This window comes from Lissotriton vulgaris, chromosome 7 (genome assembly GCF_964263255.1).
Source record: "Lissotriton vulgaris chromosome 7, aLisVul1.2, whole genome shotgun sequence".
Lineage (NCBI taxonomy): Eukaryota > Metazoa > Chordata > Amphibia > Caudata > Salamandridae > Lissotriton > Lissotriton vulgaris.
Genome location: NC_141695.1, coordinates 1,644,742,565 through 1,645,895,997, shown reverse-complemented (window position 1 = coordinate 1,645,895,997; position 1,153,433 = coordinate 1,644,742,565). Strand labels below are relative to the sequence as shown.

At 44.1% G+C, this 1,153,433-nt stretch overlaps 3 protein-coding genes across 4 annotated transcripts in view; 2 read left to right on the top strand and 1 right to left on the bottom strand.

Moving 5' to 3' along the window:
* Positions 1 to 20,402, top strand: part of PTGIS (prostaglandin I2 synthase) — an 844,398-nt gene extending 823,996 nt beyond the window's left edge. For both annotated transcript variants that reach the window (XM_086932627.1, XM_086932628.1), the window contains exon 10: positions 20,034 to 20,402. In XM_086932627.1, coding sequence (XP_086788753.1) covers positions 20,034 to 20,184 — 151 coding nt within the window. In that variant the 3' untranslated portion in view covers positions 20,185 to 20,402. The remainder of the gene's footprint in view (positions 1 to 20,033) is intronic.
* Positions 20,403 to 203,745: 183,343 nt separating this feature from the next.
* KCNB1 (potassium voltage-gated channel subfamily B member 1) lies at positions 203,746 to 834,188 on the top strand. Its single transcript, XM_086932626.1, has 3 exons — positions 203,746 to 203,981; positions 206,025 to 206,705; positions 831,451 to 834,188. Exons 2-3 carry the CDS (start codon positions 206,124 to 206,126, stop codon positions 833,506 to 833,508), a joined length of 2,640 nt encoding a protein of 879 aa, XP_086788752.1. The 5' UTR covers positions 203,746 to 203,981; positions 206,025 to 206,123; the 3' UTR covers positions 833,509 to 834,188.
* Positions 834,189 to 1,019,099: 184,911 nt separating this feature from the next.
* LOC147706198 (somatomedin-B and thrombospondin type-1 domain-containing protein-like) lies at positions 1,019,100 to 1,132,152 on the bottom strand. The gene is made up of 6 exons (XM_086932625.1): positions 1,131,508 to 1,132,152; positions 1,091,299 to 1,091,490; positions 1,069,085 to 1,069,163; positions 1,046,613 to 1,046,789; positions 1,030,883 to 1,032,170; positions 1,019,100 to 1,022,036 (listed from the first exon to the last, which is right to left on the bottom strand). The coding sequence occupies exons 1-5, from the start codon at positions 1,131,728 to 1,131,730 to the stop codon at positions 1,032,053 to 1,032,055; spliced, it is 789 nt and encodes a 262-aa protein (XP_086788751.1). The 5' UTR covers positions 1,131,731 to 1,132,152; the 3' UTR covers positions 1,019,100 to 1,022,036; positions 1,030,883 to 1,032,052.
* Between the last annotated feature and the right edge of the window lie 21,281 nt (positions 1,132,153 to 1,153,433).

Here is a 1,153,433-nt window from a genome sequence, read left to right as displayed (position 1 = left end):
AGAGCACCAACTGAAGGCGGTGTCTTCTACGTTTAAAAAAAAATGGAAAGCAAGAAGCATTTGAGTTGGCGGAGAAGTTATTACAGCGCCTACTTTGCGATGAACGTCTTCAAAAGATCCACACAGAACAGCATTACATTTCTTCTACTATTCTGGTTCCACTGTACAAAAAGGCAGTGGCAGGCAGAGTATTCTTTCCTTTTGATGACGCAGATGTTACAAAGTACAAACATTGGCTAGCTGTGTCAGCCAGTCGGTTTGAAAGAGAACAACAGGAAATTGAAGGAAAAGGCAGTACATCAGTAGGCCATCCGGAGTCAAAAAAATCCACTTCTGCAGCTGTGGCTGTGGCAGAAGTGAGTGATTTTCCCTCTCAGCCGTTAACGACACCAGCAACCGTATCATCTGCACCAGACACAACAGTAACATTGTGTGAAGAAGAGGATTGGCTAACTCAGCTTGGGTTTGCTTCTCAAAAGGTCCCAGAAAAAAGTAAGTGGAGGAACCCTGGAGAACCTTGAGTCGATGGTGCAGGACTATCTGAATGACTCAACAGAGGTCTATGTTCATGATGACCCATTGGCGTATTGGCACGAGAAAAGAGATGTGTGGCCAGAGATCACCAACCTGGCTATAAATTACTTGTCTTGCCTACTCGCAAGCGTGTCTTCTGAACGTGTTTTCAGTGCTGCTGCTGGCATTGTAACTTCCAAAAGGACCCGCCTCTCGCCTAACAATGTGGAGAGGTTAACAATGATCAAGATGAATCAGCACCTCATACCACCAGATTACAAAATACGAGAATGCACGCAGGAAGAAGACGAGGAGGACACCAACTTAGATGCTCTTCTTCCCTGTCACCGAGCCCTGAAAATGAGTCAATGAATCACTAACTTTCTTTTTCGACCTTATTCACTTTTATTCCTGTGTGTCTGTCTTTCTTTGTTTTGCAAAATCTATATAAACAAAAAACTTTGATCACCTAATCACAAAAACAAGCCCATCAGCAGAACTGTCTCACTTATTTGCTTATTTGCTTATTGATTTGAAGGTGCGGCAGTCTGCATTCCTCAGGTTCACAAGTTCACAAGAACATGCTCCTCTATCCTCCTCCTCCAGACTCCTATTTACCTCAAAGCAGATGGCTGGATTACGCCCAATGTAGAAAGACTCTGCACATGTGGGGGTGTCTACTTCTTTGCAGGTGAGTTGACAGGTCTGGGGCATTGCTGGGAAGGTCTAATACCGGATAAAAGTGGTTTGGAGAAAATCGGAGCAGAAAAAGTTTTTGCGTTTTTGCTCACTTGCCTGTCTTTGGGGTGCTGTTTGGGGGGCTTCCAGGTTTTTGTGGGTGGGTTTTGGGGTCTGGGAGCACTGCTGGCACAGTCTAATGTTGATTGCATTTGTTTTTCAGGAAATCCATGGAGGAAAAGGGGAGTTGGGGCCTAGATGCAGAGCGCATTTGGTCTGAATTCCAGGTAGGCCCAAAGTGTGGCTTTTCCCGGGTTTGCCTTTTGGCTTGTTTTGGGGGTTAAACTTGTTTTCGCCCGGGTTGACAGTTCTGGGGCCATTGCTGGGAAGGTCTAATACCCGAAAGAAAGTATTTTGGAGACAATCCCTGGGGGAAAAGTTTTTGCATTTTCTGAGATTTCGCTCACTCTACCGTTTTCGGGGGGCTGTTTGTGGGGGTTCCTGGTGTTTGTGGGGGGGTTTGCGAGTCTTGGAGCAATGCTGGGTATGGATACTTTTGCTTGCTTGCAAGTGGTTTGAATACAATCCATGTTGGGTAAGGGGGGATTTGGGCCTACTTTACTTTCAAAGGACGTTTTGTCACCATTTTCTACTAGGCCTCGTTTTTGGAGATCTGATTGGGGGTCTTCTACATTTTTGCGACTGGGATTAGTAAGGGTCTGGGAGCACTGCTGGGAAGGTCTAATTTTGTTCTAAAACACAGTTTACAGTACACCTAGCTTGAGGGGAAAGATCCGCTAAATTAATTCGCCCATACTTATTTATCCTTCAAAAGGAGACTCAGACAGAGTACGCACTTTCAAAAATATTGTACTGTCTATTAGGAAACTCAAAGTGTGACTTTTTGCACTACACAGCGTACATACCTTATATTTATTTGTCAGTGGTGTTCTAATATCACTTCCTGTTTTTCCATCAATAATTACAGGCCGGGTTTCAGCCTGTGCAATGGGAAAAAAAGGATGAAGTCAGGCTTCACATTAGCGAGCCGCAATTCAGCATCCGGCAGGCAGGCAGTGGACAGGGTGTCTTCTGGTCACCAACATTGATGGACAGAGCGTCAGATGGAATGGAGGAGTCCCGCTAATAAGAGGAATGGTTGGATGCATGCAACTTACCAAATTCAACAGGACAACTACAACAACATACAGATACAGTATCCGTTCTTTTCTAATTATCTTTTAAGTAATGTTATTGCAGTGTACTTCTATGAGTGCGACTCTGCATTTCTTTGATCTCTGCTTCTAAATTCATCCCTACAGCCATTGTATAGGTTTTACTTCTGCTATTTTTCAAACCGAATTTAATGTAAGAATTGTTTCTCTGAGTGCAGAGATAGGCAAGTGAAAACGCATAATTATTACTGCAGCCCTGTACTGTTGCCTTCTTTCATTCACGGTTGTTGAAAGTACTACTTACTTTTCAGTAACCATGCATGCAGTAGTGCATGCACTTCCTTTATGTCACTTAAAAGATTTATGGATAGCTTTGTACCCAAAGAGTTGTTTATCTTCAATTATTGTTTGCCCATGCTGTGCTTTTTTTTTCTTCTTTCAACAAAACTTTCCCAAAAACCCCCAGTCCCATCCATTTCCAAACCCCAACCCTCTTCCCCCGGGCTGTTTGGTTTTGATTGATGTGTGACTAAATGACAGCAATAATTCCACACACTTGCTGGGGAGGATAAGGTCATAGCAACAGGCTGGTGAAGGAATCCGAGGATATATTCTTACTCAGCTTGACACAGAGTCACTATTGGCAAATGAAAGCAGATTTTCATGTGCGCCATCAACTTGATTGGTCATCAAGAACATCCTCCTCCTAGACGTGGCAAATTATTACGCTGCTGTGTCCTTCACCTTCAGTACTATTTCTTGTAGTAGTAGCCAATGTCAAAGAAATTCAACACAAGTACTAGTTATACTTTCAATACTTTACCATTTGTTAGGCTACATTGTGGCACTGTTCTAGTGTACTGTCACCTGCTATATTCTCTATCGTACCGTTTTAATGCTACGGTAAGGACAAACAAGGTTTCATTTTCTTTTTTTTCATATGCTGCAACTGCCACTGTGTAACACCACTAGTACCACCGCAATGATGACATTTCATCCGCCCAGGATTGCCAACCTTAATCGCCATTTCCCGTGCAGCCAACCCTGTGCCTAGCCCTATTTCCAAACACAAATTACAGGTAAGATAAGCGTTTGGGGGGAGGTAGTATAATGGAGTTTTAGGAGAGACAAGAGACTGACAGTAGTACTAGTAAAGTCCTAGGACTATTGAATTCACTTACTCTGTGAGAAGTACTTAGTTTTGAAAACATTTGGGCAATTAGTAATTACTTACACAACTTGAATCAAGATGCCACTTACGTTTCAGGAAAACAAACTTACTGTTAAACCCCCACCCATCAGCCTCAAAAGCAGTAAAAACACGTATGCTAAGATAAAGTTTAAAGTATATTTATATCCCTAACATAAATAATCTCCCGCAAGACCCAACCCACCCCCATCCCTAACCCCAACGAATGTCCGTGAAAAGTTAAAAAAAACCCAACTCTCAATTCCCACCCCCAGAAGTCTTTAAAAAAGGGGCAAGGGACAGTCTCCTCCTACTGCTGGCTGCTGTTCACTTTTCGGGCCAGGTCGGCATGCTCCTTGCGGAGGGTCTCGAGCAGGGTTTTGGTGTTCAACAGCTCCTGCTCGAGGTAGGACACCCTAAGTGAAAGGCGGTGCAACCTTTTTTTGGTACTGCTGTGGGGGGCAGCTGATTTGTTTGCTGCTCGGCGGTGGCGGGTGGCTGCGGTACCCCGGCTCCGTACCGCTGGAGACCTGCTGCGCTGACTGGCTGACCCAGGGAGCGCGGAGGAGGATGCAGCTGTCCCGGTTGATGTTGTGGTTGACTGAGTGTCCCCCTCCTCCTGGGCCACCAGTCGCCGATATTCGGCGACAGTCGCCTCCAGCCTCCGTTGCCGGGCCCTTTTAGCCAGCTCCTTCAGTGTTGGTTTGGAAGGAGCATCTACATGAAGAAAGAAAGACATAGTCTGTAACCAATGCTCTTTAAGATTAACACAAAATTATTCCGCAGAAAGTTGTGTCACAGTAGAACTAGCAACTTGCAAGCACAGTACATAACTATTGTGGCCAGTATCTATCTAACCTCCCACTTCTTCATCCTTGCTCTAACATTAGTGGGAGTTTAAGGAATCAATTCTACGAGCACTATGGACTCACTCCATTAGAGTCGACTATGACAGTATACCAGTCTTATTCTTCTTCTTCTCTCGTTTAACAAAATTGGTACGTTAACTTCTGCAAGCCGGCATAACGCCAGCGCAGTCAACTTGCACCCGAGAAAAACAGACGCCCGCCATGATGAGTGAGACAGACTTGCGTTACTGTACCAGTCCAGTACATGCAGGTGGTGATGTTCTTACTTTTCTATTACGGGTGGCACTGAAAATACTCTGTTACAAGGGCTACTGCTTAATTAATTTAACTTTCACCCTACAGTGCCAATGAATACTAGAAAAGGAAAATGAAGAATATAAATAATCTGATTATCTATCACTGCACATGGTATGTATTTGCTTACATATGGGATGACTTTAGGTGCTTTGCTTTTTATTGAGTGAACAGTGATACATCCACACATGAATGACCGAGTTCTACTAAACTTATTAACAGAGGTAGTGAGTGTCCATCGTAATAGCCGGATATATGCTGTGCTTGCAATACAAACTACTGCTACTATTCATGGTAGTATTCGGACAAAATTAAAACTTCTTTTCCTTGCCTTTCCTACACTGGGACGGACGTGCTGGTGCGGTGTTACATGCTCTTCAAAGTAACACTTAGTTCATCCAGTGATCGTCTACTCTCTCTAGATACACATATGCTATCTAAGAGTCATATAGTACCATGATCCAGGCATACATCCATTCAAACTATATGTCAATCACTCTTCTTCATGTCTCTCATCTGGACAAACCTTACGTTTTCTCACGGGGAAACAACCTTTTCATTTTATTTGGGAAACCATCCGTGCTTGACTTGCATTTGAATTCCAACCAAAGCATATATTGCGCACACATACAGTTTCTGTTTCACCCACCCAGGCTGTTCTCCTTCCACCCATCCTTGCTTCATCCTTCACCCAGCCATGCATCATATTCCTTCCCAGCCACCTCGGGCACCAATCAAACACGTATCATTCTTCTTTGTCAGTCATCATTACTTTTAATTTGCTCATCCTTCCACACTTACTCACACCCTTCTTTCGCTTTTCGTTCATCCCATCCATCAAGTTCATCTCAGATCTGATTTGGATTCTCGAAAAAAAATTCACCGCTGAGTTGAAGTAAATTTAGAGGAGGCTACTACCTGGTTGATAAAAACTTTGTTCTAAATTTCAAAGTCTGCTTAACAGTATAGTAACTTAACTGTAGAACATATATACTACACCTGTGCAGAGAGCACACTCTGCAGTCTGCAATCTCAATAAGTAAGGAATATAAGAGCTTACCACTGCCCGCCACTACCGTGGCAACCCGCACAGCAGTTTCCTCCGGCACTTGCACCGCCCGCCGCGCTGGCCCCGGCACCAGATGTTCCACCTACAAAGTACATTTAAGAATGTTAGATGTCATAGACATACACCACTCACTAGTATTTTGTCTAGGAATGAAGACATGTGAATACAGAAACCAATCTAATAATTTGTGACTGTCTACTCTAAAGTAAAAATGTCCCTTTTAAGAGGGAAGGGTGTTGTCTTGCTGCACTTTTTGGCACAACTGATGAATGCTTGCTTTTTAACACGCACCATTTTTCTCATAACAGACAGAAGCTTCACTTCTAAGAACAAGAGCAAGATCAGATCATCATCACTAGGAAGGAGTGACCAACGATTCAGCACCAAAAAGAAAAATTTAAGTTCAAACCAGGTGAGGGCTCGGCTCACCCACAATAAATGTGTGAAATAAATCATGAAGCACTTTTCCATTTTTAATCAACCGTTTATGTTTCATGACAAGCTTGATTTTAATAAATGTTTTTACTTTTAATAGAGCTTTAAAACTTAAATAGACTCTGTGGTTTTTGGTCAAGAGTGACTAAGCAAAAGGTTTTGCAATTTGCAATCATGAGTCCGTGCCTCTGACACTTCAGGACTCTGACTCCGTACTCTTGTCCTGCTTTGGATAATCATCATTGGGGATCAATCATCGATGAATTCGGGAGCTAAATGACTCTGCCACACTATCTAGTCAGTAAGGAGATTGGGGGTTCTTCAAAGTCTGATATCACTGAGGTATGTGGAAAGTCTACATGCGCCTATTATAATTGATAAACAATGCACTATTTAGTGTTGTCCATAGTCCTGTTTGTGCAGATTTGTCCATGCAACAGTAATAGTATGGATTGTCCTCCTATCCAAACCAAAAGTAAAGTAGTATCTTATTCATTCTTTGTGGTCATTCACATTTTATTGTTGGTAATAGTCAAAGCATAAACATTTAGAAGACTTGAAAAGACATTATCGACAACCCCAGAGGACTGCACTCAGTGCATAGAGCTATTGTTGACTAGAATGGGAGTTTCGTTTAACACCTTTTGCCAAATGTGCAATCTTAGTTAGCTACACAGACAGACTAATAAGAATAATCTAGTAATACCACAGGGAGTCATAGTAGAGGCAGGATAAGAATTTAGATACAGTCTACAAGAAGATCAAAGACGATTTAGAAAAAATCGAATGAGGAACGCTAGGAAAAAATAGGTACTCTATATTAAAATTAAAACTTACCGACCGATCCTGGCCTTGTACAGCAGCAGCAGCCGATACCCCCTCCTCCTCTATCCTCTTGCCCCTGGGGGGAGCTGATTTACAACATGAAAGAAAGAAAGACCCGAAAACATGGATGATTGTTGTCAACCAAATGAAACATTTCAAAAGAACAATAACAAAATATTTTGGCGAAATAGCAAATAGACAACTATTCCATGGGATATATTGACCTATCTCATGTGGTCTACTACGATAGTAGTATTGCTTGATTTGCGGACCGTCGACTTGAAAAGTTATGTAACTCACTAAACAGACTACTAAAAAGGTACGCCTAGGACTGCCATGCAGCAGCCCGCAGCACGCGAAGTGACAGACAAACTCCATCGTGATTGCAGATCAGTAACAACACTAAAAAGTTTCCTACTACATTAACCAGTCATTAAAACACTCAAACTATCAATCCGCCACCACTATTTCTTCTTATTGCCAGGTGTACAAAGGAAGGACTGGACTTGAGTCTGTAGGGGCAGATTTACAAGCCCCTTGCGGCTCTTTTGCTCCGTTGTTGTGTGACTTTTGTGATGCAGCGGCAGAACAAAAGAGGCGCCATGGTGCGGCGTATATTAACAATGTGACACATATGGGAGATGCATCACGTTGTAAAGCCCTGCGCCATCAGGGGGCGTTCCGGCGCAAGGGAGGGCGTTCCTGCGGAAGAAAGCATCCTAAAAGTGGCTGAGGGAAATCTACAAGATTTCAATCAGTCACTTTTAGGACAATGATGCGTCACTCAAACCCTGCGCCTGCTTGAAGCAGACGTACAGCTTGACGCAGCATTGGGGAGATAGGGCACTGCAGAGCATTGCTGGAGCTGCGCCATCGCAACTCCAGCAATGCGCCGCATTTACGGCACAGATGTGTAACGCTTCGGTGACGTTTTGGGCCCATGGTGCGTCGCATTGTAAATACGGCGCACCATGGGTGGTGGTGGCGTGGCACACAATTACTGGCGCATCCCTGCTACTTTGCAGGGATGCGCCGGTAATTGCAAATCTGCCCCTTAGTGTCTAGCATTACGCAGTTCTGTAAACTACAATCATGCATAATTTCTCAGGCCAATGAAATGAACACAAAATCGAAAACAAATAAGCATAGTAGCAACGCTACTGAGAAGGAGAGCAGTGCACCTGAAATGCACAGAAGATTTTGAAATATAATTTACCTACAATGTAATCGGCAGCATTATTGCTCTTGGTAAAAAACAAAAATTTGCAATATAATAACACACAGAGCAGGAGAAAACAGAGTTGTGATGAAATAGCTACTACTACTCACCAAGCCCGGGGATCTCGATGCCGAGCAGGTCGAGCAAGTCGCGTTCCCAGTCCAGGAGATCCGTCCAACGGTGGGTGGCCTGGTTGTAGGTGCGCCGGACCCGAGAGTGAGAATACATGGCCCGGCACACCTTCTCCCACCGCTTCCGGCGCTCCCGAAGCCACTTGCGATCTTGCCGCCTGCCATGATGGTCCTGGGGAGGCGGCGCTGTACATAGAACACTAGTGCGGCCACCTACTCTGCGCTAAAGATCTTCCGTGGCATCACTAGCACCCCCTCAAACGCCCGCACGGGAGCCAGGCACGGGGTGTGAGACCCTTCCCCTTCTCGGGCTGCTTCCTGGCTCCCTTTACCATGGTCTGGGCAGAAAGGAAGGTAAATAAGAAATAAGAAATAGAATAGGGAAGAAGAAAAGAAAAGAGTTTAAAAAAGTAGTTTGAAATTAACTAAAAGTAGCAGAAAACACAAAAATATAGAGGGATAGATAATAAGTAAAATAGATTACAAAAAACTTCAAACAAGCAAAGGATGGCAGAGATTGAGAGAGGATGCACAAAGCATGCCCAGAACCATAGCAATGAATGAAAAACAAGATGGCCGTGCCGGTTCACGACTGCGTGGGTAATTTTGCGCGAGATTTCCCCAGCGATCACACGCAAACTTGTACTAGCGAGCCGCACGCTTTGCGAGATTACACATAGCGCCCGGAAACTGAAATACGTCCCGCAAATAAGATGGCCGCGCCCATGTACGACCGCTAGGGTAACTTCGCCTCGTTGCGCTACCAGCGGCTTGCGAAAACGCAAAAAACCACGTGAACTAACACGCCGCAAAAAAACAAATCGCATATTCGCACAAATTTGCGGCTTCCGAATTCGATCTCGCGCAAATTCGCGCCCCGCGAAACCCGCGAAATTGCAGAAAAACAATTTTTGCAAAGCTTAAAGCACTCAGCAGGTGCAAAAGTTCAAGCTCATCATTAGTAACCATTCCCTGTAGTGCTTCCTGAGGGGCCCCTCCAGAGTTCAGTTGCCTACTTGCAACTATTCTATGACCCTGCTCTGACCCTCACAGCAGGCTCAGAGAATAGCTACAAGTATGCCACAAAGGTCCTGTTAAAAAAAATTACACTGCAACAGAAAGCAATTACAGATAAGGAAGCAGGTGCCAGACTGGAAGTTTAAATTCAGTGACACATTAATCAGCCCCTAATTCATTCATGTCAGTTGAGGCAGGGCAGGTGTGCTAACGAATTTTGCAAAACTGAAAACACGTCGCAGGTGCAAAAGTTCAAGCTCATCATTAATCAGGAAGCACTTACAGCTAAGGAAGCAGGTGCCAGCTCAAATTCAGTGACACATTAATCAGCCCCAAATTAATTCATGTCAGTTGAGGCAGGGCAGGTGTGCTTTTCCCCCCATAATCTACAGTGATGAACCAGAGGGTGACAGTGATGTACCAGAGGGTGGCGTGGGTGAACCAGAGGGTGGCAGTGGTGAAACAGAGGGTGCTGTGATGAACCAGACGTAGAAACAACATGGTCGCGACCGTTGCGACCCGACAAGTAAGTTCGCGTTTGCGAACTGATAAAAAACCCTCGCAAACTGGCAGAAACCCTTGCGAACACAAAAAAAGGAAAAAATCCGCAAATTCGCGAAAGTTCACGGATTTTGCGGATTGCAAATTTGTGAATACGCAAATTCGCAAATCGCGAATTCGCAAAATCCGCCCATGCTTACCAAAATTACTAAGGGGAGGTAATAGAGAATTGAAATTGAGACAACTGGAATCCAGTATGATCCTCGAGTATGACAGCAAGTGGCCAAATGGTCTCAATAATACCGAGGATTTGCATATTTTCTTTTGAAGTATGTTATCTGGGCTCTATTTTCTAGTTTTCTTGTTCTCCAATTTCTCAAAATGTGCCCTCAGCCCCAAGGTAGTCAGGTTCCCTGTTGCCTGGTGGGATATTCTGTGCCTGTGATTGAATAAGTGATCCTTAAAGTTGGAAATTCTGTTTCATATTGGCTAGTCAGGTTCCCTGTTAGTCACTAGTATGTATTTATCAGCTCTACAGTTTCTTCTTGTGTACATAGATGTGTATGTATATATATTATTCTGTGTTTTTTATCAGATTTTGGTAATAACTGTTTTATACACAAGGTGTTTTATTCACTTTTTGAATCATTTTTAAAAAAAAAAAAATTATTGCAGCACCAAAATAATTGTACAGACAATATATTTATGAAATATCCAATTAACATAGCAGTAAGGCACATAAGCAATTCGTTCCCCCTAACATGCCATTCACGTCTCCAGGTAAAAGACTGAGCAACAATCATACTGAGTCCATCATTTCCCGCTTCATTGTTCAATGTCCATAGCCATATACACAGGAAGACGTGGACTGCTTTTGAAATTTTCACCCCTCCCCCACCCCCTATCAACCATCCCCCCCCCAACTTCCCGCATTCCCAAACTCCCCCCCCCACCCCCCCACCCCCCCGTGGCAGCGCTATAGTAGAATCCCAGAGAAAATAAGGTCTGGTGTGTGTAAGGAGGAAGTAAACATTCGCTAAGGTGTGCTCCTAGGTGCGCTAATGGGGTCGGCTGCTACAGAGTCCGTATCCTCTCCTTCCTCCTCATCATTATCATCCCGGAGTGCCTGTACCATAATTTCCCATGCTGTCGCTCTGTCCACGGCTTTCTCATCATCGGTCCTCCTAGCCATCTGGTACCTTAAAGTGCTTTCACAGGCTGCCCACCTCAGACATTCACCATACCATCGCTTGTATGTGGGCCCCACTTTCGATTTCCAATTCCTTGTTATTTCCCTCTTCGCCAAAATCAGCCCCAAATCTATGAATCTACTGGTAGTCTTATTTTTGGACATGTGTGGAAACCAGTGTAGCACCCCCACTGCTTTGGTGTACTGTATCTCCCTATCCGTGGCGTTATTTAAGGCCCTCCCAACCTCGTGCCAGTATTCCCCCAAGGTATGGTAATCCCACAGCATGTGTCCCAGGTCTGCCCCCAATGTGTTGCACCTAGGACAGGCCGCCTGTTCCACTCCAAAGTACTGCCGCAGTTTCCCTGGCGTGAGGTATGCCCGATGGATAACATAAAAATGGATGAGTTGGAACCTAGCGTTCCTCGAGCTCTTCCGCGCCCTCCGCAGTAATTGGCCCCAGGTGGCGTCAGGGATCTCCATTTGGAGGTCCAGTTCCCACTTAGCTTTTAAAGCTGTGAGCGTCTGCAAGGCCTCCCGCAACATTCTGGAGTACAGACAGGTTACCGCCTTAAAGGTTCCGGCCGCCATCATTGTATATTGGCACGCCATGGAGGTCGCAGGTTCCTGCAATCCCTCTGCCCAATGGTCTTGCATGGCGCCCGTTATCGCTGCATGTAATAAGTAATCACCTCGTGGGAGGTCGAACCGCTCCTGCAACTCTTGAAACGGAAGCAATGCACCGTCCTCATACAAATCGCCCAGCATCTGAACCCCAGCCTCTTCCCAGCCTAGCAGTCTCGACCAGTCTCCACCATGAGGCAGGGCCGTGACCATTCCCAGCGGGATCTCCGGAGCATACATGCGGCGGATGCCCGCTCGTTTGCGCGCTCGGTTCCAGCAAAGTCGGAACGTCTATTCTTCCACTGTCAGATCCCTAATCAATAGCTTCTGATGCAGCGTGATATATGCTAGCACATGCCGCGGAGTACCCTCATCTCTAGAATGCTCCGGGCCTCGATACACCCTCGCGACCTCCTGTGTGAAAGTCTGCAGTTGAGCCGCCAGGTAATAGCATTCGAAATCAGGCACCGCCATGCCTCCCTCATCTTTGGGTCGCAAGAGGGTATCCAGAGCTATTCGTCGCCTGCCCGTGCCCCATAAAAACGCTATGACAAGCAATCTCAGGCGCCGAAAGACTGAGCCCGGCACCCATATCGGGAGAGTCCTAAAGTAATATAGTAGCCTAGGCAGAGCCACCATCTTAAGCAAGGAGACCCGATCAGCCAGTGAGAGTGGGAGAGTAGCCCAGAAGTCCATACACCCCCTCAAGGCATTAATACAGCGATTGATATTACCATCCAGCATATCCGCTGGAGTGTGGTAGATATAAACGCCGAGATAGTGCAGGCAATGAGGTTCCCACCGGAGTTCCTGCGCCGTGAGGGTGCACGGCTCTCCCTGTCTCAACGGGTACAGACAAGATTTGGGCCAATTGACCCTCAGGCCCGACAGCCGCCCGAACAGTTCCAGCAAACGTCTCGCCCCCAGCAACTCCGCCTCCGCATCGGCCAAGAACATCAACAAGTCGTCCGCATACAACGAGATGACATGCGGTCTGGCCCTGTAGACCAACCCCTTATAATGGCGGCCGGACCTGGCCTCCGCTGCAAAAGGCTCCATTGCCAGAGCGAACAAAAGGGGAGAAAGGCAGCACCCCTGCCTAGTGCCACGTCGTACCGGATATTGCTTCGAGATTAATGAACCCACTCTAACTCTAGCCGTGGCTTCTGTATACAGGACTTTGGTCGAGTTGATATAACCCTCCCCTAGCCCGAAACGCCTCATCACTTCATACAGATAGTCCCATTCAAGACTATCGAAGGCTTTCTCGATATCTATAGATAGCACGAATGGAGTAGTGTCGTCCGACAACCGAGCCCCCATCAGCCTCGTCAGCCTGCGAATATTGTGGGTAGTGTTTCGCGTCGGGATGAAGCCGCATTGATCTTTATGAATCAGGTTTGTCATGTGAGTCAACAATCTATTCGCTAGGATCTTTCACTTTTTTAATCATGATAAATGATTTAACCATTTTTGTAATGTTTTAAAATTAACCTTTTATCTAACAAAATGTGGTTCTGTTTGTTCCCAATTGTTAAGATGGCATTTATGCATTACAATTACAGGTTGATTTTATCATGCACTACAGCACTTTATCCCACTTTAATTGCACATGTAATATAATTTTTCGCACTTTAGGCATCGACAGAGTGTCACCATAGTAGCACTATAAGTTCCCCTGCCCTGCCCTACCATCTTATTGTACTGTTGACATACACCATGTGCAGTCTTTTTGTATTATGCAACAATATAACGCCTTGATACTGATATTAGAAATAAGGATTTATCCTGTTATAACAATTTGTTACGATTTTACAACCATGCTTCTGATTACAGTGTTAATATATGTTTAACTTTCATATTCCGTTTTTTCTGGCGTATTTTGCACATAAGATGATGTACGCATAGTATGTTTTCCATCTCTATGGTCACATGACCATATTGGAGGCGGGTTGCAGGTGGGTCACTAGCATTATAAAAAGTAAAAAGTTACATCTGGTCTTTTGCATGTGAACAAGGGCTGTTTCAGCCCGAAACGCGTCTTGCCCTTCTACCCAGCTGAAAATGCAATAAAGAAACCTGTAATTTATCCTGGTGGTCCGTCTCCTGCTTGCTTCGCCGATCCGAGCTGGGATTGGAGGTGGTGTTTGGAGTTTTCGCGCATATATATATATATATATAATACCACAATCCTGTTATGCCCGGAATCCCCAACAAACAGGTATGGACCACAGCGTGTCTTGAATAATTTTGTGCGGTTTATTGCATAGTTCTTAGCGTTATCATTGACGGCAAGTGCCCAGCAAGACGCGTTTTTGTTCAAACAAAATTCTTTATATTAGATTAGAAAAGAAATAAAAGCACCCGATAACTCTAATGCGTCCTCATCGGGCAGCCTAAGCCGGATTCAGTGATTTCTCAGGTGGCACAACGTCATGCCAGAAATCCTGCTTCAGCCCTGTCCACCCCTCCTGACAGGGATGGGAGACGTCTTGACACCATGAGCAAGAGGTTCTCCACTATGGCAGTGACCACAGTTAGGGTAGAGAACTCACTTGCAATATTAGGTAGATGAATATATGACCATACAACAAATTCCATTACAATGCGGTATGTTACATTGCGGTTGTTACAACACAAGTCGTTACAACGACTTGTGCTTGGGGCGCTGGACTTTGGAATAGTATGATTTACTATTCCAACTCCAGTCTATGCGGACATTAGGGAAGGTGTTGGAATTGTAAATCATACTATTCCTTAATGTACAGCGCCATTCAGCGCAAGTCGTTGTAACGCCTTGCGTTGTGAAAACTGTGTTGTAAAAATATTGCGTTGTAAAGGTTGCGTAGTAAAGGATGTCTCCCTAGGAAGATATGACCACCAATGGTGGTTGGAACTTTCACCTTTTATTGATCTGCTGCCTGGGGGCAGAAGCAAGAAAAATCCTTCAGTAATGAGAAAGGATCTCAGGGGAGATAATAGACTGTGCTGTAGATGTTTCATCAACAGGTTTCCATTGGTTGGCTGGGGTGGAAGTACTAAGACAACAGGGATGGCTGAGATTGACTTTTTTTGCCAGGAGGTGCAAACTAAGGCAATCGATATGCCTTATGATGGCGAATCCCTGTGTGGCCAACACATTGATGAGGCTCTGCAAGCAATAAAAAGAATATGAACGCAGCGAAGGTGTTAGGCACCCTGCAATTTAAAGGACAGCCTTTTTGTGGAGCTCGAGTGTGTGGCTCATCTTCCTTTCAGAGGGGTTACAACTGGTAAAAGCAGCCATATCAGGGTCAAACCTAATACTCATCAGCGCAACAGCATCAACGACCAGCTGCTGCCTCCTACAAGCACTTTAGAGGAAAGACATCCTTCAGAGGCAGAGACATCACCAAGCAGCAGAAACCCCTGGTGTCGGCCACAAATCAAACCCCTTCCCTAGAAGTTAATGGGAAGATTTCCTGTTTACTCCCCAAATGGTCTACGATAACAACAGACAGATGGGTCCGTGATATAGTTTCCAGTGGGCACACATTGAATTTCAACAGATTCCTCCAAATTGTCCACCTCAGGACCCTTCGCCGTCTCATCTAACAGAACTACTGTCTCAGATAAAAATCACGTTGCGCAAGGGAGAGATCAAATTGGTACCAAGTGCGCAACGAGGAGCAGGATATTATTCAAGAATTTTTCTCATAAAAAAGAAATCAGGGGAAAGGCACCCCATCTTAGGCGGTGCTACAACTCTTGAATCAAGGAGATCACATGACTACCTTGGATCTTCAAAACGCCTATTTCCACGTCCCCATTTACCACAAACAAAGGAAATTTCTACGCTTTAGAGTGTACGGCACAGATTATCAATTCTGGGGTCTGCCCTTTGGCTTTCACTCAGCACTTCGAGTGTTCACCAAGGTATTAGCACCGGTGGCAGCTCATCGAAGAGAAGCAGGGATTAAAATGTTCCCATATCTGGACGATTGCCTTATAAAAGCGAACTCCTCCGCAGTGGCAAGCAGACATACACAGAAGTGCCTATCTCTTTTCCAGTCTCTAGGGTTGTCCATCAAGGTTCCAAAGTCTCAACTAATTCCTTCAAGGGTCAGAACTTTTTTAGGAGCAACTATAGGCACCCTACAGGCAAAGGCCTTCACATCGCAGGAAAGTCAAGAAAAGATACCCAGGTTGGCAGCTCTACTCCTCATAAAAAAGTCAATTTCAGAATGAAAACACAAATCTCTACTGGGAAGGCTTTACTCCTGCATTCTCCTCATTCCCACCTGCTGTTTGCGCATGACTTCCCTACAGGAAGAACTAGACAGTCAATGGTTACGGATCTCGGGGTCCTTCGAGGATATCATTCGGATAACACCACAGATGAAAGATGCGCTTCAATGGTGGAGGCACTTCCTAAACATACTTCAAAAATAGACTCTCCGCAATATGTAATTACAATAGAAGCCTCTCTAGAAGGCTGGGGAGCACATCTACAGGGTTTAACAGTCATGGGCAAATAGTACGGCGAACAACAGTCCCTGTTGGAACTCAAGGTTGTTTTCCTGGCTCTGAAGTCTTTTCTTTCAAAAATCTCAGAAGCACCAGTGTTAATTCAGACAGACAATACTACAAGCATGCACTAGCTAAACAAACAGGGTGGAACAAGATTGACTGCTGTCTCTTCAAGCTCAGCAAATATGGAACTGGGCAATTCAACACGAGATAAACTTAACAGCGGAACATGTTCCAGGATGTGTCAATATTCTTGCAGACTCCCTAAGCAGGGCAAGCTCTGCACGAGTGGGAACTGCACCAGCCAGTACCGCAAATGCCAGTACTTCACCAGTTGGCTAACCCAACAGGGATCATGGGGGAATGAATTTTTGATCAAATGGCCAAAGATATATGCCTACGCTTTTCCTCCGATTCCGTTGCTGGATAATTCTCATAGCACCTATGTGGGCCCACCAGTTCTGGTTTACTGAACACCTCTTTCTCTCGAAGTGCAAACTCATTCAGTTATGGCCAATACCGAACCTGTTGATGACGAGCCACAGCCAGATCCATCATCCAGACCGACATCTCTTTGATTATTAGCTTGGCTCCTGAACAGTACGAGTTTGCCAGTTTAGTTATCCTGGCTGATTGCCGGGAAGTCCTTGTTAATGCTAGGGCAGAGTCCACTATTAAAACATACAAACTCAAAAGGAAAATTTTCTGTCACAGGTGCCCAAACTCCAAGGTGCATCCTATTCACTCACCACCAGAGCAAATACTCACATTTTACCTCCAGTTGGCAAGGTCCGGTCTCTCTCATTCTTCCATAAAGGTCCACCTTGCCGCAATATCCAGATTTCAACGACATAATAATTCACAATTGCTTTGCTCTTCAAGAGCCATAAAATAATTTCTAAAAGAATTATTTGGAATGTTCCCGCCAATAAAGCAGCCACTTCTGTCTTGGCATTTCAACATTGTGCTTGCTCAACTAATGAAAGGACAATTTGAGTCCATTTATAGAGAAGAGCTCAAATATATTACATGGAGAACTTCCTTTCTGCTGGCACTTAAATCAGCTAGACGAGTAAGCGAGATACATCCTTTCATTATTTGACACCCTTTCTTTCACAAAGGACACTGTGAACCTTCGTACCAATCCAACTTTTATCCCTAGGGTCCCATTGGATTTTTATTTGAATGAGCCTTTCATCTTAAAAACTTTTTTTCCCAAATCTCCAAACACCAACGGAAAGATAATTACACTCCTTGGATATCAAGAGATGTATTTAATTCCATTTGCAGAAGACCACCAGCATTTGCAAAGCAGACTAACTGTTTGTGGCACATAGAAATATCAAGAAAGGATATCCTGTTACTAAACAGACTATATATATATACATATAAGTTTATATTAATATATAACGTTCATGGATTATGTATGTTTTTTGTCTCATATACTAATATATCCCTAAAGCATAACTGCTACCCACCCTCCTACCCCATAGAGGTTCCCCTAGCTATCTAATACACTTTAAATTTCACTTGCACTAGAAAATCTGAGAGCCTGGAGCCTCTGTGGTGAGGGTTCTGAAGAGTGCTGTTGTCTGACTGGCTGAACTATGGACCATTCGTAAGGACTAGGACGAGATGTTAATGTGAATGTTTTTTCTCCATTAACTTCAATGTTAAAGTCATTACTTTGTGATTTTTATGTACTGTGGGACTTCCACTTCGATGACAGGGAATGATTCAAGCATGTGAATCTATTAATGATGCCAATACTGGAGAACTACAGTTATAGATAAGTAACTTACCTGAGGGTGGTACGTCAGATTCGTCGTGAAACAAGATTCAAACCCAAAACCACTTCAACTTCAACTTCTACGCTCTGGGCACTTTGGGCCTCGTTGCCCTTCACCTGGAACCAAGACTGCACCAAGGAAGACTACTGCTGCTCCTGGTCTCCACGTCCTGCCAGCCTTCTGCATCTTCTGTGCCTGTGCTTCCTCCAGATTCCTCTCCAGGCTTGTGGGCATCAAGGACACCCGAAGGAATCTCCCTTGGTGTGAAGGAGTCACCCCCCCTGCATCTGCAGGCACCGTAACTAAGCTGATCAGTCTGCTGCCTCTGACGTCCTACAAACTCTGAAATGCTCAGCAACACAGGTGGTGGTTCTGCAACTCCCTCAAGGTCTGCCCTGTCCTCTCAGCAAGTTTGAGGGCAGTATCCCTTGTCGGAGCCGCTGGAACAGAACGGCTGTGCACTGCGTCGACTATACACTGCCAAAGCTTGTTGACTCTGTCCTCCAGGCTACAAAAACACCATCTTCCAGCATCTCTCCCTGCCAAGATCTATGTCCTCAACGCATCCTCTGAACCGCGGTCCTGCATCTTTTTTTTAATTTTCTCAAGGTCATCTTGCAACTCCTGTGCTTTCGACCCATGGGTCCTCTTGCGGGTCTTATTAGGCTTCAGTGGGCTTGCATGCTTGCTCGGGCCTTCTCTGACTATCCTGCACTTGGTGAATCTCTTGGACCTTGCAGTTCCCAACGCTGCACCTTCTTTGTTTACCATGTCTGTTGCTGCTGCCAAGGCTTGTTAGTGCTCCAGCCGGACACCGACCCTCTGGTTCTCGTCTACAGAGTTTGGTCAGCTTGGGAGCGGCTCATGATCTTCGACACCACTGTGTGGTCCCACAGTTGCAGTGACAAGGTCACCGTCATCACTCCTGCATCTTCCGTCATCGGTGGGCATTGGTCTTCCGTGCCTCCTGGTCACTTCTGAGTAGCATACACACTGTCCCGTCTGCTTGCAAGTACTCCTCTCTGAGAACAGATCCTTGGATTCCACCGGACTCTTTCACCTTCTTCGTCAGTGGCATCTTTTCAGAAGTCTTCCATTGTGGTCTCCGGTTGTTTCTGATGTCATTTTGCACCTATGCACCCATCTTCCCTGGTGTAGGTATCCTAGTTACTTGGGTAACCAAGGGTGGGATGACTCTTCAACCTTCTGTCTTCCGCAGGGTTTCTTCAGGGTCCACTAGGATGAGACCTTCTTTTTACAAACTGCAAACACGACTTTCTATTGACTTACATTGAGTACGCGGCTGTGTTTCCACTTTGCACTCAGCCTCCATGGGGCTTCTGGGTACTTACCACAGGTGGTTCCTTGTGTCCCCAGCTCTTCTGAGTCTTCTGGTTGAAGTCCCGACTTTGGTCGCAGTTCACATTCCTCTTCTTTAGTATATAGTTTGGTCTCCCCCTTGAGACCACTGTGTATTTGTGTTTACTTACCTGTTTACCTTTGAAATATTGTGTGTATTGTGTTGATTTCTCCGGGTAGGAGATATACCAATGTGTTAGTGAGTGTGTATAATAAATATAATTATTATTATAACTACACTGTGTGGTTCTTTTTCATTTAACCTACACTATATGATTCATTCTGGTAAATCAAGCTGCTGAACATTCCTCCTGGACTGTGCCTGAATGCTGCTCTCCACAGCTACCACTTAGAGAGCTTTCTATGACTGTCCAAGACTACAAAAATCAAAATAAGGGTTGTTTGGATTAGTGCAAGATGCTCCACTAAAAATAAGTGTGCACCATATACGAAGCCAGCCTGCTACACATTTCATGAAAAACAGTTGTTAAATTTGTTGTCAAGAGTGCAATCACAGATACAATAATGCAACATTCTCCTGTGAACAAGGGGGTGTATGTGCCATTTAATTTAAAATATAATGTTTAAGCTAACTTTTTGCTGTTTTATTGTTGTAATTCTTAACATTTTTTTCTCCGGTATCCTAGATTTGTGTTCATCTTCCTGATGCACTTTGATCTGAAACTGAAAGACCCAAATGAGAAAATCCCATGCTTTGACAAAAGCAGATACGGATTTGGAATGATGCAGCCGGCAAATGATATCACCATCCGCTACAGAGCTAAAAGTTGTCAATAAAATGGACAGTTTCAACAGTTCCTCTGTAACAACTGAGATCCTTAATTGTGAGCATGTGCATTTCATCTCAGGTTAATCCCAGCGTGAAAAAAGTATTAGCCCTCTAGGATGAAAGCTGCCGCATTTGTACATTCTGTCATCTCCATTTCATGAAGTATCGTTTTCTTTATGTACCTTACATGGTGCTGCAGTAAAGAAACATGATCTCTCATTTTGTACTTTCATGTTATCTAATCACTTTTTGGGAAAGCACAGTCCTGTATTATCACTCTAAGCAAATTGAAATATTAAATGGAGACCACACCATGGATAGAACAAGTCAAGATTCGAATTACTAAACTATTTGATTACGATGAATACCTCTGATTAGTCAGGGTTCCAATGCACACGTTTTTGAATGGTTCTTATTGAAAGTGTGCCTGTCCAATGTCAATCCTCTAGTACCCAGACAGTCAGGTAGGGGCCAACCACCTTGCCTCACATTTAGAAATGCATAGAAAAAACAGAGAGATAAACTCATCCTTGGAATCTTTGAATGTACTGTAGACATTATGGACAAAGCCCTTTGCTATGGTAAACCCTATGATTTGCAAAATCACAGGATTTTCAAACTCAAAAGGGGTTTTCTTTATGTACATAAGCCCTTTCACAAATTTGAAAATTATTTCTGACTCGTAAAAGAACTTTTGTGATCAGGTCTGAATTGCAAATAGGAGGGGGCATCATTGGGGTGTCCCAATCGTATTTCCAATTCAGGAAGGGATGCATTAATGGATTGTGCCTACAGTGACAAACCATTGGGTTCCTGACACCGAGTTGCAGTGGTAACTGATTCCGAAAAAGGAAGGGGGGCCTTTAGGACCCGTTCCCCTTTCAAAATTATGTTGAGAGGTTTGGGGGGAGCCGGCAGTGAACCTGTCGACCACTGCCTGCTCTCCCTAAACTTTTTCAAAATGGCAAAACAATGTATTTCAAAGCAGCACTAGTTCCTTTAAAGAATATGAACTCCTTTTTAAAAAGAAAAAAATTTGCATTTTGAAATGCAGGCTACCATTGCTGTGATTGCAGCCAATCACAGAGAGTCACAAATTGAGACCCTCCTAATGAATAATAATGATGCTAGTCGCTCTTTGGCCCTCTGCAATTCGGTAGTCTGTGAACAACCATTAAGTTCTAGAGTTAATTTTGTAAATTATACGTCATTCACTAAGAGCCAATGAGCAATTTTAATGACTATTTCCAAATGGAACAATAGTACTTCAGATCTTATTTCCGGAAAACAATTCAGAAGTATCAGCAATGGGGGCCTAAAGATCGTAGCATGCAAGTTATCCAGAATTAGGGTATCTTTCATAGATTCACATTCTTGAATAGTAGAGATGGGAGTCAAAAGGAAACATAATCAAGCAGTAGTTAACAATTACATAAGGCTATAATGGCCCTGTGCCATGTTTTAGAAAGTCTATCTAAGTCCCTTTTAAGAAAGGGCCAAATGTTAAATACAACAAATCAGCTTCTAGCACCCTCTAGAACACACCTAGCGGTGGCAGATCCTCTCAGTTTTTTACCGCTGTTCTGTGTAAAGGGAGTCCCCTGAGTTCTACTCAAGTTTCTGGATTTTTTTCCTGGAATTTCAGGTTCAGGGAGGATACCTCTAGCAAGAGTTTTTCGGTAACTCTGCGAAATTCCTATGAGTGAACCTCCACGAGCTAAGTCCACCCCTATTCATTTCTGGGATCCAAACTAAATACAGTCCAATGCAAAGCCTTTCTATCAGATGAGTGCCAGATAAGATTACAGAAGTTGGTACTAGCCATCACAGGAAAAAGGTCAGTTTCCGTAAGGAGGTACAAATTTCTCCTAGGAATGTGCTCATCTGCAATAAACCTGGTGCCCTTGGCCAGACTCAAGATGAGACCTCTTCAGGAAGAACTTCAACAGCAGTGGCCACAAACCTTGGTATCCTTCGAAGACATTCTCTGTGTCACCCCGATCATGAAAGAAGCAATGCGATGGTGGTATCACAGACCAAATCTCCCGAAGGGCCTCACTTTCTTGCAAGAGATACAGATTACATCATAACAACAGATGCCTCTAGGAAGGCTGGGGAGGACACTTTCAGGACCTCCAGATTCAAGGCAAAAGGTCCAGTACTCAGAAACTAAAATACATCAACAGTCTGGAACTAAAAGCTGTATTCCTCTCCCTTCAGGCTTTTTTTAAACCAAGGATGGCAATTGCCTTCATTCTATTTCGTAAGGACAATACGACTAGCATGTTCTACATAAACAGACAGGAGGGAACCAAGTCTCTCACGCTTTAGGAAGAAGCTCAATAGTTATGGGCGTGGGCAAAGGAGCATGGGATATTTTTCAGAGCCGAACATGTTCCAGTGCTCCATAACACACTAGTAGATGCCCTCAGCAGAGCAACAGACAGTTGTCATGAATGGGAGCTCAGTCAACACCAGCTGGATAGAGTATTTGGATATGGGGAAAACCAGCAGTAGACCTATATGCAGCAGACGACAACACCTAATGCCAGTCGTTTGCCAGCAGGTTCCCTCTCCCAGGGTCTCAGGGCAATGCCCTTCTGATGCGATGGTCAGGGATATATGTCTATGCCTTTCCCCCCATTCCATTGGTCTCCAGACCGTTGAACAAAATAAAGCTGGAAAGTTGTTGCCTGATAATGACATTTCCCAGGTGGCCCACGAAACATTGGTTAATGGAACTTCTTCATCTTTCAGAGTACAGATCCATACTCCTGCAGCAATCTCCTCTCCTTACCAGAAACAACAATCAGGTATGCCATCTGGAACTGCCGTCACTGTACTTGCATGTCTGGCTACTGAGTTTTTGGAGTTCAGGTAAATGAACATCTCTCAGGAATGCAGGGTTATCCTTACAAAATCTAGAGCTGAAAGTGCCTACAAAAAGTTCAGACTGAAATGGCAAAGGTTCTGCTTCTGGTGCCAACGAAACAACTTGCATCCATTTCAGGCATCCCTGCAGCATATTTTGCCATACCTCCTCTCCTTGGAAAATCAGGTCTGACTTTTGCCTCAGTCAAAGTACATCTGGTCTCTAGCTCTCCCTACAGAAGACCTTCTAAAGCTGCTTCCCTTTGTGCCTTTAGCTTAGTAAAGCAATTTATGATAAGCCTTTTCCACATCTTCCCTCTTGTGCAAGCTCCCCCACCCCCACCCTACCCACCCCTGTATGGAAGCTTAACATCGTTCTAGCACAGTTGATGAAACAACCATTTGAACTGATTCACAGAGCTGAATTTAAGATTTTACATGGAAGGTCGCTCTTCTCGTGGCTCTCACCTCAGCTAGTCTTTTGTTTATGGGATATGTACTTCTCACTTGTACTTTGAAAATCGAAAGGAATCTGCCTCTGATGGGGTTGTTCTTTACAAAAAAATGGACATAGATAGGCTATCTAAAACATGATATAGGGCCATTATAGCATATGGTATTGGTTAACTTCTGCTTGATTATGTTACTGTGAGACTTCCATCTCAAAGACGGGGAATGATTCAAGCTTGTGAATCTATGAAAGATACCAATATAGGAGAACCATAGTTACAGGTAAGTAACTTATTTTCTTTTATGTGGTCCAGACCTTTCTTCACCCACAAATGAGGAATGTAATCTTCAAACAACATTTGCCCATGTGTCCAGAACAATGGAATGACAATGAATTGAGTCTATATTACTATCTTGCAGTTGCGGAGGGAAAGGCATAACCTAGAAGTGTACGTAGCTAGTACACAGTTGCTAAATCTGTACCACATTTGCAGGATAAGAACTATCAAAATATTTCCGACTTAGAGCCACTACATGTAAATATTTGTAAGTGAATGTTCTGAAACTCTGCCATGGATTAGGCCCTATGTGTAACAAAGTTTGACAGCTCGGCCCTAAACATCATCTTCTGTTTTCAAGATTTCTAACATTCATCTCAAACATATGCTCTTATTTAGAGTTTTTTTGTGGCCTGATGTCTGCCAGGGTTTGTGGAGGTCACCCTCGGGAAGACCTGGCTGCCATATTTAGAAATCTCCACCAGCCTGCCAGAGATCTGTGCACCTTGAATGAAGTGCTTCCATGGCAACTAAAAGTTTGCTGAAATGGTCTCCATGTTTCATGGGGCCATTCAGCAAACGTTAGTGTTTTACAAAAACAAACTCTCAAAGTGGGAATTTGTACTTTTTAAAAACAAAATACTAATGACCTGTTTTCTTCTGTTGAAGAACACTGGGATTTCCTTAGCGTTCCCAAATGGGAAAGAAAGAACAACAACCATCCACTCAAATTACGGTGAAGGTTGTGATCTACTTCACTTCAGTCTGTTGGCACAGTCTTCCCAACTCTAAATCTGTCGGTTTGGCGTACTGGCAATTTTGCCACAAGCGTGACAGAGTGTCCTAACCGCCACACTCTAAATAACCCCCAGAAGAAATAATTCATCTGAAAAAGAAAACCTAACTGCCCTTTTTAAATGTGCAATCCACCAGATGGTCATAACTTTCTGCTTTCATAATTTTGAGGATATTAACTAACGGTTGTAATCCATTTCTCTAATTGCACCTAAGACGAAAGATGATTCCATTGGAAGCATAGGTTTTTACATGGAGAAAAAAGAGGTACAAAAATAATTGGTCAATTGCATATGTTTGCTAATTTTATGACTCAGCAGTCAAAGCATCACACTTCCCCAAAGATCCCACAAAAGCCATTGGGCCTGATGTTCAAAGGAGGTTTGTGGGAAGGTGATTTTTGCTCTGCCCTGCAACCAGCCACTCAAATTGCACAAAAGATGTAAAAACAACTTGATTCTCAACAGAACAGAAAAAAAACAACTTGAAAATCTCCTACTTCATTAATATTCTCAGGGAGGGAATCAGCATGCAACTCCTCGCAGCCTGTTGTGAATGGTGGGTGGTATGGAGGTCTGCATGGGAATGGACACCGCTATCCCTGCATTCGCTGATTGTGACGTTCGTATATCACAGTCCTTGTCCTTCAAATGGACAGATGTTACAATGAAAACATTAACTCGCCATTTGGTTAATTTCAAAGGGGCAAACATACAGTGGCCCTCTTGGCCACTACTCCCATATTCCTGGTCCACAAGAAAAAAGTGGAATTTCTCCCTTTGAAAATCTAAAACAGCTTCCTTGGAGATCACAGCATGCCATTAATGGTTTACAGCTACAATTACGGTTGCAGTACATTGATACGTATCATTACAATTTGTAACAAAGATGGGACTGGTCCTTTCCACACCTTTCTTTCCCTTTCCAATCAGTGTCACAAAGTGCATAATTGTAAGTGGGAGTGACATTTTCTAATTGCAATATACCTTTAGTACATTGCAACTTGGAGTTTGACGCTTGCAAAGACTATGATATTGCATTCCCATGTTTGGCGAAGACAACACAATTCATACATCATGCCCATCATTTTTTATTTCAATTTTGGGAGTTCCAAATATTAGTCAATTGAAACAAAGCATTGCAAACCCTTAGACCAGGATGGAAATGGTCATTTTAGGGGCATTTCACAACATGTGAGGTTTAATACTTGCAAATGTATCCTTCACCGTTTACTCATACAATTAAAATAGATGTTCAACTTTTGAGGAATTACAAAGAATCCAATAACCGTACATATTTCTATGAGTGCTCCAATGAATATAATTTTCTTCTACAAAGCCACTGCACAAATAATGTTCCCAAATGTCCCAAGTAAATTTACATTAGAAAAAACTCCAATCAGTATTGTAAAGTACATTTGATGTCTTTATTTATTCTCTTCTTAGATTATTGATAATTTGTAACATAACAATCAGTTAACCTATGTAGTCAGGAGCCAGGCATGTAGTTTGCGTGCGATTACCATATTCTTAACAAACTTAATAGTCCTTGCAATGTATAAGAACAGTCCATTCAGATATTTGATATACATGCCACACTTTAGGAATTTACGAACTATAATTTTAAATGATCCATAAATTTGAGTAACAGTAATGTTTTGTTAGTTCTTTTTATGTGTCTCAGCAGAATGACTAAAATGACAGGAATTCTCATAATTTGAGCTTAGTTTGTTTTTAGAGACTTACATTTCATTCTTATGATTTAATAAAGATGAACATCAGAATTGATTACTTTAGGTTACCATATAGCTATAGGTTTTAAAAGGACAGTAGGTGTATGTTGAGAGATAACGAGTATATTTGCATGCATCTTCTTCTTTACATAGTACAATTGAGTATGTGATGAATATGATATTTAGCAATCTGTTTTCGAATTGAATATTACTTTTGATCATTTGAGGACATTATTTTTAAGTTTATAATGATTGCAACATGCTTCTCTCAGACTCTTTCTTTGTGGTAGAAAATGTTACTTATATATCTTTGAGGGTAATGATGAGACGTGATGATGTAGAAATTTACATTAGTACCTAAAACCTTTTTCTCATTCACTTAAGGAAACCCCCTAAATTTACGTAGCAGGGAACTACCTGCAACCGGATAAAACCCACAAGCACGCAATTGCTCATGCTCACTGAAATTTGTAGTGCCACCTTATCCAGTATTAGGTTATCTTTCATAGATTCACATGCCTGAATCATTCCCCGTCGTCGGGATGGGATTCCCTGGTACATAAATAAAGTAATGTCTCATTAGACATTTTGAGTAATAGGCCAAGGGCCTCACATTGTTAACATATCCATGTCCTTTTGTAAAAAAGGACCAAACTTCGGAGAAGAGCCAATCAGCTATCACCACCCTCTGGAACCTTCCTGGAAGGAGCTCTAGTCCCTCAGATTTTCTACCGCACGTCGTGCTAAGGGAGTCTCCACTGAGCTCTGCTCAGCTTTCCTTGTTTTCTGGATTTCCAGTGCTCTTTTCTTCAAAATTCCTTCATCTGTGTGGAGTTCTCAGGTTCTTCATGGCAAATACTCCTAAGAAAGGCCTTTATAGGTTCTTCGCTTTCTGTGGTAAAAAGAGACTTCATGTGGATGACCAACACAAGGACTGTTTCTACTGCCTTTACCCAGATCACTCTTCAAAGGACTGTAAGGTACGTCGTACCTTTTCTTCAAAAACCCTCAAAGATAGGGAGGGACACCTCTTAATTTGGCTGCAAAGGCTTAAAGATAAAGACCAAGCCGTGTCTTCTGAGGAGAGGTAATGTTCCTCAGAGTCTTCACATTCCTCTCAGAAAATACCTAGAGTGGCCTCTCCAGGACCTTCATCGCAGCCACCTCAAAAGAAGACGCACAAAAAGTCTTCAGAGGCACATCCTAAGGCTCTAACGGCAAAGGTTTCTCCTCAAGAGGTTCTTCACACCTTCAAGAAGCCTGTTTCCACCTCATCGACGACTGCCTCGTCGCCGATGGCTTCAACAATGAGGAAATCTCCATCTACATCTTTGACTGTAACCTTGTTGATGACGATAGTCTCAACTTCTGTCGCGTCTTCAACTTTATCCACGTCGACGATGACAACTTCATCGTCGACGGCTGGTAGGTCTATCCCGCCGACGATAAAAATAAAGAAATCATCGTCGACGTCAAAACCAGCATCTACACTAAGATCGCCGACTAGCGTGTCAACGCCTACGTCGACGAAGACTATTCCGTCTACGTCTACCCCGTCGTCGACGAGGACTCCGTTGACGACTACGATGGCACTGTCGATGAGGACACCGTCGAAGAGGCCAACACCGTCAACGACAGCTCCTTCGACGGGAGCTCCGTCGACGGGAGCTCTGTCGCCGTTACCACAGGTGGTGCCCGTCAACGTTTCGCCGTCGACGACTACTCCGTCTATGGGCTCGTCGACGACAACAGAACCCAAGCTACACAGTGCGTATGTCCACCTCAAGATTACAAAACGCATGCTGACACTAGCCTTGACTTTTCCTAGTAGAGTCCAACCTTTACCACCTACTCACCTCTTGGAGAAGGAAGATTCTGACGATGGCAGTATGTTCAAAGATGCAACAAGCCCATCTGAACTTCACGTTAAGTACCATGACAGCTCGGGCTATGATGACCAAGAGCAGGAGGAACAGGTGGATTATCCTGAAGAGTGCCATCCGCCTCAACCTCCTATGGTTTGCCTTCCTGCATCCCTGGTTTCCGACCTCCAATTTCTTATCACTGATTATAAGCAGAGGTTTCTAACTTCGGCTATGTCTCCACCTCCTCCAGTAGCCTCTCCGCCACCATGGCCACGGCCCTCGCCCCTCATTTTGCAGTCTGGGTCTCCCACTTCACAGCCTCCACCTTCCACGGATGATGAGGAGGAGGATCCACATGAGGAAGGGGAACTTCACTATTCCCAATTGACACATGATGAGTGGGATGATTACGTAATTCCCTGTCCAGCATCCCCTACTCAAGCTGACTCACCTCCTGAGGATATCGGGGGTTTCCATAACATCCTAGAGAGAGCGGCACAGCATTTCCAGATACCTATGCCTTCCCACCAACAGGATTGCTTCCTTTATTACTTTAAGGAACCTTTCAAACAATACGTCACGCCTATACCTAGTATTGACTACATGTGGGATCAGGGTGTAAATATTATGCACAACCCTTCTTCTCTACCCCTGTGTTGCCTCGGCTGGACAAGAAATACATGGCTCCGGACACCACTCCAGCATGCCTGACCGGACACCCCAAACCTGTCTCAGTTATCACACAGGCCGCTCAGCGGAAATCTAAAATTCCATCCGCACCACTGACCGCTTCTCCAGATAAGGAAGGTAGACGGATTGATTATATTGGGAAAGGTTTCTCGTCCATGTCAGCATTAACAGTACGTGCTTCCAACTCCTTGGCACTGTTAGGACGCTATAACAGGCAGATGTGGGCAGACATTGCCCCATATCTTGGAGCCTTGCCGGACAATTCAAAGGAAAAAGCAAAAAAGGGCGAACGTTTAGCGTCCGAGATCATTGATTGTGCGATGGATATCGCCTCTACTGGTTTTCGCCAACTGGCCAGTGCTGCGGTACTACGGCGCCAAGGTTGGCTAAAGTCGATGGCATTCTGACTAGAAGTACAAACTTTTCGTGGCTCAAGGGGAAGGGGACAGTCTTCTAGGAGAGGATACTACCAGCACTACCAATCTTCCTATTCTTCCAATCAGCAATATCGGGGGCAGGACCAGCAGCGTCAACAGCAACAACAGTTGTCTTACTCTAAGTCCTCCTTTCGAGGAAAAGGTTTTAGATAGAAAGACGCCACTCAGCGACAATGACTCTCCACTGCCACTGGTCTCGACTTCCTTTCCACCCTCCAGAATTTCGTATTTCCTACTCAATTGGAAAAAGATAACAACAGACCGCTGGGTCCCCCAGCTGGTTCAATTTGAACACTCGCTGGAATTCATACAAATTCCTCCTTAACCCCCTCCCCGACCTATGATTCACAAGAACTTACATCTTCTACTCCTGGAGCTTTCACTGATGCTCCGGAAGGGAGCTATAGAAAGAGTTCCTCCTCGTCAACGTGGAAACGGGTTTTACTCCCTTTTTTTCCTGGTGCGGAAAAAAGAGAAGAAATGGAGGCCAATCCTAGACTTGAGAAGTCTCAACAAATTGTTAAAGAAGCCGTTGTTCTGCATGGTTACCATCAAAGAGGTGCTACAACTTCTCAATGCAAACGACTGCATGGTGTCCTTAGATCTTCAAGACGCCTATTTTCACGTCCCTATCCACCGGAATCACAAAAAGTTCCTGAGGTTTGCAACACCATCAAGTCTTTCCATATCTGGACGAATTGCTTGTCAAAGCACCCTCTCTGGAAGGCGCGACCAGGTCTTCCGACGCCTGTCTATAGCTTTTCGATCGCTTGGGGCTCACTCTCAACCAGGACAAGTCCGTCCTCCAGCCTTCCCAGCGTCTAACTTTCCTGGGTGCTACTCTCGGCATGACCCAGAAGAAAGCTTTTCCATAACAATAATGACGAGACAGACTTCTTTCCTTGGCAAATCGCATAAGATCCAAAAGGTCTCTCACAGTGCGCCTTTTCAAATCCCTGCTCGGGATGATGTCTTCCTGGATAAAACTATTGGCAAAGACAAGAGGCCCTAGAGACATATTGTCTCTGCCAATGCCTGTTTAAATTCAGGAGTCCCGCTAAGAATTTTAATGCCTTTTTTACACCCTTGATATTGCAGTCTAACTGTAGCCCTTAAAGCCCAGAGTAATAAACTACAATCATCAACTTTAAGCAACACTGCATTTATGTTCTTTATAAATAAATACATAAAATACTGGTCCCGCACTGTCGCCTCCACATGCGCCCTCTTCAAAAGGCGCTATCGGCTCAATGGGCCCAATGTACGGGGTCATTCGACGATGTCATCTGAGTGACCCCCTCAGGTGGACAATACCACGACAATGCACTATCTGAACAAGCAGGGAGGTACTCGTTCTCTGACACTCTCTCACAAGTCACAAAAAATCTGGAACTGGTTGCTTCATCACAACATTCCTCTTTGGGCAGAGTACGTCCCACGAACGAACAATGTTCTCGCCGCCTCACTAAGCAGACAACAAACAATGTGCCACGAATGGAAGTTGAATCAAAGGACTCTCAACCGCATTTTCTCCCAATGGGGCACCCCTCACCTGGACCTATTCGCTACCAAACAGAACACCAACTGCCAACACTTCGCAAGCTGGCGTCCCCAAAAGGGATCGCTAGGAAATGCCTTTTCGATCACATGGTTCAACGTGTTTGCGTACTCTTTTCCTCCATTTCTCCTGATTTCCAGGGTCCTCAGGAAGCCATCAGCCGTCTTCAGCCAGGATAGCTTGACTCCAGTTGTTGTTTTTGCATTTGTCACCCCGAGTGGGAAGGGTATGCTCAGACGTGAGTCCCGTGCTCTCCACACCACTGGAGTCAAACTATCCTGGCTGAAGACGGCTGATGGCCGGAAACCGGTCCTAGGATGCTTGATTCCGGTCCGGGGAAGACATGGCTTGGCAGTTCATGCTGGACTGTTCCCATGAGGCACAGGGTCAGGGCTGATTTGCATATGGCCATGTCTGAACTGGGGTGGTGTGGAGTGCAAAAAACGATGGATTTAGGCCAAGATCTCTGTACTGGGGTGAATGTATGACATTGTTCTGCATTCTGTCCATCAATTGTTTTTGCATTTGTCACCCCGAGTGGGAAGGGTATGTTCAGATGTGAGTCCCGTGCTCTCCACACCACTGGAGTCAAGCTGTCCTGGCTGAAGACGGCAGATAGCCAGAAACCGGTCCTAGGATGCTTGATTCCGGTCCAGGAAAGACATGGCTTGGCAGTTCGGGCTGGACTGTTCCTATGAGGCACAGGGTCAAGGCTGATTTGCATATGGCCATGTCTGAACTGGGGTGGTGTGGAGTGCAAAGGAACGATGAATTTGGGCCCAGATCTCTGTACTGGGGTGAATTATGACATTGTTCTGCATTCTGTCCATCAATTGTTGTTTTTGCATTTGTCACCCGAGTGGGAAGGGTATGCTCAGACGTGAGTCCCGCGCTCTCCACACCACTGGAGTCAAGCTATCCTGGCTGAAGACGGCTGATGGCCGGAAACTGGTCTTAGGATGCTTGATTCCGGTCCAGGGAAGACATGGCTTGGCAGTTCGGGCTGGACTGTTCCCATGAGGCCCAGGGTTAGGGATGATTTGCATATGGCTGTGTCTGAACTGGGGTGGTGTGGAGTGCAAAAAAACGATGGATTTAGGCCCAGGTCTCTGTACTGGGGTGAATGTATGACATTGTTCTGCATTCTGCCCATCAATTGTTGTTTTTGCATTTTTCACCCCGAGTGGGAAGGGTGTGCTCAGACGTGAGTCCCGTGCTCTCCACACCACTGGAGTCAAGTTGTCCTGGCTGAAGATGACTGATAGCCAGAAATCGGTCCTAGGATGCTTGATTTCGGTCCAGGGAAGACATGGCTTGGCAGTTCGGGATGGACTGTTCTCATGAGGCACAGGGTCTAGGCTGATTTGCATATGGCCATGTCTGACCTGGGGTGGTGTGGAGTGCAAAGGAACGATGGATTTGGGCCCAGATCTCTGTACTGGGGTGAATGTATGACATTGTTCTGCATTCTGTCCATCAATTGTTGTTTTTGCATTCGTCACCCCGAGTGGGAAGGGTATGCTCAGACGTGAGTCCCGTGCTCTCCACACCATTGGAGTCAAGCTGTCCTGGCTGAAGACGGCTGATAGCCAGAAACCGGTCCTAGGATGCTTGGTTCCGGGCCAGGAAAGACATGGCTTGGCAGTTCGGGCTGTGCTGTTCCCATGAGGCACAGGGTCAAGGCTGATTTGCATATGGCCATGTCTGAACTGGGGTGGTGTGGAGTGCAAAAAACGATGGATTTAGGCCCAGATCTCTGTACTGGGGTGAATGTATGACATTGTTCTTCATTCTGTCCATCAATTGTTGTTTTTGCATTTGTCACCCCGAGTGGGAAGGGTAGGCTCAGACGTGAGTCCCGTGCTCTCCACACCACTGGAGTCAAGCTATCCTGGCTGAAGACGGCTGATGGCCGGAAACTGGTCCTAGGATGCTTGATTCCGGTCCAGGGAAGACATGGCTTGGCAGTTCGGGCTGGACTGTTCCCATGAGGCCCAGGGTTAGGGATGATTTGCATATGGCTGTGTCTGAACTGGGGTGGTGTGGAGTGCAAAAAAACGATGGATTTAGGCCCAGATCTCTGTACTGGGGTGAATGTATGACATTGTTCTGCATTCTGTCCATCAATTGTTGTTTTTGCATTTGTCACCCCGAGTGGGAAGGGTATGCTCAGACGTGAGTCTCGTGCTCTCCACACCACTGGAGTCAAGTTGTCCTGGCTGAAGACGGCTGATAGCCAGAAATCGGTCCTAGGATGCTTGATTCCGGTCCAGGGAAGACATGGCTTGGCAGTTCGGGCTGGACTGTTCCCATGAGGCACAGGGTCAAGGCTGATTTGCATATGGCCATGTCTGACCTGGGCTGGTGTGGGGTGCAAAGGAACGATGGATTTGGGCCCAGATCTCTGTACTGGGGTGAATGTATGACATTGTTCTGCATTCTGTCCATCAATTGTTGTTTTTGCATTCGTCATCCCGAGTGGGAAGGGTATGCTCAGACGTGAGTTCCATGCTCTCCACACCACTGGAGTCAAGCTGTCCTGGCTGAAGACGGCTGATAGCCAGAAACCGGTCCTAGGATGCTTGATTCCGGTCCAGGGAAGACATGGCTTGGCAGTTCGGGCTGGACTGTTCCCATGAGGCACAGGGTCAAGGCTGATTTGCATATGGCCATGTCTGAACTGGGGTGGTGTGGAGTGCCACGGAACGATGGATTTGGGCCCAGATCTCTGTACTCGGGTGAATGTATGACATTGTTCTGCATTCTGTCCATCAATTGTTGTTTTTGCATTCAGGACATTCCCTCCTGTAAAGACTTTACTTCCCACTTCACAACTTAGCACTGTTCTTTCCCAGTTTATGAAACACCCTTTTGAGCCGATACACAGAGCTGATCTTAAGTATCTCTCCTGGAAAATGGCGCTCCTTCTCGCCCTTACCTCGGCAAGGCGAGTAAGTGAACTTCATGCATTTTCAATTCAAGACCCTTTACTTCAGTTGAAACACGACAGGGTCATACTTCGCACAAATCATAAATTTATGCCTAAGATCCCGTCAGACTTTCATCTCAACAAGCCTATAGTATTGCGATCCTTTTTTCCAAACCCTCAAACGGCGTCAGAAAGAACTCTGCATTCTCTTGACTTTAAACGCTGCCTTAAATTTTACATTGACAGGACAAAGACATTTCGTAAATCCAACCAACTCTTTGTGGCTTTCAGTCAACCTAGGAAAAGTCTTCCATTCACTAAGCAAAGTATCTTTCGATGGATCTCTGCAGCTATTATGTTCTGTCATCAGCAAGTGGGGCAACCCCTGCATTCCAAGGTACGAGCCCATTCCACTAGGGCGATTCCTACCTCCATGGCACTCTTTGCAGGAGGGCCCATTACAGACATCTGTAGAGCAGCAACATGGAAGACGCCGCATACATTTACCAAGCATTACTGTTTTAACTCATGAAGGATGCGGCAGTGGGGCAGGCTGTGCTCCGTCATCTATTTCATTAGAGGTAAGCCTTTTCTCTTAATCCCACCATCCTTTCTTCTGTACGCACATTTCTCTATTGTGTTCCGTACTATTCTTTTTCATTTCATTTTGGTACTTTCTATATTTCACTTTGATATGTTATTATCTGGTGAATTTGTGATACTGTACCATCAGAAATGTGCTTATCATTGCTTACTATTCTGATTCAGGCATGTGAATCTATGAAAGATACCCTAACACTGGATAAGGAATGTGTTACTTACCTGTAACTGCAGTTATCCAGTATTGGTATCTTTCATAGATTCACATGCAACCCACCTACCTCCCCTGGAAAGGCTCTCCTAGTCCTCTCAGTAATGCAACTACTTAGCACTGTGCTTACGAAAATCTGAGAGACTAGAGCTCCTTCCAGGAAGGTTCCAGAGGGTGGTGATAGCTGATCGGCTCTTCTCCGAAGTTTGGTCCTTTTTACAAAAGGACATGGATATGTTACTAATGTGAGACCCTTGGCCTATTACTCAAAGACATTACTTTATTTATGTACTGGGGACTCCCATCCCAACGACAGGGAATGATTCAGTCATGTGAATATATGGAAGATACCAATACTGGATAACTGCAGTTACAGGTAAGTAACACATTCCTTATTTGTCCACAGTCTTACCCCTACCCTAAACTTACAATTACTGAAATTCTTGCATACTACTGGATTTTCTGCATCTATAAGTGCAGTTAGCAAATCTAATATCCACTATTTTTCATTCTGTGAATCAGGATGTGTCTTTCACTTATGCTTTTGCTAAAACTCTTTTTCTTAATTGGGGCCTATTTGGAGCCTGTTAGAAATTGGGTTTGAGCTTGAGAGGGGCGAAGACCCTCCTCAAGCAGACTCAGACTCAGAAATCTTTATTTCGGCTACTTTAGCCATAAAAGATACATACATAAAAACACAAAGCCATGTCATCTTACACATACAAGTCTAAAAACAATTAGAAACTTATCCATTAGTTACAGAAGTCATAATAATCGTCCTCAATAAGAAATACGTACATAAATGCATTAGAAACACAGAGCTTCATGGCAGTTGACATCAAAGGTCTGGGCATATATCATAATTAAAGGGAGAATCATACACCATCATCATATAAAAGCAACTATAACGTTATAAGCAACAACCACAATCCTTGGCAGGAAGTACCATAAAAGTTACAAAATTAACCTGTGCATAACCCTCTAGTAGCTTGACACATAAGCAGTCTGGCTTAACATAGAGGCAATGTGTAAAGTATTTATACAGCACACAAATAGTAATACAGTGAGAACACCACACAAGAAAATATCCATATTAATTTAGAAACATAGAGTGCATTTTAATAAATACAATGAGACCAAAATGACAACATCCAATCAGTAGAATCAGAGATTTAGGTAAGTATAGCACCTAAAAGCGTAAAGGGCCACTCCTGGTCTTCTGGTCATACTAGCAAAGTCATAAGTAAAGGTCAGCTGCTATGGAGCATGGGCCAAATACTAGGGCCAGGTTAGTCCTACTGAACATTTACCTTTTCAAAGTCCTGTGCGAAGAATCCAGCTCATTGTGGAGGAGGCTGTGAGCAGTGAGGAGAGCATCACGGACGGTCGGCACAGTAGCTCAAAGATCAGGTCTATGGGCCCGATTCACAGTACTAACTTAAGAGAAAATCCTAAACTTACTAACATTTTCATATTCACAGAAGGTACTTACTCATTTTGGTATTCACAGAAGACACTTACTCATTTCGGTATTCACAGAAGTTAGGAGTCCTAACTTTAGGACTCCTAAATGCCTTCTGTGAATATCGAAAGTCCTAAAGTTTGGATTTTTCTCAGTTTGGGAGTAGTAAAGTTAGGACTCCTAACTTTAGGACTAGTAAATGCCTTCTCTGAATACCGAAAGTATTCAAATTAGGATTTTTCTCAATTTAGTAGTAGTAAAGTTAGGACTCCTAACTTTAGGACTCCTAAATGCCTTCTGTGAATACCGAAAGTCTTAAAATTAGGATTTTTCTCAGTTTGCAAATTTCCAGGATCGAAATAACACTCGGGCCCAACCTCCAAATTGCCCTTGTAGCCCTATACTTGAAAAGTTAAGGGATTTACCAACAATACTTAAAAATATACTACAATAATGCAAACGTGCAAACTGTGAGTCGTAAAATATGGAACTATATGGCAAACGTTGCACACTAGAAGAAAGAGACATCAATACCATGGCCCTGCAAAAAGACACACTCAATGATGAAACAGATAAAGCAGAATAGAGGATCGAAAAAATCCTACAAAAAACGTCACAAAAAACAAAAGAATTAATCCTTCCACAAAAAAGAGAAAAAAGATAAAATTTGGAGAATTAATCGAGGAACCAACATCACCAAAGAATCAACCTCTGGAGCTGACCAAACATAATCACATCTTGATCATTGAAACAGATCAACAAATGCATGAGCAGACAAACACCACAAATAACCAACAGCCCATCTTAACTGAAAGACAAAAAAAACATGCTAGAAAAGCCAGAAATCAACAGCAAAATAGCAGACCTGCTAATAAGCAGGCTTTGGACATTTATCCAATTTTTAACCATCCCAAGGGCACAAGGAAATTCCAAAAACAACTTGGTAAAGTGGTAGAACATCAGTCCGCCTTCGCGGAAGTATTACCCCGACCGAAAGCACTTGTGCCAAGATCAAATACTTCAGTAAGTACGAAGGATAGCAATGATGAAGAATCTGCAACACACACACCCAATGGGAGTAGCACAAACTGGAGTTTTGAGAGTGGTGACTCCGAATTACCCATAATAAATAGATCATTGGGGAGCCCAACAGGACAATCTAAAAGTACCGGAAACAAAATTAAACTATTCAGTCAACCAAGTCCGAAAATGGACAGATCACAATTGATGTAGAGAATGGTCTCGCAACAGATAGAAAAACCATCAAAGACCTAAATCTAGGGGTGGGTAAACAAGGATCCCTAAGGGATGTAACAAACAAAGTCAACAACCAAAAACAAAAAGTAAGCCACGTCCAGCAAACGACTGTCAGTCCCAGAGCAAATTTTAGTAAATGTGACACTAAAAAACCAGGGCAAATCATTGTGAAGGTCGACAAGAGCTCGCGAGACCTGCTATTAGTCAACATAAATATGGAACATGACGGCCCAAATATCATCAGAGGTACGGAAAAAGAACAAGGTTAAGTCCAGCTTACCTGACAACCGCGCAAGAACATGGCCGAATCCTTAGCACCAGTGGCTTAATGATGACGGCCCAAATATCATCAGAGGTACGGAAAAAGAACAAGGTTAAGTCTAGCTTACCTGACAACCGCGCAAGAACATGGCCGAATCCTTAGCACCAGTGGCTTAATGATAGGTAATCCGAAAGTACCTGCGAAAGTAAATGAGCCTCAAGAGAATATCAGGAGGGATAATAACAAGAACAACACAAAAAATCAACTCAACGATATAAATGATAAAGTCCATAAAGACCGAAGGAGACACCGGATAAACGAGCAGACATTAACTTCTTTCGTGCAAAAAAAGGAGAATACATTGAATACAAAAAGAAGGATACTACTCACCCCAAACTATCAATCACAATCCACCATTACCGCCCATCACGCAATTTCCGCTCCTCTCACCTCGCCTTGCTTACGACTCCTACTTTTAAACGCAAGAAGCACGGGGGCCTTAGATTCTCGTTCCTTGCCCCCACCCGCTGGAACGCGCTCCCTCTGGAGCTTAGATCCACTACCTCTTATGGCCATTTTAGATCTCTTCTGAAAACTCACCTATTCCGTATAGTTTATGACTAATCCCTCTTTCCTCTGCTGCTTTAATTGCTGAACGTTCGTCCTTTTTTGCTCACAGCGCCATGAAACCATTGGGTGTAAGTGCGCTTTACAAGCTTCTTAACATAACATAACATAACAAGGTCCACAAGACTATCTGAACAGAGGAAATATCCTACGCCTAATGGCAGAAATCCCAAGTCTACAATACATAACATCTTCCGACTTATTAGCAATAGAATTTGTAAACTCCGGAAACAATACAGCAAAGGAAGTCACCTTAGCAAATTGGGGGAATGCAGAAATAGTCAAAGACATACTACACGATATTACCAAATTTGAAGAATGGGGAATCTCTCTCAATGAAGAGGTAACACCAGGCTACCCCTCTCCTTTCCTAATAACCGGCGTCCCAAAAGAAAAAATTCAACAAAAAATGTATCATATACTCAGTGTTGCAAGGTGCCAAGGGGGCGGAAAGCACAAAACCTGAGCATCAGTGCAGATCAAATAGCGGAATTAGAGAGGAATGAAATTATAATCAGGGTGGTAAAACCGGCCTTGCCTCCATAAAAATTCTATCTTGGAACATCGCTGGAGCAAAAGATATCTTAAATGATAAAGGAAAGACATAGTTCTGGGACACACACGAAATAATCGCACTACAAGAAACATGGCTAACAGCCCCTGTAGAAGTCCCAGGTAGAATAGGCCATCACGTCAGTGCAACACGAACCCAACAATATGGACGAGCCAAGGGGGGTCTGGCCGTTTACATTTCTACGGCACTAAAAATCAAGTCCTCTCAATTAACCTCAACCACCCCAGCCATGCAAATAATAAAATTGGAAATGGGACTATCCGTAGGTGTAGGTACCATTATACTTATTAATACATATGCACACCGAAAAACTAAAACAAAACAAGAGCTCTTCAAAAAAGTCAGTGATGTTATAGCGGAATTTCGCCTTGAACAGCCAACCTGGGAGATAATTCTTACAGGAGATTTCAATGCTAACTTACTACACCCCCATGAAGAGGAAGAAAATATCATCACAGCAAACGAAATCTGTGCAGTAGAAATGCAGGTGATCCCAGTGGCACAACGAAAGAACAAAGTGGGCCGGCTACTAATATGGGACCTTGAACAGCTAGGCATGCGCACGTTGAACAGGAGAATAAAACAGGATAGACCCGCCAATTGCACGTATATCGGTCCCAGTTCAAGCTCAATCTTGGACTATACTATAGTCACTTTTCCCCTCCTAGGGTTAACTAAGACGTTTCAAATCAAATGCTCACCTGATAGTGATCTCTCGGCTCAGCATATTGAGCTAAAAATAACCCCTCTAAAACACCAAGAGGCCCCAATAATAGCAGGGGTAACTTCTACAACAAATCTGAAACATCTAAGGTGGACGTATGCCACACTACCACAGATAGCTCAAGATGCAAAAATCTAATGGTAACGCTTGCCCCAGGAAACCAATTGACCATTGAAACATGGACCACCTTCCTGAATAAGTTACCAAAAGTAGGAGTCAACACCAAAATGACGCATAATGGAAACAATAACAGCCATCTTAGCCAGATATCTCGAGCCTTGAGAAGGCGTCTGAGACAGTCTCTGAGAAGAGCTCAAAGTCCTAATTCTCAATCGAAAGTTTGGCAGGATATACGTTCCTTAAAGAAACAATACAAGAAACAAATTTGGAATGAGAAAAAAAACGAGGATACCAATTTCTGGACGAAAATAGTTTATAGTGCAAAAAAATCTGACTTCAGAGCATTTCGGTCGCAGGTAAACTCAATGAGTAGAACCACAAATACCATAAGCACGACCTGCGTCTCGGAGATGGCATGGGCCCAGCATCTAATTGACACATTTTCAATAAACACCATGGAACAGCTGCCATTAGCTGTAAGCTCAGTATACGGAAGTAAAAACATAGAGATTCAGCTCTTAATCGCTTCCGACTCAATAAACAACCTAGAATAGAGAAATGAAGATTTAGGCCAAACCCCCGAGCTTACGCTGAAGTAGAAATACTGCGAACCAAAAAGAAAAGTAGGAAAGATAGTGCACCAGGACCGAAAGGTGTCCCCCAGGCAATTTACAAGCAAGATCCACATAATTGGGCCTGTAAACTCAATAACCTGTTTCAGACGATCAATGTCACCAGTCGCATCCCGGAAAGCTGGAGAGGCGCGATCATTAACCCAATATATAAGGCCAGGGATCGTACGGATTCAGCAAATTATCACCTGATCTCGCTGATAGATCAGGAGGCCAAATATTACGATTCATTGATTCTAACCGACCTTGTAAAATGGTCCGATGATAATAAAAAAATCCCCGCAAATCAGTAATGGTTTCGGCGTGGCACAGGAACAATGGCAAATTTCATAGCAATAAGCCTGATTGCAGAAAAAAGCCTACGAGACCGTCAAGCACTTCATCTATGTTTTGTGGACTTCAAGGCGGCCTTTGATCGTGTTAGCCGACAAACATTATGGGCCAAATTAAAGCAACAGGGCCTGCCGGACAGGATCTTAAACCCAATTATGGACCTTTATACCAAAACCTGGATGCAGGTGAAGATCGATAACGGCCGAAGGCTAACAAGGAAGATTACAACCAGTGAAGGATTAAAAAAAGGCTGCGTCTTGGCCCCTCATCTGTTTAATTTATTCATGGCCGATTTGACACCAAGGCTTGATGGGGTCAATGCACATCCGCCACGGCTAGGGACTTTACACCTTACGCATCTATCATACGCAGACGATGTTGTCCTCAGTCAAACAAGAATAGGACTGCAACGTCTAATCCATGAGTTGGCTGAATTCACCAAATAGAATCTGATGGAAATAAATAGTAAAAAAACAAAGGTCATGATCATAACGCATCGTCGCTCTAAACAGCCGAAATTTACAATTGATAACGTAAACCTGGAAGTGGTGGACAGCTACAAATACCTGGGGATACATCTGGATAGACGGCTCACATTCTCCACGCACTTCGACACTATTGAAAAGAAGGAAACAGCCCTATTGCATGCATTCTGCAGATTATCCAAACAGCTAAAAGGTCCCTTGTTCACCCCCGTTCTCACAGTTATCAAAGCCAAGCTACTTCCAATTATAGCTTATGGCAGTGTGGTACATAATGGAAGAAGTGCACCTCTATTAGATAAAATTCAAACAAGAGTGTACAAAAGTGTATTTTGTTTACCGTGCACTGCTTCATCAGCACAGGTACGTCTCGAATTTGGATTGCAGTCCCAGATATTGCATAAAAGATATGAGTCAATAAAATGTTGGTGTAACATCTGGCTCAACTGCGATATAGAAATTAACTCTGCCATTTGGGCCGCCTTGCAAAGCATCCCTAAATCTCATTATGCGAAGTACCTAAATTTCTCTGTGAAAAGCACTGAGATGGCAGATGTTTGGCAAAGGAAGTTACTAGTATAAGCATTTAAGCAGATCGTAAAGAAAGCAGCTAACTTGCACTCGTTGATCGAAGATAAAACAACTTTAAGATGCCGTGCACACGTATGGATGATTATACAATACTACAAAAAGCCGGTACCAGCTGCCTATCTTGGCCTCGGTTTTCCTCCCCACCTAAAACTAAAGTACTTGAAGTTACGCATGGGAAAATTGCCAACAAACGCCGACCAACCTGGCTGGAGGACTCTGGGCCCTAAGGATTGTAATCTATGTGGCGCAGCAGTGCAAGACTTCATACATCTGATTTGCATCTGTCCAGTGCTGGAGTGTGATTGCCTGAGTTTACTCAGGAGAAAGTTTAACGAAAAAGGAATTCGCACATGCCGCTCAGCAATATTAAACGCGTTGGACTCAGTGGACCCACAATTCATCTGTCGAATATTTAAATATGTAACCAATTTTGAAAATTTACTGAAAAGATAACACAAGTCAGAACTTTTGAACTTTGATCCTGCGATTTATATTGGTTGATCTAAAACTTGTTTCTCAAACTATTAATTATTACCGAGAACACATGTAAAGGACAATAAGGCCAAACTTATAACTCACCAAGTTGCATACATTTTTTTTGTATCTGTTCTTTTTTATAACAAAGGCGGTTTTAAAATTGTATTTAATGTATAATAGTACGCAAAGGAAAGTATTTTATTAATTGGAATATTGTTACGCTTTTTACTAACTATACAATAAAGAATTTACACAGTTTACCATACGTAAAGTAGTATTGTATTATAATCTTGTATAGAGCATGCTGTCATGCTAAGGGTATCTTGGTGCTTCGACTTATCAGGTGGCACCAACAAGCAGTAGTCCTATATGTGAAATGAGAAGCTCATCTTACTCCTTCCTTTGAAAGAACCATGTCTTTAGGCTGTTTTGGAAGATAAATAGGGTTTATATTGTCTAATACTCTGGGGAAGGCTATTCCAGAGGTGTGAAGCTGCTACTCCAAATGCTCTACCTCTCATCCTGGTTTTCTTAAATCTGGTGGCCGTTACCAGATTTGCATTGGACGAGCAAAGATTTCTCCCAGGGTTGTACCAAGTAAGTTTTTCCTGCAGAGGTACTGGACCCAAGCACTGTACTGCTCTGAATACAACACAGAGAGACTTAAATTGAATTCTCTCCTTAGTAGGGAGCCAATGAAGGTCCCTAAGAGCCAGTGACATAGAAGATCTACGCTGCCTGTTCAGCACTAGTTTTGCTGCTATAGACTGGACTCTCTGCAATTTCAGCAGTACAGACTGTGGTGCTCCCAAGTACAGGGAGTTGCAGTAGTCCAGTCTGCTCAGAATGATGCTCCTCACTACCTGAGTCACAAGGCAGTAGTGGGAGAATCTGTCGAAGTGCTCTGATCAAGGAGAAGCAGATACTGACTATTTTGTTGGCTTGTGACTCCATCTGGAGGTTATCATCTACCACAACCCCAAGGTTGCCCACTGTTTTAACTGGAGCCAGTGGTTTCTCCTTGGGGGGTAAGGCGAAACTCCAATGGCAGGTGCCAAGATATTTTGGCTAAGGAGCAATACACGACCTCTGTTTTTCCTCCATTAAATTGTAAGGAGTTTATCCTAAGCCAGTTGAAGGTCTGTTGCATACACTCCTGGAATGTGTCCATAGTTACTGCCTGATTCCCTTCCAGGGGGAACACCAATTGGGTGTCGTCCGCATAAATAATCAAGTTACCGAAGGACTTTATAATGGGGGTTAAAAGGGCAGAAGTACACATGAAATAAAATGTGTCTTATTGCAGATCTCTGTGGCACCCCATACCGAACCGGCGTCTTAGTAGACGTGAATGGTGTAATAGTAACAGCCTGTTGTCTGCCTGTCAGATAGTATTGCAGCCACTTCAGCGCCCGCCCCTTCACACCTATATTCTCCAGTCTTTTCAATAATTTAGTGTGGTTTACAATGTCGAATGCGGCCAACAAGTAGAGTAACACTAGTACGGATGGATTGCCATTGTCGGCTCGCATTCTTAGGTTGTCTAGTACGGTCACTAACACTGTTTCAGTTCCGTGTCCTGGTCAGAGCCCGAACTGGTCCTTGTCTAGCAGATGATTTTCTTCTAGATATAGGGACAATGATTTACTGACTACCTTCACCAAAAGTTTTACCCGGTATGGTAGGAGAGAGATAGGTCTAAAATTAATTGGGGTGGTAGGGTCAAGATACGGGTTTTTAGCAGGCGAGACACCACAGCCTGCTTCCAGATTTCTGGAACCATTCCTTCTTCCAATGACTGACAGCAAATCTACTGCAGCCAGGGAAACAGTTCTTGCTGAAACTCCTTCCAAATCCTATGTGGAAGAGGGTCTAAGGCAGAGCCCGAGGATACACTATGGGCAAGGCTATGAAATGCATCCTCGGTAAGCGGTTGAAAACATTCTAGAATGGGCGATTGATGACTGTGATATATTTCAGTCTGTAGCTCTTCAGCTAAAGTCTGAGATGTTCATCCTGACAGTTGTTGTTGCTGGGGTTAAAACCTCCCACAATTTTGATGATCTTCTTGTCAAAGTGGGCAGCAATATCGTCGCATAGTTTTTGTGTTGCAACCACCTTATTGCCCATGCAGGCTGGGTTAGATAGGTCCTTTATGATACCAAAAAGCCCTTTGGTGCCATTGGATGCTTGCAAGATGGATTTAGCATAGAATTCTGCTTTGGACCTAACAATAGTTTCCTTGTACAGTACCTGCAATAGTCTCAACTCTTTTTTATCTGACTCTACGTAAGACCTTCTCCATTTCTTTTAGGTCTGTCTGCTTTTTTTCCGGATCATTTTCAACTCCTCACTGTACCATGGGGCTGAGGGTTTCTTTCTATTCTTCAATCATTTCATCAGGGCAATTAAATCCAAGGTACCATTAATATAATTACAGTAGGTTTGATAATTGTCTTCTACTGAATCAGTAGGGGCAATGTTCTTGGAATGTCGGGTATACTTTATTTTCTACTAACTTGGCCCACTTGGTCATTGGCTGATTTACACTGTTTATTGATCTAGGCAATAATATCCTGAAAAGGATTAGAAAATGATCAGTCCATCTTTGGGGCAGTACATCCATCACCTCTGTCTCGTTCCGATTAGCAAATAGGAGGTCTAGGACATGCCTTCCTCGGTGAGTTGGCTGGTGTAGTAACTGATTTAGGCTAAGGCTTTCACAGATTTGCCTCAATTCTCTCAGATGGGGTTCTGGATTCCTGTTGTTCCAGATATTAAAGTCCCCTAATAGAACTCCTCTTGAGTGTGCTAAGGTCAGATTGGTGAGGGTGTCGAACAGGGCTTGGTATTGGGTATTTGCACCCGGAGGTCTATAACAAACTACTCCAGTTAATGAGAAACCTAGAAGTTCAATCCCCTCAACCTCAACACATAGTTGACCAAAGTCCCACTTTCTTTTGAAAATCACCCCAAACCCCCCTCCTCTCCTAGAGGGCCTTGGTTTATGAAAGATGTTGTAACCTTCTGGACATGTGAAGCCCAGCTCTGAAGATGAGTCGGTACGAGTTCAGGTTTCTGTTAAAAATAAAATGCCTAGGTCCAGGCATTCTAGCAGATTTGACACCTCCTGGTGGTGCCTCATCAAGGACCGGCTGTTAATCGGGCCACACTTTAGTGTGTCTTTTGTCTGTTCAGCAGCAGTAGTATTATTGTTTTTAATCATAACTGCTTGTGTCCCCCTAGCATCCCTCTTACCTATACAGAGGAATTTTACCCTAAAATAACATAGTCCCCCAATCTTTGGGTGGAACGGAAAGCATGGCTGACAGTGAGCACATCGAGGCATGGACGGGCGCAGACGGGCTTGCCTCTGGCGCGCCTCCGGCCCACCATCGGCGCGCCCGCTGCATCACCCCTCCTAAATAGGGAAGAATGTGCTAAGCAGCCAACCACTAGTGCACTAACTAAAATGGTGCTGGTGGAGAGATGCAAAAGGTGAGCGTTTCAGTTCTCTGTATTATACCTAAAAGAGGCATTATACGTCATTGCACGATTAGGCATGTCGTGAGGTCTTTCAATACTTCACGTAAGCCTTTCTTTTAACATGCTTTTAACTACAAGTTTTGACCCATGCTCATAAAACTGCTGTACCCTTTGTTAGCTTGAGTCTCACAACTACTCTCACTCCAGCAGCACAATCATGTTCTCTACTAAATTTAAATATTTACCGGCAATTCCTGTGTAAAGTGTGCACGACCGTAAGCACGCCTTATATTTCATACCTTCATGCTATACAGTTAATGAGCACTTCTTGCAAGCACCTGTATAGCACAATGTGTTAGTGTTAACTCACATGTCACTGACACGGATGTCTCACATGAGTTTTCTAGCGATATTGCTGCACTTCGAAGAGCACTAAACAGCAGCGTGAGCTTAGACACTCCGGATTATGTACAAACACTTGAGCTATGACGTAGTTCTATGCCATGTGACTTGTTTTGTTTGTTTGTCTGTATGTCTGTTTATTCCCACAGATATTATCGGCTTTCGGAAATCCTGAAGGTTCAACTAGATAACCATGAGTTTTTCGGTTCATTTTCACCACAGGTTAGGGTGCGCCTTAGCATGTGCATACTGATGTGGTGTGCTGGTCCTGATGAATGCTTCATCAATAGCATTTTGAAGCAGAAACATGTTGGCCACGTTTTTGCACTTTTTACAGTAGGATGTATGTATCTGGTCAATTTAGCCTGGTATTAAACATCCAATGCACTTGTTTTTATTGGTGCCTGGCTTTCCACCATTCACATTTTTTGGGATAAAACCAAGGTATCTTTTAAATTACATTTCTTCACAATTGCACTCATGCCATACACAAAAAATACACAGGCATCATAGCACACCAGAGAGGTACTCGGCTTCTCTGGTGGGAACCCAATGATGAAGCATGTCACCAACTAGGTTGGTGAGTGAGGGTTCTTTTAAACAAGAGTGACTCCTCTTGCTGGCTCTTTTTCTGTTTGGCCTCTCTCTTTCATTGTTTTGATACTGTTAAAGCTACTACCTTCAGACCTGAAGCTCAGATTAAGATCCTGGACATGGCGTACGATGGGGACTCACTGTTCGGGAAACATATTGATCACTCTCTTTTAGCAATAAAGAATGACATTGACACTGCAAAGTCTCTGGGCGCTCTGCAATATAGGTGTGTACCTTTCAGAGGAGCCAGAGGGCGAGGATTCACAACATACCGGGGCGGCTATCAGTTGAATCAACAGTATCATCAATATCAGCCTCAATATCACCAGTCTTACAACCAGTCGTCGTACCTTCAGTCATCGACAGCTGGTTTCTCTCACCAGGGTGGCCGTAAGTGCACAGAGCAACAATGCTGTGACTTTGCCAGAAAGCAATGACCTTCTCAGGGTGCCAGTTAACATTCCCTCCCTACCCATGGGTGCGAAAATGTCTGCTTATGCAGAGCGGTGGCACGACATCACTTCAAACCCCTGGGTGCTGGACCTAGTCACAAAGGGTCACACACTGAAATTTTTTCTGAAACTACCTACTACTCCACCCAGGGGTCCCCCTCCCCTCGTCTTCACTTATTAGCTTAGTACCACCCACACAGAAAGGAACAGGTTTCTATTCTCGTTTCTTCCTAATCAGAAAGAAGTTAGGAGAATGGTGACCGATTCTGGACCCCCGCAAACTCAACAAGTTTCTCAAGAACTGAACATTCCGGATGGTAACGCTTTACAACATTCTGGGATGCTTAAACAAAGGGGATTTCATGACTTCTCTGGACATGGAAGACGCTTACTTTCCTATCCCTATCCATCCAAAACATCGAAAATATCTACGATTTACAGTGGCTGCTACCCACTATCAATTCAAGGTGCTTCCATTTAGCCTAAATTCAGCACCACAGATTTTCACCAAGTACTTAGCACCAGTAGCAGTGACCTTACAATCCCGGGCTATCCAAGTTTTTCCATACCTCGACGATTGGCTGCTCAAAGCTCCGTCGGAGCAGGAAGCCAATCTTGCCATAACAACTTGTCTCCATCTGTTCAATACGCTGGGACTCACTTTGAACAAGGACAAATCAAAATTGTTTCCAACTCAGGTCATTTTGTTCCTAGGAGCATCCCTGGACACCGTCCAGTGCAAAGCAATCTTGTCTCAAGACCGTCAAGTGCGCTTTCAAAAATTTGCGACAATCATTTAAAAAAGAAAGTCAGTTTCTGTTCGAACATTCAAATCTCTCCTAGGGATGTGCTCTTCAGCAATCAACTTATCCACTCTGGCGCGGCTCAAGATGAGACCTCTTCAAGAGGAATTACAAAAACAATGTCAACAAGCATTGGGTTATTTCGAGGATGTTATCCGAATAATGGAACAAATGGTGGACGCATTCCGTTGGTGGTCCCAAACAGCAAATCTTGTCCAAGGTCTCACCTTTCTGCAAAACATCCCAGATTTTGTCTTAACAACATACGCCTCCATGGAACGATGGGGAGGTCATCTGCAGGGTTTGCAAATCCAGGAAAAGTGGTCTCAGATACAGAAACAACACCACATCAACAGTTTGGAACTCCGAGCCATATTTTTGTCTCTTCAGGCTTTCCTTCAAAGGATAGTAGGTTCCTCAGTGCTGGTCCGTACCGACAATATGACCAGCATGTACTACATAAACAAACAAGGAGGAACAAAGTCTGTTACACTTTCCCAAGAAGCACAGGAATTGTTGGAATGGACATCGTTCCACAGCATATTCTTGAAGGCCGAGCATGTCAGGGGTCTGCACAATACCCTGGCAGATACACTAAGCAGGTCTCAATCCGGCTGCTACGAGTGGGAGTTGGAACAAACTCAGGTGAAGAAAATCTTTCTGATATGGGGCAAACCAGCTCTGGATCTGTTTGCATCACAGGAGAACAAGAAATGCCAATTTTATGCCAGCTGGTTCTCCCAACCGGGGTCAAGGGGGAATTGCCCTTTCAATGAGATGGTTTGGGATCTATGCCTACGCTTTCCCCCCATTCCATTAATCCCCAGGGTGCTCAGCAAGATGAAACTAGAGGGCTGCCGTCTAATTCTGATTGCACCCCGTTGGCCCAGACAGTATTGGTTCCAGTAGCGTCTTCTCTTGTCACAAGACAGACCCATTCGCCTTCATCCAACAACGGTGTTGTTCTCACGGAACAAGAGTCAGGTAATCCATCCGGATCCACAGTCCCTGGACCTACACACATGGCTTCTGAATTCCTAGAGTTCAAAGCCCTCAATATTTCACATGACTGTCGAGACATACCGTCTAACTCTCATGCAGAAAGCACTCTCAAAACATATTGTTTAAAATAGAAAAGATTCTGTTGTTGGTATGAAACCAATAAAGTTCATCCAGTTCAAGCTGCTGCTGAACAGATTCTACCGTACTTGCTCTCACTGGCCAAGTCTGGCCTCACTTTTCCATCGGTCAAAGTTCACCTGACTGCTCTTTCCAGGTACAGGAAATCTCTGCAGCTTCCTTCTTTATGTTCATCTTCTCTTATAAAACAATTCATGAGAGGACTTTTTTGCACTTTTCCTCCTGTTCGTGCATGTCCTCCAGAGTGGGAACTCAATGTGGTTTTAGCACAACTGATGAGACGACCATTTGAACCGGTCCATAAAGCAGAATTCAAATTCCTCACATGGAAAGTAGCCCTCTTGCTGGCTTTTACTTCCGCAAGAAGGGTTAGTGAGATTCAGGCTTTTACGATCAAAGAACCCTTCTTATGCTTTACACAGGACTACGTAATCCTTCGGACAAATTCAAAATTCATTCCAAAGGTACCCACACAATTTCACCTGAATGAACCAGTGATGCTGCAAACTTTCTTTCCGAATCCATCCAGTCCAGATGAAAGGGCTTTGCATTCATTGGATGTAAAAAGGTGTTTGAAATGTTATTTTCAAAAGACAAAAGATATCAGAAAGACGGATCAACTGTTAGTGGCCTACGGTCAAGGAAAACAGGAAACCGCAGTAACAAAAGCGACAATAGCCAGATGGGTCGCATCTGCCATTCAATTCTGCCACGAAAAAGCCAATAAACCTCTCATGGTGAAGGCTAAAGCACACTCCACCAGAACTATTGCTGCGTCTACAGCTTTGTTTGCTGGGGTTACACAGGACAAAATATGCTGTGCCGCGACATGGAAGAATGTCCACACGTTCACAAGACACTACTGCCTCCAATATGCACAAAGGGAGGATGCAGCGGTTGGACAAGCTGTGTTACGCCATCTCTCACTAAGGTCAGATTCTTTAAATTTCTTTAAGGCTTGTCTATTATTAGTTTTCTTTACTGAAATATTGCTTACGGTGTTCATGCTCCTATGTTTCTCAATTTCTACGTTTCTCATGCTGATATCCGCTATCTCTTTTAAAATGATTATTGCTTTTTATGCTTTGTCTTTACAATATTTCAAGGTTATGGACGTCCATTGAGAGTTTTAGAGTACATGTCTCCCACCATTCGATAACGACAGTACAATTGGGATACAGCTTGCTATTCTGATTCAGGCATGTGAATCTATGAAAGATACCCCAATACTGGATAAGAAAATAAGTTATTTATCTGTAACTGCTATTGGTATCTTTCATAGATTCACATGCACCCACCCTCCAGTGGGTGCATGTGAACCTGTGGAATCAGTTCTCAGTGATTTTGAAGATATTTACTTCCCACTTGTGCTTGGAAAATCTGAGGAGAACTGCTTCTGTTGGGAGTGTTCTAGAGGGTGCTTATAGCTGATTGGTTGGAGCTGACTTTTGGTCCTTTTCCTATAAGGATGTGGATAGGCTACTAAATATAGCATTTTGCCTCTTTTAGCCTATTTATTGCCTGTGGCACTACTTTTGTATTTTACTGTAGGACTCCCATCTCGGCGACAGGGAATGATTCAGGCATGTAAATCCATGAAAGATACCAATACAGGATAACTGTAGTTACAGGCAAGTAACTTATTTTCTTCTCCCTCGATATGCTCAGGCCGAAGAGGTCCGGGGTGTTGTCTCGGCTCCTATGCGGCATCTCGAAACGTCAATCTCAACGGTTATAAAAGGGTCTTCTTAGAGTGGAAGGAGTAACAGGCATCACAGGCAACCTCACTCTGCTCAGAGAAAGGTACAATTTACAGACCTGATGGAGATCAGTCCAAGGGAATTTTTCATGGCAAAGAGGACAGTAGGGAAATGGCATCCGTTCCATCACCATGAAGGCATGGTGGGGAGATGAACGATGGCCCGAGAGGTGAAGTCTCACTTGGGGTCGAGGTCGACCCAAAAGTTGCTTGGCTGAAGCAGGTTTCGTTGACCCAAGAGGAAGAGAAGAGAGGAATGGGATCAAAAAAACAATACTGACGGAGTAAAGAAGCCTGTTTAGATGGAACAGAGCACCATAATGGCGTCGAACCAGACCACAGGAGCACACGTCCGAACCCACAGGCAGATAGAAAACAATATTAACAATGAAGGTGATAACCATTAGCATTACTAGCAAGAGGGTGACAGTACCTCGTGACTCAAAAGACTTCTTTGAAGAAGAACAACTTGTACACATCCAGGCTAAAAACCACAAGTTAGGAGTATCCACAGCAAGTGAATCTATTGCACTACATTCCACAAACAGATGCTTACAGGGCAAGTAACATTTTCCTTATCTGTTTGCCTTTTCTGTTTACCATGATACATATTTTTTATTTATTTTGTTCCTAAATCAGGGAAAAGCCTTAAGGGATTTCGGGGCTTTAGTGCTAAAAATGAATTATAAACAGCATACTACATTCATACTGTTTGTACCATTCCATTTTGAGTATAAAACTCGATTCAAAAGCTCCACAATTCTGTTTTTTAGAATGTGTAAAGATTTGAGCAGTGCATTTATATTTCCTCAGCCTAGCTTTATAGTAAAGAAATATTATGTACGTTTGTAATAAAAAGAGGAACACAGAAGTTATTCAATTTGCCCTATTTAAAAATGGAATCAACTGACCTTTGTGTCACAATTTTAGGAATATCGTGGGAGAGGTTTTTCATGTTATTAACTATCAAGAGTGCTTTCATGACAGTATGTCTGTACAATCCTTTGATTTTCCACAACTTTGCACTATTTTCTTTTAATGGAAGTCTGTTGAGTTCACAAAGCATAAGCAAGCCTCAAATAGGCAGCTGGAGCCCTACGCTGGTATGCACTTTTCCTGGAGTCTGCTCTCACAAAAGTGTAGCATTAACACGGGATTAGGTGAGAAATGTATTAAAATGTGATGTAATGAAACACAGTAACCACAATGGCTGCTCCGTGCTGCAAAGCGCCAAAGGAAAATTTAAAAACAGAGCCATATCTACTAAGATACAGCGCTGTTTTTTTCTCCACCAGCACCCATTACGCTGCCATGTTCCAATGCACACACCCTTGTGCCATACTGCAGGGGTGTGTGCGTTATGTTAAGCATTGTACAGGTTTTGTAATGGAAGGGGAGTCGTTCAGTAGACAAAATGTGTTTTAATACTTTTCTTACTTTGCATGTGTACTGTATAATGTAGAAACATGTGGAGATTGAAAAATGTGGAGAAATTAAAACATTTCTCCTCCCTTATGCCTTCTTGAAGGAGTTGTATGGTTTTGATGCACATCCCTGTGAACAATTGTTACTACATGTGTATTTGCATCAAACCACATGAGTGGTTGCTTCTCAATGTCCATATACCAGCCTTGAAACGTACTGTTGGTGCAAAGTAGCACAACGAAGAGCATAGCACCACGTTGGATTACTTTAGCCAGCTTTCCAAAGTAAATCCTGATTTGCTTTGGAAAGTAAAAACCATCGCAACACTTTGTGCTGGGATTGTGTTACTTTGGAACACGAACCTTGCACAAAACGTTAGGAGTTCTGGGACTTGGAGTTCAGTGGTAATGGAAAATCCTACAGTTCTGGAGGGAAGTGCTGTATCTGCAGGATGTTTCATTGCTTGGATGCTCTGGTGGAGTAAATCCATCCAATTAATGTTACCACAGATTTTGTCCCAAAATTGGAGGCTTTTCCTTTACCAGCAAACTCGAATGCAGGCCTTTTTCGCGAAGGAATGGGAAAAAAATCTTCACTATCTTGCTTTATCCAGATATCCTGGAGAAATTATTGGTAATTTCCCCTGTGTAGTGTGCAGAAAAGTGTGCCAGTCTTTTGTAATCACTTCTTTTATACATTACTATTGCTGAAGTGGTGTCACTAGAACTTGGAGGTAACATAACAATGACATCAACACTTTAAAATGACAACAAATAATGGAAAGTCTGTGATGTGGCAATCCCAGCTTGCACACATTTGACCTTGACTCGAATGCTGCTTTTCAGAACATGAAGGGCGGGCTGTTGAATGTGGTAAAATTATCACCCCAGATGAGGGTATGTTCATGTTTCCCTGTCAACTTGACACATCAGTATGCATCATGCCTGTAGTCTTTTCACCTATACACACACTAAATAGTAGCAGTGTGAATACATGTGTTAAAAACCATCATGCTTTAATCATGGAATAAACAAATTCAATAAAATTATATTCAAACGTGCTTGCATAGCGCATGACTACCGTCCCAGTACGGAATGAACCACAGCGCGATTAAGTCATAATCACCAAACAGTCAAGATCTTATTAGTTTCTTGAACAGACCTTTATCCCCCATTATCCTCAACATAGTATGTAAATCATTCCATAGTTTTCTACTAGGAAGGAAACAGTTCGACCTCCTCTCCTTGCTTTTTGCACTGTAGGTATTGCGGCTACCTTTAGGGAGGATCGATCACCTGGGCATACAAGGACTACTCATGGGAAACAAAATTTGAGGGCTTTTTCATGATGAACTCTGTGGGTAATACATAACGATTTAAATTGAATTCTACATATACCTGGAAATCAGTGCACAGCAGCTAATAAACCGGATAGCGATTAATATCCTGGTATCTTCAGTAACAGCCTAGTCACTGTATTCTGGATTATCTGATGCCTTTTCCACAAGTAGAATGGACATCCAAAGTAGACTGTATTTCCAGTATCTCATCAGGAAAGAATCCTGCACCAAAATCATCCGAGAGGGTGGTGGGAGGAGGTCTAAAAATATTATATGGTTCCCCAATTTAGGTCTCAAAAGTGAAATTTTCACCCAGCCACAAACCCATATTGTTACCAACCAGGAACATGTCAGTTTAGTCACCACTGAAATTCAGACAAAACGAGCCATCTAGTCAACAACCTCCTTTTGACAAGGATCCCCTTGATCCATTTTACAATGATTATCCTGGGTAAGGGACATGATAATCTGAGTTTCATCGGCATACAAGACAATGGAAAGACCAAAGGATAAGATGATAATAAAGGACTAACAAATAGCTTAAAAAGAATAGTACTAAATGAAGAACCTTGAGGGACTCCACACTTAAGAGGGAAGGTATCTGAATAAAATGGCTTCCCGTACACCTGAATGGTTCTTTCATTGAGAAAGAAGGAAAGCCAGTGAAATGCTGATCCTGATATTCCTATCGCTTTTTAATGTGTGTGCCATAATTTATCATGTTAAACAGTGTCAAACGCGGCACTAAGATCCAGTAGGATTACTGCAGTGGTGTCAAGGTCCAGATTAAGTTTCAGTATCTTGACAACAGTGAACAGAGCCGCTGATCAAAAGCCCATTTGTTTATGATGGGCCAATCTATTATGTTCCAGAAAAGTGAAAAGATGGTGATGATTATGTTTTTCCAAACTTTTTCTCACAATGGAAATGTGGGATATTGGTATATAATTTTCAGCCTCCTGAGGGTCAAGGGTGGCCTTTTTTAAGATGGGCTTTACTATGGCGTGTTTCCAGGAGGGTGGTACTATACCAGATTGTAGGGAAAATTAAGTACTCTTAGCAAAGATGGGAGGATTATTTTCTCTCCCTGCTTAATGATACAGGGTGGTGCAGAGTTCAACAGGGAGCCCGGTTTTACTTTGTTCATCAAATCAAGGACATTTTTTTCCTCTATTTGATGAAAGTATAAGAAGGTCTCCATATACTTTGTGATTGGTTTCAGATGGTCTGATACATCTCCTTACTCCAGTATAGTATCTTTTATAGATTCACATGCTTGAATCTTCCCCGTCGTCATGGTGGTAGTCCCATGGTGCTAAAGAACAAAAGGGGCACTAGTGGTCAAACAGTATGCGGCTGAGGAAAAAAACAGAGAGTGGCATAGGCTGTGTCTTATGTATGTGGCACCACAGTGTACAGAAAACCCATCAGCCCATCCAATGGCGGAGCATCATCATCTGGGATTTTTTTGTAAAAGAAAACTGGTATCTCATCCAGGAGTCCCACTAGTTGTTATCGTGGGACATCCAAGGAAGGATCCACCAGTGGTGTACAACAACCAAAGATTGAGATGCTGTGGTGCTGAAAAATAAATTGCTGAAAAAGGAGAAAAAGTGGAAACTAAAATTGACTATTATAATGCCAGAAGAACCAATTTATTAGCGTCAAATGGTAGGGTCTCTCTGATTATTTACTTTTATTATAATATATTTTCTTCACATATTTGCAGTAGTGTTTTAGTATTAGGTCCTGAAGAAAGCCCTTTTGTTCTTTAGCACATGTAGATTGGGGTAAAAAGACACTTAAGGGGTCAGTAATCTCAAATCCCCTTGGGCCCTCCTATAAAGTTTTTTGTTTACCGGTAGTCCCATGGTAACAGTAAAATAGAAGTATAAAACTTTACCATTTCAAATGCCCATAAGAATTCACTAGCTTTTAGCAACCTATTACCATTGTTATGAATATCCAAACTCTAGCCAATCAGAGCACAGATCATAGATTCTCCAGTATTAGGGGTGTCTTTCATAGATTCACATGCCTGAATCATTCCCCGTCGTCGGAGTGGGAGTCCCACGGTACATAAAAAAGCAATAGTATGCCAAAATTATATAGCAAGTACCAGTTATACTAAACCAGGAAGTAAAGTAGCCCCAGCTACAGTAGAAAAAACTTCCACATTAGTGACCATCCCTGTCATTTTGTATAGGCCAAACTGCAGCCAATCAGGCGACAGCACCCACCAGAAGGTTCTCCCCAGAGGCTCAGGCTGTCAGATTTTTTACCGCATATCGTGCGAAGGGAGTCTCCCTGAGCTCTGCTCAGTTTCTTGATTTACTTCATTTATATTAAATTTTTTCTTCATATTTCACAGTTTTGTGATGTCTTCTTACATGAAGTCTATTTGTTGACCCTGTGTCACTTGTGGAAAGCTGAGACCGTTTCCGGTTATCCTCACGAATATATGGATCTTTTTCTCTGCCTGTCGCTGACATGGTAGGATGAGAAGGGGATGTTCTTGTGATTTGGCTCTACCCCCTTCTGATGTGGGAGGATTTTCTTTATTTATATGGTGCCTTAATGTTGCAGTGATGTTGTTGGCTTTACTTCACGTTGCTTCAAAAGCAAAGGGTCTTTGACCTACTCGGAGTCTGCCTCCCACATCTACGCCCACGAGATTGACTCTCAGGCGTTTAGACTCGTTCTGCGCACTTTTCTTCTAAGAACGTGCCAGCTTGTTGACAAGACGCTCTTGTATTTTACGACGACATTCTGCCGTCACTGGTGCTCTACGGTGTCACAGGGCTACAGGATCCTGTTGACAGTGCCCTCTTATGCACTGGTTGTAAGTCGCAGGGAGCTGCGCAACCGTCAAAGAGCTCATCTACAAACAGCCTCATCTTCGAGTGCACTTTTGCCTCGTCGATGGTGTGCCTCGTCGACGGCGAGTTTTGCCTCGTCGACGCTAAGCCTCGTCGACGGTGCGGGGTGCATCGTCGACGGAAAGCATCGTCGACGACGAGGGAGCTCCGTCGACGACGAGCCTCGTCGACGGTGCAGGGTGTCCCTAGTCGACGGTGAAGAGCAATCATCGACGGTGAAGTGTAATTCTCGACGGTGCGGAGCCTCGTCGACGACGGGCCTCGTCGACGACGAGGGAGTTCTGTCGACGGCGAGCCTCGTCGACAGTGAGAAGCCTCGTCGACGGTGAGGAGCCTCGTCGACGGTGAGGAGCCTCGTCGACGGTGAGGAGCCTCGTCGACGGTAAGGTGCCCCGTCAACGGTGAAGAGCCTCGTCGACGTTTAAGAACCTCTTCAGCTGACATAGTCACTGAAAGCTTTGGCGACGGTTGGCTCAATACCAGTGGGCCACTGACAGTGGCCCTTTTGACAGGTGGTCCATCGGCAGTTGGCCATTGGCAGTGGATCTCTTGACTGCCAACAGTAAACCTATAAACAATGCTATTGGAGCCATTAACAGTGGGCACATCGACAGTTGGCCCGCAAGCTTTAGGTCTGTAAACAGTTGGCCATTGACGACAGTTCAGCTTAGTTAATAGCAGACTCGTCAACGACATTCTAAGTCGACAAAATGCTCTGTTCATCAATCATCCTCAGTGATGGTGAGTTTTATTATTGAACGATGGCCAAGTTAAGGACCAGTTTCGTTGACGACAAGAAGTACGTCTACGGAGGGTTTGTAAACTGACAGCATCAGCAGTCACCTTCATAGTAGTTTAAGGCTGCAACACTTTTCCTATGTGGACACTGAGGGTCATGTTTTTTGGTTGACCTCTTTGATGCTGGACCCAGTCCATGGTTAGGTTCGTCGAAGCTTGATCCAGTTGGGTTTATGTACAGTGTTCCTGTAGCCTACTTATTAGTCGTAGCATCCTTTCAGCTAGATCCTCCGGATGGAGTGATGTAGTTTTACTCGACGCCATATTTCTTGGAATGGCTTAAGTCTTAGCCAGACTCTTAGCCTAGGTTTCCTGGGATGCCATGTCCTGTCCTTTGGCGAGATCTTGCATGACTCTTTAGTATTCTATCCTCCGGCGGATGTTCGGTAAGGAACGGTGATGCGCTTTCGCCACGCCCTTGTCACCAGGATAGAGACGTGAGGTTTTTTCTCTTTTAATTTTAGATTGACAGAGAATTTGAGCTCTGCTTAAGCCTAGATTGGCGCTGGTGGCTCTCTCGAGCCTCAAGCACATATTTCCAACGCCAGACATTTCAACGCGCTTGTCTTGTCTTTCAACTTCAATCAGACCCATTTTTTTTGCACGGGCGACCAAGAGACATCCTCGCAGCTTGCTTCTCCTTTGACGTCTACTTTCTCGCGACAGGGAAGGTCAATGCTTCGTATTGTTTGGGAGGAAAAGTTGTCTACAAGAGCTGCACCCACAGTTCAGCAGGCAATCTTTTAGCTATCTTAACAAGATCAATTTTTGACATAGGGACACGGAATGTGCGTATCCATGAAAACCCCTATACTGACGCTTCTAGAATTTTTAACAAAAAGGATGGAAGGAGATCATCATCAACAAAACACAGTGCAGTGCACATTGCATCTCCAAGTTTTGCAACATTGTGTTGCGGAGTTAAGGTTGGAAGAATCCTTAGTTCTTTGCCCACAAGTTCACACTGGGATAATGGACGTACCTTTTGATAGATGTTCCTTCTGGGCCATCATATTGGCCAGACAATACCGAGCCTTCGGTTCTCTACAGTACGGGGTTCAACCCGTTCGTGGTGCCCGAGGACAGTTTTCACATTTTATTCCAAAAAGTTCCACCCAGTATCAGGTATACAACTGTACTATTCGACTCTAATTCGTATACAGGAAATCGTTTTTCCAGGAAACTACGACTTACTTTAGAGCCAATCATTAGTCCATTCCAAGTGGGATAAGGGTGGAATATCTCTGGGATTTAATTTTGGTCACCGATGCCATTTGTCTGTTGGGAATTCTAATTGTGATGTCATGAGGACATGCTTTTGAATTTGGCAATTTCTTTTCTACTACGCCTTCATGGTGACAGCTTTCACCTCATCTGCGCGAGTCATTCACAAATTTACTTATGGATACATCAGGGACCGTCGGAGTGGTTCTGAATCAAATACGGAGTTAGGTTTTTCTCCTCTCAGTTCCTCATTAACTAGCTGGTCAGAAATGTTGCGCCGGATTTTTCGTCATCTCTGCGCAAAATTTTACAAATGTTGTACCTCAAGAAGGTTTTTCAAATATTACTGCCAGAGGACTTGACAAGTGCACACGACCTCCAGAGTGTCAAGATTCAGGTGCCAATCCTTTTCACAGCACGGGACGTGGCTCCTCTTTACTCTAAGTTAAAATAATTTTCTATCACAGGCCTATCTTTTAGGACTCTCGGTCCACTCCACGTGATTCTTATCTAGATCCTGGCAGCCTATCTGTGTCTGCAATACATGCGCATTCATCATTTCTGAGACAAGTTTATTTAAGAAGGATCACTGTTTCAATGCCTGGTTTTTATCAATATACCATGTCAAGTCCCAATTTTTCCTAGTTCTGACACAGAATTTTCTAGAAACAGCAATCAATGCAAATTCAACAACCGTATGTTGTCTCTTACGAATGAGAAGCCTGCAGCTCTTACAGGATGTTTTCTTTTACGTACATTACAGTCTATTTCATTAGATTCTCGAAATTTCAACTGGCCATGACCTCCACCTGCATCCTGTTGGTTTCCTTCTGCACAGGATAAAGCTGCTAAAGCAACTGCATACCAGTGGTTTCAGGTCGCTGATTCATTTGAAGATCTCATTACAATCACTCCTCGATGCAAGAGGTCTTTTCTTGGGTGAATCCAAGACAGAAGTTTGTACACAAGGTGTGTTTTTTCCTTCAAAAAGTTCAAATTGCACAATTACCATAGACTCATCCCTCGGGAATTGGGGAGCACTCTTTTAGGGGCTGAAGGTCTATGAGAAATGAAGCCCTCAAATAAGGGGCTTGGTATATCATTCTGCTGAGTGAAGGGTCATCTTCTTTGCCCTCCAATTTTGTTGCGCAATAATTTCAAGGAGACAACTGTATTGTGGCGCATAGACAATACAACTGGTATGCACTATGCCACTAAACACAAAGGGCTAGATCAGTTCTGTTGCCTCAGGAAGCCTGTGATCTATGGGCATGAGCGATACAACGCACACTCAACTTTCTGACGATTGGATGTTCCTGGTCCAAGAAACAGTCTGGCAGGCACTCTCAGCAAGACGGCAATTCCACTCTCGAGTACGTTTTTTCTTCGACGGAAGGTGGAGGCATCCCCACAAGGATTTACAGGGAAATGCGTTTGTCGTCCAACTGATCTCAATCTGCTTCCGTTTTCCACCGATACCTTTGGGTCTCAAAGTTCTGCGGAAGAGCAAGATAGAGTGGTGTCGAGGGTTCCTCTTTACCCCTGAGGGCTTCGTCAAAGCTGGTTTACTGAGTTTCTCTTTTTTCCATTCGGAGTGCGAACCAATTCGGTCGTGTCCACCTCCGGATCTGTTTTTCCTTCAGAGCGGCCAGGTTTATCACCAGGAACCGCCATCTTTGAGGTCAGGGGCCTGCCCCTGAGTACCTTTGGTTCGCCCATCTAAAGATCCCTGCGGTTTGCAAGGAGGTGTTCGCCATAACAGAGACACGGTCTAAAAAGGAAATGTTTTTGCGGTGTCTGATATTGTTCGGATGGACTTCATCCTTTTACTCCTAAAACAGAAACATTTAGCTGGCAAGTTCAGGATTGCCTCATGCAACTCTGATAGTTTTTTATTGGCAGCAGTTCCAGATGCCGACGAGATAGGAACACATCTTTTTATTCTTCAAGATATATAAATCAATCCTTCAAAGGAATTTTCAGAATGTTTTTCCTACGCCAATTAGTCCATTGCCATCGAGACATCTCAATGTGGTAATAGCGCAGTTTCATGTGCTATCCTTTGATCCTATCCTCAGTGATGATCTAAAATTTACTTGAAAGGTGTCATTTTCTTTTTTCTTGGCTTTGACATTCCTCTATTAGAGTCAGTTAAGTTCAGGTTTTATCGATTCTTCAGCCTTTTCATACAGTTCACTATGACTCTGTGGTGGTTCGCGATGCTCCGGAATTCATACTTTCAGTGCCTCCGGAATTTCTTTCGGAACGGCCTGTTAATTTAAAGGCATCTTTTCCTCCACCACTGTCAACAAATGGGTTTTGCATACACTTAATATTAGGAGAAGTTTCAAATGTTCTATTTACATGGGATAGTTCGATTTCGCAGATCCGATCAATTAGTTATTAACTAGGGTACGATTAGTTAAAACTCAACAGGATCTTGGCGAACAGTTGCATTATGGATCTCTGCTTCGATCGATTTTTTGCCATGCACAAGTTAAACAGCTTTGCTAGCAGCCCCTAGAGCACACTCTGCCAGGGCACTGTCTTCCTCAATTGCTTTGTTTGCTGGAATTTCTTCTCCAACACATCGACATAGCGACAACCTAGGTTAGCAGGCATGCGTCCACCAATCACTACTGTTGGTTGCAGCCAGTGAGACCGATGTTTACATGTGTCAAGCAGTTCTATATAATCTTTTCAACTAAGGTGAGCCTCTGTTCCCACCTCCTTTTTTCCTGCAGTCAGACGCTTAGGATACCGTTTTTAGTGTGAACATTCTTCACTAGATGCATTTTATTATGCTTCGGGCTGTGTTAATGCATTTTATATATTTCATGATAATGTGCACAGTTTTACAAGCTGGGTTACTATGGCGTCTGACTAGCAAGGATATTTACTGCTATCTACTCTGATTCAGGCATGTGAATCTATGAAAGACACCCCTAATACTGGAGAAGAACAATAGTTACTTACCTGTAAACAGGTGGTTCTCCAGTATTGGTGTCTTTCATAGATTCACATGCACCCGCCCACCTCCCCTTCAGAGGCTCTTAGGATACTTTGGTTTATTATCACTCCGTGCGAGAAAATCTGACAGCCTGAGCCTCTGGGGAGAACCTTCTGGTGGGTGCTGTCGCCTGATTGGCTGCAGTTTGGGCTATACAAAATGACAGGGATGGTCACTAATGTGGAAGTTTTTTCTACTGTAGCTAGGGCTACTTTACTTCCTGGTTTAGTATAACTGGTACTTGCTATATAATTTTGGCATACTATTGCTTTTTTATGTACCGTGGGACTCCCACTCCGACGACGGGGAATGATTCAGGCATGTGAATCTATGAAAGACACCAATACTGGAGAACCACCTGTTTACAGGTAAGTAACTATTGTTCGTCTCCTTCCCCTGCAGGACCATGATACTTTAGATTTCTTACCCCACATCTTCTGTTAGGGAGCCTCCCTGAGCTCTGCTCAGTCACAGTGTTTCTACTGTTCCTCTTTTGAACTCCAGCTAGCTGTTCATCTCTACACTTCATATTTTTTTAGATGTACTAGTCAGGAGTGTGAGTACCTATTTTCTTCATAATGTCAGAATCTAAAAAAGAATTGTTTAGGCCCTGTAAGACTTGTGGAAAGTCCACACTTTATTCCAAGGACCCACATAAGGAGTTTCTTTACTGTCTACATCCAGAACATAAGCCCAGAGAATGCAAGTAGTCAGAGTAAGAGTCAAAATCACTTTATTTGATTATTTTAAAATCATAAAAGTATGCTATACAAATACATTGGAATATCAAGAACAGTAATTAGTTAAAAACAATTTAAAAGTTAAAAAGATTAAAATTCAGTATATACACAGTATTCAGTGGCGGTCGGTAGGGACTAATTGCTGATTTGAGGAAATTTTGACAAACTTTACAAAATCCCATAAAATGATGATCTCACCAGTTCTTTTAATACACTAATCATTTAAGACAACTAGCACTGCTCAACATCTACATAATGTAAAGCTGAAATCGTCCGAAGTCTATTCTGTCTGGAACTAATAGAGGCAGTCAAAAAGTTGGCTACCCCGAACATGACTAGTGGAGACTCCATGAGTTGTAGATACAGCAAGGCAGGTTTTATCTGCTTAAACCCTTTGTTCTTTAGTATTGGCTTAATGAATTTTTCCCTGCCAGTCTTAAAAAAGGGGCAAAGAAACACAAAGTGCAGTAAATCCTGGTCAGAGAAATCGTCACATTTACATGGTACATTCTCATGAGGTTTACACCACTTGTCATAAGTACCCAACAGAAATGCACCTGATTAAAACGGAATTTTGTAAGAAGCCACTGATGGAATCGTTTTGTAACAGTCGTCAAATATGATTGTATAGACATTGATGTGATCGACATATAAAGTGACCTTACAGTTGGCTTCATAATTTCACGCGCTTCCCTTTCCGCTTCTCGCTTTTTTATAAAGTGTATTTTAACCCATTTAATATCTTCTCTTGTCAGGCTTTCAGGGTTAGTGTACAATTCAGGTCGACCCAGATAACCTGCTGTAGATTTAATAAAAGCCAACCACTGTATCTCTGCCACTTTGTCCCTCCCCATACAGTCCCTAATGATTTCATGATTTAGAGACAAATTGGGATTTAGCCAGGTTCTGATCCATGACAAAAGTGGGGCCATAGACAGGGTATCTCCAATATACCCCAGCCCCAGTTCCATGTGTACTGCAAACGCTGGTGTAGACTGGGGGAGACCCATAAGGGATCGCAAGAATCTATTTTCCTCTCTCTGTATCAGGGCGGAATCTTTATAGCCCCATATCGAGGCCCCATACCTTGCAATGGCTAAGGTTTTGGCTCTATAGATGGTCAATATAGCCTCAGCTGGTTCCCCACCCAGTCGCTTTGCAAAACCCAAAATAGCAGCCGACGATCTTCTCACAGCTGCTACCTTGATGGTGATTTGTGGTACCCAGGAACCTTTATCATCGAACACCACTCCTAGATAGGTAAAATCTTTAACTCTCGAGATTGCTGAGCCATTACAGGAGAGGGTTTTTATACTATTCTTACATTTCCCCACAGACGTTACATGCGATTTCTCTATATTTATCACTAGATCCAGATCTTGCATGAAAGCCCCGAAGGAATTAAGCAGATGTTGTAAACCTATCGGGGTTCTTGACAGCAGCACCGTGTCGTCAGCGTATAATAAAACGGGCATCAAAGAACCACCCATACGCGGCACATCGACTGATGCCGCTGCCAAAGGGTTTCCCAGTGAATTTATATATAGAGAAAAAAAGCATTGGGGCCAAGATGCACCCTTGGCGCACCCCTCTGCCAGATTTAAAGGATGCAGTGCATTTCCCCTCCTGAGTCATACGTATAGACGCTCTCAAGTCTCTATGGAGTTCCGCCAGAAAATTTACCAATGCCCGATCCAGACCCAGCTCCAGGAGCAATGTCCACAGCTTTGACCTATTAACTAGGTCAAAAGCTGTGGACAAGTCCATAAATGCCAAGTAAATTGACCCCTTGGACACAACTGTATATTTGCTCAGTATGAGATGTAAGTTTAGGCATTGATCCTCGGTGCCTCTCCCTGATCTAAAACCGTACTGAGCGTTACACAGAATATCATTATTTATGGCCCAAGATGAGATCTTTGCTAGGATAACCTTACCTAGAATTTTAAATGATGAATCTAGCAATGATATGGGCCTATAACATCTTGGGTCCCCCCTTTGGCCCTTCCTAAATATGGGGATTATAATAGACTGTGACCAAGATGTTGGAACTCTGGCTTTGTCTGTACAGGCTATATTAAAAACATTAGTGAGGACTACTGACCACATGCTAGGATTTGATTTAAACATGTCAGCCGGTACCCCATCTGGACCTGGGGCCTTATGGCTGGCCGTGTCCTCAATGGCCTTCTGTACCTCCTTGATAGAGAATCTAAGCGGAGTCTCCCAGGACTCATCCAGCACTGGATCAAAAGAGTCTAATTCAAGATTACTGCCATACATTTTTTCAAAGTGGTCTAACCAATCCCGTTCAGGGATATTTACCTCTAATGGCGCATTTACTTTGCCATTAACCCCTTCTGTGCTGATGACGAGCCTAGGCTCGTCATGCAGCACGGTGCTCGTGTGCTGGTGACGAGCCTAGGCTCGTCATGAGCCGTGGAACGCTCACACGCGGGGCTAATTTCCCCGCTGTGCTGAGCGTTCCATTGCGCGGGCGTGGTCATGACGAGCCCAGTCTCGTCACCAGCACACGAGCACCGTGCTGCATGACGAGCCTGGGCTCGTCATGAGCACAGCGGCGCCGCGCGTGGCCCCCCTCCCCCCGCGCTGTGGGGAAATTAGCCCCGCAGCAAAGGGGTTAAATAAGGGGGTATTAATTATTGACCAAAATTTGGCGCTGTCCCTCAGAGTGGTCTTCTCGTAAAGTTGGTCCCATGCTTGCTTTTTAATTTCATTCTTTTGCCTCAGAACAGTTGTATTATATTTTTTCCTTAACCTGGCGACTTCCTGTCTATCTCGGGGTGTCTTTTTTAGTGCTATGAGTAGATCTCTATGGGATTTAGAGCATTCGTTATCAAACCACCCCTGCGCCTTTTGCACCTTATGTTTTGGCTTACTCTTTAAATCCTCAGCCACTTATCGACAGATTAATTCGAATGAGGAAATAATGTTCCCACCAAACTTCAGTGGTTCCCTACAAGTGTTGAGTTCCTTCCCCACCTTTAAATTAAGTGAGTGAAAAAAGTCCTCTGGGATGATTTTACTCCATTTTACCCATCTCCCCTGGTCCTGGATAGCTAGATCTAACATGGTTTCTGTGTTTACAGCTTTATTAAATAAAGACAAATTATTATTGTCCAGTTCCAACACCACTGGGTTGTGATCACTAAATGTGGTTTGTATAGCATTATAAAAAATAACATTATGCAACATGCCAGGAGAAATGAATATATAATCAATGATGGTGTTACTGTCCTTTGCACTGTATGTTGCCACCCTCTCATTAATGTCGAAGAACTCTGGGTCGGATAAGTTAATCTCCGAAAGTAGTTCTTCCAGGGCGGCCCCCTTTGCAGAATGTTCAAAATGTGAATAGGGCAGATTATCTATGTTATCATAATCTCTATAATGGCAATTTAGTTGACATAAATGTATATTAAAATCCCCCAACAGGGTAAAATATACAAAAGTGGTTTGATCTCCTTATATTTAATTAAAAACGTTGCCAGTGAGTTGATATTTTCATTGTAAAGAGTGCCTTGCATGGCATTGTAGAAGTTGATGTAAACAAATTTATAATTGTTGGGCATAGTAACTTCCAAAACTAAGTAATTCTGACATGAAGTATTTAGGATCTTCACTGAACCCCCCACTTTAACAGATATTAAAAACATCAGCCCCCCTCTGTCTCGACCTGAGCTTGATGCTTGGGCAGCTAAAAAATATGATGTGTACCCATCTAGCCAGAAATCGCAGTCCCTATCCCATGTCTCCTGTAAAGCCACAACAGCACAATCCTTTAGGAGTTCAAGCCATCTTGTGTCACCCCTTTTTGAGGGAAGGCCTGCAATGTTCCAGCTCATGATTTTTACTGTTTTACCACTTCCCTCTTTAATCAGTGAGGTACATTGTGACAGGTTTTTAGTGCCACCAGGGCAGGTCAGTCAATCATTTTCGTCCAGGTGTGATAGGGCTGTGATGAACCTGTTTGTTACCTCCAGTCCAGCCCTGAGTTTTGTTCTGCAGTTATCAGTGGTTTTTGGTAGGAGGCCTGATGTTTGAGTGGCCCAGGAACTTGGGTAGGAGGGACGAGTATGGGTAACATGATGACCACCCCTATCCAAATGCAGCTTGTGTGGATCTGGCCGTGGGTAGAAAAAACCTAGGGGTACCGCTCTGATCCTACCTTCCTTTACCTCTGTAGCATCTCAGAATAAACGTGATGCCTCATGGGTTTATTAAAATTAACAATCAGACAATCACCAGCTAATTTTTTGTCCGTAAACCCCACCCAGTCAACCCGTCTCCCCATCTGAATACCATCAGATATATTACTTGGGCCTGAGCAGTTTTCATCACACCATATCTTGATGCTATCTAAAAGTGACCCCTGGGACTCCACCTCTCCCGGTTTCAAAACGGGAACATTCACTAAAACAGCAACAAAAGGTGTAGCCTCCGGGGGAGATTAACCGGTGGCCTAGCACGCTGCCTCCTAGCCCCAGGAGGATTTAACTCAACATGTGGAGTAGCCTTAACCGGGGGAGTACTGGTTTTGCATATACCCTGCACCGGAATATTTATACATTTGTCATTACCCTTACTTACACAAGCCTTAAAAACGGGTAATGATACAGGTGGTAGAGTAGGGCCTAAAGGCACGTCTCTCCCTATCTCCATTGGGGATTGAACCTCTTGAGCTCGATGGGTGGAAGACCGAGGTATTGTGGGTATTAAAGGTGGGGGATGTTCACTCATTTTAGTTGATAAAAATGTATTAATCCTGTCACATTTCCCCAATATTTCTCAACACATTCTTTTAAAGTCTCTACAATGTCACTGGAGATCTGTATACTTATCCGTAAGCACTTTCTCCACCATCTCCTTTATGGAAAGTTCAAAGTCACTTAGTGTTTTGCAAGTTTTTTTACGATAGTACGAACCTTGTAGTTTAGGTCTTTGAATCAGCCTTTTAGTACGCTTGTTACCCTGGCATGCAGCCTCCTGCAATAGGTCATGAGAAGATTGATGGGTAGCTGGATAGCAAGCCTCTTGGTCCTCTTGACCAGATGTACTAGCATGTGCTTGAGGCAAAATATCATTTGCTGTGTTAATGAGGATTGAGAGCTCCAGGGGGATAGTCTGTCTATTAAGCAATGGAGATACTTGAGTTTCCGGTACTATAGAGTCTAGACCCAGTTCGCGTTCCTTTTCTGCAATCTCTTGGTTAAGTTTACCCACGGCAGTGGTAAGATAGGTCATAATGTTGGCCGATGTTGTGGGTTTGCGTGGGAGTTTTGCTTTCCCTGTGCCCCCAGTGATGGAAGTTTGCAGTTTACGCTTACCCATATTGAGATGCAAATCACAGGGAGGTGGGCCGTCCTGTCCCTCGTCGTCCCCGGACGGCCACAGACGGCCCGCCCTCTGCCCGGGTTCCGCCCGGCGCCGCCCGCGCACATCCGCGCGCGTCCGCGATGTGGAAGGAGCAGCAGCTGTTTAAGCGCCTCCGGGCACGCTCCAACCGGAAGTGGGCGCTTCTAGCCCCTGAGAATGCTGGGAGCTGTAGTCTTCCCCCACAGCGGCCATGCGGTGTGTCTGGCAATGGCGGTGGGGAAGAACACACAGCGTCAGGGCCCCAGCAAGGTTAGTGTGGCAAGCGTGGCAAGTTGGTCTGGCCCCCCAGACCGAGTGGCGATGTTTCCCGCTCCACCGAAGGAGCAGCTGCTGTTTAAGCGCCTCCGGGCGCGCTCCAACCAGAAGTGGGCGGTTCTAGCCCCTGAGAATGCTGGCAGCTATAGTCTTCCCCCACACCGGCCGTGCGGTGTGTCTGGCAACCGCAGCGGGGAAGAACACACAGCGTCAGGGCCCCAGCAAGGTTAGTGTGGCAAGCGTGGCAAGTTGGTCTGGCCCCCCAGACCGAGTGGCGATGTTCCCCGCTCCACCGAAGGAGCAGCTGCTGTTTAAGCGCCTCCGGGGGCGCTCCAACCAGAAGTGGGCGGTTCTAGCCCCTGAGAATGCTGGCAGCTATAGTCTTCCCCCACACCGGCCGTGCGGTGTGTCTGGCAACCGCAGCGGGAAAGAACACACAGCGTCAGGGTCCCAGCAAGGTTAGTGTGGCAAGCGTGGCAAGTTGGTCTGGCCCCCCAGACCGAGTGGCAATGCAAGTACTGTTGTACTTTCTCTTCAAAAACTCTCAAAGACTGTGAGGGTAGGCTGCTTCTCTGGCTCCAAAGGAAAAAAGCAGCAAAGGACTCCGACTGTGAGGCCGAGTAGAAGCCCCATACCTCCTCTAGGAAGAGAAATGAAGAAGGGTCCTCCTGATTGCTCAAGGACCCTAAAATGTCCAGATCTCAGAACAAGGAGAGAATTGAGGAGAAAAGAGTGAAGAAAGACCAGTCCGGTTCCTCTTCTTTTTACCAGAGGTCGGGTGCTGCTCCTCCACCGATGCCTCTTACTCCTTCCAGAGATTCTTCATGTCAGCGATTCCGTAGACGAACCCGTCGACGAGGGAAAAAGTCAGTCTACGTTTAAAACCAACAACTTCTCTTCTGCAAGACTTTCAAAAGTTTCTCCTTTACTGCCTGGTCATCTTCTGGATTTTCGGGAGTGTGAAGATGACGGGCCTTTTGATCCTGCTTACAGTCCTTCGCAACTCAGAGTTAAGTGTCAGGACTCAGAAGAAGAGGAAATTATGGATGATCCATTTACGTATTTAAAAGGGGACTATTCTTTTTCAGATAGGGGGCGTCCCAGTTCCCAATGCCTGGATGCTTTTCAAGAGCACTAGCCTTATGAGGAACAGGAAGATCAAGCTTAAGAACCCTCCATAAATATCCCTGTGTTATTGGTAACTCATCTTCAGTTCCTTCTGAATGACTATTATAAGAGATTTCGTGAAGCGATTTCAGCTCCACAGCCGCCTCCCGTTCAGGAGGCCCCACTCCTGTATCGCTGCCTGTACCCCCATTGCAGAACAGTAAGACCGTTCTGCCTCCTGTGGAAGTTCTGGTGCAAGGTCAGGATGACGACGACCAGCAGCTGGAGGAGGCGGAGCTGCAGTTGGACTAGGATGTCCATGATGAGAGGGCCGACTATGTGGCTCCTACTCCACCTTCTCTCACTCTGCTTCTAACCCACTCACCGCCTACAGACATCGGCGGGTTCCACGATCTCCTAAAATGAGCTTCAAGGCACTTTGACCTTCTTATGCCTCTCCAGCAGACGGAGTGCTTTTTTGTATGATTTTAAACCTGCTATGCAGCGCTCTTCTTGATCTATTCCTATTGTAGACTTTTTATGGCAACAAGGCTTGTATCTGATTAAGACACCACCTTCTATTGCTGTAGTAGTGCCGAAGTTGGAAAAAAAGTACAAGGAGCCCAAGGAGCTCCAGGACTCTCCCGGGTACCTGATTGGACACCCCCAGCCTGATTACGTCTTTATGCAGGCATCTCACAGAAGGTCAAAGAATCCTTCCTCACCATGTACAGCTCTGCCTGACAAGGAAGGGCGCCGATTGCAGAACATAGGCAAAAGGTTGTCCACTTTGGCGGCCACTGCCATCACGGCCTCCAATGCCATGGCTATCCTCGGAAGGTGCGACCGCCAGATGTGTTCCAACATCTCTGCCTTGCTGGAGTTCCTTCCTGAGGATAAGAAAAAGGAGGCAAAGGAGGTGCTGTCAGAAGGAGAGAAAGTCTCTTCTGAGATTATTGATGTGGCTAAGGACATTTCTTCACCGGCCTTCAGAAAGATGGTGGGGCAGCGGTGTTGAGACCGCAAGGGTGGTTAAAAGCTTCGACATTTTGCCCTGAGGTTCAGGTCAAAGTTTTAGATATGCCGTTCAATGGCGAGTTTCTGTTTGGAAAACATGTGGATGAAGCTTTGCAGTTGATCAAATCAGATACGGACCCGGCTAAGTCTTTGGCTAATCTGCAGCAGAAACAGTTTACTTCCTTCGGAGGTAGAGGTCAATATCTCTCTTGTCCTCAGCTTTAGCAGCATTTCCAGTCTTATTATCAACAAGGCTTTTGTGCCCAATACTGTTCATAGCCCTTTCAGCAAACCTCAACACCTGCCTACTTTAGAGCAGGAACACGTCAACGCCCACCATCAGGAGGAAGGCACACAACTCCAGCAAGAGAAAATTAGGATCCTGATACTGTAGTCCCACTTCAATTCGGCCCCGTTGCTCTAAATTCTTTAGCCAATGGAAGCTTAGATCTTCCGACAAATGGGTGTTAGACTTTTTTCGTCACTGTAACACCCTAGAATTTGTTCAACAGCCCCCTAATTTGCCTCCGCGAAGATTCTCCCATTGTCATCTCCAAATTCTCAAGAAGTAAATCTGATTGCTCCTTGCCAAAACAGGCAATTGAAGAGGTGTCCCACGATCAGCGAAATCTGGGATTCCATTTTCACTTTTTCTTGATAAAGAAGAAGACGGGAAAATGGAGGCACATAATGGATCTGAGGTCATTGAACAAGTTCATCAAATCTCAACCCTTCAGAATGTTGTCGCTCCAGGAAATTCTGCTTCTAATGGATGCGGGGTACTATATGTCCTCTCTGGATCTTCTGGACACGTACTTTCATGTTTCCATTCATCCAAAACATTGTTGTTTTCTCAGGTTTGAGGTGGCATGGTGCCATTATCAATTCAGAGAACTGCCCTTCGGGTTAAAGTCAGCTCCAAGAGTCTTCACTAAGTGTTTGGCTCCAGTGGCGGCTTCACTATGGCGAGATGGTCACTAGGTATTTCCTTATCTGGAGGACTGGTTAGTCTACACTACTGGCTGCCAGAAGGTCAATAGATGCCTGTGTTTGGCTATTTCACTCCCTGGGGATCAGAATCAGTCAGGAAAAATCTTCTCAGGCTCCCTCCAGGTCGATAGTATTTTTGATGGCAACTCTGAACACTATGCTCTTGAAGGCGTTTCCCACAAAAGAAAGGATATTATGACTGCAGAAGACAGTGCAGGGCCTATCTGCAAAAAAGTTTGTTTCAGTAAGGACATACAAGTCAATGCTAGGGATGATGTCATCCTGTATCCCACTGATTCAGCATTGTCGTCCAAGGATGAGACCGCTCCAAGAGGAATACGATGCTCAATGGACTCAATCTCGAGGATCATTCGAGGACATCATTTTAATCATTCCGGTGGTGGTTTCAGCAATGTCTTGGTGGACAGTCAGAGACAATCTTTCTCAAGGTCTCTCTTTCCTCGCGAAAAGCCAATGTTGGTTATCATGTCGGGCGCTTCCATGGACGGGTGGGGTGCCCACCTGCAAGACTTGCAGATCAATGGAAGGTGGTCGGCTCAGGAATCACAGTGTTAAATAAACCTCTTTGAAATGAAAGCGGTTTTTCAGGGCCTCCAAGCATTCCTGCCAAGAATGAGGAAGTCATCCATCCTGATTCGCACAGACAACACCCCCACCATGTTCTACCTGCTGAAGTAAGGCAGGACAAGATCCCAGAACATCTCAACCCTGGCTCCATTCGCCACACTTGTTGGCTTGGCTCCTCATCACACAGAATTCAAACAACTAACAATTGCTGAGGAATGTCCAGCAATACTACTCAAAGCCCAAGCTCCTTCTATGATCGAATGTTACTCAGCCAAGTTGAAAAGAGTCTGCATTTAGTGTGACACACATTCGTGCGATCCTCTCCCATCGCCACATGAGGGTGTTTTTCCCTATCTCTTATCTCTCGCAAGGCTGGCCTGGTACATTCATCCATAAAAGTGCATTTAGCTGCAATCTCCAGATACAGACGTCGTTCTGGTCTTTGTGGTCTAATCCATACCAATATAATAAAGAGAGAGCCTAAACCTTTGAGGCGGGTAATCTCAGGAACCACAGCACCAATCACAACACCCAATACAGCGTTGGAAAGGGCAGTTGCAGCAGAAGGACATAGGCTATGCAGATGCCCACCATATACATTTAAAAGGTAAAAGAACCGTGCCAGCAAAGTAGTCCCTTGTGGGCGTGTCTGCGTTGTGCTGTGGGCGTGTGCTGGGGGCGTGACAAACGCTGGGGGCGTGTGGTACGTTCTGCCCTTCATGCCATATCTCATATCCTGTGCTAATCCCACCCTGCTCCCTTTAAATACCCCTGCACCCCATAATCATAAACCCCCCTTACCCCTTAAAATACCCCAACACCCTTAAACACTAACCCATCTTAATCCTATAAATATACCCCGTACCCCAAAACCCAAACCTATCCCTAAACCCTAAAAATGCCCCTATACCCCAAACCTAGCCCTGAACCCTATAAATACCCCTGTGCCTCAAAACCTAAACCTACCCCTGAAGCCTAATAATATCCCTGTACCCCAAAACCCAAACCTACCCATGAATCCTAAAATACCCCTGTACCCCAAAACCCAAACTTAGCCCTGAACCCTTAAAATACCCCTGTACCCCAAAACCCAAACCTACCCCTGAACCCTAAAAATACCCCTGTACCCCAAAACCCAAACCTAGCCCTGAACCATTAAAATATCCCTGTACCCCAAAACCCAAACCTACCCCTGAACCCTAAAAATACCCCTCTACCCCAAAACCCAAACCTAGCCCTGAGCCCTAAAATACCCCTGTACCCCACAACCCATACCTATCCCTAAACCCTAAAACTATCCCTGTACCCCAAAACTATATCTGAACCCTTAAAATACCCAAACACCCCAAAACATATACCTCAGTACCACATATATATACACCTATACCCATACTTACCTTATCCAAACATTAAATAAAAAACATGCTTTTACCATTCATGCATTTACAACGAATTTCATTGTAAATGTATGTGTGGTAAAAGCATATAAAATGTAATGCCATGCCTTATAATGGCATTGCGGAGTCATGGTACTTTCGTAATGAAAGTATGCGGAGTGATGGTATGCGGAAAGAAAGTTGCGGAATAATGGGTGTTTACCCTTCCCGGTAAGTACATTGGTGGCACGGCGGCCCACATCTCCAGCAACATACTCATATTTTTTTCACCACCGTTTTGAAAAATGCACAGGTCTCTCTCATTGATGGCAGCACCGACATACACTTTTAGACACACATCCTGCCACAAGTTCTAGAATTGCGAACTTTAGAGCTGGGGAGCTATGTTCGAATCTCGGCATCAGCTCATCATCCTGTGATTCCAGGCAAATCGCTTTGTCTCCCCGTGCCTACCACAAATGAATGTGTTCTTCTGTAATGTAAATTGTGCTCATGCCATGTTGTCGAGTTCACGCTATATAATATTGCAAGGAAAAATAAAGTAGGGAAACTCGAGATCACACACTACTGAACGTGCTCTCTTAAGTGCCTCAGCAGTGCACTGTGAATCGGAGCGTTTCACAGGCCTGTCACAGATAAGAAATGCTATCAAAACAAAATCCTACAAAACAATATACTACTGGCCGGCAGCAATTCAGACCTCGACAACGTCGGGACGGGCTGCTAGTAGGCTAATAAAAGAGTTAATGAATGAGATTTTCAGGGTCTACCCTCCAATAAGACCTCTTCCAGTGCTATGGCAATTAAATACTGTCCTGTCGCAGCTTATGAAATCACAGTTTGAGCCATATCACAAGTGTGAATTGAAGTACCTCTCCTGGAAAGTTGCCTCTCTGTTAGCCATGACTTCTGCCCAGAGCATTAGTGAAATTTAGGCCTTCACTACAACAGACCTTTATCTGCACTTCTTTCCAGTTAAAGTGATCCTTCGCATCAATCCATCCTTTATTACAAAGGTACCTTCTGCATTTTATCGAAATGAACCGGTGGTTTTGCCCTCCTTCTTTTCAGCTTCAACTTCGTTAGATGAGAGGGCAGTCCATTCTCTGGACATCAAACTATGTTTAAAGTTCTACTTGCAAAGGACTAAGCCTTTCCAAAAATCTACTCCGTTATTCATCGGCTTTTCTGCCCCTAGGAAAGGGTCAAGTTTTGATGCGGGTGTCTATTGCTTGCTGGGTCTCATCCACTATCCTCTTTTGTCATTAAAAGACTGTCTGCCCTCAGGTTTCCAAAGTTGCAGCTCACCCAACATGCAAGATGGCAGCTCCCTCTGCCTTATTCACAGGAGTGTCCTTGCCTGATACTGCTTGGATGCCTGGCCGAAGGCAGATGTAGCAGTTGTTCAAGCTGCTCAACAACTTCTATTCGTATAATGTATGATCTCCTGAGAATATGTTTCTCCTAAGTAAGTGTGTTATGATTGTGATAGGCATTACATTTTTTCCCGAATATTTTCTATATACGTTTTAATATATGTATACATTGATGTGAGGAAATATTATATGCTCCTTATGATTATATTTTGTATTTTTATTTCTGGGTCGCATGGTGGGATAGTTCACCTTACCTACCACCTCTGACCCTTTGATATTACTTGCTATTCTGATTTTAGCATGTGAATCTATAAAAGATACAATACTGGAGAAAAAATAAGTTACCTGTAGGCTGTGGTTCTCCAGTATTGATATCTTTTATAGATTCACATGCAACCCTCCCTCCTCCTCTTTTCAGGTTCACCTTCCTTACCTCTCTTATTGACTTAAGGTAGTCGTGCTCGAAATCTGATGTATGATGGTCCTGCAGGGGAAGAAGACTATGGTCTGTGCTCTGATTGACTAGAGTTTGGATGTTTTATACCAATGGTAATAGGTTGCTAAAAGATGGTGAATTCTTATGGGCATTTGAAAGTTAAAGTTTTATAATGCTATTTTACTGTTACCATGGTACTCCCACCATGACGACGGGGAAGATTCAAGCATGTGAATCTATAAAAGATATCAATACTGGAGAAACACTGTGTACAGGTAAGTAACTTGATTTTTGTATTAACAAAGTAGTTGGCTAGTTCATTGCAGTGGGCCCTGAGGGTGTCAAAGTAGACCCATTACTTTCCATTTTGGTGAAAGATTTGACTACCGTATATAAATCTCTGGAAGAATTTGCTGCAGATTAATTATTTTTAGCAAATTATTCTTCCTGCATCCTTCTGATAGTGTGATGGCAGTTATTGATTGACTTTCTATAATCTTTTTTGTTACTGGGATCACATCCCTTCTTCCACTGCCTCTATAGTCTTTTACACCCTTTTTAGGTCTCGGCCTAGCGTACACCGTGCAGCCGAGAATTCATGTTTCTTAGGCTTAAATCCGCCCCTCTTCTCCATTGGCTGGCTTCCTAAATGGAGGCCATCCATTGGAGGAGAGGGGCGTCACTCCGTTCAAGCCCCGTACTTTTCGGATTCGGGGGCTTGTTTTTTGTAGTTCTCTTGCCGTGACGTCATTCGTCACTCAACCGCAAAAACCATGCCCCCAAATGCGAAAATGGCGCCGCTTTTGTGACACCATTTCTGCCCGACCGCCGTCGGAAGAAGTCGAGAAGCTGCTGAGTCCTCCGGTGAGTGCTTGCTGTCCTGCCCCCTCGTTGCTTGTGCTTGCTCCTCTGCCCCCCCTCGTTGCTTGTGGTTGCTGTCCTGCCCCCCTCGTTGCTTGTGCTTGCTGTCCTACCCCCCTGGTTGCTTGTGCTTGCTGTCCTGCCCCCCCCTCGTTGCTCGTGCTTGCTGTCCTCCCCCCTCGTTGCTTGTGCTTGCTCCCCTGCCCCCCGTTGCTTGTGCTCTCTGTCCTGACCCCCTTGCTGTCCTGCCCCCTCGTTGCTCGTGCTTGCTGTCCTGCCCCCTCGTTGCTTGTGCTTGCTCTCCTGCCCCCCTTATTGTTTGTGCTTGCTGTCCTGCCCCCACTCGTTGCTTGTGCTTGCTGTCCTGCCCCCCTCGTTGCTTGTTCTTGCTGTCCTGAACCCCTCGTTGCTCGTGCTTGCTGTCCTGCTGCCCCCCTCGTTGCTTGTGCTTGCTGTCCTGCCCCATTGTTGCTTGTGCTTGCTGTCCTGCCCCCTCCTAGTTGCTCGTGCTTGCTGTCCTGCCCCCCCTCGTTGCTTGTGCTTGCTGTCCTGCCCCCCCCTCGTTGCTTGTGCTTGCTGTCCTGCCCCCCTCGTTGCTCGTGCTTGATGTCCTGCCCCCCCCTCGTTGCTTGTGCTTGCTGTCCTGCCCCCCTGTTTGCTTTTGCTTGCTGTCCTCCCCCCTCGTTGCTTGTGCTTGCTGTCCTGCCCCCTCGTTGCTTGTGCTTGCTGTCCTGCCCCCGTTGCTCGTGCTTGCTATCCTCCCCCTTGTTGCTTGTGCTTGCTGTCCTGCCCCCTCGTTGCTCATGCTTGCTGTCCTGCCCCCCTCGTTGCTTGTGCTTGCTGTCCTGCCCCCTAGTTGCGTGTGCTTGCTCCCCTGCCCCCCCTCGTTGCTTGTGCTTGCTTTCCTGCCCCCCTTGTTGCTCGTGCTTGCTGTCTTCCCCCCTCGTTGCTTGTGCTTGCTGTCCTGCCCCCTCGTTGCTTGTGCTTGCTGCCCCCTCAATGCTTGTGCTTGCTCTCCTGCCCCTGCCCCTCGATGCTTGTTGTGCCTCTGTCCCCTGCCCTGCTTGTGATCCGGTTTTTGTGCCTCTGTGCCCCCCTGCCCCCTCGTTGCTTGTGCTTGCTGCCCCCTCGTTGTTTGTGCTTGATCTCCTGCCCCTGCCCCCTCGTTGCTTGTTGTGCCTCTGTGCCCTGCTTGTGATCCAGTTTTTGTGCCCCTGTGCCCCCCTGCCCCCTCGTTGCTTGTGCTTGCTGCCCCCTTGTTGCTTGTGCTTGCTCTCCTGCCCCTGCCCCTCATTGCTTTTTGTGCCTCTGTGCCCTGCCCTGCTTGTGATCCGGTTTTTGTGCCTCTGTGCCCCCCTGCCCCCTCGTTGCTTGTGCTTGCTGCCCCCTCATTGCTTGTGCTTGCTCTCCTGCCACTGCCCCCTCGTTGCTTGTTGTGCCTCTGTCCCCTGCCCTGCTTGTGATCCGGTTTTTGTGCCGCTGTGCCCCCCTACCCCCCTGGTTGCTTGTGCTTGCTGTCCTGCCCCCCCCTCGTTGCTCGTGCTTGCTGTCCTCCCCCCTCGTTGCTTGTGCTTGCTCCCCTGCCCCCCGTTGCTTGTGCTCTCTGTCCTGACCCCCTTGCTGTCCTGCCCCCTCGTTGCTCGTGCTTGCTGTCCTGCCCCCCTCGTTGCTTGTGCTTGCTGTCCTGCCCCCTCGTTGCTTGTGCTTGCTCTCCTGCCCCCCTTATTGTTTGTGCTTGCTGTCCTGCCCCCCCTCGTTGCTTGTGCTTGCTGTCCTGCCCCCCTCGTTGCTTGTTCTTGCTGTCCTGAACCCCTCGTTGCTCGTGCTTGCTGTCCTGCTGCCCCCTCGTTGCTTGTGCTTGCTGTCCTGCCCCATTGTTGCTTGTGCTTGCTGTCCTGCCCCCTCCTAGTTGCTCGTGCTTGCTGTCCTGCCCCCCCTCGTTGCTTGTGCTTGCTGTCCTGCCCCCCCCTCGTTGCTTGTGCTTGCTGTCCTGCCCCCCTCGTTGCTCGTGCTTGATGTCCTGCCCCCCCCCTCGTTGCTTGTGCTTGCTGTCCTGCCCCCCTGTTTGCTTTTGCTTGCTGCCCTCCCCCCTCGTTGCTTGTGCTTGCTGTCCTCCCCCTCTCGTTGCTTGTGCTTGCTGTCCTGCCCCCCTTGTTGCTTGTGCTTGCTGTCCTGCCCCCCTCGTTGCTTGTGCTTGCTGTCCTGCCCCCCGTTGCTCGTGCTTGCTATCCTCCCCCTTGTTGCTTGTGCTTGCTGTCCTGCCCCCTCGTTGCTCGTGCTTGCTGTCCTGCCCCCCTCGTTGCTTGTGCTTGCTGTCCTGCCCCCTAGTTGCGTGTGCTTGCTCCCCTGCCCCCCCTCGTTGCTTGTGCTTGCTTTCCTGCCCCCCTTGTTGCTCGTGCTTGCTGTCTTCCCCCCTCGTTGCTTGTGCTTGCTGTCCTGCCCCCTCGTTGCTTGTGCTTGCTGCCCCCTCAATGCTTGTGCTTGCTCTCCTGCCCCTGCCCCTCGATGCTTGTTGTGCCTCTGTCCCCTGCCCTGCTTGTGATCCGGTTTTTGTGCCTCTGTGCCCCCCTGCCCCCTCGTTGCTTGTGCTTGCTGCCCCCTCGTTGTTTGTGCTTGATCTCCTGCCCCTGCCCCCTCGTTGCTTGTTGTGCCTCTGTGCCCTGCTTGTGATCCAGTTTTTGTGCCTCTGTGCCCCCCTGCCCCCTCGTTGCTTGTGCTTGCTGCCCCCTTGTTGCTTGTGCTTGCTCTCCTGCCCCTGCCCCTCATTGCTTTTTGTGCCTCTGTGCCCTGCCCTGCTTGTGATCCCGTTTTTGTGCCTCTGTGCCCCCCTGCCCCCTCGTTGCTTGTGCTTGCTGCCCCCTCATTGCTTGTGCTTGCTCTCCTGCCACTGCCCCCTCGTTGCTTGTTGTGCCTCTGTCCCCTGCCCTGCTTGTGATCCGGTTTTTGTGCCGCTGTGCCCCCCTGCCCCCTCGTTGCTTGTGCTTGCTGCCCCCTCGTTGTTTGTGCTTGCTCTCCTGCCCCTGCCTCTTCGTTGCTTGTTGTGTCTCTGTGCCCTGCTTGTGATCCAGTTTTTGTGCCTCTGTGCCCCCCTGCCCCTTGTTGCTTGTGCTTGCTGCCCCCTTGTTGCTTGTGCTTGCTCACCTGCCCCTGCCCCTCATTGCTTTTTGTGCCTCTGTGCTCTGCCCTGCTTGTGATCCGGTTTGTGTGCCTCTGTGCCCCCCTGCCCCCTCGTTGCTTGTGCTTGCTGCCCCCTCATTGCTTGTGATTGCTCTCCTGCCACTGCCCCCTCGTTGCTTGTTGTGCCTCTGTCCCCTGCCCTGCTTGTGATCCGGTTTTTGTGCCTCTGTGCCCCCCTGCCCCCTCGTTCCTTGTGCTTGCTGCCCCCTCGTTGTTTGTGCTTGCTCTCCTGCCCCTGCCCCCTTGTTGCTTGTTGTGCCTCTGTGCCCTGCTTGTGATCCAGTTTTTGTGCCTCTGTGCAGGGGTGGCTCTAGGCTCATGGCGGCCCTGGGCAGGGAGCGTAGGTAGGGGGCCCCGGAAGAGGGGGTCCGGGTGGGGCAGAGCTCCCCAGAGCTCAGGAGGGGGGGTCAGGGTGTTAGAACAGAGCCGGAGGCCGCCAAATCCCTGCCAGGGGCCGCCACGCAAATATGTATCCATCCTCAGAGGATTATTATATGAAGGATATATATTGGCGTGGAGGCCCCTGGGGTTTGGTGGCCCTGTGCAGGTGCACAGCTTGCACATGCCTAAGGCCGCCCCTGCTCTGTGCGCCCCTGCCCCCTCGTTGCTTGTGCTTGCTGCCCCCTTGTTGCTTGTGCTTGCTCTCCTGCCCCTGCCCCTCATTGTTTTTTGTGCCTCTATGCCCTGCCCTGCTTGTGATCCGGTTTTTGTGCCTCTGTGCCCCCCTGCCCCCTCGTTGCTTGTGCTTGCTGCCCCCTCGTTGCTTGTGCTTGCTCTCCTGAGCCCCTGCCCCCTCGTTTCTTGTTGTGCCTCTGTGCCCTGCTTGTGATCCGGTTTTTGTGCCTCTGTGCCCCCCTGCCCCCTCGTTGCTTGAGCTTGCTGCCCCCTCATTGCTTGTGCTTGCTCTCCTGCCACTGCCCCCTTGTTGCTTGTTGTGCCTCTGTCCCCTGCCCTGCTTGTGATCCGGTATTTGTGCCTCTGTGCCTCCCTTCCCCCTCGTTGCTTGTGCTTGCTCTCCTGCCCCTGCCCCCTTGTTGCTTGTTGTCCCTCGTGCCCTGCTTGTGATCCGGTTTTTGAGCCTCTGTGCCCCCCTGCCCCCTCGTTGCTTGTGCTTGCTGCCTCCTCGTTGCTTGTGCTTGCTCTCCTGCCCCTTCCCCCTCGTTGCTTGTTGTGCCTCTGTGCCCTGCTTGTGATCCGGTTTTTGTGCCTCTGTGCCCCCCTGCCCCCTTGTTGCTTGTGCTTGCTGCCTTCTCGTTGCTGGTGCTTGCTCTCCTGCCCCTGCCCCCTCGTTGCTTGTTGTGCCTCTGTGCCCTGCTTGTGATCCGGTTTTTGTGCCTCTATGCCGCCCTGCTTGTGATCCGGTTTTTGTGCCTCTGTGCCCCCTGCCCCTTCGTTGCTTGTGCTTGCTGCCCCTCGTTGCTTGTGCTTGCTCTCCTGCCCCTGCCCCCTCGTTGCTTGTTGTGCCTCTATGCCCTGCTTGTGATCTGGTTTTTGTGCTTCTATGCGCCCCTGCCCCCTCGTTGCTTGTGCTTGCTGCCCCCTCGTTGCTTGTGCTTGCTCTCCTGCCCCTGCCCCCTCGTTGCTTGTTGTGCCTATGTGCCCTGCCCTGCCCTGCTTGTGATCCGGTTTTTGTGCCTCTGTGCCCCCCTGCCCCCTCGTTGCTTGTGCTTGCTGCCTCCTCATTGCTTGTGCTTGCTCTCCTGCCCCTGCCCCCTCGTTGCTGGTTGTGCCTCTGTGCCCTGCTTGTGATCTGTTTTTTGTGCCTCTGTGCCGCCCTGCTTGTGATCTGGTTTTTGTGCCTCTGTGCCCCCCTGCCCCCTTCTTGCTTGTGCTTGCTGCCCCCTCGTTGCTTGTTGTGCCTCTGTGCCCTGCTTGTGATCCGGTTTTCGTGCCTCTGTGCCCTGCCCTGCTTGTGATCCGGTTTTTGTGCCTCTGTACCCCCCTGGCCCCTCGTTGCTTGTTTTGCCTCTGTGCCCTGCTTTTGATCCGGTTTTTGTGCCTCTGTGCCCTGCTTGTGCCTCAGTTCCCTGCTTGTGCCTCTGTACCCTGCTTGTGATCCGTTTTTTTCGTGCCTCTGTTCCCTATGGCGTTACTGGGCAGAGAGCTCTGTCTGTGTGCGTGTGGCTCTGTCTGTGTGTGTGTGTCAGTGTGTGTGTGTGTGGCTTTGTCTGTGTGTGTGTGGCTTTGTCTGTGTGTGTGTGTGGCTTTGTCTGTGTGTGTGTGGCTTTGTCTGTGTGTGTATGTGGCTTTGTTTGTGTGTGGGGCTTTGTCTGTCTGTGTGGCTTTATCTGTGTCTGTGTGTGACTGTCTGTGCGTGGCTCTGTTTGTGTTTGTGGCTTTGTGTGTTAGTGTGTGTGGCTCTGTGTGTGTGTGGCTCTGTGTGTGTGTGTGGGGGGGCTCTGTGTGTGTGTGGCTCTGTGTGTGTGTGTGGCTCTGTGTCCACTAATACTCTCTACTACTCTCTAATGCTCAAAAAACAATTTTTTTTAAAAAAATGCCATTTGCAATGCCAATAGCTCTAACTTTAATAAAGCAGAGACCATTGCATTGTAAATGCTTGTTTTTAGTTCTTGCAGCTGAAATTTAAACAAGGGTGCTCTTTTTGCCAGCTTTGTAGGTATTAATTTCCTAAGAGGAATGCTATTATCTAATGTGTTCCATACTTCATCAAGCAAATTTTCTTCATGTCTGGGGATAGTGTCTAAGAGAGAACCTTAAAAGTTTACAGGGTCAATTGTAGACCAACAGCAATCAAATCTCAGATGTAGTTGCGCAATGGTGCACTCTCCTGTTTCAATAACCATATCTGGATCATAAAATGATCTGACCCAATCACAGGTTGGGGGTGCTTACCACATAGATCGTGAATATTTTTGAACACCGGGTCCAATAGATGGACCTACTCAGGTGTGTAGATTTTCAAATTACACATAACATGTTTATTTATATTGCACACTTTCCCCCAGAGGCATCTTGGTGCTGAATAACAAATGTGTATTGTTACCAAACTGGATCGTACTCATTTCATCGACCTCAGATGGATGAAAAGCTGAGTGGACCCGCCCGGACTTGAACCTGTGACCATGAGGTCAAAAAGAGTCCCGTGCAGTGGGCGCATTAGTCCACTGAGCCACAAGACCCAGATTCATAACGTATAATAAATGATAAAGCATCGGCCATGCAGGCCATGGCAGAGGAGGTGGAATGACGAGGGATGGAATGACGAACATTGCTGGGGTTAAGAGTGTTAGAAATTTGAAATATATTAGAGATGTGGAAGGAGAGAAAAATAACAATTACAACAATATACAATGAGTTAAACGTACCTAAATTATTTACAATTGTTGTCACCCTCTATTTTCTAAGGTCAAGCACAGAGTTATTTCGATTTTCAGCACCAAACCACTGCTTTGTTGGTTTGTTGTTGAAAAGTAAAACAGAATGATGAGGGAGCCAAAAACATATGAGAGCCCACTTGGCATTCAACAGTAATGAAAGTGCATTTCCCGCGCTAACAGGTGCACTTTCATCACGGTGATTCACGCCAGGCAGATGGGAAGTCTGATGGGTTGGCAAGTGGACCGCCACTGGGAGGGGGCTGGACTGAAAAGTACCTTGCAGATGCAATGAACCGGCAGACTGCCTGCCAAACTGTAAATATACGCCTTAGTGGGACTCCATGTAAAAAGTTTTTTTTTTTAAATATCAAATCATGCTCATTTACCTGTGAAGCCTCAGAGATAGGTTTCAGATCATGTTAGCACAAGAAAATACATGTCAAACTTTTCAGGGCTTCATTATACCAAGCTGCCATTCTCATTGAGGTATTAATGGAAAAATAAAACAAACTTTTTTTATTACAAAGGCATATTTAGCACTTTGCAAATTTCCATTATTAAGAAAAGTGATACATTGAGTTTTATGTACATATTATGCCTCCATGCAATAACTGTAAAAATATTCTAATTTACTATTTATTGCGCAATAATGAATTTGTTTTCTTTTAATGAAGTGATACTACCTTGAAATAAAAGTTTTTATCACATTGTTCTTCTATTAAAGATGGTGTGTGTTTGTGTGTGTGGGTGCGCGTGTGTGTGTGTGTGTGAGAGAGAGAGAGAGTGATTCAGAGGCTTGACTATGGCGCCATTGTCAACATACCCCTGGCCACCGAAATGCCAAATTAAAATTAAAGGTGCCTGCCTTTGCAGAGGACATTTTTACCCCCCAAAATCGATCATTTCTTCATTGCAAGAGCTGTGTCCGGTGAGAGGGGACCGTGTCTGCAGATCCACCCGATCTTGCCAAAATAGTGGAACTATGAATCCTAATTTGAGACAGGGAAAATATTTCACTTTAGACTCAACTAATAAGACTTTGTAAGGATGACAGATGCTCACCCAAACAAGGTGCTTCATCATAAATACCACTCCTCACCCTTGGAGATTACTGTTTTTAAGAGCTCTTTCTTTGAAGTTGGTAAGGTAATAAAATATTGGTCTTAACATTTAAGGATCAGGGAGTGTGTCACTAAAGCATTTACCCTTTTCTTACCCAATTCATAAAAACAATTGTGTTGCTTAGGATGTAGGTAGGCTTTTACCGGTCGGTAACGGCCGAAATCGGCCGTTACCGGCCGGTAAAAGCCTTTTCCTATGTAGGAGGCTTATTTACCGATTCGGTAAATTCCGAATCGGTAATTGTTGATTCTGTATTTACCGAATCGGTATTTACCCATTCGGTAAATACCGAATCAACATTTAGGTCTAGATGTAGGTAATTTTATTTGACCACTTCTTAAATACCGAATTTTACAGATTCGGTATTTAAGAAGTGGTAAAATAGAGGAGGGGGGGATGTAGGTATTACAGAATCGGTAAATACCGAATCGTTAAGATTCGGTATTTACCGATTCTATAAATACCGATTCGGTAATGCCCATTGATTCCTATGGGCATTGAAGCCCATAGGAATCAATGGGCATTACCGAATCGGTATTTACCGATTCGGTAAATACCGATTCCAGGAAGGGTGCAGGGGGTGTCACTTTGACACCCTCTAGCACCCCAAATACAGGCATGTGTGCCATGTGGCACACAGACATGCCCTAAGGCACGGGTACTCATAGTACGGCCCGCGGGCCAGTGGTGGCCCGGCAAGCCTTCCCTGGCGGCCCGCGGACCTGGCAGACATCGTACCAGTGTTTTAAAAACACACTTCTAAGTGTCTGCAACCGGAGCGAGACACTGCTGCTCTGTGGGGGTCGGTCGGGTGATTCATTCAGGTGACAGGGAGAGCGGAGCTGCAGGGGCCGAGGTCAAATACAATAAAGCCCCATTAAAATGCAAATGGTCTTCTAAAGACCTGTTAAGTGCTCGGGCGCGGCTTTGTGTGTGTTTGTGCCTGGAAGCTGTCTCAGCCGGGCCGACGCACAGGGTGAGATGCCATCGCTGAACCTAGGGCTCGCAGCATCAGTCTAGCAGAGGAAAAAGGACTGCAGCCCCAAAGCTCCGAAGTCAGCAGCAAGAAATTCTCCAAGTTGGGGGCGCAGAGGGGAGCTACCATGACTGACATTACAAATGTCAAGGAAGGCTGGGTGCAGAAGAGGGGTAAGTGTAAAAACAGAAGCATTCACTCTGTATCAAAAACAGTCATTCTCAACAATATGGAAGCAGTTCTGTGACCACATTTAGAGAAATGACCAATCGATGAAAAATGCAGTGAAGGGGTGAGAAATGTGCAAAGATAGTTTACCTCTTATGGACAGGATAGGTCGGTGTGTTGTTTTTGGTTCGTAACACATGATTTATTTTATAAGGGGTTAGCTGTTTTTGTATTCACTTGTCTGCAAGCATGTCTCTTCTGGCAATCCTTCTTGAAATGAGGACGTTGTAAAAGTAGTCTCGTTTTGTATTATTTTGGTTAGCACGTTTAAATGCAGAGGCCTAGCATAATCTCTCTGTTTTAGAAATTAAACGTTTACAGCGTTTTGTTCCCATCAACCAAAAACAAGTTTGTGTGCACCCTGCCAGCCGTAAGATTTTCATCGCCAACAAAACCGAAAATTATTGATTTGCTTCTGTTTTGCCATTATTGGAAGGAATTGTTCAAGCATTCAAATCTACTGATTCCTGAGGCCCAGCTCGGTATCCTTTGTTGTGAGAGGTATTGATGACATTTAATACCGTTTTTTTAGAGACTTATGGTGGTTGTGTATAATTGAGAACGGAAATTGGGTTATTGAAGTCCCATGGGTACACAGTGGGTATTTTTCACTTGCATTTTGCACCCTCTAGGCATCTGAATCTGGAATCTGGAACTCGCTTCCTCCATCGCTCCGTGTCACCATTCCCACCCGGATCTTCAAAGCTAACCTCAAATCTCTTCTATTCCAAAGACACTTTCACAACTAATTTATAAAATGGCATAAATAAATAAATAAATAAATAAATGACAGAGGGAGGTAGAGGTATGAATGGAGAGGGAGGGAAATGGAGGGAGACAGAGGGGGAGGGAGGGAGGTACTGGGAGGGAGGGAGAGGGAAGGGGAGTGAGGGAGGGAGTGAGGGAAGGGGAGGGAGTGAGGGAAGGAAGGGGAGTGGGGGAGGAAGAGAGAGAGGGAAGGGGAGTGGGGGAGGGAGAGAGGGAAGGGGGAGCGGGGTAGGGGAGTGAGGGAAGGGGAGGGAGGGAGTGAGGGGAGGGAGGGAGTGAGGGAAGGGAAGGGAGTGAGGGAAGGAAGGGGAGTGGGGATGGAGAATGGGAAGGGGAGTGAGGGACAGGGAAGGGGGAGCGGGTGAAGGGGAGTGAGGGTGAGGGAAGGGGAGGGAGTAAGGGAGTAAGGGAAGGGGAGTGAAGGAGAGAGGGAGGGAAGGGGAGTGAGGGAGGGAGGGAAGGGGAGTGAGGGAGGGAGAGGGGTAGGGGAGTGAGGGTGAGGGAAGGGGAGTGAGGGAAGGGTGGTGAGGGACCGGTGTCCAACCTCATGGTCACCGTTTTTTTTGTTGCTCTAGCCCCGCCCCCTCCCCCACTGACCCCGCCCCCACCGGTGCGGCCCTCGGACACAAACCACACTGTAAATTTGGCCCCCGAGAGAAAGTTTGTGAGTACCCATGCCCTAAGGGCATGTCTGTCTGTCACATGGCATAGGTGCATGCAAACCTGGATTCAGTATTTTACCACCCAATTGGATTGGGTGGTAAAATACCGAATCTGAAAGGCCTTTGGGACTCAGAAGAGTCCCACCTACATCTAGAAGTTACCGAATTGGTAAAAATACAGATTCAGTATTTTACCGATTCGGTAAATTTACTGATACGGTAAATTTACCGAATCGGTAAAATTGGCCCCCTACATCCCAAAAACCCATTTACCGGCCGGTAAATGGCCACCTACATCTGGCCCTTAATGATTCAGAATTTACCGAATCGGTAAATAAGATTTAGGAAGCACTTAAAAGAGTGCTTCTGGCCTTTAAGATTTTGTTATTTACCACCAACTATTAGTTGGTGGTAAATAAGGAATTCCTATGTAAATGCATAAATGTGCTTTTACACCTGTGCCTGTGACAGACATACATGCCCTTAGGGCATGTATGTATGCCACATGTGCACACCAACACTAATCAGGGGTGCAACAGGGTGTCAAAGTGACACCCTGCCACCCTTGACTAATTCACAATTTTACGGAATCAGTAATTACCGATTCAGTAATTGACATTCATTCCTATGGGCCTCCAGGCCCATAGGAATCAGTGGCAAATACCGAATTGGTAAATACCGATTCGGTAAATACCGAATCTTACCGATTCGGTATTTGTTACCGAATTTTTATCTACAGTGCTATTACCGGTTCAAAAATACAGAATCGGTAAAATTCTGTATTTTTGAATCGGTAATTGTAAATTACCTACATCTAGCCCTTAATGTCTTGTAATTGGCTGTATGTTCGACCTACATTATTGCCTTACAAAACAATGGGCTCCTTTCCCTGCTGGATCCCTTATTTGAGGGTTTTATTTTGGTATGTGTGAAGAGGGAAGTAAGTGATGGATGCCACAGTCTCTTGAATTTACCAGGGGAAGATCATTTTCTCCAGAAGTTGCTCAACGATCAGACCACTGGCTGCTCACAAGTTCCAGAGGGAGAGCGGGTTTGACCTGAAATGCTAGCTTTTATCCCACATCATGACGACTTTTTCAGACAGCTCCTCATTTTTCTTTTGGAAGTGAGGCCAGCGTGGCTTGGAACGGTTGTAACATGTATGAGTTCTGAAGTCAGACCGCTAAAGTAGAGGGCATTTCCATGACCATTATAACATGTGTCCCTTATTTCTGGTAGATTTCCCCTAATGTAAGTGGACATATAAAAAATAAATTATGTGCGCCTATGAACTGCCATGGCTTAAATGTTGGCACTTGATAACAGAGATGGTGTTGAACAGCCTGCCGAAACTAGGAGGCCGCTATGTTGCCATATATGTTATGTCTTCCAAATGGGGGTTCCCAACGAAGTGGGCCACATCGCCACCATCTGGCACAATCATATTTGTTACCTTATAATTGGGTGGTGGCATGTAGAGAAGAGTAGATGAGGAGGGAAAATGTCGCTAAAATCATCCGATTTCGGGATAATCTTAAATGAAGGGGCAGATTTACGAGTTCTACGCATCTCTGCAAATCAGCAGGGATGCGCCAGAAAAGATGCGACACGCAATTCCCTCCGTGCTCCACCATGAATGCGTTGCATCGATGCGCATCCTGTGGCGTAAGGGTGGCGCATTGCTGGAGTCGTGTCGCAAGCATGACGCGGCTCCAGCAATGCTCAGGGGCGCCCTGTGCCTAACATGCTGCGTGACTCCTCATGCCTGCTTCAAGCAGGCGCATGTTTTTGACGTAGCATGGACGTAAAAGTGAAACGCAGGATTCATGTGGCGCAGGGCTTTACAACGTGAAGCATCTGGCTAGATGCGTCACGTTGTAAATAAGGCGAAACATGGCGCATGGTTTACGCCGCCGCTGCATCACAGCAGTGACGCAACGGCGGCGTAAATGTGGTGCATGAGGCTTGTAAATCTGCCCCATAGAATACCATCCACTGGGGGAAGATAACCCACTGGTTGATTTTCATGCACCATAGCTTTAATATTGAGGAGCAAATCAAGCTGATGACTTTGGTGCCATATTTAGAATTTTCTCCAGAAAGAAGAGGAATTTCAGTTACCAGCGCTTTATAAATGAGACCCTCGGGTGTTTTCAAGTAGGCAAGTTTAGGATTCCCAACGGGGAATGAGCAGGAAATGTTCACTCAAAAGGCTCCCACGAGGAGGCAGGATTGTTTTCAACACAACTGCAGAACCTGTGGTGTCGCAATTCCATGGCCGGCGATTTTGTGCTTCTTTTTTGTTTTTCAGAAATAAACCCCTAAAGCATGGGTTTGTTTCTGAAAAACAAAAATAGAAGATTAAATGTCCCTGAAGTGTCCTTCAACTGGTGGGGGATATGGTTCCTTTTTCTAACCTTTAATGACTTTTGGTCTGGAACTATAGTGAAAGAAGTAGCAGTCTAACTAGAAGGCGGTTTCTGACACCATGGGGAAGAGTTTTTTCTGTAATCGGCACTCCAGCCACATGTTAAATGCAGCCGACTGCAGTTCCACCATTAGAAGCAAAGATGTTCCTCTATCTCTAAATTAAACGAGACAACTAAGAGTATGGTAGCCGACTGCAGCTCTACGATGATTTTTCTTTGTTTTTGAAATCCTTAGGATGTAGTCTTTGCATTTGACTATTATGGATTTAGAAGAGAGTTCCATGCGCTGAAGTTCAAAGCGAGTTTCAGTCTTGTAAATCCAAGAAAAAATTATGATATGTACAATATCAGCAATGAAACAGGAGACACACAAACGGCCAAGTAGCAATGTGACAAAAAAAACAAAAGGTTACAAAACTATAGCGTGTGTACAGAATGGGTATAAATTTACAAGGCCTTGAAAAATGGTAATGATTATGAAAATAATATGAGTAAGCAAGACAGTGTAAAAAGCAGGAAGTTAAAAAGTTTCAGTCCGACACTCTTACTGCAAGAAACTGGATCCACTATGATTCTCCGATGACTGTCAAACACAAACTGCTTTGGAAAGTGATAAGACTGAGCTGATGCTCCTTTTATACGTTCTCAATGCAAGCTGGCCATCATATCCGAAATCTCGCTCCCAATGAGATTCAAGTTAATTTTGCTTTGGCCGCAGCATTCACTGACACACATCCCAGCATTCCTCCAAACCTAAATGTCCTTATAACTAGCTCTTCGATTGTGCTACACATTTAACAAACGCCATTTGAACTTGTTATTATCTGTACCCAGGGCCGAACTGACCGTAGCGGGCACCGGGGCGTTTACCCGGTGGGCCGTTAGGTTGGGTGCCGATTTTGGGGCCCTGGAGGCTGTTTTTGTTACAGGGCCGTTTTTGCAGCATAGCTGCAAAATCGCCCCCGTAACAAAACAAAATTTGCCGAAACCGGCCCTGGCAAACAGCTCGGCTGCTCCCAGAGGGTGGCTGGCCGAGCTCTTTGCCATGGCCAATTTTGGTTCCCAGTCTCGCCCTGTCTGTACCTCAAATGCAAAAACAATAAGGTAATGGATGGAATGCTGGAATTAATCTCAGCCACTGGCAATTGCTAAGCCACATACCAATCCATCATTTTTTGCCAAATTCTGCCACCTCAGTTTCAACCCAGCCATATGCAAATCAGTCTTGACTCTGCTCCTCGTGGGTAAAATCACTTCCAAGGCAATGTCCTCTAGGAACCGAAACATAAGCAACCCATGACCGGTTACGCACTTATTAGTGCTTTTCAACCAGCTAGAACTTGATTTAAGTAGCACAGTGTGCCCGGGACCAACGACTAGGGATCCCCAGCGCACTTAGGTTGTCAAATGCAAAAATGAGTTATACCTGGCTGATAAGCTGTAACTAGGGCAAAACCAGGCCTAGGTGCTTTGTATTCTGCTTATGGGAGGATATGACCTGGTAGTTAGGACTGCGCTGTTCTCATTGGAGCAGGTTCAAGACTGATTTGCAAATAGCTGGGTACAAACGGAGTTGACATGGTGTGCAAAATAATGCTGGACTGGGATACAGCAGAGTAATTACCTGTGAATTCAAGAACTCCATCCATTACATTTTGTATACTTTAGTGTGTCGCCCTAAGTGCGCGAGGTATGCCCAGACATCAGTCCCATGCACACTGTCAGTGAAATCAAGCAATACTTGCCTGATGAGCCCTAACTCGCGAAACCGGGTATAGGTTGCTTGTATTGCAAGGAGGATTGGGGCTGGCAGTTCTGGCTGGATGGTTCCCCAAGGAGATCTGCAGAGTAAGAGGGCAGCAATGTATCAATCCTTCTGACAGTAGAGCAGCACAGCAGTCCTTCTATAGTATCCGAAGGTTCATAAGTGTACTGAGGGTCCAATATTTATATCTGTGGCTCACTATGAAGTGGGAGAAGTTTCTAGAGAATTCCCTTTGAAGTCCTTCAAGTTTCCTCCGTCCTCTGTCCTCTGTTCTAGCTCGTGGCATGAACCATGCAGTGGTGACATGTCCTTTGTGTGAAGGCAGGGCAAACCCTATTCAGTTTCAAATGAGGGTGGACCCACCTCCATACCCTATCCTGTCAGTAGCTGGCCCATCCAGGCACACCTAATCCCTCTATTGTATGGCTTCTGGGAGGAATAAACAAGGTCCAACTGCATTCAGTCATGTGACCCAGGAACAAGCTGCAGGCACCAAACAGAGCAGGAAAATGCCAACTTTCTAAAAGTAACATTTTTGAAATTGCAACTTAAAATCTAACTATACAATTAAAGATGATTTTTAATTGCAATGTCTCAGACACCAAACACAATATTACTATCTGTTCCCAATTGAAATATACCACTATTTAACTGTAATAAGGAAACCCAATGTTATCCTATGGGAGAGGTAGTACTCACAGAAGATTAAAAAAAAAAAACATTGGGGAGTTTTTCACTGCCAGGAAATGTAAGTACATGGCCAGCTTTTTTAATACACTTTGCCCTGCTCTCTGGGCTTTGTTGGGCCTACCCTAGAGGTGATTTAAATGCATTAAAAAGGGAGGTTTGGGCCTAGCATGAGGTTTATCTTGCCAGGCCAAAATGGCAGTTTAAAACTGCACATACAGGCTGCAAAGACAGGCTTGAGACATGTTTAAAAGATTACTTAAGTGGGTGGCACAAGTAGTGCTGAAGGCCCACTAGTAGCATTTATTTTACAGTCCCTGGGAACATGTTGTACCACTTTACCAGTGGCTTACAAGTAAATTAAATGTGCCAATTGGGAGTAAGCCAATTTTATCATGTTTAAAAGAGAGAGAACAAGCACTTTAGCCTCTTGGTAAAAATTACACCTCTCTAGTGTATGTAGACCTAGTGACCGAGACAGGAAAGGCTTCATAATTCAACATCGACACGTCATATTCTTCCACTGAAAAGTGACCCTTATTTTACAATGTGGGTAGCTATAGATTTTGGGCCCTAGCTCTGCCTAAGCCTACTGAAATCTAACAAACCTGCACATTTTTGAAAATGACACACCTGGGGAATCCAAGGTGGGGTACCTATGTGACTCTCAACAGGTATTTTTAACCAGAAGCCCTTCCAAACCTCAAACTTTGACTAAAAAAAACATTTTCCTCAAGTTTCTGTGATGGAAAGTTTTGGAATCAGCAGGGAGCCATGAATTTTCTACCACATGGCATTCCTCCTAGTCTCCCAATAAAAATGGCATTTCACTTATGTGGGTAGGGCTCATTCCCACAACAGGAAACGGCCCAAAATACAAGGTGGAGACATCAACATTTCCTGTCAAAAAATGATTTTCTTTGCATTTTCGTGACGTAAACATCCAGAATGAGCATGAATCCTCAAAATATCTACAGCTCAGCGTTCTTCCACTTGTCCCAATAAAAACACTGCTCTATTTGTGTGGCTGGGACTAGTGCCCACAGCAGGAACAGATAAAACCAAGGTCAGTGAGAGTGCCTTTGCGAGGACTCCAATTGATCATGGTTTGAGCTGTTCCTGTCCCAGGCACTAGGCCGAGCCACACAAGTGGGGCAGCATTTTTATCACATAGTTGCCGTGGTTTGGTAGGTTTCTCTGGGTGGCCGCCGAGCATGGGCCCAAAAAACCACAGCTAACGCTTTTATTGTTGTTGCTGCATTGCATTGCGTCTTGGACCGCTTCCTTTGGAGGCAATAGGCCACCCACACAGTTGCGGTACTATTTCTATTGGGAGATATGTGGAACTGCTGTATGGTAGGAAATTTGTAGCACTCTGCAGATTCCATTAGTTTAACTCACAGAAATATGAACAAAATGTGTGCTTTTTGCCTATAAATGAGATTAGCAAGTGCTTCTGGGTAAGAAAATCTTGTAGGATCCAAGCGAGACACACTACCCTGGATTCTCCTGGTGTCTAGTTTATGAAAATATCTGGGGTTTAGTAGGTTTTCATTAAAGAGAATGTACATACTGGTAGTGAAAGATAGAAAAGACAAATATTACTCATATACTGGTTGGATTTGGTAAAAAATGTAAATTTGTTTAACAAAGGATTTCACAAAAATGAGAACGTAGAAATCAATAGTAATAGGATAATTTATATTTTGAAATACTGAACCAGTGGCTCACAGTTTGTGACCTGCAAATGTCCATTACTTTCATACGCCCAAAGGACTGACACAGGGATTACACCACCTGGCGGCTTGTGGTGTGTGTCAACTGGTGTTTGGCTGCCAGTGTGTGTGTAGTCTCAGCAGCAAATTACTTAATGCCCCCACTGCCAGCCAGCAGTTAGTCCACACACACCACTAGCCAAAAACCAGTCCACACAGTCTGCTAGCCAAACGCCAGCCGCACATTCCAAAATCCTCCAGCCACCAGTCTACACTCTTCTCCAGCCAAACACCAGTTCACACACACTGCTAGCCACAAGCCAGCCACACTCACCGCCAGCCAGACCCCAGTCAACTCACACCACCATTCAAACACCAGTAAACACACTCCTTCCATACTCCTCTGTGAGCAAAACGTTTACTCTTCTGTCAAGGAAAGTCTTTTTTGGGTGTTGAAGGAATGTATTCAGGAAAGTGGTGATCTTTCTATACAGCCGCATCCTCCACCACTCCATTCTAGGAACACTCGCCTTCTCAACTCCAACAAGGCTGCCTACCACAGACTACTGAAACTGTACAAAAGTCATCTGGAGAACAATCTTTGAAAACATCTTAAGCATTGAAGGATGCCAAATGAAACATATGAAAAAACCAACTTCTTGTACTTGATGCATGCCTTTTGAGCAGCACTGTGAGGCCCAACCTTTGATTTAAAGATCACATGTGCTTGCTGTAGTCTAAAATGCACACAGGTTTGCACACTTCTGCTACCTGACCACAAATAGTCACAGGTGAAGTGCTTTCATTGTGAATAGTTGTGAGCATGAGGACATTTCTTCTGTATGAACATTTAAAAAGCAAGAAGTTTATTAATATGCAAGACATTGCTCTGTCCTAATTCAAGTTTTTAACACACAAGCACTTAATGGTAACCTTTGTGTGAGAGAGGATTGTGCCACATGCCACTGTTCCTACTTTGAATAATTGTTTAAATAATTACACACCTGTGTAGAAATGGTGACCTCTATTAAATAAAGTCCTCTGGAAAGTTTCCACACATTTTTTGCACTGACACCAAAAGTGAAAGGGCAATCAAGTGGGTCAATTGAAGAATCTCTGCCAGTGTACACCCTGAATACACATATCCAGTGGCATTTTCATACAACATATACAGCTTAATATCGTAGCTTGCTCTCTTGCTGGTAGTGTATTGTCTGAAAACCAAATGCTGCTTGAACAGGACTAGAGACTCATCCACTAATATCTCCTTCCCTGGAACATAGATCTCTGAAAATGGTCTATTAAATGGTCAAAGACAGGCTGAATCTTGAAGATACAGCCACAATCAGGGTGATCTCCTGGCATTGCTGTAGCAGGATCCACAAAATGTAGCATGTGCTGCAGAAGCAAATACCTATCTCGACTCATGGTTGCTGGAAATATAGCAGTTGCCATCAAGAGACTAGTATGCAAATATAGAGACAGTGATGGCTTACTTATCTGAAAGAAATACTTAATTATAGATTCCTTACCATAGAATTACCCCTAGGTGTCAGACTGGATCTGGAAGGTTTTTACATCAGCAGTATCCCTGCGCATCGGAAGGTGGCATCGGTTGATTCCTTGTTCATCATCGTGTTGTGGTCGCCGGGATGACATCGCCGTAGCTACTTAGACGCCACTCTCGTATTCTGACGTCAGTTCATTCTCTTTCCGCGTCAGCAAGATCCGGAGAGAGCCGTATGCCCAGTCATTTTTGGACTGAACTTTTTCTCGACTTTTGTCGACTTTGTTGTTGTTTGAGTCCATCTACTCCTGGTGCACGAGGGATGCCCTGCTTTAAGGCTTGCAGTTCCTGTAACCGACTCATGTGGGTGACGGATCCGCCTTTGTGTGCCTCTACTGCCTGGAGCATGATCACGGCCCCAAGTCATGCTCCGACTGCTGGACCATGGTCCCGAAGTCTTTGCGGGAGTGGTCCCGAAAGCTACTCGAGGCCCGGCATTTTGCTCCGCTTCGCTCCAGGTCCCGGTCGCATAGGAGGTGGAGGGACCGGTCACGGACCCAACACCATTCGTCCTCTAAGTCTTCACACTCTGGGTCAGTCGAAAAACAAAAAGTAGTCGAAGAAGCATCAACACTCTTCGACTTCTCTCCGTCCATCGGCTGATGCGATGAGGAATGTGGGTGGTGCCCCTCCAGCGGCTCCGCCTGCGGAGCCTACTTGGTTGACTCTGGGTTTCCCTCCCTTTCCGGGACCTGGTGTGACCCCTACCCAACTTTGGAGTTTCTATGAAGTGATGCATGCCATCTTTGGGCAGCCTGACTCCGCGAGCACACCTTCGGGCCCCGTAGACTCGGATTGGGGCCCTGGGCCATCAGCATTGGCGGCTTCGGCTTTGGCCTCAGGGCCGCAGGGTCCCCTTGGATCCAGGTGTGGATCCCGATCAGCGCTGGTCGACCTTGTTACGCCTCCCCTGGCACCGATTCCACCGGCCTCACATCGTCACCAACATCAGCTGTGTTCCCAGCTGTTGTCGACCCGGGCCTTCACTTCGAAGTATACACAGAGTCGGACTTGATCTGACGCCGATGGGTACTTCTTTGCCCCTCTTCTAAACTGGCTCTTTGAGACCAGATTGGCAGCCAGAGGAGGGCTGGGAAGGATCTGCGGACCCTTTATCAGACCAGTTGGTGTATGAGCAGGACTGGAGAGAGGAACTGGGGAAGCTAGTAGTTTGAATACCTCACCAGACCTTGGCATGTTGTCTCCTCCTACCGTGGCTACGGAGGAGGGAGAATCATACGCAGTGGTGTTGGTTAGGACGGGCGAGGCTCTCTACCCCAATTTACCTACAGTGACATTCAGGACTAACCTCCTGACAGAGGTGCTTCAACCAGCAGCGAGCTCTTTGGAGCCCCTCCTGCAGTTTAATGAAGCCCTCACGGACATACTTTTGGGCACCTGGTCCAGGCCCAACACAGGTACTCCTGTGGTCAGGATGATTGCCCGACGCCACCGCCCAGCCCTGGGCGACCCCACTTTCCTCTCCCAACGCCCCACCCCTGAGACCTTGGTAGTCCAAGCCTTCACGTCCAAGGGCACATTCCCCACTGCTCCGGCCAACAGGGAATCCAAAAAGCTGGATCATTTTGGGAAGAAGATGTTTTCTTCCTCCAGCTTGGGACTGCGGTCGGTAAACACTGTATGTCTGTTGGGCTGCTACACCCACTCCGTGTGGGACACGGTTGCGCAAGTGCTGCCTCAGTGCCCGGAGGATGCCTAGGCCATGCTCTCTCGAGTGGTTGCCGAAGAAAGAGACGCAGCAAAGTTTACCATCCGCTGTAGGCTGGATACCGCCAATGCACTTGGCAGGATGATTTCCCCATCAGTAGCCCTTCGCTTGGTTGTGTTCAACTGGGTTTTCCGGGGTTGTCCAATCCACACTTATGGACATGCATTTTTGATTGCCTTCGCCTTTTCGGCGACAAGGAAGACAACACGCTAGAGTGCTTCAAGGACTTACGCCTATGGTCAGGTCCTTGGGCCTCTCTGCCTCCTGCCCTGAGCAGTCTGCCTTTTGCCCCTTTCGTGGCTACGGAAGGGGGACCCCCGGTGTCCCACCCAGAGCCACAGGCCGGCGCTAGCTTGTCAGCCCCAGCACAGCCAGGGACGTCGGAACCACTGCTGTGGTTCTGGAGGGCAGCGGACGGGCCAGTCCATGACAGCCCTCCCTGCAGCAGCCCCCAAACCCTCCTAGTCCGGCCTTTCAGGGCCACCAAACGCTAGTTGGTGGCAGGATCCGCCATCACCTCCCCCACTGGCACACCATCACGTCGGACAGGTTGGGTTTTAAATAAAGTCTGAAGGGGCTACTCCCTTCCCTTCGTGAATACCCCTCCATTCAATCCACCTCAGTACCATCGCATGTTGGAGGATCACTTGCCCCTTCTCCAACATGAAGTTTCGTCACTCTTAGTCAAGAGAGCCATCAAGCGTGGTCCTGCCCCAGAAGTAGGTCATGGTTGCTATTCCCACTACTTTCTGCTGCCCAAGAAGGACAAAGGCATGCGTCCTATCTTGGATCTCAAGAACGTCAACTGCTTCCTCCGGAAGGAGAAGTTCAAAATGTTGACGCGCGCTCAGGTCTTGTCTGCCCTCGACCCTGGAGACTAGATGGTAGTGTTGGACTTGCAGGATGCCTATTTCCACATCCCCATCCTGCCGGTCCACAGGCGTTACCTACCGTTCACAGCAGGCCACGAGCATTTTCAGTTTACTGTGCTCCCTTTTGGCCTTAACCAGCACCCCTCGGGTGTTCACGAAAATGATGGTGATGGTCGCAGCTCATCTGCGCACCTCAGGGGTTCCAATCTTTCCCTATCACGATGACTGGCTGTTAAAGGCAGGCTCGCCCCAGGCTGTCGTCTCCCACCTCCAGACTACGCCTGACCTTCTCCATTCGCTGGGGTTCTCCTTTTCATCGGAGCGGTTCTGGACATGATGCATGTTCGGGTTTATCCTCCCGAACAGCGAGTCCAGGATATTTGGGTTATGATTCCGATCTTTCAGCCTCTATCCTTGGTTTTGGTCAGGATGACCCTGAGGCTGCTGGGTCTGATGGCCTCCTGCATCCTGCTGGTGGATCATGCCAAATGGCATATGCGGGATCTGCAGTGGGACCTGAAATTCCAGTGGGCTCATCATCAAGGGAATCTGTCCAATTGCATCCAGATCTTGGAGGGCACTGCACACCAATTTCAGTGGTGGCTTACGAACTAGGATTGGGTCGAAGGCAGATCCCTCTTCCTTCCTCAACCAGAGTTCACAGTGATGACCAATGCATCACTTCTGGGATGGGGCGGCCACATGGGGGAGGTGGAGATCAGAGCAGAGGCCTCTCATCTCTGGCAGAGTCCAGGCTCCACATCAACCTTCTGGAGCTCCAGGCAATTCATCTTGCACTCAAGGCATTCTTTCCCTCTGTCTGGGGAAGAGTAGTGCCGGTGTTCATGGACAACACCACCGCCATGTGGTACAGCAACAAACAAGGCGAGTGGGGTAATGGACCCTATATCAAGAGGCGCTCCGCCTCTGGACATGGCTGGAACATCGGGTCATAACACTGGTGGTTCAGCACCTGGCAGGTTCTCTGAACACCAGGGCGGACAAACTCAGCCGCAGGTGCATAATGGATCATGAATGGCGTCTTCATAGGGGTTGTGGCGAGCGAGCCGATGAGGATGGACGTGTGAGCCTGAAGCTCCGCGCCGACCCCAATATTTATCCTGGGCTGACAGCCACTGAAAAGTGCCTGGAACCGGATGACGGAGCTGGCTGACCTGGGGAACCGCGGACAGAGCTGCTGGCAAAAATTCTGCCCTCGCTGACTGCAGGCAACTGGGAAAATACGAAGGAGATGTGGAAGCCTGTTCCAGACTTCCCCAAGATCGCACCCACAAGAGCTCTCTGAGGCCCGCCAGACTACCGTAGATCAATGCGGGAGGGAGCCCCAGAGGTTGGCGGACTACGGTGGACCTTGAGTGTGGCGCCAGATGGGATTTTGGAGTGGCTCCTTGGGAAGGCGCTGAGCGGGAGCTACAAGCTGTGACGACTGGAAGGGTCTGCCCGCTGGGGCTGTGATGCAAGTAAGCGGTAGACAACGGCATTGGGGCGGATGAGGGGCCCATGTTGTCAGCTGATGGGAGGAGGCTTGCGGAGAAAACAGAGGGTTGACCTGGGACCGGCGACACTGTGAGACTGCTGGACCGAAGAACTAAGGGATCTGCCATTTTGTAGGCTTTCCCGAGGTTTGAGACCAGGACCCGGGAAGAAGTGCACCCCAGTGCGGGGAGCCCGATCACAGAGGCCCTGTACCTGGTATCCAAATGTGAGCTCGCTTGAGGCCGATGAAATACTGGGCGCGACGCGACTACGGGTCACTCCAGATCAAGTGCGGAGGCAGTTTGAAGGATCAAAGGTGTCACCGGTTACTGGAGTGGTCACCGGAGGGAACGGGGGCCAACTAGCGGAATGTGAATTGGTGAGACGCCTACCATATCTACGCAACACAACTCCCCAAGACTGAATGGGAACTGGGGGCACCCAGGGGAGAACTGCCATTTTGGCTTTGTCTGAGGTAGGAGGCCATCGCTCCGGTAAGTGTGCAACCAAGCATGCACAGTGGAGGAGCACCTCTACAGGACACTGCCCCGGGGAAAGCAATTAGCGGGTGGTGGCCTTACACTGCAGGGAGTCCCAACTGCCTGTTTGAACTCGTCTGAGGGAAGTGCCATTAAACACTGCAAATCTGACTGGGTATGACGGTGCCCGGCTGTGTTCTTCAGAGTCCTGCCCAGCTGCAGCGTATCGTGGCCCACTGTGGTGAGGACAATTGTATGGGGGCACGCCTCATGCTGACTGGGTGCAGGAGTTCTCACTGCCCAGCGGGATAAGGTGAGAATGTAGAGAGCGGAGAGGTAGTTGGACGGAGAGACAGGCAGCGGAGTTATTGATAAGCTCAGGAGGGGACTGTTTGATGTATACAGTGGGCCCGGGCTTGAGCCTTGCGGTCTCTATTGGAGACCAGAGACTGTTGGGATAATCTACAGCACCGGCTATGTACCTGGACCACAGAAGTGGCGAGGGCATGGGGAAGCCACGAGGGTAGCAAGGGGGGCATCCCAGGAGCCAGAGGACTCGGCGACAGAGCAGGGGAAACAAGAAGCTGCAGAGTCACTATCAGAGACCCTGCTACAGCAACAGGTTGACCAGATATTGACAGCCATTTCAGACACCAGAAAGGCCCTGCAGCAGGACATTGCGCAGGTGGCGACGGGTCTGGGACTCCTCCGTGTGGACCATGCCAAGTTGTCCGATAGAGTGAAGCAGACATAAGAAGTGCTGGAGGTCATGGAGCTGGCTCAAAAGTCTCTGGAGGTCAGAATGGGGGATGTTATGAACAGGTTGCAGGTCTTGGAAAGGCAGACCGAAGATGCTGAAGGCCGTAACCGCCGCAGCAACATACGAGTCGTGGGATTGCCGGAAGGAGTGGAAGGGGCCAATATGCTGGACTACTTGGAAGACTGGTTGAAAACAGTGGTGGCACCAGAGGGACTGTTAAAAATGGGATCCCTGGCTGGCCAGGGCTTGCGCCAAAGTCAGTCAGAGACCACCACTCCTAAGTCAGGGCAAGGGAGTTACACGCCAAGATAACCCCTGCTCACCCTCTAGGTAACGTGGCGCGAGCAGCAAGGCTAAACTTGGAGGCGATGTGAGTTAAGTATTTGCGCACGCATGCCAGCAACAACACCCAAGGCCCACCACAAAGGAAACTCCACACAAGGTTATATATAAAAATAGCCTTTGTATTACACCAAAACAGATTAGGTAAAAACACACACTTTACAATGTGCCAACAGGCATGGGCAGAATTTACAGGGGATATGTACAATACAGGGCCACCTGGACCACTGTCAGGAATCAGCACTTTTAGAACTTAGAATACAATACTTGTAGGCCTAGAACTTAGAACATAGAGCCTAACGGACATTACCTCCCGTCCTGGTTGCGGGATAATGCGAGTGATCTCCTTAGTAAACTTGAGCGGGCGGCCGGCTAGCTACAAGCGTTTCTCTCGGGCGACCAATGTGTGCGGCTCAGAAGAGGAGGGGAAGGCAGGATGCGGGTGACCCAGCGAAGCGGCGCAGCTCAGGGGAGAGCGGCGCAGCTCAAGGCTTGGACGGGCTGCCGTGCACGAGCTGCCGAGGGGAGTGAGCGAGGCACACTTCAGCGAGGCCCCAGGGGCCCAAGGGAGATCAGACAAGTCCCAGCAGTTTGTCAGGGAAGGCACAATAGAGTCCACTGGTCCTGGGACTCTGGTCAGGGGGCGAGCTCAGTATCAAGCCCTTAGAGATATCACTCAGAACATAACATAGAAAATCACTGTAGCACAAAATAGCACACAACCAGTCACTACTGCTAATCAGGTAAGTACCACCTACGCAGTCCTAACCACCTTAGGAACAGGTCATGCAGGGAACCAGGACCTCACTAGCACCACCTATATTAGCAAGAACAACCACCTAAGTATCACAATACAAGTAGGGGCATAGGCACATTACACATGATGCATCATTATACATTCAGCGGTGTAGGGGAGGAAAACACATGATGCAGAACCTACATTCAGCGGTGTAAGGACAAGGCACATGACGCATAAAAACACATTCAGAGGTGCAGCATAGGAGAACACATGATGCCTAAAAACATTCAGAGGTGTAAGAGAAACACATGATGCATAAACACACATTCAGAGGTGTAAGGAACAAGGCACATGATGCATCTACAACACATTCAGAGGTGCAGCAAAGAACACTTCGCATAAATCACATTAGCACAGAACTTAGGTCCATAGAACATGTCCCTAGAAAAGAAAGACCTAAACGGTGCAGCTGCCCACTAATTGCTGGGCAGCTGGAAACAGAACTGCGACAGAATTCTTACTAGCCCTCTGGAACCCAAAGCTGCGCAACTGGGAGCCCTCTAGGCTCTAGGAGTCGGACCACACTGGGGCCCTCAGGGGCAAGGAACAGGGGCCCCACTGGAAGCCATCTAGCACTCAGAGCATAGGTGCCCCAACAGGTAGGAGCCCCGGGGCTCAGCACAGGCACCTCTGGGGCCTTTCAAATAACCATAGCCCCTCACAGGAATCTTTATAACAACTCTGGGCCATCGTTGGAGCCTTCGTGGCTCTAAATACATAACTGCCCCCGGGAGCCTCTCGGGCTCTGTGACTTCATCACCACGTTGGGGCGGCCCGCTGCCATCCGGGGCCGCCCTAAATGCACCCCTGGCTCTGTGCCTACACCGGCACCAATGCAGGAAAGGAGGAAAGCCCTCACCAGGGCTAGCGCGCAGCCTACTCACCGGAGGACCGTGGCATCCTTCTCCGGTCCCCGGCGGCATGCACTGGAGGGCCCCCGCTCCTCGGGGACTCTCCCTGTCATTTTCATGCGGTGGGGGGAGGTCAGTCTCGCCCCTCCTCAGCGCGGCACCAGCAGGTGCCTGTCTTCACCCGGTCCCCCATCTAGGGGCCGGGGCTTTGTGTTGAGCCCTCGAGGCTCCGGGCAGCCACCAATTAGAACGCCGCGGCGGGCGGGACTTCCTCCGACAAACCAGAAGTCCCACCTGCGGCCAGACGAAAAGCTGCCTGACTTCCGGTTTCACCATGGGCCGCGGCGGTGAATCACAGGGGCTAATAACGAGGGGTGGTCACCCTTGGTAAACATGTAAAAGGTACCAGCGAGGTGGGCACTCGCTCAGGACCAGATAAATGGGGTGGGCACCCGTAAGTAAGACTAAAGTGCAACGAAGCACTCTGGGGCACAAAAAGGGCAGGAGCGCTTCCCTCAGAGGGAAAACGACAGCGCTCTGCCCAGGCAGGTGAATTAAAGCGCTCACGTGGCGCTAAGGGCAGCCACAGCCCTGGGGCAAGGACAAAGGCACAGCAGAAGGTCCTGGGCATCAGGAGGAGCAGGCAGGGCCCAGGGGCCAGCGCACAGGGCAGGAGACAGCCCCCATGGCGGTCCCTCCTGGGCCCCACCAGCAGCAGCCCCCTCCTATCAGGATCCTGGAAGAGAAAAACTTCTGTAGGGACACAGCCCCATTTTTATACACCACATTCCTTTGTCTGTAGGTGCAAGGTGGGGGCAGAACCAGTCGCAGCTGGTCTGTGAGCACTGTTGATGTGCTCAATCACACTTTTCATTCACTGGCAGGGCTAGGGTCATCAGTCGCTCCACAGGGGGCGGAGCCAGCATTGTCTGGGGAAAACCCATCCTCATTCAGGACACAGGTACACTCCTCCCCAGCCATCAGCATGCTAATCTCCCACTCACCACTGGGCAGACCCATCCAGACATCCTGGAGCCTGGCATCCCAGCCAGCTCCAGCTAATCACACGCCAGGCATATTTTACACTAATATGCCAACTCCTAGAAGAGGCACTTCCGCACAAGACACAGTCATGCCACATACATCGTTGCGAAGCATTCAATCACACGAGTGTGCACATACCAAACTTGAGCATGCACGCCTCACGCATCAGGAACTACCAGGGACACAGACATTCCCCATGCATTCCTATGGGAGGGCAGGCCAATCTCACTCCACGCACTCAGGGAGAGCACGCACTTTACACTGCGCCACAGTGTCAAAGTGCGCAAAGACCAGAAATCACTATAATTCAAGGCAAAAAGTTCAGGGGGGAACCTGCCAGACGGGCCAAGTCCAACAGGGACTGTCTTCATTTTATACCCTGGAAAGAGCCCACAGAGTCCCAGCGTGCCAGCCGGTGCCTGGGAGGCCTCCTGGGCCCCTACACTACAAAGACAGGGACCTGCTGCTGCACAAGGCCCGGTAGGCAGGCCCATACAAAGTGGAGAATGGCAAGGTGACGCTGTTCCCGGATGATACTTTTGAGGTACAACGCAGCTGCACTTTCTTTCTGGTGATTTAGAAAGAATTGCGAGACGAAGGATTGCAATATTCATTGATGTTCCCTGCGCGTCTCAGAATTGTACTAGACGGCAAAACACACTTTAGCGACAGTTCGGAGGAAGCGTGGACTTGGTTGGAATCTTACCGGGCAGGAACTAGTGATACAGGGCGGATCATGAGAATAAATGCTGAGGAGCTGCGTCCTCCTAGGTGGCAACGTATCAGACGGTGCCGTCCAGACATGAGAAGGCCCACGGCAACCCAAACAGAGATGGAAAGATCGTCGGTGTTAAAGGCTGTGTCCGAAATCTTACAGGAGCGGCTCCCACAATCATTAGCAGACACAGATTCGGAGAAGGAACTGGAAGTTTTGAATCTGAGGGCTCTGAAACGGGAAGTGTTTCGAATCACATGTTATGCCTGGGACAGCAGATGAACTTGTTGATGCTTAGCGTAGTTAGGAGAGTGCTGGGACAATGCTGGCGAGGGGTTTTTTGTTGGTTGGGTCAGATCCTGTATTGGGCTGCTTGCATAAGTTGATGGGGAGGTAGCCGGCGGGTGATCAGCTCTAGGGATGTCGGTCCTTTGTAATAGAGTGCTCTGCCATGATTAGATGCCCTGGGAAATAGGGGGGCGTGACCTTACTGGGGGCTAGGGCGCTGGATTAGGGTGGTATAGTGAGTCCGGTCCTCTCGGCCTCTGGCCGCCTCCTTTGCCCTTAAGGCTTGCAAGTTCTCAGTGGCTACTGGTGGACATAGTTGAGGGGGGCTTCTTTTTTAGGTTTGGATGGGAACTAGAGTTTTTGCGCCTGTTCTTCGGGGGGGGGGAATGGAGGTATGTTGGGGTGTGTGTTGGGAATGTGGGACCACCAGTGTGTCTGAAAGAGGTGAGCAGCTGTGTGGAGGATTACAGATCCGCTATGGGGGAGTTACCTCAAGTAAAATGTATTACATGGAATGTACAGGGGTTACATCCAATGTTGAGGCGCCATAAGGTGCATGCTTATTTGGTGCGAAGAGGCGCCCACATTGCATTTCTCCAGGAGACATATATTACTCGTGCTGAAGGCCTAGTCTTGCAACGTAGATGGAGAGGGCAACTTTTTTACAAGACATATTCAGCCTTTTCCAGGAGGGTGTTGATATGGGTAAGAGCAGGGATTCCCTTTCAACCTACACGACAAGTTGTGGACCCAGAAGGGAGATTTGTAGTGGTGGCGGGACGCTTAAAAGGGATGGATGTCACGATATGTAGTGTTTATGCTCCCAATGTAGATCAGGCAACATTTTTTACCCAATTATCGGGTAAGTTGGCACCATTCTTGACAGGGCCGTTGAAACTGGGAGGAGATTTTAATTCTATCACAGATGTTGACATGGATAGGTCTCACCCCCCCCCCCCCCCCCCCCATTGCTGGAGTCACCCCTTCATAGACTTGCAAAGGTCAGACGAGATTGGCAAGACAGATGGGGTCTAATTGGCACGTGGCGTGCACAGCACCCAAGGGAACGTGATTACTCCTTTTCTGCGCTGCATGAGTTACACGTGCAGCTAATCGTGATGTTATGCTCTCCAGATATATATGCTACGATGGCCCATAGCAAATATCTCACAGGAACAATCTCCGATCATAACCCATTATTACTCAGGATTCAGTGGGTCCGTGATTCCGACCTGGAAGCTACGGCCAGAAGCATTGGAGGAACCTGTCTTCGGAGAGGAAGTTGGAGCCAGTATTACACAATATTTCCTGGATAATGAGGGTATGGAGTCGTTGACAGCGCTTGAATGGGATGCTTTTAATGTAATGTTGAGGGGGCTGTACATCACTAAAATGATGGGAGTGTTGAAGACATTGTTGCGGGATGTTGAACAGGCAGAACAGCACTTGAGGATGGCCGAGAGGGCACGTCCTGAGAATCCAGCAGGGCAGGGGGAAGTCCTGGATGCAAAAGAAGCAGTGGTGGCACATCTAGAGAGACTGCATTGCTTTGAGCACTAGAAATATTTGGCACGGGTGTATGAGGAGTGGTATAAGGAGGGTACGCTACTTGCCTGGTTGGCTAACCCTGCCCCCCAGGGTATCTCCATATTAAACCTGACCTTTCGGACGGGGATGCTGGTTTATACCCAACAAGGGATTAATGGGTGTTTCTTAGAGTACTATAACGAGTTATATAGGAGCAAATTGAGTTTGCTGAGGGTGCCATAGTGACCTTCCTGGCCATTGTCACGCTGCCGCAGCTAGATAAGAAGCAGGCGGATTATGTTAATTGTTATTTTAGTTTGTTGCAAGGACAATTATATTCTGATAAATTCTAGGACTCAGCATCCTGTTGGTGCGTTGCAAGCTGTAAGGGAATGGACTTATTGTGAGACAACCCAGAATGTGTACAGGAGAAATTTATGGTACTGGTACTGTACCCATAAACATGCTCTGAGGATTAAGTGTAAAAGCACAGCTGCAATGCACATAGTTAAGTACATATATTATTGTAATGATTGAATGTAGATGTATGTGTGTTGAAAAAAGCAATAAAAAAATGAATGGCGTCTTCACTCGGAGGTAGTGCAAGGTCTCTTTCAGCAGTGGGGAGAGCCTTGGTTAGATCTATTCACCACCGAAAAGCACGTGCAATATCAGACAATCTGCGCGTTGGAATTTCCAAGGCGGCACTCGTTAGGCCACACTTTTCATTGCGAGTGGAGTTGCGGTCTGCTATATGCCTTTTCGTCTATACCACTTCTGCCCAGGGTGCTGATAAAGATCAAGCGCAACCGGGCCCAAGTCCTTCTTGTGGCTCCGGATTGGGCACAAAGAGTCTGGTATCCCGAGTTGCTCAACACGGCCGATCAGACTGCCTCTTCGGGAGAATCTTCTGTTGCAGCAGCAGGGGATGGTCCTCCACCCAAACCTTTCCAGCCTTTACCTTCTTGCGTGCAGATTGAGCGGAGGCAGATGATGTTGTTTGACCTGCTTCCCGAAGTCTGCGATGTTATCTTGGCAGCCAGACGTCCCTCCAACTAAGACGGTATTTGCCTGCAGATGGAAAATATTTGTGGCATAGTGCGCAGCAAAGGCCGTGGCTTCCCTTTCCACCCCTCTTTCGGAGGTTCTCTTGTTCCTCCTTTCTTTGACCCAGCAGAGCTCTGCTCTGGGCATTCTAAAGGGCTACCTCTTGGCCATTTCAGCCTTCCTTAGGCCTTCCTGATTAGCCTTCTCTTTTCAAGTCCCCTGTTGTAAACAGGTTCCTTAAGGGCATTACTCATCTTTTTACTCCTGTTACCTTCGTAATGCCTCAGTGGGACTTGAACCTGGTTCATACTTACCTCATGTGCGCTCCCATTGAGCCACTACATAACTGTCCTCTCAAACTTCTCTCTTTGAAAACTGACTTTCTGGTGGCCGTCACCTCTGCACTCAGGGTGAGTGAGCTACAAGCTCTTTCTTCCAAGCCTCCCTTTCTGGCTGTCCATCCGGACAAGGATGTCCTGAGAACTAGACTTTCCTTTCTTTCCAAGGTGGTTACTTCTTTCCACATTGGCCAAACCATCCCTTTGCCCACCTTCTTTCGACCTCTGCATCCTTCAAAAGAGGAAGAGTGGCTCCACCGTCTGGATCCAAAACGTGCGCTTTCCTTCTACTTGGATCGCACTAAACAGTTCTGGGTGGACAACCAGCTCTTTGTTGGTTATATCGGCGCTAAGAAAGGTCGGGCTGTGCAAAAACAAACCATTTCCAGGTGGGTTGTTCTGTGCATCAAAGCCTGCTCTTCTTTGGCAAAGAAGGAGCCTCCAGTGGGTCTGCGCGCCCATTCCACCAGGGCGATGGCAGCTACTACTGTTCTGGGTAAGGAACCTATAACTAACTGTTTCTTTCAGATGAACAAGTAACTTACTTTCGGTAACGATATATCTGTAAGAAACATAGGTTAGTTATAGATTCCTTGCCGCCGCACCCATCCTCCCCGTTCTGTGAACTGACTTCTAGGGTTAAGGTCATTCTTTCAGGGCCCTAGTTTTGTGCACCAGTAGTCAATGTCTTGCATGGCTCTGCGCTTCTGGTGTGGAAAGTCGTGTACAGAACTGACGTCATTGTGCGAGGGTGGCGTCTAAGTAGCTACCGCGACATCATCCCGGTGACCACGACGCCGACGATGAATGCGGAGTCGACCGACGCCAGCTTCCGACAAGCAGGGGTACTGCTGACAAAAAAACTTTCCGGATCCTGTCTGACGCCTGGGCGTAATTATAAGGTAAGGAATCTATAACTAACCTATGTTTCCTACAGATATATTGTTACCGAAAGTAAGTTACTTGTTCATCAATCCCATCAGCAACGCCTCCTGTTGGCGCAGGGCTTTACAACGTGACGCATCTCTCAGATGCGTCACGTTGTTAATATCCAGCACCATGGCGCATCTTTTGTGCTGCCGCTGCGTCACAAAAGTGACGCAACTGCTCCGCAAAAGAGGCGCAAGCGGCTTGTAAATCTGCCCCATAGTGCTTTTATTAAACTGTAGCTGCGTAAAGGGCCAGAAGATGTGTCTCCAGGGACCATGTGTGCCTGTGCCTGTGTTACAGGCACACATGGTTACTGGAGACACATCTTCTGGCCCTTTACGCAGCTGCAATGTAGTAAAAGCACTATACATTTACCCAATGAGGGAGCACTTACTGGATTAGCCAGTAGAAAGTACTCCAGGGCAAATCACAAAAAATCTGCGATTTCGCTGGAAAATTCGCGAATTCGCAGATTTTTTGCGATTTCGCAGCGAATTTGTGGAACGCGAATTCGCAAATTTTGCCCATCGTTACCACTTATATCTATGTGTGTGGTTGTGGTTGTGGGTATGGTTGTGTGTGGTTGTGGTTGTTTGTGGTTGTGTGTGGTTGTGAGTGTATGTGTGGCTGTGTTTGTGGTTGTGTGTGTGTGGTTGTGTGTGTGTTTATGTGTGTGTGGTTGTGAGTGTGTGGTTGTGTGGTTGTGTGTGTGTGGTTGTGTGTGGTTGTGGGTGTGGGTGTGGTTGGATGGTTGGGTGTGGCTGGATGTGTAGTTGTGTGTGGTTGTGTGTGTGGTTGTGTGTGTGTGTGTGTGTGTGTGTTTGTGTGTAATTGTGTGTGTTGTGGTTCTGTGTGTGCGGTTTGGGTGTGGTTGTGTGCGTGTGGTTGTGTGGTTGTGCATGTGTGTGTGGTTGTGCATGTGTGGTTGTGTGTGGTTATGGTTGTGTGCGTGTGTGGTTGTGTGTGTGGTTGTGTTTGTGTGGTTGTGTTTTTGTGTGTGGTTGTGTGTGTGTTTGTGTGCAGTTGTGTGTGTGTGGTTGTGGTTGTGTGTGGTTGTGGGTGTGTGGTTGGGTGTTGTTGTGGGTGTGGTTGTGTATGGTTCTGGTCCTGTGTGGTGTGTGGTGTGTGCGGTTGTGGGTGTGGTTGTGGGTGTGGTAGTGTGGTTGGGTGTGGTTGTGGTTGTATGTGTGGTTTTGGTTGTATGTGGTTTTGAGTGTGTGGTTCTGTGTGTAGTTGTGTGGTTGTGTGTGTGTGTGTGTGTGTGTTGTTTTGTGTGGTTGTCTGTGTGTGTGGTTGTGGTTGTGTGTGTGGTTGTGTGTTTGTGTGTGGTTGTGATTGTGTCGTGTGTGGGTGTGGTTTTGTGGGTGTGTTTGTGAGTGTTTGTGTGTGTGTGTGGTTGTGTGTGTGTGTATGGTTGTGTTTGTGGTTGTGTGTTGGTGTGGTTGTGGGCGTGTTTGTGGTTGGGTGTGTGGTTGTGTGGTTGGGTGTGGTTGGGTGTGTGGTTGTGTGTGTGGTTGTGTGTGTGGTTTTGGTTGTGTGTGTTTGTACGTGGTTCTATTTTTGTTGTGGTTGTGTGTGTGTGTGATGTGTTTGTCGTTTGTGTGTGGTTGTGTGTGTGTGGTTGTGTGGATGTTTGGGTGTGTGGTTGTGCTTGTGTGTGTGGTGGTGCATGTGTGGTTGTGTGTTTGTGGTTGTGTGTGTGTGGCTGTGTGTGTGTGGTTGTGTGTGTGGTTGTGTATGTGAGGTTGTGGGCATGGTTGTGGGCATGGTTGTGGGTGTGGTTGTGTGTGTGTGGTTGTGTGTGTGGTTGTGTGTATGGTTGTGTATGTGGTTATGTATGTTGTTGTGTATGTGGTTGTCTGTGGTTGTGTGTGTGGTTGTGGTTGTGGTTGTGTGTCTGGGTGTGTGTTTGCTTGTGTGTGTGGTTGTGTGTTGTGCGTGTGTGTGGTGTTGTGGTTCTGTGTATGTGGTTGAGGTTGTGTGTGTGGCTGTGTGTGTTGTTGTGTGTGTGGCTGCGTGTGCGTGGTTGTGTATGTGGTTGTGTATGTGGTTGTGTGTGTGGTTGTGTGTGTGGTTGTGTGTGTGGTTGTGGTTGTGTGTGGTTGTGTGTGGCTGTGTTTGGTTGTGTGTGTGGTTGTGTGTATAGTTGTGGTTGTGTCTGGTTGAGATTGTGTGTGTGGTTGTGTGTGTGTGGTTGTGTGTGATTGTGTGTATGTGTGGTTGTCATTGTGTGTGTGGGTGGTTGTGTGTGTGTGGTTGTGTGTGGTTGTGTGGCTGTGTGTGTGTGTGGTTGTGTGTGTGGTTGTGTGTGTGTGTGGTTGTGTGTGTGGTAGTGTGTGTGTGGTTGTGGTTGTGTGTGGTTGTGTGAGGTGTATGTGGTTGTGTGTGTGTAGCTGTGGTTGTGTGTGGTTGTGGTTGTGTGTGTGGTTGGGTGTGTGGTTGTCTGTGTGTTTGGTTGTGTGTGTTTGTGTGTGGTTGGGTGTGTGGTTGTGGTTGTGGGGGTGGTTGTGGGTGTGGTATGTGTGGTGTGTGTGTGTGGTGTGTGTGTGGTGTATGTGGTTGTGTGTGGTTGTGGTTATGTGTGGGTGTGGTTGTGTGTGTATGTGGTGTGTGTGTGGTGTGCATGTGGCTGCATGTGTGTGGTTGTGTGTGTGGGTGTGTTTGGTTGTGGTTGTGTGTGTGGTTGTGTATGTGTGTGTGGTTGTGTGTGTGTGGTGTTGTGGTTGGGTGTGTGTGGTTGGGTGTGTGAGTGGTTTTGTGTGTGGTTGTGGTTGTGTGTGTGTGGTTGTGTGTGTGGTACTGTGTGTGTGTGGTTGCGGTTGTGTGTATGGTTGTGTGTGTGGTTGGTTGTGTGTGTGGTTGTGGGTGTGTGGTTGGGTGTGGTTGTGTAATGTTGTGGTCATGTGTGGTGTTTGTGGTTGTGGTTGTGGGTGTGGTTGGTGTTGTGGGTGTGGTTGTGGGTGTGGTTGTGTGGTTGGGTATGGTTGTGGTTGTGTGTGTGGTTGTGTGTGTGGTTGTGTGTATGGTTGTGTGTGTGTGGTTGTGTGTGTGGTTATGTGAGGTTCTGTGTGGTTGTGGTTGTGTTGTTGTGTGTGGGTATGGTTGTGTGTGTGTGTGGTTGTGTAGTGATTGTGTGTTTGTGTATTGTTGTGTTTGTGGTTGTGTGTTGGTGTGGTTGTGTGTGTGGTTGTGTGTGTGGTTGTGTGTGTGTGGTTGTGTGTGTGGTTGTGTTTGTGTGGTTGTATGTGTGTGGTTGTGTGTGGTTGTGGGTGTGGTTGGATGGTTGGGTGTGGTTGGATGTGTAGTTGTGTGTGGTTGTGTGTGTGTGGTTGTGTGTGGTTGTGTGTGTGTGTGTTTGTGTGTAATCGTGTGTGTTGTGGTTCTGTGTGTGTGGTTTGTGTGTGGTTGTGTGTGGGTGTGTGGTTGTGCATATGTGTGTGGTTGTGCATGTGTGGTTGTGTGTGGTTATGGTTGTGTGGGTGTGTGGTTGTGTGTGTGGTTGTGTGGTTCTGTTTGTGTGGTGATGTTTTTGTGTGTGGTTTTGTATGTGGTTGTGTGCAGTTGTGTGTGTGCGGTTGTGGTTGTGTGTGTGTTTGCTTGTGGGTGTGTGGTGGGGGTTGTTGTGGGTGTGGTTGTGTATGGTTCTGGTTGTGTGTGGTGTGTGTGGTTGTGGGTGTGGTAGTGTGGTTGGGTGTGGTTGTGGTTGTATGTGTGGTTGTGGTTGTGTGTGGTTGTGAGTATGTGGTTGTGTGTGTAGTTGTGTGTGTGTGTGTTGTTTTGTGTAGTTGTCTGTGTGTTTGGTTGTGTGTGTGGTTGTGTGTGTGTGAATGGTTGTGTTTGTGGTTGTGTATTGGTGTGGTTGTGGGTGTGGTTGTGTGTTTGTGTGTGTGGTTGTGTGTGTGGTTGTGTTTGTGGTTGTGTGAGTGGTTGTGTAGGTTTGTACGTGGTTCTGTTTTTGTTGTAGTTGTGTGTGTGTGTGTGGTGTGTTTGTCGTTTGTGTGTTGTTGTGTGTGTGTAGGGTTGTGTGGGTGTTTGGGTGTGTGGTTGTGCGTGTGTGTGGTTGCGGGTTTGTGGTTGTGTGTTTGTGGCTGTGTGTGTGTGGTTGTGTGTGTGGTTGTGAGTGATTGTGTGTGTGGTTGTGTGTGTGAGGTGTTGGGCATGGTTGTGGGTGTGGTTGTGGGTATGGCTGTGTGTGTGGTTGTGTGTGTGGTTGTGGTTGTGTGTGGTTGTGTGTGTGGTTGTGTGTGGTTGTGTGTGGTTTTGTGTGTGGTTGTGTATGTGGTTATGTATGTGGTTGTGTATGTGGTTGTGTGTGGTTGTGTGTGTGGTTGTGTGTCTGGGTGTGTGTGTTTGGTTGTGTGTGTGGTTGTGTCTTGTTGTGCATGTGTGTGGTGTTGTGGTTCTGTGTGTGTGGTTGAGGTTGTGTGTGTGGCTGTGTGTGTGTTGTTGTGTGTGTGGCTGTGTGTGTGGCTGTGTGTATGTGGTTGTGTGTGTGGTTGTGTGTGTGGTTGTGTGTGGTTGTGCGTGTGGTTGTGGTTGTGTGTGGTTGTGTGTGGCTGTGTTTGGTTGTGTGTGTGGTTGTGTGTATAGTTGTGGTTGTGTCTGGTTGAAATTGCGTGTGTGGTTGTGTGTGGGTGGTTGTGTGTGATTGTGTGTATGTGTGGTTGTCATTGTGTGTGTGTGGTTGTGTGTGTGTGTTTGTGTGGCTGTGTGTGGTTGTGTGTGTGTGCGTGGTTGTCATTGTGTGTGTGTGGTTGTGTGTGTGTGTTTGTGTGGCTGTGTGTGGTTGTGTGTGTGTGCGTGGTTGTGTGTGTGAGTGGTTGTGTGTGTGGTTGTGTGTGTGGTTGTGGTTGTGTGTGGTTGTGTGGGGTGTATATGGTTGTGTGTGTGTAGTTGTGGTTGTGTGTGGTTGTGGTTATGTGTGTGGTTGGGTGTGTGGTTGTGTGTGTGGTTGTGTGTGTGTGTGTGTGTGGTTGTGTGTGTGGTTGTGGTTGTCGGGGTGGTTGTGGGTGTGGGTGTTGTATGTTTGGTGTGTGTGTATGGTGTGTGTGTGGTGTATGTGGTTGTGTGTGTGGTTGGGTGTGTGGTTGTGGTTATGTGTGGGTGTGTTTGTGTGTGTATGTGGTGTGTGTGTGGTGTGCATGTGGCTGCATGTGTGTGGTTGTGTGTGTGGGTGTGTTTGGTTGTGGTTGTGTGTGTGGTTGTGTATGTGTGTGTGGTTGTGTGTGGTTGTGGTTGTGTGTGTGTGGTGTTGTGGTTGGGTGTGTGTGGGTGGGTGTGTGGGTGTGTGAGTGGTTTTGTGTGTGGTTGTGGTTGTGTGTGTGTGGTTGTGTGTGTGGTACTGTGTGTGTGCGGTTGTGTGTGTGGTTGTGGTTGTGTGTATGGTTGTGTGTGTGGTTGGTTGTGTGTGTGGTTGTGGGTGTGTGGTTGGGTATGGTTGTTTATTGTGGTCGTGTGGTGTGTGTGGTTGTGGGTGTGGTTGGTGTTGTGGGTGTGGTTGTGGGTGTGGTAGTGTGGTTGGGTATGGTTGTGGTAGTGTGTGTGGTTGTGGTTGTGTGTGTGGTTGTGAGTGTGTGGTTGTGTGTGTGTGTGCGCTTGTGTGTGTCGTTGTGTGGTTGTGTGTGTTGTTGTGTTTGGATGTCTGTGTGTGTGATTGTGTGTGTGTGGTTGTGGTTGTGTGTGTGGTTGTGGTTGTGTGTAGGCAGGTGGAGCCGCGACAGCGTCCGCAGGGCTCAGGATGGTAGCAAGACTCTCTCGTTCTCAAGAGTGGGCCGCGACGAGGTCAGCAGGGCTCCGATGGTTCAGTTCCGTAGCTTCGAGGGTGAGCCGCGACAGCGTCAGCAGGGCTCGTGGTTTAGTTCCGTAGCTTCGAGGATGAGCCGCGACAGCGTCAGCAGGGCTCAGTGGTTCAGTTCCGTAGCTTCGAGGATGAGCAGTGACGACGTCAGCAGGGCTCGGTGGGTCAGAGTCTCTTCTCCTCAAGGTCAGCCGCGATCAGATCAGCAGGGCTTTCTTGTCCAGGATACAACTGCCGGCTAGATGGGAGGCAGGCTGTCTTATAGTCCAGGAGCCCTTTGATGTCCGGACTCTCAGAGGCAGGAGGCCGGTGGTCCGAGGGCCAGGCGGCCGATTGTCTGGGCGGCTGGTTCTTTGATGCGTTGGACCATGCGTCCAGGGGATCCCAGACGCCCATCAAGGTCTGGAGCCAGCTCGCTAGGAGGTCAAAGGTGTGATCGAAACCAGCCCCCAGGGATAGTTCAGAGGTGTGAGGGAAACCAGTTCCTCGGAAGGGGGCCGGAGGTGTGATGGAAGTCTTGGTTTCGGGTACTTGGTGAGTCGTTCACCCCCCTGGCGGGTCTGGGCGCACCAGACGCGCACGCCTAGCTGCAGCCAGGAGCGGCCAGGGGCTGCCGAAAGGGAAGAAGGAGGCCGGCCGGCCGGGGTGGCAAAACATGGAGTCTGATGATCACGTGCACGGGTGCAGGCACGCCGTCTGGAGATCTTCTCAGGTCCGGTGTAGAGGTGTCATGTACAGTTCTGGGTGGACGGGAATCAGTTCCATCCGTAGTTCTGGGGTTGCGGGGATCAGAGAGGACCACGCCACGAGGACGGGTCCAACACTAACTAAATAAGGCCTGAAACCTATATTTTTTTCAGTGAATTTGCAAGGTTTTTTAAATGCTAATTCTATTAGCGGATAACATTTAAATATGTTAATATCCTTGTGGGACAACCTGAGCAGCCCTAGAGATCCGATTTTTGGACCGGAGCAAGATGCTCTCTGATTATGCCGTATTTCTTGCCTTCTGCCCCCCTAATTGTGCCGTATTTCTTGCTTCTACGCCCGTGATTGTGCCATATTTCTTGGCTTCTTCCCCCCTGATTGTGCCGTATTTCTTGCCTTCTGCACCTTGATTGTGCCATATTTCTTGCCTTCTGCACACTGATTGTGCCGTATTTTTTGCCTTCTGCTCCCTGATTGTGCCGTATTTGTTGCCTTCTGCCCACCAATTGTGCAGTTTTTTCTTGCCTTCTGCCCCCTGATTGTGTCGTTTGTCGGGCCTTCTTTCCCCTGATTGTGCCGTTTTTCGTGCCCCTGCCCCCCTGATTGTATTATCTTTGCCAGTGTTTGTTTGCTGCAGGTATTGCCTTTGCCTGTGTTTCTTTGCTGCCGTTATTGTCTTTGCCAGTGTTTTTTTCTGCCGTTATTGTCTTTGTCAGTGTTTGTTTGCTGCCGTTATTGTCTTTGCCAGTGCTTGTTCGCTGCTGGTATTATCTTTGCCAGAGCTGTGTGGGCTGTGAGAGCTGTGTGAGCTGTGAGAGCTGTGTGGGCTGTGAGAGCTGTTTGGGCTGTGAGAGTGTGGGCTGTGTGGGCTGTGAGAGCTGTGAGAGCTGTGTGGGCTGTGTGAGCTGTGAGAGCTGTGTGGGCTGTGATAGCTGTGTGGGCTGTAAGGGCTGTGTGGGCTGTGTGGGCTATGAGGGCTGTGTGGGCTGTGAGGGCTGTGTGGGCTGTGAGAATTGTGTAGGCTGTGAGAGCTGTGAGAGCTGTGTGGGCTGTGAGAGCTGTGTGGGCTGTAAGAGCTGTGTGGGCTGTGAGAGCTGTGAGAGCTGTGTGGGCTGTGAGAGCTGTGTGGGCTGTGAGAGCTGTGTGGGCTGTGTGGGCTGTGAGAGCTGTGTTGGCTGTGAGAGCTGTGTTGGCTGTGAGAGCTGTGTAGGCTGTGAGGGCTGTTTGAGATGTGAGAGCTGTGAGAGCTGTGTGGGCTGTGAGAGCTGTGTGGGCTGTGAGCCCTGCGTCTTTTGTGCCTCGGTCTACCTAGCACAAGATGAATGCCAACACTTCCTGGTTAGAAGTGTTGACAGCCAATGAGCATGCTGCTTTCCTGTGAAATGCATGCTGATTGATCTGCCACTGTCTGTCAACACTCCAAACCAGGAAGTGTTGGCAGCCATCTTGTAAATGCATACATGTTTTAAATCAAGTAGAAACATTGCCCCCTTTTGCATACAGAACTCCGTACATGACGTCACACCGAAGCTTTAATGCGACGCGTAACGGCGAAGCATATTCGTACTGTATGCGCGGGTACACGCTGAGTATGATAAGCAGTACAAGCTATGGTGCGATTACCTTTTAGTGACAAATCAGAGCTCAGGGCGCGCTAAGAAGAATGATTAGAAGTGCTGACTCATTGCAGATCCGATACTGGGCCTGCTTCTGCGTACATTATACCACCGCCCACATCTCTCTCTGTTGTGAATTGTCAGTGCACACACTCATACTTGCACATGTGCGGTGCACGCCCGCCCACACTACACACATGCCACCACCAAGCATGCTTGCTATCATTTAGCCTGGACACCAATACATTAGCCAATGGGATGTCCCCCAGGGCCATCATTCTTGCAGACGGCGAAAACGCTACCAATAACGGCCTAGGGCTTGGTTTGGTCAGCCCCCGCGGTTCCCATATAATGAGGGCACCAACGTGAGCACGCTCTCTTTTGCCTGCCTCTGCTGCGATGACACACAGACTGTCGAAAACACCTCAGACTCAGCGAAACCACAGCCTTTCAAGACACGACAAAGACGACAAAAACAAAGGTAAGAGAAGACGTCACAACATCAGCCTCCACTGTAAATTGTAGATGCATAATACTATTTTTTTATCCTTCATATGTCTTTCCTACCCCTCAATGGTTTTAAATTGTACTTACATAATTGAAATATTTCTTTATAAGTCACGAGGTCCTATACACCTCTAATCCTAAAAATTGTGCGTGCATACATTTCTGTGTCGTATTTTTGTACTACGCCACGTGCTTAGGCCTCTAATATTATTATTAATTGAGCGTCCATGATAGTATATTTTTTTCTGCGTCACAAGGCCGTCCCAGGCCTCTATTAACTTATTGATCTTCCTTTGTTTGCTGGAGCTGCAACAGTCTTAACTACGGAATATTAGTAACCCACATTAAAATTCACTTTTGATGGTAGTTACGCAACTCAGTTTATGATGACTAATCAAAATGTCCTTTTGTTTCCTTCAGCAAACATCGTTAAGAAGCAACCACGGCCTATCGAGCAACAGCAATGGAATTCTCTGCAACTTATTGAATATACTTTGACAGATAGAAGCAGAGTTCAAGTGGAGTGGTGAACTCTGGAGGCCGCACTCTTTATACAAGGTAAGCACAGCAGCCTAGATCTCCAAAGCCTTCATAGGAATGCATTAGAAATAAGTCGGCATAACAGGCGTCAGTAACGCAGTAGGTACTTCCATATAGACACCACTTGAACGCGGCACTATAACAACTGAAATATACCAGGTACACTGCACTCGTAAAACTGTAGTGTTAGCTTTATTTGTGAAACGAGAGAGGGCCATATTATCAAGCCTGGGCGACAAAATTATCGCCACTTTATCGGTAGGAAAGTGGCGATAATGGGTTTGATAATATGCTCTATGAAATTCCAATCGAAGCTCATGTTAGATGTGAAGGACATCAGACATGAGCTTTGTTTGGAATTCCATAGAGCATATTATCAAACCCATTATCGACACTTTAGCGACACTTTCCTGCCGATAAAGTGGCGATAATTTTGTCGCCCAGGCTTGATATTATGGCCCAGAGTGCGTACGGTACAGCAGCTTCTTTTTAAATTCTATAATTACCTCCGAGCAGTGACAACAGATAGGTTACAACAGTCTGACAAACAGATCTACAACCTTATTACACCACTTTTGAGTCACTTTTAACATGGTTAAAGTGATGCAAGGAAAAAATCTCAACTCCAGACTCTGCGACACAGTTTTAATGTTGTTTTCTCTCTCTTTCACTCTCTCTCACTCTCTGTGACATAATTTCTCTTTCTCTCTTAAACTTAGACACTGCTCTCTGCTTAAGCATGTAGAAGAATTGTTAAAATCAAGTTGTCAATCCAACTGCCTGAAGTGTTTGGCCGCAAGGTTTATATAACGGTAAGCACAGAGGCCTAGATCTACAAATCCTTCATAGGAATACATTAGAAATAATTTGGCATAACGGGCGTTAGTAACGCAGTAGGCACTTCCTTATAGACACCACTTGAATGCGGCACTATAGCAAGTAAAATGTACCAGGTACACTGCACTCGTAAAACTGTAGTGTAACTTTTATTTATGAAAGGAGAGAGGGCCATATTATCACACCTTGGCAACAAAATTATCGCCACTTTATCGGCAGCAAACTGCCGCTAAAGTGGTCATAGTAGGTTTGATAATATGCTCTATGGATTTCCAATCGAAGCTCATGTTAGGTGTGAAGGACATCTAATATGATCTTCGATTGGAATTCCATAGAGCATATTATCAAACCCATTATCGCCAGTTTAGCGTCACTTTGCTGCCAATAAAGTGGCAAATATTTTGTCGCCCAGGCTTGATATTATGGCCCAGAATTTTAATGTTTCTCTCTCTCTCACTCTCTGTGACATCATTTCTCTTTCTCTCTTAAACACTGCTGTCTGCTTGGACGTGTAGAAGAATTGTTGAAGTGAAGCTGTGAAGTCTACTTCCTTATATGTTTTGCTGCAAGGTTTATACAACGGTAAGCACAGAGGCTTAGATCTACAAATCCTTTAAAGGAATGCATTAGAAATAATTCAGCATAACGGGCGTTAGTAATGCAGTAGGCACTTCCATATAGACACCACTTGAACGCGGCACTATAACAAGTAAAATGTACCAGGTACACTGCACTCGTAAAACTTTAGTGTTAGCTTTATTTGTGAAACCAGAGAGGGACATATTATCAAGCCTTGGCGACAAAATTATCGCCACTTTATCGGCAGCAAACTGCAGCTAAAGTGGCTATAATGGGTTTGATCTATAATTACCTCCAAGCAATGACAACAGATAGGTTACAACAGTCTGACAAACAGATCCACAACCTTATTACGCCACTTTTGAATAACTTTTAACATGAGTAAAGTGACGCAAGGAAAAAATCTCAACTCCAGACTCTGAGACACAGTTTTAATGTTGTTTTCTCTCTCTTTCTCTCTCTCACTCTCTGTGACATCATTTCTCTTTCTCTCTTAAATTTAGACACTGCTGTCTTCGACGTGTTTGATGTGTAGAAGAATTGTTCAGAATAAGTTGTGACACCAACTGCCTGAAATGTTTACCCGCAAGGTTTATACAACGGTAAGCACAGAGGCCTAGATCTACAAAGCCTTCACAGGAATGCATTAGAAATAAGTCGCCATAACGGGTGTCAGTAACTTCTATATAGACACTATTTGAACGCAGCACTATAGCAGAACTGGAATGTATGAGTCACACTTCACACGTAAAACCGTAGAGTTACCAAAACTTGTAGGGGCATAGTATCAAGAACGGCCATAAAATTATCGCCGTTTCAGCGGCAAGAAACTGCCGCTAAAGCGGCGATAATGGGCTTGATAATATGCCCTTGTAAATTCCCATAGTAGCCCAGGTTAACACCAGAACCTGCACTGCTATTATCAAGCCCATTATCACCGCTTTAGTTGCAGTGTCCTGCCGCTGAAACGGCGATAATTTTATCACCGTTCTTGATAATATGCCCCGTAATGCTTCAGCTCATTTACTCACATCTACATAATTCTAAACTCTAATTTTCTTTTTTCTTTTGCAGATTATCTATCGGACACCTTTTGGAATCCAATTCACAATTTGTTTATAACATTGTTTAAGCTATTTTTCCCGTTCTAATATAGTTATAATTGAGTTTTGTTTATATTTATTGTTTAATAAAAGTTAATTAAAAAAACGACATACTTCTTTTATTTTGTGGGGGAGGGGTATGACGGCCCACAATAAAAATAATGTTGAAATACTATAGTACGATATTCAAGACTAGGATTGAAAACTACTGAGTTCTAACTAACAGATATAATAAAAACAATGGTGAGGAACTACGAAAATGGCGATGGACGGAGTACGTAATCAACGTTTGGCGCCTCGGCAATACCTTTCAAATAAATATATAAAAAATATGACTATTAATACTGTACAAAAGTACAGCAGCGGATGACACACACGAACCGGGAAAAGAAAGCGACAGATTTACTAACTGATTTAAAGAAAGGTTTGCTTGTTGAACTTGAAGAAAAAGAAAACGTGGGCTTCGAAACGACGCTGAGCATGCAAAGAGAGTACAACTGCTACACCAAAAAAAAAAGGAAAGCTTTACATACTATCATAGAAATGAAAGAGCATTTTATCAACAAAAGGCAATACATTATCTCCGCTTTTATCGACAGGAAACTGCTGATAAGGCGGCGATAATAGGCTTGATAATAGGCCCTTGTAACTTCCCATAGCAGCCCAGGTTCTGGTATTAACCTGGGCTCCTATGGTTATTCACAAGGGCATATTATCAAGCCCATTATCGCCGCTTTATCTGCAGTCTCCTGCCGATAAAAACAACTAAGTATGGGCGAATTTTGCGAATTCGTGGTTCGCAAATTCGCGCGAATTCGTAAAAAAAATCTGCGGATTTCCCCGTGAAATCACAGATTTGGTTGCAATTGTACACTATACTCAACTGGAGTACTTTCTATTGGCTAATCAGTAAGTGCCACCTCGTTGGGTAAATGTATCGTGCTTTTCCTGCACTACAGCTGTGTAAAAGCCGAGAAGAGTTGTCTCCAGTGACCCCGTGTGTCTGTAACCTTGCCTATCGCGCCAATAGGTGCCGAGGTCCCTCAAGTGAGCTGTCCATCACAGTGGGGGAAAGGGCGGGAAGAGGTTGCATACCGTAGTGTGTGTGGGGCCAGGCTTCTGTGCGAGTTCACATGCCTCTTGTTTATAAAGGTCAGAGGCCGATCAGCGCAGCAGATGAGGAGAAAGCAGTAAGTGCTACCTCGTTGGATAAATGTATCGTGCTTTTCCTGCACTACAGCTGTGTAAAGGCCCAGAAGAGTTGTCTCCAGTGACCCCGTGTGTCTGTAACTTTGCCACCGCACCCATAGGCGCCGAGGTCCCTCCAGTGAGCTGTCCATCACAGTGGGGGAAAAGGCGGGAAGAGGTTGCATAGCCTAGTGTGTGTGGGGCCGGGCTTCTGTGCGAGTTCACATGCCTCTTGTTTATAAAGGTCAGAGGCCGATCAGCGCAGCAGATGAGGAGAAAGCAGTAAGTGCTACCTCATTGGATAAATGTATCGTGCTTTTCCTGCACTACAGCTGTGTAAAGGCCCAGAAGAGTTGTCTCCAGTGACCCCGTGTGTCTGTAACTTTGCCACCTCACCCATAGGTGCCGAGGTCCCTTGAGTGAGCTGTCCATCACAGTGGGGGAAAGGGCGGGAAGAGATTGCATAGCCTAGTGTGTGTGGGGCCGGGCTTCTGTGTGAGTTCACATGCCTCTTGCTTATAAAGGTCAGAGGCCGATCAGCGCAGCAGGTGAGGAGAAAGCAGCCTCCTGGTCACTGGAAGTACAGGGGGATTGCGCTCGAGAAACTCGTGGATGCCTAGACCTTCATCACGGATTACAGCTATTTGGGGAGAAAGCACACCTGCCTAGCATCAACCGTGCTCACTAAGGGGCATATTACCAACAACTAGCGATAATTTTTGTCTCTAACTTGTTTAGAGACAAAAATTATCGCCGCACATCGGCGATTTTTATCGCAGATAAACCTTGCTATTAGCAAGGTTTATCGCAAATGTGATAAAAAACGGCCGCAATGCATGAATATCGCTGAAAAGTCAGCGATATTCATGCATTATCGAGCAAATGCTCTTAGCCATGTTATCCACCTCCCATTGGATAACATGGCTAAGAACTGCTCAGGGCAGGTGTTAGCTTTTGGAGATATTCGCGCTTAGCGCGAATATCTCCAAAAGTTGGTAATAGGAGATAGCGATGTTAGGGACTGTTTCCAGTCGCTAACATCTTGGCACGCCCATTTTGCATGTCATTAGTGATAAATATCACTGACATGCAAAGCGGGGCCCAAGTTGGTCGCTATCTCCTATTAGCTGTCACTAACTGGTGTTAGCGACAGCTTGGTAATAGGGAGATCATTTTATCTCCGCTTTCTTGGCTTTTAAAGCCAAAAAAGCGGAGATAAACCCCCTTGATAATATGCCCCTAGATTCTTGGGCTGATTATAATGCGTTACTGAGTTTGAGCTTGAACTCGGGCACCTGATTGATATCTGTAAGTGCTTCCTGCTGAGGTTTAATTTTTGTGACAGGAGCCTCGTTGCATAATTGTAACTATTCTCTGACCGTGCTTCGAGGGTCAGAGCAGGGTCAGAGAATAGTTTCAAGTAGGCAACAAGGCGCCGGAAGCACTTACAGGGTTACAGCTGGTGCCCAAGTTGAAGTTAATTTCTTTGTAACCGTTTTATTGGCAGGAAACTGCTGATAAAACGGCGATAGTGAGCTTCATAATACGGCCTTGTTATTTCCCATAGAAGCCCATGTTAGGCTTCTATGGGAATTTACAAGGATGTATTATCAAGCCCACCCTCCCAACATTAATAAAAAACTCCAGACAATGCAGGTACCCGGAGCTGGAAGGTCATTTTACCTATCACTGCTCCAGAAATGTGGCGTTCCCCGCGACGTGTACGGGGAGAGAGAGAGAGAGAGAGAGCTCAAAACATATTTTTTTTAAAAAAGACCTGAGGGGTGCCGCTCATGGAGATTGCGGGGAATAGGACCGTAACCCCCCCCCCCCGCATACTTCAAACTAAAATCAGAGGAGTGCCGTTCCCCAGTGCTCGGGGCACCTTACATACCCCCATTATGCAGAAAAATTGCCCCCATAATTTGCTTCCCCGGGACCTAATGAATAAAACGGACTTCTACTTTTTTTTCACCTTTTCCGCCACGTACAAGTACTGCATGAGTATCCCGCCATTTTTTATTTTAAAGAAAATTAAAATTGAGCCTAAAGATCCATGTACCACCCCCTGACCAAGACTATAGCCTCAGAATGTTTCCACCCTGCCCTGTTTTCTTATTTCTCAACTTTGCTTTACTGTTTTCTTGTGACTCTCCTCTCCCGCCAAACAACATGACGGCCAACACTTCCTGGTTTGGAGTATTGACAGCCAATCAGCATGCAGCTCCTGCTCGTAATTGTACATATTTCCATACACGTACGCCACGATTTTTCTTTAAAAAATAAAATTAATAGAGCCTAAACATCAATGTACGACCCCCTGAGCAAGCCTAGAGGGTCAGAATGTCTCTAGCCTACCTCCTTCCCTTATTTCTCAACTTTGTTTTACTGTTTTCTTGTGACTCGGTTCTAGCAAGGCACAAGATGGCCGCCAACATTTCCTGGTTTTGAGTGTTGACAGACAGTTCACAGCATGCAGCTCGCGCTCGTAATTGAACAGATTTGAGTATGCGTGCTGAACTCCGTCTCTAGATATCGCTATGATTTTACTTGCAATTTTCTCAGAAACTACAAAACGGATTTACATCATTTAACTAAAAGCACAATCTGTGAACAGAATTCTACCTCTCTGACAAATTTTGTGTAATTCCGTTCAGCCGTTCGGGCTGTAGCCCTGGCTAAAGGTCCCTACGGAAAATTGCATGGGAAAAACACGTTTTGGGACCCCCCTTTTTTCTCGGCCCCAGCTTGAAGAATCACCCCTAAACTTTTAGGGAAGGAGCAGAACCGAGCAGGCCATGTTCTTGGAAAAATTCGCGAAGATTCGTCCACCGGTGCCAAAGTTATTCCAAATAGAATGTTGTGGATTTCCTATGGAAACTAGGTCCTAACTATAACTACCCACTGGCGACCGCCAGTAGGTAAAATATATATATATATATATATATATATATATATATATATATATATATATATATATATATATATATATATATATATATATATCCAAAGTCAGGTAGCACCAGTATGAGAGAGGCCACAGGAAGCAAAATTGAGTTCGTTTTTCTTTTCTTTATTTATCAACAGCTTGCAAGCAGTACCCCACCAGGATAGGCATCAAACATCATAGCCAGACGCGTTTCAGGATTTATTTCCTTTCTTCAGTGGCTCAGCAGCAGAAGTGAAGCGTCACGCTGCTCGCGCACATTTGCATATTTAAACACCTGCCCCGATGGGCGCGGCTGTCAGCACAGCCTCCTGGTGTTTGTAGTTCCATTTAGTAGTACCCCAGTGGGTCCGCTTTACACTTCCCAAAATTATGCAAAAATTTAAAACCCCATGTGGGTAGATGCACACTTCATGGCGTTGTGTCTGCCCCGCTTTCCAGCTGTTTTATCGAACTATGCAAGTTGCAGCCCTGAACTGTAGCTCGCATACCTTCCTCCCGGTTAGTCCAGCTCCCGTTTGAGGCCAGACCGGACCCGCCTTCCAGCAGTGAGCCCCACTCGACGGCCGTGCCAGACCGTAAATAAATCCAAAGTCAGGTAGCACCAGTATGAGAGAGGCCACAGGAAGCAAAATTGAGTTCGTTTTTCTTTTCTTTATTTATCAACAGCTTGCAAGCAGAACTGCAAACACCAGGAGGCTGTGCTGACAGCCGCGCCCATCGGGGCAGGTGTTTAAATATGCAAATGTGCGCGAGCAGCGTGACGCTTCACTTCTGCTGCTGGGCCACTGAAGAAAGGAAATAAATCCTGAAACGCGTCTGGCTATGATGTTTGATGCCTATCCTGGTGGGGTACTGCTTGCAAGCTGTTGATAAATAAAGAAAAGAAAAACGAACTCAATTTTGCTTCCTGTGGCCTCTCTCATACTGGTGCTACCTGACTTTGGATTTATTTACGGTCTGGCACGGCCGTCGAGTGGGGCTCACTGCTGGAAGGCGGGTCCGGTCTGGCCTCAAACGGGAGCTGGACTAACCGGGAGGAAGGTATGCGAGCTACAGTTCAGGGCTGCAACTTGCATAGTTCGACCAACAGCTGGAAAGCGGGGCAGACACAACGCCATGAAGTGTGCATCTACCCACATGGGGTTTTAAATTTTTGCATAATTTTGGGAAGTGTAAAGCGGACCCACTGGGGTACTACTAAATGGAACTACAAACACCAGGAGGCTGTGCTGACAGCCGCGCCCATCGGGGCAGGTGTTTAAATATGCAAATGTGCGCGAGCAGCGTGACGCTTCACTTCTGCTGCTGAGCCACTGAAGAAAGGAAATAAATCCTGAAACGCGTCTGGCTATGATGTTTGATGCCTATCCTGGTGGGGTACTGCTTGCAAGCTGTTGATAAATAAAGAAAAGAAAAACAAACTCAATTTTGCTTCCTGTGGCCTCTCTCATACTGGTGCTACCTGACTTTGGATATATATATGTATATATACATATATATATATATATATATGTTTCCACACACCTCCGTGATTCCCCCAGAGGTCAAAGAAGGACGGCACTCCAAGTCGGTGTTCAACCAAAGTGGTTTATTGGCAGACCCCCCTGCCCCCTTGACATACGCGTTTCACCAATTTGGCTTCCTCAGTGTCAGCCATACAATGTGCATACCGCCATTAAATCCCCTACCACTTCCCCAAACATAGAAAGTGGACTAGTGCTCGCCTAGATGTTTTGCGGCGGCCATGTTCAAACGTGCAAATTCACATATCGTTTGTAACATTGTTTGCAGATTTCACAGGGGGATAAATGGCATTTAGAGAAAGTGCTAGTGCAAAAATTCATTAGACATGAAAATATTAAAAACAAGGGTTGAGTAACAGGGCATATTGTCAAATAATGTCTATTGTACATGAACATATTTTGCATGCACCTTGTATAATGCATTTTCATTTTAACAATTTCCACGAGTGAGAATTGAGGTTGTTTACAAATAATTCATATATATACACATGATTGTGCCCTAAATGGGCTCGGTGGACAATTGATATGTTTGCCCTGCTAACCAACACACGTTATGGAGCCCTGTATGGGCAAAGGTCCATATTATTCTTATTTTTTATTACCAGTTTCTTTGCTGCCAACTGGAAAGTTACCCATCTCAGTTTGCAGTGTTTACTTGTTCTTTTTGCAGTGTAGGTGTTTCTTCCTGAACCAGCTTGGGAGTGAGTACTAACTATTCTAAATGTACCCAGAGTTCTTCATCGTTGTTGAGCCCTTTTGGCTGCATACTCTGGAGGTCAATGATGTACCTGGACTCCATCACTCTCAGTAGCCTTATCCTGTCCCCACCTCGCTCCCTTCTCTCTAGCTGATCTATTAGGTAGAAGGACAATAGATCCCTATTGCTTCCATGGTGGGTCTCGAAATGACGTGCCACCGGGTAGTTCTGATCCTTATTTGCGATGGCACGCATGTGTTCCAGGATGCGTTTCTTGGCTTGGTTGATGGTGCTTCCAATGTACCTTTTGGCACATGGGCATACCAGGCAATAAACTACAAAATCTGAATTGCAGTTCAGAAATTTCTTTATTTCTCTCATTGGCCGTGGGTCGTTGGTCCTCCCTTCATACTTGGTTCCTTTTTAACTGTATTTGCATGCCTTGCATTGCATGCATGGGAAGAAACCATTGATGGGTTTATTTCTTACACTTTTGGGGGGGTCTACATAGTGGCTTTTTACAAGATGGTCACTAAGGGATTGGCAACGTCTATAGGTAATAGACGGCCTTTCTGGTATCACTCTTTTCAACACCGGGTCTGTACCTAGGATGTGCCAGTTCTTGTTAAATATCTGCACCAGTTCGTTGGATCTCATGTTGTAACTGGTGATCATCCTAGTTGTACAGTCATCTGTTCTGTTTTTCGTGACAGTTTGTATGAGGTCTTTCCTGTCAATAAGGTCTACTCGCCTAGTTGCTTCCCTAAGTAGTGACCTGGAGTACCCTCTCTCTCTAAACCTGGTTACCGCTCCTTCTTGTGCCTGCATGAAATCGCTAGAATCTGAGCAATTCCTTTTAATGCGCAGTAGTTCTCCGAAGGGAATGTTTTTAACCATGCTTCTCGGGTGGTGGCTTGCCGCGTGTAACACGGTGTTGCCAGCCGTAGGCTTGCGGTAAAGCCTGGTATGCAGGGAATTCTCCTTGACAAAGACCTCTAGGTCGAGATAGTGTATAGATGTTTTGCTCATTGTGCTGGTACATCTGAGGTTCAACTCATTGTCGTTTAGCCCCGCCACGTACTCCTCAGCCGAGGGGACGTCGCCACGCCAGACGACAAACAAGTCGTCGATATATCTCAACCAAATCATGATGTTATCAAGCCATTTTTCATTAGGGCCCCCCCAGGCCACGTGCTTCTCCCACCAGCCCACGAATAGGTTCGCGTAGCTGGGGGCGAAGCACGTGCCCATCGCAGTCCCTCTTAATTGATGGTACATATTACCTGCAAATAAAAACATGTTATTGTGGAGGCAGAATTCAGTAATTTTCACTATCATTTTGTTATGCTGATGGTATTGCATACTTTTTTTGCCCAGAAACCATTTAACGGCAGAGATACCATTGTGGTGTTCAATACAGGTGTATAGACTTATGGCATCAAGGGTGATGAGAAGCATGTCATCCTCCCACCCGATGCCCTCAATCTGCCTTATAAAGTCCTGGGTGTCTCTCACATAGGAAGGTAAATCTGTCACAAATGGGGACAAATATCCATCTATGAACCTCGATGTGTTCTCGAGTAAACTCCCTATGGAAGAGACAATTGGCCTGCCTGGGGGATTTCTGATATCCTTGTGCACCTTAGGAAGGTGGTAGAATGTTGGAATGATAGGGTGTTCACAAAGCAAATAGTCATATTCGTGTTTATTGAGCATCCCCTCCTCTTTCCAACCCAAAAGTAGTGTGTGATATTCAGTGACACAATTCACGAAATCCCTTCTGTCCATGATTTTGTAGCAATCAGTGTCATTCAGTTGCCTCAACGCCTCTTGTTTGTAATGTTCCTTGCTGAAGATGACAATATTTCCCCCTTTGTCGGAGGACTTTATTTCGATGGTGTTGTCCTCCTTGAGAGACTTTATTGCTTCCCATTCCGATCTTGAAATATTGGAAGTTTTATTGGTTAATTCCGAGTTCTTGATTGTCATCTTTTCCATGTCCTGGAGGATAGCGTCATTAAAGACATCTATGGCATCATGTGTTACATGAGGTAAAAATCTGGATTTGCGTTTGCAATTGCTTGGGTCTCTGGTTTGTGTAATTTCCTCCCTTCTTAGAACCTCCGCAGAACCTGGTATGTCTTCTGAGTCCGCGAGTTCATGTGCCACTATAAGATCTGGGAGATCATTGGCTCCGAGACATCCTCTGGATGCTGTTATTTCCTCCGTGGTCTCTGATTTCTCTGAGAGATTTTTAGTGGCAAAGATTTTCTGTAATTTTAGCTTGCAGACGAACTTGAAAATGTCAATTCTGGTTTGAACTGGATCAAACTTAGCAGTGGAACAGAATGTAAGTCCTTTTTTGAGGACACTTTCCTCATGTATTGTAAGTGTCCTCTCTGAGAGGTTGACAATAGTATGTTCTTCTTCTACTACCATCTCCCTCTCCTTCCTCTGCTGCGAGTCACCATTGGTGGTGCTGCCTGTGCGTCCTCTCCTGCCGCGCCTTGTTTTCCTCTTCCTTTTTTGGGTGGTGCTTTTTGTGATGCCTGTGATGGCGCTCGATACCTTGTCTCCTGCATCACCTGGTATTCGTCTAAAAAAGGGGCAGGGACTATCCTCATTTACATTTGCCTTCTTCTTCTGTTTGTTACTCTTGGCGGACTCATCCTCCGATTGGGATGCCTCAGATTCTGATGTCACTGCCCCTGAGCGTGTTGGTCCTCCTTGGGCAAGTCTTTTCCTTGTGGCATCAAATTTTTTGGCGAAGGTTAAAATTCTGCCAGTCAGGTAGTCCTGCTCGTCTCTCAGAAATTTAGTTTGTTTCCTCTTTTTGATGCCATTTTCGTAGTCTTTCAATCTTTTTTGCATAGCGTTCCGCAAATCCTCAGCTGACTTGGTGTCTTTGTCCTTGCTGATTAGATCCTCCAGTTTTTGGATTTCAGCAAGGGCTTTTTCCCTATCACTCCAGGCATATTTTATTAACATTAGTAGCATTCCCTTGCTGCTTTCAGCAGTATACAATGCCCAATCTCTCAGTAACTGTGGGTCCGGATTCTCGTAAGAGGGGATGGTGAAAATTCTCAATCCTCTTGGGACTCGATTACAGTCTACATAGCTCTGGAGTGAAGTTGCCTCCCACCATTTTCGGACTTCCCTTTCAGTCATTCTCTCCAGCTGTTGAAACAAAGTCTGTAAGTTTGTTACAGATGTTGTGGAGTTCGAGGCACCCTCAGCAGTCATAGTGATGGCGTTTGCACTTTTAAATATGCTTTCTGCCTCCCGTTCTCTCTCCGCTGTAGATGACATGTTTATGCAGCGTTCTGGTAATTTAAAGCACTGTTTTTCCCGCGTTCTTCCCGCGTTTAATGTGCACAGTCTATGGGGGCAGTACGACAGTTAGCGGGGGGGCCGCCACAGATGACTTGCTGTTTGCGGGTCAGAGACACGTATTTATCAATGATTTTCAGGAATGAATAAAGAACTTGGGTACTGGTGCACCGCTTACCCTCCGCCGGAACTTCCCAGCCGCCGCTCGTATTCCAAGCGGCTACCGCGTCAGTCTCGATGTCGGCTCGGCGTGTGCAGACTCCCCTCGTTACTTGTTGGAACGGCAGAACACCCTCCGTCCTGCCTCGGATAATCCTCGTGTCTCGGGTCGACGGCCAAATTAATTTCTCGAACAGCTCCCTTCACCGCCGTCGCTCCTCCCCATTTCCCGGGTGCTCTATCCCGCGTTGGTGAGACGCGTAACAATGTTTCCACACACCTCCGTGATTCCCCCAGAGGTCAAAGAAGGACGGCACTCCAAGTCGGTGTTCAACCAAAGTGGTTTATTGGCAGACCCCCCTGCCCCCTTGGCATACGCGTTTCACCAATTTGGCTTCCTCAGTGTCAGCCATACATACATAAAAAAAAATATATATATATATATATATATCTATATATATATATAGATATATATATATATATATATAGATATATATAGATAGATATAGATATATATATATGGTTTGACAAAGACCGCTTGGCAGTTGAAACGCGTTATGCGTGTATATATATGTAGTCCTGTATCGCTCGATGCTGCCAGCATCCCAGTTCCACTGCTCCAACTGGAAAAACGAACAAGCCAGACCCAGAATCTTGTGCAAAGATAAGTGTTTTTTATTCCATTAAATAACACCCAAGCAGTCCTGCATGACGCGTTTCGCCTCTAGCCAGAGGCTTGATCACATGATGTATATATATGTATTTATTTATTGTTGGCAGGCAATTAGATCTCTGCTCGAGATTGAGAGAATTTGTGGATCGTCCATGTCCCTAAATGTACAAACTTGAATTTTCTGTAATATTTTTAAACCTACTGAATAGATTTACACCAGATAACAAAAATGCACTCTTTCTGGACCAAGATCTAGCTTTATGCCAAAGTTGGTGTAATTTCGTATAGCTGTTCGGACTGTAGTCTTGTTCGAAATCCGTATGGGAATTAATATGAGAAACACACTTTTTTTGACCCTGTCTTTTTCTTGGTTCCCGCTTGACGGATCACACCATGTAATTCTCTCTTTTGAATTATTCATAACACCATAATCCAAATTCTTGATGAATTTCACCTACATAGTTATGCACTTCGCTCTACACCAATCTTCGCAACTCCACTGTACACTACTCCACTATACGGAATTCTAATGTGCACCAAACTAGTGTACACCAACCCACTCCACTATATGCTATTCCTCACTACACCACTCTCTCTACAGTACCTAATTGTATGTCTCTCCTTTCTACGCCACTTCACTCTATCCTATTACACTGTATGCAACTCCACTGTAAGTCACTGTACTGTATGGTTTTGTACTTTACCTCACTCCACTATACGCAAGTGCAGTCCACGCAACTCCACTGTATGCCACTTCACAGTACAATATTGCACTGTATGCCACTGCACTGTATGCTCCTCCACTCTATATTATGCACAACTCCACTTAACGCTACTCCGCTGTATGGTATTCCATTCCACTTCACTGTATGCCACCCAAGTCTATGTCACTCCACTGAACACCAATCCATTGTATGCTACTCCGCTATACGCTATTCCACTGTACGCCACTTAACTCTACACCACTATACTGTGTGGGATTACAATTTATTCAAATCCATTGTACACCACATTAATCTACGTCACTTCCCTGTATGCTACTCGACTCTACGCTCTTCCACTCCACAACATTCCACTATACTCCACTCTGTGCTATTCTACTTTACTCCACTCCAATTCACTCTATACTACTACAGTGTATGTAACTCCACTCTACACAACTCAACTGTACAGTATTCAACTTCCAGTCCACTGTACACCACTCCAGTCTACGCCACTCCACAATACACCACTCCACTGTATGCTGCTTTCCTACATGCTATTTCCCTTTACGCCACTTCACTGCACCCCACATCACTAAATGCTATTCTTTTATATGCCACTGCACTCTATGACACTCCATTTCATTGCACGCCACTCCACTTTAAACCACTATACTGTATGCTTTTCCAATTTACCACACTCCACTGTTCGCCAATAAAAGTAATTCACTATACGGTACTGCACTATAAACTATAATACTCTACGCCACTCCGCTGTATTCCACTCAGCCAATCCTCTGTATGCTACTCTACTATCCAGTATTCCACTCTACGCTGGTCCATTCTACACCACTACATCAAACACTATTCAATTGTACATGACTAAACTCTACCACACTCTATTGTATGCTATTCCATTGTGAGCTACTCCACTGTACTCTCCTCCACTCTACGCCACTCTAGTATACACCACTCCACTCTATGGCACTCCATTCTCACTACTTCATTGGTGCCTCCACTCTATTGCACTCCACTGTATGCTATTTCAATCTACCCCACTCTACTGTACACCCCTGCAGTGTATGGCACTCCACTGCACACCACTCTGACCAAAAAAACCAGAATTCAACGCTATTTCTCTGTACGCCACCCCAGCGCCTTGAGACCCATATGGGTGAGTAGTTGCGCTTTCAAATTCTCTTGATTGATTGATTGATTGATTGATCATTGTATGCTATTTCAGTCTATGCCACTCTACTCTACCCAACTCCACTACATACTACTCAATTCTACTCTGCTCCATGACACTCTACTCCACTCAACGACAATCTATGCCCCTCCACTGTACCACAAAATGCTCTACTCCATAGCACTCCACTGTACAACACTTTATTTCACTCTATGCAAGTGTATAGCACTGTAGTTTACTTTACTGGACAACACTCTACACAACTCCCTCAATTCCACTCCACCCTACTGTACTCCACTCAACTCTATCACATACTACTTGGCTCTACTCTACTGTGCTCCACTACTCCACTCTATGCCACATCACTCTTCCGAAGTCTATGATAATCAACTCTATGACACCCAATACCACTACCCTCTACTGTACTACACGTTACTCAACTCCACTCCACTGCTCTCTACAACACTCTAATACACTCTATGTCACTGCACTCTACTCCACTGTACAACACCATTCAACTGTATATCAAACAGCCGAACACTCTACTCTAAGCCACCCTATGGCACTTTACAACACTCTCTGCTAGGATTGTCCATGCTACTCCTCTCCATGCCACTTTACTGTACAAAATAACACTACACTCAATAACACTTTAATCCAGTCTATCCTACGTGACTCCAATCAACTACACTATACACCACTGTACAATACTTTTCAAGACTCCTTGCCACTGTTCAACGCTTCTCTCTACACTGCTTAACTCCGCTACACTATCCTCCTCTCTTTTCAACCCTAATCTACCAAACTCTACTATACTCTATGCCACATTTAAGAGACTGTACTCCACCTTATCAGTGTACACTCTTCTTTTCAAAACTATACTGAACCCAATCCTGCAACACTCCCGTGTACAACACTACTCCACTCTATGTGACTTTCCAATACTTTACAACACCCCATTCCTTTGTACTGTATGACACACCACTCCAATTGATCAAACTTTACTCAACTGCACGCTACACTACCAAACTGTTCTACATTCTATGCCACTCTACTGTACAAGATGCCACTCCACTCCATCGCATTTTACTTCACTGTACACTACCCCATTCCACTGTACTCCCTTGTATTCCACTCTGCAATTCTTCACTCTATTGCACTGTACTACATGACACTGACCTCTACTCTTCTATATGAACCCCCACATAACAACACTCCTCTTGCACACATTGGACATTTTGATTTGAAACACATTGTTATTAAAACATTTTAAATAACATGGAATTTAAAGACAAAACCGAAGGTTAAAGCTTAGTTAGGCAAATTTTTATTTTTTCCTATGAAAAACAAACTTAAAATACACAAATATTTTAAATTATAAATTTATAGTCAGTGCTTAATTTGAGACAATGGTTTCCAGTGCTCGTCAGTGGCACTTAGTTGCCAACACTGGGTCTTGTGACAGTCTGCCACATGGTGGCAAGGTTTCTGTTTTTTTTTTTTAGCGATTGGCACAGTTATTTATTAATTTAACAATTATTTATTAATTAAATATACATTTAACATACATTTAAATGACTAATACTGGCCACCCAAGCCATTCTTATAGCTTTGGGGGCCTGGAATAGTCTGGAGTGTGAGGTTCTTAGCTGTGTTTGTACTGTCACCGGCAGTGCTGGCCGGGGCAATGAGTGGTGCAAGCTGCAGAGGCCTCCTGACAACAGCCCTGCCACTTATTGTTTTGCCAATTAAGCACTATTTATAGTTATAACTTTCAAGTACAAGTAATCCACCACCTGAAAAATATTATAAGTTGTGCACTTCCCAACACATTCATTTCAGCTCTCTAACCAGTCAACCAAAACTAAAAAGGCTTAGTGGTGTCCCTCCGTATTCTAGGGGTACAACTAAGCTAAACATACATTATAAAAAATAAAGCCCTTTCAGGGCATTATTAGGCCGTTCTTCAAAGGAGCAGTGAATAACAAATAAGTGCATCCTGCCGCTCATTTATTATTCAGTTTTAAATTAAAGTTTTTACTGTGGGTGTCCCAGTGCCCACCAGAGACACCCATATACTATTTTTGTAATGGGAGAGGGGTATATGCTCCCCTTCCAAAAACCTTTCCAGAGCCTTGGGAATCCATCTCTTGGGGCAATTTTCTTTTTATAAAGGGAGGAGGCAAGCGGCCCCCCCTCCGCAAGCCGCTGCGGCCCATGGGGCCCTAGCACTTATGACCTATCTTTAAAATAAGGGAAGGGGGTATACAGCTCCCATCCAGATCCTTTACGGCCCCAGGGACCCCATCCTGAGAGGCCTCTAGTAGGTGCCCCAGTATCACCCACAAACTGCTACATTGAGGGTTGTGTGGGGACCCTTGTGGGGACCCTTGGTCCGTGATGGATCCCCAACCAGCATGATACTGGTTGCTGGGGGAAGCTGGCACCTTTCCTTTGCTCCCACCTGAGCGGCAGCAGCATTTTTCTACTGCTCCCACTGGGCAAGAGCAAATTGGAGATCCCTGCCCAGGGGAGTACGTGCAGGGTATGCCCTCACTCTCCTGGACAGGGAACCACACTGTCATAGGGACCGGCTTCCCTGGACAATAGCAGTACCGTGCCCTAGCAGACGGGATCCGGGTCGAATGCCAGCATGAGGAGGGGGGCGAGTGGCCCTTCTCCCCTTCATGTTGTTTTTTCCCAAGGGTATGGACCTCTAGATCACATCCTTGGCTTGGGAAGTGGGCTGAATGCCCCCCTACACCTTTGTCTTATTTTGGCACGAAGGGATGGGATAACTGGGCTCATTTGGGGCTTGGGAGGGAGCTGCATGCCTACCCCCTTAAATTAGCACTTGGCAACAAGAGGTGAGGTCCCCGGGCCCTCACGGGCTCAGGGTTGGAGTCACACTAACGTCCCTCCCTAAAAACATTAGTGAAGAGGTCAAACATTCATGAAGTGGGTCAAATTTTATTGTACTAAAAGGGTAGACTGGGATTTCAGCGGGGTCATGAGTTTATAAAATATATATATTGAATAGAAATGAGGCTCTAACTAAAACTACCTACTGGCAACCTCCAGTAGGTAATTTATATATATATATAACGTTATGGCGGCACTGGCTGAACAAAAAATATTCTTAAAAATCGGGTCCACGCTCTTCTGTCCGTGAGAAATTGGGAGTGAAGGCGTGTTGGGAGTGATATATATATATATATATATATATATATATATAACACGAAAATCAGTGTTTCTTCTCACTCAACTAATAAAGACGGAAAATGGAAAGGAGAGCCGCAAAGCGCATTAAAAAAGTAGAAAGCCTGTTCTCCAATTCTCAGACAGCTTCAGTAACAACAGACCCTAAAGCAACAACCTCGACAAACACACAGAGCACCTTGAAACAATTATTTCAACAGCTAGAAAAATTATTGCGTAAAGAGATCTCACGAGCATGGGAGATAATCGCTCTCGAAAAGTACCTTCAATTAGGATTAGTACCGAGAGGACTTCGCATTTTCACTTTGCCAAATCACCCTGATACCAGCGCGGAAATGCTGGAAGAATGGGGCGGAATAATATGGACTGTTCATGGACAATGATATTAATCATAGTAAAATATGCGAAGAAAAGTGTAGAGGAATTGCACATAAAGATAGAGGAAATGGAACAACAAATTAAAGCCTCACAAGAGGGAGATGAGGAAGCAAAAAAACTAAGAGCAATAATGGAAAATAACTTGGACAAACATGAAAACGAAATAGAGGAGAGAAAACAACGGAAATTCAGAAGGGACGAGTACGATTATGCTAATGGTGCTATATTCACATTTGCAAAAAGATTCGACGCCTTGAAACAACAAGGCACTGCTAAACAACTAAAATCAAAAGGAACACTACCAGGAGCCAGCGAAACAGAATCAGATGCCAGCGAAGGAGAACAGAGAACACGAGCGGAAAAAATAATTGTATCAAAAAGGTTTTCTTTTTTAGAGGAAATGGAACTGCTATATCTGGATCAACAGAATCCAAAACCCAGAGGCAGGGGTCGGGCAGAGAAAGACCGGGAGGTCGGGGCCAAGGTCAATATACAAACTCAAACCCAAGCGCAAAACCAGAAGAGCAAAACACTCCAAGATATCCACTGTGCAATCGCACTCTAACAAGAAAATGATCATTGAAAAACAAAATGACCCAGTCCCGAATCTGATAATCAATCTATCCAACTACACGTTATCAGAAACAGAACAAAGATTGTTGAACAAAGGTCTCACCTTTAGTCCTGAAAAACATCATGATGGAGTGGAAACCAAAATTTACATATACAAGTATACGAAAACTAAAGTTAAAAAAATTCTTTGCAAAAGCACCAATACAAACTGCTGAAGAACCAGCAAGAAGTGATATTATCTCACAAAAAGGATATACCATTTCGGAAATAACGAGCTTAAAAACAGCCTATGAACTAGCACATGATGAGGATGAACTAGAAATAACAGAAACACAACTACTTAGGGACATGGAAGTCCCACACAATATACACCCCAAAACAAGCTTCAAAAACCAATCAAAATTCTGTCCAGTATTACATCCAGGCAATCTAATTGATGCATTTCAAGATTTGATAAATGCAGACCTTGATAATATGAAAAACAACTACAACAACAAAAAGGAAAATCTGTCTTGGATGGAACGCCAAGCACTCAAATCTTTAAAAGAAAACCTTCTAATTGAAATTAAGTCAGCCGATAAGGGTGGAAACATTGTGATCCTTAATAAACAAGACTATATAGAAGAAGCAAACCGACAACTAAACGATCCAAACAATTATACAAAATTGAAAGGCAATCCTATGTTGGAGATGACAATACAAATACATCAACAAATAACACAATGGCAAGAAAAAAGTTTGTTAATCAGGAAGAAAAAACTTTCTGACGGTTCAAAACCCTATTACTCCAACGATTTACTTTCTGCCGAAAGTGCATAAAACCTTGAACAAACCTCCGGCACGTCCGATAATTTCGAGTTGCGGTTCACTATACGAGAACATAGCCTCGTATGTAGACTTTTTTTTAGCACCTATTGTACCAACATTGAACTCCTTCATAAAAGATACTAGAGATTTTCTCCGAATCCTCATGGAAACAGAATGACAACCCACATATCTATTAGCAACAGTCGACGTGGTGTCGCTCTATACGTCAATTGATCATGAACTGGAACTACAAGCAGTTGCATACTTTCTAAAACAACGCCCAATATTGGAACTAAACCATACAAACATGATTCTAGAAATGATTAGAACGTGTTTAACTAACAATGTGTTCCTCTTTAACAACATGATCTACTCACAGAAACGAGGAACTGCTATGGGAGTTTCCTTCTCTCCAAGCTATGCTTATCTCACCATGGGATGGTGGGAGAAACACATAGCTTGGAGAGAAGAAAACGATCCATACACCACGAACGTGGTTTTATGGCTAAGATTTATTGACGATCTGTTTTTATTGTGGAAAGGCTCAAAACAAGAACTACTTCAGTATATTTCTATACTGAACAACAATGAAGTGGGCCTGCAATTTACTTTTACCATTCAGGAGAAGGAGATAGACTTTCTGGATACCAAAGTATACATAAAAAACGACAAGATACATACAACTTTGTTTCGAAAAAAGACCTCCACCAACAGTATTCTTCATGGAACTAGTTTCCACCCTGTCTCTCTAAAGCAAAATGTACCGTATGGAGAATTCTTACGGATGAAGTGTAATTGTTCAGAAGCCATGGAAATGGAAAACAAATTTGAAGAAACTAAACAACGCTTCATCAAGAGAGGATACAAATTGAAGACAATAAACCAAGGAGAACAAAGAGCGAGAAGAAAGACAAGAACAGAAACTCTAATTGACAACAACAAAGATAAAACGAAAAAAAGTAGAAGACAAACCACGTCTCATATTAACATACTCCAAAGAAAGTGTACAAATCAGGAAAATCGTGACAAAATACTGGAGTGTGCTTAAAAAGGATCCGGACATTGGTAAAATGATTGGCGATGCACCTCTAATCACGTATAGAAAAGCACCATCCCTTGGAGACACCTTAGTCAATAGCCATTTTATTGACAAAAAAGAGGAAACTTGGTTACAAAAAAGACAAAAAGGATTCACTAAATGCATGTCATGCAAAGCATGCGAAGTTGGGAGAAATTTAAAATCTCTACATGATCCCAAAGGACAAGTCTTTGAAATCAAAAACAAAATTACCTGTGAATCTCATTATGTTGTATATTTGTTGGAATGTGACTGTGGCAAACGATACATAGGGTGTACCATTTGTGCTCTTAAAAAACGGATGTTAGAACACATCAGAGCCATACAAAACAAAGATCAAACCTATGCTATAGCGAAACACATGATGACACACAAGAACAAAACATGGCAGAACATGAAATACTCAGGGATTGCAATGGTGCCTGAACATGAAAGGGGAGGAAATCGTCTGCAAAAACTGAGACGCCTAGAATCAAAGCTTATAATCAGATTTAAGACCAAAGTCCCAAATGGATTGAATGGAGACGAAGAACTGTATGTACATTTATAACTAAGGACTAACACGAACAGTAACATCAGGGAAAAAAAAGTGCGGATGATGTCCATTTTTCATTAAACTGCAATGAGAGTCCACAACAATAAACTGTGTAAAAGTGCTATCATATACAACATCAAAATGTATGAGATCATGATGAAAAGAAACCAATTTTGATAATGAAAAGAACTATATACGTATATGAAAAGCACAACATAAACTCCAACATATGAGAACTATTCTTTTTGCCGGCACAATGTAGACTTGTAGGCTCACTCTTTCCATTACTTTCAAATTGTCATATATGTTTTGTGTTAGAGCAATATCGAATTGAATGTAACAAATGCTTTTTGCCACAACTGCTAACTATCTTGAAACAGGAATGTTAGTATCGCTGTCCTTAACAAACCAGTAAGCCATAATTCATAAGGTCAGCAATAGCACTCAGCTACAACTACAAATACCTGCAATGTACAATTAATTGTACATTATCCATAACATACGGTAAACTGGCACTCAGCCTGCAATGACCATACAAGTATCTGACAAGGCGTCTAATTAATCGCCACAAAAACACTGAATTTGGCTGACCGTTTGCGAAAGGACATTGATAACGGCTTAACTAAGCCAAGTTGAAACTACCTCACCCACAATGCCTCATAATTGTCAAAGTGGTGTGTAGAGTATAAAAAACAGAAACTAAAAATGGACTTGTAACTACCGTGATCAAGAACAGTTTTGTTCGAAACGCGTAGGTGAAGGAAGTATTTCAAAGCTGGAATAAACCGTGTTTAAATCTACCCGAGCGTTATTATTTACTTGCTACTTAATAATACACAAGTCGAGTCCTTGTCTCGTCGCCGGCACCAGCTGAAAGCCGCTCCTCCTTGTTAAAGGACGTTTGCTGCCAAATATATATATATATATATATATATATATATATATATATATATATATATATATATATATATATATATATATATATATATATATATATATGAAGGCATCCATGGAGGATTGACAAGCCGGATGTGCGAGTGGAGGCCCATTGGTGGGCTTGAAACAGCTCAGACAGCGGCACAAACTACAAGACCCACAAACCAACGCGGACTCATTCGAGTTGCCCATTGGAGGGCCGATATTTTTAAGTGGGAGGTGTGACCTCTATGCCAAAATGACTGTTGCGCCGCTGAAGAGTGCCATGAGCATGAAACGCATCCAGCGTAAATCGACAGGCATACTGTAAACTGGATCCGCTCGCCGATCTGGCTTTTACCTCATGAAGGTTATTGCAGTGGATGTCAGAGTGCGTCTCCAACTGGTGGGAACCTTGGAGCTTTGATTTATACGCGGCCTCCCAGCCGCGGGAGATGCACCACCCGGAAATTTGGGGTCACGGAGCTCCGATTCACGGAGTCTCAATGTGGAGGCATCCATGGAGGAATGACAAGCCGGATGTGCGAGTGGAGGCCCATTGGTGGGCTTGAAACAGCTCAGACAGCGGCACATAACTGAAGCACACACTACAAGACCCTCGAACCAACGCGGACTCATTCGAGTCGCCCATTGGAGGGCCAATATTTTTAAGTGGGAGGTGTGGCCTCTATGCCAAAATGACTGTCGCGCTGCTGAAGAGTGCAAAGAGCACGAAACGCGTCCGGCGTGAATCGACAGGCTCGCCGATACGGCTTTTACCTCATGAAGGTTACTGCAGTGGATGTCAGAGTGCGTCTCCAACTGGTGGGAACCTTGGAGACCGGGTGAAACAGTGATCTGAACTACGAGCAGCGAAAACCGGGCGGTGAGTACTGGGCAACGGTGGGAGGCGTGGTGTAGCCGCCTACCGCGCTGTTCATGCGGCGTAGGTGGGCGTGTTGCCCTGGCTGAATCCGTTAGAACTGGAAAGCCGCCTGCGCGAGTAGCGAGGAGACACACGGAAGACACACAAAGCAAAATTATCTCTGTGGTTCTTGCGCCTGACCCCCGCGATAATTAATAAGTGGCATCACGTCGGACCGACTTACTCGGAATTATAAGACGAGTAGACCAAGGGAACGGAACCAAACACTAAAGAAAGAAAATTACGATAAAAAACGACAAAACACACAACACGTAGTGCAAACACCCAAGAACACTATTAACCCTAAATAGTAGAAACAAATTGAAAAAATGGCCGAAAGGATTATAAATCGAGCGCAGAGAGCAAATGAACTGTTGGATGACAATATGGTGAGTCAAGCTCCCCAAAGCTCAACAAGTGCATCTACAGTCACAGATACAAAAAAGAAATCAATTCAGAGCACCATCAAAGAGCTACAACAGGCCAAAATCGTGGAGGTCAATAAGTGGTGGGAAAAAACAACTCTAGAGGGAACCATATAGTCTGTAAGTTTATAGATCACTGTTAGACTAGCATGTCTGTAAGTCATAATCACCATATGTGGTTGCATTTGCATATGTACCTCACTGAGGGGCATATTACCAACAACTAGCGATAATTATCGCTATGTTGGCTTAGCGGCAATATTTTTATCGCCGAGCTGCGGCGATTTTTATCGCTTAGGAACCTTGCTATTATCAAGGTTTATCTCCTAAGCGATAAAAATCGGCCAAAATGCATGAATATCGCTGAAAAGTCAGCGATATTCATGCATTACCGAGCTAATGCTCTTAGCCATGTTATCCACCTACACTTATATAACATGGCTAAGAACTGCTCTGGGGCAGGTGTTAGCCTTTGGAGATAATCGCACTTAGCGCGAATATCTCCAAAAGTTGGTAATAGGAGATAGCGATGTTAGTGACTGTTTCCAGTCGCTAACATCTTGGCACGCCCACTTTGCATGTCATTAGTGATAAATATCACTGACATGCAAAGCGGGGCCCAAGATGGTCGCTATCTCCTACTAGCTGTCGCTAACTGGTGTTAGCGACAGCTAGGTAATAGGGAGATAATTTTATTTCCGCTTTCTTGGCTTTTAAAGCCAAAAAAGCGGAGATAAACCCCCTTGATAATATGCCCCTGAGTTTCTTAGAGTTAGGGTAATCACATTATTATTTTTATTGAATCTGCCAAATCACCTGCAGATGGTGCAGCAGAACAAGTAGCAAGAGTCAAGCATTCCATGAAGTGATAGAAGCACCATCATGCTGCTACGTGAAACCATCACTCAGCATCCATCAGACAGCACTGAAGCACCCAACTTGTATGTATGCAACTTCGTTCTGGAATAGACTAAATCAAGCCTAAACTTGTAATGCATCCTCAAACACATGATGCTTCACAAGAATTTGAGAACTAGATCATACAATTCCTGCAATTCACTCAAACCATTAGCTTAGATGGTATAACAGTGATGTGTGCAGACAATTAAGAAGTGGGAGTACATTTCGAGCTCTTGAGTGTAGTGAGGGAATACTCAAATAACACCAGCAGCACTCTCTCTGCCACAGGCAACACGCTCATGGACATTCAAAAGTACCTACAGGACAATGCACCGCTGAAGGGTATTGAACAAGCTGTGTTAAACGTTTCTGCTGGGCTGCAGAATAGCATTTAAAACTTTTAGGGAATATGTCTGCAGCTGTTGTAAATCCCTCAAAGCATTTGGGACAAAGTGAGTACCTTGGATGATGCACTTAACATCAGCCGACAGAATGCAATTGTAACCTCACAGATGACAAAAACACAAGAAGACATTGCCTCTGGTCTACATTAGATATGTAGAAAGAGATATGACAACTCACTCCATCTTGGTCAAAGACGAAATGTGTTCCAACAATGTCCTGGTACATCATTGACCCAGGTGTACCAGCCAAACTTGGAGGAAGAAGCACCATGACGTTGCATATAGCAGATCCAAATGTGGCCTCGATGAAGGACACATTGTTTTAGTTTTGTTTCATGTTTTCCTTTGAGCCACTATGGCCTTAGCATGAATGAACTGTTTCTTAACAAGCTGCCCCATGATTTTAATGGGTCACAATGAATTTTCAACTTGAAATAAAAAAAATTAGAGCATCATTTCTTGACTTCTTATTTTGTGAGTCTGTGTGGATGTTGGGGGGACTATTTATTAGGTATATCAGATTTAGCCACCGCTGACTACGTAGTAGTATTTCACCTCCCACATCTAGGTTGGGTAATCTGCAAAAACCTGCACGAGAGTATGGCAAACCACCTTTCAATGATGCTATTGCGGGGAATGAGATTTTAATATCTTTTATGATCAGTTTGATACCTTATCTCATTCGTAAATTTTGGACCGTTGATATCTGTCATTGAGTAAAAGACAACCCCATACAGGTTAAGTAAACCCCATAAACTGACGCCACTCTAAAGAACCACTTACAACTGATAAAGTTTTGAAGTTTTATATAAAATTATGAAAAGTTGCAATTTACAATCCTCTCGGGATAAATCTCAATCAAAATACAAAACTAGAAAGAACATAAGTTCCTTCGAAAACTTCAATCCACTAACAAATACAACTAAAATCAGTTCCAGAAAATTTAAGCATAGATGTGAAGTGGTTCTTCTGCGTCATCTGCAGTAAAAGAAAAAGTTTCAAGTTAAATCTGTCCCTACTCTATACTAGGTGACATCCCTACTTCGCAAGTTCCTTTCCTAAAAAGGTGTCAGCAGTTTGACTTCCTAAGAAGAACAAACTCTCTTAGCCTCTAAAGGTAACTTAAGTTTAAGAAGCAGTACCCTCTCTGCCTACCCATCCGATCTCTAAGGGTCCTCGGCCTACTGCTCCCTTGCGCTCTGATCTCTCTCAGCGCATCTGCTCAAGTCATCTGCTCCCTTGCTTGCCCTGAGCTCTTCGCTCCGCTGTTCCTAACTTCTCCTTCGCTATCTTCTCCCCGGGGTGCTGTCCCTAAAATACACAATCACAGTGTGGGTGGAACGCCCCTTCGACGCCCACCATGGACTTTCCCCCATTACATCATTTTCTGGCTCTTTCCATGGCTTCGTCTCTTCGCCGTCCGTTAAGTTGACCTTTCTCCTTAGACGCCATCTTCGTCTTCTTGTTGGCGACTTCAACTGACACTTTCAGATCAAAAGTCAAATGAACTTAAACAAGACTTTAACTTACAACTATGATTCTTGACCTTACTAGATCTTGCAAATGGTCATTCAAAACAAAGCTCACATTCCAAGAGTCTCTTCTCACGTCTAAGCAATAAACTCTGTCCGGCATTGTCACCTTAAATCTAACAAGTGCTAGACTCTTCGGCTCTCATGTCCACTTCAAACTATTCACGACTCCTGTGAGTCCACTAAATTACATACATTGGACTACGCTCCTGCGAACCCTTGGTCAGTCAGGTTATAATCACAAATGACCTAAACTCTTCTAACATTCCTACAAGCTTCTTCTACACAGTATAACCTTTAACACACATTTATATATGAAATCGCATTTAGCTAATCATTGGATCATAAGTGAATACATTTTACATAGAATATGAACCTTAATACATAGAATATACTTTACATAGAATATAAAGTACATGGAATACAACTTTATATTCTCATTGGTTACGTCGTTATGTATGCTCTCTGCACGTTTCTCCATGTTACATTTCTCGCCGTTTCTGCATTTAAAGTTACACACGTACATGAATTCCACTTTACACGTTCCTCCGTTCGTAAGCATTTCTACATTAGCCCATTACATATACGGGCCTTCTAAATCTAATACATTCTAAAGTGAATACAGTTATACATTTCTTATACCATGTTGTCAATTTCCGTTGACCTTTTACGTTATAAGTGTCAACTTCACATTCGATATACATTTCATTCCTACGTTTCACAAGATGCTTGTAAATATGGCCTATACATAATTTTTATTCAAATTTGCGCTCTCTCAGTCCCCCCTTTGATGACTTTTAGGAGTCATCACTAAAAGCAATTTGAATAACACCTTTAAACAGAACTAGTTACTTCATTTCCTCTTTTCATCATTTCAAGTGCTCTTAAGCTTTTATACTGTTGATCTCGTATAGCAGCTAATTTCCTTTCTTGTTCTTTCATTGATCTTTGTAACCGGTTCGATCTATACCATTTATACAATTTCACAAATCCTAATAATGTGATTATACAAATTAGTACTATTAATACAGGTTTTAATATATACCAGACTATACTTTTGCCAAGGTTGGCAAACCAACTTCCAACCTTTCCTACTCCTTGACCTACTTTTTCCCATACATTTATTTTTGTCAAATCTTCGATTTCTTGATGAATCTGTGTAATGTTTCTTATGACCTTCTCAAGTGGTTTTGAATTATCAGGAATATAAGTACAACATTCCTGAACCTTCAAAGCCTTGCAAACTCCGCCTTCTTTTGCTAATATTACATCAAGAGCAAGTCTGTTCTGAAGAACCATTGCTCTAATCGACTGCATTTCACCTTCTATTAGCATTAATGACCTTGCAGTACTTGCAGACAATCTATCTACAACTGTAGCTAGTCTCCTGATCTTAACATCGTTAAGTATTAAACCTAACATAGGAAACATCGCTCCAAATACATCTCCTACTATTCCAGCATCTCCTACTTCCCTTTTCGTTCTTGTCGAAGCCTTTCCTTCTATGATCGCTAAATCTTTTGCATGGTATATTTTGGGGAAGACAATTGCCAAGTAACACGAACCATACCAATTGTCAGGCAGTTTTACATAGGCATTTCTCCCACATACAAAATATACATTAGGAATCACCTGCATTTCCTTCATGAAATCTTTCGTGTAGTACTCTAATCGAAAAGCATGTTCACAATTTACTTCACCTACAAATACACTCTCATAATATGTCTTGCTTCGAGTTAAACATAACTTTCCTTTCTGCGTTCTATCCAAAGCTATTGGACCATTGCTACCTTTCTTTTTATGTGCCTTTTCTTCTTCGGTCCAATCAGTTTTCCACTGTCCTGACATTTTTTAAAATCTTCTGCCTTCTGTATCGGTCATCTACCTGTCCTATGAATTTCTTCTCTACCTCTGACACTTTGCAAGTCAGATAATTTCTGCGTGCGTATGATGTGTCTAACGTATCCCAAGGAAGAAAGAATTTGGCTAGTCTATCCTCCTTTTTATAATAGTCCCACTTATTCATTTGCTTATAATTCGGGACTTCAGGCAGTACCGAATCATAATTTGAAAAGTAGTACTCAAATCCTTCCCTACCATAAAATATACTAAGCAGTAAACTACATGTTATCCCATAAGTTAATGGGAGATGATGATATCTAATGCCCTCATCTACAGAAGCCGGCAAATGCATACAAACGTAGCAATCTTTGACCTCCATGGCATCGATATATTCGTATAACAGTTTAGCATATGCGTTTGACTTAAAGTTTCCCTGTGACTCGTCTACGTGTAATCTACGAGTTTCATCTGCCAATAACACTTTTTCACGAATAACATTGCTCTCCTCTTTCTTCCCATCAAGAGCAGGTTTCAAAGTCGTTACAGGCTTTACATCTGTTATTTCTTTATCAGTCTCATGTCCTATTATGTATGATATTGTCACTACTGTAATTATGAGAAATATTACTACTGCTATTAGTGTACCTACTATACATCTAGCTTTTCTGTTTGGGTTGCCGTTCTCCATGTTGTCAAAAACAGCACAACTCTTTCCTTTGCGAAAAAGTTCTCCTTTCCAGTCTTTAGTTTGCTTTGTTTTCTTCTCAGTTTGTAAAGTGCTCTTTATCAACAAAGTCTCTTTTCGCAACAATGTCTCTTTATTTTTAACAACAGACAACCCTAACCCTTCTCCGTCCTCTAAATGTAATCCCTAATTTTATTCTTCTTTCCACTCGGCGCTAGGTTATCTTCTTCTTTATAGCTTATATACAAAAGTTTTTATGTATCAACAATTATTCTCGTACCTGCAGCTCTTGCAACAAGTTCCAATAATTCAAAACGAATGACTTTTTTTTCTTCTTCTGGAATTTGATAACCAAATGTTGGAAATTGTAATCTGTTTAGTACTAAATCTTTAATCTGACTCAAGTATGGGGGTATGGGAAGTGTGAAAGTCAGTAACCCCTCAGTCTCGAGTCCAGGAGTCAACATCCATATCTCCACTGCCACAAATGGATCGAGATCGATTACTTTCACGTTCTTCACTCTCCCAGATTTCTGTCCCCAAGACATCTGCTAGATAAGTCCACTCTGGGGTAGCGTACCTTCTGCAGGGCACACGTACCCTTCTCGATCTTCTTGGACTCTCCGTTCCTGAGTCTGTCGTTTCCTCTTCTTGGTCTGATTCTTCAGAGATCGGGACAAGAGTTCGTTCTTGCTTTTCTTCCGAGCTTGGCCTTTTCCTTCCCTCCGGCCAACTGGCTTCGTTACTCCTTGTCCTCCTGCTCCTTGTTCTTGGACCCGTCTCTTGGTCACTCTCAGTTTGCTCGATATCTGTGTCGGACTCCCAATTACTTTCTTCTCCTGAGGCGACTTCGGTCTCACTAGCGTCTTGACCTTCGTCGACCTGTTCCGACACAGTTTCAGTTTCTTCAATCACCTCTACAGCTTGGCTTTCCCCCTCTATGGCTTCTCCGCTTTCCGCTGGATTCTCATCCGAGAGAGGAGCTGTTTCTTCTAGAGGTGTTGGCACTCTTCGGGTGTGTGAGGCATGTATCCAATTTGGCAGACCTCCACACTTTATCGCAGTGTTCGTTACAAGTATGACTTGAAACGGTCCTCTCCAGCGCACGTCTAAGCAGTTCTTCCTGACATGCTTCTTCACCAGGACCCAGTCCCCCGGACACAGGTCATGGCACAAATCTTGTGCTGATGGAACCTCTGCAGCCTGGACCTGGAGGGACACAGAATTAATGGCATCAGATAGTCCCTTGCAGTAGTCCAAGATCAAATCGTCTGTGATGTTCAATAACGCTGCAGTCGGAACCGATGGCAATCTCATAACTCTCCCCATTAAGACTTCATGTGGAGAGAGACCTGTTCTTCTATCTGGTGTGCTACGTATGCTCATAAGAACCACTGGTAGTGCGTCTGGCCAATTCAGGGATGTTGATGAACAAACTTTGGCAAGTCTGTACTTGATTGTGCTGTTGATCTGCTCTACTATCCCTGAAGCTTCTGGTCGATAGCTGCAGTGTAGCTTCTGATCGATACTCAAAGCTGAACATACCATTTTCACAATTTCGCTGTTGAAATGAGTTCCTCTGTCCGATTCCAAAGAGGATGGCACCCCAAACCTCTGTATCAATTCTCTAAGTAACAGTTTTGCTACTGTAAGTGTATCGCACCTTCGTGTAGGGTAAGCTTCAACCCATCTAGAAAATATGCAGACAATCACTAAAACATATCTGAGTTTGTTGCATTTAGGCATTTCAATAAAATCCACTTGCATTCTATTGAAAGGCCCCCCAGACCTTCCTATGTGACTCAATGTAACTGGTGTTCTCTTCCCCACGTTTAGTTGCTGACAGATCGCACATCGCTGACACACTGCTTCTGCCGCTACTCTAAACTTGGGATTAAACCACGTTTGTCTGAATACTCTCACCATGGCATCTCTACCTATGTGTGCTGCTCCATGCAATTTCCTTGCCATTGGACTAACAAGTTCATTTGGTAAAACTGCTCTCCCATCGGCAGTGATCCAAAAATTCATCTCGCTTTTCGTACAACCAGCTGTTTCCCAGCTCTTTTTCTCCTCATCTGGTGCATTTTCCTGAACACTTCTCAATTCATCCCACGTATCTACAGTATCTAACAACATTGTCAATTCAGTTCTTTCTTGTATTCCCCCTACTTTTACATCAGTGTGAGAATAACCTTGTTCTGCGCAGTAACGCGCTACTTCATCAGCATAACGGTTGCCTTGTGACACAAAGTCTACATTTTTAGTGTGCGCGGCACACTTGACAACGGCTATGGCTGATGGACCTTGCAATGCTTCTAACAATAGTCTCACGAATTCTCCATTCCTAATTGGAGAACCCGAGGAGGTCATGTAACCTCTTTGAGACCATAACTGCCCATAATCGTGAACTACCCCGAAACCATACTGGCTATCGGTGTATATGGTGACTCGAATTTTGTTACCTGCTAAACAGCACGCGTCAAAGCAATAATTTCAGCTACCTGAGCGGAATGTACTCCTTCCAGGCAAGCGGCTTCTACAACTCTGGTAATTGTACAAACTGCATAAGCTGCTCTCAGCTGACCAATATCGTCTCTTACGCATGAACCATCAACAAAGAAAATTTCATCGGGGTCAGTCAATGGCTCATCTACGATATCGGGTCTCGGTTTGGTGCATAGTTCAGTCACATCAAGGCAGTCGTGATCTGTACAAATTTCATCATCACTCTCATTTGGAAGTGGCATCAAAGTTGCAGGATTCAAGACGGAGCATCTTTTTAGGGTCACATTCTCGGCAGCCAGTATGACCTGCTCATAGCGTGTGAGCCTGCTATTCGTCAGATGCTGAGTCTTAGTCCTGGTCATTAACAATTCCACAGAATGCGGTACGTACACCACTAACTGATGTCCCATTACCACGCTTTCAGATCGTTCAATACTGACACCCGTTGCAGCTACGGATTTAAGACATCCGGGCAACGCTGCGGCTACTGGATCTAATGTAGCCGAAAAATACGCTACTGGCCTACGCGCATCTCCATGAATCTGGGCCAAAACTGCTAAAGCGCATCCCTCTCTTTCGCAGCAGTAAAGCAAAAATGGTTTTGTGTAATCAGGCATTCCCAAAGCCGGGGCGCGACATAAGTCCTCCCTCAGCTGTAAAAACGCCATCAAACAATCCTTGTCCCATGGTACCGGATCACTTACTCCTTTGTGCGTCAGTTGTAATAACGGTTTTGCCTTTAGTGAAAAGTTGGCTATCCACTGCCGACAATAACCGACCATGCCTAGAAACATCCTGACTTCTCTTTGTGTTTTAGGCGCGTTCATTTTCATAATCGCCTCTATTCTTTCTGGAGACACCTTTCGTTTTCCCTTTTCAATCCTATGGCCCAAGTATTGCACTTCAGTAAGACAATATTGCAATTTACTTGGAGACACCTTGTGTCCGTTCTCGGCCAAGTGATTTAATAAGGTAATGGTGTCTATTCTGCAAGCTTCCTCATTTTCTGACGCAACTAGGAGGTCGTCTATGTACTGGACTAGAACTGAGTTCTTGGGCAGTACTAGACTTTCAAGATTTCTCTTTAATAGCTGGTTAAAAATCGATGGGCTTTCTGTATACCCCTGAGGGATACGACACCATGTTAAAACACGATCTTCCAGCTTAAAAGCGAAAAGATACTGGCTCTCTTCATCTAAAGGAATCGAAAAGAAAGCCTGGCACAAGTCTATCACGGTAAACCATTCAGCTTGGAACGGTATCTGAAACAATATCACTGATGGATTCGGTACCACTGGACAACATGAGACAACAATATTATTAATCTTTCGAAGATCCTGCACTATTCTGTATTTTCCACTAGGCTTCTGCAAACCCATAATCGGGGAGTTACATGGACTACCCACGATTTCCTTCAGTATTCCCTGTTTGATCATGGATTCGATCACAGGCTTTATTCCTGCAATCGTCTCCGGTGTCAACTTATATTGTGGTGTTCTTGGATACTCAGCATTGGGTCTTACCAAGATTTTTACTGGTTCTACTCCTTTGATCAATCCTATTTCTTCTCCAGTAAAATCCCACACCTCAACTGATACTTTCTCTCTCAAATCCTGCGGAAGTTCCTCCACTGTTAAGGTAGGATATAGTTCCACACATTCCTGCGACTTTAAAACCTTAAAATCGGCATCCTCATCGTTGGTCTGTACTTCTACTCCTTCAGGTGTGCAATGTATCGTGCAATTCAGTTTACACAACAGATCTCTTCCTAACAAACACACCGGGCTAGAATCACAGATCACAAACTGATGTTCGTCACTGTAATTCCCTATCTTTACTGACACTGGTTCCGTTAGAGGATTCGTCATCCTCTTATTTGCGACTCCTACCACCTGAATCATTTCTCCCGATATTGGCAGACCTGGGACTACCGCCGATCTCAATGTGGATCTAGTGGCTCCCGTATCCACCAAAAAGGTTGTAGGACATCCTGCTACTTCAGCCTCTACGTATGGTCCCCTCTGATCTACCTCCAGGGCTGCTCCTAGTGTACAGTCTTCCTCCCGGTTCACTCGTTGCCCTGTAAGAGGATCAACGTAGTAGCATTCTTCTCCTCCTACAAACAATGGCATTTGTCTATAGGTTTTCCCTCCATTCGCAATGCGAGGTGGTTGAGGAAACGGGGCTCGAGGAGTCTGAGTCCCCCCTTTGGTAAACTTTCCCTTCGGGACTGTTGCTCCCTTAACCACGTTGTTCTGTACCTCATCCTCCTCCTGTTCTGTTTCCCCTATCTCCACATTATAAGGACACTCGCGTCTCCAATGTCCCACCACGTTACACTGATGACACCTGGTTGTCCTTTTCAGTGTTGCAATATCCATTCTCGGTCTCGGTCTTTCTTCCTCATCTCTGCTCTGAATATTCTGTTTCTTTGCTGGCGTTCCTGTTCCATGCTGTCGCTGTCCACCCTTTCCAGCTGCTTGCATCTGTACCAGCATTAGTTTTTCTTTAGGTTTCTTTGCTTTTGAATCTATCTCATCGCTACAGTACCTTGCATACCTCAGAATCTCATCTAAAGGTTTGTTCTGCCAGCAAATTAAATGCTGTTGAATCATCAGGCTTATGTCGGGTCTCAATCCGAGAACAAACTTCGACACAAACTGTCCTATGTCTTTAGGATCCATTACGTCTAATCCACTGTACTGCTTGAATGCTTTCAGTAACCTCTCATAAAACTCGTGAACTGTCTCTTTAGGCTCCTGAGTTGTTCGATCTATCTTAACCCAGTCTATGTCTTGCACCGGCACTTTCTCTTTTAGCCATGTTATTACTCTCTCGTATTTTTCCATGACTCTGTCTGATGGACCATTCGTCTGAGCATCTCTCGGTGGCTCACAAGTGGGCCATTCGATACTCAGTTTGCATGCTGTCCACAAATCTCCGGGTACTACGATATCGAACAAAGTGTTCAAATCGATCCACAGTACCTTAGAGATCTTCACGAATCGCTCTACCTGCTTGTACCACTCTACGGGATTCTCTCTGAGCTTCGGGAAGGAATTAGTGAATGCCGCTAAATCCCCCCTACTCCATGGTACATGGACGTAGTTTCCATTCGCGATTTCTCGCAAAGGGAAAGCTTCCATTCGCATTAAGTCTGTATCCTGAGACTTCACAAGTGTACTCCGTCTGACAGATCCCTTCTTGGACCATTTTTCCTCCCATCTATCCAGATCTCTCCAAATTCTAATACACATGATCAGTTCCCTTATGTGTACTCTTAGTCCAATCGTTCTGCGCTCATCTAGATCTTGATCCGTGCAATTCAGCCTATGGTTGGCCTGTAAAGCCTTAGTTCGTGATATGTCTATCATGTACTTGTCAGCTAATTCAGATAACTTCTCATGAGCTGCTCTCGCTTTCCGAGTAACGTCTTTAGATAAAAACAGTATCTCATCTGGTGCGTACAGTTCTAACCTCTCGATTGCCACTGTGCCGTCAATGATTTCGTCCAAGTCTGATTTTAAACTCATTACATCTATGCGTCTTGCTTTTATTTCAGCTCTCAGTACGTCAGTCCTAGGTTGTTCTCTTACATCCCTCTCACCTCCACTATGCGCCCTACGCCTAAGCACAGGTGAGTTATGAGGAATTTTTCTTCCATCTCTTTGTTCCCACCTCTCTAGATCCCAAGCCTTTCCATCTTCCCTTGGGGTGTGGTGGAACAATGCTCCATCCTTCAACCCTACATTCTGTCTTTTCGACTCGGTTTCTCCAGATACGAGATAGGATCCTCCATGCTGTTCTAGACCACTGTAACTTGTTTGCTGTCTGGTGTCGCTCAACAAACGATAAGGTCCTTCATGGCTCTCCATGCTCCTGCGATCTCGTTCGTGATCACCGGATGTATGGCGAGATGTTTCGCGACTCCCTATATTCTCATGACTTCGTTCTTGATCACCGGACGCATGGCGAGACGTTTCGCGACTCTCCACGTTCCCGTGATTCCAATGTTGCATTTTTTCATCCGGGGTATGGTGTGTGCATCTGAAAGTGTTTCGGTAGTCCTGCGTCCTTCGTTCTCCCTCACTAAAGGTGACGCGAGGCACTTCCCCACACCCTGCACTCCTGTCGTTACACATTTGCCTATTGCCACTATTAGTAGGACAAGTATCTCCTCTGCTTCCTTGACTCCCTTTCTCCCACTCCGGGCTGCTTTCGCCAGCTCCACAATGAGAGAGGATCTTGTCATCCTGTTCTCTCCACTCTGCTCCTGTTTCTAAACTTTTATTCCGAGCCTCTTCGGCAGTATCCCATTCTTTCAGATATTCCCTTAATTCCTTATAGGATTTCGGTTTCGGTCCCCTCAGATCCATTGATCCTCTTTGATCCCCTTGTTCTATCCAGGGACCCGTTGCGGAATCTAATGGGGTACTCCGACTCACTGGTGCTAATCTCTGTCTTTGAGGATTCATCGTGTTATTCCTATTCTCCATCTCTGCCCTTTCACTGTCCCATCGTGCCTGTTCCTCCTGCTGGACCCCCTCTGGGTTGTAGATTGACACTATAGGGCCTATGGTGACAGGTACTTGTAAAGCGTCTGGCATTTGGTACGACCTTGCGCATTGCGTCTCTGGTGCCTTCTGGACCACGAATCTTCCCACTACTCTCTGTTCGGAACTAGCTTGGGGTATTTCCTCACTCTTGTTGGAGTCCCACTCCGTTACTGGGATCGATTTATATTCCCCCCATCTAGCTCCGTCCCCTTGCTGTAGTATGGGACTTGCGGTTTCGCTGTTGTACGGAGGTGGTCTATCTGTTAATAGCCTCTCTATCAGATCCTCCTCCGTCTCGCTTTCTTCATCTTCCTCCTCTAGAGGTTTCTTTTCTCCCGTGGCTTCTATCATGGTGAACAGTTTGTCTGCTTCTATCCTTTGCACTCTCCACTTCTTAGCTTCCTCATCCCATTTGGCATCCTGCACTGCCTTTACTGATCGTCTCACTCTTTCTTGGCGCCTCTTTACGCTCTTTTCATGTGCCGCTCTAAACCATGCACTAAGAGCTTCAAATCGTGTTGGCCTCGGTAGAGGTCTCGTTGCAAGCATTACCGCTTTCAGTTGGTTCAACACGTCTAGCTTAAATGTTCCGAATCTCGGAAACGTCAGTTCCTTATTCCCTTCCGTTAGCCTATTCCACTCGGAAATCCATAGTATTGAGTGTAAGCCGACATTTACTGCCATATGATAAGCTGGTGTGCCTTCTGGTGGAGCTTCTTCTCCAGCATATAAGTTCCTTCTATTCCTCCTAAAGATTTTTCTTAAACCCTTAAAGCACTTCATTTTTGATCTACGATTTTCCCTTTTAATTCTCTTCCTTATTTACGTCCCGTTGACAACCACCAATCCCTATGCGACTCTCGCTAATCAGCCTATCCCAGCACTGTTCTACGCTAACCGACCAATCTCAGCGCGGATCTACGCTGAGGTCACTCGTCCCTTCTGCAGCAATTTCCTTCGTTTCTCAACTCGTATCGCGGTCTTACATGCGTTTCATTCATACACTGAAAAATGACTACTTCCGTCCAAGCGATCACTTTTCTCTGACTGTACGGCCACAGTCTAACTGTAATTGTCACCTCAACTGGCGAAACGTCTTCCCTCACGGTCAGACGCTTGCCTCAACTGATAGGTTACTTACACACAGTAAACGTACGACCAGCATGCGTTTACTCATACACTCACTCAAACGCTCCCCCTATCATCGGTCTGTGGGTGATCAATGGTACCTCATGACCCCCTTTTAATGGTAGACAAATTACTCTAGGTGTTCGATACACCTGAACCACTTAAGTCCTCTGGACATAAGATTTTATCCGGTTGCGCGCGCTCACAACCTTCCCTCAATCACACTACAGGCATTCAACTCCGCTTGACATTACAACACAGGAACAACATAAAATACCGCAATCTTACAACGCATGACCCTTATACTCACTCTCGACCGACTCTGCTGCTTTTCTCTCGACGCACCGTCAGCACCTTCTTCGGCAGGGATTCTTCTTCTGGTCGACGATGACTAGGGACCTTGGGGATAATCTAAACCTGGCCTAGGTCGTCTTCCTCAAGAAGATAACCATCATTACTCTGCTACCAACTGCGGGGAATGAGATTTTAATATCTTTTATGATCAGTTTGATACCTTATCTCATTCGTAAATTTTGGACCGTTGATATCTGTCATTGAGTAAAAGACAACCCCATACAGGTTAAGTAAACCCCATAAACTGACGCCACTCTAAAGAACCACTTACAACTGATAAAGTTTTGAAGTTTTATATAAAATTATGAAAAGTTGCAATTTACAATCCTCTCGGGATAAATCTCAATCAAAATACAAAACTAGAAAGAACATAAGTTCCTTCGAAAACTTCAATCCACTAACAAATACAACTAAAATCAGTTCCAGAAAATTTAAGCATAGATGTGAAGTGGTTCTTCTGCGTCATCTGCAGTAAAAGAAAAAGTTTCAAGTTAAATCTGTCCCTACTCTATACTAGGTGACATCCCTACTTCGCAAGTTCCTTTCCTAAAAAGGTGTCAGCAGTTTGACTTCCTAAGAAGAACAAACTCTCTTAGCCTCTAAAGGTAACTTAAGTTTAAGAAGCAGTACCCTCTCTGCCTACCCATCCGATCTCTAAGGGTCCTCGGCCTACTGCTCCCTTGCGCTCTGATCTCTCTCAGCGCATCTGCTCAAGTCATCTGCTCCCTTGCTTGCCCTGAGCTCTTCGCTCCGCTGTTCCTAACTTCTCCTTCGCTATCTTCTCCCCGGGGTGCTGTCCCTAAAATACACAATCACAGTGTGGGTGGAACGCCCCTTCGACGCCCACCACGGACTTTCCCCCATTACATCATTTTCTGGCTCTTTCCATGGCTTCGTCTCTTCGCCGTCCGTTAAGTTGACCTTTCTCCTTAGACGCCATCTTCGTCTTCTTGTTGGCGACTTCAACTGACACTTTCAGATCAAAAGTCAAATGAACTTAAACAAGACTTTAACTTACAACTATGATTCTTGACCTTACTAGATCTTGCAAATGGTCATTCAAAACAAAGCTCACATTCCAAGAGTCTCTTCTCACGTCTAAGCAATAAACTCTGTCCGGCATTGTCACCTTAAATCTAACAAGTGCTAGACTCTTCGGCTCTCATGTCCACTTCAAACTATTCACGACTCCTGTGAGTCCACTAAATTACATACATTGGACTACGCTCCTGCGAACCCTTGGTCAGTCAGGTTATAATCACAAATGACCTAAACTCTTCTAACATTCCTACAAGCTTCTTCTACACAGTATAACCTTTAACACACATTTATATATGAAATCGCATTTAGCTAATCATTGGATCATAAGTGAATACATTTTACATAGAATATGAACCTTAATACATAGAATATACTTTACATAGAATATAAAGTACATGGAATACAACTTTATATTCTCATTGGTTACGTCGTTATGTATGCTCTCTGCACGTTTCTCCATGTTACATTTCTCGCCGTTTCTGCATTTAAAGTTACACACGTACATGAATTCCACTTTACACGTTCCTCCGTTCGTAAGCATTTCTACATTAGCCCATTACATATACGGGCCTTCTAAATCTAATACATTCTAAAGTGAATACAGTTATACATTTCTTATACCATGTTGTCAATTTCCGTTGACCTTTTACGTTATAAGTGTCAACTTCACATTCGATATACATTTCATTCCTACGTTTCACGAGATGCTTGTAAATATGGCCTATACATAATTTTTATTCAAATTTGCGCTCTCTCACTATGGGTCCAAGTGATTGGCAAGTTGGTTTTGGTTTTTCCGTTAAATGTCACCATACATGGTCAGCTGTGGTCATATATGGTAGACTCTACAATATATGACCACAGCTCTACCAGGTAGAGGAATACATATGTATTCCCCAAATTAGCTTTGACTTTTTGTATACTCCATTTTTTAGATCGACAACAGGGTCCTACCTACTTGCAAATGATCCTTCTCTGGACCCATCACATTGATTACACTGATTGAAGGACACTTGTCTGTATGTACATGAATCGTGTACTGGCAGCGTACATAGTTTCGAGCCGCTCTTCATCTAAAATATGCTCCCTGTTTATTCAATTATACTGTTTGTTTCCTATTATAATACAAAAAGGCAAAAAGTAAACAACATTAATTTTTATTTTAGTCTCTGCATTGACTTCACCATTTTGTGTGAAAATCATATTGGTTCCGTTCTAAATAAGATATTTTCGTTTGAATTGCTGATGGTTGAGGTATTACGAAAAACCAAAGGAAATGATGGACGGAGCGTTGACAATACAAGCACTCACCCCCTGTCAACTGATCTGGGTTTAATCCATCACCGTTCTTTAGCCCACTCTGCCACCCCAGTTCAGACATGGCCATATACAAATCAGTCTGACCCTGTGCCTCATGGGAACAGTCCAGCCCGAACTGCCAAGCTGAGTTGAGGACTACTCCAAAGAATTGTATCCACTTGTGGAGCTCATTCAAGTATTTTTTCTTTTTGATGTGCACAACCTTGAAAATGGAGAGGATGGGTCAAAGTTGCCAATTGCACTGTAAATGAGATGGTGGTGATGAAAATGTATTGAATCATTATCAATCACCATCATGGTGTTTCATGAATCACCATGGATACTTTCACTCTTCAGAACATAGGGCCTGATAACAGACTTCAGTTCGTCCGCCATCGTCTCCTATTTGGGACCACCCGCCAACAAGGCGGCAGTCCCACAACAGGAATTAGGATGCAACCACCACCGTGGCAGCCGCATCACCCACCTTTAACATTGCAGAAGGTGCTACTGGCTGCAGCAACCGCCGCAATGTTAAAAAGGGATGTTTTACATATCCCTGTACTACGTGACAGACACCATGCTGTGCCTGTCACTTGGTACATTGATTTGTAGGGGGCACCATAGGTGCACCCCAACACCCAAAGAAATAGTCCTAGGCTGAAAAAGGGGCCCGCTACGGGCCTCCAATGTCGAGCCCCACCAGCCTTTTCATGGCGGTTGAACTGGCATGGAAAGGCTGGCAGGATGGATATCATTATCTGACCAGCGGTGCCTAACAGGCACCGGCACCATTCTGGCTAATGCGGGCGGTTCTATCCAACTGTCAGGACCATGGCAGTCGTATTTTCCAACCGCCACTGGTTCTACTGCCATCGTAATGTGGCATCTGATCGGCCCTCAGAATTTACGGGTGGGCCACCACTGATGGCTAATAGTGGCGGTCCTCCCGCCATTATAATGAGCCCCATAGTGTACATGTGTACTTTAGTACATTGATATTCTCACAATATACATTTTTGTATCACATTTTCACTGCTGCAGTGCTGAAGTCACAAGGCCCTGTGGTAGAGCCTAGAATCTCTTTTTAATGCATTTCCGTGCAATTCTTTGACATATGTTTATTTGTGTTTGAGGGAAGTTGTTAAAATGTTGCATCTAGCCAATGTCTGTTTTTTGAGGAATTAAGAGGTGAAGACTAGTGCTACCACTTCACACCTATTGGAGATGGTATTTAGAAAGAATATCAGAAACAGAAATGTCCTGGACCTAAATATTGTGTGAAGAATATCGAGGACAAAAAATGTTGTGAAGTTAAGTTTCTATAGGTAAGCAGAGTTTTGCTATATATTACTCCACATATATGTACCTTGACGATACATAGAGGTGGGATAAGAATAGTAAATTTATGTTTGCACTTACCTTCTCGATGTTTTGGTCCTCAATATTTTTGACACATTATTATGTCCACACCATATTTCTGTTCCCGATATTCTGTCAGTGATCCAGGGTTGATGGTGGAACTACCTTTGTGATGTGCCCTTTCACTAGGCGAAGCTTCCTCCAGATATACCATGTAGCCCTTTGATGACCACCATCCTCAAGCAAAAAAGGAACACATTGCAAACAGTTTGTGATGACAAGATTATGTACATAAAGAGACATTCCCTTAAAATAATCAAATAAACAAAACAGTACTCATACACCCCACTCACAACTACCAACCCACTTTTACCACAACCCTACTATGCAGGCTTAAAACTAGGCTATATTAACCCCTCCTCAATACATCCAACCCACACCACTCATAACTGCACACACACCCCAGTTAAACGATCACAGCAACATGAGCACTGCTTGCCAACAATTACCACACCTGACACCAAAACATCTACCACACTTTTCCAATCAGACACAACAAATTAAACCTTGCTAATGACTCCATTTAGTTTGACATGCAAGACAACTTAAAGAAATCACAAACAGGCTAAACTGCAATTTTTCAGTCATCCCACCACAGAAGAATTTATGTAAGGTTCTGCCCATCAATCAATCAATCATAGGTTTGTTAAGGGCAGCTACTCACCCGAGAGCATCTCAAGGTACTGGGGGGATGGCGCAGGTCCAGGATGTACAAGGAGATCCGTTGGATAGCCAGGTCTTGAGGTCCTTTGTGATCTTGGATAGTGTTGGCATTTGTCTGAGGTGGTGCGGGAGGGTGGTCCATACCTTGGCCGCGAGGAGTAAGAAGGAACGACCTCCTTTTCTGGTCTTCTTGATACGAGGCACCATAGCAAGGGAGAACAGGGCTGAGCAGAGGGATCTATGGGGTGCATGGAATGTGAGGCGGTAGTTCAGGTATGCAGGTCTGGTTTTGTGGAGGGCTTTGTGGGTGTGGGTGAGAAGCTTGAAGGTGATTCTCTTCTCAATGGGGAGCCAGTGTAGTGTACTCAGATGTTGGGTGATGTGGCATTGACTTGGTAGTTAAGGACTAACTGGCGGAGGCATGCTGGACGTTCTGGAGTTTACGGGTGAGGTTTTTGTTGATTCCGGTGTAGAGAGCATTGCTGTAGTTGAGTCTGCTGCTGGTGAGGGCGTGGGTGATGGTCTTTCTGTGTTCGAGGAGGATCCATTTGAAGGCCTTTTATAGGAGTCTGAGGGTGTGGAAGCAGAGGGATACGACCGTGTTGATCTAGCGGTCTATTTTGAATTCAGAGTCCAGGATGATTCTGAGGTTGTGTGCGTGATCCGTAGGGGTGGGCGGGTTGCCGATGGCTTGGGGGCACCAGGTATCATTCCAGGCATCTGGATGTGGGCCCATGATGAGTAGTTAGGTTTTGTGTGTGTTGAGTTGTAGGCAGCTGCTCTTGATCCACTTGGCAACTGCTTCCATTCCTTCTTGAAAGTTGTGTTTGGATATGTTGAGTTCGTTGGATAGGGAGAGGATGAGTTGGATGTTGTCTGCGTAGGATACCATGTTGAGTCCCTGGGATCTGGCGATGGCAGCGAGCAGCCATGTAGATGTGAACAGGGTGGGGCTGACGGAGGATCCTTGGGTAACTCCGCAGGTGATCAGTGTGGGAACCGAGAGGAAGGGTGGGAGTCTGACCGCTGTGTTCTGCCAGAGAAAAATGAGCGGGTCCAGTCGAGGGCCTTGTCCCAGATCCCTGCTTTGTGTAGTCTGTATGCTAGGGTGCAGTGGGAGACTATGGGGAAGGCTGCAGAGGTCCAGGAGGATGAAGGCGACAGTTTCCCCTCTGTGAGGAGGGAGTGGATGTTGTCATTTGCAGCGAGGAGTGCAGTTTTGGTGCTGTTGTTTTTCCTGAAGTCGTATTTGGGAGGTGTCGAGGATGTTGTTTTCTTCAAGGAAGGGGGCGAGCTGACTATTGATGGCTTTTTTGATGACTTTCGCCGGAAACGGTAATAAAGAGAGGGGTCTGAGGTTTTTGGGGCCAGAGTGGTCCGCCAAGGATTTCTTCATGAGAGGGTTGATCTCTGCATGTTTCCAGTCACCGGGAAAGGGGGCGGTCTCAAGGGAGCTGTTGATGGGTTCAGCGAAGCTCAGGGGCCTGCTAGGTACCCTGAGGCGGAAGCCGGGGTGTTTTGCTCTTTAACTGCAATTTTAACTTTGTTTGCACGCACATCGTTTTTTGTTGATTTTAAAACTGAAAACTGTGTAATTGTTTGTAGCACGATCGAGCGCTTTAGGGGGAAGATCAATATCCCTCCTCAGCGTCATTCACCCACGTGACTCGGGGCCACGCCCATCACATGTAGCCACGCCCACTCCAGGAAGTATATAACGCCGCGCTGAGCCTGCAGCCGGTGTTGACCTGCTAGGTACCCTGAGGCGGAAGCCGGGGTGTTTTGCTCTTTAACTGCAATTTTAACTTTGTTTGCACGCACATCGTTTTTTGTTGATTTTAAAACTGAAAACTGTGTAATTGTTTGTAGCACGATCGAGCGCTTTAGGGGGAAGATCAATATCCCTCCTCAGCGTCATTCACCCACGTGACTCGGGCCACGCCCATCACATGTAGCCACGCCCACTCCAGGAAGTATATAACGCCGCGCTGAGCCTGCAGCCGGTGTTGACCTGCTAGGTACCCTGAGGCGGAAGCCGGGGTGTTTTGCTCTTTAACTGCAATTTTAACTTTGTTTGCACGCACATCGTTTTTTGTTGATTTTAAAACTGAAAACTGTGTAATTGTTTGTAGCACGATCGAGCGCTTTAGGGGGAAGATCAATATCCCTCCTCAGCGTCATTCACCCACGTGACTCGGGGCCATGCCCATCACATGTAGCCACACCCACTCCTCCTCCACCTCATTACCATGCTCACTACTCGACAGCGCAGCGGTCGAGCACAGCGGGCACACCATCAGCACGCCGAAGACACGCCAAAGACTAGCCCGTCTGTGCCCGTCCGTGTCAGGACGGGGCACGAGGCAGAGGCTCCCACTCCCCTTACATCCCCAAGGCTGGTAAGATCGTCATCCGAATTGAAATCGCTGCGCCCTACCCCCAATCCGAGGTGCTCTATATTTAACCTCCACAAAGTCGGAACACGCGCTTGCTCGGACTGTAAACTGTCCACCACAATTTGTCAACCCCACCCTGACTCCTCCAAGAGACATAGGAAAAACAAATTACTGCGTAAAACCGAACCTCTAACTTACGTATTTTACAGTACAAATTGCCGATCATTGCCCAAACATAAACATGATATCTTCAACCTCCTTGCCGAAAAAGGTCCCAGTGCCCTTTTCTTAACCGAGACCTGGTTGCACGACAGCGCCGGGCCGGATGTTGCTACCGCCCTCCCCGACAACTACGCCATTGTCAGAATAGACAGGGACAAACAGGTAGGGGGTGGGATAGCCATCATCTTTAATAGAGAACTAAAATGCACCCTGGAACCTGTAGCTATCCCAGACTGTGAAGCGGGTCTTTTCAAAATCTCCTTGAACCCAAATTTCACAATGTCAGGCCTTCTGATCTATCGACTGCCAGGCAATCCCTCTCAATGGGTATCCAAACTTGCCAATCTCATCACCCCTTACTACATGACTTTAAGCAACTTTTCCTTGTTGGGTGACTTAAACCTGCACCTAGAGGACCCCACCATCCCCTCATGCTTTAACCTACTGGAAGACCTAAAGGCCTTAAATCTGTCCCTGATAAACTCTAGCCCTACTCACATAGCGGGCCACTTGTTGGACCCTATAATATCCAACATCAGAGAACTAAGTTGTATTGCCACCTTGCCCACTGGCTGGTCTGACCACCATCTTATTAAATTCAGCATTACTTTTCCACCCTCCCCCAGCTTGCAACATGATGCTGACGGCTCATATAGAAAAAACTGGAAGCTAGTGGACGTAGAACTGCTAAACTCGGCACTACAACAAAACCCACCAAGCCACAGCTCCAACATGGATTGCCTAGCAACCGAAGCACATAACTGGCTTAGCGATGCAGCTAACAAATGTCTGCCATCTACTCGCACCAAAGGGAGTAGACATCGCCCTCCGGCTCCATGGTATAATGATAGCCTAAAGATTGAAAAATCCAAATGCAAAGCGCTAGAACGCAAATGGCGTAAAAACTACGCCCCTGATGCAAAAAGAAGCTACCAGGAAGCCAGGAATCTGTATCACACTGCCTGTGCAAAAGCAAGAGCTGCTTTTGTCTCAAAAACTATCGTCGAAGCAACAAATATGCCAAAAACTCTTTTCAATAAAGTTAAAGAAATGGCTGGTGCACACACTACAGCTGCTGCACCCCCATTAAACACGCAACAATGTCAGGCGTTAGCATGCTTTTTTACTGAGAAAATTGATAAAATCATCTTAGATATCAAGGCAAAAAATACAGAACCATCCTCTCCCTCTGACTCAACACCTATTCTCCATGGTGACAACTTACTGGAATCCTGGCCTGCTCTTTCAGTAGACAAACTGAAAGTAATTCTTAAAACCATCAAATCCGGCTCCCCCAGGGACCCCATCCCTATCAAAATCATTAAAAAACTGGATGAACACTCACTGGAGATCATTGCAAATCTTCTGAACTCATCCCTTGATCTTGCCACTGTTCCAGCCTTATGGAAACATGCCATGGTTACGCCCCTTCTGAAAAAGCCGACTGCAAACCCGGAAATACTGGCCAATTACAGACCCATATCCCTGCTCCCGGCATTTTCTAAATGTCTGGAGAGACACGTACATTCTGCTTTAGCCACTTTCGCAGAAGAAAATTCTCTACTACATCCATCGCAATCTGGTTTCAGGGCTGGCTTCTCTACAGAAACCGCCCTGCTTGGAGTCACTGAACACATCAGAAAGCTACTTGACCAAGGTCAGACGGTCGCGCTCGTGCTATTGGACCTAAGCGCGGCGTTCGACACCATCTCCCACGAAACTCTCATTAAAGAGTTGCATAAAAATGGTGTACGAGGAAAGGCACTGGATTGGATCCGGTCCTTCCTGACAAGCCGAACTTTCCAGATCGCATCTTCACGAGCCGTTTCGGACACCCTGCCTGCATCGCACGGAGTGCCCCAGGGGTCCATTCTAGGCCCTCTGTTCTTCAATATATATCTCAAACCCCTGGCCGACCTTGTTGAACAATCGGGTCTTACTCTTATGAACTACGCCGACGACTCCCAAATCATCTTTTCCCTATCCGAATCTTGTCCTCACTCCCCTTCGTTACTCAAAGAAAGACTCTTAAAAATCCTGAACTGGGTGACAAAAAACCAGTTAAAACTAAACGGCGACAAGACGGAAATACTGGTTCTGGGAAAAGATCAAGATCTCTGGAATCCCGTACACTGGCCTGACCAGATGGGCGCTTTTCCTACCCCGGTGACCCACGCTCGAAACTTGGGCTTTATACTGGACAATTCCTTATCCATGAACAAACAGGCCAGTAAAGTAACCGGCCTATGCCTCACCATAGTTAAATGGTTGAGGAAGATCCTCTGGATGCTGCCTGTGTCAACGCAAAAGACCGTAGTCAATGCCCTCATTACATCAAGGCTTGACTACGGCAACATTCTGTACTTGGGCGCAAACAAATCTGTAATCAGCCGACTGCAGGTGGTGCAAAACGCAGCGGTGCGGCTACTCTGCAATATTCCCAAGAACTCCGAAGTCTGGAACCATCGTCGGAATCTTCATTGGCTCAGGATCGAAAACAGAATCCGCTTTAAAGCCCTGAACTATATGTTCAGAATTAAAGCAGGTACAGCGCCCAAATATCTTCAAACCCTCGCCTACCTCTATACTCCCAAGAGAAACCTCCGGTCGCAGACGGCAGCCTGTTTCTGCGTACCGAGATTCAAACGGGCGAGAACAGGTGGCAGATCCTTTGCCCATCTGGGACCCTCCCTTTGGAACACGCTCCCCCCCTGCATCTGGAAGGAAGAAAATTATTTCAGGTTCAGAAAGCTTGTTAAGACCTGGCTGTTTGAACAATAACACTCAACAGCCATTTCCCCCTTTTTTCTGCCCTCAAACTAGCTGTGTCTAGGCGCCGGGAAACCCTTTTTGGGTAGCTGTCGCGCCCTACAAATTGAAAAAATAAAAAAAAATTAAAAAAATAAAAAAAATAAAATAAAAAAAGGGGCGATGGTGGTAGATGTGATGGGGCAAGGGTCCGCGGAGGCCCCAGAGTGCATTGACTTCATTGTCTTCAGGGTGTCTTTGGTGGTGAAAGCGGTCCAGCTGTCAAGTGTTGGCTGCGTTATGTTAGGAGTGGGAGGTGTAGGTTCTGGGGTTGGTTTTCATCATCGAAGTTGTCGTAGATGGTCTTGATTTTGCTGTCGAAAAAGGAGCTGAGTTTGTTGCAAAGGTCCTGGGATGGGAGGATATCTGTAGTGTCATTGTTGGGTTGGGTGAACTCTTTGATGATGCTGAACAGGTCCTTGCTGCTGTGTGCTTGGGTGGAGATTCTGTCCTGAGTGCTTTCTTCTTTTTGTTTCTGATTTGCTAGTGGTGGGCGGTGGTTACTGTTGTTTTGGAGTTTCTCTAGACCTTTTCGAGGTGTCTGCAGGTTCGTCTGGATTCTCTGAGTTTGGTGGAGAACCAGCTGGCTCTCGTGGTGTGTGTGTTGGTGGTTTTCTTGAGGAAGCGATGGTGTTTGGCGCAGTCGGTGTTCCATTTGTGCAGGGTTCGGGCTGCAGTGTTTGGGTCATCGTTCGTGATTGTTGGAGTGGAGCTGCTGAGGGAGGCAGTGAGCTAGTCATCGGAGACCTTGTTCCAGTTTTTGCTTGGGAGCTGGTGTGGAGGTTTGCAGAGGATGGTTGTTTTAAAGGTGAAGTGGATGCAGCGATGGTCTGTCCATTGGAGTTTTGAGGTGTGGCTGAAGGTGATGGCATCTCCTGCTGTGAAGATGGGGTTGAGGTTGTGTCCTGTTGAGTGTGTGGGTACTTGTACGATCTGTTTGAGTCTGATGCTGAGGAGGTTGTCCAGGGGCTGGAGTTGGGGTCTTTGAGGTTGTCGAGGTAGAAGTTGAGGTCTCCCAGCAAGGTGTAGTCAGTGGAGGTGATGGCTTGGGGGTGATGATGTCCATGATGGAGTCGGTGAAAGGTTCATGAGATCCGGGAGGTCTGTAGATGAGGGTGCTCTGGAGAATGGTGGTTGGGTAGGTCTGTAAGTGTAGGTGTTCCATCAGATTTGTGGGTTCGCCGGTGTGGGTGCTCAGTCGGAGGTCGGGTTTGTGGGCGATGACGATGCCTCCTTCGGGACGGTTGGGATGGTACAAAATAGTGAACCTGAACTAATAATTTTAATATAAAATGGATGGAAATGTTCGTTCACCATAATTTCAATTTGTGCCACATACTTCTTCAAGGGATACATAAAGCAAAAATGCCTAATTTCCTGTTGTTAACTCCATTTGATGCCAAACACACTAACCTCAGACTCGGCTGAGGATGGGAACTAGAGGCACGGGGCCAAGGGCCTAGCCAGCCATCAATCTGATTTTTGAACACAAAATGGGCTGCCCCCAGCAAGGGTTCCTACAGTTACTAAAGAGTTATACTGAGATGCCACATTAATGGGGGCATCTCATAAAAAGTTTCGGACTGGCCTCACACACCGTACGGTGTCATGCTTCATCATAGGCTGTCCTCGCCCTCTAAAAATTTGGTTTGATAGAGGGCAGGCATACACCTGGAGACAGGGATGCAGTTCTAAAATTAAGTGGGGGCCATGTGAAAGTGAAAGGTAATCTAAAAACCATTACATCTGTCTCTAAACTGTGTTTATTCAAGGAGCAAATGAATGGTGTTAAAATAAGTGAACAGTGATCTGGGGTGTTATTCTCTCTTCACCGTGTTAAGTGTGGTCAACATGTTTCTGTGTTTGTGTCCCCGTAGGGTATGTCACATTCGTCAGGACCAAAGTTTTTATTTTTTTTAAGAACTGTAGGCGCCGTCTTCTTGCAACTAATGTAAGAAGGAACTATCCCTATGGGAATGGGGGCTAAGATGATCAAGATACCCGTGTGGTGTAGTACCACTGTTAGTTATTCTGTAGGAAAAAGGAGAAACAAAAAGACATACAAACCAGACGTGTAAGTATATATATTTATAAATGGCAAATTTTGTCATCCAAACCAAGTCACACCTATAGCCGCGTAGTGTTGTCTTTATGAGACATGTGGTAGGTGTACGTGTCATCATACAACCCAGAGCATAAAGGCAATCCATTTCTTACCCTAAAACACTATCCTCTATGCTCCATGGGAGGGCAAGGGTGGGAGGGCCTACTTGTGACTTTCTGCAAACGAGAGGTACAGATGGTAAGACTATATTAATGTATTCACAATGTATTGACACAACAAGGCTAGTACTTCAATGAGCAAGTTGTGTGCCCAGGCCCATAGAGTAGCAATCAGCCCTTAAACAGAAATTAAAAACCTGTTAACACTCTCACATCCATGCATGACACTCATACTCTTACTGTCTTAATTCAGCACTCCCAGCGGTTCTCTCTACAGGCGTCCGCTCGGTCTCCCCGTCGGTGGGGAATGAAGATCACTCTGGGGTTTAAGTACTCCCAGAGCCGGTCCTAGGCCTTCTGAGGCCTTCTGAGGCCCCGGGCGAAAGGGAAGATGTGAGGCCCCTCTAAGTGCCTTACTGCCTGCGCGAGTGCGCTTTTCCCTACTCTGCGGGGCCGGCAGGGGGCCCCCTGAGCGCGAGGCCCTGGGCAGCTGCCCATACCGCCCATGCCTACTCCAGTAAATTGGATGATTGCTTGTCGAGAGCGCTCTAATTGAAAATGCATGGGGCGCTTCCTGTGCCTCTACCCGGGCGGGGCTGTACGCCTAGTGCGGGGCGTATCTGATACTGCCCGCTCCCATTGGGTGAGGCAGGGAGCTTTTACCTTTGTCAAGTGTCTAGTGGAACTCAAGTGTGCAAGCGCTCTAAGCTAAGGAACCCATTGGGACCATTGGTACTAGCCACTTGACAGGAGAGCTAGGGTGAGCATGCGCAGGGATGAAGTGCTCCTGTTGTCCGTCTGCGCCTAATGCTTATATGTGACTGCGAACGACCCTCGCGGCAAACTTTCGCCAAAAACGGAAGACCGTTCTGAACACTATCCTGGCCAAGTGGGAAAATACATTAAAAAATTGGATAATTATCCAAGACCCCGAGGTGATGAAACGTGGGTGCTGTTGGGAACAGTGATCGTCGCGTAGGCAGTAGCATAGGAAGGGGGTGTGGTTGGTGCGGGCTGCCCCGAGTGTCATCACTAAGGGGGGTAACAAAATGGCAAAAGTATGTGTTTTAAACACATATTTTTGCCATTTTGTCAAGCCGGGGGAGACAAGGAATTTTCCGCACAGGGTATCACCTGACCTTGCTACGTCACTGCGCATAGGCAACCTGGGGTCTAAGTTTAGCTCCTGTGTTCAGAGCTCCTGAGTCCAGTCAGGTATTGGGAGTGCGGCGCACGTTGAGCCAGTTAACGTTGCCATTCGGGGGATGCCCCCACATCAGAAGGAAAACTGTGCAGCTCCTGGAATAGGGGCAAAGACTTCCTCGGACTCATCTATGGCTCCTCAAGGCCTGTGTGATCCAGGGTGCCCCATGGGGATGCCCCCTGCACAGTGAATACTTTGGAAGGACGTGAATGGAGGTCCCCCCCCTGCGTGTGTTGTGTCTTCAGTAGTGGGGGCACAGTGACCACGCAGTGCAGACTGTTATCACAAACCACTTGGGCCTGGAAGGGGTTATATGCTGTGGCCAGTGGCATAACCAAACTTGAGGGGGGCCAACTGCACAGTACATGAAGGGGCCCCCTTCGACCACACTGAGGAGCTCTGCTGATGGTATTGGGCTGAAGGGGCGGCCAGCAGAAAATAGTGTTACCAGCACAGAAGGGGTGGCTATGTGTGGTATAGGGCTAAGTCTAGGGGAGGGGCCCATCAGTTCAGTGGCAGGCAGCCGCCGAGCTCCTCAGGGGCAGCCTGAGCCATCAGCAGGCCTCAGGTTCAGGCTGTGCAGACTCGAGCAGGTCGCCAGCATCGCTGCGGTACCGCTGATCCAGGGCAGTTTGCTGGAGGCTGATCAGGGCAGTCTCTTTGCCTCTCAAGCTGACTCCATGGGTGTCACGTATCGCCAGGACCCATGGACTTTCTCTGCACCGGCTAGGCGCCGGTTCAGGCTGTGTGGTCATGGGTAGACCCTTGACTCTATGGAATCATCCGGTGGCCCCCACCTCAAAAACGACTCAGTAGATGCTGCTCCAAGAAGCCTCAATCTACGGTCATCGCAGTGCGGACTACAGCAAGTGTTGTCGGATCGCGAGTCGCTGAGCGGAGCGATCCGAAAACTTGACCGCCATCTTACTTTGGCTGGAAACCCCCCATCCCCCAAGTGCTTTCCCCTTAGATAAAAATAAACACATAAACATGCATTTGCACTTCACGCAACATCTCACCTGTATGAAGTTTTATGCTGTCTAGAACTCTGCACATGACAGTCACATGACAGTCCCAATAGTTCATCTGAAATACTCCATCTGGTACTGCCTTCCAGGCATGCTGGGAGGAACGTTTGTGAACAGCAAAAATAAAAGAAATACTTTCTGACTGAGATCTACATCCCCCATCTGTACTTTTACTGTTTTTTTTGCAGTGCTTCATTTGTAAAAAAAAACAAAAACATAAATAATAAGGCCCTGTCACGAGTTCATTTCCTCTTGCAGAGTCCATTGCCACTATCAGCCCCACCAATAAGTTTCAACACAACTACTAATCCTCACACTCCTACAAATGAGGCAATACTGACTATTCCAGACCCCAAAGCTATGAGATTGGCTTTGGCAGCAGGTATTAGTCATTTTTAATATATTTTGAAATACTAAACAATTGTTGTTGTGTTTGGCTCTAAATTAGACAAACAGCACCACCATGTGGCAGACAGTCACAAGTGCCGGTGCTAACAATTAAGTACCGATGCAGAGCACCTGAAACCACTGTCTCGAATTAAGTACAGTTTTTTTTGGCTGAACAGTGTGAGATGAGAAATGTGTTGCACATCATATGAAAACTCCAGGGCCCATATTTATCAAGGTTTTGTGCTACCCTTGCACAACGCAAGTGGATGTAAGGGCGACGCAAAACCTTAAATGAGATTTATCTAGCCACCCAATACCAGCTTGCGCAACCCTGAGTTGCTTGGTAAATCTAGAGTAACGCAACTCGCTGCCTTGTGTTACTCTGTGGCAGAGAGGCGTGCCATGGGTTGAGCGTAGGTGCTCCCAGACATCCGCCCATGGATTCTAACACATTCACAGATTTGCCAATATTAGTAGACAAGGGAATGTGTCAGAATTGTACCCCTCCACACCAGAGGTGCAAAAAAAGAGAAACATCTTTATGTTGCCTCATTGTTTCCTTCTTCTAAGTGTGCTGCATTGTACAGCACATTTAGAAGGAGAAAAATACCTTTGAAGATTGTGTATCTGCAGGAAGGTACCCCGTCCTGCACACAAACAACCCTACCTACAACATGGGCACCCTTGCACTATAATGCAAGGGTTCCTGCGTTCGCGCTGGGTAGCAGTTTGTGCACCAGTGCAGACAGAGAGCAGGAGTGTGGTATAATGTTTAAGACAGTGCATTCCTGGAGTCACCCTTTCATACAGCGAAGCAAAGTGTGCTGCATTGCATGAAATGTTAATAAATATTAACCAAATCTTTGTGTATACCCAAAGGGTACTACATTGTGGGAGGATACTAGATTAGCATTCCACATTGTTCGCCACGCTCTTCATGGACGTCCACATTGATATATGATTTAGAACACACAGATCACAACTGACTCTTGTAGGCACTTTACCCATGAGTACATTTTGACTGTTTTCAAGCTTAAAGTCTGGAAAGACAGGTTCACTAAACAGCACTAAAACAATGCTGACCAGTAAGCACCTGTACCACTTTTTAGTTTCCAAACACACATTAAGACATTCACAGAAGATGTCACATTGTGTTATGGCACTCAGGGGACTTTTTTGCCACCTACAAATCCCTACCATGAAAAAGCATCCACCGTCAGAGAAAACATGGACACGTGGAGGTCCAGATTGTACAATCACTCAGTGGTCTTTAGGCAATAAAGTGCAAATCTTTTGTTAAATATGTTAGTATTCAAACTAATTAATGCATTAGATTGGATTTAATATGGGCATCTCAAGTAACAGGTCAAATAAAGTTGATGGTATTGGTTAAATTGCTTCAAAAGTGGGACCTGGTGAAGTGGGGACATCTGTCAACACAAGGCTACACACAAATTAGGGCAGACAATAGAGGGCCCATTTTGATGCCAAACTGAAAATAATAGAGTTTTCGGCAATTTCCAATATGCTTTTGCAACGTTAAGAATCTGCTCCATTCATAGTTACTGATGCAGGACGAGACAGCTTATGTGCATTGTTTACAAGTACAATGCATTTCGATGGTTTGTTCATTGTGCATTCTGTAAGAGTCTCTACCTCTGTGAAGAAGGCTATTGACCAGAGAAGCTCATTAACAATGACAACTATTAATTGAAGCCAAGCTTTTTTCATTTTGGAAACCAATTGGATGTTTCATATTTCACCTTACATTATTTTTTAGTGATTCGATTTAATCAGCTAAAGTGGAATTTTATTGCAATGTCTCTTTAGCCTAAAATTAAATTGTTTTTGATGAAGTGTATTTTTTTCTCAAGAGAAAATGTTGTGATGTTAAAGCAAAGAGCTTTCAGACGTTAATGCTTGCAAACAATCATATTTCTCTTTAAGGACAATCTGCAAGTTTTCCAGATAAATCCAGGTGCATCTGGAGCCCCTTCAGGTACCATTTATCCTCCAGGGCTCTGCTGGAGGGCCCCCCTTCCCGGTACCAACTGACCATGCTAGGCCACCACCTGGTTCCTTGTCAGTGCCAAGGCGGACCCTCATGCCTTTGCCAAAGGCAATAATATAGAAAGACCTAGGGCTACTCTTGAGTAAATTCTAACCGTGTGTACAATCTACAAATACAATATATATAGTAACTGTAATTGAGCTAGCCACAAAGTATATATTCAAAGATGATATTCTTTTATTTATTTTTGTATTAATTTATCAAGATATTATAGGTGTAAAGAACAATAACATATTATACACACAGGGCCTTATTTGGATGCGTCGGAGGCTTTCCAAATGACATCCAAGGTTTAAACTTCGACCGCCTCATTACAAAGATGGCGGTTGGAGTTCAAACCATCCGGTTAATCCGACTGGCTTCCTACGGGCTCAAGGAGCCCCGTCAGCCAGACGGAAGCCACACATAATCCCTAACAGACAGTGTTTCCGACAGGCTTTCATGTCAGGCTTTCTGATATGGAAAGCCTGTTGGAAAGCGACTTTGAGGGCCCCCAGCAGGGCCCCCTTCCCTCCGTGGCCTATGTTTGTGGGCCTGGGGGGCACCTTTGGTGCCCCCCTGAAAATCTCCGCACTGTGTGGCAGGCACCATAAGGTGCCTGCCACATGGTGCAGGGATTTACTCAAATTCACATTTCTCTATGGGAGCTTGTGCTGCAGGTGGTTCCTGCCCACTGCTCAAGCTCCCATTAAAAATTGAATTTTGCGACCACACCATGTGCAGTCGCATCGTAATATGGTGTTCGGAACAGCTGACCTACGGAGGCAACTCCGACCGACATCGTAATAGGGCCCATAGAGTCATAAGGCATGTCACCCATGACCTTTCATCCATCCTTTATTCACGTCAGCAATCAAACCAACACATACACATGGAGAGATAACTTAATCAAATGTGACCAAAAACAAAACATGCAATACAGATTATATCTAAACTGTACATTAATTAATATTGGTACAATCTTTTTGGCAACAATGAAGTCTTGTAGTGGCTAGTTGGAACGATTCTTCCAAGATCATCCCAAAAGCTACACCAGTTCCCAGGCGGTTCAACATCAGCCCCAGCTCAAGATGCCACAGATCCAGGTTTAGCCTTGGGGACAGTGTCGAATCCAAAGCCAAGTTCGGATGGAACTATTAAGATGTCAAGCTACGGAATCACCAAAGGCCAGTCCAAGTCTGGGAAGTTTCCCCTCTGGTGCCCTTGTCTCAACACTAGTATTACAGATGGTTAAGGGCTATTATTGGTTCTGAATCTGATGCTGTACAGAATATCATGAAGAACATGTTATATAATAGGCCATAACATGTTCCCCATGAGGAAAGTGATGATGAGGAGGCGCACAATTTTTCCCCACCTTGCTTTTCTGAGGCTGGTCCGTATTTAGACCTCCAAAGGTTAGTGTCTGAACACCCCTCCTGAGATCGAGTTGGAGTCGCCAGTGGGCCCTCCTACCAAGAGCACTAAAAAGAAGTACTTATTGTTAGAGGAAATCATCCCGAGCTACTGACATTATTAGTCTTGTAATAGTGACAAACTCTTTCAAGATGACATTACTGGTCACCATATATAAGATTAGCAGCTCTGATCCTCTCAGTGCATCAGACAGGGTTACCAGCCTTTAATGCAAAAAAAAGGCTTTGTCAATTTTGAAGGCCCCTACATGAGTAACACATACTAGCTGTGGCTGCAATGCCTCTGGCACCAAGGTAATACATTAGTTATTAGTCTCCCCAATAGCACATGATGCATCACTCAAATATCAGCTTTTAATATATTTATGAAATGAGATAATTAGTTTCCAAACATCGCTTAGAAGTTCTGACATTACACACAATTCCATCCTTATTACACTCAATTTTAGTGTATTTATATTAATTTAACCATGCAAAAGCTTCTAATTTAGTAGGGTGGACTAGAACACAGGAGATCTACTTACAGGGAGGTGGAGAGCTAACAGTAGCTCACAAGCTACTGGTTGCAGAAGCCTGTCAGAAAGAGAGCACCCCTTATGTAATGGCGGTTCACAGTGCTGTAGAGGTGATAGAATTTCAATTGACAACTGTGGGGAAAAAGACATACTTATTCACAGTAATGTTTCATCCAAGTCTTTTATTTACTTTTGTCTTACATATATTTAGGTAGTTAGATTGCTTTGACGTTTTTGTTTTTAAAAAAAATTGGAAATAGTCTGAACCATTCTAATGGCAACACTTTTCCTACTGTGGCTTAGGCTGAAGTAGGAATAGTAAATCTGAGCCCCTCCGAAGCCGAAGACCTTCCTTATTGTTGTTTAAGGTGTAGTGGGAATAGTGTATTTCATTGCCCCATATTTTTTAAGTTGAATTGTTCTTATGTATTTTTTCAATTTTAGTTTTAATCCATATTAGCGGTTTGTTTTTTTATGTATTTCAATGGTATATGTTTATTGTTAAAGCTTTTAGCCCTTAGAGGGGTCTTCCCCAAAACATTTTGGCCTTTCTCCACCATTTTTGCTGATCCCGTTTTGGCTGGTCTTAGAACTAAAGTACATGTGCTCCCTCCTTAACACATGGTAACATTGGCTTATCCCCAATTGGCATATTTAGTTCACTTATAAATCGTAGTAAAGTGGTATTACATGTACCCAGGTCCTCTGAATGAAATACCACTAGTGGGCCTGCAGCACTTATTGTGCCACCCAGTTAGCAGCCCTTCAAACGTGTCTCTGGCCTGCCATTGCGGCTTGTTAGTGCAGTTTCAACCTGGCAAAATATAGTTTTTGAGTCAATGGTATGAAGTGCACACCTGTATTTCTCATTCTTAATATGCTAAAAAATCCTCAAATGCGTGCATCCTGGAATCACGGTCCGCCCTACGGCCGCGTGAATATGAAAATTCTGTTATTTGAGAACCCATTCGCTCCCTACAGAAGCACTGTTGCTTGGCATGAACCATTTGCCACACTTCTTATTCGTTTACGTCTTTTTATTCAAGATATTCCAATGTTTTTAAAGTTTCAATCCATTTCATCACATGAAATCCTTTCAATGTATAACAAGTCTGATGCTGAAGGTATGCCCATCCAGGCCTTTTCAGGACAGCAGGACCGATACATGTTTCATCCTCAGTAGTATTATTAATTCCCAATGCATTTCGAGCGTAATCTTCGCTCTTTGTCAGGGGTTAACTACAAAATAAACAATGACTTTAATCTAAAGGTTTCAACTTTTTAAACAAACAATTGACATTGTACTTGTTGCATCCTGCTCACCATTTCAGTATCTTCAAACATGCTTTCCTCAGTGCTTTCCCGCTAAATGTCCAACATATTCTAAAAACCTACTGCTCTGCTGTCCCAGCCACTGCTCAATTGGACTATTTAACCTTCTACGTGAAATTGTTTCACCCCTCTGTTTGGATTCACAGTTAGCCTTACGTTAAACCAAAACCCGTTAGACCCCCTCACATACCTGTGGTGCGTGACCTTTTCGTGCTCCTCATTTTTCAAAAAGCCTACCGGGCTTACTCTCAGCTATTTCCATTTATGCAAGCTCACTCGCCCCTCCCATCTGTCCTCGTACCTCCTATACTGCGAGCCCCACAATGCTCTACTTTGGTGAACCAAAACCATTGTCCCACAAAAGACATTGCCGCTTTTTACATAACAGTACTCACGCATGTTTTCCCCGCCCACCCCTACGATGTTACATCCTGCACCTTAATTCAGATGTTTAAATGAAAACATGTTACTAACGTCATTAATTATGAGCAATAACAACAGTAAATTAAATCAGCACCGTTGCATGAAGCGAAAAATCGCACAGTTAGGTGAACTAATTTCTAGGTACGTAATGTCCCAAAGTGTTTATCCTCAAGATGAAACAAAAAGAATCCGTCATGATTTTAGATTCGTGAAACAGTTCAAATATGTTCCCAAATTCGAGGAGTGTGCGTATTCCATGTGATCACCATTCCTTTTTCACTTTCTTATTAGGCACGGGTGCTACTTCAAAGCAGGACTGAAGTGATAAATGCTGAGTCAATGGTATAAAGTGCACTCCTGTATTTCTCATTCTTAATATGCACAAAAATCCTCCAAATGCGTGCATCCTGGAATCACGGTCCACCCTACGGCCGCGTGAATATGAAAAATTCCCAATGCATTTCGAGTGTAATCTTCGCTCTTCGTCAGGGGTTAACTACAAAATAAACAATTACTTTAATCTAACAGTTGAAACCTTTAGATTAAAGTGATTGTTTTTTTTGTAGTTAACCCCTGACGAAGAGCGAAGATTACGTTCTCGAAATGCATTGGGATTTAATAATACTACTGACGATGAAACATGTATCGGTCCTGCTGTCGTGAAAAGGCCTGGATGGGCATACCTTCAGCAGCAGACTTGTTATACATTGAAAGGATTTCATGTGATGAAATGGATTGAAACTTTAAAAACATTGGAATATCTTGAATAAAAAGACGTAAACGAATAAGAAGTGTGGCAAATGGTTCATGCCAAGCAACAGTGCATCTGGAGGGAGCGAATGGGTTCTCAAATAACAGGATTTTCATATTCACGCGGCCGTAGGGCGGACCGTGATTGCAGGATGCACGCATTTTGAGGATTTTTGTGCATATTAAGAATGAGAAATACAGGAGTGCACTTTATACCATTGACTCAGCATTTATCACTTCAGTCCTGCTTTGAAGTAGCACCCGTGCCTAATAAGAAAGTGAAAAAGGAATGGTGATCACATGGAATACGCACACTCCTCGAATTTGGGAACATATTCGAACTGTTCACGCATCTAAAATCATGACGGATTATTTTTGTTTCATCTTGAGGATAAACACTTTGGGACATTACGAACCTAGAAATTAGTTCACCTAACTGTGCGATTTTTCACTTCATGCAACGGTGCTGATTTATTTTACTGTTGTTATTGCTCATAATTAATGACGTTAGTAACATGTTTTCATTTAAACATCTGAATTAAGGTGCAGGATGTAACATCGTAAGGGTGGGCGGGGAAAACATGGGTGAGTATTGTTATGTAAAAAGCGGCAATGTCTTTTGTGGGACAATGGTTTTGGTTCACCAAAGTAGAGCATTGTGGGGCTCGCAGTATAGGAGGTACGAGGACAGATGGGAGGGGCGAGTGAGCTTGCATAAATGGTAACAGCTGAGAGTAAGCCCGGAGTAGGCTTTTTGAAAAATGAGGAGCACGAAAAGGTCACGCACCACAGGTATGTGAGGGGGTCTAACGGGTTTTGGTTTAACGTAAGGCTAACTGTGAATCCAAACAGAGGGGTGAAACAATTTCACGTAGCAGGTTAAATAGTCCAATTGAGCAGTGGCTGGGACAGCAGAGCAGTAGGTTTTTAGAATATGTTGGACATTTAGCGGGAAAGCACTGAGGGAAGCATGTTTGAAGATACTGAAATGGTGAGCAGGATGCAACAAGTACAATGTCAATTGTTTGTTTAAAAAGTTGAAACCTTTAGATTAAAGTCATTGTTTATTTTGTAGTTAACCCCTGACAAAGAGCGAAGATTACGCTCGAAATGCATTGGGAATTAATAAAACTACTGAGGATGAAACATGTGTTGGTCCTGCTGTTGTGAAAAGGCCTGGATGGGCATACCTTCAGCATCAGACTTGTTATACATTGAAAGGATTTCATGTGATGAAATGGATTGAAACTTTAAAAACATTGGAATATCTTGAATAAAAAGACGTAAACGAATAAGAAGTGTGGCAAATGGTTCATGCCAAGCAACAGTGCTTCTGGAGGGAGCGAATGGGTTCTCAAATAACAAAATATAGTTTTTGCCAGGCTCAAACCTTCCTTTTTAATACATATAAGTCACCCCCTGGGTAGGCCCTAAACAGCCAACAGGGCAGGGTGCAATGTATTTAAAAAGTAAGACATGTACTTTTAAGTTTTACTATTCTGGTAGTGAAAACTTTTACATTTGTTCTTTGCTGCTGCAAGACCTACCTCTTTCTTAGGATAACATTGGGGTTACCGTATTAATCTACTAAGCTCTAACTTCAAAATGGGACTTGGTAAAGGGTTCATGTTTTGTGTCATTGGAATTGTAATGAAAAATCCCCTTTTATGGTGAAGTCGGATTTGGGGATTATGAGACCTATGAACTACCCGTCTGGAATGAGCTGCTCTTGCACCCCCCCCCGATAGCATTGGCCCTCGGGAAGCAGGATGGGCAGGGAGAATAGTAGTTAGGTTGGAGGCACTGCTAACCCGCAGAGGAATAAGAGGAACAGCAGAGTGCTGCAGAGTTTTTTCCACACTCGTGATCGCGAATGGTAAGTTCGTGAATGGTAAGTTTGCGAGCGCAGGCTGGCGCTCGAGTAAAATTTCTACCCGAGCTGCAGGAATACCAGCACAAACTGCAGTTCGCACTGCACTCCGCCACTTGCAGAACTTCGTGGAGTTTTTTTGTAACTTTGCAGAGTTCCGCGTAGCAAAACTCCATGAACTACGCCCAGGTCTAGTCTGGAGTAGAACTAAATGGCCTCTATGCCGTGCAGATAGCGGTACTCCCCCTTTCCTGTTGCTACCCACTTGGAAGCGCACTAGCAGATACACATAGCTCACTGGGCACCTGTCATTGGGCAAGAATTATTTTGTAGCTGTAGGTTATAATTCTTGTTCTCCTTTCTCAGGCCTATACATGTATCAGAGCTGTGAGAGGCGCGGTATTGTTTGATGCAGCATTATTGGTGGGTGCTTGCAAAAAGTGTTCACTGCTAGTGAGATGTGGCAATGTAAATGATTATAAATTCTGATTTCTTGTCTCTTTAATTAGGGTGATGTTTTTGCCTTTGAAATGCCTAAGAAGGTATATATATTTTTTTTTAAATGAAGTCTGATTTTTTATTACAGTTTTAATGTAGAATTAAATTAGAATGTTGACATTTTCCTGCCTTAGTCATTTAGTGACTGCAATCTGTCTATGAGTCACATGACTGGATGTAGTTGGCAGTTGAGCTTTGTGTATTCCCTTAGACAGCCACACACAATAGAGAGCTTAGGTGTGCATGGATGGTCACCACTGGCAGGAAGGAGGGTGGAGTTGAGCACAACCCCACTTACACTTGAATCGGCGGTGTCCTGTCTCCACACAAAGAGCTGCATATCCCCCGTAGTTAGTCTGGAGCCAGGACAAGGGAGGCAGCAAACCTATGCACTTCAAAGGGAAACCTCTAGAAGCTTCTCCCACTTCAAAGGAGGGACCTGTTATAAATATTGAACCTCAGACACCAACTCTGCAGAACACTACTGGACCTGTGAAAGACTCTACCAGGAAGAAGGACTGCTGGGCTGCTGAAAGACCTGCCACTCTGCTTCACTGCTGCACTGTGGGGGTGCTGCCTCCTGTGCTGACCTGCTGCCTGCTTCCTTATTACCCTAGTAAGATAGATTAGAACTGAATCCAGGACCACCAAAGTGACTCTAAGGGCTAGACTTTTCTAACCGGCACCTGGATTCTGCAACTATGAGTCCTACCCTGTGAAAGGATGCTACCCTGGTGCTAGACCCTCGAAGGTGGGGCTGAATGGTGTCTACCAGCCCAACAGTGGCTCCAGCAGAACTGACGTATCTCATCTGCTGTGCTGTGCAACCCAAAGCAGAACCAAAGCATCGCCTCTACTGCAAGGATTTTCCCAGTGTAAGGACTCCACATCGACCTTGGAGCCCGCATCGGAACTGCCGGTGTGCGAGTCATCCCCAACGCAGGCCCATTCATCGCAAATCTTGCATCCACTGCAGCCTCACCAATAGTGCAGAGTCTTGCATCGCAGACTCGCAGCTACTCGGATCCAGAGCATCACCTCAAATGCATGACGCATCCTCAACGCTGGACTTCGCATCTCAAATACTCACTAAAGGGATCTTCAACCACGACCCAGGACTTTGCATCAGAGATTTGCATCTCCTTGGGGCCAGCACTTGGCTGAATAATGCAGCTTCGATGAAGGACCTTGCAATGCTCTGCAACCAGGATTTAAAGTATTTTTGTTAAGCGGGTCTAACTGGGTCCGTGTAGCCAGCCTGCACTCCATCGTAGTCAGCCTTAATAGGTGACCTTGTTGCGGTACAGCATGACGAGATAGCCACAGTAGGCACTTTGTGCTATTTGGCGCAATTTCCAATTACATTTTTCCAATTGCATGTCTCTGATTCAATTGATTGAATTTTTGTCACTTTGGTCTTGTTTTATTTATTAAAATTCCACCTATAATTGTGGTTTCCTTTTGTGGTGTGGTTTCATTGAGTTACTATTTGAAGTGTTGCAAAATACTTTACACATGGCTTCTGAGTTAATCCTGATATCTCTGTGCCAAGCTGCCGAGGGTTGAGGGTTCATTTAGGTCTTGCTTATAACTTTGCACTGACAAGGATTGTGGTTACTGCTTGAATAGGGTTTCTCCCCTGTCAACCAGTAGCCCAATTTCTTATATCTATTAGTTTGAAGGTAGCATTTTAAATATGTTTGTCTTTTTTTTCAAATTTGATAAATTTTTAAAAGAGTATAATTCATTTATATTAGTATTTTTGAATATTGGGTATTTTAATTTTGTTTTTCTATTTATTAATTGCTTTAGCTTTTTTTTGTGATTTTATTTTATAGTATAGTTGTATCGTAATTGCATATTTTATTTTTTATTTTTTGTAGAAGTAAAAATTATTTTAATAATGTTTTTGTAAATTTAATTTAACAACAATAATTATTTTATATAATTATAATGTTTAATCTAATGTGTGACTTATTTCAATTCAATGCAATTCACTTTATTTCGGCCTCCAGGGCAATATAAGTACAAATACAAAGACAGTCAAATATAAAACGCATAGATAACAAAATGGCCTATACAATCGAGGTTGTTTTACAACACAGTCTCGTACAAAGTAATAAATAAATTATTAAAATAAGAAAAAGTTTTGCTTTTAAAACTTACATCTAGCAAATTGAACCATCATATCATAATACCTTCCATAGTTAAGAGAGCAATAAAGATTCCCTAGACAAAATACACATTGCCCAAAGAAACTTAGCAAGAGGTATGGCTTAAGTAGAGGTACAGTCTGATCTCAGTATACGAAGGGCAGCAAGATGGTTATGCTGGGACAGTTGTTCACAGATTGGGGCTAGCCAAAACTTCTGTTGTCTGATGTAAGCTGGACAGGCAAAAAAGGCATGCAAGACACTCCCTAGCTGAGCCTGGCATATAGGGCAAGTGTCAATGGACTCAGATGACCAGCTCTTAGTAAAACCTATCAATGGGAGTGTGCCTACTCTAAACTGAAAATACAATTTCCTATCAGAAGGGACGGTGACCTGATACCACTAAAGCTCATATCTAAGTGTGAGCTTAAAATTAAGAAATGTTTGTGATAATGTAAAAAAATCTGTTCTTGCAGCGGCTTTAGCATCTACCGCTTACCAGTATAGCTCTTTGAGGGCTATTTTTATGTGGAAATAGTGTGGTGGCTGCATTAGACCACAGGTTAAGGGGCCCCAATAAACTCTCACATCTCTTTATTGAACTTGAGCCAAGGAATTCTCACTAAACAGGCTGCTGAGATGACATCCTGGAGAGCTGTTGTGTAGTGGTCAAGTTCTGGAGTGGACCACAACCGCCTCCAGCATAACAATGGGCATAATCTAGCTTTATCCTGGAAGTTTCTTAGGAGAAGTAAAAATATATTTCTCCTTGGTACACCTCTATTGGGAAGGAGTACCATTTTGACACAATATCAAGGTTACTAACCTTAGTAAATCTGGAATTGCGTCAAAATCCATAGGTGGATGTATTGGAATGCCCATGCTCCACCCATGGAACGCCTTTCCAACACAGTGTAATGCAAAGCAGTCATTTTTACTACTTTGCATTTCTCTGAATTAACTAAACCACGCAAGGCGGAGTTGTGTGGCTTAGTAAGTCCCCTTAAAGGGCTGTGTTGCCTTGCGTCACCTTGCGTGATGCATGGGCAGCACAACCCTTTTTTGAAATCTAGCCCTAAGTCTTCAATATTTAACCTTCGGTCCGAAAGTCTGTTTTCTTAACAATTAGACCACAAGTGACTCACTACTACTCTTGAAATCAAAACTCTGAAGTTCAATCCAATTGAACAAGTCAGTGAGATTCCATAGGGAAGTTTACGCTATTCCATTTACAGAAAAGGAAGGTGGGAAGGCAATGACAGAGGGAAGAGAGGAGAGTGAAACATTTTTTACATTTTGGGTCTGGTATATGTAAAACCAGATATTCCCAGAAGTGTGGCACGTAAAATTAATTTTACCCAATGCAACTTTTTTGCACCTCCCCCAAGCAAATGTTTGAGCGAAAAGTACAAAATGGGAATATATCCCTTCCTAACTGAACCTTGGAGAAGACCCGATGGTCATGGAGACACTGGTTCTTGAACCTTAAACCTTCAGACTGAGATTATACCCTAACAAGTCGGTAACACTTAAAATCATAAAAACAACTCACTTTGTACTTGAATCTTGGAGCAGACTTTCAAGCAGACACATGAGAATGGGGGCACTTAGGAAGAGATTTATCAGAGGCTTGAGTATACCTTTCACCACCCAAGGTGACACAAGGGCAATGCAGGCCCTTAAGAGAGAAATACTATGCCACGCAGAGCCACCTTGTGCAGCATAGCATATCTAGAGTAATGCAAGGCAGCGCAAGTTGTAACTTGGGAAAGCGCCAAAATGGTATAACATCCCAGGGGATGCTTAACAAGGAGAAAAATGTTTATTTCTCTTCATTTTTTCTCTTTCAGCACACATAGAAAGAGGAAAAGCCATAGAGAATTGTTTTTATGAGGGAAAGTGTCCCTTTCTGCACAAATAATCCTGGCTGCAGCGCAGGTACCTGTGAACCAGGTGCCTGCGTTGGCACTTGGTAGCCTAAAGTGCACCAACACAGAGGGAGAGCAGGACTGCATCATATCTTAGTAGATATGGTGGCTACCTGCCTTCTTCTTTTTACGCAGGCCAGTGTGTTGTCTTAATATTAGTAAATCAGCCCCTAAGTCTTGAACCTTTGACTTGCAGAGTGAGGGAATGACACCATTACCATTCGGCCTCAAATGACTCTTTTATGTTTTTTTCGTATCATAGCTATGGCATTTGATGCAATTCAACAAATCAGCAAGATTCTGTAGGGAAGTGTACTCTGATAGCTATTTAATTTACAGTATATGAAGGAGGGAAGATGATAGAGGGAAGAAGATAGCGCGATAAGTTATTTTGGGCCAGATGTAGATAATCAGCATTTACCGATTCTAAAATACTGAATTATACAGATTCGGTATTTTAGAATCGGTAAATGCTATGTAGGTATCCATTCGGCAAATTTTACCGAATCTGTCAAATTCGGTAAATACCGAATCGGTATTTACCGATTCGGTATTCCCCATTCATTCCTATGGGCCTTAAGGCCCATAGGAATGAATAGGAATTACCGAATCGGTAAATACCGATTTGGTAAAAGGGGGGAAACATTGAAAGGTGGCAGGGTGTCACTTTGACACCCTGTTGCACCCCTGAATTGTGTATGGGTGCACATGTGGCACACATACATGCCCTAAAGGCATGTATGTCTGCCACATGGCACTGTTATTATTTGCATAAATTTGCATTTTTTAGGGTTTTCGAAATTTACCACCAACTTGTAGTTGGTGGTAAATAACGAATCCTAAAATGGGAAAATTACTCATTTGAGTGCTCCCTACATTTCAGGATTCTGTAATTTACCGAATCGGTATTTAAGAATTCGGTAATTTACAGATTCCTTAAATTACCGCATTGGTAAATTACCGAATCCTTAATTTAGACCCCTACATATGAAAAGCCTAATTCCGGTCGGTAACGGCCAAAATGTGGTAATTTCAGCCGTTACCGACCGGAATTAGGCTTCCTACATCTGGCCCTTTGTCTTTTAAACCAGATATTCGAGGCCAGTGTGGCCAGTAAACATACTTTTACCTAATACTACTTATGGCCCTTTACCAAACAAAGGGGGATATTTACAAGGAAGTGGCGGAGAGAGGCGTTAGCCTTCCTAGCTTAACGCCTCTCTCCGCCACTTCTGAAATGCAAGGCTTCACAATATTTACCAGAATGTGGTGCAGCCTTGCATTTCCCCCTGCGATGGCACTAAGCTTCGCAACTTAGCGCCAACGCAGGCACCCTTGCACCATAGAATAAGGGTGTCTGCGTGCAGGGGAGGATTGTTTATGTGTTGGAAGGTGCCCCCTTGTGCACATAAACAATCCTAAACTGACATTCTATCACTGTCATGTGTGCTGCTTCATGGTCTCCCATATTCCATCAAAACTCCATTAGCCATAGTTCCAAACTTTGCTACTCTCTGCAAATTATCCAGGCATTTAACAACCTCATCGCACCTGCATCACAATCGCTAGCATACCAGCAAGAACATTTTCTTTGTACAAAGGATGCACACAAGTATTCAAACCTTTGAACCACCTGGCACCTACATACCTCTCAACAACTTACCACCTTACTCATTGATTCCAAACCTAAGATCCAGCAATCTCATTCTTCAACTTGAAAGAATGATAATTAAAAACCCACACAGAGACAGATATGCATTTATTGTCCTTTAGCTGGAAATAGAGCGTTGGACTACATATGTTTGTGTCCACCAATTATATCCATATTCGCAAATAAACCAGCCTGAAACTGGTATTCCTGTAAACTACACTAACAACCCTGCAGTACTTTTCTGTGGTTGTATGATGGAACAACGCATGCCTGAACAACGCTGTCTTAACCAGGACTGCGTCTTTACCATGCATGCCTTTACCATGCAATTTCGAGGTTGTCTTTACCACACAATTTTGAGGTAAATACATGATTGGTAAAGGGACATGTATGATTATACCTCTGCCCCCAGCCGTGAAAAGTGTCCCTTTTCACCCGCCCTGAGCTCTAAAAACTGCCCCCAGTCCTGAATACTGTCCCTTCCCCCATCCGCGCTGAGCCCTACAAATTGACCCCATGCCCCAAAAACTAAGATAAATAATTAGAAGATACACTTAAGAACATCTGAAAACCCCCAACACTTTTCCAGTCATCTGCAGGTGTGTGACTAAGCCTCTTGTTCTTCGAATTCCCGAATGTTTTGTGAAACCTAACATCTGAAACCTAGGCGCCATCCTTCTACACTGCAGTGGGTTACAACAAAAAGCCTGAATGAAGAAGAATGCACTACATTTTCAGAAAAACCGTTGTAAAAACTGGTAAATGTACACAAGGGTGACGAAAGAATGTAAAATTGTTTGCAATTGAACAGTTCCAATGACTTTCTTAGATGCCTGCAATTAGCTGCAAGGCAAATATACTTAATAATGCCCATCAAAAGCAGATCAAATTAGTAGAGGTAATTTAGAGATGATACGCCGCACCCTTGCTTCGAGACACCCAGCTTAGCTAACAAGCCACTGCCACAGTGTCATGGATGAGGGCTTCAATGTTGGGTGGACTAAGGAACCAGAAGCGGCCCTGGCAAAAATGCCCAAAGCAGCCATGTTGCCCTCGTCTCCTCGCACTATCTCTCTCTTTCCATCCATCCATTCCCCTCTCATCTCTCCCTTCTCCCTCTCTGATCACATTCCCTCTACCTTCCCCCTCCCTTTCTTGAAGCTCCATGTGCCTGCTCAGTTAACAGCTGGGAGCTGGGGACAGTGACAGAGGCACCAGGAGCCACCCTGGAAAGTCAAAACCACCCTCCACAGGCTCCAACCCACTGGGGAAATGCCCGGTAGAACAGAAGGCCAGTCCGACCCTGCTTCAACCTCACAGTGTGGAAGGCAATTTCAGTTTCTCCCAAGCCTGTGGATCCGGTTATATTATTATTATTATTATCTGAGGGAAACAAAAGACCATGCAGCATCTCTGCATATTATAGTTTTAAAAGCTACACTCTCCCTTGAATCCCAGCCACAGGATTGCGGAAGCAGGCGTTTTAGGGCATTGGCTGTAAGTGTTTGCTCTCTTGAGGGACTGAAAAGAGAAAGCTTTAGTTCAGTCATAATGGGCGCCTATTTCCTTGTTTTTGACTGGACAGAAAACACTTAGATGAGGCAAAGTTTCTGAAAGTGATCAGCGAGCGCGAGCAGCGTTGAGAGAGCTGTTTTATTAATGCGGATGTGAATGTTATGGACAGCTCTACGGAATGAGGTCACTGACAAATGCTTTCTAGCATATTTTCTACATATCTTCAAGCACGAATCAAATAATTAGCGTCTTTGTTCCTCACACACCATCAAATATTTTCTATGTTACTCTCCAAAGCTCAGCGGCAGCTCTTCCGTTATGACGGAGGGGCGTCACCCCTACCCTCCCCCACCCCACATTGCCAGCACCCTCAAGGTTCTGCCAACCTTTGGGAATGGGACCAAGGGGGGTGACAGTGCTAGAGGCAGAGTGGTGGGCATTGTTATCAGTGCGCATGACGGTTTGGCCGGCCGTCCCATGCCGCCCAAACAGTCATGCGCACCGAAGCTCTTTCCAACCCGAGCTGCATTGCCGGGTTGGGGAAAGCAGGCACAGGCTCCCAGTCTGTCTGGGAGTGCAAATTCACGGCACTCGGACCAATCTGTAGTGTAGTTCCTAGTTTCCCACTAGGCCCTGCGCATTGGAATAACATAAACAGTAGTATCGACGTGGAACTGCGGATATTCCAGGCCTCTACTGACTATGCTAAACTTAATTGGGTGTGTTACCAACTAGCTCAGAGGTCACTGGAAACTTTCTTCTCTGTATAGGAAGTGATCAGCTTCCCAGGCACAGACAAGAAGGGATTCAGTTTTCCAACAACCGTGCAACATGACAACTTTGCTCCTCAGATCAAGAGTCGATCTCTAGGGTCGTGTGAAACAATAGACATGTATTTCACTCAGTCAGTCTAGTGCAGTTTACTTTCACGAGATGTAGAGAATAGAGAGACGGGCGTTTGTCAATAAAGGGTTAACATTTATTGAACAGTCTTTCTTCTCGTACAAGAGAAATGTATTGCCACAATTGCAAGACTTGTTATTATAAAAAGTACGTACAATAAGATAAGTATTGCGAAATAATACTGTAAAATCATTGATATGGTTTCTTAGCCATACAATGGTTAAAAGTAATAAAACATATATACAGTCATATATACATTAGGCTAAAATACTCAACTGGTGCTTCTAACTAAGCCTACCCCAGTGTGCCTGACCTGAGCCTAACACGTGGAAGGGGAGTAAGTAAGTAGCTTTAAGTTAAGTTGGTTTTGCCAAGGTTTGTTTCAAGAATTCTCATTTAAGGGTTTAGTCAGCACCATACCTCTGAATAGAATGATGGAGGTTTGGTATCTCCTTCAGGGGAAGCTCGATATCTCTGTCACCCGCGAGGGTAAACCGGAAACGCCGGAGCTGGATTTCTCTGCACGAGAAAGGCAGCGGCTCTTCTTCAGCGCGTCGAGAGGAGGAGGCGGGGGACAGCGTTCCGCAGGCAGCTGGATCTGCTAGGCTCTTCGCAGAGGGACGTCTGTTCGGCTCCTAAGCGTACTGGACCATCGTTCGCGCTTTAGCAGCGATAATGGTATCAGTAGCTTCACCACCACAGGGATAGCAGGCTGCAGCGACAGAGTGCTACAGTGCTCGGCAACAGCAACGGTATGCACAACAGGGTGCACAACAGCTCTCATTGCTTAAGGCAACGTTGGTAGTATTTATACCTGACAGGTGCCGGGTTTGACGCAAGTTTGCTGGACATAAGACGTCAATTAAAGATATCACTAGGAAGTGATAGCTATCAGTTGCTCATTAGAGTTCTATTACTAATCAAAACATAGCAAGGGGGATTTCCCAGTTTGCTGAGTTTTTATCTTGTTGAAGAACTCGGAGTGTTAATCTAGGAATATCAGATAGTGACTTCTGCTCTGTCATTGCACTAATTGGTCGCAAAGGAAGTGGCAGAGAGAGATATCCTTGAACGTGGCTCTGTTCGTGTGAGGTCAGAGATGACTTTCTGAATATCGCACTTGAACGGTTATGCCAATATAGGGAATAAAATGGATTTATAGCCGAATAGGGGCATAAGGTCACAGTATCGATCAGGACCCTAGATAAACACGCAACACCCACTCCACGTTTACATGTCCATCAAATTACTAAAACTAAAGCTATAGGATGCATGTGTAACATTGCCCACCCCAAAATACATAAATGCATTCGAAATAGGCGTACTTGTAATACATGGAATTTAGGTACTGTACGTTATTGAAGCATAGAAATCATTAAAAAATTATGGCATGTGAAATCAATGAACAATTATGCATAAAAATTACACATGAAGTATCTCTGACAGAAGAAGGGCGAGATAAATCATCACATATAAATGCATTTGCAAAAATGTGTGCTAGAGGCTAATGTAAGTTGTTATGTCTCTAGGTGTGTGTAAAAAATAGAAGTATGAACTTCTGTTCTTTAAGAATAGATTTTACCTCAAGCAAAGATTTGTTCGTGCCAAAAAAAGGTCAATATTTGAAAAATATCCAATCCAAAGAGAATTAATGCTTGAACGGGGAAACAGAGTTCCAACGCTGCTAGCAGTCTTTGTTGACTAGAAGTGAAGGCCGAATTCAGAGTTTCATGGGAACGCTGTGAGTCGGAAAGCTTCTTAAAAGTTATTGTTTCTGTATGGGTGGGAACATCATATCAGACAGGCTCGCAAAGAATTGGTCTACAAATTCAGGTGACAGTTCAACCAAATTTGATAGCGCTGTAACTTGGCAGGTGTGAGAATGATTGCTGTCATCGTAGTCAGGAGCAGCAATGCTCACAGAGGGCCGTACCTGGGTGATGTTGCTTTTGTCACTTGCTCCACTGTTACCACTTGGCTGTAGTACAGGAGTCTCCACAAATGCCGTCATCAGGATTGGTAGCCGCTGGGGACAACACAATGCGTGAGCCGTTATTGGACTGAGCAAAGTATCGACGTCCATTGGTACTGCTGATGGAAGTGAAAGACAGATGTCCAACACGCATTCATCGCCGCAAAGCATACATCGTAGCACAGGTAAAATGCAATTTTGCATACAGGTCTGAATGAAAGGAACCAGGTCATGTTTAGATCTCTCAGCCTGGTCAATCCGAGGACGTTAGTTATCCTGTCCCGGTAGCGCATTGCTAGGATTGTCTCTTCCATTCCCATGGGAGCTATGTCTGAGCTGAGGCTTGCCATAACGAAGTAGGAGGGTCAAAAATAAAATCCCTGCTAAAAGTCCCAACAATAATGGTATGCCGCCAAAAACAGAGTGCACAAAATTAGGAACGATTCCCAAAATTGCTTGAAAAGGCATTAGCAGTCCCGTAAAGACTGTCTTGAATATGCCTGGGACGCTTGTGGCACTAGACATGTTAAGGAGTGGGCTTAGCATTTGTACGAAATGCACGGGGCAATTTGTTGATAAAAGGTCATGAACTTCAGTAGCTGTCCTTGCAACTAGAAGATCATACGTCTCTTTTGATGACGTTATAGGCACTGTTGTCTGTAAAAGTACAGATTTAACTTTGCTTAAAGTATCAATTCGTATAGAATAGAGATTCAGACGAGGCCAGATGGGAGTCACTGAGTCTGCAGCCCCACTCGGAAACAATGCTTGCATACAGCATTTGACCATGGATGTTACTTCTACTAGATAACTTTTCCCTGGCACAAGGCCACAACATCTGTGATCCGTTCTAAGAATGTAACTCCCGTTCGAAAGTTGCATAATGAAGGGCTCTATCTGAGTTGCAGGTGTGACTAGCTGGTGGCATGAAAGGTTGTTAGAATTTCCATCACATGCTCCGTGTAAATTAATACCCTGACACAAAAGTATACCGCTTAGTGAATGTTTACAGTTATTACCACTAAGAAATACATTTTTGTCGCTGTCACTATAGCAAGAATGAGTGTATGGTAATTTCCATTCAGATTTTACATATCCTTTACCCAATTGTTCATACTGGCCAGCAGGTATGTACTCAAGGCACTTTTTAAATCGGAAAGTTGTTATCGGAATTGTGATAATTCCGTGTATTATCCATTCAATGACAGGACTCTCTGACATTGTCAATGGTAATCTCTCGAGTTTTTCGATGCTCAGGATTGTATAGTCTGCTCCTTTCTGTGCCAAACTGATCTGTTTATCAATAAGGTTAAAACTGGAAAATAATGACGTTGTGTTGATTAAACGCCAAGGCACATAGCCTGAACGGAGATTTTGCAGCGTCCAGCCTAGTTCTATAATAGAGCGTAATTGAGACTGGCCATGTTGTAACATTAGCAAATCTCTGTCTATCACATCAAAGGCAGATGATACAATATTGTCCAACGAATATATTCTGGAAGACAGAGTCATTAACCCATTGTCTACTACAGAAAGAGATTTCTCCAAATTAATACGATCAATTTCTCGTATTTTTTCAGCAGTTTCAATTTGTTTGACTTTCCAAGCCTCGTTGTAAGCAGCATAGATACTGGTCGCTATGAAACGCTTTTGACGCTGTTTGCGTGGTCCAAGAATGAAATCGCGCAAATCAGCACCTTCTTTTAGTAAAGACAAGTGTTGCTTAATTTCAGCCAGTGTGGATGTTGTTAGCCATTCGAGGCAGAGTTTCCCTACACTGTATGTTGTTATAATCCCTGGATGTTGTCTCTGGGAATATCTCGAGTCTAATCTGGTCATTTTTAACCCCTGTGTTTTATTCAGGAATCTATCTTGACAGCTGTTTGTGTCAGTAGGCCAGATTAACCACTTTTTCCAATCAGGATGTGTTCTGTTCAAATTTAAAATTTGTGTTACGTCTAACTCAATATCTGCAGTTGCATTTTCAGGTATTGGCTTTGGTATAGACGGTGTTTTAAGGTCTTTGATCTTAGCTAGGCCAAGACAAGATGTTTGGTGTATTGTGTCATTTAAAAACAACATTTGTTCTGGTATCATGCAGGTTCTAAATAGTGCTTCAATGCCTTGCACCTGCCAATCTTTTGTACCCCAGATTGTTTTCGTTTCAATATTATTTTTCCAATAATCAAAACCAAATGTCATCATTTTGTCATAAAATGCTTCTGAATATATCAATTTAGAATTTGTCAGCATTGTTTTCATTCCTGTTTTATCTAACAGTTTGTAATAAAACGTTTCTGCATTACTGGTGTTAAACCCTGAGAAGTATTTGAATTTCTCAAAAAATGCTTTAGAACTGTTTTTAGGGGGTGTAGAACAATGTTCCCATTGATTATACATAAAAACATTTCTAGGCTGTGCAGATTTATGCAAGTAGTGATCCCCATAGTGGGTGTAACAGAATAACTGCTCATAACTAGATGAACCTTGTAAATAATCATGATCTGTGAATCTAGCTGACATTACTAAATCAGACATCATGTCATTAATACTGTTAAAGTCCCAATCATCAGAGAATGTACTCGGTTTTACAAAGTCACTTAAGGAAACCTTTAGTTGATGAGGATACTTCAGGATTTCTACCGGACCATATATGTCATAGTCTGTTTTCTCCCATACAACCCCACCAGGTATTGGAATTGCTGTGACATTTACTGTTGACAGTTCTCTTTTCTTCACGTGGGATGATCTGTGTGGTTTCAGGACTAGGTTGATGTTCTGACTTGCTGTGTCCATTCAATTGTAATAAACTTTCCTAAAATTAACACTAAAATTAGGCATCGTAGGAGTATGAATACCCCTGAGATAATCCAATGCTCAATCAACGGTGAATCCAGATATAATTCTTTGATTTGTTGAAGGAGTCCTGTTGTATTTTCTTTAGAATACTTTTTTGTTTCTGGCATCACTTCGGGTCGTTTTGATCTTCAGAGAAGTTGTCGAAGTTGATGAAATAACCAGAGGCAGTTCTGTCAATTGATGGGATTGTTCTTTCAATCTGTCTCTCGGTAGCACTTTCTGATGCCACATCATTGTAGACTGGTGCTGTTTCTTGACGAACTGTTTCAATCTGTGTTTCAAGAGGCACGAGTTCCATGGCATTATTGCATAGTCCTTCATTGTGCACTGCAGGCTGATCGAATGTGATGAGTCTTTCAGTTTGAACCTCTTGGATTGTTGCAAGTTTGGGTATTCTGTTATTTCTTGGGAGTCCACTGGGCCTACTGTTGATTATAGGCCACATGCTTGTGGTTTTACCAGATCGATAGACACGACTCTGTTCTCCTTTTTACCAGCAAGGGGCGGTAGCACAACTGATCTTGTTCCGGTGACTGCCAAGACAGGTACTGCTTTTCTGTAAGAAGGCCCAAATTCCTTCTTAACCACGATCTTTTCTCTGACTAGATCCCCAATCTTTGGAATCCAGACAGGCCTTGCTGGGGCTGTTGCTGGTGGTGCCTCGTCAGTGGTAGGTGGCTGTTGCTTTAACTTTGTGTTGCTTAAGGATTTTCTTGTTTCGTTCAGTTCCTGTAAAACAGCCAAACGATCCTTTACATCAAAGTGCGTTGTTTCTTCTTGTACCACTGACATCTGACTATCGAGGTCCTGAACGCGCATTCTAATTCCGAACAATAGTTCGTATGGGCTGAAACCTTTTAGAGAATTTCTTGGCATGTTATTAAGACTAGTCTGGACACTTGTTAAATGTTTGACCCACCCAGCGCCTGAACCTAATACCTTCGCTGTTATAGATTGCTTTATGTCACGGTTTTTTCTTTCTACCACACTGTTCCCTTCGGGGTGCGACGGACAAGAATACCGCAACCCAATTCCCATGCTGGCCATGGCCTCCTTATAGGCTCGAGAGCTGAAAGCAGGACCCTGGTCAGAATGGAACGTGGTAATTGCGTATGTGCCGATAAAGACTCGCAAATCTTTTATAACCGTTCTAGCGTCAGCCGAGCGCTGGGGCCTCATTTTCTAAGTGCTTTTCGTCTTAATGGTGTACACTGGGACGCGCTTCTCTTCTTTGATTGCGCAGATAGACCGCCTTATGCTGTCTAGCAGGGATCCTGAAACTACACTGGCCTGTTCATTACTGTGATCTCTGTTGCAGTCTTCACAATTTTGAGCAAAACATTGGATATCTATACTCATTCCTGGCCACCAGTACTCTGATTGTAATTCTTTCAGAGAGGCTTTGATTGTTTGGTGTCTCAGACCCAACCCCATGTGTGCTTCCAGTAAGAGGAAGCCCCTCCTGCTCCTGTTTGGAATTACTCTATCCCCCACTCCAGGGATTCGAGCAAAAGGAACGGAGTTTGCATCGATTATGTATGCATAATTGAGTGGATAATTCACGGGTAGTGCTGCACAGTCGCCTTTTACGGTCGTTTTTACTGCCAGCATGATTTCCCCGTCTATGTATTTATCTGTACGTTTTTTTGTGGCTACGGAAGCCGGTTTAGTTGCTTCCGCGGTGGCTGTATTAGCCAATGAATTCCCTGCAACGTGAACGCCATCACGTTGAAGACTCTGTGCGTGAATCACGTGAGTCTTTTGTAGTTCTTTACCTAAAAGAGCTACCTCGTTCCAGAGCAATTTATGCTTTATTGTGGCACCTGTGTCATCTTTGTAGTCGTTTTCAATCCAACTCTGCAGTTTGTTATTGTAAGAGTTGACGCAAAAATGAGAATCGCACACTATAAGTGTCGGGAATTCACGTTCTGCATTTTCGAGCGCCATCTTTAAACATCTAATTTCAGTTCTCTGAACCGAACAATACTTTACTGATTCGGTTTTTGTTACTTTCGGTTTGATTTTACCGCACAGCCAACGACATTTAATGATCGCACATGCTGTATCGTAGGATTTTCTCTCTACGTTGAAATGCTGTACAGAGCTATCTGTATAGATTATACAGGCATATTGTGGGAGAGGCAGAATTTCGATTGGCAGAGGATATTCTTCTTCATATTCTAAATCATTCAGTTCTTCGAATTGCGGGGCGAAATAGTATTTTACGTCTTCCGCTCCTAGAGAATCTATACACTGTATCCATTTCGGATCCAGTGACACTGTAGGCAGGTTTACTGGGCTGAATAGCGCTTCGAAGGCGGATTCCGCTGTGAGGATGTTAATCCTTTTGCCGTGTGCTAGTTCTCGTTCATTTGCTAATGCGATTTGCACTGCGTTCACAGTTCTTTCTGTGTGACTGAATGTTTTTTCTGCTTGTGTGTACAAGTGAGATTTAATTGAAATTGGTACCTTTTCTCCCTCATTAGAGGTTAGGTATGTGAATCCGCATCTTCCTGGGATGACTCGGATTACAAGATCACGTGTGTTGTCACGTGTATCTAATTTTGTTTTTGCTAACATGTCTGTTTGCAGTGATCTCAAAATTTCTGTGTGTTTTTGAGTCCAATTGATTTGTTTAAAATCAGGTTTAATTAGTTCGTAGAGAGGTTTAACCCTCTCTGCGTAATTTAGAATGTAAGTTCTTCCGAAATTCAGAAAACCTAATATGGATTGTAAATTCTTCAGCGTTTTTGGAGCTTGGAGTACAGCGCACTTCTCTAAGAAGTTGTCCGCTAGGCTTTTCCCTTCACTTGATAATTCGTACCCTAAAAACAGTACTGTCAGATGGGCAATTTGAGACTTTTTAAAGTTGAATTTGTAACCCTCTGCTGCGAACCCAAGTATAATGGTGTTCACTCTTTTCAAGTGAGTATCCAAGTCGTCGTCTGTGAGATAGATATCATCTACGTAAGATAATGCCTCATCATCATAGATTTGTAGTAACTCTGTTACCCTAGCTGAGAATAGTCCTGGGCTATTCTTGAACCCTTGTGGGAGTCGACAGAATTTTTTCTGCGACCCAAATGCGGAGAAAGCGGTCAAATATCTGCTTTCTGGTGCAATGTTTTGACAAAAGAAACCATTAGATATGTCTAATGTCGTTTTATATTTTTCCTAACTATATTATTCATTAGGGCTGCACTATGCGAGTTTTGTACTGCAAAAGTTTTACAACATGTATTAAGATGTCTATAGTCCAAAACTAGACGATATGAATTGTCTGGCTTGGAGACAGGAAACAAAGGATTGTTCATTTGAGAGGTGCATGTTTCAATCACCCCCTGGTACTCAAGTTGATCTAAGATCTCCCTGACCTGTTTTTTAGCTTCTTGCTTTATGGGATACTGCCGTTGGGCAGTTGGTTCACTTTTTAACTGGATTTTGTGAGGAGGAGAGTCCTCATCCCATCCTACATGATTTTTATATAATGCAGGTGCCTGGGCCACTGCCCATTTCCTTGCATATGTGTATTTTTTGTGAATCGGAATGTGATTCGAGAAGGCAGGCATAATCACTTCTTCGCCACGAGGGCACTCCCTGACAAACGCCGGGGGCCAATCTTTTTCAGCTAACAGAATATCATAGCCTTTTGAGAGCTTATCCCAAAATAGACCCTTAATTTTCCTAGTCTTATCATCCTCCATACGCAATGTTATTTCGTATATTTTATGGGGCTCGCTAAGTCTGGTGTCGGCAGTTTCAACCTGAATGTATTCATTCGTGTCCACTGTCTCCAGATGACTCATCAAGATCTTGCGCGCTATACTGATCTCTGCTGCACTGTCCAACATTGTCAATGCCCACTCCCCGTTTTTCAACTGTGTCCTCAGTATTCTCGGCATGGTTGATTACTCTAATACTGGCTACCTTCTTTTTCTGAAATTGAGATTTCTTATTTTGAGCAGGTTCCTTGTCTTTGGACTTGGTGTGCTCTCCTGGGTCTGACCGTCCTCTTCTTTCCAAATTCTGTGGAAGAGATCGAGAGGGACGTGTATCATTACTTTGATATCTATCAGGTTTTTTCAGATTATCCCTATTTCTAAGGTTATATCTTTTCTCAGAGGGCTCCCTCTGGGGAGACTGGCGTTCTCGAGTCGGAGTTCTTTCCCTCCGTCGAGGAGACCTTCCTCTGGACTGCAAAACTTTTTCCTTGGGAGTGGATTGTTTATTTCCATCCCAGCTCTTTTTAGGAGTGTTTAAATTATTTTTAATAAATAATTTTTCAGGACTTTCGAGCAGTTGGGGCTTTACCGGTTTCCCACCCAAGCTGTCTCTACCTAATTCTTCATAGCATTTTTCTATGATTTTTGCAAGCTCAACAGGATCTTTTATATCTGTTTCCCTCACCTTCTGGCGAATCGCCACAGATGCTGCTTCTCCTTTTATGTTGGCTAATAATATAGCCGAGACCTGCTTGAAGTCTTTCAGTAATTTCATACCTAGATTTAAAGCGGGCTCTGGACCGAATTCATTTTGAATCTGTTTTAGCACTTCTGGTATTACCACCATAGACGGAACACCGTGTGTTTTTGTATAAATGGAAGCAAAGACTGTACCCCAAGTGTCACAGTCCTCCACGTGTGGTGCGATTCCCATAGGAAGGCAGATGGTCAAGATTCTGTGTTTCTCAATAGGGGTAGTATCAGGAAATACTGCCTCTATTTGAGTGATTTTCTGTGCTAACCAGAAAGGAATTTGTTCCCGTTTTACGGTGTTTTACCAAGACATGACTGTATGTTCTGTGGTGTAATTTTATTTGTGTTCCCCTGATGAGGGGTCAGCTGTGGTGTATTAACAGCTGGCTGGACTGTTGCAGTCCGCATTACATATTGGACTAATTGCCTATGTATTTTTATTAGTGTTTTGAGCTGTGCTAACAGCTCTTCCTTAGACATTCTTGCAATGTCAGGATGTGGTGTGTAGCTGGCTAGAACCGGCCACGTGGCTCCTGGTCTACCTAGTGGACCAAGCCTAGTTATGTGATCATTGTGTTTTAGGGCGCCATTAAACCAGAGCAGGTGCTCTTGAAATTTAAGTGGAATTTCAATCTCCTCGAAAGGAGCGTACTCTTCCGGAGGTTTCTCTATTTTGTAATAGTGAAACTCTTTTGTTCTAGCGTTTACCGCTGGAAAGTTTATTCATGAATAGAATACCTCTGTCTGCCGATACTCGTGAGCCTCTATCACGAAAATTACTGTACCACCTTGAGGTGTCAGTCCGTTTTCTATAAGTTTTAAAGTTATAGATCTTCTTAAGTGGACCGGGATGATAATAGCATCCGTGTCTGTGTATTCGGGACCTTGCTGAGTCGCATCTACTGCGGCCCCAGAGGTTCCGTTATTTTCTACCGACATTTGTAAAAATGCGAAGTTTGCAGAGTAGGTCTCCAAGGAGACAAAGATTAGGTGCACAATATTTTGGAACACTGTATCCTTCAACGTTGAATAAACCAGAGCTTTACATAGGAATCTCTTCCTACTAAGGTCGGGCGGATTTTAAACTTTCACCCACTCCAGACGTCTATTGGAGTATTTACGGGAGAAAGGGGTCTGTGTGAAATATGCACGACTGAGTTACTCTACTGTCTTGCGTTAGTTTATCGCCTTACCAAACGTTTGGGCGCCATGTAGTGTAGTTCCTAGTTTCCCACTAGGCCCTGCGCATTGGAATAACATAAACAGTAGTATCGACGTGGAACTGCGGATATTCCAGGCCTCTACTGACTATGCTAAACTTAATTGGGTGTGTTACCAACTAGCTCAGAGGTCACTGGAAACTTTCTTCTCTGTATAGGAAGTGATCAGCTTCCCAGGCACAGACAAGAAGGGATTCAGTTTTCCAACAACCGTGCAACATGACAACTTTGCTCCTCAGATCAAGAGTCGATCTCTAGGGTCGTGTGAAACAAAAGACATGTATTTCACTCAGTCAGTCTAGTGCAGTTTACTTTCACGAGATGTAGAGAATAGAGAGACGGGCGTTTGTCAATAAAGGGTTAACATTTATTGAACAGTCTTTCTTCTCGTACAAGAGAAATGTATTGCCACAATTGCAAGACTTGTTATTATAAAAAGTACGTACAGTAAGATAAGTATTGCGAAATAATACTGTAAAATCATTGATATGGTTTCTTAGCCATACAATGGTTAAAAGTAATAAAACATATATACAGTCATATATACATTAGGCTAAAATACTCAACTGGTGCTTCTAACTAAGCCTACCCCAGTGTGCCTGACCTAAGCCTAACACGTGGAAGGGGAGTAAGTAAGTAGCTTTAAGTTAAGTTGGTTTTGCCAAGGTTTGTTTCAAGAATTCTCATTTAAGGGTTTAGTCAGCACCATACCTCTGAATAGAATGATGGAGGTTTGGTATCTCCTTCAGGGGAAGCTCGATATCCCTGTCACCCGCGAGGGTAAACCGGAAACGCCGGAGCTGGATTTCTCCGCACGAGAAAGGCAGCGGCTCTTCTTCAGCGCGTCGAGAGGAGGAGGCGGGGGACAGCGTCCGCGGGCAGCTGGATCTGCTAGGCTCTTCGCAGAGGGACGTCTGTTCGGCTCCTAAGCGTACTGGACCATCGTTCGCGCTTTAGCAGCGATAATGGTATCAGTAGCTTCACCACCACAGGGATAGCAGGCTGCAGCGACAGAGTGCTACAGTGCTCGGCAACAGCAACGGTATGCACAACAGGGTGCACAACCGCTCTCATTGCTTAAGGCAACGTTGGTAGTATTTATACCTGACAGGTGCCGGGTTTGACGCAAGTTTGCTGGACATAAGACGTCAATTAAAGATATCACTAGGAAGTGATAGCTATCAGTTGCTCATTAGAGTTCTATTACTAATCAAAACATAGCAAGGGGGATTTCCCAGTTTGCTGAGTTTTTATCTTGTTGAAGAACTCGGAGTGTTAATCTAGGAATATCAGATAGTGACTTCTGCTCTGTCATTGCACTAATTGGTCGCAAAGGAAGTGGCAGAGAGAGATATCCTTGAACGTGGCTCTGTTCGTGTGAGGTCAGAGATGACTTTCTGAATATCGCACTTGAACGGTTATGCCAATATACGGAATAAAATGGATTTATAGCCGAATAGGGGCATAAGGTCACAGTATCGATCAGGACCCTAGATAAACATGCAACAAATCCTGAAGTTGCTCTCATGCATGAGAGCTGCATCAGGATTGACTTCAGGGCATTCTTGGAGCCTGTGTCTGGCTGCACTGGAAAGGATAGGAGCAGAAGAGCACAATGCTGGAGGGTGACAGGTAAGTTCTCTTTTATTTTTTTATTAGTCTCTGTCGTCCCACATCCACTCTCCTGACCCCCCTGCCTCACCTCTTTTCCCTGACAGGAGCCGCTCCTGCCAAAACTTTGCAGTAGAAGGTTCCAAAGCGCATTGTTTCTCTATAATACAGAACCAGGCCTTCGCTCCCTATGAAGCCCTGATTTTCTCTAAACAGGATATATTTTTACTGAATATCTCAAGAGTTATTCTTCTTTGTTTGTTTTGCGCAATGTCGTGAGACACGACAATTACTATCACTTTTTAATTACAGTGACACAAAAGGGGCTTAGGTGTGGACAGGATGGGCCTTCCTGGCAGGATGACTGGAATGAACTGTGCCCAACCCCACTTGCACTTCAAAGGACTCTGCCACATACACACAAAGGAATCTGACTCCAGGCCTGCCCTGTCTTTTGTCACCCCAGACTTCTTGAAGCATTGACAGGGGAAGGAAAGAACTTTTCAGAACCATATGTAGGCGTGGTATAGGGAATCCCCCACTTCAAAGGCTTTGGCCTTTTGTGTTTTAGAATTTCTCTTGGGCACTTGCTTTCCCAGTAATTGTGCCATTTTCCTGCCATTTTCTTGCTCCCACCATTTCCCTGCTCACTGCCCTTCCACCTCCCAGCCAGCCAGTACCACCTCCCAGAACTACTTATTGAGGCTGATGCATGGCTCCAGTAAGTAGCACTTGATACCTAGTCTCTGCGTCGCTCCCCAGCTGCTGCTGTCTAGCTCCATGAATCTGCTGCCTCGCTTGCAGCCCCAAAGCCGCCAGTTCCAGACATATTCCTGAGGTCAGGTGACTGTTCGTTGGTTTTCCTGCCCCGTATTGTTTAGTGTATCTGCACACTGCTCAGTCAATAACCATAATTCTAATTTTAATTGTTTTTGGTATTCACCTTGGCCTTTTGTATTTTAGAATTTCTCTGCGGCACTTGCTCTCTCAATATTTGTGCCATTTTCTCTCCTTATTCCCGCTCCTGCCGTTTCCCTGCTCACTGCCCTCCCTCCCGCCTACCTGCCAGCCCACCGCACCGCCCAGGAATACTTATGGAGGTCACTGCGTTGCTCCGGTCAGTAACCCTTGACCCCTTGTCTTGCGCCGCTAGCCTGCAGCCGCTGTCTAGCTCTGTGGGTCTGCTGCCTCACTTGCAGCCCCAAAGCGGCCAGTTCCAGCTACCCTCCTGAGGTCAGGAGACCGCTCATTGGTTCTCTTGCCACATATTGTTTAAGTGCATCTGTGCTATGCTCTGACAATAACTGTAATTCTAATTGTAGTTGTTTTTTTATATTTATTTCGCTTTTACTTTGGCCTTTTGAATTTTAGAATTCCTCTTGGGCACCTGCTCTCCCAGTAATCGTGCCATTTTCCTGCTGTTTTTCCCGCTCCCACCGTTTCCCGCTCCCACTGTTTCCCTGCTCGCTGCCCTCCTGCCTCCCTAACAGTCTCTCCCAGGACTACTTATGGAGGCCACTGTGCAGCTGCACGCTGGTATGCCAAAGGCTCACCAAAGGCAAGCCTGTCTGCTCCTAGGCTGCACCCAGCACCACAAGCCTTGACCCTCTGCACTCCCACAGGTATTCAGCCACTGACTTTAATGCCCTGGACCCAACAACAATTGCTGCCTTGCTTCACCTAACTCCACAGCGGGACCCCTCACCTGCCTCCAGTGCCAATTTACCTCTAACCCAGCATCAGCCACCATCAAAGAGACCCCCCTGAAACAACTCAGCTGCCTCCTGATTAACGCCAGATTGCTCTGCAAACATGCCACTGAAGTCTGGGGCAACATCTCCACTCTTGAGCGCGATGTAACATTCATTACAGAGACCTGGCTCACCCCCGCATCGACCCCGGACATCGACACAGCAACACCCACTGGCTGCAAGATGAAACACAGCGACTGCACCAGCAGCCAGACAGTTGGCATTGCCATCGTCCACAAGGAATCAATCACCTGCACTATCTTCGACGTCGAAACCATGCCAATCATGGAACACATGAATTTCTAGCCCCACACCGGTGATAAAAACGCCATTAGAGGCACCATGAAGAGCACATGCTCTTCGTGGGGTTCCTAGTCACTCACCTTGGATGGTTCCTTGGGTCCCCAGCACTTCTACATCCTCTCAACATTGTCCTGACCCGATTGGTGGTTCTTATACCACTTTCTTAGTAAATAGTTTGCTCCCCCCTGGGGTCCACTGTGTATTCCATGCTATTTACTTGATTTCTTTGCAAAGTATTGTTTGTATTGTGCATATCTCCAGGTAGGAGTCATTTGTATGTGTTAGAGAGTATTATATAATAAACACATATTTTATAAATGCCTTGTTTGGTTCTGTTTCACTTAATTTATACATATACAATTGCATTCTGGTAAAACAAGCTGCTTTACACTCATCCTGGACTAAGCCTGAGGGCTGCTCTCCACAGCTACCACTTAGAGAGCTTTCTAAGGTTGTCTAAGACCTCTTAAATCGCCATAAGGGTTGTCTGGACTGGTGCAGGGTGCCCACTTACTAAGTGGACAACATATACCAGGCCAGATTCTCGCAGGAGTACACTTGACACAACCATGGGTCCCAGGGCCTCTGGAACAACACTTGAGAGTCATGGCTCACTCCGGTGGACACCATCAGCAGGGTCCAGGGCAAGTCCAGTTGGGACTCTTCAGGAAATAGGCTTCTAGCAGTTTGTTGAGACACTGTAGATTAGGAGGAAGTCAGCCAACTCACCTTTGAAGTCTACTTCTTTATCCTGGGTAAAAGTGGGAGCAGGTCTAGCCTTTCAGGTCCTCTCACAGGTATCAACAGTAGGCACAATCCTTTTGTCTTCTACAGATCTAATAGTGTTCTAAAGAGGGTGCATAGGAGTGCCACATTTATGTTTGCTACTATGATTTTGGTGACTATTGACCCCTCCCTAATCAACAAGGATAAGTTCCAAGACCCCCTTTTGCAGTAGTTCCTGTGAGGTCAACTGCAAATAATCTCACCGTGCCCCTCTCAATCTAATTCCAACATGGCAAAACCTTTATTCACCGGTGCAGAGCTCCTGTGCCCACCCCAGAGGGGTTGCCAAGAAAATGAGTGTCTGTGGTAGTTGAAAACAGGTTCTGGGAGCAGCTCCTCTTCTACTGGGATTGGTGCCTGGCTGATTAGAGGGACATTGGAGGGGACAGGCCCAGGAGTTAGCTACATCTGCCTGTGACAGGGTAAGCCCCTTTAAGTTCATTAAGTTCATGGCCAGTGCCACAAAGGCCATCCTGTCAGAGAAATAGACCACTTACCCACACCCAAACCCTTTGTCCCACCTCTGGGAGCAGGTTCACACCTCATCAAATGAGCTATTTAGCTCCTGGGTGACAGATGGAAGCTCATCCAATGGGTTGCTAGAGGCTTTAGGTAGGTAAAAGGTAACTTTCTAAAAGTACCTTTTGTAAAATATTTAGTACGAATCTGACTTTACCAGTGAATTGGGCTTGGACTAAACATTTTTAAAAGTCTAAAATTACATATGTGCCTGTTTCTCAGGTGGAAATACCATTGTTAACTTTATTATTGTATCCCAGTTCTTTCTTGGGGAACAGCTAACCCTACTACTACTACGGTGAAAATAGCTTTTGGGGCCTTGTCACTATAATGACATGTTTAACATTAAACTTTACAATTGTCCTACTTTTGAATACCATGCACTCTGCCTTATTTGTATGTAAGGCCTACCTAGAGGTGACATTAATATTTAAAGGGAGAGGTTAGGCCTGCTTAAAGGGTTATTTTGACAGGCCAGATTTACATTTTAAAGTGCTTCTCAAGCAGGCTACAGTGGTAGGCCCGCAGTCATGCTTTACACTGTCATTGTCATCTAGCTGTCACACAAGGTGTGTTGCAGGTCACTTGTGACATTTAACGTACATGCCTTAAGTACACTTTGTACTATATGCAAGGGAATTATCAGTAAACCTTCTACAGACGAACAAGTGAAGACAGATCTATTTGAAAAATGTTATCAAGCTCTGTACTTAGGCGAACCTGGTAACAGAGATGTGGTGACACCATTTTTGGGCCGTGCTCTAGATGCAAAACTATCTCAGTTATCTTGTTAGTGTAGATAGGAATTTGATAACCATAGTGAAGTGAAAGAGGAATCGATAGCTATTAGGGGAATTCAACTAAATAGGACCACAGGCCCCAATGGCCTTTTGGTAGATTTTAATAGAGATCATGCAAGCTTACTAATTGGAACCTTAACAACGTTGTGTATTTCCTTCACCAGCACTTTGGGAATCACTACATCACTGTTGGAAATCACTTTAATTCCCAAGTCCTGAAAAGACCCGTTGGATTGGAATTCAAATTGGCCTTGGCACTATTGAGAAGCGATTCCAAAATATTCTGAAAGGTGTTAGCTAATAGAATAGATAGATATTTACCATATTAATAGAGGTGGACCCAGGGACATAGCTTGATCCGTAAGATTGGGGGAGAGTAAGCTTCAGATTTACCAACAATTATGCTGGCATATCTTGCTAAACTATATTATGAGAAGCAGGATACAAGGTGAGCATAAGAGGCAGTGAAAAAAAAGATGAGTGTGGCTTGTTAGGGGTACTTTAAACAAAATAGTTTTCCAACTAACCAAGTTTGAAGGGAGAGATGAGAGAGAGAGAGTGTGGACCCGATTCACAGAACTAACTTAAGACAAAATCCTAAACTTACTACTTTTGATATTCACAGAAGGCATTTAGTAGTAGTGAAGTTTGGATTTTATCTTAAGTTTGACTTAAGACAAACTTAAGATAGACTTAAGACAGACTTAAAACAGACTTAAGACAAATTTAAGACAGACTTAAGACAGACTTAAGTTAGGATTATGTCCTAACTGTCCTAATCTGTTTGCAACAAATATCCACATGTTTTTGATGTGTTTAATTTTGCAATAGATGTTGCATCTTTATTTTTCATGTTTGCAAACATACTCGCTCGTTCATACAAAAGAACTACGCACCAAGGATTTATGTGGTTTGTGGGAAAGGTGATGGTGTGACCATGTATTACATGAGATAAAGTACCCCCTGGCATACTTGATAGGGATATTACAAGACATCTCAGAGTTCCATAACCTTCTAAAGGAACTCAGCCTTCGGCCTCGTTCCTCTATATGACTATAGAACTTCTCGGTGACTTGCAATATCCTTATAATGTACAGAAAGGGGAGTTCCTTATATTATGGATCCTGTACGGACTATAATTGGCTCCTGTCCACTGAGAGTTATGGTATGAGCATTAGCATTAGCATGGGCGGTAAGGGTTCTACATGAATTGATAGAGGAGGGCAAGCTGCAAGTACACAAATCATCCAAAATACTGCTCAGCAGCCTATGCTCATTGGTGCTAGGCTAAACACATTTATAGCCTTATATATTTGCAGTGTTATTTGTTTTTCGTGGCCAGCGCCTTCATCTGTAAATACAAATCTGCAAGTTTTCCTCGTGCTCATGATGCAGCTGGTTTTCGCGCAGCGTCGCCCTGAGTGAATCTTAGTAACGCTGCCAAGTTTCAAGCCTTTGCAGGCAAATTGGCTATTTTTCTCCATACATGAAATATTAGCCTTCCTTGAAAACTCCTACTCAGGCCGGTAGGTGGCGCTACCCTCCAAGTTTCCGTTGCGAACTTCAGACAACTCAGGACGGATTCGCAGGCTAAGAAGCTAGAGGTTCAGACCAGACTTGTTGATCTCCATTTAGGGCCGGCGGGGGAAAGGCAGCCGGAGGCACGAGCGCCCGCAGAGGAAGCGGCCGGGAGATGTGAAAGTGCATGGGCCGGAAGGAATGACCAGGGCGGACTGGAGCCAGGAGCTCGCGCCGAGGGTTGGAGCTGGGTACCGGAGCCAGGGATGCGCCTATGCGGAGCCTGGGATACCACCGAGCGCTGCGTGCTGGAGTCTCGGAAGGAGGTAGGATGGAGGCGGACGGAGCACTGCAGGGTCTCCCCGGACCACCCCAGCTCTCCCGTGCCTCCTAGCCGCCCCTTGCGTTTTTTATCCAGGTGCGCCGCATTAACTCTCCCACCCCCTCAAAGGAGAGATTTCCCGCACCCCCTAATCCCCCCGCGCCTGCTTTACGGCATAAGCCTCAATTGCACGCAAAGAGCGTCTCCGGCTTAGAATTAAAGACACAGACAGTCTTATATTTTTCCCCGGGACGTGCTTCGATGCTCCGTTGAGGTAGACATACCCGGCGCGGGCTTAATGCGATGATTTGCAACAGACGCTGGGGAAGCAGAGCCTGTACTAAAGCACGGTAATTAATGAGAACCAATATACACGGAGTTGGAAATCAATAGCGCAATTTGTTTTCCAGTTGCTCGGGTTCCCGTGGAAGTGATATTAGCGCCTCTCTGCACAATCTCTGCACCGAGGCACCTTGCGGATGCTACTGCCCTTCCGGGTGGCTCGATGCTCCGGCTCAGAGTTACTGCTCAAGTGGCCCACCAGCCCGTGAGCCCCCCTGCGTCACGGGCTGGTGGTGGGGGAACCCAGCGCTTTGCTCCTGAAACGCTGTATGTACACTTGTCTAACGTATGTTAAAGTTACTGCTAGCGAGGCACTTCGTGTTGATGTTATATTTCATCTCTAGCAACAGGCACGGCAGTGAAGGACCCAGTGGGACTGTGTGCACGCGCCTGTAAGGACTTTTCAAAAGCCGTTATGAGCCTATAACCCTGTGTCTGAGAGACCAGGTAACCCGGATGTCCTAACCGCAAAGCTAAGGCCTGCTAAAATGCAGTCCCTACACAGCAAAACGTATTCGTGACCATGTGACGTGCAGTTCCACTTGCTTTGCTGTGTGTTTTCCATCTAGTTTTAAAAACGTCAACTTATAATTTAAAGATAGCGGTTTTATAGTAGCAGGCGATGCTCAGACGTATGGTAAGGCATATGGAATTGGCCACTCCACCCTTAACCACCCCCTTACATAGACCTTTAATGTAGAACATTACAAAACAACGCATTACATATTTGCATCACACCTATTTAACAGGTGGGAAACAAGAGATAGGGTGATTTGCGCAGAATCACACATTTTGTGCAGTCAAGTGCCGAAAATTTAACCCAAGTCCTCAGGTTGGCACCCAGGGGCGTAGATATCATTGGTGCAGCAGGTGCAGTGGCATCAGGACACAGAACCCATAGAACCCCTTAAATTGCTATGTTTTCTTACCCCACCTCGCAGTCAAATGGAATATTGTCCTTGCTTTCACAAAGGCCCGTGTCATCTTTCATTGAACCGTCACCTTTAGGTCACTAGATTTTAGGAAGAGGTGGGGAAGAGACGTGGGCACGTCATGCAAAACATCACCAGAAAGGAAGTGAAGACCTGTCTCTTTAGCTCCACGACCTAAAAATCCTTGCTAACGTATCAAAATATTTCCTAGTTTCTTGTGTACCCTCGCCTTCGCACTGTAGTCTAAAATTATTCTACTGAAAGTAGCGCCAAGACGCCTTTTGGCATTAGCGCGCTCTAAAAAACCATGAACATTAACCCCTCTCACTAACAGGGGCTCTGTGAGAGCCGCAACTGTTGCAGCTTCGCTGCAGAGGCCAGGGCGGTGGGTGCCTCGTTCCTACCCCTCTCAAGCGTGGTGGTCCCTTCCCACAGCCGCACCGAGAGCAGCCTGACAGGCAGCTGAAGGCAGCCGGGCAGAGAGTGAGCAATGCTGGCGGCATGTGGGCTGCAAATCCCTGCTTTCAGCACTGCTGGAGCGGACAGCAACCGGCGTGGCTCACACCCCAGCAGCTCCCTGGACAGGCCTCGGGGCCCTGAGCGGGCCGCCGCTGCGCCCTGAGCAGATTAAACAAGCTATTTCTTGGCCTGATTAATGGATAAAGCCCGGGACACGGTGTGAAGGGTTCTCGCGCTCATTTTGTAGGTCACCGGGGATGCCCGCCACGCCAGCAGCCATAATGACGCCTCCCTCTCTCCTTTTTACTTTGCAGCTTCCAGAATGAAAGGTGAAGGGGGCCGGATGGAGACCCGACCCTGAGTGACCGATGCGTGGTTCTTCGCAGCGTTTTTAAAGCCCCTCCATCAGCCTTATGTTGTCGACAGACATGCCTACGGGCATGAACAAGAATGTCTCGAGGTCAGCGACGTCCCTGCCCCCAGAGCCCATGGACATCATCCGCAGCAAGGCCTGCTCCCGGAGGGTCAGGCTCAACGTGGGCGGCCTGGCCCACGAGGTGCTCTGGCGGACCCTGGACCGACTGCCCCGGACGAGGCTGGGGAAACTCCGGGACTGCAACTCTCACGACTCCCTGATGGAGATCTGCGACGACTACAATTTGGAGGAGAACGAATATTTTTTTGACAGGCACCCGGGGGCTTTCACGTCGATTTTGAACTTTTACCGGACAGGGAAACTGCACATGATGGAGGAAATGTGCGCTCTGTCCTTCAGCCAAGAGCTGGACTTCTGGGGGATCGACGAGATATACCTGGAATCGTGTTGTCAGGCCCGGTACCACCAGAAGAAAGAGCAGATGAACGAGGAGCTGAAGAGGGAGGCCGAGACCATGCGCGAGCGGGAAGGGGAGGAGTTTGATAACACCTGCTGCGCCGAGAAGCGCAAGAAACTCTGGGACCTGCTGGAGAAACCCAACTCATCCGTGGCGGCCAAGGTAAGGCTTGAGCGTCTCAAAAGGGCGCCGCCGGCGCGTGCTCTGTGACCTCATGGCTCGCAGTCTGTGATTGCACAGAGTCTCAAGTAAGCGGCCAATGGTATCGATGGATACATCGAGAAAGGTGAACCAGGGTTGGTCCTAGAAGTTAGACTTGGTAGTGTGATCTACTGTAAACATCAGAATAGTAGAACTCTTCTACAAAGACTAGACAATTAATATAATTGGCATGACCAGTAAAAAAGTTGCATACGTTTTGATGTATTGGCTGAGGTTTGTCTGTTACTCGCTTGAGGTGAGGCTGCCTGAGAGAAAGTAACGGGCCAATGACATCGATGGAAGGATGTGAGTGTTGGAGAACCATGGTTGGACTTGGAAGTTAGACTTTTTTTTTAACTGTAGTGTGATCACATTTGCATATCTAAACAGCCTAATTCTTTCATGAGGACTAGAGAATATTATTGGTGTGACTAGTGGAGATGGAAACGTTTCACTGTGCAAAAGTTTGATGAGTTAACTTTGGTCTCTTACTTGCCTGAGATAGGCCTGCCTTCTGTTTTATGCAGTTGCTTTGTTTTGAAACTCGGTTTGAACTTACATTTTTGCTTCATGGTAAATCTCGAATATGGCATGTGATTGGTTTGTACAGGGCAAGCAGAATGTACCCCAATAGGCCAATCATTGGGCTTTGGTCATGTTGGTATCCAATTAATTGTTTCGATGTTTTTTTATTTTTGTTTCTGTTGTAGAGAACACATTGTTGGCTGATATGTGAAACGTAGGAATCCATGTCAACAGTTATTTTCTCTCAATATATGCACCACTTAAAGAAAAGCCAAATACTTTTTGGATATAGAATGTGATAGGAAGCACAATGCCAGTTTTACATATCTCTCATTCACTTCCACTGAAGCAATCTTCCCACTGCACTCTGGAAGAAATTGATGGAAAAAATGAAGATTGAAGTCTGTTGTTCGCCACTGTCGTGTCAAACCCTGAACAATGAAAGTGTTTTCTGCATTCATCCATTAAACTAGACCTACTAGGAGTAGTATACTCTTGAGCAGTACCAATAGTAGTAGCAATATTGTCAGTAGTAGCCATGGTAGGAACCTTATTAGTTGTAGTATTAGAATTACCAATAGTATTGGTAATAGTAGCAGTAAATACCAGTGGCGACAGGCACAGGCAAGCACGGTGGGGTGGGGCAAAGTGCGGCAAAGGGTAAAGCCGACAGACGACGGAATAGATGTTATTTATTTAATTATACCTCTTGAGTTGCCTCCCCATCCCACCGCACCCCTGCCCGCCATGTTTACTTGTGCTGGCTGCCGCTGGTAAATACGTAGATTTGTAGAGCGCAGCTTATCATCCGCGAGGATATTCAGGCGATGTCCATAGTCACAGGGAGATTAAGTGATTTGCTCAGAATCACATAATGTTGAGCCAACGCCGAGACTCGAACCTGGTTCCCCAACTCCGAAGTTGGCAGCTCTGGCCCTTACACCACACCCTCTCCCTTCCCCAGAAACAGGGGAGGAGGATGAAGTGTCGCAGTGGTAGATGAGCAATTGTAGCAGCCTCATTACTAATACTTTTGCCAATAGAAATGGTAGTAGTAGCAGTAGTAGTAGCAGTAGCAGGAGCACTGCATGAGGGAAGACTGTGTACAAGTAGTAGAAACACCAGCAGCGAATGCTGCAATACTAATACTCTTTTAGCAGTATTGGCAGTAGATGCAGTGCAGTATTGCTTGTAGAAGTAGTACAAGTGATTGAAGTATTATTACTGGAGTAGTACCAGTAACATCCATTTGACAATTCACTTGAGTAGTATTGGCCATTGGAACAGAATCAGAAGTAGTTTTAATTGTATTATTACTGGTTCATCAAAGCTATTAGTATTATGTCTATGTAGACCTGTCTCAGTCCCATACAAGCTGACAGCGGGACCCCACAAGGCTGACAGCGGGACCCACGCAAGGCTGACAGCGGGCGCCATGTAAGGCTTACAGCGAGCACCACACAAGGCTGACAGCGGGACCGCACATGGCTGACAGCGGACCACACAAGGCTGACAGTGGGACCGCACAAGGCTGACAGCGGAATGGCAAAAGGCTGACAGCGGGACCGCACAAGGCTGACAGCTGGACCACACAAGGCTGAAAGCTGGACTACACAAGGTTCACAGCGGGACCGCACAAGACTAACAGCGGGACTACACAAGCATGACAGCGGGACCACACACGTTTATAGCGGGACCACATGAGGCTGGCACTCAGCACCACACAAGGCTGGCAGTCGGCACTTCATGAGGCTGACAGTCAGCACCACACAAGGCTGATGCTCAGCACCACACAAGGTTGACAGTCAGCGCAACAAGAGGCTGACAGTCAGCCCCACACAAGGTTGACAGCTGGCACAACACAAGGCTGACAGCGGGACCACACAAGGCTGACAGGGGGACCACACAAGGTTGACAGCCGGCACTACACAAGGTGGACAGCTGGCACCACACAAGGCTGACAGCAGGACCACACAAGGCTGACAGTGGGACCACACATGTGTATAGCAAGACCACACAAGGCTGACAGTCAGCACCACACAAGGTTGACAGTGGGACCACACAAGCTGACCGCGGGACCATACAAGGCTGACAGTCAGTACCACACAAGGCTGGCAGGCAGCACCACACAAGGCTGACAGACAGCACCACACAAGGCTGATGCTCAGCATCACACAAGGCTGACAGTCAGCACCACTGGAGGCTGACAGTCAGCACCACACAAGGTTGACAGCTGGCATGACACAATGCTGACAGCGGGACCACACAAGGCTGACAGCGGGACTACACAAGGTTGACAGCGGTACCACACATGTGTATAGCAAGACCACACAAGGCTGACAGTCAGCACCACACAAGGTTGACAGTGGGACCACACAAGCTGACCGCGGGACCATACAAGGCTGACAGTCAGTACCACACAAGGCTGGCAGGCAGCACCACACAAGGCTGACAGTCAGCACCACACAAGGCTGATGCTCAGCATCACACAAGGCTGACAGTCAGCACCACTGGAGGCTGACAGTCAGCACCACACAAGGTTGACAGCTGGCATGACACAATGCTGACAGCCGGACCACACAAGGCTGACAGCGGGACTACACAAGGTTGACAGCGGTACCACACACATGTATAGCAGGACCAAGTGAGGCTGACAGTCAGCACCACACTAGGCTGATGCTCAGCACCACACAAGGCTGACAGTCAGCACCACAGGAGGCTGACAGTCAGCACCACACAAGGTTGACAACTGGCACGACACAAGGCTGACAGCAGGACCACACAAGGCTGACAGTCAACACCACACAAGGTTGACAGCGGGCACCACAAAAGGCTGACAGTCAGCACCACACAATGTTGACAGCGGGACCATGCAAGCTGACAGCGGGAGCACACAAGGCTGCCAGCGGGACCACACAAGCTGACAACAGGACAGGATCACACAAGCCTGACAGTGGCACAACACAAGCTGACTGTGGTACCACACAAGCCTGACAGTGGGCACCAGAGCACAGGCAAGCAGGATCGATCTTCTGCCCCAGACTCACTCACACGTGACAGCCGCACAGAAAACAACGCACATCAGGGCACCATAACATGTCTCTGAAAAAATATCAGTAAGGTTGATTTTCCTTCATCTGGATTCCAAGTGACCTCCTGGATATTGCTAGTGTCGCTCATGTCGTCAGTGTGAATACCCTAGTAGAGCGCATTCCCAGATGATGCCACCTCATCCTTTATTCCAATACGTTGGATATGTTTATCTACTTATTATATTATGTTGGTGTTCCTCACTCCCTCTTTAAAGTTTGCTCTTTGCAGCATTCATAATGAAAATTGAATATAATCTTAAATAAAACGTTTCATGTAGAACATGTAATAATAAGCATTATCCATGTTTGATAGACTATACGAGCTACATAAATCACATAAACATCCGATCCTGATTGGAGCTTGAAGTGGGAGGAGCTTCCTCCTCCACCCGCGTAGTCTGACTTAAATGGGAGATTTCACATTTCACAAAGTCAAAAGTCCCCTGATCTCCACAAGACTTCATTCTGCTTTGGCGCGACCCAATGGCTTACAGCCAGTTGTCCCGCACAACACGGATGGGACATTCAGTCACATGGAATGTGCTTCCCCCTGTCATTTAGAGTTCCATTAGGCCTGAGTAACAGCAGGAACAATCCATAGGTGTCACATCTTCTTTTCTCTGCTTCCGGAAGTGCCAAACTAGACTTCCTGCAGCGGGCCATAAGAGGTGCACAGGGACTGCTGGGGCATTCCTGCTACAGCACAGTACCTATTTTTGCCCTAGTATTTAAACTTTGTCAGCTTCTGGCAGAGTACCACAAAAAAAGTGAAAGTGTGATGTCAGAAGCTTTGTTACTTCGCACGCCCTTAGAGGGACCACTTAAATGCTTCCTTGCATCAATAGGCACCACTTTCACAATTCTCCATCTTTATAAAAAAACATCTTTACTAGATAACCAGAAGACAGGCAAACAGAACACATCTGGACAGGAGCATCCCCCCTCATTCATGGGTGGTTTATCCCAGGAACCCACTTAATGAAGGTGCTCCCCATTCTACGCTTTAGATGCTTCTACCGTATCCCCGCATCCTTTGGCTAGTAGGTAGTGGTAACCTTATGGGACTTTAGCTTTCAGGACCTCACAGACCCTTTCTTAGCATGTAAGTGTTGGTTGTGATGATTGGTTCACACGGGAGACTTGTCCTGCCTGGTCTCATGTACTGCTCTGTGTTGAACACATTTTATAGCCCAGTCAATGACATCACTTCCTGAAATTCTTGGCCTTCGGGCGGTTTCACATATTTTTTGGGAAGCGACTACTAGGTAGGTCATCTCTTCAGTAATTGATGGTTACATTTTCTAAGATATGCTGAAATTTGATATTCTTCTGAAATAATACAACTACTAGTGTATACATGCACCCATGACTCTTGACACTAGTCAATAAATGACAAAACCCCCAATGGACGTGTATAAAAATGTACAATGCCAGGGACAAACATGCAATTTAAATATGTATGCAACCAATGGAGATGTGCTGGTAAACATTTAGGACTAAGTGATGCGTGTCTGGAGTATGAAATGACACATTTGTAAGAGTGAACAAGACTAAGGAATGTAGTTCTAGATGGGTACACGTGCCCTTGATTGGTATATTTGGGTGTGACACCAAAAGATAAGTGTGTTATTGGTCAGGGGAGCAGCAAACACATGTGTAAATGGGCAGGCATACAGTGGGTATGTTGCTTTGTGGAGAAGGGGTAATGTAGATATACTGTTGGCGTATAAATCGCAAAGACCACATCTCAGTAGGCACAAGACAGATTCCATTTGACTACGTTTACAGAATACAAATAGCAGGTACATACATACTTAAACATGCATATATGTATACATTGGTTTAGGAGACATAGCAACATGATGCACGTTCAATACTGTGCCATTTATGTGGATGAACCCTGGTAAGCACTAAAACTTGCAGAAGGTAGGATGACATGCTCTTGTGACCTATCCACTGATTAATCTAATTAAGAAACCTATATTTTCTCTTTTACTACATATTATTAGTGTTGTTGGTTAAAATGATGACTGTATTCAGTAGCATATGCCTTGCTGATGTTTACATGTGGACCATTGGAAAAAAATGTGAGCATGTCTTCAAATATGTATTGCTTCACAATTTGTGTGGAAAGCATTTATTCACACATTTATGGCTGCAAGGCAAAGTTCAAACTATTGCTGAAGCTACCCAAGTAAATCGACCTGTTATACACGCTTCTATGACACAACTACGCTTTCCTATCCCACTCGTTCCTTAACAACGCAGGCGGAACAACAAATGTATCTGAACTACACATTCCATTTACAACTCAAGCCGTTACAACGACTTGCCTTGGGGTGGCGCTGGACTTTGGAATAGTATAATTTACTATTCCAACTCCAGTCACTGCAACAGTAGGGAAAGTGTTGGACTTTAACCACATCGCTGCAGCGGCTATTCCGCCGCAGCGCTAAGTGGGCGTGGCGGCCGCTCGGCGGCCACATGCTGATGCCGGAACCGCTCCGTCATCAGCCGCGGTTGGGCTGTGCTCATGACGGAGCGGTTCCGTCATGGCCCCGCCCGCTCAACAGAACGCGCCGCGCAGGCGCAAAATCAGCGCCGCGCAGGCGCGGCGACAGGGCCATGACGGAACCGCTCCATCATCAGCACAGCGCCACCGCAGCTGATGACGGAGCGGTTCCGTCATCAGCATAGAAAGGGTTAAAGTCCAACGCTGCTCTACCTAACGTATGTCGTTGTAATGGCTTGCGTTGTAAATGGAATGCGTGGTTCAGAAGCATTTGTTGCTTCACCCACGTTGCAAAGGCAACACGTTGTTCGGCGGTCGGTCGTGGTGTTTGCTGTTTCCCGTTCTACACTGACAAAGCTACTTAATGAGACTGTAACTCACTGAACCATGTGCGGTGGTGCTGGGTAAATACATGTGTGCGTAACCCCCAGACAAGGAAAGAAACCATCGCATACACCGGATATGCAGATGCACCGGAAGTAATAGGCTGTGTATTGTCCTTGGTAATAATGCCCCGGAAGTAATATGCTGTGTATTATCCTTGGTAATAATGCACCAGAAGTAATAGGCTGTGTATTGTCCTTGGTAATGATGCACCGGAAGTAATAGGCTGTGTATTGTCCTTGGTAATGATGCACCGGAAGTAATAGGCTGTGTATTGTCCTTGGTAATGATGCACCGGAAGTAATAGGCTGTGTATTGTCCTTGGTAATAATGCCCCGGAAGTAATATGCTGTGTATTGTCCTTGGTAATAATGCACCGGAAGTAATATGCTGTGTATTGTCATTGGTAATAGAGGGGCATCATGACCTAAGGCCCCCTCTCATGCTCATCAGTGAAGTTAAGCAGCGCCTTCGTTTGTTGCACCCAAATCATTTGCCTGTATATGGCTACCTTTTTTTAAAATAATGAATTTAATATTGTAGTATTTATTGTGTAGTGTTAGGATGTATAACCGCTTTTATGACATGCTGTCGAATAAAGCTTTGAAATTTGAATTTGCCTACCTATGTATATATTATTGTTGCCACTGAGGCTCCGAAACATAACTGTAACCCAACCAAAAAGAGGAGTTTCTTTTAGTAGGGCGGGGTATCTTGCCACTGCCAACGTGACGTGTGCTCCAAGACAGCAGGCATCTGCCCTCATTTGGCTGTCTTTCCTATATTTTGATGTCACAACTTAATCCATAAACTTAATTAAAAAAAAAATAGGCTATTCAGACGCTTATTGGAGGTATTTTACAAAAAAAAGCATTGAATTTTAATTCCCCTGCCTTCACTCTGTCTCTTTTGGTGTCTCTCTCTCCCTCATTCGTGTCTCTTCTTTATCTATTTTTTTTCTCTCCGTCTCCTTTTCTCTGACTTTGGCTGTCTCCGTGTCCCTCCCATGTGTTCGAGACCTCTCTCTTACTCCATTTTTCCCTCCCTTCATCTTTTAGTTTTGGTGCATTTTCTAAAGCCAGTTGGGCTTCTGCGGCTCATATTTCTCCCCCGCGCTCACGCTCGCGCTCTGCTGCTGTGAGTGTTAGTTATGGGGCCTCCCCGATCATCTGTCTAACCAGCTCTCTTATTCAGCGAGCAAGCCTTTCGGGAATTCCCGGCATGCTGTGCATTGTGCTTAAGCGTGTGCATGGAAGCATGCCGCAGCTTTTAGCTGTCAGAGGCATCAGTGCAGCTGACAAAAGCCACGTGACAGTGAGAAGTGCATGATATTTGTGCACACCACGAAACAGAGATATGTGCAGCATATGGTGCACTGAGAGTAGGTCAGCTGACCACAGTATTGACTGTCTTCTGTGATCACAAAAGTATTTGCCTTGGTAGAAGAATAGAAGGGCAGCAAAACCATAACAGCAGATTGGCATGAATATTGTTATGCTTGTTTTCAGCTCGTGTTGACTGTTGCCATGGTCTTTGGCAGCGGCAGCTACCATCTACGGGGAGGATGGGCGCGAGCGTGCGCAAAACGAAACAAATACAAATTACCTGAACGCGGCGCCCTCCGATGCTGCCCTCTTCTCACTACCGGAACTGGATGCAGCAACTCGCTTGATCAATCATGGTGCTGCTCTCATGCATGAGCAGTGCCCTGATTGGTGGGAGTGGCCTCACTGGTGCTAAACCGCGCTCCGGAGGCTGCACTTGCTCTAACTCAGCTGTCTTAACTCCTGAAACACTGTGCGAATTCCGCCACGGTACAGGAGTTTCAATCAATGGGCGGGGCTGCTTCTGCCAACGGACGTGCGCAGCACTAGCGAGGTAGTGCTCGCGACGGCAACGGCCGACGCGAGCACGGAACGGGTTAATACAGCTGGGTTAGAGATGTTTAAAGTGCTCATGTGTGGCTGGCTGCCGCAAGACAGTTGGCCAAAAAGACATAAGTACTTTAAACAAGTGCATAGACAGCCCAACGTACTCCCTGCTGCTGTCATTCAGCAGTGGCTCCAATCCCGTCCTGACACTCTGTTTGGGACGGGGATGAGAAATAAAATGGTAACAAATGGTAAATGGTACCGAATTGCCATTTTCTTTTCCTGGGTTTTGAGAGGATTTTAACTGGGGTGACGCTCCTCCTCTCCAGCGGAGGGGCTGCCCCTGGTCTTTGTATATAGAAGGAGGGTAGTTCTGATGTTGGTGGAAACTGACACATCTTTAGTGTCTGGGGCTCGAAAAGCCAGCATTCACCTAGTTAATTGCTTGGTTAATGGTAAAATGTGAGGTAACGGGCTTACCAAGAATGTTTGTCTTTTTCACGCAATTTGTATTGGGTGGTAAATACAGAGAATAAAGCAGCCGCGGTCGGCAGTAGGAGTTTCTGAAGGCCGGTGACGTGGGGAGGGGGAGGGGCAGGGTGGGGGGTAGTAATGTACGGATTATGGAGTTTAACAGGTAAGCAAACATGTAAATAAATAAAACGAATCTCGTTGCGACACTGCATCACCAAATGCAATGCAGTGCGCGCAACAAAATTCGTTTTATTTATTGATATGTTTACTTACCTGGGGAGCTCCGTAATCCATACATTACTACCCCCCACCCTGCCCCTCCCACTCCCCACATCACCGCCCTACAGAAACTCCTACTGCCGACCGCGGCTGGAATAAAGCACCTGCTGCTATAAATTTTACGGCTAATGCAATTCACAGAAGAGTTCTGTGGCGATATTTAGGGACAAGGCTAAAGTCTGCAAAACTTTAAAAGGTCATGGAATGGCATGGGGGCTTACAATATGCTTTTAATGTAAGGCAGACGGTATTTTATTCCATACATTGTCACATCATCACCCTCAAACAACCCACTTAATCATTGGGGGTCATGCTCTTACATTCGCCAGATATAGTATTTTTGCAAAATGAAAACATAAAAGTATAAGCTATAGTGCTAAATTAAACAGACGAAAATGCAATTTGTAATTTGTTGCAAAAAACATTCGAATCAGATCAAAGTAAAACAGATTTAAAATGCTGCGTTTTAGGATGTGTAGAAACTTTCAGATTTGATCTTTTCTGTAAAAGCCTATAACATGCGAAAATAAACGTGTTACCATATATATATCTTCTTTCTGTCGCATCGTGATTCATTTTTAAATAAACAATTTCGAACAAGAAAAAGCCAGTTCACATTTTCGCTATTTGAACTGCAGCTGTAATTATGCTGTGTGATCTGCCTTCATCTTGGCTGCTGGCTCTGGCAACAGGCATTATGATGTCACACTAACCTGTAACAAACTTTTACAGTTGAACAGCTACGTAATTGCTTTATTAAAGAGGACTAGAGATGTCACTACTCAAACGTAATAAGGAAATTATTTCAACGTCCTGTGGAAAAGCATGAACTCATGTTATACATCATTCATTGACCCTCATTGGCTTCTATGTTTTGCTGGGTTCTGCACTCACTCCCATGCCGATTGGACCATTCTTTAGACTGCAAGGCACAGACAGCCTCAGCATTCTGATGACATCTCGTTCTCCTTAACATTCCTTACATGCTGGAAATCCTAGAAACAAACCCCACAGCTCACTTATCTATGCTAGATCAAATTATTATGCATAGTATCTAATATGAAATGAAATAATGGTTAAATTCTCCATACCATTTTTTAAAATTATTAGAACATTGGAATGTTGAGCGCTCCATTGAAGACAGTGGAGTGCTCTGGGCTAGAAGACCAGCGAATCAACATTCTAATGTTTTTACACACCTGTTGCTGTAAACAAAGGCCTCACAGAGGGCTCCGTGAGACCTTTGTTTTACAAATTAGAGCATTCTGCCCTCTAGGGGCGGACATTTCTAATAGCCTTAGAGCCCTCCATAGTGGGCTCTACCGGCCATTAACCACTTGGATGCTAGGCATTTTCCCGCTGTGTGCTGGAAAATGCCATTTTAGTGGCACCATGACGAGCTCAGCTCGTCATCAGCACACGACCCCCGTGGGTGATGACGAGCTGAGCTCGTCATCAGCATCGAAGGGGTTAAAGATCAGCCCCCTTATTAAAGGTCCTCACCTTCAGCTCGGGCCTTTAACTCTGTAGTGGACCTTTAATGGCCGGTAGAGCCAGCTACATCGGGCTCTAAGCCTATATTAGTATGCTTTTATTGAATATGGCTTGATGATTTTGCTTCACAATGTACAGGATGGCATGATACTTCCAAAAGGAAATTGCAGCTTCAAATACACAAGTGTACGAGGGCAAACATATATGCATGTTGGAGTGGAAGAAGGCACTAGCGGAAACTGCAGTGTAGGAGGTGGTGGAGGCAGTGGCGACTACTCCGGTAAGGCGCGTCGCCACACTGCTCGAAGCAGCAAAAGAAAGGAAAAAATAAAATGATAATAACTAATGGTTTTATCATTTTATTTTGTCCTCCTGCTGCGGAAGCTTGCGTGAAGAGATGGAGGGGGGCTGAAGAGAACAGGAGGAGTGGTGCAACCCTCCTAAGTGCGCAATGACTGTTTGATCGTCCCTCTCGGGCCGCCCAAAAGAGTCATGCGCACTGTCCCTGTTCTCCATGCAGGCTGCATTACAGCCTGCATGGAGAACATTACCACCAGTACAGCCCCTGGCTTAGCGCCGTACCACGACACTCAGACCAATCACAACACTGCATTGCAGCGTTGTGATTGGCTTTCTGCTTTTCACAAGAAGCCAGGAAGAGGACGCAAGCGAGGCGGCTGGCCAGCCGGGCGGCAAGCAGGTAAGTCATTTTTTTAAGTGAACCCTGATTACGATAGCGGACAGACTTCTGTCCGTCCGCCATTGTCCCGGGGATGGGGACCGCCCGCCAACTGTACTCATGAAATAAATTCTGTAACATCCCGGAAAAAAATAAAGAATTTATTAGGAGCCCTCATACATGGCCTATCATTATGAGGTTGCGTGGGGGATCACTGACAGAATATCAGAACCAAAATTATCTTGTGGACCGAATATCACGTCAAAAATACCAAGGACCAAAATATCATGAATGTAGGTACAAATAGGTAAGTATAGATTCAATATTCTTAACTCCAGATCTACATACCTTAAAGATATATATATCATCAAGGAACATCTATGTGGAGTTAAATATAGTAAAACTTTACTTACCTATAGAAACTTGCCTTCATAATATTTTTATTCTCGATATTATTGACATGCTATTTTGTCATGCGATATTTTTGGTTCCCATGTTCTGTGGAAACACCCCAGTTGGAGTTTTGACACCTGCTCCCAACTGTAAGGTAAGTTGGAAAAGGTGCTTCCCTGCATGAAGGTAGTGATGTGTCAATATAATAATAATAATAATAAAACATTTATTGAGCGCATGGCTGCACAACTGTGTATCCCCGCGCTAATTGCTGAAGAATCTCAACCGAGAATCAAGTCAAAGAGAGAAAGCATGACAGAGTTATTGAGGGAACAGGTGGGTTTTCAAGTTCGCTCTGAACAGAGTTTCCGATGGTTCCATTCTTAAATGAATAGGAAGAGCGTTCCAGTGTTTCACTCCTAGATAACGAAAGGAGCGACCACCGATTTTTGCTTTGTGGATGCGGGGGAGTTTGAAAAGGGACATTCCTGAGGACCTCAGGTGATGGGTAGGGCGGTGTATGGTCATGAGGCTCCTTAAGTAGGTGGGACCCTTGTTGTGGGCTATCCTATGGGCACAGCAGAGGCTCTTGAATTTTATTCTCTCCTTTACTGGGAGCCAGTGCAGTTTGGATAATGCAGTTTTGGCAGAAGTTCTTTTGGGAAGGCCTAATACCAAACGGGCTGCTGCATTTTGTACACATTGCAGCTGGTGTAGATGTTTTTGATTGATGCCTAGTAGGAGGGCATTCCCGTAGTCCAGGTGCGGTGTAATAAGAGCATGCACGATGGTTTTCCTGGCTTTGATAGGTATCAGGTCAATGATTTTTCTGAGAATTCTTAATGTGCCGATGCATTTTCCAATGATCTTGTTAACTTGGGATTTACCTGATAGATCCGAGTCGATCATGATCCCAAGGTTCTTGACTTTCTCGACAGGTCGAGGGCATTCGCCGAGAGATGTGGGCCACCACGCTTGAGACCATAGGGAGGTTTTATTCCCTATCACTAGCACCTCAGTCTTATCTCCATTAAGACGAAGGCAGTTACTGTCCATCCACACGGCCACAGCAGCCATGCACTCCGAGAAGTTTGAGGCGTACTCCTCGGTATTAGGAGTGAGCCTAAACATCAGCTGAGTGTCATCGGCGTAGCTAACAATGCCAACCCCAAAATTCTCTATGATCTGAGCCAGGGGTTCCATATAGATGTTGAACAATGTAGGGCTCAAACTAGAGCCCTGTGGAACCCCATGGCTAACGGTCCGCGATGATGATTTGAAGGGCGGGCAATGAAGCTGGAAAGTTCTGTTGGTAAGGAAAGATTTAATCCATGCCAATGCACAGTCCTTTACTCCGATATCTGAAAGACGGGACAGCAGCGTGGCATGTAGCACAGTATCGAAATATTGAGGAAGTCTGCCAAAAAGGCGTATGAAAGTAAATGTACAGAAATTTATATAGCACAAATCACCGAGCGGTTTCTAAGCGCTTGCTTAGGGAACCTGTCCTGGTATTCCCCTGTGAGATAACCCCGGCAGGGTATCCACAAGGTGAAAGCCAGGCATCCCGCTGCAAGGGGCTGTTGTGGAGATTAAGCAAGCAATTGCCCAGAGTCGCAGAGTGTGAACCCGTGAATCGAGCAGGCACCGGAGCGAGAATTGTCGAGTCCATGGACATTTTAGGACTCAAGACCCCGCCGAGCCGGGAATTGAACCCTGGTCCCGGGCTGACCTCTGCTTCCAGGTCTGCCTCCTCTAACCAGTGAGCCACACTTCTCCATACCAGAGGTACAAAAAATGCCAAAATATATTGAAACAAAATATAATTCATAAACATTGAATACAAGCATATGTCAACCTCCCTTTGTACAATAAGGATTGACCTGTCGTTGTTGGCGCTATTGATATCTATGGTGGCTTACTTTGGAGCAGACGGCATAACACAGTGAACAATACACTGGGATGCTGTGTGTCACCTAAAATTACATTAATTTCACCAAAGATTTAATTCAGAAAATATATATTTTAGTTATTATTGGTATAGGCAAAAAACCTACACAGTGATAGGAATCCCCGGCTTTTTCCACGTCTCTCTTGCTGTGAAGCTTGGCATTTTGAGATACCGTGACGGCCTCATTTTGGCTGTTGATTCCTTGATCACCCACACAATATTTTATTTGAAGTGACGCGGTTAGGACCGTCCTCTTACCTTGTTGTGGCCCACGGCGCGATGCTTTATGTAAACTCCATTGGACAACATTATTTAGGCTTATAACAGCCCTGTGTTGATGCTTGCCCAATCCGCGGGCTCCTCGTTATACTCTTAGCAGATTCCTTTGACAACAAGGAACCTATACTCTTGGCTAATATTTAATTGTAATATCTACCATTTTGGATGTGACCCCTTTTTATACATCATTTCAGTCATCTGCGTCTTAGCATTGGACATACCCGTTATCTTGGATTAGCAGATCCTTTTACCTCTTCATGGGTATGATGAAGTTGGTGTACATATTTTATATTGAATAACCTGACGGGGAACGACTTATAGGCTACGGATTCGGTTACTCACTGGCTTCCTTCTGGATGAGATTGATCCATATCATTTCTCAGTGCCCTGAAGAAGTCCTGTATAAGGACGAAATGAGTTGGCCGTATCAGTGTGAAAAAGACTCTATCATTGTGAAAAATCATGTCTTTGACTTCGTTTTAAAACTACTGAAATTGGAATAAAAAGAAAAAAAACTTTTTTGAAGAACATCAGTATTGGATACAGACTATATAATTGCTCTAGTTGTATGGAAATTGATGTGTGGTGCACCTGTGCTTATCTGGTAAATTGTTAAGTTCCTACAGGGACTTGCATTGTGACGGTGGGTTTGTTTCAGTGTGCACACAGACCCCAGTAAGTTTAAAGGGGTTAGTATTGGCAGAGGGATAGCATTTCAGGTGCTGTTGATCAGAGGGTTCCACTGTCAGACTCGTTTGTTCGCGATGGCATATCACAGTGAACAATACCCTGGGATGCTGTTTGTCACCTAAAATTACATTAATTGCACCAAATATTTCATTCAGAAAATATATATTTTAGGTATTATTGGTATACGCAAAAAAACCTACACAGTGATAGGAATCATTTAAGTTAGTGGAAGGTGAGCAAATATTTCGTAAAGTGTCCTAACCTTGTACCCACACGGTCATAATATGTACACCCAAATAAAATGTAATTTAATCTGGCGTAATCTTGTGTAACTTCCAGCATTCCGCATTGATTGTTCCATGAAATGCCTGAGATTATTGCATTACATCATGTCATTTCCTGCAATGCACCACTTGTTTGCATCACTAACTTTCTTTTATGTTATTAGTTAATCGTCATAAACCAGATTGTGGACCATCACAGGATTGTCATTGACATGATTTTGTTTTGATTCTTAGAAACCAATTTCTGCTTTTGTTTTTGCACTGTTGATAATAAAAAACGACATGTACTCGATTAAGTGATAGAAGAATGAGAGGCCAAAAATATCCATATTCCACGTCTGACTGCCCCGAATGATGTTATGTTAGTGACCCCAGATGTGCAGATTGGTATCACTGCAATTCCCACTTAAGCTTTACACCCTAATTGCAAACAATTTGCTAGTTCCAAAAGAAGAATTAGAATAAGTGTGTAGTTACAACCGGGAAGGTCACCAAAACCCCTTATTTTCAGATACTGCAGAAGGGATTTCTTGAGGCCTTTGCGGGGTGACCCAAAAACTCTGCCGTGCTACGTGGAGTCCCGCAAGCAGCAGAGTGCATTAGGTCACTCCATTCGTGCTGATTTTTAGCACCAGATGTTTGTCCCATGCTAAAAAATCAGCATGGACTGTGCCATGTGCAGTGCAAGAGGGCACTGCTTCTTTCTGCTGCTCGAGTAGATGTTCTACTCGAGCAGCAGCTTCCTCAACGTGAACAGAAGGTTTCTTAAGGCGAGCCGTCGCTGCCATCCCAACTGCCCGTTTGAGAAATGTCGCCGGTATGTTGTCTGGCGTGAGATTTTCCTTACTCGTGCTTGTCAACAATATTGTCAACATCTGCCCTTGTATTCACGGCAGAGACCCTGCGAAAGGCCATGGACCAAGGTAAGAAGGCCGTCGTGATCTTACTTGATCTGTCGGCGGCCTTCGACACGGTCTCGCACACCATCCTGATTGACCGTCTATTTTACTCAGGGATAAGAGAGGTAGCGTTGACATGGTTCAAAAATGTTCTTGGCCAGAGGCGCCAAATCACTGTATTGGGGGAATTCAGATCTGAGGAAAAATGTATCAGATCAGGAGTCCCTCGGGGCTGCAGTCTGAGCCCTGTACTTTTCAAACCTCTACATGGTCCCACTGATTAAGCTCATATCTTCCTACCAGATCAGAACAATATCATACGCGGATGATACACAGCTCATCCTGGTGCTGGACAGAGAGCTGCCTGGAGCTGAAGAAAACCTCAAAAACTGCCTCACTGCTATCTTCGAGTGGATGAAGTGCAACTACCTTAAATGTAATTCTGGGAAAACCGAAATCCTGCCTTTCGGTCCCCAGAATCTGTTCTCGCCCAAACAGTGGTGGCCTGAAGACGCCGAAGCCGCCCCTAACACCATCTTCTCTGTCCGCAACCTAGGCATTAAGTTTGATGACGCTTTGTCATTTAAGCAACAAGCAGTGGCCGTGGCTGGTACCTGTTTTCACGTCATCAGAACCCTCAGAAAGTTTTTTGACCTCCTCCCTCTCCCAGCAAGAAAAACGGTAGCGGAGGCACTCATAACATCCAGACTGGACTACTGCAACAGCCTGTACGCAGGAGCAAATAAATCCGTGCTCCACAGACTGCAGATGGTCCAGCATGCAACTGCCGCCTGGTTCTTGGCTGGCCTAGGAAGTCATCTGCTTCGGCTGCACTCAACGCCCTCCATTGGTTACCAATACATAAGCGCATTTTATTCAAAATCATGGTTATCACTTTTAGAGCCTTTCATTTACAGGGGCCCAGGTATTTGTCGAATGGCTTCAGACGCTATCTGCCTGCACGTAGCCTAAAGTCCTCCAATCAAAACCTACTAGTGACACCTAAATTCAGGCTCACCAACAAGGGTGGGAAATCCCTGGCTGTCATCGGTTCCAGGGCATGGAACAAACTGCCTCTACAGCTTCGGCAAATTGCAACAGAAAGGCCCTTCAGGAAAGCCCTGAAGACCTGGGTTTTTTCCCTTACAGACACCACCTGTAAAACCCTAGTATAAAGTGTACAGGACCCCCCCCGAACGATATCAGTTAGCCAACTTGTTCCACCTAGGTTGGCATCAAGCGCCAAGATGCTCCTTGGAGTGATAGCTGCGCTATATAAATGTATCTTCCATTCTATTCCATTCCAGTGAAGAAAAATCTCAGTCGAGGGGATATTTTTTTAACTCCACTCTCTACGTAGAGTGGAAAAAGCTTTGCAAACTCTGCAAGCAGAGCGGAAATTCACACCCAGGCCTAGATATCTTCATGTGAAGAAACATGGTTCACACGTTCACATTTTCCACAAAACAATCAAATTGTCCATCTGTGGGTAATCCTCAGGAACGCAACTAGAAGAAATACAAATATGCTTGGGTAGCTCTGGTTTTTGTAGATTTTCCAACACAATCACCCTCGTTTTGATTGGGCCAGCACAATTTGGACTGGGTACAGACAGTGTTTACTCAGATCATGGAATTCTGAGTTTGCAGCAACGCTGCACAACCACCATTTTCCACAGGATCATTTTATCTTGGAAAAGTTGCTTAGGGAAGCTGCTCAAGTAGGGGAACGGAAAATTTGCGGAATTAGTGCATGAGCATTCTGATTCTGCATGCTATAATTCTGGGCAATAAGTTTGCCTTGAGGAAGTAAACGTAAGGTATGGTCACTGACTTTCTACAGGGGGAGATTACCCCATAGTAAAAGCCGACCACTCACGATATCGGATTCTGTGAGATTTTGTGCATCGCTTAAATTGCATAGAAGCGTGTAAATCTTCATCCGCCATACACTTTAATTTGTGGTGTATAAGTGTAATACATTTTAAAGGGTTGGAACATTGTGAACTTTCCTTTTACTACTATCATTTTCAGACAAAAATCTATATGTGTCACATTTTTGTAGTTTTTGTGCTCGCAGCAAAGTCATAGCATGCTTTCAGAAATGATAAACTATCAACCACACTGTGCTGGAGAATTTAGTGATCATGGTCATATTTTATGCTGGTGCTTCTGATGAACAGAATTGTGTAGCTTGACAGGCATTGCCCTGACAATCTTCTTTAGCAGTGTTTGAACTTCCTATCATCACAAGGGGGAAATAGCTTCCTAACATTTAAGCATCCTTCAGCACTGTGCATTTGATCCACCCCGTTGTCTGAGAACAATCCGGGTAAGGGGATATTGCTAGTTTGGCCTTTTGCGTCTATATAAGTAACCAAACTAATTCCCTTGATTGGCACAGGGACTGTACAAGTTGTCTATGTTTACACCAAAGTCAATTTCATAGGAGTAATTTAAGACTTTGACAATGCCAGCTTATGCAAATGAAACATAATCTTCTTAAATGCCTGAAATGCTGGCCAAAAGCAACTTTGGGATACCCTATCCACCTGAAGAAACTGAACACCGTTATCAAGAGCGGCTTTCAGCCAGCCCTGTCGCGGGTGTTGACTGACGCCTCTTCAGTGGCGGCTGTTCCCAGGGGCCGCAGATAATTCTGTTTTTCGACATGTTCATTAAGAAGACAAGCAAATTAGGGATTAATACCTCTGCTAAATACAGCGACTAGTGAACACATGTGTACTTGTTGATTAATTGAACGATGATCTGTAGAGCTTTACATGTAAGGGAGAATTTCCATCATTAGGAAGGTGTGAACCGCTTCTGATCTGTGACCGTCAATGTGATTCAGGAAAACTACTCCTTCAACATTATTTATGATCTCAACACTGAACCTCATTGTTCAAGAATGATTAACATAAAAATGGAGGTCAGAAATTGTACCAATATATGATAATGCCTGGTGCCTTAGAACACCTATTTATTTTTTAACATCCATTTATCAGTTTTTGCAAAGCACCACACATAATGTGTCCTTATGGACTCTTACCTACTGATGGTCATAATACTGAGTGTGCAATGAGATAGTTGTGTGCAGTTAGAATCCAACACAGTGAGAGTTGTGTTCCTATATTCAGTAGATGTGGCCTAACGGCTTGAGTGGTCGACCTCAAAGCTGGGGAATTGGGTTCGAGTCTTCGGAGAGACGCTCAACATCCTGTGATTCTGGGCAAATCACTTAATCTCCCTGTGCCTAACAAATTAAATGTGTCCATCTGTAACACAACTGGTGCTCATGTAAAGGGCTCTGATGCCTTCGGGTTTAGATTGTGCAACAGACAACTCCCGAAAAAAACAAAATGCTGAGTTCTTTCCCTGGGCGTCATTCAGGGTAGCCATGTATATTACTTGCTAACCTTGCATGTCTTTTGGTAGGCGGCACTTCCCTTGCTCTCCCTGGTCTCAAGGGCATTAATGCAGCAGTAGGAACTTGCAAACCTGTCCCTAGGATTCCTGTATTCATCCTATTCTTTCTGTTACTATACTTTCTCTTTCACCAACAAATCATCAGTTGTTGAAGGTCTCAGGTACTTATTAATGCCATTGAAAGCGGAAAGATCTAAGTTGGTGTCACATCTCTTCCACTATCCCTGACAAACAACAAATTGATGGAAGGAATGGCTGAATTAATCTCAGCCACTAGCAATCATCCAGGGCCTCATTCCAGACCATTGTTTAAGTGGGACATTTATGTCCAGATGTGGACCGATTGCTTGCTGTGCCACAGAACTCAAGCTATAATTCACTGACGAGGCCAAAGTGGTCCGAAACCAGTCTGGCTTGTTTCTATTTCTGTATGGGACCTAGCCAGGCAGCCCAGGCTTGACTATACTGATTGGAGTGGGACCAACCCTGATTTTATATTGTCGGTTTCTCGTGGCAGAGTGCCCAGAAACATAGGGGCATATTATCAAGGGCAATATCACCACTTTTGTGGCACTTTTTTGCCGAAAAAGCAGCGATATTTTTATCGCCCTATTAACAAGCCTGCGCTAACAGGCGTTAGTGCAGGATTACAGGCGTTAGCTGTCGTTTTTTTCTCCACTTTGCATGTCAGCGATATATATCGCTAATGACATGCAAAGTAGGCGTTCCTGACTAACACGTCATGGAATCACTCACAGACACAACTTCGCTCTATTATCAACGCCGCCCCAGAACCAGGAAGGGATTGAAAAAGCTGCGCTAACCGCGGTTATCGCAGGTATTGAACGTCTGATTTTGAATCGACTTAGCTATACTGATAATGGGAAGTGGATTGACTGGTCATGTCCACACTCCCCTATCAGCAATCTTCTCCATAGCGCTGTGAAATCATCGCTGGATTTCACACGCTATTTCTGTTTCTCGCCGTCTATCGCTGGAATTGCATTGCCTGTTAGCAAAGCATTGATAATACGCCGCTAACACGGCGATGTAATTCAGCGATAGACGGCGATAAACAGAAACGCGCTAAGTGAGCGTAGCGATGTTTATCGCTATTCTTTGATAATATGCCCCATAGTCTGGAATGAAGCCCAATTTGATCACCAGTGGCTGAGATTATTTCAAGCATTCCTTCCATGACTGTGTTGTTCAATACTTCTGCTATCATTAGCATTCCAGTGTAGCAACATCCATCAATATTGCCTTTGTAGTCCCACTTGTTCAGTCAGGAGGCACAACTTGAAGTTGATGGTAATTTGCGATTCCTTAAGGCCAAAATGCACTTTTTTGGTGCTTCTTACATTGCATTTAAGGAATCGCAAATTTTGCGATTCCTTAAATGCAATCGCAAAATAAGGAATCACAAATTTTACGATTCCTTATTTTGCCTTGATACCTACAATTTGACAAAATTGCATTCGCAAACGCCGAAATTCTGCGAATTTCAGCGTTTGCGAATGCAATTTTTCTTGATACATATGGCCGTTTGTGTTTATGATGGGCGACTAAGGGATTTGCATAGAGTTTTGCAGATGCATAGCTCCATCACAAATATGCACGATATTCTGTATTCCTTATTACAAGATGAAAATCAGTCATGCAATTGCATCTCATGCTTATAAGTTATAGGACTTGAAATAGAAAACACCCAATATAATTCCACAAAATGAGGCAATTCCTTGCCATCTAGATGCAAAACAAAAGGTAGAGCCAAAATGGAAGCTGTAATATTGCATAATAGTTTTCAATAATTCTTAGTGTGGAATGAAAGAGCAACCAAAAAAAACCACACATCCCATTCACTCAGCATCATTGCCAAAACCTGAGGGGTGGTGAGTATGACGAGTGTGGCGACGTAAGGAGAAGTATGTAGATTGCAGTCATATGGCGCCTTAAGTCGCCAGTTGTCACCATCCACCTGTGAGTAGACATTTGGCTGCTCGGCCATTCTCGCCTTGTCTTACAGTCCTGCAATCAGACACGCTGAAGGAATAGTGGAACACACATAAGGGACCAATAGACCGTAGAAGTTCATGATTGTCACAGCTGCCGCATACGTGCAGTGAGTACTCTGCAGGGGTTTAGGAAAAGGGCATGAATAAAGTAACTTTCATCAATCATTAATGTTAAATTAAATTGGTGTCTGTCATTGTGATGGCAGACTCCATATTCAGACCTCCACTCAGGGAAAATACAGCCGAAAGGGCATATCCAAGGCATTCCATGCTTCTTTGTTGAACATCCCTTGGTAGGAGTCTCTGACTCAACAGTATCTAAGGGGAATCAGACAGGCATATGGCTCCAGTGAACCCTGTGCAAATTCCATTTCTACTGCTCTCTCACAGCCCTAACATTTCTTTTAGGTGTTGATCACCTTCTATGTGGCTGCATGGCAGCTATACATGCATCAGATCACTTACGTCTAGGCTGAGATTAGAGAGCATGGATATTCTAGCTCTTAGTGGCAAAATACATAGTAGCATGTCGCAGAAAATATGCAGATCACGCACGGTCCATTCTACGGTACCGTGACAGATTTTCAAATTAGCTACTGCCTATTGTAAGTTGATACTTGTATAGCGCACTACTCACCCGCAAGGGTCTCAAGGTGCTTGTACGAATACCACTGTGGAACCCATCCTGGCTTTTCCTGTGAGGCGTCTACTCCTGGGCACCCCCAAGGTGGAGGCCAGGCATCCTTAGCGTTGTGGGGGCCGTTGTGGAGATTAAGCAAGCTATTGCCCAGAGTTGCAGAGTGGGACTCCATGATTGGAATAGGCACCGAGGCGAGAGTTATCAGGTCCGTGGAATTTTGAGCCCAAGACCCGCCGAGGCGGGGAATTGAACCCTGGTCCCGGGCTAGACCTCTGCATCAGGATCTGCTGCTTTAACCATTGAGCCAACACAGCTAGTCTGTGTTAAGATTCGTTGTCTATAAATTGTCTCTTTTGGATATCCTAAAATATTGTTAGAATACTTCCCCGCGACCAGTGCTGAACAACCCTGGTCTGGCAGTAGCGGCTGCACCCGGACAGGGGTGGTTGGGTGGGGGATGGAAAAAAATAAATAGGACTTACCTGAAACGGATGGACGGCCGCCTCTCCTCCGTCCTCTTCATCGTCCGGGTCTCTAGTCCCGGCCAGCAGCAGGAAGTACCTGCACACACAGGCTTTCCTGAGCCAATCACAAAGCTGCAATGCAGCGTTGTGATTGGTCCGAGAGCTGTGGTTTAGCGCTCAGATGGGGACAGGGAGCTTGTGCATGTTCCTTGCCAGGCACTGCAATGCTGCCTGATGGGGAAGATGCAAACTGAGCACGAATGTTTGGCCAGCCAGAGAGGGACGGACAAGCAGTCATGCGCACTTAGGGAGTGCAAACCACTCCTTCCCCTGTGCTGCCCAGCCCCGGCATGCCCCTGACTGCAATAGGAAAAATACAATGAAATAACAATACGTTATCATTTTATTTTTCCTTTTGAGCAGTGGGGTGGCGTTTCTCCGCCTTAGCGGAGGAGCTGCCACTGTGGTCTGGTATATTCAAAATAAATCCCAATGTTTAACCCCTTCCATGCGGCTGCGTTTCCCCTGGTGTGCTGTAAACAGCACGAACAGGGGCGGGCCGTAACGAACCCCAGCCGTCACCAGCACACGAGCACCGTAGTGCATGACGGCTGGGGTTAACAATGATGGGTTTTGTATCTGCAGTAAGTCCTGAGAAATGTTTACATATATCACAACAGTATGTACATTCTTACATGAGATTTGAAAGAAGTAAAAATATGTGTCACCCACAAACATAAACAGTTGGATTGAGGCAGGAAAGTTCTAAGAAACGTATTGGCAAATTATGTCTCTAAAATCTAAAAAAAATGCAATTAGTTAATTGGGCCATCTAATGTCCACGCATTATAGAATGTTTGTATGTTGTATGAGGTCAGCTATGGTTTTGAGATCTATTGTGTATTGTAATTTGTATTTATAGCAGTTTCGTGTGGGGATGCCGATTACAAGTTTGATGAATCAGTCAATGGGGTCTTCTGCTACCAGCATCTTAATAGCAAGGCCACCCAATTCCTAAATTATGTATCTCTGTTGCAGGTTGCTTCCTTACAGATATGCATCTATAACGTGACCTTCTACAATGAGGGCCTTTCATGCTCTGTATCACTTGAAAAGAAACATTTATTGAACCATCTGATCCTCCAGTAAACTCCAAATAAAGGTTTATTTCATTTCATTTATTGGGTTCCATTGAAGAGCGCAAACTGAAAAAATAATTCTACCAGACTGTTTTTTTGCATATCATTTAGAAAATATAAATATAGCATGATGACCTCCTGTACCTACCATTAGGTCCCTGAGCTCATTACATGGTCTATGAAAATATAATAGGGAGAGAGGTTTATAATTAAATTTACTTATTGATTTTTGTGGTTTTATTCAGTGCGGACAAGACCCCAAGGGGCGACACAGCGCTTTACTAAGCAATCACAAGTCAATAACAAAAGAAGATGTAATTGGTCAGCGGGTTATAACAGGAAAGGTACATAAGAGGAGTAGATAAAAATGAACAAAAAATCCAAAAATAGGTTGCAAAAGATGCTATTGTAAGCAAATTCAGTAAATATTGTATCAGTAATGTTTATATATGAAAATATTGACATGTAAACATGAATGCGCGTTAGGCTGTCGCTGTAATGAGGATGCAATGGGCTTACAGCTTACATTATTTCCTTCTCTCACACTGTGTGGTAGTGATAGAATCTAGCTGCCACCCTACTTAATGTATTCTTCAAATGTCACCTGAAATGGAAAGCAGGTAGGGAGTGTGGTGCACGCGCCATGCTGTTATTTAATCAAGGAGCCGTCGTTGTTCGTGATGGAGCCGGGCGCGGGATAAGTTTGTCTTCCATATTGGGAAGATTTGCATTGAATGATAAATGTCCATCATTAGTGGCCGGCGGGGACATTGCTTACCTACAGGTGAAGGATTCCACAGCCATGGACGTCTGTGATATAAACAACACATACTTGCTCAGAATCCCATTTGGACAGATTTATAATTTGATTATGGAGTAGCAGCCTAGTCTGGGCGACATGCCACAAGGTATTAATATGTGCTCCATGTTCTGCGGTGCCTCCGGAGAGTACACTCTGGTAAACCTCTGCCGCGCAAGAAGGCATTTGTCTTTGTGAAAAAGCATGCTGAGGATGCCAGCTACATTTACAATGCACAAATTGCTTCAAAAGTGGGTGTGAAAGGGGGATATTTCCTGCAAATTTTATGTGCATTTATGCTGCAGTTTCTTCTAATGTACCTTCCCCCTTGGCCTTTTCATTTCAATCATCTCTGAAAACTGTTTTACAGACAAAAAGCTCAGACTGCCTTGCAGTCATTAGGCACTGGAAGGTCATGGTCATACATGCACTCAACTCCTCAATAGTGGATTTCATCTAACGCCTGCCTCCTCAACTCTAATGACCCTATTGATCCCTGTTGTTTCCCAAAGAGATGCCCTAACAGCTTCCCATGTCAACGTTCCAGCAAAACAGTCTCCATTGAAACTCCGAAGCAGATGCGGCAATACTGCCCACACTCACTGAAGTAATGCGATTGTGCATTTTCCTACAGCTGGCACACAGCACCCAACAGGACTTTCTGCCAATAAGCAAACAGAATTGATCCTGCTGGTGCCAGCAACCCCCAAAGTCCAGATGCTGAGCGCCCTCGCGCCTATAGTGAACCGTTGATTCTCTGCCACCTTAGAATTGTAAAAAAGGTGTGATACATTATTATCAAGACAGCAATGCATTATTTGTTTGTCCTGAAGATGATGCCCTATATTTAATGTTGACATCGAAACTTCGTCGACACCCAAACACCCTATGCACCAGACTCAAGCTATAACACATTGTGCAACAGTGTTAAATTATTAATTTGTGTCTGTCTATACTGAGTACAAGTGTACAGACCCATTTTGGCTTGCCTTTTGGCCAATTCTGTGTTCGTTGTTCTGTCTTGTGTTCTGTGGGTCACGGCTGTGCCCACTTGTCATCTGAATGTTTTATTTGATACTACTTTTGAAAAATATTATGAAAATAAATTCTTGTCCGGCTGGACAAAAGACATACATTCTATTCTAGTGTATGGTTTTCTATCAGACTGTATTCTCCCTGAATAGGGACCACTGTTCTCTATAACACGAAATTGCCCAAGGTCCCTGTCCAAATTTCCTTTGGGTTCCCTTGTTCTGTACAATACTAACAGCTTCCCATGTCAATGTTCCAGGAAAACTGGTATAAAATGTGATTCTTGCATTGCACGGCGGGCTCTCTTCAACAATATTATAATTACCAATTTTCCACAGTCATTGGTGCACCTGTAGATGCAATGCTCGATTTGACTGTCAGACTGGTCAAGATCACAAGTTAATTTGACTCCGCCCCCCTCATGCTTCATGACCTCCTGTTGCTTCCAAATAAAACAGTTATTCAGTCAAACCTAACGCCCAGCTCTGCTGCCCTCTGTTGACCAATTCAGGGACCGAAGAAACCCTAGGAGCCAAACTTAACACATCTGGAAATAATAGGATTCACAACATCTTTTCCCCAGAAGCAGTTCTTCACTCAAGCCGCCATTACCGCCTAGAACAAAATCCACCCTTCTGACTTTCAGCAACTACCTAATAACACAGATTTTCTACCTTGTAAACTAATACTTCCTCATCGCCGACAGCCCTAAAACCTACCATTGATCTTCCAAAACATAATTCTAACCTTTAATGTTCTGCAGAAGTTTAATGTAAAATCCATACTTTTTTAGTTGAACATCCTATTGTTATCTCTAGTTGTATAAAATATTACAAATTGAATTATTGGCACAGGTTTTCTATGTAAAGTTGTTAAATAAATGAATACAGAACTTTGATTTATGTTTGTGGAAGCACTTGCTAATGGTGCATAGTTTTTCTTGCAACAATTTACCTGATGAAGGCCACATGTGAACACGAAGGCCAACCGCCACTTTCCACAGAGCCCCACAACCCATTGCATAGAACAGTGGCTCTAAGCTGTTCACCAGGATTTTGTGACCAATTAAGTTATATGTTCAGCGTCCTAATATTGTTGGGGCAGGAGCACCACAAAATTGTTATAAGTTTAAGAATATTGGTGATCACTTATAAGTGTTGGTTGAAGGACACCCTGTGGATGTACAAATTTGACTTCACCTCCCGGTGGACCACATCACGCAAACCCAGATGCAGGTCCCGTAATGGGACGTAAGCTGAAGGAAGCAAGATCGCAGGAAAATAAGGAAATTCCTTACTTATCTTTTTTTGTGAGCTGAATGCCGTACACACAGAAAGAGAAAGTAACAAGGAGAAATAGATTTACTTCTCCTTGTTATTCCTCACCTGGGAAGGCATAGCATTCTGATGTATTCCCAGGTCTACCAGTATTGATAAATCTGGGAATTCTTCTGCATCCATGAGTGAATGAGTGGGAACGCCCATGCTCCACCAATGGATCGCCTCCCTGGGGCAGAATAATGCAAGGCAGCCATTTGTGCTGCATTGCATTACTCTGGATGTATCAAGCCATGTAGGGCTAAGCAAAGTGGCCTTGCATAGCTTGATAAATCCTATCAAGGTTTTGCTTCGTCCTTGCGCACCTTGCATGCCTCAAGGGAAACACAAAACCTACATACATTTGCCCCATGTACAATGTAGGGTGCTGGAATAATGAGGGTGAATCAAGAAGGGTCAGCCTTGTTATTTGGCAACTTGGAAATTCTGCAGTGGTGGTGGAAGGCTCCTAAGAAAATCTTTGGGGTCCTGCACTGATGTGTTCACAAACTAAGCACTGAACACAAATCAGAAATGCAAGGCATCCAATATGGGGCCATATGTATCAAAATCCTCATTTGCGATTCTCAAATAGCAATTTTTTGCGAATCGCTATTTGAGAATTGCAAAATGCTATGTATGTAGGATTTGCAATAAATTTTGCGAGTCCTACTTATTCCTTAATTGCGAATCTCAAATTGCGATTCGCAATTAAGGAATACCTCCCCATTCATTCCAATGGGCCTAGAGGCCCATAAGAATGAATGGGAAGATATTCTCAATTTGCGATTAGCAATTAGAGAATCGCAAATTGAGAATGCAATTTCAAGGGTGCAAGGGTGTCAAAAGGACACCTTGTTGCACCCCTGAAATAAGCATGGGTGCACATGTGGCACACATACATGCCCTAAGGGCATGTATGTGCTTCACATTGCACTTTGAAAAATGCAAAAAAGTGAATTTTTCAAAGAAATCGCAAATTACCACCAACTTGAAGTTGGTGGTAATTTGCGATTCCTTAAGGCAAAATTGCACTTTTTTGGTGCTTCTTACATTGCATTTAAGGAATCGCAAAATTTGCGATTCCTTAAATGCAATCGCAAAATAAGGAATCGCAAATTTTGCGATTCCTTATTTTGCACGCAGATTTGCCTCATACATACCACTAAGCAAAATTTGCAATCGCAATTTTACTTGATACATATGGCCCTTGGTCACATATAAGTGTAAATAAAGATTTTCACTTTTATGTGCTCCTAACACTAGGGTTGTGTTAAAAACATAGAGTTCTGTTATCATTTTCACTGAATTCCATCCCACACAGATACTGCCTCACCATCACCACATTCCACCCAGGACACAAGAAAAGAACCTTCAGGGTTGATGGCAAGAAGGTTATGTATTACTTCAATACCGTCTTATCACATCCTTCAATATGGCGGCCCTTCCTTCTGGCAATAAGATCTTTTGTCCCTCTCCCCTGCATTGTGCGATAACATCTAATTATGTCAGAGTTTTGCTTCTGCTCAGACAGATTATCCCGCAAGTATTGCTTCATGGTGTGTTTTTAAGGCACAATAGAATCCTACAACAAACCTGAAAGAAGCTAGACAGTAGCTGAATTATCTGTAATTCTAAAGAATTTTACGGATGTGTTTCTAGTTGGCATTGTTGGTGCTCGTGCGATAGGTAATGTCAAATTCATATCGTTTCAAAATATCATGAAAATTAAATGACTTAAATGAATCCAGTGTTACTTTCTAAAGTGTCTTGCAGAACTTACACGAATAAATATCCGCGAAGCATTTTATGCAGATTTTTCCCAGTGGTAGCATTATTGAGGTATTGACATTCTTTCACAGAAATGTAGTTCAACTGAGCAGCCGCGCATACATTTCCTGCCATCTAAAGGCATCCTTGGGAAACATCCTTTACAACGCAGTGCCTTTACGACGCAACATTTACAACGCAAACCATTACAAAGCATTGCGCTGGGGGGCGCTCTAGGATAGGGAATAAGTTTAATTTACTATCCAACACCTTCCCTAGTGTCCACGGGGACTGGAGTTGGAATAGTAAATTAAACTATTCACTATCCAGCACCCCAAAGCGCTATGCGTTGTAAAGGTTTTTGTTGTAAATACCGCGTTGTAAAGGCATGCGTGGTAAAAGTATGCGTTGTAACGTCATACATCCGCATCCTTAGTAGAGATAATAAAATAGTTGCCGATAACAAGTGTCTTACGTGTACATTTGCCACATGTGGCTGAATATTAAATTCGAGGGGCATGAAAATATATATAAACATCAATAAGCGCAGATCTGATCTCTTCATTAGTGATTTTCTTTATGGGGTCTTACAGATGTGTTCTGGTGATAATGTGGAGTAAACCTTCTTCCTTAAACGTAAATGTAAAATTGAAATCACTGAACGGTGATAATAATTTTTATATATATGTGTGTGTGTATATATATATATATATAGGTATATAGGTATATTGGTATATAGGTATATTAGGCTTGGGCGGTGAACTCCACTTCATTCGTGGAGTTTTCTGCACTACGCGGAGTTCCAAAATACTCTGCTATGCTATTTTCTCGCTTGCCCGCGCCATTGTTAAATTGGCAAACGTGGAAAATTCCACACTAGACCACCCCCCCCAGCGAGATTCATCAACACAGGCGGTTGCGGATGGTTGTGACTGCTCGCGTTCAGAAACCATGCGTTTATAAAAAATGTTTAGTAGGGAATGGTCCAGAGGACCACTGGCAACTGTCTAACAAACAAAAAAACTCTTGTTGCATGCAGTCGTGTTTCATTTAAGGAAAGTGGACAGCATTGAGAAAATTAAGTTTATTTAAATGAGATCACAGACCTGGTGATCTGCTGACCACAGCAAGCCACCATTGTTGGCATCCAATCGCTGTAAGTCACAATTTACAGCCTGACTCATGAGGAGATGGGTTAGATAGCAACCTGCTACAATTCAGAATTTAGTGAAAAGACCTATTAGTACAGAGGTTGTTTTATTAAATTAATTTTCTTTTCTAAAATGTCAGTGCCCAATTTGCAACCAAGTTTTGCGAATGGAAAAGTCGTACATCAGGGTCTCAGTTGTGAGAATAGTATTTTTCCTTTTGTGCACGTCAATATGTGGAATGATGATTTAGCAATGGCGAAATATCCACCTCTAGGCGGGAAGCTCCGCCTCCGGGCCAGAAGCTCCGCCTCCAGGCCGGAAACTCCGCCTCCGGGCTGGAAGCTCTTGCCCGAGTGCAGACGTAAAGTTAGTAGTTGTCAATCCATTCTGTGGATACCAAAAGTAGTAAGTGCATTCTGTGAATACCTAAAGTAGTAAGTGCATTCTGTGAATACCAAAAGTACTAAGTTTAGGATTTTGTCTTAAGTTAATTCTGTGAATCGGGTGCTTAGTTCTGAGAGTAGACAAAGGAGGAGGGGGATTTAGTTGTGACATTGTACAAAACAAGAATTGTTCAAAAATCTGATCAGGTTAATTCAGGTAATGTGCATCACATTTGTTGAAGAAGCAGTAATGGAGTTTATTCACACCCACAACATTTTTTGTTGTGATAGCAACTGGTTGTATTTTTTCCCAAAACAGAATCAGTATCTTGCACCAAGGGTAAGGATATTCACAGTGTCCTTCAGTTAGGAGCAGCAAGGGGTGTCAATAGTTACTCCTAGCGTATTATTTGGTACCTCTGGCACTGCCTCGGCTACCTCAGGTGTCAAGGGCTATAAAGTCAGCAACAGAAACATAAAGTTATTAGGATTCTAGAAGCCATGGTTACTTTCTGTAATTACCACTCTGCGTCAGCCCTGTGATGTCACTGAGTGACGAATGATGCTTAATGTCGATTCTGGAACTCAAAATCTATAATATTCACATGCAGGGCTCTATCGATTGCCATTTGGATTTATAATGGAACAATGTGACCTCTGACCTCCACTAGTATTTCCATTCACTTCTAGACATTGGATGTTAAAGGATAAGAGATCCCTGGTCCCAATGTGGCTGTCATCAAGAGAATCTGAATCTAATGCACTTGCTGCTAGACTGGCATCCGGTACGTGGTTATGCGTCCTTCATTCAACGTCCTTGCTCAGTACCTGGCCAGCGGCCCACTCACACATTTGCTGTAAACCATCTGCAAATATCACAGCCAGCTGCAGCTGGGCTGCATGTGATGTTTCCCAACTCACTCTTGTACTAAAATTGGAGAAGGAACCAAAAAGAGATCATATTACTGGATCTGGACATGTGCCCATCTCCACAGGAACATCTGGTCAATCTGAAATGGGCCACTTCCTGAATGAATAACGTAATCAGAAGATCATAAATGCCTCTGCTAATTACTCTTTCACTAAAAATGAATGGTAATTCACTGTGTTCAAGTGAGGAGGCAGATTATTCACAGATGATCTCCAATCTGTAATCAAGCCATTTGTCATGTATCTCATAAATTTAGGACAAGGTAGAATTGCATTGCCTCCTGTTCTACTAGGTCAAATGCCTTCCTGGTAACAGTGCTGGACACAGCCTAAAGTTAGCTAGTGGCAGACCTTCTGGAAGGTAATAGTGATAATCAATGCAAGGGCAAAGGTTTAATACAGAATAATAGATGGCTATACAACAACTTTACAACGCGCTTCTGTTGATTTCTCATTTATCAAAATCATATAATATCGAGAACTGTGGATCATTAGTTAACATTAATGAGATGGCATTTAACTGTGTGATTCAGGGTGACTTCATAGATAATTATATAAAAATGTGAGCTGCCTCTGATGTCTCTAAGAAAGGTAAGAGTTAAAAAATCCCACTGTCTTGCTACTGCTTGTCTAAATTATTTTTGTTATGTTGTGACCACCCAGGAGTCTCCCCAAGCTGATTCTATACATGTGCCGCGACGATGGGCATCGTAAGAAGGGTGATTAAGGAAAGATTTCCCTCCAGAACAGTTGTGTTCTTTGGGACTCCTCCCGTCCTGTGCCAGGTCAAGTGATCTCTGTCGGTAAACTCGTTATGTCACCGTGTTGGTGGAATTTCCTCCACATAGCCTAATAGTGATTGGTGAGAGTGAATGATACCCTTCCCTACACCTAATTGAGGTAAGAGGGGTAGCACATAGGACTGGGACAACAAGACGTCCTGACGAAGACCCAGGTGACCCATCTATTAAGGGCAGATTGATGGTCGAAACATGTTGACGAAAGCAGTGAAGGTGGGGTGGTAGTGGGCCTTAATAGCCCCCCCTAGCACCACCATGTCTCAATTCTTTTAACCCTGGCCTTGGAACCTGATAATAAAATGTAATTTGGTATCTAAGAGTCAGTATTAATCGTTACCTACTGCACTATTATTTGTCTGTCGTTGTATCCGGTCTTGAATTGTTTTTGGTGGACTTTGTGGTCACGTTCAACGTTGTGTTACACTTTGTCTGTGTCTATTTTTCGTTTCCCCTCCCTATGCTTCGTCCGCTGTGTGGCTACGCACGGACGTTTTAGCAGACCCTATGATGAAGGATGTCACACACATTGTATGTGAGTGAGGGCAGTTTTTCACCACTCTCAAGTGTGCCATTGCTTGCACGCTGGTGTTGAGTTTGTGTTTTTGTCGTTCTTATCTCCACCCCTATTTTGTGTGTATACTATTGAAAATTAAGGGGGTTCGGGTGGTGGATATACGCATAGACCCTCTCCCCTCCTTGTGTGTGAGATGACTTATTTTTCTGCATCAGACATTTACCAAGAGCAAGAGATGAAAAACAAAGGAAGCAGAAAGACGAAGGAAGAGAAAAATGCAAAAAAATAGTAAAGGGAGAAGGCAGGATCCTGCAGAGTGAGAGAAAGGGATAGGGAGTGTCATGTAGTGGAATAAAGAGGCATGAGGAGGACTGTGTAGCCTTGGTATTTGGGCGTCGACATTTAATAGCACACGTAGCAGGCTTCTGGGCAGGGCTTTGAGCACTAGAACACATTCTTCAACAAATTGAGCACTGAATGCACAAAATACTGTTTTGCTGTTGAAAAGACTGTGGTTTAGCAGATTGCACACTTTCCAATACCAAAAACGTTAAGTACATCTGGCCCTTGGCTTTATATTTTCCATCATCATATGGCCGATCTTACCCAGGCCCTCGCAGACCCTCATCGAGAGCTTTCGCCTTAGAGTTGAGGCACTTGCACCAAAAGTCAATAAGCTCATTTTCAATGACTTGCACACAGTGCTTAATTTGAGCCAGTGGTTTCCGGTGCTCAGCACCGGCACTTAATCGCCAACACAGGATCTTATGACAATCTACCACATGATGGTACTGTTTTTCGTTTTTTAGAGATGAGCACAACAACAATTATTTATTAATTCAATATACATTAAAATGACTAATACTGGCACCGCAAGCCATTCTTAAAGCTTTGGAGCCCTGGAAAAGTCTGAATCATCACACTTGAAGGATTGTGATGTTTGTAGGTGTGTTTGCACTGCCCCGGGCTGCGTTGGCTAGGGCAATGGGTGGTGCAAACTGCAAAGGCCTCCTGACGACAGCCCTCACTGCTTGCACCGAAGTTTTCTTCAATTACTTCTAGAGAAGAATGCGTGAATGTCCCGACGGTTCTTTTCTGCTCTCTTTCCTAGCTTCACATATTTCAAGTTTTCAATCTCTCTTGTTATATATATATCGGGGCACAAACTTTATGTATGTGATAACTCTCTTTATGTCACCTTGATCATCTTTTAGTTATTTTGTTAAAGTAAAAGGGATGTAATAATTTACATTGTCTCAATTGATAAACCTTCTTAAGATTTGAATAGATGATTGAGTCCCAAACATTGCTTCATTATGTCACTAGTTCAGGGGTGCCCAAGTTTGGCCCACGAGGTCCCGATCAATGTCAGATGCTTAGGCTAATCGGCGTGTAACAAATTCCTGCTTAGAGTTTGGCAGTACGACATTGGCATCACTGCTGCCATGGGGTTTAGTGATTTTGCAAGACAGGGTAACCATGGTATTCCAACTTCACCCCAAGGATCCCCGGGGAATGGGGAATTACAGCTTGAATCGGGACTACCACCTCCTATACCTTTGGCATCTGCACATTTTTGACCCTCAAACGTTTAACAACCACAGCTGGTAAAATGCTGCTGATGGGGGAAAACCTGGTAATGCAGTATTCTCTTCTTGCAGTTCTTGTAATTCTCAATTCAGCTGGAAACATGGCTTTTGGCTGAATCACTGTTTACACACCACCCACGAATATGCCTTTGGATTCATTTATTCATAAATGTTTCTCAAGGGCACGGATCTAGCCCTCCTTGACCAATGTTGGACACCCCATCACAAGTTCCTATATGCGCGAAAGAAAACGACTTCTTAATATGTATTTTATCTGAATAAAAATGGCACACTTTAAGGGGACAACATTACAAATGACTTGCATATGCACATACATAAATGATACTTTCTCTGTTAACTTGCCTTCAAACACATGATTTTGTGTGCACGCCCATTTATTGTTTCTTCTCAAAAATCAAGGGTTGGATTGTATCAGAGCACTGTTCTCCTCCTTGTTTATGGTCATATTACTACTTACTGGCCTCTAATGTAGGGCGATTCAGAAAAGGGGGTGGTGATGAACAGAGTGTCTGAATTAAGCAGACCACTCTTACCCAGTCCAAAGGTCAGGGCTTCATCCATCACCCTTTTTAAGCTCACTGCACCATCCCAGCTCAGAACCTGGCTACATGCAAATTAGTCTGTCCCTGGCCCAGTGCATCATGGGAACAGGGCAGACCAGACTACCAAGCCAATTCTTCACTGGAAAGGAGACAAGCTTCCGGGGACCGGCATTTTAGCCGTCGTAATGTAGGGCAGCAACGAAGGACTCCGTTTCTGTCTGTCTCTGACAAGTTTCTGTACGGTTCCCCAGCTGTGGTCCAGGGTACTAATTTCTGTGGTCGTGTTAGTCGACCATTAAGGAAACATATTGGAACTCCTCAGGGTGCAGGTTTTGGCCCAAATTCACAAGAATTAATTGGTAGCAGCAAACACAGCCTGCCATTTGCTTAATCACAGACCAGACAAAGAGAGCCGCAGCTGGCCTGCTGTGGCAACAGGGCCTTGTGTTTGATAATCGTTATTATTGTGTAGGTAGAGTTAGTGGCTGGGTGCCTAATGACACACACCAGGCAAAGAGACATGAACAACAATGCAGGGGGAGGGTGTGTGTACATGGGTGTCTTGGTATGATCCGCAGAGGCCGCATCAGGAAGTATTGTGTTGGACATCAAAGGTTGCACCCCGCTTGTCGGCTGAACTGGTTTAAACCAGTTTTTGATTAAACACTGTAACAGGTAGTTAGTGTAAAAGCAATTGCCAGTCATTCTGGGGCTGGCATCCTCTCTCCTAGCTGGGCCAGTTGTTCTTTTTTTTTTTTGCCTACTGCTGTCTTCTCTTACTTGTAATGGTCCGGTCGCCGAACATACTGCAATTTAAATTACACCATGTTGAGGTAATCAAGCAATTGAACGCCTCGTCAAAGGTAGTGAGTGCTATATAAATGCAATTAAAATACAACACAATTTTGAACCATCGTACCCAGATTACTCTCTATTCGATTTGCCACAAGTCATCAGTCAAAAAAATGCAATTTCCACCAATTAAAATGTGATTTGATATATATATATATATATATATATATATATATATATATATATATATATATATATCTGGCAATAGAGGTGCGAAAGGGAGAAAAGTGAGGGCACACCTTAACTGAAATGCTGATGCATACAACACTTGTTGAATGAAATAATATCTATATATGTAATAAGATTTTGATATGTAAATTGATACTTGTATAGCACACTACTCACTCCAAGGTGGAGGCCAGGCATCCTTAGCGTTATGGGGATTAAGCAAGCTACTGCCCAGAGTTGGACTCCATGATTGCAATAGGCACCGAGGCGAGAATTATCAGGTCCATGGAATTTTTGAGCCCAAGACCCACTGAGGCGGGGAATTGAACCCTGGTCCTAGGCTAGACATCTGCATCAGGGTCTGCCGCTGTAACCATTGAGCCACACTTCTCCACCCATTGAGCCATACTATAAGACTACTAAGACATTAGGATGTTTGGTTTATGATTTTTGCACATGAATGTTCATTTAGATTGTGTATCTAGAACACAATTTTGTTGTTTAATGTTTTGTTAATTATATGTACACAGGTTTTTTTCTGTATATAGACTTCACTGTCTTTTTCTGTTCCAAAAACGCAACAAAGAATTAAAAAAGGTGAAGAATAAGGTATAAATAAAGTACCAGATCAAATAAAAGAAATAGTTTGGTCTAGCGCTAATTTAAGACGCAAAAACAACACAGGTCCTGGCCCACTTCTCTGCTACATTTATAAACGGCCCAGCCAGAACCTAGCCCACTGGGACTAACTCCAAAAGTTACAAACTTTCTAATATTGGCATTTACAAAATTGTAATTTAAAATCCGACTTCACCATAAGTTAGGATTTTAAATGTCAATTCCAGAGACATCAGACATGAACTGATTACATATTCCCATTTGGAAATGACACTTATAAAATATGATATGGTAACTGCAATGTTATCCTATTGGAGAGGTAGGCCTTGCAGTAGTGAAAAACTAATTTAAGAGTTTTTCACTACCGGCACATGTAAATTTTAAAAGTATTTCTCCTACTTTGTGAATAAATTGCATCCTGCCTTTTCGGCTGTTCATGCCCTACCGTATGGGTGCCATATGTATTAAAATGGAAGTTTAGGGTCTAACAAAAGGTTTGTTTTACCAGGTTGAAATGGCAGTTTAAACCTGCATACGCACACAGGCTGTGCAATGGGCTATTTAAGTGGGTGGCACAATCAGTGTTGCACGCTCACTAGCAGCATTTCATTTAAACGCAATGGGCACAGGTAGTGCCACATTACCAGGGTCTTATAAGTAAATTAAATATGCCAGTTGGGTATAAGCCACACTAACATGCTTTAATGAGAGAGCATGCGCACTTTAGCACTGGTTAGCAGTGTTAAAGCACGCCAAGTACTAAAGCCAACAAAACAAAGTCAGCAAAAACAGGAGGTCTGAAAGCAAAAAGTTAGGGGTAAACCGAGCCAAGGATGCCAGTTCTAACACTCAAGTTTGCATCACACAAGAGACACAAACACAGTGCAAAGCATTACTTATCCTGGGCCTCAGATTCAGTAAGTAGGACTGAGTATTAGCAATATTACGAGGGAAAGCAAGTGAGTGAGTGACACTATATAAGAATAAGTGTAAGAGAGTATGAGTGTGATGTTGGGGGTCATGTGACAATCCTTCCTGGAAAACAATCTGGGTTAAGGGTCATATAATGTCACGTCCTGTGATGCCATTAAGGTCAAAGGTTATGTCATATCACAGCCGCTACCCCTGGCATTTTGGTGAATCAATGACGATGCATTAGGTTTGACATTTTGCAATAACCTCAGCAAGTAATAGTTGTGAAAACATTTTCTTCAAAAGATTGAAGCTCAGGTTCCATAAACTTTGCAGCGTTCACCGATTTTCTGCTTACCTAATGAGGCATATGCATCAATTTCACTGGGCTATTTTCACTGCTTCACCTAGCAAGAAACTTAGGGGCAGATGTAGCAAGCATTTTTGTGTTCGCAAAAGGGCAGATTCGCAGATGCGAATCTGCCCGTTTGCGGACGCAAAAATAGCTTTTCCGATATAGCAAACCCAATTTTGCGATTTGGTAACCTGTTACCGAATCACAAAATAGGTTTGCGATTTGGTATTAGGAAGGGGCATGTTTAGGGCGTCCCTTCCTAATACCGAATCGCAGTGGTATGTATGAATGTTTTGTGACCGCAATTGCGGTCGCAAAACATTTGCATATTACCACCTACTTCAAGTAGGTGATAACCCATTCGTAAATGGGAAGGGGTCCCTATGTGACCCCTTCCCCTTTGTGAATGTTTGGAAAACTATTTTTAAGAGCAGGCTGTGGTCCCACAGGCTTCTTTACAAAAAAAAGATTGCTTTATTGAAAAGCAATTACGGACATGGTGGTCTGCTGATCTCAGCAGGCCACCATCCCCGTGATTTTTGCGATTCCTAGGGGGTCGCAAGTTGCGAGCTACCTCATTAATATTCATGAGGTAGGTCATTTGCACCCCTTAGGAATCGCAAAAGGTGTACTACACACCTTCATACATTACATTATGCTGTTTCTTAATTGCGAATCCTTGTGATTCTCAATTAAGGAATAGCAAAATGCGGGCTACATACATCAGGCCCATAAGGCTTTCTTCTCCATCTTTGGAACTTGAAATAGGAATCTAAGCTTGAGTAAACATGAGGGAGCTTTTTCTTATAAACATTGATTAAAGATCGACTGTCTCTTGCCTGGGCTGTGTGGGCGGACAGAGACAGTGATTCTTCTGCTTAATCCTGTTAGAGCATGAAAAATGCTATCTGAATCCCTGTCTCTCTCTTTGCAGGCATGCCACCACGCTGTGCCTGAGTGCATACATCTTGACACCATCTCCACCTTCATCCTCCTGTCTCTCACTCTTTCTCTCTCACCCAGACACACAAACAGTAACAATACATATCCTTACCCTGTTTACACTCCAAATCACACCAGTCTCCTCTAAGTGCCTAGCAGCCCACTCATTGTCCACTCATGAGCAGACACCACACCACTTTCTTACCACTGTACTCCATGCCACAGAATGTGGTGGCTTCACCACAAAACGCCATCATAATGTGATCTTCATTACAAATAGGGGTTTGCGGAAATACTTGTACTTTGATTTTGTGTAATTCTGTGAAATTTTTGCAAAATCACACATCATTTTGCAAAATCCAAATCTATCGCCGCTTGCTATATTTTGGAGTGAAATTTGTCTTCACATCATTTAAACAAAAGCACTCTAAACAACTTCTCACGTTCTGTTCTTTGTCTGGGTTCACTGTACATTTTTTACTGTAAATGCTGCCATTTACGCTTAATGTTTAAAGTGAATGACACCATTTGCTGTAATGTTTTACGGTGAATGGCCCGTAATTATGTGAAGTGGCGTAATGTGGAGTTACACGTAACATTTAGCCCTGGCCTGATTACAGACTTGGCTTATTCCTAGACCCTCACATATTCCTGACAAACTTCTTGTTATAGTAGGTCTTAATGTTTGCAATGGGGCAAGGGTGTCTGCATTGCATTTGGGATTGTTTCTGTGCAGGAAGGGGCACCTTCCTGCACAACCAGGGGCGTAACACAGGCCCCTACAGCCCCCGCGGTGTGGGGGGGCCCTCACCCTCCAGGGGGCCCCGTCAGCACTGCAATTCTGCTGGGGAGCTTGAGATTGAGTCCGGAGGGGGCCTCTTCCCGTACCCTGCAGGGGGGTCCCCTCAAGGCTCGTTACGCCACTGTGCACAACAACAATCATGAGAGGCGTTTTCCTCTTTCTACTTGCGCTGGAGCCGCCTCCTCGTTACCCCTCTCCTGGGGAGGCGTATATATTTGGTGCATTCCCAGGGTTGCAGGTTCTTGTAAATCTGGGAATGTGTCAAAGTCAATGGATGTTGCGTGGGAACACCCACGCAACACCCATGGAAACGCCTCCCTAGCGCATAGTAGTGCAGTACAATGATTTGCGAGGCACTACATTACTCGAGATTTATAAAGCCATGCAGGGCGATGATTAAATATTTCTTGTATGAATTGTATGCTTTTTTAACTATTTTTATTATCATACGGTGGTTGTTAAGCCAGTAACCTGTATGATTTTTATCTGTGTTCATTAAAATCATGGTTGTTTTTTTAAAAAACTTTCTCTGAATGATTTTTGCTGTCATTTTATGTTACTTGTTTGCCCATATCTCAACTGCCTAGGAATTTTTGTTCACACATTATTATCCCTGTCCTAGGAGTTTGCTGACACCATTGTTCAGGGGGTCCTTTTTTTCAATCCCCGCAATGCAGGGCGATGCAAGGTGGCCTTGCAAGGCTTCATAAATCTCATTTTTCATTTGCATCGTTCAGAGCAACGCAAAGGGGCTCATAAATATGCCCACAAGGAACTGGAACAACACCCAGTCTCGCATCAGGCTTGCGTCATCATTCTTGTAAATCAGGAGGACCTTGGACCAAGCTCTCCATTGCAATGTGTCCCATATTGTTTGCTCCCATGAGCTCAGATATCTACTTATTTCCAGGTGCAGTGATATCTTTCTTCTGAGACTGGGACATGAATTCTAACACATACACCCAACAGATACATAGATCCTGTCAGAAAGGACCATCATTTATGTGATATTCACCAGTGGTCAATTTGTAAAAAAGTATGTGCGGGGGCTCTTGTCAGGTGGCAGTTTGCACCAGCCCATTTCTCCTGTTAGCGCCGCCTAAAACGAAACCAACTACTAACCATGGAAAGGGAAAGGTTGTGGCATAATGGTCAGAGCTGCCCATTTGGGGGCTGGGGAATCAGGTTTGAGTCTGGGGGTCGGCCAAACATTCTAGGCAAATCACTTAATCTCCTGTGCCTACAAAAAACTAGTAGGTCCTTAACTGGTGCTCATGAAAGGCGCTCCAGCTGGATTGAGTTCACACTGTAAGCTCTGGTGTTGATGATTAAGTGCCGATGCTGAGCACCGGCTCAAATTAAGCACTTGTATTCCCCCAGATTTTTGCCTGAACTCTTTTTGCTGGCTGTAGAACCCTGCTAGCCAGGGGTAAAGTGTTTGTGCTTCCCTTTCAACTTGATGAAATTGGTGTACACCTGATCGGCATATTCAAAAGCTCAGTTCAATATAGTGTCCTTAGAGGTTCGCCATGACAAGGATTGTGGTTATTTGAGATGGGTACTCACCCCAAAGTCTTAAATATCCTAATTTGTTGTTTAAAAAAAAAGTTATCTTGTGTGTAAAAATATATATATATTACATTCCGTGTACTCCAAGTAACAGAAACGATGCAAAACAACAGCTGCTCCAATTTCCCTACTGGCACATATGGCTTGCAATGTGGTCGAGCTGTAAAAAAAATGTGAATCTTAGGATTGCATGTTGCCACAAAAGGGTTCGCCTCATGGATGGAGTGAATCTGGATCAGTTTCCAACCAGTGACATAAGAGGCTCAGATCAGGCTCCAGCCAATCTCCTTTAAGACTGATATGTGAGGCCTTCACTCACAATGCTGTGCTAGCTTTCAGGGATCTGTTTTTCTCCATTGCCGCTAATGCACCAACACAGAAACACCATTGAATGGCACTTGCCAAGGCTAATGCTAACTTCTACCCCTTTGAAGTTTCTAATTAAATTACATATGCAGATTAAGTCCCATGCATTACAAATGGCAGCCACTATTGTATGTTTACGTTTAATTTAGAAATGGTATGGAACTGCTCAGCTACAGTTCAGGTGCTGTTTCAGGGCTTCGATTGGTATTTATGTCTTGAAAGCTAATTGATTCTGCGGCAACAATAACCCCCGAAGCACTTGAAAGGGAACCTATCACTGCAGACTGTGCAGCTTGAATCCTGCAGCTGGGAAAGCGCTGATAAGGCCGCCTCTTACCTATGTGCAGTAAATAAACTCTAATCCCCTCTTACTGAAAGTGGGGAGCAACATTTTGCGTGACCTCTTCTTTTTATGAATTCTTTAATATAACTCGACCCTTTGAATATTTTTCGCTTTAAGTGTATGTTTTCAAGTGTTCAGCCTGAAAAGAGGTGGTTGGAAGATAGAAAAGGCAAATGCAAAATTCTTGAGAGGGCGGTTAAGAAGGGAAGTGCTGTAGGAAAGCACACAATACCAGGACTTGAATTCCTCAACCCTAGCTTGTTGAAAGAACAGATTCTAGTTATTCAGATCTTATAGAATGCAGAAATGTGCCTCCTTCAATAGGGTGTATGGTGTGCATCCCCTTGCGCGAAGTTGCCACACTGCTACTTTTTGCTGGTTCTTACAACACATTCTGAGAATCTGGCCCTTTGCGAGCGCTATTTTTGCATTTGGGATTCATCATCCCAAATGCAAAAATCGGTAATAGCGATTTCGCAATTTTGCGAGGAATTACATTTAAGGAATCTCTATTTGAGATTCCCTAAATGCAATTCATCATCCATTTAAAAATTGCGAATTCGCAATTTCGGCCCGCTATTTACCGCGAGGTCAAACCTCGTGGTAAATAGCGAAAACTTAGAAAAATGCTTTTAAAAGCATTTTTCTAAGTTGCATGTTGCACACACACATGTCCTTTGGACATGTGTGTGCGCAACACCTGTTTCAATTTGCATTTAAGGGGTGCTACAGGGTGTCCTTTGGACACCCCTGGCACCCTTAAAATCGCTATCTTATTTGCGATTAGCTAATTGCTAATCGCAAATAAGGAATACTCCCCATTCATTCCTATGGGCATTTTGGCCCATAGGAATGAATGGGGAGTTATTCCTTATTTGCGATTAGCAATTTGCTAATCGCAAATAAAGAATCCGTAGGAATCGCATTTAATTTTGCGATTCCTACATGAATCCCGTTTTGCGAGTATGTAATAGCGATTCCTTATGAATCGCTATTTCAGACTCGCAAAACGGGTCTTTCATGAATCTGGCCGATGGTGTGCATCCCCTTGCACATTTTTTTTCTTCTTTTTTTAGTATTGGGATCCGGTATAACAGTATCATACATATGACTTAAATTGATCTTTCCACATAAGTAATAAATTAAAAAAAATCCATGCATATTCAATATAATTCTATAAATACAATAAATATGATAAACAAAGTTAATACTCATCACATCACCTCTCGTAAACCAAACTATCATTGAAAATGCAGTTGACTTATAATCCCATAAAAGGCACAGTTATATAAAAAAAAGCCACCCGAGTAGAGCAAGGGAACGTCACAATTATTTTAATCCATTTTCAAACTTGCACCCCTTGTCCTCATTTTAGCCTGCTAGAGCGCAAACGATCATTTCTGTGACAAAAAGACCCCCTTTGTTTTGTTCTTTTTTTTGTGCAATATCCTCTGTAAGAAATGATGTCAGTTTTACAACTTTGATTCCATCACTTTGACATTCAGGTGCGCCACCATAAGTACAGGATGGATACTCTGACCTAACTATAACTGCCTTACCTGTGTGGTATAGCACTGTGTTGTAAAGCACCAGAAAATAATCTCTGTGGTCCTTACCTGCCTTGTAAATACTGCATGGTAAGCCACTGTATGGGTAGCCACTTGAGTTCTTTGAGGGCAGGAGAGATGTGGTCAAATTTCTTTAATCCTGTTACCATTCTAGCCGCCGTATTGAGGGTTGTTTTTAGCGGAGCAAGGTGTGTTTTCGCAATTCCAGAGAGGACTGAGTTTCCATAGTCCAGTCTTGACAGTACCAATGCTTGAGTGGCTTGTTTGAGGTGGTTATGTGGAATGAAAGGTTTTATTTTGTTTAGTAGCTTTAGATTAAGGAAGGCGCTCTTGGCCGAAATCTTAATGTGTTTGGTCATGTAAGTTTTGAGTCTAGGGTGATGCCTAGTGATTTGACAGAATCGGCCAATGAGAGGTTCCGTTGAGCGCATCAATCTCTTTTAGCCACTCCGCCACTTGAGGATTCTCTTCTTTGTTTGAGATGAGGAGTAGTTCGGTTTTGTCCGGGTTCAGTTTTAAATGGTTGCTTGATAGCCAACGTTGCGCATCTCTTAGTGTTTCATTGAGTCTTTGTATGTCTTTGGCAGGGGAGATTTCTAGATAGATTTGGGTGTCATCAGCATATAGTGAAAAGGGATGTTGGCTTTCCTGAGTAAGGCAGCGAGGGGTTCCATATAAATGTTAAAGAGTATGGGGGAGAGCACTGAACCTTGGGTGACTCCTCTCAAGACTGGTTGCAGGTCAGATTCAAAGCATCTGAGTTTGATTTTCTGTGAGTGGTTTCCTTGTGGAGTGCAGTACTAGAGAATATTCTATAGAAATAAGGCACTCTTAAACTGGCCAACAGGGATGGCACAGATGGAGGCAGATCAGGACAGAAAGAAAGGTCCAGGCTAGCAAATTATAGTAAATGGAGGAAGAACCTAAAAGAAATGGGGAGAAGCCAATTGGGCAGGAGGAGAACGGGGATCAGGATGGAAACAGACTGAGACAGGCTATCTCAGGTAGACCAATAGGGTAGAAACAGATCGATACTGAGCATGAGTATTGGCACAGAACATTAGAACTTGTAAAGCACACATTCACCCTTAGGCATCTTCGCGCTGACTAACAGATGTTTATTTTTACCCAACAGTACTCATTTTAAGGACCTCAGATAGATGAAAGGCTGGGTGGACCCACCAGGATTGGAACCTGTGATTAGAAGTTCAAAGACAGACCCCTGCACTGCATGTATTTGTCCACTGAGCCACCAGACACAGCTAGAACAGATGTGGATCAAGGGGATGGGACCAGATAGGGAGAGCGCAAGAGGACTAGCACCAGCAGAGGTAACTGGAAGGGAAAAGATGGAGCAGATAAAGAGATTTCAATAAGAAAATGCCATAGCCATCAGCATAGATGGAGGCGAGGCAAAGTGCAAAGAGACAGAACTAAGACAGGCCAGGTACGTATTAACGGGTGGAGACTGGCCAAGAAGAGGGGCCAGGCTGAGAGAGGCCACGGGAACTAGAACAGAGGTTGGCCTACAGGACTGGAGCTTATCAGGACTATTCAGCAAGAAAAGGCAAAGCTATTGTAACAATCACAGACAGGAACTGGAGATAGTACAAAATAACTAAAATGGACAAAGGCAGAACACAAACAGAAACCAGACAGAAAAAGGCTGATAGGACTGGCACATGCCTACAGGGCAAGACAACTTGAACAGTCAGAGGCTAGCTGATGGGACTGGGAAGGACAGGCTGAGAGACAGGCATAGAGCATATAGGTCTAGAACAGAAAGACTGACGGGGCTGCAACAGAGAGAGTGGCTGTGTTGGAACAGAAATGTTTGGATGATATAGAGTCTAGCTCACAGGGAAGGAAAAGACAAACCAGCAGGTAGGCCTAGAACAGGCGGGCTGTACTGTTGAGAAGTTTCAGTTTTGAGATGAGTAATCATCACTTATCCAGCAATGGTGATGGCAGTGGCAGGAGTCAAGCAGAATGCCTCCAAATGGCAACAACCAAGGGCTTACGGCTATAGCGGTCGACTTCGAAGCTAGGGTACCAGGTTCAAGTATCGCCAGCTATGCTCAACATCCTGTGATTCTAGGCAAATCATTTAATCTCCCCGTACCCAACAAAAATGAATGTGTCCTTCTGTAACGCAACTGGTGCTCATGTGAAGAGCTCTGATACCTGATGTCTCGGGTCTAGTTCACACCATATAAAACTCTTTAAAAAAAAAGGATGCTTCCTATTGGCGTTTTATCCAGACTTTGAATATTTCTCTGAATGATTTTTAAGTTTGTTTACATCAGTAAAATGAAATTTATGTAAAGATGGAAAATTGTCTCACTCTGGATTTAGTGCACATAGCGGAATTTAATGGCCACTTTGTAGGGCCATAGAGTGGGCTGTGTCACCACCCGCAGGAGTATTACTTCCTTGTTGCATGTTATTGGCTATTTCGTTTATTATTCCACCTTCCAGGAAGGGCTTCCACCGGGTGCTTGAGGGACTATTTTTCATCTGAAAATGCTCAATTTGTTATCATGAACGTATCTGCTATTACCATTCCATCCAGAAAAAAATGTTTTTTTGCTACTTCTTTCCCAGCATTGGCAAAGTCAGTGGGACAGGCTTTAATCGTCGGCCATAAAACCCCATATGCAATATGATAATGTAATATTGAAAAATGCAATGGTGTGGTTATAAGAATTTGCGTCTGTAACACTGACTACAAGTACCCAGACAGATTTTTGATTTGCCCTTTTGGCCATTCTTTTCGTTGTCCTGTCTTGAATGTTGTGGGTCACGGCTGTGCCCACTTGTTATTAATTTGTTCTCACATCTTGTTTAACTAACTAGAACGCCAAAAATAAATTTCTTGTCCGGCTGGACAAAAGACATAACACTTATCAGGTGTATGATTATTTTTTCTGTACATTATTCTGTCCACAAGTAGGGACCACTGTCCTGTGTAATTTAATGTGATAAGCGGCATTCCTGAATGCCTGCGTATACATGTATTAGCCCATGCAAGCCAGGCCTCGTGGCTTTTGCCAATGCTTTTTTTTCCGTGTGCAGACTAGCAGCTATAAATCAGCTCCACAGAATACAATAACTGTTTCCTTCCACCGACAAACATCAGACAGACCGGGGGCGGCATTGACTGGAAACAGGGTAGGCATGGAACTAGCAGCACGGAATGGCTCGAGTAATAATCATAGCGCATTGACAGACCTTGCTCATGCCGAGAAGGGAATAAATCTGGCACTATTACAAAGCTCTCGTGTAGGCTGCCTGCTCCGGTCCTTGAATAACCATCTGCATTCTACTCTGCTGTTTTCACTCTCTCACTATGAAAACACACTTCCTTTCAGTTTTTATGTTCTGCTTGCCAACTTCTGAAATGAATGTCACACATTTTTTTTACTGCAGATTTATATAGCGCACACTCGACCCAAAGGTATCAGAGCGCTTTACTTGAGCACCAGTTGCCTTACAGATGGACACTTTTTTTTAGGCACAGGGAGATTAAGTGATTTGTCCCAAATCCCAGTATGTTTGAGCCTCCCGCAGTGGCGTAGCAGGGGAGGTTCGGGGGTATTTCCGCCCTGGGCAGCACTTTTTTAGGGGTGACGGTGAGCACAAGGTAAGTTTTATTTTTTAAAATTTTTTATTTTCCCTCTGCGACATCTTTTGCCACCACCCCCCGCGGTTTTACCTGCACCAGCTGTCAGTGGGCAGCAAACTCAGGGATCGTCCCGGGTGGTAAATGCTCTAGCTACGCCACGGGCCTCCTGCTAGAATCGAACCTGGATCTCCAGCTTCGAAGCTGGCCGCTCAAGCCGTTAAGCCACATTGGCTTTGGTTTGGATGGGATTGTGGGTATACGGCAGAGCATGGAACTACTTTTTAACGATGCATGTACATACTATGGATTGCTGAAATGCTACTGGCTTGACAAATATTGTTTTCTTGTATCTATTAATTTTAGAGTTTTGTATTGCCTTGCTGACAATTTGCAGTGTAGGGTTTGTCCAGTGCTGTCCAATGCTATCAGGGCTGGACAGGACTTTCATTCACAGGGCATTTCCCCAGTGGGCTGGAACCTTTGAGCGCTAGTTTTGACATCTCAGGGCTACTCCTGATGCCTCTTTCACTTTCCCCAGCTCCCTATGATTAATTGCTCCAGGCATGGGGTGGCTTCAAGAGAGAGAAAACGAGAGGGAGGGAGAAGGAAGGTAGAGGCAAAGAATCAAAGATGGAGAAGAAAGAGAAGAGAGAAGGAGAGAAAGAACAGACAGATAGTAAAAGAGAGATTATGCTAGGAGTCAAAGACAGCATGGCTGGTTTGAGTAGCTTCGCCAGGACTGCGTTTGGTCCCCAGTCCGACCCTGACCACTGTTTTCTCTATGGTATGCTTTCATGAGATGCTACAAGAGGTATTGATGTGGGTACCGTTTTTGTCTCATCCTATACAGAAGGGATAACATTGGGCCACCTGTCCACCCTGTCTCTTCTAGGAGGTAGCATAACATTTTACTGCAGTGGTACTAAAGTACCCAACATAACATATCATGCTTCTACGAAAACTTATAAATACAAATCAATACCTACCAGTATTACTAACATCCACTGTCTTTTTTTTAGTCACCATCTCGAATACCCTCTCTGGCTGTCAATATTACTTGATGTTCTACCTTTTGTTTACAATGATCAAGGATTCACACTTAAACCAAAGAGAAAGAACCACCGCTCTTTCTTCTGCACCATTTAGCCTGGAGATGCAATTCATTAGCTATAAAAATTGCATTCAGGGAAGAATGTGTATTTACTACACTGTTGAAATTCAGCACTGGAGATCAGCAATCTAACTACATATTATCTCACGTTTCCCAAAACTGGAAAGTGACGTACATTGAACTGCTTAGCAAAATGTGAACTCCCTATTGCTGTGTTCATTTTCACATAACAGATTCCACTTGGATTTTATATTCCTAGAGGTGGAGGGTGCCTTTGATAATAAAAAAGAATGCAATCACCAATACAGAAGTTTGTTGCATGTGTGTGATGGTGTGTGTGTGGACAGCTGGTGTGTAATAAAGGGCTAGATATATGGACCGATTTTACAGTCACTAACACTCCGATTCAGAATTTGCGTTCATAAAATGTGCTTTTCTATAAAGCAATCACATTATAGATATTGGTAAACTTTTACAAACACCTAAAATGAGGTTGCGACCCCACACAAATTCAGTATTTAGAAATGGTGTGTTGCAGGTGTCCCTTCCAAATACCGAATCCGTATGAAATGTATCAATGTTGTGCGACTGTAACACGGTCACAAAACATTGATAAGTTACAGACCCTTGAGTTGCAGTGGTAACCCATTCACAAAAGGGAAAGAGTTCCCTTGCTTATCCTTACTGTTTGTGAGTTAAAAAAGAAAGCTTGGAGGGGAGTAAGCCCAACTTGCAAACAAAAGTTTCAAAAAAGATTTTGGCCCTTATTTATGAGGCCTTGCGTCAGTTTTGCGCCGCCGGTGTGTCACTTTTTGTGTCGCACCAGCGGCGTAAAATATGCGCCTTGTTGCGCCATATTTAAAAAGGTGGCACATCTAGGTAGATGCGTCACTTTTTAAACCCCTGCACCACATTATACTTGCGTCAGGTATAATGTATGCAGAGGGGGCGTTCCCCCGCCAAAAGCCTCGTAATAGTGACGTCGTGAAATCTATGAGATTTCACTGCGTCACTTTTAGGATGCTGTTGCGTCAAAATCTTGCGCCTGCCTCACAGCAGGCGTAAGACTGACGCAAACCCTTTCACATGGGGCTTTCCCCATGTGAAAGGACGCATTGCTGGAGTTGCGTCACTTTTGTGACACACTCCAGCAATGCGTCACTTTTGCGCTTACAGATACGTCAGAAATACTGACGTATCTGTAAGTCCTTGCAACATGATGCGTCATACATTAAATATGACGCATCATTGGTGTCGCAAGGAGTGCGCAGTGAAAAGTGACGCATCGCTGCGTCTAAATGAGGCCCCAGGTTTTTTAACCTCTTCCATGCTTGTGATGAGCTGAGCTCATCATGAGGCACAGTGCAGCTGCACTCATGATGAGCTGAGCTCGTCACAGCCATTGGAACGTTCGCACGCGGGGATAATTTCCCCGCTGTGCTGAACGTTCCAAAAACGGGTGTGGCTGTGACGAGCTCAGCTCGTCATGAGTGCAGCTCCACTGTGCCTCATGACGAGCTCAGCTCGTCACAAGCACACCGCCACCGCGCGTGGCCCCCCTTCCCCCCGCACAGCGGGGGAAACACCCCGCAGCGAAGGGGTTAAACCAGCACATTTTCTTTAAGGAAAGCAGGCTGCATTTAAATAAAAAGTTTATTTTATTTAAAGGCGGTCGCAGATATGGTGAACAGCTGATCCTAGCAGGCCACCATCCCTCAATAGCGGCCAATCAGAGTGACTAACAATTTGCAACCTACGTCATTCCTCTTCATGAGGGATTACGACCATTGCAAACTGAAATGTTACGAACCAACATGTTAGTATATAGGTTATTTTCTAAAATTCTTTACTCGTTGCCAAAAATACTTATCAGAAATAGTGACCAATTTGTATATGTGACCAAAATGCCTTTACCATATGCAAAAAGCACATTAGGGATCACCTCAAACTTCTGTAATCCATAAAATGAACTCTAACAATAGACAGCTAGGAGGTCTTTTAGTATTCCTGAATAACTAGGCGCACTACCTGGGTGGCCGCAGGGGCATTGTTGTCTTTTCATAAAATGAACTCTGCCTTTGGCCTTATTCTTTTGTAGGCCATGTCGCTCATTTTTCAGTTGGTATATTCCATAACATACAGTATGGGTTGTTTAAATATAAAGTCAACCTCCCATTACTGCCATATTGATCCAAATAAAGTATTTTAGTGTCCTCAGAATAGGGTTATGCACTTAGCCAATACTGCATTTAAGACTGTGTTGAGCTTGAAGCACAGGCTGGGCCTTTTATTGACAGAAAATTTCTGCCTGTGAAAGTTATATTTGGAAGTGTAAAAAGCTTCAGCAAATCATTCCTGCAGCAGCGAGGGGCTGCAAGATTATTTCTGTACTTTGCAGCCATCACCCATGAAGCCCCCACCCCAGAATTTCCCCTACTCCGCCCAGGCATGTCCCCTTCTGGCTTTTGCTCTGCACATGATCCAGGATTCCATACTGCACCCTCATAATCTTGTTGCAAATCCTATTGCCAGCCCCATCCCCTATCATGTAAGTCATACACATGAAGTTATTCCCCAGCTGCGGGATGTCCTGTTCTTCATAGATGGGAGAACTTGCAGGTGGACCTGTGGCAGCCTCTAAGAAGGGACAGTTTGCATCCAGGAAGTCGGCCAAAGGTATAACACATTGCCTGGCTCTGTCAATGCAAAGCTTCGAATTCGCCTGACCTCGTGAACCAATGTTTTGCATTCTACCCCCTCTAATTCTGATGCAAAGGGCACTGTGAATCACAAAAAGGGTTATATCTGATAATCCAATATGGCTGCCATCTCTGGAATGTGTCAACGTCTGTGGCATGTTGGGAATCATAGTTCATTTCTAGCACGCGTCTTCTTCGTGCACACAGTTTCAGTACCAGTAGCTTGTGGTGGCTGCCAACCTTTTCTTCACTGAAAGGAACCTACTGCTTGAGATTTTGAAGTACTTATGTTGGCGCCTTTAAGTGGTAAGCAGCACCTCCCACCGGCTTCCTGACAATAGGGCTTTAGAGCTAAGAAGTGCTCCCAGTGAGCAGTAATTTGAAGATAATGGCTCTACAGGACTCATTATGAGGTGTACAGTAATTAGAGGGGAAGACAGCAGGACCAACATTTCCGGTCAGTATCTCTCCCAACTAATGTACATCACAGGTTCTCGGTCCCTGTGGCATGGAAAGCATTCATGATTTGGATACATACCTTGACTATAGCTAAATATTGTCAAGGCACATATACGTTGAGGTAAGTGCAGCAAAACAATGCTTACCTATATATAATGATTGTCACAATATTTTGATGGTCGATATTTATGCCATGATATGTTAGCAGGACATTATTTAGCCTATGGTTTCTATGCCATAGTATAATTGTGAGGGATCTACAGAATGCGGCCTCCTGATGATCTTGAATATGAAGAAAAGGAGATTGTTTCTAGAATGACCGCGTTACAACGATTACCAGTCTAGATTAGGTTCTTTATTAAAATCTTCTGCCTGATCTTTAACCATCTCAAACAATCAGACTCCAACAATAGGGCTCCAATGTACCTGCAGTGTTTAACAAAAAATGAAATCTTCTGTTTTAGGGTTATTATCTGTTCTAAAGATCAGACTTTGCTGGAAATCAAGCTGGCGTTTCTCAATCTTGAAGTCCAAAGAATGGAATGCCCTTCCTCTGGAACTGAAAAATCTCAACTTTCTGGGGTGGTATGAAATCATATTTTTTTTTGGAACCAGAGATGCTCAGTGGCATAGATCAGTGGTCCTGAGGCACACACAACCTATGTGTGTGTGTCAAAAAGATAGATAACTAGCAAAAACTCTGTTCAATGAGCTACACTTCATTAAGAACTCCTCCAAGCAGTTTAAATATATTGAGGGAGTGCATTCACCACAGCTGAAAGGAGCTTACTCTTCAGCGTAACTGATGACACTGTAAAAACCCTTTTATTAAAGTAATCAAACCTCTTTCATTTCAAAACAGGCTGTGGACGCACATATTCCCTGCTAACATCGGATATTACCTACTTATACACTTATGCAAAATAACACAATTCCCTCTGTTTTTCAGTAATCCCTAGAAACTAAAACAAAATGTATTTTAAAATCTTAGAAAGCAAAAAATCTTAGATGTAATAAATATCACGTGTGAACTGCAGGTGTCTTAAAATGTGGCCCTCTTCATGGTGTTTGCACAAAATATTGTTGAAAGAAAATATCGGATGGACAAAATATTGTGTCAAGAATATTGAAGAGAAAAATATTCTATGGAAACGTTTCTATGGGTAAGCAAACTTGAACCATTAACTCCATATATATGGACCTAGCTGATATATATGAAATGCAATCCAGTATTTGTAAACCGAGAACAATTATCCGATGATGTCAAGATGAGCGCAGAGATACTCCTTTGGCAGCCGATTCTAGCGCTATATAAACCCATAAATAAATGCTACGGCCATCAGGAAGATTAAGTGAGCTATTACCTAGAGTCTCATGGTGCTGGTCTAACCTGCTGCTGGGGATTGAACAGTGAGCCCCCTATGTTCTGGAGTCAGGCACCCTGGCAGCTGCACCACATATAACCACCAGACTGCTGTACCCGCCAGAGAGCCTCCAGCCTTTACAAATCGAGCTATCACGCTCAGTCCAGCCCTCGGATCCAGACGACCTACACTCTGGACGTGGCTGTTTGGTAATGTGGAAAGGCATAGTGTAAATAATGAAAAAAGACAACAATGATGATTTTTTTGTCCTGATGATGATGCCCCATATGTAAATAAGGCATCGAAACGTCGTCGACCCTAAAAAAACCCTTATGCAATATGATATTGAAATATTGTAAAAATGCAATGTTGTGGTTATGAAAATTCGCGTCTGTAACACTGACTACAAGTACACAGACTTATTTTAGCTTTGCCCTTTTGGCCATTCCTTTCGTTGTTTTGTCTTGAATGTTGTGGGTCACGACTGTGCTCACTTGTTATTATAGTGTCTTTACATTTTTTGTTTTACCAACTAGAATGCTAAAATAAAAATTTCTTGTCCGGCTGGACAAAAGACATTACACTTATTAGGTGTTTTGATTATTGGTTTGTACTTTATCCTGTCCACATGTAGGGACCAATGTTTTGTATAATACATATCTTCAAGGTACGTAGATGTGGTTAGGAATAGTAAATCTATGCTTACTTCATTGCACTTATCTTCTTGAAATTTTGGTCCTCGATATTTTCGACATGATGTTCTGTCCACACAATATTCGTTACCTCGATATTCTGTCAGACAACATCTCTTCACCTAATAAGCGGCATAACACTGTTGAAATCCAATGTGCCTGTAGCATGTAAAAACATACTGCAAAACACCTCTCACTAAATCTCCGATTGAAAAAAACACACTACAGTACCGGCAACTCGACCTCTCATGAATGTCCCTGACAAAAGGTTCGACCTGCAGCTAATGCCACTATCAAGCCCTGTTAAGCACTACACCCAGGAGGCGACATCTCACTTCCAAAAGATGTGGCTTGTTCGAAATTGATTCCTCTTGATTGTCCAAAAGCTGCCTATGTCCTGTGATGTGAGATAACTAGGACAAGAAGACAATTAACTGCTATATAAATACTTGGCTGTGGGTCAGTGAATGAGATAATAGGGAGGGGAATTGAAAGCACGGCGTTTGAAAGGGAAAGGGTGAACTGTAGGACAAATCTATAGCTCACTGGAAGAGTCTTTAAGCTCCTATTATCCTGCGTTTGAAGTGCCCCCAAAGCAGACATTCTCTGATTTGACTTTACGTTGTAGATATTTTCTGTGGTAGTGCGCGTTGTGTGCCTTGATATTTTATTCATGTGCGGTGACCTTCTAAGATTTTTCAGGAGACACATATTCGGATGTTTTCAGATAATTCTGTAAATTGAATGTTATCAACCGGTGCCTTCATAAGACTCTTGCAAGTTTTGTCATGATGTGGTGGGGTAAAATCGTTTTTTTTGCTATCACCCTGCTCAATAGAAATGATCTCAGTGACCTTGTAGGGTTGATCTTCTGAGGCAAATCCACATGGATTTGAACCTGTCACCTCTAGGTAATTCACAGTTCTCTGGGATGAGCTCTTAAGTCATTGATTTTATCATGCCAGCTAATAACTTACCCATTCTTGTAATCAATTTTATATGTGGGAATTTATATACATGTTGATTAGCTTACAAATGGCTGGAATATTTGCATGTCTTGCATCATTAGAAGACCATCCTTCTTTAACCTGTCTCTAATTTTTTTTATTTTATATATTTTTGCCTGGGTCACTATATTTTCACCAGTGTTTTTTCTTCTGCGAGAACGATTGGTGTTTGATCTTTTTGCCGACTTTTAGGATTAGTCTCTCAGCGACTGGCTATCTCCACCAATCAGGCTGGAGACTCAAAAATTCATATTAATAGTGCAATTTAATGATAACCACTTTTTCAGATTTCCTCGCAGGGTCTGCTGCAGAAACTAGTGTTTGCTTTTCAAGTCAGGCGTTAGCCAAGACTGTTTAATTTTATCAACATTATATATAAAATACTTACTTTCAATGGATTTCAGCCAGTCCTCTTCATCCTTTATTTATTTATTTATTTATAAAGTTTTATATAGCGCGAACAAGATCCCGAAGGATATCAGAGCGCTTTACAATATGATGGGAGGAAGAACATAAATGCAGTGTCACTTGAAGTTGCTGATTGTAGTTTATTACTCTGGGCTTTAAGTGCTACAGTTAGACTGCGATATCAAGGGTGTAAAAAAGGCATTAAAATTCCTAGCGGGATTCCTGAATTTAAACAAGCATTGGCAAAGATGATATGTCTCTAGGGCCTATTGTCTTTGCCAATGGTTTTATCCAAGGGGAACAGCATTCCCGATGCTTTGGCACTTGGCTACAGAATATAAAAAATTAAACAAGGCTTTGTCATTTGTAGGCGCATCACGCATGCAAGCACCTACAAAATGACAGCAGTTTTTTTGCTTTATTTTAGGTGCTGATCCTAGTTGGATCGGTAACTAACAAGAAAAAAGAGTTATTAAAATGTTCCTTTTTTAAAGCAAAGTGAATGGTGGAAGAAATGCAGGGGGTGGGCAGGGGGTAGAAGCAATATGGGGACAAGGGGTAGAAGCAACACAGTGGCACTGGTTTTCAAAATAGGTGGGGGCAAGAAACACAGAGTTGCTGTGGTTGGTGGAAGTAGCATGAGGGTGCAGGTAGTCAAGCAACATTGGGGTGTGAATGGGGTAACAAATGGGAGATTTCCTTTGGTTTGTCGTTTGCTCATTTACATTTTAAACTGCCTACTACAACACATAGCATTGAGCAATAGGTCGGCCTTTGGCTACCTTCACTGTGAGTGATGTCATTCTGCTCTTTCATAAAGTGCGCATCCACACAAAGTAATTCCTTTCAGTACCAGCGCCCACTATGGCAAAGTGTGCTTTGTGAGGCCTAAAAAATTATTTTGCTTTCAGCTAATGGTTATTTTTATCTTGGCAAAAGCCAGTTAGCCACTAAAAAATGAAGGTAAAAAAAAATTGATGACCAAACAAACATTGGCAATGCCAAAAGTTAGGGGGCCAATGCAAAGCCTATTAGCTTTGCCAAGGCTTATCTCCTTATTGTCTCTCTTCACTAGCTTGCAGCAATGGCCACTTGCTTCAGGGATATCAAAGTCCTCCTTGGCCTGTGCGCTCAAGTTGTCTGAGGCCTTCTAGGGGTCGTGGTTCAATGCATACACTTTTACCGACCATTATGTACCAACTTTTAAGCAACTCCTCTTTGTAGCTTGTTAATATGCAGCATTGAACAGCTGAAGCTAAACCCATGCTTAGGTGTTGTGCTGCCGTGTGGTTCCTCCAGATATCTTTGTTGCCTTGGCATTGAAATGACTTAGGCGAGAGTGCACATCCTTTTCAAAAGAGCTGCTGTCTCCTGTCTCCGATGAGGCATGAAAGGTGCTTAATTTGAGTTGGTGTTGCAGGTGGGACCCACAGGCACACATTTTTTGAACCGGCGCATATTATATCTTGACAGAGTTTAGTCCAGAGCAAGAGAGGAAAAAACACAAAAGAGGGAATGAGAGGAAGAGAAAGACGGAAAACAGTAACAAAGGGGGAAAGTACGGATGGAAAAACCTGCAAGAGTGAAATAAAGAGGCAGGGAATTTGTGGTGGTGGAATAAAGAGGTATAAGGTGGAATCACGACTAACAGCCATAGTATTAAACAACCCGACCTTCAATAGTGCTGGTTGTGAGCTTCAAATCAAATCTTTGGGCCACCACACTTATTCTTTTCCAAATTAACCATGGTATGGAAATGATGCATTCTTGCTGCTATGTGATTACATGGCAGGAGAGTGGGTCTAAAACAAATATGTGTATTCACATGGACACAGGAGTCTGAATAGGTCTACCTTTGGATCACCCAAATAAGTCATGCCACTTCCTATTCAATTCAAGTGTATGCACAGTGAAACGTTGGGCAAGGTGTAAATGATGTGAGTAAATATACTGCCACTTTGCTTAGTTCCATCATTCCCATGCTCAGGGCCCTAACCTCTGCAATCTTCACTTTTTAGGTTTTGTGCCATCAATAACCCTAATAAATGCACACTGAACCCACCCATGCTCGGCAAATAGGCTTGAATTTGTAAAATGCACAAAAAATATATCCAGATGTTGGTAGTTCTTTTTCTTCCCTATGCACGCCAACGGTAGAGTTGGATACACCAGCTAGAGCTAATGCAAGACTTTACAACAATTCTAATTAAATATTGTGGGAACTCCTCCATAGGTGGTGTAAGTAGAGCACTGAAGAGAGAGAGTTCATCTCTACCTTGAAATTATGGAAAGCATACTGCCCAAAAAACAATATAGAATACTACTTGAAGTATGGAATAGTGGCCCTAAAAATACACATAGCCTTGACTAGTGTCTTAATTCTATAAATTACAAATATGTAAAGTACTAAATATTTAAAAATCACTCTTGAAAAATGAATCCTGTACATTTTCTAGTATCAGTATTTATAATGGACCAAATGTTATTAAATCCAGGGCAGGGCAAACAACATTTATTCCAAAGCTCAATCCAGAGTGCCACTCCCACTGTGCCCCTATCAGAAATCTGCTGTCAGCAATCACTCACCAAATTAATGTATTTATTTAAAAGATCATGCCACTGGCACCTAGACAGGATGGTAGGGAGATCAGTTAATGTCTTAATCAATTGGGTAATGTTTTTGGAAAGCCTGGTTTTAATAGTTTTCCTAAAAGGTCAGTAGATATTGAATGTTGGAGATTCAAATGAGATACGTTTAATGGAGCAAGTTGAGTTGTAGCCGGTGAAAAGACAGCAAATCAGATTTCTTTCGGTTAAAGATTACTCTCATCAAGGAATGTTGTGTTTTTTTTATCGAGCAAGGTATTTTTGAGAAGGCCAATGTATACCGAATTACTGTAGTTTAATCTTGCACAAAGGCATTGGCCAGGATTACTTTACCTGAAAATGGCAGCAAAAAAATTACCCTTTTGAGGAGCCTTATCTGAAAGTAACGGCCATGTGTAGAATACAGTACTTTACAACGCGAAGTATTACATTGCATTCTTTTACAACGTGGTCATTACAACGACCGCGTTGTTAGTATACAATGCATTTACATCGCAAGTCATTAGAACGACTTGCTGCAGGGGGTGCGCTGTACTTAGGAATAGTATTATTTGCTATTCCTACTCCAGTTTGCGCAACAGTAGGTAAGGTGCTGGAATTAATTTCCAATACCTCAGCGCCCCCTACAGCAAGTCATTGTAATGACTTGCAATGTAAAAGCATCGCGTACTAACAACGCGGTTGTTGTAACGACCGCGTTGTAATAGACTTGCTATGTAATGACAGCGTTGTAAACACTGTTCCCCCATGTGTAACCTTGGTTATTTGATGATCGATATTTAGGATGGAGTCAAGCATAATTATTAGATCTCAGATTGATGTGTCATGTTGGAGACATTCCTATAGATAGAGGGGCCAAAGTGAGTTTTCTCACTTTTTAATTCTGTTGAAGATGGGAGGTTTTTCAGAATTTGTGAGGTTAAGGTTCTAGAAATTGCTTTTCATCCAGTTGTTAATAATGTGCAATATAGCTTTGGACCCCACAGTTCTTGTAATGTAGGTTGTTTTGCATATTGTTTATCAACAGTTGTGTATCATCTGCATATATGTATAGAGTAACCTTTTGATTATTTAAGATCTATGTGGAGAGGGTTTGCACGAATAAATTGAACAGAAGAGGTAACAGTGAGGGCGCTGAGGTTGCCCCATTGTCTCTGCCTACAAGTTCCCTAGTTCCCCTATTTCAGTACTTTGCCTCTAGTGTGATACTCATACAGTTGAGTTAGATAGATATTATGATCTATAGCATCAAAGGTTGCAGACATGTCTAGAAGAATAACTACTCCTGACTAGGGTGGGCAAAATATTCTATCCCACCAGTGGAATTGGCAAAATGGTGGCCACTGCACGTTACTTTTTGATGCAGAGTTCAGGCAAAATTCCGGCAATCGTCACTTGGCAGAATTTGTCTCCTGCGAGGCTCCAAAATATGGAAGCTGACGAGTGAGATTTGGCACTCGTTGGTGCGATTTTCTCACAAGGGTGGTCGCTGACGTTTATGGTCAGAGGGCTGCCGTTTAAGTACATTTGCTGCTGCTCAAGTAGATTTTCTATTCAAGCAGCAGCAAAATCGACACTTGATCTTATGCAACTCATGTTGCCATTTGCGCTGATTTTCCGCACTGCTCTCGTTACTGGCGCTACATTGCAGTGCAACCAGTGCAAGCTGCATATTTTTCGCCCATTGGGGGAATTCCGCAGAATCCCTTGGAGTTTTTCTGTAACTCTGTGGAATTCCGCCGAGTAAAACTCCGTGAGTTCCACCCATCCCTACTTCTGAACCATCTATACTGCAATCATTCTTAAATCATCGTCCGCTGAGGTCATTACAGTCTCTGTTGACATACCCACTTTAAAATCTGCTTGCTTAGGAGATAGCAACTTATCATCTTATGTGAGGGTCTGAAGTTGCTTAGTTACCACTTTTTCCAGGACCTGAGCAGCATATGGGAGTTTCTTCAAGATTGGGGATATTACATCTGTCTTAATTTTAGATGGTACCTTACCTAGGAATTTATTACACCCCTGATTTTTAAATCTAAATCCAGCCTTCCTCCCTAGATAGAAAGGGTAAAGCATAGGAAACTTGCAGAGTTCTTCAGAACTTCATTGGGCTGAGAGAGAACAGAACCAGTTTCTAAGACATGTTGGTTTTTAAATTCTTTCTTTATTTCGATTTTATCTACAGAATTTGTGGCTAGAGAGTCACTCAACTAACTTTCAAGAGCCTAAGCTACAGAAACAGTTCACTGGGCGTTCAGGGCCCAAACTGTGCTTCACTGTGAGCCCAACCATCTGGCCTGAACCATCTATCTATGCTTCAGGAAACTCCTATAAAGAGAACTATTTAGACTGACATTTGATTAGATCTCAGAGCTGTTGGTGGTGAGCAGGTAATACCAGACAGTATGCAGGCATCATAGTGGATCAGACTTCTGCCACCCCATAGTCACATCATTTCCTGTGAACTGAACAACCATCTGAAGTATCTGCAAGGCAACAGGCAGTGGCTTTCAAAGCACTTAAACAGATAAATTGTGAGACAGACAGTTACAAATTCATGCAGTATGAGTAAATGGTCTTGTACCACTCTCGTTTCACAAAATGGACTCTTCGGGTATCAGACAAGGGAAATCACTATCATCGTTGTGGCAAGTTTTGCTCACAAGGGCCTAGTGGCATGAGGGGCCCACCGCACTCTACTATGACACTTGCTAGCTACCTGGTGAGGGAGATTCTTCGTGGTGCAAGTCACAGCAAATCCAAATGCCTGGTACAAAGTTGCAGGCATTAAAAACTATTTTAAATCCAGAAGCATAATCTGTGAGAAATCACATCAGTCCAGGGTGCTTCTTCAATTTGGTTCCTTTGTGGACCTCTGCTTATTTACTTCTACCATGTCTTACCAGTCCTCAGCCGGGTCTGGTGGCTCAGTGAAATAATGCACCCACTGCAGATGCTTGTGTTCAACCTCACTCATGGTCACAGGTTCAAATCCCGGCAGCCCCACTCCGCCTTTCATCCATTTGAGGTTGATAAAATGAGTATCGTTGTGTTACAATAAACATCTGTTATTCAGTGTCAAGATACCCTGTTCAGAGTGAATGTGTGTTTTACAAATACACATGTTATGTAAAGTAAGATGTGTGGCATGTGGTAGTTGGATGCAGGGCCTGTGGCCAGGCCCCTTCCCCAACACCCCACTGTCACCCAAACCCCTTGACCTCCTTTGGCTAGGCACATTATGGTGTTAGGCGCAGAACCTGGCATGCAGCCAGGGCCTGCGCTAAACTCCCCATGGACCTCCAACACCCTGTGAGCATCTAACCCCCGCCCTATGCCCAACCCCCTTTGTATAGTTTGTTGTAGTGCCACTGATCTGCATTTCCACAGAAGTTCTCCCAGGGCCTTGCTGAGCATTGCGGTGGATAAGCACAAAAAAAATTGTAATTTTCTTAAGAAATATTTTGAAACCATTAAGGCCCAGTGGATCAGGGTACCTCTATTTTCTAGGACTCAAGGACAGAGTCCCAGAGTCCAAAGATGGCGGCTGACACCTTTCCTTCAGGTGGCAGCCAGACAATAACAACATGTGGTTGAGCTTGCAGGGCCATGGATCGTGGCCAACCGACCACAACACGGGAGGATTTACAGATTCTCCTTGGTGGATCTGCTTCAAATTATATACATGCATTTTAAACATTAATTTCTCAAAATCTTCTGAACAGATTTACAGCACATCACAAAAAACATGCTTTCTGGATCAGGATCTAACTTTCTGACGAATATGGTGCAATTCCATACAGTCATTTTTGCAGTATCACTGTTCAGTTTTCCTATTGGAAAGTACATGGGAAAATGTGTCCTCGGATCCCTTTTTCTTGGCCCCAAAACTTTACAGGAAGAAGCTGCAGTGGATAAATCTCTTTTTGGAAAGTTTAGGGAAGATTTGTCAAATGGCACCAAAGTTATTAGCAAACTAAAAAATGTGTTTCCTAAGGAAACGTGGTCCTACTCACAACTATAACTTCACGGTGGATACCGCCACTGGGTAACATATGTGCGAATGTGTGTGTGTGTGTGTGTGTTTCCATTTGTATCCTATTCTGCCATTGCCTAATTAAATTCCAGGTATGGTGACACAATCCTTTGTTCTTTCTGCACTTTAATCAAAACCGTTTAAGATCCTATTCACAGGGTATGTACACATTCTGATTCTGGCGCAAAAGAAGTTTGCACTTGAAGCAGGTTTCTGAGATGTGTGCAGATAAGTGCGATGGTCCTCGCATTTTCCCACATGATTTTCATCAAGTATATCCAGGGGCAACTCACGTGGCAATTTTGGCGCATTGCCAGATGTACTCCATGGCACTAGAGAAAACATTGCTATTTGGGTGTTATCCACTATTTCCAGGTCAGAAAAGTGGAATGATACAGCAATTTCCCAACCGGTAAATGCTGCACACGACATTCCACTATTTGCAATGTGCGCCATTACAAACAGAAAATGTACAGGTCCTCAAAAGAAGGCCAAAGTGTGCTGTTCTAGGAAAATCAGCTAAAAAGATGATGTACTTGTCTTAAATAATCCATAATCTATACATTTTAAACAATAGTCTTGCTACTGAATTTCCCACCGTTTGTCTCATTATAAAGGTTTTTGCATTATTTCACCCCAATCTGTCGACATTCTTTCGGATAGCTTGTATCCTCATACATATACATCTCAATTCCAACCATCACTGCATATTAAGCATAATTGACTATACAGACGCCTTTCATGCTGTACTTCATTCTAGCTGGTAAGTGAGCCCTCTTGGGTTTACTCAGATGTTTGCCTTCATTTCCCTTCACAATTCTTCCAGGAGAAGTAATCAATAAATATGTCTTCTAAAGTGAACCTTTTACTTTCTAGCCAAGTTTAAATTGTATTGCAGAATTATTTTTCTTGGTTTCATCTTTCTTGATGTATTGATGCCTGGATCAGCTTTGTAGTAGCTCTTGCCAATTCTTGAGGAACTTAAGTGCAATTTCCATACTGGCTAATTCTACTCTGTCATCATGCATGCCTTAGAAAAGCACACTTTAGCTATGTGTTCTCATTCTTTTAGAGGATGTTTTTTCAAATCATTGATGATAATGTCAATATGTACTGCTGCCAATTCATACAGTTCCAAGTAAGTTCATTTGAGCAAATCTTGCTTCAAGATCTTCTGCCTCCTGGGAATAGTCGTCCATTAACTAATGATATAGATGAGCAAAGTGAAGTAGTTACAAATGTGGTTCGTAAGCACTTTTTTGTTTGCAATAAGAGTTTCGTATATATGACCTATTTCTAGAGATCACCCAGAGAAATAGGTGCTGAAATTTTATTAGTATCTCTAACTAATAAACCATCCAAGGCTTTTTCCAGTCCTTTTAGGTGCTCCAACATTATACTCTGGACTACACCAGCTGGTAGATGGTGGAGGTGCAGCGCTAAGAGCAGGGTACGTGCTGCATTATGGCTGCCATAGGCAGAAGTCTTATCGCACCACCATAATGGGGCACAAGAGGGCTACAGACTGCAACAAATAACTTTAAAAGTAGATTTGATGCTGGGGAAGATAGCCTAAATGGAAACTTAGGGTTCCAAACTCTCTTTACTGGGGCTGATTGGGCAGTGTCCCAGTATGAATGACAGAACACATTTTCAGACAAATAGCAGGTGAGTCTTCATATCAAGTCGGTAAAGCAAGCAGGACTGCTAAATATTCTGGAAGGGGAGTCCAACTAGGAACAGCTACACCTGTTGAACTAGCAGGTAATCTGTAATATTGAGATCTTAGTTAGGACTGAAAATCAGCCTCAAGTAGTTTTTTGTATAAATTCAAAGTGGTTGTGATGATAGGTTCACAGCTATGGCTTGTTGCTGTTAAAGATGTAGGGAAGACATTTTCTTTGATTGAGTCACTGGTAATTTTGACAATTTTATAGTGACTGTAACAGTGTTTTCGTAAATTATCTTAGTTAATTTTACATTTAGTGGCCTGCCCTATGAACTGGTACGTCTGAGTAAAAATCTAGCCTTTTCAGGAGAAACATAATTTTGGGTGAAATATATAGGCAATCCTCATGACAAGCAGAGTAGTGAAAGTGCCTAAAAATATATCTGCCAGGACTAAGGACCCTTCTCACTATAACCTATTTGAGCATCCTTGGGCCATATGTATCATTCCAAATTGTGATTGCATACGCCAAAATTCATGGAATTTCGGCGTTTGCGATCGCAATTGGGCTTAGTGGTATGTATCAATGAAAACCTGCCTCGGAAAATAAGGAATCGCAAAATTTGCGATTGCATTTAAGGAATCGCAAATAAATGTAAGAAGCACCGAAAAGTGCAATTTGGCCTTAATCCATTCCGCGCTGATGACAGAACCGCTCCGTCATCAGCCTCGGTAGCGCTGTGCTGATGACGGAGCTGTTCCGTCATGGCCCGCTCGCCACGCCTGCGCGGCGCATTCTATTGAGCGGGTTGGGCCATGACGGAACCGCTCCGTCATAAGCACAGCCCTATCGAGGCTGATGACGGAGCGGTTCCGTCACCAGCAGGAGAGCGCCGCGCGCCCCCCCCCTATCCCCTAGCGCTGGTGTGGAATTGCGGATGCAGCGAAGGGGTTAAGGAATTGGAAATTACCACCAACTTCAAGTTGGTGGTAATTTGCGATTTCTTTGAAAAAAGCATTTTTCAAAGTGCAATGTGGTGCACATACATGCCCTTAGTGTATCAATGTGAGCCACATGTTCACCCATGTTTATTTCAGGGGTGCAACAGGGTGTCATTTTGACTCCCTTGCAACCCTGAAATTGCATTCTCAATTTGCAATTCTCTAATTGCTAATCGCAAATTGAGAATGTCTTCCCATTCATTCTTATGGGCCTCTAGGCCCATAGGAAAGAATGGGGGGGGTTTCCTTAATTGCGAATCACACTTTACGATTCGCAATTAAGGAATATGTAGGATTTGCAAATCTTTTTGCAAATCCTACATACATCTTATTTTGTGATTCTCAAATAGCGATTCTCTCAAATTCGCTATTTGAGAATCGCAAAACCAAACTTTCATACATATGCCCACTTATCTCTCCACATTGCTAGAATTGTATGAACTCAAGACATACTCACTGGAAATCCTAGGAGGACAGAATAATAAAACAACTCACACAACAGTTTAAAGAATAAGAAATGTAAGGTCCAAACCAAGTTGGCAAAAGTAATTTATTTATATTAGCAGTTTCCAATGCATGTCTTTGAGACTGTAGATCCAATGATTGACAAAAAGATTACTGTGTTTATAAACTACTTACCTTGATCTATGCAAAATGTAATGGGACTTACAAGCGCGTATGGTCAGATAAGTGTATGGAAAGGTCAGATGGAGCAAAATCCTTTCTAGCTGAGTGGTTTACAAGGATTCATTTTACAGTAGCTTCCCGTGGTTGGAAAAGCTGAATGTGTCATTGCGACAATGAAGAGAACAGTTGGAAATGGCTCATGCAGTAGTGAAGATTGCTGTAAAGTGATAAAATGCATTAGACAGTCTCTGTAGGTCATTTCTCTATATATTTTTTCAGTCAGTACACTCACGCTAAGTACCCCTGCACTTCTTCAGATAGAGCTTGCAGGAATTGAGAGCAGGGATGAGTTCAGTAGTTGAACCAGCTACTCCAATGGAGTGTCCATGCTTGTACTCAAACTCAAGTCTTTTTTCAGTAAGACAAAAGTCCTGAAAAGATTAATGTTCTGGTAGGCTTCATGTGTTCCAAACTTTACATCGGTACAGTTGTTCCGATCTGTTACTGTAATTCTAATCAATTATTCAGTCAGAGGAGACTTCCAGTCTACACGTTTCGTTGTGCTGGTATTAAACTTGATGACTTCAGCAGGGCATTTGTTTAAGCGTTATTCACAAAAGTCATATTAGCAAGTCAGTTTAGTGTGTTTTCCATGGATAAAGGGTGAAGATCACAGTCACATCCAATCAGTGATGCGACTGACCCCAAGAGGAGTAATTTCCTCCCACAGAGCCAGCAGTGTTCCCTGTTCCGTGGTTTCAGCTGAAACTAATTTTAGAACTTCGTTATGCAGTTTGGAAGCTGTTATGTTGGCTACTAGCCACCTCAGCACCCTTTTGATACACTTTGTTGGAGACAAATATATATTATATCTTGATATATACCGTGTATATGGTTGCCTGTGTGCGCCGCTGATCTTATAGCCTCCCCAAGTATATTCCTATTCAGCTACACCAAGGGGTTGTGCTAGAGAAGACCAATGTGGTTACCTTTCCATTTGACTGATGCAGGAACTTGAACTTTTCTTCCAATGCATGCCAGACTGTTATATGTTTTCTGCATTAAGTTTCTACTGCCCTGTGGCTTTGGCAGCCGCGGCCCGTGGAGGGAGTTCAGTGGGGCTGGCTATCATATATCTGCATTTTGGGTTTAGTAGACTTTCATCTCTGTAAATTAGACTTGAACCTTCAGGGACTAGTCTTTCGGACTCACCTCTCCTGTGTGGAGGAAAGCAAGGTGAGAGAGCACACAGGATCTCAAGCTTATAGGAGGGGAAACTGCCTTTACCATGCTTGACTTAACCACGCATATGCCTTAACCACGCATGTTAAGGCAGTACCTGGGCTAGATGTGCAGAAGGGCGAGAACAGGAAGAGGAAGGATTGAGAGAGGACGTGGACTGGTAGTTTAAGGTTTTAGGAGTGGTGGAGTTTTTAGGGTACGGGGTGGGTTAAGTATATGGCAGGGGCCAAGGTTTTAGGGCTCAGGGAAGAGGGGCCGGGTGTGAACTTTACCACACATCCCTTTACCAATCATGCCTTTACTACAAAATCTGTGTGATAAAGGCATGCGTGTTAAAGGAATGCATTGTTCCGACTCATTCGTGTTTCAGGCTGCCTAGTAGAGGCACGCATGGTTTATCCATGCGGGCCTCTGTCATACAAGCTTGTCGGAGTGTACCCCACATTCTTTCACTTCTATGCTCCCCCTTTGGTAGCACAGTTGCCAAGTCACACAATACTCAAAACACATAAGCCTCACAAATGAGACAAGTCAGATGGTGTACGAGACAGGACCCAGAGGTAACTGTGTGTAGACTCCAATCTTTGTAGTCAGGCTCAGTTCAACAGGGGCAGCAGCAAAAGGAGGAACATTCTTCATTTCCAATTTCATGAATGAGGAAAGTGTTCAAGATCCAGGAGGGCTAAGTCAGTGGGTCCCAACCAGGCACAATACCAGTTTTCTAGTCTGAAGCTGAGCAATGGTAAGTTGTCCCTTTCTATTACAAGATATTAACATGACTCAAGCTTGTTTTAGTTGTTTTTGCTACTGAAATCTCACCTGTGGCTTTTTTCTAATCCCACAATGCCAAATGAGTCTGCTTGCTGCATGGATATCACGTGTCTCTTGCTCTCACCACTCTGATGCTTCAAAAAGGACCAATGGGGTGAGGGTTTCATGTGCCTGGCTAGGACCCAGCAACAGCCACGGCCCGTGGAGGGAGTTCCGGTGGGGCAGAAAGGCGGGGCGGGGGAGGGGCAGAAAGGCGGGGCGGGGGAGGGGCAGGGTGGGGGTGCTAAAACCCAGAATATGGATAATTGCAGGCAAGTAAACAATTTAATTAATAAAACGAATTTAGTAGTGCGCACTGCATCTCATTTTGCGATGCAGGGCGCGCTACAAAATTCATTTTATTCATTACATTGTTTACTTACCTCCAATTATCCATATTCCGGTTTTTAGCATCCCCCAGCCTGCCCCTCCCCCGCCTTTCTGCCCCACCATAACTCCCTCCACGGGCCGCGGCTGCCCAGCAAGGCTGCATGTAGACCTTAAACACAAATTATTGCCCCAGGCAATCCCAGCTAAAAGTTCTGCATGGAACAAGTCCAAGGGTATGCTCCACGCAGCTGTTATATATTGTTTGAGCAGTTTACTGCACTTTAGACAACCTTTAATAACCCGGTATATATTAAAAATGCAGAATTATTATCCTTACAATGTTCTTGTTCTGTTAAACTTTTGAAATGTTTGTTAAAACTTTATAAAGTTGGGGATGCCCGGGAGAAATTTTTTTCAAATGTGTTATCTGAAATATCCTGCCTCGTGCAGGCAAAGACCATCATAAAGGCAGGACGATTTCAGAGGACATTAAAAGTTAAATGTAGCACACTGAAATATAGTGGAACTGCTCCAATCCTCAAGTTGCCTTAAGCCCTGCGGCTAACAACTTCACAATCAAGGCATTAAAAAAAAACGTTGGGAGCTTTGACTTCTGCAAACCACCTAGCGGCTTATTTGTAAGCCCCTTGCACCACCGATGCGTCATTTTTAACATGGGATAAAGTGACGTACAGCGGCGGTAGGGGCTTGTAATTAAGCCCCCTAGAGCTTTAAACAAACCATGTCAATTTGCAAGTCAACAGTCTTTGCAACGTAGTGTGCAATTTAGAGTTTGCTGGAGAGGGTGCTCAGTCGCAAGGGCAGTGGTGTGCCCTCTCCGCAAAACTGAAGATCTGCTCATCTCATTTAAAGACGGGTGTACCTACATTATGTCAATGGCACATACTACGCCATCGCTGCTGCAGACATAAACCTCCGATAGCCGGATGAAGTAAGACTGCCGCTAAAGTGGCGATAATCTGAACTCCGTTCTTGATAATATGGCCCTTAGAGTGGGCAAACACATTGGCAGTTTTTACTGACAGTCACCACCAGGTAAAATCTAGTGGTAGGGGGCAGTGAAAACTGCAAATTCACACCTTGTCATGGGAGAAAACTCCAAGTTTTACTGTGCTTCTCCGTCATGTTGACAGTCGTTGAAGGTAGAACTCACTGGCTCTCATGTTTGGGTACTTTTTTTTCCCTTTAAAGACTTTGGTATAGATGCATCAAATGAAAAACCGGTCGCAAACGGGCAGATTCTCAGAATCTGCCCCTTTGCGACCAGTATTTTTGCGTTTGGGATGCATCATCCCAAACGCAAAAATCGCAATTCAAGTAATCGCAAAATACGATTACTTAAATTGCGATTGCATTTAAGGAATCTCAAATTGAGATTCCTTAAATGCAATGCATCAAAGTAAAAAAATTATCGATTTCGCTATTAGGGGGAGCAAATTACCATGAAGTTGAACTTCATGGTAATTTGCAAAAAGTTCCATTTTACACACACACATGCCCTTGGGGCATGTGTGTGTGCAAGATGTTCTCATATGCAGATTTCAGGGGTGCAACAGGGTGTCCTTTTGACACCCTGGCACCCTTGAAATTGCATTCTCAATTTGCGATTCTGTAATTGAGAATCGCAAATTGAGAATGTCTTCCCATTCATTCCTATGGGCCTCTAGCGGAGTTATTCCTTAATTGCGACTCGCGATTTGCGAGTCGCAATTAAGGAACGTTTAGAAATCGCTAGTATTTTGGCGATTTCTACATGCATAGCCTTTTGCTATTCCTTATTAGCGAATCCTTATTTTTCGCTAATAAGGAATCGCAAATGGCATTGTTGATGCATCTATACCTTTGACTCAGAGCACAAGAGAGAGAAATGCAAAACGGCACAAAGAAAGAGAAAGACGGAAAAACACTGGCGAAGGGAGAAATCATGGATGAAAAAGAACCTTCAAGAGTGAGATAAAGGGGCAGGCTGGTGTTGGAATAAAAAGGCATGAGGTGAAATCAAGAATACGAAGCCTTGGTATTCAACACTCCGACCTGCCTGCTACAGGCTTTTTAACAAAACCTTTGGCCCGGGCAGTTATATTTTTTGCAAGTGAAGCACTGGAAGCAGAAAGCCTCAAAGTACCTTATTATGATAAATATGTGGTCAGTATAAAGAGCTACATTTTATCAGCCAATGAAATTTGAGGGAGAAAGAAGCTATTCTAATAATAAAAGGTGTGGTGTGTTGCAAAAAAAATACTTTCTACTCTGTAAAACTGATGGATAGACAAATATGTATGAGAATTCTATAAAGCCATTCTACCCTTCTGCTTGGACTTCATTCCAATGGCAAAGAAGCAATGGTGTGTTAAGTAGATTTTACTTCATAATTCCAAGGCAGTATCACATTACTCCCTACATTGTCTTGAGAATAGATGAAGGTTTGTGTAGGCTTCGAGAGATGTTTGTCAAGGTTTAGGTTTATTTAAGCAAACTTGAGTAGGCCTTTGTTTTTCATGCAATGGATATATATTAGCAGGTTTCAAAACATACCTGGTGCCCTAATCTCTTCCACACCCGCCTAGAAGATACTTTAATACCATGTCATATGGGTCAGCCAAGTGGGCACTATATTTCACTTGAATTTGTAAAGGGCTAAAGCCATTAAAATATGGTAACTTGTAGGAAAATGTACAGATATTCAGCTCAGTTATTAATTTCTCAGTGCAGACTATTTGTGATATCACATGTGTATGGAGTGTAATGAGGGTCTAAATGAAAGGCAAGGCCATCTTTCGCATTTGCCAACCTTCATTATAGCTATGAGTCTGTCTTCCTTGGTGTTCATGATGAATTGTGGTCTATGGCAGACGGCGACAGTGTCAGGGCTCTGATTCTTGCTTACCTATAGGTAGTATTTGACACCGTTGACCATCCCATCAACTTCACAGATTCAAAAGAATTGGCATTAGTGGCAAAGTGTTTTAGTGGTTTACTTCATTCTTGCTCAAATGCATCTAAACAATACACTTGCTTCCTTAAAAGTCCAAAGCCCACATAGTCTCTTTCTGTGTTGCAAAGGGCTCCACCATATATTTTTATTTTGTGCCTCTGCCAAACTCATCCACTTGCACATCCTAATTTTTTTTAACACCTTGGACGCTCATGACGAGCTGGGCTCGTCATGAGCCACGGCGCTCTGGTGCTCATGACGAGCTCAGCTCGTCATGGCCCGTGGAACGCTCAGGTGTGGGGAGAATTCCCCTGCTCTGCTGAGCGTTCCACAGGAGTCAATACACCTGTGACGAGTTCAGCTCGTCATGAGCACCGTAGCGCCGTAGCTCATGACGAGCTAAGCTCGTCATGAGCATGGGGGCGCTGTGCATGCCCCCCTCCCCCCAGCACAGCGGGGGAATAACCCCCGCAGCAAAGGGGTTAAACACACCAATGACACCCAGTTTCTCTTTCTCCGTGATGGCTTGGTGAGTTGAGGCTCGTTTTTTTGGTAAGACATGAAGGAGGTGCACAAGGGGACAGTCTCCTATAGGCTCAAACTAAAAGTTGATAAAACATGAAGCCATATTCATGTTGGACAGGACCCTGAACTCTGGTCCCTTTTTCTTTGGCCGTCAAAAATGGGTCCATACCCTACTCAACTCAAAGCAGCCAAAAATCTAGGGTATTATTTACAAAGGTAACTTACACTTTTAAGTAAGTTTATAGTTTTGAGTAAGTTTACTATTTTTTGGTATTCACAGGGTTTTCTTTTGCAGTAACTTACACTTTTGTACTAAGCCTAGCACTACATATGGCCAGCCACTGGTATTGCAACACCCTCTCTTAGAAAATAATAGAGGTAAGGACTTAAAATAAAACTCCATAGGAAAAAATGTTAAATAAAATTACAAGATTTTAAATAGTTACAAACATAAATAAATATAAGTTAATTAAAAATAGAAAATAATAGTACACATTGATTAATTAATTATAATATATTTTTTAATTGAAAAATATATAAAAATAGTACATATTTTTGTATGTATTATAATATATAATATTTTCCATAATACTGCTAGTCCTGGCATCCTTGGTGCGGTTTACCCCCTAACTTTTTGCCTTCAGATCTCCTGTTTTTGCTGTCTTTAGGGTCCTGTGCACTTTACCACTGCTAACCAGTGCTAAAGTGCTTGCACTCTTTCCTCAAAACATGTTAGATTGGATAATATCCAATTGGTATATGTATTTACTTGTAAGTTCCTAGTAAAGTGACACTACCTGTGCCAAGGGCCTGTAAAGTTAACTCTAATTGATGTGATCCACCTCCCCTCCCTTTGACATATAAACTCTAATAGTGTGCCTGCAGCAGTGATTCTGCCACCCACTTAAGTAGCACTTTAAACATGTCTTATGTCTGTCATTGCAGTCTAAATTGCCCTTTCGACATGGCAATTGCCATTTTTACATAGCAAAGAAAACCTTTTGCCAGCCAGGCCAAAACCTACCTTTTTAATACATATAAGTCACCCCTAGTTTAGGCCATGGACAGCCAGAGAGCAGAGTGCAATGTATTTAAAAGGTAGGACATGTACTTTTAAGTTGTACATCTCCTGATAGTGAAAAACTCTTAAATTCGTTGTTCGCTACTGCAAGGTATACCTCTCCCATATGATAACAATGGAGTTACCTTATTACATTTTATATGTGTAATTTCCAAAATGGAAACAGATAACCAGTTCCTGTTTGGTGTCTCTGGAATTGTAATTCCAAAGCCTAACTTATGATGAAGTTGGATTTTAAAGTACATTTTCGAAAATGGCACATTTGGGAACACTGTTGGACTGCTGCTGTGCTGTGCTGACCTGCTGCCCTCTTGCCTGTGTGAGGAGGACTGGACCTGCATCTCATGAACCCAGAGTGGCTCCAAGGGCTAGTTGGCTTGCCTCCTGATCGATAGCCTCAGGGACACAACAGTCTTCCAACAACCATGCACCTGCACCTGGACCCTGCCTTCTGTTAGCCTGCCCTGCCAAGTGGTGCCACCCCTTTCCTGGACCCTTGGAAGTGGGCTTAAAGTGCTATGCCAGTCTCTGCGGATCAGGCAAAATTGACTCATTTCCTCTGCTGTTCGATGCAAACCCTATCAGAACCAAAGTATTGCTGCTGCTGTGTGGATTGGACCTGTCACAAAGACCTACATCGCAGCTCTTCAGAACCGACACATCGTGACTATTGTGTGTCACTTCCCTGGTGCAGGCGCTTGCGTCTCATCGCTGGCAGCCTGGAGGATGAATCTTGACTTTGCATCACAGACTTGCAGCTCTTTGGAACTGATGAACCGCCCAGACTGCACATCTCAACCTTAAATGCCGGACTTTGCATCGCAAGCTGAGTTGACAGGTTCCTTGATGATGACCCAGGCCCTTGCATTGTAGCCTCATCACATCTCAGAAGCAAAATATCACTTCAGTTGTGAGATAAATCTTTGACACTGAGCCTCGCAACGCTACACAAACCAAGATTTAAGGAACTTTGTTCAGCTGGCCTAACTGGGTCCCTGTAGCCGGCCTGCACTCCATCATGGTTGGCCTGAACTTGCAAGAGGGCACTGCTTCTTTCTGCCATTCGAGTAGATGTTCTACTCGAGCAGGGGCTTCCTCAACGCGAATTGAAGGTTTCTCAACGCGAGCAGTAGCGACCATCTGCGACCGTCCACTTTGAGACATCTCACCGGGAGGTGGTCTGGAGTCAGATTTTCCTCTCTCATGCTCGTCAACTTAACCTTGGTGAGTGTGAGCGAGGAAAAAACTCTGCTCCACTATGAGTAGCGGAGTTTTTCGGAACTCCGCGCGATACACGGAGAGCCGAATGGGAATAACTCTGCAATCTCGGCGAGTGGAGTGGGATTTCACACCCAGGACTAGAAATATGTGTGGGAGGTAAAAAAATGAAAAGCAATGATCGCTTTATGTATAAAATGCTAATGTGGTTCTTACGGGGGCTTAAATGACTTGCTGGAATGATGTGAACGTTTAGTAAACCTCACTGACATTGGTATCCCCACTGTGGTTTACTCAGAGGTCCTGGTTCACTCTCCAAGCATACAGACCAATTACAAGGATGGAACGTCATCTCAACGTGGTTAAGGAACTCAGCTGTGAAAGCTGTACTCAGGTGTGAGATACACTGCATGCCCTTTCCATTGGAAATAAATGGGTTCTGACAGAGCTAACGTTTTGAAAACCAGAGCAGTAGTGAACAACAATTTTTAAGCCAAAACCTAGGGGAAGCATACAATAAGTTCAATTAATTATTGTGACATGTAACCATTATTGATAGAGACCAAACATGTTATTTGTAAACAGATTAATGTTAATAATTTATTTATATTATTTTCTTCATTTTTTATGGTAATTTCTTTTATAAAAATACATATGTTCAATAAAATGATCGATAACATACATTTTATAATACAAAAGGTGTGAAGACAAGTCAAAAACAAGGAGAAAGAAAAGGAAACCACAAATGACTTAGTTGTTGAAATGGGCTAGTGGAGTTAGCAAAGCAGTGGATGGGAACTCTACGCGCGTTTCGGCTACTGCCTTCTTCAGGAGTCCGTCATTTGCAACAGGACAAAAAAAACAACAATAGTGATTTGCTCACAAGCTGTATATGATTATTTCACAAATTAATTCAAGAATTTTCCATCGAGAGAACAGTGCACTAGAGACCTTTTTTATATGAAAACAAGCAGTTATCTAGTTGTCGATGTATGACGTTGAGCGATGTCAGTTTCTAGAGTAAACTATTTACGTCGTCGGCGTATTCCTTTATGGTGGCTTGGAGGGGATGGTTAAAGCCTTAATGAGTGACGGCTATTTTAAAACAGTATGTGTTTCTTTAGAGTTCTGACGGGACACAACGGCGATCCGATAGATGGTGGACCCACTGTATCCAAAAGATATAGGATCCCTCGTTATCCCTGTGCTATGCCGATCTTATGCCGTCCACAAATATTAGAGTACTGCTGACGATGACGGACCTCTTTAGGTTCTGACCATCGTAACTCTAAGCGGGGTTCTGGTGTATGAAAGCTGCCGGCCGCGGTCGGGTAAAGGAAAAAAGACAGAGCTAAGCCAGTGTGCAAAAGATTCGACGACTGCTGCCCTACAAAAAATGTGTGACAACCTAACACAACAGGGGCCTCATTTATGAGGCTATGCGTCAATTTTATGCCACCGGTGCGTCACTTTTTGTGACGCACCAGTGGCGTAAAAAATGCGCCTTGTTGCGCCATATTTACAAAGTGATGCATCTAGGTAGATGCGTGACTTTGTAAACCCCTGCACCACATCATACCTGCTCCAGGTATAATGTATGCAAGGGGGGTGTTTACACGCAAGAAAGGGTCATGAAAGAGACGCAGTGAAATCTATAAGATTTCACAGCGCCACTTCTAGGACACAAATGCGTCAATTGACGCAGGCCCTTTCACATAGGACACATTGCTGGAGTTGCGTCACTTTTGTGACACACTCCTGCAATGCGTCACTTTTGCGCTTACAGATACGTCAGAAATACTGGCGTATCTGTAACTCCTTGCGCCATGATGCGTCATACTGTAAATATGATGCATCATTGGTGTCGCAAGGAGGGCGCAGTGAAAAGTGCGCATCGCTGTTTTCGCGCAGCGATGCATCACTTTTCATAAATGAGGACCCAGGAGTTTTGGTAGAGTGCACAATCACCCCCGAAAAGGGTCTCTTGGCGCTATGAACTGCTTTTGAATAAGAGATAAATTACAGAACAATGAACTATGGGTCTTCATTGAACCCCTTACCCTCCCCTTTCTCTCCAGCACTTCCAGCATCTGTACCAAATGATTATTTTTGGTCACAGTCACTTTTAGCCCGGATTTAGACTGCAATGTGTAATCTGCCAGGCCTTTCATATAGCAACATTTCAGATTCATTTCTTTAATGCATACGTTTTTCCACCGATTTTATTTGTTATAATCCTGACAGCAAAGCCGTCAGTATTTTGCAGCCCAAGGGTTTGCCAACATTTTCTAATCTTACAAAGTAGACCATAACTTTCACTCTTTGAAGGTTTACACCGCTGAGCCCGGCAGCGGGCTATAAATACAGCGCACGGATGAATTTGCTTACACAGTGTATCAATAGCTTACCGTGGCAGGGCTGCAATTTCAGATTTCAGTGGAAAAATTTTTTTTTATGGAAAATGTTGATTATAAAAGAAAAGAAAAATGTCTTCTGTATTTGGATCACTTCAGAATGATAATTAGGTCCGTACAAATCTTTTTTTTTGCTTGGTCAGTGTCAGGTTGAGTATTTGCTTCATCCATCGATGCCCTGATGACCTTGAATAATTCTTAAACCGATTGTTTTTAATGACGTTTTCCATTAAAATTAATTTGAAGAATACTACACCAGTGCACATCCAAAATAGTCACTTTTATCCCTTGTGCAATTTAGCACTTTTTTGTCCATCAATGTCGATTGCCCTAGGTGGATGTGCATCAAACGCCAAAGCTGCACTCTATATTGAATTTTGATCGTGAAATTGAGACTAAAGCCACTGTGACTAAGAGAACTTATATTGATGTGCGGTCATTATAGCAAATACACCATTCTTTGGGCCAGATGTAGGTCACCAAATACCGGTCGGTAACGGCCGATTTCGGCCGTTACCGACCGGTATTTGATGATTGAGATGTAGGGGGCCAGAATTTTACAGAATCGTTAAATTTACCGATTCGGTAAATTTACAGATTCTGTAAAATACTGATTCGGTAAATTTACCGAATCGGTACATCTATTTGTAGGTGGCATTGCAAACCGTGCCACAGGCCCCTAAGAATTCGTTATTTACCATGTAATACTATTGCATGGTAAATAACGAATTCCTGTATACATGCACATCTGTGCATGTACACCTGTGCCATGTGGCACACAGACATGCCCTAAGGGCATGTATGTGTGTCACATGGCACACAAGCCTGAATCGGTAATTGCCATTGGTTCCTATGGGCCTCAAGGCCCATAGGAATCTATGGCAATTACCGAATCGGTAAATACCGATTCGGTAATTACCGAATTCTACAGATTCGGTAAACTAATCGGTAAAAATACCTACATAGCATTTACCGATTTGTAAATACCGAATCGATAACATTCGGTATTTACGAATCGGTAAATGCCATTTACCTACATCTGGCCCTTTGTTCTTTATAACTTATTTTGAATGTGGCTGATGTGTGAGAGTCTATTGCGTACATTTTATAGGCAAATGTTGTGTTTATGTTCCAGCAAAATCCATAAAAAAAGTTTCTTCTCAATCAAAACAGGACCTCGCATTGTGAGAAATGGGAGGGTGTCACAGAGATTATTTGCAGTAGTATTTATGAGCTGTTGCTGTGTTACAATACTGAAAACTCAAGTCACTATCCCTGAATAACCTGTGACCTGTCCAAAGAGTGCATAAATTCACAGCTGTTCCGAAAGCCACCCCCCTCCCATCCCCTACGCACACACAAAATACGTTTGGGCCACGGCCTCCAAAATCCTTAAAATGTCCCTGTGTGTGTAGAGCTTAGCAAACCAAACATTTCAATAATACAGCAAGACACGAGTAGGTCCAAAGGCCACACCAAATAAGTGAAACTGTAAAGAGAAAAATAAATCAAAAATAAAGAAATTGATGAAGCTATGGGATAAAGACAAATATTACCGGGGATTAGGTGTCAGCTCTATTGGAATAAAACCAGAACAAATAGATAATTGTGACAATGTTCCTAAGTGTACTATGCAGAGCTGAATAAGGACATAGACACCCCCATGTGTGCAGTAGGTGAGTGAACGATTTGAGATGCAAGGCCCAGGTCTACCATTACATATTCCAAAATAATTGAGCAAAATGATATGCAATGAGGCCCACCTGGGGTCTGTATTCAATATGTATTTCAGGAAGCGTAGTATATGTAGGGGTAAGTTGAGGAGTAAAATCGAGGCCGACAGACTTAAAGTGAGACACAGTTACAATTAGGTCAACATGAGATTTCAATAAAAGGGACACATTGAGGGCGTTTTCCCCATTCGAATTTCGGAAATGGGAAATATAAAATATTCTGGAGTTCAAACGTCTTCAGTAGGGCTAACCTGAAGGCTCAGGTTGGCTTTGTGGTTCCTGAGAGGTTGGCCAATTGTGGATTGGTATAGAGAGCTCAATACAGTGTAAATCCCTATAGGGCTTACCCACAAATGTCCGACTTGAAGATATAGGTTTCTCCAAGTCAGAAATACAGTTTGTGGGTAACATTTTAATGATAAGAATTATAAAGGCACTTTTGCCTTCAACAGGTCTTGAAATCTTCAGTGCAGATTTCAGTACCCTTGTCCAGTTGGGCAAACGTGTGCAGAGGTGTTCTATAATATGAAGGGGCTCTACACTGTTCATGCCAGATAATATGGTCTAGCCCACTCAGAATTCCACCACTCCTGGCTAACTGGAAAGCCTACACAGACCTGCATCTGTCGCTGGAACCACAATGCACAGCCAAACTACAGCCTCTAGAAGCAAAAAGCAAAAGTCCATGCAAGGCAAATATACTCTTCAAGCAGAAGAATTTGTCTGGAGGCCCAATTCAGGAGACTTACCACTTACAACCACTAAGCAAAACCTGTCCATCAGGAGAATTCTTGTGAAAGTTGTAATCCAGCCTTACAGTATTTCTTTCACATGTGCAACAGAAGCTGCTTCAATTGTACTTCTTTACACACAAGGCGAAGGGAGGACTGCTTGCAATGAGTCTGACCCACTGCCAATCACTCTGGGTAGCATTCCAATTCATCGTTTTTCACCCACTTTCTGTTACCATCAGCCCATGAGATAAAATTATCCATGTTTTCACAATGAATGAAACATTCAAGGACTATTTATGTTTTCAAAAGAAAAACGTGAAAACATTTTTGAAATCCATATGAAGAATTGTGTGTTTCTGAAAAAAGCTAATTTTATGGGCTCAAAATCAAATTAAAATGTATCATCTTGAGAAATGGGAGTGGGACTTACTTAATTTTTCGACATATGGAAGCACACTGCTGCCAGCTGACAGCTTGCCTTACAACACTCTGAGACACAAACATTTCTGATTTATTAATATTAAATAACACTTCACTGGGCACCCCCTTCTTCCTAAAATATGTGCTGTACTTCAAGCCAGGGGAATTAATTCACTTACCCCTTTCGAGTCCGCAGCAGCTTTTGGCAATTTGCTGCAGAGAGAGTCGGGAGTAATTGGGGGTACTTCTTGTGGGGCCACTAGACCGCCGCCATCTTGGGCAGGTCAGCGGTCTAGACACCGAGTGCCTCCCCAAAAAACATACTTAATCTGAAGCAGGGTCAGGACGCGCCACCAGTGTGCCAAAGGCAAGCCAATCTGCTCCTGGACGACACCAGGACCCTTGCTCTTTTCCAGTCAGGTGCCTCAGCATCATAGTAAGCCATACTGCACTGATTTATTCCTCTTCAGAGTTATATGAAATAGACAAGAACCTTATTAACACTACTAGCCCTTTTTGGTGCTGTAGTCAACTTCTCCACTTTAGAGGGTCAGTCTTCTGCAAGATTCTCCTGCTCTGTCACTCCATCAACACATGGTGCTAAAATGACATTGGCTTTCCCTCCCATCTCTGCCAATTTAGCTAAGAAACTACATTCAGAGGTTCTCAATCAGGATACTACCACTTCTCCCTACTCCACTAACTGTTTCACCCAGAAGATAAACGCACTATACTTCAATGTCCATGGTCAAACATTCCATAGAAATATGGGATCTCATTACAACCCTTTCGCCCAAGATATGTTTCTTCACTGAGACCTGGCTGAATGCCACAGCACACTTTTGAATTCCATAAGCTATACCAGAACAATATTCTTTAGTAACTTGATAGAAATGGGAGGCCTGGAGGAGGTGTGGCCATTGCCTTTCACTACTCTCTTCAAGTAGTGATGGTGGACACTTAACTCTCCGATTGGGTTAAAATGTGCATTTTCAAATTTCAATCTCTGCCACTGATTGTTGGAGGGGAGTACTGGTTTACTGCCCACATGGTGCACACATGTTTTTTTTTAGCTAGACATTAACCAACTATATAGCACCTCATATATGCTAGCTGTCAAATAATTCTTACTCCTTTGTGAATTACATTTCCATGGAGAAAAAACTGAGGATTTAGGAGTGACCAAATGCTTAGCAGATATGGAAATGTTGGGGCTCAAATAAGTAGTGAAGGGACCCACTCAAAAGGCAGGACATATCCTAGATCTTATTTTTACCATTCTTTTGGAAGTAACAAGTGAACCTCCGCTTCCTATAATATAGTCAGACCATTATGTGATAAAGTTTTCAGATCCCCTGTAATAAAGCACCTGCCAAGCCCAGCAAAGAGGCAAGCATCCATGAAGGCTATTGGAAGATGGTCTTTCCCGCTCCTTTCTTTGAGATCAATAGGCCTATCACTATCACGTCACAAACCAATATCAATACTGCTTTTGTTGCTTATATCGACTCTTTCGAGCTGACATTTGATCAAAACGCCAGTTCAAAAAATCCCCATCTACTTCCTCTAGAAACCAAGCCCCCTGGTATACAGATAAATTGCACTTGGAAAAGTCAAAGTGTAAAAGGCTTGAAAGAAGATGGCCCTCAACAAAATCCATTCTGATAAAGGAGCCTATAGGTCTCTGCTGAATAGTTACTACAAACAGCTCAAAGTAGCTCATACATCCTACATAAAAACAACTATTGACCAAGCTGGGAATTCCAGAAAGGAACTTTATAAACCTTGAGCAACTTTGTATAGCCTCGAGTCTGTACCCGCACTATCCCGGCCTCTCAAAAATGATAAGATTCTTCGACTGACTTTTTTGATGACAAAAGAAACATCATCCATAAGAACTTTACATTCAACTGGGAACTGCCAGTGAATAAACCCGATCTTAGTCAGCCTCCTCGGAACACCATCAATGTCCTGGGTAATTTGGAATCATGCTCTCTGGAGAAGGTGCAGAAGATGTTGGTCCTGTCCACCCAGTAAAACCTCCTGTGTAGCTAATTTAATTGCACCATCAGTAATGGCATTTTACAATCTTTCCATAACCCCAACCAAACTCCAGACTGAGAGGAAGTGCGCCCAAGTATCTCCTTTTCTTAAGATAAGAAGCCCTTTGCCAACCCGAAGAGCCTCTCCGACTATTGACTGATCAATTTTCTCCCTATCCTAGGCAAAATTCTAGAAAGCTTTATTAACAAACAGCTGGCAACCTTCCTAGAAGAATACAAGATCTTAAACCCGTCATAATCTGGTTTAAGAGCGTTACACATTGCAGAGACCGCACTAGTGGCAGTCACTGATACCATCAGACTATCACTAGATGCAGGTACCTTGGTCATATTGTTACTACTGGAAATATCGGTGACGTTTGATATGGTTTCACACTTAGTTTCACCTAAGCATGGGCGAATTTTGCAAATTCGCAATCCGCAAATTTGCGGATTTGCGAATTCGCAATCCGCAAAATTCGTGAATTTGTGCGAATTTGCGGATTTTTTTATTTTTGCGAGTTCGCGGGTGTTCGCGGGGCACTTTGCGTGTTCGCGGGTGTTTGCGAGGCGCTCTGCGTTTTCACGGGGGGGGGGTTTGCCTGGTTAATCACTGCCACCCTCTCCTTTTTTATGCCCATCTGCCCTCTGTACCACTCGTTTCTGTGCCCTTCTGCCCTCTGCCCCACTCATTTTTTGTCCCCTTCTGCCTCTGTCCCACTTTTGTGTCCTTCTGCCCTCAGCCCCACTTAGAATGGGGCCGGCAAGCTGCCAGCGCCATTCTAAAATAGCTACAAATAGCTACAACAGGAAGTACTAATAGATAAAGTAAAGCAGGTGCTCGAGTTGAAGGTCAAATTAAGTTACACAATCATTAATCACCCCAAGTTTGGGGTGATTAATGATTGTGTAACTGAATTTGAGCAGCACCTGCTTTACTTTATCCATTAGAGCTTCCTGTTGAAGCTGACTTTTGTAACTATTTTAGAATGGCTCTGGCAGCTTGCCTGCGCCATTCTAAAAGATTTACAAAAGTCAGCTTGAACTTTTGACCCAATCCCTTCCGCTCGCGGATGTTGCGGGAAATTCGCGTATCTCGCGGATTGCAAATTTACCAAAAATCTGCAAAATCCGCGAGTGGAGCGGATTTTCCGCCCATGCTTAGTTTCACCCACAGACTATAATAGACAGGAGTATATGGCTCATGGATTTCCTCAAGAACCGAATTGAAAACCATCTGCTTGACGCCTTCAAATCAAAAACATCAATAAATAAAGGACCCCCACAGGGTTCCTGCCTAAGCCCAACACTATCTAACGTCTACCTAGCACCTCTAGCACATGTAGGCCCAAAAGGTACTAAAGCATTTTCCCATAGACACAAAATTAGTAAAACCCTTTAATACATCTGGCCCATAGTGATATTGCGTGGTTTTGAGATTGTATCTTATGCCGATGATACTGAACTCCTCATCTCCTTTGGGCCAGATCCAGTGAAAGTGAAATCTCAGTGTGCAAGCTGCATGAGGGAAACCACTGACTGGATGAACAACAGCTGTCTCCAACTAAACGGCAAGAAAAGTGAGATTGTGCTATTTGGTAAAGCACCGGAGCTTTGGTCGGCCGACTGGTGGCCAACAGAATTTCACCTAGCCCCCTCCTCTGAACAGGTGATAAAAAATGTTGGTATAAAGATAGATTAGACTCTATCCAAGAAAGCCCAAGTCAGTACTACCCATGGCATCTGCTTTGCCACAATAAGGCTTTGAAGGAAAGTTTTTCCATGGTTCCCATTTAACTCTAGAAAGACCTTAGTCATTAATCACTATTCGCCTAGAGTACGGGAATGCACTGTTAGTGGCAACAAATGACACCTTGCTGTCCACACTGCAAGTTATGCAGAATACAGCTGCTCGGCTAATTTGTGACCTGCCCCCGCTCCTCTGTTGCCCCTAGACTAAACACCTTGCATGGGCTTCTCACCAGAAAGAGGGCAATCTTTAAGCTATGTTGCCTGACCCACAAGACACTAAATTAGCCCCTTCCTGCCTATCTGCACTCCAGACTTTGCCACTATCACCCCGCAAGTCTGCTTAGGTCCACAAATAAAGCCCTTCTTGAGATTCCACAATATCGCACCTCCAGATATGACGCTAGTCCCTTTTCTTACTTGGTCCATTCCACTGGAACATACTGCCTCTCCACATCCGTACCTCTTCCGAAGTCATGACGTTTAAGAAGCTGCTAGTCTTTCTTCTTTAGTCTGTCCCTGAGCGCCGGGAAACCCACTGCGGGTAGCTGCGCGCTTTAGAAGTTTAAATAAATAAATAAATAAATAAATAAGTGCACTCCTGCCATGAAGTGCAAAGTGCCAAGATACGCCTTGGGGAGTGAGTTGTGCGCTATGCAAAGTGCATGTAACAATAAAAGTAACTATTTATTCATGCAACGGCACAGACCATGTGTATATCTCCAGTTGACGTCAATTCGCTTTTATTTCGGTTAAAACCCATAAAAAGCATATCTAAAACATTTCATGCTATAAAAAACAACACAATTTCCCATATTGATCCTGCACATTTGTAGCTTGTCGTAAACTCAATAAAACAGGATTACATAAAACGAATAAAATGATAAAACGTGTCAGATAAAATAAATCATATCTAATCTACACAATAAAATTTCAAGCCTTGGTCCTTACGCGCCAAATTTACGACAAAGAGACATCTACTAAGACCAAGATACTCCTTCGGGAGTGAGTCGTGCGCTAGGCCAAGTGCATGTAACAATAACAGTAATTATCTTTTCATGCAACGGCACAGGCCGTGTCTATATCTCCAGTTAATTTCCAGTGTCATTGTTTAAAATATCACACATCCTTCTGTGTGTGCTTAGTACTCCAATGACTTGCAAGAGAAGAGATGCAACAGCATAGTCTGCAGGGAAGGTGAAAGGCATGCCATTTTAAAAACACCATAGTGTCTGAGGTGTGGTAAGCATCTTTAGGTCACTGCAGGGTTAAACCCAAGGATTTCTTAAATGGCCAAAAACTGAAGATTTTACAGAAGTAGATGGAAATTTCTACACTCCCTTTCATTTCTAACTGGACTGAAATTGGTCCCTATATATTCTCTTAACCCCTTCACTGCGGCGGCTATTTCGCCTCAGTGCGAAGGGGCGGGGCGGGCGCGCGGCGGGCGCATGCTGGTGACGGAACCGCTCCGTCACCAGCCGCGGTTGTGCTCTGCTCATGATGGAGCGGTTCCGTCACGGCCCGCCCGCTCAATAGAACGTTCAGCGCAGGCGCAGAATCCGCGCCGCGCAGGCGTTCTGAGCGGGCCGTGACGTAACCGCTCCGTCATCAGCACAGCGCAACCGCGGCTGATGATGGAGTGGTTCCGTCACCAGCAGGGGAGGGGTTAAAGAAGACCTAAATGCAATATTGTGAACTTCCTAGTTTTGAAAGAATCACTTTTCCCTTCATTTATTTAGCCTCAAATATTGGTAAAACGAAGCATGTTCCTCCATGTCATTTACCAAGAACGTTTGGACAGCCAAGCATCTAGACACTCAGAGGGGTATTTATTTCCATTTGACCCCTTAATATAAGATGATCTGCATTATAAATACATGCCCCATGGCACATATCTTCAGAGAGCCCTCTCCCTGTTCCAGAACAGTAAAATACTGTTCATTTCACATTCATGTTTTATGATCTATCACAAGGACTTGAAATCAAAATGAGTTTTAAAAGGTGTTGGCCACTCCACTTAAAGAGACTGAACGTAAAGAGGGTAATAACATCAAGGTCTAACACAAAGAAGCATATTTGTAAAAAAAAAAAAAAAAAAAAAAAATTGTCAGGCATCCTCATCAAACAGGTGAACATCTAAGGCCCCCATTAAAGATTCTAATAGGAAATATTTGACTCCACAAAGGCATTCAACATGGAGCGGGGAGGAACAAATCCGCACTACTCAATGGGGACGATTCACAAAGAGCCTCCTCACTCGTGGCGGAGTCCCCGCAGTGGTGGCGCGGGGCTTGCACTGTGGCAGGTGCCCCGCAATGGAGCTGCAGTACAGAGGTCCCGCCATGACTGGGGAGCCTTCGCCACTAGTGCAGAGGCCCTTTGTAAATCGGGCCCAGTATTTTTGTTTCCCCTGTGGTAGTTTGTTTGGGATATTTTTATGCATTTACACCTATACCAATTCTTCCTTAACATTGTCCGGCATATCGCTTCTTGAAATTCTTCAGTGCAAAACTAGTTTTTACCCCTTTTTTGTGCTTATCATATTTTGGACTTTATTGAAAACCTGACAGAACAAGCTAGATTTCCCTTCAAAACAGGCACTGTCAGATAAGTAATTGCACATTGCCCTGTGTGTGTTTGACTATGCGGTGTATGTGTGTTTTTTGTGTATTAGGTTAGCTATCTACAAATGGGCCTATCAGTAACAATTTGTAAAATCGGGTGCCAAGGTTTTTATTCAAATCCAATTGGTAGTATAGAGATTCCTAGCAAAATCAAAGGCCATATTTTATCTTCACCCACCTAGTCTCTGATTGTGAATATGAAGGTATTGATTATGATGTCCTTTTTAATTCCAATGGAACAGGTAACAGCACTTACCAGCTGGGGTCAGACTGGGGCAGATAATAGGCCCGGGCAGAAACAAAAAAGTGGTCCCACCAGTGAATTAGAAAGCTAAAAAGTGGCCCATGTTTCTAAAATAGGGGAGTTTTTAAATTTTTGAAGACACGCTGTATAAATGTTTTGCAAGGTATGGAAGATTGTATGAATTTGCGCTTGGTGCGGACAATGTTTGTTTTAATATTAGGGAAATAAACAGTAAAAACCAGCCCAGTAGACCAAACCACAAACAGCAGACAAGCATCGGCATAGCCAATAGGTCTCGCCATTGGGACCTTACAAGTATTTAGTTATCCAGCACAGTATCCTTGGTGCAACAACATCAAGTGTTGCATGGCTAAACACTTATAAGGTCCCAAACACGGGACCTATTGGCTATGCCAATGCTTGTTCTGTTATTTTTGTGTTGAAATTTGGTTGTGTAGCCTTTGTTTGGGTTAGTTAATATTAAGGATGTCCACGTAACTAGAATCCAAGAATAAAGCAGTGCTCTTACACCAAAAAATGTATGAGTGAGGAATGTCTGGCACTGTGATTGGTGATGTAATAGACTGACCAGCAAGGAACTGGAAGGTGGTTTTCCCTTATTGCTGTGGTTAGGTACCATTTGTGTCCACTAGCAGCATGGCTACATTTTTTGCAGACAAGAGGTTCATTTCAGGGTGCAGTATTTCGACATGAGAAGTGCAGAGTGAGATGTTGGCCCTACAGTTTCCTTAGGTTTTAAGGAAGACATTGGCAAACTTGTGCTTGCTGGCTGAGCAGTTTAGCTCACATTCCTTTAGGATGGCGGCAGCCGCACAGGCAAATAGGTTGGGTGTTTGTTTGTAGGTTGTGTTTGAGGGCCATTAGCTGATAAATCCATCATTTGTTTTGGTGGGCAGCAAAGCAAGCAAAGACAAGGCCGTCTAGAAAGCAGCCATATTTTTATGTCAGTAACAATTTTGTGGACTGGTTTGGCAAGGGCAGCCGGGAGTGGTGCCAGCTGTTGCCGTTGTTCGTTTGCGGACTTTGTGCCACTTGTGTTTTTGCCAATGGACACTGCACCGCCTGATCTGCAATGCCTAATTAAACAGCACCGCAGTAGAAGGTGGCGTAATGCCCGTTGGTGGGGCGAGGAGCAGGGTTAATGAGGGGGCAAAAAGGTCAATCACCGCGGGGTGGGGGCGGGGGGGAGGGAGGGGGTGGAAACCGGTGGCAAGTGTCAGTGTTTACCCCATGGTAAAAGTTCCCCAAGCGCCATTGTTGACAGAGTTGTTTACGAGTAAGGATATTCCGGGTCTATTGTTGCTCCGTTTAGGAGAACATTAGTGAGGCTGATGAGATTAGCACTACTGAAGTTCTTGGAGGTCGATTTGTTAATACTTAAATGGTTATGGGCTGTCACTTTTATTGTTTGGACAGAGCTGGTTCAAAGGATGTGGCTTAACAGCTAGCGGCTCACTTTAAAGCTCAGGAACCAGGTTTGAGTCCGGCGCTAGGCTCAAACATCCTGTGATTCTGGGCAAAAACTTAATCTCCCCATGCCTAAAAAGAAAACAAGGTGGGCAATTATATTAAACATGTGCTCCTGCACCTCTTGGTGCCCGGTGGGTTCTGGTGTCACTTTGTAGCCACGGATCTTGGGGATTATACCTGGACCTGTAAACCCATCTTTGAGCATTGCTGACCTCTGACACCAGTACTTGTGTGCTGTGTTCAGTCGAAGCTGTGTGTGAGACATGCAGCTTAACTGTCCCTCCCCTTGGCGACCAATGTTTGCCACTTGGAATGTTGTTTAGCTGCTTCTGATGTATGTTGCAGACACGCTTGTAATCTCACAAGTGTGTGCCAGGACTTGTGGAACACTTAGAAACCTTCAGTTGCTGATACTATCAGTGCCGAAATGGCCGATGCTGCAAACAGCGACCGACCGGCTGGTCCGACAGGTCAGCGCGGGGGCCGATCGTCTGCTGAGCCAGAGTTCACTGCTGATTTTCCCAGTAACAGAACAAACATTGCCTGCGGCAAGCTCAAATTCATGCAGTCTTCCAAATGTGCAAGACACATATACTGCTTGTTTTCACACACTAGAAACTGTTCTAATTTAGAAACATGGGGCACACATTTGCTTAGCTTTCTAATTCATTGATGGGGCCCACTTTTACCTTGGTGCCCGGGTTTATTTTCTTTACCAGTCCGATCCTGACTGCTGCTGTCTGAGGTCTCACATAAAAGGCATAATTCAGACTAGAAAGCCTATGTCACGCAAGGGCGCCTATATATAATGACACTACCATTAAAACTAAGGATTGTGGGAGCTGAAAGGGGGTTGTATAAGGCAAGGACCATGGTTTTGTTAAAGGTGTCTGGAATCTTACAGACATACGGTGCTTACTTTTTTCGCGCGTCACAAAGTCAAAGAAAAAGATTGGCCAGACCTAATGAAGTTAGTTAAGTATGTGTTTTGATGTAAAAGCAGCCTTTTTTCGCTATAATGTAGTATTTGTCAATGAAATGCTCAAACAGCAGGTTTTCCACTTGATAAGACCTTGCTCACATTTTCGTAAATTAATTTGGGAGGAATAAGGTTTGTGTTTACACAGGCCGATGCTGGAGCAATCAGGGGATGTCGGAAGAATTGTACCGGCCCTTTGTAACGGAATACGTTTTCCTTTATAGCGCACTTTATAAACGTATTTGACAAAATTGACTCACAATGGCCATTTGATAAGGAAACATAGAGGCGGGAGAAAGAGGGAGGCATTGAAAAGTGGAGGCATGGAGAAAGCAAGGTTATGTAAGAGCTTTGGAGTCCCTTGCAAAACGAAGATCAAAGAAGTCGCATGCCAGCTGGGGGTAGGGGAAAGCATTCACACGCACTTAATGAAAGAAGCCGCGACAGCTGTGCACGACACGCGCGCTCTTGTGCGCATTCTAGCAAGCTGATCGCCGGCAAAGTAGCATTTCTTAGAGCCCACTAAATGTCTTGGCCAGACCAGCGCATGCGCTGGATCAGGCCGAGACCTAAAAACAACCCATACAGTGACCTCTCAGACCAGCCCATTGGGTGCTGCCTGATTGCCCTATAGGCGAGTCCGACCCTGTTGCGAGCCACATCGCATTTAAAAGTTCCGCAGTAATTCCACGGTTCTGGTACGTTTCACCAGGGGACCACAGCTGCTAAAGTGATCAAAGTCTCTGGGGAACCTCCAGGGGGTAATTAGAACTTATTGAGTGAATCTGACCCAGAACCACCGATTCCACCAGTAATTCCATATTTTTCAGGAGAACCTCAGTGTTCTGTTCAACTTTTAATCCTGTTAACTCCACTCCTGGGGTTAATGATACTCCCATTATTAGTAACTCGAGCTGGCATATATAATGGGACCAAATCCAGGTCACTTTTAATGAGACATTCAATCTGTAAGTCTAGACAGGATAGATAGAACACTCTAGCTTGTTATTAGGCAGGATAGGTGGAACTCTCTAGCTTATGATTACGCAGGATAGGTAGAACTCTCTAGTTTATGATTCGGCAGGATAGATAAAAGTCCCAAGCTTATGATTAGGCAGGATAGATAGCACTTTCTAGCATATAATCAGACAGGATAGGTAGAAGTTTCCATTTTATGATTATGCAGGATTTACAGTACTCTCTAGCTTATGATTAGGCAGGATAGATAGAACTCTCTAGCTCATGGTTAGGCAGGATAGGTAGAACTCTCTAACTTATTTTAATATGTAGTGGCGGCTGCTATTAAGCAGTTAAGACATACATCATGGTAAGTTGCCTGAACTTAAAATCGATGACAGCCAGAATTTAGGACAAATATAACCATAGCTAATAAAAATGATTGTCCGGTCAGAAAAATTACATTTGAGAAATAAATAACTTTAATTCACATTTGATTAATAGGGAAGTTAGTCAGTCAAAACAAACTTTATTTGGTTTGTTACAACCATAAAAGTACAATTTACCTCTTATCTTACTAATACAGGGAAAAATAAAAGCAACAATAAATACATAGCACGGTGGTATCGATAAACATATAGGGGAGTTAAAATTGAACAATTAAAAAAAGAGATGGGTCCAACCCTAAGTATTTTAACATATGACTTCAAATAGCTTTGGCAAATATCCGCGGGCTACCACTCTGATGGAAATTCATGCATCTGCTGCTATAAAGTGGATAGGTTTAGTCTGTGGCCACTATTCACAATTCTGACAGTTGTGCATACATTTAAGGGAAGGGCTCATTTTCCTATGTCCTATTTGAGCCTCATAGGTAGCTCTGGAGCAGTCCTTAGTAAAATGTCTTTTGAAGTGGGAGTCTGCAAAAGACGTCATCACCCTGATGACATGAGGTATGTCGTTCTTTAAGGGCTGGGGACCCTTTGGATTCATTTATAGACTCATCCTTAAATGTTCTACCTGCCTAACCCTCAGAGTTAGAGAAATACAGTAGGGAAGATATGAATTCCTTTCTTTTGGTTAAAGAACCCACACACACACACACACACACACACACACACACTTACAGACGTTGTTATTGACTGATCCCTAAACTTTCAGCAAATACATCATTTGTTATAAACAGACACAGCAGGTCCAACACTTTAAATCCCTTCAATTCACAATTGTCTTCTACAAAAAGTCACATATCTGTACCCAATGAATTACTCCTCTGCTTCACCCTGGTCATCACAAATGCAGGCTTTGCTGTGGCTTTAAAGCAGTTGTCTAATTCATTGAGAACCTACTTGCACTTTAGCCTGAATAAAAAAGATGCAAGGGCAGATTCTGAACCTACTTGTCTCGTCTACTTGAGTATTGGCTTTGCATTGATCGTGGTCACAACACTTCCTGGAGTGGCCAGCGATCATCTTTTAAGTCTGTTTCTGAAATAGCTGAGTGACTGGGCATTTTCTCTGTTTCCATGGCAGCTGATCCCCATTCTCATGGGCCACGTAGCGACTGGAAGTAATTTAATACGAGCAAAACATACAAATGCCTTTTTCGGACAATTCCACAAACTTAACAATACACCTCACTGACAGCATTCTCTCCTATTTCTACTGGTGTTTGAGGTTACCACACTAATCCTCTGGATATCATTTAGGGGTCCCCAGGGGTCGCAGCTGCAATCCCCCCAAAAAAAACTCACCCTACACCTTAAAATGACCCTTGTCACCCAAAAACCAATACCCACCCTTAAACCTAAAAATACACCTGCCATCCAAAAACCCATACCCACCCTAAAATTGCCCTTGCCACCCAAAAACCCATACGCATCCAAAACCCTAAAATTACCCTTACCACCCAAAAACCAATACCCACCCTAAACTCTAAAAATACCTTGCAAACCCAAAAACCGGCAAGCTATCCCCCATCTGGTCTTCCTCTTGGTGGCCTTCCTCACTGGGTCCCCCCCCCCTTCCAGTGACTAAGATTAGGAATCTGGGCGTCATATATGATGACAGGCTGACCTTTGTTCCTCATGCCAACTCTGTGGTCTCAGCTTCATTTCATAAATTGCGAATGGTAACAAATATTTTACCATTTCTTCTTTTGACTGCGGGAAAAACTTTGGTCAGTACACTAGTCATGTTCACCATTGGCTATTGTAACGGGCTTCTTGGGAATGCCCAAAACAAGGTCATTCATAAATTACAATAAGTCCAGAACGCAGCAGCCAGAATGCTACCAGGAACCCCCAAATACTAGCCTAGGTCTCATGTCATTCAGAAGTATCATTGGCTCCCTGTGAAAAACCGCATAAAGTTTAAGGCCTTGTGTATTGCTTACAAGGCTTCCTGTAATTTTGGACCTCTGGTCCTAATCAAGGAGCTGGCTACTTATATTCCAACTCGGGCCCTTCGCTCATCTACTGCACTTCTGATTAGGGTTCCACAGACTAAAACTGTCTCATGGGGCGACAAGCGCTTCATTGTCACCACGGCAAAACTCTGGAACTCTCTTACATTTAAGATCAGATCCTGCCAGTCTCTATAACTTTCAGGAAAATGACAAAAACCTGGTAGTTTAATCAATAAGTCCCCCTGCTATTTGGTATAAGCCTGCTGTCCTTAGCGCTGAGACACCCACGGGTATTTGAGCGCTTTACAAATCTCATAAATAAATAAAAACCCATACCCACCCTAAATCTAAAAATTACCCTTGCCACCCAAAAACCATACCCATGCTAAGCCTTAAAATTGCCCTTGCCACCCAATAACCCATGCCCACCCTAAAATTACTCTTGCCACCCAAAAACCCATACCTACCCAAAACCCTAAAATTACCCATGCCACCCTAAAACCCATACCCACCCTAAACCCTAAATATATCCTTGCAATCCCAAAAACCCATACCCACCCTAAAATTACCCTTGCCACCCAAAAAACCATACCCACCCAAAACTTAAAAAATACCCTTGCTACCCAAAAACCCATACCCACACCAAACCCTAAAATTACCCTTGCCACCCAAAAAAAACATACTCACCCTAAACCCTTAAAAATGCCCATGCCACTATATATATATATATATATATATATATATATATATATATATATATATATATATATATATATATATATATATATATATATATATATATATATATATATATATATATATATATATATATGTATCCATCCCGTCTACACAAGTGCTTAGCCGCACAGAAAGGCACACAGACCAGGAATCAGCACGCCCAGGCAAAAGTCAGGTATCCAATGCTTTTATTTTAACTCATAATGCAGTGGAAAACTGCCATCAATTTATATGCACATTTTTAAGAGTTTAGGGTTAGTATTTTTTTGTATTTTTATATATATTGCACTTAATACTTATATATATATATATATATATATATATATATATATATATATATATATATATATATATATCTCACGAGCAAATGGCCCAAGCGGGGGGAGCGTCCTTTAGCTGGCGCTGGCGGCGAGGATCAGGACAACCTCGCTACATATCATTACAACAAGTTTTCTTCATAAAAGAAGTCGCCGCACACCACTTCAATTCTGCTTAGTTGTATTTATTCTCCTGTAGGTTTTTCCCACTTACGCGTTTCGGACTACAAATATATGCACATTTTTAAGGGTTTAGGGTGAGTATTTTTTTGTATTTTTATATATATTGCACTTAATACTTACCAAAATACTTACATTTAAATGGATTTCTTTTTTACTACGAGTATGCCTTTACCTTTAATGCATTTAGAACGAAATTCGTTGTTAAGGCATTCGTGGTAAAGGCATAGTAAAAAAAAATGGTTGTAAAAACCGTTTATTAAAGACGTTATTGTTGTTCTGCCTTCATTGTAAAGGCATCTCTTTTTTCAACCTGCATTGTAAAGGCTGTTTCCTGTTTGTGTGTGTGTGTGTGTGTGTGAGAGAGAGAGAGAGAGAGAGAGAGAAGTGAAAGGTGTGGGAGATATAAAAAGAGAGTGAAGCATGTAAGAGCGACAGACACATTGACAGGTGACAAAGAGACAGCCGAGATGCAGAGAAAGGAGAGGACCTGTGAGAGGGTATGACTGTATGAGAGCTATGATAATAATAGATAAAAAGGTTGTGAAGATAGAGTGAGAGGGAGAGACAGGTGGTGACCGAGAGGCAGAGGGAAGCAGAGAAAGGCAGAGAGAAAGTGGTGATAAGACAAAGAGGTTAGAATCGAAACAACGCAATGCAAGGAGATATGGAGGTAATATTGAGACAGTGAAAAGGAGATAGACAAGAGAGTAAAAGGGGCGGAGAGAGATAAAAGAGAGCTGAAGAATAGACAGAACAGGTGAGAAAGTCAGGTGAGAGAGGGGAAGACCTGATATACTATAAGGAGAGCATTGAAAAAACAGTTGAGACAAAGAAGAAGACAGGAGGGGAGAGAAAGCAACAATCGAAGAGAGTATAAATGACATCATATGAGAAACAGACAACTATGTCATAGGTGATCTGACTTCGCTTCCTGTGATCTCATTGGGGCAAATTGGAATATGATGTCACTTCTGCTACCCCTGGCATTTTGGTGAATTGATGCCCATGACTCATCCTCCATGACTTGAAAATAATGGAGGCTTTTTTTTTATTCAAGTATGTTTGTTTCACATCTTTTACAACCTTCTTTTTAAAGCAGATCCAATTTTCCCTTAAATGCCTTTCAAATTATCATAATTTACTGGAAAGACACTGCATCCAGGATTAGCGGAGGGATGGTGTTAAGAGGGAATCACGCTTCCGCTCTCTAGAGTCCTACAGTAGTGTACTTAGCGATGTTGAATAAGTGGAGCTAAATTATTAACTAGTTTCAGAGATGAGAAGCGTGCTCTGCATTCATGTGCAGTTTGCCTAAGAAGATTTCAAGCAATTTGTCAGCTTTTGTGACATTATTATAAAAGTGCAGATATTCGGAAAAGTATGGGGCAATGAAATGTCAACTAGATGACATGTTATTCCAAGATACTCATGAGGCATTGGGATAAGACGAATGTCTGATGTTTGGCTGCAGCGATTAAGATTTATATGTGCTAGCAAAGAACTGACAGGCAGGCATGCGGATGGAGGGATGGATGGACGGACGGAGGGATAGATGGTTGGGTGGAGGGATGGATGGATGTGTGGGCTGACGGACTGACCGACCAACAAATCCACCTATAGATAGATAGATAGACAGACAGACAGACAGACAGACAGACAGACAGACAGACAGACAGACAGACAGACAGACAGACAGACAGACAGACAGACAGACAGACAGACAGACAGACAGACAGACAGACAGACAGACAGACAGACAGACAGACAGACAGACAGACAGACAGACAGACAGACAGACAGACAGACAGACAGACAGGCAGGCAGGCAGGCAGGCAGGCAGATAGATAGACAGATAGATAGACATACAGACAGACAGGCAGGCAGACGGGCAGGCAGGCAGGCAGGCAGATAGATAGATAGATAGATAGATAGATAGATAGATAGATAGATAGATAGATAGATAGATAGATAGATAGATAGATAGATAGATAGATAGATAGATAGATAGATAGATAGATAGATAGATAGATAGATAGATAACCTAAACCATGGTGGTCCCATATAGAAAATATGTCCATATGTTCCCTATGCTCTGAGAGAAAACTACCAGTGCATCAGCAACATTATTTATATTTTTGAAGGAAGACCCAGCTGATTTGGGCTGCAAGGGCTTCAATCACAAGCTTTCCAGTGGAATAATGTGTTGTTCTACTCACACTCACGTATTATTAAAAAGTGACATATTTTAAACAAACTGTAGAATACGAACCACCCTGTACATTTCTGCATATGTTAGTTGTGCGAGCTGTGGAGTAGTTTTCTTTACACTACAGTCCTAACTAAACCTTTAATATATACCTTACCATAGCACAGTGGTATACAGCAACTGCCTTTGCCAGGACATTTACAATTTTGACCCTAATGGCCTTTGTCTGGTGATAGAAAGAAGATGAGGAAACCTGAATGCTGTTATTAATTCCCTATATTACCGTCTGAGATGTGGTACAAGCTATATAGTAATTTTCAGCTTGATTAATACAGGAATGACCTTTCCTCTGCTGGAGAGCACATAAGCACACCCATTAACACCTCCTACTGGGAGCATTTGCCAGGTCTAAGGAGAAGAAAGGGGTAGTAAACAATACCCAGGGTGTGGTGGGAGCAGTTCATCTGGGCCCAACACCAGAAATGGGATACTCCATCATTCTGCTGTCACTAAGCTTATATCAACAGGTTTCTAGACTTTCTCACTACTCTACTCTGCGTAACATCAGCCGGACCGACATAAGAACGTACGACAATGAATTTGAAGGAGATTGTGCTGCACTGGTAGGTAAACAATGGAGCTGGAAAGGGAAATATACTTTAGTACGAAGCCGGACTCACGCTGTGCCTTTGCAGCGCCGGCAATAGAATGAACGTGTCGTTACCACGGATTCGTTTAGCACGCAAGTCATTATAATGACTTGCTTTAAGGGGGTGCATTAGTGGAGTTGTGTTGGATTCAAAGTCCAACACCTTCCCTACTGTTGCACAGACTGGAGTTGGAATTGTAAATGATACTAATCCAAAGTCCAGTGTCCCCCTAAGGCAAGTCATTTTAATGACTTGCGTGCAAAAGGTATGTGTCGTAACAACGTGTTCGTTCCAAGGCTAGCGTTGAAAAGGTATGCGTGTAAAACGCATGCATGATTCTGTCATAAAATCGCTAGATAGCATTAGAAGTGCCTGCTTCTCTTAGTAGATATATTACAATATCTTGATTTTTTTACTGTATTTAATCTGGGAGATTTCTGGTGCCACAAGATATTGATTTCTTCTATAGCAGAACACGCTCCACATCATATTAAAAGGAAAGTGGAGAAAGATGGATTTTTTTAAGGATTGGACACAAGTCAGCTACAAATCAGAAATGATATACTGCTGAAAAAAAGTGATTGGACCACTGGAAACTCTGATGAAGAATGGAACCAAAAAGACGAAAGGCATAAATGTTATGAATGCAAACACATAGCCCTTTAGAAGAAGAGCCACACCCGCAGAATAACCTCTGGGCCCTTCCCTACCTGGGACAATTTTACCATAGTTAAAGGATTTTCATGAACAATCTGCAAATCTGGCATTACATCTTCTTTGTAAGTGCTTTGTAATTAGCTGACTGACAAACTATCCATATGGACTATCAGATTTAAGCTGGTGGAAATATTTATACTTTTCCTCAGAACCATAGAATTTCCACAGGAGTAGAAAGAGGTGAGGAGTAATCCTTTTTGAGGAAGGGACTTGATCTCCTGACATTAACTAACCATATACCATCTCCCTTTTCACTTTGGCTACTAAGGTACTGGAGATACTGTGCAATGAATAATTGACAGATTACTTGGCGGTAAATAATATCCTTGATGGGAGACAAGCTAGTTTCTTGTTCAAACAGTATAGAGACAATGCTGGTTGCGGCCTCCTGGACCTGTGGAAGATTTGGAAGAAGGACTACACTCCTGTCTGAAGAAGAAAGACTGGACTTGCTTGCCGTGAACCCAGGCTCCCCAAAGGTATTCCAAGGGTCTGTAGGCTGACCTCCTGTTTGAGCTACAGAAACCCAGCAAGCTTCAGGAGGTCTCCTTGCAACTCTCCTTTAGATCAGCACGAACAGGACCTACCAATACTCTGCTGCTGGCCTCTCCTGGGGTGAGCCTTGATCCCCAACCCGCATCCTGAACACTTGGCTGGCATTTGAGTGTACTCTTCCTAAACTCCAGGTGAAGAAACAGAAGTTTTGGTCTCCTGCCCCCATTAAGTGATCTTTTCATGCCAAGAAATAACCTCCCATGACAACTTGCTTGGGCCAGACCTGCTCTTCACACCAACAGCGACAGCCCGTGTTGGCTGCCAGCACGAGATTCCAGTGACGGCTGACTCTTCGCCCGTCGTACGTTTTTTTAAAATCTAAAGACAGTGATCAAGGTTTTTAGAATCAATCGTTTTTTATTGCGTGGTAGAAGAACAGTAATACACAGCTTAGCTGCCTACAGCAGGGCGCCAGCAGAGCGTAATCTTAGAGACATTTCACAGCGTTTAGATCTACATCCCAGAGGGTGACCAGCGATAAGATTCAGTCCCTAGCACAATGATAGGGCACTTGGGTAACATACCACTTTCATAGAACAATATGAAACAGAGAAATAGACAAACAACCCCACATCCCTCCACCCTAGCCCCCAAACCTCCCTCCGCATCAGTTCAGGATGTTCACTTTTACCTCTCCCTAGCAGCCAGTCCCTGGCTCGCTTCTTTCAGATTACTTATCGGAGGCATCTGGTGGTTCCAGTGGTATGAGCTGTAAGATTTGCAAGTATTTCGAGCATGTAACTTCCCTGATGTCTTTGGTAAGGAGTTGTAAGAATGGGGCCCATATTTTTGAATATTCCGTGCCCTTCCCTTCTGCACTGAGCGAAAGGTGCTCCATTTCTAAGAGATGCGATAACCTCTTAATCCAATCTTGAGGGTCTGGAGCCGACTAGGACCCCCACGGCGCCAGCAGTACCTGCCTTGCAGCAAGCAATGCCAGGGCCATCTGCTTACCCCTCAGTGATCGCAAAGGGAAGGACCCAGAATGGGGAAGTCCCAGTAATGTGTGCTCAGGTGCTCGTGGAAATGTAATCTGAAATGCAGCATCAAGGTTGTCGAGGATTGTTGTCCGATACTCCACCAGTTTGGGCAATGCCACAGTAAATGTACCAAAGTGCCAGTAAGACCACACCCCTGCCAGAAGAGGTGTGACTTAGTTCTATCCCACGACTTTATAGGCAGATTCCGCACCCGCTGAGTTTGAAGCAGTGTGATGCGCCCGATCGAAGATGTGTTCCCTTTCTTTTTGCGTTAAGGGCCGCCCTAATTCAGTCTCCCACGAACCTGTGCTTTTGTGCGTTGTTTCTTAGGGCATGCAATAATCATAGCGTACAGTTCAGATGTGAGTTTACGGTTATCCTTTTTACAGACCAGCCACTTTTCAAAAGTCGTCAAGGGGCAGGATATGAGAGCGAAGTGTGAGGGCTGTGTCACCTAGTGTGCAAGCTGTAAGTAATGGAAAGCGTACGACTCTGGTAGATCATAATAATCCTTGCGCAGTTGGGGAAAGGGAATCAAGCCGTCTAGGTCAAAGAGAGAACCCACCCTTTTACAACCCTCCTCCCTCTAGCGGTGGAAGACTGGTGATGCGCAACCTGGCGGGAAATCGTGGTTGTCCACAATAGGGGTCATGGGGGAGGGGAACGTGGTCCATCCCTTCTGGCATGCTAGCTGGTCCCACACCTTAAGGGTCGGCGATATAACCGGAGAGGAGTATAGGCCCCAAGCCCTGTGTCTGCGCAGGAGCCACAGCTCGCGCCAGATATAACAGCCGGCCACTGTTTGGTCCATAAAGTTCCAGTGGTTACTGGACAAGGGCCTGTTCTATTCCGTAATGTTGCGAAGGCAAGATGCTTAGTAATAAGCACTCACTAGCGGGAAGCCAAGCCCACCGCTAGCTTTCGGAGAGGTTACTAGGGATAGCGCAAGCCGCGGGTTCTTATTATCCCACAGGAACTTGTTAAGGAGCCCCTGCAATTTACGACTGGTGCCTGGAGGGGGGACTCACAGCAATCATTTGAAAGATGTGTAGGATGCGTGGGAGCACAGTTATTTTCACTGCTGGTAACCTCCCGTACCATGCCAGATTGAGACGGGACCAGTCGGACAATGCCTTGGTCGTTTGCTCCAACAATAATTTATAATTAAGGGCAGTGGTTTTAGTGATAGACGAGGTCAGCTGAACACCCAAATACGTGATGTCTGTGTGAGCCCATTGGAAAGCGAAATCCTTTTGCAGGTCCTGGACCCCAGCTTCATGAATAGAGATGTTAAGAATCTGCGATTTCGAAAAATTAACTTTGAATCCCGCGACATCTCCAAAAGCAAGGAGCTCTCTCGATAGATGCCGCAGTGTTGAATGGGGTTGTGTGAGTGAGAGGATGACATTGTCCACATAAGTATTGATTTTGTGTGTGTCAGCGCCAAATTTGATACCTACAATGTCAGGATTGGATCGTATGCGTAGGGCAAAAGGCTCCATATAGAGCGCAAATAGCAGCGGGGACAAGGGGCAACCCTGCCGCGTTCCCCTGGCAATGGGAAGAAGGGTCGATTTACACCCGTTCACCCACACCGCAGCCTTGGGGGAGGCATATAGGCACTGGACCTATTGGACAAAGTTATTGCCGAATTTGAAAGCCCGCAAGACTGCAAATAAATAGCCCCAGTCGACGCGGTCAAAGGCCTTCTCTGCATCGATTGAAAGCAAGAAGGTCTGAGTACGGGACTGGTGAAGTAAGTCTATGAGGTGGAGGAGCTGTTTGGTGTTGTCCCCTCCTTGCCGCATCGGGATAAAGCCGGATTGGTCCGGGTCAATAAGGTCATCCATCAAGGGACTAAGTCGAGCTACCAATATACTGACGAATAGCTTTGCGGCGATGTTAAAGAGTGAAATTGGCCGGTACGACCTGCACTCCTTAGGATCCTTTCCAGGTTTAAGAATGACAGAAATGGCCGCCTCGGACATTGCGGGTGTCACCTCCCCAGAATCGACTAAAGAGGTAAAAAGTCTTGTTAAAAGGGGAGCCAGCTCCACGCAGAATGCTTTGTAAAACAGTGCTGGGAAGCCATCCGGACCCGGGGATTTGGCCACCTTCAATCGTACAAATGACTTCCTCTATTCGAATGGCTGAGCATAAGGTGTCAGCCAATGATTTAAACAAAGGAGTGATATCGCAAGAGTTTAAGTATTCCTTTATGTTATGTGAGCAAGCATTCCCCCTTGTGTAAAGGCGTTGATCGAACTGGCGAAAGGTGTCGACAATAAGGGTGTTTGTGTTATTCTCCACCGCATTCATATCTCCAATAGACTGGATAGCAGTCATCTGTGTTCGCGACCGCAATCTGTGTGCCAACATCTTCCCTCCCTTGTCCCGCTGAGATAGAATTTATAACGAAGTCTTAGGAGGGCATGCTCTGCCCTGTCCAAGTCTAGGTGTTTCAGCATTCATCGCTGTGTTTCCAATTCCCTCCAGACTCTGGGAGCTCCAGTCCGTTTGTGAACTGCTTGCAGTTCTCCCACCTCTCTTTCCAGTTCTGCATGCTTTTCTTTGCGTAACCGCGCAAAAGATGCTGCGATTGCAATAAATTTGCCCGAACTCCTAGTTTCAAAGCTTCCCATACCCCCGCGAGAAGAGTACCCGCTTGGTCATTTTCTGCAAGGTAGTGTTCTATAGTATTCTGAATGCGAGTAGGGACCTCCTCCGAGTGCAAAAGGGAGTCCAAAAGACGCCAGCCCAGCGGTGATGAACGCTTGCCATGAGATGTGAGTAGTACCGATATGAGGGCATGGTCTGAAAGGGAACAGGGAGGGATATCTGCTGAGTGCAAGCCAGAAAGGAGAGGGGGGGAAGCAAAAAAGTGATCTAATCATGCATAGGTTTTGTGAGCTGCAGAGTAGTAAATGTAATCAGGCTCATTCGGGTGTTGGGTACACCACACATCACTCAGCCCACAGTCAATTAACCATTGCTTCCCTCCCTGCGACAGTGCCCCCGTTTGATGCGATCTTTGCTCTGATCTATCCACCGCTGGGTCCATCACCACATTCAGGTCACCTCCCACTAAAAGTGCCTCATCTGGAGAGGCAAGAACTTCAGAGAGGGCTAGCCGTAAGAAGGGTTCTTGTTGGTCATTCGGGGCATATAAAGACCCTATTGTCATTTGTGTGTCTTCCCATTGTACGTGGAGTGCTAAAAACCTGCCTTTGATATCTGACACAGTGGAGATGACTTTGCATTGTGAATGCGCACTAAAGAGGATTACAAACCCATTTTTCTTAGCCAACCCTGAGGACCACAGCTGCAGTGGGAAACGTTTATCTCTCATCCGCTTAGTATCTTTGACATCCCCCTTAGCATTTTCTAAGAGAGAAAGTATTGCAGAGCTCTTAACTGGGTTGTTCAACCCTCGTACATTCAGGCTTACAATTTTCAAGTCCCTACCCATCGAATCTAAAGGGGAAAAGAGAGACATCTAGCTGCCCAATCCCACCTGAGCCTGGACCAGTCTAATTCACCTTTCTTGATCCAGGCACCTGCCAAACCTGCCTGAGAACTGATGCGGAGCCCCCAAGACACTTGGAACAAATAACTGCCAACCCTGCCTACAAACTGATGTGTCGCCCCAAAATCAGTCCCAAAAACCCTAAGTCGCGAGTGAAACATAACAACAAAACCAAATAGAAAAAACAGAAAATCCAGTGGAGTGACAAAAGTCTGTCTCATAGGTCAAATGTTCAAGGGGACATGGCACACCCCCAACTTGGACCATACCGTACAGAGGAAGACGTGGCCGAGGCCCACAGCCCACGAACTTCAACGTGTCCAGCACACCAATGTCTAGGGTGTAGAAGCACTGCGCTTCATCGATGGGCCTCCTCCCTCTGGCCCCAAATGAAGTGCCCACTCGGTCACTATTCTAAGAACATCAAGGTGTCACTGGGTTGTCGGTCACTTGAGTAACTGATGAGAGGGCTGCCTCCTGTTCTAGCTTGTTAGCAGCTGTGTCTGGCACAGGGCTTGGAAACGGTCTCCCTGCTGATTGCCATTCGGAGGAGCACCGACGTCTGTGAGGAAGTGATTGATCTTCATATGACCCAATGGGAGGTCTGTCAATGCCCAGTCACATGCTTCCTCCAAGGACCGTAACTGCAGCAATTTGCCCTGGAATTTGAAGATGAGGTGGAAACGATGGCCCCAAGATTAAGGAATCTTCTGTTCTCGTAGATGGTTGGTGATAGGCTTCAAGTCTCTGAGTTTAATCAATGTGGCAGCTGCTAAGTCCTGATAAAGTACCGGTTGATGACCGCAAAATTGTATTGGATTAAGGTCTCTAGCTCTACGTAGGATGCGTTCCTTTAGCTGAAAATCATGCACGCCGATGAGGATGTCAGGGGGGAGCCTTAGCACCACGCGGCAGCCCCACTTGGTGGACACAGTCCATTTGTATCTCCCGCCCCTCCTCATCACCAAGGATCTGCAGGAACAAGGCACTGACATAGTCACGGAGGTCGTCGCCTTCACTCTTCCACAGGACTGCTGGGATCCCTATATTGTTACATCTGGAGCAGTTCTCCAAGTCCACCGCGTGCGCCTGCAGGTCTATGTTTTGGTCTCGAAGCGCATCATCTCCTGCTGCAGTTGGTGCAGATCGTCTTCTCTGCTTAAGTCAAGTTCCTCTAATGTCACCACCCTTTCTCCAATTCCATCCACATCCGCCGGACCTTATGGAGATCCGCAGACAGCTGTGAGCAGAGGTCTTGAATGTCTTCTTTAATGGCGGAGAAAAGCTCAACCATGAAGGCCTTCGTTGCTGGAGCGTCCTCCCCGTTCATCAGCGCCGTTCCTGCTGCCGACTGCATTGCGCAGTGCCCCGTTGTCTTCTGCAAAAGGTCTTTTAGGGATTTGTCTCTTCTCCCCCGCGTGGAGGACATCTTGGGGTCGAATGCCTGTCACAGGACGATCCTTTATCTTTTCCTACTGCGTAGGAGTAACGGGCAAGAACACCCAATACTACCGGCCCTTCTCCAGCCATACCAGCAATCTGCAGTAGTCTACCTTTGGTGAGCCAGCAGAGTCACCTACTGTTTCCTAACACAGGCGTGCACCACTTTCACACCCTCTGTGCTCCTGCCAGTACCCTCCTCAGGGATTTGCCCTTGCCTGGCAACTTAGGGTTAGTGTAGGAAATAGGAGGATTCCGTTGTACATTCAACCCCGTATGTCAATAGGGGAGAAAGTGTCCACAAGGAGCACAGGCCGCGTGGGTGTCCAACTCCCCCACCAGTGCAAATCAGAGAGCCGCACCGGCAAGATGGAAACCTCTATAGTCACCAAGCCAATGTCCTGCAGCTAGCCACGTGGCACTCACACAGGTTGAAAAAACCACCAACACTCTCCCGGTTTCCAGGAGACTCACTCCCCAAGTCCAAACCAGACAGCAGAGATCGCCAGGGCAGCCACAGCTCCAGAGGCCCCCCAAGCAGCTTGCACGGCCAGTGGCAGCGGGAGAGACTGCGCGGGTAATATATGCAGCAGTGCCAGTGCTACGAGGATGAAAGTCACTGTCCCCCTCATGGAGGCAGGCACAGGATTGCCCCAGTCTCTCTAAGCCACGTATGCTCAGCCGCACCAACACCTGGCATTAGACAGTGCAGCACGTCCTCGCATTCACTGCTCCCTGTCTCTAGGGACCAACAGGAGGCAACGCCGTCTGCCAAACTGCAGACTGGGCCTCACTGCCTCAGTTACGCCACTCTCCCTGGCCCGCTATTCCTCATCTGCAGGCCCTGCAGTGAAGTGCCGCCTCCGTATGAATTGCAACTTCCAGCTACTGCACCAGGTCAGGTCCCTTCTACTTTCGTGGACTCAGGCTGGCTGCTGTCCCGCAGCTGCAGGATAGGCCCAAACTGTCACTCATTCCCGGCCGCCATTTCCAACACGGCCCGGGAAGGCCCCATTGAAGTCCCCAAATGGCGCCGCCTCCAAATTGCATCCTTCGCGATCGCGCCAATGACCGGGCCATTGGGGGGTCCGATACAGGTGGGGGTAGGTGCACCACCACTATACACTCCCTGATGGGCCGCCCTAAAGACCAGCAAGCTACGATGACATTCAGCCTTTTACCCGGCCGCACATCTCCCGCCAGGCCGCAGCAATGCCTGGGCCGGGAAGGGTGGCACAGCGGAGCAGGTCATTCAAATCCCAAAACGGAGCCCGCCATCAAGTCCAGGACAGCGCCTCGATTCAGCTCACCGGCCTGCAGGATTGGATGGGCGCCGGGTAGGGCGATAATCCAATGCTATGTAGCGGTGGCGCCGGAGGGATAGGGACCCACGTCCTATCTCGCCGCCATCTTGGCCACGCCCCCCTGATCAAGATTTTTATTCCAAAAAACGGTGCCAAAATAGATCAAAAAATGTTTTCATTTGTACTATTCCCTGTGTTTACAGAGAAAGGTCTACTATTGCCGAAGGTTGTCACTGTGTATCGGTGCTGACTCATTGTTGTTGCCAAGGGCTCCGGAAAGTGACTAAGCATAAAGTAATTACTGTTCTTTTCAGTTGCACTAAATGAGGGTGGGTTGGCAGAAGGAGACGTGCACAGTTAACATGACTCAACGACAGATCAAACGGAAGGCAGAAACAAGTGCTCCTGACAGAGACTTGCTTGAACTCAGGTTGCACCTACATTTATTTATTTATTTACTACATCTCGGCAGGGGCAGGTGGGCCGCTATTTTTAACGCAGGAGATTCAGTAGCACCAGGCCCCATAGGTATGAGAAGGTCAGGGCACCCAATCATATTTTACTTACTAGCTGCTGGTAGAGCGGCCTATTTGTTTTGGCAGCATTAGGGCCGGGGGGACCTTTATTGCACCCCTTAGGGCCTGGGGGACCTTTATTGCACCCCTGTGGGTAGGATTTATAGAAATGGCTGTACACCTATAGCATGTGCCGAGAAAGCTTAACCAGCAAATGAGGCCAGTGAAAATCCTGTTGGATTGTGCCAATGCTTGTTGATATGTATCCAGCAAAATAAGTGTTTTAGGGCTCTAATCTCGCCGTATGGGTGCATGTATTAATTCGTTTTTCCAATTTATCTGGCTGTATGTCTTTTAGCTTTGCTCATTTCCAGTGGGATAGCTCTTAAAAAATATAAAATTCTAAGGAGAAATAGCATTTTGATCACATTGCACCTGCCCATTAATGTGAGATGCAGATGCAGATTATTTATCCTATTAAAATCTATCCTAGATTTCTGCATCCAGGGCTTTAGGTTAAGGTCAACAATTTAATCTACCTTAGCACTCATCTCTACCTGTAGATATCTAGCATACCGGGCTAAGGCACATTTGATTTCATTATGCTTTGGAATCTCTGTATTTTAGTACCCTTTTATGTTGTCTAGATAACGCCATCGAATATTGTCGCCATCACTATTGTAGAAAGTAGATGAAGGAGACTGAATAGTAAATATTAATAGTAAGTTTATTATTAACAGCCCCACACCTAGTGCGGTGTTTAAGTAAGGAAAGGAATCTCAAGATTGACAGTTGGTAGTTGGAGAGGGACATGTGGGAGGGTGGAATCTTGAGGGGCCAATGGGAAAGGAGAGGGGTCAATGGGTACTCTCGTGCAGGAGAGATGGATTGTCACCGTCACGCGCAAGGAGCACGAGAGGGTTGCAGAACTGGAATACAACACATCTTCCTCTCTTGAATGTTTAACAAATAAATCACATAATGTGATATTACATAAACATTAATGTATGTTTAACTATGCGCCTTTAGTCACAAACAAAGTCAGTTTGGGTTTGCGGATGGTTCCCAAACCTTCCCATGACCAAGTGGGTATCAGGAACACTTTCAGTGTCAGAGTGAGGATCATTACTGGTTCTACCGAACCTACCACTGAAGCGATGACCGTCAGACATGACTTCAGAGTCAGAGTGTGAGTCACCGTAACAACTCCGATTGGGTATCGGAGCGCGAGGACTGACATCAACTGACTGGTCTGATGAGTGACAATCAGCGGAGTCAGTGATAGGTGGGAGATTGTGTGAAATCTCATTTCTGGGCATGCAACCATGTTCTAAACTGGTCCTATCAAAATCAACCCACAGATCTTTGCAATAAGTATTATGTTGAAGTTTATTGGGTACATTGGCTCCATGATGATATCTGGCCAATCTACTCATGTGCCACACTTTCCCATAACTGAGTCTGGCTGCATTGTTATAAAGTTCATCGATTTGAAAAGGAGCAGTGAATTTGCTTTCTCCTTTTCTCACTTTCTTTTCTAAGCAAACTTTTTCAAGATCGCCCACCTTAAATGAGTGTTCTTTAGCACCATGTTTGGAATCATACCATTCTTTGTAGTATTTTTGCGCCTTGATTATGTTATTTCTGATGACATCTGGTGACCATTCTAGTTGTTTGGAAGTAGGCATCCAACCTAGGTCTATACTCAGGGGCTGTCTGCTTCTCATGAGAACAAATGGTGCATGACGGGTGCTGGCACAAGGACAGATATCTGAAACACAGCATTCTACACAGTTTCTTATCTGGATTTCAATTTGCTTGTCAATGCCAGGCCACCAGTAACTGGTTCTGACTCTTTGCTTAGTTTTTGAAATGCCAAGGTGACCAATGTGGCAAAGTTTAAGAATTTTGTTTCTGAGTGTGATGGGGGCTATGGCTTTGCCAATCCTGTACAACACACCATTTTCCCAACTGAGTTCATTTCTTATTTCCCAATAAACTTTGGCATTATCGTGAAGACGGCGTTTCTCTGGCCAAGAGGTGTTGACGAATTTGCATACGTCTTGGAGTGTGGAATCGCGAGACATGTGTTGTTCCCATTCTCCCGCAGAGATTCCATCGAGATCGTGTTGAAAAATAGGGCCACTTTTTCATCATCTTCTAGTGTATCCATATTCTCATTGTGTGGAAGAGGTAATACAACAACTATGTGTGCCATCCTACTTCTCGTGTTTTCCCACCCCTAAAGGTCACTTACATAAACTTCGATTTGCACATTCAATGCTTTTAATCAGGTTTGGTTTAAAGCAGAATTTGAAAGGGACACATGTGGTCGCATTATTTCATCCACCGCGAAATTGTGGCAAAGCTTCTAAATTTGGTTAGAAAAAACTGACGATTTTTAGCAGATAGTTGCATTAACTTTAGCATTTTGAGTGAACTTCAGGAAGTTAAATGTAGTAGATTTCACCATACCAACTTACACAGCTCAGTGGTTTAAGCTGCAGAGATCTACATACAGCATACATTAAAACGTCAACTCTTCACACGTCTATGCTGCTTTATCCGTCAGTGGCCAATAAAATATGCATTACTGGGTATTACTGCTTCTCTCCTCCAGCTCCCCCAGAGACCCCTTAAGTGTGGTACCCTGCTGTTACCACTTTAGAAAGTCCCACAACTGGCATCCTGTGCTTCACAGCTTTGGCCAGGGATGCGCCAGTTATTGTGCGCCGCAGCTCCGCCACCCATGGTGCGCCGCATTTACAATGCGGCGCACCATGGGGCAAAAATGGCACAGATGCGTGACGCATCTGTGCCGTAAAGGCAGCGCATTGCTGGAGTTACTTCGCAAGCATGACGCAGCTCCAGCAATGCTCTGGGGGGCCCTATCTGTCCAATGCTGCGTCAAGCCTTACGCCTGCTTCAAGAAGGTGCAGGGTTTTGACGCAGCATTGGCCTAAAAGGGAGTGAGTGAAATCTTGTAGATTTCACTCAGCCACTTTTAGGAGGCGTTCCTGCGCAGGAACGCCCCCCTGCGCTGGAATGCCTCCTTATGGCGCAGGGCTTTACGACTTGACGCATCTCCCAGATGCGTCACATTGTAAATACCCTGCACCACGGCGCATCTTTTGCGCCACCGCTGCGTTACAAAAGTGACGCAACAGCAGTGTAAAAGAAGCGCAAGGGGCTTGTAAATCTGCCCCCATGATTTTTGGTAATATAGCTCAGTGGGTTAAGGGGCTACCGCGGAGATCGGGCTATTTTGCATTCATAGCTTTAAATCTCAGCAAAAATCATCATGCTTCGGCTCTAATAGGTTTGATTGAAGGACACCACTTCCCAAAAACCTGGAATTCTATCACATGCATCACATCCCGATACACCCATCCCGGGCAGTGGTTAAAAAAAGTGCTGGTGCTCTCGTCAGGAGGAAGCTTGCACCAGCCCATTTCGGCTGTTAGCGACACCTAAAACAGAACCGACTACAAAACATCAAAGGGGGATAGGTTGTGGTGTAATGGCCAGAGCGACTGACTTTGGAGCTTGGGAACCTGGTACGATTCTCGGCATCTGCTCAACGTCCTGTGATTCTGGCAAATCACTTAATCTCCCCGTACCTACCATAAATGAATGTATCCTTAACTGGTGCTCGTGAAAACCGCTGGTGATGATGATTAAGTGTCAATGCTGAGCACCAGATCAAATTAAACACTGATCCTGCCACGCATGGTGTTTCAACAGCCCCGCCCACTGATCTCTGAATATACACATGTAGGGTGCTCAGGCTCCCAGTTCCCCTCAGTATATACAGGGGGTTTGTTTGGGGTGTTACACCCTACCTAATATATTTGGTTTCTGATAAGTAGTTGGGTACAGGTGCTTTCAGTCAGATACTGTGAGAAATCAGTTGGATTTCAGCAGGAGTTTTTACATATACACAGACAAAAACGAGCAAACACACTCTCGCTCTCTTTTTTCAAAGTTCTTAAAAATATTGGTTATTTTGCAAAATATTGTGTTTTCTCTCTCAGTTCTCCTAACAATCCCCATTCCACGCCCTTTCCACTGCCCCTTAGGCTACTTTCATGCATCCTGCTTGTCGTAAAATGTATTTAAACATTTTGTGCTGGCCTGATTGTCAGAAATTCTGAAGCACGCCCACCCACACCCAAATTTTACTGACCAAGCTACGCCCCTGAGTGTATACCCATATACCTGGGCCCTTATTTATGAGGCCTTGCATCAGTTTTGCGCCGCCGTGCTTCACTTTTTGTGACGCACCAGCGGCATAAAAAATGCGCCTTGTTGCGCCATATTTAAAAAGTGACGCATCTAGGTAGATGCGTCACTTTTTAAACCCGTGCGCCACATTATACCTGCGTCAGGTATAAAGTATGCAGAGGGGGCGTTCCCCCGCAAAAAGCCTTGTAATAGTGACGCAGTGAAATCTATGAGATTTCACTGCGTCAGTTTTAGGACACCGTTGCGTCAAAATCTTGCGCCTGCCTCACAGCAGGCGTAAGACTGACGCAGGCCCTTTCACATGAGGCTTTCCCTATGTGAAGGGACGCATTGCTGGAGTTGCGTCACTTTTGTGACACACTCCAGCAATGCGTCACTTTTGCGCTTACAGATACGTCAGAATACTGACGTATCTGTAACTCCTTGCGCCATGATGCGCCATACATTAAATATGACGCATCATTGGTGTCGCAAAGAGTGCGCAGTGAAAGGTGACGCATAGCTGTTTTCATGCAGCAATGCGTCACTTTTCATAAATGAGGCCCCTGGTGCCCCACTACTGCCCCTTCAGAGTACCAATATATGCAGCTGGGCGGACAGATGGGCCCTGATTGGGTAGGGTGAAATTATGCTTTGCAGCAAAGCTTGAGAAAGTACTTTTGCAAAGCCCTAATTGTACCCCTTCTCAGGAGAGAGTTGCCCATCCCATCCTGGCTCTTACTTAAAATTCTGGTACTTGTAGTTTTAGTTTTAGTTTTTAAATCCTGAACTACAGTTACCAGAAGGTAAAGTAGAAAAGCAAGCCTGCTTATCCTACTCATGGTACATACATGGCAAATGAGAGATCTGTGTGTGAAGTTTGGAGCTGGGTCACTATTACATGTTTAGTACCTGTTCAGAGACATGCTCCAGTGGGACCATATGTCCCAGAATGCAACTGCTTTTGTGTGACAGGAATCCACTTGGAAGCTATGCACATTTTGCTTCCTAGCCCCTGGATATCTGTGCTCCATGCCTCTTTGGAAATAAAATCCAGCCTCTGAGCAGCAGCTGGCTGCCAACAAGTATGCTATTTTTAGTTCTTTTTGCTCTCAGAAGGGCTTCTTTTTGGGAGACTAATTAAAACTGCATAATGTGCACATTTTTTAGTGATTGCAAAATTGCGTTAAGGTGTAGGGTCTGCATAGCAATGAACTACAGACAGCAGCCTTTTTGGAGGCCACAGCCTAAATACTGAGGTAAGCCTGATTAATGCCATCTGATCAGACACATGTTGTATCTGAAGTGTCTTGCAAAAAAAGCACATTTACTGCTATTGTCAACTTAATGATTGTGAACTCATATTCATAGTTTTTTTTGTCATTCTATGACATTTCATCATCATTGTCAACATTTTTTAATTTGGATACACAGATCCATACAACACAACACCACAATAATAATATAAGCCAATGAGTTAAAATAATAAATACCAGAAATGCATAAGCAGAACAATGACACAGTCAAAAAAAACGTGCAATAAAATTGGAAGAGGGAGACCCCAACAGAAATATAACAGCAAGTAGCATGGACAGGAAAAAGAAGCGCACTAATACAAGTTATCGCTTACATGGTTTCACATTGCGCATATGGATGAACCAAGCAGCATGAAGATATTTCGTCATCGCAATACACTATTTCTTCACTGATATCCAAGCGTAGGGTGCATAGTGCATACTAATAATGCCGACAAACGAAACTTTTACATGGTCTGATCCATGCTCTACTTGGTCTTATACAAGCAGGACAAAAGAAGACAAATTGGTGTGGGCTTTCCACTGCTAGACTACAAGAAGGACATACTTTGGAACTACAGTACTGGGTACCCCACCTCATAAAGTAACTATTCAACGGCAAAACCCTTACCGCCATTTAAAAAAAAATTGCACAGGGATGGGAGCTTGAAGAGTATTCATAAACACTTCATAAGCAGGAACAAGCTTGACATCTAAAAAAATGGTCGGAAAAACTACCTGCTTTGACAGATTGCAGTTCCCACAACCATATCTAAACAAGAGAGTGGGGTACTCTTATGGCTGTACCAAGTGTATCCCAGAGTGAAGGGAGGCCTATCTCATACAATGTTGCCTTAAGATGGGCAAACCAGGTGATCTTTTCACAAGCCAGGGATTTTAAAAGCGCTATAATCCCAATTCTATATGATTCTAATTCATCAGTATACCATGGACGTACGTTGTTACAACGCATGCTTTTACCACGCATGCCTTTACAACGCAGGTTTTTCAACGCAAGTCATTACAACGACTTGCGTTGGGGGGTGCTGGATAGTGAATAGTTTATTTTACTATTCCAACTCCAGTCCCCGTGGATAGTAGGGAAGGTGTTGGATAGTAAATTAAACTATTACCTATCCTAGAGCGCCCCCCCCAGCACAAGTCGTTGTAATGACTTGCGTTGAAAAACCTGCGTTGTAAAGGTACTGCGTACTAAAAGTTGCGTCGTAAAGGATGTTTCCCGTATACCACAGTCTATGCCAATATGAAACAGGACAATACATAATTAAGTGGTTTATGGGGACACTCCCAAAATCCAAGAACTGATTGAGGAAGGTGCGGGGAACCCTGCAACAGATTGAGAATACGCCTTACAAACCTATGCTAAGTTTTACTGAGATCATCACACTTGGCATGGCCCCACAATTCTACGCCATACATAGCAGTGCTCTTGGCTTTGATGTTATGTATCCCCAATGCAAGTTCCACAGAACAAATGTGGACCTACTTGCGCATCTTAGCTAAAGCACCAGCTTCTTGTTGGAGTTTTAAACAGCATCCCCTAATCTGCGTGGACCAGCTAATTTTTTGATTCAAACAATCCCCAAGTATACAAATGCCGTGGTGCCTACAAAAAGTTAAAAAATTGTCAAGAAGAGCCTGCACACCAAACAGGGTTTTGGAAATTTAAAGCATATCATCTTCAAAAAGCAAAATTACAATTTTGTCAGGGCCAAGTTTAGATGTGTCGTTCCTGGGAAAATCAAGTGCATGAACCATTAATGCCTTAACCGCAGGCGTTTTTCCGCCGCGGTGTGGGCGTTCTAAAGGGTGGACGGGGCTGCGTCGGCTGTTGATCGTGCGCAGCACTGGGGAGGGAGTGCTCGCGACGGCCAACGGTTGATGGCAGCACTCAAAGGGTTAATTTAAAGAGTAAACAATGTCGGTGCCAGCACACAACCCTTTCGGACGCCACCTGTTTCAAAGTTAAACGACTCAGTAAGCTCACCAGTGTTGTCATACCTGACTCTGGCCAAATTGTACGCTTGCAATCTAATAAGAACATACAGGATATTACTGGGAACACCTTTTTGTCCAGAACTTCCCATAGTTTTGACCTAGGGCTAGAGTCAAAGGTTGTCTTTAGATCGACAAAGACATTATACTAGTGTCCCTTGTCAATCGTCACTCTTTTCCAGTATAGGGCGTGGAAACTGAGGATTTGATCTACCGTGCTGACCCTATTCCTGAACCCTGCCTGCCGATCAGAAAAGATGGAGTTGTCCTTAGCCCAGTCAAGCAAAGGCCCCAGAATCAGCCGACAGAAAAGTTCCTGGGACGTATCAATAAGGGTGATGGGCCGATAATTCCCCTTGTCCTCTTTAGGCCCTTTTTTGTAAATAGGGGCAATCTCTGCAGTCTGTAATGAGACAGGAATCATGCCACCCGCTAAAATAGATTGCAACAAAAATTGAAAATGTGTGACCCAAAAGATCCCCCGAGATTGAATCAGGGCCATTCGCTTTGTGTGCCGGGAGTTCCATAATGGCTGCCAAGATATCTTTATGCTGAAAGGATAGAGGAGGCCCGTCAGCCGAAGGGAGACATGGAACTTTGCTGAGGTGGATATTCTCAAGGTCAGGCTTGACTGCACAGATTTTTGAAAATGGTCCACCCTGGTCTGCTGTTGTAAATTATATTCAACACTAGTAGTGGCATTCCACTTGGCGTGGGCCACTACTCCCCAGAAAGCCTTGAGATCCCTGCCTTGGTAGCTGCTACCAGATCTTCCCACATCTCATGCTTTCAATCAATTTTGGCCTGGCGGAGTGCCTCTTTGTACTCCACCTTTATATTAACAATATCATACCTAGCTCCGCCTTTTAAACTCTTCATTAGAGCGCCCCCCAAAATTCCTGCAACTTGAATTAAACCATGCACAACTGGACTTTTCCCTAAAGACCTTGCTGGTATGTCCACAAATTGTGATTTATAAAGATCCAAAAATAGTTTCATAGGAAATAACAATAGAATCCAGGTCTGAAATTTAAGGCCCCACAATAACTATTGACATTTCAGTAAAAAGGTATTTCCCCTTTCAAAGACCATGTAGTCAGCTAATTTTGGTCCATAAATTTACTATGGTGAGATATAGTATGCTACGTTAGTTATTTGTAGAGCGCAAGTACACAAAACCTTCTTGGCGCTAGAGATGACTCTCAGACCCCTTTGCCTCCTTACTTTAGTTCTCAGGAAGAAATTAATGTGAGAGCAGCCATGTTTTCAAAGACTTTCTAGATTTAAAAAGGGAGAGAGCAAGGCACATATTCAGCGGTAAAGTGTGCCAATATGTGGCAGTGTCACTGGGAAAGGCTCTGGGTGTGCAGAGCCATGTCCACACTCTAAATAGTGCAGACAAAACATCGGCCAATTTTTTCGCAGCTATCCTATAGTTGCCAAGCTCTAAATAAACCCCTTAGTGAGAACTTTAAGGATAAAAATAAAAGATTGAGGAACGGATGGAAGAGATGAGATCCTATCTTATGTCGATGTTCATGGATATGCGATTCTGGTCATGTGAGCCCAAAGTGCAAATATGTATCTCTGTGCCAGAAAATGATGGTTAAGTCAGCTTTGCCTCCAACTGATGATTGCATCACTGTCCTTTTTTTGGATCCCCCAAAAGGCAGCAGTGGCTCGTCTGCTACGGCAGAGGAGCATCGCCAGGGCCGGACTGAAAACCAAAACCGGCCCTGGCAAAGAGCTTGGCCGGACCCCTGGGGGTGCGACCGAGCTCTTTGGCGGGGCCGGTTTTCGGCCGTTTTTGTTACAGGGCCGATTTTGCAGCTATGCTGCAAAAACGGCCCTGTAACAAAAACGGCCCCCACCCTTGCGGTGCACCGGGGGATTGCCCGGTGCCCGCAACGGCCAGTCCGGGCCTGAGCATCGCCCCACGCCCCTGCTAGCATCCTCAAAACTCGAAAAATAAAACAATAATAACACGGGTATATCATCGTTTTATTTTTAAAACGAGTCATTGGGTGGGGCCAGGGGAGGAAAGGCTGGAGGGGAAGTGTTTCAACACTGCTGTCAGTATGTATGTCGGTTTGGCCGGCCATCTCAGGACTGCCAGACTGACATCCGCACTGCATGTCTGCATTGCCAGGTTGGAGTCATGCAGGCACAGGCTTCCAGTCTCTCTGGGAGCACAAATCGAGGGCGCTCAGGCCAATCCTGGCACTGCTCTCATGCATGAGAGCAGCGTTCTGATTGGCCACATGGGAGCCTGTGCAGTGCAGCAGAACAGCACCGAGTCGGTGATGCGACGAGCACATGTTAAATAGTTTTCTTTTTAGGTCTCGCGACCTATCGATGTGCGCAAGCGCATCGAGCGGAGCGAGAATTCATGTGGCGAAAACATTGTGAAACCAAAGGGCTTTCAGCCCCGCGGTTTTCATGCAGTTCCCGTGTACATGCACGCGCATCGCATGCAAGCCCAGCCTCTCGCATTCCCAGGCTCTCCCGCCCCCATCCGGCATCAGGCTTCTCCTCCCCTAGCAGCACTCCTCCCACACCAGCAACTCCCACAGCCTTGCCGTAGCAGCACTCCTCCCACACCAGCACCTCCCCCCTCCCACACCAGCACCTCCCCTCTCTCTCCCAGCAAACACAGCCTTGCCCTAGCAGCACTCCTCCCACACCAGCACCTCCCCCCTCCCACACCAGCACCTCCCCTCTCTCTCCCCGCAACAGCACTCCTCCCACAACACAGCCTTGCCCTAGCAGCACTCCTCCCACACCAACACCTCCCCCCTCCCACACCAGCACCTCCCCTCTCTCTCCCCACAACAGCACTCCTCCCACACCACACGGAGGATTCATCAGCCGCTCTCACCAGCTTGTGGCTCTTGCAGGCAGTCTCCTCTAATCAGGCCCGGCCGATGCACCACGCTCCTGATTCAGCCGTATTGCAGGCCTCACCCGGGCCTCATGTTGTCTGCCGCAGAGAGCTATCGGCACTTTGCAGGCAGTCTCCTCTAATCAGGCCCGGCCGATGCCCCACGCTTCTGATTCAGCCATATTGCAGGCCTCACCCGGGCCTCATGTTGTCTGTCGCAGAGAGCTATCGGCACTCCGCATGTTCCACCCAATGCAGGGCGGCAGCAGATCCAGATCACCAGGGCGAGCCAGTCATCTCATCCCCAGTCGCCAGCAAACCGGTGGAGTTTCCGGGGTGCCGCACCAGGGGGCGCCCTCTCAGCCAGGCACTCAGAGTGAAGACCAAGAGCCGGGTCGGCACTCCCAGGTTTGTGTGTGACCCCAGCCGCCGCCTCCCAAGCCACACCACACCGAGGATACAGCAGCCGCTCTCACCAGCTTGTGGCTGTTGCAGGCAGTCTCCTCTAATCAGGCCCGGCCGATGCACCACGCTCCTGATTCAGCCGTATTGCAGGCCTCACCCGGGCCTCATGTTGTCTGCCGCAGAGAGCTATCGGCACTTTGCAGGCAGTCTCCTCTAATGAGGCCCGGCCGATGCACCACGTTCCTGATTCAGCCGTAATATGTACAGTATCAAATCCCACTTTATCCAGGGTATGAATGCGCTGGTGAAATACACTGGATTTACAAGTGAAGATGCAATCACATGAGGTATCAGCTAGTAAAATGCAACTTTTCTTTACAGTGACATGCCACAAGACCCTAAAAGTAGACCGCAATCAGCTTTCACTAGAATAGTACATTTAAAAACAAGTATGCATGATGTTATGCAAAGCAACAGAAGCAAGCACTCCGGTAGCAGTGTGCTATCCCTGGGCCTTTGCAGCAATATTAATAAAAATTAAGCAAGTGTGGGAAGCGGACATGCGGGGATCATGACGAGTGGCGAAGCAAGTGACCCAGTAATAGTCTTTCAGACACGCAACGCCACTCACACCCACGCAAGCCCACTATCACCCACGCAACGCCACTCACCCAAGCAACACCACTCACACACGCAACACAACTCACCCATGCAACCCCACTCACACGCAACGCCACTCATCCATGCAACGCCACTCATCCACGCAGCACCACTCATCCACGCAGCACCACTCATCCACGCAACACCACTCATCCACGCAACGCCACTCATCCACGCAACGCCACTCATCCACGCAACCCCACTCATCCACGCAACGCCACTCACACATGCAACGCCACTCACACACGCAATGCCACTCACACACGCAACACCACTCACACACGCAACGCCACTCACACACGCAACGCCAATCACACACGCAACGCCACTCACACACGCAACGTCAATCACACACGCAACACCACTCACGTTGCCAATAGGTCTCGCAGTAGGAAAGTTGGAGCCATTACAATTGCAAATAACAATGCCTTTTATTTTTTTTTCATTTTAAAAACATAAAGGGCTTTGTCATTTACAAAACCAATAGCTCCAACTTTCCTACTGCGAGACCTATTGGCAACGCCAGTGCTTGTTTCTCTTGTCGTCGTCTGTCGTCGTCCCGCCTCACCACTCTGCCCTGATACTAGCAGCCACTGCCAAAAGGGGAATAAAAGAATGTGAACGGCACTGAAACAGTATTGACTGTTATGAATTAAACGGAGCTTGTATAAAAAAAACTTCAAGCTTTCCTGTACAGTCTTCTACTAGAGACCAGGGCCTGACTGGTCATAGCGGGCACCGGGCGTTTCCCCGATAGGCTGCTAGGGGGGGCAGTTTTGGGACCCTGGGAGGCCGTATTTGCTACCGGGGGGTCGGCAATATCAGCCCCGGTAACAAAATCGGCCGAAACCGACCCTCGCAAACTGCTCGGCTGCACTCCCGCTCACCCCTGTGGAGGGGCTGCTGAGCAGTTTGCCAGGGCCGGTTTCTGTCCCCAGTCCGGCTCTGCTAGAGACACTAGAGACAGACGGCCTCTATAGAGCGATGGAGGTTCTAGGAACATTTCCAGTTTAAACTCTGCAAATTGGAATAGAGTGCATACTATAAACATACCTTGACCCACTGATAAGCTCAACTCAGTTTACTGCAACTCTGCCATGAGAAATCCCAACCTATAGAAATGAAATCTAGGGAAAAAATATACATTAGCAACATGGAATGACATGCATAGGGTGACAAAGCCCTTGGCAAGTGCCCCAGGTTCCAATAACTGCCAAATGCCTAACCCAGGGCCCTCAACCCCTGCAGTGTTTGAGGCCCCCCACGTGCCAGCACCTTGGGGGGAGGCCCTCATCCACTTCCGCAGCCTATGTACAAAGGCATGCAGGACAAATCAAAGCAGGCGCTGCCTCGCTACAACCAAACTTGGCGCAAACTTTAATCTCCGCTTAGTACTCTAGAACGAACCTGTATCTCAAACTTCGGCTAAAATCATAAATCCAACATTATATCTGTGACAGTGAAGCAGAATTTGCCCCACAGGAACAACAAAAAGAGAAATTTTGCAAACTATAAAGATTTAGAGGGTATGGAGGTTGAAATATGTATGAAAGTTGAGAGAGTGGCAGTTAAGAACCAGAGACAGACACTGGTGATGTCAGTTGCGAGAAACAGAAAAGGAAAAAAGTGAAAAAGAGATGAGAAAGAGACAGCTTCGAAAGACAGTGAAGACAGACAGGTGTGCATGTGAGAGAGCCAGACGGGTAAGAGTGATCTGAGGGAGATGGAAGGCAGCAGCAACCGGGGAGAGATAGGTAATGAAGGTTACACGGTGGAGAAGTGTGGCTCACTGGCTAGAGGAGGCAGACCTGGAAGCAGAGGTCAGCCTGGGACCAGGGTTCAATTCCCGGCTTGGTGGGGTCTTGAGTCCTAAAATGTCCATGGACTTGACAATTCTCGCCCTGGTGCCTACTCGATTCATGGGTTCACACTCTGCGACTCTGGGCAATAGCTTGCTTAATCTCCACAATGGCCCCTTGTGGCGGCATGCCTGGCTTTCACCTTGCGTATACCCTGCCGGGGTTATCTCACAGGGGAATACCTGGACGGGTTCCCTAAGCAAGCGCTTAGAAACTGCTTGGTGATTTGCGCTATATAAATTCCTGTACACATTGATAGGGCCGATCTGGGGAACCAAAAGCAGGCCTGGCAAAAATGCCCAAACCAGACCACTCCTCAGTGGTGTAACACAGGCCCCCATGGTGCGGGGGAGGTCCTCAAGCTCTGGGGGACCCCCTCAGCAAAGTACTCTGGCCAGAGAGCTCCCGATGTAGTCTGGAGAGCGAGAGGGCCCCTCCACGTACCTTGCAGGGGGGCCCATCAAGTTTCGTTACGCCGGTGCCACTCCCCTCGTCTCTTTGGGAATTTGTTTTTGAAAAAAAAAAGTTACAAGTTTGGTGGCCAGCCGTCAAAACCAACAGCAGCCATCCCCCAAACATTTTGTACATTGAAATTAAAAGCTGTAACAGTGTTGATCGCTGGGTCGGGGTCATCTCTACATTTGCCAGGTGGTAGACCTTCATTAAGCCGAGGTACTGTCCTTCACCGCCCTGACAGACTGTGCTCCACCTACCGAATTCTAAAACAGGCCTGAGTGTCTGCAGAAAAACTATTGGTTAACAGATGCTTCTGATGTATATGCCAAGAATAATAAAATAAAATATAAATCCATGTTTGTAAAGTGTGAACTACTCACCCTTACAGGTCTCAAGGAGCTGGGGGCTGTCGTGGAAATTAAGTGAGCTATTGCCCAGAGTCTGAAGGTGTTGAGCTGCCACTGGAGTCGGGGATTGAACCATGAACCCTGTGCTTCAAAGTCCGCTGCCCTGGCTGCTGCACCACACCTTTCCACTAGACTGCTGAATGACCCAGCCCTCCCTGATACTATGTTTTCAGCATCAATTGGAGTTCTACTAGTGAACATCTATCTATCATAAACAGTAGCATCATTTATGATATCAGCCAGGGCCAGACTGGCCATAGGTGTAGCAGAGGAAACCTCCAGTAGGCTGAAGGTCAGAGACTGCCTTCATGCTGTGTGTTTTGAAGGATCATCAGCCCATTGGCCCAAAAAAGCACCTCTGAGGAGGCAGTGCACCATCAACTTGCATAACAGCTAGGCGATGAAATGCTTGCAACTGACAGATGCTGTGATTTGCAGATCATGAGTTATAGGGCACTTTAAGGCACACATTCATCTGGGTTTCACATGGCATTAAAGCCTGGCATGGGTAACACAACCTTTCATTCTTCTAAGGTTGGTAATTTAAGCATCAGTGAATTGTCGAATAATATAAAACCTCTTAATAGTGGAAAGTAATAACAGGCGCACAATATGCGATGCTCCATGAAAACAGGATTTGCATCTGTGGAGATATACTAGTCTTGAGTACCAAGCCAGGCATTCAAGTACTGGCGTTCTTAATAATGTTCTCTTCTGTGCTGCCTCTGCGATCTATCAGTTTTTAGCCAATTCATTTGCAGTGTAGTGCAATCAAATCAAAAATATTTATATTTACATTTTTGGGGGTGCATGGAGAACCACCACTGTCATGCTACCTGTTCAAACCCTTATGGAATGAGTCTGGCAGAGCAGGGGAAGGACATTCTGCATTTTAAGCAAAATGTTATTTTGCCATGAGAGCGTTCCCTCTTGCAGAAAGAAAGGGTGATTTTACTTTGGAGGTGGGGGCATTTCTCCTGTGGCTGTACACTGCAAACTTACCTCGCTTTATGGAAGCATGGGCACATAGGGCCTGGTTCACTTCCTATGCATTGTCCAACATGGAGCAGGTAACCCCAGAGTTGATTTCAGCTCCCAATCTAGGGGCATATTATCAAGAAAGCTCGATACATTATCGCCGCTTTTATCGGCAGGAAACATCTAACATGGGCTTCGATTGGAATTCCATAGAGCATATTATCAAGCCCATTATCGCCGCTTTATCGGCAGTTTCCTGCCGATAAAAGCGGCGATAATGTATGGAGCTTTCTTGATAATATGCCTCCTAGTCTTAACCTCAGCCCATAAGCTGCATTTAAAAGAGCAAAAGACTAAGGGTTTGTTTTGAGTTTGACAGATGGATCTTTTGTCAGAAATTTGACGAGAATCCTGTCCAGTGTTTTACAGGTGCCATAGGAGTTCATGCACTTGTAATACGGCTATACGGCTATCCGTCACTTATGTGGCAGAGTACATGGCCGCTAAAGTGTAAATCAGGTCCTAATTGAGTTAATAGCAAATTACCTTCAAATCATTGACTAAAATAGATCTAGAGACCTGTGTCTTTTTCTCCTATACTGTGAGTTGTACATTTGCTGGTTTGAATATTGGCCCAAATTATGTTTTTTGAATTGTTCCATCTATGACTCAGCATAAAGCAGTCTATTTTTGGTGCTCTCCCTCTCTGCTTCCAAAGAGCATTGTGTTCGCATGACAGTAATCATTTTGCAAAACTGCATCCTCCCGAGCTTCTACTGTGATTGGAGTTTAAGGCTGTAGTTAATTCTAAATATATTCCTTTAGGTCATATTCTGAAGCACTCAAATAGAGTTTATTTTATTATGGTCTTTATCATTTGAAATGACTTCAGAGTAATTGAAAATATGTCTCAAAATGGCTGCCATCAATAAAACACAAACGCTCCCTGCCTCATCAGGGGGGATGCATGGCTGGTTATAAAATGAATTAATATTAACAGATTAATAAAGTGTATATAAATAAAGAAGCAAAATTAAAATGGAAAATATTTAAACGTTCTCTAGATGTGGAGAAATCTCAAGTTGGAGGCTGCGATTAAGTTGGTTTCTTCAGTCTGATTTGTGGGAGCATTGAAAGTACATCAAACATAATACACTATGGACAATTGGTGGCCTCAGTTGAATAGAAAAAAGCTCCAACATTTCTTTTAAATGTAAACATTTATTTTTAATTTGTTTGTGCATTAATTGAAATATTTCACCATTCGTATATTTGTTTGATGAATGCTTTTTTCTGTATTTTTTTGCAGTTCAAATTATCGAAATTGCTTAGGCTGGGGCCACTGGGTTTCATTACTGACTCAGTGGAGATCCCCGAATTCCAATAATGATTCAGTGGGGGTTCCTGGATTCCTGTAATCACTAAGCGGGGGTCCACAGAACTCGAAAGGTTAAGAACCACTGACTAATTTAAACTGTTAATGTTCTGTTATCTCTCGTACATAATTCTCATTTATACTGGCTTTAGTTTTTGTAAAAGGTGCTGATATGATGGCATCAAAATATAAGTTTACCACCATCTATTAAAAAAAGGTCCAAGCTCATAGGACATAAGTAAACTTATCTGCTCTTTTGTTGCAATAATACATATGTGAATAATAATAATATAGAAGGTTAAAACACAGGATTACATGAACTAGCAGAAAGGACTAAGGTCCTCATCCTCTCCTGAGTATCACAACATTATCAGGAACTAAACCTGCCCAAATAAAAAACATTACCCCATTACAGTACCTTGTAGTTTTTCCCTGAGGCGAAGTAGCCTTCAAATTCAGTGTTCCTCAGGTAGAAATAAGGTATTCCAAAGTGTTTTGGTTGTTCTTCATGGTAAATCTATTTGTTTTCCTATTTCTGAAGCTGCAAACCTCTAAACCAGGCCCTTTTCTCCTCACACACACATTTTTACCTGGCAAACGTTTTGCCGGAAAAAATTGCAGGCTATGTATATAGTGCGAATTTGACCCGAAGGTATCAGAGCGCTTTACATGAGCATCAGTTGCGTAACACAAAGATACATACATTTTTGTAAGGCAGGGGGAGATTAAGTGATTTGCCCAGATTCACAGGATGTTGAGTAGCATTGTCGAGACTAGAACCCAGTTCCCCAGATTTGAGGTCTAGCGCCCTAGCCGTTAGGCCATATCCTCAGTCATTGGTCATTATATGAAGTGCTTTATAGGGTATCATGAGATGCATCCAGAATATCTTAGGAAGCCAGGGGTGATCATATTGAATAGGAGGTATGTGCCCCAAGCGACTGACATGCTGTGACACGCCGCCATCGGTATTCTGAACTAGTCGAAACATCCAACCCAAGCCAAGAAGAAGCTCTGCAGAAAATTTGTTTGTATCCTCGAGTAATGGCGAAACAGAGAAGGATCCGTCTAACCAGAACCAGGACCTTCATGTTGGCAGTCAATAGGGGCCCCCGTAAACTACTTGACTCGACTGTCAGTCTTTCCCTGTCGTACCTTATGGCATATCTCTGCCCCACAGCATATCTAACTCCTGCTAGGGTTGGCTTGTCACCAGGGCTCATATAGTGAGTAGGCACCACAGAGGTCCTTCAAAGAAGTAGACCTACATTTCGTGCCATCCGTGTTCAGTCGATAAAGCATCACAGCATATACAAATGGGAAACTTTTTGGTGTCATGAGACTGCACAATATCACAATGGCATTATTTTGGAATGGACATCCATGGTGGTCATATATGTGTAAGGCGTGGGTCCAAGGAACGGGACTGGTCATTCCTCTCCTCTTTCATCTTGAAATCGACAGACAAATTCTGCTATGGTATATGTAGGGAATAGACACCTCCTGGCTGCTCTCAGACTCCGTAGAATGGGCATTGATTTGGAACCTGGCCTGTGTAAAGCATTTCTGAAGCCAAGAGCAGGTCCACTGCAATCTTATTTATAAAGAATTCATGTTATTGCTGTAATAAGCACCACTTAAGTGTAGGAAGTTTGAAATTGAGTACTAAGTTGGAAGAATGCTTTTAATGGGTCTGCCTAAGTGCCACTTCAGGATCCCACTTCATTGACAGTTCTTCAATAAATTAAGTGGCAAAGTGAGCTCGTGATGACTTCGTGAAAGCTTCCATAGCTTGTGGGGAAAGAGACGAGTAAGAGCCGAGTCACTATAAGAGACCGAGCCTAGCTCAAAGACCTGCTTAATCTCCGCCAGAACGCTTTTAGTGATTAGAGCATAGGAAAGGTGCCCGGATCCATCTTCCAAAAACCATTGACAATATTATGTGAAGTCCAAGCTTGGCAATCACGCCATCCAGTATAAGAGTTTCTGGGCCATATTATCAAGTAATTGCGATAATGATCGCAAAGCGTGCTTAGCGCGTCAATTGCTGATTTACATCGCCGTTTTAGCTGCGTGTTAGCGGAGTATTAGCAAACGCTTTGCTAACAGGCGATGTTCAAACCAGCGATAGACGGTGATAAACATTATTAATGTGTGAAATCAAGCGATGATTTCACAGCGCTAATGAAAAGCTTGTAAATATGAGTGTCCACTTCCCATTAAAAAGATAGCTAAGTCAGGATTTTACCTGACGTTAGATTCCTGCGATAACCACGGTTAGTGCTGCTATTTTTATCGCATCGCGTGTCCAGGTCTGGCTTGTTAATAGCGCAATGTTGTCTTTTGCGACTATTTTGCTGTTGTTTTATGAAGGAACTCCTACTATGCATCTAATTAGCGATGCGAGGCGAGGTGTAAGTAAAACTGCTGCTAACATGCTCTAATGCATGTTAGCGGCGCATTGATGATATGGAGATAAATATACCGACACTTTTCAGCCAAAACGGCTGCTAAAGCGGCGATATTGGGCTTGATATTATGCCCCTCTATCTTTTAGTCATCACAAAGTCTACTTTTGGTGATATGCCTGAACCTACAAAAGCAGCCGCGGCCCGTGCAGGTAAGAGCGGTGGGGCCGAGCGAGGGGGTTTCGACGGACGATGATGAGGGGCAATTATTTATTTATTTAATTTCCCCTCAACATCGTCCACCAAAGTCCCCCTCACCCGGTCCAACTGCTCTTACCTGCATGGGCCGCAGCTGTACAAAAGAGTTTAATTACTGCCAAGGACCTTATTACTGAGGGCTGGATTTACAAAGAGGTTTACGACTCATAAAGTTACGAGTGCCGACTCTCCACACTTGGGGCAGAATCTCTGCACTCAGGGTGGAATTCCGCACTGAGCACTGCAGTGGGCAGATTACTCCACGAGTGCCGAGATTCCACTACAAGTACGGAGACTCCGCACGCGCAACTTTACGAGTCGTAAGTCTCTTTGTGGATCGGGCCCTGAATATATACCCAGAAAGGTAGGGTTGTAGAACTACCTGGATTTCAAGTGGCACCCTGAGGTAATACTAAGAAATGAGGAATTACCAGAGGAATCAGTAATTTAGTCCGGGAAGAAATGTACCTGGTCAGCGGGGTTACTACAGACCTTGTAAGCCTGCTTTTGCCAATAACTGCATTTACCGGCCCCATCTGAATTACAAGAGATATCGTAGTCAAGATCAAAGTCTAATATTTTCGGTGTATGTGGCTTGCCCTAAAAGGGACAAGTGTTCCTTAAGAGCACCACTCTATAATGGCTACGCTGGTTGTGGCCATTGCTACACACAAGAGTTATGCTATGCTAATATTTACTTTGTTATGTGTGGAGTTCATAGTTTGTGCTTGAGTCTTCACACATTTTTTATATTTGACTATTTTTTGTGTGGTAACCTTGGTAACTCCCTGAAGCTTTATGCACATACAGGACATTGCAAGGGGCAGGTGACACGCATGCGCATGATCTAAGCCTGAGAAGGCGCATGATCACACTCGGGCACCCTGAGAACACGGGGGCACTGGGGAGCGCAAAGAAGAATGAAAATGTACATTAAAATATTTATGAATAAGCAATATACTGTCATTGATTACGTTATGAATATTGCCATTTTGCTCAATAAACTTGATGAACTACGACTACAACCTGTTTTTACTTTGATAAAGTCACAGCTTAATTTATGCCGGTGTTTGCTTGAGCTCGGCACCGGCACTCATTTCTAAACACTGACACGTATTTATCCACCACATTGTGGAGGGGAACATCCTTTTCAACGCAACTTTTACGACGCATGCCTTTACATCGCAAGTTTTAAAACGCATGTCATTACAACGCATTGCGCTGGGGGGCGCTCTAGGGTAGGGAATAGATTTAATTTACTATCCAACACCTTCCCTACTATCCACGGGGACTGGAGTTGGAATAGTAAATTAAACTATTCACTATCCAGCACCCCTCAACACTATGCGTTGTAACAGCATGCGTTGTAAAACTTGCGATGTAAAGGCAGCATGCGTTGTAATGTCATACAACCCATTGTGGGTGCTGTGTGAGTATTTATTTTGTTTATTTTTCGCCAGAATACATCAGTGGAGTGTGTAACAATTTAATATGCTTTTGCAAAACTGGCAAAACTAGCATGTAGGTTCTGCTGTTACTGGCATTTGGCAGCAGTGGAAGGAGCTGTGGGAGGTGCCCGCTACAGTGAACTCCAGAGAAATTCTTTGAGCCTTGGCACTTATTTTTTTAATACAAATTAGGCACTGAAACTTAATGAGATGAGCATCGTATCACACCTTGTCGGTTAGGTTAATGCTGGTATGTCGGTTATCACTGGGGAAAACCAAAATGAATAAAAGAAAATTTCCATTTACAATTAATAAAAACACAATTATTCTTCATTAACCCCAGTAGAGGTCCTCAACATAGATAAGCTCACACAATTCAGAGATGAGCTCTGAAAGCACCTTTTGTGAGCCCAGTCCTCTGTTCTGCTCCACTTAAAATATCTAACAATTATTACCCCATCCTCCAAGCCTCTCACCTGCCTCCTTTTCTCAGTAACCATAACCCTACCCTATTCAAGTATAAGCAGGTTTCAAAGCAACCCTCTAGGATGTAATGCATAGGGTGTCAAGTTCTGCACAGTAGGGCTTGGTCTGACCATTGCAGTTATGACAAGCAGTATAACATTTCTGTTCTCAGTACCTAGCTGCTTAGGCACCAAAACCAATGCAGATGTCTCCTGAACAGGGTAGGAAGTCATCCTTTTATTGCAGGCATTGATGCTAATTTTAGCCTATTCTCTTTTTGTTGACGCTTCCGCCGGAAGCAGAGACAAAAACAGGACCGGCATATTTAGAGTCAGCTGCTAGGACACAACCTATTTGCTTGCTGCTTGGCCAACAAGTTAAGTATTCCTATGGCAATGTCCTCTCAGCAGTGCTTAATTTGAGACTGTGGTTTCCGTTGCCCGGCACTTAATTGTCAACACCGGCACTTGCGACAGCGGCCAGCTGTTTGTGTAATTTGGAGCTGAGTAGGGCAACAGTTGTTTAATAATTGAAAATAACTAATGCATGTCGCCTATACCATTCTTTGAGCTTTAGGGGCCTCTAACAGTCTGAATTGCCTCAGTTGTAGCAGTGTGATGGTTAGAAGTTGTGTAGGTCCCGTCAGTGGCAGCGATGGAAGGTGCTTTGGGTGATGCAAGATGCAGCGGCCTCCTGACAAGACCACTGGCACTTATGTTTTTTTTACAAATTAAGCACTGCCTCTTAGTAGGGTGTGCCTGCCAGTAGGTGTAGTGGCACCGGGGCCCACGGGTGTGTGACAACCTCTAGACCCTGATTATGTCTGTCTTACACTATCAAACTGAGGGTATGTCGGCCCAATATCTTGGCCTGCACTAGGGTCGATGGAATTCTTGCTCCATCACTGCCTCTTAGCTCTTCCGTTATAACTTTCTTTCCCTGTGTTTTTTCATTTGTTCTCAGCCTCTGGTGATATGCTTCCCTGCACTTTGCATACTTTACTGCGCTTCCATATGCCTGCTTTGCTGGCCCTACCTCCTACTCCATGGAGTCTTCCCTCACTGTTGTATCTGCTCGCGGCTCCCCACCCCCTTAACCATATATGTGCGGACTGTACAGTTCAGAATTTGAACCTGCCCCCCCCTTGTGCTTTAATTTACACTGTCTTTCCCCACTTCCCTTACAGCAGTGCAGGGTCGGACTGGTAAAGAAAATAGGACCGGTCCTCAAAATAAAATTGGCCCCCATTAATGAATTAGATAGCTAAAAAAGTGGCCCAAGTTGTCAAATTGGGGCAGTTTTGAACTTGTAAAGACACGCTGTATAGGTGTTTTGCAAGGTATGGAAGACTAAAACTGCCTGGGTTTGAGCTTGCTACACACTAGTGTTTGTTTTAATATCAGTTATATTTACAGTAAAAGCCAACCAAGCATACTGTAAACCAGGCCCACAATCAAACAAGAAAATGGCCCACACATTTTCATGTCAGGCGATCCACCCAGCACTGCCTGATTGCCCTATAGGCTAGTCCCACCCTGCAGTGATGTCTCTTCTCAGTGGTGTACTTTTCTATGGCAAATCCCCACTAGATTTGTACTCCCATGTCAGATGCTGGCCTGCAGGAGGTGTCTGGTGGCTTAGTGGACGTACTGGACAAATGCATCCATTGTAGGGGCCTGTGTTCGACCTCATGGCCACAGGTTCAAAACCACGGCAGGTTCACTTATCCTTTCATCCTTCTGAGGTTGATAAAATGAGTACCATTGAGTCGGGTAACAATAAACATCTGTTATTCAGCATCAAGAAACCCTTGGGTGAAGGTGTGCTTTACAAATACATATGTTATGTATCTATCAATGGTACAGCAGATGTGATAGTAGCAGATCCCTCAACAGTGAGTGGCGCTCTGCACCCCAGTTATTGATGTTTGCAGTACCCACCAGGTTGCCCATTATCATGGCACCATTGCTATGTCACGGGCCTGCAGTGCTCAAATATTCGGCCAACCGGTGTGCATTTTTTAACGCTTCAAAGATTTCATCATTCATGGTTAGGTTGGAGAAGACCCATTTTACCAAAAACCTATGAGTTTTTGGACTGCCCATTGCCTACCATTGGTTGACTTTATTGTCACTCCCATTAGCCTGCTTCATTTTTGTTGGCTTTGCTCATCCATCTTGTGTTCATCCCTCCCCTGGAGTATAACCTGTTTACCATTCCTTTGCCGGCATGACTTGTATTCTTCCAGTGCTCAGCCTTTAGGGAATTACTTTTTTTTTACTGAAGTACTAAATGAGAGACCTGTTTTTAGCGCTGTCCTTTGTGCCCTTCTCACATTACTAAATTCTGCAGTGCTTGGATTTGTTGTCTTCTTCGTGTGCATTCCTTCCATCAAAACTCCCCCTTCCCGCGCTTGTTAATTCTCTATGTGGTTCTCCCACCCACCACCTGTGTTGCTATCTCCCTTATGTTCTATATGTCTGTCTACTCCCCTGCTACATTACGAATTTCAAACTCTCACTCTCCCACTCTGCTTTGTCGGGAGAGAGGGGCTTTGACGCTGCCCATGTGTTGGTATTCAAATGTACATTTTAATTTGACACCTCATGCTTTCACATCCAACGCATGTGACAAACGATCTTCAAGTGGCTTCCACAGAACATAGGACAGCCTGTCACACAACCACTCATTTCAAGATGGCTTGAGTATGGCTACACAATCTACACCGGAATCTCCAAGCAACTCCTAAACAGACTTCAGACCATCAAGCACAAATTGCAAGACTCATACTCGACATTCCATGCCGCACCCATATCACACCACTACTCAAGGAGCCTCACTAACTCCCTGTTGGACTTTGCCCTTTTGGCAGGTTCACCCCAAAACTTTTTGCATTTTCCTAGCCTGTTTCTGTAACCTGGTGTTGGTGATTTTTGGAACTTTTTCACTGTGGTCCATTGTAAAGTGTGTGCGCTCTCTGTGTATGTGTGGTGGGAGTGGCCTGCCCTCCCATAGAAATGCATGGGGATATGTGTGTCCATGGTAGTTCCTGATGTGTGGGGAGTGCAGGGGCAAGTTTGGTATGTACGAACTTGTGAGATTAAATGCTGAGCGATGATGTGCGCAGATTTATTGTGTCTAGTGGACAAGTGCCACTTTTAGAAGTTGGCATGTCTGTGCAGTGAATATGAATTGACTGTCTGGCTATTGATTTGCTGGAGCTGGCTGGTGTGCCTGGCTCCAGGAGTCAGGACGGGTCTGTCCAGTGGTGAATAGGGAGATCTGCATGTTGATGGCAGGGAGGAGTTGCACCTGGGACCTGAATAGGGCTGTGCCTTCCCTCCACAATGCTGGCTCTACCCCCTGTGGTGTGTCTGATGTCCCTGGCCTGTCCTGTGAATAGGGAGAGGTGCTGAGCAAAACAAAGTGCTCCAGAAACAGTTGCATCTGGTTTGCCCCTTGCCTGCACCTTTGGAGACAAAGGAAATATGTGTAAAAAAGTGGGGCTGTGACGCCATGAAAATGTTCTTGTTCCTGACTTGAATCTGCCAGGGGCGTGCTACTGCTGGGGCCCAGGGGAAGGCTTGCCTCCCTGGGCCCTGACCAGCCCCTGAATGCCCTGCCCCTGGATGCTGGAGGACTTCTTTGGGACCCTTTTTGCTTTAGGGGTCATTCCTTTGGGGCTTGGTGGTTTCTTTGCCCCCCAGCGCCTGAGGAGTGCTTTATTCTGCTTGTGAAACTTGCCCAGCTGAGGGAGAGCGTGGGCTACGCAGGCTACGCAGCGCGATGCTGTCCGCCCTTCGGGATGGAGCCCCTCTCCCTTTGGGGGATTCCCCCGTCATGCCATGTTTGCGGGTGCCACCCCGCTTATTTGGATTTAGTTACGGGTGCCCACCCAGTTTGTGGTGCCAGTGATTCCGCAGGAGCCCACCCTGTGTTGTGGTTTTAAATCCTGAGGGAGCCTACCCCTCTTTGTGCCCCAAAAGAGATCGCCGCCACAGCCCGCAGCAAAGCAGGAAGTCAGGCACCGTAGTGCCTGAGGGCGGGCGCGACTTCCGGTTTGGAAGGGAAGTCCCGCGCCCGCCGCCGCGAGAGAGAGGAAGGCCGAGTGATAGCCTCCCGCGGCCCGGGGCTCTCGTGAGCTGTGGAGAGCCCTCGGACCACCAGCAGAAAGCAGCACAAGTGTTGCAGGGCTCCCATGCTCTGGAGGGAGCCCCGGAAGAGGAGTGCGCCCTGAGCCGTGATGGCTCTACCTCCCAAGTCCCGGTCCCGAGATGGGGGACCGGGTGAAGCCGGGAGCGTTGTGAAGGCGGGGCCCTCAAGAGGTCAGAGAGCCCCGCAAGCGCTGCCGCCGGTGTCCTGAGGAGGGGAGCGCGAGGCACATTGTCCGGTGCCTGCCCCCCCCTGCGCAACGAGGGAGGAGGAGTCCCCTGCGCCAGAGCCCGGTGAGTAAGGGTTGGGCAGGGGATATGGTGGAATCCCGCTCCCCGAAGGAGCAGATCCTGTTGGCTGTGCCAGTGCAAGGCACAGAGTCAGAGCGGCCCAGTGTGCTCAATGGGCCGCTCCAATGATTGGGCATTTCTTTTACTGAGATGGCCAGATTGGGCCAGGGGCAGTGTCAGGCCCCCAGTTATTTCCCGAGCCCGAGGGCTCCGACAATGGCCTCATTTATTTAAAGGGCCCCAGTGGGGGTCCAGAGGGCCAGAGGGGCCCGTGTTTTTGCCTCTGAGGGCCCCAGTTCTAGTGGTCATGTGTATTTTAAGAGCCCTGTGTGGCTCCCAAGCTCTGTAGTATGTGCTCTAGAGCCTCGAAGGCTCCAACCGTTGGCGCACTTCGGTCTAAGGGCCAGTGACGGCCCATGCCACAGTTTATAGTTCCCAGCTGCCCAGTAAGTAGTGGGCAGCTGCAACGTTTAGGTGTTTCCTTTCAGGGGACATGTACTTTTGTGAATCTTGGAGTGAGACGCACTCCTTCGCCCTACCTTGGCCTCCACAGCTGTGCAGCACTTAGTGCCAGCTGCACGTTTAGGTCCCGTTATTGTGCTCAGCTGCCCAGCAAGTAGTGGGCAGCTGCAACATTTAGGTTTGCGCAGATGGCGCACCCTTGACTGGCGCTGCCTTGGCAGCGCGCCCTGACATTCTGGACACAGGGCATTTGAGTCCCTTTTTGGATATGGCCCGTTGTCCAGGGGGACTAGTAGATGTATAGGGCGCAAGGCCCTAATGTGATTATGCGCTAAAGTAATGTGGTGATAGGAAATGTAATGCATTTAGTATGTTTTGAGCACCCTGTGTTTGATACCTCTAAACTGTGGTTTATGATTATGAGGTTATTTTGCATTTCATGTGGTTATGATAGTGAGGTTATGTTTCACTGTGTGAGTTACGCCCCTAATGTGAGTTATACTTAGGGTCTAATGTGTTTTGACTAGTCAGGAGATTGCATAATGTGTTCATGCTGGTGAGGTTGGCGCAGAATGTAATTCGCGCCTGATGTGACTGTGCATAATGTAGGTTATGTTACAGGTGGAGGTGGAGTACAGTGATTACCAGTGGTTACTGGTTGTATGTTTATGATCTATGTTACTTTTACCAATGTCTGCTAAGTGCTGATCCTGACAGTGGCCCACGTAGCCCTGTCATGTGTAAATAATCCCTTGTGAATATTGCCTGTACCAATTGGCACAGTGTATGTTATGTGTTTACTATTCTAATGTGTTATGAGAATACAAAGGCTATTTTTATATAGCCTTGTGTGGAGTTCCGTTTGTAGTGTGCCTGGGATGTTGTTGCTGTGTGCGTGCGCAAATGCTTTACACATTGCCTCCGGGATAAGCCTGTCTGCTCATGCCGAGCTACCAAGGGGGTGAGCAGGGGTTATCGTTGGCGTGTAACTCCCTTGCCCTGACTAGAGTGGTGGTTTCTGCCTGGCTTTGGCGCAAGCCTTAGCCAACCAGAAATCCCATTTCTAACACTCCCCATTCACAAGCGCAGCCAATTCAAACTTCTCAAGCACACATACAAAGCCTTATATAACACTGGACCAGCATACCTGAACAGCTGCATAAACTCTCACCAATCTGCCAGACACCTACTCTCTGCCTCACCCTCACTCGCACCCCCCCAGTATTCACAAAAGTAGAGCAAGAGTTTGCTTATTCTCCTGCATGGCACCCAAAACATGGAACAAACTCTCTCAACATATCAGAGCCTTTTCTTCACTTCTTGAGTTCTGCAAGAAGCCGAATGCTTGGCTCTTTGAATAACTCATCAGGGACTAGTCGCTTACACACCTGCTCAGGTCCCTGGATATCCTCAGGAGTGATTAATCCGCCACACAAATTGTCATAATAATCTTAAGGTGCATGCTTCCAGAAAAAGTGCTTTCCCTCCACACAGCTGTGATCATATTATTTACCCAGCTGCCTGGGCGTGGACTTTCTAGGGGCACACATGACATTGTAATGCTATTAAAATGCCTTAGACAACTAGATAATGTATAGCTTTTTATCTGGCAGCAGCACAGATGGGAGCAGGTAGTCGTTAAAGTATATGGATATTTATGTGTGACTACACAGTGCTTTCATAAGCCAGACCTATTAGCAATGCCAATCCTTGTTTTCTTTATATGCACAGTGAGAAAAAAAGAATTTGCCCAGAGTTACAAGGTGCTGAGAGGAAGCTGGATGCGAACCTGGTTCAACTGTTGTTAGATTGGTAACTCTAGCAGTAGGTCACATCCAGTGGCGGCCGGCACAGGTAAGTGCAGTGAGGCTGGGTGGGTTGTTAGAGGGAGAAGCCGACAGACGACGGAATAGGTGTAATTAAATAAATAAATAAGACCTATTCGGTCGTCAGTCGACTCCCCCCTCTGCCGCGCCCTACCGCGCTTACCTGAGCCAGCCGCCGCTGGTCACATCTCCTCCCAACTTTGACACGCTTTCCTTTCGCCTTTAAATATATCTAGGGTGTTTGCTGAGCAGTTGTGCTGCTGACACATGCAGGGAAAGGATGCCTTGTCACCACAAGAGAAATAGTTATCTTTGACTGCTCCACAGGATCTAAGGCCGCCCTGAGCTATCGCTCCCTGCTCTGCTGAGCCTTGAGTTATAGCGTTTCCCTGGCAGCTCTCGGTGCTCCGTCCTTTTGACCAAGTTCTAAAAAGGAATTATTTATGTCTCCTGCATATTTCTGGCCTTGGCTGCCAAAAATGGAAGGCAGCACTGGGGCAGGCTGATAGCAGCTGATGGAAGAAAGGGATTCATGGCCTGTCAGAGGGGACAAAAACACCTTCCAAAATAGCTATGAACCCTGAAAATTCCATCTAGAGGAAAACCCAGTGAGATAATCACACCCTCCTCCTAAATCAGCCTTTTCTGTCACTGCTCTGCCTGCAATTACGCGCTGAAACTTGCAAAAAGAAATGATTTATATGAAGCTCTGCAGCATGGTTGCTGAGGCTCTGCAGAACAATACTCTGGCGCGTGATGGGCCATGCTCATATTATATTCTGCTCACAGCAATCACAACAGCGGGAAATGCAAAGTGCGGCAGAGATTTCCTTCCCTAGTTCTGCCAGCTGTCTTTAAACTTTCCCAATATCATTTATTGCCGGATATTGCACCAATTCAAACATGTTTTACTCCAGAATAGTCGTCAGTGCGGTGTAGGCAGCTGCTATCCTTCCATTGCTTTTGACACCCCTTGCTACCCTTAATTCCAGTTGGAGCATAAAAAGAAATTATACCCGGGTGCAAATCGAGGGGATTTGCTCCAGTGACTTGCAGTAGATGAAGCCTGGTGCAAATTGCAGGAGCAAATAGTTCACATGCTCTGTGTGCGCACCTTGGAATGGGAAATAACGTGCTACTGGCACGTTATTCCCCATTCCAGCGGGCCAAACTGGTAAGAGGGTACAAATTCTGCATCCACTATTTTGTGCCACTGGTGTAATCACAAATTAGCAAATTCACATTTTGCATCCAATATAGATCCTGGCACGTTATTCCCCATTTCAAGGTATCAAACTGGTAAGTGGGTACACATTCTACATCCACTATTTTGTGCAACTGGTCCAATCACAAAATAGCAACTTCACATTTTGCATCCAATTATGATCGGACCCTAAGAGTCCTGTAAACTTTCTACAGTTTCTACTCCAGGTGCAACTCTACCCTTCACTACTATAAATAGGAGACTTTGAGGGACAAGGGGGTGGAGCAACAGGCAAACCCTGTGATTTCAAACCGAAAGCTGGCCCTGGCCACACCCACTCCCCTCCTGATTGGCTCGTGCCATTGTAAAATTGTCTCTCTTGCTGTAAATGTAAAACAGCCAAGACTAATCAGCGAGTAAGGAGTTCGCAGATGACATGAGAGGTTACCTGCAGGTCATTAGCATACATCTTGCATTTCCAAATTAGGCTTTCGATCTTCTGCGGTCGATACGCTGATCATCTTTACACTCGAAGATGCCTGCACCTACTTTTCAAAGCCCTTAGAAAGTAGCCTCTTTGACGTGTGCGCTGTTCGGACGGCCCCCGGCCGTCCTACGCACACAACCACCGTGACAACGGATGGCCGGGGGCCGTCCGACGCATCGAAGAGGTTAAAAAATACTGTGATGTTTCTTACTTTTAGTTTTTTTCTTTCTCTTCTTTCTTCTCTTTACCTCTTTTTTTGTATTATCTCTTTTTCTTTCTTTCATAATTCTTCCCCTCTTACTTCTTTTTTATATTAAATATCACTAATATATTATACTCTCACCCATTCATACTAGGACACATCTTTTAATTAAAAAGTTAAATTTTATAACTGTTCTGTTTTTTCTTGTAGGAAGTTTAAGAGTTTTGCTATATATTTATGTAATCTTCTAACTCCATAGCCTTCATCTGTTTTGGTATAGATTGTATTATTGTAAACTTTTTGTTACATTTTTTATTCATCTAAATGCACAATTATATTTGTACTTCTGTGTTCTTTCTCTTCAATAAAAATTATTTACCAAAAAAAATCTTTGATATAAAATGCAATATAAAAAACAAGTTATTACTTTTTTAATTAAATAGGCAGCTGATAGGGTCTGGAAAAAAATGCATAGTTCAAACAGCAATTGTTTGGAACCTATGGAAATGGCTTGTAGAGATATTTCTCTAAGCTGCCGGGGGAATTCCAGCAGCAGAATGCATCATTGATATGCATTGGATAGGCTGTAGAGAGACTGCTTCAAATAATGAACTCAGATAAGAGAGCACGGGGGTACATGCCAAGGGGAGGGCTCCTGTCTGTGCTTGTTAAACAATGTTTAATTCTGGCTGTGCACAGACTGGAATCTGGGTTAGAGTATTTTAAGGCGTAGATCTCGCCTATCCCTTCTAAGCATACCGCCGACTTAACTAGCTGTAAATGGTACTTCATACAAAGAAGAGGACATTATAAATAATTTTCCAGTGAAAATGTAAAACCTGAGGACTCTGGTTTTTGGGGACAAGGGTTTGACTCTTTCAAGGTTGTCTCTTTTTTTTGTTTTTGCAGTTTTATATAGTGCAAACTCGACCCGAAGGTAGGCACAGGGAGATTAAGTGATTTGGCCAGAATCACAGGATGTTGATCCATAACGGCGACGTAATCATTGTTCTCTAGCTCCAAAGTGAGCAGCTCTTGCTTTTAGGACAGAGGTCCTAAATAACACATTTTATGCTCTGCTACAGACATCTTTGCCTGCAATACTACGTAGATTAGGCTTTGGGTCTTTTCCTTCCTCATAATTGGATATATTTCTTGTCTGTCTCAGTTCCCTGCTCGTGACTGGGTGCCTTTTCTGGCTTTCCACCGTTTTCCAGTGTTTGTTCCACCTTGGACCATAGCTTGCTTACACTCCTATTTTAGTGACAGGTTAGCATCCCATTCTTACACTGCTGACATTGGTTGGAACATGCCAGATGGAGCTAAAGAAATATCTAGAGAGCTGAAATCCTTACAAAATATTTGTGAAGGCAACAGCAGGAATAATATACTGTCCAAAAAGAAGGATGAATCAAGTCAAATCTGCTAAAGAACTCACTATTACGGCCAATAATTAGAACCACAGGGTGACAAAGCCCTGAAGAAGTCTCTTGTGAAGAGACGAAACGCATTGCCTACTGTAAATAATTTTAATTCTATGAAAATTTGAATAAAGAAGTTTTCTAACGAAACAAGGAATTTGTGGATACATTTTGTGCAACATATGTTGTAAAAATGTGTATGTTATATATGCATAGAAGTAAAACTGTGTGTGGTGGTCACTCTTGTGCAGCTATTTTTTCTATCCAAGGGGATGTGTGTTTCTCCTCGTTGCCTGTTTAAACAGTGCACTCGTACTCTTTGTGTCACTTCCAAATCCCTGCCTATCTCTGTCTCCCCCTTCTTCATGCCAGTTTTTTTTATTTTGCAATTTTTTTCTCTTTTTTTTGGGGCTTTGCCAATGCTAAATGCCAGTATTTAATAACAACGCACTTAATTTTGTTTTACTCTGTGAATTTAGATACAATGACTGATCTTTTATTCTGAATGTTAGTCTTCTGCAGGAACCACATTATTCTCCTTTCATCAACTCTTGCTTCAGCCTTGTCTAAACACGCTTTAATTTATCCACGTTCTATAAATGTAGTACACAGTTTAAATCAATCAATCAATCATTTTGTAGAGCGCGCTACATACCCGTGAGGGTCTCAAGGTGCTGGGGGCCTGTCTTCGTCTTTTTAGTAGCGGTACATATAGCGTGGACCAATTTGGATTATGGCAAAAAAAAAACATTGCCAGAGAATTATACTTATTCGTGTAAGTAAAAAAAAAAATCTGCTTCTAAATACAGGTAGCTGGGTACTAAAAAAGGATAATGCATTCCTTGGTATCTACTCTAGTCTTTATATTTTTTTTAGAATGTAGAGTTCTGGGTCACTGGCTTCATTTAAAATAAAAGGATGGTGCCATTACTTGCTTCGGCCCTTGCTTTCATTGCTGCTGCCTCCGTGTTTTGATTGGATGCAGGAGCTTAGCGCTCATTGGTGGCCAGGCTGAGCTGCAGCAAGCAACAGGTCACCAGACTTCTTTTAGGGTCTGTAAGACAGCTGGTGCACACCCCCCTGCCAGGCTCTGTGCTGTGGAGCAGGTGGGAGTTTGTTTTCATTTCTCTGCTTCTGAGAGGGACTGTGTTCTGTGGCTGCACACAGTGTCACTTGCAAGTTATGAGGGAAAGAGTCGCCGCCTTCTCCGGATTCTCCGACAGGGCACTAATATATCACTATTTACTAGTGATAAGTTAGTGCAAGCAAGTAGTGGCATCATTGTATTACTAGGAACTTGTTTTTATGTCAGAACAAACCCATAGTAACAGAATAGAGAACAGGATTTAGGACACCTAAAAGGTCACTCTTCTGCATTAAATGTGGGATAAGATACTCATCGTCGTACATTATAATTCACTGAGGAGTTCTATGATCATATAGAAGAGCAAGGCCAACTTCCTCTATAAACTCATAGAACTCTGAGGTGATTTGCAATATCTTTTTAACGTATGTAAGGGTGTAATTTATTTCTTATAATAAATGGTCCACCATCACTCTTCTCAGAAATAATTCTTGGTGAGTTGAATTTTTATTTTGTATGGTCAAATGAATGAAAAATAAAAGGAGAATCTTCAATACAAAATTAAATACACTAAAAAGCAGTTAATAATTTGCAAGTAAGTAGTGGATTTTTTTTATTGCTATGACCGTGTTTTGATGTCAGAACACACTTGTAGAAATGGAATATAGAAGAGGATTCAAAACACCTAATATACACTCCTTTACATTTTATGTAAGATAAGGTACCCCTTGCCGTACATTATACTCCAATGAGGAGTTCCGTCACCATATAGAGGTGCAAGGCCAGGTTCCTTTATAAACTCTTGGAACTGTGAGGTGACTTGCAATATCCTTTTAACATATGTTAGATGGTATTTTATCCCTTATAGTACATGGTCACACTATCACCATTCTCATAAGCAATCCGTGATGAGTTGAATTTTTATATTGTATGGTCACAGACATGAAAAATAAAAATGGAATCTGTAGTGCAAAATGAAACACATCAAAACAGTTAGTAATTTGTTGCATAAAAATATTAGAATAGGTTTTTTGTGAATTAGATTTAAAGAATGCTGCGACTCGATAATTAGAAATATACAGAGATTCTACAGTTCCTGTAGGGCTCCTTAGAAGCAAAAAATAAACATGTTGCCATAGGTATCTCATTTGAGCTAATCACCGTTAATTTTAAGGAAACGGACATTCATATTTTCTTTAAAAGCTGCAGCTGTAATTATACTTTGTGACCTAAATTTCATGTTGGGTGCTGGCTCCGGTAGCAGGCATTATGATGTCAACACAGGGGGTGATTACGATGTCGGTTGGAAAGGCTCCAAACGGGATTTGGATTTTCCTAACCCGTGTCGGAACCTATGTTTCCGACCAACCGACCGCAAACATTTCTGAACGACCGCTTTACGATAGAAAGGTAACCATTCGGTCTTTCCAACTCTGATCCAAACGGCATTCGGAGACTCCGAGTCAGTCGGAGCCGAATCATACAGGTGTATGCACTGCGTTTCCAATCAACGTATTATGATGTCAGATTCGGACAGCCTTTCCGAATTGGGCTGTCCGACATGAAACGGCTGTCGGAAACTGACTTCGGGGGCCCGTAGCAGGCCCCCTTCACCCGGAAGCCTCCGGTTGCTGCCCTTGGAGGTACCCATGGGACCCCTCTTTACAACCATGCACAGTGTGGCAGGCACCATGGAGTGCCCGCCACAGGGTGCAAGGTTTTCCGCAAACCACCCCTTTTTTCAATGTGAGCCTGTGTTGTTGGTCGGAACACAGGCTTCTTTTAAAGTCAATGGGAGTCTGCCCGAACGGTGTTCAGAAACATCGCAATCGGTTGGTCAGACTCCCCGAATGCAAATCAGTCGGGAATGATTCCAACAAGGAGTCGGTTGGAATACTTTCCGAACAACATTGTAATGAGGCCCTCAACTGTAATAAATTATTATAGTTGAGTAGTATGTCATTTCACAACTCAAGTGTAAAAAGAAATTTGCAGATGGACTTTTATACAGGGAGTCTCCTGTGCATTATACTGCAATAATTTCTGCACTCAAAAAAAGTGCATTTCATTTTTAAATCAAATTCCTTTAAAGAGACATGGAACTAATTGCACAAAGGAAGTATATGGAAACGTAGTAACTTTCATTAGCAAAGATAAAATAAGAATGACATTAAACTGGGATATACATGCACAGTAAATTTATTTACAAATAAAATGCCAGTCAGAGTAATCCCCACACAGTTATTTTCTGTTTGTACTTTGACTGCACTGATACAGTGCGCACAGCCAGTCTAAGATATAAAAAGTGTAAAAACATGAAAACAAAAACAAAAACAAGAGGCGTATACATACCAACATTACACAACAGTTTCTTGCCTGCATCTTGCCACAAACTCTCCACTTCACATCCTCTTCTTAGCTAGGCTTTCCCAGGACCCTATTAAACAGAATTGTTTCTGTGAATAACTGTAAATCACCTTATAAGTAGGCGTGGATTCCTCCTGCTTTTTCCTGTGTAAACTACAGTCACTCACCGAAAAATGCACAGTGATCAGGCAGAAGAGAGTCCTTGCCACGGTCATGCACTCCTCTGAAATTACTAATGCTAACAGGCAAAGAGCTTAGTGCCCGATTCACAAAGGACCTCTGCATGAACTGGAATTACCCTTGTAGGACCTCCGCCACAAGTGCAGGCCCCTCCATGACTCCAGGCCCTTCCGCCACAAGTGCAGGCCCTTCCCACCATGACTGCGGGGCCTCCACCACGAGTGCGGGCCCGCCCCCTCTATGACTGCGGCACCCCGCCACGAGTGCAGGCCCCCCGCCATGACTGCGGGACCCCGCCACAAGTGCAGGCCCCCCGCTACGAGTGCAAGCCCCCAGCCATGACTGCGGCACCCCTCCACGAGAGCAGGCCCCCCGCCACGAGTGCAGGCCCCCCGCCATGACTGCGGTACCCCGCCACGAGTGCAGGCGCCCACTTTGCATGTCATTAGCAATGTTTGTCGCCGACATGCAAAGTGGGCTTGAGCCAGGCGTTTAAATGCCCTTGTGGATAGGGCTGTAGAAGTATCGCCGCTTTCTCGGCACAATTCGCTGAAAAAGTGGCAATACTTCCCCTTGCTAATATGCCCCTCTGTTCTTGAGCAAAAGAGAGAAAAACACTAGAGGGGTAAATAAGGAGGAAGAGAAAGACAAGAGTGAGATTAAGTGACAGGGAGTGTCTGGTGGTGAATTAGCCTTGGGAACACATCGCAGGACCCGGCACTTTTTGTCTTACATATTACAAATTAAGCTGTGGAGAAAGGTTGATTTTCATAAGTCCTCCCTGCTGAGGAGGAGTGGACTCCTGCTCAACCAGCTAATCATCATTCGCGGCATTGGCGGAATGAGAGTCTCAGTATAATTTTATCAAAGTTTTTTTTCATGTTTGTTTTTCGACTTTGTCAGTCACATTTCTACAAATCATCTCTCTGAGAACTGTCATATTTACTCTCCTTTTCTAATGATGCAAGCAGTCAAATATGTTTGGATTGTGGTAGTCTTGCTTGGCGGTATTAAAGAATGATTGTATCAGTATTGATAGTTCTTGGTAACCTGAATAAAGTATCATGATTGAATGATTGTATCAGTACAATTTTTTGCTAACCTTCAACCAATCACAGAGAGCCTCCCGCTGTGTTTTCACGAGTGCTAACGTACAATTGTTTTCAACCACCAGGCTGCTACTAATCATACAACCCCCCTTAAATGTAAACTCAAGTGCATGCAATGAATTGTGGCAGCCAAGACAATCAGGCTCCATGCAGTCCCTGGGTTTGATTTTCACTCAGCAACAAGGAATATTGATCTGACCACGTCCTAGCAGATATGTTGAGTGGAAAATTGATGAAATATTGAATTGAAACTAGGGCACAAAGCCTTATTGCTGACATCCTATGAATGTTGAGGCAAACTACGTAATGCTCCATACTTAGTACATAATTTTGTTTTCAAAAGGTAGGAACATCACTTAAACCAGCAGGGTAGGTAGGAGGGCGGTCTGCCCCGAGCATCACTTTTTTGGGGGCGGCGGCAAGTCGTTTTCTTTTTTTTATTTTATTTCCCCTGTCTGTCGACGCCTGTCCCAGCCCTATGGTCCTGGGTTGCAGTCCACCCCCTGACTATGATGGCAGGGTTGTACTGCTCACCACCCCACTTCCCCGCTCTTACCTGCACCAGTAGCAAAGGGACCACCCCGGGCGTCAAAAGACCTAGCTACGCCACTGACTTAAACATTTGCAACATAGGTTGTGCTTTGTATGGTTTGCTGTAACACAAAAGGTATCAGAGCAGAAGTTTGAATGAACCTGTAGCAGTGGTTGACTAATGCTCATTTAGGTCCTCGTTACGAGTTGGCCACTATCGCATGCAGTGATTATCACACCTGATGAAAACCGACATACGGGTATCTGGTATTTGTTGTGTGCTCTACTTATAATGTGCTTTTTGGGAAATAATGTGCATTTTGGCATTTTACACATCTAAATCTCCATGTTCGCTATTTTCCGGCATATTTCCCCCAATAAATTGGCCTTATCTAACCCAAAACTCATAATTCCAGTATATGCGGTAACAGAGGGCTACCACACAGATTGTAATTTATCATCCCACGCATACTGAGGACCTGGGACACTCCTTTTCTTTCAACAAAACTAGGATTTGCTCCAGTACATATAGCTTAAAGAGTTTTGCACCAGGCTGAATACAGGAAATCCTTTATCCACAATATGCTTTCTCCTGTTTGTGGCTCCTTGGATCTCTGGGTCTGTGGCCTATGCTGTGGAATGAAGCCTGCTCAACACACCTTCACCACACACACCGTGCTGAAATGCTGTGCTTTTATGCTTCATGCTCAGACTTTGCTGCTTGGAACTGACTCAGATATCTGACAGGGACTGAGGTTTACAAGGGAAATGTAAGGAAATGGATCAATACTTTGTGAGCTCTCATGAGGTCACAAATCATTGAGAGGTAATGACTCTCTTGTCTGTCAGTAACCATTTGCACAGTGGCAGCCATTAATGATGGGCAAGCAACACTGTGCCTGACCTGCCAACCTGAGGATATAATTTTTACCTTTTGAGGAGGGGGCAGGTCCTTCGGAGGCCCACGTGCATGGAACAACCTAAAAGAGGCACTCCCACCACTTTTTCTGCCTACCTCCAACCAAGAAAAAAGTGTCGCCTAGGCTGTATCCAATGCCCCGGACATCGGCTGCTCACAGCTTCAAAAGACAAGTTGGAAATCCACCCTTTGCAGTGGTTTCCAGCTTGTCTTCCCTGCCACCATGTGATATCGGCTCCTCACGGGTGACCGCATGAAGGGAGCCAATATCGTGTGACACGCGGTGGCACCATGTGAGTTGGCAGGTCTGCTGTGGGATAGTCATCTGAAGGATCTGAGGAGAGGAGAAGAGTTCTTTTGACTCTTCATGCTTCACCTGATGTTCCTTTCACAAAGTGATTCCTTTTTGAATGTCTAGGATAAGCCAAGAGCTTTTGTTTTTATCAATATTTTACTTTAAAATACACATATATACATACATACATACATACATACATACAGGTGCTTTCAGTCATAGCTCTTAATCTGTTGGTTTGGTGTAACAAGCCAAATTCAGCCATTGGTTCCCTTTGGTGTGAGTGACAGTATTCTGCCCCTGCAAAAAGTCAACACCAACCACCACCACTGAGCACCCAGCACACTGAAAATAGCCTCCTTCAGTGCCAGGGACTTGTGGCCCAAAGTGTCCATTTCCCATGCCTGCCAACTTAAAGAACAATCTCACAGTGTGAGGAAGGGGAAGGGCCTTGAAAAGGGTAGGGCCTTGTGCCTAGACCAGGTGTCTCCAACCAGTCGATCGCGAGCTACCGGTAGCTCGCCGAGTGCCTGCCAGTAGCTCGCGCTGCATTGTGCTCAATTTGCCTTGCCTTGGTGGCATCTTCAAAATTATGCAATTTTAAATACCCTTAATGTATTGTGCATGCACGGGTCTGAAGCAGGCATTCCTACTCGTTATATTTATTACAGTACACAGATCTGACTCGCGATTATTGTGCATACATGTTGTTTCTATGGACCCGCCCACCTCCGCGATCAGTCCTGCACATCCTCAGAGCCCACCGTCACCCAAAACAGCTGCTAACATTGGCCCGGCTTAGCTGGGGCGGGGTGAAGAGGATGACGTTCCTCTGCTTCCTGTGTCGTGACCAGGCCTCTCTAAGCGCCCCTGCCTTCTCCTCGCATGCACCATGCTGTTCAGTGACGAGTGCGAAGGTGCAGCGGGCGTGGTAGGGCAGAGCAGCAGGTCGTGCAAGCGGTATAGTACTGCTGGGCCCCGCGCCATCTGCCCTCTATTGCAGAGCCTGCCGCCTTCTATCCACCGAGCAGCAGGTAAGCAAGGGAAGCCGTGTTAGAGTTGCCTCTCGGAGGTGTTCACACGGATTTCGAAACTTTTGATACCTTGTCACACTCAAGGCGGTCTAGTGTCGCAGGGTGTACCGCTCCACGAACCCTTCTTCCAGCCAGCTCGTTGTGTGCTGAAGCGTGCCCCCCAAATCGATGCCTGCATGATAGTAGCCAGCGATAGGCCAGGTCTTAATCATGGGTTCTGTCTGCGTTAGCCAGGCCCTGTATAAACCCCATGCGCTGCTATAACAATTTTATCGCCGTTATTTTATTCACAGCACACACGTGTAGAATGGAATCAATGGTGGATTCACCCACCTCCCCCTTTTTAACCTTAATCACATTATGCTGCTATCACACAGCGTATCCCGCCATTCGTTTGTAGTCTCCTTTGCAGTTCCGTTTGACCTCGGCTAACCCATGGTGTTTTCCCTGTGTGGTTTGTTTAACTCTGTCAGCCCGCACTCACACTTGAGTTCGGCGATGTCTTCTCTCTGTTAGTAGTAGGCGTCTGTTAATTGGTGTCAGTCATCTCCACGCCACTTGTACCCTCCTGGAGATCGCGCTTGCATACCCTGCCACCCTGGAGTTATGTACGTATATTAAGCAGGTCTGGACGATTAGTGTGCATGCTTGTTGTTTCTAATGGCTTACCCCGCGATCAGACCTACTGCACACTTAAACCAGCTGCTAAGATTGGGCTTAGCTTAGCTGGGGCAGGGTGGGGTGAAGAGGATGACGTTCCTCTGCTTCCCACTGCGACATGATCAGAGTCTCGTGACCAGGCCTCTCTAAGCGCCCCTGCCTACTCCTCGCATGCAAGGCGCTGTTCAGTCACGAGTGCGAAGGTGCAGTGGTAAAATAAATAGTTTCTGCCCTGTATAAACCCCACGCGCTGCTATATATTATCTTATGTTATATGTTATTTCATTCACAGCACACACATATAAAATGTTTATTTGACTTCTGTGCGCCCCACTACAATTAACACGTTCATCAGATTTAAGGCTGTATCAGTCTTTCAACCATTTCCTTCTTGGATGACCTCCCTGCGTGTCAGTTTGCACTCACAGCTGACTTGGGGCAATGTGGAGACTGAATGAGATTGTAATAAATACAAATTAAAATTGCAGTGAAGCAGCATGCTATGCAGCGCTATGATGTTATGACTGTGGTAAGACTAAGTAGTCAGCCCTGTAAATTCCGATTCATGCACTCACACATATGAGAAAAGTGTGTGAGGTTGTGAGGACTTTTGCTTCTGCTCAGCTTGTCTTTCCTTTGCAAGTAACTCTGTTCTACGTCGTACCACGTGATCGGTGGTATGATTTTGAAGCTATTATTGTGAAAGGTCTTAAAGTGGTTTGACAAGACAACACAACACAAATCCAAAGTCAATTTTTTCAGTGTTTCAATCTAGGGAACTTTAAGGCTTGTGTTCAAACCACAGTATGGTAGGCTCTGAAGAAAATAGGTTTTTTAACCTTAACATCAATGAAACTGGGCGTGGGAGGTCTCGCGGAAAAATGCGAGAGTTGCTTGGGGTTAGGTAGCTCACGACGATTTCCAATGACCAGAAGTAGCTCTCACTACAGAAAAGGTTGGAGACCCCTGGCCTAGACGTACCTATGAGGCACTTTTGAAACCCACCCGCCCCCAAGCCTCCCCCCCCCCCAAAAAAAAGAACCTTTCTGAGGCTGGTGCGGATGTCATGGGATGTTTTCACACACCTTAACGGACATTGGCAGTTCAAAGCTTCGGAAAACGAGCTGGAAAACCACTATTTAACCTGTTAACCGCCGCGGTAATTCCGCCGCAGTGCGGGCGTTTCCGTGCGCGGGTGGAATGCCGTCGGCCAATGGTCGACGGCAGCACTGGGGAGGTAGCGTTGCCGTCGGCTGACGGCAGCGCTTAAGGGGTTAAAATGGTTTTTCATCTCATTTTCCCTGCCACAGTGTGATTTCATCTCCTCACCTGGAGATTGTGTGGTGGGAGCTGATATTTTGTGTCACATGATGGTACCGTGTGAGTTGGCAGGCATGTCTTTCTTTTGAATAACGTTTTCCCTTTTGTAACTTGATTTTTTTCTCATGTGCAAGGGACTGACTGCTCCCCAGACATTGCTCTTGGGCCATCACTACTGCCTGTGGTGCCCTTCCACCTGCGTGCATACTGCTCACACGAGTCCACGCTCGCATCATGGGATGGCTTTTGTTTTCAGATTTCCTAGGATTTCCAGAGGCAAGTACATATGCATACACCTGCATGTGATTGCAAAAGGCACTTTCTTGAAATGGATTTTGTAAAACCTATTACAAAAAGCATTCCATACTGGCTATCTGTGCAGGCACATGTGTGCGGACACGCGGGCTGCTGTCTTTGAATTTTTTCTAAAAGCTTTATTGCCAAAGTCATTCCAAGATGGCCTTTGATGCATGTGCTTTTGTACGTCTATTTATTCTTGCAGGGGAGGCAGGGATGCTAAAACATTTCAAATGAAACAAGCATTGGCAAAGTCCCAATGTCTATAGCCAAACCAGATACAGTGATTTTGCCAATGCTTGTTTGGAATTGCAACCACTTCTCTGAAAAAGGGAGGTCTTGCGTTAATGGCACTGGGCAGACGCAGAGATGGAGGTCTGGGGTCTCTTGGCACCTCTGGCTAAGCACAAAGAGTTGTCCAGTTCGCCTCCCTGGTGCTTTTGCAAACACAGTGTCTGCCATGTAACGTCCAATAATACATTCCTTGAAAGTGTCATTTTATATCCATTTGTGTGTCGGACCTCCATTGGGGCGTAGCTTGGTCAGTAAGATTGGAGGGAGTGGGAGCTTCAGAATCTTCGATAATCATGCTGGCACTTAATGTTTAAATAAATCATAGGACAAGCAGGGTGCATGAGAGGGGCCTAGGGAGAGGTGAAAAGGGAGAGAAATGCAGATTGGTAAGTTTACTAAGAGAGAAAATACAATATTTTGTAAAATAACCAATATTTTTGAGGACTTTCAAAACAGACAGTGTGTGTGCGTTTTTGTGTGTGTATGCAAAAACTCCTGTTGAAATCTGACTGACATCTCAAAATACCCGACTGAAAGCACCTGTACCCAACTATTTATCAGAAAATACATCTGTTGGTGGGGGGGTGTAACACCCCAAATATTCCCCCCCTGAAGCTACCCCCTGCAGACCTATGCTGTAAATGTTTCCATGTCCTGTGCTCTTTCAGCAGTAGAACATATTATTATTCATGTGGCAAGCATGTGCTGCAGCCATTATTAAAAGAAAACATTCCAGTTTAGTATTTACTCCTTACACCACAACACCCCCCTTCCTTGTGGATCATTCCCACCCACCTCTGCATCTCTTCGACCACCCCTAAACGTACACAGACAGGCGTTTAGCAGTGCAGGTTTCGCTAGTCAGCATAGATCTAGTGGCCAAGAAAACGCAATCTGACAACGCAATCAATACATCTTTGCAGTTCGGGCAAAGTTTAACTCTGAATATTTTCTCCAACTCAATACCAGCGTGGTTGATAAGGTCAGTGGAAGTCGTTGTTAAGGGGCGCTAATCTTAGCAGTCTCTGGGGGCGCTCTGAGTTCAAGACTCAGCTCTTAATTAAAGGATCAGGCCGGCGCGTCAGTGCCCGCAACAAATCCCGGATTGGATCAAAGGCTGGGTCCTGGTAGCAGTATTTTACTTGCTTTAAGTATGATACTGCTCAGGAGTAGAATTTTTTTTAGCGTATGCAACAAAAAAATTAGATTCTATTAAAGACACGGAGGCGAGGATTATGCTTCTCAATCTTTACTACTCATAAACATAGCTGCCAATCAAAAAACAGTAAACATAAAACATACTTCATTTCCCATGAGGCTTTGAGCCACCAATCGTCTATGAGCATCCAACACAAAAAAGAGAGGCACCATCTTCCTACCTCTTTCTTTGTGAACAAGCAGTCCATTAGTAAGAAAATTTTCCAAAAGAGACCAAGCGCACAGTTCCAAAAACTCTCAATGGAGAGTTACCATAATACAAAATGGAAGTCCAAGCAGAAGTAGGAAATCAAAACTGAGCCAATGGAGTTGAAAGACCAACCAGCGGAATCAGCCAAGCCATGGGCGTTAATTTGGTTTCGAATCTGATCATGAAAAGAGAAAAATAACTTGAATCAATTCCTAACTTACGTGTAAGTAGAAAGAAGGACAAATAGCATAATACCTATACATATAACATGAGATCATAAATCTTACCTGTCCCAATGGGTGGGATAATCCTCACCTCCAAGTCCTTAATGTAATCTAAAATTCTTGTTGCATATGCTAGAAAATTTTCTATTCTATGGCAGGGCCAGAGGCTCTGATTATGCTGGTTCAAAGCTCACCAACAACAGTAGAAGATACATGCACAATAGGTTTATAATAAAAAAAATTAAACATGGAATCAGATGACCAATCAGCAGCATGAGGAATATCTTCTAATCTAGAACCCAAAGCTAAAGCTTAGAAGTCATCGCACCTCTAGCTGAGTGAGCAGCATACATTAAAAGATCAATTCCCGCTTCCCACATGACCCAACGAACCCATTTGGCCAATGTCTCTGCTGTCACTAGGAGGAAAGGCTTTTGGATAGCCATCAACCAGGTGCCAAGAGGATCAGTTCTATGAGCCAAAGTATGTTCTTCGTAAACCTTTAAACATATAATTTAGCATTATGTGGAAAATCAGGATAATTTATAGACCGTTACAGGGTCTTTGTTTTTTTGGAAAAAAGAAAAGAAACACCATCAGAAGAAAACAACCTACCTGCAAGGTCCAGAGCACGTACATCCAACACTCGCCGGCACAGAAACAAGCATAAAAGCATAGTCCAATTGGCAGAAATTTGTTTCAAGGTCAAATCATTATTATCAGGCCATGACTCCAATAAAGACATAATATTCGTAACATCCCATAACTGAGTGTACTTGGGTTTCGGAGGACGAGCCACCCTGATACCTTTCAGTAGTTTACATACCATGGGATGGACACCCACCCACGGTCTCGCCATCAATAGGGTTATGTCCAGCCGACAGTGCTGACTGCAAATGATTTAATGACCTGTAACATAATCCAGATTCAGCACAGTCAGAAAGGAAATTCAGGACATCTTTCAACTCGAATCCCACGGGATCCACCTCCCATTGAAGGCACCAACCCACCCATCCGTTCCATGCAGAATATTGTTAGCAGTGGAAGGAGCCCAAGCTTGATGTATAAATTCGGCAGCTGTAATCTGTTCATGTATCCTGATACCTTCCAGACGCCGGGACCTCACTTCCTTATCAAAACTTTTACACAGATTTGACTGCATTTAACCCCTAACCCTCTTCTTTTCCCTTTTGTGAAGATGTCTAATTATGAGACTTTTGACCAGGGTCTGGCAGCCCATGGCACCAAACAAAAGCCTTCTGCCAGGGGACCCGATTCTGCATTAGCCAGTTCCACCAACTGTGGGTCAATTATAAGAAGTACAGACTTGCAGCGTTATGAGGCTAGCATGCAATTACCATTGCCCAAGATGCATATTGCCCTCTGAGTCCAACCAGCAAGCACCTCGAGATGAACAGGAGCCCCTGTCTCTTGAGCTTGGAGGGCCAATTCTAAGATCTTGGCCAGGGGGTCAGAAATATTAAGGAGGTTGTCTTGTTATGCACAAAGTACTTCATCGATGCCCTTTTTAGGGTCTTTGTGGTACTTCTTAAGGAAGGTCTGTATCAATATCAGGGGCGAGTGCAGTTTTGTGGGGTAAATCTGTCCGAGGGCATTCTGAACGTAACCGTGACCTCACTTCTCCACAAAATGTTTACAAGTATTTAATTGCACATATTCAGCCACTTCAGGAGCACGGGACCAGTCAGAGGACCTGGGCTGCACAATGTCAGAGGGGTCAAAGGTGAAGGAGGAAACAAAGAAAGAAGATATGAAGTGTTTGCGCTTTTTAGAGCATTTGCGAGTTTGGGTCCCCTGAGAAGAGGTATCAGTGTCGGTGTAAGTGGCTAGGTCAGGGGCAGAGTGAAAAGAGGGAGGGTGGGTGGAAGGGAGCCAACACTGTAAGCATGATCAGGCAAAGTCCCTTCAGTCACTTTACCAATCACCTTCACATGTGGCCATGATGGGGCAGATGGAGAAGAAGAGGGGGGCGACCCCTAGAGGGGGGTGGGATGTACGAGCGCCCGCATGCTCATCTAAGCATTGTTAAATGGGTAGAAGTGCTGAGCTAAGGGCCTTACATAGAGAGTTTTGGGCTGACTTACCAATAATGGCCTCCATTCCATCATTATAACAATAGTTTTCTTCTTGGTCAGGGCCATGGGCTGCCAGACCCTGGTCAAAGGTCTCATAATTAGACATCTTCACAAAAGGGGAGGGAACACCTCACTCAAAATCTCCAGAGGGAAGCAAATGTCAACCAAAGTATAAATATATATCAAGGAAAGAATGGAAGGCCAAAATGTAAAATTGTTACAGCCCTGCTCAGCCCAGACACAGGATGTCAATGGGAGCAATAAGCTGACTGCAAAACTCTAAAAAGAAGCTACCAAAGTGTGGATAGCAGGACTTATACAGCGAACTAGAAAAATCCCCAGTAGCCTGAAAGGAGACTTCTTCATTTTTAAAATGTCCCCGGTAAGTAGAATCCTGCAGAAATCCCCTGTTGCTGCAGCCTGGGGAGATGCAGCTCTAGCTTTGGAAGCTGCCGAGGGTGGACAGAGATGCTCAGGCAGGCCTACGTAGAGGTGCATGGGTGTGTAGCCCAATTGGGGAAATTTACTATTTAGCCACTTCTCTAAACCTTGATGTATTTAAATGTTTTTGTTTAGTGTCTAGTTATAAATGTATTCATAATTATTGTCTATTTTTGCACTTTATATATGTTTGTCTATTGTATACACTTGTGTTGATTTATTGTGGAAAGTAAGATGCATTGTTGTTGTCCAGCTTTCCCTCTTTGTGAAATAACTTTCTTGTGACATTACTATATGAAATTGCATCAATAAAATGAAGTTTTTAGTATGAATTTTATGTACACTGAGTCTGTAATATCATGAGTATGTTGGAATAGGTCTTGTTAGTTACATGACCATTTGTTGCTTAGGGATGTTATTTTTCAGAATTGTTTTTTCTCTGCCCTAGGAACCACTATTAGTAGCAGGGGGTCCTTTATTTTGACATTAGTCCAATTGGGGAAAAACATGCAAACTCGCTTCCGGGAGGGGCTGCCGCCTGCAGTGCGGCTGCGTGGAAAGCGCTAGAAGGTGAAAGAAAACGAGAGAAAGCGCCGAACAAAAGCGCAGAAGGGGGAAAAAAACGAAGGTAGTAAACAAAGAAAATAAACAGTTTCACAGACAAACACCCACCAATAAAGTGAAAAATAAGTGACCGCGGTCGGGTCTTGCAAGACAATCGGGTGCGGAGGCCCGACCAAAACCTGAAACACAGGGGGTTACACAATCCTTTAACAACAAGCAAAGTAGCAGGCAAACATGAATAAATAGTATAAATAGCACAGCATTAATGTGAAGCTTGAAAAACGGCAAAATACAGAGGCACCCTATTTTGACTGAGGAGCAGCAAAGAAAGAGGGAGGAAGATGGTGCCTCTGTATTTTGTATTGGATTTTCATAGACGATTGGTGGCTTTTTTAGAGGCGTGGTTCAAAGCCTCATGGGAAATGTAGTATGTTTTATATTTATTGTTTTTTTATTGGCTGTTATTTTTATGAGTAGTAAAGATTGAGAAGCATAAGCGGAGCATCCAGTCCTGCCATAGAATTGTCACCCGGTTGCACTATGGAATGTAATCCGCTCTACTCTCGTGAGATGGTCTCAATTTCGCATGAACATACCGCACAATGGATGTCGGTTCGTTAGCGTCTCCGGATCAATAGATGGATGCCCTGACAGCCCTCTCAGGAGACAGGTCCCTAAACAGATTAAGTGTGAGAGGAAGAGAATATGAGTATTTCTACATTTTAATTGGTCAGAGAAAAATCTTCTTGATGTTTGTTACCAAAGTAAATTAGAACTCATCTGCTTATTCCCACTCCATACATTTCAAATTGTCTGTAGTGTGCTTGATTTCTTTTACATTTCTTTAATTTTTAGGATTTTTGACCCCCCCCCCCTAAACATATAATGTGGCAGCGAAAATAAATGTGGCCCAATAACAAATTTGGAACAAGTGCACCGATAAACACAGGTTGACACATTAATTACTACAGTTTAAAAGTCACATTGCATTAAATTACCACAGCAGAGTGTATTTGACTTGAGCAAAACCCTGCTGAATGCCTCAGAGATTCTGCTGTAGAAACACTGTACAAAAGAAAACAACTGGGTCCAATTTTACAGGGCCTAATTATTGTGATTCTGTCTCAATGCACAGAGTAAAACCTTTGAGCTCTCCTTCCTTACAGTTAAATATCATTGTGTATAAATACTCCACAGGGAAAAACAGGATAACATAAACTATGCATGCAGACCCGCTGGGTGTAATATGCTATTTATTGCCATTGTTGGTGAAGGAGAGGGGGCATGATGACTCACTGGAGGCTTTGTCCTCCAACAGTAGTAATACATGGTATATTACACTCTGCATAACTCAGATATTCTATATGTGTATATATATAGGCATCAAGCGCCAGGATGCCCTCTGGGTGACAGGACCGCGCTTTACAAGTATACCTACATTACATTACATTACATTACATAAAGCACATACTTTACTGAATTCAACCTTTAATTACACATCAGAACTAGCTAGTGTATAAATCCACCCCTCTATCGTTGTAGACGGTATAGTACATGCCAGTCTTTTCCCTCCCTTGGGATTATATAACGATACGGGATTAAAGAAATATAGTAAACTAATGATAGTTTAGGGAACTAGGAGACATTCAAGACAGAAATAATAATGAGTTTCTCATTATGATAAAGTGTGCAGTCATCCATCAGAAGGCAAAGTAGTTCTCCACGCCAGTACAATGGATTTGTCATCTCACATCCACATATTACGGAAGCGCTAGCATTCAATTCTTTTGGCAGCCGGATGATGGAAAAATGAGGTGCAATGAGCGACGAGTTTTAGTTTCAGAATATCGTAGCAAATTTGGACAAATAAGAATAAATAGGTAAGTATAGGATTAATATAATTAATTCCACATAAATGTATTGTGAATATATATATATATATATATATATATATATATATATATACGCGTTAAGAAAGATACACACATAGATAGACATACAGACACACAGACAGACAGACAGACAGATGTGATCAAGTCCGGGTTCCCCTGACGAAACGCGTCATGTTGCCGTTCCCATCGATGGAATAAAAGCACTTTATTTCACTTGGAACCCTCGTTGTGGTCTGTACCTGGTCTGTGTTCAAGCTGTTTTGGTTGCTGGCACTTCAGGATTGTGAATTCATATATATATATATATATATATATATATATATATATATATATATATATATATATATATATATATATATATATATATATATATATATATATATATATATATATATATATATATATATATATATATATACACGCATAGAGAAAGATACACACATAGATAGACAGATAGACAGACAGACACACAGACAGATAGATAGATAGATAGATAGATAGATAGATAGATAGATAGATAGATAGATAGATAGATAGATAGATAGATAGATAGATAGGTAGATAGGTAGATAGATAGGTAGATAGATAGGTAGATAGATAGATATTACCTGGAAATTGTATCCAGTGCACACGATAAACGTAGTCGTTTTCAAGTGAAAACCTGATATCTACAGAGTCTGTATAAATGAGAAACAGGAGTCCTGTGTATAGAGGTGTGGATGTTTTTAATAACGTGATGTTAGATCCGTACATCCAAGAAAAAGTTTATCATCATAAAGTAAATTGCCGACACGTGTTTCGTCACACCATGTAACGGCTGTGACTCTTCAGGGCTGAAACGCTAGAAAAGCGTGCATCGGTTAACCAAGTCTCTTGTAGGAGATCATGGCATGTAGGTAAGGGTAAAGCTGTTGCTGATATTGCTTCGTGGCAGGACGGATGTGTCCAGAAAGCCAGCTCTATCAGCACGGAGAAAACGCACGGCTCTGTGCAGCAAGGTTCCTCCTCACCCGGATGAGGAGGAACCTTGCCGCACAGAGCCGTGCGTTTTCTCTGTGCTGATAGAGCTGGCTTTCTGGACACATCCGTCCTTCGGCCATGCGCAGGGGTGGATGGCCACGGGGCCTGGGGACCCCATCTCCCAGGGCCTTTTATTTTTAAAGGGGAGTGGGCCGTATGACCCCCTCCTCCCAAGACTTATTGGGCCCTGTGGACTCTATACCCCAGGGTCTTATTTATTTGAAGGGAAAAGGGGCTGCATAGCCCCGAGCCTTACTAGGCCCTGGGGACCCCACACCACAGGGGCCTTTTTTAGGGAAAGGGTCAAATGGCCAGCCACAGCCCGTGGAGGGAGTTGCGGTGGGGCAGGGAGTAGGGGCGCGGGAGGGGCGATGCAGGGCATGCTACGAAATTTGTTTTGTTAATTAAATTGTTTACTTACCTCCAAATATCCATATGCCGGTTTTTATCACCCCCCCCCACCCTGCCCCTCACCCGCCCCGCCTCCCTGCCCCACCGCAACTTCCTCCACAGGCCGTGGCTGCACATGGCTCCCACAGCCATGTAAGGCCCAGGGCACTCCACCCCACAGGTTAGGTGGCACGCATGATTTTTAGGGGGTGGGGGGTCATGCAGCCCCTCTCCACAGGCTTATTTCAGCACCAGGGACCCCATTCCTCGGGGCCCAGTGTGCTTTTGAAAGAGACGGGGGCACGCACCCAGGTCACCCACCATACTCTGGGGGGCCAGGGGGTGAGTCCAGCAGCCCCTGCTGCCCCCGCCCCCTTGTGTACAGATGGAGCCAATATTGCTCACGCCGGCAGGGAGCAGCTCCTACTGCTTCCCCCTTTGGGCATGAGCAATCTGTTTCCCTTCAGTGCGGGCAGGGAAATGGATCAAACCTCCTCTCCCAGTGGGCAGGAGCATTTTCATAGCTCTCGCGCCTAGGAGCAACTTGGTGTTTGTCCCTCCTAGCAGGAGGTTTGAATATGCTCCGTCCAAGTGAAAGCACACACATTTCATCCCAAGGATGGGCTTCCTTAATAAAACAAGTAGCACTTCACTTAGGTGAACCGTTACTTGTTTGATTAATAAATCTTGAAGAATGGATTAAGAGTGCAGCGTTCCCTTGTTTGAAATTTGAATTTAGGGCTTGGATTCGGGGCCAAAGCTTGCACCCGCTGCTGACATTATATATATATATGTGTGACCAAGAGCCTGTGTGCTCGAAACGCGTCTTCTTTGTGCCCAATAAAGAATACCTGTTAATCTACCCGGCTGGAGTGGCTTGTGATTCCTTCACGTTGCTGTGCAGGAGGTTCGAGTGAATATGTATATATATATATATATCGAGAGAGAGAGAGAGATGAAAAGTAAATCAATAATTATCAATTAACAATATACACCCTACTGCCACGATATTTTATTAGTTTATAGTTTTCCTAACATATTCTTTTACCATAGCATTTCTGTAGTTGATATTCTGACATACAACGGAGATGATAACTAGTTGCTTGTGCTGTAACAATATGGCAAATTGAAGAATCTATGCCATAGGCCAATAGCATTTGACTGTGTGACTCTACAGTGCTATAGAAGAATAAACACTAGGCTAACCACATGTTGGCCCTCTTTTAACACCTTCGCTGCTAAGGCAATTCCCCTCCTGTGCTGGAAATTGCTATTTTCATTGTTTTATGACGAGCTGGGCTCGTCATCAGCACACGACCACTGTGCACCATGACGAGCCCAGCTCGTCATCAGCATCGAAAGGGTTAAAAAACTGGTATGCCTCCAATAAATTGCATTGAATGTCATACAAATCACTTCACTTCATTGACTGGCCAGTTTCCAGAGGAGCAAACGTAACAGAGATAGTTAAGGTCTCTGAATTCATAGCAAAGTCTGTATTAGGATACTATGGTAAGCTGTGATTTTCTTGTCCTAACAGATTGGTGCTTGGGTCACATGTCTATGGGCTTGCAGTTGGTCATTGTGTATTGCTCCCAGACAGTGAGACCAAGGGAAGATAGGTATTGGCAGGATGGGCCACTCCGATTGAAGAAGAGGGCGGAGCTGTCACCTACCACACTTGCACATCACCAAGGCAATGCCTGAGCACGTTCACAAAGGGATTGTTACTAGTCCTTTCTGAACTCAGACAAGCTGGAGCCAGAACAGAGAGGATGGGGGTGCATGACACCGCATGGGGTAGAAACCTTTAGAAGTGTCCTCCACTTCACAGTGAGCCCCAGGAATACATCTTGGACCCCAAGACCCAACTCTTCAGTACACTTCTGGACCTGTGGATTCTACCAGGAAGAAGGTCTGCTGTGCTGCTGAAAGGACTGCTACTCTCCTAGATCACTGCTCTGAAGGACTGCTACCCAGCTGTGCTGACCTGCTGCCCTCCTGTCTGCGTGAGGATGACTGGGCCTGAATTTGTTGAATACAAGACTCCTAAGACTAGTTGGCTGGCCGCCGGACTAGAGCCTCGGGTGCAGAAGGATCCAACCACAAATATCCCGGCACCTGGACTGTGCCATCTGTGAGTCCTACCCCGCCAAATGGTGTCACCCCCAATTCTGGACACTTGGAAATGGACCTGAAGGTGCTCTGCCAGCCCATTTGAGGACCCTGCACAAATGACACATCCCCTCTGCTGCTTGGTGCAACCTTGAGCAGAGCCTTCATGTCACCTATGTTGCGTGGACTTTCCCTGCGCAAGAACTTTGTATCACATCTGGCAACCTGATAGGAGCTGCAGCTACACAGTGCATCCTTGACCCATGCGCTCGCATCGCAAGCCTCTGATCGACCCCAGCCTCGCCAACCACGTAGAATTTTACATTGCAAACCCCGCAGCTTTTCAGGAACTAGCCGGTGTATGGCAAATCCTAGATGCAGGACTTTGGATTGCAAGCCCTCCTTGTTGACGGCATCCTCGACAACGGCGCAGGACCTCACATCACAGCCTCATAACTCCTGATAACCAACTCTGAGTGATGCATCTCCGACCCGTACCATACATCGCCTTAGCTGTGCAATGCATCCCCGACACAGGGCTCTGCCACTCTTCACAACCCGGATTTAAGGTACTCTTGTTGAGTGGGCCTAACTGGGTCCCTGTAGGCGGATGCTTTCTATCATAGTCCACCTGAACTTGTGACTTTTTCCCAGTCTAGCATGACCAGATATCCGCAGTTGGCACTTTGTGCTTTTTGGTGCTATACTCTCTCAAACCTGTAAACTTGAATATCTCCAGTTCTACTGATTGGATTTTTATCCTGCCTTATTAAAATGTGCTCAATATTTCTAAATTAGAGTGTGATTTTTCTTTTGTCATGTTTTCACTCCATTACTGTTTGAAATGCTGCATAAATACTTCACACATTGCCTCTAAGCTAAGGCTGACTGCTCTGTGCCAACCTACTGGATGGTTGAGCACAGGTGAATTTGAGGTTTGCTTGTGCCTTCACCCTGACAAGAATTGTGGTTCCTCCTTGAGAAGAATTTTACCCCCCCACACCAAACAGTAACCCAATGTCTTACAAGTACTCTGTTGTTAGTAAAAAAAAAATGGAAATTAAGAATTCTCATGCAGAATTTGAGGCGGAAGCACAAATGACAGCATGTTATTTCCAGACTCCAGTAAATACATGGCTGTAGGTGGCTCACTGACTGCGGATCCCACGGCATCACTAGGTAAAACAACAGCTGTGGTACTACGCCCATTCCCCCCCCCCCTCCCCCCAAGGTCTGGTCCACTTTTAGCATTCATTAATGTGCAAATGATGGATTTACCTGAAATTGACTTCTTGTCTTTGCCATTTTCTGACATGGACACCAGCTGTATTGTCCCCTCTGTGAGGTTGTTCGTGTTCCCAGTTATAAATTTGAGGAATTACTTTCATAAGTTCGCACTGCATCTAAAACTGTGGTGGTGAGCTGGTAAATGACTAAATGCAAAATGGCGGTCCTATTTATAGAGCAAAACATCGCCTTGTTAACAATTAAGGTGTTTTTGCTTCAACGAATGTTGTTTCACTTTTTTCTTACATCGTTGTACCAAACCTGTCCATAATATCCATGCTATTAAATAAAAGTGCTCTCTAATGGCTCCAGTCGCGGTTTCCTCCTTCTGTCTGGCGGTGTAATTTCTCCAAGCTATTAGTTTCCGTTCCAGTTACCATGTTTCAGGCAGATAACATGATAACTTCGTCTTGCAATCTAATCTCTTCCACTAATTACAAGTGAGCCTGGTCACGCCTCCTGTGATATGTGATACTATAGTGATGCGGAGGACATGTAAACAATGCAGCGGCACGTGTTGAGTATTCAATTACCTAATGAAGCTTTTGGCAAGAGGGATGGGCTCATTATTTACACCAAAAATTGTATTTTTTTTCCATCTCTTGGTCCACAGACGACCACAGAGGCACAGAATATTTAAGAAGTTGTTGGAAATGTGGTGACTGCTAAACCCTCTCCAGTGTTTATTTGTGACGGTAGTTGCAGGATGTGGGCAAAGCCAGGGCATTAAATGGCCAGGTACTGTCAGGTACTGAGTACCTGCACTTTTTAGAAAGGGAAAGTACTGGCACTTCGCAGCACTTGTGCTATACTTTTGGTTGGAAAGTACCTGCACATCTCAGAAGGAAGCGGGTACTCTGCGAAATTCAGTACCAGAACTTTTATATTTCCATGTCAGGCACTGAGAAAGACACAAATGTTTTAGGTCCTATGCCCAGTAGCGGCTGCTACCTGGGAGTAGAGGTGAGGAGGGCGGCGATGGGGGAGTGTTAAAGAAAACAAAAGGGTGAAAAAAATAAAGAAAAAAAACACCTTTCCGGCGGCCAGCTCTTCTGCATCCTCTTCGTCCACGACACAAGGCATGTAGGAACAGGAAGCACCCAGGCTCCCTTTCCTAAGCCAATCACAATGCTGCAATGCAGCGTTGTGGTTGGTCTGAGCGCCGTTGTTCGACGCTCAGACAGGGAATGGGAGCCTGAGCATGTTCCTCACCAGGCTGTGTAATGCAGCCTGGTGAAGAACTTGCAAAGTGCGCATGACTGTTTGGCCGTCGCAAAACGGCTGGCCAAACAGTCATGCATACTTTAGAGTGTGCTCTTCACTCCTCCCCCTGCTCTGCGGCTGAAGCAGCCCTTCCTCACCTGCACGTTTAAAGCGCTTGACTATAGTGAAAAATAAAATGCCAATAGCATTGTTATTATCATTTTATTTTTGTTGTGGGGCAAAGCTCCTCCGCCTTATCAGAGGAGCCGCCACTGCCTATGCCTATTTTTAACCATCAGTCTTTGACCTCAAGGGAGAAAGGCCGAAAAGGGCAAAAGAAGGAGGAAGAGAAAGATATGAAAACTGTTTCAAAGGGACAAGGCAAAGATGACAAAGAAGAGTGAGATATAGAGACAAAAAAGTGTTGGATGCAGAAAAAAAAGAGGCACTTGGTGGGATCAAGCCTAGGCAGTTTCGGCAACCAGTTATCCCAGCATTTGACAGCACTAGCAGGTAGCTGGTCTCCTCAGTAAAACAAGGCACAGGAAATTTTATTTTTTGTTTCAAATAAGCCCTGATCTTATCTGTTTACATTCGATCATGGCAGTCAGCTCTTAACAGAACATTATTCTGGCATTACTGGTTGATAAATATACCTCGCAGTTTTCATTAAAAATATGTTTTGAAACTGGTGACAACAAAAGTTTCTTTTTACTTACGCTGCTGCATCTTTTAGCCAACCCACTTCTAATGCTAAAGGTTGGTTTACTATGCAACGGGGCAGTTGTAAGGTATGCTTTGGTGGTAGGTCACATCCTTTTCAGAGCTCTTAAAGGTTCCTGGAGCTTTGGGACTGTCACCTCCTCTCATTGGCTGACCGAAGTTCTTTACTCATCACAGAGTGGCATGGGGTCAGTGACAGCTGCTGACCCCACCCCACCCCACTCTGTGACGAGGTGTCACTGATTAACACTCAGCACTTCAGGGCTTAAAACTGTAGAGTCCAGGTCCAAGTCCGTCAGTGACGCTACCCCTCGTCACGAGGGGCAGGACCTCACATCACTTTGCTAGGCTAAGGAGCTCACGCCGACAAGGCTGTGAAATACTTAGCCTGGCAAAGTTCAGCTGGGGTAGCCAGGTACCTGCGCATTTAGCCCATGTATAATGCCTGGCTGTTTGACCTGAACATAAAGAGTGTCTGTCAGTCAGAACTTTGCTCATCCAGACACACTCTTCATTTTTGCAAACAGTTGAGGGGGTGGGGCCCGCCCTAAAGGACATGCCACTGCTGTCCCCCTGTTGCACATTGTATCAACTAATATAACGTTTGCGTAAAGATATTCTGCTTGTTTTTTTGCACGCAATTGTATATAGTAGTTCTAGCCCACAGAAACTAGCAAATGGCAAATATTAACTCAAAGAATTTGGAGGGCTCATATCATCCATAACAGCATGATTAGAAAGCAACTCATGTCTCTAATTAGCATACATTATTTTAATGAGTACAAAAATATACACTGGTTCCCAGACCATTATGAGATAAAAGTGTGAACAAAATGAACATAATTCTTCTGAACTGTGATCAGGGAGAATCAGAAAGAAGTACATATGCTCTGCAACGTAAATCTTCACCTTAAGGCTATCGTGACGCAATATGTGGTCTATTTATTAGGTCTTTTTAATCAGCGAAGTCAGTTTCTTCAAGAAAGGAACCGTAGTATTACATGTTGGCATGGTAATGTCTATTTTTTCCAGTGTTTCTGTTTATTTTGCATATCTTATTGGAAAAATACTATTTGATTTTAGTTGTTGAAAACAGGCGTAACAAAATATGGCAGGAATGACATATCATACAATCATGTAAAACAACAACATGTTACAAAAATACTATCAACTTAATAAAATAGGTACGTAAAAACAACATAACAGCCAATGCCAATAACAATGCAAAGAATCTGTATAAGGTAAATTCATACATAAACATATATCACAATGCCATCTCTGTTTCAATAGACAGCAGAATTAAAGATCATCAACATTCACAAGAATCTCAGGAAAATTATAAAATGCAGTTTCATGAATGCAAAGGGCATTCTAGTTGGAAACTGTGAATTTGAAAACTTCCAAAATATCCCATGGAAAAAGTTAGCCAATTTTCTTGGGAAATACATTACACTGTTTTTGCACCATTAACAAGAAAAGTATGACTCTGAGACCAACTAATTAGGAAAATATTAATCAATAGATTCATTTTTGGGCATGTTCCAATAACAGTGGGCCTGATTTATATATTGGTGGCAAGCATACTCTGCCACAACGGAGACAGGGTATGCTTATCGCCAATATAAATGCCCGCCTTCAAATTTATATGTGGTAGGACCATGATTTAACAATGGTGGAATCTACTATGTGTCTGCCATGATCAAACTTCTCCAAAAGCCCGACGGAGTACGGGCTGTTGGAGGATTGGGTAAATGTCCTATCACCTAGTTTAGATGGGCGGACATATCGCCTTTTTTACAGCTTCTCCTGAAGAAACCATCAGCCGACCCCACCGACCTCAAGAACTACCGCCCCATCTTGCTCCTCCCGTTTCCTGCCAAAGTCATCGAGAAGACCGTCAACCGACAGCTTGCCGCTTTCCTCGAGACGAACGGATCCCTCGACCCCTCGCAGTCCGGCTTCCGAGCCAACCACAGTACCGAGACCGCCCTCATCGCAACCACTGACAACATCCGAGCCTTGCTCGACAACGGGGAAACAGCGGCCCTCATCCTCCTGGACCTCTCCGCAGCGTTCAACACTGTCTGTCACCGCACCCTAGTGCAGCGCCTCAGCAACATCGGAATCCAAGAGAAGGCTCTAGAATGGATCATCTCATTCCTCGCAGGAAGAACCCAGAGAGTCCGCCTCCCCCCGTTCAGATCCGAGGCCACCGAAGTCATCTGGGGCGTACCACAAGGATCATCACTCAGCCCCACCCTCTTCAACATCTACATGAGCCCCCTCGCGGCCATCGCACGCAAACACAACCTCAACATCATCTCCTACACCGACGACACCCAGCTGATCCTCTCCCTCACCAACGACCCAGCCACCGCCAGAACCAACCTACACGAAGGGATGAAAGAAGTAGCCGAGTGGATGAAGAACAGCCGCTTGAAACTCAACTCAGACAAGACGGAAGTCCACATCCTGGGAACATCTTCCTCCGCCTGGGACGACTCCTGGTGGCCCCCTGCCCTGGGCAGCGCACCCAAACCAACGGACCACGCATGCAACCCGGGCTTCATCCTGTACTCCTCCCTCTCGATGACCAGACAAGTCAACGCCATCTCGTCCTCATGCTTCAACATCCTTCACATGCTCCGGAAGATCTTCCGATGGATCCCCACCGAAACCAGGAAGACGGTCACCCAGGCACTCGTCACCAGCCGACTGGACTACGGAAACACCCTCTACACCGGAACCACAGCCAAACTACAGAAGAGACTCCAACGCATCCAGAACGCATCCGCCCGACTCATCCTGGACATCCCCCGTCACAGCCACATCTCCGGACACCTGAGAGACCTGCATTGGCTCCCCGTCAACAAGAGAATCACGTTCCGACTCCTCACCCACGCACACAAGGCCCTCCACGACCTGGGCCCCAGGTACCTCAACAACCGCCTGACCTTCTACACTCCCACCCGCCAGCTTCGTTCGACCAGCCATGCCCTCGCAGCCGTTCCACGCATCCGGAGGATGACCATGGGAGGAAGATCCTTCTCATACCTGGCAGCCAAGACGTGAAACTCTCTCCCCATCCACCTCCATCAGACCCAAGACCACCTCTCCTTCAGGAAGCAACTCAAGACCTGGCTGTTCGAGCAGTAGCTTACCCCCCTCCCCTAAGCGCCTTGAGACCCTCCGGGTGAGTAGCGCGCTATATAAATTTCTTGATTGATTGATTGATTCTTCTGGATTTTTTTTTTAAATAAAAAAATACATTTGATGACGGCTCCATCATGTTGACGGCGGTTCCTGACAATGCTTTAGGAATGACCGGCTGCTTGACAGGCGGTTACTCTGCCATAGCAATGGAGTAATTTACTCTGTTGCCTTGACGGCGTAAACTTCGTCCTCCAAAGAATAATTTGGCCCCATTATTATGTGGCTGTTTTTGCCCAGGCTTTTCAAACCATCACGAAACATAGATACCATTAAAGAAATATTGTCAATAAATGATAGCCATTTGATAGTTTGTGTAGGACATGAGATTGTAGTTCATTATATGAAGAAGCAGCTGTAAATTAGGATGTCATCAAAAATGACAAGCAATAACATACTCAGGACCCTTGAAGAACCAAGAACAAGAGAAAATATAAATCAATCTAAAATGTTAGGTCGATGTTTTTGGAGATGTATATTGGACTTTGTAAACAACTCACTAATCGTCTCTCTCTAAATTCAGTTTCCTAAATTTGCTAGTCTTAAAAATGGAAATTGAGAAATAACTTTGTCTTCCTTTTAATTGAGCAGTTTGTGAGATGGTGGTGAATGAACAGTAATTTATCGAAGACATACCCAGCCCAGCCCTTTGAGCTCACTTGGCGTGGTATGCGATAAGGGGTGGCAACATACTTTCAATACTACTAAACCGTTTCCTCTCAGCTTGATGATTTCATAAAAGCAGAAGACTACTATCGAAACTTGTGTTAATGTTTTTAAGCAAACAAACAGCACATTTTATTACTCACTAAAAAGTACTCATTTTAAATTTGCTAACCAAGGTATCCCGTTGTTCAATCTGGTAATCAAGTTAGCCACATTTGTGTAAGCCTGGCCTATAGGCATTTATCTGTTTCTGCCAGCATCAGGCTTTCAAAAAACATATGAAAACTTGATTGGTCTGTTTAAGTGTCATTCACATTTTGCTTCTACCCACTAGAGCATAAAGCATATGGCAATCGGGTAGCACACTTGATCCTTTGGCTGGATTGAGGTATGAGTAGCAGACTTTTTCAAGATTACATGTTCCCAGCAGCATGAAATGGAGTGCACTACAGTACTAGAGCTTGTGTGCCTGGACTGCTTGGCCACTCCTTTATTTTTATATTTTTACTAGCTGCCCGTCCCGTTGTCCGTGTATGAATTGCTGCCGGCCAGTAGTATATTGTTTTGTAGGATTTTGTTTTAATAGCATTTCTTATCTGTGACAGGCCTGTGAAACTCTCCGATTCACAGTGCACTGCTGATGCACTTAAGAGTGCGCAGTCAGTAGTGTGTGAACTCGAGTTTCCCTACTTTATTTTTCCTTGCAATATTATATAGCGCGAACTCGACAACATGGCATGAGCACAATTTACATTACAGAAGAACACATTCATTTGTGGTAGGCACGGGGAGACAAAGCGATTTGCCTGGAATCACAGGATGTTGAGCCGATGCCGAGATTCGAACGTAGCTCCCCAACTCTAAAGTTCGCAATTCTTGTGGCGGGAGGTGTGTCTAAAAGTGTATGTCGGTGCTGGCCATCAATGAGAGAGACCTGTGCACTTTTAAAATGGGTGGTTAAAAAATATGAGTATGTTGCTGGAGAGGTTGGTCTCTGTGCCACCAATCTACTTACCGGGGGAGGGATAGTCCCTTTCTTGCTATTTCCGTGGAGGCAGGCCTTGTGTCCAGATGTGCATGGCGCGAGGCCTGTGCGCAACAGAAGTGGAAAATCTCCAGTGTGCGCTTCAGGCGTCACCGGAAGTTAAGGCGAGATTAGATTTCCTGCACAATGGCCCCTGTTTGCTCTCCTTCCGGCCCTTGTCAATAGCGCCATGCCTGACCTCCATACAGTAAAGCAGGTGCACGTCACTGGGAGCGTGGGGCAAGCACACCCGGAGCTGGAATGTACTGAACCTGGCCCGAAAAAACAATGAAATATCTGGCACAAAGCTTGCTTTTTTTTCGTAATCCCGCGCCCCGCACACGCCCACGCCCCCAGCACACGCCCACAGCATACGATATGAGACATGGCATGAAGGGCGGAACGTACCACATGCCCCCAGCGTTTGTCACACCCCAGCACACGCCCACAGCACAACGCAGACACGCCCACAAGGGACTACTTTGCTGGCACGGTTCTTTTACCTTTTAAATGTATATGGTGGGCGTCTGCATAGCCTATGTCCTTCTGCTGCAACTGCCCTTTCCAACACTGTATTGGGTGTTGTGATTGGTGCTGTGGTTCCTAGGATTACCCGCCTCAAAGGTTTGGGCTCTCTCTTTATTATATTAGTATAGATATTTAAACAACTTTTTTGCTTGGTGCGTGTTTATGTAAAAAACAAAGGCCCATATGCATGAACACATTTTCCCATAGATACAGAATGGGCATTGGGCAAAACCCTTTGAATGCCTGACCTATTGACTATACCAATGGTTTTTTTTAATGTCTTCACTTTTAGTGCATTGAAAACTAACTTCTTCCTTGAAGTGTAAAATAGATAAGTGTGGCCCACAATAGGCGATAAAGACATCTATATGTTATTGCCACATTCATAGATGTAATACAGTTCATTACGTTTTCACGAAGATGCAGGGGTCAAGAAGTCAGAAGGCTGCTTCAGAGCACTAATACAAATATAATAAGCCCCACATCTGTTTTATGTATCGCATAGATCAAACTAATGAGTTTGAAATATAAATGATAACGATATTAAGAGTGCACATCTTCTTAAAGCAATCTCTGTAATAATTTGTGTCCCATCCGTGCGGGCAGATATCTCCCAGGACGTGGGGTGGCTGCAGAAATACGTTTAGCTGTAGAGAGCTATAAAGTCTGCATGTACCTTGCAAACTGTAGTACTGTTTGTGGTCCAAATGCAAGAAAAGGGTGTAATTTATATGTTTGCTGATGAGTTCATGTGAAAAATTATCCAGTGAATGTGTGTGTGTGTTGTGTGTGGTTTGTCTTTGCTAGTGCCAGGAAGGTGGAGGTATAATCAGTTGCGGCTGCTAGCTGGGGAAATCGGTGGGGATGGTATTAACCAGCATGAGAGAAGCGTAGGGATTGGGCAGAGCGGGCTGGGTCCATGCTCCAGCAGGGACTGGGGGCCTGTGCTTCTGAGCCCTGCCGATATCTCCAAGCAGTAGCCTGGAGATATCCAAGTGCGCAAGTCTGATTGGCCAGCCATGGAAGGCCGGCCAAACCGACATGCGCGCTGGCAGTGCCCCGAGCCCACCACTCCTCCTGCTCCTGGTGGCCCCACCCTCAAGACTCAGCGGCTACTCTGGGGTAAAATAAAATTATAAGAAAGAAGTTTTATTAACTGCTTTATTGTAAATGTATTTTACATGGGTCCATCAGTATTGTTCAAGTGTGCCAAAGCAGCTCTCAATGCCACACTGTTCATGGAGAACGTGGAGAGCATTTAACCACCCTTTCCACAGAGTTGGTGGATAATGCTCTGTGATGCAAATGTCATTCTAAGATATCTGAACATTATAGTAAACTGATTGCGAGTTGAAGGTGGAGGTCAGAGAAAAGGTAGAGCAGGCTATGAAGTACCCACTCCGCATATGTGTGAACCATAACTCCATCTCTAGCTACATTTCACCAATGGTGTAGAATTATGGAAGGAGTATGGTAAGAATTGGATAAGATGATATCCCTTGCTGCGATCTCTACAGGAATCATATAACAGACTCTTTTGAGGATCTTAAAGAAATTATGCCAGCCGGGAGGGAAGATGCAGAGGGAAAATTAATTATTTATTTAATTTTCCCTTGCCATCGTCCCTCAAAACCCCCCCTTCCAGCCCCATCTCTTTTACATGCACGGACTGCGGCTGAATTATGCTAATACCCCAATTCTGATATTGAAAGTGTCTGACTATCACCTTAATGTATAGCACTCTAAATCCAAAATAGAATCACTTGGCACTGGGGCCAGTCAATCCTCAGCAGTAGAGGAATAACTCTCCTTTCAACTTTTTGTAAGCTCTCAATGAGGGTGAACACCACATGGCTGCTGGGATTCTACTTCACAGAGGCAGAGAGGAGGAGAATGAGATTAGGATCTTCATTAACAACAGAAAAATAAGATGTATTCCCCTTGGGGGCATTTCTGGGAGATCATTGGTCTTCATGCATGGAAGCCTCATTGCCGTCCCTCAGACTAGGATACTTTTGCTGTGCTCACCGTCTTCATGCCCATAGACTTGGTTTTTCTGACTTCCTACGTTCCAAACACACAAGATGTATCTTGTGCCTTTTCTAGGTCCACATCTGTGTGTTATCCTCATGTTTACATCAACATATTTTAGCTTCCTTAATACCCCTCTCCAGAATGTCCAACCTTCTTTACCCAGCCCGCCTTCACCTTTGAATTTAGTTGAGCGGGTGTCATGTTTGATGCACTTGCCCAGCAACAGGAGTTTGTTTCTCTTCCTAACACTTAGGGAGATTTCTTCCTGCATGTGGGAGAGTCAATGTTCGATTTCCCTACACATGATCATAATGTACACACCAGCTCGTTTAGCATTTAACCCCTTCCATGCTGATGACGGCCCCCTTCCGTCATGCATCACGGTGGGCATGTGCTGATGACGGCTGGGGGCCGTCAGGAACCCGCCCACTCATTAAAAATGGCAGAATCGGGGCCGCACCCAAGGGGTTAACTGTGACGGTGAGACACATAAATGAGTCCAGTTATTTCATCTTATTAAAGGGGATATTAGATGTTGAAGTCTTCCACTCACAATATCCATGTATGTCAATATATATGGACTACAGTGGATAAACACTGCATATGTATGTGTCCATGCCCTATCTGAGCCATGGGATTAGGAGAGCAAGATGCAAAATATCAAAAATATCAAATATCTAAAGAGATAATATTTAAATTACCTGCATGTAGTTCTAAAGATCTGGCCTGGAACAAGCCATTCTGGGCTTATATTTGAAACGCCAGTTATCAGGAAGAAGAGGCAACATAACAAAGGCAGAGGTCATTTGAGCCTCCCTCTCTTCCATATTCTGGGAAAAAGTGTAAATTAAGAAAAATAAAACCATTTGTGCCTAGGACGCCGCATAAACATACACTAGATTTAATGTAAAGTGATCAGTTAATGACCACAGCATGTACATTTGCTTTCCCAAAAGTAAATATGATTGGAAACCCCTGTAGGATAACTATCTGGCTGTTCTGCAGGACCAACACGCTTGTCACAGGAGCTTTCTGTAAATGGTTATTGCTGGGGTTCATATATCTGTCTGTCTCGTTGGATTTCTGCTTCTTCCTTCTTGAAGTAGATATCTCCGCTTGGATTGATTGATTCAATAACCATGTGTGCCTCAAGGCTGTCAGCTACATTGCAGACGTGCACCACTTCCATCTCTTGACGTTATGTATCCATTAAAATATAAAAGGCTGAATGTCTATTTGAGTCACGGTTCAACTGAAAGTATGGTTAAGCAGCTTTGCAAACTCCTTGGGTGATGGCATAGGCGCAAAAGAAAGGAGAATTAACATTCAGGATTCAAGACATTCTGATATGGTGTCATTACAAAAAAGAGAATTTGCAACCAGATAAGAAGTACATATATAGGATACAAATTAGACAAATGGACACAATTCATAGTTTGGATATAATCCTCCACTGCAAACATAGGGGCATATTATCAAGCACAGCTTTAACATTATCGGCGCTTTAGCGGCAGAAAACTGCAGCTAAAGCGGCGATAATGGGCTTGATAATACGCCGTAGAGAATTCCCATAGATACCCATGTTAACACCAGAACATGGGCTTCTATGGGAATTCACAAAGCCATATTATCAAGCCCATTATCGCCACTTTAGCTGCAGTTTTCTGCCACTAAAGCGCCGATAATGTTATCGCCGTTTCTTGATAATATGCCCCATAGGTTGTCAAATACCAGATGTATTTTTTAGGTGTTGGATCAAGCTAACTTGTAAAGCAAGATATTATGCAGTGCTGAGCTAACCGACACATAGATATGCATAAGTAGGTCTGCATCTATGCACTGCTGTGGAGAAGCCACTTTATGGTTGATAACAATAGAACTATTTTTGCACAGGGGAAGAGGATACTTACCACATGGTGCTGAGTGGGTCATGGAGGCATGAAAGGCTCTGATGCCATGCCACGACACAAAAAAAAGTCACACAAATCACACAAGATGTCAGCTTGTATCATTTACCTCAATGAGCGATCTTGGCTGGTGCGAGTCATTTTCATACCGAAAACCATTTACTGTGTCCAGCCAATAAATACTATTTTGATTAGCATCTTGGTAAACATGAATATTTCTTTTTAAATAAATTAAACTATTCTGCTTTTCCACCCTTTTAGACATTGCCTTCCACTCAAATCCTGAATCAGTTCTCGTCTGCAATATTCAAAACCCTTACAGATTGCTTTCCAATATTAAAATACACACCTAGGAGACCTAACCTCTAGGTCAATAAGCAGCACCTACCCTTCTTCATAATGTGCAATGCAAATAAGATTGTCACCCACCTGAAACTTTTTTCAGACTTTTCTTGCTACTATGAGTAGGTCTTGATCAAGGTCTGTTGTAATGTTGCCAGAACATAGGGGTTCTGTTTCTTGTGGGGGTTCCTACCAGGGAGGAAACTTCCAGCAGCTAAAGAAAAGTCAACAAAGGTGAAAATTGTGAAGTCAACAAATGTGTGTTAAAAAAATTGGCTTTCTCTTATGGTTGTGGCTGGTGTGGGCCAAAGGCAGTAGTATTGGATGCCAGCAGGGAGTGGGGAAGAAGAAGAGAAGAACGAACGGTAAAGAAAGGGGGGAAGCTACTGAGGTTGACGTTTAATGTTGTGAGGGGGTGATACAAGTAAAACCCCTGCGTCCTCTGTATAGTTAATTAGAGGCCCAATAATAGTGCCCTGGGATGGAAGTTTTGAAAAATTAAATGAAAGGGTGTCAGTTTTGGGAAACGCAGCACTCTGGAACAACAAGAAGCAAAACAGATTGTTCGCTATATTTCCTAATGTGGAAAGGAAAACACAACTATTAATATAGAAAAAGATTACCTTTGACTTTTGTAAAGAGCTGAAGAATGCAGTGCACACGAACCAGATCAGCGTTTTAGGCCTCCTTGAAGGGGTAGAGGACAGAATCTAGCTATTTCCATTACTGATTCTATCAAGGAGATTTTGTAGTTCGACATGTAAAATGATTCAGTATATGTGAACACATGCTTTAGAATTAAGGTGCATATACCGGTGTGCCAAGAAGAGGAGGGAGTGCGACCAATGCTAGGGTTTCATATTAATGAGTTGAGAAAAATAAAAATGTATTTAGATTGCAGTGTGGCGAAGAAAAGCCTGCTTTTTGAAGGAGAAAAAAACCATGATCTTTTAGCATGATGAATAATAAATTTGTGTGTGGGGATTTTAAAGTTAGGGGTCATGGGTGACGGGAAAGGTTATGCAGGCCATTTAGTTCCAGACAGGCACCCCACTGCCCCCTCAGTAGAGTACTGCAGACTATATTTTGAGACCCCCCACCTGTTTGGGGATATCTCAGTACCTAGAATATATGTACTCATTAGGAAAAGCAGGTGGGCCAATTACGACCAATCCTTTCCCAAAACAGAGAAAATCGGTGGTGCTACCCTGGCCTAAGTAGGGCAGTGCAAATGCCAATGTGATGTGTGGATGGGCAGATGGGCAGTTGGTTTTCTAAAGGTAGGGAAAGTTAAGGCTTAACTGTTGGAAACGTAACAGACCCCAGCTCCAAAAGAGGATTGGGAAACACTTATTTGGCGGGACAGGAAACCCACCAGTTTATAGCTGTACCCTGCATCATCAGATGCCATACATTAGCAGTGGTTATATGTATACACATAAGTGGCACAATGTATCGATGTTGTAGCTCCTTAATTTTTTGTGATTTGGACAGATGTGGAGACTTCAAGATAATTATATATGTGCTCATCTATTTTTGTTACACTCACTGGTTGTATGATGCTCTAAGTAAAGGCTCTTACTCCCACCCTCGAGCTGTCATTATTTGTATAAATAAAAATAAAGATAAAATAAAATAAGAAAAGTTCCATCAATCACCTTCATGTGGCCAGAATATTAAACCTTTACTCCCTGACCAGAAATACCATTGAATATTAAGAAAAACATTGATTGTACTGGGCTGACAACAGACCGCCCAAGGCTGCCCGATCTCCAGCCCGCTGTAGGACTAGTACTGTTGATTACCAGGGTGTGCTGTGGAGCCAGCCAAGTGTATTAAAGTCACACTGTGCAGGTGCATTAATGTTGCTTATTTTCTTCTTCCTGGAATGAACCACCAGCTTCATCATCTGAGAGAATGGCATTCACTGAAGTGTGACAGAGATAATAAAAGGAGCACTGCGGTATTATGGGGCTGTGTATTGAAGGTACATGTGTGCATACAGATCGTCTCACCTAAAACATTACATTTACTGTTTCGCCTGAGGTGTGTATGCATGAATATGGATGTAGGTAGTGCTACCCCAGCTATACAGCAAGTGTATTAGGCCTGTGTAAGGTAGATGGAATATTACAAAAGTGGCTGAAGGCATATAGATGGTGACAGGGGAGGCTGACGTGAGACGAGGGATATGCGTTTTTATTTTATTTTATTTAATGCAATTTTATATAGCGCAAACATTACCCGAAGGTGTCAGAGCGCTGTACAAAAAGTCAAAAAGTTGTAAAGTCAATCAAGGAAGAGATACAAACAGATAAACTCTAAAATCACATAGGAGTGGTAGTAAGTACAATGGTCTACTACATATACTAGTGGTTAGAGTTATATATATATATATATATATATATATATATATATATATATATATATATATATATATATATATATATATATATATATATATATATATATATATACAAATTACAAATTCACCCAGGATTACATTTTAACAGCGATTAGGCTTGGACAATTGTATAATACATATTTACAGAGCAGGAAATTCTTGCCCTCGTTCACCCCGTTGTTCAGCTGGTGTCGGAAGGAAGCCACTGACCAACAGTGAAGATCAGTCCTAGTGTCAGTTGCAACCACAAGATGGAGGGTCCAGGTCATGGAGGTAAATACCTCACAACAAAATGGCGGGCAATGCATGCAAAACCGAACTAGCTGAACAGTCAGAGAGCATCTACCCCTGAATGGGAAGGCAAAGCCACCAAAATTTGAAAGAGGAACCGCAGGGTGTTGTCGATCCCTCGCTGGGCATCGAAAGTAAGGGGAGAAGTTAGCGCATCCACTGCCTGGAGAGGGCGATCTGAAGGGGTGTCAGTCGCTGTGACTCAAAGCGGTCGCCAGTAATGAATTAATTGAAGTATGAAGTCAGGGCACCTGGGGATCTCTCTACGCGCTCCGAAAACTGAAACAGACCTAGGGTAACAAGGGTAGATCAAATCTTGGGAAGCGTGATGATCTGTGGATACGAAGTTGCAGAATTACATGTGCATAAGGTATAGCTTTGGGAATGTGGTCTCAAGATTTTTTGCGAAGTAGAGGTTGGATGAAGAATGATGATTTTGTATGCGGATAAAATTCCATGACTTGGGACTGAGAACAAAAGTACCTGGCCTCCAGCAGGGGCGGCTCTAGGCTCATGGCGGCCCTGGGCAGGGAGCATTGGTAGGGGGCCCCGGAAGAGGGGGTCTGGGCGGGGCAGAGCACGGAGGCCAGTGAAGGGGGGGGGGTCAGGGTGTTTGGAAGTGGAACAGAGCCGGAGGCCGCCAAATCCCTGCCAGGGGCCGCCACCTAAATATGTATCCATCCTCAGAGGATTATTATATTAAGGATATATATTGGCATGGTGGCCTCTGGGGTTTGGTGGCCCTGTGCAGGTGCACAGCTTGCACATGCCCAAGGCCGCCCCTGCCTCCAGCTTTTTCCTTCTTGCATCTTCTGCATTCTAGACTGCTGAAACACTTGCTCTAGGTTTTTTCAGAGACCTCTTCTTACCTTGATTTTTGAAAAAATATGCAGCGATGTACCATAAATGTTTCTTGAAGAACAGTGAGCACACAAATCGTCATGACTAAATCTAAATCCGGTATTTGTAAAGCGGGGACTACTCACCCCTAAGGGTCTCAAGATACTGGGGGCCGCCAGGGAGATTTAGTGAACTATTGCCCAGAGTCACATGGTGCTGAGCTGAGCTGTCGCCGGCGATCGAACCGTGAGCCCTGCGCTCCGGATCAGCCGCCCTGGCCGCTGCGCCACACCTCTTCCTGGGACTGGAAGCGATACACTATCACCTACGGTTATGATCATCCCTTCAGCTACAGTACTGCTACACCACTGCTGTGACCTTCATCATGTTTTATAATAATTACATTTCATGTTTTATTGTGTGTTACGTTAAGGTGAAGGGCCGGCACATAAGAACCATACAAACATAAGAAACTTACTTTTGCGAATAGGTTCAAAAAATTACGTAAGAATAGTTAGGATATTAATGTATCTATTCTCACCAGCTCTACTCTTAAACATAATTCTTTATTATATATCATGGTACAGTAAAGTGTAATTTGCCTTCCATCTTTACAAGCGCTGTGCCCAAATACTCTTCGACTAGGGTTAAATTAGCAGTTTATCTGTTCATAATATACTTACATCACCAAGTATGAATCAACATAGCATACTGTTCAATTCCATTTTGTAGCATCATGAGGAATATTCTGCCTTAGATATGTGACAAGCACTTTACTCCACATATTCTAGTAGTGGATTCAAAATAGTAAAGCAGCTGGTTACAGAATCCACCAAAAGCAACAAGTAAAACAAAGGGTCAATTTTCCACCAATGTGGTTCAATCAAAGGGGTTTTTACACATTCCTTTTCACTAACCTCGCATAGACCAATCAAGCAACACTGTCAGAAATAGCCCATCTCACACTATAGTGATGCTATGTGGAGAGAATAAATAGAGTCTGGAAAAAGGTTCACCATTGACCAATCTACTCAATACAGTATGCAGCTTATGCACCGAGGGTAATGTAATTGCATACAATCTCACATACAAACGTGTATGCATGGTAGCTGCTCTGGCTTCTTTTCCCTGTCCGAACTAATTTTACATTGTGCACTGGCACATATAACCTGTCTGTCGAAATTCATTCATGAAGCATTACCTTATGAGATAATCATCTTCATTTTCCTGCTTCCTGATGATAATTGGTACCCATACTTTTCTCATCAATTAATCAAAAAACTCATCAGCCATCATCTCTCAGGAGTGACCTAGAAACAAGACTTTCATATACTCTCACTCTGACAAAGCTGGTTTATAAACCGACAGAATTGTCTTTTATGGTTATGTACACCCACTAAAGACGTGTGATGGACTTCAATGTATGTGGAATTATTCATGACGCAGTCCTCATCTTGGCACGCTTTGTCTTTCCTTCACACATCCAGCATCACATTTCAAAACAAACTGTGCTGAAATCATGATTGAAGGGGAAACATTTTGTTTGATTGAAGCCAGCTTTGTCCTATGATTTGAGGCAACATTAAAGCTTTTTATAACTGCTGGGAAAATTGGTGATGTCGAATTCGTTTTTTTACTTTCATCATAAGCATCTTGTTTATATTTGATGATCTTTTGGCTTTAGAAATTCCTCAGACTGTTGTCAAAAACAAACAAGGATTTGCTATGCAATAGGACTCGCATTCATGCAAGACCTATTGCATATTGCATCATGAACAATGGGAGGGAGGGTGGGGGGCACGGACAACGGGAGTGGGGGCGGGGGTGGGAGGGAGAAGGCATGGACAACGGGAGTGCGTGCGGGGGAGAAGGGGGCACAAAGGAGTGCTCACAGTTCATGTACCATGTAACACTCAAAGTAAAGGGGCCAGTAGCCATGAGAGGTGACAAATGACGACTTGGCCATCACAAAGAGGGCCTTACTTGCCTCATAATGAATCAGAAGACAGCATTTACGAAGGACAAAGATACCAGCCAATGAAAAATATGGGCGGGCAGTGGGCGGGGCTTCCTCATGTACTGAACTACCCCAGATCTTTTCTAGAGCAGCGCTTGCGTGCTCACTCTAGGCTTGACCTAAAAAGGCAGCGGGCCTTCAAGGTACGGTTCGAAAAAAGATGGAGATGTCCTATGTAGAGGTTGGATGGGGCTTTATCCTAATCTCAGTTTCATTTACACTAATCCCATATATATTTATGGATATGCTGCAAAAAATTACACACATGATTTTTTCCTGCTCATGATTAAGTCTTCTAATTTTCCACTTCAGGTGTATACTGTATTGGCTGTTTGAAGACATCTTTATTTCCTGTAGATTACTTTTGAGTATGTTGTGGGCCATCTGTGTCAATTTGTGGAAAAAACTAAGAGTAAAAGTAAATGATACTTTAGAAGTAAGTGTTTATAAGATAAATGTGTGAGAATAATTTACATGTATTAAATGAGCTCGAACCTCGGCTTTTTATATTTAACCAGAACCAATTGTTTAGCTTTTAACTAAGTAGCCATCAATAGTCTCATTTTTAACCAGAACCAATTGCTTTGCTCTTGAGTAACTATCAATTGTCTATTTTTAACCAGAACCAGTTTTTTTGCTTTTAAATGACCGTCACTTATCTCATTTGTAACCAGAACCAATTGTTTTGATCTTGAGTACCCATACATTGTCTAATTTTCTACCCTGAACCAATTTGTTTGCTCTTGAGTAGCCATCATTTGTCTCATTTTGAACTAGGAAACATTTGTGGCAATGCTCATCTCTTGAAGCGCAGTCAGCGTTGCCAAACTCCTAACTGGTTGTAATTTGAAGTAATTGATTGGGACAAATCAAGTGTTTCTTGACATCCAAAAAGTAAATAACTTAAACAGTCAGGTATTGGAAGAACCACTGATGCTAACGGATTGTGCATATTTTGTAATCAGGTGAGGTACAACAAAACTATCAAATAAGCTGGGAGAAACTGACTAAGCTTTGGCTATGACCCCTCCCTTGAATGACCATCATTGGATTGTGTCCAGGTGGCTAGTGATTTTAGCTTTCTAGTCTTCCAATTTAGCACATAAAGTATATGCTATGTAGTTCTCTGCCTTCCGCAGTCGGATAGCCAGTAGGGCTTTAGTGGTTTTGGTATCTTTCTATATACTTTCATTCATATTTGAGCAGAAGCCGAGCGGCAGCAGTTCCCAAGTGCTGACGTTTTCTTAAGTACTGAAAAGGAAGGCACAGATACAAACTCCTTCAACAGTGAACCACTCATGGACATCACCTCTTGAAGGAAGTCTAGAAATGTAAACATTCTAGAGAACACCCTACAAAATAAGGAGGCAGCCATTGACTACACTACTAGACAGGGTACTAACGAGAAACTCCTGCCAACAATACAACTTTCAAACTTTACTAGAGGAACTGCTTGGAATTAGGACTTTCTAAGGACCCCACAGCTTCTTAGGCTAAAGGTGCGTATATTTCTTTAAAACCCCCACCCCCATATTTTGAGAGGGGCTCGTTTGACTAGTTTCGGAATGAAAAGCATGCCGGCAGTATGGCTAAGTGGTGGCATTATGGTCTCAATACCCAATAAGCCAGAGAGGATGGAGCTGTTGTTCACTCACATACCACAGGAAACCCATGTAGGAACATTGCTAATTTTAGGTGACAGAGATTCAAATTAAAGAGCAATGGTGACAGTGGGTGGTGTCTTCACTCCAGTGATTTAGGTTCAACCCTTATAATAAATTACCTCCTATGTACAGTTAGGACCCCAATAGATTGTTCATGCATGTACTAATATTATCCCCCTGATCGATATGCATTTTACATACCTTGGAATGAATATCTATGTAGAATTCAAATCTGTGCCACAGAAAGAGCATTATGATTTCTGCAGTAGGCACTGGCACCAAGAGAACCACTTGACCAATTAATACCAGAGAAATGCTACACCGTTGTACACAGTCAGTAATCTGAAGGTTACAGAGCCATGTTTGCACTGCCGCTGTGGTGGATGGCTCAATAGGTGCTGCACTCCACAAGTGGCATTTAACTTCCAGGCTCTGGGTGCATCTTGTACCATACACAAGTGACTAATAGGTACGTTAAATATACCAATTAGAAATATGACAATTCAATCATGTTTAAAGGTGGAGCACAGGCACATTACTGCTGGTTACTAGGTGTGATGTGCAGAGTGCAGAAGTCAACAAAAATATAGGGTCCAGCAAAAGGCAATATGTCTGCAGTGACCAGGCAGAAAAGGCAGATTTGCTACAACAATTTTGAAAATAGGTTTTTAAAAACCTTTGCAATTCGAATACACCCCTCAGAAATTAACCAACCATGCCACCGTCAGTATACAGTGTATTCATAATTTCCTTTTTTCGTTTTACATTTTGTTTGTAATTTTTTATGATACCACCTCCCCATTGATTTGAGTAAAAGTTGCATAATTTATGTAGTATCTCTTTTCTTAAGAAAGTGCATATTGGTTTCATGTACAAATATGATGTTCTCTACAGATACGAATTACAAGGTTTGCTTAAATGTCTTGCATATTATATTTTCAATGATTCCACAACATTTTTGTAACTTACTGAAGTAAATTTCACTTGTAACAGGCTCTGTTCATACATACGTTTCTTTGTGAGTAAATCTCCTGTAGGTGGAAGTGTCAGGGCTGGAGTGCCCTGGGCTGTTTTGAACACCACCAATGTACACACTTGTGTTTCTTCGCCAACCATTATCCAACCCTCCCCCACCCTAGAAAAGCAGGTGGGAACAATCCCTAATAATTATTTGGGGGCTAGAAAAAGTGATTTCTCTACAAAGAAACTATTTTGCCCATGAAGAAAAATATGGAAACATTTAGAAAGTCAAGTGAATTGACTATTGCATGCATTTTTTTCATTCAAAAGTATATATAAATATATTCTTCTATGCTAAAATGAAATGTACTACACTTTTCCAAGGATAACGCCTGTAAAAGTAAAACTGCCACAGTTTTCCCAAGTATATCCTGGAAATATTTTATGTTTTTCCAAAAAGGTCAAAATGCTCAATCTTGCAAATTTTGGAAACTGTGGGTGCAGAGTTCAGACTCTGTGTGCATACTTAATACTCCAGTATGTGGCTTTGTTTTCATATCAAAAATGATATTGATAAGCTTGGCTTCGAGCTCGAGCTCGACAAATATATAAAATAAAAAAAAGAGTTTACTAAAGAGATAATACAGGTACATTATCTGCCCCTTAAGGTGTCATATTCTGCTCTGCCTGTTAAGTAGCTTATATTGCAGAGTTTCTAACCTATTTAAAGGCCGCTGTAATATTAGCAACTAACACTCCTGTGTAATAATGATGGCACAAATGCTCAGTACTTACAAAATGTATACACATTTGAAAATTAGCGAGAATTAAGAAAAATAATTGGTGCAGTGATATCCTAAGAACCATAAGTACAAATGTGCATATGCAAAAGGCAACAGGTTGATTGTGTGAGCTGAAAACTCGCTGCTGACAAGTGCGGTGTTCTGGAAGTCACACGGTTGAATCCATGAGGCATTCTGAGTCCTGGGTCCTTCAGAAGTCGGTAAATCGACTTTCATAAATTGGGCAATAGTAATATTAAGTGTAAATACAGCCGCGGCTGCTCCATAAGAATGGAGGAGGGCTCCCCCGCCACCACTAGCCCATAAAACGATAATAAAGTAGGTTTTAAACTCATTTTATAACCGTTTATTTTAATCCCCTGGACCCACCCCAAGACTCTGATAAGTCTTGGGGGCGGGTCCAGGGGATGACACTGCTGGTAGGGGAGTGGTAGTGAGGTGTTTGACCAGCCCTCTCAGGTCGGCTAAACCTTCATGCGCAGTGCAGCTCTCTCTAGCCCCTGCTGCATTGCTGACACGGGTCACCATTTTCACTTTATGTTATTAGTTATGCCCTGCAATTTTTTTTCAGCACCACCGACAATAACTATACTGTGGCTGTATCGATCATTGGGTTGTGTACTACAGTGCCCTTCTGTGCATCGTTGATGTTGTTGGCACTGTTGATACAATCTACAACAAATCTCAGATGATGATGCTCTGCCATTGGGGTGGGCTGATGGGATTCTTTTTCATTGCATGAAAGTTTGGTCCTTTTCGATGCAGCTTTTTACTATTGTATTTGTCTTGATGCTTACATACGGATAGTTTCGTATGGTTTCTTTAGTTGTAGTATGGGGATTTGTTTTTATCTGGTCTATAAATATTGATTCCCTAGGACCCCCTTTATATAAGTGTGTTTTGTTGTCCTCAATCCACATATGCCACACATCCACGGATCACAAGATGGGGTCCATATACCCCAATCCACATATACTACACATCCACGGACCACATGATGGGGTCCAAATACCCCAATCCCCATATACCACACATGCATGGATCACAAGATGGAGTTCATATACCCCAATACACATATACCACACATCCACGGACCACAGGATGTGGTCCATATACCCCAATGCACATATACCACACATCCACGGACCACAAGATGGGGTCCATATACCCCAATCCACATATACCGCACATACATGGATCACAAGATGGGATTCATATACCCCAATACACATATACCACACATCCACGGACCACAAGATGGGGTCCATATACCCCAATCCACATATGCCACACATCCACGGACCACAAGATGGGAGTCCATATACCCAAAACCAACAGGAAGCGATGGGGCCTCTGCTTAGACACAGTGCGGTAGATACTACTGTGGCTGTGCGGAGACCAAGCACTGTAGCCCTCAATGGGAAAGACCCCTCCAGCGTAGGTGAAGCCTGTGATGGCATCCTACCCTGTAAGGGTCTTCAAAGACATGGAGCTCAATAGAGGTCACTTTCACACAAAAAAACTCAGCAGTGGGTTTCTGCATCGCGCTTTCTTTGTCATGTGTTTTTTTAATATGGTAATGGAGCACGCGCACCTTTGCTCCACTGTCAAACACTGCAAGTACTTGATGGTGCAAACTCTGGCCTTGGGCCCCATTAGTAATGTGAATCATGATCTGTCACTGTGCTTACACAGGATGAAAAAGTTAGCATGACCAGGTAATGTGACAATGAGGTGTGGCGCAGCCGCCAAGGTGGCTGACTTTGGAACACCGGAGCTCACGGTTCGATCCCCAGCGCTGGCGGCAGGTTAGTCCAGCATCATGTGACTCTGGGCAATAGCTCGCTTAATCTTCCTGACGACCCCTAGCGCCTCGACACGCTTAGGGGTAATTGTTCGCGCTTTACAAATGCCAGTATTAATTTCCTCTGGTCCAGCGCAGCCTTCCACATATATGTGCGATGGCTGATATGTGCACTTATCCAAAGCCGATGTGTTCTGGCCGTAGGGGATTGGTGGTCTCTGACTTGACGATCAACACTTCTGTTAACACCCTTTAAGGCGTAGAAAGGCGGGTTTGTGTAAATTTCAGAACACCCCTTTGGGATACAGCAACCTTCAGTCTGCTTAAACACAATTTCACAGTCTGGCCTTCCAAAGTGACATTCGCATCATGACATGTCTGCACGGATCCGCCTCTGCTGGCCAGCAGGCAGCCGGGCCTTTCTGTGCACGCGCCCTGCCAGTCCAGGCCTTCCGGGGCCGCAGCAGGGGGCCTGTCACCACCATTTCTCTTTCCGTTTTGATGGCTCCCACAGAGGGATTTATTCACCATGATAAACAGATTAGAGCCAAATTGGATTTTTGTTGACTTAGCCTCGTTATGAGAGCTCGATTTTGATGAAATCCGTTTCTTATGTTTTGACTCTGTCTGCAGCCTCGCGAAAAACAAATTTGCACTTAGAACCCTGCTGAATGTCACAAAGGGTATTGGGTTTCATCGCATTATGCCCCTTGGATTTGTGGATTTATTTGTTTTAATTATTGTGCACGTTTTGCGCTCACTAGTTGCAACTGTTGATTATCCAAGTAATTTGTTTGTATGACCAAGTCCCTCAGAGTTGCTTACACAATCTCCAATCAAGTGTGATAAAGAAGTGTCCCCCATTACTTACAGCACCTATGTTTCAGCCCTACAAGGCCCTTTTGTGCCCATTTTCTCCTGGCCCGCAAGGTCGACAAGAGCAGGCAAGGGGTTCTGGTAAAAACACGGTGACACTCCTTTCATCCACCCACCGACCACCCTGCTAGGCTCAATGCAGAATCATTTTAATCATTTTAATTCTTGGGGCACAAGTGCGCCAAAGAAAAGTGGCATTTTGCACTAGTAGGTTTCTGAAAATGTCATTATCACACTTATCAAATATTCCCAAATATTGCAGCTAGTTTTATTTTGCACTAGTCAGTTTCAGAAAATTACTTTTTTATACTTGTCAAACATTCTAAACAATTGTACAGTAGCGGCTCGCAGAGAGAGTGCTGCGGGGCGGTGAGGCAGGGCGGGGGAGGGGCATGGTGGGGGGTAGTGGAGTCGTTCACAAAGTAAGTAAATAAATAAATAAAACTATTTATCTTGCGCTTGCTGCATCGCCAACTCGGCGATGCAGCGAGCGCAAGGGAAATAGGTTTAAGGGGATTGTTTTTGAGACAAATGGTAAAAACTCCAACAGTCCATACTCAATTGGGCCGTCGGAGGAGTATGTCTGCGGTGAAGTCGGAGCAGTCTCTGCTACTGACATACTGAAGATCTGCTTGACTCTAACTGAGGCAGGAGACCCTCAGCACGAAGGGAAGCGTACTCTGTGACTGCTGCTATGGGGAAACACCCATGACATCGATGTAAACACATCGCAGTGCTATCACACCGCGGGGCATATTATCAAGGACAGGCGATACATTATCGCCGCTTTTATCGGCAGGAAACTGCCGATAAAGCGGCGATAATGGCCTTGATAATATGCTCTATGAATTCCAATTGAAGCCCATAATCGCCGCTTTTATCTGCAGGAAACTGCAGATAAAGCAGCCATTATCGCCGCTTTATCGGCAGTTTCCTGCTGATAAAAGCGGCGATAATGTATCGCCTGTCCTTGATAATATGCCCCCGCAACTTTTACATCGCATTGCCGTTGGCATCGCAGCCTTTTTGAGCGCATGCTACAACGGCGCAATGGCATTAACATCGCATGCAATTACAACGCCTGCGATGTTAAAAAGCCATTACTACGCAAGAAAAATATATTTTATATACACAATAGGAACGAAAACTGGGATTTTAATATAAGCATGCTAAACGGAAACAGTTACAAAATGGGCTAACATAGATTCTATATACAAAAAACGGGCTACGGGCTAAACGGAAACAGTTGCATGTCCTTTTACTAAAAACGGGCTAATATATATTATATTTTTATTACTGTATTACGGATGGATGCCAAACTTAAAAGTGCAGGGCTACATTACCTTTTTAGGACTGTATTATGGATGGATGCATGGATAGGTGCTGGATGGATGCATGGATGGGTGTATGGATGGATGGATGCATGGATGGGTACTTGAATGCATGGCGGATGGATGGATGCATGGATGTTCCTTCTGCTGCTCCCCCGGCTGCTGCACTCCTATTTGTTTTTTACTAATCCCTAACAACATTCCCTACCCAATCAACACCATTCAGGGGTGAGACAAAGCAGAAGGACACAAAAAACGATTGCAACAGAGGGCAGAAGGACACAAAAAACGGGGGATACGGAGGGCAGAAGGACACAAAAAACGATTGCAACAGAGGGCAGAAGGACCCAAAAAACGAGTGATACAGAGGGCAGAAGGACACAAAAAAAACGAGGGATACAAAGGGCAGAAGGACACAAAAAAAGAGGGATACAAAGGGCAGAAGGACACAAAAAAAGATTGAAACAGAGGGCAGAAGGACACCAAAAATGAGGGATACAAAGGGCAGAAGGGCACGAAAAACAAGGGGAAAACGAGGGAGACAGAGGGCAGAAGGACACAAAAAACGAGGGATACAGAGGGCAGAAGGACACAAAAAACGAGGGATACAAAGGGCAGAAGGACACAAAAAAAGATTGAAGCAGAGGGCAGAAGGACACAAAAAAGGAGGGATACAGAGGGCAGAAGGACAAGGACACAAAAAACGAGGGACACAAAGGGCAGAAGGACACAAAAAAACGAGGGATACAGAAACAAGGGTTACAGAGGGCAGAAGGACACAAAAAACGAGGATACAAAGGGCAGAAGGACACAAAAAAAGATTGAAACAGAGGGCAGAAGGACACAAAAACGAGGGATGCAAAGGGCAGAAGGGCACGAAAAACAAGGGGAAAACGAGGGAGACAGAGGCCAGAAGGACACAAAAAACGAGGGATACAGAGGGTAGAAGGACACAAAAAACGAGGGATACAAAGGGCAGAAGGACACAAAGAAAGATTGAAACAGAGGGCAGAAGGACACAAAAAAAAAGGAGGGATACAGAGGGCAGAAGGACAAGGACACCAAAAACGAGGGACACAAAGGACAGAAGGACACAAAAAACGAGGGATACAAAGGGCAGAAGGGCACGTAAAACAAGGGGAAAACGAGGGAGACAGAGGGCAGAAGGACACCAAACACGAGGGATACAGAGGGCAGAAGGTCACAAAAAACAAGGGATACAAAGGGCAGAAGGACACAAAAAATGAGGGATACAAAGGGCAGAAGGACACAAAAAACGATTGAAAAACACTGAGAATAAAAAAAGGAAGGAGGCAAAAAAACACTGATAGGGGAAAGTATGATGATCTACAGGTTTGAGGATTCATGGGAAGAAAAAGGGGCAAGGGAGAGGCAACATGAAATAAGAAAACGAGTAATGAAAGGAAAGGAAACAATACATTATTGACTATACGACAATGACAAGAGAGAGATGTAAAGTCAGTTTCAAACTGAATAATAGACCAAGGAAGGGAAAGTAATGTGAATTGAAAAGGTTGGAAGGTAAAAGGAGTACAATTAAAAGAGCCACAAAAAAGGTAAAAAGAGTAAAGCGGAATCAAGGACAGAGTTAAGCAGATATGTTAGCTGCGGAAGGAAAGCGGTGACTAGTAAAGACAGAATTTAATTCCGAAGCGGGGAGACTTTGTTAGGCTCAAGAGAGAGTCAGAAGGAGAAGAAGAGAGGTATAAAAGCAATAAAGAGGTACTCAAATGCGTTAGGACAACATTTGAGGAGAAGGATGCAGTTTCAGAAATCAAAATATCTAGGAACGCATGGATTGCTCTCATTGGGTAAACTTGTCTATGCATCCGTGTCGTGCTTATTTTTATTTTGGTACCAATTATATTTGCAATGAACGTAACAGGATTGCAAATGTCAAATTACTTTACAGTTATTCTAGGCTAGAAAGCGGATATTTGTTGGACTATATGTTTTGTTTTTGTCTCACTGGTGGATCATGTCTTTTGTGTTACAGAATATGTTTTGAAAATGTTGTTCCTCCTTTGTAAATGTTCTTTAAGCTACCTGCTTTTTGCTGCAGTGGGATTATACGAATGCATGACATCAAACCTGAATCAAGTAACTAACCATGACCTATCTTAAATTACTTAATCTTTCTATTAACATCATCTTTTTCCTTTGTCATAGGGTACATTCCAAAACAATTGTAGGTGAAATGACACTAAGAGCTTCAAGAAAATGTTTATTACAAGTACAAACCCATTGGCTGAAAAGATTTTTACAGTGTGGCCTCAAATATCGCATTGTCATGTCGCGCGATGTTAAATCGCCGATGTGACCGGCGATCCAATTACATTGCGGTATTTGCGTCGCAAGTACGTGTCATGAGATATTGGCCGGTGTGACGGCCTTTGCGATGTAATTGCCGCGATTGAAAGTGCCGCGATAACATTGTGTGCGACGGATCGTCATACAACCGCTGCTATGGAGTACCCTTTCTGCTGCACTCTAAAACAGACTCCTAATGTTCTTGCACACAACACTTAGAGCCTGATTTAGAGCACGCTTACTCTATGGAGGCAACAGAGTATTTTACTCCATTGCCCTGGTGGAGTAACCACGCCCCAAATTTAGAGATGTCCACTGCCCCAGTGGGCCTCTCTTACACTGGCAGGAACTGCATGTAGGAAACAGAGTTACTGGTTGAAGCGGGTGAAACCGTTACTCAAGCAGAAAACACTATTCGGGTCAGGGTGAACTCACAAGCAACCCTAAAGTAACCTGTTCTTAACCCTTCTGGTAGCTTGGCACAAAAGCAGAAAAGTCTTAACTTAGAGGCAATGTGTAAAGTATTTGTGCAGCATTTCAGACAGTAATAATGTGAAGGCACAACACAATGTCACACCAGTTAAATAAAAATAGAGTAAAATTCAATAAGTTATTTGAAACCAAAACAACAAAAATCCAATGAGTAGAACCAGAGATATGCAATTTTAAAGGTTTAGGTAAAGCAATAAGTGTCAACTGTGATAATCTGGTCACTTCAGATTGGAACAAAGTCACAAGTTCAGGCCAACCACGAAGGAGCACGGGCCCAATACAGAGACCGAGTTAGGCCAGCTGAACAAGATATCTTAAAAATGGGTTGCAGAGCATTGCGAGACCCCCGTGGATGCGTCGTGCAGCAGCAACTAGTAGGGGTTGCATTGCGTGCATCAAGGATGCATCAGGCAGCAGCGATTCAGGGGATCTGGGGAGCTATGGAGCTGTTATGCGAGGTCCTGTATCGGGATGCATCACACAGCAGTGGTTGCGAGGAGTTAATGGACTGCAATGCAAAGTCCTGTTTCAAATAGGCGTAACGCAGTGGTGGTTCTGAAGAGCTGTGGGTTACTGCATTGGGCATGCATTGTGCAGTGGTGGTTTCGATACGGAGCTGCAAGTTGATGTGCCGTACTGAGTCAGTTCTGCTTAGACCACAGCTCGGCTCGTGGAGCACCTTCAGGAACACTTTCAAGGTTTCAGGACTGAGATAGCATCACTTGCTAGGTTATAGGTGATGCGTTCAAGGTGATTGGAGCCTTTCTGTCCCTGAGCTCTGTTCAAGCAACTAAACTTTCTAGTCACTCTGGTAGTCCTGGGGTCAAGATGCAGGTCCAGTCCTTTTCATTCAGGCAGCAGGGCAGCAGAGTAACAGTCCTGGCAGCAGAGTAGCACAGCAGTCTTTCTGAGTCTTTCACAGGCCAAGAGGTGTACTGAAGAGTTGGTTCTGAGGGTCCAATATTTATACTTTGTGCCAGCTTTGAAGTAGGAGAAGGTTCTGGAGGTTTCCACCCCAAGAGGCATTTGGAATTTCCTGCCTCCCTGCCTTGGCCCCAGCATGTCGGGGGCACAAATGCCTAGTGTCAAACCCTTTGTGTGTTTGCTGGGACAGAGCCTTTGTGATGTGCAAGAGTGGTCAGTGACAGTTGCTCCCGCTCATCAACTCAGAGTTGGCACATCCTGCCAACCCTTAGTTCCCCTTTGTCTAACTGTCTTTTAACAATACACAAAGATCCACTGCCAGCTACTCCGAGTGATGTGACCCAGGATACAGGATGCAGTCACTAAATGGTTAGGACAAAAAATGCCATCTTTAGTGACTTAAAATCTGACCTTACCATCAGAGAGGGTCAAAATCTCAATTCTTTAGACAAAAAACTCAGGATGTGGCTAAGCTGGCATTCAGGATGGACAAGCAGTGAAAGAGCTCCACGTGCCTCACCCGCAAACAAGTATCCTGCTACATCAGAGGCCTCACATTTTCAACTGGGGGTTTCTCCACAATCTGGTGGAGTCTGGTTATAGATCTGGAGTGATTTATGGTGCTGCAGAGACAGAGAGGCCTTCCTTTGTCTCAGCGATGGGTCCTGGTGCAATCCTGCAGTTTGCAGGCACTGCTGCAGGTGTCGGTTCTCCGCTCTGCAAGAAAAAGTCCTGTGACTTTGAAGAGCGGCACACGTGGCTGCGCTGCCTTGTCCCCTCTTTAACGGGGGCTTTGCAATGGGGGCTCTGTACTACACCTGGCAGGTACAGAGGTCGGCCTTCTTTGCCTCGATGGTCACAATGATCTAAAGGAATGACCCTGGGTCCCACCTGGTGAATGATTGTGGCTGCACTCGCCCGGAAGTAAGGAAGCCCCAGCAGTTGCTGTAGACACCAAACACGAGATTCCTATTTCCTCCCAATTGAAAGTTAGCACTTAGTAAATGAAATAAGGCAAGTCAATGTTATCCTATGGAAGAGGTAGGCCTTGCAGATGAGAAAAATGAATTTAAGAGTTTTTGCACTACCAGGACTTTAAACATTAAAAGTATGTCTCACTTTTTAAATACACTGCGCCCTGCCCTGTGGGTTGTTTAGGGCCTACCCTAGGGGTGAGTTGTATGTATTAAAAAGGAAGGTTTAGGCCAGGCAAGATAATTATCTTGCCAGGTCAAAATGGCAGTTTAAAACTGCACTCACAGGCTGCAGTTGCAGACCTGAGACATACTTTACAGACTACTTAGTTGGTTTCACAATTAGTGCTGCAGGCTCACTAGTAGTGTTTAATTTACAGGCTCTGGGTACATGCAGTACCACTTACTAGGGACTTATAAGTAAATTATTGTGCCAGTTGAGTGCAAGCCAATGTTACCATGTTATAGGAGCTGAACACAAGCACTGGTTAGCAGTGGTAAAGTGCAGAGAATCCTACAGTCAACAAAAATTAGATCAGCAAAAAATGGAGGAATAAGGTAAAATATTTGGTTGAAGGCCACCCTAAGGATGACAGGTCTAAGACCGCTGTAAGAACGGCTCCTTTCAATGCATTGAGAGTGTTCCATTTGCCAACATGACGGAGCCGTACAGCACACTCTCAAATTCTTTGTTTATTTTCAAAACAAAATACCAAAGCGGTATTTTCATTTTGAAATAAACAAAACAGCGACCCCCTTGCAATAGGAGTGTTCTTCTGTGGTATGGGAGGTGTCGCTGAAATGGTTTTACTTTCATTTACTGCCACGTTTTGGATGGCAGTAAGCAAAAATAAAAACTTGATATTTGTTCACCCACTCTAAATAGGGCAGTCAAGTGGACAAATGGGACAACTATAATTGCCCTTACACCATCAGGCCATCGGAGAGGTTTGTTAGTGGCTGAGATGGAACAGTCTCTGCCGCTGACACACTGAAGGTCTGCCCAACTCTAAATGAGACAAGTGAACTTCTAGTTCTGCAGAAATGGTACTCTGTTGAGTATACAATGGAGTGCCCTTTCCGCTATACTTTAACTCCGACCCTTAGTCATTCGCACAATTGAATGGGATTCACCTTGAGAAGAAATGCATTAGCAGCAACCTGAAACATACCACATCAGAATGTCGTACAGACTAGCTGTATTTCATTTCATCAAGTGGGATTTTTAGGATGTGATAATTCCTGGAAAGTACACAGTGCAACTGTGCTGCGATTAGTGTATGTAAAAAGAACAATTGATAGACAGAATGCAGAACAATGTCATACATTCACCCCAATACAGAGATCTGGGCCTAAATCCATAGTTCTTTTGCTCCCCATGCCTTTCCAGTTTGAACCCAGCCATATGCAAATCAGTCTTGACCCTGCGCCCAATCCAGCCCGAACTGCCAGGCCAGGTCCTCCCTGGACTGGAAACAAGCATCCTAGGACCGGTTTCGGGGTCTCACACCTCTTCAGCCAGGATAGCTTGACTGCAGTGGCATGGAGAGCACCGGTCCCACGTCTGGGCATACCCCTCCCACTCTGGGTGACAGATGCAAAAAAACTATTGATGGACATAGTGCAGAACAATGTCATACATTCACCCCAGTGAAGATATCTGGGCCTAAATCTGTCGTTTATTTTGCTCCCCATGCCATTCCAGTTTGAACCCAGTCATATGCAAATCAGTCTAGGCCCTGCGCCCAATGGGAACAGTCCAGCCTGAACTGCCAGGCCAGGTCCTCCCTGAACTAGAAACAAGCATGCTAGGACAGGTTTCGGGGTTTCACCCTCCTCAGCCAGGATAGCTTGACTTCAGTGGCATGGAGAGAACAGGACCCACCTCTGGGCATACCCGTCCCACTCGGGGTGACACATGCAAAAAGAACAATTGATGGACAGAATGCAGAACCATTTCATACATTCACCCCAGTACAGAGATCTGGGCCTAAATCCATCATTTCTTTTTCTCCCCATGACATTCCAGTTTGAACCCAGCCATATGAAAATCAGTCTTGACCATTCGCCCAATGGGAACAGACCAGCCCAAACTGCCAGGCCAGGTCCTCCCTAAACTGGAAACAAGTATCCTAGGACCGGTTTCAGGGTTTCACCCCTCTTCAGCCAGGATAGCTTGATTCCAGTGGAATGGAGAGCACGGGTCCCACGTCTGGGCATACCAGTCCCACTCTGGGTGAAAAATCCCGAAACTGGTCCCAGGATGCTTGTTTCCGGTCCAGGGAAGACATGGCTTGGCAGTTCGGGCTGAACTGTTCCCATGATGCACAGGGCCAAGACTGATTTGCATATAGCTGTGTCTGAACTAGGGTAGCGAAGTGAGCAAAAGAACAATGATGGATGCAACCCAGATCTGTGACTGGGGGTGAGTGTTTGAAAAGTTTCAGCGCTCCTTCCATCATCTCCTTGTGTTTGTTTTGTTCGCCCTAAGTGGGCAGGGTATGCCCAGACGTGGGTCCCTTACTCACTTTGCCACTGCATTCAAGCTAGCCCAAAACCAGTCCCAGGATGCTTGTTTCCAGTCCAGGGAAGACATGGCTTGGCAGTTCAGGCTGGATTGTTCCCACGAGGCACAGGGTCAAGAATGATTTGCATATAGCTGTGTCTGTACTGGGGTGGCGAAGTGATGTATTCAACCCAGATCTGTGACTGGGGGTGAGTGTCTGAAAAGTTTCAGCGCTCCGTCCATCATCTCCTTGTGTTTGGGATTAGTGTATGTAGCATGGAAGACGACAACAGGGGGATAGCAGGGTTTGCAAAGAGATAGTTTATTATTTTTTGCTTTTGTTTCAATGGATTGTACATAGCAAGAAACAGCTCAAATCATTGCATTAATTCTTGTAATGAAAGTAGTGCTTTCATTGCATTTCATGCTTTGTGGACGGTCCATTGGGCGCAGTAAGAGTCCATTCATACACACATTCATTTACATCATCGAATCGATGCTCTCCCTTATTGCAACTGGAGTGAGGCAATCGTCTAATGTAAGAGCTGTCGGACTACTCTGTCCGGATGGGACTTTCTGATGGAACTGTGGATGAATGACAGGATGGGGCCCACTAGCTAGTTTGTCACCATGGTGGAATTGAGACACTTGTCCAATGCATATTGGAACCCACTCTAGGGTAGAATCTCTCTTCTACCTCCCTCTTCCTCTTCTTTGTCCTTTCTCTATCATTTTCCAGACTCTGCTACCCCATTCTTTCTTCCCTGTAAAAGATAGTATTTCTCCTCTTTATAGTAAACATGAAAGTCTGCTTTGCCTGTAGAGTTTGTGGCGATTGCCTCAGACAAAGTACAAATCAAACATGGCTGGACAACTATTGCTTTGTTTGCGGGTCTCACCTGAGATGCCATCAGATCCAGCCTTGCTACTAATTCTGAAGAAACATGTTTCTTTTTTCGGGGTTTCCTTGATCATGCTCAAGCATCAGTTAATCGCAAACTGCTATTGCAAGTGCTGTTCCTGTCATTTGTCCACAAGAAGGAGGCCCTGCTGCTGTGCTGTAACTTTTCTGTGTATGCAAAGGAAACTTGCACTGCAGCTGCTCATGTGCCTGTGTATGAAGAACTGTGCAGCAATACTATCAGTGTGGATATTGTTCTGTGTGTAAGGGAATCGTGTTGTCTCATCTAATGTCTTTTCTTCCTGTGAGTGAAGCTTGCACCTGCACTTGTGTTAAGTAAGCTTCCACTTCTGCCACCTCTTGTGTAAGATTGTGTACGAGAAGCTTGCACTGCTGCTGGTGGCACTTCTAATGCACATTTTCTTCCTGTAAGTGAAGCCTGTACTGTTGCCACCTTGCCTGTACCTGTACTTGTTCTAAGTTGGCTTCCACTTCTACCACCTCTTGTGCAAGGGAAGCTTGCACTGCTGCTGTTGGACCTTCTCGTGCACCTTTTCTTCCTGTGAGTGAAACTTGCACTGTTGCCACCTCAACTGTATGTGTACTTGTGTTGAGTCAGCTTCCACTTCCACCACCTCTTGAGTAAGATTGAGTTAGGGAAGCTTGCACTCCTGCTGCAGGCACTTCTTGTGTTCTCTTTCTTTCTCTGAGTGAAGCCTGCACTGTTGCCACCTTGACTGCATGTGTACTTGTGTTAAGTCAGCTTCCACTTCTGCCACCTCTTGTGTAAGATTGTGCAAGAGAAGCTTACACTGCTGCAGGCACTTCTTGTGTTCTCTTTCTTCCTCTGAGTGAAGCCTGCACTGTTGCCACCTTGACTGCATGTGTACTTGTGTTAAGTCAGCTTCCACTTCTGCCACCTCTTGTGTAAGATTGTGTAAGAGAAGCTTGCACTGCTGCTGCAGGCACTTCTTGTGTTCTCTTTCTTTCTCTGAGTGAAGCCATCACTGTTGCCACCTTGACTGCATGTGTACTTGTGTTAAGTCAGCTTCCACTTCTGCCACCTCTTGTGTAAGATTGTGCAAGAGAAGCTTGCACTGCTGCTGCAGGCACTTCTTGTGTTCTCTTTCTTCCTCTGAGTGAAGCCTGCACTGTTGCCACCTTGACTGCATGTGTACTTGTGTTAAGTCAGCTTCCACTTCTGCCACCTCTTGTGTAAGATTGTGCAAGAGAAGCTTGCACTCCTGCTGCAGGCACTTCTTGTGTTCTCTTTCTTTCTCTGAGTGAAGCCTGCACTGTTGCCACCTTGACTGCATGTGTACTTGTGTTAAGTCAGCTTCCACTTCTGCCACCTCTTGTGTAAGATTGTGCAAGAGAAGCTTGCACTCCTGCTGCAGGCACTTCTTGTGTTCTCTTTCTTCCTCTGAGTGAAGCCTGCACTGTTGCCACCTTGACTGCATGTGTACTTGTGTTAAGTCAGCTTCCACTTCTGCCACCTCTTGTGTAAGATTGTGCAAGAGAAGCTTGCACTCCTGCTGCAGGCACTTCTTGTGTTCTCTTTCTTCCTCTGAGTGAAGCCTGCACTGTTGCCACCTTGACTGCATGTGTACTTGTGTTAAGTCAGCTTCCACTTCTGCCACCTCTTGTGTAAGATTGTGTAAGGGAAGCTTGCACTGCAGCTGCAGGCACATCCTGTGTTCTCTTTCTTTCTCTGAGTGAAGCCTGCACTGTTGCCACCTTGACTGCATGTGTACTTGTGTTAAGTCAGCTTCCACTTCTGCCACCTCTTGTGTTAGATTGTGCAAGAGAAGCTTGCGCTGCTGCTGCAGGCACTTCTTGTGTTCTCTTTCTTCCTCTGAGTGAAGCCTGCACTGTTGCCACCTTGACTGCATGTGTACTTGTGTTAAGTCAGCTTCCACTTCTGCCACCTCTTGTGTTAGATTGTGCAAGAGAAGCTTGCACTGCTGCTGCAGACACTTCTTGTGTTCTCTTTCTTCCTCTGAGTGAAGCCTGCACTGTTGCCACCTTGACTGCATGTGTACTTGTGTTAAGTCAGCTTCCACTTCTGCCACCTCTTGTGTAAGATTGTGTAAGGGAAGCTTGCACTGCAGCTGCAGGCACATCCTGTGTTCTCTTTCTTTCTCTGAGTGAAGCCTGCACTGTTGCCACCTTGACTGCATGTGTACTTGTGTTAAGTCAGCTTCCACTTCTGCCACCTCTTGTGTTAGATTGTGCAAGAGAAGCTTGCACTGCTGCTGCAGACACTTCTTGTGTTCTCTTTCTTCCTCTGAGTGAAGCCTGTACTGTTGCCACCTTGCCTGCACCTGTACTTGTTCTAAGTCAGCTTCCACTTCTACCACCTCTTGTGTAAGGGAAGCTTGCACTGCTGCTGTTGGACCTTCTCATGCACCTTTTCTTCCTGTGAGTGAAACTTGCACTGTTGCTACCTCAACTGTATGTGTACTTGTGTTAAGTCAGCTTCCACTTCTGCCACCTCTTGTGTAAGATTGTGCAAGAGAAGCTTGCGCTGCTGCTGCAGGCACTTCTTGTGTTCTCTTTCTTTCTCTGAGTGAAACCTGCACTGTTGCCACCTCAACTGTATGTGTACTTGTGTTAAGTCAGCTTCCACTTCTACCCCCTCTTGTGTAAGACTGTCTAAGGGAAGCTTGCACTGCTGCGGCTGGCCCGTCTCATGCACCCTTTCCCCTGTGAGTGAAGCCTATACTGTTGCCACCTCGGTAGTACTTGTTTGTATTAAGCCAACTTCTACACCTGCTGCCTCTCCTGCATTTCTTGTGCTGGGGAAGCTTGCACTGCTGCACCTGACCGGTACTTGTTTTGTGTTAAGATTGCACTGCGCTGCTTCTTCTTCAACCACTTCGGAAGTTCTCGTTTGAGATATAGAAGCTTGCACTGCTGTTGCTGCTGCTGAAACCATTTGTGGTGTTCTTGTTGAGAAATGGAAGCTTGCACTGCTGCTGTCCTCTGATCCGCACCTGTTATTTATGTTAGAAAACAGTTCTGTGCTGCTGCCCACTAAATGCCTCATATATATGTATTAATAACGTTGGCTAAAAAATTTTCCTATTAAAAAAAAAATCCAACTCTATAGACACGACTGGACTGAAAAAACAAAAGCAGTATTGGCAAAAATGATAAAACCAGCAAACCCCACCCGGATCTCTGTCTCTGCTCTCTCTCCTTCAGCACCCTCTGTGCCTGCTGCAATGAACCCGGGGGAGCTGGAGAATCTTGCAGAGGAGTCAGCCGCGGCCCTCTGCCTTCAAACACAGTCTCCCGCGGCTTCAGCCTCCCAGGGAAATGCCCGGAGGAATAAATGGCCAGTCCGGCACTGTCTATTGATTTTCTACCTCATGTTTGATTTTACAAGCATAGACTATGTCTTGGATGTTGCCTGTGTTTCAAAGCTGGGCCCTCAAAGCAAATCAGCAGTCACTTCATGCACATTTCAGAGCCTATATCCCCTGAAGGAAGAAGTAATCCCTGGGTTATAATGGTTTCCATTGCATCCGACTGTACAGCCCGGCTTGTTGAAACTCTGCCATCTGCAGCCGTATGGGAGGAAATTTCCATCCCTGGCGGTCTCCAGGGAGCCCGCCGGGCTCTTTGAGATAAAGTAGCTGCAGCAGCATGGTCGTGAGTAGCAAGGTGCCAGAGGCATAGGAGGAGGGGACACCCTGCCTATTGCCTGTGACTTTGATTGAATATCAGGGTAATCCTCGTTTGCATCGGATTTCTTGGCAGCCATTTTTTTTTTTGCCAGCATCTAAGTAAACCATTAGTTCACATTCCTAAAAATATTAATTGTTCAGACGGTGCTCTGGGCCTTCCTAGCCGACTCGATGGCTTACTATAAGGGAAATCTTTACAACATCTATGGAGATGCATTACGTTGTAAAGCCCTGCGTCACATTATACCTGCGTCAGGTATAATGTATGCAGGGGGCATTCCCACTGAGGAAAGCCTGGTAAAAGTGACTCAGTGAAATCTACAAGATTTCACTGCATCACTTTTAGGACGCCACTGCGTCAAAACCTTACGCCTGCTTGAAGCAGGCGTAAGGTGTGATGCAGTGTAGTGGGAATAGGCCTCAAAATGCTTTGCTGGAGTTGCATCGTGCTTGTGACACGACTCAAGCAGTGCGCGACTTTTGCCCCAACAGATGCATCAGAATTTCTGACGCATCTGTCTGTCAATCCTTCTGCCATGGTGTGCGGTATTGTAAATACAGTGCATCCATGGTGGCACAAGCATTTTTTAGGGTGACGCAAGGAAAGTGACGCATCTCTATAGATGCGTCACTTTCTTGTAAAATGCCCCTCTGAGTTTTGCAGCTGGGAACGAGAGGAAACATGGGGTAAACCTTGTTATTCCCCATTCTTTCGTGTGGAACTCAGAATGAGAAGGTAGTACCTTACTTTATAAATATCGCACACAGTGGTACTCAGTACAGTAATATCTCCCAAATTAAAGGGCAGCCCTAAATGAAATCTTTACTAGCCAGCTGGTAAATCTGCAGAGTTTAAAACACAAATATATTTAGAAAGTCAAGCTTATTTGTGCATGTGATAAAGAATGGAAAGTAACATTTTGACTTGGACCAGGGGTGAATCGAGCCCACCGCACCCCAATAATACTTGCATTATACCATACAGTTTTGCATCGGGTTGGTATTTATCATGCCTGCTTATGGGTTCACATCACCCTGCAATGCAGGAGCAGAATCCATCTGAGAATTAGGAATAACATGCAGCACTAACCTAACACAATAAATTCCATAGGTGATAGTATTTGAAACTCGAATTCAGAAGGCAGTTCTTAATTTGAGCTTGTGGTTTCCGCTGCTCCGCACCTGCACTTAATTATCAACACTGGCGCTTATAGCGCAAACTCGACCAAAAGGTATTGGAGTGCTTTTCATGAGCACCAGTTAGGGACACATTCATTTTTTGTAGGCACAGGGAGATTTGGTGATCCAGAATCGCAAGATGTTGAGCCTACGCCGAGGCTCGAACATGGTTCTCCAGCTCCTTGGCTAGTGGCTCTGGCCGTTATGCCACATCCTCTCCCCACTTGTAGGGTTTCATGGTTAGTAGTTATTTCTCTTAGAGGCGGCGCTAATAGGAGCAATGGACTGCTGCATGCTCCCTCCCGACGAGAGCCTCAGCACTTATTTTTTCACAAATTACCCACTGTCAGAAAATCTTTCACTATTACTATGACGGCTGTAGATGCAGTGAAATGGGGCACTCCGCATACATCACGTTTATATCCACCTCTACCTACTATGATATAGCTGATCTAGCCACATTTTATAAAAGCCATTGTCAATAAGCAGAATAATGAGGGTCATGTGTTATACATTACAAAAAAGATGTAGGTACACAAATAGCTATTAAACAGTTTATATCATATAACATTGGTGGATATGCTATTTCGACCTGCACATCATCATAAGTACAATCGTAGTAAAAGCCACATCACATCCATTTCATTCTATTATGTATAGGGTGCTCACAATGTGCAGAATACTCACCCACCTTGAGTATTACACTATTTAGACCTACATGTGTAGACTAAATACAATTAACTCTTGAAAAAGCACCCAAGCACACCAAATTGTAATTATTGTATTCCTGAATCAGTTCAACACTGTCTGCAAAGAGTCCAAATAATTCAATCCAATCCTTGTACGGACCATCTGACCTTTAGGAAACGGCTAAAAACCATTTTGTTCCAGGCTCAGCACCTTCTCTAGATTCTTAGCTCTACCATTCTTACCTCTCACGTTGCGATTGGCGCAGAGATACTCCTTCGGGAGTCGATTCTAGCGCGGTACGAACCTATAAATAAACAAATAAATATGTGCTATATAAACACACAGTCCACATAGAATAATCCTCATCTGAGGATAGTATTCCGTTATCACTTTCTTTATTATTCCATACAAAAATGGCAGCCAACACGCGTTTTGGCCTACTGGGCTTCCTCAAGGCTTATCACAACTTAATGTGTGTGTTAGATGTTCAAAATCAATCGTTTTCATGAAGGTATAGTTTGCCTCTAGATTCTTCCCTTTACGTCCAGTTAATCATGGATTTAGCGTAGTCTATTGGGGTAGAGAAATCACGCTCATGTATTAAGGTTCTGTAATCCAAGGCCCGTCCCTAGGAAAGGGGACCATATTATGTCCACTCTATTAGGTCAGGCGGTTCCGAAAGCGTCCCTCTGTTGTACATTCTCCAGAGGTGATTTCTCTACAGCGCACAAACGATAACGTGTGGAAATGACATCACATAATGTAATGCTTCGTTTTCATTACATTGAAGTATTTGTTTCCATCACACTTCCGAATTAACCAAAAACATGCTTCATTTGTGTTCTTAATGCTGATATATTCTGAAATATTTCGACTTTTCATTTATATGTTGTGTGCTGGACAAAAACCTCTTTCTACCCCAAGTTTCCCGCAGTCAGAGAAAGACAAGTAAACACCAAGGTCCCTCAGAAGACAGACCCTGACATGTGTTCTTGGAATTTGAATGCACAGAAAATGCGACAAGATAAGGACAAGATTTACAGGCCTTTTTACAGAACGGAGCACACCTGGAAGGATACTTTCGGAGTTGGAGAGAAAAGGCTTAGCTCCTTGGGAGAACAAAGTCACCCTGGACAGCCTAAAACAAATAGATCCAGTAATGTGAGTTACAACCGGAAACATGAATTAAAAATTAAAAGAGGGCAAAGTAATACCGTGGCATGAGATCGAGGATGTGAAGACAACCACTAGATGTGCTTGGGAAGGTGGTCCCTTTAGTTTAAAAATGAGTCTCAGTCGTAAAAGAGAATCGGAGGGGACAAAAAAGAATGAGTAGGCAGGCACATGTAGAGGCAGTGTAGAGGTGTTCTTTAACAATAGCAAAAAAGTGAGAAAAAGTAGGCTAACTGGCTGAGAAAGTGAGGTAGGGTGGGGGAGGAGAATGCAGGTGGGTGGAGAGAACAAAGATGAGAAGTGATAGCAGTGGAATGCAAAACATGGGAGCTGAAAAGAAAAAACAAGCAGTGGCAAAGCCAATAAGCTTGTCTTTAATATGCAGCACTTTTTTGACACAGGTATTCACAAATTTGGTTTATTACATTAACCCGTTAACAAGCGTTCTAAAGGGTGGGCGGGGCTGCATCGGCCAACGGTCGTGCGCAGCACCCGAAAGGTAACGGCCGACACAAGCACGGAACGGGTTAAAGCATGTGATGAGTGAGTATACTCTTCAAATGTAAAATAGTCCCTCGAGCATTCCACAGGAACCACTGATGCAACTTTGTAAATAAGTCTTCCATCAAATGTTAGAACAAGGAAAAGTTGTGTCAGAGCTAAGGATTAGAGAAAATGCTCCAGGCATGGTGCCAAACTGCAGCTTGAGATGTGTAGTTCGCTTGTGAGGGATCCCAAGAACAAAAGGCCCATCCGAAGATGGCGAAGAGGAGTCACGTGGGAAGGGCTTGTATTATTCATGTGGTATTGACATTGCTCCTTGTCAGCATGCGCACACATGTGCTTTGTTTTTAATAGATACATTGCCTCGAGCCAGCCTCTCTTGTTGTCCTTGATGACAGAAGCAATTAATACAACTAGTTCCATTGGTTTCATGCTCTGAAGTGTGTCTGTGGAGATAAGCTGAGGCCTCCTTACAGATGATGCCACGTGGAAATGCTTGCACTTGGCATGAAAAGAGACTTCCAACCCTTTATTGCCACATATTAAAATGGTGTGCGAAACGTGCCAAGCCTAAATACAGTGCACCACAAAACCTATGATTTGCTGAAATTTGACTGTTATTGTTTGCATTTAATAAAAGTAGTCAGACTTAATAAAATTATGAAGTCACATGGATGTGTGACTCAATTTTTATGAATTTAGAAAAAAAAAATAGAAAAAAAGAAATGAGTTCCAGTTCCTTCTAATCATTCAGTTGCAACCGATAATTTTTTGCCCGGTGTGTTATTTTAGACAGAGGATCTGATTTAGATCTCGGCGGATGGGTTACTCCATCAGAACGGCAACGGATAGCCTTGTCTTCTAGAAATATAAATCCCATTATATCCTATGGGATTTATATTTTAGCGAACGGGATAACCATTACCGTTGTGAAAGAGTAACCCGTCCGCCGAGATCTAAATCATGCCCAGAGTCCTGCCATATGCAAATCAGACTTATGCTCCCAAATTGAATGGCAGCAGGGTGCCCGCTATATGTTTGCGGACGACACCCTGCTGCTATCAAAATCCCCCATGGGAATACAATGGGTACTCGATGGGTTTCTTAAATTTTGTATGGAGAAGGGCCTTGAGATCAACGCTTCTAAAACGAAATATATGATCCTAAACCCCATTCCTTCAACACGCCCAAATCCCTTGCTTGGCACAGTGCGATTAGAGCGGGTCGCCACATTTGAGTACCTATGAGTAACCTTAAATGAGAATTTGACATGGGGGACACACCAGATTAAGGCAAATATGAAACTGGTGCAGTTAGTGGGTGGCATCACCAGGATGGTGAACAAATCAACATATCATCCACTTGGCCCTGTTATCCAAATTTACAAGTCTCAAGCACAGGGGGCAGTCACATATGGGGCTGAACTGTGGGGACACACTTCTGCCCAAAACCAGATGATTACGGAAAATAAATTCATCAGGCAGCTGACAGCTCTTCCACCAAGCACGCCGTTACTTCCCCTGAGATTAGACCTGGGAATTAGACCAATTGCAGAAGAACTGGGACTCAAACCACTAACTTTCTGGCGAAGATTATGGAGTAGCCAAGAACTCATCGACTACCGGTCCGAGCTTCAGGAGTTTTTAACCCTATCAAATGCCACCCACATCCCATGGCTAAGCTACATAAAAAGGTCATGTGAGAGTCTGGGTCTCTCAGAACTTTGGACTGATCCAGCAAATGCAAGTACCAGGATCCCACGCAAAGTACTGTCAAAAGCTTATTACGACCAAAAGCTTACCATTGCTTTGGATAGCACACGCGAGGGATCCCTGACGAACCTATTTGTTCAAAGCAAAGACTCCTACGTCCTGGAATGTGTTCTGGATGGCATGACCCCTGTCCTAACCAGGAAGTTATTTCTGCAGTGGAGATATGGCACATTACCCCTCAGGTCATTTACTAGTTCTTGGTCTTTGCCTCCGACCACAGAGCACTGCCCGGCATGTGGGCATATCCAAGAAAATGACTTACATGTGGTCTTCTTTTGTAAAGCTTACCAAAGAATTAGGAAATATTGGCTTGTCCCCCTCCTAAAAAATTTGGGCTTCAGACGGTTCATCCCGGCGTACAGAATCTTAAAGACTGACGTGTCTCCCCCAACTGTGTTCGCAGTGGCAAAGTTTTTAACAGCAATGTGGTTTATTTGCACCCGGTAATTGAAGGCGGAAGTGGACTCTTAATAATACCAGTCTAGCAATGATCTTAACCTTCCCTGAGGACGAATTGACCCATATGCTCTAGTCCAATTTTTAATCCAAGTTTTATTGACCTGTATAAATTATAATGTCTTTTTTTACTGTCTGTATATCTTTTATGATCGAATTGATCGAAATAAAGATTGAATTGATTGAAATCAGACTTATTCCTGCTCCAATGGGAACAGCCTAGCCTGATCTGTTAAGCCAGGTCACCTCTAGACAGGAAAACAATCAACAACTGCCCGGTGTTGGTCTTTTTTGGCCTCCTGATGAATTGCTGCTGGAATTCTAGGGCATAGTGAGCATGGGGCTTAACCCGTTTACCACGGCGGCACTTCTGCCGTGGTGCAGGTGTTCTAAAGGGTGGGCGGGGCTGCGTCGGCCAACGGTCGTTCGCAGCACCAGGGAGGGAGTGCTCTCATCGGCCAACGGCCGACGGGAGCACGGAACAAGTTAATGACAATATCTCGGGCCAAATTCCAGTCTATTATGTTTTTTGCCCAGTTTAGTAATCCTGACAGAGACCTGCTATTTGCATATTACACTTGGTCTTGTTCCAGTAGAAGCAATCCATCTGAAACAATGGGATGGATTGCATCCAGAGTTATTACCAGATGTGGATATTGATTCAAGCATCCCATTCATCACTTTGTGAGATGTCCTAACTGTACTCACAGACATGCCGTCTGTGCGCATTGTGCCATACAAATAAAGAGACGCATGTCATTCATGCCCTGGTTTGCGTGTGTTCCCGTCTAGGGTGGTCCCGGTCTGGCACTTTGGGCTGGAATGTCCTAAAGCAGCAGAATCAAAGCTGATTAAAAAAGGGAGTTTCTGCATATCATTTCAAACCTTGTACATGTCTCGCCGGCTTGTCAAGGTAGTTGTTGCCTATGGGAGTACATTTGCATGTTTTAATTAGATTTACAGACTAGAGGCTTCTTTCCATTTTCTGTATTCTGAAGACTGAATTAATAAGGCGAATTACATTTGATTCTGCTTTTGGGACCTGTATTACCAAATGAATTTTTCTTCCAAAAATTAAGTCTGTTGCTGCCGCCTTCCACACGCACATGTTTTAACTAGTGCAGTATCTCATACATTATTTTGAATGTCTCAGATCTTTCAGCCTGATGTAAAGCCTGCAGGGTGGTTGCCGTACTTCAGGGTAGCAGAGGACTTGACGCCCACCACCCTGACAGAGTGCCAGCCAAATCTAAAACTTAGGAGCATATTTACAACAGAATGGTGATGCGTGGCCTTAAGCAAACATTGCTAATGCCACGCTTCGCCATTCTGAAAACGAAAAGATGCACTGTATTTACCAAGATACAAGGCACCCCTGTAAGCATGGGCGAATTTTGCGAATCTCGCGTTCGCGAATTTTGCGGATTTGCGAACTCGCAATCCGCAAAATCCGCGAATTCTCGCGAATTTGCGGATTTTTTTTGTGTTTGCGCTGGTTTCTGCCAGTTCGCGAGGGTTTTGTACACTTTCGCAAATTGCGAACTTACCTGTCGGGTCGCAAGTTTCGCGAACTTGTTGTTTCTACGTGTCCAGCCTGTTTGGGACACTCTTCTTCATCACTGCCACTCTCTGTCACCACTGCCACTCTCTGACTACTCATGCCACCCTCTGGCCCACCCATGCCACCCTCTGTTTCATCACAGCACCCTCTGGTTGTCCAGTCAGTGTACATTATTGTGGCAACGCAAGCACACCTTCCCTGCCTCAAGTGACCTGAATTAATTTGGGGCTGATTAATGTGTCACAGAATATTTTTTTAGCTGGCACCTGCTTCCTTAGTGCTTCCTGATTAGTGATCTTTTGCACTTGCTAAGTGCTTTCATTGTTGCAAAATTAGTTACAACACCTGCCCTGCCCCAACTGACAATAATGAATTAGGGGCTGATTAATGGATTTGAACTTCCAGCCTGGCTCCTGCTTGTCTCCCTTAGCTGTAATTCAGGACCTTTGTGGCATATGTGTAACTATTCTGAGGTTCAGAGCAGGGTCACATAATAGTTGCAACTGGCAACTGAACTCTGGAGGGGCCCCTCAGGAAGCACTACAGGAAATGGCTACTAATGATGAGCCTGAACTTTTGAACCTGGTAAGTAGTTTCAGTTTTGCTAAGAACGTATTTCTGCAATTTTGCACTTATTCGCGGGGCGCGAAGTTGTACTGGGAAGCCGCGAACTCACGCGAACAGTGCGAGCAAAATCCGCTGCTCGCGGATTTGCGGATTTTGCGGGAGATTCGCAAATCTCGCGGATTGCGAATTTACCGAAAATCCGCAAAATCCGCGAGCGAAACGGATTTTCCGCCCATGCTTACACCCCTGCCAATTTGAAACTCCTATGTGTACTGCATTGTGCAGCACACAAAGAAGTTACAAATCATCAGTTTTGTTTTTTAATGATTGTTTATGTATACCTTCCTGCACATAAACAATCATTCATGGCGATTTGCTGTTTCTATGTGTGCTGCACCAGCAGGTTTGAGTTTCGCATTCACGACAAGTCTTCACCAAGGTTACATTGAGGCTGATTCATTTAGCCGCCATCTGTTTCCAATTGAATTCACAGTTTGGATACGGACTTAGAATACTACGTTATTCCCCTAAAATTGAATCCAAGGAAATAACGGAGAGAATGTTCCTGCTAGTGTACTCATTCAGACCTGGAGGAGTACTTTTTGCGTTTCCAGTCACTCAGAATTAAACCCTGGGGATTCATTGTCTTCATTATCTACATCCATTCGCCGGTGATTCATTCTTGCTCCTTTACCTCGATCTGACTAGGAGGAGTACATCTCTGGGAATACATTCACCTTGGCTCTCTGCAGGTGGCATACCAGTCCTGAAGAAGACCCATTGTGATGTTTACACAAAAACAACTTTCTCTGGGTCGAAACATCAACAAGTAATTCATAAACGTCCTGAAGGGTGCTACTTGAACTATATATACTGTTATAGGACAGATTTCTCAAAATAATTTATGGTTTGGTTTGATATTTTTATGTGAATGTGTCAGTCTTTGTGACTATGCACTGAATAGTGTCACTTCACGTCATTGTAACTCCACGTTACATTGTTTTTGGTTTTGTCCAGTGAATTAACTGTGGTACAGCCATATGTATCATGATGCATTTAAATGATATATAAATAATACATATTAAGTATGTCCTTTGTTTGGTGTGTTTGTGACTTACCCTTTTACTTTCATAACCATATACAGAATACCACATTCCGGAGCATTTACCTTTTACTTTCATAACAAATGTGGGATTGTCACTGACTTGTTGCAATTGAAACTAAGAAACTGATTTACCCGACAGAATACACTGTAGCATTTATCTACAATACCCAGGTTCTGAGGGGCACAGGGTTGCCCCATTATAGTTAATGGCACACATAGGCACAGCAAAGACGAGGAGAAATTAACCACTTCTGTGCTCCCGTCGTTCGTTGGCCGTCGCCAGCACTACCTCGCTGGTGCTGTGAACGGCCAACGGCCGACGCGGCCCCAGCCACTCTGCGGAACCGTCGCACTGTGGCGAAATAACAGCCGCGGTTAAGGAGTTAAGCATTTGTCCTCATTATGCCATGTTAAGACCAGGTTTTCCCTGATCGTAAATTTGGCGCTGTCTCCTATTTAAGCCACCCTTGTGAATAGGGGGCAGCGTCAAAATCAATGGGTATTGTGGTGGAACGCCCATTGCCCACCCATTTCCCGCTAAGTGTAGCGTGAAAGGGGGCCTTCTTTACAAGGTGGCATTAAACCACGTTAAGTGGCTTAACGGTGCCTTGTAAATAAGGCACAGGACTTATCACCACAGGAACGACAAAAATAGTGACGTTCCTGTGGCGTTAAGCCCTTGTAAATATGCAGTTTAGTTTCTCCCCAGTGGTTATAACTGTCCTATGGTGGGACCGGTGAAGGCACTGAAAGTCTGGTGAGTTGCTGCCATGTTTCAGGTGGCTACTCACCAAATCCAAGTTTTTCAAAATAATAATACCCTGACACTCTTAGTTTTAGCCCTCAGTTCTGTTTGTGACCACCAGGCTTTCTATGATGGTCCTGGCCTAAACAAAGATATCAAATGATCCATTCTAAATAAGGCAGACGCTCTAATGTTCTTACACTGATCGACCCTACTTCATCAGGTCTCAGTGTAAGTTTCCATTGGTAAAACCGTCAGGGACAATGTCACTCAGGAAACTTGGCGGTCCATCCGAATCATAATAGAGCAGTCAGATCGATGTGTGGTGGGCAGTTTACTCCAACACTTTTCTTACAAAGTACCCTGTCCGCCAAACTCTGAATTGCGCTGTTTCTTCTTTTTGGAGATCAAGGCTCAGTTCTAATTTGTAGCACGTCAACAGTTGCCATGCTCTGATTATGTGATAGCACAAAAAAATATATATATATATTGATATGGTTAATTTAGCTCATAGCCTTTTAACATTAGTTTGTTAAACCTCAGAAAACGACTGAAAAATTACAGTCAAAGAGCTATTATGATTCAGAAGCAAAAACCTAAGACCTCCTGAAATTTGCTACATATGGCGTGCTACGCATCCATACCACACACCCCACCATGCACTGCTCATGACCTCACACATGAAATGACTGATGTCATCTCAAATTACAACATAAATGATGTCACTGATGACATCTCTGATTATTTTATTGATGACATCACTGAAGAGATCATCTTTGACACCTAGCCTCCCGTGCAGCCAGTTAAGTTTAGTTTATTTGATTCAGTTCTCTTGCGAGAACAACAAATTTTTAGCGATAAAATTACAATTTTGGTTTTAAAGTTATCTATCTAAAACAATTTTAAAAATGATTTAAAAAAATTATACACTTTGATACACACAAATTCATTGGGTGGAGCATTGCAGAGGATAATCAAATTCTGAACAGAATTTATATTACATTTGATTTTGATCGGTGTTATGTATCTGTTCCTGGCAGCCACAATAATCGGATTTGGACAGGCAAAGAGAACATGTTCCAGATCTTGCACCCCACCTTTGCATAAGTCACAGAGGTTAGACCCTCCGCCTTTTGGCAACCATTTGACTGTGTATGATTTCAGGGGTAGTATTCCAAATCATAGTAGAATAATACTTCGCCGAACTCCATGATTTAGATTAAAAAAAATATATTGTTGTGTTTTTTTGAAGACGATTGTATCCGCGTACTGTTTGTACATTGAGAGGGCAGAGCAATATTGCTTGTCGAGGGTCATACTTAACCTGGGGGTAAGATGCTTCAGGAATAGTTTCAATTGGGCTGGTGACCAAGATTTTAGCATATCCAAAGTGACAGATGATAATTTGAAAGCTCTGCATACGTTTTTAAAAAACACATACTTCGGAGAGTCTGGGTCAAGTGTTTCAGTTTTTAACAGAGCTCGTAAAGTTCCTTTATCAGCATGGACCAGGTTATATGCCCATCTGATTATGTTTGTGATCCCTCTGGAAAAAGAGCTAACTAATGATAGTTTGAGCCGGAGCGCTTGAACCGGCACAGCTTGCGGCATCCTAGTTAGTTTCCGCAGGATTTTCCCTTCTTTGATATCAATTTGTTTCCATTCGTTGATTGGAATATGCTCTATTGCATATGATAGAACGGCTGGAATTTTAGAGCTATAAACCTGTAGCAGAGAAGTGTCTTTGGCCAGTAGAGGTATATAATCTTTGGAGGGCTCCTAGGTGGACATCTGCTTTTCGAGCCATTTTTTGTAGGTGAGGTAGGTTGTGCAGGGACTGGGTAAAAATTCTCCCGAGATATATATATTCTTTTACGATTTCCAATGGTTTTCCCCCTAATGTCCAGTTATATTTGACATGATTCTTCTTTCCTGTGAACTGTACTATTTTTGTTTTGGTAACATTTGGAATTAAATGATTTTCTCCAGTATACTTAGTAAGTGCCAGCAGATTTCTTTGGAGCCCAAATGGGGTCAGGTCTAGAATCACTACGTCGTCTGCGTACATCAAACAGTGGATTTTAAAATGTGCAATCTTAGGTGGAAAATTGTTTACCTGATTAAGGTTTTCCGGTAGGTCGCTCAGATATAGGGAAAACAACAAGGGAGCTAATAGGCATCCTTGACGCAGACCATTTAAAGTTGGTATTGGACTTGTGAGGCCCTCTTCTCTCCACAATTGGACTTGGCACCAGATTTTGAGGGATTCCCATTTGCTGCAGTTTTTTCCAAAGTTTGTCTCGGTCAACCCTATCAAATGCAGTCGTAAAATCTACGAAGACTGCATACACTACCTGCGACTTTCTGATCACGTATTTTTCTAGTAGTGTTTGGAGTACTGCGATGTTATCTGTCACCGAATGTTTGGATCTAAACCCAGCTTGGTTAAGTGGAATGGAACCGGTAGAGAAGGCCCACTCTTTTAGATGGTCTAAAACAGCAGCGGCAAAAATCAGTCCCCACTGTTCATCATCTTTGGCCACGTGTAGAGGAGGTTGGCCACCTGTGTGGGCAATGCCTGCTATGCATGGTCTTCATAAGGGCACAGATGGAGTTTGCCTCACTGCCTGTGGCTATGTCGTGTGCACTAACTCTCATCCAACAGCCTTCTGCATTTTGCAGCAGAGGTTGTGTGCAGGGCCTGCCCAGCACCCAGGCCCTGAACCCAACAGTGCATGCTGCCGAACACCCATTGCTCATGACCTTTGGCCGTGCACAGCGGGGGATGGCTGCAGAGTCTGGTCTATACCCGGGGCATGCACCCATCCCCCCTGTGATAAACCCTGTGGGCCATGTGAGCAAGTTAAGCCCAGTTCTGGTATTTCATCTTTTAGGGAGCAAAATCAAACAATTGACTCTTCAAATGGTGCAAAAATTATAAGCATATCAAAAAGGTATCATCTTAAAGGATACTGCTTCTCAATCATAACACTTTCATATTTATAATAGTGAACCAAATTCACAGGAACTCACAAATTCAGCACACTGAAAATTGTTTCCTACATAAAACAAAAGGTGTTTTTCACACCTCTGTGGAATGCATTTTGTACTCCACAAGTGCTTAGCGTGCCTCCCCATTACCCCACAGAAAGATTTTGCATCATGATGAATTTGCATGTCTTGCCAAACTCTCATATCCAAGATGGCAGAAAAAATAAATCAACCAGTTTACCAACCAATCAAGTCTCTCATGATCCTGTGCAGCGCGATTCATGCTATTCAAAAAACAACCACATTCATACATACATATTCTCTAAATTTTCAGACTTGATTGACAGAATTTAGATGTTTTATACTTGGACGTCAACTAAGGTTCACATAAAACTTGATCCTCAAAGCACATTCCACTTTTTGTATCAATACACATATTTCTCAAAAACTCCTGATCAGATTTCTACTAAACCAAAAAAAGCATGCATTTTGTAGTAAAATTCTAATGTCATGACTGACAGCAAAGGTGTAATTCCATTCAGCAGTTTTTGCTATTGCGGAGAACAAATATTCTTATGAGAGCTAAATTGCAAAACTCTTCCCTTTTTCCCTCTCAACTTTTTCCCTTTAATAGAGCGGCATGGCACTTCAATTGTTTAAACTTATCTACATGAGCTACAAGCATGACAAAAGTTGTGCAGATTTGAAAATCATCACCAAAGTTCTTAGTAGATCAAAATCACTATTAAGTGAAAACTGACATGTGAACAAACACATGTGCATGAACTTGTGTGCACATGCGTACCCAGTCGCATACACACACATACATGTGCCAGCATTGAGACGAATATTTGGGCCATTCTACCCAAGATCAGAGAGCTTGTGTCATTAGGTCTAACCTGAGACAGTGCATGTGCTGTCATGCTTAAAACCCACCCATTACTTATCATTGGTTGTCTTCCATGTCACTGTCATTTCCTTGCTCCTATCGGGCAGCTCCTCTTGGTTTCACTTTGTATTCCTCTTTTCGGCTGAGCAGTGGAGCATGGACCAAGTACTGACGGTGTATTTCCGCAGCTTATTCCCGGTTGTTGTACTTTCTTTGGTTTTTGGTCACTTCCCACGTCCCTCTTCCCCATCGTTGCATGCCCATTGATGTTGCTTGCCCAATGGCCCTAACCTCCGCCTTCTGTTGCTTGACCGTTGTTATTGTCCTGTCCCCTGGCCCAGTCCCTCTCCTCTTGCCCAAATAAAATCAGTGACGCAGCCAGCGCTGGACGATCGATATAGCACTTTTCCCCTAACTCAGCCGTGCTGCTGTGCAACATGGACGGAAACATTGTCAAAGCCAATAGTGCTGGTAGGAACTATTGGCTTTGCCAATGCTTTTTTTTTTACAAGCATCCGTGAAAAGCTGCCACATTTGTTTCCGTCTAAAACTGTTACTTTTGTAGGCAGTTGTCCACACCATGTTTAGTACAAGGTTCCTGCAGCTCCACAGCTGTTTACCAGGGTGTTTATTTATCTCCCGGTCTGTATATACTATAACTCATCCCGAAGTATTTGTCTGCTGCCCAAAACCCAATATGTGTTATGTACAAAAGAAAATAATATTTTGAAGAATATTTTTCTGAAAGCTCAGGCTTTATTTTTACCAAGAGACATTTCAGAGAAGCGGTTGAGTAACCATGAGAAAATGGAAAGTTTAAAGTCTTGTGACGTGAGAACATAAAAAAGAAAAAAAATAGTTCTTCGAGAATTTCTGGCACACGAGGCAGACAGTGAAAGGTCAAGGAAATTCTCTGGTCTCGGGCAGATGTGTGTTTGCTTGTAACATGAGCAGAAGCTGTGAGTTCAAGGCCTGTTTCTGAACCTGTCTCAGTTCCCAACACTGACCGCAATGTCCGCCTTCTAAAAATACCAAGGCGCTGGGACATGTAAAAGGTCACGGTTTATTTCTGTAAGGTCATCTCCGTGAACATTATTACATACATTATATGATCCCTATTCATTTGTACCAATATGGCCATGATTACCGACAAAAATATAAACGTACGGCTCGGAAAGTAGATTCATGTCAGAGAGCGTTAACTCAGTAACATTACCAGTAGTGCGCCTGCGCGCTAGGCTGTGGCGTCACGCTCAGTGACACGTCTTTGTACGTGGCGTCACGCTCAATTGCACGTCATTGTACGTGACGCCACAGCCTTACGCCTTCTCCCTTGCAGAATGTAGCGAGGTGTCCCTGAAAATCTCATATCTCACATATATTTTTTTACCTTGGCCTGAATGGGGCCCCCTGAAGGTTTGGGGCTCCCCAAGGGGGCACCTCTGCACCGCAGGGGGCGACAGGGGCCCCTGGAGTAAGGCGCAGGTTTGGAAGAACAGCACACCACTGAAATGTAATGTGACAATTCCCTCCTGCTCCTAGCCTCACAGACAGAAATTGTGCATACCATGGAGTTCCCCTCTGGGGGAATGGAGCTTCTCTGTAAATACAGTTTAAAAAAGAAAATTCTCTATGGAGAAAACATTTTTCCCTGTGGAGAAAGCTCTTCTCAGACACTTCCAGGAAATCAAAACATCTTGGGGGGATGAGGGGATACGTTCTCCTGCTTATCCTGTATGGAGATTTTCTCCAGTCATTGGATAATGTATATATATTCATATCCAGCCCAATTTATGGCCATTTATGGTTACTACTTACAGCCTATAGTGGCAGTCGCTAATCCTCACTTGGCCTAAATGTAGGGAATAATCCTTTTGAATTACTAGCAAGTGACCCCCTTTGTAGTGTAAGCAATGTCAGCTGTTGCTGATATGATCTGTGAACTTAAGTGTCTGGTGTTTCTCACAAACGAGCAAAAACAGGAGACACCTCACAGGAGCTAACATGGGATTCACTGATTGTACCTTATGTAGTGCCCTGGGGTTTTCATCATTGGTGCGCTCCTGTGAATGCGCGTGAGAGCGGAGGAGGAGGGGGACAGTACCACTCAGTAGCGGCTGCTACCGATCCCGGGTGGTGGGGTGGGGGAGATGGTCGGAGTTGGGAGGGGGGGTGCGGGGGGCGAAGAATGGAATAATAAATAAAAAAAATAAAATCACTTACCTGGAATGTATCTTTCCTATCTGCCACGCATCTCCTGAGTGACCATCACCTTCACTTACAATTTTCCCCCTCCAGTAATATTTAGTTCATAGTAGATTAAGTGGCTGGCCGAAAACTCAGGAACTCAGACATTCAATAATTCTGTTTTGCGGGTCGCAATTTGCGATTTTTTGCATCTCGCAATTTGTGACTCGCAAAACGAAATGTACTAATGTGTCTCGGACACTTTTAGCGATTCCCAGTCAGGTCGCAAATGACCTGCCTCTTTAATTATTCATGTGTCAGGTCGCAATTTACGACCCATTGGGAATGGGCTACAATCACAGGGATGGTGTCCTGCTGGGGCCAGCAGACCACCATGTCTGTGTTTGCTTTTTAAATAACGCAACTTTTTTTTCAAATGCAGCCCGTTTTCCTTAAAGAAAAAACGGGATGTGTTTAAAAGAAAAAAAATGAAAAGTTTTCTTTTAATTTTTTAAGGGCAGGCTGTCCTTAAAAAAACTCTTAAAAATATTTTTGCATACATTCAAAAAAGGGGAAGGACTCCCCTAGGAAGGGCTCCCCTAGGGACTCCTACCCGTTTGCGACTGGCTTACTACCTACTTGAAGGAGGTGCTAACTGTGACTGTTTTGCAACTGCATTTGGGGTCGCAAAACAACAGTACATACCAGTGCGACTCTCTATTAGGTAGGGACACCCTTGGAATGCTCTTTCCTAATAGTGACTTGCAAACCCTATTTTGCAAGTCATTAATAGGTTACTGACTTGCAAAATAAGAGTTTGTACATACCTCAACCGTTTTTAGTGGTCGCAAACGGCTCAATTTTCCATTTGCGACTGTTGTACATCTGGCCCTTGATCCCGTAGATGCTTCCTGAAGCCCAGAGCCTCTGAAGGTAGACTCAGTGCACAAGTCGGTGCCCAGCACTCGTTGTTTGGGGACCAGAAAAGTAAATAAGGGAGTGAAGGACTGGATAAAGTGACTAAGAGAGAAAGCAGGGATGAAAAATATTCTGCAACATACGGTTAAAGAGACAGGGTGGTGTGAGTAAGAGGCAGGAGAGGGAGTCAACACTAGGCAGCATTCGTATTGAGCAACCCCAGAATTTGTCAGCACTAGTGTTAGCTCCTAAGAAACAATTTGGGCCCCTCCCCTCATATCTTCTACAAATTAAGCATTGCTGAGACTGGAAAGCTCAGGCAAAAATCTTGCAGAGAGATAGAGGGAGAGAGAGAAAAGAGAGAGGGAGATAGTGTGTGTGTGTGTGTGTAGGGGGGAGGGGGGTTGCAGCAGGATTCAATAGTCCTGCTTTAGTTGGGAGGCAGATAGCCTGTCCCCACTTTGTGCCATGCCACTGCTTTGCCTTTAAAGGTTTTGAAAACTCCTTCTGACGTCACTGGTGTATTGCTTTCCGCGCCATTGACGTCCCCTGTCAGTCTCCTGTTGCCTTGCGGGACATTAGGGCAGACCTGCGTTGGGTGTTGCAAAGGTCTATTTCAGCTCCCTCATTATTCTCTAAAAGCATATCTGTCACCAAGACGTAATGAGGTGATAAGTGCAAGCATGATGGAGGGAAATCATTAGGAAGTAATAACAGTGTATGCCGGCTAGACATCAGGAGTGCGAATTCATTCGTTACCGAGTGGGTGTTCAACAGCCGGAATAAAGTGGCTAGAAGGATGAAGGCACCTGCTAGAGTTTCAAATGTGAGGAGGTCAGAAGGTGCCTTTACAAGAGATCGCTTTGAGATTCGCGGGGAGTTTGTCAACCCTCTGCACTCCGACGCAGGGCTTGGATATTCAAAGGTTGCCCTTCAAAGAGGCACTCCGCTTCCTCACCCTCTGTAAAGCCCAGCAAAGAGCCTGGGGATTAGGACCTCCATTAAGGAACATCACTGCCAAGTCTTTTTCAAACAGTACTTTAAAACATCCAAAGGTAGAGACGTATGCTTGCGTGTGAGTAGATGGAAGGTGCTGAGTCGGGTAGTTTTGTTTTATATCCTGGCGCGGCTGGTGTAGGGAGGAGCGGTGAGTCGCAGGGACGGCACAGGGGGGAGTCGACAGAATAGGGGAAACGAAATAAGAAAAATAAGAAAACCACTTACCGTGTGGTGAGCACAAGGCATGTGGTTTTCTTAAAAGAATATAGATATATTTTCCCTGTTTTTGACGTTTACGACGTAGTCCCGTATACCGCTCTTACCTGCATCAGCCGCGACTGCGAATAACCTCTATGTCATCCAGAAATGTAGGTGAGATTTTGAGATTTTGTGCTTGCAGCAGTGCAGTCTATGTCACCTGGGTCTGTTGTTGGAAAATTGTACCAGAACCAGTGCAAACTGTGTGGAACAGAGGGTGGACAATTGTTCCCTTCATATCGAAATGTATTCACTCAGGCCAACCCAGGGCAGACAGAGATAGAGGTATATAGGTGTGGGGAAAATAGTCACAGTTGGAATTATTCCTGTGCCTGGACCAGACATATGGATGACCATCTTAGCCACTGAATGGCCTCAGTCACTATGCGTGTAATCGGCTCTAAAACTCAAAAGAGGAATCTAAAATTATCTTATTTAACCCCTTCTATGCTGATGACGGCCCCCGGCCGTCATGCAACGCGGTGGGCGTGTGCTGATGACGGCAGGGGGCCGTCATGAACCCGCCCACTTCGAAAAACGCCGCACAGGCGCAGAATCGCGGCCGTGCCTAAGGGGTTAAAGGACACCAATGACAGGCTTCATATAAACAGCAGCGTTTAGGGTCAGGTTCCTAGATTCTTCTGAACCATCAATGAAATGTCCCTTGCATTACCATTTACTTATTTGAGTGTTTTGTAAAGTTAAACAACGCTATAATCAGACAAATCAATGTCTTTCCTCTACAAGTTCTTGGAGACATTGTCAAATGTATGTAAAGGAGCTCAGCTGGAGAGATGTTGATGTTCAGGTATAATAGTAAAATGAATCTAGAAATCCATCAGTACTTTCACCAAAATATTTTCATAGTATTCTTGCAAATTGATAGGTGTTTATAAGTATAACCATGTGGCCAATAAATACCTTTTTTCTGTAACCCATCCTCAAACATATTGCTTCATCCTTCACCAAATCTACTCCATCTGTATATTCAGATTTATTTATGTGTTCTATTTCGGGTTTATGGATCAATGCAAAATGACTCACCAATTATACAAATAGCCAAATATGGGGCATTCACCACATGAAGCTACATAAAACCATTGTCCACAACTATAACGTTCCCTAGACATTTCAGCCCTATTTTAGCTCTTCTGTATCTCATCACCCAACTCTACCCCTTTGCTCCTACAAATTACACAGTTTTCTCTACTCCCATCTTTCCTACTAAAATGAAATCCACCAATTAGAGGGATTATTTGATTCCCCGGTCTATTTTAGGTATATGTCCCTGAAGACAACTGTCTTGCCTTTAATGGTTTTTAGCATGTAAATGGGCACTCAAGATGAGGTTTGCAAATTTCAAAATTTGCATTGGACGGCCAAGATTACCAGTCCTTTTAAAATATTTTCCTACCAATCTGGTGGACACATGAAGCAATGTCTATGCATAACATAATGGACTTTTAGTAGAAACAATTCTTTCTAACCTATTAACTTTCCTTCCACTCCATTCACATCAAGAAATAACCAATTCTCTTCTTCACTAGTCAATTTTGCCCATGATCATCAAACAGATATTCTCTATTGAAATTATATCCACAACACGCTATGGTTACTAAACTTGACAGCAGATCGCGGTCTTATGAGATAGACTCAATAGTGTTGTCTCCACAAACAGTACCAACTATATGAGAAACTGTGAGTCTTCCTCATTGAATCCTATAAGGATGTTTTAATCCTAATGATTTAAAGCAACATGGTTTCTGAAGAATATTGTTTCATGTAGAAATGATCAACCAAATTATATCAGTTCCACCAACATAACTAGGAAATTCGCCGAAATGTGTTATATTTGCTTACATGTGTGAGATTTACCTGTATCACAGGTTTTGTGACCATTAAAGGGAATAGGATAATTTACCTTTAGCACATCCTCTCTCCAGGCAAATTGTTATTGAAGTACACAGTCATTCAGCATCAGTGCTTTCCACTGCTGTTAGAAGTCCTGTAAATGTTGCATCATTTCAGATAGTTCACACACTTGCTACTAAAGTTATGTACCTGCCTGTATTCTTAGACATGTACCAAACCTAAGATTTAAAGCATAATGAGGCATAGAGACATCACAGGGCCTGGATAAAAGGGCATCAGCCAGGCAGCGCATTAAATATACAATACTGTGCAATTACACCACAACAATAAGCATGCAGATATACACACACAGCACAGCAAGCAAGCCCCTCAGGGTCACTCACTACATCTTATTTTCAATGAACAATAGCTACCTTGAAGAAATTCTACATTAGTCCCATGTTGCTGCCACTCTCATTGGAAAAATGTATTATGTATAACATGGGGGGTGCTGAGGATTTATGGGTCATCCATTACTCCTACAGATACAGGTCTTCCTTACATAACTGGCCATTTTACTCTAACCAGTCCCCCCCCCCCCCCACCACCCCTTTTGACATTCAATACTCAAGCCAGGCGAATTATGCATTTGGCATTACTGCCCTTTAATTACCACCCCATGGGATATACCAAAGTCTTAACCCCTTGGCAGCTGGGGTAATTCCCCCACGGTGCGGGGGGGCGGGTGGAGGTTGTCCGCGGCCCAGCTATGCTCATGACGAGCTCAGCTCGTCATGACTCATATTGAACCTGTGCTCATGACGAGCTCAGCTCGACACAGACCCGCCCACTCATTAATTCTCCCGCACAGGCGGGGAATTCGCCGCGTGTGGGTGGGCCTCGGCCATTATGACAAGCTCAGCTCGTCATGAGCACAGCTCCACTGTGACTCATGACGAGCTGAGCTCGTCATGAGCATGCAAGGGGTAATCAAAGACCATATCTGTGTGGAGTAATAGAGAGAAGAGAGAATACAGAGGACACTGAGGGTCTCATTCCAAGGTTTCAAGATTTGCCATCTGAGCTATAGATGCCAGAAGAATCTGTAACTCTTGAGGGCAGAGTTACCGGGTATTACATGTACCACCTGAGGATCCACCAACAAACAAGGCATTACTAGAGGAATGCTATTTCTGGTCTCTTTTCCAATGGTTATTTGTTGCTAACCCACTGTATTGCACCCGCAGACTCCACCCGCTTCTAGTGGTTCGACTCTTTGCTTTGAGGACACCAGAACTGCTGAGCCACAACAGATCTTGTAATTTCTTGGGGCCACTACCTCCTGTTAGCATACCCATCTGAGTAAGAGGCTACTGGTAATGAGTGCCAGGGAGTGGGTGCATGTTAAGAGCCCAAATATTGTTATCAGGATAGTAATGCAGAGAGTTAGAGTGCATTCCAAATGCATAACCATGATGGGAAGATTAGGGCTTAACCAAGAATTTTAGGGAGGTTGGAAGGTGTCATGATTTTGTGGTATTTTCGATGCTGAAACTGGCAAGACATGAGGCTGACATTTGTTTTTGAAAGGGTGATGAATGACTGAGGATGAAGTTGGCTGTCAGTCTTACAGGGTATGATACAAGGTAGAAGGATAGATATGGAAAGGGGCGACCATTCGGTCCCCCCGAACTTATGGTTGAGTACCACGATCCCCCCGGGAAGCCATCTTGGGCGGGAGGCGAGTCTCGGCTGGTATGCCCGAAGCGGCGTAGCCGGGGCGCGCCTTTTCCCCGCCCTAGAGTGGGCTGGCCTAGACACCAACGCGGCCGGCCACGCCCTCGGAGGCAGGCGGGGGCGGGTTTACTCCCGCCCTGAAGACGGATAAAAGAAGCGGAAGCCAAGAAAGCATCCTCTTGTTCCTGTGCTCTGAAGCTGCACCTCCCCGCTGCACGTGAGCTCGAGACGGAACGAAGAGCCAATTTTGAGCGTTGTAATCTTTCTTTTGTCTTACAGATATCCCGTCTGAGAATGCCTAAGAAAGTCGGAAAGCGGGTCGGTACCGAGCAGATGCTCCGCATGCTCATGAAGGAGATAGCCGATCTGAAGAAGAAGGTAGAGGCTAAGGACGGGGCGGGAGGACCGAAACGGCCTTTGCAGGAAGCAGTCCCCGGTGGGAAAAGCAAGAGGCCCAGAAGGGGAGCACTTGGGGGAGACACCCCGGTTCCCGATAACCCACGAGAGGAGCCAATCCCGGTGCCGAAAGAGGGGAATCCAATTCCTGTGGTGGTCACCCCCGTGAACAGGGAGGATATGCCCTCCGAGTTGGCGGCACAATTGGCAGCGTGGTTGGGAAAAGATAGCGAGGGCACCACGGCTGACGACGCCCGGGCAGTAATGAGACAACTGCGGGAATCTAGGGAGGCTGCGAAGGCAACATCTCCTGTTCCCCCACTGGGTCCGGCGGCCGGAAGTACAGCAGGCCCAAGTTCGGCGACAAGCACGGGGTTTACTTCAGGTAAGCGGCCATTGCCGATTGCGGGGGAGGGGTCTGTACCTTCTCGAAGGGAGAAGATTGCCCAGCATGTCCCACTAGAAATTAAGGAATTGATTTGGGCAGATAAGTATGTAAATATGTTTTCGTTGCTTACTGACCATTACGAGATAGAGCATGTGAAGAGCCAAAAAGAGCTCATGCATCCGAGTGTTTGGCGCGCAAAAATGGCCGCCTTTAAGGTCGACGAGAATATTGGTACTTGGGGCAGAGCGTGGGGCATATTTACCTCCATCATGGGCGAGCGCATGCCCGAGTTGCTGACCGAGTTACCCATTTATCAGTCACGTATTATGGAGTATTCCGTAGCATATGGGGGCAATCAGTGGTTCTGCTATGACAATCTGTTTAGGAAAGCTAAGGAACACAACCCATTGTTGACCTGGGACTGTTACGACTCCGTGTCATGGCAAAAAATGGAGAGTACAGGAATGTTGAAGGTGCCATTGGTGGGGAGTAACGGAGGAGAATCTTCCCGCCAAAACTCAGGGACGCCCTTTCGGACGGGTGCAGGTAATGAGTACCACTCGAAACCGAGTGGCAACACAGGGAAAAGGGGGATCTGTTGGAATTTTAACAGAGGGAAATGTACGAGGCCCCAGGGGTCATGCAAATTCAGACATGAGTGTGGGGGGTGTGGGCAGTCATCCCATCCTGAGTCCATGTGCAGAGCCAAAACGGGTGATAACGGTGGTAAGGGAGGCGCCAAACAGGTCTGATGTAGTCCGAGGGGCGCCTTTACCTACCCCGATTGATACCATGGCAATGATTCCTTGGCTCAACGAATACTCGGATCATGCTTCCGCTGGGGTGTTACGAAACGGGTTTTCATATGGTTTCCGCATCCCAGTGGGGGATTTTCAGGGTGTAGCAAATTGTAAGAATCAACTGTCGGTCTTGCGACACACGGCGGTGGTACAGGTAAAGATTGGGAAGGAGGTGGCTCGAGGTCGCGTCGCCGGCCCATTCGATTTGCCACCGGTTGTTAACTTTGTTTGTTCTCCTCTAGGGGTGGTCCCCAAGAAGGACCCGGGTGAGTTTCGGCTGATACATAACTTGTCAGCCCCACGTGGTCTTTCCGTGAATGACGCGATAGACCCGGAAGTGTGTTCAGTGCGGTATGCATCTTTCGATGAGGCCGTAGCCATGTTGAATCGCCTGGGGCCCGGGGTGCTGATGGCGAAATCAGATATCGAGTCAGCGTTCCGGTTGCTCCCGGTACACCCAGACGATCAGCGTCTTCTTGGTTTCAGGTTTCAGGGTCGCTATTACATGGATAGAGGTATGCCAATGGGGTGCTCGATTTCATGTGCCTATTTCGAGAAGTTCAGTTGTTTTCTACAGTGGGTATTCACAAAGACGACAGGTTTTCAACATGTTATGCACTATCTCGATGACTTTCTGTTTTTGGGGGCAGCCGGGGATCCTGAGTGTGGACAGGCTTTACAGGAATTTTGTGTCTTAATGAATCGATTTGGTGTGCCATTGGCGCCAGGTAAGACTGTCGGGCCCTCGACCTTGATCGAGTTTCTGGGGATCGAGCTCGACTCAGTAGAAGGTTGTTTTCGATTACCCAAGGAAAAAGTGTTGAAATTTAGGTTATCACTTGAGACATGTATTCGTGCGACAAAAGTAAACCTGCATCAATTACAACAGATGGTGGGTCAGTTGAACTTTGCCCTAAGAGTAATACCAATGGCGCGCCCCTTTTCCCGTTCGATTGCACAAGCCATGGTCGGCCTGAAGGAAGAACATCACCGCACGAGACTCTCGGCAGAGGTTCGCCAGGACATGCGCATTTGGTTGGCATTTCTGGCGGATTTCAATGGTCGAATTGTCTGGAACAAACCAGCGGTGTCCTCCAAGGAGCTGGGCCTTTGGACAGATTCGGCGGGGAGTATAGGTTTTGGTGCCATATTTGGTACACAATGGTCGGCTCAAAAATGGCAGTCATGGTGGCATGAGTACGGGTTGACGAGTAACATTGGTTTTCTCGAACTTTTTCCTATTTTGGTGGCCCTGAAAACGTGGCCCGGGGGTTTCCGTGATCACTCTGTGGTGTTCTGGTCTGATAACATGACCGTGGTTGAGTGTATCAATAATCAGGCAGCACGTTGCAGATTGATTCTGAGACTGCTCAAGGAGATTGTGTTGTTATGCATGCAAGTGAATGTACTGTTTAGGGCAAGACATGTGCCGGGGGTGATGAACCAAGCGGCTGATGCGCTTTCTCGTTTCCATATGCAGGCCTTCTGGGGTTTTCTGCCCACAGCGGACCCGGTTGCGGCACCCTTTCCCGAAGCTCTCTGGTCTCTCGGTGCCCCGAACTACAAAACCTCGTGGGAGAGAGTTTAGCACCCAGGACGAGGAAGGCATATGAAGGGGCGTTCCGTTCCTATTGGGCCTTTTTGGGTACTGCTAGGGGAGAGTTTTGGGGTCAGGAAGAGTTGGTAGTACAATTTCTGCTCTCTTTACATTAGGCAGGCAAATCAGTAGCTACGGCCCAGAGGCATCGGGCCGCCATTTCCTTTATGGCAAAGGCTCATGGGATCCAGGACCCGACAGCGTCTTTCGTTGTGCAGAAAGCGTTACGTGGGTGGCAACGCCTTGAGGGTCGCAGAGTTGATGAAAGGCACCCAATAGGTCTGGATAGGTTGGCCGTGTTATCCTCCGTACTCCATGCAACATGTTCATCCCAGTATGAAACTGTGTTATTCCGAGCCGCATTTGCGCTAGCATTCCATGGGGCTATGCGGGTAAGCGAACTAGTGGCAAAGAACAAAAGGGATACGATGGGGGGATTGTGCCGGGAGCACATTCAGGTCAGGGGGGAGACGATGACGGTCTCATTTGTTAGGTCCAAATCCGATCAAGGTGCAATCGGGGACTGTGTAATCATTCAGAGGATCCCCGGGTCTTCCATGTGCCCTGTGGTATGCATAGAGGAATATTTGGCGCAGAGGGTGGCAGCATGGGGGGGGACCTTCTTGAGACACGCTGACGCCACCCCACTGACGAGGTTTCAGTTCCAGAGGGTGCTTGCGATGTCGATTTCGGCCGCGGGCTTGAACCCCGGCGAGTTCGGGACCCATTCCTTTCGGATAGGGGCTGCTACTGAGGCTACAGCCAGGGGTCTGAGTGTGGAACAAGTAAAACGTGTGGGGCGTTGGTCCTCGAACTGTTATAAAAGGTATGTGCGGTTGCATATGTTGTGAAGCTGTAATGATATACTCACGCTTCTTGTTTCTGTTTGATTTTCAGTTACGCAAGCTTACGAAGCGGGGCGGACTGTACGGTCGACCCGACTCCTGGGGATCAGCGGTCAGAAATCACCGTCTGCGAATAAGGAGGTGTGGGTCGTGGGCCACTCATATGTGAGGCGTGCCGCGGACGTATTCAAAGCAGGTGACATGATTCACGTGGCTGGGGAATACGGGTACAGGGTGTCCTTCTACGGAAAGGGCGGGCTCTGTATTGACCAGTTTCAATTCTTTTTTGAGGGTTTGTTAGAGCGGACAAGGTCACCGCCGTCTATAATCATAGTCCATCTTGGGGGTAACGATCTTGTGGCCACTGGTAGACGACTTCTTCTTGAGGCAATGCTTTCCACAGTAAGTTGGTTGGCAAGGAGAGTTCCAGGGTGCACAATTGCATGGTCCCATATGATCCCACGGAAAGTGTGGCGGGGGGCTATTTCGGTTACTGCATTAAATCATTCAGTAAGGAAGATAAATAACAAAGTGAGTAGATTGTTTCGTTCAGACGCACTGCATTCTGTTTCGCATGCTTGTATCAAAGGGGACAGTATGTATTTGGGGGACGGTGTTCATTTGTCCCGGGTGGGGAACGAGTTACTCATAGGAGACTTCATAGCATGGTTAAGGAGTTTACAGCATGACCTTTAGGTAGGAGTTTTTTGTGGGGGGTCCGGATAGCCGGTCAACTATCCGGCCTGTGGCGGTAAGGTCATGATCGGTGAGCAGTAATTCGAAGATCCCTATGAGGGGGCGTCACCCATTACGGATGGGAGCGCTCGGGGGAGGTGGCCAATTGGCCCCTCAACGGGGAGGCGGTCCTGTCTAAGGAGAGGCCGCCGGAAGGAAAGGAAAGGTGGTCAAGGCCCCTTCCTGGATAGGAGGGGCTACGGCCCCTCCTGGGGAATTTCCCGGGGCCAGGACATCTGCGACGGCAGATGGGTAAGTTGTGTGGGGTGCGGGAGGGGGTTTACGCTACCTTTTAGACACCTCACACAAGTCCTCGAACGACCGTTAAATGGCGTCGAGTTTATTGGGGCCCCCGTCAAGTACAAAGGGAAATTGGTAGATGCACTTGAGGTACGCCTCTGTGCGGTTGCTCCTCTCACAAGTGAGGGGGTATTTCTGGTTTAGGGATCTGACACCGGTTACGACCTTGCCGTTGGCCCTTAACGTTAGGATGTACAATTTCAAGTCAAAATGTTTTGTAGAATGTTAGTTCGGCTAGGAGATCCTTTGTATTAGAGATCTGTTAAGGTTAGCCAAACATCGTAATGTGGAAATGAAATTGTACATAATATGAAACTGTTATTTTAATTTTTAATCTTGTTTCATATTTTAATAAATACGGCCGGGAAGGGTGACTCCCTTCCCGCCTTCCAAAAGTTCAAGAACTGTTTCCGGTTTCCCAATTCTTGGGGATGATTGTGTTGAGAGGGGGTGGCGGGTATCTCAGCCATATGGAAAGGGGCGACCATTCGGTCCCCCCGAACGTATGGTTGAGTACCACGATCCCCCCGGGAAGCCATCTTGGGCGGGAGGCGAGTCTCGGCTGGTATGCCCGAAGCGGCGTAGCCGGGGCGCGCCTTTTCCCCGCCCTAGAGTGGGCTGGCCTAGACACCAACGCGGCCGGCCACGCCCTCGGAGGCAGGCGGGGGCGGGTTTACTCCCGCCCTGAAGACGGATAAAAGAAGCGGAAGCCAAGAAAGCATCCTCTTGTTCCTGTGCTCTGAAGCTGCACCTCCCCGCTGCACGTGAGCTCGAGACGGAACGAAGAGCCAATTTTGACCCACCCACCAGCCCCTGAGGACAGCGATTCGTTGTGAATACAGTTGACATAGTATCTTTTTGTTTTCTCTGTTTTCTTACAGGTTGTGATGATTGTCGTGAAATTCTTAAGATGCAATAAAGATTGGTGATTTTCAGTATGTGTTGCAAATAAAGTAACTTGGAACAAGGATTGATCAGTATTTACGCTTGGTAACAAGTGATGTTTGCGTTGTAATCTTAGTAACTTAGGTAGAACTGTCGTATTTATTTTGGTCGGGCGGTAAGGTCATGATCGGTGAGCAGTAATTCGAAGATCCCTATGAGGGGGCGTCACCCATTACGGATGGGAGCGCTCGGGGGAGGTGGCCAATTGGCCCCTCAACGGGGAGGCGGTCCTGTCTAAGGAGAGGCCGCCGGAAGGAAAGGAAAGGTGGTCAAGGCCCCTTCCTGGATAGGAGGGGCTACGGCCCCTCCTGGGGAATTTCCCGGGGCCAGGACATCTGCGACGGCAGATGGGTAAGTTGTGTGGGGTGCGGGAGGGGGTTTACGCTACCTTTTAGACACCTCACACGAGTCCTCGAACGACCGTTAAATGGCGTCGAGTTTATTGGGGCCCCCGTCAAGTACAAAGGGAAATTGGTAGATGCACTTGAGGTACGCCTCTGTGCGGTTGCTCCTCTCACAAGTGAGGGGGTATTTCTGGTTTAGGGATCTGACACCGGTTACGACCTTGCCGTTGGCCCTTAACGTTAGGATGTACAATTTCAAGTCAAAATGTTTTGTAGAATGTTAGTTCGGCTAGGAGATCCTTTGTATTAGAGATCTGTTAAGGTTAGCCAAACATCGTAATGTGGAAATGAAATTGTACATAATATGAAACTGTTATTTTAATTTTTAATCTTGTTTCATATTTTAATAAATACGGCCGGGAAGGGTGACTCCCTTCCCGCCTTCCAAAAGTTCAAGAACTGTTTCCGGTTTCCCAATTCTTGGGGATGATTGTGTTGAGAGGGGGTGGCGGGTATCTCAGCCATATAGGTCTGGGTAAGAGAGAACAGGGAGGGAAGAACCACTTCCATATTTTTATAATGACTAATTTGTAAACAGGAAGCTCTTAACCCCTTGGCCGTGGTGGTAATTCCGCAGCGGCGCAAGGGGAAGGGAGGCTGCGCGGCGCCGGCATGCTCGTGACGGAACCACTTCGCCATGAGCCGCGGTGGTGTTCAGCACAGGTGCGAAATCAGCGTCGCGCAGGCGCGGCGGCCGGGCCGTGACAGAACCATTCCGTCACCAGCACAGCACCACCGTGGCTCGTGACGGAATGGTTCCGTCACGAGCATGCAAGGGGTTAAAAAGCGACCAACCACAGAAAGGCAACAAGAGTGGGTTGTATGAGCAAAGGAGAGAGATTTAGCTTGTAGTAGAATGTCTCAAGCTTTGCACACCAAGAGACCCCTTTCAGGCTTGCTCATTCCCAATAAGTATACACACTTTGCTTCTCTACCTTCCTAAACCACTTGCCATTTTAATTGGCTATCATGTTGTTCCTCCCTCCACGTTGAGCTGTTAAATTGATATTCTGAGAACCGACCCTCCAGCATGGCTCTGACAGTCTCACCAGTGCTGCTCTCTTCGGAGGAGAGATGGCGCGGCCAAGGCAAGCCAGGCCTTCAGGGATATAAGTAATAAGAGCATTGCTATGCATCAGGGCACTCACAGCAGGAGCAGATGACAAGAGGTGACACGGTGACAGGTGTTAGCACACTGGCCAGCCACAGGGGCTGTCCAGGGAATGGAGGACTCCGATTCATCTCCTTTGCTCTTGCATTTTTCTCCCCTGTACTGACAGCACTGCTGAGCTACAATAGAGCAATGGGAAAAGATTGTCCTTTGAAATGACAACAGTCAGGGGCAGAATTATGTGTCCTTGTGTCAGTTGTCATATCTGCCTTTGCAGCACATCATCAGGGGAGAGGATGTGGCCTAACGGCTAGAGCAGTCGACATCGGAGCTGGGGAACCGGGTTGACTCTCGGCAGGGACTCTCAGCACCCTCTGATTCTGGGCAAATCATTTAATCTCCCCGTGCCTAACAAAAAAAAATGAATGTGTCCGTCTGTAATGCAACTGGTGCGCATGTAAAGCGCGCTGATACCTTCGGGTTTAGTTTGTGCTATAATATAAAACTGAAAAAAAAGGTTTTGGGGCAGAAGAAAAACAGAAGGAGAGAGCAGATTGGTATCAGTGGATGAAAAAGATAGATAATAATGATGTAGAAATGAACTAAATCAACTGGTCAAAGTTGCAACGACTAACAAATTAATCCGCAAGCAAATGTGATAGTTTAAAAAAAAAGTTCATCTGATTTGCTAAATGAAAATCTGGTAAAGTTTTATATAAAAAGAAATGTATAAAATGAGTCCATTCACTGCAGGGGGAACCCTCCTGCTGCCATGCATGGCTGTAAGAAAAGCCGCTTTGCTTGCCTTGCCGGGCAGCACTCCTCCATCCCAGATGTCCCCTGTGGGGTTGTGGAATTCAGATGAGGGAACCTCTAGGTTTGAGGCAGTCCGTTCGGATCATTGAGGAGAGAAAGAGGGCAGCTCAGTCGCAGCAAATTCCTTGCTGTCCGAAGTCCTATCCGTGATAGCTCGCTCATTAGGTATTTGGAAATGTCAAACTACTCTGCATATCTGCCAACTCACACAGTATCATCGTGTATTGTCTCCCATCACACGGTCTCCCGGAGAGTAGCTGATATCACACAGTGGCTTTCCAGCTGGTTTTCCGAGGATTTGAACTGCCGACGTAATTTAAGGGGTGGGAAAACATCCCAGGACATCAGCACCAGGCTCAGCAAGCATTTTATTGGGGAGGAGGGGGCTTGGGGGTGGGGTGGGGTTCAAAAGTGCCTCCTAGGTATATTTCCGTAGGAGGCTCCACCCCCTTCAAGGCCCCGCCGCTCATCACACAGTGAGATTGTTCTTCAAGTTGGGAGATATGACTCTCCATTGGGCAAACGTGGGGACCTTCATGTTTCTATGCAAAGTGCAAAATTCCTCGAATCTCCCTAGTTATAGGGATGCAATTAAGAAAAATCCAACACTGAAGTTGCTGAAAATGGATGATGGTAAACCAATAAACACACAGCGGTCAGCTTAACCACAGGGAAGCCCGTAGATCAGAGGAGATGGAATATTTCAGGTGAAAAAGCATCCTCATCTAATCTCAAATGCAGCATGCAAGATGTGTTTTTCAAACTAGGCTAAGTGATATTTTGAAGCTGGCTCGCTTACAAGGTTGCGGGGGAGGGAGTCTACACTTTCCTCAGGCTGGTAGCCACCCCTCACATACACTATGACGTCATCAAGGTGCACGAGTGTAAGGGCCCTCCTGTTATGGTTAAATGGAGTTCAGGGAGCGCACGCAGGTAAACGGACCCTGGTTGCGCATGCGCATCTCGGACGTGAGAGCGTAGCTGTTAAAAGGATCTGACACCGGTTAGCGACCTTGCCGTACGACCAGAAATTATTAGAAATGCAAATTTAATATCAGGATGTTAGATTCGGTTAGGAACCACGCTGTATTAGATACTTGTTAAGGTTAGCCCATCATACCCTGTCAAAATGGATGTAAATCTAATGTTCTGATGTTTGCATTTAATCATTCGCTAAATGTTAATTTTATTAAAAAATTTAATTTTGTTTCATATTTTAATAAATACGGCCGGGGGGTCTCGGGCTCGAGACCCCCTGCCTTCCAAAGAATTCTATTGTTGGTCTATAGAATGTGTAACTTTAGTCTGCATGCTAAGGCGGGGTTGGCCGGCAGTCCCAGACCATGGTGATATTTTGAAGCTGGCTCGTCTTGAAATGGGTGACAAAAAACTCAACTAAAACATAGTGATGAAAATATCATGATGAAGTGCATCTACAGTGACTCACCAAATGATACAATAATTAATGTCACAAACCTCTGCGTGAAGCTAAGGACAAAAGCAGACTAGAATTATTTAGTAAAGGGGGCATGTGACACCCAATGATATTCCACCAGGATATCGACATAAAAATATTGTGGGGCAAAAATACTGAGGGCTAAGTATTCAGGTCAAAACATTTTACCTAGAATTGGCTCTTTCATGTGCATCATGCACAGTAGCTTCTTTGGCATTTTTAAGGTTTCATGTTACTGTCCGCCAGCAAAGTCTATTCTGCGACTGTCTTTCTTTTTCAGATCTATACATTTGATAGTGTGTATTTTTTTTCCTTGAGTTTTATATAGCGCAAACTTAACCCGAAGGTATCAAAACATCTAACACGAGCACCAGTTGCATTACAGCCGGACATATTGATTTAGTTTTTGTTAGGCACGGGGAGATTGTCATTTGCCCAGAATCACAGGATGTTGAGCGTCCCTGCCGAGACTCGAACACAGTTCACCAGTATCGAGGTTGACCGCTCTAGCCATAAGGCCACATCTTCTCCTTATGTATGTTTGTATGTGTGTATGTATATATGTATGTATGTCTGTGTGTATGTATGTACATGGTATTTCTGTAGCACAATTGTAGCCAAAGGACCGCAGAGCACTGGACATTTTCAAAGACAAGAATATATACATTGAGCAACAGAACCTGGTTTGTGTATGGTTGTTGCACTGTGATGTGGTGTTCTTTAATTAGATTAGTCTTCAACTCTTTCCTAAATTGGTGCAGCGTTGGGGCGCTCCTAATGGATACAGGGCTGTTGTTCCAGACCCTGTGTGCCTTGGTTGTAAAGATTGCATTTTTCAGGAATTCTTTAAATATTTTATATAGGTGTACCATATTCACACAACATTAGGTGAATCTTCTTTTCTGCCGGATTGCAGCACGGGAACAGTCTTTGAGGTGAAGGTATAGTGAACCACTGAAAGGCAGTTGTCTTCAAAAGACTAACTTGTCCTTGAAGGAATCAGAACCTCTTGATCTTTTATTTAATTCAAGTTCCAACGTAAGAGGCACATCAAACGTTAGTTTACAATATTCATTACAACCACAAAGAAGTCACACACACTGAGTCACATTCGCAAGCGCAAATATTATATTTAACCAAATCCTTCATTTTCGAAAAGCAATAATTCATAAATAAAAATGTGTTCAACAGCCTATATTAAACTAACTAGTGAATTCGCTTTCTAAATGAATTTCTTCTGGGTTTAGTTTAGGGAGGTTCCCTTTATATGTAAGTTTCACGAGGAAAATCTTTAAGGGCATATGTATGAGGTATCTGGGCGATCTAAGAACCAACACAGAAATATCGAAAAAAACTGTGATCGTACACCAACTAATAATGACCTCAGATTATATGCAACCTTATATTAGCCTGAAAATGAGTGACTTTGAGAGGTTCTTACTGACGCGTTGCAGATTAAATTTGTTGTTTAGATCCCTTAGCTTCCCTGTTATGAATACTTGGTCGAAACAACTTACTAAGTGCCCATGCGATGATTTGTCCGAGCAGTCAGACATTCACATACTTTTTTTCTGTAGATTTTACCCAAACCCCAGGAGGAGATGGATTGTGCCCTTACTGAAGATTATGGAATGTAATAAATGTCACCCTGCCTTTTTAGAATTGCAAAGATTAGATAATATTTTAACTGTCGCATCTTTATCTGTATATTTTAAATTTGTTTTAAGATCTCGTAAAACGATTGTCTAAATGAATGAAATCAAGACTTTCATACTTTCTTTTAACTCTGTATTTTGAATTATGCTTTTTAAGGTAAACTTTCAGAAATATGATGATTTACTTGTACTTTTATGGTTGTTTTTAACTAATAACCGAATAAAGTTTATACTTGACTTGATGTAAGTTTCACTGTAGTCAAAAGATAACATAAAGCCAATAGGGCTGTACATTTTAATGCAAGTACAACACAAGCCCTTCTTTTACCGAAATAGGGGCATGGTCCCCCCCCTTGGTCACCAACCACTGTAAACCTCTATCTTCTGAAATCTAGTAATCAGGGAAAGCTTTACAAGTTCAAGGATTGCCACTTCATATGTAGACTGCATTTGCCAATGGCTAAAAACACCAGGGGGCATAGTTACAAAGATATGGCCGGGCCCGAGCTGCAGCAGGAGTTGCAGCACCACGCTCTGCCATTTCCAAAACACAGGCTTCCCTTCCTGCACATGAACAATGATTAATGGTGATTTCTTACTTCTATGTGTGCTGCATTCTGAAGCACACATAGAAGTAGCACATAGCCATTATTTAATGATTGTTTATGCGCGTTAATGGCATTTTGCTCTTTCTATGTGTTCTGCAGAATGCATAGAAAAAGCAGAAACAAGGAAAAATAAAAGTATTTCTCATCGTTGCACCATTCTAAAGCCTGCTAAGGCATGGCGTTAGTTTTTGGCGCTGCTTCAGATGTACGGATCCTTGTAAATCCGGGGCAGCGTCAAAAAGCAGTGGTGTTGCGGTGGAACACCCACAGCAACAACCATTGCACTCCCCTTTCGCGCATAAAACTGCTTGAAAGGGTACCATATTTACAAAGCAGCGGTAAGCCATAAAAAGTGGCTTAACACAAATTTGTAAATATGGAGCAGGGCATTGTGCCACAGAAACGTCGGTAAAGTGAGTTTCCTGTGGCAAAATTCCCTTGTAACTATGCCCCCAGCAAGCCCTTCCAAATAGCATCGCTGGCAGTGAGAAGGGACTCTCTGGAAGATGGGATTCAGGCCTTCATCTTTACGTTCCGTATCCCGAGCAGTACACCACATGAACAGACGGAGAGATGTTTCCACCTCTCATGTGTCTACACTTCCCACTGCTAGAATGCTCTTGTTAATGACTCATTAAGAAGCACAGTGTTACTTACAATTGCAAGCAAGCGGCTAATAGGGTCATCACACTTCACTGTAATATTTCCATAGATTCACATGGGAACTAATCACAACTGTCGAGTTTTTTTTCCAGTTCTTAATAAGGACAACACATGGCGTAATTATTCAAGTATTTACATCCTGTGCTGATTTGCTCTAGGGAGATGGTTAGTCTTGTGAGACTATGTCTACTTGCCTAGGCTTTAAGAAATGAAATAGTGTATCTTGCAACTACAAAAGAGCTGTGCTGACATTAGGCCGCAAACAGTTTTTGGCAGCGAAGGCAGGTAGATGGTCAATGTTCTAATATAGCTTTAAAGCCCGACATAGCTGGCTCTACCGGCTTTTAAAGGCCCGCTCAAGAGTTAAAGTACTGAGCTGAAGGCCAGGGCCTTTAACAAGGGAGCGGACCTTTAATGGCCGGTAGAGCCAGCTAAGAAGGGCTCTAAGGCTATTAGAACATTCCACCCCTAGAGGGCAGAATGTTCTAATTTGTGAAACAAAGACCTTACGGATCCCGAAGGGTTTGAAATCCATTGGCATGTCGGAGCACCAGGCTTCTACCGGCCATTAGAAGTCTGGAGCCCTCCATTGTTTTCAATGCAGCTCCCAAACTTCCAATGGTCTAATATAATTTATTAATGGTATATTTATGAGGCCTCCATACACTTCTTTAATGGGGAAGGTGCAGGGTTATTCCAGGTGTCCTCAATTGTTCCTGTACACTACAAAGTTTTCAGAGGTACAGCATCAACATTTCTACAGTTTGATTCTGATGTGTTTGCCAGCAGATGCTGTAAAGTCCAATGTATCTTAAGACCTGGAAGAGAAGCCTACTGTCTAAGCAGCTCACTACACTATTACACAAGAAGCTAGAATTACATCAGGTTTGGGTTCAAGAAGTGCATAAAAGGTGTCATACAAGATATGCACTTAGGACCTGAAACCTTACTTCACCACATATTTGTCTTGGTCCTTTGTTCAAACACTTCTGAAGCATACTGGAAAAGTATCCTATCCAACATCATTAAAGACACAGGTCTTCCAGTCCCATGCGGAAACGCTACAAGGATTTTTTTGTAGTTCTGGCAAAATTGCATTTAGTCCTTGATTTACTCACAGCCCATTAGTTTAAAAAGGCAGGTGTTAAGCCTTTTGCAAGATTTTGTTGTGCTTGGTTGCGGGGTTGGGCCCATGGCACTTATGTTTGAGGACCGGCATTTATTTGTCCGTGTCATACATTTACCAATAGTAAACGAGGAAAAAATACACAAAGCAGAAAGACGGAGAAAGAGAAAGACAGAAAATGATCACAAAGGCAGGAAGTAGGATCCTGCAAGCTTGAGATAAAGTGTGAGGGAGTGTCTGGTAGTGGATTAATGAATCCTGAGAGAAATTCAAGAATGCACAACTTTGGTATTAGGCGCAGTGACATTTAATTGCACAGGCCACTGACTTCTTTATAGTGCTTTGGGCACTGCCACTCATTCATTTACAAGTTAAGCACTGTATTTGGCATCACTTAGTGGCAACAGCCTAAGGATGCTACCATTTCCACCTTATGGAGTTATTGGGCCTGGCCTATTGGCTTCAACCTAAGACACATCCCACCAACTTATGGATCTCTTTTGGGGTACCCTGAATCACATGACTTTAAATCCTTTACTGCTCCCTTTGGCATATGATAGCGAATCACTTCGGACTCTCTTGTTCTATGCATTACTGCCTCATCAGCTGGTTCACCAACACATACAATGACAAAAGCCCACTGCATTGATGCCTACTACATAGGGCAAGTTGATGCTGCTCTAAGATGGCACACAGGCGAGTGAGAAAGATAAGTAGCAAGTCAGAAGACAAAAATAAACAATGCACTCCAACTTGTGATGGCAGTCTAATGAAGGCGGATGGCATAATAGTTCTATGCATCTCCTAATCGCGTGCTGTGCGCAAGAGGAGAGTCATTCATCCTCTCCAGAATAATACAAGGTCTCTACTTTGTTCAAGTGTGCTAAAAGGGCAGTCAAAAGCATATAGTCTTGAATTACATACAATGAAACTGAGCACATGAGCATGTATGTCAGGGGAAAAGGTGAACCTTACTGAGTGAGTACCTTGTCTGGTGGCTTAGTGGACTAATCTGTCCACTATAAGGACCTGTGTTTGACTTTATGGTCACAGGTTTAAATCCCAGCGAGCCCACTCAGCCTTTCATCCTTCTGAGGTCGATAAAATGAGTACCACTGTGCTGGGTAACAATAAACATCTGTTATTCCGCACCAAGATACCCTTCTGGGTAAATGTGCGCTTTACAAGTACATGGTATGTTTTATCCTAGTGCAGTAGTAAGTGGAGCTCTTACGAAGGAAGTACTGCATGCTGCCATGGCAGCTTCATAAGAACATGAGCGTGAAATATATGTTGGGTCCATTCTTTATATGGTGAAAGTGTGTAGAAGGGCGTAGTACGGTCCAGAACTGTGATTTATCCAGAGGCATCACATTTCTGGATTAATTAGAGGTTCTCTTTAAAAGTGACGTACGTAGGTCATGCAGTGCTTAATTTGTAAAAAAAAAAGCTTTAAAAGTGACGTACGTAGGTCATGCAGTGCTTAATTTGTTAAAAAAAAAGCGCAGGGCTCTCAATCCGAGGCCACTGCAGCTTGCACCACACATTGCCCCTGCCATGCTGCCAATCATTGTAACTAATGGGCAGTCTTCTATGCACACATATGAGTGGGCCGTCTTCTGTGCATACACATGGGTGGCCAGTCTCCTGTGCACACATATGGGTGGCCAGTCTCCTGTGCACACATATGGGTGGGCTGTCTCCTGTGCACACATATGGGTGGGCTGTCTCCTGTGCAAACATATGGGTGGGCAGTCTTCTGTGCACACATATGGGTGGGCAGTCTTCTGTGCACACATATGGGTGGGCAGTCTTCTGTGCACACATAGGAGTGGGCAGTCTTCTGTGCACACATATGGGTGGGCAGTCTTCTGTGCACACATAGGAGTGTGCAGTCTTCTGTGCACACATATGGGTGGGCAGTCTTCTGTGCACACATAGGAGTGGGCAGTCTTCTATGCACACATATGGGTGGGCAGTCTTCTATGCAGACATAGGAGTGGGCAGTCTTCTATGCACACACAGGGGTGGGTAGTCTTCTATGCACACATAGGAGTGGGCAGTCTCCTGTGCACACATATGGGTGGGCAGTCTTCAGTGCACACATATGGGTGGGCAGTCTTCTCTGCACACATATGGGTGGGCAGTCTTCTGTGCACACATAGGAGTGGGCAGTCTTCTGTGCACACATATGGGTGGGCAGTCTTCTGTGCACACATAGCAGTGGGCAGTCTTCTGTGCACACATATGGGTGGGCAGTCTTCTGTGCACACATAGGAGTGGGCAGTCTTCTATGCACACATATGGGTGGGCAGTCTCCTGTGCACACATATGGGTGGGCAGGCTTCTATGCATACATATGGGTGGGCCGTCTCCTGTGCACACATATGGGTGGACAGTCTTCTGTGCACACATATGGGTGGGCAGTCTCCTGTGCACACATATGGGTGGGCAGTCTTCAGTGCACACATATGGGTGGGCAGTCTTCTCTGCACACATATGGGTGGGCAGTCTTCTGTGCACACATATGGGTGGGCAGTCTTCTGTGCACACATAGGAGTGGGCAGTCTTCTGTGCACACATATGGGTGGGCAGTCTTCTGTGCACACATAGGAGTGGGCAGTCTTCTATGCACACATATGGGTGGGCAGTCTTCTATGCACACATAGGAGTGTGCAGTCTTCTATGCACACACAGGGGCGGGTAGTCTTCTATGCACACAGAGGGGTGGGCAGTGTTCTATGCACACATGGGGGTGGGCAGTCTTCTATGCACACATATGGGTGTGCAGTCTTCTATGCACACATAGGGGTGGGCAGTCTACAATTCACACATAGGGGTGGGCAGTCTACAATTCACACATAGGGGTGGGCAGTCTTCTATGCACACATGATTTGCTGACTCTCCAAATAATGATTCAAGTTACTGTGCTATACAATGAAGTACTGAAAAAATTCACAGGCTTCTCTTGCGTTTGCCTCTAAAACCGCTGGCATTTTAGCCAACATGTTTCTCCAAGTATTCTATAAAATTAATATTTTGGGTCAGTTTAAGAAGAAAGCATTCACTGGGGAGGAGAAACATCACTACCATTCTGGAAGGGACGGGCTTGTTCTCTTCTCTCATTTATCAAGTGATTTATTGGTTCAGTATTAAAAACATTCCAGAGCTTGATTCAGCTCCCTTTCCAGACCTGGGGGCACCCTTACAAGCAGGGGATCCCACAGCCTCGAATGGCAAAGGATAGCCCACATTTTCCAAGGGAGGGCTATCCTCGATGCTAGACTCTGATCTGGGCTGTGTCAGGCTGTGACACGTTCTTAAACTATCATTACTGTAGTGTAAAGCTTTGGAAACCTTCCTCACCTCTTTCAACGCCATCTAAAATATAGCAGCCAAGTCCAGCCCCCAAAGCCCTCATAATGTGTTTATGAGGAGATGCTTAGCGAGCGCTGACCCAACTGGAGAGCACGGGTGCGCTGAACTATGGTTCCAAAGAGAAGGTGGTGCAGGGGTCAGAGGTCAAAGCTATGTGATACATCACTTCCCTCTATTTACCCTGACAGATTTCACTAGACCACACATGTCACAGTGTATCAGTTGATAGGACATGAAAAAAGGCAAAGCGTGCAATTGGATACATTACAGATTCTGCCTGTTATGATACACTTCTAACTGAAAAACTTTGAGCAGAAACTGGTTGCCACAACCTGTAAATGTCTTACCTTTGGGTAAGTGTACTTACCGGGTGCGCTAAAGGCCTCATTCCATTTGGCACACTTGCAATCGCAGTCTTAGTCCAGTTTCCTTCTGGTAGTCCCTCAGTCTCCCCATGTTCAGACCTGGAATTAACATGTCACATGATATCAGCTCTCTACACGCGTCACCCTATGAAGGGCTGATATTACACAGTGAGAGTGAGATGATCTAAAAAAACCTCCTAAGGAGGATTGCCAACTCTTTGGTGGAGCTCTCTGAGTTAAATTCGATTCCTGGATTAAAACACTCTCCAGGGCACGCATGGTGGCATTTTTGGGGCAAGTAGAAGTGGTTGACTGCCAGGGAAAGGTACCAGGTCCCATCCCCTCTTCCTTGGCCACACCCTCTACTATATGCATTTATGGTGACTCATGCATTGACGACCCTTCAGCCCTATCCAGGCCCAGCCCTCCAAGGTCCCACCCTCTCTCACACGGTGGAAACCTGCTCATGGTTGGCAGGTCTGCAATATGAAATATGTAACATAGCAAAGTGAGCAAAGAGGCGATGCAGATCATATACAAGACTACTCTAGTGCTTCCTCATATGTATTTAGAGATCAATCCTATACCTGTATATGGTGTACCTGTTTCACACCTCACCTCATTGAAAGGCAGCTTCCATTTTTCAGCCTACATTATCAAAAGATTGTGTAAAGTCCAGAGAATCAAACCAACTTCTGAGAACTCTGTTGATGCCCCCAGTTGCCAATATCACAGGCAAGGTCTGCAACTTCAAGGTCATAGGTAGTACCAGCACCTTCTGCAATAGCAACATTGAAAGGCTTGAGAACAAAAGAAGCCTCCATAGCAACCCTCTTTAAAAAAAAAAGGCAAAATGATAAAGCAATCGTATGAAAAAAGTGCAACATAATTTGCCTTTTCTTGCCGCATAATTTAGTCAACCCTGTCGCATAATTTGGTGCTCCGCTGAGGCATAATTCCAGAGGACCTGTGTATAGGTGATCTCAAGAATATAGGTATGTATATTAGGGTTGAAGTTAAAAATAATAGCTAACATAATGCAAAATAATGCACTTGTCGGAAGAATTTGCTACTATTTGGCGCAGAAAAATATTAAGGACCTTTGGGTTCTCAGAATTGTATTTAAGGTCGTATTTCAAGAATGGTTTCTGCGTCCACTGTTCGGTGAAAAAGATCCCCCGCGGTACATTTTACGGTAGAAAATTCACAGGTAGAGAACGGGGGTCAGTCAGTAACACCGCAGTGGCACAGAGGAAGCCGAGGCGCCTAGAGGCTTTCCAGCTCCTCGCGTGCTATTCTGAGATTAGGTTACGATGACTTTGCCACTGCCGAGGGCTCTGAATCCCACTTCTGACCTAGATCTGCATTTTATTGAGTTAAACGGTTGATTAACAGTCCTTGGCCTTCTCCAGAAACACGTTCTATATTCTTAACTTTTGTTTGACTCTCGGCACCCAAACATAACACAGTACCGCCACTCTATCAGCTTTTTATGACTCCCCAACTGTTTACTAAAATTCTTTTTCGCTAGCACATTGCTCGCACGAGGAACGATAACAAATGGATACTTAAAGAAATCTGCAGGCAATCCTTGGCAAACCCACAAACAAAAGCAGATTAAACGTTTCTTGCGCACAAACACTAATCTTAAACCTTTTTTTTCACAAACCTGCAAATCCACACTTGTGAGATTGGTACTCCTAATAAATAAAAACAATTAACTGCATGGCAAACATATGTAACTACAGAACATAGATTCTTGTATTTTTTTTTATTTGAGTTATCGGTTTTACACATTTGGCTCTGTTATTGCAGCAGTACCAAAATAGGATGTATGACTTTACAAAGCATACTTTTACAACGCATACCTTTACAACGCATTTTTTACAACGCAACATCCATTTCAACGCATTCCATTACAACGCATGCCATTACAACGAATTTTTAAAAACTACCTTTACAACGCATTCCATTACAACGCATACTTTCTTTACAATGCATACCATTACAACGCATAACATTACATGGCATGTATGGTAAGTATTGGATAGTGTAGGGGTAAAAATTACTATTCGAACTCCAGGGGGGTGCAACAGTAGGGTAAGTGTTGGATAGTGTAGGGGTAAAAATTACTATTCTAACTCCAGGGGGGTGCAACAGTAGGGTAAGTGTTGGATAGTGTAGGGGTAAAAATTACTATTCTAACTCCAGGGGGTGCAATAGTAGGGTAAGTGTTGGATAGTGTAGGGGTAAAAATTACTATTCTAACTCCAGGGGGTGCAACAGTAGGGTAAGTGTTGGATAGTGTAAGGGTACGATGCTTTGTAATGGTATGCGTTGTAATGACTGAGTTGTAATGACATACGTTGTAGTGGTATGCGTTGTAGTGTCATGCGTTGTAATGGTTGCGTTGTAATGGCATGCGATGTAATGGATGTTGCGTTGTAAAAGTTTTGTTGTAATGGTAGTGCGTTTTAAAAGTTGCGTTGTAAAGGTTGTTTCCCCCAAAATAACAGGGGGAGTGTGGGCTGAGTGAAGAGTCTGGCTTGACTCTAAATACTGATGCACGAGCCAAGCCATGAAAATGTTTGGTGTGTAAATCACACAAAAACACACAATGAAAAAATTAGGGGTGGGCGAGACTTGTGTATTTCAGTGCAGCGTAATCACATTGAATTACCTGAGAATTCTGCATATGCGAGAAGAGTATTTCAGCATTTAGCGCTGTTTCTTAAAGCAAAAATGTCTCTTTGCGTCCAAAATGTATGTGAGAATGCATTTAGCGCTAAGAAGTAGCGCTAAATGCAACAGAACACAAATAATAATTGTGAGCAGCCGTTCGCTAAATATGCTCTTGAGTTAGGATTTTCCCCAAATGTTTTCCTGGCATTTAGCGCCAAATGCCCCTTGTTCTCCTAAATGGGCACTAGAATGCATTTTGCTCTAAGAAATAGCACTAAATGCTGTAGAACATGGATAGCGAGCACAAATGGACGCTAGCTAAATGTGCTCTTGCCATAGGATTATTTCCCCCAAAATTACTCTCAATTACTCAAGCAGGAGTAATCACATAATTATTGGTAATTCTTTGTCACAGAGTAATGTGGAATTACCACAATTACTCAGATGACTACTGTATAATTGACATTCATTAGACAGGGGCAAGAAAAAATATGATAAAGTCTGTTAAAAAAGGTTTATTTCTTTACTGCGTGGAAGCATGCAGCTTGAGAAAGAACAAGAACCCGCCCAGTTTCTTTTTTTTCGAGTTTTATATAGCACAAACTCGACCCGAAGATACCAGGTATCAGAGTGCTTTACATGACCACCAGTTAAGTTACAGATGGACACATACATTTTTGTTAGGCACGAGGAAATTAAGAGATTTGCCCAGAATCACAAAATTTGGAGCGTCGTTGCCTAGACTCGAACCTGGCTCCCCAGCTTCGAGGTTGACTACTCCAGTTAGGGCCTTTATTGCTTTGTCTTGGGTAACAGTTTTGTGACAACTGCATTACATCACTCATGTCCCCATGTGTTATGGATAGCTGATGAGAGGGTTCCTGGTAATGTCAACGCAGGACTGGTGGCCATGGCAGTTGGACCGGTAATTCAGACCGGCTCTGCTGTGGCTGTTTTTGTCTGTGTTCACACACTCCTTCCAGTTTTGAGACTTGTGCAATCATCAACGTGTTTATCTCACCCTTTAGACTCTTTAAATCGCTTCCAGATGCTGTCCAAACAGAATGAACCATTTCAAGATTACCTGTACTTTATTTTTAGTGGCCTTGTATTACATAGTGCTGTTTATGGGTTTTCCAGTCAGAATGCTTACAGTGTGGGTTCTAGAGTGAGGACTTGAAGCTCGGCCTGAGCCAATGGTTTATTTGTTAAAAAATAAGTGCTGGGTCTCTCGTCAGAAGGCAGCTTGCACCAGTCTATTGCTCCTATTAGCGCTGCCTAAAACAGAACCAACTACTAACCTTGAAAGTGGGGATAGGATGTGGCATAATGGCCAGAGATGCCAACTTCGGAGCTGAGAAGACAGGTTTGATTCTCGCCCACAGCTCAACATCCTGTGATTCTGGCAAATCACTTAATCTCCCCATAGATGAATGTGTTCTTATCCGTTGCCCATGAAAAGCACCGGTGTTGATGATTAAGCGCCGTTGCTGTTCACCGGAAACCACCGGCTCAATCTATACACTGACCGGGGCCCACAGCCAAGTGTTTGCATGTTTGTTTCTCTTCTGCCACAGAATGTATAAACAGCAGAGGAAGCTGGTGTGAATGGACTTTGCAACACCTGTCATTCAGTGACGTCGGGAGTGGCCAGTCATGTTGGTGTTGTTCCCACTTGCACCATCTGCAAGAGCATCCATTCTGAAAACTTTTATTACCCAGTGATTGCAATTGGAAAACCCTCACTGCCTTCAGCCTCTGCTCAAGAACCTAAAATTGTGGCCTTGCATAAACACCCACTCACACAAACACATAGAGGCCACTCAGTTCACACTAAGCACTGAACAAAAGTAATATGCAGCAAGAAAAAGATACAGAAACACAACATCCTGGAAAAAATCGAACACTCTTAGGAAGTACAAGGTCGGAGAGGTGCAGCACAGCGGCCAGATCGGCTGACTCGGGACCGCAGGGATCGCGGTTTGAACGCCTGCGGCAGCTCCGCTCAGCATCATGTGACCCTGGGCAATAGCTCCTTTAAATCTCCCAGATGGCCCCCAGCGCCTGGATACCCTTAGGGATGACAAGTCACACTTTACAAATCTAGAATTATTATCATATAGTTAAAAAAGTGAAATGTAGACAGGCACTACATCGCGGACAGGATTACCTTCACATTTTTTACCCTAATGGTTAAAAAATCAAATGTGTTTGCCTGCCTATAAAGTTAAGCACATGAATATCTGGCCCAACAGGGACCCGTTTTAATGTCACTTTTTAATTATTGCCAGGTGGCAGACCTGTAGGGACCCGCCCCAAATAAAGTCCTGTTAATAAACTGAGTGACCTCACTAGAGAGATGCTGTAATAATGATAAAAGCCCTTACACTTTCTAAGAACCTTCTCCCTCAGCTGAGACCCCAAAACTCTAGAGGGTTGGTAATTACAATAGTGCTCACACCATTTTCTGCTGCTCCCTACCTCTTCTCAGGATACTTGTGATGATGTCACGCAACAATGCCTGTGAACCAATATTACTTAGTAATTTCATGAGTGCAAAGAACACATACAGTAAAATAATCACACAGATGTTTTTCCCACCTCTGCAGCTCCCAGAAAGTATATTCTATTTATATTAATGCATGTTCAAGAGTGCATTAATGTTGAGCAAGTCCCTACACCATTGTTAGGCACTCTCACCTTTCGCCTGTGGAAAGTACTTTAGGTTGCGGAAACTCTCTGTTAATGCCCTATAGAATGATCATGAAAGCTATAGGAAACAAGAATTTGCAATGCAATAGCTCCCGAATTTATGAGAGTTTGACCTATTGGCATAGTAAATGACATTGCCTTTCAATTACGTGTTGTTTTTAAAACAGGTAAATAAAAGGCATTGTCATTTACAATGCCAACAGCTTAAACTCTTGCATAAGCGAGACCTATTGTATTGCAAATGCGTTTGTGCTATATATTTTTTTAAATCTTTAGGAGAGAGCGTGTCCTGCCTCCAACAGCAGGCAGAACAAAGCTATTTGAGAAAATAGTGCTCGGAGGCTGTAATGAAAGCCCACAGAGTAACCACACATGTAATGGGGGTGTCACCATGGGAGGTTACAAAATGAGACAAGGTGGTTCTAAGGAGGGACTACTAAGCCCATTGACCAATGAATAGCCAAAGTTTGCAGTAGACAATGACACAAACCAATAAAAAATATGGGCGGAGAGTAGGCGGAGCTGAATACATCATGCCTTGCAGATCAGCGCATGCGCTGCCCAGATTCGACCTAAAAATGATTCCAGAACTTTGAACAGCTTCCTCTTTTGATCTGAATATAGTTCTGCGATGGATTTATCAATAGTCAGAACCTTGAAATCGTTATCCGCCAACACATTTGGCGATTGGACTCTGGATTGCAGCTAATTTTGTGAAATATGAACTTTAGTAAAAGGAATAAAATACTTTGTCTTCCAATTTAACATCCTGCTCAAAAATTCCCCAAAAGTTGGATTGTCCTCTCTTTGAAAATGTTTTCCTATCGTTGGTCAGGAAAAGTGCTACCAGTAATAAACATAACAGCATCATCAAGCTCTTTCTCATCGCATCCTGAATACCAATCAAGGTCACTACTTCACCTTCTTTGGGAAATGATTGTGTGAAAGAGAACAAATGATGAGATTTGCAGGCCTCTCCGATCTGGGAGCATCAGTGGTGCTTTTAGACCTGCTGTTGATTATGAACTGGATGCTGATTATGTTGATTATGAAGTGGATGCAAATTGAGTGGACTCAGGCTTTGCACTGACTTTGACCCAAGTTTTTTGCTGATGGTAATTGCAACATAAAGTTTTGAAAATGGCGTGTGCCAAACGAGTGTTAATGCCAGCAGCGGCTCTTCAGTTACGGCGTAGTAGAGTCGCCCAATGCTTCAGCAAGCAGATACAATTATGATAAAGCAGTTTGATTATCATTTTATTTTACATGATGGAGCCGCAGCTGGAGCCAAGACTTGAGGGCGGGGCCATCCTCCGACACCAGCAAGAGAAGTGGTTGGCACAGGACACTGCAAGTGCGCATTACGGTTTGGCTGACCGTCATAGGATGGCCAAACCATCATGCGCACTTAGATATCTCCAGGATATAGCATGGAGAACAGCAGGCACAGGTTCCAAGTCCCTCTGGGAGCGTAAATCCAGCCTGGTCTGTCCAATCCCAGCACTGCTCTAATGCTGGGTAACAGTATTACCAGTATGAGAGCAGCGTCTGGATTGGCGCAGGGGAGCCTGGAAACCTGCGATCAGGAGCAGAAGAGCACAGAGGCAGCAAGCCAGCAGGTACGTTTTCATTAAAATTTTCTTTTTACTGTCCCCCGTGCTGCTCCACCATTTTCCCCTGCTGGCAGCCGCCACTGGTTAATGCCCTTTCTGCCTGCTAGTCCACATTTTGTGTTCTGATGCATGCATTTAGTTAAACTTGTAGGTGATACCAAACCAAATGTAATTTACAAATGGTAGATTCGCACCAGGTTTTTACACTAGCTTCTAGATGAGCTCCAAATAGAGTGAATGGTTGATATACATGGATTTTTTATTTATTTGTTTATAAAGTTTCATATAGCGCAAACAGGATCGAGTGCAGCACCCTAAATATTTTTCCAGGCTAATGGGGAAATATTGTTTTTTTCCTTAAGTTGTTTTCTTAAAAATTAAGTTTACTGATGTCTTCATGTTAAGGATAGAAGGTATCTCATAAATGCCTGAGCTGCACTGCCCAGATGCATATTTTTCGAGAAGCACTCTGGAGATGTTAATTATATGAAACACACAAAAGGTGATGGGAGACTGTTTGCCCCAAGTCTAACCATTGGCAATTGCTCGGGGTAACACTCCAACTCATTCTTCTTTTGCTCACCATGCCACCTCAGTTTTGACCCAGGCATATGCAAATCAGTCTTGACCCTGCTCCTCATGGAAACAGTCCAGCCCAAGCTGCCAAGCCACTTCCTCCTTGAACCAGAACATAAGCAACCCAGGACCGGTTTTGCCCTAGTTATGGGCTCGTCATACGGGTACAACTTGGTTCCAGTGACACAACGAGCATGGGCCCCATGTCTGGGCATACCTATTACACTTAGAGCTGTATATGAAAGACTGGAACCCAGCTGAAGAAATTGAATTGGGCATTTTAACAGCTACAGACATTGAATTAATTTCCTTATTAAAACATTATATCACCCACAAATTCAACCATGGAGCTGGTCGAATATATGTAACAAGGAGAGCAGAGTTGAAGAAACTGAGGGGGGAGTGACCAAGCAAGCTTTAGGATGAGGGATGAGAAAGTGAAGTGAAGACTGCAGGAGATAAGGTTAAGGGTAAAAGAGAAAGCTGAAATATGACAGGTATAATGGGATGGAGGGATTTGGGATGAGAAGCGAGATGGAGAAGAGGCCATAGGAGGAAAAGTTATGGGGGACAAACGGGAAATGATAATTTTGCAAGTTAACAGAAATGGGGGACGTGATAGCTGAAAGAGGACAGATATGAGGGGGATGGACAGCTACAGGGATGAAATATGAGGCGGAAATGAAGGCTGAATAATGACCCATATGGGGGAAGTGAAATCTGAAGGATGGCAGACATCAGTGGGACATGAAAGCTGAAGCATGACAGAAATGGGGTGCTGCATGTTGAAAGATGACTGACTACTTCACCTCGGAGGCGATGGTCCTTCAATGGACGTTTCTCTGTTGTAGTGAGGGATGAGTATTCAGGATATCCAACTATCATCTACCCAATGAGGCCCACTAATTGGTAGCTAAATCACAATTTGGTAATCAAGTTTAACTGCATGCGCGCTAGCGGAATTCCGCTCCTGTGCTGAGATTTCGAAAACCGCACTTTACGTGACGAGCTGGGCTCGTCATCAGCGTGCGAGGAGGCTACGCCATGACGAGCCCAGCTCGTCATCAGCGTGGAAGGGGTTAAATAAATCACTCTGAAGACCAAGCTATAGAAATACAGTATGGCAATTGCTAGAACGAACCTCCTGAAGAAGTTTAGTCTAACAAGAATGCAAACTAAGAGCTCTGTCGTAGCTAAACAGAACAAGAGCAAAATAGCCAAATGTTCTGAAAATAATCTATGACTATCTCCTTTATACCTTTAAAATCAGCTCAGTTTCTACAGAAAGAACATTAGACACAATAAGACTCAAACAACTTTAGACTATCTGGTTACTGTATGAAATATCCAAAATTAATGCATACAAGTAACATTTTAAGATGTTCAGTCATAAATCTAACTGTTTGAAATATAAATCCACACTTCTGGTTAAAGTAATCTATCCTTACATAAAATATTCCACAAGAGGATGGATTTTATACTCAGCAATTCAAATTCTATTACCAACAAAGTAAGAAGTTGCTTCTCAAAAGTTCTCTGAGCATTGACAAAGAGATCAATTTAAATTCTGCTAGAGACAAAGTGCATTGGTAAGGGGCAAAGGGAAATGGAGCATAAATCAGGAAAGTTCAAGTCTGGTATCCCACCAAACTGCTCCAAATTGTCCAACAGGCAAGTCCATCAAAAATGGAAAAAAAGCAAAAAATCATAATAAAAGATAGTTCGTTAAGTGAGATAGAGTCAACAGAAAGTGTAAAGGCAAATAGAGTTTAAATGTAAGCTCTCCTCACAAGAAGCAAAGGATTCCAAAGTGAGGACGTGGAAAGCAAAGCAATGTCAAGCAATGCTATACTCCTCCTCTTGTGCATTATGGTTATAAAATGTATATTTATCATCATTGCATCAACGATCGGTCCACAATGATCTGATCATCACATGACCTTCCTTCTGTCTTTTCAGGTACAAACTTGTTACATCGTTAAATTTCTCACACTGGTCATGAGAAACAAATGTAAACTAGTTGTCACATAGCTCATTGAATTTGCAACTGTTTATGGATGTAGGGGAAAATGTCTCTTCCCCACCATTCATACACAAAGAAACATTCATGAATTTTATTACCCAAATAATGTCATATTAATCCAGTAACAAATAAAGCAACATTTGAGAACTTATCAAGTCCATTGCACAAGGCTATGAAATTATGTGGTCTAAAGCGAAAAAAACCTTAACGTGTTTAAATTCAACATTTCATCTTGTAGTGTAGAAAAACTCATAAATACATTTAAACATAATAAAATAAATCGCACATATCATATATACCTTTTGACAATGTTGTCAGTAATTGTTACACAGAAATGTTCATCTTCAAATATGGTCTACTGCCACTATATCAGGAAAATAGTAGAATGTGAATCAATTCGAAAAGTCATTCAAATAAAACGGTTTCTGAACGCAATTGATCTTTATACTATTAAGCACTTATAGTGAAAATTGCAGACATCTACTGTATGTCATTTAGGATTTGCACCAAAGTCGAGATCGTTAGAATCCCTTTGTAGAGAAGTCAAATAGCAATGCTAAGCTATCATAAACTTTCATAATGTTTCTTTGTTAATTAAATAATTTGGTTACCTAAACATGTTTAATTCATAATGGGCCATATGTATCAAGCAAATTAGCATTCACAAAGGCCGAAATTCGCAGAATTTCGGCCTTTGCGAATGCCAATTTGCTAAATGGTATGTATGAAACATTTTGGCAGAAAAATAAGGAATCACAAAATTTGCCATTCCTTATTTTGCGATTGCACTTAAGGAATCGCACATTGTGCGATTCCTTAAATGCAATGTATCAAAGGAAAATTAATTCAACAAGCATTGGAAATGCAATAGGGCTCGCATTAGGAAAGTTTGAGCTATTGGTCTTACAAATGAATTTTTTTTATTTGTGTTATTTTTTAAAATAGCTAAATAATAGCTTTGTCATTTACAATGCCAATAGTTATAACTTTCGCAAATGTGACACCTATAGCATTTGTAATGCAACATGTTTTGTATTTACGTGACTTAGATGTATTGATATTACAAATAACAATGGCTTTTAAATAATACTTAAATAATTTATTTAATTTGTAATGGCAATAGCTTAAACTTTTGTAAATAACTTTTGTGAAGATTATGTTCAGTGTTTTTTATTGCGACGAAAATCCAAGAACAGAAGTGAAATATTAACATCTTTTTGTGATTTGTAATAAAGCGTGAAAGCTTGAAAACAGTTTGAAACATTGAAAGAACATATTTGAACCAGTGATGCTGTGGTTGCACTGAGTGATGCTGTGGTTGCGCTGAGTGATGCTGTGGTGGTGCTGAGTGATGCTGTGGTTGCGCTGAGTGATGCTGTGGTTGCGCTGAGTGGTGTGTGCAACGGTGGAGCTTAGTGGGTGCATTGGTGGAGCTGTGTGGTGGGTGCATTGGTGGAGCTTAGTTGGCGCATCAGTGGAGCTGTGTGGTGGGTGCATCGGTGGAGCTGTGTGGTGGGTGCCTCGGCGGATTTGTGTGGTGGGTGCCTCGGCGGTGGTGGGTGCATCGGTGGAGCTGTGTGGTGGGTGCTTCGGTGGAGGTGTGTGGTGGGTGCATCTGTGGAGCTGTGTGGTGGGTGCATCTGTGGAGCTGTGTGGTGGGTGCATCTGTGGAGCTGTGTGGTGGGTGCATCTGTGGAGCTGTGTGGTGGGTGCATCTGTGGAGCTGTGTGGTGGGTGCCTCGGAGGAGCTGTGTGGTGGGTGCCTCGGAGGAGCTGTGTGGTGGGTGCCTTGGTGGAGCTGTATGGTGGGTACCTCAGTGAAGCTGTGTGGTGGGTGCATCGGTGGAGCTGTGTGGTGGGTGCATCAGTGGAGCTGTGTCAGTGGAGCTGTGTGGTGTGTGCATCGGTGGAGCTGGGTGGTGGGTGCATCGGTGGAGCTGTGTCGGTGGAGCTGTGTGGTGGCTGCATCGGTGGAGCTGTGTGGTGGGTGCATCGGTGGAGCTGTGTGGTGGGTGCATCGGTGGAGCTGTGTGGTGGGTGCATCGGTGGAGCTGTGTGGTGGGTGCCTCGGAGGAGCTGTGTCGGTGGAGCTGTGTGGTGGCTGCATCGGTGGAGCTGTGTGGTGGGTGCATCGGTGGAGCTGTGTGGTGGGTGCATCGGTGGAGCTGTGTCGGTGGAGCTGTGTGGTGGGTGCATCGGTGGAGCTGGGTGCATCGGTGGAGCTGTGTCGGTGGGGCTGTGTGGTGGCTGCATCGGTGGAGCTGGGCGGTGGGTGCATCGGTGGAGCTGTGTCGGTGGAGCTGTGTGGTGGGTGCATTGGTGGAGCTGTGTGGTGGGTGCATCGGTGGAGCTGTGTGGTGGCTGCATCGGTGGAGCTGTGTGGTGGCTGCATCGGTGGAGCTGTGTGGTGGCTGCATCGGTGGAGCTGTGTGGTGGCTGCATCGGTGGAGCTGTGTGGTGGCTGCATCGGTGGAGCTGGGTGGTGGGTGCATCGGTAGAGCTGTGTCGGTGGAGCTGTGTGGTGGGGGCATGGTAGAGCTGTGTGGTGGCTGCATCGGTGGAGCTGTGTGGTGGCTGCATCGGTGGAGCTGTGTGGTGGGTGCATCGGTGGAGCTGTGTGGTGGCTGCATCGGTGGAGCTGTGTGGTGGGTGCATCGGTGGAGCTGTGTGGTGGGTGCATCGGTGGAGCTGTGTGGTGGGTGCATCGGTGGAGCTGTGTGGTGGGTGCATCGGTGGAGCTGGGTGGTGGGTGCATCGGTGGAGCTGGGTGGTGGGTGCATCGGTGGAGCTGTGTGGTGGGTGCATCGGTGGAGCTGTGTGGTGGCTGCATCGGTGGAGCTGTGTGGTGGGTGCATCGGTGGAGCTGGGTGGTGGGTGCATCGGTGGAGCTGTGTCGGTGGAGCTGTGTGGTGGGTGCATCGGTGGAGCTGTGTGGTGGGGGCATGGTAGAGCTGTGTGGTGGGGGCATGGTAGAGCTGTGTGGTGGGTGCCTCAGTGGAGCTGTGTGGTGGGTGCCTCAGTGGAGCTGTGTGGTGGGTGCCTCAGTGGAGCTGTGTGGTGGGTGCCTCAGTGGAGCTGTGTGGTGGGTGCCTCAGTGGAGCTGTGTGGTGGGTGCCTCAGTGGAGCTGTGTGGTGGGTGCCTCGGTGGAGCTGTGTGGTGGGTGCCTCGGTGGAGCTGTGTGGTGGGTGCCTCGGTGGAGCTGTGTGGTGGGTGCCTCGGTGGAGCTGTGCGGTGGGTGCCTCGGTGGAGCTGTGTGGTGGGTGCCTCGGTGGAGCTGTGTGGTGGGTGCATCGGTGGAGCTGTGTGGTGGGTGCATCGATGGAGCTGTGTCGGTGGAGCTGTGTGGTGGGTGCATCAGTGGAGCTGTGTGGTGGGTGCCTCGGAGGAGCTGTGTGGTGGGTGCATCTGTGGAGCTGTGTGATGGGTGCCTTGGTGGAGCTGTATGGTGGGTGCCTCGGTGAAGCTGTATGGTGGGTGCCTCGGTGAAGCTGTGTGGTGGGTGCATCGGTAGAGCGGTGTGGTGGGTGCATCGGTGGAGCTGTGTGGTGTGTGCATCGGTGGAGCTGGGTGGTGGGTGCATCGGTGGAGCTGTGTCGGTGGAGCTGTGTGGTGGGTGCATCAGTGGAGCTGTGTGGTGGGTGCCTCGGAGGAGCTGTGTGGTGGGTGCATCTGTGGAGCTGTGTGATGGGTGCCTTGGTGGAGCTGTATGGTGGGTGCCTCGGAGGAGCTGTGTGGTGGGTGCATCTGTGGAGCTGTGTGATGGGTGCCTTGGTGGAGCTGTATGGTGGGTGCCTCGGTGAAGCTGTATGGTGGGTGCCTCGGTGGAGCTGTGTGGTGGGTGCATCGGTGGAGCGGTGTGGTGGGTGCATCGGTGGAGCTGTGTCGGTGAAGCTGTGTGGTGTGTGCATCGGTGGAGCTGGGTGGTGGGTGCATCGGTGGAGCTGTGTCGGTGGAGCTGTGTGGTGGCTGCATCGGTGGAGCTGTGTGGTGGGTGCATCTGTGGAGCTGTGTGGTAGGTGCATTGGTGGAGCTGTGTCGGTGGAGCTGTGTAGTGGGTGCATCGGTGGAGCTGGGTGGTGGGTGCATCGGTGGAGCTGTGTCGCTGGAGCTGTGTCGGTGGAGCTGTGTGGTGGCTGCATCGGTGGAGCTGTGTGGTGGCTGCATCGGTGGAGCTGTGTGGTGGCTGCATCGGTGGAGCTGTGTGGTGGCTGCATCGGTGGAGCTGTGTCGGTGGAGCTGTGTGGTGGGTGCATTGGTGGAGCTGTGTGGTGGGTGCATCGGTGGAGCTGTGTGGTGGGTGCATCAGTGGAGCTGTGTGGTGGGTGCATCAGTGGAGCTGTGTGGTGGGTGCATCAGTGGAGCTGTGTGGTGGGTGCCTCAGTGGAGCTGTGTGGTGGGTGCCTCAGTGGAGCTGTGTGGTGGGTGCCTCAGTGGAGCTGTGTTGGTTAAGCTGTGTGGTGGGTGCATCAGTGGAGCTGTGTGGTGGGTGCATCGGTGGAGCTGTGTGGTGGGGCATGGTAGAGCTGTGTGGTGGGTGCCTCGGTGGAGCTGTGTGGTGGGTGCATCGGTGAAGCTGTGTGGTGGGTGCATCGGTGGAGCTGTGTGGTGGGTGCATCGGTGGAGCTGTGTGGTGGGTGCATCGGTGGAGCTGTGTGGTGGGGCATGGTAGAGCTGTGTGGTGGGTGCCTCGGTGGAGCTGTGTGGTGGGTGCATCAGTGGAGCTGTGTGGTGGCTGCATCTGTGGAGCTGTGTTGTGGTTGCATCTGTGGAGCTGTGTGGTGGGTGCATCTGTGGAGCTGTGTGGTGGGTGCCTCGGAGGAGCTGTGTGGTGGGTGCCTTGGTGGAGCTGTATGGTGGGTACCTCAGTGAAGCTGTGTGGTGGCTGCATCGGTGGAGCTGTGTGGTGGCTGCATCGGTGGAGCTGTGTGGTGGGTGCATCGGTGGAGCTGGGTGGTGGGTGCATCGGTGGAGCTGTGTCGGTGGAGCTCTGTGGTGGGTGCATCGGTGGAGCTGTGTGGTGGGGGCATGGTAGAGCTGTGTGGTGGCTGCATCGGTGGAGCTGTGTGGTGGCTGCATCGGTGGAGCTGTGTGGTGGCTGCATCGGTGGAGCTGTGTGGTGGGTGCATCGGTGGAGCTGTGTGGTGGGTGCATCGGTGGAGCTGGGTGGTGGGTGCATCGGTGGAGCTGGGTGGTGGGTGCATCGGTGGAGCTGTGTCGGTGGAGCTGTGTGGTGGGTGCATCGGTGGAGCTGTGAGGTGGCTGCATCGGTGGAGCTGTGTGGTGGCTGCATCGGTGGAGCTGGGTGGTGGGTGCATCGGTGGAGCTGTGTCGGTGGGGCTGTGTGGTGGCTGCATCGGTGGAGCTGGGCGGTGGGTGCATCGGTGGAGCTGTGTCGGTGGAGCTGTGTGGTGGGTGCATTGGTGGAGCTGTGTGGTGGGTGCATCAGTGGAGCTGTGTCAGTGGAGCTGTGTGGTGTGTGCATCGGTGGAGCTGGGTGGTGGGTGCATCGGTGGAGCTGTGTCGGTGGGGCTGTGTGGTGGCTGCATCGGTGGAGCTGGGCGGTGGGTGCATCGGTGGAGCTGTGTCGGTGGAGCTGTGTGGTGGGTGCATTGGTGGAGCTGTGTGGAGGGTGCATCGGTGGAGCTGTGTGGTGGCTGCATCGGTGGAGCTGTGTGGTGGCTGCATCGGTGGAGCTGTGTGGTGGGTGCATCGGTGGAGCTGGGTGGTGGGTGCATCGGTGGAGCTGGGTGGTGGGTGCATCGGTGGAGCTGTGTCGGTGGAGCTGTGTGGTGGGGGCATGGTAGAGCTGTGTGGTGGCTGCATCGGTGGAGCTGTGTGGTGACTGCATCGGTGGAGCTGTGTGGTGGGTGCATCGGTGGAGCTGTGTGGTGGGTGCATCGGTGGAGCTGGGTGCATCGGTGGAGCTGTGTCGGTGGAGCTGTGTGGTGGCTGCATCGGTGGAGCTGTGTGGTGGCTGCATCGGTGGAGCTGTGTGGTGGCTGCATCGGTGGAGCTGTGTGGTGGGTGCATCGGTGGAGCTGGGTGGTGGGTGCATCGGTGGAGCTGGGTGGTGGGTGCATCGGTGGAGCTGGGTGGTGGGTGCATCGGTGGAGCTGTGTGGTGGGGGCATGGTAGAGCTGTGTGGTGGGGGCATGGTAGAGCTGTGTGGTGGGGGCATGGTAGAGCTGTGTGGTGGGTGCCTCGGTGGAGCTGTGTGGTGGGTGCCTCGGTGGAGCTGTGTGGTGGGTGCCTCGGTGGAGCTGTGTGGTGGGTGCCTCGGTGGAGCTGTGTGGTGGGTGCCTCGGTGGAGCTGTGTGGTGGGTGCCTCGTGGAGCTGTGTGGTGGGTGCCTCGGTGGAGCTGTGTGGGTGGAGCTGTGTGGTGGGTGCATCAGTGGAGCTGTGTGGTGGGTGCCTCGGAGGAGCTGTGTGGTGGGTGCATCTGTGGAGCTGTGTGATGGGTGCCTTGGTGGAGCTGTATGGTGGGTGCCTCGGTGAAGCTGTATGGTGGGTGCCTCGGTGAAGCTGTGTGGTGGGTGCATCGGTAGAGCGGTGTGGTGGGTGCATCGGTGGAGCTGTGTCGGTGAAGCTGTGTGGTGTGTGCATCGGTGGAGCTGGGTGGTGGGTGCATCGGTGGAGCTGTGTCGGTGGAGCTGTGTGGTGGGTGCATCAGTGGAGCTGTGTGGTGGGTGCCTCGGAGGAGCTGTGTGGTGGGTGCATCTGTGGAGCTGTGTGATGGGTGCCTTGGTGGAGCTGTGTGGTGGGTGCCTCGGTGAAGCTGTATGGTGGGTGCCTCGGTGGAGCTGTGTGGTGGGTGCATCGGTGGAGCGGTGTGGTGGGTGCATCGGTGGAGCTGTGTCGGTGAAGCTGTGTGGTGTGTGCATCGGTGGAGCTGGGTGGTGGGTGCATCGGTGGAGCTGTGTCGGTGGAGCTGTGTGGTGGCTGCATCGGTGGAGCTGTGTGGTGGGTGCATCTGTGCAGCTGTGTGGTGGGTGCATTGGTGGAGCTGTGTCGGTGGAGCTGTGTAGTGGGTGCATCGGTGGAGCTGGGTGGTGGGTGCATCGGTGGAGCTGTGTCGGTGGAGCTGTGTCGGTGGAGCTGTGTGGTGGCTGCATCGGTGGAGCTGTGTGGTGGCTGCATCGGTGGAGCTGTGTGGTGGCTGCATCGGTGGAGCTGTGTGGTGGCTGCATCGGTGGAGCTGTGTCGGTGGAGCTGTGTGGTGGGTGCATCGGTGGAGCTGTGTGGTGGGTGCATCGGTGGAGCTGTGTGGTGGGTGCATCGGTGGAGCTGTGTGGTGGGTGCATCGGTGGAGCTGTGTGGTGGGGCATGGTAGAGCTGTGTGGTGGGTGCCTCGGTGGAGCTGTGTGGTGGGTGCCTCGGTGGAGCTGTGTGGTGGGTGCCTCAGTGGAGCTGTGTGGTGGGTGCATCGGTGGAGCTGTGTCGGTGGAGCTGTGTGGTGGGTGCATCGGTGGAGCTGTGTGGTGGGTGCATCGGTGGAGCTGTGTCGGTGGAGCTGTGTGGTGGGTGCATCGGTGGAGCTGGGTGGTGGGTGCATCGGTGGAGCTGTGTCGGTGGGGCTGTGTGGTGGCTGCATCGGTGGAGCTGGGCGGTGGCTGCATCGGTGGAGCTGTGTCGGTGGAGCTGTGTGGTGGGTGCATCGGTGGAGCTGTGTGGTGGGTGCATCGGTGGAGCTGTGTCGGTGGAGCTGTGTGGTGGGTGCATTGGTGGAGCTGTGTGGTGGGTGCATCGGTGGAGCTGTGTGGTGGGTGCATCGGTGGAGCTGTGTGGTGGCTGCATCGGTGGAGCTGTGTGGTGGCTGCATCGGTGGAGCTGTGTGGTGGCTGCATCGGTGGAGCTGTGTGGTGGCTGCATCGGTGGAGCTGTGTGGTGGGTGCATCGGTGGAGCTGGGTGGTGGGTGCATCGGTGAAGCTGTGTCGGTGGAGCTCTGTGGTGGGTGCATCGGTGGAGCTGTGTGGTGGGGGCATGGTAGAGCTGTGTGGTGGCTGCATCGGTGGAGCTGTGTGGTGGCTGCATCGGTGGAGCTGTGTGGTGGGTGCATCGGTGGAGCTGTGTGGTGGGTGCATCGGTGGAGCTGGGTGGTGGGTGCATCGGTGGAGCTGTGTCGGAGCTGTGTGGTGGGTGCATCGGTGGAGCTGTGTGGTGGCTGCATCGGTGGAGCTGTGTGGTGGCTGCATCGGTGGAGCTGTGTGGTGGCTGCATCGGTGGAGCTGGGTGGTGGCTGCATCGGTGGAGCTGTGTCGGTGGAGCGGTGTGGTGGGTGCATGGTAGAGCTGTGTGGTGGGTGCCTCGGTGGAGCTGTGTGGTGGGTGCCTCGGTGGAGCTGTGTGGTGGGTGCCTCGGTGGAGCTGTGTGGTGGGTGCCTCGGTGGAGCTGTGTGGTGGGTGCATCGGTGGAGCTGTGTCGGTGGAGCTGTGTGGTGGGTGCATCAGTGGAGCTGTGTGGTGGGTGCCTCGGAGGAGCTGCGTGGTGGGTGCATCTGTGGAGCTGTGTGATGGGTGCCTTGGTGGAGCTGTATGGTGGGTGCCTCGGTGAAGCTGTATGGTGGGTGCCTCGGTGAAGCTGTGTGGTGGGTGCATCGGCAGAGCGGTGTGGTGGGTGCATCGGTGGAGCTGTGTCGGTGAAGCTGTGTGGTGTGTGCATCGGTGGAGCTGGGTGGTGGGTGCATCGGTGGAGCTGTGTCGGTGGAGCTGTGTGGTGGGTGCATCAGTGGAGCTGTGTGGTGGGTGCCTCGGAGGAGCTGTGTGGTGGGTGCATCTGTGGAGCTGTGTGATGGGTGCCTTGGTGGAGCTGTATGGTGGGTGCCTCGGAGGAGCTGTGTGGTGGGTGCATCTCTGGAGCTGTGTGATGGGTGCCTTGGTGGAGCTGTATGGTGGGTGCCTCGGTGAAGCTGTATGGTGGGTGCCTCGGTGGAGCTGTGTAGTGGGTGCATCGGTGGAGCTGTGTCGGTGAAGCTGTGTGGTGTGTGCATCGGTGGAGCTGGGTGGTGGGTGCATCGGTGGAGCTGTGTCGGTGGAGCTCTGTGGTGGCTGCATCGGTGGAGCTGTGTGGTGGGTGCATCTGTGGAGCTGTGTGGTGGGTGCATTGGTGGAGCTGTGTCGGTGGAGCTGTGTAGTGGGTGCATCGGTGGAGCTGGGTGGTGGGTGCATCGGTGGAGCTGTGTCGGTGGAGCTGTGTCGGTGGAGCTGTGTGGTGGCTGCATCGGTGGAGCTGTGTGGTGGCTGTATCGGTGGAGCTGTGTGGTGGCTGCATCGGTGGAGCTGTGTGGTGGCTGCATCGGTGGAGCTGTGTCGGTGGAGCTGTGTGGTGGGTGCATCGGTGGAGCTGTGTGGTGGGTGCATCGGTGGAGCTGTGTGGTGGGTGCATCGGTGGAGCTGTGTGGTGGGTGCATCAGTGGAGCTGTGTGGTGGGTGCATCAGTGGAGCTGTGTGGTGGGTACCTCAGTGGAGCTGTGTGGTGGGTGCCTCAGTGGAGCTGTGTTGGTTAAGCTGTGTGGTGGGTGCATCAGTGGAGCTGTGTGGTGGGTGCATCGGTGGAGCTGTGTGGTGGGGCATGGTAGAGCTGTGTGGTGGGTGCCTCGGTGGAGCTGTGTGGTGGGTGCATCGGTGAAGCTGTGTGGTGGGTGCATCGGTGAAGCTGTGTGGTGGGTGCATCGGTGGAGCTGTGTGGTGGGGCATGGTAGAGCTGTGTGGTGGGTGCCTCGGTGGAGCTGTGTGGTGGGTGCCTCAGTGGAGCTGTGTGGTGGGTGCATCGGTGGAGCTGTGTCGGTGGAGCTGTGTGGTGGGTGCATTGGTGGAGCTGTGTGGTGGGTGCATCGGTGGAGCTGTGTGGTGGGTGCATCAGTGGAGCTGTGTGGTGGGTGCATCAGTGGAGCTGTGTGGTGGCTGCATCTGTGGAGCTGTGTGGTGGTTGCATCTGTGGAGCTGTGTGGTGGTTGCATCTGTGGAGCTGTGTGGTGGGTGCATCTGTGGAGCTGTGTGCATCGGTGGAGCTGGGTGGTGGGTGCATTGGTGGAGCTGTGTGGTGGGTGCATCTGTGGAGCTGTGTACGTGGAGCTGTGTGGTGGGTGCATCGGTGGAGCTGGGTGCATTATTGGAGCTGGGTGGTGGGTGCCTTGGTGGAGCTGGGTGGTGGGTGCATCGGTGGAGCTGTATGATGGGTGCCTCGGTGGAGCAGGATTCAATGGTCTTATTACGAGGAGGCCCTGGTGTCAGAACACTCATGTTGTAATAAAACAACGGATAGTACATTATCTGGAGATGTATTTCAAATCAACTTCAAGAAATTTGTTTAGCAATATTAGAATCTGAGTGCTTACTCACTCAGCATCAGAGTGGTTAAACTGCTGACCATGGAACGACTAGTTTCGTTCCAATTGTGCAGTACAGTACAAATAAATCTGTTATGTGGCGTTCATTCAATTTCTTCATGCATGCCAGGTCACGGGTTTTAAACCACAGCCATAATACGTAGGCCATGCATCTTAGAGAGGATTTCTAGTTACACTTTTTTTGGTCATGCCCTTTAGAGAACACACCTCAACTTTCACGAAAGTTACAGCACTGGCCATAGACACATTAACAATGAGAGCTGCATTAGTGAGCGCAGGACCCATGATCTTCAAATTGCACACAGTTCTCTACAACATGCACATTAACCCACTTAGCTATGACACAGCTCAGAAAAAAATGCCTTGATAGGGGAGGGTGACACAGAAATTGAGCTGCAGGTATGCTTCGTGCAAATTATGATGCGATATGTTTGGGGAGCACACTCAACACACACAACTCTACTCCACACTCCGAGTTCGTGCTAAAACCCGAATCTCGAGGGAGTTGTGTGTCTGTGGCATTGTAACCTGGTAGCTTTTCCATCTTCCTTCCTTGAGTCACAGCTGAGTTTGTAATGAAAGAGGCGGATGCGTGCACTCAGCATTCAAAGACCCTCGGACGCCTTAATGGCACATGGAATACTTTACAGCCTTCTAATGGCAGGCGGCGGTTAATGACTGTGAAGAACAAACAGAAAGCACCAGAAACGAGGCGGAAATGCAAGACACATGGCAAGCTGGAGGGAAAACGTGCGGTATCGGCCTCTGCTTTTAAGGGATCTGAGATTTAATGAAAGGTTGGTGCATTTCAAAGGCATGGTGTTTGACGTCTGTGCCCCTTCACGTGCGCGGGAAAGGTGGGAAGACATAGCCTTACTTGGCTTTCTCTGCCCTGCTCTCTAAAGAGAAATCTCCCGAATAGCCCCTGCATTCTGTTGGTTAGAGATGCTGATTTATCAATTGTTCAGGGCAGGTGGAAAATAGAAATTGAACTGTCCCCGGAATGGGTAATCAGCATGCATGGAAGTCACAATCCCTAAATAAAACGCCTGTCTCTAATTTCTTTATACCTCAAAGAAACAAGTTAAACAAGTTTTAAAAGGAGACACGGCCTCCGGCCGTGAAACTGAAAGTACGGCCGGCCGGCCGGGCCGGCCGTGAATAATTAGCTGGTGAGAAATGAGCTGGGAGGGCTGCCTTTGATGTGGTAATGCGAGGCAGGCAGGCAGGCGGCTGGTGGCATTGTGCACGCGCTTCATGCACTGCAAGGAATCGCCAGCCAGTGGTGGTGTGGATAAAGACTGGATAAGCCCCTTTAGAGCTTGCCAGCTGTGCTGCGCACAACAGGCGAGCCCTAAAAATGCCCATAAGGATTCGCAAATTACCACCAACTTCTAGTTGGTGGTAAGTTGCGAATTCTTTTAAAAAAGCAATTTATTTAAAATCCAAAGGTGCCATATGACGCTCATACATGCCATATGCCCACACATGTCATTTCCAGGGGTGGAGCAGGGTGTTCTTAGAAATGAATGGGAAATTTGTAATTAGCAATTTGCTAATCGCAATTTAGGAATGTTAAGGAATCGTTAAAAAGAAGCGATTTCCTACATACATACCATTTTGCGATTTCTAAATAGCGATTCCTTAAAAATCGCTATTTAGAAATCGCAAATGGTCATGATGATACATATGGCCCTAACTGATTAATCCTACTGTTTCTACCTAACCAAACATGCTTTTACAGTTCCAGCTCATCACTTTTCTGAGTGTCTGTGTCGTTTATCAAGACGTGTGCAAGGCACACATTCGTTCTCGTTGTATTTCAGTGTGTGTGTCATGTAAAGGCAAGATCAGCTTTTACACTTCCTCACGGGTAATATGATCATACTTCCTGAGAGCCCTTCAAGGATATGAAAGAAGGAAGGGGGAAGCTGAAGGATGACAGATATGAGGAGGAAATGAAAGCTGAAGTGTGACAGACAAGGCTGGGGTGAGAGACAAGTCAAACACGACTAATATAAGGAAGAAGAGAAGGCTGCAATTGAAGAGATGAGATAGGGAAGGTAAAGGTACATGCCTGGGAGGGAGGCAGAGCTCCAGGGTGATTTGGAGAGATGCAAGAGCAGAGGAAGACATCTGGATGGGAAAGCTGTGGAAGGCGTAGAGATCAAGAGAAGGACATTACACAGCAGGAGAGAGGAAACGAAAAATATGGTGCTGCGGATGGAAAGGTGCAAACATACGTAAGGCATCAGGAGATATCTGTCACGGCATCATAATATGTCTCAGGACCGGGCTGAAGTCTGAAGTGACCATGATGGGCAGAAAGGCTGAGCGTGGGATTTTGGGGTAGGATGGTGGATGTTACCATGCACTGTGAGGTATTGCTGCCGGACACTGCAGAGCGTTGCTGAGGGAGTTGTTGAACGAGCCGTTACTGCGGGTGGCAATTGCTGACTTGTTGCTGTGAAAAGTATTGAGGGAGATCTTACTCTAAGAGATATTGAGGGATACTACTGTGAGAGGCATCCTGTGGACCTCATGCTAATGCCAGGTAGTCCTAGAATGCATCAACCCATCACCCCTTCAAGCCCATGCCCGAGAAGGGAGGAAGGGGACGGCGGTGACAGGTGGTGGCAAGAGTGTCTGGACGCCTCACAGAGTCTAAGTGGTCCACCTCAGACTGAGAGGGGTGAGTGTCATGAGTGTGTAGGAAAATGGCTCCTTCAAGCTGGCAGACATTACCTTGCAGCCCTTGTTGCCCAAGGGGTGTGTGGCACCGGTGACAAGTAGGGTAAGAGTCGTGCCCCTCGACTCCCACGGGAGCTATAAATTTTAAGCAAATGCCACCCTATCTTTCCTAAGACTAGCACCCCACTTTATAAATTCTGATTACAATAGGAGCTGCAGTGAGAGCCATTTGATAAAGCTCCTCCCTGGAAAACAAGAGGCTCCTTCAGTTGCCAAAGTCTTCTCTCCAAGCAATCATCTCCCCTTTTCACATCCTCATGGAACACTGGTCCTCAAGCTCCTTAACTGGGGAAAGCGGGAACTGAAAACAGAGACCCGCCTTCTTTGTTTAGCGCTGTTGTTGTTCAAGCGCTGAGTTGAGCTGTTAAACTGCTAGACTGAACAATCCCAAAATGGCATCTGGCCTGGAACCAGGAAAATCCTTAATTGAGTGACAGGTGCTGTTTGTGTAGTGATGCTTAAATAATTGCTTTGCCTATTCTCCTCTTCAACAGGTGGCAAATATGCCACCTCTCTGGGCGAGAGAATGAAGCGATTGTGATCCTGTTTCCATAAGCTATAAGGTAAGGCCCAGCCGTGGTATGAGCCGCCACATTACATTCTGACTGGATCCAGGTCTGATAACGCACATAGATCACAGGCCTTACGACATATGATAAAAGCATGCTTATGGGACCCATGATAATAATCCATGTAATTTAAGGAAAGCAGAATAAATCAAGGGGACCCTGTTTCCAAAGCTGTAGTGTAACCCCAACATGCATATGAGCCGCCATATGACACGCTGACTGATTGAGGTCTGATAACGCACATACAGCCAGATTCATCAAAGACCCGTTTTGCGAGTCTTTAATAGCGATTCATAAGGAATCGCTATTACAGACTCGCAAAACGGGATTCATGTAGAAATCGCAAAATAAAATACGATTCCTATACATTCCTTATTTGCAATTAGCAAATTGCTAGTCGCAAATAAGGAATAACTCCCCATTCATTCCTATGGGCCAAAAGGCCCATAGGAATGAATGGGGAGTATTCCTTATTTGCGATTAGCAATTTGCTTATCGCAAATAAGATAGCGATTTAAAGGGTGCCAGGGGTGTCCAAAGGACACCCTGTAGCACCCCTTAAATACAAATTTAAACAGGTGTTGCGCACACACATGTCCAAAGGACATGTGTGTGTGTGTAACATGCAAAAGAAAAAAATGCTCTAAAGTGCTTTGTACTCTTTTTTCGCAATTTACCACGAAGTCAGACTTCGTGGTAAATTGCGACCAAATATTGCGAATTCGCAATTTCAACTTGGTTGATGAATTGCATTTAAGGAATCTCTATTAGAGATTCCTTAAATCCAATTCCTCGCAAATATGCGATTTCGCTAATAGCGATTTTTGCATTTGGGATGATGAATCCCAAATGCAAAAATTGCACTCGCAAAGATTCTGAGAATCTGGCCCTTTGCGAGCGCAATTTCGCTTGATGAATCAGGCTGAAAGATCACAGGCCTTATGACATATAAAACATGCTTATAGGCACCATAATAGTAATCTATGTAACTTAAGGAAAGCAGAAGAAATCAAGGGGACCCTGTTTCCATAAGCTATAGTGTAACTCCGACAGGCGCATGAGCCGCCACATTACACGCTGACTGTATCACACATCTGATATCGGACATAGATCACAGGTCCTACGACATGTGATAACATCCCTGGTTCTAGGAACCGTGATAGTAATCGAGGTAATTTAAGGAAAGCAGAAGATATTAAAGAAATAGACACACTTATTAAAGTTTCACAGATTTGCAGAAATACCGCAATCCCCCGAATGCATTACCACGCGCTGTATTCATGGTAGTACAACAAGTGGAGACTAAAGTGGGGAATAAATGGAAAAACAGTGTTTTCGGTGAGATTTTCGCATTAAAGGTACGAATGTTGCAAAAGCATTTTTCTGATGTGATTGGCCAAGACCTTCACATGCTTTATAGTTTTATTACTGTTTTACACATTTAATTTGAATTCTTAATTAGGTAAAACGGCCACAGAAAATGGAATAAACTGAATGGACAAGTAAAAAAAAGAAAGTAAACAATAAAGGCCAAAAGACAATTGTAAGGAGAGTATAAAGAGAAACAGTGGGGCATATTACCAAGCAATAGCGATATTTATCGCTATTGCTTGGTTAGAGACAAAAATGTATCGTCGACCTGCGGCGATTTTTATCCCAGAGAAACCTTGGTATTACCAAGGTTTATTGCAAATGCGATAAAAATCGGCCGCAATGCATGAATATCGCTGAAAAATCAGCAATATTCAAGCATTACCGAGCTAATGCTCTTAGCCATGTTATCCACCTCCCATTGGATAACATGGCTAAGCACTGCTCAGGGCAGGTGCTAGCTTTTGGAGATATTTGTGCTTAGCGCGAATATCTCCAAAAGTTGGTAATAGGAGATAGCGATGTTAGCGACTGTTTCCAGTCGCTAACATCTTGGCACGCCCACTTTGCATGTCATTAGTGATAAATTTCTCTGACATGCAAAGTGGGGCCCAAGATGGTCGCTATCTCCTACTAGCTGTCGCTAACTGGTGTTAGCGACAGCTAGGTAATAGGGAGATAATTTTATCTCCGCTTTCTTGGCTTTTGAAGCCAAAAAAGCGGAGATAAACCCCCTTGATAATTTGCCCCAGTGTTTGGGAGGCGAGACGGATGAAAAAGATTATTATAGCAAGGATAAAGCGGAAGAGACGTAAAAAGCAACACAATGCGTTTCAAATGACACATTAATGATGGTGAACAGGCAAACAATTGAAGCTGCCACAAAAGTGAAAAGGAATCAAAACCCTAATTTAGACCCTAATTATTTTGTTTTACCTGTCACTTGCGATTTTTTCCCGACAGAGGCATTTTAGGAAAAACATCAGAAGGCCTGCAAGGAGAAAAAAATGAACTCGGGTATGTAAATAAAAGAGTAAAAGCAATAATTGGCACTTTGCATTATTTTTGAGCTGTGCCAAGCGTCGTGCCCTCCTCCTTGTGTTCTCAGTGTGTTCATTTCCCTCATCAAACACAACGGGCTGACACACACGAGCCGCTCGTTAGCTGGCAAACAGAGCACCAGCAACAACAACAGACTGCAAAGACATAAGTGAACCCATTAGCTGAACAGATTGGCGTTCCCGTCTAGCTTTGAGTGTCAGTAATGAAGCGTTTAGGCCCAGTGCCCCTGCCAGGCAGTCTGCCGCTGTTGCGACCACTTCTGGGCCAAAGCACAGCTACATTTTGGCTGTGCACCAGTTTAGGGCGGTGGGCGTATAATTCGCATAATTAGACCTCGATGAAGGTCATATGCATTCGTATACTGTGCTGGGCTGGTTTATAGGGCAATCTGGCAGTGCACAATGGACTGGCCTCACTGGTCAGTATGTGGGTATTGTTTGGCTGTTTGTGGGCCTATTTTATGGTCTGGTAGCCCACATTTTTTTTTACTTACCACCAACATTGCCTGCAGCAAACACAAATGCATACAGTTTCTCGTACTTTGCAAAACACCTATACAGCTCGTTTTTAAAAGTTTAAAATTGTCCTGATTTGTGAACGTAGCCCCCTTTTTTTTAGCTTTCTGATTCGCTAATGGGAGCTGTAAGAAACTGGGTTGTTGGTTGAGTGGGTGAAACTCTTCTCAAGCAACAGCCAAAATCCTTGTCAGGATGAACCACAAAAAGTCACTAAATTAATATGTGCTTAATCCTCTGGTAGCTTGGCACAAAAGCAGCCAGGCTTAAGTTTGAGGCAATGTGTAAAGTATTTTTGCAGCACACAAACAGTGATAAAGTGAAAACACAACTCAAGAAAAATCCCACACCAATTTAGAAAAAAGAATACATTCTTTGACACCAAAACAACAAAAATCCAACCAGTAAAACCGAAGATATGCAATTTCAAAGATTTAAGTTAAGAATAGCGCCTAAAAGAACAAAGAGCCACTCATGGTTATCTGGTTGTGCAAGACCAGGTGTAGTTAGTCCAGCTGAAAGAGTTACCCTCTAAAGTCTTGCCCGAAGAATCCAGATCATGGTGGAGGAGGCCGTGAGGAGCAGGGAAAGCATCACAAATGGTTGTCCTTGTAGTGCAAAGAGCAGAGCTGGGCGTCGTGGACAGTCGTCGCTGTAGCATGAAGCTCCTGCATTGATAGTCGGCACAGGTGCCAAGATCTTAGCAGAAACTGGCCCATTCGTGGTTGCAAAGAGCTGAAAACTTTGGGATTTTTTCCGTCCTTCAAGGAGGAGTTCAACTGATGCCCCACCATCTGAAGGTCACCTCTTGAGGATCAGGAACTCAGTCCAGCAGATGGCAGCAGGGCTCAGGCAGTTCCAGTTGCAGGCTCAAGTAGCAGGCCAGCTGGCAGATTTAGGGATGTCTCTGGTGCTTGCAGTAGCAGTCGGTGGTGGGAGTAGCTGCCGGGCGGTGACATGGAGTGGGGGAGGGACAGGGTGGGGGGTAGTAATCTATGGATTATGGAGGATTACAGGTAAGTAAACATATAAATAAATAAAACAAATTGTGTTGCGTGCACTGCATCGCATTTGGGGATGTAGTGCGCACAACAAAATTTGTTTTATTTATTTTTATGTTTACTTACCTGTAATCCTTCGTAATCCATAGAACAATACTCCCCACCCTGCCCCTCCCCCTCCCCACGTCACCACCCGGCAGCTCCTCCGACCACCGACTGCTACTGGGTGCTTGGCATGTCCCTGTTGCTCAGAACAGGAGGTCAGGCAAGCTACCTTTGGAGTTACTTCAGCCTTGGATGAAGGGTGCAGATCCTTTCTTCTCACCAAGCAGGCCAGGCTTCAAGCAGCACAGCAGCATGGCATCCTTCTTCTGTAGTATCCACAGGTTCAGAAGAGTGGGTCTGAGAGTCCCCTTTTTATGCCTGGTGCCAAGATTGAAGTAGGAGAATCTTCTGGAGTTTCCCCCTACAGATGTCTATGGCATTTCCTGCCACCCTGCCCTGGCACCAGTCTGTCTGGAGGCACAATAGGTTAGGCTGAAGACCTTTGTATATGAGCTAGACCAGTGCCTTTGGAGTGCAAGTGTGGTATATGGGAGGTGACAGCTCCATCCTCCATCTGGTCCGAGATGGCCCATCCTGCCAACACCCAAACCCTCTATTGTGATGTGGTCTGGGAGGATTACAAAAAGGCCAACTGTCAACTAAACCTAGTCATGTGAACTAGGAACAGGCTGCAGCCACCAAATGCCTAGGACAAGAAAATGCCAACTTTCTAAAAGAGCCATTTTCAAAATTGTGACTTAAAATCCAACTTTAACAAAAAAAGGTCTACATTACAATTCCTCAGACACCAAACATGACTTTCCTATTTGCTCCCAATCAAAAGTTACCACTTATTAAGTGTAATAAGGTAACCCAATGTTATCTGATGGGAAAGGTAGGCCATGTGATAGTGAAAAACAAATGTAGGAGGGTTTCACTGCCAGGACATAAAAAACATACATTTGTATGTTCAGCTTTTTAAATACAATGCACCCTGCCCAAAGGGCTGTGTGGGACATACCCTAGGGGTGTCTTATATGTATGAAAAAGGAAGATTTAGGCCTAGCAAAAGGTTAATTTTGCCAAGCCGAAATGGTAGTTTAAAACTACACACGCACAGGCCTCAATAGCAGGTGGTAGACATTTTCAAAGGCTACTTAAGTGGGTGGCACCCATAAAAAAAGTGAGCAAACCTTGTGGTGGAAATATGGGTGTCTTGTCTCTGTACAGCTCAAAGACTGTATTGCATTCTCTGCAGGCTTTGCTCTGAAATGGCATGGAGTGGGAGATGAAATGGCTTCCCCTCTGCAAGGTTGCTTTCCTGATGGAACTTTGTTTTAAAATCCAACAGATTCCACTGTAATAAAACAAATCATGTACTTTCTCAGGATATCCCACATTTTATTGTTTCTGCATATGAATCCTCTAATATTGTTTATTTTAAGGGGGTCAGCTTTTTAAGTTTGTGTGTGTTAAATAGTGGGACTTCACCACTTCTGTTATTTCAACCACAAACGCCTACTCCGTAAAAAAACATATAGCTTCATGAATTCTACAAAGCTTATAAAAACAGTGAGCTTCTGGTAGGCAGAGTTTTTCTACCTCACCCATGTATACTACACCTTTCACAAAACCGAGAGAAAATGCATATTTTGATGCAAAGACAATTGCTTGAGAAACTATTTGTAAAATACTGGAGAAAAAACTGGAACAAGTTTAATTTATACAGACATATTTTTCAGTAAAGCAGGCGCAACATTCATATGAGGTTTCTTTTCAACTTTTCTTTTTCATTAGAGAAAACATAAATTGCATTTTTTCTCGGAAAACTTTGGCCAAAATGGGTTTTTGCAGGAAAATTTCACAAAGAGCAATTCACAGTTTCATGCATTGTATTAAGGTATTTTCCTTGTCTTTTTTTTCTTTTTTTATTGGGAATATAAGTGCAGTTACATGAATAGTAAACATTATTGAATTAATCCGGACATAAAAACAACAATTCTTAGACGGCAGGCTCAACACAGATATTCAATCAATAGATAATACAGCTATACATAAATACTCAGACAGCAGATAAAACATGACCAAATGTGGTCATGGTATTTTCCTTTTCATAGTGATGGCTTTAACTTGTGTTCTGAAAATGGAAGCATAAAAGTGGTAAGACAGCAGAACAATGGTACAAATATTTCCAGGATACTTATGTTAAATTGTGTGGCACATTTGAAAAAAATTGCCGAAAATATGATTTTAATGGAAAGGGGCGACCAACTTGGTCCCCCCGAACGTATGGCTGAGTGCCTCGATCCCCCCGGGAAGCCATTTTTGGGCGGGAGGCGCGTCTCGTCTGGTATGCCCGAAGCGGCGTAGCCGGGGCGCGCCTGTTCCCGCCCTAGAGTGGGCTGGCCTAGACACTGACGCAGCCAGCCACGCCCTCGGGGCAGGCAGGGGCGGGTATACGCCCGCCCTGAAGACGGATAAAAAGGGACGCAAGACCAGAAGACAGCCTCTTGTTCTTGTGCCCTGAAGCTGCACCTCCTCGCTGCACGTGAGCTCGGGACAGAACGAAGAGCCAATTTTGAGCGTTTTAATCCTTCTTTTTGTCTTCTAGATACTTCGTGTGAAAAATGCCCAAGAAAGGCGCGAAGAGAATGTCGACTGACCAGATGGTTCGGGTTCTCATGAAAGAAATGTCCGAGATAAAGAAGCAGTTGGCGGGGCGAGACGGTGAGGAGGGATCGGGGCGTCCACCGGCCGGAGGGAGGCCTAAGAGGCCGAGAAGGGGGCCGGTCGGGGGAGACGTCCCGGTTCCCTGTTCCCCGCTCGAGCCGCCAGCCCCGGTACCGGCCCCGGTACCACAGGAAGGGAATCCGATTCCGGTCGTAGTCACCCCGACATCCGCTGAGGATATGCCTCCCGAGTTGGCGGCACAGTTAGCAGCGTGGTTGGGGGACAGTAGTGAGGGCGCCACGGCTGCCGAAGCGCAAGCACTAATGAAACAGTTGCGCGAGAAACGTGATACAGCCAAGGTGCCCGCGCTGGATGCGGTGATAGTCAAGCCACGAGGGGCGGAAGTAGCGTCCGGTGCAGGTAAGCGGCCATTGCCGATCGCAAGGGATGAGTCAACACCCTCTCGTAGAGAAAAATTGGGGCAACATGTTCCTTTGGTAATAAAGGAGAAGATTTGGGCGGGGGAATACGTAAACATTTTCTCCCTGCTCGTTGATCATTATGAGGTCGAAACTGTTAAGGGTCAAAAGGATCTGATGCATCCGAGTGTCTGGCGCGCCAAAATGGCCGCCTTTAAAGTGAATGAGAATATTGGCAACTGGGGTAATGCTTGGGGAGTTTTTACGTCAATTTTGGGGGAACGTAGGCCTGAATTGCTCCCTGAATTTCCAGTATATCAGTCACGAATTATGGGGTACTCGACATCGCACCAAGGTAACCAATGGTTCTGCTATGATAACCTTTTCAGGAAAGCGATGGAGCATAACAAAAGTTTAACCTGGGACTGTTACGATTCTTTGACATGGAATAAAATGAAAGAGTCGGGGATGTTGAAAGTGCCGTTGGTGGGTAGTACTGTTGGTGAGTCCTCCCGCCAAAATGGGGGGACGCCCTTTCGGTCGGGTACGGGTACAGACGATTATCCGAGACCCGCCGGCAATACAGGGAAGAGGGGTTTCTGTTTCAATTTCAACAAAAGTAAATGTACTAGGCCCCCGGGATCTTGTAAATTCAAACACGATTGTAGTGGTTGTGGGGCACCCCATCCTGAGTCCTCGTGCAGAGCCAAATCGGGTGAAAATGGGGGTAGAGGAGGCGCCAAACAGGTCTAATATAGTCCGAGGGGCGCCTTTACCAACCCCGATTGATACCCTGGCGATGATTCCCTGGCTCAGCGAATACCCGGATCGTACTTCTGCTGGGGTGCTACGAAACGGTTTTTCATATGGTTTCCGCATCCCGGTGGGGGACTTTCGGGGTGTCGGGACGTCCAAAAACCAGCTTTCCGTCTTGCAGCATACGACTGTAGTACAGGATAAGATCCGGAAAGAGGTTACCCGAGGTCGGGTTGCCGGCCCGTTTAGTGTTCCCCCGGTACAACATTTTGTTTGTTCTCCTTTAGGGGTGGTCCCCAAGAAGGACCCAGGTGAGTTTCGATTGATTCACAATTTATCAGCGCCTCATGGCCTCTCTGTAAACGACGCAATTGATCCAGAGATATGTTCGGTGCGGTACGCATCATTCGATGAGGCCGTAGCCATTTTGAATCGCCTGGGGCCCGGGGCGCTGATGGCGAAATCGGATATCGAGTCAGCGTTCCGTTTGCTCCCGGTATACCCGGAAGACCAACGTCTTTTGGGATTCATGTTTCAAGGTTCATATTACATGGATAGGTGTATGCCGATGGGGTGCTCTATATCTTGTGCATATTTCGAAAAAGTCAGTAGTTTTCTGCAATGGGTTTACACGAAGAAAACGGGTTTTCGAAATGTTATGCATTACCTCGATGACTTTCTGTTCCTTGGGGCCGCTGGGGAGGATGAATGTGCCCGGGCCTTGACTGAATTTTGTGTTTTAATGAATCAATTTGGCGTGCCATTGGCACCAGGTAAAACTGTGGGTCCCACGACTTGCCTCGAGTTTCTCGGGATCGAGTTGGACTCTAGTGAGGGTTGTTTTCGTTTACCAGCTGCCAAAGTGTCGAAATTCAGGGCAGCCCTGCAAATGTGTATTACTGCATCTAAAGTTACGCTGCATCAATTGCAGCAATTGGTGGGGAAGTTGAATTTTGCCCTAAGGGTGATCCCAATGGCCCGCCCCTTTTCCCGTTCGATTGCCCAGGTGATGGTCGGCCTAAAGGAGGGTCATCATCGCACAAGACTATCGGCTGAGGTCCGCCAAGATATGCGTATTTGGTTAGCATTTTTGGCGGATTTCAATGGTCGAATCGTCTGGAACAAACCAGCCTTGTCCTCTGAAGAGCTTGGTCTATGGACCGATTCAGCGGGAAGCATGGGTTTTGGCGCCATCTTCGGCACAAAATGGTCGGCACAAAGGTGGCCAACATGGTGGCATGAAGAGGGGCTGACGAGTAATATTGCTTTCCTTGAACTGTTTCCCATTTTGGTGGCCCTCAGAACCTGGCCCGATGGATTCAAAAATCACTCTGTCATATTTTGGTCTGACAATATGACCGTTGTAGAATGCATCAATAGTCAGGCAGCACGTTGTAAAATGATTTTAAGGCTGCTTAAAGAAATTGTCTTACTATGTATGCAACTGAACGTGGTATTCAGAGCGAAACATGTCCCAGGGGTGATGAATCAGGCAGCTGATGCACTGTCTCGTTTTCAAATACAGGCTTTCTCGGGTTTCCTTCCCTCGGCGGACCCGGAGCCGGCACCCTTTCCCGAAGCTCTCTGGTCTCTCGGTGCCCCGAACTTCGTTACCTCGTGGGAGAGAGTCTAGCACCAAGAACGAGGAAGGCATACGAAGGGGCGTTTCGGGCCTATCTAGCCTTTTTGGGGACTGAGAGAGGGGGGCTTTGGGGGCACGAGGATTGGGTAGTACATTTTCTGATGTCCTTGCGTAGGGCTGGGAAGTCGGTGGCTACAGCCCAGAGGCATCGTGCTGCCATTTCCTTTGTTGCCAGGGCCCATAATATCCAGGACCCGACAGCGTCTTTCGTGGTACAGAAAGCGCTACGTGGGTGGCAACGCCTTGAGGGTCGCAGAGTAGATGAGAGGCGCCCGATAGGTCTGGATAGGTTGGCCCAGTTACTGGCCACACTCCACGCCACATGTTCGTCTCAGTTCGAGGCCTGTTTGTTCCGAGCTGCTTTTACGCTTGCATTTCATGGGGCGATGAGGATAAGTGAGCTGGTGGCAAGGAACAAACAGGATGTGGTGGGGGGTTTGTGCCGGGAACACGTTCAGATCAGGGGTGAGACGATGACTGTATCCTTTGTCAAGTCAAAAACCGATCAAGGTGGGGTGGGAGACTGCATAGTCATTCGCAGGATTCCAGGGTCCTCCATGTGTCCGGTGAAGTGTTTGGAAGATTACCTAGCACGAAGGGTGGCATCATGGGGAGGGACATTGTTGAGACACGCGGACGCCACCCCACTGACGAAGTTTCAGTTTCAACGGGTGCTCGCGATGTCAATTACCGCAGCGGGCTTGGACCCGGGTGAGTTTGGGACCCATTCCTTTCGGATAGGGGCTGCCACTGAAGCTACAGCCAGGGGTCTTAATGTGGAACAAGTAAAACGAGTGGGGCGTTGGTCCTCCAATTGTTATAAGAGGTATGTGCGGTTGCACATGTTGTGAAGCTGTAATAATGTACTCACGCTTCTTGTCTTTTGTTTGGTTTTCAGTTACGCAAGCCTTCGAGGCGGGGCGGACTATGCAGTCGACCCAACACCAGGCCAGCGGTCAGACATCACCGGCTGTGAGAAAGGAGGTGTGGGTCGTGGGCCACTCATACGTGAGGCGTGCCGCAGACGTATTCGAAGCAGGTGACATGATTCACGTAGCTGGGGAATACGGGTACAGAATGTCCTTCTACGGAAGGGGCGGTCTCTGTATTGACCAGTTTCAGGCATTCTTTGAGGGTTTGTTAGGGCGGACGAGGTCACCGCCGTCTATAGTCATAGTACATGTAGGGGGCAATGATTTGGTCACCACCGGTAGACGACTTCTCCTGGAGGCAATGCTTTCCACTGTAAGTTGGTTGGCGAGGAAAGTTCCGGGGTGCATAATTGCGTGGTCTCATATGATCCCACGAAAAGTGTGGCGGGGGGCTGTTTCGATCCCTGCTTTGAACCATTCGGTTAGAAAACTTAATAACAAAGTGAGTAGGTTGTTTCGTTCCAGGACATTGCATTCTATCTCGCACGGTTGTATTAACGATGACAGTATGTATCTAGGGGATGGTGTGCATTTGTCTCGGGTGGGAAATGAGTTACTCATAGGAGACTTCTTAGCATGGTTAAAAACGTTGAAACATGACCTTTAGCTAGGAGTTTTGTGGGGGGCCCGGATAGCCGGTCAACTATCCGGGCCTGTGGCGGTAAGGTCATGATCGGTGAGCACTAATTAGTAGATCCCTATGAGTGGGCGTCACCCAACACGGATGGGAGCGCTCGGGAGAGGTGGCCATTGGCCCCTCAATGGGGAGGCGGTCCCTTCTAAGGATGGGTCGCCGGAAGTAAAGGAAAGGCGGTCAAGGCCCCTTCCTTTGTAGGAGGGGTTACAGCCCCCTCCTGGGGAATTTCCCGGGGCCAGTGACATCTGCGACGGCAGATGCGGTAAGTTGTGTGGGGTTGGGATAAGGTCTACGGTACCTTCTAGATACCTCACACGAGTATTCGAACGACCTTTAACTGGCGTCGAGTCTTTAGGTGCCCCCGTCAAGTCAAGGGAAATTGGTAATAGTTGCACTTGAGGTACGCCTCCGTGCTGTCGCCCAGCCCAAGTGGGAGGGGTAAGTCTGGTTAGGGATCTGGACACCGGTTATGACCTTGCCGTTGGCCCTTAAACGTTAGGTTGTACAATTTCAATATGTCAAGAAATGTTTTGTAGGATGCTAGTTCGGCTAGGAGAACCTCTGTATTAGAGAATCTGTTAAGGTTAGCCAAACATCGCAATATGGTAATGAAATTGTACATAACATGAAACGTTTAATGTTTTTAATTTTGTTTTAATAAATACGGCCGGGATGGTCACTCCATCCCACTTCCAAAAACTCAAGAACTGTTTCCGGTTTCCCTCCTTTGGGGATTGTGTTGAGAGGGGGTGGCGGGTATCTCGGCCATATGGAAAGGGGCGACCAACTTGGTCCCCCCGAACGTATGGCTGAGTGCCTCGATCCCCCCGGGAAGCCATTTTTGGGCGGGAGGCGCGTCTCGTCTGGTATGCCCGAAGCGGCGTAGCCGGGGCGCGCCTGTTCCCGCCCTAGAGTGGGCTGGCCTAGACACTGACGCAGCCAGCCACGCCCTCGGGGCAGGCAGGGGCGGGTATACACCCGCCCTGAAGACGGATAAAAAGGGACGCAAGACCAGAAGACAGCCTCTTGTTCTTGTGCCCTGAAGCTGCACCTCCTCGCTGCACGTGAGCTCGGGACAGAACGAAGAGCCAATTTTGACCCACCCACCAGCCCCTGAAGACAGCCAGTTGTTTGTAATAAAGTTGATTAATTTTGCTTGTGTTCTCGTTTCCAGGTTGGAGTATCATGTTGATATTGAGTTAATAAAGAATGGTCTGTTTGAGTACGTTTTGCCATTAAAGAGATTCAGATTTAGTGTTGAATTTTATGCATGCCCTTTCGGTCATAGTGGCCAATGTATTCTGAGTTTTAGTTAACACTGTCGTATTTATTTGGTAGGCGGTAAGGTCATGATCGGTGAGCACTAATTAGTAGATCCCTATGAGTGGGCGTCACCCAACACGGATGGGAGCGCTCGGGAGAGGTGGCCATTGGCCCCTCAATGGGGAGGCGGTCCCTTCTAAGGATGGGTCGCCGGAAGTAAAGGAAAGGCGGTCAAGGCCCCTTCCTTTGTAGGAGGGGTTACAGCCCCCTCCTGGGGAATTTCCCGGGGCCAGTGACATCTGCGACGGCAGATGCGGTAAGTTGTGTGGGGTTGGGATAAGGTCTACGGTACCTTCTAGATACCTCACACGAGTATTCGAACGACCTTTAACTGGCGTCGAGTCTTTAGGTGCCCCCGTCAAGTCAAGGGAAATTGGTAATAGTTGCACTTGAGGTACGCCTCCGTGCTGTCGCCCAGCCCAAGTGGGAGGGGTAAGTCTGGTTAGGGATCTGGACACCGGTTATGACCTTGCCGTTGGCCCTTAAACGTTAGGTTGTACAATTTCAATATGTCAAGAAATGTTTTGTAGGATGCTAGTTCGGCTAGGAGAACCTCTGTATTAGAGAATCTGTTAAGGTTAGCCAAACATCGCAATATGGTAATGAAATTGTACATAACATGAAACGTTTAATGTTTTTAATTTTGTTTTAATAAATACGGCCGGGATGGTCACTCCATCCCACTTCCAAAAACTCAAGAACTGTTTCCGGTTTCCCTCCTTTGGGGATTGTGTTGAGAGGGGGTGGCGGGTATCTCGGCCATATGGACCACTGTGGAGCAGGTATGCCCCTGAAACCTATTGAGAAGGAGTGTGAGATGCCCGAGGCACAATTTGAGAAGGTTAAACTATTCATAGAATACATGGCATAAAAAACATGTACCAGGTTATTTCAGGAGCTAGTCTGTCCTTCAGTAATTGGAAACATATTCCCTTTTATTAAATAATTTACTCAAGCCAAAATAATGTGATGTCACAGGTGTTGCTCAGTAGGCAGACCTACAGCAAAACTCAATTAACCTGTCCATAAACACCACACTTAAAAACAAGACCTGCCACCGTTTGCTAAGGTCAAGAAACAACCATTGACAAAGCCAATAGGTTTGACTTTTGTGTTGCAAATGTACATGCACACATATAAACAACATCCACCAACGTTGAAAAGATGACACACACAAACAACTGTGCAGGCAGAACAATGAGTCTATGGACAAAACACCTATATTCATCAATCAACAAAGACCAGGTGAAAAACCATAGATCCCTACATATAGACCACCTGATTTGTGGTCACCAATACAGACAAACAAGGGAACAGAGGCAGACAGAGCAACATATCTGCAGATAACCATATAAAAGAAGAACAAGATACCTTAATCCCATGAACAAAGATCAACAAACAAACAAACACCCATACACCTAAACCACCTGACCTACAGTCACCCAGACCAAGGAACAAATGCAGAATAAGTAGGATACCTACTACAAACACAGGCAGACAGAGCGACACATCTATAGCAACCCATGAACCTTTATTTGTTTGATTAATAAAAATTATGACACGAATATGTAAAACCAACATAAAAAAAGCAGTGCCTTATAAATCAATTCTACAAGTGCAAATACAATCCACTACTCGTCGATCATAAAAAGCGACCACCAACTATCTAAACATTTTTTTTCCAGTAACCTAGCAGGTAGACAATGCAGATATTTTAGACTTTATGATCACCTCAATCACTCTCGCATTAATATAAAAATTCCCACCACACACCTTCTTTGTAATTGAGGCCCCATAAACCAACTTGATTAAACAACCAGTATTAGTAGCGAGGTACATTGGAGAGGGTCATTGATTTGATCACCAGCATGAGTATTCTGCAAGACATACGCCTAATCAAGTGGACTTTCAAATAAGTGAATGATCATGTAGCGTATAACACTGATAATCATTCATTAGATCGGTGGTTCTTCACCTGTGGTTCTGGTACTCCTGCGGGTCTGCGAAGCCTAATCAGGAGTTTTGCAACTGCTTGTAAAATTGAATAATAATATTAACAGATTCATAGATTGTAAACAAATAAAGAAGCATAATGTACAATTGAAAATTTTAAAACTTTCTGCAAATATGACAGAATTTGAAATTAAAGGCTACAAATTAAGCTTTTGATTGATTCTTGGGAAAAGTGAAAGTGCATCAAACAGAAAATGGTATGGACATTTGATGAACTGCTTCAATTACATTTACAAATGCTCCAAACTTTCCATTAAAATTAACATTTAGATTTTTTTTATATTTGTTTGTGAATTAAATAAAATACTTAATAGTTTAGGAATTTGTTTGATGAATGCTATTTTCTGTATCTTTTGTGTATTGTTTTGTGGTTTATATAATCAAAAACACTTAGACCAGAGTCCCCGGCTTCCAGTAATGACTCTTGGGGGTGTCAATTTAGCATTATAGTCTGCTGTAGGAGGCTATACTGGCCATTAAAGGTCCACTTCAGCGTTGAAGGCCCGAGCTGAAGTGGAGGGCCTTTAACAAGGGACCTCTCCTTTTTTTGCCGGTATAGTCCGCTACGGAGGACTATAAGGTTTTTAGAATATTCTGCCCTTAGAGCGCAGAATGTTCTAACTAGCAAAACAAAAGCCCCACAGAGCCAGAGGGGGTTGAAATCCCCTAGGTCTCAGTGATGCCTTTGTTCACAGCAACAGCTGTGAAAGGAAAACATTGGAATGCTGGGGCTTCAGGCTTCTCAACATTTCAATGTTCTAATAATGATTCAGGTGATCCCCAAGTTTCATTAATGAATAAGTGGGGGTCCTCAGAAGGCAACAGGCTAAGATCCACTGTATTAGATATATAAATCATTTGCTTATTGTTAAACCTGAAATCCTTGACGTGGTGTTCCCCTAGACTTTTTGACTTCACCCCTATTTTGCTGAACTTGTTTCTGTATTATTCATTATTGATCACTTATTACCAACCCATGAACACAGACCAGCAGAACATCAGGCACTTCTATGCACAGACTACTTGACTTATAGTCACTCATTCACACAGACCAAGCTTATATACCACTTTATGTTGTTCATCTTCATTACAGAGAGCATGTTCACAGAACTACATATGCCAGCAGAGAGAAAAGAAAGGAACAAAAAGAGTGATGGCAGACAATTTCCTGTGAATGGAGTGATATTCCCAAAACAGAATAGCTGTAGGTAGCATCTGTTGAGCCTCTGCTTGGCAAGTAGGCAAGAAGAAAGGACAATATTCTGCAGGTGAGGGAAGGAGATAGCAATTACAGTTAGCCAGGGGTAGGAACTGATACCCTTGCCTATTGCTAACAATGCTGTGTTCTCTGTAAGCTCACTTCATCCTTTGCCTCTTTGCTATAATCATGCATATGTATCATTCAAATGTAAGTATTTCTATTTATCTAATACTTAATACTTATGTTACACCTAGGTTTGTCACACTTCTCCATGAACTCCAAATATTTTAAATGCATTTTAAATGTTATTATCAAATGCATTGGTTAATTAAAATACATGGACACTACATATCCTAGAATTTGCCACTGTAAGTCAAAGCAAAAAATGTCGCAAACACCCAAGCCTACCACTTGGGAAAATGGCTCCACCTAATTAAAGTTGACAGGTTCCAAAGTGTCTATGAGGAAGTACCATTGGTGCATGAATCACAGGTTATCAGAGGGTTAGCAGTTGGAAAGTAGAAGATATGGACAGACACCTGCACAAATTAAGGCTGTGGAATCCCCAGGCACTCACAGTGGCATCCCCCTGCCACTCACTGGACTATTTTAACTGATGTGGCCTTCCAATAATTCAGCAAAATAACAGACATGTGGGTCTCAACAAATGTAACTTTATGGCACTCTTAATTTGTGCCTTACAAACACGGTGTAAGATCTCTTTTGAGCTTTTTAGCAGCAAACAAAAAGGGACTGGTGCAAGCACTGCAGAAGAAATTAGCCGATTACTTTTTTTCTCATGGTATTGGTCGGATACGCCTTCTGAGAAATGTAATCCTGGCAGCACGTTATCGCATCCCTACTAATTAATGCCTAGTCGTAATCCCTCATAGTTCCTTGGGTGGAAATATAGACATATCCCATTCTTATAAGCTTCTGCTTTCAGCCCAGTTAGAATAAAGTGAAAAAAGGAATAGCTTATCTGGAAAGGATGCTGTTGGGAATATTGTCTTCCCTCTTTATTGGAGTATAAAGCAGGCCATTCTCAGATCAAGTGTATGTTTTGGTAAACAAGAAGTACCTTAAGACAAATTGCAGTGTATGATTTTTTTGTTCTCTGAAACAAGGACCTATAACATCTGTTGTTTAGGAAATTTGGTCTGCTCTCCCACTCAGAAGCCTCAGCCTTATGTTACAAAGCAAAATCCATAAGTGTTGAGTGATGGGCCTGGAAAGAGGCCAGGCCCTGCAGTCAACCCCTGCTACACAGAGCTGAAGGCCTGTACAGCAGGGTTTAGGCTGGTAGAGAAGGCATGAGCATCCAACATAGCCAGTGGCCAATCCTTGCTGCCCACAATCAAAGGATGTCCACAGTGATGGTTGTCTGCTGGTTGAGGGTGGGGCCCATTGAATTCTTGGATAATGTATATAATCAAAAGGCTCAAAAAAATCACAGACAAACCTAAAGGTTTATATAAAATTAGGGTTAGCATTCAGGTGAAAGAGGGTTTTGTAACCTTATCATGCATTTTCATCAATTTTATTTTATTTTATTTATTTTAAAGGTTTTATATAGCGCTGGCTAGACCCAGAGGTATCAGAGCACTTTACAGGAGTGAAAGCAAGGCAAATGTCAATGGAATAAAGGATACATGCAAAATACAATCAAGGATATGAGGATATTCAACATCAAATCAGGAGAAAGGCAAAACAAATTGTAGGATCAAAGGATTACATAGAGTTAGAAAAAAAATAAGGGAGGTGTGAAAGAGGAACACTCATAATTAAATCTAACAAGAACCAGTGATTAACAGAACACACAAAAATTACAGAAATATAATTAGAACATAAATTCATGGGAAACACAAAAGGCAGGTAGATTAGCATAGATATGATCTGAAATAGGTGTCACAAGACATCAGTTTCTGAAAGGATCATGTACTCCAGTATCTATTGAGAAGATGGCATATAAGGTCTCTTTTGAAGCCGTGGTAGGAGGGGTTGCAACGAAGGTCCCTCGGAAGGGAATTCCAGATGCGAGGCGCGTTTCCTGAGAAGGAGCGAGTCTGGGTAGATTACTTTTTTAGTATTGGGGGGACGAGGAGAAGAGCATTAGAGCTTCTCATTGGTCTGACACTTCCCGCTGTTGTGAGATTATTTGATAAGTAGTCCGGGGATTGAGAGGGAAGAGCTTTGTGGGTGATGCAGGCGGTCTTGTAGATGCGTCTTCGTTCATATGGGAGCCAGTTAAGGGACTTGAGGGCAGGCCTGATGTGATCAAACCGTTTGCAGTCTGTTATAAGCCGGGCAGCCATATTGAGCACGGGTCTGAGGGGAGGTTTGTAAGCTTTAAGGGTTCCAGTGAGAATAGTATTACCGTAGTCAAGTTTAGAGAGGACTAGCGATTGAACGACACATTTGAAGTCATCTTGAGGGATGAAGGTTTTTTTTTTTTAGGTGTTTACGTGTGAAAAGAGCTCCTTTGGCTGAGTTATTGATATGGTCCTTCAGTGCCAAATTTCTGTCCAGGATGAAAAGTAAGTATTCAGCCGAGTTAGATAAAGTGATCAGACAGTTTAGGGCTGTGAGGCTGGTAATATAACTTTGGATAGGTAGATGGTTACTTTTGGGGGAGAATAGAATGATTTCCGGTTTTTTGGGGTTCAATTTTAGATGGTTTGAGTAAAAGCAGGATTGAATCTTACTCAGAGTTTTGTTTAGATGAAGGATGTTGCAAAGTAAATTGATTGTTTAGTAGAGTTGCGTGTCGTTATGTGGTCCATTTACGTAAACTTGCAGTTCTTCCAGTGTGAAAGTGCTTGATAACTATTCATTTCTTCCAAATTTCATTTTCTTAGCCCCCAGAAACATGCCTGGGCTCCAAACTTGTTTGCCTCACTGGAAGAATGGCAACCTGGATAGATGGACCACATAGACCAGAATGCACTGGTCGTGTTTTGAGGGCCACATCGAGGTTTTTATATAAAAATGATATATAGTACATATCTGTGAATGTGTGTGTGTGTGTACACATATGCATGAAGTATGATAATTCTTATCCTCTTACTATATTTGAGATAACAAAAATAATCATTCTACGTATTCGCATCAAGGTGTGACAGGGCATGCATTGTTGGTGCACAATTAGAATACTCAAGGGCATTCTGTCACACGTGGATGAAGCCTCCGTGCTAATTGGCATCAGTCACTGGAGTGGCTATGTACACAATAGCAATGCCCCCTGTGGAATACTTTGCTAGAAAATGCAGCTGAACTGCCTCAAGGAAATACAGTAGTAATTTCTAATTTTTTTACTTTGTACCTGAGAGAGGAGGAGCTGAAGGGAGAGTGCGAGCTAATCTGAGAGCAAGATAGAGCATCTCAGAAAGATATAGAGAGAAAAAAACAACGCTCAAGCAAGAGAAAGAGAAAGCGAGTTAGTCAGAAACAGAAAGAAAAAGTGAGATTGAGAGAAAGAGGGTGAGAGGGGAAGACAGCAAGATAAATTCACAAAGATGACCTACATTTTGGAGTTATTTACACTTTTGGATAAGTGTACTACTTTTTGCTTATTTACAAAATCCGAGTGCAAGTTGCTACTGCAAAAAAAAGGGTAGTATGTCTAGCACCACACATGGCCAACCACTGGTCCTGCAACACCCTCCCCCAAAAAGTAATGGAGACAGGGAATAAAAATAAAAACCCATGGGAACTAATGCTATATTAAATTATTTAAAGATGTTAAATTTATAAACAGATATAATTTAATAAATATATATATATATATATATATATATATATATATATATATATAATTATGTATACATCTATATTATATAAATACAAATATAATTTAAAAATATAAAAAAATAGTACACATTTAATATTTAAATATAAAATATTGTAATATCATTTGAATTTAAAAGTTAATGTTACAATACATTTTTATCAAACTAATTCAATTTATTTTAATTAATTCTATACTTCACTTTTAATAAGTATTAAGGCATTATAAGATATATTTATTTCCTTAATTAGGAATTTCTTTTTGAATTCAAACTTCAGAAAACAAATGTTATTTTAATTTGATATATTTCTATTATATAATATTTATTTCAAAATTAGGTAATAGTATGGCAGCATTTTAAAGTTTTGTTCTATATTTACAATAAATATGTACTATTGATTTACAATAATGCTTAATATAAAAATATGTTTACTTTTCATGTTTGAGTTAAATGCATTTTTATTTTATTCTACCTGTACTTTACTATTGGGAGACTCTGTCAGGGGGCAGACAAAAGGGCAGGCCCTACCTAGAAACTTCCTCCCCTTGAACAAAATAAACAATCTCACTACTCATCCCTAAACTCTACAGCTAAATGGCAGTGCTCAGGAAAAAATAATCAGCAGCCCTCTGCTGGCAAGGCCCCCTTTGAATTTGCAAAGAAAGTCTTGTCTCCATCCTCCTTAAATTCAGTTTTTGTGTCTCCACCCTTCAGCTAAAAGACGGCATTTAATACACTTCCACTGTCTGGGGAAGCTATAGAGACCCTCGATCCACCATGGATGGCCCCTGCTAAACCTTGGGCTATCCAAAAAGGATCCTACTGATCCCAGTATTCAGACTCTCACCCAATAAAGAGTCCTGCAACCACGCATGCGCCAAAATCTACTGCACATACACACACTAAATATGCACACAGAATGTGCGCGCATGGATTCTGCTTGTGTAAAGCAGAACTTTATAGGAGAGGGCTCAGTAGACCACAGTCTCCTTGACACAGAGGTCTGGTCACATTAATGATCTGCAAAGGTTTGGTATGCTGACACCACCACTTTTATTGACTTACCAAAGGCATGAACAGAAGTCCTACGCCTGCCAAAAAGGTACACTATGTGCACCCCTCAAGGTCACATAACAGATTCCGGACCTCACATTACCAAGCACAGACTTGGGCTGTTGTGCACATGCTAACCTACTGTGGTGCATGGGCACACACAAAAAGTCAGGATGCCAGTTTCCCATGCAATCGGGCACTCAAGGCCTGTTTACCATGCAGAGGACATTTCCGTCCCAATACCACCTAAATAATGGCAACAGAACCCATCACCTGCAGAAATGAGTGTTGTTGGAGCTTTCTCACATTTAATGCAGGGCCTCTCCCTCGGTTATTTAGGTGCAAGCTTGTGGCACTAAATATGGGAAAGTATTTCAAATACGTGTGAATACCCACAAAGGTAAGTCTTTGTAGTTGTTCACCAATTGTCATTGCCTACTCCTTTGACGATACCTTTGAAAACCCATGTCTCCACACCTGTAAGAAATTGGATCATTATTTGGGGTAGTTGACTACCCACCCCAAGGAACAATCACCGCCCTTGTCATTGTGATGTCACTAAATAAACCCAAGCTCAATCCTCTGGTAACTATGGCACACGGCTGACATACTTAAGAGACAATGTGTAAAGTATTTATGCAGTTCCAAAGTAGTAATAAAGTCAAAACCCAACAATACAAAATACCAAACTGAATTAGAAAAATAGAGTAAAATTAATTAACAAAATGACAAAAATCAAATAAGGGGAACCGAAAATATTAATCTGTAAAGTTTTGAGTAGGAATAGTGTCAAGCAGAATAAAGCGCCTATGATAGTCAGCGATCATGGTAGACTGGCTTCTAGGCGCAAATTGTTGCTGATGGCAATGGAATGTGTGCCAGATACACCAGCCAGGCTCACCCTTGTCAAAGATGTTACCTTATGACTTTAGTCCTTTATGTCTTAGCCCATCACAGGAGTACATTTCTAAAGATCACCAGGGCCTCATGGGGAAGGCACTTAGTGACTCACATGGTGTCAGGCAGAGGCCAAACAGCAAGGTCCAGTCCAGGTCCTGTTACCTCTGGTCAGCTGGGCAGTTGTAGGAAAAGTCTTCTTATAGTTTGCAGTTTCCCTTTAATACTAACAGGAGGTCCATCTTATGACCCTTGGTGCCCACTTATGTGTCCTGTGATACCAAAGGGGATGATAGACGGAGTGATTGAGCAAATCAAACACTCACTCCAAGTACACTGATCTGGGTTTAATCCATCATCATTTATGTGTCCTGGGTACAAGATAGAGCAGGTCCAGTCTTTGCAAGTCTCTTCTCAGGTTTCACCGAGCAGGTTCAAAACTTTTCTGATATTTCTCAGACCCAGCAGTGTTCTGAAGTGGGTGCCTGCAGATGCCACATTTATACGAGACACAAGCTAGTGGGTGTGAATGACTCCTGGGCATAACTTAACAGATGGGGTAAAAGTTCCCAGGGCAAACCCTACCTACTTTGGCCATTTTAAAGATAGCGGAAATCATCAGCCAAACAAAATTTGGGCTCTGTGGATTTGGGGTGTGTAGTTGAGTGTACCATTATAATCCTAGTGTCCTTCCACAACTAGCACCAAAATCCAGTTTGAAGCAATCACTGTACCCCCAGAAAACATGGAGACAGAAGTCTGGTAGAACAAAATAGGGTATTGCAGCAACCAGACAGTAGATACACAAGAATTGTTTTGCCACAATTTTTTCTCCTTTTCTAATTTGCCCCCCTACCAGCAGGATTTGACAGTGTAATACAAAAAAGAGGCTCAAAGTGATTGCATCCTGCCTGGTTGGGGGGACAAAGGAGGGGTCATGCTCAGGTGTGAGGTAAAATGTACCTGTGACATGGGAGGCCAATTTGAAGTTAATCAAGTTCCTAGGACCAGTCCATTGGCCATCCTGGTAAGAGAACAACAACACCCAAGGAATGTGTTCTGTTTTTTGAACATTTTTCACACTACTTCAAATGCGAACTACTGACTGGCAGAAGTGAGAGAACAAATGCAAATGGGCTTCCAGAGGATTTAGACAGGTTAAACGTAACTTTCTAAAAGTACCTTTTCCAAAATATTGATTGCAAATCCAACTTCACCAGTCAATTACACTGGTATTAAATATTTTAAAATCTCTGAGAATTAAATCTGTAGCTAAGTCCTACCTGGAGATAACTTTATTAATTTTAATATTTCATTCCAATGCTTTCTATGGATCAGCCAACCTTGCTACAGTGGAAATAGATCTTGGTGCTTTTTACACTGAAAGGGCAAGTTTAATATAAAACATTTAGACGTCCTACTTTTAAACACCATGCAGCCTGCCTTATGGACAGTAAGGCCTAGTAATCAGTGACCTATTAATATTTAAAAGGAAGCTTGATACCTGTCAAAAATGGGTTATTTTGACAGGCCAAATTTGCATTTTAAAAGTGCACAGCTAAGCCTCACTGATAGGCCTCAGTCCGTGTTTACACTGTCTCTGTAGTGAATGGCATAATTGGTTCTGCAGTCCACATGTGACATTTAACTTACAGGCCCTGGGTACATCTTGTACCATTTACTAGGTACTTATAGATAAGGTAAATATACCAATTACGATCAAAATGCCAATTCGAACCTGTTGATTGAGGGTGCACATGCACTTTATTGCTGATTTAGCAGGGATACAGTTCTAAAACCAGCAAAAATAAAGGGTCCATCAAAAGGGGAAAAATCTGGGGTGACAACGCAGAAATGGCAAATTTCCTATTACATCCCCTAAGGTTCACTTAAGACCTCCGAGAAATGCGCCTTCCTGGGAGAAATTCCGTATTCAGTAACATTCATGCATAGAAAATTCAGCAGAGTCTGCCTTTGTAACTGAATGAGTGTCTAGTACATTAGTGTGAATCTGCAACGTTTTATTTGCATTTACCAGGGTCTGGTGGCTCATGGGACTTATCTGCATCCTCTGAATGGACCTGTGTTAGATCTGATGGCCATAGGCTGTAATCCTAGTGGGTCCACTCAGCCTTTCATCCTTATGAGGGAGATACAATTGGTAACAATATAAAATGTATTCAGCACCAAGTTTCCCCCTTGGGTAAAAGTGAGCTTTCCAAACACATATGTTATGTTAGATATCAGTTACATTTTATGCTCTAAAAATGTTTTGAGAATTAATCCCTTTTGAATTAAGACAGGGTGAGAATATCAACAACAAATCACTCCAAAGAGGCTGTTTATTAAATAATAAAATAAATAAATAAACAAATACTCAAATACACATTTCATTCTAATCTCCCAATCTAAAAAGCATACATTTCAGTATGAGCAGGTTTTTCTTCACATTGACTCTTCTGCCACAATAGTTCACATGTTCTTGTGAACACTTGTTATCTTATTTGACAACTGCCTTAACGGTATTTTAGGCAATGCAGTTAATCTTTCCTGCAAAATGGCAAGAATGAATTGATGACTCAGCGGCTGGCATATTATGGATTGCTTCTCCAACTTCAGCAGCCTGTAAAATGGCTTCAGCTTTCTGCGTGGTGGAAGCTTGAAAAGAGTGTACTTCCGGGTGCACTTGCGGGGACAGCTTGCAGTGGATCAGTTCTTCGGGATCACTAAGATTCAAATGTAGGTTGAACACCCAAATGATCTACAAATCTTTTGTTATGTTCAAATAGACACCTCTAAGCAGTATTGAAAATCAAAAATGCAGTCAACATACAATTTAGCACACACTACATTATTTATGCCAATGAATGAATGGGTTATTGCAGCCCTAAGAATGTATAAAAGAAGAGAGGATCATTCTGCATGACTGTTAAACAGGTCATCCTTAGGGTGTTCTTTCCCCAAACATTTTGCCTTACTCCTCCATATTTTTCTGATCTCGGTTTTGGTGGCCTTTGGACTCTGTGCACCTAACACTGCCAAACAGTGCTAAGTGCATGTGCTCGCTCCTTAACCTCTTCTATGCTCATGACGAGCTCAGCTCGTCATGAGGCACAGTGCAACTGCACTCATGACGAGCTGAGCTTGTCACGGCCATTGGAACGTTGCACGCAGGGATAATTACCCCGCTGTGCTGAACGTTCGAAAAACGGGTGTGGTTGTGACGAGCTCCGCTCGTCATGAGTGCAGCTGCACTGTGCCTCATGACGAGCTGAGCTCGTCACAAGCACAGCGGCGCCGCGCACAGCCCCCTACCCCCGCACAGCGGGGGGAAACACCCCGCAGCGAAGGGGCTAGAACACGGTAAAATTGAATTCTCCCCATTTGGCATGTTTAGTTTACTCATAAGTTACTAGCAAAAGTGGCACTGCATATGCCCCGGGCCACATGCATGGTTTCAAATCCTCCACATTTAAAGAGGGTTTTAATATTTTTCATTTTTCCTTTTGCTTTTTTATCCATACATACTTTAATAATTTTCTGTTATTGACGGCGCCACCCGCTCCTAGGGGCGTGGCGCCCTTAGTGGGCATCTGGGGCGGGAGGCCAGCAGGAATGTCCTGGAGGCAGCAGCAGGACAGGGGAGGGGCAGCCAGCGAAGCAGGTCCAAGGGAACCTATCATGGGAGACCAGAGTCGCCAGGAAGGCAGGGTCGACCTTCCCTCCCCCGAGGGTATAAAACCTCGGGGGAGGCAGAGCTAATCCTCTTTGTCTTCTCCCTACAGCTCCGGCAGCAGACCAGCAAAAGAATTGCCCACCCACCCATCCCTGCAACAAGGAAGAGCATGGCGGGGTCCCAGGCAAGAAAAGGCGGTGGACTTCCATTTTGGTATGGACTGGATGCCCCTTGGAAAGGGCAAGCAGTCATTGTGGGGCTCTGGGCTGGCGGGAGAGGGGGGACTGACCTGCTGGTGGTCCTTGACCTCTCCTCCCCTACCCAAGATGCCTTTGTATATGTTTATAACATTGAAGGGGGTATGCCCCAGTATGGTTGTCTCATGGAGGCACATTATTTACCTGCGGCTCCGTTGACCGGAGGGCGGTCAACTTAAGGAGAGCAGGCTATCTTGGTTGTGGCCTGCTGGCACAGCCCGAAGGTTAAGGAAAGGCCCCTGGGAGAGTTTGTTGAAAATATAATGACATTGTACAACCTTGAGATTTATTTATAAGTAAAGTATTTTAAAGATTTACCATAAGCAAGATGAATAAAGGATTAATAATCTGAGATGAATAAAGGATTAATGACACTGCTTTAAGATTCAATAAAAGACTACGCGGTGAACGACAACAACTTGTTTCGTGTCTTTTATGGGAGGGCGACTCGCACCCGGTATGCACACTATTAAGTTTAGGTTTGTAAGCAGTCAAGGACCCCCTGAGTATAAGTTGTGAACCCCCAGGGTTCTGTGGACCACAGCTTAAGAAACAATTTTCTTTAACATAAATTATCAATACACTGTTTTCTAAATGAGAAGTTAGGTGCAGATTCTGCTGTAAAAGTGCTAGGTATGGTTTGATACAGTATTTTCTGGGCCCACTTGCTTACTATTGGTCCTCAGATGGACCTTTAAAACCCAGTTAGTCTTTGTTTTCAATCAAATTTCAATTGACAGTGCAACTCATTTGGCTACACATTTTTTTTTATTTCAAATCAATAATCAAGTTCAAATACACCACCCTTAAAACCATGCTGTAAATGTTCAGAATAACAACTGGAAGTCCCAACCTCCAAAAGTAATTGAGGTGGACAAGAATCAAACAAACAAGCAGTTCAGTATTTGCGATACAGAAATGTAGTAAATGGACTTTCCCGCCTATACATTAGTAATCTAGAATTTCAAAGTTGAGAGGGTAGTTAGAAAGAAAAGGCATACAATTAGGGAATTTTCATGATGGAAATCAGGACAGGGCAAAGGAAATCAAGCAGGAAAGCATCTCAGAATCTTGGTAAAGGGAAGCACTGAGGTCTAAACCTCTCAAAGTCCATTCAGGTGGTGGGGAATTAAGGAAGGTGTTTGCAAAGTGATCTAAATGGAATCTCAATGGGGTCTGGAAAGCATCTCTGAAGATAGTCATGGGTGAATGGTATATTATATCACGCAAAGTCCATTAGGTAACACCCCTTTGGTCACACGATCAGGGGCGAACAAAGCAATCACAAGGAGATGATGGACGGAGCGGTAAAACCTTTCTGACACTCACCCCCAATCAAAAACTAAGTTGAATCCATCATCATTGTTTGGCTCACTTCGCCACCCCAGTTCAGACCCTGATATATGCAAATCAGTCTTGACCCTGTGCCTCATGGGAACAGTCCAACCCGAACTGCCAAGCCAGGTCTTCCCTGGACCAGGGGTGAGTGCCTGGAAAGTTTCAGCGCTCCATCCATTATCTCCTTGCATTTGCTTCACACGATCAGGGGTCCATTGGCCTCATAAATTCTCATATAATGCAAACCGTTACTTCCATAAGTTATACCCAACTGGACATGGGAACAACAGCTCTTTCTCGCATACATGTGGATTGCAACATTTGCTCAATAGGCCTTTCAACTGATGCACTGTTTCTCCATGTACCTTTATTTGGGCCTCCTTTTCAGGATGTTTCCCCTATGGTGAGTAGAGTAATGTACCTATTATAAACTGGCAATGCATGTGAATACCTTCACAAAACGAGGCGCTAGCAGAAATGGAAAACAGTACTTTATTGAAATGCAGCATGGTAAAATACAGGCCTAAACTGTTAGGGCAACTTAAACATTCATTTGATGGTGCACATTTAATATGCTTGTGCACATTTACACACAAGTGAAAATAAGAGCATAGTACGTTGTATTAAACTCAGACCGCATGTGGCATACAATAAATCCTTTAGAATAAATCAAGTGTAAGAATGGCTAAGAGCTACATTTAAATGCACATACGTGTAACATTAATGCGCACATTGTTGTGTGTGTCAGAGGGACACCGGCATTTGTGGGATCACATTTGAGCTTCTCTCGTGTTGAAATGGGGGGCTTTCAGGGGACTTTACCCTTCCTTCAGGAAAGAGACATCAAATGACCCTCTGTTGAGAGAAACTAAAGCAGTGCCCTATTCTGCCCTGAAGTTTCTTTTCCATCTGGGGTCTTTTTACCATAAGTGCCCCGGTGCACGATGGGTGTTTGCCTCTTTTGTTTTATTTAGGCTCAAGGGAATTTAGTTTTACAGAAGCGGCTGAGGACACTAATGTGTCCCCTTCTGCAATATGGATTGTGCGTCACACAATTTCAGCCTGCTTGAGACCAGGGGCCCAATGCAAATGAGCGAATGCGCAAGGACGCAAGAGGTATATAAGCAGTCAGGAGACTCACTGATCGTGCACACCAGACAAAGTGGCCCAAAAGTGCTTCTTGGAAGGGTTATAAGAGTCCTATGGACACCATAGGCATCCCCTGCAGCCGGGGTCAATCAGATTGATGGAAGCAAGTGGGTACGTGCATCCTCTGCAAAAGCAGGGCCGCCCCCTTGCATTAAAATATTGACTGGCAGCTTCAAACTACGAATCCACATTTGAAATTTTGTGTTTCCCCCGGTGCAGGTATGAGTTCACGGGAGACGACCTTTACCACGCGGGAGTTTCACCGCGGTGGGTTTATAATGTGGGTTTTACAACGCAAGTCATTTCAACGACTTACGCTAGAGGCACTGTAAGCTAAGGAATAGTACAATTTACTACCCAGCACCTTCCCTACTGTATGGAGAATGGTGTTGGAATTGTAAATCGTACTATCCCTAAGTCCAGCGCCCTCCAGTGCAAGTCGTTGAAACGACTTGCGTTGTAAAACCGCGTTGTAAGATACTGCAATCAACATGAGTGCGTAGTATAATCATATATTCCGAAATCACACCAGCAGTGGGGAGAGTGCATTTTTTTTATCATTATGGTGCACAGTCCCATTTTGCGCCAGGTGCAAGCACTAGGACGCGCGCCTTTTTTATGCTTTATGGCCATTGGTCTTCCAAAAGAGCACTGGGCAGAAATGGTCCAATCAGATCGCAGAACGGGCCAATCCATTTTTATTAGGGATTTTCTTCTGTAACCTCCCTCTGCCTAGGTTCACAGCCTAAACGCTAATATTTACCACCCGCCTAGGTGGGTCATAAATGTCATTTATGTCGACTAAATCAACAAGGTAGAAAGCACACACAAGAATAGCAAATGCTAAATAGCCATGTCAGCGGTGAATACTCAGGTGACAAACTTTGATTCAGGAAAATGGCCGTCACTTCTTGTGCACCATAAATCAAGCCCCTGAGTGACTGATGCACTTGTAATTCCAAGGAGCACTTTCCTTCCACATCACGCAAGAAGCCCGAGTGTTATTTCCTGCGACTATCTCGCGCCGCAATTACTCTACGGGCAAACCACTAGGTTTGTGTTGCCATGGAGACGCCGCACTGATTCACGCAGAATACATCACTGCATTATCCCTTCAGTGGTGAAAGCCGCCTTTCACAGCTGATCATTTTTGAGAGCATGACTCATCGGTAAATAATATATCTTGGTAGTTCCACATTGTGTGCAATTCAGCAGACGTATAACGTTGCAAAAGACAGCCCTTTGCCGGCAGGGCACTGGCTGGGTGTAGATAGCGGGGCGTTCAACAATGCGCGCGCTGCACTCCAGTTGAAAGGTACTATTTCCCTGCACAATTGAGAGGCGCGCGCAGCATTTGACGCTCTGGGCCAGATGTTCCATCAGTGGAATGTGAAGAAATGATAATTGCATGGCAGTTTTAGTCAGAGAAGTCTGTGAGGAGGATGAGGGGGGGGGGGGGGGGGGGGGGTTTATGGGCCAGCCGTGTAGCCGAACTAAGCAGCTCCATTGGTGGCAAATTCAGGGACTTTTTAAGGATTTGGGGGGCCCTGGGCCAAACGTATGTTGGGGGCCCTGTTCGGAACACTTTGATTTTACGATTTAATTTCAGCTCTTTCATTACTCTTTAGCCAGGTCACTAACAGTGCACTGCACACGCACATTTGTCCAAATTCTAAATGTATTTACATCTAATATTCAGGAATAGTGATGTGTTCTGTCAGTATTGTAACACAGCAGCAGCTCACCAATATTACTAAAAAAAATCTCTGTGACCCCCCTCCCATTACTCATGAGTCAGGTCTAGTATTGATCTAAGAGGAACGTTTATTATGGATGTTGCATGAAACATAAACAAAACTTTTGTCTGCAAAATGTCTGTAATAGACTCTCACATATTACCCACATTAAAAATTATTTAAAGGAAAATGCTTTTTACAACATATTGTCCAATAAAAATTCAAGGTCATCAGGACAAGAACAGATCTGGCTCTATCAGGTGGCCCCCTAAAAGGCTGAGGCCATGGGCGAAAGCCCACTTTGTCCATGCCTTAAAACATCTCTGGGCAAATTAATTGGGGAACTGATTAGACGTAAAAAAAATTATATATATATATATATATATATATATATATATATATATATATATATATATATATATATATATATATATATATATATATATATATATATATATATATATATATTTATATACACACACACACACGTATACATACATGAGACATGCATAAATATATATATATATTTATATCTGCATGTATACACACACATGTGTGTGTGTATATATATATATATATATATATATATATATATATATATATATATATATATATATATACTCAGCAATGTTCCTGCTGGGATCACCAGCTTGAAGCAAGTGGGGCGGAATGACCCAGGAAACACGTATATATATATATATACTAACAGCCCGTCCCGACGTTGTCCGGGAGCAATTAGGCTTCAGGGCCCCCGCCCGCCCCGACGTTGTCCGTTGGTCCCCCGGAGCCTTCCTCCATATATTGCAGTATTATACCTCTATGTTTACTTTGTACGCTTTTGTGAACCTGCACATGTAACTTTTTCCTCCTTTAATGCACCGTTTGGCTCACTTTTTTTTTTTTTTTTTTAATTTTTGTAAACCTTTATTGTGCATTGAAAAAAGGACAAATACGGGCCTACAACCCTCAGGCTGGCCACAGTTACGTATGAAGCACCAATGCATGCAATACAGCGACACAGTAATACGGCATTACCATCAGCAAGAATTGAAGAATTACACTATAAAGCACCGTGATACCATGTCCCAGGATCAATGAAGGTTAATTTTACATTATCTTGCGACTATTAAATGCAATTCGTATTTTTCTAAATCAAAAAAAGAAATATTAGACTAAAAAGGCGGAGTCCGTGCAGGCGGAGCATGACGCTAGTCTCAATTAACCACACGATCTAAATCCCAACAATCAAGTTCCACCCGGGCGGCATGGCAGCGAGAAACATATTCAACAATGGTACCAGTCCTAACTCCTTATCCAGAGTTGCCGCCACCCATCCCCTAGTAACCCCAGACACGGACAAAGACAGAAAAAAGAGGAAAAACAAAAGTGAAAGAGAAAATAAGGCACCATAGAAACTGAAAACAAGAAACGAAAGTTCTAAACCGCCACCCTACACGCATGCAGAGGCTACGGCCTGCCCCCCCCCCCCCCCCCCCAGCAGTGTGTCTGTCGCCCCAAAAACCCGAAATATAGCAGGAAGAAGAAAGAAAAAGGAATAAAAAAAATTCTATCCAAGATATAGAGAGTGAGAAAAGGCCATCCTAATCTTCAACTCTCACAAAACACAAATAAAGCGAGAGGAGGATCAATTCTAGACGTTCCCAGCTCCCCAGCCAAAAGCACAACCCCCACCCTGTCCATGACAGCACAAAAATAAACAGCAATGCAAAGACAGATGGGGAAAAGCAATTCGCAGTGTGTGACTTAAACAAATGTATAACAGTCCTAATCCCGTCTCAACCAGCCAAGCAACCGATAGCAAAGAAGAGCAGCCTAGCCCTGGCCCGATCTCGGATACGTCCCCGAATGGAGTCCCTGAAGAAAGCCCGCCCCCTCTGAAACCAAGAGACAATATGGCCGCATAAAGACGTAGAGTAAATCAGAGGCACAAAATGGCCGTCGAATATCACCATACAATCCTTTGTCTTTCATAAGTAGTTCCTCTAGGCCATCGGGAGAGTGTAGGCTACACAGCGTAGTGGGTGAAGGCCACGAGGGAAAATCCATCGGAGGGGCCAGTGGTTGCATATCTAGGTCGCGAGTCAATAACAATGTTGCAGGCGGCAATGTGGCAGACCCCGGAGGAAGGGGAAACAAAGTATCACAGGCGTGTCTACCGGACGGCCGGTGGCGGGCATCAGTAGAGGCAGAAGCAGACACGTCTTCTCCGCAGGCAAAAAGCAACACTGTATCCCCAATAGATTCCGAAGGAGGCAATTCCAAGTTTAGCTGGGTTCCGACATTGCGCTCTCGCCGTAGGTCAGACACCATTTCGTCAAGTTGTTCAACCATTACTTGGAAGTCCGTGCACATTTCCGATCGAAAGTCAGACAGGGCGGCCAGGATAGATCCATAAGAAAGTGGTGGTTGCAGCCCCTCATCATCGGACTCCCGGGAAGGCGTTTGCGAGCTGTCCCCTAGCGCAAGCAGGATGACACAATCAGCGGGCAGGGGCGGGCACTCTCCCCCGTTCCACGAAGCACCAGACACAGCCATGGTAGTAGGGTTACAGAGTAATCGCCGAGGCGGGTGCGGCACAAACAGGCGGCAGTACAGGTCTCAATGCCCCCAAAGTTGATTCAGGTCGGGCACTCGTCACTGAGAACCTTCTCGCTTCAGGCCGTAACACTGGGACAAGGAAGCAGGTAGCCGATGCCTACCAAACATGGCCGAGCAATCCATTCCGCTCACACCCAGCCTCAAACAAAGACGCCGTATCTGCAAAGCGTCTCATCACAGCGATTACTCACAGGGCACAGCTCGCATTGGTCCGCGGCAGGCAGCGCGGTCAGGATTATGTCCCGGGAGAATGACACCACCTTCACGTCCCCGGTGTAGCGCGGGTACCCCGGCCGCCACTAAGCCTCCAAGACTCGGAGACATACGGGAGTGCGGGCACGGGGCCAGGGCTCGAAATTGTTTCGCACTTATCTCCGGCTGCCGGGCAAGTCGAGAAGCCTGGGAAAGACGATTAAGGTCAGCACAGCATAGCGGACGTTCCGCCGCCAAGAACCGCCAGGATAGAGTTCAGGATGTCAGCGCGGAGGAAAAGAGCTGGTGGAGCCGGGAGCCTACATGTCTGTTCCAGTCGCCATCTTGGCTCCTCCCCCCTGGCTCACTTTTTAAATGCTCCGTTTGCTTCCTCTTGCTACCTGCACACGTCACTTTTTCCTCCTGTACCTCTATGTTTACTTTCTATGCTTTTGTAACCTGCACACGTAACTTTTTCCTCCTGTGATGCACCGTTTGGCTCACTTTTTTATTGCTCCGTTTGCTTCCTCTTGCTACCTGCACACGTCACTTTTTTCTCCTATACCTCTATGTTTACTTTCTACGCTTTTGTAACCTGCACATGTAACTTTTTCCTCCTGTAATGCACTGTTTGGCTCACTTTTGTAATGCTCCGTTTACTTCCTCTTGCTCACGATGTACGCTTTTGTAACCTGCACATGTAACTTTTTCCTCCTGTAATGCACCGTTTGGCTTACTTTTGTAATGCTTCCTTTGCTTCCTCTTGCTCACGATATACGCTTTTGTAGCCTGCACACGTAACTTTTTCCTCCTGTAATGCACCGTTTGGCTCACTTTTGTAATGCTCCGTTTGCTTCCTCTTGCTCACGATTTTCATTTTTGCTTCATTTTTCAGCCGCTCACCGCTCCTAAATAAATAAATAAATAACCTACCTCATCCGCCGCTCACCGCTCCTCCCAGCCTGTCCGACGCTCCTCCCCGCTTGTCCGACGCTCCTCACCACCTGTCCGCCGCTCCTCACCGCCATGTCCGCCGGTCCTCCTCGCGCTCCTGGACGCCGCTCCTCACGTCGGGCACGCACGTCGCGGCCGGCGCTTCTTCCAAGGGACTACTTTTTTTTCGGTAAATTTTTAAAATAACGTATATTTATTAAGTTTATATAGTCTATGTCCATCTGCACACCCTGACGATTACAACAATGTATCGGGTGTGTGGATTGGCGCTGTGGTTCCCGAGTTTACCCGCCTCAAAGATTCAAAGTTCTTCCTTTATAATAGTAGTATAGATTTAGTTTATATAGCCTATGTCCATCTGCACACCCTGACGATTACAACGATGTATCGGGTGTGTGGATTGGCGCTGTGGTTCCCGAGTTGACCCACCTCAAAGATTCAAAGTTCTTCCTTTATAATAGTAGTATAGATATATAGATATATATATATATATGGAAAAAATGTCAGGGTCCAGTGACTGCACAGTTGACCTAAGCCCAAGTTCCTGGCAGCTAGTCAAGGGAGTCTGTGAAATCTGATTATTGCACTTTTTATCACAAACACTGCAGCTCCGCACCCGTGTTCCTAGCTTGCCTCATGGCCTATGCCATTGCTAGGCCACTGAGCGCTCATCCTTACAGATCTGGAAATAAATATGGAGAAATACATGGCAGGCATTTGCCCATTTGTAGCTCTTTATCGTGGAATATAACAGCCAATTTATTCTTTTTCTGGACATTAGGTCTTGTAAAAATATGATGATATCAACCTTTATTATGGGTATACAGAGGTAGACACTGGTGTCAAAAATCTACTATAAGAGGTATATATGGGAATCGCAAAAATCAAAATCTCTTTTTATCATGGGTATTCGAAAACATTTTCAGAGGGGCTACAACGTTTGGTCTATAGCGTAACTGATAGCCGAATTGATGACAGCAGAGTGGCGGTTTGATGGAAGGTTGATTGTACGGGAAGGAACATGTACATCTAATGGCAACATTGTACAATGTAAAACCAAAAAACCTGGGCTCAGTCCCGGCTTCCCCACTTGACTAAATTGTGGGACCTTAGGCATTTGCAATATTTCACTCACCATCCTTTTACTTCATTATCACATACAGGAAGACCTCAAAATACATGCCTTCAGGATGTGCACTGTAGAAAACCTTCTCCTGTATTTGATTTAATCAACTATAGTGTTATTCATGTATAATAGCAACCAAGGCCACCTAACGGGTCCACATAACAACTGACTTGCCACTTAACCCGCTCCTGACACTGGTTTCAGGGAGGGAGAAAGTAGGAATGTTTTGAAATACTTGTTTGAAAACTATCACTTTCAAAAAAATATTTCTCAAAGCAACCCACTGATCTAATCTGATGTGTTAAAGTGAAACAGATCTGCGTTTTTTGAATTATGAATAGTCTTTTCCATATTGTTACATGCTTGCAGCAAGATGTCTTTAAAAACTGAAAGCACGCCTAAAGTTAGGCCTTACAGGACACCGTAGTTACTTCTTTTGTTTAAAAACAAATAACCTTTAACTAAATACTTCCCAGTTTATTTAATCTATTTTTAATGTTAGTGCTCAGTTCAGTAAACAGCAGCCAAGTGCTGCTGTTATGCAGTGGGTAATATGTAAAGGTCAGTAGAGCCGCATGTGGCCCCCGGTAAGTCCTTTTACTATCACTGCTTTATAGTGCCCACACCGCCATCGCTCGCTCCACTTGTACCCACTACATTCACAACCAAGAAGACTCATGAGACATAATTGTGGGAAAACGGTGGTGCAGGTTTATTTGCATACAACTAGCAGATAGGTGGGTCATCTTACAGGCGATCCAAGACGGCAGCCCCTCGCTGACCCGCCTGCCTAATTAGCCAATTTGCACGGTAAGTCGATGCTCTTGACGGTGCAATACCTTTAATAGTTAACTCGTTTACTCCCGCCCCCCCTGTCGGGGCGGAGCGATGAGGCACACCCCCGGTCGGTTTAGGCCCCCCGACCGCCCGAAGGACTAACGGGGCGCCGACGTTGTTTCCTGGAACCCCCTCGGCTCCAGGTTCTTGGCTCGGGCACCCCTACTGTGCCAGGCAGAGGTATTGCTGTCTCCTTCTGCCGCAGAGGTACCCTTACTGTCCATCTGCTTCCAGATCGCCCTGTGACTCCGCCTGCAACACAAAACAGACCATTAATTGTTCACACCAACCTGCTGCTCTGCCGCTGGGTCTGGGCCAGGGCGGGAACAGCGCAGAGTAGTCCAGAGTCCAGATGCAACGCGGCGGAAAAGAGGAAGTACTGAACCGGGCTGGCCTAGATAAAGGCCCTAGGACCGCCCACCACCTTACGTGCTCGCACCTGCATTGGCCACCCCCTAAAGGGGGCGGCGCCCTGACTGTCGCGCTGATGACGTTTCGTTCGCGAGGCATGTGTCACTAAGACGCTGTCTCGCGTTATCTCCCCTTCGCGTCGCGCGGCCAGCGGCATAGTGAATACTAAACGAACCTCCAGTCTTTAAGAATAAATACAATTCATTCAACAGCACCTTATTCTGTTGCACCTTATTCTTAATACAAATGGGCCTATTCACAAAGGTAAATTTGCTCATTAGTAAATCTATGTAAATTTACTTCAGCACTTTGTTGTAAATTAAGACCTTTTGGCTATTCACATTTTCCAAGCGTAAATTTACTACAAAATGTTTACTTATATCTCTCCACCTCCTCAAACAGGGTCTGAAGCCAACATTACGAGTCCAAAGTTACTACTAGTAACACACATAGGGAAAGATCTCAACTACCAGGGCGAAGAGATCCCTATGGTAAACTGTAGGTAAAATCAAAAAAAGATATTAAACTTTAAAAAATATTTTTATTTGAAAAAATTATTGAAATGTATTAAATCGCTTAATTTTAAATGTAGAGCAAAATAAAGAAAACAGTCCATCAGTGTTAACTCAGGGAGAGGAGGTGGCCTAACGGCTAGGGTGGTCGACCTCGAATCTGGGGAACCCGGTTCGTGTCTCGGCATAGATGCTGAACATCCTGTGATTCTGGGCAAATCGCTTAATCTCCCTGTGCCTATCAAAAATGAATGTGTCCTCATATAATGCAACTAGTGCTATGTAAAGCGCTCATATACCGAGTCAAGTTTGCGCTATATAAAACTCCGTAAAAAAAAACTTAATTTTGGATTATCTATTAAATAAATTTTCGGTTATTTTTGAAGTTTTATTAAGAAACCTGCCACTTACAGTAAAATTTTTATATTTATTTATTATCTATTAAAATTTAGAAAACGTTATGTATAGAATTACATTAATGTAATTAATAACAAAATAACAAAATGAACTTGCCTGTATTTTAATAAATGGTGAATAATATTTATATATATACATATGTATATGTATGTGTATGTATATATAAATATATATATATATACATATGTATATGTATGTGTATGTATATATATATATATATATATATATCGTAGTAATCCTGGCCGCTATCAACGCAGTAACAAAACAGGCGCAGACCTCTTCTCCTCTCACAGATCAAACTTTGAAATAAAGTGCCATCACACCATCAAATGTGTCAGCAGTGGTTATTTATTTTGACAAGTGCAGAGCAAGTGCTCTCCTCTATATATATATATATATATATATATATATATATATATATATACATTATGTATATTTAAAATGTCGAAATTAGCTAATTATCTATGTTGCAGTGTCAGTGATTGGCCATTTGTGGTTCTGGACTTACTCGAGGCTTGAGCAGGGGTATTTTAACTACTGCTTTCATTCCTTTTTGGCTGCAGTGACTTTAGAAGTGCCGTTGGTGAAAAGAAATGGGTGTACACTTTTGTGTTTGAGTATCTATGCCTCCCTAAACGTCCTCTTAGCCCCTCTTAAATACTACCTTATTTCTTGCAACCCATCATATTTATTAGCAAAGTGTTCCTCATTTTTCAGCCACTCCCCCTTGTCTCTCCCAAACGTACTACTAAGGGGTTGATTAAAATTCTGTTCAGGAGGGCTGTGAATCGGATTCGGCGAGCCCGAATCTGATTTGGAATCCTTTTTCCCGACCGAATCATACCCAGTTATGAATGACCGATTACAATACCCGGAAACCGTACTGGCTGTCTGAATCGATTTCAAAAGGCATTAGGACAGGTCAACCTTTCAAGCCGAATCGTACAGCTCCGTGGACGCAGTTTCCGATTAAGCGATTATGATGTCAAATTTAGACAGCTATTCCTATTCATATTGCCCCGAACAAAACATCTGTCCGAATCGATCTTTGGGAGCCCGTAGCAGGCCTCTTTTCACCCGTGGCCCTCCGAATCGGGCCCATGGGGTACCCAGGGGTCTCATCTTCCCAGCCATGCACAGTGTGGCAGGCACCAAGGGGCCCCGGCACACAGGGTGCACGATTTTCCCCAGCCCGCCCTTTGTTCAATGGGAGCCTGTGTTCTCGTTTGGAACACTGGCTCCCATTGAAGTCAATAACACTCAGACCGAATCATATCCGTGTGCATATAAATCGCTTGGTCGGACTCCCCCGACCCGAGTTGTATGGAAAGCATTCGAGAACTGATTCGGTCGGAATGCATTCCGAATGGGATCATAATCAGCCCCTAAGTAGTAAACATAATGTGTGAGAATCTACCAATAGAAAAGATAGGAGATGTGGAGTATGCTTGTGAACTGCACTTATAGTAAGTAATACTAATGTCATACTACTTAACATACTAAAAAATGTACTTTGTGAATAAGGCTCCCAGTTTCCCAGAGGAAAAATAATTGGGTGGAAACTGTGGGTACTGAATAAAAAGCTGGAAAGGGGGAAATGGTATTTAAGAAATGCATTTTCTAAAATGGAGCAGCGGCAGCTGAAAGTGAAGGACTTCAAAGTAGAAGGGAAAGGAAGAATAAATATTCCTTCCTTAAATAAAGGTAAGCTGAGATAGAACAGAAAGCAGGGCCAGGACCAGCAGCTATGACAGGTTGGCCTGCTCTAAAGTGAAAATGCCTCTAGCACCCTTCGAAGAGTTAAATAAATGATAAATTAATAGATGATTGAAAGGTGTCTACATGATAGCTCATTTTATTTTGTCAGCCAATACATATTTGGCACCCGCCTATATGCCATTGGGTTTTCTCAGGGCAGCATAAATGTGATGCCAATTGTATTATTGACATGCCGCAAAGTGCAAAAACTGTTGGTGGAACATATCTGGATATGGGTTTGTCTACCCGAAACCCAGTGTTGTTAGTATAGTTGCGTATGTCTGTTGTTGCTAGAATGTGGGCTTCCTGGCACACAGGCCTACTACCGTTCTCCTTTCGTAGAAATTTTAGTACTTATGATAACCATCCATGGCTAGTGGTACTCTAACACATGTGGTTCTAGATATGAAGTCAGCATGGATAAATGCAACTGTTATCTCTACCCTCACTTCTCCTGGTCACAAACAAAACAGAACGCTGTCATACTAAACTTAGAATACAACACAAGACTGGGAATGCACGGTACCAACACAGGGTAATTAAGAGCCAGTGATATTAGAGAAACAATTTGTAAATAAAATGTTGACGCATTTGGTAAACAAATCATAGTGGTGTGTTTTTTAAATTTTCCTAGGCCCTGATTCTGAGTTTGTCATAAACCATGTCATTTGTATAATAGCCGATAAATAACTATACCCTGGGTTATCATTATTTATCAGGGGTGATAAATAGCACCTGTTACCAGTATCTGGAGAATAACATGCATATTTCGGTGCTGTACCAATACACTGTAGGATTCCACATCATCTCAAGGACACTTGTGATAATTGCCTTCACATAGATTTTCCTCCACATGGCTCCCACCAAGGTGACAGACACCATCTTGGAGGAAAACCCAGCATGGCAGCCATATTGCAAATAACCATCCCCCAGTAACCACATTTTAAACGATTCCCCAAAACTCTGGTCCTGATCTAAACCAACTATGTGGAATTTCCAAAGTTTAGAGAGAAAAGCATACACCATATGGTATTCAGACTCTTGCTATCCAGAGGATGTGGCCTAACGGCCAGAGCGATCGACCTCGAAGCTGGAGAAGAGGGTTTGAGTCTTGGCGGGGATACACAACGACCTGTGATTCTGAGCAAATCACTTAATCTCCCAGTACCTAACAAAATGCATGTGTCCATCTATAACATAAATGGTACTCATTTTAAGTGCTCGGATATCTTCGGGTCGAGTTTGTTATCCGAATTTATTGAGCGTACAGATGCCCCAGCAAAGGGCTCTATATAAAACTCCAAACAAACAAAACAAGTTACTTTAATCCCCTTCTCAGCTCTGACAACCACATGTGATAGGAGTTTTTCTGTTAGTGCAGTAAAACATTCTGGAATGCTAATCTGTGAGAAATTACTAACAAACTTTCTATTATAAACCTCATTTATCTATCCATAAGGGTTAAGCTCTTTTGTCTGTAAACAGAAAAAAAGTATTAAAAATGAACAGTGTGAATGCTTGTTAGTTAGAAACATAACAGATGATTTGTGTGCCATAATTACCTGGATTTCTAAAACCTTCTTTCCTAATGGTGTCAATAAACCGTATTCCTCATATCTTCTTACTTTTAATGATGTTAAAACTTAAACATTTAACAAACCATATGCTACCATGAAAGATTATGCTGTGAACGTTCTAATGCAGTGTAATGGAATCGATCGTATTATTATGTGAGCAAATCCTAGTATCAATAATTCATACCTGCTGGAAAAGACTAATCCTGACATCTAAGCCAGGTGTTAGAGCATAGTGCATAATTCAATTTGTCATCTAAATGTCATACATTTGATCACCTTGGATGCCCTCAAATAGACAATGTCTGAGCAACACAAAAAGCGACAAATGTTTCAGCAACTCGTGTCGTGAACTCATCTTGTTCCACGGATGCTGGCAGATAAGCTGCAATCTGCAAATGTACTGAGCAGAAGATCAGACTCAAACATCTTTTACAAAAATCCTTACATAGAAACTGAATAGTATAATCTTATAGCCTGTTATCCTCTTAAAAGACCAGGAATTGTCCTTAATACAAATATAAATTGGATATTGCAAAGAATAATAGTTGAAGGCACACATAATTCCTGGTTGTTTGCCTTTCAAAATGCATAGGTCACACCTAAGCAGTTTTATAAATAAATAAAAGCAATTACAGAGAAAAGTAAAATATATTTATTTGTAACTTTTTAACACATGAAGATTCAGCACATTTACTACATATACATTTATCCATCTGCTGCCCATTCCTTGACCTCATTCTAACTGCCATTCTTTTCCTTTGTCTCTTCATTTTCTTTCCAGCCGATCAAATATTATTAGACTAGACCTTCAATTTCTGTGCAAAACATCAAGAGATCAAATTATCAACAAGGGATTAGAAAAGAAAAAGATCCTTGGGCCAGATGTACAAAGTAATTTTATGGTCGCAAACGCTCTGGGTTTGCAAATGCAAAAATGTTTTTTCCTATGTACAAATCCTACTTTAGGAGTCAGATTTTTTTTCTAACTCCTAAAATGGGATATGAATAGATACAAATTCAGTTTCTGGAAGGGGAGTGCGGTAGGTGTCCCTTTCAAGCACTAAGGGTCCGATTAAGATATCGCTAGGAAAGCCCTTCATATGACTCAGATCCAGAGGGCTTTCCTAGCAAAATGCACTCTGCGAATCCGAGCAACTGATTCCGATGCAACCTTATGGTGACAGATTCAGTTCGCTTGGACTTCCATTGAACTCTATTGGTGCCTGTATACTGAACGTGTACACAGGCTCCCGTAGCAAAAAGGGGTGGGTGGGGAAAAGCATACACCCTGTGGTGAACACCCCATGGTACCCGCAACACTATGCATGCATTAAAATTGGGGACTCATGGGACCACAGGACCGATTTGGAGGGCCCCAGGTGAAGGGGGCCCGCTACAGCCCCCTGAAGTCTGATTCCCACAGCTGGTTCGTCTCGCTGAGACATAGTCGATACAGCTGTCCGAATCGCGCATCATACTCGCTTGTTCGGAAGCCGGCTCCACTGTGCAGCATGATTCGGCTGCGAACAAGTTGGACTGACAGGATCGTGTTCAGAAACGATTCGATCAACGCGGACAAGATCTTCGCATCGTGCTTGGTCGTTCGGAACGTGGGCAGATTTGGTTGGAAAAATAGGCTCCCAATCAGATTTGCTTGTTCCGGAACCCATCTGGAAGCCTTCCTAATGAGATCGTAATCTGCCCCAAAATTGCTATCTTTTGTTTCAACGTATTGTGATTGAAATTCTGTCACAAAATATTTAAAACTTACTGACACCTCAAAGGAGGTGATAACATGTTCTCAAAAGGGAAGAGGACCACTGTTTTCTTTCAAACAGACTTTGAACAAGTTTAAAACTTTTTTTAAAAACTCACCCCGTTTCCTTTATGGCAAACAAGCTGCATTAAAAAAGTATACTTAAATGCATTGACAGACATGGTGGTCTTCTGACCCATGCAGGTCACATCCCTGTGACAACCAGCAATCGCAATGAGTTTCAATTTGATTCCAAACTCATGAATATTGATGAGGTAGATTGGATTGTGACCTAATATGATTTGAAATTAAGTGCATAGCTCTTTTCACAAAATGTCATGCTGCACTAGCCTCTTGGAAAATTTCTTTTCAAATGAAAACTTTACACATGCCCAGACTGAGCATCATGCTTTTTTTTATTTTACCGCAAACAAAATTAGGCCAGTGTTGTGGAATACATTGTTAACAGGACAGAGGATGCCGTTTTAAGTGATGGGTTGATGATTTATAGAAAGGTCAAATTTCACTGCTTAATTTCGGCCAGAAGTTTCAGGGACTGGGCACCCACACTACTTTTTGGGGAACTGAATGTATTTTAAATCATCAGACTTTGACTCGGAGCAAGAGCTAGAAAGGCAGAAAAATAAGGAAGAACAAAGACTAGAAATGTAGGAAAACATTAGCAAATGGAGAAAGCAGAAATGAAAAAGAACCTGAAAAAAGGATAGAAAGACACAAAAAGTCTAAAATGATGGAAGAAATGGGTTTGAGGCTGAATCAAGACTGCACATTATTATCTGGCAATCCCCGTATTTGGCACCTCCTATTAAAGATGCTGGGCGCTTGCACATACTTTGTTTTGTAGCAAATTAAACGGTGGCGTCGTCAGTTCAGACCAGATAAAAGCATCTACCAGAAATGCTGTGCTGTATACATCTGTGCCTCTCTACACCACCCCCTCCTATTCCTGGAACGGGAGGGATTGGCCAACCCCACAAAGACTGAGGCCTATATGGTTCTCATTACCAAAGGGGCTGCCCAGACCAGTGGCGGCCCATGCAGGCAAGCGCAGTGGGTCAGAGACAGTGGAGATGGTGAGGCGAGCAGGGATGTTGGAGGGGTCGAAGTGACAAACGATGGACTAGGGGAAATAAAATAATACATAATACCACTTACCTTGCGCTCGCCGAGTTGGTGATGCGACAAGAGCAAGGTAAGTGGTTTAATTTTTATTTTTATTTTTTATTTTCACTATTCTGTCATTTGTCAGTTCTATCCTCCCACCTCCACCCCACCCCACTGCGCTTACCTGCATGGGCCGCCACTGGACCAGACACATGTTATGTATCATCATTCACCAGTAAGCCACTGCTGTAGGCAGCACCAGGCTCAGGAAACATGGTGAACTTCTACTGCAGTCATTAATAAATTTAGGGTTTTAGAATATATGTAATGTAATGTATGTGGTCTTGTAAAGCGCACTGCTGCCCTGAGGCGTCGTGGCGCTGTAGACCGCTGGGGAACCCGTCCTGGCTATCCCTGTGAGATGGTCCCTACTGGGTATCTCCAAGATGAAACCAGACATCCCCGGCGAATGTGGGGGGCCGTTGTAGAGATGAGGCAAGCTAATGCCCAGAGTTGCCAAGAGTGATCCCTGGTTAGAGTAGGCACCGAGGCAAGAATTATCAAGTACGCTGACCCTGGTCCACGACCCTGCCGCGTCGGGAATTGAACCCTGGTCCCGGGCCGTTCTCTGCTTCCAGGTCTGCCGCCTCTAACCAGTGAGCCACACCACTCCACTGATATACGTTTTGCATTTTTTAAAAAGTCCCTTACCCTTCCTTGTGAAACTTTAAGAAACATTTACCAGCAGAAGTTTATGAGCATCATTTGTCATAGAACTATTAGCAACAGGGAAGCAGCAAGAGGGATCCAGAAAGAGCTGGCAGGACAGACTCACTACGACTGTAATTTATCAGTTTATCTAATGGCTCCCAAGGAAAATCAAACATCCTGGGCGAGTTGAGTTATGGCTTCTTCTATCACTGTCTATTCCAAGATGACTCATATTCTGCCCCTTTGCGGTCAATGTACCTCTATGGAGACAACCTGTCATATAAAGAATAGTTTATGATGGAAATAGCTTATGTTATATTGACGATTTACTCTTGATGATTGCATTGGTTTGACCACATTTCTCATGATATCAGCACATCTAACCAATGAGCTGCACATCTCTTGTTAGCCAAGAACTAAATTACAATATTGACCCTTTCTAAAAACAGATCTGAATTTACATATTTCTGAAAGAGACATATCAAGAGACAAAAAAGTAATTTCGCACGGCATGTATTCCCAGAATTTGTTGTGTTGCCGATTGAATCATTTTTATAGTTCAGGCTATTTAAATATTCCCCCAGCGAACATATTACATCTCTTGTGTTGAGGGAAAATATGCAATCCTACTGATTTTCATTAATGTTATAAGGAAGCCTGGGTTCCAGATCCCAGGTCCTAATTTATAGCTGGTCTCTTACATTAGTTCAATGATTGATCTTATCCACGTTTTACCTCTTTAAAATGCTCTGACCCTTTCTGGCCTAGTTCACGATGGTGAAAACCATAAATAAATAAATAACTAAATAGGTTCATATATTCTCCCAGGCAAGCTTTTGCATCAAATTTAAAAGAGACATTCTTTTTTGCTTTTTCTTATAAGCATCATAAAAAAGACCTGGGAAATGAATGGGAGAAAATTTTCATATAGCCTTATAGCCCACCCTAGCGAGCGATAACAGACATTAAAGGCCTGCTTCAGAGTTTCACAAGGGAGCAGGACTTTCATACCGGTATTGCCCTGCTACGGAGGACAATAAGGCCATTAGAACATTCCTACACTTGGAGGCAGAATGTTCTAACAAATAAAACAAAGGCATCACTTAGCCTGAGGGTATTGAGATCCCCTTGGGCTCATGAGGACTTTTTTCACAGCAACAGATGGTGAAGGACAACATTGGACTGTTGGAGCACCGGGCTTCTACCAGCATTTAGAAGCCCGGAGCACTCCATTGTCTTCAATGGAGCTCCTAGCATTCCAATGTTCTAATTATCTTTAACCCCTTTAGCGCGGCGCTAAATCCGCCCCGCTGCGGGTGTTCTATTGTGCGGGCGTGGCCACGTCGGCCAACGGACGTGCGCAGCACTACCGAGGTAGTGCTTGTGACGGCCGTTGGCCGACGACAGCAACGAAAGGGTTAAGCAACTTTACGTTTGTTGAATGTGCCTTCAACCACTTGTTGGTCTGTTTTATGCATGTGCTGTGATTAAAAACTGGTTTTTTTTGTTTCTTGTTATTGGTAATAATTTTTCAAAAAGGTTTTGTGAAATGGATAGATGAAGATTCAATTTAGCTTGAAATCACTTGATTTCTATATTGGTAAATGTGTCTGCAAATTTATATATGTATATCATTGGAAAAAACATGATGTTATAGTTCGGTTTTGAAATAAGATTAAAAACGAATATTCAAAAATCAAAATAATACTGAAACGTATCAGCTATATTTTCCTGTGCTAATGGCCAATCATCCAGACATAACTAACTTTTTAACCCATTCATGCCAAGGCCAAGGCCCCTTTATAAACGCTAATTTTTCTAATAGAGCTGAACAGATTTATACCAAATCACAGAAAGCATGCTTTCTGACTAAAGTTCAAACTTTTTGCCAAATTTGGTGCAATCGGTACAGCTGTTTTCTGTATATCCGAGAGCAAAGCTTCCTATTGGAATTAACATGGGAAATGAACATTTTGTAACCTGCTTGTTCTTGGGCCCACGGATTGGCACAAAACGGCTCATGAAGGAGGATGAACTTTTTTGGAAAGCTTTGTGAAGATTCATCAAATAGTGCCAAAGTTTTTGGTGAACGCTCTTCCTATAGAAACTCACCTAACTATAACTGCACAGTGGTCTCTGTGTAACATACATAAATTTGAAGATAAAATCCGGTCCTGTGGATGCAGCACATAGTTTTTGCTGGTCCTTACAGTGAGGTTAGACCGGCTCCTTCCAAAAATATTGATACCCCATAGAGATGCAGCACTCCAAAGGCTCATAACTTACAAACTTAACATACCTTAATCAAGACAATCATGATGGTAAAAAGGCTTTTTACTATCACAATTGTCTTGATTCAAATATATGAATATTTGTACTTCATGAGTCTTTGGAGTGCCGTGTTTATGTGGACTAACACTATATATAAATATATATATATATATATATATATATATATATTTTTTTTAATTTATTTATTTATTTATTTATTATAAAGTTTTGTATAGCGCGAACAAGACCCGTGGGTATCAGAGCGCTTAACATAGAAGAGGTTAAAGATTAACAAATATATTAACAGTTATAAGAACAACAAATATGAGGTAGATGGTATATATTCATAACACATGTGCAGTTTGCGTTAATAGTAAGTTGCGGCTTAACTTATATCATAATCTATATACATAAACATAAATGAGGTAGATCATTATAGGTTCATGTGGGATGCAGTTATAAGTCCACATTGATATGAGGTTGCGATAAGTATATCGTTTAGTGATATACATGAGGTCAGTCTCACATCATAGATTAGCGTTCATGTTATTCCTGTCTATGCTTCCCTTTCTGATGACAAAAATGTTCTGTGTTAGGGCAGTAATAGATCAAAGCAGTGATCAATAATCTTCTCTATGTAACGTATTTACTCATCAGAAGGCTCTTCACTTCCCGCTTGAATGTTGCAATATTGTGAATCTTCCTAATGTTTGGAGGGAGTGAGTTCCAGATATAAATTGTTTCCCCCCTTGAGTTGAGTTGACATATGATTGAAATTGTGACATTCATAAATTGGACTTAAAATTTCTGCATGTTTTTTTCCTGTTATTCCATCTGGGGACTTTGACTGCTTTAAGTAGGTGAAATCTCTGTGTGGAATAGCATTTACCAGGGGGTTTTCTGTTGCTCTCATAATTCTCCTATTACCGGGCCAATCAGAGCTAATGAGCCACTCATAATGAGGCCATAGTATTTTAGTATTATGGATAATAAAGAACAAAAAGGAATGAATGAGTACAGTCTCTTTACTCACCCGTCTCCTTAACATCATATCACATACCAATTTCTAATTGTTGCTTTGTTTTCCAAAGCTTTCTTCAATTGTTGCTTGCAAACCAATCCACAGAATGTGTTTATGTTGGATATGGAGTTGCCATAGTCACTTTTACCTACGAACAGGTCCCAACAATTCCAATGGGCCTCATAACGAGCCCATTGGAATTATAACTTTTTTTGTTTCACATGGAGATTTCTGTTGGGGGAAAACAGATTTACATGTTATTCCACAAAATCTTATATCGCCCTTTATTTCCCCATCCCTGGAATAATTGGGACCCTATGTAATTTAAAGGTAATTCTGAGAAGAAGAAGTTCAGAGGCTTTTAATTGGCTATTCGTAATGAGGATTAAATTGTTACCCTATTCAAAGAAAATCCCCATGTAAATAAAACTCATGTCAAAAAGAATTTTTCCAGCTGTTTGCTAACAGATTCAATGCTATTTACTTGGACATTCCTTTTTTCAATTTTAAAGTTAGTGTTGAAATTATTTTGTTTAGAAATTCTACTGCTGGTTTTTGCCAATCAATTACCAACAGAATTGTAAAATATGTGGCACTATTACAGGGAAGGCCTCTGTTTTGTGTGTTTATAGGTCTTTGTGAAATGTCATCATTAAACTGAAAATCTCTTTTAATCAGTATACTTCTGTCCAATATACAGTTTCACAGGAACCCCCACTTTAAATGCCTTCCTCATTTCTGTGTGAATTGAATGCGGGACACAAGCTGGGCAATGTAGCGCTGGCTCCAAGGTGAGAATATGTGTGAATACTCCAGCCCTTATCTAAGGCACGTTCAGTCCTGGGAGTGAGAAAAGCATTGGTTTTTCAGATAATGGCTTTATTTTCAGCGGCAGATAAGAGATTTCTTTCATTTCCATTGGGAAGCGCCTCTTTGTCCGCTGCACAATGGAATCGCGCATATGGAATGGCGGACAGGCAGCCTCTAATCCTAATAACAGCTGAACGATTACATCTAAAGATTTTTCAAGAAATGAAATTGAAAGGGAATATCCAGAGTGGAGACAAACAAAAGGTCCGGCATGTCAGCTCCACGCAACCTAACACAAAATGTTGCACGTGTATCGCAGAACAATGTAAATTGGTGTATTTTTTTTTTCGGTCAATCAAATCTTTGCCCCCTCTTGAAATAGTCAACAGAATTTTACACAGTGCGCTTTCTACCATCTCTGAAAATTTCCAGCAGGTTGATCAAGTCAGACCACATCTCGAGGGTATGGATGGCCCGAAATGTGTGTCATTTTTTGCAGAAAACAAACATTTCCAAGTTCGTTTTTTATCCCCAATGCTACAGCAAATGGAAAGATATTCTCTTCATTCGACAGAAAAGAATAGCTTAGTCCAACTTGAAACTATTCAGAGGTTTAAAATTCATCTGTTTGGTATTTTTGGAAGGAAGGGACTCACTCCCACGGTTTATGGATATTGAGTGGAGCCTATAAATCCAAGAATTTCTATTCTAAATTCGAGAGCCTCTCTGTGGCATTGGCTTGCTGATAAGAAAAGGGATTTCTAATCTAAATACCAGAATCGAGAACTGTCTTTGTAAGTTTTCAATACATATCATGAAAATATACATATATGTGGTTATAAGGTCGCTTGAAATATGAATGAAATAGTTATATAAGAATTAAACATTTTCAAAGCAGAGAATTGTCGATAACTGTTGGATGTTTTCTCCGGGCACACTGAGGCAGGAGCCATTTAGAGCCTGATTAGGAACCTGGCGGTCTGGATACCGTCATTGCTTTTTGGCGGTCCGACCGCCCGCATTCCTGGCAAAGACTGCTTCCAGACCACCTCCAGACACCCGCCACCATCAAGATCCAAGCTCACACGGCGGTGGGGACAGCAGCGGTCAATGTCGGCACGGCTGTGTGCATTATGAGTAGAGTTTCCGGTTTATGGTATTTTTTTTTTAACATTTCCGTCTGTATTTATCCATATTTATTTTTGGGCTATTTTATCTGTATTTAACCATATTTATTTTGTGTTTTGCGTATAAATGAAGTTGAAAACCTGTACATTTCCATATGTATTGAACTGATAGATGCACACTCAAACGTTGATGCCTCTCATGTTTTAGCTATTTAAGCAGCCAAATATTACATGGCAATTCATCCACTGGTAAATGCTACAATTATACCATAAATGTATGTTGACAAATGCCCTTATTTAAAGAAGTTTCATCCTGTTTTTTAAAATTTACCATGCCTTCCATCTGCTCAGTTGCTGGCCTATACTATAATTCATGAAAGACAGCACGGAGAGTCACTTAAAAGAAGCACAATTTTCTGTATTTATCCACTTTTAAAAATAAATGCAGACAGAAAACACGTTTCTGTCTGTATTTATCTGTAAAAATCCGTAAAAACAGAAAACAGGGAGCCTTAATTATGAGCTGCCTTTCCGCCAACCTTTTAACAGCGAAGATACTGCAGTGAAAAGGTCAGAGGAAACGCAGACAAAGGGCCACAAAAAGGGCGAATAAGCCTATGTGGATTGTGGCCAGTGCCCATGGTGTTCCCCTTTATGCCTGCACTGTCATTGCACATACTGGTTGCCATGCACAACATGGTGCATGGAAACAATGCCCCCGACTTACAGAAGGCGAAGCAGTGGCAAGCATTGGCTTCAGGCTCTCTCCTAGGGCTGGAGCATACTACTGCCATGGCTGCTCCTCCCACCCGACACACTGCCAGCCCGTGGTGATGTCGTAATGCGGCGGTTCGGGATGCCAACAGCCTGGCTGGCAGGCTGGCGGTCCTGCTTCCATACTCATAATCAGCCATCAAGTAGTTTAACGGTAGGATGCTGAATCCCCAATTACAAATAAGGAAAAGCAATATCCCTGGGTTAGATACCACTCCTTTTCCTTTTTTAACCAAAAATTGTATCATGTTTTCATTATTTGAATGTAACGATTTATTCTTATGAAATGTCAATGAATGTAAACAATTGTTTTCAATACAATCATAATAAATGAAATAATTTTAACTTAAGAATCATTCTAGTACAGTATCTTTTTGACCTCTTACTCCTTTACCTTTTTAGGTTTCGCCTGGGGCACGGAGCTTTAGCTCCGGCCCCAGGAGAAATCTTTAGTTTTCAGTATAGGGGGACTTGAATACGCCCTCTGTTCCATTGGCTAGCTCCATAAATGGAGGCTAGCCATTGGAACAGAGATCTGTCCGTCATTCACGGACCAGATTCGGGAGCGTTCCCGCGATTTTTTCGCTGGGCGTTCCCTCTGTGTAGTCATGCGGCGGTGGGCGGAGTTTCGTTTTTTTTTTGTGTGTTTGTTTTCCTCATTTCATGCCGACCACGGCCGCCGGAAGAAGTCCAGGTGAGTGCGTTCCTCCCCCCCCTCCCGCTGTCCGTGTCTTTCCCGTCCCCCCCCCCGCTGTCCGTGTCTTTCCCGCCCCCCCTCCCGCTTCCGTGTCTTTCCGGCCCCCCCTCCCGCTTCCGTCGGCCATCTTCGCTTGGGAGTTAATGCCTCCTTACGTATTACGGAATGTGATGTTGTAATTTACATTTCAACAGTCAAGTTGTCTACGGTGTTGTTTACTCCTCTTTTCTCTACGTGTAGCATAGAGTGCAAAGCTGACGCGGTCCTATCTGACTCGATTGAGGCCACCTCACCACGAAAAAACATCACGCGTTATTACCATCCGCCGCACATTTCTGCAAACCAGCCAGTCAGAAGTTCTCCCCATTAACCCCGCCCCTCGCTGATTGTGATTGTATCAAACGGGGAGGGAATGATAAACCGAGCACGACATTAACGGGACACCAATCATAGAGCTGAAAGGCGTGGCTAAGGGTCACTAAGGCGGGGCTGTTGAAAAGAGCGACGGTGACATCAGAGACGCATGTTTCTTAAAGTGCCCAGTAGCTCTATATATTTGGGTGTCTATTCGGTTTATTAGTGGCTTTGTGAATGAGACCACGGGGTAGATCTCACAATAGGTACAGCCGCAGTTTCAACAGGACCCGGGTGGCGATTCATGGAGTGATAGGCTAGCACTGCTCAACGCACCTATACTGCACTGCTCATTTCACGTCACTTCACTGATAGCCGCCCGCTCTGTATGTACAACTCCACGGGGAGCCGGCCCGCCGCCTGCGGCCGCACGAGCGGCCCCTGCACCTGCAGAGCCGCTACCTGCAGCGCCTGGACTTCCGCCAGCAGAGCCGGCTGCAGGACGAGGGGCTGGAGCCCGACATCGCCTGCCTCATCCGCTTCTACGCAGGTACGGCCTGGGGTGGGAGCTGGGACTCTTAAGGTACGACTGCCAGAAGGTGTAAGGAGGCTGGTGCTTGCATACTCCAGCGTAGCTGAGGAGTTCAGCGGGCACTGTTGAAGGTGGTGGTTCCTAAGTGAAAATTAATAAGCCATGTACACACTATGTTCAGAACTGCAATGCGTAATGCACTGGTGGAGTGTAAATTCTGTCGATAACTTTTACATTACACTCGTCGTGTGAGTACTCTGAAGAATGGTGCTGGATATTGGTGGCGAGGAGCATGCGACAGAAAGGACAGCGAGGAGTCTGCCGGGGTGCCCACAGGAGCTGTTCTGAATGGCGCCGTGCACTTGTTGGGCTCTGTTCCCTTTGGGAGGCTAAAAGACACTTGTAGGTGTGCATGCACACTGACTATAAAGAGCACTGTAAACTCAGGGGTGTGTTTTGGAATGTACGGTGCCGATGCATTGGTACTCCGTGGTGGGTGGCACCGTATACCGAGGGAAGGTTTCTGACACTACACAGAAGGCAGTATTTCTATTCTCTTGGGAAATGCGGGGTGCTCTACTCCTTACAGGTGCAATATTATGGCTATACTATTTTAAACTTATAACCAGCACAGAGACGCAGTTACTTCAGATACTTAGATGGCACTGTACTGTTGCCTTAAGGAGTACTGTATAGAGGGCCAGCGATTTAGTTTAATATTTTTTGGGCAGTGGGCTCACTGCATTTTGAAAACATCTAAACTAGTTGTTGCCGAGCTTAGCCGTAAGGGGCATGGAAGTCAGTTACTTGTAGTCTAGGCTTTGCTACCTTAACAGCAGCTGCACATTTGAAAGCTTGTGCTTGGGGAATCAGTGTAAACGTCAAGGTTTTTGTGTAATTAAGGAACCTATATACTGTGGTTGTCAAATAAAGCTGTGTTTATTATCGGGGAGCGTATTTAATGGGAGGCGAACTTGGGCTCATTACATTAATCTATATCCATAAAAATATAATCACCCAGCCTCGATTTACTGCCACACACAGGCTAGCTATACTAACCATACTGTGCCGCTGCCGTGACTCTAGTATTCTTTCACTGGTTGCTTTTTCTCTTCAGAATCACTGGTTGTGCTATGGTGTTAGTCGTGATGATGTGAATGTACAATAAACCTCCCTGCGTGTGTTGCATAACATATGATTAGAACATACATAGCTCTTGGGTTGTCATTTGAAGACATTTGACCAGCGCAGCTGTGCATACTTTCGTGGGCTTTTTATAGACTTTGAAGTAGACTGTTTGATGTGGTAAGCCATTTGTTTGAATACGCATGTAGCCTTCTTCAAAGTACTGTCGGGTGCTGTGTCGTACAGAGGAAGAGGTCTGATTAGAGGTTACAGATGGGTGAGATGCAGTTTGGCATCTGTACCAACAACACTGTTCATAGGGCCACTGGGTAAGCAGTAGTTACTGGCCCCATTTTTTGCAGTTGAGACATTTTACGCCTGATATCCTGAGACACGATCTACTATGGTTCCTGGTTAACCGAGCTAAGTACTCCATTTAGCACTTGACTTTCAATGCTAGTTTGAGGCGAGCATTCCAAGGCTTCTCTGTGGTGGTTGCGGGGCAGATTGGGGCTGATTGGAGTGTGGGTAGAGATGGTTAAATTGGAGTGGGGTAGAATGAGGGGGGTTGGTTGGTTGGGGTGGACTTGAATGGGGTACTTTGAGTAGGTTGGATGAGGTACATTGGGGCGTAGTAGATTGGAGTAGGTTGAGGTAGACTGAGTAGTGTAGACTGACGTGAGGTAGATTGGGTAGTGTAAAGTAGTTTGAGTGGGCTAGATTGGAGTGGAGTAGACCGGGGCAAATTGGGTTGGGGTAGGATGAGTGAGGTAGATTAGGGGTGTATAGATTGGGGTTCATTGGAGTCCGATAGATTGGGGTAGATGGAGCTGCGGTAGATTGGAGTTGGGTAGGTTGGGGTAGTTGGAGCTGGGGTAGATTGGAGTTGGGTAGGTTGAGGTAGTTTGGGGCAGGAAAGATTTTGTGGCAGGTTGGGGTAGATTGAAGGGCAGTCCATTGGAGTGGGGTAATTTTGGTTAGACCGTAATAGTGAAGTTTGTTGGATTGGAGTGTTTGATGGGGTAGATTAGCGCAGATTGCAGAGGTGCATGGGGTAGATTGGAATGGGATAGGTGGGGGCAGATTGAAGTGAGGTGGAGTTAGATAGATTGGAGTGGGGTAGAGTGCAATGCAATGAAGAAGGTGAGCAGTAGCACGGGGGGGAGGTCAGCAGTGCAGTGATGTAGTAGGAACATTGTGATAAAATGCACATTCCTCTCTATTATCAACTATTATCAATAGCTGTGTAGTCAAGTTGGCATGAGCAGGGGTGTCAGGCTGGAGCACTCATTTAAAGTAGTCGAGACATTCCCAGAACGCAGACCACAGGATGATGGACTAGGGTTTGGGGCATCGCAGAGGACTTACGTTGGATAAAAGGAAGCAGGAATTTTGAGGTGGTAGACATAGAGTTGATGGTCTTTTTAAAAAAAAAAACATTTTTATTGAAGAAATAAAGCAATTTTGATACAGTATTATTGGCATAAATAAAAAGTTTGTCATTCACAATGCCGATAGCTCAAACTTTTCAAAAGGCGAAACCGTTGCATTGTAAATGCTTGTTACCTTTTGATCTTGTGTGTTAGAAAATTTTATTGATAATCCATAGAAATATTGTGACATCTTCCAGTATAAATTGTAAATTTGTTACCATATGGGGTGCCTCATATCAAACCAGACCTCGAATTAGGCTACATGATAAACAGTCTGATCTGTCCTATATAACCAAGAAAAGGGAAATTTTTCTTTTTCAAGTAACCTTAGACCCATTCCCTTTTCGATAATGAGAGTGGCTTGTTAAATTTGTTTTACATTAGATACCACTCTGCCTGAATACAACTGCAACAGTGTTTGTACACCTGGATTTGAAGGTTTTAGGAACACCAGACCTGATTTTACTAGCCGGAATTCTGGACATTAAAAGCATGCGCTCATCGGACAGAGACTGCGGAAAAGATTTATAGAAAGGTGCCTCCTGTCAGACTACAGCGTGCCTTGTCACTGGGCACACCTTTCCACCCCCTCCCACTGCCCACACCTCTTAAAGAACCCTACTCCCATTTGTCACCCGGTCAGAGTAGCGGATAAATGAGATTTTCATATCCAAATGGAATTGGGAATTCTATGAATAATTTTACCACAAATATGGCACCCATTCAGTGGGGTTTAACTCATAATTGCACAGAACTGATGGGATGTTTCCACACTGTACTGGTGATCAAAATTCTGAAGTTGCACCCCACCAGTACTATGAAACTAGTAATCAGGACGAGTATCCATACCTACCACTGTTCAAGAAACAAGATGAACAGCAGAAAGTATACTGCATTAAATGTCTCAATTTTCTGGGCAGAAATGGTTGAGTGCAGATGTGGACAAAAAGGCAAAGTTTAGGGAGATAAGGGAGTCCAGGTACAATCTAACTGAGTCATCACAAATTGCAAAAGATTTGCATAACCACAGTGGCGTAAAGAAAATACTTGTGGGAGACCCCACTGCAAGGAACATGGAGGGGCCCCCTCCGGCCTCAATCAGGAGCTCTCCGTCCAGAGTACTGTGCTGAGGGGCCCCCCTGCACCACGGGGGATGCGGGGCCTGTATAACCAGCCAAGGTTCTTTATTACACAGCGGTTTTAATGGTATCGCTTACATTAAATATGTGTGTAGTATATACAGTAATCAGAAACATAATGCACAAATTGGTGCTCACATACTGTAATTCGCCGCCTCACAAAGAGAATCTCATATACAAGCCAGGAAGCAGGTGAATCAAATAGTATTGATGGTAATTAATCCAAAGTCCCTGGCTAGTTTGGCTATACACACAATATTTGTTTGCGAAATATTTTTTTTGAGTTTTATACATAGATATGCATCGCAACCAACCCATTCCAACTTCGAGAGCCATGTAGTCGAGTATTCACACCTGTTTTTTCTATCCTTACATCTGTGTCTATTGTCATTGTCCATGGACCCCATATCTTATTTAATTTACGTGGACAGCCCCATGCTTGATATACTAGCTTTCCAGCTCTCATGCACCAGTCGATGATGTATCCCCATTCTCCTAGGGGCAGTAACACGTTTCTCACACAGTATTTAATCAGATTTCTTCATGCTGCCATCAGGGCTATGCTACAAAAAGGCAGTGAATAACAATCTAAGGAATTGTTCATCCCATATACCTAGGAGATCAATTGCAGGGAAAGCTTCACTTGGCAGTCTAGCAACTCTGAGATTCTACCACCCACTTTCTCCCAGTATTCTGTAGGTTTCGTCTACTCGCAAATTGTAGGGATCGGAGTGCCTCTTGTCCAGCAGCCCGTCAAACAGTGATAGTTTACAACCCTCCCATACGGAATAGCTGAGTTCTGGTAACGCACACCCTGTGGCGTAGCTTGCATTGAATCAATCAGAATCCTGCCCTGTTTGCCTCTTCTCCTGGATACGGCATGCTATTCCCCAATCGTCATCTTCAAGTCTACCCAGGTCTCCTTCCCATTTATCTATAAGCGTTTCTAGTGGTGGGAGACTGTTGTGGAGGAGGGTGGAGTAAATCTGGCTCATCAGGGAGCACCCAGCAACCTATATTCCAATGTAGATTTTTCTGCCACCCCTTCATGGAAAGCTCCAAGTCTCACCAGGATATGTCTCAGTTGCTGGTATCCCAGGAACTGACGTCCTGTTAATGCTTTTTCTTCCCACAGTTAAGAGAAGGTTATCACATCCCCATCTCACCAGATGTCCCATAACTTGCAAACGTCTAACAAATTCTACTACCTATAGCCCTCTATCTCCTGCAGGCTGCTTAAGTGATTTGAATCCCACAGGGTGGGGGAATCCCTCTAAAGTTTGCTTGTCCTGCCACCCCGGGGCTTGGGTTGCTTGTTTCCAGATTTCGACGCCCGTGGCCATCAGTGGGGGCAGGGGAGCCATTCCCCTCCCCAGGCAACCGCCAGGCATAGCACTACAGTTTCATTGCCCTTCTGTCTGCCAACAATGATGGCCTTTATTTCATCGTGGAAACCCAACCGTTATTAGAACATTGGAATGTTGGGAGCTCCATTGAAAACAATGGAGTGCTCTGGGCTTATAATGGCTGGTATAAGCCTGGAGCTCCAACATTCCAATGTTGCTTTGATCACAGCTCTGGCTGTAAACAAAGGCTTCACGGATCCCGAGGGGATTTCAATCCCCTAACGCTTCCAAAAGGCTTTGTTTTTTTTTAGAACATTCTGTCCTCTAGTGACAGAATGTTCTAATAGCCTTTTAGCCCTTCGTAGATGGGCTATACCGCTATTATAGTCCCTCTCCCTTGTTAAAGGCCCTCGCCTTCGACTTGGGGCCTTTAACGTTAGAGAGGGCCTTTAATAGCCGGTATAGCCCTCTACGGCGGGCTATAAGGCTATAATCAACAACCGTTGCGTGGCCCAGTAATATAGGTGAAGATTCGGGATAGCTTTTCCCCACTCTGGGTGGAATCTAGTCAAAGTTGTCAGGGCAAGTCTAGGTGTCCCCGAAACCAATACCTCATCCACTCCATGAAAATATTTATCCAGGATCTCAAAGGGAGTATTTTGCAGTATGTACAAGAATTTGGGTAAGTAGGAAGTAGATCATCTTGTAAAGGGCTGCCCTTCCGAGTAAGAAAAGTAGGATTTGACAATATTTCGGTAAGAGTCTAGGACTTTGATCAGGTTTTGCTAGAGAAGTAGGGCTTGGATTTTGTTTCATATCCATCTAGATAAGTGGCATATTGAGCAAGGTAATAAATACAAATCTGTTCTCCATAGATGTCTAATAAAAAGCTAGTGGGATGAACAGAGGTAAACCCAGGCTCCTGCTAAAATGTACCCAAGATCTGTATCCCTTGCATGAATTTTCTATGGTTTAAGTGCCCTAGGATGAGTTTGGTTCCAATGCTATTGGGACGTACATCTCAGGTCAGACGTGGCCGGTGCAGGTAAGAGTGATGGGGCGGGGGGTAGGAGTTGACAGATGATGACGAGGTAAAATTACATTTTAAAAAAAAGAAAACCACTTACCTTGAGCTTGCCGGATCAAGCGCAAGGTAAGTGGTTTTCTTTTTTTAAATTCAATTTTTGCTCGTCGTCATCTGTCAACCCCCCCCCCTCACGGCGCACCCGCTCCACCGCTCTTACCTGCACCGCGCGCGGCTGTCTCTGAGTCATGCCCCATAGACTTGCACTGTGGTCATAACGGGTCTTGCACACAAAACGTCAACCTCGAACAATGACTCATGAGCTAATTGGATTTGTGTTTTAAAACCTCTTCATATTCTATTATGCAATCACATTTGTGTGCGGTAATTGGACTATAACACCTTTCAGATGTTTGACTCATGTATGGTTTATAAGGAAAACCATGTGTGGCTTCAAAACTTGCATTGGCTCGCATCATAGGCTTCATGTCTATAATTAACAAGCCCTTGAACTTGAAGGTGAATATTTTTTTATATTTGACCACCACATCCTATGCCATGTGTCAAATATCAAAATGAAGAAAGTTCAACATTAAACATACAAATTTGAAATTGGCCCTGAATGAGGCATGCTATTTTTATTTAACAATAGCTTTCAATGAGACAGTAAAAGTCCTTAATAATTCATGTTTGTTGCCTTAGCTTTATTTATAGAGCGAGAACCAGACATGCTATTGTGACTGTAATGTCACAATACCGTGATGCTTCGGAAACAATGATTTGATTATTCAAATGTCATATACTTCTATTTCTAGCTTATCATATTTAATGTTGAAAACAAACATGCGATTCATTATTAAAATACAGTCACACAGTGTAAAACACTTGGAACATCGACTTGCTGTTTTCTAAGGGACATGTGACATGCATCGACAATGCAATGATTGATTTAGTCCATTACAAATCTTATCTCATGGATTACATGGGCACACAGCTCAGCAGGAAGCGCTGCTGCAAACCTCAGAGTGATATTTCGCCTGAGGCGCTTAATAAAAAAACAAACTAAAAGAATACAGCTGATGCTTGTTTTTCATCCAGCTACCACCTGAATTATTTAAAATAGATATGTTACACAACCAGTGTCAGGCAAACCAAACAACAGATGTTTGGGTTCCATCCTGTTCTCTACACTACGGCCTTGCAAAACATATTACAAGTCGGAAACAACACTCAATTGTGCTTGGGGTGTGGGACAGTGTTCCCCAATCCTACTATTTCGCCCAAGTCCTAATGAGCAGTCCTAGGAAGCCATTTGAAAATTGTCATCATTATGACTGTATATAGGTCAGAATACTACAGTGTTTGCAGATAATTGTATACAATTTGGGTGAGGTTGACTAAATATTTTCCTAATAAAGGGTCTGATTTTGAATACGGGATATCATCCCGTTTGTGACTGTGAATGCGAATTGATACTTGTATAGCACACTACTCACCCGCAAGGGTCTCTAGGCGCTTGTACGAATACCGCTGTGGAACCCATCCTGGCTTTCCCTGTGAGGCGTCCACTCCTGGGCACCCCCAAGGTGGAGGCCAGGCATCCTTGGCGTTGTGGGGGCCGTTGTGAAGATTAAGCAAGCTATTGCCCAGAGTTGCAGAGTGGGACTCCATGTTTGGAATAGGCACAGAGGCAAGAATTATCAGGTCCGTGGAATTTTGAGCCCAAGACCCGCCGAGGAGGGGAATTGAACCCTGGTCCCGGCTAGACCTCTGCATCAGGATCTGCCACTCTAATCATTGAGCCACACTTCTCCACTGACATCCCATCTGCCATATTAAAAGTGCAGTATATCCAATGGCTCTTGTAATAAGGTTGAGGGGATATTCGTCGCGTTTGTTACATAGCAACCCGTCCGACAAACTCTAAAGCAGGCCCTAAGTCTTCTGGAACCATAATCATCTTTACAGCAGCTTCTAATGAGCCACCTTGGCTTTGTGTACATATGCATAACCCTAATGATATGCTAAATATCAGTCTCATATTTCAAGGTCCCTTGTTGCTTTTGGGAGTTTGATCCAGTGGCATACTTTAGCCCGTTAACCGCAGCGGTAATTCCGCCGCGGTGCGGGCGTTTTCGTGCGCGGGCGGGGCACGTCGGCCATTGGCCGACGGCAGCACTGGGAAGGTAGTGCTGCCGTCAGCCAGCAAGGAAAGGGTTAATGTTACAGTGTTATGTTGAGATGATTTCTTCCACTGTGCTTGGTTCCAAGTGATGCATTCTTACCAGATTGGGTCAATCAACACCATGCATTTTCTAAAAGATGTGCAAACCCCCTGGTAACTGCTTCCCTCGGTGTGTTACAAAAAACATGAATGTAGTTGCTTTATGTGCATTTATTGCATTTGGCAGCAGGATTTGGAAATGTGAATGTATCTACAACCGGCCCCACAAAGACAAGGTAAAGAACACGCCACCTGAGGCCCGTATTGACAATCAATCAGTGTTTATAGGCGCAACTACTCACCCATGAGGGCCTCAAGGTGCTGGGGGTGAGGGCTGCAGGTCCTGATGGGCGCTGAGGTTCAGTCGAAGAGCCAGGTCTTGAGTCCATCCAGTCGATATGAATACAGCGTAGAAGAGAACTAAAACGGTTCTCAAGTGGGATCTGTTAAAGATCCCATTCAAGAACCGTTTTTGGCTAGCAGCAGGTACACCTGGTCGCCACAGCAAGTTCTCTGATTGTCCGCCAATTACTCATTCACTCATTCTCTATAAAGACACCAGGGCCGGGACGATGATTTGTACTGGTCAACATAAGTAGCAGGAAAATGTGGTAGGAACGTGCGTAGGTTTTTGGACTTTACAGGACCCTTCTTCCTATAGGTGTGCACCAAATTAGCAAGCACGACCTACCCCTGTACTCTGAATTTGATACATTCACATATTCACACAAACAAACTATTACTATGTCCTTAGGACCAATTTTCACTCAATTGTTCTCTTTTTGCATGCCATGGGTGTTGAACTGCTATCTCCAACAATGTCTTTACTCTTCATTGAGTATCTCCTTCAAAGTGTGTCATCTCTGAGCCATCCACTCACTTTCCATGTCAGTCTTCCACCCCTACGTCTCAGGTTCGTTAGATGACATGACCACTTCTTACATTTAGCAAAACAAGGGCTAGATGTTGGTAAATCTAATTTACCGATTCATAAATACCGAATTTTACCGATTCGTTATTTATGAATCGGTAAATTAGAAGGAGGCAGATGTAGGTAATTTTTTAAACACAATTACCGAATCTGTAAGATTCGGTATTTACCGATTCGGTAAATACCAAATCGGTATTGCCCATTGATTCCTATGGGCCTTGAAGCCCATAGGAATCAATTGGAAATACCGATTCGGTATTTACCGAATCGGTAAATACAGAATCCTGCAAGGGTACAGGGGGTGTCACTTTGACACCCTCTAGCACCCCAAGTACAGGCTTGTGTGACATGTGGCACAAATACATGCCCTAAGGGCATGTCTGTGTGTCACATGGCACCGGTGTGCATGCACACCTGAATTAAGCATGAGCGGATTTTGCGGATTGGCAATCCGCGAATTTTGCGGATTTGCGGATTCGCAATCCGCAAAATCCGCGAATTCCCGCGAATTTGCGGATTTTTTTTTTTTTTGTGTTCGCCCGTGTTTCTGCCAGTTCGCGAGGGTTTTTACAATTTCGCAATTTGCGAACTTACCTGTCGGGTCGCAAGTTTTGCGAACTTGTTGTTTCTACGTGTCCAGCCTGTTTGGGACACTCTTCTTCATCACTGCCACTCTCTGTCACCACTGCCACTCTCTGACTACTCATGCCACCCTCTGGCCCACCCATGCCACCCTCTGTTTCATCACTACACCCTCTGGTTGTCCAGTGTACATTATTTTCGGCAAAGCAAAGCACACCTTCCCTGCCTCAAGTGACCTGAATTAATTTGGGGCTGATTAATGTGTCACAGAATATTTTTTTAGCTGGCACCTGCTTCCTTAGTGCGCCCTGATTAGTGATCTTTTGCACTTGCTAAGTGCTTTCATTGTTGCAAAATTAGTTACAACACCTGCCCTGCCCCAACTGACAATAATGAATTAGGGGCTGATTAATGGATTTTAACTTCCAGCCTGGCTCCTGCTTGTCTCCCTTAGCTGTAATTCAGGACCTTTGTGGCATATGTGTAACTATTCTGAGGTTCAGAGCAGGGTCACATAATAGTTTCAACTGGCAACTGAACTCTGGAGGGGCCCCTCAGGAAGCACTACAGGAAATGGCTACTAATGATGTGCCTGAACTTTTGAACCTGGTAAGTAGTTACTTTCAGTTTTGCCAAGATCGTATTTCTGCAATTTTGCACTTATTCGCGGGGCGCGAACTCACGCGAACAGTGCGAGCAGTGCGAGCAAAATCCGCTGCTCGCGGATTTGCGGATTTTGCGGGAAATTCGCAAATCTCGCGGATTGCGGATTTCCCGAAAATCCGCAAAATCCGCGAGCGGAACGGATTTTCCGCCCACACCTAACCTGAATTCGGTATTTTACCACACAATAGGATTGTGTGGTAAAATACCGACTCTTAAGGGCCTGTGGCACTCTTAGGAGTGCCAGCTACATATGGATTTACTGATTCAGTAAATATACCGATTCGGTATTTTACCGAATCGGTATATTTACTGAATCTGTAAAATTACCGAATAGGCCCCCTACATCTCAAAAGCCAAATACCGGTCCGTAACGGCCAAAATCGGCCGTTACCGACCGGTATTAGGGCTCCTACATCTGGCCCTTAATGCCATCTTCTTCTGGGCATATATTTTTTTGGTTTTTCAGTATAGCTCACTTTTTCATGCCATTGTGTGGATGGCATCATTCAAACCTGGATCACTGTTGCCAGAGGGATACAGGGGTTGATCTGTAATTCTTGCAGTTTAGTGAAATATTAAAGTAAGGGTGGGAGATAACGTAGCAGCAAAGAAACACAATTAAAAAATAATATATATTTAGGAGTCTATTCTCAAGAGCATTTTTAAGTGTGTAATGTAGAATTCTAGTAAAACATTTTACGTACCGTTACATGCCTTTGTGATTTGCCTCAACAGCATCTAAAATGGGAATAAGGTGGGAATAAAGTGAAAGATGAAATGGAGTATGTTCTCTTTGCACTTTTGCTAATAGGGAGTTGGATGTGTTGGGGGCCAGTTCACAAATGCATATAAAAGTAGGTAAAAGGTACTAACGGCCACATGCATCATCCCGGCCGTTTGCAAATTCCAAATTGCGAAAAATAGGGAATCGCAATTTGGAATTCACAAAATGGGATGCATGTATATTTTCGCATAATATTTGTGATTCGGTGAAAATCGCAATTTTTACCAAATCGCAAATATTATGCGAATTCTAAATAGCGATTTCGCATTTCCCATTGATTCCTATGGGCCAAAAGGCCCATAGGAATCAATGGGAATTGCGAATTCGCAAATTAGAATTCACAAAATGTTAATGCATTCCATGGGTGCAGGGGGGGTCTAAAGGACCCCCCCTGCACCCCTGAAATGTATTTTAAAGTGGATGTTTCACACACACATGTTCTAAGGACATGTGTGTCTGTAACATGACAGTGTTTGAAATGTTAATTTGAGCATTTTAATTATTTTTCGCAAATTACCACGAGGTTCACCCTCGTGGTAATTTGCACCCCCTAATTGCGAATTCGCAATTTTAAAAACAATCATGCATTGCTTTTAAGGAATCGCAAATTTGCGATTCCTTAGAAGCAATCGAATTTTTGGAAATCGCTAAAAATAGCGAGTTTGCCAAAAATGATTGATGCATAATAAAAAGATATTTAGGAATCGCAAACGGACGATTTTATCGAATCGCACCGTTTGCGACTCCTAAATACCTTGATGCATGTGGCCGACAATGTATAACATTTCTTTCGAAGCGTTAATAAAGCTGTTAAAATGTGCTACATTTCAAAGTTGATCTCAGCATATTCGAATTTCTTTGCCTGGCCTCCTGTCTTCATGACTTGTGCTCTTGGATGTTGGGATGATATTTCTGACTTTGTTTAAAATCTGCATCAAGTTAATTATTCTTCGGTTGATGTTGCCAAAGGCAAATTGCATCAGGCGAATATGTGCCAACCAAGAAGCGTGTGTGTGGTCGTGCAAACCTTTTCAGTAGAGACTTAAAATAAATGAGAATGTTTATTATGAGCCAGCATAAACTTAAGACAGGCATTTCCATTGGCACAGACCTAGGCCACTTCGCCTTTGTGTAAAGATAACATTTTTACAAGATGGCACAGACAGTGCTGTCTTGCCCCCTCTGTTAACATCCCTAGCTACATTGGTCACTCTGATCAAAGTTGTTAGGGGAATTAATGCTTTCGTCTGGGCATCCATTAGCAGCTCAAATGCAGCTCTGTTCCATTACTTGACAGTACCCGATGAGAAATGAGAGCATCATGTTCTCAGTCTGCTCACATCACCAACTCTGGAGGCATGTAAGGCTTCATTATTTCATCCAATGCTCATGTTTTGGATCAAAAGGGAGATGGGAAAAGGAGGCTGCATCATGCCACAGGCATTCGTGGAGCACTTAACATCTTGAGGGACTAGCCGCTGGGGTTCGGATGCCAAATCAGTGGTTGTGGGCATCTTTGATTAAGGAAATGCTGTGATATGGATGTTGCTGGACCAACCACTTTTGACACAGTTGACATTTCTCTCCTTCTCCATTGAATTTGGGATGGGCAATGATCTGATTCAGCCCCTTTCTGATTGGCTGGCAGTCTAGGGTGAAATTGTCAGATGTTTCCTCCTCCCCACTGCAAGAAAATGGTTTATTGTTAGGTGTGGGTGGTTGCTCACCTCAAGGAATAATACACTATCCTGTCAGGTCAGTGCTTAATTTGAACTGGTGTTTGCAGGAGCGGCCCACTGGCACTCATATATGAGGCCTGACACTTCCTTTTCCTCAGAAAAGAGAAAAACACAAAAGGGGAAAAGAAGAAGGAAGAGGAAATCGGAAAAACAGCGACGAAGTGTACAAGCAGGGGCAAAAAAGAACCTGTAACAGTATAGTAGTCAAGGAGTGTCTTGTGGTAGAATAAAGAGGCATCAAGTGCAATAAACCTATGCAGCCTTTGCAAGGGATCCTACCCCATTCCTCATCTCCTGACACGTGTCATCTCCCTCTGGAAATTTGGTGGAACACCTTGGCACTGGTGCATTTTGCAATTAGCGATAGAGCTTTGTAGCCATTTCCATATGTCAAAATGTACCAGGTCAGGGCCAAATGGAATCCTGGCCAAGTTCTATAAACGATACTCAGATCTCCTGGGACATCATTTACTAAACAGCTACAAAGAGGTGAGTGATTCGGGTACCCTCCCCCCAGTTCTTCAGAGGTCCATGATTACGGTTATACATAAGGAAGGTAAGCCCTAAGAGAGATGCGGATCCTACAGCCCATTTTTGCTATTAAAAATTGTGGCGACTGTCCAGGCATCATGTCTGCTGCAGGTGATCTCCCTCCTCATCCACAGCGACCAGTCAGGCTTTATGCCAGGTCGACCTACTCGATTGAACTTACATCGCGCACACAATAGGATGGCAGTGGTGAAAGACCTAGTGTCCCCCCATGTTTTCCTGTCCCTAGATGCAGAGAAAGCATTTGACGTGGTCCACTGGCCATTTCTGGAGCACAAACTCAATAGGTTTGGATTTGGGCTCAAATTCAAGAACTGGGTGGCAGTCTTGAACTGTGACCGGGTCACAGCTATGAATGTAAATGGGATACTGTCCTCAGAATTTGCGATTAGCAGAGGCCGTGGAATCTCTGGCCTATACGTTATGTACACAACCTGGTATCAAAGGCTTTCAAATATCCCCCAATGATGCCATAGAGGAAAAGAATTCCCTCAATGCAGATGACATTCTTCTATACATGATGGAAGACATGTCACAATGCCACTCATATTCCAGACACTAGAAGAATATGGGGGTATTCTGCCCCGGGCCCACCAGGGTCCTGCCACCATTGCCAGGAAGCTTACCAGTGTCACCTGACGGATTTAAGCAGCTTGGGATATTCATGACACTAAATAAAGAAGTTTGCTACATTTGTAATATGAGGATGGTAATATTTAATTTCCAGAAAGATGCTGAACAATGGAGAGATCTCCCCCCTCTCGCTGTTGGAATGGGCTGCGTTATTTAAAATGATTACCATACCACAGTAGTTATATGCCCTTCAGCGTACTCAGTATAATGGTGGTTTTGCCCTCCCCAATATTGATGCCTATTATTGGGCAACACATCTAATCCCTATCAATGACTGGACCCATGCGTCACAAGGTCACCCTACCTACAGGTTGGAAAGGGTTATCCTGGAGCCCTGTTCGCACCTACACTACTGGTATGGCAACAAGGGTGCCAGGAGCTGGTTCGAGACAGAACTGGTGAGTCTGTTTATTGTAAATTTCAAAACAGATTCAAATATGTCACTCTTAGCATGATAGCATAAAAATACAAAAAGAATAGGATGAAGTCAAATCTCCAGAACTGATTCACCCAATACAACAACATGAAGATTACCTATCCTGGTATAGCCACAGAGGTTATTAAAAGACAAAAATGTAAGTTAGATTGCAACAAACGTTTTAAAAGGAAAAATTCCTGAAAGTACCTTAACTATCCCTACACTACATAAAAGGAAATTTAGACTAAGCGAGGTTCAAATGTAAAGTATGAAAGGCGGCAGCTGTCAGAGTTCTCCTAAGAGAAAACTCTAACTAAGGTCATAGAGCCTAATGCTACAATCACTGAGAAAGGTCTGTACCTTCAAGGGTCTGACAGAGAAGTGTCAGCTGTCACTAACTTCATTAGTGCAAAAGCAACCATCCAAGACGGGCACCTCCTACACACTTTGGGTAACTTACCATTATCCCAGGGGCCTTCATCGACTCCTTTCTCCACCACCTCCTTCACACAATAAACTTCCCACAGTTCCTTCATGCCATTTCCATCTCCCACAAAAATCCATCTCTTCTTTGTTATTGCATTCCTTCCCAGGCCTAGCTGTTGACTAAACTTGGACCGTATAAGCAAAGTTAAACGCTAGTCGGGCAGCAAATTAAACATGATTCAGGCCTACCATTAGTGTAGCTTACCATATCACAAGTTACAATACAACTTCTCCATGACTCATAAAACACATTCTATCAAACTCTCAACAACATGAATAACCAATTCTACTAAGTTATTATTACGATGGTAATGTTAGATCAGTTCACTAACACGTTTCAAAGGACACGTTATACTTTAGGTTTCAATGTGAGATTCAAAGTAGTCAGTTACATTTCTAACACACATTAAAAATACTGTAGAACAGAGAAATACTTTGACATCTTGAACAAGAACTCTTAAATTAGTCACACAGAGTGCACATGAGTGCAGACTACTCTGGATTATAAAGCACTCCGATGGACACTTTAAAAGAAGGACTGAAGCAAATCATAGAACATAAATTATGCTTCTCCACAGGTGACCCTCGAGGTCTGGGACAGATCAATCAATCAATCAATCAGAGGTTTATAGAGCCCGCTACTCACCCATGAGGGTCTCAAGGCGCTGGGGGGGGGGGTGGAGCAGGTCCGGGTCAGTCGAAGACCCAGGTCTTGAGGTCCTTCTTGAATGTGTGAAGCATTTGAGAGCATCTGATGTTGACCGGGAGCTCGTTCCAGTTCTTGACTGCGATGTAGGAGAAAGCTCTCCCGCCGATTCTGTTTCTGCGGATGCGGGGGACCTCTGCCAGGACGAGATCGGCGGAGCGGAGGTTCCTCTTGGGTACGTGGAAACATACTCGGTCGTTGAGGTATTTGGGTCCGATGTTGTTACAGGATTTGGAGGCGTGGGGGAGGAGTTTGAAGGTGACCCTCTTCTCGACGGGGAGCCAGTGGAGGCTTCGTAGGTGTTGGGACATATGCTCATGGCGCAGAGTCTGGCAGCGACGTTCTTGATGGTTTGGAGTTTGCGTAGCAGATTTTCGTTGATTCCGGCATAGAGGGCATTGCCATAGTCTATTCTGCTGGTTATTAGTGCGTGGGTGACGGTCTTTCTGCAGTCAGGGGGGAACCATTTGAAGTTCTTATGGAGGATGCGGAGGCAGTTGAAACTGGTGGATGTGACGGCGTTGATCTGGTGGTTCATGGGGAGGGAGGAGTCGAGGACAATTGGCTGGTTCTGTAAAATTTCCATGGAAACATGGCTGTGGAGGGGTTCATGGTTTAAAGAAATAAGCAAATTGTGAGGGTTCGAGTCGAGGGACTAAATTGGGATCTCAACAGTTGGAGATGTCTTGGAACAGGTCGAGTTCAAATCCTTAGCAACTTAATTTTTTGTGTGTCATATTTCTTTATTAAAACTTTTGTAACATATATTGATATGCAAAAGTGGTGCACACAGTATGGATAAACAATATTAGTGTGCTATGAAGGAGAAAAGACATACACAATAATTGGGAGGGAGGGTAAGAAAGGGGTCATATAGAAGATAAGAAACAGGTAATGGGAGAAAAGAATATAATGTACAGTATGTTTAAAAACTCATAACCTTCATTGCTAACAGTCATGGAATGAATTAAAATGTGGATCGAAGGGGACACATTTGAATCGGTGGAGCATTAAATGTGATGAACCACGAGAATGATAGAGAGTCATAGAAAGGATAATAAATAGATAAATTAATAAACACACTTATAAATAAATAAATAAATATATAAGAGGGGATGTATACTCCTTACCTGGAAAATGAAAGAAACAAAAGAAAAAGAGAAAGAGGGAAATGGGGAGGAAGAAGGAGGGGAATATATATAGGTGTAAGGTGCATGCAAAATAAAGGAAAAGAGGGAAGGGGTGGAAGGGAGAAAAGGGAAAGAGGGAGGAAAAAAGGGCGAAAGGGAGAAGCAGGGGAGGAGAGGGAGGAAAAGGGAAAAGATGGCTGAAATAGCAACTTTTATGACAGAATACAATCTGCACCATTCCCAATTTCCTAAATATATCCAACTGAGACATGCATGGTTGTGGAAGGACCGGGGGGGGGCTTTGAGATACCTGAGTATGTCCCATTGGAAGGGAGGCTATTACAAGAGGAGCTGAGAAGGGGAGCTTTGTCCCTCACATACAGAACATTGAACAATAACACGTGGTTCAACTCCGGGGGAGATGGGACTGAGACATAGGAGAACTTGAGGAAACTGATTGGGAGGCCGTCTTGATGCACCTCAGGGAGGTGGCCATTCAGTCCTGATTGTGCTTGATCCAGTATAGGATTTTACACAGGGTTGATTATGACAGATGCAGTTTACACACCATGAGAAGGGCAGCAGCCCCGACATGCTTGCGCTGCCATGCAGCTAGGGGGGATTTTTTCACACTATATGGGGGTTCTCCCGTGTTCAGGCCTACTGGTCCGAGATCCTCACAGAATTTAGTGCCATCCTTGAGGTCATCCTCCTAGTGGACCCTAAGTATATGTTAATGATCATTACAAACGATGTAGACGTTCCGCGTCCGCAACTCACTTTCAGTGCCCTTGGTCTAGTTGTCGATGAGCGCAATATAGCTAGACATTGGGGAGCGGCAGAAGTACCCACTATCCAAGAATGAAAGAGAGGAGTGGACCTATAAATAACTGCATAAAGGGTTGTTTACCATAGTAGGGGTGTCCACGTAAATTCTGTAAGGTGTGGGGTCGCTGGATAGATGACTATGGATTGGGTCTGATAGAGGAGATAGAAGGACTCCCCGAAAGAAGATATCCCCACACAACTCACCAGCGCTGGGGTCTATAGACAGCAGTATGAGACACTATAGGTGCGGCCTAGGTAGTGCTTCAACTTATGATGTCATACTTCGGCCCAACTATGCTGTCTTTCTCCAACAGGTTGACAATTGCTTGAATGACCGCGTACAATGCGAATGTCCTCCATGTATTTGTTGTTGCTGATTGCAACACCTGATGGGTATTATTGAAAATGAAAATTAAATGAGATGTTTTTTTTTTAATATAGTGCTCTGGACAGAATAGATTTCGTCTGCAGCACTTGGAAAAGACCACTGCCTATTGCCTTCATCATGCTGAATGATTGTGTGCGTGTTAGTAGCTACATTACAGCCATTTCAGTTCAAATACACTGTGTGAATACTATTTTTCCAGACTGAAACTCATTGAAGAGTTTTCTGATTTTGATTCGCACTTGAAATATCTACCCCACTGATCAACCGTTCATTGTCTCACAGATGCTGAGGTCTGATAATTCTTGTTAATTCCTTGGCCTCTTTTGACATGGCGCATGTCAACCCCAACAAGCCTCAATCGCGGTGGTGTTTTGCAAACAAGTGGTGCTGCCTTATCAGTAAATCTGCGTACAATACTGTCTGTTGTCCAAAAACAAGCTTGACATAGGTGTTTTGTGTACTTATCTATGTAGTTTCTGTTTTGTTCTTCTTTTTGCCCTTGACAGTGAACTCAAGCTACCATACCAACAGGCGAAGATGCTTCATTCCTGATTCACACTAATGCCTGATTTTTTTCTTCTTTTTTGTACATTATTAATAATCATGAACTTAATTTTTTTCATAAAAGACACAAATCAGTATTCAAATTTATCAAGTCAGAAATCCTATTAAAGACAATATTCATTACCTCATTATGTTTACTAAGAGTCATAAATCAGTATAGTATAGTTATCAAGTCATAACTCCAAATACAGAAAAAACAATTAAATGAACTTCTGTTTAGTATTTCACACAAATCCTTTAACTGGAATGAATGTCTACTATGTCTGTGTGTCCAATAAAAGTATTTTCGGGTTATTGGCAGGAGTCCTGTTTTTAAGATAAGGGAGGGTGCCTTGAGCATTCCACCCAGGCTAAAAGTCATTAACATCAAAGCCGATGCAGTAACAACCTCTGTGGTGGGTTTGTGGTGTTAATGAAGTTCACAAAAAAGACAATCCTTGGAGAATCACTTCCTGGAGAGAATTCTGAGTCTGCTGGAAGGAGCCTCTATTTTTGTTTTTCATAAAGAGATTGATGTAAAATATCTCAGTGGTAGAATTCAGTTGTGGCCTTCTGTACTTATGAGGCAGATCTTTCCAGATATAGCAGTTATCCAATGATTGTTGATACCCTGATTGAGTTATGTTAGGAATACATTGACACATCCAGTGGCATAGGAAGGGGGGTGCAGTGGGTGAGGTCTGACCCGGGTGTCATCACTAAGCGGATGATAAAATGGCAAAATATGTGTTTTAAACACATAGGGGCAGATTAGGATTGCGGATTTCCCACATCCTCCGGCCCGGCGGAATCCACCGCCGGCCTGGAGGATGCAGGAAATCCGCAGCAGACGGAAAAAGACCCCCCGCCAGATTATGATGGCTGGGGGATCGTTTTTCAGTCCGCAGCTTTTCCGCCGCGGTTGCCTCCCGTCCGCGGCGGAAAAGCACTAACATGGCTGGCGGTGTTTATCAGACACCGCCAACCATATTAGGATGTCTGGAGGAACATGCCTTTACACGGCGTCATTTCCGCAGTGCAAAGGCATACGGATTTTTGTTTGGGGGCCCGTTGCGGACCCCCAGGGGTGAAGGGGGTGGGGGTGCACATGGGGGGTACCTATGGTACCCCCCTGCATTTGCCTGCACAAAGCAGCAGGCACTGCGCAGTGCCTGCCGCTTTGTGCATGCAAATGCACAACTTACATTTTTATCATTGCGGCGGGTGCTGCTTCAAGCAGCACCCGCCGCAATGATAAAAATACAGGATGTGACCGCCAGGGTGGCGGTCACATCCTAATTTCCACGGAGGGACCGCCGCTGCCCCTGCGACGGTCCCTCCTACTCTATGGTGGCGGACGGACTCAGGTCCGTCCGCCATCATAATAGGCCCCCATATTTTGGCCATTTTGTCAAGCCGGGGGGGACAAGTGTCATCACTGAGGGGGGTGACAAAATGGCAAAAAGATGTGCCTGAAACACATATTTTTGCCATTTTGTCAAGCCGGGGGAGACAAGACATTTTCCGTACCACGTACCACCTGACCTTGCTACGCCACTGGACACATCTAGTCTTTCTACACATCAGGGTTGGTCCTCCACGATTAAATCAAAGGATTGTTGCACTATATAGGAGGCTTGTTACTTCTGAGTGGGAAAATGCTAAACTATGCAGCTTGTTCTTAGAGCCTATCACCTGACCAAATCCTGAGTTGGTATGGAGCCATGTTTAGTTCTAATTGGGAACTCAAATGTATGTATTCTACTAATAAGCTTTAAGACGGTCCTGGCAGCTGGCGGTTCCATATCCCCAGGACAAAAGACCCTGGGCCATATTACAGAGAGTGTCCCTGGGGTACAACGGGCAAGGGTGCCTGCTTTGTGCTCCCTCAGGGCACTTTGGTATTACAGAAGTGGCCACAGACACTTGTGCGGCCCCTTTAGTAATACTGAGAGCCCTGGCACACGTCTGCCAACGCTATCATGAGAGTTTGATCCATCAGGGAATCACACGGGCAAACATGCCTTTAGGAGGCACACTAAAAGTTCTCCAGAAAAACTTTCAGTGCACCTCCTAAAGTCAGCCCTATGGAGGGGAGAAAGGGGCCCCATGGACCGCTCAGACATCCCCATGCAGGTGGGTGCAGTCACTCACTGACCCATCTGCAAGGGGATCGCTGATTTCTCTTGAAAGTGCAGGTGGGTGCCAGCTACACTGTGAAACACGGAGAGGCGTTGAAGCAGCCGCTCTGTATTTCACTTAAATTCTCTGCCCTAGGGGCAGCACAAGTTTGCGTCTGCCCTAAGGGCAGCTCATTCGCCATAACAGGTTTGCCTGTTTTAAGGTGTGTTGTAGCTCAAATGGAAAACATGTGCCCTTATGGTAAAACAGACCCCGCATACCCTACTCTTCCCTATGATGCATCTTCCGAACAATAATGCATATATTTCTTTATTTCTCTGTAAATTCTATTCTGCTCATCAATGCAATTTTTTGCAGACCAGCTTTTGTAAATGTATTAACATTACCCAACCCATTTGGGTTGATGGTCTCAGTGTTCCTGGTGGTAGTAGCTCAATTGCAAAAGATTTCTGCTTAGGAGGATTTGTGCTTTTCAAAAAACAAGATAATTTTATCCTTGTATGCAGACAATTTGTGATTTCTCAAGCTAGTTTTTGCCATCTGTTTCTTCTGTGCCCTTCATGGCCTGCAGCTACCCAGTCTGGGATGTTAGTTCCATCTGAAAAGTTTGTATTGTCATTAAGTGTATGTTTGAATGTGAAGATCAGTTGGGGGGACGAGGCTGAGCAGGAGGTTACCAGCTCCAGGTGGGGCGTTTAGTAAATCTAGACTTATCATCATTTACTGTGTAATAAATGAACTCCCCACATGAACACAGGAGTCCAGCATCTGTGCACATGTTTACTCTAGTGTACTGGAATAGGAACGTCACCACAGGCAGTACACCATCTGTTGTAACTGGATGAGCTTATATAGTTTATTCATTTTCATGCACTATTTTAAATGGTGTGTTGCATTTTATACTGTGTTTTATGATTAAATAAATTGAAAGAAACTGATATTGATGATGACATTGTAATGTTGAGGGAAAGGAACGCTTAAGTATCATGTGAGCTATTTATTGCGTGTTTACGAAAATAGTGAGCTGGGTGGCATCGGCAAACAAGACTGATGTTTGTCAGAGGAGTCATGTATATGTTGAAAAGTGTGGGGTTGAGTGATGATCCCTCTGGGACGCCGAAGATGAGGTCCTTGGGTTCCGACATGAACAACAAGAGCCTGACTTGTGTTCTTCCGGAGAAGAAGAAATCTATAAATGTGATTGCTGGTTCATGTATTTCTGCAGAGTGTAGTCTGGTGATAAGTTTGTGGTGGGAGACATTGTCAAAAGCAGCAGAGAGGTTTAATAGGACGAGGGCTTGAGTCTGTCAACGGATGAGGGAATTGTGCATATGTCATCTGTGACAGCATTGAGGGCTGTTTTGTTGCTGTGGTTGTTTCAGAATCTTGATTTTGAGTCGTCCAGGAGTTTGTGACATTCTAGATGATCCAAGAGTTGTCTGTTGATGGTCTTCTCGATGACCTTAACTGGGAAGGGGTGCAGGGAGAGAAGGGTCATTAGTTGCTGAGTACATCAGGGTCGACTGAGGGTTTTTTAAAGATGGTAGTGATTTTGGACTGTTTCTTGCTATCTGCGAAGGTGGCTTTTTTGATGGAGGTGTTGATGATGGAAGTGAGTGCAGGGCTGAACGTGGCTCTTCCCAGGTTGTAGATATGGTCCAGGCAGAGTTCTATGAGAACCCCTGAGGGGACTGTTTTCATTATTGCTGCAGGGTCCTCGATAGATAGAGGGTTCCATGCCGTCGGTTGGTACTCTTTGGTTGTTGACGCTAGCAGGCTGGGAAGGTCAATGAGGGGTGGCTGGGGTTCTTTGGTGATTGTTTCGTGGAAGAAGTCAGAGAGGTCATTGTAGAGTTCTTGTGGAGGGGTGATGGTTTGGGTTGCAGCTGTTGGGTTGGTAATTCCTAGACAATGGTCATACGTTTTTTGCAGTTGGTGGAACTAGATACGATTCTCAAGGTGTGTGTGTGTGTGTGGAGGCAGGTTAAGTGACAAAGCAAGTAGGCAACAGCGTTCACTGTGGACGGAGGTGCAGTTTGGCAATACTGTTCAAGTCGGCGTCCAGGGTTGAGCAGGTAGAGTTCATCAGCGGTGGAGATGCAGGAAAGGTTTGGACTAGGGTTCCTAGCACTGGGCATTGCGCAGGTGCAGACGGATCTTTGACAAAAAATAGGTACTCCCTACAATGTTATTTTTAGGTCTAGGACAAAAGGCGGAAGCAAAGCAATACATTGAATGGGTTGTTCTATCAGACCTACATTGCTTCTACCAGGGTTACAATTAGCTCATGACGGGTCAAATAAAGATAAAATAAAACTTTTGTGGATCATATTGGTTTTAGTCTGTTATTATTATTTTTTTTAAATATTAATTTCTAGTCTTTTTATACATTTTGCTTTTCACATAAAACAATGAGTGAATACATACTATATATACAGTTCTTTACAATGTATCTTTAATTAACACAATACATATATACAACTGGACAATTTGATCCCATGTGAGAATAACATCTTTTTTTTTTTTTATTATTATTTTTTTGTCCTCATTACGCAACAGTTTAAAGTAAGGAAAGTTTCAGGGACCCTTCTCAACTTCGGGCAACTCTGAGAAAGGGAACCTCATACCTCCATATACTTGTAAGGAGAAGGATCCTTGTATCGGATTGGGGATGAGCTAGCCATTGTGGCTTCTCTTACAAGCCATCCTTGATAATGTTGCGGTAGCGTAATCATTGGGCAATACAACGGGGTATAATGAAGAATCCAGATATATTCCACCATACGGTATACCCTATATATACACATCACAAATTTAAAATTTTAAATCAGCCTTTATGAAACTCTTCCCAGATGTCCCAAAATGTATATTTTTTAGAGCTAAGCTTCTTATTTTTATCAAGGTTATACACTTTCAAGATTGACGCCAGCCATTCGTTATGGGTCGGTGGGGCTGGATTGATCCATTTTACACAGATCTCTCTCCTTGCCAAAAGAATCAAAATGAAAATTAAATTCTCTTGAGCTCTAGACAAGGGGCTTATTACATTTATATCGGTGCCCCCAAAAATGACTAAGTTCATACTTACAGGTAGTTGTCTTCCCAATACCCCTTCTAAGGTATTACCCACATCTTTCCAGAAGTTATCCAAACTGGGACAACGCCAAAACATAGGGAGGTCGTCAGCCATCTGTAGGGCGTATTTTGGACAGCTCTTCACTGTGGCTCCGTTCATTTTGGATAACCTTTTCGGAGTCCAGTAGGCTCTGTGTATAGTGAGCAAATGATTTCTTTTGAGAGCAGCAGACGTTACAATCGACCAGCATTTGTTCATAAATACTTGCCATAGGTTGCTTGTATCCATCGTCGGGAGGTCTTTTCCCCAGGTCCTATCCGGGATTAGGAAATCATCCTCCCCAGCCGAAATTAAGGCCCAGTACCAAAAGGATGTTTCTTTCAAAAATGGATTTCTCATCTGCATCTTTATTTCCAGGGAGATGTTACCTTTCCTAGTTTCTTTGAGGGTCTTACTCCAACTCAATAGCTGGTAATATTTGAATTTCGAAAGAGTAGAGTTTGTACATTGAGATAATATTTCCCATTCAAGAAGTTTATTTTGAAAGAGAAGCTGTCCCCATTCTGTTATTCCGGCAGATATTAGAGGGATCGCTAAACTGTCCTTAAGGCATTCTGGTGTCGTCTGGGAATCCCAAATCGGGGCCTTATCACTATAGAAGGGGATATCTACTGTAGATCTCACACAATACCACAATCTAGCAGCTGATTTCAGGACCTTCAATTTAATTTTTTTGAAGAACTTCGGGTGGCCGAATTTGTACAAAAAGAGGCTGGTGTTCGTTAGATTTTGTAGGAATAGCGGATAATTTTCGTAAGGGCCCAACAGCACTCTACTGCTTTTAAATTGGAAGGCTCTGCAGTATTCTAGGAGGTCTGGACTAGATATACCTCCCTGTTCTTTCTTTCTCCTTAGTTTATGCCAAGCAATTCTTGGTTTCTTTGAAGACCATATAAAACTGGATAACTCACCCTGCATCTTTTTTATCTTTTCTCTATTAAATTCGAGCGGGATAGCGTTAAATATAAAGGTGAATTTTGGCAGAATTGCCATTTTTATGATGTTAGATTTACCCAAGAATGTTAAGGGCAAACCCCTCCATACTTTCAGGAGCTTTTTTACTTCAAGTTCTACCCTATGGAAGTTTATTTGGGTTATTCTGTCGATATCTTTTACTAAGTCGATACCCAAATACCTTATTTTTTCTTTACAAAAAGGGGAGACAACATTTTCATTCCAGCTTATAATTTCAGTTTTAGTTTGGTTTATCTGGTATCCAGATATCCTCCCAAAAGATGTTAGGGTCTCTTCTGTTGTTTTAAGAGCCTCTTCCAGATCTGAAGTAAGAATCATGAGATCGTCTGCGTAGAGCGCTACTTTCTTATGCCACCCTTGATAACAAAATGGGGAGATTGAGGGAAGATTCCTAAGACATTCTGCAATCGGCTCAATATAGAAGTTGAAAAGCAAGGGGGAGAGGGGACACCCTTGGCGTGTTCCCCTACCTATTAAAATATTGTTTGTTAGGTTGCCATTGATTAGGATTTTAGTTCTAGGAGAGTTGTAGATGTTTTTTACAGCTTTTACAATGTTATCCCCCAAATTAAACTTTTTAAATACCTCATTTAAGTAACACCAATTAACTCTGTCAAACGCTTTGGCAGCGCCAATCGTGATTATTGAAAGTGGGATTTTCTCTACGATGGCGATGTCAATTGCCCCGATCAACTCTTGTGTGAGGTCTTGAAGGTGCCTTCCTGCCACGAAGCCCTTTTGGTTAGGATTTATTAGAGAGCCCGCGAATTTCCCTAGTCTTTTTGCCAAAATTTGGGTGAATATCTTATAATCACAATTTAAGATGGATATTGGGCGGTAAGATTCACATCTTTTCGGGTTTTTACCTGATTTCAAAATGACAGAGATGGTAGCATCATTCCATGACTCAGGGATTTTCTCGTTATTTATAAAAATCTTATTAAATAGCACTGTTAATTGGGGAGCCAAAGTGTCTTTTAGCCTTATGTAAAATTCATTAGGAAGGGCATCCAGACCTGCTGCTTTACCTCTTTTTAGTTTCTTTATAGCTTGATCTACCTCCTCTATTTTTATTTCGCTGTTTAAGATTTCTTTTTCTTCAGGGGTTAGAGCTGGGATATTCTGTGCGTCTAAAAATGTGGTTATTTCCTCGATTTTAGGATTACAGTCCTCCGTATAAAGGTTAGAAAAGAAGACTGAAAATTCTTCCTTTATTACTTTTTCTTCTGACCCATTTTGAGAACTGTCTGTTGGAATTATACTGTTTATTTTATTTCTAGCTTGGTCAGTTTTAAGCTTCCACGCTAGCATTTTTCCACAACCCTCTCCATATTCGTAATGGGCGAGTTTACTACTTTCCCATCTTTCTTTGATTTTAAGAATAACATCTTTTAGTTAATTTTTTTAATTTCCTATTTAGAAGCAATCTTGGGGTGGACGGGCACAGAGGGGCTTACCTTTGGTGCGCCAGAGGTGCAACAGTGGTGTGCCCATTGCACACGTCCACTGTCCGCTTGTGTTGCCACCTTCGTTAAGTAGGGCCTTGGAGACCGGGAGGAGCGCAGGGGGCAGGCTGGTGTTAGCGACAGCTAGGTAATAGGGCGATAAAATTATCACCGCTTTAGCGGGAAAAAGTCGCACTAAGGTGGCGATAATGGCCCTTGGTAATATGCCCCTAAGTTTCTAAAGTAGAAGTGTTCGACACATCTTGAAATATGTTCACCTGAAGCAGACATGGTCAAAAGCTTCAATTAGCTCTTTGCCAATGAGAGCAGCTGCTATCTCTGGTTTGCTCTTGGGTCCCCCTTAGCACTGCCCTTGCAACACCCATCTGAAGGGTTCCTGAAGACAGCTGCATGAAAAGTAAATATATTGGGCACCAAAAGCCCTCTGTCGTTAGGTAATTCCAATCCCTTGTCATTTTACAAGTTGCTCATCAGTAAACGCGAGACTGGCGAGCGGCCAGTGGGTGGACAAGACATTAAAACTGTGATGATATCAGGCAATCAAATGATGCATGATGTCACTTCTACTATCATGGCATTTAGGAAGTCAGTGTTCATGGATATGACATTATTTAATTACTTACAAACCATTATTAAGCTAATTAAGCTTCCCATCATTCTCAAATGGGACTACAATTTGTGGCAATGCAAAAAAAGGGGATTTAGATCATTCCCAACATTTCTATTACAATGATAAACAGATTTTGCTGGAGATGAACTGGGCAACAAGACATGCTGCCAAATCTATCTTCTCTGCACACATAGCATTGACCATGAATGTAATTTATTTGAATTGTTATAGTAGTCTTAAGTTATCATTTCACAATATTTCCAAAGGAAAAGCATGTTTTGGTTTGCCAATGATTTGGTGCCATTTGACAAATAGTCACAAAACTTTCCAAAATACAAACTCATCTATCTCAGCTTCTTTCCAGAAAGTTTCAGGGTGATCCATCCCATTAACTATTCCATAGGAAAATTGGACACAGCTACAGTCCAAATGGCTGAATGGCATTGCACCAAATTTGGCAGAAAGCTAGATCTTGGTCCAGAATGTGTGCTTTATGTGATTTTTTGTAAATCCATTCAGTCATTTGTGAGAAATGAAGGTTCAAAATGTTTGCCTATATTACGCTACAGAGGATCCTCGAAGCTGACAGGTCTCTAGATAAGATCAGATTGGCTGCTACCACAGCAAGAAAGATGTGGCTGCAGCCATTTTAGGACTTGGGACAATCCACTGGCCTTGAAAAAAGTTTTTGAAAACCTCATACATGTTAACAGAGGTCAGGATACAAAAACCCTGTCCCCATAATCCAGCTGTGCAAAAAACTGCATATGTTATTATTGGCGCAGCGGATCCGCTGGTGGCATTATTTTTATTATGAGACAGGAGGTACAGAGAATCAGTACATGAGCTGCAGCACCGGTACCACACAGGAACTTTACAATATAATAAGCCATCAGATTTTTCAGGCATCTTTCCATCACTGTCCAAAAAGAGTTTCATTACTTATATTTTTGTTCTTAATAGTTCACTACTCTTGTAAGCATTTTCACAGCTCCTATAATTTTAACCCCTTCCACGCTGATGACGAGCTGGGCTCGTCATGGCGTAGCCTCCTTGCACGCTGATGACGAGCCCAGCTCGTCACGTAACATGCGTTTTAAAAAATCTCAGCGTACGAGCGGAATTCCGCTAGCGCGCATGCGGTTAAGCAGTTAAAGCATGCCTCTGTTTATTTTATGTTGGATTTGATTCCGGTTTTGAAGTTAATGGTATCACACATTCCGTTGCCCAGCTGGATGCCATCTGAACTGTAAGCTGTCTCAGCCCAAGGGAATACAATTACAAACCTTTCAGCCGACACCTCTAGCCTGCCTTTTTCTACCCTATTCGCTTTGCTATTCCATTCAGCCAGATTTTCCTTTCCCACTAACATCCTTTGCTACACTATCCACAATCCAAATTCCACTGGGCATAGTGCCAATACCTCAACTACTGATGCTACCAAAACAACCTGGCACCTCTTCACTGCCAATGTCACCCAGAAAAGACAAGATAATATGCAGGCATGCAAAATTGTCTTAGTCGTTGCATTATTTTCCATCAAGAGCCAAAGACATGCATCTCACCAATATATTTACCAATTATATGTTTAATCTTTTTCATGACTGATTATATAGTACACAGTTTATATTTTCTTCAAACTAAGTAAAGGTAAAAGATGTCTGCTAACTGTATTTTAAATGTTATGGTGACTAGAAAAAGTATTCACACTTTTTCTTTTGCCAAGAACTACATTCCGACAGTGCTTGGACCCTAGTGATTTCTAGAGCTGTGTGCTATTTGATTGTATTCGTTCACTCACTCACTCATTCATTGTTATACGTTATTAAATATGATTTACAAATGAAGAGAAAGTACTCCTTCAATGGCCAAATCCCAACTGCGTTTTGAACTATATTTTCAATATAACCCAATTTTTAGCCTCACCTTGTTTTGGGTGTTTCCCTTCACAGGTCAGAATGTAAGTTACTAAGAGCCTTATTACATCTTTGGCGGTCCCCCAGTGGCGTTGCTACCTTGCCGCGTCCACGACATCGGCTGGAGGACTGCCAGAGCTGTGGTGTGCCCTTCTGCTGGGTTAGGAGTTTAATCCTTGTTGTGTGGGCGTTGCTGCGGCGGTCTCACTGCAGTGGGCTGTGAAGATCATAGGAGAGCCTAACATGTAGCCAGTCACTGTGACAGCGTCTGCAGCACTTTTCTGCATGGTGTGGCATACATGCCACACCATGCAGGAACAGGGGTGTAATTACAGGGGGGCACAACATGTGCCCCCCAGGCCCAGGAGCGGTACAGGGCATGTTAGGGAACCCTTAGTTGCCTCGCTGCCACCCTTTTCACGGCAGGCTCACTGCAATAAAATGGGCGGTGGACAGGAAACTCAGAATATGCTGAGTGGTGCTGCAGCGGCACCAGAAGCATATTCCTGCTCTTGGCTGCTGCACAGCGCGGGGTCCTCTGTGGATGCAGAAGTCCTGTGGCGGTCCGACCACCCCACTAGTATTACTGCGGGCGAGCCCGCTGTGTGGCATGGTTGGACTCTTAATAAAGCCCTAAGTAACACAAATAATGATCAATTTGCCAATAATTTTGGAAGACATTTGTTTAGCAAAGCACATTTCTACTTGGTTTGAGAGCATGAGTGAGCTAATGATACATGGAACTAGAGGTGGTAAAACACCACATACTACCAGCAGTAGATCTAAAAGTGTCTGCATCATAAGATCCAGTTTGAACTTCAGTGAGATAAGACTTCTAGATGAGCAGAATTCCATTAGTAGGTTTACGTAGATAACAGGGATTACTCAGATATCTAGGATCATCGCAACAGGGCATCTAGATTTTTATTTGATCCCGCTCATCAACCGGGATGTTGGCAAGAAGGGTCCTAACACCTCCATACAAGAAAATAGGATTACATTTTTTCACCTGAAATAGGGGTAAAAATATTATTCTGAAAACTAGCAATCAAAACCCCCATGATCAATGCTGTACGGGACATGCAACGAGGGCGGGGGGCGTATTTGTTCTTGTCCACCATTGCACCTTTTGTTGGAAAAAATGCACAGTGTGGCTGGGGAATATCTGTGTCTATACCAATGGCGACTGGAATTTTATGTGATTGTGCGCCACATCGATATTTGCATAATCATAGAATTGATGCGTTTGCCACATTATCCAGCATCTGTCACATAATCTGAAGATAATCACAAATGGGTATTGCACCACCAATTCCAAGAGTAATTAGGTCCATCCAATATTTGTATAAAAATATTTCTTTATTCTTGTTCTCGAAAAAAACAGCCAAACAGCCAACGCGTTTTGTCCAACTTCCGTGGACTTCCTCAGTGCTTAGTATCTAAGTGTAGTCTTCTGTGGTTGTTGGTCTTTGCAAATATTTTCTCAGGTTCAGTATGTGTCCTTCGTTAGAACTGTTCCCTCTTGGATCCAGGGTTAGTTCAATATTGCTCGGCTCCGGTGCCACGCTGTGCACCAGATTAGGCTATCATGGTCCGCGTCCCCGTCTCTGTAGTGTTGAGCCCAAGACCGACCTATAAATTAGTTTATAGGTATTCCCCTAAGAATTCTCCCATGCAACTTGCACGAGAAGACGCATAACGTCTTTAATTAAATGAGGGCGGTCTTGCGCTCAGCACTGCAGAGTCAAGGACGTGGACCATGGCAACCACACTTAGATACTAAGCTCTGAGGAAGGCCACGGAAGTTGGACAAAACCGTAAGCTGTTTGGCTGTTTTTAGAAAAAAAATTGTGATGCAAATAATGGATGGAACTAATTACTTTTGGAATTGGTGATGCAACTGGTTAGAGCAGGCAGACCCTGAAGCAGAGGTCAGACCAGGACCAGGGTTCAATTCCCGACGCGGCAGGGTCTTGAGCTCAAATGTCCATGGACTCGATAATTCTTGCTTCGGTGCCTACTCGAATCGTGGATTCACACTCTGCAACTCTGGGCATTAAGCTTGCTTAATCTCCACAACGGCCCCCGCGGCGGGATGCCTGGCTTTCACCTTGGGGATGCCCTGTAGGGGCTATCTCACAGGGAAAAACCAGGACGGGTTCCCAAGGCAAGCGCGGAGATACCCCTTTGGGGTCGATTCTGGCGCTATATAAGAAATATAATAATAATAATAATAATAATAATCCACATTTGTGATTAACTTAACATTGGTCTTGGTGACTGCTCTCTGGAAACAGCGGGAGCGGTGGAGGTGCACACCGCATGAGCTTAACACTCAAAATACTGGACTCTCTGTGGGGGATTGTTGGTTTGTGGGAAGTGTGTCACATGTACACTGTTGCGTAGATGTTTGGCCAGCTGTTTTGGTTTGAGATTACATAACCTGAAGATGTTAAGAAAAAAATGGGTTTATAGCTTAAACAGTATAAAGTTACTAAAAATGCTGCAACACGTATTGCCGCACAGTGGAAGGCCCTTTCCAAAGCTGGACTGCTTACCTTTCCATTGCAAATTGCTATATTTGGGTGTTAAACTGTTACTAATGAGGTACACTTAGTGCCCAAACAGTGTTACCATGTTTAGAAATGATAAAATAATGAAGTATTACTATTACAAAATGTACCAAATTGTGTTGCATAATTTGCCTTTCCTGCCTAATAATTTTCTGAACCCTGCATCATAATTTGCCCTATCTTCTCTTTGTGCAGATGAAAGGCAGCAAGGCAGTCCTTCTTTGGTCTTCTATTCTTCTCCAGTGTGAACTCAGAGGCAGGGTCGCAGGGGTGCCATACTTATCCCAGGAACGTGCCCCAAGAGAACATGCAGTCACTAGTCAATGGGCTACTGGGTCCCCACCTCTCTAGTGATGAAGTGCCTGTGATATGTGGCATCTGGTTATCTCTTAGTACCCCCATCTTGCCCCTTTCAAAATGGCACATCCCTTCCTTGGTCACCAGGAGAGGGTAGCACACCCCAGAGGTGTGGCTACCAGTTACACCCCCAAAGGAAAATTGGTTTAGACACAGGTTTCCCTTTCATGGCTGTTTCTCCTAATTGTCTGTAGGATCAAAAGACATTCAGCTCAGGGATGTTGTCACAAGCGGCTCTTCAAAGGTGGCTTCACCGCTCAAGCCTGCCTTTGGGCTAACACTGTGAGACGCCATCTTGGGAGAGGAGGTAACACCTCACTCTGCGGCAACTGCCTTTGTTCCTGAGCCTGAAATTGTTCACACATCTCACCAGGTAGTCAGCAATCTGTCTTAGTTCCAGTTCCTTTGTGAGGCCACTGTACTAGCTGGAGGGCAGAGTGGCAACTTTCTAACAGATGCTTAAATGTAATAGTAACTTTATATCTGGCCTGGGCATCCCATCGGATTTAATGCCACAATTAATTTGCAACCTTCCTTGATCCTGTTAGGCATTGCATTCTAAAGGTTAGGAGGGCTAGGATGCCAGCCAGTAAGCCTGTGTTAGCCAATGGGGCTCCTAACTTTTCCACAGCAAAACGACAATTTGGAAGTGTTGCTGCCAAGACATATTAAAAATCATGTCATACTTAGGTATTTATAGCACCCTGCCATAGGGTGCCGTGGGTCTTTCTTGGGTGAGACATACATATATCCATAAGGGAAGTGGTGGCTTTGCCATTGGGTGTAATAGCTAATGGAAAAGTCGAACTAAGACACTGCCCTTTCAGTCTCCAGTGACAGGCTGGGGTCCATTTTGCCTCTGTCACATACAGATGGCACAAACAGTGCTGCAGCCCTGGGTAAACATTCTGCTATACATGCCTAGGGACTTATCAGTAAGTCAGTATTTGCCAATTGGATATATCCAATTAAACATACATTTTGTAATGAGTCAGAACAGTGGCCCTGAGGTCTGGACAGCAGGCCTTAGTGCACTTTCGAAGTCGAAAAACCAGCAGCTAACAGTCCAATTGGGGCAATAAGTGGGGTGAACCCTGCACCAAAGCCTGTTTCCTTACAGTAACAATTCTTGAAATGCGCCTTATAATTTAAAATAAATAAATACAGTGTACAAAAAACGGAAAACATTAAGCTTGTCGCTAAATTGAGTAAATTACTTTTAAGTCTTTCTTACTTCAGGTTGACTGCTTGTAGATGGCTAGAAAGCAGGGTCATGTCTGGATTAATACTGACTGTCACAACCTAGATTGTGTGCGAGTGGATTTTCGCAAGGCCAAAGCCTGTAATAGAAAACATGATCCCAAGTTAGGCAGTGAAAGATGGCGGACTGATCGCGCATGGCGGGACGCTATTACAAACTAATAGCGGTCACTGAATGTAAGGAGTCGGCTGCCTGTGAAATTGAATCAGGGTATTTTTTCACTCTAGCTTCCAAGAAACTTCAAGGGAAAGTAAATGTCTCTGCCAGTTCCAGAAAATACATCCAGGCTCTTAATTTGAACCGCACTTCCATCAGTATGTGCAAAAAGACATTGTTCTATCACTGGGCATGATGCTGCATGTGAAAAACATTTTTTACTGTCAGTTCTGGGAAGGATCCAAAAGTAGAAAAACCAACGGTATTGTCTTTCATTCAAATAACGCCCAATAATGATTCGCATTAATGGTGTATCACAGCACTGAAATGTGTGGTTATTACCACATTACAGCACATCAGTATTGCCTGATAGCAGCAACAAAAGCACTCTGAAATGTTGAAAAAACACACATACACACTGTTTCGATAGATTTGACCCCTTTAACTCCTTGCATGCTGATGACGGCCCCCAGCCGTCATGCACTACGGTGCTCGTGTGCTGATGACGGCTGGGGGCCGTCATAAACCCGCCCACTCGCGATTTTGCCGCACAGGCGCAGAATCGCGGCCGCATGGAAGGGGTTAAGTGCTCTCTGTGCAACTTTCAACTAAAGGCCCGGTAGGACTTGATTCTAGTAGTGCCAACCAAATCACCATCTCGTCACAAGTTCAAATGCAGCCAGTGACCAAAAAATGCCAAGCTGGGGGCTTGGCAACATTCTGGGCATCACAATACGGTAATGTATTTCCAGAAAGAAATTACACTCGAGTCCGGCATCTTAACAGTTGTTACCAAACTAAACTCAGAAAATAATAATTAATATCATTTTAGATCATCATTCATCATTAATCATTTGCTTTCATTCCATACTTTAGCATGTCGTTCTACAAAGAATGAGCCAAAATTCTGACTACCAATGTATTGTGATGGAAAGAGTAGGAAATAACCATTGTTTGCATCGTGCACCCTAAGATTTTTTTCTCAACTGTTTTTTCTGGCTGTAGAAGAATTTATCCCTGGCAACCAGTGGTAAAGTGCTCTTGTTCCCTCCTTTCAGCATGGTTACATTGTCTTACCCCTATTGGCATATTTAACTTACCTTGTTTAGTACAAAAGTGTCCCCCGGGCCTGTAAGTTAGATGTCACTAGTGGACTGCAACACCCGTTGTGCAATAGTGTGCAGTCCATGACAGTGACAGTGCAAACATGAGTGCAGGCCTACCATTGGTAGATGGCTAATTCCATTTTAAATGGCATTTTAGACCAGAGAAAACAACCCCTTTTGACTTCCTTATTAATATTTATGTTCCCTGAATAAGGCGTTATTGCCCATAAGACAGGGTGCATGGTATTTAAAAGTTGTAAAGTAAAAGTTTAATGTTAAACATGTTCTTACAGTGAGAAAGCCCCAAACGCTATTCTCACTGTAGGAAGGGTAGCCGTTCCATATGAAAACACAGGATTACTGGGTTACATTATTACATTTAATAATGCTAATTTCTATTAGGAAATAGCTAGAAATATGATTCAAAGACTCCTTTTAATAGATAATTTAATGGTAAAATCGATTTGTAATAACTATTAATGAAAGTGAACTTTTAGAAAATGATTTTTCCCTGCCTAAAGCTGCTGGAGTCACATTTGGATGAGCTTTAACTATCACCTGGTGGCTGAATAGCCTCCTTGGGGTGTGAAACGTGCTCCCAGAGCAGGACAAAGGCCATGGGTGTAAGGTGATGCTGTTGTTCCCTTGACAGGACTGCCAGTGGGCTGTGGCAAGGAACTTGATTAACTTCAAAGTGGTCTATCTTGTCACAGACAAAATTGGCTGACACCTAGACAGGCCCTTCCATTGTTCCCCAGTCAGGCAGGCATCAGTACCAGTGGGTGAGCGGGAGATGCGCTGTCCTCAGAAGGTGTCTAGAGTGACCACAGAGGAGGGGTTTCTCATTTCATTGGCCTCTTTGGTGGGCACATAGGCAATGAGAAGGGATTCACCATCTTGGAGTTAGGCCTAAAGGAGAACTGTGGTAATTTTTTTAGTAGGGCAGAGTGGAAAAGTAGGTACTGTTACCCTGGAAACGTTTACTGCATTGAATAGGGAGTAACCAATAATCACCTCCACCCACAGGCTGGTGCCTGGAATAAATCTGACACCCACAATGCACTCCTCAGAATACTTCAGGACTGGCAGAAGAATCAGAAGAGAACTTAACTTGGAAGGATTGGGCCTGCTCTCCCATGTACCCAGGACCTTGAAGTGACTGCATGGATCAGTTGGCTGACTTCCTTTTAAAGTACAGAGATACAATGAACTACAAGAGGGTTTTTCTAATAGCAACCCAGCTGGCCATTTCCAACATGATTTGATATGAACACTACTGATGGCCTCTGCTGGAGTATGTCTTTACCCCAATTTGCTGTCTAAAAATCCTGGGTCCCTTGGCTGTGTCAAAGTGTACGCCTTCTAACATCTTCTGAAACCTTGTAAATTTTTGGGCTCCAAAGGATTTAACAAAAAATAACTAAATCCAAACGTAAAAATCTTCACTGTTTCAAGGTACCAAAAGTATCCTGCCAGCAAGGGTTATTCTCTGGGCTTGAAATTCAAATTTCTCCCACTCGGTGATTTCCTGACAAAAGTCAACAGCTTCTAGTTTAGTTTTAGTTTAGTTTAGTTTTTTTTTTTTTTTTTAAACAGATTTTATTGGTTGCATGATAGAAACACATCAAGTAATTCTCTGACCTCCATAGACAATCACTAGAACAAATAATCAATGACTGTGGCATGCAAGCATTTTCTTAGGCGATTAAGCAGTTGAATAATAAAACAAAGAAATGTCTTGTTGTACAACCCCCCCCCCAGGTGAGTTTAGTTTTTAAATTTATAATGAGCAGCAGCTACCCAAAAAGGGGTTTCCTGGCACAAAGGGCAAGTCAGGGCTAAAAAAAAAAGAAAAAGGCAGTTTATCTGTCGAATCGCCACGTTTTTAAAGACTTGCGAAACGGAGTATAGTTCATCTCGTTACAGAGTGCTGTGGGTAAAGAGTTCCAGGATGAGGGACCAAGGTAAGAGAACGACCTACCGCCCATCCGGGCTAATTTAAATTTAGGGACAACAAATCTTCCTTGGGTGGCAGAGCGGAGATTCCGGGAAAGAAGGTATGGACTGGTCAAAGACTGAAGATAACGAGGAGCACAACAAGATTTGATTTTGTGCATATAACTTAGTGCCTTGAACTATAATCGGTTTTCGACTTTAAGCCAATGCAGCATGCGTCGATAGGTCGAGATGGAAGTGGTCTTAGGGACTCCACACAGAAGTCTGACAGCAGCGTTTTGTACCATCTGTAGTCTACTGGGCCTTTTCCAACGGCTAGCTGACAGTGTGGAGCTTTCTCTGCAACAGCCTGCTGCCTTGCTCCTCAGAGGATTTTTAACTTCCATTTCAGAGACGAAGTACAAAGGTAAAACTTCCAGCAGAGTCAAGCCAAATTTCTGTATCCAATCCACGCTTCATTGCGGTCGGTTTCAAATTGCACCTAGGTACCAGTAAATAGCAACCAGATGGCGGCGCTTAGGGCTTCACACTATTGGGCACTATTTTTTAACCCAAATTTTATTTAAAAAATGTATGTATTTCGCTCTCAGTGGATTTTTGTCATTTTTGTGTCATTTTATTTATTTAAATAGCCTCTATTTTTCTAAATGAAATTGGGATTTTTCTTTTGACGCTATTACTGTGTTTGGTAGTGCATACATCCCTTACACATTGCCTCTAAGTTAAGCCTGTCTACTAACAGGAAGTTGAGCTGAGGTTTACTTAGTTACTCCAAAGAGTTCATCCTGACAAGGATTTTGATTTTAGCTTGAGGTGGGTACTCAACCTGCTCAACTATCAAAATACTCCAGTTTCTTACAGTAGGTGTAAATGTAAGAATAGATTTATTATACTTACCTCCACATATATAGACCTTCTTTCTCTGTATATCTTCGAGGTTCCTGGATGAACAGTTAAGAATATTAAATCCATCTCCCCCAGACTTCCAGGCAAATGGACATTTGAGACCCCTTAAGAACTTTCCTATTACAAATTGGCAGTACTGGTGCACACATGTAACACAACACCAGTACACAATCAATCATATTCTCCATTAAGGGATTACTCAACAAAGTACTAGTACATGCAGTATCATTAGGACCTGCTGGGGAGTTACTTCAACTAGCCACCTCTGCTGGCTCCTATAATATTATTAGTTGTCCTATTTCCTTATAAAGCACAATTAAATACCTAAACATGTGTCATGCAAAGAAGCAGCTACATAAAATATGCATTATTTGCTGCTGCCTGTAGAAATCATCTGTTTATGCCATTTGCTATTAAGCAAAAATGAATTAAAAAAATAGTAAATCTATACTTACCTTAATAAAATTAAAAAATCTATATTTACCTATATGTACCTACTTTTATGATATTGTGGGCCTTGATACTTAAGCCATGATATTTGTTGGATAATATTTCTGTCCTCGATATCTGACTTCCACCCTTTTTTTCATAGCACAGCATTTCAACACTACTAAAATGAAGAGTTTTATGTTCTGTGCAGCTTTTCTGCTCTTCTAAATTCAAACCCAGCCTCCAGAATAAGAATAACACACTTTCAGGGCATTTGAAATAAAACAATGATGCACTATTATGTAAAACTCTTTCAGTTCTTAACTTGTCAGTTGGATAGTAAGTTTCCTTTCATGCTTTGTTACTTCAGTTTCAAACGTTCAGCTAGAGTGAAAGCTGTGCACTGTTTGGGATAATCCTGACTGTCACAACTTAGATTGTGTGGGAGTGGATTTTTGTAAGGCGAATGCCTGTAATGGAAAACATGATCTCAAGTTAGTGAGTGAAAGATGGCGGACTGATGGCGCGTGGCCGAGAGCTATTACAAACAAACAGCTCCCAGTAACGTTAAAGAACCAACTGCCCATGAAATTGGATAAGGACATTTTACCAATCCCCAACAAATTTCACGGAAAGGCCAACGACAAAGCTTACTCACTCTAGTTAGAAATACAGCGGTTTCCCGCTTACTTTTATCCAGGGGCGTAGCTTGGTCAGTAAGATTGAAGATGCGGGGGTGGGATTATCCAAATCAGGCTGGTGTATAAAATGCATTATACAGCAGAGCGCATGAAGGGGCTTAACAGGCAGTGGAAAGGGAGAGGAAGGAGGAATGTTAGGAGTACGAAGTGAGAAAAAAAATATTTTTGTAAAATAACCAACAGAGAATGGGAGAGTATGTGTGTGTGTGCGTTTATTTTTGTGTGTATGCAAAAATCCCAGGTGAAATCCGACAGGCAGCACACCCGACTGAAAGTACCTGTACCCACCTATTCATTTGAAAATACATTTATTAATGGGGTGTAATGCCCAAACGCCAACCCTCTACCCCCATAGCTGTGCCCCTGCTTTTATCGAAACTGTAACAATATATAAGAAAAACAATGTTATATTGTATAACACGCTTGTCAAAAAGACGCTATTTCTAAAACATGAATGCTGTAGATAGCATTTGAAGGTGTGTTCAGTTTCTAGGTTTAACAGGTTTAACAGGTTTGTTTATTGTACAGTTAATAAAAACTCACAATTATAAAACGTACAAATTTTAATTGTTCAGTTTCTAGGAGAAAATGATTGCCCTGGTTCCCAGCCCAGAATAGCTTGTGGACAGAAAAAGACAAATTTACTGTCTCTCATAGAATTTGGATTTGCAAATCTTTGTGAGGGTAATGGGAGGTCAGTCAGGTAGGAGACTGGCAGAAGAGGCTGGTTTTCTGGAACCTCAAAAATAGTGAGTGGACATGGGTATTAACAGTGGTGAGACTCAGGGTGACATCAAGGACTGTTCCTATTAGACACAAAGACCCTCATTACGATGACGGTCGGAAGAGAGTCTCACCTACATCGTTGCGGGAATGGGACCACCCGAAGAGAATCCGGTGGTCACACCAAGCGAATTACACTGAGACTGCCAGCACGCCAGCCAGAATCATACCATTTACTAATGAGGCTAGTGCTGCCAGCCAGAAAAGGTTCCGCAGCACAAGCGGCAATAGTAAAGGGTTTGTTTTTAAACATCTATGCACTGTTTGCCAGGCACCATGTGGTGTCTGGCGCACAGTGCATGGCTGTTTGGGGTGGGGGGGATAGCATGTGCCCCGCTTGGCACATAGCAGAAGCCCACAGGTGACGGGGCCCTGCTAGGGGCCCCCTAAGTCTCATTTCATCTGCCTATACATAGCAGTCAGACCGACATGTAAAGGCAGAGGGAAAAGGGACATCATAATTCCTACAGCAGTACCTCCGCAGGCAACGCCCCCATTGTAGGGTATTATGCTCCGACCGATGCTCCGACCTTTTTTTTATCCTGTCGGAGCCATCAGTCGGTACTCCCTCTCGCAACCTCTGACTGACCGCATCATAATGCAGTGGTCAGACGGCAGCCCTAAATGTCAGATGGACCGCCACTGAGGGTCTGTCGGGGGCAGTCCGTCTGACATCATAATTATGCCCAAAGTTGGGACTTTGTAGGTACTGATAAGCAGACCAAGTGTCATTTCACATTTTACATATGTACCTAAAGGAGCTTCATAGAGGTGAGGAGAAACGTTTGCATGTAGGGTAGAAAAGTGACCCCCTCCCCCAAAACCAGTCTCTCACAATTTTAGGAAAGCGATACCTCTACAATGAGAATTTTTTTCCTTGCAGATAAAAATGTGTTGTGACATTTTACCTAAGCCTACTCTGGCAGACTGTCCAGCTATGCAAAATTGCCCAGACCCTGTGCGAAATTACCGGACAAAGTGCATATTGCCCATCACCAGTGCAATTTATGTTATCTGCCCACAAAGTTGCAGAATTTTGCATTTTAAACCCATAGTCTTGCAAACAAATGCGACCAATAACTCTTTGAAACAGAAGTTAGAAAAATATTCTTTGTATCAAAATGTTAACCTCATGAATAATAATACATGCTTATTTTAGACTCATGTTAACGCTGCTAAAGTACAAAACACTTTTGCTTACATTTTTAGACACTGAATCTGAGGCAATATGTTTTCCATAGCAGCTTGGGGACACGCATTTGCTCTTAGGCACAGATGCAACAAGCTTGATTTAACAATTACATGTACTATTTTTTTATCCTCATAGCAATAACAGTTTATTAGAAACAAAAGTACTCTAGCTGCTGTACCAGTTTATAACATTAATCCATCTTGGTTCTCAGACAGAGGTAGTACATACTATGTACAGTTATTAAATGTAGTGACCTTCAGAAATGCCTGTTAAGCTTCTTATGCCAACAAAAATACAAATGTATGAATTAATCTTCTTACTCCCTCTGAGGTAGATGCTGCAGGCAAGACCTCACACTGTGCTGCGGGCGACATATCTTTCCAAGGAAAAATGATCTTCTAGTGCAAGAGATTTTAAGGTGTTTGTATTTTTTATTTTTATGCATATTGTTATCTACCTAATGTTTGCCAGATCCACACATGTCAATGAAAGTCAGTTTGTTTCTTCATAAATTTGGGTAAACATCCTTTACGACAAATGCGTAACAATGCATGCCATTACCCTGCATTTTTCACTCCGCAAAATTGTTTAGGAACGCAGGGCTTTACACCGCAAACCATTATAACGCATTCCCCAAAGTAACGCCCTGTGGAGTTAGAATAGTAAATTGCGTTGTAATGGGGAATGCGTTGTAATTTATAGTGTTGTAAAGCCCTACATTGCAAAAGATTTTGCGGAGTAAAAAATGCGGGGTAATGACACGCGTTGTAATTTGCCCTGATCAGATAATCAATACTTTGGTTAAGTATTGTATAATGGTGCATCAAATTTGCATAGAGAATCTAGCTTGTGATGTTCCACATCTTTAGAAGAATGCACTAGTATTTGCTATTCAGTCTACTGTATTTTACTGAACTTTCAGGTGTCTATTTTTAGAAAGAGCACAGAAGATATACCCGTGGCTTTCTTAGAGACAGACATGTCCACTTCGAACAGCCTAAGCAAGGCACATTCAGTCAATATAATTTGTTGTCGTTATTGAAGGATCACACAGTTCACAAGATTACATACATCCATTATTTCAAGTTAATTTAGGTGCAACTTATGGCACAATAGGGCCTTTTTTTCTGAGGACTAGGAGGTATATGATTGTCTGCCAAATGGTTTGTCCTTCTGCTGTTGATCATTTCATTCTGGTTTCAGGTTAGTGACTCTCCCTGTCGCCACACTTTCCTATTCCAGAGACTTAGGGACTGATTTATAAAGGTAAACTTACATGAGTAGGTCTATTCACAATTATTTGTGTATGGCTCCACTTTTTGCTATTCACTATTTCTGAGTGGAAATATACACCTAGGTGTACAAGAGTCTTCACACCCTCATATCAATAGATGGAGTCTCAGTCAACCCATTTTATGACCAAATGTTGCTAATAATAACTTTCTAGCTGTTTGTGGCGAGCTACGTCACCAGGGCTGACATCTTTGTATATAAACTGTAGAGGAAATTAATTAATGTTTAATTATTTGAATAAAAAAAAATAATTTAATTTAATATAATTAATATTTATGTAGAACTAATACAATAAAATGATACAACATCTCAAATTGTATTTATTAAATATTAATTTTAAAATAGAATTAGTTTGGACATATATAGGAGAGGGAAAGGGAGGGAGATAAAATACTTTGCTCTTCTTTATGCAGAGATGGATGGAGTCAACTAAATAAAGATGGTTTGGCATATTCCAGCAAACTATCCTTTCTAATAATTACATCTATTTGAATATGTCGGAAAAGCTCATAATTAGACTGCAATTGGTACAGAATTCTGCTGCCAGGTACGAGAGAGCAGGATTCCTTCACAATGGTTCAGGGATCTCTTCACTTGCTCCCTTTCAACAGAGAATACGATAAAAAATTCTAGTTGTGGTCCATTGTTCAAATTGCAGTTCTCCTCCAATTTTTATGTTTTTATTCACGCACTGCAGTGAACCGTTTGCTTCTCAAATTGGTGTTGGCTTTACATCCCCAAAATGAGCACTGCATCTTTTGTGGATAGAATTTTACGTATGGCATTGCGAGTTGGCCCTTGGATGGAGTATTCCATTCACATGCATCCACCCATGGATTATGGCGCAATGTCAAATTTGCCAAGGGTAGTAAACCTGGGAATGTATCAAAATGGTATGCCTTCCGTTGAGAGGCATACCAAGGAGAAATATCTTAATTTCTCCTTGCTATTGCCTCTTTCTACATGTGCTGCATTTTGCAGTGCATGGCATGGATGCCCAGCCCCCTTTAAAAAACATTTTGGGACCACCGCACATCCACTGATCCACCATGTTTCACTAAGGGTGTCACGCTAGTCATTGCAGTGGATCGGCTGAGCCACAAGACCTAAAAAAAACCCTTATTTTTTTAAAAATGTAACCACAAAGCCCATGGTGTGTCTTGGTATCCCTACCCTGCCCCTTATATCTTATTTTGTTTTACTTTTTGGCACTCAGGGACTGAGTTTTCAAGACCTGAAATGGCATGCACAACCTTTCCTTCATGCAGCGTGCAGCCAATCATAAATCATGATTGTGCTCGTGGATCCCCCTCAGGGGATCCACGATGGAGCCGTGTCGCTATACATACATACATTTTGAACAATAATTTCTCAAAAATGACAGAACAGACTTACACCAAATCTGGATTAAAATATAGCTTTCTGCCAAATTTGGTGTAATTCTCTTCAGTCATTTTGGCATGAGCTGTGTCTAATTTTTCTGTGGAAAACTTCCAGGGGAAAACGTGTTTTGCGACTGTCCCCTCTTTTCTCTTGGCCCCCGCTTGACGGATCACCCAAAACTTTCCAAGAAGAAACTGAGGTGATGATACTTCTTTTTTTTAACTTTCATGAAGATTTGTCAAACCATAACAAAGTTGTTAGCAACCAAAATATCAATTTCCTCTGGAAATGTGATTGTAACAATAACTACATAAGGCAACCTATATACATAGACATATATCACTAAAGAAACCAAAGGTTAAAGTGATGTTATAGTTAGGTGAATATTTCAGTGACCACATTAATGTTTTGAACTACAATAAACACATGGTACTAACTATAACTTGTGCCTCCGCCATGCACTGCTTATGTCACATATTACATCACTCATTACATGTTCTATGACATCATTTATGACATCATTGATGGTCTACCCAGGACACAATCATTGTGCCAGCCCTCAGGGATGGTACCCCGGAGCCTTTAAAGGCTTACGGAGGTTCAGAAAAGGGGACTGGGCAACCTCCCTCCCTCCCTTTTAATTAATGGTAGGGATCTGGGGCTGGTGTCCCCAGCCTCTTTTCAAGGTGCATAGCCTGCTCCCCTTTTTTTTTAACTTTTTGACCCCAGGGAATGGGGTCCCTGGGGTGTAAGTAGGTGAAGGGAGGGCACCCCCCTCCCTTTAAAAAAAATTAAATCAGCCCCAGAGAAAGGGGTCCCTGGGGCCTTGACAGGCCCAGGGAGGTGTGGTGCGAGGTCCCCTCCCCTTTTTTACATTTTTGCCCCAGGAGATGGGGTCCCTGGGTCCTATGTAGGTTCAGGGTGGAAGCTCATGGTCCCCTTCCCTTTAAAAAAATTGTGCCCTAGGAGATGGGGTCCTGGGGCCTTGACAGGCCCAGGGAGGTGTGGTGCGAGGTCCCCTCCCCTTTTTTTACATTTTTGCCCCAGGAGATGGGGTCCCTGGGTCCTATGTAGGTTCAGGGTGGAAGCTCATGGTCCCCTTCCCTTTAAAAAAATTGTGCCCCAGGAGATGGGGTCCTGGGGCCTTGATAGACTTGGAGAAGGAGGCCATATGGCCTCCTCCCCTTTTATACAAATTCAGCCTCGGGGAATGGGGTCCCTAGGGCCACCATCAGGTCAGGGATGGGGACTGCATGCCCCCTCCCCTTAATTAAATATACCTGGTCCCAGGGGATGGGGTCCCTGCGGCCCTAAATGGTCTTAAAGAGGCAGGGTCATACTAATGCCCCCCACCCCAAAGTTTCATGAAGATTAATCACGTCGCACCAAAGTTATCAGCAAACCAAAATAATTTCTTGTCTATGGAAAAGCTTACCTAACTATCACTGCCCCCTAGCTACCACCACTGGGTAATACATATATCATACTCATTCCAAAAGTTCCTGTATTTGGAGAGCTGAAATGGCACTCAGTAAATATCAATAATGCCAGTGCAGTTTTGCTGGATCTGTCAATCTTGGACTAATGTGGTGCTTCCCTAAACACATTTTGCCAGGTTTTTAATCTGTCAAATTTGTGCGGGGAAATAGTGTAGTATTTTTGTACTACTTGTAATCGAAACAGTAATTAGTGCTTGGGGGAGGCAGGAGAAATGAGTCATGCAGTTTAAGTATATTAATTTACTAGGTTTAATGCTGTTAGCTAAGCCATGATATTCACATTCAAGGAGATGTACAATTTTGTAAATCCACTTACAAAACATCTGTCATTTTCTTCTAGTGCTCGGTCATGTGAAGCATCAACCAGCATTTCGTAAGCAGCTTGTCATGTGTTATTTAACACAAAAGCTCGGTTTGCTGGTAATGTATTTTTGATGGATTTGCTGTCAGAGCAGCAGATTTGTTTACTGTTCAGTCGCTCCTGCACAGGCGCCTTTAAAGGTGAGATAGGCTTCTGGACAGGTCGTCCTTTATCTGTTGAGTGTAGATTTTGTTTGATGTTGAAGAAGGCTACTTAACATGCACCTTTAATAGGGGCGGCTCCTCCGTTATGGCGCAGGAGCATCAATTTACTGCTGGTACCAGCAGACGTATGTAAAATAAAATGATAAAACATAAGTTATAAAACTGCTTTATGATCATTTTATTTTACCCCCTGCAACCGAGTCTTGAGGGCAGGGCCATTAGGAGCAGGAGGAGTGGTGGGTATCAGGGCACTGCCAGTGCGCATGTCGGTTTTCTCAGCCGGCCGCGGCCGATCAAATCGGCATGCGCACTTGGATATCTCCAGGTTATTGCTGGGAGATATCGGCAGGCTCAGGAGCCCAGGCTCACAGTCCCTGCTGGAGCGTGGAACCAGCCCGCACTGCACAATCCCTATGCCCCTCTCATGCTGGGTAATAGCATGAAAATAGCGTCTGGATTGACGCAGGAAAGTCTGGGAACCTGTGTGAGCATCGGAGCTGAAGAGGTAGTGAGGCAGCAGACGTCAGGCTGCAGGTAATTTTTTTTGTTTTTATTTATTATTTTTCCCCTGCGATGTCCCACAGATTTCCCCTGCCTGCAGCCGCTACTGACCTTTAAAGCTGATAAGATAATTCAGTTGGTAATGCAGTTGCCTCGCAGGACAAGGGTATATGAGGACCACCAATTCAAAACCCTGCAATCTGGCATTCATCCTTCCCAGTGTCAATAAAATGAATAGCATGGTGGTGGGCAGTAATGTAATCAACAGTATGCAAGTAATGTATGGTACTCAATTGCTACAGGTTTATTACTTACCAGTAATCTTCATTATCCTGAGTCTAAATGTGCCTCATTACAGTCCTTATCCTGTCCAGGGCCCATCTCAATGGAGTAAGTAATGTGACAAGAAAGATAGCTGAAGTGCAAACTAAGGGGCTCATTAGGATTGCGGTTTTTCCGCATCCTCGGGGCCGGAGGAAGCCACCGCCGGCCCGAGGATGCGGAAAAACCGCAGCGGACTGACCTAAGACCCACCGTCACATTGGGATGGCTGGTGGGTCCTGGTTTCCGTCCGCAGCTTTTCCGCTGCGGTTGGCTTACAACCGCGGCGGAAAAGCTCTAATCTGGTGACGGTGTCTCTCAGACACCGTCAGGCAGATTAGGATGGGATGTAAAACATGCTTTTCCGCGGCGGCTTTTCCGCCGTGGAAAATGCACGTGTAACTTCACTGCGGGGGCCCGTTGCGGGCCCCCTAGGTGAAGGGGGGGTGGGGGGTGCACAAGGGGGGTACCTATGGTACCCCCCTGCATTTGTATGCAGAAAGCGGCAGGCACCGCGAGGTGCCTGCCTCTTTCTGCATGCAAATGCAATGACTTCATTTTTAACATTGCCGCGGGTGCAGCTTGAAGCCGCACCCGCTGCAATGTTAAAAATAGAGGATGTGACCGCCAGGGTGGCGGTCACATCCTAATCGCACAGGAGGGGACTCCGCAGCCCATGCGGACGTCCCCTCCTCCTCAGTGATCGCGGATGGACGCAAGTCCGTCCGCGATTATAATCGGCCCCTTAATTTGACTTTCATTTTTGCATGACGAATATAATCAATTTTAGTGAATAGGTTAAAAGTTATTGAAAATGAGTGTTATTGAAGGTACTGAATTACTAGCTCTTCAGTTACCTGGAATTAATCCTAATTACTATGAGTTTAAGGGTCCGATTTAGAGTTTGGTGGACCGGTTACTCCATCATAAAGATGACCAATTTCCCATCCACCATATTACAAGTGCATTATATCCTATGACACTTGTGATAAGGCCATGATGGAGGTGCTGTAGTAACCTGACCTTCATACTCCAAATCAGGTGCTAGATCTCCAATGTCACTGTCCTGACACTGTTGAGGACTCACCTTAATAGACTAAAGCCACTGGCGAGGTAGACAGGTGAGAAGGTAATGTTAAGGTAAGCTCAGCATGTTAGTGGCAGCAGTTCTGAGTACCTGGGAATGTTCGAAGGTATGGGCTGGCCCCTTACTGTTTGCTGTGAAGCTTTGGGAGGACAGTCTGCTGGCCTTTCTGAAGATTTTCCAAGCAGTAGACCATGGAGAATATTTGATCTGTTGCTTAGTTACAGGTCTCAGTTTCAACCAAGGCATTGACACTCAAGGAAGGAACATAGGGTTTGTGAGCAAATCACTTTATCTCCTTGTCTCAAAAAGTGTCCATTTATGTAATGTATTCTAGCTATGATGCAAAAATAACAATTGTGCCTGTTTTGGCAAAGTGACCAGATGTCACACCTTCACCATTGTATGCTGAGATCTGCATTCTGTTTTAAACTGCTCACTGGAGATTGGTTAGGATCCTAGCCCAAACATCCTCCCCTGGCCTAGCACCTTTTGATATCCCAATTGCAACAGCAGGAAAAAAGTGAATATCAAACGCTTCTCAAAGAAAATTGCCTGTATCTAGTGTTTATTGCTCAAATCTTAACAAAGACAGTTCTGCTTCAATCATATTATGTTATTTTATTTCTCCTTTACATTAAGAGTAATATGTTTCTGGATTGCATAGCACTATAGCTCAATTTTGTGTGGGTTCTTAACAATGATTGATTCTCAGACAAGGATGTGGTTTGGCAGACTTGTAACTATAAACACACATATTAATCTCATTGTATGTTTGTCCCATGCACTTCTACAATGTCACCATTAAGACAATAGACACTGAAAAGATAACATGATTGACAGTCCAAACAATGACCACAGTCTAAGACTCTTTGGGCCGGTTTATGAGTAGGCCGATACGCATCCAATAAAAATCTGCCATTGAGGTGTTGAGAATTTTAATCTATTCTGACTTTTTGGGAAATAATATGCAGATTTTGTTGTCTACTGCACCAAAGTCTGCAGTTCTCAATAAATATTGTGAATTTCTACTTTTTAATTCCAATGGGGTTAGCCTGCCAAAATATAGAAAAGGGCACCATATTTACCACACTTTACCAAGTGTGATATACAATGCTAGTTGTGACTGCAATCAGTGCCAATTTATCTGGCAACTTGTAATGAGGCCCTATATGCTCTAGACCATATAGAGTGGCAGTGACTTAACAAAACATGAGAGGGCCCCCCTACAAGGTATGCTGAAGGGGCGCATCACACTCACATGAATAGGGGAGGAGAAGGCCCCCTCCAGTAGGGGTAAGCCTGGGCCCCCCCGCACTGCCGGGGCTGGGCGGCCTTTGTTACTCCTCTGCAGAGTGGCCCATTGCCTACTGTCTGGATCTGTAACATTCTCTCCAGCCACACAAAAATATACAAACGCTTCAAATGAAGGTCACTGCATGTCCAAGACTCAACCCCATAGTACTTCCACAGGACCTAAGACCCACAGCAGACATCCTGAGATTCCACTGAGGACTAATGGCTCACTTCTTCCAGATCTTGAAGGCTGTCCACAGACTACTCTAGCGTTGAGACGGATACCACTCTAGCCTTCCTAAAGAGCACCAGCAGGCCAGTCTGATCCCAATTATTGGCCGCGTTGACGTACATTTATTTATTGCTGGTATTGCAGGTTTAAGCACCCATTGGGATGATCTTTCATTTCCCTCCCAAGAGTCTGACAGATTACTTGCTGATAAGGTTTCAAAGTCTACAGCATGCAGCAGCTAAGCACCTGGAAAAATAGGACAATATATCTTTCACTTAGAAAGCTTTTCACTGGTCCCTGTAAGTAATTGCCTCTTCTTCAATTCACTCTGTATGGCACATCTATATATTTATTTATTTATTTATTTGCAAACTTGTACCGCGCTAGGAATCGACTCCCAGAGGAGTATCTCCGCGCCTTTGGCAGCATCTGAGAGCAAAAAAAGGCCCAGTCATATATCTTAATTTCCCAACCAGATAACTAATAATTAAAAAGGAAAGTTTTTAATTTTTTCCTAAAGGGAAGATGTTCCTTGCATAGTCTGATTTCATTGGGGAGTTCATTCCATAACTTTGGGCCGGCTACTAATAGAGCCCTTCCCCCTTGTCTTGTCTTCCTGAACCTGGGGGCACATAACAGTTCTTATAGGTAAGGCATGGCTTTCATAGTAACAAGTTTAATAGGTACCCCAATTTCAAGACAGTAACACAAGGGGGGCAATCTTTCTCATTACAAGCTGCCAAGACCTGGAGGAAGATGGCTCTTACTTTCAGGTCAGAAGCGGATCATGTTAAATTGCCAAAATTGCTTAAACCCTAGATTTTTCAAATTGCTGATGAACTTTGATACCCTAGATTTTCTTCTTCCTAGTTATAAAAACCTCCTTGAAGATAATAATGCATTGTTCAATGTGTTACAATAATATTATATTAGAAATGAGGGATTCCAGACGATTGGTAAGCAAACCTCTGACCTGAGGTATGATCCAGACTTTCCTTGTCAGACCACCCTATTGCATTGCGCCTTACTGTGAATTCCGTAGCACCTAAAAATGAGGCCACTGTCAAATTTAAACCAATTTAAAAAACGTATATTGAATTCAAGATTAAAAAGTGCATTTCCAAAAAAACATATAGCCTACTTGGTGCTCTATGTTTTCTTGCAGATGCACAGCACCAGCATTTTTTTTTTAATTTCCACAACTGTTTCTGGGATTGATTTATTGCCTTTTCAAAAAAGTTGAATGGGGTCGTTTTATGAATAGATAAATCATTGCTTATTTGCATGTAATAATTAGTTTTTAATAGAAAATGCGGCTCTGATTAAACTCATATCTGTCCCTTTGATCATTGCCTGTTTCCTACACAAATTAAAAGTCTCCCAGTGTGAAGCAGCTTCCGGATTTAGTTCAATCCTAACTAGATGCATTCTGAGTAAATTTATGCTTGCGCTGTTTCTGTGACACATGTTTTAGTCTTGATTGAGCAAAGTACGTCTTTCCTGCCAGTGTACCATGGTTGTGAGTCCGAAGTCCCATTGCCTAGTTCCCTCTATCGGTCTAACTAGGTATTACTTTTTGCTATTACACCATTTTGTTACCCTACCAGTAGTAACTAGAGAATCCTTTGATCTTTTGCACTGCACAGGGTGTGATTGCAGTGCACAATCAGATTCCTCCCGTTCGATTATCTGCCACTGGGGAGTCAGCAGAGGCCGCACTCTCTAGCAGGTATGTGCACGTTGATGGCACCTTGAAGGGAATTGGTTGAGTGTGGTTGCAACCGACTGCTGGGAATATTTTGGGCACCAGCACTTATATATTTACAAATCAAGCACTTATTTTTGGTAACATATTTTAATAGTATTTGCAGCTCCCACACCACCTATTGCAACTATAGAAGGTTGGCTCAAACAAAAATCCTGTGGTCATGCTAAATGAAAAGTGCCAATTAGCAACAGTGTATGATTTTTCTGCACAAAAATCTGGCTTTTTGCACTGTTTTATTAAATGGACAGTGTTTGCCAATGCAAATTAGTGCTGGCTTGCTTGATGTAAATTAGAATGTACAAAGCCATTCTAGGCATGCTACAACTTCCTTTTAATGAAAGAAAATCAGTAATAAGTCACAGTTCTCATACAATGCTTATGACTATAATCTCCAAAAAGTTGTCCTGAAATGCATAAAAAACTTGAATAAAATAAAATGAATTAGATAAAATAATGACTCAACACTATACCTGAGGCTAACACTCACCTTACATCCACAACAAGTTACTAATGTTAATGTTAAGTCTAAGCCTAATGCTAGGCAAGAGATTATGCCTGATGCTAACTTTATTCCTATGTCAAATGCTAACCCAGACACAAATCCTAGTTCCTTGCACCGACTATAAGACTAATGCTAACGCTAACCACCAAACTTATGCTTACTGCTAACCATAAGCCTACACATCAATCTGACCATCAGCAAATAGGCAGGAATGGCTCCAAACCCAACAACCACCCTAAACTGAGCAACAGACAGTTATTTTTCTGCTCTCCTTCCTCTCACTCTTGTCACCACTACATCTTCTGCAATCTTGGTTATTCCACGTATTTGTTTATTTCTCACTTCTTGTATCTCATCTACCCATTTTGATCTGACACGGATAGGAATAAATAGTCCCAAACATGCACACGTACATGCCCATGCAAACACATGTACACATTTAATTTGGATCTTTTCGCACTTGCTTCTCTCTGTTCTCTTCTTCATAGTTGTTTTTTTCCCTCTCTCTCCCCGTCTATCCCTCCTCTGCCCTTGCTATGTTGAGTTAAGCAGAGTTACATTGCGGGGAGATGTGGCCTAGTGGCAATGCCAGCTGCGACAATTAACCATAAGTCTTGTAATCATGGGCACATCACTTAGCCATCCTGTGCCTGAAGTTGTCAACATGTAAGAAACTATATATAGATGTTCAAAGTCCTTAGATGTGGATTTAAAAATAGTAAATTTATACTTATGCATAAAAACGCACTTTGACGATATGGCGGTAGAAAATATTCTTTAGTTATCATTTTTGTAGGACAGTGTTTTTATTCTTGGCATTCTCCCCAAATTTTACACCTGCCCTAAATGACATTTTTCTTAGTAATTGTATGAAAACAACATGAATAATTGAATGCAAGCTTCGGAAGATTGAGAGTTGACAACAGCTGATTTGCACCAAAATATTATATTACCTGAGAAAATCCATCCTCTCATTTGATGAAATACATTTAGAACTTCTAACATTCAAAGGAGAATAAATGGGCAACTATTTCTAGAATAGTTTCCCATCATTTCCTACCATACACTGGAAGCGCTTACCCAGCGTGTCGCGTTTATGTGTAGTTTACATTGGGTACTGACTTGCTGGGTGAAAATTACAATTTGCATTTAAAACCACCAAAGCTCTCGAGATTCCCAGGTCCATGCCTGAAAGGGTCAACCAGTCCAGGTTTATGCCGCACATGGCCTGTATGGCTTACTAAGGTTGGATCCGGGAACCTTGAGGTTTTGCAGTCACATATTCATTATGGCTGGTCCACAAACAGCTTCAACTTTTTTGACCAAGAACAGTAGCATAGAACCGCATAGAAGATTTCTCTGTAGACTATGTTGCGCTTTGAAGAGTCGGTGACAATGTGTGAATTGGAATGGGCGGGCTCTTCAAGCACGCTACACCTGAAAGAAGTCGATGGGTCGCCGCTGTGGTAAGCTGACTGAATATTTTAGCATACCCAAAACCGAAAATAAGGTATCCCAAAAAGTCTTCGAGTCGTGCATAATTTTTCATTGTCCTTAAATTTATACAGAACTTATCTGCTGCCATCCTGGAATGGTGCCATCCATTGTTACTGATATCGACTTCCGGTTCTCTCCCACAAAGCTGTACACCAGATAAATGATAGGTCCAGGCTGCTTTGGTTACGTTGCTAAAGGACTCCTTGTAAACAAAGTGCCTTTAATTAATCACAGGCACCGCTAAATTATTGATCCTTTTTGCAAAGACTAGTACGAGTTTTACCTTTATATATATTGCAGGAGCGGCTGAGTTTGTGTTCCTTCGGTAAAGTTTCCAAGTGCAGTGCAACAATGAGACTAGATAAATAAAAATCTTAATAAAGTTATGGGCCACAAAGGATTGTGCTACAAGTGAGATGAAAAATGGAAAAAAAGCAATAATGTGGACAATGTGCAAAATCAACATGGGATCAATAAGGGATACCAATATGTCTTATTCACTGTTGCAGCAATAACGTCAAGGCGATTCCATTGTTCTTCTGGTATTGCACTATAATGTATTGTAATTGCATTTATATAGCGCTTACTACCCCTGACGAGGCATTTGAGAGGTTTTTCGGCTAGTAGCACCCTACTCCAGAACCCAAAAAGGATTAGTGGTGAATTTGTATAGTGAAATATGAAATTAGTTTGAGCAGTGGATATGTTAGTCTGTTCTTTGGATTTAGAAGGATAGTGGAGGGATAGAAGAGGAAAAGGTTTGCAGTTATATAGCACTTGCTACTGATGATGAGGTGTTGAAACGCTTTTCAGCGAGTAGCATGCTGCTCAGGAGCCAGAAAAGTATTAGTGGTGAATTAGTCTACGGAAGTATGAAATTAATATGAGCGGTGGACATGTTAGTCTGTTATTTGGATTAAAAAGGTTAGTTGAGGGCTGGAAGGGTCTGCATTTATATAGCGCTTGCTCCCCTGATGTTTTGTTGTAGCACCTTTCGGCAAGTAGCAGGGTAATCTGGACCCCAAAAAGGATTAGAGGTGAATTAGTGGTGGAAAAGATGAAATTAATTTGATTTGAGCGATGGGCATGTTAGTCTGTTATTTGGGTTGTAAAAGGAATAGTGGAGGGATAGATGACGGAAGGGACTAGAATTTCTCTTTTTTTTAGTATCAGCTTAATTTAAACATATCATCATACTATACTCTTCAAAATACCTAATGGGGTGTTTCAATTACAAATGTACATTGATCAGTCAACCTGAAGGTGGAACCACCATAGGGGATAGGATCACAATACTTGTTGCATTTGCACATTCATCTTTCTCAGTACCAACACTATGGGCCCGATTCACAGAATGAACTTAAGACTAAATCCTAAACTTACTACTATTTGGTATTCACAGAATGCACTTCTTACTTTCGGGATTCACAGAGTGAACTTACTACTTTCGGGATTCACAGAATTAACTTACTACTTTCGGTATTCACAGAATAGATTTAAGACTACTAACTTTACGTCCGCACTCGGGCTGGAAATTCCGGCCCGGAGGCGGAGTTTCTGGCTTGGGGGCGGAGCTTACAACCCGGAGGCAGAGCTTCTGGCCCAGAGGCGGAGCTTGCGGGTTGGAGGCGGAGTTTCCGGCCCAGAGGTGGAGATTTCAGCCATGGCTAAATACCCACCTCCGATCCGGAAGCTCCGTCTCCAAGCCGCAAGCTCCGCCGCCGGTCTGGAAGCTCCGCCTCCAGCCCGGAAGCTCCGCCTCCGGCCCGGAAGCTCCGCAGTGCGGACGTAAAGTTAGTAGTCTTAAATCTATACTGTGAATACCGAAAGTAGTAAGTTAATTCTGTGAATCCCGAAAGTAGTAAGTTCACTTTGTGAATCCCGAAAGTAGTAAGTGCATTCTGTGAATACCAAATAGTAGTAAGTTTAGGATTTAGTCTTAAGTTCATTCTGTGAATCGGGCCCATTGACTTGTAAAACTGACGAAGGACTCTGAGTTACATTATGGAGCTTTTCCGTCACATGTACTAACAAAGTAACTACATGATGATGTACAATGTGGTGCACATGTGTGTTTTATGAAGCCTGACAGTTGTGGAAGTTGGAAGCAGAGTAAGCTTCTCGAAGAATTACATGAATGTACTCCAGCCTGCAGGACACTTTTATAGGTCTGGCCTAGAGACAGCTTTAGCTTTTTCACCTGATTAATGTAATCAAAGAAACTCATAGGAAAGAAAATATATTTATCTATGCATAGAGGGGCTTCGGGTCAGCTGTCTACATCCATTAAGCTTTCAACTGTCATTCATGTTTTGCTTCTGGCAACCACATCACACTGCTTTGGGCACTTCTGCCATTGGCTCTATTGCACTGTTAGTGACTGCTTTTTTTTCGGATCACATGTGCACATTTGCCAAAAAGAAGTGTATTTCATGCAAAGACTAGTGGCCCAATTATTTGCCAATGCTTTTCTCAATCAGTCTTATCCTTTAAAAAAAGTTTTAATCATCTTTGAATCTTTAAGGGACGTCTTCAAGTTACAGCAACTCAAAATCAGTAATACTGATTCTTTGAGTGAATAAGAATCATATTTTCCTGTGATGTGCATTACACCAAAAATGAATTTATATTCCTGATCTAAGTACACCTGCCTGATATGAAAACCCTGACTCTCCTATTAAAATTACAGGAAATTGTTATTTTTTTACATTTAAAATTCTTAATGCAATCATATGACCACAGAGTTTAGGCACAATCGTATTATTAGATTTAGCTTGGGGTCAAAGTTAAAGATTAATTGAGCGGCACTTTAAACAGGTAAAGGAGAGTCAAGCTTTTAACTTCTGGAGAATCCACTTGACTCTTTCTGGAGGTAAAGTATTGGCACATTATGGCTATATATAACATGTGAAATATTTACAAAATGCTTGTCATGCACTATATTTCATAGGAGGAAAATTGCTCATGAATTAAAGTACCCAAAAGTTTGCATGCTGTGATTCAATAATACTAAATTTACGATTGGTTTGGAAATGTTAATGCTAGCTTAAAGTACAGGCACCCAAATCAAAGTGTCCCCCATTAGCGAATCAGATAGCTAACAAAGTGGCCCAAATTTGAAAATTAAGACCGTTTTGAACTTGTAAAGACACACTGTACATGTGTTGTACACAATGTCATTGACTGCATGCATTTATGCTTGATGCAGGCAATGTGGTAATACCACTGAAAAAACAGTCCACTAGATGTAATTATGGTGCAGGGCACACCGCCACCTGAGCGTAAAAAAAATGTGGCGCTTCGGGGGTGCTAGAGGCTTGAACATATGCCCCATGGTTTAATTGTGCAGGGTCAGAGGGCTGTGAACTGCTTCATTTTGATCTGTCTGCCACCTTCTGGTTTGACTCTACTAGGTTTTGGTTCTGGGCGTGGCTTTCCACCCTATGCTTACGTTTTATCCACCAGTGCATTGCAATGCATCTCTTCTGGACACAGCAATTAGTCAGTGGAGGTACCTAGATCTCTGGTTTTTCTTTTATTTTTACTGTATATCTGTAGACTACAGCCTCCCTCAATGGGGGCCACCAACTACAATTATGCAGGCTACAAACAGGCTTTACTTAAACTAGACTTTTGCTCAGGTGCTCAAGCAATAATTTGCCCTTAGGCCCTGACCACTGAATGTGACATGCGTGCCTGGGACTTTTTATAAGTTAAAACAGGTAATGATGATGGGCCTCACAGAGCTCCAGTGTCCACTTTCAAAAATATTAGATTTCTCATAAACTCTTGACTGGCTCTATTTTCATAGATTTTATATATTGCTAAACCCTGTTTTCTCTCCTAAATTCCCCGATGTTTTCCGGAGGTAAAAGTCTTGTTCTTCGTTTCCCTGAACTAAGTCCAAATTATGGCTTTGTGGTTACCAGATAATTAATAAATGTCCTCAAGTGGATGTAGAATTCAGTCATAAACCTTTTGCAAAAGCTACATGGATGACATACGGTTTCTTAGTCCAAAAGCTCTGGTTTCCAGCACCAAACTGATTTGAATTCATAGTGTTAGGCATTATTAACCAGGCCCATTATCACTAGTTTCCCGCTTTTTGTGCTGCCCAAGTCAAGCACTGCAGCCCAACATGTTGGCACTTGTTATCTGGTGCTTTTTGACTGCCAGAGCCTCACCTTTGTAAATCACAAAATGGCCGCCTTGTGTTGTGAGTAACCGAATCAGAACCAACTAGCCAATCACTATCCACAGAAGACCTGACTCAGCCTTAAGCATATTGCCCTATGTGTTGTACCTTTTCTTAACCCTTTCTATCTCATTTTATAAGCCTACACAGAAAACGCAATGACAGTTGTGAGCCCTACAAAAGATAGTGCCATAACATAGCATAGCGTAACGTAACGTACAGTAACATAACATATCATAGCGTAACGTAATGTACCATAACATAACATAGCATAGCATAATGTAACGTACCTTAACATAACTTACCATAACATACCATAACATAACCGATCATAGAAATAAAGTAGAGAATGGAATGAAACAACGTTTATACTTACACTGATAAGCAATGAAGAAATACTAAACTATCAGAAAATATTAGTTTAAAAGTTCAAGACATTTACAGTAAAGCCCAAGTAAACAAAGAAATAAACAGCAAAGTAGAAAAAAGAAGAAAAGGAAGTGAATGAGAAAGAATTTGATAGAGGAAAAAAGTATGCTAAGGCTGATATTTATTTCCAAGTTGCCCTGATGTGAAGATGCATTCGACAGGAAATGATTCTCCTGAATCCTTTATTTGAAAAACCCAGCTCCTTACTCATAGGCATTTCTGAAAGTCACAGATGCACCAACGCACGCATGTTGAAAGGTGATTGCCCTCCGATGGGCCTCTAAGGTGAGTTTATACTTGGCAGTGCATCCTGGGAATAGTAGTCTGTGTAGTGCCGATATTTCTCCCTTGAGTGGGTTCTGTGTTCTTTAACAGATTGATCTTTTTCACATTTGAAGCCCTCCGGTGGGCCTCAGAGTACAGAGAAGTGTGGCTCAATGGTTAGAGCGGCAGACCCTGCTGCAGAGGTCTGGCCGGGACCAGGGTTCAATTCCTGACGCGGCAGGGTCTTGGGCTCAATGTCCACGGACTCGATAATTCTCGCCTCGGTGCCTACTCTAATCATGGGTCCCACGCTGCAACTCAGGGCAATAGCTTGCTTAATCTCCACAATGGCCCTAAAGTGCTTGGGTGCCTATTTTCACCTTGGGGGTGCCCAGTAGGGAGCATCTCACAGGGAAAGCCAGGACGGGTTCCACAGTGGTATACAGCGCCAAGATGCCTGTCAGGTGATAGTGCGCTTTACAAGTATACATACATTTACATTTATAAGTCTGGTTTTCATTTACAAGTCTCCTGTGCTGCTTCCAGGCTGAGCCTAGTTCCCAGCCCTTGCAGCCCCATTTTGTTCCATGTAATGGTGGTGCAGTCTTCCAGGGCAGGCTGATATTTCTAGCATGAATTTCCAAAATAAGTAGGCCAAGCTAATAAATATTAGATCATGACCAGGAATAAATCGATTTATATTACTCCAATGAAATAATCAAGTGGTGGAAAGGGGGAACAACTCAATGCAGAATCCCACCTATGCAGACTGAAGTGATCAGCTAATCATTTGAACTCAATCTGGGGAAGACATTTGATCTAGATCCCAGGTTTGGGGTTCAGAGACTGCTGAGGAAGGAAGCGGGCGATGACACGGGATGGAGTGGGAGATCACGGCAGTCCATGCAAGCGGCTAAAAATAACGAATTCTTGCCCTCCTAAACAGGCAGAGCAGGAGGATGCACAGCACTAAAAATTAGCACTTCTCATTCTCACAAGTCACATCTCTCAACTTGTTTTCAGGAACCTCGCATACAACGTACCTTGAAAAGTGTCAGATGTGAGAATTAGATTATTATACCATTTATTATTTGACTTCCTGGACTAAAGTTGGCAAGACTTTTTTTAATCTTTTTTTTTGTTTAATATTTTTTATTTTGTTTTTTGTTTTCTTTTTATCTTTTCGTTTTTTTGTTTGTTTGTTTAGCCCTGCGACCAGGGCCGAATCACACTAACGCCAGAATGTCTACACGTTGCTGCCTTCCAGTGATTGAGAAATTAAAATACATATTTCTCTTTTTTCGACACATTTTCTGCAAGGCACAAAAAAGAAGTGTATTTCCTTTTCCTTGCTGTGCTCTTGCAGTCACAGCTGCCTTCAGCACGACCTTCCTCTGTCTGCTATCACATCATAAATCTCTGTTGGTTCTGCATTGCAAACAGTGGGCAGCCAGTGAGAGCTGACAAACATCAGGTGATAAGCGGTTTAACCTTAAAGTTAATTGAGTTCAAGTGCTCTCTGAGGAGTGTTCAATTTCACAAGGTTGAACCGGTTGATCTGACAGCTCAGTAGACACAACCTTCTCTGCACAACACAAGATCACCTCGGGATATTGTTGCCAACTTACTTTGCCCCCACCCCCATCACATTTACAACCCTTGGCATCAATAACCATCCCATATCCAAAGCCACAGCACAAACTTGGCCCAGTAGATGGCAACATGTCTCTTTCCAATATGTAAATTGCACACCCTTGAAATACCAGATGAATATAGTGTTATATTTATATGTTATGTGGTTCATCACTTTATCATTACTCACATCTTTCACTCATTAGAATGTTGCTTTCTTATGATGCCTTAGATGGTTCTAAGATGATGTCATGCCTGTGGCATCAGTGAGCAGTTGGTCCAGCTGTGTCTGGCATGAAGATGTTCAGGTCTTCCTTTGAAGAATAAATCCACTAGGAAATATTACCAGATCTACTTGGTTTATTTATCATAACATATGGTATATTACTACGCATGCTATTACATCGCATTCCATTACAACGCGGTCGTTACAACGACCGCGTTGTTAGAACGTGATGCCTTTACATCGCAAGTCATTAGATCGACTTGTTGTAGGGGGCGCGCTAAATTTAGGAATAGTACAATTTACTATTCCAACTCCAGTGTGTGCAACAGTAGGGAAGGTGTTGGAATAGTAAATTATACTATTCCTTAGTTTAGAGCGCCTCCTACAGCAAGTCGATCTAATGACTTGCGATGTAAAGGTATCGCTTACTAACAACGTGGTCGTTGTAACAACCGCGTTGTAAAAGCACTGCGATGATATGGCAGTGTTGTAAACGCTGTTTCCCTACCAGACAAAGGGCCATCATATCCAGTCCATGATGAACCCAAATAAACATGCCCTACAATGCGAACTTAATGCACAAATTAATTCCAGATTTGGAAAGCGTGACTTATCATCCCTAAGGGTATCCAGGCACTGGGACCTGTCAGGGAGATTAAGTGAGCTATTGCTCAGAGTCACATGATTCTCAGCTGAGCTGCTGCCGGCAATTGAACCGCGAGCCCCATGCTCTGGAGTCAGCTGGTCTGGCCGCTCCGCTCTGGCCGCTGCACCACACTTCTCCAACAACGCTACGTCAATCAAGCTCCAGTCAATCGTGAATCCAGTCTTCGTGGAAGAACATACGGGAACCATACCAAGGGGTGAAACTGCCATGGCAGATACACACAGTATAGGAGCAATAGAAAAGAACATAATGTCATGTAACGTAGTGTGGTCTATACATGGCTAGAACTGGAGCTAAAGTGGTAAAGCTTAGATGTCAAGGCCATGGTGTGTCAAGATAATGGTCTTGATTTTGAAATGATCGCGTCAATTTCATGGCTGTTGATGGCTGTTGTTGTGGAGGCGCACATCCCTTTTAGGCCTCCATTGCTTGCTGCCAGTGGGGTTTTCCCTGGGGTGATAATGCCTTAGAAATCGCTGAGGAGTCTGGAGTTCCAAGACCCCAACTTATTAAGTTCTTAAACTCGACATCCGGTTTTACTACGTGTGGATCCACACCTGGAAAACACAGTGGGGGTCGGGGGTCGTCCGCACACCTCCTCCAGCACTATAGAGCAAGTAGACAATGCATCCCCCAGAAAAGCCAGAGCCTCCACACCCCAAGACATCCTCCACAACACTCTCCCAACACCCTGGCTTCAACAGGCAATCTATCACAGTTATTCATCATGTGTGCAGAGCAGGTGGTGAACATCAGCATTAATCACCCCGGAATCAGGGAAAGCCTGCTCGAAAAGAAATGGTTAGTCTAGGTCCTGCGGATTATTCCCCATTGTGGCAAATGTAACAAAGAGTCCCAATTAACTCACTGGAAGATACCAATTCACCAGGTAGTAAACAGTCCTCATGATAAAAGCTGTACAGCACCTTCTGTATCATTTTACCCCAGGGAGATTTTAGCACTTCATTCTATCAGAATCTGGGATAAAGTGCATAGTAGCTGTTAGCACTTTTCTGTACAATTTCCCTCGTGTTGAACAGTTTTCCCAATGCAGTGGTGGGGCATGACGTCAGCAGTGCAAGCTCCCTGGAGCACAGAACACGGGCCAGCATGTGCTTCAGCAGTGCAAGTTCTCTTCCTCACAAAACATGCCAGTCAGTAGCCAGGCCGGCTCCCACCCTCACAGGACTCGTGCATCAGCATTTTCGGCTTCCCTCCATTCACATAATAGGAACTGCATGGGCAGAACTAGACCGAGTGGCCTCTCTCCCACCCAACCCCAACCCTAGAAAAGGTACAGCATGAATATCCGCAGGAAAAGCATCCCCCCTTTGCATAAAAGACACAGCATGGCATAAGTTGTGCAAGCTTCCTTTCCTCATAGAACAGTGAACGCATGGGGATCAGCAGGGCAAGCTTCAATCACTCACTCACACATTCCAGGTGGCTTATAATCATAAGCATTGTCTGCTTCATAAGATCTTTAAATGGGTTCCCACAGAGTCCAGGAAAACAGTCCCCCATGCACTCATCATCAGCAGACTCGACTACAGCAACACACTCTACGCCAGCACCACCCATAAACTCCAAAGGAAACTGCAGAACATCGATAATGCCTCCGCCAGACTCATCCTGAACATCCCATGCAGCAGCCACATCACCAGCCACCTTAGAGACCTTCACTGGCTAATTATCAAAAAAAGAATTACCTTCGAGCTCCTCACGAACACCTACAAAGTCCTCCACAACGCTGAACCTGCATACCTCAACCACCTTCTCTCCTTCTACACTCCCACCAGACATCTCCCCTCCACCCAACTGGCCCTAGCCACCATTCCACGGATCCACAAGACCAGAGCTGGAGGAAGATTGTTCTCCTATCTCCCTGCGAAGACCTGGAACTCCCTTCTCTGCACCTCAAGCAATCACCATCGCTACTGCATTTCAGGAAGGACCTCAAGATGTGGCTCTTACACTGAACGACAGATAACCTCCCCCACTCACCTCCAAGAGACCTTCGTGGGTGAGTGGTCACGTTTTATAAGAATCCCGATTGATTGATTGAGTTCTCATTTCACAAAAAGGAGACAGTACACAATTAGAAGTGCAAGCCCTCTATCCACCCTCTAAGCACAGGTATAATGTGGACTGGCCTTTTATTCCACCAGGAAATGTCCTTGTGGCCTGGAGCCCTTCGAGGCTGACTAACAAAGCCCAGTGCAACTGATGATGCCTCTGTCTCTTTCCCCAGCTCCCAGAAGCTCATTGCTGCAGGCACAAGGGCACTTCAAGAAAGTGAGGGAGGGGGGAGACAGGGATCAGATGGATGGATGAAAGGATGGATGTATGGATGGATGGATGAAAGGATGGATGGATGAAAGGATGGATGGATGGATGGATGGATGGATGGATGGATGGATGGATGGATGGATGGATGGATGAAAGGATGGATGGATGGATGGATGGATGGATGGATGGATGGATGGATGGATGGATGGATGGATGGATGGAAGGATGGATGGATGGATGGATGGATGGATGGATGGATGGATGGATGGATGGATGGATGGATGGATAGATGGGTGGGTGGGTGGATGGATGGATGGATGGATGGGTGGGTGGATGGATGGATGGATGGATGGATGGATGGATGGGTGGATGGGTGGATGGAAAGATGGATACCTGAGCTGCTGTTGTTCCCCAGTCCAGCCCTGGGTATAACGCAGGAATCAGCAGTGCAAGTGTCGCTTCCTTACCAAACAACTACATCATGGCCATCAGCAGTCTTCCCTACTTAAGGAACAAGATCTTCTCTCTTGCACAACAGGTTTAACACCAACAGTGCAAGTGTCCTACCTCCCAGAACATATACCACATGCAATCATGTACAGCATGGAATTCAACAATCCAAGTGTCCTTCTTCCTAGAACATGACCCGCATGACTTCAGGTACGGCAAATGTCCTGCCTCTCCGGACATGTACCACATGCCCTCAGGAGCACCACAGACATCAACAATGTAAGTGTCCTGCCATCCAGCACGTGTGCCACATGCCATCAGGTGCAGCATGGAGATCTTCCATGCAAGTGTCCTGCCTCCCAGCACATGTGCCACGTGCCATCAGGTGCAACATAGACATCAACAATGTAAGTGTCCTACCTCCCAGTACATGTACCTCATGCAATCAGGTACAGCATGGAGATCTGCAATGCAAGTGACCTGCCTCCCGGCACATGTGCCACATGCAATCAGGTGCAGCACAGACATCACCAGGCAAGCATTACTGGATTGCATGATAGTGCGTGTGCAGTTGTGTTCTAATATTTCCGGATTGCTCAAAATTGGGTTGGGGCAGGCCCAATTCTGTGTAGCACCAGTGACTCAGTGAACAGTTAGTTTGTACACTGATAGGTGGGTACATATGTTTACAAACTTGCTCGGGACCAGTGCAGTGCCTTCTAGGCCCACATTGCCAGTTGTTGGCAGGGCAGTAACTCCAGAACAAGCACCACTTGCCATCAGGTACAGCATGGAGATCTACAATGCAACCTCCACTTACTGAAAACCAGACACGGCATAGACATCAGCAGTGGTGTTTGTCCACCCTTTCAGAGATAAGGCACAGCAGAGCATCACACGTAAGCCTTCCTTCACAAAACAGCACCATAGGCGCAAGCTGCCCCAATGCAAACCACAGATAGACAACAGGTACAGCAGCCTTACCAACACACACATCACAGGAAGCAGCACTGCATGATTCCCTCGGTAATCCATTCTCCATAGCAGTGTCATGGAGAGTGGGCCTGGGCAGTGAACTGTGCTCCGTTCACGGCGTTTGCAGAGTTTTTCGTTCTCCGCGCGCTCTGGAGCACAGCAGAGTGTTTTTCCTTGGTCACACTCACCAACGTTAAGTTGGCGAGCGTGAGCCTGGAAAATCCAACGCTAGACCACCACCCAGCAAGATTTCTCAACGTGGGTTAATGCGGATGGTAGCTACCGCTCTCTTTGAGAAACATTCAGTTTGCTTCGAGTAAGCTGCCGCCCGAGTAGAACTTCTAATCAAGCGACAGAAAGAAGCAGCACCCTATTGCTCTATGCATGGTGCTGGTCATACTGATTTTCCAGCGCGTGACAAACACCTAGCACTAAAAGTCTGCACGAACAGTGAGACCTAAGCATTCCGCCGCTTGCGGAACTCCTAGGGGCAGATTTATGAGGCCGTTGCGCCTCTTTGCACCGCAATTGCGTCACTTTTTTTGACGCAACTGCGGCGCAAACAATGCAAAACAATGTAAAGCACTGTGCCATAAGGAGGCGTTCCTGCACAGGGGGGCGTTCCTGCGCAGGAACGCCTCCTGAAAGTGGCTGAGTGAAATCTATGAGATTTCACTCAGTCACTTTCAGGGCAATGCTGCGTCAAAACCCTGCGCATGCTTGAAGCAGGCGTAGGTCTTGGCGCAGCATTGTGCAGATGGTGTACCCCCGAGCCTTGCTGGAGCTGCGTCGTGCTTGCGACGCAACTCCAGCAATGCGCCACATTTCCGGCACAGATGCGTCACGCATCTGTGCCGTTTTTGCACCGTGGTGCGCCGCAATATAAATGCGGCGCACCATGGGTGGCGGAGCTGTGGCGCACTGTGGCGCACGTTAACTGGCGCATCCCTGGGGATACGCCAGTTAACATAAATCTGCCCCCAAGTGCGGAACTCCGCAAACTCCGCCTAGGCCTAAGAGGGAAGCAGGGATGTCAACACTGACTTTTCCTTCTCACTGTCTCTTGTCCCATCTTAGCTCCTATCTCTGTTTCTGCTGTTTCCATGTTACTGTTTCAGCATCTGCAGTGCAGTAGCTGGGAGACATGGCTTCTGTACACAACCGGGAGGTGCCAGGATGTGAGGGCGGGCATGGATAGTCAGGAGGGAAACCATATTTCTTGTCAGGATAGACTCTGGCCCAGCTCAGTATAGGCTGGCATTCCCCAGCCACTACTTGTTTGAAGACTTATACCAGTGAGCTAATGATCTTAATTTAATTAGCTGTTCACTCATATTGAGTCGCAGCAGATGTGGCAGGCTCAGAATGGGCCTGGAACCTAAATGACTTCGAAGAGGTGGAACTCCAGGGGAAGGTTCAGGGACATGAGTAGAAAACTTCCGTAATGCACTCAGTTGCACACATTCTAGTCCTGTAGTCCAGCACCTTTCCTCAGACCTAAATGCACCTATAAAGTTATATTTACTTCTTATTCTTTAGACCCTGGTCGAAGAGCAAAGATGGGTGCAAACTTTTTTTTTCACCATGTTCTGCGTTAGAGTCAATTTAGAACTGAGCACAAACAACTCTCACTGACGTTTTGCACTTTTTCTTTATTGTCGGCCTTCAGCAGGTGGTAAAAGTTGGCACAAAATGTAAAAAATGAGTCAATGGTGCATGCACAAAATCCTATTCAGTGCATTAGTCCCCATTTCCATGCACAACTTGCCTGCAAAAAAATAAGTTCAGGCATTTTCTGATTAAAACTCAAAACAATAACACATATATTAATCCAAAAGCACTGCAAACTGTCCAATTAGTTCAGCGAGGGATCGAACCCCTTCAACAATTCCAAATGGCCTGGTTCGCTCTACCGAGAATTATGGGACGTGCTAGCCTAGCCCTTAAAACTTTTTGTTCCAGTTTGATTAGGTTGCCTTGTTATTTAATTTGAGAGCATCGAACCTATAAAAGATGCATTGGTGTTGTAAGTTATTCTTCAGTTTCTCATGCAGCCTGAGGCAGCACACTTATCAAAGCCACGCTAATCGATCTTGTAGTCAATGTGGTTTCCTCCAGCATTAGAAAAGTTCTCTCTTTCTAGTGCAGAGGCCAGAATGAAATACAGCCAGAGGGCTGCTTATAAAGCAAAATCCCCTAATCACTCTACTGAACTGACCTCCTCTGCCCATTGCTTTGTTGTAAGGCACCTGGGGCCTCATTTATGAGGCTGTGCGTCACTTTTACGCCGCAGGTGCATCACTTTTTGTGACGCACCAGTGGCGTAAAAAATGCGCCTTGTTGCGCCATATTTACAAAGTGACTCATCTTGGTAGATGCGTAACTTTGTAAACTCCTGCGCCACAATATACCTGCGCCAGGTATAATGTATGCAAGGGGGGCGTATTGGCGCAAGGAAAGGTCGTAGAAGAGACGCAGTGAAATCTATGAGATTTCACTGCGTCACTTTTAGGACACCGTTGCGTCAAAATCTTGCGCCTGCCTCACAGCAGGCGTAAGACTGACGCAGCCATGTGAAAGGACGCATTGCTGAGGCTGTGCGTCACTTTTACGCCGCAGGTGTGTCACTTTTTGTGACGCACCAGTGGCGTAAAAAATGCGCCTTGTTGCGCCATATTTACAAAGTGACTCATCTTGGTAGATGCGTCACTTTGTAAACCCCTGCGCCACATTATACCTGCGCCAGGTATAATGTATGCAAGGGGGGCGTATTGACGCAAGGAAGGGTCGTAGAAGTGACGCAGTGAAATCTATGAGATTTCACTGCGTCACTTTTAGGACAGCGGTGCGTCAAAATCTTGCACCTGCCTCACAGCAGGCGTAAGACTGACGCAGCCATGTGAAAGGACGCATTGCTGGAGTTGCGTCACTTTTGTGACACACTCCAGCAATGCGTCACTTTTGCCCTTACAGATACGTCAGAAATACTGACGTATCTGTAACTCCTTGCGACATGATGCGTCATACATTAAATAAGACGTATCAGGAATGTCGCAAGGAGTGCGCACTGAGAAGTGACGCATCGCTGCTTTCACGCAGCGATGCGTCATATCTCATAAATGAGGCCCCTGGGATATAGGTGGACATGATTCTGCTCCTTGCCCTTGTTGTGGCACTGACGTAGGAGGTACAATGAGGGGGAAGACAAATGCTAAATGCAAGTCATTCAGTAATTATAGGTCACACATTTCAGGCTACAGTTCAATAGTAATACATATAACTAAGTGCACTATGACAAATAGACACACATAACCATGTTGTTTGATTATTTAAATGTATCAAACATTCTTTATTCAAGGTATTGGATATACTTATTAATCAATATTAAAATACATATTGTTTTATACATTTTTGGGGTGAGATTTTCTGATAAATCTTGTTTTTACATATAAAACCTACTATAACATAGTCACATATCCATGAAAAACATAAAAAACAAATACAATAGAGGCAATTAATTGACTTCACTGTATGTTAAACATATGATTAGAAAAAGGAGCAGATGAACTGTAAACAATTCGAAGGCTGGCGGTAGGTGGAGGTACAATGGTCAGATGTAGGAGACCATTTTGCAGTTGAAAACTCTGTTATTTGCAAAATCACAGGATCGGTGACCACAAACGCATTACCCTTGTACCTGTGTTTGGTACTCTTTTGTAACATGCACACACCACTTTTCTCTTGTAACACACTGTTTGCTACCTCTCATATTTTGTTTGCTTTTGATACTTGCACAAGTGCCACCATTGCCTACGTAACGTTTGTTCTTGTGCCTGAGTGTCTAGCATATATTGCAGTATTATACCTCTAATTGTACTTTGTTTTCACTAGCAACCTGCACACTTGTCACTCTTTCCTCCTGTAATGCACTGTTTGCTACCTCATGTATTTTGTTTGCTCACAATTGTCACTTTTGCCTCATGTAACTTATCGTCTGCTTTTTGTAATTTGTTCATTTGTAATTTTCTGTTCCTATTGTGAAGCGCTCTGACGCCTTCGGGTAAAGTCCGCGCTATTTAAAATGCATAAATAAATAAATAAAATAAAATAAAAAATTGTATTCTGCCACTTATTAAACCTCATCTGCTATTTAGCAGAATCTTCAAATCGCTAAATGGGTTAAAGACTCATTTCAAATCACAAATAGGATGCGTTTTGGAAGTTGCTTGCCCTCCTAATTGTGATGGGCAGTAAGATGTATTCTTGGTTTGTATTGTATTGTAATTGCATTTATATTACATTTACTACCACCGACTAGGTGTTGTTACAACAATCGAAGCTGTATACAACTTTCTGTGTGGGAATCGTGTTGGTCGACATCGGGGAGGGGTGACAGCCTGTGTTGCAGATTTTCACTGGTGGCTCAACCCGATTTCTTATTATTTGAGTTTATTTGTTGTAAGGCAGCCCCGGTTCCTTTAAGGAACACAGACTTGCTTAAAAAGGTTTTACAGTTTGAGAATGCAAATAAAGGGTTGGCGGTCTTCTGTTCTATGCAGGTCACCATCCCTATGTTTGTGTCCAGGCATAAGGGGCCGCATAGAACAACCTCTCTAATGAATATTCATTAGGCAGATCATTTTGCAACTGCCCCCGTCACAACTGGAGATTTTAAGACATACCCTACTCGTGCATGGGTTGCAGTACAAACCCCATTATTGCAACCACTTTTTGTGACCAGTCTTTTCCTGCATGCTAACCAAACTGTCAAGCACTGGGTTGACTGTCAGGATTCACTGTGAACAAAAGGGGTGTTGTGATGATTAGTGCTGCACGGATGGTGGCACCAGGGACCAAGGGCCCGATTCACAGAACTAACTGAAGACAAAATCCTAAACTTACTACTTTTGGTATTCACAGAAGTTAGGATTCTGTCTTAAGACAGACTTAAGACAGACTTAAGTTAGGATTCTGTCTTACGTCTGTCTTAAGACAAAATCCTAACTTCTGTGAATGCCAAAAGTAGTAAGTTTAGGATTTTGTCTTAAGTTAGTTCTGTGAATCAGCCCCCAAGGGTCTGAGCAGCCCACTACTCAGACTTATATCTGAAATGTACTGATTTGTTATGATTTATGCATATATAAAGCACACAAATGCCCGGGGGACAGTGCTGATTCGCTGGTGTGTCATCAAGATTGGCATTCACTATTTCTAAAGTGGACTTGGCCCATGCCCATCTTATGGAAGTACTTTGTTAATAGTCAGAGACTTGGTGTGTGGCCACCTTGGTAAGCGTTTGCAATGAGTTCTGTAAATAGCTGATATTCTTGCAAAGTCCCAAATCATTTACTGATTGTGGTGACCAGGCCAGGTGATAATGTATTTAAAGGGTTACTTATCAACTTCAGACTACTTTCCCATTGCAGTGGCACCAGAATCAGGTCTACGGTCTAAGAATACTATAAATCACTTTGAATTAACACAACCCTCTGACCCTCTCTGTATAGATGCCCATTTTAATGGTGTATGACATGTTCTTCTGCAAGAGCATGGGGCACAAATCAGGGAAAAAGTTACTGAGCCCCCGCTCCCCCCCCATGAGGATTGATATCCTACTAGGAAAAGACACCCCACTGGGTTTCTTCCCTAAAAAGGACAAAGACCCTCACTCACCGAGTTGGCATGCTTCATCACTGGGCCCCTCTTCACCATGGTGACATCAAGCTAGACATTGTGGGCTCCCCTGGAGCTCTTTACTGGAGTGAAGATGTGTGCCTTCCCACCACCAAATTTCCTGGGCAGCAGGAGATGTGAAGTAAAGATGTTATGGGGAGTTGATTCAAGAAGACTTTTAGATCATGTTGTATCACATGATTAAAACTGTGTTCAATGGGAGCTGTGTAATGCTAGACCCCATTATGCATCGACATATTTGTGCCTAATACTATGGTGCCTAACTCCTCCAGGGTATTCATCAGGATGGAGTGGTACCCTAACTCTGTAACACTAACCATGTATGGTCTTCTGTCAGCAGCGATATGGGTAAAAACGATTCCTTGCCTGGCTGGTGCAGCCTGTACTGGTCCTTTTGACCGAAGTGAGCTTAATGTGAGGCCACCTGCCATACGCTGGTGGGATTGTGATTCAATTTTATTGGCACGCTCATCTGAGGGGATGGTATTACATATTACTGAGAAGGTGTACCTTGAGGGAAACATCATTTACAACGAAGTCTTTTCCACGCATGACGTTTTCAACGATCCACTTACCCCGCAAACGTCTCTTCAACGAGGGAGCCTTCAACGACCGTCTTTACCACGCAAGTGGTATTCCTTTTGGTCGTCCAGCATGTAAGTTCTGCGTGGCCTTGGGGGGTTGGGGGGTCTCCCCCCCCATAAAAAAAAAAAACGAGCAGGCTACATACAATAAGCAAGCATTTACAATGCAATGGTTTCGCCTTTGGAAAAGTTAGAGTTATTGGTATTGCTCATGACATTTCTTTTTTTTTTTTTTACTTATAAATAAATGGCATTGTTATTTGCATTGCCAACAGCTCTCACAGCCCACACCGCCCACACAACTCTCACAGCCCACACAACTCTCACAGCCCACACAACTCACAGCCCTCACAGCCCACACAACTCACAGCCCTCACAGCCCACACAGCCCTCACAGCCCTCACAGCCCACACAACTCTCACAGCCCACACAACTCTCACAGCCCACACAACTCACAGCCCAGACAACTCTCACAGCCCACACAACTCTCACAGCCCACACAACTCACAGCCCACACAACTCACAGCCCACACAGCTCTCACAGCCCACACAGCTCTCACAGCTGTCACAGCTCTCACAGCCCACACAACTCACAGCCCACACAGCTGTCACAGCCCACACAGCTCTCACAACCCACACAGCTCTCACAGCTGTCACAGCTCTCACAGCTGTCACAGCCCTCACAGCTGTCACAGCCCTCACAGCTGTCACAGCCCTCACAGCTATCACAGCCCTCACACTTAAGTTTTTAAGGCACTCCTGATGCAGCAATATTTTACCTGAAAATCCCGAAAGCATGGAGTGTGATAATTTCCGGTTATGGTGTTACCCTTCCATTAGGAGACTGCCCTTAGGGTTTTAGAGTTATTGCTGAAATTGTTATTTTTACATTTCAGCATTTGCCTTCGACACTCAGGGCTATATTACATGGACACACTTTGCCAGGTCTTACCTAGTGAAAAGTGTCCTTGAATAAGAATCAAGATTCTGCCTTTTAATTGTAGCTCTATATGTACATATTGAGACACACAAGATTTGTCAATAAAGCATCACTGGGGCAATAATATACTAATAAAGTGACAAGAGACCTAACATTGGACACTGACACTTTAGAGTTGCCAGTACAGCAACAGAGGGGCAATGATATACTGATACCAGGATCAGGGGTACACTAACATGGAGACTAGGATAACAGGCATGCAGTTAACATTGGGAGCGGACACAGGGATACACTTACACGTGATCAGGGAACAAATGGACAATGGCACATAGAAGAGGGGATATGCCTACACTGGGAGAAGAAGCACATGGATTTATGTACAGGCAATACACAGACACACAGAAAGCAAAAGGTCCCGGGGTACACCCATCATAGAACAGGAGGCACATACTTTGCGTCAGAGAATGAGCAAGGACCTGACAAATCAGTGAGAACACAACAGATAATACTGAATAGAAGCGGAGGATTTTGATTTGAGGCAAAAACACTTGGGGCAGGGTCCTGGCACCGCAGTAAACATGAGCTCTGCATGAGTGGGAGGAATGCAGGGCTGCTGGGCGTGTGCTTTCCTGGGGCTGAGTCAATACATTCTTCCACCTGCTGCCCACGGGATGGGACTCGCAGTCTCGGCACCTGACACATGTTTTATGTGGCGGGGGTGTGTTATCTTCTCACGCTCAGAGCTTTCGAAACCACGTCAGACCTGCAAGCTATGTTGTGCCCTCATAGGAAAAGTCAGACCCGCTTGCTTTCGCCCCAGAGTAACATGTTTTCTTGTGTGGGAGCTTAAACACCCACCAAAGATATTGTACTGTATTCGGGTGTAGGTAGGGCACTATCCCTGGCATGGAAAGGACGTAACCAAACACTCTATATAGTGCAGTACAACCAAAGTCAGTATGTTTCGAGACAAAATATCAGGACGCGACAATATACGAGGTTCTAATTCACAATCACTTAGTTCTTAACCATTCAATGAATCTGATGTTTAGTTATAGCGCCTGGAAGTCCTGGGTGGTGTTAGGGGGTTCTGCGGACTAACAAAATGAGGGAAGGAGCACGGTATGGCGAGGAGATGAACAGCATGAGGTGGCTTAGTTTGACATGTGTAGAATATGGTAAAAAGGCACAGTTTGACATTGGAAATAAACTGTGAGCAATGTATCGTAATATATTTAAAATTGCACAACATAACACTAGGCAGCATAACGTAAGACATCGAATTAAATCAACGTATATAAAAAATTGTCACGAAGGATACCCCGGTATGCCACAGCTAGACTTATAATTCAACCCAGAGAAAATTACAAAGTTATAGTACAGCAGGGCGAAATGTATGTATTAATTTATTTTATGCGTTTTTATATAGCGCGGACTTTACCCGAAGGTGTCAGCGCTTCACAATAAATATCAGCATATCACACTATAAACGTACACAGCTTAGTGCAAGGACACTTTAGGACGGCGTTTGAGCGCTATATTAATGTACACACCTTGTAGAGCGCGGCGGCCCTGCGGCAGCGGCAGGAGGCTGTGGCCGCAGTGCTCCGGGGTGCAGGCGGCATGCCCGGGCACCACGGCCTCGTCCTCTTCGCAGAAGAGCAGCTGCCTGCCCGCCGCGTTGGCTGCCTCCTTCTCGCGGTGCGTGTCGGCCAGGCGGCCCAGCGTGTGGACAGGCGTGTACTTCCTTCCGGGGTGCTCGCGCTTGCACATGGGGCACGTGCAGACGTCCACGCTGGCCCAGTAGCGGTCGATGCATTCGCGGCAGAAGGCTTGCGAGCACTCCAGCACCACGGGCTCGCGGAAGAGCTCGTGGCAGATGGGGCAGCTCAGCTCCAGGGCAATGTCCTCGGCGGGTAGCAGGCTGGACATGGTTCCCCCCTTGCCGTGGGAGTCTCTATGCCACGCGCTCCTCAACACTTGTGAGCCTGCACTGAGCACGGCAGGCTCCGAGCAGCTCCCGTGCGCCCGCGTTTCCTCGTTCCACGAGAGCCTACTCCTTGCACCACGTGACCGAGTTCATTCATAATCTGGCTCGCGCATACCTGCGCTACGAGCACCTGAGGCTCCCCACGCCCTCACACAGGACTGCATTGTGTGGGCGGAGGGCAGGGGCCCTCGTTCATGGGGAAGGGCGGGAAATAATCACCAGACCTTGACTCAGAGAAAGACTCAAAGGGGAAGAAGACAAACATCGGGAAAAAGCGATAAAGGGAGAAATCATGGATGAAAAACTTGTTGTGTGATTGGCTGACGTCACGGGGTGTCCCGGGCCGGCAGCCAATCACAGCGCGGCCCGGGAAATGACGTCACGGGGGTGTCCCGGGCCGGCAGCCAATCACAGCGCGGCCCAGGACAAAGGGGCGGGGCTTAAAAAAAGAACGCAAAACGCCCCCGAATCGCGTTTTCGCAAGAAAGCGTGATTGACAGCCTCTGTCTCCCAATGGCTAGTCTCCATTTATGGAGCTAGCCAATTGGAAACAGAGGCGGTCCAAACATCCCTACTGAAGACAAAAGTTTTCTATCTGGGAGGGGCACTGCGTGCTCCTCGCCAGGTCGAAACCTAAAAAACGCACTAAAGTGTCATTAAAAAAAAAAAGAAAAGAGCCGCACCGAAGACGTGGCGAGTACGTCATAATTGAAGTCCTTTTTTAGTTTTGGTAGACATGTTTTAACGCATATTTCGATGGAGGATGGAAGTAAGAGCTGGTGAACGTAACGTTTTTGAAATGCGAGTTTAGAACTTGCGTTCTAAAAAGCTGCGTGGTACAGCCACTTGCGAAGTAAAATTCGCGTGGTAATGACATGCGGAGTATTTGTATTCGTGGTAAAGTCATATATTCGTACCTTGATGCATTGTAGGCAATCTTTCCTTCTCTTTCCCCATTTATTGTGCATGTATCCTTGCTCGTTGCACAACTGGATTCAAGCTAGCCTGGCTGATGAGGGGTGATACCCCAAAACCGGTCCCAGAAAGCTTGTTTCCCATCCAGGGAGGATGTGGCCTGGCGGTTCGGGCTGGGCTGTTACCTTGAGGAGCAGGGTCAAGACTGTTGTGCATACGGCTGGGTCCAAAATGGGATGGCATGGTGAGCAAAAGAACGATGGATTAAACCCAGATCTCTTGACTTGAGAGAGTGGTTGAAAAGTTTCAGCACTCCATCCATCCTCTTGTTGTGTTTGCTGTCCAATGATGGGTGCCTAATGTTCTGGTATCCATCCTTGCTCTTTTTGGGCTGCACTCTCGGTAGAGTGTAGCAATGTTTGTCTTCAGGGCACACATTGAATAGGCTGCTTCAAGCGCCAATGGAACTATGTGGCAATGGAGGACTCCGTTAAGTAGCAGGGTGGAATAAATAAGTTGCGATGAAAGCAAATTGTACACTAAAGTGTGGCACATTCTGTGGCAGTATGATCTTGCTGTTTTATTTTTAGCACTTCTTAATGCTGTACTGGCAAGTTTGCCATCATTAATATAAGTTTACCACTTGAACACAACAATCAGCAATTGAAAGCTGACCAAGTAAACTTTACAAATGACCCAACACAGCTTTTCTTTTTAGTAACGTTTGATCTGTACGAGCTAGAATGTTTGTACTGAAATCAGCCACATAATCACATCTTGTGAGCGGACTTCGCCATTTGACTCTGAAGAAAGTGGCAAACGTCCTGCATGTGTGGATGTGGTATTTGTACCAGTGCAAATCTATCCAAAAGGCAGAGGAGTGGTGTACAGGACCAAAAACAAGCCTAAAATCAGCGACTGATAGGAGAGGCAGATGGTTCAGGTCGTATGTCAGAAAACTGAGGACAAAAATATTGTGAAGCTAAAATATTGAGGGCTCAATGTCGAGGAAGAAAACATTGTGAAGGTAAGTGCATATTGGTATGTATTAATGTACTACTCTTAAGTCCACATATATGTAGCTTGGCAAAATATATATTGTCAATGTACATATGTATAGTTAAGTAAAATAAACCTATACTTGTGTACATATGCTGGCCTTCACAATATTTAGGCGTGTCCCCACAATATTTTGTACTTGAGAATCTGATGTATACCATGTTTGGTGTACTGTATTGATATATGTGTGTATGGTCCTGTGGAAGTACTTTAGGCTTAGGGCGGATGGAATTCAGTGTTACACTATATCAGACCCCCTGTTGCTTAGGATAATTACCATCATCCTGTACTAAATAACAAGCTTTTTTTAATTGACTTTTGAAATATGACGTAATGAGAGGAGTGACAACCCGTGCTAATTAGAATAATCCACACATTCTAAACATGCTGATGTCATCAAAGAAGGTCACTCACAGATTCAGGGCAGTATTGTGTCTGTCTGTGTTGTTTATCTAGTTTGGGGTTCTCAGCACCAAAATACCCTGGTTAGGGTGGACTCCGCGCTTTATAAGAACCAACTCCAAACAGAGACTCACCCTCAAATACCGCTAAAAACAGGAGAACCAATTCTAATAGTTCCCATGCATTTACTGTTTTTTAATCTTGCCAAAACATATGTGGAAATAAAACTCAGAGGTGTGCCATGACATATTCCAGAATTAGCATGTAAGAATTAAGCAGCCTGGAGCAACCTTTTGTAGTCAATTACATAACTCAGTAGATAAAGATAAAGATAAAGATAAAGATATTTTTTCACAGCCATAAGTGTCTGGATTGCGTTACTGCGGGTGCAATTGTGTCCTATAATTTCCAGATTGCTTGAATTTAGGTTGGCACTAACCACTCAGTGAAAAATTTGCTTTTGCACTGATAAGTGGGCATCAGCGGAGGTGTAGGAGTGGCATAACAAGAAAAACATTTTTTATTTCTCCTTGTTTTTTGCTCTTTTTATGGGTGCTGCATTTTAAGGAGAGTGCAAGCTGATAGATTATAGCAAGGCTTGTTTGTTTGTTAAAAAACACACACACATATAGATATATTCTTATATATTGACAAAGGCAAAACGCCGAAACGTGTTCTGCTATTTTGGCAGAGTGAAGGACTCTGTGGTAAAATATATATATATATATATATTATTATTTCTAACGTGGCCCACTTGAGAGCTCCCAGGCGCTCTTCGGCGGTGCAGCGGCAGCAGCAGAGCTCGCCGCGGTGAAATTGTACTTCTTTTCTCGGGCACTCTCTGGCTCACAATAAAGCGATGTCCACATGCTATTTCCAAATTGATTTCGCTTGTTTATTAACAGCGACCAGCAACAAAACTCTACGCGTTTCGGTCTGTACACAGACCTTGCTCACGGGACTGGTAATATCAATCAAACCATTTTTTTACTGTGTTTAAATAAAGCGCAAAACAAACAGTGACACCATTTCCTGTTTCCTTGTCAGGGAGTTATGGGACATGTAGTACAAACATGGTTATTTGTAAAAAGCTCCTCATATTCTATCTCAAGTTTATAAATATGGCACATGCTTTTGATTGTTTTAGCGAGCAATTTTCTTTTTAATTTTCGGTAATTGGCCCCCTTATTGAACCCTTCGGTGGTCCCATCCACTAAGCCCTGCCTGAGCATTTTTATTCAACCCTCTAGTGGGGAAATATTCTGATTGGGGATCTTATTCCAACGCTAATTAAGCCCTTCGGTGGGCTTAATTAGCGCAAGCGCGACGCAGCTCCAGCAATGATCAGGGGGGCCCTTTGTGCACAATGCTGCATCAATCCTTACGCCTGCTCCAAGCAGGCGCAGGGTTTTGACGGAGCATGGGCCCAAAAGTGACTGAGTGAAATCTTGCAGATTTCACTTTGCCACTTTTGGGAGGCGTTCCTGCGCCGGAACGCTTCCCCCTGCGATGGTAAGCCTCTTCTGGCGCAGGGCTTTACAAGGTGACGCATCTAGGAGATGCGTCACATTATAAATACCCCGCACCATGGCGCATCTTTTGCGCCGCCTCTGCGTCACAAAAGTGACGCAACAGCGGCGTAAAAGCGGCGCAAGGGGCTTGTAAATCTTCCCCTATGTCTCTGCTACTTTGTTGGAGAGTTTCTGTAATTCACCGTAATAGGAACAACACCCCGTCCATTTAAAAAGACACCTCAAAATAGCAGCATGCACCACTCGAGAGTGATATTGTCGAATGGCCTGTGAGGAAAACAAAAGTGGGAAATCCGCATTTGAAGGATTTGGAGGGTTTAATGGCGCAGTAATGTAAGGAGGGAAAAGATGTCTCCCTGAGGTATATAATATGATATAGGAAAGGCCTAATGTCCATTAGGCGTACTTCACACGCGCTAAAACGCGCAAATTACTATGCTCTCAAATGTTATTGAATTCCCATTTTTCTTCCGCTTTGCCTTATGTAATTATGTTTTACACTCTCATTACACCGTAAAAGTGATGCATAGGTCTAGTGGGTGGGGGTGGTGAGGGGGGGGGGTAGCAAGGCCTTAATCTCGTGACTACATATGGAAACCCTTCCCGCGCCTTTGAAGATTCCCTGAATAGTTCCGCGCATGCGCAGTGAGTGGGAATATTTCATTTTATTGGTCAGTTGCATGGATTTGTTATACCCTAGTCGCCAGGGAAAAAGTATGCAGGCAGTGGGAGATGGCGGTGTGTGGGTCCATTTCCGACAGCTATTCCTTTTGCGAGTTTGGCTTTCACGCGTAAAAAACAGTTTTACATGCAAAGTTCAAACGTTGGTTCTGAGGTCGAAAAAGAATTTACTCACTAAAACATATTTATGAGGGCTCGTCTACTTCCAGGGGTTGGAAGTGGGCACTGCATGGCTATTACGCTCTGTGGGGGTTTGTGGGTATTGTCCAACAGGGGCGGCTCTAGGCTCATGGCGGCCCTGGGCAGGGAGCGTAGGTATGGGGTCCCCGCAACATAGTGAGTCTGAAGCCAATCAGGAACCAGGAGGAATGCAGTCGCGGAGGCCAGTGAAGAGGGGGAGGGGGGGGGGTCAGGGTGTTTGGAAGTTTGGGAGTTTGCCAAATCCCTGCCAGGGGCCGCCAACCAATATGTATCCATCCTCGGAGGATTATTATATTAACCACATTGCTGCTGCACATATTCCCCTCCGGTGCTGAGGGATAAGGGCAATGGGTGTGGTCATGACGGAACGGTTCCGTCATCAGCACAGCTCCACTGTGCTTCATGACGGAACCATTCCGTCATGAGCATCGAAGGGGTTAAGGATGTATATTGGCGTGGATGCCCCTGGGGTTTGGTGGCCCTGTGCAGGTGCACAGCTTGCACATGCCTAAGGCCGCCCCTGTGTCCAATCCCTTCCAATCCTGGAAAAGGTTGCACATTTACTCGTTAGAAGGGGCAAGCGTACATTCCTAACCATTATACGAAGGGAGAATAACACACCCAAATTTGGAGGAGCTGATTGGATATATATATATATTGCTCAACCTACAAATTCTTATGAATCTGCTACTAAATGAGTTGGCTTAAGAAATCACCTCCTCAGTGTGACAATATATTAGAAGTTCTTACTTGAAAGTTTGGTCCAGTCACGCCTTAGTAACCAACATTCGCCATTTACTGACATACTTGCTCATTCATTCGTGCTATGACACCGGTGTTACTCTTCTTAAAGCATAGTCGTCAAATTCCCAGTTATATTTTTTCAAAAGAGCTGAGGTTCCAAAACATCAAAGATGTCTCAACTCAAGATTTCTTTCAAAATGGCTGCAAGCAATGGCCACAGCCTCCAGAAGCAACAGATCGCTAGATCTGTCTGACCATGCAGTGCTTAATTTGTAACAAAATAAGTGCCACGGCTCTCGTCAGGAGACCACTGCAGCCTGCACCACCCATTGCCCCTGCCAGCTCTGCCCATGATAGTAACAACACAATAATTAACCATCACACCCCTACAAGTGTGACAATTCGGACTATTTCCGTCCCCCAAAGCTATAAGAATGGGCTGGGCAGCAAGTAATAGTAATTTTAATGTATATTGAATCAATAAGTAACTGTTGTGGTCATCTCTAAATTAGCCAGACCGCGCCACCTTGTGGCAGGCTGTCACAAGGACCAGTGTTGACAAGTAAGTTCCGGTACTGAGCACCGGAAACCACCAGCTCAAATTGAGCACTGCTGACAAGATGAATATTTAGACATCTTTGATCCTGATTACACTTTGAGCACTACATTTTGATTCTGGTGTACACAGAAGATGTGTAGTAATAGCACCACTACAGTTTCACCCTGCTAGCTTTCATCAGGTCAGACTTGTCAAAATTTACAATGGCAAAATGTGGGGTAAAGTCAGAGACATGTAAATGTAAATGTAAAAAAAATTTAAATTGATACTTGTATAGCGCACTACTCACCCGCAAGGGTCTCAAGGCACTTGTACGAATACCGCTGTGGAACCCATCCTGGCTTTCCCTGTGAGGCGTCCACTCCTGGGCACCCCCAGGGTGAAGGCCAGGCATCCTTAGTGTTGCGGGGGCCGTTGTGGAGATTAAGCAAGCTATTGCCCAGAGTTGCAGAGTGGGACTCCATGATTGGAATAGGCACAGAGGCGAGAATTATCAGGTCCGTGGAATTTTGAGCCCAAGACCCGCTGAGGCGGGGAATTGAACCCTGGCCCCGGGCTAGACCTCTGCATCAGGGTCTGCCGCTCTAATCATTGAGCCAACAATTGGGCATGTAATTCCCCATTTTTATGAGGATAACTCGGAGATATTTACCACACACAGTAAAAACCCGTCACTAGGATTTAAATATTTATGTAGCGCTGTAAATTCCTCTTCCTGACCAGGCCACTTATCATCAAGTCTTTTGTATCATGATACTCTAGAATGGCATTCACACATGGTTGTTGTCTGAAACGTTACTCTTCTTGCTGTGAAGTGTGAGGTAGTGCAAGAGTTTTTCTGATTTGCCTATAACGTTTGATCCCATAGACAGATTTGCAAGATATTTGCCAATCCACTAGCTCAGCCAACTAAGGTTTGGCATGCCAAGTGTTGTAAAGATAGATACAGGTGGAAATGTTAAGGAAATGTTGCTTGCCCCTATAGCTGGAACCACTGATTGGATTGACACCAAACCTGGTCTGAAAACTATAACTTCCTGCTTTTATTGGTTTGGTGTAAACCTGTGCAGTAGTTTTTGAGCTATAAGCATTTAAATAGTTGCAGAATGGACTTTAAATGCAAGATAGCTTTGTGTCTCTCTGCCATTTTAACTTGTGAGTAACAGCAAGTAACTCTTGTCAAACACATTTTGAATTTTTTGACAAATGTGATAGGCTGGAGAAGGATCTCAGACTTTTTCAGGCATTGTGAAACTCTGATGTTTGTTTGCACAGCTATGGGGAAGCCACCCTTAGAGCATTCTGGCCCCAAAGGAGTGCATGGTGTAACATAGAGACATTGAACACATAAGTATTATACAAATAGAAAACACAGAAAAAAACTCATGAGTCAAAAGGAAATCACGTGGCCTTGTCTGCCATTTTGTGAAAACTCAGGAGTCAAGAGCGTAAAGCAGGTCCCTGTAGCCCCTACGACTCAGAGTGGCCCCCAACCCTCCAGGGGACCCCAAACTCTTCAAGGGTCCCCCTATTCAGCCCAAGGCCAATGAATATCTGTGAAATATGGAAGACTGTGGATCCCTCATCACATTCACCAGGGGGGCCACCATTTTGCACCCCTGTCAGGAGTCACCTATGACAGTCAACTTCCAAATAGGGTAAAAAAAATGAAAGACAGACAGCATGCAAGGCAGGGAAATGGAGATGTGTCAGTGTGGTAGAATTATTTGCAGGTAGTTCGGTGGCTGATCCCTGCGGTACAGTTTATAGCAGGGGGTTAGGCACAGGGCCAATTAATTGCATGGCCATGTGCTTCTGGGTAGAGCTTTGGGCACCGGGACTCATTCTTTTACAAATCAAGCACTTTCAACACTTTTGGCACAGTTGCAGAATCTGCACAAAATCTAGCAGACATGTGGCAGGTTTACGTTTCTGCAAGTTATGCCAAGTTTGAAACTGGTCCATTGGGTAAAACAGAGAAAAAATTGGCAAAAATGTTTAATTCACTAGTTTCTTTGTTCCATAAACTTGCTTGAAATTTGGCAGCTAACACGGTAAGCCTGGTATAGAGCCAGGCAAGCCCTGGGACCAACCCTCACTGTACGTGGCCGGAGGAGATTGGGTACAGTGCCTGGCTAATGTCCTTATACAACACAGAATGGGTACAGAGCAGGTGAATGTGGACATCATGAGGGACTCCATGAAATTAACTGAAAAAAACACAGTTAAAATCCTCTTATAAGTCAGCAAACACAAAGTGAAAAGACATTGAGATTTGCCACTAACGGTATCTAACTCACAATGCCCACCATAAATCATACCCCCCTCATGAACGATACAGCACTTCACTGGCAGACAAAGTAGCATGCCATAGGGAGCTAGAAGCAAACAACCATCTCACATCTGCAAGACACCTTGCTGGTTCTGAGGCCGCTCTTCATGCTGCTGCTGTGACCGGCTGTAGCGGGCATCAGGCGTTTCCCCAGGGGCTGGAAGGGTGGGGGCCGGTTTTGGAGCAGTGGGGTCCTTTTTGGTTACTACGGGTTGGTTTTGCAGAAGTGCTGCAATAATCAACCCCCAGTAACAAAAGCAGCAGTGCTGGAGGCCACTTTAGGCTATAATAAACAAACAATGCGGCTGACCAAGGTTAAGCACCTCAAAATCCTAGTAACAAAAGTACGTCCATAATTTGTGCAAGACACATCCGGAGCTCGCTGCACTGATGCTCCACTGCGACGCAGATACAAGATTTGCAATAGAAAGGATGGTGCACCAAAAGGTAAAGTTGACAGAAGACTTCAGATTTATCCAAAATTCCTTTATTCTTTTCAATCTTTAAAATCTCAGCCAACGCGTTTCGTTCACTTGGAACTTCGTCAGGGCTTGTTCGGAAATATTAAGTCCGAAAAGAAGTGTAAAGATGAAGAGGTATGAAATTAGCCTCGTTCTTGAATTATCAATCCTAATGTGGAGTTTATGGCAAGCTAGAATTCACCAGCTCGTAGGTACTAGTCCAAAGTCGATCGAGAGATAGCCAATAGGCCGGAGATCTTTTGAATATATGATGTGGGCGTCCTTCACTTGAGCGTCACGATAGACAGGAATAACTGCCATCTATCCTTAGGAAGGATCTACCATAAAGGTGCCAAGGAAGGTAATAGTAGTAACGCCGACCAGTGTAGTAGTCACGCGTCCTGTATGTATAGCCCAGACCTCCTGTAAGTGTGGTCTGCGAAAAAATAGTTAAGCATCAGTGCTTCACACTAGCACCCTCACCCACCCCCTATAGGATTGCCAGGGCTGTTTTTCGTTCTCAGTCCGGCCCTGTGCTGTGGTCAGACGTGGCTAAACACATCGTTACAAGGTCCCCAATAATTTTAATTAGGCCGGAGGCTAAAATGTCCATTTGCATTGGGAATAGAGATTGTGGGATAAGGCCAGCATCTTCCAGTTTTTTTCCCAGATACATTTCAGATGTTACAATCAGGTAGACTTTGTCTGGAGAAAAGTGCACAGAATGAAGTAAAAACATCAGCCTGCAAACACATATTCCCACGGTTATTCCTCATTCTGGGAGTGGGAAACCTTCTGGCGTAAATATTCTACCTGATAATTATTGTACTCCCTGGAATCAATAATTCGGGTTGTGGTTTTACTGAACAGATTCCTCGCACATCTTATAATGAGGGCCTAATATATTATCCACAGGTGTATAGTGGATTGACAGGTTGGTACTGAGTCTTGAATTGAGTTTGATACTGGGCACAGAGTGCTGTTGGAGTGTGTTGGGCACAGTTGACATAATCAGACCCAAGGAAGCATCCATCCTTCCAACTTTAAATAAACTATCTGCTCAGACCTTTCATTCAAGAACCTATGGGGCAAACTGTCTGCCATCTTAGGAAAGAGAGGCCATCTTAGGGAGGATTTGCCTATTACATTTACACCGGCTTAAATCTTGCATAATTTCTGGCATTTCACATTATGATTAGAAGTAGGGCTCCCGGTTTTATGGTATTTATTTAGTTTACATTTCCGTCTGAATTTATCCATATTTATTTTTTGCCCATTTTAGTGATATTTATTCACATTTATTTGATGTTGAGAGAATAAACTGAGTCATTAAATTGTATATTTACACATTTATTTAACTGATAGACATGCACTCATACTTTGTTGCATTTTAGCAAATGCAAATTAAACAAGTAAATATAACAAAATACTACTCCGACAGGTAAATATTAGCATTATTTATAAATATATGTTAATATATACCTGAATTTAAAGGAATCTCATCCTGTTTTTAAATACCCATGATATCAATCTGGTTAGCAGTTGGTCTGGAATTCATGAAGGGCAACAAGGAGTCAATCAAAAGAAGCACAATTTTCGATATTTTTTCCGCTTTTAAAAATAAATGTATACAGGGTATAGATTGTTTCCTGTCTGTATTTACCTGTAAAAATGGAAAACTGTAAGCCTTAATTATAAGGCAGAAGGTCCTAGAATCTGACATTACACCATGTCACGTAAATTGAGATTTTGTTTAGGTAAAAATCCCTTCACAGGAGCAAGGGAAGAGCATGAATGAATCGGTTTTTGAGTGGGGTTTTGCTCCCAAAATGCACGATTTGTTCTTTTTTTGTTAAGAGCAAAATACATCGTCCTATTCAAAATGGACGTGAGGGCGCATATCACTCACAAACAACTTAAATTGCCGGATGGGAATTTTGATTAGTAAAGTGTAATGTAACTTACATTTGGGGCATTTCATGAAATTTCTGCAAAGAAAATTGGACTAGTTTCACCCAGGGAAAATATTTTTTTTAAAATTCTCAAGTCGTTACCACTCTGACACAAAGAACATCTCAAAACAATCTTCTTCTGCAATGCCACTCTTAGCACATAAAGAAGCAGGCAACTTAGTGGCTCCACTGACAATTAAGCATATGCACAAAGATCCCTCTGAGGCTCAGGAGTCTCCACTGCTGCTGTGATCTGGAGATGGCTGATGCTCAATGTACATAATTAAATCCATTCGGCTTTAACTGGACGTCAACAGAGGCTTAATGGCAGTAGCGGCTGGTCTTGCGGCAGAGTGGCGGGTGAGTGATGGACAGACGACAAAATAAACAACAACAAAAAGAATATAACGTACTCTCTCCTTGCCAATCGCCACTCTGCTGCTCTTCACCTTCCTGCTGTGTACCTGCTGATGCTCCCAGATTCACCAGGCCAATCCCCGTGTTTCTCTCATGCTGGTCAGCATGGAAGAATCGCTGGGATAGGCTTGAGCAGGCTTGTTTTCTGCTCCAAAGGGGACTGGGAGCCTATGCATGCTGTTCTCTCCACCCAGCAATGCAGCTCGGGTTGGAGAGATGCCAATGCGCATCCTAAAACGGACGACCGGACCATCATGCGCACTGGCAGCAGTGCTGCCCACCACTACCCTTCTGTGGCTGTCACGGCATGGTCCTGCCTTCAAAGACTCAGCTCTAAAATAAAATGATAATAATACTGTTTTCTTATAATTTTATTTTTCCTTTCCCTCAGCTGGCCAGCGGGGGCGGGGGGCGGTGCTCTTCCACCATAGAGGAGCTGCAGCTGCTTAATGGTGAACAATATTAAAGACTGTTGAGGAGTCAAGTGTGATAAGGATCCGTAGGTCATTCCTTTTTGGGTGCTTTCTCTGAGCTTTGGACAACTGGGCCCGTATTACAGATAGGGCACACTTTCCATGTTTGCTCCACGGCGCACCTTAAAGCAGATGCGCCGGGTGCAAACATGGAAATTGTGCCTTATCAGAAAGAATGCGATGCCTTCGGGGCAGCCGTGAACGTGTGCTGCTCCCAGGGCAGCGCATTCAAGAGAAACTTGGAGCAGCTGTTTAAAAGTTGCTCCGTGTTTCTCTGAGTAGGCGGCAACCCACCTGCACTTTTTAAATGGATTAGAGATCCTCTTGCAGTCGGGTGCAATGAGCGACTGCACCTGCCTGTAATTGGAGAACTGGGGGGGGTCAATGGCACCCCCTTTCAAACCCTTTGAATGGCTGAATTTAGAAGGCGCAGTGAAAGTGCGTCAACTTTTTGTGGCGCAATTCCAGTACGCTTTATAAAGGCATGTTTGCCTCTACACCCACGTCAGTAATACGGTGCAGGCGGAGAGGCAAAGTGATTCCTTCATTTGCATGAGGCTACGCCCCCATACAAATGAAGGAACGTCCTCTAATTATAGGGTTGGCATTGTATGTGCACTAGCGCTATGTGTATTACAATAGAGGATTCACAAGCATCAGCGCATAAATATACAATGCTGCAGCTGGAGGTGGCGACATGCCCAGAGCCAGTCTGGGGAGGGCAGGGGGACACGGGGAGACACCCCTGTAAAAAATACATTAAAAAAACAGCAATCATCGCCGGGCAAACACCAGCGTCGAGAGTCTGTTGGAATTTTCCCCTCTGTAAGATTTCCTTAAACCCTCTCCTGAACCTTCTACCTTCCTGCATCTCCTCTGAACACACCTGAGCCTTATTAGCTTTCTTCTTCATCTCAAAAGACTCCTATATCAAGGTTTCCCCAGAAAAGGCATATCTCAGATAGTAGTCTTAAATGTGCTTGTTTTTCAAAGGAATTCTAAGCATCCCCAGCTGAAAATCAACAACATGTTTTCGTAGACCTGCCTTGAGCATGTCTCCAAAGCGAAATTTAATTTTCTTTTCCACTGTGCAGCTGGTTGGTTGTTTCCCAGAGCAGTCTGGACCCTCCATAACCCTGTCAAAGGAGATCATTTAAAATACTCTCTGGAAAACAACTCCTCTCTCTGCTGCATAGATGGAAACTGCCTTGAGCACTGCAGCTGTACAAGGAAAGGGAAAATTATAATATTGAATGCAACATTGCTTTGACTGTGTTTTCCTACTGCCAACAGCTTTAAATGTACTGCAAATAACATAGAGAGAGAGAGAAAGAGATAAGGGAATTTGCCAAAGATCACACTGTGCCCTCTAGCATTGGTTCTGCAGCTAAAAAGTTCTTTCTCAGAGGCCTCTATAATAATGTTTGGGGTCGAGGCTTATTGTTGCTGCAGACTACTATAGCCTTATAGCCCGACGTAGAGGGCTATACCGGCTATTAAAGGCCCTCTCCAGCGTTAAAGGCCCCGAGCCGAAGGCGAGGGCCTTTAACAAGGGAGAGGGACTTTAATAGCGGTATAGCCCATCTACGAAGGGCTATAAGGCTATTAGAACATTCTGTCACTAGAGGACAGAATGTTCTAACAAAAAAAACAAAGCTTTTTGGAAGCGTGAGGGGATTGGAATCCCATCAGGCTCTCTGAAGCCTTTGTTCACAGCCAGATCTGTGAACAAAGAAACATTGGAATGTTGGAGCTCCAGGCTTCTACCAGCCATTATAAGCGCAGAGCACTCCATTGTTTTCAATGGAGCTCCCAACATTCCAATGTTCTAATGTAGAGTAGAGGTATGTGGCGTTCCTCTATCTAGAAATGGAAGAGGAGGTTAGGTCTCTTGACTAAGGCAATGCTCTTTTTTTACTAAGCATTATTGCTCTGTAATGTTATGTTATGTTTTGTTTCATTACTATATGCTGTTGTTACATGATGCTTGTTCTACGTGATTTACTTCTCTCCTATATCCCTACCAAAAGTGCTGTGAGGCCACAGAGTGGTGATATATAAGGTTGCACATAAAATCCAATATGATAAGGGACCTATTTATGAGCTGGTTTGCATCGCTCTTGCACCACGCAACGTAGTGCCAGAGCGACACAACCCGTAAATCAGGTTTATGAAGCAACGCAAGGCCACTTTGCGTGGCCCGGAGTGACTCCATAAATCTGGCGTAAAGCGACTGCTGAATAACCTTATTCTGCCCTGGGAAGGCATTCCATGGGCATTGCGTGGGTGTTCCCATGCAACTTCCATGGTTTTTGACACATTCCTAGATTTACCAGAACTGGTAGACATGGGAATGCTCCAAAAAGATACACCTTCCCAAGAGGGGCGTAACAAGCAGAATTATCTTTATGTCTCCTCGTTTCTTCCTCTTTCCACGTGTGCTACACTCTGCAGCATGCATAGATAGAGAAATATGCCTCCAAGGATTGATTTGATGCATGAACGTGTCCCTTCCTGCACAAAAACAATCTTGCATGTAAGGCAGGCACCCTTACACCATGGTGCAAGGGTACCTGTATTGGCACTAGGCTGCCAAAAGGATGCCAGCGCAAAGTAAAAGGCAGACATGCACCATATCGCCCGAACTACCAGTGCAGCGCAGGAAGGTGAATCCCTGCGCTGCCTGACTTTTTTATAAATATTAAACATTCAAATAAGTTATGTCATGTTATGCTATGTTGTGATATGCTGTGTTAGGTATTGTTATGTTACGTTATGTTATGCTATTGTGCTGTTATTTTATGTTGTTATGGTATTTCATGTTATGTTATGTTATGTGTTATTTTATGGTATGATATGTTATGTTATTGTATGCAATGTTACATTGGTATGTTATTTTTATGTCCTGTAATGTATGTTGTAAAGTGAGAACAATCCTTCCAATAGATTCACTGCAACAGGATTATGTTCACTTTCACATTATTCTTGCCTTTGCACAGAACCTCTGAAAATGTTCTCCTATTGATCACAGACAGTGCAAACATAACCACAGCTCGGTCTCCAAGGGGCATATTATCAACAACTAGCGATATTTATCGCTAAATAAGCTTAGCGATATTTTTTTTATCGCCAAGCATCGCCGGATTTTATCGCAGAGATAACGTGCTATTAGCAACGTGTATCTCCAAAGCGATAAAATATCCGGCGCTAGTGGCGAAATGCGTGAATATCGCTGGAAATCCAGCGATATTCAGGCATTATCGCTAATAGGGACTTAGCCTGAATATCCACCTCCCATTGGATATACAGAACTGGTCTGAGTAGGCGTTAGTTTTCAGCGATATTTGCGCTTAGCGCTAATTTTTTTGTCGCTACGCCTGCGTTGATAATAGTTGATAGCGATGTTAGCGACGGCTTTCAGTCGCTAACAGGTTGGGTACGCCCACTTTGCATGTCATTAGCGATAAACATCGCTGACATGCAAAGCGGGACCCAAACCGCTCGCTATCGCCTAAAGGCTGTCGCTAACTGATGTTAGGGACAGCTTGCTAATAGGGCGATGAAATTATCGCTGCTTTGTCTCCCTTCAGTGTCTCCCAGTAGACACCAGCAGTATTTTCCAAGCACTCTCTGGTCGCAGATGCTTAAAGGAGTAGACCCCTAGCCCACCTCTTGGGGGAAGTCACCTGCCTGTTTGTGAAAGGTGGCAAACCGTTTTCGACATTCACCCTTCAAATCTGGGCTGGTCTAGCACGGCACTACACGAGCAGAGACGTGTGATCTTGCACAAGTCAAATTAACATCGCAGGCAGTCACTTCCATGAATTGTACTGTGTTGGTACTAAATGATTGCCTACATCAGTGCGAAACTATTTTTATCAATGCCTAAATTGATGTTCTAATTTATTCCACGTCGCAGATTAACATGTCAGTCCTGCTGAGGGATGAAAAGAAAAACTGATATCAGAAGCATATGAAAAATGAAGGCGCCATCTGCTCTTGTGCATGTCTGGCTGCAGGGAAGTCAGCCATTCTTCTAGCAGATAAAACCACGGTCGTGTTTTCATATTAGAAACCCATTGTGGTGAAAGTTGTTCAGTTTCGAAAAACTTGATGCATTTTTTTGCTGATGTGAGTGAGGCAAGCCTCTTAAAAACATTTTATTTGCTGGAAAGATAGTTTTTGCTTATGCAGCAAGTTGGTGCCAGGAAGAGATGTGCATTTTACCCCATTGCACGGGCATTGCCCAGATTATGATGGCTCTGCTGTAGAGAATGTCACAGTGGTATAGGAGGCAATTTTCACATGACTCTGTTTGCCTCAATTCAAATGACTCATACTGACATAAGGTGAAAGGTCAGGTAGATACAGTGCTTAATTTGTAGGAAAATAAATGCCAGTGCCCAGGGTAGGTTACAGGAGGTGACTGCAGCTTATACCACCCACTGCCCCTGCCACTGCTGCCAAACCTCATCACTGTTCTACAAATGTGGCTATTTGGACCATTTCAGGTCAGCTATAATGTGGCTGAATATTTAAAGGGTATTGAGCTGATAACCACTGTGCTCATTTCCAGTGTTCAAAAATAGTCAGACAGTGCCACCATGTGGTAGACTGTCATAAATAAGTGCAGTTTTAATAATCAAGTGCCGGTCCGAGCACTGCCAAACACTGGCACAAATTAGGCACTGGATACTTGTTGTTGCTCGGCCTACATTTGAACTTGAGCTTTGGGTAAGGTAGTACTGTGATCTGTTTAGAAGCACTGCTCAGTTGTATGACAAGTGTGCCACCAGAACCAAAGGTGAAAAATATCCTGAAAACTCTACACCATGAAACCTATGTCCAGGTGAAGTGGAATATTGGAGGGGACCTAACACCCAGGATACCAATAAATTGGGGTGACAGGCAGAGCTGCCTGCTTGCTCCCACACTCTTTAGCCTATACATAAATGGAGCAGTAGATAGATTGGTTCACTGCAAGCATGATGCCCCCCAATCTTTGGGCACTAGTACCTCCATTCTTATGTTTGCCAATGACACCCTCCTATTATCTCGAACCCTGTGGACTTGCAGTTGTTATTGGATAGCTTTGTCCTGTTCTTCCTCGATTCCTCGAAAGGGGTTTGGAGATAAATTCTGCAAAGTTAAAATGTATGGCACTCAATCCCCATTGGTCCTTTAGGGGCAGGATGAGTATAGAGAGGGCACCAATAGATCAAGTAAAATGTTTCAGTTTATTTAGGCGTAAGGTTGGCTGACAACATCTCGTGGGCTCCCCAACTGGGGAAAAGTAGAATTACACTGATACAATGGGCATCAGCAATAGGAAGGAGATACATGACCACCTCTAGAGGACTAGTAACGCTTTATATGGCGCCAAACTTTGGGGTTGACGTTACCATGCTCACCCGTATGGAAGATCAATTTATCAATACTCACTTTAGTTTGCCTGCAAGCACTCCCATCCAGGGCTTTAAGTGGGCTGGGTCTCACCGGTGCTGAGCACAGCAGTTTTTTAAAAGGGCCTAGAAACCGGTCTCTATCGGGCTCTGTTGTGTGCCCTGGCACAGACGGTCTGCTTTTTCCGGACTGCAGTGGCATCAGGCACATTGACGTGCACGTGCTCGCTCTGCTCACTTCTCACTAGTGGAGAAGTTACGGCATAACGTCATGCCAGTTGAGCGTTGTAGGGGAAGGGAAACCCTTTAAAGAGAGTCATTTTCTCTCTGGATTTCCCTTCTCTTTTTAAAACTCAGGAGCAGCACCATTGTCGTGGTGTCACCAGGGCTTTAAGTGGAAGCTTTTTCAATAATATATACAACAAGCCATAGTTGCTGCTTATTTATCTTATGCAACTAACAACTATTGACAAAGCCAACAGTCCTGACTTGTTGTAGGTATGATGGTATCATATATCAGGATGCACTGACAGAACCAGCAAAATACAAGTTGAGTGGCACATTACACTTAGCACAGATTTTTAAGCCACGCCCTTAGTTACATTGGCCACGCCCCTTTGAGAGACCTCTCAGTTTTTTCATCCCACTTAAAGCCATGCTCCCATCTTACCTTTACTACTTGATTTAGCATTAAAGATAATCTCTATGGTGATTCTTTCGAAACTCTTGGCACGCTGGGTGCGTCTTTGGACGACAGCTGAACTGGAACCCTATAGGAAAGCGCTCGTAGGATTCGGCCACTTCAAGCGAGAAGTCTGTAAATAAAATGTAGGATTGCCATCTTGCCACTAAAGCCTCTCACATGTAAGTGGACAAAAGCAGTTCAGTGCTCCCTCACAGTCCCTTTTGCCCACATCGGAAGAGTTAGTGGACCACTTCCTCTCTGTTTGCCCAACGTATGCCCTGCCTCCAAAAAGTTGGGTTATCCCTGTGCGTAAGCTAATGGGCATGGCACACTTTCGAGAGGCTGCCAGGATGCTCAGGTGGGGTACCAAGAAGCACACTGTCGTTGCGGTCTCCAGATTTTTGATGCGGGCTTGGAGAATTGGATCAAATAAGCTCCTCGTGTCCATCTGGTCAGCTGATTCTGCGGCTACACCGATAGAGAGCACAGTACCTGTTGCTCAGGTCCCTAAGGTTGGACCCCTGGGGATGGTTTGCTTCTTCTCTGCTCTTGTATTGCTGCTGCTAGGTACCTTTTAGTATATGTACCCCTAGCAGGGCTTTTAACAGGCTGGTTAGAACCGTCCACATACAGTGAAAGATTTCTAATGCTTTAATTTATCTATATATGCATTTTATGGTAACACAAGCTCGTTATGGTACTTTCAGGTTATTGCACCAGTCACTTTAAAATGAGTGTAAGACTAGGGGCCCGATTCACAGAACTAACTTAAGACAAAATCCTAAACTTACTACTTTTGGTATTCACAGAAGTTAGGATTTTGTCTTAAGTTTGTCTTAAGTCTGTCTTAAGTTTGTCTTAAGCCAAACTTAAGACTAAATCCTAACTTCTGTGAATACCAAAATTGGTAAGTTTAGGATTTTGTTTTAAGTTAGTTCTGTGAATCGGGCCCTTGAACACTGTACTTTTTTGACAAACAGTGATTTTTTTTGATTTTTTTTAGCTTATTTCTATAAGTTATTTACGATCACACAAGTTCACTACAACGCTTCCACGTTATTGCATTATTCAATTTAAAAAGAGTATAAGACTACAGCATTTAGTTAACAGGGCCCATTCATCATAAAACTGCTGTCTTCGTCTCATATAGATATACCTTTTGCCCTTTGGATATTATGTCTGCATGCACAGTGGTTATGCAATCATGGCTGTTCCTGTCAGAGTGAATATGCACTCTGTTCTTTGTTTTTATTTGAATGCTATATCCTTCATTATGCCCTAGAGCTGGATTTATTTTTATTTTATATACAAAGTTTGATATAGCGCGAACTTGATCCGGAAGGATATAGGAGCGCTTTACAATTTGAGGCAAAGGTAACAAATCAGAACATTAGTCTAACATGGGGAATCTAATGGGCATTGAATCAACTAGTACAAACATAATACTCGCCAATTCTGTTTATGATTGCAATTATATCTACACTGATTTGCAATGCAATTTTATTGGTAGTACATATTAACCACAATAAAGTATCTAAAGAAAATAAATTATTACTGTTTACCATTTATCACCAGGACTAGAGTGGCCAGTCTGGCATTTCCCAGTCAGCTGCGGGTTAAGAGGCTGCTGTCCAAGATGGCTGAGTTGCCATGACCCAACAGTGACAGCCCCCATTGTCCTATTCGATTTGTTTCCTCCTGCAGTGTGATGCTGGTTTGCATTTGTGTGCAAGGATGATTTCGTTTTCCAGTCCTGCCCTTTTTATGACTCTATCTCTTTGATAGCCAGAAACTCATGGCTGCCCACATTTCCCTGTCCCATAAGTGAGGCTGGGATTGCTAAAAGTGCTTAATTTGTGCCAGTGGTTGCAAGTGGTGTTCAACATCACATTTTTCTATCATCAAATTCTGTGTAAGAGCAAGAGAGAGAAAGGCAGAGCAGGTAGAAAGAAGGAGGAACAGAGAGATAGGAAAACAGTGACTAAGAAAGAATGCAAGAGTGAGATAAAGAGACCGGAAGGGGAGGGTACTGGAAGAAAGAGGGTAGGAATCAAGACTAGGCAGCCTTGTTATCCAGCAGTGGATTCTTAAGAAAAACTTTGGTCTTTGAGTCTTTTTTCTAGCAAATGCTTGTCTTCCCAAGAATAGTACAATATGGTGCTATTTTTGCAATATCTTTAATTAATATGCATGAAGCAAAATAAAACACACACACAGACACACACACCCACAGCCCCCCAACTCCCCAAACACACACACCTACACCCACACCTCTACACCACACACACATAAGCACACACACTCACACACAACGGTAGAGCTGATTCTTGAGCCATTTTGTATGGGCCATTAGGTCATGTTAAGCCACAAAGCTGATTACTGTAGCACTGTGGCGAAGCGGAGGCGGACCACAGACAGTTTGATGAGCCTTCTTTCCTACTTCTGACTCCATATGGTAAATGTGTTTTAATCTTACAATATGGCCTACTGAACAGGAAATACACATGGCTAGCAGTTGCACAGTTTGGTTGCCCATTTGTCATCAGGGTGACATACGTGGAGTTTGCTCTATCAGTAATTAACTCATCGGACAACTGAAGCAATTATATCTACTGTTGGGAACTATTGGAAACTGCCTCTAATCCAATCAATCCTGGCCATTAGCATTACGCGGTGTGTGATTGTTTTGTCAATGCAAACTGCATCCGGCTTTAGCTGCAGCCATTATCTAGCAACACATTCATAAATAACCAGAAAGCTATTGCAAGTGGGAGAATCATATGTTTTTTTGCCATTGTACTGAAGATTTTCTTGCAAAAAGTTTTTTAGGAGTCTACTGACTCCCTCTCATGTAGTTCACCCTACCGTTCATCCCACTATTTCCCACTTGGGCTCTTGACTTCCATTCATCAGTAGCGGCCACTGAAGTGGTGGGGTGGGGGGAGGGGAACACAAACAGAAAAAAACAGAATTATGAATAAAGAAAATAGCACTTACCTTCTCTGAAGGCAGCCGCCTTGCTCCCAATCCATGCTTCCCATCCAAGAACTGCAGCACATTGCGTAGGCTCCCAATCCAAGAGCTTCTCTCATGCTGGGAATGAGAATGCTATTCCAAGAATGAGAGCAGTGCTGGCATTGGTCTGAGCACCCTGGTACAGCACTCAGACATGGACTGGGAGCCTGTGTAGGTTCTCCACCCAGTTGTACAACACAACTCAGGTGGGAGAAATGCTAAGTGCGCATGATGGTTTGGCCCCAGAGGGCCGGCCAACCCGTGATGTGCTCTAAACAGTGCCCACCACTCCCCCTTCCTCCCTGGTGCTACAGCTCAGTATGGATGGACACGGCCCTACCTCGGCTCGCAGCCTGCAGGATGAGAAATAAAATGATAATAACATCTTTTATTATGTTTTTATTTTTGTCCTTTGTGTCTGCTGGCTTTCAGCGGGCGGGGGGGCAACGCTGCTCCATCATAACAGAGGAGCCCCCCCCAACTCTTTATATGCCTCTATTTCTGATGCATGAAGATGGAACCTGGTGCAGGTAGGACAACGGTGGGCTGACACTATGATATGAAATATCCCTTTATACTGATACCCATCATATTGAAGATCAGCAATTGATTGGGAAATGTCAGACTACATTTGCCAAATCCTCATAAATTGAAACTATTAGTCAGGTGATGAAAGACTGGGCAAATGAGCTTGCCTGTGGGCGCTAAAGTATGTTTTATTTGTTTTCTGCATCCCATTGGCCTCATCACTTAATGAACACATTGTCACCTAAAACAATAAGCAAGTCATATTCTTCAGTTTCTGGACACATCTTTAAATGATGAGTAACCTTTTCAAGTCTTCAGTTCTCTTCTCAGTCCTAAATTTGGTCAAAGCGGAGGTTGTAGGCAACCTTGGAATGAATATTGGAACATCTGACTGTCTTATTGAGCATAAGTGCAAGTTGATATAGGGACCATTAACATCAATTTCCAATGGACTTTCGAATAGAAGCTTACACAGTTTAAAAACTCATTATAAAATGGCAACGTGGAGTGCGCGGGGCTCCTTGATGCATGTATGTGTAGTACTGGTGTAGGATTTCTTCTACTGGAGTTTTCGGTGTGTGGGCTCTTAGTTATAGGGTCCAATGATGGACGCCTACTCAAGCTGAACAGGCATGGACTTTAATGAGTCACCTTTTGCACTGGGGAGCATCTATAATCTCTTCCATATCTTATAAGTGCTTCAACTCTTTCTCCGAGTATCTGTTTACATGATATGTATAACCTCAAGCCTTTTGTTATTCTGTCTTACTGCTGTTTATCTTATAATGATGTTGTAAATGTTGTAATTTTATTTTACCATATGTATCTCAGTCTTGTAAAGCGCTCTGATGTTTTTGTTATTCTTTGATGCTGTAATTTGTCTCCTACATAACTAGCTCTATCATGTAAAGCGCTCTGATACCTCTGGGTCCAGCTAGCGCTATATAAAACCTCTAAAATAAATGAATAAATAATATATTGATCTGAGAATGATACCTTAGTAAATCAGTCTATATATGTTTTAAAGAATATTTAAGATGACTATGACTCAATTGGAGGTGTCAACATGGGGTACAATAGATTTAAATTTCATAACTTGTATAAAAGGGATGTATGACGGTACCACGCGTACTTTTACAACGCGTACCGTTACCACGCTACTTTTACCACGCAAGTCGTTACAACGACTTGCGTGGAGGGGCGCTGGATAGTAAATTATTTAATTTACTATTCCAACTCCAGTCCCCGTGGACTCTAGGGAAAGGAGTTGGATAGTAAATTAAAGTATTTACTATCCTGGAGCGCCCCCCAGCGCATTTCGTTGTAACGACCTGCGTGGTAAAAGTAGCGTGCTAACGGTACCGCGTTGTAAAAAATGCGTGGTAACCGTTGCATACCGTATAAAAGCTGCCCCATATATGTTTTTGTGCAAAATATATTTTTAGTGTCTCGCCACTAAGTAACATCAGATTAGATACCATATGGATTGGATATTAATCTTTTAGGAGTGTCCGTTAATAATGATTTCATCTTAATGTTAATGTTAATGTTATTTGGCATTTATTAAGGCTCAATTAAAGAAGGTCAAGTTGCTCTACCTATTACAACTTGTAAACCTTTGTTGTTTATATCTTGTACGTTATATCATGTATTTAAAATTTATGTTTTTCTTTCTAACGCTGATAAAGTTAATATTTTGCAAAACGCGTGTTGCCCTGATATGGAAAGAATAATGACAAATGGTGGCAATTTTAAAGAAGACTTCCAATAAAGTAAATTAGTTACAGTACTACCATTTTAACAAGCATTGGGCCATATGGTTCTTTTAAATGTCCCACAACGTTTGCAATTTGCACTATGTTGGGTTCTGGGTATCAGGTTCCAGGGCTGTGACGCAGCCTCCATAGTGCAACAAAGGGAGAAGGTAGAGCGGCTAGAAGCCTCGGCTAGTGTAGTTAGCTCAGAACCTGTGTGGTACTGAGCTCTAGGAAGGAGACTTTAGGGTAGAGATTCAACAGATCCCTGCCCTTAAAATTCTAATCTCTTTCTCACAGCAATCACATTTGGAAGTATTTAGATCATTTAGATTTCCCACAGAGGTGGGTAGAGGTTAAGCGAGGAGGAGACTGTAGGGATTGTGGGAATGAGGAGGGAGGGAGATAATCCTGTGAAACTCTGGCAAACATGCAAAGTCAAAACTGGGCCAAAAGGTTTTCGTTTTTCATACATCAGTTGAGCTTAGATCGTGGCAAATTGTCTTTTATGGGATCTTAATCTTGCGTAAATCATGAATATTGGATTTAGTACATTACAAAGATTTGTATTTTCCTTATGCTTATGCCTTTAGTATGATGTTTGCCCACAGCAGACTGATTCAAGCAGAAAATACCTTGTAAGATCATTGAAATGGGAAACATCCTTTATGACGCAACTTTTACCACGCAGTGCCTTTACAACGCAGGTTTTTCAACGCAAGTCTTTACAACGAATTGCGCTGGGGGGCGCTGTAGGATAGGTAATAGTTTAATTTACTATCCAACACCTTCCCTACTATCCACGGGGACTGGAGTTGGAATAGTAAATTAAACTATTCACTATTCAGCACCCCCCAACGCAAGTCGTTGTAACGACTTGCGTTGAAAAACCTGCGTTGTAAAGGCATGCGTGGTAAAAGCATGCGTTGTAACAACATACATCCATTGAAACTGGGGGGCATATTTGCAATGAATTGGCGTAGGGCAGCACCGCAAGTAATTTAGCTGCGCAGCCCTACTCCAATTCAAAAGGGCAGGAATGCACCATATTTACAAGATAAGGTGCATTCCTGTCTTTCAGCCAGCACCGGCTCACAAGTTGCAGCTGTGCCCCAACGCAGGCACCCTTGCAATGGTGCAAGGGTGTCTGTTTTGTTGGCATGATCGTTATTGCGCAAAAAGGGGCACCTTCCGGCACACAAAACAATCACGAGAGCTGTTTTCCTCGTTCCGTGTGTGCTGCAGAATGCAGAAAGAGGGGAACCGAGGAGAAAAGTAAACATTTCTCCTCGTTATGCCTGCTCTAGGGAGGCTCAAGGTTTGCCAGATATCGTAAATCTGGGGCAGCGTCAAAGTTCCTGGGTGCTGCAGGGGAACACCCAACGCAATACCTATGGAACGCCCCTTTGACACAGAGTAACGGAAGGCAGCAACTTCACTCTGCTTTGCCTTACTCCATATCTACGAGGCCATGAAAAGCGATGCAAAGTTGCTTTTCGTGGGCGCGTAGATATGAGTAAGCCCAGTGCGTCGCCATTGAGTCACGAAAAGTGACGTTCGGGTCGGCACGCTGGGCTTGTAAATAAGCCTCTGGATGTGCATTGCGGCGACATGAAATGCAGAAGGAACCTTTATCACCTGACTGTAGAAACTGCCAGGGTAATACATTGAGTAGTTATCTGTTGTGACTTTTGGATTTGAGGGCATACCTTACATCTCATGCAGGTGACCGGCCATGCACATTTTTGAAAATTCAGACGAGGGACCTATACTGTGCACGTCGACATCGACCGGGACATTAGCCTTGAAAACACGTGACGCCGAAGAGAAATAAATATTATTTGTGGCGTTACTGCGTTCACGTGGATGTGGAGGATTTGGCCAATACTTTGGGCCATCCAATCTGGCCGCTTCTGGAAAACTATAAAATTGAGACTCGGCCACTACTTTAGGCCACCTAGTTTTGGACGTTTATGGGGTATTATACAACTGATAAGCTTCTATGCTTAACGGGCTCTATCTACCTTGTTTTGACTCTGGGATTTATTGACGTGCATATATAGAACGATTGGACCGTGACTGATATAACTAAGCCCTGACGAAGTTCCATTTGTCCATTCGGAACGAAACGGGTTGACTGATGTCCAATTTTAACTAATACTACAATAAAGGATATTCTCTGGATACATTTGGAGCCCATTGACTCTGTTCTGGTGCACCTTCCTTCTCTCTACGAATTTATCTATCTGATTTCCAGTGGAGTGGAAGTGCGGCGAACTCCGGAAGTAGTTGCACAAACTTTCTAAATGTCTTTTTCAATCCAGGAACTGAGGTGCTAAACCGTGGTCAGCCGCACTTGTTCATTCATTTATTTATTACACATTTGAAGTGATGCTCATTCTTTTCATGAAAAGTTTGCATGGAAGAAATGGCAGAGTTTCACCTACCCCTCCTTGAAATATGATGGTGCTCTGTTAAAAGCCACAGACCATTGTGACAACCCTTACATTTAGACTACAATTTTAGCGTAAAAAGCTAAGAGAACAGTGTCTATCCATCCAATCTGACATTTTGTAGAGGGCCTTCAAAGGTGTCATCAGTGCTCCCTCCAGGATATCACTGCTTCACTATTGGCTGTCCATGTTCATAGAATAACATGAGGGAATCCAGACTGAAAGGGGCAAAGGATCACACTAAAGTGGCCAAAACAAAGGTCATCAGAATACCTAAGCTGAGTGATTTAATACAACTTTGCACAGCTGAGGTTTGCCTGTGCTGCAGACATGCACTCTGATTTAAGGAGAAGGGTCTTCCAACGAGGTATTGGGCGCAGAGTTTACTTGACTCACTATTGAATACATCTCAATTAAAATAAAACCTCTTTTGGTTATTCCACTAGTGTGGCATTTCACAGAATAACATCACAGTCACCATTTAGAGTTGCAGAGTTTAGTTAGATGTCTGGTTTTGATTCAAATCTAAGCGCCTCTGGCTACAGACAGAAATGACGTGCCTGGGAGCCGTGAGACTATTTTAAACCGTTGCCGCACGTCCCCCGCAATCTGCAGAAAGCGATGCTCGCCCTTCTGTAATGCAGCTCAGTGTCAGAACTAATAGCTCAGCGACTCGAAACTGCTGAAAGTCGAGACATCCTTGGCTTTGCGCGGTAATCTTGTGAACCACGGCGCGTCTGCAAATCTGTTTCGTCAATGAACCGTCCAGGAAAAAAAACAGTGAAAAAGATCACAGTCGTGAAAACTGCAAGTGACGAGTGGTGGTGCACTAAGGGGTTGACAGAAGAGCCGTCTGCCCGTGCCTATAGAAATGACAAGTAAAATGGCCAGCTTGGAGAAGGGATGGAGGTTAATTAGCTGTGTTATTGCTTTGTCCTGGTTCGATTGTTAACTTGTTTTTCTTCTGTCCAGCACAATGTAAGTTAAAGCACGTCCCTTCTTGTTTAATGTACAGAGCTTTGATACCTCATAGATAGATAGATAGGGTGGGTAGGTATCTGGGTGGGTGGGTGGATGGATGGATGGATGGATGGATGGATGGATGGATGGATGGATGGATGGACGGACGGACGGACGGACGGACGGACGGACGGACGGACGGACGGACGGACGGACGGACGGACGGATGGACGGACGGACGGACGGACGGACGGACGGACGGACGGACGGACGGACGGACGGACGGACGGACGGACGGACGGACGGACAGACAGACAGACAGACAGACAGACAGACAGACAGACAGACAGACAGACAGACAGACAGACAGACAGACAGACAGACAGACAGACAGACAGACAGACAGACAGACAGACAGACAGACAGACAGATAGATAGATAGATTCGGGTAGATAGGTACTAAGTTTTCCATGTTTCTTAATGTTGCCAAAAGTTACTATGATTCACTTTAAGTTTTCTTTTGGCAAAATACTTGTTATACCCAGTATGTTGCCAGTTTAGGCTAACTTGACTTTCTTTCAAGCCAAATTCAAAGGAAGTGACTGAATGTGCTCGTGTTGGACTTGTTTGCAGAGTCACCCACAAACTTTTTGCCTTCACTCTCCTGTTTTCTGAAACTGTTTTGGGTGGCTTTTAAGACTCTGCACTCTTCACCACTGCTAGCCAGTGCTAAGGTGCTTGTGCTTGCCTTAAACATGGTGATCTTGGCTTATACTTAATTGGAGCATTTATATTACTTGCAAGTCCCTAGTAAAGTTGGACTACATGTACCCAGGGCCTGTAAATTAAATGTTCCTAGTGTGCCTGCAGCACTGATTGTGCCACCCTCTTCAGAGGCCCTCTAAACATGTCACAAGCCTGCTATTGAAGCCTATGTGTGCAGTTAAAACCATTTTGACCTGGCAAATAAACCTTTTGCAAGGCCTCAACCTGCTCTTTTTTATACATATAATTCACCCCTATGGCAAGCCCTAAGCAGCCCATAGGGCAGGGTGCAGTGTATTTAAAAAACAGAACATGTACTTTTAACTTTTACGTAAAAAAACTCTTTAATCCATTTTAAAGTACTGTTAGGTCAACCTCTCTAATAGGATAAGATTGGGTAAACTTATAATATTTAATAAGTTATAAGTTCCAGATTGGAGCAGGTACGAATATTAAGTTTGGTGTCTAAAGAATTGGAATTTAAAACCTTCTTTATATGTAAAGCTGGATTTTAATTCATAATTCTGAAAATGCCACTTTTAGAAAGTTGCCATGTTCTTGTCCTAACCATTTGGTGCCTGCAGCCTCTCTTCTGGGTCACATTACTGGTTATAGCTGGCAGTTGGTCTTTGTGTATTGTTCCCAGACAGTGAGACAAAGGAGCATAGGTGTTGGCAGGATGGACCATCTCTGACTTTATGATGGGGAGGAGCTGTTACCTACCACACTTGCAATTCACAAAAGCTTTGCCTTGGCACACTCACAAAGGGATTGGCATTAGTTTATCATGACCCCAGACAAGATGGGTGCCAGAGTAGAGAGGCAGGATATTCCTAACATCTTTGGAGGGTGGAAACCTCCTGAACCTTCTACTACTTCAAAGCTGGCACCAGGTATAAATATTGGACCCTCAGACCCAACTCTGCAGTAAATCTGTGGACCCGTGGAAGATGCATAAGGACTTCTGTACTGCTATGCAGGAAAGGTTGCTACCCTGTTGCCCTGCTGCCCTGATGCCTGCTGCTCCGCTGCCTGAGTGTAAGGACTGGACCTGCATCTTGAATACAGGACCACCGGAATACCTCCAAGGGATAGTTGGCTGGCCTCCTGGTCAGAGCCTCAGGGACAAAAAAGGGTCCAACCAACTTCAATCCAGCACCTGGACTAGGTCGGCTGTGAGTCCTACCCCGCAAGTGGTGCCACCCAAGTCCTGAACCCTTGTAGTGGGCCTGTTAATCCAGCTGTGATCCTGTGAAGCAGAACTGACATAACAATGCATCTCCTCACAGCTGTGTCAGAATTGCCGCAGCACACCGCATCCCAGACGCCAGACTTTGCATTGCAGCCAGCATACTCCTCGGAACCACAGCTCCGCAATACACTCTCGACACATGCCTTCGCATCATAAACCCCCCGTCTACAGCATCCTTCATGAAGATGGAGGACTCCGCCTCACAGCTCTGCAGTTTCTTCTGTACTGCTGGTTCACAATGCATCTTCGACACAGGACTTCGCGTCACAAGCCCCTCACCGATGGCATCCTCAAAAATGGCACAGGACAGCACATCAGAGACCCACAGCTCCTTTGAACTGCCCATGTTGGACACATCCTCGATGTGGGATCTCACAACACTCTGTAAAACAGGATTTAAGCTACTCTTGTTCAGAGGATCTAACTTAGTTCCTGTAACTGGCCCATTCTTCATCAAGGCCAGCCTGAACTTGTCACTTTGGCCCAATCCTGCGTGACATATGACCACAGTTGACGCTATAGCCTTCCAGGCACTATTTTGTACCTCAAACTTGGATATTGTATATCGCCGGTTCTACTGATTGGATGTTTGTTGTTTGGATGTCAAATAATGTATGAAACTGTGCTCTATTTTTCAAAATTTGTGCAGGATTTTAATTGTGTTGTCACTTTTTTACTATTTGAAATGCTGCATAAATACATTATGCTTTGTCTACAAGTAACACCTGACTGCTTTTTTGCCAAGCTACCAGAGTTTTAAGAAGTGGTTAATTTGGGGTTTGCTTGTGTTTCACCCTGACAGACATCGTGGTTGCTGCTTGAGTGGATTTTCACCCCTTCAAACAGTAACCAAATTTCCTACAGCCCTGTTTTCTGGCAGCCTACCAGGCAACATATTTTCTAGCCATTCAGAATACTCTTTAAGTTTCCTCTCCCTTATTTGCATAGCAGAGGTTAGTGCTATTGGCAGCGAAAATGATTGCTCAGTGGACACCCTTTTGGATAAGAGAGATGCAATTATAAAATCTCTAAAACAAAGAAAATGCAGCTGCTCAAATGCGTCATAGTAGAAGAATATAGCTGCATTATTGAAACTTTATCAAGGCTGCTTTTTAATTGTTTAAAAATTAAATTCCAACTGCAAACTCTTCCTCAGGTACTAAGATATAATGTGAGAAAAACAAGGCTGAAAAACAAGATCATAAAAGTGTAACATTTTATTGCTTGCCATTCTTCAGTCATTTTTTTGCAATAAGAAATTAAAGTGAAAGTGTGTTGAAATATATATTTACATGACTTTCTTTAGTTTCTCACCTCCACCTTTTTATGTGGATGGTGATTATTTTAGACTTTATTTGAAAAGCTTCAAAGTAAGGACTGTCCTGTAAAGTTCATCAGAGCAGGTTTAAGCCATGAGTTAGTTACCTAAAAAGAGGGACTATGTCAAGATGGAAACGAGGAAGCTAGAGAATGAAAAACAAATCATTGAACAAATAGTAAGATAAGCTGAGATTTGCTGCCAACGCAGCAGCTCTCAACTACATACTATTACATATACTCAGACTATCAGAGTCTCAAGCATCTACAAACTTTTCTGATACTGTATTGCACCATCGACTTGAAAACTCTGTTTAATCTTTCTGTTTCTTTTGCTGTTTGCATTTTGAAAATCAATCCTCCAGTGCAGGATTGAGAATGGTCAATTATTTGAAAAACAACGGATGGCTGTAGAATCTGGCCCTCTCTCTTTAGGGTCACCCCCAAACATGTTGCCTTCTCCCTTTCTGTTTTTCTGAATTTGTTTTCATTGATTTTAGGACTCTGTTCACATTGCTACTGCTAACCAGTGCTAAAGTTCTTGTGCTCTCTCTTTTAAACATGGTAACATTTCCTTACTCCCAATTGGTGCATTTAATTAACTTATGAGTCCCTTGTCAATGTCTACTACATGTATCCAGGGCCTGTAAATTAAATGGCACCAGTAGGCCTGCAGCATAATGAGCCACCCACTTAAGTAGCCCTTTACAAATATGTTTCAGGCCCTTCATTTCAGCTTGTGTGTTCAGTTTTAAACTTCTATTTTGACCTGCCAAAATACACCATTTGCCAGGCCTACACATTTCTTTTAAAACATATAAGTCACTGATAGGGTAGGACCTAAACAACCCATAGGGCAGGGTGCAGTGTATTTAAATCATTGGACATGTGGTTTTAACTTTTACATTTCCTGGTAATAAAAAAACTCTTAAATTCATTTTTCACTACTTCAAGGCCCACCTCTCCGATAACATTAGGTTACCTTATTACTTTTAAAAAATGATATCTTTCAATTGGGAGCAGGTACGAAAGTTGAATTTGGTTTCTAAAGAATTGTAACTTAAAACCCTCTTTAATTGTAAAGTTGGATTTTAAGTCACAACCTGAAAATGTCACTTTTAGAAAGGTGGTATTTTCTTGTCTCAAGCATTTGGTGCCTACAGCCTGTGTCCTGGGTCACATGACTAGGTTTCGATGGCGTTTGACCTTTGTGTATTACTCCAAAACAGTGAGACAAAGAGGGAATAGGTGTTGGCTGGATGGGCCATCTCTGACTTGATAGGGGGGAGCTGTCACCTACTGCACTTGCACATCACAAAGCTTCCGCCCCAGCTCACTATCTAGGAGTTTGACACAAGCCTATAATGCCCCCAGAAAAGCTGTGGCCAGGGCAGGGAGGCAGGAAATACCAAGCATCTCTGGGGAGTGGAAGCCTCTAGAAACATCTCCTGTATCAAAGTGAGAACCAGGTTTAAATAGTGGACCCTCAGAACCAACTCTTCAGTGCACTTCTGGAGCTGTTGAAGCTTCAGAAGAATGACTGCTGTGCTGCTCTGTTGTAATAAGGACTTCCCTGCTACTCTGCTGCCCTACTGCCTGAGTGAGAAGGACTGGACCTGCATCTTCGACCCAGGATTACCAGAGTGACTCCAAAGGTAAGTTGACTGGCCTCCTGATTCAGGAACAGAATAAGCTCCAACCATCTTGAGCCCTGCACCTGGACTCTGCCTGCTGTGCGTCCTAACCCCCCACGGGGCACCCCTCCAGTCCTTGACTGTTGAAGGTGGGGCTAAAGTGGCTCAGCCTGCCAAGCTGTGGTGTCTACCCGAACTATTGCAATGTGATGCAAACCTGATGCAGGTCTTTGTAGTGCCTATTCGGAATGGACGCAGCCTCAACGTAATCCCATATTGCAGCCCTCAGAGCTTAGCGAAAACACCACTGCGTGACGCATCCTCAACGTGGACCTAGCATCGCTTCTCAGGACCACTGCTGCTTGGCACTCCTCTACTAGGATTTGTGGTATACTTCTCATTGGGACTAACTTGGTCCCTTTATCCAGCCCTCGCTCCATCACAGGGGCCTGAACCTGTGACTTTATACCAGTCCGGTGCAACCAAATAACCCCAGTTAGCGTTTTGTGCTTTTAAACATTAATTGTGCCTAAGTCTTTAAAATTGGATATCTCCAGTTCTACTGATTGGATGTTTGTCATTTTGGTGTCAAATAGATTATTACATTTTACTCTACTTTTCTAAATGCGTGTTGGATTTTTCTATTATTGTGTTTTCGCGTTAATACTGTTTGCGGTGCTGCATACATACTTTACAAATTGCCTCTAAGTTAAGCCTGACTGCTTTTGTGTCAAGCTATCAGATGGTTGATTGCAGGTTAATTTTGGGTTTACTTGCTTTGCACCCTGACAAGAATTGTGGCTGCTACTTGAGTAGGGTTTCAGCCCCCTCAACCAGTAACCCAATTTCCTACACTGTCTATCCTTAAGCAATATTTCAAGATCTTTCCGTAACTATCTCACTCTTCGTTACAATTGACTTTGGATTTGCCTCCTATTTTTCTGTGCAGTCAAGTATTCTGCATTGTTATTATGAACCATTTTTCCATAATTGGTCAAAAATCTAACAAGTTAATTGGAATACTTAAGTATTGCGGTAGAATCTTGAACCAGCACAGAGTGAAGTAACAATGGTAAGGTAGGAACAACCCTTGTGGTCTTGTGATTTAGCCCTTTCTTGCATTGAAAAATGTTAAGAGTCTGGGCCTGTACTACATAAAATATGCTATGTGCTTGTTCCCTTTGCATGTGCATAAACCAGGGCAATCAGGCATTTGTGCCATTGTTTAACGGGGCCATCCAGCAAGGAGAGAATTGTTTTATTTTTATTTACCCAGTCCTACATTACCAGCAATCCCCACCGATAAGCATTCCATATGTTTGATGATGTCTGCATCAGTTTTGACACATATTGTAGCATCATTCAGTGGTCAGACCGTTTAAGAGCTAGAGATCATTTTGACATTACAGAAACAGAAGCAAAGACCATCCTGTTGTATACCAAATGAACTGCTGCATTGGTTCCTCTAAGTGCCAGAGGTAGAGGAAGGGACATTCTGCACCACTTGCACCACTTAACTCCTGAGGACATTGCAGGTCTTGTCCTCCTCTTCACAAGCCTTTTATTTGCTCCTGGTGAGTTAAGCTAATGACAAGGGCGGAAACTGTAAAAAGTAAATATGGCTGTTAAATCAATTCCTATTTCCTGTTCCGGTCATGGTCTTCATGATCTTTGACACCAGGGAGAGTTAGGGCCATGTGGGTGTGTCACTGCTTAACCGACTACCACTTGGGTTGCCCAGTCTCACGAAACTGCCCAATGTAGAGCTTGGGTTACATGCTGAGGGCTTCCGTTGCGCCATTGACCAAACATTTGTATTCTCCACCAAACAACATGGAAACATTTTGAAAATAAAATTAGGAACAGATTGCCAATTGCACTTCGGTTTTAGATCCAATATCAGATTTTAGTAATTTTGCCAAGGGTTTCTAGACCCCTTTTCATTTTGCATAGACAAATACTCCTGCAAGTTGCTTGCTCCATGTGTATTCAAAATGTATTTTGCAATAAAATCTTGCTAAACACTATGTATGACTATATTGAGAGTTTTTTTTTATTAGCATCTTCTGCTAATACATATAGTTATTACTGTTGCTAGCGGGGGAGGAGAGGTCATTATCTGAAGAGTATCTCCCCTCTGGCCGATGGAAGCATTTCATACATGCAGTTAATCTGTTATTTTTGATTATCATTGCAATACAATTTGTTCTGTACCCAACCATTCAAGAAGATCATGGAATTGCATTTCTTAATCACACCTACTGATTTTCCATTTTAAAATGCTTACTCAATTATAATATCGCCTAGAGAGAAAAAAAAGAAACTGGAGTTTGCAAGTATTTAAATAAAATGTGCCATTCTTGTTTCTAAATGCCCTTCTGATAGAATCCATGCGGAGCACATTTCCGAATACATTCTGCATTCCTATACTGAGAATATTACAATAACCTGTAATCAGAGTCCTTGGAAAATAGAATGCAAAAAATATTATGTTGATAATATATCTGTTTGTGTCTCCAGGGTCGGTGGTTATTCTGTAGGTGATTAAAACAGTCTGTTCCTTTGTGGGGTGCCCTCCTTCTTATAGATAAAAGTTGTTTTTCAATATGCAGTTATTTAATTTTAGGAATTCACATTATTATTCAATATGCAGTTATTTAATTTTAGGAATTCACATTATTAGAATGAATGATTTAGATCCCAGTGAGAGCATGAAATCAACCGAGAAAAAATGATCTAACATTATTTTACTGAAAACGGCATGCAGTGCCAAAGCATACGTTTCAGATGGTCTCAAGGGCCTGATTGTGGTGTATTTTTATTTTACATTCTATAGCGAATGTATCTAGGCTCTGTGTGCGAGTCCTATTTACAATACGGCGCACCATGGGGCAAGGATTGACAGATGCATCAGAAATTCTGACTTGTCGGTTGAGGGAATAGTCACACATTGCTGGAGTTATGTCGCAAGCACCAACCAACTCCAGCAATGCGTGTTGTGGCCTATTCCCAATACACTGCGTCACTCCTTACGTTTGACGCAGTGGCGTCCTAAAAGTCATGCAATGAAATCTTGTAGATTTCACTGCGTCACTTTTACAAGGCTTTCCTACGTGGGAACGCCTACCCTGCATACATTATACCTGACACAGGTATAATGTCACGCAAGGCTTTGCAATGTGACGCATCTCCCTAGATGCGTCACGTTGTAAATGTGCCGCAACTCTTACGCCGCCATTGCGTCACAAAAGTGATGCAACGACGGAGCAAAAGTGACGCAAGGGGCTTGTAAATCTGCCCCTGAATACTTTCATGCTGACTAAGGGGCCGATTAGGATTGCGGTGTTTCCGCATCCTCTGGGCCGGCGGAAGCCACCGCCGGCCGGAGGATGCGGAATCCCCGCAGCAGTGCCTCCAAAGACCCCCGCCAGATTAGGATGGCCGGGGGGTCATCGTCCGCCGCTTTTCCGCCGCGGTCGCCTTCCGACCGTGGCGGAAAAGCTCTAATATGGTGGCGGTGTCTATCAGACACCGCCAGCCATATTAGGATGGGGCAGGAAACATGCTTTTCCACTATGGCTTTTACGCCATGGAAAAGCATGTGGTCTTTTCAGTTTGGGGCCCGTTGCAGGCCCCCAAGGTGTCAGGGTCTGGGGGGTGCACATGGGTACCTATGGTACCCCCCTGCATTTACATGAAAAAAGCGGCAGGCACCGCGCGGTGCCTGCCGCTTTGTGCATGTAAATGCAATAGATGCATTTTTAACCTTGCGGCGGGTGCTGCTTCAAGCAGCACCCACCGCAAGGTTAAAGATACGGGATGTGACTGCCAGGGTGGCGGTCACATCCTAATTTGCATGGAGGGACAGCCGCTGCCCATGCGGACGGTCCCTCTACCTCGGGGCTGGCGGACGGACGCAGGTCCGTCTGCCATCCTAATGACCCCCTACGTCCTGAGGCTTCCTAGATCAGAAATCTGAGCACCATTAAATTGGGTAATTGGGACAGCTATTAATTATATCGCTTTGAGGATGGTAATTTATTGTATGAACCATTGTATAAAAGTAGATTCTTTTGGCTAAATTTCTTAAGAGAGTAAAATTGAGTTTCCTTGAGGATACATTAGGTCTCCTGCTCAAGTGAAGGATCTCTCCTTTGATCCAGGTGGCTAGAGGGGACCCATTCGAGGCCCTCAACATACCCTGCCTTTGTGGACCTCCCTTGGTATCCTTCTTGAAAAGTCTTTTTACCTTCTCTGAAGATATCGGTCTGAGGATGATTGCTTGGGTGCATAGTTTGTTCTTGCGTTGCGTTAATTACGAGAGAGTCTGTGTTTGAACATTGCTAAAAATGAACCAGTCCAATCAGATCAAGGAAGAGACGTCCATGTCAGAACACAGGAAGGGGTGCATCATTAATACGGCAATTCCGCTGAGACAAATCCACCATCCCGCTATCTGCAATTGAACCTGGATCCCATAAGAAGATGACAGGACTGTTTCAGGTGACTGCTAACATCCGCTGCCTTTTCTAACTATATGTAGGAAGACAAGTGATGGACTAGCAACATGGTGATATTCAGCAGAATGGCAGCCCACTCTTGTCATAGAAGTTCTGAGGACAGTTAGAGCATTCTTAGCCTTTTTGAGGAAAAATTACAATTCATTTTAAGTTGCAAATAAGTGAGCAGGGGGAAACGGGGGCATATATTGACCATAACTACAACATTCTCCTTCAAAAAGAAGCTAGAAATTTCCACTAGGCCTCACATTTTCATAAGACACCTGGAACTTCTGGGAGATAAAGCAGCCATGGTGGCCCCAGCCCTTTCCAAGGAGTTCACCTTCTTGTTGAGTCATTGTACAGTAGCGTAAGACAAAAGGAGGCCCCCACTGGATATGATGAGGGGTCCCTGAGTCTCCTATATCTTAGAGATATTCACTGGCCTTTGCCTGAATAAGAGAGCCCCATGGAGGGTTGTCCCCCACCCCCCACACTCCCCCACCTCCATACGCCACAGGCACTGCTGGGGCCTGCTCTAAGAAAACCTGCATTTAACATTTAAATTGCTGAGTCATTCAACACCTTGAACACGGGCACCACTATGCCATCGGATAACCCGCCATCCATATCAATTAATTGACAAAGCATTTTATTCGATTTTTATACATGTTTTACTAGATTTTTATTTCAACACTGGTAATTAAAGAGACTATAAACTTGAAATGAAGCTTGTCTGCTATTAGTAATGCCAGAACGCAGATGGCCACTGCTGAACATATTAATTACATTTGTACTGTGCCATTATTCAAAGGACCACACATTCCGCTGGCTAAACATACGGGTATCTTCATTCCAGAAAGTAGAGTGCTTGACATATATCCATGTGTTGTTTTATTTTCTGCCAGGATTCTGGCAGTCGCTGTTGACAGCTACCTTTTTAGCGAATAAATAACGCTTTATACATTTCTAAATATATCCAAGAACAGATGCTGCAGGCTACCAGATTATGCATTTCTTGCTTTGTTTAACAACGTGTTTTATTATTAGAAAAAAATATTTGTGAAGAATAAAGCCCTCTGAAGAAAATCACCTGTAGTATATATATATATATATATATATATATATATATATATATATATATATATATATATATATATATATATATATATATATCATTTTGATATAAAAAATGGCAAAAAAATTACTAATGAAGGTTTGAGGAACAGACTTTACCAGTACACAAGAAAATTAATTTAAACATATAGAAATTCTGCCCTCAAAAACACACACGCATATGGCAATGTTGGCGGGTTTCAGAGGAATTGTTTTGACACAGCCATCACAACCAACACCATTAGACATAGGGGTTCTGCCCCACAACTAAAATGGTCTTATATCCACTGCCACCAGGTTGATGATGGGATTGGATTATCCGAACGGCAAGTTGAGACCTGGACATTTCTTAAGGACAGTACTCCTATTTCCTTTATCGTAGCCGTTTTTTGTTGTTGTTATATCTTTACTTGTTCCTTTCTCCTTCTCTCATTCTTCTTTTTCTTCTTGTTCTATTCAAGTTGTTCAATATAAAATGTACAATATTGCCTATCCGTGCCAATCTATATACATACAATATTGCTTTTGAGCATACTGTTGGCAAGAAAAACATTAATAAAGTTTGCTCTTAAAAAATATATATATAGCATTTTTAAGTGAATGGACTGTGGGAGAACTCTTGGAAATCTTCAAGAATTTGAGATTTCCAGAACCACTTTTAGGTTTAGTTCAATATAAAAAATAGCAGTAATCTGACAGCACAGAATATCAAATTGTAGGGATTACAATCCGACCGCTGCCCAGACATCTTCTTGAGCCCATCAGAAAAGTGGCGGTCCATCTCTACGACCACTGCCTCCAACCGCTGGGTCATAATCTGGCATTCGGACAGCTTCTATGGATGGCAGTTGGACCACCACCGACGGACTGTCTCACTGCCATCATAATGAGGTCCTATGTTTAACACCACAGACAGAGTTTGGTTTATAAACACTTACATTGCCAGTCCTGTCCTTCTTCTGGGTCTGTTAATCCCAGATGCATTGCCTTATCAGACACAAACTAGTCCCCTCCAAGCATTAGTGGCAGATCATAACAGCAAAAATTAAGACGATTGCAGAGGGTGCCGAATTTGGCAGGTACATGGAGATGTATTTTAGGATTGCCCCGCATCGCAGAATTTACAGGGTACATTAAAAGTGGAAATTGACATTATAAGACAGCTGCTTGTGTGTGAAAAGAAGGCAAATTCCTAGCATGTGAGCTGTGGAAAGCTCTAGATTTGAAACTGAAAATCCATCCTACAAAATGTTTGATATTAGTCCGACCATTCATCAAGTGAACTGTGTAGTGGACAAATGATTCACGTTAGAGTGCTTTCCAAATATATTAGCTAAATAGCTTTTTTTTTTTTTTCATACACAATTCTAAAGAGTTTTTTCTGCAGAAGCAACCATGTGTATGCCTGTAAGAAAGTTATGTTCATTTCGTCATGGCCTGCTTTCAAGCAAAGGTCCGGTTTTAATGGGCTGAAAAGTCCTCATTATATCCTGTCCTGAATTCTGAACCCTGTTGATTTCCTCAGGAATAACACAAGTTTTTCCTGTGCTCAGTACACAGGAGAAATTCTGCATCTTTTTTTTAAATTGTCACTTTCCTGGTGTAAAGTGACAGTTCAAAGTGGTGGACGTGTTCGATTGAAGCGTATGAAGTAAGTGAAAGGTTGGTCTGGGGTGACTGAACTACCAATTATGTAACCTTTAGGCCTGGTTTCTAATCTATGCTTAAAGCTGGTGCATACACATTGTGTGATTCTAGGCAAGTCGCAGAACCTTCCTCTGTTCAAATGTGCAATTACGTTAAATTTAATGTAATTGTGAAATGTAATGTAATTAAAGAGTACAATTCCACTTAATGTAAATTATTTTACATTAATGTAGTATACATTTTTTTTAACATTTTTTATATGGGGCAAACTCGGCCTCAGGGCATGGGCGCTCTTTACATGAGCACCATGTCAAATTACACAAGGTCAGATTAAACTTTTTTAAGGAAGTGGAGATTAAGGGGCTGATTAGGATGGCGGGGAGACCGCCACCGAAAGGCTGTCCGTCGTGGTCTCCCCGCCATTCTAAGCAGATTTCCCGCCTGCCATATTTTGATGGCGTGCAGTGTGCTGGCAGGGGGAAAGCCCGACCGCCATGGGCCCAACAGTAGTAATCATTCCGATTGCCTGTCGGACCGGACCGCATCCCCAGAATGGTGGCGGTGCTTACCAGGCACCGCAATAGGGATTAGGATGCTCCCACCCCACCAGCATTTCCATGGGGGTTCACCCGCCATGGAAAGGCTGGCGGGGATGGACGTTGAGGGCCCGTAGGGACCCCCCCCCCTTTTTCCTGGGCCATTTTCTTTGGTGCCCCCAACAGATCCCTGTACCAAGTGATAGGCACCGCATGGTGCCTGTCACGTAGTACAGGGATGTGTAACACGCCCATTTTTTCCATTGCGGCGGGTGCTGCAGCCAGGGTGTTGAGCCGGCGCCGGGACCAGAAACTGGTTCCCCAGATCCCATGTCGTTACATTTGGTCATTACACCACTCTTTTTCTCCCAACGCTGGTTCCAGTTGTAAAAATAGCAATGCACACCTATGCATACATTCAGGTTCGCCGTTGTTACTGTAAAATAAATCTAACAGTAGGATCTCACTGCTGACAAATGACCACCCGACCAGCAGCTGGGAACCCCGATTAATAATTCATTGAATGACATTATCTGGGAAAGGTTCTAAAGCTCTTACGTGTTGCAATTATTACTGGAATAAATAGTTTGGCACTTCCTTGCCTGTAGCTCTTATCCGTAATTATGCGCCGGCATACGCGAATCAATTGCACCCATTAAGGTTTCATGTACAAAGTCATATTAAATGAAGTATAACGAATGACATGCTTATGCCGCAAATCTGTAAATAATTGATCTGTATCGGGGCTACCTTTTCTTAGCATCTGCACAATCAAACAGAGCAAACTCTTTTTCTTTCATCAATACAGATCCTTAACAGATGGATCAAATGGATTCTAGCATTTACTGACACTGAAACGCTACTTGCAGACGCGCTGCTGGACCACGCTAGCACGCTATTGCTTCTGACTTGCAAATTTCTATTTTTAAAATCGCCGCTTTACTGTTAGCACGCTATTGCTTCTGACTTGCAAATTGCAATTTTTAAAATCGCCGCTTTACTGCTGTAAAGGACCATTATTTGCACGCTACAATTTTAACTTTTGTGGGTACATTAGCAAAGTCACCTTCCTGTGTAGACCTGTGTAGATCACCGCTTACCTCCCCGTTCCACCGCAGCTTGTGCTGTTTGTTGTGGAGGGAGTGTCTAACGCGGTACAGAGGGAGCCCTTTCACCCTCACTTCCGGGGGCCATCTTGGAGAGCTGACAGTCTAGTGGTTGTACTAGGACCATCAGCAGCCTCCTATTTAGGGCGAGCATTTCCTGCCGCGCTAGATTCTAGCATTTACTGACACTGAAACGCTACTTGCAGACGCGCTGCTGGACCACGCTAGCACGCTATTGCTTCTGACTTGCAAATTTCTATTTTTAAAATCGCCGCTTTACTGTTAGCACGCTATTGCTTCTGACTTGCAAATTGCAATCTTTAAAATCGCCGCTTTACTGCTGTAAAGGACCATTATTTGCACGCTACAATTTTAACTTTTGTGGGTACATTAGCAAAGTCACCTTCCTGTGTAGACCTGTGTAGATCACCGCTTACCTCCCCGTTCCACCGCAGCTTGTGCTGTTTGTTGTGGAGGGAGTGTCTAACGCGGTACAGAGGGAGCCCTTTCACCCTCACTTCCGGGGGCCATCTTGGAGAGCCTCCTATTTAAAGCTCACATGGAGCAAACGCGCAGCGGTTACGCGCAGCGGGCGCGCCATAGGTGCGCCGGAGGTTCGCCAGAGGTGAGCCCATCTTTGCCCATCCGTGACCATCCGGGGCCTGGGGCCAGAACCCCTGGCCAGAATGTGGTTTACTCAAGGGGTGACTTACTACAGCTTAACTTAGGTAAGTCCCATCTGGAGCCGGCTACCATACATCGGCTGGGTTGCGAGGGTCTGCTAATTTCACCTAGGAGCATTAGAGGGCGACAGCGCACTCCCAACACACATACCCTGAGCTACGGTCTATTGAATACTCGCTCTCTGCAGAGCCATAGGTTGGAGGTCTTCACACTTCTGGAAGACGGGGAGTTAGACGTCCTCGCGCTTACAGAAACATGGCTGGAGGATTGCTCAGCGCCAGATTTAGTGGCGGCCCTTCCAGATAACTATCTGGCTATTCATTTTAACAGGGAGGGAGCCAAGAGAGGAGGAGGAGTAGCCCTTTTTTATCAGTCATGCCTCCGTGCCGACAGATTCCTCTCTGAAACCCTTGGAGGAGCAGAGGTCATGGGGTCAAGCTCAGGAGGGGAGCGGTCTGTGTGGTGTTCTTGGTGGTATATCGGCCGCCTTGGGCGTCGCCAGACTTCCCCACTCTCTTCGTTAGATTGGTTCAGGACTTGTGCACAAGATATGATAAAATGGTGATCGTTGGGGACTTCAATTATCATTGGGAAAAATCTCCTAAAGAAGGACAAGCATTACAGATCGAGGAGGCGGTCTCCTCCTTAGGTCTTACTCAACAGGTCAAGGGACCGACACATGAGAAAGGTCATGTGCTCGACTTGGTCTGGACCACCATGCCAGCCCAGGGCACTACGGAAATTCTCCCTTGTGCTTGGTCCGACCATTCTCTAATAAAGGGTAGACTCATACTGAGGGGCCCCCTGTCCAAACCTGGGGAGGGCTGGAAAACGGCCCGCAAATGGAGAAATCTTGATGGGGAAAAATTGGTCCACCTCTTAGAACACCACCCTTCAGCAAAAGAGCAGGATGTCAACGTTGATGCTCTATGTGGACATCTCCAGCATAAACTGGGGAGTGCCATTGATGTGGTGGCACCTGTTCGTAGGATGAAGAAGGTGGCGAGAGGAGTTGGGGCGCCTTGGTATAATGATTCTCTAAGGGAGATGAAACGTGGGGTGAGGAGGAAAGAACGGGCATGGCGTAAAAAATATGACGCCATCTCCAAACAAGAATACGTCTCATCCTTAGCCCACTATAAACTAGCCATACAATCTAGGAAGGCTGCTTTCTTCGAGGAAAGAATAGCTGCTGCAAGAAATCCGCAAAAAGAAATCTTTCGCGTCGTGGCGGAGCTCAGGGTGAACAAAGAGCAAAGCCCCGAATTCACTCAGGAGGACTGTCAGAGGTTTCAGGATTTCTTCGTGAAGAAGATATCCGATATCTTGGACGAAATTGCGGAAACTGCACCCCTCGAATGTCCTCGCCTACCGGACCTTATCGTCCCGTTAAATATCTCACCTTTAGCTGAGTTCTCCCCTATCTCCAAACAGGAATTACTTAAAATCATAGGCCGAGTTAAATCGGGCTCCTTGGTGGACCCTTGCCCTCCTGACATATTCAAGGTGGCATTACCAGGAATAGAGGAAGAGGTTCTGCATCTATTGAACACTTCTCTACGCACAGGACAGATCCCTCTAGCTTTTAAAGAGGCTCGTCTGATCCCCTTACTGAAGAAACCTGGTGCAGACACAAAATGTCTGAAAAATTTCCGGCCCATCTCTCAGTTGCCTTTTTTGGCTAAAGTGGTTGAGCAGCATGTGTTAGCTCTACTATCGGGCCATCTAGAGAGCAACAACCTGCTGGAGACCAATCAGGCAGGGTTCCGTGCTAATCATAGCACGGAACTAGTTATGCTATCCATTCTAGATGAGTTAAGAACGCGGGCTGATGTAAAAACACCGAGCGCCCTGATACTACTGGATCTCTCCGCGGCATTTGATACCGTGTGTCACAAACAGCTTCTGTCGCGGTTGAGATCCTTTGGCGTCATGGGTACAGCACATGCATGGCTCACATCATTTTTGCAGGGTAGGACACAACGAGTGCAGCTGGGTGACCTGCTTTCCACCCCTGCTCCGATCACCTGTGGGGTCCCACAGGGCTCTGCCTTGTCACCCCTACTCTTCAACATCTACCTGCAGCCACTAATTGCTCTCCTGAACAGGATGGATTGCCTAGTGTACAACTATGCTGATGACACCCAGATTATCATCCGGTTGGATGACGGTCCGGGAGCATCCACTAGGTTACAGGACATATTGAAAACCACAGTCAATTGGATGTCCGAGAATTCTCTGAAAGTCAATCCGGATAAGACGGAAGTGTTGCCCATCTCCATCTCGGGCAACCCTTGGAGCGAGAAATTTTGGCCTAGGGAGCTGGGCGCACCACCAAAACCGGCAGCCGCAGTCAAAAGCTTAGGCCTATATGTGGATAATAAATTATCCATGGAAAAACAAGTTACCACCATAGTGGGTACTTGTATAGGCCTCCTAAGACAACTAAGGAAGATCTCTGCCCTACTCTCATTCCCTACTTTGAGACACGTGGTCTCAGCCACAATTTTGGCTAGGCTGGACTACGGGAACTCCCTATACTTAGGTTTGCCACAGCGGCTGCTGGACAAACTACAGGGAGTTATGAATGATGCAGCTAGGCTGATATTTAAAAAACCCAGGACTGCCCACGCCTCTCCCCTGATGCAGGAGCTGCACTGGCTCCCAATTCGTCAGAGAATTGTCTTCAAAGGACTGTGTATTGCTCACAAGTCGCTGTATGGCAAGGCACCAAAATACCTGAAATCTCGACTATCCCCCTACACACCGGGTAGGACTTTGCGTTCGTCGGACGCCACTCTTCTGTCCCAATCCCGCTTCAAATTGACCACGGTGGGGGGCCGTGCATTTTCCAACACGCTCCCAGCTTTATGGAACAAATTGGATCCAGAGCTCAGGAAGGAAAGTAATTTACTCTCCTTCAGAAAAAAACTAAAAACTGTTTTGTTTAAACAAGCATGGAGCAGATCTTAGGTGCACAGTTGATTTCAAGTGAATGCAACATCTTATCACGTAAATCTGGACAGACAGCGCTTAGAGACCCCTGTGGTTATAACGCGCCATATAAATTAAATAAATAAATAAATAAATAAATAAATAAGGCAGAAGTAATTACTTATTTAGAACTGAGGTGCATAATTGAAACTCAGTAAGATAATGGAATGCTCCATGTATCCAGCATTTAGTTGTTGAAAATACAGGGACAACTTCTGGCAAATGTTTGTACAATGGTAATGGTTTCTAAAGGGGGAAAGGCAACACAATGTTCTTTTTTTCAGTCCCAGAGACATTATTATTAAGACAGTTAATGGAATAAAGAAGGCGAATTTGCAGAAACAATATTCTTGTAAGGATAAAACATTATTCAACTGTATCCTTTACATCCTTTTATGATTCTTTCTGCAGATTTTAATAATTACATCTAACTTGATTAACTAAGTACTACTAAAGGCAATTACATGGATACGCAATTAAATTAACGATAAAGCTCCTGTACATCATTCAATCTAGTTAATATTTTAGGATCCTTGTGTTATGTTTAAAATTCGCATCAAGTCACCTATTGGTGTATACAAGTGATATGTGGAATGGCTTAACAATAGCTTGTATACATTATGTAATAAACATAAGTTCATAACATTTCAATTAGGTGAAAGTTTGTGTATTTTTTTCTTTTTTCCACCAAAAATGCGGCACTTAGGGTTTAAGTTAAACATTCAGTATTTATTTCTCCAGCTCGGACCAACGCGTTCCAGCCTTACCAGGCTTTGTTCACGGTCTATATATGTATACTTCTGTGTGTGTGTGTGTATATATATATAATATATATATATATATATATATATATATATATATATATATATATATATATATATATATATATATATATATATATATATATATATATATATATATATATATATATATATATATATATATATTAGTTATAGCTAAGGTTACCAGAGACAGGAATTCCTTGTGGATTTTTGCCCCTTAATAAGTTGCACCCATACTTACTAGTAAACATATTTTAAAATATGTAAAAAAAAATTATACATTTCTCTACCGATTTCTTGCCTATAGCTAAAGCCCTAACACAGAACACATCCAAAGTGTAGTCTAACCAATATGGCTGCCACTAAAAATAGCAATTGCCCAATTATATACTGGCTTGTTATCTCCATGTACTAAAGTATACAGCAAAGTAACCGCAGTATACGATGGACCAAAATATAACTAAGGTCTAGCCGTTGTGGTGACCTTGCATTGCGCATGTTGTTGCATGGGCAGCACAATACTTCAGTCAGATTTATAGCCAGGCAAGGCCACCATGCATTGCAATGATTGGTACATCTGGAGAAACTCAAGGCAGAGAAATTCTGATGAATGGATGGATAGATACGTGAAAGAATGGATGGATGAATGAAAGGGAGGATGGATGGGTGGATGGATGAAAGGTTGAATGGATGTCTGAGTGAAAGGGTGGATGGATGATGAAAAATGATGGATGGATGAGGGAAAGGGTGGATGAATGAGAGAGAGGGGGATGTGAGGGTGGATGAGTTAAAGAATAGATGGATAAGTTAAAGGGTTGGTAGGTGGATGAAGGATGGATAGATGCATGAGTGAAAGAATGAATAGATGACTGAAAGGATGGAGCTGGGGGGACGTGCGCCCACCTACTTTATTAGCTACAGCGAGGGGTGGAATTCTTGATGGGTCTCTTCTGTCGAGAACTTGTCAGACATAGGTGAATGAGTGAGTGAAAGGATGGATGGCTGTGTAAGTGAAAGGGTGGATGGGTGAGGGAGTGAAAAGATGGATAGAAGAGTAGAAAGATGAATGAGTGAAAGGGTGTATATAAGGAAGGATGAGTGAAAGAAAGGATAGATTAGTGAACAAGATGGTGGACGGATGGGTGGATGTAAGGATGGATAGATGGATGAGTGGAAGAATGAATGTTTGAGTGAAATGGAGAGTGGATTGATGTATGTATGTATGATGGATGGATAGATGGATGGATGAGTGGAAAGGGTGGATGAATGAGTGAAATCAAGGATGGATGATCGATGAGGAGAGGATGGATAAGTGAGTGAAAGAATGGATGGCTGAGTGAAATGGGAGGAAGGGCAGATGGATGAGTGAAAGGATGGATGGATGTAGTTACAGAAAATGGATGAGTGAGTGAAAGAGAAGTAGCATGGATGGATAGATTGATGTATGAAAGGGTGGATGGGTGAGTGAAAGAGAGGGCGGGTGGATAGATGAATGAGTGAAAGAACAGATGGATGAGGAGGGAGAATGGATGAGGGATGAATGAAAGTATGGATGTATGGATGAGTGGAAGGGTAAATGGATTGATGGATGGATTTATGGATGAGTGGATGGGTGGAAGAGTGGAAGGATGAGTGAAAGGGTGGATGGATGGATAGGTGGAGTGAAAGGGTAGATGGATAGATGGATGGAGCAAAAGAAAGGATGGATGGATGGATGAATGGGTGGATGGAGAGATGGATGAATGGATCGGTAGATGGACGGATAGGTTTAGATGTGGATGAGCGGGTTGGACAAAACGTGAAGTACTGAATGATAGATGAAAGAGCGAATGAATAACAGAATATAAAGGTGAAATTGTAGATATCAGCAGCTGGATGGAAGGATGAAAGGATGAATGGATAGATGCTTGAATTTAAGAGACAAGAGAGCTCTTCTGAGGAGGTTCATGATGACTTGCTTCTACTATACAACAATCCACTCTACGCAGCTTTACTGTTTGAAACACTACTGTACTCAATGGAACTCCAGTCTATGCCACGCTATGCCATTATACTGTATAACATTGTATGTCAATCCACTCTACCACAATGTATGACACTGTACACCACTCCTCTCTACAAAATTCAACTAGCCTGTATGCCACTCCACTCTTCTGTAGTCTACAACACTTTCAAATACTGTCAGACATGCCACTACACTCTACTAAACAAGGCAGTACTCCAAATTAGGACACTTTACTCTACTGTATGCTATGATATTCCACTCTACTGCACTCCACACTCCTATAGTCTACATCACTATACTCCACTCTACGCTGCCCCACTCCATTTTACTACTCTCTACTATACTCCACTCTACTACACTTTGTCCCACTCTCTGCCACTGTACCATACTCCGCTCCACACTTCTCGACTGTCCGACCCTCTACTCTACTGTATATAACTTCAGACTGCAGCACTGTACTACACTCTATGACACTCTACTCCACTCTGTGCCCCCCAGCCTTACGCCACTGTACTACACTGTATAACAATAACACTCGATGACACACAACTCCACTTCTCTCTATGATATGCCACTCCACTATATGACATGTAAATGTATGTATGTATGTATGTAAATGTAAATGTATAGGCATTTATATAGCGCACTACTTACCCGGAGGGTCCCAAGGCGCTTCGACCGCTGCGAAACCCTTCCTGGCTTCCCTGAGAGATGGTCCCTTAATGGGTATCTCCAGGGTGAGACCAGGCATCCCCGGCGGTCTGGTGGGGCCGTTAGTGAAGATGAGGCAAGCTAATGCCCAGAGTTGCCGAGTGTGAACGCTGATCAGAGTGGGCACCGAGGCGAGAGAATTATCGAGTCCGCTGACCCTGGTCCAGAAACCTGCCGCGCCGGGAATCGAACCTCTGCTCTCGGGTCTGCCGCCTCTAACCAGAGAGCCACATTCCACTCTATGACACTCTTCTCCACTGCACTCTAACACACTCCACTCAACGATATTCCACTTTATGATACTCTCCCTCACCTTACTCCACTCTAAAATACTCTACTCCACTCTATGATGGTCTGCAACACCCTACACTACTGTGCGAAATGCCAGTACACTTTGCAACTCAATGCTCCAGGCTACGATACCTGACACCATTTACCAAGACACCATGCCACTACACTATAAAACACTTTACTACACTGTACGGTACACCAATCACTCTACTCTACTCCACTCTATACCACTCCTCAATGCTCCACTGTATGACAATAGGCTTTACAGCACTCGCTTCCACTCTATTTTGCAACACTCTACCCGATAACACTGCCCCCTATGATTTTAAAAACATTTTTGTTAAACATTTTTTAAAAATATTGAAATCCAATGAAGAAAAACAAAGGTTAAAGCTTATTCGGATTATTACAATTTACACACCTTGTTAAAAATCTTTTCAGCTTGTTAACCAGATAACCTCAACTATAACTCGCCACTCTACCTTGCACTATGCTCTCAGTAATAATGACTCTCCACGGCATGACACTACACTGTATGAGACGTTGCCCCCACTCTACTATATGACACTGCACTCAACAAAACTGAACTGCACGATACTCTACTCCACTAAACTCCAATCTATGCCACTACAGTCTACAACACTCTCCTATACTCTATGCCACCCTACTCGATGACACACCACTCAACTGCATTCCATTTCACAACACTCCAGTCAACGTCACTCCATTGTATAACACTCAACTCTACTGTTTCACACTCCACTATACTGTACAACATGCCTCTCCACTCTACAATACTCCACACCATTCCACTATACGACACACCACACATTCCACTGTATAACACTTTATTCCACTACATCATTCCACTCTACTCAACTCCACTCTATGACACTGCACTCTACAACATTCTCCTTCACTCTGCTGTATGACACTCCACTTTATGTCACTCCAATGAACGGCACTGCACACTATGATTTGAAACACACTTTTATTAAAAATAATAACCATTAACATTCAAGAAAAAAAAAAAGATTAAGGATAGTTCATAGTAAGAAACACTTTATTTATTATTTCTATACAAACCCAACCTAAAATACACAAATATTGACAAGTGCAATGTTATAGTTAGAACTTCAATTTATAATTCACTCACCACCTTCAAATTATTATGTCGTGCACCTGTGAACACTGTCTTGTTACCTTATTCGCCACACTACATTAACAATAACTCAAGCATTTTCCATGCACTGGTTATATAACCAGGATACGACATCACTTATAGCATGTGAAATCATAGCATTCATAACAACACTTAAAATTTCTCAAATTACATAATTTGTCACAACACAGTGCATGGTAAAGTGGTGAGTTATAGTTAGTGTTGTCTGGTTAGCAAGCTGAAAAGAGTTGTAGCGAGCTGCGCTACATATAATAATTTGAAGGTCATGGCTAAATTGTGAATGAGAGCTATAACTATAACTTTAGCATTTTTAAAGAAAAAAGTTATCCTATTTTCTAACTATAACTAAGCTTTAACCTTTGTTATATATACATATACATATATATATATATATATATATATATATATATATATATTTTTTTTTTTTTATTAATTAATAAAAAAATTTAAGCAAAGGGCGTCGCACTCTGGAACATTTATTGGTTATACAATTTTAATTACAGAGCCCAGTCTGTCACACCAACGCGTTCAGCCAGAACATCCTTTCTCACGGTAGGTGACTTTTTGGCCTTGGTTTGGCCCAACGTTTGAACCCGCTGCTGTGCGATCCGGCACTGAAATATATAAAATTACGGTCGCCAGTAGGAAGTTATAGTTAGGACCTATTTTCCATAGGAAATCTGCAACATTCTATTTGGAATAACTTTGGCGCCGGTTGACGAATCTTCACTAAATTTTCAAAACTAGTGGGGCGCTCCGGTCCGCTCCTATCCTTAAAGTCTTGGGGTGATTCCTGAAGTGGGGGACGAGAAAAATGTGGGGTCCCAAAACGTGTTTTCCCCATGCAATTTTCCATAGGAACCGTTCATCGCGGCTACAGCCCGACCTGCTGAACGCTATTACACCAAATTTGGCACAGCGGTAGTCCTTAGTTCAGACTCATGCCTTTTGCTTAAATGGTGTAAATCCATTCAGTAGTTCCTGAGAAAATGACATTTAAAAGTACATATATATCTATGGCCGCACAGGATCAGCGCACCCTATCGTACATGAGCTGCATGCTAATTCGCTGTCAACACTCCATACCAAGTGTTGGCAGCCATCTTTTGCCTCAGTAGACACGAGGCACAAGAAACCTAAATAAAAAATGCACAAAACACGAAAAGGGGGCAGGATAGAAATACCCTGACCCCCTAGGCCTGTTTAGGGGGTAATTTATTCATATACATAGAAAGTAATACTTAGGGCAGATGTAGGTAAAATAGATTTACCGATTTTTAATTACCGAATTTTACCGTTTCAGTAATTAAAAATCGGTAAATCTAAGGGGTGGATATGTAGGTATTCCAGATGTGCTGGAATACAGATTCGGAACAATTCGGTATTTACCGATTCGGTAAATACCGAATCGGTAATGCCCATTAATTCCTATGGGCTTTGAAGCCCATGGGAATGAATGGGCATTACCGATTTGGTATTTACCGAATCGGTAAATACCGATTTTCACAAGGGTGCAGGGGGTGTCACTTTGACACCCTCTGGCACCCCCAAAACAGGCTTGGGTGCCATGTGGCAGGCATACATGCCCTAAGGGCAGGTCTGCCTGTCACATGGCATAGGTGTGCATGCACACATGTGCATGCACACCGGAATCGGTATTTTACCATCAAATTGGATTTGATGGTAAAATACCGATTCGGTAAGTCCTCTGGGACTCTGAAGAGTCCCACCTACATCTGGGTGCCTCAGAATCGGTAAAATTACCGAATTTTTATTTTACCGAATCGGTAAAATTACTGAATCGGTAATTTTACCGATTCGGTAAAATAATGCCCCCTACATACCTGTCACCCATTTACCGATTGGTAACGGCCAAAATCGGCCGTTACCGCTCGGTAAATGGCCTCAAAAGGCCACCTACATCTGGCCCAAGTGTGTTATAAAATCACTATTAGAAGTATACAGTTTTGCATGCAGTCACTTATACAATCACTGAGTCTTACATGTACTTATTTAAATACAAGAACTGTCACATACACTGCCTTTTATATTTCTATTTTGTTGGACATGTATTATTGAGAAATATATTTACTCATTATCTCACCCATAAAGATATTCACTCACTCAAACAACTATTTCCACATGCAGTCATGACCTCATATACCTACTAAATCAACTATTTAGAAATCTTTTGGACAATCACACACCTTTTCACCCAACTACACATACATTCACTCTACCATAGAAATACTAACTTAACTAATTAAAAACGAATACAGAGTTTCACATAGGTAGTAATCAACTTATGCAGTAATTAACACAATTCAGAAAAGGGGGTGGTGATGGACAGAGTATCTGAATTAAGCAGACCACTCCTACCCAGTCCAAAGATCAGGGCTTAATCCATCACCGTTTTTTAGCTCGTTTTGTCCACCATTAGCGTGGAAGGGTATGCTCAGACATGAGTCCCTTGCTCACTGCACCATCAGGATTCAAGCAAGTCGGGCCGAAGACGGCTGTAATGCCAGAAACCGGTCCCCGGAAGCTTGTTTCCTTTCCAGTATAAGAATTGGCTTGGTAGTTTGGTCTGCCCTGTTCCCATGATGCACTGGGCCAGGGACAGACTAATTTGCATGTAGCCAGGTTCTGAGCTGGGATGGTGCAGTGAGATAAAAAACGGTGATGGATCAAGCCCTGATCTTTGGACTGGGTAGGAGTAGTCTGCTTAATTCAGATACTCTGTCCATCACCACCCCCTTTTCTGAATCGTTTTGTCCACCATAAGCGTGGAAGGGTATGCTCAGACATGAGTCCCTTGCTCACTGCACCATCAGGATTCAAGCAAGCCGGGCCGAAGACGGCTGTAATGCCAGTAACCGGTCCCCGGAAGCTTGTTTCCTTTCCAGTATAAGAATTGGCTTGGTAGTTTGGTCTGCCCTGTTCCATCACCGTTTTTTAGCTCGTTTTGTCCACCATTAGCATGGAAGGGTATGCTCAGACATGAGTCCCTTGCTCACTGCACCATCAGGATTCAAGCAAGTCGGGCCGAAGACGGCTGTAATGCCAGAAACCGGTCCCCGGAAGCTTGTTTCTTTTCCAGTATAAGAATTGGCTTGGTAGTTTGGTCTGCCCTGTTCCCATGATGCACTGGGCCAGGGACAGACTGATTTGCATGTAGCCAGGTTCTGAGATGGGATGGTCTAGTGAGCTAAAAAACGGTGATTGGTCAAGCCCTGATCTTTGGACTGGGTAGGAGTAGTCTGCTTAATTCAGATACTCTGTCCATCACCACCCCCTTTTCTGAATCGTAATTAACACAAGACACAGATTGATACAAATATTCACACACTTTAATCACCATCCCATATATTTAGTGAGACACTTTAAATTAGTCATTTAGACAGTCAATCACACTACTAGTAAATTCTTCATACAGATCCTAATACTTCCACTCATTCTTCAATGCTGATTCCTATATATATAATACTTATTTAAATATCAAACCAAACCACATTCACTGGATGATGTCATCAGTGATGTCATTTGAGATGTCATCAGTGATGTCACTGACCATGTCATGAATGATGTAATATGTGACATCATCAGCAGTGGATTGCAGGAGCGCAATTTATAGTTAGTACAACTAACTATAACGGAGTAATTTCAATGGTCTTGTACGAGTTAAATGTCCAGCTAACTATAATACCCCTAAAACCTATGTTTTTTTTGTGAATCTCTCTCTCTAAATATATATATATAAACGCGAAATCAATAAAAGCTGGGAATCAATAACCCTGCAAAAATATCTTGAAGTAGACAGGGTACCGCGGGGACTCCGAATATTTACAATGCCCACCTATCCGGATACTAAGACTGAAATGTTTCTAGAATGGGGTGAGAACAACATGCAATGCAGCAAAAACATGATGCGCATTCTCATCAAATTCGCTGATAAAGATCTTGAGGAAACACACGATGTAATTAAAGACTTGGAAAATAAAATCTCATTAAAAGACAAGAAGGAAGCAGAGAAAATGCGAAAAGAAATGGAGGATCGCCTCGAAAAATATGTGGATGAAATACAACAAAGAAAGCACAGAAAATTCCAAAGAGACGAAGCAGACTATAAATATGGACGGATATTGACCTTTGCCAAACGCTTCGACACCCTGAAATCCAATATAACAAAGAAGACACATCTATCCATAAGTGGCTCAGGCAGTGAATCGGATGTGAGTACCGGGGAAGGATACACTCCAAGAAGCTTCAAACAACAAACTAACTTGTCTTTTTTAGAGGAAATGCGCCTAGTGAACCTCGACCAAAATCTGTCCAGAACACAGGGCCCGTCGAGGGGAAGAGGCAGAGGCAGCAGATATGGAAGAAGTACTACAAAATCTTCAAAAGCCGCCGCAGAACCAGAAGATCCAAAAATAACCATGGCAGCCACAAGAAAATATCCACTGCGGAACAGAAACAAGAACCAATAATGAATGAAAACCTTGTAATTAATTTAGCCAAATACAATCTGACATCAGTGGAAAACCAAATATTAAACAAAGGCTTAAGTTTTTGTCCACAGAAACATTTCAACTATACAGACACAAAAATTGATATATACAAGTTTGTACGGAAAATCAAATTGGCCAAAATTCATGCCAACAAAGAAGATAAAAGTACAATAGAACAGCAGGCAGCAGGGACAACTGACACTAACACATCAGAGCCAGAATTGACAATCGATCTAATTCCGCATTTAAAGGTTCTATACGATCTAGCTAATGAATATGAGGATGACGAAGTCTCAGAATCAACAATGCTACAAGAACTTGGACTGGAAACCAAAACTCACCAAACAAGCAGTTTACGTGTAAAATCAACATTCTATCCAAAATTATACCCCGGGAACAAAATAGATCTGTTCTCAGAAGCCGTAATGACAGAATTGGAAAAATTAGAAAAAGAACGCAACACAAAGGCAGAAAATATCACAAAGAAAGAAAATGAAGCAATACTAGCATTGGCGCAAAACAAGGAAATAATAATAAAGCCCACGGACAAGGGCGGAAACATCGTCATCCTAAATACCACAGACTATATGAAAGAAGCTCACCGCCAGTTAGGTGATGGGTCAAAATACAAAAAACTAACATCCAACCCAATCAAAAAAATGCAGATAAATTTGAAAAATATGTTGGACGAATGGCAGGAACTAAAAATATTAAACAGTGAGGAAGCAAAATACCTTTGGAAAGAAAACCCAACAATACCAACTATTTACTTCTTACCGAAGGTTCACAAGACTCTAATTGACCCACCAGGGAGGCCGATAGTATCCTCATGTGACTCCATTTATGAAAATATCTCATCATATGTGGATCAGTACTTAGCTCCCATGGTCAAAAGCTTAGCCTCATATGTCCAAGACACAGGAGACTTCCTACGAATACTATCTGGCATTACTTGGGACCCTTCTTTTTTATTGGTGACAATAGATGTCGTGTCCCTATACACTTCGATTGAACATAAAATAGGACTAAATGCTTGTGCTTACTTTTTAAAACAAAAAAATATATCTCAGTTGGAACACTCAGCAATGCTGCTAGCCTTGATTGACACTTACTTGAACAACAATATCTTCCTTTTCAATCATGACATCTACCAGCAATTGTGCGGATGTGCCATGGGCATCTCCTTCTCCCCAAATTATGCAAATCTAACAATGGGGTGGTGGGAGAAAGAGGTAGCATGGGGACCAGAACATCAGGAAGAATTGGAAAAAATAATGCTCTGGTCGAGATATATAGACGACCTCTTTCTCATATGGAAGGGGACAAAAACAGAATTCATGCAATACTTCTCAAAATTAAACAACAACCAAATGGGATTATCATTCACATGTAACACCAGCAAGAACAGAATTGACTATCTGGACATCACGGTGTACATTGAAAACGACCAAATAAACACGACTCTTTATAGAAAAAGCACGGCAACCAACAGCATTTAACATGCCGAAAGCTTTCATCCAAAGTCTGTAATAAATAACATTCCCTTTGGAGAATTTGTGAGAATGAAAAGAAACTGTTCATCAGAAAAGGAAGCTAACACTCAAATCCTGAAATGTGCATCTAGATTAGAAGCAAGAGGCTACAGGAAAAGAACTTTAGAGAGAAATATGGAGAAAATCAAGCAAAAATCAAGACCAGAAATTCTGATACAAAAAACACAAACCATTTCAACCAAAAATGAATCTCCAAGACTAATCTTGAGTTACAGCAAAGAGGCACACAAAATACGAGGATGTATACAAAAATACTGGCCATTATTACACCAAGATGCTGATTTGAAGAAAATACTGGGAAATGAGCCAAAGTTATCTTTCAGAAAAGTACCATCATTAAAAGACATGCTCGTACGTAGCCACTTTGAAAGTACAAATACAAAGTCTTCGAATTGGTTGAAAATACAACAAAATGGTTTTACTAAATGTGGACACTGTAAAGCGTGCAAAATAGGCAAAAATACAAAATCTGTCAGAGATCCAGAAGGTCGACAAATCTTAATAAAGTCGAAGATCACATGTACTACTCAATATGTAGTATATGTAATACAATGTGACTGCGCACAGATGTACATTGGGAGTACAATTGGTTGAAATTGGTTGAAAATACAACAAAATGGTTTTACTAAATGTGGACACTGTAAAGCGTGCAAAATAGGCAAAAATACAAAATCTGTCAGAGATCCAGAAGGTCGACAAATCTTAATAAAGTCGAAGATCACATGTACTACTCAATATGTAGTATATGTAATACAATGTGACTGCGCACAGATGTACATTGGGAGTACAATTTGCACTTTGAAAAAGAGAATGCTCGAGCATATAAGAGCTGTAAAAAACAAAGACATGTCTTACGCCACAGCCAAACACATGCTTGAATGTCAAGAGGGAGATTGGAGAAAGATGCAATTCTACGGAATAGATAATGTAGAAGAAAATGAAAGACTGGGAGATCGCAAATCCAAACTTCGCCAACTCGAATCAAAATACATCATCCGAATGAAAAGTAAGACCCCGAGGGGGATGAATTTGGATGAGGAACTCTTTGTACATCTGTAAACTATGACAGTATACAAAAATTTCTAGAACTGTATAAGGAACTGAAAAAAGTCTGATTTCAGGGGGGTGGGGAGTTCCAGATTTTCTGGGCAATACCTGAGAGGGCTTGGTTATATGCCTTGCTGTTCAATAGACATTAAAATGTGCCAGTGTGCCGATGACACCAAGTTCTGCAGTAGATTCTTCTTCAATTTACTGCCTTGAATTTTGTCTCCACCTTATCTAGTCTTGGATATTGACTGTGCCCTCTAAAACTAACATTACAAAACCTAGGTTTGTTCGCAGCCATTGCACATCTAACTTAATCCAAACACAAACCCTGTATAAGATCTGAACTTGAAAGTTTTGTCAACTTCTCTCAAATGCTATCCCATTTGACTATAACCTCTCCTTCAAGGACCCCATTGCCAAGAAAGCTCACATTGATTTGGACCCACCGAGCCTCCATCAATCAAACAACCCATTGAAAACGTATTCACTTATGTTCAGGCTCCAGTAGTAGGTCCGCATTGACACCAGAAAGGCCTTACTAAATGGCTTTATTATCATCCATGCAGCATGCTGGTCTTTACTCACAGAAAATTTGACCACATAACTCTGATCCTCAAAGATCTACTTTGGCCCCCTCCACCAGCGTAAATCCCATTCAAGGCTTGCAGTAACATCGAGTGCAAAACATCAGCCTGCAACAATATCAAGTGCAGAATATCAACTACCACTATATTGTCAAGGTGAGTAACGTTGTAATACTCTTAACTCCACATCTATGTACCAGATGATATATCTGTCTTCAAGGAACTTGGGGGCATATTATCAAGGGTGTTTATCTCCGCTTTCTTGGCTTTAAAAGCCAAGAAAGCGGAGATAAAATTATCTCCCTTTTACCTAGCTGTCGCTAACACCAGTTAGCGACAGCTAGTAGGAGATAGCAAAAATCTTGGGCCCCGCTTTGCATGCCAGAGATATTTATCACTAATGACATGCAAAGTGGGCGTGCCAAGATGTTAGAGACTGGAAACAGTCGCTAACCTCGCTATCTCCTATTACCAACTTTTAAAGATATTCGCGCTAAGCGCGAATATCTCCAAAAGCTAATACCTGCCCCTGAGCAGTTCTTTGCCATGTTATCCAATGGTAGGTGGATAACATGGCTAAGAGCTTTAGCTCGGTAATGCATGAATATCGCTAACTTTCCAGCGATATTCATGCATATCGGCCGATTTTTTTAACGCTTAGGAGATAAACCTTGATAATAGCAAGGTTCCTAAGCGATAAAAATCGCCGCAGCTCGGCAATAAAAATATTGCCGCTAAGCCAACATAGAGATAATTATCGCTAGTTGTTGGTAATATGCCCCTTGGATTTATAACTAAGAATTGTAACTCATACTTACCGATATATACTTCTCTTGGTGATATAGTGGTAGTCTATATTCTGCTCTTAATAATGTAGCTCACTATTTTGTAACTCAATATTGTGGCAACAGTCCACCACCCTATCCAATTTTTAAGATTCTTAAGTGCATCTTGATGCATTTCTTCTTGCTATGCAAACCACACCCCAAAATGGTCAAGAAATGAAACTGACAATCTGGGCAGGCTCTGTAGGGGTGATGTTGGAATATTCACGTATGTTGTCTCTGTATCCCAGAACTCCTCAAGTCCCGAAAAAGAGCTATTGCACAAACGTTTTAATGTTGTGAAGGTTTGGCCATGCAGACATGCAGTTGTATATGCTTTGAACGTGACCAATACTGTTCTGAATATACGATAGGTCAAATTTACAGCAATAGCAGTAAGAAAATATTCAGCCATCAGCGAAGTAAGGGGCCGATTACGATGGCAGTGAATCCGCATCCTCCGAGCCGCCGGAAGCCACCGCCGGCCTGGAAGATGCGGATTCACCGCCACGGACATTGGAAACACCCACCGCCACATTAGGATGGCGGTCGGATCAGCGGCGGACGGACGGTGTATGCACGCAAATATGGTGGCGGTGTCTGCAAGACACCGCCAGCCAAATTAGTATGCAGGCGGAAACATGCTTTTCCACAGTGGCTTTTCCGCCATGGAAAAGAATGTGGTCTTTTGTGTTTGGGGGCCCGTTGCGGACCCCCAGGGTGTTGGGGGGTGCACATGGGGGTACCTATGGTACCCCCCTGCTTTGGCATGCACAAGGTGGCAGGCAGCACGCTGTGCCTGCCAAGTTGTGCATGCCAAAGTTAAACATGCATATTTCACATTGCGTCGTGTGCTGCTGAAAACAGCACCCGCCGTGGGTGGCGGTCACATCCTAATTGCTACGGAGGGACCCCTACTGCCCCTGCGGTCGGTCCCTCCACCTCGGGGGTGGCGGACGGACGCAAGTCCGTCCGCAATCCTATTCGACCACTAAGTTAGCAAAGAAAAACATGTCCCTCCAAGCCTGGGACTTGAACCGCTAACCTTCAAACAATACAATGAAAATGAATATGAATTATGGCACCTAGAGCTTTTTAATGCTCATTAATCTGATTGTAAATATTTTGAATTTTTTTACTGTGTCGGATCGCATATGATGTATTTTACTCGTTTTTTTGTCCTATCAGGCTTCTTTTTGTACTTCTTTTACACAGAAACATGGACTGAGCCCTGATTTTACTCTAATCCAAAATTACTAAGTGCTTTTTTTTTATTTGTGGTTCTCAATTATTTGATACATTTTTATATGCAACAATTTTAATTTATCATGCAGACTTCTCAATATATTGAATTGAAGTGCAGTATATCAACTACTGCTATATCGTCAAAATAAATATAGTTTTACTACTCGTAACTCCACATCTAGGTACCTTTCTAGATATCTGTCTTTACAGTACTTAGATATGGAAATAAGAACAGTAAATCTACATCTACATATACTTTCCTTGGCGATATAGTGGTAGTTGATATTCCGCTCTCACTATTATAGGTCGATATTTTCTCACTCAATATTGCGGAATACATTGCACCACTCTAGCCACTGTGCATCTTGTTGCATTTCTTCTTGCAATGTACACCACACTTTTGTTCCCTGGGTGTAGGTCCACGCCTAATGAATATCATTAATAAATGGTGGCCAGTCATTTTTCTTTTGCTTGCACTGTTGTGATTCTGTCCTTTACTATGTAAAATTCCTTTAGGGGTTGTATTATTTCATTGTCCGCGCTTCATGATAAAGCAACGTTTCAAACACGTTTCTTGCCTGCCCAACAAATATTAAAGAAATATAAAGTAGTAGCTTGCCCTGAAGGATTATTTAATCAATAACACTTTTTCATCATAGCTGCATTTTGAATAACATCATGTATTTTTCTATAATTTAAGATGGTCCATAAGACTTTGCAATGCATGTATCCTTTCTACCCTGGACAATATGCATTTCTGACAATCGTTTGCATCTGTAGACCTTGCTTTGTTGTCCAAGGCTAAAAATATAAAGGTGCATAGTGCAGTACTTTATAAACATAGTTTATTTTATTTTCAAAACCTTTATTTGAAAAGAATTGCACAGCACAATTACAAAGTTCCACAATAGCAGAAGATTAAGCACATCAATACATTGCAGCACAGCAGAGATAGTTGCACACCAGGGGAGGTACCAGGCATAGAGGGAAAAGGCAGGGCGATGGAAGGCAGTCGCGGCCGGCAGTGGGTGTACCTGCAAGGTGGTGATGTGGGGAAGGGAGGGACAGGGTGGAGGGGTAGTAATGTATGGATTACAGAGTATTACAGGTAAGTAAACATTTAAATGAATAAAACGAATTTCATTGAGTGCACTGCATCACCAAATGCGATGCAGTGTCGCAACGAGATTCGTTTTATTTATTTAAATGTTTACTTACTTGTAAAACTCCATAATCCATACATTACTACCCCCCACCCTGGCCCTCCCCCTACCCACGTCACCGGCCTGCAGGTGCTCCCACTGCCGGTCGCAGCTGATGGAAGGGCCGTGAGCAAGAAGCGAGCAGCTCATGGACTTACCCTGGCAGCCGCCGCGGACCGGGAGACAGCGGGGAGTGCGTGAAAAGTCGCAGAATGCTGGGGGTCATGGCTTGAAAGGTAGGTAACAAGTGGACCCCATATCTTTATAAATATACTTTGGGGCCTGATTTAGATTTCGACGTATGGGCGTATGGCTTACTCCGTTACAATGGAGAAATATAAATCCCTCTATAACCTTTGGGATTTACATTTTGGTGGGCAGGATATCCGTAACCATGGTGACAAAGTAACCCACCCCCAAAAAAACAAATCAGGCCCTACGGCCCTCGTTTTGATGTCGGGCAGTTGGACCGAATTCACTTTTAAATAACCTATCACTGTTTGTGTTAATGAGTTGTTTGTATCTTTTAAAAAAACAACCTCAACATTTTAAAACATATCATTTTGAAGCACGATTTTTAAAGGAAGAAAAAATGAGTGAGATTTAGACAAGACTTTTCTCAGCCACTATGGCTTCCCACTTTGTGTGAAGGGATGTTTTTTCTCATGAGTAGGTCTCTGGGCATTCATTTTTAATTTCACCCAACACTAATCTCAGACATACAACTCTTAATTGAACACACAGCCAAGGAGTCATATGGTGTCTTTCTGCAATTGAATAACTTTGACTTCTACTGTTGTACAGAATACCACCCTCAACACTTGAAGACCTTTGTTGCTCTTCCTTTGTTCTGTTTTTAGGTCTTGCCTGAGACAGCACATGCTTGTGTTTTTTTTGTATACTGACAGCCTACCCACTGCTTATCATTGCTTAGCTCTTGTCTGGCCAGCTCGTGCCAGCTTCACTTGCTATTCATGTGTTTGACCCTTCCCTGGAGCATCACCCAAGTGCTGCTCCTTGTGAAGTGTCCTTCCACTGCTCACACTTTCAAAGCAATTTTTTTCTTTCAGTTGCAGCACACCATAAGAGTGCATGTGTTTGCAGGCTGCTTCCCACATCCACCCTTCTCCTTGTTTTTGCTTGTCCTCTCCCACCCTCTTGTCCCTCTCAGTGAAGTTGTCTGCCGCCTCCCATTCCTCTTCGCAATGTTACTTGCAAATCCCACGCTCCCAATCCTTCCTTGTGATATTGCTTGCCCCCTCCCACCGTCCCTTTCCTCTTATGCAGATTTTTAAAATTACTACATGTATCTCAATGGGGATATCCAAAAAATCTGGCATGGATCCGGCCCTCCAGGACCGGTTTGGGGACCCCTGCTCTATGCGATGTGGCTTGCCCTCTCCCACATCACAGGCATCCAGGGAGATAGAACAGCCCATTTGTAAGTCAGGAAGTTGTGTTGTTGGATGCACAACTTTCCCCTGCTTATTGACATCTGCATTGGCACAGACCATGCGTCTGCCTACTGCACACTTCAGTTGTTGGCATGCAACATCACCCCTGCATGCCAAGCCACAACATGGTCCCTTATCCTGTCTGCTACAAAGTTGTGATACAAGTTGTGTGACAATTATCACAGCCTTGCAGCTTTAGCTTGATAAATTCCCAGAAGGTGAAACATGCTGAAATTTATCAGGGAAAAAAGTCAGTAAAATAACATGAGGAATTCAGAGTGTTAAATACTGATTCCACATGTTATGCCTCATTTGCAATGTTTCTGCTTGCAATAGGGGGTATGTAACATAAATACCTCACACTCGGTTAATGATATTCACCAGGTTTGGTAAACACCTCACCCTACTCCTCTTAACTTGTAATGAGGCCACAGTAAATACATAATTGATGGTGGCGTTTTTTTAACACTTACGTTAAAATAAATGCAATAAATATATTTGCATCAAAGTACAAATGACGACTGTTCCTTGTACTTCTTTGATGCAGATGAAGCCCACAATCGAACAGTTTTAAATGTGTTTATCCAGCGATCTCTGCAGGATTGCCAATATCCTCAAGAGGGAATTGTACACCCTATTCATATTTTGTAATAATAAATACATGACCATAGTAATTTACCATGCATCTTACAGGACAGAGATAATTCGATTGGACACACAGCTGTGCATTATTTACATGGAACTTCAGCAGAATTAAAAGCACAGAAATATAACCACGAATAAGTAATATGAAATATTAATTTTAAAATAAATCTACATAGGCTCACCTCCTCCTCAGGACCTTTTCAAATATATCAGGACATCATTGAAGGATAGTGATCTCTTGATGGCAAAGTGCTCAAGATCTGTGTTCACTAGGGGTGTGCACAATTTGCATAATTTGGTTTCATTGACTGAAATTTTGGGAAAATTACATGAAAATGCTCAGATTTAAGGCATGCAAATAAGGCTTTTAGCATTATAGTTTACTGTGAAATGTGTTTTCGAATTACAGCCTTTCATTGGCCTTGTTCCCAGGCTCCCGTGCAATAATGTTGTCGCAAAATCTGCGTAACCATGCAAGATGTTGTAATTGCATAATTCCTGGAATTCCCCCCAAATTACGCAAATTACTCTGGCGTAATTAACATTTAGCCCGAGCCTTGTGTTCACACATTCTGGCACATTTATACATAGAAAAGGGGGTGGTGATGAACAGAGTGTCTGAGTTAAACAGACCACTCTTACCCAGTCCAAAGATCAGGGCTTGATCCATCACCGTTATTTATCTCACTGCCCCATCCCAGCTCAGAACCTGGCTATATGCAAATCAGTCTGTCCCTGGCCCAGTGGATCATGGGAACAGGGCAGACTAAACTACCAAGCCAATTCTTCACCAGAAAGGAGACAAGCTACCGGGGACCGGTTTCTGGCATTTCAGCCTTCTTCGGCCCGGCTTGCTTGAATCCTGATGGAGCAGTGAGAAAGGGACTCATGTCTGAGTATACCCTGCCACACCTATAGTGGCCAAAAACGATTTAGAAAAGGGGGTGGTGATGAACAGAGTGTCTGAGTTAAACAGACCACTCTTACCCAGTCCAAAGATCAGGGCTTGATCCATCACCGTTATTTATCTCACTGCCCCATCCCAGCTCAGAACCTGGCTATATGCAAATCAGTCTGTCCCTGGCCCAGTGCATCATGGGAACAGGGCAGACTAAACTACCAAGCCAATTCTTCACCAGAAAGGAGACAAGCTACCGGGGACCGGTTTCTGGCATTTCAGCCTTCTTCGGCCCGGCTTGCTTGAATCCTGATGGAGCAGTGAGAAAGGGACTCATGTCTGAGTATACCCTGCCACACCTATAGTGGCCAAAAACGATTTAGAAAAGGGGGTGGTGATGAACAGAGTGTCTGAGTTAAACAGACCACTCTTACCCAGTCCAAAGATCAGGGCTTGATCCATCACCGTTATTTATCTCACTGCCCCATCCCAGCTCAGAACCTGGCTATATGCAAATCAGTCTGTCCCTGGCCCAGTGCATCATGGGAACAGGGCAGACTAAACTACCAAGCCAATTCTTCACCAGAAAGGAGACAAGCTACCGGGGACCGGTTTCTGGCATTTCAGCCTTCTTCGGCCCGGCTTGCTTGAATCCTGATGGAGCAGTGAGAAAGGGACTCATGTCTGAGTATACCCTGCCACACCTATAGTGGCCAAAAACGATTTAGAAAAGGGGGTGGTGATGAACAGAGTGTCTGAGTTAAACAGACCACTCTTACCCAGTCCAAAGATCAGGGCTTGATCCATCACCGTTATTTATCTCACTGCCCCATCCCAGCTCAGAACCTGGCTATATGCAAATCAGTCTGTCCCTGGCCCAGTGCATCATGGGAACAGGGCAGACTAAACTACCAAGCCGATTCTTCACCAGAAAGGAGACAAGCTACCGGGGACCGGTTTCTGGCATTTCAGCCTTCTTCGGCCCGGCTTGCTTGAATCCTGATGGAGCAGTGAGAAAGGGACTCATGTCTGAGTATATCCTGCCACACCTATAGTGGCCAAAAACGATTTAGAAAAGGGGGTGGTGATGAACAGAGTGTCTGAGTTAAACAGACCACTCTTACCCAGTCCAAAGATCAGGGCTTGATCCATCACCGTTATTTATCTCACTGCCCCATCCCAGCTCAGAACCTGGCTATATGCAAATCAGTCTGTCCCTGGCCCAGTGCATCATGGGAACAGGGCAGACTAAACTACCAAGCCAATTCTTCACCAGAAAGGAGACAAGCTACCGGGGACCGGTTTCTGGCATTTCAGCCTTCTTCGGCCCGGCTTGCTTGAATCCTGATGGAGCAGTGAGAAAGGGACTCATGTCTGAGTATACCCTGCCACACCTATAGTGGCCAAAAACGATTTAGAAAAGGGGGTGGTGATGAACAGAGTGTCTGAGTTAAACAGACCACTCTTACCCAGTCCAAAGATCAGGGCTTGATCCATCACCGTTATTTATCTCACTGCCCCATCCCAGCTCAGAACCTGGCTATATGCAAATCAGTCTGTCCCTGGCCCAGTGCATCATGGGAACAGGGCAGACTAAACTACCAAGCCAATTCTTCACCAGAAAGGAGACAAGCTACCGGGGACCGGTTTCTGGCATTTCAGCCTTCTTCGGCCCGGCTTGCTTGAATCCTGATGGAGCAGTGAGAAAGGGACTCATGTCTGAGTATACCCTGCCACACCTATAGTGGCCAAAAACGATTTAGAAAAGGGGGTGGTGATGAACAGAGTGTCTGAGTTAAACAGACCACTCTTACCCAGTCCAAAGATCAGGGCTTGATCCATCACCGTTATTTATCTCACTGCCCCATCCCAGCTCAGAACCTGGCTATATGCAAATCAGTCTGTCCCTGGCCCAGTGCATCATGGGAACAGGGCAGACTAAACTACCAAGCCAATTCTTCACCAGAAAGGAGACAAGCTACCGGGGACCGGTTTCTGGCATTTCAGCCTTCTTCGGCCCGGCTTGCTTGAATCCTGATGGAGCAGTGAGAAAGGGACTCATGTCTGAGTATACCCTGCCACACCTATAGTGGCCAAAAACGATTTAGAAAAGGGGGTGGTGATGAACAGAGTGTCTGAGTTAAACAGACCACTCTTACCCAGTCCAAAGATCAGGGCTTGATCCATCACCGTTATTTATCTCACTGCCCCATCCCAGCTCAGAACCTGGCTATATGCAAATCAGTCTGTCCCTGGCCCCGTGCATCATGGGAACAGGGCAGACTAAACTACCAAGCCAATTCTTCACCAGAAAGGAGACAAGCTACCGGGGACCGGTTTCTGGCATTTCAGCCTTCTTCGGCCCGGCTTGCTTGAATCCTGATGGAGCAGTGAGAAAGGGACTCATGTCTGAGTATACCCTGCCACACCTATAGTGGCCAAAAACGATTTAGAAAAGGGGGTGGTGATGAACAGAGTGTCTGAGTTAAACAGACCACTCTTACCCAGTCCAAAGATCAGGGCTTGATCCATCACCGTTATTTATCTCACTGCCCCATCCCAGCTCAGAACCTGGCTATATGCAAATCAGTCTGTCCCTGGCCCAGTGCATCATGGGAACAGGGCAGACTAAACTACCAAGCCAATTCTTCACCAGAAAGGAGACAAGCTACCGGGGGCCGGTTTCTGGCATTTCAGCCTTCTTCGGCCCGGCTTGCTTGAATCCTGATGGAGCAGTGAGAAAGGGACTCATGTCTGAGTATACCCTGCCACACCTATAGTGGCCAAAAACGATTTAGAAAAGGGGGTGGTGATGAACAGAGTGTCTGAGTTAAACAGACCACTCTTACCCAGTCCAAAGATCAGGGCTTGATCCATCACCGTTATTTATCTCACTGCCCCATCCCAGCTCAGAACCTGGCTATATGCAAATCAGTCTGTCCCTGGCCCAGTGCATCATGGGAACAGGGCAGACTAAACTACCAAGCCAATTCTTCACCAGAAAGGAGACAAGCTACCGGGGACCGGTTTCTGGCATTTCAGCCTTCTTCGGCCCGGCTTGCTTGAATCCTGATGGAGCAGTGAGAAAGGGACTCATGTCTGAGTATACCCTGCCACACCTATAGTGGCCAAAAACGATTTAGAAAAGGGGGTGGTGATGAACAGAGTGTCTGAGTTAAACAGACCACTCTTACCCAGTCCAAATATCAGGGCTTGATCCATCACCGTTATTTATCTCACTGCCCCATCCCAGCTCAGAACCTGGCTATATGCAAATCTGTCTGTCCCTGGCCCAGTGCATCATGGGAACAGGGCAGACTAAACTACCAAGCCAATTCTTCACCAGAAAGGAGACAAGCTACCGGGGACCGGTTTCTGGCATTTCAGCCTTCTTCGGCCCGGCTTGCTTGAATCCTGATGGAGCAGTGAGAAAGGGACTCATGTCTGAGTATACCCTGCCACACCTATAGTGGCCAAAAACGATTTAGAAAAGGGGGTGGTGATGAACAGAGTGTCTGAGTTAAACAGACCACTCTTACCCAGTCCAAAGATCAGGGCTTGATCCATCACCGTTATTTATCTCACTGCCCCATCCCAGCTCAGAACCTGGCTATATGCAAATCAGTCTGTCCCTGGCCCAGTGCATCATGGGAACAGGGCAGACTAAACTACCAAGCCAATTCTTCACCAGAAAGGAGACAAGCTACCGGGGACCGGTTTCTGGCATTTCAGCCTTCTTCGGCCCGGCTTGCTTGAATCCTGATGGAGCAGTGAGAAAGGGACTCATGTCTGAGTATACCCTGCCACACCTATAGTGGCCAAAAACGATTTAGAAAAGGGGGTGGTGATGAACAGAGTGTCTGAGTTAAACAGACCACTCTTACCCAGTCCAAAGATCAGGGCTTGATCCATCACCGTTATTTATCTCACTGCCCCATCCCAGCTCAGAACCTGGCTATATGCAAATCAGTCTGTCCCTGGCCCAGTGCATCATGGGAACAGGGCAGACTAAACTACCAAGCCAATTCTTCACCAGAAAGGAGACAAGCTACCGGGGACCGGTTTCTGGCATTTCAGCCTTCTTCGGCCCGGCTTGCTTGAATCCTGATGGAGCAGTGAGAAAGGGACTCATGTCTGAGTATACCCTGCCACACCTATAGTGGCCAAAAACGATTTAGAAAAGGGGGTGGTGATGAACAGAGTGTCTGAGTTAAACAGACCACTGTTACCCAGTCCAAAGATCAGGGCTTGATCCATCACCGTTATTTATCTCACTGCCCCATCCCAGCTCAGAACCTGGCTATATGCAAATCAGTCTGTCCCTGGCCCAGTGCATCATGGGAACAGGGCAGACTAAACTACCAAGCCAATTCTTCACCAGAAAGGAGACAAGCTACCGGGGACCGGTTTCTGGCATTTCAGCCTTCTTCGGCCCGGCTTGCTTGAATCCTGATGGAGCAGTGAGAAAGGGACTCATGTCTGAGTATACCCTGCCACACCTATAGTGGCCAAAAACGATTTAGAAAAGGGGGTGGTGATGAACAGAGTGTCTGAGTTAAACAGACCACTCTTACCCAGTCCAAAGATCAGGGCTTGATCCATCACCGTTATTTATCTCACTGCCCCATCCCAGCTCAGAACCTGGCTATATGCAAATCAGTCTGTCCCTGGCCCAGTGCATCATGGGAACAGGGCAGACTAAACTACCAAGCCAATTCTTCACCAGAAAGGAGACAAGCTACCGGGGACCGGTTTCTGGCATTTCAGCCTTCTTCGGCCTGGCTTGCTTGAATCCTGATGGAGCAGTGAGAAAGGGACTCATGTCTGAGTATACCCTGCCACACCTATAGTGGCCAAAAACGATTTAGAAAAGGGGGTGGTGATGAACAGAGTGTCTGAGTTAAACAGACCACTCTTACCCAGTCCAAAGATCAGGGCTTGATCCATCACCGTTATTTATCTCACTGCCCCATCCCAGCTCAGAACCTGGCTATATGCAAATCAGTCTGTCCCTGGCCCAGTGCATCATGGGAACAGGGCAGACTAAACTACCAAGCCAATTCTTCACCAGAAAGGAGACAAGCTACCGGGGACCGGTTTCTGGCATTTCAGCCTTCTTCGGCCCGGCTTGCTTGAATCCTGATGGAGCAGTGAGAAAGGGACTCATGTCTGAGTATACCCTGCCACACCTATAGTGGCCAAAAACGATTTAGAAAAGGGGGTGGTGATGAACAGAGTGTCTGAGTTAAACAGACCACTCTTACCCAGTCCAAAGATCAGGGCTTGATCCATCACCGTTATTTATCTCACTGCCCCATCCCAGCTCAGAACCTGGCTATATGCAAATCAGTCTGTCCCTGGCCCAGTGCATCATGGGAACAGGGCAGACTAAACTACCAAGCCAATTCTTCACCAGAAAGGAGACAAGCTACCGGGGACCGGTTTCTGGCATTTCAGCCTTCTTCGGCCCGGCTTGCTTGAATCCTGATGGAGCAGTGAGAAAGGGACTCATGTCTGAGTATACCCTGCCACACCTATAGTGGCCAAAAACGATTTAGAAAAGGGGGTGGTGATGAACAGAGTGTCTGAGTTAAACAGACCACTCTTACCCAGTCCAAAGATCAGGGCTTGATCCATCACCGTTATTTATCTCACTGCCCCATCCCAGCTCAGAACCTGGCTATATGCAAATCAGTCTGTCCCTGGCCCAGTGCATCATGGGAACAGGGCAGACTAAACTACCAAGCCAATTCTTCACCAGAAGAATAGAGCATTGTGATTATAACAAGTTTTGGGGTCTAAGGGGACCCTATAATTCGTTTCCATGACCTGGTAAACGACGCCTTGGAATAGATTTTAGGGCAATTGATAAGTCTAAAGCAATGTCTTTTGCACCCAGTGGTGAATCCTTGTCCACTTCTCAGCAGTACTTTAGTGCTACATTGCACTCTCCCACTTCCAGAGCAGCACAAGATAATTTCACCTTTATGGGGCGATAGTGACATGTTCAGGCTTTTGCCAAGGAAGCAATATGCACAAAATGCTGATTCTGAATAGGAACCAATTTCCGGTCAAGTGAAAGTGTGAGTTGCTCAGAGATTAGATTTATCTTGGCAGGACAATGGGCGTGGCTAGACTAAAACACATACGCAGCATCGATTAACCACTTTCTTGTTGTGTGACCTGGTCAGGGCAGGCTTTTGGCATGGGTGAGCTGGGACCACGCCCAGGGCTCCTATCTTCAGAGGGTGTATTGTGCTGAATGCAAACAACAGCGTTCCTCTAACATTGCTCCATTGATTCACTTTAAAGTGCTTGGAATCATTGATAATATGCTACAGGCGCTGTTTTTCTTTTTTTTTTTAAAGTTTTATATAGAAAGAACTGGACTCAAAGGTATAAGAGCACTTTACATGAGCACCAGTTTGAGTTACAGATGGAAGTATTCATTTTTGTTACGGGGAGATTAAGTGATTTGCCCAGAATCACAGGATGTTGACCGTTCCTGCCGAGACTCGAACCCGGTTCCTCAGCTTTGAGGTCGACCACTCATAAACCCTTCCTTGCCCTCACATCTCACACTTGACTCCTGCCTCCACAGACCAGCACCCAGATCTGAACAACTTGGCACCAGCATGATCGAGCTAAGCTTTGAGTGAATTTGGTGGGTTGGGGGAAGGGAGACGTTTATGTTCAGAGACCAGTCAAAAAAGTCACACGAGACGGCAAAGCACATTTTGCAGTAAAAACGTATTTTCTTCATGAAATGTTCATGAACCTTTGCGAAATGACATAAAACAAGACTATTTCACACACCTACACATTCTTGAAGAATTGAGTGTAACTTTGTTATATTTTTTCTTACTAGATGAATTATTCTTGTCATTGGCCATCTTGACCTTTCTTTCAAAGCACACTTCTTGTTGTCACAAGCATTAATTAGAACAGCCAAGGTGGCTGTGCAGGAAAGTAGCATGCAAAAGTGAAGATATCCCAAGGGATGCAAGCAGTACAGGCAAGGTATCATGGATGACTAATGAGTAGGGAAAGGAAGCCTCGAGCTAACATGTTGCACGCGTGTCCCCGGCCTTCAAATTCTCAACATGGCTGGGGTTATTTTCTCTGAAACCCAAGGTGAAGAGTTCTTTGGTCAGTAACGAGGCCTATTCCATCTGTCTCTATCACACCACACATAGAGGCCTAGTGGTAGTTACAATAGGCACTCACATGATAGAATTGAAAAGTACATTTTGGGAATCTTCCCAGGCACATTCAGACATTTCATTTTGAGAGATATCCGATTTCAAATTTTAGTAGGGTTTTTAAAAGTAATGTCATTGCAAACACAGACATTTGTGTTAATCCCTTCTCTTTTCAGGAAAGTGTTCAAATGGACCACATTTATTTCACTTTGCGGGATATACACAAGCGAGCCATGGTCAAGACTCAGGGAGGGGAAGGCATAAAGACCCATGAATGATCATTCCTTTGCAGGGCTCTGACAAATGCACTGATCCCAGTCCTGTGTTCAGAAACTGCGGCATCAGGGATTTACATGAAAGACAAGCTTAGCTAAATCAATAATAATGTTCTTCATGGATAACTAAAGAAACATTTGGTTAATTGAGGTGGGCCGAAGGCTACCTGGGAACGTGAGCTGCATAATGTCTTCCACAGTTGATTTTCACGATGTTAAAATTTTGAGCTTTGACATAAGTGATCTCGGGACTTTAACCCCTTCACTGCGGCGACTATTCCGCCGCAGTGCTAAGGGGGAGGAGGGCCCGCGCGGCGGTCCCGTGCTCGTGACGGAACCGCTCCGTCACTCTCGCGGGTGAGCTGTGCTTGTGACGGAACGGTTCCGTCACGGCCCCGCCCGCTCTTCAGAGCGTTATAGCAGGCGCGGAATTCGCGCTGCACAGGCGCGGCAAGAGGGTCGTGAGGGAACCGTTCCGTCACCAGCACAGCCCACCCGAGGCTCGTGGCGGAACGGTTCCGTCACGAGCATGGGAGGTGTTAAACACAAATGTATTTGTTTCCTTCGCCTTAGCCTGATTTTTAAATGTGTACTGTATTTAATTTACACGCAGTGTGTCTGAAACAGTGAATTAGCTGTGAGAGTTTCTTCCATGCTTCTCCGACTACAGCAACGATCAATCCCTTTTGGAGCTCATCACCCTGACTCATTTAACCTTTTACCTTTAGATGCCTGTGGAAGGTATCTTGTCAATAAGGTAGCTCGGGCTCTCGTGTTGAAGGCTAAGAGTGAGGGTAGTTCTAGGTGGATGCTGGAGCCGAACTATATTAAAGCAAACCAGTCATTGGCAAAGCCAATAGGTCTTGCCTTTATAACATGATTGCCAAGCTATTGTCTTTGCCAATGCCTGTTTGTAAAGTATTGTTTAAACAAACCAAAAAAGATAGAGAAACATTTCAAAATATTTGAGGGAAAGTAAACATATAGGTATTCCAAAATTGTACCTTGAATTAAACATTTTCAATCTTTAGAAGTAGCCCATGTTGTTTTTCAAATACTGTTCACTCAGAAAACCATGAGCATTATTGAAAAAGAAAAAATGTATGTCAGAACTTACCAAAGTGTTTGCCAAATCCTAACTTACTTTGCACAGAACTCAGAACTGAAACATGCTCTGGCCATTTGGTCCTCTGCAGTGGTCCTGTGAGCAGATTTACGGATGTGAACAAACATCTTCTTAAATGCCCCCACATGGCCTGTGTATTTAAAAAGCGGAGGAGGTGCACTCGTTTACATACTTTTATTAGATGGAAGTCCATTGCCACTCTTCCTTGGTGAATGCGAGTTTGGGACTAAGTGTAAATGGTTCGAAAAATGTCTGTCAATGTTTACAAACAAAACTGAGGGAGTCACAAAATTTGTCAACGGATTGCTTGGGGAAAGGTGAAGCTGGGGATGTTTGGATGATACTGGCAGTGATATAATTCTATCACTAACAAGGGGGGGAAGAGAGAGAGATGTATCAAAATGGATTCGTTCTCCCTGGTCAAATGTACATAAACAAAAAGAATCCACTCTTTGAGTGTAGAGCGTATCCTCCACAGGTGGGGAACACCCTTGTTGTTTTTGGTCCCCTCACACACCAACAGGCCCCTTGGTGTCATGCTTCATCATCAGGGTCATCGTACCCCTCTATAATATAATTCACCAATGGGCAGTGGAGAATTGACATAAGTACTGGAGCACTGGAGTGCTGATCAAAAGTCCTAACATGAAATTCCCAGGATTCATTCTATTGTACACCATAGATGATACTGCGGAAAATCACGACCTGAAATATTGTGATACAATAATATTGTGGCAGAGACGGACGCACTTTAAAGGCATAAGATTGAACGCACCCGTGGAGCTCTACAAAGGTTGTGACTCCACAGCTAATTTAGAACCTTGGAGTTCATATGGGCCCAAGCCAATAAAAAACATAAAATATTTTTATTTCCCTGTTTCAAGAGGCGATTTCCAGAAGGAAGGAACCCTTGCCATTTATTCAAAGTGCCATCAATCCGCTCTCTGCTTTTGGAGCTTACTGGCCCGCTTACAGTGTTTCCACCATCCAGTTGAGGGTGGCTCATGGTGCTCCACACTCAGTCCTGATGAAGACCCCGATGTAAGGACCTAAGCAGCCTACTTTGTTTTGGGGTCGAAACGTCAACTTTGTCACCGTTTTGTGCCAGTTTGATCAACAGTGCTTTTTCACTGTGACAGTGTATTTCAAACAATGGCTATGTATTTGTTATCATTCAACTGTGAGGCGGAGAAAAGCCGTTTTTTATCGTAAATAATGGTGTGATGGATATATTGTCAATACCGTTCCTTTTCACTCTTTCAACCCTCACTTAATGCACACAACCTTCTCCCCCCTTTTCTCCCCCTTTCCAGTGGGTACTTCTTTGGTACATTTTTCCAGATTATTTTCTGATTTGTAAGCATCTCATGATGTTCAATGTGATTAAATAACATTGAACAAAAGCATTATGGTGTACAAGTGTATTAATGCCTGCTGGTATTTAATTATGTGTGTTCTTTAGAATAGTTCTACTGGGACCCGCCTTTCTACTGTATTGTCCAGTTGCTTTTTTTCGGGTTTACCCTTTTTTTAAACTACACTAACACTCTGAACACAATATTTAGGGACAAAATATTGAAAGGTGAGTGGATAAAGTGTAGATATGTATGTATTGTCAAGGTACACATATGTGGGTTAGGTATGGAAAATAAATATTTACTTATAGTTTGACCTTCGATATTGTGTCAATGATATTTGGTGCTATTGAGATTCCTCCCTCGATATTCCAAGGTTCAACCCACATCATAGTGGTACACATAGTATTTCTTCACAAGACACACATGTCGTCAGAAGAAATTGGCAGGTTGGAGGGTGTCAGCTGCATGCCACTAGAGTTTTCTCTCTGCTAGGGGTCTTCTCGTATGGGTTTGATGTGGGAATGTATCTGCCCATCAGACTTCTGCAGAGATAAGGAGGGATGGTATGTGTCTGTGACGGGGGTGGTTAGATTGTGTAGGAATAATGCTTGGAACCATATAAAACACAAATAGCGATCAGCTCAAATTCACACCACCTTTTCTAAGTGGATTACCGAATGGCCTTTCACTTTGACGATGGTGGACTGCAATTACAAATGTCTTCCTGTATTGGCCAGGTCTGTTCACTCCCCAATTTTCAGGCACTGTGTTTGAAAAAGTTGCCAGGACTCTAAATAGTTGGAAAGTGAGCTGAGATATATTAGATATATGGTTCTTACATCACCTCCGTCTTCATTCTACTTATTAATCAACTACCTGCATAACAGGTTAGACCAAATAATGTATTTCTATTGTATACAAAGTTTGATTACACATATGGAATACTTGGCTATGACATTATCTGATCACAAACCACTAATGATGTGCCTGTACTGGAATAAACAGTGTACAGCGATCCCCACGTCAAGGTTGCAGTGTTCCTTGCTGGATACCTGTGCTGTCGGAGAGTACCGGAGCAACAGCACACAGAATTATTTTAGGGAAAACAGTGCATTATACAAGTGGGAGGTTTTGACAGTAGTAGTTAGAGAACAATTCATTAAAACGGTAGCTGTGGACTGAAAGATATTTAACTCATATATGAATGGAATTGATCATATGCTCCAAGATCTTGAAACATTGACGATCAATGACTCCCTAATCCAGATGAATACCCACATAAAGCATGGGCGTCCGCAGAATTGTTTCGGGGGGCATAATTTTAACGTCATCCATCCTCCGACCCTTTTTGACGACAATGTCAAAGGGCAGGAGCATAGTCATTAAAGGGCAAGTGAAAAATCCACAGGGGGCAAGCTCTCTCCTTGGCCCCCCCTTGCAGACGCCCAGGACATAAAGCAACATTGACCGAGGTGCGCCCGAGCATGCAGAAATGCTGAGCCTGCTGGTGACAGAAGCAAATGTCAGGAAGGTCATTAGGGACATGTTACTTGGGAAAACCCCAGTTTCGGATGGCTTACCCATGAACTTCTATTGGTCTTTCTCTGATGTACTGACCCCACGACTGGCATTCATGTTCTCAACTCCGTTAGTGAAGGGTATCCTTCCTGACACCACCAAAGAGGCATTATTTGTGTCCCTCCCTTAACTAAGCTGTGACTTTACGGAAAGATACTTGTTGATTTTTAGCTAGGAGATTGAACCACATAATGCTGATATTGATCCATCTGGACTAAATGACAAGCTTAGCAGGCAATAACTGTGGATGATATTCGATCTAATGGGTCTTGGCAGTAACATTCTACGATGAACTTCCTTATTATATTAAGATGCTACATCTAGGGTACGTACAGGCTAGGTGATCTCCATTTCTTTTAAAGTACCTAAGGGAACGCAACAGTGGTGTTCTTTATCCCCAGTGTTATTTGCATTGGCAATGGAACCATTTGCTGCTGTTATAAGATTGGAGGGCATTGGGAGGGGCATAACAATGGTGAATGGCATACACACCTTGCTTCATGTGGTTGACCTACTTCTGCTCCTGATAGAATAGGACAGTGGAACCTCTGTGGGGGCAAGTGTTTGGCGTAGCCCTAATCCAGTTGGTGGAACTATGACAGCAGAGCCGTACATCTTTGAATTTTGATTCAAAGGCCTTTCTGCTAACAACTGATTGTTGCCCATCTTCTTACAGATATCTGTCCATTCTACCTTCTAGTATTTAATTGCTTCCTTTCTTGCCATAACTGTAAGTTGATTTTTAATTTCTTTGTTGGACAATGTCTTCCTGAGGCCTAGCACTGCACCACATAAGTGGTTCCACATTATGGGACATCCTTGTCTCAGATGGAGGCCGCAATCCGCAATTGCGCGGTGGAAGTAAAATCATCTGTTTTCATTCTTCAGGGCAGCAAATCGTCTTGATCTGGACAGAGTCCCACGAACAATCTGTTGTCTTGTTTTTACATGGATGGGGCCCTGGTATTCCTTCTTGTTTTTTGGTCATTGAGTGAAGACAAACCTCCTTCTGCTTTGCTATTGCTCAGTAGCAAATGTGACAAGGAAGAAACACAAAAGGGTAATGCTTGCATTACTTACCAATAATTGTAATTTTTCTAAAAGTAATAGCACAGTATGAGAAGGCATGACCAGCTCTATTAAAAGGGTTACATGGAATGTCTGTTCCCTGAACACTTTTGAGAAGAGTTAAAAAGTGCACATATTTTTAAGACACCAGGGGGTACAAATACTGTTTCTTTAGTACGCCCAGCTACTTGAGGCGGAGGAACACAAAAATTGTGGAAAAGCAGAGAGGACAAAACCACTACTCCACCTTCTCAAGTTATGCACAGGGGGAGTTGATTGGTTTGCCCCAGATATGTCCTTTAAAATGAAATTCTCTACAGCAGATATTGAGGGGAGATATTTTTTGTTATATGGGGTGTTAGATGGGTTTGAAATGTGCTTGTTGAATGTATATGCCCCTAACACTGATGATGTATATGAAACACCGAAGGACGAACTTCTCCATATGTAGATGTGCCAGTGGTCTTGGCAGGAGACTAAAACTGCATGTTTGATGGTCAGTTGGACAAGCACCCACCAAAAATGGGAATAAAGCCAAATATGGCTGCAGCCTTAAATGTAGAGATGGAAAACCTGCACTGTATAGATATTTGGAGAGAGTTGTACCCAAACTGTAGGGAATATTCGCACTACACACTAATGCATAATACATAGATCTGATTGGCTGAAAGCTTAGATATAGTAACACTTGCAGAAAGAATTGTTGATGCAAAATATCTGGCTACGTTTCTCTCCAATCATGCACTGGTAGTAGTCTAAATAGCCTGGATAAAGTAAGGCGTTGCATCTGCCTCTGAAGACTACGAAAAGAAGCCCTATAGGACTCAGTCTTCCAATTAGACTTGAGGCAAGTGCTCTCAAATTTCATTGCAAGTAATTGGAATGCCGCTGACACGTGCGAAATGAATGGGAGGCACTAAAGGTTGTGATAAGAGAAGAACATCTTTAAAAACTCTATGGTAACAGACAACAATCGGAGCGTGAGCTGATGAATATTGAGAATGAGCTTTCAGGACTACAAAGCCATGATCTGAGCCAAGCTGGTGTGGGCATGGCTTAAGTCGGTCGTCTGATGCTTTATTCGGCGGTACTACAGACACAAGCGCCACAGAAAAGGCAATAATTTGGATTGAATTGTTGGCGTGGCTCCTGAAACGAGAGCAGTCCCTCCCCATGATATTAGCCTTGACTTAACTGGATGGATCAGTGGTGTCAACACAAAGTGGAATTTATGAGATAATCTTCGCACACAGGGCTACGTTGTACAAGGAACCCGCAACTCGTTCCATGACATAGGTATACAACTTCCTTGATTTAGTACCTAAGATTAGCCAGAAGCAATACGCTGAGCTAGAAGCAAGGTTCCAAGGTGAGGAACTGTTGGAAGCAATTAAGCATATATCCCAATGCCCTGGTGGCCTACCGTCTGCATTTTATCAAGCCTAGGTAGGACAGATCTCCAATGGCTTTTTAGTAATGATGAATCAAGCAAAAACAATTGGCATATTCCCATCTTCACTGAGAGAGGATGTAATAACCAAGATGCCAAAACCTCATACAGGGTGCTGTCCATGATGAATGTGGAGAAAAAGGTCCTTTCAAAGATATTGGCAGCTCGCTTGGGCCGTGTTTTGACTTCTCTGGTTTGCAATGTCTAATGTTGCTTTATGCTGGGGAGGGGAACCCACATGAGCTTGTAAAGGCTCTCCTGTGGTATTCATCTGTTCCAGACTGTGAAGATGTGTGGCACTGGAGCATTGAGACAGCATTTGACACCCTCAACTAGGAATATCTGTGAATAGGTCTGGGACGGATGGGATTGAGGCCCCAATTAATGAGTTGATACAGTTGCTGTATACTAAATCTGTGGTGCAAGTATGCAGTGGGTGTCTGGTACTGGAGAAATGGAACATAGAGAGAGGTACTAGACAGGGATGCCCCTGTCCCTTTTGATATTTGAATTGTCAATGGAACCATTCTCAAAATATTTAAGGAATGAATTCATGGAGTGGGCAATACAGGTCGGAATATCACATGCATAGCCTCACTGTATGGAGATGATACCCTTTTCTACATAATACACCTGCAGATATGCACTGGATACATTTGGTTCCGCCTCTGGCCTCTTTATAAATAAACAAAAGACAATACTGTACATTGGCTAGATGGAACTTGGCATGTTTACCTGTTATGCCCCTAGCTAGGAAACCTGGAGACATAGATACCTGGGCATTCAGACCGCACATACCTCAGATGCTCAGTCTATGCATAATATAGGCAAAGTAATCGAGGAACTGTGGAAGTCAATTAAGTATTGGAATTCCCTGCCAATATCAGTTCAGGACAGAATAGCAATCAGCAATATGGTAAACCTGCCACAATGTTTTATATACTTCAGAACTCTATGTGCATGATTCTACGGCTGACCTTCCTGAAAATGAACAGTCGCTTATTATTAGCCTGGGCAGGCAAGAGGAGCAAGCTTAGCATAGTGTAACTGAAATGAGACAGGGAGCTGGGTGGACTGGGACTGCCGGACTTACAAATGTAGAACATCGAGGGGCAGTCACAGTATGCAGCAATGTGGTGCACTGAGGGGCAGAACAGGGTGAAAAGTGTAGGAAGCTGGGTACTTGTTGCATTCCACACGTTTTGCCTGGTACTCGGTGCACCTTTGTCTGAAGTGTGCTGGGTTCCTGCTAACCAGGGGGCATATTATCAAGCCTGGGCGATGAAATTATCACCGCTTTATCGGCAGGAAACTCCCGATAAAGTGGCGATAATGGGCTTGATAATATGCTCTATGGAATTCCAATCGAAGCTCATGTTAGATGTCCGATTGGAATTCCATAGAGCATATTATCAAGCCCATTATCACCACTTTATCGGCAGTTTCCTGCTGATAAAGCGGCGATAATGTTATTGCCCAGGCTTGATAATATGGCCCCAGGTCCCCAGTACTAGTGTTCTTTCCCCCAAAATGTACAACGGTGTACCCAATTGGCGAAACTTTTTTTATCACCCTCTGTAAATCCGTAATAAATGATACCCCTGGTACCTACGACGTGAGGTACTAAATAGGGCCCCTAAGGGTTGCAGCACCAATCATGCCCGCCCTAAGGAACCCCTCACCAAGCACACGCAAGACTGCCATAGCAAGCTGCCTGTCTTGGAGCAGACAAACGTGAAAACACAACATTACACACATCCTTGTGTGCTGTGTCCCCTACCACTCCATGTAATAAGTCACCTCAACAACAGGCCTGACAGCCCTAAGGCAGTGTTACACGTGAAGGCATACCTGCATGAGCAGATAGGGCCCTGTGCTGGTTAGTTCCATTACTTCCAGTGCAAGTGACCAGAGAAGCCATTTTAAAATGTGTGCTGGAAACTGCTGAAAACAAGTTCCTCAGCTACATGATGGCTTCACTGAAAATAGGGATGCTTGGTATAAAAAATCTCATATTAGTAAATCCACACTGATGCCAATGTCGGATTTACCAATACATGCACACTGAGGGCATCTTAGAGGTTCATCCTGAAAACCTGCCAGCCTCTGGTGTTCTTGCTGCCACCCGAGATGCTGTTTTGGCCTCCTAGGGTGAGAGCCTTTCGCTCTCACGAGCCCCAAAACAAAAGCATGTCCAGGAAGAGGGTGTAACACCCCCTCCCACAGGATGACCTGCTGATTAGCCTCCTTGTGCCAGGGAACTTCAAAGAAGCTAACGCCGTTCTAATGCAAATCTGGCTTCACTCAAAGGAGAGGAACCCACCCTACCTGTCCAGAGAGAGCCCCCTTGGCACCTGGACACATGGGAAAATTAGCAAAACATGCAAACGTGCTCACAGGATATCACCAGAGCCCTCTATGCATACTTCCGCTTCAGTTATTTGGCCTGCTGCAATTTAATACATTTACATTTTATCCGGGACAAAAAGTGTAAAAACCTAGCACCGAATATTTGATATTCCGCAAACCAAGGAACAGAGTTATTAAAAAGTAGTGCAACGCAGCACAGCAACCTTAGTTGCTGTGCTGAGTTGTGCTAGGAGCACAACTCAGAGAAGCACAGAAGCATAGCTACCGAAGTCTGATGCTGATGCACAAACAGGCTGCTTAGCACCGTACACACCTTTGCACCATGGTCCAAAGGAGTCTGTCTGTTGTCTAACATAGGTTTTTTACTGTAAAATAGTATGCATAGACGAACTTTAACCCCTCCCCTGCTGATGACGGAACCGCTCCGTCATCAGCTGCGGTGGCGCTGTGCTGATGACGGAGCGGTTCCGTCATGGTCCGCCCGACGCTCCTGCGCGGTGCGAATTCCCCGCCTGCGCTGAGCGTTCTATTGAGCGGGCGGGGCCATGACGGAACCGATCCGTCATAAGCACAGCGCAACCGACGCTGGTGACGGAGCGGTTCCGTCACCAGCATGCGCCCGCCGTATTTCCGCCCCGCCCCCTTAGCACTGCGGCGGAATAGCCGCCGCAGTGAAGGGGTTAAAACTTTTCACACATTGGATGCATAGTGCAGCACACATACAATGTGTGAAAAGGTAGGAGAAATTAACAGATCTCTCTTAATTAGGTCTGCCTCAGCAAGGTGTGAGGTGTTATTTTTGGAACAAAGCCCTGTCCAACATTTTTAATTAATAGGGTTTTGCATCAAAAACCATGGGTGGTAGCGTGGAATGCCCTGGTACTACCAACAGGAATGCCCTTGTTGACCTGTGTAAAGTGTAGTTTAGGTTATTTAAAAAAGTTTTGTGCTGTGAAGTAAATAGTTTATCAACACTTTACGCTGCTTTGCATCCCTTTGCTTGGCTTTGCAGCGGTCCAAGTGTTGTCTATTCCTGAGTGTGCATCAAATGAAGCAAAAAAAAATTCGGGGGTCTTGCAATATAATGATGTGTCAGAGAAAAATGCATTCCATGTTTCCTAAAGATCAACACTCTGAAGTGATATTTATGTGTGGAATATACAAGATTAAACTGTCTACTGCTATGCTCGTGTCTTGCAATCCCTATGTTTATGAAGTTGCCTGCAGGAGAAATTGGCGCTAAATCAACTCGCTGACGTTTGAGAAATAGACTGAACCATGAGTTTTTCTTAGAAAACTATTTTTTCTCCCTGTAGCCATATTTCTAGCTAAGCACAAGTGAACTACTCCTTGACCCAGAGTGCCCTTTGTGTACGGTGTACTGATAGTATCTGATGAAGGTTGCGCGCGTGCAGTGCACGTTGTCAACTCTGGAACGTGCTGAACCTGGCTGACGTCAACGCTGTTCCATCAACCATCCGTCAGGCATTGTTACAACAGACGCTCTTTCAGCGGAATGGTCTTTCTTCAAAGGCTTTCTCCAAGCACAATACTTGGGAACAAAGGGAGTGAAATGGAGCAGACACATGAACGTTAATTCACCAAAATGCCTGGGGTAGTGGAAGTGACATCACACGACCTTTGACCTTCAATTTCACTTACATATACATGCTTACACAGTAGTAGCGGCCGGTGGTGGGAGTGCTGCGGGCGGTGAGGCGAGAGTGGAGCAGGGTGAGGGGTAGTAAACTATGGAACGCAGTCCAACGGAGGTAAGAAAACAAATAAATAAACTGAAATTTCGTTGCGCGTGCTGTGTTGCATGCAGCACGCGCAATGAAATTAGTTTTATTTATTCATTGGTTTACTTACCTCTGTTCGGTCGTATGCGGTAGTTTACTACCCCCCACCCTGCTCCACCCCCGCCCAGCCCACCGCCCCGCAGCACTCCCACCACCGGCCGCTACTGTGATACACAGACACATTCACACTTGCATACACTCTCTCTCATGTAAGCACACATTCACTCCCAAGCAGGCACACATTATACATTAACCCTTTCCGTGCTCCTGACGGAACCGTTCCGTCACGAGCCTCGGGTGGGCTGTGCTGGTGACGGAACGGTTCCGTCACGGCCCGCTCGCCGCACCTGCATGGCGCAAATTCCGCGTCTGCGCTGATGTTCTAAAGAGCGGGCGGGGCCGTGACGGAACCGTTCCGTCACAAGCACAGCCCACCCGAGGGCCGTGACGGAGCGGTTCCGTCATGAGTGCGGGAGTGCCGCGCGGCCCCGCCTCCCCCTTAGCCCTGCGGCGGAATAGCCGCCGCCGCTAAGGGGTTAAAAAGCATTTTTTACTTGTATTTCAGCTACTTGTGCTCCATTTTCTTATTACACTTATAGTGAATATTGAAAGACTATTCTTTATTAGTGTAATAAAAATCATTGAGAGAAAACAAAGAGAGTGGAGCTCTAATGGAGGCCCTTAAGGACGAGATTTCACTGTGTTCCTGGCTCTGATTTTACCACCTCTGAAGTCAGAGGTCACATAGACAGTGCCAGGGGTCGCAAGGGGCAAGCCAGGGGTTGCAGCTGCCACCCCTAAGTGATGATCAAGAGCAGAAAACTGTCTTTTGAAAAACAGTAGACTCTTCCACAGCATTAAAATCAACTCTAGTCCTCAACATTACCTTTGGTGAAAAGCTGTATATTTTGCCCTTAATTTTCCGCACACGTAACATTGTGTAAAAAGTTGAAGATACAGCTCGTTTACGAAGTTCATTCAAAAAATTGTTACTCTTCTGATGGTGCACAGAACTTCTCAATGAGGTCAACAGTGGTTAGCACCCACAGAGCACTGGACTACGTACAATGGCGGCAATAACACTTTGGACAGGTGATGCCTCAGTGCTATATGGCTGAGATACCCGCCACCCCCTCTCAACACGATCCCCAAAAGAAGGGAAACCGGAAACAGTTCTTCAAAGTTTTTGGATGTGGGAGGGAGTGACCCTCCCGCGGCCGTATTTATTAAAACAAAAAATTAAACATTAAACGTTTCATATTATGTACAATTTCATTATCACATTTGCGATGTTTGGCTAATCTTAACATATTCTCTAATACAGAGGTTCTCCTAGCCGAACTAGCATCCTACAGAAACATTCTCTATAAACACTGAAATTGTACATCCTAACGTTTAAGGGCCAACGGCAAGGTCATAACCGGTGTCAAGATCCCTAACCAGACTTACCCCTCCCACTTGGGAAGGGCGACAGCACAGAGGCTTACCTCAAGTGCAACTACTAACAATTTCCCTTGACTTGTCGGGGGCACTTAAGACTCGACGCCATTTAAAGGTCGTTCGAATACTTGTGTGTGGTATCTAGAAGGTATCGTGGACCTCCCCCCACCCCACACAACTTACCGCATCTGCCGTCGCAGATGACCCTGGCCCCGGGAAATTCCTCAGGAGGGGGCTGTAACCCCTCCTACACAGGAAGGGGCCTTGACCGCCTTTCCTTAACTTCCGGCGACCCGCCCTTAGACGGGACCGCCTCCCCATTGAGGGGCCAATGGCCACCTCCCCCGAGCGCTCCCATCCGTGTTGGGTGACGCCCACTCATAGGGATCTACCAATTAGTGCTCACCGATCATGACCTTACCGCCTACCAAAAATAAATACGACAATTCGAACTTATGAAAACATTGGTCGCTACGACCGAAAGAGCATGCTCAAAAAGCAACACTACATCAAGTCCTTTTAATCGTAACAACCTAAATGATATTCACCATACTTTATTATGAAAAACAACAAAACTGATACTTTCACAACCTGTAAACGAAAAAGGAAGAACATACTTAGAAAATCCACTTTATTGCACAACAACTTGCTGTCCTCAGGGGCTGGTGGGTGGGTCAAAATTGGCTCTTTGTTCTGTCCCGAGCTCACGTGTAGCGAGGAGGTGCAGCTTCGGAGCACAAGAACAAGAGGACGTCTTCTGGCCTTGCGTCTCCTTTTATCCGTCTTCAGGGCGGGCGTAAACCCGCCCCTGCCCGTCCCGAGGGCGTGGCTGGCTGCGTCAGTGTCTAGGCCAGCCCACTCTAGGGCGGGAACAGGCGCGCCCCGGCTACGCCGCTTCGGGCATACCAGCCGAGACGCGCCTCCCGCCCAAAAATGGCTTCCCGGGGGGATCGAGGCACTCCGCCATACGTTCGGGGGGACCGAGTGGTCGCCCCTTTCCATATGGCTGAGATACCCGCCACCCCCTCTCAACACGATCCCCAAAAGAAGGGAAACCGGAAACAGTTCTTCAAAGTTTTTGGATGTGGGAGGGAGTGACCCTCCCGCGGCCGTATTTATTAAAACAAAAAATTAAACATTAAACGTTTCATATTATGTACAATTTCATTATCACATTTGCGATGTTTGGCTAATCTTAACATATTCTCTAATACAGAGGTTCTCCTAGCCGAACTAGCATCCTACAGAAACATTCTCTATAAACACTGAAATTGTACATCCTAACGTTTAAGGGCCAACGGCAAGGTCATAACCGGTGTCAAGATCCCTAACCAGACTTACCCCTCCCACTTGGGAAGGGCGACAGCACAGAGGCTTACCTCAAGTGCAACTACTAACAATTTCCCTTGACTTGTCGGGGGCACTTAAGACTCGACGCCATTTAAAGGTCGTTCGAATACTTGTGTGTGGTATCTAGAAGGTATCGTGGACCTCCCCCCACCCCACACAACTTACCGCATCTGCCGTCGCAGATGACCCTGGCCCCGGGAAATTCCTCAGGAGGGGGCTGTAACCCCTCCTACACAGGAAGGGGCCTTGACCGCCTTTCCTTAACTTCCGGCGACCCGCCCTTAGACGGGACCGCCTCCCCATTGAGGGGCCAATGGCCACCTCCCCCGAGCGCTCCCATCCGTGTTGGGTGACGCCCACTCATAGGGATCTACCAATTAGTGCTCACCGATCATGACCTTACCGCCACAGGTCCGGATAGTTGACCGGCTATCCGGACCCCCCACCAAACTCCTACCTAAAGGTCATGTTTTAACGATTTTAACCAAGCTAGGAAGTCACCTATGAGTAACTCATTGCCCACCCTCGACAAATGCACACCATCCCCCAAATACATACTGTCATCATTAATACACTATGCGAGATCGAATGCAATGTCTTGGAACGGAACAACCGACTCACTTTGTTATTCAATTTTTTAACGGAATGATTCAAAGCAGGGATCGAGATAGCCCCCCGCCACACTTTTCGTGGGATCATATGAGACCACGCAATTGTACACCCCGGAACTCTCCTTGCTAACCAACTTACCGTGGAAAGCATAGCCTCCAGGAGAAGTCGTCTACCGGTGGTGACTAGATCATTGCCCCCCAAATGTACTATGACTATGGACGGCGGTGACCTCATCCGCTCTAACAAACCCTCAAAAAATGCCTGAAACTGGTCAATACAGAGACCGCCCCTTCCGTAGAAGGACACTCTGTACCCGTATTCCCCAGGTACGTGAATCATATCACCTGCTTTGAATACGTCTGCGGCCCGTCTCACGTATGAGTGGCCTACAACCCACACCTCCTTTCTCTCAGCCGGTGATGTGTGACCGCTGGCCTGGTGTTGGGTCAACTGCACAGTCCGCCCTGCCGCGTAGGCTTGCGCAACTGAAAACAAACAAAAGACAAGAAGCGTGAGTACATGATTACAGCTTCACAACATGTGCAATCGCACATACCTCTTATAACAATTGGAGGACCAACGCCCCACCCGTTTCACTTGTTCTACATTAAGACCCCTGGCTGTATCTTCTGTGGCAGCCCCTATACGAAAGGAATGGGTCCCAAATTCACCCGGGTCCAAGCCCGCTGCGGCAATGGCCATTGCAAGCACCCGCTGAAACTGAAACCTCGTCAGCGGGGTGGCGTCTACATGCCTCAACAATGTCCCCCCCCCATGATGCCACCCTTCGTGCTAGGTAATCTTCTAAGCACTGAACCGGACACATGGATGACTCGGGGATCCTGCGAATGATCGTGCAGTCCCCCCTCCCATCTTGGTCAGTCTTGGACCTGAGAAAGGAGACAATCATCGCATCACCCCTGATCTGAACCTGCTCCCTGCACAAGCCCCCCGTCACATCCCGTTTGTTCCTTGCAACTAGCTCACTAACTCTCATAGCCCCGTGAAATGCCAGCATAAATGCAGTCCGGAACAAACAGGTCTCGAACGGGGACGAGCATGTGTTAGGGAGTGTGGTCAGCAACTGGGACAACCTGTCTAGACCTATCGGTCGTCTTACGTCTACTCTGCGACCCTCCAGACGTTGCCACCCACGCAGCGCTTTCTGTACCGTAAAAGACGCTGTCGGGTCCAGGATGCCATGGGCCCTGGCAACAAAGGAAATGGCGGCACGATGCCTTTGGGCCGCGGCCACCGATTTCCCAGCCCTACGTAAGGACATCAGGAAAAGTACTACCAACTCCTCCTGCCCCCAAAGTCCCCCTCTCTCTGCCCCCAAAAAGGCTAAATAGGCCTGGAACGCCCCTTCATATGCCTTCCTTGTCCTGGGTGCTAGACTCTCTCCCACGAGGTGACGAAGTTCGGGGCACCGAGAGACCAGAGAGCTTCGGGGAAGGGTGCCGGCTCCGGGTCCGCTGAAGGAAGGAAACCCGAGAAAGCCTGCATGTGAAAACGAGACAGTGCATCAGCGGCCTGATTCATCACCCCAGGGACATGTTTTGCTCTGAATACCACGTTCAGTTGCATACACAGTAAGACAATTTCTTTGAGCAGCCTCAAAATCAATTTACAACGGGCTGCCTGACTATTGATGCATTCTACCACGGTCATATTGTCGGACCAGAACACAACAGAATGATCTCTGAACCCTTCTGGCCAGGTTCTCAGGGCCACCAGAATGGGAAATAATTCGAGGAAAGCGATGTTACTTGTCAGCCCCTTCTCGTGCCACCATAGGGGCCACTTCTGTGACGACCATTTTGTGCCGAAGATGGCGCCAAAACCTACGCTTCCTGCTGAATCTGTCCATAGCCCAAGCTCATCGGAGGACATGACTGGCTTGTTCCAGACAACTCGGCCATTGAAGTCCGCCAAGAATGCTAACCAAATCCGCATGTCCTGGCGGACCTCAGTCGATAACCTTGTGCGATGATGACCCTCCTTCAGGCCAACCATCGCTTGGGCAATTGAGCGGGAAAAGGGGCGAGCCATTGGTATCACTCTCAAGGCAAAGTTCAACTTTCCCACTAACTGTTGCAACTGATGCAGTGTAACCTTGGATGCAGTTAAACATACTTGGAGGGCTGCCCTGAATTTCGACACCTTGCTAGCTGGTAAACGGAAGCACCCCTCCCTTGAGTCCAACTCGATCCCCAGAAACTCGAGGCAAGTCGTGGGACCCATAGTTTTACCCGGTGCCAACGGCACGCCGAGATGACCCATTAACACACAGAATTCGTCTAAAGCCTGGGCACATTCGGGACTACCGGCGGGGCCAAGGAACAGAAAGTCGTCAAGGTAATGCATTACATTTCGGAAACCCGCTGTCTCAGTGAACACCCACTGCAGGAAAGTACTGAATTGCTCAAAGTAAGCACATGAAATAGAGCAACCCATTGGCATACACCTATCCATGTAAAATGACCCCTGGAACCCGAATCCCAAAAGACGCTGATCGTCTGGGTGTACCGGGAGCAACCGGAACGCTGACTCGATATCAGATTTCGCCATCAACGTCCCGTGCCCCAGGCGATTCAAGATGGCTACTGCCTCATCAAAAGATGCGTATCGCACCGAACAAACTTCTGGATCAATTGCGTCGTTCACCGAAAGACCTCGTGGAGCAGACAGATTATGGATCAAACGGAACTCACCCGGGTCCTTCTTGGGGACCACCCCTAACGGAGAACAAACGAAACCTGGTACCGGGGGTTCACTAAACGGGCCGGCGACCCGTCCCCGGCTAACCTCTTTCTGAATTTACTCTTGCACTACCGATGTATGTTGTAAAACGGAAAGTTGATTTTTGCACGTCCCCACACCCTGAAAGTCCCCTACCGGGATGCGGAAACCATGTGTAAAACCGTTCCGTAGCACCCCGGCAGAAGTACGATCCGGGTATTCGCTGAGCCAGGGAATCATTGCCAAGGTATCAATCGGGGTTGGTAAAGGCGCCCCTCGGCCTAGCTTAGACCTGTTTGGCGCCCCCCTTACCCCCATTCTCACCCGTTCTGGCTCTGCACGATGACTCAGGATGGGACGACCCACACGTACTACACTCATGTTTGAACTTACACGATCCCGGAGGCCTGGTACATTTCCCCTTGTTGAAATTAAAACAGAAACCCTTTTTCCCTGTATTGCCTGCGGGCCTTGACTGGTCGTCGGTGCTCGTACTTGGTCGAAAGGGCGTCCCCACATTTTGGCGGGAGTAATCAACAACATTGCTCCCGACCAATGGCATTCTTAACATTCCTGATTCTTTCATTTTGTCCCAAGTTAACGAATCGTAACAATCCCAAGTCAAACTCTTGTTATGTTCCTTTTCCTTTCTGAACAGATTGTCATAACAAAACCAATGGTTACCTTGATACGTTGTCGAGTAACCCATAATTCGTGATTGGTAAACGGGAAACTCAGGGAGCAACTCGGGCCTACGTTCCCCCAAAATCGATGTGAAAATACCCCATGCATTGCCCCAGTTGCCAATGTTCTCATTAACCTTAAAGGCGGCCATTTTTGCGCGCCAAACACTCGGATGCATCAAGTCCTTCTGACTTTTCACATGCTCCACATCATAATGATCAACAAGCAGGGAAAATATATTCACGTACTCTCCCGCCCAGATCTTTTCTTTTATAGCTAACGGCACATGTTGTCCCAATCTCTCTCTACGAGAGGGTGCTGACTCGTCCCTTGCAATCGGCAATGGCCGCTTACCTGCACCGGACGCAGCTTCTGCCGCTTGCGGCTTGTCTATCCCCGCCACTCTAGCTGCCTCTTTCTTCTCACGAAGCCCTTTTATCAGCGCCTGTGCCTCGGCAGCCGTGGCGCCATCACCACTATCCCCCAACCACGCTGCTAGCTGTGCTGCCAGCTCGGGGGGCATGTCTTCCTTGGATGTCGGGGAGACGACCCCCGGGATTGGATTCCCCTCTATCGGTACTGGGGTCGGCGCCTCGAGAGGGGCAGAGGGAACCGGGACGTCCCCACCGGCTGGAACCTTTCTCGGCCTCTTAGGTCTCCCTCCAGCCGGCGAAGGGCCCGAACCCTCCTCCCCATCTCGCTCCGCCAACCGTTTCTTTATGTCGGACATATCTTTAAAGAGTGCCCGAACCATCTGGTCAGTCGTCATTCTCTTTTCGCCTTTCCTGGGCATCTTCTTCGACGAAGTATCTGGAAGACAAAGAAAAAGATCAAAAACGCTCAAAATTGGCTCTTTGTTCTGTCCCGAGCTCACGTGTAGCGAGGAGGTGCAGCTTCGGAGCACAAGAACAAGAGGACGTCTTCCGGCCTTGCGTCTCCTTTTATCCGTCTTCAGGGCGGGCGTAAACCCGCCCCTGCCCGTCCCGAGGGCGTGGCTGGCTGCGTCAGTGTCTAGGCCAGCCCACTCTAGGGCGGGAACAGGCGCGCCCCGGCTACGCCGCTTCGGGCATACCAGCCGAGACGCGCCTCCCGCCCAAAAATGGCTTCCCGGGGGGATCGAGGCACTCCGCCATACGTTCGGGGGGACCGAGTGGTCGCCCCTTTCCATTTGCACTATAGACAATGAAGCCTCATCCTGGGACCCAGACTACAGATGGCGGAGGGAACTTTGAGTCTGAATGAGAATGGGACTGTCATACTGGTTCCACCCGGCATCAAATAAAGGCACTTTTTAGTTCATATCCTCAACTCCCATGAGTAGGACTGCCAGACCAAAGAAGCATTTTTTTATGGTAATTAAGGGGCACATGCATCAAGACATGCTTTTGCGAGTCCTTAATTGCGATAGTTAAGGAATCGCAATTAGGGACTCGCAAAAGCCTGTGCATGTAGGAATCGCTATAAAAATAGCGATTCCTAAACATTCCTTAATTGCGACTCGCATATTGCGAGTCGCAATTAAGGAATGCCTTCCCATTCAAAACTATCGGCCTACAGGGCCTTAGGAATGAATGGGAAATTGCATGGGCAATTTGCGAGTGCAAGTTGCTCATGCAATTTCAAGGGTGCAAGGGTGTCAAAAGGACATCCTGTTGAACCCCTGAAATTGTGTTGTGTACCCATGGTGCTCACCCACATATCCCAAGAGCATGTATGTGTGCAACATGAAACTTTGAGAAATGCACTTTAGTGCATTTTTCAAAGTTTTTGCAAATTACTGACCCGTTTCATTGTTCTGTAATTTGCGGCCCCAAATAGCGAAACTGCTCTTACAAAATGCATCTTGCATTGCATTAAAGCAATCGCTAATTGCGATTCCTTAAATGCAATCACAATTTAGGAAATCGTAAAAAAAATTGATTACCGAAATTGCGCATCCCAAATAGTTTCATGCATCGCAAAAGGGCATTTTGTAATCGCAAATGGATGATTTTTGCGTATCAAACTGTTTGCAATCGCAAAATCCCTTGATGCATGTGCCCCTAAGAGTCTTATTTTGAGTTTGCCCAATAGGTTACTCCATCACAAATGTCACAGATGCCCCGTCGGCTGTATTACAAATGCATTATAGCCCATGTAAGACAGTGGACGAGATATCCGGCACATTTTGACGGAATATCCTGTCTGCGAAACTCTAAATAAGGCCCAACGTGTGCTCATCAGGGCTAAAAAATCATGGTTGTCTTCCTGTTCAAGGCATCTGGATTGTCAAAACATTTCTATAGCGACGCACAAGGTCCATAATTTACTGTATTAAAAGTTGTTTTGATGATCTTCCGATATCATATACCTGTGTTTCTAATATGCTATGGGAACTATAAGAAACAAATCAAATACAATTTCAATTGTCATAATGAATAGTGACAGCTGCACTCAATAAACCATCTGGTGACCATACTGACAGGCATGGCCACCAGTAGTAGGTAGCCAACCTTTTGCACACTGGTAACCCTGAGACTGCCTGGCTGCCCAGGTGTCTCAATGATCTTGAAAGGAGTGGCAGGAACAAAAAATAAAGGGACTTCTGTGATCTAGGAATACTTCTGTAGCTTGAGCTCCGTGTCCTTCCTCAAGGGGGCTTCTAAGAGCTAAGCATACTTCATTAGTTAACTCCTCTTGAAGTCCCTGATGCTCCTCAGCATAAATCCTCGACTTTTAGAAGGGTAAGATGTGGGTCAATCTATTTATTTAATTTATTTATGTGCAATTTTATATAGCAAGGACATGGGCCGAAGGTATCAGAGATCTTTACAACAGTAGCAAGATACAAGGTAAACAAGTTGCAGTTACAGCAATTAAATTCAGATGTGAGCATTGGTAGCTGCGACCAGGACAGATGCAGCAGATCAGTCAATGGTCGTACAGAAGTCAAGATATACGAATAAGATGGCGGTGTCACTAAATGAGGGAAGTTCGTATCCTGGTGGAGAGAGTACTTAAGGCTGGCCGAGGGTGATTAACCAAGGTGTCTGTCAAATAGGAGTTTGCATTCCTTTTTGATGGTGGCTATGCAAGTTGTTGGGCGAAGGGAGGGAGGTAGGGACTACCAGATTCTTGTGGCCCTACCAGAGAATGACTGGCTCATGTACCGTTCTCGGCTGAAGGTGTTCCCGGAGAAGGGATTGGGCATTTCTGGTGTCAACCCTTTGATGCTATTGATTGCAAAGGATACCTGAACTCGCTTCTGATACTCTTGATATTTTGGTGAATCGCTAATGATGTTTGTGTGTGACAATCATACATGTTTATGTGCTTTAATGAAGAATATATTGTGGCATCGACATGGATAAGCTTTAAAGAGGACAATGAGAAAATTCAATACGCTCTAAGGATATCCCTACCTGGACTTGCAACCTTTGGGACCTAAAAGCACTCCTCAGTGACCCTGAAAATTCTTGGAAGTCCCATATAATGCCCACAGCACAGTATTGGTCTATATGTCATACCGTAGCTCTCTGACTGTGCTGAAGATGCAATTCTGGGCATTTATTCTGGAATTCGCCTTTCTAACTTGCTGTACTGCAAGCATCTAGATGTGTCTCACCAAGCACTCTGTAAACAGTTATTTTCCCTTTTCAATTCCCAGCATTTCTTGTGCAGTAAATGGCAGGTCTAAAAGCTTCTTTCTGGGATTATAGGTATGCCTTACCTTCTAAGGAGAGAGATTTTACTAATAGTAAGATGCTGTATTGAAAAAGAACAAAGGGGCCCAGAGGTGCAGAGGCGGCAGAGGAAAGGGTGAAGTTGAATGCATGGCCTTTCATTATGAATTGAGAGGTAATTGAGTCATAAATACAACACTTTGCACTTACCCACAGCCCAGGATGTGCTTATTACCAAATGCAGGATATCCACCCAATTATCAGTTTCATTTCTGGGAATGAGGGATACCTGCGGAAATCAAGTCGTTTTCATCATTTGCTGCAGATTTTCTATCATTTTTTCATGTTTCCGAATGGGCCTAGTCTTAATTCCCCCTCTTTCCTCTTTCTTCCACCACCCTACATTTCCTGTCTCTTTAACTCAGTCTTGCTGGTTCTCTTTAACTCCATTTCTCCTTTTCTCAGTATTTTTCCTATCTTTCTCTTTGTCTGTCTTTCTCCCTTTTCTCCATTTTGCTCTCTTATTCTGGTCCAAAGTCTAATGATGAAAATGAAGATTAAGTCCCCAAAAATGATTCCTGGTCAGGGTCTATAGGGCAATCAGTCAGTGCCCGAAGGGCTGGTCTGATAGGTCAGGGTGTGGCCTTTTTTGCCCAGTTGTAGGTCCGTTTTATGATCTGCGAGGTCGGTTCCACTAGTGATTTCCCTGGTATACAAAGCAAACACTGCCTGCAGCAGGCTCAATCTATATAGGGCCCGATGTAGGTGTCAAAATACCGGTCGGAAACGGCAGAAAATACAAATTTTCGGCCGTTTCCGACCGGTATTTTGACATTAGTATGTAGGGCATTGAAAATCCTACAGATTTGGTAATTTTACCGAATTGGTAATTTTACTGAATCGGTAAAATACAGATTCTGTAAAATTATAGAATCGGTAAATTTTACAGATTCTGTAAATTTACTGATCGGTAAAATTACCGAATCTGTATTTTCCTAGCACTTCTAACTGTGCTACAGGGCCTTTAGAATTCGTTATTTACCATGTAATACAATTGCATGGTAAATAACGAATTCTTGTGTACATGCACATCAATGCATGTACGTACATGTGCCATGTGACACACATTAATGCCCTTGGAGCATGTATGTGTGCCACATGGCACACAAGCCAGAAACAGGGGTGTAACAGGGTGTCAAAGTGACACCCTGTCCCCCTTGGCAATTCGGTATTTTTACTGATTCGGTAAATACCGAATCGGTATTTGCTATTGAATCCTATGGGCTTCATGTAAAAAATACCGAATTTTTACCTACATCAGATTTACCAATTCTAAAATACCGAATCGGTAAAATTCGGTATTTTAGAATCGGTAAATCTAATTTACCTACATCTAGCCCATAGTCTTCTATACTTTTCAAAACACTCATATAGCGTGTATTTACAAGTTGAAAACTGCCCTAATGTGCAAACATCAGGCCCATTTTTCCCTAGTAAATTCACTAAGGGGGTCTCTTCTATTTTGGCGCCCAGACCTACTTTCTGTCCCAGTCCAACCCTGTTGCTGGTGCCAATCATCTGCAGCCACTAGAGCAAATTAAGCACGTGCTAGATCTACTGATTTGCTATGAATGTGCGTCAATTGTTCCACTGCTTTTGTATTTGTATTTTTTTTTGCAGTTTTATATAGCGCGATCTGAGAACCAGTTTTATTACAGACAGACACATTCATTTTTAGGCATGAGGAGATTAAGGCCCACATGCATCAAGCATTTTTGGAGTCGCAAACGGTGCGATTCCTTAAAATCGTCCGTTTGCGATTCCAAAAGTGCTGTTTGGGATGCATCATGCTATTTTAGAAATCGCAACTTTTTTGCGATTTCTAAAATTGCGATAGCATATAAGAAATCGCAATTTTGCGATTTCTTAAATGCTATGCATCATTTCCAAAAAATGTGCGATTTTTCAAATTGGAAGTGCAAATTACCACGGAGTTCAACCTCGTGGTAATTTGCGAAATTGTTTAAAAATGCACAAAAATGCATTTTTTAAACTGTTAAGTTACAGACACACATGTACTGGACATGTGTGTCTGTAACTTCCACTGAAAAGTACATTTCAAGGGTGCAGGGGGGGTCATTTAGACCCCCCTCTCCACCCTTGAAATGGATTGATGAATTGCGAATTTCAAATTTGCGAATTCGCAATTCCCATTCATTCCTATGGGCATTTTGGCCCATAGGAATGAATGGGAATTGCGAATTTGCAATTTGAAATTCGCATTTTTTATGCGATTCGGTAAAAATAGCGATTTTACCGAATTGCATAAAAAATGAAAAAATAATCATGCATAGGCTTTTGCGATTTCTAAATTGCGAATCGCTATTTTTCGCAATTTAGAAATCGCAAAAGCCGATATTGATGCATGTGGGCCTAAGTGATTTGCCCAGAATCACAGGATGTTTAAGCCTCCCGACAGACTCAAACCTGGTTCCCCAGCTTTAAAGTTTGCCCGCTCTAGGCATTTGGCCACATCCTCTCCTTTACTTGTAGGTTTTCTTGCTTACCACAGTGAATTTAAATAGTTTATTACATTCACTACACTCTCAATGGAAAATTAAGTGAAGAAATATATTATGCAGAGGGACACACGGTCATTTCCCCTGGAAATAGCACAGCACGGCCAATGATGTAAAAACATTCTTTAAGCATCACATCAGAAAAGCCTCCAAGAACTGACTGCATTCCAGAAGTAAAGTCTTTGACATCATGTCCTGTGCCGAGCTCTGAAGGTTAGAGATACCAAATCAAGAGAATTAAGAAAGATTGTGGCTTGGAGTATTTCATGAGCAGACTGAGACAAACCTGTCATAACAGCTAGACACATAAATTGCAAATGTGGTCACTTTTTGCTGCATGAAGATTCACAGTATAAGGTTTTCTTGCATGCTGATGACGACCGGGAGCCATCATGGCACACAGTGCTCATGTGCTGATGACAGCTCCCGGCCGTCATGACCACACCTGTGATCGAAATGTGCCGCACAGGCACAGAATCGCTGCAGCATCCAAGGGGTTAATAGAAATCACAAAGGGTGATTTGGTCACGTAACGACTATTCTCCAAAAGTCGTACGCATCGGACAACTACATTAGATTATACAAATGACAATTAGACAATACAAGCACATACTATTAACATAGCGGTAGGGTGAGCAGCTCCCTTCTGGTGGTTACGGACACTGTTTACAGTCCTGGATTTTTTTGTGCTAGCCAAATGCATTCTGGGTGTTGTCTTGTTTAGCTTCCACTGAACCAATTAGTCCAACACACCTGAAATCAATGATTAGTAGGTGAAAAGGGAGACAGTGTCCACCGTGACCTGGAGTGATGGGGTCACCCACACATATTAGACAGGATAAAATACAAGTAACTTCAATTCGGACTACAACCTGTCAAAAGAAGCATCGTAAATTGTCGGAAATGTGTCAAAAGTAAGAGAAGTCCATCGAGCAAATTAAAAATACAGTATACTCAACGTATAAAAATGAAAAACAAAATGGCTAACGATGTTGAAATGCAGCAGACGCTAGAGCGGTGTTTTCCAAAGTCGGTCCTGAAGGGCCTGATCCATGCCAGATTTTTAGCATAACCCCATTCAGATAAATGTAGTTATCTTAAAAATCTGGCATGGATCCGACTCTCCAGGACCGACTTTGGAGAACCCTGTGCTACAGCAGTGAATCATAACTCACAATATAATTTCAGACAGAAACCTATAGAGTAGGGTGTCATTAGGACACCTGAGTTTTCTACATCTTCATCAGTCAGAGGGTGGCAGAAGGTGGAGGACCGGATTTTGGTACCTTTTTCAAACATACACACCCATATTTCTGCTCTCCTGGTAGCAGAATGCACATGTACTATCCCCTACCCTAAAATAGTCCAGAATGCTTATTTAGTGTTCTTACCCCAGTCATGGGATATTATGGATTAAGTTATTAACTCCCCAAAAATGGCATTGAAAGTTGCAGTTCTGGATTGCTGATAAGTGCTGGTTTCAAAGTGCCTCTCTAGACAAGAAAGTAAAATACTGCAAAAGCACAATGGTTTACCTGCTGGTGTTGTGTAGCTAAAATTGAAATGTCCCAGAGGTGCAGATACAAAACTAATCGCACATTTGTTATTCAAATATTGGTTCTAGAAAAGTAACCCCAGCTCGGGGGCACGGGGGCACATTTCCACAACTCTTCATTCTGTTGAAGGTGGTGGCTTCGAATTATACACATTGGTAGGGATAGCATGGAAGTGGATTTCAGAGGTGTGGAATGATAGTAAGGATTTGGAATCATGTCGAATGCCAAACACAAGGGGAATCTTTGGGTGGAATGGACAAATGAAGAACCAGCAACTGGGATGAGCCAGGTTTTTCACCTGCAGCATCTCAGCCATTCAGGGTCTTTGGATTTAGACAATTCTGTGTCTGAAGCATTTTCTGCATTATGGTGGATTTACTGCATCTGCCAGATAATTTGCTAAATTTTTCAAATTTCGCCAAAACTGTTTTTACTAGATCAAATGGATAAAAATAATACTGACAGTTCTGCATAGTTTCATAATTTGAAGCATAATTTAGATAACCTTGCCACATAAATTGGTCCTCCATGGTACATAATCCTAGCAGCCCTGACAATGTCAGTGCTCTGCAAAGTGGTACGGGGGATGTCATTGTGATGGAGAAATCCATCTTTCACAGGCAACCATGAAATATTCCCCATAGTGTACAGTTCCTTGTGAAATGTGAGCTTTTAATGAAACTGCATGTTGTGCAATAAAAGCATCAAAGCATACACACATTCACAAACGTACACACACACACACACACACTATATATATATATATATATATATATATATATATATATATATATATATATATATTCTCGCTCCAAGGTTGTCCACCATTGAGTAGCACGCGAGCAGCAGCTTTATTTATGTGTAGGTGAGGACGGGGATCCGCTTGTAGACGCCGCTCTGTAATGGATCTGCCCGACGCGTTTCGAAGCTCCATCTGCTTCTCTTCAGGGGCTTTAACAGAAGCGGTGTGCGCACCCGCTACACTTCTCCAAATACGTATAACTCACCCGCCGATGGGAGGCTCCAATGAGACTTCTGGGAAGTGTAGTGCGGAAAGCACACAATCAAGTCCTGGATGGACTCCACAAGTGGGCCCGTCCTCGATCCCATGTACGGCTGCTACTCACTGCCGTGACCCCCACGTTAACGGGGTGGTGCATACTCTGCGGCTGGACTGCCGCATATAGATTCTCGCTCCAAGGTTGTCCACCATTGAGTAGCACGCGAGCAGCAGCTTTATTTATGTGTAGGTGAGGACGGGGATCCGCTTGTAGACGCCGCTCCGTAATGGATCTGCCCGACGCGTTTCGAAGCTCCATCTGCTTCTCTTCAGGGGCTTTAACGGAAGCGGTGTGCGCACCCGCTACACTTCTCCAAATACGTATAACTCACCCGCCGATGGGAGGCTCCAATGAGACTTTTGGGAAGTGTAGTGCGGAAAGCACACAATCAAGTCCTGGATGGACTCCACAAGTGGGCCCGTCCTCGATCCCATGTACGGCTGCTACTTCACTGCCGTGACCCCCACGTTAACGGGGGGGTGCATACTCTGCGGCTGGACTGCCGCATATAGATTCTCGCTCCAAGGTTGTCCACCATTGAGTAGCACGCGAGCAGCAGCTTTATTTATGTGTAGGTGAGGACGGGGATCCGCTTGTAGACGCCGCTCCGTAATGGATCTGCCCGACGCGTTTCGAAGCTCCATCTGCAGATCCATTACGGAGCGGCGTCTACAAGCGGATCCCCGTCCTCACCTACACATAAATAAAGCTGCTGCTCGCGTGCTACTCAATGGTGGACAACCTTGGAGCGAGAATATATATATATATATATATATATATATATATATATATATATATATATATACATGAATATATACGCACACATATTATTATAATAATTTATAAATATATATAATTTACATACACACACACACAACACACAAACACATATATATATATATATATATATATATATATATATATATATATATATATATATATATATATATATATATGGCCTACATCCAAATATATTGATTATTATCTCAGATCATATGTGTTGGCCCTTCCGTCCTACATCAAGGATACCACCCATTTCTTGACCATCATAAATGGTTTACACTGGGAGACTAATTACATCTTGGTCACATTAGATGTGAATAGTCTATACACCAGTATCCAACATCATTCTGGTTTAGAGGCTATTAAACACTTCTTGAAAACTCGATCAATATCTTATCTGAGACACTCTGAAATGCTTATCTCCATGATCGAGTTTTGCCTCAACAACAATTTCTTTTTCTTCAACGACATCTTGTATCAACAGTCACAGGGCACGGCCATGGGGACCTGCTTTGCCCCATCCTATGCCAATCTGTACATGGGATGATGGGAGGAGCAGGTCGTCCGGGAGATGGCAGAATTTGACAACGTGGCCCTGTGGCTTAGATACATAGATGACATTTGTTTCATTTGGTGCGGAGATGAAATATAACTGACAGAATTCATTGGAAAACTGAATTGCAATAATCTGAATCTAACTCTTAGTGATAATTTCAGCAAAAAGACTATCGAATTCTTGGACATAACAGTAGAAGTCTCCAATGGCCAACTTAACACCAGATTATTCCGTAAACAAACGGCGGGCAACAGCATACTTAATGCTAATAGCTGTCACCCAAGGAATCTGGTGTGGAGTATTCCATATGGAGAACTTCTCCGTGCTAAACGGAACTGTAGCACCCAAGAAGCTTATGTGGAAGAAGAAAAGATTATGTGCGAACGATTCCAAAGCAGGGGATACACTAAAAAAATGATCCTCCGCGCTAGAAAACGTGTTGAAGAGAAAAATAGAGAGGAATTATTGAATCCCAGACTATTGGAACAGGAGGAAGAAAAAGTCAGATTCATTACCACATTTTCTGGCCAAGCCAATGAGGTTCGTGGTATCTTTAAAAAACATTGGCATGTCCTACAAACCGACACACATCTTAAGAAATATCTTAGTGACAATCCTCAAATCACTTTCCGGAAAGGGAGGTCATTGAGAGATGAGCTGAGTCACAACTATGTCACCTCTAATGATAAGGACAATATTCTCAAAGAGGGAGGCTTCAAATGTTGTCGTAAATGCAAGGCATGCAAAAATAGTTTTGATTGCAAATCACTAACGGTCCCCAATACCAACAGAGAGTTTATAATACGGAAACATCTTACATGCACCACGTCATACAGCATCTATGTTCTAATTTGTCCTTGTGACAAATGGTATGTTGGCAGTACCAAGCATGAAGCCAAAAAAAAGGGTACTGGAACACCTACGAGCAATCCACAATAACAACAAACAATACCCCATAGCAAGACACTTTTGTGACAAACATATGCAAAATGAGAAGCTGGTTCGCATGGTGGTAATTGACACAGTGGATTTGGGTGTACGTGGTGGGAATCGAGAACTGTCCCTCAGAAAATTAGAGTCAAAATACATTGTGGACTTTGATTGCTTAATCCCGAAAGGATTGAATAACAGTGAAGAATTAGCGATACACTTGCATGAATGAGAATTTTATCTTGTATGTTTTGCCGAAGGTCTTCAACTTTACAGTTTTTAATGTTATTATTTTCTATTATTCTAGATTTCACTTAATGCGCAATAGCAGAAGAATTTGACGACTCTATGGACTCTACAATATAACAATAGACATTTGTTCAGATATGATGGTCTTCTTGATTGCCCACTGGGGCGGGACTTTGATGCCACCTTTTGAAGTACAATTTATAATTGTATTAGCCCACTGGGGCTTTACTTGCCAATCATGTGGAATATAAGATTCATACACATTTGATAATGCATTACGTAAAGCACTAGGTTACTATAACTATCTCTGTAGCAATGTTCATGGCAGGCTACGTAATGGCAAAGGCTGAGGGCATCAACCATATATCACGATGTCCATAGCCCACTTGGGCGGTATACGAACGGTAACACAGAAACGCTGTGTTTAGACCTAATACACGATAATGTGTTTGTTTGAGAAAACGTACAATCATGTGTATATTCTCCATAGTAACGACACTACCAATCACAATACTGCTCTTTGAGAAGCGGCCAATCACAAGTCAGGTTGCATCTACCACCTTAGCGATTGCAATTGTGTGTTTTCTGTGTTAAATATAAGACCTGAGTTGTCATTTTTGATATTGCCATAACGAACATATACTATGTGACATATTAGGATCATTTGTATATGATTTTCTTTATTTTGTAAATTTACGTAAAAATGTCTTTTGACATACAACAACATAATGATAATATTTATGCAATGTGAATACGTCTGTTACCATTCTAACAAGAACGTTTGGTACATTTTCCATTATGTTCGTTATATTACAAAATGTCCGCTGCTTTGCGCATTACTTTCTATGCACGTGGGTGTTGTGGGTTTTAAAAATGGCTGGCAGCACATTTGCGACGAGCGTGATCAAGCCTTAAGTGGTGAAACGCGTCGTGAGAACTTTTTCATCTGCCTGAATAAAAATACCATCACAGAAGCTCTGGGTGTCCCGCATTTCTTCTTTGAATACGGAGAAAATTTGGATTTAATATATATATTTAATATATATATATATATATATATATATATATATATATATATATATATATATATATATATATATATATATATATATATATATATATATATATATATATATATCCAATATATATCTCTATCATCTCTCTCTCATACTCTCCAGAAAGGTACTGTTCTATGAAACCCTTAATTGTGTCGCTGCCTGGCACGCCTTCTCTTGACGCGCACTAGACTGCAGGTAGCCATCTGTCGCACTGCCAGGTGCACAAGGCATAATAACATCAATGATATCAGGATCAGTCATTAGCTTGTGAAAGTTACACTTTCCCTCATTAGTTGACTGAAGTTCATGTTGACCGTAGGCAATACAGGAAGCAGGAAATTAGTACATGTCACTGTTTCTCGCAACATCATAGTCATTAATGTCCAATTATGAATCAGCAGGAATGAACTTTACGAAGTGTAATGCAGCCTACCGGAAGTCCAAGAAAATATCGTCTTTATGCTATGAAACTAAGGGGCATATTTACAAGGAGTTAATGCCACAAGAACGCCACTTTTTCTGTCGTTCTGGTAGCGTAACTCCGCCTTATTTACAAGGTGGTGTTAAGTCACTTAACGTGGCTTAACGCTGCCTTGTAAATAATGCCACTATTCACACAGCACTTAGCGTGAAAGGGGTATGCAATGGGTGTTGCCGTGGGCGTTCCCCGCAAAACAACCATTGCTTTTTGACTCTGCCCCATAATTACTGCGCCAAAAAATACCGCCAAGGAATATCTGGTCTTAAGCAGGTGATACGTGGAAAAATGTTTTATTTCGCCTCGTAGTTTGCTCTTTCCACATGTGCTGTATTCTGCAGCACCCATAGATAGAGCAAATCACTGGTAAAGATCGTATATGTGCAGAAAGGTGTCCCTTCCTGCACATAAACAATTGTCTCTGCAGCGCAGGCATCCTTGCAAAATGGCGCAAGGGTGCCTGCGCTGGTCCTAGGCAGCTTTTTTAGCATCAGCGCTAGGGGTAACGCATGGGTCACCCGGATTCTTGTTAATACGGCGCATCCCTGCGTTTTGAAACTGTCGGAGCGCGGCGTTACCAATTTTGTTGTAACACTGCACTCCACCATTTTCTTGTAAATATGCCCCTAACAATATTACATTGACAAGAAAAGTTAAAGGAGGCAAATTTAGCTTTTGATCGGCAAAATGGGCTACTAATTAAAGCAAGCGAATACAATTAAATTAAGCGGAAAACATAGCTACAAAATATCAAGACTATAGGAAAGCAAATTGAAGTTGGGGTTTGAGGTGTCAAGAATTCGTGCAAACGTTATACAAGCAGTATGATTTTGGTTATCAAGGTATTTTGCACCTGGCATATCCCGACAGTGACCTGCCAGCTCCAGCAGGTGTGCCTAGTTTCGCGCCCTGCTCCCATGTTTAATTAGACACAGCTGAGGGGATCAAAGATGGCGCGGGGAGCCATCCAGAATCGTTAAGCACTGGTGCCGGCCGGGCAGAATGCCAAGGCATCAGCTCAAAAGTCAATCTATTTTAATTAGTGGCTTATGTGATAGATTTAGTTCCAAAATAGATAATTTCTGAGGGCTGTTGCCTCCAAGGTTGAACTGCTGAATAATTCATGAAACAACCACAATCATAGTCTGCTTTTAAAGAAATTCGTACTGGCCGAGGACTAGAAGAAAATGTGCACTTAAACATTGTCGACCTGTATCAATCTACAATTCCCCAAGTGCCTTTACAATGGTGTTGTATTTTTTTTTTTTTAAATTGTATCACTATTTTACCTTTTTGGCGCAAGGAGTGACTAAACCTTTGAAATATAGTCATTTTATGTTTCTTGATTTTTCGATGCATCCCAGTTATTGATGCTAGTCTTAGCTTTTTTCAATAGAACCACTGCTACACCTGTATTGATTAATGGCTCACCTTGTGCCCTAACAACGGGTGCTTTGTTATGACAACACTGGATGGAGGAAAATGGACATTGCCAAAGGGCATTATTCTACTTGTCTTATTTGATTGGCCTACTGTGGGGCTGTTCCTTCCACACACCCAGAGTTAACAATACTGGTGGTCCCATTCACTGCAGGGCTGCAACATCAACAGGGATTTGGGGTGTAGCCCGGAGAATCCCCCGAGTAATGAGGCTGTTAAAGTCCACACAGCTTCTGTTAAGCAATGTTAATTTTGGTAAAGATCTTACAATTGGAGTCTTTTTTATTTTTTATTTTTTTTTATTTGAAAATATTTTTATTGAAAATAAATTTTGCATATACATAACAAATATTAACTTGTTTTCATTAACTACTCGAGATAGCATGTTTCCTGTTTGCTGCAGATTATTTATTTATTCATTTATTTATTTATAAAGTCTTATATAGCGCGAACTTGATCCCGAGGGATATCAGAGCGCTTTACAATTTGAAGGGAAGGAAGGTAACAGTTCACTACATGAGACAAATGGGAATATCAACAGGCAATGAGTCAAATAGGTCTCACATAACAGATACCAACTTAATGATTCACACAGCCTTTTGATCTTCGTAGTGAACGCTTAACTCACGGAGCACTTTCTCTTTGTTGGCATTCATGTATTGTGCTGTGGAACACAATCATAATTCATAAACGTATATGTTATGTTAGTAAGCACTTATAAAGCGCAAGTACACCCTTAGGTTTCATGGCGCTGAATACTGAAGGCTATTGCAGCCGAGTTACTAGGCGTATGCTTGCTTAAATAGCCATGTCTTCAGAGACTTTCTGAAGCTGAGGAGGTTGTTACAGTTTCTGATTGCCAGAGGGAGGGAGTTCCAGAATCTGGGGGCCAGGTGGGAAAAGCGGCAGCCTCCCTGACGTTTCCGTCTAAAAGACGAGGTGGTGAGCAGGAAATGGTGAGCTGAACGGAGACTGCGCTGCGGGGTATATTTGGTGATCATGCTGTTGATGAATCTGGGGCTTTTGCCGTGCAGAGCCTTAAAGGTTACAAGGGTATACAAGTAAGATGGCAGCTGTTTCTAAAGCATAGGTTCTTTATGTGAAGTACATAAAATAGGTTGACATCCAATGGAAAATATAATTGGATCTTATCTTGCACATACCTCAAAAACCACAAGGATGCAAAATAAAAAGCAATATAGCAAATGCAGACTATAATGTTGATATTAGATCCTGAAAAGAAAACATGTATTAGCTTTTAAACAGGAAACATTTTTAGCAACATTATGAATCCCAGATGGAAAACATGCACTCAACTGACCCCTTGAAGGGAAAGCGGGGCAATAGCTGTCAAATTCAATATCTTTCTGGTGGAAAAACATTTAAAAAGTCCAAAAATAAAGATGTTTGTAAAAAAGAGACTTTGGGTAAAAATTATTTTGGTAGCAATCAGTTTAGGATAGTGGGTGACACGTTGTGAAAAACTACCTTCAGACTTTGGAGACGGTTTACAATTTGGTGGATGCATATGGATAATCATTCTCGTGCTAAAGGTGGCCCCCACACCGCACCCAAAATGTTTTGCACTGACTCCCTGTTAATGCATGTAAGGGATGGTGTCTGAGGCAGGCCAGCACAAAAAACAAGTTTGCCACATTGACAGCTCTACTAAAGTTGTGCTCTTTGGTTTCGCCTCAAACCCTAATGCCTCGCGGGATCTATCTGTTTTCCTTTGCTTTATTACTCATATAATATGTTCAAATCTACAACCATGTATTCTATTTGTGCCTTTTTCAATGCTATTGGCAGTAAAAACTGTTCAGTGAAGCACTCTGAATACAAAACTCAAAAAGGGAAAGTACAAGAAGGATTCAAGCAATTTGTTGAATTTAAGGAAGTAGGATTACTTGTCGATGTGGAGGACAGTGGGAAGCATCATTGCTCTGTCCCTGCTGAGAAACATCTGCCTCTTACAAAACCAAAGTAGTGGGATGGGCAAGTAGATTTCTCCTAGTCGACCAAAGGGCTCTGAGGGATCAACAGGACCTTGAAGTATCACACAAGTTCTGGGTGGACAGCATGCCTTGTGGATTGTCCATATACTAACTTATTATTCTGCTATTGTTAATACATAGCTGCAATGGAATGAATAGCTGTGATTCCTAAGATATCAATTTACTGGTGAAAACCGCTGTTCATTGTATAAGATTTTTTTTCTCGGAGTTGTATATAGCATGAACTAGACCCAAAGGTATCAGAGCGCTTTACATTAGCACCAGTTGTGTTTCAGACGGACACATTCATATATTTTTTTTGTTAGGCACAGAGGGATTACGTGATTTGCCCAAAATGACAGGATATTGAGCTTATTTATTTATTTATTTATTTATTATTTATGTATTCCATTTATATGGCGCAACAGCTACCCAGAGGGTTTCCCGGCGCCTTGGAAGTCAATCAATACCAGGGGGAGTAAAATTGAGTCTTAGTCTTGGTCGAAGAGCCATGCCTTGATATTTTTTCGAAACGTTCTAAAGTTTGGTTCCAGTCGTAATTTTAGTGGAATAGAGTTCCATAGACTTGGTGCCAGATATCTGAAGGAGCGTCCGCCCATTCGTGCTCGTTTAAATCTCGGATACTGTTGAAAGAATAGATCCAGGTGATATCATTACCATCCTTTTAAAATAACTGAATTATAAAAGAGGACAAATGTTTTTTGTAAAATTAGAGCCTCCCCATTTACAACACTGACAAGTCACACCTATAGAGTTTTTTTTTAAAAGCCAGAAAAGTTGAACTATTACAGAAGGAGACAATGTGACCTGGCTTTGTTTTGCATAATCAGGCAACTAACAGGGTTAAAAAATGTACATTTCCCATGGCGTTTTCACATTTTCGCAGAGATTTATAAGTATGCTGTCATTGTTCACCATAGTCCAGATGAACATTACTAAACATCAGGGAAAAACAGTGATTAAATTCTCTGAATAAAAACTATACCTCATAATGATGAATTCCCACTATTAATAACCCATCCCCTGCTTAGATATTGAAACTCTATATTAGTCAAATTAACATCATGCCGGTTCCTATTATCCTGACAAGCCCAAATGGGCCTCATACTTTGTAATAAAGCTTTGAAGTGTCAAATAATGATAACACATCAAAATGCCAATCAGCTGGTACAGAGTATTTTAGCTCATTACAGTATTAATAGAAGTGAATGATTAGAAAAAGTGGTCCTTAAATATTAAAATACTAAAAAAAAAATAATGTGTCCATAAATCGAATATGCAATTTCCAGAAAGCGTGTGCAGATATCTCAATGCCTTTGCTCACTATAATTGCTCCAGAATTACAACTGGTTTTAGAAGTTTGAAATTTTTTTAGACATTTGTACTCACGTAAAGTGCTCGCCTACCGTATTAGTGTAAACATCATTCCACCTTAAAACAGGATTATTAACTGAAGGTTCATTGAAAAATAGGGAGTTTGTGTGAGATGTAGGTGCACAGCTGAAATAATGGAATACTTGATCATTGCTGGCAGGATGACTCAGTGAGATCAACACTGATGCTAAAGAAAATGTGCTTCTCTGGGAACTTCCGGATAGGTCTGAGCAGAATTTCGAGTACACAGAGTAATCGGAGTAACTTTGGTAATTCTCACTACTCTTTGAAGCGAAATTACTGATAGTTACGTGGTTACTCCTGCTCGTGTAATTAAGAGTAATTTATAGAACAAATCCTACTGTGAGAGCACATTTACCGAGCATGAGCAGGTACTCACTATCCGTGTTCTGCTGCATTTAGTGTGGCTTTTTAGCGCAAAATGCATCTTTGCATCCATTTAGAATGCAAGGGTATATTTTGCTCCAAGAAAATATTGTCAAATGCTGATACTCAGTTGGGGGGAAATCCTACTGTAAGAGTACATTTAGCAAGCATGAGTGGCAGCTCGAACTCGCTATTCGTGCTCTGTTGCATGTAGCATTATTTTAGATGCATGCTTGCTTCCACTTTTAAGCGAAACAACATTTTTGTGCTAAGAAATAGCGCTAAATGGAGAATTACTGTTCTCGCATAATTCAAGCGCATTATTGCTGAATTCTTAGATAATTCTGCTACACAGAATTACACAAGTTACTCCCACCCCCAGCCCGCGCTCATGCTTCTCTACCTAGCAATAGATCTACAAGTCGCGATTTGTTTTTTTTATTTTTATTTTGCAGTTCATGCATTGGCACCCTGCATGAGCATCAGATCACATTTAAAAAGGTCAGATTATTTATGTTTTTAGTCACATTAAATGAGACAAACAAAGGGATTTGCCCCAAATCACAGGATGATAAACTGATGCCGGGACTCAAACTAGGTTCCCCAGTTTTAGTGTTGGCCACCTTGCCGTCCCCTTTTTTCTCAGATCAGCAGTTTACTTTCTGGTTCCATTTACTAGAATACCAAGCGGGTGCCATCCACAATCTTCCAAAGAATGGATCTGAATATTAAAAAAGCTCAGAGGCGTGATCTTTATTATGTAAATCACAGAATAACACGTGCCTCCATTACAGTGCCCCAAAATTACCATTTGGTGAAAGGTGGTCTCTTCATTGTCTCTAGATTTCCCACTGGTATTCTGACTAATTCACATTCACATCTGACAGTCACATCCACGGAGCTGCTGAAGGGTATGGAATAAAGCCAGATTAGGCATGCGGTCACTAACCAGTCAACTAATCACCCTAAGACGCAGGCTCATGAGGCCCTATCACCACGCTTCAAATAGACCATATTAGGTCATTTTTCATGATAATGCCTCACTAAGGGCCAACTTAAACACGAGGTTAAACCTAGCAGCCGATTTTTGCTGTTAAGTTTTAGGTCCATAGGCATTTAACATTTAGTTTAGAATTGAGTTTTTTTGTAGGGATCAACAGAGGTCTTGATGAGTAGGCTGGAGGGGTCTGCCTATGAAACATGTCATGTCGACAAAGTAGACCACACTTGTAATTCTACTTACTAACCCCCTTTTTAATGTACCCAGCTTGCGAACCCATTAAAGTTAATTTTTTCGACTAGCCAGGGAATTTTTACCCTTTTTTTACACTACCATTCACGTAAATAGGTCCCTACACTCCCTAACACATATCACTATCCTCATCACATCACATAGCCTATTGTCAAAAATATAAGTGCTCCCGCGTCACTCAAAGGTCGAAGCACGCCCCGCCCCGTAGAGGGACGGGAAGACCCCAATGATGGGAGAATGACACTATGGGATTCATAGTCTGTGAGGGGTATTTTAAAAACACACAGTGCCCTCATTCTGCCACTCGCAGAGAGGCCTGATTTTCAAATTGCAGTGTATCCACGAGTTTAGAGAATATACAAAATCATTTAAAATTAGTCACCACTCACATTGATAGAATCCCATTGTTTACAAGTCTAGTTCAGGAGGGTGATTCTATCATCTCCTCTACACTTCCCCAATTGATTTTTTGTAATTCAGAACTACTCCACAGAACATGTTGTATGCTGCGGTCTATTTATTTTTTTCTGTGAGAGTGATGATGACCCTAAAATGTCAATATTGTTTAAATAGTACCAACTAAGCAGAGCTGTCTATTAAAAAAAATAATAATAATGTTAGTGATTGATAATAATATGTCAATTTGTTGGCATGGTCACGAGGCAAACTCATTTTAATGACCATGTACTTTAACCATTCAGTAACAGCATTAGAAGTTATCCTCAGTCAAATGTGGTCTTGATTTTAAAAGCTCATTATGATGCAAAAATCGTTTAATTGCCTGGATAAAAGTGCTGCTTTTCCTAGATGCTGAATAATTAACACCTGCACTATGCTGAACAATTATGGGAAACTTTTCAAACCGTGGTGAATGTCTGCAAATGTCATTGAAACTAAACTTTCAGGTTAGAGATTTTTAATTGAGGCTAAATTTAGACGATTCGTTAACTTCAGTGTCCATCTCATGGTATACGAGGTGGAAAGCCGAAAAAGTAATGTGATAAGAAAAATGACATATACATTTTTGTGTCTGAGAACGTTTTTTCCATGCTTTAATTTAAATGTGTAAAAAGATTTAAATGTATATTGAACACAGTTTGGATTTTTGAAAAAGAGTATTGTTATTTCACTATACAAATTAGTGGATAACGTGAAATAGCTCTGATTAGTATTACTATCTTTTTAATTGTAGTATAGGACCAAATTTATTTTTTAATTAACAGTGTTATAGAAATATAACAGTGATTTTATATCGCCAATATTGAATACACCAGATAACTATTCTTGACAAAAAAATCATTTTTTACATGAAACTTCTAACTTTGCTTTGAATGGAATTCATGGAACTTGTTTGTCAAAGTAAGTGTTAAATTAAATTTAACGCTAAATGCGCTGATAAGGAACACATTGCCATGCACAATTAGTCATATTCCTCGAGAAATAACGAAACATTAATGGTGAACCAATGAGAATAGATTGAAATATTATTCACGGCAGACCAACATAGATAATCTAAAAGGATTTCAACTATTAATAGAATTAGGTCACTTAAAGACTGTTACAGAATTTGAAAAGTTAATTTGCTAAAGCTTTGATTCATGGAAAATCTAGAAATTCGTTTCACATTAATTTAAGAACATATGTATGGAGATGCATAGTGTGTAATATGCTGTTTATTACCTTTTTTTAAACAATTCTTTTTATTAAAGAAACATCAGCAAAATACACATTACAGAGGGTCCGTCTTATCCGCCGAGCATGCATCAGGGGGTGATATGATTAACAATGCTTACAATTTCAGCGGAACTTCACGGGGATGGGGGATCATCAAAAGCAGTATTTGGGGGTGATGTACAAATATCACCTCTGTAACTGTTCCAAAGCCCCCACACCAGTGTCCATTTACGTGGTCTTCCCCTCGCGAGGTACGTAGTATTTTCCCTAGACATACACCAGCCTAAATTCTTTTCCCACACCTCCAGAGTGGGAGTTTGCGCAGCTCCCCACATTTGGGCTATATTTCGTTTGGCAATCATAAAACCCAAGGTAGACCATTGTGTTGTGAGGTATTTAAGTCAGTTGGTTCCCTTATATTCAGTAAGCACCTCCTAGCCTCTGGAAGTAGGGAGATCCCCAGTACTCTGTGCATTATGTCATGTATGTTGCGCGAATAAGTGGCAATGTACTCACACTCCCAGATAATGTGAATAAAAGTCCCTACAAAGCCACACTGTCGTTTGCACAATCCCATGTCTGAGAGTCCCATATGTACTAGTCGGGGACCTGTGAGGTAGATTATGTGTAGGATTTTAAGTTGGACTAACCGCAATCGAGCTGGAATTGCCAATTCTTTAGGGGAGGACCTTGCAATCTGCCAATCCTCTTCATCTAGTTAAATCCCATTCTGCCTCCATTTGTCCCTTAAAGCCTCAAGGGGGTCAGAACAGTGGTTAATCAGTTTTTTTTATATCAGTGAGATCGTTTTATCAGGAAAATGCCCTTCTAGTAACCTATCTTTAACCCCTTCCATGCTGATGACGGCCCCCTGTTGTCCTGCATCACGGTGCTCGTGTGCTGATGACAGCTGGGGGCCGTCATGAACCCGCCCACTCTTAAAAACGGCTGCACAGGCGCAGAATCGCGGCCGCCCCCAAGGGGTTAAGCGGTGAGGCCTCCAATGGATCTATTTCCACGTGCTGTGCTATGAGAAGGCAGTACCCGTCAGTGGTGGGAGTGCTGCCGGGCGGTGACGTGGGGTGGGGGAGAGGCAGGTTGGCGGGTAGTAAACTACGGAATACTGCCAAATACAGGTAAGTAAACATATTAATAAATAAAAAGAATTTTGTTGCACGCACTGCATCGAATATGGTATTGCAGTGCGCACAACGAAATTCATTTTATTTATTTATATGTTTATTTACCTGTATTTGGCCATATTCCGTAGTTTACTACACCCCACCCTGCCCCTCCCCTGCCCCACGTCACCGCCAGGCAGCACTCCTACCCGCTACTGTAAGAAGGTCGTGACTAACTTGTCTGTAGCGAAAGTATTCAGAATTTGCTAGCTTATACTCCACTTGCATTTCCTGAAATTATTTAATTTTCCCCTTTCCCCATATATCTTTGACCGTGGAAATCCCTATTAAGTCCAACTTGTCGAACCCTTTTGTCTTCCATAGCTTGCCAAGTTTTTCGGCTTCCCACAGAGGAGTGGCCATGGTCAGTTTGTTTTTCCAGCCCAACGAACTTGTGGCATTGTTCCAGATCTGAACCGAGTGCTTCGTCGGTCCAGTTAATGCCAATTTATTAGGCGGAGAGTACAAGGCTCTACTATATTTACCCCCGGGAAGAAGCCACTTATCCATAGCGTATCCAGGGTCATCAACCCGGCCATATGTGCTGTGGTTAATAGCCACTAATAGGGAAGCCAAGTAGTATTTTTTGATATCTAGGAGAGAAATGCCCCCGTCATACCATGAAAATGTTAATTTGGGTAGAGCAATTCGGGGTCTACCCTCTCACAATAGGCTCCACTGCGTGCCTTCGATCTTAAGAAGTATCCCGGTGGCACCACATCCAAGGTATTCTGCAGAGCATAAAGAAATCTAGGAAGAGCCATCATTTTAAAAAGGGCTGCTCTACCCAACAATGACAGGGGAAGCTTCCTCCAGTTGGAAATATCACTCTTGAGACTCTGCAAGTTGGGAGGAGATTTCAGGAATATCTTACCGAGGGATCCAAAGAGATAAAGATTCCCAGATATTTGAACCCTTCTGCTTTGAACTGTATAGGACAGTGCCGTGGAGGAACTGACGGGTCTCCCTTCAAAACAAACAAGGAGGATTTCTCCCAATTAATTGATAGCCCTGAATTTCTCCAGAAGGAGGCCAGGATATCAAAGACAACAATAAGGGATTTATGGGGAGAAGTCAAATAAAGCAGGATGTCATCTGTATATAAGGATATCCGGTCTTCCTACTCTGGGGACAACTGTAGACCCCTAATTGAGGGTTCCCAACGTATCCAAGTGGCAAGGGGTTCCAGAGACAATGCAAAAAGGAGGGGGGACAGTGGGCAACCCTGGCGGGTGCCTCGCGCCAGCAACAAGGGAGCAGAAGCTCTATTGTTTACAACTACCTGAGCGAGTGGCTCTGACTACAGCAGGCAAATCCATCCGATGAATTCGGGGCCAAACCCAAACTTGGCCAGAACTGCCCACAAATAAGACCATTCGATCGTGTCAAAGGCCATTGTTGCGTCAAGTGACGCAATTATGGCTGGCTCCCTCAAAGTATGAGCTCTGGCTAGTACCCCATGAAGTCTACGCAGGTTTAAGGCCATATTCCTATGGGGCATATAGCCCGATTGGTCAGGGTGGATTAAATCACTAATGAACTTCACCAGTCTGTTCGCCAGACGTTTGGCCAGTATCTTAGGTTCTGCATTTAAAAGAGAGATTGGCCTGTATGGCGAACAGCTCATTTTGATCTTGCCCTCCTTGTGGATCACCACTATCGTAGTGCCTCTCTGATCTCTGGGAAGAACGCCCCTGTCCCTGGGCTCCACAAACATGTCCCTCAGATAGGGCGCCAGCTTGTCTGGTTTGAGTTTGTAGAGCTCGATAGGGAGCCCGTTAGAACCCAGCGCCTTTCCAGAATTTAAAGAACGGATAGCCTGGGCAATTTCGTCAGTCGTTAGTGCACTATCTACGAACATTCGATCTTCAGGAGAAAGACATGGGAGCTGTATGTCCAGGAGTAAGTGATGGGAGTCAGCTTCCGAGTGAGATGAGACCGATGCATGAACTGTCCGGAAGTGGTCTGCGTATCTATCCACTATACCTTGTGGATCAGTGAGATGCACACCCTCCTTCGTTAGAAGTTCCGGGACCAGGCGCGAGGCCCAGTCTTTCTTATCAAGCCAAGCAGAAAGTTTCCCTGCCTTGTCCTCCAAATCGTACAGCCTGCCCTGCTGCTCCCTGCCAAGAACCTTAGCTCTCTCAGTAACCAACGCCTTGTAGTCGTGTTGTTTCAGGCTGTGATGATTGAGTTTGGTTTGAGTTACCCCCAGCTCCAATTCCCTTTCTAATCTACAAATTTCAGTCTCCAACTCCACTACCTCTTTCTGTCTCTCTTTTTTTGAACCAGCTATCAGGGACAGAGCTTGACCCATGATTACAGTTTTAAAGGCCTCCCATAAGGACCCAGAAGAGGACACAGATCCCACATTGTTAGCGAAATAGTTATCTAACGTTACAATTAGATCTTTGCGAATTTTGGGATTACGCAGATGCTATGGATTTATTGGGACCACCCTACCCGCTGAACCATGCGTTACAACCAAGTGGATCCACAGTGGAGAGTGGTCTGCAATGTCTCTAGCTAAGTGTAAAGCTGCTGTGATGTAGGATGCTTGTGCAGAAGGGACCAGGCAATAGTCTAATCGTGAGAGACTATTATGTGCCCCAGAGTGGAAAGTGTACTGCTATGATCTGGGTGGAGTAACCTCCAAGCATCAACTAGGCCCAATGGGTCCATAAAGTCTGGTAGCCATTGCATAGCCTGCCCGTCTCCCGCGGGGGATGCCTGTCCAGCAAACCCAAGACGACTGAATTAAAGTCGCCCCCCAAGAGCAAAAGCCCATCAGGGAGAGAGAGCAGAAGCATCCCCAAGTCTGCCAATATTGTGCCCTGCAGACCCGGGGTAACATAGACGGACAGAAAGGATATGCACTGACCCGCCCATGTACCTGTGATGCTGATATATCTTCCACTCCCATCTTCCCATGTGGTAGTGATTGCCAGTGGGAATGTCTTACGAATCAGAATGCCTACACCTCTGGGGCCCGTCGTGAACCCTGAGTGTGCAGCCAAGGTGTACCCCATTCTGTGTAGTGCTTTACATGAGTTCCCCACAAGATGTGTCTCCTGAAGCAGAGCCACGTCTGTGCCTGTCTTTTGAGAAACTGCAATACCACACTTTATTTGGTTTTGTCCCCAAACCCGTTAACGTTCCAACTCAGTACCTTTATTTCTCTACCCCCCATCGTGTACCCGGCATAACTGGCAAACCCCTGCATTACGTCTGTTGAGCCAAATTATTGTCCTGATGTTACCACTCAAACAATAAATCAAACATTACCCCCCAACTTCCCCCCACCCCGCTGCCCTGCCCACTGGGCTCTAAACTGCCCACTGAAAAATGCAGAGTGTCTGTCGTCCCAAAAAATTCAAGAAAGAAAAAATGGAGAAGGTTCGGCCTAACCTACCCGCCCGACCCCTCCCAGTTACAACTAGATCCCCTTTGAGCCCCCCGACCCGCCACCCAGACAACATCACGGAGAGTCATGTAGCAGCCCGGAGGAGTTACAGTCACTGACTTATAGCAAAATCTGGTCAAACCAGGAGACAGAAAACCTCCTATTCTTGTTCCGCCGTTGCCTGCTCCTCCAACCTGTCCGGAGTACCTGGACCATCTCTAGGAAGAGTGTCCATCCATTCGGCTACTGTGTCTGGGGTGTCAAAAAACCAGGCACGCCCATTGGCCTCCATCCGCAAACGTGCTGGGTACATCATGGCATATTTCAGTCCCCTTTCTCTTAGTTTCTTCTTGATGGCTAAAAAATTACGACGTTGCTTCTGGACAGCCTGTGTAAAATCCGGGAGAAAGGAGAGGGCAGCGTTCTCATACTGGACGGGGCCTCCAGTCCTCGCCGCCTGCAGAATTGTGTCTCTGTCTCTAAAATTCAGGAGTCTGGCGATCATTCCGGCCCGGGTTCCCGCTGTTGTGCACTTCGGGAGCGGGTGGCCTGCGCACTCGAGCTCCCAGCTTCTGCCCAAGCTTAGGTCCAGATTCGGAGTGTACCTATCTCCGGCTTCAGGGCACGCAGGGTCTCGGGGGTCGGGTCATGCGATTCCTCCCTTATCAGCTCCGCGGTCCGAAAGTCAGGATAAGTGGCAGGATAATCAGGTCGGCGGACGGTCTCAGCAGAGCGGAGAGCTCACGCGGCCATTTCCATCAGGCGCGTGGCTCCTCCTCCCTGTTTATTACCTTTTGTTGAGTATCAGGAGTATCCACAAGTGGTGAAGCCTTGGGTGGGTGATGACACCCATCCCTCACCAATGGTAATAAACTACAAACCACCCTCTGTGGATCTACAAGTATGGTTTATGCCATGTTCTTATGAGCAGGCTTTACAAATAAAGTTAGTTAAGTAACTGATGCACAAGTGATCCAAACATGCAGTACAATATCATAACAATAACAAGCCATGTGAGCATGGGCCACGCGCCTTCTTCTTTGTGCAGTATTGTAGAATGGAAACTGAAGCATTACGCAATGTTTCTCAAGTCATTCAAGCCAGTTAATAAAATGCATTTATAAGTGGAGTATTAAGTATTGTTTCTCAAGTCAGTTAAAAGTAACATGCAATCTAGCCTTTGCACTGTAGTAATAAATGTATGAATCTGTGTTTGTTGGTGTACTTGTTCCAAATAATATGTATCATTATGCCACTTTTTTTTTCCCTTCCATCGCATAAATGGCATAACATGAGCCCCCCTACCTCTCTCTTTCGCTCTTTTTCATACAGGGGTACTTTAGCTTCATCATGACATTAACGGGCACATAATAAACAAATACCTGGAGCACATCATTGCATTGACTGGCATATGATAGTCACGTGGGTTAAATGAATGGATCATTTTGTGGTACTTGAGCTCACAAATTCGTAGTGACGAGGACATGTGGCAACACAATTGCAGCATTTTGTATTTCGTGAATTCATTAAAAAAAAGTACAAAAAATTACAATATGCATTAATGGACCATGGTAGTTTATTTACTGAACATGGGGAGCTGGAATTTTATTAACACAAAATTGATGCCTTTAAAAAAAATAGACTTATAAGTAGGAACACAAAAAAAGGTATTTACTACAAATGAATAGCCAGTATTTGCTACAAGTTGTTCAATGGTTTAAGAAAACAACTAGTTAATATATGGGAACAATTGAGCGTGTTAACTAAAGATGAGAGCAAGTATTTTAGGGGTAATGAGTGTGCTTCTTGAAAATGACAGCTGACGTTCTGGTCAATGCACAATTAAGGGGGTGAAGCTTTCAACTTTGCCTTTAAAGTTGTTGGTAAACATTGCAATTTACGAAAATGGGCAATGTATCCAGACTTTGACAAATTTCAATTGGCAGAAAAGTTGAGGACGCCCTTCCAGTCACGGTTGAAGATGACATATGTGGCCCTTTTTAGGAAAGATTTCTGATTGAATGGACTCCAGACAACTCAGGCTAGCCATTGCCAGTCATTTGACACACAGCAAGGTCTTCCTCAGTGACTTTAGCCTTCAGCCTCACTCCTTAGAGGGAGGGTGATGGCTGACGGTGGGATGGCTTTCGAGTGAGTATGCAACTAGCAATCCAGGATGGCAGCGAGAATGTTTTTCCACTCCAGTCAAAATGGCCTCCTTTTTAAGGAAACTTACAAATTGGAAAGCATGCAAAGTTTTAAAATGTTTTTAATTTTTTTATTGAAACAGCAGACACCAGCAAATACAATTGTTTAGTTTGATAGCGTCCATAGCAAAAGAAAAGAAAAAAAAGTGTACAATGCGTTATATAAAGTGTAGGTGAAAACGTCCTTGAAGAAAGAGCTAACAAAAATGAATGTGTAATGCAACTGGTGCTAAGTAAAGCGCTCTCATACCCAATTCGGGTCAGGTTCGCGCTATATAAAACACTGTAAAAAAAAAAGGTAAACCTTAACATTAAGTAACGTGTGGCGGGTTTTCCATTCTTACAAAAAATTGTTGCCTCTACTGCTCTTAGCACCCAGGCCAATTGCAATAGTTAAATGCAACCATGGGCCTACTGATGGGGGATACTGTTCTAAACAACCCTGTACTAATGATAAATTGTCTCTGGGCAAATATAAATAGATGCTTCAGCAGAATTTACTGCATATCCCTACAACAGGGGTCTCCAACCTTTTCTGTAGTAGGAGCTACTTATGTTCTGTGAAATTCATCGAGAACTACTAATATTATTAGTGTTGTAATAGTGAATACATCAGACAAAATTACATTAGTGGCCACCATATGGAAGATTTCTATCAGCGATTACTTCAGTGTCATGGGTAATACTTTACAGCCATAGCAGCAATGCCTCTGGTTCCAAGGTAATAAATAACACTTACAAAATGTCTCCCCAGTGCCACATGATTTATTTCTCAAATTTCAGATTTAAATATATTTTGGAAACTTGGTCTTTTTTCTCCAAATATCAGCATATATGTTCTGAAAAGAAACATATTTTTGCCTCAAATTTACACTTTCAATGTTGATATATGTATATTGAGTCAACCAAGCAAAAGCTTCTCATTTAGTAGACTGGGCTGCATAGATGGAGGCTTCTTAAAGGGTAGCCTGGCCTACAGTCTTCAGAAATAAAATTAACTTGTGACAAAGATAGCTTGGTCTCACAGATGATCTGTTTTAGCTAAAATAACATGATGAACAGGTTCAACAAAACAAACTATATATAACTCTAAGATTTCTAAGGGTGAAACCATATTCTGCAGCCTTACCTACACGTGGAATTCCATCATCTAAAATGGAAAGGAAACAAAAAAAGTTTAAGGTCACTGCAGTAAGGCTAGAGCAGTCCATTATTCCCCCAGGAAACTGGGTAAGTGTGATGTACAACAAGAAGTGCTCCTGAAGGAATCCTTTTGAAACTAAATTATGTAATTTATTGGAGTTTGTTATAAAAATCCAAACTCTAAGTGACAACTTAATTGATTGAAGGGATAGTGTACTCCTTTAAAAAGAAAAATTATGAACATAAAGTTATTTATTGTACAGATTATATATATTTTTCAGTACTGAATCAATATAGTTGGTGAACAAACGGTCAAGAACAAAAGCCCACACTTTTGCAAGATGCCATGTGTCAAGGTCCAAAATTTATTAATGAAAATCAAGGCATTTAAAAGCGTAATTCCACTTTCAGGGAAAAGTCTCAAAATAGTCTGTTATGGCAAGATTGGGGGCCCTTTCCCAGCAATGTTGTAAGAAGGTTGATGTTGCGCTCTCCTATGTTCCAAATACATCCTCAGGGCTTTAGTGACATATTACAAAAAATAGCTGACCCGTGACCCAACTAATGCTTAATTTTAGCCGGTGGTTTCCAGTGCTCGGCGTAGGCACTTAATTATCAACACCGGGGCTTGTGACAGTCTGCCATAAGGTGGCGCTGTCTGACTAATTTAGAGAGGGCCATCACAACAGATAAGTATTAATTCAATATAGATGAAAAATGACTAATACCTGCCACCCAAGCCTTTCTTGCAGCTTTGGGGGCCAAAAATAGTCCGAACTGTCACACTTGCAGTCATGTAATGGTTAATAGATGGGGTGAGACTATTATCAGCAGCATGACAGGGGCAATGGGTAGTGCAAACTGCAGTGGCCTCCTGACAGCCCGTGCCGACCGACAGAGACCACTCTCCTGGTTATTTGCGAACTTCTTTAACAGAAGCTTCGACAGGACGTTACAACAAACAATGTCCTTTTGAATACAGTATCACAAACAGCTTAATTATTGCAGTGTCTACTGACCACAGGAAAATGCCTTAAAAAAGCCCCAGGCTTGCAAGTCATAAGGGGCGAAACATGTGTTGGCTGTGATCTACAACTCTCTCAGTCTAAGTGATTCTGGCACTTTAGGAATCATCTTTGTCATTTTTCTTTGTAAAATAAACTCCAAACACTTATGCCAACAGGATTTTGCCAGTTTATGATGAATACTTCCACTTGTCCTGATACACATTCGTGCCTCCTAGCCAAAGCCCCAGCGCTGCGGGGGCTTCGGGTCCTATGTTATGCAAATGATGCTGAGATGTTGTTACCTCTTCAGTTCTCTAAGGCAAACAGGTACTTGTTCTCTTTCTAAAAAGTTCAACACTGACACTGGAAAGTCACTGCAGAACAGACCAGCTGGTAACAAAAAAATACCCGCATTGATTCTATGGTGTTATTTCATGAAAAAATGTATGTTATGAGAAAGTCAGTTTAATTATGTGCATTATTTTAAAAGAGTCTTTTTTAGCTTTGGAAAGGTTTGATGGAGTACTGCAGTGGAAATGATGCCCTTGCCAGCCGCGTGTGACTTTGACATATTTTTCTAGGTTACATAGTTTAAATCGGGCAATGCCTTAATGATCCATCCTTCATACATGTGGCAGGTACTGCATTCCTCCAGGTTGGAAAAACTGCAAAATCACCAGTCAGCGTGCAAAGGAAAATCATTTCATTTGCAGCCCTGCTGGTATGAGACACTGAACAATAGTTTGAGATTCTGCGGCAGAACAGGAATGAGGATGTGGTCTAACGGCTAGGGCAGTCTACCAGGGGATGCGGGTATGAGTCTCGGCAAGGACGCACAACATCCTGTGATTCTGGGCAAATCGCTTAATCTCCCCGTGCCTAACAAAAGTGAATGTGTCCTCATATAACGCAACTGGTGCTCGGGAAAAGCGCTCTGATACGAGATACCTTTGGGTCAAGTTTGCGCTATATAAAAAACTCAGTAAAAAAAAACATGCCTCAAGAGGTCAATGTGTGTCCCATGACGTCATTCACATTTAAGGAGTCCATCAGATGATGATATTTGCATGATTTTAACACTGCACCTGATATTACCAGTACTGGGGTGGATTAGTAATTCCAGTTTTCAGTTTTGTCACATATCCCCTACAGAACGATAAGGAATGGGAAATACCAGGAAGGAATCTTTTTTTTAAAAATAATTTAAACCTACCATTCCTTAATTCTGGGTCTTTTTTGGGGGCAAATGTTAACCTGAAAACGAAACAGAAACACTGCAAGTCCAATACCACAGAACTTCTAAAACCGATTTGGAGGGAAAGTCCTGTTTCCGCCCAAATGTTTTTTTTAAGCCACTCATTATAAGGGCCTAAGAGTGAAAGTTGCTTTTAACAAGAAATTCAGATAAGCTGTGTTGTCAAACAGTATACCCACAGGGCTCATCCTTAGTCGAAAGAATTGGGGAGAGGATGTAGCCTAATGGCTAGGGCGGTCGATCTCTAATCTGGGGAACCGTCTCGGCAACGCGCATAACTTTCTGTGATTCTGGGCAAATCACTGTGGGGCATATTACCAACATCTAGCGATAATTATCGCTATGTTGGTTTAGCTGCGATATTTTTATCGCCGAGCTGCGGCGATTTTCATCGCTTAGGAACCTTGCTATTATCAAGGTTCATCTCCTAAGCGATAAAAATCAGCCGAAATGCATGAATATCGCTGAAAAGTCAGCGATATTCATGCATTACCGAGCTAATGCTCTTAGCCATGTTGTCCACCTACCATTGGATAACATGGCTAAGAACTGCTCAGGGGCAGGTGTTAGCTTTTGGAGATATTTGCGCTTAGCGCGAATATCTCCAAAAGTTGGTAATAGGAGATAGCGATGTTAGCGACTGTTTCCAGTCGCTAACATCTTGGCACGCCCACTTTGCATGTCATTGGTGATAAATATCACTGACATGCAAAGCGGGGCCCAAGATGGTCGCTATCTCCTACTAGCTGTCGCTAACTGGTATTAGCAACAGCTAGGTAATAGGGAGATCATTTTATCTCCGCTTTCTTGGCTTTTAAAGCCAAAAAAGCGGAGATAAACCCCCCTCATAATATGCCCCTGAATCTCCCTGTGCCTAACAAAATGAATGTGTCTTTATGTGACGCAACTGGTGCTCATGTAAAGCTCTCTGATACCTGATACCTTCAGGTCAAGCTTTCCCTATATAAAACGCTGGAGAAAAGAAATCTTGGTTATTTGCAAAAATTCCCACCAAAAATGTAGTATGCAGAAATGTAGTGCTGGAAATGCCAATAATATTATGTTGTCAAAAACGATAATATGTTAGCCACTGTTTTATGCACACATCCCATCTTTTAGGTCTGTTATTTGTAGTTCTTCTGTACCCTGTTTAAAAGTTTTAAGCTTTTTTAGTACTTTTTTATGGGAAGCACCCCTTGAAACCTATCCTACACCATCCTTCCCCTTGTCATATTAACCTCTGTCTTTCCTTCAAGTAGAAGCCACCCAACCCCGCACTGGTTTCCTTTCACCTTTTTTCATTCCTCTCCGTAGCCCCTTTCCCGTCACAGTTGCCGGTGTTGTTGGTGTTTCTTTCCCTCTTTTTTCATTTTTTACCTCAGTCTCCCTTAGTTCTACTCATTCCTCCTGGTCCACCTCATTCAATTTTCTGAGAGCTGATGTTCATCCTTCTCTCTGTCTTTATGTTCCCTATCACAGTCTCAAATTTCCCACCCACAGTGCTCACCATGAACAACCAGATTCTCCAATGTAGTAGCTAGCTCAGTGTGTATAACATTTTGGGCCAAATTCACAAAGGTAACCTTAGACCTGAAGTTTAAGTTTAGGCCTGAAGTTTAAGTTTATCTTGGGGAATCTGACCCTTAATCTTCAGGTCTTAATTAAGACTTCAGATCTAGGTTTATCTTTGTGAATTGGGTTCTATCATTTTTAAAATCTCAAAGTGTTTTCATTCCATGTGCTTTTTTAAGTCAGCTTTTTTGTTCTATACATTTCCCTTGAGATATTTCCTAACTCGGTACTGTTTTCCATATTTTTGCTGCACATCTAAAACCTGGTAGGGGCTCTCCTGTTAGTGTCTACATTATTGGGAAAATACCTCACTTCTACTTCACTGACCACTGTCTGAGGTACCACCTTATGGAAATAAATACCAATGGCAAGAAATCAGCTGTCTGAAGGTGTTTTCCTTCCCCACTTGAGAAATGTAAACAAACACTGGCAAAGCTAATAGGTCTTGTGTTTAAAAGGTGAGTGCTCACTTATTGCCTTTGCTAATGCTTCTTTAATTTGACTATACTGTTCTGTTATGGTGAGCATCCATTATAGAATGATAAAGTATAAAAAGAAAATTGGGGCAAAGTGGGCTGCTCTGCAGCACTGTGTAGGTTCCAGACCCACAAAATAAAATTATTTACAAATATGAGGGGCAGATTACGAATAGATGAGCTGGCCGGGGAGCAGAAGGGGAAATCGTGTGCTGATCTCCTTTTATGGCCTTTCCATCTACAAGAGGCCACAGGATCGAACCCAAAGTGACATACAGCCCTCTAAACCAGTTCCTAAACCCCGCTGAACCACAGTAGCCAATAGCAAAATAAAGGTCTGAGGCTGTCCAAAAGATTCTACTGCAAAAAGACAGTCTAAACAGACAGCAGAGTGCATATATTTCTAAAGTGAAAGATGCAATTGCCAGCTTATGGAAGTAATATTAAAGTCAGATACACAATTTGCATATTACGTAATAATATAAGTAGAATTAGGACACAGAATATATTTACATGAATGCATTAGAGTAGACCGGGGTACGGATATTTGCAGTTTCCGGTGGATGCCAGACGACTCCACTTTTTTGCACACTACCCTGAGGTCAGATTATTTAAAATATCTAGATTTCATAGCACCTGTCACCAAGGTACCATTTTTTTACCACAGCACAATCTGTTTTATAATGGGTTCTTACCTTGGTGGGCAGTGTGACCACCTCTTTCCAACTCATTATGTACACTGTTTACAGTCCAGAACTTTCATGTGAAGGTCTAATGAATTCTGGGGTTACAACAGTGCTTAATTTGTAACAAAATAGGTTCTAGGGCCCTCATCAAGAAGCCACTGCAGCTTGAACCACCCAAGCGCTCTGACACCTTCGGGTAATGTTTGTGCTATATAAAATCGCATTAAATAAATAAATACATAAAAATTGTTAATGCCAGTGCTGCCAATGCCAGTACCAAGACAACTAATAACCATCACTATCCTTCAAGTGTGACATTTCAGATTATTCCAGGCCCCCAAAGCTATCCAAAGCTATAAGAATGGCTTGGGCGGCAGGTATTAGTAATTTTTAATATGTATTGAATTAGTAAACAACTTTTGTTGTTGTACTCATGTATGAATTAAATAAACAGCACCACCATGTGGCAGGCTGTCATACATGCTGGTGTTGACCATTAAGTTCTGGTGCTGAGCACCGGAAACCACTAGCTCAAATTAAGCACTGGAGATGATGAGTTGGTTTGCTTCCATTGAACTAACTAGACTAACACAGCTTTAAAAAAGTGATTTGTAGGTGACATGTTCATGCCAGGAGACTATGGTCATAGTGCCCTGAAGCCAGGTGGCTACCCTGTAAATGTAAATTGATAAAATGTAAAGGTGATTACTGTGCCTAACAGAAAAAGCATGGTCTTCAGCATAACATGCCCTTTAAAGATCATTATTGACCTATCTGCTGCAAAAATAGATATGGCCTCATTACTGATGAGCCCTTGCGGGCAGTTTATTTTATATAAACATTTGTTTTTGGGGAGGAGGTATGGCGTAGCAGCCAGAGGTACTGACTTTGGAACTGGAGAAACCAGGTTTGAATCCTGCCCAATGCTCAACAGCCTTTATTATGAGGGCAAATCCCTTCTTGCCTGATTTAGACTTTTGCAGGTGGGATACGCTGTCAGAAATGTGACAGATATCCTATCTGCAAAATCACGGGAGCCATAGGATATAATGCACTTGTAATACAGCGGACAGCATATCCGTCATGCTTCTGATGAAGTAATCCATCCGTCAAAGTCTAAATCAGGCCTTTCATTTCCCGTGTTAATAACTCTGTGTAATCTAATTTGGTGCTCATGTAAAGCGCTGTAATGCCCTTGGACCAAGTTCGTGCGACATAAAACTGCCAAAGAATAAAAAAAAATCATCTGCTGTGGAAAGAAAAGCTGATATTAACACAAACTAATTGTATACTGCTGGGCTTACTTATTTAATACATTAATGTTTCATGAGAGCCTTCCTGGCCCACTTCATCACCAAAGGTAACAGATAAAATGTGCCTCGTGTTCTTCACGATGGACATCGCGAGGTAAGAGAGCGCGTGCCGCAGCGGCAGAAAGAACACAGTCAGCCCAGTGCAGAGGCAAGGAACGAGTTGTTCCCGCCAAAAAAGGCAGAACCACTGTAACTCTTCACAGATCACTTTCAATTGGATTCAATTGCAACGTGGCGAGGTGCAATTATTATCAGTTTTATGGGCAAGCAAATGAAATCTTTGGTAAAATACGTTGGACATCCGCTATAAATACACTTGGACGCTGGACACTCTCTCAAGCGCAATGTGTCCCAGTACTGCCTGTGCTGCATTTGCAATATTTAAATCAACGTGAAACATTTTCAGCAGTGTGTCCCAGCCACTTTTTGCAGCATGTCATGCTAGAGTGGTTAGTTTGCAGGAGGAACCCTATTTTTCCGTCTTTGTTCTGCCATCAGCTAATTGTGGAAATGTGAGCTATGTTTGGTGTGGTCTGCAGGTAGGGAGTATGAATTCTCGGTGGGCCAACTCAGCCTTTCATCCTCAAGCGCTAACATGATTGAGTACGATTAAATGATATAATGGTAACACCTCATATTTAACACCCTGGTTAATGATGAGTGTTAGAAATTTATCTTCTGGTTGGCTAGGGTGTCCACCTAAGCCAGGCTGAACCCAACACTCTAGTCAGCGTAAGGGAGTTACACACACAAGATAACCCCTGCTCACCCCCTTGGTACCTTGGCAGAGCATCTGAGCATTGTAGTATTAAAAACAGCCATCATTATCTTTATCTATGCCTACAATTGCTTATGCAGGAGTTAGTAACAGGTACATTTATTGAAATTAATAAAATGAACCCCACTCTATCGTTTTTATCAGGTGGGATAGCACTAAACCAGACTCCAAGCAGGCCACGCATAATACGGGAGACAGTGTGAAGCACAGATGTCCAGAGTGTTGCATCAATCTAGTGAAAACTGGTCCTGAGAACTGATTGGGAGAGGCAATAGTGGTGAGGGAAAATGAGACAGAAAGGTGACCTACACCATTGCATCCACTGAGTTACTACAGTTTTAATAAACTGCAAACTGCCTATGACTGGCACTGGCAACTATTACTGGTTGGTGAAATGCCTTCAACTGATGGTTGAGGGCACCTAAATAGTAGGATACAGATTTGGCTGTAAGGACTTGGTGAAACTAGTCCCCAGTAGTTATACCCAGTAGTTATACCCACAATGGCCTTTGAACATATCATCAGTTCAAAAGGGCACCTTTGAAAGGCACAGGCCCTCTCTAAATTCTGTCCTGTCTGTCATCTTACCCCGAGAGGTTTGAGCACTATTTTTAGTGGGGCCAAGATCCTGCCCCTTGGGATGCAAGTGCCAATTCCACCCCCACATGGCCATCCCAGAAAGGCCCATCAGAATCAGAGATCTGCAGTTTCCATTGAGCCCCTGTTTATGGCCTTCTATCAGGAATGCCCAGATGTAGCTTTGCCTCTAGCACCGCACCCAGATGTGAATTGGAGACAGGCCCACAGGCACACAGAGCCACGAGCATCGAAGTGCCCACTTTCCCAAAGTGACATCTCCACATACATAATGTCAGATCCACTTGCACTACCGGAAATGATTCACCATTACAAACTCATCAATTTCAAACACTATACTGCTACTATTCTGCATGTAGGAAATACTGCTCAACATCCTTTCCCTATATTACCCCATGCTAATCCAATGCAAGAAGCAGACCCTGTACTACTGAACACACCACACAGTGCCAGTCACGACCCTTGCATGTAATGCACACACACACATGCTCTACCTCTTTCCAACACCATACCCTGTCACCAGGAAAAACTTCGATCTAGCAAAAGACATGCAGAACCTTGGCACATGGCTTTTTAAATGTCAAGCTGAGTAACAGTAACCGGCACACACAGGCCCCACCTAGGAAAACCAGGGGCACAGTCAATGAGCTATCTCTGTGGATGGCGCAATCAGTGCTGTAGGCCCATGGAGTAGTATTGAAGGTACATGCCCTGGGTTTATGTCTTTTCCCCCTAGACAAAGGACTTACAGCTAACTTGAATCAGCCAATCAAGTATACACCAATCACCAGTATGTACATGACGAGCATAGCGCTTTGGCACTGAATGGCAGTGGGAAACGCACTCAAAGTCCTAAGCCAGCGAAACAAGGTCCAAAGATGAGATCAGCAGTGAAAAATGTCAGGGGAGACCATGCCAAAAGAGGTCAAGTCTAACAATAGGTGTTATTATTGCACCCAATAAATAATGTAACCCTCTGTATCGTTATTTTTCTGGGGCAATAAATAATGCTTAACTTGTAATCAATTGTTATAACAGTCCAGTGGGGATCCCAACATACCCTTGGAGGCTTGGGCAGATAAATGTTGAGTAGAGATGTCTACAAGGGATTTTGTTCACTATTCTTAGTCAAATTTCATATGCACTCATTACTAAAATGTTGAGACCCAAATGGTGACTGAATGTAAGAAAAATCTAGACAACAATGTAGTTATTAGTAAACTGAATATTCAGCAAAGTGATTAGAAAAACATGGGTATATCTTTTTTCTGGAAACACAGTTTTAATGTGAAACAGAACTATGAGGGGTACATTTAAAGACAATAAAACACCATGATGGAGGATATATGTAAGAGCCTACCAATCATAAGTGTAAACAACCATTCCAAACGTATATAGGGAGGAAGATGAATCTAACACAATAGAGAGCAAATCCTCAAACAACTAAAATGCTGGGGAAATGGGTGTAATAGTCAACGTTTCGGTCTGTTATGGTGATTTCATCCGTCAGACCATCTTCAGGACATACATTTGTTTATACAATAAGTCCCTCTAATCTTATTTAATAGTTCACTCAAGTCAGAGTAAAACAGAAAAAACCCAGAAAAGGGCCTTTCAATTTGGCTCCTATGTAAATCGCTGTATCAATACAATATACAGGAAAAAAACCAGTACTGGCAGTCTCAATTAAAAAGGCAGAAGACTCTTTCCGAGGTTAAAGAGAGTGCCCTCTCTGGCTGCTCTGATTGGCTCTGTCTCGTGTGCCTCATTCCAATGTACTAAGTGGCGGCCTGTGCAGATATGCGCAGTGAGGCGGTGGGTGTAAGTGACAAACGACAGAATAGTTAAAATAAAATAAATAAAACTACTAACCTTGCGCTTGCCTCATAGCCGACTCGGCGTTGCAGCGAGCGCAAGGTGAGTTGTTTTATCTTTTTTATATTCACTATTCCGTTCTTTGTCACTGCCCCCGCCATGCCCCGACTCACCACACTTACCTTGCGCTGGTCGCGACTCGTTCTAACTCTCCATGTGATCGCACATTAAACACAGCCCTATTGGCCCTGCCAACGCCTATTTTAAAAAGTGATCAATTAATTTAGTGAAAGGCACATCTGATATATCAACTCCAATCCAATATCTAGAGTTCTAGAGTTTCGGATACTAAGAAACAGGCAGGGCCTTATTAAAATTTCACAGACTTCACTTTCCAATGGCCTACCTCGAGCACACATATTGCTCATAGAGCTTGTGTTTCTTAAAAAACTCAAAATGACTTTGAAAAATGCAACACGTATATGAAACGAAAACATATAACATTAACGAGGAGCACGAAATATCACAGCACATCAAGTTGTGTTGAGGAGAGACAATAGGCGCGAAGGTCTTTATATTTGAAGACTGGCTATAAAAATGTACTTTTAAAATAAAAACCAATTCAGAACATTGGAAGAAATAAAACGGCAGGCAGAGATGACCTTGGCAAGGTTAACACACACAGACACGGCTCACAACACCAGAATGAGCATTCGGTTTATATAACCTGTGTCACCTGTTCCTCAGGAGAAACATTTTCAATGAATACCTGCGATTTAAACATAAAGCGCTTGCAATGAGCACAAGCAACAAAAGACAATCATCTTGTACCAAACAGAGTGCTCGTATATTAAGTGATTTACGTCTGTGCTTCTGGTTTTGTAAACATGAGCAGCGGATTCTGAAGCGCTTCTGAAATGCACAGGAGGCCTCCCGGGCAGACCTGCCTGCACCAGTGTTTCTGCACAGTGATTGAACGCCTCCAGGGACTTGCATGTGACGGCAGGGCATGTTATTATGCATATATCACAACACCCTCTAAGATGACATAAACAAAGTCATTGGTCACGTTCAGACTGATAAGACAAGTGTTTCTGGAACAAGAACTGGTATCAAGCGCCCGGAAGCGGTTTTTGATATGTATGACAGCGCCTTATAAACGCTCAGGTAATAGGTAAAGTGCACCAGTCTGACCTCAAGAAAATTGTGCTACAAAATTATTTTTTTCCAATTATTACGAGACATCTTTGTAGTTTAAAAATATGTTTTGTCAGTGGTGCATTAAACAGTGTCCCACCAATTGCCATATACTTTAGTTTTCCAGAGATGGTCTGAAGAGACACAGCAGACATGGAGATGTAACCATTTTAAATACTTAAATTTTGAAGGATATTTTAACTGTTTTATGTATGAATATAGTTTTTTATTGACTTTTTCGAATGTGCAATATTGTAAGATTTTAAATAATCAACACTATAAATTTATTATTATTATTATTATTACTACACCCACAGCAGACATGGTAGGGTCCAGGTTTTTTATGGACTCAATCATAGACTGGATGGGCTCAAAAAATCAATAGTTCATGGGCCAAAATAAGTGATATTGATCATTTTTAACGTTATGATCGCCCAGAACTTCACCAAAAAGGTTCTGAGTAATTAATAATCAATAACAGTTGATTGACAAGCTGCTTGCTTTCAATCAATCAGGGGTTTGTAAAGCGTGGCTACTCACCCGTGAGGGTCTCAAGGCGCTAGGGGGTGGGGGGGGCGCTGCTGATCTGTTTTGAGATCCTTCCGGAACTGGGTCAATGACAGGGATTACCTGAGGTGGAGGGGCAGGGTGGTCCAGGTCTTGGCAGCGAGGTAGGAGAAGGATCTTCCTCCGTTTCAGGGGCCTCATTTATGAAAAGTGACGCATCGCTGCGTGAAAACAGAGATGCGTCACTTGTCAGTGCGCACTCCTTGCGACACCAATGATGCGTCATATTTAATGTATGACGCATCATGTTGCAAGGACTTAACAGATACGTCAGTATTTCTGACGCATCTGTAAGCGCAAAAGTGACGCATTGCTGGAGTGTGTCACAAAAGTGACGCAACTCCAGCAATGCGTCCTTTCACATGGGGCAAGCCCCATGTGAAAGGGCCAGCGTCAGTCTTACGCTTGCTGTGAGGCAGGCGCAAGATTTTGATGCAACAGCATCCTAAAAGTGACGCAGTGAAATCTCATAGATTTCACTGCATCACTATTACGAGGCTTTTTGCGGGGGAACGCCCCATCTGCATACATTATACCTGACGCAGGTATAATGTGGCGCAGGGGTTTACAAAGTGACGCATCTACCTAGATGCGTCACTTTTTAAATATGGCGCAACAAGGCGCATTTTGTACGCCGCTGGTGCGTCACAAAAAGTGACGCACCGGCGGCGCAAAACTGACGCAAGGCCTCATAAATAAGGGCCCAGGTCTTGTGGATCTGTGGGATAGAGGCCGGGGCGAGTTGGGCGGAGCGGAGTTGTCTGTTGGGAGTGTGGAATGCGAGGCGGTGGTTCAGGTATTCTGGTCCTACGTTGTGGAGAGCCTTGTAGGCGTGTGTGGGGAGCAGGAAGGTGGATTCTCTTGTTGATAGGAGCCAGTGAAGTTGTCGGAGGTGTGTCATATGGCTGCTGCGGGGATGTTGAAGACCAGTCTGGCTGCGGCGTTTTGGACTTTGTAGTTTCCTGGGCTGTTTCTGGGTGACGCCGGCGGAGAGTGCATTGCCGTGGCGTTGCTTTGTGGTCGCTGGTATAATCAGCAGACTCTAGACGGACCTATCTAAACTTTCTCTTAGACTTTTTAGACAGAGGTAGAGGAATTGTGTGAACATCACAGATTCAATTGTTCTGAAGTGAGGTGAAAGGATTCTTTCTCATGTGAATTGCCACAAAGCACAGTCTATTATTATTTTCCTTGAGTTGCTTTGGACTTTCATATGTATTTATTTTGCACGCCTGAATGTTGTCTAAGATTTGATTTAACGTTTAAAGTCTGGGGCTGTGTGTTAAAATCATTAATGGGTGGTAGATACATGTGTGCAAGGTTGAATTAGTGGTAAGTGCAACAATCTTTGGTTCATCTGTCTTTGTGGATAGCAGATCCAGGAGTCTCTGAAGACTGGCAAACTCACATTAAACTTCTACTGTTTCTCACCTCTGTCAGGCCCGTTGACTACCTCATTAAGGGCCATATGTATCAAGCCTTTTGCGATTCGTTAAGGCCGAAATTCGCAGAATTTCGGCCTTAGCGAATCGCAAATGGCCATTTTAACGATTTTCTAATGTATGAAAAAAAAGCAAAATAAGGAATCGCAAAAAATTGCGATTCCTTATTTTGCTTAAGCATTTAAGGAATCGCAAATTTGCGATTCCTTAAATGCTATGTATGAAGCTTTTCCAAATTGCGATTTCACGTTTAAAAATCGCAAATTACCACCAACTTGTATTTGGTGGTAATTTGTGATTTCTTGTAAATATGCACAATTGTGCATTTGTGGGGGTGGCATATGACGCACATACATGCCCATTGGGCCCATTGGGCATGTGTGTGCGCCATATGCACACACATGTAATTTACAGGGGTGCAGCAGGGTGTCCTTGAGACATCCCTGCACCCTTGTAATAATTCTCTAATTGCGATTAGCAAATTGCGAATTCGCAATTTGAGAATTATTTTGCAATCATTCCTATGGGCCTGCTGGCCCATAGGAATGCATTGGAAATTATTCCTTAATTGCGAATTCGCAAAATGTGAATTCGCAAATAAGGAAGATTAAGGAATCGCTAAAAAAAGCACATTTCTTCATACATACCATTTTGCGATTCCTAAATAGCGATTCCTTAAAAATCGCTATTTAGGAATCGCAAAAGGGTTGGTTGATACACATGGCCCTGAGACTCTAATGAATTGTCACAAAAGCAAGGGTTAGGTTGTCGGAAGACTGAATCCGTGGTATTAAAAAGTAAGTGGGTTGCCTAAACTTTGCTAGACCAAAAACACAATTTACGAGTATTAGGTGTCTTCAACTCCTAGGAATGGTTTGCAGGCCCTGCTCCTTGAAATCAAGTGTGGTTACACTGCTTCTTAGCCTGAAATACCTGCATGCTGGAACATTGCTGCAGTAAAATTTCATGGACAACAGTTAAAATCTGTGAACACATCCATAAGCCTGAATCTCACTATTCTAAATGTCTAGCAGTTCATTTGCATTCCCACACACGAGAGAAAGGCTAGCCAGTTATGATAGCCTCACACAGGGACCAATTCATAGACTTTTTTTGCACCTAAGTTCTTCTGATATTTCCACAAAAGCTCTTTGTCAACTTAAATACCTCATCCTGATTCACAGAATCAGATTTGGTGAAGGTCTATATTTGTAATGTTTGCTTAGAAATGCAGAAAATCCTCCAGCATAGCAGGATTGCTGCATTCTAAAGTTCTATGTTTGGGGTGGAATGGTGGTTATTTCGAGGAAGGGCAACCCAGAGAAGTAGTTGAACACCTACAATTGTAGAGTCGCCGCTCTAGTTGTTCACGCTACGTGATGACGTGGCGTGAACGGCGGCCATCTTGGAATCGCGCGTTTCCGAGCGCGATCAGTCGGGAACCGGAGCTGTGTGCTGACAACACGCTCGGCGCTCTGTGTGCTTGTAAATTCAATAAGCAACGCTTCTTACCACCCCCAAAGGCCTTTGTCATATATATAAAAGCGCATCTTTACAACAATCTTGTAAATTTGATTGTAAATTTGTTCCCTTGAAAAGCAGGACTGTGTAGATTTACATGAAGGAAAAATAAAGGGTACCCCCAATATTTAAAGGCGGCGCTGGCAAATGCTAAAGCACATTTGTTTGAAAGATGGTAATTCTGCATGACTAAAATTTGCACATCTTAGTACTCAAGTCCTTGACTATTTTAGATTCTGTGGCGTATACCAGGGATCAATAAGATATCTCTAAATAGTTGAAAAGGTGGTGCAACCAAAGAGAAGGACAAGCCCAGGGGAACAAATGTCCAACTTTCTCACTTGTGCCCACATTGTACTAACACATTTCACCATAGACAGAGAATAGGAAAACCCCAATTATACATCAGACCCCCTATCCTTCGCATACGGGTCCCATTGTCATTGTACCTGAGCCTTGGGATCCAGCGCCTAGAAGCAGTCCCTCTCTGACAGCACTCTTTTCATGGTCACATTTCCCTTGAACCACACAGAAGCAGTAGCCTCACATTCTAAACCCTGGGCCTGTAAATCCAATGTAAACCTGGCAATGCAGCAGCCATGTTCCAACCACAAACCCCCAACCTTGACTGTTTCACGGTTCACTTAAAACGAGTCTCGAGTGAAAATGGCCAATAATGGGAGGTCTAATTTGTTTGCAGAGCAATCTGACGTCTTACGGAGAGCATAAAGAGCTATCTCAACGCCAAAACATTATGAGTGTTAGCATCCAGAAGAAAAGCACCTGCAGAGACCCGAGAGCTCACTAACAATAACTTCCATGCATAATTTAGGTGTTGCCATCATTAAAGGTTATCACAGCCTCAGAAGAATCACACAACCTCCCATCCATCATACACTAATGGCTCCACATTCCTCCCCCGCCTGGCCGCTTGTTCCTACCATGGCAGGCACTTTGAGATACAGTGCTTTGCAGGCCTACAAATCAAGGGGGTTTCAGCTAGTGTGGCCTGTCTGGTGATTTCAGCTGCATTCTTTCTTTGCTTGGTTCTTGACGAATAGTTTACACAACAGACACGTTTCGGAGAAACACACTGTTGTTACTCAAAATATCTCAATGGACTAAAGTAAATTGTTTGTGTTCGTGTGTAAAATGTTTCTGGAAGTTGAATTAAATTATATTCAAGTTGGGTGTACTTTCATATCACAAAAAAGGAATCAAATATAATTACTTGTTATATATAATTCCGGCGGTAATAATGTCGACCTATAATAATATCACATGCCCTGTATAGTCTACCAATATATATTTATATATATTCATTGTAAGTATAGGTTTACTTTCTTAAATGGGCATCTACATACCCAGACTTACCAAGAGATGTAGCGGTTCGGTTGATATTGTTCACTGTGGCGGCTCTTCCACTATGGCAGAGGAGCGTCGCCCCACTGCTTTTAAGCAGTGCAAAGTATAGGAAACATAAAATGATAATAAGTTTGAGCTATCCTCATTTCATGTTTCCGTCAGTACTGTTTTCCATGCTGCTTTGCAGTTGGGCAGGTGGGCGGGGTGGCTGCGCTCCCTGAGCAGGGCGGGAGACGAACGGTTGTCCACTCCTAAGTGCACATGACTATTTGGCGGGCACTTTTCCTGTTCCCCATTTATGTTGCATTACAGCCTGCATGGAGAACATGCCCAGGGCCCCATCCCTGTCTGAGCATCGAACCAGGATGCTCAGACCAATTAAAATGCTGCATTGCAGCATTTTGATTTGTCAGGGGAGCATGGCTGTGCTTCCTGCTCCTCATGTCCGACGAGGAGAGCAGGAGCAGAGGTGCAGGACCCAGCGACAAGGTGAGTGTTTATTTATTTATTTTACATTGCCCACCCCCACCCCAGTGCGCACGCCAGCCCCTGCCTCACCACCCACAAATTAAATAGAAGAAGGCTCCTTGAGGAATTATTTCCAATGTCTCAACAATTTCTATTAAGTCTTATACAAGTACTTTACTTCAAAGGAAAACATAAGAAACATGGTATCTCCAAAAAAATGTATATATTGATTAGAAAATGATCTTTTAAATTTTTCACCAGATTCTAGAAGTTCAAATGATAGGCAACAAAAACAACACTACAATTTCCTGTACATTTCCTGTAGTGCGGTACACCGTTGGTACAGTATGTAATATACAAATATATACATAGGGTGCTCCTGTACATGCAGTCAGCTAATCCATCAATACAATATATACAAATCCTTGCTTGGATAATTATGAACCAAACGGTGTATATGCGTCGACGTTTCGGTCTCTATTAAATGCTTTTCACCGAGACCATCCTCAGGACTAAGCGTTGCACATGGAATCTACAAAAACATATACAATATATACACAATCAGTATAAAGGATCCAACCACTTATGTCCAATATATGATCGTCTGCTTACATTAAAATACCATCACCACACCCAGTGTGTCCAAAAACCTTACTAGATATATACATATATACAACCCTTAACTCCTTAACACCTCCTGTAAGGTTCCTCTATACTCACTAGACAAGATGTCTTCCAAAGCCTCAATCCACCACTACTTCTCAGGGTTAATGACACCACTCCTAGGTAAACATTGCACAGATTCAGTTTGTGATCTTATCACACAGGCAATAGTGTTGCACAGTATCAGGTATGGAGCTTACCTCCACCGTAATTCCACTTGACACTCTTTTATTTCACTTTAATCACGTGCACCAGGGCAAACATCGGCTCTTGAATAGCCTGCCAACCATACAAACTGCGGGGGGAAACAAACGTAAAATATCGGGTCACTTAAACCCATCAACTAGTGGGAAGCCCACTTTAATGTCCGTAACTCACTCTGGGCAAGGGACTTACTTGGAAAGCTTTCTCCACAGACGCGACCGTATTACTCAAGTCTCCGTCAGCGTCTGTTTGCCTCGCTCGTGAGCGTCACCACCCACAAGCCATGCCGGCCGCCACTAATTGTTCATGCAATATTTTTGTTATATGATGTAACACATGCAATATATTGAGGGTATTCCAGCTTAGCATTTCTCTGTGCTGTAGTTGTTTTAGTTTCCGATGTTTCACATATGTTTGGTACTGTTCTGGTCCCCCCAAGTATATGCATTCAGATTATAGTTTTGTTTTTCGCATGAGAAACAGGTAAGTGATTAAAAAGTAGTGTCAACAGAAAAATTACTGAGACAATCAAATTATGAAGAAGGCAGTAGTGGAATGTGAATCAATTATCAAGGAGAGAGAGAGGACTGGGTAGCCAATCGATATCCCCAAAGTATTTATAAGTAATCAAGAGAGGACTGGTCTAACGATGTTTAGTATAGGACTCAGAGCTGTATGTTGAAGGGAACAGAATATGTTGCTTCATGAAGCCCTCACCCACCAACCTAGTTGGTGGCATGCTTCATTATCTGGCCCAACCAGTGACACCGAGTGTGTCCCGGGTGTGCTTCAATGCCTGTGTTACAGTGGAGCTGGTATGTTACTGAGTGTGCAGTGGTAGTAGAGTGATACGTGTACAGGTTAAAAACTATCCAGTGGTCCTAGTACCCACGAGGGCTGTTTTTAATATCCAGACCTCTGGTAGCACTAAAATCAAGGCAATGGATGTAGGTGGAGTGGTGATTATGAACTCCTGCATCCGGTGGTAGGTCTACATGTTTCAGCCAGGCCTTTTCTTAAACTGGCTTTCCTCAGGACCAAAATACTGTGAATGTGAACACTACACTAATTAATAGTGGGTGTGTGGTCTAAAATGTGTTGCACACGCTAAGGTGCCATACGTGTGGGAGCGGGATTCCCTCTCCTAGCATAAGCTAGCGTTTTGTAGCGAATGCCCCTATAGAATCATCCGGCAGAGGTATAGACCGGTATTGGCGGTCACAACCTGTTTAGAACCTATTCGGCTGCAGCGGCTCTCCCTACATATACAGTAGTGAAATGTGCTCACATCTGGCGGTGGACCCTCTGTACATATTGGAGCAGTGGGTGTGCAATTTTGCATGCATGTTGCATGATTAACATTGTTTAGTTAGCATGATAAATATATTTTTTTCAGTAAATTAATACTGCACTATACTTTTTGTTGGTTACCACTCCTGGTGAAATAACAAAAACTCATAATGAGGGCCTATGTTTTCCACTTTGTTCTGTTCAATTTAACCTTTCCAGACCTAGAGTCATCATTTGTAGTGTTAATACAGGGCTATTCAAGCAAACTGCCCCATTCCCCCAGAAGGTTTTCTGTGAACTTGTGATTTTCACATTCTCAGTACCAGCTAATAAGGCTAACCTCCTCTTAGGAGCTGTAATGGAAGTGGAATAACAAGATTTCACAAAGATTACCTTAGAGAAAACTGAACTGTATTAATTATTTATAATAAAGAAAACTGATCTCAATTTTACTACCCAGTGTAGACTTAATAACACATTGCAGACCTGTCAACTAAAAAAACAATTCACTATATGAGGAGGGTGCGCCTTGGAGGGGGCATAGCCTTGTACTGAGACGTACCTTAGAGGCCCTTTGCCCGCTTGTCCCCACTGAACCCACTCCTGAAGAACAAAATAAATCTTTCTGTGGCTGCCGCCTATGTTCTGGAGTATTTCCACACCCCCTAAAGGACATCAGGTACTGAAAGCCTCAAAAGACTCAATGGAAATCCATTCTTTGCAGTGGTTTCCAGCTCGTCTTCACTGACACCCATGGACGTCATTTAGGCGTCTCCAGGGGTTGCAGCTGGGACCCCTGGCTTGCCCTTTGCTACCCCTAGCACTGCCTTTGCGACCCCTGGCCTCAGAGGTGGCAAATTCAGTGCCAGGAACACAGGGGCAGCTGGGGCTCCACTTTCTTTATTTTCTGCAAACATTTTATTACACTAATAGTGGATGAATAAAATATATCATGCACTAATAGTGTAATAAAAATGGAGTACAATAAGCTGGAACATGCCCTTCCATGGCAGCTGAGGTAAGTTAAAAATAATTTTAAATATATGTTGCGTGCATGCTTGTGGGTGACAGTGTGTTTATGTGTGAGAGAGTGTATATGTGTGAAGGTGGGTCGATGTGTAAGTATGTGTGTGTGAGTAAAAGTGGAGGTCAAAGGGCGTGTACTTTCACTTCCACTACTAACAATAAAACATTAAATACAGGCAAAGATTTTGAGCTGAGGTAACTTGCATTCAGAGGTAAGTAACAGCAAGTTTGACCAAAATAGCAACCACAATAATTAGACACATGCTCTGTGGCCTCACTGAAACCAGCCTCGCTGAATACACATCATTGTGAAAGGTTCTGTGATGCTTTGTTTGAGCACTACGACCGTCTGTGTTTATGATTTTTCATATATCGATATGATATATGGACCGCGCCCAGCGCCAGACCCCCTGGCCCTCGTACCACCCACCCCACCCGAATTACATACGACGCCACCACCCTCTTAGCCCTAAACCCCGGCCATTCCCCCAACTGCATCCAAGCCGCTCCTGCACACACCCATGGACCCTTCTCTTGCAATGCCTGCAAGTTCGACGGCACCAAGACCTACTCTTCATCCACGAACACCAAGCAGAGCTCCGACACTAACCACCTTATATGCATCCTGCTCAACACCCGATCGGTCCACAGGCACGCCATCGACCTCTAGAATCTACTAGACACCATCTCCCCGGACGTCGCCTTCCTAACAGAAACATGGATGAACGCCTCCTCAGCCCCAGACATCACCATTGCCATACCGTAAGGATGCAAGATCATCCGTAAGGACCGCACCGACCAAACAGGAGGAGGCATCGCTATCGTCCATAAGAATTCCATCCGCATCTCAACAAGCTCAGACGTCAACCTTGCCAGCGCCGAACACCTTCACTTCCAGATCCACACCGACCCCAAGACCACGCTCAGAGGCACTCTCCTCTACCGGCCTCCAAGGCCCCGTGCACAATTCAGTGACGACATCACTGACTTTATCACCCTACACGCCATCCCCTCCGAGGAATACATTCTATTGGGAGACTTCAACTTTCACCTGGAAAAGAGCAACAACAGCAACACCACCACCCTTCTGGACAATCTCGCCAACCTCGGACTCAAACAACTTGTCACTACCCCCACCCACATTGCAGGTCACACACTCGACCCTATCTTCACTTCCAGCAAACATGTCTCCTTCAGTCACACCACAGCTCTCCATTGGACGGACCACAGCTGTGTTCACTTTATCTACAATAAGACCACAACCCACAACCATCCTCATCCTACCCTGCGAAGAAACTGGAACAAAATCACCATCGACTAGATCTCCTCTGTGCTTCTTCAAAACCCCCCTGCCCACCCCTCAAACCCCGACCAAGCAGCCATTAACCTCACCCAATGGCTATCCAACAGCGCCGACATCCTAGCACCGCTGAAAAAACGTCAAACCAAATTAGGCAGCAAAAACGCCTCCTGGTTCAACGATGATCTTAAGAATTCGAAGAAACTGTGTCGCTCCCTTGATAAGGCCTGGAAAAAAGACCCAAACACCAGCACCAGGGACGCCTTCAAAAACGCCACCCGCATACACCACCAACTAATCCGGTCTGCCAAGAAAGCCGCTTTCAAAGACCGACTAGATAACAACGCCCACAACAGCAAGGAATTATTCAACATCGTCAAAGAATTTACCAACCCTTCAGCCAACTCCAACGACATCACCCCCTCTCAAGCCCTCTGCGACTCCCTAGCCTCATTCTTCCACAACAAAATCGCAGACATCCACAACAGCTTCGACAACCGACCCGGAGACCAACCCACCCAACCTTCTGCAGGACCTTCACCCCCCTTAAACATCCTTAATGACTGGAACCCAATCTCCACTGAGGACACCATCCGCCTGATCAACTCCATCCACTCAGGATCCCCCACAGACCCATGCCCTCACCACATCTTCAACAAAGCAGATTCCATCATAGCACCACACCTCCGAGACGTCATCAACTGCTCCCTCAACTCCGCCACCTTCCCGGAAAGCTGGAAACACGCTGAACTCAGCGCCCTTCTGAAAAAACCCACAGCTGACCCCACCGAACTCAAAAACTACCGCCCCATCTCGCTCCTTCCATTCCCGGCCAAAGTCATTGAGAAAGCTGTCAACAACCAGCTCGCCGCCTTCCTTGAAACCAACAAATCCCTCGACTCCTCACAGTCCGGCTTCCGAGCCAAACACAGCACTGAGACCGCCCTCATCGCAGCAACAGACGACATTCGAACTCTACTGGACAATGGAGACACAGTCGCCCTCATCCTCCTCGACCTCTCCGCAGCCTTCGACACAGTCTGTCATAGCACCCTTCTACAGCGCCTCAGAAACATCGGAATCCAAGGAAAAGCACTGGAATGGATCACTTCGTTCCTCACCGGAAGAACCCAGAGAGTCCGCCTCCCACCATTCAAGTCTGAGGCCACTGAAGTCATCTGCGGTGTACCACAAGGATCTTCACTCAGCCCCACCCTCTTCAACGTATACATGAGCCCCCTCGCGGCCATCGCACGCCAACACAACCTCAACATCATCTCCTACGCTGATGACACTCAACTGATCCTATCACTCACCAGAGACCCTAACACTGCCAAAACCAACCTACATGAAGGAATGAAAGAAGTAGCCGAGTGGATGAAGCACAGCCGTCTGAAACTGAACTCAGACAAAACAGAAGTCCTTATCTTAGGTACCTCCCCCTCCGCCTGGGATGACTCTTGGTGGGCAGAGGCCCTTGGAAAAGCACCCATCCCGACGGACCACGCACGGAACCTGGGCGTCATCCTGGACTCCTCACTCTCCATGAACAGACAAGTCAACGCCGTTTCATCATCCTGCTTCAACATTCTTCGCATGCTCAAAAAAAAATTTCGCTGGATCCCCACCGAAACTAGAAAAACAGTCACCCACGCACTGGTCACGAGCCGCCTGGACTACGGAAACACCCTATACGCCGGTACCACTGCAAAACTCCAGAAAAAACTCCAACGCATCCAGAACGCTTCAGCCAGACTCATACTAGACATCCCGCGTAAAGACCACATCTCTGGTCACCTGAAAAACCTCCACTGGCTCCCCGTCAATAAGAGGATCACTTTCCGCCTCCTAACCCACGCACACAAAGCACTTTACGAACTGGGACCCGAATGCCTCAACGCACGACTCTCCTTCTACACCCCCTCTCGCCAGCTACGATCCTCCAACCAAGCCCTTGCTACTGTACCTCGCATCAACAAAACCACCATGGGAGGTAGATCCTTCTCCTACCTGGCAGCTAAAACCTGGAACTCACTTCCTACCCACCTTCGCCTCACTCAGGACCACCTAGCATTCAGAAAGCAACTTAAAACTTGGATATTTGACAAGTAATTCCCCACCCTTCTTCAAGCGCCTTGAGACCCTCTGGGTATGTAGCGCGCTATATAAATCTTTTTGACTTGACTTGACTTGACTTGACGAAAGTGTCATTGCAATGGACCTTTCCCAGGCAGTATTAGCATAATCTAAATATAATACAATACTGCTCTCCTAATAAAGAGCTTGTACAAAGTGTACATTTTGCTTCTTGCCCAAACATGGATAACACAGCTCTAACATTCACTTTACATGCCTGTCCGCGTTGGCTCACCTTGAGGTCGCTTCTTGTTCACTGTTGTGTACCTATCTTGGGATTTGCTCTAGTTTTAATAGGGTTTACGTTTTTTTTAGATTAATGACGAATAACACTGGCTCCTCAACTCGTGCTGAGGGGATAAAGATCTATTATTCTGAGAATCATAAGTCCTTTACCTTCTCACAAGACAAATGTACCCCTGGTGACGCAGAGGGTGACCTGGAGGTGGTTCAGACATTGGCTGCGGTTCAACCTTGAAAACATGCAAGGGAATAAAATGTGTTAAGGACGATTCTGTGTTAACCAGTGAATTAAACAGCATGGATCCAGGTAGTATTTTCACTAGTGACATTCATATTACTGAAATCTACCTAAAACGAAGGCTTCCAATGGTATTTTTCTACCATTCCTACTTGTTTTTAGGAATTTTATTTTTTTATTAGGCATTTATCCACACCAGTTTTTGGTTCACTGAAAAAGTTGCTTCTAGCTTTTCTGCCTTTTTAATCCGAAAATAGTGATTTTGTTTTTGGTTTTTTAGACTTTTTGTACTACTTTAGACAGCCATGTGTAATTCAGAAATACGTTATTTTATTGCATTTTTATCATGGGACACGTCCTGGTGGGTATTGAATTTCCATAGCACATAGATCTAAGGGTATTCAAGCGCCAGTAATGTTAGCACTCATGTAAAATTTGCCAGATTAAAATCAGTAGAAACAAAAGGCCCAAACTTGTAGTCTGTAGTCTGCCATGCTCATTGACAGCATGTCAATTTCAAGACCCCTTTTTCTAATTTCCCATTTTTTTTATTAAAAGACAAATTTAGAAACAGATCGTTTCATTCTCTATTTAAAGCAAAAGGCACCGAAAACAAGGAACCTTATAATCATTTAGAACACTAAACTGCTGTATAATCACAGGCACTTTTATTTCTATTTTACCAGCTATCTTCTCTGTACTTCCCCTTGAATATCAGTTGCTTCCTTCCTAGGGTGCAGGTCAGGATGGGCGTAATGAGCACCGGGTATTTTCCCAGTGGGCTGGCAGGATGGGAGTCAGTTTAACAGCTGGCTGGTGCCAGTGGTTAGTATGTACCGGGGCTCTTCTATATGTATTTAATTTACAGCCTAGAAGATGTCCTATGTTATAGGACGAAACCGTTGGCTGTTGCTTGTTTCAAAAGAAAGAATAAAGAAGATACATTTCATACTTCGCGCTTTATTGAGCCATAACTACTCATATGTGTATGTTAGTTCTATAGTGGTGCAGCTTTCATTTTGTGTTTGTTTAATTTTCCCCTTTGGTTAGGGGGTGCTCTTGGACAGGGAGCCCCTTTGGAAGTCTGCACACAAGATATTTCAAAATTCTGATTTTTGTTGGTGGTTCTTTGCGATTGGTGCCACAAGTGTTTGTACTTGGTCCACTATCCATTGTTTTGTATTTTCGACTCTTGTCAGTAGGCAGCTTGCACCAGACCATTTCTCCTGGTAGCACCGCCTAAAACAGAACCAACTAGTAACCATGAAAATGGGTAGAGGGTGTGGCGTATTGACCAGAGCTGCCAACTTCAGAGCTGGGGAACTGGGTTTGAGTATTGGAATTGGCTCAACATCCTGTGGTGATTCTGGGAAAATAACTTCATCTCCCAGTGCCTATCATAAATGAATGTGTCCTGAGCTGTTGCTCATGAAAAGCACCAGTGTTGGTTATTAAATGCCGGTGCTGAGCACCAGAAACCTCCAGCTCAAATTAAGCACTGGTTGGTGCTGGTTTTGTTGCTGTGAGCTGTGCCGGCTGTGTTTTATGCCTGCAGCGCTTTGACACTTTACACCCAATGCAAAAAAATTGATTGTAAAGCGTGCAAGTCAGACAAAGCTTGCTTCAAAACCTTTAGATTTTGCATTTGTTGATTCCTGTCTCTTGCAGGGTCACCACCAGCAGCGGTGACCTTCAGGTAAAAGGAGGTTGAGGGGTCTGCAGCTGCTTGGCTTAGAGAGCCCTGTACATATGATAAACAGTCCCTTAATTCAAAATTGTTTTTCTTCATGTGACAGTATGCAATGCATTTCAGTTTATTCTATTAAATTATCCCATTGCATGGAGTGCCAATTGTTGGATGTGATTTTAATCGTGATCTTAGAAAAAATCATTCCCCCACCCCCACTCCTCTGATGACAATGCTATCTATATGTGAACCAAGCAGAAAGTTAGTTGTCTTTCATGCTATATATGTGGCCTAGGGTTTTATGATAGAATAACATTATAGTATTTTGTTCTTATGCAGCGCACACCCAGTGACATAACGAAAGTTGAGGGGGCCCCCCTGCAAGGTACATGGATGGGCCAAGGCTCCGATTTAATCCGAAGTACTGTGCTGAGGGGGCTCCCTGCAGCTCGCCCCCCACCCCCTCCCCCTGCACTGCGGGGGGCTGTAGGTGCCTGTGTTACACCGCTGCACACACCCTGAACAGATGTCATGATGAAGAAAAAGGAGGCACTGTGAGAAAAGTAATTGCCTAGGATCACAACATGTGGTCAGGTGAAAGCCAGGATTGATGGAAGGTTTCCTAGTTTCGCATTGTACAATTTGGCCACTACATGGTTATCTCTCTCTTGCTTAAAGCTGTGTGTTTAACTCTTTGAGGTTCTACATCAGCACACTACGTAAAATATCACCCCAGTTCCAGTAGGACTGGGGATGGTAGTGTTTGCAGAGGTTAATTTTTTGAAGCTAAAAGGAAAACCAGAGTACCCACCCTTTAGTCAGCACATTGAGACAATTTGCTCCATGTAGCTGAAAGTCTTTAATGATTGGCATCCATTCTTGAATTAATTCATCGGCCCACTTCGCAACCATTCACCTATTCATTCATTCATTCTTTGAATCATGCAGCCATTTACTCAATCTCTATCCATCCATCTATTCAATGATTAGACAGGGTTCTCCATTGAAACATATGTTGTCAAAGGTACCATATTTGTCATTTTTTTCAAACATTTCTTGGGTGGAAAACCACACCCAAATAAATTCCCCGGCATTGGACAGCCTTGCTCCCTACTTGCAGTATGAGGGCTGGTCTGACAACATATCCCCGGGCTGCTTTTGGCTCCATGTTTGGCCCTGCCAGGGTGTTCAGCTCCAGTCAAGCCTGTCCATGGACATGATTCACTCTGTATAGTCTGCACAAAGAACTCCAGGAATACTGCTGGAAATTTGTGTCAGTTTTAGTTTTCCAGCAGAACTTCACCTGTTCAAAATATAGCCATCAAGGTCTTCAGTTGGAAATGCGGAAATGTGCATGGATTCATTTATGTTTTTGCACCACTGTGAAAACTATTTTGAATTATTTACTTGAAATCTGGGATTCCCCCTGGAAAGGTACTTATTTCTACCTTCATTATATACAGCTCACACTATTTGAACGGGACTTGTCCACTTAGTTGTAGTAAAGTTTGACTGAATCTCATACCATCTGTGTGAAAACTGACAGTTAATTCAGGCTCACCAGCCAGATCTGACCACGGTTTACTCATCACGCCACTCAAGGTTTTTAACCCCTTCGCTGCGGCGGCTATTCCACCGCAGCGCTGAGGGGGAGGCAGGGCCACGCGGCGGTCTCGTGCTCGAACCGCTCCGTCACGGCCCGCGGGTGAGCTGCGCTTGTGACGAAACGGTTCCGTCACGGCCCCGCCCGCTCTTCAGAACGTCAGCACAGGCGCGGAATTCGCACCATGCAGGCGCGGCGAGCTGGCCGTGATGGAACCGTTCCGTCACTAGCACAGCCCACCCGAGGCTCATGAAGGAACGGTTCCGTCACGCGCATGGGAGGGGTTAATGGAGCACCTGTCTCCTCATCTGAATACATAAACTAAGAGGGGGGTTTATCAAGTTTTGTTTTAAGCTTCTTCAGGTCAAAAAAATCCAAAGTATTGGGAGTAATACAGGTTTTATGAACAGTTCTACCTATCAGGTGCATTAACTTCCTGAGCTATCTTACAGCAGATGCATCACACGGTACAGGAGCAAAGTCCATCGTTGTGTGTATTTCCTGGTATTTAAGGGGAAAATTATTCTGCAGGCTGCTGTTCCCACTCTTTTAACCTTACGTTCAGGGATGGAGTCTTGGTTAAATTGGCAAAAAGGTCTATATGGATTATCCTACTAAGATGGCTACCATGGTAGACTCTTACATTTCAGCTCAGTGTACCACTGAGACAGTGTGTACATGAGCAATTGTGTGGTACATGTTTTGGAGGTTTATGAGGAGCCATTTTGCCTTGGGCTCACTTAATCAGAGATCATACCTTCCCTTTTCTGGTGCGGCCACATATATGGCTTTTCGAGAAGTTGCTGCATGTTGGGCTTGAACCTGTAAGCTTTTCAGTAGGTGTTGCCATCATTGGTTTAGGAGTGACAGGTGTTGTCAAGTGCCCTTCGTAAGTCCTGGAGGGGCAACCTCTACATAATAAACAGGCAGAACAAAAAATAAAGTTCTTGAAGTATCCTGCTAGTGCCAGCAGCTGATTCAGTTGATAACAAGGCAAATGTGACATATTGCTCCAGAGCTTAGTTTGAGCCAGTATTTGCTGGTGCTCAGCATCAGCACTTAATTCTCAGCACCCGCACTTATGACAGTCCACCACCCAGTGGCACTGTTTGTCTATTAATGAGGTAAGCCCATCAACAGAGTGTTTAATAATTCAATACATAATACAAATAAACAATAGCAGACATTGAGGCCATTCTTATAGCTTTTGGTGGCCTCTAATGGGCTGAACTGTCACACTTGTAGGGATTTGATGGTTAGTAGTTGTGTAGGTACTGGCATTGGCAGCGCTTGCAGAGCAAATACGTGGTTCAAGCTGTAGTGGCCTCCCGAGCAGAGCTCAGGCACTTACTTTTCACAAATTAAGCGCTGTAGTGCTCCCTTAACCCATGAATTATCAGAACCATCCTAGTGCTCAGACTGGGCCGAAGCCTTTTGGTGTGCGTGAGTTGGGAGGCTGCTTTACAACGTGGCATGTCATTGCAGTGGTGAAAGACATTTGTGAGTCATTTTGGTTGGAAACCTGTCAGGATTCAGTGACGAGCTGGGGTCTCCCTACATAAGATAGTGAGACAGAGTTATTGGAAAATGTAGATCACAAGTAATAGTTCAGCTCAGCAATCATACAACTTGGAAGAGTTTGATCAAGAAATTGTGTTCTGTTCTTTGATCTTTGTTATTAAAATAAACAATGCAAGTATAAGAGACGTGGGATGAGATTGAGAATAGGAAAGTTACACAGCGAGGGCTGAACTAAAAAATAAAAAACATTTAGTGCAACAGCAATACGATAAAGGCTGAAAATAAGGGGAAGGGATGCGGAACAGAAAGGCAAACGCTGAAATCCCAGTTTTTTGCACTTTAAGATGGGTTAAATGATTAATAAAATAGTCAACTTGTCTATAATTTTTTTTCAAAAGAATTTGATGGTAAATCACAGATATAGTTAGATATACAGGGCCAGATTTAAGAAGGTGTTGCATTGCCCTTGCGTCCTGTAAGGGAACGCAAGGGCAATGCAACACTAAAGCCAGATTTACCGATCCACGCAACCTTGCGTGGCCCTGCGGAACTTGTTAAATCTGGCGTACCGCAAGGTAGTGTGAGTCACGGCCTTGCCTTACTCTGCCCCTGGAAGACGCTGCATGGATTATGGCGCTATCCTATATCTACCATAAGTGGTAGACTTCGGAATGCGTTAAAACGCTATGCCTTCCCAGGGGAGGCTAAATGATGAAAAATATCTTTATTTCTCCTCGTTTTCTCCTCTTTCTTTGTGGGCTGCCGGTCCGACGCTATTGCCAGGTCCGGTACGCGTTCCCAGTCCGGCCCGGGTCCCTTCCTGCGCTGCGTTGCTTGAAATTTTGATAAATCCGCCCCTGATGTCGGCTCAGAGTAAGCCGCGTGAGGTCTGCAACTTGGCAAATAAACCAAAATATCGCAGCTCATGAAAAATATAGTTCTTTTTCAAGGTAGCAATATATTCTTTCAAGCAATAAGGTCAGAATCACTTTCCTGGGGAGAGCTGCAGTTAGAACATGTTTTTTTAATAAACCCTAGATCAAGGATGGAGACATCTTCTGATCAAACCTGTGTTTACTGTGTTTCTCCTGGGAGTACGAACCGTGTGAGGTACAAAGAAGGCCAACCACGAATAAAGCACTGTTTCTAATATGTATTTTGTTTATAAACGCTAATGTCTTTCAAACCTACATTTCCTTAGGAAGACTTACCAAAGGCCCACAAAATATAGATTGTGTTCAGCAGTCATGTTCCTTACTTCCGTATGTTCTCAACTATGTGAAACTTTTTGTGCTCTTCAGAATGGATTTTAGTTTTGTTGTGCTGTGTGAAAGGTTTAGAGCGTTCTTGAAGCAGGGCTGCTCTGTTTCATAGTGCATTGATTTTTCCATGCTAAAAATATAAGAGGAGGATGTGTCAAACTAGGGGCCTGAAACTTGTGAAGAACAAATGTCTCGTCAGAGGTCAGCAGTCTGTCAGGGTCATTGTTTACAGGCTGTTAGGGAACCAATAGCGACCTCTATATTGCGGCCTGAAAGTACTGTGGACTACTTTACAAGGCTCGCATCTTTGGCTACAGCTTGCAATGATTAAATCAAGCAGAACACAGTTGAAGGTCACGCCAAGGTCAAAAAAGAGAATGAGCTCTACTCTGGGGCATGCTCAGGCAGTAGCGGCTCCCCTTATAACAGGTGGTGGGGTGCAGAGGGTAAATAATACAAAAAAAGGAGCTTACCCGCCGCTTCTGGGTTCTTCTGCTCCGGTCCCTGCACACTGCTCAGGCTTCTAGACGCCAATCAAGACCCTGCTGTCACACCGGTAATGCAGCATGAGAGCAGTGCCCTGATTGGCCAGACTTAGTTAACACTCGCTCAGGTCCTAGGAGCCTGTGCCTCTACTCCACCTGGCTTTACAACACAGCTCGGGTGGAGAGAGTGATCAAAGAGCGCATGGCGGTTTGGCGGGCCTTAGACATGTCATGCGCACTTACAGTGTGCACTGCTCCTCCCCCTGCTCTCGTTATGGCCCCACCCTGCCCAGACTTGGCTGATTTCAGCAGAAAGAAAAACAAAATGATAAAAAAATGGTTTTATTATCATATTATTTTTCCAGTTTCCCTCAGTTGCCTGGCTCTCAGCACTGGGGGGCGATGCTCCTAGAAGGAGCCACTGCTGTATTCAGGGAAATAACACAGGACCTTGCAGCCCATGTGGCGCAGGGAGGCCCCCAAAACCTTAAGGGACCCTAATCCTTCAGGGGGCCCCTTTTGCGCCTATTGACTGCGGACCCGATTCACAGAACTAACATAAGACAAAATCCTAAACGTACTACCATTTTGGTATTCACAGAAGGTACTTACTCATTTCGGTATTCACAGAAGTTAGGAGTCCTAACTTTAGGACTCCTAAATGACTTCAGTGAATACCTAAAGTCTTAAAGTTAGGATTTTTCTCAGTTTAAGAGTCCTAAAGTTAGGAGTTCTAACTTTACTACTCCTAAAATGAGAAAAATCCTACCTTTAAGACTTTCGGTTTTCACAGAAGGCATTTAGGAGTCCTAAAGTTAGGAGTCCTAACTTTTTTGAATACTGAAATGAGTAAGTGCCTTCTATGAATACCAAAATGAGTAAGTGCCTTCTGTGAATACCAAAATGGTAGTAAGTTTAGGATTTTGTCTTAAGTTAGTTCTGTGAATCAGGCCCAATATCTGTGAAGCTTTGGGCAAATCACATGCCACTCCTTATCACATTCCGCTGGGGGCCCCATCATTTTGTATCCGCCGCTTGGTGTACATATAGTTAGTGCAGCAGTTATAGCGACACCAAGGCCCAGCACTGTGAGAGAACCACTGCACCCCAATTATGACTGTCTTTTACTAAACATTCTAGTCTCAGACTCCTGCAACATGGGGCTGGTTTGAATACATTGATCAGGGCTGATTTTATTCTTTTTGGGTTGCAGTTCCAGCCTGTTGCCAAAACCTCAACCTCGTACCTATATAGTACATACTTAAAAAATTCTGTGACTGTCCTGAAACAAGCAAGAATCAGCAAATGAATAACTAAAAAAAGCACACCAGCATCAGAGCTGTAAATATTCATTCTCAGATGTAGGGTGTTGCACAAGGCTGTAGAGCAAGGATCTAAAATCTGGCCCTCGGGCAACAAATTCTGTCTGATGCTGAAAAGTCTTTGAAGATACACGAGCTAATGATGCTTATCAAGTTTCAGACACGTCCAATTTGCATAATTGTTTTACTCTGAAAGCTGTATCCATTTATGACAGTCAAAGGCCTGCACGGATGTAGACGTAATATGCGTTAAGTAGTGACTACAAACGGCGTGTGTACTGCAAGCCTGTGCACCCCCTGCAGTGCAGGGATGTATGACGTTAAAATGCATACTTTTGCAATGCATACCTTTACAAGGCATTTTTTACAACGCAACTTCCATTACAACGCATTCCAATACAACGCATGCCATTACAACACATTTTTAAAAACTACCTTTTCAACGCATTCCATTACAACGCATACTACCTTTACAACGCATACCATTACAACGCATACCATTACATTGCATGTATGGTAAGTATTGGATAGTGTAGGGGTAAAAATTACTATTCTAACTCCAGGGGGGTGCAACAGTAGGGTAAGTGTTGAATAGTGTAGGGGTAAAAATTACTATTCTAACTCCAGGGGGGTGCAACAGTAGGGTAAGTGTTGGATAGTGTAGGGGTAAAAATTACTATTCTAACTCCAGGGGGTGCAACAGTAGGGTAAGTGTTGGATAGTGTAAGGGTACTATGCGTTGTAATGGTGTGCGTTGTAATGGTATACGTTGTAATCACTGCGTTGTAATGACATGAGTTGTAATTGTATGCGTTTTAGTGTCATGCGTGGTAATGGTTGCGTTGTAATGGCATGCGTTGTAAGGGATGTTGCGTTGTAATGACTGCGTTGTAATGGCAGTGCGTTGTAAAAGTTGTGTTGTAAAGGTTGTTTCCCGCAGTGCAGGGGGACTCCAGACTTTCAGGGAGGTCCCAATATTTCTTTGGGGGGGGGGGGGGGCATTCAGCCCAAGCTCAATGGATATCTTTGAGATATGGGAGACTCAGTGGCCCCTCACCGCATCCTCAATGGGGGGGCAACATTATGCATAACGCCACTGGAATACACAATATGCCAGTTTTTATATTTTCCTGGCACAAAGATATCCAAGGACATATCCTCAGGGGTAAGCATGTATGGTTAGCAAACTACCATTGGCTGTGTATTCACTGGTTAGTGTGGGTTCTGAGGCTCAAGTAACGCAGTGTCTGCATTGAGGTTTCACCGTTGATCAGCAGCATACATGGCATGACCATATGTCCCACCAGTGCTTCATTTATTGAAAGATAAGTGCCAGGACCCTCCTCAGGGGACCACTGCAGCTTGCACCACCCATTGCCCCTGCCAGGACTCCCAATGACAGATCCAACACAATTATTAACCATTAACTTCCTACAAGTGTGACAGTTCAGACTATTCCAGCCCCCCATAGCTATGAGAGTGGCTTGGGTAGGAGGCATTAGTTGTTTTAATGTATATTGAATTAATTAACAAGTGACTGTTCCTTTATTGCTAAATTAGACAGACAGCTCCACCATGTGGCAGACTTTATAAGTGCCATTATTGATAATTAACTGCCAGTGCAGAGCACCGGAACAAAACAGCTCAAATTAAGCACTGTGTCCCACCCATTTCCTGAGGTGTCCGTTTTACTCAACGCCTCCTCCTCGTTCCCACAACACATACACAAAGACACAGCAGGACAGGGGATAGCAAAGGGAGTGATTTACACAAATTAACACCTTGCTTAATCTGGCCTCAAGCTACTCCAGCGAAACTTTTCTCGTTTTAAAACTGTATTTCTTCTACATTTTTAGATAGAGAGTTGTTTTTCACTCTATTTTTGTGATCAGCTGCTTGGAGGCTCACAGACACATGATGGCAAAATATATTTTCTGAGACTATACTTTTGAATATCGAACATAGAAATATCATACATATTGCGGTAAGGGAGGAAGTTTGAGAGTGGTGGGAAAAATATGCAAAATTCCTGCTTGTATTTTTACAATTTTATGAGGATAGGAGGTGAAGGTTGGTAGAGCGCTTCAGGTGTCTGTTTATAATTCCCAACTGTCACTCTTTAGAAAGGCAGTGCTGACTTTCAGCCCTATATGGGGCAAATGTATATTTACTAACCTATTTTTATCTTTTTAATAATTCATTCTGCCAACTGCTGAATGACATCTTTCGCTCTTGTTGGGGAGGGAGCTGTGGAAGAGGTAGCACTAATTCTCCCTATACCTTCTTGCTTGTACCTCAATTTGAGAAAATCATTTTTATTTTCGCCGTGACCAAAAATCGTTATTGTGGCCAAATTGATGTATCTACGTGTTAAAATGTAAATCTATAAAATGTCAAGCTAACTCTATAGCGTATTAACAACTATTGTCCCAATGACATACCTCCTCTTCACAATCTGGTTTTTTTCTCATCATATTCGGAGTTTTGCACTCAGAGTTGCTTTTTGAGAGCTCTGTGGATGTCGAAGTCTTAAAATATCAGAGCATTATCTGCGAAAGGTCCATTGTGAGAGCTATGTGGATATGTAAGTAGTGAAAGTGCACTGCCGGCAAAGCTGCGCCTCTTCTTGGCTTATAAAGCCAAAAAAGCGGAGATAAACCCCCTTAATAATATGCCCCATAGTGTAATATGAGTAACAAACTGAAATAGAGGGTATTTTGAGAGCTTTGAATGTCTCCGTTTTAGGATATCAGTGCGTGATGTAAGTCAGAGCAGAGGTGCATTATGGGAGCTGTGTGGATAACTCGGCACGGGGATGGCTGTCCCTGTTGCAGTTCGAAATAGAAGTGCACTCATTGTCAGAGCTCTGCAAGTGTCTCTATGTGTATGACATAAGACAACATAGTGGAGCTTTGTGAATATGTTTCATGTTTTTTTAAATATTAAAGTGACAGCAGATTTAGTAATTTCCAAATTAGCTCCCAGTACTGTCTGAATCGGTAATTGAGCATATTATGCTAACTTTGGAAGTGCAGGATAGATACTGGCACATTTACTAGAATTCTCAGAAGTGGATCAGCCAATCACATTCCCCAGAGTTCAATCAGTAACTACAGAAAGGCCCTCAGCTGCAACTGTGCACTCTCACAACTGACCGTTCAGTGGGGCATGCAGATGAGGTGGCATTAGCTGGTAATTCAGGTACTAATTACATTCCAGACATTGGAGTCAGTCAATACCATTGCTTAATTGCCCTTTCGATCTTCATGTACACCTGTATGCGGTTTTAGCCGATAAGGATGGATAAGGGTAGCTGACTAGTGGAACTGGCTGGCTCTGTTGTCACTAGGTTTCCAAAGTGCCTGCATTTACTTATGCTATGTCTACACAATAAGCATATAAGAACTTTATTCTATTTTCAGAATCATGCCCTCACTGTACTTGCATCTCTTAGGCCCACGTACTCTCTGCCCTCCCAGAACACCTCAGTGCCTGCCCCCCCCCCACTCATTGCTCCCCTTTTTATAGCTGGGTTCACAAAGATGATTGGCTGGAAATCTCAGGCCTACAAGACTTCCAATCATACTTACTAAGGTATCACAAGCTACTTCCTAGTTGAGGAGCATGGGAGTGCAGTGTCTATAGTATTAGAACATTGGAATGTTGGGAGCTCCATTGCAGACAATGGAGTGCTCCCTGCTTCTACAGGCCGGTAAAGGCCCGCAGAGCAACATACAATGTTCTACAAAGGCTTCTCGAAGTTCGAGGGGATTTATATTCCCTCGAGCTTCGAGCACCCTTTGTTTAATTTGTTACAACATTCTGCCCTCTAGTGGCAGAATGTTCTAATAGCCTTATAGCCCTTTGTATCAGGGCTATACCGGCTGTTAAAGTGCCGTTGTTTCGTTAAAGTCCCACGCCTTCGGCTCGGGCCTTTAACGATTCAGCGGGCCTTTAATAGCCGGTATAGCCCGCTACGGCGGGCTATAAGGCTATATTAGAGCATTGGAATGTTGAGAGCTCCATTGAAGACAATGAGTGCTCCGGGCTTCTAATGGCTGGTAGAAGCAACTTTACAAAGTTTGTTTACGGCTGCTGCTGTGAACAAAAGCCTCACTGAGCCCAAGAGGATTTTAACCCCCTTGGGGTCCATGAGGCCTTTGTTTTACAAATTAGAACATTTCACCTCTAGGGCAGAATGTTCTAATAGCCTTAGAGCCCTCTGTAGCGGGCTCCACCAGCCTTTAAAGACCTGCTCCCTTGTTAAAGGCCCTCGCCTCTGGCTCGGGCCTTTAACGCTGGAGCGGGCCTATAATGGCCGGTAGAGCCCGGTACGGCGGGCTCCAAGGCTATATTAGAGATGAGGAACAGTTATGATAAATCACAGCTGGTAAAGGAAAGACTCAGGATCCTGTACTGTGTCAAAGGTCAGTAGATGAGCTTCTCAATAACAAGCTTCTATGCTCAGAGAAGTGGTACATACTTAATGATGACTGGTGGGGACATCCAGTGAAATGCTGTCTTTGTTTCATTAGGAAATCTAAGTTACAATGAATTGTGGCCAAGAAAGTTGACCAACCAGTTTCTGGCAGAGTTGCCTGCCAGAGGTAACATGACAGAAAACTAATCAGAAATGGCTAAAGCTACCACACAAACACCAAAACACCTGCCTGTGCTTAAAATCATACGTGCTGCATGCTGTGCACTGATACTTTGCATGTCTCCAGGGTAAATCATTCTACCTTTTCTGAAGGCAGAGTAGTATGTGGGAAGGTTTGTTGCTTGTTTGTTTTATTTTTTACTTCTGCTGTCTAGGTGCTGGTATGTCTTTGACAGATTGTTGATGTGCTTTGGCCCCTGTTGGTTGTATGCTGCGCCACCTCCCATCATTCTGTCACCTGATGTCCCCAGGTCAGTGCTGTCTGGAATATCAAGTGACCCGTATACCCAACACAAAGTACCTTTAGGTTCACTCTTTCTGGTTCATGCTTCTTGTTGTTGAATCATCATCTTACCCATCCTGCAAGCCATAGACGTCATGTAAGTGTCACTATGGGTAGCAGCTGCTACCCCTGGCTTGCCGTTTGGCAACTTTTGGTAACGTTGGTTATTCCTCTTACCCCTGATCTCAGGTTCATGAAAGAGCCAAATGAGAATGCAGGAATTGTGTAGGAGCCCTCATTCAAGTCTTCATTCTATCTGCCTTTTCATAGCTTCTTAGCAACAACTGAGAGACTAGTGATTGGTTACTGGTGGGCCAAGAAGTCAACTCTGTGATGTCAGAGTGGGTCAAAGTGTTTGTGTGACGTCACGTCCGCTACCCCTGGCAATCTGATGAACCGACGTGGATGCTTCTACGCCCTGGACAGCGACATATCCTGGCATGGATGCCCATCACAGAGCAGCAGAGGTGGCAGTGTGTACCACTCAAACTGAGAGTGGTCATGCTCTTCCATGAAGCAGAAAGCGGTACGTGCATTTCGCAGGAATGCAGCACGTCTCGCGTCCGGCTGGGTCCTATTATAGTACTCCTGACGATGCCGCATAAACCTGTTTAAAATGCAAGTAGTAATCCATTGCACAAATCCCTAAGTAGCCCAATATCCTGAGTTTACCCAGGAGGCCTTCCATCATTCTGCCACAATGACTGATAGGGTTCAGCCTCCTCATTTGTTATCGCTTACTCCTTCGCGACAGAGGGAAGTGTGGGTTCGGCTGCGATGACGCTGAGCCTCGAAGCTCATTAGCAGCAGCATTAGGCAGCACATGAAGATGAATACTGAGTGAGGTGGAAGATACTTCAATCCATAACCTATTTCTTCTGAAATCATTCCAATGGAGCAGGCCTTCTTCATCAGAGCTTTGCTGAGAGGTTATCATTAGTCTGTGGTATGTAGCCTTTAATAAAACAGGATTTAATTGTTTTTAATTATACAGCTATGTTAGGATGAATGAATGCATACACACATGAATGAAGGAATACATTTGACTCCTTGTATAATGCCACCTTAAGTCAAGGGAGATTTCTAGGATCAAATATCCTGACACAATTTAATGCAATATTTAAGATGGGTGAGGGTAAAGAAGAGAAGGAGAGAGGATTAGAGAATGGGCCAGTGGCTGTGGAAAGAATCTTATAGTATTATCATTTGAAAGCTTGTTTTTGGGAACTTGTTAGGTTATTCTAAGTGTTAACTGAAAGGTTCTTGATCCCAAGACTGGACCTCAGAATGCTCAATCATTGAGTGACTTGGGTCATCTATTGTTAGCAATTGTGAACCCGAATGTAGGAGCAAGGCATGTGTGTAGTGCTGCTCCTCAGACTGCAGATAGGCAAATAGGGAGGGCCCTATTTCAAGAAGCCTTTTGGATGAGGTGTGAGCTTTTGTTAAAAAATGCCACATATAAATGGGGCACAGGCCGACCTACAACCTTCGTTCCCTGTTCTTGGAAAATGCAGACCACAGTTTTATGGATCAGAACTTCTCTCAACTTTTCAATCCAATGGGAAAGAAAATGAATTTCTATGTTGGTAGAAACCATTGCTTTGAAGCTATCTTAAAGTCAGAGGGGCCTAGAAAAACTAGGTTTCTACATCAAAGATTGAACCTCAAAGAAGGTCATGATCATATTTTCAAGTGATTATGACCGCAGCTTGGAATACCCAGGGGACAAACCCACTTTTCTAAGTATGCAGTCACCAGTGATGTCACCAAAGACTCACAGGAGAACCAGCCAGGGCAGAGTATCCGGCGCACAAAAAAGGACCTTGGTTCTAGGGCCATTAAATATAATTTAATCATGTAAAAATCTTTTCTCTACTCTCTCCTCTGTGATGAAGTAATCTATGGCAAAGTTATGTCTCATTCCTTTTGAGCATATTCTGATAGCATTTTTTTTCAGTTACATTATTTGTATTTTTGCATAGCACTAAATGCTTCTGGGTAGCAGCTTCTAAATGCTTTTACGGTACGGTAGGGTGAATCTGTACTACCTCCTAAATAAGCACAGACAGACAGACAGAAAGTCAACAAGCAATCTTCACCAGCAAGAAAAAATATTACTCCACCAAAGCTTCATCAAAGTAGTGCAGAGATTTGCAGAAGGAGTGGACAGCCACATCCTACCCCAAGCACAGGAACGGCGCAAGACATTGGCAACCTTAGTTGCTGAAAAAGCACCAAAAATGAAAGCAGACATCCATATTAACAACGCACAGGTCCTCACCTCACCCCAGTGCCAGAGGCTAATGCCAACTAGTTCCATTTCACACTTCTGACACCTACTAATGGTGTTCTTCTCAGTGAGCTCAGACTTGGGAAGACCTAGGTGACCCCTGGGTTTGCCACCTTTGTGTTGGCCCAAAAAGACATAGTAGATCATAAACTGACCACATTTCTTGATAGCTTCTTCGCATATGACAAAATACTTAACTTCTTTCTTTAAACTATCTTTATTGAGATTTTATGTTGTGCGGTACAGTGGGCATGGTTTTCCATGCAGATGTTACAACAATATCATGACCGATCTGGAACAATATGTTCTCTCAGTTACTGACGTACATGCACAATGGCTGGGCAGTACTAGCTCAAATAGCATATTGACAGATCAAACTATGAGCTTGATCAGAGAAACAGAAAAATTCTCCAAGTGTCTTGCAGCGGGTGATAAGAGCATGCAGTTCGCCCCCAGATCGTTACGCAGTGTGGGAGATCCTGTATCCGCACCAGTGCCTAGTGTTGCCCTGGGTCTCCGCCATACATCAGGGGGATGGTGATGGAGGAGGAGGGGGAGGAGAGGATGAGAAGCCTGCACTAGAGAATAGCATCCAATGGGTTAATATATGGTTTGTCTGGCCGGTTGAGGTGGCGGCATTGCCCGGTGCTCCCTGGTGGGCCGGAGCAGGTTGTCCCACACGTGTGCTATGGGCCATTTAAGCAATCGGCGTGCTTCGTCGCGTCAGAGCATGGCAGCTTCAGCTGTGCTCTACTTAGTCATTGCCACCTGCCAGCTTGACATCCCTGGGAGTGTATTCATCTTCCAGTGCGTCGCAATCTGCCTCTGCACCAGCAGCACAGCCAGTTCTTTGAAGTGAGTGATGGCCCCTCCAGACCTGTGACATCTGTAAAGGCCCGGCATGTTGCCAACCGTGCAATTTAGGTCGGTGCATCTTCTGATTCTAGTGAGAGTGTCTGTGATCTCTGTCCAAAATGTGTGGGCTCCTGACCAGAACATGTGCATTACATCCACTCCAATAGTGTGACAGCATGGGCATTCAGAGGATGCCTCAGGGTAGATCCTAAGAAGTCTTGCAGGGGTGAGTTATGCCCTTTGTAAGATATCATGCTGCATGTATTGGAAGCCGGCGTTGTGGGATACTTTTCTAGGGCGTAACACTGTTCTATCCCATTCCTTCTGTGTTAATTCGCAACCTATATCATTCTCCGAACCTTGTCTGAGCAGTGCTAGTGGATCCTGGATGGTATGTGAGAGGGCTTTGGTAAGCCAATTGTCCAGCCATCAGCCCGTACCCAGTGTAGTATATGTGTCAGCGGGTGTGAGTCCAGTTCTGTGTCTACTATATGGCCTATACCCCATAGCCTCTTAATTTCTCCTGCCAGTCGTCTATATGTTAGGAATTGGCCCATTGGGAGTTCTGTATAATCCATCAACTATTCAAATGGAATAAGGATACTATCTTGGATTAGGTCCCCTAGTGTTCCAACTCCTGCCAATTCCCAAAGTCTTATCCATTCCCATCCAAATGTTCTCGAAGTGCCTTTATGGGTCGTAAGAGGATCCAGGGGGCATACTGTGGCATCTCCAGCATGATCCACAGTGTGATTCTGTATCTCGTATGATCCACTTGCAGGAGGCCATTCAAGGGGCTGCATTTGGGAGAAATAGGTATTGCTCTAGCTGAATCACTCTCCTCTTGGATACCAGGCCAATTTCCACTAGATATCTTCCCGCCAGCCAACTATCAGGCCACTGCAGCTGTGTTGCTAGGTAGTGATGTTCAAAGTTAGGGGCACCTATGGGAGCTGCAGGTGGGCTAAGGCCACCCTGCACTTGCTCTGCCTCCAGATAAGTCCCCGTAGTATTGTGTTCAGTGATCTAAAAGTATTGTGGGAAATGTGTACTGGGAATTTGGTGAAGTAAATCAGGAGATGCAGGAGCATCACCATTTTGGAGTGGTATATTCGGTTCAGCACTGTTAGTGGGAGGGAGCACATGAAGGTGAAGCAGAGGGAAGGGATCTGCTTCATGCGGTTACCATCTATGAGGTCTTGGGTGGAAAGCTAGACATTGTTGTCCAAATATCAAAAGTTATGGGGCTCACCGTGAACGGCTTGGTATTCCACCACAATACATTGCAGTGGGCACTCCGGGTGAAGTGTGTACAGACAGGTCTTGGCCCAGTTGATTCCCAGACCCGAGGCAAGCTTACAAGATATGTGTCATCTCAATGATACCTTCTCGGATATCTTTGACATAAATTAGGATGTCTTCAGCATATAGGTAGACATAGTGGTTCTGTTTCCAAAGGAAATTCTTCACATCTGTCCCATTTGCCTGAGTCTCTGGGCAAGTGCCTCCATTGCCAGGGTAAAGAGTAGATGAGAAAGGGGGTATCCTTGATGTATGCCCTGCTGACAGGGCAGTGGGCGTAAATCCGTTGTCTAATTTTCACCCTCACTGTGCTGCCTCATTAGACTTAGAGAACACAATGGGCAGACCATCTTGCCCCGGAGTTTTACACTAGGGGAAGTTACGAATGACTCTGCAAAGTTCTTGTTCTGTAAGGGACCATTGAGATTACTGAGCTCAAGCGCCACTGCTGGCAATGTGACCAGGCGTACGTACTCATGACTCTGGGCATGTGTATCCACAGGGAGCGGTTTATAGAGTTCATGATAGTGTTCACTGAAGGGTTTGAGGGTTTTGGCCTGGGTTGTGGCAATTGTGGTTGGGAAAACACGAGTGGCGGTCACTGGTGCGACTTTGGTTGCACTCCTCAGCAGCCATGCCAAGAGGTGGTTGCGTTTATCATCTTCTGCATAAATCTAGGCTGATATGCCCCACAGTCCATGCATTGAAGGGACTCCAGAAGTCGGGCGATTCAATCTCTCGGCTCAGTCAGGTCGACTCACATGGCAATGTTCTTCTGCACAGTTCGCTCCAGGGATCCTAGGGTAGTTTCGACCTGTTTTATCTCATGGTGACAGGTGTGTTGTGCACCCACACTGCCCTTGTATAATGCTTTTTAGGGAATTCCACTCCGCCAGGCATGTAGTGGCTAATCCTAGTTGTCGGTTATCTAGTTGTTCAAGGTAGTTCTAGTTGATTCAGAATGCCAGGTCTTATAGTAATGTGGGCGGTAAGCCCAAGGTTGGCACTGGGGGAAGTGGTTCTCCCCAGGTGACTTGTAGGATGAGTGAGTTATGGTGCGATAGGGTCTTTACCAAGTATTCAGCTGCTATGACATTACTTTGTGTTGTGCAGTGGCATACCGTGTGGTCTAGTCGCATGTGTAAGTTGTGTGGTGGTGAATAGTAGGGGTTTTCCCTAGTGTCTGTATGTATTGTTCTCCAGGTCTCTGCTAGGGACCAATATATGAGCCATTGGGACAAGTAGGACGCTGTGCTCACAGCGGTTGAATTGGGCGGGGGTGTGAGTGGTCAAGTTGTAGTTCTAATATGCAGTTCAAGTTCCCTCCAAGGATCCATCTAGATAGGTCCATCTGGTTAGCAGTGAACTGAGGCACAACCGAAACTGTGGCGTAGATGCTCCCAACAACACTTTCTTACCATATAGCTGTCCCTCCATAAAGACATATCACCCCTCAGGGTCTGCTTCAGCCTCCTTACCCTCAAAGAGCACTGAAGTTTGGTTCCATATGAGTGTTCCATTGGTATAGCTCAAGTAATTGGTGCTGGAGCACTGGCCTCTCCAACGTTTCTGGAGTCGAAGGTCCTCGCCCTTAACAACGTGTCTCCTGGAGGAATACAATGCGGATGCCTCTCCTTCTGACCACTGATATACTGCATGGCATTTTTTGGCCATGCCCAAACCTCAGACATCCCATGGTAGGAACGAGAATTTATCCATCTGGTGGTGACAGGCCATCGTCTGCAGGGTAAGGGCCGGGGGCTAGGTGGCAACCACTGGGAACTCTGGTTAGAGGCCTGACTACTCGTATGGGCAGCAAGTGTGCATGTGGTATGGCTCAGCATTAACGGTAAACATAACTCCCAATCCCAGGGCAGCAGAGTAGCCAACATCTTGTTGCCCAAACAGGTAAGGCACATTTTCGCTTGTTGGAGCCCTGAGGCTTTCCAAAAGTTTACTGCGGGAACAAGAGGAGGTGTGAAGGCGATTGTGCATTTGATGGCTACAGCCTGGGGGTGGGGTGGGGTGGGTTCCATTTCACCTAGTTTGACACTCTGGGAGGGTCACAAGTAGTGTCACCGAAGAGGGAGGGGGGACTATCCCAAGCAGAGATAGCTTCTGTGTTACGTGATGTGGCACGGGGGCACTATATCCCACGCCAGAGTGACAGTGGCACCTGGTGAGAAAGGGCACCTTAGTGAAAGAGCAGAAATGTTTTGAAAGTCCACACCTGGTGTGGGTTTGTTCATGAAGGTGCTTTTTTACTCATGCACTGAGGGGCGGACTGGACTATAGGGCAATCAGGCAGTGCCTGGCGGGCTGCTCTGACAGGTCAGTGTGTGGGCTGGTTTTTCGGCTGTTTGTGAACATGTTTCATCGTCTGTTGGGACTGTTTTTTACTGTTGATTTCCCTGATATCAAAACAAGCATTGCCAGAAGCAAGCTCAATCTGTGCAGTCGTGCAAAACACTTGTACAGCGTGTCTTTACAAGTTCAAAACTGCCAATTTTATTTTGGTGCCCAGGGCCTATATTCTGTCCCAGTCGGACCCTACATACACATGTTCAAACTAACCTCATGCTCAGGGTGGATACTACAGCCTGCTGCCTAAAAGGTCAAAAGGAAGTACTGCTTCTAATCAAGATTATCAAGAATCTACCTCCTCCTCATATTCACCGTCTTGTTTATACTGGATCTCTGTCCTCAATTTTAGGGGGGATTAAATCGATCAATAGAATCCGTCTTTTCCCTGAAATTGATCCACTTTCTGGCTTTGCTTTTCAAATTGTTCCCACAAAGGATTGTGCATGCCGAAAAGCTTCTTTGTTGCAGTGTGAAATTAGTGAGAAATATTCACCAAGTATTAAGACTATATTTGAACGAGCAACCAGTGGCGTAGAGTTGGGGGGTGGGGTGGGGCTAAAGGGGCTGTTGCCTTGGGCGCAAAATTCTTAGGGGTGCAAAATTGGGGGCGCAAATTGCACCATGCAATACTTGCTTTGCCCTGGGCGCGGGCAACCCACGCTATGCCGCTGCGAGCAACCACATCTTTTCTTTCTGCACCTCCATGTGCACTTTAGAAAGCGCACTGCTGCATTCGGGATTATATTTGGCCAATTCTGAAGACATAAAGATAACTATCTACAGGGCATGTTTACAAGGGCTTTATCACCGCTTTTTTGGCTTACAAAGCCAAAAAAGCGGAGATAAAACCAGTGCCCTATTTACAAGAGGGTTCTAACATGCATAATCGCATGTTAGCACCCTTTTTCCCAACGCCTCACTTTGCATCCCTAATGAGATGCAAAGTGGGGGTTACTGGACGTACCCAAGATGGACTACCTTGCAAATATCACTGATGTTTACATCACCATATTTCTAAGGCAGCCCACATGATTTTAGCACACATTAGATTTTGGCGAAAACAGCCTTTTTCACCAAAACCTAACATCTGCTAAAATCCTGACTTAGCCATCCCTAACATAGGGGGTGGATCAGCAAGGTAATCGCCCTTTTGCAGGGAACATCGCTGGAAAGCCAGCGATGTTCCCTGCAAAAGGGCGATAACCTCGCTATCTCTGGAATTTTTATTGCCCTGGAGTAACGCGTTGTTAATAACGCGCTAACAAGGCGATAAATACCAGAGATAGCCTGCGATAGTATAATTATCGCTAAGCACGGCCAGCGATTATTATCGCTGGCCGTTGTTAATATGCCCCTACGTTTTCAGAGCAGTCTAGGACGTCCAATTGGGTTTCCACTGCTCCTAAAGTTTAGGACAGTCAAGGGTAAGCATAATAGGATTGTAGTTTATATACAGCTCTGTACACCAGTACGAAAAGTGCATTTACATAGAATAATAGGTTTTGAAATGTTAATCTGAATTTATGAAGCTTTTAAACTTTATGATGTCACTATATTATGTATAAATCCTCTAATTTAACATAGCACCCCGCGTCCACCAACCTTGACTATATAGAATATCTGTCAAACAGATCAGGTAGTTTCCAGGATTACTAAAGCCCTCATTCTGAGTGCCCCACAACACCGCGCAGTAATTGCATCGCGGTAATCATCAGTCCTGCGTAGTGTGGCATTAATCAGGTTCACAATTACAGCACCATTCCTAGCTTTTGGCCTCTGTATGGGGAGAACGTGCTATTCAGAGATGCTTAAATGCGGAATGAGCAGTTTGTAGATGTGATTTACATCAAATCTAATTTGGTTAAAATTGCTCTAACAAATACCAGTGGGTTGGACAATTGGTGCTCAAGATCCTTGTTCAGATTGGAGGATACACCTAAAACAGTAGAATGAAGGCTTAACTCCTTTGTTATGACAATTACACTTGAATATCACTTGTTTTTAAGTAGGAGTAGTTATTTTTTTAAACAATTATATAGAATATATTAATCTATGGTGAGACCAGTTTATGGTTTAATTTCACATGGTATCTGGCAAACCGTGGTAGGAGCAGTGCTTTTTTTTAAGTTTAAAGTTTATTGAAGGAGAAATTGTAGCACACAGAGGAATAAACATCATATAGAGAAATCACAATGTAAGAATATTATACATTTAAAACAAATTAAAACCTATTACTGATAAATGGAAAGGGAAAGAGAGGGAGAGAGGAGAGGGGGGGAGCAGTGCTTTAAATGGGCGGGTACTGTCCAGTAAGGATGTACCGGCACTATTATATTTTGAGAGAGAGAGTACCGGCACTTCTCAAGAGAAATGCTATATTTTTAATCGGAGAGTACCTGCACGTCCCAGAAACAAGCAGGTACTCTGGTACAGAGTACCAGCACTTCTATTTTTCCATTTAAAGCACTGGATAACATTTAGGCCGGTGATCTGGTGTCCCATTATAGGTATTCAAGTAATATAGATGTATAGCCTGCTGCCAAGAGCTGTACCGGTTGTTAAAGACCCTGAACCTGAGTTATAGGCTCGAGCCACAGGCGAGGGCTTATAACAAGGGAAAGGGCCTTTAACAACCGGGATAGCCCGAGGCAGAAGAGCTATAAGGATATTAGAACATTCCACCCACTGAAGGTAGAAAGTTCTAAATTAAAAAGGGAGAAACATGAAGACATACATTGGAATGTTGGAGCTCCAGGCTTATACCAGCCATTGTAAGCCCAAAGGTGTCTTCCATGGAGCTCTCAACATTCCAGTTTTCTAAAATAGCCTTATATCCTGCCGTAGAGGGCTACACCGGCCGTTAAATGTTAGCTCCAGCATTAAAGGCCTGAGGCAAGGGCCTATAACAAGGGAGCAGGACTTTAATGCCAGTATAGCCCAGCTACGGAGGTCTATAAGACTATTAGAAAATTCTGCTACTAGAGGGCAGAATGTTCTAACAAATAAAAGAAAGGACTCATGGTACCCAAGGGCATTGAAATCTCCTCGGACTCCGTGAGGCCTTTGTTCACAGCTACAACTGTGAAGGACAACATTGGAATGTTAGAGCTATGGGCTTATACCAGCCATTGTAAGCCCAGAGATACTCCATTGACTTCAATGGAACTCTCATCATTCCAATGTTCTAATACATCCTTAGAATCCACTGTAACAGGCTCTTCTGGCCATTAAAGGGCTGCTCTAGTGTTAAAGGCCCGAGCCGAAGGCAAGGCCTTTAACAAGGGAGCGGGCCTTTAATGGCTGGTAGAGCCCACTACGGAGTGCTCTAAGGCTATTAGAACATTCCACCCCTAGAGGGCAGAATGTTCTAATTTGTAAAACAAAGGCCTCACAGAGCCCAAGGAGATTGAAATCCCCTCGGGCTCCTTGGGGCCTTTAGTTCACAGCAAAAGCTGTGAACAAATATTGGAATGTTGGAGCTCTGGGCTTCTACTGGCCATTGGAAGCCCAAAGCACTCCATTGTTTTCAGTGGAGCTCCTAACATTCCAAAGTTCTAATAAAGAAAACAAGTTGTTAATGCTTTCGGTTCTGTCACTGCCCTCGCAGACATCGCTGTTGTTCCTTCAGACCTCTTTATTCAGCTTGCAGTGCTTCTGTTTCATTATTAATTCTAGTACTATTGATTGGTACAGTTTTGACGCAGTTTAAGATGGGTGCTATTATCGCAGGGGAAGTAACTGTGGTGTTAGTGGCCTAGGGCCTATGGGGCACACTTTTACGTGCCCTGGCTCCTTAGCACAATCACAAAGTAAGAAAACAACTAAGTTAGTGGCACTGTTATATAATCAATTTTCTAAGATCATCAGACAAGTATTCAAGCAGTTGCTATTACAAAATCCATATTGTATTCATGTGTTGCCCATGACAGACAAATGTAGTTTTGGCTGATAAGTGTTTTGCAACCATCAAGTCTGCTTTTTTAAGGCCAATCTTCTAACTTATTATCTGTATTCACCCTATGATGACCCTATTTCGCTGTGGGTGAAGAGGGCATTTCTTACCTAAAATCAGTCCTGGGGTTTCCTATAGGAACAATCCAGTGAAATCCTCCTGTTAAAAGACATCAGGCATTTACATTTTGATTCAATTTGAACTTCCAATTGTATTTTATTGGGAGAGATGTACACTCGGTATGGTTAAGGTTGTGACTGGTTATAACTTGACTTATAATAATGGTAAAATGAAGACTTACTTAGGAGCTATGTAATTATGGTAAAATGGGGTCTCTTGAGATCTATGAAATATATCAGACTGAAGCAGCATTCTAATATGAAAGAGAGGATTTTTTTTAAGTTGTTTTGCATAGCAGTAGAAATATCTGCCAGTTCTAAATCTCTTGTTTAGTTTTCATTGGACAACATATTTATTTTAAAAGCAATTATTATGGTCAAGAGATTAAGCATGACACTGCTAGAGAGTAACAGTTCTGTTGCTTTATAAAGAGTATCCCAATCACTTTGAATATATGGTGGATTTTCTACACCATAAATTCAATCCTTGTCCTAGATTTCCATAAAAATATTGTTTGCTCACAATTGAGTAACAATTTTGTGACTTTTGATCATAGTGGGTAGTAGACTTGATAAATAACTAGTAACATTTCTGATTAGTTGTCCTTAAGTTGAAAATTAACCCTTACATTTATATACTGATCTGAATTAAAGACAAAACACTAATCTGTATTCCCCCCGCAACCTCCCTCACACCCAAATTGCGCCATCAATACAGAGATATGAGACTTCAGGCCTCTAATAGACTCTGATAGAAAGTGTCTTCATGGGAATGTTACGCTTAGCTTTGAATTGATAGCATAACATGTCAGAAAAATAAATGAACAGATGCCAAGAATCAATTATTAGCTGCAGACTAGAAGAAGAATTCATGGGCCATGGAAAATCGATGAATGAGCTGTCTGCCATGTGTGACAAGGTACTCTTGATAACAAACGCGCCCTTGTTAAAATTCATTGTTGTAGAAACACATTCTGTGAATGAAATTAAATGAGATCTTGCTTAGCAGTCCACTATGCCCTCCTTATGTGACTTTTGTAAACATATTGATCATCCATTATAGTTATTATTGCTACTCTGGCTGATAAATTAGGGAAGGGCGTGACTCGCATAATTTGTTGTAGCCTAAGCAGGCGAAATTATAGTGAAATTATGCAAGATCATACAGAATTATGCGAGGAGTGTAACCCAGCATGTATTACTACTTTCTTAGCACAAAATGCAGCCTTGCATCCAAAACTAACCCAAGATTAATTTTGTGCTAAGAAAACAGCGCTAAATAAACAAAAGAACAACAGCAGCCGCCTCTCACGCTTGCTCAGTTTATCGCTACTGTGCTCCTGTGGTAGGATTTCTGTGTCAAACTACTCATAATTACATGAACAGGCATAGTCGAGTAATTTTCTGTAATTTTGCACTAAAAGAGTAAGGCAAAATTGCCAAAATTTCTCAGATTAGTCCGGCATAATCAAAAATTTCACCCAGGTCTAATATAAAGCGGTATTCATTGTATGCCTAATTAGAGGAAAATTAAATACAACATTGAATATTAAAAATGGAAATATCATTTAGAATGCAGTTGGAATCACACGTTCCATTTAAGCACAAGCTTAACCAAGCATGCCTTTATCACGCATATGCCTTTGCCGCGCATATGCGTGGTAAAGCCAGTCAGTGCTCTAGATTCAGAGTGGTTCAACAGGGAACAAGAAGGATCGGAATGCGGCTTGGTGAGAAGTGTTGGGGCCGGTTTGGGGGCTCAGGGGGGGAGGGGTCCAGGTAGTTGTTACAGCTGGGGTCGCTTTTAGGGCTCAGGATGGGGGCTAGGGTGTTTTTATGGCTGGGGTCATTTTTAAGTGGGGGCAGCTTTAGGACTTAAGGCAGGGGGGGTCGGCGGTTTTTTAGGGCTAGGGCTTGGTTTAGGGCTCAGGGCGGGGCGAATTAGCAATCATTAAACTGTTGAGGTGAAAGTCCAATATTGTTTGGAGTAATGTGGTTGTGTGAATGTTTAACTAAATGTTTAAGAATGAGCAGCACTTGTGTGCCGAGGCCCTCTGTGATATATGCATACATGTACTACGGTAGTAGTTGCCTTGGAGTTATGGAATGTTATTAGGTCAGATGAGAATGTTCAATGCGGGAGTCAGAGATCGGGGAAATAGTTGGAGGGGTTGGATGGGACCTTATATCTTATTAGTAAACCTTCTTGAATGACCTCAGCACCTCCTGTCCTGCTTACCCATGGAACCTTGCTCCACCCAGCAAGTGAACGGACTTGACATGCACCTCCCACTAAGACCACCTGAACAAACGCAGAATAATATGTAAACAGGCCGACCTGACAGTGGAACCTTCTAATTAACAGCACCTAACCTGCTATCCTTCTACCAGTGTTAGCCTCTCTATTCTTACTGGGGTCTGTATGCACACTGAATTGCACCCACTGTCACAGTGTTAGTTCCCTTGGGAACCTATCAGTTCAGAATACAAGCTCAGGTGCACCACACATCAAATTTAAAACAAAAAGAACAATTATATAGTCCATATCCAAAAAGGTGTTCTTCAAATTTTCTCTTTTTATTCCATTTCCAGTGGATTAAAAAATGGAGTCAAATTTTATGACTTTTCACACAGTACAGCCGACGCGTTTCGTCCTAGTGCAGGACTTCTTCAGGACTGTTAATTTCAAACAAACAAATAAATAAACATATCAGAAGACAAACCTTACAACAGGTATAACACATCACATACTATACAAAGATAAAAATGGGCTAGCCTATATATCCCGTATCTACATAGAACTACTTTTAAGACAAAACACATAAAAGAGAAATAGGCAGTAAGACAGACCAACATTTTTTTAACAAATACCAATAAATGGATAAGCATTCCTAGATACAGCAGTGTAAGGGCCAGTGATCCTAGACAGAACAGAGTTTCTCCAAAAATAGTCTAGTTTTAACATATCTCTGATTTCATCATCTTATTTAAAAATGTCTAAGCCAAACAGGAATGCTATAACAAATACCTGTTAGTAATGAGACAAAAAGGAAATTACCCATCAGGACTGGAAGGTCGATGAAACACAGGAGCAAAATAAAATTATGTTATAACACCTTGAAAACCGAATCAAGTCAGTCACCGATACTCCACTAGCCTACATTGATGTTCTTTGTCTACATCACGCATAATACTTGACGGGAAACAATTTACAAGCAACGAAGCCTGCGATTCACTAGCTCTTGGATGTACTTGACCCACCCAATTTTTAGTGATGAGTATCCAGTCTTTCTGATCATTATTCCACTAGTGGAGTATCAGTGACTGACTTAATTCGGTTTTCAAGGTGTTATAATATAGTTTCACACTTTGGGCACATCCCACCTATTAAACTTTTCTTTCTAGCTTTGTTATTATTTTCACAGTTCAAGTACACATTAGTGATAATACTCTCTTATAATTTTATTTTGCTCCTGTGTTTCATCTACCTTCCAGTCCCTATGTGTAATTTCCTTTCAGTCTCGTTACTAATAGGTATTTGTTATAGTTTTCCTGTTTGGCTTAGACATTTTTTAATAAGATGATGAAATCAGAGATATTTGAAAACTAGGCTACTTTTGGAGAAACTCTGTTCTGTCTAGGTTCACTGGCCTTTACACTGCTGTGTCTAGGAATGCTTATCCATTTATTGCTCATCGGTTTGGAATATAATAAACGGTATTTGTTAAAAAATGTCGGTCTGTCTTACTGCCTATTTCTCTTTTATGTGTTTTGTCTAAAAAGTAGTTCTATGTAGATATGGGTTAGATAGGCTAGCCCTTTTTTATCTTTGTATAGTATGTGATGTGTTATAACTGTTGTAAGTTTTGTCTTCTGATATGTATATTTATTTGTTTGAAATTAACAGCCCTGAAGAAGTCCTGCACTGGGACGAAACGCATCGGCTGTACTGTGTAAAAAGTCATAAAATTTGACTCCGTTTTTTAATCCACTGGAAATGGAGTAAAAAGAGAAAATTTGAAGAACACCTTTTTGGATATGGACTATATAATTGTTCTTTTTGCAGTAAATTTGATGTGTGATGCACCTGCGCTTGTGTTCTGAGACGCACAATAATATTTTACACAGACACCACATGTTGTTAAGGTTATTTGAGTTTTGTGATTTCTATACGTTGAGAATAATGGTACGTAATTGTCAGCTCAGAAGCTCTAGTGTGGATGAACGACAGAGGAGGTTGAAATAGAGAAAAGATGACGTAATCTATAAAAGTAAAAATATTTGCAATAAAATCTCAATAAAAAAATACAAAAATAGGCTTTGAAGACCATACTAACTGGAGCCAGAAGTGATCGTCTGAACCTCATTTGATTGTGTTTTATATTGTTTGTAGATGAGTGATACTCGCTAAAGGCCAGCGAAGTTAATCCCCCTAGCATATTGGAAATTATAGTTTATACTTGTAAGTACCTACCTCGGTCCTTAAATGGATTGGAGTCAAGTGTTCTGTGCATGGATGTGACCCAAAATGATTCTGGCATTTTTTTTTTATTCATTTCAAGAATCACCTAGGTGGGCTTTCATCTACTAAACCATGTCTTCACAACCCTTTATCGCTTGATGATTTTTCTCTGTATATTTTGAAGTGTGAAGTCTCAGCATTTTTTTCAAAAATATATCTGCATTATGTGCAGCACATTTAATAGGTTTTAAGTACCATTAGCATTCAGCATGTGTTGGCTTATCTTTGAAACACACTTTTGTGTTGAACTGAGAATACTTAAAACAAACAGACTGGCAGAGGCAAGGCTTGTCTGGCTCCTTGCCTGCACTAATGTCTTTGTGATATCTGATGCTGCTCACAGTGGCCCTGCTGATGAGCATACAGAGATATGTCTGCTGACGGATGTCGAAAGTTGCTGAAAGGCCGATGATGGATGTCCTTACTAGTAATGCCAATAAATAAGACCACAAAAGGGTTATCTTTTTTGATGTATTAAAGTGTGTCAATCTTTATTCAGGATTTACTTTGATAACAAAATATCCTTTAGGAGAGCAGACATGTGTTCTGAGTAGAAAGTCATTCGCACCTGTGCTGATTTGTTAAGCTTTATATTTCTTCTACTGGGTGACTATTTTATTACTATTCCTTGATTTTGGCTTCAGATATGGAAAGAGTGTGACATAACACACCATCCTCGAATCTGAGGGCCCGATTCACAAATGTAAACTTAGACCTGAAGACCAACTTTAGACCTGAAGTCTAAACTTAGACCTAAAATATAAGTTTAGGCCTGAAGTCTAAGTTTCGACCCGAAGTCTAAACGTAGACCTGATACCTTAGTTTAGACCTGAAGTCTAAACCTAGACCTGAAATATAAGTTTAGACCTGAAGTCTAAATGTAGACCTGATGTCTAAGTTTAGGCCTGAAGTGTAAGTTTAGGCCGGAAGTCTAAACTTACTCTTCAGGTCTATATCTAGACTTCAGGTCTAAAGTTAGACCTAAGGTCTAAACTTGCACTTCAGTTCTAAAGTTAGACCTATGGTCTGAAGTTAGACTTCAGGTCTTAGTTTACCTTTGTCAATCGGGCTCTGAATAAGCGGGGAGTCCAGAATACTAACAAATTGCCAAGGTATGTGGACTGTTTCTTAAGAAGTCAGGAAGTATTTTGATTCTGGCCAATCATAATCTTTTGAATCCTAAAAATTAAAACATTGCCCACCTACGCATTCAAGACTAGGAGACCAATAATGAATATGCTACTGAACCGTACCACATCTATACTAACTAGATTTGAATCTGAGAGTCGCTTCATAGTAGTATCCAGCTTAGTTCAGCCAGGACCTAATTAAAAAACTATTACTGCACATTGGATGAGGTAAAAGAGAGTTAAATATAGCCGGCATCAATGTGGGGAATAGCTTATCTCTATGACGACTGTTATTACACCTTCTCTTCTAACTGACTTCTCTCTATGCTTCCAAATGACAGACTTACATGAAGGGTTTGGCGAAAAGCAGTGTCATCTTAAGTATTTTGTGGGCCCCTAGCAGCATATACTTTAGGGGCCCACAGCTTTAAATGTTATTGCCTTTTTAATCTAATTCAAAGTTCATGAGGCCAATATTATAGAATAATGTGTTAAAGGTTGAGATGGAGAATTAGACAGATGGGAGATGGAGAGAAAGTTCGCTTTCCTAGGGGACCCTTGGAAAGTGGGGGCCCTGGGCAATTGACCACTTTGTCCATGCTTTAAAACGTCTCTGGCGAAAATGTTCATTTACAGTATTCAAATTTCCCATTCCGGAACCAAATTCCAGAGATTCCAGATTTACATCTTTCATGCCGGATTCAAGCCCTGCACCCAAAACGTCTTCGCAACATACCCTACAGCCTTGATGGACCGCAACTTCAATTTAGGAAGTGCACAACGATTCAACCAATCTAACAGGCTGCTCCATCACCAGTTAGGTCGGCCAAAGCATAGGGAACCATCTATGTGGTCCTAAATGGGCTGAAATAAAAATAATACAAATAAGGTATTATTTCAATGAATCTGATATGTCAGTCTGTAGCCAATCACATAGGGCCCTGGGTTCAGGCTCAGCTGATTGGTCACTGCCCTACCACTGTGATTAAATGCCCTACAGTCTACCTGGACTGCCATTGTGGATCAGCGATGCTATGGAGTATCACACACAGGAGCTTAGGTGTAGGGTGTCCTGCAGTGTGCAAGGACGGTGTGACAAGTAGAATTGCACTAGGTGCACAGTACCTCATCGAGGTGAGTGGCTATAAAATTTATATGATCTGCTGCTCTCCAGATAGGTGGCAGGATATTTTTCCTTGCATTTTTCACATCTATAAACTATCATGCAAAGGGTACTAACAATCTGTAGACTCAAAACATTGAAGGCAGAAATGAACAGGAGACAAATCCAGTTTGCCCTTTTCTTGTGCCCTGTAAAAATTCATATACTTAACAGTCCTCCTGAGCTATACTTCCCTTCCTCCTCCATCTGGAACATTATCTTCTTTCAAGGCGGTGACAAGACCCTTCCCATGTTCATCTTCTCATCCCCACCCCCCACCCTTTGAGGCTTTAAACATAATCAGCCACAACGCAGTAGTAGAAATACTGCAATTGACTAACTATATAAATTAATTAATTCTCTAGTGGCAAGTCAACATGATTCCATAATATCTATTGTGGTCATCTGGAGAATTCCCAAGAGATACTGCATCTCCCTATTACGATTTGATGTATACTTCATCTTGGTTGGCTGCTTAACAGCACTGGTCTTTCCCCTCTTATTTCAAAAATCTAGAAATCCACGGAAAAGTGTATAGCCATCAAAACCAGTTCGTGAAAGTTTCCAGGAGCTGAGATACCCTGGAGGAACGAATAGCCCGAGGTGACCCTCACATCAATGGCTCAAACCAATTTCGCCCCCTTGTTTCCTTCCTGACTGCTCAATCTCCACGTTCTTCAACCACACTAGCTCCTTCATCCAAACATTCAAAACATGGGAGCCAACCTCTTGCAGCATGTCCTCCCAAATGGCTCTGTGACCAAGGGAGCTTTTTTCTATCTAAGGAAACTTGGAGACTTCCCTCCCAATCTAATGTAAAATTCTTCCCTGCTCAAGCTCTGATCTTTGTACAAGACCTTACCATGGTTGGTTAGAGGCTGTTGGTGAGCCATCATCTCTGACTCTTAACTGTGCATCAGACGCAAAGCGGTATCATTTTAAATTCAGAACATATTGTTTACTCATTGAAAAGTTCCCTTTTGAATGTAACAACCACATTTATCTTTGTCTGAAAATGATGCAATTTCTGCAATTCATTAGTGACATCACCCAATAGTATATGGAAAATATGTATGTGGAGTTATAATGGGTAAAACATTTTATAATGTTTTCACATTTCTCTGTGCTGATAGCTCTTCCTATGATGCCGTGAATTTTGTGTCTGGGCTACAAGTTACAGTTCCCAAGAACCCCGAGCGTTTCTCTTGGAAAATCTCCTCTCCCGCTCGTCAAGTTTCCTGATTGCTGAACTTTGTGGTCCCTGCCTTGACCAGCAGGGTTGGAATGGGACAAAAAATTGGCAAGGGCACCAAAATAACAGTGGCCCCATTAGCGAACCAGATAGCTAAAAAGGTTGTCCAAATTTGAAAATCAGCCCAGTTTTTAGCTTGTAAAGGCAAGCTGGATGGATATTTTGCAAGGTACGGGAGACTGAATGCATTTGTGTTATCTGAAGGCAATGTTTGTGGTAATATCAGAGAAATCAACAGTACATCCCACCTACCTGTCCATAAATATGGCCCTCAAACTCCTAACAACCCGGTCCACACCCTGATCTGTCAAACCAGCCCATTGGGCACTGTCTGATTGTCCTATAGGTCAGTCTGACCCATTTGCCAAGCTCCTGTCCCTCACGGTTGCACATTGAGTGGAAACCGCTGCAGAAGATCATAATGTCCAGCAACCGCGGCCCACGTTTAGTTGTTCATACTGGGAGAGTCATCAGAACGCGCAGCGACAGGCACAGCAAGCTTCCATTACTGCCTTGGCCAAATGTTTCCACAAGACTGCCAGTTGCTAATGACCACAGCGCGCCACACAAGGTTATTACGCATTAATGTTGCTCTGAGGCCTCACGCTGCCTATAGTAAGAACTCTCCCACCCAGCACACCAGCACTTACTTCATGGCAGGCGGGTGCAGCTGCCAGGACAACATCGTGAATTTCTTTGGCATTGAGCTGTCTTGAAAACACTAGACAATCACTTATTTTTTAGTTGACAATGCTAAGATTGGTTTGATGAGTCTGTGTTCCTCTGAGAGGATACACTTTCCTTTACTTAGAGCAAGGATGGCCACTGATTTCTACATGTGCAGTCTTGTATTTTAGAAGTGCAATACGGATTTGGAGACAGTAAACACTAAAGACCTAGAATACAGACTCTATTTCTAAACTTTTCTGCAGGCAAGTCTGAAACATGTTGTTTAGGAAGTATAGTAGAGAGCTTCGACTTGAAAATAACTTAATAATGTGACATGCTTGAAATAGTAGGCAAGATCTAAATAAGCTCTATACTAATCACTTTAAACAGGCAATACTAGGCACTTATGAATAAGCATAAAACAAGACAATGGCATATGGGATTCAGTGCTTAATTTGAGCTGGTATTTTCAGGTGCTCAACACCGGCACTTAATTTTCAACACCGGCACTTATGGCAGTCTGCCACATGGTGGGGCTGTTTGTCTGATCTAAAGATTAGCACAATAACAATTGGTTATTAATTCAATATACATTCAAAATGACTGATACCTGTCGCCCAAGCCATTATTATAGCTTTGGGGGCCTTAAATAATCTCAATTGTTACACACGTAGTAGGCCTGTGACGATTAGTGCTTGTGGCGCCCAGTTCAACAATGTTTGTCGGTGCCCACCTTTGACCATCTCCACTATGGATTCCCCGCCACCGCCCTTTAACAGTGCCCCCAAGACTCCATAACCACTCTCTCTGAGATGCATTTAATTCGTTTTATAGCGCCACTCATACCATTGTAGGGTCTCACACACAGACAGTTAATCATATGTGTGTAAATCAATGTTTAGGAAATGTTACATAAATAAGACAGAGGACTACAAGATGTAGGAGTGGCATGTCATCCATACTGGTAAGCAAAATAGTTTGAGGGCTTGGCCTGGAGAAGCACAAACGTAGAATTTAAAAGGGAACACCATGGTTGGGGATTCTCTTTAATAATAAGAATCCATTTCTAACCAAATAAACCCTTTTTGCAACATTAGGATAATGAAAGACTGGGGGGAAAATACATAATTCTCTAATCTATACCTTGCAGTCTGCATGCAGCTCTTTCATGATAGTTAATAGCTCACTGTTCTACATTAGGATTTTAACCTATAAACAGCAAGTAACAAATGGATGTCTCTGACAAAAGCTGTAACCCACTGACCTATTTACATTATATGCACTTTGTGATCTGCATAGCACCCAGGCATATTAACCCTCTGTGCTACTTTATGCCAACAGTTCGACTAGACAAAACTCCCATCTCTATGCAGGAAGAACATTAATCACGAGAGTTATCTTGACATTTTTATTGTTGCCTGGCAATTGCTATAGGCAAGGACCAGAGCCGCAGATGCTTTTAAAACCATAATAAATTTGCAACCCCCCCCCCCCCTTGAAGTCAGCGCCTGGTGAGGTGGCACTGGTCGCACCGCCTTTGGGCCAGCCCTGGTGGCAGCTCTGGTTGGGGCAAAGGTGGTGCACGCAGCAGTGACCTCCCGACGGGGGCCCTGGCACTTATTTTTGTACAAATTAAGGACTGGTGCGATGTGCAGCATAGATATGACACTTATGAACAGGCAGCTGACTTGTATCGAATCAGACCCCACCCCTAATCTACAAGCATCCTCCATCGCAAACCTGCCAGAGAAGCCAAAAAGGGCTGGATGATGGCAGTGTACCACACCCATGGGCTCTGAGGGTCCCTTCCTAGGCTGCTTTCACCCTGGTTTGGTGCCAAGCATTAGGACCTTTCACATATGGTGGACCAGCTTCTGTCCGAAGGCTGGGCTGCATCAGTTGGTGTCCAGGACACCGCGTCAATCTTCAGGCCTGCAGAGCCTGACATCTGAACAGTGGCGGCCCCTCACTGCTCTCTGAGCAGTTCAAAAAGGAACAATAAAATGATAATAAAGGAATGTTATTATCATTTTATTTTTCCGTACTGGCTTAGGTGCCGGGTGGGACAGGGCTGGCCAGATCAGGAGGAGGAGAAATAGGCCCTCTGTAAGTGCACATGACAGTTTGGCCGGCCGTCTTGGACCCACCAAACATTCATGCGCACTTAACATGTTCTCTATCGGGCTGTAATGCACAGCCTAGGTGGAGAACATGCATAGGCTCCCAGTTCCTGTCTGAGCGCCGAACCGCGGTGATCAGACCAATCACAATGCTGCTGTCATGGTGACAGCAGTGTTGTGATTGGCTAGGGGAGCCTGGAAGCCTGATTGCCTCCTGCTACGTGGACTTAGGACAGGCGGGGAAGAGACGGCGGCACTACCCAGGTAGGTGTTTATTTTTATTCTGCTCCCCCCGCCCTACCCCCCCAATCATTAGCAGCCGCCATTGCGTCTGCACCATAGTGTGCCCCCACTGGAACTTATGACAGACAGGCAGACAGCTGGAGCATACCAGGAGTAAGAGGTAAGTAGGGCATGTTGGGAGTAGTCAGCTAGGGGATGCGCTGATGGCAAATACTGTTGCTTCTTAACACAAGCCAGGTGATGTTGTAAATGCTAAAAACATAATAAAAATAATGCTAAAAATGTATAAAGCAGAGCAAAGAGTGAACGTGTCAGTGTTGTCCCAAGGAATTCTGCAAACTGAGCCTGCATGATGCCAATCAAACTTGAAACGCGGTTTACACAAAACAATTGAAATCCATTCTTTCCTGGGGCCCTAAAAAACCTTACAATGACACTGGTCAAAGAGAGGCTGCTTATGAGGTAGAGGTAGACAAAGGTGCTAGAGAGAGCAAAAGTTTACTTTCTCATGGGGTCCCAACAAAGATGGGGGCCCTAGGCAATTGCTAACTTTGCCCATTCCTTACAACATCTCTGGAACAGGTAGGAGAGCACAGGAACAAGCAGGTGAGCTGTAAAAAGCAATGGACCAGTTGCTGGAGAGTCTGAGGCAGTGCTTAATTTGAGTCGATGGTTTCCAGTGCTTAGCACCGGCCCTTACTTGTCAACACTACACTTATGAGGATCTACCTCATGGTGGTGCTGCTCATCTATTTTAGAGATGAGCAGAACAATGGTGTTTTATAAATACAATATACATTAAAAATTACTAATACCTGCCTACCCAGCCATTCCCTGAGATTTGGGGACCTGGAACAACCCAAACTGTTTCACTTGCAGGCAAGAGAGATGGTTAGTAGTTGTTTTGGCGATGGGTGATGCAAGCTGCAGTGGCCTCCTGCTCAGGGCCCTGTCACTTATTATTTTACAAATCAAGCATTACCGCATGGGAAAGCCCATGTCTGTGAGCAGGGCCAGCCTTTAACTCTGGTGGCGCCCGGTGCGACAATCATTTTTGGTGCCCCCACACCAAATGACCGCCTCTTTGGATTCCCTCAGTACCACCAGGCAAAAGTGCCCCTCATCTCTCCAATCCTAAATTATTGCTACACACAGTGCCTCCCCCACTCACCATCCCCCCACCGCCGTCAGTGCCCCTCCACAAGTCAGCGCCCAGTGTTGCCGCACCAGTCGCACTGCCCTAAAGCCGGACCGGTGTGTGAGAAATGAGAACAGGCATTACATTTAGGATGTTAGGGGCATATTATCAAGGGGGTTTATCTCCGCTTTTTTGGCTTTAAAAGCCAAGAAAGCGGAGATAAAATGATCCCCCTATTACCTAGCTGTCGCTAACACCAGTTAGCGACAGCTAGTAGGAGATAGCGACCGTCTTGGGCCCCGCTTTGCATGTCAGTGATATTTATCACGGATCACTGACATAACATAGAATGACAAAATATAGACTTACCAAAATATAGAATGCCAAAATATCGAATTCCTATCTACAAACAGGTAAGTACAAAAATATCGAATCCAAAATATAGTCTGTAAAAAATATAGTCAGTCAAAATATCGAATTTTTTAAAATGTTTTAAAAGTAATTTAAAATTAATGAAATAATAAATATAATTAACTAAAACATACTTAAAAATACTCAAATAACCTTAAAATTAAGATATAATTAATTTAAGTTATTAATAAAAAATGTACAATATTTTACCATAGGATAGCAGGAGGGTAACATTTAATATTACCACTCCAGTGAGTGCAACAGTAGGGAAAGCGTTGGATAGCGTAGGGGTAAAAAATACTATTCCCACTCCAGTGAGTGCAACAGTAGGGAAAGCGTTGGATAGCGTAGGGGTAAAAAATACTATTCCCACTCCAGAGTGCAACAGTAGGGAAAGCGTTGGATAGCGTAGGGATAAAAATTACTATTCCCACTCCAGAGAGTGCAACAGTAGGGAAAGCGTTGGATAGCGTAGGGGTAAAAAATTCTATTCCCACTCCAGTGAGTGCAACAGTAGGGAAAGAGTTGGATAGCGTAAGGGTAAAAATTACTATTCCCACTCCAGAGAGTGCAACAGTAGGGAAAGCGTTGGATAGCGGAGGGGTAAAAATTACTATTCCCACTCCAGAGAGTGCAACAGTAGGGAAAGCATTGGATAGCATAAGGGTAAAAATTACTATTCCAACTCCAGAGTGTGCAACAGTAGGGAAAGCATTGGATAGCATAAGGGTAAAAATTACTAATCCCACTCCAGAGAGTGCAACAGTAGGGAAAGTGTTGGATAGCGGGAGGGTAAAAATTACTATTCCAACTCCAGAGTGTGCAACAGTAGGGAAAGCGTTGGATAGCGTAGGGGTAAAAAATACTATTCCCACTCCAGAGAGTGCAACAGTAGGGAAAGCTTTGGATAGCGTAGGGGTAAAAATTACTATTCCCACTCCAGAGAGTGCAACAGTAGGGAAAGCGTTGGATAGCGTAGGGGGTAAAAAAAACTACTATTCCCACTCCAGAGAGTCCAACAGTAGGGAAAGCGTTGGATAGCGGGAGGGTGAAAATTACTATTCCCACTCCAGTGAGTTTAACAGTAGGGAAAGTAATGATTTAATATGTTATTAAAAATAAATTAAATATCAATACCAATAAAACATTAATTGAAATTAATAAGCAATTTAATATTATGTAATAATTAATTAGAAATACAACTACATATTAGTTATTAAAAATTAATAACCTATTCATAATTATTTAACAACTAATTAAATTTCAATAACAAAAACTAATTAATAATAAAAATTAATACCAATTAAAAATTAACAGTAAATGAATTATCAATACACAAAAAGTATTTTTAATATGTAAATAATTACAATTACATTACTTCCCATCCTATTCCCCTATAAACCCACATCCCACTACAGAAAATACATTAATGCAATTATCATAATAATCAAAGATTTAATTAATACAAAATAATTACCAATTAATAAAAATTAATTGCCAATTAATAGAAAATAATTACCAATTAAAAATTAATTAACAATAAATTTAAAATCAATACCAATAAATAAAAAAAAATATTTACTTAATTACAATTAAATTACTTCCCACCCTATTCCCCTATAAACCCACAACCCGCTACAGAAAATAAATTTAGAAAATTAACATAATTAACAATTAATCAATTAATACAAATTAATTGGCAATTAATAAAAATTAATTACCAATTAAAAAATAACAATACATTCAAAATGAATACCAATAAATAAAGAAAAATATTTAATTAATTACAATTAAATTACTTCCCACCCTATTCCCCTATAAACCCACAACCCGCTACAGAATTAAATTACGCAAAAATTAAATAACATAAAATTCATTACTTAAAATACATTAAACATACATTACAAAAATTAATATACACTTTTCACACATATACTAACATACAAAACACTTTAAAAAAAATGATATTATTAAAAAATCGATATATTTAATGCCTATATTGTATACTTCGATATTTTGACTTCTATATTTTGAAAATCGATATTACTTACCTTAAATTCGATATTTTTAACCACTATATTGTGTCCATTCGATATTTTGTCCATTCTATATTTTTACTTCGATATTATGTCCATTCTATATTTTGGAATTGATATTATGACTGTTTACCATTTATCACTAATGACATGCAAAGTGGGCGTGCCAAGATGTTAGCGACTGGAAACAGTCGCTAACATCGCTATCTCCTATTACCAACTTTTGGAGATAGTCGCGCTAAGTGCGAATATCTCCAAAAGCTAACACCTGCCCTGAGCAGTTCTTAGCCATGTTATCCAATGGGAGGTGGATAACATGGCTAAGAGCATTAGCTCGGTAATGCATGAATATCGCGGACTTTTCAGCGATATTCATGCATTTCGGACGATTTTTATCGCATTTGTGATAAACCTTGGTAATACCAAGGTTTATTTGCGGTAAAAATCGCCGCAGCTCAGCGGTAAATTTTTGTCTCTAACCAAGCAATAGCGATAATTATCGCTATTGCTTGGTAATATGCCCCTTAATTCTTTATAATGCTGTGGGGTGATCCCCATTGGAAGCCCTCTAAGCCAGTGCCTCATGCCAGACAAACCAGTAGACAATACCCAAAGGGGGCTGTCCAAAACCCCTTTCTGTATATCTGAATGTATGTGCATGTTGTGTGGCACCTGATGACAACAGTTCTAGCCAGACAGCCACATCTTCCTATCGCCAGACAACCACTGCGCTTCTGAACGTGCCTGCATGGATGTGTATATTCCAGACAGGTCTTCGCTGGCAGGAAAATGATGCTGACTGCAGTGCAGTGGAGCTGGCAGTTTATTATCCTCTCAGCAGCAGGAGACCCCTGCTGGCTCGTTCTGCCTGTAGCTAGGGTTTAAGAGCCACGCACTCAGATCCTGTTATTTATTTCCCTATGTTTTACTGCGGCAGGCACTTGAAAAACAACTATTTTTCATTCTTATTATTATAATCAGTGAGGGTTTCATTATTTAGGCCGTGTTTAACAACTGGGGGCATCTATCACAACAGATAAATAACTTTAGGAAAAGTTGCTAATTTTTAGGACCCAAAAAATGGTTTTAATTGCTCTTGGCAGCCTGCTCAAATTGTATCTTTCCACTTGGATGCCTACCCCGTGAAGAGAAGATGTTTGCCTTCGTTCAAACCCACGGATTTTGAGTTAAATTTAGGATGAGCTTTAATGTTTTAATAACTTTTATCCACACGGAAAATATATATATTTACCTAAGATGAGCTTTCATGTTTTTATCATTTCTATCCACATGGAAAATAGATATATTTATTTAAGATGAGCTTTACTGTTTTTATAATTTACTGTTTTTATAATTTATATCCACATTGAAAATATGTTTTCTCTGTAATCTGGAGGACTTTGGTATATTTTCATACCTGATTTGTGACACTAATTCTGGTACCTATTACCTATTAGAGATAAAAGCTACTGGGAATGATTGTGAACACCCGGGAATACCCAGGTTCACCCTTTAACCTTATATTTACAATACCGAAAAGATCTTCAAATATACAGTGTTGGGAAATTTAAACTTTCTCCCCTAGCCAATCATGACACTGCTACTAGGCGTGTTGTGACTGGCCTGAGTGTCACTGTTTGGCGCTTGGATGGGGATTATGGGCCTGTGCATGTTCTCCACTCTGGCTGTGATATAGCCTGGTGGAGAATATGCCAAGTGAGCATGACTGCTTGGCCGGCCCAAGAAAATCGGCCAAACTGCTATGAGCACTTACAGTGTGTGTGTGTGTGTGTGTGTGTGTGGCTGTGTGTGGTTGTGGTTGTGTGTGTGTGGTTGGGTGTGTGATTGTGTGTGTGTGTGTGTGTGCGTGTGTGTGTGTGTGTGGGTGCGTGTGTGTGCGTGCTTGCTTGTGTGTGTGCGTGCTTGCTTGTGAATGCATTGGTGTGAATATGTGCTCTCGGGTGTGCTTGCAAATGGATAGGAGTGTGTATGTAAACCTGTGTGTACTTGTGGATGGTTGTAAGTGAATGAGGACACGTGTGCCCGCCACATTACTCTTCAAAATAACCAATCAACACTATGATTATAACTGCTCTGATGTTCTTAACCTCTAATTGATTGGGTGCAGTTAGTCCAGGCCCAAAACTCCAGCAGGCAAAATTACGTGAGGCTCTGCCTGCAAGAGCAGCCTCTCCAGGTCTCTGGCCCCCATCCAACCCCCTCCTATGGCACAGAGAGCACAAAACACAGTCACCGTTGTCAGCCCATAGACTCTTCTATGCTCTGATGCCTTCCCTACCGTGCTCCCTTCAGCACCCCGGAGAGGCCTCCCCACTCTCTCTTACCACCTGCTCAGAGCAGGTGGTAAATGGAACTGTTAATCCCAGGAGTGTAGCTCGAGCAATACATTTTTTTGGGGGGGGATTCGCTCTGATCTCTTGTTAAAACACAATATAGGAGAAGCAGGGCATGAGAGGGCTTATGAGGCATTGGAAAGGGAGAGATGGGTGGAATTTTAAGGGCACTTAAAACACAACGTTTTTCAAACTAATCAACTTTTTTAAAGCCATCAAAACAGAGATAGAGGATTGTGTGTGTTTGTGTTTTTTCAGTGTGGCCTGTAAAAATCTCGGGTGAAAATTGACAGACACTTCACCATACCGAATTGAAAGCACGTGTACCCAACTATTTATTAGAGAATACAGTTTTATGGGGCTGTAACACCCCAAACACCCCCCAACAAAACTGGTTAATCCCCATGGGATTGTGTTTCCCAGACCATATTCCACCCCCAAAAAAGGCTGACATAGTTATTTCCCTTTCCATGGGGATTTACTCATAATAGTTGGATTTACGTGCAGGGATGCAGGCCAGAATTGCTACTTCTGACCACATGATATATCTACACATTAATCCAGCTACTTCTTAATTGCTACATGTTAGACCTGACAGCATTAGGGTGGGCTCCCCCACGTTTTTGCTTGCCTCCCGCCATTTTTCTGTGCATGTTTTTGCTGGCTTCGGGATTCTGAACCCTTTTCCACTGCTAATCAGAGCTTACATGCTTGTGCTCTCTCTCCTAAAACATGGTAACATGGTTGGCATATTTAATTTACAAATAAATCCCTAGGAAAGTGCACTTAATGAGCCCATGGCCTGTAAATTAAAAGCTACTAGTGGGTCGGCAGCACTGATTGTGCCACTTACATAAGTAGTCCCTTAACTATGTCTTAGGCCTGCCATTGCAGGGACTAACCCCCACATGCATCAAGCACTTTTTCATTCGCAAACGGTGCGATTCCTTAAAATCGGCCGTTTGCGAATGCAAAAGTGCTTTTTGGGATGCATGAAGCAATTTTAGAATTCGCAACATTGTTGCGAGTTCTAAAATTGCGGGTGCTTTTAAGAAGTCGCAGATGTGCGACTTCTTAAAAGCAATGCATCATCACTTTGACAAGTGAAAATTCGCACTTAGGGTTCCAAATTTACCGAGTGGTTGAACCACTCGGTAAATTTGGAAAAAGTGTTTAAAATGCTTTAAATGTTTTTTTTTCAACATTCATGTTACGGACACACATGTCCTTAGGACATGTGTGTGTGCAACATGATGCGAAAAATACATTTCAGGGGTGCAGGGGGGGGTCCTTTGGACCCCCCCCTGCACCCATGAAATTTTCTAAGTGCCACTCGCAATTTGCATTGACTCCTATGGGCCTTTTGGCCCATAGGAATCAATGGAAATTGCGAAAATTAACTTAAGAATTCGGTATTTCTTTGGGATTCGGTAAAAAATGCGATTTTTACCGAATCACAAAGAAATACCGAAAAAAATGATGCATAGCATTTTGCATTTCCTAAATAGCGATTCCTTAATTTTCGCTATTTCAGAAATGCAAAATCCTACATTGATGCATGTGGGGGTTAATGTGCAGGTTACTGCCACTGCAACTTGACATTACAAATTACTTGCCATGTCTTAAACTCCCCTTTTATTACATACTAGCAACCCGTCCCGACGTTGTCCGGGTATGAATTGCTGCCGGCCAGTAGTATATTGTTTTGTAGGATTTCGTTTTGATAGCATTTCTTATCTGTGACAGGCCTGTGAAACGCTCCGATTCACAGTGCACTGCTGATGCACTTAAGAGTGCGCGTTCAGTAGTGTGTGAACTCGAGTTTCCCTACTTTCTTTTTCCTTGCAATATTATATAGCGCGAACTCGACAACATGGCATGAGCACAATTTACATTACAGAAGAACACATTCATTTGTGGTAGGCACGGGGAGACAAAGCGATTTGCCTGGAACCACAGGATGTTGAGCTGATGCCGAGATTCGAACGTAGCTCCCCAGCTCTAAAGTTCGCAATTCTAGAACTTGTGGCGGGAGGTGTGTCTAAAAGTGTATGTTGGTGCTGGCCATCAATGAGAGAGACCTGTGCATTTTTCAAATCGGTGGTGAAAAAATATGAGTATGCTGCTGGAGATGTGGGCCGCCGTGCCACCAATATACTTACAGGGGGAGGGTAAACACCCATTATTCCGCAACTTTCTTTCCGCATACCATCACTCCGCATACTTTCATTACTAAAGTACCATGACTCTGCAATGCCATTATAACACATGGCATTACATTTTATATGCTTTTACCACGCATACATTTACAACGAAATTCGTTGTAAATGCATGAATGGTAAAAGCATGTTTTTTTTAATGTTTGGATAAGGTGAGTATGGATATAGGGGTATATGTTTTGGGGTACTGAAGTATATATTTAGGGGTGTTTGGGTATTTTAAGGGTTCAGATATAGTTTTGGGTTATGGGGTACAGGGGTAGTGTTAGGGTTTAGGGATAGGAATGGGTTTTGGGGTACAGTGGTATTTTTAGGGTTCAGGCCTAGGTTCGGGTTTTGGGGTATAGGGGTATTTTTAGGGTTCAGGGGTAGGTTTGAGTTTTGGGGTACAGGGGTATTTTAAGGGTTCAGGGCTAGGTTTGGGTTTTGGGGTGCCGGGTATTTTAGGGTTCAGGGGTAGGTTTGGGTTTTGGGGTACAGGGTTATTTTTATGGTTCAGGGCTAGGTTTGGGTTTTGGGGTACAGGGGTATATTTAGGGTTCAGGGGTAGATTTGGGTTTTGGGGTACAGGGGTATTTTAAGGGTTCAGGGCTAGGTTTGGGTTTTGGGGTACAGGGGTATTTTAGGGTTCAGGGGTAGGTTTGGGTTTTTGGGTACAGGAGTATTTTTAGGGTTCAGGGCTAGGTTTGGGTTTTGGGGTACAGAGGTATTTTTAGGGTTCAGGGGTAGGTTTGGGTTTTAATGGACAGGGGTATTTATAGGGTTCAGGTCTAGGTTTGGGTTTTGGGGTACAGGGGTATTTTTAGGGTTTAGGGATAGGTTTGGGTTTTCGGGTGCAGGGTATATTTATAGGGTTAAGATGGGTTAGTGTTTAAGGGTGTTAGGGTATTTTAAGGAGTAAGGGTGGGTTATGATTATTGGGTGCAGGGGTATTTAAAGGGAGCAGGGTGGACACCCGGAGCTGGTATGTACACAACCTGGGAAGAAAAAACAATGAAATTTTGGGCACAACGCTCACTTTTTCTTCCGTAATCCCGCGCCCCGCACACGCCCACGCCCCCAGCACACGCCCACAGCACACAATATGAGACATGGCATGAAGGGCGGAACGAACCACACGCCCCCAACGTTTGTCACGCCCCCAGCACACACCCACAGCACAACGCAGACACACCCACAAGGGACTACTTTGCTGGCACGGTTCTTTTACCTTTTAAATGTATATGGTGGGCGTCTGCATAGCCTATGTCCTTCTGCTGCAACTGCCCTTTCCAACGCTGTGTTGGGTGTTGTGATTTACTGCTGTGGTTCCTGAGATTACCCGCCTCAAAGGTTTGGGCTCTCTCTTTGTTATATTAGTATAGATACATCATCCCTAAGGAAGGCCCTTGGTAACCCAAAGACCAGTGTGCTATGTAAGTAAAAGGAAGGACATGTACTTGCAAGTATTATATATTCTGGTAGTGACAAACAGCCTGTTTTATTTTTAACTATGGTGAGGCCTACTCATCTCATTAACCAGCATTGGTAATTCCCTTATATACTCTTGAGTAGTAATTCCTGATCCCTGAGGAGTAGCTTCATCATATTTGGTATGGTTGGAATAGTAATGATAAATCCTCTTCGCTGGTCAAATTGGCTTTAACACTACTAGGATAGAATTGCCCCTTTTAGAAAGTGAGCCTTCCTATGCCTTTAACATTGCTGTGTGGGCCTGTCTCCAATACACATCTGGACTGGGTGACAGTTCCCCTTTGTGCAATACTCCCAGGCAGCCACAAACGCAGGAAGGCCAGGTATGGCTGTACACCCATCTGCATACATCTGCATTCTGATGGCCCTGCCTGGGTAGACGGGGAAGGGGCTCACACTTGGACATGAAAGGGTAATGGCCTCGCCCCACCCAAAGGTCTGATGATTGCGCACAAATAGCCAGGCAGACAGGACTGGTTTGAAAGGGGTGCTGGTGCACTTCAAAACCACTCTTTGAAGATTCCCCCACATCAAAGGCAAATTTGGGTATAAGTATTGGGTCCCTTAACCCAATCCCCCCCCCCCCCCCGAAATCAGAAACTTCTGGATCTTGGACAGAAACTCCGTCAGAAGGACTGTGGTTCTGCACAAAGAACTCATCTGGACTGCTTTTTTGTGTGTTGCGCTGCTGCTTGTTGGGTTCCCCCAAGAACTCAACTAGACTGCTTTCCTGGTTGTTGCCTTGCTGCCTGCTGCTCCCTAACTCTTTGAAAAGAGAGCTGAACTCTGCTTTCCTCCCAAAAGTGATCTCAAAGGGCTTGTTGGTTTGTCCGATGTAAACCAGTATTTCTATTTAATTTTGCATATTTAAATTAACTAAATACATTAAATGTTTAATTCAAGATTAATTTAACAGCGCTGTATTTTGTCTACATTTAAAATAAATAGGTAACATTAATTTCTATTAATATTTAACACAAAAAAAATTATATTTTTTTTGTTGTTGAAAAAACCTTTTTATTTTTCCCTATACTTTCCCATGGGGACACTCCTTAGCCATGGTGGAGACCACTTTACTACTAAAAAATATACCTATGTGTGTGGAAAACTCCGCCACCGTGGCAAAGATCTTTGCACAGAACAGAGAGGGAAAAATGATGCAGAGACCTTTCCCATAGATTTGTTCATAGCATTCTTTAGTCTTAATGCAGTATTTATTTAAGTATTATGAGAAATCTCCTCTGTTTCTTGGCATGTGCAGATTATACAAGATGATCTTATGTACTTCTCAAGAGAAGGTATGTAGGGCCAGGTGAACAAACCTTTTGAGCTGGGTTTGCATCAGTCACAAATGTGATGCAAACCAGTGCACATTTTTTTTGCTGGATTTACTTTCCAGCACAAAGCTTCTTTGCCTAAAAGTAAAGCAAAGCAGTACAAAGCGCTGATTTGCTTTTCTCTGTGCCAGAATGGTGTTACATGGGTGGTAGATGGGCGTTTCCATTATACTATCCATATTTGTTGACACAAAGTCCTATCTACTAACAATAGTGGACAGGGATGTACCAAAATATAATGCCACTTTGAAGCAGGCGCTAAAATGAGAAATATTTGTATTTCTCCTTTCTTTTCCGACTTTGCATGTGTGCAGGCACTCTACAGAACATGTACAAAGTGGGGTAAGTTTTGCAGTTTGTCTAGGCATAGTATTTGTACTGAAGGGTGCCCTTCAAGTACAAAACCTATGCTAGACTCATGCAGAGACCCTTGTGCTAGGGTGCAAAGGTGTGTGTCTTGCACTCAGCAGCCTGATTCTGCGTTGACGCTAGAGCAAGGAGAGTGCAATATCTCTGTAGATATGGCGCTTTCCTCCTCTCTCCCTGTCGCAGTTTACCGCAGAAACTTTGGGTGCTGTGCTGCGTAGTGTGACTGGGTCGTAGCTCCAGCGTGTTATGTTTATACAAACATACAGAGATTTCTAGGCGAGCAGTTTGAAGAATTGTGCAGTAGAATTAATTTATATGTGTAATTTGATTTGCATTGTGTAACCAATGAGTATTAGGTTAATTTAAGATATAACACATCTCCTCATAATTGAAGTCAAATTAGTCAATAGTGCATTTCAAACAGCTATTGATCTACTGGGAGGGTTTAAGGTATTCCAGATTAGGATAGGCGCACAACCGAGTGACCGCAGGGTATTGTGGTGTTGTAAGGTATCAGTTTCTAGGCAAAGGGGCGGACGGTAATCCCTCGTAACCGCTCAAAGGTGGATCAGAAATCCACACAAAATGCACAAAAACAACAAAAGCCCCTGCTCTAGGAAAATAGCAATAAAGTCTCTGTAGTTTCTGGTTATGGTAACAATAGTAAGAATATGCACATCGACCGTGTTTCAAAGTCAATAGATAGCGGTGTGCCAAGAAAGAATTTTGCAATGGAGTAGAATCCTTGTTATGGAAAACAGTTTATTGTTCCTCTTGTTGTGGCCAACACGTGTTTCATCGCAGGGAAACAAACTGCGAATCTTCAGGGCCTTTTAAGAGAAAAGCCGGGATTAGTGATGTGGCCAACGCCCAGGAGGGCGAGAGTGTGGAGAATGCGCTTTAAACGCGTAGTTAATTAGTTCCTTATTGGGCTCATAAGGGGGCCATGACCGGGAGGAGAATATATTGAAGCTGTAGCGCTCGAAAAAGGTAGTCAGGCGGGTGCACCTGGTTAGATTCGTTCCCCCTCCTGTGGTTCCCGGCGCCGTTTTTCGAAAATTAGTCAATAGTGCATTTCAAACAGTTTTACCGTCCAAAGCACTATTAATACCCATGCAATCTGTGTGAAGTTCCGCATCAGAAAGTTGCAGGATAAGAAATTAAGAGCTAGATGTAGGTAAATCTTTTTTACCGATTCTAAAATACCGAATTTTACCGATCCGGCTTGGAGGCCCATAGGATTGAATGTCAATTACCAAATCAGTAACGATTCGGTAAATATCGGAAAATTCAAGGGTGGCAGGGTGTCACTTTGACACCCTGTTGCACCGCTGATTAGTGCTTGTGTGCCATGTGGCACACATACATGCCCTAAGGGCATGTATGTGTGCCACATCGCACAGGTGTAAATGCACATATTTGCATTTACATAGGAATTTGTTATTTACCACCAACTAATAGTTGGTGGTAAATAACGAATCCTTAAAGCCCTGTAGCACTGTTTACAGTGCTACCTACATCTCAAAACTCAGATTTGGTAAATTTACTGAATCAGTAATTTTACTGAATCAGTGAATTTACCGATTCTGTAAAATTACCGATTCGGTAAATTTACTGAATCTGTGTTTTTTAAAGCCCTTCATCTCAGTATCCAAATACCGGTCGGTAACGGCCGAAAATTGGTATTTTTTGGCGGTGTACCGACCGGTATTTGGATACCTACATCTGGCCCTAAACAACTTGCTTCCACAATAGCTTGCCAACTGATCAAGGTGGGACCACATTTCAAGATAAATATCTTTGAAATGTGGCAGGCAGTTAGCAAGAGACACCCAGTGTGGAATTTCAGTGTTCATACAGATCAAATAGGGAGAGAGGCAATGGGGGATGGGGGAGGGGGATCAAAACATTTGGATTTACTAAAACAGTTTGATGGTTCTGCATTACATTTATCAGAGGCTTGGCATGTTTAGACCACTCTTGGTATTTTTTAATGAATTGGTGTGTCATGCTCTGAGCGATTCATCAAGGGTAGGGGGGCACAAAGATAAATGGACGGCAATAAAGTTTTTATTCACTAATACATTTTGTGCTGTTTGATTAATTCATGTGTAATTTAGTAGGCTGTTAGCAAATAAAAGGTCAGGGGAGGGTCAAAATCTTATACTTGGCAGGTACAGTTGTGAACTGCTGCAAAGGACAGAAATTGTGCCATTCTGCATCGCAGACCATGTACTCCAGTGCTCACACACTACATGGGTGGTGGAGTATAGATTTTGATTTCCAGCTCAAATTTAATGAAATGTAATCTGAGCCTCTAAATTCATGGACACTTTATGCCCCAACATCTGAAGACTTCCCCAATGGGTGGCATAGGTATGGGAGCTGAAGTTTGCTAGCATCATCAAGCCATCATTATCCTGGGTTCAAGGCTCCTGGAAGACAAAACATAGTCGCACAGCGGGGCATTCCCACTGCTTTTTATGCGTGCAGTGAATGAAGATGGATGAGCAAAGAAAGCACTTAAAATGCCAGCAGACTGACCCATGGAAGGAAGGAGTTGGTGGGACTCCTCAACTCAACTCAAGACTCAAGAAATGGAGGAGGGCCTACATGTCCACAAGTGAGTAGACACAGTGGCAAGGACTTTGTGTAAGTACAGAATAGCAAAAATACAGCACATATTGTAAACACATACAACACACTTAGTTGTGGTTACAAACAAGTTACCTGTTGCAAGTTCAAAAGGCTTAGGCCTCCCATGTTTCATTTGCTTGCCTATGAACAGGTCCTCTGTCAGGAACTGTAAGTCTTTTAGTCAATATACATAGTTGAATAGCCCCTATTTACTGTATGTCCCCAGGGAGATGGACGTGGGCGCCCATCAATTCCAAATAAATGTTGACTCTGCTCAGTTTTTCGTGGTCAGTATCAACATTAAGAGATGGAATTACACTTTTGAGTGGTTTAACAAGAGGAGTCCCAGCATGCTTTTCTTTTCTGTTACTGCTGTGGTGTTAATGCTGTTACCAATGTTTTATCAAGATTATCACATATTGAAGTGTTATTGCCCTCTTCGTAGGGTATTAAACTCCGTCAATTGCCCATGCCACAATTATGAGCTCTAGTTACGGGCAAGCGTGCACAATGCTGCGGAAGAGCAAATCACTGTTTTAGTACCCATTCAGATGTGTTCAATACAGATAACTACACTAAAACCCCAAAATGATGCTCCCTCACAAGCAGATATAGATACACAAGCCCACTGGCCCTGTTTGCTTTATGCTGGCGTGTCACATGCCTCATTCACTTATCACTTACATATCTGAGCTATCACCTATAACAGGCTCCCTATTTTAAATCAAATGCAAACAAGTTATTTAGCATTTACACATTTAAGTTTTTAATTTAATCAACCCTAAAGGACTAGTTAGAAAATATCATGATACATCTGCAATAGAAGAATGTTTACTACTTTCTTTTGTAAAACACTATGGGGCAGGTATTTCAAGGTAATTTTTAGTCGCAAACGCTGAGATTCGCAAAAAAGCAGCATTTGCGACTACACTATTTGGAATGTATGAAGCAAAATGCATAGCAAAATTAAGGAATCGCAAAATTTGAGATTCCTTAATTTTGCTTAAGCATTTAAGGAATCACAAATTGCGATTCCTTAAATGCTATGCATCAAGCATTTCAATTTAGCGATTTGCCCTTAAGAAATCGCAAATTACCACCAACTTGTAGTTGGTGTTAATTTGTGAATTCTTTTCATTCCCCTTAGGGCAGGTATGTGCGCCATATGCGCACACATGTTAATTTCAGGGGTGCAGCAGGGTGTCCTTAAGACACCCTTGCACCCTTGAAATTATTCTCAATTTGCGATTAGCAAATTGCGAATCGCAAATTGAGAATAACTTCCCATTCCTTCCTATGGGCCTCCTGGGCCATAGAAATGAATTGGAAAATATTTCTTAATTGTGATTAGCAATTTGTTAATTGCAATTAAGGAATTTTAAGAAATCGCTAAAAAATACCGAATTTTTACATAAATACCATTTTGCTACTCTCAAATAGCGATTCTCAAAAAATCGCTATTTGGGAATCGCAAATAGGTATTTTGATACATCTGCCCCTATGCTGCTAACCTGTAGCCAACATAAATAATCATTAGGCCAGTATTTTTTTCAGACACTGCAAATGATCAAGCACAGCATACACCGTCAACAAAGAAGCAGTATCTAAAGATATCATTACAAGTTTGGCTGTGCAGGAGCGGGACCGCCCGCTCCCGCACAGCCAAACCCATGCTTGAACCACCCGCCAGATTAGGAATTTTCTCCTGCTTGGCGGGCGGTTCTTTGGAGGTCCCACGGCAGTGCCTATGAAATAGGCACTGCAATGGGAATGTCAAAATCAGTATCTGCTTGACATGGACTACTGCAGTCTATGCCGTGCAGATACTGGTGTGCATGCACACAGGGTGGCCCAGCATGTGCCCCCTGCATGCACCCCAGGGCCCTGAGGCAACAGGGGACCCAGTAGGGCCCCCTTTGTTTCCTTTCTGCAAAGGTTTTCATGGTGGGCTCATCAGCATGAAAGCCATGGCAGAGAGCACACTTGTAATATGTTTGGCAGGACCGTGGCGGTCCCACCAAGCTTATTGCGGCCTCATGACCATCGCGCCACTACCAGGTATCTCCGATCCCTGGCGGCTGCGGTGGTTCCAGTGCAGCCCAACGGCCCCCGTAGTAATAGAGCGGTCAGAAGCTCGCCACCGCCGCGCCCCCCCAAGGGTCTGGCGGTCTGTGGACAGCCAGACTCGTAATGAGGCCCTAAGCTTTATACGTTCTGCACTACAATTGATGTGAATTTGCATACTGAATAGTAAGTATCTGTAACATAACTGGATACTTCAAAGTGAGGCCTTTACTATGGCAGCTGAAAAAAAATGATGGAAAAAAAAGCTGAGACTTAGAAACTTTTAGATAACTTTCTGCCTCGGGAACTAGACCAGGATCACTGATGACGCTGCAGCAGTTGAATCGCCGTTCAGCCTCAGCTTACTGGTTTACTCTGCTGAATACTGAAGGAGATCTGACTTCCTGAAAAATTTCTAAGCCTGAAAGTAGAGAGCTTAATCGGGACAGAAGCTGAGCAGCAATCCATCAACCCTGAGGCCTTCCTGGGTGTGGACTTCAGAATTTTCTTGTTCTGAACTTTACCAACATTGAGGATGACCGCATTGGGATCTCGCTGTTCAGCAAACCACCATCGTTAAACTCTGCTTTGAAACTACTGCTCAGAACTCCAAAGGTAAATGTTGCACCGGGACACACCTAGTACCAGTATCCATCCTGCACTCCCTCACAGTAACTCTTAACTGTTGTCTTTGATCCGGTCTAGCACAACCAGATAACCATAGCTTGTGTTTTTTACTTTTTGGTGCTATTTTTTATTGCAACTTTAACCCCTTGCCCGCGGCCGGAATTCCGCTCCTGTGCGGCACATTCCGATCGCGGGTGTGGTCATGACGGCCCCCAGCCATCATCAGCACACGAGCACTGTGTGCCATGACGGCTGGGGCCGTCATCAGCATGGAAGGGGTTAAACATGTCAATCTCTGGTTCTACTTATTGGATTATTTATATTTGGAGTAATTTTTTTATTAGAATTTACTCTATATTTCTAATGTGGTTTGGGAATTGGTACTTAGTAGGCTTTAACTTGTGACTTTCTCCTAGATGGCCACGAGTGGCGTGTTGTGCTTTTAGGCATAGTTTCACAGAAAACATTAAAATTGGATATCTCTGTTTCTACTGATTGGATTTGTATTGTTCTGGTATCATTTTATTTATTTACATGTATTCTACTTTGGTTAAATTGGATTGGGAGGCCTATTGTGTTGTGTTTTCACTTTATTACCTTTTGTGCACTGCATAAATACCTTACACCTTGCCTCTCAGTTAAGCCTTACTGGTTTTGTGCCAAGCTCTAGAAGGCTAAGCCCTTGTTAATTTAGTGACTGTTTGTGGTTCACCCTGGCAAGGATTGTGGTTGTTGCCAGAGTGGGGCTTCCATCTCCCTCAACCAGTAACTCAATTTCTTACTAACTGGGTTGCTTACCATAGATACCATAATTTTCAGCACCCCCCCCCCCTCCATAACTGCTGTAAAATGTATATCTAAAGAGGCATAAGGTGGCGCCACCACTGAAAATTTCCCTGGACATTATTTCAATTTTGAATGAGGCACTCATGTTGCCAGAATCCCAGAGAAGGATCAGAATGAAGTTTGATACAGCTGGATTCTGTAGGTAATTTCTCCCTGGTCTATCTGATTTGGGTTTCCTAAAATAGAAACCAGTAAAGGGGGTGCTGCTGATAATTGTCCTTGCCACTTAGGTCACAATTTAAGTTCCTGACTGGTCGAAGGAAACCATATGATATATGACACCTGCAGAGGGGGCCTACAAGGGAGTTAGAGCGCAGGTTCAACCTGCCCAGAATGTTACCATACTCAGCTGGACCCATAAAACCTACACACTTTGAACAGGTAAACCTACGCTAAACCTGTGATTTAATTTTTACCTTTTTTAGGACCTCTAACTTGACTTACCAATCCTAGTCACCGGTACCTAGAGTCCTAAGGGATCAAGAGAGTTAGCAAGAAAATAGGTACAAATGAACATTTGTACTCATTTAAATAACCACAGACTCGGGAAAGATTTAAATGCTTTATCTAAATATTTTCTTCAATGTTAGAGTCCATACTAAATCAATCAGGGCTTGATCAATTACAAAGAATAGAATCAAAGCAAAATGATACGTAAATATTATGATACTTTATTTAAGCATAGAAACATAGGGTGGGTAAGAAAAGGGAAACAACACGTCATATCCTCGCAATTTTATATTTACCTAGAATGGTGTGAAGACCAACCCTGGCCACGGGCTGGGATAAAGGACAGAAGACCCCCAAAAGTGCAGGTGCCAGCAAGGTAGAAACAGGTGCAGACCAGAATCAGGACAGGTACGGACCAAATTGGATCAGGACAAGACCACCGCAGGTCAAGACTGGCACCCACAGATAAAGTGCAACGCCAGCGTCACACCCCTCATTGAAGCTAACAGTCGGACCCCGATTGGGTTATCGAACTTCTTCCCAGAACTCTGACTGGGTTATCGAATCTTCTGACAGAGTGCTCCGCCAGCACCTCTGCTCTCAATCGCCTATTGAGTGTTGTGGGTCAGTGACAGGTCAGCTATTCGGACAAGTCAGACAATCTAACTAGCTAAACCTACCATTTTCCAGGGCAGTGTACCACCCCCCAATGTTGCAAGTTGTGTATTCCCGCAATTTGATTGGTAAAAGACGAGGAGAGGTCATCACACCATACCAGTTATGAGGTTACTTCATTCATATATTCAAATTAATGTCCCCTCCCATAACTTTATTTTCTCATGCACTTTTTTTCCACCCGGCAGTGAATGTATCAATATCAATAACATTGTATAATATATTGTACAGTCCAGTTTCCTCTTGCGGGGTCACGGGGTGAGTTTCCCAGGCGCATATTCTAGCAAGTCAAGATTTGGCATCTATTCAATGCCATGGCTTGTGGACTCGGGTGAAGTCAGCGCATGTTCAGTTCAGAACCCAAGATGGAGCAACCTTGATTTTGATTGGTCCAAACACGAGCTGATAGCAAAGTAAAAGATAAACAGTTTTAGAACAAAGAAGAAATGAATGTACTGTATACCACTTATCTCTACTCTATTCCCATTACTTTATTTTAACTATAGCATTAGGATTTAAGCAGAACGAACAATTTAGTAAAATCAGCAATGCAAGCATTAGCATGTGAAAACATAGAGAAGTCATCTTAGTTCTAGTTCGCAGAAGCAAAGTTTTCCCACCAAGCAGAGAAATACGTCATGTCACGTGAGTGTGACCTTCGCATGCGCAGAAAGTTTCCCACATTGCGACGGCCATTTTAGGACACTCAAGTTATGATTAGTAGAAAGCACTTTGAAAAGCTTCCCCTAGATACTAGAAATGTTGTGTGGTGCGATATTAGTAAGACAAAACATATTGGTTAGTTTGTTATTACATTATTCTGAGAGGACTGAATCCAAGCAAGTCGCTTCATGTGCGCAATCTTGCTTCATCAAGGGCTCTCGCCTTCTCAAGTCATTGAAATTCAAAGCGAAACCGAACTTCAAAAACTCTTTCTCTTGCTTTGCCTCCAAGTTATGGAACCCTCTTCCAAAACAGTGAAGAGTCTAAAAACCCTTCTTTCGTTCGTAAAAACTCCAAAAAACTCACCTGTGTCGTCGGTACGTCATCTAACTACGGCTGGCACTTTCAGAAGCATTGGATGCAGCAGAATCCAAAAACAATCAATCTCTCCCTATACCTTTATTGCTTCATGTTTCACAGATTAAACCGCCATGGGGGGGCACATGATTGAAATCCAAAATATAGCTACAATATAGATTTAGAAGAAATGCTGACACAACGTCATCCACGATGAATGTGCATACACATTAGAAGACATGAGTATTTTTGTTAAATTAACTTTCACCTACATTGTTGTTTCTACTGCTTTGATGTAAGCGGGTATTTTCTGCGTTTATCACTGCTATACTGAAAGGCCGTCAGCAGATGGCGCCACAGGATTTGTACAATGACAGCACTAGGCCGAGAAGGTTTGAGCAGCTACTCGAGGCACCGAGAATGGCGTTTCGCCACCCACGGGATGAAGTGGTTTAGCAAGAAAGCGAATTTGTATTAAAAAGGGATTGTCTGAGACTACATTATTTGCAAATATTTGCAGCTCTGTATTAAGCATTGTAGATAACCGGTCCGTAATTATTACTGACATATGCCAGCAAGAATCGCCTTAAATTAGTAATGTGTCCGGTTGCAGTGTACGGACTCCACGAAATACCCAGCAGGTGGTGGGAGTAACACCAGGCGGAGCCTGCAGGAAGGGAATGGAGGTCTGGAAGACCCAAACGACACCTTTGCTCCACCCGCATCCCAGATTCCTAACTCCAAATCCTCACTCAAAGGACAAAACGCAATTCTTTTTGTCCGAGTTCTGTCCTCGCTTCAAGGAAGTGGCAAACGTAAAAGTGAGCACATCCGGTCACAAGACTCAGGAGGGCGTCAGGGGAAACAGAGATACACTTTCCCTGCTCCTTAAACACAGTTTGATTGAGCGATAAAACAAGATATTTAAGTGCTTTATTTCCTAAACTATATGTAAGATCAATAAGGCGAGGTGTGTAAATACGCTAAACACAATTATTTTTAAAATGCACAACACAAACAGAATTATTTTTGAGAACCTAATAATATGTGCTTACTGCCACCGACTTAATGGAATCAACTTATTAAACCTTAGGAGAATAAAAAGTGGTCTTGCTGCAAATGTTCATGGTTATGACTCGCAGATTACATGGCTAAACCAAAGAGGATGATGGACGGAGTGTTGAACATTGCAAGCACTCACCCCCAATCAACTGATCTGGGTTTAATCCATCATCATCCTTTAGCTCACTCCGCCACCCCAGTTCAGACAAGGCCATATGCAAATCAGTCTGACCCTGTGCCTCATTGGAACAGTACAGTGAGTGCTTGCAATGTTCAAAACTCCCTCCATCATCTCTTTTGGTTTTACTTTGTTCGCCCTAAATTGGCAGGGTATGCCCAGACGTAGGTCCCTTGCTCACTTTGCCACTGGATTCAAGCTAGTCTGGCTGATGACGGCTGATTAGCCAGAAACCGGTCCCAGGATGCTTGTTTCCGGTCCAGGAAAGACATGGCTTGGCAGTTCGGGCTGGACTGTTCCCATGAGGCACAGGGTCAGACTGATTTGCATACGGCTATGTCTGAACTTGGGTGGCGGAGTGAGCTACAGAATGATGATGGATTAAACCCAGATCAGTTGACTGGGGGTGAGTGCTTGCAATGTTCAAAACTCCGTCCATCATCCCCTTTGGTTTTGCTTCGCAGATTACATGGAACAGGTTGCAGCAAATATAGAACCCATTGATCTGTTTGGATCGGAAGTTGCGAACTGCACATCCACAGGGATCTCAGCAAGTCAGACTTTAGCCCACGTGGCTCCCTAGCATAAAACACAAATCTGCCACAAAAGAGTTCAGTGCAATAATTTACAGCAGGGATATTGAACATCGTAGCAAATGTATAATTATTCAAACCTACATGCGGACACTTAGGAGCTTTGCTTGGTTTGAAAATCTGCAACAAAGTAGGAACATCTTTAAAAACCTGGAGTTGAAAGGCATACACGAGAGGAAACCAGACTGCTTGTTCAGCCAAATATTAAGCTATGTTAGGTTAAGTCTACCTGTATAGCACACTAATCACTGGTGAGGGTATCCAGGCCCTTGAGCAGGTGCGTAAATTAATGCATTGTAGATTCACATCACATATGTAGTGATTGAACAAAAGCGCTACAATCATGCAACAATTTAATAATGCCCAGATTCTGATTGGCAGTCCAATGCCAATTTGAGCGCAACTCCTGTTTCCATTCAACTCAGGGGCATATTTACTAGAAACTGGCGGAGGGCGGTGTTACGTCAAAATTGGTAATGCTGCGCTCCGTCAGTTTCAAAATGAAGGATGCACTGTATTTACAAGACTGCGGCGCAACCCTGCATTTCCCGTGGTGCTAAAAAGCTGCCTAGTGCCAGTGCAGGCACTTTTGTGCCACGTTGCAAAGATGCTTGTGCTGCAGGGGTGATTGTTTATGTGCAGGAATGGACACCCTCCTGCACATAAACAATCTTTATAGGTGATTTGCTGTTTCTATGTGTGATGCAGAATCCAGCACTCATGGAAAGAGTAAAATACGAGGAGAAATGAAACATTCCTCCTTGCATCGCCTGCTTAAGACCAAGCATTCCCTGGTGAAATTATTGGCGTGCCCCATACCTTGTAAATATAGGGCAGCGTCAAAAAGCAATGGGTATTGCGGCGGAACGCCAACTGCAGCACCCATTGCACACCCCTTTCATGCTGTGCTGTGTGAATAAGGGGCATTATTTACAAGGCTTTACTCTGCCTTGTAAATAAGGCGAAGGACTTAACGCTAACAGCACGTCGAAAAAAGTGATGTTCTGGTGGCGCTAATTCCATGTAAATATGCCCCTCAGTCTTACAATTTAGGTGCAAACTGCCAGCACATTGTGCAAATAAATAATTTTGGGAAACTGGCCCTCTTGCTCTGTTTCGCCCTCTGGAAGGGGAATACTCTGCCCTGTTAGCTTATTGTCCCTCATGCCTTGGCTTACAGAGCTGAATGGGGTTCAAAAGGTGAACAGTTTGTGCCTCTGATGCCACATCATCTGTAATCCAAACATAATTGCTGGCTACATGTCTGCAAAGAAAACCCAGCAATCGTTTCTGGCTTATTAAACAGTACAACTTTACATGGCGTCTTCTCACCTATCCCATTACAAGCATGAGTGTCTGCCTGCCAGCTTGTCAGTGACATTAATTAAGCAACAATAATGGCTGCTGGGTTGTCACATCCCTGAGTACCTTTAATAATTTAGGTTTTGTCTCCAGGCTCTTAAATCCTGGAACGACCTGCACTTGCACATAAGACTCGCCTCCTCGGTTCTTGAATTCTGCAAGAAACTGAAGACCTGGCTCTTTGCTTAGCCCAGACCCTGGCTCGGCCCAAGCAGCTCCTGCTTCAGCTGCAGGATACCCTCCCGGGTGAGTCGTGTGCACTTGACACGACATGACATAACATGATTAATTCTGGTTTTGTCTGTGCAAGCTGGTATTTTTTATGCTGTTTTACACACTCCAAATGTGGAAAGACAAGTAAGAAAAAGTACTTTTTGATTAGTTACTTTTTTCAGATAGGGGACAAATTCAGACTCCTGTAAAGTCCAACATAGCACAGGAACTAAACTGCAATAAATGAAACAATATGCATAGCAAGCAGCTTTATAACAGCAGCACAGAAAAACTGGCTCTACAACATACTTATTGCACCCATTTGGATTAAAAGCACACAAAAACTAACACTAACAAGAGAGATGCACCCCGCCCTACAGTCACAATATGTCCTGCAGTGCCAGGTTAGACTCAAAACAAATTCTCGTGTCACTTCCAATAAAATGGCCTCTTAATACTCCATGAAAAGACTTTCAGCATCTTTGCGTCACTGACCGTCTGTCCCCATAACTCTGGGTTAAAAGGGGACACACAAGTCTATAAACGAGTCAATAAAACAAAAGCAATGTTCTGCTCTGTCTGCAAAGGGGCAGGAGTACCTGACCTCAAATTGCAAAGCTAAAGTGTCGCATAGTTTGGAAAGTTTGTCAAAACACCTGAAAACATAAAGCATGTGAGTTTTGGGGAGATTTGGTTCACTCGTGATTGGTGGAGAATGAGCCAAGGCCCAAAGCACTCATAGTGCCTGTGCTAGGTCATGCAGAACCAATGGACGGCCTGTCAAAGTCTGTTGGGGTCATAGACCCAGCACCGCCTCAGGAGTCCAGGTCTCCCCAGCAGCGAGGGGCCAAGCCAGAAATCGAAAGTATAGAAAAAGGGATGGGTGGAATGCTTGAATTAATCTCATCCGCTGGTAATTACTCAGTGCCTCTATAGCTATTTTGCGAACCATGCCACCTCAGTTTGGACCCAGCTATATGTAAATTAGTCCCAACCCTTCTCCAATGAGAACAGTCCAGTCCTAACTGCTAAGCCAGGTGCTCCCTGAACTGGAACACAAGCAGCCCAGGGCAGGTTTTCAGGTATAGCTTTGTTCCAGTAACAAAGTGTGCATGGGACCCACATCTGGATGTACCCGTTCCACTTAGGGCTACATACTAAAGTATACAAAAAGTGATGTTTAGAATGCTTCAATTAATCTCAGTCACTGGAAATTACTCAGGGCTGCTTCGCCATGCCACCTCAGTTTGGACCTAGCTATATGCAAATCAGTCTTGACCCTGGTCCAATGGGAGCAGCCCAGCTGAACATTCAAACCAGGTCCTCTGTAAACCGGAACACAAACAATGTAGGACTGGTTGAACCCTTGTTATGGGCACATCAGTTGGGAATAGCTTGGTTCGGGTGGCACAGTGTGCATACCCATCCCACTTAGGGCAACATACTAAAGTATACAAAATGTGACGGATGGAATGCCTGAATTAATCTCAGCCACTGGTAATTACTTGGGCCGCATTCCAATCCATCGTTATTTTGCACACCATACCAAGCCAGGAATCGAGTACTCTCTGTGCAAGCAAAAAAGGGAGAAGACCTCTACAATGTAATAAATACCAAGGTTGCAGGAGTCACTGCACCCAGGGCATTTAATATCAGTAGCAAACTGTACTACACTCCCAACTAAACAGTTTTGGTTATTTGTTTTTCAGCTACCACAGAAGGGCTTGAGATAGCTGAAGTAACCTCACCACTTGGGCCAATTGCAGATGCTGTCAGGGCCGGACTGGCCGTTGCGGGCACTGGGCAATCCCCCGGTGCGCAGCAAGGGGGGCGGCCGGTTTTGGGCCCTTAGGTGCCATGTTTGTTACAGGGCCGTTTATGCAGCATAGCTGCAAAATCGGCCCTGCAACAAAATTGGCCGAAAACCGGCCCTGGCAAAGAGCTCAGACCTCCCCCCAGGGGGCCGGCCGGGCACTTTGCCGGGGCCAGTTTTGGTTCCCAGTCCGGCCCTGGATACTGTCAGTGGAGCTCTGCAAGCCATCCCATGCAGCGTGTTATGAGCCGGGGAGCAATAGTTTGCATCCTCTAGTGATTCAAGCAGATGGCCTGTAGGATGGCAACGGCAAGACAGGAGACATGGGCACAAACTTGCTTTGCAATCCAGCACTACCTGGATGATTTTTGATAGTAAGCTTGGGAGACAGCATCTAACAGAGTGAGTGGGGCTGCAGGGAGGGCATACATCTTTGAGGCTTGGTCCTTATGAGATGAAAGTCAATATCCTTGGGGGGTGGGAGGGAGTTCTAATATTTGTGTGAAAGCCCACTCCAGAGAAGGTCTTGGTACACTTTTATATTTAATTGTGGTGAGGTCTCCCTTGCTGGTTTTATGAAGGTTGACCATACCAATTTCCGGGGCTTTGTGTGGCGTGACTATAGAGGAATGTCAGCATTGGGGATTAGAACTGGGATCTCAAAAGCCATTGAACTGTGGAAGCTTGAGACATCTGAATTACAGGTTTATTACAAAGGTGTGTCTTATTTTGATTTCGTACAGATCAGAGCTGGAGTTATCCATGACGGTATACCTAGGGCCCTCTCTGGTAATTTGCTGCTATAGAGGTCACTGTAGTCTATCCTTCCATACTTTGTCGCTGAGACCGCTATTACTCAGCACACAAGTAGTCACCCGGCTACATGAATGATCCAATGAGTTTGGTGACCTGATAAGATTGCTTCAGATGAATGCCAGAACCATTTAGGCCTTTGCAGATAGATCCATTGCTTATTTTCAATTCTCTCTTCTATGTTTGTTCAGTTGATGTATTTGCCATTTGTCATAAAATCAAAAGGAGTGCACCTAGTGTGAGATTGCAAAGGACCATAATGGATTTTCAGGGGCCGTGGCAGCATGAGTGGATTGCTAAAACATTGCATTCTTTGATGCTTTAACACATTGCCACTTCGCTTTCTGTCCCTGTTGGCATTTGTGAAGCTAACAATCGTCTCCAGAAACTGTGTGGTTGTGCATAACTTAAGTATTTGTAAAGCGCACGTTCACCCATAGGTCTCTTGGCTCTGAATAACAGATGTTTATTATTACCCAACGGTACTCATTTTATCGACCTCAGATGGGTGAAAGGCTGAGTGGACCCACCAGGGTTTGAACCTGTGACCATGAGGTCGAACAGAGGCCCCATCAGGGTATGCATTAGTCCACTGAGCCACCAGACCCAGCTTCTGTAGAGGTCTTTGGACATTTTGTGCTTGCTTTTGATTGTTGTTTCTGGAACACAATAACTAATAACAATTAACACTTGTACGGTCAATGGTTGTGAAGAAGAGACAGGATGTATTGTCTCTTTTTAATTTTATAGGTATGTTGTGATAGTTGTATCAATGAGATCTTATGAGTGATTTTATGCATGATGATTTTATGTTTACTTCTGATTTTATTGCATGTACTTTTATGGGTTTAATTAATCGATTAAAGTATTCTAACTGACTGACTGACAATAGTTGTGTTCTTTCTATAGTGTGATTGAAATGTATTCCTCATTTGGTTTGAAGCAAGAGGCATCATGGGCTCAAGGAGAACTGTCACTAATTTTTCGATGTTCGTATGAGGAGTTGTTGTTGCGCTCTATTTATAAAGTCTCTTTGACAAGCCATTGTTCAAATTATTCAAATTATAAAAAGTACCACTGCCATTCCTGTGTCTACAAATATGCAGAACTTCTTAACTATCTTGTAACACATAATGCCTCCAGCATGCAAAGCACCATTGGCGTGCCAATATCCTCATTGCCCCATTAGGCAAATCATGACTGTCATATCAGTAGCTTCATTTCTACTCAGACTGCAAAACACAGGGGAATATTTACAGGGAAATGGTGCAGCGTGGTGCTGCAAGCCATTTTGCAGTGCTGCGCAGCATTCAAAACCACATGGATGCGCCGGATTGACAAGAATACAGCGCACCCCTGTGTTTCCCCTAACACTAAAAGTAGCTCACTAGCGGCAACGCTGACACCCTTGCGACACAGTACAAGGATGCCTGTGTTGGGGGAAATGATTGTTTGTGTGCAGGAAGGCATCCCGGGTGATTAGCTTTTTCTATGTAGCAAATAGCCATTATTTAATGCGTGTTTATGGGCAGGAAGGGACACCTTCCTGCACATTGCAATCATTAATGGCATTTTGCTCTTTCCATCAGTGCTGCAGAACAGAAAAATAAAAAATGAGGAGAAATCTAAGTATTTCTCTCCCTTGTGCCATTCTAACGCCTGCTAGTGCATGGCGTTAGTCTTTGGTACTGCCTCAGATTTACACATCCTTATAAAACTGGGGCAGCATCAAAAAGCAATGGACACCCATTGCACGCCCCTTTCACGCAGATACCTGCGTGAAAGAGGACCATATTTATGAAAGAGAGTTAAGCTTAACGCCACTTTATGAATATGGTGCAGGGCATTGTGCACGGGAACATTAAAAAAAATGTTGTTCCGGTGGCACAATCCTCTTGTAAATATGTCTCTCACTACGTCAGGTTTCGCATTCCACAGAAGACAGGAGAACCCCATACTTCTCTTGCTGCTGCATTTCACACTTTATATTTTTGACAGAGCTTACTACCTCTGACACCAGCACCGCTCTCAGTGCACATCTCATTCTCCGTGCACCCTGCAATGGTAAATGGTGAGCCGTGGAGCCGGTTGGCTGTCCAACTGGTAGTGTGTATTCTTTCATTATTTGTTTGCAGCTGCAGGAAGAAGGTGGTCCTGTGCCTGTTCTGAACTGGGTCAGATCAGCAACACTAGGCAGGGGCATAGTTTCCATTTGTGCAGCAGATGCAGTGGCACCAGGGGCCTCAGAATTCTGATTATGTCTGCTATTTATAAATCAAACAGGTACTCCCCCTCCTTCTTTGCCCTGGGGCCCATGGCACACTGGTTGCTACTAAGCTGGGTTCCATATTGAGATGCAATGATAGAAATTGTACATTTTCCGTTTTTACGGTTTCTCCTTCCACATTATGCAACAGGACTTTGGCTGAGTCTCAAAAGGAAGAACAAAATGTGAATTGGTCCTTTTTAAATAAGACAAGGCACATTTCCATTCTGATCGCGGGCGGTATTTTTTCATCCTTATGTTTAGTGTGTTCAGTTTTTGGTCTGTGCTATATTGTTCGTGCACCACCATATATCTCAGGCAGCATGATCACTTTTAGAATGTGTGGGATGCAGGATTCTAGATTCACTTGATTTAGGCCATGCCCTTAATTACATAGGCCATGCCTCTTGTAAAGGACTCATGCTGATGCCTCCTTGTCCAGGCCTCTTTTTAGAGACCCCACAATTTTATTTTAATCCATGTAAATCCCTGACCAACAGTACATGTAACAAACAAACGTATAAATGTGTGTATAGACGTGCAGAAGGAAAAAAAGAGCTGCTTCATCGCGATGATGCCAGGTAAAATCTGGAATATAGTCAAAGCCTTTTCAGCTTGAGCAGCCTCGAATTACTGCCAGCTGTCAGTTACCGTTTCCGTAAGCGAGACAGGGAGAGTGCCACCAACTATTTCAATGGCTCTGCTGTCAAAACCACATTAAACAGAGTTGGCATGCAGAAACCATGCATCTTCAACTTTTTTCTGTAATTTTTAAAATAATGAATCAAGTTGTGTTGTGGTGATGGTGAATATTGTATGATCATATGCAATGGATTCTCAAACAGGTTTAATCCCCTCGTTGAAGGTGCCAGAAAGAGCCTTTTTTTTTGTGATGTAGTCTTACACTCATCCCAGTTGCGTGTGTTGTCAACATTGTTGCATTATTCAGAATCACTCTCTTGGAGTAGTGCTGACACAGTGTTTCAATGTCTGTCATCGGTTGGCTTGTACAGGAACTTGTTCCACTGGAAATGTTTTTGGCATGATCTGGAAAAAGCTTTGCTAGGATTCTTCTAATAGAGTGTTGACTCAGATTTACCACATTACAAGGGCACATATCGATGAGGTGTCTTATTCTATTAAGCTCGACGTGCACCTGACATCAGAAGGGTAGTAAAAGCAAACTTCATGAAAAATAGATCAAAAGAGCATAGGAAATTCAGCTGCGGCAGAGCAGGAAAATAACTCTCCAAAACAGCTACAATGGGGATTAGATTTTAAAAATGTTGTAAAGTGCCCATCTTGGCTCTGGTAGGGGTCTGAGCCAGTGGCATAACAAAGGCTCCCACAGCCCCCGCGGTGTGGGGGAGCCCCAAAGCTCCATGGGCCCCCCTCAGCACAATACTCTGGCTGGAGAGCTCCTGATTGAGTCCGGAGGTGGCATGCGTTGTATCATTATACAACTACACTGAGGGGTTTTGAGTCAGCTCTCTTCAGCATTTTGTTTGTTCAACTACCGTTCACATTTTCTGACCACCAACAGCTGCCTACTACAATGGGTAAGATCACTTTAGATAGTGGTTCTCTAATGCATGGTGAATATTGTCATTTCTTCTGATTGCAGGTGTGCATCAGCCTAAAATGAAGTGCACTCCAGAGTTTTTTTTCATTCCGTTCCTTATCCTTTTTTGGGTTTGCCTGTTGTCGAAAGACCTATTGTGGAAACTTCAAATACGTACAATGGGTTTTAGGTCATCCCATTGCATATCATTGGTTGGCTTTCTTGTCAAATCGTATTTGCTATTTATGAAGCATATAAACTGCTGAATCTCTTTAGCTGGCACATAAAACCGATTGTGACACTTCCAAAGAAAAATTACAAACGTGCACAAATTGTCCTTACTATACGTTGAAGAATATTTAGAAATAATGTTGCGAAAAGACTTAGGGGCCCATTAAGATGGCGGGCGGACCCCGACGAGCCGGCGGTAGCAACCCCTGGACCGGCAGGGGCGATCTGCCTGCCATCCACGCTTAAAAGACCCCTTGCCAAATTAAGATGGCTGGGGGGTCCGCGGCGGATGAAAAGACCGTCCGCCGCTTTTCCGCCAGTCGACTCGTCGGAAAACATGTGTAATATGGTGGCGGTGTCTGCAAGACACTGCCATCCATATTAGGATGATGGCGGAAATCAGCCTTTCAATGGCGGCATTGCCGCCATGAAAATGCATGCGGTCTTTGCATTTGGGGGCCCTTAGCGGGCCCCCATGGTGTTGGGGGGGTGCATGGGTTTGCATTAACAAGGTGGCAGCCACTGCGCAGTGCCTGTCACCTTGTGCATGCAAATGCACAACGTGCATTCTTAGAATTGTGTTTCATGTGTAAACTCCATATTTGCATACGTGAAAATATACACCAAGTGAGAAAAGAGAAAATGGTGCTCCACATTTATAATAAAACTAAATGCTTCGCAACTTTTAGGGAATAACCTTCACATGTGTACTAATGAGAATTATTAGAAATTATATTAATATTTTATATTTTGGAATGATTTTATACGTTGGTACTTTGAAATTGCAGTAATATGTCATTGTTACGCATGCAAATTGTAATGAAAGTAATTAACTTCATGAGTGCAAGCGGGTTGAAATTAATATGTAGGGATCCCAAAGGAGATGAATGAAATGTATATTTCCATTATTTTATATTCTATATTTCATGAACCAAATTCAATTTAGGTTTCCATTTTCCTTATTTTGCTTGATTCTGTTCTCATGGAAAGGCTTCATAAACTTACAATGTGAACTGAAAATATGTCTCAGAGCGAGAGTTCCCAGGCGCCTACTAGGACTGTTTGCAACATTGTTGTTACTATGGGAACATCTGCTGTGAGAAACTGCCTTCTGGAACCCACTCATGTGCTTTTGGTAAAAGACTATTGTTCGGAATCTATACATACTGGATGGTTCGACAGCTTACGTGATGATCACCACCTTTGTGCTATAATGTGTGTCTTCTTCATGCTGCATGACAATGATCCTTTACGACCTGACCAATGGACTAAGTGGTCTAACCAAATAAGGTGACCCAAGAGGTGTTACCCCAGAACTTGAGGAATTATATTATACGTTGAAGTGACAGAAAGGACATTCATACAACTTTTCATAGATCATCTTGCCCTTTTGCGGACTAAGAGACGCATCATTTGTTTCCTTGTGGACTGTAATGGCTTTCCTTTGGCTGACAAATACGCTGTGTGCGCTGTTCCTGGACTTCTTTCCTCATTGGAGAGAACTTTTGAGCTGATATGGTTCATGCTCCTTTCTGAACTTGTCTAGAGCTTTAGTAATTGATGGTCCTCAAGAGATGAATGTAATTATTCTGCACTCCTAAATGTAATGTCTGATATTGATGTATTTACTCTTCTTAATTTACTGATAAAAATGTAACTGTAACTAAATCCTGTTTCTGTCTCTCCATGACGTGTATGCAATAATTGATTGTGCATTCCAATTGAGTATTAATGAGGGATGGAAATTGTACTTGAGAGATCTCTGGACAGCAGATATTAATGTAATTATTCTGCATAGCTCTATACGAATTATTGGTTTGCATGATTCTAGTTTGGCTGAATTTCTTCAGGAAATTTGGTCTAGCTGTGATAATCTTGAACTTGCATAGTTTAGGCTTGAGAGTTATATATATGAATCTAACTACATGTTTTAGCTCAGTTACCCAATTCCTGATCCTCACTTAATAACTGGATTGGATCCCCTATATCAGACCCCTCTTGGCACCATTCAAGATCCATTAGAGGACTGAGCAAATGAACCTGAAGTGTAGTGTCAGGAGATAAAAGTGAGACAAAGTAAGTGGGCCCAGTGGTGCTACAGCACTTCTAGTCAATGGGTTTCTTTACCCTCTTTGCCTTCCTTGGGATAGGATGACATGAATTCCTCACCTGCTTACATTCAGTGAACTTATTTTCCCTTTTATTTTAGCACTGCATGGAAGGGCATGTTTTTTCTAGGTTCACTCGCCTCTCCTGTGTGCTACTTGCTTCTTCACAGCCCGCAGCTACCTGCACTCAATGTGTTGGTGTACGGGAGTAGCCCACGCCCTTCTGGTCTAGTCGCCACTTCACCTGTGCATCCTCTCAGCAGAGAGGCAACGCCCGGTCCTCCTGCTCTGTGTTGTCACTGGTTTGAGCCTTAGTCTCTGTGCTGTTCTCTTTGCAGGTGGTCAGTTACCTACACTGTTTAATTGTAAATATTTCCTGTGTTTAATTTTGTTCTGCCTTAATTTGGAATTATTTCCTGTGTTTAAGTTTTAGCCTTATTAAATCCTTCATTGTTCATTTGTTAGTGTTGCCTGTGCATCTCTTTTGTTGTTTTCTAGGCATTTGTTGTTTTGTTTCTTGTCGCCACCTCCTTGGTTGTTACATACCGACTCGCTCCGGATTTTTCCCTGTGCCATCTTCCCGCCCAGCCCCCTGCACTCCTGACTCCTGGACTGCCCCTCCCACCTCCCAGAGCTAATTAATGGAGGCCGCAGTGCAGCCGCATCACCAGCGCACAAAAGACAAGCCCATCTGTGCCCATCCATGTCTTTCCCACGCCCAGCGCCAAGACCCCATGTCCTTCAGCCCACTGCCGATACTCCTCAGACTAAATCTGAAACCTCAAGCCCAAGACACGAGATAACAACTGTGGCAGTGCCTCGCCATGCTCCATGGAAGGACTTGTCATCTGCCTTCACTGCCGCTTCTCCTGCAACCTCCAACCAGCAACATGTGCTCCACCAGAGACCACAGCTCCACTGTGCACTACTCAACATCATATACCTCTGCAAACACACCACAGAAACCTGGGACACCATAACCACCCTTGCCCTCGAGATGATGTTCATCCCCGAAACCTGTCTCACCCCAGTGTCCGCACCCAAAATAGCCACCACCACACCCCTGGATATAAAATGATTTGCCACGAACGCCCCAGCAGACCTGGCAGAGGAAACAACATAATCCAAAGGTATTCCCTCGACTGCAGTGCCCTGTACATCAACACTACACTGGTCATGGAGCACCTCAACTTCCAGATCAAACCCAAAGCCAAACCATCAGAAGTGCCCTTGCCTACAGACTGCTCACCCCGGTTCCAGCTTCTGCAGTTCCATACTGGATTTCATCACTCCTCTGGCTATAAACTCCACCAACTACATTTTCCTGAGAGACCTGAACTTCTACCTTGAGGACCCCAATAACACTAACTCCACCACGCTTCTCGAGAACATGAGCATCATCAGCCTCTCTCAACTGATCACCACCCCCAAGCACAGCGCAGAACACAACCTGGACCCCATATTCTCCACCAGTGACCACCCCAACTTTTCCCACATCACTGAACTGACCTGGAAACATCACAGCATCATTCACTTCTTCATTGACTGCCCACTGGAACCCCCGACCAGAAACCCCTCCCTCTCTACGCAACTGGAGCAAAGTCACCGAGTCCCTCTGGACAAGGAAACAAGACCAGCCACTGCAGATTCCCTCGAACTCGACTTACAAAACTTATCCAACTGGATCCCCTCAACCGCCGACACCATCACCCCCCTGGAAAACCACCACCAGCAGAGATCCCACCAATCAAGCACGTTGGTACACCCCATAACTTCTGACCCTCAAACGCCACTGTAAGAAACTGGATAGACACTGGCTCTCCAAAAAGACCCCAGCCAATCTTGACTCCTTATGATACGCCCTCAACAACTACCACCACCGGCTCAGAGAAACCAAGAAAGAAGCCCCAACACCTTCATTAAAGCGAGCGCCAACCACACCAAGGAACTTTTCAGCATCGTCTGAGAATTATCCTTCCCTTCCACCCTTGAGAACAAGATCTGCCCTTCCCAAGACCTCTGCGACACTCTAGCTTACTACTTTCACTGCAAGATCTCAGACAGCTACAGCAACTTCGACCCCTAACACACTGCTCTTAACCACTTCCTAACCCTAACCAACATCTCCCACCCCCACCGAATCACCGCCAGAAAGCAGCTCTTGGTCGAAGACACCGCATCCATCGTGAACTCTATGCACTCCAGATCTCCTCAGGGGTTTGCCCCACCACATCTACAACCTAGGAGGAGAAGCAATCAGAGGCCCCCTCACAGTACTCCTGAACACCTCCATCAGCACAGCCACCGTCCCAGATGCTTGGAAGCACGGCAAGGTCAAACCTCTACTGAATAAACTCTCAGCCAACCCCCTAACAAACTCAAAAACGACCAACCCATCTCTTTCCTCCCCTTCCCAGGCAAAGTCCTGTAGAAAGTCGTTAGCACGACCCCTAACAAACCAGCTTCCGGTCCAACCACAGTGCAGAGACAGCCCTAATTGCAGCAACAGACGACATCAGACGCCTACTCGACCTAGGTGGATCGGCCACTCTCATCCTCCTCGACCTTTCAGCAGCCTTCAACACCATTTCCCACCACACCCTCATCATCCGACTCCACCACTTAAGCATCCAGGGCTAGGCTCTCCACTGGCTCCCTTCCTTTCTCTCTGGCCAAACTCAGAGGCTCCACCTTCCACTCTTCTCCTCAGCACCCAAGGACATCATATGCGATGTCACCCAGGGCTCAGCCCCACCCTCTTCAACACCTACTTGAAACCTCTGGCAAAAATCCCCAACCTAAGGACTCACCATCGTCTCCTACGCTGATGACATCTAGCTGTTCTATCCCTCATAGAAGACACAGAGACTGCAAGAACCAACTTCCAAACCACCATGACCGAGGTCACTATTTGGAAGAGAACCAACTGCCTGAAACTCAACTCGGACATAACAGATGTCATCATCTTTAGTAAACAAGCCCTTCCCCTAGGATGACACCTTGTGGTCCTCCATACTCTGCCCCGCACCCACCCCTACTGACCATGCACGCAATCTCGGAATCAACCTAGAATCCCATCTCACCATGAAACAAGAGATCAATGCTGTCGCCTCTGCCTGCTTCCACACCCTACACCTGCTCTGCAAGATCTTCTGATGAATACCTGTCTCAACCAGGAAGATTGTCTCCCAAGCCGTCATCTCCAGCCGACTCAACTACGGCAACGCACTCTACGCCGGAACCACAAATAGCTCCTGAACCCCCTCCAGATCCTCCAGAACTCAGCAGTTAAACTCATCCTTGACCTCCTGAGAAGATCCAGTATCACTCCACACCTCAGAGCCCTCCACTGGCTCCCAGTCCATAAGAGAGGTCTCTTCAAGCTCCTCATGCACGCCTACAAATCCCTCCACAGAACCGGATCTGCCTACATCAACAGCCGCCTGACTTTGCTCCAACCGACCAGAGAGCTCCGCTCCTCCACCCTTGCCTCGGCCCGCATCTCCTGAATCTGTCACAGCCGCTGCAGTGGTCGCTCCTTTTCCTACCTCACCACAAAATCCTGAAATGACCTCCCCCTCCACCTTCGCACCGCCGTTCCCTAAATGACTTCAGGAAACAGCTCACAACTTGATTCTTCGACCACCGCCACTCTAAAACTAATTTCGCACTTCCACCCAGTGCCTGGAGACCCCCTGGGGTGACAAGCTGCGCTCTACAAGAACCTCTGATTGATTGATTGTTGGTCTCCCAAACCCCTGCATTTTCATTTCTTTTCCCACTTGTCCCTATGATAATCCGAGCTCAGTTTTGCTTAGTACGATTCTCCTTCTTTGCTCCCAGCTCTTTTTTCACACCATTGCCACTTGTTGGCAGGCTTTAGTTGTTTCTACCACACCAGCTCCTCCATCGCACTTAGCTTTTTATTTAAGATTTGCTTCTCCCCATCTCCTCTGTTGCATCCAAATTCCTGTCCACTTGGTTTGTCTTTTTTTTAATTGTCTTCACACACGCCCTCACAGCTACGCCAGTCCTGCTTCAAGCTAGCTCCCTCAATTGGTTTTGCCAAAGCCAGATGGTTTTATAATGCACCAGTGGTGACTGGCCATGCTAAAAGTCTGGAAAGGATTGTCTACTATACTTTCAAAATGGCCACCACGTTGGGTACAACATGACAATGGAAAGTACAGAAAGATTTACTTTCTATGCTTTCTACACCCTCAAGATAGCCACCACATTGCATGACACAAAGTGACAACGTGTATCATCACATTGCAAGACACAACATGGTGGCCATCTTGAGAGTATAGAAAACATTTCCTGACCACCACCACATTATATTGCCACATTTCTTTGACAAAGCAAAACACACTGGCTTTGAAAATGCTTGTTATTTTTTCAGTCAGCCTTCTGCCGTGGTGTTAACCAAAACTAAAGATGGTTTCTGCACTTATTCTGTGCACTGGCAGCTTGGAAGCGCGGTTACGGTTTAATTAAAATTATATATGATTATCATTTTTTTATTTAAAACTTTTATTACAAGCATTTGACAGCCCTGTTTAGACAGCAGCATGCTTTTTAGGGGGCAGGAGGCATGTATTCCTGCTATGTAAACAAAATAGCACCAGTTTGCTTAGGTGAAACATATTAACTTCACCAATGCTTATATTCACTGGCTGGCATAAAAATAAACACTTTGATGGAAATTACTTAGACGAGTTTAGCTCTTTTTGTCACATACAATGCCATTGAAAGTCCTGCCGAGGAGATAGCGCTACATCCGCGCTAGTTTTTAAGTTATTCGGGCAGCACTTAGATGCAAATACCGGGAAAATATATTCTTTCTGGCAGGAATTTAAGATTAGATCAAGATGTTCTGTAATTTTTTATCGTAGAATGTTTGTATCTTTATAATTGATTGAGGCCTGAAAGAAGAACGTCAGAGTAATAAAAATGACACATAAAACTCACTTACCTAGGCTTCTAATGAGAGGCAGGCGCATGCCGCGCATCTGTGCATCTGCTGATTACGGGCCTGAAGCATGCACCGCGGGATGATGCATTTCCGTGATCAGGGCCCGTTGCCAGGGACGGACGCCATTTCTTGGAAAGCATCAAAATGAAGTTTGACTTTGCCGTGCAATTTTTAGGAAATTGTTGTTTTCTGGATATAAAATTCATCTGTTAGTGCTGCATAAAATAAATTAAGGGATTCTGAGAAAGGATGTAAATTGTGATGAAGCCTGGACCAAAGTAATCGCTATGACGTCACATGAAAGGAGAGGATGTAGCCTTACGGCTAGAGCGGTCGAACTCGAAGCTTGGGAACCGGGTTCAACATCCTATGATTCTGGACAAATCTCTTAATCTCCCCGAGCCTACCAAAAAATGAATGTGTCCTTGTGTAACGTAACTGGTGCTCGTGTAAAGCGCTCCAATACCTTCGAGTCAAGTTTACGCTATATAAATATGCAACAACATGAAAAGTCATCTCACTAAAAATGGTGCTCAAGCCTCAGAAGGAGGGTGGTGAGAGTCGATATTGAAATTAGGGGTGAGTAAAGTACGTCACTGTGGACGAGCATATTCAAGGAACTTTGTAAGTGTAAAGATTCTCGAATTCACCCAAGGCTGCCACAGTTAACTTCACCAACCCAGTCCCAGCAGGCAGATGTCACGTGCATTTTGGGATGGTGATATAAGGTAGGATACAGATCAAGGAGGAAGTGGACCACTTGTCCTGTGTCCCCAGAGTCACAAGTTGCGTGGCTGGTCTTCTTTATAAAAGAACCCTCATATACGGACACAGGCGTTGGGCGGTATATGTTGGTTATCCGTCTATGTGTATTGTATGTATGTGTATTTAATAAATAAAGCAGGACCAAAGTGACAAAAATGTAATCAGTAAAACTGGAGATATTGAATTTCAAAGTTTTAGGATAAAATAGCGACATGAAGCACAAAGCGCCAAAAAGGGATATCTGGTCATGTTGGACTGGGACAAATTCACAAGTTCAGGCTGACTGAGAATGAGGATGGATCAGCTACAAGGATCAGGTTAGGCCCGCTGAACAAAGTTCCTCAAATCCTGGTTGCCTAGCTTTGTATGGATCTGAGGGAGGAAGCATTGTGCAGTTAAAATGATTAATTGGTTCCGAGAGATGGTGAGGCTATGGTGCAAGTTTCTGTGCATCATTATCGAGGATCCTGTCGACAGGGCTTGCAATGTGAAGTCTGGACATCAAGGATGCAGTGTGCAGCTGAGGCAATGCATCAGTTCCAAGGAGCAGTAAATCTGTGATGTGGAGGCTGTTGTCAGCATCCAGTTGCCATTGACAAGAGATGCTTGGACCTAGGTTGGAGATGCACCGTCAGGGATACGTCAGTTCCGAAGATGCAAGGTTGATGCGGACCTTCTGTGCTGGACCCAATTCAAGCAGCAGTAGCAATGCATCAGTACTGCTTGAGGATGCACCACTCAGCCAAGGAAAGGCATCGGTTCGGCTAGAGGATGTGCCGCTCTGCTGAGAAGATGTGTCAGTTCCGCTAGTTAGCACCTTAGGTTCACTTCCAAGGGTCCAGAACTGGGTTGGCATTACTTGGCAGGGTGGACTTACAGCTGGCAGAGTCCAGGTGCAGATGCAAGGTGGTTGGTAGCCTGTTATGTCCCTGAGGCTTCAGATCAAGAGACCAGCCAACTAGCCCTTGGAGTAACTTTGGTTTCAAGGTTCAACAGATGAAGGCCTAACCCCTCTCACCCAGGCAAGGAGGGTAATAAGCAGCATGTCAGTACAGCATGGCAGAGGTTCTTCCAGAGCAGCAGTCCAGCAGAGTGGCAGACCTTCAGCAAAACAGCAGTCCTTCTTCCTGGCCGAGTATCCACAGGTCCAGAAGTGAACTGAAGTAGGGGCATCTGAGCTCCAGTATTTATACCCATCAGTGCCTTTAACCCTTTAAGTGCGCCAATCGGCCAACGGCCGTCGCAAGAACTACCTTGGTAGTGCTGTGCACGTCCGTTGGCGGACACGGCCTCACCCACCTAATGGAACGCCCGGCACCATGGCGGAATGGTTGCTGCGGTTAAGGCGTTAAAGTGGGGCATACTTCAAAGACAAGCCTTTGAAGTGCACATATGCCCTGCCATTTAAGCCCTGACTCCAGCATACCTACAGCGGGCAGGCGACCTTTGTGTGGGGACCCTTTATGTGGGTGCCTTCTAACTCTTACCAACTTTGCCAGTCGTATTCTTTAAAATATACATTTTTGAAATCACTCAAGAAAGCTTCTTGATCCCATCCAAAACGGCAAAAGTACTCACAAAAGCAGAGAGACATCACTATAACCACTTGTTCTGAAATAAACTCATTGTTCTAATACAGACATAGAGCCTGCCGTAGCGGGCTCTACCAGCCAATAAAGCCCAGCTCTAGCATTAAAGGCCCAAGACAAAGGCTTATTTTGTGGGCGGGCCTTTAATGGCCGGTAGAGCCCCTTACTGAAGGCTCTAAGGGTATTAGAACATTCCTCCCCTAGAAGGCAGAATGTTCAAATGTGTAAAACAAAGGCCTCATAGAGGCCGAGGGGATTGAAATCCCACGGGCTCCGTGAGGCCTTTGTTTACAGCAACAGTTGTCAACAAACATTGGAATGTTGGTGTTCCGTGCATCTACCGGCCATTTAAAGCCCAGAACACTCCATTGTTTTCAATGGAGCTCCCAACATTCAAATTTTGTGATAAACTTTTAACACCATGTTTTTCTTATATCCCTAAGTTGGCCACTGAAGATGTTGTTTTCTCAGGACTACTCGTTGAACCCTACGTAGTTGTGCATATACTTCACCCGCCCAGACAGTTATTAATGTAAATCGTAATTTAATGAGGACTGAACTATTTAGTTCTCTAATCATTGATATTTTAAATATTTATTTTGCACAGCCATCCTGAATTCATGGTGGTTTGCATTGAAAACGTGATTGTTGATTATGATATATAAGAAGTTAATGGTTATTAACTGTACAGTGGAATGTTAGCCATTGCTGCTGAGAACACATGCTTCGTAATAGCAGCGTACACACGCCTGGTAGTTCTGTTTACAGTATTTAGCACTATGCAAAAATTGATCAACAAACGTTCATCTGTCATACTATCATCATTTGCAAAAATAAAAAATACATATTGTGCTTTGCATAGATTCAATCAGTCATAAATCTGAATATCTTGTACAAAAATATCGCCCTACAAAAATATCGTAGCATCAAAACCACATAACAAAATATCATATACTTAAGTATGTGTTTACTTTTCTTAACACCATATCTGCGCACCTTGTTAAGGTACCTATATCGGTAGTTTAGTATAGAAAAACTGTACTTACCTTCACATACTTACCTTTATGATATTGCGGTAGGCAATAGTCTGTGCAGGATATTTGGTAGGCCAATATTTGAAACACAATATTGTGGCAATATATTATTCAGTCTCTCTTACTTTACAAACTATGAACACGTTTTCAGTCAACATGACTTAATCCTTAGCATTTAAAGTGCCTACAAACCAACTAATTTTCTACTGCTGATGCATAATAATAAACCATGGGCCTGATTCACAAAGGCCTCCGCAGTTGTGGGGGAATCTCTGCTCTCGGGTCAGGAGTCTCCACAGTGAGAATTCTCATTGCGGAGTTTCTTCAAGGAGTGATGTTTCTCCCCCATGACTCCGTCACAAATTCTGAAGCCCTTTGTGAATCGGGCCCTATAATTTTCACTTTTCATACATTGAGGGGAAAATCCCAAACTTTTGGAGTAGGCACTAATCTGTCACTAAAAAATGCACTCCTCCCCTTGAAATGAAGAGAACTGAGTTTTTGTGCTGAATGAATTGCCATTTCAAGACAGCATGAGTACTTCATGTAAAAGTTACAGGATTGTGAACTGTCAGTAAGGACTTCTCCTTTATGAGGGCCTGCAAAACTATTTTCAGGCCATGCTAGCTAATATATATTCACTCACAGGCACTGAGGGGCTTATTTATGAGAGTCCTGCGTCACTTCGCACCACGGAAAGTGGTACATGCATGGCGCAAGGCTCTCAATTCGATTTATGAATGGCTATGAGTTGACTTATAAATCATGAATGAAGATGCAGCACAGATCACTGCAGGCAGTGGTCCCAGGGACTGCCAGCCCTTAAAAAATGAAACTGTAATGTTTAATTTTTCTTTTTTAAATGCATCCTGTTTTCCTTTATGGAAAAAGGGCTGCATTAAAAACAATTGCGTTATTTAAAAGCAGTCCCAGACATGGTGGTCTGCATACCCCAGCAGGTCACCATCCCTGGGAGTGCTAGCCATTCCCAATGGGGTCACAAGTTGCGCTTGCCTCATGAATATTGATGAGGCATTCAATTTGCAACCCCATTTGGAATCACTAACTGTGTCTGTGACACTGTTGTACATTGCCTTTTGCAAGTTGCGAATTGCGAGTCGCAAAGCGACGCAACTTGCGAGTCGCAAAATGTAAGGGTCGTACATCTGGCCCATAGGGCCCCATTAGAAGGTGCTCAAGTATACCACATAAATATGCCTGATATCGAAATTAAACATGGTAACTGCTTTCCACACCCAGGCTTTGTACTTGAGCCGCTGTGTAACATAGCTGTGAACACAATTCACACATAGAAAACCTATTAGTAAAACTATCACTCATGTTTTAATCTGCCCACCTTCATGTTTTTATCTGCCCACCTTCATTAGCAGTAAAGACTTGCAGAGTAGAGTGCCTGTTGAATTGTCTCATCCTAACTTTGAGTAGCTTGTAGAAGGTTTAGAATGAGTCACTGGAACTACGGCCCCGATTCACAGAATGAACTTAAGACTCAATCCTAAACTTGCTACTATTTTGGTATTCACAGAATGCACTTACTACTTTTGGCATTCACAGAATGAACTTACTACTTTTGGTATTCATAGAAGTTAGGATTTTGTCTTAAGTTTGTTGTAAGACAAACATAAGACAAACTTAAGACAGACTTAAGACAAAATCTTAACTTAAGTCTGTCTTAAGTTTGTCTTAAGACAAACTTAAGACAAAATCCTAACTTCTGTGAATACCAAAAGTAGTAAGTTAATTCTGTGAATGTCAAAAGTAGTAAATTCATTCTATGAATATCAAAATAGTAGTATACCAAAAAGTTTAGGATTGAGTCTTAAGTTCATTCTGTGAATCGGGCCCTCCAAGAGGGGGAGTATGGGGGGCAAAAGGAGGGGGAGGGCCCGCAGACACTTTGACAGCCAACACTGCTTCCTAATTTTAAGAAGTGAGGAAATGACAGACAGGAGCAGGACTCCAAAAGCACACTTCACTTGACCAAATCCAGCCTAAGACAGACATGACATAGATGATTTCAAATAGACATATTTTGAGCAGAAAGGGATAACATGCCCATAAGATAAAGCGAAAGCCACAAGGAACAACTAGTTGTTGGCGCTGAAATTTCATAAAAGGTCAGAAAATGTCCTTTTTATTAGTGGATAGGAAGAGCTTTGCAGCCAAAGTATATTTTGCCTGAGGAGCCGAACATCGTTTCACTCACTGTTCCTTTAAATTTGTAAGGACCACCTCAAAGGGCAATGAAGAAATTAAACGTAGGTTGTGTTTCCCATCTTGTATCACACATGTTAATTATTTTCTTTGTTGTTCTGGGAATTTAAACCCAATTACAATATTATGCAAAAAATAATTTCCAGAAGGCTTAGGCCCTGCATACACATAAATCATAAAATGTAATTAAGCACGTCAAATCTTTTTAAAATCTAATAATTAACAAAGTGGAACAGTGAGGAATGACCATCAACATTACACAATTCATAAGAGATATTAATCACAGGCCACACCAAAAGCAAGATAAAGAAAGACATGATCAGGCGCATTTTAATAGGTACCAGTCGGTGGAGATCCATCCATAAGACTTTTTGCTTTAGGCAGGCTTAATTAGTCCTAAGACCTTACCTTAGTTCTTTAGTATGTACTCACAACATTGTGCATCTCAGTGAATAAAGATGCCTCATTCATTATAACTCAACTCTAGCATCACTCCAGAGCCCTTATAAGGTTTTCTTTTATGAGAAGTTACCTGTCACTTTCCTTTATTATAACATTTTGGGGCATATTACCAACAACTAGAGATAATTATCGCTATGTTGGTTTAGCGGCGATATTTTTATCGCCGAGCTGCAGCGCTTTTTATCGCTTAGGAGCCTTGCTATTATCAAGGTGTATCTCCTAAGCGATAAAAATCGGCCGAAATTCATGAATATCGCTGTGAAGTCAGCGATATTCATGCATTACCGAGCTAATGCTCTTAGCCATGTTTTCCACCTACCATTGGATAACATGGCTAATAACTGCTCAGGGGCAGGTGTTAGCTTTTGGAGATATTCGCGCTTAGCGCGAATATCTCCAAAAGTTGGTAATAGGAGATAGCGATGTTAGCGACTGTTTCCAGTCGCTAACATCTTGGCACGCCCACTTTGCATGTCATTAGTGATAAATATCACTGACATGCAAAGCGGGGCCCAAGATGGTCGCTATCTCCTACTAGCTGTCGCTAACTGGTGTTAGCGACAGCCAGGTAATAGGGAGATAATTTTATCTCCGCTTTCTTGGATTTTAAAGCCAAAAAAGCGGACATAAACCCCCTTGATAATATGCCCCTTTTTTTTGCTAAGTCACACCACTAAGTAGATCAATAGGACAGTTTAAACCTTGGGTGAGATCGTTCTTCCCTTTTGTCTCTATTTTTTTGTAATACAAATTAGTTTTTTGAGTTTTATAATATAAATTGCTCATACTATTGCTACTCAATCATTTCTTTCCACATTTTTATTCCTATGTTGGCAGAAGACCATCAGCCTATATGTTCATGTCCAAGGGTACATTTCTTAACTCATGCAAATATTTGGGTTTTCTCAAATAGCTTTGCTCTTCTACCTCCTCGAGGTAAGTTCTAACAATTTTAGGGGCATATGTTCAAGGAAGTGGCGTAGTGAGGTGTTAGCCCTCATGCCTTAACGCCTCACTCCGCCACTTCAGAAACGCAAGGCTGCACCAAATTTACAATTATATGGTGCAGCGTTGCGTTTCTTCCTGTGCTGGGGCTACACTTAGCAATGTAGCGCTAACGCAGGCACCCTTGCACCATAGTGATGGGTGTGTGTGCGCAGGGGAGGATTGTTTATGTACAGGACCCCCCTCTACATAAACATTCTTTTAATGCCATGTTGTCACTTAATGCAACACACATGGAAGCCACAAAAAGGCATTTTTTTAAAAACATTGTTTATGTACAGGAAGTGGGACCTTCCTGTACATGAAAAATCCGAGGCATTTTGCTTTTTCCATGTGTGCTGCACAAGGCAGCACACATGGAAAAAGCAAAAAACAAGGAGAAATAAAGCAATGTTGGCGCTGCCTCCTATTACGCTGCCCTTGTAAATTGGGGGCCGAGTCAAAATCAATGGGTGTTGCGGTAGATCTCCCACTGCAACACCCACTGAACACCCCTGTCACGCTAATCATAGTCTGAAAGAGGGCCTTATTTACAAGGCAGCGTTAAGCCACATTGGGTGGCTTAATGCTGCATTGTAAATATGGCGAAGCCCCTATCACCACTACATCATCGTGAAAAGTGATGTTGTGGTGGTGATAGGGGCTTGTACATATGCCCCCAGTCTCCTTTCTATTTCATCAATCAAGGGTAAAAGTAAGAAAACAGGGTGGCATTTTTCCACTAATTTCAAATTCTGCTATTGCTAGGAAGGGGGGGTGAAAACCAGCCAAATCGTGTTTCTATGACTTCTAATTTCCTTAAGCAACTCTAACAATATGTTGTTGGACTATCCCAACATTTTCATCTATTTTTTGCCAGATATGATGTCAGCAACTGAATTATCACCATTAATCCTATTAAATCTCATAAATGTTTTGAAATTAACATCTAAGGGTACCATGCCCAGGAATGTGTACTACCTTCCAGGTGAATGTCATTCTGGATGATTAACTTTCTGAGCCCCAGACAGGGGAGGAGCAAGAGGGGTGAGGGGGGGTGGGGGGGGGGGGGATGTCCACCCCACGAAGCACAAGTTTTGGGGGTGGCAGCCTCCTCCTGCTCTTACCTGCCGTGTAGGTATTGGAAATAGCCACCCCACCCCCACCCGATCCCGCTCTACATTGTGGCCATCGCAGAGCGGCAATTTTGGAAACTCAACAAATTCCCCCGTTTTTCATGCGCCCGCTGGCGGCAAACCCCAGAGACCGCCACAGGCGGCCAAAGGGCTGGCTACGCCACTGGCCCCAAATACTCTCCTCTGATGACAGATTTGAGTGTTACAGGCCATTTCCCATTTAGGATATAATTGATTACATGAACCAAACCCGAGATCCTCATTATTAGTAACATTGAATTTTGAATTTGCAGAGACATGAAAACTAATGTAAAAAGTGTTCAACACAGCAAAAAATATCAATCTTGACTGATGGTGTATCCTACATTATACTACTGTAGTGTAGGAGATGTTGGTGCTAGGTTAGGCTGACCTACTTTGATATTGCTGGCTGACAAGGGGAAGACCCTAATAATTTAAGAGGCTTGAATGACACTGGGGTGCCCTGAGACAGGGCAGGTCCACAATAATACAATCTTCACTGGGAAGCCAAAACATATAGGGCCTTATTTACGAGAAAGTGACTCAGAGCGGTGCCGCAAGCCATTTTATGAGCCGCACTGAGTCACTTTCAAAGCACAGGGATGCGTCATACCTACAATGATATGACGGATCTCTATGCTCCCCCCGCGCTGGTGCACGATTTGCTGTCATGCGCCGACACAAGCACCCTTGCACCATGTTGCAAGGGTGCCTCCGTTGTGGGGAGGTTGTTTTTGTGCAGGAAGGGACACCTTCCTGCACAAAAACAATCACTAGAGGTGTTTTCCTCTTTCTATGTGTGCTGTATAATGCAGCACGCATAGAAAGAGGAAAAAACAAGAAGAGAAATGAAAACATTTCTCCTTGTTGCGCCTCCCTACGCCTCCCGAGAGGCATAGCATTCTGACTCATTCGCAGGTTTACGATTTTTCGTAAATATGGGAATGTGTCAGGCTCCATGGGTGTTCAGGGCCGGACTGGGAACCAAAACCGTCCCTGGCAAAGTGCTCGGCCAACCCCAGTCCCCTCCGGGGGATGGGGGTGCCGTCGAGCTCTTGCCAGGGCCGGTTTTCAGCCGATTTTGTTACAGAGCCGATTTTGCAGCTATGCTACCAAAACGGCCCTGTAACAAAATCGCCCCCCAGGGGTCCAAAACCGGCCCCCACCCGTGCAGCGCATCGGGGAATTGCCCGGTTCTCGCTACGGCCAGTCCGGGCCTGTGGGTGTTGCATGAGAACACCCACCCATGGAACACCTCTTTCACACAAAGTGCTGCGTTAAAAGTGGCTGTACTTACATGGACATGAAAAGCCATGTAGGGTGGCTTTACATGTCCTTGTAAATATGGGGTAGCAAAATACGCCACTGGTGTGTCACAAAGAGTGAAGCTCCGGTGGCTCAAGGGGCTTGTAAATATATACACAGTTTTTAGAGAGCCCAAAGAGGTGAGCCTGTGTCACAGGCTTCTGTCCACAGCAGAACTAGGCCACACAGAACTCTAAAAAAGAAAAAAAGCAGCAGGAATAACACAAAGTAATTTAAGATAAATTAAAATAATAATAGCTTAGGTCCACACATAAACACCCAGGCAGATTAGCGGGTCGCAGTCTTTTCACTATTAATGCGGTGCCTCATTTACAAGGAACTGATGCATCTGCATAGATGCATCAGATTTCTTCCGCCAGCGCCAAATGTCCTTGCACCACCATGGATATTCTGTATTTATAATACAGTGCTTCATGGTGCATGGATTAACAGATGCATCAGAAATTCTATTGTATCTGCTGGAGTTGCTGATGAAAGTGACGCAACTCCAGCTCTGCGCCACAACAGATAGGTGAGTTCCATTCAAAAAGCCCTGTGTCATTCGTTACACCTGGTCTGAGCAGGTGTAGGGATTTTGACGCAGTGAAGGCATAGAGTGACGGAGTAAAATGTTGTAAATTTCACTGCGTCAGTTCTACATGGCTTTTTGCGTGGGAACGCCCACCCTGCATACATTATACCTGGTGCAGGTTATAATGTGGCGCAGGGCTTTACAACGTGACGTATCTCCCTAGATGCGTCACGTTGTAAATGGGCCGCAATGTGGCCCATTGTTTACGCCGGTGCTATGTCACAAAAAGTGACACAACAGCGGCGCAAAAGTGTCACAAGGAGCTTGTAAATCTGCCCCGCGATGTTTCGCGTTTCTCCGCTTCTGTGCTCGCCGACACACTGCATTATTGCGTACAGCGCTCAGGTGAGCAGCTGTGCAGGCAAATGACCTCCAGGACCTTCATCTCAGATGAACATCCAATGATCTCTTGTAAACGCACACAAGGATCCGCCCACTTGCCCACCTTCTCCCGCCCCCGCATCAACGAAGCTCCATCTGATTCTGTCACTCAGGTCTAGGAGTGCATGCTGATTGGCCCTAAGTGAGGTGTCACAGAGCAATTGCAACTTTAGTGCTGATATTATAGACCCTAATATTTATCGAGAGGAGGCGATTGCAAATGGAGTCATCTCATGCCACACCTGCAATTAATCACCGGGAGAGAACATTGCAACGGGTTGGTACAAATGAGTATTACTTTTCCTCACAGCAGATAAATTACAGCATTTCCACCCCCCGGGATAATTTCATACAGTAAGCGTTCAGTCTGATTAATTCGTACCATGCTGTATGAAATGCAAATGTTTCATTCAGGCCTCCTCGGAGGAAGGAAGTGGATGTAATGCCTTCCATGAATATTAATGAGGGGAACTGCTTGAGCAATCATGCTAATAGATTTTTTTCTCTAATTGCATATAGTGATTTTGTTCTATTTTGGAATGCTGCGGATTGAGCTTAACTATGAAGAGCAGCGAACAATGACAAAGCAAGCTGTGGGATAACCATGGTGACAAGCTTCCTCAAAGTCGACTCTCACTACCTTGAATGCTGCCAATGTTTACTTGCACATATTTCTTGGAGGCAAATGTCATTGAATCACATCCAAAAGGGCCTTTCAAATCTACAAAGTTCAATTATTTTTTAGAAATCCATGTGCAATCTGTTTGACATGTTGGACAAGGTGCAAGCAAATTGAATTGGAGTCTTCCAGTAGTAGACGAAAGACTCTTGAAAAGTATCCTTGTCCCGCCCTTTAGTAATATAGACTGATCTCGTGATTTACACTACAGCATGATTGGGACTGGTTATAAGGGAGAAGCAGACTTTACACTGCTGCTCGAACCATGCTGTGCCTTAACAGTGCCGTCCGACCACGGATGCATCTTGACAACACATTCCTTTACCACACAAATCGTTACAATGACTTGCCGTGAGGAAAGCGTTGTTGGATTGATGAGGGACTTTTAGTCCAACATTTTCCCTGCTGTTGCACAGACTGGAGTCGGAGTAGTAAATTATACGATTGCAACTCCAGTGCTTTCCCTAAGGCAAGTCCTTGTAACAACTTGCATGGTAATGGAATACATTGGAAGGACGCATTCGTTGTTAAGACCACATTATCAAGGCAGATGTGATTAATGCCTGCGTGGTTCCGACATACAACCACAGTAATAGGGTTTAACCCTTTAAGTGCTGCCGTCGGCCAACGGTCATCACGAGCACTACCTTACCAGTGCTGCGCACGACCGTTGGCCGAAGGGTTAGCATTCGTTATTCGAACGTTCAGCACTGGACGCTGAACGTTCGACGCTCCCAAGGTGTTAAGGGGACACAACCAAATAGCGCAATAGTTGTAACGCTATAGAATCCAATGGCCAAGCCAGGTTCATAAACACGAAGGGCCAAATTTATCAAGCCTTTGTGTTGTCCTTGCAGCACACAAGGCGCCCGATACACAGAACTAACTTAAGACAAAATCCTAAACTTACTACTTTTGGCATTCACAGAATGCACTTACTACTTTTGGTATTCACAGAATGGATTTACAATTACTAACTTTACGTCCGCACTCGGGCCGGAGATTCCGGCCGGGAGGCGGAGCTTCCGTCCTGAAGGCGGAGCTTCTGGCCCAGAGGCAGAGCTTCTGGCCCGAGGCAGAGCTTTTGGCTCAGAGGTGGGACTTCCAGCCCGGAGGTGGAGATTTCGGCCAAGGCTAGATCTCCGCCACCGGCCAGAATCCCCACCTCCGGGCTGGAAGCTCCGCCTCTGGGCCAGAAGCTCCGCCTCCGGGCCGGAATATCCGGCCCGAGTGCGGACGTAAAGTTAGTAGTCGTAAATCCATTCTGTGAATACCAAAAGTAGTAAGTTCAGGATTTTGTCTTAAGTTAATTCTGTGAATCGGCCCCAAGCTGACGTAAAGACAATGCATAGTCTTCAGTAATATTTACAAAGCCACACACTGGCTTATTTGCGCTTCCGTGAGGGGTTTTGTGGAGAAATGTAACTCCACGCAGCTGCTTGTGCGGCATTACATGACATTTTAAGATGGGAAGTGTGGAGCATGAGCATTCCCACGCGTTCTTCAATGGATTTTGGTGCATTCCCAGATTTACTAAAGCTACTCCACCGGCGAATGTGTCAAAATGCAATGCCTTCCCCAGTGATGCGTAACAAGGAGAAATATCTATATTTCACCTCGTTATTTCCTGTATTCTGCAATATACATATAAAGAGGAAAATGCTTTTAAGGATTGTTTTTGTGCAGGAAGGTGTTCTTTCCTGCACAAAACGAATCCTGCTTGTAAAGCAGGCACCTTTGACTATGTTGCAAGGGGGCCTGTGTTGGCGCTAGGCAGCATAGAGTGCACGAGGGCTATGAGAGAGCAGAAACGCCCCTTTTCTTTGTAAATACAGAGCATTTCTGCTCTTTCACGCAGTGCAGCACAGCAACTTTGCTTGTTGTCCTGCATTGCTTGAAAGATTAGTAAATAAGCCCAAAGAACATTTTATTCGCTATTCTTCACAAAATCAGAGAGCGCCAACAGAGGGAGAGTGGAGAACAAGGGGTACGTGAAATTTTATCTTTCAGTGACTCATGCCAAAATGAAAGCACCTTCTCACATGGAGATGATTTTTGTCTTAGCAACCTCACTCATTTATCTGTAATGGCCTCTCTGCCCTGGCACTGAAGATGTAATGGAAGCACCCTGGCACATATCAACAGTAGGTCATGCTGCCCTGGACAACACCATGACGCACCTTAAACATTGCGGGCCCGGGTGCATACTGGGCCTGTAAAAATATATTCATTGCTCACAGAGCAGCTGCAAATAGACGCCTGGCCTGGGGGACACTGTTGTAGTGAAAGGCAGGCCAGTTGTTTGAAGCGTCTGTCTGCCTTTCACTTTTCCTTTGGCAACCCGGCCTGATATTCAGTCTGATGCAGTTAGTGACTGCACTCATCTGGGGGATGTCTGTGCTGTCAAAAGACGGTCTTAGTGCCTTCCAAGGGGCACCATTGGGAGGGGGGGATGAGGGTCCCATGACTGTCCTTCACCTTTATGTGGCGAAGTCAATGCCACCTCCTTTGCCAGTGTCATCCAAATAAGGGAATGTCCTCTGGTGATCCTGCTTGATCTACAGGTTTGCCAACACTATCTGTATTACTGCTTCACAAGCATCTGCACCCCCTTCTGTAATACCAAAGTCCTCTGAGCGTGCAAAAAGCAAGTGCACACCCCGTGGTGCACAGCTCCAGAGTGGAAGAAGAGCAAACAACCTTCTCTTCAGACCATTGGCCTTCACTAGATTAAAGCAAAATATATATTGACCAGGCAAATCTTGCAAAAATTGTGCACCTCATGTTACAAATTCCACTGTTTATGATGAAAATAGATAGGTTTGAATAGACAATGTGTTGTGCGAACTGTAAAACTTCAACCATGCAGCATGACTTTTTTACGTTCAAAATGTCCTTGCATGAAATTTCACATGGGATTGCAGCTATGTGCATTTTTGCTTAATATGCATAACTGCTGCAAAATGGCTCAATTTGTAATAAGAAATCACAATTTTGCATACGCCTCGGTGTTGATGGTAATGTAATAATTTTTACGGCAGCTTATATTCATTTTCTGATGCATACCTTCATTAAGCTATACCATATTATCATGATGTGAATGGGGCTCTATCTGACAACGAAAACTAGCACACGTTGTAAGGTGTGTTAGAATTATATGCCTAAATAAACAAAGGGTGTTGTGAATATCACCAACAGTATTCCAGGTTACCACCACTAGAAATATATGTCTGCCATTAAACAACATATTGGAAGCTTTTATATCCCAAGAGTTTATTTCCAAAACAGAAAGACCTGTAACCCCAAAAATGTGGTAATTATCACTTTAAAGGATAATATTTGAGCTAGTTTAGAATCTGTCCAAAAGGAGAACCAGATGTGGCTACCAGCAGTTCAAGCAATTGTTGGTGTGGTGAACATGGCACTCCGGTAATTTCAATAAAATGTCACAGTGATTACTGATTAAGTATCCCTACTCCTATCCTTTCATTTGATAAATCAATTGTGGATCATTCAATCTTTAATTCGAATGGTAAACGTGTACCCCAGGAGAATTTGTTAAACTGCTAGGAAGTATACCAATAGCATGCAATGATGTCTTCATCTGGTGGTATTTTTACATTATCACTTTATCACTTATAAGACTTCCAGGTATACAGTTATTATTGTTTTATTGCCACTAGATTCCTGCTTGCAAAATGGTAGTCTAAGCAAAATAGCAATTTATCACTACAGGCATTTCTTCCCTAATAAGTTTATGCTGTACTTAACAAGTCTGTATTCTGTAGTTATTTATCCAGTTTCAGGTTTATATAAAATCAGCACATGGTCCTCAAATTTCTAGATGGCGTAAAGAAATGGTTAAATGGGCAAGTTTAGAGAGTGCTGTGTTGTTTCATGAGATAAAAGGAGGACGAGGGAAAATTGAAAGGGTTAAAGCATTGGAACACCTGGTGGATAGTTTGTAGGCCCCAGAAGCATTCGCAGATTCATTTAATTGAGTCCCTGTAGGTAAGGGAAAGGAAATCTAGTTTAATATTGATAGATTGAGTGATAGTGGGTACTACAGGGACATACTTGGGCATGTGGAATATTCTGACACTTCATTTGTGACTGCTTTTCTTGTTTAGGGCTAACTGTGCGTGCGGGAATTCATGTTATAGTTATATTGTACTAATTATAGTAGACCTAAGATATGTATGAAATATACAGGAGTTGGAATATGCTTGAATGTTTGTGGATGCATGCCATATGAGAAATATTGATATCAATATTAATCTGTAAATTATAGCTATCTTGGTATTTCTCAGTTTTAACCTATATATTTGTCATTTATGATCTGTATTATAGGCCTGTTACTATTGCAGTAAAGTCTATTTAATGAAACTAATAAAAACTACTTAAACAAAAAAAGGCTTTGCATTGCCTTTGCGTCACGCAAGGCAAAGTAAGCCCCTAAGTGAGATTTACTAAGACATGCAAAGCCACGTTGCGTGGCTCTGCGTGGTTTCGTAAATCCAGAGTAATTCAAGGCAGCGCAAATCGCTGTCTTGCATTACGCCGTGTCGAGAAGATGTTTCGTGAGAGGAGCACGGGCGTCTCCGTGCATTCACCCATGGCTTTTGATGCAATACCTGATTTACTAAGGTCAGTGAACCTGGGATTGTGTCTAAATGGAGGCGCCTTCCAGTATTTCTCCTCCTGCAGAACACGTGGAAAGAGGAAAATGCCTCTAGTGATTGTTTTTGTGCAGATTTCTCCATCCTGCACAAAACTAATTCTGCCTGCAATGCAGGCCTCCTTGCACCATGGCACAAGAGTGCCTGTGTTGGAACTAGGCAGCACACAGTGTGCTGCTAGTGGAGGGAGAGAGCGAGAAACGCAACACATCTTGCTCTCCTTGGCAACCAGTGCAGTACAGCATGTTGTCTTGCTGTGGTGCATAACTTCTTCTAAATCTGCCCCTTAATATTCACAAAAACATGCTGGCGGAGCAAGGGAAGTAACGGCCTGATTCATCAAAGTAAAATCGGCTCGCAAAGGGCCAGATTCGGAGAATCCGGCCCTTTGCGAGCGCTATTTTTGCATTTGGGATTCATCATCCCAAATGCAAAAATCGCAATTACAGAACTCGCTAAATTGCGAAGAATCGCATTTATGGAATCTCAATTAGAGATTCCTTAAATGCTATTCATGAACTTTTTAAAAATTGCGAATTCGCAATATGGGGCCGCTATTTACAGCGAAGTGTAACTTAGTGGTAAATAGCGATAACTTAGAAAAATGCACTTTAGTGCATTTTTCTAAGTTGTATGTTACACACACATGTCCTTTGGACATGTGTGTGCGCAACACCTGTGTACATTTGCATTTCAGGGGTGCTACAGGGTGACCCTTGAAATCGCATCCTTATTTGCGATTCGCTAATTGCTAACCGCAAATAAGGATTGACTCCCCATTCATTCCTATGGGCCTTTAGGCCCATAGGAATGAATGGGGAAATCGCATCCTTATTTGCGATTAGCAATTAGCGAATCGCAAATAAGGAAGCAGTAGAAATCGCAAAAAAATATTGCGATTTCTACATGCATCCCGTTCTGCGAGTCTGTAATAGCGATTCCTTAATAATCGCTAATACAGACTCGCAAAAGGGGACTTTGATGAATCTATATGAATGTTACAAAAGTGGTACTGGGCACTATCAAATTCAATTGCAAGTCGGGACACCTCAATTATCATTCTTAATTAGGAAGGGAAAATGTATCATACTTCACCCAATTAAAGTTTAACCAACCCCTTTACAGCCAAACAGGAGCAATATGTTCTGCTGAGTGAATTATGGCCCAGTTTCAATGAATAATGAAACAGGCCTCTACTATTCAGTCAACAATGCATCTATTGTTCCAGCGGAAAGAGAGACGCAATCAGAATTAGTTCTTGATGCAAGATTCTCATTGAGCAATTGTTTAATTTTCTTGCACAAGAATTGAAGAAGAAGAAATTTGCATTTATATATGAAAGATGACCGAAGCAAACATTCTCAATCATGACTGTACACTGGCAGCCTTTTTAAAAAAAAAACTTTGGTGCAGCAGGCGCCCACTGAAATGCCTCTGATGACTGATGTTGCAGTAATCAAGGCAGTTACAGACTCCAATGAGGGAATGGGATGGATAACAATTGGTTTTATATATACAGCTATGATTCCGCAAAGTAGAAATTATGAAAAGCAAATTATAATACTAAAGAGGCTTAGACAGCGATCCAATTTGCAGTAGGTCATTCAAAGACATCCCTGGTGTAAGAGTGCAGCTGTTTTAAAAACATATCGTTCCCAGTTCTTTACAGTGTACCTGATTACGAGGATAGGTGCAATTAATCGCACCTGATAAATAACTATTCCACTGGGTACGCTGCTTTTTTTAATCCCTAACAGGGTTAGCGACATCCTTGATAATCGGAGAAATGTCACTTAACAACATTTCTCCTATTATTTTTCTCTGGAACGCCCCCTTTGCATCTCATTAGAGATGCAAGGGGAAGCGTAGAGAAAAAGGGTGCTAACATGCGAATTTGCGTGTTAGCACCCTGTTGCTGATAGGGAGATAATTTTATCTCCGCTTTCTTGGCTTTTAAAGCCAAAAAAGCAGAGATAAATCCCTTGATAATATGCCCCATAATTCCTTTTCTCTCTAAACCTTGCTGAAAAGGTCTATCCTTTGAGTTTCGTAAGATCATTCTGGTGTATAATTTCCTTATTCCTTAATATTTGGGAAGATGTGTGTGTAAACATACAGCTAAAGAAATCTCATCTCACAATTAAATGTTTGCCATCAACCGCCAAAAGGATTTGATAATTTAATGGACTCTAATGAACATATATGTGGCAGGTTTAGTTGAATTAAACGAAAAATGAAATCCGGATACAGTCTTATAACTGTTACCAATAAACGTGATCACTTATCTTCTTATATATTAATTTGTAATTCCTGATCCCAGCCTATTCGGTTTTACAATTGTTGACAAAGCTTCTATATTGATCTGCTTTTTCCTAATGGTGTAAATTGCTTTCAATCAATATCCTAGTGTTCTACCTTCAGCTGTTGGACTTTGGCTAATCAATGTTCATCGGTAGCGCCTTATGAAAAGGATGATTCCTAGGCTCTCACGCCATTATATAATATTACAACGTTTTTGTAGAGTGTTTCATTTGCTATTTCCTTGGCACAAATGAGTATCCACAAATGAAGGGTGTTGTATCCAGGGTGGCTCTGCTAATACAAGGTGATGGGTCAATTAAACTTCCACCCAAACCAGGTGATTCTGATCTCTGATTAGTGGATCTCATCTTACAGTTACTGTGAGCTTGTGACATGTGTGTGTGTGTTTATGTGTGTGTGCATGCATTAGTATCCACGGGTAGGTGCAGGTGAATGTGTGTGTAAATGGCCCCAATGTTGATTCTTCCAGAGACCACTGCCTAGTTGTTTTTTCCGTCTCCTTCCCCCCGGTCAACACAAGGCTATTATACCTGTCTCATATATTTTTTTAATGTGGTGTCTTTGTCCCTCTACATGGGACCTCAACCCTTTTTGTGCCCTCTTAGCTCCAGAAGGCCTATTATAGTAAAGTTGTATTAGTCTTGTTTGTGTGATAGGAGGAACAGTACACTTTACAGGGTCCTGTAGACTATTTATATTTCATTGCTATTTTCTGCTCATCTTGAAGTTTATTTTTATTCAATATCTTTTTCAAAGAGATGTACTCCTCAGGATCTTGCAAGAAAGAAATGCTCTAATTGCCTACGCTGTCATTCTCAATTTAAACCAGTATTATTTTTTTAAATATCAAGGCCATGTTGTTACTCTTTGTTACTTTCCCATAAGCTCAGAGCAATTATTCAAATATATTCTCACTGCTCATACAGACCATGGCTGGTCATGCAATTATATATGGTCCAGAACCTGTGATACGTAGTATTAGTTAGGATGGACAGATCCATGCAATAATTTGGAGGTATCAACACAAGCTACATGTAGATGCAGTGACTCTAAATGGAACTTATTAATCTTGTCATTCATTACCCTGAAAATCTGACATCGATCTAGTATTCTTGAACCTCTGTAGGAAAATATAAACAAACTTTGTGGGTGTGCTTTTTATTTTTTTAAGCTATGTTCCAGATGTAACGTTGCCGACCTCCCAAATACAGGACTGTTGTTAATAATGTTTGGGTCAATGTTAAAACGAGAATGAATTTAGGGCCAGATTTACTAACATTTGACATAACACAGCAAGACAAATGGCTGCACTGCATGAAATGGAGAGATCAGGAAGGGCTACTTATTTACTAAATATGGCACAAACTCCGTCTATCTACTCTGGCACAACTCAAGCACCCTAGAGGCATGGTGCAATGGTGAATGCAATACTGGCAGGAAGGGGCAATCCTCAGAGCCATTTTCCTCTTTCTAGAAAGAGGAAATAACGAGGAGAAATAAAACTATTTCCCCTCTTTACGCCTTTGTTGGGATGGTGCAGCATTTTGATGCATTCACAGGTTGACTATCCTTAATAAATTTGGGAATGTGCCAAAATGCATGGGTGGATGTGTCGGAATGCCCACACTCCACCCATGGAAGGACAGGCTTTTGATTGTGTAGATTGGAGTTAGCTCTCTCGGACCATGGAAAGGATGAGTATAGGACATGAGATGGTTATTAGTAGTTTTGGCAGCAACGACAGGGGCGATGGGTGGTGCAAACTGCAGTGGCCTCCTGGTCAGGGCCCTGGCACTTAATATTTTACAAATTAAGCACTGGGCACCAGACAGGGATGCACCCCATCCCCACTGTTATTTCTGATGGCTCTGGAACTCCTAGACATTGCAATTTGATATCATGATAATATTAGGGGTATTTCAATGATGGTGGGGGAGGCTACGGCCTTTTACTATGCAGATTATATTATTTTGACAATATCAAACCCCTTGACTTCAGCTTCCACTCTGGTTTCCCAACTGAATTCTTTTTCACAGTTTTCAAGCTATAAGATAAACTGGTCGAAATGTGAGGCCCTGCTCTTCACACCTATCATAACAAGCACCTCTCTAGGTAGTCTGCCAATTAAATAGCTTCAATTCTGTTTGAAATATCTCAGGGTGTATATTAATAGGGGCTGGAAGATATGGTTCATTATATTGTGCAACCCATTGTGGATTGCATAAGGTGTGTCATTAAATGTGGTCAGCCCTGAATCTGGCCCTGTGGGGTAGGATGCAAGTCATTAAGATGTATATCCCCCCCAAATGTAATTACATTTTGATATGTTAATGCTGGTTATGTCAGTCTTCTGTCTGCAGATCATCCAGCACTCCATCTCCTGTTTCATTTGGGGTTTGGAAAGACCAAGATTAAAAGGTGCAAATCCCTACTCCATATCAGAGAAGGGTGGCTTGCATCTTACTCACTTGGAGGGTTATTGGTTGGCACAGAAGTTGGCCCCCTCTGTGTATTGGTTACCCGCAACCAGAGTCACACCATTATGGGTGAAGTAAAAGTGCCATATCTTGCAATCTTCCTGATATCTGGTTGTTTATTAAACTTTGAGACCTCAAATTAGACCCCTCCTGAATCCGATCATATACACCTCCCAATATGCATGGCATCAGGCCCAAAGGCTGCTGCAAGTTCCGAGTCACATCCACGCTAAAGCCCCATTGTGGGGCAATACGGCCATAACAGTTGATGGGAGGAAATTAATTGACCCCTCTGGATTAATCCTAGTATTTCCTACATTGAGGACCTTATCTCTAGTGACTTTATCAAATCATTCCCTGACTTGAGATGGGAATTTGCAATTCCTCCCTCCCAATTATGGAGATATAATAAATGTTCTCATGCCCTAGCACATGTCCTGGTAAACACACATTCTGGCCTCGCTAGATCACCCATTACTCAATATATCCACACCTGGAAAAGTTTTGTAGGGACTGTCTCAGGATTGTATGTCACACTGTGGGATCGCTGTTTTCCTGCCCCCTCATCCGCTGCACTGAGGACCTGGTGGGAATCTCATCTTAACACACAATTTCTGGATGATGACTGGGATTCTCTACTGGCGGATAATCATAACGGATTTTGGAAACATGTCTTAAGTTTAGTTTTTTTAAGATCCTTCAACATTGGCACTGGTCTCCAGCAAGGTTTGACAATCCCCATCCAAGTGTTGGGGATGTGGACTTTTGGACTGTGACATAGTCCATATTTTATGGGAATGTGATCGACTGAAGGCTTTCTGGTTGCAGGTTTAGGATCATATGAGAGAAATCCTTGAGTAGATAGACCATTGTCCACCCAGATAGTGATCTTGTATGATACTTCTGACCTCCCTTCAGTGTCCCAACATTTTAATAGATGGCTTTCCACTGCCCCAGGGGTAGCTAAATTAGTAATACTGTGACTATGGAAATCAACCCTAATTCCCACTTTTCCAAACTGGTTGGATAATATGAAAGATATGGCAAGTTTTAAATACCTCATTGATAAGCTAAATGACAAATTGCAGATATTTCACGAGATATCGGGCCCTTTCCTTCAAGACCCCCGGTGCCTATAGGATATCGCATTCTGTTTCATGTTCCATGCAGATTGCTATGCTCCGTTCCCAAACCCCTTTCCCTTGAGGCTCCCCAGACTTTAACCCCGTATAATATTGACCCGATTTATAGAAGTTTAGGAAAAGGACGGTTTTACATTTTTTTCCTTTTGTTTAGGTGTTCTATCATGCCATTTCCCCCTTCATTATGGGTGCATGCTGCCTTTTTCATTTTCCTTCACCTCTTTCGATGGATGTGTTCTAATTTTCCTTCCCCCTCATTTGTAGTATTACTCACTAATTGTTTTAATGGGGATCTGGTATATGGATGGATTTGGGGATTTTATTTTGCTTTGTTGATATTCTTGCCTTGCATGGCAGTTGGCTGTTGTATCTTTATTGTGCCATTCTTGTTAATGTAATGATAAAATTCAATGAACAATTGAAATACCTGGAAGGGACAGCTTCCTGCACAAAAACAATCCTTTCAGGCTTTTTCTTCTTTCTATGTGTGCTGCACAAAGCAGCACACATAGGAAGACCATATAACGAGGAGAAAAAAACATATGTCTCCTCATTACACCTCTTTTGGGATGGTAGCGTTTTGATGCAACCCCAGGTTTACTATCCTTAACAAATAGTGAACTGAACTGACTCAGCAATGCATACAATGCCTAAGTCCAAATGTGCATGACATGGTGAGAAATGGTATTTCTCTCTCTTCAAAGACTTGGTAATACTAAACATTTCTAAAGATATTTCCATATCAATTTGCCGAGTTTGTTTTGGAAGTTGGTGAAATGGTTTGCAATTCTATTTTTCGTAAAAGCAAAACAATCTTGTGCCTCAGTTGAAATAAGTCATTTCTGGTGAAGTGTTGCTGTGATTATGTACATCTTTCATTTCCTGTGCAAGGTTGGCACAAATCTAATCCTGTCTCCTGTTTGCTTCTAAGAATATCTGTACTGTCACTGCAGTATTTCTCAGAGAAGAAAATTATGCTGCAGCACTGCTGGGTCCTAGCAGGTTGCCAACATTTATGGCCACTTTATGTCAAAGAGAATGAGATTTTGCACATTTGAAGCTATCTGAAACTCCACATGCTCCTACTAAATTTTCCTCAACTAATGTATCCTTCACTGGAAAGAAAATACTTTAGAACCTTCATGTATTTCTTGAAACAATCAAGTCAATGATTAGTATACTAAGTATTTGCATCCAGGAGCAAAAAAGGTGCCAGCAGGTTCTTTTTTATGAACATCCTTTTTCCAGGTCCTGTAGGTTATGCCTCAGGAAGACACGTTATTCATCACAGTAGCCACCTAATTAAATACCAAGCTTATATCTGCCCAAAAGATAGTGACAGAAAAGCCACATAAGTTTTGTTTAGTGCCAACCAGAAGCCGGATAAGTAGTGAATAAGGGGTGGAGTCAAACTATTTTAATAGTCGATGTTGCCCGTAACCATGCTGATGGTCTGAGCTGTAGGCTGGTCTGTGGGTGTCCGCATTCATACTGTATCATCTCTTTATGGGTGGTGCCACAACCATTTGCATATAGATTACCCCTCTTTGCGCTGGGACAATTGAGCTAAAAAGTGGATAGCTGGAATGTGGCCAAATTGAGTAGGATAGGATAGTACTTGTAGAGCACACTAATGCCCAAAGGTGTCAAGACGCTATGGCAGAATAAAATGACCAACCGAGGAGAGGCGACCAGCAACAATTGTTAAAATGAATTTGCGCCTTCCATCCATTACTTTGCAAAGTCTATCTGAGCTGTGCTCAGGCAATTTGTTTGGCTAATGCCTCTACATGTAAACTGAATGTGTTTCCGCATGTGTGTGTGTGAAAGCATGTGTGTGTGTTTCAGAATGCCAGAATTTTTTTGTGCTTTGGTGTTTTATGGTGAACTTCCATTGTGTTAGGATGGCCATCATTAACTTTAGTTCCTCATTCCTGCCCTAATAGTATTGCAATCTCTTCTGTTATATGATCATTTCTACCATTTTAAGGCAACGTATGTACTATTATTGGACTTTCTTGGCATGATGGTCTCAATCCTTGAATATTTATCCCCATCATGTTATGGCCTGCTTTGCAATGATTATCGTTACAGCAAACAAACGATGGACGGAATGCTGACAATGCTTTGTTTGCTGTAACACTTTTCGCCCTAGTGAGATGGGTATGCCCAGACGTGGGTCTCTTGCTCACTCTGCCACTGGATTCAAGCTAACCTGTCCGAAGAAGGGTGACAAACCCTGAAACCGGTCCCAGGATGCTTGTTTCCGGTCCAGGAGGACCTGGTCTGGCATTTCGGTCTGGACTGTTCTCATGGGGCACAGGATCAAGACTGATTTGCATATGGCTGGGTCCAAACTGGGGTGGCGTAGTGGGCAAAAGAATGATGGATTCAACCCAGATCTTTTGACTGGTGGAGAATGTGTGCATTGTCAGCATTCTGTCCATCATTTGTTTGCTGTTTCAATGATTATCAGCATCTCTGGTATGGTAAGTGCAAATCCTGGCATAGGTTGGACATTCTAGGCATCCCATAAATGACACTGGCCATCCCTGATGTCTTATGAGCATCTTTATAATTATACTAGCCATCATACATATATTGTGTGCCAACCTTGACATCTTGGTGGGGTCTCTGGAGCATCCCTGCACGGCGGAGGAAATTCACAGCATAATTGTGGAGAAATCTTTAAAGATCTGTGCAGTCCCTAGCATGATCTTGGGTATACCCAGTTTGGTAGTGAGACATTATGGTATTCATGCCTGGCAGTCCTCCTTAGCATCTGGTGAAACTGTGTGGGCATATGAGGCTGATGATGAGAATGTAAAAAGTAAAGCAAGCAGTTCAAAACAAACACTCAATGAAAAGGCCAGATATGTATTTGAGTGCTAAATCAGTGTGCTTCAAACTTAAAGCTGGCATTTCATGGCAAGATTTCCTGAAAAAGCAAGCTTTTGTTCAGGGACAGGATTAGTGCATTTGCCAAAAGCTGGCTTTTTAAGTTAAACTATAGCATATGTTGGGAAAATAACATGTTATTGTATCAGTGACAAATTAGAAGCTAGTCATTGGGTGAAAAAGAGCAGATTTTCGGATTCTTTTTTTCCAAAAAGGAAAATCAGGCATTGAAGTCAGCTAGATTAAAAAAATTGAAAAAAGAGCAGACAAACATTTGCTGAAAATGTGTTTCTGTCCTAAACACGATAAGCTGTTACATAATGGCAGAATTACATAGTTTGAGAAGACTAACAAGTTGAGCTTTGCCAACAAAATATGTACCTTTCCAGGTTATGCCCAAAACTGATATTAGCGTCACAACTAATGCTATGTTGAGGATTCTTAATGTGAACACTGCCTGGTAGTTTCCTGTGTGTCACAATCCATCTCCGATTCTCTAAGGATAACTTTTTGCAACATCCTCACTAAATATAACTGTAGTCTCAGGACTGGCCCTGTAAAATCTGAATAATCTTAGGCAACTTTGAGTCCAAATTTAACGATAGCTCTGATGTCTAAAGTTTGAGGTTGGGAGATGTATTCGATGTTTTATTTTCCATTTTGCCCTTCAATGCATATTCTGTGTGATTTTATATAAATGATAATCTACCTGTGAGGCTGCAGATATGAAAATTATAGGAATCTGAAGGTAATGATGATAAAAAGAGACAGTTAATAAGGCAGGGTAAGTAAACTTCATGTGAAATCTTATAGGCTTTTTATAGGCTTTTGGGAGAATTCTTAAGAAAATTCTGCTGCAAAATATTTAGCTTGGTTCCACTTTCTTCAAAGTTTTGTTTCTCGAAAAACACCTCCTCGGGAGGATCAGGCTTGCTCAGCACGGCATGAAGTACCCGAATATTTCAGTTAAGTGTGTAAATCATTTTGTGATAAATCAGGACCTATTCACAGTGTCCCCCCCCCCCCACATTTTGACTACTAGGAGTTGGTTTTATGACTCTGATTGTGCCATGGGCTCTGCTAACCAGACACAGGGCCTGTGCTCTGATTAAAAGCACATGGTTAGGTATAATTATAATTGACAATGAAAGACCCCTGTAAGTTCCTAGTATATAATAAGGCAAGGGGATTCAAACTACCTATAAGTTCCTAGTATATAATCGGGCATGGAGGTTTAGAGGCCCAGTAGATTTCCTGCACTAGAGTGTGAACTGCTGCCATTTCAAAAACCAGGCTGCTTTTAAATCGTAATTATATGCAAATTCGACTTTGGAATTAAAAGTACTTCCAAAGTAGTAATCTACCTTATTTTTATATATGTCACCCCTGCGGTCTCGCCTATGTGCACCAGGGGTAGAGTGTCATGTAGATATAAGCAAGGATATTATAAAAGATGTTTTATAAACCCTGGTGAGGGAAAAACTGCCAAATTTGTTTTTCTAATTTGTAGATAATAGGCTCCATAGGCTAACATTGGAATTTTTTTATTTAAGAATACATTTTAGCAGGAACAAGTAAAAACATCATTCAAGGTATCAAGATGTTAGTTATGATGAATCCAACAACAGGCCAGTGATAGATTTATAATAACTATCACAGAAAAGAAAGAAGTTATTAAACTTTCTTTTCTGTAAGCCAAAATCCGGCCTTCCAGCTGCTCTCCTGATTGGCTAGCCTCCAACAGACTGAGCCAAGCTGTCGTATTGAGGAGTGAATTGGCCTGCTCTGAGACAATGGATTTCCTGTGCGTTGAGAACTGTGGCTGCAGAAGCAGATGGCAACAGGAGGTGGAGTTGGTCAAACTGGTGTTTAATGGAAGAATGAAACATTAGGACAGCAGAGGCTCGCCCTGCATCCTGCAGCCCCAGCCACACATAAGTCCCTGTAATTAGATTAGTGAAGGGAGTGGACGGGGAGTGTTGGTGAATATTAACCACACCAGTGGGATAGCCTATCCTGATCTAATCTACAAGGAGAGAAATTCTCCATGTTGGATTTTGGAAGAATGGTGATTTCTGATACAAGAATATGCCACACTTTGAAGTAAGTGGTCATTCACCTGGGTGGCACCCTGCCTCCCATTGGTCAATGGTGCCCCCCTGCATGATGGCCAGAAACTGTGAATAAATATGAAAATGCTGCAATGCAACTCAGTTCTGCTGCCTGAAACTACAAAGAGAAGAAGGACTGCCATGCTGGAACTCTGGCCTGCACCACAAAGGATTGCACTCTGAAGGACTGCACCTGCTGCACATTGGGAACTAGAGACTAAGTGATTTGCTTTGCTTCAGGAAGGATTAAAGGAATGGATTCCCTGCATGCTACAGGTTAACAGAGCCCACCTACATCTTCTCCACCAAGGGGTCCTCATCCTGGAGTGCAGCCTGTAATCCCAACATCCAAAGGACAGTCAGAGATTCTAGACCCCTGGATTGGTGCTGTGGACACTTTGAACCCTCAAGGAGACCTTCCTACAAATGATCCAGAAGTTTGGAAAAAGTTGGTAAATGTTGGAGAAAATCTCCCTAAGGGGACTGACTCAACATCGAGAGTCAAGCCAGCTACCTTTAACCACAACCCGACCTGGATTTCAGGTTCACCCCACTAAATGCTCTGAAGCTCCAGCCTTCCAGGATTTGACTGGGGCCTTGCCGAAAATCAAGCCGTTGACATCAACGTGAGTCCAGCCTGAACAGGAGCCTCGCTCGGCGTCAAGAGAAATAGCTCCAGAAAAACAACTAAGTGCGGACGGCAATATTTTGACCGAGGATTCCCGCTTGGTGTATCCGACCAGGGCTCCAGAGCGGTCGGCCTCAAATGTTGACATTTTCCCAGTCATGCACGACCCGATGTCCCAATTTGACCCTACAGGTTGTTAACCAATAGAAAGTGTTTATATTCTAAACATTCATATCTTCAGTTCCCTACATTGGATTTTTGGCGTTTTGGTGTCTATTTGTTCATAAAATTATAACCCATTTTAAAATTTGGAGTTGGATTTTTTGTGTGTGTTGTGTCTTAATTATTTAATGTATTGGTGTTTTTAAATGCTTGACACACCTGTCTCCTAAGGTACGCCTGCCTGCTTATTGCCAGCTACCAAGAGTTGAGCAAGGGATTCATTTATTGAGACATTGACTGGCCCTCTTATTGTGTTTGTTACCTTATTACCTTCACTTCGATTTCTTTACCTCTTTTGAGCCATAAAATCCACAATCTAACTCATATTATTTCATGAGTATATCATGAGTATATCACTCATTGGACACTTGCAAGCATCACTCACTCGCATAGTTCATTGTCTGAGACAGGGGAGGAAGGTAGGGTCCACCTCAATGTCCCTGTGACTCAAAATATAGCTCATAGTTCTTTAAGGGCTTGCATTGAGAAATGTCCTTGCATTTGTGGACTAAAGCCTCACCAGTTCAGGTTAGGTGTGTGATGCCTCATGGTTCCTGCCTCTCTCATCACCTTTTGAACCTTAATGTCAGGCCTCTCATCAATGAACTTGGGCACCAAGACTGTATTTTATATAAGTGTGGTGATGACGTCAGATTATTTTCCATTTGGATGGCTCGCCTGCCTCTCAAGAAACTTTTTAAACCTCAATACAGATAAGACAGAAAAAGTGATCTCAAACAATGGGAATTGTCTCTTGCTTCAGCTATATTTACTTACTCCCACTCCCAAGTATCAAACAAAGAGCCTTGGCGTCATTATTAACTGCAATCTGAATCATAGACCTCATATTGGTTCAATAATCGCATCTTGTTGGCTTACATTGTTAGCCAACATAGGGCTTGAATGAGCAAAACATAGATAATAAAATTCAATGTTGTTACAAACTGGGGAGCCCAAACTATCTCTTGCTGGGGTCTCAAAATTCTAAAGAAGACACTGAGGAGCATATTTACAAGAAAAGTGCTGAAGAGTGTTGTTAAGCCAAGAATGCTAAGGACACGCTCTGTCACTTTAGGAATTCAGGGCTGCTCCATATTTACAAGAATAAGGTGTAGCCCTGCATGTTTACCTGCGCTAGCGATAAATTTAGCTCTCTAGTGCATACACACGCACCCTTGCACCACAGTGCAAGGGTGCCTGCGTTGAGGGGAGTGAATGTTTGTGTTCAGGAGGATTTCCCTTCTGAAATGGCGATTTGAAACTTCTATGTGTGCTTCTTAATGCAGCACACATACAAGTTGCAAAACGTTTTGGTTTTTTTAAGATTGTTTATGCGCAGGCGGTACCTGCCTGCATATAAACAAAGGTGTTTTGCTGTTTCCATATGTGCTGCACAATACAGCACACATGAAAACAGCAAAAATGCAGAGAAATTAAACATTTCTCCTCGTTTCACCAGGATAAGACCAGGTTTCCCTGGTCTTCATTTTGGCTCCGCCCCTTATTATGCCACCCTTGTAAATATGGGGCAGTGTCAAAATCAATGGGTGTCGCGGTTGAACGCCCATAGCAACACCCATTGCACTCCCCTTTCATGCTAAGTATAGCATGAAAGGGTGCCTTATTTACAAGGCGGCGTGAAGCCACATTAAACTTCTTAACACTGCCTTTTAAATAGGGCGAAGCCCGTATCCCCACCACAAAGTCTTTCAAAATGACATTGTGGTGGCGATAGGAGATTGTAAATATGCCCCTGAATCGACTAATGGGTCCTATGGGAGAATTATAGTGGACAATATGGTAAGGTGATTTTTTACCATTTATGGAGGATATTTTTGGATGATCTATCAAAAAGGGCATTTATCATGTGGGTAATTGTAGTGCGTGGAAAGACAAAGTAATGGCAAAGGTAGAGGTACTTGTATTATTTTATCAATTATTACAGGTACTTATTATTTACAATACCAGTCTCCAGTGATAATGGAGCTGTTTACATAGCAATGGAAATACACAGATCATTGAGTGCCCAGTTGCCTGGGGGAATGAGAATGCAATTGGAGGGAACGTGGGTTATGCTACAATGTAGGTGAAAATGTGGAATTTGTGGGTTTCAGGCAGAGAAAGATAGAAATAGTTGGGTTAGAGAAAGTCTTGGATACATTTTTTAGAAAATGTTTTCCTGATTAAGGTTTAACTGAAAGTCATTGGACAGGAATGCGTATTTAATTATGTATTTATTTAGAATTTTATATAGAGTTAGCTAGACCCAAAAGTATCAGAGTGCTTTGCAAGACATGTGAACCTGGACCAGAGCAATTAATAGAAGGATTCCACGTCGACATAGTGTATCCGGAAGGAATAAAGAACACGTGCAACATTATATAAGGAAATCAAAAAGTAAACACATCGTACAATATTGCCCCTCTTAGGTATTGGTGACTGTATTAAAACTCTGAATTGGGTCTGGTGACCGCATCAAATGATATTTTTGGTATGGCAAGTTCAGGGGAGCGAGTTGAACTATTTGTCCATCAGTAGTGATTTGAGATTCTGTTTCAGGCAAGTATAGGATGTATTACAGTGGAGGTCTTTAGGATGTCAGTTCCAGATCCATGGAGCATTGCCTAAGAAAGAGTGTTTCTGGGATGTTTTTTCCTTCAGTTTGGGAAAGATGAGAAGGAGTAAGTTGGAGCTTCTTAGGGCCTGATTTCTACCCGCTCTTGAAAGTCTGTTTTCTAAAAATTTAGGGTTTGAGGTGGAAAGGGCTCTATGTGTGATACAAGCGGTCTTGAGGATGCATCTTCCTACAGTTAGGAACCAATTGAGACTTTTGAGAACATGTGAGATGAGGTCAAATCTTTTGGTGTCTGTGAGGAGTCTAGCAGTGACATTGAGTTGTTCTTAGAGGCGCAAGAGGGTTTAATGGGATCCCGGAGAGTATGGCATTGCCATACTCAATTTTCAAGAGGACAATTGATTGAACTACATTCTTTAGATCTTCAGATGGAATTAACAGTTTAATTTTCTTGAGATGTTTTAGGCTGTAGAGTGGATGAATTGTTGATTTGATCTTTCATAGGTATGTTTTGAACCAGGGTGATACCTAGTGACTTTACCGTGTTTGAAAGAGAGAGACAACAGTTTAGCGAGTCTAGATTCTTGACCCATTCTTGGATAAGTGGAGGTTTATATTTTGGGGACAGGACTAGAAGTTCATTCATGTTGGCGTTCAGCTTTAGGTGATTGGTCATTATTCTGCATTGAAACAATGAAATATATCAAAATTGATTCCTAAATGTTCAAGTGCAATGTGGTAGTAACAACAGTGAAACAATACCTGTCATTATTAGCCTTACATAACACATGGACTGAGTATAGTGAATAATTTAATCAAAATGATAAATGTTTAGTAGATTTTTATACAAAGCATTGTGAAGTGGAAACTATGGGACATTTTCTCCACAGGGCCTCAACACATTTTGCAAAATGTGTTTCTGTTAAAAAGACAGCAAAAATTATTTTTTGCAAAATAAATATTTGCAATAGCTAACAAAATTAGCTATTAGTTTTCAAAATTGGTGTTGTTTGTGTACATGATATGAATTGCAGGAAATATATTTTTCTTCTCTTTAAAGTAAAAGAAGGGACTGCACGTGGTACACTGGTATGTTAAATTTCTTAAAAAATAAGCAAAAACGTTGCCAAATCAGAACACTCCATTTTTTTACACATAGGTTATGCATAGACTACAATTTCTTTGATAAGTACAGCATAAGTGTCATATAATTTGCAATAGTTTCACAATTCATTTACTCCGTTTTAGCATTGATGCAAAATAATTGTGTAATGTCGATTTGAGCATTGTTAGTCAAGCTACAAAAACGTTGCAGAATGGATTACATCTGTCTTTGTGCCCAAGTTTATGTTAGATGCCCCACTTCATTTCACAAATGGGCATTGGATATCCCTCCCACTTATTATAAGTGCATTTTATCTTATGACAACTAAAAAGGTGGACAGGATATCCACCACATTTGTGATTAAATACTAGTCTGCCAAACTCTAAACCAGGTCCTAAGTCACAAGTAAGTGGACAAATAGATAAGTAAGCAAGGCAGAAAGTGAAAGGCTCTGTGGTGTTACATAATGCCTGCAGTCCAGTTTCAGAGTACCTGAATCTTGAGATTGAATGTAAATTGATAGTGAGAAGTAGCTGGCATCGTGGAAGCTCCTCTAAATGTTTTGAAGATTTCATCAGAAATCAGTAAAAGCATGGTACCATTTTTTTTTCTTGATTTAAGATAGACTAATGCCTGGAAAACAGGCTAATTTCGAAATTAATTGTTGATTCTTGATTCACAAAGTGTAAAAAACAGGCATAAATGCATGTGGTGTGAAGAGAGTGTACTCTGCTCACCAATGCAAGGACAACACATTTGTAGTTTTCAAAAAAAGCCACACTAGTCGCAGCTTCTGGGAGTCGAGTCAAAGTAGTATTCTAGAGGAGTGGTACAAATATTGGGAGATCTCTCTAATTTCTAGCTTAGTGACGTCTTCAAATAATTATAAATGCATTTCCCAAACTTTCAGGACATCCAATCGATAAGAAAGAAGCGGCAATTATACAAAGACATTTTGCTGTCGTAAAATCACAGTGCTTGCAATCTTTTTTTGGATATGTATTAAACTTGTGTTGCGAGTCAAAAAACATGCTCAACTTATCGCAAACTTGACTTATCGATCTATAACAAATCGCATTTAGGAAGTAGCATAAGAGGGATCTCCCCTTCGCCCTGCAAATGTTGTCACACACCTCTGAACAGTTACTGACTTCTTGAATGACTTGGTAATTGAGTCCGTGTTGGACAGTTTCTCCTTTATGAATAATGTTGAATATCCTCGGGAGAGCAGTCAGTGGTCCAGAAGACCACTGCCTATTTGATGCGTCCTCAACATGGGTTGCTTGAAAAATTGCTGTCAGAAATAACAAACTTATTAGGAAGGTTATTCTGCAATCCCGTGATTGGAGATTTGGCAACACGATCTAGTAATACCAAGGTCATATCGCTAAATCAGGGACAAGTCGCAAATAGCAGGTGCTCAATTAACTACCTATAATTCTGACTTGTCTTTTTGTTCACCAGACTCTGAATGATGACTGCTGCTGTAAGTCCAGGAAAGTGTCCTAATGTTCACCACTGCTGACATTCAGTATGTTGGAAAGAATGGTATCTTAGGGATTAGGTTAAATGATAAATAATTCTTATTTCCTAACACTGCCTGCGTTGAGGACCACTAGTTTCAGAAAACGGGGAAAGTCATGTTTCTTGTGAATTTCACTAACGTGCAATGGGCAACTTCAGGGCACATGAGGGATGTACACATACATCAGAAACCATTGTGCATTACTAAACAAGAATAAAGTATGATCTGGCAAAGTTGTAAGTTAGGGTCTTATTTAGAGTTTGGTGAATGGGATACTCACTCAAGCATGATTGATATTTTGTGCTCCATATTACAAGTGCCATAGGCTATAGTTCTTTTATAACATGGTGGATGAATATCTGCCATATTTGTGATGGAATATCCTATCCACTAAACTAATAAGGCCCTACATCTTGTCATGGTGTACACATTTTTCTGTATCAGGTACTTTTAGGTTCCATGTGAATACTGCTTCAACATTTTGAAGCATCCAAACAACAGCCACCGTGGCATCTGCCATAGAGGTCCCCTAATATATTTCACACCTCATAAAGGGGTCGATTAGGATTGCGGTGAATCCGCATCCTCCGGGACGGCGGAAGCCACCGCCAGCCCGGAGGATGCGGATTCACTGCTGCGGTAAATGAAAAGACACCCCGCCACATTAGGATGGCTGGGGGGTCATCGGCGGACGGGAAGACCGTCTGCCGCTTTTCCGCCGCGGTCGCCTTCCGACTGTGGCAGAAAAGCTCTAATATGGTGGCGGTGTCTATCAGACACCGCCAGCCATATTAGGATGAGCTTCAGGACATGCCTTTCCGTGGCGGCAATGCCACCACAGAAAGGCATACAGTCTTTTCTTTGGTGGCCCGTTGCGGGCCCCCAGGGTGAAGGGGGGTGGGGGGTGCACATGGGAATACCTATGGTACCCCCCTGCATTTGCATGCACAATGCGGCAGGCACAGCGCAGTGCCTGCCGCTTTGTGCATGCAAATGCACAGCTTGCATATTTAACTTTGCGGCGGGTGCTGCTTAAAGCAGCACCCATTGCAATGTTAAATATGCGGGATGTGACCGCCAGGGTGACGGTCACATCCTAATTCCACCGATGGGACCGCCGCTGCCCCTGCGGACGGTCCCTTCACCTCGGGGGTGGCGGAGGGACGCAGGTCCGGCCACCACCCTAATAGGTGCCAAAGTTACTGGAAAAACACAATACCATGAGGGAATATTGGAATACCACATAGGACAAAAATGCTCTCATTAAAAAGCCATTGACTAATGCATACTTTGGCGGGAGTACAACTAAAGCCCCTTCAAATTACTTCTATGTCCACCATCATAACACACATAGATAAATATGCTTAGTTTAGAAATCTTATCTGCAAATTGTATAATGTTTTGTTTTGACATGAACAAAATAATGCTAAGTTCTTCGGGCCCTCAGTCACTTTTCAGATTGTGTATATTTCAAATTATCTTTTCTTTGAAACTAATACTGTTTTTTTGTTCTTTTCAGATCCTGGCGATCATTTCCATCCTGTTCATTATATTATCTACAATTGCCTTGTCACTAAATACACTTCCAGAACTACAAGGAAATGATGAATTTGGACAGGTTACAGACAATCCACAACTTGCCCATGTTGAAGCTATATGCATTGCCTGGTTTACAATGGAGTACCTTTTGCGATTCTTGTCGTCGCCTAATAAGTGGAAGTTTTTCAAAGGTCCTCTCAATGTAATTGACTTGTTAGCAATCTTACCATATTACGTCACAATTTTCCTCACTGAGTCAAACAAAAGTGTACTTCAGTTTCAAAATGTGAGGAGAGTGGTCCAGATATTTCGGATAATGAGAATACTTCGGATCCTAAAGCTTGCTCGACATTCTACTGGATTACAATCGTTGGGATTTACATTAAGGAGGAGCTACAATGAGCTTGGGTTACTCATTCTGTTTTTGGCCATGGGTATTATGATCTTTTCAAGCTTAGTGTTTTTTGCAGAGAAAGATGAGGATGACACCAAATTCAAGAGCATTCCAGCTTCCTTCTGGTGGGCTACAATCACAATGACAACGGTTGGGTATGGCGACATCTATCCGAAAACTCTTTTAGGCAAAATTGTTGGAGGACTATGTTGCATTGCTGGTGTACTAGTAATTGCTCTTCCAATCCCTATTATAGTCAATAACTTTTCAGAGTTCTACAAAGAACAAAAAAGGCAAGAGAAGGCCATCAAGCGCCGAGAAGCTCTTGAAAGAGCAAAACGTAATGGTAGCATAGTCTCCATGAACATGAAGGATGCTTTTGCACGGAGCATAGAGCTTATGGATGTAGTTATTGAAAAAAATGATGAAAATGCAGACAAAAAAGAAAAAGTGCAGGACAATCATTTGTCACCCAGCAAATGGAAATGGAAAAAAAGAACTCTGTCTGAGACAGGTTCTAATAAGTCCTTTGACACAAAAGAGCAAGGATCGCCAGAGAAGAATCGATCTTCTTCCAGTCCTCAGCATCTGAATGTCCAACAACTAGAAAATATGTACATTAAAATGGCAAAAACGCAGTCACAGCCAATCCTAAATACAAAAGACTCGACTCAACAAGCTAAGCAAAAAGAGGAACTTGAAATGGAGGCTATTCCAGGTCCAGCAGCTCCTTTACTACCTACCCGTACAGAAGGCATAGTGGATATGAGAAGTATGTCAAGCATAGACAGCTTTATAAGCTGTGCTGCTGATTTTACTGAGTCTGGTAGGTTTTCACACAGTCCTCTTGTATCTTTACCATACAAAGCAAATGTAAATACAATTAGGGAACAGAGGGCTGTGCACAACAGGCCATGGTCTACAGATATCACTAGGGACCTATTTACAGAGATATCCCCAAATACTGAAGTAAACCAATATTCGACCTTTTCTCCAGAAAGTCCCAAAAGTTCACTAAGAGTCAATAACCCATTGAAATTACGGTCTCTGAAGGTCAACTTCTTGGAAAAGGACAGCACCACTTTACTTCCAACAACCCATGCATTGGGAACATCTACAGATCCTCTGAAGAACAGAAGACCTGCAGCAACTGTAGACAGTTCTGTAATGTCTGACCGATCAATGCTAAGTCCAGAAGTATCTCTGTACTCTACAGCTAGTGCTAGAACACCACCTAAGTCACCAGAGAAAAACATGACACTGGGTTTCACCTTTCATGATGCTAATGTACAGAAATATATAGACGCAGATACTGATGATGAAGGTCAGGTGCTAGAAGGCATAGATGCAAGTCCCCCAAAACAACTTCTTGGGAACCTAAGTCCAAAGTATCTTGTTAACAGTGGGTATCGTAAACCCATGGACTCTGGACACCGAGTGGATAAAAACCACCATGAAAGTGCTGCTTTATCTGTTTCTTCAAAGTTCAAACTGGGTCAAAATTGCATTTACTCAACGGAAGTTGTGACTGGTAAAACCCCAGATGCCCAAGAATCAATCAAGGTAGACAATCATATTTCCCCACAAATCCATGTGTTACCTGGTGGAGGAGGGCATTGTAGCACACATGACCCAAGCATCTGACATATTGGTCTGAATGACTTGTTGGAAGTCAAATGGAATGTCTCTACACTCTCTCAAAGAGCTTTTGCATGGCATCGACTTTGACTGCAATAAGCCACCTGTGCACTGAGAGGAATATGAACATTTCTTCTCAGTGTTGACAACATTTCTCAGAGTCAGAACTACATTTCAAGTTTTTGCTTATGTTTGATTACTTTTAACACCTTTCTTCCAAGCCTTTGTGACCAAATATATAGTCCTCTTCTAATTAACTTTTTTTGAGTATTTCAACTTTATTTTGCATTTGTTTTTATAAAGGATGTATAGCAGGCAGATCAGAATCCAATACAAAGTACTGGGTGTGGAATGTAGCAATTCAAAAACTCTCCCTCACAGCCTGAGAGCAGTACTCCAAACTAACGCATTCATCCTTTCTCTATAAAAAAAGATGCACAATATTAAGACTTCTTATTTAGCATTAGCGGCTAAAGATCAATATTCTACACAAATTAGTTTTCAGGTTGATAGTGTGGTGAGAACTTTCTTAAACATGAAACTATTTCATTAAGCTCATTTCATGCTAAGGATTCATTCTAAAAAGATTATCAGGGTGAGTTGCACCATTTGTATCTCAAATCCTAAATTGGAAATGCTGAGGAATTTTTACAACTGCATATTTCATGCTGTTAACCCAATCCTGCCTTGCTCTGGTTAACTGGATATTTGCTGTGGGTACAACATGGGTGAAACCCACTCTTCGGGTGCCATGTGAACTAATATGAATGCAGATAATGCCCTCCCAACTTGTTGTATTACACACCACACACTAAAATGAAGGAAAACATATCTGGTCAACATTTGAAAATATGTGTGCAAAACGTTTTTTTCTTTTTAAATTCACTGTCCAAACCATTTGTAATATCATCCTTAGAGTGAGGGAATATATATGTAAATATATTGTTGCAAAACCTAGCAGTTTTTTAATATTTAAAAAACAATTACGGTTTTTGTATAGACATTATAGGAAATCAGGCTGCATACACCTAGCACTTTAAACTAACCACAAATTTAATTTGTGCCTGTTACTGTAACTGTGCTATGTTCTTTATTCTAACGACTCTCTTCACCATATTAGTTACATGTTTTTGTCATAACCTTTTTTCGTCTGACCACATGTAATATGTTTCTGTAAATGAGTTCCATTCTAAACAAACCATAGCTTTGTTACATGTACATTTCTTTTTATTTGTATTATTATTTATTTATTGTGGAAGTTTGAGATTGCACCAGTCACGTGTGCAGGCCCTATTTTTCAGATAATGATTTGCAAAACATGAAGAAACAGAAAGTGAATCAGAAACATAGAAATAAAGAGAATTGGTCAAGCCAGGAGGAAGGTGGAGATGTACTTTTACCAGTATTATCATGAATGTTAATCTAAAATAGGCATTTTGAAAAGGCCCATTTTTTCCATAACGTAAGTGTGGTACATAAGATGCTGCATCTCCCAATAAAATTATATTGAAAGAAAGAGGGCTTGATTGCATTTAAGGACAGCATGCACAATTGGCAAGGGTGCTGCCAATTAATTATTCTAACAGCTAGTGCTCACAGTGAAGACCTTGAACTTGAGTCATTCACTCTTTTTGTGGTGAAACGTCTATCTGACAAATGAAGAATAAGAGTAGTTTTTGAAGGGATATGTTGAAATGTTTCCATTTGTTTCCATCTACAGTGCACTACTGTTTCTTTACAATAGGAATGAACCTACCTCAATGCAATTACATATTGCATTTACTGTATTGTGTTACATAACGTTGAAATGTAAAGTTTATTCATAAACAATTAGAAATGACGAAACTTGTGTTTACTCAAAGCTCTCATTAACCCATTCAGAAACTGCCAGTATCAAAAGCATATATTTAATATACTATTAAATTGATCAAATGACACACCACAACATTTATGAAGCTGTATATTTGGAGATGTAACAATATTTAAAGGCATGTACAATCTACCTTCTGTTGTAGAACAACCCTTGTATTCCCTCACCAATCACTATTGAATTATTTATTGGTAACTGAATACTACACTTGAAATTTACTTTTTTGAACCTGTACTTGCCTTCTAAGTTGAAGATAATTTGTCAATATTAAATACCTCTACTGTAATACACTGGCTTGAAAACTGTAAAAATAATGGTAATTCTAGTGCTTTTTCACACGTTAACAAATTACTGTTATTGAAATAATATATGTACATGTAACAAATCTGTGTTTCAGACCTTTTCCAAGATAATTTTATCCAAGGTAGAGTAAACTTACCATAATTAAAGAACTGTTAAATAGACATATTAGTACAAGTAGTAACACTTACTGTTCAACAATAAGCTAGGGATAATGAAACTGAAACTGAATGGCCAACAGAGCAATTGTACGTGAATGTGTTTTTAAAAGATGGTTGTATACGGAGCAGCACTGTGGAATTTAAACATTGATTTTATAGAACTTCCTCACATCAGCAGTCATTCATATATTCCATCAGCACAAATGTAATATTCAGGGAAGATACATTTTTGATAGATATACTGGTTTCCAGTGGAACATGTTTTTATAGGTGACTTCGTAGTTGTAGGTTCCCTTATCAGAAGACCAATAGAAAATAGCCATATAAATATTTCCTTCAGCAGTAGCAATCATTTAAATAATGTACAGATTCCTATAATGCATTATTTTCTTTTTTTTACTGAAGTCAACTGGTGCAACTCCCCTTCTAACCAAAGGCCAGTCTGCCATGTAGGATGCTATGCTTCACAATCCTTGCCAGTTGTTTTTCATTTGGAATACTGTTGAATCAAGTAATTTCTGTTTTTACCATTCTGACATGTTCTGACAATGTTCTCTTTGTTGCTGTGGTTTCTTAGTCAAAGTCATCCAGCATTCTTGTGGATCCATGGACAGTTTAATGAAGATCCACCTGAATTGCATGAAAAATCTGTCAATATTTTACATGTGCTTTTTCTGCTGAGGGGGTATAGGAGACAATATTTGCTTTGTTCTACTTAAGGTTTCCAGGAGAAGACCTCGTTTTGTAAGTTGTACAGAAAAGTCTGTATGACTTCCTGACAGTACACTTTTGTCTCTGCACTGTGAGGTAAAAGCAAAAAACAGTAAATGTACTGTTCACAAATACAAAGTATTTAATAGTAGACAAGGGGTCTTTTAGAAAAGTTGAAGCCATTTTATAAAGTTCAACCAATGTTGTTAAAGATATTCATTTTCTGTATGTTTCCCACACAAATCTAAAAAAGTACACTGACGTCTTATAACTGTTTAGAATAAAGGTTTCTAGATGTTGGTTTTATGGAAGACCACACAATTAATGTATTGTGCCTCCGATTAATAATGTCACAGATGCCATCCTCAATGGTTTGTTGTAAAGGGCGATGTTGGGTTATGAGCCCTGAAGTAATCAGCCAGAGCCAACGTACCCTCCATAGGTACTTTAAAGGGAAATGTTGCTAATGTTAAAACTCTCTGACTTGTTGGCACTTTCAGAAATGCTGTCACTAGCAAAATTAGATCCACAGATGTGTTCTTTGTCTCCGATACAAATAGACATAGTTAAACTAGTTGCACTTCCATGCGTGCATCATACACCATTTCAATGTCATTACATAAGGTCTGGTTGAACTTCCAGATGAATGTTCAGTGTTTCACTGGTTTATATGGTTAATCTTTAATGGATTATTGGAACTCATGGGGAAGGTAGTGGGGTAAGGATTGATAAGGCAGGAGCAGCAATGATGCACTAGTAATGCAACAGAGAAACCACAACTGAACATTTATTTACGAGGATTTAAGAGATGTTCAGCTCTTAGTGTAATAAACCATGTTATTTTGTAGTGAAAATTCAATTATGACAGTACCACGAGCAATACTGGGTGTCCCATATGGCGATATGAGTTGGGAGTTTGCTGAGTAGTGATTCCACAGTGTTCTAATCCACCCACCTGTCTTTTCACTCACATCTTCTACCGCTAAAAGCACAGGGGAAATGTGAGCACAAAAAAACCCAGACTTCATGAAGAACTGGTGGCCAATGGCCCATTAATTTCAAACTTGTGGACAGGTATTGGCAGTACAGAGGTGGTAATACCACCCAGTAATGGTAAGACATGGCTGGTATTGCTACCATGTTTACTATGTAATTCATAATAAGGCCACCCAACAGGGTGGAGGTCATATTCAAACTGTCTCTTTATGTTCCTTGATGATTCAGACTATTACATCTTACTTGTGGGGTGCATACATTCAGGAAACAGATTAACTTAATTAGAAGGTGCAAAATTAGGAAACTCGGAATGTTGGAAATAAGCCATTCTTACTTTAAAGGGGATGAGTGTGCCTATAATTTGAATGAGTCAATCCATTTATGGGCTAGGGACCTAGGAAGTACATACATAGGTTGACAACAGAGGCCCATTGGTAGTGTTCTGAGAGTGCCATTGTGTACCCATACCAGCAAACTAGATTAGGAGAACTGTGCATGTGCCATGCGCTCTCTCCTCCATTCAAGGCATCCTCCAAGCTAATATACCATGTCTTATGGTATTTCAGATGCATAAAAAATGAGCAACAGACCAAAATTAATTTCAATGAGTCAACACTGTCAGCAAATCTCCTTCAGGTTTCATGATCACTTGATTTCTTGGTGCCCACCCACCTCCATCTTGTCAGTTGCCCTGATATGCTTCCTTGCATACTCATTCTCACCCTGCTGGTATTAATTTAAAAGATACACAATTACTCACTCGATGAAGTGAAACCTACAAAATTTAATGAGGTGTGTATTAAATACTTTGGCTCTACTTTTAGTAGCGGTGCTAGCCATCTCCATTTCTGTGAACATTAAAAGAGGATATCGATATTCAATTTAGAAATTATCATAATGGTATTAATGCTAAGGTTAACTGCAAATTGACACCCAGACACCCCATATAATCACTGTAGGTATCCATAGTTGTGTTAGATGTTGACAAAGGTTCAAAGCTCAATCATTAATCAAGTTTATGATTTGTTATATGTAGTCAAAGAATGTTCGACTCTGTGGTTTACCTAAACCTCTGCCTCTTGAGTCCTATACTATTACTGCACTGGTAAAAGTTATGTTCAATGTTTGTTAGCCATGTCAGTTATCCATCATGTTTGTTGTTGATCAATTATAGCTGGTTATTCAGGTACCCTCAGAAATGTTAGAAGTGTCTCAGAAGTGAGTTTTAGTGAATTTCCATGCACAATTATAGTTAGGTATGTCAAACACCCTATTTTAAGAGGTTGGCCTAGAAGGAGTGATACTCTAACGTCCTCCAAGCTTTTAAAGACAATAAATAGGGCAACTAATTAGGTGGAACAGTGCCAGAGTACAGTTTCAACCAGTTAATTTAGCAAAACTGGCATGAAAATAGCGTACATAATGTACATTTAGCTATTCCAAATGATGAAAGGGAGCTTCCTGAAAAGAACAATTATATTTATGGGGTAACAACTTCTCACAACTAAAGGACGTTTCAATTCCATAGGCAGACAGACATAAAGATAGATAGATTACAAATGTGATATAGTTTATTGCAGAAATATAGAAGAATGAGGCACAACTTTAGGGAAGAGTTGCTAGACATGAACACTAAAACCAATCTGACAAAACTTAGACCCTCATTCCAAGTTCTGAACAAATGTTGCTGTTTGTGTGCAACCGGAACTTAACTCACAAATCGAAACTCTGAGTAGTGTTGTAACTACATCACACTGTAAATACTGCACATGGGAAATACCACACCCAAGGTTGCTGTTATTTCATGTATGCAGCAATAATCAGTAATTTAACCTGCAGGACCATACAATGCCCTTTGAGCAATTCTAGATAACTGGAAGTTGACGCACCAATTTTATAAATGTGTGTTTCTTCCATAGGGTTGTCCATGCTTAAGCCAATAGGTAGGGCGCTAGAAGACTTAAGGGACAAGGGTCAATACAAAGACTAACAAAATACATCTTCCCTTTTAGAAGTCCACCCCTCCTCCAAAAATTCACATCATGTAAGGTGATGCCAACATCCACAGAGGGTTTTCATGTGGTTAATTTCACAGTGCCTTGTGATGTCAATCTCAGGTAAGCATGTCCAGAACATGCAGTTTTCACTTGGGTAGAACTTGATTTCTTCTGCCATAAAACTTTAAAATTTGTACAGGTAAGTCTATACTTTCTATATCTAACTCCACGTCTGTAGCTACAAGGTACATATATCTTCAAGGTATGCAGATGTGAAGTTTAGAGTGGCAAAGATATAATTCTCTAAATATAAACTTACCTTTCAATATTTTGTCCCTCACTATTCTGTGATTAATACTCTGGTACCAAAATATTGTTTGTGTCAATATTCAGCAGTACAACCGACCATAAACATCTGTCACTTCTGATTAACTGCCAAGCTTGTACCAATCCTAACTAAACATTATAGCTATTTGTCGATATACATTATAAATCAGAAAAATTTGATCCTGAACAATAATTGTAGATGTTGAAGTTATTTTTTTTTAAATTTCATATTTTATATTGATCGGATCCTACCGAAGGTCGGAGTCGGTTTGCTTTTCAGAGCAACAAGTCAAGAAAAATGCACACCATGTGGTACCCTCAAATCACACACAGTTGTAACTTGAACCACAAAAACCTTTCCAAAAGTCCAAATAAATCAATTTCTTCTGCAGATGCTTTGTAACCAACATAGTCAAAAGTAGCATGGCATTGCCATTCTTCAATGTTATGGGTTAATCCCAATCAAGATGGAAGCTGTATTGTTACTTTAACTCTGAGGGGCAGATGTATAAGAACTGGCGCATCTCTGCATATTAGCAGAGATTCAGCAGTTAATTTCCGACACTTAAAAAAAACCTTGCGCCACCATGCTACATCCGCATTTACAATGCGGCGCACCGTGGGGCAAGTATAGACAGATGTGTGATGCATCTTTTGGCATAAGGGCAGGGGATTGCTGGAGTCATGTTGCAGGTACGACGCAACTCCAGCAATAGTCAGGAATGCATATTCCTATCATGCTGCGTCACTCCTTACGCCTGCTTCAAGCAGGCGCAAGGTTTTGGTGCAGTGGTGTTATAAAAGTGACTCAGTGAAATCTTGTAGATGTCACTACGTAACTTTTAAGAGGCTTTATTGCGTCAGAACGCCCACCCTGCATACATTATACCTGACGCAAGTATAATGTAGCGCAGGGCTTTACAAAGTGACACATCTCCCTAGATGCATCACGTTGTAAATATGTTGCAATGTTTATAATGCAGCTGACTCAACAGCGGCCTAAAGTTGTCGCAAGGGGCTTATAAATCTGCCCCTGAAAGCTCAGTTCGCTGGTGATCACCTGTGGCATACTATGCGTCTGTTTGGCTAAAGCAGCTTGTTTATGAAGGTGTTTTAATGCACATGAAGTACTTTTTACTTATATCCTCTAACTTATTTGTGACGTGACTCTGAAACATCTAAAATGGGAATATTACTAAGGGTGGGCGTTTCGCGGGCGAATTTGCGGATTTTCCGCGATTTCGCGATCCGCGAATCTCGCGAAATCGCGGTAAAATCCGCGAATCAGCGGGACACATTTTCAGCCAAGCAAGGGTTACAGCAGCAGGTGCAAAAGTTGAACCTAATTTCTTTGTAACCTTTTACAAAAGGGTTACAAACAAATTAACTTCAACTTGGACACCTGCTGCTAATTGCTTCCTGGCGCCTCATTGCCTACTTGCAACTATTCTCTGACCCTGCTCTGACCCTTGAAGCAGGGTCAGAGAATAGTTACAAGTAGACAACTAGGCACCTGTCTAAGGAATTAAACCTCATCAGGAAGCACTTACAGATATAAAAAACAGGAAGAAGGGAGAGGATGGCAAATACACCCATTTTGAGTTGTCAGGAGGGGTTAAACTAAAAGAGACCTTTACAGCACAATTTTCATATGCATTTTGCTAAAAATAAAAAGCTGTAGGTTCTGTAGGGGCAACTCAGGAATCTGGCCCTTCAGAGATCCGGACTCTCTTTCTTTCTCTCGTTCTCTCTCCCCCTCTCTCTTTCCCTCTCTTTCTCTCTCTTTCTATCTATCTATCTATCTATCTATCTATCTCTCTCTCCCTCTCCCATAAACGACTGCATGGGTAACTTCGCTATGCAAGCGGCTCGCGAAGACGCAATAATCCCCGCGAACACACAAAAAACCCGCGAACACGCAAAAAACTCCGCGAACACGCAAAAAAACAAAAATCCGCAAATTCGCACAAATTCGCGAATTTTGCGGATCGCGAATTCGCAAATCCGCAAATTCGCTGATCGCAAATTCGCAAAATTCGCCCATGCTTAAATATTACAGGGATCCTCATTTACAGTTATTACAAATGGAAAGGACTATGGCCTATTTGCTCTTTTACTAATACAGAGTTGGATATTTCGGGTCTGATTCACAAAGACATGTAAGAGCCTGTAAAAGAGTACTCCTGTAGTACTACTTCCTGGCCTCATAAATGCTTTTGTCAATGTGAATGTCCACCGTGGACAAATTGTGAACCATCTGGTCATCTAGCCATTGATCAAGAACTATGAAGAACAATTCCCCCTTCGGGATTATCCTTTTTTGATGTTTCATGGTCTCCCAACTCCTACATGAATAAGGATTTCAGTAACAAAATATGTGTAAAGCGGTTGGTATTTAATGAAAGTCCCCTCATTTCATAAGTCATCCCTCTGACAATTTGTTCTTTTGCACACAGCAAATCTGCCTAGTCTTGTGGGTCGCGGCAGTGGTACTTAAGACTTTCTTTTTTTCTTAAGGAAGTGTTATAATAGAGCTGGTGCTTTATAAATACTTGCGTACTGGTTGTGTCATAAGAAGCCACACACGCTTGACATTCAGCATTGTGCATTATTGATTGAAGTGTCATGAACTTTTCCATTTCAGTGCAGGAGTATTACTGTTCCTGTACTCAATATGTCTCTACAAAGAAGATTGTCTTCAAATTAAAGATAGCCTTTCCTGCCAGAATCCTGAATTCTATTACAAGCTACCCCATCATGCTGATGCAACTATGCGAATAGATAGAAACAAAAAGCACCTTTGCAGGAAAGAATGTAAATGGGCAGGCATGGGAGTCTTGTGATGTCTTAATATGAGTTTCAGTTACCTTTTTGCACATGGAAACTGGCTTAAGCTGTGATTAGGATTTATCAGCAAAAATCAAAATTTCATAGAAATACGAAATTGAAAGCAACTAAGGAAGCCACCCCAGTAATAATGCCGAAAAATAAGTGACTGGCACATTCTTTTGCGGGTACCAGAGAGCCAGACAAAGCACAAAAAATATGCGTCCAAAAAAAAACAACATACGGTGCAAACCAGGAAAACTGAATTATGTAGTGCGTTCTATATTTGTCCTCCTATGATGCTACTGGATCACTGACATAATATCGAGGGACAAAATATAGACTACTAAAAATATTGATGCCAAAATATCGACAGACAAAATATCGACTTCCTATCTACAAACAGGTAGGTACAAAAATATTGACTACAAAATATCGTTTAAAAATATATACTTTGTAAAAATATTGAATTTCTTAAAAATAATGTAAAATTAAAAAAATATTAAAAATAAATAACTAAAATATACTTAATAATACTTAAATAACCTTAAAATTATTAAAGAATTCATTTAAGTTATTAAAAAAATAATACAATTTTATTTGTTAAAACATATATATATATATTAAGATAATATTATTAAAAAATATACAATATTATTACCGTAGGATAGCGGGAGTGTAAAAATTACTATTCCTACTCCAGTGAGTGCAACAGTAGGGAAAGTGTTGGATAGCTTAGGGGCAAAAATTACTATTCCGACTCCAGTGAGTGCAACAGTAGGGAAAGCGTTGGATAGCGTAGGGGTAAAAATTACTATTCCCACTCCAGAGAGTACAACAGTAGGGAAAGTGTTGGATAGCGTAGGGGTACAAATTACTATTCCCACTCCAGTGAGTGCAACAGTAGGGAAAGCGTTGGATAGCGTAGGGGTACAAATTACTATTCCCACTCCAGTGAGTGCAACAGTAGGGAAAGCGTTGGATAGCGTAGGGGTAAAAATGACTTTTCCCACTCCAGTGAGTGCAACAGTAGTGAAAGCGTTGGATAGCGTAGTGGTAAAAATTACTATTCCCACTCCAGTGAGTGCTACAATAGGGAAAGCGTTGGATAGTGTAGGGGTAAAAATTACTATTCCCACTCCAGAGAGTGCAACAGTAGGGAAAGCATTGGATAGCGTAGGTATAAAAATTACTATTCCCACTCCAGTGAGTGCAACAGTAGGGAAAGCGTTGTATAGCTTAGGGGTAAAAATTACTATTCCCACTCCAGTGAGTGCAACAGTAGGGAAAGCGTTGGATAGCGTAGGTGGTAAAAATTACTATTCCCACTCCAGAGAGTGCAACAGTAGGGAAAGCGTTGGATAGCGTAGGGGTAAAATTACTATTCCCACGCCAGTGAGTGCAACAGTAGGGAAAGTAAATACTTCATATATTATTTAAAAAATATATATATATTATTATCTATAAAAAATTAATTAAAAGTAATTACCAATTTAATATAATATAAAACTTAATCAAATAAAACTACAAATTAAAATTAATTAATACAGTTAGTTACCTATTAAAACACATTAATTACAAATTAACAATTAATTAATTAGCAATTAAAAATTAATTAACAGTTAATTAAAAAATACCAATAAATAAATACATTATTTAATTAATTATAATTAAATTACTTCCCACCCTATTCCCCTATAAACCCACAACCCGCTACAGAAAATAAATTATTAAAATTAACATAATTATCAATTAATCAATGAAAGAAAATTAATTGGAAATTCAAATTTTATTAATTACCAAGTAAAAATTAATTAACAATTAATTCAAAATAAATACCAATAAATAAATTTACATATTTGATTAATTATAATTAAATTACTTCCCACCCTATTCCCCTATAAACCCACAACCCGCTACAGAATTAAATTACGCAAAAATTAAATAACATAAAATTCATGAATTAAAATACATTATAACATAAATACACACTTTTCACACATACAATAACATACAAAACACTATAAAAATTCGATATTATTAAAAATTCGATCATTTTAATAACCTATATTATATACTTCGATATTTTGACTTTCTATGTTTTTAAAATGTGATATTACATTACTTACCTTAAAAACGATATTTTTGATGACTATATTCTGTCCATTCGATATTTTGTCCATTCTATATTTTGAAGTCGACATTTTGTCCATTCGATATTTTGAAGTCGATATTTTGTCTGTTTACCGATGCTACCAGTTGCTTCAGGCTTGAACTCAACATTTCATTGTCTAACTGGAGGAAACTGGTGTAAAACACAAATGTACCATTGTCTTCTCATCTCCAATCCTTATCACCATCCTTACATATGAGGAGGCCCTGCCTAACCGCCAGACAAGTCTGCAGATACAAACTCTTTCTCCCCCCTCCTACCGGGAGGCCCCAAAAAGGAGAATGCTAAGGCAGCTGCAAAGCTGTAGACCAAGAAGAGAAGTAATATGAGTCTAAGGCCTGGGATGAGGAAGGGGGAGTCTGATTAATGAGATTATCAGTAAGTAATCTAGGGGGAACATCCTTTACAACGCAATTTTTACTCCGCACTACCATTACGACGCAGCTATTACAACGCAAGTCGTTACAACGACTTGCGCTGGAGGGCGCTGTAGGATAGGGAATAGTTTAATTTTCTATCCAACACCTTCCCTACTATCCACGGGGACTGGAGTTGGAATAGAAAATTAAACTATTGCACTATCCAGAGCCCCCCACGCAAGTCGTTGTAACGACTTACGTTGTAAAAACTGCGTTGTAATGACATGCGGAGTAAAAGCATGCGTTGTGATGTCATGCATCCGTAATCTAGGCATTAAAAGTCTGAAACCATAACATGACATAGGGAGAGGACAGAAAGGAGGACAACAGCCTCTGCCCCTCCTTCATTACCTTCACGAGATAGGCCTATGGAGTACTATATTTGCTCATGTACAAAAGAGAACACATCACACACAGAGACAATTGTGAATAAATGACATGCACAAATAAAAGTGGATAAATCACAGGCACAGAAAAAAGATACTAAATCAAGAAAAGCATGATATACTTTCTTACTAAACTGCTAAAATAGATGGAAATGTACTCTTCATTTGCAGGCTAATCTGGAAGAAAGCAAACACAAGGAGATAATGGACAGAGCTATAAAACTTTTCAGACACTCACCCCCAGTCACAGATCTGGGTTGAATCCATTATCGTTCTTTAGCTCACTTCACCACCCCAGTTCAAACCCAGCATATGCAAATTAATGTTGACCCTGTTCCTCATGGGAACAGTCCAGCCCAAACTGCCAAGTGACACCCCTCATCAACCAGGCTAGCTTAAATACAGTGGCAAAGTGAGTACGATACCCACGTCTGGGCATACCCTGCCAACGTAGGGCAAACAAAAGCAAACACAAGGAGATGATGGACGCAGTTCTGAAACTTTTCAGACACTCGCCCCTAGTCATAGATATGGGTTGAATCTATCATCGTACTTTAGCTCATTTCGTGACCCCAGTTCAGCCCCAGCCATATCGAAATTATTCTTGACTCTGTTCCTCATGGGAAGGGTCCAGCTCGAACTGCCAACCCAGGTCTTCCCTGTACCGGAAACAAGCATTCTACGACCAGTTTCCGGGTTGACACCCCTCATCAGCCAGGTTAGCTTGAATCCAGTGGCAAAGTGAACAAGGTACCCACATATGGAAGAAAAACAGTGTTCTCCTCTGTAAAAAGTGCAATTTTTGTTAATAGCCATATTTGTGTATGTTTATGACTTTAAATATGTTTAAAGTAAAACAGAAAGACACTGTCAAACCCTAATGAAAATATAGTTTTCTGATGTCAGTCTCTTATCTGTTGAAATGGCTTCTTAGCATAATCAGCATCTTGATAAAAAGATCATTTGAGTTTGATGCAGATTTTAATTTATGTTGTAAAATATTAAATTAAATAGGGGGGCTGGTCTTCCAAGCTACGGCCAAAAGAAAAGAGATCAAAATTATATATTTTTCAAGACAGTCTTGCTTTCCCAAGTCACTATTTGGGAGGGCAGGTGACTGTCTTTGGAAAGCACTGGGCATGTGTAAGGGCCAGGCTCATGAAATATTCCACATAATAGCATTGATATCTTTGCCACCCCCTCTGCCCCTACTGACATCAAAAGCAATAAAGGGGGTGGGGCAGAAACAGAAGAGTCCATTTCTTATGTCTTGTCTGGTGTGCTGAGGGAAAACAGAGTTAATGTGTCGTCAGAGTGGGACATTTAATTGAGTCTACACCTCAATCAATCAATAAAGCAATTGTTAAGCGCGACTACTCACCCGTAAGGGTCTCAAGGCGCTGGGGGTGGGGGTTGTAAGTTCCATTCCTTTAGGGAGGGGGTCCGTTGACGAGCCAGGTCTCGAGGTCTCTTACAAAGATGGGAAGCAATGTTGTCTGTCTGAGGTGGAGCGGAAGGGCTTTCCAGGCCTTGGTCGCGAGGAAGGAGAAGGAGCGGCCTCCCGATCTGGTTTTTCAGGTGCGTGGGACCACGATGTAGGAGAGCTGGGCTGATCATAGGGTCCTTTGGGATGCGTGGAATTTGAGTCAGCTGTTCAGGTATGCTGGTCCGGTGTCGTGGAGGGTCTTGTGTGCATGGGTGAGCATCTTGAAGGTGACTCTTGCCTCAATGGGGAGCCAGTGGAGTGTGCGCAGGTGCTGGGAGATGTGCCATTGTTTTGGCAGGTTGAGGACCAGTCTTGCGGTGGCTTTTGGATGTTCTGTAGCTTGGGGGTGAGGTTTTTTATTTATTCCGCCAAAATAAAGTGAAATTCAGCTTGATCCTTTTTTTGCACCTAGTTATATTTCTCAGCACAATTTCATACAGGTCATGCTAGTACAGTAGATCAGGATTTGTCTCAAAACCAGTGGGTGTTTTTGTTACTTTCACCCTGTTATGCCAGTAGCGGCTGGTGTCAGGGCAGAGTGGTGTGACGGGTGGGGGGGATGACGACCCAAAATACCAACAAAAAACAAAAAAAAGAATTAACCAGCCGCACTGACGATCTTCTGCTCCTCCTAGCGCCAGTCCACTGCAGGCACAGGCTCCCAGACTCCCCTGTGGCCAATCCAGATGCTCTCATGAATGAGAGCAGTGTCAGCATTGGCCTGAGTGCCCTGGACGTGCACTCCCAGAAAGAATGGGAACCTGTGCCTGCTGTTGCTAACCCAATAATGCAACTCAGGGTGGAGACATCTCAGCGTGCATGTCGGTTTCGCCATCCTAAGATGGTGGGCCAAACTGACATGCACACTGACAGCAGTGAACACCACTACTCCTGCAGCCTGTCACATATTATGCCCCACCCCCAAGACTCATCCCTGGAAAGAAAAATAAAACCAGTTTTATTTTTGAAATTTCGAGGCTGCTGGCTGGGGGGCTATGCTCCAGTTTGCATAGATTAACATGTGAGAAAATGGATTCTGGGACAGTGTTCCTGTCAACTTCTTGTGCAACATTTTTTTGTGCCAGAAAGTTGATGGGCACAGTCTTTTGCTTAGATCTTTTGATTTATTAAACTGCAGTTGGGCATTAAGCATTCCTAGCATGTCTATTTTTTCTTTAGGGAGCCATATAGGCATATTAATAAGCATAGAAGAGGGGAAAGATGATCTTTTTCATTACCAAATATTATAAAGAAATGCCTGGCTTTTGTTTGTTCAAGTTGCAGAACTTTCCAGTGGGTGACAGCCTTTTCCTGCTCATGTAAAGGGTCTCACTCCGATCATCCATATCTACTAATAATTCTTCATATGGTCCAAGAAGAAGCTGTTACTTTTACAACAACTGTGTGGGACTAGTCAAGGAGGAAGACACTATTTAAAAATATTATTACCTACTTCCTCTGGAAATAGGTAGATCACCAAAAAACCTTTGGCCATTGGGCTCAGGAGGGGTTTCCCGTTATATAAAAGTGAGTCAAAAGTTGGAAATGTGAAAATGAAAATGGTAGGAAATGACATTTAAAAAGTCACCATAATTGCCCCTCACTATGTCTGGTAGGGTGGCTGGAATTATTCATGCAGCAATTTTACAGCCTTTAAATCAAAAAGGGAAATGAACGTTTCAAATGCTCTTTGTGACTACAGCCTCATTTGATGTTGTTCTACATAAGCAGTGTTTATTTGTGTTTCTGACAGCAATTATGCTTCCCAGAAGCTCAGCATAGGCAGAAAGAAATGGATTGCTAATCGGTGTTTTCTTAAGTGTTGCAAAGTCACGCGGGCTCTCGCGACGCGTGCCATTTTTGTAGCCAGCAGGTGAAGTGAACATAAAGGCCTGACATAGACTGCCCTCTGTATCTCAGTGTGTGCACTACTAATTGCACATATTGTACCTTCGACACAGGTTGACTCTACAGGCTCAACACACACCAGTGTTTTGGACTCTCTCGATACAAACAAGGCATATGTTCTCACCAAAGGGCAACTTATTTATTTGCAGCCGCGGTCGGTAGTGGGATGACCTGCAGGGCGGTGACGTGGGGAGGGGGAGGGGGAGGGGCAGGGTTTGGGGTAGTAATGTATGGATTATGGAGTTTTACAGGAAAGTAAACATACAAATAAATAAAACGAATTTCGTTGCGCGTACTGCATCGCATTCGGTGATGCAGTGCGCGCAACGAAATTCGCGTTTATTTATTTATATGTTTACTTACCTGTAAAACTCCATAATCCATACATTACAACCCCCCACCCTGCCCCTCCCCCTCCCCACATCACCGCCCTGCAGGTCATCCCACTACCGACCACGGCTGTTTATTTGTAGAATTTATAGCGCGTACCTGTACCTAGTCACATGGCCATCGGGGCTCTTTACAATAACTTTACTTAGTGATCAGCTGGTATTATTTTAGAAATAATAACATATGATAAAATGGGAGATACAATGAAAAAGGGGAATTGATAGTTTAGGAGGTTCCGTAAAACTTTTAATGGACCACTTACATGAGTAATTTGCACATGCTTATCCCCTTTCAGGAGTGGGACAGTGAGCAAAAAAATTATGGAATGTAATGCGGTACGGGGTAATTACCAGAGGCCGAAATGAATTAAAGCATTTGACCTATCCATTTTTAAATGGCTCGAAGACGTACTACTTCCTTCACTCTCTCTGTAATGTTCTGTTGGGCAAAAGGACACAGGCAGAACAGGAACCCCGAAGGGTGCAGCTGCCAATACTAGCCTCCAGGAAGTAAGGCAGCTCGCGAGCGTTGCTGACCAGAGGCGTATCTAGGTCAGACAGATTGAGGGTGTCACGTTTGGAGTTTTTCTTACAGGTCTTGGACTGTTGGGACAGTTCTCGGCATCGGTTCTTGTAAGTCCTGGTTTGCCCGAGACATGGGCGACCCCTACTGGTAGCCACAATGCCACCAACAGTGAGAAGCCTAAGCAGCCATTGCCTTCCAGAAGGAGTCCCAAGAGGAAAAAACCCCATAGGGAAAACCTCTGATGACGAGGAGACTCAATAAATGAAGGAGAAGAAAAGGAGCCAGGAAACACAGAGAAACCAGAAGCCCAGAATGGAGCAGGAGGTATACAGAAACCCAAACTGGAGCAGGAGGTGCCAAAGGAAAAGAGAGCCAATGGAAGGAAAGGAACACCAAAAACTGGAACAGGACACACCAACAGGAACAAGGAGTGTTGCAATGCAAGGAAGTAAAATGTTCTGCCCCTTTAATACCCAAGAAGAGGAAGTAACAAACCCGAACAGGAAGTGACAATACAGGAACAGGAAGTGGCAAAACAGGAAGTAGACCGTTGCCATCTCGGATAGGGAACGAAGTGAAGAGCAGGATAGGAAGGCCGCCATGTTAGAAAGGCAGAACAACCTTCCCCCAAGGCCCTCTGGGAGCATGACTGTAAAGGAGAGAATGAAAACAGGCAACAAGATGGCCCCAAAGGAGATGACCCACAGGATGCCACCATGCCAAAGGTGAGTGCAAATGCCCCCAAATATTTAGCAAAGGAAACCGCAGTCCTCATCTGGGACCTGCTGTATTCCTAAGATGTTATTGGAAATATCCAACGGGCCGCCGTGCAAGTCTGCTGCGCGCCTGATGAAAAGAGGAAGCAGGCGTTGCAGGGCGCACCCACAATGCCAAAATGGCAATAGCGGGCTGCCATGTTGCTCTGTGACATGCTCGAGAAGGAGAGAGAGGCGTCACGGGCTGCACTGCGGCCCGTGAAGAGGAAATGGGCAGCGTCACGGGTCGGGGTTCGGACCGGGGGGTGGGGAGGACCTTCAGGTTTTCCAACAATCACACGGTTATTTACTGTTAAAATACATTATGGGACAATCAAGGCATGAGAGGGGCTTAAGGCGCAGTGGAGACGGAGAGGTTTGTGGAGTGTTAGGGGTACTAAGTGGCAGGAAACGCAATATTTCTTAAAACAACTAACATACTCGAAGACTTCTGAACAGATAGGGGAGACGTGAAATACATACATATATATATATATATATATATATATATATATATATACACACTATATGCACGCACATACGCATATATATATATAGAGAGAGTGTGTGTGTGTATGTGGTATGTGTGTGTGTGTGTGTGTGTTTTTGTCTGTGGTTGTATTTTAAAATCAAAGTGAAATGCCACAGAGACTGTACCTAACTATTCTCTACAGAATACATTTATTAGGGAGTTTAACACCCCAAAAACCCTCCTTGAAGCTACTGTTGACAGCAGGAGGGTAGATAGGATTCTGTGAGGAGTGTGACGGTGGTTATCTGTGAGGGTATTTCTGAAAAAGAACGTTTACGAGAGAGGTAGTTTCAGCAATAAGGTGTATGTGAGAGAGAATTTCCATATGACCAAGAAAGAAAGTCAGTATGCGAGGGAGGCCTGTGCAAAATGGGGCAAGTTTAGTGACAAGACGTATCAATTCAATTCATCATTTTTTATTTCGGCAATTTTGCCATAAAAGATACCACATAAAATACATACAATTTGAAGACACAAAAAAGTGCACATAAATAACAAGACGTATCTGAAAGAGAGTAGTTTTGTGACACAGAGGACAGATGGTAAGAGAGGAAGTGTGGGAGGCAGGATGTCTGTGAAAGAAGTGCCTTTTTAGAGTTTCTTATGGTAATGAAGGGGCTGTGTATACGGGTGTATGCGTGAAGGAGTGTCTGTCTGTATACATGGACATAAGAAAAATAAGAACAGAAAGCAAAGTGATCCTAACCTTTCCATGCTTCCCTTTGTGGGCACGACCATAAAGCTCACATAATTCCTCCAGCTCTGTCATTTCCTGTTTTATGGGAGTTAGTAAAAGAGGTAACAGCAGGCTACTACAAAGATCAGCATAGTGGATTACATTATGCTTCCCCAACCCTATCTACAAGCAGGGAGCAGCTCCAGATTACAGCTACCATTTTAAAAGCAGATATCACAGAATTCCCAATGGACAACCTGAACATCAACTGGTGTGAACCAGAAGTCAAACAGTGGATCTTACCCTAAAAGGCTTGCTTCATCTGTGAAGTGTCCATTAGGCAACAATCTATCTTTTTGTAAGACAAGCAAAAACAAGTAAACATTTCTCTTCATTCTAGACTTGATTTGTGCAATTTTAAAATGTTAGTGTCAATGTAGCACATAGTAGAGCATTTTCTATCGCTGCTACTTGTTGCGGATATAACTCTTTGTTCCATCATAGGTACTGTCCCTCTGACAGCACCTAAAACCTACATTCTGATAATTGCTCCGCTTGACATAGGAGTCTTAAACAGGGGCAATATTCTTGGACAACCAAGAGACCTTCCAAGAAAAAATACCAGCATTGTTAAGGCAGTCAAGATAAGTATTAGAGGTACAAGTGCAGCCTGCACAAATATGATGCAGGTGTATTCTATTTCCCTTGATATTGCATCATTGAAATTGTTCTGTTCTGCTGGTCACTCCATCTTGTATCCAGGAGTGAGCGAACTGTGAGCGTCACACACGCACTAGGAGTTAGGGTTGTAGCACTGTGATGCGCACTGTAGCAGTGGTGCATTTTGCCTCAGCTGCTCTCCTTCTTTCATCCCCACTTCTGCCATACCTTACCTTAAGTTCTCAGCATAGCACTCAGTTCTCAGCGCGTGCCCCTTACCGACAACCTTCAGTTGCTTTCTATCCTGATTGAGGTCTAAAAACCCTCTTGTAACTCTACCAGAACCTGAGAAGTGAGGTGGAAGATGTCATCAGTAATATAAAGTGAAACTGAAAGTTCCAGAGGAGAGGAAAGCTCTGACACCGTTGGAGAAGGGTCCTGCCCAGTGGGGCAAGTCTCTACTGGCCTTAGTTGTGCCACGCAGAGCTGAAACAAGGTTCTTGGATCTAGAAGTGACCGTGAAGTGGTACCAAACTGCCAGCAACTCCCTTACCTTTACCCATAATTCCCAGCACCATAAATGATCTTAATGTGTAGCAGAAAGGATGCCCTAATAGGCTAAGTAAGAAATTCATATGTGAACAAACCAATTCGTCAGTCATGGAAGTCACTGAAGAAACCCCCTAAAGATCCAGCAGTCTTGTGCTTTCTTCAACATGTATGAGGGAGTGGGCAGGTTCTAGAAGACCAATACACACTCTGCACTTACAGCAATGCGCAGTGTACATTACGCCGCAAATAATAGTACCCAGACTGCTCTGCAACAAACTTGTATCTCGATCACTCTCAGACAAAGGCTAGAGGACAGATCAAAGCAGCTACCAACATTGCAGAGAAAGTGAGAACCCGATGTAGAACCACAACTGAGATATAGTACTACCCAGGCCGTCCCTATTGATGGTCCTAAGGTCAACCAAAATGCACAACTAAGGATTACAGAGCACATATAACTAAAGGAAGATCTTGGAACAATCAACTTTCAATACAAGGAGAGAGCTATGAATAAAAAAAGAAATTACCTCACAGCAAAGGCACATCTTTTATTTAATAAAGAATGGGCCTAAGATCCCTGCTTTAACTGATTCGGAGGGCAGCAAAGCACATATTAGAGCACCCACTACACTAATCATAGCAAGAGGCGAATTACAAAGAGGCTTGTGAAGGCTAAGGAAGGTTCACTAAAACAAATCTACTACAGTACATAGCCATCCTCCCCAGTGTACGCAACATATCCAAATCGGAGTTCTCTATGATCAGAGTTCCAGGAGACAGTCTGATAAGCAAGGCTCATCAATTAAAAATAAGTCTAAGGAAATTCTGAAGAACAAAATCTATGCTTGGGTGTTGAACGTCTCGCGTTATGTCTCCAGTGGGGACTACTGATTTGCCGAATTAGTAAAGGTTTCTGAATGGTCCATATCCAAAGACTTCCTCCTTGTTATTCATGTTAGCAGATGAAGTCATCTTGCAAACCCATTTATGGAAACCCAAGTAATTGATTGCCAGAATGTTAACAATGCCCGAAGGTCCAAATTGGTCAAGCCACACCCAGGCAAATCCAACCATAAAAAAAGTTGTCAACTACGAGCCCCTCAAACAAGCACAAATAATTCACAGTTTGCCTACAGAAACCCCCCAAAAGAACGCATATGTCGCCTAAAAAGTCACCTCTGGCAACTCTTCCTCACAATAAACAAGATGATAGAACCCAGGCACATGGGTGCCATACCATTCTTAACTGAGGGGCAGAATTATTAGGGTTGTGTGTTGCCCTTGAATCATTCAGGGCAATGCAAGGCAAAACAAGTACTTAAATGGGATTTACTAAGACACGCAAAGGTAAAATCGGCCAGAGCATGGTTATTTCATTGTACAAATAGTTTCCTTTTTTTCTCTACTGAAAAAGAATAAACTAACTTTGCCTAAATCTCTATGAAAGATTTGGGTTTGCCGTGTGTCTTACAGACATACATAAGTCGCCTTGAACATTAACTATAGATGCGTAATTTGGGTGTGGAAATGTTTGGGAACATTTGCCAATGCCCACAAAGTTACTGTTTTGCATGTGCTCATCACTTTTCAAATAGCCATTTCCACATCCCTCCCTTCCTACAACCAACAAAAGTTCTGTAATACTGCAGGATTTCTACCATACCAGTGATATGTGTGCCATAGGAAGTGAAATTTGAAGGTGAAGAAACTAATAAGCACCCATCCTGTGAATCAGGATTTATTTGTAAATTGTATCCTGTAGTCTAACTGGTTGCACATCAAGTTCAAGTTTTTAGTTTTAAGTTTGAATCTCACAAGAGGCAAGAGGTCCACATAACATAATAAAATGTATATGTACAATTTAATAAAAATTCTGAAAGCTCCTAAAACAAGTAAATATTTAAAAATAGTAAATTTTATTTGCTGGAAAGAATAACAATTGTCGCACATCATCAGCAAAGCATGCATTGGATCTTATGAAAAGGGGGCTTTTAAAAACGACGATGAGGATAGTGCACCATAGGACATATACAAATTATGTGGTTTAGATATTAAATACCATTGTTGCACAAATCTCAAATTCCTTCTTGAACTGGGAGATTCTCCCAAGCCCAGGTTGCACATTTAAATACTAAAATATTCAATCTTATTACAAAAAAATAAAGGTATCTTATGCTCAATATTCCTTGTTAAGAGAAGTTGTGGCTGTTTCAAGATATGAGATTCATTTATACTTTTACATTTTTGAACATAAGGCAATATCAAGGTTTGCACTAATGCTTCAAATCTGCTCTTTTAATAAACGTTTTAATTGTAGTTTAGACATATACTCTATATTGTCCTGCTTCATTTGGAAAACCCTCAATCATGAAGAACATTTCTATAAAATAATGACTTTTCTCTAACTGAAGAATATTTTATAACACATTAACTTAATGTAGTCTTCACTCCTCATCAGTAAATGGCTCCAGCATAGCACTGCTCCTAGCTCCTGTACAAAGGTGCCAGTCAAACCCAATTGCTGTCTAAGCACCGTGCCAGCTGCAAAAGTAGTCAAGCCGGAGAGGTTTCAGAGGATTTGGCGTTCTGCAGTATCCACGAAGGTTCACTTTTTCACATCAATTATTTCCAAGGCATATAAAAGGGTTGAGGGAACATTTAGGTGACAAATATTAAACGAACAAAGTGGCGATTACCTAAGGCATTATAAAAAGTTCTTAGACCATTGCAGTGGGAAAGTGCCTTATTGGCCATGTGTTGGATGTGATCCTTCTCATTCAAATTAGTAGAGGAAATTGTTTGAAGTACAGATAAGACGTCATTACTTCTAAAATGTCATTACCTACTTTCCATTGAAATGTATTGTCCTTCCCATGGCCTTACCCTTTCAATATAAAAACTTTACCTTTTGACATATTACTTTTTAAAAAGTGACCATGGGTATACTGTTGGAGGCACATCAGGCATTTTTTTAAAGTCATAGGTGTAGGATACAAATTATCAATATAGTCTGAATACAATAAACAGGGAATCATATGATCTATTTTTGTCCATCACTCGTACAATCTAAATTGAACTTAAATGTACAACAAACATTGAGGCCATTTAACAGGTGTATTCATGAGCACATGAAATAGTACTTTTCTAGTACTACTTAATTCACTCTAAAATGGAAATAAAATGGGACTAGTCAGGCAACATTTATATACAATTGGTGCAAATAGAAAGCAATGGCCCTCTTTGCTCTTTTACTAATTGGTACCTGGACACTTCAGAGTAAATTCACAAAGTTGTTTATGAGTTTGTGAAACTGTTGTCCGGCTGTACTCCTGTTGTTCTCATATGTGAAGTAGTGTTCCTTTAATAGTCCTGTAGTATTTCAAGTGCTCGTAAATACCTTTATGAATTGGTCAGTAATTCTTGCTGGATGGACAAATGCTGCTACAGTTACCATAAAGTAGGAATAAAAGATGCTTAAAGTGAATATTCTTTTATACATAGCATAATGATTAAATATACACTCCACTTCAAACATACAATTTGCTTCAATAGTAATGTCACATTGATTGATTTCACACTATTGATAAAAGTAATATCAACATTTCCCCCCAGGACTAGTGATTACAGTAGGTAGCATGAAATACAATAGCATTCACAGTAGTCTGGATGGCATTTTGCTATTAACACTCTGAATTGGTTCATATATATTGGGTTTTATTAAATAATAAATAACATTGTAAGCAATACACAGTAGTATGCTTCTATTAGTTTGTTCACACAAATAAGGGTATGATTCTTCTGAAGTACATCTTGTGGTGTAAAGTTAAATAAGAAGGCTAATATAATTAACATTGCGTGTAAAAGTGGGGTTTCTGTCAAACGCTCAATCACTATTTACTATCCTAGACACATGAGAAGAATTGGATGCAATGCAGTGTCTAGGGTCAAATCACCAGTTGACATGCAGTAAAACAAGGCCATTTGTGTGATAATGGGTTGGATCCAAAGAGCACAGCAAAGCTCTTAAAGGTAGGTACATTTGCTGTTCATTTTTTAAAATGTATATTTGTATTACCTTTATTAAATGTGATCCTTTCTCCATTGGAGTCTAAGTATGAAATGTTGGTTCTACATTCATTCTTTTGTTTATTTTGCTGTAGTGCATTATTTACAACATCTATTTTGTCACTGCAGGAAGGACAGTTCCTATTTTGATTTCGGAAAATAGAGTGTTTCGGGTCAAAAAAATAAATTAATAACTGCACACCCATGCTTGCAGTAACTTATGAACATAATTGGGGATGCTAGGAATAATGTATAGGAGCAGCAACCCTAAAAAGACTTCCAAAATCCCATAACGAGACTCAATTAAAAAAATAACCAGGAAAGTAGCAAATGAACAAAAGAAGAAGAAATGTATAGTACTTTTTAAGAAGGAGTCATTGAAGCAGGCAGGTAGGTTATCAGTGACTGCTAGAGCAACATTTGAAATTAGAATATGAGATAAAACATCAAATACAAAATATGCTGTCTCTGGTTAATGTAAATGTCAATTTCTATACAAGGATTAGTATTAAGGGTATTCATGCTACTAAGAGCAACTGTATCTAGCATCATTTGCCCATAAATACATACACAGACAAACTAGGGAACTTGGACTTTAAACTCAGGTTTCCCATTTACTCAGCTGATGACTTCACCAATTGACTGTACCTCCAAGCAAGATATGTCCAAATGTATGCCTCATCTAGTAAATGTTTTTTAAGCAAAAAAGGTTTACCTCTGTTCATGTGTACACTGATTGTATGTGAGCCTCTGGTCCAGCACCATCTATTTCTCTCTCTTTGAAGTAACACTGTATTCTTGATTGTAGTGTGACCAAATCTCCTATAAAGCCATGTTATAAAGTAGCCTTAATCCAGTGAATGAAGTGTCAATATCCTGATGTTGCAGCTTTATCTGTTGAACATAATGTTCTCTATGGTGTTGGTCGATCATGAAGAATCCATCCTAGTTGCACTCATTTCTACTACACTGTCACGGATGAGATGCAAAGTCACATTTGTAAGGATGATGAAGAACTGGAAGAAGATTGTTATCCTTTAAGATTCATGACCTAAAGAATTTTGCACATTGTTCGGAAATGTTAGAGAGAGAAAAATAAATTTTCAGTGTCTGCGAGTGCAGCTCCTACTTACTAACTTGTATGTACTGTACTGGGGTTATTTTGAACTAATTGTCTTTCTAAAGTATATTTATGTTGACGATTAGTCTGTTGTCTGGCTTTGTCTTAGGCCATGTATTGTTTGGGGCCTCCCACCCCCTGAGAAGATATACAATAAGTATACATTTTTTTTATTTTGCCATGTCAGCAGTTTTTTCTGGGGCATATATTTTTCACATCAACACACCTTTCTTTTTGGTAACCATAAGTTAGTTATCCATTTCCTGTTTTAATAAAATGTCCAGTTGTTTCTGTAAGAATTAAATCTGTGTCTTCTATATGCATGTAGTGGTATGAAACTGTGATCAATGTGTGGCATTGAGATGCTGTACTGTCTTGTAAATGACATCCAGATGTCTAAGGGTTTTAAAAGCAATGGTCCTCTACTGCAGACTGTGGAAACAATTAAAGGTACGGAAAATTTAAGTCATTGTCGTCATTGTTTTATTTACATATTGGAAAATGGTTTTACTATTATTCATTATATAGGCATTGGTATTTATGTAGAAGACAATTTAAGGTCCAGCACATCAAATGCTTTATGGCCATAGAAGGTTTGATAATTGTTTTAGAAGATTCTATGGGTCTTGTTCAGATCGCCACAAAGGAAGGCTGTAGGAATAATGGTTAGTCCAAAAATCAGGAACATAACGGCTCTATTATTGAAAAACCATTAGGCTACATGTGTTTCATATGGTATTATTTCATAGAAGGTTTTAACCAGAAGAACAAATGTAACAATTATGAGGTAGAGCAGAGGTTTTATGAACTGACCTCTCCACATAGCAAATGAGAAAAAAATGATAAACAATTTTAGGAAGTGACGATCCCGTGGCGGTAGGAGGTTGCCCCTGAATATGGAGCCACTTGACATCTATGATCTCTCACAACAGAAGCATATAGGCATGCAAGCAGTGCAGTGCAAAAATGGTGCAGCTAGCATGCTGAATATCAGGTTTAAAGTGTTTAGGAATCTAGGAGGCCCAATAAAATGACATAATGTGGAAGTTTAAAAGGGCTACAATGCACCATCCTTTTGGAAGGAATAAACACCCCCACAAACTGCATATTATTTTAAAAGGTGTAGGAGAATGGCTGCAAATTAAGGTCAGGCATTGGTTTATTCAGCAATATTTATACATAAGAAATGTATAAGCCAGTAATAACTATGCAACCAAGAGAGAGTCCAGAGAAAGTGTCAAGGGAAGTGAACACACGATAGAGAGCATGTAGGAGAGAGTGAAAGATAGCAAAACGTGTTTGTGATAGGAGAGACTGAATAAATCTAGGCAAAATACAATAAGACTGATTATAACAGCCTCTCGTAAGCACCACTGCCAATGGGTAGAACACTACATTCACATTCCGCCAAATTCTTTTTTAAAATTAAATATGCATAATGTAACAGGAACTGTAATGAAAGCAAAATGTTTAGAAAACACTACAAAAAAAGGGTGGATGTTTTTGAAGTGGCTGCTGTATATAAACAAATAATTCTCAAAAGTTAGGAAAACACACAAAATATATCAGGGAAATCCAAAACAAACAAACAGTAAAAAGACGAAACACTTCTTTAGATATTACAGAAGCAAAATTGCTCGTCAGGCTAATTTCCAAATCTTAGAGTGTCAAAAAAAGTATGAAATTAGCTTACCAAGAATATAGAGTCTTCAAACTGTGTTCTAGACTTTTGCATTATATGTTCCAGTTCAAATATTCTGGACACATGACAAAGCTCTGATTTAGAGGTACAGTGTAAGGGAGAATCCTCTGATTTCTAGAAGAAATGATAAATCTGGAGAAGAAACTACCTGTGGAATTTCCTAAAACCTAACATGCTGAACATTCCAAAATCTAACATATGCAAAAGTCTTCTTGAAGGAATGCCTTTTAATGCATAACTAATGATGCACATAACTCAATGTGGCCAGCTCTCACATCTATGAAAATAAATGTGTACCCTGAATTTCTTTTTAGAATTCCTTTCCTAAAGAAAACTTTTCTTTGACATCATGGGTGCTTTTTTACCCCAATGCATAAGATGTTTAATCAAGGCATGATTATTTGAAACTAATGCCCACATGCATCAAGCATTTTTGGAGTCGCAAACGGTGCGATTCCTTAAAATCGTCTGTTTGCGATTCCAAAAATGCTTTTTGAGATGCATCATTGTTTTTAGTAGAAAATCGCTAATTTTGCGATTTTCTAAAATGCGATTGCATTTAAGGAATCGCAATTTTGCGATTCCTTAAATGCAATGCATCATTCTTTAAAAAAATTGCAATCTTGAAGATTGCAAGTGCAAATTACCAAGAGGTTGAACCTCGTGGTAATTTGCGAAAAATGTTTAAAATGTTCTAATTTGCATTTTAAACAATGTCATGTTACAGACACACATGTCCTTAGGACATGTGTGTGTGAAACATCCATTTTAAAAAAAAATTCAGGGGTGCAGGGGGGGGTCCTTTGGACCCCCCCCTGCACCCATGGAATGCATCAACATTTGCGATTTCAAAATTGCGAATTCGCAATTTCCATTGATTCCTATGGGCCTTTTGGCCCATAGGAAACAATGGGAATTGCGAATTCGCATTTTTGAATTCGCATAATATTTGCGATTCGGTAAAAATTGCGATTTTTACCGAATCGCAAATATTAATCACTTTCAATAATGCATCCCGTTTTGCGATTCCTTATTTGCGATTCGGTAAAAATCGCAAATTTGGAAACGCAAAACGGGAGCTTGATGCATGTGGGCACAAATGTATTATTAGAAGTATAAATATAACCTTTAATTACTTTTCACAACATGGGTAACTATTTTCATGTCTTCACTAGTCCATTTTTTAGCCTAATACAACAAAGGAGTGTGTCACTATTGGGGGCATGGAGAACCCCCTAAAATTGTACACCCTAAAATATTACCTCAACAGCACATATATAGGTTGATGAATTGGAGACAGTGTTAAACCTCAGTTTTATTAGCCAATGTGTTCCTGAGAAAAGGTACCTCACAATATATCAAAATATAGTCCATTAAGTAAGGATGGATTCAATAATCGAGCTCTAGAGCAGGAACAGAAGTTTTAGGGATTTATTGCATAGATTCAAAAGGTATGGTACAGACATTGTAAATGCAAATGCAACAAGTCATTGCTATGATGACTCAGTAAATAGGACAAGGCAGAAAAGGGTGCAAAATCAGTACATTTATAAACCCAAGTGAGCATCAAAATCAATAAGAAAATGGACAGCATCTGTAGTAGAAAGCTCTGACTACCCCCCTAAATCAGGGGTTTACAATTTTCTTGTATAGAAAGTCATCAGCTTCTGCTAAGTCATCATGGTGTGAGCAAAAGAATTATGCACTCAGCAAATCAGAGCATAGTTTCATACAACGTCATATTGCCGTAGACTCTAAGCATTATCCCACTACATGAATCTTCATTCTGCCCACTCTATGCTAATCTCATCCAAAGATGCCAGGACATGCTAGTTACAAGAATAAAATCAAACTATTGTGAATTAAAGTACAGTGAAAGGGCCTTGAGAAAAGCAGCATTACTTTGTCATTGTTGGAAAGTACTCTTGAAGAACAGCAAAACAACATCAATGTCAATTACAATAAAAAAACATGATCCTGCTTGACTACGTACTGTAGAATAAGGAACAGTCAACATGCAGGGGAAGGACATCCATTTGAAACAAGATGGTGTTGAGGTCTAATTGAAGAATAGTTAACATAGGCCTGGAAAACATGATTTAGTGCATCATAGCAAAATCGTTTTGTATGTAATAACACCATGTCAGTGTATACATGTAACTTTTGAAAGTGAATCCATGTTCTGCACATTGTCTCATTATTAATAATGCACAAAATATAAACTGCACAAAAGCTCCAACAAACTCCCTTCTCTGATTACTCTATAACTACTAAAAACCCACGTTACAATTCAGTCTGCATCACTTTCTGCTTCTTGTGATTCGATTCTTCTAACCTTAAGTTGATTATGCACTAGATCTCTGGCATCCTCCATCGATGTTATATCTAATTTTCTCTTAGATGATCCTCTTTTCTCTTCCCTCCCACAATTTGGAAACACAGACTCGGAAAAACAGGACACTAGCACAAACAAAGACCATAATTACATGGGTTAACAGCATCCTAAACATACCACCTCCCAAGCTATCGATCCATTCACCAACCTTACTAAACCCCTACCTATCTTACTAACCCAGGAACCTATTTCCCATAAGCCACTCTCTTCTAAAGCTTGGACTTCATGAGAAATATTAGTGATAGTATTAACATAGGCATTAATAACCCTACTGTCAACAGGAATGAAGGTAAAACACTCTCTTACCTTCAAAACCTAGCAAACAGTGCCTTCCTTCACAAGACATATATCTAGTGCTAAGTGGTTTTGCATTATCATTACACGCATAGCAATACTCTCAGAATTGATCTAAGTTAAAACTTGGCAGTGTTAGAAGCAAACCAATCAACAAACGCAGATAATCTTTTAATTTCCACAGCATGCATAGCCACTTCTATTGCAGCAATCATTGCTCCTAATGTATCTAATACTATCTGCCCAAAACCAACTTAACTCTCTTCCTACCAGCAGCACCATTCATTCCATTCACATGATGGACTCTAGGAAATACTAAAGCCAAATAGCAAGAACTCGCCCAATAACGAGGTAGGTTAAAATAAGCAATCTTAACACACACATAATAAATTCCTCTCAGTATTGGTTTTTCAGCAACCAGAAAATCAGCACTAACAATGTAATTTATCCCACACTCGCCCTTGACTGAACTCCAATAGGTTCATGGGACACCATACAAAATGTACCCTTTCTCTCATGCTCCATTCTCAATCTTGGATGCAAATTAGAAAACCTAGATTCTTCCTCAGCCTTAATCTATTCTCTGATTCTCATCTCATTTTCCAGTCTCACAAAAAATTCACTCTCCTCACAATATATTCCTTAAGCAATTCATTCTCTTCTTTACTCAAACTACACACATACTCACATTCCATCTGTTTAGTCTCATGGTTAGTTTGTGCAACTGTATTTTAATATTTACCATAACATATCCTATTCGTAGCACCTTCAGAAAGGGAGAAAAATACACACCATGCAATTCTGCACTCCCATTGTTTCAAAAGAATCACCACACATTTGTATAAACATTATCATTAAACCCACTAACTAAACTTTTCCTATGTATTATGTATAAGAATTAACTCTATTATGTACCATAGTGAGTTCAATCTCTATGGAGACATGTCCTACTGAAGAAATAAGGCATAACAGTAGACTAACTAATGCTATTAGCATCATTACCCAAGAGGCCATGCTAGTTTTATGGCATATGCTGTATGTGTTTTCTATTGATATCAAAAACAAAAATCAAAATAAAATTTAGGATTCCAAAATTAGTCTTTGGAAACTCTTTTATTTCAAAATATTTTTTTCTTCTTTTTTTTCTGTTTAAATTCTAAAAAATGTATTTCTTCAGCTGGATTCTATGCAAAATCTCAGAACTTATTTTTGTAAAAATTCCAGGTGGCTCTTCTTTTTCTATCTCATTTTCAAAAATGAATTGACAACAGTTTATTGGGCAGTAGATCTCTGTATCTCGCTCATTTTCATTAGACACAAGATATGCCCATCCAGGTGAGGCATACTTTCTTTTTAGAATTCTCTTTCTTAATGGTCTTTTATCAACAGCCGATGTACCTACGCTGTTCTTTGAATGGAGGTCAACTACTTCTGATTCTTTGTTGATCAATTCTAATCTTTCATTTTCCCAGTGCTTACCCTTACTTGTTCTTTTCACTGTCTTGGGTATTGCAACTCCTGCATCTCCACTTGTGATTACTGCTGAGTCTTCTCCATTTACTGATGAATTTGCGTTTCAACCTACATCACCAACTCAACCCACTGTTAACTCCTTTCTCTCTCTGGTGCTTCTCAAGATTCACATTTTTAACGGTAGCCTTTCACTGGTCAGGTCAGAGACCATTTCTTCTTTGTGCCACTCGTGACTTTGCAACAGCTCTTCACTATGATCCTTGATTTGAAACTGCCCACTAGTACATTCATCAAAATCTCTACCTTTATCAGCAACTGTACCATTTTACAAATATTTTCTTACCAACCCAATGAATCCATGCTGCAAACTTGACTCTGCTAATCTGTGGTTGTTATCACCACATCTTAATCTACTGTCTTCACTTTCCTTGTATGAGCGGTGTGGATTCACTGCAGGACTCTGGCACACTTCACAGCAGTGTTAGTCACAAGCATAACCTGGTACGGACCTCCTAATGCTCTTCTAGGCAGTTTTTGCAAACATGCTTCTTCACCGGAAACCAATTACCTAGTTGCAGGGAATGACATTGAGCTTCTCTTGCCAGCGCTGTTGCCAAATTCACCTGATGTGAAACAGATTTCACAACATCATCCAGAATTTTACAATAATCTAATATGATGATATCAACTATTGATACAAGTGTTGCTGCCTGTTTGCAGACCAAACTCATAGCTCTACTCATTAACATTTCATGTGGTTAGAGTCCAGTCTTTTTGTCTGTGGTACTTCTAATGCTCATGAGAGCAAGAGGCAGAGCATCTGGCTATTTCAGACTAGTGGATGCACACACTTTAGTCAGCTTGTTCTTGATGGTTCCATTCATCTTTTCCCCTAAACCAGATCATTTAGGGAAATAACTACAATGGAACATTCAATTAATCTGCAGAGCTGTACAAATCAATTTAAGAATCTCATATTTGAAATGGGACCCATGGTCTGTCTCAATAGATAGTGACAAGCCAAATTGTGGCATCAATTCTCTCAACAAGAGCTCGGCAACTGACATACTGTCAGATCTCTGGGTAGAATAGATCTCTACCTATTTAGAGAATAGGCAGAAAAGCATAACAATATATTTAAAACCATTGTAAAGTGGCATCTCTATGAAGTCTGCCCGTGGTCTCATAAATGGGCCCTCTGATTTGCCACTGTGACTCATCACCACTGCAGTCCAATTACCCTAATTATTTGTCTGACAAATTACACACCTCTGAAACTAATGTCCTGCACCACTTCTGAATTTTTAATTGAACATTCTAGTCAGTGAATCCTTTCCCACATTAGTATGCCCATGAAAATAGGGGGACACTGAATACAGCATACTGTCAAGAAGAAAATGTTTAGCAACCTTCCTGTTCTCACCTCTGTTTCCCATCTTCTGCTTCTGGAGCTTCTTTAATTCAATGAAGGAAGTCTGTGTTGTGTTCAACAAGAAGCAACTTTCATTTTCATTATGTCCCTCTAATCAGTGTATGCCTGTGTGTGTCAGTGTGTACATCAGTGTGTGCCTGGCTGTGTTATTGGATGCTTTAGCATTTAAATAGGTGTATCTGTGTCTGCATTGCTGTATGCCTGAGTGTGTCAGTGTCTGCACTGGTGTGTCCCTGGGTGTGTCAGTGTTTGTGTCAGCTTGTGCCTCTGTGTGTCAGTGTATGCACAAGTGTGTGTCTGGCTATGTCAGTGTTTGCATCAGTGTCTGTGTTGATATACCAGTGTATGCATCAGTGTCTGCCTGGGTCTGTAAGCATATGCATTAGTGTGTGACTGAGTGTGTTAATCTATGGATGTCTACCTGGCTAGATGCATTAGTGTGTGCATGGGTGTATTATTGGATGCATTAATTTTTGGCTGGTTTTGTCAGTGTCTGCTTTGGTGTATGGCTGGGTGTGTTAGTGTATGAATCAATGTGTGCCTGTGTTAGAATGGTCGAACCACTCACCTGAAATCCAGGCAGTCAACAGGGGTGATGACTATGCCTCAACCCGCCCAGACTATTTCCCAGCCTCACTGATTTGTAACAGTGGTTCTGGCAAATACCCCGAAAGGGAAGGGGTTTGGGAAGAGAAACAAACACAGTAAAGAGAAGTGACACTGCAACTCTTCTACCTGGACCAGCCGGGTTCTTAAATACAGAGTTGTCTACTTCTGTCTTTTCTAAAACAAGAACAAATCATCAATGAAAACCGAATGATATCTGTGATTGAATCTGACTAATATAGTGTGCTAAAACGTTAGTCACCTTTGCTATTAAGGCACGAGAGTTACATATGAGTAGTGCTATATACTCTGGAGTCTCTTGTCCCAATAAAGATCAACATAAAATCAGCTAGGAGAATCAAAAGACAAACAAATGTGATTAGTAAATTGAATCTGCTTGTTGGCTCCTGAGGTTTCTACTGAAAGATATGTATGTATAAATATACCTCACCTTAGTGCTACCTGTATGTCGCCTATTCTGGGTTTCCTCTAAATTACTTCTTTGTAATACAGTATTAATAACACAAATGTCCATAGTAGTGTTCAGTAATATGCAGCATGATCTTTTTACAATGTTTTACCCACATTATTATTTAAACATTCACAATATGCATCAAATAAGCATAGATAATTAAAATACAGATCGTATTAACAAGTACCAAAGGCAGGAATCAGAAGATTAACCAGACGTCGATCTTTTGTCAACAGGAACATACAGAATAATCACTTGTAACATGAATCGCTAACACAAGACAATAAAATGTGTAACAAGGGTCTTCTAAAATAAAGTCAAGAACGTTTGGTAAAACGAGAGTCTTTCAAAATAAATACTATAATGTCTGGTTAAGAAAATAATGCCTAAAGCATTCACAAGACTTAGCTTCTTTACGTTCTTTGTCCCGTATTGGAGCCGACTGTTGAAGTTCCGAAGCCTCATTGCTAATCGATGGCACACTCCAGTCCTTAGCTGCAGGAAAAACAGAGTCAAGCAAGGATTGCTTTGTCTTGTGGCTATTTATAGCTGTACTAGGGCGTTGTCGAACGCGTTACCAAGTGTGTGTCAACAAGCGCGTGTCACAGTGAAAAGACAAGTGTTCACTGCCGAATGGCTGGTTACCTAGCATCCTTGGGAAGCGCTCGGTTGCACGTTTTAGCCAGCGAGTGAACAGTAACAATAAGATCTCACGGAGGAACAATGCCTTTTTAAAAGAAACAATGCATGTACCTCAAAGCGCAATTAGCAACACTGTCAAAGCGCATTGTAGAGGGAAAAAAAGAAAACAAGGACTGCCAAATAAACAGGGCACCAAGTAAACAAACAAGTATGCAGATTAAACACATGTGTTAATATCTTGGGGAATGCGAACATGATTTATGTATTTATTCTGTGCAGACCTACACATAATATAATTTGGAAATCCTGCTGCTGCTGTTGCTGCTGTGTTATGATTCCTAACAGCCTGAGTGTATTATTGGATACATTAGTGTTTTTCTGGCTGTGTTAGTCTGTATTAGTGTGTGGTTGGGTGTGTAACTGGCTGTATCAGTATGTATATGGATGTTTGAAATGCTGTATCAGTGTTTGGCTCAATATCTAAGCCACTGTATAAATATCTGACTGGGAGTGCCATTGCCTATATAAGTATGTGCCTGGGTGTGTCAGTTTCTGTAACGGAGTGTGGCTGGGTGCATCAGTAGTTGTATCAGGTCTGTCAGAGGTTGTGTCAGTGTGAGCCCGGATCTGTCAATGGCTGTATCGTTTAGTGCCTGGGTGTGTTAGTGACTGCATTGGTCTGTGCATGAATGTATCAGTCTCTGTGTAGTTTTATCAGTGTATGATTGGATATGAGAGTAGCTGTATTGGTGTATGCATTTCGGAATGTGAGTGGGTGTATCCTTGTATAACAAGGTGTATAAATTAATATATCAGTGTGTGGCTTGCTGTGTGAGTTACTGTATGAGTCTGTGTGTGAATGCCTGTATGTGTGTACGAGTCTATCTAAGTAGATGTTTTCATGTGTAAATGGGTATGTGACTGATTGGGATTTTGAGTGGTTGTATGAGTGTATATGTGGTTATGTCAGTACCTGTGTAAATGACTCTATAGATGTGCGAGTTCATGTATGAGTACCTGTGTGGGACTGTTTCTGACCTATAACTAAAATTACTAATATACATTTTTATAACTTTAAAAATACATTTTATTAACACATTACAAAACAATTTAAATCAAACAATTAACAAATAAACATAAAATAACTTATTTCACTTTTACTAATACACTTTTGTGCACACTTTCTTCAGAAAGCACTATATAGAGTGATGTTATGAAGTATCTAACACTACAGTCAAGGGAAAAATAGGTTACAAAGAAATATCTGTTCTGCAATACTTGAAGCAGGCAGCTATCCAGAAAGGGGCTACAACTAAATAATGCAGGACAAAGTAAGTGCAGCAGGACAGTCCAGCTGTACAATACCCTCGGGAGAAAAACCAATGGTGGCAGTCATTATAATATCACTGCCTTCAAAAATTTAAGTGAGATGTTTATTCATTGTTCAAAATACCACATGCTTCTCACTGTACAAATGTCTTCTGTGGGTACATTTTCCCTAGTTTACTGTTTTCAGGTTCTATACTCATACACCAAAAGTGACGTACTGTTGAAAGTATGTTCAGTGAACTGTGTGATAAATAAATTAAAGACTGTACAACAAAAAAATAAAACCTGGGTCCTAACTGTGAGCTGTTCATAATATATATGGGATAATGAAATAACCTTTTCACACAAACACATTGTAACATTAAAGATACCACATTTAAGACACCAGGAGAACTTTGCTCTGTGGATCCAGCAAAATGTTTGCACGTACTTTAAGTACAAATTGATTTTAAAGTATGCTGTACTTCATCTGCACAAACAAAATTACTGATTTCTTTATGGAAAAAGACTACCAAGCAAAAGGTGTTCCTCGTATTCATATGCTGTTGTGAGTAAAACATGCACCTACATTTGGAACATATACAGATGAGTCTGTACTTTCTTTTGTAGAACAGTATATTATGTGTCCCATTCCAAAAAAGCAGGAAGTACTGCGTTTTTATTCACAAACATGTCCAAAGTACGGTCAGCAGAAATATTTAATTGTTTTCTTAGCTCCCTGTTTTTCACAATCGGAAGCCAAAACTTTCTTCCCAGTTCTCTCTGAAAAAGGAGAAAAAATGTTTGAAAAAGCTTACCAAAAAACAACAGTATGTTTTATAAACATTTCAAAAGTACCTCACAAAATCCTTCCAGGACTGGTGATACACTTTCTGACTGCCCCTATATTTCAAACTACACTCCGTTGGGGTTAATTCATACTTACTGACAAAAACCTCCTTCATAATGGGATACCTCAACCTCTTACCCTTCTCTAGGGCCTCTAGGGCGTCCCTTTCATACCAGGAACATGGCTCTAAATGCCAGCTTTCCAGTCCTCCTTAGCGATCCTCTGTACCTCTAGAGCTATGTCATATACCTGAAGCAACCTGTCTATATCACACCTCTCCATACAGTCAGGCAAAACATCTCTGAATATATGGACTCTGTGTTCTGCACTGGACACAGTAGTTTTGCTCCCACCATTTTTGCTAGCATCTAACAGCTATTTTGCTTTCAAGTCCACCTCCTTGACAGTCAGTTCATGAGCCAACAAGGCACTTTTCTCCTCCAAGGCTCTCTCACCCTCAGCATTTCTCTCTTCTGCCGCCTCTTTGGCCAACTGCACCTGTCTGTCTTGAGCTCCTCAGGGGACTAGGTTTGGGGGAAGACACTCCTTTCTGCAGCAAATCTAGTAGGGAACTTTCTCTCTGAAAGGGGTTCCCATCTCTCCTCTGGAACCTTTGCCCAGTCATTTCTCTACTCCTTTCCCTCCTTCTCAGAGCCAGTACCCCTAGGGGCCCTGAATCTATTGTCAACTACAATCAGGGTTCTCCCTTCTCTAGGGTGCTCAAGTAGTCCTCTTAAAACTCCTCAGGCCTTATTTATGAGGCCCTTACACCACTGTTGTGTTGCTTTTTGTGATGCTGCAGAGGCCTAAAAAATGCACCACACAGTGCCATATTTACAATATGATGCATCTAGGCAGATGCATCACTTAGTAAACTCTTGTACTACATTATACCTGCGACAGGTATAATTATGCAGGGTTGGAGTTCAGGCACAGAAAAGGCTCGTAGTATTGAAATTTATGAGATTTCACTGCTCCATTTTTTATGGCCTCAATGCATCAAATCCATATGTCTGCTTGAAGCAGGCGTAAGGGGTGACACAGGCCTTTTCACATGAGGTTTGCCCCATTTGAAATTGCCAGAGTTGCATCTGTTTCCAGACACACTCCAGAAATGCACCAATTTTGCGCCGACAGATACATCAGGATTCTGGAGGTCTATGTCAATCCTTGCAACATGGAGCACCGTACAGTAAATACAGCACATCCATGGTGTCGCACAGAGGGTGCACTGAAAAGTGTGGCATTGCTATTTTACCTCAGTGATGCCACACTTTTCATAAATGAGGCCCTGTATTTTTAGTTAATGTTCTTATCTAAACACTCTTCTAATTTCCCTTTTAGGGCCTCAATAATAATGAGGCTGTGCCACTGGAACATCTCATTTTGCGACGCGTCAGGGGAGCATGGTCCTTCTCCATATCTACCAGGCAGCACCAAGCCACTTTGCGTGACTTTGCGTGACTTAATATGGCCTTGTAAATATAGGGCCCGATTCACAGAATGAACTTAAGACTAAATCCTAAACTTACTACTATTTGGTATTCACAGAATGCACTTACTACTTTTGGGATTCATAGAGTGAACTTACTACTTTCGGGATTCACAGAATGAACTTACTACTTTCAGTATTCACAAAATAGATTTAAGACTACTAACTTTACGTCCGCACTCGGGCTGGAAATTCTGGCCCGGAGGCGGGGTTTCTGGCCCTGAGGCGGAGCTTCCAGCTTAGGGGCGGGGCTTCCGGCACAGAGGCGGAGCTTCCGGCCCAGAAGTGGAGATTTCAGCCATGGCTAAATCCCCACCTTTGAGTCGTAAAGTTAGTAGTCTTTAATCTATTCTGTGAATACCAAAAGTAGTACGTTCATTCTGTGAATCCCGAAAGTAGTACGTTCACTCTATGAATCCCGAAAGTAGTAAGTGCATATGGCCTGGATACCCGTCACCCCCTCCCAACACAATCCCCAAGAATGGGAAGACGGATACAGTTCTTGAGCTTTTGGAAGGCGGGAGGGAGTTACCCTCCCGGCCGTATTTATTAAAATATGAAACAAATTAAAACATTAAAATAACAGTTTCATATCATGTACTATTTCATTTATACATTACGATGTTTATTGGCTAACCTTAATATATCTCTAATACAAAGGTTCTCCTAGCCGATTCTAAAAACATCCTGTAAATGCATTTCTCAAAATTCAAATTGTACATCCTAACATTACGGGCCAACGGCAAGGTCGTAACCGGTGTCAGATCCCTAAACGAGACTCCCCCCCTAACTTGTGAGGGGCGGGTGCACAGAGGACTGTACCTCTGTGCCAAATTCCAATTTCCCTTGTCTTAACGGGGGCCCATACTTACTCGACGCCATCTTGGTGGTCGTCCGAGGACTCGTGTGAGGTGTCTAGAAGGTAGCGTAGACCCCCCTCCCACCCCACACTGCTTACCACATCCGCCGTCGCGGATGTCCTGGCCCCGGGAAATTCCAAGGAGGGGACCCGTAGCCCCTCCTCCCCAGGGAGGGGTCTTGACCGCCTTCCCTTTCGGCGGTCCCATCCTTAGAAGGGTACCGCCTCCCCGTGTGAGGGGCCAATGGCCGCCTCCCCCCGGGCGCTCCCATCCATAATGGGTGGCGCCCCACCTCTAGGGATCTTCCAATTACTGCTCACCGATCATGACCTTACCGCCCGACCAAAAATAAATACGACATTGTTTAATCTACTAAGAACGACATATACAGTTATACTAGCTTTCCAAGTATAAACTCCATCTCTACAATACACTTCTTTCATCATAGTTGCGATACTCGCCTGAGTTCGTGCTAAAAGAGCAACCAAAAACATCAAACTTTATTAGAAACAACCTGAAAAAGAGACATCGCACTTTATTAGAAAACAACCTGAAAAAGAGATCATATCATCATCCATCGACTTTATTGCAATACAAAACGCTGTCATCAGGGGCTGGTGGGTGGGTCAAAATTGGCTCTTGTTCCGTCAAGGGCTCACGTGCAACGAGGAGGTGCAGCTTCCAAGCACAGGAACAAGAGGATGCTTCCTTGGATTGCTGCTCCATTTATTCTTCTCCGGGAGGGCGTGGACCCTCCTCCGACCGCCTACAGGGCGTGGCCAACGGTTTAGGTGTCTAGGACAGCCTCCTCTTGGGCGGGAAAAGGCGCGCCCCGGCTACACCGCTTCGGGCATACCAGCCGTGACGCGCCTCCCGCCCAAAATGGCTTCCCGGGGGGATCGAGGCACCCGACCATACGTTCAGGGGGACCGAGTGGTCGCCCCTTTCCATATGGCCTGGATACCCGTCACCCCCTCCCAACACAATCCCCAAGAATGGGAAGACGGATACAGTTCTTGAGCTTTTGGAAGGCGGGAGGGAGTTACCCTCCCGGTCGTATTTATTAAAATATGAAACAAATTAAAACATTAAAATAACAGTTTCATATCATGTACAATTTCATTTATACATTACGATGTTTATTGGCTAACCTTAACATATCTCTAATACAAAGGTTCTCCTAGCCGATTCTAAAAACATCCTGTAAATGCATTTCTCAAAATTCAAATTGTACATCCTAACATTACGGGCCAACGGCAATGTCGTAACCGGTGTCAGATCCCTAAACCAGACTCCCCCCCTTACTTGTGAGGGGCGGGTGCACAGAGGACTGTACCTCTGTGCCAAATTCCAATTTCCCTTGTCTTAACCGGGGCCCATACTTACTCGACGCCATCTTGGTGGTCGTCCGAGGACTCGTGTGAGGTGTCTAGAAGGTAGCGTAGACCCCCCTCCCACCCCACACTGCTTACCACATCCGCCGTCGCGGATGTCCTGGCCCCGGGAAATTCCAAGGAGGGGACCCGTAGCCCCTCCTCCCCAGGGAGGGGTCTTGACCGCCTTCCCTTTCGGCGGTCCCATCCTTAGAAGGGTACCGCCTCCCCGTGTGAGGGGCCAATGGCCGCCTCCCCCCGGGCGCTCCCATCCATAATGGGTGGCGCCCCACCTCTAGGGATCTTCCAATTACTGCTCACCGATCATGACCTTACCGCCACAGGCCGGATAGTTGACCGGCTATCCGGACCCCCCACAAAAGCTCCTACGAAAGGTCATGGCTACGTAAACTCTTTAACCAAGCTATGAAGTCTCCTATGAGTAAGACATTACCCTCCCGGGACAAATGGACCCCATCCTCCAAATACATATGGTCCCCCCGGATACATCCGTGTGGAATACAATGCAATTTACCTGTACGAAACAACCTACTCATTTTGTTATTAACCTTCTTTACCGACTGGTTCAAAGCCGACACTGAGAGGGCCCCCCGCCACACCTTCCTAGGAATCATGTGTGACCATGCAATTGTGGACCCCGGAACCCTTCTCGCCAACCAACTCACTGCGGACAAAATTGACTCGAGGAGTACTCGTCGACCAATGGTCACCAAATCATTGCCCCCAAGATGCACTATGATTACACATGGCGGTGACCTCGTCCGCCCTAACAGTCCCTCAATAAAATCTTGAAACTGGTCAATACAGAGCCCGCCCCTTCCGTGGAAGGTCACCCTGTACCCGTATTCCCCAGCCACGTGAATCATGTCACCTGCTTTGAATACGTCCGCGGCACGCCTCACGTATGAGTGGCCAACGACCCACACCACTCTTTCCCCAGCCGGTGATCTTTGACCGCTGGTCCCCAGGTGTCGGGTCAACTGCACAGTCCGCCCCGCAAAGCCTGCTCGCGAAACTGTAAACCAAACAGAAAACAAGAAGCGTGAGTTCATGACATAGGCTTCACAACATGTGCAACCGCACATACCTTTTATAACAGTTCGAGGACCAACGCCCCAACTGTTTCACCTTTTCAACACTCAGACCCCTGGCTGTAGCCTCTGTCGCAGCCCCTATCCGGAAGGAATGGGTCCCAAAATCGCTCGGGTTCAAGCCCGCTGCCGCGATTGCCATTGTTAACACTCGCTGAAATTGAAACCTAGTCAGTGGGGTGGCGTCGGTGTGCCTCAGCAAGCTTCCCCCCCATGATGCCGCCCTCTGCGCTAAATACTCCTCTACGCATTTTACCGGGCACATGGGAGATCCCGGAATCCGCTGGACTACCACACTGTCCCCGATCGCTCCCTGATCGGTCTTGGACCTGGCTATAGAGACTACCATTGTCTCCCCCTGTATCCGAATGTGTTCTCGACACAAACCTCCCCCCGTATCCTGTTTGTTCCTCGCTACCAGTTCGCTTACCCGCATAGCCCCATGGAATGCTAATGCAAAAGCGTCCCGGAATAGCACCGTCTCAGATTGAGATGAACATGTCGCAGGGAGTACGGACAGTAACAAGGACAACCTTTCTAAACCTATTGGGTGCCTCTCATCCACTCTACGACCCTCCATGCGTTGCCACCCACGCAAGGCCTTTTGCACCAGAAAGGACGATGTGGGGTCCTGGATGCCATGAGCCCGTGCCATGAAAGAAATGGCGGCCCGGTGCCTATTGGCCGTAGCCACTGATTTGCCTGCCTGATATAAAGATACCAGAAATTTCAGGACATACTCCTCCTGCCCCCATTGCTCTCCCCTAGCTGACCCTAAAAAGGACCAATAAGAACGGAACACCCCTTCATATGCCTTCCTTGTCCTGGGTGCTAGACTCTTTCCCACGAGGTTTTGTAATCCGGGGCACCGAGAGACCAGAGAGCTTCGGGAAATGGTGCCGCCACCGAGTCCGCTGTGGGCAGAAAACCCCGGAAGGCCTGCATATGGGAACGAGAGAGCGCATCAGCTGCCTGGTTTAGTACCCCTGGCACGTGTCTTGCCCTAAAGTGGACGTTTAGTCTCATAAATAGCAGGACAATTTCCTTCAGCAATCTCAAAATCCATTTGCAGCGTGCTGCCTGACTATTGATACACTCAACAACGGTCATATTATGAGACCAGAACACCACAGAGCGATCCCGAAACCCCTCTGGCCAAGTTTCTAAGGCTACCAGAATAGGGAACAGCTCCAGAAACCCAATGTTAGCAGTGAGTCCATTATTGTGCCACCACTGAGGCCAGGTTCGTGCCGACCATTGATTGCCGAATATGGCGCCAAAACCTACACTCCCAGCCGAGTCGGTCCACAACCCCAGTTCTTCCGAAGAAACTGGGGAGTCGGTCCACACGACACGACCATTGAAATCCGCCAGAAATGCCAGCCATAAGCGCATATCCTGGCGAACCTCTGCTGACAGTCTTGTGCGGTGGTGCCCTTCCTTGAGGCCCACCATGGCTTGTGCGATAGAACGGGAAAAGGGGCGAGCCATCGGTATTACTCTCAGGGCAAAGTTAAGCTGACCCACAGCCTGTTGTAACTGGTGGAGGGTTACTTTTCTCTCGCCGAGACATATTTTGAGCGAGGCCCTGAATTTCATCACCTTATCTTTAGGCAAGCGGAAGCATCCCTCTACAGAATCGAGCTCAATTCCGAGAAACTCGAGTGTAGTAGATGGCCCTACCGTCTTACCTGGTGCCAGTGGCACACCAAATACCTTCATAAGATTACAGAATTCCCTCAAGGCCTGTGCACACTCCATCTCCCCGGCTGCCCCCAGAAACAGAAAATCATCAAGATAATGCATAACATGTGTAAAACCTGTGGCTCTTGTGAAAGCCCATTGCAAAAAACTACTGAATTTCTCAAAATACGCACAAGAGATGGAGCACCCCATTGGCATACATTTATCCATGTAATATCGTCCTTGAAAGCTAAAACCTAGGAGACGCTGGTCGTCTGGGTGTACCGGGAGCAACCGGAACGCTGACTCGATATCTGATTTATCCATCAGCGCTCCGGGCCCCAGGCGATTCAAAATGGCGACGGCCTCATCAAAAGATGCGTACCGCACCGAACAAACTCCCGGGTCAATCGCATCGTTCACCGAAAGACCCCTAGGAGCCGACAAATTGTGTATTAACCTGAACTCCCCCGGGTCCTTTTTGGGGACCACTCCCAAAGGTGAACAAACAAAATCGCCAACTGGTGGTGTGTCATATGGTCCAGCAACCCGACCTCGGGCCACTTCTTTCCCAATCTTTGCCTGCACCACCGCCGTATTCTGCTGAACCGATAGTTGGTTCTTACATTGTGCTTCCCCCCGAAAATCCCCCGCCGGGATGCGGAAACCATATGAGAAACCGTCTCGCAACACCCCGGTGGAGATATGGTCAGGGTATTCGTTCAGCCAAGGGATCAGTGCCATGATATCAACAGGGGTAGGTAACGGCGCCCCTCGGTCCATTTCAGACCTGTTTGGCGCCTCCCCTACCTCCCGTATCACCAGTCTTGGCTCTGCACGTACTCTTGGGGTGCGAAGACTGTCCACACCCTGCACACTCATGCCTGAACTTGCAGGCTCCCTGTGGCCTAGAACATTTGCCTCTGTTAAAGCTCCAGCAGACCCCTTTTTTACCCGGGTTGCCATTATTCTTTGTGTTCTGATCACTGTTTGTACCCGCCCGAAAGAGCGCCCCCAATGAAGGGCGGGAAGGCTCAACCCCGTTCCCGCCTAAAGATGGCGACTTCGCCGTGCTCGACCTCTCAATTTTTTGCCAGGAAATGGAGTCGAAACAATCCCACGTCAGAGATGAGTCGTGCTCCTTGGACTTACGAAATATGCTATCATAACAACACCATTGATTACCCCCATACGTTTCATAAAATTCCATGATACGTGTCTGATAAACAGGCAATTCCACCAATAAGTCAGGCCTACGTTCCCCCATAATTGCAGTGAACATTCCAAACGCTCTGGCCCAATTGGCGATCGTTTCATCTACTCTGAAACCCGCCATCTTTGCGCGCCATACACTAGGATGCAAAAACTCTTTCTGGTTTTTTACATGCTCAATCTCATAGTGATCGGTCAACAAGGAAAACATGTTCACATATTTATCCGCCCAAATCCTTTCTTTCACCTCGATCGGGATATGTTGAACGACTTTTTCCCTCCTCGAGGGGACCGATCCCTCCCCCGCCATCGGCAGTGGTTGCTTACCTGAACCGGTAGCTGTGACCGTTGTTGCTGCCGAACCCACGCCCGATACTGGTTGTTCCACGGGAACCTGCGGGGGAACAAGAGGACACGGTGCTTTCGCTGCATCCTTCGATTGCCGCTACTGCTTCATTATCGACCTGGCTTCATCCACCGTGGCCCCCTCATTCTCTCTGCCCAACCATGCCGCCAACTGGGCAGCCAGCTCAGGAGGCATATCTTCCCCATTCACAGGAGTGACTACCACAGGGATCGGTTGTCCCGCGTTCGGGACCGGAACTGGGGCCTCGGTCGGGGTGACCGGGTTCGCTGGAGGTGGTTCGGGAACCGGGGCCTCCCCACCCGATGCACACTTCTTGGCTCTTCTACCTCTCCTGTTAGGGACTACTCCCGGCAATGCTGGTCCGATGACTCTCTTTGGTCCACCCGCACCATTCATTGCCGCCATCTGCTTCTTCAAGTCCGCCATGTCCTTCATCAGCATACGAAGCATCTGGTCGGTTCCAACCCTCTTTCCGACCTTCTTGCCCGGCATCGTCTAGGACCGAAAGCTTCGACTCGCTGAAAGAAGAAACACAAAAATTAAATTCTTCAAAATTGGCTCTTGTTCCGTCAAGGGCTCACGTGCAACGAGGAGGTGCAGCTTCCAAGCACAGGAACAAGAGGATGCTTCCTTGGATTGCTGCTCCATTTATTCTTCTCTGGGAGGGCGTGGACCCTCCTCCAACCGCCTACAGGGCGTGGCCAACGGTGTAAGTGTCTAGGACAGCCTCCTCTTGGGCGGAAAAAGGCGCGCCCCGGCTACACCGCTTCGGGCATACCAGCCGTGACGCGCCTCCCGCCCAAAATGGCTTCCCGGGGGGATCGAGGCACCCGACCATACGTTCGGGGGGACCGAGTGGTCGCCCCTTTCCATTCTGTGAATACCAAATAGTAGTAAGTTTAGGATTTAGTCTTAAGTTCATTCTGTGAATCGGGCCCCTTGTTCCCTTTAACTCAGTTTTCTGTGTTAAAGGGGCATGCAATTGGCATGCTGCTGGGGGCATTCCCAGCAACACCCATGGCTTTTTTACGTTTCCCCAGATTTATGATGAATCGTAACACTGAGGCAGCAACAAAAACTTGCACATCCCTAGGGAAAGAGTAAGGGAGGTGTAACAAAGAGAAATACTTTTATTTCTCCTTGTTTTTCCTTTTTCTATGTTTGCTGCAAAATGCTGTGGAAAAAGCCTCTTTTGATTGTTTTTGTGCAGGAAGGCTTGCCTTCCTGCACAAAAACAACCATCCATGCAATGCAGGCACCCTTGCAGCATGGTACAATGGTACCTGGGTTGGCGCATTGCAGCCCATTGTGAGCCAACACAGGGAAAAGGACAGGAATGTGCTGTATCTGATAGATACAGTGCATTCCTGCCCTGTTCTTTTGCCGTAAGGCAGCGCTGCCGGAAGGCCTGCGGCGCTGCTCTATGGCAAAATCTTGTAAATAAGGCTCTTAGAATAGTGTCTAGAAGCTACATATTTTCTTGCAGCTTACATACACTCTCTATTTTTAAAAATGTACTTCTATATTCCACAACCTAATTAACATACCTGTAAAAATTCTCTGCTGTTCTCTCAGTTGTATTTCTCTTTCTGGTAATATCTTTTTTCAAGTGAAATCTCCTGTAAAACACCTCCTCGCTCAGTAGAAAAGCAGGACAATGGCTACCCCTCACTATGTGCTCTTAATTATGGTGCTCTAGTTAACAAATCAGAGGCTTTCTTTCATCCTTCTTTTTAGTTATTACACTTCTAAATGCTCAGTATTTTTCCATATTTCCTGTGAAGAAGCCCAATTTGGTTGATTTTTTTCCACAAATCTGTGTATCCTCTCGCGAACGCTCAGCACGGCCCTGTGTAACTTCGCAGTGGATTTGGAAATCTATGCAGGACACAAGTTTTATGAATGTATCAGTACAGGTTGAGGATATAGGAAGTGTCGACATTTCAACCCCACATAAGTGAGAAGGGCCAATTATCCCTCAGAACGGTTCTTCATCACGACAGGGGAGAACTCTATAAAGATACATTGTGGATTAATCTATTGTGTCTCCATTCATGTTTAGATAGTTCATTTATTTGATAATGTGTGCAGTGCAAGTACTGTCAATAGAGGTGAGCTCACCTTTTATCCACCGTTGAATAATCAGTGGGGTCCACGGTGTGCACTTGGAAAGCTCCTATACAGAGGAAGAGCAGGGACCTCTTCAATGGTTGTGGCCGATTCACAATAGACCATACTCTAAAATAAATGGCATCAGGTTATTACTGTGGTTGTGGCCAAATTGAATTCAAATTCATTCACAAATTAGAGAGGGAGTATGAGTGTGAATACTCACCACTCGTGGGCTACAAATTTCTTGACAGTGGAGCCTAGCCGGTGCTCTGTGGCCATCTCAGTATTTCATGTTTCTGAATTAATCAGACTTATTCTTAAATAAAGTCTGTGGTACAGAAAAAATAACACCTAGACTAAGGGTGTACCCTCCATGTTAAAGATAAAAGAGTTTCAGAAGTCTGGGCTCCCAATTCCCCAAAGCGGGAAGTAACAAAGAGCCCAGGTCAGCAGAGGAGAGCGTATCCGAGAGAGAATGGTGGGTCACTAACACGAGTGCACCTCCCTCTTTACACCCTCAGAACGAATGGTCTTCGGACGGAGAAGAACTGTGGCACCGATACAAAGAGGAAGAATTCGAGGATGGCCCCTTTAAATCCGCCACAATGGACTACAGTTTCACGCCCCCAGATGACGCAGGTCTCCGAGGACCGGAGAAAAGGCTGGAAGAAACAGTATCAGCGTGTGATGTCACCAAGGAGCGTTTCGTTTGCCTCGGAGAGCCAGTGAAACTACGAGTAGAAGGAGAAGGACTGCTTTGAGTCCCCGTGGATCCGAAGAAGGAGGTTCCGGTGCCTGGAGGCCAACGTTTCCATGCTTCGCCCAGTCACATTCAACAAGGAGGAGTGAGGCTCACGCAGGTGCGTCGGGCTGGTTGGGGAGGCGGGGAGAGGCTGAGACCGAGAACTCCGAGTGAAGCGCAGAGTGCTTGTAAATACCTGTACATATCGAGTTCACTGGCTGTACCCCTCCCCACACTACCCTCACCTTCCCTCACTGACACCACCCTGTGATTGAGTGTGAAATAGTTGTAAATACACTCACTCGCGCACTGGTGAGTTATTCCCCCCCACACCCCTGGGTCCTGACATTGGGAATAAGAAGTCAGAATCAATCCCTGGCCTTGGTGTTTCTTTCCTCTTTCGCATGTCCCACGGAGGAGAGCCTTCATATCTTGCCAGGAGGACTAAAGGCACACCAGAAGAGTCAACAAACACGGATCCCGCATCATTGGCCCGGGAAAGACTTACCTTACGAAAGAAAAAAACCCTTGGAAAAATAAAACCGTATATCCCCAGACCTAGTCTCCATGTCCTTCCTTCTACCCCGCCACAACTGGTGTCAGAAGTAGGATATTCCCCTTCTACCCTTTCCCCGGAGATGGAGCAGCTTATTCAGCATTTGATTAAAGGGCAGGAGAAGCTGGAGTGGGCCATTGAGCGACAAATTACTTCCGCTGAAGCTGACCGAAAGGTGTTCAAGAAAACCATGGCCGTGCAGATAGAAGGTCTCCAAACTGCCTTAAAAGATCCAAGAAGTACGCTGCTGGTAGAAAGAAGAGCCCCAGTACCCCACCCTTCTGGGGTATCATTACAAAAGCATGTAAGTGGCGATGATCCAGATGCTTTTTTAACCAACTTCGAAAGAGCTGCAAGGGCCTGTGGATGGCCCGAAGAGAAATGGCCCTTATTTTGGCCCCCTTGTTATCAGGAGAGGCACAAGCTGCCTATCAGGTAGCGAATGCCACAGGAGTTACTCCCTACCCAAAGATAAAAACGATTATACTGGACCACTTAGGCTTGGACGCAGAAGCCTACAGGGTCAGGTTTTGTAAAGACAAAGGAATGCCTGGGTAAAACCCAAAGACACTGTATTTCCGTTTAAAGACCACAGCAGATAAATGGATACAACCTGAAGGCAAGTCCAAACAAGAGATAATGGAATGCATATATCTAGAGCAGTTTATGGAAGCTCTACCATATGGGACACAAAGATGGCTTAAACAGCACTCCGGTTTAACACCAGCTCAGGCTATTGAAATGGCCTCTACTTTCGCACGCGCACAACCTAGAGCCTTACCATGGGACACAGACAAGAACACAAAAATTCCACCAATAGCCAAAGGAGATAACAAAATCAAAGGAGGCAGTGACCCACTAAAGCTAAAACCATTTAAAATGGAGTTGCCTGTAATGAAAGGTCCACAATGCTTTGATTGTGGAGATTGGGTACACATAGCCCGTCTGTGTCCCCATGAAAAAACAAACAGAAGAACCCATGGAGGTGGGCTACGCGCCAAAGGCAGTCATGTATACAGCGGAGATGGGTCCTTCCTTCTACGTACGTGTATTGGTCAATCAGAAGTGGGTGAGAGCACTCTTAGATTCAGGGTGTCGCCAATCGGTTATTCAGAAAACCTTAGTGTATAATTCTCAGAAACTCCCCAAGACTTTAGTGTAAATCAGATGCATACACGGAGACGTGAAACCCTATCCCTTAGCTGAGTTGACCCTACACCCAGCAGGAAGGTCACCTTGTATTGTAAGAGTAGGGGCGGTAGACTCACTACCCGAGGATTTGATATTAGGGGTAGACAACCCAGACTTCTTAGCTCTTTTCATTCAGAGGTAAAAAGAGACAGAAAAAGAGAAGGGCAATCCCACTACAGCGTTAATGGCCGCAGAACCCTGGGTTTTAGACCGCAACTTTCGTTTTGCACAAGCAAATGACAACACTCTATTCAATGCCTGGGAATTAGCCCATGCAAATCAAAACAATCCAAACACACCCTACCCAAGGTTTCTTATGGAAAATGATCTATTATATAGGGAGGGAAAAGCAGGAGAGGGACGTCAGTTGTTGGTACCAAAAATATTCAGAGACCAAATACTATTCTATGCTCATACCCATTTAACAGCAGGCCATACTGGATCAGAGAAAACCATTCAGAATATAGTGAAGTGGTTCTATTGGCCAGGCATATACAAGGAAGCCACTGAATACTGCAGAACCTGCGAGGTTTGCCAGAAACGTAACTTACACAAACCCCCAGCAGTACCCCTACAACCATTACCCATTGTTGGACAGCCATTTGAAAGAGTAGGAATGGACCTTATAGGACCACTTCCTAGATCTTCAAAATGAAACACCTATGCACTAGTAATAATAGATGATGCCACATGTTTTCCTGAGGCTTTTCTTCTCCGAGCCCCCACAACTAAAAACATTGCAGAAAAGTTTGTTGAGTTATTCTCTAGGGTGGGTTTTCCCAAAGAGGTGTTAACAGATCAGGGAACTCCGTTTGTCTCTAGGCTCATGAAAGAGGTCAGCAAAATGCTAGATCTTAAATAAATACGCAGCTCAGCATACCATCCCTAGACCGATGGTCTGGTGGAAAGATATAATCGCACCCTAAAGACAACGCTAAGAAAGATGCTCACTCCGGAAAACAAGGATTGGAACTCACTTCTACCATTGGCTTTATATGTATTGAGAGCTCAGGTTCAAAGCACTACGGGATATTCTGCCTTTGAACTATTGTAGGGAAGACAGCCCCGATCCCTGTTTGAGATTACTCGAGAGACATGGGAAAAGGAGGACGCCAATGAAGAAAAAAGCCTCCTAGAATACACTCAACAATTAAAGAGCAAGCTAGGGAAACTAAGAGATCTAGCCTATTCTAATATAGAGAGAAGCCAACAAAGACAAAAACTGTCATATGACAAGGGGAAGAAGTAGAGGAAACTGACAACTGGGGATTGGGCGCTAGTTCTTCTACCCACCTCCTCACAAAAATTCCAAAGGGAATGGAAAGGTCCTTTCCCTGTGGTGGGAACCATTGGCAACACAACCTATCATTTACAAATATCTCCCTCACGGAAGCAATGTCTCCATATAAATTTATTGAAGAAATGGTTAGTACCACTTCCCAAAAGTAACCAATTCGGTTTAACTCCACCCGCTAATCAGACCACTTTGAACGAACTACCGATAAATGACGAATTGTCCCAGGTAATAAAGAACAAATTAATGTCTGTTCTTCAAGAATTTTCTGAGACGTTCTCAGAATTGCCAGGGCATACTACATTGACGGAGCATAGAATTGAGACAGAGCCAGAAAAACAAGTGAAGATCAAACCCTACAGAATACCAGCGGCTAGGCGACAGGATGTCAAGAGGGAAGACCAAGAAATGTTAAGACTAGGGGTAATAAGACCATCACGCTGTAGCTGGTCTTCACCCATTGTAATGGTTCCGAAGCCTTATGGAACCACTAGGTTCTGTATGGACTTCCTGCCCTAAATGCCATTTCCTCGTTTGACGCCTTCCCTATACCCAGAGTGGATGAGCTGATTGAGAAAATAGGGGAGGCTTGTATTATTACCACCATAGACCTAACAAAAGGTTACTGGCAGGTGCCACTTCGAGAGAAGGATCAGTATAAAATCGCGTTTTCTACTGATGATGGCCTCTTCGAATTCAATGTCCTACCATTCGGGCTTCACAGTGCACCCGCAACATTTCAAAGTTTGATGAACGAAGTCCTGAAATCCTATACTTCCTTCTGCTCAGTATATCTAGACGATATCGTTATGTTTAGCAATACCTGGCCAGAGCACTTGGTGCACCTTCAAACGATCCTCTCAGCCCTAAAGAATGCAGGATTGCATGTCAATGCAAAGAAGTCAAGGGCCGCTTATTCCAAGGTGAAATACCTGGGCTTTATGCTCAGGGAGGGAGTCATCGCACCCCCAGAGGAGAAAGTAAGAGCCATAATAGGTACACCGTTTCCCACCTCAAAAAGAAATCTAAGAAGTTTTTTGGGGTTAATAGGGTATTACAGACGCTTTCTGCCCAATTTTGATGAAATGGCCAGTCCCCTTACTGACCTGCTTAAGAAAGAGGTACATCCTAAAAGTCTACAGCAACCTCCTCCCAAAGCCAGACAGGCCTTCGAAAAATTAAAATCTGCCATAACCTCTAGCCCAGTTCTTATTGCACCAAATTTTAATGACTCCTTTTTTCTAGCTACTGACGCCTCAGATAGTGGCATAGGGGCAGTGCTCTCACAGATAGGAAATGATAATATGGAACATGCAGTCCTCTTCATGAGCAGGAAATTACATCATAGGGAGACAAAATACCCCACAGTAGAGAGGGAATGTTTGGCCATAAGATGGGCCATAGAAAAGCTAAAATATTATCTGGAAGGAAAGGCATTTGTACTGTACACTGATCATGCTCCACTACAGTGGATGTACAGAAACAAGTTGCAAAATTCGAGAATCCTGAGGTGGTTCTTATTTCTACAACCCTACATGTTTGTCATCAGACACAAAAAAGGTAGGAAGAACAACAATGCAGATTTACTGTCCAGGAATTTTCCTCTCCCCGATCGGGAGAATCTGGGGAGGGAGGAGTGTAAGAAAGAGCAAAGATCAGCAGAGGAGAGCGAATCCGAGAGAGAATGGTGGGTCACTAACACGAGTGTACCTCCCTCTTTACACCCTCAGAACAAATGGTCGTCGGACGGAGAAGAACTGTGGCACCAATACAAAGAGGAAACATTCGCCACAATGGACTACAGGTTCACGCCCCCAGATGACGCAGGTCTCCCAGGACTGGAGAAAAAGCCGAAAGAAACAGTATCACGTGTGATGTCACCGAGGAGCGTTTCGTTTGCCTCGGAGAGCCGGTGAAACTACGAGGAGAAAGAGAAGGACTGCTTCGAGTCCCCGTGGATCCGAAGAAGGAGGTTCCGATGCCTGGAGGTCAACATTTCCATGCTTCGCCCAGCCACACTCCACAAGGAGGAGTGTGGCTCACGCAGGTGCATCGGCGTGTGTCGGGCTGTTTCGGGGCCGAGAACTCCGAATGAAGCGCAGAGCGCTTGTAAATACCTGTACATATCGTGTTCACTGGCTGTACACCTCCCCACACTACCCTCACCTTCCCTCACTGGCACCACCCTGTGATTGAGTGTGAAATAGTTGAAAATACACTCAATCGCGCACTGGTGACTTATTCCCCCCCAAACCCCCGGGTCCTTACATTGGAAATAAGAAGTCAGAATCAATCCCTGACCTTGGTGTTTCTTTCCTCTTTCGCATGTCCCACGGAGGAGAGCTTTCATATCTTGCCAGGAGGACTAAAGGGACGCCAGAAGAGTCAACAAACACAGATCCTGCATCATTGGCCCGGGTAAGACTTACCTTACGAAAGAAAAAAACCCTTGGAAAAATAAAACTGTATATCTCCAGACCTAGTCTCAGTGCCCTTTTTCCTACCTCGCCACACGTGATTTACCTTAGAATCTGCTCTGAACTGTTCAGGCAGCGCAACACGTCTCAGCATGGCTGCCAAATAGTTGGGCTAAAAATAGAAGCTTCAGCGTACCGTGTGCACGTGTGAGCACAGTCGCTGGATGCTGGCAACCAGTATACGCCATTCTGCAAGGGAACGGTAGCAAAGTATCGCTGCTGTGGAATAACATTGTCAAATGGGCATGATTAAACAAATTACGGTGTGAAGGTGGAATATTTGCATGATATTGTCAGCTTTAAAGTGTATCGATGTCACATGATTTGTGTATACAAGACATGCGGGCCATGTAGAAAATCTTAATAGGTAATATAAGTTATATCTTATATGGTGCAAGGCACAGTACTAGGATACACGCATACAATCCCAACCAAATGTAAACGTTTGTACAATTGATTTCTTCCAATTCAGTTGCCATGTCAAAAAATGAGACATTAGCATATACAGAGGAATACATTAAAAGGCTGTTGAATGTGCAAACTGGTACTGGCATCCTGAGCACAGCACCAACAACCATTGACCTTACCCTTAATGATAAGGTCAATCGCCTAGAGAGATTTGAAAAGAAACTGATACGTACAAGATTACGTGGTTACCTACTGACCAAATAATATCCCTGTTGGATTACAGGTTAGGAATGAACCTGACATTTTTCTAGACATACCCAAACTCAAAGAAAATTTCAGTTTCATGGCTAACAAGTATTCCCACCATTGGATGGTCCTAGGGGTTGAAACAGCTTGGGAACAAGTAGAAAAACTTATGAAAGAGATCACTGATCTAAAACGTGGGATAATGGAGGATACAGCACTTGTTAACGCTAAGGAAGCTCTAGAGTGCCTTGAAAAAACCATAGGAGATTTCAACACCAACATAGGCCCGCAAATTAGACAAATTGGCAAAAGACCTCTACTTCTACGATAGGAAAAGCACATACCCATGTCTGCAGGAGGACTATTATAAACAGAATACGCAAGGCAGATACTCTACAAGGGGAAGAGGTGGCTTTAGAAGCTTTTGAATATTCAAAACCTTCTCAGACTTCTCAGGAGCTACCAGGGCAGGCAATGACATAGAAAATCCAGGGACCAGCTCAGGTTCTTATCGTCAAGGCTACAATCAGGGCTATAAATATCCTAAGAACCTCGGGTGCCTTTTTTGGGGGCGACAAATGGAGACAACCAATGGGAGGGGGAAACCTCCAGAACCAACGACAACAGAGAGGCAGGCAAGGGAAAGGTCAGGGGTCCGAAACAGGTTTGTTTCCAACAAGAGAGCCATGGGGACATACAGACACGGAGACAACACTACAGATGGTAGAAGCCCATACACAGAATCCGGTCATTAACCTATCTGATTATGCCCTCTCGAATAAAGAACAAGTACTCAATAAAGGCTTATTCTTTGTCCCTACCACTTTGCCAAATTCATTTAATTTGAAAATGGAGCTACACAGATTAATCCGCAAAATATGACTATGATATTTCTTCAAATACAGGTTTTAAGGGTCCATTCACTGTCACCCCACCTACCCAATCTATGCCGCACAGAATAATTGCATATGAGCAAGTTGTACTCAGAGATGTAATGAACTTGGTTGCCCAAAAGAGATATGTCAACTACAATATTATTAAAGCAGAACACATGGCCCTTGCATCCTTAAAGGGAAACAAGGACATTGTAATTAAACTGGAAAAGAAGGGTGGCGCAACTGTCATTCAGAATACCACTGATTATAAAAGGGAAATTGATGACCGGCTTCTCGAAAGAGACAGCTACATCAAGTTGGCATTAGATTGCAGGCTTGTCAAGGACACGAGTATCGGTCTCAATGAAGGCTTCCTCACTGAATTAGAACACACTTTTTTTAAAAATGACATCCTCGCCTTCCCACTATTTACACACTTCCAAGATCCATAAAAATCTGACACATCCCTGGGACGACCATTTGTTTCTGGTTATGGGTCCATACAAGAACCCATATGCAAATATGTAGATCACTTCTTGAAACCGTTTGCAAAGCCACCAAGACTTATTTAAGTGACACAATGGAGACCTTCAGACTAGTGTACAGAGTCTCCTTTAATCATATGCAACAACTATCAGTCACCATGGATATTACATCCCTGTATACGAATATCCCACACAGACCGGCTTTGGAAGTCATAAGGACAGTTCTTAATATTAGATCTCAACCTGTTCAAGTTCCTACTGATTTTATTTCAAAATTGTTAGAAATTGCCATGATGAAGAATTTTTTAATTTTCAGGGTGACTTTTTCTTGCAAACAAAAGGTGTAGCTATGGGCACTAGCTGTGCGCCAAATCTAGCAATACTATACACGGACCATTATGAAAACAGTTACATTTATACAGATAATAACCCACATTTCGCCAACATATCCCTTTTGAAAGTTATATTGATGATGTTCTCCTCATTTGGACTTGAAGTGAAGCTAACCTTCAAGCAATTTGCTTAATAAAAGGTCACCAGACATTAAGGTTACTATGCAATATAGCCCATCAAGCATTGACTTACTAAACATCACAATTAAATCAGAGGAAGGTCAACTATATACCAACCTTGCCTGCAAAAGCAGCAAAAGGAATACACTCTTACGCTACACAAGTCACCACCCAAGGAACCTTAGAGATACCTTGCCTTATGGGCAATTTCAGAGAACTCGTAGGAACTGCTCATACAAAACAGATTATATGAGGGAATCAGTGTTTCTACAACAAAGGTTAGCAGAGAAAGGATATCCCAAGACTTTGATTTAAACAGCCAGGAAGAGAGCATGGTTCAATCCCAGGGAACCATTATTAGAACCCAAACCTTATTTGGAAGACCCCCTGAATAGGATGATCTGTGTGCATAAAGTAATGACATAAAACACATCATTAATAAACATTGGAATTTAATATTAGATGAAATATAAAAATGCCTATATTGAAGGATTTAATTTGTTGCACTCTTTGGCTACCTTCGACATTTGTACTGCAGCTTCTAATTTCCTTAAAGTTGCAATGGCCATTAGAAAACGCTATCAGTTACAATAGATGAAGATGACTGTTGTAACTTTAAATAACAATTTTTCAGATTAAGGAATCTTTTAGGATTGGCGGTATAGTCCATTGCATAAGGTATCTGGTAGTAGGGATCATATCTCTCTTTTTAAATTGTTTGAACGTTACAAATTGCTGGTTTTTATTCATTTTATCTATGCTGTTGTACAAGTACACCATAAAAATGTTAACATGTAATCTATGTTCGTTAAACTTTTATGGTCCATGGAACCAAATAAAGTTATTTTGAATTGACTTGAAATCGATATGCATGAGTCACCTTTACACTTTTTCAGAAAGGGTAAGAATGTCAGAGACCATGTCATTTGTTCTTTCATGGGTACACCCTCGCAGCCCTCCATCCACTCATTGAGTAACTTTCCCCAAATCATTGGACATTTCAAATGCGGACACTGTAAGGCATGTTTTTTGACCTTAGAGACAAAAACTCTAATTACAGGGGACATAATCTAGAATTAAAAACCCATACAAACTGTAATAGCACAAATGTTATCTATGCTAGCATTTGCCCTTGCAATTTAGTCTACATTGGCCAAACGCAACAGATAGTAAAATCATGCATATTGCAACACTGCAGCCATGTGAGGTGTAAAACACAATGTGCACCCTTGGGAGAGCATTTTGAAATACCAAACCATCCAGTGGACGGCCTAAAATGGTTCATTGTTGAAAAGGTAACTTTGGACCCAAGAGGTGGGAATGCAAATAGATGCACTATTGGGACTCATTTAACAAACGAGAATGAAGAAACCACTAGACAGTTGTCACTAATAAATACAAGATAATACTCTCTCATGGTTTTATTACGCCAGACTTACTGATATCACTTTAAAATACTCTTTGCTCTTGCAGATATAAGCTTCTACCACCTTTTGATAAAGATGTCAATGTATTTTTTATTCCCTTACTGCAATTTTCATTCCCTTTACTACATATAATGTTTGAATTTGCAACATGCTCAATCCTTCAGTATCAACATTTTTATGAACGTTTAAATTTGGTTGAGATTGTATGTATCTTGTACTGTGCCTTGCACCATGTAAGCTACAACTTATATTACCTATTAGGCTTGTCTACAAGGCCCTTGTGTCTTGTATACACAAATCATATAATATAGATACACTTTAAAGCTGACAAAATCATATCAATATTTCACCTTCAGTGCGTAATTTGTTTAATCATGCCGCTTTGACAATGTTTCTTGACAGCTGCGATACTCTGCTACCGTTTTCTTGCAGAATGGCATATACCGGTTGTCAGCATCCAGCAACTGTACTCACACGTGCACATGGTAGGCTGATGCATACATTTTTAGCCTGACTATTGGGCAGCCACAATGAGACGTGTTGTGCTGCCCGAACGGTTCAGAGCAGCGTATAAGGTAAATCCTGCTTCGGGAATTGAAAGCCCAGACTTCTGAAATTCTTTTATGTTTAACATGGAGGGTATATCCTTAATCTGGGTGTTCTTTTTTTCTGCACCACAGCCTTAATTTGAGAAACAGTCTGATTCATTCAGAAACATGAAATACTGAGACGGCCACAGAGCCCCGGCTAAGCTCCATTGTCAAGAAATTTATAGCCCATGTGGGGTGAGTTTCCACACTCATACTCGCTCGCTGAATTTATCTTCAATTTGGCCACAACCACAGAAATAACCGGATGCCATTTATTTTAGGGTATGGTGACTATGGTCCATTGAGACTCGTCCACGACCCTTGAAGAGGTCTCTGCTCATCGTCTATATAGGAGCTTTCCAAGTCCGCACCATGGACCCCACTGCTTATTCAATGGTGGATAAAAGGTGAGCTCACCTTTATTGACAGTACATGCACTGCTCACATTATCAAATTAAATGACCTATCTAAACACGAATTGAGACACAATAGATTCATCCACAATGAATCTTTGTAGGTGTTCCCCTGTCCTGATGAAGACCCCGTCCTGAGGGATAATTGACTCCTTTCACTTCTGCGGGGTCGAAATGTCGACACTTTCTACATCCTCAACCTGTACTGATACATTCATCCACTTGTGTGCACACAATTGGCCATTTATTGCATTTGTATCTTATGGAGTTTCAAATTGCATAAAATATTGCAGACAGGTTGTAGATGTAAGAAATGTTAAATACTGTAAATACTGTCAAATTCTTTTATCTTTTCTCATTTTCCTTACCAAATCACAGGCAAACTGCTCTACACTAACTCTGATCCACTATGGAGCAACTGTCTCCTATCAGTAACTGTATGAATTAATATGGAAATTCAACCACTTATAATTTTGGAGCCCATGTATTGAATACATTTATCAATTTATAAGCTAAGTGAATTCTTTAACAATTATCTGCGTGTTTCACATATTTGGGTACTTAATGTTGAATTGAACTCACTTTTCCTGTTGGGACCACATTGTGTTTTTGTAACTAATATATCCAGATCCTACAGCTCTTTGGGTTCCCCCATTGTTCTGTAATGGTTAAATTAAACTATAGCAGGAGTGGTTGGAAATATAAGCATATCCCAAATATAATTTTTTTTACATTTTACACAGCCAATCATAGATCTAGTAACTTTTTTCTCAAAATCAGTACCTAATTGTAGCTACCTGCATATTTACACCACCCAATCCAATCAATTGTTTTTTTAATTAGGTGCAGGCCTCCATTTTAGCTGCCATTCATTTTGAAAAGTGTCTAATTCAGCTCCAGCCTTCTCCTTTGTGCTACTCCTCCTTGCCTTGAAAATGGTTAGCATGTGGAATGTGGGTCATAGCCTTGTATTTTGGGCTAGAGTGTGTGCAACATAGAGTGGCATTGACAAGGACTTTGGTGTGCCTAATGTGGACATTACTTGGGTCAGTAAGAGAGGATTAAAGTGGCATAAACTGATGTCTTTGGTTGAAAGCATTGCAGATTGTCAACAACCAGACCTCCCGATTGTGCACTGTGGTGGCAAAAAACCTATGCACACTTACTGGGGTTGGACTGGAAATCTTAATGAAGGATACCTTTGCTCAATTAATGGTACTTTTCCCTCACGCTGTCTTGGTGTTCTCTAACACATGCCAAAGGCAAAAACTGAAGTAGTCAAACAAATTATGTCCACAGATAGGCAAAGCCAGGACACATGTCAATAAAACTGTTTATGCATTTCTCAGAGACTTCAACATGGGGGCTCCACCTACAATAGCAATTTACACTTTGGCATGGAGGGTGTAATAGAATTGATGGCATTCACTTGACAGAGAAAGGCAACAGGGTGTTCCTCAAGAACTCCAAAGACTACATCCCTTATTATGTGTAGTTATCACCTATACATCATAAACACAAAGGGGAAGTTCTTTGAACAAAATCACACAACCTATGTGTGTGAGTAGGTGTGAGAGTATCCTTTTAGCACACGTGAGGTGGCAATCTCAGGCAATTTTAACTGCAAAACGGAATTTGGTGTGTATGTCCTGACATGCACATGCGGCTTGAACTACATTGGAAGTACTAAGCTGCAGGTGCATGTCAGGATTCTGCAGTATATACAGGCTATTTTGCATAGTGATTCCACTTACCCAGTGGGACGGCATGTTAAAAGTATTCATAACAATGCTGTGGCCTGACTAAAATACTTTGTGGTAGGGGCAGTACCCAAACTGCGTAGGGGTGGAAACAGTGAGCGCCAGCTGAGACAACTGGAAACTAAAATGAGTTTGAAGTTTGACAGCAAATGGCCGAATGGGTTGAATAATACTGAAGAGATTCATAATTTTATTTAATTCTCTTGACTCCCCATATACAATCTAAATCATCCTATATGGCCAAGGAAAAAACATATATATATGTGTGTCACTCTTCCAGTGTTGTTCTGGAATTAGAATTTGTTAGGTTGTTTTCATGATGCTATCTTAATATATAGGTTCCCTAAGATTAAGTATAAATTGAAATTCATCTCTTGCCTTAAAGCAACATATATAACTCTATTAATGTGCCTGATCAAAATAATCTATATATTTTTTTAACCTCTTTTTGCACTATTTTTACCGATATGATAAACTTTTAAATGTTATTTATATGATCTTAACAATATTATCCTAATTGGTGTATTTTATTGTTATTAATATTGATACATTTCTTGAATCATACGGTCTGCACTTTATAGTATTTTTTTGCACAATTTTGCACAGTTTTGCACAATGAACTAGTTGCTGCTTTGCTTTTTGCACTGTTACAACCATTGAGAAGTTAATAGATTTTGCAATATTTATTCAGAGTTATAAGTGGAGTCCTAATATGAAAAAATAACAATGTTTTGTGTATTTATACAGACATGTGCTCACTAAGCCACTGGAGTCAAGCTATCCTGGCTGAAGACAGCTGATAGCCAGAAACCACCAAGCTAAAGCAAATACTCTACTGCAAGCAGGCGGTAACTGTCAAAGTGTTCCCACCCGCTGTAAGCGGAGGTTTCATCTTTTTCCCTTCCCGCAGACATGAGCACAGGGACAGAGATGAAACAATTGCTCCTGCTCCTTTGTAGCAGCTTCCCCCATGCAGAAACAATGCGGGCTCCCACTAGAATAAACATCAAACATTTTCAGGAAGAGGCAAAATAAAGGTGAGAAATGAGAAGAAAGAGGCAAAATAAAGGACAGCAATGAGCAGAAAGAAGCAAAATTAAGGTGGAAAATGAGCAGAAAGAGTCAGAATAAAGGTCAGAAACCAGCGGAAAGAGGGAGAATAGAAGTGAGAAATGAGCAGAAAGAGGGACAATAACGGTGAGAAACGAGCAGGAAGAGGCAGAACAAAGGTGAGAAACATGCAGAAAGAGGCAAAATAAAGGGTAGAAATAAGGAGAAAGAGACATAATAGAGCTCACCAATGAGCAGAAAGATGCAAAATAAAGGTGAGAAACGAGCATCAAGAGGCAGAATAAAGGTCAGAAACAAGCAGCAAGAGGCAAAATAAAAGTGTGCAGCAAGCAAAAAGAGGCAAAATAAAGGTGAGACACAAGCAGAAAGAGGGAAAATAAAGGTCAGCAATCAGAAAGATGCAAAGTAAAGGTGAGAAACAAGCAGTAAGAGACAGAATGAAGGTCCGTAAAAAGCACAAAGAGTAAAACTAAAGGTCTGCAACAAGCAGAAAGAGGCAAAATAAGATCAGAAACATGCAGAAAGAGGCAGAATAAAGGTAACAAATGAGCAGTAAGAGGCAGAAAAAAGGTCTGAAACTAGCACGAAGGTGGAGAATAAAGGTGAGAAACTAACAGAGAGAGACAAAAAAGAGTTCAGCAATGAGCAGGAAGGGGAAAAATAGAGTCAGAAATGAGCAGGAAGATGCTAAATAGTGGTAAGAAACAAGCAGTAAGAGGCAGAATAAAGGTCAGCAACGAGCAGGAAAATGCAAAATAAAGGTGAGAAACAATCATAAAAAGGCAAAATAATGATCAGAAGAGAGCAGAAAGAGGCAGACTAAAGGTCAGAACAGTGCAAAAAGAGGCAAAATAAAGGTCAGCAATGAGCAGAAACAGGCAAAATAAAGGTGAGAAACAAGCAGACAGAGGGAAAAAAAAAGGTGAGAAACGACCAGACAAAGGCGAAAAAGAGGTCATCAATGAGCAGAAAGAGACTAATAGAGGGCAGGAATGAGTACAAAGAGGCAAAATAGAGGTCATAAACGAGCAGTAGGAGGCAGAATAATGGTCAGCAATGAGCAGAAATAATCAAATAAAGGTGAGAAATGAGCAGAAAGAGTTAAAATAAAGGTCAGCAATGAGCAGAAAGAGGAAAAAAAGAAGTCCGACACAAACAGAAAGAGGCAAAATTAAATTTAGAAGTGAGCAGAAAGAGGCAGAATAAAGGTCAGCATTGAACTGAAGAAACAAGCAGAAAGAGGTAGAATGAAGGTGAGAATGAGCAGAAAGAGGCATGATAAAGGTCAGTAATGAGCAGAAACAGGCAAAAAAGGTGAGCAAGAATCAGAAGGAAGTAAAATAATGATCAGAGGAGATCAGAAAGAGGCAGAATAAAGGTCATGCACTTACCCATACAATCACTCTCAAAGGTTACAGGTTACAGTTAGGAAATAACATTAAAAAAACATACAAATCCACTGAAAAAACTAAAGGTTACAGGGACATTATAGTTAGGACACAGAATTTTAAAAAACTTGGAAATTCATTGAAAAAAGACAAAATGTTACAGGGAGGTTATAGATAAGAAATATAATTTAAAGCACCTTAAAAATTCACAGAAAAAAACAAAGGTTACAGGGTTGTTATAATTGCAGCAGCACATTCTCGAGCTGCACGGACCACAACATAACCAACAGATGGTGAAAACCTGAGCAGGGGAAGCGGAGTGCGTAGTACAAGGATGGGACTATCTTCTTCACACTTTTCGGTGAGTATCCGTCTCTGCTGGGTATGAGTTTGAGGATTTCTGGACATGTGTGGCATTAATCAGCCGTAAGCTGTAGTGTGGATACCGTTGCGATGTGAAATCAACAAATCTTTGACGGCAGCCATACATTTTGAATCCAACAGAGCTGACATTGGACTGTAAACGCTGTGCGGTATTATCATCTCTCAACTGCACCAATACACTTAATGGAGCATATCCTGTCTTGAGAGTTTTCCCTGTGGCATCAGGGAAGGTGCTTTCCCTGTGTTCTTTCTGAACAGATAGGCATTTTACCCATTTTCATCCTGCATTCTATCCTACGGCATAGCTCTTCTCACATGTGCGACTTTGCCCAGACAGTGTAACAGCAGTACACAAGTGTGCATACAATCTCTCAGTGTGGGCAGTACACAAGCCCCAACCAACATCCAACTGTACTATAGGTTATAAAAACCTCAAAAAAAGGAGACCTCTAAATGCTAGGAGGCTGCCACCATTGAGAAGTCTCTCGATTGTGGCAGAGTACCCAGAGACCTCAGAATCCTTATTGTTCCATCATATGAGCATCCAAACCCAGAGCTGTTGAAGGAGTGGGCAATACATCTATGCAAATGCTCCAACAGGATGATGAGGACTCTAGTCAAATTTGCATGACTAGAACAAGAACAAATGTTGAAAGTAGTTGAATCCATCACGCATGTGTTGCATCATAAAGAAGGCACAGAGGTGTTTGAGAAAACAATGGAAGACATTGGACAAAGAATCAGTAAACATGAAGATGAAATACAATTGAAGTTCCTTAAGGACCAGAAGGACTATCAGGATGGTAGGATGTCGACCTTCAGCCGAAAGTATGATGACATCAAAAGAAACTGGAAAACATCACAGAATCTGGCCACCCTGGATTGTGACAAGTATGAAGAAACAAAAGGTTCAACCAGCAACTTTAGTGAGAGTGATGTTTCTGATGTTGGTTCCAATGCTCTACAGGATGTGCCCACAGCCAAACCAGAAAATTCCTGGGGGGATCTCCACATGCTGCAACAGGAATGGAACCAGCAAAACTGAACAGAAGGACTGAGGGAGAGGATGGGGAAGAGAAAGAGGAGGCAGAGTCAGATGAACAAAATGACAAGAAGAGGAGGTTACAACGCAAACTCCCATGGGAAAGACAATGAGGGTACAAAAGATAGAACAATGCAGAACACACCCAACAATGTGGTGAATCTCCTGAATTACTCTTTATCTCCTACAGAAGTCAAAGTCTTAAAGTTATGGCTTTCCTTTAGCCTAGTCAATGAGTTTGATTATTCTCAAAGCAGGGTGGAGCTGTTCAACTTTACTAGGAAATTGAAATAAATGGTTTTGCTCTCAAAGGTAACAACCCACAGATTAAGCCTGACAGCAGATCCACTTTGAGCAATTTCGATATTGGTGATTTTGACCTACTCTCCATTCTTACAGACTTGTCTCTATGAGTACCACTTGTGGTGACAAATACTTATATCTGGAGGGTCTTTGGATTGATTTTGATCTGAATGATCCCAGCACGTTAAAACCTAAGGCTATGTTTAACCCAACCCTCCCCATGATGCCATTGTCACTTTTGAGGCCTTTGTGAGCTGAGACATCAAGACTCTAGCCAAACACCAGAGATGGTATTATGATAATTTGAGTAAAGAAGAAAGAGTGGGTGAGAGGAGCCTCCATAAGGACCACAGCATTGTCATCCACCAATCTGATAAAGGCAGCAATGTTGTGGGTCTCTCCAGAGCATCATACTTGAAGGAGGATGTTAACCAGATGAACAATGTTGACTGCTATGTATTAGTTTCCAAAAATGATGTTAAGGATTCTAATTAAAAATTCTATGAATTACTTATAGATTGGACGGAGCGTGACCTGATTGAGAGGGAGGAATATCAGTTTCTTTTAAACAAATTTTCCAAGATACCTATCCCCTACTTCCAACCAAAAATTCCCAAACCCTCTTGAGAATACTTCTAGATATATTAATTTTTTATCTCCGCCCTTTTGGCACTTACCTTCAATTCTATATATAGGATAGTAAGGATTTCCTTAGGAGAATCTATGACATTCCTTGGGAAGAGGAGTATCTTCTCATCACCTTGAATGTATGTAGTCTTTATACAAGCATTAAACAAAGTGATGGCATCAGGTCGTGCAAGGGCAAGATCCCTTTCCTTTCCATACAGAGATAATTCTTACCATGGTTCTGTTCTGTCTGGAGAACAACGTTTCTGGCTTAACAACAACTTATACCGCCAGACACAAGGTATGGCTATGGGTACCTGTTTTGCTCCCAACTATGCCAACCTTCTTATGGGTTGGTAGGAGCAGCAGGTTGCCAGTACCATATTCATCTTCAATACACATGTCATTCTCTGGATCAGGTATATTGTCTGCATGTTCCTAGTTTGGAAGGGGAGCAAGAAACAGGCAGCAGAATTTATCATCAAGCTTAGGAGAATAACATTAATCTCAGATTTGAGGAAACCATGAGCAATACTAGTATAGGCATTTTGGATGCCAGAGTGACGGTGGAACACAACAACATGGCATCCAAAGGCCCATAATGCTAACAGAGAAACACTCTTAGCAGAGAACTTAGGACCACAAATTTACTGTACAAACTGTGTGGCAAAAACTACGATATTAACATCCAAGATTATGTAGAATTTAACCATTTAGGCATGGCCACCAGACATATGAAATTGAAATCAAGACAATGGTAGTTCTTTCTTGTTGTTCATTAACATCTCTCCAATAGGAGCACATCAACTGCTGTGTTGCGATATTTGCTGCAAGTGTCATAATCAGTGCATGGTGAAGGCGCAAGTCACAGTTTCTTCAGTTAACCATAACTGGTATATTTCAGTGCTTTTTATATTAAAATGTTACATTTTAACTGACATGTTCAGCTAACTGGGCCAGGGACAGACTGATTTGCATATAGCCAGGTTCTGAGCTGGGATGGTGCAGTGAGATAAATAACGGTGATGGATCAAGCCCTGATCTTTGGACTGGGTAAGAGTGGTCTGCTTAATTCAGACACTCTGTTCATCACCACCCCCTTTTCTGAATCGTTTTTGGCCACTATAGGTGTGGCAGGGTATACTCAGACATGAGTCCCTTTCTCACTGCACCATCAGGATTCAAGCAATCCGGGCCGAAGACGGCTGAAATGCCAGAAACCGGTCCCCGGTAGCTTGTCTCCTTTCTGGTAAAGAATTGGCTTGGTAGTTTAGTCTGCCCTGTTCCCATGATGCACTGGGCCAGGGACAGACTGATTTGCATATAGCCAGGTTCTGAGCTGGGATGGTGCAGTGAGATAAATAACGGTGATGGATCAAGCCCTGATCTTTGGACTGGGTAAGAGTGGTCTGCTTAACTCAGACACTCTGTTCATCACCACCCCCTTTTCTGAATCGTTTTTGGCCACTATAGGTGTGGCAGGGTATACTCAGACATGAGTCCCTTTCTCACTGCACCATCAGGATTCAAGCAAGCCGGGCCGAAGACGGCTGAAATGCCAGAAACCGGTCCCCGGTAGCTTGTCTCCTTTCTGGTAAAGAATTGGCTTGGTAGTTTAGTCTGCCCTGTTCCCATGATGCACTGGGCCAGGGACAGACTGATTTGCATATAGCCAGGTTCTGAGCTGGGATGGTGCAGTGAGATAAATAACGGTGATGGATCAAGCCCTGATCTTTGGACTGGGTAAGAGTGGTCTGCTTAATTCAGACACTCTGTTCATCACCACCCCCTTTTCTGAATCGTTTTTGGCCACTATAGGTGTGGCAGGGTATACTCAGACATGAGTCCCTTTCTCACTGCACCATCAGGATTCAAGCAAGCCGGGCCGAAGACGGCTGAAATGCCAGAAACCGGTCCCCGGTAGCTTGTCTCCTTTCTGGTAAAGAATTGGCTTGGTAGTTTAGTCTGCCCTGTTCCCATGATGCACTGGGCCAGGGACAGACTGATTTGCATATAGCCAGGCTCTGAGCTGGGATGGTGCAGTGAGATAAATAACGGTGATGGATCAAGCCCTGATCTTTGGACTGGGTAAGAGTGGTCTGCTTAATTCAGACACTCTGTTCATCACCACCCCCTTTTCTGAATCGTTTTTGGCCACTATAGGTGTGGCAGGGTATACTCAGACATGAGTCCCTTTCTCACTGCACCATCAGGATTCAAGCAAGCCGGGCCGAAGACGGCTGAAATGCCAGAAACCGGTCCCCGGTAGCTTGTCTCCTTTCTGGTAAAGAATTGGCTTGGTAGTTTAGTCTGCCCTGTTCCCATGATGCACTGGGCCAGGGACAGACTGATTTGCATATAGCCAGGTTCTGAGCTGGGATGGTGCAGTGAGATAAATAACGGTGATGGATCAAGCCCTGATCTTTGGACTGGGTAAGAGTGGTCTGCTTAATTCAGACACTCTGTTCATCACCACCCCCTTTTCTGAATCGTTTTTGGCCACTATAGGTGTGGCAGGGTATACTCAGACATGAGTCCCTTTCTCACTGCACCATCAGGATTCAAGCAAGCCGGGCCGAAGACGGCTGAAATGCCAGAAACCGGACCCCGGTAGCTTGTCTCCTTTCTGGTAAAGAATTGGCTTGGTAGTTTAGTCTGCCCTGTTCCCATGATGCACTGGGCCAGGGACAGACTGATTTGCATATAGCCAGGTTCTGAGCTGGGATGGTGCAGTGAGATAAATAACGGTGATGGATCAAGCCCTGATCTTTGGACTGGGTAAGAGTGGTCTGCTTAATTCAGACACTCTGTTCATCACCACCCCCTTTTCTGAATCGTTTTTGGCCACTATAGGTGTGGCAGGGTATACTCAGACATGAGTCCCTTTCTCACTGCACCATCAGGATTCAAGCAAGCCGGGCCGAAGACGGCTGAAATGCCAGAAACCGGTCCCCGGTAGCTTGTCTCCTTTCTGGTAAAGAATTGGCTTGGTAGTTTAGTCTGCCCTGTTCCCATGATGCACTGGGCCAGGGACAGACTGATTTGCATATAGCCAGGTTCTGAGCTGGGATGGTGCAGTGAGATAAATAACGGTGATGGATCAAGCCCTGATCTTTGGACTGGGTAAGAGTGGTCTGCTTAATTCAGACACTCTGTTCATCACCACCCCCTTTTCTGAATCGTTTTTGGCCACTATAGGTGTGGCAGGGTATACTCAGACATGAGTCCCTTTCTCACTGCACCATCAGGATTCAAGCAAGCCGGGCCGAAGACGGCTGAAATGCCAGAAACCGGTCCCCGGTAGCTTGTCTCCTTTCTGGTAAAGAATTGGCTTGGTAGTTTAGTCTGCCCTGTTCCCATGATGCACTGGGCCAGGGACAGACTGATTTGCATATAGCCAGGTTCTGAGCTGGGATGGTGCAGTGAGATAAATAACGGTGATGGATCAAGCCCTGATCTTTGGACTGGGTAAGAGTGGTCTGCTTAATTCAGACACTCTGTTCATCACCACCCCCTTTTCTGAATCGTTTTTGGCCACTATAGGTGTGGCAGGGTATACTCAGACATGAGTCCCTTTCTCACTGCACCATCAGGATTCAAGCAAGCCGGGCCGAAGACGGCTGAAATGCCAGAAACCGGTCCCCGGTAGCTTGTCTCCTTTCTGGTAAAGAATTGGCTTGGTAGTTTAGTCTGCCCTGTTCCCATGATGCACTGGGCCAGGGACAGACTGATTTGCATATAGCCAGGTTCTGAGCTGGGATGGTGCAGTGAGATAAATAACGGTGATGGATCAAGCCCTGATCTTTGGACTGGGTAAGAGTGGTCTGCTTAATTCAGACACTCTGTTCATCACCACCCCCTTTTCTGAATCGTTTTTGGCCACTATAGGTGTGGCAGGGTATACTCAGACATGAGTCCCTTTCTCACTGCACCATCAGGATTCAAGCAAGCCGGGCCGAAGACGGCTGAAATGCCAGAAACCGGTCCCCGGTAGCTTGTCTCCTTTCTGGTAAAGAATTGGCTTGGTAGTTTAGTCTGCCCTGTTCCCATGATGCACTGGGCCAGGGACAGACTGATTTGCATATAGCCAGGTTCTGAGCTGGGATGGTGCAGTGAGATAAATAACGGTGATGGATCAAGCCCTGATCTTTGGACTGGGTAAGAGTGGTCTGCTTAATTCAGACACTCTGTTCATCACCACCCCCTTTTCTGAATCGTTTTTGGCCACTATAGGTGTGGCAGGGTATACTCAGACATGAGTCCCTTTCTCACTGCACCATCAGGATTCAAGCAAGCCGGGCCGAAGACGGCTGAAATGCCAGAAACCGGTCCCCGGTAGCTTGTCTCCTTTCTGGTAAAGAATTGGCTTGGTAGTTTAGTCTGCCCTGTTCCCATGATGCACTGGGCCAGGGACAGACTGATTTGCATATAGCCAGGTTCTGAGCTGGGATGGTGCAGTGAGATAAATAACGGTGATGGATCAAGCCCTGATCTTTGGACTGGGTAAGAGTGGTCTGCTTAATTCAGACACTCTGTTCATCACCACCCCCTTTTCTGAATCGTTTTTGGCCACTATAGGTGTGGCAGGGTATACTCAGACATGAGTCCCTTTCTCACTGCACCATCAGGATTCAAGCAAGCCGGGCCGAAGACGGCTGAAATGCCAGAAACCGGTCCCCGGTAGCTTGTCTCCTTTCTGGTAAAGAATTGGCTTGGTAGTTTAGTCTGCCCTGTTCCCATGATGCACTGGGCCAGGGACAGACTGATTTGCATATAGCCAGGTTCTGAGCTGGGATGGTGCAGTGAGATAAATAACGGTGATGGATCAAGCCCTGATCTTTGGACTGGGTAAGAGTGGTCTGCTTAATTCAGACACTCTGTTCATCACCACCCCCTTTTCTGAATCGTTTTTGGCCACTATAGGTGTGGCAGGGTATACTCAGACATGAGTCCCTTTCTCACTGCACCATCAGGATTCAAGCAAGCCGGGCCGAAGACGGCTGAAATGCCAGAAACAGGTCCCCGGTAGCTTGTCTCCTTTCTGGTAAAGAATTGGCTTGGTAGTTTAGTCTGCCCTGTTCCCATGATGCACTGGGCCAGGGACAGACTGATTTGCATATAGCCAGGTTCGGAGCTGGGATGGTGCAGTGAGATAAATAACGGTGATGGATCAAGCCCTGATCTTTGGACTGGGTAAGAGTGGTCTGCTTAATTCAGACACTCTGTTCATCACCACCCCCTTTTCTGAATCGTTTTTGGCCACTATAGGTGTGGCAGGGTATACTCAGACATGAGTCCCTTTCTCACTGCACCATCAGGATTCAAGCAAGCCGGGCCGAAGATGGCTGAAATGCCAGAAACCGGTCCCCGGTAGCTTGTCTCCTTTCTGGTAAAGAATTGGCTTGGTAGTTTAGTCTGCCCTGTTCCCATGATGCACTGGGCCACTGACAGACTGATTTGCATATAGCCAGGTTCTGAGCTGGGATGGTGCAGTGAGATAAATAACGGTGATGGATCAAGCCCTGATCTTTGGACTGGGTAAGGGTGGTCTGCTTAATTCAGACACTCTGTTCATCACCACCCCCTTTTCTGAATCGTTTTTGGCCACTATAGGTGTGGCAGGGTATACTCAGACATGAGTCCCTTTCTCACTGCACCATCAAGATTCAAGCAAGCCGGGCCGAAGACGGCTGAAATGCCAGAAACCGGTCCCCGGTAGCTTGTCTCCTTTCTGGTAAAGAATTGGCTTGGTAGTTTAGTCTGCCCTGTTCCCATGATGCACTGGGCCAGGGACAGACTGATTTGCATATAGCCAGGTTCTGAGCTGGGATGGTGCAGTGAGATAAATAACGGTGATGGATCAAGCCCTGATCTTTGGACTGGGTAAGAGTGGTCTGCTTAATTCAGACACTCTGTTCATCACCACCCCCTTTTCTGAATCGTTTTTGGCCACTATAGGTGTGGCAGGGTATACTCAGACATGAGTCCCTTTCTCACTGCACCATCAGGATTCAAGCAAGCCGGGCCGAAGACGGCTGAAATGCCAGAAACCGGTCCCCGGTAGCTTGTCTCCTTTCTGGTAAAGAATTGGCTTGGTAGTTTAGTCTGCCCTGTTCCCATGATGCACTGGGCCAGGGACAGACTGATTTGCATATAGCCAGGTTCTGAGCTGGGATGGTGCAGTGAGATAAATAACGGTGATGGATCAAGCCCTGATCTTTGGACTGGGTAAGAGTGGTCTGCTTAATTCAGACACTCTGTTCATCACCACCCCCTTTTCTGAATCGTTTTTTGCCACTATAGGTGTGGCAGGGTATACTCAGACATGAGTCCCTTTCTCACTGCACCATCAGGATTCAAGCAAGCCGGGCCGAAGATGGCTGAAATGCCAGAAACCGGTCCTTGGTAGCTTGTCTCCTTTCTGGTAAAGAATTGGCTTGGTAGTTTAGTCTGCCCTGTTCCCATGATGCACTGGGCCAGGGACAGACTGATTTGCATATAGCCAGGTTCTGAGCTGGGATGGTGCAGTGAGATAAACAACGGTGATGGATCAAGCCCTGATCTTTGGACTGGGTAAGAGTGGTCTGCTTAATTCAGACACTCTGTTCATCACCACCCCCTTTTCTGAATCGTTTTCGGCCACTATAGGTGTGGCAGGGTATACTCAGACATGAGTCCCTTTCTCACTGCACCATCAGGATTCAAGCAAGCCGGGCCGAAGACGGCTGAAATGCCAGAAACCGGTCCCCGGTAGCTTGTCTCCTTTCTGGTAAAGAATTGGCTTGGTAGTTTAGTCTGCCCTGTTCCCATGATGCACTGGGCCAGGGACAGACTGATTTGCATATAGCCAGGTTCTGAGCTGGGATGGTGCAGTGAGATAAATAACGGTGATGGATCAAGCCCTGATCTTTGGACTGGGTAAGAGTGGTCTGCTTAATTCAGACACTCTGTTCATCACCACCCCCTTTTCTGAATCGTTTTTGGCCACTATAGGTGTGGCAGGGTATACTCAGACATGAGTCCCTTTCTCACTGCACCATCAGGATTCAAGCAAGCCGGACCGAAGACGGCTGAAATGCTAGAAACCGGTCCCCGGTAGCTTGTCTCCTTTCTGGTAAAGAATTGGCTTGGTAGTTTAGTCTGCCCTGTTCCCATGATGCACTGGGCCAGGGACAGACTGATTTGCATATAGCCAGGTTCTGAGCTGGGATGGTGCAGTGAGATAAATAACGGTGATGGATCAAGCCCTGATCTTTGGACTGGGTAAGAGTGGTCTGCTTAATTCAGACACTCTGTTCATCACCACCCCCTTTTCTGAATCGTTTTTGGCCACTATAGGTGTGGCAGGGTATACTCAGACATGAGTCCCTTTCTCACTGCACCATCAGGATTCAAGCAAGCCGGGCCGAAGACGGCTGAAATGCCAGAAACCGGTCCCCGGTAGCTTGTCTCCTTTCTGGTAAAGAATTGGCTTGGTCGTTTAGTCTGCCCTGTTCCCATGATGCACTGGGCCAGGGACAGACTGATTTGCATATAGCCAGGTTCTGAGCTGGGATGGTGCAGTGAGATAAATAACGGTGATGGATCAAGCCCTGATCTTTGGACTGGGTAAGAGTGGTCTGCTTAATTCAGACACTCTGTTCATCACCACCCCCTTTTCTGAATCGTTTTTGGCCACTATAGGTGTGGCAGGGTATACTCAGACATGAGTCCCTTTCTCACTGCACCATCAGGATTCAAGCAAGCCGGGCCGAAGACGGCTGAAATGCCAGAAACCGGTCCCCGGTAGCTTGTCTCCTTTCTGGTAAAGAATTGGCTTGGTAGTTTAGTCTGCCCTGTTCCCATGATGCACTGGGCCAGGGACAGACTGATTTGCATATAGCCAGGTTCTGAGCTGGGATGGTGCAGTGAGATAAATAACGGTGATGGATCAAGCCCTGATCTTTGGACTGGGTAAGAGTGGTCTGCTTAATTCAGACACTCTGTTCATCACCACCCCCTTTTCTGAATCAGCTAACTGGACCGACATGTTCACCTAACAATACCGTCAGTTTAACATTTTGATTTTTTCAGTGAATTTCTGAGATTTTTTTAAATATAAAGTAATATAGTGTTACCATACCTATTATACCCTCACTTTAGCCTTTGTGTTTTCAGTGAATTTCTAGGATTTTTTTTACGTAATGTAAAATTTTATTATCAGACCCAACCTTGCCAACCTGCTCAGCAGACAGCTATGATTGGTGAGTGAGTGGCCTCGGGGCAGACCAGACCTTGCATTCAGCCCCCCCCCCCCCCCCCTGGGCGCCAACCCCAGCCAGTCGCAGGGCCTCGCCATCACAATACAAGGGGGTATCATTATTAATAAGGCAGAACTACTGGCTTTGTGAAAGAGTCATGTTGGTTATTGGGTTACTGGTTGAAGGGGCTGAAATGATACTAAAGCAGCAACTACAATCTCTGTCAGGGTGAAACGCAAGCAAACCCCAAGTTAAGTTGTGTTCAACTCTCTGGTAGCTTGGCACAACCACTTAGGCTTAACTTAGAGGCAACATGTAAAGTATTAATGCAGCATTTCAAACAGTAGTAAAGTGAAAACACCATACAAGAAAAAATCCATGACAGTTTATAATAATAGAGTATAATGTAATAAATGATTTGGCACAAAAATGACAAACCTCCAATCAGTAGAACCTGGGATATGCAATTTTAAACATTTTAGTAGAAAATGTGCTCTAAAGCACAGGGCGCCAACATTAGTTATGTGGTCATGCTGTAACTGAATAAAGTCACAAGGTCAGGCTGACCGTGATGGAGCACGGGCCTTATACAGGGACCAAGTTAGGCCCTCTGAACAAGAGTGCCTGAAATCCTGGTTGTGAAACGTTGCGAGATCCATCAACTAGGATGCATCACACAGCAAAGGCGATGGGAAGTCTGGGTGTGGGGATGTGTCATGCAGCAGCTGTTCAGGGAAGCTGCAAGACTGCTATGCGAAGTCCTGCATCATCGTCGAGGATCCTGTTGAGGTGGGGCTTGCATTGCAAAGACCTGTGCCGAAGATGGGTTGTTCACTTGCATGTCCTGAATAACTTGTGGGACTTTGGTTGCAGATTCCTGCATCATCATCGAGGATGCTGTCAATGAGGGACTTGCGAGGCGAAGACCTGTGTCGAATGAAGTGTTGCACAGCGATGGTTCAATGAGCTGCCGGGCATATCCAGTTTTTTCTAATTAGGAGTACGGTCATAGGAGGGAGAGGTCACGAGGTTAGGGTGAATCATCGAATCCGTAAGAGTGATTGGGCACACGTGGGAGAGCACATCTCATTATAACAGCAGAGGTGGAGAACATTCGATTGACAAATTGCAAGTTTGGTGGATAATGAAGATAAGACTGCTGGTTATGGAGTTTAAGAGGTAAAGTGTAGATACTTGGAATTTAAGAGTGGAATACAGGCGAAGGCGAGTTGGAAAGGGACGTGGGGTGAACTTATTGAGGTAACATGTGAAATAGTGAGTGGGTGTGGAGTCACATCAGTAAATGGTAAGTTTAGTAGGGATTGGTGATATCAGAACTAGCACTTTCTTACACACAGAAATAGTTTTATGCTAGGATGGGGGCGTATACTGTAGGATGGGCAAGTTGTTTTAGTTTGAACACTAGCATGCTGGTTACGATGAGGTTGGGGTAGGGAATGATGTTGAGGGTGGAGGCAATGGGTGAGTAAGTGGTTAGTTGAATGTAACATGGTAGCAATTATGCAGCCATTTGAGTCGTGTTTCTATTTGTTTTAGTGAACCCCTGAAAAAGAGACGCATGGCTCGAAATGCATTGGGTAATTGAATGAGTTCATTTTATGGAAGCGTTGTTGAGCTAACGTGTCGCTGTGAAAAGCCTGGAATGGCAGCAGGAGGCATTTGAAATTGGTGAATAAAGAATTCAAAGGAAACATTGCTGTCTCTGTGATGCTTTATTATTTAAGAAAAGCGAAGAAACAATTGATTGACACAAAGAGGAACTTGAAAATAAGTGAAAAATTGATTACTTTTGGTTTATTTAAAGGATTAATTTCCAACATTCTAAAAGTGGTATTTTCAGAATTGTGACACACAATCCATCTTTACCATTAAATAGGGCTTTGCATTACAATTCACTAGACACCAAAAGCAATATTCGCACCTGCTCCCAATTGAACGTTATCACACATTAAATGTTATACAATGGGAGAGGTAGGCCTCATATAGTAAAACAACAATTTAAGTTTTTCAGTACCAAGACATGTAAAAAAAGAAAGTATATACCCAATTTTTTAAATACACTGCACCCTGCCCTATGGGCTATTTAGGACCTACCCTAGGGGTGACTTGTATGCATTAAAAAAGGAAGGCTGGGACCTGGCAAGAGGTTTATCTTGCTACTTTGAAATGGCATTTTAAAACTGCACTCACAGGCTGCAATGGCAGGCCTGAGACATGTTTAAGTGAGTGCTGCAAGCTCCCTATTAGCATTTTATTTATAGGCTCTTGGCACAAGTAGTATAACTTTACTAGGGACTTAGAAGTAAATTAAATATGCTAATTGGGTGTAAGCCAATGCTACCATGTTTAAAGGAGAGGGCACAAACACATTAGCGCTGGTCAGCAATGGTAAAGTGTGGAGAATCCAAAACCAGCAAAAACAAAAGTCTAGAAGACAAAAACATGGGAAAAACCATGTTAAGGATATCAGGTCCAACATGTGTCCTGCCCAGCTGAAAACAAAGATAACTACCCACCCTCACTGGAGTTCTCATCGATAAGGTGGAAGAACCTGCAGAAACCATCAACATTGGCGTGGTCAGTTTCTGCGTGGTGCTCCACAATAAAGTTCATTCCTTGTAGAAAGATAGACTACCTTGGAAGTTTGCCATTCTCACCCCTCATCTGCATTAGCCATCTGAGGGATATGTGGTCGGTCTGAACCCGGACGTGAGCCACATACAGGTATGGTCTTCACTGCCCTGACTATTGCTCTATTTTACGACACCTCTGTTCCCTGGAAAGTAACCTTCTGCTAATAAAGGCTACTGGTTTATCAAGGCCCTCTTTGTCTAGGTGTGAGAGCATGGCCCCTATGCATGCACTGATGCATCTGTCTGCACGATTAACGCCTGCAAAATTAGGGGCCTTGAGCACGAGAGCCATGCCCATGGCCTTCTTCAGCATGTGGCACACTTCCCTCAAGCTCACCTGTATGGGCTGCTTCTTTGAATTCAGCTCTGTCAAGAGACCAAGAATGGTGCCATACCTCTTGACAAATCTCTTGTAGAACACAGTGATGCCCAGGAAGGCCTCACCTCAGTCTGTCTCTTGGGGTGGTTAGCAAACCAGAATGGTCTGAACTTTGGCCTTGAGCAGCTGCACCTTGCCTCCTCCCACTTGTTGACCTAAGTAGACCACTGAACCCTGCCCTATCTGGCAATAACTGGCCTTGGTAGTCAGGCCTGCTCTCTGCAAAGCCTGAGGCCCCCCCATCTAGGACTGACAACCAAGTTGTCATCTAAGTAAGCAGCACTGAAGTTCTCCAGTCCGGCCAGGATCTGATTGGACAACATCTGGAATTCTTCAAAGGCATACTGTCCTGTGTCAGTATCATGGGTACTCCATGTAGTGAGCCCTAAGGTTAGGGTAAAGAGAGAGGCAAAGTGTTGCAAATCTGTTGCTCTAGGGTCATGGTAGGGGAGAGGTTGAAACCCTCCACTGACCCATCCTGCTTCTTGAAAAAAGGAGGTCGGGGAGAGGTTCACTTTCCTCCTCCACTCCATCATCTGTGATCAGGAGCATGGTATCCTTGGACATCTCCAAGTGGGGTTTGAGGCGATTGACATGAGTGCCTGTGGAGGGATCCTGGGGGTCTTGAGGACCATCAAGTAGGGGACATACCTATTGCGCTCCTTCACCTCCTAGGGCCTACAAAATAGGTCTTGAAGGGCCCTGGACTCCACAGGCTCCATCACCCACACTTTCCGGAAAGGCTAAAACTCGAACAGTGTAGCCTTCAGGTCATACCACTGCTTTTTAACCTCCTGGCTGAATTCCAGATTCTACTTTGCCTTCTTCCAGAATCACTGGATGGATCTGGGTGTGAAGGGCCAGCATGTAACTGACCACGTCCTGAAAGGCTTTCTTGGGAGCTTGCTCCCACCCCGCCTTCATCGTGTTGAAAGTAGGCCTGGTCGTAGTTCGCATAGTTTTGCTACGCTGAACTCTGCGAAGTTGCAAAAAACCTACGCAAAGTTCCGAGAGCGGCAGAGTGCAGTGCAAACTGCAGTTTGTGCTAGTTCTCCTGCTGCTTGGGTAGAAATTCTACCAGAGCGGCAGTTCGTGCACATGAACTTAAGGTTCCCGACCGGGAGCGGGGAAAAATCTCTGCTGCACATTTCGTTGCAGTGTTTTCTGCATTCTTCGAGCTCCGCGGAGAGCAGAAAACGCCGCAAATGGAACGAAGTTCACCGCCCAGGCCTAGTGGAGCGGCCCGCTGACAGGGTGCCCATACAAAAGTTCAAAGGGGCTGAATCCAATGCCCTTCTGCAGTATCTCCCTGTACGCAAACAAAAGGTATGGCAAGAGGACATCCCACTTTCACCTCAAGGGCTCTGACAGGTACATGATCATGCCTTTAAGGGCCTTGTTGAATCTCTCAGCAAGCCCATTGGTATGGGGATGGTAGGATGTGGAGAACGTGTATGTTGCCCCACACTCGCTCCACATGAACTTCATGTACGCTGATATGAAGTTGGTACCCCGGTCAGATACTTCCTCCTTGAGGACCCTACATGGGCAGTAGCATAACACTAAATGACAGCCCCCTGCAGAATGTGATATGGGGCATCTGAGTCTCACAGGTATCACAGATATTCAATAGCCATTGTCTGAATGTGGCACCTTTGAAGGGTTGGGCCCCTAAAGGATTGGGGTTCCCGCTGTACTACAGGGCTGCAGGGGTGGATGTTACCCCTCTGCATATGGGTAAATATCCACATCAGTGTCCTGCCCACTGCAGGTGCAGTCACCTTTCTCAGAGGTATAGCCTCTGGGCATGGTCAACCAAGACCAGGATAAACCTGTTGCCCATGGTTGTCTTGGGTTCAGAGGCCCAACAAGGTCAATGCTCACCCTTTCAAAGGGGGTGCCAATGGCTGGAAGTCAAACCAAGGGAGCCTTGCGTTTCCCTCCTAACTTCCCAATGGTCTGACAGATGGGATATGACCTGCAGCATCATCTGTGGCCATCTTCATCCTGGGCCAATAAAACTCAATCACAAGACTGCCAAAGCTCTTAACTTGCCCTAGATGCCCATTCCGGAGGAATATCATGAGTCAGCTTCAGTAGGAAAGCCCTGTAACACTGGATTTCCCCATCTCAGGAACCTTAGGCTCGCTATAGAGGTGATCACCAGAGGTGTTGCCAGCTGCCTGGGCCTCGGGCTGCCGCCATAGTCTTTCCAGAGTAGGGCACTCCTTCTACACTCTACAGAGCTCCTCCCTCAGGTACTTCCTTCTTTCTGGCAATTGGGCACTTCAGGTAAGTCTCCCAAGGAGGCAATGTCCTCCCTTGTAAGTTCCAGGGCTTTGCCCACAGACTCCGCCTCCTCTCAGACTATAGGAGTTTCAGGAGTGGGTTTTATGAGCTTCTTACCGTTTCTCTTCTTTGCAGCTACCTGGGCCATTCTTCAATGCTCCAGGTCCTCTTGACGACGCTCACGGGTGGCCAGGCACACCCACTTAGGAAGAAGTAACATCTCCAGGTTGGACCAAGCTCCACATCTTACCAGATAGTGTGCTCCAGGTCAGTGCTAAGAAGACAATCAATAGGTCTGGATTGACTCACAACTACCCTCAATGAACCTGACACACCCCAATCAAAGGAAACCAGAGTCACTGGATAGTGACTCTCATGGTTGTCAGCAACAACAACATGATGGACTCCATTAGGGACTACCTGTTCTGAGGACACCAGATTACACCTGATGTTTGTCATGCTGGCTCCTGCATCTCTCACAGTGTTCACACTCTGCCCATTGATGGTGACCCACTACCTGCACTTTTTAGTGCTGCTAGGCATGATTGGCCATTGGCATCATCTCTCCATCATTAGGAACTCTAGGATAAGCTCTGCACTACCCCCCCATACTAACTGAGGCAATCTCCTCCCCAAGCGCAACACTAGTAAGCCCTGGTTTCTGTCCACCAGTTGGGGGCAATGCCTGTTTGGGACTCTTGGTATCCCCCTTGAAAAACCAAACCTGTTGGCAGTCACAGCACTTTGGGTATGCCTTCCTACTGAATTGTCAGTGAACCATTTCGTCATCTCAGACAGAATCAAGGTTGAAGTGAGAGCACAATGCGTGTTGAGTACAACAACTGAAGGTCATTTGTAGGGAGATGTTCGCACAGAGGGGGTTGGGCGGAAGGTCTGACCAAAAGCCATGCACAGTAGGACTGTCTGCATGTGAAGAGATGGCCATTGGTTCTATTTAGAATGCAATTAAAAATCCCACAATTCAATGAAAAAACAAGTTTAAAATTATTTTACTGTCATGATAGGTTCTAAGACCTTAACTTACATTAAAAATACAAAACTTCTCTGAAAAAACAAAGGTTAATATGACGATATATTTTGGTGCTAAAAGTAGATATGAGCTTACATTTTAAAAATTACAAAAAAAATGCAAATTATAGTTTAGACAACAATACATTCCATCCCCAAATGCAATCATAGATGTTTTGGTCTGCTGACCCCTGCAGGCCACCATCTTTTTTTAATGGCATCCAATCATAGTGATTTGTAATTTATAACCTACCTGATAAATATTGATACGGTTGGTCAGATTGCAACTTACGACTATTCACAATTTAGTCAACGGTCCTATTAGTACACAGGCAGGTCACAAAATTCTTTCCAAATCGAAGAAAAAATGTCAGTGCACACTTTTGGCCTCATTTATAGAAAGTGTTGCATCGCTGTGGACAAGCCACCGATGCGACAATTATCATAGTGCCATCCTTAGGACACCATGGATTAGCTGTATTTACTGTACGGAGCTCTATTTTGCAAGGATTTACAGATATGTCCGTTTTCCTGACGTATTTGTAGGCGCAAAATTGATCCATTGCTGGAGTGTGTCTGACAAGAAATGCATCTCCAGCAATATGTCCTTTCACATGGGACAAGCCCCATGTGAAAGGGCCTGTGTCAGTCTTACGCCTGCTGTGAGGCAGGCGCAAGGATTTGACACAGTGGCGTCCTAGAAGTGGCATAGTGAAATCTGATAGGTTTCACTGTGCCACTTCTAGGAGCCTTTTTTGGGGGGGAACACTCACCCTGCATACATTATACCTGACTCAGGTATAATGTAGAGCAGGGGTTTACAAAGTGAAGCATCTACTTAGATGCGTCACTTTGTAAATATGTTGCAGTGTGGTGTATATTTTATGCTGTTGGTGCATCACAAAAAGTGGCCCACAGGCGGCGCAAGGGGCTTCTAGATAAGCCCTTTTGTGATCACTTTTTGTAAATGGAAATGTTGTATATCAGATCTTAGAGGCCATATGTATACATTGGAGGAATAGCAATTACCAAATTGCGATTTTCTGGGAATCGCAATTAGGAAATTATTCTTAAAAAATATTTGTATCAACATTCACAAAGAGGAAGATCTTTCCATTTGCGAATGGTTACCAACTCCTCTGAGGTGTTGCTACCCATGTTTGAAGTGGGGACCCACCTTTACACCTCCAATAAACTGGTCTAATGCTATGAGGTGTTGAGGTGTTGGTGAGTCAATGTGCAGAAGTCTTTATCTCCCATATAAACAGATTACATAGGAAGTGAAATCACAGCACCACCACTAGTGGCAACACATACCACATCACCGTTTAGTGTGATATGTGTATCTACTGTCCCGATTATAACCTGAAGTGACAATACAAATCACAATAACTTGTGGAGAAGCGGGTGATTGCTCGCTTCATTTTCATGAGGAGATGAGTGAGAGGCAAATTATGTAAAATGTCAGTTTGGTCATCCTAACCTCAGAATCTGGTGTAAATCATGTATACATTAAAACGGTAATTAGACGGTGTGGAATTTGCACCTACGTTTGCGAAGGAGTCCTAATCAGGGTCTACATGGGCTAACCTACATGATGGAGTGCCTAAAAACCAATCATCTGGGTATTTAAAACCTGTTGCTTTGGGATGGTAATGATAGAGGTTCCCCACCAAATTGTCTCATTGTGTTGTTTAGCTTCCAAGCTCCAACAGCACCAAGTGAGAGCTAACTAAACTTGATAACCACTTCCGATTTGATGGAGGTGGTTTAGGCTCTGCATCCCTGGGGACTGAAAAAGCACCTAAAGATCAAGGCCTCCTTTTGGAGTTATTTAACTTAAATACGATTTTTGGGTGCCTTGTTGCTCACGGCATGTAAGCAAGGACCCCAAATGCAGTACTTGTGATCTTATTCATGGGGTGATAGGTGGCATCACAAATGTCACTAGTTACATGACATATTACCTTTACAGTGCCAATATTGATGACCTCACAATGGCAGCAGCGTCATTCCGTTTTGGGTATTTGTTCTTATTTAATGACATTGCTTTGTTAAGCCCTATTATTTATTGATATAAGTACGGTAAGATCACTAACATTTCATTTGGGGTGTGAGTTGTGGTTTTCAGTAAAGGTGTGGTCCAAACTATGGGGCCGATTAGGATGGCGGGCGGACCTTGCCCGCCCGCAACCCTCGCGGAAAATGGGACCGTCCGCCAGCTGAGCGACAGTCCCGCACTGCATATTAGGATGCGCCCGCCACAGTGCATTTTTAACATTGTGGTGGGCAGTGCTCTCAGCACCGCCCGCCACAATGCTAAAAATGCATGTATGCATTTGCATACACAAAGCGGCAGGCACCGCGCGGTGCCTGCCGCATTGTTTATGCAAATGCAGGGGGGTACCACATATGCACCCCCCCTTCACCATGGGGGCCCACAGGGCCCCCGAAGTGAAGACCGCATGCCAGGCATCTGTTTAAGCCCATTGTAATATGGCTGGTGGTGTCTGATAGACACCGCTACCACATCAAACCTTTTCCGCCCTGGTGGCAAGGCGACGGTGGCGGAAAAGCAGAGGACGATCTTTCCGTCCGCCGCAGTCCCCCGCGCCATGCTAATATGGCGGGGGGAAATGGGTGGCGGTCGGACCTGGATGTCGGGCGGATCGCCACCGTCCGCATGGCGCGAACCACCCGACATCCTAATGGTCCCCTATGTTACCAAATTAGTAAATCAGACCTTAAAACAGACAGGGACACTGGGTAAATACCCTGCAATCAGTGTTCAAATCTTTGTCCTTTACCCCAGTGTGCTGTAAGCACTTGCAATGAATGCAAAGCATGGATGAAGGCCACACCTCCATTTCCCACAGAGCATGGTTAATGGACATATTCTGGAGCTACACACTGTATGGACACTGGGGAGTACCATGGCGTGCGTCATTGCCCTGCACTCAGTAACTGCAGGCCATTGTTAAAGGTCCTGATAGCACTTATATTAGGCCCAGGACATACTTTAGGCCACGTTGCGCACCAGGTGCAAATGGGACATCCCATGCAAGTATTAAGGACATGCATCATAGGGGTAGGGGGTGGCATGGTCTATAGCTTTTAAATCTGGAAATGTTTCATGTTAAATTCCCGGCATCAGAATATTTATGTAAGAATCCACTTAATTTTACTAGAATGATACATCATTTCTCAGTATCTACTCCTTACCCTTTTTAAATAAAGGATTAGTTTAAATATAATATCTGTCAAACTGAAACTACCCTTTAACTCGCGAGCTTGATGAAAGTATGTAATGAACATATTCTGCTTTCTTGGCTTCTGGCTCAGCTATCATTTTCACTATGAACATTAATTTTTTTACTAAAGCAGCAGGAAGCATTATACCAGCAAAACATTTTGCAAACCAGATTGAACATTTTTTAATGAAATCAGTGGAAAATGTCAGAGCAGTATTATAATTCTTGATTATTGTGCAGAGACCTTGATTTATATCCATCGTTATTCTCCTTATTTCATTTATCTATTTAGTAAGCTCTGTTTACAATAACAATAAGTTTAGACAAAAACAGAAGACCTGAAATGTAGAAATAAAATGCAATGTCTCCTTTACTCGCTTTTTGCTTTAATTTACTGATGATGTCACTATGGATGTTACAGCACGTGCTTGCAATACACACCATTAACCAGGTTTTTCACTGGGCTTGCGTCACAATGTGACTCAAACCTGCAGAAAAGGTGTTTTTGGATTTACTTTCCAACGCAAAACTTCTTTTGTGCTGCAAATTGGTCTCAAAGTAAAGCAAAAAGCGCTGCTATGTGTTACTGTGCTTCAAGGGAGTGATCCAGGTGCGTACCAACAACAGATACTCCACTCCCATATACTCACTTGGGCCCATAAACACACACCATTGAGTAAATCGCTGGAGTCAAAGTTTATATATTTTCTATAATTTCCACAATAAATTAGGATTCGTTTTTTAGTACCTCTGTTCATCTCAAACTTTCACTTATTACGTAGTTCTTTCCTCTGGTCGATGGGCCATTAGTTGAACTAGTTGATGGTGACAATGTACATAAGTCTAATCTCTTCTAATTTAGAAAAAACTAATCACAAACTCAGGAAAGTTTAAAATATTTATCTAAATTTCAAATGCATGTGAACCATCTCAAATACACAGTGCAATCACCATCATTCTTAGGAGAGAAAATTCAATTAAATCATCGAACAAATTTAACACGGATTTACTCAAAGAGAATTGTCTAAGGAAAGGAGAGGATAGAGAGAAAAGAACATCTGCGAATAACGTGAAATAATAGTTACCAAGATTGGTGTGAAGACCAACCACTTGGCCAAAGGGCTGGTAAGGGTCCCCCAGGATAGGGCAGGAGACAAAGACTTCAGGAAAGGAATCAGGACAGGATAGATTACTTTTTCAGAATACCGACGGTTGCGCGCACCCCTCTCTGACACTCTCTTCCTCCTCGAGATTCTTCCGCGATCTTCTTATCTAACCCAATTAAGTAGGATAGAAGGTTTTGCATTCGGTTCTTCATCAGATTCTGACAGCATCTCTGCATCGATGGCTCACAGCATCTGGACTTTTTTTTCTAACTAACTAAACCTATCTCAATTATACCTTTCGTTCTTCATGTTCCACCTACTAAAGTTTCAATATTGTAAAAATTTGAAAACTAATTGGTCCAGCAAAGGGGGAATATCATGACACTATGCTTACATGTCATTTAAATCAGTCCAACTATTGTTCGCAAACCCATCTCCTTAATTTTTGTGCAAAATTTTAGTTCACACGCATTCACATTTTACTTGCAACAATTTTTATACAGTCTGAATGCGAGTTCCCTTCGTTTAACTCTTTACCATCCGTTCCCAGGGTATAACACTTGTGACCTTGGCTCCGGTTCAACTTATTAAGTCATCATTCTGGGTTAACATTTCAGTGGACATGCGCAGTCTTCCCTTTAGTCAGCTTACTTCTGTTATACATGAGAGGCCCAAATGTGCACTAGTAATAAAGTCAGAAAGACAAATAGTAATTTTACAGACAAAATGGTTTCACTGTATACCACCCATCTCTACTTTATCCCCCTTTACTTATTAATACTTTCCCCGCATTAGCATTAGTAAAATTGCTCGTTTTGTTTCAACTAAATGGATGCCATGCATGCTAGTCTGCAAGACTCCATTTTAGTGTCTTCTGCTCATGTGCAAGAATTTCCCTCCAGCGGTAGCTCGTCATACTGCGTAGATGCAATTGACGCATGCGCAGTAAAGATTTCCTGTTTAAAACACTGTTAGCCCTTCCTTCATGTTATTCACGTTAGTAAACACATTAGTAAGCTTCACTAACCCACGTATTCATGTAGTGCGCATTAGTCTTACACAAAACATTTTAAACAATTTGTTAGTGAGTTAAAGGAGTGGATTGCTTCTGAGCCAGTCTCTTTTCTACGAGTCCTTGCTCCATAAGGAGTATTCCATACTTTTGTACATGGGCGTTCCCATGCAACCACCCAAGGGTTTTGACCCAAAACCCGATCTACTAACAATGGCAGACTGGGTTGTGCGCCAAAAACTAATTCTACTTTAAAGCAGGCATAAAAAAGAGAAATGCTTTTATTTCTCCTAACTTTTCACACTTTGCATGTGTGTTGCACTGTACAGAACACATCTAAAGATGGAGCAGTACTAAAGTTAGCCTAACCATACTATTTTGTACTGAATAGGTACCTTTCAAATGCTAAGCATTTGCTAGACACCTTTGCACTATGGTGGCGCTAGGAAGACTGATTGAGCATCCGCCGCTAGAAAGAGTGCAGGATAGTGCTGTATCTTAGTAGATATGACGCTTTCCTTCTCTCTCCCTCTCGCAGTACACAGTCCAGCAACTTTGGTTGCTGCTCTGCATTGTGTGACAGCTGCATAAATCCGGGCCCAAGTGTTGATATAATGGAACACTTTGTGCCCACTTGCTTGCTTTTCTTAACCCTTTTAAAAATTTACCATGCCGACCGTTGGTCAAGAAGTCAGTGGTGTGGGAATAACTTTTTATTGCTCTGCACCCCAACTCTCATCTATGCGGCATACAGTACCAGTTGAAGGTTTACATGGACTGTGCAAAACACCTGATTTGGCGAAGAGCCTGGTAAAATGAGGAATGATCCTGCTCTTCTTCACAGGGATTGAGGTAATCCCAAGCAGATGGCAGCTGGCGGACAGCCAAGAGGAGGAGTTCATAGACAAAGAGACCACAGTAAAAGGAAGCAGCCCATGTATTGTATTGTATATTGGATTTGTAGAGCGCCTTATCACCCAGGGGTCTCTAAGCGCTTGGAAGCTCACTCATATGCATACTAAGTTTGAGACACTGACAGGGAGATCTAGAAAGGGCAATCACTGAGATGAATATCAAAACAGCAATAGGAGTGGCACCAATAACCAGGGGAAGAAAGGGCATTAGCAAACAAGATGGCACATAGGTTCCAGCATGGTAGTTGGGCAGACCAGCATAATGAGACTACAGAGATGAAGGGAGACACAGACTGGACTGATACAGACTCATTAACTTTGAGGGGCTCTAGTTGGACGACTGAGACAAAAGACATCTGCGAATGGCATTTTCCCAATATTACAACTGAAACTGACAGGTGAATAAGATTGAGCCATCACACAGAGGAGTCATGCTTGGCAGTATCTCAAGGGTCACGAGTGAGATGGTGCAATGTAGTGTATTGCTATGACCCAGGATCTAAGGTGAGCTGCAAAAGACCAGTCTAGAGTGGCATAACTGTCAGCTGTTTGGGTCAAATAAAAGCGGTGACACTAGATTAATAAAAGAAGAGAGGTGGTAGGGCAAAACAAAAATAAACATACCGCTATGCATGGGAAACTGGACACTCGGTAAATCAGTGGCTGATGGTGCTGCTAAACCAAGAAAGATGCAAAGCGACTTAGGCGATATGCCCATAGAACGGGATTCCAAGGGATTAAAATGTGAAGGAAAAGCCACCATTCACTCAGAGACAGTAATTGGAACCAGAACAAATCCCAAGATGAAGGACCACTGCAAACCACAACAAAGAGCAAATGATGCATACCTTTGTTATCCTGTGCAAAAGGATCATCCTGAAGGACTGAACAGTGAACACAAAAATGTCAAAGTCAGGTGAAGCTCTTAGCAAAGATAAGCTGAAAACTGCTTGTCAGGACTCAAACTAGATTTTGAAAAGTCTCTCACTGACACCAGAGCAAAACCGAAAGCTGAAATCCCCAAAGACATAGTGGAAATCAAAAGTGACATGCAAAGACTCAAAAAACATTTCAAGCTGATGAAAATCAGGTCAGAGTATCTGCAAAATCACCACCACCTCTTTTTGTCCTCTGGAATCACAAACCAAATGTGAGAACCTTGAGAACAGGTCCTGTCCTGATAATATATGCATCTGGAATTTCAGGGAAGAAACTGAAAGCAACAGCATGACAGCCGGCGTGATGAAGCTCTTCTATAGCATCTTGAAAGAACCACCTGAATATCAAGAAGGAATTTAACAAACACCTAAAGTGGGCAGAAGACAATAACAATTGGCCAAAAGATAAGGATGTCTAATTGTCCAGCCTCACCTGAAAGACCGAATCACTATGCAAGCTTAAGTACTGTAGATATACCTGTACGTATATATTCACTGTAAAAACAAAAGGTTACAAGTAGGTTAGAGTTAGGGTCCGATTTTACTCATACAAAACTATTGAAAGCCAGAAGTTATAGTTAACTGAGCTAACTATAGCTTATGCCCCCACAATGCACTGCTTATGACTTCACATATTATATTACTCATGATATGGTCAGTGATATCACTGATGGCATTACTGATGCCATCTCAAATGACATCAGTGATGACATCACCAATGGCATCTTCCAGTGAGTGTAAGATTTTTGTAAACATTTCTGAGACTTAAAGATATATTCTAAGCTAATGCATAACATAAATTACTAATCTTTTTGTACCACCAATGAGTGATACTATTTCTAACATATGTGAAATGAGTGGTTGTGTGACTATCTGTAGCCATGTGTGAGTGTCTGTATTGGTGTGTGAGTGGGTATGTGAATAGCTGTATGGGTGTATAAGTGGATTGTGAGTAGCTATGTGGGTGAGTGAGTGGCTGTATAAGGGGCTGTATTGGTGATTTAGTGGGTGTGTCAGTGGCTGTATGGGTGAGTGAGTGCCTGTGTGAGTGGCTGTTTGGATAGGTGAGTAGGTGTGTGAGTGACTGTATGGGTGAGTGAGTGGGTATCTGAATGGCTGTATGAGTGAGTGGCTGGGTGTGTGAATGGCTGTATGAGTGAGTGAGCAGATGTGGGAGTGCTTGGATGGATGTGTGAATTGGTATGTATGTGGTCGTGTGGGTGTGTAAGTGAGTGTGTGAGTGCTTATATGGGTGAGTGAGTGGCCTGAGTGCTTGTATGGGTGAGGGGTTGTGTTGAGAGACTGTATGGGTGAATGAGTAGGTGTGTGAGTGGTTATATGTGTGAATAAGTATGTGTGTGTATATGAGTAGCTGTATGGGTGACTGTGGCTGTGCGAGTGCCTGTATGGGTGAGTGACTGCTTGCATGAGTAGCTGTATGGGTGAGTGAGGGGTTGTGTGAGTGGCTGTATGAGTAAGTGGTTATGGGAGTGGCTCTATGGATGATGATCAGTTATGTGAGTACATGTTTGGGTCTGTGAATGGGCATGTGAGTGGTTGTGTGCATGTGTGAGTGGGTCTATGAGAGGTTGTATAGGGGTGTGAGTGGATGTGTGAATGGTAATGTGGATTATGTGATCAGATATGTCATCAGTGATGTCGTTTGAGATGTCATCAGTGATGCCACTGATCATGTCATGAGTGATGCAATATGTGATGTCATAAGCAGTGCACGGCAGGGGCATAAGTTACAGTTAGCTCAGGCATCCATAACTGCTGAATTTCAATGGTTTTGTACTAGTGAAATCCAAGCATAACTATACCGTCCCTGCAACCTCTGGTTTTTACAGTGAATTTCCACAGTTTTGTAATGTTGTTTCCAAACTATAACATCCCTGTAACTTCTGTTTTTAAGTGAATTTCTAAGATTTTTAAATTTTATTTCCTAACTGTCACCTTTGAGAATAAATTTGTGAGTGGGTCTGGGAGTGGCTGCATAAGTGTCTCACTGGGTATGTAAGTGGGTACATAAGTGTCTGAGTAGGTCTGTGAGTTGGTGTCTGAGGGGGTTTTCAAGTGCCTCCATGAGTGTGTGAGTCAGTCTGTGAGTGACTGCATACGTGTCTGAATGGATCTGTGAGTGGCTGTGTGAGTGGTTCTGTGAGCGGGTGCCTGAGTGGATTTATGAGTTGGTGTGAGAATGTCTGTCTGCGTGTGTGAATGGGGGCATGAGTGTCTGAGTGAATCCATGAGTGCATGTGAGACTGTCTGATTAGGTCTGTAAATGGATCCGTGAGTGGGTATGTGAGTGGCTGTGTGAGTGGCTGAGTATGTGAGTGGGTATCTAGGAGTCTATGTGGGTGTATCAGTTGCTGTGTGAGTGACTGGACCACAAAGGAACCACACCTGTCCCTTTCTCCAACAAGAGTCCACAGTTTTTGCACAAAATATCTACCCAAGTGGAGTAAATTCTACTGGTTATTTACTAAGTGACATCTCCTTGGGTAAATGTCCAGCACATATTCCATACTACAGCTGAATTATGGAGTACGAAGAAAGGAAATTGCAGACTCTGAGGAGCTCTCACCAGTGAACTTCTGTGTGTTTTGGCACTGTGATTGTTCCTGCTGTATCTCAATGCAGAAATATGTGATAACATAAATCCTCCTATAGAGAAGACAATAACACTACAAAGATGTAAATCACCACCAAACAAGGGCCCTTCTTCTTAACTATAAGAAGTGAGTGCTTCTTTGTTTGGTGGAGATGTTCTCATATTTCTCAACATCAACAACTACTCCCAACTATCGGCAGGTAACACGCTGGGGCACCACTACTTAAGCTGTCCATCATTCTTGCAAAAGGCAGGATGTCCTTTGCCTACTACTAAGGTGGGTGAGGCCAAACAGCGAAGCTTCCAAGTGATTAGTACATTTAAATACTCATAGCAATTGAAAGGAAGAACCATGGACTCTGCTCTCACCAGGTAAGGACGTGAAAGAATGCACTACACAGTCACTACAGACTGCACCCCAATAGATCAACAATGCATTCACCTGCACAAAGCATTTCAGATCATCTTTCATTGTGGAATTGCTGAGAAAATACACTTGCTTTGCCTTCGCTAAGCCCAATAGTTAGGCTCATTTGTCTTTTCTAGAAGTGGAGCTTCAGCTGGGGCTCCAGTTGTGTTTATATTTGTTAATGCATTCTGTTGAACTTCTGGGCAAGAACGACCCCGGGGACCCCGTCTCCCAGGGCCCACCTACGACTTAATGGGAGAGGGGGGCCCTGCGACCCCTTCCCCTGGCTGATTCTAATCCCGTGGATCCTATTCCCTAGGCCTGCCAAAATTCAATCAGGGAGGGGGTCCGTGTGGCCTTGAACTAGTTAAATCTGAGCCTAGCTATAACGTCCCCGCAACCTTTTGTTTTTTAGGTGAATTGAAAAATCTTTAAAAATTCTAATTTCTAATTAAATGTCCCTGTAACCTATGACTTTTCCAGTGAATTTCTAAGGCTTTTTATTATAATTACTAACTATAGCGTCCATGTAACCTTTGTTTTTTTCAGTGAATTTCTAAGGTTTTTAAATTCTATTTCCCAACTAGTTGAGAAAGTGGCCGAGGCCTCCCACAAACTCTCCGAAATCCCACTGTGTGGGACTTACTGGAGGTAGCAGGAGGGTTCTTGGCACTCCAGGACCCTCACCAATAAAGGGGCTTCCTCACCAACCAGTAGTGCACCAGGAGTCGCATTTCCATAGTGGTGGAGAAAGGGGGCGGGCTCTCGGAGGAGCTCACAGCAATCCCACTATGTGGGACTTGCTGGAGGTAACAGAAGGGGTTCTTGGCCCCAAGGACCAAAGGACCAATAGCATCAAAGGGGACTTTATCCCCAACCAGTAGTGCACTAAAAGGTGCATTTTCAGACTGGTGGAGATAGGGGGTGGGGCCTTGAATGAGTGCTCAGCAATCCGGCTGTGTGGGACTTAATGGAGGTAACAGGAGGGGTTGTTGGCCCCCAAAGACTCTTAGCAGCCAAGGGGACTTCAACCCCTAACCAGTTGTGCACCACGAAGCCCCATTGCAAAGTGGTTGAGAAAGAGTGCAGAGCCTCTGACGACTTGCCCAGGGGCTGGCCTTTTTTAAAAATGTATTTTTATTAGGGGAGGGGCTGTGTGGCCCTCCTCCCTGGGCCAATTTTGGCCCCAGGGACCCTATCCCCTGGGGCCCGGCCTTTTTAAAAATATATTTTTATTAGGGGAGGTGGGACACACGGTCCGTCCCGGGGCTGATTTTGGCCTCGGGTACCACATCTCCTGGCCTCCTTATACTGGGTGCCCTAGGGGGACCCAGAGACCTCTGTTGGGGACCTCAGGGGAACCTCAAAGCCCCCGTGGTCTATGCTGGCTACCAGCCTCCTACAAGGAGCCAATATTGCTCTGACAGACAGGGGGCTGCTGAGCGGTAGCTCCCTGTCTGTCAGAGCAAATTTTTTATGTATTTCACTGCATGTATATTTGGACACAGGGAAACAGAGGGTAACTCTGCTTTCTGCAAGCCATAGCTCCCACCAATCAAAAGCAAACAGCTACCTTCCGAGGGTGGGCACTTCGAGAGGAAGTGGGCGCTGACCCTGGGGGGTACCGGTCTCCTGTGCCATCCATGGCTCCATGAGGGGGGCAGAGCGCCCACACTCCATAATTCACTCCAGGGAGGTGGTGGTTCCCAGCTGGGGGTATACAACGGACCCCCTACATTAATAAATGTTGGACCCCTGATTTTCCCCGGGAGGTGGCAGTACCTTGCCCGGCAGAGGGGGTAACGCGGGCCCACCATATTAATTGAAAATATTCCTGGGGAGAAGGCCCATCTACATATATTTTAGCTGCCACAGGGAGGTGGCGGTCCCCAGGTTTGTGGGGAGACCGAGCAGACCTGCCTGCATACACATTGTATTATTGTACATATTGTTAAGTGCCCTGGAAAGGTAGAAGACCATGGGGCTACAGGGGGGCCATACATTTGCTCGGGAGAGGTGGAATTCCCAGGGGTGCGGGAGGCGTGCGTGAGCACCCCCACATACATAAAAACCATCTCTAGCCCTCTTCAGGACTATGGATGCATGGACATCTGAATCGGTATATGCGCAGCCTTGGTGAATGTGATGTGCCACAGTGAAGAGTGAAGAAAAATAGTGACTCACATGAGGCCCCAGCCGGGTTCTCTATGAGAGGCAAGGCATGCACTGTTAATATTAATGGGTCACAGGCTCCTCCAAAAGCACGCGACAGCCATAGCGTTGCATACGTTCCCTGGTATCGTTCAGTAGTTATGTACTGTATTGCCCGGACTGTGATTCTTCCGGAGCGATCACTGTATCTGGTGAGGGAAGCCGCGTGTGTCAGCTTCTATCAGGCCGCATGAGTCATCTTCATGGTTCAATGAATTGTAAAAAATTTACATAAAATCATAAAATATGGTATATTAAACTTCGGTGTAAATGGCTTCTTGCCCTCTGACATTACTGTACCTTTTATATTGCCATTGTGCCTACCTATTGCTTGAATCATTTGCATTAGACCACAGGAACCGCTGTTTCCTCTATATATATATTCACTATGTGTTTAGTTGCATTCCCAAGGAAGCAACTGCCATATATCCTGTCCCAATGCCTATTGCTCAAATTGTTTTGATCGGAGATATCAGAGACGGGGCTGATGCGAACTCTGGGGCATATTACCAAGGGCCATTATCGCCGCTTTAGCGGGATTTTTTCCCGCTAATGCGGCGATAATTTTATCGCCCTATTACCAAGCTGTTGCTAACACCAGTTAGCGACAGCTTGTAGGCGATAGCGGGCATTTAGGGGCCCACTTTGCATGTCAGCGATAATTATCGCTAATGACATGCAAAGTGGGCGTGCCAAAATGTCAGCGACTGAAAACAGTCGCTGCAATCGCTATCGCCTATGATCAACACAGGCGTAGTTTTGGAAATATTCGCGCTAAGCGCGAATATCTCCAAAAGCTAACGCCTGCCCTGTCCAGTTCTTAGCCATGTTATCCAATGAAAGGTGGATAATATGGCTAAGAGCATTGTCACGGTAATGCCTGAATATCGCTGTATTGACAGCGACATTCACGCATTTTGCCTGTTTTTTATCGCTCCTGAGATAAACCTTGCTAATACCAAGGTATCTCAGCGATAGAAACAGGTGAAGGGCGGCGATAGAAATATTCCCGCTAAGCCAACACAGTGATAATTAACGCTAGTTGTTGGTAATATGCCCCTCTGTTCCCGGAATACAGGTCAGAGGCCAAATGCTGGTGGATCGGTTCCCAGCGTTTACACATTTTCGCATCTGAGGTTCCAATTAAGTGACTTTGGAAGGGATACTCAACAGCATGACTCTTTTAAATACACGCAATGGGGCTTTGGGGGGGTGGCCGACCGGAGGGAGGCTTGCCCCCCCGGGGAATTTTGGGGCCCCGGGAGGAAGGGAGGGGGGAAGTACTACGAGGGGACACAGGAAGGGACATGGGCGCTTGGGCTAGACAGTAGGGTTTGGGCTCCTTTTGGGCTGGTAGGGATAAAACCGGCCATTTTGGGTCACTGTGCACCATTTCGAGGGACAGTGACCCAGCAGCCGGGGGGTGTAGTTTGGAGCGTTGTCTGGTGGCGTTGTTTGGGTCGCTTACGGCCTGTTTGCGGTAGCGGTTTTGTGGCGGTGGTGAGCGGTGCATCGTCGAGGAGGACTGGTGTGTGCAGGGCGGGATTTTCGAACGTTGAGTTTGAGGCGGCGGCGAGTACCTGTGCGTGATGGCGGCTGAGGCGATGGCGGATCCCAGGGTACGGGAAGCGTTGCGCCTCCTGGGAGAGCCCGGCAGGACGGATCTCCTTCGCAAAGACGTCAGGGTAAGGCCACCGCGGCGCGCTGCAGATGGCGCCGCGGCGGCGGTGGCGGCGTGCGAGCCTCCGCGGTAGCGTGCACGGAAGGGGGAGGGGGCGGAGCGGCGCGAGGCGGCGGTACGAAGGCGGCTGGGGCGCCGAAGAAGAGAGGAGGCGCAGCGAGGGGGCGCGGTAGCCGGAAGAAGGCGCCGCTTGTCTTTGCAGAGGGGGGGGCGGGAGGCCTGGGGGGGTGGGGGGGGTGCGGGACCATGCGCGAGGGGGGGTCGGGAGGCACGGGGGGGGACAAGGCCCGGCAGGGGACGAGGGAGCGTGCAGGCCTCGCAGGCCCCCAGGAAGGGCACCAGGCGGGGGGTGGTGGGGGAGACGGGGGGCAGTCAGTGGGAGAACGCGGAGGAGTGGGGCAGGGGGTGGGGGGGGAGACAGAAGGGGCACGAGGAGGCAATGATGGTGGGAGGCAGGACCAAGGGGGTGAGAACGCGGTGGGGGAGGGGGGGCAAGGGGGCAAGGGGATTCAAGGGGGGGTTCGCCGGTAATCGTAGAGGAGTCGGAGGAGGAGGTGAGGGACGGTGAGGGGGGGCGGGTGATTTGGAGTTGGGGTCTTCAGCGGATGAGGACGTGGTGGCTCCCAGTAGGACGGGTTCGCCACGGGGCTGGGGGAGGGGCATGGGACAGAGAGGGTGGGCGAGGGGAGGTGGCAAGGGGCGTAGCGGAGCGGGGGGATGCCTCGGGGGTCCGGGGGGACGGAGGAGGGGGATGGAGGAGGGGGGTAAGGCGGAGGGGATTTCGGGTTCGGGGGGGCCACGGGGGGTCGCGGAGGGGGGCAGAGGGGGGGGCGGGGATTGTTGGGGGCCGAGGGGGGGCGGGGATTGTTGGGGGCCGAGGGGGGGGGGGTGGGAGGGGGCGGGGCGGGGCGAGACAGGGGGATGGGGGTGGGGAGATGGGTTTGGGGGGAGGGGCTTCCGGCGCAGCGTGGAGGGCATTCGGCGGCAGGGGGGAGAGGGGGGTGGGGTGGCGACGGTTTTGGTTTTGCCCCGGCATGCTGGACTTCCCCGTTTTTCTCTTGGCAGGAGCAGTTGGTAAGGGGCTCGGGTGAGCAGCATGCGGCTCCAACCCGCCGAGAGGATGGGCCGGCTCTGCCTAGTACGGGCGGTCGCGCTCCACCGAGGGACCATGTGCGTGCGGGCAGCGGATGGCAAGGTCATAGGTCTCCATAGCCCCCCTCCCGATGGGTCGCTCCGGCCGCCGGGGGACGGGGATGGAGCAGCAATATGGCAGGCAATTCTGAATACCAAACTGGGGGACATGAGTATGGAGAGTGTGGATTTGGGGACGTTGATGGCAGCGTGTAGGGACAAAGCAGGTCTGAGCAGGATGTCAGCAGGAGCGGTCATGGGGGGCGGTGATGAAGAGATGGAGTCGGAGGAAGAAGGGGAACTGCGGGAGGATGGGGGGGAAACCGGTAATGTTGTTGACAGTGTTTTACAGGTGTGCCCCCGGCAATCGGTGCCGCGAGTGACGGCCCCCCCACCAGACCTGGTTAGGCGGCGGGATCCGGTGAGGACGCACGCCTTGACGCCAGGTAAGACCAGTACGGGGTCGGGGTGTGGCTTGGGCAGGCCTCATGGAGGCCAGGCGGGTGGGGGTGCAGATGGCGGATGCCAGAGGTCAGTGGGGACAGATGCCGGTGGAGGAGACGCAGTGCGATTGGTGAAGGGCAGATACGTAGCGGATGCGGGGGTGGGTACGGAAGCGGTAGGGGGCGCGGCGTCGGGGAGTGCGGCGACGGGGGACGCGGCGAAGGCCGGCGGGTCGGTGGCGCCTGGCGCCGGGGCGAAGGAGAGTTGTGACGTGCCGGTGAAGAAGCTGCCGTGGGAGTGGCAAAGCCACTGGGGGCTCATTTGTCGCTGGTGACCAAAGAGAAGATATGGAAGGGGGAGTATGTGGAGATCTGGAGGTTGCTTCACAGAGAGTTGATGGCTAAAGAAGGGTCGAAGGAAGAGGAGCAGGAATTAGCCAGGCGTCCGAAAGTGCCTGTTACGATTGAGAGTTGGTCGGCAGCTTTCCTGATCTATGCCAGTGTGTACTGTGAGAAGTACCCGGATAGGGCGGTCGCGCTGTTCAAGTACATGGACGTGGTGCGACGGGCACAGGTGACTTACGGAGGTAATGCGTGGTCGCATTACGATGAGGAGTTTCAGGCACGCATGGCGTCGGATCCGGAGGCGAAGTGGGGGGAGTTGGATGCCGACCTCTACCAACAGACGATGAGTGGGGCAAAGTTTGGCCGCACCATTTTCACGGCCAGTGGGTTGCCAATGGCACCGCCACCCTTTTCGGCCCGCCCCACCCATGGAGGGGTGGGGGCGGGGGGTGCCGGAAGTAGTCAGGGTGTCGGAACCTGCTGGGATTTTAACAGGGGTTCCTGTCTCCGGCAGGCGTGCCGTTTTCGGCACGAGTGCTCCGCATGTGGGAGACGACACCCAGAGGCGCGATGCTGGGGACCTTGGGGAGGCCCAGCGCAGGCTCAGTACCCGGCTCCAGGGCCCAGCAGGGGGAGGGGAGGTGGAAGGGGTGGGCGAGTACCCTGGGAAAAGGCTCGTACACCGGTTAGGCTGGATCGGCTAGAGCCGTTTTTAGAGGCGTATCCGCGGGCGGACGATGCGGCCGTGCTGCGTCGGGGCTTCAGGGAGGGTTTCCGGTTGGGGTACGAGGGTCCGCGGATTGCTCGGTGGGCGGAGAACCTGAAGTCCGTGAACGCGCACAAAGGTATCGTCCGGGAAAAGCTCTTTAAGGAAGTGAAGGAGGGGAGGATGGTAGGGCCTTTTGCAGAGGCGCCGTTGCCGGATTTGATCATCTCACCTATTGGTGTGGTCCCGAAGAAAGAGCAGGGCCAGTTCCGTCTGATTGAACATCTCTCGTGGCCGGAGGGCGCGTCGGTGAACGGCTTTATCTCGGCAGAGTTGGCGTCCGTGTCATACTCGTCTGTGGACGTCGCGAGGCGGTTGGTGACGACGGCGGGCTCGGGGGCGCTCATGACAAAATGCGATGTGAAATCGGCTTTTCGGTTGCTGCCGGTTCACCCGGCGGATCATCAGTTACTGGGGATTCAGCTTGATGGACAAATTTTTGTGGACAGAGCGCTTCCTATGGGGTGTTCCGTGTTGTGTGCCTTGTTTGAACGATTCAGCTCCTTTCTGCAGTGGGCTTTTTCCTGGCGCACAGGCTCTGAGGCGATTACGCATTACCTGGACGACTTCTTCCTGGTGGGTCGGCCCGGTTCGACGGACTGCCAGCAGAGTCTGGACAGTTTTACGGAACTGATGGGTCACCTGGGGGTCCCGTTGGCGCCAGAGAAGACACAAGGGCCCAGCACGGTGCTGTCGTTCCTCGGGATAGAGCTCGACTCGGTGGCCATGGAAGCACGCCTGCCGGAGGAGAAGCGGGCGGTTATGGTGGAGTTGGTGAAGAGCATGTTGGCCAGGCGGAAAGTGTTGGTGCGCGAAGTACAGGTGTTGCTGGGGCATTTGAATTTCGCTTGTCGCGTGGTGCGAGCGGGGCAGACTTTCTGTCGGCGGTTGGGTTTGGCATTGTCCGGTCTGACACGGCCGCATCATCATGTGCGGATCTCGGCGAAGGAGGATCTGAACATGTGGTTGGCGTTTTTGGAGCGCTTCAATGGCGTGCCCATGGCACCCCCGGAGGACTGGGAGTGGACGTGACGATGTCGTCGGATGCGGCGGGAGTTGGAGGTTTTGGAATCTACTAGGCGGGCAGATGGTGCGCGGAGCAATGGCCGGAGCAGTGGCAGGCAGGGGGTAGGAGCATTGCATTCTTGGAGCTTTTCCCGTTAGTGGTGGCTGTGACAGTGTGGGCGCAGGAGTTGGCGCACAGGCGGGTGTTGTTCAAGGTGGACAATATGTCAGTGGTGCAGGTAGTGAACCGGCAGTCCGCGAGGGAACCCCAGGTGCTGAAGCTGATGCGCGTTTTCGTTTTGAGGTGCTTGGAACACGATATCTTGTTCCGGGCTCAGCATGTGCCGGGAGTGGACAATGACATTGCGGATGCTTTGTCTCGTTCTCAGTGGCAGAGGTTCCATGGGCTAGCCACGGAGGCGGCGGCGGTCAAGACGGAGGCGCCGAAGGAGCTGTGGTTGGTGGGAGAGCGCGGGTCGTTCAGTTGGTGAGGACGTCCCTGGCAGCGTCCACATGGAAGAGTTACGAGCAGGCCTGGACGGAATTTCTGCGCTTTGGAGCGGTAAGGCAGCGGGGCAAGTGGTGTCAGGAGGAGCAGGAGGTGCATTTCATGCTGGGGTTGATGGACAAAGGTTTGGCGAGAGTGACCATCGCGGGTAAACTGTCAGGTGTGGCCTTCATTGGCAAACTGTGGTGGGGGTATGCACCCTCGGCGGGAGAATTGGGGGGGAGACTGCTGGAAGGTTGGGAGAGGGAGAGGGGGGCTCGAGCACGGAAGAGGCGGCCGATTACAGAGAAAATGTTGGCGGGCCTGGTGGGCCAGTTACCGCGGGTGTGCAGGGATCGTGCGGAGACGGTGCGGTTTTCCACGTTGATGTCGTGGTTGTATTTTGGAGCCTTTCGGGTGTGGGAGTTGGTTGGTTTGAAGGGTGGTACGGGGTTGACGTGGGGGGAGGTGGAGATCGGTGGCTGGGAGGTAGCGGTGCAGCTTCGGCGGTCCAAGACTGATCAGCGCGGGTGTTGTTGGGCCCGGGGGGAGCGGAGGCGGTGTGCCCGGCGGAGTGGGGGAGACGGCTGGCAGAAGAAGGGAGACAGGATGGTTCGGAGGTCTTTGGCAGGAGAGGGGGGGGCCGTGTGACGGCGGCGCAGTTGTTGTGGGTCCTGCGGCACGCCCTGCGGTCTATGGGTGAGGACCCGGGGGAGTTTGGAACGCATTTGTTTCGCATCGGTGCAGCGGCGGAGGCAGCGCGGAAGGGTTGGAGAAAAGAGGAGATCAAACGGCTGGGGCGGTGGAAATCAGACTGCTATAAGTCGTATGTTAGGTTGCGAGGGGTGCTGTTGGATTAGAATGGATGTTTGGGATCGCTGCTTACATATGTCTCTTTTCAGGTGCGGTGGCGGGGCCTACGGCGGCAGCGGTGTCCATATATGTGGTGGGCCATTCGTTTGTAAAAAGAGCGGAGAGGGCTGAGTGGGAAAAATGCAGGAACCTCAATCTGGAGCTGGACGAGAATTTGTTTAGGTGTCATTGGAGGGGCAAAGGGGGCATGCGTTGGCACGAGTTGGTGCCGGTTTTGAACAAAGTTGTGCGGGGGGGGGTCTGCCCAGATGTCGTGGTCATTCACCTGGGAGAAAATGACTTGGTGCAGTGCAAAGGGTTGGCGCTGGTGAAACAAATGAGGAGGGACTTGCTGGAGATCAGGAGGCAGTGGGCGGGGTGCTATGTCATCTGGTCAGAGTTCATACCCAGGAGGTGTTGGAGGGAGGCGGAGAGATCAGGGGCTATAGACAGGACTAGGAGGAAGATTAACAGAGAGATGAGGGCCTTCTGTGACAAGGAGGGGGTGGGAAGGATGGAACACCCAGAACTGAAGTATGGGGCGGTCTACTTTTTTATGGAGGATGGTGTACATTTGTCGAGATATGGGATGGAGCTGTATATCGTGCAATTGAAGGAGGCGTTAGACCGGGCAATAGGGGTGCGCAGGTATCCAAAGGTGCAGGGGCCCTAGGGGGGGTCGAAAGCCGTATGGGGGCTTTCGAGTGGCGCTTTTCCTAGCTAAACGGGGGGGGGGGTAGGATAGGAGGAAGGATTTTTACTGGCTGAGGAGAGGGAGTGTACAGATGGCTAAAAAGATTAACTAAAAGAAGTAAGACTGAATTATGCATTACCATGTATAAAACGGGAATAGTACTGATACAAGCGACTAACAGTGAACTCGTGAAATTTGAGACAACTTTCCAAATCTTAAAGAAACACATAGAAGAAACAAGCTCCCAACAAAACATGACACCACTAGATGTCACGCTTGAAAACATTGACTCCAACACTAGAGACACCAGTCAAACCGGCGGCCCAAACAATGAAACATCTAACATTGGAGATTTAACCGAAAACACGATTGTAACACCAGATTATGAAATAGATACGATAGAGATATCTAATATCCTTGGAATCAAAGAGAATAACCAGGCACCAAAGAAAATGCAGCGGACGCTAACGCACAATTCCACCGTGCCTGATGAGTGCACCCCAGCTCTAATAGATTCCCTTCAGGAAGATAACGGTATAAAAAAGGTAAATGATATCGTCCCTCCTCATCCTCACTCGGAGGCGAGACTTGAATCCCATAGAGCCCTACGCACAAAAACGCCCCCTACATTCCACAACATAGGAAGTAACAGGGATTCCTTAAATGGAGCCAGAAAGCTCAACCAAACTAAGGATACTAAGAAAAGATTTATGGGAACGAAAACAGGCTTTTCACGGAGTAGAGCAAACTCCAATACACTTCCAGCCAGATCTATCTTACACAGGAAATCACCCCGAGCACAGAAAGAAGTCAAGGAGCTTCAGAAACTCGTAGGAAACCTGGCACAAAACTCAATGAAAATATCTCAGACAATTGGTAAAATCTGGGAGATGACGACAAGTACGCTCTCCAAGGTTTCACACATCCAGAATCTGGTACTCAGACCTAACAGACCTAATAGGACCAAGCCCCTGTCAAATGAAGAAACTCTGGCCTTACTCCCATCCTATGAACAAACTGCCCCTAGCAGGGAGGAGAATATCAAAACAGTACCTATCGACCCTAATAGAACGACCAGAAAGAATAACAGGAAAGCAATTCACCAAAACCTACAACACATTCAGCTAACATCAGCCGAATCTGATAATGGAAAACTCGTTAAATCACAGAATCCCTTGAAGTGCCTACTTCTTAACTGTCGGTCTGCAACTAAACATGCATCAGACATAGCCGCCCTCATCATCAACAAGGAAATTGACTTGGCCATCCTCACCGAAACATGGCTCAATGAATCATCGTCGCCTACCATGGATCTTTTAATACCACCGCAATATAACATCGTCAGGTTAGACAGACCAAGGAATGTGGGTGGAGGCATAGCTTGCATTCACCGCTCAGAGATTAAGGTCTGCCAATTCCAATCTGACCCCCTAGAATCCTGTGAATACCTTGGTGTTAATGTGAGAACACCAAATAATCAAAGCTGCAACTTGCATGCATTCTACCACCCACCAGGAGAGAACGCAAAATTCACAGAGCAACTGACAGAGATCATAACAACTAACTCTAATTCTGACGCTATTAACATATTTCTAGGCGACTTTAACCTCCACTGGGATGACGGCAATGACAAACTGGTTAACTCGCTTAAAGACTTCCTTAATGAGCTAAAACTTACACAAGTATGCAACCAACCCACGCACACACAAGGAGCGACCCTAGACTGGATTATCTCAAGAAATACAGAGACATCAATCCTCGCTATAGACCCATGTGATTGGTCGGACCATCACATCATAACATTCATGATACCGACAATGAAAAAGGGAAAGACCGTGCAACCACGCAAGCTCAAGAAATTGATACGAGACACAAAAGAAGCCAATATGGAACTTCTGGTTGAAAGGTGTGAGAATGTCCTGAAGCCTCCCAACAATAAGCAAAATGTCAATGAGCTGACGGATCACTACATAACCTCGATCGGTAATATAGTTAATGACATCATGCCCCAAAAAATGAAAAAAGTCTCAGAGAAGCCAAAAAATCCTTGGTTTAACGAGTCACTCAACGAGGACAGGCGCAAACTGAGAATGGCTGAAAGAAAATGGAGACAACATCCTTCTTCCCCTGAGCTGAAAGCCCTCAGAAAAACAAGGAAAGAATATAACAAAAAGATAATCGACTCCAAAAAAGAATTTTTCAGAGCTGAACTGGACAATGCCAGAAACAGACCCCGAAAACTCTTCCAGATCTTAAAACAACAGTCAAATAAACTAGCCAAAACAGTTCAAGAGAATACAAATACTCCCACAAGTTGCGAGGAATTCTCCTCATTTTTCTCGGAAAAATCTAAAATGCTAGAAGTTGAACTCACAAAGGCAGCAGCAAACCTTATGACCCTTCCCCCACTGAAAAAAGAGGCCAATATGTCAACTGAAGGTCTCCAAACAAAAAACAATGCAAACTGGGACACTTTTGAACTATACGACCAAGAAAAGATCACCAAAACGCTGTTGGAACTCAGACCAAACAACCATTATCAAGAACCTCTACCGGGAAAGTGTGTAAGAGAGATCAGCCACACTCTAATTCCAATCTGGACTGAGATAGTAAATGCCTCTCTGGCTCAAGGGATCCTCCCTGACTGTCTAAAAACAGGTCAGGTAGTGCCCATCATCAAAAAACCAACAGCCGATGCAACAGACCCAAATAACTATCGACCAGTGACTAACATCCCTCTACTGGCCAAACTCATTGAGAAATGTGTACAGGGCCAATTAAGCCAACACATCGCTAAGTTCTCCCTACTTGATGACTGCCAATCAGGTTTCAGAACAGGGCACAGTACTGAAACTGCGATTCTGCATATTGTCGATGACGCCCTACAGGCCCTAGACCGAAATCAAACATGCCTACTGATTCTTCTCGACCTGTCAGCAGCATTTGACACGGTAAAGCACGAAGTACTAATGACCAGGCTACAAGACAGGATGGGAGTATCCGGAAACGTACTGAAATGGTTCAGCTCTTTTCTAAAGAACAGGACCCAGCGATTCCAGGTTAATCAAGCAATCTCTTCCCCAAGCCCCAATACAATCGGGGTCCCACAAGGCTCAACGTTATCCCCGGATCTATTTAACTTGTATGTAGAACCTCTCACTGAGATCCTTCAAAAATCACAGATATCCTATCATATGTATGCAGATGACACGCAAATTTACATGAAGATCAGCTCTCTTGAGGACATCGACCGAATAAACCATACTCTAATGGAAGCCTTGCGATGGTTAACAACGAACCATCTGAAACTAAACGCCCAGAAAACAGAATTCCTGCTAATCTCTCCGACTAAGAGCAAATCTGAAGTTAAGGAATGGACTAAACTGGTGACGGCGCTAAATTGCACCCCGACCCTAGTTAACTCAGCTAAATCACTAGAAATCACGCTAGATGAAAACCTCAACATGAAAGAACACATCAACTCAATGGCCAAGAGCGCCCGCTTCCACTTAAATTACTTAAGAAAAATGAAACCCTTTATCTCAGCAACAGATCTAAAACTGGCCATCCAATCTCTAGTTATCTCGAGGATCGAATACGGATGCACCACATTAGCTGGCATACCGAAAACTTCCACAGCTCCATTAAAAGCCTGCCTCAACGCTGCGGCTAGACTCATCTCTGGAACGAAGAAATTCGATCACATATCTCCTCACCTGAAAGCTCTAAACTGGCTGCCTTACGAGGCCAGAATTCAAATGAAGATGGCCTGTATTACACATAAAGCTGTTCACTACAACATGCCTAGATACCTTGCCAAGAAACTTATGCCTTCAGGAGGCAACAGACCAACTAGAAGCACAAAAGACTTCCTATTGCGAACAGCCTTTTTCCACAAGATAAAGACCTACAACAGAGCATTCTCCGGAGCTGCCCCCAGAATCTGGAACTCACTACCTCCAAACATCAGGAAAATTCAAAACACAGTAACATTCAAACGGGAACTTAAGTCTCACTTGATGAGTAAATTCCCTACATAGAGAATCCGTCTGTTTACTGGGATGATCATTTACGCTACCAGAGGGTGGCCCTCATCGAAAATTTGGAAAATTTGGAAAATTGAGGGCTGACAACTGTCTGTTTTGCATGGTCATGTCGAGGATTGTCATGTTACTGTTTTCCTCTCATACCTGGGAACTTATACTCTATCTCACAGTCATAATCTTTATAACTGCTACCTCACTATATTTATTTAACCATATTATCCTTATATGCACTGAATTACCTTATAACTCTACCTCTCCATGCTTGTACCATTACCACGACACAAGCTAAGCCTAGTTCGTCACCGATTGCTAATTGCACAGACATTAGGAAGTATATATCTAACATGTCTATACAGTACATTACCTTCTACCTCATAATTATGTTTTTTGTGATTTACTGCTACCATAATGTCTACATGTTATTCTTTCCTTGTTAAGCGCTCTGATACCCACGGGTCTTGTCCGCGCTATACAAAACTCTATAAATAAATAAATAAATAAAATAAATGGCTGATGTTGAAACAGAGAGACAAGTGTTGGGTAATTTATAATGTTGTTATGTTGTTGGCGGGGAACTGTTTAGGGGAGGGGGTGGGGGGTTTTGGTCAGGTACATGTATAATTAGTTAGGCCTAGTTTTGTACGGCAAAGGCCAAGGTTGGGGTATGTTGTCAGGATGCACCTGTTTCCCAATAAAGCGGCCTTTATCACACCTACATCTGTGTCCGGTCGGTTCTTCCCCTCCCCGTCTCCCGATGGGCCCCAATGGGGCTTTGGGGGGTGGCCGACCGGAGGGAGGCTTGCCCCCCCGGGGAATTTTGGGGCCCCGGGAGGAAGGGAGGGGGGGAAGTATTACGAGGGGACACAGGAAGGGACATGGGTGCTTGGGCTAGACAGTAGGGTTTGGGCTCCTTTTGGGCTGGTAGGGATAAAACCGGCCATTTTGGGACACTGTGCACCATTTCGTGGGACAGTGACCCAGCAGCCGGGGGGTGTAGTTTGGAGCGTTGTCCCACCCACCCTCCCTTAGGATAGGTTTTTTCGGGGGAAGAGGGGTTAGTTTGCCCAGCGGATGATGCCTTTCGGGATTTTCAAAGGATGTTGTGAAGCAGGTGCCTTCTGGGTTAGGGTTTCGGGTTGTGTTGTCGCTGGGGGCAGGTGCTGCAATGTTTATGTCAGATGGCGCTTTTCCTAGCTAAACGGGGGGGGTAGGATAGGAGGAAGGAGTTTTACTGGCTGAGGAGAGGGAGTGTACAGATGGCTGATGTTGAAACAGAGAGACAAGTGTTGGGTAATTTATAATGTTGTTATGTTGTTGGCGGGGAACTGTTTGGGGGAGGGGGTGGGGGGTTTTGGTCAGGTACATGTATAATTAGTTAGGCCTAGTTTTGTACGGCAAAGGCCAAGGTTGGGGTATGTTGTCAGGATGCACCTGTTTCCCAATAAAGCGGCCTTTATCACACCTACATCTGTGTCCGGTCGGTTCTACCCCTCCCCGTCTCCCGATGGGCCCCAATGGGGCTTTGGGGGGTGGCCGACCGGAGGGAGGCTTGCCCCCCCGGGGAATTTTGGGGCCCCGGGAGGAAGGGAGGGGGGAAGTATTACGAGGGGACACAGGAAGGGACATGGGTGCTTGGGCTAGACAGTAGGGTTTGGGCTCCTTTTGGGCTGGTAGGGATAAAACCGGCCATTTTGGGACACTGTGCACCATTTCGTGGGACAGTGACCCAGCAGCCGGGGGGTGTAGTTTGGGGCGTTGTCCCACCCACCCTCCCTTAGGATAGGTTTTTTCGGGGGAAGAGGGGTTAGTTTGCCCAGCGGATGATACCTTTCGGGATTTTCAAAGGATGTTGTGAAGCAGGTGCCTTCTGGGTTAGGGTTTCGGGTTGTGTTGTCGCTGGGGGCAGGTGCTGCAATGTTTATGTCGGATGGCGCTTTTCCTAGCTAAACGGGGGGGGTAGGATAGGAGGAAGGAGTTTTACTGGCTGAGGAGAGGGAGTGTACAGATGGCTGATGTTGAAACAGAGAGACAAGTGTTGGGTAATTTATAATGTTGTTATGTTGTTGGCGGGGAACTGTTTAGGGGAGGGGGTGGGGGTTTTTGGTCAGGTACATGTATAATTAGTTAGGCCTAGTTTTGTACGGCAAAGGCCAAGGTTGGGGTATGTTGTCAGGATGCACCTGTTTCCCAATAAAGCGGCCTTTATCACACCTACACCTGTGTCCGGTCGGTTCTTCCCCTCCCCGTCTCCCGATGGGCCCCAAATCATTTTGCTTTTATGTTTTCAGGTGACACACAATGAGGGTTTTGGCGGCGCAAAGCATATTTAACCAAATATCCGACCAGGGCAGAGAGCATGTTTAACATACATCGTGAAATAGACATGCAATACAGTGGAATATTTGCACTATGCAATGTATTATTGAATGCTTTTAATTTTTACACTGTTAATATTATGCATAGAAATCCTGTATAGGTATTACAGGGTTTTCACTGTGATTTTGTGTCTTGAAAGTATGCTCTCTATGTCTATTGAAGCCTTAGGTGGGATGGGCAATATAGACTGCTGTTGTAATGGCGGCAAACAGATTGACAAAGGCTTCGAGCAAGCCGAAACGCATCTCTCTTTTTTAATTTTGGGATTGAAGCTGATCTGATCAAATAAAACAGATGCTGTTTCCTAACTGCCTGGAGTCTGTGTCTCCTTCCGTGGATTACTCTGTGGAAGTTGGTTGTTTGTGTTTCATTCATTTCAGCGTGGTTGGTCATCACGCTTCACATGGAACACTAGTTGTCTGTGGATCTCCCCTTTGATTGCAATTTTCTAGAGGAGGACGGAAGTACTAGAGTGGAGTCCCCAGTGTGGCAACCGGAAAGAGGATGGCTGCAGATTCACACTATGTGTTTAGTTGTATATCGGAGATATCAGAGACTGGGCTGTTGCAAATGCTGTTTCCGGAATATGGGTCAGGGGCCAAATACTGGCAGATCAGTTCCCAGCATTTACACATTTTCGCATGTGAGGTTCCAATTAAGTGACTTTGGAAGGGATACTCAACAGCATGACTCTTTTAAAAACACGCAACTCATTTTGCTTTTTATGTTTTCCGGTGATACGCAATGAGGGTTTTGTCAGCGCAAAGCATATTCAATCAAATTTCCGACCAGGGCAGAGAGCATGTTTAATATATATTGTGAAATAGACATGCAATACAGTGGAATATTTGCACTATGCAATGCATTATTGAATGCTTTTAATTGTTACACTGTTAACACTATGCATAGAAATCTTGTATAGGTAGTACAGGGTTTTCACTGTGATTTTGTGTCTTGAAAGTATGCTCTCTATGTCTATTGAAGCCTTAGGTGGGAATGGGCAATATAGACTGCTGTTGTAATGGCACCAAGCAGATTGACAAAGGCTTCAAACAAGCCTAAACCCATCTCTCTTTTTTATTTTTGGGATTGAGGCTGATCTGATCAAATGAAACAGATGCTGTATCCTAACTGCCTGTTGTTCGTGACGCCTTCCATGGATGTCTCTGTGGGAGTTGGTTGTTTGTGTTTCATATATACATACATATATATATATATATATATATATATATATATATATATATATAATACATATATATATAATATATATATAAATATATATATATATAAATATATATATATATATATATATATATATATATATATATATATATATATATATATATATATATATATATATATCATCTCTAAACTGGAAATGTGCTGGATATATAAATATATATATTGCTGACAATCCAAAAGGCATGTTTCCAACAGAAGTATTGGTTCCCGACTCAAGCTGATGCTCAAATGATATTCTTTATTGCCATACTCAACTCTGCCAGAACACATTTCGGCCTCCACTGACTGCCTTGGATGCATTTGCACCATCATTTTGATGCTTTTATATATCATACATCATCATGGAAATTCACAACAGAAAACACACACTTAACCATTTACTGTCCCAGTGCGATCACCCCAATAAATGTGAAAAGAACTTCATTTTTTTTAAGGAAAACAACATGAAATTAATTTAATACGGTTCTACAAAAGGGAAATCATTATTTGATACTCTTTTTTACATTGTTGCTCGGGTTCACATATGAATTGAATTCAGTGCACCAGTATAACCCACCAGAGTTAATATCTGTGCACCCTTGCCTAATATTTTCATCATGGTGATAACATTTATTTCTGAACATGATTGCTCACAGGATTAAGCCCCAAGTGGGCAGTCATTACTTAGCAGAAAATACTTAATTACGTGTGGTGCTTAAACTCAAGTGGGTGTACTTAAACTGGCATACATTGCACACTATGTTATCCAAAGATTTTAAATGGAATAATTCATAATGCCCTGCAGGAGAAACTTTATGTTAACCATGATACTTATTATATAATCACATTAAATTAAGGGAAATTTTAAATGAGACAAAGATAACTGAGCAATCCACACATTTTTGTGCACTTAATTCATTGTCATTCTACAGCTAAGTGGTTAGCTGCTCATTTTCATTAAGCCTGTTAGGGAAATGTAAATCTAGGTCAAGGATATACCTGTCTCTAACCTCCTTTGAGCTGTAACTCGCTCTTCCCCCCATCTGTTTGGTGGCAGAGTCAATGGCAAAATATTTCAAGTGCCTCACATCGTTTTTATGGAATTCTACAGTATATCGCCCCTGGATATGTCTAGCTGTCAATAGAAATTGCTTGCATGTGTTGCAATATGTGTTTGTTGATTTGTAGAACACTACTCCCTACATATCGCAGATTGCAGCAGCATGTGAGTACATACACCAAAAAATCAGTTTTGTTATTAAAAGTGCCCATGATTGATTTTGAAGAGAATAGTGTCCATGCTCTTTTTGTGTACCACCTCCTGTGTTCTCTTTAACAATTGTACACTGTAGCCCCTCTGCCTGAATCTGCCAACCATCTCCTTCTGGCACACTATGGTCTCTGGGTTCACACTACAATTATGACTAGTGCGCAACATTTCACCATATGGGATATTAGTTATGAGGTGTGAGGGGTGAAAGCTGGAGGCATGTAAAGTAGTATTACCAGCAGTCTCTTTTCTGTGTAGCTTAGTTTCAAATTTGTTGTTTTCACAGAAAACCTCCAAATCCCAAAAATATACCTTAGATCTGCTATTTTGACTTGTAAAGTGCAGGTTCAGATCGTTCTTGTTAATGTCATCAACAAAATTAGTTACACTCTGAACAGACCCTCACCACACCACAAGTAAGTCACTGATAAAGCGGATCAAGACAAACATATGTTTGTCCTATGCTGTTTGTGATATACGCAGAGCACCTGTTCCTCATACCAGGACATGTGAAGACATGCATAGCTAGGAGCAAAACTGGTGCCCATCGCTGTGCCGCACAATTGGTGGAGCAGTTGACTGTCAAATAAAAAATTATTATGCTCCAGGCACCACCTTTTAATCTCTAGCAGCATCTGAGTATGTCTGTACAACTTTAGTGCTCAACTTTGCAAAAAAATGCTATACAATATTCAACTCATCATGATGATGAATGCTAGCATAAGGAGCTGTAACACGAAGAGACATTAGTACATAGTTCTCATCCCATAGCACATCGTATATCAGCTTTAGGGAATTCTCAGTAACCTTAATAAACAATGGTAGACTCCTAATGAAGTACTGTAAAAAAATGTCAATATAATTAAACATATTCTCAAATAGACCCCCAATCGCCAATATTATTAGTCTGCCTGGTGGTGATACTGGGTCTTTATGTACTTTGGGCATTATATACATGTTTAGTGTCCTTGGGTGATTGTTACGCAAAAACATATACTCATCCTGGTTGAGCAAACCATTGTCCGTCCATTCCATCAGTGTCGACTTGAGCAGTATGTATACACCCAAAAGACAACAGGAATAATTTAAGAAGAAATCTACTATGAGAAGGAATGCTAATATAGAGTGTGACCAGAACTGAGGAAGTTAAGTGCCCAGCTCACACAAGACTAAGGCAATTTCCAGAGGTTCAGAGCATTAATCACAGATCAGGAACACATGTATACTTACCTCTATCTCCATCCCATGTATATAGACTTCTCCTTGTACCAGCAGGGACCTGAGACATAGACCATGATTGTCTGCCTTTTTTGTATCTAGTTCTCTTCTTAGTAAACTGCAGAGGGCACATTTGGGGTGGGGGTATGTCAACCATGGGACCGTTCCCATCTGAGCATAGAATGGAGAGAAGAAGAGTGATAGAAATTCTCAGGGAGAGGGAGGCTGCATACCAAGATACTTTGGGATTCTGTCAATAGAACTGAGGTGCACCAGAGGATACAAAATTATTTTATAGAAAAAGACCTCGTAGACACAGCTCTCAACACCTATTGGGACGCATTTAAGACAATGTTTAGAGAGTTCACCATGGCCCTGTTGGTGTTGGTTACATATAGAAAAGAGGAAACGCTCTTGGAATCTCAACAAAATGAAGGAATTAGAGCAACGGGAGAAAAAGAATAAACAGAAAACTGACATGGAACTAGCAGGAAGATTGTGATGGTAAGGGGCCAGCTTTAAACTCTGAGAATGAATAGGGCAGTACCTACACTAATACATATAAAACAGATGTTCTACAAAAAGGGAAACACGGTGGGTGATAAGACTGACAGCACACAGATTTAGAGCCCATGTCAAAGTTGAGAATCAAAGACAATGTGCAAAGAGGGACTTATTTATATCTTTTTCCAGAGAATTATAGACTGAAGGCATTAAGAATAAGGAAAGGATTTCAGAATGCTTGAACCCAGTTTAGACGGTTTCACTCCTCTCCAAGTTGAAAGAGGAACTAGTTAAGCCTGTTGAGAAGCGATATGTCCTCCTAGTCATAATGAACATGCATCCAAATCAAGTCTTAATTAACAGGCTGAACATAGTTCTCCTATTTCTAGAATGAAATCAAGCGGGATTTCTGCAGGGAAGCAGGGCAACAGAATAATATTTGGGAGGTCACCCACTTGCTAGAAATGTTCAGTCCAGGGCAAGGGCATCCTTGTGCGTTTCATAACTTTAGATGCAGAGAAAGCCTTTGAGTGTGTGATCTGGGGCTTCCTTGAAGTATTGACGAGTAAACTACATTTGGGTCTGAAAATGACTGGCTCATTATTTGCAAATGATCATTCTTCAAAAGCTCAAATTGGGATGAACGGAACACTCTCCGAAAGTCTGGGTCTCTAGAGAAGAACTCAACATGGTTGCCATTCATCTCAGTACATGTTGGTCTAGTTATAGAGCTACTTGTACCCCATAAACAATTAGACACTGAAATAAAATATATCAATGTTGGTAACATACAACACAAAGTAAGCATTTTTGTGGATGCTCTGCTATTCACCCTTACAGAGCCAGAGACCTCACCACCAGAAGATGTAGCCTCCCTAGAGCACTTTGATGAGATCTCCAGGTCAAAAATTAATATAGACGAAAGTGGGATCATAAACATATCCATCTTACATGAGAGGCAAGTAACACTGAAAGAGATTGCCTTTTTAAATGACTAACACCTAAATCAGACAACAGGCAGTAAATATTACAAAGAAAGTGGGAGCAGGTGGATGGGTGCTGCAGGAAATTGCCCTTTTTGTATGGACACTCCCCACTTTTTGCCCCATTGTGGATGGTTATGACTCTGAACAAGCACTGGGGCCTGCTGCCAAGGCCCAGGTGTCAGAGCTCTCTCCCTGAAACTGATATATGTGAATTGGTAACCCCAATTGGCAACCCCCCTATAGGTCCATGGTAAATGGTACCAGTGGTAACCAGGGCATGAGAGTTAAAGGGGTCACCAAGGCCTAAAGCACTGTTTGTGCAACCGCGAGTGACCCGAGTAAACATATGACAACAGTCATACCATTGCAGACTGTAGTGCAGTGTAAACTGTTCAAACTTGACCATGTGTGGCAAGGTCAAAGCACTATTTTTTAATATATGCCAGTTACCCCTAAAGTAGGCCTACTGAGCCCCTGAGGCAGGGTGTATTATATTAAAGGTGTGGACAGGTATGTGCAAGCTTATATGTCACTATAATGGCCTTTTCCATTAAAGACTACTATAAGTGATCAGTGGTCCATAGGATAATACAGGTTGGAACGCGGGCATCCCCGAGGTTGCCAGCTCCATTATGGTATTGCTGAAATATTTCGTGTTTGATATCAAACAACGTGTCTCACTTCCCCTAGAATGATTCTCCTGCCTTAGTCTTTCCTGTGCTCTGGCTGGCAGGCTGCAGTTGATTCCGCCAAGGCAGGCACCTGCCACCTTGCTAGGAGGTGTGAATAACTTCCAGGAGTCACAAACACAGGCCTGGATGGGAAGGAGGTGACACTTCCCTTCTTCACAGGATGACTAGTGAAGTGGCACATCAACTAGTGAAGTCGCACCCAACATTCTCTCTTTTTTTTTTTACTTTATTTAATACTTTTCAAAGAGATACACAACACAAAATATACAGAGTTGTGGTTACAATATTCACTAACATATAAATCTAGGTCAAGACGAGATAACATTTATACACAAAAAAACACAAAAACAGTGGAGAAAATACAAAGAGTTAAATCAACAAACCTTATAAGAAAATAAGAAGCATAATCGAAAAAGGGAGACAAATACCAAATAAAGAGATTTTTCACAGCTTGGACCACTGCACTAGAGGAGTCCAAATCTTAGAGGACAGCACCCACCTTTTCTCCCCCTTAATGAATACATAGAGGACTCCAGATTATACCAAGCTAACATCTTAGCTCTCCAATTGAAAAATGTAGGAGATTCCGAACTTAGCCACTGCAAGGTTATAAAGAGCTGTATCATTGCCATGGCTATAAACAAAAATGCACTAGTATATCTTGATCTTTCGATAATTCCAGGGTATTCACACCCCATTATGACCAACACTGGTGAGATCTCCACCGGAATATCAAGCACCTTATTGATAAAGATCTCAATATCACCCAAGAAGTTCCCAAATTTGGGCACGAATAGAACATATGGATTGCGTCTGCCGCTTGGAGTCTGCACCTGGAGCAAGAGTCTCCCTTTCTCCCCCCCCCCATTTAGCAACAAACATAGCCATATAACTTTGTGTCCGTAAGCTGCCAGTTACTAGGACATAGCTAGCTAATTCCAGCACAGGTCGCACATCCACTCCTGTCATACCGAATTTTGCCGCCCACTTAATATTCTGCGGTACAAAAGGGGGTGGTGATGGACGGAGCATCTGAACCAATCAAACACTCACACCCAGTCAACAAATCTGGGTTTACTCCATCATCGTTCTTTGGCCCACTCTGCCACCCCGGTTCAGACATGGCCATATGCAAATCAGTCTGACCCTGTGCCTCATGGGAACAGTCCAGCCCGAACTGCCAAGCCATGCCTTCCCTGGACTAGAAACAAGCTTCCTACTACCGGCTTCTGGCATTACAGACGTTTTCAGCCAGGCTTGCTTGAATCCAGTGGCAAAATGAGCAAGGGACTTAGGTCTGAGCATACCCTGAGAACTTATGGCGAACAAAGCGGTACAAAAGGGGGTGGTGATGGACGGAGCATCTGAACCAATCAAACACTCACACCCAGTCAAATGATCTGGGATTAATCCATCACCGTTCTTTAGCCCACTCTGCCACCCCAGTTCAGACATGGCCATATGCAAATCAGTCTGACCCTGTGCCTCATGGGAACAGTCCAGCCCAAACTGCCTAACCATGCCTTCCCTGGACCGGAAACAAGCTTCCTAGGACCGGTTTCTGGCATTACAGCCGTCTTCAGCCAGGCTTGCTTGAATCAAGTGGCAAAGTGATCAAGGGACTCACGTCTGAGCATACCCTGCCAACTTATAGCGAACAAAGCGGTACAAAAGGGGGTGGTGATGGACGGAGCATCTGAACCAATCAAACACTCACACCCAGTCAACAGATCTGGGTTTAATCCATCACCGTTCTTTAGCCCACTCTGCCACTCCAGTTCAGACATGGTCATATGCAAATCAGTCTGACCCTGTGCCTCATTGGAACAGTCCTGCCCGAACTGCCAAGCCATGCCTTCCCTGGACCGGAAACAAGCTTCCTAGGACCGGTTTCTGGCATTACAGCTGCCTTCAGCCAGGCTTGCTTTAATCCAGTGGCAAAGTGAACAATATTTATATCTGGTGCCAGCCTTTGTGTGGGGGCCTTCTGTCCTATCCCCCACCTCCACATCTGGTTCTGGAAAGTTCTTCCTCTTCTACTGTCAACTCTGTACACTGTCTGTGAGTGAAAAAAGGCAAGGCAGGTCTGGTGCCAGGTTTCTTTGTGTGTGCAGGAAGCAAAAACCTTTGAAGTGTAAGTGAGGCTGGGTACAGCCCCTACCGAGTTACACTGCCAGATGGCCCAACCTTGCCTTAAACCCCTTTATGTTACTGTCTGAGAACAATACATAAACCCCAATAGTAGAGCAATTCCCAATCATGTGACCCAGGACACTGACAGAAGGCACTAATGGTTGAGACAAGAAAATTACATTTTCTGACTTGTAACTTAAAACCAGGCTTTACCATTAAAAATGATTTAAAAGTACAATTATTTAAGGGTAAGCATGATATCTCTATCTGCTCCCAATTCAATGTTAGCAATTATTCAATATAATAAGGTAACCCAGTGTGAAAGTTAGGCCTTATAACAATGAAAAACGGCTTTATGATTTATTCACTGCCAGAATATGTAAAACCTAAGTACTCGTGTCCTACCTTTTAAATACAATGCATTCTTCCCCATGAGCCTTCAGGGCCTACTTTTGTAGTCAGATATAAGTATTTAAAAGGAAGGTTTAGGCCTGGCAAAAGGTTTATGTTGTCAAAAAACACAAGAGGGAGGTAGAGCGAAGGGTAGGATTCTTGCTCCACAATGATACTTAAATAAACATAGAGAATCCAACTCAAGAGAAGGAAGGGGGGGAAAGAGTGATCAGCAACTGTTGAAGCACTCAGTGTTCTGTAGAATACCCCTCACACACCAAAAGGCCCCTTGGTGTCATGCTTCATCATCGGGGTCCTCGCACCCCTCTATCGGGATGCGGCGTGCTACGACCTGCAACTACGCCGGAGCACTGAGGAAATATAAATTTTATGTTCAAGAAATGTTCCCTGACGTGCACCCCACCGTCTCCATGTACGAGTTTAAAGTGCATGTAACTTCCCTCCTGTGCCAGCTATGAAGACGCAAATACATTTGCGTTCAACGTTAACATGTCCTCTTTCAGACCCGCCATGAACGGGTTGAATATTCAGTTCCTAAGTATGCTATGCCAACGTCTTTTTGTGGTGTACTTTACACGTTTTTCAGCTCTGGCGAAGCAGGCCCCGAATTCTGCCATCGTGCCTTTTTCTGTCTTCTGACTCCGAACGCCTCAGCCTGGGCTGCCTCTGTACCCGTGACCTCTGCCTTACTCCCTGCGCGGCCCACGGCGCTTAGCTCAGCCCGCTGCCTGCCAAGACCGAATTCAACCTTCACATTATCTATTCCGCTCCTCGAAAATGCATTCCTGCCTACTAGTTTAAGTAAACATCCCCCCAGCTGCAGAGCAAAGGGCCCGGCCTCACTGTCTCCGTGCAAGTAATTCATAGCCTCTGTTACCATGGAAGGCCCATGCCCCCCTCGCATCTCCTGAAGACACTTAGACGCTTATACACGCACTCACAGTCAGTATAGAATAGCTTCTGCCCCAGAGACCTTTTCCGTCCAGATAATATGTTTCCTAAACATCAGATATCAGATATGATAGTGGTACAAGTTGATCTGACATGCCAGACTTCTGTCTCTTTCCGCTGGTGTAAATGTCAAGTCCCCTGCACCGTCCAGTCCTACGTCATGCACACGTCATGCAGCTGCGCACGCATCCAGGCCTCAGATTTCTGCTGACATTGCAAGATTCTGCTTTTGTTGCCACCCACTTATGACACTTACATATGACGTTTCTAGCACACACCTCTATGTTCACGCCTAGTTCACGCCTTCTAATTACGTATCACTACCACGTGTGTGTCTTATCTTGTCTCTCTCAGCTGTTACGCCTACTGTATTGGTTTCTATAATATGATTTAAGTATATAAGCTATGTATTGTCAATAAAATATTGCTCTATCCCTTCCTGCACCCCTGTGGTGGCAGGAATACGATATCCGGTCTGGTACCATTCCTTTTTAAGGAATAAAACCCCTAAGAACTCTAACACCACGGACTCTGTCTCTTTCTTCCCGATTGAGTTATTTTTGTTTAAGTACTTACCTGCATAGAAATTAAGACGGTAAATCAAATATTTACCACATTATTCTGGCGCCCGAACAGGGACCCCTCCCCCACCTCACGCGCCGGTTGGTGCGTTGCAAGCTTTGCCCCCTGCCATCAGTCTGAGGAAATATAAATTTTATGGTCAAGAAATGTTCCCTAACGTGTACCCCACCGTCTCCATGTACGAGTTTAAAGTGCATGTAACTTCCCCCCTGTGCCAGCTATAAAGACGTAAATACATTTGCGTTCAACGTTAACATGTCCTCTTTCAGACCCGCCATGAACGGGTTCCATATTCAGTTCCTAAGTCTGCTATGCCAACGTCTTTTTGTGGTGTACTTTACACGTTTTTCAGCTGTGGCGAAGCAGGCCCCGAATTCTGCCATCGAGCCTTTTTCTGTCTTCTGACTCCGAACGCCTCAGCCTGGGCTGCCTCTGTACCCGTGACCTCTGCCTTACTCCCTGCGCGGTCCATGGCGCTTAGCTCAGCCTGCTGCCTGCCAAGACTGTATTCAACCTTCGAATTATCTGTTCCGCTCCTCGACAATGCATTCCTGCCTACTAGTTCAAGTAAACATCCCCCAGCTGCAGAGCGAAGGGCCCGGCCTCACTGTCTCCGTGCAAGTAATTCATAGCCTCTGTTACCATGGAAGGCCCATGCCCCCCTCGCATCTCATGCAGACACTTAGACGCTTATACACGCACTCACAGTCAGTATAGAATAGCTTCTGCCCCAGAGACCTTTTCCGTCCAGATAATATGGTTCCTAAACATCAGATATCAGATATGATAGTGGTACAAGTTGATCTGACATGCCAGACTTCTGTCTCTTTCCGCTGGTGTAAATGTCAAGTCCCCTGCACCCTCCAGACATACGTCATGCACACGTCATGCAGCTGCGCGCGCATCCAGGCCTCAGATTCCTGCTGACATTGCAAGATTCAGCTTTTGTTGCCACCCACTTATGACACTTACATGTGACGTTTCTAGCACACACCTCTATGTTCACGCCTAGTTCACTCCTAGTTCACGCCTTCTAATTACGTATCACCACCACGTGTGTGTCTTATCTTGTCTCTCTCAGCTGTTACGCCTACTGTATTGGTTCCTATGATACGATTTAAGTATATAAGCTATGTATTGTCAATAAAATATGGCTCTATCCCTTCCTGCACCCCTGTGGTGGCAGGAATATGATATCCGGTCTGGTACCATTCCTTTTTAAGGAATAAAACCCCTAAGAACTCTAACACCACGGACTCTGTTTCTTTCTTTCCGATTGAGTTATTTTTGTTTAAGTACTTACCTGCATAGAAATTAAGACGGTAAATCAAATATTTACCACATTATTTTGGCGCCCGAACAGGGACCCCTCCCCCACCTCACGCGCCGGTTGGTGCGTTGCAAGCTCTGTCCCCTGCCATCAGTTAGACGGAACTACGCGTACTGGCAGGATTTCCTGTATCTCCCTCTGGCCCACGGAGGTGACGAAGACTGCGATCAGCACCCAGACGAGGCGGTGAGGAGTGCGGAGGATCCCGACCAGAGCCTAGCCGAAAGAAGCAAGGTCCGAGGTGTGAAGAGGCCCACCAGTTTTCCGAAGTATCCACGTGTCGAGTCGAGTCGAGTCCGGTCCAGTCCAGTCGAGTTTTCTGAGGCCTTCTGTTTCCGTGCTTCCCGGTGAGTACCATTGCTGGGACGTATCTAGACGGGTGCATTATTATGTATCCGGTAAAGACGGGTTTGGGTACACAAACGCGGTCTGCACTGTTTTAGACAGTGTATCTGTACTGTTTAGCAGTATATCCGTTACTCAAGTTCTTGCACTGCCTTTGACAGTGTATCTGTGCTGTTTAGCAGTACATCTGGTTCCGAAGGTAGAGATATATGTTCAAAATGTTCTCTCATGTGATTAATGTCGTGGTATGAGTGATTGTTTAATGTGCATTATTGTGTTTTTGTGTAACTAATTGTGTTCAGAGTTCAGGTAGAAAGGATCGAGTATTCAGTATTAAGTAGACAAGATGCCGTTTTTCAATAAGTTAAAGCAGATAGGAACTAGGAAAGGGATGCTAGAGGAAGAAATTCCTATCCCCCCTAGGGACACGCCTGGAAAATACATGTACCACAAGCATGGCATAGACGCCATACTGTATCTAGATTTATGGGCCGATTATACTAAGCACCTAGAAGAAAAATACAGATGGCCCGCTACAGGAACATGGGATGCCGAGTGCATCCTGAAAATAGAAGAAGCTCTATGGAGAAAGAAAGCCAGACAATCACAGAAAGATGCTATAGAGTTATGGCGTAAAGAATCGCATAAACGAGCCGAAAAAGAACTCCGAAGAGAAGATAGACTTAGAGAAGCGCCGGGTAGAGTCCGAGAAAACGAATTAGTTAATGAAGGGATCCGAGTAAAAGCCGAACAAGTAGACCGTGCACTAAACAATCTTGTAAATGGCATGTACTTAGTGGCCGAGGGTTCGCCTGAAGCCAATTCAGAAATACCGAAAAATCTGCCGCCACCATTGGTTCCAACTAAAGTAAATCACAGGACTATTAAAGACATATTTCTGGCCTCATATCTAGATGATGTAGCGCCCGCTTACACCAACCCACCTGCCCGTGTACCGCCTACTGACGGTGATGGAGGTGGCAACCCGCCTCCAGACCATATTCCGCCATTACCACAACAGAGTTCCCCCGTTCGACAGCCTGTTCCTCCACCCCCACCACTTCCCCCACCTCAGGTTAAGATACCAAATCCATTGTTACTTGATCCTACTAAGAGACCAGTTCAAGTACACACACAGACTCCACAGAGGGATAATGCCCAAGCCTCCGCCCCAGGAGGCGCAACAGGGGGTTACCAGACCCCGCCAGCAACACACAGATTACACCTTAGGGATATGCAGAAGCACCCTATGCTCCAATCACCCCGTCTTGACATACTCAAAGAACAGCTCTCAGTTTGCAGATATGACCCAGTACCCGGTAAAGACGACAGAATGTTGATAGCATCACTACGTTTGCGGCAAGCTACAGATTATCTAGTGTTATTCCCAGATATGCCTGATCACCTAGATAGAATATATCATTTTGTCCAGACTGGGGAAAACCCTGAAAGTATTAAGGAGGCCCTGGCACATCAGAAAGTTGACACTCAAGCATATATACTACGTTTTTTCATAAATTGCTTAATAAGAGACCGAGACAGGCCAGAGACAGACCAGCGTGAAATGGAAGTCCTAAGCAAGTGGGGTCAAAATATAGCCGAAGGAAAGCATGATAAACAGAATTGCATAGCTAGCATGTACAAGAAAATAAGAAAAACAGTAATAGAAATACACGAAAAGGAAAAAGAAAATGCCTCCTCCCAGGAGGAGGAAGGACCTGAAGAACCAGAAAAGACTACAGACACAATAGCGTATGTAGGTAAGGGAACTTACCTTAGGAAAGGCATTCGCCCAGAAAGCAAGAGAGTTTTTCTCTCTGGCATATCAAAACCGAATTCTCCTGAACATCAGTTTCAAGACACTGATAAAATGCTTCGAGAACGAATGTGGTACCATGTACTCAATTCTATGGATGAACAAGAACTAGCCCGGTCAGCAGTACTATGGGCTGACAATCCTAATATATACAATGATGACACAGTAGCACATACATTTCTGAACCTTTCCCCAGACGAGCAGAAATTAGCAGGTATATACATGATTCAGCACCTCCTCACATTATACAGAAATCAGCATTCTGATCCAGGTCCCTTACCTGATACATTAGAAGCACTACTTATGGATAGATGGAGAGGCCCAAGTACTAAGTTAATTCAAATAATTCTAGAACAACGGCACAGATATAATACTTTCTTAGGCCCACAATATGTTCCCGCTCCACCCCCAGAAAGAAAAATGTATCATATGGAGCGTCTTCATGGCATTGAAAGGCAGAACCCATTACGAGAGGTACACCCAGTCATGGGTACCGACCATACCCTGAAACGTGTGTATGTACACACACCTCTGACCAAGTTAGAACTATTGGAAATGAAAAAATTAGTACCCTGTCATGATAAAGACCCTGCAGGTTTCCACAGAGAACTTAAAGACATGTTACTGATGGGAGATTACACATATGCAGATATCATGAAAATGTTAAAGGTACTGCTGCCCACCGGCATCTACGAGAAGCTCAAGGAAAGAGAGTGGGAGGTGGGAGACAAAAAGATTATATGGACAGAAATAGAAGACGAGGAGAAACTTCGTACCCCAGGGCTAGGCCTTGGGGAGAAAACTAAAGCATTACCCGGTTTAATAGTGCAGGTTCTGCCAAGATTACTGACAACCAGAAAGGAAGACTGGGATGCAATCTCAGCCTGTAAACAGAAACATGATGAAGATACTAGCGACTTCTATTCAAGATTCGAGAAATGTTTCATTATAAATAGTGGCCTGAAACCAAGTAGCGAGTCATACCCACACCTTTTTGTAAGTAAATTAGTAGAGAATTCCCTAACGCAAGTTAAGAACCGAGTATATAAAGTCGAAAGCACATGGCAAGCAAATACGCCATCCCAGATGTTACAAATGTTACAGTATCACCAGAACAGAATCAGAGAAGAACAAGAACATGAACAAAGACGTATGAAAGACACGAAAATGAAAATACTAGTTGCCCAGACAGCTCCGGCTGACGGTCAGAAAAAGGGTGGGACACAGACAAATAATTCAGCAGCTCCCGTTAAAGGGACATGCAACTATTGCAAGCAGCCAGGTCACTACGTACATGAATGTCCAGTCCTGAAACACAATATAGCAACAGGTAAAACTAAAGAAAGGCCGCATCCGCCTAGACAAGACCAGGGCCAACAACAAACTTCGCAGAATTCACAACCGATGCATGCTTCATCACATGCAGGACAGGCCGCAGCGGCATCACAGCCACAGCCCATTGCCGCGACACAGCAAGTTTCACGGCAGATGTGCCAGTATGCCCAATCAGATTACCCCGATTATCAGCGATACACATGAAACAGCCTAGAGAGGGAGGTTGGCTTGCCTCTTATTGAGATTCCTGTAGATCAAGAGGGTCCTTATGTACACAGTCAAGTATTGGGAAAAGACAGAAAGTTTTTAATTGACACAGGGGCAAGCCGCACAACGATCAGCCATGATGAAGTTCCAGGGGCACCCCTCTCAGGCTCACAGAATGTTTCCCTTGGTTTTTCAGGACAGCCTATTGTAAATGAAGTATCGAAACCTGTCCCCTTAGCAGTAGGTCCAATATCACGTGTTACAGACTTGTTACTCACGAAATCATGTCCAGAAAACTTGTTAGGTATCAAAACACTGAAGGCTCTAGGAGCCGTGATATGCTGCTCTCCGGAAGGAGTTAGACTTTTCCTGCGAGACTTCAAGGGTCACTATGTATTACGAGAGTTTGATGTCAGATTGAAAAATGTACCAGAACACCTGTGGGCACAAGGCCCAACCGATGTAGGCTGCATGCACATTACACCATATCGTGTTGCACTCAAGCCAGGTGTTGTTTTACCTCGAATCAGACAATACAAGTTACCACCCGATGCTGTAGTGGCTTTACTGGAAATCATTGAAGAGCTCATTGCCCAAGGAGTGGTTGTAGAGACCGACTCCAATATCTGTAATTCCCCTATCATTCCGATTCTTAAACGTACTGATCCCAATGCATCGCCAGTATATCGGCTGGTGATTGATTTACGAGAACTGAATAAATGCATTGTTCCACAGTACCCTGTGGTTCCCGATATCTCATCCTTATTGACTGCCATTGATTCAGAAGCAACGTTCTTTACTGTAATTGACCTCAAGAACGCCTTCTTCAGTGTGCCCATTGATCCAGAGAGCCAATATCTCTTCGGATTCAGTTTAAATGGACGAAGTTTCAAATTTTCACGCGCACTTCAAGGATTCACAGAAAGCCCCAGCATCTATAGCCAAGCACTGAAAAGACAACTTGATTGTATCCAAATGCCAGTTAATACTGCTTTACTGCAATACGTGGATGATCTGCTGATCACCGCACGAAGTGAGCCCGAATGTGAGCAAGCATCACTGACGGTTTTACATTTTCTGGCCGACAAGGGACACAAGGTGTCTCCTTCGAAGCTACAATTCTGTGTTCAGCAAGTTGTGTACTTGGGTCACTTGCTGTCCAAAGTGGGGAGACAGCTCACTCCTGATCGCATCCAGCTAATTATAAATATGCCGCAACCCCAGACACAAAAGGAAGTGCGGGCCTTCATAGGCCTCACCTCGTATTGCAGACAATGGATTCCTCAGTATGCATTTCTAGCTAAACCACTCATTCAGTTGACAACACAGGAGGCAGCGACTTCGACTGCCCTTCCTTGGACTCAGGAACATACACAGGCTTTTGAGGAATTAAAGAAAGCTTTATGTCAAGCACCAGTTCTAGCAACACCATGTTACAGCAAACCGTTTACACTTTTTGTTACAGAACGTGATGGCACAGCGTTGTCTGTCCTCACTCAAGACCAAGCAGGTTCACATAAGCCTTGCGCTTATTTTTCAAGTACATTGGATTCAGTAGCCCAGGCACTCCCTGCGTGCTTAAAGTCAGTTGCCGCAACAGCCCTAGCTATCAGACAGAGCGATTCAATTGTATTAGGACACCCATTAACAGTACAAGTTCCACATTCTGTAGAGGTTCTTTTAAACAGAACCCAGACTCAACACTTAACTATAGCACGACTGACAGGTTATGAATTGACGCTATTTCAGCCACACATAGAAATCAGACGCTGTGCATTCTAAACCCCGCAACATTGTTACCCTCCATTATGACAGATCCAGCCCCGCATGATTGTATAGAGATCATTAATGCAGGAACAAAGCCCCGACGAGACTTAACAGATGTTCCATTGACAAATCCAGACCTGACCCTCTATGTGGATGGTTCATGCATGAGAACAAGTACAGGAGAGTTAGTGGCCGGGTATGCAGTGACCACTGAAACTGAAGTCAAAGAAACACATCGTATTGACACACTGTCTGCTCAAGCGGCGGAGCTCATCGCTCTGACCCGAGCCTGCATACTAGCCAAGAATAGAAATGTTAACATATACACAGATTCCCGTTATGCTTTCGGAGTCGTACACGACTTCGGAGTGTTATGGCAAGAAAGAGGTTTTTTGACCTCTCATGGTGCCAAGATCCAACACGGTTCTCTCATTCAAGCCCTGTTAGACGCGATACATCTGCCTTCAGGCATATCCATCATGAAGTGTAAAGCACATACTAAAGTTACAGATTCTGTTTCCCAGGGTAATGACCTGGCAGACCAAACAGCAAAACATACAGCATTAACTCACACCCAGACAACTGATGTGACAAAGACAATAGTACCGACACAGTGTATGTCAGTTAGGGATCCCACACTAGATGTAATCAATATTCAGACACATGCCACTCCAGATGAAATCAAGAAATGGACTGAACTAGGAGGGATTCAGACAGATCAAGGATGGATGACGAAGGGAAAATCTACATGGTTTCTCCCTGACTCTATGGTTCAAGTCATAATAAATACTGCACATAGTCCTGCACATCTAGGAGAAAAAGCTATGTTAGACAGCTTACAGAATATCTGGTACAACAAACACTTACGAGCAGCAGCAAAACAGAAAGTGCGTACTTGCATGATCTGTTGTCAGTTCAATCCAGGTAAAAGCGTCCCTGTAGAGCAAGGTGGTTTTCATCCTCCCGATCACCCTTTTGAAGTCCTCCAGATGGATTATATCCAGATGGACCGTTGTCGAGGATTTAAGTATGTCCTCGTAGTTGTTTGTGCACTTTCCCGTTGGACCGAAGCATATCCAGTCCCAGATTACACTGCCCCGACCACTGCCAGGCAGCTGGTTCGAGAATTCTTCCCACGGTACGGCTTGCCTTGTATCGTGTACTCAGATAACGGACAGCCATTCTCATCCGAGCTCATGAAACAGGTTTCCCTTCTGCTGGGATATCAGTGGAAATTCCATTGTGTCCGACATCCCGAGGCCGCTGGCCTTGTGGAAAGGCATAACCAGACATTGAAAACACGCCTTGCAAAGATCTGTAAAGAGAAAGGGGTCGACTGGATAGTCGCCCTGCCCGTTGCACTGTTTTACATGAGAATGGTCCCCCATTCGAGATCAGGGCTAGCCCCGTATGAAGTGGTCTTTGGTAGACCACCGAATATGTGGGGGACGCCCATGCCTAAGAAAATTACCGATGTTGACTGTAATATGCTGACAGATTACCTTGCCTCCTTGATGTCTGCACTCCAATCTTGTCGTTCACAGGTTGCCGCAGCTTTTCCCGACAACACTGATGTAAAGCCACATGATGTCCGTCCTGGCGATGCGGTGTTGATTCGCAACTTCGACAGGAAAAGTCCGTTGGAGCCCCGCTGGAAAAAGCCGAAGATCGTCCTTCTTACCACGAGGACCGCAATCAAGGTGGAAGGCCGAAAGGGGTGGATCCACACGAGTCATATTAAAAAATGCAACAAACTGCTGCCAGAAACTGACTCGTCCACCCCCTCAAAGGACTGCCTCGAATCTAGTGACTGTAAAATTCCTAAGCGAGAGAAAACTCCCCAAGAGGAGTACCGAAAGAAACTTCGATCTAGCAAGTCAGATAGTTTAATTGTTTAAGTCCTCCCCTAGGTGAATCGGTTAAATAGTTTCTGACATGTATCCCCTAGATCGAGATAGAGAGAAAGAGAGACAACTCAAGAAACGTACATACTGTAAATCACTCCGCAGTCACTGCATAGTGACATTATTGATTATGTTTTTCCTAAGTCTTTTGATTATTGTTGCTAGTATACTATTGCCGATATACTACCCTATCTTCAAGCGTGAACAATCTGCTTACAATGTAACTGCTGAACACTCTTTTAGCGAATTACCGCCTCACGAGCTATCATACAGGCTTGCGCTGCGCAACAACACATTCATTAGTATGTTACATCACTCCCATCAGACTAACAATGCTACAAACTGTTGGATATGTGGCCGACTCCCTCCCTACCAGAAATATAAGGGAGTTCTGCCTCTTTTCCCATACCCGTTCACTCACAATGGCTCCTGTGGTGCATGGATTAGATTAATAAATTCTTTAGATTCTGATATTGCTGTTTTCGAGGGGAATTGGATTTGGGGAAACCTGAACCTAGTTCTGCTCAACGTCTGCTACCCTGACAAGAAGGGACTTCCCATTAGGACAGGAACTGATCTAGAAAATGAAGTATATGGATCAGGTAATTATACAATTAACCTCATGATTCTTACTGTTGAATCCGAAGCTGCGCCAGTTCTCCCTGCTATGTCAGTATTACCAGTCACAGGTGACTTATGTGTCAGAAAGAAGGGTTCAGTACATTTAGGTCATAGTAAATGTACTACCGTGGTCGAATTCAGTGATCATGGCAAGTCTTCTTTTAGAGCTACTCGTCATTCCTATTTTGTTTGTGGCCATACCGCATACATACGCTTACCTCCAGATTGGGATGGTACCTGTTACATTGCCTTCCTTCTGCCACCTGTTTTCCTAGCCCCTCCTGATTATCACAGAAATACGAATCTAGTAAAGAATAGACTCAGAAGAGATCTCCCGATTGTCGACTATACTGAAACGGCATGGGAGCAATACACAGATTTCAATAAGGGATTCTTTTTCTTCACAGGCCCCGTCCAAAACAGTAAACTAATACGAAGATTAACTAGAACACTCGAAGCAGTAGTGAATGAAACTGCCTCCGCTCTAGGCAACTTAACAGAGGAGCAGTCCGCCATGCGGGTTGTTGTTCTTCAAAACCGTCTCGTTATTGACGTCATCTTGGCAGACAGAGGCGGAGCTTGTAAGGTCATCGGGTCAAGTTGCTGTGTTTTCATTCCAGAAAACGCGCCAACGGTATACCAAGCCATTACACGTCTTCATAAAATTGCAAGTTTGATACACCAGAATCCAGGCACCTGGACTTGGTCCGGTTGGTTTTGGACAACATTGACTGCTTGGGGATGGAAGATCCTATCCTTCCTAGGCATTGCCCTTGTCATAGTATTCAGTTGCTGCCTATGCCTACAATGTGGACCAGCGATTTGTGGACTGTGCGCCACATCGTGGATTGCACATTCCAGTTTTCACTCAAAACGCAAAAAGAAGAAAGAAGAGCAAATGATGTTACAAGAACAGACTGATCGATTCATGAAGATCGATATATCATGAAGGGTCCGTAGGGAACAAGGAGGGAATGAGGAAATATAAATTTTATGGTCAAGAAATGTTCCCTAACATGTACCCCACCGTCTCCATGTACGAGTTTAAAGTGCATGTAACTTCCCCCCTGTGCCAGCTATAAAGACGTAAATACATTTGCGTTCAACGTTAACATGTCCTCTTTCAGACCCGCCATGAACGGGTTCCATATTCAGTTCCTAAGTATGCTATGCCAACGTCTTTTTGTGGTGTACTTTACACGTTTTTCAGCTCTGGTGAAGCAGGCCCCGAATTCTGCCATCGAGCCTTTTTCTGTCTTCTGACTCCGAACGCCTCAGCCTGGGCTGCCTCTGTACCCGTGACCTCTGCCTTACTCCCTGCGCGGCCCATGGCGCTTAGCTCAGCCTGCTGCCGGCCAAGACGGTATTCAACCTTCGAATTATCTGTTCCGCTCCTCGACAATGCATTCCTGCCTACTAGTTCAAGTAAACATCCCCCAGCTGCAGAGCGAAGAGCCCGGCCTCACTGTCTCCGTGCAAGTAATTCATAGCCTCTGTTACCATGGAAGGCCCATGCCCCCCTCGCATCTCATGCAGACACTTAGACGCTTATACACGCACTCACAGTCAGTATAGAATAGCTTCTGCCCCAGAGACCTTTTCCGTCCAGATAATATGGTTCCTAAACATCAGATATCAGATATGATAGTGGTACAAGTTGATCTGACATGCCAGACTTCTGTCTCTTTCCGCTGGTGTAAATGTCAAGTCCCCTGCACCCTCCAGACATACGTCATGCACACGTCATGCAGCTGCGCGCGCATCCAGGCCTCAGATTCCTGCTGACATTGCAAGATTCAGCTTTTGTTGCCACCCACTTATGACACTTACATGTGACGTTTCTAGCACACACCTCTATGTTCACGCCTAGTTCACTCCTAGTTCACGCCTTCTAATTACGTATCACCACCACGTGTGTGTCTTATCTTGTCTCTCTCAGCTGTTACGCCTACTGTATTGGTTCCTATGATACGATTTAAGTATATAAGCTATGTATTGTCAATAAAATATGGCTCTATCCCTTCCTGCACCCCTGTGGTGGCAGGAATATGATATCCGGTCTGGTAACATTTCTTTTTAAGGAATAAAACCCCTAAGAACTCTAACACCACGGACTCTGTTTCTTTCTTTCCGATTGAGTTATTTTTGTTTAAGTACTTACCTGCATAGAAATTAAGACGGTAAATCAAATATTTACCACAAGTCAAGACGGAACTACGCGTACCCGCAGGATTTCCTGTATCTCCCTCTGGCCCACGGAGGTGACGGAGACTGCGATCAGCACCCAGACGAGGCGGTGAGGAGTGCGGAGGATCCCGACCAGAGCCTAGCCGAAAGAAGCAAGGTCCGAGGTGTCAAGAGGCCCACCAGTTTTCCGAAGTATCCACGTGTCGAGTCGAGTCGAGTCCGGTCCAGTCCAGTCGAGTTTTCCGAGGCCTTCTGTTTCCGTGCTTCCCGGTGAGTACCATTGCTGGGACGTATCTAGACGGGTGCATTATTATGTATCCGGTAAAGACGGGTTTGGGTACACAAACGCGGTCTGCACTGTTTTAGACAGTGTATCTGTACTGTTTAGCAGTATATCCGTTATTCAAGTTCTTGCACTGTCTTCGACAGTGTATCTGTGCTGTTTAGCAGTACATCTGGTTCCGAGGGTAGAGATATATGTTCAAAATGTTCTCTCATGTGATTAATGTCGTGGTATGAGTGATTGTTTAATGTGCATTATTGTGTTTTTGTGTAACTAATTGTGTTCAGAGCAAGGATTGAGTATCCAGTATTAAGTAAACAAGATGCCGTTTTTCAATAAGTTAAAGCAGATAGGAACTAGGAAAGGGATACTAGAGGAAGAAATTCCTATCCCCCCTAGGGACACGCCTGGGAATTACATGTACCACAAGCATGGCATAGACGCCATACTGTATCTAGATTTATGGGCCGATTATACTAAGCACCTAGAAGAAAAACACAGATGGCCCGCTACAGGAACATGGGATGCCGAGTGCATCCTGAAAATAGAAGAAGCACTATGGAGAAAGAAAGCCAGACAATCACAGAAAGATGCCATAGAGTTATGGCGTAAAGAATCACATAAACGAGCCGAAAAAGAACTCCGAAGAGAAGATAGACTTAGAGAAGCACCGGATAGAGTCCGAGAAAACGAATTAGTTAATGAAGGGATCCGAGTAAAAGCCGAACAAGTAGACCGTGCACGAAACAATCTTGTAAATGGCATGTACTTAGTGGCCGAGGGTTCGCCTGAAACCATTTCAGAAATACCGAAAAATCTGCCGCCACCATTGGTTCCAACTAAAGTAAACCACAGGACTACTAAAGACATATTCCTGGCTTCATATCTAGATGATGTAGCACCCGCTTACACCAACCCACCTGCCCGTGTACCGCCTACTGACGGTGATGGAGGTGGCAACCCGCCTCCAGACCATATTCCACCATTACCGCAACAGAGTTCCCCCGTTCGACAGCCTGTCCCTCCACCCCCACCACTTCCCCCACCTCAGGTCAAGATACCAAATCCATCGTTGCTTGATCCTGCTAAGAGACAAGTTCAAGTACATATACAGACTCCACAGAGGGATAATGCCCAAGCCTCCGCCCCAGGAGGTTCAACAGGGGGTTACCAGACCCCGCCAGCAACACACAGATTACACCTTAGGGACATGCAGAAGCACCCTATGCTCCAATCACCCCGTCTCGACATACTCAAAGAACAGCTCCCAGTTTGCAGATATGACCCAGTACCCGGTAAAGACGACAGAATGTTGATAGCATCACTACGTTTGCGGCAAGCTACAGATTATCTAGTGTTATTCCCAGATATGCCTGATCACCTAGATAGAATATATCATTTTGTCCAGACTGGGGAAAACCCTGAAAGTATTAAGGAGGCCCTGGCACATCAGAAAGTTGACACTCAAGCATATATACTACGTTTTTTCATAAATTGCTTAATAAGAGACCGAGACAGGCCAGAGACAGACCAGGATGAAATGGAAGCCCTAAACAAGTGGGGTCAAAATATAGCCGAAGGAAAGCATGATAAACAGAATTGCATAGCTAGCATGTACAAGAAAATAAGAAAAGCAGTAATAGAAATACACGAAAAAGAAAAAGAAAATGGCTCCTCCCAGGAGGAGGAAGGACCTGAAGAACCAGAAAAGACTACAGACACGATAGCGTATGTAGGTAAGGGAACTTACCTTAGGAAAGGCATTCGCCCAGAAAGCAAGAGAGTTTTTCTCTCTGGCATATCAAAACCGAATTCTCCTGAATATCTGTTTCAAGACACTGATAAAATGCTTCGAGAACGAATGGGGTACCATGTACTCAATTCTATGGATGAACAAGAACTAGCCCGGTCAGCAGTACTATGGGCTGACAATACTAATATATACAATGATGACACAGTAGCACATACATTTCTGAACCTTTCCCCAGACGAGCAGAAATTAGCAGGTATATACATGATTCAGCACCTCCTCACGTTATACGGAAATCAACATTCTGATCCAGGTCCTTTACCTGATACATTAGAAGCACTGCTTATGGATAGATGGAGAGGCCTAAGTACTAAGTTAATTCAAATAATTCTAGAACAACGGCACAGATATAACACTTTCTTAGGCCCACAATATGTTCCCGCTCCGCCCCCAGAAAGAAAAATGTATCATATGGAGCGTCTTCATGGCATTGAAAGGCAGAACCCATTACGAGAAGTACACCCAGTCATGGGTACCGATAATACCCTGAAACGTGTGTATGTATACACACCTCTGACCAAGTTAGAATTATTGGAAATGAAGAAACTAGTACCCTGTCATGATAAAGACCCCGCAGGTTTTCACAGAGAACTTAAGGATATGTTACTCATGGGAGATTACACCTATACTGATATTATGAAATTGTTAAAGGTTCTGTTGCCTACCGGCATCTACGAGAAGCTCAAGGAAAGAGAATGGGAGGTGGGAGAGAAAAAGATTATATGGACTGAAATAGAAGATGAGGAAAGGATTCGTACTCCAGGGCTAGTCCTTGGGGAAAAAGCTAAAGCACTACCAGGTTTGATAGTACAGGTCTTGCCAAGATTATTGACAACTAAAAAGGAAGACTGGGATGCAATCTCAGCCTGTAAACAGAAACACGATGAAGATACTAGTGACTTCTATTCAAGATTCGAGAAATGTTTCATTATTAATAGTGGCCTGAAACCAAGTAGCGAGTCATACCCACACCTTTTTGTAAGTAAATTAGTAGAGAATTCCCTAACGCAAGTTAAGAATCGAGTATATAAAGTGGAAAGCACATGGCAAGCAAATACGCCATCCCAGATGTTACAAATGTTACAATATCATCAGAACAGAATCAGAGAACAACAGGAACATGAACAAAGACGTATGAAAGACACGAAAATGAAAATACTAGTTGCCCAGACAGCCCCGGCTGACGGTCAGAAAAAGGGTGGGACACAGACAAATAATTCAGCAGCTCCCGTTAAAGGGACATGCAACTATTGCAAACAGCCAGGTCACTACGTACATGACTGTCCAGTTCTGAAACACAATATAGCAACAGGTAAAACTAAAGAAAGACCGCATCCGCCTAGACAAGACCAGGGCCAACAACAGACTTCGCAGAATTCACAACCGATGCATGCTTCACCACGTACAGGACAGGCTGCAGCGGCATCACAGCCACAGCCCATTGCTGCGACACAGCAAGTTTCACGGCAGATGTGCCAGTATGCCCAATCAGATTACCCCGATTATCAGCGATACACATGAAACAGCCTAGAGAGGGAGGTTGGCTTGCCTCTTATTGAGATTCCTGTAGATCAAGAGGGTCCTTATGTACACAGTCAAGTATTGGGAAAAGACAGAAAGTTTTTAATTGACACAGGGGCAAGCCGCACAACGATCAGCCATGATGAAGTTCCAGGGGCACCCCTCTCAGGCTCACAGAATGTTTCCCTTGGTTTTTCAGGACAGCCTATTGTAAATGAAGTATCGAAACCTGTCCCTTTAGCAGTAGGTCCATTATCACGTGTTACAGACTTGTTACTCACGAAATCATGCCCAGAAAACTTGTTAGGTATCAAAACACTGAAGGCTCTAGGAGCCGTGATATGCTGCTCTCCGGAAGGAGTTAGACTTTTCCTGCGAGACTTCAAGGGTCACTATGTATTACGAGAGTTTGATGTCAGATTGAAAAATGTACCAGAACACCTGTGGGCACAAGGCCCAACCGATGTAGGCTGCATGCACATTACACCATATCGTGTTACACTCAAGCCAGGTGTTGTTTTACCCCGAATCAGACAATACAAGTTACCACCCGATGCTGTAGTGGCTTTACTGGAAATCATTGAAGAGCTTATTGCCCAAGGAGTGGTCGTAGAGACCGACTCCAATATCTGTAATTCCCCTATCATTCCGATTCTTAAACGAACTGATCCCAATGCACCGCCAGTATATCGGCTGGTGATTGATTTACGAGAACTGAATAAATGCATTGTTCCACAGTACCCTGTGGTTCCCGATATCTCATCCTTATTGACTGCCATTGATTCAGAAGCAACGTTCTTTACTGTAATTGACCTCAAGAACGCCTTCTTCAGTGTACCCATCGATCCGGAGAGCCAATATCTCTTCGGATTCAGTTTAAATGGACGAAGTTTCAAATTTTCACGCGCACCTCAAGGATTCACAGAAAGCCCCAGCATCTATAGCCAAGCACTGAAAAGACAACTTGATTGTATCCAAATGCCAGTTAACACTGCTTTACTGCAATACGTCGATGATCTGCTGATCACCGCACGAAGTGAGCCCGAATGTGAGCAAGCATCACTGACGGTTTTACATTTTCTGGCCGACAAGGGACACAAGGTGTCTCCTTCAAAGCTACAATTCTGTGTTCAGCAAGTTGTGTACTTGGGTCACTTGCTGTCCAAAGTGGGGAGACAGCTCACTCCTGATCGCATCCAGTTAATTGTAAATATGCCACCACCCCAGACACAAAAGGAAGTGCGGGCTTTCATTGGCCTCACCTCGTACTGCAGACAATGGATTCCCCAGTATGCATTTCTAGCTAAACCACTCATTCAGTTGACAACACAGGAGGCAGCGACTTCGACTGCCCTCCCTTGGACTCAGGAACATACACAGGCTTTTGAGGAATTAAAGAAAGCTTTATGTCAAGCACCAGTTCTAGCGACACCATGTTACAGCAAACCTTTTACACTTTTTGTTACAGAACGTGATGGTACAGCATTGTCTGTCCTCACTCAAGACCAAGCAGGTTCACATAAGCCTTGCGCTTATTTTTCAAGTACATTGGATTCAGTAGCCCAGGCACTCCCTGCGTGCTTAAAGTCAGTTGCCGCGACAGCCCTAGCAATCAGACAGAGCGATTCAATTGTATTAGGACATCCATTAACAGTACAAGTTCCACATTCTGTAGAGGTCCTTCTAAACCGAACCCAGACTCAACACTTAACTATAGCACGACTGACAGGTTATGAATTGACGCTATTCCAGCCACACATAGAAATCAGACGCTGTAGCATTCTAAACCCCGCAACATTGTTACCCTCCATTATGACAGATCCAGCCCCACATGATTGTATAGAGATCATTAATGCAGTAACAAAGCCCCGACGAGACTTAACAGATGTTCCATTGACAAATCCAGACCTGACACTTTCTGTGGACGGTTCATGCATGAGAACAAGTACAGGACAGTTAGTGGCCGCATACGCAGTAACCACTGAAACTGAAGTCAAAGAAACACATCGTATTGACACACTGTCTGCTCAAGCGGCGGAGCTCATCGCTCTGACCCGAGCCTGCATACTAGCCAAGAACAGAAATGTTAACATATACACAGATTCCCGTTATGCTTTCGGAGTCGTACACGACTTCGGAGTGTTATGGCAAGAACGAGGTTTTTTGACCTCTCACGGTGCCAAGATCCAACACGGTTCCCTCATTCAAGCCCTGTTAGACGCGATACATCTGCCTTCAGGCATATCCATCATGAAGTGTAAAGCACATACTAAAGTTACAGATTCTGTTTCCCAGGGTAATGACCTGGCAGACCAAACAGCAAAACATACAGCATTGACTCACACCCAGACAACTGATGTGACAAAGACAATAGTACCGACACAGTGTATGTCAGTTAGGGATCCCACACTAGATGTAATCGATATTCAGACACATGCCACTCCAGATGAAATCAAGAAATGGACTGAACTAGGAGGGATTCAGACAGATCAAGGATGGATGACGAAGGGAAGATCTACATGGTTTCTCCCTGATTCTATGGTTCAAGTCATAATAAATACAGCACATAGTCCAGCACACCTAGGAGAAAAAGCTATGTTAGACAGTTTACAGAATCTCTGGTACAACAAACACTTACGAGCAGCAGCAAAACAGAAAGTGCGTACTTGCATGATCTGTTGTCAGTTCAATCCAGGTAAAAGCGTCCCTGTAGAGCAAGGTGGATTTCATCCTCCCGATCACCCTTTTGAAGTCCTCCAGATGGATTATATCCAGATGGACCGTTGTCGAGGATTTAAGTATGTCCTCGTAGTTGTTTGTGCACTTTCCCGTTGGACCGAAGCATATCCAGTCCCAGATTACACTGCCCCGACCACTGCCAGGCAGCTGGTTCGAGAATTCTTCCCACGGTACGGCTTGCCTCGTATCGTGTACTCAGATAACGGACAGCCATTCTCATCCGAGCTCATGAAACAGGTTTCCCTTCTGCTGGGATATCAGTGGAGATTCCATTGTGTCCGACATCCCGAGGCCGCTGGCCTTGTGGAAAGGCATAACCAGACATTGAAAACACGCCTTGCAAAGATCTGTAAAGAGAAAGGGGTCGACTGGATAGTCGCCCTGCCCGTTGCACTGTTTTACATGAGAATGGTCCCCCATTCGAGATCAGGGCTATCCCCGTATGAGGTAGTCTTTGGCAGACCACCGAATATGTGGGGGACGCCCATGCCTAAGAAAATTACCGATGTTGATTGTAATATGCTGACAGATTACCTTGCCTCCTTGATGTCTGCACTCCAATCATGTCGTTCACAGGTTGCCGCAGCCTTTCCCGACAACACTGATGTAAAGCCACATGATGTCCGTCCCGGCGATGCTGTGTTGATTCGCAACTTCGACAGGAAAAGTCCGCTGGAGCCCCGCTGGAAAGAGCCAAAGATCGTCCTTCTTACCACGAGGACCGCGATCAAGGTGGAAGGCCGAAAGGGGTGGATCCACACGAGCCATATTAAAAAAGGCAACGAACTGCTGCCAGAAACTGACTCGTCCACCCCCTCAAAGGACTGCCTCGAATCTAGTGACTGTAAAGTTTCCAAGCGAGAGAAAACTCCCCAAGAGGAGTATCGAACAAAACTTCGATCTAGCAAGTCAGACAGTTTAATTGTTTAAGTCCTCCCCTAGGTGAATCGGTTAAATAGTTTCTGACATGTATCCCCTAGATCGAGATAGAGAGAGAGAGAGACAACTCAAGAAACGTACATACTGTAAATCACTCCGCAGTCACTGTATAGTGACATTATTGATTATGTTTTTTCTAAGTCTTTTGATTATTGTTGCTAGTATACTATTGCCAATATACTACCCTATCTTCAAGCGTGAACAATCTGCTTACAATGTAACTGCCGAACACTCTTTTAGCGAATTACCGCCTCATGAACTATCCTACAGGCTTGCGCTGCGCAACAACACATTCATTAGTATGTTACATCTCTCCCATCAGACTAACAATGCTACAAACTGTTGGATATGTGGCCGACTCCCTCCCTATCAGAAATATAAGGGAGTTCTGCCTCTCTTCCCGTACCCGTTCACTCACAATGGCTCCTGTGGTGCATGGTTTAGATTAATTAATTCTTTAGATTCTGATATTGCTGTTTTCGAGGGGAATTGGATTTGGGGAAACCTGAACCTAGTTCTGCTCAACGTCTGCTACCCTGACAAGAAGGGACTTCCCATTAGGACAGGAACTGATCTAGAAAATGAAGTATATGGATTAGGTAATTATACAATTAACCTCATGATTCTTACTGTTGAATCCGAAGCTGCACCAGTTCTCCCTGCTATGTCAGTATTACCAGTCACAGGTGACTTATGTGTCAGAAAGAAGGGTTCAGTACACTTAGGTCGTAGTAAATGTACTACCGTGGTCGAATTCAGTGATCATGGCAAGTCTTCCTTTAGAGCTACTCGTCATTCCTATTTTGTTTGTGGCCATACCGCATACATACGCTTACCTCCAGATTGGGATGGTACCTGTTATATTGCCTTCCTTCTACCACCTGTTTTCCTGGCCCCTCCTGATTATCACAGAAATACAAATCTAGTAAAGAGTAGACTCAGAAGAGATCTCCCGATTGTCGACTATACTGAAACGGCATGGGAGCAATATACTGATTTCAACAAAGGATTCTTTTTCTTCACAGGCCCCGTCCAAAACAGTAAACTAATACGAAGATTAACTAGAACACTCGAAGCAGTAGTGAATGAAACTGCCTCCGCTATAGGCAACTTAACAGAGGAGCAGTCCGCCATGCGGGTTGTTGTTCTTCAAAACCGTCTCGTTATTGACGTCATCTTGGCAGACAGAGGCGGAGCTTGTAAGGTCATCGGGTCAAGTTGCTGTGTTTTCATTCCAGAAAACGCGCCAACGGTATACCAAGCTATTACACGTCTTCATAAAATTGCTAGTTTGATACATCAGAATCCAGGCACCTGGACTTGGTCCGGTTGGTTCTGGACAACATTGACTGCTTGGGGATGGAAGATCCTATCCTTCCTAGGCGTTGCCCTTGTCATAGTATTCAGTTGCTGCCTGTGCCTACAATGTGGGCCAGCGATTTGTGGACTGTGCGCCACATCGTGCATCGCACATTCCAGTTTTCACTCAAAACGCAAAAAGAAGAAAGAAGAGCAAATGATGTTACAAGAACAGACTGATCGATTCATGAGGATCGATATATCATGAAGGGTCCGTAGGGAACAAGGAGGGAATGAGGAAATATAAATTTTATGTTCAAGAAATGTTCCCTGACGTGTACCCCACCGTCTCCATGTACGAGTTTAAAGTGCATGTAACTTCCCTCCTGTGCCAGCTATGAAGACGCAAATACATTTGCGTTCAACGTTAACATGTCCTCTTTCAGACCCGCCATGAACGGGTTGAATATTCAGTTCCTAAGTATGCTATGCCAACGTCTTTTTGTGGTGTACTTTACACGTTTTTCAGCTCTGGCGAAGCAGGCCCCGAATTCTGCCATCGTGCCTTTTTCTGTCTTCTGACTCCGAACGCCTCAGCCTGGGCTGCCTCTGTACCCGTGACCTCTGCCTTACTCCCTGCGCGGCCCATGGCGCTTAGCTCAGCCCGCTGCCTGCCAAGACCGAGATCAACCTTCACATTATCTATTCCGCTCCTTGAAAATGCATTCCTGCCTACTAGTTTAAGTAAACATCCCCCCAGCTGCAGAGCAAAGGGCCCGGCCTCACTGTCTCCGTGCAAGTAATTCATAGCCTCTGTTACCATGGAAGGCCCATGCCCCCCTCGCATCTCCTGCAGACACTTAGACGCTTATACACGCACTCACAGTCAGTATAGAATAGCTTCTGCCCCAGAGACCTTTTCCGTCCAGATAATATGTTTCCTAAACATCAGATATCAGATATGATAGTGGTACAAGTTGATCTGACATGCCAGACTTCTGTCTCTTTCCGCTGGTGTAAATGTCAAGTCCCCTGCACCCTCCAGTCCTACGTCATGCACACGTCATGCAGCTGCGCACGCATCCAGGCCTCAGATTTCTGCTGACATTGCAAGATTCTGCTTTTGTTGCCACCCACTTATGACACTTACATATGACGTTTCTAGCACACACCTCTATGTTCACGCCTAGTTCACGCCTTCTAATTACGTATCACTACCACGTGTGTGTCTTATCTTGTCTCTCTCAGCTGTTACGCCTACTGTATTGGTTTCTATAATATGATTTAAGTATATAAGCTATGTATTGTCAATAAAATATTGCTCTATCCCTTCCTGCACCCCTGTGGTGGCAGGAATACGATATCCGGTCTGGTACCATTCCTTTTTAAGGAATAAAACCCCTAAGAACTCTAACACCACGGACTCTGTCTCTTTCTTCCCGATTGAGTTATTTTTGTTTAAGTACTTACCTGCATAGAAATTAAGACGGTAAATCAAATATTTACCACAGCACTTATAGGAATGACTATGTGTGGTGTGCGGTGTGTGGGGTATGTTGTCATAAGTGAGTGGTGGGATGTGGTGAAAGATTAAAAAGTACCTGGCACATGAGTGTTTAAGAAAAAAAAATGTATTCTGAACTCTGGCTGGTACTATTAAAAGAAGTGCAGTGTGAGGTCGAACCTGTTGAGTTAGGGAACAGGACCTCTGGTGTGCGTTGTCGACATGTTTCGGAGACAGGCTCCTTCTTCAGGACGGGGGCACAACCTCCCCACCTTACTCACGTCTTGTTTTAATAAAAAATTGTGTATTTACAAAAAAGTGACAATATTTAGTGTGCCTACAGCGGTCTGCTACAAGTACAATGACCTGCAGAAAGACAAAAGAGAACAACTAATGGTTACCCATGTAGCGGGTAGTTCAAGCAGGTGCAGTCACCTGGAACCTCACCATATGCTTGTATTAAGCCTGTTAAAAAGGAAAAGTACTCACAACACAAACAACATAAAACACAAAAGTTACTAGGAGTTATACTTGGTTGTAGTAATACTTGTGAAGCTTGCTTGTGGGCTTCATGAGCAGAAAAAGGACGTCAGGGGTGTTGCTTGATATGCAATCTGTAGTGAGGAATGATGCAGGTTTTAATAAATCATTCTCACTTACTTAGGCAGGAGAAAACTGATGCTGGTTTCTCAGTTGTTAATTTGCATGATACTCACATGATCGGGACGCTTTGATCACCGTCTTACCCCTGGCGCTGCTCCGCTGATATGAGGAGGTGGACTAGTTAACACTATTTATACCCGAAGAGACCACTAGGCGGAGGTGTCTAAATGACCATATAGGGGTGTTCCGGTTTTTAAGTATGTGCCCATGTATGGAGTATCCGCTCTTCCACCATACATAATCCTCGTATGTCAAACGTGGGTTTTCACGGGATCAGTGTGTTGTTAAACGTATGTTGCGCATGCGCATGAATACCTGTCTTTTCTTCCGCGCATGCGTTGGAGGCCCAGGTTCTTTTTGCGTGACGCTAATGTAGCGCACACGTGTTAGTTTCATCTGGGCACAACAACAGAAGTTGGTTTGTCTAGGGGGCCAAACCTAAACGGACCTGGAATTTATGAAGACATTAAAACAGTCTGTCTTGTATTTTTAGATCGACAGTTGGTTCCAGGGTGGCAGGCCTGAGACATATTTTAAAAGCTGCCTTAATGGGTGGCACAAGGAGTGCTGCTGCCCATTAGCAGCATTAAATGTACAGGCCCTGGGTACATAAAGTACCATATACTAGGGATGTGCATGTAAATTAAATGTGCCAATTAGGTGTAAGTCAATTTGACCATGTTTTTATGGAGAGAGCATAAGCAATTTAGCACTAGTTAGCAGGGGTAAAGTGCACAGAGTCTTAATGCCAGCAAAAACCGGTTTAGCAACAGAAGGCAAAACAAATCTGAGGGAACCCCTACAAAAAGCTCCAGGTCCAACATGTGAAAACCCACTTGTTGTGCCAAATATGGGTGTATATTTATTAACTTTTAGCACTGTGTTTGCGTAACAAAAGTGATGCAAATTGATCCTAAGTCATTTTTACTAATTTACTTTCCAGGGCTAAAGTTGCTTAGTTCTGGAAAAGCCCCTGGCTATGCTTTGCATTACATAGCGCCAAGGGGGCATACCATGGGAGGACCATGGGCACTCCCATGCAACCACCCAAGGTTTTCGATGGTAGGTCCTATTTATTTAAATAAAAAAGTAGACAGGGTTTAGCGTGAGAAAATAGTGCCCATTTCAAATAGGCACTGTGTAGGAGAAATACTTTCATTTCGCCTTCCTTTTCTGACTTTGTATATGCGGTGCACTATACAGCACACATACAAAGTGGGAAAAAGTTTCAAGTTAGTCTAAGCATGGTATTTTGTACTCGAAGGGTTCCCTTCTAGTACAAATCCTATGCTAGGTTCACAGAGACATCCATGCACTATGATGCAAAGGTGTGCTCGTGGCACCCGGCAGCATATTTCTGCACCAGAGCTCGGGAGAGGGGAGGAGAGAACCATATTTCTGTAAATATGGCACTCTCCTTTTTTTATTTTTTTATTTATTTGAGTTTTATATAGCGCTGGCTAGACCCGGAGGTATCAGAGCGCTTATATAAGGTTCCATAAAATTAAAAAATTACACCAATTACAAGTTGCACCAGTTACAAGAGAACATTTCAAGAGCGTTGAAAGATGTAATAAATGGAGCTTAGAAGGGTAAGGAGGTGGGTTAAGATGTAGGAGGGAGAAAGGATGGAGATAGGATGGATGGAGAGACGAAGGAGAGTCTGCCCAAAGTAAGGCTGGGTAGGTGACGGCCGAGGGGGAAGTCCACAGCCCATCTCCTCTATAGCTATGAGGTAGCTCCACCAGGCGTCAGTCAGGCTGCTAGGTCTCAATGAGAAAACAATTAGAGAGCAAAGAGGAGGGATAGAATAAAGGAGAAAGTGGGTGAAGTAAAGATGTATGAGGGAGAGTGCGACTGAGGGACAAAGTAAGGTCTGCCCAATTTCCGGCTGGGTAGGTGACGGCCGAAGGAGTATCCCACAGCCCATCTACTCTATAGCTATCAAGTAGCTCCACCGGTCATCAGCCAAAAAACTAGGTCTCCACGTTCGGAGGCAGGTTCACAGATTTAGTATACTGATGGGTAGGCCAGATGGGGGATGTGTTAGGGGTCTGGATGAAGTGCATTTTTTCTCAGAGGAGTAGCACGATGTGATTGGGAACACTGTGGGGTCAGGCAGTCCAAATGAATTTAAACAAGTAATATTACGATTGAGACGGGGGTTGGTCGTCATCTCGTTGCGCTTCTGCATCATCGCTGGGGGGCTGTTTCCGCACTGAGAATTGCAGTTTCGGCTGCTTACCGTCAGTGCAGCTCATTGTTCTCCTCCTTCCTTTAGGCTTGATTCAGGTCCCACGTAGCAAACAGTGATCGCCTCCAGTAGCAACAAGGACAAGATTGCAAAGGAGTCACAGATAGGCAGAAAAGGGATGATTGTGCTCTCTGCACCAGGGTCTATGTGGTGCCACGCATCTTCCCATCACTCGCAATCATGGGACTCATGGGGGCGCGAAGCATACACTGCAGTCCACAAGGTTCACAGGACGTTATCATGCAGTGTGTGAAGAGTTAGTGTGAGTCTTCTGCAGAGAGGTATTCTCCCATGTTTCAATGCCGCAATTTGGAAGGTGCAGATGCAATTGGTTATGCATTAGTGGGGTCCACGGGCACTCCCCACAATCCACTGTCGCTGTGCTCAAATCATGTCATGCACTGCTGCCGACACTCGTACCATTAGTCTTGTGAGGTGTCGCCTGCATTTCTTGCGCTCCGCACCCAACGTAGATCCACAATTGTAAGCAGGCTCATGCTTCTGTAGCATGAACCGGGAGCCCCTGCCCAAACAAACATCATGGAACGTCTCGCAGGGGTCTCTGGCTGTTAGTCGTTGAGGTAGCACACCACAAGCGCTGCTGTGCAGAAGCTGCCCAACTCCGCAATTCCGATGCACTCACGTGTGCGTCCGCAATTTACTTGTCAAATAGATGTGTCCCCGGACTCACCAGGCAGAGGTAGCACTGTATGTGGGTCTCAGATCAGTCACCCCTGTATCCGCACCACCAGGAGCATAGCAGCATTAGGTTGGGCATTCACCCGCGCGGTGGGTCCTGCGGGCAGCGCGTCTGTTTTCTGAGCCTCTCTGCAGGAACCACGGCGGACGCTCAGAACATCTTCATCTCAACCAGAACAGTATTTGTGGCTGCTGCACTGCGCGTCAATTTAGTAAATCTGCCCCATGGTGTTTTCACTTTCGCTAGAATACATGTCTTCATATTTACGAACCACAAAACATTTTGCACCCATCCCCACCAAATATTCTGACATGCCTGGCTGGCTTGCTGTAGATTACTGGATAGAATATAGGGGCATATGTATCAAGCCCTTTTCCGGTTTGCGAACGGGAAAAGGCCTATTGGGATGTATCATACCAAAAGTGTATTGCAAATTAGAGAATCACAAAATTTGCGATTCTCTATTTTGCGATTACATTTAAGGAATCGCAAATTGCGATTCCTTAAATGAATTGTATGAAGCACCTAAGTTGTGCGAATTTGGCATAAGAAATCGCAAATTACCACCAACTGACAGTTGGTGGTAATTTGCGAGTTCTTTGAAAAAAGCGCTTTTTTGCTTTTTTCAAAGTGCCAGGTGCCACACATACATGCCCTTAGGGCACGTATGTGCACCACATATGCACACATACATATTTCAGGGGTGCGACAGTGTCTCCTTTGGACAGACTTGCACCCTAGAAATTGCATTCTCAATTTTGGCGATTCTCAGAATTGCGATTCGCAAATTAGGAATGTCTTCCCATTCATTCGTATGGGCCTCCTAGCCCGTAGGAAAGAATGGGAAGGTATTCCTTAATTGCAATTCGCAATTTGCTAATCACAATTAAGGAAGGCCAAGAAATCGCAAAATATTTGCGAATTATTTATCACATACCGTTTTGCGATTCTCAAATAGCGATTCTCTAAAAATCGATATTTCAGACTCGCAATGACGGTATTTGATACATATGACCCATAGTGAGTTGTAAAATTGTTGCACGTATAGTGGTCATTTGCACCAGTAAGCATGGCAAAGAGTATTTTGAATTTGATTTGCCCACATCTGGTGTGAGAACGGAACCTCAAGAATTTACTGAATCACAATAATCTACACACCCCAATTTTGACCACAGGTAGTTTGGCTCTGAGGTTCCTGTTGATCTAGCAGCAAGAGACACGTCAAAAAAGGTTTGGTATAGAATCCTTAATATATACAGAAATATGCATTGATTGCCATAAAAGCTCAGATAAAGGGTATAGTAATCTGAAAAAACAAGAACAATAATTTCTACTTATGCAATCAAACCTCTCAAAACTCAGAGTCTCAAACTCATAAGAGTACTGACAGCATTCTAACGGAGGAAAGGATGTCTCAATTAAACCGGACAGAGTCTCGAGAGGAAAATGAGAAGTTGCAACCAAACCTTCAAAACTAGGGGTTTTTATACACATTTTAACAAACAAAAAAACTTCAAATTCATCATGACGTGATCATGGTTAGCTCAACACCAAAGCAGAAGCAACATTGAAATAGTTAAATCTCTTAAAATCATTTCTTAAGGTGAATTAAATCTTCTGCTTGCGTCCTCAGCAACTGTACTCTGGAGAAGAGCAATACAATATGAAACATTTCTCAAACAAAAACTTATAAAACCATGTTTTTCTGCAGACCTACATCAAAACTTCCAGTGGAAGTCCTTCAAAATAATGCATATAGAACTCAATATAAAGTCTAATTCATAATACACACTTTTTAAAACAGTTGCCATCTACATCAAAACACTCTGCTTTGTTCAAAATGTGGGGAGAGACGTCTTGCAGTGGGTCATTGATTGGGAGGGGAAAATCAGCAGGTGCAAGATGAGCAGAAAACTATAAACTGCATTAATTTTAATAAAATCTCACAAGAAATGGGGCATAACTATACTACATTATTTATCCCACTTCTAAACAGTATAATAAAGTTGTTTCAAGTGCAACATCATTACTTAATCGGTTATGACAATAAGCATCATCGAAATTACTAATTCACACAACTAATTTGTCACCTAAAATAACATATTGACAAAAACTGCTACAGCCTCCGCTCTCTGAATATTTTTAAATAATCACTAAAACACCATTAAAAAACTTTATTAAACAGCCATTAGTTAGTAAACGTTTAGATCTTCTTAGGTAGTCAAACACTTCCTTCCATCATTCTTGATTGATAATATACTCAATCTTTATGATCTTCCATTTCGAAATAAAGTGATCTTTTCTTTTTTCTTGATTTATTATTTTAATTCTATTATTATATCTAATAATTAAACACTCCAACAATTTTATTAAAAGAAATAGAATAATTGCAAGAATCATTGTGATGATTATAGGAGTTAAAACTGACTGAAGGACACCAACACCTATAGTACTTAGCCACTCATCAACTTCACCAAAACACTTTCCCAACTCACTTCAGAACCTATGGCCTCCCATAGGCCAGGTTCCTCCGGTAATCTAATCTCATGAGTTAAATTAGGCATGTTAGTGATGAAAAAGTCAATAGCTCTACTATTATCAGGAATATAAGTACAACACCCTTAAGTGATATTTTGCAGCTCTCCCTATCTTGGTTAGAATTGTTTCAAAAATATGCAGGATTCATGAGCAGAAGGACCCTATGAGGTGAAGCACTATTCCTATAGATGTAGACTATCTCTTGTGCAGTTGTAGGGGGCTATTACTGCTCTTCGTGGGGTTTGGACACTTTTAGCCTTAATTATCTTTCAAACTCTGTCTTCTCATGCTAAAAAAATATTTAAAGCAAGGGGAATTTGCATAGCCATACCATAATTGCTACCATTTCTACATTTCTACATTTACTAACTTAAAAGAACCTGCCGTATTTACAGTAATTCTATCTACTACTGTAAATAACTTTCTAATAGTTATATCGTTCATTGGCGCTCCCACAGAAGAAATAATAGCCCTAAATATATCTAAAGCTACTTGCCCAAAACTTCATATAACTCTTCTTAAATTATTTTCATCACTCAGCTCATTCACATGATAAACTCTAGAGAAAATTAAACCCAAATAACATGAACCTACGCAATGTTTTGGACATATTAAAATAAGAAGTCTTCCCAAAGACATAATACATTTCTCCCATATAGGCTCTCCTGCAAACAAAAGATTTCCACTAACTTCATAAGATCGGACACACACACTCACCTATAAACTTTATCTTGTTCTTTTCTATAGAACTATGGGTTACCACACACATCGCACCTTTTCATTCCCTCTCCATTTTCAATCTAGGATGCAAATCTGGTAATCTAAAGTCTTCTTCTTTCATTTCTTCCAAAGCAATGTCCTGCTCTTCTAAATTCCTTACTACTTTCACTCCTATTTAGTTGTATTCGCTAATAAAAGCACGCTCCACACTAAAGACACCAATAATTTGGAACAGTTAGCATCATACCGGTCTTGTGTAATCAAACTCAACAACTCTCCATACCTGATTTCTCTATAGTCTTCATTAATAAGCAAATTCTCTAAAGATACATTAAAATCAGTCAAATAAGGAGAACGAAATTCATCATGATTAAAGATTTCGGGCCCGATGTAGGAGCCCTAATATCGGTCGGAAACGGCTGATTTCGGCCGTTTCCGACCGGTATTAGGGTTTTCTAATGTAGGAGCATGCTTTACAGAATCGGTATTTTACCGAATCTGTATATACAGATTCGGTAAAATTACCGAATCGGTAAATACAGACTAGGTAAAAATCCCGATTCTGTAAAAGCACATGTAGGTAGCACATCTTTGAGTGCCGCAGGCCTTTCAGATTCGGTATTTTACCACCCAATCCAATTGGGTGGTAAAATACCTAATCCAGGTGTGCATGCACATGTGTGCATGCACACCTGTGCCATGTGACAGACAGACATGCCCTTAGGGCATGTATGTGTGCCACTTGGCACACATGCCTGTATTTGGGGTGCTAGAGGGTGTCAAAGTGACACCCCCTGCACCCTTGCAGGAATCAGTAATTACCGAATCGGTAAATACCGATTCGGTATTCACCATTGATTCCTATGAGCTTCAAGGCCCATAGGAATCAATGGGGGATACAGATTCTGTATTTACCGAATCAGTAAATACCGAATCTTACAGATTCGGTATTTACAGATTCTGAAATACCTACATGTGCCCCCTTCTATTTTACCACTTCTTAAATACCGAATCGGTAAAATTCGGTATTTTAGAAGTGGTAAAATAGAATTACCTACATCTAGCCCTACATTACAGTGCATATGAAATTGCCAACTGGACATAAACTGAACCCTCCCCAGCTAATATAGGAAGCTAAGTGCAAACATAACACTTACTAACCGTCATTATATAGCATACTCCTTAATTATTTTAGTATACACATTATCCTTAAAACCACTAAGTGCTCTCCATGTTCAGGTGGGGACTGTTTAAAATCATTATGATATGTTACTTCTTCATCATTGTATTAATACGATCTGAAACATATCCCACAGGAGTAAGCACACCAACAGTCCAACTAACACTATTAGTGTCATAAACAACAGTGTCATCCCTACAATTTTACAGCATCTGCTGTTTCCCATCTTCTATTGAGACAAAAGGAAAATCCTTATTGTGGTAAAGATTCAATGTCAATAATAATCAAAAACAATTTCTTTAAAACAATGACATTTTTCTTTTCTTCTAATTTCATTAAAACACAAATCAAACAAAAAATCAGAGTTAATCTAAGTTCTTTTCAAAGTATACTTATTGAGGTGAAAAAATTTGTCAAAAAATTGATAACAAATGTTTTCTTGTCTTTTTATCAGATTTAAATTCACCTTTTATTGGAAAACGTATCTGTTATACTTTCAAAGTATTTCTTCCTCAGTCTCAGTCTTGAGTCACTCTCAAAGTTGAATTTGCACTTGTTCATTAAAGAATAATCCTCCTCTAATTCACCTGCTCTTTTTCTTCGAGTATTGTGGAAAAATACACCCATTAAGGCATATTTTTTATTTCTGAACTCTCCTCCTGGTTGATCTTTTAGAAACTGGTGATTCAATCCCACTAGTTTCAGTTTCAACTGGCTCTCTGAATCTCTTTCTGGTTCACAGTGCTTTTGTTTGTTAATTTTTTTCCTTGGTATATCTTCAGCCTTTTCTCTTTCAACAATAGTCTTTATTTCTCTGACTTCAGCTTAATCCTAAACTCTGACTTGAACATAAACTTGCACTTTCATAAGTTTTGTCTTTGTTTGCTCCATTTAGAGTGAACTTCTTTCTTCCCAAAGGGGTCTTTGTAATTTTAATTTTCAACTGCAGTGTGTTACTTTTCTGATCAGCGACTTCTTCCTGATGCCACTCATGCCTCAATGTTTTGCATTGTAACAGCTCTTCACTGTGATCACTCTGAAACTGGTCTTCAGGAGTTTTAGGTTCTTATTCAGAACTTTCGTTTACATTAATGTCTTGCTTTTGCATTTCATCTTCACTAGTTACAGAAAAATCTTCACCCCCTCTGGATTTATGATGCAAACTCGAGCTTGACTTTGAGCAGAGTCTCAGGAGGAAATGGAGAAGCCGCCACTGAACCTTAAAAACGACTTGGTTTTTAAACACATTTTATGCATTACAATTAGCAAATCTGCAAATTCAGCATGACATAATCATGATTAGCTCACATTGGACAAATCAAAAGCAATTCATAAAAGTTAAATCGGTTAACACTAACTCATTTCTTAAGGTAAAAGAAATCTTCTGTTTGCTTTCTCAGCAACTGTACTCCAGAGATGTAGAATACAATATGAATACAATATGAAACATTTCTCAATCAAAAATGTATACAGTTATGTTCTTCTGCAGGCCTACATTAGATTTTATAGCGAATGTCTTTCAAAATTATACACAGAAAACTCAGTAGGAAGTTTCATTCAGAACACACACTGAAAAAGTATCACATGGCTAGCAGTATATCTTGCTTTTTTATGCAGACGATTTAGCTTGCTCAAATTGTGTCCTCATACACATCGTGTATAAATGTTTACTTTGTTCAAAACAGAACACAGAACATACGTTTTTTTACATTTTTTTTACCACTCTGTGATTAGATTTACAATGGAACATCTATATGCCTTATTCCTTGAACATACTTTATAAAGTCTCTATTGGAAGGACAAAAGGTAGAGGAAATGAGACAAAAAGAGTGGATGTTCTTTCAGTACTAGAAGATACTTTCTCTGTGTATATTTCAGTATGTGTGATGTTTTGTTCCCTTTTATGGCAAATGAGTGCTATTCACAGTGCCAATTCCTTTGTTAAATGTGCTTACTCCTTACCTGCAATTAGATATAAAGCCAGACCAGTGAGACCTCATCACAAAAATCAGGTATGATATTGCATGAAATACGCATGATATTAAAAAGTAGATCACTTCACCATTCTAACCTGTTCTTTTCTATCATGCCATTTCTTTTTTCAATAATCTAGACTGATAATGCGCCAAGTGGATGTAAACTCAGCAACTGACCAATATGGTTAATATGACTTAATTTATACAAACAGTAATGTCACAGATAAAATTTTCATAGAGAGAAAGAACTTCCAAGCACATTCTGGCAACCAGATAGTCAAAGGTGCAACTGTGAGGTTTGCTTCGAAAATGACTCACAGGTTTCGCTTATTATTTTATGCAGTTTGGCTAGGACCATTTCTGGATATGTAGGCCAGCTGAATGAGTTTATTTTGGAGTTCACCTCCCATAAAGCTAGGAATTCCATTTGCCTAGACTGAAGCAGAATTAAAGTAAATTGTCCGGAACTCAAAAGCATTATGCCATTTAATAGTGTTTATACTATTTCTCCTTACATTTTGATATTTTTATTGTATCAATGATTAACTCATCATATTGATATTATATTGCCTTACTCTTATATATACTATGACATGTTCATTCAGTGTATGGGTTGATGGGTTATTCTTGAGGGTATCTCATTTGGAAGACTCATTAGTTCATGTTAGTAGAGACCTTACATTGCTACCTTGTTTTATCTGCTTATCATTTTTTTCCATTTTACAAAAGGTGTTTCTGTACAATCAGACGATTAGATTGTGAATTTCAATAGTTTATATGCTACTCAGAGGCATACGGATAATTACATGCTTACATATATGTATGTTACAACATCAAACAACAACAAACCCGGAGAACCTACTGACTACATTGCTTCTCCACAATACGGCAACAAGCCTACAAGTAAGGGCAAGCGGATCGGCTTCCCTGCTTGGCCCGACCGCGTACCCGGCGTCGAACGCATTTGTAAACACACCACGCGAACCTCTACTTCTAACTCGCAGCCCCTGACGAAGGGTCTCTCTTATCGACCCGAAATGCATTGGGCGGAGGAGTAATGTTAAAAATTGGAAGTTAAAGGATGATTGATTGACCCATATGAAATGAAATAAGGAATTAAAATAATCAACAAATAAATACCGATATGTTTTCATAAAAAGACCGTTTGGCTTCACATTATTGGAGAAATCATAAGATTGAGAAGAAACATTGTGCTTCATGTTAACTTGAGCGCACGTTTATGTGAAAGGTTATCCGGCCTCCACACATAGATTCCCCATTGAGGAGGCCCAGGCGGCATGGGGCCCTGCTGGGGTCCCCCAAAGTCCCTTTCGGTCTGCCTTTTTATTGCGGGGGTATCACCATGAAAAGGCAGGGGGAAACGGACATCGTAATCTCTGTAGCGGTGCCTGCTCAGGCACCGTTCCTAATGTAGGAATTACATTCCCACCTCTCCGCCGACAGACTCCTTGAGCCGATTGGAAAAGCAGCGGTTGGTCCCTCCGTCCCATGCCTCTGACAGCCGGATCATAATACGGCAATCGGAATGCTTCTGCAGATGTTGGTGGGCTCGCCATTGATGGACTATCGATGGCGGGCTCACCGACCACGTAAAGTCTAACTCTTAAAAGACTCGCATTTTGGCATGCAAATCTTAATTTGAATGCCTAAGTGTTGTAATCTACTTTCTTTTAATAACAGTATCTTTCAGCGTCTCAGAGTCAAGGTGAACTCTTAGTAAGTGCATTTTGAAGGCCAATTGGTTTGCTTCTGTGAACGTGGATTATTATACATTTTTGAAAAATGTGTGAAGTAACCTACGCTTATTAGCTTAGGACAATTTAGGCCTTCGCAGCCATCTTTATCGTGAAGTTTCAGTCTAACAAGAGATCGGAGCTTCTGTTTATTCGGTGTCATAATGAAGACTTGTAGATCTCACTAGTTAAATAAATAAACTCTAATCTCTGTATAAGCAGGGTGCGCCTATCCAAGGACAAGAGAAACTGTGCCAGACTGTACAATTTACTACATAATAGTTCCTGTCCTGAGTACAAATGCTGAGAACACTCGCATTCCATGTATTTGAATTTTGAGAATATCTTCAAATGCATTCTGTTGCAACTGCTGCTTCTTACTTAATTCCTATTGGTTATGACCATGAGAACTGTGTGCTAATGTAGTAGATGTAGGAAGCCATTGCCTACAATACTACGAAAGAGTGCAATTTCTCCACGTAAGGTGGAGACCCTTTCTCCTATCTATGAAGGCGTATCTATGCTGGATTTGAAATTGAACTTTGCAAAGCCATATACTCATTGATTTCAATGCCGACTGATGCTAACATTGATGGCCAGCTTTCTGTAGATTATATTTGAATTTAATGGAGTAAAGCCTTAAACTAAGACCCTTGGCTGTCATTGTTCTTGGGAAATGCTCTGCTCTTGTCTGCTGCCCTCCCCTACATTAGCTGACTAAGAGGGACTGATCCAGTGGGAGCATCAAATCTGGTAGGGACTACACCCCTCCTGGTCCGGTGCCAGCGTGGTAAAGACAGTAAATAAATGTATGAGTTTGCACGCTGACACTGCCCAATCAAGAAAGCAATAGGAGTGATCACATTATTGCAATACCAAATCAAGAGGTCACTGCATAGCTATTTTGGTGGTTTGAACTTGCCATTTTGACCTCAGCAATCAAAAATATACCTACACACATACCATATAACCCAGGATAAGGAACAAAATACCCATATTTAACAAAATCACTGCAAAGCAGCTCCAATTTAGGAAAGAGTAGAAGATGCACATCTCTAAAGAACACTACCTCACAACGCATTAACCGTCCACCACCCAGCTAGGTCCCCCTATCGCTTGCTCAGTTTATGCTCGTCTTGGACCCTGTACAGCTCCCTGCTGCCTTTTGGCTTTGTTTGTGTGGTAGAAATACTATATGCATGCAGAACTATTTATGAATCATTGAACAATTCCCAAATCACTGATGCTGGATCCTCTTCCAACCTCACAATATTCACATAGAAAGACCTAACTGTTAATGTTTTATGTCATTGCTATGTCTTACATTGATCTAGCCTACCATTTTCATTTTCTATTACAGTCCGGTGACCATTTTTGGCCATCTGTTTTTTATAAACACTTCTCTGGACCAAAACTGTTAAGTAAGTCAGAGTTTTTTTGGTGAATTTTAATAGTCAGAATGAGGTTAGTAGGGCAAACTTGTCCCCAGCTGATTTATTTCGAGCAGACTTTTGAAGTTAGATGTGGAGGAAGGGATGCTTAAGAAATTATGATCTTGCACTCAATTTTTTCCCTGGCTGCTTGACCTTCAGGTCAGTCACTCCCACACTCATGTAAGTGTTTTTGAGTAGAATATAAATTGGTTTATAAGAAGTGGTTGTAGACAGATTGAAATATGATGTTCTTCTCATCTTAATTCAATTTCATTTCCATTTTTCCTTTTTGCATTTTATGCCACTTTAGAAGATAGCATTTAAATGTATTGGTCCTGATAATGGTTCAGAATGTCAGAAGCACTGTAACCTAAACATAGAATGTTGATACTGGAACTATCTTGTATCAGGAAAATTAATTCTCAGAATAAGGTATCATGTATGTAGACATGAAATTATATGTGTGCCAGAAAACCAGTCTATCTAGTATGTGTTTTCATGTTAATGAATGTGTTTGATTTAAATCACTCATTCTCTATCCCTCCAATATTATTTTCCTAGTTTCAGCAATTCGTGTGAAAGTTGTGACCATAGTGAAAATAATATTTATTTTCTTACCATGGAATCAGATATTTGTATTTACATGTTCTCCGTTTCTTTACATCCAAGCATGGCCCAATCCTTTAAAAACGAAGTTGTTTTTTAATTATAGTCAATTTAATTAACATCCCTTTGGAGATCTTTATCCAGGATTCAAACTAACTGTGTAGAACAATTTAAGAAGCCTTGTAAATTTAATTCCCCTGTGGGGTAATTAGCTTTGATATCATACATGTACCCAGTGGCAGATCCTCCATGGGGGCGTTTGGGCGCCGCCCCACTGCTTTCTCGCCGTGCAAGAAGGCAGAAGCAAATAGTAGAATAACTACCATTTGTTTCTGCCTTCTCGCAGGGCTTCGGCTCTTCTGAGGTTCATGGATTGGGCGGCTATCAACGGAGAGACCCTAACGCCTCTTCTTGACACTGCTTGAAAAAACAGAAGTGTGGTCTGCCCAACACTGGATATAATATTTTGATAAAAAAAGGTCAGAACTTACCATCCTAAAGCCCATGGTAAAATGATGCTACTGGCATGTACACTTTCGGCTCTGGCTTAGTATCTAAAAACCTTCCCTTGCCATAGTGCAGTACGGCAAAAAAATGTACGCCTCACTGCTTTCAAATGTCACCAGCCGCTACTGCATGTACCAATATCCCTTTTGGTGGTATCAAGATGTTCCGTAATAGTGTGACTCTTCCAAAGATTGGCCTAAAAAAAAAAAACATGAACCACTCAAATTTTGGATCCAAACCTGTTAATATTATCATAACGAAAAAGCTTTTTAAACAATGCAATCTTTCTAAACGTAATGTCAACACAGTCTCCTTCAACTATGTTTGGTGAATGTCCTATCAAGGCAGTACGCCTCACCACTGCCATATCTTAGACCAGGAATCTCTTTCCACCCTTGTTTTCTTGGAGCCTTTGTGCTTCCTTACATAGTGTTTATAAGTTCTCTATTTCACATTCAGTCCGTTCCCTTTCTCTGAGTTGGTAAATATCCAGAACTATGGAGGACACGCAGACTCCGGCTGAAGGTCCACCTTTCTGTAAAGCGGTGGCGGCTTCGGCCTACCCCCTCACTAGCAGAGGACCATTCACCCTATTTAGGGTTCTGTGCTGTAAAAGGAGCCACTACTGCCACCCACAGTACCCTCCACACCACTGAAGGTGTGCCAAGTGAGCACTATATGTAAAGCACCCACTCAGCAATGGTTTTGTTTAGAGAAACAAACTCCCAAGGCAGGAGTTGTTTCCTCGAAACAAAAAAACAAATAGCCCCAAAACACAGGTGTTTTTCCCTCATGTTGCGTCCATTCTGCATTATCTTTGCCTTTGTCCATCATATGGTGAATATAGGCAGGGAATGTAAGCAACAGTTGCTGGGCCCATAATACGGTGAGGTGACCATAACTGTGACCTCTAGGCTCCTCGCTGGACATGCCACCAGGTCAGAGGTTTATATCGGCGGAGCCAGCAGAGGCTCCATTGGTAATAACCAGTGGACTCAATGTAGATCAAGAGAAGACCAGGTTAAGAGGCACTGGATCAGCGCTGATTTACACTGGTGCTCACGCTCCGCTAAACTCTAAATAAATTGCTATGCTTTCCAAGGTAACAGGGACAAAGTGCTCTTTCTGCTTCCTGTCCATAAACAATACTCAGGAATTGTGGAACTCAGAGTTGGAGAGAGAATGGGAAGGAGGAATAGATAGAGACTTATGGAAGACTTGGACTTCAGGGTTTGAGGCAGTTACCTTTCCCAGAGTGTTAATGGACAGATGATAGCAATCTATGATCTTAGGGCTACCAGCCCTACACTGCAAGGATTGCTCCTCTGGTGATGTCACAGGTGTGCCAATTGTCGATGACGACTGTGGACCAATGAGGGCTGTGAACAGATGCAAGAGAATTATAGGTGCAGTAAAAGATGCAGGGCACAGAATTATGCTGATTTCACTTCAAAATATTTGCTAGTAAAGTAGGCAGTAACAAAAACTGTGAATATCAAAGGCAATGGTCTCCCAACACATACAAGTCACCTGGGGCCCTATTATGTAGGTGTGCTGTGCGCAAACAGGGAAAGTATACCCTATTGGGTTGAATGCACTGCCCTCAGGGCAGCCGCAAACTTGTGCTGCCCTGGGGGCAGCGCATTCAAGTGAAATAAGGAGCTGCTGCTTCAAAACTTCTGTGTGTTTTACTGTGCAGGTGGCATCCGTCTGCATTTGACAGAGGGGAGAGAGATCCCCTTGCAGGTGTGAGTGACTGTACACACCTGCAACGGGAAGTCTTGGGTGGTTCACAGGAAAACCTCAACCCCCTACAGAGAGCTGCCATCAGGGGACACACTGACAGTGCCCTACCTTTTTGTGGCACACGGTTAGTGTGCCTCCTGACTGCTTTTTAGGTCGAGGACCGTAGGCTGCGCTTGCGCAGTCGCGGTCAGAGATTTAATGATTCTTAGTGAGGACCGTAGGCTGGGCTTGCGGAGTCTCGGTCTGAGATTTAATGATTCTTAGTATGGGAGCTTGACCCCGCCCCTCTTCTCCATTGGCTGGCCTCGTAAATGCTGGCCAGCCATTGGAGGAGAGGGGCGTCATTCTGTTCAAGCCCCGTCTTTTTCAGATTCAGGGGCGTCTTTTTTAGCTTCTTTCTTGTTTTCTTTCTTTCCTCTTCCCATTGGATGGAATTGTACCTTCCAGCCAATGGGAAGAGGAGAGAAAGAAAACCACGACCCCGAATCTGAAAATGACGCTGGTTTCTCCAAGGCATTCTTGCTTCGCCTCAGAGAAACGTGGTGCTGTTCATGCCATGGTCAATCCTCTGCCACGGACCTCTGCTGCTTGGTAAGTCTTGTCACTCCCGCAAGTGAAGGCCTCCCTCCTCCCCTCTGCTACCGCTCCTCCTCCTGCGCGTGAGCTTGCAGTCCTTACTCGGCAGGCCCATTTGAATACCCCGTTAGGGTCCGACTCAAAGTCGGCCTTTCAGCGCGTATGTCCCCGGCCCGAACAGCCCCGATCTGTCACAGTGACCTCTTTATGTACCCTGCCTGTTCCCACACTCGCAGGAGCCAGCAGGCCAGACTAGAGGCTCCGGGGTATTGCGGCAGGTACGGAGGGTCGTGTGGCTGTAGGTTCCAGGGGAGTGCGTCGGGTACGGGTCGTGTGGCCGGGCTGGAATGGAGGTTGGTGTGTCTGGCGGGTACGGGAGGGTAATGTGACCGGAGAAGAAGCGGGTACGGGGTTTGTTTGACTGGTGGCTCCCGGGTATTGTGTCGGGTACGGGGTCGTGTGGCCGGGGTAAGGCGGGTACATGGGTCGTGTAACTGGCGGGTCTGGGTGGTCATGATCTGGTCGGGCGGTGTTGTAAGATGGCCTCCTGGATGCTGACGCCATCTTGTGCAGCCCTGGCTCGCGAGGAAGTGACTGGTAGACCAGGGAGTGGAGTGGAGGCCGGGGGCTAAAATCCAAGCACGCACCGTGCTGCCCGCCCCCCGCCCTGGACCAGCGAACAAACAAGGACACCGCAGCTGCAGACTGGACCCTGCTCAAGAGCCTCAAAGGCCCACAGTCACTCGGTATGGGGTCGTTTGGCCGGGGTAAGGCAGGAACGGGAGTCGGGTGACTGCCAACTCTGTGGTATTTGGCGGTATGGAGGGTAGTGTGACCGGGGGTAGGGCTGAAACGGAGGGTGGAATGAGTGGCAGGATCGGAGGGTAGTGTGAGTGGGGTAGGCCGGGTACGGAGGGTCGTGTGACTAGAGGCTCCGCAGTATTGCGGCAGGTACGGAGGGTAGTGTGGCCGGAGGTTCCATGGGAGTGCGTCGGACTGATGGAGATGGACCTTTTTAGGGAAGCTGCCCTCTGGGTATTTTGGTACAAAAGGGGGTGGTGATGGACGGAGCATCTGAATCAATCAAACACTCACACCCAGTCAAAAGATCTGGGTTTAATCCATCACCGTTCTTAAGCCCACTCTGCCACCCCAGTTCAGACATGGCTATATGCAAATCAGTCTGACCCTGTGCCTCATGGGAACAGTCCAGCCCGAACTGCCAAGCCATGTCTTCCCTGGACTGGAAACAAGCTTCCGAGGACCGGTTTCTGGCATTCCAGCTGTCTTCAGCCCGGCTTGCTTGAATCCAGTGGCAAAGTGAGCAAGGGACTCACGTCTGACTATACCCTGCCACACTTACGGTGGCCAAAAGCGGTACAAAAGGGGGTGGTGATGGACGGAGCATCTGAATCAATCAAACACTCACACCCAGTCAAAAGATCTGGGTTTAATCCATCACCGTTCTTTAGCCCACTCTGCCACCCCACTTCAGACATGGCTATATGCAAATCAGTCTGACCCTGTGCCTCATGGGAACAGTCCAGCCCGAACTGCCAAGCCATGTCTTCCCTGGACCGGAAACAAGCTTCCAAGGACCGGTTTCTGGCATTCCAGCCGTCTTCAGCCCGGCTTGCTTGAATCCAGTGGCAAAGTGAGCAAGGGACTCACGTCTGAGTATACCCTGCCACACTTACGGTGCCCAAAAGCGGTGCAAAAGGGGGTGGTGATGGACGGAGCATCTGAATCAATCAAACACTCACACCCAGTCAAAAGATCTGGGTTTAATCCATCATCGTTCTTTAGCCCACTCTGCCACCCCAGTTCAGACATGGCTATATGCAAATCAGTCTGACCCTGTGCCTCATGGGAACAGTCCAGCAGGAACTGCCAAGCCATGTCTTCCCTGGACCGGAAACAAGCTTCCGAGGACCGGTTTCTGGCATTCCAGCCGTCTTCAGCCCGGCTTGCTTGAATTCAGTGGCAAAGTGAGCAAGGGACTCACGTCTGAGTATACCCTGCCACACTTACGGTGGCAAAAAGCGGTGCAAAAGGGGGTGGTGATGGACGGAGCATCTGAATCAATCAAACACTCACACCCAGTCAAAAGATCTGGGTTTAATCCATCACCGTTCTTTAGCCCACTCTGCCACCCCAGTTCAGACATGGCTATATGCAAATCAGTCTGACCCTGTGCCTCATGGGAACGGTCCAGCCCGAACAGCCAAGCCATGTCTTCCCTGGACCGGAAACAAGCTTCCAAGGACCGATTTCTGGCATTCCAGCCGTCTTCAGCCCGGCTTGCTTGAATCCAGTGGCAAAGTGAGCAAGGGACTCACGTCTGAGTATACCCTGCCACACTTACGGTGGCCAAAAGCGGTGCAAAAGGGGGTGGTGATGGACGGAGCATCTGAATCAATCAAACACTCACACCCAGTCAAAAGATCTGGGTTTAATCCATCACCGTTCTTTAGCCCACTCTGCCACCCCAGTTCAGACATGGCTATATGCAAATCAGTCTGACCCTGTGCCTCATGGGAACAGTCCATCAGGAACTGCCAAGCCATGTCTTCCCTGGACCGGAAACAAGCTTCCGAGGACCGGTTTCTGGCATTCTAGCCGTCTTCAGCCCGGCTTGCTTGAATCCAGTGGCAAAATGAGCAAGGGACTCACGTCTGAGTATACCCTGCCACACTTACGGTGGCCAAAAGCGGTACAAAAGGGGGTGGTGATGGACGGAGCATCTAAATCAATCAAACACTCACACCCAGTCAAAAGATCTGGGTTTAATCCATCACCGTTCTTTAGCCCACTCTGCCACCCCAGTTCAGACATGGCTATATGCAAATCAGTCTGGCCCTGTGCCTCATGGGAACGGTCCAGCCCGAACTGCCAGGCCATGTCTTCCCTGGACCGGAAACAAGCTTCCAAGGACCGGTTTCTGGCATTCCAGCCGTCTTCAGCCCGGCTTGCTTGAATCCAGTGGCAAAGTGAGCAAGGGACTCACGTCTGAGTATACCCTGCCACACTTACGGTGGCCAAAAGCGGTGCAAAAGGGGGTGGTGATGGACGGAGCATCTGAATCAATCAAACACTCACACCCAGTCAAAAGATCTGGGTTTAATCCATCACCGTTCTTTAGCCCACTCTGCCACCCCAGTTCAGACATGGCTACATGCAAATCAGTCTGACCCTGTGCCTCATGGGAACGGTCCAGCCCGAACTGCCAAGCCATGTCTTCCCTGGACCGGAAACAAGCTTCCAAGGACCGGTTTCTGGCATTCCAGCCGTCTTCAGCCCGGCTTGCTTGAATCCAGTGGCAAAGTGAGCAAGGGACTCACGTCTGAGTATACCCTGCCACACTTTCGGTGGCCAAAAGCGGTGCAAAAGGGGGTGGTGATGGACGGAGCATCTGAATCAATCAAACACTCACACCCAGTCAAAAGATCTGGGTTTAATCCATCACCGTTCTTTAGCCCACTCTGCCACCCCAGTTCAGACATGGCTATATGCAAATCAGTCTGACCCTGTGCCTCATGGGAACAGTCCAGCAGGAACTGCCAAGCCATGTCTTCCCTGGACCGGAAACAAGCTTCCGAGGACCGGTTTCTGGCATTCCAGCCGTCTTCAACCCGGCTTGCTTGAATCCAGTGGCAAAATGAGCAAGGGACTCACGTCTGAGTATACCCTGCCACACTTACGGTGGCCAAAAGCGGTACAAAAGGGGGTGGTGATGGACGGAGCATCTAAATCAATCAAACACTCACACCCAGTCAAAAGATCTGGGTTTAATCCATCACCGTTCTTTAGCCCACTCTGCCACCCCAGTTCAGACATGGCTATATGCAAATCAGTCTGACCCTGTGCCTCATGGGAACGGTCCAGCCCGAACTGCCAAGCCATGTCTTCCCTGGACCGGAAACAAGCTTCCGAGGACCGGTTTCTGGCATTCCAGCTGTCTTCAGCCCGGCTTGCTTGAATCCAGCGGCAAAGTGAGCTAGGGAATCACGTCTGAGTATACCCTGCCACACTTACGGTGGCCAAAAGCGGTACAAAAGGGGGTGGTGATGGACGGAGCATCTGAATCAATCAAACACTCACACCCAGTCAAAAGATCTGGGTTTAATCCATCACCGTTCTTTAGCCCACTCTGCCACCCCAGTTCAGACATGGCTACATGCAAATCAGTCTGACCCTGTGCCTCATGGGAACGGTCCAGCCCGAACTGCCAAGCCATGTCTTCCCTGGACCGGAAACAAGCTTCCAAGGACCGGTTTCTGGCATTCCAGCCGTCTTCAGCCCGGCTTGCTTGAATCCAGTGGCAAAGTGAGCAAGGGACTCACGTCTGAGTATACCCTGCCACACTTTCGGTGGCCAAAAGCGGTGCAAAAGGGGGTGGTGATGGACGGAGCATCTGAATCAATCAAACACTCCCACCCAGTCAAAAGATCTGGGTTTATTCCATCACCGTTCTTTAGCCCACTCTGCCACCCCAGTTCAGACATGGCTATATGCAAATCAGTCTGACCCTGTGCCTCATGGGAACAGTCCAGCAGGAACTGCCAAGCCATGTCTTCCCTGGACCGGAAACAAGCTTCCGAGGACCGGTTTCTGGCATTCCAGCCGTCTTCAGCCCGGCTTGCTTGAATCCAGTGGCAAAGTGAGCAAGGGACTCACGTCTGAGTATACCCTGCCACACTTACGGTGGCCAAAAGCGGTGCAAAAGGGGGTGGTGATGGACGGAGCATCTGAATCAATCAAACACTCACACCCAGTCAAAAGATCTGGGTTTAATCCATCACCGTTCTTTAGCCCACTCTGCCACCCCAGTTCAGACATGGCTATATGCAAATCAGTCTGACCCTGTGCCTCATGGGAACAGTCCAGCAGGAACTGCCAAGCCATGTCTTCCCTGGACCGGAAACAAGCTTCCGAGGACCGGTTTCTGGCATTCCAGCCGTCTTCAACCCGGCTTGCTTGAATCCAGTGGCAAAATGAGCAAGGGACTCACGTCTGAGTATACCCTGCCACACTTACGGTGGCCAAAAGCGGTACAAAAGGGGGTGGTGATGGACGGAGCATCTAAATCAATCAAACACTCACACCCAGTCAAAAGATCTGGGTTTAATCCATCACCGTTCTTTAGCCCACTCTGCCACCCCAGTTCAGACATGGCTATATGCAAATCAGTCTGACCCTGTGCCTCATGGGAACGGTCCAGCCCGAACTGCCAAGCCATGTCTTCCCTGGACCGGAAACAAGCTTCCGAGGACCGGTTTCTGGCATTCCAGCTGTCTTCAGCCCGGCTTGCTTGAATCCAGCGGCAAAGTGAGCTAGGGAATCACGTCTGAGTATACCCTGCCACACTTACGGTGGCCAAAAGCGGTACAAAAGGGGGTGGTGATGGACGGAGCATCTGAATCAATCAAACACTCACACCCAGTCAAAAGATCTGGGTTTAATCCATCACCGTTCTTTAGCCCACTCTGCCACCCCAGTTCAGACATGGCTATATGCAAATCAGTCTGACCCTGTGCCTCATGGGAACAGTCCAGCCCGAACAGACAAGCCATGTCTTCCCTGGACCGGAAACAAGCTTCCGAGGACCGGTTTCTGGCATTCCAGCCGTCTTCAGCCCGGCTTGCTTGAATCTAGTGGCAAAGTGAGCAAGGGACTCACGTCTGAGTATACCCTGCCACACTTACGGTGGCCAAAAGCGGTACAAAAGGGGGTGGTGATGGACAGAGCATCTGAATCAATCAAACACTCACACCCAGTCAAAAGATCTGGGTTTAATCCATCACCGTTCTTTAGCCCACTCTGCCACCCCAGTTCAGACATGGCTATATGCAAATCAGTCTGACCCTGTGCCTCATGGGAACAGTCCAGCACGAACTGACAAGCCATGTCTTCCCTGGACCGGAAACAAGCTTCCGAGGACCGGTTTCTGGCATTCCAGCTGTCTTCAGCCCGGCTTGCTTGAATCCAGCGGCAAAGTGAGCAAGGGAATCACGTCTGAGTATACCCTGCCACACTTACGGTGGCCAAAAGCGGTACAAAAGGGGGTGGTGATGGACGGAGCATCTGAATCAATCAAACACTCACACCCAGTCAAAAGATCTGGGTTTAATCCATCACCGTTCTTTAGCCCACTCTGCCACCCCAGTTCAGACATGGCTATATGCAAATCAGTCTGACCCTGTGCCTCATGGGAACAGTCCAGCCCGAACTGACAAGCCATGTCTTCCCTGGACCGGAAACAAGCTTCCGAGGACCGGTTTCTGGCATTCCAGCCGTCTTCAGCCCGGCTTGCTTGAATCTAGTGGCAAAGTGAGCAAGGGACTCACGTCTGAGTATACCCTGCCACACTTACGGTGGCCAAAAGCGGTACAAAAGGGGGTGGTGATGGACAGAGCATCTGAATCAATCAAACACTCACACCCAGTCAAAAGATCTGGGTTTAATCCATCACCGTTCTTTAGCCCACTCTGCCACCCCAGTTCAGACATGGCTATATGCAAATCAGTCTGACCCTGTGCCTCATGGGAACAGTCCAGCCCGAACTGCCAAGCCATGTCTTCCCTGGACCGGAAACAAGCTTCCAAGGACCGGTTTCTGGCATTCCAGCCGTCTTCAGCCCGGCTTGCTTGAATCCAGTGGCAAAGTGAGCAAGGGACTCACGTCTGAGTATACCCTGCCACACTTACGGTGGCCAAAAGCGGTGCAAAAGGGGGTGGTGATGGACAGAGCATCTGAATCAATCAAACACTCACACCCAGTCAAAAGATCTGGGTTTAATCCATCACCGTTCTTTAGCCCACTCTGCCACCCCAGTTCAGACATGGCTATATGCAAATCAGTCTGACCCTGTGCCTCATGGGAACAGTCCAGCCCGAACTGCCAAGCCATGTCTTCCCTGGACCGGAAACAAGCTTCCGGTCCTGGGAAGCTTGAGTCCGGTCCAGGGAAGACATGGCTTGGCAGTTCGGGCTGGACTGTTCCCATGAGGCACAGGGTCAGACTGATTTGCATATGACCATGTCTGAACTGGGGTGGCGGAGTGAGCCCATCGCTTGAGTGGCATACGCATACTAATGTTAAGTTCTTCATATCATACGAAACCCATGGTAAGCAGTCTGCATTTTCAAAAACGAAAATCATTCTCGTCTTAAAAATGTCTCACCTCATAAATGAACACCTGGATGAAAAAAGGAAAAAGTGAAAATAGATCCCACCTGTCACAGCAAGTCGTGGGTAGAAGAACCAATTAGGGTATATTGTTTTCTTAGAAATAAGTCCCACATTCCTGGTGATAAAAAGCTTGACTATAATTATCATTAGAACATTGGAATGTGGAGAGCTCCATTGAAGACAATGAAGTAGCTCCAGGCTTACGATGGCTGGTATATGCCTGGAGCTCCGACATTCCAATTTTGTCTTCATGTTTCTCTGTTTTTGTTTAGAACATGCTACCCTTAGTGTGTTGATAGTCTAATAGCCTTATAGCCCTTTTGCCTCGGGCTATCCCAATTGTTAAAGGCCCTCACCTTGCTAATAGGTCCTCGCCTGGGGCTCGGCCTGTAACTCAGCTTCAGGGCCTTTAACAACCGGTATAGCCCTCGGCAGCAGACTATAAGGCTATATTAAGCTGGGCATTAAAGTTCTTGAAGATCAGAATGTAATAGTATTTCAGGAGGCATGTGCCTATGTAGGATAGGTACAGGCTATTTACACAGGCATTGTCGATTACACTATTTACAGGATTTGAAGTACACTTATTATGTATAGTACTTTTATACAGGGTGACATACATTTTCATGGTTTGTATTTTACAGATCACATGTTCGATATTATTTTTCTGAGATTATAAGCAGATGTGAGCTGAGGTTGATACGTGCTGAGGAAAGTCCATCAAACTTAATCAGGGTGATAACAGAAGTTGCCACAGTAGCAATGTTTTTAGATATTTTCTGGACTTAATTCTGTATTTCATTGATAAATTCTGTGGGCCTAAAAGGAATTACATTTTGTTGTGTGCGCTTCACAACCAAAATTAAGATAAACTGGAAAAGGAATGGGAATGCACCTATATGTAGCGGGAGGTTTTCCCAAAATGTACCAACACTTAGGCATATAACATAATATTTCAGAGGCTCCATTATAGAACTATGATCTATAAACAAAACCATGTAAAGCTTCACAAACAAAAATAGGAGGAATGCTGTATGCCTGCTTTGGCCTGCATCCTGATCCAGAGCATCACATATGTTGACATTCCTGCAGGGCTCTCTCTTCAATTAAAAACACTTCCACCAAAGACCACAAGTCGTTGAGAGCATCATTACAAAGTCCCTAGAGATGGGACTGGTGATTCCAGTCCCCAGAGTCACTGTTATGGTAGGGTAACTTCAAGGGAGCTCAAAAACTTTGTGCTGCTTAAGAGCAACCAGTGTCCACAAGGGAGACTGCGCAAGCCTGCAGAGTTTCCGCAATTCTTGTAATCTAAATAACACTGGTAACTTCCATTACCAGGTCCAACAGAGATTATGCGTGCCGTGTAACGAGGGCCAAAGGGTCATCATAATGTATATGATGTATTTCACCCATGTGAAGCATCATATAGAATACTCTCTGGAAAGCTAATACATTATTAACTTGACAGTCTTATTTAAAAAATACAGTTGAACAATGTCATCAGGTGAAGTATATCCTCAAAGTGGGTTTAGTACACAGTGAAAAGCCATTTAGCAATCGCAAACATTGTGATTTAGCAAATCGGAGGGTTTGTGATCGCTAAATAGCGTAGTAGATCTGAAACAATGTTTTCAGCATTATATGAAATAAAGTACCCCTCTTTAATAAATACATATCATTTAGCAGTTCATTGGTGGTGTGACACGTTGGGCGTTCAGAGGTATGCTTTCAATGGGACAGGACTCCTTTTATTACAAATTTACACGAAATTCAATATCAACACAGAAAACGGCATTATCTTTTTACAGAACATTGGTGTCCAACTCAGGAGGTTCTTAATATATAAAATGAGATTTTACATCCATAATGAAAGCCACAGTACAAAATTAAATGAATATATGCCATTCTTAACTTATAATATTATTATTTCCTCCTGAAAAAAAACTTCAATTATCTCGCTGGTTGCAGTAGAACAAACAGACACTGAATTATTTCTGAGATTTGCTCCTCAATTATTGATGGGCTGGTAGATCAAGCTCTACAGAGTCTATCATACAGTTAGCTATTACTGGAGGTAATTACAATAACAGTACAGTCATCTGTAAACATGTGGCAACTTGCCTGTAATGAATAGTGCCATTAACCTTCGTAACGCCTCAAATTACAGCAGGAAGGTCACAAATGCTGACAAAAGTGTATTTCATGCACTTAAATGTTGGGAGATGGAGCTGGAAACAGAAGTCACACAGCCAATGCAATTCTTGGCTGGTGGAAGATTGGCACTTTACTGATGTGCTGCATCATTGCCGATTTAAATAGTTACAGTACCAGTGTGCACTTCCTTCATCTTACATCTACTGACCTATCTCTGCTGCTCAGCCACAGTGCAATATAAACACGACTAGAAGAGTTTCCTATTCTTGATTTCAGTATTTGAGAGCAAATCAAAAGGAATCTTCTTTTCTGTATCGCCAGCAATTCTAAGAGAACATCTAAGTGCTTACCTAACAGAATTGATCAGCCAAATGGCATTCGGCGTCTTCCGCCATATATGAGGAACTGAGGGACCTGGTGCATTTTCTCTGTGAGAGAGGTCCATAATGAGTTAGCAGTTATAAATGTGTTCTCGTGCTTGCTTTTTAAAGCAGGTATGGTACCATATATGGATAAAGCAGGCAAGGAACATGCCCTTCTGTTCCCTAGATGGCTAGTAAAATAAAGCCATAATTTATATTCAATAGACCCCTCACACACTTCGCCTGATGCGACTGTGCTGGCTTTTTAAATGGTACCTAGTATCTTTGTGTGTGCCAAAACTTTCTAATGGCCTTCCCAATCACCTTCAGTTAGATATTTGTCATTCTTCATTATTGTAGCCTCCGGAGACCCATTGTTCTTCATAATGTCTCCCAGGGCCTGCGTGCCCAAGGAAAATTATACAGCAATGCCACACCCCAAATTACCAATGCCCCAGGGTACAGTATTCCCAGGGACCCTAGGACTACTTCATTATTAGTTCTGATGCCCAGAATGAGGACTCAGATGTGGAACAGGGGATTTCCATACTGATTTCTGCATACTTTTGCCTCTTTCCTAGTTTTTTTTTTTATCTCTGTTCACCTTTCTTCAGATTTTCTCTGTCTAAACATGAATGTCTGTCAATCCTGATTTGGGAGGAATCTTCCATGTATGCCCACATCTGGAGTACAATGGGACTCAGAAAGAGCTCACTCGTGTCCAGACTAGTACCTCTGGTGCAGGCATCTGCAGAGTAGTCTGTAGACGTAAGCTCAGGCTCCATGGAGTCCTTTGCCAGGTGATAGTGACTTGCAGTGTTGCACTGGGATAAGACAATCCGGCAGAGCCCGGCCGGCTGGTCTGACAGGTCAGTGTATGGGCCCGTGTTTTGTCTGTTTCTGGGCTAGTCCTACGGTCTGTTAGTATGTTTTGTATTGTTTATTCATGGACATCTGTTAGGCAGTGGCGGCTCCTCCGCAATGGCAGAGGAGCGTCACTCCACTGCCTGGCTCAGAGCCAGTAAATGAAAAATACAACAATGTCGTCGTTTTATTTGTCATTTTGCGGCTCTGAGCCAGCTTGCAAGGGGAGGGGCTCCAAACTCAGCAGCTCTGGCAGTGAGGCCACATCCTCTTCTCTCCCCTGTATTTCTTTCTTGCTCCCGCCACAAGCTCAGGAGCAGCGAAAGGCGCGGACACAATCCACACCACTTGGAACTATGCCGAGTGAGACGCTGGTGGCAGCTCCAGCTAAGTCATTATTTTTTTTTTTGTATCCCCTCCCTGAACGCTCCCCCGCACCCCTTCCACCCGCCCCACCACCTCTTTATTGTGGCGGTGTGACTACAGTTAGGGGTCTCCAGGACTGCTTCCCATGACTTCCAGCTCTGTCACTGTAACCCCGTGACCTCTGATGACGCTATCTAACTATTAAAAGAATTTATTGTTCCAAGTGGTGCGGATCGCATCCGTGCCTCCCGCTGCTTCTGAGCTCGCTGAGGGAGTATGAAAGAAATACAGGGGAGAGAAGAGGATGTGGCCCCATGGCCAGAGCTGCCGAGTTTGGAGCTGGGGAACCAGGTTCGAGCCTCAGTGTTAGCTCAGCATCCTGTGATTTTGGGCAAATCACTTAATCTCCACGTGCCTTCCAAAAAATGGATCTGTACTTGTGTAACATAACTGGTGCTCATGTAAAGTGCTCCAATATCTTCGGGTTGAGTTTGCGCTATATAAATCTGACTAAAAAGTAGAGAGAAGGTAAAAGTAAAAGGCTTTGAGGTAAAATAAGGGTAAAGTAATGAAAGGAAGAAGACACTACAGAGAGAAGGGTGAGAAATCAAGAGACAAACATGAGGATGTATTTATGAGAAGGACAAAGAGGGATGAAAGAGACACCAAGAATACTGTGACATAGACAAGTGAAAAAGGATAGATAAGGGAGTAGGAGAGGAGGGAGAAAGGTAAAATAGAGTGGAGAAAGAGACAGAACAGGTGAGAAAGGAGATCAGTGAGAGAGGGGAAATCCTGTATTATTAGATCAGCGAGAACGATACATATACAGAAGAGTGAACAACAGTCAACAACGGCTGAGAAATACATGGCACAATATAGAAAAGTTAGACGGATCACAAACAGCTGTTAGGAAAGTGATAGCGTGCCTAAAGTCATATGACATCACTGGGGTCAAAACGGAACGGAAATAGAGGCAACATCCCTCCCCCCTCCATCTTAAACTACTCCAGAAAGCCAGAAACTCATACAATAAAAGTATTCTACAAACAAAAAAAAAAGACTTCTTCAAATCAGAACTAGAGAAAGCCAAAAATAGACCAAAAAAACTCTTCGAAATTCTGAAACAACAATCGAACAAATTGGCCAAATCCTCACTCTTAACATTGACTTCACAGCTGAGTAGTGAAAAATGTTCCTCATCCTTCGCAGCAAAAACAAATTCCCTCCACCTCGAACTTAGTACGGCAGCAATCTACTCAGCCACTCCAAAGATCATTCAAGCCATTAACCCGGTACAACATAAGCTAACTCTGCCCAAAAAAAAATCTCACTGGTCTACTTTCAAACTTTACGATCTCAATGGCATCACCAAAATTCTAGCGACTACCAAACTCAACAACCACTTCAATAACCCCATCCCCTCAAATTGCCTACCCCACATCTACCAAATCATCTCCCCTCTCTGGACCTAAATCATCAATGCTTCGCTAAGACAAGGTCACATCCCGGACTACCTAAAAACTGGCCAAGTCACCCCTATCCAAAGCAGCGTCTAGGGAGCAGATAGACAGATCGAGCACTTTTCACTGTTTTTTAAAATTGTAATTGGAAAGCTTTTTTAAAAACTCACTCACCCTTCCTGTCACACGATTGCTGTGTGCAGGCACCCCTTCACCCAGCAAAACGAGCGCTGGAAAGGACGAAATCGCCGATCTTCCACAAACCGCCATTCCCCACGCCCTGACTGGGCCACGCCCACTCCGAGGCCACGCCCCCTGCTGAGTGTCATAAAAGGCGCGCTGAATCGCTAGTGCGCAGACAACTCTGAAATTCTCCTGAGGTACAGCCGGGAGCAGATAGACAGATCGAGCACTTTTCACTGTTTTTTAAAATTGTAATTGGAAAGCTTTTTTAAAAACTCACTCACCCTTCCTGTCACACGATTGCAGTGTGCAGGCACCCCTTCACCCAGCAAAACGAGCGCTGGAAAGGGCGAAATCGCCGATCTTCCACAAACCGCCATTCCCCACGCCCTGACTGGGCCACGCCCACTCCGAGGCCACGCCCCCTCCTCATCACATCCTCATAAAAATGGGCATGTACCGGAAGCGCAGCGGACGAGCGCAGCGGGCGCGACGATTGCGCGCCGAAGGCGCGCTTAAGGCAAGCTCGTCTGCGCTCGTCCGCGATCAGGACGCGACCGGGGCCGGTCTTAATACCCGACCGAGCAGCCATATCTCCGCTACATACACCCGAAATGAGCTGCTGTCTCTGAAACCCCCCCTTTGCGCGACTTGCCCTTTTCCCACCTCAGACGCCCGGAACCAGGACTATGTCTGCACTGTTTGCAATTTCTCCCTTCCCGCTCCAGACAATACTATCAGGACGGTTCACGCCCTGAATTCCGCCTCCTCGCGCGGAGCCCAATCCTCCCTGACCCTCATGCCGCACTGATCAACTGCAGATCACTGAGCAAACATACCATTGACATCTGGCAGTCCCTTCGGGACAACAACTGGGACCTGCTCTTTCTAACTGAAACGTGGCTGAATGACACCACTAACCCTGCCATCACCCTTGCTCTGCCGGAGGGGTACAACATTATGTTATGTTATGTTATGTTATAAATTTTGTAGAGCGCTCAGCTGCCACAGCAAAGTGGCGTCCCGGCGCTATGTTGGAAAATAGCACAACCAGATAGAAAGACCAGATAAGCGAGGGGACAGAATTAAAGTGATGGGAACAAAAAGGTCTTGATAGCTCTTCTAAAAGACAGTAAATCCGGTAGGGCACGAATGTCAACGGGCAGAGTGTTCCAGAGACTTGCTGCCAGGACACCGAAGGAGCGTCCACCGATTCTGGTTTTCCTGAAGCGGGGGACACAGGCCAGGAATTGACCCGTTGAACGTAGAACTCTGGAAGGAGTATAGTAGGAGATTGCCTGTGCGAGAATGAGGGGGGAAGAAGCCTTTAAGATCTTAAAAACCAGGCACAGGGCTTTGAACTTAATCCTCTGTCCGACGACATCCAATGTAGGTCATAGATGGTACGTCTGGCAGAGCAGAATTTAAGCAAGCCTACTAAGCATGGGTGAATTTTGCGAATCTCGCGTTCGCGAATTTTGCGGATTTGCGAACTCGCAATCCGCAAAAATCCGCGAATTTGCGGATTTTTTTTTGTGTTCGCGCGGGTTTCTGCCAGTTCGCGAGGGTTTTGTACAATTTCGCAAACGCGAACTTACCTGTCGGGTCGCAAGTTTTACGAACTTGTTGTTTCTACGTGTCCAGCCTGTTTGGGACACTCTTCTTCATCACTGCCACCCTCTGTCACCACTGCCACTCTCTGACTACTCATGCCACCCTCTGGCCCACCCATGCCACCCTCTGTTTCATCACAGCACCCTCTGGTTGTCCAGTGTACATTATTGTGGCAAAGCAAAGCACACCTTCCCTGCCTCAAGTGACCTGAATTAATTTGGGGCTGATTAATGTGTCACAGAATATTTTTTTAGCTGGCACCTGCTTCCTTAGTGCTTCCTGATTAGTGATCTTTTGCACTTGCTAAGTGCTTTCATTGTTGCAAAATTAGTTACAACACCTGCCCTGCCCCAACTGACAATAATGAATTAGGGGCTGATTAATGTGTCACTGTTGGATTTGAACTTCCAGCCTGGCTCCTGCTTGTCTCCCTTAGCTGTAATTCAGGACCTTTGTGGCATATGTGTAACTATTCTGAGGGTCAGAGCAGGGTCACATAATAGTTGCAAGTAGGCAACTGAACTCTGGAGGGGCCCCTCAGGAAGCACTACAGGAAATGGCTACTAATGATGAGCTTGAACTTTTGAACCTGGTAAGTAGTTTCAGTTTTGCTAAGATCGTATTTCTGCAATTTAGCGCTTATTCGCGGGGCGCGAAGTTGAACTGGGAAGCCGCGAACTCACGCGAACAGTGCGAGCAAGCCATAAAATCCGCTGCTCGCGGATTTCGCGCGAAATTCGCGAATCTCGCGGATTGCGAATTTACCGAAAATCCGCAAAATCCGCGAGCGGAACGGATTTTCCGCCCATACTTAAAGCCTACCAACATTCTGGCAGCCGCGTTTTGTACGCGCTGGAGGCGTGTCAGTTCAGCTTGGTTAACGCCCAAAAGAAGCGAGCTGGCGTAGTCCAATCTAGAGAGCACTGTAGCTTGGACGATGAGTTGCCTTGTAGGAGCATCAACAAATTTAAAAATGGGTCTAAGGCTCTGAAGGACACCAAAACAGGTGCCGGCCACTTTTTTAGTGTGAGGGATGAAAGTCAAGTTGGAATCGAGCCAGACCCCAAGGTTCTTAGCTTCTGTCACAGGGATAGGGGCTTGACCTAGCTCCGGTGGCCACCAGCGGTCTCCCCAGAGATGAGCCTGCTTGCCCAGAACTAAGACCTCTGTCTTCGCTGCATTAAGTTGGAGACAGTTCTCCATCATCCAACCAGCCACCTCCTTGAGGGCGGTCTGGAAATTGGGGGCATCAACTGCAGGGTCCCCATTTAGTGCAACCGCTAGCTGGGTGTCATCGGCGTACGACACCATAGTTAGACCCCATCTCTTAGCGACAGTGACTAGCGGCTGCACGTACAGATTAAAAAGGGTCGGGCTGAGTGCCGAACCTTGCGGGACCCCTTGGGAAATGTTGCGTGGGGCAGATTCAAAAGGAGGGGTGGATACTTTGAAGGTGCGTCCTGATAAAAAGGAGCGAAACCATTCAAATGCTGTATTCTCCACACCAGCCTCACGCAACGGTTGAAGAAGGATGGAGTGGGAGACAGTGTCGAAAGCGGCACTGAGATCCAAAAGGATCAGTGCCGCCGTCTGTCCTGAGTCCATCATCCTTCGCAGATGCTCCACCATCGCCAACAAGGCCGTCTCCGTGCTATGACCTGCACGGAAACCATTCTGGGATGGATCTAGGATGCCTGAGCTTTGGAGATAGCAAGACAGGATTTTGTTTGCATGTGCCTCCGCAAGTTTGGATACCCATGGGAGGAGAGAGATTGGTCGATAATGTTCAGGTTTCGATGGGTCCATAGTAGGCTTCTTTAAAATTGGGATGACCGTAGCCTGCTTCCATTTACTGGGAACAGTCCCGGACTCAAAGGATAACCCAATAAGATCATACATTGAAGAAAAGCAGACCTCAGCGGATTCTTTGAATTGTGCAGGTCTTAGTGGATCGGCGGGCGAGCCTGATTTAATTTTTATAGCAAGAGATTTAAACTCTTCCTGAGATGGTTTGGGTATTGATGAAAGAGACCTAAAGGTCATAGGAATGCATTCTAAGTTGTTAGCAGGCACAATTTGCGGGGGGAATGTACGGTAGATCGCCTCGACTTTCTCCACAAAGAAGGCCGCCAACTCTTCACAGTGAGTCAGGGAGCGTTTTTCCATAACCGCAGTTTTTTTGCTAGTAAGATCTTTGCAGACCTTAAAAATGAGTTTTATGGGGTTGGGACTGTTCTTAAACTCAGCGGAGTAAAAAGTAGCTCGAGCTTTGCAGATGGCTCGATGGTATACTGTGCAAACAGACCCAATGGCAAACAGACCCAATGGCAAATCAGGAGGCGGTGTTGCCTTAATTCACAAATCCAAATGGACGGTTACCCTCCCCCATTTGACCAAATTGACTGTATTGAAGGCCTACCTTTCAGCGTCCAAACCTCCCCGTCCTCCTCTTGCTCCGGAATTCTTATCTACTGTCCCCCGCATTCCAATACCTCTCATCTACTGGCTCTGGCGGACTATCTCATTCAGCTTAGCACACGTTAAGCTAACTTCACCGCCTTAGGAGACTTCAATCTCCACGTTAACAATGACTCCTGCTCGCACAGCAGCAACTTCATCTCTACGCCAGCAGTTTGCAACCTAGTCCAAATAATTACTCTACCTACGCATAAAGCAGGTCACACTCTGGACCTGATCTGCTCCAACCTACCATCTATCCGGGCTACTCCCCCCACCCCAGTCATATGGTCGGACCACTTCCTCATCCCTTTTGAGATTGACATTCCCTGCCACATTAGACCCGCCATCACCCCCAAATCATCAGGCAGAAACTGGAGTCGCATCACCCCTGAAACACTCCTGGATATCTAAAAAACACCCTACCTTGTCTGTCGTCTGACCCGAACTCACAGATTGACCACCTGGACGCATGGATTAGCCAGGCTCTAGATGCTCTAGCCCCCCTGAAACCCACCAAAACCTACAGGGCGGCACCCTCTGCACCCTGGTACTCTGACGAGCTCCGGCAAAAAAAGGCCTCCTGTAAATCCCTTGAACGTCTCTGGAGACAGAATTACTCCCTGGATAGCAAAACCACCTACAAATCAGCCCTCAAAGAATACCGGAGAATGATCGAAAAGCACAAACAGATTTTCTGGCCTCCAGAATCAAACTAGCCAGCAATGGCGTCAGGGAAATTTTCAATATAGTGAGATCCTTCACAAACCCCAATGCGCTGACTCGCACTCAGCCCGCCTCCCAGTCGCTATGCGACAAACTCTCACAATTTTTCGAGGACAAAATTGAGGCTATCTACTCCTCCTTCCCCACCCCTAACATAGAAGGGCAAAAAGAGGAACTCATCATTTCCTCGCCTCCGCAGCCCACCCTACTCGAATTTGCAACTATATCAGAAGCTGATTCTATGGCTGAACTTCTCAACTGCAAATCAGGTTCACCTAAAGACCCTTGGCCAGCCAATCAATATAAAAATCTTGCTCCCGTTCTTAATCCCCACCTCAACCTCATTTGGAACGACTCCCTCAGAACGGGCTGTTTCCCTGCCAAATGGAAACATGCCTCTTTAGTCCCCATCCTTAAAAAACCCAACCTGGATCCAGACGACCCCAGCAACTACAGGCATATCTCTCTCCTGCCTGCCCCAGCCAAGATCCTGGAAAAACTGGTACACTCTCAGTTGTCGAATTACATCGAAACCAACGGGCTACTCCACGACTCCCAGCACGGTTTCAGGTCGGGCCACAGCACCGAGTCGGCCCTTATCGAAATGGCTGACTCAGTGAGATGGACGCTTGATCAAGGGTCGAGGGCGGTGTTAGTGCTGCTGGATCTTTCAGCAGCATTCGACACCGTCTCTCACAATATACTGCTGAAAAGGCTGGAGGACCTAGGGTTGGGTGGCGCTGTTCTGAAATGGCTCTCATCCTACCTCTCAGACCGCACACAGCAGGTCTTCACTCCTCCATACACTTCCCCTGCCAGACCACTCAAATGGGGAGTCCCACAGGGCTCTTCCCTGAGCCCGCTCCTTTTTTTTTTTTTTTTTAAAACCTTTATTGTGCAAGTAAAAGCGTACAAATACGGGCCTACAACCAATCAGGCCGGCCACAACACAATATAGGCGCATGAAATCAGAATTGAAATTCTCCAGCAGTTTCTCAGCAGTATATGAACAATCATTCAACAGTAAGGGACCCGATACAACCGCTAGGAGCAGGATAAGAGAAGGTTAATTTTATGATATAATAGGAAGTATAGCAGGATCAATTGCAACTGTTGACATCTGGATTCCTATGGCGGGCAGTTGGTAAAGCGGCAGTACAAAGGAGCAGTGAGAATCGGAGGTAATGGCAACAATTGGCAAAGGCAACGCATAGTTTCCCCGTTTCAAATCAGTACCCACCGCTGCCCACCGTCCACCCGTCACCACTTGAATATGTACTGGTACAAATCAAAGAAGTCAGAGCAGCAATACAAAGATAGCCATCCACTATACTAACCCAAAGAAAGGGGAAAAAAGAGAAGAAGGGTAGACGAAGGGATGGGAAAAACAATAAAAAGAGAACGCAGCGCCACAGTACGCGCCCCATGGTGAATAAAGCACACATTACTAGAGACCCACAGCCAGGGACGAGGCAAGTAAGACGTGTAAGAGTGCTATCATTAACATTAACGCGAAGAAGTCATGTCCTACACTGCCAGCCAACACCCCATGGGGTACGCGCGCGGACACAGCGTCTCGATAAAGTGATACAAAAGAGCCATAGAACTAAGAAAAAACGAACAATATAAAGACCCCACCCCACCCACACCACCCTGCACCCCTGCAGAAGGCTACGGCCTACCCCCCCCCCCGGCAGCGTGCCTGTCGCCCTAAGTAGAACCCGAAATACAGAAGAATCAGAAAGTAAGAAAAGAACACTACAGACAAAAAGAGGAAATAAAGGGGGAAGAAAAAACCAGTGGGAGAGGAGATAAGCAGTCGAACATTCAGCTCCCACCCCCCGCCTTAACACAATTCGAAATCACATTGAAACGAAATCGACTCAGACTCAAACATCAGGAACATGAAGAGGAATTGGTCATACTGTTTCAGCTGCGAGCAGTCCTCATCTCCATACATTAATTAGCAGTCAGCCGAGTCAAGTCTACCTCAACCCTGTCCTCTCCTGATCATCACTTTAGTACAGAATAAAGGAGAATACAGCAAGCAGTTGGACTTGGAGTGTACATAGGATCGAAACAAGGCAGGCCAAGGATGCAAATCAGGGGATCCCAGTCTCGAGCAGCAATGCAAACTATGGCGGCAGCGGCCCAAACTGGCGAAGAGCCACGTCAGGAGCAGCAAACAGCGTAGGTGCAGTCCCGCCGACCAAAGGGGGGAGGTGTCCCCCACGGAACAACTGTGGGACCCCACCAAAGTAGTTCGAGTCAGACAGCCGCTGAGTACTCCGGCCAGACTGCCCTGAACGGACCCCGGTGTGGGGCCCTCACCCACGTCCGCCACAATCAAAACCTCCTGGAGACTCGAGGCAACAGACGTATGAACTCTCAGATGAACGGCGGCCGCATTCCCTGCAACAGCCGTGAGAGACAAGTCAGCACACTCCCTCGGTCGGGCCGCATACATGGGGGGTGGCCCAACAAGTCCGGTGGCCGAACCTTTATCTTGCACAGCTGCATCAAAGGCCATGGTCGCGCGCCAGGAACACAGGGCTGCGAAGACATCGCTAATCGTGGGTTCACTCCCACTATCTTCAGCCATCGTGCTGGTCGACAGACCAGATTCGCCGCCCCCAACCGGTCCGAGACCCAGGGCGCCGGCCGCCATTTTGTCGATGCAACAAGGACGCTCTGTTCCTCAACCCCGGACCTGGCCGTCAAAGAAGGCCCAGCGGAGTCTCGCCGGGTCCCGCTAATGGCAATCTTGGTGCAGAAAGATGGACCGCCAAGACACAAGGGGTAGCCGGCGCCACCGTCTCATGGACGCCGCCCGCCGAGTCCGGGCGAGGGGCTTCAAGATGGCCGGACAGGACAACAAAGGGGTACGGTCAACCCCCACCCGAGGCAGGCCGCGCCCCGCAGCTGAGCCCCCGGGCCACCAGACCGGGCCCGGTCAGTCGCCACCGGTTCAACCGCACAATGGCCCCTTCAGCCGACTTCTCTCCTCCACTCGGGGTCGGCGTCGATATCCCGCTCCAGCCGATCGTCGCGGACGAGCCCCCGGCCTGCACGCCACGGAGGCTCCGGAGTAAACAAGGGCACAGCTCGAGATCCGCGGCACCCAGGAGCTCCCGGGACAAACGGTGAGTGCAAGCAGCATTTCACCTTTCCATATTTCGTCGAGTGCGTCTCTTCGGGGCAGGATGAAGTACAGGATTTACGATTCAGGCAGGAAGGTTGACGGAGCCGAGCTACAGTGCGGCCATCACGGTCGCGAGCTTGGCTCGAGCCCGCTCCTTTTTAATGTGTATTTCACCCCCTTGGCCAAACTGATCGCCCAGACGGGGATCAAATCCACTTCCTATGCTGACGACATTCAGCTTCTCTTCACTTTTGACTCCCCTTCCGCCTCTGCCTTTGATCCTTTGAAATGCTGTCTCAGGGATATCTCGAGTTGGATGGATGCCAACTCTCTCCGACTCAATGCTGGAAAAACGGAGATCCTGTTTTTCAACTCACCATCCCCTCTGGATTCTAGTATCTGGTGGCCAGAAGACCTGAGCCTAGCCCCCACCCCCAAAGACTCGGTAAGAAACCTAGGAGTACGCTGGGACAACCAACTTAGCTTCAACAATCAGGTACAAACTGTAGCAGCCTCCTGCTTCGCAAAGATCAAAACCATAAAACGACTTATCAATTACCTGCCGGCGGACTGCCATAAGACTGTGATCCAGGCACTGATAACATCCCATCTTGATTACGCCAATGCCCTCTACCTTGGTATTACAGCAGGCTTATGCCACAAACTTCAGACGGTCCAGAACGCCGCCGCCCGGCTGGTGGAGAGAATCCCTGCCAGACACCATATCTCTCCACACCTCCGCAAACTGCACTGGCTGCTCATAGTTAAAAGATGTGTGCTCAAGGCCATGACACTGGCCTTTCGAGCATCCAAAGGCAGTGGGTCGGCACACCTGAAAAACACCCTGCGACCCTATGCCAACTCCAGGACTTTACGCTCCAATACTCTTCATTTTCTGGAAACTCCCAGATTTAAACGCTCTCGTGCAGGCGGAAAAACCTTTGAGGTTTGTACTACTCAGCGTTGGAACAAGCTCCCCCTAGCCTTACGCACCTGTCAAACAGAATCAGCCTTTCGTAAATCCCTGAAAACACATCTATTCTCTTCTTAAAAACTGGATATCGGACCCTATGGCCTCTACTTTCAGAGTTTTCAGCGCCGGGACGCCCCGTTGGGGCCGCTGCGCGCTTTACAAAATACTCAAATAATAATAATAATAATAAGATTTTCACCTACACTATATGTTGGTCATCTCATAATAAAAAGCTACAGTTTTAAAAGAAAAGAAACACTGAAATTCACCAACTGACCTGAGTATAACTTGCAATGCTATGATGCACTAATTTGTTTATGAAATAGTAGATTTTAAAGACCTATGCAGAATTTCACTTTAACCTTTTATTAGTGAAAAGGTAGGTAGCTAGCTAGATAGATGGATAGATAAAACAGCAGTACACCAATACAGCAAGTACCCAAATAAAACATTAGTTTACAGGATTGTACCAAAAATAATCATAATTAGGGGTGGGTGTAACTCGTGTAATTCTATGTAGCCTAATCGTGCAGATTTACCTTAAAATTCTCCAAGATTATGCAGAATTATGCAAGAAGTGTAATCGTTCATTTTCTTAACGCAAATATACCCCTTTGCATCCAAAATAGAGGCGAGGATGCATTTTATGCTAAGATATAGCCCTGAATGCAACAGAACATGAATAGCAATGGAAGCAACCACTCGCGCTCACGAAAAGTGCTCTTGGGGGTAGGGGTTTCCCCACCACTTACTCCGGGCATTTAGCACTAGTTTCTTAGCACAAAATGCTCCCTCATGTCCAAAATGGATACACGGATGCATTTTGTGCTAAGAAAATGAGACTAAAGGCAACATACCACAAACAGGAGAGCGAGCAGCCACTCGTTCTCTTTAGATGCGCTCTCAGAGTAGTTTTTCCCCGCAAACTACTCTTACTTACGCGAGCGGAAGTAATTGCGTTATTAGTAATTCTGTTTCAGAGACAAATGCAGAATTACCAAAATTACTCCAGTTCCCCCGGTGCAATTACAATTACTATCAGGGCTACTCAAAATAGCTGTAAATAGTTGAAGTCAACATTAGTAAGGTACATGAATTACATACGGTTTGCAGTTATCACTTGTCCAATAACAGGGAGTATGAAGGACAAACATGAGCATGAACAGCATTTTTTACCTAGATAATGAAGAAGAGATGGTGGACACTAGAAGAGTACTGATGGAAAGAACAGGAGGTTCCTAATGGCGCCCGCTTCTGCCCTTTGCGACAGCTTTGACATAAGGCATTGACTGCACTTGCAAGGTAGAAGATAGAGCCATCAATGAAAGGTATTGACAATGCCTGGTTAAGTGAAAAACATTCTGTAAAGACACACTTCCCTTCCTACCTTGTCAAATATATTTGATCAGGAACTGAAAAGTTGGGAGAGATTGTGATTCTGCAATGCACTCTGAGAGAGTTTCATGTTGAGTGATGTCCAATAATTCAATATATCTAAGCGAGCAGAGTTAAAAAGCTCAAATAACCTTTTGTGGATGGTCATGATTAGCCAACAAGGAAACGCTGACCACTACTCTTCGAGAGCAAAAATAACATACAGTAGCTTTTAAAGGATTCATTGATTTTTGTAAACCTTTTCGAATTATTATCTGCTTTGATTTAAAGCGTTGGCTGTGCGCCCAAATACATTTTACGTGCATGTTTTATTTTAATAGCGATGAGTCAGCATTTAACAAATGGACTGTGCTCAGAATGTTCTTAGTAAAAATAACACCAGAATGAATGTTCTGTGTTTTTTCCGAGGGCCTTTTTCAAAATGGCAGTCCTTTACATAGCTACCAGCTATTCTCGTGCTAATAGTTGAAACTATCGGCAGATTAAATAATTGCGGAAGTGCCTGGCAATTTTGCACCAATATAGTAACATTTTGCAGCAAAGTTTGAATCAATTAACCAGTGCAAAGATACATTTTGCACCAAACGGCAGCAAAAATGTCAATCAACTCTTGTAGTTTTAGGAATTTTAAGATGTTTTCTCTTCCTGGCCAAGATTTCCAAAGGTGTCTGTGGGAATTTCAACTTGACCATAACCCACGATGATCTTAGTCAAATTATACTCATTAGAGGACGGACTCAGGGAGAAAGACAGACAAGATGGATGAATGGATGGTTGGGTGGGTTGGACGGATAGATGGGTGGATTCACCTTAATGTTTATTTATAAATTAGCCAATAGGTTGGCAGTATGCCATAAGTATTTACCAGTGGAATTTAGTGGTATTATTCATTTCATTTTCCTTTGTAATCGTCTATCATATCCCCCCCCCCCCAACCCAGCCCCACCGCTCTTACCTGCACGGGCCGCACCTGCAGTGGTGGCTGGCATGGATCAGGGGTGGCGGGGCAGAGGGGGTAAAGAAAAAAAAGTTACCTCCTCGCCGCGTCTTGTCTGTTCTCCGAGTTCTCTCCACATCGTCCATCAGCTGGGCCAGAACAGGAAGCAACCAGGATCCCCTGACCAATCACAAAGCTACAATGCACCGTTGTGATTGATCTGAGTGCCATGATTCGGTGCTCAGCCAGGGAATGGGAGCCTGGGCATGTTCTCCATGCAGGTTGTAAAGCAGAGTGCCCACCACTCCTCTCCCCTGCTCTGAGAGCAGATCAGCCCTGCCCCGCCCAACAAAGACGCCACAGCAAGAACAAATAAAATGATAATAATAACGAGTTATTATCTTTTTATTTTTCCTTTATTAACATGGCTGAAAGCAGTGGGGCGACGCTCCTCTGCCTTAGCGGAGAAGCTGCCACTGCACAATTTTCAAATCAAGTGTTAACACAAAAGAGCTCATGCAAAATATCCCCAGGTCATGCTGACATCTTCGGAACTCTCTGAAACAGTCAGTGCATTTCCATGACTTTAACATCTTTGCCTTGAAACGTATTTCCTTTAAAACCAGAGCAGGTGTGTGGTTCTGCATTGCTTTTTTTATAGTATGGATCAGAATAACATAAACTGACTATAGATACATATTTCAATAAAGACAACTTTTACTTCAATCTAACAACTAGAATAAGTACCCTCACAAGGGAACAATTTAAAAAAGGCTAGATAATTCTTCTACAAATCTGAATATCAGCTTTGTCAGCGTGATATCTGATGGTTAGTGTTTGCTTAACAGTTTATTCCCAGAGAGCAGCATATAAAATAATGAATAACACTGACATTATGGGAGTACACATCAGACACCGCAAACATGTTAGATGAGTTGGACCATTGCCAGACTACAAAGATATTTATGTCCTGCACATATCAGAAGCTGGAATCGAGACAGAGCTCACTTAGCCTTTCAGCCTTCTGAGGATCGACAATAAAAGTACTGTTGTGTGGTGTAAGGACAACACAAAATATTAAGTATGGTTTATAATTCCAGTATTAGGAGCACTTTATTGACTACCTCACGGGGAAGAATTAAGTTCAAGCTTGTGTTCCTTGCTTTTACAACACTCAAACAACAACAAATGGCATCTGGGCACACCGCGATAAAGATACTGCACTGACAGCAAATTATCTCACAACACTTAATACTATTACCAAACAAATCACTAGATGGATCTCCCTGCCACTGTCACTTGCTGGGCATTATCAGCATCATCAAAATGGTCCTTCGGCCGAAACAGCTGCATTTGTTCTTGAATGTCACATCCCTGCTCGCCGCTGCATTTTTATCTGCACTGAGGTCTCAGTTGGGTCTCTAGCTTGGGTGGGCAAAGAATCCAGGCTTAAATGGGAGACGGGCATTCCACCGGGGAGGATTTAAAGCACCTATTAGAGCAATACTATTTATGCACCCAAGCACACTATGCTTTTCATTGGTACTTCTGCATGTTGTTTCTCCCACATCTGGCAATATAAATAGACAGTAGATCCCCGGAGCCCCTCCTCCTACATTGGGACCACCACTACACGATCTGCCAGAGATGTATCCATGGCAGAATGCATGATCAAGGCATGGGAGTGGTTAGGTATGAGAATTGGCAAGAACTTATTATACTTCCCCCGACCTTCTACTGAGCTGGCTCCCTCTGCTGCCCACCACACATAAACCACTAGTAGGAGCCCAGGTTCAGGCGCGTGGCCTGACCACATACAGTGGCCTATATAGACTGGGCACATTTCTATCAATAGCTGAGTTTCTGGGCGATCTCCCTTGTGCCACTTTTGACACCATCATTTATTATCTCCTTTGTGGGTGCTCTAGATTGGCCATTTCAGACTTCCCGGCTGAACCTTCTTCTTCTGCCACCCTCGACAAACTTCTCACTGCCACCTCTACAAACCATTTAATGACTACACTCTATCAAGCGGCCCAAATGAAGGATGCCACACTCCCATACAGAAAGGTAGGGCTTGGTTGAGGATCTAGGTGCAGAAGTCTTGGAGGAGATGTGGTGTCCTGCCTGTACTCAGACAGACCTGATCTTCCCTAGTAGCCAGCTTCAAATCATACACTATAAGTTTCTTCTACACTACGGTACGACTGTCAGATTTTGGTTTGAAGGAGAATGACTGATGTGCCAGATGTGGTATGTCAGGTTTGGACTTTCCACATCTGGCCTGGTCGCAATGAAGGAGGTGGTGGACAAGGAGGTGCAGCTGGATCCTGTGGTGCCCTCTTCGGCTGCATGAGGGACACATCAGTACCAAATAAAAAATGTATGACCTTGGCCCTCCTGCTGGCAAAGACATTGGTGGCTAGTAAGTGGGGTAGAGGAGGAGCAGCTTAAATTCAAACTTTGTATTGCTGACCTTGTATATTGTAATGAGCAGTCTGAGCTGTTTACGGAACTGTTTCCCGTAACTTCTAGACCTATAGACATTTGGTAATCTCTGACTGCCTATCTGCAACAACAGTTAGAAACCTCAGCCTAAAAGGTCAGAAGGGAGGATAATAGATGATCTATATTTCTGCCTCCTGGGTGACTCAATACAGGACCTAAAATCGGAGTGACAATTTACTGTTTGAGCCCGATGCTCTCCCTTTTAGGGTTCTGCAAGCCGCTCTTGGGCTTGTATTCTGCAGGATCCCCTGGGATATATTTATTTTGCTGTACCCTGCATATAACTCCCCACTTACTACTATAACTTTATACACATGCCTTTTTTAATCCTTATTATTTAACTTTACTTCCTCTTTGGTTGGTTTCATGTTGAACCAAAACCAATTACACAGTAGGGGAGCAATTATGTGGGGAAGGTCCTCAGTTTCCGCAAACTGATATACACAAACCAAAAGTGGGGGGTGTCTCATAAAACAAGCAGTCATAATGCCCTTCTCCCTAGTGCTCACCAGTCACACTCCATGGCTTCTACCTGGTAGGGTGTTAAAATATCGATTACAAAAATATAGCTGACATAAATATCGTTGTAAAAATATCGTTTACAAAAATATCGAGACCCTATACTTAAACAGGTAAGTACATAAATATCGACTCCAAAATATCGTTGTAATTAATATAGATGTAAAAAATATCGACTTTTTAAAATAATTAAAATTACATTAAATAATAAATAAATATAAGTACTATTAACAAAATACATTACATTACTTTTATTTTTTAACTATTTCAAAAAAATTTACTACACTTTTTAATTATAAACTTAATAAATGTGGACATATAAATTGATTTTACACATTACTTTATATAACAACAATAATACATACATATAATTAAAATATACAATATATTACTAATTAAAACATTTGATAGCGTAGGAGTGAACCCAAAAAATACCCCTTTACCCAAAAACCCACAACTGACCCTGAACCCTAAAAATACCCCTTTACCCAAAAACATTTTCACTAAAAAATCCTGTACACACACCTAAAATTAATTAAAAAATTAACATAATTAATTACATAATTATTATTCAATTAAGTAATTGAAATTAATGAACTATTATTTATTACACTATTTATATTCATTTAAAACATTAATTAATCTATTATTTCATTATATTAAATACCCCTTTACCCAAAAACTGAAAACTGACCCTGAACCCAAAAAATACCCCTTTACCCAAGAACTGAAACCTGACCCTGAACCCTAAAAATACCCCCTTACCCAAAAACTGAAAACTGACCCTGAACCCTAAAAATACCCCTTTACCCAAAAACTGAAAACTGGCCCTGAACCCTAAAAATACCCCTTTACCCAAAAACTCAAAACTGACCCTGAACCCTAAAAATACCCCTTTACCCAAAAACTGAAAACTGACCCTGAACCCTAAAAATAACTCTTTACCCAAAAACTGAAAACTGACCCTGAACCCTAAAAATACCCCTTTACCCAAAAACTGAAAACTGACCCTGAACCCTAAAAATACCCCTTTACCCAAAAACTGAAAACTGACCCTGAACACTAAAAATACCCCTTTACCCAAAAACTGAAAACTGACCCTGAACCCTAAAAATACCCCTTTACCCAAAAACATTTTCACTAAAAAAATCCTGTACACACCTAAAATTAATTTAAAAATTAACATAATTAATTACATAATTATTATTTAATTAACTAATTGAAATTAATTAACTATTATTTATTACACTATTTATATTCATTTAAAACATTAATTAATCTATTATTTCATTATATTTAAATTACTTCCCACCCTACTCCCCTATAAACCCACAACCCGCTACGGAACTATTAATACTAAATTCAACTTAAAATACATTATTAAATAATAATATACTACTAAAAATACTACTTTGACTACAAATATTCATTAAAAACACTACATTACTTATAATTATTTAAAACACGATATTATTGTAAACTATGTTTTTGTAAACGATATTTATTACAACTATATTAATGTTAACGATATTACTTACCTGTCTGTCGATATTCTGGTCAGACGATATTTTTGTCATCGATATTTCTTCCTGTAGATATTTTTGCAGCGATATTTAGGTTAGTCGATATTTTTACGACGATATTCCTGCTCTGTACCGTTCTACCTCACCCATATGATAATCATTTGGCATGATTCATCATCGGGTCCTCACCTGGGAGCATATGTATCAAAATCCGTATTTGCGATTCTCAAATAGCGATTTTTTGAGAATCGTTTTTTGAGAATCGCAAAACGGGATGTATTAAAAAAAATCGCAAACATTTAGCGATTTCTTAATTTTTCTTAATTGCGATTAGCAAATTGCGAAATCACAATTAAGGTATACCTTCCCATTCGAATGGGAAGTCATTCTCAATTTGCGATTCGCAATTCTGCCATAGATTGGTGTTCTTGCCCTGCCAAATATGCAATAACCCTGCCCCAATCAGAGGTCATTAAACTGGGTATTGAAGAAACACAAAGACACCCACATGCAGGGAGAAGACTCCCTAAGCAGGAGGGACATTGCTTATTAGGGGTTTGTTTCTTTTAAAACAAAATACTACTTTGGGAGTAGTTCGTTTTAAGAAACCAAAAATATTTTCTAAAAGGGTGCAACAAAAATTATTCTGCTCAGTAAAGTTAGTGTCTTCAGAGGCACCTCTGCACCAGCAGCTCTACTGAAGGCACAGAGATCTTGGTCTGTCTGGCAGGGTTCACAAATGTTGGCATCCTGTCATGCACAAAGGCAGAGGAGTTAATGGACTGCTAAAATGGCGTGCTAGTAGGCCACAACGCAGAAACTAAATGACCCTGGAAACCTCTTTCCAGGATCACACGTTTTTCACTGGGGAAAATGGCAAGTATAGAAAAAAGAAAAGAAGTGACCAGATGTATTTGCACTTCATCTGCAGATTTTCTGCCGGAGCAAACAGTCCCATGTATATTTTCTCATACAGAAATGTATTTTACAAACGTTTTCCGTGACAATGGCAAGTTATCTGGCATACTTATGGAAAACAATTTGAAATCTTCAATGTCATACATCGGCTTCCATGCTAGGTAATGGATATATAAATGCAATTACAATACAATACAATAGGAGGTTATATATTAATTACTTTACAATAAAAAGTTTCTATTATACTTTGTAATTGTGTTCATGTACATCACAAACAAAACCTAAACTGTTTCCCCTGTGACAAGTTTAGTTATATCAGACAAATAGATCACACACAAATGATTATATTGTCTACTCTGTTTTTTATTAAATATATGAGATGAGTTTCCTTGATTCCTTTTTGGAACTGAGAAATGATGGAACAATGGCGAAATTGTTATAAATGATTTAGTTGATTTTTACCAGAAATTCACAAACCTATTTGAGAAGGAAGAATATCAAACTAAAATAACTACTTATTAAAATTAAAAATGAGAATGTATGCCCCTAAATGGTGGGGTCTACTAAGAAAGTATGCTTATGTCAATATGTGTAATACACATATAATTCTTAAATGTGAAAACATCAAAGGATACTGTACACATAAAAGGCTTTTTGTTAATTGGGTTCAACACACCATAATCCCATTACATGCTGCTGTCTCTTTTTCTTTTTTTTGTTCTATTTTTCGTTCTTTGTTGGTTCTTTGTATCTTCTCTATTTCCTTTTCTACTAATGACAAAAAATTGCAACCAAATCCATGAATGATAATTCTGCCTATAGTGCGAAACACGCAACAGAAACTTCATGAGTATAGGTGTGTTACTGCATTGCTTTTGCCAAGATTCTGCAAAAATAACAGAGAGTGATCTACACCACTTTGTTCCAAAGCCAAATAACTGTAAGACCCTGTAAAAATGTCCTATCCATCAAGCAAATTATATAGCACCATTGACAACCTAAAAGAAATGACTGTTGAATTGACTTTTGCAAGTCTTATATAAACTATAAACTGTGTTTTGCCTTTAAATGTTCATAAACTAAAGACGGTGATTCAATTATTATTATTTCTTGTTTTTCTAGTATGTTGCTTAATCCATTGCTAGGTCCTGAAGAAGGTCCTGAAGAATGTACTGCAAAATTAGCAAACTGCCAAAACGATCAACGACCGCGTAGCATTTCTTTGATGCAAAGAACTGTCATTTCTGCATGTGGTGGACACCTTTCCTAATTTTTAAGATAAGGACAATTTTTCAACATCAGACCTTGACCCTGAACAAGAGAAATGCAGAAAATGGAGAAGGAGGAAGACAGACAGGAAAACAATGACAACGGGAGAAAGCACTGATGATAAAAAAACTGCAAGATGGAACTAAAGAGATAGGAAGTGTAGGGGGTGGAAGAAAGATGCTTAAGTTGCAATTAAGGAAAACCAAAGGGGATGATAGACGGAGTGTTGAAAATTGCAAGCACTCACCCCCAGTCAACTGATCTGGGTTTAATCCATCATCATTCTTTAGCTCACTCAGCCACCCCAGTACAGACATGGCCATATGCAAATCAGTCTGACCCTGTGCCTCATGGGAACAATCCAGCCCGAACTGCCAAGCCATGTCTTCCCTGGTCCGGAAACAAGCATCCTGGGACCGGTTTCTGGCTAATCAGCCGTCATCAGCCAGGTTAGCTTGAATCCAGTGGCAAAGTAAGCAAGGATTCTACGTCTGAGCATACCTTGCCAACTTGATCAGTTGACTGAGGGGGAGTGTTTGCAATGGTCAACACTCCATCCATCATCCCCTTTGGTTTTACTTTGTCCATCCTAAGTTGGCAGGGTATGTCCAGACGTGGGTCCCTTGCTCACTTTGCCACTGGAGTCAAGCTAGCCTGGCTTATGACGGCTGGCCTGGCCTGGCTGATGAAGAATGATGATGTATTAAATCCAGATCAGTTGACTGGGAGAGAGTGCTTGCAATGTTCAACACTCCGTCAATCATCCCCTTTGGTTTTGTTAAGTTGCAATTAAGGTGGGGCACCTCGGTTTTCAGTAAACCTGTCATACGTAAGCACCAGCAGTGAGCTGGCTCTAACTTCACTCTATATTGTTTCATATAAAAAGTATTTTTGTCTTCCTGTATGCAACACCAAGAATTTTGGGATTTTACTCCTTTTTATTTACTCTTTCATTGTAATTGCAACATCTTTCAGCAAGCATTGGTAATGCATCGTTTTGCCTATGTGATGAATAGTAAGCTGTTTTTATCAATCACTGTCTGGGATGAAGCAGAGAGATATCTGACATGTATCACAAGAGTAGAGAGGATATGGTGCAATGGTCAGAGCTGCTGATTAAAGAGCTTGGGATCCCAAGTAGAATCTCGGCAGGGGCAACATCCTGTGATCCTGGGCAAATCTCTTAATCTCTCCGGGTGATAAATTGTGCTATATAAATCTGCTGCAAGACGAAAAAGCTGAAAGAGGCAAACTTTATGAAAAAATAGTTCCACTACAGCGGATGCTAAAAGTATTTCGGCTACAGGAAACTGACCAGGGGAGCAGAGGAGGAACACGCATTGGTAAATGCAGGAATATATGCTACAGCCAACAGAAATGGTAAATGCAGGAATATATGCTACAGCCAATAGAAATGGAGGAAAGTGGCAAGCACAGGAATCAATGAAAAGCCAGGAAAGAGAGGGGGCCCCTTTTAGGTTTATATTAAAAACAATAGATTTCACAAGCACAGTGCAAGAGCTGTGCAGGTGAACCCTAAAAATGCAAAACAAAAACCATAATAGGAATTTTACAAAATGTAATTTCTGTTAAGTCTGCTACTTATTTCTTTCAGTTTATCGAATTACATATTCATACTTTACATAAGTATCATCAATATACCTCTTCTGGTGCAGGACACAATTCCAATCGTCTTGATTATTGCAATTACCTATTTAGGGTTTCAGCCTCAGGCATGTTGAATGGTCTGCAGTATCTTCTAAAGGCAGTAGAGAAAAAAAGGTATCCCTTTGGTAGTATACTTATATACCACCCATACATTCACTCACTATCCATTTTCATACAAAGTTAACTACAATGCAAAAAATGCTATGATTAAAAACCCTTAAAAGTGCATCACCACCAGACTAGAGATATAGCGCTTCAAGATTGTTTATTTCAAATCTCAACACCTTATTTTCACTCGATGTTCCTTTGGTTTCTTTTTTTTTTAAATACACAAGAAAAAATTAATTTTAAGCATAAAAATACAAAAATACTTTTCATACAATTCAAACCCAGCATGCAGTATTTAATAAAAAATTGCAAGTGCTTTACATTGTCTGCTTTCAGTTAAAATCTGACACAATTAAATATTAAACCTACACATGAAAAAAACACAATAACAAATGTAAGAGACCCTAATAACACAGTAAAAAACTGGCTGTTGTATAAATTGTTTCAACACAATACATCAAACTGATATTCTGGTAGCTGTTGTAGTTGATTCCTTCCCAGAAAGTCATGTGGTTGAATTCAGGCTTAGTTAGAGTTGACGCATTTCGGTGGAACATCACATTATTAAAAGCAACTTTTTTCAGGACACAAATTTATAAGGGTCTGTAACAGATTGTGATCACTATCGGTGTAGGGTGTCACGATATAGAAGCGTGCAAATAAATTTGTTGATCACAGAAATCACTCAGGTTGTAGTTCCTGGTGAATGACTTCTCTGGAGTCACTCTAATTGTAGTCACTGATGTGTAACTTTTCTCCCATTAGCGGCCATATTGTTTATCGAAAGGAGGTATTTTTCATATTTTCTAATCCTCTCTTATATTCTAAAGGAAACAGCAAGGCTTGCACACCAGTGACCAGTAGTACCTCAGCTTCAAAAGCGCGGACTACTGAGAACTGGTACCTGTCTCCACACAAGCCACATTTAAGGTACTTTTCTTGGTATTTTGCCCCATCACTGGTTCCTTCCTTTTTAGTTTCAACATATGTTTATTACATATCTTCCTCCTGGCTGGTTGAGATCTTCCATCACCAACCTTCTAGCAGTCCATACGTCTGGTAGCACCAGACTTCGTGGACACGCTCAGTGATGACAGCCAAACTTTGCAGTTCTTGACCTGTACACCTGTGATCTTTCAGTCAACTTCTGTCCTTTAAGAAAGCCCTGAAAACCTGACTCTGCTCACAGAAGAGTGATTTCTGCTTCAGTTCTAAAGTTACATTCCAGTCCTTGACAAACTATGTTATGTTAGGTAGTATTTATAGAGCGCATCTGTCACTCCGAGGAGCATCATGGCGCTATAGTTGATTGAGTTGCGGGTATAGCGTAACAGCTACTGAGAAACAGGATTGAAAGAGTTAGATCAGATCTCTGCATAGAGCATCCGAAGAGGTGAAGATCCATGTTTTTAGGGACTTCCTAAAAAGGGTTTCTGACTGAATGAAGCAGAGGTTACAAGGGAGTTGGTTCCATGCCTTCGTGCCTAACACTGCAATGGATTTACCTCCTTTGGAATTACGTTTGAAGGTTGGGGTTTTTAAAAGATTTGAGTTGGAAGATCTAAGCGTGCGGAAACCTATCATCATAATGCCAGTGTTATTTACTAAACTGCAGTGCAGTAACAGATTCACATTTCAGCCAGATTTTATTGGGGATGTGACTAAAGGTTTAAGTCCTGGATATAAATGAAGCAATTGACAAATAAAGGTGTTTTACGTGACATTTAGAAAAATCCATCATGTTACACCAGGGCATAAATAATAGTTCAAAGAACTATAGTAGCCAGAAATAAATGCGCCCCCATTTTAAAGTGACAAAAAACCATAGCAAAATGAAGTACAGGGCGCATACTGAATTACATATTTGGGAGCAGTGATAGACTTTTTAAGGGAGGTGAGCACAGAGTCTTACCAGGGGGGTGGGAAAGAGTGGCCCGACTGGATAGTTCCAGTACTTCATTTGCTGAAAAAGTGAAGGAGCCTAAAGTTGTTGCAAAGTTTTGATGCAAACTCCGGCCTCTTTCTTCCACCGCTTTCCACTTCTTGTTACTCTATCTAATTCTTACAGGCTCTTTTTCCACCCGATTTCTACCTTTGTCAAAGTTGTCCCATCTATTCCTTCATGCGTCCTCCTCTCTTTATGTCATTCCCGTGCTTGTTGTAGGTCAAAGCCTCATGGTGAAAAATTAGTCCCAATCCTCAAAAAAAGTGCTGGTACCTAGCTCCTGTAACTACCGGCCCAAATTAAGCACTGGTAGGCTCACAAACACTCTAATACAGAGGTCTTCAATCTGTGGGGCACGACCCCCAGGGGGTCCCTGGGGTCCTGGGAAGGGGGTCACCCATTCCCCAGCTTCCCTTGTGCTTGCAATCAAAAATTTTTGCTTTAATTTTGGTAAAAGACAGCTCTCCCGGGAAGGGTAATTTAGATCATTATCTGCTGAAGTTTTATCAATTGAGTCTCTAGTGCTGTTAAATAATTTCTGCCAGGGTGCCTGCTTGCCTGAATGAATTGCAAATGTGCGGAGCTTGGGAGCAGATACTAGCTTTAATTGTTCAAATCACTCCAAGCTTTATGTTGTCAGAGATTTGCATTTTTTTTGAGTGGTAGTACAAAGAGTTAACAACTGGGCTGTGAAGTACTTGCTTTTAATTTTAGCTGCATTTACACAGCTCTTAGTACCACTAAAGAGGTGTTGAAGGGACAGTTACGTAAAACAAAATTGCATTACATGAACTCTGGTATTATTAAAATCTACATTTTGGAAGCACTATTTTATTGTAAAACAATTTGCACGTTTTGCAGCACTCTATCTTACACTGTGTGTAATGCAAGTATAAAATAATGACTTACATATTCCCAGTGCTTCCTGTCTGCCTTGTAGCACTGTAAATACATGTCACTATTCTCCACTGCACCAATCAAGATTTAATTCTGTGGCTCTCTGGTTACACATAGACCTCTGCTGTGCCGTAACTTATAAAGATTTCATAATGTACTACAGTGCATTTCCCACTGAGTAACAACTTTTTTAATGTATTTTTCATTACGCTGCCCATTATTTCATGTGTAGATACTGATGGAGCGAGCTTCAGAAATAATTTTATTCTAGCTCGTGATGTCATACTCTCTCATAACTTGAAATAATATATTAATGAGTGTTTGCATGATTTGTTATAATTAAACCAATTTAGAGTAAGATTCCACATCATTATACAGGACTAATGTGCTTTATGTTGCATTTGCAAGTCTGTTTTGTAACACATAACTAATATTGTTTTGTTTGTCATGTTCGTCCTATTGTCTTTGTCACTATTAATATGCGGCTGATCATTCATGGCATGTGCTTTATTATATGTGCTTACATGTTTGTCCTATGTTGTGATTGTCTGTCTGTGTATTATTTAATCATCTTTTTACTCTTTCAGAAACTTAAAGCTGGACTCTATGAAGAATGGTAGATATTAAATGTGCTGCTTTATTTGTGTGCTTCTGCTAGGTGACTTATACTAATGGGTTAACATTAGCTATGTAGGTTGGAAACAGAATGACTTTCATTTCCTGAATTAATTATTGTTTTGTGTTTGTTTAAATAATAGTTTTCTGGAAAGTGACGCGAGCTAAAAGTGGCGCAGTGACGCAAGCAAAAGTGGCGCAGAAAAATTGACGCCTTCTAAAAGAGACCTGCTGATGTTAAGCCACAGGAGAAAATTTATTTTGAAAAAGATGACAAGCCTATAAACTTTTATTATGAAAAGCTTTGAAAAAGAGCTGCTAAAGACGACTCTGTGGAGAGGTTTGCTTGTGCCACGGAAAGCTCAGAACGGACAGGCTCAAGGTTGAAAGGAAGAGACATGACAGATTTTGTATTGCTTGAACATCTTTGCTACAAAATGTAGCAGACTAAGGAACTGTCGCCAGGACTCTGTGCATGAACAATGGCTCTGTGTAAAAGCTTGGTCTCGTGGTGGAAGATGTCACAGTTTACTATGGCGTGAGGTGATTCAGCCAATGGGGAGCCAGAATTCAGCTGATGGAATGTGAAAAATAGTTAGCTCAGCTTAATTTAGGGTATAAGAATAGGCTTTAGCAGCAGATTTTTGGCTTACGCTTCTTGATTCCAGAGGGACGTGTTCTGCTGTCCGATGATTACATGTAAGGAAAGGTAACTTTAAAAGACTTTGTTTTCAGGCGATGAGGGTAGAGACAGAGAGTTAGTTAGGATTTGGAAATGCTCTTTTCACTTATTTCTGCTAATGATTAATATTTTCTTGAATTAAGCTCTCTTTATAAATGCTGAATAAAACTTTATGACTTTTTCTAATGCTTGCTTAATAAAGTTCCAAACCTAAGTTTTCCTGAATATGTTTGAATAAACTTTAAAAATGACAAGCTGGTCTTGTTTATTGTAAATAGTTTTTATACAACATATTAGATCCATTCGCCTCATGATTCAGCTGCTCTGTTATTTCTATGGGCCTGGTATTGATTGGTAAGTATGGTGGTAGATAGTGACATCATTTATGCAGAATTTTAGTAGGAGCGCTGGATCAATTTTGGTAGCATTCATACGGTTATATGTTGTTTTTGACATGTATGTTACATATATGTTGGTATAGTCATAGGATTAATGTTTAACATATGTTGAGTTTTTGATTTTTTTGATTTTGTCAGATTGTTATATGTAGTATGTAATCTTAAGGGTTTTTCCAGCAGTGTGAAAAATTCCTGGTTTGCCATGGCAAGGTAGTGTGACTAGAAGAGTTACACAGTGCATTTGTCTGTTTCAAAATTGTGGTATAGAATATATCACGTGTTGTGGACGTACAACACAAGTTTAGGGACCTTAGATGTGCATGGTTGAATGTATAGTGAGGATTGCCTATGAAATTGTAGCATTAAGCAGAGGGACCTGGTGAGCCTGTTTTAAAACTTTCTGTGAAAAGAGTAGTAGGATTTATCCAAGCTTGAGAGAAGGGTGAGATAGCGTCGTCTATTCTTATCAACGCTTGACGTTTTCTGTGGTTGGTTCAAGTCCTGCCAAGAATTCGTGTGTGTATGATCAGGGTTTTCTGTTTGAAAGTGCATGAATGATTTTGTAATATCAATTGGGTTAAATTTTGAATTGCTAAATGTATTTGCATTCAATTGGAGACACAATTGGTTATTACCTGTTAGAAGGGTAGGGTAAGAATTGCTCTATTGGCCATTGAGACTATTCTGTGAGAATAGCGTTGTCTATTCCACGCTGAGAATACTTGAATGAATGTGTAAAACTATCTCTTTGTTTAGAGAAGCAGACAAGTGGTTTCCTTTATGTAGTTACTAATTGAGTTTTAAAAAGTAATTGGAAAGCGTTTTTGGAGCCTTCAGGGTAAAGAATGCGCTATTTAATAGTATTGTAAAGCGTTGCGCGTTATTTGAATGCATTTAAAAGCATTGCGCGCTATTTTAAACAATTGAAAAGTGCCCCGATCGAAAATTGTGAAGGAGGGGCTGTTTTAAGAGAGTGAGAGCGTGTGAGGAGAGCCTGGAGCTGCAGCGGCTGTGTACGTCATAGCCGCCGCGCTCTGGTTAGTAGAACTGTCTAGAGTGTCATACCAGAGTTGCGCCCTGATTGGTTCAGGTTTCCGGAGTGTCAGAGCAAAGCAGCGCTCTCATTGGCTGAGGCGCGATTAATGCTTGAAATACTGTTTACTTTGCAAGTGTTCCCGTTCTAGTTTCTATCCTCCTCGCAGATCACGCGATTAATTGAGAAGAAGTGGCTGATTGATTGCATGTCACAGCTGATTTGTGTATGCCGGCGAGCGTTGTACTATCCTAGAGTGACGTGTAGCGTTGTGGGCTCGTTGAGTTGTAGTTGTGAATATCTCTGTTTTAATTTGGTTGCTAGATGCGCGCTAATGTCTTAAAACATAGCGTGTTGTAGCTAATGCGTGTGCCGAGCATTTTGTAAAGGAGGGGGGCTGCTTCGGGAGAGCTGCCAGCTGCAGCGGCTGTCTACGTCAGCCGCCGCGCTCTCATTGGTGGAAACGCCGACGCGTCATACACAGAGTCGCGCTCTGATTGGGCGAGGCTCCGTGACTGCGCTCTCATTGGGCAAGAGTGTGTGATTGAGTTTGCTTGGTCCCGAGTCACGGAGGAGCCGCGCACCTATTGGCTGGTGACGCGTAGTGTCACGAGAAAAGCCGCGACCTGATTGGTCAAGGCTTCGTGTTATTATTATACTTCTTTGTCTTTAAAGGAATAATGAGCGCTGACTCTGGGGCGATAATAGAATGTGCATGCTACACTTGCTGAGTTTTATTTCTAATAAATAAAAGCTTGGTTGAGGCTCGAGTGGGCATTGTGGTTCGCTGGGGCGTTTGTAGTGTCACCGCGAAATCGCGCTGTGATTGGATGAAGTGCTGCTGTCCCTGTTACAGCCGATGCGAACGAGCGAATTGCAGATTGTGCGCTGTCTTAAAATTCTATTTCCTAAGGAAGGGCTGAGCGCAAGGGAGAGAGACTGCAGCAGCAGGGCACGTCACGCAAGGGAGAGGGGAGAGAGACTGCAGTGGCAGTGTGTGTCACAGCAAAGGCGGGCTGTGATTAGCTGAGCGTCATAGTAGCCACGCGCTGTAATTGGATAAAGGAATTGTGGCGCAGTGATTGGTCGAGGTGACACAGTTGTGCTGTGATTAGTTGGCATTCTTGTGCTTGCGCTGTGATTGGCTGATGCGCGGATGCACAGCCGAGGTGACTTTTAACAAGTGTGCTTTTGATTTCCTTGGTGCTAGTGCCTAGAGCTTTGTTTTGAAATCGATCACACATTGGAGAGGTGAGACTAGCTGATAAGTAGCAATTACCATAGCAGACACATTGATAAAGACAACAGTTAGTGGTAACATTAGCTGTTAGTAGAGTAGTATTAGTAAATCAATGAGCTGCAACTGCAAATACAGCTACATCAGTAACAATAATGGCAACAATAGTTTATTAGAATAGGGTCCACAGCATTGGGCTGATGTGTGTTGTAGTAGTCAGCAAGCATTTTATCACAAATAAAATTGGTGATTTGTGGTTTCTAAGTCAAATTAAATTACTGGCTTAAAGCTAGTTGGCAGAGGGGAAAATGGAGAATGATGCAGCATAATTAAATAAATAAACATTATTGAGTCTTCCCCACAGCTGATGTTCTGTGTATGTGTAAATAAGCATTTTTTTAATACCCAATAAATTACAAGTCTACAGTGTAAGTATTTTAATTGCTGCTTTTCGCAAAAGCACATCTTTTTGCCCCAATTAAAACGTGTATGCAGGTAAATTACAAGATATATTAATTTAAGTAGGAAGTTCTGTTTATTTGTTGCGGACAATTTTAATTAGGTAAGTATTTTAAACATGGATAAATATTATCCAAAGAAAGAGAAAAAGTTTACCTGGTATAAGAAAATGAAAAAGGTTGTTGCTACATGTAAGAGCAAATTAAAGATTTCCAAATCAGCGAATGTAAATAATAAACATGTCAGAGAAGAATTTATTGATCAGTGTAAAAATGATGTTGTAAATACAGATCAGGACAGGAATTCAAGCAAACCCCCAGAACAGATTAATGTAACGCCAAGAGTCCCAGTTCAGATTAATAGAGTCCAAGTCCAGACACCTTCTCAAGGTGTCACAACAGGTAGGTATGATGAGATGCCTAGTACTTCTGAAATTATTATTCCTGCTCAGAAATATAATACAGATACAGGATTCAGTGGAGAGAAGGAAAACAGACCAGATCCAGTTAAAATTGCAAACAAGCAGGGAAACTCATTTCCTAATGTTCCACAGTACAAGATGAAGCCAGAAACAATTCCTGTTATTGAAAAATTAATTAAACAGGGTGTTCTAAAAGAGATTGAGAACAGTCCTTGTAACTCACTAATTATGGGTATTAGAAAGCCAGATGAAACGTGCAGAATAGTACAGGACCAGAAAAAGGTTAACAAGATAGTTATCTCTTGTTGTCCTTTTGTGCCTAAACCAGCAGAGATCTTTTGTCAGATACCACATGATGCCGAGTGGTATTCGGTCACAATGCACCCAGAGAGTCAAACAATTTTTGCTTTCAGGTTCCAAGAGAGAATTCCCAGTCAGGTAACTATTGAGAGAATTAAAATGATTCAGGCAATGGAACACCCAAAGACACAAAAACAGGTAAGAATGTTCCTAGGCATGGTTGGTTACTGTTGCCAATGGGTTAGTGGTTTCTCAGTAATTATGAGGCCATTGCAAAGACTGACAAAAGCAGATATAAGAGACCGATATGTCCTGACAGAAATTGAGCTCGAAGCCATTGAGCAATTTAAAAAGAGTTTGAGTGGAGTTCCTGTTCAGGGCATGCCAGACTTCAACAAAGAAATTGAGCTTCTTGACAAAATAGCAGTGATAAAATGTGCTGCAAATGGAGAGAAAAATGATCATGTCTCAAAAGGCAATGAGCTCGCAGGTACCATTGTTAAGTTTTGTGCTCAGGAGTGGGTTGCAATCAATGGGGAAAAATTCAATGAACATGTTTCAAGCATCCTCATACTAATTTTTGCAATTCAGACATGGCAAGAATTAAAACAATTACAAGATGAGGCACATAATGAGGAGAAAAACACATGGCTCAAAGAAAGTTTCGGACAGCAAGAGGAAAATGAAATTTGGATTAACAAAGATGACAGACCTGTTATGCCCAATTGCATAATTGCTGACATGGCACGGATGTACCATGGTCCAATTGAGAGTTTGGGAACCATAGGCCGGGAGGGTGGTTCATTTACAAATATTCAAACAGATCTTTTTGAAATGCCCCAACATAACAAACTGAGATATGTCCTAGTCATCATTTGTTTATTTTCAAAATGGGTAGAAGCTTTTCCAACAAGAAAAAATGATACAGTTTCTGTATTCCATCAGTTGGGAACAGATGTGGAAAAGGAGCAGGCTCATGATCTATTGCCAGGAGACTTGGTCAGAACAAAGGTTCATCGGAGGAGAAACTGTCTAGTACCCAGGTGGCAGAAAGCAAGACAGGTGTTACTAGTCACAACAGATACTGGGTGGATGCATATCAATCATACCCTTTGTGTACCTGCACCTGATAACACTGATGAAGTAAGTGATGACACTGCAACTGATTCAGACTCTGAAGAAGAAATTTCTGAAGAAAATCCAGATCTTGAAGATCGACAAGGTGGTCGACATCTGGATGATGATGTCAAAGTAAATGAAACATTGAATGAAGAAGATCTAGAGATTGTGATTCTAGATTCAGAAAATGATGAAGATCTGTTAGAAAAAGAATCTCAAGAAGAAAAAGGAGATTCAGAAGCAGAAAATTCTGAGCAAGACGAAAATCTAATCCTGGAGAGTATTGAAAGGCAAAGGAGTAGCTCTGTATGCAGGAACAAGAATCCTGAAACTGGGAAGCTGAAGGTGATCCCTGAAAAAGAGGAAGAATTACCAAGCACCAGCTGTAAGGATGATGTTCCTAACGGAGTGAAGCTGCCGAGTAAAGAAGTTCCTAGGTACAGATTTGAAGTCTCAGAAACAGATACAGATGGGAGTGATAAAGAGTCTGAAATAAGAAAATTCAGAAAAAGGGCTTGGAAAGCTGAATGTAAAGAAAGTAAGCCTAAGAAGAAACTCTTGAGAAAAGGTGATGTCTGGCCTAAAGATTTAAAGTTCAAATTCGAAGTGTCAAGTCAGAAGAGTGATTCAGACAAAAAAGAGCAAGCTGGAGAAAACATTGAAATGATTACCAGGAAGAGCAAAAGACCATTGAGACCAAATGTAAAATACAAGTCTCCAGAATGGGCCTACATAACTATCCCTCCAATAGTTGAGGAGCGCAGTAGCAGTCAAAATGGTGACAATGACTAGATTTAGGTGTCTTTAAGTTGAGGTTTATTTTTGGCATAAGGCTGAAGAAATTGTGTTAGGTGACACAAGGTCGAAGAAATTGTGTTAGCTGGAAACACTTTTATGTAAGACGCAAGGTCGAAGAAAACAGGTTTTAGAATTAAAAAAAAAAAAAGGGGGGTATATACTATGTACTCATTTTTCAAAAATTTTCAAACATTTACTTTTTGTTTTTTGTTTTGTTTTATACTACTCAGGCTGATATTTGTTTTGTTGGTGCAATTCAAAATGTAGTTATGCAATTTAAAACTTAGTTACCTAAATTCATTGGGGGTTGGGATTCAAAAGTGGAAAGGATCCAACTTAGCTGAATAAAGAAAGGGTAAAGGATATAGAATTAGTAGGGTGTAAGACTCAATACTAATTAGGAGAGTTGCAGAAATATAGATGAAATTAGAGTTTAAGTACTAATTCTGAGTAAGCCTGAAACATGTTCAATAGATAACATTTTAAGTAAAATTTATGGGTGTTGTTTGGTGATTTTGAAATCACCAGATGAGGGAGTTGATGGAGCGAGCTTCAGAAATAATTTTATTCTAGCTCGTGATGTCATACTCTCATAACTTGAAATAATATATTAATGAGTGTTTGCATGATTTGTTATAATTAAACCAATTTAGAGTAAGATTCCACATCATTATACAGGACTAATGTGCTTTATGTTGCATTTGCAAGTCTGTTTTGTAACACATAACTAATATTGTTTTGTTTGTCATGTTCGTCCTATTGTCTTTGTCACTATTAATATGCGGCTGATCATTCATGGCATGTGCTTTATTATATGTGCTTACATGTTTGTCCTATGTTGTGATTGTCTGTCTGTGTATTATTTAATCATCTTTTTACTCTTTCAGAAACTTAAAGCTGGACTCTATGAAGAATGGTAGATATTAAATGTGCTGCTTTATTTGTGTGCTTCTGCTAGGTGACTTATACTAATGGGTTAACATTAGCTATGTAGGTTGGAAACAGAATGACTTTCATTTCCTGAATTAATTATTGTTTTGTGTTTGTTTAAATAATAGTTTTCTGGAAAGTGACGTGAGCTAAAAGTGGGGCAGTGACGCCAGAAAAAGTGGCGCAGAAAAATTGACGCCTTCCAAAAGAGGCCTGCTGATGTTAAGCCACAGGAGAAAATTTATTTTGAAAAAGATGACAAGCCTATAAACTTTTATTATGAAAAGCTTTGAAAAAGAACTTCTAAAGACGACTCTGTGGAGAGGTTTGCTTGTGCCACGGAAAGCTCAGAACGGACAGGCTCAAGGTTGAAAGGAAGAGACGTGACAGATTTTGTATTGCTTGAACATCTTTGCTACAAAATGTAGCAGACTAAGGAACTGTCGCCAGGACTCTGTGCATGAACAATGGCTCTGTGTAAAAGCTTGGTCTCGTGGTGGAAGATGTCACAGTTCACTGTGGCGTGAGGTGATTCAGCCAATGGGGAGCCAGAATTCAGCTGATGGAATGTGAAAAATAGTTAGCTCAGCTTAATTTAGGGTATAAGAATAGGCTTTAGCAGCAGATTTTTGGCCTATGCTTCTTGATTCCAGAGGGGCGTGTTCTGCTGTCCGATGATTACATGTAAGGAAAGGTAACTTTAAAAGACTTTGTTTTCAGGCGATGAGGGTAGAGACAGAGAGTTAGTTAGGATTTGGAAATGCTCTTTTCACTTATTTCTGCTAATGAATAATATTTTCTTGAATTAAGCTCTCTTTATCAATGCTGAACAAAACTTTCTTATGACTTTTTCTAATGCTTGCTTAATAAAGTTCCAAACCTAAGTTTTCCTGAATATGTTTGAATAAACTTTAAAAATGACAAGCTGGTCTTGTTCATTGTAAATAGTTTTTATACAACATATTAGATCCATTCGCCTCATGATTCAGCTGCTCTGTTATTTCTATGGGCCTGGTATTGATTGGTAAGTATGGTGGTAGATAGTGACATCATTTATGCAGAATTTTAGTAGGAGCGCTGGATCAATACCTGATGGTGAAGGACCTAAAATACGCACAGAATATTTTGGGGCTTATTTATGAGAGGCTTGTATCACCAGAGCATCACTTTTTTTGATGCTCCAGCGGTGCACGCATCTCAACCATAGCTATGAGGTGGTGCAAAGTCACCCTGCATGGCTTCGCAAGGCCACATAGATATGGAGTAAGACAAAGCAGCGCCAGTCACTGCGTTGCCTTACTCAGCGCCAAGGAGGTGTTCCATGGGCTTTGCGTGGGGTTCCCAAGCAACACCCATGGATTCTGATGCTGCCTCATATTTAAAAAATCAAGTAAACCTGGGGCAGCTCCAAAAGCGGACACCTCTCCAGCGGAGGTGTAAGGAGGATAAATGTTTTCATTTCTCCTCGTTTTTTCCTCTTTCCATGTGTGCTGCATTCTGCAGCTCACATAGAAAGAGGAAAACGCCTCTCTAGATTGTTTTTGTGAAGGAGTGTGCCCCTTCCTATGCTAAAACAATCCTGCCTATGTTGCTGCTATGCAGCAATTTGTGCCCCAACGCAAGGGAAAAGAACAGGAATTCACCATATTTCATAAATAACGGTGCATTCCAGCCCTGTCACATCGGTTTAGGGTAGCCCAGTAAGTAGACTTGCGGCGTTGCCCTACACCATTTCCTCATTAATAAGGCCCTTACCTACACCTTAAACTACAATCCCCACGCTCACTGACCTTTGGTTTGCTAAACACAATTTAACATTATTTCCCCACCATAAAGATTATTTGTTGTGGTAATTTGGGGCATTTATGTTGTTGATAGTTGTAGAGGATCAGGAGTACCAGGGTCTAGACAATTTTGTCAGAAAGGGGTCCTTAGGCCTAAAAATGATTGACAAGGGGGTCTTGGCATCAACACGTTTGAACACCTCTGCTCATATAGCTCATCTGAAGTGTGATGATTTCTCAGTCATTTATCGATCAATGGAATCCATAGTTACAATTCACAACAATGACGCAACATTCAACTGTTTTAGGAGAGAACACCATTTTTATAATAATTTTATTTCACAACACAGCAGGTGATTAACAAGCAAATAATTATTAAGGTTGACTTGGAAGCACGCTACAAACATTTGAGATAAAGAAAAGATCTGATGGTTGAGTTGCACTGCCACAGGTGGTCCTGGTGATGCTGCAAGCATTAGATGAAGAGGAAACTGTGGACCGAAGGGCACGAGCAGGTGTCCAGCTGCCGCACGCGCCTCCATACGCCTTTGCACCGAGGATTCCCCACCGCTTGAAAGTGAAGCATCTGGTTCCTAACGCAAAGTACAGAGGATTATGAATGCAGGGATCATGTGACCTGTCAAGCAGTGGCTAGGCCGAATGGGAGCACAGATGCACACTGCCGGCTGCACTAGGCTTGCTAGGAAGTGTGTCGTGAAGACAGGACAGGGAAGCACAACATTTCTGATTACTTTAACATCTCTGGACCTTGAAGTTGTCACTCAAAATTGGAAATGTACGTAAAAATCAAATACATCTTTCAACAATTTTGTCTGTGCTAAATGCATGGGCGCTTATAAACAATAATGTTTTTGTATACAGGCGCAACAGTGAGGAAATGAGCAGATAAGATACGATTCTACATTCACAGCAGCTGGTGAACTCAGACGGTCACTATAGCAGATGACATTGCGTGTTCATATTTATGATTCCATAGCCAATCATTGGCCTACACAAAACGCTATGGTATGACTGAGAACAAACCGCTTTTGTGCCTCTTTATTTACACTACGAGCTGCAGAAAGTAACGATTCCAATGCTTAACTCGGTATAAACCACACGCTGACCAGGAAAGGAAGTGGAAGGTGCAAACCTCATGAGTACAGCGACCCACAAGAACATCTCTCCGAAGCCCCTACATCTCTTCACTGGGACATTACTCCACAGCTCCTGCATCTCTTGACTGTCACATCTCTCCGCAGCCCCTGCATCTCTTAACTGGGACATTACTCCACAGCCCCTGCATCTCTTGACTGCGACTTCTCTTCACATCAACTGTATCTCTTGACTGTCACATCTCTCCACAGCCCCTGCATCTCTTGTATGTCACATTTCTCCACAGCCCCTGCATCGCTCGAATGTCACATTTCTTCACAGCCCCTGTATCTCTTGTATGTCACATTTCTCCACAGCCCCTGCATCTTTTCACTAGCACATCCCCCCATAGCCCTTCATCTCATGACTGCCCCATCTCTTCACAGCCCCTGCATCACTTGATTGTCACATCTCATCACAGCCCCTGCATTTCTTGACTGTCACATCTCACCACAGTCCCTGTACCTCTTCAATGTCACATCTGCCCAAACCTCCTGCATCTCTTAACTGACACATCTCTCCACAGCACCTACAACTCGAATGTCACATCTCTTCACAGCCCCTGCATCTCTTTACTGTCACATCTCTTCACAGCCCCCGAATCTCCTGACTGTCACATCTCTTCACATCCCCGGCATATCTTGACTGTCACATCTCTCCACAGCCCGGGCATATCTTGACTGTCACATCTCTTCACAACCCCGGCATCTCTTCAGTGTCACATCTCTTCACAGCCCCTGCATCTCTTGAGTGACATCACTCCACAGCCCCTGCATCTCTTACTGTCACATCTCTTCACATCCCCTGTATCTCTTGACTGTCACATCTCTCCACAGCCCCTACAACTCTTGACTGTCATCTTCACAGCTTCTGCATCTCTTTTCTGTCACATCCCTCCACAGCCTCTTCATCTCTTCACTACTACATCACTCCACAGACCCTGCATCTTTTGACTATCACATCTCCCCACATCCCCTGTATCTCTTGACTGTCACATCTCTTCACAGCCCCTGCATCTCGTCTGCCACATCTCTCCACAGCCCCAACATCTCTTGACTGTCACATCTCTCCACAGTCCCTGTATCTCTCGAATGTCACATCTACCTACAGCCCCTGCATCTCTTGACTGTCACATCTCTTCACAGCTCCTGCATCTCTTGACGGTCACATCTCTCCACAGCTCCTGCATCTCTTGACTGTCACATCTCTTCATAGCCCCTGCATCTCTTGACTGTCACATCTACCCACAGCCCCTGCATCGCTTGACTGTCACATCTCTTCACAGCCCCTGCATCTCTTGACTGTCACATCTCTCCACATCCCTTGCATCTCTTGACTGTCACATCTCTTCATAGCCCCTGCATCTCTTGACTGTCACATCTACCCACAGCCCCTGCATCGCTTGACTGTCACATCTCTTCACAGCCCTGGCATCTCTTGAATGTCACATCTCTCCACAGCCTGTGTATATTTTCACTTCCACTTCTTGACAGCAGCCTCTGCCTCTCTTTCCTGGCGCTTCTCTCTACAGCCCATATACATCTTCACAATTCTACCACTCCACAGCCCCTCATTGTAATGCACTCTCCTACATTTCACCACACCACCATCATCTCAACATAACCCAGGACTTCCTCACAGCCCCTATCCACAGTCCCAGCGTGCCCCCTCACAGTATCTTTTCCCTGCCCTGCTTTCTCTCCACAACCCCAGCAGCTCCATACAGCCAAATACTGTTCGCAAATCACCTCTTCAGACCCATATATCTCTAAAGCCCTAGCATCACTCTACAGTCCCAGCATCTTTTTACACAATCAGGTTGATCTGGTCACAAAATACCCCCACCCCATGTTGCTGGTTGTAAGGGAACATTAATGATCTGCTCACACCACATCATTATTTCAGGAAACCACAGTCTCTTGAGTCTCAAAGTGCGGAATATGCTGCGGACTCCGGACAGAGGCCAGACCAATCACGACCCTGCTGTCATGCTGTAGACAGCACGATGTGACTGGAGGAGTCAGGGAGCCTGTGTGCTTCCCTGCTGCCGGGAAGAGAAGAGGACAGAGGAGAGGCAGTGGCAGTGGCCTGCTAGCAGGTAAGTAATATTCTCTTTTCATTTTTTTAACCTCCCTGCACCACCACTGCTGCCCCGGAGCAGCCGCCACTGTCAGAGGCTAGGCAGGACGAGGGGAATTGCAGTTTGTTTTCTGTTTCTGGGGTCCAACAACCTCATACTTAAACTGGCTCTATTTGGGACCATGGGCTATCTGCTGCTGTCACTTCCCTCTCAGGCTTTATCCTTGGTTGCTCAGCAGTCTTCTGTGCGTATGGACACTTAATAGTTAATTTACTGCTGCTGAATCCCACTACATCTGTTAGGAAATGTTTACAGCAAATAATATTCTTTCAGCAAATACACACCCGGTGAGCCTTTATGTTACTTGTGAGTGCGCTTGGTCTCTCTTCCTCTGGAAATGCTCTCACAGGAGAAAGTCACAATTTGGTCATTCCACCATGTAGGTAGGAGCAAAGATGTGGTGCCAAGCAAATTTCTTATTTTCGAAATCTTAAATTATTTTTTTCTATAGTGAGACAGTTGTGGAAGGTTGACAAGTACACACAATTACCTTTTCTGTATTTTAGCGTGCTTCTGTAAGCTGCTTAACTTTCCTTCAAATTTAAATATTTCATTGCCATCAACCTGCTTTCTTGCATGTTCCAGGGTCATGTTCCGGGGTTTCGCTTTTGGTTCACATGCACTTTTCTGGTTTAAGCTGAACTGTTGTGTAATTGGATGACTGTTTCCGAATGAATCCAATCAGGGCTGGACAAACCTTTTATTTCACAGGACATTTTCCCAGTGAGCTGAAGACATTGGGCGCGATTCACAAAGGTAAACTGAGACAAATGTTTACCTTTATGACTTTCGGTATTCACATAGGGTATTTACGAGTATGAATTAGAATTTGTTTATTGTACAGTTAATAAAAACTCACAGTATTACACAATAGATAAAAAGTCTTGGACTGTATAAAAACTTTTACAAATAAGAAGATATTGCACATTGGTAAAATCTCAAGGAGTCTATAGTAAACTAGTGAGTCTTCCTGTTGGTCACATCTATTAATACTTGTAGTTCTTATGGTTGTAAGGCTGTTGCAGAGATCTCTGTTCTCCTGATGTGATTAATTGTTTCGCCCGACTGTCTTTTCATTTAGTTTTGTGAGTAATTTCATATTTTATTGTAGTTTCTTTGGCTTTGATATTTGTGGGCCTTATAGTTTTTGAGGGCCATTAAGGAAGACTACTTTTCTCCTGGTGCGGTTGGTTTTTCGCACCCTTGTGTTATTTCATTTAATTTTTTGGCCACAATTTCAAAGTATTTAACTGTTCTACAGTTTAACTGAGTCTATTCGGGGTTGAAACAGAGCATTACTGCTTGCCTGCATATTTTTACGCCCTTCTGGTTCCATAGGGGCCGGAGCATGGAACGCCTTACATCCACAAGAGCTTTACAAATACAAATGATATGTATAAGATCCTCCTTCGCAGATTGGCAAAGGCGACATGCGTTTGATGGATCAGGCCTTTTCCAAGGTACCAGATGACGTGCTATGGGTATGTTGCCTAAGCGCATGTTTAGGAACTTGTTTTTTGTTTTTTGTGTGAGGCCCATTGATAGATACTCTTGTGGCTTTGTGGTTCTGTACCCTTCAAGCACAACCCATCCATGCGCTCTCTTGGTTAGGGTGGCTCGGTCCTCAAGTGAGGAGACCAGTTTGATGACTTTCGGCACTGCTTTTTTAAAGGTCCCAAAATCCGTTCTTGTTTCCCAGAGCGTATTTAGTCCTAGGCTCTCCAATGAGTTTGTTAGGTAGGCCCTTGCAGGTGAGATTTCTTTGGCGTGAAGCTCAATCCATAAGTTGGCGTTTAGGGATCCTTGCTCCGAGTCTTTAATTTTGCCCCAGCTTTTTATATATTGACCTTTCCTCTCCACAGATTGTTTCAATAGTCCAAATTCGAGACGAATTTGAGCGGGCGAAGAATTTTTAGGGAGATGGAAGATTGCCCTATATGCACGACTGATAGTATTGTCCAGAGTACTTGCATCTTTGCCTCGCATTGATTCGCTGCCGTAGGAGAGCATAGGCTGTAGTCGAGCTTTTATTACCTGTAAGAGTGGCGCTAATGTCCTGTTGGGGAGAGCTTTCTGCAGGGGCCTTATTGATAGTTAAAAGGTCATGCCCTTCCGGCGGATGGCCTCTAGTTGTTGCTTGGAGGAGCCGTTGCCCTCTATTATGACTCCTAGATATTTGTATGAGGCCATCAGTTCTAGTCTTTGATTGTCCAGGTACCATGTGGGTTTCCGTTTTTTGTTGTAGTTCATTGGCATGACTTTAGTTTTGTTCAGATTGATTGTTAAAGAATTTGCTTTTGAAAATGTATTGGTTCTGTCCAGGAGGTTTTGGAGGCCAATAGGAGGCCGGCTGATGAGGACCAGGTTGTCTGCGTAAAGCAGATTTGAGAGCGTAATATTTCCTAACCGAGGTGCGTGTTATGTAACTGTTTTTAGCTCTTCGGGAAGGTCCGCGAGGAAGAGATTGAACAGTGTTGGCGCTAAGACGCAGCCCTGTTTTAGTCCTTTACTGGTCTTTATTTTTCTCGATAGGTGTGTACCAGATCCCAGTTTTATTTGGACCCATGTGTCAGTATGCAACATTTCCAGCTGCTGTAGAGGGGGGCCAGGGATTCCCCATGAGCTCAGCTTCCGCCATTGTTTGTGTCGATCTACATGATCGAATGCGGCGCTGTAATCGATGAAGCACACGAACAGGGAGCTTTTTGCCGTTTTTGCTGCGTCGGACAGTAGAGTTAACGCCATGATGTTAGTTAGGGTTCCCTGGCCCATCCGGAAGCCCGTCTGTGTAGCTGGGATGATGTTCTTTTTTGTTGCCCATGTTGTTAGATCCTTCAAGATGAGGCTTGCGTAGTACTTTGCCTCTACGTCTATCAGGGCAATTAGACGGTAGCTGCTTGGGTCGATCCTTGCGCCTTTTTTGTATATTAGGCTTATTATCGAACCACACCAAGATGCTGGTATTTTTCCTGTTTCCCTTACTTCATTGAATACTGGAATCAATGTAGTGCACCAAAAAGCTGGATCCTCTTTGTATAATATCGGAGGGATCCCGTTTGGTCCAGGGGCCCCCTCAAGTTTTCCCTTCGAGATTTGTTTAAGAATAGTATCTGTTGTTTCCTGAGCCGATAGTCCAGATTCTATTTTTCTATGCTCAACTATCTTGGGACTGGCCTCGTCCTCTGCTGGAGTGTGGAGCCCAGTTGTTTTCTTTTTGAGCACTTGGTTTGGTTTTTTGGTGAGTATGACATTTTTGTCCAATTGGTGGAAAGCTCCCTCTTCCGAATCTGCCCCTCCGGCTTTCTTCATTGCGGGGTCATTTGTATTAAAGTGAATTGTTAAATAGTTAGCCCAGTCGGATTCCGGTATTTCAGAAGTAATACCGCTGTGGTCTGGCTGTTGAAGCCTGTGGATGGTCTTCCAAAAGCTAGAGCTATTCTTCTGTTTTGAATTATGTAGGATTTTAGCCCATAGTTCTTCGTTCAATTCCCGTTTCCTTTGCCAAGTTTTCTTTTGTAGCAATGCTTTTGACCTGCGTAACTGCAGTTGAATTTCCAAATTGTTTGGATCTTGGCGGAGTTGTTTGAGGGTCTTTTTTATTTCGAGCTTGATATTTTTTGTTTCTGCTGTTGTTAGTTTGCCAAGCATAAATCTAGTGGTATTCCCTTTTTGAACTTTCTTCCTTGTAGCATGCTTTTCTCCTAATGCCGCTGTAAAATCTTCCCATAGGATAACGGGGTTGTCGGTTGTATTAGATATTTCCTGTATTATTGTTTTTGCACTGATTGCAAGAGTTTCTATATCCGTGGTCTTGCATCGTAATTGCTTGTAGTTAGCGGTATATTCTGTACACATACTTCTGATTTCTGCTGCTTCGTTCTTACAGGTCAATGCTAAGTTAGCTTCTAGCGGCAGATGGTCGCTCTGAGCTCTGTCTCCTATCTTAAATAAATGTACTTTGTCGTACAGCGGGAGTGTAACTAGAATGAAGTCTAGATAGGATGAGGCAATTGACGAGTGGTATGTTGGTGCTGGAGGGATGTCCTCTTTAAATCGTCCGTTGAGAACGCACAGGTTCAATTTCTCTAGGGCTTTTACTAGCTGAGAGGCAGTGTTGGTGTGTTTGTATCTGGAGGGGATTGATTGAGTTGGAATTTTCCATACTTTATCCATTTCCTTCGTCATGTCGTCAGTTGCCAGTTCGCCAAATAGCTGGAGGTTAAAATTGCCTGCCAGTAGTATGTTATCCGTTTTTTCATCCTCCATGAGTCTTGTTAGTTCTTGGACTAATTCGTTTGACCCAGTCAGCTTAATCTTGGGATGAATGTATGTGTTAACTACAAGTAACTGATGGCTTCCTTGGTTTTTTCCAATTGTGAGTGATATTGCATGTATTGCGTTCGGCGGGGTAATATTTATGCTTGATGGTTTAATTTCTCCTATAACTGATATTGACGCGAAGATTACCAGACCGCCGGAGCAACCGCCGTACTGTGATTCTTTGCGGGCCGGGTGTGTCCAGGCTGTATATCCTTGCAGAGTTATGTCATTGGGCTCACATGTTTCCTGGAGGAGAATCAGGTCAAAGGATTGCAAGTAGTTCAATGTTTCGGGGTCCTCCAGTTTGTCAGTTAGTCCATTTATGTTCCAACTGCAAATATTGAGTTTGTCTTTGTTTTTATAGAAACCCACGGTTTTGATAACTAAGTCTGACTTTGTTTGTCAGTTGGTGTCACTTCCTGTTATTGTGCGAGTTATTGTTTCTTTAAAGGGGGCTGTTCGATGAAACATTGGGCTTTGCGGTTTCATCAGGTGTTTTTCCCGTCCTGGGGAGTAGCTTTGTGCTCCTTTGATTATTGATGTAACCGGTGGGGATCGTTTTTCCTTCCAATTTTCGAGTAGCGGGGTAGGGTAAGCTGGTTTTATTTCTGGTTCAAGCTGAATTCCCCACTGGGAGAAACTAGATGCATACTTCATAATCGATTTTGCTAACTCCTTGGTTTTCCACGTGGCCCTTGTTTTCTCATTCCCTTGTGAATGTGTTGCTGGATGGAATTCAATTGATAGCAAGTCCGAGGTGTTTATAGACTTTAGTTCTTCTATTGAGTTGATTCATTTTAGTATGTTACCCCTATTTAGGATATCTACTCTTCCCTTGGGTCTATTTCCCTTGTGGGCAACGTTTTCTGATGGGGCTGTTCCTTAGTTGCGTTTTTTCGCTCTGAGTGTTTGGTGTTCTGTTAGTTTAGTTTGCACTTTGAAATGTCCTGTTGAGATTGGTCGCTAGAAAGCTTATCACCGGTGTTTGCGATGCATGAAGTCTGAGGATTTGCTTTAATCGGTGTCATCTTCGTCTTCTTGCAGGTACACCGTGTTATAGAATTGTTCAGAATCACGTCGTCTTTGGTGAGGTTTAGATCTTCCTGATCTTCTATTTCTTCCTCCGGATTTATATTCTTTGCCCTTGGGTGGCCATCCGATTGCCCTAGTGCCGGCTCAATTCGATGTCGGGCTATTATCTCGATTCTGCTTACTGCCTGTATTCTCTCTGGTTGGTTTATTGGACCCGTACTAATGGTAAGGGTTTCTAATCCTTCTGTTGACGTACCAGTTGAGGGCAGTGGGGTTTCTGGTTTCAGTGGAGGGGGTTGTCATTCCTTTGAAGGTCGACAGTTACTAGTTGCCCCGTGCCTTCCGGTGCTGTGGAATTCTAGTTTTCTCCTTGGCAATCCTCGTTGACCTTTCTGTTGCGCCCCTTCCTTTTTTGCTTACGACGTGCCTGTGCGTTCTGCATACTCCCTGGTTCGTTAGTTTGTCCAGTTGTGAGAGTGTTCTGAGTGGTCTTTTCTACTGTGAAGATGACATTTTGGGTTTGACCCCCTGGCGAATTGAGTTTTTGCATGTCGGTAATTTTTCTCGAGGTCCTGCCTTTGCAGGAGATGGCTTTGCCGCATTTGATTTTAGGTCGGGCCTCTCCAACCTAACTTCTGCTTGGGGGAGTTTTATGGAATTTAGTTTTATTTCATCCAGAAGGTTGCTCAGCATCGTAGGTAATGATGATAACTTGTCGATTATTACCGAGCAGGTACAGCTGGTTCTGTCTATTTCGGTTAATTTGACTGACTCTTGTCCTCTTTTTATGAGTCCGTTCAGGTCAGCCAATTTCCTATCTATCCCCATTGTGGCCTCTGCTAAGCTTTTCAGAACAGATAGTTGTAAGTCCATCTTGTCAGATTGGTACTGTAAGGCGGTTGAAGATAGCTGTATTGTATTGAGAAGAGTGATCCAAAAATTGTTTACTGGGTCCGTAGTCCTCTCTGGAGGCGGGTGTGAGCTTTCTTCACTGATATTGTTTGTGGGCTGCCTGCCGTTATATGCTGTCTCCAGGTCAATCCATTCTTCCGAGGTCAGGAAGGTCATATCTTTAGTTGGTGAAGAAGTTGATGTGAAAATTTCATGATCTAGTTTTAGCTCTAGGTAATCGGAAGTCCTTGTGTTGGTATGAGACTTTGGTTCTATGTTTACATAGGAATTTTGAACTAGATGGTCTACGTTTTCTCTGATTTTTTCAGCCTCTAATGCTGCATCTTGAGTGGAGGTGGAGTGGGTTGTTGTTACAAGCTGGTTACACGGGTTGCTTCTAGGGGGCCCTGAGTTCCCGTCGTGTACTTTTGCTTGATTGTTCGTTGCAACGGGTGACTGTATCGGGCTTGTTGGTTGCAACTCCTCTGAGTGTCCCGCTTGTGGGGGTGGCTGAGTGATGCGGCCTTCTTTTGACGGTGTTCTAGTTTGTTGATGTGCCAGATTGTCCCTGTTTTCTGCTCCATGTCCAGTTGGGATTGTTGTTTCGTTTGGCATTGGTGCCATGTGGATCTCCACTATGATGTGGTCTGTATTCATGGGGCAGGCGTTGTGCTCGCTGGCTGGTTGCAAAGGGGATTGGAGACCAGTTATAGAGTTATTTGAATAATAGATTGCATTCCCTGGGTTTTTTAGAAAATTGAATTTAGTATAAATTTTTGGCTGAAAGTTGTGTTTTGTTTCACTTTGTTGTCCTGACAGTTTAATTAGTTGTTGATTGTTTTTTCGTTTATGGCTCTTGCGCCTCCCTTGTTTTGGAGATGGACTGCTATTTGTTTTGTTGTCCCTGGTCTTTTCAGGTGTTGAGGCGGGACTGCCCTCTGCTCACAGTCCTGGTCCTTCTGCCTGCCCACCAAGTGGGTGGTGCTGGGTCCTTCACCAGCACCTTCCAACGAGGTTTCGTGCCCTATTGTGTTTTCAGATGCATTTGTTCCACAGGGGGGTCAGTTCGGTCTGCTTAGTCAGCTTGGTCAGCTTGGTCGTGCCGGGTGGCTCTGGGCTTGTTGATGTGCTTGTGTTGTTCCGTTTCCGTTTGTTAGGCTGGGTCGCTGGGGGTCTTCTTTCCCTTCCAGACATCATGGCGGACTGCCTATGCCATGCTACCTCTGCTCCCTTCGCCGATAGCTGTCCGGCGGGCCGGTGTCGTCCCTCGCTGGCCCCACGACGGCTGAGCTGCAGGGGGTGCACCGCTGGGAAGGCTGACGGTGCGCCACTGCACCCTGCACTTGTGGTCACGTCACGCCTCCTCTTGGCCGCTCTTGGCCGCTCTTCGGATCGATGCGGTGTTGGGGTTGGCGGCACCTGCTGCGTGTTTGCTCACGTGCACTCCCCCAAAGGTAGGTGGGTACTTGGCTGCTCTTAGCTGCTCTTAGCAGTTTGGCGAATTGGCAGAATGGCAGCTCGAGCTCAAGTGGTTCAGGCAACGCGAGTAGCACTCCCGCGAGCTGGGGCGCCGAACTTCTATGCTTCAAGGCTGCTGCCAAGGCTGTTGAGGTGCTGCCAAACACTACCGCAGGAGACGGCTACCAGGGGGGTGGAGGGGGAGAGTGAGGAGCGGGTGTGTCCGTGACACTGCGGCTGAAGCGGCTGAAGTGGCTGAAGCGGCTGAAGTGGCTGAAGCGGCTGGGGAGGGGGGGAGCAGCGACAGATGGCTAGCGGCTACGGCGGAAAAAGGGGCTTGGGGCGCAGCACTCTGCAAGCGCTCTACCAGGATGCCGCCCTTTACCGTTTCTTACTGCTTGCTTGCCGCTCTACACGCCAGCCTCTCCTCATGCAAACCGCCACCACTTGACCGCTTGCTCCGTTTTCGCTGTTCGCTTCGCCGCTTTGGCTGCTCCTCGGCGCTCGGCTCTCAGCACCTCACTCGGCACTTCACCTCCCCACGGGCTCGAAAAGTCGCGGAAAAGCTCAGTCTCGGTCCTCCGCTGCATCCACTGTGTCCACCTGGAAGATCAGGGTGGACTGGAATGCCGGCCTCTCTCGTCTCTCCAGCGCCACCTGCTGAATCACTCACCTAGCTTCACGAGTAGTAAAGGTAGACTTTTGTCTCAGTTTAACTTAAGTTTTGGTCTTAAGTTTTGCTGAACCCAAAAGTCTAGTCTCAGTTGAACTGAAGACTAAAACTTAAGTTAAACTATGCCAAAAGTCTAAACTTTACTACTCGTAAATACCCTTTGTGAATAACGAAAGTCGTAAAGTTAGACTTTTGTTTCATTTTACCTTTGTGAATCGGGCCAATTGTAGGCCCATTTCGAGAGTTCAGCGCCTTTGTAACTTTCCATAGATCTTTATGATTTAAAGCAGCAAGCACAGGGACTTAACCACTTCCGTGCGGCAGGAATTCCAGCCCTGTGCTGGACATTCCAATCGCGGGCGTGGTCATGACGGAACCATTCCGTCATCAGCACGGCCCAACCGTGACTCATGACGGAATAGTTCCATCACGAGCATGGAAGGGGTTAAAGAGACAGAAAGATGAAGGGGGTAAGAGAGGGATGGGGAGAGGTATGGAGAGATCAGAGAGGGAGAAGAGAGACAGGAAAGAGAGAATAAACCGATGAAAGTGGAGCGAGAGAGCGAGGAAATGAAGGAAGCGGGGCTGATTTGACCATTTTTGCCAGGGCTGTTTTTGGATCCCCAATATGGTCCTGCCTCCAATTAAAGAATAGGGTTGGGAGATACATTCTGCTCTGCCAGCGGAATTGATGACATTTTGGACACTCCTCATTACGCTTGTAACACGGAGTTCCGGCCAAATTCTGCCTACCGCCGGGTGGTCGGAGTTTTTTCTTGTGGGTGGCTCGAAAGCTTAAGTTGGCAAGTATGAGCGATATTTGGCATTCCTTAGCACAACTTTCAGTTTCTAGGACTGCACCCAGCGAGATTACTCAAATGCAGGCAGTCGTGACCGTTCGTGGTTAGAAAGCTGCCACTTGAATAGAAAATCTACTTGAGTGGGTGCAAAATCACTCAGTGAAGTTGCACCCTCTCATGCTGCATGATGCCGTTTGCGCTGATTTTTCAGCGCGGAACAAGCTTCCAGTGCTAAGTCACAGCGCGAGCAGCACAACTTGCCTACTTCAGCCCATTCCAGAATTCCACTGAACCTCATGGAGTTTTTTTGTAACTCTGTGGAGTAAAACTCTGCGAGTACTGCCCAGGCTTATTAAAGAACAGCTTAACTCAAGTGAGCAGACATTCGTCCCATTGTGGAATTGATACAGCCTCTCACAGTTCCGCTAATGTGGCTGGGCCACTGGTCTTCTTCCTGCCTGTTCCCTGGTTGTTTCACTCATTTCGCCCTCAACACTGCCCTCCCCAAAAGTAAACTCAGAGTCAGGCACTTGCATAGATACAAATTCTGAAATGTCACTCTGAAATTACTTCAATCAATGCAGGGTAGACTTGTCCTTCCTCTCATCTGAGGCCCAGTGCCATTGCAACAGAAAGTTGCACCCCTATTCCTGCCTTCCAGTGCACCTCCACACCCACTTGCCATTTGTTTCCCATACCTACTGTCAGTGCTTAATTTGCTAAATAGCAATTGCCAGGGCCCTCATACGGAGGCCACCGCGAATAGCAGACGTTACCACGCGTACCAATACGACGCGTACCATTACAACAGGGTACTGGTACACGTTGTCAATTACAACGAGATACCATTACAACACAAACTTTTACACCGACTATGCCTTTACCACGCATGCCATTACAACGCAAAAACATGTGTGGTAAAGGTATAGTTGTGCTAAAAGTTTCTAAGATAAGTGACAGTCCTCTCACTACATTTATACTACCCAGCATGACCCACTACACTACACAAACACCACTACACTAGCCTAAACCCTAAAACACTACCCCAAGCACGACCCCCTACACTACACAAACACCACTACACTACCCTAACCTCTAAAATACCCCAGCACGAGCCCCTACACTACACAAACACCACTACACTACCCTAAATCCTAAAATACTACCCCCAGCACGACCCCCTACACTACACATACACAACTACCCTAAAACCTAAAACACTACCCTCAGCACGACCCCCTACCCTACACAAACACCACTACACTACCCTAAACCCTAAAACACTACCCCCAGCACGACCCACTACACTACCCTAAAACACTACACCCAGCACGACCCCCTACACTACACAAACACCACAACACTACACTAAACCCTACAACACTACCCCCAGCACGGCCCCCCCAAACCATAAAAAGTAACCCCCACCCCATGCCCAACCCCCCTTATCTCTCTCACCTCGTGGTTCCTCTCTCCTCGTTGTTCCTGCTTCACGTCGTCTCTGAGGGGCGGTGCATGTCGTTCTCGGGAAACCGAACAGCCTCTGTTTCCTCCCAACGACGTGGACGGTCTACATTTTTTTAGAACGCATGGTCATTTACTATACATACCTTTAGAACGAAATTTGTTGTAAAGGCATGCGTGGTAAATGACCACGCGTTCTAAAAAAATGCGTAGTAATTTACTTTGCGATGTACAATGCATGCGTGGTAATGCATGTGTTGTAATGGTATCACGAAGTAAAAAACTTGTAATAATGGCTGTTTACTGACCACCACAGCTTCCACCACCCATTACCATGCCAGCGTTGCCAATGACAGTACCAACAACTACTAACCATCACACTCCTACAAGTGTAACAACTCAAACTTTTAATATACATTATCGACAATCAATACCGGCCGCCAACAGATATTAGTCATTTTAATGTATTTTTAATTATTAAGCAACTGTTGTGCTCTTCAACAAAATTAGACAAACAGCGCCAGCATGTGTTAGGCTGTCATACCTGCATGTGTTGACAATAAAGTGCCGGTGCCAAGCACTGGAAACCACAGGCTCAAATTAGGCACTGCTTGGTGTAGAGATTTGGAAGTAACGCCGACTGTGGTTAAAGGAAGCTAAGGAGGTCTACTGCTTCTCTCCTAGGTGCCAACCAAGGGAGATAATTGTATTAGCTCCCATCCCCACCTGCTTACAAGAAAGCCAAAGACATCCCTATTACCCAGAGATGTCACTGAGGTAAACAGTTGGGAAAAAGACTGCTGGAACTTTATGCAAGGAACACTCTGCCGCATTGATTCCAACACTGCAGGAAACAGAGGGTGACAGTACAGCGGGATGACCACTCTGGCACTCAAAGAGCAGAGACTTGGGCACTCCTCTGCCCTAGACCAAAGAGTGCTACAATTTCCGCAGACTTTGAACAAGCTGAAACCAGTTGATACATTTCTGAAGACAATTTCTATATTTTTAGATCAAAATTTCCAAATCCAAATTTGAAATTGTTAATCCACGAACAGCTGTTTTCTACTATATCAAAAAAACATTCAACTTTAAAACTTACTTTTTTGCTCCTCTTCCATCTCCATAACATCGCTGGCTTCTTGGGTTGAGGGCAGGCGGTTGACACTCAACACACACCGTGTATCCTTTCCTGAGGTGCTGCATCCATTGAGTGTATGGACTGTTTGAATGCAGGCAGGCTTTGGTCAATGACTTTAGTTGGAATTCTATACAATACCTACAGAAAAATATGTGACATTTTATACATATTGACTTTATAAACAATTTACAATATTGCACCTGAATAATAAATTTTCGATTTTGAAACAAGGGTCAACAAATTCTACAGCATACATTGATTTTATTCTAAGCTACAACTTTCACAAACGGTCACGTCACTTGAAATTTCATGCGATATTCGGAAAATTCATTTGAGTAGGACATTTCTCACTTAGAGGTATTTTCTCCTTGAACCAGTCTCACACCAGTATCCCATGTATGTCATATAAGTGACTATGTAGCGCAGATCTTGATGCAAGGTGGCCACAAGATTTTGTGGAACCCTCTGCATAAAATCAGGTCCCTCTGAGTGCATTTTGCACCGTGCATGTGTAAGGGACCGTAATTGTTTGATGGACGCCACACCGCCAAAGTTGTAATCATGCCCATAGATTTGTAGGTTCTCTCTATCCCAGCAAGCATGAGCATGCAGAGTACTGCTGGTGGCTAAAACAAGACTGACTCACAAAATGAGCCTCATGGCAAGGAGTTGGTAGCCTCTGATGAGGTCTACTGCTTGCTCATAGACCTCCTTCATGAGTGAGAAACTTACACATAGTATACAAGTCTGAGTTCTGCTTCCTTGTTTTTTTTCCTTTATTTTAATGCAGTTATGCCCAAACTGTGTTTTAATAATCCCTTATTTTGTTTTTTCATACTGTGCATTTATATTTTTGCTTAAAACTCTGCCTATTACACTTTCTTCATTGTAGGTTCTGGCACAATTCATATTACTTTAACAAAATTGTGCGCAATTTACAATACGCTTAATTTCTGTGAAATCCCACATGCTTTGCAAAATAAAAATCACAATTTTGCATGCACTGACTCCCGGAACCCAGGAGCACCGATGAGAGCATTGAGGTTCACAAGCATCTATTAACCTCCGTGAATGTGAACAATTGGAAGGAGTTGTGTTATAGTCATGGGTGTCTGTGTTTCCTGTCTTCAATACGCAGACTATCGTCTGCTGGTTTAGAGTTTTCCCCAATGCTGATATTCTAAAGGGGTGCCATTAATCCATGGTTCCCTTGTTTTGCTTTTTATGTTTTGCAATGGTTTTTATTATTCAAGCAAATAAAGGATTAGTATTACTATTATTTCTATTTTGTTCCCACACATTTTCCAGTCTTGCCAATCCACCTAAACCCTGAAATTCACCACATCTTGCAATTTTAGTAGTGGTGTAAACACAGCTACATATCCTGAAGTTCCAATACTTGAATCAACATGTACATTTTTCACTGTCTCTCAATCATAATCAGAAGCATACGCTGCTATCAAGTAATGGGAGAGAAACACGGCGCTAATGATATATTCATACCTGGCCTGCTATTTGATTACTGTTTTATACATTCATCTCTTCCAGTGCATACACTGCAGCATTTCCTCCTTTTCCAGTAGTGAACACCGATGCAACAAATCTACCAAAACAACTCGATAATCCAGGGCCCTCTGTTTGTTATGTATTTAAAAATGGTATTAACAATCTGGGGTATTTCTGCACACAACAGTTTTCATCTGCAGCACCCCTGCTATTCTAGCCTAAAAAATGTAAAGATCCAGCAATGAACCTCAGCTGTCACCTACAGCCACCGATGCTGTTCAACATTGGATCAAACCTGACCTGCAGCAGCCCTACTGTCTTAATACTGACTACGAAACATAACAAGCATTTGCAATGCAATAGGTCTCGCAGCATTAAAGTTTGAGTTTTTGGCATTGTATATGACAATGGGTTGCATTAAATTTTTAGCAAAGTCTGTATTGGTGTTACTAATAGCAGAAGGATTGGGCCAATCAGTATTATACGTTAATATGGTTTCAAAAGAATGTCTTTGTTGAGGAGATTTGGAAATCAGGTGAGTTTCCCTTGAAGAGGGTAGGACCGGATAGTGGTGGGTAAGGGTGAGGCCCTCAATAAATGGTCGGAAGTCCTCTTTCCCTGCTTTGTTTTTGTGCTTGTGGCCCCTGAGATGCTATATTCTTTTGGATGATGTCACTGAGGTTCAAGACCCTAAAGAGTGAGGCAAAAATCTAACCTCTGTTGATGTACCAAAGTCTAAGAATGTACCATTGAAGTATGGGTGGTGAGCAGAGATGGAGGCTCAGGAGACCAGGCTGAGGGCAGTTGTATCTGAAGGGGAATGGGACGTCAGGACAGAACTTTCCATGGAGAGAGGCTGGGGTGGGAGCAGAAGCAGGGGGTTTTGAGGATTTGATCGACTCTTCTGCCTGTGCCTTGGGTGTTTCCAGTTTGCTCAAGCCTGTATTAGCTTTGCCAATTGCCTTTGGTGGGGCTGCAAAGCATTGAGATGCTGCCCACAATCATCAAAATAAAAATGTATAACAAAATGCCCACACAATGGCTGTGCAGTTATTCCACTGTCAAAAGCATGCATCAGAATGTATGCGCACTTCGCTGACATTACATAGGTGTGTTTTGCTCCAGTTTTCTTTTTTTTCCAATTCAGTTTGGAAGACGGCAAATAGAAAAATAAATATTTTTTAGCACAAAAGCTCCAATTAAAATAAATAAATAAAAAAGCTGGTGTGAGGTAGAGCGGTCGTAATGTAGGAGCGGGTGGGAAACGGAAACAAGTCAGCCCAGCACCATGTGACTCTGGGCAATAAATTGCGTAATATTCCTGACGGCCCCCAACGCCGGGATGCCTCCGGGTAACTGTTCGTGCTTTACAAATACTGGATTTACAACTCCCCTTGACTGTCTTCAGCTTGGGGACAGGGGAGAAGGGAAAAGTATGTAAAAGGAAGATGTGGAAAGACCGCGAAGAGAAGGTTATGTGTGGTAAGGGGCAAAGAGAAGGTGGGGTGAGGGGAAAGTAGAACAGAAAAGGGAGAACACTGAAGGAGCAGAAAGGTGGAACACGGATACAAGCACTGTGGAGAGAGAGGAAAAAAACAAACGAGAAACCACACAAACCCGGGAGGAGCACATGAGACAGGAGGCATAGAGAAAGAAGAGGTTGAAATGGAGAAGAAGAGAAGACAACTGGGCAAAGAATGGGATGAGAGGAAGAGCGTGACTGAGTGACGCTGTGTGCACACGCCTAGGTGCCTTGAAGCGAGCAGCAGCGCAGTGCCTGGTGACTCTCCTTGATGGCGGCAGTGTGTTTGTAAGCTGGCAGGGCACACTGCACTTAATTACTACCTCTAGGCGCGGTCTAGTGTGTGTTGCGGCTTCCAATGCACACTGAGGTAGTGACGCTTTGTGCAGCGCCGAGAGTGCATCTGCCATTACTGCAAGGCGCTGTCCATACCACGGGGCCTGCGTGAGGGTGCTACGAAGGCAGAACTGTCACTGATGTCAGCACAGCGCTCTCTGCTGCTGCCAGGCACTTTATCGCACATGACCTCCACTCTGCTTCTCTCCAAAAGTCATCCTATGTTCTTTAAACCCTAAGACACAATGGATCCATCCTCGCACACAGCAAGAGTTGACCAGTGTGCTCAGACTTGGTCCTCGCAGCACTAGAGCCTCGCAGCCCGATTCAGAGTTTGATGGAAGCGGGACATGTGCCAAGCCGCAGCGAATGGCCCTCTGTGCACTATAATAGAGCGGATGGGACGTCCGTCGCAGCTTGGCAGATGTCCCACCCGTGCTTTCTATGGTCTCGTGAAGTTTATACCAGAGAGGAAAGAAACAGCCGAACCTTCGTTGTCTGCAAGAATCCAATATACATGTGACTGGTGGGACGGCGCCTGCAGGGACATGTTTTATTGTGTTCACAGCGCCGCCAAATACCATCCCAGTAATTAACATGCATCGAATTGGAAGTCACCCATATGTGATACGGTTATTTAGAAGTCCACATGTTACTTTTAATAGGTTGGTGACTGCAACAACCCGAATACATGTTATTACTTACTACAAGCCACATGGACAACGATAGGGGAGATGGGGCCCCCCGCATTTGATAAAAGCAGGTGCTGTGCTGAAAACTGAAGCGCGCAGTCCTCAAAAGTTTGATTTTTGAAGGAAATATAGTTAATAGTGCTGCAGAGGAAGGACAAACGAATACAACTTTAGAGGCACAACTTGACCTTTGTCACTGAGAAATACACTGCAGTACAGGACCATACCAGCGGATAACTAGAACCTATACCGCAGCCGTCAATGTAACTACTATTTCAGCTTCCAATTGGTCACAGCAGCTTGCGCCCTACCTTTCATTGGTTTACTGTCTCTCTGTAAATTACATGCCCCGCCCACATGCATTAGACACCCCCAAAAAGTAAGTCACGTAGAACTTGCCGCTCCCTTACCGTGTAGTACGACAAGAGACCCGCGTTGTAATCCAGCACGAACCAGCGGTACTGCCAACCTTTCATAACGTTCGTCCATTTGCTTAGCGGACCTTCCATGATAGACGCCATATTGGGACAGAATAACAACACCACCAGCGACGTCACGTGGCACGTTTTCTGTCGGGCGAAGTGATGACGTGATGACGTGGACTGTGGCGCGCGAGGAGAGGGGATGCATAAACTGGTGTCCTGCGCAGCTTGTGCACGAGATGAGGGGAAAGACCGGACTGGCGGTAAGTGGGATGGGGGGCGGTGCGCTTGTGTGTGCGAGCGTGTGTGTGTGTGCAACGGAGGAGCGTGTGTGTGTGTGCGCGACGGGGGTCTCTGTATGTGTGCGTGCGTGGATGTGTGCTTGTGTGTGTGTCTGTGTGTGCGCATGCGTGCAGAGGGTGCCTGTGTATGTATGCTTCCCAGGAGACAGACACGGCGAGCGCGTTCGCGCGCGCGCGGCCGGCGGAAAAGGCAAAGCGCGCGACCCAGACTGTCTCCTGGGAAGCATGCTCCCTGACATAAGATCTCGGCGAGTACAGCGCTGACGCGCTGTATCGCTACGAGACCTAAAAAGGCCTATGCACCAGAAATCGAACTCACACTTCATGGTTCCAATACTGGTCCCCACATGGCTGCAACAATGTACTCAGAGCATCCTCTACCATTCCGATACTGAAATCACAGATCTGCTAGTGCCACTCAACCCTAAATTGAAACACACCTGCTACTCAAGCACTGGAAACACACAGCTTTAGAAATACACTTTATTCCTCACTTGCACACCGCCACCTATTTTGCCTAGCAAACACGGCGAGCTCTCTGAGGTTGGCTGTGGCACTCCCTAATATTCCAGAATTGGAACCCACAAATAGCTCTACAAATTCCCATCAATTGTGATCAGAAGTGCAATATTTGAATATGTCAGAATTTCAGAATTTAAGACATATTGAAGGGCATCACTCAAGTCTAAAAAACAGTTGGAAGATATTGGGCCACAAAGGGGTTAGATACCTATTCCCAGCCCAGTCTAAGCAATAGAAGGGGAAGTATTGGACTCAGGAGGGGTTAGATTTACTATTCCTACTCCAATATACACCACATTAGGGAAAATGTTAGACTTTGAAGAGCCTGCAAATAAAATTATACTTCCCAATAATATTCTAAAAAACAAATAAATAAGTACCATTTAAAACCTTACATATCATTTTAAATAAATTAAAAAATATATAGTATATAATTTAAAAAAAGTAATTAATAAATAAAGTTAAAACCTGTAAAAAGTTAACACAACTGAAATATAACTACTTTGTTACATAAACAAGAATAGTAAATCCTTGAAAATATTAACTTCCATAAGAATTTAAATACAAATAGTTTTTTTAAACAATTATTAAAGTAAACATTTTACATTTAATAACTTCCCACCCTATACCCCTAACCACAAACAACCCACTACTAAAACATCAACTGCTTTAATAAAAGTCACATATAAAAATACTATACACAAAACTGAACAATTAAACAACAATCATAAAAATGAGAAACTACATAATGAATTACAATTACTTCGGGGGTCGATTCTGGCGCTATATAAGAAACATAATAATAATAATAATAATAATTAAATAACAATTACAAATATTTAATTTAATTAAACGTCCCACTCTGGTAACCAACAAACCACCCTTAAACAATTAACAAAATGTTAAAATGTTAATATTCATTAAAAAAAAATGAAACTTACATACATAACTATTTAACAAGAAACAATTTACATATTTTACAGTACAAAATTAATTAGTAATAAAATTAAATGAATTATAATTTAATTTACTTTGCACCCATTTTCCCTACAAACCCAACATGCTACATTGCAAATTGATAATTTACTCTAAAAATTTTAACTTTTTAAAATTTCAAACTTTAATTTAATAATATAAAATTATATTAGAATATTAACAACTTAATTAAAACATTTATTAAAATAATGTAAAAACGACATTATTAACAACTATATTCAAGTGAACTATATTAAAGAAAACAATGTTATTTAAAAAGATAATATATCTAAAAAAATGATATTCTTGGCAATGATATTCACTTTCATGATACTTTTGTATTAATGATATTCTTGACGACACGATATTAAAGAATTATGATATTTGCAACTCAATATTTTGTTTAATCACCAATGCTCTTCGCTTTTTACATGATCCATTAATCTTCTGCTCAGCTTTTATGCATGGAAAGCGGGATCTTGAAAGTGTGGTCCAGGTAAATCAGCCTGGCAGCTCCACCCCGCTTATTATGGCCCTGCATCATAGGACATGGTACCCATGGTGTGCCTATAATATACACCCCACCTCCCAGTATGTGAGACCTGGAGGTGTCATAAGCCCTAAGAACAGTGCCTGCTTTAGGGCAGTGCAGCCCGAGCCGCTGCATCAGGCGGCATGCACATGGGGCGCCATTTGCTCTCTGCTGGGAGAGGAGGATAGAGCAGATATGATCGCGGAGACAAGAGCAGCCTGCAGATGACTGTGTTGCATGCAATTTTCAGTGAATAATAATAAAGGCAAGGTAACTCTAATTGTTAACCCCACCCCTGCTGGTGACGGAACCACTCCATCATCAGCCGCGGTAGCGCTGTGCTGATGACGGAGCGGTTCCGTCACGGCCCACTCGGAACGCCTACACGGCGAGGATTCCGCGCCTGCGCTGAACGTTCTATTGAGAGGGCGGGGCCGTGACGGAACCGCTCCGTCATGAGCACAGCGCAACCGCGGCTGGTGACGGAGCAGTTCCGTCGCCAGCATGCCCCTGCCGCCCCCTTAGCTCTGATGCGGAATAGCCGCCGCAGTGAAGGGGTTAATGTACTTGTGGGAGAGATCTTTGTGCTGTTTAGTCACAGTTTTAATACATCATTAGGTAGCACAGAGGGATAATTTACCTGCTGCATAGCACAACGTGTAACATGCAGATCACACATTTGCATTTTATGTGCATTGCTCAGTGGGTTACTGCTATTGCCACAGAGATCCTTTTGTTACCTGCAGTTTATAAATTACAATCCTTGTAATATAGCTCTGTGAGGTATGAACCAGCATAAAAGAACTGCAGGCAAACTGTATGGCATAGGGTGATCCTATTGCTTCGTTATTATAAGGTTGCTAAAACTGTTTCCTTTGGGTACGAAGACATTCTTATTAGTGCAGACAACTCCAACTACAGTGTGATGTTTTAATCCTGAGTTTTCGTTTCTCTAGTCCAAACAATCTTAACAAATAATGTCTGGCAGTTTAGATGACATATGACGTCTGAATATGGCACGTTAGTCCACATGTGTTTACAACGCATGCCATTACATCGCGGTTGTTACAACGACCGCGTTGTTACATCCCATACCTTTACAAAGCAAGTCGTAACAATGTCTTGCTGTAGGGGGCGCTGGATGTTGGAATAGTAAAAGTTACTATTCCAACTCCAGTCTGTGCAACAGTAGGGAAGGTGTTGGATTTTAAATCAAACACCTTCTGCCCCCTTGGGCAAGTCGTTGTTCCGACTTGAGTTGTAAAGATATGCGATGTAACAACGCGGTCGTTGTAACGACTGCGTTCTATTTGCATGTGTTGTCCTGCATGCTTAGTAAACACTGTTTACCATGACTGCTACATCTTGTAGCCCACATTGCCTTATATAAGGTTTCCTATCCATTGATTTAAACGCTTGCATGATTCAGTGGCTCTGTACAATATGTGTGTGTGATGTAAAGAGCTCTGATACCCCACATTGTGGATGAGGGATGCTATAAAAATAAATAAACAAATGTGATTGAGGGGCTACAGAGAGATAAGGGGAACCGTTGGAGGGTGGTAGTGATGGGATCTGTGGAGAAGGAGGACAACAAAGACCACTGAACCAGGCACCACCAATGGTAAAGCTGCCTAAGCGTAAGAGATGAGTGATACAAGGCAATTTGTGTCTCAGTGGTATTCATCTAGCAAGGAATTGAAATGGGAAATGGTTAGAGGAGAACCCCCCCTTCCTGATAAATCATGGCAAATGCGCCACACAATTTAGGGCTTGATTTACTAACCTATTGCGCTATCAGAAATGTTGTGATGTACAAAAATGGTGCGCATGCAACCTCACAATCGTTTTTTGCTATGTGCTGGTCCCATTTTAAAAATCAGTAATCTTTTACTGACTATTAAAATGAGATTGTGAATGAATCAGTATTCTTTCACAATCCCATTTTAAGTTTGGATAGTCAGTTCCGCAATTTACAAGGGGCATCCGACTTCAAAATTAGAGAAGTAATGCATCACAAAAGAGAATAGATTTTCTCCTATGTGTATCTTTTAAAAAGGTTATTTGGGAGTAGGCATTGGTACAGTGCCAATTTGAAAAAAGGAAACTTTTTTTGTTCCACTTCCTTATTTTTTTCAAGGAAACAGACTGCATTAAAAAAAGGTTTCTCTATTGAGGGGCAATCACAAATGTGGCGGTCTGCTGAACATTGCATGCCACCATCCCTGAAGGGCCTCCAATTGGAGTGAGTCATAATTTGCAACCTACTTCATGAATATTATTGAGGTAGCGCCAGTGCTTTGCTTGTAAAAGAATAAATCCCGGCCACACAGTTTTGCTCAGAATCCAGCTGCCAGAGGTTTCAAAGGTTGGGGGGCTGAATACCAAGGCGGCATAGCTTTGATTCCACCTAATGCCTCTTTAATCCATCATCTAACACTCCATGCCTCCTTACCTCACTCTTGTAGGTGGTAAGGGCTGGTCCACAAAAATGGTGCTGATGAGTCCCACCTGCAACGACTTGTTCAAATTAGGCACTGGGTAGGTCAGATTGCAATCAACTCCGAATCCTATTTCTACATAGGCTGGTTGGCAAAACGACATTCTGGCTGGCAAAATACTGGTCGTAAATTGTAACCAGCATTTTTCACCAGAATGTATATATATCCGGCCCTCCGCTCATTGTTTGTATTAGTTGGAGTGCCCTACCACAAAAGGAAAAGAACCAAGCTGTTTTCCCAGAGGAGAGGTGGAAAGTAGATATTGGAAATGTTATGAAAACCAATAAAGTTTTAACCCGGTGAGTAGGGGAGTCAGAATATTATCTGGTAACAATAATGCACCCGTAGGGGTTAATAATAGGAACACTGTACCTAAAGGGACAAAAGTTTTGTAAATTATGTTTAGACATGATATTTATGCCAGACAATATTTTTGTTTATGATGTCCTCAAATACAATCTTCATTAACATTGCCTATGGTTTTCACCTCCAACTGGCACACATATTCTGGGGTGTACTCAAAGGGATTTCTCTACATGGCAAAATATTTTCCAGAAGAGACAAAAGAAATGCGTTACTTACCTGTAACTGCAGTTATCCAGTATTGGTGTCTTTCATAGATTCACATGCCTGAATCATTCCCAGTCGTCGGGATGGGAGTCCCCGGTACATAAATAAGTAATGTCCTATAGACATATAGAGAACAGTAGGTCTAAAGGCCTCACCTTCGTAACATATCCATGTCCTTTTGTAAAAAGGACCAAACTCTAGAGAGGAGCCAATCAGCTGTCACCTCCCCCTAGAACCCTCCTGGCAGGAGCCTCAGACCCTCAGATTTTCGTACGCACTAAGCTAAGTAGGAGTGTTACTGAGAGAATTAGGTGAGTCCTTCCAGGGAAGGAGGGAGGGTTGCATGTGAATCTATGAAAGACACCAATACTGGATAACTGCAGTTACAGGTAAGTAACGCATTTCTTATCCAGTATTATGGATGTCTTTCATAGATTCACATGCCTGAATCAGAGTAGCAAGCAATGCAGAGTGCACATTTCTGATGGTACAGTATATACAAGTCATTATATAATAACATATCATGAGACTAGTAACAGCCAATAGACACCAATAACAAGTATTAGCAAAGAAATGTGCATACCAGAGAAGGATGGAGGGACGAAAGAAGGCTCTCCTCAGTGAAATAGATGGCGTAATACTGCTTGTCCCACCGCTGCATCTTTCATCAGCTCCGTGTCCAGGCAGTAATGCCTAGTGAAGATGTGCGGCGACTTCCATGTTGCCGCTCTGCAAATGTCAATGACTGGCACCCCTGCAAAGAGTGCCATAGAAGTGGACATAGCTCTCGTGGAGTAGGCTCGCACTTTAGAGCGTAGTGGCTGTCCTGCTTGTTCATGACAGAAAGAGATGGCCGCAGAAATCCATCGTGAGATGCTCTGCTTAGTAAGTGGGAGACCCTTCCTAGGTCTGCTGTAAGCTACAAACAGCTGGTTTGACTTCCTGAACGCTTTTGTTTTGTCGATGTAAAATTTCAAGCTTTGCTTGAGATCTAAGGAATGTAATGATCTCTCAGCTGCTGTGCTAGGATTTGGGAAGAAGAAACGCAAAACCACAGGCTCATTAAGGTGGAAATCCGACGGAACCTTCGGAATAAACCTCGGATTGGTCCTCAGGATCACCCTGTTGTTTTTAAACTGTAGAAAAGGATCCTGAATTGAAAACGCCTGCAGTTCACTCACCCTCCTTGCAGAGGTGAGTGCCAGTAGGAGCGCTGTTTTGCAAGAGATGTGTTTTAGGTCAGCTCGGTGCACTGGCTCGAATGGATGCTTCATGAGCTGATTAAGAACTACATTCAGATGCCAGGTATGTGGCAACATCCTTACTGGCGGGAAAGACCTGTATAATCCCTTCAGAAATTGTTTGATCAACCTGCTTGACCAGAGGGATGGACCCGTTGAAGTTCTCTTATAACGGGATATCGCCGCCAAGTGGACTTTAATGGAGGAGTGGGCTAGGCCCGACTTTGCCAGATGTAACAGGTAAGGTAAAACTTGTTCCAGTGAGGAAGAGAAAGGGCGTATCCCTTGATCTGCACACCAAACCGCTTCCATTTCAGGGAATATGTTTTGGTAGTGCTATCCGCTTGTGCTCTGGCAAGAATGTCTCTACAGTCTTGTTGAATATTCAAATTTCGGAACTCTCAGAACTCAGGAGCCAGGCGGCTAACCTGAGAGATTTCAGATCCGGATATTGAACTTGCCCGTCGTTCATTGTGAGCAGAGACGGACACTGCTTCAGACGGATCGGCGGTCTCAGGGACAGACAGTGGAGTTCTGTGAACCAATGCTGCCTCAGCCAAGTTGGGGCTATTAGAATTAGAGTACAAGGCTCCACCTTCATCTTCCTGAGGACTCTGGGAAGCATCGGGAATGGCGGAAAGGCGTACGCAAAGACTTTGCGCCATGCGATGGAAAATGCATTCCCTAGAGACCCTGACTGGGGATGCCAACTTGCGAAGTGTGGGCATTTGGCGTTCATCCTCGTTGCAGAGATCGATCCGTGGCGTGCCCCATCTGGAGAAGATTTGGTTGAGGATCTTCTGATCTAGCTCCCACTCGTGTGATGATGTATTCTGCCTGCTCAATGAGTCGGCGAGTACATTGTCCGTGCCTGGGATATATTCCGCTCGTAGGGCTACATTGTTCGTTATAAGCTAGTTCCAGATTTTCTGCGACTCGCGAGAGAGTGTCAGCGAGCGCGTCCCTCCCTGTTTGTTGAGATAGTGCATCGTCGTAGTGTTGTCTGTCCTGATGAGCACTAGGGAGTTTTTGATCCTTGGAAGGAAAGACTGCAGGGCCAGGAAGACCGCTCTCAGCTCGAGCAGATTGATATGGAGTTTTTTCTCTGCAGCTGACCATTTTCCGCTTATCTGCAGCTCCTGCAGAAAGGCTCCCCAACCTTCTAAGGAGGCGTCCGTTGTAATGACATGGGGAGCTGCTGGAAGCAGGAATGTCAATTCTTGAGACAGGTTTCGTGATGACATCCACCATCGCAAAGCTTTGACCATCTGAAAAGTCACCTTTATGCGGTCGTCGAATGACCCTGTGCATTGGACCCACTGCCTGGAAAGTGCCTCCTGCAGAGGGCGCATCCGTAGACGGCAATAAGCGATCAAAAGGATGCACAATGACATCATCCCCAAAAGGGACTTGAAGAGGTGGACCGTCAACACTTTTTTCGAGGCCACTCCAGAGGCTAGTGCTAGGAGTTTGGTTTTCCTCTCCTGCGATGGGAACGCTCTTGCAGAACGTGTATCCAGGGTTGCAGCTAGAAAGTTGATGGTTTGAGAAGGTCGCAGTCGATTTCTCCTGGTTGAGCGTGAGACCCAGGTGATTGAAAAGACTTAGACAGGCGTTGGAAGACCTGGACGCGTCTTCGAAGGATGGTGCCTTGATTAGCCAGTCGTCCAGATATGGGAAGACTTGATGACGGTGCTGTCTGAGGTATGCCGCCACTGGGGAAAGACATTTTGTGAAGATGCGGGGTGCAGACTTGAGTCCAAAGGGCAGGACACGGGAGTGGAAATGCCTGCCCGCTACTGCAAATCTCAAGTACTTTTTGTGAATTGGTATATGGAAGTAAGCGTCCTGTATGTCCAGTGACTCCATGAAATCTCCCTCCTCCAAAAGATGTAAGACTTCTTGTATTGTTACCATGCGAAACGACTGCTTCTTCAGGAATTTGTTGAGGGCCCTGGGGTCTAGGATCGGCCTCCATTTTCTTTCTTTTTTCTGGATTAGAAAGAATCGGGAATAAAATCCTTTTCCCCTCTGTGATGGTGGTACCTTCTCTATTGCTCCCTTCTGGAGCATGACAGAGATTTCTCGTAGAAGCAGCCGTATGTTCTTGTGATGAATTGGGCGAGGTGGAGTTTGTGGAGGTGTGTTTATGGATTCCATGGAATGGTCGAATTGTATTAATTGAAGGACCCAACGCTCCGTAGTAATTATCCTCCAATTTTGTAGAAAGTGGGTAAGTTTTCCTCCAATTTTTAATAAGGGAGATGAGGTCTGGACTAGCTGAACAAACAAGTCATTGTCTTCGTCCGTTATTTCTCTTTTGTCCTTTACCCCGAAAGAACGACTTTCCATACGAGGATTGTTGGCCTTATTGCTGCTGGCGTTGCTGGTACTGTTGTCTACTCTGGTTGGAAGAGCAAGAGGACCTGTATTGGAAACCTCCTTTGTAGGAAGATTGACCCGTTCCTCTGTTTCCTCGAAAGGTCTGAGTTTTATATTGGAGTGTGCCCAGGGCCCTTGCAGTGTCAGTGTCCTTTTTAATATTTTGTAGAGCCTCATCAATTTTGGAGCCAAATAGTAGTTGGCCGTCATATGGCATATCTAGAACCTTTGACTGCACCTCAGGATGGAATGAGGTCGCTTTCAGCCATCCTTGGTGCCTCAAAACCGCTTCTCCAGCTAGTTGGCGGAATCCTGTCATAGCGACGTCCATTGCACTGTCTATAATTTCTGATGCCGATGTTTGACCCTCCAGAAATATTGTCTTTACCTCCTCTTTGGATGCATCAGGCAATTCAGACAGGTATGGGGCTATATCCGCCCACAATTGTCTATTATAACGCCCAAGAAGCGCTAGGGCATTTGCCGCTTTGGCAGTCATTGCCGACATTGTGGAAAATCGCTTTCCGATGTTGTCCAACTTCCTTCCCTCTTTATCCGGCAGAGCTGATAAAGGTGATGAGGGATTTCTGGAATTCTTCTGTGCCGTCTTCGTCACCACCGAATCAGGTTGAGGATGACCTGTCAGACAGGCCGGTGCTGTATTTGGAGCTTTGTATTTTTTGTCCAAACGAGGGACCACTGGCGAAACAGAGGCGGGATTCTGCATAACTTGAACCCCCTGTGTCCAAACATAATCAATAATAGGAATTGACCTCGTTGACTTCTTGAGAGGTTCCTTGAAATCGTACAGGAATCAGTCCTGCTCCTGTGAATCCATTATAATTTGGAAGCGCTTAGCGGCCCTTTCCACCACATTATAGAAACCACCAAGGTCAACCGGCGGAGAATCCGAGGTTGCGGGCACTGGAGATGCTGGGGAAGGTATAACGTAATCCTCCCAGTCCTCATGGACAGATTGATCGTCCTGCAAGTCACCTTCCTCTTGTTGTTCCTCCTCTTCTTCTTCTTCATCAGAAGACTGAGGACTTGGCAATGCACCCTTTCTTTCTGAATACATAAGGGCGGCGGTCGCGGTCTTGGTGATGGAGCTGCCGGGGAAGTTGGAGGAGCTGGAGATTCTGGGAACCTCTGCTTGTAATCTTGGATGAGGTATCGCAGATCTGTAACTAGGGATGCTGGAAGATAGACCATAGGTGTAAGAGGTGGAAAAACGATCTCCTCCTGAACATCCTCCTCATCTGAGCTCTGGCATTTAACATGCAGTTCTGAGGGCCTAGTTGCTTAAACATATCCCCGTCATCAGAATCCTCATCTTGAAGGAGACATGCTGGTGGCAAAAGTTGCACACGGCTAGGAGAAGTTAACTCCAGCGTCAGCTGCTTTCTCGTGATCTTTAGACGCACAGAAGCTGTTTGAAATCCAGAATCACTCTGCGTCAACGGGCCAGTCGACGGTGTGATCGCCAACAGAGTAATGTCGACAGTTGCCATAGCCTGTGAATCTGTCGTCGACAGGGTCGTCGTCGATGGTATAGTTGCTGTCGTCGACAGTGTCGTCGTCGATGGCATAGATGCTGCCGTCGACGGGGCCTTCGTCGACGGGGCCTTCGTCGACGGGGCCTTCGTCGACGGGGCCTTCGTCGACAGGGCCTTCGTCGACAGGGCCTTCTTCGACGGGCCTTCGTCGACAGTGTTGATGTCGACTGTGATGATCTCGTCGTCAACGCTGTCGTCGGCGAGGCAATCGTCGACGGGATCTTGGGCGTCGACGATGATCTCTTAATAACTATCGTAGACGATAAAGCCTTACCCGCCGTCGACGATGGGGTCATCGTCGTCGAGACTGTCGTCGTCGACGTAGAGACATAAGCAGGAGACACTGCCTTCTTGGACGCTGAAGATGTCGACGATATCGCCGTCGTCGATGGCGCAGGCTTCTTGAAGGTGTGAACCTCTTTCTCCAAAGCTGTTTTTGACATAGCCTCTGAAGACTTTCTTGGTGTCTTCTTTTGAGGAGCGTCCAGGGGGCTAGGGGAAGCTACCCTTGGCCTTTTCAGAGATATTTTTGAGGAGACTGAATAGCCTTCACTTTCCTCAGAGGAATCAAAGTTATCTCTATCTTTAAGCCTTTGGAGCCAGATTAAAAGGCGTCCTTCTCAGTCTTTGAGAGTTTTGGTAGAAAAGGTTCGACATACCTTGCAGTCCTTAGCTGAATGATCAGGATATAAGCAGTACAGGCAGTCCTTATGTGGGTCATCAATATGAAGTCTTTTCTTCCCACAAGAGCCACAGGCTCTAAAGTGACCTCTCTTAGGAGTGTCAGCCATAGTGTATAGCTTTCACTTGAGAAAAATATTCCAAATGCTGAAGAAAAAGCTGTGAATAATCAAACCTGAGCAGAACTCAAGGGGAGACTCCCTTAGCACAACGAGCGGTAGAAAATCTGAGGGACTGAGGCTCCTGCCAGGAGGGTTCTACATTGAGGTGACAGCTGATTGGCTATTCTCTAGAGTTTGGTCCTTTTTACAAAAGGACATGGATATGTTACTAAGGTGAGGCCTTTAGGCCTACTATTCTCTATATGTCTATAGGACATTACTTATTTATGTACAGGGGACTCCCATCCCGACGATGGGGAATGATTGAGGCATGTGAATCTATGAAAGACACCCATAATACTGGATAAGTGCAAAGTCTACGTGTATTTGTATGCTAATACCAAGGGTGTAAGAGAGCCGTGGTCAAGATGGTAGCCGAGACAAACGCAACATGAAACACTCTGTGCCTTCCGCTCGCTTGAGGATGTCCTGCCATGCAACATCTACCTCCTGAATCATGTGAGTGCTTGCCACAACCCACTCAGGTCTCACAGAGTACAGTGCCAAGCTGAAAAGCAGCACTCTGGTGATGATCAATGGTTGCACGGAGCCGCAGCCTGCAGGAGGTTGCGACCTTGTGAGTCTTTGGAAGATTGGCAGTAGAGCCATGGGAAGAGCATTTGGCCTACGGGACGCTGTGGTGGCAACTCAGCAAAGTAGCTGACTGCTTTCTCTGGCTGCCCTGGAATACTCCCAAAGGCACCAGGGTGGGACTGACACCAGCAACCAAGGCAGAAAGGTCAGTCACCATCCAAGCAAGCTCCTACACCCTGACACCCCTGAGGCATCGTGGTAAGGCACTCTGGATACCCCTGTGCACCCACCACCCACAGAATCACTGCTCATCCTTGGATGGGCAGTGACCGGGGGTGAAATTACAGCGTTGCCGAGCTGGAGTGGCTCACATTAAGGGACTGCTTCTCCCTTAAGGGATGTGGAGGGAGAGAGACATCAGCGAGACACTGGTACCTGCCCAGAAAGGCCCACACACACGCTGGAGGACTTAGGCTTTTAGAAACATGGATTGTCACCAGTTCCAGAGTGGGGGTAACTTTCAGTGAGCAGACATTCCCTCTTGCCTCCCCTGAAGACCCCCCACAGGGGGTGTCAAATTGGACTGTACCTACAGGGAAGCCCAACTCTTGCCCTTGGGATTTTCTGCCCTGCAGTCATGGTTAAGCAATGGTGCCAAAAGGGGGCCCGGAGGGTGGACGGGGAGGCATCTCACCTCCCTGCCACTCACGCACCACAGTGAGCGGCGGATAGTGCCGGGCCTATGCAAATGCGTAAAGATTTTATGAACTCTTACTACTATAACCAAAACTGGAAGCCTTGACGATTGAATAGAGTCTCCTGTGAGTGGACCAAGTGAAACTGAGAGATAAACTGGAGTCGAACAAGTCCTTCCTGGCAATCCTTCATCCCATTTAAAACAGACATGCAGATGCAACTCCAGGACCTCCAAACAGAGGTGATATTGCTGCAAAACAGGACGGAGGATGCAGAAGGCAGATCGCACTGCAAAAATGTTCGCATTGTGGGGCTCCTGGAGGGAGCAGAGACCAACAACATGGAGCTTTTCATTGAGGATGAATTGCTCAATACTGTGGGGGAAGGGTTCTACCTTCTGTTCAGTTGAGAAGGACCAAAGAGTTTCTGGGAGGGCACCTCCACAGGGTCCGGAGGAGACATGTCTCTTTAACTATCGTGACCGAGATCATCTCTTGCAGTTTGCTGGTGCAAAGGACCCCTGGCAAGTGAAAACAATATAGTGAACATTTATTCAAACTATACAATAGACGTGCAAAGCCCACGGGGAGTTTTCATGCCGATGAAGCAAAAGCTTTGCCAGTTAGGAAACCAATACTCAATTATGCTACCAGCTAAACTGTGCATTGTGGACTCTGGGCACACTAGCTTCTTCCCGAAACCAGCAGAGGCTTGGTAATGGCTGGAGAACAAGGGTGACCCCCCCACCCCCCTACCCACCATTAGACTTGCAGTCGCAGAGACCTAGCGGCAGACGGTGTCGTGAGCCAAGACAACGGCAGCCTGGAACGCCCAGGGACAGACCCTCAGAGGAATAAGCAGTGAGAGAGCAGGCTTTGGTGAAAGCTGAGCTGGAGTCCTGACATAGACCGTGAGCTCTCCTGACCACACCGGAGACTGAGCTGACTTATGCTTTGGACGACATTCCCCCGGAATGCCAGTGCTGCCTTGCTCTTACTCTAGGACAGCGGATCACGTTATCTCAAATTAATTGAGACACTCCAGTAATGAGTGAGTTTCTCTCGATGGGTGGGGAGCTTCTTGTGACTGTATTATGGGCCTGGCACGATCGCACTACTCTACACCTTATGGGTAACCCAGCACCCGAGGAACTTACATTTGTTATGTTGTTTGTTTATGACCTGTGACTTGTTTCTGTCTTGACCTGGGGGGCAGGAGCTAGTGATTTTGGTCTCTATTTTCTTTTTTCTCTTGTGTGGAAGAATGGTATGGCAGTGCAGAGAGGAAGGTGTTATATGACATCTCAATAGATTGTTTCTCGCCCTACATACAACATACTGACCTGGAATGTCTGGGGAATGGTAACACCCAGACACCAACATCAGATGTATTTCAACCGGAGATGTTGGTAAATCCATTTGGCCTGTTTATAAGAAACACACATGACGGCTGCAGAACTCCTTAAACTAAACCGCCGCTGGAGAGGTTAGCTCTTATTTGGCCTATGCTAGAGGGGTACTCTCTTGTGGGTGGCACCAACAGTGCCACTGGCAGTCATGCGCAAAATATTGGACCCCGAAGGTAGCACAGGGGAAGATGGATGACGTTCCCCCCCTTTGCACAAGTGTACTTTATGCCCCCAAATAATGGGCAAAAACTATTTCTGGAGGTCCTGGCTCCCATAATAGGACGGGACCTAAATGCAAATGGGGTGGGGATTTTAACTGTGTACATGGCACCACTATGGACAGATCTTCCCCCTATTGAGGGGCGACCCTGCTGTCTGTACCGCTTGCACATTTGCGGATTGGTTGGAACAGCACCGCCTGCAGGAAACATGGTGCTCCATGCATCCCCCCACAAGAGAATACATATATTTTTCTTCAATCCACCAATTACACACCAGAATAGACCTTCTCCTATGCAGTGGTTTCGAAACATAAAGGGGCAGCTCCCTCTACCCGCCCTGTTTGTAGATCACTGCAGTGCATACCCCTCAGCTCCCTTACCTACTCTGCAGTAATCTACAGAGTATGTAAGGGAGTCGAGGGGAATGCACTGCATGCCGCAAAAGGGAGCAGTCCCTCTATGTATAAAAAATGCTGCAGTAATCTTAAAACATAGAGGGACTGCTCCTTCTTCCGGCCCCGTTTTAGAAACAACAACCACTGCAGAATATTTCCGCCTGCAAAGTGGCAGAATCTATCAGCAATTTTGCATTACAAGAGTAACGCAGAATTACCAAATTCCTCTGATTCAGCCGGAATTGAATATTCCACCCCGGCCTATTATTTACCCTGGAGTGGATCCGAAGTGCCTATGGTGCACATGTCCAGAGGTAGTCTTTTACCATATGGTGTGGGCCTGCCCGAAAATCAGGCAGTACTGGAAAGAAGCAGTGAGGACACTCACTGACATTTGGGACGTTCCCCAATGATGGGCAGGCCCGGACTGGCCGTTGAATGTACCGGGCAATCCCCCGGTGGGCCGCATGGTTGGGGGCCGGTTTTGGACCCCTGGGGCCGTTTTTGTTACAGGACCGTTTTTGCTGCAAAAACGGCCCTGTAACAAAAACGGCTGAAAACCGGCCCTGGCACAGAGCGCGGTCGCGCCCCCACTCCCTCCCTCGGGGGTGGGGGGGGAGTAGGGGGGCCGGCCGAGCACTTTGCCAGGGCCGGTTCTGGTTCCCAGTCCGGCCCTGATGATGGGCCTTCTTCATGGTTTGCTGGGGCTGACTTCTCGGAATCATAAGAACAAATACGGAATGCCATTTAGAGATTTGATGTTCATTCTGTTAAAACGCCATACAACATTGGAGTGGAAATCTGCAGAAAGTCCCCTACATCACTGTGGATGAGCTATCTCCTCAAAGGTGTTATAGATGAGGAGAGAGATAAGACGGAGCTAAGCAGAAGAAAAGGAGAGCAAATCAGATATATAGAGAAAGCAGCCATGATGTGAAGAAGAGAGCATTAAAGAAGAGAGAAGATAGAATGAAAGGATGTAGAGGACAGGACAGAGGAAAAAAAGCAGGCAAATGATAAAACGGAGACACAGCTAACCACTGCTAGAAGAGTGATCCTAAAGAACCAAGATCGAGGGGAGAGAGAGCGGATAGATGAAAGTGAAGAGGAAAAAGGGCAGGGGTAGAATGAATAGAGGGCAAATCAGAAATGCGGGGAATAAGGTAACACACCAGGAGTGACAAAGATGATAGAAAACAATTAGAGAGGTGAGAAGATAGAATCTTAGAGCAAAGACGTAGGGGACAGACAACAGACCGAGGTTAGAAGATAGAGACTGAGGCAGTGAGAGTTTTGAAAGAGGGGCTCACCGGAGGAAGAAGTGAGTTATGGCCTCCTTGGCAAAACTTTCAGCACCTGCACTTCTTTTTTTTACAAATTAAGCCCTGCCCAATCCCCACTTGCATGCACGCTGAGATGATACCGAACTGATGCCCTCTAGAGGGGTGACAATGAACGTGCTCTAAACAACTGACAAATATAAGTTAGGCCTCGTTTGGGCAACATTGTATATTTCTTAGACCAGAATATCACACGTTAGTAGCCACGAAACCCAACACACGGGAGTCATAGCCCCGATGCCGCTGCGCCACACCTCTTCCACTTCCCATTAAAGCAGTATGAAAATCAGCAGAAGCGTAAGCCTTCAAGTTTTTAATTTTTGTGAACAATCTCCTAGAAATCTAAGATCCATCAACAATGCACAAAATGAAGAAATTATAATAATTATTTAGTCCATTATTAGGGCACAAGGTAAAGTAATATGTAAGTTGTTCAAATGAGGCATATTTATAAACGCAAATGAAGAAATGTAGAAGTGTGCACTGGAAGCAAGCTCAAACCTGAATGTATATAACTGTATGACGTTAGCACATGCAGCAGGCAACTTTACACAATTAGGGCTGCAACAGACCACTGAGTTCTTAACGCTGGTAATTACAATTAATCGTAGATGAAACAAAAATTGTAAGACATTGGGCAAGAAACAATGTACAAAAGAGATCAAAATCAAACCTGATAAGATCAGAGCCTTGTATAGTCATTATGCAGGACCTCATTCGCTGTCTCTTTAATAGAAGACTTAATTCATCAGTTCAAAGCTGCATAATGGAGTTGTGGGATCCTAATTAAAGATCAAGAGCGGTACAGTCGCTGCTGGCGCCCGGTGCGACAATCATTTCTGGCGCCCCCACCCAGGCGGGCAACTAGAGCCAAATTTCGGGGGGGGGGGCTGAAATATTTCAGGGGTGGGGGGGGACTAATTCTTCCAACCACAGACAGAGTGGCTGTAAGAATGGGTGAACACACAACAAAAGCCTCATTTACAATTAATGGTCTTTTAAAGACCTGTTCAGTACTCGGGTGCGGCTGCAGTTAGATGCTCGCCTGCCCGCGAAGACGTGTCAGCCCGGGCTGAAACACACGACGGGGGGCTGAAGCCCCATGAATCCAATGGGTGTTGAGCGTCTGCCCCCACCCCCATATCCTCCTCTTCAGATTCTCTCACTACCACCGGGCAAAAGGGCCCCTCTTCTCTCCAATCACAAGTTATTGCTAAATACAGCACACCCCCTGAGGTCGGCGTCCCTCCACAGGTCAGCGCCCAGTGCAGCCGCACCGGTCGTACTGCCCTAAAGCCGGCTCTGATCGTAATCTTGTTCTGTGCCTGTGCAGTAGCGCGAAAGGGATCTTTGATAATGTTTTGGGAGAAATTGCTCCCTCTGTGGCGCAAGCATCCCTACCGAACTCCACGTCAGGGGCGGCCTTAGGCATGTGCAAGCTGTGCACCTGCACAGGGCCACCAAACCCAAGGGGCCACCACGCCAATATATATCCTTAATATAATAATCCTCTGAGGATGGATACATATTTGCGTGGTGGCCCCTGGCAGGGATTTGGCGCCGTTGGCGGCCTCCGGCTCTGTTCCACTTCCAAACACCCTGACCCCCCCCTCCCTCTTCACTGGCCTCCGCGCTCCGCCCCACCCGGACTCCCTCTTCCGGGGCCCCCTACCTATGCTCCCTGCCCAGGGCCGCCATGAACCTAGAGCCGCCCCTGTCCACGTGCCGGCAAATGAGCACTGGGCATCACGCCTTGGAATCCTGGGTCAGCAAGCACCGCTTTGTGTTTCTAAGCTGCGCTGTCTGCAGTGTGCGCACTGACTCATGGGCCGAGTAAGCAAGCATGTGCACGGTGAGCCGCACAGTTAAAGGGCACACAGGATCATGATATGGCCTAAATCGCCAATTACAGCACATCAGAAGTGTTGACCTACGTACCCTGAGTTCCCAGTCTCCTCCACTGCAAGTCTCTTTCTTCTTGCTTTTCCAAAACTTTCAGCGGTTATTAAAGCAGGGACTGTGAATATCAACAAGAAACATTTAAGGAGGTTGCATTGCACTAAAACAGAAACACATAAGCAGAAACATATTTACATTTTTAGCATAAAATGTTCATATAAAGCCTTTGGAAGAAAAGGTAAGATTTCTATCCCCCTCAAGGGTCACATGTTACCAGTACTGAGTAGTAAGGAGTTACGTAGTAGTAGCATCTGTTATACTCTATGGTTGGAGAATTCAGTAATTTGAATGTAGGTGTTGAAATTAAGAGTATTCTTTTAATTATCACTGTACGTTCTGCTTTTGCATCCAATCCTTTCAGACTTGAATGGCGCTTAAACTGCTAAGTATCCAAGCGGCTGAACCAGAAGTACGTTCCAATCAAGGAAGGAACTGAAACCATATTGGGTTCAAGCTCCAGCACCATCTTCACAGTCCTTTATTTGTTGCAAGAATAGTCTTTGCCAGAGCCACTGGAATTATGCGGTATGGGTGGGCTAAATAATGTGACAGGGTTGAGTAAATTATGCGCAAGAAAAGGTAAGTTTTGTGATCTTACGCAACATATTTTGTGACAGTATTACCTTTGGTTTTTTAATTTATTTTTGGTGTTTTATAAAGGGCAGACATGACCAAGGTTATCAGAGTGCTGTACAAATGAATTCTATACATTCGCAAAGAGCTGAAAACTTAAAAGACCATCTAACAAAAATCATAGACCGACATTTAAAAACTCTGATAAGAAATGGTATGTTGTAACAGAGTTATCGTTAAACTACGGCCATCCGTTTAAGACTGGAATATGTTCTCCAGGCTGGCTTTCCAAAAGTCAGCTTAACGTCTGTTCCGTTCTCGATACCTGGGGGACAATGATTTTGTGGGTCCTACTGGTATGGGTCTGCCTCTGCCCTTTATTGGTATTACTGTCATTGTGCTGGCCACTACGCCAGTGGACAGGCTCGTTGTAGTTTTATGATAGGAATATGCTAATTAGGATCTTTTTCACCTCTTTTTTGAAGACGTTGATCGATGGGTTAGACCAGACCTTGGGTGGTAGGGAGTTTCAAATCCTTGGAGCCACTCCTGAGAAGGAGCAGTTGTATGTTCTTTGTTTTCTGAATAGGGGGGGTTCTAACCTGAAAGAGTTTGCACTTCTGAGTGAGCAGCTGCCTCCTGAGATTCTAATATTTTCTGATAGGTACATTGGTTCGGTACAATGTAAGGCTTTATGCGTGAGGCAAGCAATTTTCAGTTGAGTTCTGGCCTCGAGTGGGAGCCAGTTGAGAGACCTAAGCAATGGAGAAATGTGGTTGAACGGTCTAGTGCCTGTTATTTTGTCAAGGTTTACACTTGTTACCACTGTCTGTGCATTGGCTAAACATCATTAGTACCTGTTCAACACCCAAATATAGCAATAAACAACAGAAAGGTGACCAGTAAATCTTTGCAAAGGCCTGTCCACTGCGCAGCAGCAAGTGTTGCTGCACTTTTAGTAACTTTTGAACCGTTTGAGCTAGAAACAATGTCTTTTTTCATTAAAGTCTGCAGGATATGCAGCTGATGATGGATTACGTGGTAAATTTGGCAAATCTATAGTTATAAGAAAAATGCAGCGGCCACACAATTACATAATTCTAGCGGCCCTGGTCTTCACTAGCTGTCTGAATCTGGAAAGTGTAGGCTTTTCTATGGGCATGTTTTCTAGAGTTGTGGCTCTCCTACAACAAATAATTTTGCTCTAATGTGATATTTCTAGCTTGTCTTCCTCTGATCACTATCAGTGTCACTGATCCTAGTGCCATATTATGTAACTAACAATCTGTTTTTTTTATCTAAAGTTTTGAAATTTCTTTTGCTAGTGGTACAGTGTGAAATTTGACCCCACCTTTACACGTCACAAATACATAAGCTATATATGCATATAGCGCATGTTTCCTGTGTGGCCTAACACCCTTAATAAGATATGTTGCACTTGACTGAGTGCTAATTTGTAATAAACCTTCTTAACTTTAGTCACTTCTTGGTCTTTATTGTGTAGCCAAATGGGTTATACCATTAATTGGAATTTATTGATGTAATGTTAATTCTCCTCACCTCTCAGTTGGATAAAAAGGTCACTGGAGGATGAATGATAAGAGGGTAGGCCCAAAACGCTACATCACTAGCATGTGATGCATCAGCACTGCCTTCATGTGACAGGGTATGCCCTAGGAACCACTGTAACCTTCCAAAGTGCCTGGGAGATATGAATGATCTTTGCAACTGTATGCATTGTTTGGTATCTTTGCGCTAAACTGATACGAAGTTACCAATTTGGATGAGCCCTTAAGACGTCTGGGTATTCTGTTCTTCCACTAAACTTAGAGTGTAATCAGCAGGCTTTTATTATGGTTAGGGGATGTAGTCTATCTGTATTCTGTAGACCTTGTGGTTTTCTCAAAGGCCAAGACTCCAAATTTGAAAAAAATATGTCCTCCAAACACACCAGTGGTATGGATCTGAAGTGCTGTCAAGTTGAGACGTTTCTCTAACACTTAAATGTTTGGTGTGTCCAGGGATTTAGCTATGGCACACCAGTGTTTTCACATTTTTATAAAATGTGCTGGTGTTTGCTCCTCGTATGTGTTTTCAGTAATAGAGGACTCAAAAGACTGGTCAGAATTAGCATTCTTCGCCACTCTATTTCAGTGTGTCCAGTGGTTCTTGAATTTTAATCATGGAAAGTGTGGGTTGGTTTGTGTGTGTTTGCATGTGTGCGAGCATATGTAGGTGTGTGTGTGTACACATCTGTATATGTGTGTACGTGTGCATGTCTATAAACAAGTGTGTGTACACATACACATATGTATGTGCACTCATGCATGTACACATGTGTGCACATGTATGTGTAAATGTACGCATACATGTATACATATATGTATAAGTGTACATGCACATGTGTATGTGTATATGTACACATACAGCTGCATGCATATGTGTACACATGTATGTGTACACCTGTATGTGAATGTATACACAGATAGGTGTATATGTACACATACATATACAAGTTTAATTGTACATGCACACGTGTGTATGTGTACAGGGACACATACAAGTGCACGTGTACACACACATGGGCGATTGCAAATGCACATACATGCGTACATATACACATACATGTATACAAGTTCAAATGTACACGTGCACATGTTCACATACACATGCATATGTACACATATGCGCAAATGTGTGCTTGTACACTGACGCATACATGTGTATACACACAGATGTACACATGTATGTGTACAAGTACACATACCCCTGTACACATACATGAGTATGTGTACACATACACATTTATGTATGCATGTACACATGCACATGTCTACATGTGTAAACATGCAAATACATGTGCACACATACACATGCATGTATACACACGCAATACACGTCTATACATACACAAGTATGTGTAAGCACACATTTTCATTTGTACACATACACATGTAGGTGTACATGTACACATACACAAGTACGAAGGTACACATGTGAATACACATGCACACATACAAGTGTACGTGTACACATATACGAATACACATGTACCTGTACTCTTACACATGTATGTGTACACACACATGTACAAGTACCCATACACATGTACACATGCACATACACGTGTACACATACCCATAAAAATACATGTACACATGTACGTGTTCTCATATACATGTACATGTAAATGTGCTATATATGTTTAGACATACATGTGTACATGTACACACACATACACTTCTACAAGGCCATGTGTGGAGCAGCAGCCAAAGTGGCTGATTCCCGAGCGCAGGCCCACCATTCAATCCCCAGCTGCACCTCAGCTCAGCATCATGTGACTCTGGGTAATAGCTCACTTAATCTCCCCAAAGGCCCCCAGCGCCTTGAAACCCTTGAGGGGTGATATGTTCACGCTTTACAAATACGAATTATTATTATAATTATTGTGTGTACACATAAACATGTATGTGTATATCTGTATTGCACTGGATATGCGTGCACATATATTTGTATGTGTGCACATGTATCTGTGTGTGTATTTGTACACATGTATACATGTGTGTATTTGTACATGCACTCATGGATGTGTATGTCTACACATGTATGTTTACTTGTACATGTGTACATGTGTGTGTGCATATGCATGTGTATGTGTAAGTGCACAAGTACACGAGTACGTGTATATGTGTACACGTACATGTGTATGTGCATCTGTACATTTGTACTTGTCTGCATGTATGTGTAAATGTACATGTGTATGTACAAGTCCAAGTGTACATGTATATTTACACTAGTGTGCATACACATGTATGTGCACACATGCATGTGTGATATACATGTGTATATGAATGTGTTTATGTGCATGTGTACATGTACACATGCATGTGTACATATTAGTATGTGTACAGATACACGTGTATGTGCACAGATATACATGTATGTGTGAGTGTACATATACATGTGTTTGTGTACACATGTATGTGTATATGTCCACATGTATGTGTTCGTGTTCAGATGGGTGTGTACATGTGTATGTGTACATGAATGTATGTGTGCATGCTTATGTGTACACATACACATGTATATATACACATATGTGCCCATATGTATGTGAGTGTACATGTGTATGTGTAAGTGTAGGTGTGTATGTGTACAAGTGTGTTCACATGTGTGTATGTGTATATGTGCACACATGTATGTACATGTGTAACAAGGGCACTGCAGTGTCTCAAAGGAGAAATGATTTGTCTGGCATGCTGGCAAAGTTGTAGAAGCTATCGAAATCAGATGTTCCAAGTTGTGGGATGCAGTATCCCTCAAGAATTATATAGAAATTGGCAGAATACTGTGGACCTTAAGAATTCTGATTACACCAAGCTATGAGAATCCCCACCGTGTTCTCACCAAAGAATAGGTGGCTGTCAATACCATGAGTTCTTTGAATATGATCAAGCTCCTCATTAAATATGCAGAAATTGAGAGGGATTCCCTGATTGAACAAATTAAAATCATCAATGATCAAGTGAGTAAAGAGGAAGAACGGATAGGACTTTTCAGACAAGAATTAAAAACTAGGACGGTAAAGTATGAAGACTCAATAAAGCAGGGGAAGGCACAAATATTTGAGAGAGAAAAAAGGTTTTACCAGAGAGGGTAGATCTTTCCCTTTGCAAGGAGATTATAAACCAAGCACAGATAACTTCTGGGAGAAGTAAATGAACTCAGACAACAGGTATCCCTCAGTTATCTCAGTGCAGATACGAGTTCAGAAGTAAAAGGTGAATGTGATGACCACGAAGGCAACAAAACCCTAAAGGAGCAGAAAACAGAGGAGTGAGGGACAAGGGAAAAGGAACTAATGGAGACTTCAAGGGGCGAGTGACATGCAGCAATCAGAAGTGATAATTCATAACAAAATGGTAATTAATTTAAGTGGTATTCCATAATCCCTAGAAGATGAGGAAATATTATACCTTGGCCTCTCCGTCTGTCCTGTGTCAAGCTGTAATTATGTGCAGTCAGGCACTGACTTGTTTAAATTTGTGCACAAGCTCAAACTGAAGAAACACTTTAGTATAAAACCCAAACAGAAATAGGCTAAGAAGGACATCCTACTGACATTTTGCAAGTCTCAGATTTAGATTTTATGGGAGATCTTCTAGCACTTGAAAGAGAGAGGGAAGAGTCAGACCCCAAAGTAGAGAATATCCAGTTTCAGATGGTATTGGAACTTGATGAAGGGAGAGATACCAGTTTTAAACCCAAGTCTAGATATATTCCACCATTCGTGCATGACAATATAGAAGTTTTTTCTGAATTGATGATTGATGAATTAAGAAGAATGTTGAACTGTGTTTAAACATAGGAGACATTTTGTAAATCAAAATATAAAATTTAAACGGGTTATACAGTAATGGGAAGCAAAAGATGATTGTGTGGTACAAGCTTCAGATAAGGATGGTAATATGGGCCGGGATGCCCGCCACCCCTCCCAACACCCTTCCTCATGGGAGGAGACAGACACAGATTTAAACTTTTGGAAGGCGGGGGGGGCCTCACGACCCCCCCAGCCGTATTTATTAAAATATGAAACAAAATTTAAAACTTTAAATTAAAAACATTTCAGAATCATGTACAAATTCAACTTCAATTACATTTTGATGAAGACAGGTTTTTGGGCTAACCTTAACAAATCTCTAATACAAAGGTTTCCTAGCCGAGTCTAGCATCCTGATAAATGCATTACATTTTTGAATTTGTACAACCTAGCATTAAGGGCCAACGGCAAGGTCTTAACCGGTGTCAGATCCCTATCACCAACTTCCCGCCCTCACGGTGTGAGTAGCGCATGCGCAGAGGACTTTACCCTCGCAGCCAACTGTAACTTCCCTTGTCGTGGGGGCCCCCTTTCACTCTACGCCATCTTAAGGTCGTCCGAGTTCCAGTGCGAGGTATCCTTAAGAAGGACAGCGTGGACTCCCCCCCCCCTCCCCACATTCTCTTCCGCCGGAGCGGATATCCGGCCCCCGGGAAATTCGTGGGAGGGGCATATAGCCGTCTCCCCCTGGGAGGGGCCTATGGCCGTCTCCCCCTGGGCGACCCATTCGTAGGAGGGGCCAATGGCCGCCTCCCCCCGGGCGCTCCCATCCATAATGGGTGGCGCCCCCCCTAGGGATCTTGAAATCACTGCTCACCGATCATGACCTTACCGCCACAGGCCAGATAGTTGACCGACTATCTGGCCCCCCCACACCTCCTATAGGTCATGCCTCCTCAAACCCACTAGCCGAGCTACGAAGTCTCCTATGAGTAATTCATTCCCAGCCCTGGACAGATGCACCCCATCATTCAAATAACAGTGATCCACCCTAATACACCCATGGGAAATGCTTTGGAGATGAGCGGAGCGAAACAGTTTCTCAATCTTGTTGTTGACCCTCTTTACCGAGTGGTTCAACGCCGACATAGACAAACCCCCCCGCCATATTCTCCTGGGAATCATGTGGGACCAGGCAATCCTACACCCAGCTAACTGCAGACAATATGTGCTCAACTAACACCCGTCTTCCCAGTCTCACCAAGTCATTGCCCCCCACGTGCACTATGACTATAGATGGCGGTGACCTGTGCCGCCCTAAGAGTTCCTCCACAAATTTTTGCAATTGGTCAATACAGAGGCCTCCCTTCCCATGGAAGGTCACTCTGAACCCATATTCCTCAGATGCGTGGATCGCATCATCTGCTTTGAATATGTCCCCGGCACGCCTCACGTATGAGTGGCCCACGACCCAGACCACTTGATCTCCAATCGGTGATCCCATCCCGCTGGTCAGCTGATGCTGGGCCGATCCCAATTTCCGCCCCGCGTGATAGGCTTGCGAAACTGTAATCCAAGCAAAAGACAAGAAGCGTGAGTGCAGTTCATCAGCTTTTTACAACATGTGCAGTCGCACATACCTCTTGAAACAGTTTGAGGTCCACCGGCCTAATTGTTTCACCTCTTCCGCCTGCAGACCCCGAGCCGTAGCTTCCGTAGCGGCCCCAATTCTAAATGAGTGGGTCCCAAAATCACCCGGGTTCAAGCCCGCCGCTGCAATCGTAATTGCCAGCACCCTCTGAAATTGAAATCTCGTCAATGGGGTGCCGTCCATGTGTCTAAGCAGGGCCCCCCCATGTTGTCAACCTCTGTTTCAGGTAGGCCTCCACATGCCCCACTGGACAACCGGGGTTCCCCCGTGCACGCTGCACTATTCCCCAGGGCCTCCTGGTCTGTTTTTGACCTGGTTATCGAGATCAGCAGAGAATCGCCCCTCACTTGAACGTGATCCCTGCGCAGACCTCCTTCCACATCTTTCTTATTTCCCGCCACTAGTTCACTCACCCGCAGGGCCCCATAGAACGCCAATGCAAAAGCTGCTCGGAACAGTTTTACCTCGCTGGGTGAGGAGCATGTCTCATCTAGTTTCGCCAGTAAGATGGTCAATTTATCCAACCCAATCGGGTGCCAGTTATCCTGTCTGCGACTCTCCAGGCACCGCCAGCCACGGAGAGCCTTCTTGACTATGAAGGAATCCGTCGGGTCCCTTACCCCGTGGAGCTGTGCCATAAATGATATGGCGGCCCTATACCTGTTGACGGTTGCCGCCGACCGGCTTCTCTATGAAGTGCCACCAAAAATCGGAGCAAGGACTCCTCCCGCCCCCATCTATGCTCCCCTATTGGGCCCAGAAAGGTGCAGTATGAACGGAACGCCCCTTCATAAGCTTTCCTCGTCCTTGGCGCTAGACTGGCTGCCACGAGGTCTTGTAGTCCAGGGCACCGATCTGCCATAGTGCTTCGGGGAAAGGTGCCGCCACTAGCTCCGCTGTGGGTAGATAACCCCTGAAAGCCTGCATTTTTGAACGAGAGAGTGCATCAGCTGCATTATTCAGTACACCCGGCACATGTTTTGCCCTGAACTGTACGTTTAATCTCATGCATCGCAATACAATTTCCTTCAACAGTCGTAGGATCCATTTGCAACGTGCTGCCTGGTGATTAATGCACTCAACCACTGTCATGTTATCTGACCAGAATACCACTGAGCGGTCCCTAAAGTCATTAGGCCATGCCATCAGAGCCACCCAGATGGGGAATAACTCCAAGAAACCAATGTTACCTGTTAGGCCGCTTGAGTGCCACCACGCCGGCCATGTTTGTGCCGACCACCGGTTACCGAAAATTGCGCCAAACCCCACGCTCCCCGTCGAGTCGGTCCATAAGCCGAGCTCCTCCGACGAGGCTGGGGGTTTGTTCCACACCACTCGACCGTTGAAGTCTTCCAGAAATGCCAGCCAGATGAGCATGTCCTGGCGAACCTCTGCCGATAGTCTAGTGCGGTGGTGTCCCTCCTTAAGGCCCACCATAGCCTGCGCTATGGACCGCGAGAAAGGGCGAGCCATCGGCATCACCCTCAATGCAAAGTTAAGCTGACCCACTGTCTGTTGTAACTGGTGTAGGGTCACCTTCTCTGTTCGGAGACATTGTACCAGGGAGGCCCTAAACTTGGCCACCTTCTCATCCGGCAGGCGGAAACATCCCTCCTCTGAGTCTAGCTCTATACCCAGAAACTCGAGGGAGGTAGACGGCCCGACCGTCTTACCTGGTGCCAACGGGACCCCAAAACCCCGCATGAGCACGCAGAAGTCCTGCAATGCCTGCGCACAGTCCTGAGTGCACGCTGGGCCCAGAAAGAGGAAATCATCCAAATAGTGCATCACCTGTCTATGGCCCCTGGCCTCTGTGAACACCCATTCCAAAAAGGAGCTAAACATTTCAAAATAAGCACATGAAATCGAACAACCCATGGGCATGCATTTATCCATGTAGAATTTCCCCTGGAAAGTGAAACCCAGTAGCCGCTGGTCTTGAGGGTGTACTGGGAGTAACCTGAATGCAGATTCAATGTCTGATTTAGCCAACAAAGCACCGGGGCCCAGGCGATTCAACATTACGACTGCGTCATCAAACGATGTATGCTTTACTGAGCATACCTCGGGGTCAATAGCTTTATTTACTGAGGCCCCCCTCGGGGCCGACAGATTGTGGATGAGTCTATACTCCCCCGGGTCTTTCTTCGGAACCACTCCTAAGGGTGAACACACAAAATCCGCTACTGGTGGGCCGCCAAATGGTCCTGCCACTCGCCCCAAGCTAACTTATTTTGCTATCTTTTTGGCGGCCACCGCTGGGTTGTGTTGAACAGACAGCTGGTTTTTCAGGAAGGGGTCCCCCGAAAATTGCCCGCCGGGATCCTGAAGCCATATGAAAAGCCATCCCTCAGAGTCCCGGCGGACGCATGATCAGGGTATCGGTATAGCCAAGGGGTCAAAGCCAAGATATCTACGGGCGAAGATGTCTGCTTCCGAGGCACTGCATCAATCCTGCTTGGATCCCCCCTTTCCTCCCGCGCCATTGGTTTTAGATCGGGAACTGGTCTCCGGGTGTGAGGAATTCCCACAGCCCGAGCACGCGTGCCGGAACCTACACGTTCCCTGAGGCCTGTTACAAGTTCCTTTGTTGAATCCCCAACAAACCCCTCGCTTGCCTCCATTCCCGCTAGACCTGGGCTGGGATTCCCCCCCCCGGCACTCGCCCGAAAGGGCTGTGACGGTCTCTGATGGAATCCCCCCGAGCCACTCGTGCTTGGCACCGAAGGACCCGCCGGCCCTGGCAAGAGCTGAGCGTGCCATAACACTGTATCCAAACAATCCCATGTCAAGGCCTGGTTAAACTCCTTTGCTTTTCTAAAGGCAACATCATACCCCTTCCATTCATTTCCCCCATATATCGCATGGAAACTCATGATCCTGTTCTGATAACATGCCAGGTCAGTCAACACTTCAGGTTTACGTTCTCCGATAATTGCCGCGAAGTTAGAAAAAGCCCTGACCCAGTTCACCATGGTCTCCTCGACCCTGAATTCCGCCATCTTGGCCCGCCATAAACTGGGGTGCCAGAGATCTTTCTGGGTCTTTGCATATTCTAACTCACGATGGTCAGTCAAAAGTGAAAACATGTTAATGTATTTGTCTCCCCACACCATCTCTTTCGTAACCATGGGAATATGTTGAGATAAACTTTCTCGCCTTGAGGGCACCGGGCCCTACCCCACCAATGGCAACGCTCTCTTACCGGCTTCAACCGAACTCCCGGCAGTGTCCGTTGTCTTCTCCCGATCGTCAGTCGTGACCACCTTCGCCATCTGCGGGGGAATAGAAGGTACATTCGCTGTCCCGGCATCCCTTGCCTGACGCAACTGCTCAATAATTAATCTGTCTTCCTCGGCCGGATCTCCCACGGCCGCTGATCCCCCTGCTCCCTTCTTTAGCCAAGGTAATACTGCCGCTAACTGATGTGCTAACTCCGGGGGCATCTGGTCATCCCCTAGTGGCGTGATAACCACAGGAATTGGCAATCCCCCATCCGGTCCAGGTACCGGGCTAGCCGCCGGCGTGACGGGAATCGGTGGAGTTACTACTGGGACTGGGGCCTCGCTGGGACCTGCCCTCCCCTTCCTTTTCTTACCCTTATCCCCTGGGGTGACGTTCGGCAATGCCGGTCCTATGACCTTTTTAGGCCGGCCCGAGGGGGCATTCTGGGCCTCCACCCGTTTCCTGATGGCCGCTAGGCCACGATCCAGCCGCTCTACTTTACCCAACTTCCGGTCCATCACCGCCACTTGGTTCACCAACGTGCACAGAATCCTTTCCATCTCGGAGCTCTTTCCTGATTTCTTGCCAGGCATGTCCTCGATCGATCCGTCCGACTTGACTTGCAAAGGTGACTCGATCTCCCAACACGCCTTGGTAACTGAAAGAGAAAGACAAGGATTACACGTTCTCAAAAAGTGCAGCTTGTTCCCTTGAGGGCTCACGAGCGACGAGTGGTGCAGCCTTCAGAGCACAGGAACAAGAGGAAGCTTTGTTGGATTCCCGCACCATTTATCTAGCTGCAGGAGGGCGGGGACCCGCCTCAAGCACGCCCATCCGTGCACGGACTTCTGGGCGGGTGTCTAGGACAACCTCTTTTGGGCGGGAGGGGCGTGCTCCGGCTACGCCGCTTCGGGCATACCAGCCGGGTCACGCCCCCCCGCCCACGATGGTTTCCCGGGGGATCGGGGCACCCAACCATACGTTCGGGGGGACCGAGTGGTCTCCCCTTTCCATACTGTACTATGGAAAAAAGATATGTAAATAGAAGAAGCCATCTTGCAGCTTAATGATCCACAGCATTACACAATAATTTCAAGGAGAGAGTACACGAAGATCAAAGACTTGTTCAGTCAATTGATGGAATTGAGAGATGCTGAAATATTAAACTGGGATAAATACCGTTTTTTGAGGACTGATGAACCTATTTTGCCATTATTTTCCCTTATTCCAAAGGTACATAAAGATTCAGTAAAACCACCAGGAAGACCCATTATAGCTGCAATAGAGAGTCTTTTTGAGAATACTTCCATCTACATAGAACACGTTTTGCCGCTCCTGGTACACAAACTCCAGTCATACATAAAATAAAAGACACTACTGAATTTTTAAAGTTCATTTTTGTTGTACCATGGGAGGATAGAATGACAATGATGAGCTTAGATGTTTTTACACCAGCATAATGCAAGAGGATAGCTTTAAGGCAGTCCAACTCTTCCAGAGGGCTAGATCACAAAAATTGTATGCACATAACAACATGCTTCCCAAGATGTACCCTGAGCTAATAATAATCAATAAGGTTCCTCAAATAAATCACAGAGAAGATGGTCTTCGTCTCTTCATTTATTGTGATGTGGTTCTTCTTAAAAGAATCTAGCCGCCAACACGTGTTTTGTCTTAGGTGGTATAGACCACAGACTTCTACAGGGCTAGAATATCATGATACATGCAGTCAGGAGTAATCACAATACAAAGACAAAACACCAACATTGCTACATACAAATGTACGAATTATACCAAAGTGAATAAAAAAAAAACCAAACAAGTGGCTGAGAAACCAGTTGAATAAAGTCTGACCCTCAAGTCAAGAGGTTAAAACCAAACAATAAAAGACACCAAAACATATCAAACCACTGGATGAGGCCATATTAATACTGCTCATAGATGACATTTTCTTATCCCCAGTAAGTGTGTCATTGTTGATAAGGGCATCAAATCGTTTGGCAAAGGTGAATACCCTACCTGTGGTGTAATCATGCTCGTCACGCTTCAATTTACGAGCTTTCCTTTGCTTAATATCGTCTTCATACTTCTCCAAAATACCACTAAGGATCTCATAATTCTTCTTTGTCCCTTTCACCTTGTTTAAGTCTGCTATCTATTTTTCAAGTAAATCTACCTCTGAGATGGTTTTAAGTACCTTTCTCTCCGAATTTTCTATCAAGAGATTCATTAATCTCATAGAATTACCAATCAATTCCTTTTCCCAAATCAGTAACAGATCTTCCTCAAGATCATCGTACGTGGGAAATAACTGGGACCTGAGGCCACGTGGAATCCTATCTAATCTTTGGTATTCTTTCAGGGTAGCCCCATCCCACCATTTACTGATCTCTGCTTTCTGCAGACGTTCTAATCGGATAAATTTCAGTTTCAAACCTTCATTAGATTTGTTAGTACCCTTTGCTACGGCCTTATTAACCATTACGATAAGCGATTTGTGGTATTTATTACTAGGTTGATTTTTTCTGATCTTTTCTTAATTTCCTTTGGGTATCACTACTATGATTGGTGATGGCAGTGCTTGATTTTTTCTTGTCTCTTAATTTCCCTTATTACACTCTTTATCTTATGTTCTAACTAACACTTGAGTGGTTTGATATGTTTTGATGTCTCTTATTGTTTGGCTTTAACCTCTTGACTTGAGGGTCAGACTTTATTCATCTGGTTTCTCAGCCACTTGTTTAGGGTTTTTTGATTCACTTTGGTATAATTGGTACATTTGTATGTAGCAATGTTGGTGTATTTTGTCTTTGTATTGTGATTACTCCTGACTGCATGTATCATGATATTCTAACCCTGAAGAAGTCTGTGGTCTATACCACCTAAGACGAAACACGTGTTGGCGGCTAGATTCTTTTAAGCAGAACCACATCACAATAAATGAAGAGACGAAGACCATCTTCTCTGTGATTTATTTGAAGAACCTTATTGATTATTGTTATTAGCTCGGGATATATGTCTTTGAATTACATGTGGTATTGATTTTTTCATTACCTTATGGTTGATGGTGGATGGCCATCATCTTATCCTTGGAGCTTTCCGTATTATAACCTCCGATTTTGTCAAAACCCAGCGCAATTATCACTCAGCCATCCTTCGCTTCATTGTAATGCTTCCCAAGATGATTGAGTGGTGCCTCGCCAAGATCTTTCTCTTCAATGGCAAACTCTTCAAACAACTACGGGGAACAGCAATGGGTATCTGATTCAGCCCCAGCTATGCAAATCTGCATGTGGGCTGATGGGAGTAGCATGTACTCAATGATCCAGAGATCAGTGAATAGATGAAAAAAACCTATTATGGGTCAGATACATTGAAGGCTTGTCTGTACTATGGGAAGGGGATGATTGTTCAGCACAAACATTTGCTAAAGTCATTAATGAACATACCATCAATTTCCACTTCACATATAAAACTGGTAGGACACAGTTGGTATTTTTGGGATGTTAATATATTATGCCATAGTTCATTTCAAATTAATAGGCAATTGGGAAGCAACTCGTCACTAAGGACAGCTCAGTGATGTGGGGAAGCCCATTTGCATTGTTACATTCAGCCCAGTTGGGCATGATTTAGCTGATATTTGGTGTTTACATAAATATCTTTTGTTTAACTAAAGGTCTTAGAGATAGCGGAAAAACTATACAGCTTGCAGCAGTTGGTATCACAAATTCAAGCATGTACTACAACTGTGAGAATTTGATTATGAGCTTTCAAGACCTGAATGACCAGTTCATAATTCTTATGCAAGCAACTAGACTTTGTAACCAGTAAATTCCAAAAGGCAGTTTGGTGTACTGTATTAAAGAGAATTTGTTAATGGATAAGGTGGTCATTCCAAACTAGCGCAGTATTAGGCATTATGTCCTTTGTTTATGTCATGCAAGCGTCAGCACAGGTTTTTTGTATATAATGCACACTGTGAGTAACGGTCAGCGTTGTGACAAAGGCGAGGTACACTTCGAAACATGTTGACGAGTCCTCCACAGAGACTGAATACATTTAGAAATGAAAAACTCACCACGTAGTGCCGAGACTTTCTTTGAAAATTTGGGAAGTCACTGAGTTCGATTTTAACAGAGCTCGGCGTAGCACTGTCCTATGGCATCCCCAGCATTCAGGAGCCCACGGGCAATACGCCATCCCAGTGTTTGACGTACATGTGTACGTGTCAACGTACAAGTGTGTGTGTGTATGTAAGCGTGTATGTGTACATGTGTGTACACATAGGTGTGTACGCATGTGTGTGTACATGTGTGTGGACCACTCACTGTTGGTGTCTTCTTGTCCTTGTTAAACAAACTCTTTTCCATAGGTTGTGGGTTGAACAGGGTTAGACTCTAGACAGGTTCATGTCCTATGAACCTCAAGCAGGCCTTGTGAATGTTTTCAGTGGTTCATTGTGCTTTAGCTTCTGCGTGCATGTCAGTACCTCCCTGCCTGTGTCCTACATACTGTTATCTATCTGGAGGCAGTCTTTTAGTAATGTTGTGAATGTTCATAGGCACTTGTAGTTATTTTATATTAGTTATTTTAATTTGCATGCTGTTTTTATAAGCCATTTCTAACCACTGTACAATGGCCTGACAAACATTTTGGATATGCTACGTTTAAGAGGGTATTATGTCTGAGATGCACAGTTGGCAAAAAAACTGTGGATTAAAATATGGCCCAAGTAATTATCAGTGAAGTACGATGGGTGTGCCCAGAGGGATGTCCCACACTCACTGTGCCAAAACTGCATAAGCTGCACTTAACTGATCAGGCACAAAGATTCCAAAAATGGTCTAGAGGTACTCGTGTTCATTCATATTTGCCACGTGGGAAACTCTTACATATACAACGGTACTTGTGCTCATGTTCAGAATGAGATTGACCTAGCAGTTCAAGTTCCACTTTTCCTATTGGAGTTGCTCGGTCCACGGCTGACTTGCATATCGCTGGATCCTGTCTGAAGCAGCACCATGGGGAAAAAAAAGGATGGACTGGGATGTGGTCCCCAAAAGTTACTAGTGGCTGAGATTAAGTCAGGCATTCCACTCATCACTTTTTTTTTTTAAATCTTTTTATTGCATTCACGACAAATAAATGCATTGGAACACAAGTTCAAATACAGTGTAGCACAAAGACACCATCAGGCAAAATCACACATCACTTTTTTGATCTTCTCAATGCCATGCACATTCCTGAGAGGATGTGTGAGAAGGCAAAGCCTATGTCCGGGTAAGACTTGGGATTCACTTGGAACAGTTTATTGTGAAGAAGATATGATTATCAAAATGACATAGTGAAGAGATGGGTCTATAACAACCTGAATCTGAGACCGTAATTTTCTAATCTCAGGTCTAGTGCAAAGTCACTCCATAGGCAGGAGGAAAAGATAGAACATTGTAACTCATGTATGTAAACAGTAGGGTCATGAAGATGGGAAACTGGATCTTCTGGTTGGATGTAAGGGGCAAACACTTTGTGTAGATGGCAGAAATCTATTATGTTGACCACACTGATTTTGGGTCAAGGGTAAAGATATCAGACAAATTGCTCTTCCAAGTTACATGCTTTTCCACAGGCGTTGGGGTGTGCTTAGTTCCTCTGGTCCAATGAGAGGGAATGGAGCAAGACTTACGGGGAGAAGTTCAGTATTTCAGGTTAGGGGAGCCTATTGTCTAGCATCCTATGTTCAATCTTCAAAAGGAAGTGGGAGGAATTGGGAAGGTTGCCATGTTTGACCTGAGAGGTCATGTAAACCTTAAATTGTCTGAGTGACAGGCCTGAGGAGTTCAGCATTTGTTGTTGGCTACTTTAAAAAAGAATGTGCTCAATTTGACTTGATGTGTGCGGTTTTGTAAGAATAGCAGTCTTTCAATTAGCACCTGGTCTTCAACTGTTTAAAAAATATCTGACAGGTCTAATATGATCATTGCAGCCACAAAGTCACCCTCTGTACCTGAGAAGTGTGAGGCCTGACAAAAAAAACGCAGTTTCAAGTGCCTTTATCACACAAGGTATGCCCTAGAAGGGTTTATAATTGAAGGTTAGAAGCTTTACGCTGGGCTTGCGGTGATGCCATTTAAGATAGGCTTGATGACTGCATGATTGAGGGCTTGCAGGATGACTCCACTGCAGATTGAGACATTGAATACACTAACGATGTTGAAAGAGGTGCAGGAGGCCTAGGGGAATGGCAGTGGTATAGCACGAGTGCCATGGACCCTAATGAAAGGGGAAAAAATGGACCTCCCAGGCCCTGGTTGGGTAGTAAAAGACAGCTAGAATTGGAGCTCAGTGGGCCCCTCACATGCCTGGGCCCCAGTGCTACTTCACTTGCTGCACAACTGGTAGCTATGCCACTAGTTGATGACTTTTCATTACAAATATTCCACAAGGTGATGATGTTTAGAAGGCGATGTGAATTGTGTCAAATTTAGAGGTGCACAGAGAAGGCTTGCACATGAGGGTGTGGGAAGGGTTGTTCAAAGATGTTACTTTGTGACTCAGTGGGAAGAATGTAAGGCTTGAAGCTTAAAGGGATGATATAAACCAGCTAAGGAGTGTTGGTGCCCTAAACTCTGCTTAGAAGCCTGCACGCGCCAAGCACAAAAACAGCTTTTTCAATGACTCTTTAATCCACCGCCAGACACTTCCTGCCCCTTTGTCTTACTCTTGCTGCGGATTCTTTTTTCCTTCCTTTGTGATGGTTTCTCATCTTTCTCTTCGTTCTTCTTTCCACATTGCATGTTATTCTCTCTGTTGCTCTCCGTAAATGTTTGAAGAGGAAAAATAAGTGCCAGTCTCAAAAAAGGAGACTACCATCTTGAATTAAGCCCTGGTCGTCACAAACTTAGGAAATTAAGTAGTATGATACCAGAATATCTGTTTCAGAATATCTTTAACATGATTACATCGCCCATTAGCATTAATATTAGAAAATCAACACCCAAGGTGACGATGTTTTTGGAAACAATACTTAGGACATGATATTCACATCAGAAGATATATCTGACACCAACAATCAAACACACAACCGTTACGTAGAATAAAGTGCAAAGTATGATAAGTTAATTTTGTCCATTAAAAATAGTAGAACACATTTTCTTATTTTTAGGTATATATTTAGGTATATATTTTAAAATATTAAAATGATAAATGCTGTAGGTATTTTGAGGGACTTGGATACTCTGAGAGAAGACTGAGGCTCCAATCTACATGTAATCACCTTCTGCATTCACTGTACTTGTTTTCAAAGAGGGCGCTGTTCCAAGGTGTTGGAAAATAGCCTTCTCTGAAAGGGACACCGCAAACTCTTTGCCTTCCTCCTCTCCTTTTTGCTGTATTATTTTTTGTTGGCTTTAGGTCTCTGTGCACTTTCATTTAAAACCACTTGCCAAGCCTTAAGTTCCCCTTTGATTACATATAAGTCACCCCTATGGCAGGCCTAGGTAGCCCATAGGGCAGAGAGCTGTGTAATCAAATGGTAGGACACATACTTTTATGTTTTGAATATCCTGGTAGTGAAAAACATTCACATTTGTTTTGTACTACTGTCAGGCCTACCCTCTCTCATATGATAACATTTGGGGGTTCCTTATTACACTTAATTAGTTGTAATTCCTGATTGAGGGGAAGTAGCTCTGTCATGTTTTATACCTATGGATTTCTAATATTAAATCATCTTTAATGATTAAGTCGATTTTATCATTACAACTTTGAAAATGCCACTTTTACAAAGTTGGCATTTTCCTGCTCTTAGCACGTTTTGTGCCTGCAGCCAGTCTCTGATCAGCCTCGGGTGGGTGACAGCTGGACTTTGTGTATTCCCTCTAGACAGCCACACACAAAGGGAACTTAGGTGTGACTTGATGGATCTTCCTGGGAAGATGAGAGGGAGGAGCTAGGCATAGCCTCACACTTCTACCTTAATAGGCTGTGGTCTGTCCACACAGAAATGGATGTATACTCCCCCTCTAGTGAGTCTAGAGCCAGGCAGGAAGGGAGGACCTTTATGCACTTCAAAGACCCTCCCTTGAAGTCATTCCAACTTCAAAGGCACAACTGGCTATAAGTAATGGATCTCTACCCCACCAAGCAAATACACATCTAGACCGGAGGATACCCTGCCAAGAAGAAGGACTGCTGGCTGAAGGACTGCCACTTTGATGGGATGTTGCTCAGGAAGAACTGCTTTCTGCTGTGCTGAGTTGCTGCCTCTTCCCCTGGGTGAGAAGACTGGGCCTCCCTCTCTTGTCCCCAGAAACCAGAGTGATTCCAAGAGCCAGTTAGCTAGTCTCCTGATCTGAAGTCTCAGGGACACAAAAGACTTCAACTCTCCCTGTTCTCACACCCAGCACCAAGGGCATCCTTTGCGGAGAGAGCAGAATCTATGCATCGTCGCCATTGCGGGTGCAGGACTCGCGCATCGCATTTGAAAACAGCACATCTGCATTGCCACATCAGAACCACCACATCGCCGCCACTGAACAGAGACGATTGACATATCTCCTCAACTGTGTGGAGAAACCCGGTGCATCAGCTTCGGAACCATTGCATCTCGAAGCGGCACATTATCTTTGGAACTGGCACATCGCTATCGTTGCATGGAGAAACTCGACACATCACCTTGAAAGTGGGGTCAACACGACGCCACGCTTGACGGCACCCTGAAACTTCACTGTTGTGACCAGGATCAAGGTACTTTTGTTCAGCGGGCCTTGCTGGGTCTCTGTATCCAGCCCGCGCTCCCTTGTGGTTGTCATGAACTTTGACTTTGTCCCGGTCCAGTGCGACCGTATGTCCCAAATAGGTGCTTATTGCTTCTCACAGCTATTTTCACATTTACTCTTTAAAAATTCATAACTCGACTTATACTCATTAGATTTTTGTCTATTTGGTCAAGTTTTATTTATAAAATTTAGTTCTATTTTCTAACCTTGTGTGGAGTCTTTTTGTGGTGTTTTCACTGTTTTACTGTTTGAAGAGTCACACAAATACTTTACAAATTTACTATTAAGGCTAACTGCTCTGTGTCAAGTTACCAAAGGGTGAGCACAGGATAATTTCGATATATTGTGCCTTACCCCGACTAGAATTAGGGTTCCTCCTTGGACAGGGTGTAAACCTCGGCCAACAAAAAACCCGATTTCTAACACAAGCTTATCAGCAGAGCCTGACTCTGCAGCTTGAGAACTCGTCATTTATTGTGTATTTTTTTATCCAGATTTGGGTAAATGTACTTTCAAAGGTCTCTTCCTGTATTCCTGGCTGCACGTAGGTGTGGTTGTAATCAAACAATAATTGCCAGTCTCTGACAAGGATACTAGCCTGCCCATACCCCAGTCAATCACATGTTCTCTCATTTCCCTGGCCACCAATCCTTGCACTGCCTTTATGGGATGTGTTCACTTCAAGCATGGATATTGCCTAGCCATGCTTAATGTATTTCTGTTGCAGTGATTAATTTATAAAAACATAAATAAGTGCCGGGCCCCCGTCAGGAGGCCACTGCAGCTTGCACAAGCCACTTCCCCTGCTGGTGATGCCAATGAGAGTACAAAAACAACTACTAACCTCACACTCATTCAAGTGACATATCAGACTATTCCATGCTGCCCAAAGCTAGATGAATGTCTTGAATAGCAGGTATTAGTAATGTTTAATATATATTACATTATTAAACAATTGCTGTTGTGCACATTTCAAAATTAGGCAAAAGATGCCATCATGTGGTGGACTGTTATAAGTGCTGGTGTTGACAAGCGCCGGAGCCAAGAACCGTAAACCACGGTCCCAAATTAAGCAATGTTCTTTTTGCTATACTCTTGGCCAGTTTCTGCCTAGCACTGAGTTAGGGAGCCTCGCCAGTTTAGCCCCAGCTCACTCCTTCCCTACAGCCCGTTGCGTGTCCCAAGCCTGATTCTCTCTCCATTCCTTCAGCTGCTATCCCACTGCCAGTGCACCTATAATCTATCATTTCCATTTGGGTTTAGACCAAGCGGAGGTAAAACAGACATTTAGTTTGTGTTGTTCCGCTATGCTCCGCATACATGCATTCATTTAAACATATGCAGAAAAGATTTTGCACCTCTCTATTTCTCATCAAGAGGAACACATCACCCGAATCTTAAAGCTATTTCAGCACGTAAGGTTGATATATTGCACATACAATTTTTAATAGCACAAATCCGAGATCTCAGTTTTGCACTTCCAAAATGATTTACTTACAAGGAGTTTTGCCTGCAAGTAAATTTACTCAGTAGATATGGAGTTAGCATTATTGAGTGACAATGATCTAGGAGTAAAAAGGATTGGACTAGGACACAAAATCTGCTCAGGCACTAATATAAAAGTGCCCCCATTAGCAAATCAGATAGCTAAAAAAGTGGCCCACATTTCCAAATCAGGCCAGTTTTGAACTTGTAAAGACATGCTGGATGGGTATTTTGCAAGGTGTAGAAGAAGACTGCATGCATTTGTATTTACTGTAGGCAATATCTGTAGTAAAATCAGGGAAATCAACAGTGAAAACTGGCCCACTTTGCCATAAAACAGGCCTTAAATCTGAAAACAAAACTGCCTACACACTGATCTGTCAGACCAGTCCATTGGGCACTGGTAGACTGCCCTGCAGTCCAGTCTGACCGTGGGAGTTTAAGAACACCCATGAACTTACACATTTACAGGTATTGGGGTAATATTATGGTCAGTTCCTATGTTGAAGAGTCATGAATTAACTAATTTGAAACAAGTTTTGTGAATTCCAAACAGACAGAAATATGAGAGGTCGGAACATTGGAAGTGCAGAAAATAATTCAATGTGTTGTTCAGAACAGTGCCGGATTAAACACTGTGGAGGCCCCTAGGCAGTCGAAATTTCGGAGCCCCCCTACAAAATGATCTCCTAATACCCAATGCACCAAACTGACAAATCCTGAAGATGAGCTTTTAGGAGACAAACTGTTATGTAGATCTGATGTCTCTGGTTTATGTACTTTAAGTTGTTAATGGGTACATTAGATTACTACTGTATTTTCTCTATAACGTCTTTAATGTAAAGTTTTCGTTTCTTTGAGTTGATTTTTTTTTTTCTCTTTTGGAAACAATATTTAAAAAAGCTTGATTTCAAGATCAAATCAATATTATTTTGATCCTTTGTCGCGGGCCCTTAAAAGGATTGGGGCCCATAGGCCGGTGCCTGCTTTGCCTATTTGGAAATCTGGAAATGGTTCAGACCCACCTGCTACATACGTACCCCTGGAAGAAAACAACAAATGCTGGATGACTGCCTAAAATGACTATTTATATTTTGAATTAGCTGACTTGCAATATAAGTGAATCAAATGTATAAAATAGTTGTTAAAATGTATTTACCAATCTCTTGGCTGCACTCAATCCCTTGCTCGTTCCAGTATTCTAGGCAGCCAGCTTTCTCCACCAAAGGAGGGCACCGTTCACTTCCGGTGGGTCTCTGAGTGATGTGTCGACTGCGCATGCGGTATGTTGATTTACATGGCTTCGAGCAACCACTCCAGCTGCTCCACTCGGACACACTGCAGGGAAGACCTGGAAAGAGGGGCGTATACAGTTAGTAACTATCCTACATGCAATGCTTAATCTGCCCCAGCGATTGCAGAAGGTGTCCACCTGCTTTAGTTTTTGTGGGAAGTCATCAATTTTCATCATTTAACTTTATCCGAGGCTAAGAGAGACGGAAAGGGAAAAAGAGACAAATCACTCCACCCTTCTTTCCAATTGGGATGTTAACAAAAGTTAATGGAACCATCAGTATGATAAATTGTGGTGTCTCACACAAAGATTTCAACTAGTGGAAACATTCCAGAATCAGTGTTGAATCACCCAATACTTTTGATCAAGGACCCCCCCCCCCCCCTACCCCCCCCCCAAGATAACCAGGACCCCCAGTAACAGTATATCTGGGAGTAGGAAAAACTGAAGGCCACCTGTAATGACACCCACATTGTTGACTTTTGTATTTCAAAAAATGCATTTGGACCTTTACTTAAAGTAGTAGGCGTATGTCTCCTGCATGTAGATATTCAATGAGTCCGAGTATACATATGCCTTCATTGAAGACCGTAATGTCCATAACGGTTCTATGCCCGACACCCAAAGCTGTACCTTCTTGCCCTACCAGATCCAGTAACTTACAGCCTATCCCAGAGAAGAGGAAGAAGAATTTCACTGAGGAGGAGACATTGGTCAATTAGAAGGCTCACCTCAGTGTCTTTGGTGAAGTACATAGCCTTCATCTGCACACCGTCAATGGAGTGGAGGAGGAAGCCAAGTGACATGATGTCAATGAAAGAACAAGGGTTTTGGGGCTGGAGGTGTGCACCGTATGGACATCAAGAAAAAGTGGAAGGATGAAAGGAGGTGGATAAAGGATATGCTTTTAGAGATGCAGGTGGGAACTGTATGCCATGGTGTACAGATCAGTGTCCATCATTTTCACGACTCAGATTAATGACAGGTAGCCACAGGTCCAAGACCTCATACTGTATGCCGGTTACCCTGAGTCTTTACTATCAAAATAGCATCATGTCATGTATGTGTCTGTCTAACATTGAAGGGTTACACTCAAGGCCTTAGGTCTTGTGGTGTCATTATACATATGTGTATGTATCTTGCAAAAGTGGTCATGAAAATGGAATTGATTGTGAAATGCCATCACATGTAGTGTCACCAATTTTCTCCAAGCAAAAACCACTTACTTCTTCTTAGGACTGAGAAGTGCAAAGAAATGGACTTTGAACATGAGTTTTTATAGCATACAGTTTAATCAGTCATAATACTCCTATCTGGCCCCTATTTTCTTTCTTAATCAGATAGGAAGAGATAGGTTAGAAAGTTTGTAAATACATTTGTAACTATTTCCACTAGTAATATCTCTTTAACTGTATGTTGCAAAGATGTAACACATTTTTCCAAATATTTAAACCAACCTTGCCCAATAAATGGGGGTAAAGTTGTTGGAATACTGGCCTGGAGGTAATTCCAAATGCATTTTAATGGACGTGATGTTACTTGGTTATGTGAATTATGCGTGTTGCTGTTTTTGTGTTTCTAGCTGGCTATGATGCCTGGCTAAGCTTAAGGTAATGTTTGGTGTACTACCAAGGGGACCTTCCAAAGATGACCTGGGCCTTCATCCAGGGTCAGGGACGGAAATCCAACTAGTAGAGAGCCTATCCTGCATATTCCGGTGATAATTCATACCCTGTACTACCTAGTAATATCTTGCTATATGTCAAGGTGTACATTTTGGGCCAGGTGTCAGGCCCTCCCTCCCTTATCGATGAGGGTACTTGGCAAGGCTCCCAGGATGATGATATCTCTATCAGTACAACATTGGGAGCCATCTTGCTTCTCTACTTATCCATTTTGGGGATCAAAAAAAGGAATTAATGAATCCACCAATGCTGCATAAACAAATGCAGGATACATTTTGGAAAACAAGAATAAATAGTGACTAGTCATAGCAAGGGGTGAGGGAGGGACAAACGGCTTGGTGCAAGAGTATTAGTAGTGGTGTTATACAGTGCTTATAACTCACAACTGCTTCTTATATCACAAGTTTACCAATTCTGGATATTTAAAGCAAATAGGTGTACATTTATGCCCTGTGAGTCTATGATTCGGTTTGAGGATTCAGGAGTATACAGATTCACATGTGAGTCCATATCACATTTGTAAATGCAACATTCCTCAATGTGGGACATTACGGGTGTAAGCTACCAATATGTGTGGTCCATTCCCACATCCTTCTTTTGAAGTTGCATCATGTTTTTGGGAAACAAAGGAGTCTCAGAATGTCTTGTGTGGACAAACACATTGTCCACCTGTCATCACTGACTGAACACTGTCTTTGCACTCTGGTGCTATAACCACACTTGCAGCTTAGATGAAGTGTGAAGCGACAAAATGATCGCCTACACTCGGATGCAGGGTATGGGTCTATGTTTAAGCCATGCCTCAGGGCATCTATTATACCTTTATTAGGGAACCATCCTAGAACTCCTGAGTGAGGTGAAAAGATGGTGAGAAAGACCATACACAGCACCACCTACAAAACAGGCATTGGTCAAAGGGTTACTGTTGCCACTCATCTTAAAAATACTTAACATTCCTTTCATGCATTCAGGGTTCTATTAGCCAAGGGTGGTGTTATGTGTACAATTCAGTGCATTGTCGTGCTTCAGTTGCACATGCAGTCTCAATGTGAATTCATAGCACTGACCTACCAGCCGTAAGACCCCATGATCCCAGGTAACCCGCTAACTTGAGTCGTCAGCTGGCAGAAGATGAAGCTGTCATGTGTTGAACTAGGAAAGGAAAGTGCCACAAAGAAGCTACCTGACAGCTTGCATGTTGATGGAGTGCCAGCGGTGACAAGGGTTAATAGTGTGCCTTGCGCAAAGGTGCCTGAAGTGCTGCATTTGTGCAATCAATGGCACCTAGCGTTTGAGGCAAAAAGGCAAAGGCATAAGTGATGTGCCACTTGTTTCCTGTCCTACAGAGACTGGAGTCTCGATATGTACTTCTGTAGTCGTCTGCTGATGTATTCCAAAATCTGATGCATGTACCTGGACTGTTAGGCCTGTGAGATGCTAACTGTGGTCCTGTTCATCCTCTGGAATGGTCTAGTGACCAGGAAGTGGGGTGCAGCCAGTACTTTGACATGGACGGTAATGACATGGGAGGGAAGCAGTAGTTTGCTACTCAGACATGCATAAGAGAATGATCATCTACCTGCTCATCCTCTCTCAGCGTCTGAAGTAGTTGTTGAAGGAAAATGCAATAAAATTATTTGCTGTCATAGTGGAAATAATTACATGCATGAATTTTGTTTTCTTATGTGGCCCATCTTTGTGTGCTAGATCATTGGTCTGATTGGCACAACTGGTGATGTATGTGGTGCAGGTGTTGCAAATGACCCCATTCCCTTTGCAATGACTGTTGGGTATTACATGAGATGTTAACCTAAAAGAATTTCTTTCTTCGTTCCTTTGTGAATCAATCCAGTGTATATTTTCATTTCATTTACTTGGAGGTTTTGAGAGAAAGAGAGAGAGACAAAGAAAGAGAGAGAGTGAGAGTGTGAGTGTGAGTGTGTGTGTGTATGTGTGTGTGTGTACGTGTGTGTTTTCGTTAAGTTTATGCAAACTATAGGTGTGTGCACTGCGGTTCCATTTCATATTTATTTTTAGGTCTGGTGTTCGCCAAGACTTTTTGATATAAAAAAAATGTATGGGGAATATTCTTACTTATAGGGCCTTTCGGACAACCCATTTCATCCATTTGTTTGCTAACGTGTCAATTATTAGGTCGAACATTCGAGACCTCTTGTATGCACTTTAGTATATACTTTATGTGTATGTACTTTGTGGGCTCTGGAGATCAGCCCTAGGACTTGTCTGCTTCCGCTTAGGGACTTTTTTTTCTGTTCAATGCCCTCTATTTAACCTTCTTGATAGAAAACGACCAGCAGAGGTCAGTAAAACACCAGAATCACTTTAGCATTCTCTAGATTCCAGTCCATACCAATTGTCTTTCACGAGCACCCTTAGACAATAATATTTTCTTCAAATCTTGTATTTTCAGTGATATGGCCACCGAAGACCCTGATTTTATATTAAAAAGAGAACTTTGGACTATACCATTTCCTGCTGAAAGGTAATGTTTCTGTCCATGTGTTCCCAGACCTGAGATGTCACGCAGTTTGGTGCTTACTTTTTCTCCATGTTAAAGAACAGTAGATGTTTCAGCACCCAGGCTAATCTTCTGCATAGCTAACTACATATAAGGTCCCAAAGGCGAGACCTATTGCATTGCAAATGCTTGTGTTTTTTCCTCCCCCCACTTCAACCATTGGCTAACTTCAATATGAGCAATCCATTCTGCTTTTTCACAAGGAGCACCTCCACATCAAGGTAGTTCCCTTCAGTGCCAGAGACTGATATTGCATTGTGCGATTTTTTAAACCAAAATATGTTTCGCTTTTAGCCGCTGTTTAAAAAAAATGTGTTTTACTATTGAGGAGAGCTCAGTCACAACCCAACAGTAAAGTGTCGCAAAACTATGACAAAACAAGCACTAAGAAAGCCGAAAGGATGGCAGCCCACAACAGGGCTGTTGGCTTTGCCAGTGCTTGTTTTTCTTTGTCTTGGCGGTGTACTTTCCTGACTGCTTTCTGTTTGCTTTTCCCTGCAGCTCATTTGAATGCCCTAGTGTAGTGCATGACTACATTATGGCTGGGATGGAGCCATAATTTAGCCTGTTTATCTGGCAGTATTACTTGACTACACGTGGGTCTATCTTTTGTGACCGGAGTCTGTCTTGCACTGTTGTGTGTTTTGCATTAGCACAATATTTTTAAAAAAATCGCAATTATTCTTCTCATATGGATACAGTGCTATTTTCTTCATTTTTTTGCAATCGTTTCTATCCGGTTCCACTGAAAAGTCAACTTGAGTGTTCTAACTTAAAATACAAGAGAAAAAGGAGTGATGTGAGTGGTAAAGCACCACATACATCACCAGTTGTGCCAATCAGACCAATATCATTTGGGTGATACAATGGAGTGGTACTGCGAGGAACGTAAAGAGGGATATGCTTTCCACAGACAGCCCTTCTGCCTGCTGTTAGGAACAGAGGGGCAACACAGAATGATGCCTCTCCCCTGCAGAATATACTGAGGGGCACCCATAACTCCCATATCGCACAGGTATTCATTGGTCTTCGGCTGAATGAGGACCCTCTGAAGTGTTGAGGGCCACAGAAGGTGTGAGGGCCCCCTTCACCCTTAACTGAAGGGGTCTCTGTTACGCCCCTGGTTAGGAAGTGGACTAACTGAGGAAGCATGCTGTTTGGAGTTGATGACTGTCTAAAGTCAAGTGGGAGCAGGTGGGGTGGTTTGCAGCAGATGTGGAGTTTGGTCATGACAAGGGTATTGATGAGTCTCTGCAAGGAGTTGGAATGAAGGTTGGTTATTTGGTAGTGGTGCAGCGTGGCCGTGCTCTTGGTGATAAATTGGGGCAGATACTTCTCACTATCTAAGTGCACTCCTAAGGTGCAGCCACATGGTTTAGGTGTGATGCTGTCCAGAGCAATGAGACGAGAGAGATGGTGCTGTGGATTGGCGGAAGTAAATAATCTGTTGTGGCTAATTTGGCAATCAGGTAACTCAAGGCCCCAAGGAATAGAAACAAACCATAAATAAGTAGAGATGGGTGGAAGGAAAGAAGGATCATTAAGAGACAGAAGAGGGGTAAGGGGAGAAAGAGAATGGGAATAGAGAGGAGAGCATTAAATGGATGAAGAAGAGGAGATGAAAGGAGACTGGGGTGGAAATAGGGAAGAGAAGAAAAGTAGAATGAGGAACCAGGAACCCCGTAAATTTTCATTAGTGCAGCAGGTGCACTGACACCAAGGTACAGGAGTGGGATTGCTACACTGCACCTCGTTTATAGCAGTGTTTTAACACAGGCTGGGAGTCCAGTTTGGTTGCTTGCACCAGGGCCCATGGAGCCAAAGCTACTTCACTGCAAATTTAAGCAAAGAATGGCTTTTAAACGGAAGCGGCTGTGTACAAGATGCTGTCAATTACGGTGAAGAGAGCCAATGGCTTAAGGGGGCTGATCCCTTGAGCCATGCTGGATGCTGTGTTGGCTGCAAGCACAATGTGAATGACACTTGAACAGACCAAATGATTAAGAATGCTGACAAAAGCCTATGTGTATAAGTATGTGTGTATGTATATATGTATTTTTAGCATTCATTTTTGGGTTGAACACAAGAATGGTTGATGAGACAGCTGAGCCTTTCACTAGGCCAGCCCCAAAAAGCATGAGAAAGGAAGAAATAATTAATTGATGTTAGCACGCCATATGGTCCCTTTTATAAAGCTAATGTATTTTGCCGAGTTTGAGTAATTAAAGGCACGAGCTTTGTCTGCCGTTCTTTAGCAACTCCTTACAGTCTTCTGAAAAAATGTATTAAAATAATATTTGGCATTAGCTTTGTTTGAGTACATATTCTATGTACAATCTTGTTTACACTTTTGTGTGATGTTATTTCTGTTTTCTAAAATGTATGTGTAAAGATGCGTTCCCTGCTAAAAACCTCCCTTTGGGAAATACATCTATTTGTGATATTTCTAAATATATGCAAAGAAATGTCAGTGATGCAGAAATGGTCTGAAACTATAAACAGCTAAAAGAGGAAGTGAGCAATGTGATTATCGCCCAGATGGAACTGTTTTTCCCTTTGCCAGATTGGAAATTGCGAATAATGCCGTCAGGGAAATTCACTACAGAAATTAAGATTTAAGTATTTTTAGCCAAGTGTATCCCTGTCAATGAATTTCACCCATACTTTTCTTATAACAGCCGGAATAAATCCAATGAGTGTTCAAAGCGTGGTTTGCCTTACAAATTTAGAAATTTCACAAATATGTTAATTTGTGGGAAGTTCTAAACTCCTCTTCAACCCTTTCCCACTTGGAATTGGTCAGAGATTATAATCCCTTTCCAAAATGGAAGACGAAACGCATCATCCCTACATTAGGTGGGTGTGTGAATATGAATATGAATAGAATGTATATAGCGCAATGGCTACCCTGAGGCCCCGTAGCGCTGTGAACTAACGCAGAATGACAGGAATGAAGAGGATTAGTTCCACTCATTGAAAAGAACGGTGTTTAGGAGCTTTCGAATTTAGAGCAGATTACGCTCCTTCCGCAGGTAGAGTGGGAGGGTGTTTCAGAATTAGCCTTCCTTATTCTATGTGTGGTGACTAGGAAGGAAGACATAGAGCGGAGATCTCTGGGAGGCTGATAGGGGGTGATCATGGATTGGATTGTCACTGGGCCCTTCTTCCAGAAGGCCCTGTGAGTCAGGCGCATGGCCTTAAACTGGATCCTTGCCATGACTGGTAGCCACTGGAGGCTCCTTAGTGCAGGTTTCACAGATTGACGTCGGGGTACCCGAAGAAACATGTGAGCAGCACAGTTCTGAATGATCTGGAGCTTATGTAAGGTTGCCTGAGGGGCTCCCAGGTAGAGGGAATTCCTATAGTCCAGACGAGCCAGGATGTAGGGTAAGTGCTGTCTCCACAGAGGAACCTGTTAAGGAGTCCTGCGCGCAACAGGACAGGAGTCCGCATGTTGAGTCCCCAGACATTCCCAGTAGTACTCCTGGAAATTGGCTGGATAAGCCTTCTACTGATACTAATGGTGAATACCAAAAGTAGAAAATGTTCCCCAACAAGCAGACACAAATCTTTAGGTGCAGATATCCTTTTTAGTCATTTGGGCTCACTGATTACAGCAATGTTCAAAAAGGTAAATGTGGATACTGCACTTGTATGGACCTACACCTAGAAACAAGACTAGGGAAGTGTTTGTGCTCAATTTAAAGCATCTGGCTAAGAGCTGGGTCTAGTCTTTTTGTTTAGGGTTGGAATTCCCAGCTTATGTTGTCTGAGGCCTAATTACTCCAAAGTATCACATAGTAATTCATAAAATGAGTCCCAAGTTCTTCATACTACCAAGAAATATCCTACACCCCATGAAACTGCTGCTACTGCTTTATCCTACTATTTAGAGATTGTAGTGTGACTTTTTAAATCAAAACACTGCATCAAATTCAATTCATTCAGATCACATGAGGAGAAAAAGCAGTGAGCACCGTAGGTAGTAAAAAGGACACTGGCGGTAAGTGTTCAGCATGAAACACATGGGTCGAGCCCAGCAAGTGTTTGGATCTGATATGCTAGTGCAGGGCTCTCCAAAGTCGGTGCTAGAGGGCCAGATCCATGCCAGATTTTTTAGATAACTACATCTATCTAAATGGGGATGTAATAAAAATCTGGCATGGATCCGCCCTCCAGGGCCGACTTTAGAGAACCCTGAACTAGTGGAATAGACTCAGGAAAACATTTTAGTTTGAGACTGTCCTTAGCTCACAAAATCTAGAGTAATTTAGACAAATACACAAAGTATCGGTAAACTAAAGGTGAATTTAGTGGTAAATACCAGAATTCAGTTTTACAATTTCACAGCCCTAAAATGAAGTCTCTTTAGGCAGAATTCCAAATTTCTAGGGCAAATACACTGCTGGCCCAATATTACATAACTGATTTAAAAATGTTCCGTTTAGTTGTATGGATGAATGTAGCATTTGCAATGCGGTTGAGGCTTTACAGTTAGGAATCATCCCATTTTTTCATCTGGGGAAAGCTAATGCAAATAGCCAGGCCAAAACGCAATTCGGCTTACAAATACACAAATAGAGAATAAATCAGAGTGGGTGAAAAATCTTTGTAAGATTACCAGCTGCAAGGGTGACCCACCCCCTCCCGGTTACTAGGGAAACTGTTTCAGTCCCGGACATTTTTATGATAGCTGGGTGTTGGGGTATTGTTTTTATTCCATTAAATTAATTTAGTCTAACACACTTGAAATGAATGATTTATAGATGAAACGTACAGGATTGTAGAGAGTGTCTGTAATTACTGGAGAAAGGAGGTCCCCCTACAGCCTGCCCATCCTTTCATAGTCAATACACCCCTGTATGGGTGGGTAGGGACAGCACCATTCTGAATCATGGCACAGGAGGCATGCCACCAGTAACTCCAAATGTTCTTGCCATTAATCAAATAAGAAGGGTTTCGTGCACCTAGCACATACCCCACCTTGGGGTAATGGCATGTAACAATTGTGCTAAATACCTCACGCCTTTCCGGCACACTCATACTTGGTGTGCATCGACACAGACATCCACATACATAGCATAATGCAAAATCTTCAGCAGTTTCAAATATATTTTACTTTCACATCAACCAGCATGAACCATTTCTATAGTAGACTCTTAGCAAATCTTTACTTACCATTCACTACTAAACAACCATGCACAACCGATAGATGAAAATCCCAAAATCCCAGAATAGTACGAAAAGGACGCCAAGGTTAGGAAAGCACCAAACCAACGTTAGCAAGAGCTCTACAAACGTTGATTGCATAACATTATGCTACTTTCCTTATTCTTGATTTTTTTTGGTAGCTATATATGCTTTTTGTGGTGAATGTGACCAAGTTCCATATTTTGCGCTCTGGAAAGTCCTACATGGGCTGATTCAGACCAGGTGTGGCTTCTAATACGTTTTTTACAATAAATTACTAAACCTCTTACCCACAAGAGCTCATAAACACTATTTTGGTTGCACCCAAGTGGCATGTTGATTCGCAGCATTGCTTTTTAATGTGTGCAATGCTTGTCGCCCAACCTTAGCAAACATTAACAGAAACTCTCAGCACACATCCCCTATCATCCTCCCTCACTGGTTGTTGCTAATGCACACACAGAGGTAACTTAGCCAATAATTCTGCACAATAGAGGATAGCTCAATTTTGCATCACTTATAGTTTCATATGCGTGGTAAAGAGAGGGCCTAGACACATTTTATGCGGCTGTACTTAGTTGACTGTTTAAATGGATTGTTTTCCTTTTATTGTGTTTTAGATATTGTAAAATGCTTAAGTGGTATTAATATTAAAACACTATACATCTCCTATCGCATTTAGTGGAGAGAGGTGTGGCAACCCCAGGAGACTAAGACAAGACTGCCATTGAGATGCCACACTATGGTCTCTTTGGGTATACGTGACTAGGTACCTGAAGTTATTGTAATGGTAGAACCATGCACACAACATGTTAATTTGGTGATGCTTCCACATATAATCATGTCTAATAGACAGAAAATTCTGCAGTGAATGTAGATGTTGCATTTAACAAATGATCACTGCCATGATAGTGCCTTCAAGCTGTAGTAGGAGGACCCTGATAATTCCAAGAATGGAAGCTACTTACTACGTCTAAATTATAAGCTCTGCAGTAATTCCTTATTCTACTGAGAGCCCATATGTAATGCTCCGGGTATCAGTAACTGTGGGGAGTTTACCGGACCTTACAACAGGGTCCTGGGAATAAAGTTCACGGAGACGTTTCATTATCACACTGCAAGGAGTGAACAATTGAATTTGTATGTTTCCTTAAATTGATAATGGAGATGAGATCTTTAAAGAGTTAAGGAAGCAATCCTATATGTCTATTTGAGGATATGTTTCAGAGTCAAGAGAGAATCATTCCATAAAAAAAACTGTAGGAGAGATGCTCATTAATGACCAGTGAATTCCTACAGATTTTGTGTTATCTGTTTGTGGTTAACTGGTGATCCAACCCAACCAGCTAATTTAGAGTTCAATTTCTGGAAAGTTAGTAGAGGGAGCCAATGTTCTTTGTCATGATCTGTGACATGAAATATAACGTGATACTAGTCCGGATAGGAAGTTAAGTCAGACTCCTTTAAACCCATACTTCTAGCCAGCTATGATACAAGTCTTAAATAATTTTCGACTGAATAAGGAGAATTTTCCAGAAAGATTGTCTTTCAATGTCTCCTTGTTTAAGTACTTTTAGCTTTTTCTCCACCATTCTTGAAAATTTGCTTCTTACACTAACAGTCTGCAAAATATTGTCTTGCGTCATCATATACTTCTTCACTACCTTTTATCACAGCCTACAAAATACGAAATGGTACCACTTTTTAAGTAGTCCACTGCATTTTTTATTCTTCTCAGTGTTTGTTTGTAATCTAACTGGTGGATTTCTGATAGCATCTATGCATTTGTTTGTTTTGAATAATAAAGAATAGCCTTTTTCTCATATATAGTCTGCTGCTTGTTTTTTTATGCTAAAAGTTTAAAAGTTCAGTGCTCAATCCATGTCCATGCCTTGTACCCACAATATGTTACTAAATATTGTGTTACTCCAGTAAGGTAATCTTGCTATACTTCTGAGATACACAAGTATGACCCAAGGTTTTAGGGAACTGGTTACTTATGCTTAAACCAGGGCATTGGAATCGCCGTCTAGCCTCCTGGAAAAGCCACAGGTGTCTCCAAGCATCCTAGCAGTGGCAGGCTATTTTAATATTAAAATAAAAGTCAACTAGCAGAACTTTACTCATTTTAATTAGGGATCAATCAACTGATCAGTATTATACGTGCAGGTCCTACCCATAACCTGCTCATATATTACTACTGTACACCCAATGTTTCATTTCTTTGAACTACTTTTATCACAGTGTCCGAACTGTATAAAAGTATGTCATAAGCGGAGCTATCAAGTATATTTATTTGTTACTTTAATATTTCGTACAAAAAATAGTTCCCTACGAAAGCATATGCTTAAAGTTTTCAGAAATATATCCACAATCTATTAATCATGGTTAGTCTGTAAACGTCCCTCTCACCAACATCCCGGAATTACATCTTCCTCTCTGATGAGGAATCTTCGTGCTCATGCTGAGAACTCAGCAGGCTCTTGCTCAACTAACCCTCATCATTTCAAAGTTTGATGCATCATTTACATGTGGTCAACTCAAGCACTCCACCATATCCAGCAAGAAAGAGGTCTCCGGTGTACACAACCTTGTGCCAGCAGCGAAAAAGAAAAAAAAGACCTTATCTTCTGTGGGATGGTGTGTGTGTGTGTATATACATATATAGTCAGTCAAAAAATTATTTATTTCGGCATGAGCCATAAAAGAAGCAGCAAGTGTAAACCATTTAGCAATATTTAAAAGATAAAAAACAGGGAAATTCCATTTTTACAAAAGTAAAAATAATAAATAATTTAAAAATCATCCCGATTTTAAAATTTCTGACCTTGCCCACCACATACGGGACAAAAACCTGGAGACTGCAAATATAATATGCAAGTCTGTATTTGTTTTTAAGAGTCTATAGACTTCCTTGCAGTGCCCAGAGCCCAAGTTCTTGCACAAGTTTATAAGCTCTTTTCGACGTATTTTATAGTATCCTCGGCCAAAAAAGAGCATGTGTCGGTCAGTCTCCTCCTTGGCTGGACAAGCAGGGTTGCCCAAGTCCCGCCCCGGTACCCATTGATTTGTGTATGCATTGAGCGGGAGACAACCATATCGAAACTGCAAATAGAGTTTCCTAGCCAGGGTTGGATAAATAACGTCAAGTACAGTCTCCAACATGTATGTACATTTCACATCTAGGAATATAGACATCCTGGAGCCGGCCCTAGGACTAAGATACAAATTACCCATTTGAACATCCCAGTATCTTCTTATCAGGATCTTCCTGGTAATGCTTACGCAGGCCAATCTGTGGTTCTCCCACAAATCACAGAATCCAAGAGCGATCAAACAGTTTTTAACAAACATGAGCATGGAAACTTCCAGTTCCCCAAAGTGCTTAGAATCTCCTCTAGCTCAGTTCTATACACAGCGAGTTCCGGTGTAGCCCATATCCTTTGCCAAAAAAGGAGTGACCTACATCCTACACCCTGGGTGATTGGTCTTACTCCTAGATCCATGCGGAGAGGGAATAGAGGGGTGCTCACCGGAAGACCAACTATTTGTCTTAGAAATTTGTTTTCTGTGATCAGCATTGGATTGATATTTGAGTGGCCCCATATCTCAGCACTATACAGTGACGCACTTCTCACCTGAGTTTTGTAAATCTTTAAGACGGGGCTCATAGGTTTATGATGGGTATCCCTAAAAACTTTGGCCAAGCCCCCCGAGATTTGGGTTAGTCTAAGATTAGCTTTTGTGACCTGGGGCCCCCAGGTCATTTTTTCATTTAGGGTGACCCCCAGGTACTCCAATTCGCTAATCCTCTCTAGGGGTGAGCCATTCAGGCAGGGGCCAGAATGAAGCGATTTCCCGGGGTTGAAAACCATATATTTGGGTTTTTGTACATTAATCTCCAACCCCCTGTCCTTACAAAAAAGTAAAAATCCATCCATTATTCTTTGTAGCCCCATAGGGTACTTAGACAGGAGTAGCGTGTCATCAGCAAACATCAACGCCGGCACACGTCCCCGAGCCAACTACGGGGCATAGATGTTCTTGCATTGGCTCAGGGCGTGCACCAGGCCATTGATGTAGATACAACATAAGGTGGGAGCCAGGACGCACCCCTGTCTAACTCCCCTATTAACCGAGATAGGGATGGTGAGATCCCCCCCTTTACCATACCTAATTTTGGCATAGTTCCCTGCATGGAGCCGAATGATGATCTCTAAAAGCTGTGGGGGTATCCCCAGGCTCTCCACAAGGTCTCCCTGGGAACCATGTCAAAGGCACTCCGCAGGTCCACAAAGACCAGATAAAGGCTCCCCCCCCCCCCCCCCCTCCGCTACTACTGATTTCCAATGGAGGAGTTGGAGCCTAAATATCTGGTCCATTGTCGAAGTTTTGGATCTAAACCCAGCCTGAAGATGGGACATTATTTTGTTTTCCTGCAACCAGGTCTGGAGTCGATCAAGAATGATCCTTGCGAAGGCCTTTTGAGATATATCTATTACACTTATAGGTCTATAGTTGGAGGGCTGAAAAGTGGAGAAGTGTGGCTCACTGGTTAGAGCAGGCAGACCCTGAAGCAGAGGTCAGATCCGGGACCAGGGTTCAATTCCCGACGCGGCAGGGTCTTGAGCTCAAATGTCCACGGACTCGATAATTCTCGCTTCGGTGCCTGACCTAACCATGGGTTCACACTCTGCAACTCTGGGCATTAAGCTTGCTTAATCTCCACAACGGCCCCCCGCAGCGGGATGCCTGGCTTTCACCTTGGGGATGCCCGTTAGGGGCTATCTCACAGGGAAAAGCCAGGACGGGTTCCCAAGGCAAGCGCCGAGATGCCTCCGGGTAGTTGAGCGCTATATAAGAACATACAAAAAAAAAAAAAAAAAAAAGGACAGCCCTTCTTAAATACCAGAATTACCTCAGCCCCCAGCCACTATTCAGGTAGGTTCATTCCGTTTGAAATAGCATTAAAAATCAACCACAGTTAGGGGCCCAAACTTTAGGCTCTTTTCTATATAGCTCTCCAGGAACATTGTCAAGCCCTGCAGCTTTTCCTCTGGGAATTTTTTTATTACAGTTTCTACTTCAGCCAGGGAGATTTCAGGGGAATCTAGATCTACTGTAGGGAGTGTGAAGGGAGATGATGCTACCATGGAACCCTTATCAGGTGGTATAGGGTACAGAGCTTGGTAGTGAATTCATATATATCAATGTGTGTTGTCCCAGTCTCTCTCCTGCACTCCAGTCGGAAATGCAAAAAAACGGGAAAACGACACCAAAGCTTTGTGGTTAGCAGCAGGTCTTTTTATTTTTATTTGCCACCGTCAGATGCGTTTCGAGTACCGTAGTACCCTTGTTCAATATATATATATATATATATATATATATATATATATATATATATGATCAAGGCCACTGTGTTGGCCAAAACGTGTCATCATGGAACTTGCACCTAACTGAAAAATAAAGTCTTCACTGGGCAAAAGCTATTAAAGTTGTCCGTATCTCTGTGAGTGCGCGAATGCACATTGGAGCGGTAATTGGAGATATATATATACACACACATACATACATACACACACATATACATAGGCTCCAGCCGAAACCCATAGGTCTTCTTCTTGCACTGTTGGTGGATTCATTTTTTTTTTTATACGGACTACTTATAACCTACTGTGCTGCTTTTCTTCTACACCCTGGGAGTGAGGGGGCCGTTGTTAGAAGAATTCGGAATATATATATATATATATATATATATATATATATATATATATATATATATATATATATATATATATGCAAAGAACTTTGGTTTCCCAAGGAATAAGGGTCGCACTCACCAAGGATACTCGTTATCATATGTTTGCTGTTTATTTCACATCATATTTCATTTTCGTGCTCCAAACAGACGGCAAACAAAAAGCCGACGCGTTTCGCAGCAGCCGTTGCTTGATCACGGCGTTACCCTCACACCTCTTTTCCAAGCATATAATGTGTTTGAAAACCCAAATCATTACATCATTTCCTGACATGTTATCCACCCACCCCTTGGGCTTATGGGACTTGTAGTAAAATGCTCTCAGTGATATTTATACATAACACCATACACTTTAGGGGATTTTTTCTGTGATTGGCAACAATATTAATCCGACACATTACTATTCTTTTAGACCAGTATGTTATCTCGTGCAGTTTCTCACTTTATCATATTTACAAATCTAAATGACTTTTGCAATGCTAATGTCAATTCTTTGCATATTTATATTTAAGTCTTAGATTATTTTATGTGCACATATAATTCTTCGGACTGGTTCAGCCCGAACGGGGTCATAGTCCTGAAATTTAAAATGTGTTGTGATTCTTTTTGGCGTAGTATTCTCTCCAAATTTCCTCCTCGTTTATTTTCTGATACCTGATCAATACCATACAATTTCAATAGTTTCCAGTCCCCATTATGGTTTGTTTCCATGTGTCTGGCTATGGCACTATTTTTGTCTTTGTTAGTCGTTGCACGTGTATGTTCCAAAATCCTTTTCTTTAGTTCACACGTTGTGCTCCCTATATATTTTTTTCTACAGGGGCATTCAACCACGTACACCACATATCTGCTTTTGCAAGTGATGAGTTTTTCGATTTTCCACATTTTGTTGTTTGCCATTTGGATTTCAGATGTTGGCTTTGCTATTTGACAAGTCTTGCAATTATAGCATTTAACAAACCCCTTTGTTTTCAACCAGTCATTGTTTTTGTTTTGAATGTTGAAATTACTTTGTATTAATCGATCCTTTAGGTTTGTGGCCCGGCGATAGGTGACTATTGGGTGATCCCCCACCAAGGTTCCAATGCTGCAGTCTAATTTCAAGATTTTCCAATTCTTTTTCAGGATTGAGTTTATTTCTCTGGAGTTTTGAGTATAGTCTGTAATGAACCTTATTTCCTGTGGGTCCGTTGTTACCTTTTGTTTCGGTGTTAAACAATCTTTTCTGGTTTTTTCATTTGCTCTTTTTCAGCAATTGCCCACTGTTCTGGTACTATATTTTCGATTCTGGAGTCTTTGCATTGATTCTTTTCTGTGTTTCAGCCATTCATTTTCCTCACTGCATATTTTGCGTATCCGGAGAAATTCTCCATATGGGATGCTATCGATCAACGATTTTTGGTGGAAACTGTCAGCTTGTAGAGTGGCGTTTGTGGCCGTTGATTTTCGATGTAGAGTGGTCTCAATTTTGTTGTTTTTTACGTATATTCTCAGATCCAGGAAAATTGCTTCACTCTTATCCATTTGATAAGTGAATTTGATATTTTCCATACTCGTATTCAGTATGTCAAAGTATTCCTGGAATTCCGATGTAGTACCTTTCCATATGATCAGTAAATCATCGATGAACCTTGTCCATTGGACGATTTTAGCCACATATTTGTTATTTGATGTCTCCCACGCCACTTCTCTTTCCCACCATCCCATGGTGAGGCAGGCATAGCTTAGGCTACAAGAAAAGCCTATTGCTGTTCCATTGCATTGTTTGTACATTTCGTCTCCAAATAGGAAAATATTGCCAGTCAAACATATTTCCAGCATTTCTGTTAGCATGCGATTGTGATTGCATAAATGAATGTCTTTCTCCTGTAAGAAATATTTACATGCATTTATTCCTAGGTCATTGGCTATGGTGGTGTACAATGAAATCACATCCATTGTGATTAAGTAATATGTATCATCCCACGTGATTAATTCAATTTTTCTGAGCATGTCACTCGTGTCTTTGATATAAGAGTCTAGTTTTTCCACAAAGGGTTGCAAGAAGTCTATCTATCTATATATATATATATATACCAGGAACTTCGTCTGTACTCCATAGAGCTGGAAATAAAAAACGAACCGGACCCAATTTAGGTAAATTTGCTAGTTTAATAGTGCAACCTCTTGTCCGCCATGACGCGTTTCGGGCCCTGAAGCCCTTGATATATATATTACCTACTGGCGGTCGCCAGTAGGTAGTTAGAGTTAGGATTTTTTTCAATGCAAAATCTCAAAATTCTATTGTGAATAACTTTGGCACCGGTTGACGAAACTGCCTGAAAATTTCCTCAAATTTGCCTCGCGGAGCTTCGGTCCTTCCTTAAAAGTTTGGGGGGGATTCGTGAAGTGGGGGCCGAGATAAAAGAGGGGGGCCAAAAACATGTGTTCCCCATGTTAATTTCCATAGGGCGGTCAAACTCACTTTTAGCCCGAACGGTTGAATGGATTTCCACCAAACTTGGCAAAATTGTAGAGACTGGTAGCCCGATGTGCCTTTGCTATGTCTCAAGATATGTGCTCCAGTGGTTTTTGAATAATTTAGGTTCAAAAAAATATATATATCTATGGCCGCGCCCCGGTACGCGCACCGGGGAGCGCACCGGGGGTGCGCTACGCGACTTGCGTGCGGAAAGCTGATTGGCTCTCGGGTGTCTGTAAACATTCCAAACAGTCCGGAGCGGCCGCCATCTTGTGTCTCGGTAGGATCGAGACACAAGAGGTGGCGAAAACAAAGGGGAAATTGACCATAAGGGGGCAGAGTAGACCCCCCTGACCCCCTAGGTTTGATGTGGGGGCCATAAAAGGGCCCCGCGGGGCAAAAAAAAAAAATATTTTTTTGTGATTTGCGCGGGGGAGCGCCCGGTATGCGCCCCGGGGAGTGGACCGGGGAGCGTACCATTGGGAAAAAAGAATGACAGTTTTAAAAAAAAAAGTAGCCTTTTTTTATAAATTGGAGGTAGTTCTAAAAATAACTGTTTTTTTTCTTCTTTTTGTTGTTTTATATTTTTTTATTGTTTTTTTGAACATTTTTTACTTTTTTGGGGTTTTCTGAACAGTTTTATATTTTTTTGTATTTTTTATGGGGAGAAACAAAAAACAGGGAATTGGAAATGGCTCAACTGGAGCAAAAAAAAAAAAAACAATTAGGGTTTTTTCGGGCACTTATGGTTATCCCCAGCACAGATGATAAGTTTTATACTTTGCTCACCATAGCAAATTAACTTTCCACAATATTTGCACATGATTTTAAAATCATTAAATTTTGGTTGTATGATAGGCATTGTCTCTGTTGCCTCTGAACCCGATGGAGTTGCTTCTTTCGATGTTGAGGGTTTAGATGTTGATGGGGGTAGCTTACTGCAGAGGTCCCTTACCTCTGCAGCAGAATAGTTGATTGGGTGCCAACGGATCATGTGCCGAATCATGGTATGATTCCCGAAGGAATATTTTTTGTTAGGGTTCCCCCTGGACAACTCTGCATCACAAATCAGACAAGTTACCTTCGTAGCGTTGACTTTTTTGAAACCCCTTGGGATTTTGTAGAACTGCCATACGAAGTGCTCTTTTGGTTTGTAGGGCTGATTAACTTCAGGCAGGAAATGCCTTGTCTGTCCCTCCTCTTCATCATCCTCCTCCTCTTCTTCTTGACCACCAATGTGATCTTCTGGTGGTCTTTTTGATGGTGTTGGTGGTGGTGGTGGGGCAAATGCTCCAGCTGCTGCTGCTACTGTAACCATTTTAAAGTTTTAAAGATTGGAGACAGATCTTCAAACAGGTCTTCCTCAGTCAAAGGACAAAGTCAGAATAAGGAAAAAAGGTGGGGGCTTTCATCATTTGGAAAACAAAACTGTTCTGGACCAATGAAAAGTGTTATTTTCAAGTCACATGAGCAGGGCTTTCATCATTTGGAAACCAAAAGTGTTGTGAACCAATGAAGATTGTTATTTTCAGGTCACATGACCCGACGCGCTTACGCTACGCGCCCCGGGGCGTAAGCGCATCAAGACGTTTCGCGATCGTATGCACTCGTGTACTTCTTGGTGCGCTTACGCTGTGCTTCATATGACGCATCACGCGGCTACGCGATACTTCACGATGTTGTTTTCGATCGCGGCAATAGCGCTAACGGGAAGCTCACCGGTACGCGCCCCGAGGCGCACCATAGCACTGCGCTTACCGGTGAGCGCATCGGTACGAGCACCGGGGCAAAAAAAAATTTAATAAATAAATATTACATAATTATACAATATACAATTCGTAATAAAAAATATTACATTTCATACCTATAGAGATTTGCTATTAAAAAACCTATGAAATTCACTAAAAAAACATAGGTTTCACACCAGTTATAGTTAGGAATTAGCATTTAAAAAACCTATTAAATTCACTAAAAAAACGTAGGTTTCACACCAGTTATAGTTAGCTAAAAAAAACATAGGTTTCACACCAGTTATAGTTAGGAATTAGCATTTAAAAAACCTATTAAATTCACTAAAAAAAACGTAGGTTTCACACCAGTTATAGTTAGCTGGAAAAAACCATAGGTTTCACACAAGTTATAGTTAGCTGGAAATTTTACTGACATAAAACCATTGAAATTCCCACGTTATAGTTAGTTGGACTCACTATAGCTTGCGCGCCTGCAATGCACTGCTGATGACGTCATATTACATCACTCATGACATGGTCAGTGACATCACTCATGACATCACTGATGACACGATCCTTGTGACAGAGTGACAGACCTCCTTTCAGTGTAATGTAACCCTTGAAACACATATTCAAAAATAGAAACTAACATTTTCAAAAAAATGGAGATACCCATAGATACCCATACCAGTTAGAACAACCAATTCAGTAATTCCACCATCTATATACACTTCCACTCATTCACCAATAGTTCTATATAGTCACTCATACATATACTCACTCATCATATGTAGTGATACACCTATACATCCTGTTACACACCTACAGTCATCCAAAAGTTACACACACACATACTCACACATGCAAATAAACTTTTGAACATCCATTTATTTGCATATACAACTATACACACGCTACCACCTTACTTCTAAGGAAACTTTCACATACTTACTTAAATAAATCAACACTTATAGAAAGACATACTTATTTAAACAGGAACTCTTACAATCTCTCACTCTCACATATACTCACTTATATACATCAATACTCACATATACTAGATTAAAACATATGTCGTTACTGATAAAGACACTAGTGAGACAGTCATTCACTCACTAACACACACATATACACACTCATCCACCCTTACAATCCTACACATATGCGGTCTTCAAAACACATACAAACAGTGAGTCAGTCATTGATGCATCTATGTGCTAAGTAATACCCCCACCAAACCATACAGACACTCATTCCGATACTAAAAAAAAATCTAATAACCCATGTACTCACACATGTAGGTACTCACCAACCCATGCAGCTACTTATACACAAAGTAAAACACTGATACATATATTTAAATATTTAAACATTACTCGCTAATATATGCATTCACTAAGATACACTTAATAAGCCAGTTAACCAATCAATTTTTTTAAAGAAAAACATCCATTTAGACACTTATTTAAACATTTATTCTTCCATCGACCTTTACATATACATATATAAACATATTTATTTTTCAGAAAGACACACATTCACTGGATGGTGTCATCAGTGATGTCATGAGTGATGTCACTGACCATGGCATGAGTGATGTAATATGTGACGTCATCAGCAGTGCATTGCAGGCGCGCAAGTTATAGTGAGTCCAACTAACTATAACGTGGGAATTTCAATGGTTTTATGTCAGTAAAATTTCCAGCTAACTATAACTGGTGTGAAACCTATGTTTTTTTCAGTGAATATATATATATATATATATATCACCACTGTACATATATATATCTAGACGTACTTACTTTTTTAAATTGTATTATGGATATATTATCCTCATTATCGTTTACCATCAATATTCTGTTATTGATATTCAGGGCTCACGCCTTTGAAACTCCCTCCACAAGCAGGTCAAGCAAGCTCCATCACTCCGGTTTTTAAATTAGGAACTGAAGATACCTCAGTTCAAGCAGCACCTCAATCATGTGTATCCATCCAAATGATGGAACCGAGGAGTAAGCATCACTGCCCCGCTGGCATTATCTCTGTCATGCACATCATCTGGATTCCTGCTCACTGCCCCCAACTTTGTGCAGTGAGTGTGGGCAGTGTTGGACTGGCATATAAGGCAATCAGGCAGAGCCACATGGGCTGATCTGACTGATCAGTGTGTAGGCCCTTTTTTAGCAGTTTGTGGGCTTGTTTTAAGGCCAGGTAGGTCATTTTTTGATGTATATTTCCCTAATATTACAACAAGCTTTGCCTGCAGCAAATACTTATGCATGCAACCTCCCATTTCTTTAAAATACAAATATAGCTTGTCTTTACAAGCTCAAAACTGTCATGATTGGCCAATTTGCAAATGTGGCCCAATTTTTTTAACTATCTGGTTTGCGAAAGGGGGTCACTTTTATTTTGATGCCCGGGCCTAATTTTGTTCAAGTCCCACCCTGTATGTGGATCTAGAATGTGCAGGAATTAATTTTGTGTGGTCACCATTTCATGACCAAATATGAAGGGGAAAAAAATATTGGCAGATAAGTATGTATAGACTTCTCATACTTAACTCCACCTAAACATAGCTGATGCTAGATATCTTCGAGGTACTTACAGCCTGATTCATCATTGGGAGGTTTTGAGAGTCTGAAATAGCGAATCATAAGGAATCGCTATTCCAGACACGCAAAACGGGATTCATGTAGGAATAGCAACATTTTTTGCAATTCCTACAGATTCCTTATTTGCGATTAGCAAATTGCTAATCGCAAATAAGGAATAACTCCCCATTCATTCCTATGGGCCAAAAGGCCCATAGGAATGAATGGGGAGTATTCCTTATTTGCGATTAGCAATTAGCTAATCGCAAATAAGATAGCGATTTAAAGGGTGCTAGGGGTGTCCAGAGGACACCCTGTAGCACCCCTTAAATGCTAATTTAAACAGGTGTTGAGCACACACATGTCCAAAGGACATGTGTGTGTGCAACATGCAACTCAGAAAAATGCTTTTAAAAGCATTTTTCAGAGTTTTCGCTATTTACCACGAGGTATGACCTCGCGGTAAATAGCGGGCCGAAATTGCGAATTTGCAAATTTTAAATGGATGATGAATTGCATTTAAGGAATCTCAAATAGAGATTCCTTAAATGTAATTCCTCGCAAAATAGCGAAATCGCTATTATCGATTTTTGCATTTGGGATGATGAAGCCCAAATGCAAAAATAGCGCTCGCAAAGGGCCAGATTCTCAGAATCTGGCCCTTTGCGAGCCGATTTCGGCTTGATGAATCAGGCTGATAGACTTGGAGTTAATAATAGTAAAACTATACCTCGGTACTTTGTTCAAGCTTTTGTGACCACTCGATAACCCTTCTGCAATATTCCAGCGTACTCTCTGCAATGCTCTGTGGCCTTGTAGCTAGGGTCGAGCTATACAAGATCCCTATACACACAAACATTGCAGAATGATTCTTATACAACTGAAGGTGGCGTAGGTGGACAGTAAAGGTGAAATCCTCGTTGCCTTTATTGTGGTCAGATCTTAAGGTACCGGATCCCTGCACTCCATCCAAAGCACTATTTAAAGCAGTGAGCAATGCTACCATACTCTGAGAAAGATAACTTCGGTTTTCATGCATATATATTTCAATCCATGCACTGGTGTGGCTATGTCTTAATTTATGATAAATTATATCTGACTCGGTGCTGCATTCCCAGAATTGTAATACATTTCCCGTTCACGGAGGTGGCAACCCCAATTAAGATTTGGATTTATTTTACATTGACCCGAGGGATTTAATCAGGCTGAGTGATAGTCCCTGGCCTAAAAATCTTCTGCTTTGATGCATGTTTAGGTGGACTGGGAGTTTTGTCTATATTTCACAGTCTAAAAGAGATTGCAGGGTGAATTATGGACTAAAATTAAACTAAACTGCTTCATTAATTTGCTCCAAACTGGGAAAACTCCAGTTTTTGACGAACCGATGAAAAATGGTTCTATTTAAAATTAAAGATGTATCGAAATGTTATAGAGGAAGTTAATAATGAGAAGATTAGTAGTTTAAAATCGAGAATACCATGTTACTGTATCACCTGCCATAAGTTTACTGACGTTTAAAAATCTGGTAAACATTATGTTTAAAAAGACATTTTCTAAATAAGAACTCAACCCTCGTTTTCCAGCCTCTGTGTTCTGTGTCTGTCAACCCCAAGGTCTGATAAATTTAGTGTGAAGATATTGTGTGTGGTCTCTTTCAACAAAAGTATTAAAAAAACAATGAAAACCCTTCAAAACGTCTAAAAAAACAAGAGACAGAAGGCACAAAATAGAAATAGTTTACACAGTGCAAGATCAAGTGTTTAAAATGCCCTTTGGCAAGGAAACAGATTTCGGAGTTTCATCATGGACAAATTTGGCTGCCTCTTCTTGCTTCTCAAAGGCCAGTCTCGACGTTTTAATTCCACTTTGTAAGTAAAACGTTGTTGCTGTTGTGAACTGCAGCTTGGTTATGTCTGGGGTAAACTTAATTATGATACAATGCAATGGCCCTTACAACAAGATTGTAAACATAAGTGGTGAGACGCAGTTCTGCTCATATGTAGCCTAACTTATAGAAGTGGCTTATAGTGAATAACAAATTTTAAAAACACTGCATTCTTTAGGAGTTTTTCAAGGGGCTCCTAACAAGTGTGTTACCCAGCTTAATGGACTCATTTTATCAATCGCAAATAGAGAAAAAGTTGGGTGAAGGTGCCAGGATTCAAATCTCTGATCTGCAGTGGTTGTATGTCAGAATAAAGAGTAAAACATATCTGTCAAGATATCATAGCTAAAATATCAGCAACCACAATTTCATGAAGGTAAGTATAGCTTTACTATTTTTCACTCCACACCTACGAACCTTGAAAATGTATATCTTATCAAGATAAATGTAAAGTTAAGAATAGTAAATCTATACTGAGCTATATACAGGGTCACTGGCATTGTGCAGCAGGGGGGGACCACATTTTGTGGCAGGGCTGACTAAATAATGCAGCAAGAAAAGGTACATTATGAGGCATAATGCAGCACAATTTATGCTAATATTAATTTCTTATTTTGTCATTTTTACACAGGATAACACTCCCTGGGCAAAGGTATCAAATCATTAGTACTGGTTTAACACCCAAAAACACAATGAGCAACAGAAAGGGCACCAGTCAACTTTAGCAAAAACCCTTTACTGCGCAGCAACATGTGCCACCACACTTTTAGTAAATTTTACTCTGTTTGAAAAAAAACACATTTTTTAATTGATAAAATCTGCAGATTATGCAGCGGATAGTGGTTTATGTGGCAAATGCGGCAAATTCATAATCATACCTAAAAGACTTTGGATGCAAAATCACATAATTTCATTGACCCTGTGTGTATATATATATATATATATATATATATATATATATATATATATATTACCTACTGGCGGTTGCCAGTAGGTAGTTATAGTTAGGATTATTTTCAATGCAAAATCTCAACATTCTATTGTGAATAACTTTGGCGCCGGTTGAGGAATCTGCCTGAAAATTTCCTCAAATTTGCCTCGCGGTGCTCCGGTCCTTCCTTGAAAGTTTGGGGGGGATTCGTCAAGCGGGGGCCGAGATAAAAGGGGGGTCCCAAAACGTGTTTTCCCCATGTTAATTTCCATAGGGCGGTCAACCTCACTTTTAGCCCGAACGGCTGAATGGATTTCCACCAAACTTGGCAAAATTGTAGGGACTGGTAGCCCGATGTGCCTTTGCTATGTCTCAAGATATGTGCTCCAGTGGTTTTTGAGTAAATTAGGTTAAAAAAAATATATATATCTATAAGCGCGCCCCGGTACGCGCACCGGGGAGCGCACCGGGCGCGCTACGAGACTTGCGCGCGGAAAGCTGATTGGCTCTCGGGTGTCTATAAACATTCCAAACAGTCCGGAGCGGCCGCCATCTTGTGTCTCGGTAGGATCGAGACACAAGAGGTGGCAAAAACAAAGGGGGAATTGACCATAAGGGGGCAGAGTGGACCCCCACTGACGCCAAAGGTTTGATGTGGGGGCTATAAAAGGGCCTCGCGGGGCAAAAAAAAAAGTAAAAATTGTTTTTGATTTTTGCGGGGGGAGCGCCTGGTACGTGCACCGGGGAGCGTACCATGAGGAAAAAAGAATGACAGAGTTTTTTTAAAATGAAGCCTTTTTTATAAATTGGGAGGTAGTTCTAAAAAGAACTGTTTTTTTATTCTTTTTGTATTTTTTATGGGGAGAAACAAAAAAAAAGGGAATTGAAAATGGCTCAACTGGAGCACAAAAAAAACAGGAAAAATTATGGTTTCCTCTGGCATTTGTGGTGATCCATAGCAACAGTGATTAGTGTAATGCTTTTCTTCACCATAACGAATGGTTTTGTTACAATAAACAATATACAATATAAACAATTTTGTATCCCCCAAACTTTGTTTGTATATTGGGAATCACCTCACTTGCTTCTGGACCCGATGGAGTGGGTTCTTTATTTGTAGAGGCTCTGGATGATGATTGGGGTAGGTTACTGCAGATTTCCCTCACCTCTGCTGCAGAATAGTTATTAGGGTGTAAACGCTGCATGTGTCGTATCATAGTATGATTCCCAAAGGAATATTTTTTAGCAGGATTTCCCCTGGATAGCACAGCTTTACAGATGAGGCAAGTCACCTTTGCAGCGTTTACTTTTTTAAAACCCCTTGGGATTTTCAAAAACTCCCATATGAAGTGCTCTCTTGGTTTGTATGGGGGATTGTCTTCATGCAGGAACCGCCTTGTCCCTTCCTCCTCTTCCTCCTCCTCCTCCTCTTCTTCTTGACCACTGATGTGATCTTCTGGTGGTCCTTGTGGTGGTGGTGGTGGTGGTAGTGGGGCAGATGCTCCAGCTGCTGATAGTACTGTAGCCATATCTGTAAGAAAAAAGCAGGTCTTCCTCTATCAAAGAATAAAGTGAGAATGAGGAAAAAAGGTGGGGGCTTTCATCATTTGGAAAATAAAACTGTTCTGAACCAATGAAAAGTGTTATTTTCAGGTCACATGAGCCGGGCTTTCATCATTTGGAAACCAAAACTGTTTTGAACCAATGAAAAGTGTTATTTTCAGGTCACATGACCCGACGCGCTTACGTTACGCGCCCCAGCCCGGCGGTGCTTACGTAGCACGTTCGTATGCGCGTGGGTGCTTCCAGGTGCGCTTACGCCGTGCGTATCACGCGGACGCGGCTACGCGAAACGTCACGATGATGTTTTCGTTTGCGGCATTAGCGCTAATGGGACGCTGCCCGGTGCGCACACCGGGGCGCGCCGTAGCAATGCGCTCACCGGTGAGCGTATCGGTACGCGCCCTGAGAGCGCTCCGGAGCAAACAAATGTTTTTAAAAACATAAAAAAATAGTATTACATAATTATAAAATATATAATTCATCATAAAAATATTACATTTCATACCTATAGAGATTTGCTATTAAAAAACCTATGAAATTCACTGAAAAAACCATAGGTTTCACACCAGTTATAGTTAGGAATTAGCATTTTAAAAACCTATGAAATTCACTGAAAAAACCATAGGTTTCACACCAGTTATAGTTAGCTGGAAATTTTACTGACATAAAACCATTGAAATTCCACGTTATAGTTAGTTGGACTAACTATAACTTGCGCGCCTGCAATGCACTGCTGATGACGTCACATATTACATCACTCATGACATGGTCAGTGACATCACTCATGACATCACTGATGACACCATCCTTGTGACAGAGTAACAGACCTCCTTTCAGTGTAATGTAACCCTTGAAACACATATTCAAAAATAGAAACCAAAATTTTCATATAAATAGAGATACCCATACCAGTTACAACAACCAATCCAGTAATACCACCATCTATATACACATCCACTCATTCACCAACAGTTCTATATAGTCACTCATACATATACTCACTCATCATATGTAGTGATACACATATACATCCTGTTACACACCGACAGTCTTCCAAAAGTTACTCACACACATACTCACACATGCAAACAAATAAACTATTGAACATCCATTTATTTGCATATACAGCTATACACACACACTAGCACATTACTTCTAAGTAAGCATGGGCGGAAAATCCGTTTCGCTCGCGGATTTTGCGGATTTTCGGTAAATTCGCAATCCGCGAGATTTGCGAATCTCCCGCAAAATCCGCAAATCCGCGAGCAGCGGATTTTGCTCGCACTGTTCGCGTGAGTTCGCGCCCCGCGAATAAGTGCAAAATTGCAGAAATACGATCTTAGCAAAACTGAAACTACTTACCAGGTTCAAAAGTTCAGGCTCATCATTAGTAGCCATTTCCTGTAGTGCTTCCTGAGGGGCCCCTCCAGAGTTCAGTTGCCAGTTGCAACTATTATGTGACCCTGCTCTGAACCTCAGAATAGTTACACATATGCCACAAAGGTCCTGAATTACAGCTAAGGGAGACAAGCAGGAGCCAGGCTGGAAGTTCAAATCCATTAATCAGCCCCTAATTCATTATTGTCAGTTGGGGCAGGGCAGGTGTTGTAACTAATTTTGCAACAATGAAAGCACTTAGCAAGTGCAAAAGATCACTAATCAGGAAGCACTAAGGAAGCAGGTGCCAGCTAAAAAAATATTCTGTGACACATTAATCAGCCCCAAATTAATTCAGGTCACTTGAGGCAGGGAAGGTGTGCTTGCGTTGCCATAATAATGTACACTGACTGGACAACCAGAGGGTGCTGTGATGAAACAGAGGGTGGCATGGGTGGGCCAGAGGGTGGCATGAGTAGTCAGAGAGTGGCAGTGGTGACAGAGAGTGGCAGTGATGAAGAAGAGTGTCCCAAACAGGCTGGACACGTAGAAACAACAAGTTCGCGAAACTTGCGACCCGACAGGTAAGTTCGCAATTTGCGACATTGTACAAAACCCTCGCGAACTGGCAGAAACCCGCGCAAACACACAAAAAAAAAATCCGCAAATTCGCGAGAATTCGCGGATTTTGCGGATTGCGAGTTCGCAAATCCGCAAAATTCGCGAACGCGAGATTCGCAAAATTCGCCCATGCTTACTTCTAAGGAAACTTACACATACTTACTCTCTTAAACAATCACTTATAGAAAGACATACTTATTTAAACACGAACTCTTACAATCTCTCACTCTCACATATACTCACTTATAAACATCAATACTCACATATACTAGATTAAAACATATGTAGTTACTCATAAAGACACTAGTGAGGCAGGCATTCACTCACTAACACACATATATACACACTCATCCACCCATACAGTCCTGCACATATGCGGTCTTCAAAACACATACAAACAATGAGTCAGTCACCAACCCATGCAGCCACTTATACACAAAGTGAAACACTGATACATATATTTAAAAATTACTCGCTAATATATGTACTCACTAAGATACACTTAATAAGCCAGTTAACCAATCAATTTTTTATTTAAAAAACATCCATTTACACACTTATTTAAACATTCATTCTTCCATCGACCTTTACAAATACATATATAAAACATATTTATTTTTCAGAAAGACACACATTCACTGGATGGTGTCAACAGTGATGTCATGAGTGATGTCACTGACCATGTCATGAGTGATGTAATATGTGACGTCATCAGCAGTGCATTGCAGGTGCGCAAGTTATAGCGAGTCCAACTAACTATAACGTGGAATTTCAATGGTTTTATGTCAGTAAAATTTCCAGCTAACTATAACTGGTGTGAAACCTATGGTTTTTTCAGTGAATATATATCAAACAATCCTCTACACACAGGCACAGGAAGACGACGCCATGTTCTGCTTATTCAAAATTTTATTGCACAAGTCGGCTGCTGGGACGCGTTTTGCCTGTTCACCAGGCTTGTTCACCACAGTGAAAATAAAGTTTGCTCTACTTAAAGCCCAATGACGCTCAATCACGTGAATGAAACTACAATTCCATTGCCATAGAAAACAGACTCGTAGTTTTTACAAGGTATGTATCAAAAACGGCATGACATAGCTCAACCCATACATTTTGGTAGACGTTTTCAATTCATTTTAAGTCTACAATAAATAAAATCATTTTTCATAAATTGCATTACAATTTAAATGCCATCTGGTAAAGTGACTAGTGCCATAATTTTCATCAGATGAAAGCCTGTTTAGAGCAAGTGCTCACATGAACCATTACATTTCATTGTATAGGAATTATGCCGCTACAATTTTGTGAATAAAGCCCAAGTGGGCATTTCTATAGGCAACGCATTTCATGCCTATCATTCTTTTCTGGACCTTAAACATTTAACCTAATGTCACCCATAAGTAAAGAAAAAATGTTAAAAACAACTGCAAACATCGGAGAGTTTTCACTGCTAGAAAATTACAAGTGTCTATGAAGATCTTCTTCCATGTTAAGACCTCCCGGGTACTTACTATTTAGCTTTATTATGTACATCGACTCAAGTTTTCGCAACTTTTTTTCATAATTCCCACATCTGACATTTTGTTGGATTGCATCTATCACGAAATAAGACAATCCTGCAATGTTCCTTTCATGTTTTTATCAAAATGTCTTGCGACAGGATATGCCTTATCTCCATTTTTGATGGCTCGAAGATGCTGCAGGATTCTCATGTGTACAGGGAGGGTGGTGCTGCCTACATACTTCAAGCCACATGGACATTGGAGCACGTAGACAGCATGATCAGTTTTGCAGTGGTAATGTCCCTTGATTTTGAATTTTCTGCCTGCGAGATTAGACGTATAGGTCGAGGTGTTTTTGCCATGAATACATGCCTTACATTTCTGGCATTTTACAAAACCCTCTTTTTTGATAAGCCACAATTTTGCTGATTTTTTGGGGAGAGGAGCTTTTAGAGTATTGCTGACCATCATCTGCTTAAAGCACCTGGCTTTTCGAAATGTCAACTGTAGTTTTTTCGTGACAATTTTACCTAAAATAGGATCACTCCGTATTAGGTGCCAGTGCTTATTTAGAATACCTCTAACCTGAGTGTGCTGAGTGTTAAAAGTAGTGATCATTCTACAAGTATTTTTGTTCTCATTTACTTTCCTTTTCATGCTGTTGCTTTTCCCAAAAAGAATTTCCTCTCTCGGTTTTTTCTTTGCTTTTGTGACTGCTGAGGTAACACATTCTGTAGTGTATCCTCTAGCTTTGAAACGTCTACTTAGGTTTTCAAGGGCATCATTACATTTATTTTCATTGCTGCAATTACGTATAGTTCGTAAACTTTCCCCATAAGGGATGCTACGGATCACGTTCTGGGGATGGAAACTCTTTGCGTGCAACAACGTGTTTCCAGCTGTTGGCTTCCGATAGAGAGATGTTTCTAGTTTACCATCTTTAATATAGACTGTAAGGTCCAAGAAATTAACCTCAGTTTTACTTATGTTACTGGTAAATTTCAAATTTAAATCATTATGCTGCAGAATCTTAATGAAGTTGACCAATTGAGTTTCCGTGCCTTTCCACACAATGAAGAGGTCATCAATAAACCTACTCCAATGCATGATATTTGTCTGCCAAATGTCTGGGTACTGCTTCCGGACTACCTGCTCCTCCCACCAGCCCATATGCAAATTAGCAAAGCTGGGGGCGAAGCAGGTACCCATCGCAGTACCACAGACTTGATGGAATAGTTTCCCATTGAAGAGGAAATAATTATTTTGCAGACATATTGTGGTCATTTCCAAGATCATTTGTGTGTGTGCCCAATATTTTACTGGTCTGCTTCCCAGAAAGTAACTAACCACATTGAGACCATCTTGATGTCTTATGCTTGTATACAGGCTAGTTACGTCAATGGTTGCCAATATATAATCCTCTTCCCATGGGAGATCATAGACTCTTTTCAAAAAATTCCCAGTGTCTTGTCACTTTCAAAGTGCCTCGTGCACACAGCGGGTACGCAGACAACAAAAAAGAAAAACGCCAGAGCCGTACTTCAAATCGTGATGGTTTTATTCTGTGCATGTCGTCAGACGCGTTTCGGGCACGTCCGTGCCCTTGCTCACTGATACTGAATTGTTACAAACACTGCATTTTAAAAGGATGGATCCTCTACTGGTTTTTCGCGCCAACTCTTAATGGGTGCATGGCAATAAACATAAGACTACAGGGTACATGTCAATGTTAGCACTTGGGAAAATGTAGCCGCCATTTTAAAGTGCATATTGAGTAGACATTAACCTGAGATCATTCGCTACACAGTAAACAGTTAATTACATTAGAGCTTTGTTCAAATTCTCTATGTACCCAAAGTGCCGTTAGTAAATTAACCAAACATAGAATCTCCTTCCTCAGTTTGTATTATGTAAAACTTGTGTTATATATATATATATATATATATATATATATATATATATGGTTCATGTACCAGTTTTTAGAGGTGGTCGACTGAAACCAGCGAGAAGCACTTATTGGGTGTTCTTAAATTGTGTTAGATAGCAGCTGGTAAAAGGAAGCCATTTAATTAACAGGTATGATGCTGGTTTTAGAAGTGATATTTTATTTATTTTCTGAGTGCTGCTTCCGTGTTCCTATGTTGATAAGAGTTGTCATTCTGCACAGCACCATTGATGTAAAATTGTAATCCTTCTATTTTTGCAAAATGTCCCGGTGTTTGGTTCTCAAGATCTGGTCACCCTAAAACTAGCTTGCATTACTGCATGAAAATGGGTACCCTCTTAGTCAGAGCCAGCCGGCATGGGTGGAGAGAAATGTGGCGCCCTTGCTGATGGTAGTGAATTAAAGCAGCAGGGGGTCCCTTTTGTGTTCACTGGTCAGTGCCGTGATGAGCAGGGACTGGTTCCTCAGCACAAACATCCCCGGACCTCCTTCAGCTCGCCTAAATCACCGATAGCTTAGCTGCCTCATGCAGATGATGGTTTTGTTGATGTGTGCCAGCAAAGATCCGAGGGTGAAGGGACGGCACGGAAAGGTGCTAAAGGGGTGTTAAAATCATCTGCCATAGACCACAAACAGTGTGCCTATTACTTACAGTGTGGAATGTGGTATTGTCAAATTGAGCAGACACAGAACAAATGTACATTTTGAGTAAAAATGCTGTGATCGATTGTACTTTTTTGATTTGCCTTCTCTCTTTCTCCCCTCTTTTTTATATTTATTACTGCTTTTTATAATACAATTTCAATCGTTTGAAAGAAAATCATCTGCCATACGATAATGAAGACTAAAACCACTTTAAACTGGCAAATCGAACAGAATCGAACAGATAGGGACATGGTTGGAGCAAGCTGAGAAGGGCGCTGCTGCTGGTATCACCTTAATGCACACAGCTCCGTGCGTCCCTCAGAATATTGGCGCTTTGGGCCTGGGCTCAGCTCACCCACGCTAAAGGCCAGCCCTGCTCTTACTCAGGGCTGGCTTTTGGACAGCACAACCTGTGCTGCCGCACTGGGCACTGACCCGTGGATGGGGTGCTGGCCTCAGGTGGGGTGCTGTGCTTAGCAATAATTTATTATTGGAGAGATAAGGGGCATTTTTGCCTGGTGGAAGTGAGAGAATTGGAGGAGGTGGTCATGTGGTGTGTGGTAGCCAAAAATGATTGTCGCACTGGGCGCTACCAGTGCTAACACCGTCTCTGCTCTTTTCTTACTCCTAGTGCAACACAATCTTGATGTTTTTCATGATTCTAGTACTCTTCATATTGACAGCATGCCTTCATACTTGGTTTACCATTTTACACCTTTCTGTGGCTCAAGAGGTTTTCTTTAATTTCACATTAGTTTAGTTTTGGACCTAAGTCGCATAATAAATCGACTTACTAAGTATATGACAGTGAAACTATACACACAAACATGTGTAGTGTGTTAGAACATCTGTCTCTACATGTTAGTTCTTAGATGTATGTATAAGTTATTTGTATGTGCCATACTTGTATAATTTTACCTACAAAGGCAGACATCCACAGCCTTCTAAGCAGACCAGGAAAGAAAGGCTACCTGGACAGAGAAGACTGAAGAGGAAAAGCTGGTTCTACTCTGCCTTCTTCTCTCACAAGCTGACCTGATAAAACATGGCCTGTTGCCTAGTTGGAAGTGCTGCACTATCACATCCTTCCTCTAGCTCAAGCATCGCCCCTTTCCCCCGCCCGCCTCCCTGATTCCAACAGAATGGACATTATCACTTGTCTGAAAGCAAAACAAAGCCATAAGTGTCGAACAGAGGGAGGTCCTGTCTCCCCAATTTTTCCCATACATTCATCATAGAGAGAACTGTTTTAAGGTCTTGTGAAGCCTCATACCGTATTTCATGGGTAACAAATGGAGTGACTTTGGGTAATCCCCCTTAAGCCACTGGTTTAATTCGATCCCCCACTCATTCATTGCTTGAAGAAAATGTTGTTCAAGCTTCATACTATATTTAATTTAATTTAATTGCGGGTTTATATAGCGCTAGAATCGACTCCCGGAGGAGTATCTCCGCGCTTCGACCGCTGGGGAACCCGTCCTGGCTCACCCTGAGAGATGGTCCCTAATGGGTATCTCTAAGGTGCGACCAAGCATCCCCGGCGGTCTGGGGGGGCCGTTGTGAAGATGAGGCAAGCTAATGCCCAGAGTTGCCGAGTGTGGTCCCTGACTGGAGTAGGCACCGAGGCGAGAATTATCGAGCCCGCTGACCCTGGTCCACGACCCTGCCGCGTCGGGAATCGAACCCTGGTCCCGGGCCGTCCTCTGCTTACGGGTCTGCCGCCTCTAACCAGTGAGCCACACCACTCCACATATTCAAACAGTGTTTCGTGCAGCTTTGCCAATGGGCATAAATTGGATCCACAGATACCCCTGTACACAGCTTGCTGCTGTCTTGCCTTTATTGAATACTACATTATGAGCCACAAACATTCAGGAAATTGCAAACCTCAAAGATACAATGCGAGGAGTGGAAAGGTGCTGTATCGTCGTCAATCCCGTATATGGAGGCGAGGCGTGAGTGCTGCTCCACACAGTCTATTAAGGCACCGCGTAGAAACTCTGTACAATGCAAGCAATGCGCCTGAGCCCCGCTGATCTTCAAGGCAATGGTGTCGGCGTCAAACCTCGTGGTAGGGACCTGCATAGCAATTGACCCACGCAGAGATATCCTCAGATCGGCTCGGCACTGCGTTGGTGTCGAATGCCACTGCATTGGTTCAGATTGGAGCAAAGTCGTCACTGAGCAGATTTTAGAGCAAAACAGCTGCAGAACTCACTTCTGAGGCCCAGGACTGGAGAGGGCAGCTCAGGAAATGGTAAGACTCACAGATTGCAGAGTCCACCAGCATCAGCAGAATTGCAAGGAGTCTTTTATGGCCCTGATACTTCAGAGAACAGGAGGCCAGCCAGCAAGCCCTTGGAGAATCGTGGGTTCAAGGATGTAGAGAACATGTCCACTCCAACTCACTCCCAGGCAAAAAGCAGCAGGCAGCAGGCTAAAACAGCAATGCAATTAGCAAAGTGGCAGTCCCTCCTAAAGCACAGCAGCTCTTCTTCCAGGCAGAATGTCCTTGATTCCAGTAAAGTTTTAATTTGGTGGTGTCAGGGTCCAGTACTTAAACCCAAATGTGCCTTTGATGTGGGGGTGACTTCAAAGAGGCTTTGAAAATCACAAGGTTCCTGTCTTTCCTGCCCTGGCTTCAGACTCACTACAGGGGTAATGCAGCTCTGGGTGTGTAGACAGGCACAGCCCTATTCAGGTACACGTGTCAGCTCCTCCCTCCCAATCTACCTCAGGAAGGCCCTTCAGCCTGGTAATGGGCCATCAGAATTCAAATATCAGGCACCCTTCTAGAGGGAATGCACAAAGCTCAGCTGTCACCCAACCCAGTCTCGTATTCAGTCTTACAATTTAAAATCTGACTTCACCATAATTTGTGATTTTTAATTGTGAGTCCATGGACACCAAACTTCAAATATATATATATATTTTTGGTGCTATTTTTCCAAACATGTAGTTATGACATGTTAAAGTCATCAGCGTTCTATATACATGCTTGGTAAAGGCATGAGTGCTAATATCATATGCCACTAGGGTGCAGGTACATACCTGATTGGTGGCCCTCGACCTACTCAGGTCTCATATGCTTCATGGCTCCAGCCCTCCATTCATATGTCTGCTAAATGGAGACCTGCGGCGTAAGATAAATGTATGATGCATGACTGCTGGAAAGTGTTGTCTCCTGAAAGCTAGATGGCTCCTGAGCAAATAAAGGGCAAAACAGATGGCAACAGAAGAGGTGGTTCCTGCAATGGACCTCAAAGTGATAACAAGCACAGTTGTGTGTGCTCCTAAAATGGTCGCCATGTGACATCATATGCCACTTAACATCATCATTCAACCATTATTAGGACCAGAGGTGGCGTTTGCAATGCAACTCGCCTTTGCCCTGAATAGCAATTTGCTGTAGTTCTGTAAAATAAACACTGTACTACACAGAATATTTCAGAACACAGATGTAACTGTGGTGATTCCCAAATGGCTCCCATTTCAAATTGAAACTAAGCCAGACAGGTGTTTTATTCCACCAGCATTTTCCCATTGGGCTGAAGCCAATGGAGGCTGATTTTCAAAACCAGGGCCGCTCCTGGGGCCTCTACCATTTTCCCCAAGGTTGATTGCAGAAAGCACACGCAGGCTTCAATAGAGACAGAAAAAGAGAGGGACTGAAAGCTAGAGAGAAAACAATCAGAGAGGGCAAAGAGAGAGGAGAGGAGGCAAGAGAGAATTTGTGGAATGAAAGAGAGAGATAGGATGTAGAGATGAAGGGAGCAGCCAGATTTTAGATCTTTTTGTCAGGGCTGCTTTTGGTTCCCCAGTCTGACCCTGAACCGAGACACAAAAAGTGAGATGCAGGTTGGCAAACAGCTGATGCTAAAACACTCCTTGTACATACAGACACGCCTCAGTGTATGTGCTTGCCTTGTTGCCAATAATCCATTCATAAAATTGGCTGCAAGGAGAGGTACCACCGAGGTGCAAAGAAGAAGCATTTGCAAAAACTACTTTTTGGGCGTTAGAAAACCAAGAAAATAAACACAAGCGTGGGTGCACACTGTTTGTATGTGTTAGCATAAGAAAGGAAAACCTATTGCTTTGCTAATTCTCATGTGGGAGCCGAACCCCAATAATCTCCTGAACCTCAATATTGTATGAACCCCAAATTTACCTTGGAAGTTCAGCTCGTTAAATCTTCTTGTTGATTGAATAAAATTAGTGCTAGATCAAAATTAAGTTTAAAAGGTTTAATACAGAATCGTTAATAAATTATTGCAGAGAAATTGCGTAGTTTGTCATAAAAACTCTGATTCAAACTACGGGATCATAAAATTATAATGAAAACCCTAGTTAGCTAATGAGAACGCTCTAAATTCTAAGTGTAAAACTCATAAACAGTACTGACAGCATCCTAAGTGAGAGAGAAATTCTCAAAATAATTGGACAGAGTCTCAGGAGGAAAATAGAATGTCGCCCCGATCCTTCAAAACCAGGGTTTTTTTATGCACAATTTCAGTATATTAATTAATAAAACTTCAATTTCAGCATAGTATGAACGTCCGTCGTGCTGGCAAAACAAAAACAAATTTGTTTCAACCCATTTCTTAACGCCTTCCGTGCGGGGCTGTTTCCCCCACTGTGCTGGGGGGTGCGGGGGCGCGTAGAGCGCCCCGGTGCTCATGACGAGGTCAGCTCGTCATGAGCCACGGCGCTCCCGTGCTCATGGCGAGCTGAGATCGTCATGGCCACACCCGTTCCAATGGAACGTTCAGCACAGCAGGGGAATCAGCCCAGCATGCGAGCGTTCCACGGAACGGGCGAGGTCATGAAGAGCTCAGCTCGTCATGAGCACCGAAACGCCGTAGCTCTTGACGAGCTGACCTTGTCATGAGCACCCAAGGGGTTAAGGTATGAGAAATCTTCCACTTGTTTCCTCAGCAACTGCACTACAGAGATGTACAACCCAATAGTAAAACATTTCTTAACAGTAGCCCATATAATTATGAGATAAGTATGTAATTTTAAGTGCAAAATCATTCATTCATTGGTTGCGGTCATATGCATCATTAAAATTACTAATTTACACAAATAATGTATTATTCACATATGCACATCAGGAAAATCTGTAACACTTGTACTTTATTATGACAGCATGATGACACAGTAGGCACCAGCATATGTACCTAATGGGAGTATCTGGTCCACTGTACTTTCAACTAACATGTTATAGGGCGTACCTCATCCTAAAAAAAATTAAACGTCAGTATAAGATTTCTACCCCACCATAAGCACAGTCTGGTGAGTGACCTGCGTAGCTTCTTCCACCTTGGGTAAACAAACACTCCATAGGAGCAATAGATGACCCGCCAGCTTACCCCAGGCTGGATAAGCATTATTTCAATATTGTATTATTACATATTGGGCTGCTCCCCTCACAGCCCATCGGTGGTAGAGTAGCAAGGATGCTATTGGCTGGTGCAAATAACGACATGGCCCACATTTGCTAAAATTGTGCAGGGTTACTCATGAGACACAGCACAAAAGATAATATTTACAAATGTAAAGGCCAGTGTGTACAATGTTATATTATACTACATCGCACACGCCCCTAAAAACTTTAGTAAATGTGATCTCATGTAGTTTGAAGTACAGTAGCTTTTTTGATGTTATAAATTTCAATAAAACAATGGGATTTAAGTTAGCAAGTAAATGAAAGAAATGAGCTGGTCCGCGCACATTCTAGGACCTTGCACCTCTCACCTCTTCAATGAAAAGTACTAGTGTCTGAGCCTCCATGACTTGTGCTTTTAGGCTTGAGACCGATAAGAATGTTTCCGTATGCAAGTCTTAAGAGTGGTAAATGCCTGAAAGTCTCAATGCAAAACTGACCTGTAATTGACAATGTCAGTTGTGTCACTTACACATGCAGGAAGCCCAATATGCCTGGGGTTTTCTGCCTTCTGTGGCATCCAGAAGAATAGTGGCAGGGAACACCCAAAAAAATGTCAGAAAGGAGATCAGGAAAATGCAATGCAAATGAAGTGAATGAATACACACACAGTCGTAACAGGTAAAAGATTCACAAACATTTATAAGGTTTTTTTCCTCACTTATCTGTACTTCCAAACATACTGAATGTTGTAGGTGTAAGTCGTGGTGAAACGTAAAATGATATACCCTGCGGTTTGCAGAAAATGATACGGGGCCCTTGAGACTCCAATATCTCACAGATATTCATTGGTCTTGAGCTTAATGGGAACCCCCTGAAGGGTTACTATGAGCCTAGGGTAGCAAAGCAACACTGACCATCATTTCACAATAGCATAATATTTCACATAAATGGACAGTTTTAACCCCTTCGGAGCTGCTGATGGCTCCCGGTCGTCATCAGTTACGGTGGGCGTGTGCTGATGACGGCCGGGAGCTGTCATGACCACGCCCGCGATCGGAATGTGCCGCACATGCGCAGAATTCCAGCCGCGGCAGAGGGGTTAAACTTCTATCCAAACAAAAATCCTGAAGTTGCAAAGTTCAAAACATGAAAGCTTTGCCCACGCCTGTGCATTTTTTAGGTCAAACCGGACTGGCCGTAGAAGGGACAGGGCATTTCCCCGGTGCGTCGCTAGGGTGGGGAGCGGTTTGGGGTCCCTGGGGGGCCATTTTTGTTACCAGGGGTCAGCAATATCGCCCCCCTGTAACAAAATCTGCCAAAACCGGCCCACGCAAACTGCTCAGCTGGACCCTCCCTCACCCCAGCACAGCAGTTTGCCAGGGCCGGTTTCGGTTCTCAGTCCGGCCCTGGGCAGTGCATGCGCAGCTGCGAGGCATACAGTAGTCGAGTATGGCTTTGAAGCCCCGCCCACTCTTCGTCCATATTTTTAATTGGCTTGTGTCAATATCCTTAGTAAACGTTGGCTTCCGAGTCGGTAGTAGGGTTGTTAGTCCCTACTTGGTACCGCCTTGTCTACATTTGTTACCTCCCATAACGACTGTACCTTTTCCTAGTGTTGTTACATAGTCTGCAATATAAGTTGGTGAGCACTATTTTCTTTAATGCTCTTACTGTATTTCACCCAGGACATCGTAGCACACCCCAGGATTTGAGTACTGTATTTATTTAAATTATTATGCAGTCCGCTTTAACTTTAGCGACCTCGCTTATTCAATTATTTTATTTACGGCGTGGTCCGCTTTCAGTTTAGCAGCCGAGCTTATTTATTTATTTTACATCTTTCACATTGGCAGGCGCGCTTGTTTATTTTATAAATTAATAGAGCAGGCCGCTTTCACTTCAGCTGCCGCGCGGAACATTTCTAAATTATTTTATTTTTGCTTTGTGTGAAAGCGCACCATTTGCGCTTTCACTTTAATATTGTCTCCTGCCCCTTTGTTTAGGCGCTGCTCACTGTAACCTGAATATGGTGAGCAGATTCTAAAGAAAGGGGCGCGGCCAGCATTAAAGTGCTCTCGCATTTGTGAGAGTTTGAGCTATTGGCATTAAAAATAACACTGCCTTTAATACTTGTGTTGGGTTTAAAACACAGAAATAAAAGGCATATGCCAATCGCTTAAACGCTCGCAAAAGCGAGACCTTTTGCGTTGACGATGCTTGTTTCAATAGTGCTTTCTCACTATGACCGAAACTCACCTGTGCATGCTTCAGCATAGTCTTGGCAGCAGTCCAGGGTCCGAGGGCAGGCCTGATCACAGAAGCAGGTCCCGAAGGACCTATCCGGTCTCCAGCCCGTGGAGGTGCACGACAGGTTTCTGCCGCTGCAGCAGAGCCCCAGCTCCAGACATCCGGCCCCCGCCTGCTTGAAGTAAATGGCGACCCCAAGGGACACGGCCACCAGCGTCGCGCCGACGTGCATGTTATTTGTCCTGCGCAGGTGGTCTCGTGCTGACTCGAAGGGCGGAACAGGGCGCGCGCTTACCAAAGTTCTGAGCACCTGTCGACGAAGAACAAACCGGAAACCAGGTGAAAGGCGTTGCCAAATGGAGGCCAGTGGCAGGTTTTTAAAGCACTTAATCTGTAGTATTTTAGAGTAGAGGAAAGAACATGCTGTTGGAATCCTTCAATTACCCCACGTCCAAATGAAATTAGCACCGGATAAAATAAAAACGTATTCTATAGAACAAAAAATAGAAAGTGTTTCCTGGAGGTGTCCCGCAGAGTTCGGAAAGAAAATCTCTACTAAGTGTGTGCTCCCACAGCAATGTTTACTGAAATTCAGCACTATTGTTCTCGCCTCTATTTCCACCCCGCAGATCCCGGACTCACCCACTGAAAGCGACCTTTAGACCGGCTCATTTACTTTAATTGGACAGGTTATCGTTTACCGTGCAGGAAGTATTGCTAAAAGCAAACGTGCTTGCGAAACCCAGCAGTAAGCAACAATGAGGCACTTTACAGAGAATATTTGCGTTGCACCAGGCAGGGGAAAGTCACACATGAAGTGCTTTACACTGAATAGTTCTGTGCGTGCGGGATAGAGGATGCGATGGCACAAGGGGTGTCACTGGGACAATATCTGGGAAGGTAGTGACTGTACTATATGGTACCTGCACAGTGGATTTTATATCACATATTTCTATATCAATTAACACAATTAAACCATTTACAATCAAACCATCAAAGATTTATTTCACATTTCAGCGAACACCCATAAAGCCAAGTAATATAAATTCGAATTGCAAAATGGTGTGCATTATAAGGGACATTGAGTCTGAAGAAGCTTCCGTATAATGATTACAAATGTTATTGCAATTTATAATACAATCTCTGAAATAGTAAAATAAATAATTACATTTATTAAAAACGGATTATAAAAGAATGAATTGCATGAGAAGAAATCATCAGAATTTAGGTTTACTTATTTACAACACATCTTGGTGAAAAATCGGAGTTAAAGGAAAATTAAATTCCTATTTTCCTACATATCACCCCTAAAAAAATTTCAAGGCGCTGGGTGTCATCGGGTAGAATAAGTCAGCTATTGCCGACAGTCATATAAGGCTGAGCCGATTTGACACCGGCAATTGAACCGCGAGCTCAGCAGTCAGCTGCTCTGGCCGCTGTGCCACGCCTCTCCCATATATAAATATGGATCACCAAACCTCAGCCAATGCTGGTCCATGTTACAATTTTTTTTTTTTTTTTTTCAATTTATAAAGCTTTATTCGACATTTGTCATAAAAGCATCTTTCCTATCCCTATACAATAAATACTAAGTCTAAAAATAATTTTAAAACACATATTAAACAGTTTGACAGCCGAATATTACCAAATAAATACTGTGCGGTTAAAATTCAAGTAATTTCTAAAAAAGAACAATTCATACAATGCAATAGACTAATTTTTAAACAACACTAGATCATGATATATTGAGGTTTGTCTTTAAAGTGCGTGTGCGTATTGACCATGCCCAGGCAAGAAATTTAGCTACGGCGACTACAAAGAGTGTGGAGCAGTCCGTTTCAAGTATTCTCAAGGCTGTTGATTGACTACGTGTGCCAATATTTTGGCAAACTGGCTTCAGCCATTTGCGTCTAGGGGTAGCATATTGTGGACAGCAAAACAACAGGTGGGAAATGTGTTCAATTTGGTCCTTGCAAAAATAACAATGATCATCCCACATTGGGGACCAGTGTTTTTTAAAAGCATTTACTGGCAAGGTCCCAATACGAAATTGGAAATACAATTTCCTATCGAATGGACGTTCTATGATGTCCCAATATATTTCACATGACGGATACATTTTGATGTCCCAGAAACGGGTTGTCAATGCTGAATTGGAACCTTTACAGAACATTACTGTATACACCATTTCCCAATACAATTCTTTTAATTTTGCTTTCGATGGAAAGCTGGCCACATCGCAGTTACCCCATAGATGGTCCAATTTTAGTAATGCAAGAAGCCCCTTGAGTTCTTTTAACCATTTGATACAGTGGAATCGGTCACACTCAATGACATCCTTCAGAGCTTCAGCATAATGACACAGCTCTGGGGTCACCATCAAGCGCCTCCAATATAGGAGTGGCCGTAGCCTGGCTATATCCTCTATGTTTTTCTTGCCAAGGTCCAATTTCAGAGTGAGCATGGGTGTGCTTTGTGGGACCATGACTAGCCCTCGCAAAAACCTGTTTTCGGCACAGCTCAATTCTTTTAGATTAGAAAACCCCCACAGTTCAGACCCATACAAGCAGGCACCTAACACTTTCATATTGTATATTTCTAGTGCAGAATTAACCGGCTTTGTTAGTGATTTACGATGTTTCAGTGCTACTGCACCAGCAAGCTGGTTAAACTTTAATAGAGTATTATCAATATGCGATTGCCACTTCATGTTTCCTTGCATGGTGATGCCTAGATAAGTAAAGGCGTCTACTTTTTCTAGGGGGATGCCTTTATATTTGATTACTCCTTTAAATGAGGATTGATAGTTTAGGCACATGAATTTAGTTTTGTTAGTATTCAATTCAAGTCCTTTACTATCACAAAATTCCCCAAAGGCATCAACCACTTTCTGGAGACCGCTCGGAGTGCGTGAGAGTAGGAGCGTGTCGTCCGCGAACATTAGAACTGGAACGTGGCGACCTGCTATAATTGGGGCATCACTTGGGGATTTCATTAAGTGGTCAACAATTCCATTAATATAAATTGAAAATAGTGTTGGGGCTAACACACAGCCTTGTCTGACTCCTCGTTCTACTGGGAAGGAATCTGTGGTTTCGCCTTGCTTGCCCCATCTAATTTTGGCAAAATTATTATCATGAAGGCGGACAAGGAGGGTGATGAATTCCTGGCTTAGACCTACATCTGCCAGGGTCTGCCACAATTTTTCTCTGGGGACTAAGTCAAAGGCCGCTTTTAGGTCTACAAAGACAGCATACAACGATCCCTTTTTCAGTGTGACGTTTCTCCAGTAAATTGTTAAAAAATAGAGAACTTGGTCAACACTGCTGGTCAGTGGACGAAACCCTGCCTGATAGGGGGATAGTATATTTTTATCGTCAATCCATTGTTGTAGCTTGTTCTGGACTAGGCGACCCATTACTTTTTGCGCCGTGTCTATGAGACTTATTGGTCTATAGTTTTGGGCTAGCGTTTTATCTCCTTTTTTGAAAATGGGGATTATTTCTGCTCCCTTCCATGAGTGGGGGACTTCCCCACCCATTGCCACAGCATTGGCCAGCATTTCAAAATATGAGCACCACGCATTCCGGTCCGACAGAAACACGTCGGCCGGGATGCCATCCATACCTGGTGCTTTCCCTCCTGCTATTCCGTCCAATGCTTTAGTTACATCATTCTTGTCAAATATTTGGTTTCTGAAAAAAACAGAAGGCGGAGGTTGGGCAGAAGCATGGACCAAATTGCGGGCATACTGTGGTCTAAAAAACTCAGTCCATTTGTTAATAGGGACATTATTTTGTGGCTGGGCAGCTATTCCTCCCCTCTCCCATTTTACAATTGCCCAAAAGCGCTTGGAGTCCTTGGGAGCACAAGCTTCCTTCAATTCCTGCCACCCTTCTTCATCCCAGCGTTTCTTTGCCTTTTTTTGGGCTTGTCTATATGCATCTCTTGCTCTTCTAATTTCTATTGCATTGCCAGCTTTTAATTCTATACTCAAATTAAGTCGTGCCAATCTGCAACTTTTATCGTACCAGCCTTGTCTCTGTTGAATTTTAGCCACTTTACTAGAGTCTACTTTTTTGAGAAAAAAGCTTTTTAATTCAGAAAAAAGTTTTTCGTGGGCCTCCATCATGTAATCCTTAAAACTTGGGATCCCTTGTTTAGACTTAATGATGTTTACTTTGTTTACCACTAACACTTTCAGTGCCTCTAATTTTGTGTTATCTTTTATCATCATTCCCCATTTGAGGTGGCGCTGGTTGTTGGAACATACTACATCCTGCGTCACCATTCCGTTGTCATTAGGGTGCGATGAGGGCTTACCATGGAAGAGAAAGGTTAGTTTCAGGGGATTATGATCGCTTTCTATTCTTGATTCTACGACCATATCTTGCATTTTGCTCCAAAGTTTTACATCTATTAATATATAGTCGATCCTACTGGATGAGCGCCCATTGTCAAACGTATTTTTACCTAGTAAGTCAGAGGGCGTGCGCCCATTTGCCGCTCTCAGACCTCTGGCTAGGCATAGGCTTTTTAACTGGATTGCTACATTACTCCATTTTTTGATAGCAGGCAGATCCAACTGGGGAATACCCCACTTGGCATCCTCCTCCTCGGACAGAATCCGGTCCTCTTCACCCAGGGGCTCATAAGTTACATTAAAGTCACCACCTATTATTAGTTGGTTTTGTGGTGGTAGTAAATCTATGTACTGCTCTAAAACTACTAGAGTGTTGGAAGATTGTCCCCTAGACACTCCCCTAGCGTAGACGTTAAATATACTAAGCTCTTGGCCGTTATCCCATCTGACAGTAAGGGCCATAATGTCGTTTGATGGTATTGATAATTGTGTTATCACGGCATTTAGAGATTGTCGTACCCAAATTAACAGGCCTCCTGAGGGGCGTCCGAGGCGGTTTCTAATTGCCGGGATGTGATAATTTAGATATCCCACTTTAAATGTTGGAGTAAGTGACCATGTTTCTTGCAGCATGATAATATCTTGCTGATTAATATATTCAGCCCATTCCAGTGTGTTAATCTTGCTTGCTATGCCTGCAATATTCCATGATACTAGGGATAATATATTAGATTTACATTGATCGGGTAGGTGATCTTCTTTCTGATCTCTTACATTAGTTGGCACTTCTAATAAAGATGTTTGTCCAACCCTTGGGCTGATCTCGAACTCGCTGATCTCAGTAGCACATGTATAAGCTTCTGTTGCTATATTTAGCCCTTTTAAAACGGGTTTGTTACATATCAAATACAATGGTTTTATTTTCTCTGTGATCGGGTAACCCAGATTAGTGCTAATTGTATTTCCTTCTCTTGTATGATTTTGTTGCAACGGCCCAATATGAGGGGCTGGGTCGTAGCTTTCGAGTCAATCGCATTCATTTAGATCCGATAGAGCCGAGAAGCAGTTTTCCAAATTTGGCCCCCAGTCACCGTTAGTACCGCCCCTAACCCTTCTAGGGCCAACCACTGACCACTTCGTTCTAAGGATAGTTGGTTTTGCTAATAGACCTCTTCTACTATAGAAGAAGTCTAACGTTAGCGGGACTATTTCTGCCGTTCTTCTTTGGGGTGGGAGAATGTTTTGTAGGATGTCTGGCAATACATCCGGACCCTTCAGATTTAAAACCACACAGTCCCCGGCGAATTTCTTGGGTTTAGACCCTATCCACTTTACTCTTCGAGCTGATAACAAATCATCGGTCAATTTTTCTCTACCCCAGGGAGTTGCTTGGATATTATTGCCTAGCCACTGCAGTGATTTGTTTAGAAGTGAATCTGGGGTCTCAATCTGGTCTTTTCTCAATACTGGGACATTGGCAAGTACTAACACTAAAGGTGACGCTTCCACTATCAACTCGACAGGATTTGAGTCAAGGTGGGAGTCAGATATAGAACCATTCTCTGTTGTTGGGGGGGGAACCACATCAGCTGGGTTGACAGGGACACCTGTGACACTGGGAGCACCAGACTGCACTGATGCCAATGTAGTTTTTGCATTCTCAATCATATTTTCCTGAAGCTCATCTATTTTATTTATGATTGAATTAGGAATGTCCCCCAAATTGTCATTTGCTGCTTTTAATAGGGCTTCTAATTTGTGTACTTTATCAGACAAGTGATCTATTTTGGATATAAGTGGTTTAACTATTCGTACCAACCTAGATTCTAACATACCCATAAATTTATTGGACAACAAATCATCCCAATCTATAGTGCTACTCCCTTCCTCTACTATATCATCAATTACATTTTTGTGTTCAGTGCTGGTTATAGTTAAAGGTTTTTTACTATTTGACCGTAGTCCCGGCCTTTTGGAGGTGACTTTGGTGGATTTCTTAGCTGCTCTAGGCGCAGGGACTGGCGTTGGCGGGGTGATACTGCCATCAACTGACACTAAATCATTACAGTGCAGGTTGGGTTCAACAGCCACTAATGAATCTATGTTCGTGACATGTTGTGGGACATTTATAGAGGTGTTCGGTGCAAAACAATCAACATTTTCCACATTATCAGTGTCACTTGGATTCATAGTTTCTATGTCCAAGTCAATTAGGCAGGACACCTCTGTTTGAGCACAAGGTGGGGAGTCGTTAAGCCCTAGGGAGGACCGCCGATCATTGATTATTTTAGTCACTCTATGCACTAAGTAGTTCTCCATGGTATTGACAGGCGTAGCAGGTATTTTCTGTTTTGACATTGTAGATCAAAGAGGCACAGTTGGATAACAAATTAGCCCCGTACGTGTACAGAGTCAAGAACAAATAGGGCACTATGGCAAGTAACTCACGGTACAACAGATGTTAGTGTCCCGGTCCAGTCCAGTCGTGGCCAGTCTTGGACTGTCTTAGACTGTCCGCCCTTTGTCCGGGCGTCCCGCTCGCGTCCCGCGACGCGGAGGACGGCGGGATTTTCAAGCGCCTCCGGGCGCGATGACCCCAGGGAAGGTGTTCCGGGTCAGGGAGCAGGCTGGGAAATGTAGTTCCCTTCAACCGGCGGCCGCGAGGGAGACTCGAGCGGCGGCGGGGAGGAAACCAACAAGCGCCCAAACAGGTAGGCGAGGAGCGTTGACTCTTGGCACCCACAGGCAGGATCCGACAAAATGCTGGCAAGACACCCGCTCCACCGAGGACGGCGGGATTTTCAAGCGCCTCCGGGCGCGATGACCCCAGGGAAGGTGTTCCGGGTCAGGGAGCAGGCTGGGAAATGTAGTTCCCTTCAACCGGCGGCCGCGAGGGAGACTCGAGCGGCGGCGGGGAGGAAACCAACAAGCGCCCAAACAGGTAGGCGAGGAGCGTTGACTCTTGGCACCCACAGGCAGGATCCGACAAAATGCTGGCAAGACACCCGCTCCACCGAGGACGGCGGGATTTTCAAGCGCCTCCGGGCGCGATGACCCCAGGGAAGGTGTTCCGGGTCAGGGAGCAGGCTGGGAAATGTAGTTCCCTTCAACCGGCGGCCGCGAGGGAGACTCGAGCGGCGGCGGGGAGGAAACCAACAAGCGCCCAAACAGGTAGGCGAGGAGCGTTGACTCTTGGCACCCACAGGCAGGATCCGACAAAATGCTGTCAAGACACCCGCTCCACCGAGGACGGCGGGATTTTCAAGCGCCTCCGGGCGCGATGACCCCAGGGAAGGTGTTCCGGGTCAGGGAGCAGGCTGGGAAATGTAGTTCCCTTCAACCGGCGGCCGCGAGGGAGACTCGAGCGGCGGCGGGGAGGAAACCAACAAGCGCCCAAACAGGTAGGCGAGGAGCGTTGACTCTTGGCACCCACAGGCAGGATCCGACAAAATGCTGGCAAGACACCCGCTCCACCGAGGACGGCGGGATTTTCAAGCGCCTCCGGGCGCGATGACCCCAGGGAAGGTGTTCCGGGTCAGGGAGCAGGCTGGGAAATGTAGTTCCCTTCAACCGGCGGCCGCGAGGGAGACTCGAGCGGCGGCGGGGAGGAAACCAACAAGCGCCCAAACAGGTAGGCGAGGAGCGTTGACTCTTGGCACCCACAGGCAGGATACGACAAAATGCTGGCAAGACACCCGCTCCACCGAGGACGGCGGGATTTTCAAGCGCCTCCGGGCGCGATGACCCCAGGGAAGGTGTTCCGGGTCAGGGAGCAGGCTGGGAAATGTAGTTCCCTTCAACCGGCGGCCGCGAGGGAGACTCGAGCGGCGGCGGGGAGGAAACCAACAAGCGCCCAAACAGGTAGGCGAGGAGCGTTGACTCTTGGCACCCACAGGCAGGATCCGACAAAATGCTGGCAAGACACCCGCTCCACCGAGGACGGCGGGATTTTCAAGCGCCTCCGGGCGCGATGACCCCAGGGAAGGTGTTCCGGGTCAGGGAGCAGGCTGGGAAATGTAGTTCCCTTCAACCGGCGGCCGCGAGGGAGACTCGAGCGGCGGCGGGGAGGAAACCAACAAGCGCCCAAACAGGTAGGCGAGGAGCGTTGACTCTTGGCACCCACAGGCAGGATCCGACAAAATGCTGGCAAGACACCCGCTCCACCGAGGACGGCGGGATTTTCAAGCGCCTCCGGGCGCGATGACCCCAGGGAAGGTGTTCCGGGTCAGGGAGCAGGCTGGGAAATGTAGTTCCCTTCAACCGGCGGCCGCGAGGGAGACTCGAGCGGCGGCGGGGAGGAAACCAACAAGCGCCCAAACAGGTAGGCGAGGAGCGTTGACTCTTGGCACCCACAGGCAGGATCCGACAAAATGCTGGTCCATGTTACATAATGGTTTCTATGCATTTAGGGCCAGATGTACAAAGCAATTTTGAGACTGCAAAACTTTATAAGATCACAGATTGATGGTTGAGCCCATGGCCATGATTAATCAGATTTTAATTTCTGTTTAAATATAGCCAGCCTCAAGTTCTTTTGATTGTCTGTAATAAGATGTATTATTTAGTACTCTGGTGCTTATTTAGAATGTGTTATTGTATTTTAATAATTGTATGTAATCAAACAATAAACCTTTATATAAGTCATCATCCTCAAGGCAGTTGCAAGCACAAGTAAGCATCTGTAAAGCTAATAGGTCTCAATCATGACAGAGGAGAGAGTGGGTCAATGTATGAACAAGTCCATTGACGGAGGAATGGATGCATGAATGCCAGGACGTATGACTGAGTGTGTGCATGATGAATTACTAAGTGCCTAAACTCATCTCTGAAGGATTACGGTCAAACTACCGGGAGACCTCTTCAAACACCATTCCAGGATTTGGGGCTCGTACCTCCGTATCATCTTCAATGCAGTCCTGAGGGGCATGGAGGTTCCCTGTACTTGGCTGGGAGCAGAAATAGTCCCAATTTTTAAGAAGGGCTCTCCTCTGCTCCCGGCCAACTACAGGCCTATCAGCCTCATCGATGTCCCGCAAAGATTTTTGGCGCGGCTCATCCTAGATCGCCTACAGGACTGGATGGAGGAGCACGCAGTCCTCAGCCCGTACCAAGCTGGGTTCAGGAGGAACACTTCCACCATGGATCAAATCTTCCGCCTAATATTACTATTCTGGAAAACGGCGAAGATAGAGGGTGGCAGCCTCTACATGGTGTTTGTGGACCTTCGCTCTGCTTTTGACTTAGTGCCCGGTGGGAAACTGTGGACTGTGCTTCAAAATTTGGGTGTCCCACAACAACTCCTGAACGTGTTGATGAGGCTGCATGGAGGGGAACTTTGCGCAGGTCAGATGCGGGAGGAATGGGGCGCTGTCATCTAGGTTTCCCGTTGGCAGGGGGGTTAGGCAGGGGTGCGTATTGGCACCTACCCTGTTCTGCCTCTACGTAAATGGCGTAATTTCACATCTGGATAGTGTTCCCAATAATGATGTGCCAAGGTTGGCAGGCAGCAGGGTGCCGGCGATTATGTTCGCAGACGACACCCTGCTGCTCTCCAAGTCGCCAATGGGGATCCAGCGTGTATTGGACGGCTTTGAGGATTTCTGCAGATGCCGTGGTTTGGAGATAAATGCTGATAAAAAGAAATTCATGATCTTCAACCCTCCGGCACCCACACGTCTGAATCCTAGCTTGGGCACAGTGAGATTAGAAAGGGTAACGACCTTTGAGTACTTGGGGGTAACCATAAATGAAAATCTGTCATGGGCCCCCAACCAGTAAAATCACAAATGAAACTGGCCCAGCTTGCGGGGGAATCCTCAAGCTCTCCAATACATCTACATTTAAACCCATCAAACCCCCGTTGGAGATCTATAAGATCCAGGCGAGGGCTGCAATTCTGTATGGGGGAGAGTTGTGGGGGCATTCCTGTAGGCCTGAAATCGCCAAATCGGAAAACAAATTTATTAGACAGTTATTGGCACTCCCACAAAGTACCCCGCTTCTACCTCTAAGGTTGGACTTGGGGTTGAGACCTATTGAAGTCAAATTAGCACTTAAACCCCTTAGGTTCTGGCGTAGGCTCTGGATAACGCCATAGTTGCTGAACTTCAGGCTAAAACTGAAGGAAATATTACATTGTCATAGTGCAGCAAAAATACCCTGACTTATGTTTTTAAAACAGGAATTTTTAAGACTGGGATTGCCTGATATGTGGTATGACCCGGAAAGGAGCTGCCAGGTGGTCTCGCGCAAGTCGAATACTAAGATCTTTGTGGATGAAAAACACGCTGCTGTTCTGTCCGTCTCCAATGCTGGCACCCTAATCAACTCCTTTTTAACATTTAAAGATTTTTATTCCCATGAGGATTTTTTGGATGTTACCTATCCAATTGCATCTAGGAAACTTTATTTACAATGGAGGTATGGTACTCCACCCTTAAGAGCTTTTACAAGAAAATGGTCAGCCTCTACCATCAAGACTTGTCCAGGGTGTAGCTGTGACTTAGAAGATGAACTTCACATCTTTTCTTTTGTCCAGCCTACAGTAAACCCAGGAAGTACTGGCTAGTACCCCTATGTAAAAATTTGGGTTTTGTGCAGTGTGCATATGCTTTTAGAATTTTAAAAACTGATACTTCTAGGCACATTGTATTTGCAGTCTCTCAGTTCTTGCTAGCTATGTGGACTAAACGTAAGCGCATGACTGCTAATGAATGTTAAGGTTCATTTGTTGACAAGACTGTTTTATTGAAATCATGTGCCACTCTAGCTTGAACGATTTTATCAATACCGTGTCTATTCTAATTAATTGTGTCATCAGCTTTGTATATGTTTTATTTTCCACTCTTTTATGGCAAAAAGCCGAAATAAAAATTCCTTGATGATGATTAGGGTCTTTTAGTTATAAGCCAAGCCTATTGACTTTATCAATGCTTGTTTGTGGAGTTACACATGTGTAGACCAATGGACTTGGAAATAATGATGATTTACTTTCAGTAATATGTTTTAGTTTCAGGGTTCATATATGTTATGCTAATCCCTTTTGAGCTGTAATTGTGACACATTTACTTCAGAAAAGTTAAACTGGTGAAATGTTCATGATTTGACAGATATGTCTCAGAACACATATGAAAAAACAATGCAACATAATATTGCACCCAGATGATCATGGTGTCACTGGTATTACAGTTGCATTGCCGAATGAATGTAACAACCTAATAAAATATATGCATATTAAGAATTCTAAATAAAATCCATAGTTCCCTGATGGATGGACTGCTCCAAAGAGATTTATTTACAAATGGCCAAGGACCAAGGTCCTCATTTAAGGCATTTTGGCGTAGGACAGTGCAGAAAAGCACCTTGCTGCGCTACCCTATGTCAAAGTGAAAGGGCAGGAAAGGACCGGGGCTTATTTATGAGAACCCTGTGTCATTTTTGCACCCCTCAAATTGGCACATGCGTGACGAAGGGCTCTCATAAAGATTTATGAAGCCACGCAAACGTGCGTGGCTTTGAGTGGCCTCCTAAATCATGAGTAAGGCGACGCATCCCAAATCGCGGTGTTACCTTACGCTGCATCCAGGAGGTGTTCCATGGGCGTTGCTGTAGGTATTCCCATGTAACACCCATTGAATTTGACGCTGCTCCAGATTTACAAAAACATGTAAACCTTGTGAAGTGCCATTCGGTACGCCCTCCAAGGTGAGGCGTAACAAGGAGAAACACCTTAATTTATTCTCATTTTTTCTTCATTCCATGTGTCCTGCATTCTGCAGCACACATAGAAAGAGGAAAACACCTCGTAGGATTGTTTTTGTGCAGGAAGGTGCCACTTCCAGCACAAAAACAATCCTACCTGCAATGGAGGCACCCTTGCACCATGGTGCAAGGGTACCTAGCTGGCGCTAGCCAGCGCAGGTAGAAGGGATAGGATTGTACAGTGTTGCTTAGATATGGTGCATTCCTGCCCTTTCACTTTGGAGTAGGACAGCGCAGCAAGGTACCTTACGTCAAAATGACATAAATGAGGCCCACCATATCTAAGCTATACTGTGCATTCCTGTCCTTTCTGCCTGCTCTAGCACCATTTCAGCAGCCTAGCGCCAACGTAGGCACCCTTTTCTTCTTTCACAGCATGACAAATAAATTCAATGTGGTCTCAAAACTGGAATGCATCCTTATTGAATAGATCAAGAAAAGAGCAAAGAATTATGTTGCCAACCGAGCACAAGGAGCACATTGCAAGATGCTCATATTGTGTGTGCATGCTTGCCCAAGGTCTCCTTCTTTAAAGGTAACACAGCAGAAGGACTTCTTTTCCTCAATTCACTGGAGGCTGCCATCCCTGCAGAATATTCTTTTTAAGTAGCTGCCTTTAATCTGTAATGTAAGAAAGGCTTTAAACAGGTACAACAATCCCTGTAAATTATTTAAACTTCTGTGGAGGTTTATAGGATTTCCTGTAGATGGTGTCATCAAAGGAAGTCACTATAAAATATTTAATTTGAACATATGTCATATGCTAATGTTAAATGAATAGCGATCTGTGAAACCTGAACACTGACATGCGAGATTAGGACAGGCCTCTCATGTGTTTTAACACTTCTAAACACTGCCGGGGGGGCGGGGGGGGATGAATTAAGGATGAAGCATTAGCCATATTCCAGTCCCGATTTTATGGCAAGGCACGGAGGCCTATATTATGCATTGCTCTTTAATTGCCATCTCACAGCCACAACTACAAAACAATGTAAGAACTTAGAAAAGGAATGAATAAAAGCTCTAAAAGCTATTTTGTCCCCTGTGAGGCAGCCATCTTCCTTCTTTGTTGCTGCTCACAGCTACAGATAAGTCACACGTTTATGTTGTCTTATTATGTATGATTGATGCCCTTTAGTTTGTGTGAGGTACTTTTGAATTGATGGTTCATGGGGGACTGATGTGGTTTGGGACTGTTTGAGGATTTTTGTTGCGTGAGAAATGTATTTTTGCATGGTTTTTGAAATTTGGGATGTTTTAGTATTCCCCAGATATTAGTTCTTCTATTCTTCTGTGTTCTTTTTACACGATTTTTCAGAGAGTCTTTCGAGCTTGGTTTGGTTTTATTTAAATTGAGGATGAGTTTGTTGTTGTTTCCATTGGCTTGCTCGAGCCAAGTCGAGTCCGCTGTGTGAGCTCGAGCGGACTCAACCCAGCGGTTGGGAGTGACGTTTCCCCTGATTCTTTGTCAGAGGATGAGCCATGCGCTGTCTTGTAGTCGCGCAACTTGTTTCTGACATTGCCGATCGCGCGGGTGCATGAGACAACAGTTTTGCCATAGGCTGTTCATGAACGAGTCACACACTTCAGAAGAGCCCACAACTAATTTTTCAACTTTGGGATCATGTGAGTTACAACGTTTGTAACCTCATGGGTGTATATAACTTGGCACGCATGCATATAACTTGGCTCCCCTTAAGTGGCACTCGTTAAAACATGTTTTAAGAAAGCTTTAGACTCACCTCACATCTGAGAGTAACATGCTGTTGTGGCTACTGAATGATGAGCCTCTGGAGCCACCTTAAAGTGTCATGTGACTTTGTGGCCATTTTGGATTGGGAAAATCCAATAATTTGCTAGTTGTTTTAAGGCAGACATATTTTGGGATGTCATATGTGCTTCAGATTCATTTTTTCACCTCAGAAGTCAGTTACCTTCGTGTGACAGTTCGGAGTGGCTGGCATTTTTTATGAGGGAGGTAACATTTGTATCTTTGGGCGATTTTAGGCAGAAAGGAGTTTTTTAGTGTTGTTGCTTGTGTTGAAGCACTTTTAGATTTAAGATGATATTATTATTATAAAATATAATTTTTGATAATATGGAGAAAGAGAGAAGTCTTGAGGGAGACGTTGAAGGGAGAGTCCAGGAATGTGTGGATAAGGCTGTTTCTGTCCTGGCTACTCAGTTAGGCAAGATGTTAGATGACTGTATGGATAGATTAGAGGGGAGATTTGCAAGGAAAGTTGATGAAGAACAGTTTTGGTCGGTGGAGGAGGTACAGACAGTTAGTGGTAATGATAAAAAGGCAACGCAGAAAAGGAAGCATTTGCCTAAAGACAAACTTAGCAAAGAAAAAGGGGCCTTTTCTCAGAACGGCAAAGATAAGGCTTGCCTCAAAGGAGGTATATGGAAAGGCTATAAACGCCACAAAATGGGATCACAGAGCGATCGCCTGTGAAGGCTTGCATTCTTGTTGTGATTCACTGGTTTCTGCAATTTTTTGACAATTTATTACCAGGCTTTTTACCATTGTATACGACTTGTAGCACTGTTTGTTACAATGATAAAATATTTGATCCTCCTCTCCTATCAGTTTCAATCTTTTGTGAACTTCGCCTTGCCATATTTCTGCAGCATCTCAAACTCTCTTCTGTCGAACTGCTGTTGGTGTTAGATTTTATTTCGGATTATTCTGGCATATGGCACATTTTCCTTTGTTGCAGGAGGATTTTGTAGTTAGCAACAATCTGTCAGGAGGTAAAGATTCTCTGCTACCGCCTACTTCGCTCATATTTACGAATTTGAATCAACGGAAAACCTGAAACAAAAACAGTATTAAAATAAATTACAAATATGATGACTAAAATATATCATTATAAAGCTGCCATTTTCAGAGCCTAACTGGCCGAAGCGGGCACTGGGTTTTTCCCCGTGGGCCGGAAGGGTGGGGGCTGGTTTTCGAAAAGTACGGCCCTGTTTTGTTACAGGAGACCGGTTTTACAGCAGTGCTGCAATATCGACCCCCTGTAACAAAAGCAGCAGCAGTGGTAAAGTGCCCGGCAGCAGTGCTAATGCTGCAGCACTGCTTACTCACGAGCACACACCCCCTCTACCCCCCTGCCCATTGTGGTGAATTGCCATGGCTGGTTTGTGCTCCCACTCCGGCCATGCCATTTTGGAATATGGTGGAAAGGTTGGACTGGGGAGTTATTGTCTGTCTCTATAAGACAACCTGACACCCAAAACTTATGTTTTGACACCAAATTGAAGTATATAGGTCTCATGGTTCCTGAAATATGACATCATCACTGCAACACATCTGCCATTTTTAAAATGTAATCCCAAAAATTTCAATCCGGATTAGCAATGTCCACCCACGTTAAATGACTTCTCTAATGATACAAACACACAAATCAAAAATGAAAATCTCTAGACAACATTTTTTTTTACTGAGGTATATCAAGGGGCCATGAATACAAGGGCCTTCTTTTGACTCAGATGGTCCTCTTGTGGCAGCGCCACTGCTCAATCGGCAGGCGAACCGCCAAGGCCGTGGTGCACCCGCCCTCCGGATACAGAGTTGAATCCGGGTCATGTGGGCGGTGCTCCAGCGCTCTCACGGCGGCAGCTGTTTTAGGCCCATAGAAGAGCCTTAACAGTAGATTGCTGCTGGAGCACCGCCTGTAGCACGTTGCTGCATGGTGTGGCATGAACCATGTCATGCATGCCCCACCATACAGGAAAGAGGGTGCAATTCCAGGGGGGCACAACATTTCCCCCCCCTTATTCACCCCCAGTTCCAGGAACGGCAGGGGGCCATAACTGGACCCCCTCATTTGGCTCTTTGCCACCTGTTTCATGGCAGGCTCACTGCCATGAAATGAGCGGTGGACAGGCAACTCTTAATATACTCGGCAGTGCCGCAGCAACAGTGACAGTATATTGCTGCCCCCTTCCACTGCACGACCGCTGTGGGATCCTCGATCCTTGGCGGGCATGGTGGTCCTGTGACGGTCTGACCACCACACTCCTAATACTGCGGGCAGACCTGCAGGGGTCAGACCGCGACCGTGAGTATGGTGGTTATATGGAACCGCCATAATTGACATAAGGCCCTAAGGGCCAGATGTAGGTAAATCCAATTTACCGACTTTTAAATACAGAGTCATACCGATTCGGTATTTAAAAGTCGGTAAATTGGAAGGAGGCAGATGTAGGTAAAAAATTACCGAATCTGTCAGAGTCGGTATTTACAGATTCTGTAAATACCGATTCTGTATTTCCCATTGATTCCTATGGGCCTTGAAGACCATAGGAATCAATGTGAAATACAGATTTGGTATTTACAGAATCGGTAAATACCGAATCCTGCAAGGGTGCAGGGGGTGTCACTTTGACACCCTCTAGCACCCCAATTCTGGACTTGTGTGCAATGTGGCACACAGACATGCCCTAAGGGCATGTCTGTGTGTCACAGTGCACAGGTGTGCATGCACAGATGTGCATGCACACCTGAATTCAGTATTTTACCACCCAATAGGATTGGGTGGTAAAATACCAATTTTTAAGGGCCTGTGGCACTCTTAGGAGTGCCACCTACATATGGTTTTTCCGAATCGGTAAATATACCGATTCGGTATTTTACCGATTCTGTAAATTTACCGATTCGGTAACTTTACAGAATCGGTAAAATATAGGCCCCCTACATCTGGAAACCCAAATACCGGTCGGTAACAGCCGAATTCGGCCGTTACCGACCGGTATTAGGGCTCCTACATGTGGCCCTAAGTCTTTTATTTATAGCCAATCCTTCTAAACTCTCTGCTGTGCTAAAGTCCTATCACAATATATTATCCACGTATTAGAATTTTCAAGGCACAACCACAGAGAACTAAATCCTGCTGAGATTCAACTTGTTCACCAATCCACTGCAGAAATCCATCAGTTTTGAGTAATGCATAACGCAGTGCTATTTAAATGATTGCTAAATATTAGAATTAGTAGTGTAGACACTGAATTAACATTGTGAAATTGCTTCACCTCCAGTAAACACATAACTCCAGTCTGGATGATTATAAAGTAATTCTGTGGGGTGATGCCGAGCATTACAGCAATCCTTTTCCTGTCCCACCTTCTCCTGCCAGCCAAGTCATTTTTGCCTCATTAATTATGTTTGTGTAGTGTCACTAAAAAGATGCCACTGTGAATGGAGCATAATTCAAACAAAGCCTCAGGCAAAAATAAACTAGCAACCCAGTTAATTCTCGCTAAGTTATTTTGTTCTATGTACACAAGATTTTTAGCTATTTTTGTTAGGTTAGGAAGACAAAAAATTAGGTTTGTGTTTCTTGGGCCTGGGTCCCTATACAATTACCACTTCTGAAATGAAATCACCCTACGTTTATCTAGAACTACTATGTCCCTGTAGGGAACAGTACTTGTTGGGACAAAATGTCTCTTGCATGGTGTAAAGCCATGTTCTCGGCCTCCTGTGCCCAATTGTGAGTATCTGGTATCCTCGTTTTTGGTGTCTTGGCCCCAGCCTCATGCTAATCCAGTCTGTGTGTGAAGGTCTTTGCCTGTCCCATTGATTTGAGTATGGTTTCAATCTGTCCTAGATCCATAGGGGTGCAGGAAGCCCACGTTCTTTAATGACAGTGGGCTACCATCTCAGTCATCAGTATGAGTCTTTAGAACAGTTTTAGTAGCACACCAGGTTTCAGTGATCATGTAGTCATGCCCAGAACTTTTTAAATTAGTCATTGAAGTTGTGGTCTTCTGGCTCACTGGTGTAAAGTTTTGCTGCTTTACACGAGACCCAGATCCTTATCTATAATATCTCACTGCATGCGTGCTTGTATATATGTGATGCATATGACATGAGTTTCTGAGTGAACCAGAGCGAAGGAGAAGTGTAGGTTCCATTTTAGAAACCACCGACCTGTTCATGTGTACAAGTTAGAGGTGAGGTAACGTTGCAAAATAGTGGAAGTGTAATGCTGACATTCCTTAGACTGGAAGAAGGGAATCTACACGGTGAAATGGGAAAGAGTAGACAAGCTACCCCTTAGCAATTAAAACAGTCCTTTTCCTGTAAAGAGCCGTTGATTAGTCTTCCTGAATATGGCTCTGTAGTAACTTGGGTCCAGACTGAAGGTAGCTTTAAGTAGATTTATTGTACAAGATACATGTTGGAAGTACAATATCAATTAGCCCCACCAGGAGCGCCTGGCTAGGTGCTCAGCCCTAGTCCAACTGTGATGATTCAGGTCATAACATTCTAAATGACATCACATTTACAGAGTTCCACTGGTGGAGTAGAGGAAGACATGTGAACATATTTATTAAGATATTACATATCCTCCTTTCTTAATAAAAACACAAAGAAAGAAACTTAGGTAAGAAAATAACACACCACAGAAAGGCATAAGAGTGTGCAGAACCAGAAGTAAAAACGTACAAAAGAGAATAAAAGAGAGCTGAAGAACCAGCAGTAAAATAGAATAAAAGAGAGCTGAAGAACCAGCAGTAAAAGTAAAGACAACAGAAGAGAGATGAGGAAGCATACTAAATACAAAAAGAGATTCCATATTAAATCCGATAATAGACATATTACTCATCCTCCTCTCTAAATACGAAAAAGAAAGGAAAGTTAAAGAAAAGGCAGGAAAACCATCAATGGCAGTTCAAATCACACCTACTGTAGGCGTGGGCGGAAAATCCGTTCCGCTCGCGGATTTTGCGGATTTTCGGGAAATCCGCAATCCGCGAGATTTGCGAATTTCCCGCAAAATCCGCAAATCCGCGAGCAGCGGATTTTGCTCGCACTGCTCGCACTGTTCGCGTGAGTTCGCGCCCCGCGAATAAGTGCAAAATTGCAGAAATACGATCTTAGCAAAACTGAAAGTAACTACTTACCAGGTTCAAAAGTTCAGGCTCATCATTAGTAGCCATTTCCTGGAGTGCTTCCTGAGGGGCCCCTCCAGAGTTCAGTTGCCAGTTGAAACTATTATGTGACCCTGCTCTGAACCTCAGAATAGTTACACATATGCCACAAAGGTCCTGAATTACAGCTAAGGGAGACAAGCAGGAGCCAGGCTGGAAGTTAAAATCCATTAATCAGCCCCTAATTCATTATTGTCAGTTGGGGCAGGGCAGGTGTTGTAACTAATTTTGCAACAATGAAAGCACTTAGCAAGTGCAAAAGATCACTAATCAGGGCGCACTAAGGAAGCAGGTGCCAGCTAAAAAAATATTCTGTGACACATGAATCAGCCCCAAATTAATTCAGGTCACTTGAGGCAGGGAAGGTGTGCTTTGCTTTGCCGAAAATAATGTACACTGGACAACCAGAGGGTGTGGTGATGAAACAGAGGGTGGCATGGGTGGGCCAGAGGGTGGCATGAGTAGTCAGAGAGTGGCAGTGGTGACAGAGAGTGGCAGTGATGAAGAAGAGTGTCCCAAACAGGCTGGACACGTAGAAACAACAAGTTCGCGAAACTTGCGACCCGACAGGTAAGTTCGCAATTTGCGAAAGTGTACAAAACCCTCGCGAACTGGCAGAAACACGGGCGAACACAAAAAAAAAAAAATCCGCAAATTCGCGGGAATTCGCTGATTTTGCGGATTGCGAATCCGCAAATCCGCAAAATTCGCGAACGCGAGATCCGCAAAATTCGCTCATGCTTAACCTACTGGCCAGGTAAGCTAGAAAAGGACAGCACAAATCAGGAGAAAACGAATAAACAGTAAAGGAAAAGAGAAAATTCCCTCAACCCTCACTATCACATATAAATCCTGAAATGACATCACATTTACAGAGTTCCACTGGTGGAGTAGAGGAAGACATGTGAACATATTTATTAAGATATTACAGGCTCTTAGGTGTAGGGTGGGACTGTGGTCTCTGTTGTTCAGTGTGAAGGTTCTCTTAAGAGCGGCAAGTCTTTTATCTCCCTTTCTGAAAATGAAATAAGGAATATTGATAGCCAGGTGTTGAATGCTCACTCCTCTTTGTGCCTCTGCAGTGGGTGCTCAGACCTGGAGATGACCCTGCTGTGAAGAGCATCATGTAGATAAAGGCTGAGTCTAGAAGACAACTGTTTCTAAAATTGCATACTGGGAATGCACATCTCCTGCCTGCTGTATCCGTATAAAATTGTGAGTTGTTGACCCACTTATTCCAACTCCCAAGTCTCTCGGACCAAGGAGTGGGCACTGCACTGAGTACCTCGAGGACTACTGCTCAACCAGTGCTGGAGTCTTCCTTAGAGCTGGCGTCAGAGGTGAGGGCACATCACCTGGAGTCTGATGTGAAGGAAGGACTGTCTCCCTGTCCTTGAACATCTGGAAGTGAACTGCCTGACAAAAAGAGGGAAAGAGTGAGCCAGGCATGCAGGAGGAGCTGACTTTTGTGTGGACAAGAGCCGTTGACCCTGGAGCTGAGGGTCTCCCACCAGAGACTCCCAAGTGGGTGACCAGTAAGCTATCCGTTTGGAGTCTGTCACCCTAAGCGGAATCAGAAGCTCTGCAACACTGATGAAGTGTTCCCGAGTTAATCATCCTGTCAAAACATGAGGCTGCTTGCCTATTGCACTTGCCTAATGTGTGCCCAATATGACCTTTGTCATCGTAGCCAGTGGCACTTGACCAAATGTGCCTGAGTGGACTCTGCCTCAAAAGTACTGACTTTTACCCATACTGTGGCAGTGCCAGTATCACAAAACAGAGTTTGTGTTCCTAAATGTTGCCATTCTCTTCACTCAAATAAAAACATGTTTAAGGTTGCAAATGCTGCCAACGCATTTCAAAATGCATATTATACATTTTTACTTTACACATCTTAAGACCATACCGGAATACAGCATAATATGCCCTGGAACAAATTATACACATTTTAAATTCTATTGATTCACTATACTCTTGTCTAAATTCATCAATAATGCTATTACGCTGCAACCATTTAAACCTCAGTCAGCAAGCCTTTATTTCATACCATCATTGAACACTCACTTCATGCTCACTGACACTTGTTCAATATCACCATTTAACAAACCCCACGCTTCTCTTCAGGGTTAACCTGGAAACTGTCATCTGCATAACCAGATTACAATCGCCTATCTAGCTTCTATAATGTTATGCCCACTCTGTGACGTTTAGCACGATCTCCATTGTAGCACACCACAGTGCTTTCTCAAGAAAACATGTAAAATGCTGGTGTTCACTTCGATGGGCTCTCATTTTGTAGAATGTCTATCCACCAACATTGCCTTTGTCACAGTCATCACATTACATCCCCCCCCCTCATGACAGATATTCTGTGACTTCACATACCTGGAATCTTAGCAGGGAGATAATAGACTTTGCTCAAAAATAAATTTGTGAAACTTAAAAGGAAAATCTGAAATCGAATGTTGGACATGTGTTCATTCAATCATTGCCTTAATGTACTCTTCATGAGTTGTCAGTGTTATTTGGGCGGTTTAATTGCACAATTGATTTGTTTATGGAGTAGGAGCTGGAATTCTCAGGGTTATTTCCCTGTTTATTTGCCTTAATGACAGGTGTCTGTGTAAGCGCTGTTGTGCAGAATGTTCTAGTACCAGTTGGTTGTTGAAGCACTAAAAATGTCATAAATGGAATGCTGAGAGCGCAAGCGTAGCTTGGTTTGTGAGATTGGGAGAGTGTGAGCTTCTGAATTCCCAACTTTCACACTGGGATATCTTAATAAAACAAATTTTATGAGAAACAGGACATAATGGGGGCTTAAGAAGCAGTGGAAAGAGAGAGGAGGGTGGATTGTTAGGGGTAC

Excerpts from the sequence above, each read along its gene's own strand:
- KCNB1 (XM_086932626.1), top strand. The coding sequence starts at position 206,124 with ATGTTGTCGACAGACATGCCTACGGGCATGAACAAGAATGTCTCGAGG. Across the intron at positions 206,706-831,450 it reads ACTCATCCGTGGCGGCCAAG|ATCCTGGCGATCATTTCCAT; the intron begins GTAAGGCTTGAG and ends TGTTCTTTTCAG.
- LOC147706198 (XM_086932625.1), bottom strand. The coding sequence starts at position 1,131,730 with ATGCACGTCGGCGCGACGCTGGTGGCCGTGTCCCTTGGGGTCGCCATT. Across the intron at positions 1,091,491-1,131,507 it reads CTATGCTGAAGCATGCACAG|GTCTTCCCTGCAGTGTGTCC; the intron begins GTGAGTTTCGGT and ends CCCTCTTTCCAG. Across the intron at positions 1,069,164-1,091,298 it reads TGAGTGCAGCCAAGAGATTG|TCCCTGCTTTAATAACCGCT; the intron begins GTAAATACATTT and ends TGATATTCACAG.